The sequence below is a fragment of the Penicillium daleae genome (genome assembly GCF_028827525.1).
Source record: "Penicillium daleae strain IBT 16125 chromosome Unknown utg000002l_segment0_segment0, whole genome shotgun sequence".
Lineage (NCBI taxonomy): Eukaryota > Fungi > Ascomycota > Eurotiomycetes > Eurotiales > Aspergillaceae > Penicillium > Penicillium daleae.
This window is the reverse complement of record NW_026623150.1, coordinates 2,946,753-4,021,231: the sequence shown is the minus strand read 5'-3', so window position 1 is coordinate 4,021,231 and position 1,074,479 is coordinate 2,946,753. Positions and strand designations below refer to the sequence as shown.

The 1,074,479-nt window shown below is 50.5% G+C and overlaps 379 protein-coding genes across 379 annotated transcripts in view; 185 read left to right on the top strand and 194 right to left on the bottom strand.

The window, feature by feature from the left end:
• The window catches only part of N7458_002437 (uncharacterized protein), a gene marked incomplete at both ends in the record, with an annotated part of 3,318 nt that extends 2,867 nt beyond the window's left edge, over positions 1 to 451 (bottom strand). The window contains 2 exons of the mRNA XM_056905820.1: positions 1 to 332; positions 434 to 451. The exon at positions 1 to 332 is cut by the window's left edge and continues 743 nt beyond it. Of these exons, the coding sequence (XP_056769927.1) occupies positions 1 to 332; positions 434 to 451 (350 nt within the window). The remainder of the gene's footprint in view (positions 333 to 433) is intronic.
• Positions 452 to 4,322: 3,871 nt separating this feature from the next.
• N7458_002436 (putative AAA family ATPase GCN20) lies at positions 4,323 to 6,923 on the top strand (the record flags this gene model as incomplete). Its single annotated transcript, XM_056905819.1, has 7 exons — positions 4,323 to 4,385; positions 4,445 to 5,170; positions 5,228 to 5,308; positions 5,369 to 5,672; positions 5,729 to 5,902; positions 5,962 to 6,048; positions 6,103 to 6,923. The coding sequence occupies 7 exons, from the start codon at positions 4,323 to 4,325 to the stop codon at positions 6,921 to 6,923; spliced, it is 2,256 nt and encodes a 751-aa protein (XP_056769926.1).
• Positions 6,924 to 7,166: 243 nt separating this feature from the next.
• On the top strand, positions 7,167 to 9,009 carry N7458_002435 (putative MFS myo-inositol transporter; the record flags this gene model as incomplete). The annotated part of the gene is made up of 3 exons (XM_056905818.1): positions 7,167 to 7,411; positions 7,477 to 7,773; positions 7,866 to 9,009. 3 exons carry the CDS (start codon positions 7,167 to 7,169, stop codon positions 9,007 to 9,009), a joined length of 1,686 nt encoding a protein of 561 aa, XP_056769925.1.
• A 336-nt stretch (positions 9,010 to 9,345) lies between these two features.
• Positions 9,346 to 11,127, top strand: N7458_002434 (uncharacterized protein; the record flags this gene model as incomplete). The annotated part of the gene is made up of 6 exons (XM_056905817.1): positions 9,346 to 9,390; positions 9,455 to 9,868; positions 9,944 to 10,268; positions 10,324 to 10,421; positions 10,496 to 10,797; positions 11,121 to 11,127. 6 exons carry the CDS (start codon positions 9,346 to 9,348, stop codon positions 11,125 to 11,127), a joined length of 1,191 nt encoding a protein of 396 aa, XP_056769924.1.
• Positions 11,128 to 11,253: 126 nt separating this feature from the next.
• sec13 (GTPase-activating protein SEC13) lies at positions 11,254 to 12,559 on the bottom strand (the record flags this gene model as incomplete). Its single annotated transcript, XM_056905816.1, has 6 exons — positions 11,254 to 11,578; positions 11,644 to 12,053; positions 12,128 to 12,158; positions 12,233 to 12,348; positions 12,455 to 12,499; positions 12,557 to 12,559. The coding sequence occupies 6 exons, from the start codon at positions 12,557 to 12,559 to the stop codon at positions 11,254 to 11,256; spliced, it is 930 nt and encodes a 309-aa protein (XP_056769923.1).
• Positions 12,560 to 12,905: 346 nt separating this feature from the next.
• On the top strand, positions 12,906 to 13,892 carry pex20 (the record flags this gene model as incomplete). The annotated part of the gene is made up of 2 exons (XM_056905815.1): positions 12,906 to 13,019; positions 13,077 to 13,892. 2 exons carry the CDS (start codon positions 12,906 to 12,908, stop codon positions 13,890 to 13,892), a joined length of 930 nt encoding a protein of 309 aa, XP_056769922.1.
• A 1,267-nt stretch (positions 13,893 to 15,159) lies between these two features.
• Positions 15,160 to 15,945, top strand: N7458_002431 (uncharacterized protein; the record flags this gene model as incomplete). Its single annotated transcript, XM_056905814.1, has 2 exons — positions 15,160 to 15,783; positions 15,856 to 15,945. The coding sequence occupies 2 exons, from the start codon at positions 15,160 to 15,162 to the stop codon at positions 15,943 to 15,945; spliced, it is 714 nt and encodes a 237-aa protein (XP_056769921.1).
• A 1,027-nt stretch (positions 15,946 to 16,972) lies between these two features.
• Positions 16,973 to 18,870, bottom strand: N7458_002430 (putative RSC complex subunit Sfh1; the record flags this gene model as incomplete). Its single annotated transcript, XM_056905813.1, has 4 exons — positions 16,973 to 17,077; positions 17,131 to 17,215; positions 17,268 to 18,440; positions 18,530 to 18,870. The coding sequence occupies 4 exons, from the start codon at positions 18,868 to 18,870 to the stop codon at positions 16,973 to 16,975; spliced, it is 1,704 nt and encodes a 567-aa protein (XP_056769920.1).
• A 718-nt stretch (positions 18,871 to 19,588) lies between these two features.
• N7458_002429 (putative general stress response protein Whi2) lies at positions 19,589 to 21,322 on the bottom strand (the record flags this gene model as incomplete). The annotated part of the gene is made up of 7 exons (XM_056905812.1): positions 19,589 to 19,609; positions 19,672 to 19,936; positions 19,990 to 20,339; positions 20,409 to 20,544; positions 20,594 to 20,630; positions 20,699 to 21,170; positions 21,299 to 21,322. Coding segments are annotated over 7 exons (1,305 nt in total), but the record flags the coding sequence as incomplete, so codon positions are not given.
• Positions 21,323 to 21,727: 405 nt separating this feature from the next.
• On the bottom strand, positions 21,728 to 24,166 carry N7458_002428 (dipeptidyl-peptidase III; the record flags this gene model as incomplete). Its single annotated transcript, XM_056905811.1, has 4 exons — positions 21,728 to 22,415; positions 22,450 to 22,844; positions 22,915 to 23,794; positions 23,895 to 24,166. 4 exons carry the CDS (start codon positions 24,164 to 24,166, stop codon positions 21,728 to 21,730), a joined length of 2,235 nt encoding a protein of 744 aa, XP_056769918.1.
• Positions 24,167 to 24,547: 381 nt separating this feature from the next.
• N7458_002427 (putative protein kinase Scy1) lies at positions 24,548 to 27,285 on the bottom strand (the record flags this gene model as incomplete). Its single annotated transcript, XM_056905810.1, has 2 exons — positions 24,548 to 25,794; positions 25,845 to 27,285. 2 exons carry the CDS (start codon positions 27,283 to 27,285, stop codon positions 24,548 to 24,550), a joined length of 2,688 nt encoding a protein of 895 aa, XP_056769917.1.
• Positions 27,286 to 28,020: 735 nt separating this feature from the next.
• Positions 28,021 to 29,438, top strand: N7458_002426 (branched-chain amino acid aminotransferase, cytosolic; the record flags this gene model as incomplete). The annotated part of the gene is made up of 4 exons (XM_056905809.1): positions 28,021 to 28,255; positions 28,312 to 28,609; positions 28,666 to 29,364; positions 29,426 to 29,438. 4 exons carry the CDS (start codon positions 28,021 to 28,023, stop codon positions 29,436 to 29,438), a joined length of 1,245 nt encoding a protein of 414 aa, XP_056769916.1.
• A 2,364-nt stretch (positions 29,439 to 31,802) lies between these two features.
• Positions 31,803 to 33,110, bottom strand: N7458_002425 (uncharacterized protein; the record flags this gene model as incomplete). The annotated part of the gene is made up of 5 exons (XM_056905808.1): positions 31,803 to 32,152; positions 32,218 to 32,282; positions 32,342 to 32,459; positions 32,533 to 32,896; positions 32,964 to 33,110. 5 exons carry the CDS (start codon positions 33,108 to 33,110, stop codon positions 31,803 to 31,805), a joined length of 1,044 nt encoding a protein of 347 aa, XP_056769915.1.
• A 1,306-nt stretch (positions 33,111 to 34,416) lies between these two features.
• N7458_002424 (glutamine amidotransferase subunit DUG2) lies at positions 34,417 to 37,686 on the bottom strand (the record flags this gene model as incomplete). Its single annotated transcript, XM_056905807.1, has 6 exons — positions 34,417 to 36,152; positions 36,209 to 36,395; positions 36,456 to 37,001; positions 37,052 to 37,183; positions 37,238 to 37,363; positions 37,462 to 37,686. 6 exons carry the CDS (start codon positions 37,684 to 37,686, stop codon positions 34,417 to 34,419), a joined length of 2,952 nt encoding a protein of 983 aa, XP_056769914.1.
• Positions 37,687 to 40,363: 2,677 nt separating this feature from the next.
• N7458_002423 (uncharacterized protein) lies at positions 40,364 to 41,851 on the top strand (the record flags this gene model as incomplete). The annotated part of the gene is made up of 2 exons (XM_056905806.1): positions 40,364 to 40,423; positions 40,532 to 41,851. The coding sequence occupies 2 exons, from the start codon at positions 40,364 to 40,366 to the stop codon at positions 41,849 to 41,851; spliced, it is 1,380 nt and encodes a 459-aa protein (XP_056769913.1).
• Positions 41,852 to 42,367: 516 nt separating this feature from the next.
• Positions 42,368 to 44,160, bottom strand: N7458_002422 (uncharacterized protein; the record flags this gene model as incomplete). The annotated part of the gene is made up of 4 exons (XM_056905805.1): positions 42,368 to 42,595; positions 42,803 to 43,191; positions 43,275 to 43,941; positions 44,050 to 44,160. The coding sequence occupies 4 exons, from the start codon at positions 44,158 to 44,160 to the stop codon at positions 42,368 to 42,370; spliced, it is 1,395 nt and encodes a 464-aa protein (XP_056769912.1).
• Positions 44,161 to 45,193: 1,033 nt separating this feature from the next.
• On the top strand, positions 45,194 to 47,245 carry N7458_002421 (cytochrome P450; the record flags this gene model as incomplete). The annotated part of the gene is made up of 5 exons (XM_056905804.1): positions 45,194 to 45,367; positions 45,426 to 46,002; positions 46,090 to 46,547; positions 46,657 to 46,964; positions 47,074 to 47,245. The coding sequence occupies 5 exons, from the start codon at positions 45,194 to 45,196 to the stop codon at positions 47,243 to 47,245; spliced, it is 1,689 nt and encodes a 562-aa protein (XP_056769911.1).
• A 1,837-nt stretch (positions 47,246 to 49,082) lies between these two features.
• Positions 49,083 to 50,768, top strand: N7458_002420 (putative salicylate hydroxylase; the record flags this gene model as incomplete). Its single annotated transcript, XM_056905803.1, has 7 exons — positions 49,083 to 49,129; positions 49,186 to 49,190; positions 49,289 to 49,365; positions 49,430 to 49,497; positions 49,544 to 50,281; positions 50,340 to 50,668; positions 50,731 to 50,768. The coding sequence occupies 7 exons, from the start codon at positions 49,083 to 49,085 to the stop codon at positions 50,766 to 50,768; spliced, it is 1,302 nt and encodes a 433-aa protein (XP_056769910.1).
• Positions 50,769 to 51,193: 425 nt separating this feature from the next.
• Positions 51,194 to 52,986, bottom strand: N7458_002419 (argininosuccinate synthase; the record flags this gene model as incomplete). The annotated part of the gene is made up of 8 exons (XM_056905802.1): positions 51,194 to 51,557; positions 51,622 to 51,701; positions 51,761 to 52,249; positions 52,322 to 52,374; positions 52,434 to 52,598; positions 52,663 to 52,704; positions 52,766 to 52,808; positions 52,972 to 52,986. The coding sequence occupies 8 exons, from the start codon at positions 52,984 to 52,986 to the stop codon at positions 51,194 to 51,196; spliced, it is 1,251 nt and encodes a 416-aa protein (XP_056769909.1).
• Positions 52,987 to 53,734: 748 nt separating this feature from the next.
• Positions 53,735 to 55,026, top strand: N7458_002418 (2-oxoisovalerate dehydrogenase subunit beta; the record flags this gene model as incomplete). The annotated part of the gene is made up of 3 exons (XM_056905801.1): positions 53,735 to 54,294; positions 54,366 to 54,931; positions 54,989 to 55,026. 3 exons carry the CDS (start codon positions 53,735 to 53,737, stop codon positions 55,024 to 55,026), a joined length of 1,164 nt encoding a protein of 387 aa, XP_056769908.1.
• A 1,499-nt stretch (positions 55,027 to 56,525) lies between these two features.
• Positions 56,526 to 58,509, top strand: N7458_002417 (uncharacterized protein; the record flags this gene model as incomplete). The annotated part of the gene is made up of 2 exons (XM_056905800.1): positions 56,526 to 56,692; positions 56,916 to 58,509. 2 exons carry the CDS (start codon positions 56,526 to 56,528, stop codon positions 58,507 to 58,509), a joined length of 1,761 nt encoding a protein of 586 aa, XP_056769907.1.
• Positions 58,510 to 59,453: 944 nt separating this feature from the next.
• On the top strand, positions 59,454 to 61,756 carry N7458_002416 (putative DUF21 and CBS domain protein (Mam3); the record flags this gene model as incomplete). Its single annotated transcript, XM_056905799.1, has 2 exons — positions 59,454 to 60,598; positions 60,667 to 61,756. The coding sequence occupies 2 exons, from the start codon at positions 59,454 to 59,456 to the stop codon at positions 61,754 to 61,756; spliced, it is 2,235 nt and encodes a 744-aa protein (XP_056769906.1).
• Positions 61,757 to 63,541: 1,785 nt separating this feature from the next.
• On the bottom strand, positions 63,542 to 64,949 carry N7458_002415 (putative C2H2 finger domain protein; the record flags this gene model as incomplete). The annotated part of the gene is made up of 2 exons (XM_056905798.1): positions 63,542 to 64,760; positions 64,828 to 64,949. 2 exons carry the CDS (start codon positions 64,947 to 64,949, stop codon positions 63,542 to 63,544), a joined length of 1,341 nt encoding a protein of 446 aa, XP_056769905.1.
• A 534-nt stretch (positions 64,950 to 65,483) lies between these two features.
• Positions 65,484 to 69,590, top strand: N7458_002414 (HECT domain protein; the record flags this gene model as incomplete). The annotated part of the gene is made up of 3 exons (XM_056905797.1): positions 65,484 to 65,689; positions 65,781 to 69,396; positions 69,468 to 69,590. The coding sequence occupies 3 exons, from the start codon at positions 65,484 to 65,486 to the stop codon at positions 69,588 to 69,590; spliced, it is 3,945 nt and encodes a 1,314-aa protein (XP_056769904.1).
• A 634-nt stretch (positions 69,591 to 70,224) lies between these two features.
• N7458_002413 (uncharacterized protein) lies at positions 70,225 to 71,330 on the top strand (the record flags this gene model as incomplete). The annotated part of the gene is made up of 4 exons (XM_056905796.1): positions 70,225 to 70,260; positions 70,415 to 70,753; positions 70,814 to 70,973; positions 71,041 to 71,330. 4 exons carry the CDS (start codon positions 70,225 to 70,227, stop codon positions 71,328 to 71,330), a joined length of 825 nt encoding a protein of 274 aa, XP_056769903.1.
• Positions 71,331 to 74,100: 2,770 nt separating this feature from the next.
• On the top strand, positions 74,101 to 75,486 carry N7458_002412 (uncharacterized protein; the record flags this gene model as incomplete). The annotated part of the gene is made up of 1 exon (XM_056905795.1): positions 74,101 to 75,486. The coding sequence occupies one exon, from the start codon at positions 74,101 to 74,103 to the stop codon at positions 75,484 to 75,486; it is 1,386 nt and encodes a 461-aa protein (XP_056769902.1).
• A 402-nt stretch (positions 75,487 to 75,888) lies between these two features.
• N7458_002411 (uncharacterized protein) lies at positions 75,889 to 77,796 on the bottom strand (the record flags this gene model as incomplete). The annotated part of the gene is made up of 3 exons (XM_056905794.1): positions 75,889 to 77,216; positions 77,271 to 77,486; positions 77,544 to 77,796. 3 exons carry the CDS (start codon positions 77,794 to 77,796, stop codon positions 75,889 to 75,891), a joined length of 1,797 nt encoding a protein of 598 aa, XP_056769901.1.
• A 1,429-nt stretch (positions 77,797 to 79,225) lies between these two features.
• N7458_002410 (serine hydrolase domain-containing protein) lies at positions 79,226 to 80,407 on the bottom strand (the record flags this gene model as incomplete). Its single annotated transcript, XM_056905793.1, has 1 exon — positions 79,226 to 80,407. One exon carries the CDS (start codon positions 80,405 to 80,407, stop codon positions 79,226 to 79,228), a length of 1,182 nt encoding a protein of 393 aa, XP_056769900.1.
• A 2,949-nt stretch (positions 80,408 to 83,356) lies between these two features.
• N7458_002409 (Zn(II)2Cys6 transcription factor domain-containing protein) lies at positions 83,357 to 85,087 on the top strand (the record flags this gene model as incomplete). Its single annotated transcript, XM_056905792.1, has 2 exons — positions 83,357 to 83,413; positions 83,513 to 85,087. The coding sequence occupies 2 exons, from the start codon at positions 83,357 to 83,359 to the stop codon at positions 85,085 to 85,087; spliced, it is 1,632 nt and encodes a 543-aa protein (XP_056769899.1).
• Positions 85,088 to 85,445: 358 nt separating this feature from the next.
• On the bottom strand, positions 85,446 to 87,013 carry N7458_002408 (hydroxyacid-oxoacid transhydrogenase; the record flags this gene model as incomplete). Its single annotated transcript, XM_056905791.1, has 2 exons — positions 85,446 to 86,452; positions 86,533 to 87,013. 2 exons carry the CDS (start codon positions 87,011 to 87,013, stop codon positions 85,446 to 85,448), a joined length of 1,488 nt encoding a protein of 495 aa, XP_056769898.1.
• A 660-nt stretch (positions 87,014 to 87,673) lies between these two features.
• N7458_002407 (Bys1 family protein) lies at positions 87,674 to 88,249 on the bottom strand (the record flags this gene model as incomplete). Its single annotated transcript, XM_056905790.1, has 1 exon — positions 87,674 to 88,249. The coding sequence occupies one exon, from the start codon at positions 88,247 to 88,249 to the stop codon at positions 87,674 to 87,676; it is 576 nt and encodes a 191-aa protein (XP_056769897.1).
• A 958-nt stretch (positions 88,250 to 89,207) lies between these two features.
• N7458_002406 (uncharacterized protein) lies at positions 89,208 to 89,519 on the bottom strand (the record flags this gene model as incomplete). Its single annotated transcript, XM_056905789.1, has 1 exon — positions 89,208 to 89,519. One exon carries the CDS (start codon positions 89,517 to 89,519, stop codon positions 89,208 to 89,210), a length of 312 nt encoding a protein of 103 aa, XP_056769896.1.
• Positions 89,520 to 90,215: 696 nt separating this feature from the next.
• N7458_002405 (DNA repair protein RAD10) lies at positions 90,216 to 91,211 on the bottom strand (the record flags this gene model as incomplete). Its single annotated transcript, XM_056905788.1, has 1 exon — positions 90,216 to 91,211. The coding sequence occupies one exon, from the start codon at positions 91,209 to 91,211 to the stop codon at positions 90,216 to 90,218; it is 996 nt and encodes a 331-aa protein (XP_056769895.1).
• Positions 91,212 to 91,372: 161 nt separating this feature from the next.
• N7458_002404 (mRNA-binding ribosome biosynthesis protein NOP4) lies at positions 91,373 to 93,532 on the top strand (the record flags this gene model as incomplete). Its single annotated transcript, XM_056905787.1, has 1 exon — positions 91,373 to 93,532. One exon carries the CDS (start codon positions 91,373 to 91,375, stop codon positions 93,530 to 93,532), a length of 2,160 nt encoding a protein of 719 aa, XP_056769894.1.
• A 204-nt stretch (positions 93,533 to 93,736) lies between these two features.
• N7458_002403 (putative progesterone binding protein) lies at positions 93,737 to 94,313 on the bottom strand (the record flags this gene model as incomplete). Its single annotated transcript, XM_056905786.1, has 3 exons — positions 93,737 to 93,915; positions 94,019 to 94,114; positions 94,223 to 94,313. The coding sequence occupies 3 exons, from the start codon at positions 94,311 to 94,313 to the stop codon at positions 93,737 to 93,739; spliced, it is 366 nt and encodes a 121-aa protein (XP_056769893.1).
• Positions 94,314 to 96,103: 1,790 nt separating this feature from the next.
• Positions 96,104 to 98,597, top strand: N7458_002402 (putative general amino acid permease (Agp2); the record flags this gene model as incomplete). Its single annotated transcript, XM_056905785.1, has 6 exons — positions 96,104 to 96,453; positions 96,842 to 96,870; positions 97,060 to 97,282; positions 97,338 to 98,073; positions 98,132 to 98,508; positions 98,558 to 98,597. The coding sequence occupies 6 exons, from the start codon at positions 96,104 to 96,106 to the stop codon at positions 98,595 to 98,597; spliced, it is 1,755 nt and encodes a 584-aa protein (XP_056769892.1).
• A 203-nt stretch (positions 98,598 to 98,800) lies between these two features.
• On the bottom strand, positions 98,801 to 99,370 carry N7458_002401 (uncharacterized protein; the record flags this gene model as incomplete). Its single annotated transcript, XM_056905784.1, has 1 exon — positions 98,801 to 99,370. The coding sequence occupies one exon, from the start codon at positions 99,368 to 99,370 to the stop codon at positions 98,801 to 98,803; it is 570 nt and encodes a 189-aa protein (XP_056769891.1).
• Positions 99,371 to 99,621: 251 nt separating this feature from the next.
• Positions 99,622 to 100,700, bottom strand: N7458_002400 (putative JmjC domain protein; the record flags this gene model as incomplete). The annotated part of the gene is made up of 2 exons (XM_056905783.1): positions 99,622 to 99,642; positions 99,702 to 100,700. The coding sequence occupies 2 exons, from the start codon at positions 100,698 to 100,700 to the stop codon at positions 99,622 to 99,624; spliced, it is 1,020 nt and encodes a 339-aa protein (XP_056769890.1).
• Positions 100,701 to 101,302: 602 nt separating this feature from the next.
• N7458_002399 (flavin-containing monooxygenase) lies at positions 101,303 to 103,266 on the top strand (the record flags this gene model as incomplete). The annotated part of the gene is made up of 3 exons (XM_056905782.1): positions 101,303 to 101,520; positions 101,577 to 102,968; positions 103,023 to 103,266. The coding sequence occupies 3 exons, from the start codon at positions 101,303 to 101,305 to the stop codon at positions 103,264 to 103,266; spliced, it is 1,854 nt and encodes a 617-aa protein (XP_056769889.1).
• Positions 103,267 to 103,746: 480 nt separating this feature from the next.
• Positions 103,747 to 106,506, top strand: N7458_002398 (transcription factor domain-containing protein; the record flags this gene model as incomplete). The annotated part of the gene is made up of 5 exons (XM_056905781.1): positions 103,747 to 103,904; positions 104,270 to 104,356; positions 104,420 to 105,161; positions 105,226 to 105,477; positions 105,538 to 106,506. 5 exons carry the CDS (start codon positions 103,747 to 103,749, stop codon positions 106,504 to 106,506), a joined length of 2,208 nt encoding a protein of 735 aa, XP_056769888.1.
• Positions 106,507 to 106,785: 279 nt separating this feature from the next.
• Positions 106,786 to 108,347, top strand: N7458_002397 (uncharacterized protein; the record flags this gene model as incomplete). The annotated part of the gene is made up of 2 exons (XM_056905780.1): positions 106,786 to 107,512; positions 107,572 to 108,347. The coding sequence occupies 2 exons, from the start codon at positions 106,786 to 106,788 to the stop codon at positions 108,345 to 108,347; spliced, it is 1,503 nt and encodes a 500-aa protein (XP_056769887.1).
• Positions 108,348 to 109,784: 1,437 nt separating this feature from the next.
• On the top strand, positions 109,785 to 110,936 carry N7458_002396 (casein kinase II subunit beta; the record flags this gene model as incomplete). Its single annotated transcript, XM_056905779.1, has 1 exon — positions 109,785 to 110,936. The coding sequence occupies one exon, from the start codon at positions 109,785 to 109,787 to the stop codon at positions 110,934 to 110,936; it is 1,152 nt and encodes a 383-aa protein (XP_056769886.1).
• A 6,998-nt stretch (positions 110,937 to 117,934) lies between these two features.
• On the bottom strand, positions 117,935 to 118,985 carry N7458_002395 (bZIP transcription factor; the record flags this gene model as incomplete). Its single annotated transcript, XM_056905778.1, has 3 exons — positions 117,935 to 118,102; positions 118,239 to 118,792; positions 118,853 to 118,985. 3 exons carry the CDS (start codon positions 118,983 to 118,985, stop codon positions 117,935 to 117,937), a joined length of 855 nt encoding a protein of 284 aa, XP_056769885.1.
• Positions 118,986 to 128,387: 9,402 nt separating this feature from the next.
• Positions 128,388 to 129,930, top strand: N7458_002394 (fungal specific transcription factor domain-containing protein; the record flags this gene model as incomplete). Its single annotated transcript, XM_056905777.1, has 3 exons — positions 128,388 to 128,851; positions 128,900 to 129,202; positions 129,252 to 129,930. The coding sequence occupies 3 exons, from the start codon at positions 128,388 to 128,390 to the stop codon at positions 129,928 to 129,930; spliced, it is 1,446 nt and encodes a 481-aa protein (XP_056769884.1).
• Positions 129,931 to 130,008: 78 nt separating this feature from the next.
• N7458_002393 (uncharacterized protein) lies at positions 130,009 to 131,605 on the bottom strand (the record flags this gene model as incomplete). The annotated part of the gene is made up of 3 exons (XM_056905776.1): positions 130,009 to 131,068; positions 131,124 to 131,253; positions 131,314 to 131,605. The coding sequence occupies 3 exons, from the start codon at positions 131,603 to 131,605 to the stop codon at positions 130,009 to 130,011; spliced, it is 1,482 nt and encodes a 493-aa protein (XP_056769883.1).
• Positions 131,606 to 132,089: 484 nt separating this feature from the next.
• On the top strand, positions 132,090 to 133,740 carry N7458_002392 (uncharacterized protein; the record flags this gene model as incomplete). Its single annotated transcript, XM_056905775.1, has 3 exons — positions 132,090 to 132,600; positions 132,664 to 133,660; positions 133,707 to 133,740. The coding sequence occupies 3 exons, from the start codon at positions 132,090 to 132,092 to the stop codon at positions 133,738 to 133,740; spliced, it is 1,542 nt and encodes a 513-aa protein (XP_056769882.1).
• A 2,773-nt stretch (positions 133,741 to 136,513) lies between these two features.
• On the top strand, positions 136,514 to 137,996 carry N7458_002391 (putative LaeA-like methyltransferase; the record flags this gene model as incomplete). The annotated part of the gene is made up of 4 exons (XM_056905774.1): positions 136,514 to 136,578; positions 136,947 to 137,057; positions 137,225 to 137,493; positions 137,572 to 137,996. The coding sequence occupies 4 exons, from the start codon at positions 136,514 to 136,516 to the stop codon at positions 137,994 to 137,996; spliced, it is 870 nt and encodes a 289-aa protein (XP_056769881.1).
• A 508-nt stretch (positions 137,997 to 138,504) lies between these two features.
• N7458_002390 (uncharacterized protein) lies at positions 138,505 to 139,713 on the bottom strand (the record flags this gene model as incomplete). Its single annotated transcript, XM_056905773.1, has 1 exon — positions 138,505 to 139,713. The coding sequence occupies one exon, from the start codon at positions 139,711 to 139,713 to the stop codon at positions 138,505 to 138,507; it is 1,209 nt and encodes a 402-aa protein (XP_056769880.1).
• Positions 139,714 to 141,081: 1,368 nt separating this feature from the next.
• Positions 141,082 to 142,023, top strand: N7458_002389 (peroxiredoxin; the record flags this gene model as incomplete). Its single annotated transcript, XM_056905772.1, has 3 exons — positions 141,082 to 141,250; positions 141,331 to 141,512; positions 141,586 to 142,023. The coding sequence occupies 3 exons, from the start codon at positions 141,082 to 141,084 to the stop codon at positions 142,021 to 142,023; spliced, it is 789 nt and encodes a 262-aa protein (XP_056769879.1).
• Positions 142,024 to 143,873: 1,850 nt separating this feature from the next.
• N7458_002388 (beta-glucosidase) lies at positions 143,874 to 146,628 on the top strand (the record flags this gene model as incomplete). The annotated part of the gene is made up of 4 exons (XM_056905771.1): positions 143,874 to 144,662; positions 144,717 to 144,968; positions 145,049 to 145,441; positions 145,462 to 146,628. 4 exons carry the CDS (start codon positions 143,874 to 143,876, stop codon positions 146,626 to 146,628), a joined length of 2,601 nt encoding a protein of 866 aa, XP_056769878.1.
• Positions 146,629 to 146,850: 222 nt separating this feature from the next.
• Positions 146,851 to 148,709, bottom strand: N7458_002387 (MDR family MFS transporter; the record flags this gene model as incomplete). Its single annotated transcript, XM_056905770.1, has 5 exons — positions 146,851 to 147,597; positions 147,650 to 148,109; positions 148,161 to 148,225; positions 148,285 to 148,557; positions 148,626 to 148,709. 5 exons carry the CDS (start codon positions 148,707 to 148,709, stop codon positions 146,851 to 146,853), a joined length of 1,629 nt encoding a protein of 542 aa, XP_056769877.1.
• Positions 148,710 to 150,405: 1,696 nt separating this feature from the next.
• Positions 150,406 to 152,484, top strand: N7458_002386 (uncharacterized protein; the record flags this gene model as incomplete). The annotated part of the gene is made up of 2 exons (XM_056905769.1): positions 150,406 to 151,939; positions 152,024 to 152,484. The coding sequence occupies 2 exons, from the start codon at positions 150,406 to 150,408 to the stop codon at positions 152,482 to 152,484; spliced, it is 1,995 nt and encodes a 664-aa protein (XP_056769876.1).
• A 41-nt stretch (positions 152,485 to 152,525) lies between these two features.
• Positions 152,526 to 152,915, bottom strand: N7458_002385 (uncharacterized protein; the record flags this gene model as incomplete). Its single annotated transcript, XM_056905768.1, has 1 exon — positions 152,526 to 152,915. One exon carries the CDS (start codon positions 152,913 to 152,915, stop codon positions 152,526 to 152,528), a length of 390 nt encoding a protein of 129 aa, XP_056769875.1.
• Positions 152,916 to 153,726: 811 nt separating this feature from the next.
• N7458_002384 (glycosyltransferase family 2 protein) lies at positions 153,727 to 156,218 on the bottom strand (the record flags this gene model as incomplete). The annotated part of the gene is made up of 3 exons (XM_056905767.1): positions 153,727 to 154,980; positions 155,074 to 155,796; positions 155,877 to 156,218. The coding sequence occupies 3 exons, from the start codon at positions 156,216 to 156,218 to the stop codon at positions 153,727 to 153,729; spliced, it is 2,319 nt and encodes a 772-aa protein (XP_056769874.1).
• A 2,063-nt stretch (positions 156,219 to 158,281) lies between these two features.
• On the top strand, positions 158,282 to 159,531 carry N7458_002383 (glycoside hydrolase family 12 protein; the record flags this gene model as incomplete). Its single annotated transcript, XM_056905766.1, has 4 exons — positions 158,282 to 158,558; positions 158,681 to 158,736; positions 158,805 to 159,226; positions 159,288 to 159,531. 4 exons carry the CDS (start codon positions 158,282 to 158,284, stop codon positions 159,529 to 159,531), a joined length of 999 nt encoding a protein of 332 aa, XP_056769873.1.
• A 1,215-nt stretch (positions 159,532 to 160,746) lies between these two features.
• On the top strand, positions 160,747 to 161,640 carry N7458_002382 (PhzF family phenazine biosynthesis protein; the record flags this gene model as incomplete). The annotated part of the gene is made up of 1 exon (XM_056905765.1): positions 160,747 to 161,640. The coding sequence occupies one exon, from the start codon at positions 160,747 to 160,749 to the stop codon at positions 161,638 to 161,640; it is 894 nt and encodes a 297-aa protein (XP_056769872.1).
• A 2,584-nt stretch (positions 161,641 to 164,224) lies between these two features.
• N7458_002381 (uncharacterized protein) lies at positions 164,225 to 165,852 on the top strand (the record flags this gene model as incomplete). Its single annotated transcript, XM_056905764.1, has 3 exons — positions 164,225 to 164,354; positions 164,419 to 165,132; positions 165,212 to 165,852. 3 exons carry the CDS (start codon positions 164,225 to 164,227, stop codon positions 165,850 to 165,852), a joined length of 1,485 nt encoding a protein of 494 aa, XP_056769871.1.
• A 2,706-nt stretch (positions 165,853 to 168,558) lies between these two features.
• N7458_002380 (uncharacterized protein) lies at positions 168,559 to 169,404 on the top strand (the record flags this gene model as incomplete). Its single annotated transcript, XM_056905763.1, has 1 exon — positions 168,559 to 169,404. The coding sequence occupies one exon, from the start codon at positions 168,559 to 168,561 to the stop codon at positions 169,402 to 169,404; it is 846 nt and encodes a 281-aa protein (XP_056769870.1).
• A 914-nt stretch (positions 169,405 to 170,318) lies between these two features.
• Positions 170,319 to 171,116, top strand: N7458_002379 (oxidoreductase, short chain dehydrogenase/reductase family; the record flags this gene model as incomplete). Its single annotated transcript, XM_056905762.1, has 1 exon — positions 170,319 to 171,116. One exon carries the CDS (start codon positions 170,319 to 170,321, stop codon positions 171,114 to 171,116), a length of 798 nt encoding a protein of 265 aa, XP_056769869.1.
• Positions 171,117 to 171,169: 53 nt separating this feature from the next.
• N7458_002378 (Saf4/Yju2 family protein) lies at positions 171,170 to 172,735 on the top strand (the record flags this gene model as incomplete). Its single annotated transcript, XM_056905761.1, has 3 exons — positions 171,170 to 171,470; positions 171,523 to 171,536; positions 171,593 to 172,735. The coding sequence occupies 3 exons, from the start codon at positions 171,170 to 171,172 to the stop codon at positions 172,733 to 172,735; spliced, it is 1,458 nt and encodes a 485-aa protein (XP_056769868.1).
• Positions 172,736 to 172,895: 160 nt separating this feature from the next.
• Positions 172,896 to 174,451, bottom strand: N7458_002377 (serine/threonine-protein phosphatase 2A activator; the record flags this gene model as incomplete). The annotated part of the gene is made up of 3 exons (XM_056905760.1): positions 172,896 to 173,336; positions 173,412 to 173,763; positions 173,820 to 174,451. The coding sequence occupies 3 exons, from the start codon at positions 174,449 to 174,451 to the stop codon at positions 172,896 to 172,898; spliced, it is 1,425 nt and encodes a 474-aa protein (XP_056769867.1).
• Positions 174,452 to 175,002: 551 nt separating this feature from the next.
• On the top strand, positions 175,003 to 176,393 carry N7458_002376 (uncharacterized protein; the record flags this gene model as incomplete). The annotated part of the gene is made up of 2 exons (XM_056905759.1): positions 175,003 to 175,005; positions 175,059 to 176,393. The coding sequence occupies 2 exons, from the start codon at positions 175,003 to 175,005 to the stop codon at positions 176,391 to 176,393; spliced, it is 1,338 nt and encodes a 445-aa protein (XP_056769866.1).
• Positions 176,394 to 177,731: 1,338 nt separating this feature from the next.
• On the top strand, positions 177,732 to 181,732 carry N7458_002375 (M protein repeat protein; the record flags this gene model as incomplete). The annotated part of the gene is made up of 3 exons (XM_056905758.1): positions 177,732 to 181,316; positions 181,435 to 181,505; positions 181,585 to 181,732. 3 exons carry the CDS (start codon positions 177,732 to 177,734, stop codon positions 181,730 to 181,732), a joined length of 3,804 nt encoding a protein of 1,267 aa, XP_056769865.1.
• Positions 181,733 to 182,175: 443 nt separating this feature from the next.
• Positions 182,176 to 184,332, bottom strand: N7458_002374 (uncharacterized protein; the record flags this gene model as incomplete). Its single annotated transcript, XM_056905757.1, has 8 exons — positions 182,176 to 182,377; positions 182,448 to 182,700; positions 182,760 to 182,896; positions 182,969 to 183,237; positions 183,299 to 183,485; positions 183,548 to 183,623; positions 183,675 to 184,010; positions 184,077 to 184,332. The coding sequence occupies 8 exons, from the start codon at positions 184,330 to 184,332 to the stop codon at positions 182,176 to 182,178; spliced, it is 1,716 nt and encodes a 571-aa protein (XP_056769864.1).
• A 949-nt stretch (positions 184,333 to 185,281) lies between these two features.
• N7458_002373 (GFA family protein) lies at positions 185,282 to 185,844 on the bottom strand (the record flags this gene model as incomplete). Its single annotated transcript, XM_056905756.1, has 4 exons — positions 185,282 to 185,359; positions 185,420 to 185,530; positions 185,583 to 185,668; positions 185,739 to 185,844. 4 exons carry the CDS (start codon positions 185,842 to 185,844, stop codon positions 185,282 to 185,284), a joined length of 381 nt encoding a protein of 126 aa, XP_056769863.1.
• Positions 185,845 to 186,239: 395 nt separating this feature from the next.
• Positions 186,240 to 186,953, bottom strand: N7458_002372 (uncharacterized protein; the record flags this gene model as incomplete). Its single annotated transcript, XM_056905755.1, has 1 exon — positions 186,240 to 186,953. One exon carries the CDS (start codon positions 186,951 to 186,953, stop codon positions 186,240 to 186,242), a length of 714 nt encoding a protein of 237 aa, XP_056769862.1.
• Positions 186,954 to 188,195: 1,242 nt separating this feature from the next.
• On the bottom strand, positions 188,196 to 190,580 carry N7458_002371 (mitochondrial intermediate peptidase; the record flags this gene model as incomplete). Its single annotated transcript, XM_056905754.1, has 1 exon — positions 188,196 to 190,580. One exon carries the CDS (start codon positions 190,578 to 190,580, stop codon positions 188,196 to 188,198), a length of 2,385 nt encoding a protein of 794 aa, XP_056769861.1.
• A 240-nt stretch (positions 190,581 to 190,820) lies between these two features.
• N7458_002370 (MICOS complex subunit MIC26/MIC27) lies at positions 190,821 to 191,726 on the top strand (the record flags this gene model as incomplete). Its single annotated transcript, XM_056905753.1, has 3 exons — positions 190,821 to 190,847; positions 190,927 to 191,016; positions 191,100 to 191,726. The coding sequence occupies 3 exons, from the start codon at positions 190,821 to 190,823 to the stop codon at positions 191,724 to 191,726; spliced, it is 744 nt and encodes a 247-aa protein (XP_056769860.1).
• A 276-nt stretch (positions 191,727 to 192,002) lies between these two features.
• Positions 192,003 to 193,221, bottom strand: N7458_002369 (uncharacterized protein; the record flags this gene model as incomplete). Its single annotated transcript, XM_056905752.1, has 3 exons — positions 192,003 to 192,839; positions 192,905 to 192,988; positions 193,048 to 193,221. The coding sequence occupies 3 exons, from the start codon at positions 193,219 to 193,221 to the stop codon at positions 192,003 to 192,005; spliced, it is 1,095 nt and encodes a 364-aa protein (XP_056769859.1).
• Positions 193,222 to 193,415: 194 nt separating this feature from the next.
• On the top strand, positions 193,416 to 194,312 carry N7458_002368 (RNA methyltransferase; the record flags this gene model as incomplete). The annotated part of the gene is made up of 4 exons (XM_056905751.1): positions 193,416 to 193,492; positions 193,551 to 193,649; positions 193,717 to 194,009; positions 194,068 to 194,312. The coding sequence occupies 4 exons, from the start codon at positions 193,416 to 193,418 to the stop codon at positions 194,310 to 194,312; spliced, it is 714 nt and encodes a 237-aa protein (XP_056769858.1).
• Positions 194,313 to 195,319: 1,007 nt separating this feature from the next.
• N7458_002367 (DUF3591 domain-containing protein) lies at positions 195,320 to 198,700 on the top strand (the record flags this gene model as incomplete). The annotated part of the gene is made up of 1 exon (XM_056905750.1): positions 195,320 to 198,700. The coding sequence occupies one exon, from the start codon at positions 195,320 to 195,322 to the stop codon at positions 198,698 to 198,700; it is 3,381 nt and encodes a 1,126-aa protein (XP_056769857.1).
• Positions 198,701 to 199,413: 713 nt separating this feature from the next.
• On the bottom strand, positions 199,414 to 202,534 carry N7458_002366 (serine/threonine-protein kinase; the record flags this gene model as incomplete). Its single annotated transcript, XM_056905749.1, has 4 exons — positions 199,414 to 200,190; positions 200,250 to 200,312; positions 200,367 to 202,243; positions 202,294 to 202,534. 4 exons carry the CDS (start codon positions 202,532 to 202,534, stop codon positions 199,414 to 199,416), a joined length of 2,958 nt encoding a protein of 985 aa, XP_056769856.1.
• A 553-nt stretch (positions 202,535 to 203,087) lies between these two features.
• On the bottom strand, positions 203,088 to 204,631 carry N7458_002365 (FKBP-type peptidyl-prolyl cis-trans isomerase; the record flags this gene model as incomplete). The annotated part of the gene is made up of 3 exons (XM_056905748.1): positions 203,088 to 203,975; positions 204,034 to 204,489; positions 204,545 to 204,631. 3 exons carry the CDS (start codon positions 204,629 to 204,631, stop codon positions 203,088 to 203,090), a joined length of 1,431 nt encoding a protein of 476 aa, XP_056769855.1.
• Positions 204,632 to 205,034: 403 nt separating this feature from the next.
• Positions 205,035 to 208,671, top strand: N7458_002364 (putative DNA damage repair protein Mus42; the record flags this gene model as incomplete). Its single annotated transcript, XM_056905747.1, has 2 exons — positions 205,035 to 205,089; positions 205,154 to 208,671. 2 exons carry the CDS (start codon positions 205,035 to 205,037, stop codon positions 208,669 to 208,671), a joined length of 3,573 nt encoding a protein of 1,190 aa, XP_056769854.1.
• Positions 208,672 to 209,893: 1,222 nt separating this feature from the next.
• N7458_002363 (uncharacterized protein) lies at positions 209,894 to 210,865 on the top strand (the record flags this gene model as incomplete). Its single annotated transcript, XM_056905746.1, has 1 exon — positions 209,894 to 210,865. One exon carries the CDS (start codon positions 209,894 to 209,896, stop codon positions 210,863 to 210,865), a length of 972 nt encoding a protein of 323 aa, XP_056769853.1.
• Positions 210,866 to 211,996: 1,131 nt separating this feature from the next.
• On the bottom strand, positions 211,997 to 214,413 carry N7458_002362 (Zn(II)2Cys6 transcription factor; the record flags this gene model as incomplete). The annotated part of the gene is made up of 3 exons (XM_056905745.1): positions 211,997 to 212,041; positions 212,111 to 212,999; positions 213,074 to 214,413. 3 exons carry the CDS (start codon positions 214,411 to 214,413, stop codon positions 211,997 to 211,999), a joined length of 2,274 nt encoding a protein of 757 aa, XP_056769852.1.
• A 2,037-nt stretch (positions 214,414 to 216,450) lies between these two features.
• Positions 216,451 to 217,202, bottom strand: N7458_002361 (Zn(II)2Cys6 transcription factor domain-containing protein; the record flags this gene model as incomplete). Its single annotated transcript, XM_056905744.1, has 2 exons — positions 216,451 to 216,849; positions 217,032 to 217,202. The coding sequence occupies 2 exons, from the start codon at positions 217,200 to 217,202 to the stop codon at positions 216,451 to 216,453; spliced, it is 570 nt and encodes a 189-aa protein (XP_056769851.1).
• Positions 217,203 to 223,953: 6,751 nt separating this feature from the next.
• On the bottom strand, positions 223,954 to 226,301 carry N7458_002360 (putative sister chromatid separation protein (Src1); the record flags this gene model as incomplete). The annotated part of the gene is made up of 2 exons (XM_056905743.1): positions 223,954 to 224,596; positions 224,746 to 226,301. 2 exons carry the CDS (start codon positions 226,299 to 226,301, stop codon positions 223,954 to 223,956), a joined length of 2,199 nt encoding a protein of 732 aa, XP_056769850.1.
• Positions 226,302 to 227,514: 1,213 nt separating this feature from the next.
• acyA (adenylate cyclase acyA) lies at positions 227,515 to 234,042 on the bottom strand (the record flags this gene model as incomplete). The annotated part of the gene is made up of 3 exons (XM_056905742.1): positions 227,515 to 227,823; positions 227,875 to 233,731; positions 233,870 to 234,042. The coding sequence occupies 3 exons, from the start codon at positions 234,040 to 234,042 to the stop codon at positions 227,515 to 227,517; spliced, it is 6,339 nt and encodes a 2,112-aa protein (XP_056769849.1).
• Positions 234,043 to 235,476: 1,434 nt separating this feature from the next.
• On the bottom strand, positions 235,477 to 236,665 carry N7458_002358 (Short chain dehydrogenase sor7; the record flags this gene model as incomplete). The annotated part of the gene is made up of 3 exons (XM_056905741.1): positions 235,477 to 235,654; positions 235,732 to 236,209; positions 236,275 to 236,665. The coding sequence occupies 3 exons, from the start codon at positions 236,663 to 236,665 to the stop codon at positions 235,477 to 235,479; spliced, it is 1,047 nt and encodes a 348-aa protein (XP_056769848.1).
• A 2,207-nt stretch (positions 236,666 to 238,872) lies between these two features.
• On the bottom strand, positions 238,873 to 239,671 carry N7458_002357 (uncharacterized protein; the record flags this gene model as incomplete). Its single annotated transcript, XM_056905740.1, has 2 exons — positions 238,873 to 239,640; positions 239,666 to 239,671. The coding sequence occupies 2 exons, from the start codon at positions 239,669 to 239,671 to the stop codon at positions 238,873 to 238,875; spliced, it is 774 nt and encodes a 257-aa protein (XP_056769847.1).
• Positions 239,672 to 240,276: 605 nt separating this feature from the next.
• Positions 240,277 to 241,150, bottom strand: N7458_002356 (RTA1 domain-containing protein; the record flags this gene model as incomplete). Its single annotated transcript, XM_056905739.1, has 2 exons — positions 240,277 to 240,914; positions 240,979 to 241,150. 2 exons carry the CDS (start codon positions 241,148 to 241,150, stop codon positions 240,277 to 240,279), a joined length of 810 nt encoding a protein of 269 aa, XP_056769846.1.
• Positions 241,151 to 241,992: 842 nt separating this feature from the next.
• N7458_002355 (RTA1 domain-containing protein) lies at positions 241,993 to 242,888 on the top strand (the record flags this gene model as incomplete). The annotated part of the gene is made up of 2 exons (XM_056905738.1): positions 241,993 to 242,158; positions 242,227 to 242,888. The coding sequence occupies 2 exons, from the start codon at positions 241,993 to 241,995 to the stop codon at positions 242,886 to 242,888; spliced, it is 828 nt and encodes a 275-aa protein (XP_056769845.1).
• A 2,276-nt stretch (positions 242,889 to 245,164) lies between these two features.
• Positions 245,165 to 246,732, top strand: N7458_002354 (glycoside hydrolase family 16 protein; the record flags this gene model as incomplete). Its single annotated transcript, XM_056905737.1, has 3 exons — positions 245,165 to 245,258; positions 245,328 to 245,888; positions 245,954 to 246,732. 3 exons carry the CDS (start codon positions 245,165 to 245,167, stop codon positions 246,730 to 246,732), a joined length of 1,434 nt encoding a protein of 477 aa, XP_056769844.1.
• Positions 246,733 to 247,381: 649 nt separating this feature from the next.
• On the top strand, positions 247,382 to 248,478 carry N7458_002353 (phosphoglycerate mutase family protein; the record flags this gene model as incomplete). Its single annotated transcript, XM_056905736.1, has 4 exons — positions 247,382 to 247,590; positions 247,667 to 247,951; positions 248,081 to 248,254; positions 248,349 to 248,478. Coding segments are annotated over 4 exons (798 nt in total), but the record flags the coding sequence as incomplete, so codon positions are not given.
• A 1,434-nt stretch (positions 248,479 to 249,912) lies between these two features.
• Positions 249,913 to 251,100, bottom strand: N7458_002352 (MIP/aquaporin family protein; the record flags this gene model as incomplete). The annotated part of the gene is made up of 3 exons (XM_056905735.1): positions 249,913 to 250,077; positions 250,157 to 250,703; positions 250,775 to 251,100. The coding sequence occupies 3 exons, from the start codon at positions 251,098 to 251,100 to the stop codon at positions 249,913 to 249,915; spliced, it is 1,038 nt and encodes a 345-aa protein (XP_056769842.1).
• Positions 251,101 to 253,776: 2,676 nt separating this feature from the next.
• N7458_002351 (glycerol kinase) lies at positions 253,777 to 256,012 on the top strand (the record flags this gene model as incomplete). The annotated part of the gene is made up of 4 exons (XM_056905734.1): positions 253,777 to 253,910; positions 254,034 to 255,019; positions 255,103 to 255,269; positions 255,344 to 256,012. 4 exons carry the CDS (start codon positions 253,777 to 253,779, stop codon positions 256,010 to 256,012), a joined length of 1,956 nt encoding a protein of 651 aa, XP_056769841.1.
• A 364-nt stretch (positions 256,013 to 256,376) lies between these two features.
• N7458_002350 (cytochrome P450) lies at positions 256,377 to 258,150 on the bottom strand (the record flags this gene model as incomplete). The annotated part of the gene is made up of 3 exons (XM_056905733.1): positions 256,377 to 257,262; positions 257,354 to 257,912; positions 257,991 to 258,150. 3 exons carry the CDS (start codon positions 258,148 to 258,150, stop codon positions 256,377 to 256,379), a joined length of 1,605 nt encoding a protein of 534 aa, XP_056769840.1.
• Positions 258,151 to 260,634: 2,484 nt separating this feature from the next.
• Positions 260,635 to 261,932, top strand: N7458_002349 (acyl-CoA desaturase; the record flags this gene model as incomplete). The annotated part of the gene is made up of 2 exons (XM_056905732.1): positions 260,635 to 260,866; positions 260,998 to 261,932. 2 exons carry the CDS (start codon positions 260,635 to 260,637, stop codon positions 261,930 to 261,932), a joined length of 1,167 nt encoding a protein of 388 aa, XP_056769839.1.
• A 214-nt stretch (positions 261,933 to 262,146) lies between these two features.
• Positions 262,147 to 270,284, bottom strand: N7458_002348 (type I polyketide synthase; the record flags this gene model as incomplete). Its single annotated transcript, XM_056905731.1, has 16 exons — positions 262,147 to 263,004; positions 263,068 to 263,545; positions 263,603 to 263,943; positions 264,026 to 264,100; positions 264,158 to 264,439; positions 264,492 to 265,343; positions 265,400 to 265,425; positions 265,476 to 265,572; positions 265,627 to 267,502; positions 267,566 to 267,773; positions 267,931 to 268,287; positions 268,352 to 268,790; positions 268,843 to 268,955; positions 269,006 to 269,129; positions 269,195 to 269,705; positions 269,758 to 270,284. The coding sequence occupies 16 exons, from the start codon at positions 270,282 to 270,284 to the stop codon at positions 262,147 to 262,149; spliced, it is 7,164 nt and encodes a 2,387-aa protein (XP_056769838.1).
• An 898-nt stretch (positions 270,285 to 271,182) lies between these two features.
• Positions 271,183 to 272,239, top strand: N7458_002347 (uncharacterized protein; the record flags this gene model as incomplete). The annotated part of the gene is made up of 4 exons (XM_056905730.1): positions 271,183 to 271,759; positions 271,813 to 271,944; positions 272,020 to 272,144; positions 272,201 to 272,239. 4 exons carry the CDS (start codon positions 271,183 to 271,185, stop codon positions 272,237 to 272,239), a joined length of 873 nt encoding a protein of 290 aa, XP_056769837.1.
• A 984-nt stretch (positions 272,240 to 273,223) lies between these two features.
• On the bottom strand, positions 273,224 to 282,239 carry N7458_002346 (uncharacterized protein; the record flags this gene model as incomplete). Its single annotated transcript, XM_056905729.1, has 11 exons — positions 273,224 to 275,119; positions 275,178 to 275,655; positions 275,717 to 276,057; positions 276,111 to 276,467; positions 276,531 to 279,646; positions 279,699 to 280,151; positions 280,211 to 280,640; positions 280,698 to 280,810; positions 280,865 to 280,988; positions 281,045 to 281,555; positions 281,614 to 282,239. 11 exons carry the CDS (start codon positions 282,237 to 282,239, stop codon positions 273,224 to 273,226), a joined length of 8,445 nt encoding a protein of 2,814 aa, XP_056769836.1.
• Positions 282,240 to 283,138: 899 nt separating this feature from the next.
• On the top strand, positions 283,139 to 283,802 carry N7458_002345 (cell wall mannoprotein 1 family protein; the record flags this gene model as incomplete). Its single annotated transcript, XM_056905728.1, has 2 exons — positions 283,139 to 283,471; positions 283,536 to 283,802. The coding sequence occupies 2 exons, from the start codon at positions 283,139 to 283,141 to the stop codon at positions 283,800 to 283,802; spliced, it is 600 nt and encodes a 199-aa protein (XP_056769835.1).
• Positions 283,803 to 284,489: 687 nt separating this feature from the next.
• N7458_002344 (arylsulfotransferase family protein) lies at positions 284,490 to 285,974 on the bottom strand (the record flags this gene model as incomplete). Its single annotated transcript, XM_056905727.1, has 1 exon — positions 284,490 to 285,974. One exon carries the CDS (start codon positions 285,972 to 285,974, stop codon positions 284,490 to 284,492), a length of 1,485 nt encoding a protein of 494 aa, XP_056769834.1.
• A 2,868-nt stretch (positions 285,975 to 288,842) lies between these two features.
• On the top strand, positions 288,843 to 290,474 carry N7458_002343 (uncharacterized protein; the record flags this gene model as incomplete). The annotated part of the gene is made up of 3 exons (XM_056905726.1): positions 288,843 to 288,936; positions 289,010 to 290,286; positions 290,343 to 290,474. 3 exons carry the CDS (start codon positions 288,843 to 288,845, stop codon positions 290,472 to 290,474), a joined length of 1,503 nt encoding a protein of 500 aa, XP_056769833.1.
• Positions 290,475 to 292,086: 1,612 nt separating this feature from the next.
• Positions 292,087 to 293,369, top strand: N7458_002342 (uncharacterized protein; the record flags this gene model as incomplete). The annotated part of the gene is made up of 4 exons (XM_056905725.1): positions 292,087 to 292,239; positions 292,397 to 292,683; positions 292,786 to 292,999; positions 293,112 to 293,369. The coding sequence occupies 4 exons, from the start codon at positions 292,087 to 292,089 to the stop codon at positions 293,367 to 293,369; spliced, it is 912 nt and encodes a 303-aa protein (XP_056769832.1).
• An 845-nt stretch (positions 293,370 to 294,214) lies between these two features.
• On the top strand, positions 294,215 to 295,442 carry N7458_002341 (bZIP transcription factor; the record flags this gene model as incomplete). Its single annotated transcript, XM_056905724.1, has 5 exons — positions 294,215 to 294,372; positions 294,421 to 294,792; positions 294,853 to 294,915; positions 294,965 to 295,273; positions 295,379 to 295,442. 5 exons carry the CDS (start codon positions 294,215 to 294,217, stop codon positions 295,440 to 295,442), a joined length of 966 nt encoding a protein of 321 aa, XP_056769831.1.
• Positions 295,443 to 295,896: 454 nt separating this feature from the next.
• On the top strand, positions 295,897 to 296,423 carry N7458_002340 (GFA family protein; the record flags this gene model as incomplete). Its single annotated transcript, XM_056905723.1, has 3 exons — positions 295,897 to 295,948; positions 296,018 to 296,197; positions 296,251 to 296,423. 3 exons carry the CDS (start codon positions 295,897 to 295,899, stop codon positions 296,421 to 296,423), a joined length of 405 nt encoding a protein of 134 aa, XP_056769830.1.
• A 1,110-nt stretch (positions 296,424 to 297,533) lies between these two features.
• Positions 297,534 to 298,223, top strand: N7458_002339 (DUF967 domain protein; the record flags this gene model as incomplete). Its single annotated transcript, XM_056905722.1, has 1 exon — positions 297,534 to 298,223. The coding sequence occupies one exon, from the start codon at positions 297,534 to 297,536 to the stop codon at positions 298,221 to 298,223; it is 690 nt and encodes a 229-aa protein (XP_056769829.1).
• Positions 298,224 to 298,487: 264 nt separating this feature from the next.
• Positions 298,488 to 300,661, bottom strand: bipA (Hsp70 family ATPase KAR2; the record flags this gene model as incomplete). The annotated part of the gene is given in 4 exon segments (XM_056905721.1): positions 298,488 to 298,961; positions 298,973 to 300,158; positions 300,246 to 300,410; positions 300,480 to 300,661. The coding sequence occupies 4 exon segments, from the start codon at positions 300,659 to 300,661 to the stop codon at positions 298,488 to 298,490; spliced, it is 2,007 nt and encodes a 668-aa protein (XP_056769828.1).
• Positions 300,662 to 302,284: 1,623 nt separating this feature from the next.
• Positions 302,285 to 305,161, bottom strand: N7458_002337 (putative translation elongation factor EF-1 subunit; the record flags this gene model as incomplete). The annotated part of the gene is made up of 5 exons (XM_056905720.1): positions 302,285 to 303,492; positions 303,554 to 303,736; positions 303,788 to 304,536; positions 304,686 to 304,788; positions 304,849 to 305,161. The coding sequence occupies 5 exons, from the start codon at positions 305,159 to 305,161 to the stop codon at positions 302,285 to 302,287; spliced, it is 2,556 nt and encodes an 851-aa protein (XP_056769827.1).
• A 586-nt stretch (positions 305,162 to 305,747) lies between these two features.
• pan2n2 (poly(A)-specific ribonuclease) lies at positions 305,748 to 309,424 on the bottom strand (the record flags this gene model as incomplete). Its single annotated transcript, XM_056905719.1, has 3 exons — positions 305,748 to 306,744; positions 306,805 to 309,221; positions 309,296 to 309,424. The coding sequence occupies 3 exons, from the start codon at positions 309,422 to 309,424 to the stop codon at positions 305,748 to 305,750; spliced, it is 3,543 nt and encodes a 1,180-aa protein (XP_056769826.1).
• A 1,151-nt stretch (positions 309,425 to 310,575) lies between these two features.
• On the bottom strand, positions 310,576 to 313,041 carry N7458_002335 (ESCRT-0 subunit protein HSE1; the record flags this gene model as incomplete). Its single annotated transcript, XM_056905718.1, has 7 exons — positions 310,576 to 311,510; positions 311,577 to 312,197; positions 312,253 to 312,472; positions 312,528 to 312,603; positions 312,692 to 312,726; positions 312,810 to 312,859; positions 313,002 to 313,041. 7 exons carry the CDS (start codon positions 313,039 to 313,041, stop codon positions 310,576 to 310,578), a joined length of 1,977 nt encoding a protein of 658 aa, XP_056769825.1.
• A 1,671-nt stretch (positions 313,042 to 314,712) lies between these two features.
• pakA (mitogen-activated protein kinase kinase kinase kinase STE20) lies at positions 314,713 to 317,491 on the bottom strand (the record flags this gene model as incomplete). Its single annotated transcript, XM_056905717.1, has 4 exons — positions 314,713 to 314,817; positions 314,890 to 315,224; positions 315,284 to 315,383; positions 315,452 to 317,491. 4 exons carry the CDS (start codon positions 317,489 to 317,491, stop codon positions 314,713 to 314,715), a joined length of 2,580 nt encoding a protein of 859 aa, XP_056769824.1.
• A 1,400-nt stretch (positions 317,492 to 318,891) lies between these two features.
• Positions 318,892 to 320,699, top strand: N7458_002333 (Zn(II)2Cys6 transcription factor domain-containing protein; the record flags this gene model as incomplete). Its single annotated transcript, XM_056905716.1, has 3 exons — positions 318,892 to 318,974; positions 319,035 to 319,079; positions 319,169 to 320,699. The coding sequence occupies 3 exons, from the start codon at positions 318,892 to 318,894 to the stop codon at positions 320,697 to 320,699; spliced, it is 1,659 nt and encodes a 552-aa protein (XP_056769823.1).
• Positions 320,700 to 326,345: 5,646 nt separating this feature from the next.
• On the top strand, positions 326,346 to 327,688 carry N7458_002332 (arabinan endo-1-5-alpha-L-arabinosidase C; the record flags this gene model as incomplete). Its single annotated transcript, XM_056905715.1, has 4 exons — positions 326,346 to 326,606; positions 326,765 to 327,235; positions 327,331 to 327,416; positions 327,532 to 327,688. 4 exons carry the CDS (start codon positions 326,346 to 326,348, stop codon positions 327,686 to 327,688), a joined length of 975 nt encoding a protein of 324 aa, XP_056769822.1.
• Positions 327,689 to 328,281: 593 nt separating this feature from the next.
• On the bottom strand, positions 328,282 to 329,989 carry N7458_002331 (putative nucleoside transporter; the record flags this gene model as incomplete). The annotated part of the gene is made up of 2 exons (XM_056905714.1): positions 328,282 to 329,520; positions 329,630 to 329,989. The coding sequence occupies 2 exons, from the start codon at positions 329,987 to 329,989 to the stop codon at positions 328,282 to 328,284; spliced, it is 1,599 nt and encodes a 532-aa protein (XP_056769821.1).
• Positions 329,990 to 331,836: 1,847 nt separating this feature from the next.
• On the top strand, positions 331,837 to 335,922 carry N7458_002330 (putative RNA binding effector protein Scp160; the record flags this gene model as incomplete). The annotated part of the gene is made up of 4 exons (XM_056905713.1): positions 331,837 to 332,221; positions 332,294 to 332,541; positions 332,608 to 334,888; positions 334,946 to 335,922. 4 exons carry the CDS (start codon positions 331,837 to 331,839, stop codon positions 335,920 to 335,922), a joined length of 3,891 nt encoding a protein of 1,296 aa, XP_056769820.1.
• Positions 335,923 to 337,025: 1,103 nt separating this feature from the next.
• N7458_002329 (uncharacterized protein) lies at positions 337,026 to 337,589 on the bottom strand (the record flags this gene model as incomplete). The annotated part of the gene is made up of 1 exon (XM_056905712.1): positions 337,026 to 337,589. One exon carries the CDS (start codon positions 337,587 to 337,589, stop codon positions 337,026 to 337,028), a length of 564 nt encoding a protein of 187 aa, XP_056769819.1.
• A 678-nt stretch (positions 337,590 to 338,267) lies between these two features.
• On the bottom strand, positions 338,268 to 339,965 carry N7458_002328 (uncharacterized protein; the record flags this gene model as incomplete). Its single annotated transcript, XM_056905711.1, has 3 exons — positions 338,268 to 338,759; positions 338,815 to 339,670; positions 339,706 to 339,965. The coding sequence occupies 3 exons, from the start codon at positions 339,963 to 339,965 to the stop codon at positions 338,268 to 338,270; spliced, it is 1,608 nt and encodes a 535-aa protein (XP_056769818.1).
• Positions 339,966 to 342,399: 2,434 nt separating this feature from the next.
• On the bottom strand, positions 342,400 to 343,626 carry N7458_002327 (MBL fold metallo-hydrolase; the record flags this gene model as incomplete). Its single annotated transcript, XM_056905710.1, has 2 exons — positions 342,400 to 342,806; positions 342,870 to 343,626. The coding sequence occupies 2 exons, from the start codon at positions 343,624 to 343,626 to the stop codon at positions 342,400 to 342,402; spliced, it is 1,164 nt and encodes a 387-aa protein (XP_056769817.1).
• A 493-nt stretch (positions 343,627 to 344,119) lies between these two features.
• On the top strand, positions 344,120 to 345,469 carry N7458_002326 (NAD(P)/FAD-dependent oxidoreductase; the record flags this gene model as incomplete). Its single annotated transcript, XM_056905709.1, has 1 exon — positions 344,120 to 345,469. One exon carries the CDS (start codon positions 344,120 to 344,122, stop codon positions 345,467 to 345,469), a length of 1,350 nt encoding a protein of 449 aa, XP_056769816.1.
• A 275-nt stretch (positions 345,470 to 345,744) lies between these two features.
• Positions 345,745 to 346,248, bottom strand: N7458_002325 (nucleoside deaminase; the record flags this gene model as incomplete). Its single annotated transcript, XM_056905708.1, has 1 exon — positions 345,745 to 346,248. One exon carries the CDS (start codon positions 346,246 to 346,248, stop codon positions 345,745 to 345,747), a length of 504 nt encoding a protein of 167 aa, XP_056769815.1.
• A 3,399-nt stretch (positions 346,249 to 349,647) lies between these two features.
• On the top strand, positions 349,648 to 350,135 carry N7458_002324 (BTB/POZ domain-containing protein; the record flags this gene model as incomplete). Its single annotated transcript, XM_056905707.1, has 2 exons — positions 349,648 to 349,691; positions 349,754 to 350,135. The coding sequence occupies 2 exons, from the start codon at positions 349,648 to 349,650 to the stop codon at positions 350,133 to 350,135; spliced, it is 426 nt and encodes a 141-aa protein (XP_056769814.1).
• Positions 350,136 to 352,273: 2,138 nt separating this feature from the next.
• N7458_002323 (cytochrome b5-like heme/steroid binding domain-containing protein) lies at positions 352,274 to 352,945 on the bottom strand (the record flags this gene model as incomplete). Its single annotated transcript, XM_056905706.1, has 3 exons — positions 352,274 to 352,441; positions 352,497 to 352,623; positions 352,827 to 352,945. The coding sequence occupies 3 exons, from the start codon at positions 352,943 to 352,945 to the stop codon at positions 352,274 to 352,276; spliced, it is 414 nt and encodes a 137-aa protein (XP_056769813.1).
• Positions 352,946 to 355,024: 2,079 nt separating this feature from the next.
• Positions 355,025 to 355,210, bottom strand: N7458_002322 (uncharacterized protein; the record flags this gene model as incomplete). Its single annotated transcript, XM_056905705.1, has 1 exon — positions 355,025 to 355,210. One exon carries the CDS (start codon positions 355,208 to 355,210, stop codon positions 355,025 to 355,027), a length of 186 nt encoding a protein of 61 aa, XP_056769812.1.
• Positions 355,211 to 357,250: 2,040 nt separating this feature from the next.
• N7458_002321 (uncharacterized protein) lies at positions 357,251 to 358,105 on the bottom strand (the record flags this gene model as incomplete). The annotated part of the gene is made up of 2 exons (XM_056905704.1): positions 357,251 to 357,588; positions 357,649 to 358,105. The coding sequence occupies 2 exons, from the start codon at positions 358,103 to 358,105 to the stop codon at positions 357,251 to 357,253; spliced, it is 795 nt and encodes a 264-aa protein (XP_056769811.1).
• Positions 358,106 to 360,129: 2,024 nt separating this feature from the next.
• On the top strand, positions 360,130 to 361,995 carry N7458_002320 (major facilitator superfamily-domain-containing protein; the record flags this gene model as incomplete). Its single annotated transcript, XM_056905703.1, has 4 exons — positions 360,130 to 360,327; positions 360,389 to 360,826; positions 360,882 to 361,142; positions 361,258 to 361,995. 4 exons carry the CDS (start codon positions 360,130 to 360,132, stop codon positions 361,993 to 361,995), a joined length of 1,635 nt encoding a protein of 544 aa, XP_056769810.1.
• Positions 361,996 to 364,643: 2,648 nt separating this feature from the next.
• On the bottom strand, positions 364,644 to 368,061 carry N7458_002319 (putative ubiquitin C-terminal hydrolase; the record flags this gene model as incomplete). The annotated part of the gene is made up of 3 exons (XM_056905702.1): positions 364,644 to 367,466; positions 367,577 to 367,777; positions 367,843 to 368,061. The coding sequence occupies 3 exons, from the start codon at positions 368,059 to 368,061 to the stop codon at positions 364,644 to 364,646; spliced, it is 3,243 nt and encodes a 1,080-aa protein (XP_056769809.1).
• Positions 368,062 to 368,393: 332 nt separating this feature from the next.
• Positions 368,394 to 370,801, top strand: vps27 (ESCRT-0 subunit protein VPS27; the record flags this gene model as incomplete). Its single annotated transcript, XM_056905701.1, has 5 exons — positions 368,394 to 368,461; positions 368,570 to 368,702; positions 368,771 to 369,052; positions 369,129 to 369,912; positions 369,984 to 370,801. The coding sequence occupies 5 exons, from the start codon at positions 368,394 to 368,396 to the stop codon at positions 370,799 to 370,801; spliced, it is 2,085 nt and encodes a 694-aa protein (XP_056769808.1).
• An 809-nt stretch (positions 370,802 to 371,610) lies between these two features.
• N7458_002317 (uncharacterized protein) lies at positions 371,611 to 373,527 on the top strand (the record flags this gene model as incomplete). The annotated part of the gene is made up of 1 exon (XM_056905700.1): positions 371,611 to 373,527. The coding sequence occupies one exon, from the start codon at positions 371,611 to 371,613 to the stop codon at positions 373,525 to 373,527; it is 1,917 nt and encodes a 638-aa protein (XP_056769807.1).
• Positions 373,528 to 374,156: 629 nt separating this feature from the next.
• Positions 374,157 to 375,903, top strand: N7458_002316 (cytochrome P450; the record flags this gene model as incomplete). Its single annotated transcript, XM_056905699.1, has 4 exons — positions 374,157 to 374,375; positions 374,447 to 374,644; positions 374,717 to 375,778; positions 375,844 to 375,903. The coding sequence occupies 4 exons, from the start codon at positions 374,157 to 374,159 to the stop codon at positions 375,901 to 375,903; spliced, it is 1,539 nt and encodes a 512-aa protein (XP_056769806.1).
• A 1,214-nt stretch (positions 375,904 to 377,117) lies between these two features.
• N7458_002315 (uncharacterized protein) lies at positions 377,118 to 377,744 on the top strand (the record flags this gene model as incomplete). Its single annotated transcript, XM_056905698.1, has 1 exon — positions 377,118 to 377,744. The coding sequence occupies one exon, from the start codon at positions 377,118 to 377,120 to the stop codon at positions 377,742 to 377,744; it is 627 nt and encodes a 208-aa protein (XP_056769805.1).
• Positions 377,745 to 378,004: 260 nt separating this feature from the next.
• N7458_002314 (ankyrin repeat domain-containing protein) lies at positions 378,005 to 379,732 on the bottom strand (the record flags this gene model as incomplete). The annotated part of the gene is made up of 1 exon (XM_056905697.1): positions 378,005 to 379,732. One exon carries the CDS (start codon positions 379,730 to 379,732, stop codon positions 378,005 to 378,007), a length of 1,728 nt encoding a protein of 575 aa, XP_056769804.1.
• A 989-nt stretch (positions 379,733 to 380,721) lies between these two features.
• N7458_002313 (BTB domain and ankyrin repeat protein) lies at positions 380,722 to 385,613 on the bottom strand (the record flags this gene model as incomplete). The annotated part of the gene is made up of 2 exons (XM_056905696.1): positions 380,722 to 381,328; positions 381,379 to 385,613. The coding sequence occupies 2 exons, from the start codon at positions 385,611 to 385,613 to the stop codon at positions 380,722 to 380,724; spliced, it is 4,842 nt and encodes a 1,613-aa protein (XP_056769803.1).
• Positions 385,614 to 388,475: 2,862 nt separating this feature from the next.
• N7458_002312 (uncharacterized protein) lies at positions 388,476 to 390,461 on the bottom strand (the record flags this gene model as incomplete). The annotated part of the gene is made up of 10 exons (XM_056905695.1): positions 388,476 to 388,584; positions 388,638 to 388,807; positions 388,864 to 388,972; positions 389,046 to 389,288; positions 389,346 to 389,721; positions 389,777 to 389,928; positions 389,985 to 390,135; positions 390,190 to 390,207; positions 390,261 to 390,310; positions 390,364 to 390,461. The coding sequence occupies 10 exons, from the start codon at positions 390,459 to 390,461 to the stop codon at positions 388,476 to 388,478; spliced, it is 1,476 nt and encodes a 491-aa protein (XP_056769802.1).
• Positions 390,462 to 391,056: 595 nt separating this feature from the next.
• On the top strand, positions 391,057 to 392,489 carry N7458_002311 (Clavaminate synthase-like protein; the record flags this gene model as incomplete). The annotated part of the gene is made up of 5 exons (XM_056905694.1): positions 391,057 to 391,111; positions 391,179 to 391,506; positions 391,564 to 391,687; positions 391,746 to 392,173; positions 392,246 to 392,489. 5 exons carry the CDS (start codon positions 391,057 to 391,059, stop codon positions 392,487 to 392,489), a joined length of 1,179 nt encoding a protein of 392 aa, XP_056769801.1.
• Positions 392,490 to 393,831: 1,342 nt separating this feature from the next.
• Positions 393,832 to 395,256, top strand: N7458_002310 (uncharacterized protein; the record flags this gene model as incomplete). The annotated part of the gene is made up of 1 exon (XM_056905693.1): positions 393,832 to 395,256. One exon carries the CDS (start codon positions 393,832 to 393,834, stop codon positions 395,254 to 395,256), a length of 1,425 nt encoding a protein of 474 aa, XP_056769800.1.
• Positions 395,257 to 396,885: 1,629 nt separating this feature from the next.
• N7458_002309 (uncharacterized protein) lies at positions 396,886 to 399,971 on the top strand (the record flags this gene model as incomplete). Its single annotated transcript, XM_056905692.1, has 3 exons — positions 396,886 to 397,134; positions 397,220 to 397,318; positions 397,401 to 399,971. The coding sequence occupies 3 exons, from the start codon at positions 396,886 to 396,888 to the stop codon at positions 399,969 to 399,971; spliced, it is 2,919 nt and encodes a 972-aa protein (XP_056769799.1).
• Positions 399,972 to 400,878: 907 nt separating this feature from the next.
• N7458_002308 (WD repeat NOL10/ENP2 family protein) lies at positions 400,879 to 403,088 on the bottom strand (the record flags this gene model as incomplete). Its single annotated transcript, XM_056905691.1, has 2 exons — positions 400,879 to 402,815; positions 402,872 to 403,088. The coding sequence occupies 2 exons, from the start codon at positions 403,086 to 403,088 to the stop codon at positions 400,879 to 400,881; spliced, it is 2,154 nt and encodes a 717-aa protein (XP_056769798.1).
• A 378-nt stretch (positions 403,089 to 403,466) lies between these two features.
• On the top strand, positions 403,467 to 408,030 carry N7458_002307 (uncharacterized protein; the record flags this gene model as incomplete). Its single annotated transcript, XM_056905690.1, has 4 exons — positions 403,467 to 403,508; positions 403,560 to 403,845; positions 403,907 to 407,344; positions 407,405 to 408,030. 4 exons carry the CDS (start codon positions 403,467 to 403,469, stop codon positions 408,028 to 408,030), a joined length of 4,392 nt encoding a protein of 1,463 aa, XP_056769797.1.
• Positions 408,031 to 409,045: 1,015 nt separating this feature from the next.
• Positions 409,046 to 409,198, bottom strand: N7458_002306 (uncharacterized protein; the record flags this gene model as incomplete). Its single annotated transcript, XM_056905689.1, has 1 exon — positions 409,046 to 409,198. The coding sequence occupies one exon, from the start codon at positions 409,196 to 409,198 to the stop codon at positions 409,046 to 409,048; it is 153 nt and encodes a 50-aa protein (XP_056769796.1).
• Positions 409,199 to 409,810: 612 nt separating this feature from the next.
• On the bottom strand, positions 409,811 to 411,367 carry N7458_002305 (cytochrome P450; the record flags this gene model as incomplete). Its single annotated transcript, XM_056905688.1, has 1 exon — positions 409,811 to 411,367. The coding sequence occupies one exon, from the start codon at positions 411,365 to 411,367 to the stop codon at positions 409,811 to 409,813; it is 1,557 nt and encodes a 518-aa protein (XP_056769795.1).
• Positions 411,368 to 414,536: 3,169 nt separating this feature from the next.
• N7458_002304 (putative integral membrane protein) lies at positions 414,537 to 415,973 on the top strand (the record flags this gene model as incomplete). Its single annotated transcript, XM_056905687.1, has 6 exons — positions 414,537 to 414,692; positions 414,759 to 414,795; positions 414,849 to 414,916; positions 414,987 to 415,360; positions 415,413 to 415,480; positions 415,549 to 415,973. 6 exons carry the CDS (start codon positions 414,537 to 414,539, stop codon positions 415,971 to 415,973), a joined length of 1,128 nt encoding a protein of 375 aa, XP_056769794.1.
• A 772-nt stretch (positions 415,974 to 416,745) lies between these two features.
• N7458_002303 (uncharacterized protein) lies at positions 416,746 to 418,717 on the bottom strand (the record flags this gene model as incomplete). Its single annotated transcript, XM_056905686.1, has 5 exons — positions 416,746 to 417,130; positions 417,238 to 417,970; positions 418,057 to 418,178; positions 418,240 to 418,284; positions 418,335 to 418,717. 5 exons carry the CDS (start codon positions 418,715 to 418,717, stop codon positions 416,746 to 416,748), a joined length of 1,668 nt encoding a protein of 555 aa, XP_056769793.1.
• Positions 418,718 to 419,120: 403 nt separating this feature from the next.
• N7458_002302 (peptide-methionine (R)-S-oxide reductase) lies at positions 419,121 to 419,832 on the bottom strand (the record flags this gene model as incomplete). Its single annotated transcript, XM_056905685.1, has 2 exons — positions 419,121 to 419,509; positions 419,571 to 419,832. 2 exons carry the CDS (start codon positions 419,830 to 419,832, stop codon positions 419,121 to 419,123), a joined length of 651 nt encoding a protein of 216 aa, XP_056769792.1.
• A 792-nt stretch (positions 419,833 to 420,624) lies between these two features.
• N7458_002301 (uncharacterized protein) lies at positions 420,625 to 422,338 on the bottom strand (the record flags this gene model as incomplete). Its single annotated transcript, XM_056905684.1, has 2 exons — positions 420,625 to 422,232; positions 422,309 to 422,338. 2 exons carry the CDS (start codon positions 422,336 to 422,338, stop codon positions 420,625 to 420,627), a joined length of 1,638 nt encoding a protein of 545 aa, XP_056769791.1.
• A 773-nt stretch (positions 422,339 to 423,111) lies between these two features.
• N7458_002300 (GPI anchored serine-threonine rich family protein) lies at positions 423,112 to 424,475 on the bottom strand (the record flags this gene model as incomplete). Its single annotated transcript, XM_056905683.1, has 5 exons — positions 423,112 to 423,299; positions 423,671 to 424,029; positions 424,088 to 424,234; positions 424,291 to 424,369; positions 424,424 to 424,475. 5 exons carry the CDS (start codon positions 424,473 to 424,475, stop codon positions 423,112 to 423,114), a joined length of 825 nt encoding a protein of 274 aa, XP_056769790.1.
• A 1,491-nt stretch (positions 424,476 to 425,966) lies between these two features.
• N7458_002299 (ATP-binding protein) lies at positions 425,967 to 427,672 on the bottom strand (the record flags this gene model as incomplete). Its single annotated transcript, XM_056905682.1, has 3 exons — positions 425,967 to 426,470; positions 426,539 to 426,913; positions 426,974 to 427,672. 3 exons carry the CDS (start codon positions 427,670 to 427,672, stop codon positions 425,967 to 425,969), a joined length of 1,578 nt encoding a protein of 525 aa, XP_056769789.1.
• Positions 427,673 to 428,147: 475 nt separating this feature from the next.
• N7458_002298 (uncharacterized protein) lies at positions 428,148 to 429,055 on the top strand (the record flags this gene model as incomplete). The annotated part of the gene is made up of 2 exons (XM_056905681.1): positions 428,148 to 428,912; positions 428,984 to 429,055. 2 exons carry the CDS (start codon positions 428,148 to 428,150, stop codon positions 429,053 to 429,055), a joined length of 837 nt encoding a protein of 278 aa, XP_056769788.1.
• Positions 429,056 to 429,269: 214 nt separating this feature from the next.
• N7458_002297 (WD40 repeat domain-containing protein) lies at positions 429,270 to 431,296 on the bottom strand (the record flags this gene model as incomplete). The annotated part of the gene is made up of 6 exons (XM_056905680.1): positions 429,270 to 429,331; positions 429,390 to 429,465; positions 429,520 to 429,720; positions 429,775 to 430,060; positions 430,113 to 431,049; positions 431,155 to 431,296. Coding segments are annotated over 6 exons (1,704 nt in total), but the record flags the coding sequence as incomplete, so codon positions are not given.
• An 858-nt stretch (positions 431,297 to 432,154) lies between these two features.
• On the bottom strand, positions 432,155 to 434,106 carry gem1 (ERMES complex Ca(2+)-binding regulatory GTPase GEM1; the record flags this gene model as incomplete). Its single annotated transcript, XM_056905679.1, has 2 exons — positions 432,155 to 434,046; positions 434,097 to 434,106. 2 exons carry the CDS (start codon positions 434,104 to 434,106, stop codon positions 432,155 to 432,157), a joined length of 1,902 nt encoding a protein of 633 aa, XP_056769786.1.
• A 1,658-nt stretch (positions 434,107 to 435,764) lies between these two features.
• Positions 435,765 to 436,234, bottom strand: N7458_002295 (uncharacterized protein; the record flags this gene model as incomplete). Its single annotated transcript, XM_056905678.1, has 3 exons — positions 435,765 to 435,795; positions 435,963 to 436,040; positions 436,104 to 436,234. 3 exons carry the CDS (start codon positions 436,232 to 436,234, stop codon positions 435,765 to 435,767), a joined length of 240 nt encoding a protein of 79 aa, XP_056769785.1.
• Positions 436,235 to 441,761: 5,527 nt separating this feature from the next.
• On the top strand, positions 441,762 to 443,228 carry N7458_002294 (SYLF and SH3 domain-containing protein; the record flags this gene model as incomplete). The annotated part of the gene is made up of 4 exons (XM_056905677.1): positions 441,762 to 441,804; positions 441,891 to 441,994; positions 442,063 to 443,138; positions 443,204 to 443,228. The coding sequence occupies 4 exons, from the start codon at positions 441,762 to 441,764 to the stop codon at positions 443,226 to 443,228; spliced, it is 1,248 nt and encodes a 415-aa protein (XP_056769784.1).
• Positions 443,229 to 444,975: 1,747 nt separating this feature from the next.
• Positions 444,976 to 447,891, top strand: N7458_002293 (putative telomere silencing protein Zds1; the record flags this gene model as incomplete). Its single annotated transcript, XM_056905676.1, has 4 exons — positions 444,976 to 444,981; positions 445,024 to 445,155; positions 445,194 to 447,617; positions 447,649 to 447,891. 4 exons carry the CDS (start codon positions 444,976 to 444,978, stop codon positions 447,889 to 447,891), a joined length of 2,805 nt encoding a protein of 934 aa, XP_056769783.1.
• A 986-nt stretch (positions 447,892 to 448,877) lies between these two features.
• On the bottom strand, positions 448,878 to 450,468 carry N7458_002292 (Zn(II)2Cys6 transcription factor domain-containing protein; the record flags this gene model as incomplete). Its single annotated transcript, XM_056905675.1, has 3 exons — positions 448,878 to 449,594; positions 449,660 to 450,352; positions 450,412 to 450,468. 3 exons carry the CDS (start codon positions 450,466 to 450,468, stop codon positions 448,878 to 448,880), a joined length of 1,467 nt encoding a protein of 488 aa, XP_056769782.1.
• Positions 450,469 to 451,108: 640 nt separating this feature from the next.
• Positions 451,109 to 452,223, top strand: N7458_002291 (uncharacterized protein; the record flags this gene model as incomplete). Its single annotated transcript, XM_056905674.1, has 2 exons — positions 451,109 to 451,224; positions 451,281 to 452,223. 2 exons carry the CDS (start codon positions 451,109 to 451,111, stop codon positions 452,221 to 452,223), a joined length of 1,059 nt encoding a protein of 352 aa, XP_056769781.1.
• A 1,370-nt stretch (positions 452,224 to 453,593) lies between these two features.
• N7458_002290 (uncharacterized protein) lies at positions 453,594 to 454,955 on the top strand (the record flags this gene model as incomplete). Its single annotated transcript, XM_056905673.1, has 4 exons — positions 453,594 to 453,755; positions 453,810 to 454,369; positions 454,421 to 454,485; positions 454,561 to 454,955. The coding sequence occupies 4 exons, from the start codon at positions 453,594 to 453,596 to the stop codon at positions 454,953 to 454,955; spliced, it is 1,182 nt and encodes a 393-aa protein (XP_056769780.1).
• Positions 454,956 to 455,991: 1,036 nt separating this feature from the next.
• N7458_002289 (uncharacterized protein) lies at positions 455,992 to 456,246 on the top strand (the record flags this gene model as incomplete). Its single annotated transcript, XM_056905672.1, has 1 exon — positions 455,992 to 456,246. The coding sequence occupies one exon, from the start codon at positions 455,992 to 455,994 to the stop codon at positions 456,244 to 456,246; it is 255 nt and encodes an 84-aa protein (XP_056769779.1).
• Positions 456,247 to 459,597: 3,351 nt separating this feature from the next.
• N7458_002288 (NAD(P)/FAD-dependent oxidoreductase) lies at positions 459,598 to 460,967 on the top strand (the record flags this gene model as incomplete). Its single annotated transcript, XM_056905671.1, has 2 exons — positions 459,598 to 460,688; positions 460,769 to 460,967. 2 exons carry the CDS (start codon positions 459,598 to 459,600, stop codon positions 460,965 to 460,967), a joined length of 1,290 nt encoding a protein of 429 aa, XP_056769778.1.
• A 230-nt stretch (positions 460,968 to 461,197) lies between these two features.
• N7458_002287 (uncharacterized protein) lies at positions 461,198 to 462,954 on the bottom strand (the record flags this gene model as incomplete). The annotated part of the gene is made up of 4 exons (XM_056905670.1): positions 461,198 to 461,563; positions 461,615 to 461,903; positions 461,973 to 462,526; positions 462,583 to 462,954. 4 exons carry the CDS (start codon positions 462,952 to 462,954, stop codon positions 461,198 to 461,200), a joined length of 1,581 nt encoding a protein of 526 aa, XP_056769777.1.
• A 712-nt stretch (positions 462,955 to 463,666) lies between these two features.
• On the top strand, positions 463,667 to 466,474 carry N7458_002286 (C2H2-type zinc finger protein; the record flags this gene model as incomplete). Its single annotated transcript, XM_056905669.1, has 8 exons — positions 463,667 to 463,766; positions 463,850 to 463,904; positions 463,958 to 464,015; positions 464,072 to 464,920; positions 464,974 to 465,096; positions 465,149 to 465,199; positions 465,248 to 465,369; positions 465,421 to 466,474. The coding sequence occupies 8 exons, from the start codon at positions 463,667 to 463,669 to the stop codon at positions 466,472 to 466,474; spliced, it is 2,412 nt and encodes an 803-aa protein (XP_056769776.1).
• Positions 466,475 to 466,870: 396 nt separating this feature from the next.
• On the top strand, positions 466,871 to 467,381 carry N7458_002285 (SNARE domain- containing protein; the record flags this gene model as incomplete). Its single annotated transcript, XM_056905668.1, has 3 exons — positions 466,871 to 466,896; positions 467,008 to 467,116; positions 467,223 to 467,381. 3 exons carry the CDS (start codon positions 466,871 to 466,873, stop codon positions 467,379 to 467,381), a joined length of 294 nt encoding a protein of 97 aa, XP_056769775.1.
• A 2,171-nt stretch (positions 467,382 to 469,552) lies between these two features.
• On the top strand, positions 469,553 to 470,939 carry N7458_002284 (uncharacterized protein; the record flags this gene model as incomplete). Its single annotated transcript, XM_056905667.1, has 3 exons — positions 469,553 to 469,714; positions 469,881 to 470,462; positions 470,604 to 470,939. Coding segments are annotated over 3 exons (1,080 nt in total), but the record flags the coding sequence as incomplete, so codon positions are not given.
• Positions 470,940 to 474,902: 3,963 nt separating this feature from the next.
• Positions 474,903 to 476,982, top strand: N7458_002283 (arrestin family protein; the record flags this gene model as incomplete). Its single annotated transcript, XM_056905666.1, has 5 exons — positions 474,903 to 474,964; positions 475,017 to 475,160; positions 475,256 to 475,574; positions 475,636 to 476,061; positions 476,131 to 476,982. 5 exons carry the CDS (start codon positions 474,903 to 474,905, stop codon positions 476,980 to 476,982), a joined length of 1,803 nt encoding a protein of 600 aa, XP_056769773.1.
• A 1,344-nt stretch (positions 476,983 to 478,326) lies between these two features.
• On the top strand, positions 478,327 to 480,118 carry N7458_002282 (PH domain protein; the record flags this gene model as incomplete). Its single annotated transcript, XM_056905665.1, has 4 exons — positions 478,327 to 478,452; positions 478,577 to 478,702; positions 478,761 to 478,853; positions 478,916 to 480,118. 4 exons carry the CDS (start codon positions 478,327 to 478,329, stop codon positions 480,116 to 480,118), a joined length of 1,548 nt encoding a protein of 515 aa, XP_056769772.1.
• A 3,718-nt stretch (positions 480,119 to 483,836) lies between these two features.
• N7458_002281 (uncharacterized protein) lies at positions 483,837 to 484,943 on the bottom strand (the record flags this gene model as incomplete). Its single annotated transcript, XM_056905664.1, has 2 exons — positions 483,837 to 484,440; positions 484,507 to 484,943. 2 exons carry the CDS (start codon positions 484,941 to 484,943, stop codon positions 483,837 to 483,839), a joined length of 1,041 nt encoding a protein of 346 aa, XP_056769771.1.
• Positions 484,944 to 486,699: 1,756 nt separating this feature from the next.
• N7458_002280 (lactoylglutathione lyase GLO1) lies at positions 486,700 to 487,694 on the top strand (the record flags this gene model as incomplete). Its single annotated transcript, XM_056905663.1, has 2 exons — positions 486,700 to 487,444; positions 487,519 to 487,694. The coding sequence occupies 2 exons, from the start codon at positions 486,700 to 486,702 to the stop codon at positions 487,692 to 487,694; spliced, it is 921 nt and encodes a 306-aa protein (XP_056769770.1).
• A 508-nt stretch (positions 487,695 to 488,202) lies between these two features.
• Positions 488,203 to 491,203, top strand: N7458_002279 (transcription factor domain-containing protein; the record flags this gene model as incomplete). Its single annotated transcript, XM_056905662.1, has 4 exons — positions 488,203 to 488,289; positions 488,361 to 488,443; positions 488,579 to 490,105; positions 490,129 to 491,203. The coding sequence occupies 4 exons, from the start codon at positions 488,203 to 488,205 to the stop codon at positions 491,201 to 491,203; spliced, it is 2,772 nt and encodes a 923-aa protein (XP_056769769.1).
• Positions 491,204 to 491,443: 240 nt separating this feature from the next.
• N7458_002278 (uncharacterized protein) lies at positions 491,444 to 492,875 on the bottom strand (the record flags this gene model as incomplete). The annotated part of the gene is made up of 2 exons (XM_056905661.1): positions 491,444 to 492,713; positions 492,841 to 492,875. 2 exons carry the CDS (start codon positions 492,873 to 492,875, stop codon positions 491,444 to 491,446), a joined length of 1,305 nt encoding a protein of 434 aa, XP_056769768.1.
• A 626-nt stretch (positions 492,876 to 493,501) lies between these two features.
• N7458_002277 (uncharacterized protein) lies at positions 493,502 to 496,144 on the bottom strand (the record flags this gene model as incomplete). The annotated part of the gene is made up of 4 exons (XM_056905660.1): positions 493,502 to 494,524; positions 494,582 to 495,399; positions 495,458 to 495,644; positions 495,704 to 496,144. The coding sequence occupies 4 exons, from the start codon at positions 496,142 to 496,144 to the stop codon at positions 493,502 to 493,504; spliced, it is 2,469 nt and encodes an 822-aa protein (XP_056769767.1).
• Positions 496,145 to 497,490: 1,346 nt separating this feature from the next.
• Positions 497,491 to 498,658, bottom strand: nimX (cyclin-dependent serine/threonine-protein kinase CDC28; the record flags this gene model as incomplete). The annotated part of the gene is made up of 4 exons (XM_056905659.1): positions 497,491 to 497,758; positions 497,821 to 497,984; positions 498,044 to 498,552; positions 498,622 to 498,658. 4 exons carry the CDS (start codon positions 498,656 to 498,658, stop codon positions 497,491 to 497,493), a joined length of 978 nt encoding a protein of 325 aa, XP_056769766.1.
• Positions 498,659 to 498,724: 66 nt separating this feature from the next.
• alkB (oxidoreductase, 2OG-Fe(II) oxygenase family) lies at positions 498,725 to 500,173 on the top strand (the record flags this gene model as incomplete). Its single annotated transcript, XM_056905658.1, has 2 exons — positions 498,725 to 499,346; positions 499,419 to 500,173. The coding sequence occupies 2 exons, from the start codon at positions 498,725 to 498,727 to the stop codon at positions 500,171 to 500,173; spliced, it is 1,377 nt and encodes a 458-aa protein (XP_056769765.1).
• Positions 500,174 to 500,837: 664 nt separating this feature from the next.
• Positions 500,838 to 502,703, top strand: gmdA (putative general amidase GmdA; the record flags this gene model as incomplete). Its single annotated transcript, XM_056905657.1, has 4 exons — positions 500,838 to 501,116; positions 501,174 to 502,055; positions 502,112 to 502,520; positions 502,552 to 502,703. The coding sequence occupies 4 exons, from the start codon at positions 500,838 to 500,840 to the stop codon at positions 502,701 to 502,703; spliced, it is 1,722 nt and encodes a 573-aa protein (XP_056769764.1).
• A 270-nt stretch (positions 502,704 to 502,973) lies between these two features.
• On the bottom strand, positions 502,974 to 504,722 carry N7458_002273 (uncharacterized protein; the record flags this gene model as incomplete). Its single annotated transcript, XM_056905656.1, has 2 exons — positions 502,974 to 504,069; positions 504,133 to 504,722. The coding sequence occupies 2 exons, from the start codon at positions 504,720 to 504,722 to the stop codon at positions 502,974 to 502,976; spliced, it is 1,686 nt and encodes a 561-aa protein (XP_056769763.1).
• A 932-nt stretch (positions 504,723 to 505,654) lies between these two features.
• N7458_002272 (putative ABC transporter) lies at positions 505,655 to 510,946 on the bottom strand (the record flags this gene model as incomplete). Its single annotated transcript, XM_056905655.1, has 16 exons — positions 505,655 to 505,792; positions 505,848 to 505,892; positions 505,961 to 506,414; positions 506,466 to 506,755; positions 506,811 to 507,062; positions 507,113 to 507,674; positions 507,729 to 507,806; positions 507,859 to 508,516; positions 508,571 to 508,618; positions 508,675 to 508,799; positions 508,851 to 508,949; positions 508,997 to 509,119; positions 509,177 to 509,854; positions 509,913 to 510,138; positions 510,201 to 510,372; positions 510,428 to 510,946. The coding sequence occupies 16 exons, from the start codon at positions 510,944 to 510,946 to the stop codon at positions 505,655 to 505,657; spliced, it is 4,467 nt and encodes a 1,488-aa protein (XP_056769762.1).
• A 1,393-nt stretch (positions 510,947 to 512,339) lies between these two features.
• Positions 512,340 to 513,077, top strand: N7458_002271 (uncharacterized protein; the record flags this gene model as incomplete). Its single annotated transcript, XM_056905654.1, has 2 exons — positions 512,340 to 512,362; positions 512,414 to 513,077. 2 exons carry the CDS (start codon positions 512,340 to 512,342, stop codon positions 513,075 to 513,077), a joined length of 687 nt encoding a protein of 228 aa, XP_056769761.1.
• Positions 513,078 to 516,235: 3,158 nt separating this feature from the next.
• N7458_002270 (glycoside hydrolase family 11 protein) lies at positions 516,236 to 516,920 on the top strand (the record flags this gene model as incomplete). Its single annotated transcript, XM_056905653.1, has 2 exons — positions 516,236 to 516,465; positions 516,515 to 516,920. The coding sequence occupies 2 exons, from the start codon at positions 516,236 to 516,238 to the stop codon at positions 516,918 to 516,920; spliced, it is 636 nt and encodes a 211-aa protein (XP_056769760.1).
• Positions 516,921 to 518,663: 1,743 nt separating this feature from the next.
• N7458_002269 (uncharacterized protein) lies at positions 518,664 to 519,528 on the bottom strand (the record flags this gene model as incomplete). The annotated part of the gene is made up of 2 exons (XM_056905652.1): positions 518,664 to 519,203; positions 519,307 to 519,528. 2 exons carry the CDS (start codon positions 519,526 to 519,528, stop codon positions 518,664 to 518,666), a joined length of 762 nt encoding a protein of 253 aa, XP_056769759.1.
• A 1,239-nt stretch (positions 519,529 to 520,767) lies between these two features.
• N7458_002268 (isoaspartyl peptidase/L-asparaginase) lies at positions 520,768 to 522,141 on the bottom strand (the record flags this gene model as incomplete). Its single annotated transcript, XM_056905651.1, has 1 exon — positions 520,768 to 522,141. One exon carries the CDS (start codon positions 522,139 to 522,141, stop codon positions 520,768 to 520,770), a length of 1,374 nt encoding a protein of 457 aa, XP_056769758.1.
• A 683-nt stretch (positions 522,142 to 522,824) lies between these two features.
• Positions 522,825 to 523,469, bottom strand: N7458_002267 (protein transporter TIM17; the record flags this gene model as incomplete). Its single annotated transcript, XM_056905650.1, has 4 exons — positions 522,825 to 522,866; positions 522,934 to 523,088; positions 523,144 to 523,204; positions 523,263 to 523,469. The coding sequence occupies 4 exons, from the start codon at positions 523,467 to 523,469 to the stop codon at positions 522,825 to 522,827; spliced, it is 465 nt and encodes a 154-aa protein (XP_056769757.1).
• Positions 523,470 to 524,293: 824 nt separating this feature from the next.
• N7458_002266 (4-hydroxyphenylpyruvate dioxygenase family protein) lies at positions 524,294 to 525,689 on the bottom strand (the record flags this gene model as incomplete). The annotated part of the gene is made up of 4 exons (XM_056905649.1): positions 524,294 to 524,428; positions 524,497 to 524,854; positions 524,919 to 524,978; positions 525,031 to 525,689. The coding sequence occupies 4 exons, from the start codon at positions 525,687 to 525,689 to the stop codon at positions 524,294 to 524,296; spliced, it is 1,212 nt and encodes a 403-aa protein (XP_056769756.1).
• Positions 525,690 to 526,243: 554 nt separating this feature from the next.
• Positions 526,244 to 527,029, top strand: hmgX (the record flags this gene model as incomplete). The annotated part of the gene is made up of 1 exon (XM_056905648.1): positions 526,244 to 527,029. One exon carries the CDS (start codon positions 526,244 to 526,246, stop codon positions 527,027 to 527,029), a length of 786 nt encoding a protein of 261 aa, XP_056769755.1.
• Positions 527,030 to 527,275: 246 nt separating this feature from the next.
• hmgA (putative homogentisate 1,2-dioxygenase (HmgA)) lies at positions 527,276 to 528,800 on the bottom strand (the record flags this gene model as incomplete). Its single annotated transcript, XM_056905647.1, has 4 exons — positions 527,276 to 527,396; positions 527,461 to 528,111; positions 528,165 to 528,674; positions 528,733 to 528,800. The coding sequence occupies 4 exons, from the start codon at positions 528,798 to 528,800 to the stop codon at positions 527,276 to 527,278; spliced, it is 1,350 nt and encodes a 449-aa protein (XP_056769754.1).
• Positions 528,801 to 529,202: 402 nt separating this feature from the next.
• Positions 529,203 to 530,488, top strand: fahA (fumarylacetoacetate hydrolase FahA; the record flags this gene model as incomplete). The annotated part of the gene is made up of 2 exons (XM_056905646.1): positions 529,203 to 529,352; positions 529,382 to 530,488. 2 exons carry the CDS (start codon positions 529,203 to 529,205, stop codon positions 530,486 to 530,488), a joined length of 1,257 nt encoding a protein of 418 aa, XP_056769753.1.
• A 224-nt stretch (positions 530,489 to 530,712) lies between these two features.
• Positions 530,713 to 531,396, bottom strand: maiA (maleylacetoacetate isomerase MaiA; the record flags this gene model as incomplete). The annotated part of the gene is made up of 1 exon (XM_056905645.1): positions 530,713 to 531,396. The coding sequence occupies one exon, from the start codon at positions 531,394 to 531,396 to the stop codon at positions 530,713 to 530,715; it is 684 nt and encodes a 227-aa protein (XP_056769752.1).
• Positions 531,397 to 533,090: 1,694 nt separating this feature from the next.
• Positions 533,091 to 535,725, top strand: N7458_002261 (uncharacterized protein; the record flags this gene model as incomplete). The annotated part of the gene is made up of 3 exons (XM_056905644.1): positions 533,091 to 533,298; positions 533,357 to 533,993; positions 534,045 to 535,725. 3 exons carry the CDS (start codon positions 533,091 to 533,093, stop codon positions 535,723 to 535,725), a joined length of 2,526 nt encoding a protein of 841 aa, XP_056769751.1.
• A 514-nt stretch (positions 535,726 to 536,239) lies between these two features.
• Positions 536,240 to 539,581, bottom strand: N7458_002260 (uncharacterized protein; the record flags this gene model as incomplete). Its single annotated transcript, XM_056905643.1, has 7 exons — positions 536,240 to 536,304; positions 536,362 to 536,498; positions 536,555 to 536,608; positions 536,736 to 536,984; positions 537,045 to 538,737; positions 539,046 to 539,192; positions 539,530 to 539,581. 7 exons carry the CDS (start codon positions 539,579 to 539,581, stop codon positions 536,240 to 536,242), a joined length of 2,397 nt encoding a protein of 798 aa, XP_056769750.1.
• A 1,853-nt stretch (positions 539,582 to 541,434) lies between these two features.
• Positions 541,435 to 541,922, top strand: N7458_002259 (uncharacterized protein; the record flags this gene model as incomplete). The annotated part of the gene is made up of 2 exons (XM_056905642.1): positions 541,435 to 541,516; positions 541,648 to 541,922. 2 exons carry the CDS (start codon positions 541,435 to 541,437, stop codon positions 541,920 to 541,922), a joined length of 357 nt encoding a protein of 118 aa, XP_056769749.1.
• Positions 541,923 to 544,820: 2,898 nt separating this feature from the next.
• N7458_002258 (uncharacterized protein) lies at positions 544,821 to 545,045 on the bottom strand (the record flags this gene model as incomplete). Its single annotated transcript, XM_056905641.1, has 1 exon — positions 544,821 to 545,045. One exon carries the CDS (start codon positions 545,043 to 545,045, stop codon positions 544,821 to 544,823), a length of 225 nt encoding a protein of 74 aa, XP_056769748.1.
• Positions 545,046 to 547,262: 2,217 nt separating this feature from the next.
• N7458_002257 (uncharacterized protein) lies at positions 547,263 to 549,114 on the bottom strand (the record flags this gene model as incomplete). Its single annotated transcript, XM_056905640.1, has 2 exons — positions 547,263 to 548,935; positions 549,021 to 549,114. The coding sequence occupies 2 exons, from the start codon at positions 549,112 to 549,114 to the stop codon at positions 547,263 to 547,265; spliced, it is 1,767 nt and encodes a 588-aa protein (XP_056769747.1).
• An 8,195-nt stretch (positions 549,115 to 557,309) lies between these two features.
• N7458_002256 (uncharacterized protein) lies at positions 557,310 to 557,666 on the bottom strand (the record flags this gene model as incomplete). Its single annotated transcript, XM_056905639.1, has 1 exon — positions 557,310 to 557,666. The coding sequence occupies one exon, from the start codon at positions 557,664 to 557,666 to the stop codon at positions 557,310 to 557,312; it is 357 nt and encodes a 118-aa protein (XP_056769746.1).
• Positions 557,667 to 561,378: 3,712 nt separating this feature from the next.
• On the bottom strand, positions 561,379 to 563,681 carry N7458_002255 (chaperonin-containing T-complex subunit CCT5; the record flags this gene model as incomplete). The annotated part of the gene is made up of 10 exons (XM_056905638.1): positions 561,379 to 561,423; positions 561,478 to 561,566; positions 561,624 to 561,804; positions 561,867 to 562,004; positions 562,068 to 562,716; positions 562,777 to 563,066; positions 563,128 to 563,211; positions 563,264 to 563,357; positions 563,464 to 563,512; positions 563,672 to 563,681. 10 exons carry the CDS (start codon positions 563,679 to 563,681, stop codon positions 561,379 to 561,381), a joined length of 1,629 nt encoding a protein of 542 aa, XP_056769745.1.
• Positions 563,682 to 564,050: 369 nt separating this feature from the next.
• On the top strand, positions 564,051 to 565,135 carry N7458_002254 (uncharacterized protein; the record flags this gene model as incomplete). Its single annotated transcript, XM_056905637.1, has 7 exons — positions 564,051 to 564,057; positions 564,123 to 564,267; positions 564,325 to 564,367; positions 564,428 to 564,507; positions 564,568 to 564,970; positions 565,036 to 565,061; positions 565,117 to 565,135. The coding sequence occupies 7 exons, from the start codon at positions 564,051 to 564,053 to the stop codon at positions 565,133 to 565,135; spliced, it is 723 nt and encodes a 240-aa protein (XP_056769744.1).
• Positions 565,136 to 565,499: 364 nt separating this feature from the next.
• N7458_002253 (putative transcription factor Rap1) lies at positions 565,500 to 567,045 on the bottom strand (the record flags this gene model as incomplete). The annotated part of the gene is made up of 4 exons (XM_056905636.1): positions 565,500 to 566,450; positions 566,521 to 566,761; positions 566,821 to 566,912; positions 566,965 to 567,045. The coding sequence occupies 4 exons, from the start codon at positions 567,043 to 567,045 to the stop codon at positions 565,500 to 565,502; spliced, it is 1,365 nt and encodes a 454-aa protein (XP_056769743.1).
• A 493-nt stretch (positions 567,046 to 567,538) lies between these two features.
• N7458_002252 (uncharacterized protein) lies at positions 567,539 to 572,106 on the top strand (the record flags this gene model as incomplete). The annotated part of the gene is made up of 5 exons (XM_056905635.1): positions 567,539 to 567,627; positions 567,675 to 567,828; positions 567,883 to 568,842; positions 569,271 to 569,428; positions 569,490 to 572,106. The coding sequence occupies 5 exons, from the start codon at positions 567,539 to 567,541 to the stop codon at positions 572,104 to 572,106; spliced, it is 3,978 nt and encodes a 1,325-aa protein (XP_056769742.1).
• A 320-nt stretch (positions 572,107 to 572,426) lies between these two features.
• On the bottom strand, positions 572,427 to 573,193 carry N7458_002251 (uncharacterized protein; the record flags this gene model as incomplete). The annotated part of the gene is made up of 3 exons (XM_056905634.1): positions 572,427 to 572,704; positions 572,785 to 573,114; positions 573,178 to 573,193. The coding sequence occupies 3 exons, from the start codon at positions 573,191 to 573,193 to the stop codon at positions 572,427 to 572,429; spliced, it is 624 nt and encodes a 207-aa protein (XP_056769741.1).
• Positions 573,194 to 574,608: 1,415 nt separating this feature from the next.
• Positions 574,609 to 575,625, top strand: N7458_002250 (alpha/beta hydrolase family protein; the record flags this gene model as incomplete). Its single annotated transcript, XM_056905633.1, has 1 exon — positions 574,609 to 575,625. One exon carries the CDS (start codon positions 574,609 to 574,611, stop codon positions 575,623 to 575,625), a length of 1,017 nt encoding a protein of 338 aa, XP_056769740.1.
• Positions 575,626 to 576,689: 1,064 nt separating this feature from the next.
• On the top strand, positions 576,690 to 579,309 carry N7458_002249 (uncharacterized protein; the record flags this gene model as incomplete). The annotated part of the gene is made up of 9 exons (XM_056905632.1): positions 576,690 to 577,086; positions 577,180 to 577,530; positions 577,584 to 577,636; positions 577,695 to 578,185; positions 578,235 to 578,290; positions 578,342 to 578,523; positions 578,577 to 578,749; positions 578,801 to 578,827; positions 578,886 to 579,309. 9 exons carry the CDS (start codon positions 576,690 to 576,692, stop codon positions 579,307 to 579,309), a joined length of 2,154 nt encoding a protein of 717 aa, XP_056769739.1.
• Positions 579,310 to 579,929: 620 nt separating this feature from the next.
• N7458_002248 (uncharacterized protein) lies at positions 579,930 to 580,544 on the top strand (the record flags this gene model as incomplete). The annotated part of the gene is made up of 2 exons (XM_056905631.1): positions 579,930 to 580,048; positions 580,121 to 580,544. The coding sequence occupies 2 exons, from the start codon at positions 579,930 to 579,932 to the stop codon at positions 580,542 to 580,544; spliced, it is 543 nt and encodes a 180-aa protein (XP_056769738.1).
• A 3,501-nt stretch (positions 580,545 to 584,045) lies between these two features.
• N7458_002247 (uncharacterized protein) lies at positions 584,046 to 584,800 on the top strand (the record flags this gene model as incomplete). The annotated part of the gene is made up of 2 exons (XM_056905630.1): positions 584,046 to 584,210; positions 584,282 to 584,800. The coding sequence occupies 2 exons, from the start codon at positions 584,046 to 584,048 to the stop codon at positions 584,798 to 584,800; spliced, it is 684 nt and encodes a 227-aa protein (XP_056769737.1).
• Positions 584,801 to 585,186: 386 nt separating this feature from the next.
• N7458_002246 (mannose-1-phosphate guanylyltransferase) lies at positions 585,187 to 586,709 on the bottom strand (the record flags this gene model as incomplete). The annotated part of the gene is made up of 5 exons (XM_056905629.1): positions 585,187 to 585,213; positions 585,279 to 585,669; positions 585,692 to 586,452; positions 586,536 to 586,592; positions 586,650 to 586,709. 5 exons carry the CDS (start codon positions 586,707 to 586,709, stop codon positions 585,187 to 585,189), a joined length of 1,296 nt encoding a protein of 431 aa, XP_056769736.1.
• Positions 586,710 to 587,655: 946 nt separating this feature from the next.
• Positions 587,656 to 588,489, top strand: N7458_002245 (uncharacterized protein; the record flags this gene model as incomplete). The annotated part of the gene is made up of 2 exons (XM_056905628.1): positions 587,656 to 587,666; positions 587,763 to 588,489. The coding sequence occupies 2 exons, from the start codon at positions 587,656 to 587,658 to the stop codon at positions 588,487 to 588,489; spliced, it is 738 nt and encodes a 245-aa protein (XP_056769735.1).
• Positions 588,490 to 589,773: 1,284 nt separating this feature from the next.
• Positions 589,774 to 590,058, top strand: N7458_002244 (uncharacterized protein; the record flags this gene model as incomplete). Its single annotated transcript, XM_056905627.1, has 1 exon — positions 589,774 to 590,058. The coding sequence occupies one exon, from the start codon at positions 589,774 to 589,776 to the stop codon at positions 590,056 to 590,058; it is 285 nt and encodes a 94-aa protein (XP_056769734.1).
• Positions 590,059 to 590,724: 666 nt separating this feature from the next.
• N7458_002243 (putative dynamin GTPase) lies at positions 590,725 to 593,379 on the bottom strand (the record flags this gene model as incomplete). Its single annotated transcript, XM_056905626.1, has 3 exons — positions 590,725 to 590,936; positions 590,992 to 591,124; positions 591,187 to 593,379. The coding sequence occupies 3 exons, from the start codon at positions 593,377 to 593,379 to the stop codon at positions 590,725 to 590,727; spliced, it is 2,538 nt and encodes an 845-aa protein (XP_056769733.1).
• Positions 593,380 to 594,052: 673 nt separating this feature from the next.
• N7458_002242 (uncharacterized protein) lies at positions 594,053 to 594,667 on the top strand (the record flags this gene model as incomplete). Its single annotated transcript, XM_056905625.1, has 1 exon — positions 594,053 to 594,667. The coding sequence occupies one exon, from the start codon at positions 594,053 to 594,055 to the stop codon at positions 594,665 to 594,667; it is 615 nt and encodes a 204-aa protein (XP_056769732.1).
• A 610-nt stretch (positions 594,668 to 595,277) lies between these two features.
• N7458_002241 (uncharacterized protein) lies at positions 595,278 to 595,775 on the bottom strand (the record flags this gene model as incomplete). Its single annotated transcript, XM_056905624.1, has 1 exon — positions 595,278 to 595,775. One exon carries the CDS (start codon positions 595,773 to 595,775, stop codon positions 595,278 to 595,280), a length of 498 nt encoding a protein of 165 aa, XP_056769731.1.
• A 1,213-nt stretch (positions 595,776 to 596,988) lies between these two features.
• N7458_002240 (uncharacterized protein) lies at positions 596,989 to 598,125 on the top strand (the record flags this gene model as incomplete). The annotated part of the gene is made up of 1 exon (XM_056905623.1): positions 596,989 to 598,125. One exon carries the CDS (start codon positions 596,989 to 596,991, stop codon positions 598,123 to 598,125), a length of 1,137 nt encoding a protein of 378 aa, XP_056769730.1.
• Positions 598,126 to 600,365: 2,240 nt separating this feature from the next.
• Positions 600,366 to 601,452, top strand: N7458_002239 (Glucose/ribitol dehydrogenase; the record flags this gene model as incomplete). The annotated part of the gene is made up of 3 exons (XM_056905622.1): positions 600,366 to 600,403; positions 600,485 to 600,714; positions 600,812 to 601,452. 3 exons carry the CDS (start codon positions 600,366 to 600,368, stop codon positions 601,450 to 601,452), a joined length of 909 nt encoding a protein of 302 aa, XP_056769729.1.
• Positions 601,453 to 606,871: 5,419 nt separating this feature from the next.
• N7458_002238 (uncharacterized protein) lies at positions 606,872 to 611,231 on the top strand (the record flags this gene model as incomplete). Its single annotated transcript, XM_056905621.1, has 4 exons — positions 606,872 to 607,358; positions 607,418 to 610,557; positions 610,623 to 610,786; positions 610,853 to 611,231. 4 exons carry the CDS (start codon positions 606,872 to 606,874, stop codon positions 611,229 to 611,231), a joined length of 4,170 nt encoding a protein of 1,389 aa, XP_056769728.1.
• A 663-nt stretch (positions 611,232 to 611,894) lies between these two features.
• Positions 611,895 to 613,144, bottom strand: N7458_002237 (bZIP transcription factor; the record flags this gene model as incomplete). Its single annotated transcript, XM_056905620.1, has 3 exons — positions 611,895 to 612,022; positions 612,072 to 613,065; positions 613,118 to 613,144. 3 exons carry the CDS (start codon positions 613,142 to 613,144, stop codon positions 611,895 to 611,897), a joined length of 1,149 nt encoding a protein of 382 aa, XP_056769727.1.
• Positions 613,145 to 615,639: 2,495 nt separating this feature from the next.
• On the top strand, positions 615,640 to 617,934 carry N7458_002236 (lysine--tRNA ligase KRS1; the record flags this gene model as incomplete). The annotated part of the gene is made up of 6 exons (XM_056905619.1): positions 615,640 to 615,939; positions 616,061 to 616,735; positions 616,787 to 616,788; positions 616,838 to 617,436; positions 617,556 to 617,867; positions 617,927 to 617,934. The coding sequence occupies 6 exons, from the start codon at positions 615,640 to 615,642 to the stop codon at positions 617,932 to 617,934; spliced, it is 1,896 nt and encodes a 631-aa protein (XP_056769726.1).
• A 1,401-nt stretch (positions 617,935 to 619,335) lies between these two features.
• N7458_002235 (uncharacterized protein) lies at positions 619,336 to 619,858 on the top strand (the record flags this gene model as incomplete). The annotated part of the gene is made up of 2 exons (XM_056905618.1): positions 619,336 to 619,436; positions 619,534 to 619,858. 2 exons carry the CDS (start codon positions 619,336 to 619,338, stop codon positions 619,856 to 619,858), a joined length of 426 nt encoding a protein of 141 aa, XP_056769725.1.
• A 290-nt stretch (positions 619,859 to 620,148) lies between these two features.
• On the bottom strand, positions 620,149 to 621,710 carry cox15 (cytochrome c oxidase assembly protein cox15; the record flags this gene model as incomplete). Its single annotated transcript, XM_056905617.1, has 2 exons — positions 620,149 to 621,262; positions 621,325 to 621,710. 2 exons carry the CDS (start codon positions 621,708 to 621,710, stop codon positions 620,149 to 620,151), a joined length of 1,500 nt encoding a protein of 499 aa, XP_056769724.1.
• A 393-nt stretch (positions 621,711 to 622,103) lies between these two features.
• Positions 622,104 to 623,599, top strand: N7458_002233 (uncharacterized protein; the record flags this gene model as incomplete). The annotated part of the gene is made up of 3 exons (XM_056905616.1): positions 622,104 to 622,620; positions 622,687 to 622,770; positions 622,827 to 623,599. The coding sequence occupies 3 exons, from the start codon at positions 622,104 to 622,106 to the stop codon at positions 623,597 to 623,599; spliced, it is 1,374 nt and encodes a 457-aa protein (XP_056769723.1).
• A 1,180-nt stretch (positions 623,600 to 624,779) lies between these two features.
• Positions 624,780 to 626,288, top strand: N7458_002232 (uncharacterized protein; the record flags this gene model as incomplete). Its single annotated transcript, XM_056905615.1, has 1 exon — positions 624,780 to 626,288. One exon carries the CDS (start codon positions 624,780 to 624,782, stop codon positions 626,286 to 626,288), a length of 1,509 nt encoding a protein of 502 aa, XP_056769722.1.
• A 663-nt stretch (positions 626,289 to 626,951) lies between these two features.
• abd1 (mRNA (guanine-N7)-methyltransferase) lies at positions 626,952 to 630,682 on the top strand (the record flags this gene model as incomplete). Its single annotated transcript, XM_056905614.1, has 5 exons — positions 626,952 to 627,147; positions 627,209 to 628,406; positions 628,462 to 628,628; positions 629,144 to 629,882; positions 629,938 to 630,682. 5 exons carry the CDS (start codon positions 626,952 to 626,954, stop codon positions 630,680 to 630,682), a joined length of 3,045 nt encoding a protein of 1,014 aa, XP_056769721.1.
• A 139-nt stretch (positions 630,683 to 630,821) lies between these two features.
• On the bottom strand, positions 630,822 to 631,811 carry N7458_002230 (PhzF family phenazine biosynthesis protein; the record flags this gene model as incomplete). Its single annotated transcript, XM_056905613.1, has 1 exon — positions 630,822 to 631,811. One exon carries the CDS (start codon positions 631,809 to 631,811, stop codon positions 630,822 to 630,824), a length of 990 nt encoding a protein of 329 aa, XP_056769720.1.
• A 1,191-nt stretch (positions 631,812 to 633,002) lies between these two features.
• Positions 633,003 to 633,560, bottom strand: N7458_002229 (uncharacterized protein; the record flags this gene model as incomplete). The annotated part of the gene is made up of 1 exon (XM_056905612.1): positions 633,003 to 633,560. One exon carries the CDS (start codon positions 633,558 to 633,560, stop codon positions 633,003 to 633,005), a length of 558 nt encoding a protein of 185 aa, XP_056769719.1.
• A 1,846-nt stretch (positions 633,561 to 635,406) lies between these two features.
• N7458_002228 (uncharacterized protein) lies at positions 635,407 to 635,619 on the top strand (the record flags this gene model as incomplete). The annotated part of the gene is made up of 1 exon (XM_056905611.1): positions 635,407 to 635,619. One exon carries the CDS (start codon positions 635,407 to 635,409, stop codon positions 635,617 to 635,619), a length of 213 nt encoding a protein of 70 aa, XP_056769718.1.
• Positions 635,620 to 637,976: 2,357 nt separating this feature from the next.
• N7458_002227 (DUF895 domain membrane protein) lies at positions 637,977 to 639,789 on the top strand (the record flags this gene model as incomplete). Its single annotated transcript, XM_056905610.1, has 4 exons — positions 637,977 to 638,231; positions 638,352 to 638,666; positions 638,775 to 639,412; positions 639,483 to 639,789. The coding sequence occupies 4 exons, from the start codon at positions 637,977 to 637,979 to the stop codon at positions 639,787 to 639,789; spliced, it is 1,515 nt and encodes a 504-aa protein (XP_056769717.1).
• A 1,915-nt stretch (positions 639,790 to 641,704) lies between these two features.
• On the bottom strand, positions 641,705 to 642,790 carry N7458_002226 (putative mitochondrial dicarboxylate carrier protein; the record flags this gene model as incomplete). Its single annotated transcript, XM_056905609.1, has 2 exons — positions 641,705 to 641,756; positions 641,835 to 642,790. The coding sequence occupies 2 exons, from the start codon at positions 642,788 to 642,790 to the stop codon at positions 641,705 to 641,707; spliced, it is 1,008 nt and encodes a 335-aa protein (XP_056769716.1).
• Positions 642,791 to 642,917: 127 nt separating this feature from the next.
• N7458_002225 (uncharacterized protein) lies at positions 642,918 to 643,666 on the top strand (the record flags this gene model as incomplete). Its single annotated transcript, XM_056905608.1, has 3 exons — positions 642,918 to 643,022; positions 643,097 to 643,322; positions 643,449 to 643,666. 3 exons carry the CDS (start codon positions 642,918 to 642,920, stop codon positions 643,664 to 643,666), a joined length of 549 nt encoding a protein of 182 aa, XP_056769715.1.
• A 945-nt stretch (positions 643,667 to 644,611) lies between these two features.
• Positions 644,612 to 644,956, bottom strand: N7458_002224 (uncharacterized protein; the record flags this gene model as incomplete). Its single annotated transcript, XM_056905607.1, has 1 exon — positions 644,612 to 644,956. The coding sequence occupies one exon, from the start codon at positions 644,954 to 644,956 to the stop codon at positions 644,612 to 644,614; it is 345 nt and encodes a 114-aa protein (XP_056769714.1).
• Positions 644,957 to 649,026: 4,070 nt separating this feature from the next.
• acuF (phosphoenolpyruvate carboxykinase PCK1) lies at positions 649,027 to 651,273 on the bottom strand (the record flags this gene model as incomplete). The annotated part of the gene is made up of 4 exons (XM_056905606.1): positions 649,027 to 650,370; positions 650,749 to 650,949; positions 651,056 to 651,131; positions 651,224 to 651,273. 4 exons carry the CDS (start codon positions 651,271 to 651,273, stop codon positions 649,027 to 649,029), a joined length of 1,671 nt encoding a protein of 556 aa, XP_056769713.1.
• A 6,210-nt stretch (positions 651,274 to 657,483) lies between these two features.
• On the top strand, positions 657,484 to 659,247 carry N7458_002222 (Zn(II)2Cys6 transcription factor; the record flags this gene model as incomplete). Its single annotated transcript, XM_056905605.1, has 1 exon — positions 657,484 to 659,247. One exon carries the CDS (start codon positions 657,484 to 657,486, stop codon positions 659,245 to 659,247), a length of 1,764 nt encoding a protein of 587 aa, XP_056769712.1.
• A 3,012-nt stretch (positions 659,248 to 662,259) lies between these two features.
• Positions 662,260 to 662,820, bottom strand: N7458_002221 (uncharacterized protein; the record flags this gene model as incomplete). Its single annotated transcript, XM_056905604.1, has 1 exon — positions 662,260 to 662,820. One exon carries the CDS (start codon positions 662,818 to 662,820, stop codon positions 662,260 to 662,262), a length of 561 nt encoding a protein of 186 aa, XP_056769711.1.
• A 1,221-nt stretch (positions 662,821 to 664,041) lies between these two features.
• N7458_002220 (uncharacterized protein) lies at positions 664,042 to 664,563 on the bottom strand (the record flags this gene model as incomplete). The annotated part of the gene is made up of 2 exons (XM_056905603.1): positions 664,042 to 664,403; positions 664,467 to 664,563. The coding sequence occupies 2 exons, from the start codon at positions 664,561 to 664,563 to the stop codon at positions 664,042 to 664,044; spliced, it is 459 nt and encodes a 152-aa protein (XP_056769710.1).
• A 763-nt stretch (positions 664,564 to 665,326) lies between these two features.
• N7458_002219 (Alpha/beta hydrolase fold-3) lies at positions 665,327 to 666,432 on the top strand (the record flags this gene model as incomplete). The annotated part of the gene is made up of 2 exons (XM_056905602.1): positions 665,327 to 665,809; positions 665,896 to 666,432. 2 exons carry the CDS (start codon positions 665,327 to 665,329, stop codon positions 666,430 to 666,432), a joined length of 1,020 nt encoding a protein of 339 aa, XP_056769709.1.
• Positions 666,433 to 667,485: 1,053 nt separating this feature from the next.
• On the bottom strand, positions 667,486 to 668,463 carry N7458_002218 (PEX11 family protein; the record flags this gene model as incomplete). The annotated part of the gene is made up of 4 exons (XM_056905601.1): positions 667,486 to 667,648; positions 667,719 to 667,951; positions 668,016 to 668,197; positions 668,397 to 668,463. 4 exons carry the CDS (start codon positions 668,461 to 668,463, stop codon positions 667,486 to 667,488), a joined length of 645 nt encoding a protein of 214 aa, XP_056769708.1.
• A 1,386-nt stretch (positions 668,464 to 669,849) lies between these two features.
• Positions 669,850 to 671,660, bottom strand: N7458_002217 (putative MFS phospholipid transporter (Git1); the record flags this gene model as incomplete). The annotated part of the gene is made up of 5 exons (XM_056905600.1): positions 669,850 to 669,978; positions 670,040 to 670,310; positions 670,367 to 670,696; positions 670,761 to 671,359; positions 671,487 to 671,660. The coding sequence occupies 5 exons, from the start codon at positions 671,658 to 671,660 to the stop codon at positions 669,850 to 669,852; spliced, it is 1,503 nt and encodes a 500-aa protein (XP_056769707.1).
• A 2,017-nt stretch (positions 671,661 to 673,677) lies between these two features.
• Positions 673,678 to 675,323, top strand: N7458_002216 (proteasome regulatory particle lid subunit RPN7; the record flags this gene model as incomplete). The annotated part of the gene is made up of 3 exons (XM_056905599.1): positions 673,678 to 674,142; positions 674,212 to 675,041; positions 675,131 to 675,323. The coding sequence occupies 3 exons, from the start codon at positions 673,678 to 673,680 to the stop codon at positions 675,321 to 675,323; spliced, it is 1,488 nt and encodes a 495-aa protein (XP_056769706.1).
• A 799-nt stretch (positions 675,324 to 676,122) lies between these two features.
• Positions 676,123 to 678,140, top strand: N7458_002215 (putative alanine aminotransferase; the record flags this gene model as incomplete). Its single annotated transcript, XM_056905598.1, has 3 exons — positions 676,123 to 676,252; positions 676,578 to 677,824; positions 677,886 to 678,140. 3 exons carry the CDS (start codon positions 676,123 to 676,125, stop codon positions 678,138 to 678,140), a joined length of 1,632 nt encoding a protein of 543 aa, XP_056769705.1.
• Positions 678,141 to 681,243: 3,103 nt separating this feature from the next.
• On the bottom strand, positions 681,244 to 682,997 carry N7458_002214 (copper fist DNA-binding domain-containing protein; the record flags this gene model as incomplete). Its single annotated transcript, XM_056905597.1, has 4 exons — positions 682,855 to 682,997; positions 682,608 to 682,772; positions 681,891 to 682,542; positions 681,244 to 681,853 (listed from the first exon to the last, which is right to left on the bottom strand). Exons 1-4 carry the CDS (start codon positions 682,928 to 682,930, stop codon positions 681,244 to 681,246), a joined length of 1,503 nt encoding a protein of 500 aa, XP_056769704.1. The 5' UTR covers positions 682,931 to 682,997.
• Positions 682,998 to 687,333: 4,336 nt separating this feature from the next.
• On the top strand, positions 687,334 to 689,965 carry N7458_002213 (putative C6 finger domain protein; the record flags this gene model as incomplete). The annotated part of the gene is made up of 4 exons (XM_056905596.1): positions 687,334 to 687,735; positions 687,831 to 687,943; positions 687,998 to 689,031; positions 689,088 to 689,965. 4 exons carry the CDS (start codon positions 687,334 to 687,336, stop codon positions 689,963 to 689,965), a joined length of 2,427 nt encoding a protein of 808 aa, XP_056769703.1.
• A 521-nt stretch (positions 689,966 to 690,486) lies between these two features.
• Positions 690,487 to 692,096, bottom strand: N7458_002212 (uncharacterized protein; the record flags this gene model as incomplete). Its single annotated transcript, XM_056905595.1, has 4 exons — positions 690,487 to 691,295; positions 691,351 to 691,612; positions 691,678 to 691,821; positions 691,881 to 692,096. 4 exons carry the CDS (start codon positions 692,094 to 692,096, stop codon positions 690,487 to 690,489), a joined length of 1,431 nt encoding a protein of 476 aa, XP_056769702.1.
• A 1,150-nt stretch (positions 692,097 to 693,246) lies between these two features.
• On the top strand, positions 693,247 to 695,584 carry N7458_002211 (putative chromatin remodeling complex subunit (Rsc9); the record flags this gene model as incomplete). Its single annotated transcript, XM_056905594.1, has 3 exons — positions 693,247 to 693,283; positions 693,336 to 693,668; positions 693,729 to 695,584. 3 exons carry the CDS (start codon positions 693,247 to 693,249, stop codon positions 695,582 to 695,584), a joined length of 2,226 nt encoding a protein of 741 aa, XP_056769701.1.
• Positions 695,585 to 696,170: 586 nt separating this feature from the next.
• Positions 696,171 to 696,587, bottom strand: N7458_002210 (ACT domain-containing protein; the record flags this gene model as incomplete). The annotated part of the gene is made up of 1 exon (XM_056905593.1): positions 696,171 to 696,587. The coding sequence occupies one exon, from the start codon at positions 696,585 to 696,587 to the stop codon at positions 696,171 to 696,173; it is 417 nt and encodes a 138-aa protein (XP_056769700.1).
• A 471-nt stretch (positions 696,588 to 697,058) lies between these two features.
• Positions 697,059 to 698,282, bottom strand: N7458_002209 (uncharacterized protein; the record flags this gene model as incomplete). Its single annotated transcript, XM_056905592.1, has 1 exon — positions 697,059 to 698,282. The coding sequence occupies one exon, from the start codon at positions 698,280 to 698,282 to the stop codon at positions 697,059 to 697,061; it is 1,224 nt and encodes a 407-aa protein (XP_056769699.1).
• Positions 698,283 to 700,867: 2,585 nt separating this feature from the next.
• Positions 700,868 to 702,614, bottom strand: N7458_002208 (carotenoid oxygenase family protein; the record flags this gene model as incomplete). Its single annotated transcript, XM_056905591.1, has 2 exons — positions 700,868 to 702,466; positions 702,522 to 702,614. 2 exons carry the CDS (start codon positions 702,612 to 702,614, stop codon positions 700,868 to 700,870), a joined length of 1,692 nt encoding a protein of 563 aa, XP_056769698.1.
• Positions 702,615 to 704,295: 1,681 nt separating this feature from the next.
• Positions 704,296 to 705,164, bottom strand: N7458_002207 (peroxiredoxin-like family protein; the record flags this gene model as incomplete). The annotated part of the gene is made up of 2 exons (XM_056905590.1): positions 704,296 to 704,781; positions 704,898 to 705,164. 2 exons carry the CDS (start codon positions 705,162 to 705,164, stop codon positions 704,296 to 704,298), a joined length of 753 nt encoding a protein of 250 aa, XP_056769697.1.
• Positions 705,165 to 705,443: 279 nt separating this feature from the next.
• Positions 705,444 to 706,618, bottom strand: N7458_002206 (uncharacterized protein; the record flags this gene model as incomplete). Its single annotated transcript, XM_056905589.1, has 2 exons — positions 705,444 to 706,081; positions 706,147 to 706,618. The coding sequence occupies 2 exons, from the start codon at positions 706,616 to 706,618 to the stop codon at positions 705,444 to 705,446; spliced, it is 1,110 nt and encodes a 369-aa protein (XP_056769696.1).
• A 706-nt stretch (positions 706,619 to 707,324) lies between these two features.
• Positions 707,325 to 707,975, top strand: N7458_002205 (uncharacterized protein; the record flags this gene model as incomplete). Its single annotated transcript, XM_056905588.1, has 1 exon — positions 707,325 to 707,975. The coding sequence occupies one exon, from the start codon at positions 707,325 to 707,327 to the stop codon at positions 707,973 to 707,975; it is 651 nt and encodes a 216-aa protein (XP_056769695.1).
• Positions 707,976 to 708,191: 216 nt separating this feature from the next.
• Positions 708,192 to 710,688, bottom strand: N7458_002204 (putative C6 transcription factor; the record flags this gene model as incomplete). The annotated part of the gene is made up of 3 exons (XM_056905587.1): positions 708,192 to 709,472; positions 709,557 to 710,048; positions 710,146 to 710,688. The coding sequence occupies 3 exons, from the start codon at positions 710,686 to 710,688 to the stop codon at positions 708,192 to 708,194; spliced, it is 2,316 nt and encodes a 771-aa protein (XP_056769694.1).
• A 503-nt stretch (positions 710,689 to 711,191) lies between these two features.
• N7458_002203 (RNP domain protein) lies at positions 711,192 to 712,178 on the bottom strand (the record flags this gene model as incomplete). The annotated part of the gene is made up of 1 exon (XM_056905586.1): positions 711,192 to 712,178. One exon carries the CDS (start codon positions 712,176 to 712,178, stop codon positions 711,192 to 711,194), a length of 987 nt encoding a protein of 328 aa, XP_056769693.1.
• Positions 712,179 to 713,158: 980 nt separating this feature from the next.
• On the top strand, positions 713,159 to 713,347 carry N7458_002202 (uncharacterized protein; the record flags this gene model as incomplete). Its single annotated transcript, XM_056905585.1, has 1 exon — positions 713,159 to 713,347. The coding sequence occupies one exon, from the start codon at positions 713,159 to 713,161 to the stop codon at positions 713,345 to 713,347; it is 189 nt and encodes a 62-aa protein (XP_056769692.1).
• A 2,379-nt stretch (positions 713,348 to 715,726) lies between these two features.
• N7458_002201 (NADP(+)-dependent, decarboxylating phosphogluconate dehydrogenase) lies at positions 715,727 to 717,797 on the top strand (the record flags this gene model as incomplete). The annotated part of the gene is made up of 4 exons (XM_056905584.1): positions 715,727 to 715,743; positions 716,113 to 716,300; positions 716,374 to 716,825; positions 716,928 to 717,797. 4 exons carry the CDS (start codon positions 715,727 to 715,729, stop codon positions 717,795 to 717,797), a joined length of 1,527 nt encoding a protein of 508 aa, XP_056769691.1.
• A 633-nt stretch (positions 717,798 to 718,430) lies between these two features.
• Positions 718,431 to 719,319, top strand: N7458_002200 (anticodon-binding domain-containing protein; the record flags this gene model as incomplete). The annotated part of the gene is made up of 3 exons (XM_056905583.1): positions 718,431 to 718,561; positions 718,642 to 719,152; positions 719,215 to 719,319. 3 exons carry the CDS (start codon positions 718,431 to 718,433, stop codon positions 719,317 to 719,319), a joined length of 747 nt encoding a protein of 248 aa, XP_056769690.1.
• Positions 719,320 to 720,179: 860 nt separating this feature from the next.
• On the bottom strand, positions 720,180 to 723,113 carry N7458_002199 (uncharacterized protein; the record flags this gene model as incomplete). Its single annotated transcript, XM_056905582.1, has 1 exon — positions 720,180 to 723,113. The coding sequence occupies one exon, from the start codon at positions 723,111 to 723,113 to the stop codon at positions 720,180 to 720,182; it is 2,934 nt and encodes a 977-aa protein (XP_056769689.1).
• A 773-nt stretch (positions 723,114 to 723,886) lies between these two features.
• N7458_002198 (uncharacterized protein) lies at positions 723,887 to 724,183 on the bottom strand (the record flags this gene model as incomplete). Its single annotated transcript, XM_056905581.1, has 1 exon — positions 723,887 to 724,183. One exon carries the CDS (start codon positions 724,181 to 724,183, stop codon positions 723,887 to 723,889), a length of 297 nt encoding a protein of 98 aa, XP_056769688.1.
• Positions 724,184 to 728,535: 4,352 nt separating this feature from the next.
• Positions 728,536 to 729,128, top strand: N7458_002197 (mRNA splicing protein SMD1; the record flags this gene model as incomplete). The annotated part of the gene is made up of 3 exons (XM_056905580.1): positions 728,536 to 728,549; positions 728,652 to 728,701; positions 728,815 to 729,128. 3 exons carry the CDS (start codon positions 728,536 to 728,538, stop codon positions 729,126 to 729,128), a joined length of 378 nt encoding a protein of 125 aa, XP_056769687.1.
• Positions 729,129 to 733,068: 3,940 nt separating this feature from the next.
• Positions 733,069 to 733,893, bottom strand: N7458_002196 (S-adenosylmethionine-dependent methyltransferase; the record flags this gene model as incomplete). Its single annotated transcript, XM_056905579.1, has 1 exon — positions 733,069 to 733,893. The coding sequence occupies one exon, from the start codon at positions 733,891 to 733,893 to the stop codon at positions 733,069 to 733,071; it is 825 nt and encodes a 274-aa protein (XP_056769686.1).
• Positions 733,894 to 734,278: 385 nt separating this feature from the next.
• N7458_002195 (succinate dehydrogenase assembly factor 3) lies at positions 734,279 to 734,841 on the top strand (the record flags this gene model as incomplete). The annotated part of the gene is made up of 3 exons (XM_056905578.1): positions 734,279 to 734,494; positions 734,604 to 734,703; positions 734,762 to 734,841. The coding sequence occupies 3 exons, from the start codon at positions 734,279 to 734,281 to the stop codon at positions 734,839 to 734,841; spliced, it is 396 nt and encodes a 131-aa protein (XP_056769685.1).
• A 638-nt stretch (positions 734,842 to 735,479) lies between these two features.
• On the top strand, positions 735,480 to 736,311 carry N7458_002194 (GNAT family N-acetyltransferase; the record flags this gene model as incomplete). The annotated part of the gene is made up of 3 exons (XM_056905577.1): positions 735,480 to 735,876; positions 735,968 to 736,077; positions 736,141 to 736,311. The coding sequence occupies 3 exons, from the start codon at positions 735,480 to 735,482 to the stop codon at positions 736,309 to 736,311; spliced, it is 678 nt and encodes a 225-aa protein (XP_056769684.1).
• A 592-nt stretch (positions 736,312 to 736,903) lies between these two features.
• On the bottom strand, positions 736,904 to 740,012 carry N7458_002193 (KAR9 family protein; the record flags this gene model as incomplete). Its single annotated transcript, XM_056905576.1, has 3 exons — positions 736,904 to 737,171; positions 737,225 to 739,360; positions 739,387 to 740,012. 3 exons carry the CDS (start codon positions 740,010 to 740,012, stop codon positions 736,904 to 736,906), a joined length of 3,030 nt encoding a protein of 1,009 aa, XP_056769683.1.
• Positions 740,013 to 741,548: 1,536 nt separating this feature from the next.
• Positions 741,549 to 743,065, bottom strand: N7458_002192 (uncharacterized protein; the record flags this gene model as incomplete). The annotated part of the gene is made up of 2 exons (XM_056905575.1): positions 741,549 to 742,403; positions 742,439 to 743,065. The coding sequence occupies 2 exons, from the start codon at positions 743,063 to 743,065 to the stop codon at positions 741,549 to 741,551; spliced, it is 1,482 nt and encodes a 493-aa protein (XP_056769682.1).
• Positions 743,066 to 744,005: 940 nt separating this feature from the next.
• Positions 744,006 to 745,196, bottom strand: N7458_002191 (alternative oxidase; the record flags this gene model as incomplete). The annotated part of the gene is made up of 3 exons (XM_056905574.1): positions 744,006 to 744,516; positions 744,582 to 744,869; positions 744,928 to 745,196. 3 exons carry the CDS (start codon positions 745,194 to 745,196, stop codon positions 744,006 to 744,008), a joined length of 1,068 nt encoding a protein of 355 aa, XP_056769681.1.
• Positions 745,197 to 746,194: 998 nt separating this feature from the next.
• On the bottom strand, positions 746,195 to 746,869 carry N7458_002190 (acylphosphatase; the record flags this gene model as incomplete). The annotated part of the gene is made up of 5 exons (XM_056905573.1): positions 746,195 to 746,374; positions 746,440 to 746,509; positions 746,597 to 746,609; positions 746,713 to 746,743; positions 746,855 to 746,869. 5 exons carry the CDS (start codon positions 746,867 to 746,869, stop codon positions 746,195 to 746,197), a joined length of 309 nt encoding a protein of 102 aa, XP_056769680.1.
• Positions 746,870 to 747,315: 446 nt separating this feature from the next.
• On the bottom strand, positions 747,316 to 749,084 carry N7458_002189 (sulfite oxidase; the record flags this gene model as incomplete). The annotated part of the gene is made up of 2 exons (XM_056905572.1): positions 747,316 to 748,792; positions 748,864 to 749,084. 2 exons carry the CDS (start codon positions 749,082 to 749,084, stop codon positions 747,316 to 747,318), a joined length of 1,698 nt encoding a protein of 565 aa, XP_056769679.1.
• A 2,131-nt stretch (positions 749,085 to 751,215) lies between these two features.
• Positions 751,216 to 752,643, top strand: N7458_002188 (histidine phosphatase family protein; the record flags this gene model as incomplete). The annotated part of the gene is made up of 1 exon (XM_056905571.1): positions 751,216 to 752,643. The coding sequence occupies one exon, from the start codon at positions 751,216 to 751,218 to the stop codon at positions 752,641 to 752,643; it is 1,428 nt and encodes a 475-aa protein (XP_056769678.1).
• Positions 752,644 to 753,393: 750 nt separating this feature from the next.
• N7458_002187 (putative glycerol:H+ symporter (Gup1)) lies at positions 753,394 to 755,534 on the top strand (the record flags this gene model as incomplete). The annotated part of the gene is made up of 4 exons (XM_056905570.1): positions 753,394 to 753,649; positions 753,727 to 753,794; positions 753,870 to 754,451; positions 754,521 to 755,534. The coding sequence occupies 4 exons, from the start codon at positions 753,394 to 753,396 to the stop codon at positions 755,532 to 755,534; spliced, it is 1,920 nt and encodes a 639-aa protein (XP_056769677.1).
• Positions 755,535 to 755,720: 186 nt separating this feature from the next.
• N7458_002186 (putative HIT finger domain protein) lies at positions 755,721 to 756,614 on the bottom strand (the record flags this gene model as incomplete). The annotated part of the gene is made up of 1 exon (XM_056905569.1): positions 755,721 to 756,614. The coding sequence occupies one exon, from the start codon at positions 756,612 to 756,614 to the stop codon at positions 755,721 to 755,723; it is 894 nt and encodes a 297-aa protein (XP_056769676.1).
• A 598-nt stretch (positions 756,615 to 757,212) lies between these two features.
• N7458_002185 (uncharacterized protein) lies at positions 757,213 to 757,728 on the bottom strand (the record flags this gene model as incomplete). Its single annotated transcript, XM_056905568.1, has 3 exons — positions 757,213 to 757,293; positions 757,404 to 757,509; positions 757,598 to 757,728. The coding sequence occupies 3 exons, from the start codon at positions 757,726 to 757,728 to the stop codon at positions 757,213 to 757,215; spliced, it is 318 nt and encodes a 105-aa protein (XP_056769675.1).
• Positions 757,729 to 758,226: 498 nt separating this feature from the next.
• On the bottom strand, positions 758,227 to 764,109 carry N7458_002184 (dopey family protein; the record flags this gene model as incomplete). The annotated part of the gene is made up of 6 exons (XM_056905567.1): positions 758,227 to 759,495; positions 759,566 to 760,107; positions 760,140 to 761,257; positions 761,311 to 763,559; positions 763,621 to 763,770; positions 763,822 to 764,109. 6 exons carry the CDS (start codon positions 764,107 to 764,109, stop codon positions 758,227 to 758,229), a joined length of 5,616 nt encoding a protein of 1,871 aa, XP_056769674.1.
• Positions 764,110 to 764,448: 339 nt separating this feature from the next.
• Positions 764,449 to 766,485, top strand: N7458_002183 (guanine nucleotide exchange factor MON1; the record flags this gene model as incomplete). The annotated part of the gene is made up of 4 exons (XM_056905566.1): positions 764,449 to 765,891; positions 765,949 to 766,130; positions 766,188 to 766,422; positions 766,477 to 766,485. The coding sequence occupies 4 exons, from the start codon at positions 764,449 to 764,451 to the stop codon at positions 766,483 to 766,485; spliced, it is 1,869 nt and encodes a 622-aa protein (XP_056769673.1).
• A 797-nt stretch (positions 766,486 to 767,282) lies between these two features.
• N7458_002182 (proline iminopeptidase) lies at positions 767,283 to 769,155 on the bottom strand (the record flags this gene model as incomplete). Its single annotated transcript, XM_056905565.1, has 9 exons — positions 767,283 to 767,594; positions 767,662 to 767,758; positions 767,825 to 767,963; positions 768,023 to 768,043; positions 768,106 to 768,270; positions 768,326 to 768,411; positions 768,489 to 768,733; positions 768,813 to 769,048; positions 769,113 to 769,155. The coding sequence occupies 9 exons, from the start codon at positions 769,153 to 769,155 to the stop codon at positions 767,283 to 767,285; spliced, it is 1,344 nt and encodes a 447-aa protein (XP_056769672.1).
• A 416-nt stretch (positions 769,156 to 769,571) lies between these two features.
• On the top strand, positions 769,572 to 771,053 carry N7458_002181 (pyridoxal phosphate-dependent decarboxylase family protein; the record flags this gene model as incomplete). Its single annotated transcript, XM_056905564.1, has 1 exon — positions 769,572 to 771,053. The coding sequence occupies one exon, from the start codon at positions 769,572 to 769,574 to the stop codon at positions 771,051 to 771,053; it is 1,482 nt and encodes a 493-aa protein (XP_056769671.1).
• Positions 771,054 to 771,192: 139 nt separating this feature from the next.
• N7458_002180 (putative Kelch repeats protein) lies at positions 771,193 to 773,334 on the bottom strand (the record flags this gene model as incomplete). Its single annotated transcript, XM_056905563.1, has 3 exons — positions 771,193 to 772,632; positions 772,689 to 772,834; positions 772,890 to 773,334. The coding sequence occupies 3 exons, from the start codon at positions 773,332 to 773,334 to the stop codon at positions 771,193 to 771,195; spliced, it is 2,031 nt and encodes a 676-aa protein (XP_056769670.1).
• Positions 773,335 to 773,749: 415 nt separating this feature from the next.
• N7458_002179 (uncharacterized protein) lies at positions 773,750 to 778,360 on the top strand (the record flags this gene model as incomplete). Its single annotated transcript, XM_056905562.1, has 4 exons — positions 773,750 to 774,071; positions 774,132 to 777,619; positions 777,678 to 777,756; positions 777,813 to 778,360. 4 exons carry the CDS (start codon positions 773,750 to 773,752, stop codon positions 778,358 to 778,360), a joined length of 4,437 nt encoding a protein of 1,478 aa, XP_056769669.1.
• Positions 778,361 to 778,622: 262 nt separating this feature from the next.
• N7458_002178 (uncharacterized protein) lies at positions 778,623 to 779,725 on the bottom strand (the record flags this gene model as incomplete). The annotated part of the gene is made up of 2 exons (XM_056905561.1): positions 778,623 to 779,480; positions 779,540 to 779,725. The coding sequence occupies 2 exons, from the start codon at positions 779,723 to 779,725 to the stop codon at positions 778,623 to 778,625; spliced, it is 1,044 nt and encodes a 347-aa protein (XP_056769668.1).
• A 1,322-nt stretch (positions 779,726 to 781,047) lies between these two features.
• N7458_002177 (telomere maintenance protein PBP2) lies at positions 781,048 to 782,578 on the top strand (the record flags this gene model as incomplete). The annotated part of the gene is made up of 3 exons (XM_056905560.1): positions 781,048 to 781,557; positions 781,620 to 782,502; positions 782,556 to 782,578. The coding sequence occupies 3 exons, from the start codon at positions 781,048 to 781,050 to the stop codon at positions 782,576 to 782,578; spliced, it is 1,416 nt and encodes a 471-aa protein (XP_056769667.1).
• Positions 782,579 to 782,940: 362 nt separating this feature from the next.
• N7458_002176 (uncharacterized protein) lies at positions 782,941 to 783,679 on the bottom strand (the record flags this gene model as incomplete). Its single annotated transcript, XM_056905559.1, has 2 exons — positions 782,941 to 783,434; positions 783,493 to 783,679. The coding sequence occupies 2 exons, from the start codon at positions 783,677 to 783,679 to the stop codon at positions 782,941 to 782,943; spliced, it is 681 nt and encodes a 226-aa protein (XP_056769666.1).
• Positions 783,680 to 784,044: 365 nt separating this feature from the next.
• N7458_002175 (FG-nucleoporin NUP159) lies at positions 784,045 to 788,662 on the bottom strand (the record flags this gene model as incomplete). Its single annotated transcript, XM_056905558.1, has 3 exons — positions 784,045 to 787,781; positions 787,838 to 788,519; positions 788,585 to 788,662. 3 exons carry the CDS (start codon positions 788,660 to 788,662, stop codon positions 784,045 to 784,047), a joined length of 4,497 nt encoding a protein of 1,498 aa, XP_056769665.1.
• A 548-nt stretch (positions 788,663 to 789,210) lies between these two features.
• pup1 (proteasome core particle subunit beta 2) lies at positions 789,211 to 790,191 on the top strand (the record flags this gene model as incomplete). The annotated part of the gene is made up of 3 exons (XM_056905557.1): positions 789,211 to 789,336; positions 789,403 to 789,450; positions 789,532 to 790,191. The coding sequence occupies 3 exons, from the start codon at positions 789,211 to 789,213 to the stop codon at positions 790,189 to 790,191; spliced, it is 834 nt and encodes a 277-aa protein (XP_056769664.1).
• Positions 790,192 to 790,492: 301 nt separating this feature from the next.
• On the bottom strand, positions 790,493 to 792,799 carry N7458_002173 (uncharacterized protein; the record flags this gene model as incomplete). Its single annotated transcript, XM_056905556.1, has 1 exon — positions 790,493 to 792,799. The coding sequence occupies one exon, from the start codon at positions 792,797 to 792,799 to the stop codon at positions 790,493 to 790,495; it is 2,307 nt and encodes a 768-aa protein (XP_056769663.1).
• Positions 792,800 to 792,803: 4 nt separating this feature from the next.
• Positions 792,804 to 794,713, bottom strand: N7458_002172 (class I SAM-dependent methyltransferase; the record flags this gene model as incomplete). The annotated part of the gene is made up of 6 exons (XM_056905555.1): positions 792,804 to 792,902; positions 793,422 to 794,077; positions 794,156 to 794,317; positions 794,373 to 794,452; positions 794,529 to 794,545; positions 794,696 to 794,713. The coding sequence occupies 6 exons, from the start codon at positions 794,711 to 794,713 to the stop codon at positions 792,804 to 792,806; spliced, it is 1,032 nt and encodes a 343-aa protein (XP_056769662.1).
• Positions 794,714 to 801,498: 6,785 nt separating this feature from the next.
• Positions 801,499 to 804,554, top strand: N7458_002171 (uncharacterized protein; the record flags this gene model as incomplete). The annotated part of the gene is made up of 4 exons (XM_056905554.1): positions 801,499 to 802,080; positions 802,130 to 802,333; positions 802,394 to 802,748; positions 802,795 to 804,554. The coding sequence occupies 4 exons, from the start codon at positions 801,499 to 801,501 to the stop codon at positions 804,552 to 804,554; spliced, it is 2,901 nt and encodes a 966-aa protein (XP_056769661.1).
• A 418-nt stretch (positions 804,555 to 804,972) lies between these two features.
• N7458_002170 (uncharacterized protein) lies at positions 804,973 to 806,898 on the top strand (the record flags this gene model as incomplete). Its single annotated transcript, XM_056905553.1, has 1 exon — positions 804,973 to 806,898. The coding sequence occupies one exon, from the start codon at positions 804,973 to 804,975 to the stop codon at positions 806,896 to 806,898; it is 1,926 nt and encodes a 641-aa protein (XP_056769660.1).
• Positions 806,899 to 807,133: 235 nt separating this feature from the next.
• N7458_002169 (BSD domain-containing protein) lies at positions 807,134 to 808,399 on the top strand (the record flags this gene model as incomplete). Its single annotated transcript, XM_056905552.1, has 2 exons — positions 807,134 to 808,046; positions 808,116 to 808,399. 2 exons carry the CDS (start codon positions 807,134 to 807,136, stop codon positions 808,397 to 808,399), a joined length of 1,197 nt encoding a protein of 398 aa, XP_056769659.1.
• Positions 808,400 to 808,883: 484 nt separating this feature from the next.
• N7458_002168 (RanGTP-binding protein) lies at positions 808,884 to 811,077 on the bottom strand (the record flags this gene model as incomplete). Its single annotated transcript, XM_056905551.1, has 5 exons — positions 808,884 to 810,669; positions 810,727 to 810,761; positions 810,817 to 810,882; positions 810,948 to 811,005; positions 811,061 to 811,077. 5 exons carry the CDS (start codon positions 811,075 to 811,077, stop codon positions 808,884 to 808,886), a joined length of 1,962 nt encoding a protein of 653 aa, XP_056769658.1.
• A 539-nt stretch (positions 811,078 to 811,616) lies between these two features.
• N7458_002167 (translation termination factor GTPase eRF3) lies at positions 811,617 to 813,819 on the top strand (the record flags this gene model as incomplete). The annotated part of the gene is made up of 2 exons (XM_056905550.1): positions 811,617 to 813,695; positions 813,760 to 813,819. 2 exons carry the CDS (start codon positions 811,617 to 811,619, stop codon positions 813,817 to 813,819), a joined length of 2,139 nt encoding a protein of 712 aa, XP_056769657.1.
• Positions 813,820 to 814,302: 483 nt separating this feature from the next.
• Positions 814,303 to 814,875, bottom strand: N7458_002166 (pre-rRNA-processing TSR2 family protein; the record flags this gene model as incomplete). Its single annotated transcript, XM_056905549.1, has 1 exon — positions 814,303 to 814,875. One exon carries the CDS (start codon positions 814,873 to 814,875, stop codon positions 814,303 to 814,305), a length of 573 nt encoding a protein of 190 aa, XP_056769656.1.
• Positions 814,876 to 815,837: 962 nt separating this feature from the next.
• N7458_002165 (uncharacterized protein) lies at positions 815,838 to 817,022 on the top strand (the record flags this gene model as incomplete). The annotated part of the gene is made up of 1 exon (XM_056905548.1): positions 815,838 to 817,022. The coding sequence occupies one exon, from the start codon at positions 815,838 to 815,840 to the stop codon at positions 817,020 to 817,022; it is 1,185 nt and encodes a 394-aa protein (XP_056769655.1).
• Positions 817,023 to 817,630: 608 nt separating this feature from the next.
• Positions 817,631 to 818,600, bottom strand: N7458_002164 (oxidoreductase, short-chain dehydrogenase/reductase family; the record flags this gene model as incomplete). The annotated part of the gene is made up of 2 exons (XM_056905547.1): positions 817,631 to 818,478; positions 818,528 to 818,600. The coding sequence occupies 2 exons, from the start codon at positions 818,598 to 818,600 to the stop codon at positions 817,631 to 817,633; spliced, it is 921 nt and encodes a 306-aa protein (XP_056769654.1).
• A 509-nt stretch (positions 818,601 to 819,109) lies between these two features.
• Positions 819,110 to 820,859, bottom strand: N7458_002163 (cytochrome P450; the record flags this gene model as incomplete). The annotated part of the gene is made up of 3 exons (XM_056905546.1): positions 819,110 to 820,270; positions 820,331 to 820,603; positions 820,656 to 820,859. The coding sequence occupies 3 exons, from the start codon at positions 820,857 to 820,859 to the stop codon at positions 819,110 to 819,112; spliced, it is 1,638 nt and encodes a 545-aa protein (XP_056769653.1).
• Positions 820,860 to 821,831: 972 nt separating this feature from the next.
• N7458_002162 (Short-chain dehydrogenase/reductase SDR) lies at positions 821,832 to 822,930 on the bottom strand (the record flags this gene model as incomplete). The annotated part of the gene is made up of 2 exons (XM_056905545.1): positions 821,832 to 822,505; positions 822,579 to 822,930. 2 exons carry the CDS (start codon positions 822,928 to 822,930, stop codon positions 821,832 to 821,834), a joined length of 1,026 nt encoding a protein of 341 aa, XP_056769652.1.
• Positions 822,931 to 823,401: 471 nt separating this feature from the next.
• On the bottom strand, positions 823,402 to 824,725 carry N7458_002161 (NADH:flavin oxidoreductase/NADH oxidase; the record flags this gene model as incomplete). The annotated part of the gene is made up of 2 exons (XM_056905544.1): positions 823,402 to 824,487; positions 824,555 to 824,725. The coding sequence occupies 2 exons, from the start codon at positions 824,723 to 824,725 to the stop codon at positions 823,402 to 823,404; spliced, it is 1,257 nt and encodes a 418-aa protein (XP_056769651.1).
• A 2,349-nt stretch (positions 824,726 to 827,074) lies between these two features.
• N7458_002160 (uncharacterized protein) lies at positions 827,075 to 829,185 on the top strand (the record flags this gene model as incomplete). The annotated part of the gene is made up of 2 exons (XM_056905543.1): positions 827,075 to 827,137; positions 827,200 to 829,185. 2 exons carry the CDS (start codon positions 827,075 to 827,077, stop codon positions 829,183 to 829,185), a joined length of 2,049 nt encoding a protein of 682 aa, XP_056769650.1.
• Positions 829,186 to 829,994: 809 nt separating this feature from the next.
• On the top strand, positions 829,995 to 833,045 carry N7458_002159 (TAPT1 family protein; the record flags this gene model as incomplete). The annotated part of the gene is made up of 1 exon (XM_056905542.1): positions 829,995 to 833,045. One exon carries the CDS (start codon positions 829,995 to 829,997, stop codon positions 833,043 to 833,045), a length of 3,051 nt encoding a protein of 1,016 aa, XP_056769649.1.
• Positions 833,046 to 834,183: 1,138 nt separating this feature from the next.
• N7458_002158 (S-methyl-5-thioadenosine phosphorylase) lies at positions 834,184 to 835,368 on the bottom strand (the record flags this gene model as incomplete). The annotated part of the gene is made up of 3 exons (XM_056905541.1): positions 834,184 to 834,575; positions 834,647 to 835,171; positions 835,254 to 835,368. The coding sequence occupies 3 exons, from the start codon at positions 835,366 to 835,368 to the stop codon at positions 834,184 to 834,186; spliced, it is 1,032 nt and encodes a 343-aa protein (XP_056769648.1).
• Positions 835,369 to 835,831: 463 nt separating this feature from the next.
• N7458_002157 (uncharacterized protein) lies at positions 835,832 to 839,995 on the bottom strand (the record flags this gene model as incomplete). Its single annotated transcript, XM_056905540.1, has 2 exons — positions 835,832 to 839,823; positions 839,881 to 839,995. The coding sequence occupies 2 exons, from the start codon at positions 839,993 to 839,995 to the stop codon at positions 835,832 to 835,834; spliced, it is 4,107 nt and encodes a 1,368-aa protein (XP_056769647.1).
• A 1,362-nt stretch (positions 839,996 to 841,357) lies between these two features.
• N7458_002156 (uncharacterized protein) lies at positions 841,358 to 841,555 on the top strand (the record flags this gene model as incomplete). The annotated part of the gene is made up of 1 exon (XM_056905539.1): positions 841,358 to 841,555. The coding sequence occupies one exon, from the start codon at positions 841,358 to 841,360 to the stop codon at positions 841,553 to 841,555; it is 198 nt and encodes a 65-aa protein (XP_056769646.1).
• An 880-nt stretch (positions 841,556 to 842,435) lies between these two features.
• Positions 842,436 to 844,015, top strand: N7458_002155 (thiamine pyrophosphate-dependent dehydrogenase E1 component subunit alpha; the record flags this gene model as incomplete). Its single annotated transcript, XM_056905538.1, has 5 exons — positions 842,436 to 842,566; positions 842,626 to 842,813; positions 842,863 to 842,924; positions 842,983 to 843,192; positions 843,245 to 844,015. The coding sequence occupies 5 exons, from the start codon at positions 842,436 to 842,438 to the stop codon at positions 844,013 to 844,015; spliced, it is 1,362 nt and encodes a 453-aa protein (XP_056769645.1).
• Positions 844,016 to 844,394: 379 nt separating this feature from the next.
• Positions 844,395 to 844,973, top strand: N7458_002154 (Rieske (2Fe-2S) protein; the record flags this gene model as incomplete). The annotated part of the gene is made up of 2 exons (XM_056905537.1): positions 844,395 to 844,646; positions 844,719 to 844,973. 2 exons carry the CDS (start codon positions 844,395 to 844,397, stop codon positions 844,971 to 844,973), a joined length of 507 nt encoding a protein of 168 aa, XP_056769644.1.
• Positions 844,974 to 845,133: 160 nt separating this feature from the next.
• Positions 845,134 to 845,975, bottom strand: N7458_002153 (spherulation-specific family 4 protein; the record flags this gene model as incomplete). Its single annotated transcript, XM_056905536.1, has 2 exons — positions 845,134 to 845,723; positions 845,780 to 845,975. The coding sequence occupies 2 exons, from the start codon at positions 845,973 to 845,975 to the stop codon at positions 845,134 to 845,136; spliced, it is 786 nt and encodes a 261-aa protein (XP_056769643.1).
• A 1,352-nt stretch (positions 845,976 to 847,327) lies between these two features.
• On the bottom strand, positions 847,328 to 853,007 carry N7458_002152 (CCR4-NOT core ubiquitin-protein ligase subunit MOT2; the record flags this gene model as incomplete). Its single annotated transcript, XM_056905535.1, has 5 exons — positions 847,328 to 849,528; positions 850,401 to 852,550; positions 852,626 to 852,741; positions 852,831 to 852,897; positions 852,952 to 853,007. 5 exons carry the CDS (start codon positions 853,005 to 853,007, stop codon positions 847,328 to 847,330), a joined length of 4,590 nt encoding a protein of 1,529 aa, XP_056769642.1.
• Positions 853,008 to 853,396: 389 nt separating this feature from the next.
• Positions 853,397 to 854,392, top strand: N7458_002151 (complex I 30 kDa subunit family protein; the record flags this gene model as incomplete). The annotated part of the gene is made up of 3 exons (XM_056905534.1): positions 853,397 to 853,568; positions 853,634 to 854,283; positions 854,342 to 854,392. 3 exons carry the CDS (start codon positions 853,397 to 853,399, stop codon positions 854,390 to 854,392), a joined length of 873 nt encoding a protein of 290 aa, XP_056769641.1.
• Positions 854,393 to 854,896: 504 nt separating this feature from the next.
• N7458_002150 (BUD22 family protein) lies at positions 854,897 to 856,335 on the top strand (the record flags this gene model as incomplete). The annotated part of the gene is made up of 2 exons (XM_056905533.1): positions 854,897 to 855,136; positions 855,205 to 856,335. 2 exons carry the CDS (start codon positions 854,897 to 854,899, stop codon positions 856,333 to 856,335), a joined length of 1,371 nt encoding a protein of 456 aa, XP_056769640.1.
• A 276-nt stretch (positions 856,336 to 856,611) lies between these two features.
• On the bottom strand, positions 856,612 to 859,409 carry N7458_002149 (Zn(II)2Cys6 transcription factor; the record flags this gene model as incomplete). Its single annotated transcript, XM_056905532.1, has 5 exons — positions 856,612 to 858,552; positions 858,617 to 858,702; positions 858,762 to 859,027; positions 859,092 to 859,223; positions 859,294 to 859,409. 5 exons carry the CDS (start codon positions 859,407 to 859,409, stop codon positions 856,612 to 856,614), a joined length of 2,541 nt encoding a protein of 846 aa, XP_056769639.1.
• A 653-nt stretch (positions 859,410 to 860,062) lies between these two features.
• N7458_002148 (putative proline utilization protein PrnX) lies at positions 860,063 to 861,115 on the bottom strand (the record flags this gene model as incomplete). Its single annotated transcript, XM_056905531.1, has 1 exon — positions 860,063 to 861,115. One exon carries the CDS (start codon positions 861,113 to 861,115, stop codon positions 860,063 to 860,065), a length of 1,053 nt encoding a protein of 350 aa, XP_056769638.1.
• A 533-nt stretch (positions 861,116 to 861,648) lies between these two features.
• Positions 861,649 to 863,094, bottom strand: N7458_002147 (proline dehydrogenase family protein; the record flags this gene model as incomplete). The annotated part of the gene is made up of 1 exon (XM_056905530.1): positions 861,649 to 863,094. One exon carries the CDS (start codon positions 863,092 to 863,094, stop codon positions 861,649 to 861,651), a length of 1,446 nt encoding a protein of 481 aa, XP_056769637.1.
• Positions 863,095 to 864,589: 1,495 nt separating this feature from the next.
• Positions 864,590 to 866,519, top strand: N7458_002146 (uncharacterized protein; the record flags this gene model as incomplete). The annotated part of the gene is given in 5 exon segments (XM_056905529.1): positions 864,590 to 865,061; positions 865,115 to 865,233; positions 865,355 to 865,693; positions 865,709 to 866,098; positions 866,157 to 866,519. The coding sequence occupies 5 exon segments, from the start codon at positions 864,590 to 864,592 to the stop codon at positions 866,517 to 866,519; spliced, it is 1,683 nt and encodes a 560-aa protein (XP_056769636.1).
• Positions 866,520 to 867,273: 754 nt separating this feature from the next.
• prnC (delta-1-pyrroline-5-carboxylate dehydrogenase prnC) lies at positions 867,274 to 869,178 on the top strand (the record flags this gene model as incomplete). The annotated part of the gene is made up of 4 exons (XM_056905528.1): positions 867,274 to 867,405; positions 867,468 to 867,575; positions 867,629 to 867,990; positions 868,050 to 869,178. The coding sequence occupies 4 exons, from the start codon at positions 867,274 to 867,276 to the stop codon at positions 869,176 to 869,178; spliced, it is 1,731 nt and encodes a 576-aa protein (XP_056769635.1).
• Positions 869,179 to 869,391: 213 nt separating this feature from the next.
• On the bottom strand, positions 869,392 to 870,548 carry N7458_002144 (sugar phosphate isomerase/epimerase family protein; the record flags this gene model as incomplete). Its single annotated transcript, XM_056905527.1, has 2 exons — positions 869,392 to 870,048; positions 870,156 to 870,548. The coding sequence occupies 2 exons, from the start codon at positions 870,546 to 870,548 to the stop codon at positions 869,392 to 869,394; spliced, it is 1,050 nt and encodes a 349-aa protein (XP_056769634.1).
• Positions 870,549 to 871,063: 515 nt separating this feature from the next.
• On the top strand, positions 871,064 to 872,617 carry N7458_002143 (6-phosphogluconate dehydrogenase, decarboxylating; the record flags this gene model as incomplete). The annotated part of the gene is made up of 1 exon (XM_056905526.1): positions 871,064 to 872,617. One exon carries the CDS (start codon positions 871,064 to 871,066, stop codon positions 872,615 to 872,617), a length of 1,554 nt encoding a protein of 517 aa, XP_056769633.1.
• Positions 872,618 to 873,612: 995 nt separating this feature from the next.
• N7458_002142 (uncharacterized protein) lies at positions 873,613 to 874,026 on the top strand (the record flags this gene model as incomplete). The annotated part of the gene is made up of 1 exon (XM_056905525.1): positions 873,613 to 874,026. The coding sequence occupies one exon, from the start codon at positions 873,613 to 873,615 to the stop codon at positions 874,024 to 874,026; it is 414 nt and encodes a 137-aa protein (XP_056769632.1).
• Positions 874,027 to 875,092: 1,066 nt separating this feature from the next.
• On the top strand, positions 875,093 to 876,025 carry N7458_002141 (tyrosine-protein phosphatase; the record flags this gene model as incomplete). Its single annotated transcript, XM_056905524.1, has 1 exon — positions 875,093 to 876,025. One exon carries the CDS (start codon positions 875,093 to 875,095, stop codon positions 876,023 to 876,025), a length of 933 nt encoding a protein of 310 aa, XP_056769631.1.
• Positions 876,026 to 876,796: 771 nt separating this feature from the next.
• Positions 876,797 to 879,868, top strand: N7458_002140 (uncharacterized protein; the record flags this gene model as incomplete). Its single annotated transcript, XM_056905523.1, has 5 exons — positions 876,797 to 876,985; positions 877,052 to 877,173; positions 877,225 to 877,451; positions 877,507 to 878,239; positions 878,305 to 879,868. 5 exons carry the CDS (start codon positions 876,797 to 876,799, stop codon positions 879,866 to 879,868), a joined length of 2,835 nt encoding a protein of 944 aa, XP_056769630.1.
• Positions 879,869 to 880,091: 223 nt separating this feature from the next.
• Positions 880,092 to 881,783, bottom strand: N7458_002139 (MFS transporter; the record flags this gene model as incomplete). Its single annotated transcript, XM_056905522.1, has 1 exon — positions 880,092 to 881,783. The coding sequence occupies one exon, from the start codon at positions 881,781 to 881,783 to the stop codon at positions 880,092 to 880,094; it is 1,692 nt and encodes a 563-aa protein (XP_056769629.1).
• A 958-nt stretch (positions 881,784 to 882,741) lies between these two features.
• On the bottom strand, positions 882,742 to 884,183 carry N7458_002138 (uncharacterized protein; the record flags this gene model as incomplete). Its single annotated transcript, XM_056905521.1, has 3 exons — positions 882,742 to 883,908; positions 883,964 to 884,038; positions 884,100 to 884,183. 3 exons carry the CDS (start codon positions 884,181 to 884,183, stop codon positions 882,742 to 882,744), a joined length of 1,326 nt encoding a protein of 441 aa, XP_056769628.1.
• Positions 884,184 to 884,749: 566 nt separating this feature from the next.
• On the top strand, positions 884,750 to 886,818 carry N7458_002137 (uncharacterized protein; the record flags this gene model as incomplete). The annotated part of the gene is made up of 8 exons (XM_056905520.1): positions 884,750 to 885,161; positions 885,270 to 885,359; positions 885,421 to 885,830; positions 885,886 to 886,077; positions 886,132 to 886,226; positions 886,282 to 886,438; positions 886,494 to 886,554; positions 886,613 to 886,818. 8 exons carry the CDS (start codon positions 884,750 to 884,752, stop codon positions 886,816 to 886,818), a joined length of 1,623 nt encoding a protein of 540 aa, XP_056769627.1.
• Positions 886,819 to 887,375: 557 nt separating this feature from the next.
• On the top strand, positions 887,376 to 889,696 carry N7458_002136 (uncharacterized protein; the record flags this gene model as incomplete). Its single annotated transcript, XM_056905519.1, has 6 exons — positions 887,376 to 887,418; positions 887,534 to 887,972; positions 888,055 to 888,472; positions 888,525 to 889,133; positions 889,187 to 889,278; positions 889,333 to 889,696. 6 exons carry the CDS (start codon positions 887,376 to 887,378, stop codon positions 889,694 to 889,696), a joined length of 1,965 nt encoding a protein of 654 aa, XP_056769626.1.
• A 1,322-nt stretch (positions 889,697 to 891,018) lies between these two features.
• On the top strand, positions 891,019 to 892,792 carry N7458_002135 (MFS major facilitator superfamily transporter; the record flags this gene model as incomplete). The annotated part of the gene is made up of 6 exons (XM_056905518.1): positions 891,019 to 891,045; positions 891,100 to 891,347; positions 891,410 to 891,475; positions 891,552 to 891,750; positions 891,830 to 892,225; positions 892,304 to 892,792. 6 exons carry the CDS (start codon positions 891,019 to 891,021, stop codon positions 892,790 to 892,792), a joined length of 1,425 nt encoding a protein of 474 aa, XP_056769625.1.
• A 294-nt stretch (positions 892,793 to 893,086) lies between these two features.
• On the bottom strand, positions 893,087 to 893,935 carry N7458_002134 (uncharacterized protein; the record flags this gene model as incomplete). Its single annotated transcript, XM_056905517.1, has 3 exons — positions 893,087 to 893,295; positions 893,355 to 893,795; positions 893,848 to 893,935. The coding sequence occupies 3 exons, from the start codon at positions 893,933 to 893,935 to the stop codon at positions 893,087 to 893,089; spliced, it is 738 nt and encodes a 245-aa protein (XP_056769624.1).
• Positions 893,936 to 894,332: 397 nt separating this feature from the next.
• N7458_002133 (class I SAM-dependent methyltransferase) lies at positions 894,333 to 895,357 on the top strand (the record flags this gene model as incomplete). Its single annotated transcript, XM_056905516.1, has 2 exons — positions 894,333 to 894,516; positions 894,597 to 895,357. The coding sequence occupies 2 exons, from the start codon at positions 894,333 to 894,335 to the stop codon at positions 895,355 to 895,357; spliced, it is 945 nt and encodes a 314-aa protein (XP_056769623.1).
• A 498-nt stretch (positions 895,358 to 895,855) lies between these two features.
• Positions 895,856 to 897,360, bottom strand: N7458_002132 (Arabinose 5-phosphate isomerase KdsD; the record flags this gene model as incomplete). The annotated part of the gene is made up of 2 exons (XM_056905515.1): positions 895,856 to 896,812; positions 896,983 to 897,360. 2 exons carry the CDS (start codon positions 897,358 to 897,360, stop codon positions 895,856 to 895,858), a joined length of 1,335 nt encoding a protein of 444 aa, XP_056769622.1.
• Positions 897,361 to 898,589: 1,229 nt separating this feature from the next.
• N7458_002131 (nicotinamide/nicotinic acid mononucleotide adenylyltransferase) lies at positions 898,590 to 899,589 on the bottom strand (the record flags this gene model as incomplete). The annotated part of the gene is made up of 3 exons (XM_056905514.1): positions 898,590 to 898,859; positions 898,928 to 899,201; positions 899,273 to 899,589. 3 exons carry the CDS (start codon positions 899,587 to 899,589, stop codon positions 898,590 to 898,592), a joined length of 861 nt encoding a protein of 286 aa, XP_056769621.1.
• A 670-nt stretch (positions 899,590 to 900,259) lies between these two features.
• N7458_002130 (hybrid sensor histidine kinase/response regulator) lies at positions 900,260 to 901,846 on the bottom strand (the record flags this gene model as incomplete). The annotated part of the gene is made up of 6 exons (XM_056905513.1): positions 900,260 to 900,507; positions 900,559 to 900,612; positions 900,821 to 901,136; positions 901,214 to 901,369; positions 901,445 to 901,761; positions 901,825 to 901,846. The coding sequence occupies 6 exons, from the start codon at positions 901,844 to 901,846 to the stop codon at positions 900,260 to 900,262; spliced, it is 1,113 nt and encodes a 370-aa protein (XP_056769620.1).
• A 3,165-nt stretch (positions 901,847 to 905,011) lies between these two features.
• N7458_002129 (HECT-type E3 ubiquitin transferase UFD4) lies at positions 905,012 to 910,707 on the top strand (the record flags this gene model as incomplete). Its single annotated transcript, XM_056905512.1, has 5 exons — positions 905,012 to 905,310; positions 905,384 to 905,460; positions 905,526 to 906,163; positions 906,228 to 910,452; positions 910,511 to 910,707. 5 exons carry the CDS (start codon positions 905,012 to 905,014, stop codon positions 910,705 to 910,707), a joined length of 5,436 nt encoding a protein of 1,811 aa, XP_056769619.1.
• A 454-nt stretch (positions 910,708 to 911,161) lies between these two features.
• N7458_002128 (PaaI family thioesterase) lies at positions 911,162 to 912,114 on the bottom strand (the record flags this gene model as incomplete). Its single annotated transcript, XM_056905511.1, has 2 exons — positions 911,162 to 911,188; positions 911,248 to 912,114. The coding sequence occupies 2 exons, from the start codon at positions 912,112 to 912,114 to the stop codon at positions 911,162 to 911,164; spliced, it is 894 nt and encodes a 297-aa protein (XP_056769618.1).
• A 689-nt stretch (positions 912,115 to 912,803) lies between these two features.
• mak5 (ATP-dependent RNA helicase MAK5) lies at positions 912,804 to 915,197 on the bottom strand (the record flags this gene model as incomplete). The annotated part of the gene is made up of 3 exons (XM_056905510.1): positions 912,804 to 913,667; positions 913,728 to 914,879; positions 914,949 to 915,197. 3 exons carry the CDS (start codon positions 915,195 to 915,197, stop codon positions 912,804 to 912,806), a joined length of 2,265 nt encoding a protein of 754 aa, XP_056769617.1.
• A 226-nt stretch (positions 915,198 to 915,423) lies between these two features.
• N7458_002126 (tRNA methyltransferase TRM7) lies at positions 915,424 to 916,740 on the top strand (the record flags this gene model as incomplete). Its single annotated transcript, XM_056905509.1, has 1 exon — positions 915,424 to 916,740. One exon carries the CDS (start codon positions 915,424 to 915,426, stop codon positions 916,738 to 916,740), a length of 1,317 nt encoding a protein of 438 aa, XP_056769616.1.
• Positions 916,741 to 917,452: 712 nt separating this feature from the next.
• Positions 917,453 to 918,127, bottom strand: N7458_002125 (uncharacterized protein; the record flags this gene model as incomplete). Its single annotated transcript, XM_056905508.1, has 1 exon — positions 917,453 to 918,127. The coding sequence occupies one exon, from the start codon at positions 918,125 to 918,127 to the stop codon at positions 917,453 to 917,455; it is 675 nt and encodes a 224-aa protein (XP_056769615.1).
• A 1,479-nt stretch (positions 918,128 to 919,606) lies between these two features.
• Positions 919,607 to 921,379, bottom strand: N7458_002124 (fungal specific transcription factor domain-containing protein; the record flags this gene model as incomplete). Its single annotated transcript, XM_056905507.1, has 1 exon — positions 919,607 to 921,379. One exon carries the CDS (start codon positions 921,377 to 921,379, stop codon positions 919,607 to 919,609), a length of 1,773 nt encoding a protein of 590 aa, XP_056769614.1.
• Positions 921,380 to 923,092: 1,713 nt separating this feature from the next.
• Positions 923,093 to 923,923, bottom strand: N7458_002123 (uncharacterized protein; the record flags this gene model as incomplete). Its single annotated transcript, XM_056905506.1, has 1 exon — positions 923,093 to 923,923. The coding sequence occupies one exon, from the start codon at positions 923,921 to 923,923 to the stop codon at positions 923,093 to 923,095; it is 831 nt and encodes a 276-aa protein (XP_056769613.1).
• A 1,276-nt stretch (positions 923,924 to 925,199) lies between these two features.
• Positions 925,200 to 926,831, bottom strand: N7458_002122 (carboxylesterase/lipase family protein; the record flags this gene model as incomplete). The annotated part of the gene is made up of 1 exon (XM_056905505.1): positions 925,200 to 926,831. The coding sequence occupies one exon, from the start codon at positions 926,829 to 926,831 to the stop codon at positions 925,200 to 925,202; it is 1,632 nt and encodes a 543-aa protein (XP_056769612.1).
• A 2,340-nt stretch (positions 926,832 to 929,171) lies between these two features.
• On the bottom strand, positions 929,172 to 931,000 carry N7458_002121 (sugar porter family MFS transporter; the record flags this gene model as incomplete). Its single annotated transcript, XM_056905504.1, has 6 exons — positions 929,172 to 929,419; positions 929,471 to 930,268; positions 930,342 to 930,652; positions 930,726 to 930,806; positions 930,880 to 930,923; positions 930,980 to 931,000. 6 exons carry the CDS (start codon positions 930,998 to 931,000, stop codon positions 929,172 to 929,174), a joined length of 1,503 nt encoding a protein of 500 aa, XP_056769611.1.
• A 723-nt stretch (positions 931,001 to 931,723) lies between these two features.
• N7458_002120 (fungal specific transcription factor domain-containing protein) lies at positions 931,724 to 933,130 on the top strand (the record flags this gene model as incomplete). The annotated part of the gene is made up of 1 exon (XM_056905503.1): positions 931,724 to 933,130. One exon carries the CDS (start codon positions 931,724 to 931,726, stop codon positions 933,128 to 933,130), a length of 1,407 nt encoding a protein of 468 aa, XP_056769610.1.
• Positions 933,131 to 933,172: 42 nt separating this feature from the next.
• On the bottom strand, positions 933,173 to 935,437 carry N7458_002119 (glycoside hydrolase family 3 protein; the record flags this gene model as incomplete). The annotated part of the gene is made up of 1 exon (XM_056905502.1): positions 933,173 to 935,437. One exon carries the CDS (start codon positions 935,435 to 935,437, stop codon positions 933,173 to 933,175), a length of 2,265 nt encoding a protein of 754 aa, XP_056769609.1.
• Positions 935,438 to 935,854: 417 nt separating this feature from the next.
• On the top strand, positions 935,855 to 937,080 carry N7458_002118 (sialidase family protein; the record flags this gene model as incomplete). Its single annotated transcript, XM_056905501.1, has 2 exons — positions 935,855 to 936,194; positions 936,245 to 937,080. The coding sequence occupies 2 exons, from the start codon at positions 935,855 to 935,857 to the stop codon at positions 937,078 to 937,080; spliced, it is 1,176 nt and encodes a 391-aa protein (XP_056769608.1).
• Positions 937,081 to 938,701: 1,621 nt separating this feature from the next.
• Positions 938,702 to 941,848, bottom strand: N7458_002117 (sulfite reductase subunit alpha; the record flags this gene model as incomplete). Its single annotated transcript, XM_056905500.1, has 1 exon — positions 938,702 to 941,848. The coding sequence occupies one exon, from the start codon at positions 941,846 to 941,848 to the stop codon at positions 938,702 to 938,704; it is 3,147 nt and encodes a 1,048-aa protein (XP_056769607.1).
• A 1,447-nt stretch (positions 941,849 to 943,295) lies between these two features.
• Positions 943,296 to 944,800, top strand: N7458_002116 (acyl-CoA dehydrogenase family protein; the record flags this gene model as incomplete). Its single annotated transcript, XM_056905499.1, has 4 exons — positions 943,296 to 943,628; positions 943,702 to 943,952; positions 944,004 to 944,611; positions 944,667 to 944,800. 4 exons carry the CDS (start codon positions 943,296 to 943,298, stop codon positions 944,798 to 944,800), a joined length of 1,326 nt encoding a protein of 441 aa, XP_056769606.1.
• A 432-nt stretch (positions 944,801 to 945,232) lies between these two features.
• Positions 945,233 to 946,055, top strand: N7458_002115 (uncharacterized protein; the record flags this gene model as incomplete). Its single annotated transcript, XM_056905498.1, has 2 exons — positions 945,233 to 945,271; positions 945,378 to 946,055. The coding sequence occupies 2 exons, from the start codon at positions 945,233 to 945,235 to the stop codon at positions 946,053 to 946,055; spliced, it is 717 nt and encodes a 238-aa protein (XP_056769605.1).
• Positions 946,056 to 947,695: 1,640 nt separating this feature from the next.
• N7458_002114 (DUF3425 domain-containing protein) lies at positions 947,696 to 948,786 on the top strand (the record flags this gene model as incomplete). Its single annotated transcript, XM_056905497.1, has 2 exons — positions 947,696 to 947,816; positions 947,900 to 948,786. 2 exons carry the CDS (start codon positions 947,696 to 947,698, stop codon positions 948,784 to 948,786), a joined length of 1,008 nt encoding a protein of 335 aa, XP_056769604.1.
• Positions 948,787 to 948,898: 112 nt separating this feature from the next.
• On the bottom strand, positions 948,899 to 949,378 carry N7458_002113 (uncharacterized protein; the record flags this gene model as incomplete). Its single annotated transcript, XM_056905496.1, has 1 exon — positions 948,899 to 949,378. One exon carries the CDS (start codon positions 949,376 to 949,378, stop codon positions 948,899 to 948,901), a length of 480 nt encoding a protein of 159 aa, XP_056769603.1.
• Positions 949,379 to 952,950: 3,572 nt separating this feature from the next.
• Positions 952,951 to 953,289, top strand: N7458_002112 (uncharacterized protein; the record flags this gene model as incomplete). The annotated part of the gene is made up of 1 exon (XM_056905495.1): positions 952,951 to 953,289. The coding sequence occupies one exon, from the start codon at positions 952,951 to 952,953 to the stop codon at positions 953,287 to 953,289; it is 339 nt and encodes a 112-aa protein (XP_056769602.1).
• A 224-nt stretch (positions 953,290 to 953,513) lies between these two features.
• Positions 953,514 to 953,762, bottom strand: N7458_002111 (uncharacterized protein; the record flags this gene model as incomplete). The annotated part of the gene is made up of 1 exon (XM_056905494.1): positions 953,514 to 953,762. The coding sequence occupies one exon, from the start codon at positions 953,760 to 953,762 to the stop codon at positions 953,514 to 953,516; it is 249 nt and encodes an 82-aa protein (XP_056769601.1).
• Positions 953,763 to 954,637: 875 nt separating this feature from the next.
• Positions 954,638 to 955,643, bottom strand: pre9 (proteasome core particle subunit alpha 3; the record flags this gene model as incomplete). Its single annotated transcript, XM_056905493.1, has 4 exons — positions 954,638 to 954,777; positions 954,868 to 955,286; positions 955,363 to 955,547; positions 955,620 to 955,643. 4 exons carry the CDS (start codon positions 955,641 to 955,643, stop codon positions 954,638 to 954,640), a joined length of 768 nt encoding a protein of 255 aa, XP_056769600.1.
• Positions 955,644 to 955,916: 273 nt separating this feature from the next.
• On the top strand, positions 955,917 to 957,731 carry N7458_002109 (uncharacterized protein; the record flags this gene model as incomplete). The annotated part of the gene is made up of 2 exons (XM_056905492.1): positions 955,917 to 955,986; positions 956,044 to 957,731. The coding sequence occupies 2 exons, from the start codon at positions 955,917 to 955,919 to the stop codon at positions 957,729 to 957,731; spliced, it is 1,758 nt and encodes a 585-aa protein (XP_056769599.1).
• A 219-nt stretch (positions 957,732 to 957,950) lies between these two features.
• N7458_002108 (uncharacterized protein) lies at positions 957,951 to 958,706 on the bottom strand (the record flags this gene model as incomplete). The annotated part of the gene is made up of 1 exon (XM_056905491.1): positions 957,951 to 958,706. The coding sequence occupies one exon, from the start codon at positions 958,704 to 958,706 to the stop codon at positions 957,951 to 957,953; it is 756 nt and encodes a 251-aa protein (XP_056769598.1).
• Positions 958,707 to 959,486: 780 nt separating this feature from the next.
• Positions 959,487 to 962,140, top strand: N7458_002107 (uncharacterized protein; the record flags this gene model as incomplete). Its single annotated transcript, XM_056905490.1, has 2 exons — positions 959,487 to 960,272; positions 960,332 to 962,140. The coding sequence occupies 2 exons, from the start codon at positions 959,487 to 959,489 to the stop codon at positions 962,138 to 962,140; spliced, it is 2,595 nt and encodes an 864-aa protein (XP_056769597.1).
• Positions 962,141 to 962,744: 604 nt separating this feature from the next.
• N7458_002106 (LUC7 domain-containing protein) lies at positions 962,745 to 963,743 on the bottom strand (the record flags this gene model as incomplete). The annotated part of the gene is made up of 3 exons (XM_056905489.1): positions 962,745 to 963,215; positions 963,271 to 963,602; positions 963,701 to 963,743. The coding sequence occupies 3 exons, from the start codon at positions 963,741 to 963,743 to the stop codon at positions 962,745 to 962,747; spliced, it is 846 nt and encodes a 281-aa protein (XP_056769596.1).
• A 355-nt stretch (positions 963,744 to 964,098) lies between these two features.
• On the top strand, positions 964,099 to 966,015 carry gpi16 (GPI-anchored transamidase subunit GPI16; the record flags this gene model as incomplete). Its single annotated transcript, XM_056905488.1, has 3 exons — positions 964,099 to 964,466; positions 964,529 to 964,923; positions 964,985 to 966,015. The coding sequence occupies 3 exons, from the start codon at positions 964,099 to 964,101 to the stop codon at positions 966,013 to 966,015; spliced, it is 1,794 nt and encodes a 597-aa protein (XP_056769595.1).
• A 295-nt stretch (positions 966,016 to 966,310) lies between these two features.
• Positions 966,311 to 966,886, bottom strand: N7458_002104 (uncharacterized protein; the record flags this gene model as incomplete). The annotated part of the gene is made up of 3 exons (XM_056905487.1): positions 966,311 to 966,332; positions 966,402 to 966,628; positions 966,719 to 966,886. 3 exons carry the CDS (start codon positions 966,884 to 966,886, stop codon positions 966,311 to 966,313), a joined length of 417 nt encoding a protein of 138 aa, XP_056769594.1.
• A 722-nt stretch (positions 966,887 to 967,608) lies between these two features.
• Positions 967,609 to 969,061, bottom strand: N7458_002103 (putative MFS monocarboxylate transporter; the record flags this gene model as incomplete). Its single annotated transcript, XM_056905486.1, has 3 exons — positions 967,609 to 968,514; positions 968,575 to 968,812; positions 968,877 to 969,061. 3 exons carry the CDS (start codon positions 969,059 to 969,061, stop codon positions 967,609 to 967,611), a joined length of 1,329 nt encoding a protein of 442 aa, XP_056769593.1.
• A 1,488-nt stretch (positions 969,062 to 970,549) lies between these two features.
• N7458_002102 (SDR family NAD(P)-dependent oxidoreductase) lies at positions 970,550 to 971,290 on the top strand (the record flags this gene model as incomplete). The annotated part of the gene is made up of 1 exon (XM_056905485.1): positions 970,550 to 971,290. The coding sequence occupies one exon, from the start codon at positions 970,550 to 970,552 to the stop codon at positions 971,288 to 971,290; it is 741 nt and encodes a 246-aa protein (XP_056769592.1).
• A 961-nt stretch (positions 971,291 to 972,251) lies between these two features.
• N7458_002101 (uncharacterized protein) lies at positions 972,252 to 973,046 on the top strand (the record flags this gene model as incomplete). Its single annotated transcript, XM_056905484.1, has 1 exon — positions 972,252 to 973,046. One exon carries the CDS (start codon positions 972,252 to 972,254, stop codon positions 973,044 to 973,046), a length of 795 nt encoding a protein of 264 aa, XP_056769591.1.
• Positions 973,047 to 974,205: 1,159 nt separating this feature from the next.
• N7458_002100 (Secreted thaumatin-like protein calA) lies at positions 974,206 to 974,784 on the top strand (the record flags this gene model as incomplete). Its single annotated transcript, XM_056905483.1, has 1 exon — positions 974,206 to 974,784. One exon carries the CDS (start codon positions 974,206 to 974,208, stop codon positions 974,782 to 974,784), a length of 579 nt encoding a protein of 192 aa, XP_056769590.1.
• A 342-nt stretch (positions 974,785 to 975,126) lies between these two features.
• On the bottom strand, positions 975,127 to 976,896 carry N7458_002099 (putative tannase; the record flags this gene model as incomplete). Its single annotated transcript, XM_056905482.1, has 1 exon — positions 975,127 to 976,896. The coding sequence occupies one exon, from the start codon at positions 976,894 to 976,896 to the stop codon at positions 975,127 to 975,129; it is 1,770 nt and encodes a 589-aa protein (XP_056769589.1).
• Positions 976,897 to 978,467: 1,571 nt separating this feature from the next.
• On the top strand, positions 978,468 to 979,708 carry N7458_002098 (Di-copper centre-containing protein; the record flags this gene model as incomplete). Its single annotated transcript, XM_056905481.1, has 7 exons — positions 978,468 to 978,659; positions 978,761 to 978,860; positions 978,917 to 978,965; positions 979,013 to 979,049; positions 979,206 to 979,467; positions 979,551 to 979,590; positions 979,651 to 979,708. The coding sequence occupies 7 exons, from the start codon at positions 978,468 to 978,470 to the stop codon at positions 979,706 to 979,708; spliced, it is 738 nt and encodes a 245-aa protein (XP_056769588.1).
• A 500-nt stretch (positions 979,709 to 980,208) lies between these two features.
• N7458_002097 (uncharacterized protein) lies at positions 980,209 to 980,512 on the bottom strand (the record flags this gene model as incomplete). The annotated part of the gene is made up of 2 exons (XM_056905480.1): positions 980,209 to 980,264; positions 980,314 to 980,512. The coding sequence occupies 2 exons, from the start codon at positions 980,510 to 980,512 to the stop codon at positions 980,209 to 980,211; spliced, it is 255 nt and encodes an 84-aa protein (XP_056769587.1).
• Positions 980,513 to 982,392: 1,880 nt separating this feature from the next.
• Positions 982,393 to 983,349, top strand: N7458_002096 (uncharacterized protein; the record flags this gene model as incomplete). Its single annotated transcript, XM_056905479.1, has 1 exon — positions 982,393 to 983,349. One exon carries the CDS (start codon positions 982,393 to 982,395, stop codon positions 983,347 to 983,349), a length of 957 nt encoding a protein of 318 aa, XP_056769586.1.
• Positions 983,350 to 985,098: 1,749 nt separating this feature from the next.
• N7458_002095 (uncharacterized protein) lies at positions 985,099 to 986,393 on the bottom strand (the record flags this gene model as incomplete). The annotated part of the gene is made up of 2 exons (XM_056905478.1): positions 985,099 to 985,758; positions 985,827 to 986,393. The coding sequence occupies 2 exons, from the start codon at positions 986,391 to 986,393 to the stop codon at positions 985,099 to 985,101; spliced, it is 1,227 nt and encodes a 408-aa protein (XP_056769585.1).
• Positions 986,394 to 987,001: 608 nt separating this feature from the next.
• On the bottom strand, positions 987,002 to 987,907 carry N7458_002094 (uncharacterized protein; the record flags this gene model as incomplete). Its single annotated transcript, XM_056905477.1, has 1 exon — positions 987,002 to 987,907. The coding sequence occupies one exon, from the start codon at positions 987,905 to 987,907 to the stop codon at positions 987,002 to 987,004; it is 906 nt and encodes a 301-aa protein (XP_056769584.1).
• Positions 987,908 to 988,260: 353 nt separating this feature from the next.
• Positions 988,261 to 989,896, bottom strand: faeB-2 (putative feruloyl esterase; the record flags this gene model as incomplete). The annotated part of the gene is made up of 2 exons (XM_056905476.1): positions 988,261 to 989,504; positions 989,560 to 989,896. 2 exons carry the CDS (start codon positions 989,894 to 989,896, stop codon positions 988,261 to 988,263), a joined length of 1,581 nt encoding a protein of 526 aa, XP_056769583.1.
• A 1,525-nt stretch (positions 989,897 to 991,421) lies between these two features.
• Positions 991,422 to 992,655, bottom strand: N7458_002092 (uncharacterized protein; the record flags this gene model as incomplete). The annotated part of the gene is made up of 4 exons (XM_056905475.1): positions 991,422 to 991,896; positions 991,961 to 992,160; positions 992,218 to 992,442; positions 992,506 to 992,655. 4 exons carry the CDS (start codon positions 992,653 to 992,655, stop codon positions 991,422 to 991,424), a joined length of 1,050 nt encoding a protein of 349 aa, XP_056769582.1.
• A 563-nt stretch (positions 992,656 to 993,218) lies between these two features.
• Positions 993,219 to 994,331, top strand: N7458_002091 (SDR family NAD(P)-dependent oxidoreductase; the record flags this gene model as incomplete). Its single annotated transcript, XM_056905474.1, has 4 exons — positions 993,219 to 993,335; positions 993,445 to 993,723; positions 993,816 to 994,098; positions 994,156 to 994,331. The coding sequence occupies 4 exons, from the start codon at positions 993,219 to 993,221 to the stop codon at positions 994,329 to 994,331; spliced, it is 855 nt and encodes a 284-aa protein (XP_056769581.1).
• A 3,052-nt stretch (positions 994,332 to 997,383) lies between these two features.
• Positions 997,384 to 998,561, bottom strand: N7458_002090 (glycoside hydrolase family 16 protein; the record flags this gene model as incomplete). Its single annotated transcript, XM_056905473.1, has 2 exons — positions 997,384 to 997,684; positions 997,753 to 998,561. The coding sequence occupies 2 exons, from the start codon at positions 998,559 to 998,561 to the stop codon at positions 997,384 to 997,386; spliced, it is 1,110 nt and encodes a 369-aa protein (XP_056769580.1).
• Positions 998,562 to 1,000,847: 2,286 nt separating this feature from the next.
• Positions 1,000,848 to 1,002,713, bottom strand: N7458_002089 (cytochrome P450; the record flags this gene model as incomplete). The annotated part of the gene is made up of 6 exons (XM_056905472.1): positions 1,000,848 to 1,001,038; positions 1,001,100 to 1,001,201; positions 1,001,253 to 1,001,661; positions 1,001,715 to 1,002,064; positions 1,002,119 to 1,002,301; positions 1,002,356 to 1,002,713. 6 exons carry the CDS (start codon positions 1,002,711 to 1,002,713, stop codon positions 1,000,848 to 1,000,850), a joined length of 1,593 nt encoding a protein of 530 aa, XP_056769579.1.
• A 240-nt stretch (positions 1,002,714 to 1,002,953) lies between these two features.
• N7458_002088 (UbiA family prenyltransferase) lies at positions 1,002,954 to 1,003,850 on the top strand (the record flags this gene model as incomplete). The annotated part of the gene is made up of 1 exon (XM_056905471.1): positions 1,002,954 to 1,003,850. The coding sequence occupies one exon, from the start codon at positions 1,002,954 to 1,002,956 to the stop codon at positions 1,003,848 to 1,003,850; it is 897 nt and encodes a 298-aa protein (XP_056769578.1).
• A 383-nt stretch (positions 1,003,851 to 1,004,233) lies between these two features.
• Positions 1,004,234 to 1,006,047, top strand: N7458_002087 (FAD-linked oxidoreductase sor8; the record flags this gene model as incomplete). The annotated part of the gene is made up of 3 exons (XM_056905470.1): positions 1,004,234 to 1,005,365; positions 1,005,439 to 1,005,709; positions 1,005,765 to 1,006,047. The coding sequence occupies 3 exons, from the start codon at positions 1,004,234 to 1,004,236 to the stop codon at positions 1,006,045 to 1,006,047; spliced, it is 1,686 nt and encodes a 561-aa protein (XP_056769577.1).
• A 161-nt stretch (positions 1,006,048 to 1,006,208) lies between these two features.
• N7458_002086 (GMC family oxidoreductase) lies at positions 1,006,209 to 1,007,913 on the bottom strand (the record flags this gene model as incomplete). Its single annotated transcript, XM_056905469.1, has 2 exons — positions 1,006,209 to 1,007,627; positions 1,007,692 to 1,007,913. 2 exons carry the CDS (start codon positions 1,007,911 to 1,007,913, stop codon positions 1,006,209 to 1,006,211), a joined length of 1,641 nt encoding a protein of 546 aa, XP_056769576.1.
• Positions 1,007,914 to 1,008,607: 694 nt separating this feature from the next.
• Positions 1,008,608 to 1,009,851, bottom strand: N7458_002085 (general substrate transporter; the record flags this gene model as incomplete). Its single annotated transcript, XM_056905468.1, has 2 exons — positions 1,008,608 to 1,009,243; positions 1,009,309 to 1,009,851. The coding sequence occupies 2 exons, from the start codon at positions 1,009,849 to 1,009,851 to the stop codon at positions 1,008,608 to 1,008,610; spliced, it is 1,179 nt and encodes a 392-aa protein (XP_056769575.1).
• A 600-nt stretch (positions 1,009,852 to 1,010,451) lies between these two features.
• N7458_002084 (mitochondrial DNA replication protein) lies at positions 1,010,452 to 1,010,793 on the top strand (the record flags this gene model as incomplete). The annotated part of the gene is made up of 1 exon (XM_056905467.1): positions 1,010,452 to 1,010,793. The coding sequence occupies one exon, from the start codon at positions 1,010,452 to 1,010,454 to the stop codon at positions 1,010,791 to 1,010,793; it is 342 nt and encodes a 113-aa protein (XP_056769574.1).
• A 413-nt stretch (positions 1,010,794 to 1,011,206) lies between these two features.
• On the top strand, positions 1,011,207 to 1,013,089 carry N7458_002083 (uncharacterized protein; the record flags this gene model as incomplete). Its single annotated transcript, XM_056905466.1, has 2 exons — positions 1,011,207 to 1,011,588; positions 1,011,651 to 1,013,089. 2 exons carry the CDS (start codon positions 1,011,207 to 1,011,209, stop codon positions 1,013,087 to 1,013,089), a joined length of 1,821 nt encoding a protein of 606 aa, XP_056769573.1.
• An 853-nt stretch (positions 1,013,090 to 1,013,942) lies between these two features.
• Positions 1,013,943 to 1,015,844, top strand: N7458_002082 (uncharacterized protein; the record flags this gene model as incomplete). The annotated part of the gene is made up of 1 exon (XM_056905465.1): positions 1,013,943 to 1,015,844. One exon carries the CDS (start codon positions 1,013,943 to 1,013,945, stop codon positions 1,015,842 to 1,015,844), a length of 1,902 nt encoding a protein of 633 aa, XP_056769572.1.
• Positions 1,015,845 to 1,016,137: 293 nt separating this feature from the next.
• Positions 1,016,138 to 1,016,819, bottom strand: N7458_002081 (uncharacterized protein; the record flags this gene model as incomplete). Its single annotated transcript, XM_056905464.1, has 2 exons — positions 1,016,138 to 1,016,464; positions 1,016,535 to 1,016,819. 2 exons carry the CDS (start codon positions 1,016,817 to 1,016,819, stop codon positions 1,016,138 to 1,016,140), a joined length of 612 nt encoding a protein of 203 aa, XP_056769571.1.
• Positions 1,016,820 to 1,017,545: 726 nt separating this feature from the next.
• N7458_002080 (LSB5 family protein) lies at positions 1,017,546 to 1,018,921 on the bottom strand (the record flags this gene model as incomplete). Its single annotated transcript, XM_056905463.1, has 3 exons — positions 1,017,546 to 1,018,629; positions 1,018,683 to 1,018,834; positions 1,018,907 to 1,018,921. The coding sequence occupies 3 exons, from the start codon at positions 1,018,919 to 1,018,921 to the stop codon at positions 1,017,546 to 1,017,548; spliced, it is 1,251 nt and encodes a 416-aa protein (XP_056769570.1).
• A 767-nt stretch (positions 1,018,922 to 1,019,688) lies between these two features.
• Positions 1,019,689 to 1,020,942, top strand: N7458_002079 (3'(2'),5'-bisphosphate nucleotidase; the record flags this gene model as incomplete). Its single annotated transcript, XM_056905462.1, has 1 exon — positions 1,019,689 to 1,020,942. The coding sequence occupies one exon, from the start codon at positions 1,019,689 to 1,019,691 to the stop codon at positions 1,020,940 to 1,020,942; it is 1,254 nt and encodes a 417-aa protein (XP_056769569.1).
• A 220-nt stretch (positions 1,020,943 to 1,021,162) lies between these two features.
• Positions 1,021,163 to 1,022,063, bottom strand: N7458_002078 (mitochondrial 54S ribosomal protein uL6m; the record flags this gene model as incomplete). The annotated part of the gene is made up of 2 exons (XM_056905461.1): positions 1,021,163 to 1,021,719; positions 1,021,796 to 1,022,063. The coding sequence occupies 2 exons, from the start codon at positions 1,022,061 to 1,022,063 to the stop codon at positions 1,021,163 to 1,021,165; spliced, it is 825 nt and encodes a 274-aa protein (XP_056769568.1).
• Positions 1,022,064 to 1,022,769: 706 nt separating this feature from the next.
• N7458_002077 (copper transporter family protein) lies at positions 1,022,770 to 1,023,364 on the bottom strand (the record flags this gene model as incomplete). The annotated part of the gene is made up of 2 exons (XM_056905460.1): positions 1,022,770 to 1,023,255; positions 1,023,311 to 1,023,364. The coding sequence occupies 2 exons, from the start codon at positions 1,023,362 to 1,023,364 to the stop codon at positions 1,022,770 to 1,022,772; spliced, it is 540 nt and encodes a 179-aa protein (XP_056769567.1).
• A 504-nt stretch (positions 1,023,365 to 1,023,868) lies between these two features.
• Positions 1,023,869 to 1,025,806, top strand: N7458_002076 (ferric reductase family protein; the record flags this gene model as incomplete). The annotated part of the gene is made up of 1 exon (XM_056905459.1): positions 1,023,869 to 1,025,806. One exon carries the CDS (start codon positions 1,023,869 to 1,023,871, stop codon positions 1,025,804 to 1,025,806), a length of 1,938 nt encoding a protein of 645 aa, XP_056769566.1.
• A 512-nt stretch (positions 1,025,807 to 1,026,318) lies between these two features.
• N7458_002075 (uncharacterized protein) lies at positions 1,026,319 to 1,028,172 on the top strand (the record flags this gene model as incomplete). Its single annotated transcript, XM_056905458.1, has 5 exons — positions 1,026,319 to 1,026,415; positions 1,026,459 to 1,027,282; positions 1,027,338 to 1,027,559; positions 1,027,608 to 1,027,664; positions 1,027,714 to 1,028,172. The coding sequence occupies 5 exons, from the start codon at positions 1,026,319 to 1,026,321 to the stop codon at positions 1,028,170 to 1,028,172; spliced, it is 1,659 nt and encodes a 552-aa protein (XP_056769565.1).
• Positions 1,028,173 to 1,028,457: 285 nt separating this feature from the next.
• On the bottom strand, positions 1,028,458 to 1,029,530 carry N7458_002074 (DUF2011 domain-containing protein; the record flags this gene model as incomplete). The annotated part of the gene is made up of 3 exons (XM_056905457.1): positions 1,028,458 to 1,028,814; positions 1,028,875 to 1,029,451; positions 1,029,505 to 1,029,530. 3 exons carry the CDS (start codon positions 1,029,528 to 1,029,530, stop codon positions 1,028,458 to 1,028,460), a joined length of 960 nt encoding a protein of 319 aa, XP_056769564.1.
• A 537-nt stretch (positions 1,029,531 to 1,030,067) lies between these two features.
• On the top strand, positions 1,030,068 to 1,030,691 carry N7458_002073 (LAMTOR1/MEH1 family protein; the record flags this gene model as incomplete). The annotated part of the gene is made up of 2 exons (XM_056905456.1): positions 1,030,068 to 1,030,303; positions 1,030,406 to 1,030,691. The coding sequence occupies 2 exons, from the start codon at positions 1,030,068 to 1,030,070 to the stop codon at positions 1,030,689 to 1,030,691; spliced, it is 522 nt and encodes a 173-aa protein (XP_056769563.1).
• Positions 1,030,692 to 1,031,661: 970 nt separating this feature from the next.
• On the bottom strand, positions 1,031,662 to 1,032,777 carry N7458_002072 (E2 ubiquitin-conjugating protein UBC8; the record flags this gene model as incomplete). The annotated part of the gene is made up of 7 exons (XM_056905455.1): positions 1,031,662 to 1,031,798; positions 1,031,855 to 1,032,036; positions 1,032,105 to 1,032,219; positions 1,032,278 to 1,032,315; positions 1,032,585 to 1,032,587; positions 1,032,654 to 1,032,661; positions 1,032,745 to 1,032,777. 7 exons carry the CDS (start codon positions 1,032,775 to 1,032,777, stop codon positions 1,031,662 to 1,031,664), a joined length of 516 nt encoding a protein of 171 aa, XP_056769562.1.
• Positions 1,032,778 to 1,033,749: 972 nt separating this feature from the next.
• On the top strand, positions 1,033,750 to 1,034,489 carry N7458_002071 (ubiquitin-like protein ATG12; the record flags this gene model as incomplete). The annotated part of the gene is made up of 3 exons (XM_056905454.1): positions 1,033,750 to 1,034,020; positions 1,034,166 to 1,034,365; positions 1,034,430 to 1,034,489. The coding sequence occupies 3 exons, from the start codon at positions 1,033,750 to 1,033,752 to the stop codon at positions 1,034,487 to 1,034,489; spliced, it is 531 nt and encodes a 176-aa protein (XP_056769561.1).
• Positions 1,034,490 to 1,034,633: 144 nt separating this feature from the next.
• N7458_002070 (3-methyl-2-oxobutanoate hydroxymethyltransferase ECM31) lies at positions 1,034,634 to 1,035,769 on the bottom strand (the record flags this gene model as incomplete). Its single annotated transcript, XM_056905453.1, has 2 exons — positions 1,034,634 to 1,035,254; positions 1,035,311 to 1,035,769. 2 exons carry the CDS (start codon positions 1,035,767 to 1,035,769, stop codon positions 1,034,634 to 1,034,636), a joined length of 1,080 nt encoding a protein of 359 aa, XP_056769560.1.
• A 1,850-nt stretch (positions 1,035,770 to 1,037,619) lies between these two features.
• Positions 1,037,620 to 1,038,258, top strand: N7458_002069 (Scytalone dehydratase; the record flags this gene model as incomplete). The annotated part of the gene is made up of 3 exons (XM_056905452.1): positions 1,037,620 to 1,037,641; positions 1,037,697 to 1,037,875; positions 1,037,908 to 1,038,258. 3 exons carry the CDS (start codon positions 1,037,620 to 1,037,622, stop codon positions 1,038,256 to 1,038,258), a joined length of 552 nt encoding a protein of 183 aa, XP_056769559.1.
• A 131-nt stretch (positions 1,038,259 to 1,038,389) lies between these two features.
• On the bottom strand, positions 1,038,390 to 1,040,051 carry N7458_002068 (uncharacterized protein; the record flags this gene model as incomplete). The annotated part of the gene is made up of 1 exon (XM_056905451.1): positions 1,038,390 to 1,040,051. One exon carries the CDS (start codon positions 1,040,049 to 1,040,051, stop codon positions 1,038,390 to 1,038,392), a length of 1,662 nt encoding a protein of 553 aa, XP_056769558.1.
• Positions 1,040,052 to 1,040,338: 287 nt separating this feature from the next.
• N7458_002067 (uncharacterized protein) lies at positions 1,040,339 to 1,044,082 on the top strand (the record flags this gene model as incomplete). The annotated part of the gene is made up of 3 exons (XM_056905450.1): positions 1,040,339 to 1,041,528; positions 1,041,583 to 1,042,497; positions 1,042,543 to 1,044,082. The coding sequence occupies 3 exons, from the start codon at positions 1,040,339 to 1,040,341 to the stop codon at positions 1,044,080 to 1,044,082; spliced, it is 3,645 nt and encodes a 1,214-aa protein (XP_056769557.1).
• Positions 1,044,083 to 1,045,134: 1,052 nt separating this feature from the next.
• On the bottom strand, positions 1,045,135 to 1,047,265 carry N7458_002066 (protein serine/threonine kinase activating protein nimO; the record flags this gene model as incomplete). Its single annotated transcript, XM_056905449.1, has 3 exons — positions 1,045,135 to 1,045,254; positions 1,045,310 to 1,046,650; positions 1,046,771 to 1,047,265. The coding sequence occupies 3 exons, from the start codon at positions 1,047,263 to 1,047,265 to the stop codon at positions 1,045,135 to 1,045,137; spliced, it is 1,956 nt and encodes a 651-aa protein (XP_056769556.1).
• A 713-nt stretch (positions 1,047,266 to 1,047,978) lies between these two features.
• Positions 1,047,979 to 1,049,989, bottom strand: N7458_002065 (aminopeptidase P family protein; the record flags this gene model as incomplete). The annotated part of the gene is made up of 10 exons (XM_056905448.1): positions 1,047,979 to 1,048,008; positions 1,048,064 to 1,048,190; positions 1,048,247 to 1,048,365; positions 1,048,415 to 1,048,636; positions 1,048,690 to 1,048,723; positions 1,048,774 to 1,048,817; positions 1,048,868 to 1,049,260; positions 1,049,320 to 1,049,480; positions 1,049,551 to 1,049,715; positions 1,049,785 to 1,049,989. 10 exons carry the CDS (start codon positions 1,049,987 to 1,049,989, stop codon positions 1,047,979 to 1,047,981), a joined length of 1,500 nt encoding a protein of 499 aa, XP_056769555.1.
• A 580-nt stretch (positions 1,049,990 to 1,050,569) lies between these two features.
• On the top strand, positions 1,050,570 to 1,051,432 carry N7458_002064 (pyridoxamine 5'-phosphate oxidase family protein; the record flags this gene model as incomplete). The annotated part of the gene is made up of 2 exons (XM_056905447.1): positions 1,050,570 to 1,050,633; positions 1,050,696 to 1,051,432. 2 exons carry the CDS (start codon positions 1,050,570 to 1,050,572, stop codon positions 1,051,430 to 1,051,432), a joined length of 801 nt encoding a protein of 266 aa, XP_056769554.1.
• Positions 1,051,433 to 1,051,958: 526 nt separating this feature from the next.
• Positions 1,051,959 to 1,052,991, top strand: N7458_002063 (SIR2 family NAD-dependent protein deacylase; the record flags this gene model as incomplete). The annotated part of the gene is made up of 2 exons (XM_056905446.1): positions 1,051,959 to 1,052,301; positions 1,052,372 to 1,052,991. The coding sequence occupies 2 exons, from the start codon at positions 1,051,959 to 1,051,961 to the stop codon at positions 1,052,989 to 1,052,991; spliced, it is 963 nt and encodes a 320-aa protein (XP_056769553.1).
• An 829-nt stretch (positions 1,052,992 to 1,053,820) lies between these two features.
• N7458_002062 (putative SNF2 family helicase/ATPase) lies at positions 1,053,821 to 1,057,317 on the top strand (the record flags this gene model as incomplete). The annotated part of the gene is made up of 2 exons (XM_056905445.1): positions 1,053,821 to 1,056,856; positions 1,056,913 to 1,057,317. The coding sequence occupies 2 exons, from the start codon at positions 1,053,821 to 1,053,823 to the stop codon at positions 1,057,315 to 1,057,317; spliced, it is 3,441 nt and encodes a 1,146-aa protein (XP_056769552.1).
• A 2,494-nt stretch (positions 1,057,318 to 1,059,811) lies between these two features.
• On the top strand, positions 1,059,812 to 1,064,239 carry N7458_002061 (uncharacterized protein; the record flags this gene model as incomplete). Its single annotated transcript, XM_056905444.1, has 5 exons — positions 1,059,812 to 1,059,874; positions 1,060,073 to 1,060,137; positions 1,060,256 to 1,063,544; positions 1,063,619 to 1,063,903; positions 1,063,955 to 1,064,239. 5 exons carry the CDS (start codon positions 1,059,812 to 1,059,814, stop codon positions 1,064,237 to 1,064,239), a joined length of 3,987 nt encoding a protein of 1,328 aa, XP_056769551.1.
• Positions 1,064,240 to 1,064,979: 740 nt separating this feature from the next.
• Positions 1,064,980 to 1,067,766, bottom strand: exg2 (putative exo-beta-1,3-glucanase; the record flags this gene model as incomplete). The annotated part of the gene is made up of 3 exons (XM_056905443.1): positions 1,064,980 to 1,065,397; positions 1,065,461 to 1,066,467; positions 1,066,519 to 1,067,766. The coding sequence occupies 3 exons, from the start codon at positions 1,067,764 to 1,067,766 to the stop codon at positions 1,064,980 to 1,064,982; spliced, it is 2,673 nt and encodes an 890-aa protein (XP_056769550.1).
• A 1,548-nt stretch (positions 1,067,767 to 1,069,314) lies between these two features.
• Positions 1,069,315 to 1,071,405, bottom strand: N7458_002059 (serine/threonine-protein kinase; the record flags this gene model as incomplete). The annotated part of the gene is given in 8 exon segments (XM_056905442.1): positions 1,069,315 to 1,069,552; positions 1,069,563 to 1,069,862; positions 1,069,921 to 1,070,405; positions 1,070,458 to 1,070,613; positions 1,070,676 to 1,070,880; positions 1,070,945 to 1,071,056; positions 1,071,127 to 1,071,249; positions 1,071,363 to 1,071,405. The coding sequence occupies 8 exon segments, from the start codon at positions 1,071,403 to 1,071,405 to the stop codon at positions 1,069,315 to 1,069,317; spliced, it is 1,662 nt and encodes a 553-aa protein (XP_056769549.1).
• Positions 1,071,406 to 1,074,479: the final 3,074 nt, after the last annotated feature.

Genomic DNA, 1,074,479 nt, shown 5'->3' with positions numbered 1-1,074,479 from the left:
CTTAGTGTTTGACCGCGACGGCGACGTCTGGCCGCGCTGAAGGACATGGATGCCCTGCGCAGATCCGGGCCCTGCAATGAATCTCGAGCCGACCCATCCTGCCCGTCGATGGCTTTCTCCGAGAAGTGTGTCCAGTCTACTCCAGCCGTGGTCGGTCGAGCGGATCGTGAAGTCTTGGGTCGCACGTCGACCGGGGTGGGTTGTTCTGAAGGAGTGGGAGGAGCTTGGTTATAGGAGAAGGTCTTTCGGCGGAAGATCTTAGACTTGGAGCGTTCGACGCGACCGAGAGCCAGACCGGAGGTGGCTATTCCTACTGTGCTGAGGGCACAGAGCTGACCAGCCAGGCGCGTTAGCGTTAGTCGAGGGGGAGGCTTTCCACAGGACAAAGGGCAAATCCAAGACAGGAAGAGGAGGAAGAGGAAGAGGGCTTTACCGTCGATATGTGATCCATCCTCAGAGGAGGATGCTGTGAAGTGTGACAAGCACCCTCCAACTCAGCTCCGCAGGGTCGAGAGCCGTTGCGAAGGACATCCCATTTGGTGTGATGTGAAGGGTAGAGTTTGGCTGCGGCTGAGAGGCTTCTGAAATCCAAACCCGATCTTCGAGTGGGCGTGAGATAAACAATGGAATCTGGGGGGGGGCGATCCTCCTCCCTTTCTCGGCAGGCCACAGGAGGTTTCGAGCCGAAAGAATAAGACTTTCCACGAAGAATGAGGGTAAACGAGCGAAACCCTCGTTGGACTTTGGAATCTCTCCAGGGCCGTTCAAAAGGAAAGGGAAGAAGTCGATGACGACTTTTGGGAGGGGGAGAAAGTGGAGTTTGGAGTCAACAATAACAAGGCGAGTCGGGGAGGGGGGGGAATTAACGCTAACTTCAGCTGGATTTGCTGGGCACACGCGAGGAGGGAATCAATAATATGAAGAAAAGTACGACTTAGCTAGTCTGGGTGATTAGCTACTGGATGAATTGATGACAAGGGAGGAGGGATTATTGAGAGAGAGAAACAGAAATAATACCAGGAGTAGGAATCGTAAACGGGTGGTGGTGGTGGAGATAATAACAATCACATCGTTATACTACTGTACTGTAGTGCGACGACTACTTGTATTCTGTCCTGTATGTACTCGACGTTCGTCTTCTTCGCTGGATAAAAATCCCCCGATTGTCTCTCTCCTGCAGACTGCAAGTGCAAGTGCAACTGCAACCAAACTAACGAGACGCACGATCCCTGCGGATGATTGCAAACCCAATACGACGAGAGGCCGCTGCCAGAACCCCCATCCCTTGCGGCTCACATTGCAGCTTTGAGCGACCAACTTTGACCTGGCTCGTGTCTTCCTGTCGAGCTCCGAGGCCTTGCTTGACCGATTGGCCCATCATCCATTAATTCCTTCCTGAAGTCCCGATCTGCCAGAACCTTTGGACAATGGACATCCAGATATATCCAGATATCCACACAGTGGTAATCCAGAACGGGTTGACTTTCGGACTTCCAGACTTTCCAACCCGGAAATGCTCCTCTTTTTACGGACTTGTCCGCTCGAAGTGGTCCAGTGGCTGAGGGTCAAAGAAAATTGGCGAAGCCATTCGATCCAGAATTCCCCACACATCTCGTCTCGGCTGGCTGGAATCGCGTCTTTCGGCCCCCCCCCCCCTAGTCCTTCCCAGGATCGTCTTAGTCGATCGCAGGGGCCCCAGTGCGGCCGATCTGTGTCCATCTGTGTCCACTGGTTGGACCAAACCCGTTCCCGAGGCTCTGGTGAGATGCTGCTGAATCCTGACCTGTACCCTGTGGGCGGTGGGTTCAGGGCTGTTGTTGCTGTCTGCCATGCGCCGCAGTGCTGACTGGATGACGAGACCACTGGATGACAGATGTCAGCCATTTCTTTCTTGCTGCGCTGGCTCGGCAGCTGCAGGCCATCTGCTGTTCTGAAACACCTTGTCGTCCAATCCCCAACATTGGTATTGACCCTCAGTCGAGACTTCCAAACACACCGCATCAGGAACTTGGATATGTTGCTCACCTTGACTGAGCAATAGCATGGCCGCAAGTGTGAAATCATGTTTTTTTCAAGCTTCGAGAAGGTCTTCACATCCACTCGATCCATTTTCGTTTCGGATGGTCAATTGTGCCTTTAAGTTCCGTCCCACCGAGCCGATCGGTTGGCGGTTGTTTCTCTCTCTCTCTCTCTGTCTCTCTCGGGTTTGTTGTTGTTTTGGGTTTCCCTTGTTCCCCCAAATATCGTGCGGGGCTGTTTCAAGAAAACAAAAACCAGGAACGCAATTGGGCCCTTTGGAGCCAGGAAGCTCCCCCCCATAAACAACCAAATTCGACAAACTCCCGATCGAAGATATCGTCATCTCTCTCCACCCTGCAAATGAAACGGAAATTCCCGTGGGTCGAACGCGAGCAACAATCGGTTCTTCCTACCGATTCTGTGCCGCTTGCCTAGCCCGATGGAGGTCTAGCTTGCGCTGGTAACCAGCATTCCAACCCGACAAGGCATTGGAACGCAAAATTGCGTCCGAACAATTGGCAAATATCACGGTGCACTACAGGAGTACATACTGTATGTACGTACACTACTCTCATGTCCTCCGAGGAGAGAACCCAAGGCCGATCACTGCGGCTGGGCACCGAAGCCACAAACGCTTGCGATCGGCATAGCCAATCATCCCTAGGAAAGGTCAATAACACTACCCACTATAGAGATTCATTGGTAGGAATTTCCTTGATAGACCGCTCGTGGCCTACCACCGACCTTCCCGTGGTTACGAAACCTCGCCTTGATGGTTCGTTATTCTCTTCGTTCCAGAGACCATGGACCTTCGTCGTCTATACACTGACGCTCGGGTCCCGGCCTATCGCTTCTCTCATTGAACTCACTGAACTTTGGAGAGAGTCCTATTGCGGGCCTTGATAACCCTGTCGATATCCGTTGTATCGGTCTCGCCTGCATGTCAACTGCAGGCTACAACAAGATAGCCTCTGTACTATCCGTTGCTTTTAAAACCTATCCATCCCTATATTTGACTTTCTTGGCTCAATGATCGCCCAAAGAGAGTGTTGACAGTTATAAAACCTGACGTTATTGACCGGGTATAGCAAAAGATTTGGAAGCCATAGCTTCTGTCTGATTTTAAGGCCAATCTATTCATCAGTCCGGACTCGTACCAAGTCTCAAGGTACTGTCAGACCGGAAGTGCAGAATGGAAGAAATGGTTGCACTACATGCCAGTGACTTACTTATCCTCATCCTTGGCCTCATCCTCACCAAGTCGTTTGTCATTGAACTTCTAGCTTATGAACTCGACATCGCTGTTTCGGTTTCACCCTGAGTTGTCTTGGCCCTCATAATGACTAGACTGTCAAGTAGATAATAAGAAATACATATGTAGAATCTGGGGTTTCTATAAAAGGGCTGAAATATGTCATGCATGTAGTACTTCCAGCTCCGAAGGCTATCTGGTTATGGAAGGAGCTTCTCCGGAACTATGCTATTGATGCATAAAGGTAGGGTGTAGAATCAGTGAAAGCTTGAATCGGACATCTCGTATTTCCCAGCTGTGACTAGAATGTCTTAAGATCTCAGGCTAGTCACCAGGTCAATGTTCCTGGCAATATCGGGGACTATAGGGTTGAATAGATAAACACTCTCAGGGAAAAACGGAGCCTCAAACCACTACATAAAAATTTGAAAGGAATGCGGAATCCATGAGAGAGATCATTGCCATATAATGTTGTTGTTTTATGCTTCTAGCACCCGAGGATCCTTATTCCGGTTTGTGTAACGGCTGGGTGACATGGTCCTAAAATCATGCAGGTCCAGATGAAGCAAACGCTATACCGTGATTCAAAACCCATCTGCTGACTATCATACCGGCCTTTAAATTCGTAATGTGGAGGCAAGACCTTCTTAGATCATCCAAAGTACTTTGGAGAAAATATTGGCCTGGTCCATTCCTTTTGGAAATATGCAAGTGAGGGTATTAGTTAACTGTCAAAGAGTATTTAATATAGCAAGGAACAATAGTAGGGGTATTATCGACACTAAGAACAAATTGATCACCTAGAAATCGTACAAGTGACAAAATGCAATTGACAAGATCAATCGTGCCAAACTCCAACATGGATAGTTAGAGCTCTCAACTCGTCATGTGACCTTATCGATAACACACTCGAAAAACACCCCTCTGCGGCCTGCGGCCAAATTACCCCGGACCACGAGGACGTCATTACAGGCACTCGACTCGTCTATCCATCCCTCAGACGCTATAAGTTTGACTTCATTGAATTGTGATTGATTCATTGAAAAGCAAAATGGAGGCAGAACTCCAGGCACAGATCCCTGGCCTGGATCATGTCATCTCAGAGTACTCGGTGGTACGTTTCAACAAGCTCTATCGGAAGCAATCTCTGGCAGCATAGCTAATCATAAATAGGGATACCTAACTCATGCCTCAAACCTCTACGTCGAAGATGCCAACGCCCAGTCGCCCTTGTCGGAAGCTGCAGAGACCGTGACGGAACTGCTAGTCTCCGCCTCTGGAGATTTTTCCACCAAGAACCGTGATGCGATCAGCGCCTTGGTGGAAAAATTCATTACATCGTTGAGCTTGGCGAATGGGGTGGACTCGGAGAGGAGGCAGATGCCCTTGACGGTCAAGAAGCTCGACCAGGCCATCAATGTGGGCTCCCAGCGGAACATGTCCTCTACTCTGGGTTTGACTGGTACCAACGTAGACCTGGAGTCTGCCAATGCCAGGAAGGTGGAGTCGCGTGTGGACAAGAAGAAGCTTGAGAAGGCTGAGCGTAAGATTCGGGCCAAGCAGGAGAAGAAGCAAATGAAGACTGTTCAGTACGAGGCTTCCCGTCTGCTCAACCAGCCGGATGAGACGATGTCTTACGAAGAGTTCTTCATGGCTGTTAACCCTCTACAACTGGGTTCGGATTCGCAGTCGAAGAGCAAGGATATCAAGTTGGACAATATCGATATTACAATTGGTGGTCAGCGTATATTGACGGACGCTGCTTTGACTCTTGCTTTTGGCCGGCGCTATGGTCTTGTGGGTCAGAACGGTATTGGTAAATCCACTTTGTTGCGTGCTCTCAGTCGCAGAGAGGTTGCCATTCCGACCCACATCTCGATTCTTCACGTTGAACAAGAGGTATTTACAAAGGTCCCCTACGAGATGAACGATCTTTTAACTGACAATTCCCATTAGATCACGGGTGATGACACTCCCGCAATCCAAGCGGTTCTGGACGCAGACGTGTGGCGGAAGCATCTGCTGGCAGAACAAGATGTGAGTATCTAGTCCTCGGGTGCGAAATCGTTTATTCTGCTAACACGGGGCTATTCACAGAAAATTACCAAGCAGTTGGCCGCTATTGAAGAGGAACGGTCTCAAATGGCAGACACATCTAAAGATGCTGCCAGATTGGATCACGAGAGGGAGGGTCTGGATATCACTTTGACCGATATTCACTCGAAGCTTTCCGAGATGGAGTCCGACAAGGCCGAGTCACGAGCCGCCAGTATCCTGGCTGGTCTCGGTTTCTCTCCCGAGCGACAACAATACGCCACCAGGACATTCTCTGGTGGTTGGCGAATGCGTCTGGCCCTGGCTCGTGCTCTGTTCTGCGAGCCTGATTTGCTGCTTCTTGACGGTTCGTGACATCGCGAAAGAATTTCCTCGCGAGAGCATATTGCTAATTCAATACAGAACCGTCGAACATGTTGGACGTTCCGTCTATTACTTTCCTGGCGAACTACCTCCAGGGCTACCCCAGTACCGTTCTCGTGGTGTCTCACGATCGTGCATTCTTGAACGAAGTTGCTACAGATATTGTCCACCAGCACTCGGAGCGATTGGATTACTACAAGGGTGCTAACTTTGGTATGTTATCCGCTATGGGAAAGCTATGTATCCTGCTAACTCAGAGCTCTTTCCTTCAGAATCCTTCTACGCTACCAAGGAAGAGCGGAGGAAGAATGCCAAGCGCGAGTATGAGAAGCAAATGGCGGAGAGGGCCCATCTTCAAGGTTGGTTTCACTGTTCACCGCACCATGTCTCACGTACTAACTGTCCCAACCTAGCCTTCATTGATAAGTTCCGTTACAACGCGGCCAAGTCCTCAGAAGCTCAGTCAAGAATCAAGAAACTCGAGCGTATGCCTGTCCTCGAGGCCCCAGAAAGCGAATACGTCGTGCACTTCCAGTTCCCTGAAGTCGAGAAGCTCTCGCCCCCCATTATCCAAATGTCCGACGTCTGCTTCGGTTATACCCCGGAGAGGCCTCTTCTCAAGGATGTCGATCTCGATGTCCAACTGGACTCTCGTATCGGTATTGTTGGACCCAACGGTGCGGGTAAGACCACCGTGCTGAAGCTTCTTATCAACCAACTGGTGCCCACAAAGGGTCTAATCTCTGCACACTCAAGACTGCGCATTGGTTTCTTCGCGCAGCACCACGTAGATGCTCTGGATCTGACGACCAGCGCTGTGAGTTTCATGGCGAAGACGTACCCTGGTAAGAGCGATGAGGAGTACCGTCGCCACCTGGGTGCATTCGGTATCACCGGTATGACTGGTCTCCAGCGCATGGAGCTTCTCTCTGGAGGTCAAAAGTCGCGTGTCGCATTCGCCTGCTTGTCCTTGACCAACCCGCACATCCTCGTTCTTGACGAGCCTTCTAACCACTTGGATATTGAGGGTATGGATGCGCTGTCTGATGCTCTGCAACGGTTCGAGGGTGGTGTGGTGATGGTCTCTCACGATGTGACCATGCTGCAGAATGTCTGCAAGAGCCTTTGGGTTTGTGACAAGGGTATTGTGACCAAGTTTGATGGCGATGTCAAGGCATACAAGAAGATGATCACCGCCCAGGCTGATGCTGCTGGTGTTGTGGCCAAGCACTAAGCTTGACCCAAGTGGAAAAAGAATTAGATCATTTAAAATGTATATGATAATGATCCAAATGAAACCTCTGTCTATCATGTGGTTAAAAACTGGAAAAGAGTATGCAATCAGGAAGTAATGCCCGATATCGTATAGTCCACGTAGTTGCGTGGCTGCGGGTGGGTCCCGTGCTCCCGCAGTCGACCATCGGCTTAATCGCGGAACCCCAGATCTCGCTCCCTTCAATCCCCAACATCCCCCCAGATGCCGGTAGATGGGGCGCCAGCAGATGGGAATCAAGACACAGAGCTTCAAGATATGGCCCTGAGAGAAGAAACAGACTGCTTCGGCCCACATGCACCGCTTCTCGCCCCAACAGACACCTCTCCCGGCTACGACAACGAGGCCGATGATGCGGTTTCCGCCTCCGAGCTCCAATACTCGGGAGGGTGGTTTATCTGGAGCTTAACTTTCTCCGCCGGTATAAGCGGCCTGTTGTTTGGATATGAGTATGCGTTCTTTTCATTCTATTCCATGACACTAGATAGCGACTGACAATTCTCTCATTTCACAGCACCGGCGTCATCTCTTCCACGCTCGTGACCATCGGTTCCGATCTCTCCAATCGACCACTAACAACCCTCGACGATAGCTTGATCACATCATGTACCAGCTTATTCGCTCTAATAGCCAGCCCTTTCACGGGTATTATGGCTGATAAATGGGGTCGTCGACGTGTTATTCTTGTCGCCGATATCTTGTTTGCACTTGGGGCAATTGTGCAGGCTTCTACCAGCCAGGTCTGGGGGATGATTGCGGGCCGGAGTATCGTCGGTCTTGCTGTTGGCAGTGCAAGCGCAGTAACTCCACTGTAAGTTGATCATATACTTTGACCTTGAATTGAATACCTGCTGCAGGACGAAAGGACAAAGAATCAGACTAATAGATGGCGACCTTTAACAGGTATATATCGGAGGTGGCACCTTCGCATATTAGAGGACGATTGGTCACTATATTGAGTCTCTTGATTACTGGTGGGCAAGTCGTTGCATACGTTGTCGGATGGTTGTTTTCCGAAACTGCTGGAGGCTGGCGCTGGATCGTCGGTCTTGGAGCGGCACCCGCCTTTCTGCAATTTGCGGTCCTCGTACTATTACCGGAAACTCCTCGCTGGCTCGTGCAGGCTGGTCTTGACAACCGAGCCGTAGCTGTTCTCACGCGGATCTATCAAGACTGCCAAGGCCGTGACCGGGTCGTTCGCCGGGTCATGCGTGACATCAAAGGCGAGATTGCAGAAGAGGCAATGGAGATGGGACAAAGTAAAGATCCGGGCAATACGCCACAATGGCTCCACGATGCGTCACAACGGGCCCGGGACCTCTTCCACAATGGCGGGAATCGCCGTGCTCTGACGATTGCCATGATGCTTCAGGCACTCCAACAGCTCTGTGGGTTCAACAGCCTCATGTATTTTTCTGGTATTATTTTCACGGCCCTTTCCTTTTCGTCGCCGACCTTGACTTCGCTGACCGTGGCCGGGACGAATTTCCTTTTCACGTTGGTGGCATTTGGACTGATTGATAAGATTGGACGACGACGCATTCTCCTCTATTCCATACCGGTGATGATCATTGCATTGGGGTTGTGTGCTCTTGCATTTTCGTCACTGGATGTGTCTTGGGATTCCCAACCGCCACCTCAGCGTGAAGACACGCCGGACAGCCCAGGAGGACTTTATCCCCTCGTCATCTTGCTCTGTTTGACCATCTACACCGCAGCGTATGCATTCGGACTCGGAAATGTGCCTTGGCAACAATCGGAGCTGTTTCCTTTGAATGTACGGTCCCTCGGATCGGGATTGGCGACTGCGACGAATTGGGGATCCAACTTTGTTGTGGGACTCACATTTCTCCCTATGATGAAGTGGATGTCTCCCACTTGGACATTTGCTCTCTATGCGCTTGTCTGTGCGGTGGGATGGGTTGCAGTTTGGTGTATCTATCCGGAAATGAGTGGACTCGGTCTCGAAGATGTCAAGGGTCTTTTGGCTGATGGTTGGGGTGTGGAGGAAAGTTTGCGTCGCAGGGCCGATGCTCAGCAAGAATAGAACCGTCAGCATCAATGAATGAAAGACCGTTAAACTCGGTATTATAGAGGATCGCTCCGTAGTTTCATCGTTTGCTCTGGCACTTAGGGCACCTGGACCCGACCTCTGACCCATTCGGCTTTCTTCTTTCACCTCATCGTCACCACTACCGCTTCCTGATACCCTGCTTATGCCCACGAATTACTCCTCCACACACTATATGCACCGCCCTGAACATCTGTTACCCCTACCCTGCACAGTTATATACGAGAAACCGTGGACAGTAAACACTTCGGCACTTTCATGAACAGAGCAATGGACAGGCAGCTCAGGAAATCCATCAGGATAGGATTGGAAATGGAAGTCCACAAGAGACCACCACTTCTCGAGCTTCCCAACGAGGTAACGAAGAACTTGATGTGATGTGAAATTGATTGTCCTCAACTAACACGCATATCACCCCCAGATCCTTCAGCACGTGGCCAGCTTCCTCCCCACAGACCAGGATCTGAGGAACCTCAACCTAGTCTGCAGAGAGATCAGAGACCGAGTCATGGCCCCCGAATCTTCTGTCTGGAGAGCTCGCTTTCACGACAAGTACGACCTCCCTCCGGGGAGAACCAATGCAGAGCTTAATATTGAATACCAAATTCGAGCTATCGTCCTTCCTCAGACAATCGATTTCAAGCAGGAAGCGAGTGAGCACCAGACGTTATGGCTGGAGGTCTTGCAGCAGATGCTTCTTGAGTCTCTTACCCTGCCTCTGAAGTCTGATACTTCCAAGACATACGAGCGGATTCGGGAAACCCTGACTAAAAGTGAGCTCCTGGAACATCCAGGGAGGGAAAACCCATCGGAGCTATTCTGCACTGTCCAATTGGTTGGTTTATTTCCTCTTCATGATCCCTGTTGCGAGAAATAGTTGTCTAATTGTGACTGTACATCTACTTTCTAGTGCCTCACTGCGTTGGCCCTCACACTTGATCCCGCGGATGAATCCACTCCTGCGATCAAGACCAAATGCAGCCGATCCGAATACGATATTGGGACAGTATATTCCCACGGACAAGCAGTAGATGGCCCATTCATTGACCATGAGAGACTCGATCTGTCCACCTTGCTGCACATCCGCAGCTTCTGGCAACGTCATATCTTGAACAAGGCTGAGCAGACCTTCCACGAGTCCTTCGCCAGGCTTCCTGAAGTAACGAGACCACAACTACGCAAGACCGACCTCGAGGCAGAGTCCAGCCCGAGTTTTTCCTGGCTTGGGTACTACTGTAAGTTATCAAACCTCAATCATACCGCACAAATCTAACGTTTCTTCCGAATCAGCATGCCTTCATCCCATGCCAGCCGCACGAAAGGACTTTGAAGATCAAGAGACATGCGCCGACCTCCGTGGAGACCATCTCAGCCAAGTCGAAATCATGGTAGGGAATCATATCCAGCCCAACCCAACCCAACCATTCTATCAATATCCAATCATACTAACACTATGAACCAGACCTTGGAAATAAACATCACAAGCGAACCCTTCTGGCCCGATATTTGCAACCAAATCATCCCGTTATACGGCAACCCCGAAACAAAACGTACATACTTCCAAGGCATACAGTCAACCCTCAACGGCGATCCAGCTGAAAACCCGATGTTTGGATTTACCGAAGCGATAGCCCATCCTTACGGTGGGTTCGCAGGATGGACCCGTATTTGTTTCGCAATCTGTGAGGAACCAGACGACGACAGCGACTCGGATGTGATTATGGAGGATGGTGATGACTCGGAGGACAATTACTGGGTTCATGCGTATGAGGGTGTAATCTTGCCTGGGGGCCGGATTATGCTGGGGCGGTGGATGGATCTGAAGAATATGGATGCTAGTGGAAGGGGTCCTTTTATTTTTTTGGGACCTGTGAACATGAGATCTTGGGGAGGGATGGGAAGGGTAATTAAATTGCAGGAATGGTGGGCTGTATTTAGCCATTTGAGATATAGTTTTCTAGCATAAATTGTGAATTGCATATATCTACAAAAATGCAGTTGTCATTGATTCTATACATTGCATGCTCTCAACCGAACAATGTAGACCAGGGACAAGTGATTATAATGTGGTTAATGCTTTGCCCAAGTCTTTGATCTCCGAAGACACATCTAGGAATCAAGAAAAGTTGAAAGGTCTGAAGGGGTCTTGGAAATTTATAGCAATAGAAATCTTGACATGAATTATGCGGGACACAAAAGGAATCATCGCGAGAACACCAATTACTCCTCAATGTCCTTGACCTTCTCCCACTCGCCCTTCAAATTCTCCTTCCACAAGCTGACCTTGTTGTCCCCACCGCTAACGGCAAGAATGTTACCGCTCAAACTCCAGCTCACGCGCCACAGAACAGTATCGAACTCGAGTGTTTGACTAGTCCACTGGCCGGGGTTGGAAGCGTCGGAGGTCCAGATCCGGACGGTCTTGTCCTGCGAGGCCGAGGCAATGTACGATTTGGACAGAATGCTGGGCGACCAGGCCACATCCCGGACCCAGTCTGAGTGGCCCTCCAGGGTCTGAATGAGGTTGTAGGTCTTGGTTTCGGCGCTGCAAGTGGAATAGTTAGCACGGCTGTCTACTTCAGGTTGTGCCAGAATCGAAGAGAGACATACCTGTAGTCCCAGATCTTGATAAGGTTGTCACTTCCACCAGTCACAAACCGTCTCTGCTGGCCAGGTCCAGGGTTGGAGCTGATCAGGCTGCCTGCAAAGGCTGCAGGAGCCCAGCTGATCGAGTTCACACCCATACCGTGGGCATGGAACGTCTGGTGGGTCCAGGCATTGTCCCGGAACTCAAGGACACTGACGTGACCGTCGGAAGAGGCGCAGGCAAGGAGACAACCGCTCTCGTGCGGGGCCCAAGATACCATATTCACAGAAGCGGTGTGCAGGGAGAAATCGAAGACCTTGGTCCAGGAGCTGCCGCTAGCGGGGGAGGTCGCGTTGTGCGGTTGCTCGCGCCAGATCAAGACCTTGCCATCGTACGAGGAGGAGGCCAGAATCGTGCCAAACTTGGGGTGTGCCTGGTAATGAAATAATCGCAATGGTCAGTCAACTTGCGGCGTAGACGGGATGTTAGTTCGCGCGTCCTACTCACCCATGCGACACACCACACAGCACCTTCGTGACTATCGGAATCAAGCCCATGTCAGCGATCATACCCGATTTCCCGCCAATTTGCAATCCAGATCGATATGCTTACCCCTTCAGGGTCTCCACCAGGCGGTGTGATTCTCCTTCAATCTCGAAGATCTTAATCGTCTTATCGGATGAGCAGGTGGCCAACCTGCGGCCATAGTAATCTAAGCCAGCATCATGCTAATATTCGGTATCATTCGTTAGTCCAATCGCGCCCAGTCATTGCAAGGATCTCCAGCAACGTCAATTGAAGTCCTCCCCCGAGATGGAACCCCCCCGTACGTACAATCATGTCTTCGTGCCCCGAATTCGAAATCACTTGAGCCGCCGCCTAGATACTAATAGTCAGTAAAAATAGTAGCATGTCGGACGAGCAGAGACAGCGCACCATTTTGTTGGGACCCCGTGGGGAAGTATCAATTCGCGGAATGAGTGAACTGTCGAGGGGAGCTTCGCGAGTACCGCTCCAAACAACCTGGCCGCTTTGCTTATCTTATCGCGTGACTTTGGGTCACGTTCTAGTCACGTGACGTGCCTCGGTCTGCGGAGTAAAGGGAACCCCACGGAACTCCGCGGTCATCGCATTTGCCTTCTCCTGATTCTGTTGCCTTGATAGATTCGGTTTTCATTATTATTCCTTACCTCTTCATACCAGAGGTTCATCCTGAACCGTTTCTGGTTTCGCCTTTCTTCAAGATTGTCCTCTGGAGTATCTTGACTACATCCAACGTGACACCATGGGTGATGCACTATGCGGCCCGTCGAATGCGCTGCAGAACTTCCAGAAGCACACGGCCGTTGATCGGACCTTGCAGCAGGATCGCTTAATCTCCAGACAGCCCTCGGCTCAGGTACGTGAACATTGTCATTATCTGGTTGTTATTTATTACTGATGTCTTGCCTCTCAGGGTTTCCGATCACAAAGCCCGCGGGATGGCATCCTGGATCCCGAATTCGCGGCATTCGAAGCCACCCACGGAGTTCCGGCCAACCTGCCAGATCTTCAACATCCAGCTCACTTTGGAGCCCCGGTGCAGCATCCTGCCACCGCACACCCAGGCCCGAATTGGACGTCAGATTTCCAGAACCTACATATCTCCGGGCCAGCGCCACCCCAGTTACATGCGCCGGCTATTGCGCCAGCCCAAGCCGGATGGCAGAATGAATTTATGAGTCAGCAGCATCAACAGCGTGCTGTAACAAACCATGTACAGGCACAGCAGCCGGTAAATCATGCATTTCAGCCTGCCTTTGCATCTGGCTACCCGATGTACAATGCGTCTATGATGAATACCCACCAAGTCCAACAGCAAGCCCCGATGATGAATGCTGCACCAGCAGAACAATTTGACGATTCTGCCTTTGAGGCAGCCTTTGAACAAGCTCGAGCCGATATGCAGGAGTTGCAAGAGCCCGAAATTACGGCGGAGACCGAAACACTTACCTCCGAGGAAGCCACCCAACTTGATCCTGCCGCGAAGGTTCACGAAGAAATCAGAATTGGCTCCGACACCATTCTTCAGATGGAACAGCAAGACTCGCTTACACGAACTCGAGACGCGGATGCCCTTGCACAAACTGCGGGCCAGCTCCTCGACAGCGTCCGCCATGAACAAGACCAGAAGTTCCAACAAAGCAACTTCCTAGCACTGATGCGGCGAATTCGTGATCGGGAGGTACAAGTGGAGGGAGACGAATTCCGCGAAGTCAGTAGCAACCCGTAAACGGTTTTGACTGTCAAGCGCGACAGAAACACCGGGTATCTTCATGTCAGTCTATGGAAGTTCATGTTCGTGCTAATTAATATCTATGGGCAGACCGCACAATCTCTCCATCCCGGCGGGCGGTATTACCCGGGCCAGTCCCCAGAACCGACCACATCGTCCGACAGTACTAGTAAGGAGTCTACCTTTTCCACCATGTCAGAATCGACCCGTACCGTCTGACGGGCCAGATCCTCCACCAGAACATCCCCTTGAGCCCTATTTGTCCATCGAAGAGGAGTCGCCTCGCCTGGGGACCAACCCGAATCCTCCGATCTCGCCCGGGGACAGCGATGCACTGTACGAGGGATGGATTCACAGCCATGGCTTGGTCGACCGGCAGCGTCCGACGTTTTGTTTTCGAGGAGAGCATGAGGTTTGTTCGTGGTGAGCCCTAGAATTGGGGGGGGGGCTAGTGGCTATGAATGATTTATTCTTATCTTCCCCAGTCGTATACTTAGCGATAATGGTTGTCATCTAATGATGTACTTATGATATGAAATGAAAAAACGGATACCCTACCAGAGGAAAAAGTACATAGCTGGCCAACGAGCATCTCCATGGATGTTTGCTGAATTGTTGATAGTGACCACCCCCCTAGCGTCTTCACTCCAGCTCTCTGTATTCTTCCACAATAACAATCCCCAGGGGCTCATTACTCGAGACATCAGAATGTGATTGGATTTGCATCACCGCCACTTCGGCCCATCCCACTGTTTTGGGGGAACAATAGAATCACGTGACCCTATTGATGGCCCCAAAGAACAATCCCAACGAGCCCATTCAACTCCCCTTTGGGACTCAATCATATCCTATTCATTCGATTCATTCGATTCATTCTTGTCACTCCATTGGGGACAACTTCTGATTGACACTGAATAGAGTTTCTAGGCTGCAGCTATGGCTTTTGACTCACTTTTTTGGAAAATGATTGTTCTCTCGGCATGCTACATGGTATGGCTGATCCCATGGTTGTCCTTCTCATTATTCCATGTCCACCTTATATAGATGCTGCCTTCCCTCCAAATCAAGAACTCTCTCTCTCCTCTCATCTATTCATCTGCCTACTTCTTCCTTCCTATAAATTCGTGGCTTGTCTGCTGCTGCCTCGCATCAATCTCTATACTTCCTCACTCTCAACCTTAGCCAACTGACTGCCCACCACTGCCTTGGCCAGCCCTCTACTCTCCTACCTGATCACAATAACTAGCCAACCATCGCCTTCAAAATGGAGCCTTCAGACAATCTCCGCCACCAACTCCTTAAATACCTCGAAGATCGAGCAAACCGAACCTCTTCTACAACAATCCCAGCACCACCGCCATACACAACCAACCCATCAACCTCAACCTCAATTCCAAACACACCCCGCATCCCAATCATGTACGTCCCAAACAACACCTACTACGACGAGGACTACGACTGGGAAGAACCTAGCCCCACCACTATCTCTATCACAATCGATTTCTCAATCACTATCACCGGTGACAAGAACACCGTCACGATGTCCTCGCCACAAGTTGATTCTCCAGCGAGCGATACAACCAACTCCAGCATTGAAACAACCAATGCCAATGCCAATACCAAAGACCTCGGATATAGCCCGGAGCAAATGGACCAACTCGCCCCCACTATCATCAATGCCCTCAAGTCTCAGGGCTTGACAGAGGAAAAAGGCCGCAAGCGCCCCATCACCCTCGCACTCAAGCGTGGCATTGCCATCAAGGGGATTGACAATAAGGTCTGCATTGGGAATCCAAGTCCCCGTCCACCCGCGCGCTCGATCTACGACGATGACAGTGATGGGGATACCATCCGTTCTGCGTCGACGGTGTCGCGACGGACTTGCTCGGTACGTATACAGAGATTTATTTATTCCATCCCAAGATGCATAATAAAGATGCTGACATAAATGGTTGCATAGGAGTCATTGGGTTCTGACGCGGGCGTGGAGGAGGAAACTGAGGCTACTTCTAGAGAGGACATGCCGCCTGCTAAACGGCGTTGTTATTGAGCGGGGTTTTGGGTTGAATGTTATGTAGGATAGATTCAGAGCTGGGTATCAGTTCTCTCTCATAACATTTTCTGTTCTCGCGTGTGCTGCAATTGGATTCGTTTTACGTTTATCTTATATCCATTGCTGTACTGACCTTGGCGTTTGACATGATTTCTGTATCTACATGCTTCTTTACATGCTTTTTGGATTAATTTAGAAATTTACCATCTCGCACTTTGCCTGTAATCAGAAGTGTGGTGACCGACTCTTATTAGAAGCTTTAGTATTAATCAGTCTCATGTGGTGTTTTTTGCACATATACGATGGTTGTTCGCGAAAGAAATAGTTACTGGGCTGGAAGGTCCAGTTGACCAAGCTCCGTTGCAAACCACACATAGCCAATCAACCTGCACAACTAGATAACTTAAGGAAGGATAGACGGCAAGAAACCGAACCGGCTTATAGTCATATTCATACATTATCTTGATGAAAAAAAGAAGCACCGTCTTCGCGCCCACCAATGTATCCCTTCAAGAGAGAACGAGACAAAAAAGACATAACCAAACCCTATACCCAGAAAAGATCGTCCAGGAGTCTTCGACCAATTAGGCAAAGGCAAAAGATGAGGACAAGAAGAAAGAATGGAAAGAATACAATCTCCACTAGCTTGCACATTGTGGAGCCATGAGCCCAAGAAATTATCCTTGCATAGTCTGAACCTTGCAGCCTCGGCTTTAATAGCAGATGGCACACAAAGGATCAAGGCTAGGACGCTAGGAAATGAAGAGGCACATGGGGAGAGTGAAAGCAGCTAGAATGATCAACCCATGATCAACTCGGTAAGGATGATACCGACTTTCTAACGCAGCTTCAAGAAAGAGAATCTGCCTCGCCGGGCGCAGAAGAGGATATAAGCGGGATGAGTAAATGGAGCATGAGGACTATCATGGGCCGCTGTAGAAATCGGCCAAGGATATAGAGAATACCAAATCTGGAATGAAAGTTGAATAACTCGAGATTGTGACACAAGTCATCCGGAGGATATCTAAGTAAATCGGCCGACAGGAATGTCGTGGCGGTGGAGGTCCCTTGACCATTCAGGAGTGGTCTTGTCTCGCTCGTAGAGGAAACCACAGTTGTGGCAAAGGGTCTGAAAAGTTGATCAGTATGAGTTGAACATAGTCTGTATGAGATTAGACTTACTCGAGGGCCATCCGGTCCGTCTCGTACTGCCCAGACGGCTGTACCCCAAACCATACAATTGCTGCATCGCCAGCTTTGTCGTTCCCTATGTTGATATTAACAAGACACTCTTCAGATGTCCATGCTGAACCACATACCAATCGGTAAGAGTGCCACCTCCGCCACCATACCCGGCCCCTGATCCTGTCTCTGGAGTACCTCGGCCACCAGGAGTGCCTCTGCCCAATGGGCTAAGACTACGGAAGCGACGCTTCCGCTTATTTCGCTCACCCCGACCCAACGGCGTCTCACTATCAACATCGAAGTAGCCACCGCTACTCTGACGAGAAACCTCGGGGGTGATGCCCGTTGTGGAGGAGAACCGCGCAGTCTCTCGTCGTACACGCCGGATTTCACGCTCACGGTCACCCTCCCGCCTCTCGATCTCCTCCTTGGATAGAGTCTCAACCTGTGGTTGCCACTTATCACCCAGGGTCTCGGGGTCATATCGCCAACCAGCCTCGACGCCGTTGGCCGCTTGGTTGTCAATCTCGTTCCCGTAACCATTGATCAGACCACCGCTTTCGCAGACCTCCTTCTTGAGCTTCAAGACAGCCTCGTAAATGCCATGTGAAATCGCGCTCACCCATTCTCCACCGAGATGCAAGTCGGCGCAGGTGATCTGGGCGAATTCCTCGGCCATACCAGGAGGATGAAGCAAAGACCACTCAAACTTGTCTGTGTAGAGCTTATTTTGAAGATTAATGTTGAGAGTGATCAAACACCTGTACGCGTCGTCCGGGTTCAAGAGACTGTCGTTCACCAACGGCTCCTTTGTGACTGTTACTGTAGCCCCGTTACCCCGGTTATCAGGTGTATCAAAGTTGGTCGCAGCCGGAGTCATGGATACATCTCGCGAAGCATCTGCTTGTGGGGGTACACTCGGCGCAGGAATGGAATGACTGCTTTGGAATAGAGGGTGCAGTGCCACGCCTGCATACTCCTCCAGTTGTTGGCGAATCTGATTGCTGATGGTCATTGTCGTCGCCTGGGGGTTGGGTAGATCAAGATCGCGAACAAAACCAATGGCAAACTCCTCTGGTGTGGCTAGAGCCTCATGGAGGTTCCACAGGAAGGTGTCCTTGATTCTGAACGGAGGCAAAGGCTCTGGTCTCCGATAGGCAGGAAGGGCAGGGTTTATAACTTGCTCATTGACGCCTCGGGGGAAGGGGAACGGCTCGAGGGGCTGATGCGCGGCGACTTCCACGTCGATTCGAATGGGAACCAGTGTCAAAGGGAGCTGCGCTTGGATTTGTAGTTGATCCGCACACCTGTACAATCACATCTGACGTTAGCAAAGTTCGCAAAGGACAAAAGAGAAGGGTCTCGAGGATCGCCACTCAAATCAGCAGCTACATACGCAGGTCGCAGCATCCTTTTGATCATCCATTCGCGAAAAACACCTTGCACCTCAACAGGCGCATGCACTTCTTTTCCCAGCTTCTCCGATGGAGCCAGCATGCCACCAGTCGACTCCTCGCGCCGCAAACTCCTTAGCCCAGTTGGCCGACGAGGGCCGTCACTCTCATCAAAATCATCATCATCGTAACCGTCCTCGGCATAATTGATTGCCGTTGTACCGCGCTTTGTCGTCCGAGGCGTCGGGCCCGTCTGTACCGGGTAGACCGGCGTGAGCAACGCGTTTCCATACTGGCGCACGCGTGGTGGGTATGATGTGATGTAGCCTCTGAGAGGGGACATGTTGGCGATTGGGCTCGACTAGCACATGCCCCTTCGCGGGGATTGAGGGCGCAAAAGGTGTTCTGTTGTTTGAAGGTCGATTGAAGGGTTGATCAGAGTCCAGGGGGATCAGGAATGAGTCGCACGGAGAGGCGGAAGCAGAAGAGAAAGTCGAAGTAAGATGGTAAATCCAACAGGCCCCCAGAAAGATGTGTTATATCCACTATAGATGGGATTGAATGACAATCCAGCTAACTTGGGATTCTTTTGCGCCCGTCGCGTTTTCCCCAATCGAGCGAGACGGGTCCATTCCACGGTCACGTGAGAGTATCCGTGCTGCCTGAGGCAGGAACCCTGAGGCTTGGTTATACTTGGATATCATTATTGGTCTATTGAGAATACAAAATGATGGTCTTAGAAGAAGCAAATGAGATATATGGATAATTTCAATTTTATCGGGCTCGCATCATTGATCCACATCTCGCAGCATAGGTAAGCTGTGGATAGCAGTACAAACAATATAGACAAATAACTACTGTAACATAAACACCAATCTGCAGTGCCAGCCCGGCTGCTGACGAATATAAGACTAAAGACTCTTTGAAATAATAATCACTCGTGTTTCAAGGTTGTGAGAATGAGGGACGACAAAACGTGTTGGCGACGAGCCAGTGGATCTGGGTATAGGTACAGATGCAGCAGAAGAAAAAGTAAAAATGAGAAAACAAAATAGACGAGATCACCGCAGCCCAATAACACTCTGTCATGAAAGCATTAGCCATCTAAACCCTTAGTATGGATTTTAAGAATCAAGAAACTCACCATTTCGAGGGTCCACACCCTCCGGATCCAGACCTTAACCTGACCCTCAACACCCTCAACGTTGTCAAGGTCCACACCCTCCCACCAGCAGCGACGAGCAGGCTTTCGCCAGAATAGCAGAAGCTTTTGAGCCATACCAACAGAACTGTTGTTGGAAAGATCGCCACGGATGTCGGTCCGAAGCTTAGCCAAAGCCAGACTGCAGATCACCGCCTTGTTAGGCTCTGCGGCGCGGTGCCCCCAATGATCCTCACGATCAAACCCGCTGGTCAAATTAGTAACCATTCACATATTTGAAGGAATGCAAAGTAAGCTCACCCTGCCGTTAGCATCTCAATGAGGTGCTGTTCAGTTGAGCCAACCTCCTCGCTCTTGCGCAGGCCGGAGAAAATGCCATCCTGCTTCAGCAGAGCTCGGCCAGCAGCACGCTTGACTTCAAGCATTTCATCATGGCCAATGTCTTGGCGTGGCGGGATAACATAGAAGTCGAGGTCCTCGCGAAGAACGATAATTCCAGCGCGATCCTGAAGCATGTCTCGTGCCGGGTTTTGCATGACATCGGGAACGTCTAGGTCAGGAGATGTGGATGCAGAAGGCAGTGACGAGGGAATGGACTGCGCAACAGATCGGAAGAAGTCTAGCATGAACTGAAGAGATGCCGGGTCATACTGCAAGCTGTCAGACGCGTTCATTGATATTCAAACAGCTCACGGCCTTGCGATTGCGATTGCGCTTACGTCAACGGGGTAAATGTCGCCCTCGTGGAATCCACCCATGTGGCCATCTGGAAGAAGGCCATTGGGAAACAAGGAGAGCAAGACGAATTCTGGTAGTGTCAAAAGCTCATCTCTTGACAGTGTGAACCGGGTACCCCTATCCATGTCGTTAGCACCATATCAGAGGCAGTAGACGAATAGCTTACCGGAGATCTAGCGTGATATGTTCATCACCACCAATATCTGTATGCGAAAGGACAAGTCAGTTTGGCGGCTTGTCGCGCAACTCCCCACATCAAAATGGCACGTACCTCCAAGCGTGTTGATGGGCGGTCCACCACCCTGCTGGACCTGAGTGATGATGCTTGAAGCACCTCCTGCCGCAGCCATCGTGTATGTAAATGATTCAAGTGGACTGTAGCCTTCTGTATACGGCGGCGGCGGTTCCCCGTCGTCGGTACTCTTGCCAAGCCCGTCCCCCTTAGGATCGGAGAAGGATGCTTTGGTGTCTGCGACAACCGCCGACGAAGGGGCCGAATCGAGAGGCTCCTCGACGAGTGGCGGCGGCGCAAAGGCTGGAAGATAAGCGGGACCGGGAGACTCGGTAAGTTTAGGGCGACTAGACTCGGTCGAGGCGAAGAGGGAGGAGAAAGGTGGAGGGCTGACGGACGCGGAGCTCGAGGCAGATGCTTGGGAGGGCGAGTGCGGTGGGGGAGCTGTGTAGTTGTCGTCCTCCTCGAGGGAGTCCGTTGGAGAACGCGGGCGCGCCGTGGTTGATGGGTGCTGAGTGTGTGTTTTGTCCGACACGATGTGGTCGTCAGATCAGACCCAATCGCGACAAGGCGGCTGGTCTGATGGCTTCCGGACTTGCGTCCTTAAGGGTCCGCTTTGTTGTCGATTAGGAGACTCACGATCGCCGGGATGGAAGCCCGCGTCTGCGAGATGTATTATATTAGGAGCAACTTGGATTGTATGAACGGCCGATTAGGTCGGTTGTTGAAACTGCAGTGGGACTTTGGTGGAAAGCTGGCAAACCGAGGAGCTGGCGATCTGAGAAGAGGAGGTGAAGACGGATGGGCGCTTAAGCAGACCACTCGATCACGTCGGCGGTAAGCAGACAGACCGCACTTGACCTTCTCTTCTACCCCAGCTACACTTTAAGTTATATTCTTTTATTTCTGTATCGAATAAGGAAATCTATGAATTGAAGAATATTGAGTGTTGACTCACAGTAAATCAAATCGGTGTCGTCGATGGGTATTTATCATGATTGATGTGCTATGCTAACTATGTTGGTTGTCTTGGCTACTATTTATCCTCGACGCTCAAGTGCTTTACTTTTACACCTTGCGATCCACGAAGCTTTGGATAATTCCTTCCAGAGTAGGCTCATATTCCTTCAGAGTCACCTTGCCTCCCTCCAGAATAGTGTTGGCCTGCACAAACACCTTGCGAGGCACCTTGTTCTTAAGAACAACCTCGCGCACCTGCGTTCCCCACCAGCTGTCGACTGAGGTGATCTCGTCATACATGGCTTTGCCAGACTCGACATCGGCCGTGCTCTTGTAAATGTGCAGCTTCTGTAGGTACTTCTCAACAGCAGGCCGACCGTGGCTCAGAATCTTAGAGCGATCCAGGAGGATCTCCAGATCCGACAGATCTTCCTTAGTGTAGGACAGCTTGACAAAGTCCTCGCCAGCACCGAGGAATGTGCGCAGGATGCTGTATCGAGCTTGCATATGAGCTTGACCCCACTTCTGGGTCTTGGGATCCCAGAATTCCAGAGCGACCAGACCGGCACGAGCCATCTGCAGGTAGGCAGCATAGAGAACGTCACCAGCCTCATTGGCCATGTCCTCTTTGCCATCGCCGAAGCCGAAGATCTTGAGAATCTCAAAGTCACAGCCCAAGGCCATGGCAACACACTCGGCACGGCACTCTTCATATGAAGAGGCGATGGCGCCGAATACCGAACTCCAGGTCTGACCAGGCTTGTACCAGGTTGACACAGGCTTGCCAGTCACGGGGCTAATAGGAGGGGTTGGAGATATCAAAGTTGTACTCTCCCGGAGCAGTTTCCTGCAGAAGTTTGCCGGTACCGTGGCCCAGAAGCTCATGGATACCGACCTGAACTTCAAAGGCAGGATCACGGTAGCGGCGGAAAAGCTCCAGGTCCTTCTCAGCAATGAAAGGAATGGGCTCGTTCGGAGCCTTTGCGCTCAGAACATTGCCAAGGGAGACATTCTTGAAGCCAAGGTTCTGGCGGATGTCGTCGTAGTTGGGAAGATTAATACCAGCGGGAAGACCAGAGCAAGCAAAGCTTAGAACTTCCAGGGAGGTAAAGTCAGGGCTGAGGAAGTGATCCTTCTCGAAGTCTGTACCCCAGGGGAGCTTGGGGATCATGCTCTCAGCACTGTCCACTAGAGCACCAAATGCCCGAGTACGCTCCAGGTTCACCTAGAAAAAGGAAAGAAAAATTAGTGTCTGTAAACAAGTGATACAATAGCGAGAAATATGATGACCATACCAGAGCGACAAAGCCCTCCCACTCTCCACGCACACCATGTGGATCACGGTACGTCTCGACGAATCCCAAGTTCGTCTCCAAAGCAGGCTTTTGGTCCTTAACCCAAACACGCTGGCTCTCCTTGAATGCTTCAATGGAGCCAGCACCAAACGAAAGAGCATATGCGTCTAGCATCTTCTTCTGATTATCGTTGGCCGCGTTACGCTCAGCAAGCTTGATGTTGTGTGCAATCTTGGCCATCTCCTCCAGGTAGTCTCCAAAGACCAGACGAAGAGTCTTGCCCTTGAGAGCTCCCGCAAGCTCGAAAGTATGGGTCCCGCCGAGATCGCGATCTCTCACTGGAGGATTGGTGACTCCAGATGCAATTAAGAGTTCAAAGTCTCCAGAGGCCGTCTTGCGGATTCTAGTATTCTCCAAGGCCAGGCCCTTCTTCTCCATCAAGTCGCCCACAGCTGTGATTTCATCCTTGGTGATTGTGGGCGAGTCAGGGTAGTAGGTAGTCATATGGCCAGCGGTAGGGTAGCCCAGATGCATCAAAGACTGCTCGCTAGTCTCGTAAATACCACCGCCAGTGCTGTTTGCCTTTTGGAAAGCCTCTTTGGTCTCCGGCGTGCTCGACGCCAGAGCTTCAAAGGCGGAGGCTGGGATCCGAGGAATGAACTTGGAGTCACCAAAGCCTTTGTAGTTACCGCAGTTACCCAGGAACTGGGCAGCATATTCGAGGAAGAAGCGGAGGTGTTCCTCGCTGACCTGAGTCTTTTGGGCCAGACTGTTCCAATCGCCATTGCAGGTTTTGTGGAGGGCGAGAATAAGATCGTAGATAGGTTCCGACTCGGGGGAGACCTGGCGCAGAGTCACACGAGTGCCTTCAAATGCGGCCCTATATACATCACAACCTTTCAGTCAACTCATTGTCGCGTGCTCGTGGAGAACTCGGGCTGCGCGAGGTGCGCCCATGCAGCTCAAGGGGAACACTCTACCTGCTCATGTAGTGGGCGTATCTCCGAAGACTCTCATCTTTAAGAGTATCAAAGTGCGACTTGATTTCCAGACGGACCACGCTAGGCGGCGAGTCAGCCAGATAGTGTTGTTTCACGTTCTCGTCCATGATGAATGATCGAAGGGAGTGGGAGATGGAAAATGGAGAGCGAAGCGCGGGCAATCGGTATGCAAGACGATGATTGAGGGGTAGCGGAGGTAGGACGGAGCTCCGGGTAAGCAAACGCGGCGCAATGCCACGCAATGAGTGCATGGAGGCTTCGAGGGGTCAAGGTAGCTGCGACCTATGACGATGACATCGAGAGACGGGCTTGGGCTTGCCAATCATTAAAGGCTCCGCCCGCCAGCCGACGCTACGCGCCTGGCCCGACCTGGCTTTGGCTCCACTAGCTCCATACAGTTTTGCCGACTGTTAGTCTGTTGGAGATGGATTGGTTCGGTGGCGTACAATGGAGTCATACTTGTATCTACAGTCAAAATTATACTAGGCGCTGTCTTTAAATCAAGAATGTTATGCTGCTTCATTGCAAAATGGTTCTATATATTTGCTACGCTAGCAAATAGCACGCAAATGGGTATAAACAAGAGCTAGCCACATCGGGGTTTCATCGATATAAGGAACACGCGACAACTTTCACAACAAGCTCTCGTATTTGGCTAACCCTTGTTTTTGGGGAACCTGGGGCTGGGGTTGGGGTTGACTTGCGAATGGCGCCGGTGTCGTGTTCATATTCAACGATGGTGATCTCATCGCATTGGCAGCACCCATTCCACCTGGTGGAGGCGGAATAGAGAAGGAGGAATAATTGGAGGCTTGTTGGGACAACGATGTTGGTCTTGACATTGGGGCATTGGCGGCTAGGCCAGACAACGATGCCATAGATGGGCTAGGCCTGTTCGCTCCTTGGGATTGAACCCCCCAAGTCGGCGAAGATGGCTGCATAGCTGGGAACGACGAGATCGAAGGAGACGTTTGTCGTGCAGGCTCCAGAGATGGGAAGGAGCCAAGTTTCTGATCTGGTGTAATGGACCGGAAACCGAGTTGGCTAGATGAGGTTTGACCTGAGCCAGCGGCATTATTGGTGGACCATGACAAGCCGGGCGACATGCTTGGTCGGTTGGATGCAACGGGCTGGGCATCGTCCATACCACCCCAAAGATCGACATCTTTGCCATTAGTGGCTGCAGCGTTCTTTCCTAGCACAAGGCGCTCAAAGTTGTTTCTGGCCCCGTCGGTATCGGGAGAAGTGAGATCCGTGGCAGATTGTGAGAAGCTGTTAGCGGTAGCCTGGAATCCCCCTGAATCAGCCCCGGAGGAAAGCTCCTGGAGCTTCCTTGTCTGCTCCTTTTCAATTTTAGCAGAGAGGGATTTGATCAATGTCATAAACTCGTTGAATTGTTGGAGGTTCAACAAGGGACCGAGACTGAAGCCCCAGAGAACAGGCAAGACTTCGAGAGCGAGAAAGTCTGTGTCTGCAACCTTTCCGACTTGTCGGAAGACTTTCAAGGCGGCCATCATGACTGAGGGTTCCTTCGTTTTGATGGCTTTGAGGGACGGCACAACCTTCTCTTGAATTGTATACTTGTCTAGAATGGATGACTTGGTGGTTTGTTTTGATTGAACGGTACCGTTGAGGTCATCATCCAGAACATCCGAGTCGTTTACAGAGCCACCACAGAGGATAGCGAAAGACTCTAGGCCACGAACTTTGATAGCAAGGCTGCTAGTGCGACTAAAAGTGGTGGCAATTGGAGGGAACACCTCATTTTTCACAGTGCTAAAATCAAGAACCGGAAGCATGATCGGGAGGCATTTGAGAGAGGCATCGACCAAGGAGTGGGTGGGTGAGTCCATGCCCAGGCGGATCAAAGGTAGTATGTCTAGGACATAAATTAGCAATGTATAGTCGGCTTTCTTTGTAATGTCTTACCATCTTTAAATTCTATGCCTGAGCAATTGTCGGCAATGAGTTTCATATTTTCCAATACGACCATGAGACCTGCATCTTTCTTGGAGTCCCGTTCGTGAGCTCCTGATTTGCCCGCTCCCGTACCAAACACCTCTTTGAGGCCAGGAATGATCTTCTCGGGCAAGGCACGACGCCCACTAGGGATCCGTTGCAGGATTCCAAAGACGTTCTGCAAAATCAAAGGAAGAAGTTCGCGGTCTTTCATTTCATCCAGCAAGGCCCCCAATAATTTCCTCTCCAACACCGATGCCGGAAAGTCCGGCAGAACGCGTTGTAGCCCGCGAAGGAATTGGGATTTCTCATTCGCATTCTTAGTCGGCAAGGACTCTAGGAAACGAATTGTGGACACCAAAACATTATCAAAGTACTGAGACTGCTGGAATTCTCGAGCATTCATGCGCTGCGCCGGCCTTCGGGTAATCAGTCGGGGCAAGACATGAGACAAAACATCACGAGGGATGGGTTGAGAGCAAAGGAAATTATTGTTCTGAGAGGGTGTAGTCGATGGGGAGCTCAATAGCTTCTTGTATGTCGTCAAGTTTGCATGCGTTTGGAGGGGAGATACATGGGGCGAGTTGTAGAGGGCAATGATTATCAGTCCCAAGGAAAAAAGATCTGCAGCCGCTGACACGTTCGAGTCCAAAGCAAAGTCCGGTGAGGTGTAATCCATGTTGAGCTGTACAGAAGGAGGCAGTCTGGGGTCCTGATAAAGGACTTCAGAGACAGCCAACGGCGGGAGTGTCGATCGGGTCTCCGAGGAATCAGGAGGTCCAGCAAACCCGAGGCCGGAGATCTTCCAATCAGACTTGGAGTTGATATAGATGGCGTCTGGGTTCAAATTTCCATGTACCAAGCCAGCAGACTCGTGGAGAAACTCTAGACCCTTTGCGACCTGTAGCAATCCCTTTTGAATTTCTAATTCATCGATTTCCAGATCCCGGCGTCTTCGCGTGCCATCGGCCTCCTGGACCATGTACCGACTGCCTCGCGCACCGGAGCCTGATGCGCCCTCCTGCTCATTTTTATCCAGCAGTAATCCTGATAAAGAGGCCGTCAAGTGCTCCGTTGCGAACATCAGGCCGCCATTGCGTGTTTCTTCCACTGGTTCCAGCACTTGTAGAATAGACGGGTGCCTCAGACGAGCCAAGTTGCTGGCTTCCCGCTTTAGCCGCTCAATCACATCATCCTGTAGCTTCTTCGAAGACGATCCCGAGCGCCCGAGTCCACTAGATCGCGGCTCTAGAACCTTGCGATCGAAGATGAACACAGATGCCGCGGTGCCCGTGGACTTTTTCTTTGCATCGTGGATTTTCCAGGGGCCAGAGTAGACGGTAGGATGTGGTGAGATCTGGTAATTTGCAGAGATGTTGGAGCTGAACGACTTTAGCGCGTTGGAGAACATATTGGGCGAGGATGGACCGAGGGAGTGTCCGTCATCCAAGACCGAGCTGTGTCAGGCAACGTTGAAGCGATTCACGATGTGGTGATTGGTCGGGTCGCGGCGAGAGGCATGGCTTAATCTGGGCCGGTGGATGATGCGATTCAGGGAGCAACGACCTTCTTGGGCGTTGATTGGAGCTCTGCAAGTGCAGCAAGAACTTCAATGGCCGACCGAGGGACAATGGCACCTCCGAAACACTCGAAGCTCCAACGGGACTGCGATAACAATGTTCCTATCGCGGGTGGGGTCACGTGCCGTCATCGCCAGCTGTCCAGCTGTCCAGCTGTCCAGTTGTCCTACTGCAACTGCCCCGAAGAACGAGCCTAACCTGAATTGTCAAGAATCCGAACGACCTACAATATCCGGTCAGGTGATTCCTCGCTTTGCATCGGCGAATTCGATTGCTGACTGAAAGATCAGGCCTCCAACTGATCCGAAATCGGCGGGGCCCTCGAATTGAAGGTTTCTGATTGGTGCAACCGGATATGCGGGCGCGTTTGAGTCATTACTTATCAGCACTCAAAGACCGGGCGGTGAAGCCGAATCTCACCGTAGGGCGCGCCGGGGAGTGGTGCTTGTCCTCCGCAGAAAGTGCCGTGCGGAGTAGTCATCGCGCATTTAAATTCCGTCTGCGTCGCTCTTACTATTTCCCCCCCTCCCCAAATCACTGCTTTGGCTGACACCCTTCATCCAACAATGAAGTCCCTTCAGCAATTGACTCGCCGGAAGGCACTCACTGGCCTTGCGACCCCTCGCCTGGCTTCACAGACCTTCGCATCCCAGCGCCTATGGCAAAGAAACTTCGCCGTCACGGCTTCGGCCGCTTCTCAGCTTGCTGCTCTGGATGCCTCGAAGCTGTCCATCACCAAGACCACAACTCCTAAGGAGCTGACGCCGCCTAAGGAACTGGTCTTTGGAAAGACCTTCACCGGTAAGATTGGCTTTTTTTCGATGCTGGATAAGCCCGCTAATTGAATGGTGATCTAGATCATATGCTTACAGTTGAGTGGACCGCTACCGATGGCTGGCACTCCCCTCGCATTGTCCCCTACCAGAACCTCAGCCTGGACCCCTCCACCTGCGTCTTCCACTACGCTTTCGAGTGTTTCGAGGGAATGAAGGCATACAAGGATAAGAACGGAGGAACCCGGTTGTTCCGTCCTAACAAGAACATGGAACGCCTGAACAAGTCGTCTGCGCGCATTGCTCTCCCGACTTTCGACGGCGAGGCCCTGATCAAGCTTATTGGAGAGTTTGTGAAGGTGGACGACCGTTTCATTCCAGAGTGAGCATCAGTTACCATCTTCTTGTGGACATCCCCGACTAATTGTGATCTGTCAGTGCTCGTGGCTACTCTTTGTACCTGCGCCCTACCATGATCGGTACTCAAAAGACTTTGGGTGTCGGCCCTCCCGGATCTGCCCTTCTGTTCGTCATTGCTAGCCCCGTGGGCCCTTACTACCCTACCGGTTTCAAGGCCATCTCCCTCGAGGCCACTGATTATGCCGTTCGTGCCTGGCCCGGCGGTGTTGGTGACAAGAAGCTCGGTGCCAACTATGCTCCTTGCATTCTGCCTCAGCTCGAGGCTGCCTCTCGTGGCTTCCAGCAGAACTTGTGGCTCTTTGGCGAGGAGGAGTACGTGACCGAGGTTGGCACCATGAACCTGTTCATTGCCATCAAGAACAAGGAGACCGGAAAGAACGAGCTGATCACTGCTCCTCTTGATGGCACCATCCTTGAGGGTGTCACCCGTGACTCCGTCCTCACCCTTGCCCGAGAGCGTCTCGCTCCTAAGGGCTGGGAGATCTCCGAGCGCAAGATCCGCATGGCTGATGTTGCCCAGGCCGCTGAGGAGGGCCGTCTGATCGAGGTCTTCGGTGCTGGCACCGCAGCCATCGTCAGTCCGGTGCGCAGCATCAGCTACCGCGGCAAGCTCGTGGACTGTGGCCTGAAGGAGCACGAGGAGGCTGGTGAGATTGCCCTCCAGATGAAGAACTGGATCGAGGGTATCCAGTACGGTGATGAGCCGCACTCCTGGAGGTAAGTTTGATTCTGAGGAATGAGATGGCATGAAGGCTATGGATGCTGACAAGTCCGACAGTTACGAGATTTAAATGTAGATGGGATACACTCATAGAGACGAAGACCGGGTTGGGATATACTTTTGATACCGCGCCAATGGCCCTACCGGGGTCTATTCATTTATCGTATCGCATTTGATATTGTTCTCAGGCATTGTTTGGTATACAAAGCCTTTGAAGGCTTAACATAAAATCTTCGGATTGGGGGTTTGAAGATGTCTGAAAAGGGCAGTCTTCTCTATTCATTTCGGGTTCTTAATACAAGCTGCATAGCCCGTCGCGTTTTGGAGCCGATGAGGCTGTGCAATAATGAACATGCAATACAAGCTAGATATTGACAGAACCCTACGTTCTTTCTTGGCGCTATCAAGAGACATCTAGCCAACAATCACAAGACGAGATGAAAGTAAGGGCAAACATTTACTACATACTCCTATACTATGTTATACATGAGGGTTCCTAGATGACGAACAACCCCCGAGGCGAATCGAGATTGAAAAGGAGTTGCTCCGTCTTTCTGTTTCTATATGGCTTTGTATTGGCTCCCGAACCATTTGATGAACACTGGTGGAGTTGCCTGAGCTGATGATGCTTTAGCTCCTGAATGAAACCGTGACGAGTAATCTTCCAACCGGCTGTGCCAAATTGTGGACCCATTCCTCAAACCTTGTGATTTTGATCTGGCAGGACTTAGCAGACATTTTCAACTGTGGGAACTGGCACAACGATACTGATTTTGCTCACCCCAGACCTATTCCCCGGTTCACGACAGCGGCCATACCAAAAAAGATCCACCGACTCGTCGGTGGGCCCCAGAGACCGAAAACATAGAAAGACACTGTATCAGCACCTCTGGCAAATCTTGGTTCTCTCCAAACGGGAGAAATGCAATTGTAGCATCGTGTATAGTCTCCTCTGGTGTGAACAAGAGGTATCAGATCCAGATGAGGACGTGCGAAGACAGGCGTAGCTGCGAGGAAAGGATCGCCAGCGGACGCATGAAATACCAAACTTCCAAATTCAAAAACGCCAAGGAGCCCATAGTAGAGATGGACATTTTAGTATAAATCTCTATCTTACGACCTGAGTTTGAGAGGAATGAACAGAGATGACCGTCGGGCGCCTCTCCGTCAAGTTTAAGGCCATAACAACCATACCGGAGCCTTGGAGTTGTGATCGGGGACTGGAGAAGATGGAACAAATTTTTTTTATCTTGACGAGTCAGGGGAAGATATGGACATAATTCAATTATGCCATCATAACGTGTGCAATGCCTCTTCGGACTTGGTGCCTTGGGTTTGTCTGACGTAAATGTCTTTCGTGGTTTGAGCAACGCACATTCGACGCAGTATTTCCACTGGGAATTTTCAAGTCGGACAAGGAGTTGATTTCCTAGCTTATCTTCACTATTGACGAATGAAAGAGGAAGACGATGGTCGGTTGGTTGTGGAGGAAGCATTGAATTGTCCTTGGCGAAGACCTTATATTGACAGAAGAGCCTTTTTGCAGCTGAGAGACAAACATGATCGACAAGGGAAATATACTTGACCCTTGCCGGGAGGTCACCATTCAAAGAGTAGATTGTCATGCGTTCATTCCTTGTAATCTGAAGAAGGACATGACCGATGAACGGCATGTTGCCGTAAATACCTTTGAGTGTGCGCTGTCCTCTTCGAACAGATCTCTTCATTTTGGTACTATAACGAGTGATATTCCGTTTCCCGCCAACTGTCTGGCTAGTCACCGACACTTCCTTTTCAAGAAGAGTGCAAATCTCTTTCCGATCGTCAGAGAAACGGTTCGAAGAACGAGTCAGTCTACGGGGTAATGTTCGGCGTCGCAGCATTTTGAGATTTGGGTATTCGAGGGGATGCTGTTCGGGGAGTTTCGATATGCAGCTTGAATTGGGAAAATTGTTGACGAGGCGTATGAAGGTGGTAATGCTGCCTTTTTCAGATTCTCAAGTTCAACTTGTCTATGACGTTACGGTCATTTCACCTTTAACCATTCAGAATAGCCTTGGTTGTAATTACAGTATACTCCTGGGAGACCTACGGTACCTAATAATCTAATGCTGTACTGGAACCTGGCTCCATAGATGCCGTGACTTCGTCCCACGCTAACGAGTTCACCATGAGAAGACTTAAATGTCCTCCTCAATGAAGAAAGCGCACTGTATATGGAACCATTTTACAGTATCATGCTTGCTAGATTTTGGTAGCTAAGCAGCCATAGTAACTGATCCTCTGAGCTGGTGATCTGCTTCTTTTGATACTAAATTCCACCTTCAATTGCATCGTAAGGTCTGACCAATGAAACAATTCATCAAGAAGCCACAATTGCCCCACAGACTGAAGTAGGAGCAGTAAAATCTGAAAAGTGCCTGGGTATACCGTTTCAATAATTCGTCTCCACTCGTACCTCTTCTCGCACGCGAATCCCACGTTTCGTTCTATTATTCTGCCCAACCAGCACTTCCTCGTCACTGTGGTTATTACGAGAGATATACAATTCGGTAGTACCCTCGTCTTTGGCTCTGAAAGCCGTATTACCCTTGGCCATATTTTGCATGTGAACATGGGACGATTTATCAGAGTTGTTATGCTTGACGTATCCGCCCTCGGAGTCTTCCAGATTTGATCCATGGACGATGACACGATAGAGGGGGCGGACGGTAGGGATTCCAACGCAGATTAGGGTGACGGCAAGCTCGACTGCTGACCAAATGATCAAGTCGACGGTGTCCACTAAAGCATACCGGTGGATGTTAGTGAATTTCATCGAATATGTTGCGAAAGGAGACGTGTCATACGAGTATAGTTCGAACTATTTAGTCCACCCAAATCCACAGTCCTGATGATACCACAGACGCAGGCTCTATGAAAAAGATCAAGGTCAGTTTTCCCGTAATGGGAAACATGAGAAGGAAACCTTACATGAATCCCAGGCTCAAACTGATTGCAATCGACATCTTCTCCTTGAACTTCATATTGAGCTTCCAGATGAAAATCCATGGAAGCAGTGCAAAGTAAAAGTCCACGGCGGCGCACCAAGCTGATAAACAAAATGATATTAGACAAACCACATTGACAGTGCAGAGGGTCACGCAAGACAAGGGGAGGCTCACATCCAAGCAAGATAGAAAACGGTGTCACCTTAACAACAAGGCGGCCCGGGACGCGAGGATCATAAATAGACTCCGATGGGAGCTTCTGAATCCAAAAGAGTATTGCAGTCATTACCGATACAATTGCAAGACTGACCATGGATATCCAGATGGAGATACGATGCCACTGCTTGACAACGATGCGGAGTAGAAAGATGCCCAGAGATATCTTTGCAATAGCCATCCCGAGGACTGCAAAGGTCTGTCCGATCATCTCGTTATATATGGCCTTGACAGCCATGTCCATCTCAAGGGTGGTTATAGATTGACCGAAGCCATAATAACCTGATATTGTCATGAAGATGGTGTATAGCAACAGGAACACCTGTAGGTATGTGAGTCCCTTTTTTGCCCTGTAGTCTGTATCTTTTAGAGGCCAATGTTCAACTTACCCATGCCAGATTGAATACGTGATCATCCACCCCCAATGCTTTGACAATGTAGATTCGAGTATAGAGTCGAAGGGGAACCAGAATGAAGGAGATAGCGGTCATTGCCCACATCACCGCGATAGCACGAATACCTTTGCCAGCCAACATTTTCGCAGATGATGGAGGATGTTTTAGAGAATTTGTACAAAATATTGCTTAGTATCGCCCGATTATGAGCTTCCTGCATTGCTAGAAATCCGTGAGATCAGAAAAGGGCATCCCCAGGATACAAATACATAATGACGCTGTCAAAAGAACCTCGCAAAGGGAGAGCACCGAGGCAATTCTAGGGGACAAAAACAAACCGTTGTGAGCTGTCGCGGGTCGTATTCCGACTCTTCATATCAAGCGCAAGCGAGCACGATGATGAAACCGGGGGAGGGGGCAACGTCCAAGCTATCTCATCAAATCCGTCAGTCCTTTCCCTTTCCAGCACTTTATACCGCCTCAGTCTGCACCGACCTGCAATGGACCCAATAATGCCATTCTTCTCCCGTCGCATTGGAACTTTTGCAACGGTTTTAACTTGAATGAGGCGTCGGTGGTGGCGCTGACACGAAGCCCTTCCCAACCCACGGACATGGTCTCTGGTACAATTGTTGCTGGATCACCAAGTCCGTGCATTCGACAGATCAACTGTCAAAGAGGGACCACCCGCGGGGAAGTGTCGCGGTGTGCCGGACTTGCATCGTCTGGCCCCTGAAAATTTGATGCTTGTGTGCTGATAGGTCCGATCGATTCTCGATCGAATTGTTCATCCAAGGGATAGACGAATTATAATACTGCGTCCTTTTGGCTCGTTTTGGCTCCACCCGAGGAGTATCCGAGTCTGCAGAAACAAGCAATTAGCTGTTATTGAGGGTTACCTTCTTCCAAATGATGGGTCTAGGCCTACTGTTGGATTCTTGATGATCGGCAGTGCACGGAGCCTTCGCACGAGCTGTCAAGACTTGGGGTGTCGAGCTGTCAAAGGTACCTGTGAGAGATCAACTCTCTTCTCTAGCCAGCTGACCGCGTAATTGTTTGAAGAACGCTGGTATCTGGTTAGATGTGACAGATTCCTCTAGAATTGCGCTTGGATAGCCTTTAAAGGAGGCAGTAGAACAGTACAAGGATGTGAGTATGGTCTTGTGGATGCACCCGAGACGGAACCGAGTCCAGGTCACAATTGAACCTTGATAGTAGAATACAACAAAACCATCATCAAATCTGAAGAAACATCAATGCTATGCAAGTAGCAGGCGATACTTTACACGAGAGAAATGCAAGTCCAAATTCCAAACACGTAACACAACAAACAAAGCACAAGTAATACCCGAGCACCACGTAAATGCCAAAACACATCCCGATTGAGCCCTCTTTTATCTCGTCTTTGCTTTTGAAATTTTTTTTTCACCGGGGGTCCGCACTAGTATCACGTCTTATCGACCAAGTGCGCAAAAACATACCGGAAAATCTCCCGACTCTTATACAAATTCTCCACACGCATGCGCTCATTGTCCAAATGCGCGTTATCACTAGCCTGTCCACATGGCAAGTTCGCCGCTGGCGCGGAGAATTCTTTCTCCAAGAACCGGATGGTGGGGATAGAGCCACCCTCGCGGATGAAAATGGGTTTCACGGCGGCCACGGACAACGAGGTAGGCAGAGCTGGGGTTCCTTGCTTGGAGGCTGAAGGTGAGGGTGAGGACGAGTTCGATTCGGTCTCTGAGTCTGCCTTGGCTCGAATGGGAAGGGTGGTGGATTCCATGGAAGGAGTGGAGGTGGATTTGGCGAGTGTGTTGGATGTCGGGACTGGGGCTGTGCCTTGCGTTGAGCGTTTGCGAGCAGCTGCTTTACCAGAAGAGGTTGTAGTTGAAGTGATTACGCGGTCGACATGCGAGGCGAGACTGTCGGAGGAATTATTGCGTAGAAGTTGGCTGGCTGGGCCGGTGGGTTTGGAAGTTGGGGCAGTATGGCCGGGGGCGAGTTGCGGGATGGGGTATTGATGTTTCGAGGTTTGCTGGTCGGGTGTCCAGGCGGCGGTGATGGCCTCGGAGAGCGTAGCAAAGATCTCATTGTCTGGGTCTCCAAGCCACGCGTCGGACTTGCCAGTGATCTCGACGGTGAGTTCGTTCTGTGAATCGAGGAGATCGAATTGCTCCTGTGCAAAGGCTGTCAGGTTGGCGGCTACCTCGTCTGCTTGCTGGTCGGGCACAATGCGAATGGACAAGCTGGCTTTGGCTCGGCGGGCAATGGTCGTCGTGCCGCTCTTGCTGCCGGGGACTTCCATTGAGTGCACAGTCAGAGATGGCTCGCGCCAGCGGTACATGAGCGATTTGATCAGGGCTTGGCTATCGGGGATCTCTGGGTGCTGAGGAAGTAGGATATCGGCAATAGCCTCGAAGCGTTTTCGTTCGGCCTCGGTTAGGGGTCGAACTGGGTCGTGGAAGCCAGGGAGATTGATCTTGCCCTTGCGTCCGACCAGGGTCGACACGAGGATGGAAAGATCCTTGACCGGCTCGTCGAGTAAGGCACTGCCATCGATACCGCTATGAAGATCGGGATGGTCACTCGTCACGACCAAATTGGCATGAACCACACCACGTAGACCATAAGTGAGGCAGGGATTATAATCATCCAACCAGTAACTGTTCGCCAGCAGGATCCAGTCCACGGGTCCGATCTCGGCCTTGTGTTCCCGCACGGTCTCGTGGAAGCCCTGCGAGCCAGACTCTTCTTCACCCTCGATGAGGAAGACGACGTTGCAACGCAAAGACTTGGTGCGGGCAAGATCAGCCGCAGCATAAAGTGATGCTAAGATGGGGCCTTTGTTATCTGACACACCACGCCCGTAAAGGAAACCGTTAATGGAAGTCAGCTGGTAAGGGTCCGATTTCCATTTCGGACGGTTCGTATCAGCTCCAACGACGTCGTAATGCCCATAGAAGAGAATCGTCTTGTCGACTTTATCGGTTGAAGTCGCGTTGAACCGAGCAAAAACAATGGGGTTCGTGTCCGCCCCGGTTGTCAACAACTTTGTCTTTGCGCCGAGATAGTTGCAGTGTCGACGGAGGAATGCAGCGCCTTGATTGCATTCACCCGTGAACTTCGGGCTAGCAGAGATGGTCTTGAAAGAGACGAATTTGGCAAGACTATTCACCATTTCATCTGTGCGTATATTATCAGCAAGAGTTCCGTGATGATAAAATAATGAATGAAATTACCGTTGCTAATGGGTGGCAGCTCTTCCTGGGTGAGGAAGAACTCCGTCAAGTCCCAAATGCCAACGCTATTGTCGTTTCCACCAGTGGCATAGATCTGACGATCCTTGGCCCGGCTAAATGCGGAGGCAAGCATGGTACCCTCGTGCGCGGTCCAGCCACCCACTTCTTCAAACCGAGAGTTGAATTTCTGACATCAATCAGCAATGTGAATCGTGAAGGAATATAAGGCCTGCTGATAGTTTCATACCTTGACTGTTCCCGTCGCATCACCGCAGATAGCAACGCCCTGGATAACGTGCACAGCCCACAGATCACCAGTATGCCGGACAATCCGCTTCACAAGCTGTTGGGAGTCGAGATTCCAAATGTTGAGAGCACCACCCGCAAGACCACAGTAGAGCAGCGATCCTTCCACGGCAATTGAAAGCACCGAGTCACCATTTTGCAATTTGGCAATTTGCGTTGGTGCGGCGCCAGGCTCCTGGCCCAAACGCCACAGCTTAACAACGCCATCTCCGGCACCGGTAAGCAGGGCCTCCTCACCAGGTGCGGACTCAATCAAGCCTTTGACCAGAAGCATCGAATAGACATAGCCATGATGGGCGAAGAGCTTGTGGTGATCCCGCTTAAAGGTGAGCACGCGACCACCTTCTGAAACGGCACTGGCACCGTCTGATGATCGCGGAGCCCGGGTTCCATCTGGACCTCGGGAGTCGAAGAAGCGATGGGTGCGCTTGGAGGGATGAGCGGCGGCGGTGTGATTCAGCGAGCCCTCCTCTGACAGGTTGCACCACTAGCATTGAGGTTAGATTGAGGGAACTCGGTGGAAGGTAGACTTCTTACTTGGATACTGGTGTTTTGAGCACCGCAGTAGATGGTTTGGTTGCTTGATGAATAGACCACAGAGAAGATGTCGCCCACGTCATGGTGAGAGTAGATGGAGTATAAACGCTCAAAGGTTCTTGTAGACCATACCTGTTCGGAAGGAATTAATTTTGTTTCATGCATTTTGTCATTTGATAGACTCACATTGACTACCGAGTCGCCACCACTGGAGAAAAGAAGATTGCCATCCTCAGAGAGATAAAGACCCAGCACACTCTCTTCGTGGGCATGCACTGAGAGAATCAGCTCATAGGTATCCAGAGACCAGGCCTAGCAATAAGTCAGACTATAATGTACAACAACAGATTTCAAGACCGGCAAAATCGACAGCAGTTCAAATTTCAGGGGTCGATGTATAATCAACTTACCACAATATCTCCGCCTTGCAAGCCCGCAAACACACACTCCTCGTCAATGACCAGAGCGAGTACCGAGCGGCTGGCCAACACGCGGTGACCGATGCCACAGTCACTATGCGGATTGGCACTGCTCGCATCGTCCGCAGCCTGTGGAACAAGCGTCCGAGCATCAGAGCCCCAAGTCTTGGACTGGTCCTCGACCTCCGATGTGCTCCCCGAGTCCACTGTGTCCATCGCGGGGAGAACTGTCAGCCACGGGAGTCCTCAATGAAACGAAATGGAAGTAAACGAGAATGAAGAAGTTATATAAAGGACACAATTCCCACGCCAGACAGCACCGATGATCCGATCAAGTCCCGCGTTGGGTTCAATTGCATGGAGTTCCACGACTGTGGTGAGAGAACCGAGTTCGGACAGAAATGAATCATCGAAGTGGCGGTGCGGGAACGGGGAACAAACAGCAGCAACAACGACGAGTCATCACCCCCCGAAAATAAAGAACAAAACATTGCACCATCGATCAAATATTCGACTCACCACCCCTGGCATGAATTTTTGGATTCCCCTGGCAGATAGTTCTAAAAGGGGGGTTTAAGAATTTCCAGTCAGTATTTTGTATTATTGTCTGTAGGAGGTTAATGTCTCCGAAGTCGGGACCTTGGATCACTGTCTTTTCTGCTGGTATATCTGGTGTGTATACAGCAGGGGGAGGAGGGCCACACGCCGTGAATTGCATACGGTCGCATGCTTCCCACCTGTCCAGATTTTCTCATTTGATCACCCTACTGGAGAATGAGGATCTGATCGGTCCATGCTGAGGTAGTCGTAATTAGGCATTTGACTATGAAAGCTTGTCACTTACTGAGGTTCCCAGAGTAGTCTGGCTAGTGGTGGATGGGTGCGACGGTTGCTTAAATCGGTCATCGTGGATAGGATTAGGATAAGAGCAGGAGGAGACGTTTAGATAGGATCATTGCTGTTCTACAAAATAGAATCGAGATGATAGTAATGATAAAATAAGACAATCAAAGTCGTGATGGTTAGAAGATTGCCAGATCGGAGGATTAATCCTAGAGGTCATAGGAAGGGAAACCCGAGAGGAGTTGAAGACAGATACACCGACCCGTTGATCCTTGATCATTTGATCGATGAGAGAGACGCGCAGGGGCTTTCGGGGAGATAAGGAGACGTGACCACACGGAGCTGCGGCTAAAATGTGTGTGCCCTGATTGTAACCAAGTGTTTATTAAGAGCTGGCACATTAAAGTTAACTTACGTACTACTTCCTAGAGTAGCAGTAGCCGCAGTAATAATCCTAGGCGTTAAAAGTACAGCAAGAACTCGTTTCACTTTTTGATGGGGGACAACCTTTGATGCTCTCATCAGCCTGCAGGTATCCTGGTATCTTGGATTCCGGTCCATGTCTAATATTCTAACATTGTGTATGCCAAGCGAATAGTTGTTTGATAGTGAGTCGTACAACAGTGATGGCCTCCTATAGCGTCATGGCCTTGATGGAAATGTGTCAATGAATATGGCGGCTCTGCCTATTTTCCATCTTATTGAGAGGGCATTGTTTAAATATAACGAACCAAAAGCCATGTCTGTATCTGTAGTCTGGACTACGACCGTTGTACATATTACGTACTGGTTCAATATTATTCCGACCAGCCCCAGCTGACGGCGGCACCGCCACAGTGTCCAGTGTTCAGCTGGTGTGGCTGGTGCTAATTATAGGCCGTTCTGCCCGCCAATTGTCCACCGCCCTTCCCCGAGGTCAGTTCACCAGCCACAGTGGCGGTGACACTCCCCCACCAATCAGCAAGCGTGGGTCACCGCTTCTTGAGCGGGAGCCGGCCTGCGAACCCGAAGACTCAACTAAACAAGTAACAAAGATTCCTATTGCAAATATCATTTCACGAAAACTATGACTCGATTGGCGGGTCAGTGCTTCTAGCCCCATTCTCTTAATATCCATTCCATAAATTATCACTCTTTCATATCAATTTCTGTTCACCTATACTCCCTTGAGCATAGTGGCTCCTCTTTCTATTTGTATTCCTCTTATTCCCATAGATTCTATTTCTGTTTCCCCAGCCATCGGGGGAGCCGCTGGGCCTTTGAGCTGTCGCCTTGTACCCGGTACTTTTCTTCTGATGGGATTTCTCGTAGAATCCTTTCGTCCAAGCTACAGCTAATCACCCGAGGCCAAGTCAACTCTCCATCCCCCCACCAATCGACTCCGACTTGTTCGCGCCCAACCCTGTCCCGAATGTGAGCTTCCAATCGATCCCTGGCCGAGTCTTGATTTGCTGCTGCCTTCGCTTCACTCTCAACCCAACCCAATCCTCCGTGACTCTCTGCCCTACAGACCATAACTCCGTTCGCTGCTCTGCCCAACCGCTGCACCTCCCCTGCACGCTGATGCCATCAACCCCAGCCTCCTTCGATTCTGCATCGAATTTTTCTTCCCCGACAACCAAACCATATATGATTCTTTAAAAGTCTCCTCGTGTCTCGTCCACCACGATCGGACCTATTCGCCGATCTTGCTCACTGGGGGTTAACGTTACCGGATTAATCATCTTGGGCATTTGGTCTTTGCCTGGTCCTTTTGAAACCCCCCCCCCCCCAAGTCACTCATTTTCTTTAATACGGTGGCTGCAGCTGTTCCCCTGAATCATCTCCATCTTTGTCTTATTCTCTTTATATCCCACATTCCATATACCATATACCCATACATCAACCCACGAACTATCGAAATCCCTATCTGTCGGGAATTCCGTTCTAACTAACGGAACCTTGTTGAACTAGCGGTTCACACCGCTCCCTCGCCTTTGCTGTCGATCGCAAAGCTCTCTGATGAGTGATCTTCCTGTGTGACGCCAGTCGTCTACGACTATCGCTAGCGATGGCGCCGCTCGGCCAGACGATCGCCGTCATTGACAAGTCTGGCAAGGTCGTCAGCACGGTAAGCTTCTCTTTTCCTTCGGCCGAGATGCAAATCTCCGGCTACACCTTCATCGAACCCCATCCCCATCATACAATGATTTGAACTTTTCTAACGCGTGCCATTCAGAGCAAACAACTATTTGGAGTCTTCAACCAAGCCAAGGCTGCTTATAAAGAGCGCAAGGCCCACTTCAACTCGGAGCGAAATGCCAAGATTGCAGAACAGCAGGCCCTCAAGGCCCTGGCTACTTACCAGATCGATGACTCGCCGTCGGTAGCTTCCCGGCGCAGTCACCGCAGCAGGTCACAACATCATTCGAGTCGCAGTCAGCACCACCAAACCAGGTCACGCTATGAACAGGACCTACATTCTGCGACGGGAAGGCCCGAGTCTTATCATGGACCTGGCCAAGGTCTCCCCCGCCGCCATACACACCACGAACTCACAGTTCGAGAAGCTGCTCGGCCAATGACTGCTCGATCCAAATCAGATGCCCAGATCGACATGGACTTGGCCTATGGCGAAGCTCACCCTGCTGCCCTGTCGAGATACAGCCCACCGGAACCCAACGTCGATGATCAGAAGCAACTCGATGGCCTGGTGAGCCGTGCCCAGTGGCTGCTCGAAGAGGCCCACTGCGTGCAACACAGTGCTACTGCTACCATCAGCCACCTCCAAAAGAACCCGGACGCCATGGCTGCCGTTGCCCTGACCTTGGCGGAAATCAGTAACCTAGCCAGTAAGATGGCCCCCGCGGCGCTTTCTGCGTTTAAGTCGGCCGCGCCGACTATCTTCGCCCTTTTATCCAGCCCGCAATTTCTCATTGCCGCCGGACTCGGGCTTGGCGTGACTGTGGTCATGTTTGGCGGCTACAAGATCATCAAGAAGATCCAGTCAGGCAATGCAGAGCGAGGAGAAGAAGAGTCCATCAGAATGGAGGAAATGATGGAACTGAACATGGAAGCCGACAGCCGGGTCGAAATGTGGCGACGCGGTGTGGCCGATGTGAAAGCCGAAAGTGTCGGCACCTCTGTTGACGGCGAGTTCATCACACCTCGGGCCGCAGCTATGTCGGGCATTGATATCTCGACCGCACGCGCGCAACGAGATCCGCGATTCAAATTCGATGACGGTGGCTCCGTCGCCTCATCCCGTCGCTCACGTCGCTCACGCACTTCCCGAGCTCACACCACGGCCGAGTCTCGCAGTGGTCGCTCCCGGAGAGAGCCTGAGCCTGTTCCCGCTTCGAAAGCTCCCTCTGGGTTCTTTGTCCGATCATCCAAGGCGCCGACAAAGGCACCGAGTCGGGCATCTAGTCGTGCACCGAGCAACGCACCAAGCAAAGCACCTTCTAAGGCTGGCACAAGCATCTCTGAAAAGGAGAAGCGGCCCAAGGAGAAGAAGAAGAAAGGCCCGAGTCGCTTGCGACTCATGTTTACCGCATAATCACTACTTAACCGACAGTACACACATCACATCTACGTTCCCACGAAACGAAACGAACCAAAATAAAACGACGACTCTACGCCAGCAGCACGCATCGTGGATACGAGCTGGCGGACGCATGTGTATATATCGTCAGCTCTCTTTGTACAATTCAGAGGGGCACAACGTCTGGGATACATACCCTGCCTTACCATATGGCCCACCAACTCCGATGATAACGACATGACCATCACGTCTCCACTTACAATCTTTTCTCCAATGTCTACAATTTTGAACGAACATTCTTATCTTTATGTCTGGGTTATAGCAAGCATGTTTTGGCGTTACATAGCATCGCTCTTACTTATTTCGATTACAACGGCGCCTGGCGAATATGCGAACCCGGATATATAGTTCTCTTCTCTAGACGCAAAAAAATATGCATTATCACCGGTAAACTTCCAGCCTTGCTAATTCTCTTGTATATCTCCCTTGTATCTATTCGGCTTTACACAATCGGCCCAGCGAAACCCCCCTCTAAGCCTTCTCAATATGCTGACTCGCACCTTTAGCATTAGCCGCATCAATCCTAGCCGCCACCCGAATCACAGTCTGATACGACTTGAATTTGCGTGTCGGCACTCGTGCCGCAAAGATCTCATCCAATTCCTCCAGAGATCGACCTTTCATCTCCGGCATGAAGAAATAGAAGAATACCACGCAGCAGAGATTCGATGCAGCCCAGATATAACCGTATCGAGCGCCCTGCCATGTCATATAGCAATCATCGTCAGAAACCCGGGAACCGAACCAAAACCATTATCTCATTACAGTCTCCAAAGGGAAAAGACTTACCCAATTCAAATGCTCCGGATTAATAAAATACGGGGTACAAAAATTGACCAACCAAGCCAACAAATACCCCAACGAAGTCGCCGTGCCCACCGTCCACGCCCTCAACCTTGAACTCACCAATTCCGTCGCTACGGGGTAACTTGCCGCACCAACGCAGCCATTATAACTGAAAAAAAAGACAGCGGTGAATGCTACAAGTGTTTGACCCGTTGGCAACGTGTCTGGACTCACGGTGGCCGCGATGGCTGTGGCTAGTTGGCATAGGCCACAGGCTACGGCGCCGAGCATGAGGATGGATCGTCGACCAAGCAGTTGGCTGATGGCGTACATGCCGACGTTGACGCCGAAGAAGCCGAAGCAGGTGTTCATAATGGAGAATTCGAAGGCTTTGGTTATACCGCAGACGGTGAAGAAGTATGTTTGGTAGCCGATGAGGAACCACACGCCTGAGGCGGTTTGGCAGCCGATCATGCCGTAGCAGAGCAGTGTGCGGCGGAGGTCAGGCCCTGAGATGATAAGTAAATGAGTATAAACATTCTCTCCCAGTGTATTGATTCGAGGAGATATAGGGGGAAAGGGACGTTCTTACCTCGGAACATATCCAGCGCAGAAACACTTCCCTGCTCACGCTTCTCCTCCTCAACACCCTTAATCATCTCTACCCACTCAACCTCCAACAAAGTAGGCACAACACCCCCCTCATCACTACTCTCATTACCCCCAACCGCCAAAAGACTCGCATAGCTCGAGCCACGAAGCTGTTCAAGCGCTTTCCTCGCCTCCTGCTCTTTCCCGCGATGCAACAACCACCTCGGACTCTCAGGAACAAAAAACAACGCGACAAAAAGCAACGTCGGCACAATATACAAACAAGCCAACGGAATCCGATACGACAACTCATCCAATCTCTCTTTCGTCTTATTATCCACCACCGCACCCATGATACTCCCAATATTCACCCAGTACGCGAACAGCGCGACCATCACCCCGCGCATATGTGCGGGTGCTACCTCTGCAGTGTAGATATTTGAAAACGTGACGAGAAACCCGTTTGCGAAGCCGAGAAGCAGACGGCCTAGGTAGAGTACTCCTGCGGTGGACGTGCCGATTTGGATGCCGCAGGCGATGGCGTTGACGATGCAGGCTAGCCAGAGGGCGGGTTTGCGGCCGAGATAGGCTGAGAAGACGCCTGCTACGAGGGAGGAGACGAAGGAGCCTAGGGTTAGGAGGGAGGTTATGAGTTGTTGGACTGTGCTCTGTGTTACGGGTGAAGTGTTAGGTATGTGTGAATAGGATCATCACTTGTTCTAGCGGTAGCTAGATAAATAGAGAATGAATGGACATGGGTGTATGTATGTACTCACGTCAATTGCATAGCCAGTCTCACTCCCCGGTGATGCGTACCCGAATACTTTGAGAAACCCCGGCATTGCCTGTAGCGAACCTACTGCTGCTAGGTCGAAGCCATACTGCATGTTGGCCATGGACACAAGACAGCAGAGGAAGAGGCATTTTCGATTTTGCCAGAGCGTCGTTGAGGAGAGACTGTTATCTGCCATGCTGGTTGCTGCCAGGTTATGAACCGCAACTGTGACAATTTGACTGGGAAAAAGATACAGATACCAATCCAATGGATGGTCTGTCTATATAATCTCCGCGTCTATATTTTGGGCATTCGATACTCTACATATACACCTGCACATCCTGTGCCGAGATGCTCGTGAGGGGAAGCAGGCGCTAGTCATTCCAGGAGATACCCAAATCTCTTGTTGGAGAGTATAATTTGAGAAGATCGCCATCTTGTGTATTCAGACATGGGAATAGATCGGCTTATGGCCGGGCAAGTCCAGAATATTTGGCACTACTGTAGATGGGCCCCCGCAAACCCCGCAAAGGAAGAAATCTGGGGCTACGGGCCCCACTCAACTCGAATCTGTTCATTATCACTTCGATTGATCATCTCCCAAGTGAATACAAGACTTCAATGATGATCTGAGCTGTAAATAAGTGAAGGTGGTAATTGCAAGGGAAAGTTGTGTCCATTCGGGGGGTCTGTATCTCGGTGGCCTTTGCGCTAGGGATAGACTCTATCTATACGACCCGAGAACCATGAGCAGTTCACGTCCACAATCCGACGCATCGAGACCGTTTATCCTTTCTTCAAATATTAGTCTTTTGTGGGGCCATTACGGCTAAACGAGATACTATGCTTTCGACAGACGCCTTCACGGAGATACCCCACGAGATACTCGTAATCCTCCCCATTCGAGGCTAGCAACCATGCCCCGCGAGCACCTTGTCTAGTCTCGGCATAAATCATCCGACAGCGGGGCTGGTGCTAACATGTTTACCACAGGGCATCAGTGATGTTATGAGACTTCCACATGGTGGCTGGCTTCTTGGCCCTTTATATCTAAGCTCAGGCTGCGCACCGCCCACCCTATTTTCCAAGTCGCTGGACGTGGCAGCATCCCCTTCACCCGTTGCTGATATCACCAAAGCAACAAGATGATAGGTGAAAAGCTTGAAGAGCTATTTGCTCTTATTTCGGCGCGGGATCTACTCAGTCAGGCAGCATGGAGCAAGCTGAGCTTGGCCACAGTATTACCTCCAGTGCTCACGGTCTTGGGCCTACTGATCATGATAGACTATGGCTACATGCTATATCTACACTTTAAGATGGTTCGTACCATAAATAAGTTTAGTCATGAGAGCATCAAAAATTCTAACCAGCAAAAAGCCCCCAGGCCCCCTTCCACTCCCCTTAATAGGAAACACACACCTCCTCCCAGACAACAAACCCTGGATCTACTTTGAGCAATTATCAAAACAATACCAATCCCCCATAATCACATTCTGGACCGGTCGACGCCCAACCCTCTGGATATGCGACGCCTGGACCGCAAACGAACTCCTCGACAAACGCGCCGCAATCTACGCCTCCCGCCCACGCATGGTTGTCTTCAGCGAGCTCGGCGCCGGCCAGTCCAATCTAGTCAACATGTACTACGGCGATAGATGGCGCTTGCACCGGAAACTAACCCATATGGGAGTTGGTCTGCAGCAGGTGCGGAATTATCGGGGGTTTCAGAATGACGAGAGCAAGGTTGTTGCGTTTGATTTGTTGCGGGAGCCGACGGAGTATGTGAAGCATTTTGAGCGGTATGCAACGAGTGTGGTGTCTATTATTGGGTTTGGGAGGCGGGTGGCTAGGTACACGGATCCGATTATTACGGAGGTTATTGCTGTTATGCAGCGGGCGGCGGAGTTGAATGTTCCTGGGAAGACTTTTCCGATGTTGATGGAGTCGTTTCCTTGTAAGTTGAAGAGACAAGATGGGAGGGAGAGAGGGGTAAATCTGGGGTCCGGGATTGACAATCTACGGGCTGGCTAACTTTTGACAGTTCTTGCCAAATTCCCTAACTGGATGGCACCCTGGAAACAAGGTCTAGGTAAAGGACAAGGCCGAGGACGACCATTCTTCTACGCGCTCGCCGAAGAAGCAGCCCAGAAGCCCGACACAGACTCGTGTTACGCGAAGAAACTCTTTGAGGAGGGACCGAAGCACGATCTCTCACGCATGGAGATCTCCTCGCTATCGGGGAACCTGTTTGGTGCTGGTAGCGACACCTCCAGCTCGACACTGGTCACTTTCGTCCTTGCGTGTTGCGCGTTTCCCGACGCATTGCCTAAAGCCTGGGAGGAACTTGATCGAGTCGTGGGATCACATCGGAGCCCGACATTCGACGATGAGCCGGACTTGCCCTACGTGAAGGCGTTTGTGAAGGAGGTCCTGCGGTGGAGATCCGTTGCGATTATTGGAGGGCAGCCGCATGCGCCTATTAAAGATGATTATTATAAGGTATGACGATGGAGAGAGTAAATAGCAGTTTCATCACTGTTACAACTCTTGATGCAATGCAGTTATAGGCTCCGAGTTTTGAACGTGCTGATCTGATACGTCCATTTAGGGCTGGTTCATCCCACGAGGAACCTGGGTCCAGGGTAACGTTTGGGCTATCCACCATCATGAGCGAGAGTTCCCCGAGCCAGATCGTTTCAACCCGAATCGATATCTGAAGGATAGTGCCGACCATCGCCCATTCCCTGGCGAAAAGGGATACATGACCTTTGGATGGGGACGGCGTGTGTGCAGTGGCCAGGGACTAGCGGAACAAGGAACCTTCATCACGATTGCGCGGCTCCTTTGGGGATTCAGGATTGAAAAGGCACTGGATGAGCAGGGCAATGAAATTCCCGTGGATATTTTCGACTTTACGTAAGTACGATCTGAATGACCTAACTATACTCTCTACTGCTGTATAAGTGGTTGAGCGATTCTTTGTGCTTTGCTAATCACCAGGCTTTTGCCTGCGTTTCTTTTGCAGGAATGGTCTCAATATGCGACCTAATCCCTTCGAATGCAGAATCACACCTCGTAGCCCTGAAATTCGAGCCGCTATTGACAGAGAGGGCCGGCAGGCATTGCAAGACCTGTCTCGTTTCGATGGCGAGACTCAATACCGCATGAGCACATACTACGCCACGGAGAAACTATGATGGGTCTGCGTGGATGCGGTCTTCTATTGTTCTCAGCATTAGCAATGCAATTGTCTCCAGACAATCTCGCCTTCAGTTTCCTCTTCGTTGTATATCCCGGCAAAGCGAGCATTGATGAGCAGCCGAAGCCTGCGTCTTGCGGAGTATGGCCATGTCCAATTCCATCCGCGTGGGGGCGGCTGGACGGTGGAGCCTGCGCAACGCGGAACGCTAATGTGCAGCGCGACCACTCCTCTAGGTGGATAGGCTCTTGCCTCGGAGTTGAATCATCAAGTCCTCGCCTTGACTGTGATATCTCAGCTTTCGCTATACAAGTTACAAGTTGTCGCTTGGTTGAATATGCAGCAATTGGAGAGCGTGAATGGGCTGAAGCCAGGAGGGAATGGAAGCAGAAGCTCGGGAAAATTGGGGGTGAAATGAATGCACTCTTCCCTTGGGACTCTGATTGCGATTGCTTAGAAGGTGGGGAGATCGGGGATTTCTGAATATCCGCAGCTTACTCCGTCCATCCAGCGTCAGCTGACACTGTACATGAGGCGTCAAGGGGATACCGTTCTAGCTACATGAGCAACTTTTTCCAAACGACGAATGAGGTTTGACAGTCATCATCATCGTTTTCTCTTCAGGAGTCCTGGACAACTACTATCTTGTAGCATGTCATGGAACCGGCAATAAGTGTAGCCCAGATTTGCCGTGATAAGACGGTAGAAGCTAGCTCCAGATACAGTCCATCACAGGATCAAACCCGGGGAGGAACAGTTCGCGACAAGGCCGTGGGTCTGCGGGCGCAAAAAGATGGAGCATGCAGAAGGCCGCGGAATTTCGGGGGTGACCTCTCCATCCACACGTAGTCTAGGATTCTTTAGATAGACATGTCCTTTATGGAGGAATTTTGGTGTGTCTGGGCGCAGCTTCGGCAGATGCGAGACCCCGAAAGAGCCGGATGGCCAGTGTGAGCATCTCCAGGGGCAGGTTGGAAAATGTCGAGTAGCCAATGGCTCAATTGGCTGTGGAGGCCGTGGTCCCTCTCCCGATCGCCCGCTGTTGCCGAGCTCAACGCCCCTCCGAATGCGCCACAAATTTAGGAATGTCGAAAGGTGGGCAAGCTAGTTTCTATTGCGAGATTTGAAATGGTGAAAGGCCAGCACTAGTAGGAAGAATTCTTCCTGTACACCCCATTTCTGAGATAGTTCTCAACTGTCGATGCTGGTCTTCATGTTGTCGGCGGAGGAGACGCCGTCTGCCGCCCGGTGACCGGCACAGCACCAATGACTTTAGATTCGGAGATAAACTAATATATTACAAAGGAATTGTTATATATGACCTGTGTTTGGACCCGCTCATCGAACAAGCCGAAAGACCAAATGTGTCAGACTTAATATGTCAGAACACTAGTTATGTTCTGAGTCTGACATGACATGGCCACAAGTCCTAGCAGTAATTAATGAGGAGACGCATCAACGCATCAAACGTTCCCATTACTCCCCCAGTTTGTGGAGAAACAAGACGGGGCGACGATTGCCGATCAAGCTGGTTCAGGGGGGCAAAAATAGCCTGTAATCTGTAATCTGTAGAATGATGGTATGCTGTGCTCCGGAATTCTGGATAAAAAAGAAAGCATGGAGGTATTCCGGAGTAGAAGTCTGGCACGGGTGGGCCGGCAAACCGTCCGACTAGTACGCTGAGGGAGGCAATTTTCTTGAAATAGCCAGACTCGTCCGGGACGAGCTTGTCGGACAGAGTGTGGACCTTTTTTCATATTCTTCTGCTTCTTCTCTTCGCGTCTTGTATATTCTGCATCAGTTGTTCATATTTGCATTGCATTTTTTCCCCCATCATGAGTGTGCCGCGGGCTAATGTCGTGCTTGACGTGGTTATAGTTGGGTAAGTCGGGATGGTCATTTCTTGGTAACGCAGAGCCGTGGACTAACTTTGAACAGGGCCGGTATGTTGTATCTCTTGTGGCATTCCATGGATCTTGCATTGTCCTGGATCTGATTCGCACACCTGATCAAGGACGCAATTGACAAAATGAGCATGCAGGCATTGGCGGCATGGCCGCAGCCCTGACCTTGGGTCTAAGAGGCCATCGTGTCGTCGTCCTTGAAGCAGCCCCAAAAGTACGTCTCGTGATCAATATCATGTTTGGATCATGAATGAGTGTTAACGTTCACCCATTGATAGTTGATGGAGGTTGGAGCCGGAATCCAAGTGTCACCGAACATGCTAAGGATGTTCGAACGTAAGTCCGCGTACAAGCCTGGTCTCAGATCATCGATACAACTAACCTCCCACCAGGATGGGGGTTTCCGACTTGATTCACGCCCAAGATGTCGCACTGGAGCACATCCACGTACGACGATGGGAGGACGGTAGCATCCTTGCCACGATGCCGGTCAACAAGACCTTCGGCCAGCAGACAGTCATCCACCGTGCAGATCTGCACAATGCGCTCATTGAAAAGGCCCTGGCCCTGCCCAATGTAGAACTGCGGGTGGACTCGCTGGTCACGAATGTCGAGTTCAGCCCAGCATCCGCCACACTCGCCAATGGAAGCATTGTCCGTGGTGACATCGTTATCGGCGCCGACGGCATCAAGTCCACGATTCGGGGACACCTGTTGGAAGATCTGTCCTTGAAGGCCATCGCCACGGGCGACGCTGCATACCGAATCATGCTTCCGCGCAGCGTGATGGAGAAAGACCCCGAGCTGAAGAAGTTGATCGACGAGCCGCAGGCGACTCGTTGGCTCGGTCCTGGACGCCATATCATCGCATACCCCGTCCGCAATCACCAGTTGTATAACGTTGTCCTGCTGCATCCAGACCGGCACGAGGTTGAGGAGTCATGGACGACCAAGGGCTCCAAGCAAGCAATGGTCGATAACTATGCCGGGTGGGAACCGAAAATCAGGAAGCTAATCGATCTGGTGGACGACGATGAGGTGCTGGAGTGGAAGTTGTGTCTGCACCGCCCACTGAAGACGTGGATTCGGGGCTCGGTGGCTTTAATTGGCGATGCGTGTCACCCCATGCTGTATGTTCCACCATCCCTGCGCCCATATTCCTTGTACAACCCAACTAACCGCCGATAGTCCGTACGTGGCACAAGGTGCGGCGCAAGCCGTCGAAGATGCCGCAGCTCTGGGTGTTCTCCTATCGACCATCTCATCTCGACACGAAATCCCACGCGCGTTGCAAGTATATGAAGAGTCGCGAAAACCGCGTGCAGAGGCAGTACAGCAATCGGGTTCCGATAATCGTATCACTCTGCACTTGCCGGATGGACCTGAACAGGTCGCTCGTGATGAGCAGTTCCGGGCCTCGACGGTGGGATCGAACCCGGATAAATGGTCCGATCGTGAGATGCAGCGAGTTCTGTGGGGATGGGATGCTGAGAAGGCTGCTTTGGAGGCTTGGATTGGTAAGAAACGCGTGTCCCGAGCATTGATGAAGAAATTGCTAATTGTTTCGTATTCTTTGCAGAAGCAAGCACCGAGGGCAAAGTCAACGCCAGCCTGTAGTGGGCATACACTTCTCTATACAGTATATTCAACATAAAGCAAGCACCCATTGTGCACAGCCCGATATATCAATATCAGCCCTTAAGGGGACGATTGATATTTCGCGGCCTTGTCTCTCCTCGACTTGGTCCATGTGGCAGCGGTACATATGCATCGGAGGATTTGTACATACTATTCAACTACGACCAATAGACATAGAACGCATATACAGTCTACTCAATGAACAGCGACCAAGATGATTATCCCGCATGGTAACTTTTTTAATTTCATTATACAATCATTCAAACCGGGAACCCAATCCACTATATAGCAGGACATGATAACCATGAAAAGGGAAACCGCAGCATTTTTTTTGGCTGGGTGGAAAGCCAGTGACGCTCAGCATATGGCTCTCCATTTTCTCACTATGAGAAAGAAGAAGGAATTTACAACTTCTCGCCGGCAGCAGCCTTCATCTGGCCGTACTTCTTGAGACGGATGGCAGACACGTTAATGAAGCCAGTGGTCTCGGCGGGGGAGAAGTCACCGATCTCGTCCATGGAGGACTCGGTCATGTCGTACAGCTTCTCGGTCTCGGAGTAGCGGCCGAGGACGGACATGGTGCCCTTGTAGGCACGGCAGCGGACAACACCGTTGACGGTCTTCTGGGAGGCGGTGATGGAGGCCTCGAGGAACTCGCGCTCGGGAGAGAAGTACATGCCGTTGTACAGGAGCTTGGAGTAGTTGAAGGTGACGAAAGAGTCACGCAGGGCGCGGACCTCACGGTCCATCACAAGACCCTCAAGGTCGCTATAAAAAGTCAGCGCATTTTCACGCAAGTAAAATGTACCAACAGCAGGGGAGAGAAACTCACATGTGAGCGGCGCGCAGGCAGGTAAGACCGGGGGTCTCGTAGCAGCCACGGGACTTGATACCGATGAAACGGTTCTCGACCTAGGTGGATATTAGCTTGAGGTGTCTGGAAAGCTTCATGCGATGCTCCAATAACTTACAATGTCGATACGACCAACACCGTTGCGGCGGGCAATGGCGTTGGCAGTCAGGAAGAGGTCAACAGAGTCGGTGACAGTCTTCTGCTGGCCCTTCTCAGTGTACTCCAGCTTGACGGGGACACCCTTCTCAAAGGTGAGGGTGAAGTCCTCGGGCTGGTCGGGGGCAGTGAGGGGGTCCTGGGTCAACTTCCACATATCGGCGGGAGGAGTGATGTTGGGGTCCTCCAGGATACCGGCCTCGTAAGAGCAGTGGGCCAGGTTCTCATCCATGGACCAGGGCTTGGACTTGGTGGAGGTGACGGGGATGCCCTTCTCGGCAGCATAGGCGAGGAGATCGTTACGGCCGACGAAGCGCTCGTAGAAGACGGGGTCACGCCACGGGGCAATGACCTTGATGTTGGGCTGGAGAGCGTAGAAGGCGAGCTCGAAGCGAACCTGGTCGTTACCCTTGCCGGTGCAGCCGTGGGAGACAGCGAAGCAGCCCTCGCGCTAGGAAACAGTATCGCATGATCAGCGACCATCCACAGTAAGGGAAAAAGGCAGTGAGTGTGGGGAGCATACCTGGGCGACAGCAATCTGAGCACGGGCAATGACGGGGCGAGCCAGAGAGGTACCTAGAAAAGCCATCAGCAGGGCGACCTTGATGTAGCACTCAATTGGAGATTGGTCATACCGAGCAGGTACACGTTCTCGTAGACAGCATTGCAAGCAATGGCGGGGAAGCAGAGTTCCTCGATGAACTCGCGGCGGATGTCGACAATCTCGCACTTGAGGGCACCGATCTTCAGGGCCTTCTCGCGGGCAGCCTCGAAGTCCTCCTCCTGACCAACATCGGCCACTGTATGTTGCATTAGCATCCATCCCAGTAATTTTTGTGATTCGCGTTGGTGCTTGCGACTTACTGAAGCACACGACCTCGTAGCCATCCTCAATCAGGTACTTGACTATTATCGTGTGTCAGCGACTGCCATGGATGGAGCTATTGTTCTTGAGGGCATATCGTACGGATACAGCTAGTATCGAGGCCACCGGAGTAGGCAAGGCAAACCTGTTGAGGCATTAGGTCAGTTCGGTCGGGAACGCGGCAATTGGAGGTGTGGAAAGTGGGATGGAATGGCGGTCTAAATGAAAGTGGGCAATGGCAATGGCAATGGCAATGGCAATGGCAATGGGCATTGCCAGCGGCGACAGGAGCAATTGAATCAACCTACCTTTCCCTTGGACATTGTGAGTGATGTGAAATGTGTTGTAATGAAGCTTAACAAAAAAAGGTAGAAACACTGGAGTTGAAATAGGTTCGAAAAGGTTGAGTCACCGGGAAAAAAAGGCGGGTTTTTGGTGCGGGCCCCGGGAGTCACACTTCTTGGCGCCGACACCGGCTATGATGATAAGCTGCCTCTTCCCGATAAGGACGAGTGCTCACCGCTCGGGAAAGTCCATGTGCAATTGTGGATGGCGTCGATCGGGATCCCCGAGAGGATATTTGAGTATTTATCTAGAAAGATCGACTATGCTTCATCGCAGAAGAACTGTCCAGACAATAGTTACGAGAGCACTGCAAAACAATGACGAGGGTATATCTTCCGTTTCCCGCAAATACTCATGACTCAATCCCATTGGTCGATAAGAAACTCAAGCAGAGAGCTCCTAGAGACTCGACAAACTCCTCTATGATTAGTTCCACACCAGAGATGTACTACTCGATGATCTGTTTCCACGATGGGTAAAGGGTAAAGTCCAAGCACTACTCCTAGAGGTCCCACAACACAACAGCCAGGTTGGACTGCTTAACACTGCCGTCATAACAAGTTGTTTGGCAAGTTTGCATCCGCGGTTATTCACGGCGTATCCCCGCAATGCCCCCAGGAAACCGACAGGAGGGATTCTCTTTATAACGAGAATGTGGGAGTTCTAAGACTTTTTACACGTTTCTGCTCGCTAGCACGGCATTCTCATCTCATTCCCCTTTCAACGATGTCGTTACCTCGATCATCGCGGAGTCTGATCCCGCGAGTCTCACGCCGATGCTACTCCAGTGCTCCCTCGCCGCGGGCGAAGCTCAACCTCCCTATTGATTACAAGTCTACGCCACTACTGCACCATACCCCCTCCTCCCTATCTAGCGTGCCCGACTTCCCAGCGGCAGCTACCAGCAAGCGGCTAAATCTTTTTCAAGCCATCAACTCTGCGTTGCGGACAGCCCTATCAACCTCCGACAAGGTCATGTTGTTTGGCGAAGATGTGGCTTTCGGTGGTGTCTTTCGGTGTTCGATGGACCTTCAGACAGAGTTCGGCTCGGAACGAGTCTTTAACACACCCTTGACTGAGCAAGGAATTGCCGGTTTTGCCATTGGTGCTGCGGCCGAAGGCATGAAACCTGTGGCAGAAATACAGTTTGCCGACTATGTCTTTCCAGCATTCGATCAGATTGTCAATGAGGCTGCCAAGTTCCGATACAGAGAAGGTGGTACTGGAATCAACGTTGGAGGCTTGGTGGTTCGCATGCCCTGCGGTGCGGTTGGACACGGTGCACTGTACGTTTCACTGGAGTCGTCTTGACGTGGTGCCTCAAACGGATTCAGATTCTGACATGCTTTCTGGCTAGATATCATTCACAGTCCCCCGAGGCCCTCTTTGCACACGTTCCTGGTGTCCGAGTGGTCATGCCACGGTCACCCGCACAGGCCAAGGGTCTCCTACTTTCCTCCATCTTCGAACACAACGACCCGGTTATCTTCATGGAACCGAAGATCCTCTATCGAGCCGCCGTGGAGCACGTCCCGAATGAATACTACACGATACCCCTGAGCAAGGCGGAGGTGATCAAGCCCGGCAAGGATCTGACAATCATTTCCTACGGTCAACCCCTCTACCTGTGCTCTTCTGCCATCTCCGCCATTGAAAAGACTATGAAGGGTGTCAGCATTGAGCTGATCGATCTGCGGACAATCTACCCCTGGGATCGCCAGACTGTCATTGACAGTGTCCGCAAGACGGGACGAGCTGTGGTGGTTCACGAGAGCATGATTAACTATGGTGTTGGTGCCGAGGTCGCCGCGACGCTACAAGAAGGCGCCTTCCTACGCTTGGAAGCCCCGGTCAAGCGAGTCGCTGGCTGGAGCACCCACACCGGCCTATCCTACGAGCAATTCATCCTGCCCGACGTTGCCAGTGAGTTATCTAATCTGTACATCCATAGAGATTACCCCTAATTGACACGCTTCCCAGGAATTTACGACGCGATCAAACAGACTCTAGAATACTGAGCGCAGGCCTCTCGGAAATGTCATGATAGACCAAAGTATACCTACTCTACCCAAATAGCCTGTAATCCTACAGTGTTTTAGGATGTCCAATAGAATCAAATATTTTCGCACAAAGCACCTTGCTTTGTTTGTATTGTTCTCGTAGTATGATTCGATCGTCCGGGCGACACCTGGCTGCAGGTCCCGTGTAGGCCTGGAACCTGATTTAGGCACCGATCCACCCAAAATATATCGTCAACAAGCAACCCCATCCAGTCTACACTTGGGAGCACCGGCAACTATCACACCTCTACAAAATAAACAATCATCCCAGAACGGTGCCTGTAGTATTCCAAAGTGTAAAAAATGGTCGCCTCCAGCCTCTAACGATGGGCGACCGTGCCAGACCCTGGACACTGATGGGCAGCCCCTAACCGGGTCTACCTACTGCATGCACAACGCGTTCAGGTCAAGAAGCGCAAATGAAGCTGATCTCTTCAAAATGCAGCACCAGGATCCTGAGTAGCTGTATCGTTATTGTAAAACTCCTTTGTAGGCCCCCGCGCAGTATGGACCTCGGGCTTGGCACTGTCCGGCAGGTTCCATGGGGCCATGGGCATCTGGTTCCCGCAGCCGCATGTCCCCACTTGGCCCGAAAAGCTTAAATATTCTAGATCAACGACGCCCCAACGACATGGAACGGAAAAAAAATAGCCCAAATAATTCCAAAATCTAATAAGAATGTGATATTGAATTAATACAGGTTTAATTAATAACAGAAGTGAGAATGGATGAAAAATCAGTTGGGATTCTTCAGATATTGACTGAGTTGTCGCAAAATTCAGTTTGTTGATCTACATGGAGATGCCGGGCTAGCATAATTGTGACGACCGCCAACAACAATCGGAATTTACCACCACCACAATCTCTGCAAGACACAGAAACCACACTACACATAGAATGAATCCTAGATATTCTATTGATCTGTAATTTGCAGAGACGGATAGACTGGACCGGATAGAGCATCGAGTACCACCGAGTAGCACTGGACGGGATATCAAATTGACAGTGTATATTGGCATATCCTGTAACCGCCAAACTCACCCCAGACAACCTTGTATGTGTAATTTAGCGATGCTGGTGCCTTGGACTATAATTCTGCCTCCATGAGGCACCACTTCGAAATCCTGGAACAAGGCACCAAGGAAGGCTGGCGAGGTAGCCTTGGAGGGAAGATAGGCAGAAAAGCTGGGAAGGCACGAAGCAAACAAATCGCCCACACTGGGGGGTCGTGGACACTGGGGGACGGCCCTTACCCGATTGGGAAATGGGTATTTAAGCCTCTTCCTCACCTCCGGAAACTCTCCTTCTTTCTCTCCTCTCCAACCTTCCCACAACTGCGAAAACCAAGTTGTCGGCTGCGCTTCGCTACTCCGGTAGCGTACACTTTTCCTTTCTGCGTGCTGAACGTTCTTTTGAACGTTCTTCTAAGCCTCCCCCTCTCGTGAACAGTCTTCACCATGAAGCTGTTCAACAACTTCGTTTTTCCGGCCGTGGCGTTCGTCCTCTTGGGCATCGTCCGACTGCTGGTAACTCTGATCCTCCTCCTGGCGGTCGGAGCTACCTCTGTCGTTCGTCCCCTTGGGGTCGACCCCGCGTTCCTGGTCCGCTCTTCGGCAACGAAGAGGTAAGTTGATGCCACCCCATACCTCACCCATCGCCCATCACCCATCGCCCATCACCCATCGCCCATCACCCATCGCCCATCACCCATCGCCCATCGCCCCTCACCCTTCCACACCTCACCCACTACCCCCTCCACCCATGTTCGTTCACCCATCCCATATCAAACCTTCACCCACCTCATGTGGGCAATGAGATGACTGAGCTGAGACTAATGCTTTCACCAGCGATGAAAACAACAACAAGGAGACACTGTCAGGTGTCAAAATGGCGACCACGACAAGCACCCCCAACCCCGGTCCTGATGAAATGCCACACCTAGCTCAGCCAGTCAACACCCGGTCGATGGATGAACGTGAGCTCATGATGGAAAACCGCGAACGCAATGTCTATCTGGCTCAAAAGGATCTCGAAGAGGACCAGGCCAAGTTCGCGGCGGACCTGAATGAGCTGGCATCCTATCGCCGGGCCAATGCTAGTTACGTGGATTTCTGCTTTAATCTCAAGAAGCGTCGCGCTGATTTGCTCCGACCTTACCGCCAGGCGGAGTGGGACTTGCAGGCCAAGATGCAGTCCCGCATCGACAAACTTGAGATGGACTTGAGGGTGGCTCGCAACCGGAACTCCGACTACGACCGTCGATTGACTGAGAATCGGAGGACTGTTGCCAAGGAGGTTGCCATGAAGGTTGAGAAGGAATTGGTTCGCCGAGAGGATGAGCTAGTTCACCAGGTCAGAATGGAACTCGACGCTGCTCGCCACAGTGCCAAGACATTCGAGGACCAGCTAGCCGAGGCCATCTCCACCAATTCCGACCTCAGCGCAAAGCTCACTGAAGCGACAAAGGAATACGCGGAGCTCAAGGATGAGTTCGACAGTTACCGGCAGAGCCTGGACGAGGCCGCCGGACGCCTACAGTGGGGCATGCGTCCTGACGCAGATAATGACCTCACCATCTGTGGCACCGAGGACGACCCTCGAGCTTCGCACGTCGCCGCGCTGAGAGAGATTGACCGTCTGCGTGGGGTTCAGCTGGCATTGTCCAAACACCATTCCGACACGTACAGAATCAAGAACGGTATGATTCACAAGTACGGCTTGGAGAAGCGTAAGCTCGAGTGCAAGGTCAACTTGCTCGAGCGGGACCTGTCAGCGTTGAACACCCAGATCGCCAATCTCACCAACCTCCCCCTGACAGAGAAGAAGGACGCCGCCGTCCAGACCGAGTTCTCGACCATCCAGACCGACGCCGTCACCCAAAATGACGCTCTCGCTCTGACCGACAACATCGCTCAATCTGGGGCACCTGCCCAGACCGAAGCATCGGTCCAGACCGATCAAGTCCTCACGTATACGGTCCAGGAAGTCCAAGCTTACTGGGACGAACGTGTAGAACTGGAGAAAGCCAACGACCTGGCAAATGGTCGAGTCGAAATTCTGGAGAAGGAGTGCAATGAAAAGCTCGCGGAGCTTGACCTCGTTCAACAGAGGTACGTGAACGCCTTGGACCACATCCATCGCGTTCATATGCCCGCTGATGCGCTCCGAGATACGGTGGATTCCGCGAACCAGGCATATGAGAAGGTCATGAAGGCCTACCAAGATCCTAACATGAACATGCAGCTCGTCACGCTGCTCGCCGAAGGTGGCGACCTTCAGGAATCCTTGGAAAGCCTTCAACTTTCCGCCGATATTGTCGTGGATGGGTTAAAGAAGACCGATGATGGGATGGATTTCGTCGAGGAAGCCCGCTCAATTCGTCAGCAGTTGCAGGCCAGGAAGGAAAAGTCCTCTACCGAGGGCTCTGGGAGCACAACTTGACTTGACCGAGTGTGATTCTTCCCAACTACTGCGCCGATTCGTCTGCTGTTGCCGCCCAGAACCAAACACCCTCTCGCGAGGGTCCTGGTGCCAAAGCAACCTGAACAGACCGCGTGCAAAGCATCCCAACTACTGCCTCGATTCGTCTGCAGTTGCCGCCCAGAATGACAATGCCCTCTCGCGAGGGCTCTGGAGCCAAAGCAACCTGAACAGTCCGAGTGCACACAGTTTTCCGGCTTCTATGCCTCGATTCGTCTGCTGTCGCCGCCCAGAATGACAATGCCCTCTCACGAGGGACCTGGAGCCAAAGCGATCTGAACAGTCCGAGCGCAATTGCCAACCACGACGGTCAATTAGTTCGCATTGGAGGAGGAGTATGAGGGAGTTCGACTGTGACGGAAATGCGCGCTAACCTCTCCGAAACTCGGCTACGGACCGCTGCCAATTGCATCGGCCATTTTTGCGGAGCACGGGATCCACGGTGGAGCGGGTTAAAGAGCCTAACCTTCCAGGTGTCGATGGCCCCTGCGTTCATTCGTCATCTGCTACGCTCGAAACCCAATTCAGCCTCGTCTCGATCAGCATTCGCATCTTACGCCCATGGTGGTTTGTTCGCCAGATCCACCCGTTTCGCCGCGCAGTTTTTTCCTCCAGATCACAGCGCCTCTCCTCTCTCCCCTCCTTGTCTCTCTTCTACGTCTCCTTGTTGTTGTTTGCCCCCCCTCCCCCCTCCCCCTCCCCCTCCCCCCTCCCCCCCTCAATCCCCGCCCCTCCCAAGCTGCGTCCTGTCACAACCAGCTTGAGTTCAGTAATGTCCCGACTGTGACCCCGCCCTCTGCGACCGTGGAGCCTGTTTCTCCATCATTGGAAACCATCGAGATAGACCTTGGTGACGAACCCGATTTTCATTTTGATCGGAAAGACAAGACGACTTTCAGATGAGGATGGCGCCCCATGCCACGCATCTGCTCGCCGCTCGGCCCATTGTGCTGAGTCTAGCCAAAGTCATCTTCTTCGCCTTCTCTCACCTTCCGCTGGCGGCAGCTGCTCCAATGCTGTCGCCCTATCTCATCTCCTCACATCGCGAGGCCGAACCTTCAACAGAACCCGACGACCCAAGTTTATGGCTGTACCTGGGCATATCGGCAGCCTTGGTCTTGAGCGGTGGAGCGTTCGCGGGACTTACAATTGCATTGATGGGCCAGGATGAAGTCTACTTACAAGTGATCCAAACGTCTGGTGAAGCCTCGGAGAAGAAGAATGCCGCCAGTGTCTTGAACCTGCTCAAGAGGGGAAAGCACTGGGTGCTCGTCACTCTTCTCCTCAGCAACGTGATCACCAATGAGACTTTACCAATCGTCCTGGATAGAAGCCTCGGCGGTGGATGGCCAGCTGTGCTGGGAAGTACTGCCTTGATTGTCATTTTCGGCGAGATTGTTCCTCAGTCAATCTGTGTTCGATACGGTCTACCTATCGGGGCATGGATGGCACCGTGCGTACTGGTTCTGATGTACGTCATGTCCCCGGTAGCCTGGCCCGTGGCCAAGTTGCTCGACAAGCTTCTTGGCGAAGACCACGGGACCATTTACAAAAAGGCTGGATTGAAGACCCTCGTTACCCTTCACAAGACGTTGGGCGAGGCCGGAGAACAGCTTAACTCCGACGAAGTGACAATCATATCCGCTGTACTCGATTTGAAAGAGAAATCCGTGGGCTCAATCATGACGCCGATGGAAGATGTGTTCACCATGTCCGCGGACACCGTCCTCGATGAACGCACCATGGACCTGATTCTGTCCCAAGGATATTCTCGCATTCCCATCCACGCACCTGACAACTCCATGAACTTCGTGGGCATGCTACTGGTCAAGATGCTCATCACCTACGACCCCGAAGATTGCAAGCGTGTCAGAGAATTTCCACTGGCGACCCTACCAGAGACACGCCCGGAAACAAGTTGTCTGGACATTGTCAACTTTTTCCAAGAAGGGAAGTCGCATATGGTGCTCGTTTCGGAGTATCCAAGCGAAGACCGTGGGACCCTCGGAGTAGTCACTCTGGAAGATGTGATTGAAGAATTGATCGGAGAGTAAGTTGACCTTCCCTTCGCCTTATCTTTCTGCTTCGTTGAGTTCTATTTACTGACAACAACAACAGAGAAATCATTGACGAATCGGATGTCTTCATTGATGTCCACAAAGCCATTCGTCGCATGGCACCAGCACCCAAAAGCCGAGTGCCCAAGGGCAAAATCGTCGAGGAGCCACCAATGGCCACTTCCCTGACGGAGGGCGAGATGGACGGGCTTGTCAAGTCCTCCTCCATCCTGACACAAAGGTCTTCAGACCTTCCTCGCCGTCGCAGCTCCGTGGAAGCCCCTCCTCCACGCTTTCAACTTCGCCGACAAAATGCCGATCAGCCTTCAGACTCTCATGACAATTGGTTCACACAGAGAGGTGCCACAGACGAGATCCGAGAACACCTGAAACACCTCGGACCCTCCAATCTTGCAAGCCGGCCGCGTCAAACGCGCTACACCTCTGTCAAAATCAAACGGAGCGGTACCTCGCCATCCCGCTCTGCCCCGACAGACTTTGAATCTGGACAAAGTCCCCCTGATTCGCACCGGTTATCTTCGCCAACTGGCCTTCAAGGAGGCATTGGAGCAGGCCTTGTCAGTTCCGGTGCCGATGCCAAAGACGGAGCCCATGCTCTCAAAGTCGGATACGGTACGATTTCCGCGCATGATCATGTCACCAAGGGTACAAATGCCCAACAATATATAGACCTTCCCCAGGTTTCCATCCCTGAGGCCGTCCGGGAGGAGCGCGAAGATCTCAACCGCACCGCATCTACCCACAAAAGCAAGAGCAAGAGCAGTAGCAGCACAGGAAGCATCCGCTCGACGGATTCAAAGTCCGCTGAATTTATATACCACCATCGTGGCCCGACCCGCAGCGGCAGCATCACAGAGCAAATCGTGGACGTCAACGGCATCCGCAAAGTCGTCCTCCATGCTAACTGCTGCAGCTCGTCGGAAGGTGAGGCTGGAACGTCCCTTCGCCAAACTGGCAACTCCTCTCCTGCTACCAAGGACAGCGCTATAAATACTATAACCACAAGCGACATGCACTCATCGGCGCACGCGTCCCAACCCAAAAAACGTCGCCGCAAGAAGAAGCATGGCAAGCACCACAAATCCGCAGGTGGTGACAGCGCTGCAGAGGACAAACCTCTTCTGCATTAGATATACCGAATGCAGACACTCCTCGCTGAAGCAGATTTACCGGTCTCAATTGCCTGAACCATCGGAAGCAAGATCGCGGAGCGCCAGACTTGCTCTGCATTTATATGGAAAGCTACTTTGCCCATGGGTCCATCAATATCCAGCAGCCCAAAGACTGGAGGCGGCGACGCTTGCAGAGTATCAATTCTCTTCTCCTTACCGGCGATTATCATGATGCCATACAGGTATGTTTCAAATCTCCATCCATCCAAATACAGGACTGGCTAACCCATGAACAGGCTCACAGAATGCAGACACCAAGAACCACCACACTTTCCAGAGCCCAGAATGCCAGTCTTCCGGTTCCAGCTCACAGAATGGAAAAACAAGAACCACTACTCTCTCTAGAGCCTGGGGTGCCAATCTTCAAGTCTCAACCCACCAAGAGACCCAAAAATCAAAAGCAAAACAAAATAACAGGACAATGCGAAGGGCCACACTCAAAAGAAAACGATTCAAGAGACATTTCGAAAGACAACTCAAAAGACCAAACCATTCAAAAAACCGCGACCAGTCTGCAGAGACTGCGACATAAAGTGTCGAGTCTCTCGCTCATGCAAAAAGACCCAAGCTATCCACGGATTTGCAGAGCCCGCGGGGTCACCCCACCGAATGTCTTGCTCTCGCAGAAAGAGATACCTGGCCACAAGGACGGCCACATGAATTGTCCAGCCCTTCCCTCCTACAAACAACCAAACAAAAAGAAACCACCATTATAGAGGCCGCGGCATAAATTGTCGAGTCTGCTGTCCTCTCATGTAACAACACAAAGCCTCGCAATTGTTACATATACCCTCGAGCCTTCAAAGACTTCGAGTACTCCGATCCACCTCCATTTCTATATTTGGTCGGCTGAACATTGTTATGTTCTGTTATATCCATTTTCCATCGCCGGTGTCTTTATATCTGCTTTGCCAGTTTTGATACATATCTTCTCTGTCCGCATTTCTTGTTCGATTCATGTTTTCTCATGTGCTGTGCATAGCCTACTTCTTTTCTTTGCACATGGTTCTTCCAGGGCAAAGCGTATGCCCTCTCAATTTCACTTCTTTACCTGCAAACCATTTCCAGCAACGTGTAGTTTGTAGAGAAACAGAGTAGTCGGTTTGAATATAACGACCACTGGTTTACGGTAGACGGCTTCTTAGGCATGGACACGTATGAAAGACAGAGAATTAGATGAGAAAGAGAAGATCAGAGACGAAATAATACTTGAACTGGAATATCAGAGTAGATACATGCTTTTCCTGGGAAACCCATCACCAAATCAAAATTTACAGATGCGCCACGAGTATGCAGAAAATGTAGGCATGTCTCAACAAGATGAAATGTTCCGATCATCAACGTAACTGCATAAAACGTCCGCCGTAGAGACGGTCTCGAGAAATGGGTCATGAAGCCTCGTTGAAAACCAGGCCAGTTGAAAATATCCAAGGAGGACGCGAAGTGGGAACTCTCGACACGGGAGACGAGAAACAGTTCAATCGCTTCCTCCATGATATTTCATTCGGAGTCAAGTGGGAATCCGCTGATACAATCAAGGCGGGGGCAGCCGACCAACCCATCGGATAAGATGGGCATGAGCCGCTTTAATGCTTCCGAGAGGAATGATAGCAATGTCATCCAGGCCAGTGAGCCAAGGTCTGATTTTTCTCCCATGCGGACCGAACAGTGAGCTCCAGGAGCAATGAAAGGAGCCACCGACTGCGGTGGCCGTTGAAAGGAAAAGCGCTGGGGTTGCGACGATCACTGCAGAAGGGGATCGCGGAAGTGCTTCTGGGAGTTGTTGGCTCTCTCGAGGCGAGCATGGTACCGGTTCTCAGACCGAAGCGCACGAGTCCGCTCGCGGCGCTCTGCGGTAAGAACAGTCTGCTTCTGGTGGTTGGTGGCACCGATCATACCAGTACCGCCATTGGCACGAGTAATGAGAGCGCGGTTCTGATTGCGGCCGCGGGGCCTTTCATCTTCCTCAATCTCCCCGTTCGCAATGGCCAGCTGGCGCTCAGTGCGCTCGTCCGCGCTGGGGTAGTTGTGCAGGTTCTGGCGATAGAACTTGGCGAGTGAACGGTGACCGATGCTCTTGCCAGATGGGAGATGGAGCTCATACTCATCCTGATAGATGACAGGTGCTTTACGGTGTGAGTCGATCTCATCATCCTCGTCTACCGAGGACGCATCGGTCTCCCACCCATCGTCATCCCCATCGGAGCCCTTGACCTTAACGCCACCGGCATCAGCCATGTCCTCATCTTCCTCGTCATCTTCTCCATCAGAATAGGTGCTGCGGAAGTCGTAGTATTGTCCAATTTCTACCTGCTCCTCCTCAGCTTCAAAGGCGATCATGCAGTGGCCCTTGTCACGCATGTGCGTGCGGGTTCCCTCGGCATTGTTGCGGACGGCATGGCAGTAGAGACATTCGTGATTTTCGGTTATCTTGCGGTAAAGATAGTTGAGAAGACCATCGAGATCGACGAGATAGGTTTGTTCGGGAACGAACATTCCATGGGCCTTGTACATGTGCTCAACATTGGCCTGGGCATCGGCGGAGTCGGCCAAACAGAACAGGCAGCGGGCGACGGAGAACTCGGTCTTATCGTTTTGCATCTCCACATCCTCATCCTCTTCTTGAATGGTGGCAGACTTCAAATCATCGGTGACCTTTGCAATGTCATTCTCGTTCGATTTGCTAACTGGTTCTCCTAGAGAGAACGCGGAGCTCAGGACTGATGCATCATCACCCTCCTTCCTCAGGCGGTTCTCGCGTTGCTTGTGTTTGGAGCTCTTGATGTGGTTCTGGTAGGAGTTCTCGCTGTAGAAAGTCTTCTGGCAGGGATGGCAGGTCTTTTCGAAGGAGGCTTTGGCGGCAGCCTCGGTTGAGTTCGCTTTGGCGGCAATGACCTTTTCGTTGAAAACTTCAAGAGAAACTGGTGGAAGAGAGGCGATACGGCGCTTCATGTTGTACAAGCTATTGGAGAAGAAACAGTCAGCCAGACGCTCTGTTATATATGAACTTGTCGGGCATCACCACTTACTGCCAGTCCTTTCGCATATGATCTCTCTGCGCCTCGCTCCGATGGAAAGCGACCAGGCAGGTATTGCAAGTGTAAGGAAGGTTGGTAGCAGATCCGCTGATCTGCTGAGTGGTAGTCGACATGATGAAAGCGCTCCGTCTAATTTCTTGTTAAGTCGAATGGTCGGGCTCTTGGTGGGAAAAATGTAAATGGGGAGCGAAGTTTTTATCGCGGGCGGGGTATAATGGAAAGTTCTGTCGTAAGTCGATTTCTCGCTTAATCAAGGATGAGGTTCCTAAGAAAATAGACCAAATGGCCGGGATGACAAGAGATATAACGATGGAACTATCTCAATCTTTGCCACACAAACGGAGCTGACAAGGTGAGTGATAGGACTGATGTCTTGATTTGCAAGCAACGCTTATCAACCGCACAGAACGAAAGATGACGCTTTTCCTTAAAGAATCACGCTTACCGCCTTTGGCCTCCACCCCATTCAATCCCCGTGACCGTCGGACAAATGTAGATCCGATATATGATACACGCGCTGGCTGCTCCGATGATTCAGGCGAGCTGAGCCTCTGCACCTTCAAGCCAATAATTTTTTAGCAGTCCCAGGAAACCCTTGATCGCCTTGGGAATTCGCTTGGCCTGGCTATGTGCCGGCCTCTTCCACAATGACGAGGCTCCACGGAGCATCTCTCGACGGTCCGAACCCTGCGCAGCCTGGCAACAGCGAGCGATCACAATACTGTCGGTCCAAGATCCCGCCAAACGCACCGGAAGTTATTGCCCAGAACACCGTCGAAGTTACGGACCCATCTCGGGTCCTACCGTGGTATCGGGATGAGCGTCGGAGGCGATTCAACGTGCTGGTGCGAAGGTACGTGCTTGCTGAGGCCCGGTGTTGACACGGCAGATGGCATCCTTCTCTCCTCGCCCCATGACGATGCTGACTCAAATTCTCCCAATAGGTACAAGAATCAACTGCTACATGGATGTGACGACCCAGGATGTCGAACCCCAACTTGCGCCAGTCGACGTCGGAGAGTCCGCGAGGGCCCGTATCGCCGCTACACGGAACTCAGCGCGCGAACCCTAGCTTGCTACCTCGCCAGCCAAGACGATGCAGAGAGCGGGTTGTGCTGCAACAATCCTCGGTACACATCCGAAATGACGATTCATGATTATCACCGTATTTCTCTCCAGCGATCCCGAGCCTTCCAAGCGCATGCTGCCGCCGCCGCCGCTACAGAGAAAGATCGTCATGATTCCCAAGCTGCACGACAGCAAGCAGACGACCTCAATACCAATACGTTCGAGGAAGCAGGAGGATCGTCGATAACCGGCGATCTCGCAGGAATCACAGCCAACGACACGCATCCAAGCACCTTCAATTTTCAAGACCTTGACTACGCTGCCGAACAACCTCTCAAAGACCCGAAATCCTTCACCCAAAATCTATTCGATACATTGTCATTGCGCATGGTAGAATGGCTTCCACTCCGACGCACAACTGAAAATTCACCGCTGGCCAGGGACCAAACAATTCATCCAGACAACAACCAGACACCAACTTACGAAAAGAGACACGACAAAGAAGAAGATAGGCCGAAACCAGATGCCAGTCGACTCACCCCTACGCATGCAAGACAACCTCCACCTCGCACTCCTTTGTCGCGCCCTTCTGGAACACAGCCTTCGGCCGTGGAGCTCACATTTCAAAACCAACAACTCAAGCGACTGTCGCTTACCGAATCGGATACTTGGCGACAGTCACCCCGGTCTAGCTTGGACGAGAAGAAGCGACCCGAGTACAAAAGTCATAAACTGTCAATGAACGCGCAACCCTCTCCAAATGAGTTTGCCAGCATGCCTTCCCCGCCGGCCTTGAAGCACCGTCCACAGAAACATCGTGGCAGGATGGGTGATATGGATAAATCACGCTCCAAAGACCAAGTTAAGACTAAACGACGTGTATCGTGGGACAGTGAGAAGCTGTTGACCCAGGAAGCCATTGGCGCTAGTCCGGAGAACGCCAAACCAAACCCTCCTCTGCCGGATGTGGATGTCGACACTCCAACAAACCGCAAACCAAAGTCGAGCTCCATGCGTCGCATGCCAAACGTGGCCCCGCTGGCCCAGTCCATCTCCCATTTCACCCCAGAAATCATCGATGGTCTTAGCGAAGTCATGATATCTTCAGAGGAAGATGCAGAGACTTGGCGAGAAGAACTCGACCGCATACAGTCCATGGGAAGCTTCGACAATCCGGACTGGAAGTTCGCAACGCCTCGCCAGCGCCAGGTATTCCCTTTTATCGCTCAGAGTGCATATTTCATCTTCAGCAGTACTGGGCACATCCTACGATCCTTCGGGAGGGACGCTCTAGATCTAGACACAACTGCCAACAAGATGAATAAACGCCTAGATGTTTCAAACCTTCAGGGGTCTCTGCAGCGCCTTTTTACCATCTGCCCTTGGGACATCGCCTTGCATAGTTTGTGGAGCTCGTTGGACAAGCTTTTCGTGCCGCCGGATGAGTTGACCTCATCTGGTCGACCTTCCCGTCGTTCGTCTCGGAGTTCTACTATGACCAGTTCCGCTCCCCCTGTGGTACGGCGACTGTCAGAGTCAGCGAGCAATGAGCACTTGTCTGACGCAGATGCCGCTTACATTGCCACGATCGCTTTCTTTGTCTTGGCCAGTTCGGTCCCTGATCTTGACGTTGGCACATGGCGTGGTATCCTGCGGATGCGGGCCGCCGGAACTGTCGCCTCTGCTGCTGACATGCAAAAGCTGTCTCCTGAACACGCTCAACAAGCAGTTGAAGCGACCGATCGACTTGAGCATGAGCTAGGCCTCCGCTTGATCAATCGTCTTGTACGTGCTCTCACAGCTAGACTCGCCTATCATGAGATATCCAAAGCTCGCCAGGTGTACAGCTTCGACCTACCGAAGCAAGGGAAAGTCAATGTGCTTGATCGCATAATGGACAATCTCAGTGAGCAACAACCTCGCAAAGCCTTGGAGAACCAAGGTGCATCTTCTCAATCCACCGGGCCTACCCCTCTCATCGTTGAGTGGCTCCGAACGCTGTTTCTACGCGAATGGGATGGTCACCCGGAAATGGCTCGTAGCAGTGCTGCTGGAGGTGCCGTGCAGATCCTGGCTCTGATGTACAAGGAGCGAAATCGGCTAGGTCTTTCCCCTGAAGACTTTCACACTCCTCTCCTCGCTGAGCGGCTGGACCCTCTCGAGATGCCCATTGCCTGGCTGGGGAGCCTCTCAAATAACCGCACGATGCATCTCCTCTCATACCCATTCCTCTTCCCGCCGTCGTCCCTGGTCATCTATTTCAGAGCCCTCAATTACTCGGCAATGTCCAAGTATTACGAGGCTGCGATGACCACTACTCGTCATATCACACAAACTGCCTTTAGCAGTATCCCGGTCGCAGATGACGCCGCACTTCTGGCTCGTATGAAGATCTCCATGTCCACGTATCTGGTTCTGGTGGTTCGACGAGATAGTGTCTTGACAGATGCGCTCAATCAGCTCTGGCGCCGAGAGAAACGAGAGCTGATGCGCCCACTCAAGGTTCAGATGGGCATGGACGAGGGTGAGGAAGGGTTGGATCACGGTGGCGTTCAGCAAGAGTTCTTCCGTGTGCTCATGGGCGAAGCTCTGGATCCATCTTACGGCATGTTCACGATGGATAGTCGGCATCGTATCTCCTGGCTCCAGCCCTGTTCCTGGGAACCTCTTTACAAGTTTGAACTCCTCGGGCTACTCATGTCCATAGCCGTGTACAATGGACTTACGCTTCCCGTCAACTTCCCGATGGCATTCTACCGCAAGTTGTTGGGACTGAAGGTTAAGGACCTTGACCATATTCGTGACGGCTGGCCCGAACTCACTCAAGGTCTAGACGCGCTCCTCACATGGAAGGATGGCGACGTGGGTGATATTTTCATGCGCACCTACGAATTCAGTTTCGAGTCTGCAGGCACCGTGGAGACTGTTGATATGCAGCAGGTTGGCCGTGACGACGCGTGGTCGGACGCCTCTCACCTTTCTCGACCAGCAGCTGTTCGCCCTCCATCCCCCACGGTAGCAGAAGCATCCAGTCCCGCCCAGACTATGCAGTCTTTGGCTACTCACCCACCACCTGTAACTGTTGCAGTCGAAGCACCTCTAGTGACGAACCAGAATCGAAGTCAGTTTGTTAAAGATTACATCTTTTGGCTTACCGACAAGTCGATACGTCCGCAGTTTGAGGCGTTCCTTCGAGGGTTCCACACCTGCCTCGATCGCTCAGCGCTGTCCATCTTCACACCAGAGGCTCTCAAAACCGTCGTCGAAGGTATTCAAGAAATTGACGTGGCAGAACTCGAGCACCATGCTCGGTATGAAGGTGGATTCGGACCTACTCACCAAGTCATCCGTGACTTCTGGAGTGTGGTCAAGCAGTATCCGCCCGAGAAGAAGGCGCAGCTCCTTGAGTTCGTCACCGCGAGTGACCGAATTCCCGTCAATGGTATCTCGAGCATTATGTTCGTGATCCAGAAGAACGGCGTAGGAGATTTGGTAAGTACTTGTTTATTCATGCTCTTTACAGTACTCTGGACTTGAATTATTTACTAATTCTTTATTCGCAGCGCCTCCCGACCAGTCTGACGTGTTTCGGCCGTCTACTCCTGCCCGAGTACTCCTCGAAAGAGGCACTGACCGAAAAGCTGGACAAGGCCCTTGAGAATGCACGGGGATTCGGGGTTGCATAAAAAGAGTCCTGGATTGGAATCAATCATCTTGATTCATACATACCCATTTCGTTGTTCCATAATTTCATCGGGAATGATTAAAAGCTGGCCCTTGACGAATACAATGAATACATAATGACTGCAAAGTACCTGATCCGTAAGGCGCAAATGGAACAAGTCAATAACTATCTTATTCGGATCTTATGAATCCATTCATAAGACGTGACAGGCATGAAACCACGTGGGTTTAAAGCCACTTCTTAGGCGAATCAGACCAAAGTAGAAATCCAGCGGCTCCAGTTTGGCCGTGTGGTTCGCGGGCAAAGTGGCGATCCCCAAAAGATTCAACAGGCGGAGTCCTGACCTCCGTGACTCTTCATCAGTGCCGAGCTATCCATCCATTGCTGCTTTTCTTCTTCGGCAATACTATATCTTGAACATACTCGCTCGCTACGGCCTATACAGCTGGCCTGATCATCGCCACTGTAAGTCATGTCTCTTTCTGCGCTGCTTCCGTCGCGTCCTTCACCCCGCTGCCCCACGTTCGCCGATAAGAGTCATCGCTGGTATTCTCGAGATTGGAGCTTTGGTTGTCAGAACTAACAAAACGTACCATCAGAACTGTCTTTACTTCGGACTCAATACCTAGTTCACAATGGCGCCTATTATCCACGCCGTTCGCCACGCGCAGGTACGTCAGGAATACCTGCTTCGAAGGAATCCGCAGTCAATGGCAGTCAACGCCATTGCGCAAAAGACCTCTCATCGCGGGAATATGCCGATCTAGAGCAAAATACCAGCGTATATCCCTACATGTGCCCTATTTAACCAATGGTCTCTTCCAGGGCCTCCACAACCTTTGCACCGCCAACCACGTCATCCAGGACCCTCTCCTCACAGTTCGCGGCCACGAGCAATGCGCGAAATTGCAAAAGTCCTTCCCCAACCACGCGCAGATCGACCTGGTCACCGCATCGCCTCTCCGCCGAACCATCTACACAGCCCTCGAGAGCTTCGGGCCTGTCTTCGAGTCCCACCCGGACATGAAGCTGATTGCCCTGCCAGACACCCAGGAGACTTCCGACGTGCCGTGTGATACTGGCAGTGAGCCCGCGGTTCTGCAAGAGGAGTTCGCCGGAAAGCCTGTTGATTTGGAGCTGGTACACGAGGGGTGGAATAATAAGGTGTGTTGGTACCTGCGCGATTCCGAGGTCTACATGCTTAATGGGGAATTCGATAAATAGGACGGCCGCTATGCGCCTACGAACCGGGCACTCAAGGAACGCGCTCGTGCTGCGCGCCGCTGGCTAAAGGCTCGGCCTGAGAAGGAGATTATTCTCGTTACCCACGGTGGTTTCCTGCATTACTTCACCGAGGATTGGGAGGATAGCAGCCAGTACCAGGGTAGGTGAACCTGCCACCGCGGGAGCATAAGCAAGGAAGCTAACCAAAATACAATTTTCTTCTGCAGGAACTGGCTGGGTGAACACCGAGTACCGAACCTACACTTTCACGGACGAGGCGCACAACGAGGATCTGGAGGGTCACGCTCTGGACGGTGACAATGCCACTCTGACTGAGACACTCGAGTCGCGGCAGCGCCGCGGTAAGGCTGGTCCTATGCCCGATCGCCAGCAGCAGAAGACATTGTACAAGCTTGGCACGCAAGGCTGGGACGACCAGGGCTTACAGATGAGCACTGCTGAGCGGGATGCTGCCAAGGTTCCTGAGGGTAAGGAGGTTGACGGCGTTCGTGTATAGAGCACGCGAGTCTTCAAAAGAAGTTGGGCTGTGTGAATATTGGATGATATTAGACATTGTCATTGTTCTCTGTAGGAGATCGAGCCGTGGGCATACACATCGATCCGGGTGTGGATCAAAATACAGATAGATTGATTGGATGCATATAGAGCAAAAGTTACTAAATATGGACCATTTCACATTATCTAAGCAAATTCCTGTAGAATCGAATTGTCTACCTTTGTCTTTTCTTACAGGCGGGGGCTACTATTCTATTATGATCTATTCTTATCGCTTTACAGGTTCATCTAGGGGCTAGTACACGAACAAAGATCGGACAAGGCGGTTCTTCAGGTCGACATTGTGCCTCGTCTCATCTTCCCTTGGATCGCCTTTGAGAGACAACATTTCACAATGGGTATTCTTGTCGACTCTCAATCAATATGATACACCCTCGGCAAGGGTCTGTACAAAGGTCTTCTGTGCCAAAGAACCTCATTGTGTAATAGACTTGGCTCGAGAGGGTATATAATGGGATTCAATTCCGCTGGAGTTGATTTCCAGAACTCAAGCACAAGCACAGGCACCATGGAAATCACAGTTACTGCAGTGTGCAGGTCAGAAGATCTGAGGGTGCATTTCTCTGCTGAGTTGTTCCACGGTTAGCCTTTTCCAGGTGAGTCCTCCTCTCTCTTCAGTACTAATGAGTGATTGTCAAGGCTGTCTTCGTTGACCCGCATATAACATGGAGTCTATACTATACTTCCATCTTGAACTATCAGGTATGTTCCTCACTGGGTGGAGATTGAACTAACAAAGGTTTCTAGGTTCCTGATCACTACCTACAGCATACTTCCTATCATGGTCTCCGGTAGGTCCCTCTCCAGCTGACAACTCATACTAACAACTGGTTACAGGCTACCTGTTATACAAAGAGAGCGTATACTCCTTACCATGATTCTTTCAGGTAGGTCCGTTCCCGAGTGACAACTCGTTCTGACGACTGACGCTGGGTGTCTTGCTATATGGATAACAATACGGAAAGGCACCACGCATAACCATTTACTGGTTTGTTCAGCCTTGACTTTTGATGCATAAAAAGATAGGGCATTTTCTATTTCCATATCCCTTTGGATGCAATGGATGAGGATTTACTGACAACGAGTACTAGACATTCCGAGTCGTTTCGAGTCTTTGTCCGATGAAACACGTTATGAAACAACCCCCGAGTATATGACCCGCCAGGTAAGAACTCTCTCTTCTCCCCGAATCCATCACTGATACATTCTAGGACTTTCATAATGTTATACATAGAACCCCAAAGTTCTCGTCTCGAGTGCCTCCTTTGATGAACATTCTGCAAGGTCAGTCAATCCCGTCTATGCTAACAACGACTTTAGATATGGTCTAGAACGCCGCGGTATAAAACCAGCTTTGCGAATACTCTGTTCAGGTAAGTCTGCTACCCTCATATATCACGGCTGATGAATTGAGTTTACAAGATACTTTAACAAACAGGATCCATGGACGCGAATGCGTTTGCGCCACCCCCAACCCAGGTAAGTCTTCACCCCAAACTGCTGAAAGCTAATAGAATGGTTCTTATTAGGTTTATCGCAGCCATTGCTCTCTCTGTTCGATGTGCAGGTAAGTTCACACCCAACTCCTTGTGGTGGCTGACGCAGACAGGAAATCCCTCTTGTCTGTTGATCGCAACCATTGAGTGTACAGTATCGCCCCGTCTTCAATCGTCATTAATGGTGGAGGCGCGGGGCCAGGCAGTGGGGGATGGTGGCTTAGAGGCCCCCAAAAACGCAAGTAAGTTCCAATATATATGCCTGTAATTGTGTTTGCAGATGCTAACTAGACCTATATACCGGGAATGTTATTTTGAATCTAGGTCTTCCTTGTTTGTCTAACAAATCTAGCGAATCATATAGCTGTCGAGGACGTAGATCGGTGGAAAGAACCTGCAGGTAAGGGGCCCAGATTTTGAAATGGATTATTCCTCGAGATGGGATTCTCTGGAAGGCAGCGAGATTTCGGGTACCTGCAATGGGGGGCATTGTTGCAGTGACTGTCTACGTAACAAATCAGAGGAATATGAAAATGTAGAGCAGACCCGTGCAGGTGGATACTCTCCGGAATCTTGGTGCCTTCTCTGACAGTAGCTTCTTCGTTCAACACTATATAGCACACACATCGTACTTAGTCTATGACAGTAACCAAAAAGGGCCTTGGAAACGAGGGCGCGAACAGGGCCATGCGGGTGGACGGTGGACCCCTCTATTTTTAGGTGCCGATCGCGCATCTCCGTGGCGCAGGGCAATTCAGTCGGCAGCTTGCTCCGCATGCTCTTCCTGATAATTCATATACCCTGCTCCCGTCTTCCGTCTCCCCATCCAGCACCCAGTTGACGGGCCCGAAGATGATTGATGAAAACCTGCCGAGTAAGCTCTTTCTCCTGTCCTGGACAGTTCCCTGGCTCTGCCCTCGGGTTCTCCCCGACGACGTCATTGCATGGACTGCACTCCCCGCCTTTCTTTCGGCTCCCCTGCAGCCCCCGATCGCTAATTTGTTCTCTTTCTTTAGCGTTCTTCCTCAAGAACAACTCACAAAACACCAATCAGAGTACCGTCTATCACCGTCAACATGGAAACGAGCCGGAGCCTGCCTATAACCTGCGTTACCTGGACCCAAACCTGCCCACCTCAAGAAACCGCTACGGCGTCGCCCTCTACGACCCCTATGTGCCTGACGTCGTATACGGCGAGGTCGCCGTGATCCCTGAATGGACTCAGCCCACTCTATCCGCCGATACAGTCCGTGCAAATGGCGGTACTGCACCTCCCCGGAGCCTATCCTGCCTACCGAATTCTCCATCCAACTCTACAACCCGGACCAGCAGATCGTGATCAAACACCAGCCAAAGTCATGGAACAAGCCCGCACGGTGGGAATTCGAGATGCCCCAGCGTACATTCAGAGTGCCCTCTACATCGACCCTCGATCGGACACAGAGTGACCCCGCCGCGGCGGATATAACACCCAAGCTACGGTTCAGCTGGCGCAAGGATGGAAAACTGTCCAAAGATCTGTCGTGTCTGCTGCACGGCAAATCCTCTACGATTACAGATACTCGTACCAAGACTCGGGAACCGGATATCACTGTGGCCCTGTTCCAGGGCCTACGCGAGTTAACTCTCTACGAGCCGAATCTCTATCGGGTGGAAATGGAAGACTTCAAGGGTCTAGAGGTCGTCCTTTTGCTTGCAGCAGTCGCCATCCGGGATATCTTCTTCGGCCTCGCCAAAGAAGCGTTTCACATCGTCGGCGGTGCTCCTGCAATCGGCACCAACAAGCCGCAGACGGGCATTGCCCCAGGCCGAAAAAGCCCAGCAACATCTTCCCAACAGCCAACCGTCGCAGTCGCCAACGGCAAACCCTCTCCGCCACGCCTGACCATCCCGCAAAACAATGCAGCAGCACCAGCACCACAAGCACAACCGCAACCGCAACCCCGCCCAGACGCCCAAGCAAAGAAAGAAGCCCAGCGCACACAAGAACTCCTCGCCGCCGAAAAACGCGCCGCGGAAAAAGCCCAACGCAAACGCCAAGCCGAAATCGACGCCGAAACAAAACGCCTCCAGAAACTCTACGGCCACGAGGAACAACAAGTCCGCGCCAACGCACAAGGAAACGCAAACAAACCATCTCCCGCCCCTTCATCACGCCCACACCTTCCACCCCGGCACACGGGTCCATCAAGACCGTACTCGCATTACTACTCGCAATCCTACTCGCCTCTACAAGCCCAACAAGCCCAACCACAACAACCACCTCGTCCATCCAACGCGCCCACCTTCGCGGGTAACCCGTACATGCACGGCTCCGCAGGCAACCGTCTCGACCCCCGCGCCCAATCAACAACGCATCTCATGCAGCCGCGGCCGCAGCAAGTCCGGCCCCAGTCCACGGTGGGCTTTTACCAAACTGCAAATGGCGGTCTAGCACCTGGATATCCGCCCGGAGCACTGTCGCCAGTGTCGCCAGTGCAGCAGCATCAGCATACTCTGACTCCGAGGAAGAGTAGTTTCTTTGGGTTCCGGCGGAGTAAGGAGGAAGATGGGGAGAGGCAGAGGAATCGGTTGGATAAAAAGCGGAGTTCGATGTTTTGATTTGATTTGGTTCTTTTTTTTTTGGCGATACCCTTATGATTCTTTCCTGTTTTGAGGTTTAGCTTGGGTTTTGATGTGGGGCAAGGCATTGGTGTTTGAGAGCGTTGGGTCTATTTGTGTATATGATGGTCTTGATGGGAGCAATTTGAATTCGTTTCTCATCCGTGGGTGACTGAGTTTGCTTTGGTAATACTCTAAAATGATCATTGATATAGTCGTATAGCCGTTCTTGAATGACTGACTAGCTAAGAAGGCATGTCTTAAACTTGTTTATCATTGTAATCCTATCAGAACTCCAGCATAAGACTACCATAGTTGAAAGGCAGCATAACAAAACAACACAACAAGACGTTGAGCACCTCCATCAACACCGACCAATCTCGCAGAGTCAACCAGAACACCTCAAAGTGTAACAGCACAGGCACTCAAAACACCGCCCTCTCTAACCAAGCCCTCTGTAACTTGCGCCGACACCCCGCGATCAATGCCCAAAATCATGAGTGCCTCCTTAGAGCCAGGCGCATCTTCCTTAGGCCCGAGGTCCGCGCTACCATCTTTGCTAGGGATACTCTCCGCCTGGTCATTGCCAGTCGTCAATTTCGGTGAAACAGGAGAAACAGTCATGAAGTTGATGTTGACGCCCTCCTGGCCGAGAAGACTACCCACAACACCAATCTTACCCGGCGAGTCATAGTTCTCGCAGATGAGAAGAGTGCCTTCGGGCTCGAATGATGCCTCGAATCGGCCCAGACGGGTAATGAGTGGCTGGTCGCCGGAGCAAGTGCCCGAAATAATGCGCTGGGCTGGTACTTGAGGGCCAGTACCTGATACATCGATAGGGCCAGGGGCGCGGGATGGAGCACGAGATGGTGGACGGGCAACAAGTGTGACCAGCGATGAGTATGACGAAGTATCAGCAGGATCACGGGAATGATGCTCGTTCACAAAAATGCCGCGCTCGCGAGCAACGAGTTCGGCATTCACGATGTTAATATTAATCCCCTCGGAGCCACTGATGGGTGCCAGTAGACCCTTGATGAGGGCAGCAAAGAGGGGCTTTGTGTTGTTGATGCTGGCTACTTCGCCCTGGTAGATGAGGTCGAATGTGTTTCGAGTCATAGACCCACCAGGAAGAGCGGCATAATGTTGGGTATATAGACTGCCGATTTTCTCGACAAGGCGCACAAATGGCTGCAGCTTTTGGTACTCTTCTGGGAGAATGAGAGGTGCATTGACAGCACTTCGGGGTAGTGATCCCTTTAGAATATCAAGGACCTGCTCGCATACATCGACGGAGACATTCTCTTGGGCTTCCACGGTGGATGCACCGAGATGTGGTGTAACCACCGCTCTGGGATGAGCAATCAGCTTCGCCGCCGTGGAATCAGCAACTGGTGGTTCCGAAGTAAAGACATCCACAGCTGCGCCTGCCAGATGTCCAGACTCCAGGGAAGCAAGTAGAGCGGCTTCATCAATGGTGCCGCCACGAGCCACATTCAGAATTCGGGAACCTGCCTTCATCTGGGCCAGTTCAGCTTCACCGATCATACCACGAGTCGATGCAATTAGCGGGGTATGGATTGTGAGGAAATCGGCCGATTTCAGAAGCTCTGGCAAAGAGGTGACCAAGGTTACTGAGGCTGCAGATGCCACAGCTGGAGATGCATAAGGATCCAACGCGTTGACTGTCATACCGAGGCCCTTGGCCAGGCGAGCTACCGTCAAGCCCACTTTGGAAGGATTGTTAAAGAAGTTTCGTGGTAAATAAGACCCATGCGACTTACCCTTTCCAAGTCCAATGATTCCCAGAACCTTTCCCTTGACCTCGACTCCGACGAACTTGCTGCGCTCCCATTTCCCTTGTTTGAGACTGGCGCAACCCTCGGGAATCTTTCGTGCCATGGACATCATCAAGGCAATGGTATGTTCGGCGGCGGCTCCAATATTACCAGAAGGTGAGTTGACCACTACGATACCCAGCTTGGTGGCCTGTTCGACATCTTCAGTGGACAAGTTAGCAGTATCCCTCGCGTAAGCCATCCTGAAAGATCACTGACCGACATTGTCAACCCCAACACCAGCACGAGCAACCACCTTCAGCCGCCGAGCCGCCTGCAGAACAGTCGCAGTGACTTTGGTCTCCGAACGAATCACCAGGGCATCGTAATTTGGAATAATGTCCAGCAGCTCTTCTGGAGTCAAGCCCTTGCGCTCATCCACATCGAGTGAACCCCGTAGAAGGGCTAGGCCGTCGGCTGACAGCTTCTCAGGCACGAGGACCTTTGGAGGAGCTTCTTTGAAGAACGGCATGTTGCAAAAGATGTATCGATTCACTGATTCTCATCCGAATGGATTCTGCGGAGGTCAATTGTAGCTGTAGGAGGGAAATTTAAAAGAAATAAGGAAGAGAGTCCGAAGCTGGGAGGACTAGAGGAGTGGCATTGTTTCTTCGCGGCAGGCGCGCCCAGCGATCTCGCAGTTGTTTCTGGCAGGGTAACGAATACAAAGAGAATTGGCCCAATGAAAGGACTTCAAATACCTCCAAAGACACCTTTCAAGGCTCCCAATGCAGTTACATCTACTCCGGAGCTAATCAGTCCGTCATCTATGGCGACACAAAAACGCGGGGGTAACAGCAAGTGGCGCTGTTGATTGGAGACTCACCCTGCGGTTTCGGCCTCAGGAAAAAGCATTTTGGTTTACCTCTGGAGTAAGTCGTCGGGGACCATATTCAACACAAACAAGTCTGATTCATGTTTATTTGATGATAATGCACGATTAGGAAATATCTTTACTTTATCATGTAGTTGATCCCATTGCGGAGTATACTTCAATAGACTGGTCGAAACTAGTCTATTCCTTGGGATCCACCCACTAGAATCTACGAAACGGAATCTGTTCCTTCTCAAATGAACTTAGGGCATTGGTGGGTAGACCGATTGACTTACTCAAGACAAAAGTCAACGCTCTACCAGAATTGAAGCGAGTCCCGAGCATGCACATCGAACGAGGGGCAAGGCGAGCCTATGCTAGGAAGTGGGGGTTTTGTAGATCATCGATGATAGGACTTGCACGGAAGGAGTGCTTTTGAAAAGTAAATCGTATACAGGCACGCTCGAAATCAGTTTCATCGTTTTATTCTCTTCTCTTCTTTCCTGACCTTTGTTAGTCCGTCTTTGACTTAGTCTTCTGCAGGGTTTCGAAACGTATTGTAAGGTTAAATCACACGAGCTGTGGGGTTGTAACTTTTCACAAACAAGGATACGATTGTTACTCAACAGGCCAGTTAACTTGGATATCCATCAATCTGATCAGTGTTTGTTTCCGCCGGAGCCATAGCATGCATCTTCATTTGCGCATTCAATATTGGCCAGGGCAAGTGAAAAGCCCTGGAAGCCGCTGTTCTTGACCATATTGAGCTTGTCTGGGGCGTAGACTACAAATCTCCTTGGGCGCTTTAGAGAGGGCCTAAAGAGAGAGGTTTGAATGACAATCTTCTCTTCATACGTGACTTGGCGAAGGTCCAAGAGACCGAGTCAGCTTGTACACATAGCCTATGCAAATATGATATGATAGGTATTTTGAAGCAATTGTTTGTTACCATACTGAAATTGTAGTTGTGCTTGACAAATATTTGACCTTAGGTAATGTAACCATAATTGGTATGTTGTTATGTGAGGTAGAGTTCGATAAATAACAGAGACTTAATAGGTGAATCTGATTTCGAGCCCGTCTGTAGCTAGGCTAACTCCTGAAGTATCTCATAAACCGCCTTTATATACGCTGCCGGGGAAGGATGTTCTCCATTTAGCATCCTATTCATTGTATACGCAATTGTGAGCCTCCTGTCGCTATCCATAACCACGATCGAACCACCCCATCCGCTACCCCACCCAACACTCCCCTCCGGCAGCTTGCCTTCAGCGATTCCCGACCCAGGTCCGGTGAGGTAGATTCCAAGTCCGCGCCTCCCGCTACGCCCCGTCACCAGATCCATCCCAATTGCATGTTCCGTAAACGCCAGTTTCACTGTCTCAGCCGACAGCAGGCGATGATCACCTGCCGCACATATCCCGCCGAGCGAGAAGCAGGAGAGAATCTTGACCAATGCCCTAGCGTTTGTGTGGCCGTTAACTGAGCCTAGTACGCTGGACTGCCAGAGCACAGTGTTGGCGTCCTCTGCCTTGGGCAAAGGGTTGCAAAGCGTGCGCACCATAATTGAGTCCTGGTCATATCCCACCTGCTGGCTAAGCACCTCTTGGATCGAAGGTCCCGATGGAGGTATGACGGGGGCCACCCGACTCCAGTCCTCCTGGCGACACCCGAATTGGAAGTCCGCCCCGTCGCCCAGCGGCCGGCAGATCTCCTCCGTTACAAATTTCTCAAGGGACATCCCCGTCTTCCTTCGCACCAGCTCCCCGACGAGAAACCCCTGCGTCAAACCGTGGTATCCCATTGCGGTTCCGGGAGCCCACAGCGTTGCCTGGCGCGCCAGCTTGTCGGTTGCCATCTCGACATCGCATATGTCCTCTAGCGTCATTTTGTCCTGCCACGCGCTGAGACCCGCTGTGTGGGATAATATTTCGCCCACTGTGACCTCAGACTTCCCGTTCGCCGCAAACTCAGGCCAGTGCTGGGCCACCTTGTCCTCTTGGCGGAGCGCGCCTCTCGAGATCAGCATCAGAGCTGCCAGGTTGGTGACTAGTTTGGTGGTTGAGAAGACGTTCACCACTGTATCCTTTTCCCATGGTTTCCTCGTCGACGCGTCAGCGATTCCTCCCCATATATCCACCACGTTGTCCCCGCCGTTGATATTGATACACAGACTGGCACCGATGTCTTGTCCAGATGCAATGGATTCTTGCATTAAGTCGCGCAACTTGGAAAACCGGGCATCGCAGTGGCCTTGGACCTGAGCCATCCTGCTGGATATGACGTTTGTGGCAGCGATGGGAGAATAAAAGTATTGGAGCTCCAATTCCAATTAAAGACAGACGGCTGTCTTTAGGTAGATGTGCTAAGAAGAATGAAAAGTCAGGGAATGGAGGGGTAATGGGTTAAGGGTATTTATTAAGAAGTGTTATGTAAAACACGATATTATTCGTAAACAGCGCCTCAGACCGTTAGTGGGTCCTGGCAAAGAAAGCGTGTGTCTCGTAGGGGAATCTGTTTTCGAAAACCCCTGTATTATAGGGGTTGTATAGTGATTGTAAAGTTTTCCATCTTATTACTTTTGCCTCTACGTATGTCTTCTCTCGTCCTTTGTTTTGTGGAGTGAACGTGATTGACCGAAAGGGAGATAATAGATGGCCAGATAGCCAATGAATCCTATGCCAACCGATCTGTTTGGTCTGTTTGTAGGTGGATAGTTCTTGACAAGGCATAACTAATACACGCGTAATACGATGGTTATTTTTGTCCGTTTATTAATTACCGTGCTGAGATAATGCCAAGAATATGGGTCAAGGGTAAAGAGAGTAAAGAGATGAAACTGATTTCGAGCGTCTGTATACTGCGTTGAGCAACAGATATCTTTTTATTATTTGTCCTTGTACCTGTAAGATAGTAGATGGCCTTTTTTTTCTTTAGAACTTTGCTCTGTAATCGAGTGGAAGATGCAATTCCTGCGTATATCAATGCGACGTTTCCGCTCTTTTCTTCATGCAGCCAATTTACTTGGTGTCAGTCATGGAATTTAGCAGAGATTCAATTCGGGGTGTCTAGAGTCGAATGAGATCGATTCACCTTAGCCGATCGTTGACTACATCAAGCCCTTGTGCGCATACACTTCAATTAGTGTCTGTTTATTACATTGTATAAATCTACAACAATTTAGCCGCATGGAGAGACCCTTGCATCCCTTGCAGAGAATCACAGACTTGGGTTAGTATAATACCCATAACACATCGAGTATGCACCGAATGCGTATATCGATAGTCGATGCTCTGCCGAGTCCAGACACTCTTCATCAGTGCACTTCCATCACAAGGAAAATAAAGATTTATGGAAAGGTCAATGGTTCTTTTAGCTAGCTTCTTCACAGCATTCGGGATGAAATCATCTCGCAGAAAGTTATTTTCGCTCGACTAATACGGCCCACAAAATAATTTCCTCCCAAGATGCAGACTATGCTTACCTTTGGAGCTCTAGAATCCTTCTTCCAGACGAGCTTAGGTCACTCTGACAGAGACCTCATGATTGACTCAGGTCGTTTGGGTAGCTCTATTGCCTTAAGGTTGGGAAATAGCCGGCGCGGATACTCAGCCCTTCGAGTTGTCCCTCACCCCCGCGCATGGCCAGGATAATCAAATTTGGGAAATTGAAAGTCTTGAGGGTGAAAGTCTTAGGGTCATTGGTAGTCGTCTCATTCTAACTATGGTCGATGTACGATGTACGGTGATGGAACGTATTCAGATTCGCCGGAAAAACTCGCTGCCCAGCTAAAGGTGCCCAATTTTTATCACAGAAGAACATTGTAAAGTAAGCAACTTCGAGTGCCGAGGGATGATTTCTCCATGGCGTCCCTCCAAGTGGAGGATATGTCTGCGCTCGTACTTGTGATGATGGTCTTTCGGCCCAAGGGGTATACAAATAGCAATTTGGGGGCGTAAAAACAGCATAGACCTTCTAGACCATGTTGACAGACAGCAACAGTCGTGTCAAGAATCAAGAATTGGCATGACGATGCATCGAAACCAATGTTAAATTTTCTTCATCAAGCAGAGCCTCCTGGCTTGTGTACCTATTTTAGCATTCACAGTTTCCACTGCGGGTCACAGACTTTCTTATACGAACGCTTATCCTCGTGGCAACTCGACAGTTTCTTGCAAGCCAAACTCTTTCCTTCTTAGCGTCTTCACTTAGCCCACTACTGGGCAGTGGGCACTGGCACACCCCATCTCTGCCCCAGTGCTAATTCCCCGATCCAACGGTATCGATCGTCGCCTCGTGTCCTGGACTCGGATTGCTACGCCCAAAATAGAACGAGCCCCGGAAGGATACGATCGCGATGTGCGGATCTCCCGTATTCCTGGGCAACCCCACCCGCCCAAGTGATGCGGCTGTTGGGGCCAAATCTCGAGTTTCCATGAGTATCGAGTCTTGATGGGGCAATCTTGGTTATCATCATGTCGTGAATGTGGATTCGACAGAGTCCAATCCTGGCTTTTGGGGTGTACTCTTTGCTTGCCCCCCCCTTTCCTTGACGGTTAATCCCGTTGCATCATCGTGCAGATTACCTGAAACGCCCACGAATAGTCATGCCTTTTGCCAATCGACCAAGACTTCCAGGATGAACTCACGAACTCACTCGCTCAGTGCTTACCCTTGTCCGTTCTAACGGCTTACGGTGGGACTTTTTTTCTTGCGCCGGGTCACTTGGCGCGACTCGGGCCTCATCTCCTCATCTCCTCATCTCCACTAGGACCTGTCGGTTGGTACTCCAGACAGGGGTCTTGGATCCTGGACCTTGAAGGAGTCGACCTGGGGGGGTCTTGGACCTAAAAGGTCCATCTCTTTCGATCTTAGCTCGGGGCTTACTACGAGGGCCTATCTTCCACATCATCGAACGCTCGTTTCCTAGTTATTTTTGTCGCGTCTCTTCAAGTCGCACCTTTCAGCTCGCGATCTTGCCATCTTGTTGACTGTTCTGGTCTCTTCTATTCGTCCTGGAGACCTCAATTTGTCGAGTCTGCCCAGATCGGCCCCAACAAACGGATATCGCATTTAGTCTCGGACGCCAGGAGCGCCATCCCCCCGCAGACACGTTATTTAAACACACGAACCCACAGTGCTGGCGATGCCATAAACTCCCCTGCCACACCCTCCTGCGCGATCACCATGAACTATTAGTTCCCTGCTGTCGCGCATCATGGTGGGGGTTCCGCACAGTACTGGATGTGCACTATGTCGGGAAAGACATATCAAAGTGAGTCAGGGCGACGACCGGCTCGGCCTCCACTACCCCGACAATGAAGACTCCTTTCACGTCTCAGAAATCGAGATACCCTGCTAACGTAATACCAAGTGCGACGAAGCAGTCCCCGAATGCACCCAATGCCAGCGCTACGGCCGCACCTGTCCAGGGTACCGCCGAACCTTTCGCTTTCAAGACGAGGGTCCAAGTCTAAAACGCCGTCATCGCTCCACCACCCGCGGGCGAGGCCGCGGGGCCTCGACGGGCCCCAGCACCCCCAGTACACCCGGCACGACCACGCCGCATATCGAGGCATTCGGCCAGCCCGAGCCCGGCGGCGGTGCCGCAGCTGTTGTGCGTGCCAATGCCATCGCTCTAATGCGCCAGCATTCGTCAACGGTCACTCTGGACGAGAATGTATCGCCATCGCTAGTGCGCAAGACCTTCCGGGCAGCGCAGCCGCAGTTATTCCTCGATTTTGTCATCACGTCATTTCCGACATTATACTGGCACAACCAGTTTCGCGCTGGTAGCGAGCCTGGCTTTGCGGAGTTTATAGTGCTGAATTTTGGCCGAGATGCATACCTGGATACAGCTATTTGCTGCTTGAGTTCGGTATACTTGGCTCATTTAACCCAGGATCCGGCGTTACTACGCACGAGTCGGCGCATGTATGGTCTCTCGCTGAGCGAGGTGATTCGTGCTCTATCAAAGAATGATCATGCCTTGTCGGATAACATGGTTTGCACAGCGATGCTGCTGAGCGTGTACGAGATGTATGCCCGAACAAGTCCTGATGCATGGGCCGTGCATTCCGACGGTGTCAGACGGCTCATGGAAAGTCGCGGTCCGGCGCTTCATGAATCAGGCTTTGGGCGATCATGCTGGATCGCGTTTCGGGGATTTCATATTGCAACCGCTGTTTACCAAGGGAAGCCGTGCTTTCTGGACCAAGACGAATGGCAGCGGTACACGATGCGGATTATGACTGAAGATGCTCTCAAGCCTGGAGAATGGTCCGCGTACGCCTTTATCTCGGACAAAGTCTTTATGGAGATTGCAAAGTGTCCCCGGTACATCAGCGAGACCCGGGAAATTCTGTCTGATGAAGCCCCCGCAGAACGAGAGATCGTCAAAGCTCTTCTGCAGCGCATTCAAGAAACCACAATCAAGCTGCACAAGCTCACCACGGAGCTGCGTTTCTCCATCAGTGCACACGGCCAGCGTGAACAGGGCATTGTCTCTTGCCTCGATACATTTGTCGGTCCCGTTCCTGAGAACTTCCCTGAGACGGCCCCATCGCTCCTCCTCCAGGGCGCGGAGCATATTCTTGGAACACTCTGCCAATTACGCGAGCGTCTTGAAGACAGGCTTTGCTGTCGTGTGATTGAAGAACTCTCGCCCGAGTCTGTGGCGGAGACACCGCCCAGCGAGGGTAGCGCAGCTTCTCAATCCCCCACACAGATGCTTATCCAGCCCAAGACTTTCACCTTGCCGTTTCGCATCCACTCGGAGCTTGGACGTGGTCCGTCTCAGACGTCTGATCGGAATGATCCGCATGCGGTGATTTGGTTGGACCGTGTTGCTTCGTCGATGGGCATGCTGGGTACGAGGATCATCGATGAGACCCCGGATGTTGGCTATGTTGGGGAAGAGACCTCACCTGGAGCATCCACTCTCAGTTGATTGGACATTTCGGAGTATGTTCAACTAACCCTCGTTTATACCCCGCCCTAGCAGGTCTCTAGGGCCTGCAATATTTCACTTCATACAATCTTACTCTTGTCCACTGGAATACACATAACCCTGCCCCCTCCCCCTCCCATTTTGATCTATTGAGATATCCACTTTTTTCAGCGTCATAGCGTCATCCGATGTCATTCACATGAAAATGTACATATACAACCAGTCTTGAATCGAAACATCAATCGCCATTCCCCCTTTTCCGTGAACGTCCACACCAAAGAACATAGGTATATCAAATACCAAGTCCCTAGTCCAAGACCATGATCAATCTTTACAAAACTCTACCCACACATCACACTTAATACTCCAACGACTGCTCCAACAACTTCCTCAACTCCCCCTTCTCCGCCTCCAACTCCTCACTCAAATTCGGCGCAAGCATCAACACTCGCTTCTGAGGAATCGTCCCCTCAACCAACCCTTCCACATCCGACGCCGTAAAGCCCAAATCCTTCAATCCACGTGGCTGATCTCCCAATTTGACCAGGAAATCCGAGATCGCCTCACTCAGCACCTCACCCGCACTCTCTCGCTTAACGTTCGAAATGTCGACCCCGAATGCCTCCGCGGCCGCAAGATGCCGATCCGGATTCGATGCCGCAGTGAAGCGGAAGACGGCTGGCGCGGTGACGGCGACTGACACGCCGTGAGGGATGATGGGATAGTCAACATTGTAGCCAGCGTGCTTGTAGCCTGGGTTCTGGCTGGAGATGGGGTAGCTCATGCCGTGGCACAGGTGGACACCTGCGTTGCCGAAGCCCACACCGGCCAGAGTGGCGGCTAGAAGCATGTTGGACTGGGCTTCGTGGTCATCTGGGTCGCGCACGGCGCGGGGGAGGTACTTGACTGTGCTGCGGAGCGCTTGCAGGGAGAAGATGTCGGAGATGGGGTTCGCGCCTTGGTAGGCGGGTCGGTTGATTGGGTTTGTTGGGCGGGGAGTACGCTCGTTGTAGGGGATTGCGGTCCAGGATTCGAGAGAGTGGCAAAGCACGTCTAGACCGGACGAGGCGTGTACAGCGGACGGCATGGTGCGCGTGTTGAGCGGGTCACAAATACCCAGAGTGGGCTTCAGATTGCGGTGGGCAATGCCCGTCTTGGCCTTTTTGGAGACGAGGTCGAAGATGGCGGTTCCGGTGGTTTCGGAGCCGGTACCTGCTGTTGTTGGAACGGCGACGAGAGGGCGTAGGGGCTTTGCGATGGGGAGACCCTTGCCCAAAGGGGCGTTGACGAAGTCCAGGAAGTCGGCTTCAGGGTAGACCGTGTATAGGTTCATCAATTTGGCAGTATCAATAACGGAGCCACCACCTAGGGGAATTGTGTGAGTTGGATCGTGAATAGTACATATGTGTAACATGCCCACAATTGCGGGATTCAAGCAGACATACCAACGGCAAGGAAGGCATCCGGATTATACGGTTTAGCAAATGCAATAGCATCCTTGACGGAGCTATCCTTTGGCTCCACGCGGACCTTGTCGTAGATAGTAAATTCAATGCCCTCACGAGTCAATCCCTCAACAGCCTGCTTCATAGCATCCAGCTTGGCGACGGTGGAATCGGTCACAATGCACACGCGCTTAGCTCCCATATTCTTGAAATCCATGCCGACCTCTTTGGTGGAGCCGGGGCCAAAGCGAATACTTGATGCAGCCATTTCAAAGGCATACTCCTTCTCACGCGAAGGGTCTGTCGGTGTTGCCAGGTGTCGCCGGACATGATTCATCAGCGAGGGGGTCTTATGGTGGTGGTGGTGGTTGGGATTGGAGTGACAGGGACAGTTGGGTGGGTGGTTGTATTGCACCGTCGCCAGAAGGCTACGGGCACGGGTGGCGGCTGTACGGGCCACTCGAACGGCTGGGGCGGCCATATTTGTTGCTGAATATACTGCTGAAGGAGAGACAGAGAATATGAGGGGAGAGGGAGGTTGATAAAGGGGAAGTGCACTTGGTAGAGGTGAGGTTGTGGAATGTGAGAGTTGGAGGAAATGGAGAAAATGCGGGGATTCGTGGGTTGAGCCGAGTCGGCTTTCTCGCCGAGATTTGGAGTTCTACAGTGAGTACGGAGTAGAAGGCTGCGAATTGAGCTACAGCGACTAGAATTTGGAGAAGTAGCAGTGTGGATCTAGATTGCAACTCCGAATCGGAAATCTTATTCAATAAAACCTTTCCTTTCCAATCATTGCTATTGGCTGCTTTACCGAACTTGGTGCTGGCGGAGACTACACGCGTCTTCAGCCGAGGTTTATCAGTAAATGACATCAATTCCGAGGAAGGATAATAATACCCTCCAAGAGTGACCCCAAATTGGAGAATAGGTGTTATTATTAGGTTCCGGAATTTTGCATATTTGCTTTTCTATATTATTTAAAGTATTCGAAGTGTGTGTCGTCAATTAGCTAGCATCAATATCTCCGTATAAGTCGCATCTCCGCTGTAGTTTGTATACAATTTGCCTCACAGCCAGGTCCTATCCTAAGCAATTCCTCCAATCCTGCATACTCAATTATTGATCGTATCTACATTCTCGCTCAACATAAAGTCAAGGTCAAATCCTCCGACAAATCTCGTACGCGGACTTGACTTCCAGATGGCTGGATTCCATTCGCCCAGGAAATGGGCGGATCGGCTGGCGACAGCACAACAGGGTGGCCGTTAAAGGGGTCTCCAAAGACATCTGACAAATCATACCACACATTTTGACCGTTGACGTTGTAGGCAAATATCGTCAGCGGTGCGCTATTATAAAGTCCACCCTCCTCAGTGCTGATCTTTATTGCAATACCCCCAGCCTTGTGGTCCTGACGGAAGGTTTCGCCATAGCGGCTGCCGGGGAGAAGGGTCACTGGATCCCGGATGACTGTGCCGACAGACCAGATGTAAGTGGGGGCTTCACAATGATTGACTATGATGGCACGGCCGAGACGGGCATCGGTGGGTGCTGGCGTGGATGTCGTGGATGTTGGGACCGGAGAAAGGCTGGCTGAGGAAGATGCAGGACTTGGAAATGCACCATCGGGAATATCGTCTGTCTTTCCGAGAACGTTAGGATGGGAAAGAGCGAAGCCAGCGAGACAAAACAGCTGGAGTGTACTGGATAATTTCATCGTGTCTGCAAGGGAGAATGGTTGGTAATAGCCCTCTTGACTCTCTATGCAGACGGAAAGTGTTCTCCTGTCAGTATTTAAAAGGTTGAGGGCTTTATACCTGTCTATCTGTACTGTTTTTCGGGACTGTAGATAAAGGGGCAAGGCCCGATCAGAATTCCTCATATCAAAAGACACTTTGCATCCCGAATATGCACAGGATGCAACGTCCAAGCGGCGAAGTGCATTTGGCTCCATGTATTATCGAGCCATTTGGTTGCTCGAGGCTCTAAAACTCACGACGAAGAGTCCAGACGGGGCCCAATCAAGGGGGTATATCAGTACCACAGTGTCACCACTAGATCACATAGTCTAGTGCTGGGCTGTCAATACCCGATAGAATATTACACCCTGGCGGATAGTTCCTTGGTTAAGCATGCAACTTTTGTTCACGAGACTAGAAGGGGGTTGGCAAGTTGGTAGGATCAGTCTGTCAGAAAGGGAAATGTATGTATACAGGCGAGGGCCGTAGAATCAGATGTGGCTTGACTGATGCGGATAATTTTGGCGATGGGAGTTGCATAGAGAATGTGGCTTGTTGAGATAATTTCCGAGAATCTGGTATTAAACAAACTTGCTAGGCTCCAGAATACAGAGAGAGGTACGAAGTATGCAGGGCAGAGAATGCTAATCTCCACATTGTATAGCTACTAAGTCGGATCCTTGGAAACTCCACGTTTAATGAACATCTACCATGCACAGCGGGGTTCTGGTTCACGATAGAAGTCCTGGTCGATCTCACCTTACATGGATCAGCAATTGATATTGACAGTTCAGATATACGATTCTAGTTACCAGATAGAAGGTCCAGCTGGATACTCCTGGTCATCTTCTTTGAAGAAATAGCCATCATCCAGTTCCCCGTTTACAAAGGCGGGTCGCCTCCTCATGAGGGCATAGTACGACATCTGAACGGGGTTCAGATATCACAGAGTGACCGGAGAGCAGTGGTTGTCATCGCAGAAAGATGTGGAATTCCCCGGGCCCCCAGACCATAGAATCGAACTTTGTTACGCGAATAGAAGAAGGATCTCGCATCATGAGAGATGTTTCGTGAGACATTGAAGAGCTGATTGGCAAATCGACCCTGGCCACGCTTGGTAGTCTCGTCCAATGGGATGTTGAGCTTCTGGCGTGAAGACCACCGGCCGATGCGCTCGGATAGAGTACCATGAGGGGAATTCACGATCAAAACACGCTTTTGGCCTGAATCGTCGTTTCGTGAGTCCATGTCGGGATTGATAGAGGGGAGAGGTGATTGGGGGAACGGATAGTCCGATGTCATGCCCATTCTCTAGACTAAATCAGATGAGGCAATTTAGCTACTACATTGAAGAACCATCTACGATGACCGTTCAGAAGAATGACACCTAGTGACCAGAGGAGAAACTACTCGGATGCGCCTTTACGTCTTTGCCTTTCAGAAGACCTTCTCCAGAGTATTGTAATACTCTAAAAAAAAACTCATATCCAGATAATTAAGACATCACCGATGATTTTGTCATTGGTCCTCGAAGTCCAGGCTTTCCCAACGCTTGACTGATGGGATAATTGCAAATAGTGTCCACCATAAGACACATCATGTCAAAATGATTGATTGCTCACACTTCTTTTGCAAAGGAATCAGACAAAGGCCTTCGATACAGCCGATACCTACTGCCAGATTGAGCAGCATCCATCGGTATCATAGCTCTCGAATAACCTTTCTGCAGTATATGTAGCGAAATCCAATGGCCAACGATGATATTTGAGCATTTTCAGTCGTGGCCATCTTTGGCCACAAGAAATGCAGGCATATGAGTTCTGCAGCCGTTGCAGCTAGCACATGGGCATGTAGTTCGTACGTTCTGCGGCATTACGACCTAGATCCGCACAACGAGAACGTCCTCGGTGGTATGTTGTATCAGCCTACTCGCAGTAATGACCTTCATCCGCCAGATTCTCGCAGCTTCGCCAGTGCAGCCGCAATACCTTCATCAAGCTCCTCGGCGGGTAGGCTTCTCTTCGAGGGGTTTTGAGTTGGAGCAGATGCGGCGGCCGTGAGCCGGCTCTCGGCCAACACAGATCGCAAGACTGCTTCGTCGTCATCTTCATCCATGGCCATTTGATCGAGCCCACTCGAGAGTCTCGTTGGTCTATTCTGGGGGTTGGGCGTTGAAGCAGACGCTTTCTTGGTTGTTTCCACCCTAAAGTCTTCGCGGACGGCATTGCACCATTGTTGGACCTTTTTCTCGCCCCAGCCTGGAACGGAGCTGATTTGCTCTGGCTGCGCATTCACGGCATTCTGCAAGCTTCCGAATGTTGATATCAAGCTTGCCGCATCTGACTTATTGATGCTTCGCGGGGCAGTGACAAATTCCACCAAAGACTCCTTGTAGGACTGTGCTTGTTGCGTGCGAATTGCGGTGGGTTGGGCGTATTCGGAGGACTTGAAGAGTTCGAGGTAGTGTGCGGCTTCGGGGGCGGACCAGCAAAGCATCAGCGTGAGATTATTGATAATGGAAGTTTTCGATAGCTCCTTGAGGGCATCTTCATGGTTGGGAATGTCCACCATTACTAGCACAATGCGTAGGTTGTACTTCCCCGCGAGGAGTCGGACTCGAGAATAAATGTATTCGGGGTGGAGACGGTGATATTTAAGTGAAAGAAAAAGTGCACATGTTGTTGTCCCAATCACATAATCAGCGGGAATATCGGCATACTCCCATGGTAGGAGTTTAATATGGTTCAAGATCGGATTGCCCTTCTGTCGCGTCGACACGAGAATCGCTGAAGGACCCGATCGATTCGGAAGAGCCTGTGGTTTAGGCTGCTGGACTTTTGGTTGGCCTGATGATGGCGTTCCAGGGTTAGACAATCGAGCACCAGCATCGCCATCTCCTCGAGATTGTGACGCCGAGTCGCCTCCGGTTTGAGCATCCATGTCGAAGCTGAACTGTGAACTGATAAAGCTCGGTCGGGGCTTATCAGAGCCCACGCAGGACCACTTGCTCACCGCCCGACCGCGCAAGAGCCTTTTTCTGCCGCGAATTTTTTTGTCCGTCTCGATTGCAGAAAACCAAGACCAGCTTCTACAATTCCACCATGGCCGAGCCAAATAAGAAACGACGCCTCTCCGAAGAGGATATATCTCAAGTCTCCAATACCAAAATGGAGACTACCACACCCAAAGCCTCCGAAACCCCGGCTGCGAAGCAGCCCAACAAGACACTCTTCGTCCGATCGCTTCCCGCCTCAGCCACGACAGAAAAGCTCGCAGAGTTCTTCTCAGAGTCCTATGTGCTCAAGCACGCCACTGTTGTTGTCAACCCGGAGACCAAGGTTTCTAAGGGCTTTGGTTTCGTTACATTCGCCGACCTTGAGGATGCCCAAAGTGCCTTTGAGGAGTTGAACAATGCCGACTTTGACGGCAAGAAGATTCGGGTCGAATATGCGCAACCCCGTCACCGTGAGATTGACGAGAAGCTGGGCAGGAGTGTTCCTGCTGCTGCTGCGATTAAGAACAAGCAGGAGCGTGAAGATCAGAGAACGCAGAACCAGCCGCCTAGGCTGATCGTGCGCAATCTGCCGTGGAGCATTGAGACCCCCGAACAACTTTCCCGACTTTTCCTCAGTTTCGGTAAAGTCAAGCATGCAGTCCTACCCAAAAAGGGCGACAAGTTGCAAGGTTTTGGTTTCGTTGTCTTGAGAGGCAAGAAGAACGCCGAGAAGGCACTTCAATCGCTCAACGGGAAAGAAGTTGATGGCCGCCAATTGGCTGTCGATTGGGCCGTTGAGAAGGAAGCATGGGAAAAGGCCAACGGGGCCACTCAGGAAGAGAAGGAGGAGGATGAGGAGGAGAAGGAAGAGACTGAGGATGTTGATTTAGAAGACAAGGAAGGTTCTGAGGAGGTTTCGGACGAGGAAGCTTCATCAGATGATGACGAGGATGAGGACATGGAGGATCTGGAGGGTGATCTAGAGAATGGGGATGAGGAGGAAGAGGATGAGGAGGAGAAAGAGGACGACCGAACGGAATGCACCATTTTCCTTCGCAATCTTCCCTTCACCTGCACGGACGAGTCGCTCTACGAACATTTCACCCAATTTGGACCGCTCCGATACGCACGCATTGTGATCGACCACGAGACCGAACGGCCCCGCGGCACTGGTTTCGTGTGCTTCTGGAAGGTCGACGATGCCGTCACTTGCATTCGCGGTGCTCCCAAGACAACAGAGATTACCACTGGCGACAAAGAGCGCTCCAAGCCAGCGATGAAGCACTCCGTCCTACAGAACGAGGATGCCGATCCCAGCGGAAAGTACACAATGGAGGGTCGTATCCTACAGGTTGCGCGTGCAGTGAACAAGCGCGAGGCTACGAGGTTGAATGACGAGGGTGTTTCGCGCCGTCTAGTGCGTGACAAGGATAAGCGCCGCCTCTACCTTCTGTCAGAGGGTACCATCGCGTCGAATACGCCCATGTACAAGAAGCTGTCCCCCTCCGAGATCAAGATGCGTGAAGCCAGTTTCAAGCAGCGTGAGACCTTCATCAAAAAGAACCCGGCTTTGCACCTCAGTCTTACTCGTCTTTCTATCCGAAATATCCCCCGCCATATCACTTCGAAAGACCTGAAACAACTTGCCCGTCAAGCCGTCGTCGGCTTTGCTACCGATGTCAGCAATGGCGTGCGCGAGCCGCTCTCCAAGGAGGAAAAGTCACGATCATCCGAGGAGATGGAGGAGATGGAGACTCTGCGGAAAACCAAGAAGCAGGGTATCGTCCGTCAAGCCATGATTGTCTACGAGACTCGCGAGGGCACCAAGGTTCCCGAGAAGGGCGGCGGTGGCCGCAGCCGCGGTTACGGTTTCATCGAGTACTTCACCCACCGCCACGCCTTGATGGGACTGCGATGGTTGAACGGCCACCCCATTGATGTCCCCGTCAACAACGAGGAGGAAGACAAGGACCGGAAGAAGCGCCTGGTCGTTGAATTCGCCATCGATAACGCTCAAGTCATCAAACGTCGCAAGGAATTGGAAGAGAAGAAGCGTCTCGACAAGGAGAAGAACGCTCAAGAGAAAGAGCAGGAGGGCGACGAAGAGACCGACCAGAAGGGACAGAAGAGGAAGCGTGGAGGCAAGGGCAAGGAGGGAGAGGAACAAGGAGAGGAGGATGAGGAGGAAGAGAACAAGGTTGCCAAACGCAATCGCATCATCGCGCAGAAGCGCATGAAGCGGAGGGCTCGTCGGGGCAAGGCGTAATGATGGTTTCTTGCATTTGATTGATTCTGTATAGATTCTGATTGCGGTTTCTTATTTTGTATCTAATGAGCTGGGCTGGCTTGCGCGATACCACCATCTTGGAAATACAAAAGCATTGCGATTGAACAATCCACCTTCTTCATCTTGTAACTGCGGGTATACTTCACATCGACTCAATTCGTTTCCTCCCCAAAGTACAACACTCTAAGTGTTTTTCGCGCCCTCCACTTTACCAACAATGTTATACCGCTTGCTAAAGAAAGTGTACCACTCATCCAGCGTCGTCTTCTCCTTCTCATCCAAATCATACCACTCCGGCACACAATCCTCCGGCTTCAGCGAGGACTTGGCCAGAGCGCGAGAGGCATCTTTTCCAACGAAAACTAAAATCCAGTATCATGAGGATCATGTCAGTCCGTGGCTCCGTGCAAACGACTCGCTGCGCAATCGGGGAACCCGCATATGTCGGGTGCATCGAAGACTCACCGCGGTATTGGCCCGTCGCGCCGTAGGCAGCATTCCGAGTGACGTCGAAGACAGTGCCCTTGATGGCAACTAGCGTTGGACGACTGGGGTCGGAACCTGTGCGTGAGGAGGAGTCTTTGTTAGTCGGGATGTTCGGGATTTCGCGCAAAAGGTACCGAGGGGAATCGGGAATCGGGAGCTGGGAGATGGGAGATGGGTGCGTACCGTCACACTTGGCCAATTCCTCCAGAGAGATGGGGTCGTCCTTTGGCGGGTCCAGCTGGACTGGAACTTTGGGTGCAAAACGTTCGGACATTGTGGCGGTTGTGATTGTGGAGGAAGATGGATGAGGTGAAGCTTGGAACTTTGGGATGGCCGAGGAATAAAAAGAGCGTAGGGTCGGCCGATTAGCGGGGTTCAGGTTAACAATACGGTAACCAAGTTAGTAGGTTAGTTAGTTAACTATTAGTGCCTCGCGCGGGTGCTGACCAAGTCGCCGCGGTGATTGCCCAGTCCCAGAGAACAGTGGATGACACAGGAAATATGTAGATTCAATGGATCTTGTATGATAATACTGATGAATAAATCTAGATACTTCCCTAATCATCCGAAAGTTCCAAACTGACTGGAGATGAATTCTATCATGGATAAGACCTAATAGTGAGCCAATGTAAGTTTATTTTTATGCCATTCATCTCATGACGTCAAGTCACGAGAGCTTCTTCAGTACTTTGCTCTTTATGAATGGTCCCCTTGGAAGGTGGCGGGGATCAGATGACACTCGACGGTCAACTACATACATTTCATCTTTGAAGCAAGAAGACAATCTTGAACATCAAGAGAAGGTGGTTCATCCCATCCGTTTCCTGTATATCGACCAACATACAATACAATAAGCCTCGGCTTCCTCAGCTAGCAAGATGTCCTCTCCTCATTCGAATCCACATCTCCACTCAACACAGCCTGTGGCACATAACGGACCCCATGATACGATGCCTCGTGACCATGACGAGCCTAAACAAGATCTTACTAAGGCCGATGAGATCCACCATCTCTACTTCGAGGACAACGATAGTTTCTTCCCGCCTGCCTGGCTAGGAAATGACAAGACATCTTCAGAGCGCAGATCTTCGAATGATAGTACCACAAGTCAGGGTCCGAGGGACTGAGTTGATGTTCTGGAATGGAAGACGATGAGCTTGTGCTGCGACATCCTCGCGGCAAGTTTATGACTGACAGTTGATTGTTCTATTGTTATCTCCATTGGTCTTTTTTAGGCGTCAGATTCTCCATGTATAAAGCTATGGGCGCATAACAAAAATTGAATGTATCATCCACGCGACTTGAGCATCTTACGCCAGACTGGCCGTAGACATGCTAGGTAGTTCATGCAATACCTGTGTTAGAGGAGCCCCAGCCACGCATATACATGTATATTAATGCCGTAGATGGAGAATGTGAGTATTACAATATACTAGAACTAGTCGTCCACAGTTTACTCTTACGAAAGTGTGTGGATTGAAACAATCCCATGACTTCAACCCCACAAGCAAATTCAACCTCGGCAACGTTTATGCCCCACTGCCCATCCAAGAGAGACTTTCATCTCGAAGACGGCGGTCCCCAGCAGTATGAGAGTCGGTATCAAGACACGAAGCGAATCCTGGTACGATGAATTCTATCAACGTCTGTCCTGCAAAAATGTCGATCGCCAAACCCGCGCAACTGCCATAGTCTAGCAGGCCTTAAATGGGCCTAAACTAGCCAAAGGATTAACCCGTCGTAGGTAACGCCATGTGGGGACACGGCGGCCTACGAGCCCTCTGCAAGGCAGGCCTAGGGAAGGCCTCGCTCTGATTTGTGCTCCGGGTCGGACTGGTCCTCGGACTATGCCGATTTCCAGAGTATGCTCGCGGTGGGATTCGTTTCTGGGATTTCGCAGATGGACTGCCAAGCAGTGGAGGGAAATTGCCAAGATGAGGAAAGATTTTTCTTGTCTTGGTCGGTTTAAATTCTCTCCCTCTTGTCTTTAATCCTATTTTTCATCTCTGTTTATGCTGTGATCTGGTCTTGCATATTTTTCGGTGGATTAGATCGGATATCAACATGTCCGATACACATTCGCGACATAATGAGCTTGGCTCCCACTCGCCGAGTACTGCTGCCATCCAGCGCGCCGAGTCAACCCGCGATTTGTCCGATCCCGAGGGAAAACCGGTCAAGACGTTTGACAAGGCCGTTGAAATCGCCGAAAAGGATCAATCCGGAAATCGGGACGCCTCGATCGATGGGGGTTCTATGAAGCCGACCTATGACCACACGCGACGAAAGTTGAAACCTCGCCATCTGCAATTGATTGGCATTGGAGGAACTATAGGCACAGCGTTGTATGTGCAAATTGGCAACAATCTTCGCACGAGTGGACCTGCAAGTTTGTTTCTTGGGTTTAGTCTTTGGTAAGTTCAAGTCCAACGGGATGTAGAAGTCCCTTAGATCCCTTCCTATGTGTTCTTATAATCTGGGCTCGACGCCTGGAGTGGCATGCATTGGCCATGGCGAGATCTATACACACAACTATAGCAGATGGAAGAAGAACACGATAGAATGAAAGGATCAAGCTATTCCTGAGACTATCAACAAATACATGGGACGTAAGCATGCTTCTAGGCAGAGTACCTCAATACCACTCTACAAGCACAGCACATCCATCGACTCCTCCTATTTGCCAATGCATCCACAAAGCCCAATACAACCTTATCAAACACCTCAACTCAGCCGTCGAGCCCTGGTCAATGGTGTACCTTGTCACTTGATGAACTTGAATCTTACACGTTGACTTTCTAGGAGTTGCATTATCTTGATCATAACCGTTTGTAAGAACCTCCCTTTACGCCCTAGCCCAGTCAAAGCCACGAGCAACAAAATACCTCTAGACAACCAGGCTCCCACCATGCAGCAACAACAGATATCAATTCCTTACAAAATCTTGCCCTGGCGACTGCTATTAATTTCTGGATTCACCATGCTCAAATGAAACCTCGGAAACTTACACTACTATCTAGGCCTGGCAGAGATGGTCACGTACCTACCCATCTCCTCACCTTTCATCCGATTTGCCGGCCGCTATGTCGATGAAGCTCTCGGCGTCGCAGCAGGCTACAACTTCTTCATCTTCGAAGCTGCTCTCGTGCCCTTTGAAATCGTGGCAGTCAGTTTGATTGTCAATTACTGGACCAGCGCGATCCCAGTCGCAGCGATGAACGTTATCGTTCTTGCCCTATACACGTAAGCCCCAACCTTACAGATACGTTAACACATATGCTAACGGTACTATTATCAGAGCTTTAAACGTTTTCGCTGTCAAGTGGTACGGCGAAGCAGAATTCTGGCTATCACTCGGCAAAGTCCTACTCAGCATCGGCCTCATCTTCTACACCTTCATTGTCATGCTCGGAGGTAATCCGCTAGGTGACCGGTTCGGATTCAGATACTGGAACGAACCTGGTGCTTTTGCCGAATACTATAAAACCGGAGATACGGGCAAGTTCCTTGGCTTTTTGTCTGCACTCATTGCGGCCAGTTTCACTATTGCTGGTCCGGACTACGTGTCCATGGCTGCAGGTGAGACGATCAACCCGCGCGTTGTTCTACCCAAGGCATACAATGGGGTGTTCTACCGTCTCACGGCGTTTTTCGTGCTCGGTGTTCTATGCGTTGGTATCCTGGTCCCGTATAACGACGAGACTATGGCCGAGGCATTTGACAACGATAAGCCTGGTGCGGCCGCCTCGCCGTATGTGATCTCCATGGATAGATTGCATATCCCGATCCTACCGCACATTGTCAATGCGGTTGTTCTTACTGCTTCGTTTAGCGCGGGCAATAGTTATGTGTACTGCGCCAGCCGCAGTTTATACGGTCTCGCACTCGAGGGAAAGGCGCCGCTGTTTTTGACGAAATGCACAAAGAAGGGCGTGCCGATTTACTGTGTTGCTGCGGTCCTGTTGATTGCTCTGTTGAGCTTCCTTCAGGTATCCAATGGTGCATCCGTGGTGTTGAACTGGTTTGTCAATCTTGTATGTCTTCATACTCACATTGAATCCTCCGTTGTCTTCCCATCTAACGTGGCCATAGGTTACTGCTTCGCAGCTCATCAACTTCTCTGTCGTCACGTTCACGTATATCCGGTTCAAGAAGGCTCTCGATGCACAAGGTATCTCGCGCAGCACCCTGCCATATCGCAGCTGGTTCCAACCATATATTGCATATATCGCCTGCACGGCGACTACGATTATGGCCTTTGTTGGTGGCTATACCGTCTTCTTGCCGGGCAAATGGTCGATTCCCACGTTCCTCTTCTCATACACGATGATCGGCTTATTCCCTGTTCTTTACTTTGGGTGGAAGATCTTCCACAGGACCAAGTTTTTGAAGCCGGAGGAAGTTGATTTGGTTTCTGGCTTGGCAGAGATTGAGGAGTATACGAGGGATTTTACTCCTGTCCCACCCAAGTGAGTTTTCGTCGGTTAGATAGCGGTGTCATCTGCTGACTGTCTTTAGGAGTATTGTGCACAAATATGTTAGCATGCTGTTCGAGTAAGCTCGCCAGACCGCTCCTGATGCCGAGCAGGGTCTTTAGTATCTGATCATGCAAGAATGACAATTCACGACTTGTATGTAAACACTATTATACACTCAGAATCAATTAATGCAACCAGAGAAAGCCGCTTTGTAAACTCCATAAACCAAAATGCATAACACAGGCTATAGAGCCAACCTGTATCCAACCCCGGAGTCTATGATCTATTTCTGCTCCCCAGCGGCCTCGGCAGCCCTTAACTTCTCCAAGCGCTGCTTATTCCGCTTCCCCAAGACCCGCAACGTATTCTGGCGCTCAATCTCAGTCATCTGGTCCCAATTGCCAATTCGCGACAATGTCCCATCAACATTGACAACCATCGGACCAAGGTGATCCAGTGAAACGCCCCCATCAGCACCGAGGTCGAGGCGGAGTTGCTTCGGTTGACCGTCACTGGGCGATTCGGTCGATGGAAGATAGAGTTGTTCCTTCGAAGCTTTCGCTTCCGTGCTTTCTTGTTGCTGCGATTCGCCAGTCTCTTGCTTGGCGGGGGTCTGGTCTGAAGGAGAGGTGGAGGAGGGCATTGTGTGCGAGTGGCGGATTGACTCGAGGGTTCTGTTGCAAGGTGCGCACTGTGGGAAGAGGATGCTGTAAAGTCGGGTGGAGGTTCCACAGGAATGCGGGAACTGTGAGGTGCTGAGGGACCAGGCGCTGGGGATGGAGGCGCGAGCGAGGATTGGATTCACGCTAAGGTGAAAGAGGACGGCGCGGTAGGCTGTACGCGACAACTGCATGCTTGGGTTGTGGAATAGTTGTGGTGTGGGAGTTGGGTTGGGCGATAAAACGGTCGGTCGAGGGCGGAGTCGAGATGGTTCTGGAAGCCGCCCGCAACAAGCTCCGGGTGAAGCACGTTTCGAGTCTTCGGGTTATCTACGGGTTATTTGGCTAGTTCAACAGGATTGTACAGATTTTAGTTAAGATTAAATTTCACAGTGTATGAATTTGTGTCGATTAGAATACGCTTGACAGGTCTTTAAACCTGCTTCTATCGAAACCACCAATTGACCTATTGCGTGTTAGCATTTACGATCGCAAGTTCCAATCCAGGCACACGAGCACACTCACCGAAGCAGTCACGCCCTCTCCAACGCCTTTGATGCTATGCCACCATCCTTTCGGAATAAACAGCCCATCTCCCGCCTCTAAATGGGCCTCGTAGCCAGAGCTCGATCCTTCCGAGCCTGCAGAAGCCGACTCGCCCCACACTCTTTCATCCAACAAAGCCCGTTCCTGACCCTGCATCATCTCCTCCCCGCGCATCGCAGCCGCATCCTTGCCTCCACTTTTGCCCAACTGTCGCCGGATTGAAGAAAAGAGTGCCTGTCCCTCGGATGGGGCCAATAACCGCACAACCTTCCGCCCAGCCAGCTGGACAAAGAGATTCGGATTGGGGTCGCGATGAAGCGGGGTGTACGTAGGAGGGTGTCCAATCCACAAGTTTGTATCGTAAATATCGCCCTTACCTGCCTTTGCGACGATCTCTGGGGTCGGAAAGTCATCGCGAAGCACTTGCGGCAGATCGAGGAGTTGGCATTGTGCGAGATAGAGTCGTGTTGACTGGGGCGAAGTCTCGGCCGAGCGCATCCATTCGAGGAATAGTGTCAGGGGCGCGTGGAATTGTCTGAAGCTGACGACATCCGTTGTACCAGCTTGCCGTGATAAACTGTCCTTGCCGTTGGCGGATGGGCAGGATTTCGCTAGCTCTGTGAGCTCTAGCGGGACAAACGCGTCGGCCGCATGATTCTGCAGGTATTCCAGGTTCAATCGAGTTTTCAAAAGGCTCGTCGAGGTTGACCGGGGATTGGTGCTTTCAAACCAATTCTTCACGGCGGGCAGATCGGAGAATTCAGGGCGCGGTAGGATGACAGGTTGCTCGCGAGCAAAATATTGTTCTCGGAAGGTATCGACGTCGACCTTGTGAAGGGCATCGAGGGTGCGGTACGGACGCGTCGACGAGACGGTAAATGTGCGTGAGCCTTGAGCTGGCTGTATGAAGTCAGGACGAGACGGGCACGCGAATCGTCTCAAGACCCAATTGGCGTGTATCCATGGCTGGCGCTTCATCCAGGCAAGTCGAAGGTGCGGAGAAAAAGTACAAGTGTGGAAGGTTTTCTGGCCGCAAGACACGGCCCACATCCCCGGATTAGCTCGTCATTGCTCAGAGTCTGACGACACCTATACGTGATCCAGGGCGTGCGTCAAGACTTTAAAATCAGTTTAAAAGCTGTTGTATACCAGGAAAGTACTCATTCGCAGATCCTGCATGGGCCAAGCGTTTTGAAAATCGCCGTTGATGCACAATAATTCTCATACGCTAGTCGCTGTCGGCAATGCACTCTCTCCTGCCAGTGTGAAAGAACGAATCGCCGGGGACCGAGGTTACCAAGCTTCCCCTCACTCTGAAGATCGGAGCTTAAACTACTGATGAACCCGGAGGGTGCCCATTTCTTGTCAACTTCTTTATGAACGATCGTTCGCTGGAGAGAGATTATCTCTTTTGCACTTCTGAGCCCACGTTGGGGTGATCTTCTTCACATGCTGGCTATCATCCCTTCTTAACGCTCTACCCTTGTACCACAACTATCCCTCCAGTCTTCTGATATCGAGTGTCCTTTTTGTGACATTAGTACCCTTTCCCACCAATCCCCCTTGCGTCATCGATCAACATGCCGTCGGTCGCAAGTATTCACAAACGCCATGTTTATGGTAAAGATGCTCTCACCTACTACCCCGTGCTAATCGTCGGGGCGGGCGAGTCGGGTGTTGCGATGGGCTGTCGTCTCAAGGACGTACTAGGGACGGATCAGTTTCGAATCTTTGAGCGACAGTCTGGCATCGGTGGGACATGGTGGATTAATCGATACCCTGGCGCTGCCTGTGATATGTATGTATACCAAGACCAAGTCGACATTCATCTGGTCTAACTGAAAGATGAAACAGTCCCGCTGCGTTCTATTCTTTTTCATTTGCACCCAAGAAGAACTGGTCGACTTTACATCCCTCGGGACCGGAAATTGCGCAATATCTCGCCGATGTCTGCGAAAAGTATCAGATCGTGGACAAAATTCAATTCCACACTGATGTCCGTGAGCTTCGCTGGGTAGAAGAGGATCAGGAGTGGGAGGTTTTACTTTCACACTTGGTCCCGGGGACTGGTGATCTCTCCTCATATGACCGAGAACAGCTGGTGATCAACGAGGGCGTGCACCGCGTCTACGTCAAGAACGAGATTGTGCGGGCCAAGGTCGTCGTCAGTGGTGTGGGTGGACTTGTTGAGCCAAAAACATGGCCCAGCGATATCCCTGGCATCGAAAATTTTGAAGGTGAGATCATGCATACAGCTCGATGGGATAGTGAGATCGACCTGCAAGACAAGGATGTCATCATGTTCGGATCAGGCTGCAGTGCCGCCCAGGTCGTCCCCGAGCTGGCCAAGCCAGAAGCCAACGTTCGCTCCATCACCCAGCTCATGCGCAGTCCTCCCTGGGTACAGCCGGATCTTCTGCCACCCAACCTTCTTGTCCAATGGGAGAAGTGGATGCCATCGTTGATGACACATGTACCCGGGCTGGCACGTTTCCTTCGCAACGGCCTTTTCATGATGTGTGAACACAATTTTTTCGCCATGTTCACTGACACGGCCTACGGACGTATGATGCGGCCGAAGATTGAAATGAATTTCCTGGACCACATGCGCAAGACGGCACCGAAGGAATATCATGAAATGCTTACCCCAAACTACAGCCTCGGATGCAAGCGTCGTATCATTGACGGTACATGGTACCGTAGCCTGCACTCACCCAAGGTCACACTGACCACACAGCCACTGGCTCGTGTTCATGCGAGGAGTGTGACAATTGGACCGGGTCATTACTATCCTCCCGGCAGTGACTCCGATGACGAAGCTCGAGAGATCCCAGCCGACGTGATTCTTCTGGGCAATGGATTCGAGACCAATCAATGGCTGCACCCCTTGAAGGTGACTGGCAGAGGCAACAAGAAGATGGAGGATCTTTGGGCAGCGCGAGGAGGCGCCCAGGCTTACCAGGGCATCGCCATGGATCAGTTCCCGAACTTCTTCATGCTCTTCGGGCCGAACACGGCCACTGGCCATACGAGCGTCATTTTCGCGACTGAAAATGCGGTCAACTACTCTTTGAATTTCATCAAGCCGATTTTGAATGGCCAGGTCAGCTCCTACGAGGTCAAGGAAGAGGCCGAGCTGGCGTGGACCAAGAACGTGCAAGACCAACTACAGAAAACGGTCTTCCGCCGGGGATTGTGCTCCAGTTGGTATATCACCGCTGATGGATGGAACTCCTCGACCTACCCGTAAGTTTTCTCCTCGTAGTGAAAGTAGACGCCCTTGCTAACACATCTGGATAGATACTCTCAAATCCACTATTGGTACCGGTGCACCTTCCCTTATTGGAGCGATTGGACCGCAAATTGGACTCGGAAGGGTGCAATTATCCAGGGAATTCGCAAGGCTGTGCGCCTCTCGTTGATCTTAAGTGTTCTAGTGGGACTGGCGTGGCTGCAGAAGAACCCGCAGCAGCGCAGCCAGTTGCTGCTGGCCTTGCTGGCAAAGAAGGACTGGATTCTTTCCAAGGCGCGTGCTTTCTTTTGAGTGGGATCGACTACGTTTTGTGTGAAATACTTTATTTTCTGGACATATCCTGGAACATATCAATATTAGGGGCGATTGGATATGATCAAATCAATCAACTAATTGATATCTGCTTTTGTCTCGTATTTGTAACTGGATGTATCATCTGCGGCCCTAACTATATACCGTTGGCTGCATGCATGCAATGCATCGTAGATCAGGCTATGATCCAACTCTTTATCAATCAGATAATGACTCCATTCGTCCTCCTTGTCCGTTTTCATGCCCCCACAGTAACTCTTCCTGCTCAAAAAAATTGCGGTTCTTTCTTCCCTCGTAGTTCCTCCATTGTGGCCAATAATTTCATAGCGAATATGATGAGTCAGCTCCAAACCTGGGGAAACGGTAAACCCCGCGAGGAATCTCTCCGCACTCGGTTGCTGCCATCTCGCCCCAGCTCTTCTCAGTTCTCACCCCCGGTGACTTGAATTCTCGGGTGTCATGGCTTCGGAATCGCCCCAGATCCAAACGACCCCGCCGCAGTCCGGAGCTGGCGACCAGGAGGCCTTTTCGGCCTCCGATACGGCCAAGAGGAAGGCGGAACAAAGCAACGGAACGCACACGCGCGCAAAGCGGAATCGCTACATCTCTATCGCATGGTATGATCCGATGGCCTGATCCCGTCTAATATTTCCCGAAGTCCCCGGCCCCTCTTGGCTCTTGAGGAAAGGAAAGCCGCTGGCTAGCAGCAGTCTTCTTTGTAGCTGCGCTGCAGCATGAGGCCACTCTATGTGGCTCCCCGCTCTCTCCTCTCCTTGGGACTCGGAACGATAAGAGTGCATCGCGGAGCTAACCGCCGGCTTTTTGTTTAGCAATGAATGCAAACGCCGCAAGATCAAGTGCAATGGGCAAGTCCCATGTCAGCGATGTGGCCATCTCAATTTGGAATGTATGAGCCCTCACTCGCCTTTGCAATTCTCGGGCCTGCCTTTTAGCCGTTCGGCAATGGCTAGTTCGGGTATAGCACGTTCATGTCAGAATCCCCGACGCTAATCTTCACACCAGGCCGATATGCGCCAAACTGCTGCAACAACAACTTCAAAGAATCCGAGTGAGTTGCAGAATTCCAAAATGTTTCCGTTTTTGATTTCCCGAGACTAACCCTCCGCTGCAGGGAGTTCCGGTCGATGTCCTCGCAGTTAACCACTCTCCAGGAACAAGTGAACAGTCTCTTCACAACTCTCAATGAGCTTAGGGCGCAGAAGCCTGCTTTCGAGTCTCCACCATTCGACCACCTCTCACGCGATGGCTCACAATCTGTCTTCACTCCCATGCCCGGTAGCATGCCGAAGACACGGTCTCGGCATCCGCGCTTCCATGGACCTACGAGCTCGGCTTTCAACTTTGATGTCGCCAAGACCAGTCTCCAGAGCATGGGTATCAACCCGGCCGAGGATGGCATTGCCGATGACCTGACGACGGCGCATGTTACCCCGATCGGCTCTCCACCTCCCCACATCGGTCCTGTTGTCCCAACGATACACCCCACGAAGGATCCGATTTGGAGCATTTGCCGTGAAGAAGCCGTGCGGCTATGTAAAGTCTACGAGGAAGAGATCGGGATCATGTATCCGGTGGTGGATATTGCTACGGTTACCGCGCAAGCTAATTTACTATACACGTTCATGGAAGCTGCCACACGGACTGGATTTGCGCAACGCGGTCTCCCCGGTGCTGACGGTCTTCATGATGATAGCACGATTATTCTGAAGCTAATTCTTGCCACCACGCTGGTCGTGGAGGCGGGAGGCCAGAGTGATCTTGGCCAACGTTTGTATTTGTCTGTCAAGCCGGTTATTGAATCGAAGCTGTGGGAGCCTCATGATATCAAGAACATTCAATTGTTCGCCATTGTGGTAAGAAGCGAAATCGGATGAATATCTGGTCTGCTCAATTGAGAGCTAATATTTGGTGCACTAGGCAACTTATCACTTCCATACTGATGATGACGCCATGGCCTACCGATTGATCGGTCTCGCTGCCCGGATGTGCTTGGAAATGGGTCTTCATCGCCGGGATGCCCTGATGAAATCTTTCCCGAATGAGGACCAGTGGAATGAGATTACGCGACTATTCTGGACCGTCTATAGCTTGGACCGACGATGGAGCTTAGGCACAGGATTGCCGTTTGTCATCCAAGACGAGGACGTTGACCCGAACTTACCAGAGCCGGTAAGTCTTCTTTTCGAATGGTAACAGAATGTTCCCCCGGCTGATCGAATTCCGCCACAGGACTCATCCCTGCCTTATCTCCGGTGCATGATTTCATATAATCGCATCAGCTCGAAGATTTGGTACTCAGGTCTTGGCTCTGAAGGCACGACAGACATTCGACGTGATGAAATCGGATATCTGGACTACCAGGTTCTTCAATGGTACAAACAAGTCCCAGACGAGCTCAAATTCTATCCCGTGGAATCCCCCAAGACTGGCGAGACCGCAAGCCGTGGCATGAGACGTCTACGAGTCCTGCTATACCTGCGTATGAATCAACTGCGAATTCTCATTTACCGCCCGGTACTTCATTCCGCGGCAAGCATCATGGAGGACCGCGGCCATGCGCAGACAGTGGTGGACGTCGCCAAAGACACCGTTCGAGTCCTGACCCGGCTGAACCAAATGTCCGATATCTACCGCACGCAGCAGATAACCTTCAACTATTTCCTGGTCGCAGCATTGGCAGTGCTATTCCTCGCCGTGTGCCATGCACCCAATGACTTCAACCGGCAAGTGCGCGACGAGTTTTATATGGCGTTAGATTTGATCAACGGGTTTAGCACCAAGTCCTACGTGTCCAAGAGACTTTGGAAGACCATCAAGGGTCTCCGAAAGATTGGCGAAAAATTGGGTGTCCTGGCTCGCCCATTTGGCTCCGACGGGAACGACCCCCACTCCACCGCGGCCGTAGCTATGGCTGGCCTCGCGGGGCATTCCATCGAAGACTTGTCCATGTATGGGCAGATGAATGGAGCGAACGAGTTGGGCAACAGTCCTTTGAATGGTCTCCAGATGAGCCACGAACTGACGAATCTGTTTGAAGCTGTTGGGGCTTTTGGTAACTTTATGCCTGGTACCAGTGGCGCTGAGAGCATGACTGGGTTTGTTGGTGCGGATGGGGAAATTCAGAATACTGGGGAGGGATTGTCGGGGATTCTGGGAGGCGAGGAGGAATTCTCTCGGGTGATTCGTGATTTATTCTGATCAGCAAAAATATTAATGCATTGACGTATAACCTTGCTCGGACGACTTAGATAGATGCATGGACCCTGGTCATTTACCACCATTCTTGCTAGCATGTATAGCTAAAAATGTCTGGCGACTTTGACCTTCTTCGTTTGAAGTGTTTTGTGAACCCTCTTGACCCGATGTGTATTATGCCATATCACCCCGTTTGTTGGGCCCCACAACAGACCGGGTGCTACTGCTACCAGTATCAATCCACAGCTTGTGCTACTTCATTGGCACACCCACAAACACAAAATGGAGTCACTGCCACCAGAACTGATCTCTCGAATCTTGGTTTATATCATTGACGGACGGCTGAGAAGTCATCCTGGCATTTCCCTGGCCCCTTATGCTACCCTGTCCCGCCGCTGGCAGGCCCAGATCGAGAGATGCACGTTTTCCTATATCTACATCACCACTCCTCGGCGACTAGAAGAGTTTGAACGGCTATTATGGACCCCACGCAGAAGATCTTGTGTCCGGTTCATTCAGTTGGTCGTGGAGCTAGAGTCATATGATGAGAAAGCGCGTGCCCATTTCGAAACAGACGAGGAGCGCCAGCGAAACGACGAGATTTTTACCACGACTATTGGCTCTCTTTTCAAAATCTTATCAGACTGGCCAGCTAATCTTGACATTGGAGTTGATATTAAGGCACAATCTCCTGGTGACTATCTCGCTCTCAAAGACCCGAAAGAGAGGAGGCAGCGGAAACGAGCGGCCGCAGAACGGGTGAATGATCTTCTCAACAAGAGATATGAGAGATCGTATCTCAAATTCTCTAGGACAACTACAGAGACCGAGTGTCCGGTTGTTCCTGCAGTCACCGGTCTGTCAATCTGGGGCGCTGCAAAAGGACGGCTCATTGAGCCGGCGTCAAGTGTGTTCATCGCGTCGAAACTGCCGCGGTTGAACCGCGTAGATCTGGAAATGCAGGATGATTGCAGACGGGACGAACAATTAAGACAACTTCTCCGAAGTGGTAAGCCAGATCCTATCAGCAAGTGTGCTTGCCAAGAACCTACTTAACTTTCTTTTCAGACTTTGCCCGTAATCTTGACCTCTTCCCTGGGAGTGTACAGCGGTTCGGTCTGAGATTTTTCCATGCGCCCCCGCGTAATCAAAACTACCTTCCCCCTGATATTACGGAGGATGGAGTAGATATCTTGAGTTCACAGTTGCGGACTTTCTCTCAACGACTGGAGCGTCTCGAAATCAACGACTCTGTGGTAGGTCCAGAACTTTTCTGGCCATCAACCCTCCCGGGCGACAATCTTGTGAACCCGCCTTTCTGGCCACTTTTGATTGAAGTTTCTGTGAAGTATATGGAGATCACACCGTCTGGAGAATGGCTTCTTGACCGTGACCCGGGAGAGACCCCGGAAGATTCCACGGACGATTTTGATGCCACTTTCGGAGACGAGGAGGACAGTTATCCCGAATATGTCCGAATTCCTCTCCAGGATCGCAAGTCAAAATTCTTCCGAACAAGAATCATCGCGGGACACATTGACAGGTTATACGCTTCAGCCGGCCGAGCGGCCCTCCGGATGCCTAAGCTGAGATGGATGACGCTGCAGAATGTTGGACCCGTGCATTACTCATTAGAGTATGAAGTGCAAGCGGGGCTGTCGAAGCTCACTTGGAGAAATCAAGATCTTACGGATGGTCCGTACGAACCAGATGCACTGGTTAGGCGAGAAAAGGCCAAGTCCCTATACCAGCCGGATGAAGAGGTCTTCGAGATCTGGAGGAATGTAGCAATTCAGCATACTGGAAGGGATGTTGAAATTGAATTTAAGGAATGGGGATGCTGAGAATTTGACTTCCCTCTAATTCAAAGCTGGGCTAGAACTACGAAGTTGAGCCATAGTGATCTTGTATTGTGAGAAATGGAAAATTCGCATTCATTGCCTTCCTGGGCAGTATCAGCTTGTGTTCAATCTGGAGGAGGTAGACTTGGCACCCCTGATCTGGTTGTGGTATTCACTGTCCCTATTTAAACCTTATTATGCTTTACTTAGTAAGAGGGAACGGTCTTGTTTGACTTTATGTGGTCATTCGCTGGTCTAAAGAGTAATAAAGTTGGAGAGAGATACAGTCACTGACAAAAGCCGGGATTGAAGGACTCAAATAGGGCCATGTCCATGCCATATGTCCATGATATAGACGCGTATAACATTTACTGGCTTAAAAATAGATTCTTGAATTCGACAACAATTCCATATTGTGTTAGTGCTCGGATAAAGCTGCGCTTGCTGTATCTTCCGTCGTTTTAGTAGGCGTTTATTTGACTTCCCAGCTTACAAACCCTAATCCATGTATAGCAAGGTGACGCTCCTAGCTAATTGAGTTATTTATATATAGAGAGTGATAAGATCTAAAAAGATTCCCCCAATAATCGCGGATCAAGGCCACTTGAGCGTATTCGCACTTGTTCAGGTGCTCTATATAGACGCAAATGACTTTCACGTGACTACAGCACGCCAGGCTCGTCGTCTCTGATTTCCCCCCACCTCAATTTCACCACTTCTCAGAAACCTCACCTCACCTACAGCGACAAGCTTGACTTAGATTCGCCTCGCAAGAAGGTCCGGTTTATTTGCGGTTCATTTCACTACCACCCACGGACCGAACTGGGCCTAAATTGGGCTTTCTCCATCGGATTCGACACGCGTCACTCAGCTGTGGCTCATAGCACTACAGAACCAATACAGAGCTTTTTGTTGACTTCACCCGACGTAAGTTCGCTTCCTGCCTCTGGTTAATGTCGTCTGAAGTGATAGAAAACTGATAAGCGGCTTGTGGGGCTAGACTGAGATACGGGTGTTCTCGACTTTGATCGCACAACCTCTCACCTCTCCCGCAAATTGCCATGTCCGTCTAGCTTCCCCACCAAACCATCGGTCGCACCCCCTCTGTCATCGATCGAAGTGACGATTTCACGAGTTCAACTTGGATTGACATTTCAGTCAATTCACCCGTTCTGCTACTGCGACGGCCCCCAACGGACCGCCTCCCCGCCGTCCCCACGTAAGCTGCGTTGATCCTTCCACCGCCGCCGTTCCCAACCCCTCACATTTTCGCGTGACGAGGTCGCTTCGTCGTCGCCAATTCCCTTCCGCTTGTCCAACAACAATCTCGGCAACGTGTCGAGAGAGACTGGTTCGGCGTTGGCCGACGGCCTGGATAGGCTGGATCTGAGTCAACTGTCTGAATCAACCCTTTCCTCGTCCGTCTCTGCCTCGTTCGATATGTCGTCGTCAGAGGGCGCGCCAGAGTCATGGATCTCCTCGTTTTGCTCCTTGATGGGGCATGAGTTCTTCGCTGAGGTGTCGGAGGACTTCATCGAGGATGACTTCAATCTCACTGGGTTGCAATCCCAGGTGCCCATGTACAAGGAGGCACTAGAGATGATCCTGGACGTGGAGCCAGAGGATGACGAGGAGGAAGAGGAAGAAGAAGAGGAGGAGGAAGATGACGATGAGGTCCTAGGTGATGAGCGGCCCCTCGGCTACCGGAAGGCAGGCGACCGCCGGCATGCTCGCGTGGCAAGTGATTTAAGTGTCATCGAGAGTTCCGCAGAGCTGCTTTATGGACTGATTCATCAGCGATACATCACCTCCCGCCCTGGTATCCAACAAATGCTGGAAAAATATGAGATGCAACATTTCGGTGTTTGCCCTCGCGTCAACTGCGGTGGCTGCAAGGTCCTGCCTGTTGGGCGGTCTGATACCCCGGGCCAGGAAACGGTCAAACTTTTTTGCCCTGGTTGCATGGATATCTACACTCCGCCTAACAGTCGGTTCCACTCAGTAGATGGCGCATTCTTCGGCACAACGTTTGGATGCCTTTTCTTCATGACTTTCCCAGATCTCAGTGTCGGAACACGCCTAGACGGTCCTCTGTCTGCTGGTCCCCTGTCTGCTGCAGCTCGAGCTCAGTCTACGCTGACCAACCGGTCCACTCCTCCCCAGATGCCGAACGAACCTCCTACTCCCGAAGACCAACCCGTCGAGATAAACGGCATGCACACGTCTAATTTCTGTCCCGGCCTCGGACGCGGCAAGATCTACGACCCCAAGATCTATGGATTTAAGGTATCTGAGGTCTCACGGGTCGGCCCGCGCATGAAGTGGCTCCGAATGAAGCCTAGGGATGTCTACGAGGTGGACGAGGCGCGCAACTACGAATTGAATGCCGCAGACCGCGAGGAAGAGGTTCGGGAACACGAAGCACGCGAACGTGAGGCTGACAATGATGGCGATACGGAAATGAATGCTGAACAATCACAAGAAGCGGTAATTGCGAACCGGAAAAAGGCACCCCTGCGCCGACGACGACAGGAACCTAGCCAGACGGCACCTTCGGACCAGATGAGTGTGCAGAGCGCAGAGATCGCCTAAGTGGAAGGTAATAATTGTGTGAATCGAGTTGGATCGGCCCGAATGTATGAGCTGCTCTGTCATATCTACATTGATTTTTTTTTTGCCCCATTGGGGTGTTCTTTCAAGCTGGAGTCTTGTTTCACGGTGGTAGTCTACGGGTCCGAGGAAATCATAGGGGAAGCAGCTGGGGATTGATGATGACGACGACAGACGATGCGTTTGGTTCTTCTATTTCTTTTTCCTTGTTCGAATGGGATGTCTATCTTTCTTCTCGCCTCTAGTCCTCGACCTCCTCTTTTCTGTCTCCGTGTCTTGTTTACCCAGCTTTCGCTCCCCTTGTTGTCCATGAATGGAAATCAGCGGATTACTGTGCATAATCTCATTCTAAGATGATTTGTAGATTTGGCTGTCGCTATATAAGCTATACAAGTTTCGTTTCCTGTTCAACCAAGCTTTACATCCCCAACTATCCCCGTCAACTGGAACATCAAATACTCAGGCAAAAATGGACCTGGAATAAACGCCCGACCATAGACAGAAGGGTTTGGTGGCGATGCTCCATAATGTGGTGATTGCGAGTTGAATTTGCCATTCGATCGTGCTTCATCCATTTGTTGATAGCCAACCAAGCTGAAATGGCCTTGTTTACTTGAATAAGACGTCACTCATACTCTGGAACACGAGAACACTGAACTTAGGTGCTCAGAAAGCTGGCCTGTCATTTTACTAGGATTCATTCCTTACTTGGATGTATAGGTGACTTAACCTACTGCATCTACCGCTGGAAGAGGCAGTCCTATAGGCTGCTGATATTAGTTGAATCAGTTGAGTCAATCATCAGGTCATTCAATTATAATGTCAATGCCTACAGAACTTGTTTAGTCATAGGTCATAACTGCATTGCTACAGGTTGGTGATTGCACTCTTTCCGTGGTTGCTAGCGTCACCGTAGCATAAGGCAACAGTACAGACGGCTGCCACGTCGTATAGTGATAGCCCTATTGAAAATAGCACCCTATACGAGAAAGTCACCTCTCAAGGGCAAAAATTTAGCAAGATGGAATTATCAATGAAGGATTCCAAATCACGGGCATAAAAACCACGCCGAAGAAGTTCCATCGTGATCCCTAGCAATAATATACGAAGTATACTACAGGCTGTCTATGACATCATTCCTGTAGCCCTATTCGTTGTGGCCTTCTATCCAAAATTCACAATAGGACCAGACGAAGCGAAGCCAACACCTACCAGAGCCGCCCAGCCCAGTGGTCGTTCGTCTCGTATATGCTGCCATCCCATCGCTGTCCTACGCCATCGGCGACGCCGATGCAAAGCGACGCCATTCACTCGTATACTTTCGTCCTACCTACCACGACATATGGGAGACGGACGGGGAACGTTGTACATCTCCCAAAAGGGGTTCTTTCGATTCGTCCATAAACCTTAGCCATAGACTGGGGCCTGGGGATGTCAGTCAAGATTGCCCTTTCTAGGGTCCTTGCTGAGGCAATAGCGATCATTGGTCAGCAAGCATTGCTAACTAATCTGGCTCAATTCGAGCCCCATAGCAGAGAATCCAAATCCCGAATTACGAATCACGTTCTTGACGAAAATTAGTTATCAATCTGTACCGCATCATTAGTCATGCATAGAAAATGGCTTTAGTTAACTACTCGGGGTCGTACTCGGTCGTATAGTCAGGTCGTATAGCTAATAGGGAGTGGCCGGAACGCCGCTTTGATGCTGGCGCTATTTCCGTCTTGGCCTTGGCCTTGGACCCTCTTCTCTTGGTCTTCGTACTATAGTGGCGTTGGGCTTGGGGCCCTGATTGGCTGGGGTATGAAGACAGCGATGTGTACCATGATGAAGGCAAATTTGAGTTTTGACTTTGTACCTGAAACTACTTCTGCTTTTGGATTTGTTGCCTTTCTCCATGAGAAGTAGATGGTGCGCGTTGCCGTGTCGTTTGCATCAAATACGTAGCGAAGGGGCGAAAATGATAGTTACTATAGTACTCTCGATTGAGACGAGGCGGAAGCTCGCACATAGCGGATCTACCAAATTAACCTCCTAGCGGGGCCGATGCAGATTAGAATGATCCATTGCCAGCACTACTGAACCCTTCCAGCTAATTGTTCAAGTGGGACTTCGGGTTTTAATACAAGATGGTATCACATACAACGGAAAACACATCATATGGTCAGTGTTTACTAAGAAAGATCATTTCTAAAACATGATATTACCAAATAGCTAAGGGCTAGAACGGTTAGCTCGAAAGTCCCACTTTAATAATTATCTGGAAGGGTACAGTAGCGATCATTATCAGTTAGGAGTAGGAGCAGCAATGCTACAGGTATGCTCGGCCAATGCTAATGGCCGCCAGGATCACTATGGTTCCGCGGGTTTCCGAGAGTAAAAAAAAACAACACAACTTAGTCAAATAACTTGGGGTCACCAACTAAACTACTCTAGGGAGGTGTTTTGACCACCATCTGGGACCCTGGGTCCTGAATACGGCTGGTTCCGTTGGTCGAAGGAACTACTCCGTACTCCTGATAAAGTAAAGATCCAAGGCGTTCGAAACTCTGAGGGATTTGGATGCGATATTGTCTATGCTTGGTCGAGGGGCCCAAATCGGCCCAGTGGACCGCCTATCCTTTTGGTTCTGGACTGGGCTTCGGGTGCTTTTTGCAGAAACGTGGCTCGGGACTTGGTATTCAAAACCTACAAAACCCCGCCCCGGGCCTACAAGATAGTATTTGGCATTGAATAGTTAAGGGGTTATGTGTCTAGATGTTGTCGGCCTATGGAGTCTTCCTAGTTTGGTTAATCTTCGGCTCTTGGGGATCAGACACACGGTCCCATAAGTGCTAAGGTGGGTCAACTTAAATTGACTCGGGATGTGCAGCGATGTCGCCACAGTTCTAACCTGATTATAGTATTTGAATAAAAGATGGCAACCTATTACTGTGTACGAAGCTACGGAGGGGTCATTTTTTTTCGAACCCTTCCGACGCTTGCAGTTCATCTTTTCTAGTCTGCTGCACACCAGCCCTGGTAACTTTCAGACATTGTTGAGTAGATGAGCTTGGCAAGGTGATACGTTCGTACGGAGGAATCGGTGATGTTCCGCCCCCACAGTCCCACAGTCCCACAGTCCAGTCCCGGGCGGGGAGCTATGGACAGTAGTACATTATCATTTGTTGCCCTGTTGCTTCTGACACGATCTGCAACACAGATGATGGCGCAACTCCCCTCCTATCTGGTAAACTTCGCCTTGCTAGTTACTCATTCTTATGGGTGGAAGCGAGTCCTTTTCCTTGAATTGCCCTCAAAGTGATATATCATGTTTCTCGAATGCCGGTGGGAAGGCGTGGATATAGATCGGCACGGCCAGCCCATTCATTCTATTGATCCTGAATGGCAATCATTAGAAGCGGACAAAGGGTCACGCCACGCTCGGAGTGATGGATAGGGAACGGAAGTGATGGTCGCATCGATTCGAAGACACTAAATCGGGTTCGGCGTCGGGAATAAACATTTAAGCAAGAGTCCTCCTTATCAGCAAATGAGATATGTAATGGACTTTCGGGGTGCTTCCCCGGTCGAACGCAGTAAATTTTCAACATCGGAGAACTCCAAGTCGTCGCTCGGTAGAAAAGACCGAATCCCCGAAACCAACCCCTCTTTGCCCACGATAAGGTTGAGCATGTGGGGGTCTGGTATGGAGGAGTTTGATAGGCTGTAAAGGGATCCATCATCCAGAAAGCAAGAGCCGAAACTCAGATTAGTAGCGGGGGCGATAAGAGCCAAGCATGCAGGCTAACTTGGATAGGAAAAAGGAGACCCCAGAAGAGGGAATTCAATCGGAAACTCAAAAAAATAAAAATGGAGAGGCGAAGAAGTATAGAAGGATTCCCTTTAGCCCTTGAGCCACCACCCAACGAACCACATAAGCTCCCTAATCCGATCCGTGCCATTCTTTACATTTTGATGTAATTATCCGAAGACCATATCCTGAACTCCGTTTAGTTAACAACCTCTGCAACTAACTCACTAGTGTTAGTTAGTTGTCAATAATATCTGAGTCACTACCATTCAACTCCATGGCCAGCTCAACCCACTCAAGGTGGGCAGCAACCTACTTGGTTAGCACCTGCTAGCCTAAGGAGCAACTGAGAGTCACGAAGCGTGAATGAGCCTATGAAAGGAAGCTGGCAATTCCCGACCGTCTGGATGTGATGGGGAGGCCCATTTTGCAGCCCTTTGGTTTGGTCTAACCATTCTTGGGACGCCATCAATACGGCCGAAACTTTGGCGGAGACTGTCCGGGGAGTTAAGCCAGCAGCCGCAGCACATAGTATGTAGAGCAGGAAATCAGGTTATGATTGAGTTCTGATCTGTTAGTGTGCTCCGTAGTTGAGTGCAAGAATCAACTCACCAATATAGTCTAGCCCTTTTTAACCCCGGCTTACAGCATCAACACGGTCGGGCCACACAAGGACAGAACTGGGCGCACCGACCAACGGCACGAAGAGCCGTTCTTTAACTCGAGCCATTCAGCCTACGTTCTAGTTATTCCCGGGCCCAACCGTCTGGTGCCTAGCGCTCCTCGTGGCATAGTGGTCCAACGAGCATTCGAATTATCATTCGCCGTTTCGAGGCGGCTCTTGCTCCGGCACGGAGGCAGACATGGCCCGCCGGAACATTGCCAATCCCATTCTTTTGCGGCGGTCGGCTTGAATCGTGGTTGGTAGATTGTGGAAGAAGAGGGTTTGACGGCTTGAAGGGTTTCCTGAAACAAGAAGCAGGTAGCCACATCAGTCACAGGTATTAATTATTATTCCTGTTTCGTACTAGTCGAAGTGCGGGAAGGCAGCCATTCGCAGCACTAACCATAATCATACTAGTCAGCTGAAAACAACTAACCGAAATGGCTAGCGGGTACACGTGTTGGCAAGGCGTGGTTGGTGATAGGTTACGAGCTAAGCACCTAACCATCTAATCACCGTACGATGGCATGCGAGGGAGCTCCCGTCCTCATGGGCAGCAGAGGCGCAGCACATTTGTCGCGTCCACATGTCAAGCCCTTCGCCTAAGTAGGTATGCGCATGTACTGTATTGACTCAGGGCTGAAGGGAGGGGGGTTAATATTAATTTGAATATGTATTTCTGTGTACCATTAAACTGTAGTTCTTGGGTTCGACTCTCGGGGTTTGACGGAAATTTGGGACTGAGAAGTTAATCCGTCAATTCCAAATCATCATCAATAACCCGCGAGGCTGGAGTATACTTCAGTACTCACCAAAAGTCAAAGAAATGTACTTACGACTACGGGATAAGTGGTTAGACGGAGGGCTGTCGATTGAGTGATGACTGTATTCTGCTCAGATTAATCCCGAAACGAAGTTTAATTCCAAATACAAGTGATTCACAGCCTCAAAGCCCTATAGGCAACAGTGCTAGTCTAAGGATTCTGGGGACGGAGCCATGATGGAATCCCGTATTCTGCAGCGATTCTCCCCCAAAAACCCAGGTGGACTGGGTGTAGTTTCTGGTCAGCCACATGGTCGTATCCACCGACATGAGACAGGGCTGTCCAAAGCATAGTAGGCAGATCAAGATGGCCACTGAATAAAGACTACGTAGCATGCAGTAAGTACTTATTACGACTCAAGACGGGGCTGAAAAGTGTATCTCTTGAAATCAAATCAAGGAAGAAAAGCGAAAGAAGGCTGAAGGAGGAGGCCTGAAGAAGTCCTGGCGATCTCGAGACCTTCTCGACCGTCCCAACTGGGAAAAAGCGGGATGTTTCATCACCGTTGAGACTCGTTTGAACGTGTTGGTTATTTGGGTTGTTTAGCTCATTTTCGTATGCCCAATTCGGTATGTAGTACGGTACACTTCCCATTCCTTCGGGATTTGGCGCTCCACTTCTCAGTAACCCCCCGTCGCTCCGCCTTCCGCCCGCCATAAACCCTCTAGGGGCCGTGGGAGAAGCAAATGTAACTCCAGTCATGATTCTTTCCCTCTAGGGCGATAGCAAGAGATAGGCAGCAGTCGGCTAGGTAGCCGTTAATTCAAAATACTGTACGCGCTCAAGCTAGAATGTAGGAAGCCTGAAAATCCCGCAGAGTTGGGGGCCAAGCGGAGTTTTTGTCCCCACGATGGAGCCAATCGCCGCTGCCCATCGAAAGGTTATTATGAGTCTGGCCCTAAGGCAGAGCTAGCGGACGTGGAAAGTGCCCTAGACTGTCTCAAAGTGCTACGGAGTATTAATAGCTACCGGAGTAGTCAGTACGAGAATTACCGAGAAAGCTATAGTTAATGCAGTAGTACTTTACACACAGAGTTTTATAGAGTGGTATTCAAAAAGAAAAGATGCGAAATCATGACATTTGCTCCTGTATTCTAGTTCCGTTATCAATCATACTGATCTTCCACTGCCATGAAAAATGAACAAATCCCGATTCCCATTCCCACTGTTAACACCAGAACTCGTCGTATACCCGTATACCAATACACGGTCTGGTCCAAGAAAAAAATGAGTAATATCAGAGTGGACTCGAAGAGACTCATAAACGCCAAGATGATGCTCGCTCGTCACACATGTCCCTGCAGGGCAGTGTCATAAAGAAACAGAGTATAAGAAATAACAAGGAGAAAAGTAAATGGATAGGCCTAAGTCGACCAAGGTGGAGAAGAGTCAGGCCAAATGGGAGGGGGGAAAACCATGTGACAGAACAAAGAACGGAGATTCACAACATGTGACCCGTTTCTTTCTTTTTTTTACTGCTCGACACCTAATAGACAGCCCTTAACGGACTACCTAGCAAAGTAGGACGCGTGGAGAGTGTTTGCCCAGCAGAGCGGAACTACCTGCAGGACCAGGCCCTTGTACGCGTCCCTGCCTTCCCGTTACCCAAATGGTAATTAGAGGCAAGGTCGAGAGGTGCACTGATCCTAATGCTGACCCTGACCCATTGAGAAGAATAGTGATCTTGACTGCGAGTTTATCATAGTTGCAGACCATACTCGAAAAGGCCCGACATCGAGCGCGGGGAGCATGGGGGTGACTGGGGAGTCAGGGGAAACGCAAGGATGGAAGCTTCAGGTGAAGCAGTCGAAGTCGACCCCGCACGATGGTCATGGTCATGAGAATAGCTGTAAGAAAGCGAGGGCACCTGCGTGCAGAATCAACAGAAAATATTAGCTTTCTCGTTGTCCGGTCGAAATCGCATGGTCTCCAAGATACAGAAAGAAGTAGGAAGAGTGCTTGCAGTCGAGATTCGAGAAACTGAACTAGCGAGGGAAATGTACCGGAAGGCTTGTTTCTGCGTGCGGCTGAGGCATTAGGTCGATACCTGCCATCGATGCGTAGCTCATGCTGAATGGGCTCATCATGTCCTCGTCGTATGGCTTGCGGCCTATAGCCGGGCCGCTCACCATTGGCAAGATGCTCGGGACTGGGTCGCCGTAGTCGGCAAATGAGATGTCGCTGTAGGAACTTGGAACGGCGTGATAGACCGGCAGTTGCCCGTAACCAGGGCGAAAGTTGTCGTAGTTGGGCATCGGTGGGTAAGAGAAGACTGGGGGAGGCGAGGCGGACAGTTGGCGGGTACATTGTTGTCCGAACATACCACGCTCGTCTTGGGTGGTTGTGTAATAGTCGTAGGAGGCTGGACGCTCAGGAGCTGAGCCATGTGTCGAGTGTGCTCTGTGGTCGGTGACTTTGCTGGCTCGCGGTTGCTTGGAGCGAGGCTTGTTAGGCGCAGCTTTGGCAGGAGCCACGGGCTCAGCGTGTGTGGCTTCTGGCGAGGCAGAAGATGCTGCACGGCGCTCGAGATCCTCCAATCGTCGCTTCAGCTTTTTGCCTGTGGGTGTTGTTAATAAACTGGAATATAGTGCTTGTTTGCGCGAAGACAGAAACTCACGGTAGTTTCGCTGCGCAATGCGGTTTTGAATACGCCGGCGCTCTGCAAGATCGGAAATCTTGGTCCAGTCCTCGTTAGGGTTTGCGTTGGGACTGAACGCGCTGCTGTTACTGTGACTGGAGGAACGGTGCATTGTGGTAGTGGTAGTAATTGTATAGTAAATATGTTTGTTGAAGGAAGAACGATGTGGTGAAGCAGGACGTATAGGTCAGGAGATATAGAAGTATATAAAAGGTGTAGAGGTGTGGAAGAAAAATAGGTAGGAGAGGAAGTCTAAGATGATTAAGTGGAGGAGGAGGAGGGGGGGGGGGGGGGGGGGGGGGCGTCTAGATTGATTATATAGCACCGGGGGTTCGGAGACCGGAGTACGGAGGAGTGGATAGTTCACTGGCAGAATGGGGCTCCTAAACACGTCGATCAGCTGGGTGACCTTTCTCGGGGCCTTTGGGGCCTTGCATGGGCACGACATGACCTTGGGCCGTGGGCTAAGCCCCGTTGCGATAAACCCGTGCACGTCCGTAGTTATACCCTGGTCCAGTGGACTCGAAGCTTGGTGCAGGGGACAGAAATTCAGAAATATAAATGATTTTTTTCCAGAATTGGAATTAGAAAAAAAATAATAAAATTACTTTTTATTCTTTTGCTAATTCGTGATTTGCCATGGCTGTTCCCGTCGTAGGAATCATGCTAAATCATCCTGAGCTATTTCTCTTCGACCCCAAGCCTCTCTTAGCCTATGTACAATTTCCTCTTCTTCAATTCATTTCATATCAAATTGTGTTTTTTTTTCCAAATACAAACTGCACGGCACTTTATCCCTAAACCTTTTTTTTCAATAAATACACTCAAATGAGCATTGCGCGCATGGGCTGGCAGGGATGGATCCGGGCTGCCGTTCAGCCTCGACCAGGTGTTGGCCATCTTGGGCCACCCTCCTCCACCCACCTATCTGGGCCACGTTTTTTTCGATCCCCAGAAGGGCTGCACGGGGCGCATCACTTGTGAGAGGTACTCTCCAGCCCAGAAGATGAAAATATATAGTATACAAAAGTATTGATCTACCTCAACTACACCACACCTAGCACGTCTTGTTTTTTTTCTTTGCTGGCCAGGCCAGGGATGGATTTGTGATCGATGATTGATGATTCATGAATCTAGCTCCCGTGGTCACTAACTAATACTTGCGCCCTCGATTCAGCATTTACCTAAATCCGCCCTCCAGAGGGGGGTCGTTATGGGGCGGTCATCGGGGGCGCTGTTAGTCATCTATGATGGCGAAACCATGGTAACTAAACCCGGAGATCGAGTTTGTGGGGTGTATACGTGGACGTAGGCCGCTGGAGATGACAACGGATTTACGGATGGAGTCTATTATGTCGTACATATACGACCGGATATAGATAGAATAGAAGGGATTGAAGTGATCGCCTGGCAATCTACGGTTAAAGAAAAGAGGAGAACAGGTTGTGCCAAAGTGCTACAGTGCATCCTAGTTTCTGGGCCAGAGCAACCCTCGCCTACGGCGTTCTAACCAGCCCGAGACACGACACAACGATGCCAGGGGGTTAATGATGAAACGGGAAAAATACGTGGACGCATCAATGTGTCCTTGAGGGAGGTTACACTAACATTCTTTTTTTTTCTCACGTGGCTGTACGAGCTGAAAGGAGGAACGAAGAGAACAGGAAGGTCCTTGGGGCATGAGTATGGCCATAAGATCATGGTATAGTGATTGTGGTACGGACGACTTTCATTTGATGGGATCTATTCTGTGAATCTATATTTCCGGTGGAGATTAATTGCCTGGTCAGGCAACTGGATAGTACAGTAACTACTACAAGCAGGTAGCAGTATTTAGCTCAGCGAGCTGAAGCTATAGATGGATGATCAATCGGATTGATTAGGTGATTAAAATAGCTTAGTTGATCAAGTACTGCATCATAATACGCTGTCCCTTGAACCGAAGGCAGTGAGGGTATAGACGGAGGTTCGCCGTGCACTTTCCTCTCCCTTCACCCCAGCTGAACCGATCAAACCCAAATAGGCTAGTGTTGCGCAGTGGACTATGGCAGCGAACTGGGGGCCCGGCCACGTTTTCCCGTTGTCTTTTATTGGCGCAGTCTCTTGGCAACGGACTAAGGGGATAAAGATCTGACGCAACGGGTTGCGCTGATCTCGATGATCAGACTGGTTAGTCTCGACTTTGGTCTTATTTGCTTCTCCAAAATACATGTCACTTTTGTTTCTCATAGATCGCATAGTTTCCAAAAATATTGATCGGGATCTACTTTCTTTGGGAAATCCAATAGACCTGCCACATTGGAACTCGGAGTCCGACTTGCGATCGGGTGAAAAGGTCGCGGGGAATAGAAAGAGGGGAAAGACACGGAAAGATCAAAGAAAAAAAGATCGAAAAAAATAAAATACAATAATAAAGAATTATTGCTATACCATACTTCGCTATATCGCGGCATAATACGTTTATCAATATCATTTCTTTGATAAACCATGGACTTGGAAGGGCCCCAGAATCCATCGCGTCGAGAGTCTTTCACGTTGACAAGAGAGTGGAGAAAGACCCGTAGTGCCACCATCCATAACCGGAGTCTACGGGTTGACCAAGGTCAAAAAATAAATAAATAAATAAAACAAAAACGAAAACGAAGGATGAGGGGCTGCCATGAACATAACGGGACCAATCAAGTATCGCCTAACAATTCCCAAGTTTGACGGGGTCCAAAATTGGCTTGTTTTGCGATTGGCAGGGCCAGGCTCGGGACTTGACCGTCGATACGCTGGGGAGGGGACACATCACTTTAGACAGGCTGGATAAATTGTGTTGGTATTAACGAGGAGATGAATAGGAGTGTGCTAGTTCGTTTGGTCGTTTGATAGTACCTGGTAAATTGAGCTTTACTTCGCTATCCACTTGGATTCAGGATCGGCGGGGTTGGTTGTGATTCAGATTCACATTCTAGTTCGTTCTGGGATAGTGCTTAGTTCAGTTTCGGTTCTGGTGCTGTGCTCCTCATTAGCTCGTTATTGGTATCGTTAATTTATCGTCTCTTGTCTGCTGTCTGTGTCCTCTGCGAAACGGCCGTAGTCTTTCAACCCTAATCCCCTCATGGCCTAGCTGATCCGGTCGCTCGGGAGCCACCATCCCAATGTAACGCTTAATGAGCTTGCGAGATGGGATGGACTATGGCCAAGTGGTTTCTTTTTTTTGGTTCCTTTTAGGCGATGGTGTCAGTCCTGTGTACAGGACTTTGTAGAGCTAATTACTTTGCTGGATCGGCGTATTGCTGGAGGCTGGGTTATTTTGGGCCTGCATTTCTATATTGAGAGACAGCTAACCCTCAACAAGTCTTTGCTCTAGAGTAGCTCACATGTCCGCGTTTAGTCTCCTTGTCTGATTGGTGTAGTGGTAATCTGCAGGCGTTGGAGTGCGGCGCACCTGTTGGCCCCAAGGTGCTTACCCAAAGAGTTTGTTTTCTTGGGTTGGTATCTCAACTCTAGAACTATAATCATCATGGCTGAGCGAGCCGGGGGAGGGGGTGCTGTCGAAACGGGATCACCAAAATAGGTTATGGTAATTGCCTTGGTTGGGTTGCTGGGTAGGGTGCAGCAAGCTAATCCATATGCGGTATATGCATATCGGGAACAACAGCGGCGAACGGGATTTGGGGGTGGGACGGGGGGCTCGGGTAGACTGGAAGGATATTGGAGGATGTTCGAGAGGCATTGACAAGGATTAGGCGTGCAGGTGGACGTGCCAATGACATAGCTTACGTAGCGAACCCTAGTTTCGGGGGAGGGGGTGAGTGGTGGAAACGGACAAAGTGAGTGGCAGTAAGTGGAAGGACCGAATTAAATATCAAATATTAATTATTAATTATTTTTAACTTTTTTTTTTCTTGCGCGATATTCCAAATCCGCTTCTCCGTTCTTGGTAAGTAAGTGTAGGGCTGAAAAAGTGTAGACACCTTCTTCCTATTTAGGGAAAGTGCACAAGAACTCGGGCCTCTCTGCTGACTTGTAGCCCTGTACAACTCGGCACCTCAGCCTTTCTGCTGGTCCTCTCGACCTTCCACTCTCTGTCTTGCGTCTTCTTGATCTGCAGCCCTTTGAGCGCTCTCTCTGTCTTTGTTCCAAGCCCTTTCACCGCTGTCAACGCCCACGTCCCCACTGGAATAACAAGCCCTATCCCCGCCACGACAGGGATCCTAGCCATTCACAGTCCCTGCTCGAGCCCGGATCTCTGGATGAAATTGCAGTAGCACCTTCTAGTAACCGTCTAGAAAATTGTTCCTGGCGGTGGATGTGGATGAGAAAACGTGCAACTTCTTTCCTTGCCCGGTCTGCACCACGCTGTATCCTCGCCTAAGCCTTGGAGGGCCCACCCTCGGTCTCTTGATCTTGGTCCGTTGGCAGACTGACCTACTAGCTCAATGACACGCAGCATTCTGCACCCAATGCTTTACTATCTAGGGTCTTCCACGTTGGTGACCAGATCGTTCCAGCCTTCAACTTATTCTCGGTCCGTGATACCCGTTCAACCCAAAATCATGCTAAACGGACCCATGCCATGCTAAACGGTCTCATATCGCCTCGGCAAATCTCCGATCTATTTTACTATGGTCCATGACACCTGGCAAGCTCCCTTCCCCATCCATTCCACTTGCTTCCCGACCCCCTCATCCCCCAGCATGTTACACCTCAATGCTAAAATTGACCGAGAACGAACCGGATCCGGTAAATTGCCTTGTCCTGTCGAGGATGTCCTGGCGGGTCTTACGCTCCCTGCCTAGCCCCTACTAGTCTCTGTCTTTTGGCTTCTAGCAGCTGCCCCAGTGGTTGGACAAGGCGTCCAGTCGCAGCAGCTTTACTCTATCCACATCCAGCAGAATACACCGTGGACAGACCGTAGAATGCCACTTGCACGACGATCATGATCGCCAATTTCTTTCGGCCTTCCAATTTTCTGGCCGAATGCTATGACCATATCCGCCTAGTGCCAGAGATCAGGTGCCAAGCCTCGCAAGACTAACCTTTCTTATACAGACCAAACTTGAATAGTGTCGACTGTTACCCATTACCGTGGATCATCACTAAAATTCCTCGCAATATCTACCTGATATCTTATTGGGGGCTGAGTCTGATGTTACCCACGAGATTGGAGTGATCATTCCTAACTAGTAAATGGGTTTGTTCCTCCGCCCCTAATTCGTCCTAACTCTATGCAGGAGGTGAAAGACTCAAATCTATTCTTCGGACCCTTAAGGTTATAGCCGCACACGATAGATCTACTCCGTACAGAGTATAGACTGACAGTTTCAACCCAACACTCGAGGTAGATCATTCCCAATCTTCTTGGTAAGCTCACCCCTACCGACCACGCTATCACAATGCATCCCCCCGACCCCCTGCACCCATCGATTATGCAGAACATCTGTCGTGCCCCCTTGCTCCCCCTCTCTCCCCATTTTCAAACCGACTGGCTTGAATTGCCCTCTTCGTCACTCAGCCTATTCTCGCGCATGCCTGATCCTTCCCATTTTTAACTTTGGTCCATCTGCAGCACTATCACAAACCCAAACCTGAAACGGTCCTTGTGTCTCTTTCTCAGTCTTGGGTTGCCCCCGTTTTCTTTTGGCTTTTTTACTTTCTGGCACACCCCAGTTCGATCCTCCCGAAGCCTTTCTCCACGTGGTCCACGCGTGCTGCAGGTCGCCTATCCTGACTCCTTTAGGGGGTTTGCCTTGAACTATCTCTCTGCACCTCGGTGCAACATGCATTGTGATTACGTCCCGATGGGTTGGAGCATAAGACGTGAGTTTCTCAGCTGGGTTGAAGGATGGAGGGACTATCTTTGTCTTGAAGTTGCTTCTCTCTCAGGAGGCGGTGGTGATTGGTAGGTTACTATCTATTGTGCAATTTACCCGTCGGCTCTTGACCGTTCGGTTAGAGTTTGTTGGTAGGCATTGTTATGGGTTATTGGCTGTGATGAACCGTTGGTTTTTGGTGGCGGAGGCGCGGATCCTGTCAGCACTGTGTTCGTGTAGGGCAGCGAGTTGGAGTTGGGAGTGTGATTCCTTTCTGTCGGATATGAGGGTCCAGGGTCCACTGTGTAGGGTGGTGTATGTTTGAGAGGCCAACTTCGCTTGTGCAAGGGGCTGAAACAGAGACAGGTTGGTATAGTAGTTTGTTCAAGTTTCCGGATAGATGGAATCTTCTTACGCAATGAGGTAGTTGCTTATAATGACTCGTTCACTTTTGTCCACTCAGCGACTGCTGGTATCCGGGTCCCCGAAGCCGCAATTGAAGTGTTAGGGGGTTGTGATTCGCCCAAACTTACGCAGTGACAGGTTCGTGGCGGCGGGCCTTCTATGTTAGCCTTCAACTGACCACCGCCTTCTTTTGGAAGGTGGAGTGAGTACAAGGCTAAGCGGAGACTATCAATATTTGTAATAATCTCGAAATAGCACCATACTCCAGGTGCTACGCGAAGACATCGCTGTGAATAGCGATCGATGATAATTGGAACGGAGCGGAGGTTGCTGATATCGCTGGACTTGGAAAGTCCTAAGAGAAAAATAGAAACATGATCAAAGCCCGTACGAAGGGTGCTAGACGATCCAGATGATTCAAGCTACAGTACTATCCCAATCCTGGACTCTCGAAATTTGGTATAGCACCTTCCATGCTGCTATGTACTTCAATTCAGCTCATTCATACAGATATCAAATTGTTAGTGCTCAATGGACATCACACTCTATAGTACGTTGAAGCGTGAGTTACGGGTTTTTATACTTATTTCCGGTGCTCGTCATAACCTGAAGAGAGTATTATCCCTGATCAATCAATCAATCAATCAATCTTCAGTTTTGGGAGCTTTGCGGATGTCTTTTTTCTTTATATTACCATATTTCTTGCCTTGAATTAATATTGCCTTAACGTGCTGTCGTTTTCTGTGGCATCACTCGCTGTTGCTTTGAGTGATGTGAAATCGCGGAAACTCTCGAAACATCTCCGTGTTGATGAAGGCGAGATGGGATACACCATACATAGCAGACTGGAAGCACTAATAAGAACAATCCACCTCCCCTATTTCAATAAGACTTAGTGGAGTATAATAGTGAAACGCAAAAGACACAATATCAATCCTGACACAAGCTTCAAGACAGTCAGGTACAGGTGTAACAGAAAGATTGCAGTCAACATTCGGGCAATGAATGTACAACCACAGGGATAGTCAAAACAATCAGGGGTTGCCTTAGAAAAAGTATAAAGATAGAGCGCAGAAAAGCAGCTGTTATGCTTTCAAGGCAGCTAATACTAAAGTACGTGCTTAAGGTAAAACCACCTACGAATGCCGCGATAGGTGAAAGAGTGTTTCCGATTTCTTGACATACTTCATCTCGCTGTTTAGCAGCCTCGGGAGATAGCTTTGAGCCAAGTGCCTTCCATATTCTCTCCTTCAACTCTATCACGTCTTCTATCTTGAGGAATTCTCAAAGTTCAAGTACAGAGGTGAATTTAATCTTAAATTAAACAGATAAGAGTAAATTATTACTAGGTAGGCACTAGTTGTGCTAGATATATATATCTAGGTCATGTCACCATGACTATTACAATACTTTAGCTTCTTAAGGGAATCTTCTCCCTTTGCTCGCTCGCCTATCCAAAGATAGACTAGTTTGAAATATGAACAGCTCAATGTATATAACTTCTATGAAATACAGACCTGTAGACCCCTTCTGACCTCTCAACAATAATTCACCCGGCCAGCTAACGACGGTTCAGAATCATGGTGCAGCTTCAGCCGATTCCAGGGACACCCCGAAACTTATGACTTGTACTCAATGAGATGAATTACCTCTTTAAATGATAATAAACATATAAAGACTCGTATCTCAACGAAAGAAAGACATTTATGAGTATTCACTTTCAGGGCGAGACATGCCTTTTTATACTCAGCACGGAGTCTCGTGAAGGAAGATATGCCGAAGTAGATCTACAAATTCATGGATCAGAAATAGAAAGACAGAATTCGAATAAAGTGAGATATCAAACTTGATGGAGATTCCCAGGGGAGCACCCGGCATTTGCTGATTGCTTCGAGGTCAATTTAGACCTCACCCTGTGTCATTCTTCTCCTCTCTTAGATAGTTCTCACGACAGTTCGAGATTGATTGATTATTTCTTTCCTGCTTCCTTACGTATTGGCGCTGATTCCGCCATCAAAACCTGTGCAACTTAATTGATACCCAAGTAGCTCCAGTACCAAGAAACTCAAACGCCCAAGAAAAGATTTTGCGTTCTATTCTAGACACCACCGGGGCTTCCAATAAGGATGACATGAACATATGGTCGGCTTAGCATCGAAGGTTGGGAGGCGCCGCAAAGTATTATACAGTAGTTTTCGAAATCAGTTAAACCTCCACACTCTTGTAACTTCATTGCCGGAAAATAAACCGAAATGCGCTAAACCATTCTTGCTCACCGCTCTGTAATATTGGCAGAACTGTAATGGTCATGGCCGTAGGCCAACTGATGAGTCGTTGTAATAATACCGTAATGTCCCATGGAACCACGAAGCCCGTTAGGAGCTCTGGCAATCTGGGAGATCGCCCGCTTAGCTCCCTTACAGCCTGGCCTCTTTCGTTCGTCTTTCCTTCCTTCGTCGTTCTTCCCATACCTTAGCTCGGCAACAACGCCCCATCCTCACCTAATTTACAAGGCCAGTCTTTATCCGGATGATAGTCCCCGGACTGAGGCTCGGTGATAGAACCGGGAGGTTGCGATCGAATATATTTGTTTACTGATCCACTTTCTGTGCTCGCAGAACCTTTCCTTCTCTGTGGCACTGGCAGATTTGGATGCGGTTTCCGACTTAACTGCTAACCGCACAAGCTTCCAGTCGATGTTAGACGCCTAGAGCGGGATCGATCGGAATGGCTGGGAGTCGACGATCTGCGAAAGCCTGTGAACGCTGCCGAAACACCAAGCGACGCTGTCGACCCCCATATCCATGTCAAGCATGTGTCAAGTATGGCCAAAGCTGCGTTGTCCGAGACAAAGCAAGGTAAAAAATAGACAGACCACCTAGCATAAACCCAGTTAAATAAAGTGCGCAGGCCCCGTCGCGTGCCACGGGAAACGAACGCCTCGGTACCTCAAACACACAACTCTCCGGCTCCGTTTCAAGATTCTACAAGTCGAGATTCGTTTCAGTCGTTTCGTCGGGATGAACCGCCCGGTTTTCAACCCCTATTGCAAGCAGAGGGACAATCATCTCGTGATCCACTCGAGATTGTTGTCTATCTGGTCCGCACAGCGTCAATAAAACGATTTAGTATGCATACTCATCACCATAAATGCCTTTCGCTCACACGGGAAAATAGACTATGATTTCAACTGTCATCTCGTCGAGCCAGGGAGTTCTCGCCTCAACATGACTGCCCCTGCAAACCTGCCACCACAAGCGAACCTGACTTCGGTTCTGTCAGACCTGGATCATCAAAAAATACAACAGATGATCGGTTCTATGAAGCAGCTAAAAGACACACCAATCGACCTCGTCGACTTGTCCCAAGTCCAATCTACAATAGCCTCCATTTTCATGGACAGTCCGTCAAACACTACCCTACAAGACATCGATGTCGGGAGCACAAGCGCTCGTCTAGATGACCTGGCTCTTGCTTTTGCTGCTCTTACATTTGAAGCCTTCGCTGAGAGTAACGCTGAAGTCCCACTCGCATTTCTCGAGCTGTCAATGAAAACTGCTGAGGACTATGTCGGCCCGCCAACGCTCAATCTAGCCATTGCAAGTTTTCTTCAGCATGTTTGTGTGCTTCGAACTGGGACATCCAATCGTAGTCGAGCGTTGATTGCGCAAGCCGTGCAGGCAGCTCACGATATTGGCATCAACAGGTGCGGTCCGAGTCATAACCCTCTGCAAACTGCCAGGCTTTATTTGGCGCTTTATTTCACCGATCAGTAGGTGCCGTAGTATTCCTTTGCCGAGTCTTGCTAAGCATTTCCCAGGTACTGTGCCATGACACATAATACTGCGCCATGCATCAAGCCGACCGATTATGATCCTGTTATCTTCGAACCACTCCGACAAGCCAGCCCGGAACTTAAAAATCTGATGGAGCTAGTGGCTTTAAATGGGAAAGTACTGGACAAAATGCATGCGTCTCCGTTAACTTACGAGAACGTCATAAGCCTAGAATCCATCATTGGCAAGGCGTGTTTCGCCCTTGGCCAGCCGCTTCTCAACAATGCGCAGAACGAGAAAGGCTTCGAAGCACGCTACGTCAACTTGGCTCATGTTCATATGTTCTGGTAGGTAATTAAGCTAGACCTGTATTCACCACACTAAAGCACTTAGCAGGTCACGCATCATGCTTCGTACACCTTTCCTCCTGTCCAACGAACACTGGTTGTCCTCACTCAGTATCTGCATCCGTGCAGCGCAGATGCTCCTTTCGATATACTTCGACGTCCTCGGCCCATCAATCCAAGCAATAGCTCGGACTGATTCTCCTGCAACTGATCGAGAGTGGAAATTTGCTCTCAGAGTCAATCAGTTGCCACCTACTTGGCGCCAAGTACGGAGAATAATGACATCGGTTTTGATCCTCTTCTTTGCCTTTTGGTATGGCGAGGTCTCATACGACGAGGCCGGCCGCGCATGTGCGTATGCCTTGGCACTTTTGGAATTTGAACGAACGAGATGGGGTGCTGCGCTCAATGATTCTAGGCGATCAATCTTATCTCTTGCGGCCGTCAGTGGAATCAATTCTATGGAGTACATTAAGTGGATTCTACCAGGTGCAAATGAAGCCTTCATCGCCAACGTGCTAGATGTGGATCATGTCCGGGCACAAGCAGATCCCACTATGGACCAGCAACCAGATGATGGTGGATCATCTGTCCTTCAGGATTTGGATGGCGATAGCTTTGGAGACTTGCTCTCCTCTACTGCTCTATTCTCCGGTGCTTTTCCGCATACAGAATTGGACTTCCACAGCCTATTTAGCGCCGATTTGGGAGGAATGGAAAATTTATGATTTCCTTTCGGAACATTATATATTAGGCAAGGGGGGGAATATTCGGATCATATTCTTCGAGAAAAGACGAGGGAAAATTCAGAGAGAATACCTAAACAGTTCGTTTTCCCTGTCTGTCTTGTCTTCAAAGCCTAGCCGCATAGCCACCGCCTGGTCGACTGACCCGTACTCACGATCACGTCGCTTGTTCTCAAGCATAAGATATCCCCGCAATAAGGCTGCCCCACAAATTGCGACTGCTGTTGTCACAATTATAGCCAAGAAGCAAGTCGGATAATGTTCCTCAGCCTCCGGCTTCTTGATGGTCAATGGAGCAACACCATTGCTGATCCCCCAAGCACACCAGAGTAGACCCGAGATGAACGTTTTTTTGGTGTGCCCGGCAATATTTGCACCTACCAGAGCCAAAATCATCATGTAGCCTCCAGCGAAGCAGCTGCACATAATGAATCCAAAGATTGCACCGGCTCGTTGTGTGTCCCAGTTCAGCTTCCACATCAGACAGGCGCCCAGTACCACGCAGGCTTCACATGCGATTACAAGCCAGGTTCTGCAGTCTTTGAAAAAAGTGCCAGTGATGCCCACTATGATGCATGTAACAAAGACGCCTCCACCAACTGCTCCGGTCAGCAGTACAGATTGAAAACTGGAATACCCAAAGCTGCTGATAATCACACTGCCAAATCCGGAAATACCCCCATTTGCAAAATGAAGACAAAAGGTAGTTGGAAGGAGAATCCACGTAACTGGGTCTCGCAATAGCTCTTTAATCTGATATAATTTGAACTCCTTGTTCTCGATACCGGTCTGTTCCAAACGGATTCGCTCGACTGCAGCCAGCCGCTCTTCTGGTTTCAGAAATTTTGCTGAGGCTGGGTTCTGTGGTAGGAGGAAAATTAATACGATACCCCAGACAGCTGTGCCGGCCCCAAGGATGAGATACTGGTACTTCCAGGACCGGAGGCTACCCTGGATATGACCTATCCCGAATATGAGAAGAGATCCCAGAAGGCCTCCTAGCCCAGTGGATGTGTACCACAGTGCGTATCGGAGGGGTTGCTCAGCTCTCCTCCACCACAAGGCAATCATGATGGAAAATCCAGGTGCTACAGCACACTCGACAGCGCCCAGAAAGAATCTAGCAATATCTTGTCAGCAGTAGTTCACCAAGTTGAGGCTGTTTGTCTCTCTACCTTTGAACCAGGAAGCCATGATAGCCACCCACGACAACCGTGAGCATAACAACCACTCCCCATGCAATCACTGTACACGCGAGAAACCTGCCGATAGGCAGTCTCTGGGCCAGCCAAGCAGCGGGAAGTACTTATGGACGTCAGCGGCTATTCACGATCATGCTCATAGAGAAGAAATGGTAATACAAACATCCGGTCACACATCCCCAGTAGAAGATAAGTGTAGCGATTGAATATCGCTGCAGATCCAAAACTGGCTGTGGGTCGGGACCAGGAGTGTATCCCTGCACAGTATAGAGATCTAGATCCTCGATAATGCCAAACTGAGAGGCGCCGTTGAGAATCACCTTGTCAACATACTGCAGCATAAATGTAATTATCAGGAGTGGCATTAGGAAGAAATCTATCTTCCGGAGAAGGTGGCAGTCATTCCCATCTGGAATATGGTTTAGATGGACTGCGTATCCTCCGGGTTTCTCCATTGTCAAATGCATTCTCCGATTCCTGAAAATAACCTCACACAGGCAATTTAGAAAAGGATGTAGGAACAGAGAATCAAATGACTGGTTTTTCTGGAGCTTTATATACATGATACAGCGTTTCCTCTTGGGCTTTTTGCTTGTCTATTTCCCCACGGGGATAATCCATACACACGCGGGGTGCGGGGAGTCTCTTGGCTCGTACGACAGTCATTATTGGATAATGTAGATTTTCAACGAAGAGGATGCGGGTGTACATTCGGAACCGGAATGTTCTACATCTACCTGCGCTTAATATCCGCTCTACATCCGGATCGCTATATCCGCATTCTATATCTTCTATATCCGCCTACATCCACTCCATACAATAACAACCTATCGCAATATTTTGGTTATATAGGAGCGCTGTATTTCCATATCTCTGCTTGAATGCTTGTTCTTTAGAACACAAGAGCCTTTTTTATATCGTTTCACTGAATCTACTAAGATGGCAAATATTCACTCTCATCAATCCCATGGTATTGCCGCCCAAGCTCTGAGCGACATCCTAGACGATTTCAATATCCCTCATCCCACCGACGGAAACGGTCCAGGTGTCAAATTCACAGGCACAATTCCACCCCCACAACAAACAAAGAGCGAAAAGATATGCCTCTCGCTTGTCGGAGGAATTCCAGCGCTCGCCTGCGCAGTCACCGCCGCACAAATCTTTGAAGCACGCGGAGGCGACCAGCAAACTATTGAAATTGATCTTCGTCGAGGCCATAACTATATCGATCCTGATATTGGTATGACCCCTTCGCTCAATGGACAAGAGATAACCTTGGATGTAGTTGCTGGAAACCCATTCTCGAGAAATATCTTCGAGACACGGGATGGGAAGTGGGCAGTCCTTAGTGCTGTGTATGTGGATTTAGCATATCAGTGGACCGCATTACTGGAATGTTCGATGACGGAGAGCGGAGTTAGGGAAGCCGTGAAGAAATTGGATGCTTCTGGTGTGTGAACCGATTGACGTGTAGCTACTGCAGACAGATATGTCGATACTGACATGCAACTAGATCTCGAAACCCTAGCAGCCAAGGCTCATATGCCTATGGCGATCTGCCAGCCCGAAGTAGCCTGGACCAATCATCCACAGGGTTCGCACATGGCAAAGCTCCCGATCGTCCCTGTGAAAGAATGGGCAGGTAACAATAATGACACTCATCGTCCTAGACCTTCAGAGGCTGGTCTCCCTAGAAACACTTCACGTCCTCTTTCCGGCCTAAAAGTCATCGCCATCACCCATGCCATCGCCGGCCCAGCTACCGGCCGAACTCTTGCCGAACACGGAGCCTCAGTTCTCCAAGTGATGTTTACCCACGGCTTTGAGCATGCGTTCGTCTATACATACGCAAACCTAGGCACCGCATCCACCCGCCTGAACCTCAACCGAGAGTCGGACCGCGCTCGCCTTTGGACACTCGTACGCGGCGCCCACGTCTGGATCGACAGTTACCGCGAAGGAGCAATCAGCAAGTTCGGCTTTTCTGACGACGAGATCAGAAAAGTCAACCCGGGTATGATTATCAGCCACGTTCGCTGCTACGGGACTTCTGGCCCCTGGGCGTGGAAACCCGGCTTTGACATGCAGGGTAGCGCGTCGAGCGGGCTAATGTATCTCATGGGCCAGGAAGTCGACGATGGGCGACCGCAATGGCCGCCTGGTATGGTGATTAACGATTACACAACAGCGTATTTTGGTGCGCTGGCGATTATGGGTATTATTTTACGCCGGTGTAAAGGTCAGAGCACCTGGAGCCAGGGGTGGAGTGTCTCACCTAGTCTTTGTGGGACGGCAATGGGCATCTTGAAGTTCTTTAAAACGAGTATGCTTCCCATTGCAGACTCAGAGGCTAGTTTTGACTCTGCCCTTCCGCCGGTAACACTGGAGAGCGAGACGCCGTTGGGGTACCTGCGGACGTTGGCGCCGCTTCCGAATATGAGCGTTACTCCTCTTCGCTATGAGCATGGTCTCCTGATGACTATGGGATCCGCCAGGCCTGTTTTTCCTGGGTATGATGATGGATACGATGTGACCAAGTTGACCCCGTGGAAAAAGCAAGAACTTATTGGTCATCTTGGGGTCGCCGTGACCGGAAAGTTGGAAAATTTGAGGGCCCTGGGAGCTCTTGAGAGGGATGCAATGAACAAAAGATGACAGTTTTCTTCTTAAAGTCTGTTTTGGATACGTACACAGTCATCTTCTAAATCGCCTTGACCAATATATACTGAGAAACTAAATCAATTATTGAGCGGACCGCATTAACTCGAGGGATTATGCACAGCTTGTTATGTACATTCAGCCTGTTCCGCCGTTTCTGATGTGGTGAAGGACTGGCTCTCTATCATATCACGTATGAGAACGAGCTTTGCAGGGGAGATTTCTGGAGCTATGTCTCCTTGAAGTAAAAGGGGCCAAACTGGGAGACTAATAACTGCGATGTTCAGGGAAGTTGTTGAGTGACCGGGGGAGGGAAAGAAGGGCCACAGATGTAGCGTGTGTATGGTAGTTTCGTGTAAAATACATCCCTCGCAGTTCGATAATTGTATTGTAAAATACACAGCCTATTATGGAAAGCGGTCTGAAATGGGGCCTGGATGACCTGATCCAATCAGGGCTCACAAATGACGGACTTATTTTCCGGGAATGAAGTCGCAAGAGTGTGGAGGTTTAACTGATTTCGAAAACTACTGTACTTGCTGCATCAAAAGAAGGTGTAAAGAACGGTCTGGACATCCCGGATAAAAGTATACATTTTTGATGGAGATTCGTCCCTCGTCTTCGATCGGCATTGTTCTGCTGGACCTTTCTGGCTTCTTCCTGATGATTCTCTGTAAGTTGCCGCTTTGATGGTCTATTTAAGCCCTGGCTTCCTTCGTGTGGCTCCCTGTTCTCCATCCTCTTCTTCAGTAGAGCCAGATCTCCTAGATTCACTAGAGATTGACAGATTTATTCTCCGGACCTGCTTTCTTCATTCTTGAACGCGACGTAGATAGACATCCACAACTTTGTCCCGCTATCATGAAACGATGCAATCAGCGTATGCTTGCTCCTACATGCTGTCGAGGTTTTTTTCTCAGATAGAAAACCACGATTCTAGCCTTGATGCAGGCAATCTCTCACTCTGACAAATGGCGAATAACCTCTAGCCCACCGGTCTGCCTTTGACTGATATAGATTTCTGGCATATTCCTGCGCCTCCGTCACTCTGTATTTCAATGTGTTTTTATCAACTACTTCAAGTACAGTCTGATTTCTGCTTTTTATGCCACCTCTATGATGATACCTTAAAGTGCCTACCAAGCCTCTCCCAATGTTCTACCGCGAGGTGTGTCGACGTACATGGTACCCTAGGGCTCTAACACCTACCATCCTGCGTTATTATCAAGGATATATTTGATGAGAAATCCAAGATTAGCTTTCCCACTGGTCTAAGCTCCGAAGAATCTAGACTCGTAGCCTGAGTCATAAATCGGCCATGAATTTATGCACTATGAATTCATGGAAATAATGAACAATGAATTTCAAATGAAAACGAGAGTATCCCCTTTGGAATTATTTCACCTGAGTGAAAGAGTATTTAAGAGATGATTGCGTGATGTATATAGGGAGAGGGGCGCAAACAGGAAAAAAGGTCAAAGAGATCGCCCACAAGTCCGGGAATCCAGCAGGGGGGCAGGTCTTCAAGGCTGTTTTCTTTTGTACAGTAAAAGGCTGAACGACCAAAGACCGAGTTTATTAATTCCGTATACCTATTCAGTTGCCAGTCTTGTTGGTCTGCACGGAGCACTATTGATCTAGCTCTCGCGTTAGCGCCCTGAATACGCAACGTGGGACGTGACAAGGCCGCGTCTTAGCATGGTCAAGCTAGCGCTGTCGGTAAAGACATCGCTCCTGCTCTAAAAGATTAATTAGTACGCATAGTCACCCGTTCAATGTTGAGGCTCCAGCGCAGAAAATCATTGCTGAGCAATCAAACTTGACATTGCCCAATCTCATGATCCCGGCAGTTCAAATTGTATAGAAACTACTCATCTGGGTGGCTGGCTGCGTCTATCGGGCGCTATAGCTCCCCCCATAGCTAGCCCCCCCCACCCCGCCTGCCTGTCTCACCATGTGTACTTAGTCTCGAGTTCCGAACTGGGTTCCCCGCATGAGGTCTCCACCAGTTCTATGTACCGGAGATAAGCTAATTTCTCTCAGGCCAACCCCCATTCCCCCCACCCCTCCCCCTCTTCCCAGCTGGTTAGATCTCTGTTTTATATTGACAGCCGTTGATTTCAATTCTGGCATCCTTCGGTGTAGAACTTTGTAATGTGTTCATGTGTTTGTTGGACTCGAATGTCCTGGGCCCGGATCAGTAGTCAAGCGGACGACCGCGGTCATAGTGTCCTTCAGGATCGAACCCACGAACTCCACGTCAGCAAAGTGGATCTATCAGATGGCCGGTTCGCACTGTAGACCTGCTTTTTTTTGACGGGGTCCTTGGTGGGGGTCCTTGGCAGTGTCAAAGGGTAATGATCCGGCCTATGATCTCTGGTCAATTTGTCCCACCAACACCGACGAATTGGATCAAAGAACATTGGATTCCTATCGGGACATTTCTTCCGGGGTTGCGGCCGTGAAGTTGAGCACTGGTCTGGAAAATCCGATCAGTCGGCTTTGGAGAAAGTACGATGCGTAGACGGTATATAGAGTTTGGCGTGTGGTGGGGGAGGATGAGTGTTTTGCAAATCTTTCTTTCATCATTTCCAATTCCCCTCTGATTATTTCCAGGCATCTCCCCGTCTCCTCATCTCCTCATCTCCTCCTAGATTTTCTCAACTGCTTCCTTTTCTATTCACTTACCCGTCACGAACACAACCATGGGGAGTCATGCCTCTGACGATAAAATCTACCTCTTAGGCCGGGATGAGGCTGAAACCGAACGGTATGTTTCTTCCCTCCGCGTTCTCATCTCGACACACCACACCACACCACACCCCTCATTTCCCCTGGACCTGACGCCATTCACCGGTCTCATTTTCCCCTTATTCCCACTTCTCAACATGTCCATGCTATCTTGCAATTTTCCCTCCTCCTCCTCCTCCTCCTCCTCCTCCTCCTCCTCCTCCCTCTCCACCCAGTGACAGGCTCTGACAGCGTGCCGGCCCGCTCTCCCCCTGTCACAGGCAAGTCCCTTGGGTCCGGGTTTTGATGGGGCCAGTCCCGACAGTTTGGGCATCCAATCTACGCCACGCCCACTTTTCTGCACGCCATGGGCGACTGTCGATCCAGAGGCTAATATCTTGTCTCTAGACTAAACAAGCAGCATCGCTTCTTGCTGGCAATCTCCGGGGATGAATTGATGCACCCTTCTATCCCGAGGGATCAAATTTCGGCGGTCGCGGACCTCGGCACGGGCACTGGGTATGTTGTTGATTTGGGGTGGGGTTCTTCATTCTTCCGCAAGATGCGTCTGCGTCGGATTAACGGAGATATTTGCGTTGCCGCGAGAATACCGATTAATCATTGCTACATGCTGAATCCACGGAGGAAAGCAACACTTCCTTACAAAAAACTAACACCCACCACAGAATCTGGCTAGAGGATTTCGCTCAAAAACACCCGAATCCATCCTCTCTCGACCTTCACGGCTTCGACATCTCCCCCGCCCAGTTTCCCACCGGCCATGAAATCGTAGTCCCAGAAAAAACACGAATCGCACTCTCCGTTCACGATGCATTACAACCCTACCCAGCCGAGCACCTCGGCCGCTACGATCTCGTACACATCCGGCTCCTAACAGCCGGACTGAAACAAGGCGACTACACAGTTGTTCTAAAGAACGCACGGGACCTATTAAGTACGTACTCCATGATCCATCTACTGCCTACCCAAAACCCATCTACTCGAGAACCCTGCTAACCCTCTATCTCTCCAGAACCAACCGGCTACCTCCAATGGGAGGAAGTCGACACAACCACATTCTGCACAAATGGCCACCCCGAACTCCCCGCCATAACAACCATGCGCAACACCGTCATCGACGCCATGCTCAAACTTAACCTCTGGCCCTTCGCCCCGCCAACCGTTTACGAGGAAATCCGCACAGGTGGGTTTAACAACGTACACCGGGAAACGTACACTACCGAGGGGAAGGAGCATTTATACGCGATCGCGCCGAAGTGGGTTACTGGCGTGATGCGGGCGCTTGTACCGCAGTCGATGGTGGTGCTGGGTCAGGCGGGGAGTGAGGAGGAGGCGAAGGGGAAGACGGAGGGGTTGATTGGCGAGTTTGAGGAGCATTGTCGTCGGGCGTTGGCGTTGGCTTCGTTTGGGGTTTCGGTTGGGCAGAGGGGTGATTGAGAGAGGAGAGGGGTGTTTGGTGGTTCGTGGATGGTGGGTTGCGTGGCCACATATTCATACACTCGCTCTGGAGAGTGAGATCATTCAAGGATGTTGGGTATAGCATATCTCGGGATAAGCATGTCTGAGAGAGAAATTTACATGATGTTCATTAACTTGGTATGTTGAGGCGCAGTCGTAATTGTAGCTATGTCAGGCAGAGTGTACGAGCTCAGCCTAGATAGCTCTTCTACTTGCCTAGTAGATCGTGAGATCTATTATAGAGTAACCAATCCAGCCAATGCGAGACTTTGACTTTGACAACGTTGTCGAATGATTAGGCCTTCAATGGAGACCTTCAACTTGGAATGAAGTATATGACAGTCTCTCGAGCGCTAATTATACCATGTATAAATGTACAGTATCCCCAAACGCCGTAACTCCGCATGTCCAGGACTATGACTGTCCAGGACTATGACCATAATACTATGCAATCCTCCACGTCCTCAGGAAATAACCAACAAAAGGATCATGAATCCCCATCCTCCCGAACCTCAGTCTTGACTGCTCCATCATCACTCTCAGCCTTCTCTTTCTCTTTCTCTTTCTCTTTCTCTTCCTGATCCTGCGCACCAGAACTGCCACCACCACTCTCCCCACCCTGATCATTCTTCCAAGACCCCGCATAATGATGCTCAACCAAATACGGCCCCTGATCCTTCGGCCAGCCACCCTGCATAGCCGCAAAAGCCGCATTCGGCAAAACCAACACATCATGCAACAACACCGGCTCCTGCAAATTCGACACATTCCCCCCATCCACCTTCTCCCCAAGCTCCACAGAAATACTCTGCAAGATCGCCCGCGTCATCGCCTGCGGACCCGTCACAAGCACCACATCACTAATGGTCTTCATGGTAAGTCCGGAAATTGTCGTATTAGCCAGCCCAGCTTCATACTCCAGCGTATCGATGATATAATCGATCGCGGCAGCAATATGATTCGCCCTCGGCTTCGCCATAACAGTCCAGCTAGCGAACTGATTCCCATCAAATTCAAGCCCAACAACAAGATTCGCCTTGTCCTTGTATTTCGCCGGAATCCACGAGTCGATGGGTTGATGGCATGTTACGTCTAAATCGCTCCACACGCCCCCGTCCGCGTACAAGATCAATTGCCGCAGGAAATCCGCTTTCAGGATCGGCACGGCCAGGTCAGTGTAAACGTGGATGATGTCGGGGAATTTGGCGAATTGGTCGCGGACGTATTGGTCTGCGCTGCCGTCTGTGAGGAGTTCATGGCGGAGGGAGGGGTTTGTTGTTGTCCAGGAGTGGATGTCTTTTTGGCGGTCCTGGTCGATGCCGTTGGGCCCGACTTTTTGCCAGAGTTTGGAGGGGAAGGGGAGGCCGGTGAGGTGATGGGTTGGTGTGTAGGGGAGGTAGTATCGTTGAGATTGAGGTGGTTCGGGTTGGGAGTGGAGTGGGATAGGTTCGGGTGTGGCTATCGTGATGCCTTGAGGGGGGAGGAGGGGGGATGGATTGGATACTGGCGAGGAGGGAGTGGTGTTGGGTTCGAGGTCGGCGTCATTGAGTGGACATGTGCATGAGCCGGAGCCGGAGCCATATGTGAGAGTTAAGATTGGGGTTGTCGTTGCGGTTCTCACGCCCGATGAGAACCAGAGAAAGGTGGCTATGGATGATAGCAGGAGAGCTAATATGTAGTACGAGGAGCGTGGCATGGTGGGCAACAATAGACGCTCCCCCTTTGGAATGAAAGGGGAGGAATAGGAATGAAGGGATGGACCCGGAGAAGATAAAGTACGGAACACATGTGGTCTCTGCCTGATAAAAAGCAAAGAAATATCGCAAATATATAAGGTCCCCCTTGGTTTTTTGCTATTTAAAACCAAATGATGACACGAGTTCGAGAGTAGAGTTCTCACTGGTGATATTTGAAAAGACCCGCAACCCACCGTGTGGATATAGATACAGCAGAGTGGCGAGACCCTGCAGATCGTATCCAGTTGAGATTGGCTACGCCCTCGAGAGTTTCGGACACTGGGACAGTCTCGTATTGGAATTGTGGCACGCACGAGAACGACAGTATCCAGGGTGCGTGTCCAAAAGGACGGAGTATATGCATTGCTGCTATTGCATGTGTCGGTGACAGCTCCGTGTCGACGGAAAAGACGGAAAACGGTGGTACGAGGTGGCTGCACTCATTGGGAGTGTTGCAACTGAGACATCGGCTTGATTGCATTTTTGGTGGCCCCAAGCCAGTCGAGCAAGAATATGGAAGAAGCATATTGACTTGAGTTCAGGTTCCAAATCCGCCTGCGGCTCTATTGGTGAGCTGAGCGCTCTAAATGCTGGATTCGATGAAACCCTGTTGAAGGTGGAGTCTGGGTGTTGGGTCCATGGACATGTCGATATTCTACAGCCAGTTAGTATAGTACTGCGAGAGAGAAGCAGGGACCTGAGAAAATTATACAACCGCGGCTATTGCATCTGTTCGATTTGGACTGGAGGGGGAGATTTTGGCTGTTGCAAGTGGCCAGATGTGATCTGTAACTGTGTCTGCCTATCGGTAGCCAAGGACCGTGAGGGGCAATGGCTGAGACACGGTGACGCGACACAGCCAATCGCAATAAATCATTCGAAAGATACGGAGATAAGACCGCGCCGAGACTCGAGACTGGGCATTTAAAGCGATGTCAATTGCCCAGTGAAATGCCGAAAAGACAGGTTCCAAACTGTAGGTTCTTGTGGACAAAAGGCTGTTGTTTTGATTTCTTCGGCACAACCAAGAAAGCTCTTCCATTGGCCTTGTAGTTGGATGATTAAGACGTCATCCCTACTCCTGATCAGTCACAGCCACAGCAACATGAATATTTCGAAAATACTACTGTACTGACCAAGATCGTTTCATGCTATCAATTAATGACAATGAAACCAGTAAAGCTGAAAGACCATGTGAGAGCTCATTACCCGATCCGGCTAGCCCAACGGTGTGATCTGCTGAGATAATCCCCGCGATGATGTCGTTCACTAGCGAGAGCAAGTAGCATCCGAGGAAGAGACCCAACATCCTCTCCTCCACACCCATCATGGCTTCAATGGTTGCACCTCAGATGGCTTTCCGAGCTTTGAAAGCTGCCCCCAAGGCTGCCCCTTGGGCAAAGCTCTCTGTTCAGCTGCCACGGGCCCAACCTGCTTTCCGCCGGTTCTTCGCCGCAGCTCCCCAGGAACAGCCGCGCCTGCGTCTCGGATCGACTGGTATGTGTGGAATAACATCCCAACCAGACGTAAAACCCGAGTGAAGAGTTGATCACGAGTTAACCGCACTGAATCTTTAGCTCCCAACTTCAAGGCCCTAACCACCAAGGGCGAGATTGACTTTCACGAGTTCATCGGCGACAGCTGGACCATCCTCTTCTCCCACCCCGCCGACTTTACTCCCGTCTGCACGACCGAGCTGGGTGCTTTTGCGAAGTTGAAGAATGAGTTTGACAAGCGTGGTGTGAAGATGATTGGCTTGGTTAGTTGACTGCTGTTGCGTTATTTGCGACCGTGACTGCGACTAACGGCTCCCTTCCTCCCATTATACTTAGAGCGCCAACGACATCGGCTCCCACGGCGAGTGGATCAAGGATATCAACGAGATCGCCTCGACTGACGTGCAGTTCCCCATTATCGCCGATGCCGACCGCAAGGTTGCCTTCCTATACGACATGGTTGACCAACAGGACCTGGATAACATCGACCAGAAGGGCATCGCCTTCACCATCCGATCTGTCTTTATTATCGACCCCAGCAAAAAGATCCGCCTCACCATGATGTACCCCGCCTCAACTGGTCGCAACTCTTCCGAGGTCCTCCGAGTCATCGACTCCCTTCAGACCGGTGACAAGAAGGGCGTGACTACCCCGATCGACTGGCAGGTTGGCGACGACGTCATCGTACCTCCCTCCGTTTCTACTGCGGACGCGAAGAAGAAGTTTGGCGAGGTTCGCGAGGTTAAGCCGTACCTGCGGTACACTAAGATCTGAGGATGAATCTGGGAGATCACATGTAAGCGTAATAATAGTTTAATAGTGAGCCGGCCTTTTCTAGAATGGGAAACCCGATGATCGTGACCACAACGGCTTTCGTCCTTGATGGGGTAGAGACCGGGTAAATCTCGGGGATGTACCGATTACACGAACAGGGATTAGAGGAACTACTGTACGGAGGTCCATCCAAAAAGGATTGCGCAGCCCACGTATCACCATTAGATTACTACTAATGTTATACCAAGCGAATACACACAATCTTCCCCTAAGCAGATTTATCTTCTTTACCTACTACTGCCTACTACCTACCAGTCTACTACTACCATTACTATGGCAAAACAGTCATCTACTATCTGGACTATCCTACGGAAGGCTAGTTTACGGAAAACGAAGCCGACGAGGAAGCCTAGACTAACGAAGAAGATACGTACTAAGCGTCTAGCTTAGTGTCTAGCCTACGAGTACTAGACTCTTGAAGATTAGAAGAATATAATATTCTCTAATAAGACGTCGGTGATTCTTCTACACCGCCGTAGTAGTTATCGTATCTAGCGTTCTAAGGATAAAGCATTTCTACACTCTTATATCCGCGAACGTTAGAAAGGTACGTCAAAATTTATGTTTTAGGGCTGCTTTTCCGACGATAAAATAGGTCCTTATCACTACTAGTACCCTAAAACTACTATAGAGAAGCGCTAAGTAGAGCAAGAGATTAAAGCTCTTAATCGAGAGATTAAACCTATCCTACTGAGATCCCAGGAGCGGATCATGGTATATAAACCGCGTACAAGACTTCTGAGTATTCAGAAGTCTTGTATTCAGAAGTCTTGGTGGACCTTTCGGCCTAGGGACTTGCCTTCCTTGCCCTTTTGCTGATTGGTCTATGATTCCCTTGGTTGACGCGGACCTGGGATCTTACTACACGGGTAGTAGGAGCTTAAGACTAGCGTACGACGTATTAATCTTCGTCGATAGCCTACTAGTAGAAAAGCTATATAGAAATTTAATAAGCAAAATAGTAAGCTTTCACAAGGATCTAAGACGGCGGAATCGACTAGTATCGCTATTAAAAGATGATTCTTATACTAAAGCTTCTTCCTTTTACTAAGGTATGCGCTTCTAGACAGGAAGCAATTACTATATGGAATCAAACCTGGCGAGATCTCCCGCAGGAGAAGACCCAGGCTTGGATTGAGCGTATACCGACGCATATTAAGAAGATTATTGAATTGGAAGGGGGGAACGAATATAAAGAGGGTAGGTAAATAATACTATGTAGTACGTTGGTGTAATTTAATTGTGGTACGTGCACTGCGCAATACTTTTTGGATGGGCCTCCGTACAGAGTATATTATTGATTCAATATCTGCCCAGTTCTTTTTCCTACAAACCGGGGGCTACCCCTGACAGCCCGACCATTTGCGGAAAGGATAGGCCGTGCTGCGCAGATCGTCGTTCATAGTGCCCTTGTCGCTGCCACCACCACTGGCTCTTCCGCTTGGCGTGGACGTGTCGCGAGACCAAAATATGATTCCACCTATGACATGCGTCCACTCTGCTCATCCGCCCTCGGTTATGCAAGCGAAGTTATCACGGGTGCTGGGCGAGGTCGCTGTGGACGATCCATTCCTTCCAGGATCGTCTGCAGAAGACTCTCAATATGGCACGTGGGCATTATAACGAGCCTCCCCCTCCTTTCATCGAGGGGTGAAGATGTTCATATTCGATCTTGACTGTGCATATTAGCCCATATTTCTGCGTTCTGCGTTCTCCAGAGTTGGACAACTTAGGGTAGTGGCTGCTCCTGCTGTGCCTTGATCGATACCAAACAACACCCACGGGACGCCATGGCACCCTGGACGCGTCTGGCTTTTGTGCCTCTTCTTGCCCAATCCATAGCCGCTACTCCAGTTGCAGACGCCCAAAGCAACGCTGCGATTCAACTAGATCAGCGCGACTCAGTCCCAGAAGGCTATGAGTCGCCGCCCTACTACCCCACGCCATACGGCGGCTGGATCTCCGACTGGTCCGAAGCATACACAAAAGCACAGCAGGTAGTCGCCAACATGACACTCGCCGAGAAAGTGAACCTCACGACCGGAACGGGCTTCTACATGGGCCCCTGCGTCGGACAAACCGGCAGTGCGCCACGGTTCGGCATCCCGAATCTCTGTTTACAGGACTCACCCTTGGGAATTCGCAATTCAGATCACAACACCGCGTTCCCGCCGGGTATAACTGTGGGCGCCACCTTCAACAAGGATCTGATGTACGCCCGGGGAGTAGGTATTGGCGAGGAAGCTCGAGGGAAGGGTGTTAATATCCAACTCGGTCCTGCTGTTGGACCGCTTGGGCGGAAGCCGAGGGGAGGTCGGATTTGGGAAGGGTTTGGTGCAGATCCATCATTGCAGGGTATTGGTGGTGCGCTTACTATTAAGGGGATGCAGAGTACTGGTGCTATCGCGACGATTAAGCATTATATCGGAAATGAGCAGGAGATGTATCGGATGAGCAGTGTGATTACGAAGGGGTATTCCTCTAATATTGACGATCGCACGCTTCATGAGCTTTATCTGTGGCCTTTTGCTGATGGTGTTCGTGCTGGTGTTGGTGCTCTGATGACTGCGTATAACGATGTAAGTTGAGTTGTCGGAAGTGTTTGGAAGGATTGGGCTGATGGTTTTTTGCAGGTTAATGGCTCTGCGTGTAGCCAGAATAGTAAGCTTATCAATGGTATCTTGAAAGACGAGTTGGGTTTCCAGGGTTTTGTCATGACTGATTGGTTGGGCCACTACACGGGCGTGGGATCTGCGTTGTCTGGTCTTGATATGTGCATGCCTGGTGATGGTGCTGTGCCATTGCTTGGCGATAGCTATTGGGGATCTGAGCTGTCGCGTTCGATTCTCAATGGTAGTGTTCCAGTTGACAGACTCAATGATATGGTACGTGAGCGCAGCACTGCAGATTACGATGATCAGATCGAGCCTCCTGAGTTCAAACTCCATGTTAACAATCTAGACAGGTGACTCGCATTGTGGCTACCTGGTACAAGATGGGCCAAGATGAAGACTATCCTCTGCCTAATTTCTCCACCAACACAGAGGATGAAACTGGTCCACTTTATCCCGGGGCTCTCTTCTCTCCTACAGGAGTTGTGAATCAATATGTCAATGTTCAGGGCACCCACAATATTACTGCGCGCGCTGTCGCTCGCGAGGCAATCACTCTGCTGAAGAATGAAGATGACATCCTCCCGCTTGGAAAGAATGCCTCATTGAAAGTGTTCGGCACGGATGCAGGCGGTAACCCCGACGGACTCAATTCTTGCACAGATATGGGTTGCGACAAAGGTGTCTTGACTATGGGCTGGGGCAGCGGCACTGCCAGGCTGCCCTATCTCATCACCCCCAAGAAGGTATCGCAAACGTGACCCAGAATGCCGAGTTCTACATCACCGACTCATTCCCGTCTGATGTGACCGCCTCTGCCAATGACATCGCAGTCGTCTTTATCAACGCCGACTCGGGCGAGAACTACATCACCGTCGAGGGTAACCCGGGTGATCGTACCGAGGCGGGATTGAATGCCTGGCACAATGGAGATGACCTCGTTAAGGCGGCAGCAGAAAAGTTCTCTCAAGTCGTCGTAGTGGTTCACACCGTCGGTCCCATCCTCATGGAAGAATGGATCGATCTTGACTCGGTCAAAGCCGTGCTTGTCGCCCACCTTCCAGGCCAGGAAGCTGGCAATTCCCTTGCCGATGTACTCTTTGGCGACTATAGCCCTAGCGGTCACATGCCATACACCATTCCGCGCAGTGAATCCGATTACCCAGATAGCGTGGGCATCATCAATCAGCCATTCGGCCAAATTCAGGATACCTATACCGAAGGTTTGTACGTGGATTACCGGCACTTCCTGAATGCCAACATCACCCCGCGCTATCCCTTCGGCCACGGCCTCTCATACACAATATTCAACTTCTCAAACCCCTCCATTTCAGTGGTAACTGCACTCGATGCCGCCTACCCCCCGACCGCACCAGCACGAGGACCAACGCCCGTCTACAATGATTCTATCCCCGCAGCCTCAGAGGTATCATGGTCCTCTACACATTTCACCCGCATCTGGCGGTACTTGTACCCCTACCTCGACAACCCGGAATCAATAAGTGCATCGGACGACTACCCCTATCCGGATGGCTATAGCACGACCCCGCAGCCGGCGCCACGTGCAGGTGGTGGCCAGGGTGGAAACCCCGCTCTCTTCGACGTTGCATTTTCCCTGCAGGTCGATGTCAAGAATACGGGTTCAAGGCCGGGCAAGGCTGTTGCCCAGCTTTATGTGGAGTTGCCGGCTAGTTTGGGTGTTGATACGCCGTCCTTGCAGTTACGACAGTTTGAGAAGACGGGGACGCTTGAGCCTGGTCAGTCTGAGACTTTGGTGTTGGAGATTACGAGGAAGGATGTTAGTATTTGGGATGTGGAGGTGCAGGATTGGAAGGCACCTGTTAATGGGGAGGGAATTAAGGTCTGGGTTGGGAATAGTGTTGCTGATACTCCCATTCTTTGTGTTGTTGGTGGGGGATGCTCGTTGCAGTGAAGTTTGAGCATTCCTTACCTTTTCCTTTTCCTTCTGATTTTCGTGTATTCATTATTCTGTCCCAGTCCGGTCTTTTACCTGTATGTCTACGCTGGATGAGCTTTTCCTTTTTCTCTTTGGGTTGTGTATATACTAACCCACTGCATATAATGCTATTCTTATTTACATTTTAAACAAAATTGATCAGAAGTAAAGACCAACGAAAATAGACCACCTTCGAGCCTATTCATCAGCGGGCTGCACCTCTTGAACAACAGCCCTCTTCTCCTGATTCAACCCAGTCACCGTCTCCACATGCTCCTTATTCAACCGAGCCTTCAAAATAAACGCGGAAAGGAAAAGACCAACAGCAGACATGCACGTATACAAAATCCACATATTCCTCAAACTCCAAGCAAATGCCTCCTTCACAGCCAAAAGCTGCGCCGCATCGTCAATCTGGCTGATATACTCGATATTGGCGGCTGCGGAGTCACCCGTCATCCGGTCCGCCATAGCCTCCGACATGCCCGTCGCCAGAAGACCAGCTTTCCTCTTGCCCATGCTGTTCTGGAAAACGACACCGCCGATGACTATCGACGAGGCGGTGGCCATGTTACGGATGAATCCGAGAGTAGCTGTCGCGGTTGCTGTTTCATCTTGCGAGACCATGGCTTGAATAGCGATGATAGGGGTTTGGAAGAGGAATCCGGCACCGATGCCGCTGATTAGCTGGTAACCGACTATCTCGCCGAGGGAAGAGTCCACGCCGAGATGGATGTAAAGGCCGTTTCCGATGAGCATGAGAATCAGGCCGCCCCAGATGAGTTCTAAGTATCGGCCAGTCTTGTGGATGATTGCGCCTGTGGCGATACCGGAGAAGGCCTCAGCGAGGGGGAGGGGGAGGATTAAAACTCCCGAGCGCATGGGGGATGCTTCTTTGACTGATTGCAGGTAGAGGGGCATGTAGTATTCGCCAGCAATGAATACCTGTATAAGATTGTTAGTTGAGTTTCATCAGAATTGGGTGCGGTTAACTCACAAATCCATGCGCAAAGGCCACTGCCAAAGTGGCAATATTGGAAAGGCGAGAAAAGATGTTGAGAGGCATGAGTGGATACTTTGCTAGTCGCTTCTCACTGTAAATGAACAGCAGAGAGCAGAAGGATCCGAATACAATCAAACAAATGACCTGAGACGAGCTCCAGGCGAAGGTCTGTCCGCCAAAGTCAAGGCCCAGAAGAAGCATCAAGGTGAATCCCAAAATAGAGACGCTCCCAAACCAATCGATGGCTTTGACACCATCCATGATCTTGGTCTCTGGGTTGTGGACATCCAAGAAGAACAGCAATAGAATGAATGTCACTCCAGAGACGGGGACGTTGATCCAGAAATTCCATCTCCAGGAAACGTACTGGGAGAATGCACCACCGAGGAGAGGGCCAATTCCACCAGCAAAGGCCCACATGAACTCCATCAGGCCAAGGTACAGGCTTCGATGACTGTAGAAGTGTTAGTACGGACTAGACATAGGACTGACAAGAATGACATACCGGACACTGAAGAGATCAGAGATAATGATGGTGATGAGTTGAAGAAGTCCACCTCCGGCAACACCCTGTATATGGTCAGTATGTCTTGTTTCAAGAGGCTCTTTTCACATAATCGTCGACTAACCTGCAACGCACGACCGGCAATTAACATTTCCATGTTAACCGCAACAGCGCAGACAATTGAACTAATAAAGAACCAAGCGACGGCAATCAACAAGATCAATTTGCGACCCCAGATGTCCGAGAGCTTGGCCCAGATGCAACCACCAGCCGCATTTGCAAGCAAATAAGCACCGCCAATCCACGTATAACCCGCAGCAGAATGCAACTTTGCCGCAATTGTCGGAATAGCAGTTGCCACAATAGTCTGATCCAATGCAGCAATAAGCATAGCCAGCTATATTTTTCATCTTATCAGTACTGGCAGAGACTATATATGCAGAACGTAAGAGATTTTTGACTTACAGAGAGTCCAGTCATGATGGCGACAATGCGCAGTTTACCCCGAGCCGGGGACCCAGCCTCGATGACTTCCATACCAGAGGCCATCTTTCACCACACGACACGCGACACCAATTTTCCTGATAAACACTGGAAAGGCTTCACTTCTTTAGTCGTGCGCTGGAGAGACAGAAACAGCGGGGGCCCCAAAAACTTTTTTTTTTTCCGTCAGGCCCCAGACCCAGACCCCGCGGCGTGGATTTCCTTATCGTGGTTGAGTGGGGCCCGGACCACGCCGGAGTTTTTCGAATCACCCGCCTGGACTAGACGATCAGGGTTTAGTGGGCGTTTGGACTTGCAGGCCATGAGTCATGGTACTTTATTTCCTTCAATCGGATTAGTCGACTTGATACAAAGACTCAGAAGGCTCGTGTTCACAACATGTTTGAACCATGAACTACGGAATCGGGAATAAGTTTCAGGTATGACGAGTCATTATTATCCACTACAAGGACACCAAGAAACATGTGATGAAATCATCAATTCTTGCGAGCAACTTTGACAAAGTTTGATCAGATAACATTGAAAAGAAACCATCATCAACATAGTGGATCTATGTCTTCCAAGGTAATCCGGTCTGCACGCAGAGGTTGAGGCACAACAGAAGGACGCAACCAGACGTTGAAGAAACCACAACCATCTAGATCTAATATCGGGATGAGGGTCGCTCATGAATTATGGTCTAGCTATGGTTGGTTAACATTGTGGTGAAAAGGATGAAAAGAAACCAAATCGGGGCCAAAGGTGCAAGTATCTGATCCGCCAGGTAACATTTTTAGGTCAACGATCACTGGAGTCGAGATACAATGCGACGTTTCCTACTGAAGACAGATAACATCTACAAGTAAAATTTAGTTTAGATTGCCAATGAAGAGTCGAGTGCCGATGGGATCATTCGCAAGCTACACGATGTAGTGTTATCCGCAGATAGCTGGAGGGAAGGAAGTCCAGACGGTCCCCATCTCGAAGAATCATCTCTCGCTGATATGAAAATTCGGGAATATTTGTAAGTGATCCTTACTTCTAATAACAGTATTAATAAGTCCTGTATCGTCTCCATTGGCAAATCGGCGAAGACCACTCTTTAGCCCCCGGTCACCGTTTCATGCTCTCAACCCTATTGTCGCAGATCCCGAAATGGATTTGATTAACAGTCAGTCTCCTTCATGCACAGCTATGACAGGCCAATCGTCTGCAAGGTTTGCACTTGGGCGCGGCCATGCTCATATGAATCGAGACAATGTGATTGGCCAGATTTCAGAATCTGACAGGGAATGCTTTAGTCCCAAGCGTCGCCAGTCACGGAGATTTTATCCGTTGACGGGTGGTTGCGCGACTCTACAGAGTCTACACAAGCCCATAGATTCTAGACCGGCCTCAACGTGGCCATCGGCGCTATCTCTAGTTCGGATCTGATAGAATATATACTATAGCTTGAAGCCGGAAACCTTCAGGTACGATCTAAGGTAAAGGATACACCTGGTGATTGATGATAAGGGAAGATCCTTTGATGGTCAAACTGATCTGATCCAACTGGGGCTGACAAGATTCGTCTCGAAGCGCTCATATTCCAGCACAGAGGCTAATTCCCGTTCAGTCTTACAACACATGGGAGCTTGCACTCATGACACTTTTATACCGTTACTTTCTCTACTGTACGGTAGAGGGTGCGGGGTGAGGGCTGAAAGCCTGCGTGAGATCTATTGAGATTGACGTCATGCATTCTGGAGATCGAAAATCCCCGATGGACAACATCCACAACATTTTATGGAGGGGTACTTCTTTTATTCCTTCTTTCAGAATAAAAAATCGACACTCGGTCGGCTTCTTCAAGAAACTTCGAGTCCTAGACTTCAACCTCATCGACAAGTACTACGACATGAAGTCTGGCTCTACCTCCAACAATATTGTCTTATATTGGCATCGAACTGACCTTCGACTACATGATTCCCCAGCTCTGCACGCTGCATTGGCATTGAAGCCATCAACTTTTATTCCAGTTTGGACGTGGGATCCCCACTACGTCTATAGGGCTCGAGTCGGACCTAACAGATGGAGATTCCTGTTCGAATGTCAAAATGACCTGTCCAAATCGTACACCAAGCTTAATTCCAAGCAAAAGCTTTGGCTCGTCCGCGAAGATCCTCAGACTGTCCTTCCCAAGCTTTGGAAGAAATGGGGGATCACACACCTCGTCTTCGAGAAAGATACCGACCCATATGCTCGTGAACGCGATGAAGCTGTTGTTCGGCTAGCCGAAGAAGCAGGTATTGAGGTTGTTATAAGAATGGGTCGGAATCTCTTCGATCCCGATGACCTGGTCCGGAAGAATGGGGGCAAACCGACTATGAGCATGACTCAAACAGAAAAGGCTGCTGAAAAGATCAATAACGGACAGCCAGACCGGCCAGTAGAAACACCGAAGAGCATCCCCGATCCCTGGGAGAAAGACAGGATGGATCTTAGCGATATTGAGCACGAGATCGCAGACCCGACGCCCGATCTGAATGCAGCTCACCGTGGAACCAAAGACAAACAATACACGCAGATCATGGGGCCGAATAACGACTTTAGCGTGCCGACCATGGGGGAGATCGGTATCGATCCATCTCTAGCGACAACTCCTCACCGAGGTGGCGAGTCTGTGGCATTGAAGATGCTGGCCGACTACACCGCCGACGAGGAGTACATCGGCACATTCGAGAAGCCCAAGACTTCTCCAGCTGCATTCGAACCTCAATCTACTACTCTCCTTTCTCCACACTTGCACTTTGGCTCCCTATCCATCCGAAAATACTGGTGGGACGTCCAAGACATCATGACAAAACGCAGGAAAGCGAAGAAGACCAACGCGTCCGTCCCGGTCAATCTGCCCGGGCAACTACTCTTCCGTGATATGTATTTCGCAGCGCAAGCAGCGATCGGTGCACCTTTTGCACGCACACACGGCAACAAAGTCGCTCGTGTTATCGATTGGCACTTGCAGTCGAAGCCTCTTCAGTCTTCTCGGAATGACGAGGATGCAATGGAAGATGATGACGGGGACCTGCCTGCGCGCGACTATGAAATTGACTCCCTTGAGGCTGAAGAGTGGTTTCAAAGTTGGAAGATAGGTCGAACAGGTTTCCCCTGGATTGACGCACTGATGCGCCAGCTAAGATCAGAGGGCTGGATTCACCATCTGGGCCGACATAGTGTTGCCTGTTTCTTGACCCGCGGCGGTTGCTACGTCAGCTGGGAACGGGGTGCTGAGGTGTTCGAGGAACTGTTGATTGATCGTAAGACACCTCTACTTCATCCGCTTCTTTTTCGGGACGGCGAAGCGTCCTAGAGTTATTACATATACTAACCATACAAAATAGACGAGACAGCCTCGAACGCGGGGAACTGGATGTGGCTATCCTGCACAGCATTCTTCGCACAATTCTACCGCTGCTACTCACCTATAGCATTCGGGAAGAAGTGGGACCCCAATGGCGACTTTATTCGCCGCTATGTACCCGAGTTGGCCAATTTTGACAAGAAGTTCATCTATGAGCCTTGGAAGGCGCCAATCGCAGACCAGAAAAAGTGGGGATGTAGGGTTACCAATGACGACAATGCCGTCGATGGCACGACATATCCGAAGCCGATGTTTGATTTTGATAAGCAGAGGCAAATTTGTCTGGATAATATGAAGCGCGCGTATGATGTGAGATTGCACGGGAACGATGAGCAGGTTTTGGATGGATCGTGGAAGAAGTTGTTTGAGGAGAACGGGGGTGGGGAGGAGCCGAAAAAGAAGAAGCAGAAGACCGGGCAAAAGGAGGAAGAGGAAGCTTGAGGTTTGTATTCTCAGGGTAGTCTCAGTGTCATAACACTCTTCTAAAAAGCGATGTATGAATCAATGGTCAAAGAATTCAAGGCAATATCACAACTCAGCTTTCGGCTGTACTGATCACCCCCGAGCCATGATGCCACTTGATACCACCAACTATCCCGTCCAAATCTCATCGCAGTAGTAAAATCCCAATACTCGGGATACCATCCAGCAGACTCCCAATCAAGAAACCCCGAAAGATGTCCATCATCACCAACGAGAATATTATGCGCTTTGAGATCGCCATAAGTGAAAGTTATTCGATGGGGGTACTTGCGAATTTCATTCGCTCGCGCCAGAGCCATGACATATTCAGCAGTCGTATCAAAGCCATGCCATGAAGCTGGGCTCAGAAGGAAATCATGAAGCTCATTCTCCTCCTCAAACGGGCCCATATTGTGATCGGGTACTCGTGTCCTTCGTATTGAGGTTCCAATAACAGAGCAAATTCTCTTAGAGCAAGGCGCAGTCCATTCACGCATAGCGATAATACAATCATTCAATTCAAAGAGCCAGGGTTCCTCCGCTTCGACGACTAGAGAGTCCGTTGAATTTTCAAGTGGATAGCCAGGTAGTCGTTTCATCAATATTGAGAAAAAGCGATGTAGGGGTTATTCGGGTGTTCTCCACAAGAAAGGCGCTTGGGAACCGGCATCCCAGCAGCTCGAGCCATCTGCATTGCGGCAGCTTCCTCGAGGCATGTTCGGTCTGTCCATTTCAGGACAAGTCCAAAAGGAAGTTGTATGATGTTGGCATCGAATGGTATGCTGAAACAGGCACAATACCATCTGGATATGTAATATAAAGCCTGGTGTACCAAGCCCCATGCACTTCGTTGGTGCTTGTTAGGTAAACTCGGTACTCTAGGGGTTGTGTTGCTAATTGAGGGTTTTATTGGTCGAGGCCATGTAAAATCCGGCCGCAAAAATGATGGGATTATTGACATATTTGCGTGTTGTGAGATTGCAATCGCTTGTGAGAGTATCACAGCTGGCCTGCGGTCGTGTTTACGTGACGCGCTCGAGTCGCGTTATTGCAGCCCCAGATTCTTGGCAGCACCTAGACAATCAGAAGAGCATATCCGTACAAGTCTAAATATCGTCCATTCGAGGCTATATTTATGTCTTTCCAGATTTCATAGAAGCACTCGTAAGAAAAAAAAACCTGAGCATATTGACTCGTAATGCGTTATGTATATAACAACCTCTAAAAGAAAAAGGAGTACACAAAAATCAAAATAGTGGCCACAGTGGCAACCGTATACTCCAATTCAAACCATGCAGCCTGCCCACCAAATGCAATCTTCTTACTCCTCTTCGTCGGATGAGCAACGCCCGTCTTCGGATCCCGCGACAACAACTCCTCACGCTCCGGCATCGATGGCGGATCGATCCCATACGATACAGGCGTCCACAGCGAAGTGCAGATGAAAAGGAAAGTGAGAGGCGGCCAGAAGGCGTGTGTAACCAGGCAGATAACGACTCCCTTGAAGCTTTTTTCCACCGCGAAGCAGCGGTATGTGGAGATGACGACTGCTACTAGGGTGACGTAGACGAAGGCGAAGTGGAAGAGAGCCATGAAGTTGAAGAGAATCACGCGGAGACGGACGAATAGGTTCTTTCGTAGCTTGGGGTCACGCTCGTTGAGCGCGGAGCCGAGCGAACCGGTTGGTTTGAAGGCCTGGGCCTGGCCGCCAAGCCAGGATGGAAGCATGAACGAGCGCACAATGCAGAGGGCGATGTATGGGGACATCCAGAGCTGATAGCGAGAGCCGCGCTGGCCGGTGTGATAGCCGGCAGGAATGAAGAGGGCAAATTCACATAGGCGATTGGCGATGGTCGAAGCGAAGCAAGCCCAGATCAACCAGTGTAGCTGGTCCTGATTTGCGTATGCAACAAGCTGCTTGCCCCACAAGAGGATGACGGGAATGGCGAACAAGGATGCGGTAAGCAGGAGAGTGTACAAGCTCAGAGTCGCATACAAGAAACCAGAGAAACGCTGGGCGATGGTCATCTTCTTGACGGCATCACCCCACAGACAGAACTTTAGCTTGAAAGCTGTGTCCACAGTACCGATAGCCCAACGAGTACGCTGTTTCAAGTGACCACCATAATCCTCAGGCACGGTTCCAAACTGCAACGGCTCGTGAATGTACGCAGTCTTCCATCCCTTACCAAGCATCAGAGTCGAAGTCGCGACGTCCTCAGCCAGCGAGCCGAGGGGGAAATTGCCAATCTGATCGAGAGCCTCGCGTCGAACAACATAGCCAGAGCCGGTACACCAGGCCACACCGAGCGCGTCCTTGATCGGCTCGATCACATGAACGAAGAAGTCCAGACTCTGAGCCAGAGGATCCGACGCAGGGGTATTGTAGAAAAGCTGGGGTGGGCATGCAAGGGCCATCTTGGGATCCACCAGCAGGTGCGGGAGCACGGCTCGCAGCCACTGTTGTTCGGGGATCTGCGATGTGCGTTAGATTAAGAAACCACATGGTCTGGGGCTAGCCCTTGCGCGAGGTTTCGCGTCCAGGTAGGGGGGTTTGTTTTGACTTACCATGTCCGCGTCCAGAGCGGCCATGAACTGGCCGGCTCCACCGGGCAGTGCGAGTGTCTGGTCCAGACCGTAGTTGAGATTACCAGCTTTGAAGTGGTGAGGTTTGCCGGGAATTTTCTCGCGGGCCATGTAGTACAGATTCGGGTGGGTGATGGCCAGGTTGTTGACGGAATCCTCCAGAGATGCGGATCTGCCATCGTCGAGCACAATCACGCGGAATCGCTCGAAGGGATAGTCCTGATCGACGGCACCACGGACAGTATCGAGGACAACCTCGTCATCCTCACCACAGCAGGTAATGAACACATCAACCGTTGGGCAGTCATTTCCAGTCAATCGCAGCTTGGGCCGGCCTCGCTTTTTCATCGCCATCATAGTCCAGCAGTTGTGCATGAGAGAGGGAATCATAACGGTAATCTCGATGGCGACGAACACCCATGCTCCGGCAAAACTGGCACCCGCGGCATTCTGGGCAGACACGATACAGTAGATTCGCAGAGCCAGGTAGAACAAGTAGAGTCCGGTATTGGCGAAGGTAAGTAGCGGGGTGAACTTGAATACGATCCGCTTCCAGCCCTTCCAGATATCGATGTCATCGCGATCACTGATGCGAGCAATGGATCCCGACTGAACCCAATCCTTTGAGAAGCCTGGTGATGCCGGAGCACTCACGAGAGGAGCACGACCGAGACTAGCGGAGCTTTCAAGTTGAGAATGGTGGTACTGTAGATTGATATGAGGACTCGTTAGATAGTGCATTCTTATATGTACAAAGCACTCAATTAGATTAAAGAATTTCTTACCAAGGTTGGAGAAGCCGAGCGAGAGTCGTAAAGAGTATTCGCAAACGATTCAGGGCCGTAGGATGTGCGAGGTGTGGGAAATAGACCCGGCGAAGAAGTATAGTCAGGCGGGTTGTGTCCCAGGCCCGGTCTATATGGGATCACAGCTGGCCTTGGAGAAGGTTGTTCTTGGAATTGAAAGTTGAAGTTATTTTCCTGGTGATCGAAGCCTCCGGGGCTGCGATAAGCCCGAGGGCTATTCAACTCGACCATTTCTTCGGGTTCTTCGTGAGTATATGGATTTGTGACATAGTGCTCGTTATACTGAGCAGCATGTGGTTGCCCGCCATAGTGTCCGTTCATCTTGAGACACTAGGCAGCAGTCGTGTGAGGACTGAGATTCGAACAAAGAGATAGTACAGAGTAGATAAGAGACGAGAATAGAAGTAGAGAAAAAAAAAAGAATACGAAGTTGACTGCAGCAATTTGAAGAGGGAGAGAGCAATTGCCTGTAGAATGTCGCGATCTCCTTGGCCTCGCGACGTTTTCAAACGAGTGTGATCAGCCCGGAGAGCTGCAAAGCTGGGAAGTCGAGGAAAAGTAAGGTGTATGAAAGAAGAAAGCCAGTTTGAGGGACGGATAATGAGGAGTGGATGGACCAGCGAGGCTTAGCCAATGACCTACTGCACGTCCAAAGGGGAAGTACCGAGAAGTACCAAGGACCCAGGCTCATGAATGGAGAGACTGTCGAGTGCTACGCGTTGTCATACTTATCGCCGGGCTCCATCGAGGACGATCTGGTCTCAGGTCTGCAGGAAGCTGAGTGGCTGGTCCGAAATGGTTATCTAGGCCAGCCCATCCAGCCCATGCAAGCCATCCGGTTTGGGGGAAAGTGCTGGCTGTGGCTGCTAAGCCAATCGGCGAAACCCTGTCGCGAGTTCAGTCATACACAAATTTCGGAGATCTCCAGTATGGAAAACCCTTCTCCGTACAGAAACATCATACATCATACCCTGAAAACGTGAGTGGAGAGTTGAGTATAATGACTGTGATTTGCTCCGACTGGCGTTCCGTCATCCGCGCCAAGCGTATAAATAGAATCCCACCTTACACCCGCGATAGGATAATCTATGGGGAGCCCCATGACCATTGTACAATGGCACAATGTAACTATGGAGTACTTGAGAGATACAGATTCAGTAGAATCAATAGAATTGATTCAATGGATCGTGGAGAAGATGCAATAGTCCATCTATCCGTTCGATTCGTTGTTGATTTGCAGTGTCGCAGCCACTTCCGCTTGCGTCATCATTGCCCGGCCATTCACACCAGGCCCCGATGATTATGTTGTCGTACTGCGGTTGGCCCCTAGTGACCAACTATGGGGTGATCCTCAATCTAGTATAGGTTGGAAACGGTAAACTAAGACACTAAAACAAGGGAAAAAAAATTGGGGGAAAGGAAAGAAAGAAAATTTCGTTGTGTGCAAAGTGTTTTCGTTTCCACCTCGACCCACCACCATGCAATTTTAAATTTAGAAAGAAATGTCCCTTTTGGAGACAGCCGAGGGCCTGGGAAGGATTGCTTTCCATGTTTTTCACATGGGGGCAAGCGAGTATCATTGGCAGTGTTTCGTTAGGGCTTGCGTCCTCCGTAATGCTCCATCATTGCTCGCACTGAAGAAATTCTTCTGCTATTTCCGGATATCCGCCGAAGAGGCACAAAATTGCTTCTTTTTGTCCTCTGTAACTCGTTATGTACACATTATACAGTCCAGTATTTACTTAGACTTTTGATTTGGCTAATCTTTGCGCGCATCGCCCATCCTTAGTCCGAACGGTCTATCGCATCTGACTGGTCACCTTGCAAACTCTTACACCCCCCACCACTGCTAGCCCACTGCTAGGAGGGCGTTAGAGTCACACTATGCAGGGGGGCAAGATGCAGTGTGGCGTTCTACTTGCCCACTTTGTCCACCTTTTTTCGTCCACTTATCAGGCACAAGCGTCTGATCCGACCGTAGTACCTGCCGCTAAACCGTATGCGGAAGGGCCTCGGACCACTTGATCGCTGGTTTCCTGCGCCATTGGGCTGATTGGCGTGGTTCAGGGCCCGGCCTTGGGTCCTGTCGCTGGACTCGACTGATAACCGTCGGATGAGTTGGTTGGTCTCAGTTACTATGGTCACTTTTTGGCGATTCTGATTTGGCTTGCTCCGTAGTCGAGACTGCATCTTCACCTATCCTAGTCAACTTTCTCCAATCTCCATCTACTATATTCCCTCTATTACTCGTCCCTCGCTATACTTCGTTATACATCGTCATATTTCTTTATACTCCGCTACCTCGACACTCATTTTCCGTGGGCGGTGTTCTTATCTCTACCATCTTGCTCTTTTTACACTCGTTCGGCAGGATTCGCAACACCATGGCGTTGCGATTACTCGTCAACACCGGCCTTTTAGCGATCCCGATCGGGGGTTCGGTCGGCACACTGCTAGGTATTGATGCACACCGATCAGCGAACGGTCAACCACCACTTTTCACCAGCGACGGCAATTCCAATACCGGATCAGGTTCAGGCGATAGTACGGGCGGCGGTTCGGGCGGCAGTGGCTCAACGACGAATAACGGCGTCACTAACACCCAGTATTGCCAGAATTCCTATGGTATCTCACCACCATCGGACGGCCAGCTCTATACTCGTAAGTTCGCCTCTAGTCTCGCCCTGCAAAACTAGCATTGTTGCGCCAGAGTTGGCGCAGCAGCTGTCTTCTCGGCATTTTATTCTACCCCAGGCGGATTCAAAACTAACAATCGCGAATAGTCAATCCCAATCAGTGGGGCGTGACAGATACAACTTCCGGGGCGCTATGCATGAATGTAAGTATCTCATGGATCTTTTTGTCATTGCGATCGAATCCACAACTAATGGATTTTGTTCCCTCAAGGTCACGACTTTCAACAATGAAACCTATGCGACCACCCAGTCCGCGCCAGGCTTTTCCGTCACTTGGCAATTCGATCCTGGCCCCTCAACCCAACCTGTGCACGCTTTCCCTAATATCATGGTGGACGATGTTTTGCCCATTGAGCTGGACAAGATGACCAAGGTCGACCTCGACCTTCACTGGACCTATGGCGTGGGCAACACCGTCGCATCTTCAACAGACTCATCTTCCCTCACAGCCGACGACCTTCAAACCAACGTTGCCATCGATATGTTCTTCGACTCAGACAAAAACAATGCAGGAAACAGTGCTCTGGCTAAATACGAAGTCATGGTCTGGTTTGCTGATTTCGGTGCCTCTGCTCAACCAATCGGTCTCTCCGCTGGCGCTGTGACGACAAAGACGCTAAACGGGACAACCTTGTGAGTGGATGGAGCATCAGTTTCAATTTGAAGTGTTCATGGACTAATTTCGTTCTTGCAGCGAACTCTACACCGGAACAAATGCGGCCAAGCAAAACGTTCTATCATGGAAAGCAACCGAAACAACCGAGGAATTCACCGGCGATATTTACCCTCTCATCACCGACCTGTACGCTCTGACTGGCGATATTTACCCATCAAACTCAGACTATATGGGTATCTTCCAGTTCGGCACTGAAGCGTTCTCATCAGACAAGAACGTCACCTTCGCAGTACCTAAACTCTCGATCGACATTCAGAAATAAGTTCTCGGGAACACTGTACATACATTCCCTTTCTCCGTCTTCCTACTCTTGTGCGATAGTTTACGACCCATCCAGCCATGACATTCATATAATTCAATAGCATACAATTGCGCACTTTGTGTGTAACTAACAGACCAACCATTTCTCAAGATTTCAGAGTCTAGGAGGTAAAAGCCAAACATGTCAACCATCCGCGGTGAAGGAAGGCGATCAACCTTCAGTTTCGTCGTCAATTCACAGCGAGATAGACACCCGCCCTTTTTCACAGACGCTCAAATAGACTCAAATTTAGTTATGAGACCAGCCATCACAGCCTTGTCGCTTCTCCACACGAGGCTTCTCTGTTCAGCTCCCCACCCAATTAGCGTTGATGCGGAATGCATGAATACGATGCCCAGCCTTCCCCCGCAAACTATAGGAAATCGGGGCCATAGGCCTTATTTATTCCTCCAAAATGTCACGTCATAATAAATCTCTGCCTCTTCAATGGGGGAGAGGAGCTGTTGCGGCTCTCCTGCATGAAATGAGTCAAGAAATCTTCATCAGATTCACGTTTAGCCTTGACGACAAAATGGCCTGTGATTTACTGGTGAGAATTCTAGCTCCTTGAGCTAAGGACTTGATGGGCAAGATGAAACCCGGCTTTGGATATTTTGTCTGGGAGAAGGTGCTCTAGGGTCTTCTAAGGCTTTGGAGAGGATTGCGATATGGATTCAAGAGTAGACGGAGGTCATCGTGAGTGTGAGTGGGAGCAGTGAATCCGCGATGTCTCGATCAACCATGGTTTCGTCGATGAAGCCAGCAAGTCATTCCCTTATATTCGTGGTTTGGTGTTATGATTATGAGCCCAGTGACTGCTCGGAGGAGGGTGTTTGCAATGATCTAGTCATCTGGGCTTAGAGCGAGTGTGGTTGGATGCGGTTCATGGCCAAGTCTAGCATCCAGGAGAAGGGCCAGTAAAAATGGTGCAAATGATAACCTAGATTTCAGATGAAAAAGTTCAAGATACAAGATCAAAGCCGGAATTGTTTGTGGTGTTTAAGGTGATTTGATGTTGCTCCTAAGGGTTCACCATTTCTGAGCTTAACCGTTGGGTGCCAAGACATGTCCTGACTCACGTTCAAGGTTCCCCGCAGCTATTCCGTCAGCCTTGTCCCTCGATTTTCAATATTTCCCTCTCGAACCACAGAATACTGAGAAATAACTGTATTTCCAATGGCATCTCTTGGTGTCTACTATCTGTCAGTATTTACATACTCCATAGATGCCAAAGATGGGGGCAATCCTACCAGCATCTTCCTCAACGCCGACGACTTGAGCTCGGAAGAGATGCAATCCCTTACCAAAGAGAGTGGTCATGAATGTGGATTTGTCCTATCCGGCACTACCAACAATGAATCTCGTTCCGACTTCACGATGAGATATTGGGTGCCAAACTACGAAATGGAAATGTGCGGCCACGCAACTGTCGGTGCTGTCTGGATCATGGACCAGCTAGGATTATTACCCCGGACCGAAAGAATATCCATTTCGACAAAATCCGGCATGGTCGAAGCACGGGTCGATCGTGCAGGATTAGAACCTCGCGTCTTCGTGTCCCAGCCCACAGGCTCTGTGGAGGACATATCTGATGCGCATGTTCTTGAAATCATGCCTTGCTTGGGAATCACCCAAGAAGAGCTCGCACCGGGCTATAAGGTCCAGAACGCTCGCACATCTCGAACAAAAACGTTGGTCCCTTTGAAAGATCGAGGAATCCTCAACAACTTGAAGATTGATTCGAACTCTGTCTCTCAAATATGCGAAAAGATCAATTCCACGGGTCTCTATCCCTATGCAGTGATCGATGCGGAAAATCAAATCGTCGAAGCACGACAATTCCCCAAATCCGCTGGTTATCCAGAGGATCCGGCAACTGGTATCGCAGCAGCGGCGCTTTCGTTTGGCCTCCTAGATGATGGCATTTTGTCAATTGGAACTACCAAGCCTCTTGTCGTGAGACAGGGATGGGCTATGGGAAAGCCATCCGAGATTCAAGTCCAGTTCGGACTGCACGAGGGCAATGTCGACGGATGCTGGATTTCAGGGAAAGTCAGACGGATCGCTTAGGGTAATCATGACGCAGAGTAAATATCTCGTACACATATACCTGTATCTTAGTACATCAGGAGATACTAGGCTACAGACACCTTCAAACGCCGCGCGGCAATATTCGTTGCGTGAGATAGGAAAACAGGGAAGTTATACAGTCCAATTGCCACCACTATCATCACAAGAAGTGTATCTAGCAGTAGAATCCTGTTAAATGGGGGCAGCCCTCCGGTCAGATAGCTTGAGCCCAAATTCCAGTGATGTCACCCTCCATTCCAATATAGTTACCTCCGATTCTCCGAAACCTCGTGGCTAAATCCACGAGGAATGGGATTAATAATATGAACTGCACGTACATACTGTACTGTAGATAATTTTTCAAAAGATGTATCATGAACTATCAACCCTTAATTCATTCGGTTTCCACAATAGACGTAGGGCACAGCTTTGATGGCCACAGGATACAATAATCATCGTCGCTAGCTACCGTTGCAAATCCCGGTCCAATACGGAAACCGGGTAGTTCAATCCGCATTCCTCGCCCTTTGTATTAGCACCGGTAAGACTGCCCCTAGGCAGGGCAAACGATGGCGTGAGAATAAAAAGTACCACACCAGGCCTGTCGATCGCACTCGAGTAGTATTTGGAGATCGAATGAGCCCCATACACGTGAGATCGTCAGTGGCCTTGTTAGTTGTAGCACAGGAGTAGCGGCACCCGGATATGCGATCCGACCAATTAGCCCGGATACTAGGTGTTCAGTGAGGATAGATTGGCCAAGGGAAAGACAGGTCATTCGCTTGCCCTATGACTAAAGGTCAGTAGCTAACTTAACTAGTTAAGTTATCACTACTGTAGTTGAGTGATACTGAGCCCTAGATTGAAGAACACAATCGAAATGACCTGGGACTAGGGTCATTCTTTGACAACGAGGACTATTGGACAGAGAGTTTCGTCAGACCTCTAATCCAATGGGACCCAGATGTGATTATAACAGCGAAGTAGATCTGAGTAGTACCTTCACTAGCCAAAACTACACCCATAATGACTCAAAGATCAATTTGTGTCACCCTCGATGCAAGGCTTACCAATCACTCCTATATTTGTGGAATCAATGCTCTTCGGTCCGCTTTGCCGTCTGAAGACAGTACTACTACAGTACATTGTGGAGGCCATTTGGTGTTAAACTCTGTCCGGGGAGTTGGGCGACGGGAACTGCGTTTCGAAGCGATGGCAGGGGTCAAAAAGCATTTACAAAAGAGATCAGTGCATGTGACTCAATCCATTTCAGATACAAGGGTGGTTTCTGAGATAATTTTGAGGCAAAGAGATACCTAGATATCAACTGATCATGATCAAAAATAACCCTAGAGGCACATACTTCGGGACATGTTCAGACAGATTTTATGAGCAACTGAAATATATGGATCAACAATCAGTCAATTGGATTAGAGACGAGTTATCGTGAGCGAAAAAACTTTAGGAAGAACCTTGGCAGCGTTCCATCCATCTAGAGACTAGCGGGCTCCGTCTCTGGCGCTCGTATTGGGGATATATATGCAGCGGAAAAGCAGGGATGTAAACGACCCACCTACAAATGCATCCATCTTGAGAACAAACATGGCTCTTCTAGGCTACATGGATTCTCATCTCTAAATACAATTATATCTTTCAATAAACCAGACTTTCCATTCTAAAAAGCAAAGTCAGACCAGAGATAAACCAACATTTCCTCGTGACATCAAGATTGTTTTTATGTGCGCCCTCAATCTTTGCTGATAGGCTCTAACATTCTTATATTTTATTGCAAAGAAATCATCAGTTGGTCTTTTTTTATAGATCAGGTGTGATGCACTTCCACTAGTGACCAAAGGGCACGAAAGGTCAGCTACCACTGGCGAAGTGCTAGGGGTATGGCGGGTGCGGCGGTACAACCACCTCATTTACTGTAGTTTTCGAATTTCAGGCATAAGCGATATGCGTAGTGGAATGCGGAAGAATTTTTCAGCCCTTGAGCTAGCAAGCTAAATGTAGAAATAGGGGAGCTTTGGTGGAAGCTATGGGGAAACCTGGACTCGACAAAGTACAAGAGTCCGGGACTTCAAGGAAGCCGGAAAATCAAGCACGAACCACAGAGGATCTGGGCGATGATCAGTTCCTTGACTATGCTATCTACAGCACAAATCCTCAATTTATGAAATAAAGAGGTCAGAGCTTCAGTGAAGTGCTGTAGATTGCGTCACCCTGTTCAACGTTGGTGCATCTGCTCCCCCTCCATGATAGGAGAATTGATCAGCACCAACCCCCTCTAGGGCTATCTATTTCAGAATTGGAGCTGAAAGCTATCTTTTTCCTTGCATATTTAAACCTTAACTATTCGGTACAGTGATCTCCCGGTGCATGTTCGTTAATGATTCGCCGGTTGGCAAATTCTCCCTACATTCCAACCACATAATGAACCAGCGTGACCACAGTCGGCAGGTATCGGCGCAGACTAGATTCATGAGGAATGCAGCGAGCTTATAATTATCCGAGATAAAATAGAGCTTGCCTGACACCTGGAGCTCCCTAAAATTTCAGCAGCTAGCTATACGGCCGCATCATGTCACCAATTTCTACCGCTAACCATGGATTGCGGCGACTTAATCTTGGTATCTTTTTGATGCTATCTGCATCGGCCACGTCAGGATACAACGCCAGTCAGATCAACAGTCTACTCGTGCTCCCAGAGTGTGAGTGAGCTTTTATTTCGGAAGGGATCAAGGTCTGGGTCCATGCTAACACATCATGGAACAGTCACCGAGTTCCTAAGCGGCCTTGATTCTAACTCAACCGGTCTCATTATCGCTTCTGTCTCTCTTGGGGCCTTCCTTTCTTTTATTCCAGCTTCTTATGTCGCCGATATATTGGGCCGCCGGACATGTGTTAGCATCGGAGCGACACTTTGTATACTCGCCTCTATACTACAAGTCTCTATCAAACATCCCTGGGTTTTCTTCGGTGCTCGAATCCTGACTGGTATCGGTGTTGGTTTCTCCCAAACCGCAGCACCACTGTTGATCACGGAAACGGCCCACCCGAGTCAAAGGCCAACACTCACTGGTCTCTATAATGCAGTCTGGTTTTGTGGATCTATCACCGCTGCTGCTATCACTTTCTCCACTTTGTCCATTGGAAATAGCTGGTCCTGGAGAGTACCATGCATGCTACAAGTTCTATACCCGTCAATGCAACTCGTGGCACTCTGTGTGATCCCCGAAAGTCCAAGATGGCTTGTTTCGAAGAACAGGCAAGGCGAAGCCCTTGCTATGCTTACACGATACCATGCGAATGGTGACATACATGACAAGTTGGTTCAAGACGAATATGACCAGATCTGTGCTAGTATTCACGCCGAAGCCGATCAAAAGTCTGCCTCGCGATGGAGTGCTTTTTTCAGATCAAAAGGAGACATTCACCGCTTCACAATCTGCGTTCTTCTGGGATTTATGCAAGAGTGGACTGGAAATGGTATGAGATCGCATTTTTTTAATTCTCCACAATTTTTTTGACATTGGACGATCACCTAACCTTATTTTCCCTTGGAAAGGCGTCACTTCCTACTATCTACCACCAATCCTGGCCTCCGTCGGTATCACAAATGCAACACATCAGGCTGCTGTCAACATCAGCCTTCAATTCTGGAACTTGATATTTGCCGTGGTGGGAGCAAGCACTTCAGACAAATATGGACGGCGAGTTCTCTGGCTGTGCGCCACAACACTGATGCTGATATTCCTTTCGACATCAACCGCCATGGCGGGCCTTTTCGCTGAAATGAACATTCTGGAAGCAGGCATTGCAGTTGTCCCAATGCTGTTCCTGTTCTGTGCAGCCTACGACTTCGCATACATGCCGCTTTTCATCGCATATCCAGCCGAAATCTTGCCATTCCAGCTTCGTGCCAAAGGCCTTGCTGTCACACTTACAACAGATTCACTGGCTTGCTTTTTCAACCAATATGTGAACCCGGTGGCATTTTCAGCACTTCGATGGAGATACTTCTGCATCTACGTAGGCTGTCTGGTCATTGTACTAGCTGTGGTGTTCTTTTTCTTCCCAGAGACACAAGGAAGGTCTTTGGAAGAAGTTGCGCGAATTTTTGAGAACACCAAGGTCAAAGATCATGAAGCAATCATGAGCGACTCCGATGGATCTAAGCAGTCGTCTTTCGTGATTAAGTACGAATAATAGAGCATCATCATGTTTATACCTGACCCGGATCTAAAGCGTGCTTGTTTTCGCCTATCCAGCATCAGCGCCTGCTTCTTTATTTTTCCATTCACACTACTTACACATGCTGTGCGTCATTTTCCTACTTTTCTTCCAAATTTTGCTCTACCAATATATGCTCGAACTTTTTGCTCTTGTCGAAGATTATCCTACGTCTCGATGTCTTGATTGCCCTGTTTCATTTTTGCCGTTCGAAATGCCAGATTTCCGAAAGAATGTTGATAACTCATGACATGTTTTTTATCCAGAATGTGCTGTTTTTGAATTGAAGTTTTACACTTGAAGAGCCCAATGGTTAAACTTCGTCTGCTAACGCCTTTCGATGTCATATTCCCAATGATTCGCCGGTGTAAATCGTCATATCCCCCAAATTCCCAAGATAATAAACAGGAAGTGATATATATACAGTATAAAGCGAAAATGATATAACAGCCCCCGATGCCATTCAAGCATGCGGCCAATTACCTTTCCATCTGACAACTTCCTCTTCCTTGTCATCAATCAAAACCACCACCCAGACACCAACTTCACGATTATCGGCCAGAAATGGAATACGATAAATCCAGCTATAACGCCCCTAGTCATTGAAGCGATTTACCCACTTGATTCGCGCCGTGACACTTCGACCAGCCATCATGGCACGGAGAATACTTTCACGCTTTTCGCTTGAATCGCCAATGCGTGTCAGGAATGATAATTGAAGCATGCCTGGAATCTGAAGTGAGGGTTATTTGAAGAGAATTCGCAGTGATGGATAAAGGCGTACGAGGAGGTACTATGGTAAATGATGGTTAGCTCAGGAGCCCGCGTTTACTGAGAAAGTAGAGCTTACGTGTTTGCAGACACCTATCAAAGATCCGCCAGCGGTCGGACTACGAGAATGTTCTGCATTTAATCGGAGTTCGCCCTCGTGCTGGGGGCTTTGCAGTCATAGGCGGCTGTTTTTGGGGTTCAACTTATCCACGACTGGATGGAACAGATTGCTACCATGATCATGAAAATTATGCAATTCACGAGAACTGAACAATTCCCCGGGCTCTTGGAACTCAGTCTTTTTGGGCAGAGGTTGTTGAACGGATTCATTATAGAAAGGACCATGATCATGCAGATGAGGAGCGAGCCGACCGGTCAGGTGTAATTTCCTGAGCGTACCTTGGCAAATCTTCAAGATGAGGTAAAAGAATTCAATTGCAGAGTCAGGATCAATGATAAAAGATCGCTTGGCTTTGTACGAATACTGACAGGCTTGTAGTCCATCGCATGCTCTAACTTTGTTTCTTCATATTTTACGACGGCATGTTTTCCACTTTGCGCCGCAGGCATAGCAGAATTCGAAGCCACAGCGACATCTGAGATATGAATAGTCAGTCTCTTCTGAAATAAATTGAAATTTATCGACCGACTTACTGCATATGGTTGCATCTAGTCGCCAAACTTCCACACTGAGAACATTGTTGCCGGTTATTCTTCCGCGCATATTCCGAGGAATCATTATTCTCATCCGCAGAATCACCTTGGTGTGCTTTTTGCTTGCACCGAATACAGTTCTCTTGTCCACAAACTTCACACTTGGCAGAATTGTTCCGGATATTCTCTTCCAATATATGTCTTGAGCATGATCTGACCGAACAAGCCGCGAGCTCAGGAAGGCTTTTCGTCCTTGAGTGTTCGTCGGAAAATCCTGCTGTCGTTGTGAGTGGTATACCTCTGCTGCGACCTGATATAGCATATTGCAATATGTTATCTATGTTATTTTGATGCTGGTTCCTTAGGCATTCATCGCAGTAATCGACACACTGGGGGATTTCGTCCAACAAGTGCAAAACAGCTTGTATAGATAGCAAACAGCTGAGTAGTAGCAATAATATAGACATCAAAGTTTCAACTATTGCTTCATCCAGACCGTATGTCACAATGAGATTGACTTGATCTGTTTCTGTTTTGATCCTTTGATTGCGAATCGATAAAAGGTAAACCCACACGTTTGCATAACGCAGATATTCCAGCAGGCGTTTAAGCAGAAAGAACATCTCTGACTTTTTGAACGAAGTTGATTTTAAATCTTTGATAGTATGATTGTCACAGATCAAGGATGTATCTCCAATCTTTAAATGGCCTTGAGGTCTGTGGATAATGGGGACAATAACTTGCCTCGTTTTCAATGATCGGCCGTGGAACAAAGCTGGTACAAGGTAGTTAGGCCGCAAATGGAAATCGATATCTTGTGCGCAGCTTGCCGTCGAAATCAGAACTCATGTCTTTGGATCTCGTGTAAATTAAATGAGGATTATCATTGATTCAGTTCTTAGTGAGCCGAAAGTTTGAATTAATCCACTTATCATGTCTTTCCCACAGGGTATGTCTGGGCTTCCATCTCCTTGGCACTCAAAGGAAGCCTTTGACACGTTTTATCTTTCAGCACATTATATAGCTTTCTACATCTCTATAGGGCGCTAAGTTGATCAAGGTATCTCCGTGATCATCCCTGCATCTTGTGTCCGTGGCCTCGTATTCCTTCGTACTAAGATATCTGGGCGGCCATCCGTGTTGCCGTTCCTAAAACCAAATAAAGCGACCAGGACCCCCTATCCAAATGGTTTTACTGACTTAGAGGTTGAGCTACTCTGACTTGAGTCAATTTTGCCTTCAAAACGTCTTGTCAAGATGCACATTCCCCCATTTTTCTTTCTTTCTTTCGCCTGTGCACAGCCATCTGCAGCGTGGCTTGTCACATACTACGCTACCGAAACAGTCTTGCCTCTCGCGTGGGGAGGCTCAACAATATCCATCACGCCAGTTGTGACGACCGAACCTCTCACCGTCAAGCCAATATCCACATCGACTGACTATAACACCGACTATGCCGGAGGAGGCAACCTAGCTTCTGGCATAATCAACGTCACAACGGAATACTTCATTTTGCCAAATATCACTGGCCTGCCTGTCAGCGCCTTCTACCTCTTCGGAAAACCGGCGGAATCCAACACTGCGAGTCCGACTATTACCACCCATTACTATGCCCCAGTTACCCTGAGCAACCCAACATCGTGCACGAAGACTACATTCACTTACACTGATTCTGTCGATGTTGACCTGCCTGACACTCTGACCGCACAGGCAACGGATTCCAGCCTTGCAACGTACGTCACAACCTATGTATCAACCATTCGTACCGATCTCGGTGGTCAAGCTGTGACTACTTCACGGTGCGACGTGTATCTGAATAGCAAAGCTATCCCTTCGGCGACGATTTTCAATGACAGATTCCTTACCGAGTGTGTCGATCCTCGACGAGCTACATGCAGCGCAGGAGAGAATCAGAAGGCCACTGGCTCGGGAGGATGCAACGGGATATATCCACCAACTGGGGCATCGAACCCTACATCAAAATCTACTGCTGGAGGTGCCGAACAGCCGATTAAGACAGGCGGAGCCTCCATTACAAGGCAATCGATTGCCCCGATAGTGCTTTGGACCTTGGGAATAAGTGTCTGGTTTGTATTGGCTTAATTTGTTCCTGTTGTGTGCTTCTCGGTGTTAGGCACCGGGTTGGTGCGACATAAATGTGGATGCTGTACACAAACCATCCTCGGAACCTTATGGTCCGCTATGCAATTTGTACCAGATCAATAAATTTTACGTCAATATGGAGCTTCCAGACGTAGTGCTAATCTATTTTGTTAAGTATGGTGCATTCTCGAAGATGCTCAACCCTGCCATTGAAGCAGTCAAAATCACCACGATTGTGTGGAGGTGCTTCAACACTACTCGGGCATTTCTGTGGTGCCAAGGTCCATGAACAACAACTCTTCAATATTATGGTGCATAATCATGCCTAACATGCCTGGGCATTCATATATCTATGCTTTATTTGGCTGTACTTGGTGGAATCTTTTAGGGAAACAAGCACCCCTATACATCCTTCCCTCGTTCTCAACTTGCATATTTTTGCGAAAAAAAAAAATACGTCAAATATACCCACTACAATCAGCCAACTAACCCCACAAGATGCATAAACGGTCGGAATGCATGAGGGACCAGACGGCCGTTCTTTCGACCGGATACGAGACAAGGTTAGCCTGGGGAGTTGGCCCGATGGAGCAACGGATGAGAGGGGGAGTCACTCCTGCGAGCAGACAGAAATGATCTCAAAATATGATGCTACAGATTATTAATTCGACCATTCAAGAAGGTAGGTTACGGGTTCGGCGCGCATAGAGGGCCTTGTTCCGTGGGATGATCTGGCCGGAGTTAATAGCTCTGCACATGCATTTTATCTCCGGTTGAAGCCGGGTACGTCACACAAATAATGGATTTGCACTATAAATTGGTATGATTTCCGGGTTGACAGAGTGGCGAATTGCTATTCAATTACCAATCTCTTCTCTCTGGTCCATTGTATCGCGATACACCCGAGAGGCACGATGGCGCCGAAGTATACCAACAAACTCGCCAACCAGCGAGTCCTGATTTTTGGAGGAACCTCAGGAATCGGCTTCGCCGTTGCTGAAGCCGCCTTCGAACACGGCGCCAACCTAGTAATCTCGAGTTCCAACCAAGCCAAGCTCGACAAGACCGTTGCCCGTCTCAAGGAGGCCTACCCGGCTGAATTTGAGAAGCAGACCATCACCACTCTCGTTTGCGACCTCTCCGATGCTGCCAATCTGGACACCAACCTGGAAAAACTCTTTGAAGCTGCTACTGATGGGGGTACCGTCAAACTGAATCACATCGCTACAACTGCAGGTAATGGTCTCAGTCTTCCTAAGCTCGCTGAGCTCACACCCGACGCAATCTACAACGGCATGACCGTCCGCTATATCGCGCCCGCCATGATGGCCAAGTTCATTCCTAAGTACGTCGTGAACTCGCCATCCAGCTCTTTTACAATCACTGGCGGTCTGCGAGGTCAGAAACCAGCCCCAGGCTGGGCCGTGGTTACAAGCTCCTGCTGCGCAGTCGAAGGTCTTGGTCGTGGTCTTGCTTTGGATCTGAAGCCCGTGCGTGTGAACGTGGTGCACCCAGGCGCCGTCAAGACGGAGTTATTTAGCATGTTTCCTGGAGAGCAACTTGAGATCATGTTGAAGATGTTCCGGGATAGTTCTACGACTGGGACCGTTGGCAGGCCGGAGGACCTGGCGGAGAGCTATATCTACCTGATGAAGGATGAGTTTGTAACTGGATCGGTTATTGAGTCGAATGGCGGGGCTTTGTTGAAATAGATTGCATGTTTTAGCCAAATGGCGATCAATTCATCATTGTGTTGAATTCAACAATGAAAGTTGCTGCTTCAACGATTAGAAAGAACGAACGTGGAAGGCCTCAGGCGGGATCAGGCGGGACCATTGAAAGGATGATTAAGAACATTCTTAAGTCCGTTAAATCCGGCCGCCACACTTCAATCCACCGCCTTTGGAAGCCTTGGTTTGACATCTCCGTCGCTGTTGAGCCAACTGGAGCTAGCTGGCTACTAGCAGCCTCCACAGACCTCTCATACGCCTTCAAACCGCGCGCGACTTGCCTCTTCAACTTGACAGGGCCACGAGGGCCATCAACGTTCAAGATGCAAGGATTTAGTAAGTCGTCGCCCCGCGATTACTCGGAAGCAAGAGCTAACATGTTTGCCAGATATGGGACGGTCCGTTATAGAAACCCCCGGGATTCCATGATCAAGCCCCCAAACTGACACGACTTCCAGATATGTCCCCCGGACCAAGAAGGCGTCACATCTGCAAACAAGCTCGCCGGCAAACATCCCCTCGGCGCGCGTGCACGCCACCTCCACACAACAGGCGCCCTAATCGTCCGATTCGAGATGCCCTTCGCGGTATGGTGCACAACCTGTAAACCAAACGAGACAATCATCGGCCAAGGCGTTCGCTTCAATGCCGAAAAAAAGAAAATCGGCAATTACTACTCAACGCCCATCTACAGCTTTCGCATGAAACACACCGCATGTGGAGGATGGATCGATATTCACACCGACCCCAAGAACACGGCTTACGTTGTGGTGGAGGGAGGGAGGAAACGAGATACCGGTGAAGACAAGGAGCTGCAGCCTGGGGAGATCCTTATTCGCGGACACGCGCAGGATCCGGCGGAGAAAGACCCGTTTGCGAAGCTGGAGGGGAAGATAGAGGATAAGCGGCGCGCACAGACGGAGTCTAGTCGGATCTTGGAGTTGCAGCAGCGACAGAGTCGGGATTGGGAGGACCCTTATGAGAAATCGAGGCGGTTGCGGCGCACGTTCCGTGCGGAGCGGAAGGGGTTGGAGAAATTGGAGGCGAATCGGGAGGCTTTAAAGGAGAAGATGAGTTTGGGGATTGATCTGGTTGACGAGACGGAGGAGGATCGTTTGCGAGCTGGGATGGTGGATTTTGGAGATGATCAGTCCTCGGTCGGAGTGGAGGCTGCGCGTGCAACTCGGGTTCGACCTATGTTTGAGACGGTGGACTCAAAGAGCTCCTTGGACGGTGAGAGACGGGATAAGGACAGAAAGAGGTCACAAAGGACACGGACAGCAGATCTTATTGAGCAGCGGAAGGCGTCTCTGCGCAAAGAGTTGAAGGGGAACACACGCGCTGCAGTGGATCCTTTTCTCAAAGATGTGGGAGATTCGCAGGATATCTGGAAACCAGGTGTTAAGAGAAAGAGGCCTTCTTCTACAACAGCGATACCTCGAGCTACTTTGGAGAAGCCGACGAACGCAGAGGCCAAGGAATCGACGGACACAAAGAGTGGCCTGGTTGAACGTGAAGTTTCCTTTGAAAAGGATGTTGAACATTCAAGACCTGCATCAAAAACCCCAACATTGGTGGGATATGATTCCGACACGGAGTAACAGCTTCGGTCATTACGCATTGTACAGTACTTTAATACCCCGGGAAGGCGTTTAGGTCTATCTTGAATCTCAAGACATGCGGCCCTGCGCGTTCATTGCAAATACTATACTCATGTCCTGATCTAAATGGGTATCATTTTCTTACTCGTGCACTCTTGATTCATTTAGCCCAAGGGGCTTTGGTAGGCCCGTCACCCCCTGGTGGTGGCGACTGAGTCTGCGCGCCCGCCCAGGGAGCTCTGGTAGGAGCCATCGGCCCTGGTGGTAGGCGCGAAGTATCAGGGAGCGTTGCAGGTGCCCTTGATGGCTCGGTTGATCTTCCGGTTGCCCACGGCGCTGCCGTTGGCGCGCGAGTGCTGGAGCCCGCTGTGGCCCAAGGAGCTTTGGTGCCGGGTTCTGCGCTTGGTCGCGCCGTAGAAGATGATGGCGGGCCCGCATCTGGTACAACAGGACGTCCTTGCGGGCCAGATGTCGTATGGACAGTGGTTGGAGGCATGACAGCATTAGGGTCACGGTCGAAGCTGAAGAGGGATCCGAAGGGGAAATGCTGCACCACAGGGAATTTGGACAAAACCTCTGCGTTGTACATTTTGATCATTCCCTTGGCGAGTCGTCATTATCAGACACTTCCTCGAAACGACGAAAGAAGAGCGCGGAGGAAAGATTGAAAACTTACTTTGTTGATCTTACCCCAGCCAGCTTGAATTCCAGAGATGTCATAAAGCATCGGGCTGTGCTCCCAGAATGGGCCCTTCTTCACATCGTAGATGAACCCAATTGCCGAGAAGTAGAGGTTCGATCTCCTTTCACGTTCCACAATGTTCAACTTCATAACTGCATTTGTGTTCGGTACATCTGGTAACGAGCCTTCCTCTGGGGTGAGATCGGTGTCTTCAATAGCTGGAGATAATTGAGCCGAGCCAAACACGTATGGGATGAAGGAGTGATCATCAAGGCCCCAGACACCATGAGAGCCTGCTGGCTCAAGTGTGTATGTCTTGATAAGTAATCTGACGAGCTCCAGATACCTGAGTATTCTTGTTAGAAGAGGCGAAGATCTCGGTCCCAGTCTTCAGGTACTTACGGCTCGATCACCCCGAGCACAAGCGCTCTCTCTTCTACCCCAAACTCAGACTGCGGAAACCCGTGTAGTTTCCATATAGCACCAAGGAAAGCCAAAAAGCTCAATTCATGACCTGTGCCATAATCCAGCCTCTGTCCGCTGCCCCAACTTCCGAGGAAGTATGCCTTGAGCTCCGCTTCTGCAGTCACTCCCTGGCCCGTGGACGAGCGCTTGTCCAAAAGCTCCGCCGGCAAGCATTCTCTGAGTAAATCCGACGCTCGACTAGCCAACACCTCATGCCATTTCCGAAAACTAATGTTTCCAAATCTCCGAGGTCCGGTGTGTGGCGGGACCTCTTGTACGATATCTTCAAGCTTCGAGAGCAGTCGTTGTAACTGACGGACAGGCGCGGAGAATTGTACGGCATCGGAGCCCAACGGCCAGGTTTGTATAGTGCCATCAGGGAGTTTTGAAGGGAACATTGCTCGATTTAGCTGCAGTATGAAAGTCATAATGTCCGAATAAGCTTTGGAGGAGAGGAAGGCGGATACGTCTTGCGATTCATGGATCCTCTTCGTGGGTTCAACGAACGTGTGTGGCTCCGAAGCATCCAGCACTGCCAGGACGCGGATCGCCCTCCCATCTGGATTCATTTTGGCTGATTGGGGTTGCGATTTGAAAAAAGCATGCGGGGAGTGGAAGGCGAGTGGGCTGAGGGGAAGAACCTGGTCCTAAACTAAGGCGGGATGACGCCGTGCGGGTGGCAGATCTCCACTCGAGCTTCCGTTCAATTGCACTCCACCATCATCGCTTTGCCAACACGCTTTCCTGCGGCCGCTGACAAGCGCCTTGCTTCTTGCAGGGATGGCGCCCTCCAAGAAGCGGAAGCTGCGCAATTCCACCATTGACTCTGTCAATTTCTTCAATCAGATTAGTGGCTCGAGCGCGCCATCGAGGCGCAATACCACTCACCGCGCGTGGACTACGCCGCGAAACGCGAGACCAGACGTCTTCGACATCCCCGTGACACCACCCCAAAAAAGCAAACCACCCCCGGCTCAAAGTGAACCTCCGCTGACGAGACAATTACGAAGTCGAATTCTTGACCTTTCACCACCTAAGCCTAAGTCTATACCTGAAGACGAGCCTCCTGCGTCGTTATCTTCCGAAGCCGAGGAAGCGAATGAATACCCGGATTCCCAAAATGGTTCCAATAATGAACAGGATCTCAGACTGAATCGTGACTCGCAGCCAGAAGAGGAAAGTGAAGAGGAGGAGGCGCGTCAGGAGGAGGAACAAGCCGAGGAGGAAGGTGTTGACGATGACCCTCTACCTAATCGCGTGAATCTCTGGCCGGATGATTCGGATGATGTCCCTGATGGATCCAGTGACGATGGGGCTGCCAATATCGGCGACCAGCCGACTTCATATCAAAAAGAACCCGAATCTGACGACGTTGAAGTCTTGATCGATAATCTGAGCCGTGTTGACCAAACAACTGGACACACCCATGATGCCAGCGTCGCGGAATCGCCTACCTTTGAAGACGAAGAAAGTGACGAGAATGAGAAATACCACCCGTGGGAAGAATCCGAGGGCGAGGAACAAAGGGCCAAGCAACTCGGAGCGGTTGATCCTAAGCCTGCCATTGCCGACGAGCCTTTGGAGGAGCCTTTCGATGAGCAGCGTTCGGATGACCATCCTGTCAACGAATCATCATATCAAGAGCGCCCCCGTAAAAATGAATTACAAGATCTGAGTCGATGGCTTGCGCAGGAGATAGAGTCATCTCCCCAGGGCCCCCTATGGGAAATTCTTCGCAGGTGCAAACGAGTGTTGCGAACAGTTGCGATCAAACCCATGCCAGAGTGTCTTTCTGGGGCCAACTCCGAGGTTACAGAAATGCGGCAGATTTACTACGACATTATCAACACCTCCGCCTTGCCTTCAGAAACCCGAAAGGAGCTTAGCAATCTCCGAGAGGCGGTCCGTATCGAAGCGACGCGAATCTTCGAGTACGCAGCTGAGGAGGCACCAGAAGAGACTGGCGAAGGTGCTCAGCTGTTAAATCAATTTGAGGCACACGTAGTGGGCCCGTTGATTACTCTAGTCACGTTCGGCTACAGAGCTTACCAGACGTTGGGCTCGCCAGCTTATGGACAGTACGAAGGGATATTGGAATTGCTGATGTGGTGCTGCACTCAGATCTTCAATTACGCGCAGACTTCCTACTTAAGCGGGACGAAAGCCAAGTCGAGGGTCATTCTTCTGCCTCTGAGGCGCATCATCAAGGCTCTTGGGATGGGCAACCTAGATACAAGTGCAGCCTCAAGGCGGGTTTCAAGCAGTCAGCGTCCACGAGCCACCCAGGGTGATATGTCTTATATCCAGGATGATACCATCTTCACGCAATGGACGCAAGTGGCAGACTATGATATACCCCCGTCACAGCGCCCATGGTCTTTGGATGAAGAGCGTGCCCTTCGTGATGGGGTTCGACGATTTTCTGGTAAGTCTCCTCCCTTCGATGTCAGTCCTGGTGCGGTCAAACTAACTCCACTACAGAATATGGCGATCCGATTCCCTTGGTCATGAGTCATTATGGACATCGCTTGCGACGGCGAACTTGTCGGGACCTGAAAGCCAAATTGGACGAGCTGGGCCCGTTGGATTATGATCTGTAGGCGTTGAGGGGATATCGTGGGTATTTTTTTTTTTTTTCACGCGTTTATTTTTGTATCATGTTGCATAGTATACCCTTTAGCGCTCCCATTGACATTTACAATCTTTCTCATGATGACTTACTCCTGTCTCCTTTGCACTTCTCGGTTCGTTGGGCATGGTTCGGATCGGCCGGTTCGGGCTCGGGCATGAATGGAGCGAACCGTGGATACGATTGTTTTGGTCAACAAAGAGGGGCCACGCGTGTTGGATCTCGTTCAGGAGACGCTTTTTCGTGGACGCCAGAACGTGTAGAATAAGACTTTTGATATCAAGAATGGCTGTATCTCTAGCAACATTCTTCGTGATACTCCTGCGTCAACTAAATCTGGGGTTCAAAAGTCTAATATATCACCGTCGTTGGGCACCATTTTTAGGAAACAAGGACCAGTCACTATGGCTGCAACGTGGAAGCGTCATGATAGAACTAGACCCAACAAGATGCGCTGGTATGTTTGAATGCCTAATCCATCAGAATCAAAAAGCGCACTGCACGGTCCTCGGTCCCCCAAGATGGTTAGCTAAAAGGGACAAGCGCGAGCGCATGGAGCAGTGACGATCGCCCCCCTCCTCCTCCTCCTCCTCCTCCTCCATCGACACCGCTTTCACTTTTCCCGCTTTCTCCTTTTTCCCTTCAAACTAACCTTTCGTCAAGTCTTCCTTGCGCAGTTCGCGACTATCGTATTTGGTTCTCTTCTGGCGGTCGCAATTTCTGGTCGATTGTCAGGATCGTACTGAGAATCGACCCTAATATTCTCCGTCGGACGAAACCCCTGAAAGCTTCCAGATCAAATCTACGCCAGTGAGTACCATGGACTCCCCTCTACCTGCATTGTTATACATGCTTCACTCTGAGCATTCTGCTTGTTGAATGAAGCTTGTCTCATGCATTCCCTTCCCTGCAATCCTTCTGTTTGGAGAACAATGGCTGTCGGTGGTTCGTGGCCTTGACTTTGTGATTATAGCAAGCTTCGGAGCTTGACTTGCTTGCCCCGTATAGCTTTGGGATGTTTAACCTTGGTCGCCAGTTGTATCCTGGCTGGCCAATTTCATTTGGCGATGCTCATTGCTATACTCTGCTTTTTCTACACATACTAATCGGCTTCTTTCCCACTTAGCCTCCGATTTTGTACATTTTGAAACTTCCCGTTTACGCAACTTCCTCGGCTCAATTTCACGCGATCTCTACAACCTCCCCACCCATTGATTAATATGGCGTCGACGGAAGAGCCTGCACCTATTCACTCCGACGCCGACGTCGAGATGGCGCCGCCAGCCACCCCCGTGGACTCGACTGTGCTTTCGGGAAGCGAGGATATTGGCAAATATAGCCCCGAGGCATCCAAGGAGAACACCCCGGCGTCTCCAGCCAAGTCCACCACCAGTCCTGCGGCAGCAACTAAGCGTCCAACCTCGAGCTCTACAACTGCGGCCAAACGGCCTACCTCGTCCTCCACCGCATCCAAGACCGCAAGCTCAACCACTCGGACGAGCACTACATCGAGCACGTTGAACAAGCCCCCTACCCGGCCCTCGACCGGCACCACCGCTACACGCAGACCGCTAAGCACTTCTACAACTGCTTCTCATAGGTCTCGTCCGTCGATCAGCAGCTCTGCTGACGAGAAGCCTCGGTCCGTTGCCAGCTCCGGGGACGAGAAGCGTGGTATCCCGGGGACCGCCAAACGCATGTCGATTGCTGGCACCGCTTCTACCCGAGCCCCATTGAAGTCTTCCTCGACTCTTGATCGCCGATCCAGCGTCGCTAGCTCTACATTGGAGAGAAAGACGGCCGCCTCCACCACCTCTCGAACCGCTACCTCTACTTCCGCAAGCAAGCCTGTGGGCAAGCTGACATCCTCGACCACATCCACTACTCGACCGACTACTTCAACAACCGCAACCCGGACACCGACTCGCCCGACTTCTTCGACTACCGCCTCGCGGAGTGTGGCCTCCTCAGCTACCGACCCGAAGAAACGTCTGAGCACTGTGGGTAGCACCGTTGCCCGAAGCTCCGAGAGCGCTGAGAAGCTGCAGGCGCTGCAAACAAAGCTTTCAGAGAGTGAAGAGACTGTCGCCAGTCTGAGGGCAGAGCTCGATACTGTCAACGAGAAGCTGAGCCAGCTCTCGATTGCAGGAGAGGAGAGCACCAAGGATGGCGATGCAACCGAATCTGTTCGTGCGGAGCACGCTGCAGAGCTTGAGAAGCTGACTTCGGCTCATGCTGAGGCGCTTCAATCTCTGCAGACTCGTCTGGAGGAGGCTGAGACTCAACGCACGGATCTTGAAGAGAAGTTCCAAAAAGACCTTGAGGAGGCCAAGCAACCTGCTAGCACCAAGGGCGAGGAGGAGCTTGATGCGGTAGTTAAGCTGAATGAGAGTCTTAAAGCTCAGCTAGAGGAGCTGGAGAAGGGCCATGAGAAGGACGTCGCAGAGCACAAGGCTGCCACGGCTTCGTTCGAGGAGCAGATCAGCACGCTCCAGGCCGACCTCGAAGCTCAGAGGGCATCCTTGGAGGAAGAGAAGGCCATGGCTATCGACAGTCTTCGGAGAGAGATACAAGGGGGCGACCAGGTCATGAATGAGCTCAAGGCTGCGCTTCAGAAACTGTCGGACACCAAGGACGAAGAGATCAACGCCGAGAAGGAGGCTGCCAAGGAGTTGCGGAGCCAGATTGCCTCGCTCGAGGCCAAGCTTGCCGAAGCTGAGTCTGCCACTCATCAGAGCTCGGAAGAGACCTCTACTTCGCTTGCGGAGAAGGACAAGGAAATCACCGAGCTCAAGCAGGCCATGGAAAAGCTTCAAGGAGAGCTCGAGTCGTCGCGGGATGGTGCTGCCACCGAACATGCTGCCCAGGTGAAGGATCTCGAGTCCACTCACGAAGCTGCGATCGCTACCTTGAAGGCTGAGCATGAGACTGCGTTAAGCTCCCTGTCGGCCTCCCATGCTGAAGAGCTCTCTGCTACCAAGGCTGCTGCTGAATCGACTGGTTCTGAGCACTCGCAGCAGCTTCAGGAGCTTCGCGATTCGCTCGAGTCTGCCAAGTCGGCCGCTCAGGAAGAACAGAACCGTGCTATCTCTGAACTTAAGACCGCCCATGATGTCGAGCTGAATTCTCTCCAGGAGAAGCTTGAGGCCTCGGAGAAGGCCCTCGAGGAAACCCGTCACACCCTGGAAGAGGGCAAGGCCTCTGCCCAGGAGGATGCCGTCCATGAGATTGATGATCTTCATCACAAGGTTGAAACCCTGGAAACCCAGTTGTCGACCACCACCAATGAGATCAAGGCCCTGCAGCAGGATATGCAAAGCAAGCAGGCCGAGGCTGAGCAGTTGTACCACAACCTGAAGAACCTCGAGAGCGAAGCCAAGTCCAAAGAAGTTCAGCAAGAGACACTGCTAAAGCAGCAGGAAGCCAAGCTGAAGGACTTGGAGGAGAAGGCTGCTGAGGCAACTCGCCTTCTCGAGGAGCACAAGTCTCTGGCCGAAACTGCTTCTGACAATCACTCCCAGGATCTTGAGACCCTGAAGGCTGGACACGCTGCTGAGCTTGAACGCATTCAACAGGAAGCTGCGGGATCTCACAGCAGCGCATTGAGTCAGCTTCAACAGAAACATGATGAGCTTTCCGCCAAGAATCGCGATCTGGAGTCAAGCCATGCTTCCCAGGTTGAGTCTCTGCAGGCCGAGCTGAAGTCTACCCTGGAACGCCACACTGCAGAGATCGCTTCTCACACCGAGTCTCGAGAGCTCCAGCTCTCTGAACTGCAGAACCAATCTGAACAGACCAAGGCTAAGCTGCAGGCTGAGCTCGAGGCGTTGCAAGCATCCAGCTTGGCTGACAAGGACACTCACGTCAAGGAAATTGCCGACCTCCAGAAGGGTTTCGAGGAGACCAAGGCCAAGTTCCAAGCCGAGCTTGAGACTTCCCAGGCTTCCAAGGCCGCCAATGCCGATGCTGAGCATGGGAAGGCCATCGAGGAACTTCTCACTCTGCAGGAGGCCAAGATCTCCGGCCTCAGGGAGGAACTTGAAGCATCCAACAAGGCCAAGCTTGAGGAACTCCAGAAGTCACACGATACTGTCCTTGCCAATGTCAACGAGCAGCTCGCCAAGGCCAATGCCGCCGCTCAGGATACCTCTGTTGTTGACAGCTTGAAGGTTATCATCGCTGAACTCGAGCAGAAACTGGCCAATTCCGTAGAGGCTCATGCTGCAGTCCAGGATTCGGCAGCCACCGCTTCGCGGGAGCTTCAGGAAAAACACACTGCAGAGCTTTCACGCATCCAGGCTGAGCACGCTGCGCTCTCGGACAAGCACCAGGCGGCCGTCGCCCAGGTGGAGGACCTTCAACGGTCCGCCACTGCCGCGGCAAGCGGTAGCCAGTCCCAACTGGAAGGTATCCAGAAGGAGCTTGCTCTTTCTCAGCAGGAGATTACCTCTCTGAAGGAAAAGCACACTGCCACCTGCCAGGAGCTGGAGGAGCTCCGGGTTTATAATAAGACCATGGAGGAAAAGCTCGCTGCTGGTGAGCAAGACTTCAATGATCAGATCGACAAGAACATGCAACTTCTTAACCAACTGGGCGAGGTCGACAATAACATTTCCGCCAGTCGCAAGCGCGTACGCGAGCTCGAGGCTGAGCTGGCCGCTCTGAAGGCTGACAACGACAAGAGCACCACTTCCGGTCTGGCTGCAAGTCGATGGGCATCGGCAGATGAGGGCAGTGAGGGAGCTGTAGGGGGAGGTCCAGCCGCAGCGGAAGGTGAGGACCTTGGTTCATCCATTGAGGGAACGGTGGGAGATCCCCGTTTGAAGTCCTACTCCTCGGATTTGCCCGATTTTCATCCATTTACTTGAAGATGAGGCCAAACAAAGATTTTCGTACAAAATAGCTAATTGCTCTCGTCCGTAGATGGCAAGCATTCAGGAACAGCTTAAGCACATCCGCTCCGCGAACGATGAGTGGTACGATGAGCACCGCAGGTTAGTCCCCGATTCGCGTTATTGGATTAATCCCCCTTGCATACTGAGGAATGTACATCCACTAACCATCGCTATGCAGGCTTATCGGTGAACTGGCCCAACTTTCTCGCCGAGCTACACCCAGTCCTCCCAGCGCTTCGTCGACCCCGCACCCCGAAACCTCAGCATCGGCTCCTGACTCTGAAAATAGCCGCGGTCGACTTGAAGAGGTCCCCGCGGCTCGGTAGTGACATGTGTTTGCCAGTGTGCCACCCTTTTTTAGTGCTTGGGGTTGTTGCATGAATTTCCTTTGTTGGATCCTGTTTCGCTCGTTTCGTGTCGTTGCTTCGTTTGTGATATGTAATAGGACCCAGGATACCCTCCCTGCTCTTGTTTGTTTATGTCTGGCCTGGTTTTGCCTGGCTTGTTCATGTTTAATACGTTTATATTGTTTAATGCCATTTTTGGTCCACCTCAGCCTACCGGGATATCATTGTTAGTCTTCTAGAAGGAACTTTTTCTGGAGTAAGGCAGCGAGTGAGAAAATTGATGAGGAAGGTAATCATAGAGTGTCCACTGCCATTTGAAACACATATTCATCGCATCTCAGGAATACGGCATGGCCGCTAGAACTTTCTTTCCAACGAGCCATTCGAAAAGTACTCATGCCGTCCACTGTATGACCAAAGCCTTAGTGTGCTACCTCATGGCGGAGGCGTCCAGCAGCATCATGTTGCTCATCCCACGAGACCAAATCCGCCTCCGGAACCCTAACAATCTTATGCGTAACAGCTCCATCATCGTACTTGACTATAGTCTGCCTATACTCGTATCCCTTCCACTTGGGGATCAAGGAAATCCAGAAGTAATAGTAAATACCACAAAGCGACAACCTGTGTACTTTATCAGCCGCTGAAAGAATATGATGGACCAAAGCGAGGCGAGGGGATGAGGATCACTTACAACCCGATGCTAACCACCAAATACGTTCCATACCAGAAACTGACATCTCCACCATCTGCGCCTCCGGTGGGTGGGTACCAAGGTGCAACGAGCATGTAGGCATTTGCTAGGAGGCTGAAGCCCACGGCGATACCCCATGCTTTGTAGTCTGGCGGTGGCAGGCCAAGTGCCTTTCGACGTTGTCGGAGAAGTAAAAGGCCGATGGCGATTAGGAAGCTGAAGATGTTGGATGGGTAGACGGCAAGGTCGACCACTGTTTTAATTGTGGGTGTTAGATTGTCTTTTGAGTGCTGGGATTGAGGTTGTACGAACCGAAATTAAACGCGTCTCCAGCAGGGGGTCCGATAATCATGATAACTGTGAGTGCCCATTGTAGTGTGTAGGGGCCAATTGGGGTTCCAAAGGGTTTCGTGGAGGTCCAGAACTTGGGCCATGGAAGCAGACCTTGTCTAGGGAAATGGTCAGCTCATTGTGTGCCATGGAGAAAGAGCAATAAAGGGAACTAGGAGCCAGCAGTTTACCTTCCCGTTTCTCGAAGCATACGTGAGTAATTTATCATCACTGCGATCAAGTTTCCGAATGCACTGATGCAGATAAGAACGCTCAACCCACGAGCAGCCTTGGTTGTACCAAATACTTTCTCGAAGAAGATGCTGGCTGCAATCTGCTTGGACGCTAGGATTTCTTCCCTCGATGCGGCGGAGAAATACGCGACGTTGACCAGGATATATAGGATGGTGACGATGATGAGTGAGAGCGGAGCACTCCAGCGAAGTTTTTTCACGGGGTTCTATGTTATAGGCGTTAGTATCACGTCGAATGAGAGTCTGTGGAAAGAGTTTGTCTCGAACCTTTATCTCATTGGCAAGACCAAAGACATTTTGATAGCCAGCATAGGAGAAGATCAGCTTGATCATGGCGTTTGTTGCTCCATAAGCACTTGCGTCTGATGTGCCTTCCCATGGATTCCGCCAGTTGATCTTGGGATCCGCCACTTTGGTATGTCCACCCAGGACGACAAGCCCGGCGATTGAAATTCTAGACAAGACAATATAAGCATGCGCAATTGATCATGGGATCACCCGGTTTTTCGAACGTACAGCAGCAAGGTCAGAACCTTGACAACACCAAACCAAACGACAAACCTCAATGACCATTTGGTGTTTGCGGCAACCACTGTATCTCTCAGCATGTCAACTCCAAATTGCCTCTGGAATGATCACTAACCAATCAATGCAAGCGTGTATACCGCAACGGCAACTCCCTTCAACTGCCAATTTGTATAGGACACCCCACCGATTGCGAATGCATATTCCGCAAAAACGACTGCATTGCTGCTGGCAAAGGAAAATATAACATGCTTCATCGCAAAGACCGTCGGGAAGAGATACTTTGGTTTCAGGTATGCCTGTTCCAGGTAGACGACTTCAGATCCAGACCTGCTGGGGAAGTAGGCCGTGTACTCCAGGTATAAAGCCTGACTACACTGGGCTATCAAATATCCGATGAACCAGTATATCATAGTAAGTCCAACGGATCCGACGCCCTTGAGGATTGTAGCCGCTTGGGGTTGCGTCAGTAGAGTGGGCTAGATTGGAACCAGGATACGAAAAGATATGGTCCACTTACGTGTTGAGAAAATACCAGTTCCGACCATTTGGTTGATATTCAAACAGAATCCGACTATAACATCAACCGAGTATCCCAGAGGCGAAGTTGTTTCCACGGGTGCGCCACTTGCATCTTGATATGTCACTGTAGACGAGTTCAAGCCTTCGGCTGCCGTGTATTCCGTGCTTCCTTCTCGAATAACATAGTCGTCCGACCCTGAAGCTGAATGCGCAACCGCATTGGCTGTCTTCTCCTTATCATCCCAGGATGTCATTTTTACTCCAGAGACACGCAATGTATGACCTTAGCAGGTATTCTTTGCGGAGGGAATGTCCAAGAGAGAAATTTTGAGCACGACTGAATGCTTGCTGGTACCGAGAATTGCACCAGGGATGCTTATAGATCTTCCACTTGACTAGAATTCTCCATGCCTATATATACTAATTCCCCTCCCTCGTGGGTGAAATATCAACTGGGTTGCCGTTTTCTTGCTTCATTCGCAGATTTAAGCACGTCATATGGGGTAAGGACGGAACAACCACCCACTTTTCTCGCATTACTAGCCATATCAATGCGCTATCTGCTCTAAATAAACTATCCCATAGGCCAATACAAGGTAGTTTCATGCATCACGACATCTGTTCCCACAGTTCAGCCATGGGAGATGTGCCAAAGTACCCAAGTACCGTCCACGTTGGTTGGGCTTTACTTGGACCTTCGGGTCTGCATAAACAAACATTCAAATTCGAAAACTTCCTCACTCACATGAATTATTTGAAAATTAATGACAATTGACAGAAACTTCTATCCTTTTATTTTTCCCCCTTCAACCTGCATTGTATTTGAATTTGATATGTTCTCTCATCGAGTCGCGCTTGTTGCGCCCCAGACCCCTCAATTCGTCATCGAGGCCAAAATCATGCTCATAAGCTAGAAAGAAAGATGCAAGAGGAGCCACTTCCACTAGCTCATTAAACTCTCGCTACCCCTGCAACAATTTTGCGTTAATGGGACACAGTGGCAGCGTACAGACTAAACATAAATCGAATTAGTCGGCCCGTCCAGACCAGCCACTAGGCTTGGCAGCCTTTAAAGGCGTGCAAGAGTGGAAAATAAAGATTTTAAGAACTTTAAAACATTTATATCTTCAATGGTGTTCAATTTGCGGAATCTCTGTCACTTTTACTACCTAGGCCTGCCTCTGATTTCGGCATACAGTTCACTTAGACTTTGCTGTCACCTCTTCCGTCATGATCATGAATCTTCAGCGTCTTGAGATCGATTCCAGCCAGAGTTCGGACCTGTGAGTTACTATTTAGCAGTCCGATAATCAAGCATTATTGAGGGTGTGGAGGTCTTACGTTGACAGCCATGATGTGTCGCTGCTCCGGTACTTCAGATTTACCATACACACTGGTACCACAGTTGGCGCAAAAGTAGTGCGGGACATTTTTGGACGCAAAACGATACTCCTGAGCTCATGGTTAGTGTAATATCTCCTATACATCCATCTGTTCAGCAGACCTTGACGGCATCGTCGGCGTGGTGGAAAGTGACATCAGCGACCTTGGGGTAAACCATCAAATAGCCGTTGATGTGACAGATCGAGCCTGGGAAAAAATGAGTCTATTAGTCCTTGAGTAGATACCAGAAATATTTCCATGTTTTTCATGTTCTTACAGTTGCATTGCATCACAGTCTGCTCCGAGATTGGTGGTGATATCCGCACCGTATACTTGACTTGGCCACAGTGGCAGCTACCGTCATAGCTTTGCAGGTTCTCCATGTTGCCAACTTATCAAGGTGATATTATCGACTGCGATAAAAGATGAGATTTTTTATTCGATCTTGAGTTCTACTGATTTGGTGGGGTCATCGGCTTATAAGTTAGCGGTGATGTCCAACTCGTATTCGCTGAGTCAATGACTGCTAGCCAATGGTTCACCCAACAGTCCTCACTGTTCTCAACAGAATGCATTCACTGGCTTATCTTGGCTGCCTCAATGCCGAGGTATTCGCTCCTTGGACTTGCTCTTGGTTGAATTACTTTCAGATCGTTCTGGTGTTTGTTTATTGTTGTTGTTCTTGAACGTGTGTCGGAGTTGAATTAAATATGTCTGTGATTGGTATATAAAATGCGAAGTAGATTCATCGAGATCATTCCTTGACCTGTTCTCTCATTTAGTCCATGTCATACCTCTGTCTGTGCAAAGGGTGCCCCTTAAAGAATAGTGCACGGAATGGTCCCAGGAGCTTTTGTTTTCGAGCTCGCTTTCTTTCTCGAGTTGCGCGTTGCATCTCTCCGTAGACAGACGGTGTCATAATCAGAGAAGACGGCCGAGGACAAGTTATGAACGGTGGTTGAACCTCAAGATTATCCTTCTCATTGTCGACACCCGTTTTGGGCTGATCTATAGCGTTCGATCCCCTTTCCCGACTGCAAGAGACCGGCTCCAAAGCTGGTATCTGTGACGATAGTTCGGACGATGTTTGAAAAGGACCTTGGCGGTGCTCGAGGGACAGTGCTTCGCCAGACCTTGAGTATGATTCTGGCATAGTCTCTGTCTCTTCAATGTGGCCGTCCATTCCCATATTCATCTCAAATCTCCTCTTCGGACCGAGAGTACCCGACGATGTGAAGTCTTCGCAAAAAGCAGCATAGGAGCGACGCACGCGAAGTTCCCGTTCTACCTCGGGGTTCAATATTGGACTTTTCTCCTCGACAATCTCATCAATTGTTCTGAAGGTCCTCTTTCGTTCCTTGTCGAAAGAGGCAGTGCCTGGATCTGTGCTTTCTTTCTCTGAATCAGGGTCCTCCGTTTCCGCATTGATAGTGTTGATCAGCTCCTTGAGATTTTGCTCGCTAAGCTCATTCCCCCGAACGGTGTCTGTCATGGATGATCGCGAAATTCTTTTTGAAACCCATCGCGTCAGTTGAGTCACTGTCTTCTTCCGACGAAGTTGGCGAGGGGTGGGGGTGGATGGATTGATAGGCTGTGGAGAAAGATGTGTTGCTGGAATGGATAGACTTATCGTCGCTAGTAACAGGTAATTCAGGCATATTGTAGGATTGCTCTTCGAATCTGGAGAGAGCCGGTGTGTAGATAGGTGAACCAGGACGGTGGGAGCATAGAAAGTGGAAGTAGACAAATCAGACCATCCCTGTGGATATCAGAAGGTCAATGGTTGCTTTGAATGCCAGCTGGGTATCTGACATACTTGGTCCAAGTCAGCTGGGGCTGGAATAGACTTCTAGCCAGATTTTTCAAAGGAAAAGCAAGCTATACCCACATCGTGGCCCAATATTTGCACAAAGGGTATTCATGCACGCAACCTCCAGGTCCATCCGCAAATCCGAAGTATATGTAGAACAGGGCCGAGTCGGAAGATACACAGTAGTAGTAGGGTCGACACCCGGGATTTATTAAGGACAAGAATGTGATCCTGCCGCGATGCGGCTAGGCAACGGTGCTTTACCTAGGCGATCACAAGCTTCGCGAGCACTCCTCTTTTTGCCATTTTGATTCCTTGGAGGAGTACCACTGCAGCAAGCCACCTGCACGATATGACTAGGGCGTGCAGCGTGCACAATTATTGCTGTCTTCCCAGGAAACGGGCGCGCAACGGAAGAGTTATAACTATTGTAAAATCCGATATAGAATTCTGAGCAATAGTATCTCATCCCATCAAATTATGGGCTAGTATGATCAAGGATAACAATGGCTGACTGGAAGATCTCAGAATTGAATCGCGTAGGTGCAGGTGATCTTATCGCCTGGTGAGACACTCCAAAGAGGAGTGAGACACTATGACCGCGCCCCGCCAACCGCCACCTACGAAGCCTGACTGATAACTTGACTGGTCTGAGACAAGGTCGTCCAATATCAACGCAGAGAGCAGGTTACTAACGCATCCTCGCCTGTCCTGGTAGGATCGGGCTTGCTGATGCCAAGAAGGTGTTTTCTTTGATGATCTACAAACGGTGGACTAGTCAGCCTGGGGTCAGATCTGACCCATGCAATTAGGCATGTACTGCACTCCATGAAAGTGAACTGCGACTGTCAAATACAGTATTTCAACAGGATGACTTGGATATATATAGGATATCATTATAAAATTACAGGTTGCAGCAATGATTCAGCCAGACAACCCGTCTCTCCCGAGGCCCCAGCGGCCAACCTCACGCATGGCTTCGTCACGGCCTTCGACCAATCGGCCGTTGGCATTGGAGGGGTTATCCTCGCCCAACACGCCCGCAACGCACTGCCAGCCTGTGCGGCCACCTCCCCAGCGGAGGACCTCGTTCTTATATCGTTCGCCTGCGGCGCGATCGACGGCAGCTCTTCCAGATAGGAAGACATCCTGCCAGATCTTGTTGGCGATCGCCCGATCGAAGATATAGCTGTAGTATGTAGCACCATAGCCGTACAAGTGGCCGAAAAAGCCTTGCCAGGAAGTTCGGGGCCGGATATCATCCGGGTCAGGCAGGCTGGAATACTGATTGAACACCTTGTGGTAGATATCGGTAGTATCAATGCCCTTAGCTGCCTGATCACAGGGGGTCGAGTGGTAAGCCTGGTCGACTAGAGCCATGAGAATCTGCGCTTCATTCTCAACGGCTCCGTAGATCGATCCATGGGCATTGCGGTCTTGTTCCATGCTACGCATCATGCTCTCTGACAGAGGCTCATTGGTCTTCCAGTGCCGAGCGTAGAGCGAAAGAACTTCCGGTGCAGTAGCAAAGCTCTCCATCAGCACGGAAGGAAGCTCGGCAAAGTCGGTCGAGCATCGAGTGCCGGAAATTGACTGGAGGGGAGTCTGGCCCAGAATCGAATGAACAGCGTGACCCATCTCGTGGAAGAGGGTGCGCACGCTTTGCTCACTCAGAAGTGTCGGCCGACCAGATCCATTTGTGACGGGTTCCTGGAAATCGCACACGAGAGCAATGGTCGGCAGTTGGCGCAGAGTGTTCGTCTGCGGGTCAACTGCAGTGGCCATTCCATCATTCGGGTGAACAGACTGATCCATCGAAGCGCATTCCGCAACCTCATCGGCTAATATCTCACGCGAACAGCGCAGGGTAAAATGGGCAGGGTTCGGGTGCTTGCCCGGTCGAGAGAACAAATCACAGTAAACAACTGCAATATGCTGCTCGGCCTCGTTGACCACATCCAACCGGCGGACATCTGGATGCCAGGTCTCCCCAGGAGCTGCCTCCTGAGGTACCAGCCGGACACCGTAGAGGCGATCGAAGAGTCGGGACAGACCTTGGATGACTGTGCCTAGAGAGAAGAACTCCGGGACGGCGCTCAACTCACGCGAGCGGCGGGCCTGAGAGTACTCCATCACACGCTTGTGGACATAATAAGCATGATCCCATGGCTGCAGCGAGCTGCCCTTCATTTGCTGCAACTGAGACAGCTCTTCGCTAACAAGCCCTCGGTTGCTCGAGATCAGTGACGTCAGGAAGTTAGAGACTGCCTCGGGTGTCTTGGCCATCTTATCGCTCAGAGTCATATCGGCGAAGCTGTTGTAACCCGAGAGTTGTGCCAGCTCGGATCTCTTCATCAAAAGTTTCTCCAATCGGTGAATTTGGCGAGAGCTGGACGTTCGAGTCGCGAGATATACTTCCTTCCGAACGGACTCATCTCGTACAGATCGTAGCACAAGCCGAGGGACTATCCCCGCAGTTGGCACTGGGGCCTTATTATTCCACTTCTTAATCCGCTGGACCATCAACGGGTCCAACCCTTGGAGGCTATTCGCATTGAAAACCACCTGAGACTTGGCTGGCTCCGCGCCACCAAAGAAATCTGAGCCGACCTGGCTGATATCATTAGACAGATTCACGAATCTCTGCCTTTCGCTCGGCGGCATATGAATGGCCGAGTTTGTGAAATCCTTCATGAGAATCTGTGCCACGATTGTCTCCGCCTCGGTCCAGTGCGAAGTCACCTCAGGATTCGCGATAGCCTTTCTCAACTGGTCATGAAGACCTGTAGTCGTGTTAAGAACATTCATGTACTCGAACATGAGCGCGTACGCCTGCGTCGCTGCTTCTTGGATCCGGGGATCGGAATGGATCGTTCGAATGAAGTCTGAAAGGTCGATCACACGACACAAAAGGTCGCTTAGCCGATCAAGATTCCGTGCCAAGGCCCGATATTCGTCCAAAGTAGACGCTTGCAAAACCTTCGCCACAATCGCCTGGCATTTCTGCAGCGAGACATTGGCAAATGTGCGGAAGCCATCTGGACTTGTCAAGTATTGGTTCTGAACCAACCCTGCCCGCTTGGAAGCTGTGCTGCGCTTGTATGAGAACTCCTTCCAGAACTGCTGCGAGTCGAACACACGGCGTAAAGTCTCATCGTCGACATTCTTTCTCGGAGTGCGATTATCTGCTGGAACGTAGTCGGCGTTAAGTCTGGGGGCTTGCGACGCGGCGGTTTCGAAGGCTCGTAATTGTCGTCGTGAAAGACATTTGCGGCACGTCCACGACCGGCGCCCGAGAGGGCGGAGCATGGTAGAAGCTGTATAGATAATTGAAAAGAGATAGTATTGAAACAGAACAAGGCCACCAATGCACAAAAATCCACAACAACCTGGAGTAGCGAATGCGGAGTTGAGAGAAGGGGAACACGGGCAATGACGGGGAGTTTTCTTGGGTTCCGCCGAGCCGAAGAATTCCCGTTCTTGGCTCCAACCCGACTTTGCTTCACCCTCACCCATCAACCCTCTGCTTCATCACCCCACACCTCCAGGATGTCGTTCCGGCCGATGTTGAAGCAGGTATGTTCGATCGCCGATAGTTGATATCGGGTCTTCCTGGTGCAATTGACCTGCCAATGGTGTACTAACTCGATACCAGCGGGCTGTGGCTCCGATCGCAGCCACCCTCCTCGCAGGAGGCCTGGCCTTGTACCCCAAGCAGACTGCTTTCGCTGAGGAGCCTCGCGAGGTGAGATGACCCAAATATGCTCGTCTGTGGTATATCCACTCGAAGACAGCCTTTTCTGACTTGCGACTACTTGTCCAATACAGCGCAAACCTATCTACGATGACTTCCCATCCGACATCCCGGAAATCTCCAAGCCCGCAGCCCCGGCTCCCAAGGCGATTTCTCTGCTCACATCGCAATCCTCCTCTTCCTCGCCCACCCCAACAGACATCCTGACCGCTCAGATCCGGCAAGCCCGGCTTTTCCTCTACTCCCACTCCCTCGCCGCGGAGAACAGCTTCAACGACTTCCTGTCCCGAGTTCTGCACATCGAAAACGCGTTCACCAACACCATTGCATCGCTGGCTCCTTCTCCCGAGTCTGGCGAGCGACTGACTCCCGGCGGTATCTACGTTATTGTGTCCGCCATGGCCGGCTCCATCGTGTCACGCAACCGTGGTATCTTCCTCCGCACTCTGTCCCCTCTTACCTTCGGTACCGTCGCTGCCTTCACCCTCCTCCCCGTGACGATGAAGAACGTCTCGGATCTTGCGTGGGAGTATGAGAAGAAGTTCCCTGTCGTTGCGGAGAAGCACCTTGCGGTTCGGGAGCGCGCGGAGCACATCTGGTACACTGGCATCGCGCACAGTGGTATGGCCCGCCAGATGATGGAGGACAAGATTGGTGAGACCCGGAAGAAGCTCGAGGAGTTGGTGAGCAAGGGTCACTAGACTTTTTATATTTGCTCGGCTTGATTCCGGTCACCGTTGGGTGGTCGGGGAGGAGTTTCATCTTTTGCATATGTACGCTTAGAACTCGTAGATCCGATGATATAACCCGGACGTCTCCTTTGTTTGACAAAAAATTATTCTTTGGTTTAAGAAGACGTGTTTTGAATACTTGTCAGAATATTGTTTATTGGTTTGGGTCAGAGGGACTATTGTAATTGGTATAATGGTGGAACTCATGTAGACTACATCAACCCAGCTTCGACAAGGATTGTATCATTATTCTTCTTGTGCCAGGCCCGGTTCTCCCTCCGCCGCCTCCGCATCCCCTGCTGCTTCGGCTGTTACCGGGGCTGGACTGGCCGAATTGGAAGGTGAAGCACCAAGTTTGGGAGGAGGAGGTAGAGGTGTTCCCTTCCGCGAAGGCGCAAAGTCCTCCTCCCGACTCTTCTGCTCGCCTTCGGCAAAGTAATCATCAAACGCTCTGTTAGGCGAGACACCATGTCGCGCCTTTGCACTCCGTCTGCTCGCGGGCGATATCCCACTCGGGGGCGAGGTCACTCTTGTTTGAGACGCAAGAGGTGGAGGCGATACCATATTTGCTGGGACTAAGTAGTGCGCAGAGGGTTCTGTTGTCGCCGAGGCGCCATTGTAATTTGGGATTGGCGCGGGATATCCATCTTCGCGCGTCTCAAAAACCACCTCCCCAGGTCCTTCGACTTCCTCGCCCAGTCCGATAGGTAGACGATGCAAAGCGCCGTAGCCCAGTTCAGCTCCAAGAGCACCTTCGCCGCCCCATCCTCTTGTAGGGACTAGCTCGACCTCCCGTACGACGTCGAATTCACTGTTGTATACCCACAGAATGAGAGTGCGGTCAAGGTGGTCCTCGACCAGCTCCCCGAGAGCAGATTCCCCGCGTAATGTCCCACTTGGCGTGCCAATGATATAGTCTGAATGTGGCAGTAGGCCGGCACGATAGGCAGGGCTCAATGGCGATGGGATCCCGAGAATATGCCAGATGTGTTGGGTGGAGGAAAGGGGGGCGAGTTGTAGTGCGAGCCCGAGGGAGGGCGTCGTTGCCGGTACGGCAACTGTGACGGTATGCGTTCTTTGGCCCTGCGCAGAGCAAAATAATGTTAATCGCCGTTCTATGGAGAGAGATCAGGATCGCCTCAAAGTACCTTGGCACTCCATATTTCCAGTGTCAAGCTCGAGCCGGCGCAATTGCGCACTTCTGTCGCAAAGAGGTTTGGGTCTGGGTCTTCCTGTGAGAGGGTATCAGCACCACGCGTATGTTGTTAATCAAAGATGTACGTCAACATACAATAGGATGGCCGTTAATTCCTACAATAAAGTCGAACCACGGCTCCAAGGGTAGCTCGGTGTCTTTGTTGCGGAGTACTTGAAACCCATAGGCGTTGTCGCTGGGACCATTCCGAGGCTGCTGGACGGGCTCGCCATCCAACCGGCCGATAAATCGATTAAGCGCACCAAACATCACGCTCTCGATCAGTGTTTCGGTGGACTTGGTTTGTATAGGAAGTGCAATATCGAGGTCATACTTGGGGAAGCTATGCGGGCATGCGAGCTGGCCGGATGTCGATGCAAACAGTGCAAACAAATCTTGCTTCTTTATCGGTTGGCGTCCGTTATCGAAGACTTGCGATTTATATCTCCACCGGACTTTGCGACATGGCGGATGAAGAGGTGGCACCAGCAGAGGTGCAGCATTATGAAAGTATTCAGGAAGTTCCCTGGGATATTCAAAAGTATGCGCCCTGAAACAGCTCGCTTGGATGGACACACCGGCGCTGACCCGTCACTTAGTTATTGGAATCAACGGCACCGCATCTTCTCCAAGTACGACGATGGGGTATGGTTGACGGATGATTCTTGGTTTGGGGTTACCCCAGAACCAGTGGCCAAGTGTGTCTTCCTTTTATATGTCTTTTCCATCTTGAAGTAGTCCATGCATTGCTTACGTGGTGAACAGTAAAATAGCAGCACATCTTGCTGAAATCGCTCCGGCTGAGCGCCCTATTCTGGTGGATTGCTTCGCCGGCGCAGGCGGCAACACCATCGCTTTCGCAAAGACAGGCAAATGGAAGCGCATCTATGCCATTGAAAAGAATCCCGTCGTTCTCCAATGCGCCAAACACAATGCGAAGATCTACGGTGTTGAAAATCAAATCACCTGGTTTGAGGGCGACTGTTTCGAGATCCTGAAGAACCAGTTGAAAGACCTAGCACCTTACAGTGTGATCTTTGCAAGCCCACCTTGGGGTGGTAAGTTTCATCATTCTCTCACGTCATGGGTGTATTTCACTGACACAATGGGTACTAGGCCCCGGATATCGCTCAGATGAGGTCTTCAACCTGCGGACTATGGAACCATACTCACTTGAGAAGCTTTACAAGGAGTACTCACTGTTTACTCCTCACGTTGCCTTGTATTTGCCTCGGACATCAGATGTCAGACAACTGGCGAAATTCGTGCCTGAAGGTCGCAAGGCGGAGGTGATGCATTATTGTATGGATGGGCATAGCAAAGCGCTGTGTATCTTTTACGGAGACTTCAATGGACACTAATAGGCAGGTCCTTCTCTTAGCTTATGTCTCAACCCTAATGAAAACAATAATGAAATGAATTGTTCGGAACGTCTATCTCTTCTAGCTCTCGAGGCTGTGAAGCTAATTGCCTAATCAGGTCAGTGTATTTTGCGACTTATGCTGACCTCTTGATCCTTGAATCCAGAGCGATCAATAGCCTCTGAAGAACAACATACAGCACATTAGAAATTGAGAATTTCGTTGAATTATTCGCTCGGAAAGAGCCTTTGCGTTCTCTGGGTTACGGTTTTGAGTGTCGGGGTGTGCCATCAGCCTCATGATCGGTGGCTATGTTAGGGCCGAGTTTGGTCGAGGTATGAATAGGCATTTTTGTAATTATTTGCGACGATAGGTCTCATATTAGTGATCGGTGATAGATATTTACCACTGGAAGTATAACAAACACCGTCTCGTGCCGTTATAGCGCTTTGTCATACATATCATGGTCAAAATAGAGACAGTAGTACGAATTAGTACGATAATCGCCGACTCCAAGATGAAATTAGGAGAATATAGACAGACCATTCCGTGTCAGTCCATATGAGAAAAAGGATACAACAAAAAATACAAGTAGAAATCAGAGGCAAAAGTGAGAGGTGAGGACTCGGACATGAGAGTTGAGAATTGATAATTGAGATTTGAGATGGGGAAAGAAAGGGAAGACCAAGTGGAGCGGGGAGTAGTGAGCTTCAGCTTGTCTGGTACCCCGCTAAGCCTCTTTGGGTACTCACCACATCCCTTCCTCTCGTTTTAGTCGCGCCGCCGAGGCAGCACATAACTTTCCATCACTTTTGGTCAGCGGGATAGCCAACTCGATGCGCGCAAACCTTGGTCTGTCTTGTTGCCTGCCCGCTCGACCTTCAGTAACGTCCTGCGCCAGTCTCTGGCAGCCTCACCCACTCATTTAAACTCGACGTTCAACCGCGCCTTACCCTCACCGTCCTTCGCGCCTCCTCACAGCAACCTTTCTCATCACTGATTGCAACATGCCTCACGCCACCCAGAACCAGGCCCCAGAGGCCCCGGAAGATGCGGAGTTTGACAATGTTATGCGCCAGCTGAACAACTACGAAGGCGGTCCGCAGTTTGACTTCCTCAGCCGAGATTTGGATGTTGGCGAGAAGGCGGAAGACGCGGTCGACTACGAAGACTTTGAAGACGATGAACTTCCCGATGAAGAAGAGCCGGATGCGGCGCGGCGACCTGCTGGGAACGACGCGACCGATGACCTCTTCGCAGACCTAGGAGCTGACGAGGCCGGGCTTTTTGGACCAAGTGACGATATCTTTGGCGGGACTGGCGAAGGCGAACAACCTCAGGATGACAACCTCGATGATTTGTTTGGTGAAGGACCTTTTTCTCCCCCTCCTGCTGGCCAGGTGGATGATACCCGGGACCTCTTCGAAGATGAAGAACCGTCGTTGACAACACAGCCTGTCGAGCTGCCACCGATCCCGCCGGTGAAGGAGGCCCAAGATCAGCCCATGACCGAGGATGTGGACGAAGATGATATCCTGGACGATGCTAGTGTTCGCTCGGAGGAAATGGATGAAGCGACTCTGCGCGCATGGAAACTCCAACAACAGTTGTTTGCGATGTCCGGGAGGACTGGGCCCGATCATCTACCTGCGCCACCGGAGAATCACGAGGAACTTCTGCACTCCCTATTCCCCAGCTTCGACCGCAACACCCTTCCTCGTTGGTTGGAGATCATCCCACACAAGAAAGCGTTCTATCTTGGAAAACAGCCTCTCAAGCCCCCCAAGCCGGTTCTCCCTACGAAAGTCAATATCGAACTAGCTCCTGACCAGGAGCGCGTGTTCAGAACCGGCCAGTCGAATAAACGCGTTCTGGACCATGAGTCTTTGGGCATTGTGGTCATCACAGAAGCCACCCAGGAAGAAGAGGAGGGGGAGGAGGAGGAGGAGGAAAAGGAGGACTTTGACATGGGTGACGCCGATATGGATGAGATACTCCCAGGAGGCTTCACCATGCAAGATCTTCGGACCATTTGTGTCGACTGGGATGTCAAAGATGAACTCTCAACGACGACAGAAGAAGAAGCCGCTCCTATCTTAAACGATTCTGCCCCGAATGAATCTGCCGACCTGTTCGACGACGATGCGGATTGGCTGATGGAAGAAAATCCACCATCGAAGAAGCGCAAGACCGGCCCAACTCCCATCGACGTTATTGCCCTATCCCACCTTGATATTCCCCTCCTCGATGAACCTGAGCAAGCGGTTGCACAAATCGCAAAACGGATCACTATTGACATGAATGATCCCAACATCCTTGTGGAAGAGTTGAGACCAGATGCGGTACTGCCCAAGCCCAAACAGACTGGGCCGCGAAATAGGGAGGATGTCGATACAAACCTAACTCGCAAACTCACCTCACGATATAACATCTCGAATGATCAGGCATACGACATGCTAAAGCAGAACCACCAGAACAAGATTCGGAGTACTCTTGGTAACGTCACTCTGGAGCATGCCTTGCCAGCCTTGCGCTTGCAATGGCCTTACTATAAGACTGAGCTGCAAAAGGCCGAAGCACGGTCTTTCCACAGGCCTGCTTTGAATTTCCGAAGTGGTCAAACCTCTTGGTTCAAGAATCCCGCGCATGTTAAACGCAAGCATCTCAAGGGCAAGGACGCCAAGGCTTTGTTTGACTCAACCAAAGCACTCTCACTGGCCGATAACTCCAGCGTACTCTTGGTGGAATATTCTGAGGAGGTTCCCATGGTGCTCTCCAACTTTGGCATGTGCAACCGATTCATCAACTACTACCGAAGGAAGAACCCAGAAGACCCCACTCGCCCTAAGGCAGAAATTGGCGAGACAGCCGTCTTGCTGCCGCAGGACAAAAGTCCCTTCTCTATCTTCGGGCATGTTGACCCGGGTGAGATTGTCCCAGCGATCTCCAACTCAATGTATAGAGCCCCGTTGTTCCCGCACCAAGCCAAGTCGACCGATTTCCTGGTTATTCGCAGTACAACCGGCTCGGGAGGCATGAGTTACTTCATACGCAACATCGAGAACTTCTACATTGCTGGACAACAATTCCCATCCGTTGATATTCCTGGCCCTCATTCGCGCAAAGTCACCACCGTCGCTAAGAACCGAATGAAGATGCTTGTCTACCGACTTCTCAAAAAGAGTTCTGACGAGCGACTTGCCATCTCTGATGTCACGGCACACATCCCTGGTACCACCGACATGCAGAATCGGCAAAAAGTCAAGGATTTCCTACAGCATGACAAGGATACCAAGTATTGGAAACCTCTGGATCCCGTCCTCCCTGACCAAGACACCATCCGATCGTGGGTTCAACCAGAGGATGTCTGTCTGCTAGAATCCATGCAGGTCGGCCAGCAACATCTCCACGATACCGGTTTCGGCAACGACGCTGAAAATAGCAACGAGAACGATGAGGATGAGGAAGGCGAGAGCTTCGAACAGCTGATGGCTCCTTGGAAGGCGTCCCGCAACTTTCTGCTAGCTTCCCAAGGCAAAGCCATGTTGAAGCTCCATGGCGAAGGTGATCCCACCGGACGTGGCGAAGGTTTCAGTTTCATCAAAACATCGATGAAAGGTGGCTTCAAGGCCATCGGTGAAAGTGTTGAAGACAAATTGGATGCCCAGCGGCTTAAGGAGCTTGGTGGGCATAGTTACAATGTCGCACGCCAACAAAGGTCATACGAAACATCCATTCGCCGAATCTGGGATGCTCAGAAGGCAAGCCTGTCTTCCACTATTGAGCATTCCGACGAAGAGAGCGACGTCGATCAAGGGGGTATGGAAGAATTCAGCAAGCCTACCCCACGATCTGAAGCACCAACGCCTGCACCTAGTCGGCGATACGATGATGAAACAACCAGCCAGTTCAGTCGGATGAGCTTCGCAAGCCAGAAAGGCAAGGTCCTCCGCATCACCCGGCAATATAAAGCCCCGAATGGCGAAATCTTGGAGAAAGAACAACTTGTTTGGGACCCCCGGGTCATCAGACAATACATCCAACACCGCCACCGCTCCGAAGCTCTCACCACCAAACTAGAATCCCTTCAGCCAACCGGTGACCCCGAGGTGGATGCTCGTAACCGCAAACTGATCGAGGCCGAGCTAAGCCGTCTCAACCGGAACAAGGAGCGCCGCTTCGCCCGCGAGAAACAGAAGGGCATCACTCGTGCAGGAGATTCACCTGCAGACGGTAAACCCGCCGGAACGCAGCGCAAATGCGCGAACTGCGGCCAGGTCGGACACATCAAGACGAATAAGAAGCTTTGTCCACTACTAAACGGTACGATGAAGCCGGAGGACCGGGTAACGGACTCGGCATTCTCCATGAGTGCGCCTATCATCTAGACGGCTCTCAAACCAAACAAAAAAAAGTCACTTTCCCAAACCATCTCGTGGAATGTGCATCCTTTCAATATGATACCCACGCCATGATTGCACAAATATCGGGTGCTCGTTGGTTCTATCGGCCTTGGCCTTTCTCCATTTCATTCCCCGGACTGGGGAGAGAATACCCTACCCTGTACGTTGATTTGTTGATTCTTTTTTTAATGTTGGCCAGCACGGTCTGGCCGTGGTATGTACTGCATACGATGCCTTTTCTCTGTTTCTTGTACATCACATTTTACATCAGATGAATCAATCCAATCAACAGTATGGAGTTTGCCTTTAATCCGAAAGTTACGATTCCCATTAGGCTTTTGCAAGAACGAAGGCGTGTACGCTGGTATTGGGATGAAAAGTGACTTGGGTGGCCTAGTGGGAAATCTCGATGGCCTGGACAACAAGAAGTAAGAGATATGTGCACGCCTTCAAGGCCGTTGAAAGTCAACACTGCGGGTTCATAGTGAGAATCGCGCAATCCACAGTAAAGGAATCCTGTTTGAGCTTGGAACTATAAGAATATCAAAGAATGAATAAGCCCGCAGCTTACCTCCAGTTCACAGCGTTTTGCGAGGGAAAGGATGGGGATATAAATAGGTGGATCAAGAACAGAATCAAAGGATGTAATCGACTTCTCCACGAACACAAAGCTCAAGGGTGGTCCATGACCAACACTTTCAGGGGGTATAAAGATCTGCGAGTGCTCCTCTGGCGAAGGGCTGCCGCCCTCGCTCGCTCCTCAAGGCCATGGCCGGACCCTTCGGTCGACGGTACGTATATCCCAAGAAGGCACCTCTCTTGCGGATCTCCAAGGCTGTCCTGCCAGCCTTTCTATCCCGCAGAATCTTGTCTCGTGGTCTTTTTCTTTCCTTCTGCTTCTCAGCCTTCTGAGCGGGCGCGTTAATGCCAGCAGCTTCAACGGGTGCGACTGGAAAAATGGCATCGCCTCCTGGCACGGGTCGCTCGATGAACGGATTTTCAGGGAAACATGGAGCGATGTTATCAGCAGATATAGCTTGGGGCTTTCCTTCGATGTCCTCATCAGACTCTTCCTTGGACTCGCTTTCCTCTGCTTGCCCCTCGAGCTGATCGAGGTTCTTCCAGTCATTGAAGTAACGAGTATCTTCCCAGCCTTTGACTCTCGGAATATATGGAGGCCGGGTCATATAAAGCTCATTCCACCGGGTACCTTTGAAGAATGGGTGGATCTTGATGTCGGCTGCATCATTAGGGTACACCCAATAGCTCGTGACGTTTTTGTATCGGGGATCCATTGAGTACAGGTATTGAGCTGACGCGGGCCGACCAGCCAACATGTCATTAGCTTGATATTTTGGCGAGCACAGTCGGTATTCACGCTCTTGAAGGAGTCTTGCAATGAGGTCAATAGCGTCTTGTGACACTAATTTCTCCGATGGACTTTCTCTCGGAAATTGCAAAGTTCTCGAGTGTTGCTAGAGAATAGAACCTTTAAATCAGTTTCGAAAAAGAGAAACTTCTTCGGGTAACTTACGAGAACCTTGATCTTGGTGTCATGGCGATTCTCGCAGGCAAAGGGAGTGAACCCGTATAGACACTGCAAACGTGAAATCAGAACAGCTCTTTAGTAGAGTGAGTGAGTTTCAGTCACCTCGTAGAGAATAACACCCAAACTCCACCAGTCGCATCTTCCATCGTACATCTCTCCTCGAATCACCTCTGGTGCCATGTACTGACTGGTGCCAACCACACTCTTCGCAAATCGTCGTCGCTCTTTTTTGTTTCGCCACGCGAGAAGATCCGTTGAAGGCACAAAATACTTGGGAAAATCGCTCTGTTCTTTTGCATTGGGATCAAGGTCTGGGTCTTTCTCCGCTTCCGCAGCTTGGACCTGGTCTTCTGCGTCACCCTTGATGGCAATACCAAGCTTTTCTAGAAGAGAATAGCGGTGGTTGTTGTAATATGCCTGGTCATGAGACCAATGTCCGTTGAAGGCCAGACCAAAGTCGGAGATTTTCAGATGCCCAGATGCAGATATGAGGAAGTTGTCGGGCTTGATGTCACGATGAATCCAGCAAAGTCGATGAGCTTCCTCAATGCACAGAACCATTTCAGCGATGTAGAACCGTGTCCAATCTTCATGCAGGATATCCTTGCGAATCAAAAGCCCAAGAAAATCCCCGCCAACCATGTAGTCCATGACAAGGTATAAGTAGCTGTCATCTTGAAAGCTGGATATCAATGGAACAACCCAACGGGACTTTTCCGACGCAACGAGAAAGTCTCTCTCTGCTCGAATGTGACCTTCTTGGCAATTGCGAATCATCTCGGACTTCTTGATAACTTTCATCGCATAAACTTCCTTCTTTTCGCCTGCCATATATCTGCGCCTGCTATTTCTTGTTCCATCAACAGCGGATCGTATGACATCAAGATGTCGGCTTCTTGAGCTGGAAATACTAGCATCGCGTGCTGGGCTCTCATCATCGTCCTTGCTTGTTTGCAGGGCACCTTTCTCACGTACCAGGCGCACCACTCCGAAGCTGCCTTTTCCCAAAGTTTTAATAACTTTATAACCAGCAATCGAGACCGCTTGATTGATCCGCGGGGATTTCATGCAGGTTTTCAAAATTCGACACTGTCGCAGATACTCGTTCTCTTGAAGGGCCCAGTTGTGTCGTGTTGATTCCTGCTCTTCGGGACCAAGATGGAATGCAATTATATGCTGCTCCAATTCGTACTGACGCTGGATACGTGGGTCTGTATTCTCAAAAATGGAGTTGAAATATATTTCAAGATAGACCTTGGCGACAGATGCAGCTTCCACCGTAAGAATCGATGGAGCAATGATAGAAGACTTGCCACTTGAGGTCGAACTTGGGTTCGAAACGCAGTTCGATATAGTAGACCACTCTCTCAATTCAGGTCTATATTTTTCCAATGAAGGAGGAGATGGCTCTCCAGATGTCACTGCGGTCCAAGGTGTTGAGCACCCATTTGGAGAGCCACTACTTGTTGGGGTTGTCGAGGGATCTGAGCTGTCATCATTGGCCCCATCTCCTTGTTTACTGGAATTCATCAATATTGGAGAGTCAGGGGAAAGGATACTAGGCCTTGGCCGCAAGTGGGTACGATGGACCACCGTTGGGTTCCCGAATGCTGATGAGAATTTTTGAGAAACGCGGTCCACCAGTCTCGAAGCAGGAGGACCCGGGGGGTCGACAAGAATATGAGAATGAACATCATCGGTATCAACGTGGTCTTGCTGAACGTTCTCTTCGTCGACTTGAACATCGATCTTGCGATCCGGCATATGGTCATTTGATAGATCTTGCGAGGGTGTGTCCGGGATTTCTGGCAGTGTGTTGACAGACGGGTTCGCAATCAAAGGCTGGGTCTCAAGGAAGCAACTACCAGTCATATAAATCGAGGGGCTCTGTTCGGCCCCTGGGACTGGTAGGGTATGCTGGTGATCATCATGACTTTGCGCATCGTCGCCTGATCCCGTCTCGACGCTTGTCTTGTTGCCTGAGATTCCCAAGTCAGCATGGAATAGGCAATGATGTATATGCACGAACTGTTGGAGGAATTTCCCAGCCCAAGTAACAATAGAATTTTAGACCCGCTCCGTGTTAATCGAAATCGAAATCGAGCTCTGCTGGCCCTATTATCGGAGTTGGGGGATACGGGACTATCGGATAGTGCCGAATCAGCGGGAGATGGATATGGTTTGCTGCGATGAGGAGTGGCTTTTGTCTGTGTCCAAATGTTGAACACACTTCGTCGGCGTCGCATCTTTCTTCCGTAAGAGACTGTCATCTTGTAAGATGCTGGATATGCTTGGACCGGCGGAGATCAAGGAACGGTGTCTCCGTCGATGGCGGTAGTTGAATATGCGCACGACATCCACACTGGCTTTAACGATAGAATGTGATGGTAGAATTCGGCAATTCGAAAAACTGCGAGTTGGCAAGATAAAACAATCGCAGACAAGCATTGAATGGGACGGGAAACAAGTTGACCTCCAGTAAGTGGCAAGCGCGAATTAGGGCGTGCTGCCGTGGACATCACGTCAATCCTACGAAGTCAAACTACAGTGCCGTGGGAAAATGGAAAAGGAATTTGAAACGCCAGATGGCTGGATTGGATTCAAATACATAGTAGCAGATACAAATGAACAAAATCGGGAACTTTTTCCATGCAAAGGGAATATGAATTCCTCGTGATATGCCTCCTCTCCGCCATGGCAGGACAGGCAAAGAATAGACAAACAAGCCGGATATCACGGTGAATCATGCAATTAAACCGGTAAACCCATAAAACAAACACCCTTGCAAAGTAACAAATATGGATATAGAAATCAGTCCAACATTTACTTGATCTCAAGCAGCTTGACATCGAAGATCAACTTGGAGTTGGCGGGAATGCCGGGGAGGGCCTTCTTGCCGTAGGCGAGGTGAGGAGGGATGGTGATACGACGCTCACCACCGGGGGCCATACCGGCGACACCGATATCCCAGCCCTTGATGACCTCTCCCTTGCCAAGCTTGAAAGTGAAGGGCTTGCCCTTCTTGTTGGAGTCGAAGACCTTGCCGTCCTCGAGCTTGCCGATGTAGCGCATGGAGATGGTGTTGCCGCTCTTGGCAGCGACACCCTTGCCGAGCTTCTTGTCATCGATCTTGACGCCCTTGACCTCCTTGACGCCGAGGGTGCCAGTGGGCTTGTCACCGTTGGGGGTAGGGCCCTGCTCCAGGTTTTTGGCGAACTGAACCTTCTTGTCGGCCTTGGTCTCCTTCTTGGGCTCAACAGCGGCGGCATCACCGTTGTTCTTCTTCAGCTTCTTCTGCTGGGCCTTGGTCAGAGCGGGCTCCTCCTTAGCGGCCTTGCCCTTGGCACCCTTGGCCATCATCTCATCGAGGCTCTCCTCCTCAGCAGCACGCTTCTTGCCCTTGGTCTTGGCCTCAACCAACTTGGGGGCCTCCTCCTCACTGTCGACCTCGGTGATACGGGGGTCCTCCATACCATCCAGGTCGTCGCTCTCGTCGTCATCCATGGCCATCAGCTCGTCCATGTCAAGCTCATCCTCATCGGGAGAGAGATCGTAGTCATCCTCATCGTCCTCATCATCGTGGTCATGGTCGTGACCCTCATCGAGGCCAATGACGTAGTTACCAGTGAGGAAAACGGTCTGGTTACCGGTGTTCTTGAAGAAGACAGGCTCGCCCTCACAGACAACGATGTCAAGAGGTTGCTGGCAGCTCTGCAAAGACGTGTTAGTATCGACGTAAATTTATTTTTCATTGCGAATCGGGCCTTACCTTGTCAGCGAACAGGGTGCAGATGACGTTCTCATCAAGGTCCAGGCCCTCATCAGACTCATCATCCTCGTCCTCATCGTCATCAGTGAGAGGACCCTTGCCCTTGATCAGCTTTGAAATAGCAGCCTTGAGGTCGAAGCCACCATCCTCGTCATCGTCCTCATCATCATCATCCTCCGCCATGGCCTCCTCGAGTTCCTTCTTGGCGGCGGCCTGCTTGAGCTTGCGGGCCTTCTCCTTGTCGCTGGGGCCACCGTTGACTTCCTCGTCGTCAGAGTCCTCCTCTTCATCATCATACTCCTCATCGTCGCTGTAGTCCTCGTCATCGGAATCGCCCATGTCGAGACCGGGAGGAGGGCGAACGATCTTCAAGGTTGCGCGACCAGGCTTGCTGGAGTCGCCTTCATCGAACTCGGGCTCCTCATCGGGGTCGATGGCAGCCATGCTCACACGGAACTGGAAGTATAGAGTCAGCAAGAAATTTGAACGCATTGTGAGATCTGATACTGACCGAGGCAGCGGCATTAGGCACAGCAGGCACCATAACACCGGGAGGGACCCGGAGGGCATAAACGGCAACCGGTTGGACGGCAGACATTTTTATAGAATTGGTTGAAGAAAGATGAAATGCACACGATAGAAGGAAATGAACGTGGAAGTAGAGAGGGAAATGAACCACCGAAGAAAAACGGGCGTGGATGAGAAGAAGAAAAGATGCGACCCGCAACTGGAGCAACAGAGATCGCCGGAAGCTCTGCTCACTTTTTTTTTAATTAATTTTTTCTGCCTGGCACATCCGGCCAATCAAGTTACATTCAACACTCTCACCGCTTTCCATGATTTGCCTCCGTTCACCGATGGCTTCACCGCCTGTTTCTCACCTGATTTCTGCCGGTGACGCGTGATTCTCATATGGCGCGCCCGAGTCTTGGGAATAGACTGAACTGTTCTAAGACTATTCTGTCGTGTACAGACGGTCATGGTAGTCCTGCTGGCCCACTATGGGCTCTCGACTTGATGCGACATCTAGCGCTGTGCGTAAGCGCATCGAGAACCGTACGTTCCACCCTTACCCACTTTCCATCTGCTACTGTCCGCATTCTAATCTAAACTTCTATAGATGACTTCCAAGACGAAGCGGGCGAAGAGTATGGAGCGTCCAGCTTCGGCGGCTTCGGGGACTATATGCGACGCAAGAAGATCAAGCTTCAGAATCTAGATGCAGACATTCGAGCCTCTTCTGGAGACTGTCCACCAATATTTCGCGGAGTCGTCGCGCATGTCAACGGCTACACCCAGCCGTCGCTACAAGACCTCCACCGCTTGATAGTCAGCCACGGAGGCGGGTTCCTACAATACTTAGATGGGAAGACTCTCGCGACTCATATTATTGCAAGTTCTTTGACTCCAAAGAAATGCGAGGAATTCAAGCGGTACCGTATCGTGAAGCCCGCATGGGTCACGGAGAGTATTAAAGCTGGCCGATTGCTGCCCTGGCACGGATTTCGTGTCGTGGACGAGGGCCAATCTCAAAAGGTCCTCAAGTTTGACGATGGTCGCTTTACCAGTCAAACCAACACACCTCGGGTTGGCTATCGAGACCAATCAAATTCGAGCTGGTACAATTCTCAGCTCAAGGCTATGACACCAACCGATAGAAACCCCGTTGCTTCTACAAGTGCACCTAAAACTTCACCTGGTTCAATACTGTCAACACGACCACCCGAAGTGTCCCCCAAATTGCCGTCTCAGCCTTCTCAATCCGATTATGGAGAATTTCCTAGCTTTGCTGCTTTAGAAGACGATGCAGAAGAGAAAGCAGCTGTCCAGGAGCCGCAACACGGGCAAACTACTCCTGTCAACCCCAGTATACCAACTTCAGTTAATACCACGCCCAGCGATGCGGGTAGCCGTACACCTCAACAACCGCAGCATGCGCAAATCTCCTCGCCCGCGAAGCAAAAGAGTCCTTCAAACCCTCAAATGAGCTCGGAGGAGTATAATGCACAACTTTTGTCTGATCCCCGGATGCGAAAATCAAGTGTGGTCAATCCAGAATTTCTCCAGCAATACTACCGAGAGTCGCGGCTTCATCATTTGTCAACATGGAAAGCCGACCTGAAAGCCCAACTTCAAGCTGCGACAAGAGAAAAGGTGATATCCGGCGCTTCGTTAATGAGGCCTGTTCCGGGGGCTAGGAGATACATTCTCCATGTCGACTTTGACTCATTTTTTGCCGCCGTTTCCATTCTCAAGCATCCTGAGCTTCGCGAAAAGCCTGTTGCCATTGCTCATGGCTCTGGGTCTGGCTCCGAAATTGCGAGTTGTAACTATGTTGCGCGAGGACGTGGGGTCAAGAACGGGATGTGGATGAAAGGGGCCATGCAGGCATGTCCAGACCTTCAGGTATTGCCTTACGATTTCCCTGCCTATGAAGAAGCCAGTCGGAAATTCTACAGCTCGGTGCTCTCTATTGACGGCATCGTGCAAAGTGTAAGCATCGATGAAGCTCTGATCGATGTTTCCAATCAGTGCTTGGAGGCAGGGGGTTCTGACGGGAAAGGTGTCTCGGAGGGATCGATTTACCGTGAGCAAGCCAAAGCCGACGAGATAGCGCAAGGTTTGCGTGATTCCATAAAGGAGAAGACTGGTTGCGCGGTGTCAGTGGGAATCGGTGGCAACATTTTGCTCGCCAAAGTGGCATTGCGCAAGGCAAAGCCTGCCGGGCAATTCCATTTGAAACCCGATGCTGTTCTGGATTTTATTGGGAACCTCACCGTTCAAGATCTACCAGGCGTTGGGTATAGCCTTGGGTCGAAACTTGAAGAACTTGGGGTGAAGTTTGTTAAGGACGCCAGGGAATTTACCAAAGAAAGACTATGCGCCAGTTTGGGGCCAAAGACCGGAACTAAGATATGGGAGTATGCCCGGGGCATAGACAAGACAGATGTTGGCAATGAAGTGATCAGGAAGTCCGTCTCGGCAGAGGTCAATTGGGGAATTCGATTTGTCAACCAGGATCAGGCTGAGGATTTTATCAGATCACTCTGTGAGGAACTGGGTCGCAGATTGGTCGAGAACTTAGTCAAGGGCAAGCAGCTTACGCTGAAAGTTATGCGGAGGTCGATGGATGCACCTTTGGAGCCAGTCAAACATCTCGGTCACGGCAAATGCGATGTCTTCAACAAGAGCGTCGTCATTGGCGTGGCCACCCACGCATCCGATGTCCTAGGCAAAGAGGCTGTGTCAATGCTGAGAAGTTTCAACTTCTCTCCCGGTGATCTCAGGGGTCTTGGTGTTCAAATGACCAAGCTTGAGCCGCTGAAGACCGGTCCCTCGGTCACTGTCGAAGGTAGTCAGCGGCAGCTGAACTTCTTCAAATCTCCGTCGCGCAAGAGTGTCGCCGCCAACGTCGACCCCGATGAACTGGATAGTCCTCGTAAAGGCGATTTAGCCCGGATTCAGGTCGACCCCGTTCTCAGCAATAGCGCTCACAAACCGCTAAATATCTCCGGGTCACAATTCATCATGCCCACTCAGGTAGACCCCAAGGTTCTCTCTGAGCTTCCTGGAGATATCAGATCAAGGCTTGTTGCCCAGGCAAAGCCTCGACAGGAACCGCCGCGATCTGGCTCCCCATGTCCGCCACCACGCCGTCGTATGGTCGAGCCCACTGTTGCTGCTGCACCACTCCCGCCTCAGTCCCAGCTGGACCCTGAGACATTAGCTGCTTTGCCTGAGGACGTTCGGAATGAAGTCCTTGGCTACTATAATCAGCAGACTGATAATACCCCTGATCATCCACCAGCTGTGCCTTCGGCCGCTCCAGCAAACACGTCGCGCTCTGCACCTCAAACAGGGCCATTGAAGCTCAAGAGACCAATATCACCGCCAAAGAAAAGGCGTGGTCGTCCGCCAAAATCAGCCTCGAGTGGGAATAGGTCCTTGACTCAGACAAACTTTGCTTTTCCTCGACCTACAACTACCTCTTCTATCGTGCCGGCCACGTCGAGTCGTGACTCTCCATCTCGCCAGCAGTCGCCAGCGATTGAAGAGGAATCAGATGTTTCTGCTGATTTCCTCGCGGCACTTCCGGAGGATATCCGCCAGGAAGTTCTTGAGGAGCAAAGACGCGCTCGTCTTCAACGAGCTCGCGCTTCCGCTGCGGCTACCTCACGGCCAGTATCTCAACCTCAGACCTCCGTTCCTGCTTCCGCTGCTGCTGCCCCACCTCCCACCGAGACGACATTGCATCTTCCCCCTCTCCCAGAGCGACCTGTATTCACCTCGCGACGGCTGTCAGACTTGCCAGATCTGCGCGACGCAGTGGGTGCCTGGCATTCTGCTTTTGCGGCCGACGGCCCCTACGGCGAGGACGTAGAGGTTCTATGTACATATATTCGACGCGTCATTGCAGAGGAGAAGGATATTGATAAAGCCGTGTCTGTGGTGCGTTGGCTGATGTGGCTGGTAGACGATGATTCAAAACTCCATCGAACTCAATTGGTTAACCCAAGTCCGCCGTCTGGACAGGGTGAACAAGGCGTTGTGACTTGGGAGGCTGCGATTGGAACTATGCAGCAAAGTGTACAGGCCGCATTGGAAGCGAGGGATCTTCCACCGGTGGATTTTGAATAATTATGCGTATACTTATGGTGTCATAATGCAATGAATGATGATGTAGCCTTGAGCATATAAGAGGAAAATTTCAAGAGTCTTGCCCGTGTATAGGTTTTATCTGATCATCCATGAAGTTAGCGTGATTATTCGTCCGCCTGTTTAGACATGTAATCATCGCTGTGTTTATCTTCTAGCAGGTATTCCAACTCACAACCAGTGACCTAGCCAATTGGATCAAGACAACTCGGATGGCCTGGTCCGCACGTTCACGTACTGGTGTTTCACGTGCTGTATATATATCGTGGACTACGACGAGGATCTACACGGTCCCGAGGTGAGTGATACCGATTAGTCTGTATCTTTCGGTCAAGCTAGCTTGATCACAATAAGGCAGAAGATATTTCCTATATCATTGAGCCATCTGTTGATAGAGTTCTATCTAGAACTCGGGGTGCTTTCGAGACATTCAACCGACGTGACGTGGATCGATACTGCTTTGATTCATATAACATAATTTCCTGTCATCCAGCACACAACTGGGCTTGTGGTTTAGTGGTATAATACTCCCTTAGCATGGGAGTGGTCCGGGGTTCGATTCCCCGCGAGTCCAGCTTTCTTTTTGCTATTTTTGCTGGACTAATAGTGGGTCTAGATAAGTTCTTTTTGTATACAAGACAAAACGAGCTTAGCACAGACCGTGGAGCGTACAAATCTACAGTCTGAATCCCCGTTGTTCCCATGAGATTTCCAAGCATGGGTGGCCTAATCGCCTCGCAGCGAACAAGCGTTTGTTGTCGTTTCTTAGATGGTAGGTAGCATCTGCCGTGGCTCATAGTTGCAATTCCGCAACCATAAGCTTGTAGGTGATAATGAAGAAAAGACTAATAAAGGCAATATTCACTTTGATTTGAGGGCATTTGTGACAATATGAGGTTCGCCCGTTGGTCGGGGCTGATCCTGATCTTTGTTTTCCGGCCCTCAAGCTTCGCTAAAGCTTGGCCAGAATATACATGTCCGATTGGCTATTCACAAGACGCAGTACGTGGCCCTGATTATTGCCCCGAGCTTGGTCTTCACTAAAGGCTTATCATGCTCTATCACCTTCCTTAAGTCCGTGATACGTCATCTAGCTAGGACAAGTTGCCATCTATCCCTGACCTTCCCCATCTTCCAACCCTTCGTGACGTAGAACACAATCCACCCCCTTGAGAAAGATCCCATCTGATCCTGCACCCTGAAGATGGGGATTGTTTGGTCTCAGTTCTTTCCGCCAAAACCAACACTCACGGAGGCCAATCTGCCCAGTCAGAAAGGCAAGGTCTTTATAGTTACAGGCGGCTATTCAGGCGTGGGCTTCGAACTATGCAAGATTCTATACCAGGCTGGAGGTAAAGTGTATCTTGCAGGCCGCTCCGAAGAGAAAGCCCTCCAGGTGATCGAAGACATCAAAACTGGAAGCCCCAATTCCGAAGGCGATATCGTGTTTCTCCCCCTCCACCTCGATGACTTGACCACCATCAAACCCGCCGTGGAGAAATTCACTAGCGTCGAGCCTCGACTGGACGTGCTGTTCAATAACGCCGGTGTTTCCAATCCCCCACAGGATTCTATATCACCACAGGGCCACGAGCTACAGCTGGCGACAAACTGTCTCGGCCCCCACCTGCTCACCCAGCTCCTCCTACCAACCCTCCAGAAAACGTCCCGCAACGAAGCCCCCGCCTCTGTCCGTGTAATCTGGCTATCATCCATCGTCGTTGACACTTCCGCGCCCGCGAACGGAGTGAACCTGGACGAGCTCCTGCGACGAGACGCCGGCTTCAACCGCAACTATGAAAACACCAAAGTCGGGAATTGGTTTTTAGCCAATGATCTAGCAAAGCAGGCTGGGTCAGACGGTATTTTGAGTGTGGTCGTTAACCCGGGAAACCTGAAATCAAATCTGACTCGCCATTTATCGTCGTGGGTGCCTTTCCTTGTGGCGCCATTGTTGTATCCTCCTATCATGGGCGCTTATAGCGAGCTTTGGGCTGCGCTTTCTCCGGAACTTAAGATATCGGATGGAGGGAAGTATATTTTACCCTGGGGACGACTTCATCCAAAGCCCAGAGAGGATCTGTTGCGAGCGATGAGACTGAAGGAAGACGGGGGTACAGGCGATGCAGCATTGTTCATCCAGTACTGTCATGATCAGATTGTGGAGTTCAAGTAGCGATGTTAGTTCTAGGTACATATGATGGCGATTTGCAGAACAGCGCCTGGCGTTTGTGTTTGCCTTCGAGGCTTATGAGGTCTGCTTCTTTCCTTTCTTTCTCTTTATCTTCTAGACAGTTCTCAGATAGCTTCGAACTTGATCGATTTGCCTTCGTTGCTTCCCTTGCGTAGTGGTGTCAGTAGCGCCATTGACATAGCTTTTTTTTGCGCTAGAGCAGTGATTTAATTCCACCAAGGGGCGATGATTAGGCGGATGATTCTACCATTTCGGCTTCTTACGCTCCGCATTTTTTATCTGTCTTGAATCTGGCTTCAAGGACCTCTGCTTGTTTATTTCTAAGGTTGCATGTACTTACCTCCATATACCGACTGCGAGAGGTGGATACAATATCAAATCAGTCTTAAGGCTTTCGACAATACACGTAGCCCAATAATAGACACCTCTCGTCGAATTAGATAAAACACTCCATAGCATAAAGTCTGGAAGCATGTGCGAGCATCGCATCTGGAATCCAACCGACTTTGGACTTGTGATCACAGCGATCAACAGCCCACTCAGGCCTACCCATCAAATGTGATAAATGTGCACACATATAAACTTGAAAAGAAATCAATTCACCACAACTTCCGAATCACACCTGGTCCCCACTCGTTCTTCGGAAATTATGTAAACTCTATCACTCGGCCCGGGGCGTGGGGACGCGGATACATACCCGTCCTGGGTATCCCGGCGGTTGATATTCCGACTGGGTGGATGAACAGGGCCATAGAGGGCTAAGCTTGATCGGATAAGTATGGAGCCCAATTTGAGACAACTTTATTTGATCCTCAATATTTATGTTGGTGTATTGGGATTGGAGGACAGTCATGTCATGATTTGGGTACTTCCAGAAACCCCGTGATGTAAACCTTGGGGGGCCATGCTGACATGCATTCGCCAAATTATATAAGAGACGCAGGCGAGAGGCGTTAGTTAAGTACATAGTGTATGGTATATATTATTTCGCTTCTTTGCCTTTTTGTCATCGTCTAGTAATCATAGTCAGAGTGACGCAGCCAACCGGCATGGATGCAGTCTCTCGTGGAGGCTACTTTGAAAAAGCTTAGGCCGTTTATATCGCAGAGAGCCTTAGAAGCTGAATGCAGATGGGTCATTTGGAAAACTCGACAAAGCCTAGAAGATATTAGTAAGGGAGACCACTGAGAGCGATCGAAAGAAGGTATTGATAGACAATATACATACCCATGAATCAAGCTGCGCCCACCAAATTGAGCCTTCGAGGTTTTCGAGAAGCCCGGCATCTTCCACGGGATTGAGAGGTGGGCCCAGGTCAGTTGATGGCAGACCGCCCGACATTGGCTGGAAATCCAGATTCGGAGGTTCAAAGGAGACGGTGTGATCGACGCCATTTCGAGCTATGGCTTTCGGTTCAACATGGTGACCATCATCGAAAACGGCCGGCGCCGATTCAGTGCTAGACTGCTCATCTGAGCCAATATGACGATGAACTTCTTTCCTTAGTTCACCAAGGATAATGCTGTACCGCCTACTAGGACAGTTTTTGCGTGTGGCTTCCGCAAGGTATTGCTGACAGGATTCGGCTAGCAGGAATAAGGAATGCAATTTGCCGGCGTCAGCGGGACTCCCTGCTGTCGGGCTCGGCGCCGTGGCTTGGCGATGTTGCTGGATAATGTGTATATAGACGACCAAGATGGCGCAAAATGTGACGTAGTGAGTGAACCAGAATGACTGAATAAAGACGTTCTGTTGCGCAAGGTCATCGACCAAGGTCATGATATCTTCAGCTGCTGAGATGCATTTTTGTACATGGGCGCTGACCATCGGATGTGGATCGCTTGGTCGGCGGCTGAGGTCGGTGAAATCGTTGAGTAGGAATGAACGAGTAACGTGGATCATTGCATGATTGTAGGCAAACTGCAGAACTTGGCTTTGTCGGCAGAGGGGCGGTATTAAACTGGATGGTCGAACGCTGTTGAAGAGAGGGGGTACGCTTTCTTTCCATTTTTCCAATTCCGATGTGAGGCGAGCGGCTGTTTCAAGTGGAGAGTCTCGCGAGAGAGGGTTGATACTATACAATTGTCGTGATATTTCGCCCAAAATTCGACCAAGGCTTTGTGGACATGGTGTTAGTCAAGAAGCATATGTGATTTCATATTGACATGAAAGTCTAATTGACAGACTAACCGGTAATGTAGGACAGATGCGATCATCATGCTATCCGTAGATCCTGTCCGCCGTGTCGGATCCTCTTCTAGTAGATCTTCATCATTCATTTCACCCGGAAACTCCTGATCAATATCCTCGTCATGAAGTAGCCGAGGCCGTCCAAACATGATACTGAGGTACTTATCCAAAGTGTAAACGCTCCAAAAGATGCGCTTCCGGACCTCCAACTCAAAATGTGAGGATCCATTCTTAGATAGCTTCACAGGGGACTTGCGGTGCAACCCCAGAGCGGTTACAACCTGCAATGCCGTTCCAAAGGAGTACCAGCACTCGTTGGCGCGTGACGATGATAGAAGATACAGGCATTGGATGAGTCGAACTTGGATTGTTTCCAAGCGCGGAGGCCCTGACTCGAGAGATAACATATACTTGGACGCTGCATACCAGCGTTCGCTTTGACTGATTCCGTTGATTGGCGTTGGCTCTTTATGAAGAGTGCTCACAGCAAAGATCATTAGCACGATGGCCGTTCGGGCTACCATGATGCCCCCGGGCAGATTCGACATCGAGATATGGTTCTCATATACTTGCTTCACCCATTTTTCCACACATCCACGGTGCAAAAAGCGATAGGTGACCATTGAGAAGTCAAAGTATACCGTGACAAGCTCCATTGCGGTCTCATACGACGGCAGATCAAAATGTACATCCTGAGAGTGTGAGTATGGCTTATCGCCAAACATGAAGACTCCCGTATTCGTCGAAGACTCATTTTGTAGCGCATCGGGAATTTGCGCCCGCTCATCTTGGTGCAATCTGCTCCAGACACGATTGATGAAAGAGACTCCCGAGGCAGGGCCGATATAGTTGCCCTCAAAATCAGTCGAACCTGGCTCTGGAGAGTTCCGTGATGACACTCCATGAGATTGGCTCAGGTAGCCATGATGGCTGCTGACGGAATCTCTAGCCACCACAGCAGCCGTAGTGGCACGCGAACGCGAGCCCCTGAATGTACGACCGGCCTCTGAAGTACCCGATCGGGTAAACGGAGGAGCAGGCTCGCCTAGGTCCGGCGATGCAGGGAGTGGGGCAGGAGGGAGTCCTCTGGAGTAGGCTGCATTGTAATTGCAGGAAAGCGACAGCCGCGTGCACCGAGTGCACGGCAGGGTCCCTGTGCACCTGGTCTTTTTGACTTTACACGAGTCACAAGCTCGAGTGATTTTCTGGCGAATGGTGCCATTCTTACTGGAGGTGGAGGGATGCTGCAGCGGGCCACCGGACGAGGTCTTTCTTTTGCGTCCGGGGCCCGTCGGTGAGGTGTGAGATTCTCCCTTGGCGATACCCGTCTCGTCAAGCATTCCAGACCCGGCAGGCCCTTGCGTGGGGGGCAGGCCACGCTAGTAACAGTCGTCATGTCGGGATCTGCGAGTGGCTAGAACTGCCGAGGGGCACATGGAGGCTTTCATTTGCGGATTTTCCGGGGGCGCAAGCGGTGTACCGAGAGCTGATGCAACTACAGCACAGTTGATAAGGAGGGAGAGGGGGGAGGATACAGGAAGGAGAAGAATCCTAGAGCGAAGAGGTAGTGGTGGTGGTGGGAAGATCAGGAACTAACCGACGGTAGGCGAAGATGAAAGTGGAGAGGCCCCTCGGCGGACTCGGCCATTCTCCGGTCGGCGCGGGACAGACTCTCCACCTGATCTCCCCGGATTTTTTGGAGATTGGAGATTAGATATTGCTTATTCGACATACTTCACACTGAAGGACCAAAGTACGACAACCTAATTGTCAACTCCGGAGATGCATAGAACCTTATCGCTGCGGGTAACGCTGCACGACCATGAACGGGTGACTTGAAAAAGTGATCCTCTTTGCAGAAGCAATGTGATACTGGTTGCCAAGTTCAGGTACCACTGCATAAGGTCTGGCCCGCTGCCATCATACCCCTTGGCGAACGCTATGGACCTGGTAATTGGATATCCTTTTGCTCACGAACTGTTCCGTCGATTCGACAATGCTACCGTCCTACTTAGGTGGGACGAGAGAGAGAAAACGCCAAGCTCAAGTTCATGAATCTTAACTTTCCGTGGATGATGACATCGGGATAGTTAGTTATACTCATTTTATACTCCCTATATCCATACATCAACCTGCCAGCCCGGCCATATCACAGTTCATTCACATTGCAGGTTCTGAAGACTTTCTCCTGCATGTCATGGGATTTGGCTATCCAGCACAGAAGATGCACTTTGTAAATCTTGGATTGTGTAGCCCGAGTCTGGCTTGCTTCAACAAGAAAGTCTGTCTGCAATAAGCCGAACCAAGAAACGAACTTGCCACATAGATAGAATCTCTCTCCCTTTATACACAGCAGAAAAGCAGATTTGACCAGCAGAAGGTGAGATACAGTTCAGGCTGATGCCAAAAAGCCAGTGTCACGAGGCAAAGCTTCTTCTGGCTCTTTCTCTACATGTAGTCAGTGTCTTGCGATCAGACCTGTTCGCATGAACCTGGATCTTCGAGACATCGTTCATATGCTGCGATAGGTCGAGTCTTGCAGCCGAGTAGTCAAGGGTCTGGACCACTTCCGTAGGTGGCGTTTCCTCGTATCGTGAATACATGGTAGTATTAGAGGGCAGGGCTCAGAGGTCCGAACTTACCAGCGTCATCGTCCAAGGAAAGCTGAAGTTGAAAGTAGTGTTGGTCAAATTACCCCTGAAATCAGATGGACTCGTGCATTCAGACTCCAGTGTCCAGGTTCAAGGATCAAGAGAAAGAGACTTCCACCCGCAACCCCTGTATCCATTGTGGCCCGTCGCGCAAGTCCTCTTGTGACCCGCTACGACATACCCAATAGCTCACACAAGAACAAATCGAACAGCAGTACAACACTAGGGCAACAAAGAGTGAGAGATGTATAGTGCACAAGGGTCATTGACTTCGAAAATGCTCAGTAGGAGGCTTTATTGTTGCGCGGCTTATGGTAAACATAACCGTCAGCCTCGTGCAGGGGAAGTTCCCAAGCTGACGATTCTTCAGCAAGAGGAAACTTAGCCCAGTCGATCAAAACAGTAGTCAGAGAAGAACAGTTGCGCGAAGAAAGGGAACATATGCTCATTATCAAGATGAAATCATAGGCAGGCAAACAAGCTAGCAAATTAATCCAACCAAAAGAAAGAAAACACCAACCAAACAGGTCCATATCAGATTGAACGGACGGAATTTTTGGTAGCGTAAGATCATGTCGTGTATGCGATCGCTTAACATCGGAAGAGTGCAGAATTGAGACTTTGTGTGTCCAGGATCAAACAATGACCAAAAGAACCCCGAGTCACTCCAAGTATAATGCAACATGCCGTTTCACCGCTGTGGCCGGTCATCTCCATTTCCAAGTACTATCGGGGATCAAAATAAGGGCCGAGACTATGCGGATCGAGGTCGCTAGGAACGTGATGAGGAGGAACAGCAGAAGGATGTTGCTGCGGATGAGGTGGTGGAGCGGGCTGGCCAAGCGCTTGCTGCGCTAATTCGGGGTTCTGAGCCAAAATCGATATCAGGACGCTTTGAATTTCCTCCCGTGATGTGCTAGAGCGAATCACATTGACGACGTGCTGTGTGGTCGCGTTGTTGGAATATCGAATGACGCTTAGGAGCTGCTCTGTGAACTCCGACAAGCTGGCTAGCTCTTCCTGTGTCCGTCGCGCATTCGCCTTGCGCCGCCTGTCGGCTTGTTCGTCAAAGGTACATTCTCGGTCATGTGTGTCGCATTCCGAGCACTTAGGTGGTCCGGTGCACTAAGTGTGACGAAAAGAAGAGACTCGTTAGAAAAGGGAAAAAAATAACCGGCGCGTAACAAGAGGGCATGGGAGCTCGAGTCGCTAGACGAGGCGGAGGCACAAAGTCAAGAAATCGAAACATGGAACCTGAACAACGAGAAAGATAAGGTAAATTGAGCTGGATGGTTGGTGGTTATTACCCTTGTTCGACGTTTCTGGCACTCTTTACACGCAGTCGAAGCTCTTTTCATCCGGCCATCCTCCGAAGGCCCTCCGCCACTGTTACCAAGCGGTGGTTGGCCTCCTGCCCCGCCGTCGGGAGGCATTGTCCGGGGAGCAATTGGTCTAAAGGCCCGGCCTACGTCGCCCATTGCGCTAGACAGCGGTATGGGGGGCAGGGAAAGGCACCGTCGAGGAGGAGGTAGAAGAAGAGGGGAAAAGGAGTAGGAGGAGGAAGGGGTAAAGATGAAAAGCAAGAGGAAAAAAAGAAGGATGAGTGACGAATTAGGAAAACCAAGAAGAATAAGAGCCGATAATACGATCCAGAAGGAGGCCGATTGTAAGAGACGAGACTCTATAGGCAAGCGCAACATACAGTTAGGTTATCCCACACATGTAATGATATCAACTGATCGGCACCCTTCGAGAGCGTTCGAAAGGGAATTGTAAGACAGAAGGTTTAAAATAAACGAGAAAGAGAGAGAAATGAAAAAGAAATAAATCGATGAAGAAATTCAAAAGTAGAAATCGGGGTGGCTAATGTGTTTCCACCGAAAGCCCGTGCCGTTAATTAGGATTATTTTTCTGCAAACATACCCTCCAGTGTGCCGCGTCGCATATGGAGTAGCCCCAGTTGACAGCCAAAAAAGGAGTAAGTGGAGGGAGAAAAGGAAAGGGAGGGAAAGGAGGGGGAAAAGGGCAAAAAATATGTGGCCAACGGGGAAAAGTGAAGAAGATCGAGAAGCTGCGTGTGTGGCGGGAGACAAAAGTGGATACGCCTTTAGAGCTGACATTTCTCTCTCTCTCCCGAACAGTAGAGCCTAAGAGAAGGCGAGTAGGCGAATAATGATACATAATACTTATGGCTCCCTAATACCACCTATGATCATACACAGACTCAGACCCTTTTATGGGGGAAAGGAGGTAAAGCATGATAATACACCGTGAGCTAGTGGCTACATAACATGGAAGGCTCTCCGACGACCTGAGTCTAAGATGCGTAACGACGATAAAATAAATTCACTGGAAATACATAATAATATCCAGTGGAAATCGACAGCAAAGACCAGGTCGGGACCCAGAAGACCCAAAAGATCCCAGTTGAAGGACCATCGACGGGTGGGAGACCGGGCTGTCGGAAAACTAGCGCCCAGGAACATGAACGATCTGCCCCGGTCTAGTCGTTGACGGCATACCTAAACGATGCAAAGAGGGTCGGCTGTCTTGGTTTTACGACGACGCCACACTACACCGATCACTGCCCAAAACTTAGAGTTCCTTCAGTTCCTTTCGAACCGACCTATGGAATGTGTCATGCAGCTCTGCATTGAACACCATGTTTAATTGGAACTTGGTAAAAGGGTCGCATTGAAGGAGAAGGACCGCGTGATGGGTGGTTATGGTACTGTATGTACATCGGTATAGATACAAAACTCTCGACGAGCTAACACAGATCAACCCAACGTCTAAGCCCCGATGGAGCAACATCCAGGTGGAAGCGCAAAGTCGCAAGGATCGTCTCGTACTGGTCAACGGTAAATTTCAAGCGAATCGAAATTTGCAGTGACATGGGGCGTCGCTGCATCCACAGACCCTACCCGCGCTCTATACTACATTGGTGTTGTTTCCCCGGAGCCTCTCTGGCTAGTGGTGAAATCCATCCCAGCCCCTCGGTTCGCGTTGATAGACTATAGGCTTTAAAATACCATGGCTGACAACCCTTGCTCGTGAAGGAGGGGTAGCAAGGGGACACGAGAGTTGTTTCCCACCAGTATGGATATAGATCACGCTGTTCCACTTGAGCGGATATACTCCGTAATGTACTCACAGTGACTGATCTCGGATATATCCCGATGGCCCTTTGGGTCTCAGTTCCCCCTCCATTCTCGAGTGCGTGAGTATTTTTTGCGAATTGAAGATACCCAGGGCGACCGACGGAGTGGGTATGGAGGTGCAGATTGGAAGGATTTCAGCGGAACACTTTTCCGGCCCAATTGATAGGACCAGGACTGAAGCCACAGCCATTCATTGCGGCTTCATCGGTTTTTTTTCCTTCCTTCTTTCCGTCCATTTTCTCATACAAAATGGGGATAATCGGGCAGCATCAATACTTCCGGCGCTGATCATTGGCTGATCGCGATAGCTCCCTTCAAGTTGGTTCCAGGGTTACCCTATGGTGGATGTTGTATGTTGTATGTCAGCACTCTGTACGGAGTACTCTACATAAGTTACTCCGTTCGTTTCAATATTGTTGCTACTGTACAGTGAATATTATTCAATGCTTCACTGATATTTGGATAGCTGGCATGTACCGAGATAGATATGGGTTTCTACGAAATAGTGCACTCGTTGGGCTAGATCTGATTCACGTTTCTTCTGTATTTACTTGTTCATGAGTAGAAAGTACTTCTCACATGATCATCGTCCATTATACTGGTGAAATTGACACCACTTCCAAACCTAGCAACTACCCAAGTGGGTATAGCTGTATCCCGAGGGTCGTCGTGAAGAAAATCATCTGCCCCGCGCAAGGTACCAGAGAATAATTATAATACAAAGAATAATACAACTATATTCGTCGCTTTTTGGGACCATACCGAGTTGTTATTTGGCCCCCAATCATGTTCGCCACTTGGAACATCACAACGTCAGGACTGCAGACAACAAGAGCAATCTCCACCAAGTAAATGCGTCTAACCCCACTGTGGCTGTCCCACTTACGTGGGATAAGCCAAGAAGTGTCTGCGCCTGAACGTGGCCTGAGGAGCTACGAACTACCTTACATTAGATCAAGAAATATGCTTCTGGATAGTTAGCAAAGATGATGTCGGAGGCGCTAAGCAGAGTCTCCGTGTTGGCTTTGGGATGTGTCAATCCTCTGGTGGCTGCTCTTGATTGGCTGGAGACCTCTACCCCCAGATCTGACGAATGATAGAGAGGGGGCTGGAGAGATTCGCCACCATCAGTGGAATGTTGGCCTGCTGGTTCAGGACCGATGATACATCCTTCTGGAATCGGGGGAAACATTGAAATGCCGGGACAGATACAACAGAGGAAGGTCTGCGTTTCCACATTATGGGGCTGGTTAGTGGGATTCCTCGCGGGTCCCTGGGGTCCTTGGTGAAATTTAACTGTAGTGTTCTTGGCTATAGTCCCAGCAATTGCTTTGACACCGGAGTTCCCCCGTGGCGCTGTTACGGTGACAAGCTTCCCTTGGAACTTCTCTGGTCGCTCAATTGTTGGGTCTGAGTATGACGTCCGGTGTGGCTTAGGCGATATTTCCCAGTGCCAAAAGACTGGCACATGTATACTCGCCGCAAACTGTGTGTAAGACAGCAGGCTGCATATCGATTATTGTCATGTTAGTCTGTCAGTCTTAGGTTGTTGAGAGCTACTCTGCACTCAAGGTGTCCACTACTACTTCAAAATGCCGATCAACGATTGAAACTCCATGTGATATTTGGAATATTCCCACGGTACTCAATATCATTCCAACAACATCGTTCCACTTTCCTTTCGTACAAGATCTACAATGATAACGACCATAATTCTTGGATCATCATTAAAGGGGCCAAAATTAATCATACCCAAGTGCTAACCTTACAAAATAGACAGCTCCCAAACGCATCGCCGCACCCTAACGGCTTACACATGTGGAACCACCACAATGCGCTGTGAATGGCCTCGGCAAAGGACTCCGGCCTTTTTTCTCGTTCTCATCTCAAACCACATACAAATCCGGCAAAGTCCACAAGTGGATGCCAATTAACACCTCTTCTTGACTCGCTCACTGCATTAGCATGGCCTCTTTGGGTGACTAGCATGACACGCACAAAAGATAGGCGTCCACCATATACGATAACCCAGGATAAGACCGCGAATGTACAACCTAGTAGTCACCTACATATGGTCCCTGCAAGAAAGACCAACGAGGAACCATCCAGTCAACTAGTTCGCCGATCTGAGCGCAACTCAACGCGTGTTTCGGTTCGTCGCATTCAGAGCCGGCATTTTCTTTCTCGGTGATCTCGGGAGAAATACTCCTCCCCGCGATGATTTGCCTACGCATTGCCGAGCAGACCCTCCTGCCAAAAATTGCGCCCTAATTTCTGGCTTGCCTGGTACAACCTCTTCAAGCTTTACTATTCTAAGTCAATGCAACTCGGCCCATGTACGGGTTTCTAGGCAACGCTAGACTCGGATCGACCCTACGGCTTTTGCTATTCTTGCAACGTCGGGCCGGAATTGAGACACACTGAGTCCTGGGCCCCCCTCTTGATCAATTGCGAATGATGTTCAGACTATGCCCCTTGCTTTTCCTGCTAGGGCTCATCTAGCAGATGATTCTTAGTTGGGAAAGATGTATCCGTGCCTTTCTGCCCACCCAAACCTCATTGTATGTATATTGCTCTATCTCCACAGCTTAACTAGATCGGATTTGTTTGCTGGATCCCTGAATCATCCGTCCCACGCTCGATTCTGGCTAGGGTGATTAAATAAATTGAGTACACAACTCATTTAGACTGCCTTTGCGCCGTCATATCCAAACCAAGTATACAGAGCTTCATGCTGAACAGGGTCTACTGGCATACCAATTTCTAGATATCTCGCCAATCTACAGTATACTACTGTATTCAGATTGACTTTCTCGACCCCGCCAAAGCGCCGCCACGTACATGGACCCATTTTCGTCTATTAAAACTGAATTTTACAGTAGAGACGACCTTTGCCAAGCCTGTTCCCCAGTTTCCTGTTGCATGCACCGGGCAGCAAGCAAGCGGGCCACACCACAAGCACAGATAAGCGGGGCATATTTCGTTTCGCCTGTCAGAACGACTCTATTTCCTTCATATCCACACACTCCCCCAGGCTGGATGTTGATAGGTTACCCCTCGCCAACGACATGTGCCTCCAGTCAGCGGTTCAAGAAGCGGTCAAAATGAAAGTCCACCAACTATAGAGAACAGAACTACCGTCTCCTAACCGAGTCGTAATACCCTCAAGGCTTCTCTCAAACAGGACAGGCAGGCGCTAACCTTATTATACCAAGGAAAAGAAATGCTCGCTTGTTAGTTTCGGCTTATTATTAGCCCGATTCAAATCGTCCTGCGTTGTCAAGAGATTGGATTCCAGTATCTCGTGCCTGCACATGCCCTATCTACTGCGGGGCATATGCAACCCAGTCTGAAGAAAAGCGGAGATAAGTATAAACTGTCCCCCGGCAATGAAAAATGGATTACAAATAGTGGCACTGCACGTTGAATCCTTTCACAAAATGCCCATATGCCTATAGACACAGCGGCAGCCCTACGCCTAGTCTGAACACAGATATAGTTTCAGAGCTATCAGAGTGACGCAACTAGTTGGGGAGGAAAAAAAAGTGAGCAATTGCGCCGCGGTAGCGCCTGAAAGCTGCCATATCTATAGTCTATTGTGCAACTTCCTGGGTCAATAATACATCTACAATACATACACAACAGCAATTCCATTATTTGACCGACAAATATCCGAAATAACCTTACTCCATGCGCTAATGAATAAATCAAAGAATCATGCGCAAGCTTTCTAGAAAGACGTTCAGGAATTCACTCGGAGAGGGGAGAAGCTAAAGCAAATACGGCTAGACTTCTGTTCTTGTACATACATTCCTTCCTGGCTTCAGATATTTAGGCTCCCACTGTACACGTACACGCTGGCAACCCCCACGTCAAAACCATACTGTAGCTACCATCAGTCCGTTCACACTCCACCCGAGCTGGACTTACACTTCCGGGCCTTCCCCAAAACAGAAATCCAGAGTCCCGAGTCTGTTTCCCGGACATGCAAGGACAGGGATACAGTCCTTAGGGCTTGACCCATAGATCTCATCTCAGCCCAGATCGAGCACTGCATGCATAATCCCTGTAGAAGTCCCCTCCCCCTCTTACTATGCAGCACGGTAGCTATTAGCTACGCGTGTAATACGGATGAGCAACGGGATTACATTTCCGACACAAAGTGAAAAAGGAGCTAGATGTTCGCCATGCATAAACGCACAAATCAGAGTTAGTATCCCTGACTACCCAAGCACCTAAGGTAAGTAGCCTGGACGAACTTGGATACAGAGACGACAGGCGCCAGCCACTACCTGGAAGGATTGAGATCGTCAATGAAGATCGCCATAGTTACGCTGCTAGCATGAAGTAGGAAAACGAAGACTTCGCAGCTTGGATAAACTGGGATATCGAGATGAAAGGTGCCAGCCACAATGATTGAGATCGTCAGTGGAGATCTCCATAGCTACATTCCTAACATGAACTAGGAAATCAAGGACAACGCAGCCAAGATAAAACTTGGACATGGAGACCAAATGCGTCAGCTACAATGGTCGAGATCGACAAGAAGGGATCGCCAATCGCCATGGTCACGCTGCTAAAAATGAAGTAGGAAATCGAGGACTTCAGTACATACATAGCTTAACAGAACCTACCTTAGCTCCGGGGATCAATGACACAGCCACGATCGACGAAGAAGGATCGCCAATCCCCGAAAACACAGGAAAGGCAACATTTCGTGGAAAAATAATCAGCCTTCTTAGCGAATGTCTAATTTAGCGGATTGTATTGTATCACATGGAAAAAGGTATTGAAGTGGTGAGACTAGGTAGTGAAGGGAGACAAAAATTATGAAAAACCTCGAGAGGGTGGTGGGTATTGAACATCATCACATAATAAAAACTAGGATAGACAGAGAAAGGTAGAAACAAATATGTACGTGAAGTAAGAAGGTTGGAGAGAGGCCAACGGACATAACGGGGCTGAAAAGGCCCATAAGACAAGGACAAGAAAAGAAAGCCCTATCTTGTATAGAAGGGTACCAAGTCTTGGGATCTCAAAGCACGCAAACGCAGGGCTGCCCAATATCTTAGTAAATAGGTCGGCCCTCATCCCAACGGCGGGACTGTCTAGGACTCGTCGCAGGGTCATCCTTGCTCTCGGTGATCATGTGATGATTTTCAGCATCCACGTTGCTCGAGGGCGAAGGCAAGGAAAACCGAGCACTGTCACGGCGGGAACCAGTGTCAAGCTCGGTGTCACCGCCAGGGGTATTAACACTGCCAATGCCGCCAATCCATTCCCAGCAGCGGGCGACATCGCCGCTACGTCCCTCGCGAACGGCAGCACGCACATTGGCGTTGCCTTCAACAACGCGTCGGACACGATGCCACAGCTTCTCGCGCCGCTTCCCGTGCAATTCGGAGCGCAGAACATCGTCGCGAAGCTGGCCAATTGGAATGTACGGCTCTCTGGCACCGCCACGGGCATGCAGCGCAGCCTGCGTTGCAAGACGGTCAAGCGTTGTAGCGACCAACTCTGGCACGCGAGCAATATCAGAGCGGCGGGCGCGAACCCGAGCCCGGGCATAAGCCAGAGCACATGCTGTCAGAACTAGAAGTGAAAGAGGGAGTCGATACGCGAGGAGAGCCAGTCGGACGTAACGGCGGGCGGCGCATCTGAGTGGGAGTCGGGCAGTTGAGGTTGAACTGAGGACGAGGACGGCGGAAGGTCTGTGATGGCAAGGGCGCCGCTGTTAGTTCCGGTACGCAATGTCAGAACCAAGACCTTTTAGAGAAAATGCTCGCGAGATATACAAAATCCGGAACGGTAGTAGCTAAGAAAGGATGAAGACATCCTTTTGAGAATGAGTGGAACTTACTGCTTGGAGTTGCTCACGACTTCGTCCTTCTCAATAATCTCGCCAAGCGCACCCTTCCAGAGGTCATCGAACTCACTCTCGGTGAGACCCTTGCGCCGCTTCTTCGCAACCTCTTCCTTCAACTTCGGCTCCCGAATCTCGGGAGAAGCAGGTTTGCCATCCTCATTCAACTCACCGCACTCGTACTTGGCCCTGCGCTCGCGCAGCTCCTCAACAGCTTTGTCCGCAACAGCTTTGACACGACGTGCTTTCTCACTGTCCGGTTCACAGGTTGGCGGAAGAGGAACAAGACCACCCAAAGACAGGGGATGAGGTTTGAGAATGAAGTCATGCTCACAGCGAGCTTCAAAATCCGGATAGCAGAACGCATGAGGCGGGCAAGGCTCGCAGCGAGGCTCGAGAACATTAGCCCATTCTGGTACATTTGTTTCTGCCAGAGACCAGGTGGGCTTCCCCAGACCGCAGTAACCGATCTCAATCTTCTCTTTGCGCCACCATGCGCCGAAGCTACCAAGCACAGATAGAATGACAAACCAAGAAGCCATGATGCTTACCGAGCTCTGCTTCTTCGGCCGTTTTCGTAGCACGGTCAATGGTGCATATTGTTCACTCTCAAGTGCCAGTTGCTCCTCTGGGGTAAATTCCTCGCCAGCAATCAGTTCGCTATCCTCATCCGACTCCTCTTCAGATTCCTCTTCCGATTCCTCCTCAGGCTCCTCCTTAGTCGGTCTAAGGCGGGCCGCAAAATCGAATGACTCCCTTGAGGGCGCATGATAACCGTCTTGTTGCTTGACGGCGGATGGCGTAACTGACTTTCGTGACCGCAAGCTACTCCTAATAGCAGGACTTTCCGTAGATAGCCGTCCACCACTCTTCCTCTTTCCATCGTGAGAAGTTCGGCGGCTGCTCGTAACCTCTGAAGGACTGCCGCTTTGGAAGGGGTTCTCATCCGTGAAGACACTATCACCTCTGGGCTCAGTCTTGACAGACGGTGTGTAATCGTCCACCTCGGTCGAGGGCAGAACAGAGCTCCGTCGAAGCTTGCGGGCAGTCGACTTGCGAGGCGAAGCGCCCAATGCAGGGACCGGCGTCGCCATTACGTCGTCCCCAGTTTCTGTGTCCGAAGCACGGGGGTGCTTGGCTACTGATCGTGCAGCATTCTTGCGCTTCGTAGTCGCAGGCGTAGCCGGGGCATAACCTCTATCCGTTTCCACGGTTGACCCACGAACGCTTCGTTGCGAGGTACCGCGCCTGGTACCCGTTGTCGACGGCGTCGGTGGTGGGTGCATCGAATCGCGATCGTCTTCGTCACCAGTAACAGAGTTCTCTCGACTCATATCCGTAATGCCTGCACTTGTTCTCCTTACCCTCTCGCGGTCGCGCAGAAGTTTCCTCGCCTGAGGAATCACCTCATCTTCCAGAATGCGGATCAAGTGCGCCTTTTTCGCAGAGGCTGGATAGGACACATCGTGACTGACGAGGATAGAGCGCAGGCGGGGCACGGTGAGGGAGTTCAGATCGAAATCCGGCCGCAGATAATCGAGTTCGTCCGCCATGGTGTGTTGTGTGGAAAGTGATACGTCGCGGCGACGAGGATGGTGTCTAGTCTGTCAAGTTGGCAGGCAGTCGCCAACGCACGCAGTCTTTGACCGATGCGGTCACCACTTAGCAACAAGGATGCAAGAACGGTGACGCAGCGCGACGGGGTCCAGTCAGGATTTCAAGACGCGGAGAAGGAAATCCACCGATCGCCCCTTTTTCTTGGAAGTTGGCCTGGGTTTGTGAACAGAGGGAAAATGATGTGAATGTTGTCCACCTGTCCATTAAACCCGAGACGGGTTGGTTCTGTTCGTAGCCAGGGCAACAAGCGGGGCGGGTCAGAAGGACGGAAGAGCCCTAATTACTGGCGAAACGCCTGGATGGAATCTGGTGAAATCAACGTTGATAGAAGAGGAGCAGAATAAGATGGACGTGATGCCACAACGGAGAGATGAAGCAAGGAAGAAAGAAAGAAAACCAAATTGGAGGAGACAAGAGTCGCACGATGACGCAGGAAACAAACAACCGTGACACGTGATCTCTTCGCCACCCGACGCCATCCGTACTCGGCAGGAACAAAGGCAGCTAAAGCAAAACATATCCAGACCTGCAAATGTGATGTAATATACTCCAGCTTCATCTTCCATCGCTGTCAACCTTGGCATTATCTCTCACTTTCTTTCCAGCGCATGACTTGAGATCTGATTTCGAAGTTCCGTCCTTAAGTGTTCCATCGGTATCTGTAAAATGCTTGCAACATATCTAGCCGTAAGCCGACAGATCTGGGCATGAATCCACGATCATCACTGTGTACCTTATCCATTATCCATGAACTACAATTACACACCAACCGAGATATGGATGGATAGAAATGAAAACCAATAGCCGACTGAATGTATATATTTAAGTTTCACTCCAGTCTCACATCAAGAAGCCGGAGCACACAAATTACAAAATACACGAAATACAAAATCCGAACAAAGCAAAAGGAATATCCAACCAAGCTCCATGCCCCCGAATGCCGCATAAAAAAGGAAAAGAGAAACAATCTTGAGACTCCCCACCAAGTGAGACGCCGCCCACAAGACATGAGAAGATTCAGAGCAAAAAAGCAAGAGAAAGGCCACAATAAAAAGCGAGAGATGTGAAAAGGTGTGATTAAAGTGACCCCGTAGCGATCAGCGTATGTATGTGTATAGAGAAGAGAGAAGATATGTGCACCAGGCCAGATCATTGGTTGTTGCGGGATTCGAAGGACCGGGGATTGTCCAAATGGAGGAAGGAGGATGAGGCGGAGGTCGTGTTGCTGTCTGCACTGAGGTTTGAGTGCAGGGTGATGCCGCCGTAATGGGGTGCGGGCGGTCCGTCGGGGATGCCAGCAACCCCGACGGCCATCTGCTCTTTGAGGGCGCGGTACTCCGCAAGTTGCGTCGCTAGTTGTTGGAAGATTTCGCCGATGGGGGCGGCGTGGTCTTCAAGTCGATCGCCAGGCTTGAAGGGGCGCATCATGTTGCGTACTGTTAGGGTGTTGATGGTGGCCTGGAATCGTTAATCGCTGTGAATAACGTCGCATAAAAGAAGAAAACTTACCTCGATACGAGTGACTTGCTGATCGATCAAGCTAAGCACAGTGGAATCGTTAAGCTCACCACCGTGGTTCTTAACCATATTGAACAAAGCGACATTGGGCTCCCTCAGCCCTGCGCCAGTGGGATTCTCCAGAGCGCCGCAAATCCGCTCTAGGCGAAGAGTGACCTCCCAAAGACGCCAGATATCACCAGTGTTCAAGTTGAGCTTGGAAGTCTTTTCGATAGTCGCTGGCTGGCCTTCTTTCTCTAGCTGAGCCTCTTCCAGGCTTGTCAAGCGACCTGCAAGAGAATGGGGATAGACAAGATAAAGAGGTTCTGGGTTCTCCAGTCCCTTTAACTTCCGTTCACCCTGGTCCTTGATCACGAAGCCCTGGCTGTTCAATTGGTTCAGCTCGCGACGGATGTTGTGCCCAAGGCTATCGACTCGTGGGTGGCTGTCAGTCGAACTCGTGGACGCGGAGCGCTCGGCATCAGCAAAGATCTCAAGGTTGCGCTGGATATCGCTCATAAAGTCCGACGACACGAAGATCTGTCCTCCGTCGGCAACGGCGGAGATTCGAGATGCTCGATTCACCATAGGACCAAAGTAATCCATACGGTTGGTAACCGGATCCTTTTCGCAGACGGGCTCGCCCCAATGGCCACCCATGCGAACAGACAGACCGCGGGATATGATATTCCCTTCCATGTCAGAAGTAACTTCGCACTGTGGCTGATCCAAGATTTCCGTAGGCCATTCAGCTTCCAAAAGACTGTTCTGGCAATTGAAGCACCACAGTAATGCAGCCGTAGTAGTGGAAAAGGCCACCATGAAAGCGTCACCTTCAGTCTTGACCTCGTAACCACCAATGATCCCGAGCTGTCGCCGAAGAATGTCGTTGTGAATGGAAATAGCCGAGCGCATCGCATCCGGGCAAGTCTCCCACAGACCAGTCGACTTCTTAATATCAGTGAAGATGATGGCCAGCTCACCAGTCGGAGCGTCAACATAGTCGAAGCGCGCAAGACGAGTGTCGGCTGGCATATCACGAGGCCTGCGACGGATCTTGGTCGAGGGAACGATGCCATCATCAGGGAATGCAGAGCGTTCCAAGTTCATGCTAGGACGCGACCACTTCTTCTGCCGGCGTTGAAGCTCGCTGACTCCCAGAATCATCACCATCAACTTGTTCGTTGCCCCAAAGCCGATAGCCAGATCACGAAGCTTTTGGGCGGCAAGCATGAGATTCGGATACACATCCCTAGCAACGTCGACCACCAACTGGGGCGTAATATACTCCCACAGCTCCTTTGACCCCAAGATGATCATTTCATCTTGCTCAGTCAAGGTAGTGTGCAAGGTGGCAGGAGCAGCAATGACCGCCGGCATCATGGGGAAATGACCAAAGCATCTCGACACCGTGAGCACATCATTTAGCTTGCCATTACGAGACACAAACCCGCCAGCGGCACGGATACGTGCTCGTTCGCTAGATTCCGCAGGATCATGGACGCGAGTCAACTGGCGCGATGAGCCGTCTTGTTTGACCAGAATCGCCTGTGCATCGCCGACGTTGGCCGCATATAGATCCATGTTATTTAGATACAGCACGGTAGCAACTCCACCAGCCTGGATATCGTCCTGGCAGAGCTGTTTCGAGGCAAATGATCCACGGTGATACTGTCTCAGCTCACGATCATCGATAGATCGGTACGCGTGCCCAGCCATGTTCTTGTTCAAAGCCAAGAAAGCACGTCGCAGAGCATCGAGTGGGGTTTCTCCCCGGTCTTGTTGGAGCTTCTTGAGCTCGCGCGAGAAGGTCGGCGTGAAGTGCTCGTGGAGATACTTTGCGACACGGGAGCCACCGCTGGACATAGTCGAGCCGTCAAACATACCCACCAATGTCTCAACGTTGTCGGGTTTCAAGCGTGGCACAATCATATCGATGATAGACAGATGCTCAGTCCGGCCAAGCGAATCTGCCATCCCGTAGGCAAGTGAGCCAGCCAGAGAGGCAGAGGTTCTCACACGGCGGTCCTCGTTCTCATCAGGAATAGTGGGGATGGTCAAGGTAACATCCATCAAACCTAAGACTCGGAGATGGGTGAGAGACGTGAAGTCAGTCAGATCGGCACCACTTCCAGTCGACTGGCCAACAGTGCCAATGTTGGGTTTAATCTCGAGACGCTTATTGCCGGAGAAGTTGAGGTATCTCAAACTTCGATTCCAGTTCCAGTTCCAATCGTACGGCCAGTTGGAGACGTTGTATTTCAGCGCGTTACTTCCCGCGTCGAGAACGGAAAGCTTGCTGACCTTGCAAAGCTCCGCGGGCAGAACCTGGAATCGATTGCCATTGATGTGGAGAACCTTGAGATTGCTGCCTTCTTCCAAGTCGTCGGATGGAAGCGATGTCAGCTCATTACCAGACAGATAGAGCTCGGAGATCAAAGGCCATCGCTTAAGGACACCTTGTGGTAGCTCTGTCAACTCGTTGTATGATAAGTTGACGATACGAAGTTCAGGGAGACGGGCCAGCTCGCGGAAAATGTCATCATCCAACTGGTTATCAGCAAGATACAGATTGCGAAGAGACCCCGCAAAAGTGAGAGCGGCTGCATGCTGCGAGAAATTGGAGTCCTTGCGAGACCCGGAGCTCGCATCGGTGGCGGTCCGCGATGCTGCTGAAACCTTTCTTGGCCCATTTTGCCCAATAGAAGGTGTAGCCGAGGGGTGTCGATATGAGTTACTGGGAGAAGACCCAGACCCCACAGCAGCACCGGAAGTTTGACTGGGCCGACGGAAGCTGATTTCATCTAGAGGACCCAGTTCCTCATGGATGGAGTTTCCAATCGGTGCTGGGGTTGTCACTGGAGTCGTGGTCGGCTCGCCAGGAATGAGAGGTTGAGGGGCACCATGTTTGGGGAAGGTAGTCAGAAGGTTGGTAGAAACATTGAGAGTCTCCAACTTGGCGCAATGCCAAATCTCATCTGGCAAGAACTTGAGATTGCATTCTCGCGCGTTAAGCTCCTTGAGCTCGGTCATGCATCCAATGCTGGCAGGTAAAGAACCGAGTGGATTCTTGATGATACTGAAATGCTCCAAGCGCCGCAGCTTGCCAATTTGTGCTGAGATTGACGACAGATGGTTCTTGTCGAGGATAAGCTTAGAAACATTCGGCAAATTCTCAAACATGGCATCACGGAATTGTGAGAGCTTGGCAGATGCAAGGTTAAGAGAGCTTAAAGTCGGCATCGGAGCATCGATATCAAATTGGGTCAGCGGGCAGTGATCCATGTGTAAGCTGCGCAACTTGGGGAATGCCCCGCGGAACCGGGATATGAGATTGTGACCAAAGAAAACTTGCTCTAAGCGAGGCAGCCGGGACAAATAGTCAATGTTGGTGATTGCATTAAAGCGACCATCAATCTCCTTCAGGTTCACCAGCTCCCGGAAAGACTCATCAAGAGACCCGCTGATATTGTTGTTCGTCATCCAAAGACGCTCAAGCGTGACCAGCTGGCCAATGTTGGGAATTTCCTCGATACTGTTGAAACTGATATCGAGGTCAACCAAGCTCCGCAGCTTGCACAAAAATTCAGGAAACACCTTGAAGCCGTTCGAAGACATGTTCAAGCTTCGGAGATACTGGAAGTTTCCAAAGTAACTGGGCAGTTTGGTCAACTGGTTATTCGCCATTTTGATGCTGACGAGACCTATCAGTCGATCAAGCTGTGCGTGTTCCAGATCCTCCAAGAAATTGTTGGATATGTCCAAGTAAGTCAAGCGACTGGCCAGGCTGAAACTCGACGGAAGAAGTTTAGCCTCATTTCCAATGAACTTGATTTCCCGCAAGTTGATGCAGCTCTGGATGAAATCCTTCGGCACATCAAGAGACAGATTCCGGGACAAGTTCAACGAGATGATCTCGGAGGACTTCTTGTACAGGGTGATGGGAATAGTGACCAGGCTTCGACCCTGAAGATCAACGTGGCTGAACTTTGACATCTTGCTAAAGCCAGGATCACCTTCGAGACTGGTATAACCGCTGAGTTTCGTCGGCAAGAAGATGAAGCGACAGAGGTAGCTGTGGTCCTCACGGCCAATGTCCTCTATACGATCCTTCTCGGTATAGCCAACTTGTTCCAACAGTTGTTTCTGCATGAGGATCGGCCGCTCGCTATGGTCAAGCTGTCGAGACAGATCATTTTTCCGCAGCACAATCTCATAGTTGTTGAGATGATCCTGCAGGAAAGACTTGCGCCCGAGCATATACAGGATCTCGGCAACGGTGGCGTTGACACCAGCCGAGAGCGTTGCGAATGTCGAGTCGATGCGGAAGACGCGTATGAAATAAGCAGCACTAGTAGGTTGTGGTCCAGTCTCCACAACAGGGTCCTTTTCCTTCTTGACAGCCCAACTTTCCGGAGCCAACCAGGTGTCCAGAGCCCCTGTCTGTTCAGACTTGGTCGGGTCCTCCCGTGGTGTGGTAGTTCCATCAGCGATGCGCTTCATTTGACCAGGAGAAGCTGCGCGAACGATGTCGTCCAAATCCTTCAAATTGGTATCCAGCTTGAAGACATGCGAGCCTTCTTCGTTTTGAGCTGTGTTCTCTCTTGAAGCGTGGGGATCTCCACCGATGGGGAATCGCTTGAGCTTGCGCTTTGCGGTCTCCTTCTTTCGGTCCGAGTCTGCCGAATCCAGACGAGGAGAACTCCCTTCGAGACTTGGTTGCCTGCGCAGTGTATGGTCGTGTTTTGACTTTTCGTGCGGCTTGTGCGAACCCGGCAATAGATGTCGAACTCGAGTTAAGAGACCTCGCTTATCGTGTGGACCCCCCGGCGAATTCTGACCATGATCACGGTAGATAGCACTTTGTATACTTGGTGTCGGACTGGTAGGTCGGCCACCCAGGGTGGTTTGTGAGCTCATGGCGCTAGAGGAATTGAGGTAATGTTCGTTGAAGGGTTTCAGTCCGACAGAGAAGTCATCTCGGCCACCCGAGGGCCGAGACTGGTATCCTGCCAGGTCGCCGGCAAGTGTTGGCTTCTCCTCTTTGCTGCGTGAATGGCGATGTCCATTAGCTGCCCTTCGGTGAGTATCTCTGGCCGAACCTCGGGGAAGGCCTCCCGCGGATGCAAGACGCTGCCCATCAGGGCCGATGGGCACTTGTCGTACGGGAGCTTCGCCGTATTGTGATATGTCGTGAACATTCTGATATAGCCATGGCGTAACCTCACTTGAAGGGGCAGGGGTTCCCGCTCGAGCTCGCGACGGCCGCTGCGATGCTTCTGAACCATCCGAGTTGGCTCTCTCTCGAGCTTTGACTTTATCAATTGGCCCTGCGCGCCAACCGTACGGGTTATGCTGGCTATCCTCATCAGGTTCATCTGGCACGGGCCACTCATCACTAGCCGAAGCCCTGGATTTCTTCTTCCACAGCTTCGCGCCGGTGCTTGACTTTGACCCAGTGCTACTCGTCATGCTCGTCGCAGACGGCCTGCGACGGTCCCCAGTCCAATCCAAATCGGCGGGTTCACTCGCAAAGGTCCGCCCGGTGGTCGGGCGAAACGTGGCCGACGCAGGCGAAGCTTCATATTCGGAGGCGGAGTTGAAGAAGGTCCCGGGACCCTCAGAGCCGCCCGTCGTGACCCACGGGGCGATCGAGTCGAGTTCTTCGGGGCCAGGGCGAGCAGGGTTGATAGGAGGAGGCTGTGGAGTCGAAGAAAACGACCGGGCGGGATCATCACCGGCTCCAAAGACTGCCAGAGCCTTGCGATGCTTGCTGAACCCAGAGCCTTTCCGTTCCTCGGTGGGGGAAATGTCTGGGGAGCTCCATGTCCAACTCCAGTCCATTCCCTGAGCTTTGGACGGCCCCGGTCTGTAATTATATTTGTCTCAGTAGCTGTATCTGTTATAGAGTCCACCGCCATGCACGGTGTACAGAACAACGCAAGTAATTCTAGGTCTCTAGCTGGGGGGATGGAAGGAGGGCGAAAAGAGAGGGCGGGGGCCTTACTTGTCCATAGCTAAACTTCCTGGAAACTGGTCGGCATTGCGACCGTTGGATGATGATTTATTCGGATCTGGGCGCTTGGTGTCGTTATTCCGGACGGTGTCCTGGGACTTCCAGCTACTGGCCGAGCTCGCTGAACCCTGTCGGTCGGGTTGCTCGTGCTCCCGCACGGGCATGACTGGTCCTAGAGTTGGCCGAATCTCTCCGTCGGGAGCGTATTCAAGTCACCGCCAGCTGCGTTTCCGGGTATCGAGGTATCGAGGTGCGGGCCACCATTAATAGGCGCGGTGCTTGTATCGGAAGCGCCGGGGCAAAAAGGAGAGAGAAGGGGAGCTGGCGACGTGCGGTGACAGGTTTGCGGTCGCGGGATGCTTGCGCCACAGAGCGGAGCTACAAGCCGGGTATATAGACGTAATTCGTCGAGTTTGCGATACCGTCAGCGCCGGAAAAATTTTTGTGATTCGATCGTATGGGTCAAGAGGCACGATTCTGCGAGGTGGGCGATCTCATCGACGGGGGCGGGGGCGTTGAGGTGTGGATGCTGGGAGCAGGGCGCGTCTGAAAAGCTGAGGCGACGGTGCGGGCGCAGTTATATAAGTGTCGGGGGTCGTGACGGTGAAGCTTCGCCTCTAGAACATTATCTGAGAGGAGGGTAATTGCGGGATTAAGACGTATGGGGTGGACGTGTTGGCGAGGGGATCGTAGTGGGCGTCATACGAAGCAGGTACCAGGTCGAGGTGCGACGGGAGAGGAGAGGGGGACCGAGAAGAGCCAAGGGGGGGAGGACCCAGAGTGGCCGCAAGTCGTAATAGCAAGGCGACGCAAGAAAGGAGAATGTCTCGCGAAAGACTCGAACTGGGTGCGTTGTGATGGAGAACGCGGTGATGGAGGGCGGGTTAGGGGAGAAGAGAATGAGACGGAAGAGCTGAAGAGGGTTTTGGAGGGTGAAGGAGAGAGGGTTGAGGCTCTTTGCGCTAGAGACCTTCAGACGACAACGTGATTGGCTTGAAGCAAGTCCCGTCTCACAGTGAGACCGTCATTCATCGATGCAATCTGCAGGAGCAGAGAATCGATTTTCGAGCGTTATTATGCTGCCATTCGTCGACAGAGACTGTGACTAGGACATGGGTGGGATCTTGTTTCTGGGGGATGTGGTCCGTGATGCTGTCCGTGCTTGACGGGAGTTTGGTGGAGCTCGGGAAGCCCTTTTTCTTTTTGTGCTGGCAACGCTTGTTGTTGCGCTGGCGGACCCGTGGATGGCGGGCGTCATCATAGTCTGTAATATAAAGAAGCTAGCTATGTACGGCTTTGGTAACTGCTATAGTTACTTCTGACTCCCTATTTGATGTTCTTCGCCATATGCCCGTCCTTTACATCGGGGCCGTCTCCTTTTCCCAAGTGGAGTATCCACCTGGTCGAGTTCCTATCTGACACTAGAGTCATAGTGCATGAATGTCTCATGATGAGGGTCTCTGCGATTTTGTTTTAGATTTTACTTGTCAACAAAAAAAGGATGAATAGGAGGTGTTATTGTTGTGTCTTAGGAAACAAAGCTGCTGCTAACCGACCCAACCATCAAGCATCCCACGAGGTGGTTGTATGGGAGCTATCTATCCCGCAGAGACAACTGTTCGAGCTAACGGCTGGCCCTTTAATCCCTTTTGGTTGATCTGTCTCTCAAGCCGGACTTTCACTTCCGGATTAACCTTCCCAATGTCCGCCACAATCTCAGCCCAGAATTTCTTGATGAAGTGCTTGCCTGCCGGCTGGGCGAGGAATTCTGCACCACTATCGCGAGTCAGCAGAAAGTCATTTGCCTAGGTACAGTCCTGCTTTGATAGACCAGGTCAATTAATTACACTGACCGATGTATTTCGCCCGTCTGGAGGTACTTTCCATGACTCTCTTCACCCACTACCACGGCGGCCCGAACCAAGACCCGTCCTCCCTCGGTCACTGGCCGAGCCTTGATCTTGAAGAAGACACACATAAAGGGCTTGATCCAAAGAGGCAAGTTCTGGTTGATATCCGTCGCAACAATCCCTGGGCATACGCAGTTGACAATGACCTCGGATGAGGGTACGATGGTTGCTAGGTGTTGAACAAAGGCATTGATCACGAGTTTGCCATCCTGGTAGCGTTTTCCAGAGACGTATTTCTTGATGTTGTCGTAGTGAGCAATGACAGATTCATCTGCAGCGATGGGATTGGTCTCCAGGGTGTGACGGACGTGGCTGTACGAGCTCAAGAATGTCACTCGCGTGGGCGATCCACGTTTGGCTGCTGTTCGTTGCATCAGGGGAAACAGACTGAGGACGATGAGGAAATGGGTGTAGCAAATGACTGAACTGCACTTAGCTAGGGTTTTCCCTAAACGTCCAGAATCAGCAATAACGGGGTATAGGGACCTTGCATCAGGCGCTCATGGCCACTCTTGCTTGTCTCATAGTTGAAAAAGTTCGTGCCCGCGTTGCATAAGATGATATCGAGCTCTGGGACTTCTGCATAGACCTTCTGCACAAGCTCTAGCCCAGACTTGTAGTCATCCAGGTCGAGGAGAAAGTACTCCAACCTTGCATCGGGATTGGTGGCTTGGACTTCTTGATTTGCTCGCAGAGTTGCAATTGCCGCGTCGCCCTTGGCTTGGGAACGAACCGTGACAATCACATGGGATGCATTCAAAGTCAGAGCTTGGCGTGCAAACTCGAGGCCGAGTCCTGAGTTACCTCCAGTGACCAGGACGGTCTTGCCTGCCAGGCTCTTGCCCGGCGGGATGGGCATGAATGGAGGCTTGTACATCGAAACGGCCGTGGCGTCAGCGATGGTTGCAGCGAGAGGCCAGGGGGCCGGGTAGAGTGGTGACCTTGCAGGGCGAATCAGTACTCTATTCAGTGTGAGGAGAAAGAGTAGTGGGAAGGGAATGATTCGTGTTAGCGTCGGTGATTTCCTCCGTGAAAAGACATGGAGTTTGACGTGTTGACCCCTCAGGAAGTTTGATATACATCCCATCCACGCTTGGGAACAAGTTAACCCTCACACTTCAAGTCCATAATCTGACAAATAAATGTCATCGTCTTTGAGACTATTTGAAGCGAAAAAGACATTTATTCAACATCACTCAATCCTCGTCTTGTTTCGAAGCTCGCTACAATCATCAATTCCCCAATCGGTGCGCTGCCCGAGCCTCCGACTAACGGGATGCATGGATCGTCAGCATCGAGCGGTAAGTGTCACAAAGGGCTCCGACAGCTATAGTGGGTATGTTTAAAGGGCATTTAGAGTTGACTAAGTGGTCATGTAAGACACAGCACTGTAGGCAGTAGATTAGATTTACAGTCTCATCAGTGAGTCTGATCCTAGCGTGGCACTGCCGATCGATCTCCAATGTACCAAGATAGGATTGGTGCTGCCAACGCGACCGGACACCAACATGAATGGAGCCTGAAAAAAAATACAGCTTGATGACTCGAGGCCTTGAGAAACCTACCTATCGGATTTCCAATGCCACGCCTTAGCTTTCCCTTTCCGTTTTAGTGCTCGGACCCTCGCCGCTTTTGTTCACTGAGTAGATCTGAGTATGTCTCTGAGCCCCCTGATCTGACTGGTAAGTAGTACGTAAGCTCTCTGATCGGCTCACTGAGAAAGTCTGATCTAACTACCTAAGTTAGTTAACTAGTAAGTTAGTTAGTTAGTTAAGTTACTCACTGATGCTTAGCTAAGTGCTCTGATTTACTCACTAAGCATAGCCCGACTAGTACCTCAATAAAACGCAATATGCTAGCCGTGTCCACGAAAATCCCTTTCCCTGTAGATTGCCCCTACAGCCCTATCAAAAGCACTAGCACCAACAATCTGATATTCCGTTTTACATACTTACTGCTATTCATTGCGTTACAATAAAGCTTACTAGATAATCACCCGATTAATTAGGCTAAGTACTCCTAGGAACCCTTCGTCTACTAGCTCTATAAGAGGCGTCTTGGAGAAACACGTTTTGCCACTAAGACGGGAAAAGAAAAGGAACAGAAAATGTCACTGAGGAATTCATGAAGAGGTTGGAACTAATTGCCCCTGTCCAGATTGTCAGTGTGATATCCCACATCCTTCACTCAATGTTCTTTTCTCCCCGTAATATAATTCGGTGTGTTCATGGAGTCTCTTCGACTCAACCTTGAAATGGCAATCCGGAACAGAGAATCAAAGTTGGCCTCGACAGTAAAAAGTTTATGCAAGATGCTTTCGTATATTCGATCAACAATATGGGCCACAAGAAGAGCAAAGGGTTTCCTGCTTACACCCCTCGCCGTTCTGAAAAAGTCATTTTGCCATTTTCAAATAAGAACAACGTGGCTTACCTCCAGAGATTGCTTTCTCAATCCTATCAACGACCGTAAACACCCCAATACGTTGCCCTTTGCTTACAGGAGTTTCATTTGTCGCTACATTCACCAATCACGACTCCGCTAAGCTCAAGCGACCATAATAATCTATTGATGACAACTAATTGATATTTATCTGCGCTCCGATTCATGTACTATAGGCATACTTTCGACGGAGCCTTTTAGCTGCTTCCCCAGCCACATATTTCAGTTAGCATAGTTTCTCTTTTATAATATTCCAACCTTATGAACCCTTGACGTTCTACATACAGTTACCTAGTATAAACCACAGACGCGAGCCGTAAGAAGATGAAATTTTCATTATTTATAAAGCGTCTTGCTGAAGACACTGGTTTGGCCAACTCAATGAAGTCTCCCACACAGGACCAAGAAACTGACTAATTGACTCTATGAGGTATCTACCTCCATCCCCAAGCATCCAGTGGTCCCGGCGCATATGTAACAGAACCGCATAATGAGCAAGAATCACAAGTCCTTCCGGCTGGCGGCAGGAAAGCAAATCAATATAGTCAGCCCCAACAATAACAGACCCAGCAAAAATAGCATGACTATTGCCACGCGATGCTGAATGTGACATTGCCGCAGCCGTCACCCCTTATAGCGAAATTATGGCGTGGTGATATGTTTTGGTGATTGATTCCCCCAACTCCGCTGATTCAACGAGCTTAAGCAACCTTTGAAATTCATATTAAATCCGGTGCTTGCTCCTGGGAATGAATCAGCGACATTTAGCAACGGGGCCAGCTCGGTTTGACGAAGGAACTCCCAACACCCATTGGTAACAGCTCTGACACCTTGGTATAGGCGGATATATTGTGTGAAGTTGTCCAGGAATGTATTGAAGGACCCACTGCGGAAAACAAAGGTGTCGCAGAGCATGTGAACACCTAACAGAGACGAAAAAAGAAAAACGGAGAGGCAGGAATCTACGTTCACCTCTGGCTTCATGGCATTGAATATTGACAAGGCATGTTGCTGCATATGAGAAGCCCGACGCCGGTAAATTTGTCGCTGATCTGGTCGTATAATGCTTATATGTAGAGACGATAGGGCAAATGCCTCATTCATAAGATATGGGGCTGGTAAGCAACGCCTGAGGATATCTGGAAATGACACCTGGGCTTGATCAAAGTCTGTATCGAATGGAGATTTGATTTCTGAGGCAAAATGATGGAGAAGCTCCACGTGCATCATATTGACGGGACTGACATCTTCCAATGAGTCTATTGAGTCTCCATATGGAGATCTCGGAGTTGCACAAGACGCTGGTGAGGATTTTTGAACTGGTGTGTGACCACTTTCTGGCCCTGTGATGTAGAAGCATGGGCGCTCAGAAGAAATGCAGTGGGAGCAGATTGGACGGCTTTCGTCACACTTGAGATCCGGTAAGTTCCTTCACGGTCATCGACTACTAGGGCCCTCACTTTTATTGGAAGCTGAACATATTTATGTGGCGTCGCTTGTACTTGGCGCAACAGTTTCTCGAGTTTTTGAGAGTTCTGCGAGGCATTCTCACTTAAAAATCCATCTGAAGAAGCTTAGAATCTGTCGTCACGAGATCGTACAAGTGGACAGGAAATATATTATTCCTTGATATTTGCACCGTTTGCCTTATCGCATTTGGAAGCCGTGCCCTTGTGGCGGTTACTCTGGACGGAGGAGTTCCACCTTCTCCAGACGCAATTCTAGGTATCCCATTTCAAATCGGCTAATTATAATATTTTTCATGTATTTCTGTCTAGTCTAGATGGGAGGTTAATTTTGCAACCTAGAGCGAACCTTTTGATGATTGAAAGGGTTCGCTATACGTTGCTTTACATATAATTTCTTGGCTTGGTTCCTCTTTAGTTTTGATGGAATGGACTTGAAAAGGACAACTGTGAGAGATATGACAATCGTAATAATAGCTATTATGCTAAATTCAGTTTAAATAAATGCATTTCGGGAAGCGATGTAGAAACAATAACTGCTCTCTCAAATATAGGTTGGGCACAGCCTCTACACCGATAATCAGGCCGAGTTCGGGGTCTTCAAAAACGGCTGCAGGACACTTGGATACCAGATACCAAAGCAAACCATGCCGATGAACATGGGGACGGTATCAAAAATATAGGTGGGCCATTCGTGTCCCAAAAGATACCCATTATTACCCAGTCCATACTCGATCACACGAAAAATAGACCGAATGAGAACCATAGCGCTGACAGTGTACAGACTGCGAATATGCTGCTTCCAGGGTACATCACCCTGAATAGCTGCAGGCGTGGGTGTTTTGCCCATCCGTCGGTCAAAAGTGACTGCGGTGACGACGAAGAGGACAAATGTGACAATCTGCAACACTAGGCCAGCGAGGACAATGTATTGTCCAATGCTGTTGAGGCTGCTCTGGGCCATCAAACCAGCACCTCCACCCTGGACAAAGAATGTCACGATGTCGCAGGAAACGAAGATCTTGGTGATCAAATTGATGCGGATGGGAGAATATTCCTCTCCATTGACGGCGCGGATGATGCGAGCGAGGACCATGTAGACGGCGGCTGCGAAGAGCGTGGGTGCAAGAAGCACAAAAATACTTTGGATAATATATGGCATAAGTTTGCCAGTGTTGTTGCTGGCGCCTGCCCGAGCGGCGTATCCAATGGTTTCAACTGTAATAGTCAGGGCAAATCAGCACGTATGCCAGACAAATCGACGGTCGGGATAAAAACTTACATAATCCACCAATTGCAAAAGGAATGGTGAAGCGAACTTTTGTCCTGAAGAGCTTCCAGAAATGATATGTGGTGACAGCAGCGAAAATGATTGCGAAGATGATGGCTGCGGCTATAGAGGGGACATAGTGCCAAACGTAATAGCCACTCTTCAATGGCTCTAACTTGGCCATTTTGTGGTAGAGCTGAGTGAGTTGACTTTCAGGGTCGAGGGCCAAACGATCGAGACGATTTATGTTGGTGATACTGTCGGGTCTGGAGGTGACTTGCTCAAGGGGTTCGAGGAATTGTCATGTCCGGGCAGGGATCCGCGCGATATTTAGAGAAAATATCCCACCAGAAAAAATTGATTTGGAGAGGGGATAGTTTCTGTATTCCATTTTTAGCTAGTTTCAAGGTACTGTACGAGTAGGATATGCCGAAGATTTCTCTATACGCGTATTCGAAAAGATAACCGTCCGAGGGACCAATATAGGCTGGTCCGTGCATACGTGTATGGATTCCCAGCCACGGTCTCCACTTTGAAACAAACCATAGACATCAATACTCAAAAAGACCGATAATCACCGTTGCCAACTGGCGCGAGACTATACAAAAAGTTACTGTATCACGCTCCGTGACGGTATTTTACTTGGAGGAAGTAAAGAACTACGTGCCAAGTGGAGAATTAAAATTCTGCCGATTTTATTTTGGAAGCAAATTGATCGCACGGCGCAAGGTACCGTTCTCATGTAAAATTCCTATACGCGTATTCGAGCCACCCGCCGGGGCCTAGAGGGGCTGAGTAAACTTAGGCTGGCGCTAGGCCTCGGGACGGACCGATTGGCTCTGTACAATCTAGACAAACGTAAGCATTTTCTGGGATGCGCTACAAGCCAAGGCTCCTGGATTTAGATGATTTCAAGCTTAGTATATAAGAGTCTTCTGTTCTATTGATACCGATCGCAATATATCCACCTTTTGATCTCTCTCTTCCCTCGTCTTTCGTTTATTTTGGACCGACCGATCGCCCAACATGCAAGAAATTGTCCGTCGCTCATATACGTTTTGGTATTATATTCCATCACTGCCTGCGGCAACCATCTTCATGCTTATATTTATGGGATTGACTGGGCTGCATTCCTGGAAGTTGTTCACGACCAAAACATGGTTTTGTATCGCTTTCACCCTCGGTGGCTTATGTATGTTTACACACTTTGGAATTGACCTGTCTGCCAAGCCCCGAAAAAAGCTAACCCTTCTTTCCTAGTCGAAATAATTGGCTATATCGGTCGCGCTATCGCACATAGTAACACCACTACTATGGGGCCATATATCTTGACAAACGTCTTCGTTCTACTCGCTCCTACGCTATTCGCCGCCTCTATTTACATGACTCTAGGTCGTTTAATTCGTCGCGTCGGCGCGGAGCATCTTTCGGTTATCCGCGTCTCGCGTCTGACGAAGACCTTTGTATGGGGCGATGTTTTATCTTTCGTCGTCCAAGGCAATTCATCCTCTCTCTCGGTTCTGGGATATGATCAATGGGCAAAAGTGGCAGTCATTAGCGGACTAGCGATCCAGCTTGTCTCATTTACCATTTTCTGGATATCAGCCCTCATGTTTGAGAGACGCATCCGCCGCGAACCAACCCCCGAATCTCTCCTACCGGGGATTCCGTGGAAGAAGTCATTGTATATGCTATATGCTGTCAGTGCTTTGATCATGATTCGCTCGATTTTCCGCATCATTGAATATGTGCTTGGAAACAGCGGATATCCCTTGCAACATGAGTGGACGCTATATATATTTGATTCTGTGCCGATGGCGATTGTCATGATTATCTACTTCACGTGGTATCCCAGTGATATAAAGGCCAAGACTGATCTTGAGGGAAGCATGCCCCTTGCATATGTGTACTCGGAGGTCTGATTGAAGCCTGGAGTCAGGATTGTCTTATATTATACTCTTTTTTTTCTTGGACACGTTCCGTTTTCGTTCGAATGTTTCTATTTGGTGGTCTCTTTTCTCTTTTCCTTTTGTTCCTATAGAAATGATAGCATTGCAGGCGCTTTTTGGTTGAAGTACTATGTGGAAGTCAAACAATGTTTATTAGAAAATTTCCTCGCTCACAGCGTGCAGAGCCAACAATTGAAGCTCATTATACATAATCACCGTCATTTCCTGAATCATCCTCATGGTCCATACGCATGAATTTGTCAGCAACCACCCCGTCCTGTGAACCTCTTACCCTCCATTGCCAATCCATGTCTTGGCCTTCGGCGTGTAGAGAACTCGCTATCTCCCTTTGAACTCTCAACGAAGGCCACTTTAATGCTTCTCTTGATACCTTGCCCGGGGTATGCGACAAGGCCAATGGAGGCTGTAGAACACAAAGCGTCAGCGACAACGCAGCCTTTAGAAAAGCAGATATTGAGAAATAGCAAAGGAATAAGGTCTTACCGGGACCTATCTTAGCAAGCACGCCAAAGGTTCCCTTGACTAACGCACCAGCAAAGCCCAAAGCGTCTCCGTCTCTGGCACCCTTGTAGGGCTGATAGAACGGATCAACGCAACTTTTAGCCATACCAACAGCAAAGGTTTTTGCACCAGCTAGCATATCAGACTTTCAGTCAGTAATACTATCACTTTCATGAATATTGCCACCGTACAAACCTGGAAGCACACGAAATCTCTCGGCAGCAGCCAATGGTAAATCGACCATAGTACCGGAGACGAACTTTCCCGCTCTTTTCTTTAATCAATCAACTCAAACATCTCGAATTGTGGTGAATTCGGTTCTTAGATTATGATAGATTCGAATAGTTAATTAGATAAAGCCCAGTGGTCAATTTTGACAAATTCAGAGGTCCAATTTAAGTCACTTTATTGATCAATTTAGGTCAGCTTTCAAGGCCAAGTATGGCGGGCCATCTTAGATGGATTCAGGTCTTACTTAAGTCAGTGCGCTGCTCCAAACTTTTGAAATGCACCTCCGTATACGCCTAGAGATGGTCTCCGTGCTGACCGTGTGTCTGGTCCGGTGGTGAGTCACGTTAAATGAGAAGAGAGATATCAAAGCTATCAGATAGGCAAATCGGTCGGTTCTCTAAATGTTGCCAAATGGTCGAATAGTATAACATGAAAACGGCCAAGTAAATAAATGATATGAAACAGATCCACTGCCGTCGGTATTTGCTCAAGTCTTAACTTGGTGAGTGAAGTGCTGTAAACTTCCTCCCTCAACCGCTTGGACAAAGTCCTTCATCTTATCACAGTTCTGGCTCACAGATCTACCCTGGCTGTTTGGGAGTATATAGGAAGTAAAGAGTATAAGAAGTATACGGTGAGAGGCCACGGTCGGACAACGCGTCCTTGCATTCAACAACTTCCCGATTCAACAAGCCGCTGTTTTAGTTAACTAGCTCTTGAGTTATAATTAGTTTGGGCACCGAGCATAAAGCTATCGAAAGGCTCTCGTCAACAGAATTTTCATCCTTGCCCAGATCGTGTGTGTCGCTGGCTGGGCTGGTGAGTGGTTGATGACGACGTGGGATGAAATCAAGAGGCTGGGGAGGACCCACACCTGAATCAGATCTGTGTTTCCTGCCCCCTGCTTTTTTAAAAAAAAACTTTTCTTGATGAGTGCTAGGTTGATTTCAGTATTTAATACTTGAATGAAGAGAACAGTCAAACTGGAATACATATTATCAGATTATACCGTTGAGTTCAAGGACCGATCAGAATGCTGCACTGTATAGTTCGGATCGAAACAATGTCGCTGTAGATCATGTGATTCCAGCCGCAGAACGTGGCCGAAGGCTGATTGGCCCAATGACAGCTCAACGGGACCCACGAGATCGGCGCCCAAAAAGTGGATTGGAAAGTGCAACTTGCAAGTGGACCGAGTAAATAATCTTAGAAGCTAAAATAATATTATGACGAGAGGCCAAAATGGAGGTGGCTGGTAGTTGCCATCCATACACTGTGTCCAGCCAAGATCGCACTTGCTCTCCAATTTCTTGCTCGCTCCAATTTCCATCGCCACTGTTGTCCTTTCCCTTTCCCCGAGCTTTTCTTCCCTTTGCATCCTCCCCCTCCAAGCTATCCCAATCTCCATTCTCACGCATCCCATCTACGTGAACACAGGTTTATTTCATCTATAAGCTCCTACTATCTCACGTTTGACTTCAACAAAACCACCCACCATGAAGCTGGCTCTGGGTACCGCCCTGGGCTTGCTCTGCTCATCTGCTTTGGTGGCAGCCCAGACTTACACAGACTGCAACCCGCTCCAGAAGAGTGAGTAAATGCCACTTTTCCAACAAACCAGGTCAGCACAAGTCAGTTCAATGCTAACCTTCTCCACAGCTTGCCCTGCAGATACTGCCCTTGGCAAGTCTGACCAGACCATCGATTTCACCTCCGGCTCATCCTCCCAATTCGCTGCTTCGGGAGCTGTCACGTACGACAGCACCAACGGGGCTACCTTTACAATTTCCGAGAAAGGTGACGGTCCCTTGATCCAGTCAGGCTGGTACATCATGTTCGGCAAGGTCGAATTCACCATCAAGGCGGCGTCGGGAACGGGTATTGTCAGCAGTGCCGTGCTGCAGTCGGACGACTTGGACGAGATCGACTGGGAATGGCTGGGTGGCAACAATGCTCAGGTTCAGACCAACTATTTTGGCAAGGGAGACACCAGCAGCTACAACCGTGGCGCCTATCATGATAACGCCGGAAACCATGACGAGTTCCACACCTACTCGGTCGACTGGACAAGCTCTCAGATCGTGTGGGCGATCGACGGCAAGACGGTTCGCGTGCTCACACCGGCCACTGCGGACACCAACCAGTATCCGCAGACTCCGATGATGATCAAGGTTGGCGTGTGGGCTGGTGGTGACTCGGACAATGCCCAGGGAACAATTGGTGAGTGATCTCAGTTCCTGTGGTTCGGGTTGGTTGATTCTGTAGTTCTAACCTTTCTGCTTTAGATTGGGCTGGCGGGTTGACCGACTACAGCAAGGGTCCGTTCACAATGTACCTCAAGTCGATGACCGTGACCGACTATTCGACTGGAACCTCGTACAGCTATGGTGATCAGTCGGGCTCGTGGGAGTCTATCATTGCGAATGGAGGAAAGGTCAACGGGAACAGTGTCGATGAGCCGACCTCCACCCAGTCAGCACCCCTCATCACGGCAACTGTGGACAGTGTCCCGGTTCCATGGAGCGGAACCCACCGAGAAACCTCTAGTTTTGTCACCCCCGATGTCTGGCCCTGGGTTGCCACAGGCTCGCCGACGGCAACCTCCACTGGCCTCCCCAGTGGTTGGGAATCTGGCTCCAGGCAGATTCAACCGCCCGGCAGGGGATCAGTGAGTGAGCACTGCCCTATTCTTACCATCACACCCCTTGTATCAACCACTAAGACCGGTCCCCTTCTCTCACAGTATACCTCCCGATCTACCTCAGTGCCCTCGGCTTCCTCGTCGGTTGCCTCTTCCCCTTCTGGGCCTGAGTCGTCTTCCAAGATGGTGACTCGACACTCGACCACTACTTCGACGAGTACCACCAAGACCAAGCACCAACACTCTGAATATACGCAAACACAGACAACCCAGACGATGACTGACGTGCCATCTGCCAAGGCGACTTCTTCTCCTACTATTGCCCCTTCGGTTGGGGGTGGAATCAGCCTGTACCACGTTCCAACCGCACTGGGCATGAGCGTCGTTTGTGTGCTGCTCGGCGGCATCTTTGCGTTGCTCTGAAAACTGATTTTTTATTTTTGTTTCATGGCATTGTCGAACTGTATTATTATGTATTATGATGGGATGAACTCGACACGGCGTTAACGACATACATTTTACCCGACCTGCAGCGAACCATGTCGCTGCATGCACAATGATTTTGTTTGATGGCTCACCATGATAGAGGGATGCTGCATATTATCGCTTATGACCCTTGAGCTTTGCTTTTTCTGTTTATGATTATTGTTCTCAACGCCTACATACCGCAGAGGTGATGGATGTTCTGCCCAGCGGTGCAATTGGCTTTGCACGCTTTTCATGTATTAACCTTCCTTGGCGTGTTGATAGATCGTCTATAAATTACACATGCTTGATTCGAAGAATTAAATCTCGCTTCAGCCCTTAACACAAGATTCTACCTTTTTTTCCGTACTGCAAGCTGGATGGATGCGCTGTTTCTTTAACTCGGTGGCCCGTGGACAGGAACCATGTTCCGCGCCCATGGAAGACTGACCTCAACATTAGCCATAGAACAGCAACAGTCGCAGTTGCCACAAAACGGCACAAAGACATAATAATTGGAGTTATAAATTGAGAGCTGAACATCCTATCCTCATCATATCCATGTCAAAAATCATCAAAGTCTAATCAAATCTTTCACTTTGATACTATGACCGCACCCACAACCTCCGCCCGCGTCTTCCTCGTTCGCCACGGCGAGACAGACTGGATCACCGGCGGCAAATTTGCCAGTCGAACGGACGTACCACTGTCTAACGTAGGTGAAAAAGACGTCGAGCTAATCCGCGAACGTCTCGTCGCCGAAAACGAAATGATTGATCCGACGGGAGTAGCCAAAATGTCAGTCCACCCATCCCGGTAACCCAAATCCAGAAGAGAGAGGGAAAAAAAGGATCTAACCGAAGAGAAATACTCTATCGTGTCTATTTTACAGATACTGTTCCCCGCGAATCAACGCCCGGCGTACCGCAGAAATCCTCAAACTAGGAATCCACAACCACCTTCATTTCCTGGACCGGGAGACGGGGCAGAAATTCAAGACGGAGTCCATGATTAAGGGGGAGTCGGCGGATCCGTATATCCATTTGACCAAGTGGTTGGAGGAATGGGATTATGGCGATTATGAGGGGATGACACTGCATGGGATTAAGGAGGCGCGCATGAAGGAGTTTAGGGATGCGAAGTGGGATATTTGGACGGAGGGGTGTCCGGGTGGAGAGTATGTATTGCAATATCCTCCCCTTTTTTCCCCCCTCTTTGAGGTGGTATCTATTTGATGGTGGCCCTGATCTTAAGACTATGATGTGAATGTATAAGAGAATATAGGTACTGATGATATTCTCGTTAGGTCCCCCCAGCAAGTCAGCGACCGACTCGACGAACTGATTGCCGAAATCAAATCCGTTATCGAGGAGAACTCGGCTAGTTGGCCCGGCGGCCAGATTATCTCTCATCGAAGCCAGCATGCGCAGGATATTGTCTGTGTTGCTCATGGGCATATTCTAGCTGCGATGGCGATTCGGTGGGTTGGATTACCGTTGGATACGGGGATGATGAGGTTGATTTTTGAGCCGGGGGTGTGGCGGTGTTAGGGTATGTTTTTTTCTGTGCTTCAGAGAGGGTGTTGCTGAGTTTGGGCGAGTCTGGCTAATGTCGACTTGTCTCCTTCGGATCAGATTTGAGCACGATAATATCAATCAGCCGGCTATTGTGGTGGGGAGGAAGCCTGGGCCGTCGGATCGGATGTTGTAAGTGGGATCCGAAGGGATGATTCTGGGATTCGGTCTTGGTCGTATACACTAGATGAGATTTTAATTTTATGCTACTGTGCGTGTTCATTCTCACGAGGCTTGTTACCAGATAGACATTATGGAGGTTGTAGAGTAATGCTGGATGTAAATCGGAGATGCCTGCCATCGAGCTGATCTATTGGTGGCGACAAAACCCTGAATGGACACCGTTTCTTTGCCGAAGAAAACTAGCCAAGCCTAGTTATATTGGTTACTTAGGTATCTGACTTCAAAGGTTTAATCCCAACCATCCCAATAGAATCCACAAACAAAGAGGAGAAAGCTTCACCAAATACACCCTCTATAGCCCGTGCATTATATACGTCGCGCGCAAACCTACCAAGACTCCTTCTCTTGTATTGTGTGTCGTGCCGACTTGCCATTTAGCCTGCATGCCCCTAGGTACTGTCCCATGTCGAGTTTATAAGCATGGCATGGCATGGCATGGTGTGTCCTACGCGCTGCGCTGCGTTATGCAAGTTTTTTGCCTACATGACGTGAGCGGTGTTTGCTACGCGCAGATAGCCCGAGTACTTCTTGATTCATAGTGGGCAGTTTCATATTGTAGTGATTAGGGCTTTTGTATCTTTTTGAGTAGCATCTGCACTTCATTACTGCAGGTTGGGCGATTGTCAATTGCTCAAGTGTGGAGAAGGTAGAGGTTTGTTGGGTCTACTGCCCGAAAAGGTTCCTAATTCCCTTTCTGTCGCAATGAGAATTAAGCCAAGGTTAGTTGATCGGCAGGGACTCGTGGGAGGATTTGTGGATTGTGCGCTGGCCATTTTAGTGTGACAATTCTTACTAAATACTTGTTTCACGTCTTGTGGGATTCGCTTTACATGAGTCCTCTTTGAAGTATGCCGTCTCTCTTCAGTTCTGGTTGTGCAGCGTGAAAGTTGATTTCAAATATCCTTAAAGAAGGTATCCGCTTAATAAACGGTTTCTAATTTCGCGGCTCAGATACTTGATGGCGGTGAACATGCAAGAAACCTTTTCCCTCCCTGTATTCTTCTTCGTGCTTCGAAAATTGAAGGCGCGCACATGACTGCAGACGCCGTGGGTTAATGCGGGTGGTAGTTTGGGACTGAATTCTTGTGGTCCCTGACACGATGTCATCGAGGTAACCATGCTTCCTGGAATTTCATAGAAGCCGATTCTATTATCCCTTTGCTGGATCGAGTGTGACTGGAACTGGGATGTTCTGCAGGAAGCAATGCCATTGTACATTCATTACCATGGTACGGGGTTGGGAATTTCCTTGCAAGAGAATTCCTGAGAGTACGCATTGGCAGAAGGTGACAACAAAAATAAGTTTGTACCATCAAGCTACATAATGCTGACATTTCATTTCAATTTTCATGATCTCGTGGGTCATGAGATCGTTACAGAGTCAGACAGGACTGGGCAGGGCTACTTGTTGTCTACGACTGGGGCGGAACATCCGCTTGATACCCAGCCAAGGCATGTTGACAGGACTGTCTAGTCCAGTATACAAGAAGACATCGTAGAGCCATCCGCCCAATGTGCAGCCCAGGAACGGGGCGACCATGGGGACCTAATTGAACCAAACTTAGCGTGAGAAAATAACCACTTGAGGATTTAAGCAAAGAAAGTGCAAAGACTCGATCACATACCCAAAAGTAATAATTTCCAGCAGCCCACACCTCGTGTCCATACCCCAACATATACGAGACAAGTCGAGGGCCAAAGTCCCTCGCAAGGTTAATAGCATACCCAGTCTCCCAGCCAAAACAAGCGCCAATGCCAAAAATCACGAAAAACAGCGCGAGAGGAGTCAACGGACCCGCCCCTAAATTCCCATCATCTTTCAGCGCGAATATCACAAACATCAGAATCGCACTAGCCAGGAACTCGGAGAAGAATTGGCCAGTCTTAGTGATGAATTCAGCTGGGTAGGTACAAAAGATGCCCGCCGTCGCGGTAGTCGAGTAACCCGGTACAGTGCGAATATCCGGGCCACCCTCGTAGACGTCGATGGCGGATTTGTAGTTTCCGTAGACGATGGCTGCGCCGCACATGGCGCCGAGTAATTGGGCGAGCATGTAGATGGGGAATTTGCGCCAGGGGAAGCCGCGGTAGATGCAGTTTGCGAATGTTACGGCGGGATTGATGTGGGCTCCTGATGATCCGCTGACGTATACGCCTAGCATGACGCCCAGTCTGGAAAAAGGCATGGTTAGAGGAGACTGTAGTAGGTGATGGAGTGTTGTGATGGTATGGGCGATACTCACCCCCACCCCCACGAGATGGACTGGTAGTCGCCCTTCTGGCCGTGGCTGAGGAGTACCTGGGCGACGACGCCATCGCCAAAGAGTATCAATATCATTGTGCCAAAGAACTCGGAGAAGGCATCCCGTCCGTAGGCCCGGATCTTGTACCAGAGTAATGATGGTTCGCCGGATACGATGTCCAGTCCGGAGGATGCATCGTGAATCGAGGCGTCGTGCTTACTCCCTATGTATAGAGAGGTACATCCACTATCTTGACTCCCCGGTGACCCTATCTCTTTGTGAGTAGTCGACATCGACGGGAAAGTAGTTGCAGCCGCGGAGCCCATTCAAGTATTCACTCTGACGCAAATGGAGTGGAGATATAAAATCGACGTCTTTCCCAGAGGATGTATGAAACAATCGACTCGTGAACAAAGCAAGTACAGCAACAGCGCTTCTAACAGCGCGGTCAACTAGCGATATATCACCGACCACCAGCCCTAGCCGTGTAACACCTTCCACTCAAACTTTGCCACCGGGCTGCTCGCAAATCCGCTCTATTGGAGGATGCAGGGTCCTCGGAGGAAAGCGTGTTTTTCCTTTTCTCACCAAGCTCGCGAGAGCGTAACAGGGAAGACCGGCGTGATAGACCAGTACAGGGGTACAGGGCCGCTCAGGCCGAGACAAGGATGAGGACAATAGCGAGCACAGACATAGACACATACGCAGACTTGGGGGTGTTAGTTGGGGCTTTGATACTTGGATACAATTCCATTCTCCAGAAAAACTTCCACTGATGGGGATTGTTGCTGCTTTTTCTCTCTACCTTCTTTCCTGCCCAAAAGGAAAGAGCGGAATGCAATGAACATGTCACTCTCTCAAATGGAGGTATAGAATTTCTGACAGCACACATTTCTTCAAGCCCAATGGTTCGCGTTTGTATGGACAGCCGTTTGACCGGGAAACGCCGGCCCATTTCTGATTCCCGGAGCCAAGAGGATCCAAGACGTACAGAGCTGTTGAAGCGAGTAACAATTACCACCGTAAATGTGTTCCTTTTCCTTGATTCGCCATTTGCAGGGGGGAATAAACAGACACACGCCTCCCAATTGTGCTGGAATAAGCGGGATGGTGACACCAAAAAAAATGCGCGTCGTTCCCAATGGCTCCGCGACGCAGACAAAGTCCCTGGCACGCCCCGGCAACAAACCAAAACTGCAATCCGGGCATTGGAAGGGGGTGGTTGGATGGTTGTACGGAGAAGCTTCCATTGCTTCTGTTACGTATCGGCAAATCGACGGACTTTGCAAAGACCGCGCAGGTATCATTGCGATTTCTAGAAGTTCGAACCGTACCTGCCAGCTCGAAGGTTTTGCAATTGTCAGTGAGGACGGTAGTTGGAAAGTAGACGGGATGTTTTTTTTTTCATCGTCTCCAGTACCAGTACCGACCAGCAACCGAACCGACCTAAGCAGGGAGGCTGGACTTGGCCGTCTGCCTTTCAACACGCCGTTCCTTTCCGAACCCCTGGAATTGACATGGGCATGTTTATGTCGAGGTGCAGTTTGATGGGTAGTAATTTGAGCTTCGTTTTTGCGGTCGCCTAGATTCTTTGAGGTCTTGATCTCTTGGAGCAAGGGAGATGATGACACCCTATTACCCAATTCCGCGCTCGTGTGACCACTTCAAGGCCCCCGTTTCTTTGTGGCTCTTTGAACCCATGCATTGTCGCATTGTGACGACCAGGATAGACCCCGGAATCTCAATGCATGACATTGAGACCGGTGAGAGGCAACGGTGAATGGGAAGGGGCGATCTCGTCCTTTGTCCTCCTCGAGAAAATCAGACGATCGGATTCGTCAGTTATCGCCGCAGCGCATTCATCTCACCGACAAAAACGAGACCGGCAGGCCAAGTGCCGACCAGGGCAGGGCGTGCCAGTCCGCTTGGGATTCCGACGGGGTTGCAGTTTGGACTGGGTTGGTTGAATGGGGATGCTTGGGCTGGTGATAATGGTCATACTCGTGTTGGTCGTGGTCGTTGCAACTTGCTGCTGGTTGACAGGCATCATAATGCAGAGTGGAGTTTGGCCTTCTCCACGGCGGGGCGATTCGAGAGTGGAACGCCTGGAACGCGTCGGGTGGCCCCCACAATTCCTCCAGCTGGTGAGTCTTTGTGTGGGTTGTTTGGGAGGAACAATCTGGTACAGTAGTAGGATGGACGGGTAAGAGAGTGGTCCATGCAGTTCATAATGGCCATTGTTGAAGATGGCAGGCATCTCGTATTCTTCGAGTGTCTGGTTGTTCTTCTGTCAGGTGGGTTTGTTCCCCCGGAAAGATCGTCGGAGTGGAGCGTTGATCGGGGTCCTCTCACGTACAGGACAATGTACGTGAGTACAGTACTCCTGTCGAGTCTGGCTGGTCTGTTAAATTAGCAAGGGCCTGGTCTGGATGCTGTATGCAACTATACTATGCATGGCCAGCAGGAAGCATGAAGCAGTCAGCACGTTGCAAAGTTCTGGCAAGATGCTCGCGTCTCCAGGCATGTGCTCGGAGTATCGAGCCCCGACCTCCTGAACTGGGCCTGAACAGGAGGAGTAAGTAGCAGCCAGGACTGAACTCCATAGTTCTACCACGCTCAAGCCTATTTCACCTTTGCCAGCCTCGGACCAATCTTCTGGATGAGCCCCCCACCCCTGGCTAACTGGACCTGGTCAACTCCAATAATCCCACCAATCTGGTGCCCTGCCCAGCTTCTTGATTCTCGTCAACCCTCCTTTCCCCCCAACAGCTCACCCCGCGCGCACGGGAACTTTTGGTGTCACAGCAGCTCTCTGGCAATGTTATTTAAGGAGAATCAAGCCATCTTTTCATTTCTTCTCTTGTCTCTGAGGAAGTCATGTCGTTTATGTTAATCTTTTGTTGATACCCCCATAACTGCATAGAGCGTTGCGTTGCGTTCCGTCCTTAGTAGAACCTCCCCTGCCCCCAATACCCCTCTCGTCCACGTTGATCTGGACAGCGATGCAGCCCTCCGAAATGTTCGTTGGGTCAATCGATCAGGGGACTACCAGCACCCGATTTCTGATCTTCAATCGTGATGGGGAACCCGTCGCTTCTCATCAGGTGGAGTTTGGCCAGATATACCCACATCCGGGGTAAGTGGAATAAACCCTCGACGAAAGCCCAAAAAATCCAAAAAAAAAGAAAAAAAAAAAGAGAGACGAAAAATAAAAGCCCTTCACGAAACCCGAAAGACTAACCTGCTTCCTCAACTCCAGCTGGCACGAACACGACCCTCTCGAACTCGTCTCATCCGTGGAAACCTGCATCGCGGGCGCCGTCCAATCCTTCGAAAGCCAAGGCCACGCCCGCACCAGCATCGCCTGCGTGGGAATCACCAACCAGCGCGAAACAACCGTCGTCTGGGACCACGAAACCGGCGAACCCCTCCACAACGCCATTGTATGGACCGATACACGCTCCCAGTCCATCGTCTCCGAGCTAAAGACCCGCCCGGGGGCGTCCCACCTCCAATCCCTCTGCGGCCTCCCGCTATCAACCTACTCCTCCGCGACAAAGCTGCTCTGGATGCTGGAGCATGTGCCCAAGGTGAAAGATGCTTTTGACCGCGGGACGTTGGCGTTTGGAACCGTCGATGCCTGGCTGGTTTATCGTTTGAATGGTGGCGTTGCGGCGAACGTGTTTGTCTCGGATTCGACAAACGCGTCGCGGACTATGTTTGTTAATCTGGAGACGTTGCAGTATGATGATGCGCTGTTGGATTTCTTTGGTATCAAGGGGAAGATTCATTTACCGAGGATTGTCCCCTCAAGTGATCCCTCTGCGTACGGGGTGATTGCGAGTGGTGTTCTCGCCCAAGTCCCCATTATGGGATGTTTGGGAGATCAGTCGTCTGCATTGGTTGGACAGAAGGGCTTCTCGCCGGGTATGGCGAAGAATACCTACGGTACTGGCTGCTTCTTGCTGTATAACGTGGGCGAGAAGCCAGTGATCTCGAAACACGGGCTGCTGGCGACGGTAGCGTATGATTTTGGTGGGAAGCCCGTTTATGCGCTGGAGGGCAGCATTGCGGTGGCCGGATCTGGGGTCAAATTCTTGCAGAATAATCTGTCATTTTTCCAGGATTCGAAGGAGGTGAATGACTTGGCATTGACGGTGGAGGATAATGGGGGATGTGTGTTTGTGACTGCGTTTAGTGGGTTATTTGCGCCCTATTGGATTGATGATGCCAAAGGGACGATCTGTAAGTCCCGGGATATGACCCGAGCCTCATCCAGTCCTGTCTGTGATTTGATCGTAATGTCTGACTGGCTGGTCCATCTGTAGTTGGCATCACCCAGTATACGCAAAAGGGCCACATTGCCCGCGCAACTCTCGAAGCAACCTGCTTCCAGACAAAAGCCATTCTCGACGCAATGGAAAAGGACAGTGGGAAAGCCCTTTCCGAGCTCGCTGTGGACGGAGGCATGAGCAACTCAGACCTAGCAATGCAGGTAAGATCGCCTCCAGCCCTCAATACATACAATCCTAACATCTCAACCAACTCTAACCACTCCACAACCACCAGACCCAAGCAGACCTCATCTCCATCCCAGTCTACCGCCCCAAAATGCGCGAGACCACCGCCCTAGGTGCCGCGATCGCCGCAGGCCTCGCAGTCGGCATGTGGCGCAACTTTGCCGAATTACGCGATATCAACCGCGCCGGTGGCGCCGTCTTCGAGCCTCAAATCAGCCGTGAAGAGAGCGCAACTAAATTCGGTCAGTGGGAGAAAGCCGTGCGTATGAGCAGAGGCTGGATTGGTTCAGATACTACCCAGAATCAGGACGGAGATAGGAGTACCGACGGCGAGAAAAAGTCTGTCGCGCACGAAGCTCTGCCTAACAACACGAACAAGGCCACGACAAACGGGCCGCCCACGGCACCGAGCGAGAATCGGGGTATGGGTATTCCCAAAGCTGTCCCGCGACAGAATGCCTCGCCGCTGGTTTCGGAGCTAGTGACGAGTGGTGGTCTGGGTGCGACATTGAAGGTGAAGACGAGGACGGCAGCAAATGGAGATACAGATAGAGATAGGAATCGGGATTGGGACTTTTCGCCGGCAAAGACGCCGTTGATTAGTGTTTCGGGGGATTTGGATGATGCGGATGAGGAGGATTTGTTTTTGGAGTTGAGGAAGGTGGAGATTTTGCAGAAGTTGAAGAAGTTGAGGAAGTTGAAGTTGAGTTATTTCTAAGACTGGGCCGGTCCAGATATGGAGATGGAGATGCCTGTTCGAGTCATACTTCCAGTTCCAGTTCCAGTTGGTGAATGATCTTTCTGGCGTTTGGAAACTCGGGCTTGCCTGCTCGGAAGGCTGAGCTGGTTTATGAGTAAATCTGTTGTGTGTGTACTATTATTCACAGAATGATGATTCAATTTGTTTTGAACTAAAATAGACATTGCAAGTTGTCTCTCGTATACATCGTAGTTAGTGCAGGCTCAACTCCAGAATCGAGCCACATAAAGCAGAGAGGAGATCGTCGGCTTAAGCCTAAGTCAACCGCACCATATTCACAATATACCATCCATATTCCACCTACCATACCTATACCATCCCTTCAAACACCAGCCTTAACAGCCTCCTCCCCCTCCTTAACAAAGACACAATTAAACTCCGCCCCAGGACTAAGAGTAACCTCAAACCTCAACACCGGATCCTTAACACAATCCTCTCCATTAACCGGCAGCGCGACAATCTTCTCATAAGCCTGCAAAATCCGAATAATAGTATACCCCATCTCAATAGTCGCAAACTGCTGCCCAATACAGATTCGTGGACCTCCATTGAACGGAATAAAATGCCACGGCCGCGGCTGCCACCCCTCTACCCAACGCTCAGGAATCCACCGGCCCGGATCAAAGTAATTCTTCGATTCCGGCCCATCATACAGATCCGGATCACGCTGCATAAGGAGCGTGGAGTAGATAACGCGAGTGTTGGCGCGTACACCGACGGGGGACTGTCCGTCTGGCCCACCGCCGCGAGGGAGGGTGGTATCCTTCAGCGAATAGCGGACATTAAAGGGAACGACCGGGTAGAAGCGCATAGTCTCGTTGATCACGGCATTGAGATACTTCATCGTCTTGAGATCATCGTACGAGGGTTTCTGGGCGTCAGCGCCGACGCCGAGTCTATCGCGGATCTCGGTGCGTAGTTTGGCGACGACTTTGGGATGGCGGGCTAGTTCGAAGAGACAGAAGGAGAGTGTACCGGCGGTAGTGTCGCGGCCGGCGAGGAGGACGGCGACGAGTTGGTCGCGGAGGACTTTGGGGTCACGGGTGAAGCGGGCCAGGGCGTGAAGGAACGTCTCACGTTTGGAGAGCTTTTGGTCTAGTTCGTCTGGAGACATGGCCAGCACGGTCTCGATGTAAGGCTGAAGGAAGCCATCCATGATTTTAAGATTGCGGCGGAATTCAGTGCGTGACATGGCAAAGTTGAAGACGCTATTGATGAGGAAACTCAGATTAGGTTTTGTGCTTCCCATCGGAATTCGATGCTGAGCATCACACAAGATCGGGGGATGGTGTTGCTTACCCGAATCGGAAAAGTTCCGCTTGTCGTTGTTGCACATATCTGAACGCCTCGGCAAAGCGTGTAGCTGGATTCTCGAGACTGTCGGTTCCCTGGCCGAGGAGGTAGTCGGTCGCCGCGTCGAGAGTATACCGGAAGAACAGCGAACCAACATCGACGACCTTGCTACCGTTAGGGTCACCGCCGAGTAGGGGGATAAGCTTCTGCATATGCTTCTCGAAGATCTCGGTATCGACGAGTCGCTCACGCGCGAACATGGGCCGGATGAGCTGGCGCGAGCGCGACCATAGCTCGCCGTCCGTCGCAAAGATGCTGTCTCCAAGGAACTCCTTCCACTCGCGGTGGAAAGGCTCCCCTTTGCCGTAGTCCGCGAACTGGCCAGTGAGCAGCGCCTTGATGTTTTCGGGGTCCATGGTTAGCACCACGCGGGTAGAGATGCCAGCATCGACTTCGGCGGTCTTGCAGTTGTCGCGGCCGCTGGCTGCCATGATGGTATCATTCCAGAATTCGATATCCTCGTGCTTGAGGTTGGCAACTTGGCCCTTGTAGATGAAGTCGAGAGCTGATGATTTGTTAGCTTGGTTCCCGTCATGTTTTTGTGTCTACCGCTCATGCTGGACAAGCGCATTTTGAATCATACCATATGGGAGACGAAACTTGACTTTGGGAGCACGAGCACCCATTCGGGCGATCTGCGCAGAAGCTTGGAACTTGCGAAACACGCAGAAAGCCGTGAATAGCCCCAGAAACCATAGGGCCGCCCTAGTGGGCGTCAAATCGCCCACGACTGCTTCAATCATGATGGCCTGGTTCTGGATGGTCGAGACTTAAAGGAGACCAGATTTATCAACCAGGTCAGCAGTCTCAGCTCCAGGAAAGGATGTTTGTCTTAATATGCCAATGTGGGGTTCGGTCGGGGCGAAGGGAGGCCATGACCGAATTCATTTGCACATGGCACGCTAGCGAGGGAACGGGGCCGTCCCCGAGTATTCCGTCGGCCGTATGCTGGCAACACGATCGAATACTGCATGATGAGCCCGGTCCAGTCTTTGTGAATGGACAAAGGTACATCATAGGGTCCTGGAACCACGGCGTCAATCCACCCAAGCCGGCATATGCACGGTTAATGGTTCCTCCGGGAGACGTGCAAGTGGTCCATTCGTATGCAACGGGCTATCAATCGGGGGAACAATGGGCCCGGTTCCCCAGAAACTTGAGACCAAGTGGCCTATGATAGCGTTTTGATTTGCGTTTTGTGGAGGAATGGACGTGGCTGCTTCGAGACAGCCTTCCGAGATGCCTAGAACCCCCGCTTCTCTGGGTGATCGCGCTCTTAGTCAAGGCCCTTATGCTGCCATCGTGGTCAGGATCATTTCCGACCTTATGTCTTATGCACCTCATATTTTGATTGTGTAGGTCTATATCTAAATATCGATATAAGCTGCATAAAATTGGTACTCGCAAATTATTCGTCTTGCTATATGTAATTGCCATTCTGCGGGACTGCAAGGCCTCAAGGTATACGAGAATCTGGGGGAATTACCGTGCCATTGGAGAACCTCGGTTGTCCGGTTTCAGATGTTTCATATGATATCCGAAGAGAAGATCGGCCATGCCAAGACCTATGATGTGGTTGTTGGTGCTGGTGCTGGAGTAGCAGATGTGGTCTTTGTCCTATATTTTCCTTGAGTCATGCAAAGGCTACCTAGTTAGTTAACTACTGACTCGTGCTAACAAATGCTGGCTTTGTTTAAATGACTGATGCATTGCTTGAATCATGACCGCTTTTCTTTGTCTTGGCACTTCCAGAAGGACGGGTGAACGAGGGGATTTCTGGGCAAGCTAGCAGCGGGTATTGTGCAGAATGTATCGAACCACGGGCACCAGGGCAGCGCTACTGTTGCAGTCAGACAATGGAAGCTTCAAGCTATTTAATACGGGGCACAGTTCACGGAGGTCCGATGCAGTCAGACTGTACTTGGGAGGGGTCATAACCTTAATACAAAGACTCCTAGTTTCTGACCTTCCCCAGGCTCGAAGGGGCTGAATAATTAGACATTAGTTATTCTTCTTTATACAATCTTTATGCAAGCTCTATACGCTTTATTAATCGCTCTTACTTACTGCTGTAGTATTCAGGATATCTTTAGGGCAGTACTCCAAGGACCCTGTGCCTCGATTTCAAAGCAAAAGTTCCTATTTGGGCTTAGCGTTGTGATGCGTTTAGTGAGTTATTATAGGTCACCAAATTTCCATTCTGCCACTTTTCAGCCATCTTGGTCTCTACCGTCTACTGTTGTGACTTACACAGTAAACTGCACGCTTAGCGACTGTTTACAAACCCATATTTTGATGATCGAACTATATAGAATTCGCGTATTTCTTTACCTGCGATTCGGCAGTAAACTGCCACGCATCTTCTGGGGTAACCGCGTTAACTGCTTGGCTACTGCTGCCGATTGGTGCTAGATTAGGTAGGCGGTGGAGAGAGCTTTAGAGATGGTGATGAATGGGTGGAGGCTGATAGTGAGGTCAAGGGAAATTCTGCCTTAGGCGCAAATATTCTGCCGGGCGAGGTAGAGGGTGATGAATTCATGTTGGTCGTGCACTAAACCTGAATAGGGATTCATGCCTTGATCTTTAGGCAGTAGGGACCGTGTAACCGAGTAGCCTCTAAGCGCCCGCAGGGAGGGGGGGGGGGTTCCCTAGAGTGCCGCCCTAATAAAAATGGCTCTAGGCCAAGATTTCGATTATTGTTTCCTGTAGGATTTTTAACCAAAACCTCTGGTCACCCCGAGTCTATTGTAGCTAAGAGGGGTTAGAAAAAGTGGGCTTGTTTCCAACCCTTCCGAATGTGCCTTATTTAATACCAGCTACTTCATTCATTCTTTGGAGTCCATTCAACAATTATGACATCTGCAGGGTGGAAGGACATGAAAATCCCATTTAGGCAAGCTGTTGTGACACACCCGGACTGCTCTCAGTGAACCTTCACAAAGTTTATGGAAATAGCAAATATTAGTTATACCCTGTCTGTTAATTCACATGCTGCGTCGAGTTTGTGTTTAGTGGTTGATATGTTCATGCGAAACCAATGCATCAACTGCATACCTCATGCAAGGAGGGAAAAAGCAAGAAAAAGAGAAAAAAAAAAAAGATCAGCGCAATGGCTGCGTGTCATATAAACAACGGTTGACTCTCGTCTGTAAGGGGACCTTTAAAGACTCATTCAACAATGCGCAATTGATGGGCTTGGTCTCTTACAGAACTGCTTTATTATCATAATGTCAAATCCACACGGCAAACTCGTTCGACTGGTGTCGCGCCCTGCTTCCCGCCATACCTGGAAGGCCGAATTCGAGTGGTATCGACAAAATTTCCACGGATTTCTCCATACGAGCCTTTTGGGACCAATTTGTTTCATAATTCTTGCCGCCCCTTATGTAGTTGCTAAGAAAAACACTATCATCATGGCAATTACTTGGGGCATCATAGGTGGCTTCAGCATTACAATTGGTGAGTGGGTCACAATACCCAAAGACCTTTGAATTTCGAGAGGTCGGTAGTTAACGTGACGGTAGGTTATCATCGACTTTGGGCTCACCGATCGTTCTCGGCGTGCTTGGGGATAAGAATCGTGCTTGCAGTTGTTGGGGCTGCCCAAAATCAATGGCCTATTCTATGGTGGGTGAAACATCACCGAGCCCACCACAAATATACAGATACAGAGCAGGATCCCTACAACGCCAAAAGAGGTCTACTCTTCTCCCATGTTGGCTGGCTCCTTGGGCTGAACGAGAAAGCGTGGGGGCCGGTGGACCTGTCAGACTTGAAAAATGACCCAGTTGTGATCTGGCAGGATCGTATGTACTGGCCTATTCTCATCACGGTCGGCATTCTTATGCCCGGTGCCGTAGCTCATTGCGGCTGGAATGACTGGAAAGGTGGAATGCTTTACGCAGGCTTGACCCGAATTATCATGACTCAACACATTACTTTCTTGATCAACTCAGTTGCTCATGCCCCGTGGGTTGGCACTCAGCCGTACTCTACTAGTACAACTGCGCGGAATATCCCTCTTCTCGCTATATTGACATTAGGAGAAGCGAACCACAACTTTCACCACGCGTTTCCGACTGATTATCGGAACGGAGTAAGTTGGAATGAACCGGATTTCTCTCGATGGATTATCTGGCTGTGGGGAAGAATTGGATGGGCGAAAGATCTAAAGACGGCTAGTCCATTTGAGATAAAGCAGGCTCGCCTCAACCAGCAGAAGGCAAAAAACCAGGGCCAGAATGGCAAGTCCGAGACTATTCAAGCCTTATCCAAGCTTCCACCAATGAGCTGGGAAGATTTCGAGAGGCGATCAGGCGATATGCACCACCTTACCTGCATCAACGGAGTGGTATATGATGTCGCAGACTTTATGGATACTCACCCAGGTGGTCGTGACCTGATTGAGCAGTCACTTGGGAAAGATGCCACTGAACTCTATCATGGTAGTCATCTTCACTCTCCGTATGCCGATAATGTTTTGAAGGATCTACAGGTCGGGATTCTGGAAGGCGCTCGTCACTGAATCTTTTGCCCGTTCTAAACCCTTTAAAGAACAACCTCATGAATGAAAGTATGTATAACGCCTGATAAATTCTTCGTCTCCATTTATCATCAGTTCGATTTGGTAGTTGGTGTCTTGAAATTTATGTCACAGAAATATAATGGCTTCCCGACAGACATAAGTACAAGATAGAAACAACTTCTGAAGTTGAACGCTTGATGATCTTGCCAGAATATCACCGTTTCACGGAGTATTTATGGCTCAGCGCAGCCATAGTGAGAGAGACAACGCCCCGAACAGTGCCTGCCGTTGCGATGTCGACAAGGCCAAGCTCCACTTCGAGATTACGCTTCAACCATGCCCGAGCCTCCACAGCTACAAGCGAGTCGACCGATATTTCAGCCATGGCCGCCCAATCTTCGTTCTTAACAGCAGCTGAATATGGCCCCATCAAAAGTGCCATTTCCTTAGTGAGAAGGTCAACAGTATGGGCATGCTGTAAGATCTCAGGATTCTCCTCTACGGCGTGAACAAGACCTTTGATAGGACTGTCTCCCGAAGAACGTGGCTCGAGGTGTGCAACTCCTACCGCGAGGTCATGTCGGTACCGGGCGTCCTTGCATCGCATGTCACCCGAAGCCTGTGACCACAAGAGACCCAATCCGATCAACAGGTGGTGTTCATCTCTAAACTTCGATGGCATCCCATCAACCATTTTGGGCGGGAACAAGAGCAATTGCAACGCGGCCAGGAGATGACTCTCTCGTAAAGGGATAAAGTTCTTAGACCGCATCATGTCCAAGAGCTCCGGTCGCTGGCTAACATACCCGACGTCGGTGATCCAACCAACATCGAGGACGGATGCTGGTAGACCCAAAGACTGGCGATAACGTGCGAATGCACCAAGGAAAGTGTTGGCGGATGCATAGTTTGCTTGCCCAGCAGAGCCAGCTGCTGCGGCGACAGAGCTGAACATGACGAAGAAGTCGAGACTGCGGGACTGCAACGCTTCGTGCAGGTTCCACACTCCCTCAACCTTAGGACGCAATGCTTCTTCCCACTGTTCGTGAGTCATGCTGAAGAAAGGGGAGTCCTGGAGAACATGTTGGTAAGCCTCGTCCTTGATATGCTTTTATATTGAGAGATAATGTTTTACCTTCATGAGCATTGCCATATGGATGACACCCTTCACCGGTTTGCAGCTGGCAGCGACTGCTTTTTTGACATCCGTCAGGTTGGCGACGTCACCCTGAATCAAGAGGGAATCACACCCTTGGAGCTCTAGGTCGTAGACAAACTTGGCATCGTTATCACCAGCTCCCGCAGTGCGTGAAAGGAACACCAAGTGTTTGGCGCCATTTTCAACCATCCATTGCGCCACAGCACGACCTAGTCCGCCCAGACCACCTATCAAAAGATAGGCACCGTCATGACAGAAGGAAATTTTTGCCGGGGTTTTGGACTTTAGAAGTTCGTGGGCATCATCTGGCATTTCGACAACGATCTTTCCCATGTGTTTGCCTTCTTGCATATACTTAAATGCCTCGGTAATTTGGCGTGCTCCAAAGACACGCATTGGCTGAATAGGCGCAATGGACTTCTTGGCCAAAAGGGCTGAGACGGTTCTTAAACACCTATCCACCCATGTTAGTTGGTACCCTATATTGTGCCAGCCTGCTGGGCCAACTCACTCTAGGACGACTTGGGGCCGCAATTTGGCGAGGGAAAGAATGTCCACTCCCACAAAGGATCTATTCGCAAGGAACCGATCCATGGGAAGCATAGAATGACCCATAAAGTCGCGTTTACCTATTTCCACCATCATGCCTCCTTCAGCTACACATTCCCATGATGCCAACAAGAGGTCTCCTGCCAGGGAATTGAGGACCAGATCGACACCTCGGCCTCGAGTTCTTCTCAGCAAATTCGACGCGAAGGAAGTACTCCGGGAATCGAAAATATGCTCTGTCCGGATTCCGAAGGTTTCAGTGAGATACTTTGCCTTCTCTTGGTTACCGACCGTAGCGTATATCTACCAGGGTTAGAAGTAGTTCAAAGCTTGCTCGAGCTACAGAAGCAAATGTAGTTCTTCTTAATCTTAATTTGCAACTTACCTGTACACCGAGCATCTGACAGAGCATGATAGACGCGATCCCTACTCCGCCTGCGGCAGAGTGAATCAACACCGACTGTTATGGGATCAGTAAGTTTCCAGGATGATTTCGGTAGAAATCAAGTATTCATACCTGATCTTTTTGCAGTCGGCCCACGTTCATCAAGCAGTACGCTGCGGTAGTATACGCGCAGCCAATTGTTGCTGATTGATCCAAAGGGAGCCCAGCGGGTATTGCGACGACAAGAGCACCCGGCGCAACGACACGGGTACTGAAAGCAGGCGAGGCAAGGAATACTACCTGATCTCCTTCCTTGACATGTGTAACGTCCCTTCCAACGCTTCGAACCACACCGCTTCCTTCCAGTCCAATATCAGTTTTGCCTTGCAACATTCCCAGGCTTACCATCAAGTCCTGTTAATAAGGTTAAATTTCTGATACTCAAAGTGGATGGCGAATGCCTTACTCGGAAATTGAGGCCCGCGAATTTCACATCAATCTCCACCGCGTCCTTATCTAGAGTGGGCAACTCATTTTCAATCCACTTCAGAGAGTCCAGAATCCCAGGTTGCTCGACTGCGAGAGTCTTTGGACCTGCCGTTGAAGGGTCTTCGAGTAGGTTCTCAGACAAATTACTCCAGTGGTATCTTGGAATATGAACCACTCCATCCTGGATGGCATACTCATGATCCATTGTTGTGTCAGCTCGGAAACGCCGCTGTTGAAACTTCTTGTAGATCTCAACAACGCCAGTCTCCGAGATTCTATCCAACTCTTCCACCTCGACAGTGTCAAAGTCCATCTCATATTCCATCCGCATTGTTCGCGCGAAACCCAGGGTCAACCCATAACGAGGATTTGGACAAGTCATCTGGGAGCTACGGGTCAGCCACAGAATACGAGTGGATATGCATGACGAGAGATATTCTTGAAGTCGGGCAAGTTGGGTGCTCGTCAAGGAATGCAATAATGGCTCTTCAACGTCGAGGAAGGAAATGACGTCTTCATTGGCAGGAGGTGGCTCTGAAAGGTCGCACCAACGGACGGGAAAACCAAGAGCCATTATCCTCTCAGCAACATTGATTGCCCATTTTGGTCTCTGCAAATTGCAGAGAAGATGGACTGTATGCTTTTCGCTATGCAGTAGCGGAGGAAGAGATGCGAGTATCGAGGTCATGTATATTTCTGCTTCGCCTGGAGCCGAGTGGATATTTTCAAATCCGGCTTTTTGTAGCTCGCTCCGCCAACGATCCATCGAAATATACGGAGCATCGACGCGGTTGTCTTCTTCACCAATCCACCACCCGGGGAGCAAACCCTATAATCATTGGCCTCACTATTAATCATCCGAGCCTTTGGTGCAGATGGACTTACCATAATGAAGTCTATTGGTTGGGCCTCTTCGAGTATATTAGTCATACGCAGAATTTTCTCACATATTGTAACTCACCAGAGCAAATTTCTTCAATCAAGACACGCCCACCAGGCTTGAGGAGAGACTTGACATTTTTTAAAGTCTCTTGTATACTGCATGTGGCATGTAGTACCTGGAAGTACGCCGTGAGTATTTACTCCTTGCTGAACACGAAGAATAAACTTACATTGGACGCAATCACTAGATCAAAGCTTGCGAGTTCAACTTCTTGATTGGCTGGAGGCTGGCTGATATCTAGCACCGCAAATTCAAGCGCCTCGTGTGCTTTGAACCTTTCCATTGCTGGTCGGAAAAAGGCCGAGGAAATATCAGTGAACACATAGCGCGAATACTGACGATCCATTCCGTCAGGGTGGAGGCATTGCAGGGCTCTTGCTGTCGTCGCTCCAGTGCCTGCTCCAATTTCAATAATCCGAAGATCGGGTTGAGCATGACTAAGGAGCCTCAAGAACTCCTCGTAATTTCTGCTGTTACCAGTGTTGTAGAGCTGCGATAAGCCATCGTTTTCCATTAGTAGACCCAAAGGTTGACACTTCCCCTGGATGATGTCAACGCAGTTCTCCACGACAAGAAGAGAAAGTTGTGCGAAATGTCTGCTGAGTGGCATCGTTTCCTCAATCTGCCACTTAAGGCCTGCCAGAATTTTCATCCAGTCTTCAATAGGTATTCTTAAGAAAGAGCTTTCCTTAGATGACAAAATAGATTGGAGATTTTTGAGGATCACAGCTGATTTTGTCGTCATCCAATGTTGATACTTGCGCAGGTGCTCTGAGAACGGCTCCAAATCAACAATTCGTCGTGCGGTTTCAATGACGCACATGTCAAAGAACTGCTGTCTAGGAGCATAAGTTTCATCAGCAGTAGACATCACTGGTCTAGATGGCACGAGAAGAGACCCTTCTGGTACCAGATCCACATCTGGTGCCCACGCGAGATTTGAACACAATTTTTGATCACCATCTGCCGAAGAGGATTCATCGAATCCCATGAACTCCACACCATCAAGCTTTACCCCCACTTCTGCTCCCCACTGTGCACATGCAGCCCCAGAGGCCCCTCCCAGAGCTGTCCCTGTTGCGAAAGCTTCAAGAAAAACGTCCGGGCCTGTCTTGCCGACAAAGACTTCCTGAATGTACACAGGCATTCCCATCGCGACGCACTTCCGAAGAAGACCGTTAGACATTGCGACTGCGACAAGTTGCAAGCACTGATCAATAGTCGGAGCGTCAATCGTATCAAGAGATCCATCTCTCTGCAAGCTGGCGGTCGCAGATAGTTGTGTTGGGTGAGCTGATATGTGCTGGAGTAGTCTGAAGTTCGGCCCATACTCGAGCCCACGCTCCTTTAGATTCTCGTACCATGAGTGGGAAGTTACAGATCTTGGAAGACCTCTGATATCTCGCGAAGTGGGCGAGGATGCTTCGCTTCGCACTTGTCCTGTGCAATGCTTCACCCATGAGCCCCTTCTAAAGCTGGAAATGGAGAATTCGTACCACCCCGAGCCAGACTCCTCAGTCAGACGAGCTGGTCTAAAGCACGAAAAAACTTCTATTCGGCCACGATCGTCCAGTGTCAACGCTTTAGAGAGGCGAAGACATCTTAAGCGATATTTGTCACACCCAGTGATCTGCCGTATAGCTTCACCAGCCATAACGATATAACCGGCACAGGGAAATACTGTCGACCCTCCGATACGATGGTCCCAAAGCCAAGGAACGTCATCAATATGGAGCATATTTCTCCACGAGGGCTCAAGCTGTGTCGATTCGATAACCCGTGAACCCAAGAGCTCATGGTGGGCGTGCTTGCGGAATCTCCACTCTCGAGTAATTCGGCTCTCAGACCATTGACGCTCTCCTTTTTGCCAAGGGTAGGGATCAAGATCAGTGAGAACCTTTCCAGGGCCATTGATGACCTCGAAGTTCAGTTGAATACCTCCAAGGAATAGCTCTCCGGCTGCCGTTAAGAGGGATTTTGCCTGGCATTGTCCACGAATCAGGCAGGATGAATATGACATTTCTTGCTTCTCATGAGCCAGAGATCTGAAGATGTCACGAAGAGGTCCTGCAAGGGCAGAATGTGGACCAATCTCCAAGAAAAATTACCTAGCCTGATCTTCCATAATGGACTCGGCAGCGCCCCAGAAGAGCACGGGTGACACAAGATTCTGGGCCCAATATTTGGCATTAAACTGCTTCGGGTCCAAGATAATTTGTCCCGTCACGCTAGAGTACATTGGAATCATTGTCTTCTGAGTCTTGATGTATGGTCGAATGCTGGTCTCATACACCTTGCTCACGGCTGTCATAGAACCTATCCTTTGGTTAGCTTGTTCGGCTTTTATCACCTCGCTGTTCAGCAAGTACAGAAAATGAAATACCTGAATGATATGATCTATTAACACGCAACATTCTGCACAGTGCATTTGGGTGTTCTGATCTGATCTTGTTCATTATCTCTTCCACTCGACGAGGCTCTCCGGACAGAGTGACGCTATTAGGGCTATTGTCGCAAGCTATGACAACACCGCCTTGTAGATACGATGCCACTTGCGCGCGACCGAGGCCAATTGCAGCCATTGCTCCAGACTTGCCAATTTCATCTACCAGCAGGCCACGATAGTAGCTCAAAGCTATCGCAGACTCAGCCGTAATTGCTCCAGCGGCATATGAAGCTGCGATCTCGCCACTCGAATGACCGATGACTGCTGCGGGTACGACTCCCCATGTTGCGAGGAGGTTTACCAATGCGATCTGTAGTGCACAGCACAAAGTTTGAGAAAGTTGAGGCGTGTTGATCTGGTCAATATCGGCCTCCGCAAGCGTCACTGTTATGACACTGTGTAAGCGATTGTTTTGAATGGTAAATGACTGTAGGTCATGATGATTTACCTTCTAAACTCCACGAGGGAGGTCTTTTCAAGTTCTGCAAGACAACATCCAGGGATCGTATATCGTCACAGAAGCCTTTGAAACATTTCATTAATCCTCTGCCCATTCCGGCCCACTGAGCACCTTGGCCTGTGAAGACATATGTCAAGTTTGGGGCCCGACTGGCAATGGAACGCTTGGTGATTTCCGTCTCTGCCGCTATACCGTCCGTAGTGATGAAGCCCCTGTGAGACAGATGTTCTCGACGAACACCGAGGGTATATGCAAGATCGTCCAAACGATTCGGATACAAAGTCACGTACTTCAGCAAACTTTGCTCTCGACGCAACATGGCCTCCTGGCTTTTTGCAGAAACCACTAGCAGCAAAGGCCGTGACTCTCTTGCACCATTTTCTACCAAAGCCGTGGGTATGAAGGAAGAGGACGAATCAATTATTACCTGAAAATTTGTCAATAACCCCCTAATTCGCGACAAGTTGTGGCAGTCTCACATGTGCATTCGAGCCACCAATACCAAAGTTGCTGACGCTGATTCTCTCCTTTCGATTCTGAGGCCACGCAGTAAGCCGTTTGGGAACACGAAGGCGGCCATTATCCCAGGGAACTAAGATAATGTTAGCCACTTTCTATTGAAGTCATAGATAAAATGCATACTTCTCGGATTTGGTTCATGGAAGTGGATATTGGGCGGTATTATCCTTTTCTCCAAAGCGAGGACAGCCTTGATAAGGCTCGTGAGTCCTGATGCCCCTTCAGAGTGACCAACATTGGCTTTGACCTGATGATAAAGGAGTCAGCGGATTCTTGACGGTACGTAATCACTGGTGCAGGGTAAACACAAACCGAACCAATGTATATTTCTCCGAGGAAGGTCTTGGCTATCGCAGAACATTCAATCGGGTCACCAGCTAAAGTACCAGTACCATGACACTCGACGAAGGCAGTCTGCGAGAGATCACTGATCAGGGCTCGTCTGTATGTTTCCCGTATCAACCTTTCCTGTGCCTCGGCAGAAGGTGTGGTGATTCCAGGGCTTCGACCATCGTGGTTGACCATTGAAGAGCGAATGACAGCCCGAATCTGGTCTCCATCCCGCAAGGCATCATCCAGCCGCTTGATGCAAACTGCATTCACGGCCTCGCCTCTTCCGTATCCATCCGCGGAGGCATCAAAGCATTTTGATATACCGGATGGGGAGAAAACGCTAAGACCCGACCCATGCATTCCAACAGTAGGTGTGAATATCAGATTGGATCCAGCAACAATGGCTGTAGAGCAGTCTCCCATTATGAGAGCCTGGCAGGCCTGATTCAGAGCAACAAGGGAAGAGGAACAGCCAGTCTCAATCGTCATACTGTACTATCGTTAGCAAGAATAATAATATGTCAATGCTGCACTGTTCTTACCTGGGCCCATTGAAATGAAATTCATAAGAGATCACATTTGCGAGTGAAAACTTTCCATGCCCAATCATATGGAAGTTGTGTGCATTTTGGGGATCCCTGAATTCCATCTCTTCCCAATCTCCTCCATACGTACCGACAAAGCACCCAATTGGTTTTCCGTGCCAGTCGACTTGTCCAGCGTTTTCGAGACAGTCCCACACCACCTGAAGGAGCATCTTTTGCTGTGGATCCATCCGGGAGGGTTGGAGTCCCTCCATGTCAAAGAACGAGGTGTCTAATGTTTCCAAGTCCTCTTGGAGGTAGTAACCGTGTCGCATTCTTAATGAATGGGCCCCCGACTCAGAATAGAAGCCCTGTTCGCTATATCGCGAGTCTGGGACAACGCAGTTTCCGTCACGTCCTTCACTCAGCAATTGCCAGAAATCTGCAGCAGATCGCACACCTCCTGGTAGTCGCATTGCCATACCAACAATGGCGATGGGATGAGACCCATCTTTTTCAAGCTGATGAGCGGTAGTAGAGCGCATGCTGACAGTGTACACTTAGTTATTGAGATTGCCGCTTGCGGTAGGTCCCGTTGTTTTGAACGAGACAAACTGTTGATTCTTTCTTCAATCCAAGGACCATGTAAGTGATGATCCTCTTATCGCTAGTTATTCTTTAGGCGAGAAATTACCCGTCAAATTTACTCATCTGAATGACAGGTATGCAAGGGGCCATCACATCCGAGCTCCAAAAGCAATTACGAACGTGCATGAACTATTAATCTTTGCTGCAACTGTGAACCTTGAGAACTTCCAGTACATGATACATCTTCTGACTAGTTTGAATGGCATGAAGTCTATTTTGTCTTAACGCGCGGACAGCCGATTTGACCTGTGGTATGTGAAACTTGCCCCCGCGGAATGGAATGCTCAATGTCACTCGATGCGCAATGCAAGGTTTTTGTTGAGTTTCAATCATGCCGAGGAAAATTGTTTTGCTGTAGGGGTCAGAAAGTGCCCAAGTGGTACTAAACAGTTTTCAAGGTCGACGAAAGAAAAGACAAAGCATACTCCAATCTCCATGAATGTTCTCCCATGTGTTGAAGGCCTTTCTAACCATTTGGCTTAAGGTCCATTCCGTCTGTGAAGATCTTCCCGGAGTAGCTCAGCTTCAATGGCGTTGAATTATATTAGCCTCACCACCTCCGTTATTTGGATGGGAGTGCCTTTTGGAATCTATGGACTGGGCCTGTTATTTTACGAGTATCTGGCGAAGTCCGATCGCTTGCGGTATGGCTGTTGTGCGGTCAGCGTTCTCTACTCCATCTATTCTGTACAGCACCCAACTGAAGGTCCGCTTTTCAACTATATGACCGGGTTCATGTCTATCTATCATCCTGTGCGAGCGATAGAACTTCTCATCATATCCAACCCACTGTCGATGCAGCGTCTGAGAAAGGTTGGCCGTCTTTACTGTTGGGAGTCATTTCCTCCACCCAGTGACATTCGTCGCATTTTTTGTATCATCGACTTGCTTGCAAATCCGCGGGCGATTGGTTGGAGTCATGGCCCCGTAAGCCATCTTCCACCTACAAGTTTGATAATCAATGAGTCTGGTGCTCCCACTTCGTGGAAGCGTGTCAGCGACGATTGGAAACCCAGTCGTCGTTTATTTATTTTGACTCAGGCCCGGCGCATTCTCATTGCCTATCTCTGGTTTGATCTTTATTTGGCTATTTTCGCGCGCGAGGACGACCTTCTCGCAACACAGATGATCAAAAATGTCTCTGAAAGCCTTGGAGCACACCTCACACAGACTGTGGGCCAAGAGATATACAAGTGGCTATGGCGCGTTGCGCGTATCATCAGCGCCCAGTTCTTTCTTGATGGGTCTCATGCATTCTTTTCTCTCATCGCTGTTGGAATTATATCGAGTACTTCAATTGATATTGCGGGAGAGACATGGACATACCCAACTTTATTTGGAGGTTTCCGGCTGTCATCACCAAATCTCAAAGGTAAGTGGTTGGGATAGGAAGTCAAAACACTGAAGCTAATTCCGTTCTCTCAGACTTTTGGGCCAACTGGTGGCACGATGTTCTTCGACGCCCAATGTGGTCTGTCGCTCAGTGGCTGCTGCCGTCGAACACTTCCAGCAAAGTCCATATCTGGGGAGTGTTTGTAATCACTGCTGTTTCACATGGTATGGCATCATTTACGTCCTCCCGGCGTGCTCTACCCGCATTCAGGGTATTTGCTGCCTACTGTTTTCAGCCAGTTGCAACGATATACCAAAAGACGAATGCTCAGTGGATTGCCTCCCATGGGAAGAAGGGTCCAACAGCGACTCCATTTCTACTTTGGACTGTTGAAGTGATATCTTCTATCACTTGGCTTCTAATGGTACTTCCCTGGCAATTAGATGATCCTGGTCAGGAGGCATTCTTTGCATCTTTTAGACTGCCGCGCAGTCCATGGAGTACAAAACTGATGAGTAATGCTGATGTAAATATACGTCAGAGTTACTAGCAACCTTAACAACGGAGCATCTAATCATGTAAATCAAATATTCATGCCTGATCTTACATCCACTTCCACAGTTGGAACAGGGTGCAGCCTAGCGGTGTTAGACTAAACCTGAGTGATGTTGGAGCCCCTTCCTGTCGCAATCTATGACCTCAAAGATAGTGCAAGAATTATCGATTTTATACTACCTTTATGCACTTAGTACTCTATACTTTATTTATTGCTCTTACATACCAGTATTCGGCGTCATTACTAATTTTCTGATACATCTGGCAACTTGCAACAGGTTTCAACATGCTTTGCAACACCTTCTTTTACACAACCTTTTCATTAGTAAATTTAGTAACTTCTATAGCGGGGTATGATTAATAAAAAATAGACTAATCAACCTCAATAGCGTAGACTGGTAGAGAGCTAGGGTAGAGAATAATGGTAGTCACGCTTTACGCTGTAGTCAAAACAAGGTCGTATGTATCGATCTTTCCGATTTTGAAAGGGGTCAATAAACAGACTTTCCGTACTATATTCTAGATAATATCATCAAGGATTTCTAGCACCGCTGGGCCTAAGGGAGACCAGCGGTGTTAGCGAAAGGGCACTAATTTTTATCATTGCCGGGCTGCATGTCCCAGTTGGGATGTAGGAGCTATTCATTGGACATTCACAATTTCGAATCTCATTGTATGTATTGCAGAAATATGATGTTGAGATATTCTCTGAATAGGACATACAATATATTTCAGGCCCCGTGCATCAAGATACTAGATCCTGAGAGTTGGTTCCATTGAGTAAAGTAAGTCTCCATCAATTCAAGCATGGTCTTGCACTTCAGAATGTCTGGTCGATCTGCCAAAGCTCTCTGGAGATTTTCAGTGCCATGAATAACCATTGTATCATGTTTGTTGTTCCACCATACCGAGCCTTCGGTTAGCCTCTCCGCAATAATTGGCGCGATGTCACTTAGACGATGGTCTGATGCCCCTTGACATCAGCCCTACCCATTCAGAAATCTCGACAGCGCGAAGCGGCGGCGAGGTCAAATGACTGAGCATGCTGAATGTCGTTGACAGGTCGACATTCTGGTCTTGGTCCGGGTGGATCAGGTTGTACGCCTGGCGAAGATTGTCATTGGACTTCGATATATGTAAAGCAGCCGAGCACACAAAGTCAACAGGGACAAAGTAATTTCTCTGGGCAGGAGGAGTGGGATATGCACCCAGACTAATGCACGTCGACATGAGGCGATTGATGGCATCGTGTGGATTTCCGATTCCCGTCACGCTGTGTCCAAGAACAAAACCAGCACGATGGATGGCGAGAGGGAATCCATTCGAGATGGCATCCCATGCGATACATTCTGCGACATATTTGCTTAGCGAGTAGCCTGTGTGGTGTTGCAAGGGCCCAGAGCCAGCTACTGGCTTCTCGTTTTCAGGCACGTATGTGGGGTTGCTGAGAAACCCAGATGGGCCATACGCCGCCATGCCCGAGAAATAATGAACAGGTTTGAGGCGTTTGGTGTTGGCAAATTTGAGGACGTTGGCAAGACCGAGAACATTGGTTCCTCGATGCGCAGAGTATGACAGAGTATAGTTAACAACAGCGCCGAGATGGAAAATCGCACCGCATTGACTAGTTAGGTGAACAAGCTCAGTGTCTTGCAGACCAAGACCTTGTTGAGTGATATCTCCTGTGACAACTCGAACCTTGTCCCAGGATTGGATCGGAATTTGGAGCTTAGAAAATGCTGCCTCTAGCCGTTTCATCGCCGCTGTCGTACAGCCCGCACGAACCAAGCAAGTGACAGTCTGTACCTCGGGCTGTACCACTAACATGGATAACATGAATGCACCAATAAACCCAGTGGCACCTATCAACAGTACATGCCCATCTGAGTTAGCATACCACTCTGAAATTGGTGCTGAGATAGGCTGAATACTCCGACCCAGTGTTGCATCTTGAAGATACTGAAGACTTTCCTCATTTGGCGCACCAGTGGAATCCTCTTTGGAACCTTCCGTGTTGGTAGTTTCTTGATACTTGGCACGTAGCGCCTGCACTGTCACATTTCCAAGACCTCCGATTGTTTGAGCATTTGAAATCTCAACGAGGGGCAGCTCCAAACCGAGATGGCGGCGATACCAGCTCCTGATTTCGATCATAGCCAAGGACTCAATTACCATGTTGTTGATATCATTCTCATCCATGTCGTCGATGTTTGCTAAATGGGATCCAATTTGTATGCCGAGAACATTGGTGATCCTCGCTTTGATAGTAGGGTCATCCAATATATGAGGATTGCTTTTGACGGCCTCCATCAGTTCCTTCAGGTCTCCATCTAACGAAGAGGAGGCTGGCTGTTCTGCTGAGACGATGTTTGACCATAGGCTATATCGCGCGTCTCGCGTCCAGGGTGGCACGACACCAGAACTCGAGAGGGGCTTTGTAGTTCCAAGACCTAGTGCTATCTGACCCGATCGGCAGATTGCTAATTCCAGAACCTGAACTAGCTCGCGCTCTTCGACAGTTCGCATTGAAGCCGATCTGGCACGTTGGATTAGTTTAGGCGCACTTTCATACGCAAATCCGGCATCGCTCATCAGGCCGAGATCAATCACGCTTGCTGCATGTCCGCGTTCTGAGCGATACTGGACAAAAGCATCCAAGAAAGCGTTAGCTGCTGCATAGTTTGTTTGGCCGGCATTTCCACAAAGCCCAGCAAGTGAGCCGAAACACACAAAGAAATCCAGTCTGTGGTCAATGAGGACATTGTGCAAATTCCACGTTCCTTGGACCTTTGAAGCCAACACCGAGCGCCACGCATCATGGGTCATCTTTGACAAGAGTTGGTCCTGTTCGTTATGGGCATAATTAGTTGGTTCTTGATTTTGAGAGGCAGTTTTGGCTTACCTTCAACATCATTGGCATGTGAATAACCCCGGCAATGCGCCTCTTGCAGGCTGTCACTGCGCGTTGTACTGCCTCTATGTTGGCCACATCGCCAGTGATCGTGGTCACCGAGCAACTTTGACTTCGAAGCTCTTCTAGGAACGATCGTGACTCAGGAGAGTTGCCTGCCGATCGACTGAGAAATACCAAATCTCGCGCGCCCTTCTCGACTAACCAGGTTGCAACAGTTCGGCCCAAACCACCCAGACCCCCAACTATCACAATAGAGACATCCGAGGGAAGGGAAATCAAAGTTGAACTGAGGGAGCCATGTAGCTCCGAGGCCTCATCGGGCATCTTCACGACAATTTTGCCCATATGTCTTCCTGTTTGCATAAACCGAAAAGCTTGGCCAATATTTGCAGCATCGAACACCGTAAGTGGTCGAATGGGCTTGAGTTTTTCGTGCTGGAGGAATTCCATACATTGTTGCATCACACTGGATTCCCGAAAATCATGAGTTTCCTGCGACAGCCAGTTGCATGTAGTGGGTAATTTACCTTTGAAACTGACCAATATCTTCTTCTATGATCTGCTTTGCGTCAACCCCTATGAAAGACCTATTTCCTGCAAAGACATTCATGTCCAGTTGGCCATGTCCCAGCAGGTCACGTTTTCCTAGCTCAATCATCTTTCCAAACTTAGCCACACATCTCCAAGAAAGATGTAGAAGCTCGCCGGAGAGAGAATTGAGGACAAGGTCGACTCCACGATTCCCAGTTTGCTCCATCACGCCTTGTAAGAAAGACGGATCTCGAGAGCTGAAGATCCGATTTCGGGGGATGCCAAACGTGTCCATAAGATGCTGCATTTTTTCATCATTCCCAACAGTGGTAAATATCTGCTCACGTTAGCAACTAATTTGGTAGACAAATTGGTAAGATAACCTTGTACCTCAGCCCCCAACATTTGACAGACTTGAATAGCTGCCAATCCAACACCTCCACATCCACAGTGTATTAAAACAGACTGGCCTTTCTGGAGTCTTCCAATCTGAATGAGCGAAAGAATGACCGTTCCATACACACATGCAATAGTGGCCGCATCGGCTAAGCCGATGACATTGGGAAGAGAGAAACAACGCTCCCCAGCAACAATTTTGCGTGTGCAGAGGAGACCATCGCCGACAACGATCACTGCGTCACCGACCTTCACATGTGTTACTGCAGAGCCTACTCGACGGATGATACCACTGCCTTCGACACCGAATTCACTCCTATCACCCACAACGCCTAGAGCGACCATCATATCCTGTACACTCCAAGTTAGCCAACAATTATCCTCAGGGGAGCATCATCCAATCAATATGCCTACCCGGAAGTTCAGTCCAATGTATTTCATGTCGATTTCGACTTCATGATTCTGCATCGCACGAGGCTCACATTCCGACCACACAAGTGTGTCCAGTAGGCCATAAGATCTAATGTCTAGGAATTTACTTCCACAGTTGGCGGGCCTCGCCTTGGATAACTCCTGACGAGCGCTTATCCAGTGGGCCCTGCTAACGTGAAGCCTCCCTTGCTCGAAAGCAAATTCACGATCTGGGTCCAATAAGGGGGAATCCCGCTCTCGGTTCATATGGTCCCATACCTGAACTGCAGCCCCAACAGACTCGTCATAAAAATTATCAATTTCGAGTGTATAGAAGTCCGGTGTCAGTTCGTGTCGAATTGTTCTGATCACTCCCAGTGCCAAGCCCCACCGAGAATCATCGCACGTCATCTGAGAGCTGCCTGTGATCCATAGAACGAGAGAGTTCTTGATCTGGCCAACGAACTGTTGAAACTGGGAAAGCCTTTCGGGCGAGATCTCATCGAAGAATGGACCTTGCAAGTCCATGACTGAAATCACATCCATTGGCGGAAGTGGGTCGCTTCCAAAAGCAACCCATGTTATCAGTTGCCCTTTTTTCTCTAGATCTCTAGCCAAGCTTTGAGCCCAGTTTGGAATTGTGGACAGATATAGGATCGCGAGTTCTTTCGAATTTGTGTTGATTGGGGGATATGGCCGTGATGCCATCATTGTGCCCGTGTGGTAGGTTGATGAGTCGTCAAGTGTTAACATGTCAGACTCGTTGAAACCGTTCTCTTTAAGCTCACGCTTCCATTGCTCAGGGCTGATAGAAGGCTTGCTGCAAGCCAGGCTTTGCTGTGCCCACCATTTAGGGAAGACGCCCATCACATATGTGACCAAAGGAATGACAGGAAAAACCCCTTGGTAGAAAAGCCGACCTCCTGGAGCAAGCAAAGTAAAGATGTTTTTCAGAGGTGGTGACATTGGCATGTCAGCATCAAATGCCTCCGAAGCAACGACAAGGTCATAGCTCTGAGCTTCCAAGCCCTGCTCAATAGGGTCGCGGGTAACATCGAGAAGCATGTACTCAACCCCGGTAGCCCATGGAAGTTTCTCTTTTGCGCTGGAAATGCGATCATCCGTTCTTTCGGTGACTGTAAACTTCGAGTACATGGGAGTACCATTTCGTGATGTGAGTCCACAAAAGGTTTGAGCCACTGCGAATCCATTTCCCTGGCCAATTATCAGAACCCGCATCAACGGGTTGGAATGGCCCAGGAGTGAGAAGAAGGCAGAGCACCCTGCTGCAGATGACAAGGACTTGTAAACATCAAACAGACATTCTTCAGGAATTCCGACCTCTTCGGGGCTTATATTCCCCTCCAACAAACTGTCGGTGACCATTGAAATCTTGCGTGCCAGATTCAAGAGAGGCGCCAGTTCAGCGTGGTCTTTCTCGATCTCCTTCGTCGCTTCAATTAGACGATCATTTTGGCACAATGATTTTACGCTCTTGACATTGTCCTTCCTTGAATCTACCTGCGAGCAGATCCAGTCTCGATATTCTTCGAGTTGGGGATTCTGTGCCTGTAACGATCGGATCTTGTCTGCTGTTTCTGTGAATATAGATCCAAAGACGATATCCAACAGAAACCAGACACGATTATTCAACATATTAGGTAAAATCTCCTCAGTCAAGGATACAAGGTCAATATGGGGCTTCCACTCAATTTGGGCAATCAAGGAATCATTCTGCTCTGCCTCATCTGCCTCCTCGACACCGAAAAGCATGCCTCTTTCCATTGAGAGAACAACCCTATTGTCGGACATCATTTTTGCGTTTCCGATAATAGAATCACCGGTTGGATCGCACGACGCCTCAATGGACATTATTCCACGACCTGTGGCAATATAGATGCTCTCAATTGCCACGGGCATGCAAAGCTTTGTCATATGACGAGATGATCCGCGACACATTGCGACACCAAGCATCTGAAGATTCTGATCAATCACGGTCGGATGTAGGGCGTACATGCTAGAGTCTTTTGAATCCTTCTCATCACTGCATTGGAGCTGGGCGCCTGCTCGAGGACTGCATGGATCGGCCGAAATATTCTCCAGTCTTCGGAATTCAGGACCGAAGTTCAGTCCGCGCTTCTTGATCGTTTCGTACCATGCCTTGGAAGAAACCATTCGTGGATATGAAGCACATTCGTGAGGGACGTGTTGTTTTACTGCCCCGGCTCTCACTTTCCCAGAGCAATGCTTTTTCCACGCCCCGCTCTGGTACGCCGCGATTGTGAACTCATACCAGATAGAATCCATCGTCATGGTGAGCCTTGCTGGACGAAGACTGGTCACCAGCTCTGCGGCCTCAGATTCCTTGAGCACAAGTGGTGTCTTCATGCTCAAGTTCTGAATTGTGTAATCTTCCATTCCAGTGATCTGTCGGATTGCCTCGCCGGCCATGCCGATGTACCCAGCGCAGGGAAATACGAGTTCTTTTCCCAGCACATGGTCCCACAACCAGGGAACATGTCCAACAAAGAGGACCCTTCTCCATGAAGGCTCCAGGTCTGTCGATTCAAGGGAGCGAGGCCCTAGGAGCTCGTGATGCGGCGCTTTGGGGTTCCTCCATTCCCGAACAAGCCTCGTCTCGCTAAAGAAGCTCTCCTCGTGTAGCCATGAATAAGCCGGAAGATCCTTCAAGATAGAAGCACCCTTAGTATCATTGACTACAGCCAGGTCAACAGACGCTCCATTGACATGAAGCCGTCCAGCAGTTGTAAGAAGAGCCTCCAGCTGCGGCTGATTCCGAATGAGTGTCGGGATATACTTGGAAGCTTGATCGACATCGTGTTTGCGTAATATTTGGCGCAGCGGACTCGAGAGGGTTGAGTGAGGGCCAATCTCTACAAACACAGTCGGTAGTTTTGCTTCCCGAAGCAATCGCTGAACGGCACCATTGAACAAAACTGTGGATTGCAAATTTTGCCGCCAATATGATGTATCCAGCATCGTCGGATCCGATATTACATCTTCTCTGGTCGTCGAATACAGAGGTATCATGGTCTTATTATGGGATATGACCGGTTTCATCATGTTTTCATAAGCAATACCCGGTTCCTTCATGCTGCCTAAAGCAAAGTTAGGTCCAATGGCTTAGTTAAAAGAAAATATAAGACTCACTGGAGTGATATGCAACAGAGACCTTGAGCTGTTTGCAAAAAGTCTCTGGATCCGCTGCCTGTATCTCCTTGAGCACCTCGTCGAGAACATTTGCAGTTCCTGAAAGCGTTACACTTTGTGGACTGTTATCACAAGCCATAGCCACATCGCCAAGGAGGAATTTCCTGGCCTTGTCAGCCGCAAGACCAACCGCGGCCATGGCTCCAGTCTTCATGGTTGCGTCGCTCACAGCCTTGCCTCGCAGATAGGAGACGGAAATTGCCACACCTGCACTTATTGCACCAGAAGCATAGGCAGCTGCAATCTCACCACTCGAGTGACCAATGACCGATGTCGGACATACACCCCATTCTTTGAGAAGATCGACCAGTGCGATCTGTACTGCTGTAGAGAGCGGCTGAGCAAATTCAGGTTCGTCGATTCTGCTTGATTCATCGTCTCTCGCGAGCTCGTCTGTAATCACCGCTTGGTCAAAATCAATCGTAACATAACGTCGGTTCACGGGGATTTACCTTCCAAGGACCAGCTAGGGGGATTCGTCAACAGCGACAACTCTTGGTCCATGGCCCTGATACTACTCAGAAAGCATGGTGATCTCGACATCAAGTCTCGTCCCATGCCAGCCCACTGCGCACCTTGGCCAGTGAAGACAAAAGTGATGCTAGATGACATGTCGCGGGCCTTTTCAAAACCTGACACCTTCCCGTCAGGATCAATGATGGCGAATGCTCGATGTCCCAGATGCTCCCGCCTGGATCCTAGGGTATATGCCAGATCATCCACTGAGCATCTCATCTGGGCGATATACTCTCTCATATGCTCCACAGTCTTCTGCAGAGATTTTCCATTCTTTGCAGATAGAACCAGTACTCGAGGGCCTACTCTACCGGTGGGGCGCTCTTTTTGAACCTGTGCCATTGATGAGAAAGACTCGAGAATAACCTTGGATTTATTAGCAAAACACAAGTATTCATTAACCTCTTCAATAGGATCACGTACATGAGCATTGGTGCCGCCTATGCCGAAGGAATTCACGCTAATTCGTTCGCATCGATTCTCTGGCCATGCGATCGGATCTAGAGGCACTTTCAGACCAGCTTCTTGGAATGGAACTTCATGAAAAGAGTTAGTAGTCGATTACAATGGAGGTCATAGTATTCACGCACTCGAGGGATTTGGATTTGTGAAATGGACGTTTGGGGGAATGATCCTTTTCTCGAGTGCAAGGGCTGACTTGATGATGGCTGTTATCCCCGATGCACCTTCTGAATGTCCAACATTCGCCTTGACCTAGACTATTGTTAGTATCAATATTGAAGCATCATACAATACGCGGGCTGACCAACCGCTCCGATATGGATACCCTCAGGGAAAACTTTTGCAACGACAGACGTCTCTGCCGTATCACCAGCAATTGTTCCCGTACCGTGGCATTCAAAAAACGCCGTCTTAGCGATGTCCTCAATGCCTGCCTTTTGATATGCACGTCGAATGAGTCGCTCCTGAGCTTCCGAGCCTGGTGTTGTGATGCTTGGTGTTCTTCCATCGCAATTTACAGCAGTGGATCGAATGACGGCGCGGATTGGATCGCCTTGTCGCAAAGCCTCTTCCAATGGCTTAATGTATATGGCGTTGATCGCTTCGCCTCTCCCATATCCATCCGCAGAGGCATCGAATGTCTTACAGATCCCGTCCGGTGATAAGATCATGTTGTCGGAAATAGACATGGTCATAGTGGGTGTCATTATAAGATTTGATCCAGCGACGACAGCCGACGAACATTCACCACTATACAAAGCTTGACAGGCGTCATGTAGGGCAACCATGGAGGACGAGCAAGCTGTTCGATATGTGATACTATCATCATAGCTTAGAATCCTGGCTGTACGGTGCAAATATAATTTGAACGGCTCACCTCGGTCCTCGTAGATCGTATTCGTAGGAGACACGATTTGAGAGCGCAAAGTCTCCCGCGCTTACTACATGAAATCGGTCCATGTGTTGGGTATCCTTGCTAGACATCTCCAGCCAGTCCTCTCCAAACACCCCGACGTAGCAACCGATGCTTTGCCCACGCCAGTTTGCTTGTCCACCAGACTCCATACATTCCCATACGACCTCCAGAAGCATCCGCTGCTGTGGGTCCAGTTTTTCGGCTTCAGTCTTGCTCATAGAAAAGAAAGACCGGTCGATACAGCCAATATCTTCTTGTAGGAAATAGCCATGGCGGGTTTTGACGGTGCCCGGTCGGGTGGCGTTGTAAAAAGCGTCCGCCCCATATCGTGTTTCTGGGACCTTGCAGTGCCCATCTTTTTTGTTGATCAACATGTCCCAGAACTTTTCTGTGGTGTTTGCCCCTCCAGGAAGTCTCACTGCCATGCCAATGATAGCAATTGGAAACGGAACCTCTCTTGAAGTACCAAGTCCAGTGGCATTTTGTTGCGATTCTCTGGGTGCTCCGTGCGAACCAAAGCCAGGGCTGGCAAGGCCCTTGGGTCCTGCCGAGCCATCTAGTGTTGCTTGTGCTGAAACCGACGACATTTGGTCAATCTCCAGCCAACCTTTGTGATGAGAGGTACAGTGACTCCGTGACGATTGGGCAGAGTTGGATGATGACTGAAAACAAGGAGAGGAATGCTACTTAGGGGATCGCTTGCACTAACTAACATACTTGTCCAATCTCTAAACGATCTAACTATCATCGCTGGACAGATGGAAATCGTCCCAGTTTCACCAAGTCTTCGCTTTGGTAGTTACCCCATAGACCCACCATAAAATGACCTGTTTGCTTCTCAGCAATCTAACTATCGGGCAAGAGTGACAGATCTTCAGCTCGGCTCCCAAGGAAAAAGAAATTACCCAGTCCTGGACTCGTACACAAGCTTGAATCATGCACAGATCCAGACCAGCTGCCAGGTCAACGACTTATTGAACCTTATTCCAGTAGCATCATTTTTTTTTTTTCACAGTCAATACATTATTATAGATGTACATACCATCGGAATCGAGGCTCGGTGAGAGAGCTTGACGACCGCTGTTACCATGCCGGGGTACCAGCCCCTTGCATTTGCACAAAAGAAACATCGAGCTACATTATTGTGCGGTCAAGTACTAACTGGTTTACAACACAGGTGATTGATCAAGCGCGAAATTTCCTTGGACAGCTCCAGGTGTGGAAAGTCTCATGCAAAACAACACCGTGCAGAACATTTCTCAAGTCCATTGACTTAATTTCCGCGGTATATTGGCTGACTAGCGAATTCTAAAATTGCCTCCTATGCAAGAACGAACCCCTTGAGTTTCCCTGCTAAAAGGAATGTTGCACATCAGCCTAAAGCAGCTTGGAACAATCTGCTTATTTGACATCTCCTGAACTTCATTCATCACACTGTTCCTCGACCAGTCTGACTACTCAGTTCCTTTCAATTGCCGCCTCCACTATGCGTTTCCTACGCACTCTCGTGACCTTCTTGTCACTCCTTCTGGTGACCTCAGCTGTGCCCACGAGCCAGAAAGATAGTGTTCTCAGCAGCATCGCGACCGTCTCTCAGGCTGTACAGGCAAACAAAGACGCCATCAGTCGCTATCAAGGTGGTTCACTAGCCACTATTCCTATCGGGCGAAAGTCTTATGATTGCTGGTATGCACTGAGAGAGGCGCATACCAAGCTCACCGACACCAAGTTCACACCGAAGGAGTCGGACGAGGTTGTTCAGCACTTTACATCCCTGAACCAAGATTCCATGGACCTGCTGGATCTCTACCGTGAGAAGGTTCGCATGCTTGAAAATCGACTGCGGCCAATATCAATGATAACTAATATGATTTTGCAAATAGGCACCCCTATTGAATAAGGCTGGTGTTAGCTGGATGGTACCAATCATGATGCAGGCTATCTACCGAGAAGCAGACGACTATTCCGCCGCACTCCAAGCTTTGATGCCCGAGGAGGACGTTGCGCACATGAAGGAGATAACAGTCAATCATAACGCTGCGTGGAATAAGGCGTTTGCGGCATATGATCCCGCTGGCAATTCAGAGCCTGTCCAGCAGTGGAGGACCTTATTTTCGTTCTTCTCGCCAGCCCTGACCTACCTTCTCTGAGGAAATCTACCATCCGGGTCTGAGCTCTACCTACTTGGCGGCGGACCTCATATCTTAATAAAAGCGTTTACCTTCCTATGCTCATATATAATGCTATGAGTTTGTTGGGTGGATTGCCCTAGCACTTGCTTGGGTATCACAAAAGACCACAATTATATGAATGAGAGGGATAGGTTTCGGGTATTTTTTCCATCAAATCAAGGACGTCAAAAGCATTATTTAAACTGGATGAGTCCCCAGCTACAGAAGCCGCTTTTAGATCTGGAGGACTTGCTTGTCGCGTCGTAATCAATGCATGCGATCATTGGTTAGCACCATTTGTATTCTAGTCTCTCCAAGTAAGTCTCATGCATATAGAACCATAATCATCTTGATACTAAGCTTATCACTTGAATCATTGGTAGTAATCCAAAAACAAATAGCGCTGCTAACCGGCATCGTTACAGTAAGACGTGAAAGTCAAATATTGCTCGTGGAATTGATACATTCATTGTGTCCATAAGTGACAAGAAGGCAAGAGAATATGTACGTGTTCAACATGAGGAAGAAAAATGTACAGAAAGAAAAAGACGAGTGGCTCCGTGAGCTATATCGAGATGCCAGAAGCTTGGATCTTTCAGAAACAATCCACGACCGAGAGCTTTCACATGATCATCCCAATACAAAAGCCGGCAGGAAACAACCAATCTAGAAAGAGACAATCTCAGAAGTACCAAGAACCTTTGTACCCTGGCGGGCAGCAACCTGAATAAAGTTAGTAGGCGGATTATCAATACTAACCGCAGTCTCAAAGCCAGTCCGCTTAGCGATGCCAATCTGCGTCGTGTTGACCGAATTCACAGAAGCGGCCGAGTAGACTACCCAATTATCATAATCAGTGGCACCATTCCAACTCATATACACAGCAGCACCCTCGGTGGTCTTGTTGACCGTCAACGAGGGCTTCCAGAATGGAATGGCACTCCATTGGCAGCGATAGCCACGGTATGAGGCGACGGCGTTATCTGGGCCGAACTTCGCGCTAAATACCACGTTGCCTCCACCGTCGTACTCTTTGACTTTGGAGATGGAGCCGTAGTCCATGAATACGTGGCCGTTGGCTTCGTTGAGTAGCTGGTAGCTGCCCTGGCTGACAGAGTGGATTGGGTCGTTGGGGTCGGTCAGGGAGCGCAGGCCGGTGACCTTTTTGTTTACCAGGTCAATGGCAAGGCTGACGCCAGTGGTTGGGGTCTCCGAGTCAGTAGGAGTGTTGGCGTTGTTGAACAGGTTCAGTACCAGACCCTCGTCAGTCTCGTTGTATACGCGCATGTCATGTTGCCAGCTGAAGTTGGCGTTGCCGATCTGCGCGAAGTCGCCGCCGTTTGCGCCGTTCAGTTGCCATTCGATGCTGCCATTGGGGAAGATGTGATAGCCGGACCACATGTGGCGCAAGGAAACCAGGTAGCCGTTGTTGGTGGTGGTGATAGAGTTGATGTGGTAGGCATCGTAAGGGTTCTCCTGGGAGCCGGCGTCGGCACCGAGCTTCTGGTGCGAGGAGTTGAGAGGAATTTGGTCCTCGTGGTCAAGAGCGCTCCAGGAGTAGAGAATCTGGTTAGTGGAAATGTCGATTTCGTAGAAGTGGCTGTCGAGCATCCACTCTGAAGAATTGCCACCAAGGGAGGTCAGATCATGCTGAGTTACGTTGTAGGCAGTGACTAGCAGAGTGTTCCGGGGAGTGATATGGCTCTCATGCAGGTCAATGTACGAGGGTTTAGGTGTGTTGTCCGGCGTGATAAAGGCGCCGGTCAAGGTGATGGTATGGATTTCCTTGTAGGTATTATCGAGGATATGCACGGCGCCGTAACCGAAGCCCAGGTCCATCATGGTGCCGGACCAAAAGGTAATGACATCTTGACCGTTGAGCTGCTGGACACGGAGGTTGGCAGTGACCTCTTCGGGGCCTTCATAGACAAGGTTGCCTTCGTCGTCGTAGATTAGTGCCGCCTGACCAGCAGGCTGGACACCCCCACGAGGGCCGAGAAAAAGATAACCTGGCTCGGCGGTGCCGGTCTTGTTGACTTCAAGCGTGGGCGGCTGGAAGTTCGTTGATCTATAAGTTGAGTAGGGCCAAGCCGCTGCACCGAGGGAGGACAACAGCAGCGTGCTGCCAGCAGTATACCACCACGGAGCCATGTCTGCTCACAGATTTCGAAGGTTCAGCCAAAACAACAATCACGCACAAGGCCAATTAAAGAAAGACGATGGATAAGATCTTAATGAACGGATAGGAAGGTTGAAGAAACGAGTGACGAGAGTGAGAAGTGGAAAGGCGTGCTGTTCCAGAGCATTGAGCAATCTCCGTCAGGCTCAACGGGGAGTTGTTCGTTTAAAAGTCAGTCCAACAGTCTTTCTGTTTCATCCGCGGAGCTCCGTGAAGAAAGCGATAGCCCTGGAGATCATTGCCGTCCCGCACGCCGATGGTGAGTGGGTTAGGATCTGACAATGGTCCAACCAGGTAGCTGAGCCAACATGATCATCTCCTGGCCTTCTCGTTATACACGACGAAGTCCCCTCAAAAGTCTGGATAACCAGGCTTGGCCACCGTCATTGGGTGGACCAACGGGACAAGTCTTCATCTATCTGTCCAAATTGGTAACATGACGAGGGTCCCCGCGTATTAAGTCCGACCAGCACTGGACGGACGTTTCATCTGTAGATTAGGACAGGGGTGAATAAGGCCAAATTCCTCCTCGAGTAAGAAGGCTAAATCTGATACTGTAGGGGTCAGTGAAATCAGAAGGTTACAATCAAGTCCCGAGATCAGATCCAACCAGAACGCAGCTTCCAGGACACAGTTAAGCCTCAAGCGAGGGGATCGGCGAGCCGATCGGTCTTGGCAGTGTGTTTCGCATGGCCAATATCCGCTCCGGTTGGGCATACTCTGCGTGGCAGGTCGCGTGGAAGAAACCCCGAATTGTCGCCAGGAACACACCTTTTCCGGTGCTGTGTGGGTTTGCAATTTTGCTACGACGGTGGAGCAAGCACAAAGCTAGGTGAGTGGGGGGTCCGGCGGTGCTGAACCCTGGGACGTGTTTGATCCCCATGCCCCTGAGGAGAGTGCGTGGCAGCGATCGGCTTCCACTATGCCGGATAGAGTAACTGTCGGCAGCAGCGTGGATGTTTATTATCACGATATTGGAGGGGCATCGTCTTGCTTAAAGTGTGTGATATACGGAGGAGGGAGACAAGCAAATCACATCCGCAAAGATTGTACTCTCCGAGTCCTTTCCGTGTTGAGTCCGCTGGCCTGGTCGGCCTGGCCGACGGGGATCGTCGCAGGCTGGACGGGTTGCTAGCGGATGCAAAGGGTGGCCTGGTTTGACTGACATGAAGACGTTTTCCAGTCCTCTAAGTGTTATGAAACGGTTCGCGGATATGCATGTTTTCGACGGTCAAAGTTGTAGCATGGCATATGGCTTGGAGACATCCCAGCCTTCCGAGTTAGTATCACGATTGTCAGGTGACCGATGGTCTGATCGAGATGCGAAGTACAGAGCAAATGGACTGAATAGAATAGCGAGACATTTTCAATAAATCGATGAAAAGCAAAACAAGACCAAGTCGAGACTATCATTCAAAATGCCCAAGCTTTCCTTTTGTGTGTCTCGATTGAAGCTGCGGCGATGGGGTGGGATAGCGGGTGGGAACACCCTGTAATCACAAACAACCCTAAGGTTAACCCTGGACATTTCAAATACTCTTCTCGTGATGCTAGGGTATGCTTAAAAATGATACAGTAATGAGTGATAGAAAGACATTACTTTGAGGCTTTTCCAAAGCCAAGTCGAGCTACCGAGGCTAAGCTTTTTCTGCTCCTACCACTATCATGAGGTTCTCCAAATGCTATCACTAGCAATACGTACTAACCTGCGAACATTAACGCGGTCGCAATCGCCTCCACAAAACACTCTTTCAAGAGCTATTTTGCAAGTCAAACAGTTTGAATAGAATTGGAGTCCAGAGTATCAAATGGATGGCTTCAAGGAGTCTAGAACAAGCTCTGGACCGATCACAGGAATGCTCTGAATGGAACACTATTTTCCTATCAAAGAGATCTGAGGTCCTTCTGCAATAATCCTGACTCGGGATTGCCCTTTTTTAAGGTGGGTTGTGTTGAAATAGTTCGGTAGGGCTAAGGTGCGAGTAGTCCCCCTCTTGGCTCTTGGGGAGTAATCAATTGGTGGCGCAACGCGATCTTGCAAATCCGGGGATAGCCTTCTCTTGCGGGGAGACCCCACCTTAACAGAACTACAACACCCTTAGAAAGAAACTCTGAGTTGTAAACACCCATACAACTCGGATCCCACAAACTGGCAAGGAACAGGCCCGTTATCCACGGTCCAAACACGATGAGCAGCCATCTCAGACCGCAAACCAGGCCAGGCCGTCAACTGCAGCAACTTGCCCCCTTGCGCTCGTTCACAGACATCCTTTCCATTTCTATCCCCTTCACCATCTGTTGCGTAGCACGGCCGTCACTCGAGTTCCCCACAAATCAGCATCCAAGCTCCCCGCTGCCCAGAGCTTGCTCTCCCACTAAGCTATTCGCCGGCTGCCAATGACGAGCATGTGCACCGCATCGTACTCGGTTGCGAGCCGGTCGGCTCTCGCGTGGCTTTGAAAGACCTTGCCTGGTTTGGCCCCCTCAAAGCTGAGCCAGTGAGGTTCCGGCCAGCAGAAATGGGTTGCAGTGGCCTTACATCAACCACGCGGTGCATCACTTTCGGGCTTTCAGATGCTCGGCCAGTCATAAAGACTGCATGGTGGCTGGCTTTGCTTCTCTTCTTTCTCCACTCTCGCCTAGCCCCCAGGTTGATCACCGATGCAACCTCTTCAACTTCGTCTTTGCGGGACCCTTTTAGCTACAGAGACATATAGCTTGCACTTGCAATAGTTGCGTGGACGCGAGTTCATGCGACTCGAGCTTCCTACACTCCACACTAAAAGCTCTTCTTCCTAACTACAGGTCGTACCTTGGCGTAACGGAAGTGTAACAACACCATGGGTCGCAAGCTTGGCCTCTTTCGCGCTGCCTACCTGGTCTCGGCCAGCTGCATGGGCTCGTTTGCTTTCGCCTTCGACACTGGTGTGATCAGTATGTCGACCTCAATACCCAGCTGGTCACTTTCAACGACCATAGATTCTGATTGACACGATCTTCTAAACAGGTGGTGTCCTCTCACTCGAATCATTCCAGAAAGATTTCGGATACACCAAAGCCCAAAAGACCAATGTCAACTCCAACGCCGTCTCCATTCTCCAAGCGGGCGCCTTTTTCGGCTGCTTCTTCGTCTCCCCCATTGCCAAGTTCTTCGGCCGCCGCACTGGCTTGATTATCAGCTCTCTTGTCTTTACCGTCGGTACCATCCTACAGGTAATCAACTCCGGCTCTCTGGGTACATTCTATGCCGGGCGCGTGATTGCAGGTCTGGGCATCGGCGCCGCCACGGTGCTGATCCCGATGTATTCGGCGGAGATGTCGCCGAAGGAGATTCGCGGTCGTCTGGGGGCGTGTTTCCAACTGTTCTTTGCTATAGGCGTCATGATCGCTTATTGGGTAACGTATGCGGTTGATAAAGATCAGTCCCCGGGGACGAATCAGTGGCAGACGGCATTGGGACTGCAGCTTATCGGGTCGACACTCTTGCTGGGCGGGATGTGCACGGTCAAAGAGAGCGCGCGTTGGCTTGCCGCTCGAGGGAAGCTGGATAAGGCACGGGAGTCGTTGAAATGGGTGCGTGGAGGTGAGGAGACGGAGGAGCTGCAGAAGGAGTTCGATGAGATTCTCGCCGGTATTGAGGAAGAGGCTCGTGTCAAGGAGAATCTTACGTTTAAGGAGCTACTACTGCCGGTGAATCGGTACCGTCTCTTCATTGCCGTTACTATCCAGCTCTCTGCCCAGCTTACTGGGAATACCTCGCTGGCGTACTATGCGACGCAGATTTTCAGCTCTGTCGGGGCTGGCAGCGCCGCCAAGTTAGTGACTGGATTCTTCGGCCTCGTCAAGGTGTGCGGTGTGACAGTCTTCCAGCTTTTTGTCCTGGATAGAATAGGACGCCGGGTTCCGTTTATGGTAGGCGCCTTTGCCATGGGCTCCTTTATGCTCATCATCGCATGTATCCTGGCGACACACCCAGCGAACAACAATAGCACCTCCTCGGGTCCTAGCTCTGCGGGCATTGCGTGTATCATCATGACTTACGCGGAGGCATTCAGCTACAACATGTCCTGGGGCCCGCTACCCTGGCTCTATGTCGGAGAGATTTTCTCCAGTCGTACTCGCGAGTTGGGTGTCACGGTGGGAGCGGCGTCGCAGTGGCTGTTCAATTTCATGATGTCGCAGGTCACGCCGCACGCGATCAACAATATTGGTTGGCGCATGTTCTTGATGTTTGCAATCTTCAACTACGCCATTATTGTGTACTCATGGCTCGTTCTCAAAGAGGTATGTCATGCCATCCACACCAATCTCATTGGTAGCATATTGACCGAGCCTAACAGACATCGCGACACTCGCTGGAGGAGATGCAGGAGGTCTTTGGGGGCGGCCCAAGGGAGGAGAAGCATATTGAGAGTGCCGAGCACCAAGAGCACATTGAATCAGTTTCGAAGGAGGCCAAAGTGGGATCTTAAACCTCGCAAGACGTTGCAAAACCTGCTCGCCGGGACTCGGACACAACTTGTGCACCGAGATCCATTGGCCCCGTTTCTACCTTGATATCTCTTCGATACTTACTCTGTACTAATGCCTCTGTGCCCCTCATGAATCACACTGTTTCCCACATCCTCTCCACAAACACGAGACGCGAAGCACCCGGATCTTGCCCCATTACCACATCGCCTCATGCCCTTCCTGGATCTCTGGGTGTGGATTGGCGAGCTTCCCCGGCTTTCGGCCCCACGTAGACGGGAATATAGCGGAGACTAATGACTTGGCATTGGCCAGTTAGTCTGTTCGTTGAGCCCTCGGCCCTCCCGAAGCACAAGAAAATCGCTCCGACGGGATCCAGGAACAACAACCTCTTTCGCGAGGTGTGACACGGACACATGAACACCATCCAATTCTGGTCGTAGTATATACTATATCTGACTTCTAGAACTGCCTTTTAGATGCCATCGTAACTCTCCTGCGGTCTTCCGTTCCTGTGCTTCCTAATTTCTCGACTCGGAAGTCTTCTCGAACAAAAACCCCGCAAGCCGAGTCCATTCCTTTAACTTCCGCCACTCACTCGGCCCCCAGGCCCAGGCACCAATCCCTTCGTGTGCGCGACCCGTGAATGGCAGGTTCCCCCGGGACGATTGTTGAACAGGCTTTCGTCCCGGCGTCGAGCACGCGACAGATTGGTCGCAGCCAGCCCACACTCTCTCCATGCGGTTCTGCAGGCCGGTCCAATAGAATTGAAGATCTCCGAGAAAGCGGGTATGTTATTGGCTCGAAGACCTATCCTGGACAGAACTATGCGTTTCCATCCTATGAGCTGGAGATAGATCTGGCCATAAATGCCTTTTTTCTGAGCCTCTCGGGTGGATGGGCAATCGCAAAAGATGCCTCCGTGAACCGACAAACTATGATCCCCCCAGGGTAAACGGTGGATCTCCTCGAAAGCTACTCCAGTGTCTCGACCAGATCGTATATCCCCACAATAACCAACAATTAACGTAATGCAGAGTCAAATTAGAAAGTCACTTCAGACACACCCCTGGTTAATATAGGGGTTACAACCCCAGAGAACCGAAGACTTCCTTTTCTTCTATCGCCGTCAGCAAAGACCACTACAAGGCCCCCTATCCAACCCATCATCCTACAGACAAGAAACCAAACCTGTCTTTGCTTTTGATCTCTCTTTTTTCAACTATTTTTGACTTGTCCTCTGCACATCACTTTACAATTGAGCTAGCACCAATGGGTCCCCTGGTCCGAGCTGGTGCTTAAAAGCCACTTCGTTCACGCCAGACTACTTTTAGCAGGACTAGGTCGGGCATTTCTGTCTGTCCCCTCTAAACGAACGAACTCTATTACGCTCGTGTGTGCAACGGCCCTCTTTACAAGACGGCACATTTTGAACAACCGATGAACTTTTCTCTCCCCCCTTCTTTGCTCCCTCCTCGCTACCTTTCCTGTCACGCATTTCACTACCCGCTGCGCAATCGCTCGCTGTATTTTCCATCTCTCTCGTCGCTTCCTACTACCACTCTTTCCATCTCTCTTGATATCGACTAGCAGTGCCATGAACTAGGATCCACCATGTCTGATCATACTGGTCGGCCTACTGGTGAGGGCCTAGTCCTGGAGGCATGGGGCCAGGGTCTGATGATTGGCAGCTTGCTCATCATGGCAGCCATCACTCTCTCCAACATGAAGAAGCATATTCTTCTACACAAACTCATTCTCGCAGAAGTAAGTACCTACTACAAATCATCATATCTTCCAGTCCACCTCGCGGCCAATATACGACAAAAACAAAATTTTCATCCCCTTGTCCCTCGCATTGTACCTGCATGAACCGAACCATGTTGTGCCATGCCACGAGGCTAATCCCGAATCCTCCGCATAGTTGATTCTCGCAATGGGCCACGGTACTTTTATCTTCCTGCATGAGCCCGCCTATGGCTGGTACCTATCCGTCACTGCGATCGGTCTGAATGTATCCTGGGCATTGCACAATGTCATTGCCTGGATGAAGAATAGACCGTTCCTATCACGACGCGTTTCGATGATTTACATCGTTACTGTTATTCTTTGTTGGCCGTATTGGATTGTCGAGATCTATGCCAACTTTACTTACTTCAATAATATCAATAATATCTTCCATACGACTCGGCCGCTAGAGCCGATCTTCAGGTACGAACGGATATCTGATTTGCTCCATGTCTCACTTCAAGGATTCTTTTCTTTCTGTTAATGGTTGCTATTGTCTAACCTTCAATGCTGATTATACTTCAGGGACCCTTGGTGGGTGTTCACCACAATCTCCCTATTCTACACCATCAAGCGCGAGTACAACTTTGGACTATGGGAACTCGTCTTCATCAGCCCTCGCTTCGGAGTTATGCTCGCCTCGATGTGTCTCTCCATCGCATTCATCGTGGTAGATACTTGCAGTGTCCTAAACGCCTTTAGCGATGCACTGCCCCAAGGTATTGAGCCATTCTGGAAGGTACGCATTCCTGACTTCCGCCGACTCAAAAAACTGCTCGAATATCCTCTATCACTCCTACACTTTACTTTCACTTCCTCCTCAATCCATACTAAAATCGGTATCTCCTCAGCTATCCTTCATCTTCAAATGTCTCTGCGACACAGTCATCCTGGACGACTTCAAAACAGCCCTAGACCAAATGCGCGCCTACTGGCTCCGAAAACAAGCCAGCGGCGAGATCCTCCTAACGAACGCAAATACAGCCCGCTCGCCACGTCGTGGTGCGCAGCAAGTCGAGGATATCGAGTCTGGATCTGGTGGGCACAGGATGGTGCGAAATAACAAGTCTTTCTCTATGCCTCGCGTCGTGCTGAAGGATGAGGTATAATGTCAGTGGAGAAAGGAAACGGAATAGCTATCTTTGTGTTGGTTTGGGAATTGGTTGGGGGTTTATTTCTGGGGTATGGGATTGTACATCAGCAAGGCGTTATGGTGCATTTCGTGATGAGGTTAGGAAGGACTACCTAAGGGGGGTACCATACATATGAGGATCCGTTGTGTGTTATGGGCCCCATCATGTCATGGAACACATGCTTTCTTCGCCAGCCTCAATCGTCATGATCCCAGGAGGATTTTCCATAACGTCCAGTGAATCTAAATCTGTGTCCCTGACCTATCGAACAACCGTTGTCTGGTAGCCTCCCCCATATTATCATCTCAACTACTGTGGAAATGTAATTTCCGAGGCCAAATTGTGGGCTCCCATGGAAGCACCACTGAACCTACTCTCTCTGGAATCATGGTGATCCACAAGGGATGTGGAATCGTTTCATTTAGCTAATTCTAGGTTCGGCTTTGGAATCATTTTGTGAACGGCCCCACATAGTCCCTCTTAAGGCTACCATGATTGGTGGAGGGCACCTCAGGCAAACCATCGTAGGATTCCACCCACTTCCGTAGCAAAGCGCGGCCCAAGCCCCGACACCGTTGAGTATTATCAAAGAACTGGAGTAGCGACAGTGTCATTTCTCGATTTTTCCCAAGTTAGACACGGAATATCCATTGGCTTTCAGAAAGATACTACCATCGTATTATATCTCCCGGTGTGATCTCGGGACAGTAATTGGCCGCCCCCAATCTCAGTACCAGCGGGCTCACAGCAAGGCTGTCACAACGTCAAGCACACCAATATCTTATCCACTTTGCGACACATGCACCTCACAGGATTACAAAATGACATATACACATCAAGCAATTGACGATTGTGCCGCACCGATGGCCCAATCACTCCCTGGCGATGAAACGCCTCCCCGCGGGCCGGGAACTACCGACCCCTCAGCGGCGGAAACTAGTTACGATAGACGACGCGAGCAGGTCAGACGAGCGCAAAAGTAAGTAAATCCTGGGATTAGATACTTCAGAAAGCTAACCATATCCAGAAAACATCGAGAACGGAAGGAAAACCACTGCCGCGTGCTTGAAGATGAGCTCCACCGGCTGTATATCCTGATTACCATGGACGAGGAGCTCCAGAATCTTCGCTTTGAGAATGAGATTCTTCGAGAAATTATGCTCCGCAATTCAATACCGCTGCCTGCGGGTGTGCCATTTCTAGGAGCATCATGGGCCGAAGTAACGTTCACCAATAATGGTGGCGATGATCAGCAACTACAAGTCAAGTTGCCAGATTATTCGTCTCTGTCTGCCCCGCAAGAGAGTCATTCATCAGGCCTCGATACACATACAAGCACGGATACGAGTTTTCCATCTATCCAGTCAACCTTGCCCTCTGTGGAGTTCTCGGAGATTAGGTACGACCAAATTCCAGCATTGCGTTTCACACGAAGTATCTGTCTAACTTAACGATCCAGTGACCCAAAATGTTACCACAGCGGCATGAACCTCGCGCAAATGGGCGTTGACTTTGTTCTATCGTAAGCATACCCACAAGAACAACAATACCTACAGCAGCTGACCTGACAGAATCGAACGACCCTGTCTCTTCCACACACGACCCCCTAGCACCGATGCGCCATCCGGACACGCCTTGTCAATGCAAGGAATCCTTCTTTCCGGAGCCCCGCAAGATCTACAGGACCATACTACATGGGAAGTGCCATCCCGGCAACTTGAGAAACTTTTCGAGTTCGCAGGTTCTCTAGGACTAGACGGGTATATCACCCCCGTGCAAGCGTGGAATCGGATAATTAGTCGTCTTGATCTGGCCCAGATCTTGGATCCAAGATTGGAGGAGCTGAGATCTTCTATGATTCCGCATGTAAAGTGTTATGGGTAAGTTTTATGAATGAGTTGGTGGACTGTGAGAGTGTTCATTCGGTCGCCTGCTGTATTCTTTATAACATTATATGTTACACATTGCTGATCGGATCTTCACAGGTTTGGCGCATTGATCGAGGAAGATGTATTTGAGGATCTATTTCGGTGTGTCTTTGGGGAGTGATCCTAAAAGTTACCACTCATAATGTTCTGTATAGAATGAAGCCGATGATTCCGTTGGACGAATGATCTTATGAGTAAACGAAGAATGAGAGAAGAAATGCAGTAGCACCGGAAATTCGGTCTTCAATATGGCCGCACGAGCCGTTCGGCGCTCGGACTACATAGCTAAATGGGTGGAACAAAGTGTTTCCACATCTTGCAGAGTGATTCCAAAGCATTTTCCGGTGCGCCACAATCTCAAGTCAAATGGATTCCTCATACATACAAGATGTCGTAACGGAGCGGAGATGCTTTGGAATCAGTAGAGATATTTTGAACACGATGGATCGAAGATTTCCCGCAGCTCGAGGGTATAAGTAGTCGACGGGATTCCTCCTTAATTCTTTCATTCAGTCAACATCTCTACCTCGCAATCTTATCTATCTCTCACGACTCAGCTCGACTAGACAACCAAGATGCCTGGCTCTGGAAGTTGTGCCTGCGGAAATGTTTCCTTCCAATACACTGGTGAGTCTTCCACTTTTTCCACTGCAAAACAATATTCGTTAATTCTAATATATTTACCTCACGTCACAGAAGAACCAGCACTGACAGCACTATGCCACTGCAAAGCCTGCCAAAACTGGGGCGGCAGCGCGTTCTCCTCGAACGTTGGCGTTCCAACCCCCAACTTCTCAATCACCAAGGGCGAGCCCAAGAACTGGGTCCGAACTGGAGATGTTTCTGGCAAGGAAAATAGACATTTTTTCTGTGGGGGTAAGTAACCACCCCCTTTCCTCCAAGATGTATCAAGATACTGATAGGTACAGACTGCGGGTCCAGCCTCTTTTCACAGCCGCAGGCCCTGGGAGAGATCACGTTGATTAAGAGCGGTTGTCTCGAGGAGAATAATATCCCGATTGGGCTGGAGTTGTTTGTGACGAGACGCCGGGACTATGTTGTACCTATTGTGGATGCTAAGCAGGCACCTGAGATGCCTTGAAGTAACCTGACGATGATAAGAGCTTGCAAAGAAATGGATATAGAAAGGATTTCCTTACTAGCTTCGATAAAGCTGTTATCGCTTCCAATACAAAAATTGGGCAAGCATAGGCGCGCCGTCAAGGCTGGTTTGTCCATAACGGACCGGCTCTCCTATCAAGTTGTACTGTTGTAGCAATTACCAGCGATATTCATCGTGTTTAGATTTTGCTGATGAATAATTTGATAAGACCGTTTGCTCAACATGGAGAGACATTCTTTAGTGAAGTAACATCTCGAAAAATCCTTCGAATGGCGATAAGGATGTCCACAGGCTAGGTGAATTAGAAAGTCTACTCAGAGCCTGGAGCTCCTACAAGTTCTAAATTTACTAGTCTCCCTGTTCATTTCCTATCCAGATTGTTCAATGTCTACAATATCTCCCCCAATCAAAGCAAAAGCTTCCGGAGAGAAGACGTACAACAAAGCTTACTCAGACAATGGCCAAAGAATAAGTCGAGACTACCGAAGTCAGAGACGTCCCAATTAAACGAGGTCACTCATCCCGACATGCTCAGTTCATCGCACTCAGGCGCAATCGGAACAGGACTATTCGTGAGTCCTGGCAAACCCGCCGCAACAGGCGGGTTAGCCTTTCTTGTTCCTAGCTATACCATGATGTCAGCTTTGATCTACCTTGTTCTTCCAGTTCTATAGTTATACTTACCTCTTATGTCAGCCTTGCATTTGCACACTAGGGTTAATAGAGATCCTTGTTGGGGATTTATCCGACAGTATATACCGGTATGGAAACCTTTGCTCCTATTTCGATACCTCCTATTAGTATTCAGAGAATAATTTAATATAATATAAGAACTAACCATGTGTCTGATGCAGCAATTATAACTGGAGCCATTTTCCACAGGTCCCCCAACTCCCGAAGGCTCCACTCTCATCGAACGAAGGAAGGTCCACCCTTTTCTCCGACGTCACCGGTGAAGCATCATCCTATCTTGCCCCTCACGCTCCATCTTTAATTCTTTGATTCTTCAATCCCCTGATCAATTCTCTTCTTCTTACATCTCTACATCTCTACAAACCTCCCACGCCTCAATCCTTCAATCCATCCACAATGGCCCTCTCCGTCCCAAGCACAGACGTACGTCCCTCTCCAAAACCACAACCCCCACTACAACTCACCACCCACCGATCCCAACCTACCAATCTACTAACCTCCTCCTCCCTCTATCTACAGCCAACAACCCTCATCGCCCAAGAAACAAGCGACCCCTACAAATTCCGCACCTTCACCACCGAAACAGCCTGGACCCTCGGCACCGCCCTCCGAACTCGCCTCCTCTCCCTGCCCCCATCCCAACGCAAACCAGCCCTAATCTCCATCTCCCTCGCCACCGCAACCGCATCCCCCACCAACACCCCACACGTACTCTTCCAATGCGCGACGGAAAAGGGCACCATCCCGGACAACGAGAACTGGGTGCGGCGCAAGCGCAACACCGTGCTGCGGTGGGGGGTGTCGAGCTGGGCGATGCGCATGAAGATTGCTGCTGGGCTGGGCGGGGCGGCGGTGGGTGTGAGTGCGGGGGATATTGAGGGGGCGTTTGTGAGGAAGTTTGCGTTGGAGAGTTCGTCTGGGGGCGCTGTGGCGGATGAGTTTGCTATTCATGGGGGTGGGTGGCCGATTCGGGTCCGGGGGGTGGAGGGTGTTGTTGCGGTTGTGGTGGTTAGTGGGTTGAAGCAGGAGGATGATCATGCCGTGGTGGCGGAGACGATTCGGCAGGTTGTTGAGGAGGGGCATTGAAGAAACAAGTACGGAGTATATCAGATGGAATAGAACAAAGTATAGAGGAAAGATTGGGAAAAAGCTACTTCGGAATGATCAAGATGATATACTGTATGCAAAAAGGTATCATGGTATTTAAGAGCCGGTACATTCAAGAAGCCAGGCTCAAGCGACGGGGTATCTAACCCCCGCGCAGGTCTTTAAAACTAGAAGCACACGTAAAGAAAGCAAACAGGAAGGAAAAAAGAGAAAAACTCCATGGGTAATGCCTCAAGAATAATTTTACAGTTCATCGTGGTCCAGAGGCTCGTCGTCCTCGGGAGGAGCACCAGAGCCATACAGCTTGCTGGTGATCGGGTAGGCCACGCTGGACAGCTGCTCCTTCTGCTCCTCAAAGTCCTCGGCGGTAGCAGTGGCGGCATTGTCCTCGAGCCAGTCGAGAGCCTCCTTGACGGCGTCCAAGATGGTCTGCTTGTCGTCCTCGTCGATCTGGCCGCCGAGGCCGTTCTCATCACCGACCTGGGCCTTCAGAGAGAAGGCATAGTTCTCCAGTCCGTTGCGGGCCTCGATCTTGGCCTTCATGGCCTTGTCCTCCTCGGCGAACTCCTCGGCCTCAGCCACCATGCGGTCAATCTCCTCTTGCGAGAGACGGCCCTTGTCATTGGTGATGGTGATGCTCTCGGCCTTACCAGTGCCCTTGTCACTGGCGCTGACCTTGAGGATACCGTTGGCATCGAGGTCAAAGGCAACCTCGATCTGAGGAACACCGCGGGGCGCGGGGGGATACCAGTCAACTCGAACTTGCCGAGGAGGTTGTTATCCTTGGTCATGGAACGCTCACCCTCGAAGACCTGGATCAGGACGGTGGGCTGGTTATCAGCCGCAGTCGAGAAGATCTGGGACTTGCGGGTAGGAATGACGGAGTTACGGGGGATCAGCTTGGTCATCACTCCACCGGTGGTCTCAATACCCAGAGTCAGGGGGTTGACATCCATAAGAACGACCTCGGTCAAGTGCTCATCGCCACCGAGAACACCGGCCTGAACGGCAGCACCGAAAGCGACGGCCTCGTCAGGGTTAATACCCTTGCTGGCCTTCTTGCCACCGAAGAACTCCTCGAGAAGAGCCTGGACCTTGGGAATACGGGTAGAACCACCGACCAGAACGATGTCATCAACCTCGGACTTCTTGACCTTAGCATCCTTGAGCACCTGCTCGACGGGCTTGAGGGTCTTCTTGAACAGATCGATGTTCAGCTCCTCGAACTTGGCGCGGGTCAGGGTCTCGGAGAAATCGTTGCCGTTGTGGAAGGCCTCGATTTCAATGCGGGTGGACATCTGGGAAGACAGAGTACGCTTGGCCTTCTCAACCTCGCGCTTCAGCTTACCCATAGACTTGAGATCCTTGCGGACATCAACGTCATTCTTCTTGTTGTAGAGCTTAACGAAGTAGTCCATGACGCGGTGGTCAAAGTCCTCACCACCAAGGTGGGTGTCACCAGCGGTAGCCAGAACCTCGAAGACGCCGTTGTCGATCGACAGAAGGGAGACATCGAAAGTACCACCACCAAGATCGTAGACAATAACCTGGCGCTCGTCACCGGTCTTATCCAGACCATAGGCGATAGCGGCGGCGGTGGGCTCGTTGACAACACGGAGGACATTGAGACCAGCGATGGTACCGGCATCCTTGGTGGCCTGACGCTGGGCGTCGTTGAAGTAGGCGGGGACGGTAACAACGGCGTGGGTAACAGACTTGCCCAGGTAGCTCTCAGCGACATCCTTCATCTTCTCAAGAATCATGGCGGAGATCTGCTCGGGAGTGAAAGTCTTGGGGGTCTTGTTGACATCGACCTTGACCATAGGCTTGCCATCCTTGTTGACGACCTTGAAGGGGAAGTTCTTGGCGTCACGCTGGATATCCTTGTCATCGAACTTGCGACCAATCATTCGCCTGTGAAGAAGGATTGTTAGCTATATTGACTCATCGGGTAAAACCGGCCACGCTGGCCAAGATAAAAACTGCCAAGGAAAAACTCACTTAACGTCAAAGACGGTCCGCTGGGGGTTGGCGGCGTATTGATTCTTAGCGGCGTCACCGACGAGGCGCTCCTCATCAGTGAAGGCCACGTAGGAGGGAGTAATACGGTTTCCTTGGTCGTTGGCGAGAATCTCAACCTTGCCATTCTGCATCACACCAACACAACTAGAAAGTTCTGCGTTAGCTCAACAAGTCCAATTGCTGTTCCTGACGGGATTCTGACGCTTGACGAACCTGTAGGTGGTACCCAGATCAATACCGATAACGGTGCCATAGTTCTCCGGTGAGTTCTCCTCCTCGGCGTGGGCAGTGGTGCCAAACAGCGCCATGGGGGCAATCAGGACGAGAAGGAGGTAGAAGACGGTGGTCCAGGTGAAGCCCTTGGACACACCGCCGCGGCTCGCGAGTCGCGACATTGTGAAAAGGTATATGAGGGAGAGGGGGAAAAAGGAGAAAGTGTTCAAGAAAGATTCGATCCTCTGCAACAAAGCGAGTATCAAAGAACGGAAGCCGAGTCGAATAAGCTTCTAGGCGCGTATACAGATGAGACGCGCGGAAGGGACTCTTTTTGTAAACCCTCAAAACTTGGTGGATAGGCGGGAGGGACCCGAAGGCGAAGGGGGATGGAGAAGGGAAAGGAAGAGAAGCAGACGAAAGGCCCTCTTGTATGGAGACGAAGGGACCGGCTTCGCGCAGCGGCCATGCTGGCCTTTTCTGGAGAGGTCACTCCTCGCGCTGTGATTGGCTGGGGGCCGTTCAGGTGGCGATGAGTCAGCACTCGCCACGGACCCAACTTTAAACACGCGCTGACCGCCTTCCGCTTTAGAACAATCACTAACCTGATTGGGCAAGTGGCGATGGACCCCTGGCCAGGGGAGGACTGGCGGTTCAACCAGTCAGGGACCGCCACCGATGTCGAACTTGCTAGAAGCAGCTAAGCGGTTTGCCCCCATGCCTCCTTGGGGGTGGCTCAATTTCATCAGACGAAAGCCACGTTTCAAGATTGTACGAGGAGCAAAGTGGCCTGTACCACTGATATCTGGCATGGAGATGACAGCGGTGCACCGGCAAAAAAGTATGTAGATGCGTTCTTCCCTCATAATTCTGTCAAGTTGGAAGTTGGATCTTGCCTGTCGATCCTGAGGCATGGGGCCGAGAATCTGGACCAGGGGGATCTACAGAGCCTCATACATAAAGAACAGGGTCTGCAAAGTATGCCTGCGCAAGGCACCACAGAAGGGGCCAGGGCAGATTAAGTTGTAGATCCTGGAATTTTAAGTTGTTGACAATACTGTACTTGGGAAATATAGAAATAAGGACTATAAAGTCAAGATTGCGTCGAATACTACAGAAGAGAAATTGTACGAATGTTTGACGTTCTTGTTCAAAATAAATATAGACATCATCATCATCATCGTCATGATAGAGTACCCAGAATCTTCCTTCTAGCAGAAGACTGTATATTCTATGAGTCCCCTTGTCAGAAAATATGGAAAGAAGTATCCAAGAATTAGAGGACCGTCAGAAAGAAGACAAAGCATCTTAGTCATAAGTCCTACGTCTTAAAGAGAACATCAGATAGTTCAATTGATCATCTTTACATCTCCCCATTAAGTCTCACTTTGTTTCTAATTAAAGAATAAGTAGAATTTGACCCTCTTGTACTTCGACTATACGACTATATGGGAGTCACTGAAGTTAACATTCAACGAAAGAGGGTGTAAAAAGGGCTTCTGGCCATGCTCAACTTCATGTGACCACGTTCTACTGTAACCCATCCTAAGTATGCGTGACCGGAGATGCATCTGAGAGTCCATTCCAGTGATTGCGTATAGATCTAGAACAGAAAGAAAGGTTGAAACTCAGGTGTATATGTGTATAATATATTTTAAGCCTTTAGGTATCATTTTCAGTATCGGTATACCCAGCGTCAACTCTACAGACTCCACAGTACACGCGAGTGTTCATGTATCTTGTGTATCTCTATATTCATTCCAGACCGTAACGACCAAAGACCAAAACCGCTACAGAACTGGCTATTACTCCAACAGGCCCGCAGCCACCGTCGTTCCTCCAGCACGTAGGACAATCCGCGTCGGCGCCTCCAAAGGCACAGCCTGATCAATCTCCACCACCACACGCGCCACAGTCCCAGGCGCCACGATCTTAGGTCGTTTCTTAAGTGCCGCCCCCGATGTTTTATCCAGCGAGGCCACCAGCTTGCTGATGCGGCCAGGCACATGCAGGCGACCTCGATGCACATCCACCTGCATGGGCATCAAGTGCTCAAAAGCCAGGACCTTGGCGGTGAAACTCGTGATGGTCTTGATCGGCGCTGAAGCTCGACAGACCACATCTCCCGAACGCAGATGGATCGGGTCAATGTTAGCCAGGTGGAGGACCACGTTCTGGCCCGCAACAGCCCAGTCACTAGGCTCGCCGTCTACCTCCACGCTGCGGATCAAGGCGGTTTCCCCGCTGGGCATGGTGAGGATTTGATCACCCATTTGAAGACTGCCAGCATCTAGGCGGCCAGAGATCGAGATTGGGTTCTGCACACCACCGCGGAACACATCCCCTATTGTCATGCGCAGCGGCTTGTCCAGTGCGTGCGTATACGGTTCCGAGGTTTCCAGCTCCTCGAGAAGTGTCCGACCCGTGTACCATAAAGACTTGGGGTCTTCGCTGCGCCGGGTGATGTTGTCGCCAAGCACACCGGAGCAGGGCACGAAGGCGATATTCTTAGGTTGGAAGCCGGCGGTCGTCAAAAAGGCCGAAATCTGCTGCTCAATCTCTTGGAATCGCTCGATGTCCCACTGCACAGTATCCATCTTGTTCACAGCAACGATGATCTTCTGGACTCCCATGCTTCGGACCAGAAGAGCATGCTCCTTGGTCTGACCCTTCAAGCCGGACTCGAATTTGCCCACGCTGGAATCAATGACTAGCACCGCAAAGTCTGCCTGACTGGCGCCGGCAATCATGTTCGGCACAAAGTCACGGTGACCCGGTGCATCAACGATGGTAAATGCGGTGGTCTCGGTCTCGAATTTGTTGGTCGCAATGTCGATGGTGACGCCTCGTGCACGCTCCTCCGAGCCCTGATCCAACACCCAGGCAAGCGCAAAAGAGCCCTTGCCGATCTTCTCGGCCTCTTTCCTATACTTGTCTAACGTACGCTGATCAATCGCTCCTTGATCCGCCAACAACCGCCCCATAAGTGTACTCTTTCCAGCATCCACATGTCCTGCATCTTGTCAGCCATACATTGCTATCTCTCCTGATAAAAAGAGAAAGGAAAAACACACCAATCACCACAAAACTAGCCGACTTCTTCCGTGTAGACTTATTATATTCAGCAACGACATCGAGGTTCTTGCTCTTCACGGTAACCTTTTCCTCCACGGAAAGATCCTTCATACCGCCAGCCAGATCGGATTGGCCCTTCTGACCGCCAGCTGCCTTGGGACCAGCGGGTTTGGATTTAAATCCTACACGTTATTAGGCGAGTGGCTACTAACCCTTTCTGCGGATGGCCAAACCTTTTGCTGTGCTTTGCGCATTCATGACCACGTCATCGGGACTGGGAGCTGCAAAGTCAAAGGGTTCAGCATGGTCCTGGCCATAGATTTGAAGCAAATCCACGTTATTCGAGTTGAGGTGGCTGGGCTCGGCCATAGTTGGCCCTGCTGCATTGCCGAGAATGACACTGGCAAATGTGGATGGAGAAGCGCGGATGTTCGGAGTTGTTTTTTGGGGCTCTGGCTTGGTGTCTGGCTCTTCTTGCTTGGTGGGTTCCGGCAGAGATGGTGGGGAAGGTTTGCTAGGTTCAGGGACTAGCTGTTGACGAGCGGGCAAAGAGACAGATGCGCCTGGCCTGCCCAGTCGGCGTAGTCCTCCATTTGTCTCAGAGGACTTGGACAACTTGCTGGCAGCCAGCCTCTCACTCAGAGATAGTGGTGTCCCTGATGGTTTAGGTGGTGGCCCGTCCAAGCATTCAGGCTGCGGCGTTGACGGCACTTCCGGTGCAGCGGCGGCTTTTTCACCTTCCTTCTTCTTTCGAGCCGCCGCCAAAGCAGCTAGCTTCGACATCTTGCCCCCGGATTCTGGTGCACCCCCCAATAGTCCCAGTCGTGGGTACAACGGTTCGACAAGAATATCAGCCTTGCGGTGGGCAGGAACATTCAGCCAGGGGCAGTCACGGAAGAAATCGGCAGCTGAAAAGTGCGCAGCAGCAGGTAAAGGCGCTGGGAATCCTGGTACTGGGAGACCTGTTAGAACGATGTCCAAACTTCCAGGTGCCGTCAGTCTTGAAGTCTTGGTGATCAAGTGCAAGGTGTTTCACCACCGGGGACAAGGATCGACCACATACCTCATGCAAGAGAACTAGCTCCTTTAACGTGAATCACCACCACAGCAGGGACGAGCACAGCCACGAACACCTCGACCAACGTATAAACGAAATAAGTAAACTTACCAGCCTGAACCCTCGACTTCTGTACAGCCGGGGCTGCCTGTTTCTTGACCTCTTTCTCCTTCTTGCCTGCACACATGAGCTCCCAGTATTAGCGATACTCCACTGAGTCATAGCAAAGCAACGCACACATGCACACACCCCCACCAGCAAACCACGATGATCTCGCCAGCAGACGGGGACAGATTGAAGGAGGAAACAAATACACACCCCTCAAATAATTCACAGCCTTGTCAATATCATTATAATAATGCCATAGCGCTTCCTGGACTTCCTCCGTCGTCGCCGTTAGCGACGGTTGCCCCGCTCGAAGCTGTCCCACGACCGCGGCAGTACACTGCTGCAGAAACTCCTGCTCCTCGGGATCGGGCGAGTCATAGCCATCATCATCGTCGAATTCGTCGTCGTCGTAGCCGACATTCTTCACGCGGTGTCTCGACATTGGATGTGGTAGTCGCGGGTTAGGGTGGAGAGAGGAAGGAAAGGGTGTCCGCGACTTTGGCGGGGAGGCGGAGGGGTGGAGGAGGGGCGGTGGTGGTTAGCGCCGTAGGAGGAGGAGGAGATGGTCAATTGAAGAGAAAGTAAAAGGCGGTGCGAGATAAGGGAATAAGAAAGTTGACCAGGTGGAGGTCTTTGTTCCTGAGATAGGATTCTCAAGTGCGGTCACCAAGCAGGAAGTGGAATATGTTTTGTTAGGTCGAAGCGATTCTGCGGTCCACGTCATTCTCCACCAGCGCAGGTAAGCTTGCTGAGGGTCCCGCGATACTGCAGAGAAATGCTAAGTATTCCACTCCCTAAATACGTATTCAGATATAAGTAAATTTTAAAGTTGAAAAGAGGTAATTTGTATTTGTGACTGTTTACAACTGCCATTGCATCCATACAATAAGTAACTTCCTACGTCTATGCAGTCTCGAAGACCATGCCATGTACCATCGGGGTAATCGCCAAAAACCAAACGATCAAAAGAAAACACAGAACGTTCAACTAGCCTCGACATTCAACGTGTCAAGGGCATAAAGCATATATCATCGCAGTGGACTGCCCCCGAAAAAGTCACCGGCACCGGGGCCAGAGAAACTGCCATTGCTAGGGGTCAGGGCAATCGACCGCCGGAAAGCCTGGCGTGGTGTAGTAGGAGCACTGGTTGGGCGGGCCGCTGGGGTAGCCGTATTCACAGGTGCAGATGTCGCTGCCGATACAGCGGATGCTCCAGCAGCGTCGGGGGTACTGGGTGTGTTGCGACCACTGTTGTTCGACAGCGCGACAGCTGTGCCAGGGCGCGAGAGCACAGCCGCCGTACTACCGCCACCGTTCTTAGGAGGGGGTCGGAAGCCATGTTTAGATCCTTCGCGGAAGATCTCCTCGAGCATGTGGGCGACGATTCCAGCGTCTTCGTATTCTTGGAATTTTTTCCATAGACGCATGGCCATGCGAGCGTCTTCAATAGAGTCGTGACCGTGAATCACGTCGGAGGTTGGTTCCTCTTGGATGTACTCCTTGAAAACCGCCCATGCGAGGTACCGTAGACTGAGACGACGGTTCTTGCTGGGATAGAAGAAGAGGTATTGTGTGTCGACGGTCTGCGACTTGGGTACTTGAATGTTGATCTTGCGGAAGTCAGAGGCCAAGCCGTGGCCGACAAAGATACATCCCAGGTTCAACAGAAGCCAGAGCTTCTTGTATGCTACCTTGAGAGGAACAAGATTATGTTCACTGGTCCGCGGGTCGAGATCGCCGGGCTTGATACCGGAGTATTGAGTGACATAGTCAACGATGGGCTCACGGATGGTGATGTAGTCGTCGATGAAAGGCACGCCCTCATCCACACCTGCGGCCCGCAAGACCGAAACTCGGGCGAGGCCACTCTTGTTAGGACGCACGATCTCTTGAGATCCGTCCGCCTTGACATCGATCTCGGCTTTTTCAAGGTCGACGAATTCGGTATCGAGGGCCACCGGTGTGCCGGTTTGCGGTTTCTCTTCCTCGGTCAATGTGCGACAGGACTCGACTTGGTGGCCACCACTGTAACATCGTTAGAACATATTCACTCGGAACCAAGCTGACTCAATGACTAGTACTTACTTCAAAGACCACTCGCGGAACAACAGAGTGGTATCTAAGCAGCTCTTCCAAGAGTCATCAACGCCATGACGTGCGCTCCTTACTTGGAAAGCCAGCACACAAGGCTGCTTCCAAGGTTGCGTAAAGCGAAGGGCTTCATCACGATCCACCTCGGTCACCAAGAAATCATTAAACAGGTGCCACTTATCCTTCGGTTCCTGGCTTTCCGGCTCTGAAATGGAAACATTGATAAACGACACCAGGTGCGGTTTCTGGTGCTCTGGAATATCAATTTCCGACACCAGACCCACCAAGTCGTAGACCACAAGCCCTGGCGTGTTACTCTGCTCACAAGCCCGAAGCTCATCGCCCTCGAAACACATCACTTGTCCATTGTCAATAACAACGCCAACAGCGTCCGGCAGCCACCCAGGAATGGACCACAGACGACGACAGATAGGATTCGTCAACGCCGCATTGAGCACAAGGATTAGAGGCATCCGATGAACCGTCTTCCGAATCATGACTTGCTGGTAGCGGCGGCAGTAGTTGCACCATCCTCGGTTCTGGGTTTCACGCTCAATACTCGCGCGCAGAATACTAGAAAATCGGAATGCCGGGTTACGCCGCGCATGTTTGATATCCAAGTTTGGATACAGGAGCTCATTCGCGAGAGAGTTGCCCGGGCGTACGGTCTCATTCTGGCAAAACATGCACCGAATAGACTCCGACGCAATAGTCGCAAGGCGCTGGTCCAGCTCTTCAGAGCTGGGCTGGATCATGCGGAAATCGTGAGCAATCTGCGTCAGGAAGAAGCGATTCACGGCTTGAATCGCGGTCGAAAGGGATTTGTTCGTAAGGTTTTCCTCCAGCAGGCCCAGGTTGGAAGCCTCGCGGAAACTGCTGAATGTTTTCAACAAGTTGGTTGCCTGGCAATTCTGGCCATTGGCTTTCTCCAACATGTCGAAAAGATAACCCAATTCGCAGAGGAGGCAGTGTTCGAAGATGCAGGAGCCAGCGGCATGGGTTAGGGCAAGATTCCGGAAAAGAGGAATGAACTTGAAAAGTTGGAGGAGAGAGTTTGTGAAGGAGTTCGCGATGTGAGTTTCCAGGCCAGAGAAGGTGGTCTGGTTATAGAATCGGAAGTCGAAATCGTCCACACCGAATCGACTGTATTTGATCTCAACGTTGCTGTATTTGAGGAGTGGATCATCTTCACTCTCGCCATTGATCTTTGCGCCCGCCAATGCCTCGGCCGTGTCACTAACGGAGCCCTTCAAGTCCGACTTGCTTTGATCCCGAGCCTTCTCGCTCAGGAACTTGGGTGCAATAAGAGCGGGCTCGGCGTTGGCTAGTGCACGGGTATTCTCGAACTGATACCGACGAGTTTTCCGGGGATTGGGCGCGCCATGCCCTACTTCCGCTGGGCGCAGATATGGGAGTAGAGACTGGTCCAATTGAGGTGGCGGGCTACCAACTTCGAAGACGAGATGGCTAGGCCATGCTGAGAAGAGGCGGTCGTGATAGTAAGGCAGTCCGACCATATTCAGGGGGGTGTCGGGAGACCAGTCGATGGGAGGTGGTCGGGTAGGTACATCGGCGAATTCAATCTCCTTGCTCATTTCGTTGAAGTGAACCTTGTTAGGCGACCCCCACAGATGAATGGAACATTCAGCATCATTGATGGCAAGGGCCTCACCCGAAGGAGAAAGATCAAGACCCAGCATGAAGGACACATTTGCTTGTCGTAGGTTGATCGCATTGGGATTCATCAGATCCACCACCTGGAGCTGCCCAGTCTGCGAGGCCACAAAACTGGTCGTGTGTAGCTTCGGATGCATCCGCACATATGCCGCACCCGCATGGAAAGGAATAGGTGGCAGCGGTGACAGCGTCTTCAAGTCATACACGTTCGCCAACGGATCGACAATCGGAGACCCAAGGTGACGGACCGAAAATCCACAAGTGACCAGCAAGTCGTTTCGCGCGTCCATATCATTGACAGCGGTACCGTGTGCCTTCCACGATTTGACGACCTTGAAATCCGTCATACTAAGCGCGTTCACGGAGCCCGTGTCTGTGGCCGCGCAAAGATACCGACTCTTTTTCATGAGGGTATAGTTCGAGTCGGTATGCAACTTGTCGACGATAGCCCCCTTATCGATATCAATCGTGAACATCGCGTGCTGGCACCCTGCTACCAGAATGCGATTCGTCTGCGCCGTAAAGCTCATACACCGAAGGTCGACCATCTCCTCGTGCGCCAGATGCCATTGTGTCAAGCCGCGCCGCGTAATCATGTGCACGCTCTTTGAAGATAGAGATATCACTCCCCGTTCGTGAAAGATAATCTGCCGCACCATGCCTTCGGAGACAGGGTGCGCGCGAACGGAGGTATACCGTTGCAGATCCGGGCCGTAAAAAGACGAGACTCTACCCTACAGAGACGAAAGAGAGAATACCATCAGACCAATGCCCTTATAGCGTCAGAGTATAGATAAGCAGCACTCACATATTCATTTCCCGTCCACAAAAGCTCCATCATATCATCGAATGCCACCGTCGTCGCAATCGTAGGCAGCCCATGCACACTCGGCGGTGGCATCGGGATGCGCGATAACTCATCCCAATCAGCCTCCATCGTGACGGCAGACTAACCCGGGCGGAATCGCCCCAGATTATAATATCGAAAATTGCCTGTCTCACGGATAATCTCTTGGCTCGGGGTCTGCAACCTTCACCCGGAGGAGAAACGACCGAGTCCGAGCATTGTCTTCGAGGGGACGCGATTGCGGGGAAGCTATCAGTAGCCTTGGGAAGCCGGACGCCGGCCAGGTACAGCGCGTGTGGAAAGGTATCTGAGTGAGTATGTTGATGATCAGATAGGAGTAGATCCGGCTTCAATATGAAATCGAAGGAGAAGTCTGCCGGTGCTTGTTGATACTTGTTGTTCGTCTGGAGACCGTCGCGGGATCGAGGTGTCGATATCGATATAGTCACGTGATAAATGCCCAATACCGCAGGAAGTATGATCTAGAAACAAGTACGGGTTATAGGTTACGGGAGTCATATTGATTCCGAGGGTGTTCACGAAAGTAACAGAGCGGTGTGTCCCGCCATTTCTGCCTAGTTTTAGCTCCTATGTATTTAAGGGGGGGGGGAGAAATTAACGCAGTAGTTATGCTTTTCATAGCATTCTGATCTGGTCTTTCGAGCTTTATAGATCGCTATTACAGTCATGCATTGAAGGCAGCTCTATCAAGAATCATGCATATAACATGTCTGTTCAAATACATTCTTGAATATCCTAGTAGGGACTATAGGGACTATATGCTAATTAAGTAGTGAAAGGATGAAATCCAACCCAGCGCCATTCAACTGAAAGGATCTCAGGATAATGAAACCATCTTTCTAGCCTACATTGAAGAACTAAGAGCCGGATCTAAAGTAGGCATACCAGGCACAGGCACAATCCTGATCAGACCAAATGACAACCTAAATCCAGGATTATCCTGATACTAGGCAAGCAGGCTTGCAACATCACAAATCAATCACATTGCTAAAGAGCCCGAGGTATAGGAAGCATATGTACTGGCAAACAACTCGGAGCAGCTGTCATCAATCGGCTAAATACAACAGAAAGGCCCCAGTAAGGTAAGAGTCAAACACAAAGAAAAGCAAACCCTGGCCCAAAACCCCTGCAGGCAAAAGAAACCACAATAAAAAGCTCCAATCCCTTGGTATCAAGGTATCAACCGACCGCAGCTAACATAGGACATTGCATAGCCATGTTTATCTGTAAAAGGAAGCTGGGTTTGAGGCAGGTACACCGGCTTGCGAGGCCTGGTAGGCCTGGTATTCCCCGGTTGGCGGGGCTGATGGAGCTGGATTGAAGGCAGTGTATTGGGTAGGTTGCGGGGCAGCACCGGGGACGGGGGGTGGTTGGTGCAATGGTGGAGCTTGTTGGTGTGGTGGAGAGGTTGGGTATGGGGCTTGCTGTGCCTGCTGTGCCTGCTGCTGCTGCGGAGGGTACTGATGCGGGGATTGCTGGTGAGGTTCCTCGGCGGAGTAGACGGAGGGCGAGTAATCCAGTTGTTGCTGCTGTTGCTGGAATTGCTGGTGGGCGGATGGGGGAGCTTGGCCAGTCTGAGGGTAGGGCGGACGTTGGTTGGCAGCAGTTGGATGGTCAACGGGCGAATCGTAGACTGATGTTCCAAGTTCTTGCGGCGCATCATATGTGGACTGAGGACGATGATGTACAGGCTGGTAGGGGTCGGACTGAGGGGGCTGCTGTTGAGCCAGCGGCTGTGAAAGCGGCTGGGTTCCACCGGGGTACTGAGTGCGAGGATCGGGAGACTGAGATGCGGGTCGGTATGGCATCGACTGTTCTGCGCCGTAGTACGCGTTCGGCTGTGCCTGCGGAGTAGGAGTTTCTAATGATTGAATGAGTGTGTGATCAACTAGGCAATTATATGGGGCAGGCAGACCTTGAGGTCGAGGACTAAAGTATCGCTGATCCGGCTGGAGAGCACCCTGAGGAGGCCCTTGAGGAGGCCCCTGAGGAGGCCCCTGAGGATATCCAACAGGGGCTGCCCCAGGATAACCGTACGTAGGCTGGCCAGGACGTCCATACTGAGGTTGTGGAGGATGCGCCATTGAGGCCTCCAGTAACGACTCGTAGTCACGGCGGGCTTTGATAAATTTCTCGTTCAATTGGGTGAACTCGTCTAAATCATGATCAGTATGTATACTTCAAAGCAAGAAATGGCCAGAGTAAGGCACGAGAGACTTACCTTTCTTCTGCGAGTACTTCCCAATAAGCTCAATCAGTTTAGGGCGAATGGCCAGCGTAGAGTGGTAAAGGGTAGTAATCTCCTCGTTCTCCTGAACATTCAAGTCCGAGCTCCGAGTACTCAGCAGTGTCAGGAGCTTTTCGACATTCTTGATCTGGCCAAAGACCTCGCCTTCCATCTGGGCCTCTCGATGTAGCTCTTCCACGGTAGGGTCGGGCAGCTTCTCTACGTAGTTCAGAGGGAAGATACCCGTCTGTCCACGTAAAGAACCCTTCCACCAATCCTTGTACACCGATTCCAAGACTGCAATGATATCGCCTTTTCGGAATTGAAGCTCTCCAGGCTCTGAAGGCTGGAAATCGAACAATGCTCTGACGCGCGACACGGTAGCCGCGGATGTGCCCGAGGGAACAGGTTGAGCGACAGCTGCCTCGGCGGGAGTGGACGCAGACGATGCAGCAGCCGCTGTGGACGACTCGGCTTGAGGTGCCAGACCGGGTGGCGGATTCTTATCCTTGATGGATAGGGCAAGTGCCATCTGCAATTCCTCGTCTTCCTTCTGCCGGTCGATATCGGTCATTGCGCTCTTGACAGGCTTCGATGGAGGCTGCAGGTTGGGATCTAGAAGATAACTGATCAGAACTCAATCAGCTCGCTTGCAAAATAGTGTACCGACTTTGAGTCTTCAGCTTCATATAGGCTTGTTCCATGATACCGAAATCCGGGTTTGACGCGAACATCTCCGTCCATTCCTGCATGCGCTCCACGATTTTCGACTTGACTTGTTGATGTGTGTTCCGATCGGCTGCCAGACGCAACAGAGCATCTGTAAAGCTCCTGGAGGCCAGCTCGCGATGAATCCTGGGACCACAGTTCTGGGACAGCGAATTTCCGAGCTAGAATCCAAGTCAGTAAATTCTATCCGCAATACTCCAGGAAAGGAAGACAAACCTCCAAAGTGTAAAGCTGCACATTAGCATTCCTATGCGCCAACCGTTTAATCATAGCAGCAACTGCCTCTTTCGCCCTATTCCACCAAAACCACAATCAGTATTGAACTTCTCGCAAAACAGGAACGACATCCTCATGCCGGCGCGTATATATGAACCACATACCCCGACTCTTCCGCAGAGACCTTATCACAGACATCCTATATCATCAAACCAGGTCAGCCTGAGCTCTCAAAGAGCCCCCATCAATCAACGACAGTAAACCTGTCCTCCCAGCACGCACCAGAATATATTCCCAATTCTCCGAAGTCAGATTCTCATCGGTCGCCTTGGCTGTAAAATAAATGACGGGTTAGTATAGATCCACAAGGCCCCCCGTCTAACGAGTCTCTCGCGGCCTGCCATAATGTCCAGCTTACGACCAGCAACGGGGAATCCCCAAACAAATCGAGGAGTACTTCCAAACACGACTCACCGACAGCGTCGTCAAAGGCATTCTGCTGCGCGCGAAACATTGCCACGATCTTTGCCCCACGAGGCCAAACTGTGCCAAGTGATATGTAGCAGTTGTGCGAATGGTACTCGGTCGTCTGTCAGGCACCGCTCCTCGGTTTAAGCTAGGTAGTTCAATCACGCCGTCAAGAAATTAAGCCCTTCCGCCGTGTACTATCTGTCGTCGGCTTAATCGACTAGACTCGGAAATCTGCGTAGAAGAGGATATCCAATAGTGCACTGCACTGCAGATTGTAGCAGTCGCAGTCGGGGGGAGTGCCGTCGAGCACTAAATGCGGGGAGTGGATTGAGTGGCAGAGAAACCAAAACCAGGGTGCGGCTGAACGAGGTGGAATCGGGCCGACACGGCTGGGTGCGAGGAGATCGATGGCGAGGGGAGCAGAGAGGGAGGCGGGTTTGGAAGGAGATGTTGAAAGGAAGTTCTGGTTGTCGTGACGAACGGGGGGTGCTTGCTCTGCAGGCGATGATCAGGGAAGCCTGCGTGTTGTCAGTGCTGTGTCCGGGCGGAACCTGAGTCAGCAGAACGATGACGACGGTGGGAGTAGGTGGATGGGAGCTCGGATATTCTTAGCTCAGGGCCCACGAGAATGGTGTCTGCCTTGAGGGATGGACAAGATCTTCGAGGGGAAGTTTTTCTTTTTTGCTTGTGGCACAAATTTTGGGTTCTACTTTACTTCCAGTGTTTTCGCCCCCTCTTTGATGATTGTTAGATGTAGGCTCCAGCTTTTTGTCGAGTTTTGATGTGTTGGATTGCTATGTGGCCGAGAGCAATATATTTCCACATCTACATGCTCGCAAGGCAGCTCGTACTCGTTTATCCAGTGGCTGTGACATGGAATGTGTAACTGTTCGTCTACAAATGGCATCTGCACTGGGTAGAAAGATATAGAAAGATACAGAAAGAGAGATCACAGTCGTCAAAACCAGTCAATAGAAATGTACTTGGTAGAATCGCCATTAAACGGCAGAAGTGATGTACGACCCGGGATCACAGAAGTGAAAGGACCATTTCCCGAATCGATAAAGGACAGACATTTTCAAATCTCAAACGCCGAATGCGAAGACCAAGCGCATTCTAAATCCCACTTGGTAGAGAGTCACGATAGCATTGCACATAACGCGCAAGCGGGCAGAGGAAGAAGCAGGATTCAGCCCGCTTTCTTCATACTCGAATCGCATAGCAAGATGACAGGGTAGAACTACATAATGCTACAGACACACCCATTGTAGGAAAGGGTAAAACCAACACAGGAAGGGGAGATAAAATAAGATGGACAGAGTAGAGAAACATGAATCCCTAATTCTTTCCTAGTTCAAAATACCAGGATCACAGCGTCAGGTCACAAAGTGAGGCATGGGGTGGAGAGCCCATTTTTTCATCGCGTAAAGACAATGTTCATGAAGAATTGGAATGGATCGGGAAATATGAAAAGAAAAAATGAATATGGATAAATGGGAATATAATGAATAAATCAGTAGAAAAAACGGGACTGACTCCAACGACATGGTGATGCGAATATGTTGACATGCCGGAATCTAGAAGAAAAAAACAATTGGGAGTGTCGGGGTATCTGAACGAGACGGGAAGAGGGAGACGTCATAAAAGACTTGTAAAAAGTAAATGAAAAACCGAAACATGGACAAGGAAGGAGAAAAAAAGAGAACCTAGTCGTTCAAGCGCCGCCTTTCTGCGCTTTCTCTTGCGCGCGACTGATACGCGCAGCCTTGACCAGCGGGGCTAGGTGGGAAAGTGGAGAGCACAGGCCCATGAAGGGGTGCTATATGAGACGTTAGTGGGTTGACTCGAAGGAAAGTAGGAACAAAGTCCAGGAAAAGAAGAAGCAACATACCTTCAACAAGTCGTGCGCCGAAGCACGCTTCTCCGGATCAACCTTCAAGGCCAAGTGGAGGAAGTCACGGAAGATGTGTGACAGTTGATGCTCATCCTTGATCTTGGGGGTTCCGTTTGTGGCGATCAGATAGAGGGCACGAAGTGGCGATTCGGTAAGATAAGGCGGCTCGCCTTCGATCATTTCAATGGCCATGATACCCAAACTCCAAATGTCGACCTTGCGACCGTACTCCTTACGAGTGACGACTTCGGGCGCCATCCAGTACGGGGTACCGACCATAGTGTTGCGCTTGTTGTGGGAGTCGTTGATCTGGGCACAGAAACCAAAATCGGCTGTGGAATATTAGCATTGTAATTGCAGAATATAACAGAGAGAGACTGGGAAACCATACTCAGTTTGATGTTACCCTCCAGGGAAAGAAGAATGTTATCGGATTTGATATCACGATGAATGACACCCTTGGAATGCAGGTGCTGAAGGCCGCTCAGAGTCTAGGATAATTTCGTCAGCAATTTGATAATCAAAAACCAGAGCCACAGCCACTACTGGAGAAACCTACCTCGCGACAAACAGCAGCAATCTGCCCTTCACTCATAATGTTGAAGGTGACCACGTCCGTTAGACTACCACCCTCCATGTACTCCATGACAACCCACAGATCCAGCCCGTGCAAAAAGCTCTCCAGGAAATTGACAATGTTCTTGTGCTTACTATCCTTCATCACAAGAATCTCATTGATAATGAGCTCCTTCTTCGGTTGGAGGTCGAGGTTCATCTGCTTGATGGCCACGCAGTTGTTGGTGCCCGTCTCATATGCCGTGTATACACCACCGGAAGCACCTTGGCCAATCTTGTTCAGGCTGTGATATAATTGAGTCGGATCGCCGGGATGGCAGATCTGAAGCAGGCGCTGGCGTACATCCATTATATTGCTCTGACGCTGCTGGCGTTGTCGTGGACGGGCAGCGGGCGGAGCGCGGGTGCTGGGAGACGCTGAAGTAGGCGAAGGATCCGTGGATGAAGGGCCCAAGTTCGTGGCCAAAGGTGCAGGTTGAGGTGGTTGAGGTGGTTGCTGCTGGGTGCGCTGGCTCGTGCTCCGATCCAGCTGCTTTGATGCAATTGCCTGCTGCGCAGCTGCCATGACCTGCTCCTGTTGCTGCTGGTATTGTGTCGGGGAGGCGATCACATTATGCTTGGGAGCCGGCACGCCGTTTCGGGAGTTGGAGCGACTGGGTTTGGAGCGACTGGGTTTGGGCGATCCAGAGGTTACAGGCGCTGCGTCGACCATGGGTGGTAACCCAAATGATGCGCCATATGGATCTTGAGTCGGTCGCTGCGGCAGGGCAGTAAAGCCTTGTGATACGGGAGGTTGCGGAGGTGGACGCGCTGGGGTGATGCCGGTCGGGGGCTTTGGAGGCGCACGATGCGGAACCAGGCTACCTAGAGGCGGGGAAATGGCAGCGGCGGGCGATACTGCGGGAGGACCGCGAGGGATGGGAGGCGGCGATCGTGGGTTCTCGAAACTGCCTTCGTGATTCTGCGGGAATCGGGGGCTACCGGGCGGCGAGGTCCCCGTCGCCGGGGCTGCTGTTGTAGTGGCCTTGTATGATGCGTTGTCGAACTTGTGCCAAACCTCGTCGTCATCTCCACGAGTATTCTTTTCGTAGAATCGCATGATATCCACCATTGTCTGTGGGTGTTCTTCCTGTTCCTTCTTGGAGATACCGTTTTCCTGCAACAGTCGCTGCCATTCCTTGGGTAGACCGGTGAACTGACCGGTCTGGTTATCATATCCCACATGCGTTACATGGACCGGATTCTCCGGGGCGGAAATCTTGATGTTGCGAGGCGACCCGAGCATGCTGTTGACGAAACTGGAGAAGCTCGCCTTTTTGCTTCTTCCCGTGCGAGGAGGGGGTGGGCCCGGATTGCCAGTATTGACCTCATCGGAATAACGCTTATCGTGGTGCGACCGCTCGGTCTCCCGATGCGCAAAGGAGTCCATCATCCGGTTCGGCAGGGCCGTAAAGCTGGCCGATTGTCGGAGCGTTTGGCGGCCGCGCGGGTCGTCGGGACTGGTATGATGGGAGCGCAGCGGCGGAGGCTGTGATTGTGGTTGATAATGCTGGGGTTGATGATCGGGTTCGGCGGTATTCTCATCGAGGGCACTGAGCATACCCCGCGTTTCAAAGGAGGGATTATTGACTTCATCCGAACTGCGTTCGTTATAGGAGAAGCGGTTGGAGCTCCGAGTCCGGGAGCGCGAGGAGCTGAAACTGGGGAAATAGGTCGAGGACCCGGACCCCTCATCGACGATGGGGGAGGGGCCACCACTATGCTGGCTATGCTGGCTGTGCTGGCTATGCTGTTCGAGGGAGGAGGATGAGGAGGAGCCAAAGGCAGCGTTGGAGCGCGAGCGGACGTGCTCGCGACTGCCACTGGGCGAGGAGCGCGGGTAGACGGGGGCGGAGGGGTGGCGCTTGAGCGAGGTGTTGCTTTGATGACTTCGAAGAATGCGCGAACTGAAGCTAGGGGGATCCTTGTGCAATTTGCTGGAGGGGCGCCGGAATTTCAACGAGAAATTACTTTCGGAACTCATGGTGGGCGGGCACCGGAGGGGGTTGTCGCTGTCGCTGGGGACAGGACACGATTGAGATTGGAATTGGGCCGAGGAGGGGAAGGATCAGGAGAATTTTCCAAGGCCAATTGGGGGGGGGGGATGGTCTGCGACCGTAGAGGCCACGGTCGGGGAGGGAGGAGGTGGGACAGCGGTAATTTTCTGATCGGAAGATATAATTAAGGTGAGTGGCGGATGGGAAAAAAAACGGTCGTTGAGGATGAGAAGATCTGGAATGAAGCGAGAAGAATGGAGAAGGGGAGGGAGTGAGAGGTTGGTTGGAGGGTCCCAAGAGACGCGGAAGGCCCAACGGTGGTTGGCACGTGGAAAGCGGAGTTGAAAAGGGAGAGAGACAGACAAGAGACAAAGGCCGGTGGCTGGTTTTTTTGGCGATGACGCGGGGACCCGACGAGGGCAGGTTTAACGGACAGGAGTTGATGGATCGAACTAAGATGACCGGGATTTCCTGGTAGAAGGTGAAGATTCGAATATATTACCCGGTCGATGCAATCAAAATGGATTATCTAATCATTTCTACTATACCACCTCCTGACCTTTCTCCTTGACTGTGATCATCGCCCGTATGCGTCTCCGTCACTATAGACGATCACGATGACAAGCCAGCCCAAGCAATGTCTCTCCCGCTCCCCAACCGCCATGTAATTTCTCCGAAGCATTCTAGATTTTCCAAAGACCCCCCCCCCTCCGCCCCCCCCCTGGTCTGCTCATTTCCTCATTTCACCCGAGTGGATGGACGGGGCTAAAGTGGGCAGCAAAGTGGACACCTAACGTTGGGCCTTGACCAAACGCGGGACAAGAAAAGAAGTGGGTTGCTCCCACGAACTAAACCATCTCTGGACGATGGAAATGATTATCTTTCCGTAGCGTGAGGACTGAGGACAGCTTCGACGGTACTGACAGGAGTAGTAGTGAAAACAAATCGTATCGATAGGTAGTGCTCAGGGCTCGTCCTTTCAACTGGCCTTGTCCGCCGAAAGGCGACTGATCCGATCTTATATCTCCAAACATACTCGATAACTACTCTTCCCATCAATCCCTTCCACCTGACCGAATATACTCCTACCGAACAATATGCGACGAGATATCTCTTTCTGCAGGTACACTGCACTGCCACCGACTAGATCCCCTCCTGCATACTTGCAGGTCGTGCAGGTCGCCCTACCAGCTGAAATCGTCTAACCCACCCGCTGATGGTTTTCGCCCCCACGCTTCACTGCAACATCTCATGAGAATCAGACCCCCAAAGACTGACCTTTCCACAGATCGTCGATAAGCCATGCTACACTAGATCCGGTATAGTGCCCATTCCCATCGCGAGGCTTGATTGACTTCATCCTTCCTATTCCTACGGTGGCTTCAAGATGTCGCTCGAGGACCCAGTGTCCAAGCAGAAGCGCACGAGACTGAGTAAGCCTAAGGTGCGCACCGGCTGCAAGACCTGCAAGTTAGTTGCTGCCCTGTAATTTGCAATTAATCTGCGAACGCGTCACTCAATCCATTCTAGGACTCGACGAGTCAAATGCGATGAAGGGAAACCCACCTGTATTCGGTAAATTAATCTCCATTCCCTTTCTCCCCTTGGCTTTCCCTTCATACACCTTCTCCCATTCTCCAAGCCTTTTCAACTCACTTCTACAGCTGCGCCAACGCCGGGCGAATATGTGACGGCTATGCAACACCTAAACAAGCATCCCTCCTACCTAGGCCATTGGCACCCGCACCAGCAGTCGACGATCTGATTGAACCGCCTGCGCTGGAATTCTTCTTCATCAAGACTGCACCACAGCTAGCAGGCTTCTTCGGAGGCGCCTTCTTCCAGCACAGCGTACTCCAGCAGAGTCTCTCCGAACCAGCCATCCGCCAAGCGATCGCAGCCATCGCCCTCCTGCACAAGCAAACAGCGACAGGGCGACATGGTATGCCCCAGGGAAACTCCCCACCAAACGTCCACATCAAACTATACAACCGGTCCATCCGCGCAGTTCTCGACAAAGTCGCAGCCAGTCCCAATGCAACCCCGCTACTCGCAATGATAAACGTGCTCTTCACCTGTCTCGAGATCATCCAGGGCAACGCCAAAGCCGCCGCAGGCCACATCACCTCGGGTATCAAGCTGCTACAAGCGTGGCGGGAGAAGAATGGCAGGCCCGCCGCGCCCTGGGGTCGCAAGTATACATCCTTTGAGGCGCGGTTCATGGAGACAGAGGTGGCGCCGATACTGAGCTTATGCAATACTAACGCGGTTGAATGTGCCGGCGGCCATCGCAATAAATTCCTTTTAAACCCTGTAGACCAGCACGGGGCATTACTGCTCGCCACACGCTTCGAGACCCTCGAAGAAGCTCGCATCGGCCTCATCGACATGATCACCGACGCGACATGTGTCTGCACCGGGTTAGACGATGGTCTCGTCCACAGACCGCTCGCCGACATCGACGCCGTCGTGGTCTCCAAATCTGTACAGCAGAACCTCGGGAGATGGCAGCGTAACGTGGACGAACTCATCCGCCAACAAAAATGCACCTGGGACACGAAAGAGCAGCAGATCGCCGACGTCATCAGCATCGTCAGACTGGCTACTACATTCGGTGTGCGAGCGTACGAGGCGCAGTCCGAGTGTGAATGGGACCAGCATCGAGCCGAGTACGAAGACGTGATTCGCTTCGCCGACGCATTAGTCTCCGATCGAGTCCGGTTTCCGGACGAGTTATCTCGCACGTTGAGTTTGGACTTTGGTCTGATTTTCCCGCTGCATGCTGTGGCGTGGAAATGCCGCTGGCCTAGGCTGCGGCGGCAGGGGTTGGATTTGTTGCGTCGGTCGCCGCGGCGGGAGTGGCTGTTTGAGGCGGAGCATTACCGTGCGATATTCTCTCGGATGATGGAGATTGAAGAGGAAAGTTGTGGTCTGGCACCGGGTGTGCGGCCGGATGATGACTGGGTTCCTCCGGAACATGTTCGGATTTGCGACTTTCTTGTTGATGTGCGGTATGCGCCTCCCGGGGAGATTCCTATCTATCAAGTGACGTTCTTTAGTAGGCCTCAAGGTATTGGTGGTCCTTTGAGTTCGGTCACTGAAGAGATGCGACTGGAGTCGTCGCAGGCTGTGGAGGCTGCTGTACCGACGAATATGTTTGGGCGTAGAATGGAGCGCAGGCATCCGGGTCATTGATGTGAGGTGAGATTGGTAGATGGATAGGGGAAGGGAATTCCATATACAGCATGTTATCGAATTTTGTGATACGAAGATATGAATGACTGCCGAGTCCTGTACCACACTCAGATGACTCGGTGCAAAACAAATTGCGCTAGCTCGATGGCCCCGGAAGATTGGATTGAAATATCCAAATCAAATAGCTGGCCTGGTACATCTCAATTTGAGGTTATTTTACCCCCTCCAGGACCTTCTTAAGCCAGCACAGGACAGCCAACAGGACTTTTTGCCCTCATCTGACCAAATATGGACTGAGCCTTAGGAGAGGCAACATTTTGGATGCCCGCGCCAGACCGCTTATAGAGTCATTTCGGTGTCTTCCTTTCGTGTCAACAATACAACAATTCCAAAACAAATCTACGGATCCGAAAATACCTTTTTCCGAGTAGCCTTTGAGAAACCGTTATAAGCTCCCCTGGAATGATGAACTTTCGACACCAAGCAACAATAAGTCTCTTCTGTCAACATCGCATTCCCCGTGCTTTGCGAGATTTCATGGCCATCTCCAGGTATTCGTTACGGACTCTTAGGATGCAATCAACATCAACATCTCTTTGGCGAGCACTCGAGGGCGGATCAGGTGATTCCTGAATTCCCGTTGTTTAGGTCGTCGCTCGATTGCCCAATCCAAATACGGGGCCGCCATTTTACACTGTTGCATCAGAAGTCGCGACACTCCGCTTTGTAAGTTGGAGCATTCCACCGCGGTTTTCTGGGCAGGTGCTAATGCAACGTCAAAGTTGCGCGACGAACTGGGTATACCCATCCCTCGCATCTATAATTGGTCGGCCGAGGCATGTATTCCAGTAGGTGCTGAATATATTCTGGAAGAGAAGGAGGCTACCGGTCAACCCCTTAGAAAAGTCTAGGCCAACCTCACTTTAGGCGCACAATTAGACGTTGTGAACCAGGTCGTGGAAATAGAAAAGAAAAATTACGTCGATTTATTTCCCTAAACACGGTTATATATACTCCGAGACCGATCTTCAATCAAGATCCTTACATTATAAGGCCCTTTGCTCACGATATAGGTTTTCGAAGTCAGCGACCCCTCAAAACGACCAACTGCCATCGTTTGTGATCGGCCCTTCAGCCAATCCAGGTTTCTAGGAACACGAAAAAGCAGTAATAGATTTAGACCGAGGCCTATATATGTTTCTAACTTGAAATATTCTTCCGCTAGGTAATACGAGCTTAGGGGGAAGCGTTGCTGATTACGCTACGGCCCTTAGAAAGAACGAAATTAAATAGGCGACCGCTTATGCGAGGCAAAGAATCAATTTTTATCGATCTATAGAGACTCCGGAGACACCGAACGATTATACTACCCTTATCAAGGACTTCTTGGCCCTTGGTCCATGTTTCGCAGCTTCGTCAAATATCGAACAGCCCAACAGGATTTCTCATCCAGACTTACACATTGACAATATATTCGTTGACCCAGGGACCAACCGGATCACATCCATAATAGACTGGCAACAGACTTCTATTTGTCCGATATCTCTGCAGCGGTCTTGTCCGCAAATGCTTGAGCTGTCTGGCACACCAGATTCAGATCAAAGCAGGCATGAGAGAAAGCATTTAGATCATTACTACAATGCGGTCAAGGAAACGGATCCTCTGCGGTGGGAAGTTCTCGCAGATCCCCTCCTCACAGTTAAGACAAAACCATTCGCTTGGTCCCTGGATGCTGGCACCGAGATGACTTATTCTCGCTACGCAATGTATTGATCACAGTCGTCGCCCGTTGGGGGTGACATTGGAATCAGACACGGTGGAGTGCCATGCCCAGTCCATTTTAGCGAAGAAGAGCTATTACAACACCAAAGATGAGATGGATCTTGTTGAGGGGATTTCCGCAATTCTGCACGAGCTGCAAGATACAGGGCTTATTCCATTGGGCGGTATGGTACGCCGGGAGTATTATGAGCGGGCCGTGGAGTTGAATAACCGTTTCAAACGCTAGTTTATCGATTTGGCTGACAACGAGCGCCAGCGGGAATTACACGCGAAAGTATGGCCGTACCAATAGAAATGCGGGGTTGTCTGTCTAGAAGACAGAGAGACAAAGTCTTATAGATTGGTGTTGTAGTGCTTGCTACCTCTAAAAATATAGATAGCGCAGAAACCTTGTTTATGAGAGCGACAATGACCATGTTGACAAACGCGAATGCTTCATGTGTTCCATTTGCGATCGTGGATCGCCGTCCTGGCTGTACAGGGGTTAATGGTGTGACACTAGTGTAGTATAAATCAACCGCATTCGAGTAATTATTTATACTCTCAATTTGCAGTATCTCGAGATCATACCTGAGTTTTATACTATTTAGAAGGTACCATGAGATGCTAATACGGGCAGCTCCGAGACACTATTGGTTGTAGTCAAAATCAAGCTTCGATGTGGAAGCCCTGCGAGCGCCCGTGCCGCGTCATCAATGATGAAGATGGTTTCTTCGTAAACAAGCTTAAATTTGAGGAATGTGTGGTCAACGTGGATGGTGCCTGCAGTTGTCGATCGTAAGGATATCTTTGATGCGACGATGAGTGTTTCAAAAGATGAAGTTCAGAGGAGAATAGAGCCTGACTATATACTATGGGGTTGTCGATCAACACACAGTGTATTCGAATAGAGGATCATACTACTATCTCTACAGCCTACAAGAAGGCCAGCAGTCGCGGGGACCCCGCGAAGCCAAGAACAAAATTATCACCCGGAGAACACCCTTGGACACTCCCAAAACTTGACGACACCCGAGCCTTTTCCATCCTCTTCTTTTTCACCTGCACGCTGCACTATTCCCCGTCGACTGGCTGTCTGATGTCAGAATCCCACTTGATCACCATGCCGCCTTTCCTCCCAAGAGAGGGGAAGTCCCCAAAGTCAGATTGATGGACGCGGGAGAAGGAGGGCCAGCAAGGCATCTCTATGGAGCACTGGGGACGCCTTTGGACGCCTTTGGCTAACCTTGACGGGCGACCCGAGCACGCCATGAGTCTCGTGTTTGCAGTCATCCCGATGGACGCAGTCATGCATGATGAGCGATGAGGAAGGAAACAGCAGAGGAGCGGGTCATATTAACTCATCAAGATTTGCGATATTACTAACTCATACGATGACCACCACTACCTAGAGTACGGCAGAGCCTGGTACTGTAGTGCTAGTGCCTACAAGGCGGGGAAATCAGGTTGGTCACCGACTGGGATTAGCTGTTGGCTCGTCAGCTCTAAACTGCGCCGCTTTCTCCACATCGGGCCCATCTCGTAACTTTCCCCATGACTCGCGTGATAGCATCGGCTCGAAAAGCCTGCAGACATCATCGTAAACGAAGGTATCTGCCAACCAACGATGATTCACTTCCCGACCTGACTGCTGCATGACGATGGCCAAGGTCGGCCATCGGCTACGCGGGTTTGCCGAGGATTTCCCACGTCCAACATCAGCATCGATCCTGGCATGCAACATACAGCCAAGGACCAGCGTGCAACAGCCAGTTACTGCGCCCAGAAGGTCGGTGTAGATAGCCCCCAAATCCTCGGGGAATGAACTGCGACATACATGCAGGAATAACCAGACAAATCAACCGTGATGACCACATCTCGCGCAGCACTACTGTGCTGTGCCTGTCGGTCTCGCTTCTCCAAGGCTCTTCCTCCAGGGAGACCAGTTGCAGGTTATGTCTTTCAGCTCCTCGGGAGTCGTCTCCTTCCCGAGCCCTGGCAGTCTAGCGGTCTCACAGCCCCTTCGACCCTGCCGAAGGGCATAAGGCTCCCCTCACTAGGACTAAGCACAGTACTAGTCCTCCACCTCCTTCTCGCAGCATGGGACCTACCAAACCCCAGCGTGATATTACATTCCTCACTTGATCAATGGGGCGATCTTCAAAGATCGCTATCCTTTCCGACCGTGACTCGACTCCATAACTAGTGGAAAATCAACCGTCCAAGTCGATCCCCAATGACGGGGGTCAGCACCGGCTCTTGCGACCGAGCACAGTTCAGCTGGCGATCCAGCAAAAGTCGGCTAAGCTTATTGGCGCAGCCAGTGCCGCGAATGGTCCCCACATGGGGGCCGATCATCAGCCTCCCCGGACTGGAGTCACTTTTTGGGCTAAAGCCTTAAAAAGTCAAAATGAATGGGCAAGTTGTGAGGCACTGGAGGTAGAAACTAATAATGTCCCGAGTTTGAGAGTGCAGATGACCGATGCAGCAAGTGATGCAAGTATAGGGGGCTTGCTTGGGATTTGCATAACAACGGGGCATGGTGAAAGAGTGGAGTGTATGTACTGAGTACATACTGTACCTCACACATCTACATATTGAATGTATCTTGGCTTAAAGCAGGCTGTTGTACATACATGACAAGAGTCAAGTACTCCACACATTTAATCCAGTCCCAACAACTTTAACGCCCTCTAAGCAAACAGAAATTTTCAAGAAATTTCCAAGATCCCAACACCGCGGAAATCAATAGCGTACCTCAGCACAGATAATCCCCTTGCTGACAACGAGGGCTCCCAATTTTATTTTATTTTTCTTGGCCCTAGAGGAGAATGTGGACCCATGCGGCCGCGCACTTCCAGACTGCGAATCATGCACCATCTTCCTTTCCCACCCCTGGTCTCTCCCGACAATTCAAAAGGCTCTGCGATAAAGGGCTATGCAGCAGGGCCCGCAACCAGGATTCTCGATCTCGAGTTGGATATGGGTGGAGTCGATGCGCTTCTTTAGCGTGCTCATGGCTGTGGCAAAAAGTAGCAATTTGGTGCGCCGAGCGATTCTTTTCGACTCATGTGGAGAACGCTGTAGTGTTGATGCGAGACATCATAAAAGGGATAGCTCGGCACAGTCCGGTCTGATCTCTCATACAATCTTACATTAACAACCATACATTCTACTCGACTATTGACTATTAACTTCTTGTACTGTATTAACCTGAAGCATCGATAATGTATGTCTGTATAAGTCTACTTCCGCGGTCATCTACTGTAAAGGCGTTATATTTTACATAGTCACTGTACGTATTTCCGTCCGTGCCCTCGGCTCACTTTCACTTTCCAACGGCTCCTCCTGAGAGTAAATCCCAAGGCATACTCAGAGCGGGTCTGTTTGCAAATTACCCAGACCGTCAATGATCTACCTCCCACATCTCCTGTCCCCAAAATCAAAATCCCCTTGGGCTTCGGCACTATCCATCCCTACTGTGGCACCCGAGCCACGTCGGGGGGTGGCCCCAGTCTAACGACTGATACTGACATGTGCCTTACATTCATAGGATGAATATCCACGGAGAATGACGCCCTGATTGGAGTGCCAACACTGGTCCCACGACCCTCTCTTGACTACCAAGGCGGAAGACGCACCCGCAAAGACGACATCTGCATGACCCTCTATGGAGAAGCTATGAGCCCTAGATTTACAGTCCGAGAGGGGCAACAAGCCAAAAGACAAAGGGATCAACATAAATAAAGACCTCTCCCCTCCCCATTGACGAGTCTTTGATTCCTTCTAGAATAGAGTATAGTCACGCCTCTCGACATTCTTAGTTCTATTCTCTTTCTTGTCCTTGCCACTTGTCGATCTCCCTCTTCTTTATTGCCTGCCACCATGCTGGCTATTTTCTTCTGCTTGTTTATAGCATTGGCTAGCGCTTACCCGGCGCGAGGCCCTTGTACGGGAGATTGCTGGACTCATGACCCATCTATGATTCAGCGAGAGTCGGATGGCACGTACTTCCGTTTCTCGACGGGCACTGGTGTCAACACTATGACCTCGCCATCATTGACGGGACCCTGGTCCGACGTGGGCGCGGCTCTGCCAAATGGTTCCAAGATTACTCTTGACGGCGTGGACAGCCACGACATCTGGGTATGTAACAGGAAAAAGAAAACAAGAAAAATGAGCACATCGCCAAGAACAACAACTAGCCAAGCGGAGCTAGTTAGGGGCTGTTTCTATTTTCTAGTTAAACCTCTATATTAATTCCCCACTAAGAGGATTCCAACAAAGCTAACACCCCTGTCCAGGCCCCCGACGTGCATTACCAGGGTGGAACATACTACATGTACTACGTACTCTCCAAGCTCGGCACGCAAACCTCCCAAATCGGGGTTGCAACCTCCAAAACAATGGAACCGGGCTCCTGGACTGATCACGGCATCATCGGCATCCCCGCCAACAGCGCCTACAACCGCATCGACCCCAACTGGATCTCCATCAACGGCCAGCAGTACCTCCAATTCGGCTCCTACTGGCAAGACATCTACCAAGTTGCTCTGGAAAGCCCGCTGGGGGTCGGCTTCAACACACCGCACCAGATCGCGTACAACGCCAGTCTGAACCATCGCGTCGAGGGCTCGTTCCTGTATCAGCATGGTGGCTTTTATTATTTGTTTTTCAGCGGTGGCATTGCCGGCTCGTATACGGCTACTTACCCCGCCCAGGGCGAGGAGTACCGTGTGCATGTATGCCGCTCGGCGAGTGGGACTGGGCACTTTGTAAGTGGATCGTGATCGGCGGGGGGATCAACCTCGTAACTTGAACCCCGAGGATGTGATTGTGACTAACGATTTCTTTGTTTTGCGTGTGATAGGTCGACGAGTCTGGACGGTCTTGCCTGGAATCTGGTGGTACTATTATCCTGGCTAGCCATGATCAAGTTTATGCTCCCGGTGGACAGTAAGTTGATCGCACTCCTCCCCCCCCGTTCATGGCCCGGGCCATCGCCCCCACGACTATAATTCCCCGCCCGATCTACGCGAACATGAGATCAGAGCTCTGACACATGCGACAGGGGTGTTCTCACCGACAAGGATCTCGGCCCTGTTCTGTACTACCACTACTACCCGCTCTCGGTGAAACAGAGTGGTGGAAATGGCATTGCCGGATACATGTATGGCTGGAATGAGCTCGACTTTTCGACCGGCTGGCCCGTGGTCAAGGCCGTTTAAAGCTGTGCCAGATACACTCTCCGGCAACTTATTATTGTCTACATCTTATACATATCGCATGGGGAATCGGGACGTTCGCGAGATCGGTCCGGAATTTTTCCAGTTTCGTTTCTTCGTGTCAATGGTTCGGGGATTGTATACTTCATACTTGCCCTGTCTTTTTTTTTTTTTTTTTTTTTTTTTTTTTTGAGTACCTTTGCGCACTCGTTTGTTCGATACCCTATGCATGGCGGCTGCTTGGGCGGCACGCTTGTCTGACAGGTGTTTTTTCTTCATACTAATTTCTATATCTTAATGTGGTTTGGTTCAATGTGGCGTGGTCGCTTCATTGGGCTTGCCCTATGGGGCTAATGCACAGTCACCATTGCTTAAAGATCTCCCCGTGATATGATCGATCACTGCACAGCGCTCGTTTCTTCATGATTAGTCTATATCTTTTTGAACCACCTAGACCCACCCATTAATGTACACTTGTATGTGCCTCCTGTACAGAGTTGACCAAAGAAACTCCCTCTCGAGTCTCGACCCGCTTTGCAAATTTGCCATTTTATATAGAATGCTTGGCGCGCATGCCATTCCACCACAAATCACACTTACCGCCCCACGTACTTGAGTTCCAGCGTGCGCAGGGGTAGATATGAGACTGTCGTGAATACAAGTGCCAGCTCATTGGCAATATCGCCGCCATCAGCACCAATCTTGGCGGCGAGCGCGCCGACATAGTATGTCTCGACCATGCCGACGATCCACCCGGCGGCGCCGCATAGGAATGCCGTTAGCCCAGCGTAGCCTACGGGCATCTTCGAGGGGGTATTCCAGGCGTCGAGGTCGTAGTTTGCCAGGCTGCCTGCTCGGAAGTAGTAGTGCTCGATGAACAAAATTGCAAAGAACGAGGTGTTCCAGTAGCCCAGCAACGAAAGGAAATTCTCCAGCACGTCGAGCAAGTGGTCACGGCCAGCGATACCGAGGGCAAGAATACCACCGAAGACGAGGATTGACCAGATTACCCGTGGGACTTTTGCGAATGGTGCGGCGATGAGCTGCGCAGAGAGAGCGCCAGAGTAGATGGCGATGCAATTCACGCCAACTGTGAAGTCCAAGTTAAAATCGGAAGACCAGCAGCCAATTTCCGATGTGAGTTCAGACTTACTGCCAGATAGGACCAAAAGAACCAGTAAAAACTTGGCAAACCCGCTCGGATAGATGATCGTCTTCAGGATCTCGCCAATGCCGCTCTCATACGCAGCAGCCCACTCGGGGTTCGTACCGAGCGCCGAGCTGATACATGCTCCCAGCAACATGCCGATGCACGTCGGAATCGTAATACCAAGGGTAGTATACAAGAAGATCTTGATCTTCGGGGTGTTCACGGGGTAGTGGACATAGAAATCAGAGACAATCGAGCTCCACGACGCACTAGATCCGTACACCACACTGATCAGACTGAGCACATTGCCAGACGTCGTCATACCAGTAACGGTAGGTGGCGCGGCGAGGTTCGCGTGGTGAGCCGCCTCGCCATAGATTATCATGAAGATAATGAAAAACATGATCCATGCGTACTTCTCGTACAGCAAGACGCCGCGCAGACCGATGAAGCTGAAGAGTAGACTAATGCAGGCGATGATCACGACACCAACGGCAATGGAGACACGACCGTCCGAGACGGCGCTGAGCGCTAGACCTCCTGTGATGCAATTGACCGAGGCCCAGCCTAGTTGTTCGATCACGTTCAGCAGCGCGATGATGGAGGACGGATAGAAGCCCAACGAGTATCTGGAGATGGCGACTTGGCGTAGGCCTGTACCAGGGCCCATAGTAGCGCACCAACCCTATCGCCAGATAGATCGACGGTCAGCATCCAACCATCGAGATTAAGATCAATTGCAGTGAATCCGCCCAATGACGAAAGAAGCCAAGATGAAATTTTCGTGTGCTCACCGTAACTGCCGCACCCAACAGCGTCGCAAAGATCACAATAGGAATCGTCTGACCCAGCGACAATCCAAACTCATTACCCAAAAACCCCGTACTGAAGCAACTAATATTCATCGTCGCCGACGCCCACATCAGCCCCATAACCACCGAGCTCGGCGAGTCGCGATTCTCCGGATGCACGCGATCCAAACTATGCGACTCTATGCCCATCTTGCGATCCAGGTATTCCTCATAGTAGCGAATCGTCGCAAAGACACCGCGCGGTCTGGAAAATTTCTCGGGCTCGGGCTCATCGATCGGCGACACGGCCGGCTCGGTGGGTAGCTTTTTCTCCATGTCCTCGGCGGTGGTGGTGGTGGCCATGGCTGCGACGGCGGGCGATTGTCGCGGCGGCGGCAGTTAGGGCTGGCGGGCCTTGGGGGAAGGTGGAAGGGAGGAGGTGTGGAAGAGAGAAGGCGAAAATTTGTCGATTGATTCTTTTTTTTTCTGGTCTCTCCGCACGCGACTAGATGAGTAGAAATCTGGGGCTTGGATTTCGTCGGCGAATTCTTTTTTGCAGTTGACCCATTTTGTGGTGGGCCATAGGCCGTCTAGACGATCGGGTTTGTATGAAGTTCTATTTTCTGCCTTCCTTTTTTTTTTTTTTTTCTCTGTGGGTTTGCCACTGGTAGTTTTACCTGAATTTTATGGGTCAGGATGGGATGTATGGCTGTATTTCTTGTCCTATCTATAAGGCTATGGCTAGATCAAACCAGGCGTTGTGTCGCTTTGGTCTATCTATTGGTAGATCTCCCTGCTGTCTAGTTCTTCAGCTTCAACATCTGGCAAGGATCAGCTTTGGGTTAAGCTTTGGGCGGTCCGACGAAAAACTTCCGTTATCAAGTGGGGTCGGATGTCGCCGAGGCTGTTGATTCGATCGGTTCGATCGTTCTGATTGGAAGAGTGTAGCATTGACTGTTGAGTTGGTCATTTCTGGTTGATATTGTATGGAAATATGCGATTGGATAGGTTATTGTAGGTCTGGCCTGCACGCTTGGTGTACATCGTCGCGTCACCTGACATTTGCAAGCCTCTCGGAGTTGGGCAGTGGCTACTTTCCCGACCTCCCCAATTGGTACTTTGTCGGAGCATGAGAGATGGTAGATGTCATGTAGGAGCATCCAATAGGGCTCAATGGCATGGACTTGATCCCTAGTGAGTACGGAATATCGCTTGTATCCCAATTTGAGACTGCCAAGAAGGAACGTTGCCTCTTGAGCACGTGGTCTGCCAAGTGGTCACCTTTGTCAATCTGGGCAAATCGATTAAGTCAAGGCATTGGCCCAAAATCAGTTCTAAAATAGTACTTCTCTATGAATTGAAGTTCAATTGCATCTAGAAGGGCATAGGAGCATACTAATGGCAGGGAGTTCTGGTAAAACCGCACCACTAAACATAGGGAATGCGAACTAGCGACTTCCCTGCTCGTGGGCAAGTGTCATATCCACCGTTACGATTTGCCAGTGCAGTAACGCCCGGTCAAATGGACCGACCATTTTGATCGTTCAATCTTCTTTCAATCTTCTCTTTCTGCACAGTATTCTCTAACGCACAAAACTTGACTCGTCCCCCAGTCTACCCATTCCTGCACTAACCAGTTGGCGTTCGCGTGGCCCGTCGGCCTCGGAGAAAACTTCCCCGGAGCCTCGAGCTGGCCTTTTCGGTCACTTTGTGTACTTCTGGGGATCTCGCTGGACTTCACCTCCAACCTTTCCTCCTCCTCCACCTCTTCCCCCCTCCCTCCCCTCCCATCACTCTCACCTCCGTTTTTCTTTTTTCTCACCTCCCTCCTCTTTTCCTTTCTCACGCGGTTTCTGCTTCTGGGTTTAATTGCTCCTGGGTGATTGGTCCAGGTTCCCCAGATTCTCTCACATACCGCTCTCCCCCCCCCATTTCCTCCGGGGAATTGCCCACAGCCAAGTCGACCATTCAGGCATCGGATCCTTTGCCATCTCCAATTAGCAAAGGTACCACTGCAGTCGTGAGTTGCAATTCCTTCCTGTCTCACTCACTCGGTTTCCTCTCTTTTCCTCTCCACCCGACAAGTTCTCTTGTGGTCTTCGTCTCATATTAATTCTTACCAGTTCTGATTGAAGTCTGTTTCCTGCACAGCCACGTCTCTATCCTGTCGCTTGCGCTCTCTCCCTTCCCTCAATTCTCCCCTATTCACCATGGCCGCCGAAACATCGACCGCCACTAACGGCGCCTCCAAGTCCCTCGCCGCCATGTTGGAGGAGCAACATGCCCGCGATGAAGCCCACAAGCCCACCGTTGAGGAGGTCGTGGATGAGGAGGACCTCAAGCACCCTCCTCCCTCGGCGACTGCCAATGACCAGCTTTTGCCCCCTATCTTGTCCCCCGCCTCGACCGCCACCCCGGCACCTGCCCCGAAACCGGCTCAGAAGAAGGCACCCGCCTTTGACGTACAATCGGAGGAGTTGTTCCCTGCCCTCGGCAGTGGACCGAAGCCGGCTGCTCCTGCGGCGGCTACGTGGGGTGCGAAGAAGCCCTCTGCGGCAGCGGCTGTTGCCAATGGCCGCCCGTCTCAGGCAATGGGTACGTTATGATGACAAGGAAATCTGGGGTTGAAGTATAATGCGCTGTTTCTAACAAATTGCGTGGAAATAGATGTCCCTCGGGTCATGTCCCTCCCCGGAAAGCACATGGAACAGCTTCGACTCGCCCCATCCCAGATGCACCCCCGCGGCCTGCTGAAGAAGCCCATCAGAGATATCCTGCGTGATATCTCACGGAGGTCAAAGGCTACCGTTGACATGCGCGGTGGTCCTGGTGGCTCGATCATCTTTGAAGGCAAGGGTTCCGTGGACGCTGTTCGCCAGGCTCTCAAGGAAGTCGCGCAGCAGGTTGGATCCAAGGTACGTCCGATAAAGTTCTCTGAACCGAGATCCATATCTCTAATTTGATTATTTTTACTTGGCTAGCAATCCGTCCGCGTTCCCATTCCTGCCTCTGCACGAGCCCACATCATTGGCCGTCAGGGCTCCGTGGTCCAGGATATCCAAACCCGTACTGGTGCCCGTGTGCAAGTCCCTCGCGCTGACGAGAACGGTGCCGCCCATGAAGATGACGACGACGATACCATTGATGTCTTAATTGAGGGTGATGCCGTGGCGGCGGAGATGGCGCGCCGTGAGATCGAGGCAATTGTCAAGGAACGCGGCTCAAACATGAGCCTGCGCTTGAAGACGATTCCCCCCGAGTTCTTCCCCTTCATTGCTGGTGTGCACGATGCGCAATTGCGAGAGATCGAGGAGCGCACGAAGGCGCAGGTCCAGGTTCCCCGCTACGACACATGGTCCACTCAGCCGCCTCCCCAAGAAGCCAACCCCGGCCATGTGCAGTTCGTGCCTTGCGCTGACAAGCACATCCTCATCTCTGGAGAGCGTGCGGCCGCGCAAGAGGCCCGTGCCGAGGTCGAGCGCTTGGCTGCTGATCTTCAGCGCAAGCTGACCCTCCGCCAGCTTGCCATCAACCGCGGCCAGCACCAGTTCATCCTCGGAAACGAGGCCGATGCTCTGCACCAGTTCCTTGCACAGACTGGCTGCGGTATCGTCCTCCCTCCTGCTAACGATGAGAGCGAGTTCCTTACTATCACCGGACCCCTGGACCAGATCGAGGCCGGTATCAACCATGCGATGGATCTTGCTACCAGCATGCAGATGGCTAGCATTGATTTGTCTCGCCAGCACCCCAACGCCCCTGCTGGTTCAAACGCCCATGCGCGCGCTCTGACTCAGTATCTCCGCCGGCGCCAGATCATTAAGCAGCTCGAGGCCGCCTATGACGCCCGCATTGCTCTGCCCCCGAGCGTTGATGGCCCCGTCACTTGGGAGGTCTACTCTCGTGATGGCAAGAACACTATCCGTGCTCGCTCCGACATTATGAATCTGGTCCAGGCTCACCCCCCTTCGCGTCTCCGTCACGTCGCCGTTGACCCCTACTTCCACCCATACCTGCGTTCTCGCGGTGCTTCCAAGCTTCAGGGTGATTATGGTGTTCACCTGTTGGTCCCCGATGACATCGACAGCTCCGATGTTGTCCTTGTTTATGAAGGCCCTTCTTCGTCTGCGGCCAACTTTGAGGTTCCCCGTCAACGTCCCTCTCCCGCTGAAGTTGCGGCCTTTGAAAAGTCGCTTCAGGAGGCCCAGGAGTACCTGTTGAGCGCACTTGGAGACCAGCAGGATATCGTCACCAAGACCGTCTCTGTTCCCGCCAAGTACCAAGAGAAGACTCGCAAGTTCATCCTACGTGAACAGGAAACCAAGGACGAGGACAGCATCCCTATCCGTGCTATCGTTGGTGACGCCAAGGGTGGAAAGTGTGAAGTTGCCCTTCGTGGACCCTCCAACTTGGTCATCGACCTCGCCGTCAAGTTGGGTGCCTTTATCGCAGAGCAGGAGAAGGACGACTTGGAGCGTGGATACACCACCTCCTTCGACTTCCCCCAGAAGTATGCCAACTTCCTGATTGGCAAGCGCGGTGAGAACATCAACAAGCTGCGTGAAGAGTTCGATGTCGATATCAAGGTGGAGAACGGCAAGGTTGAGGTTAAGGGACCCAAGGCCAAGGCTGATGCTGCTCGCATGCGCATCATCAACCTGGGCAAGAAACTGGAGGATGAGACCACCCACATCCTGAAGATCCCCGCCCAGTACCACCGCGAGCTGATCGGTCAGCGTGGCAACCAGGTCAACCGTCTTCAAGATCGGTACTCGGTTCGCGTCCAGTTCCCTCGCGCCACTGCCCCTGCGGATGACCAGTCTGTTGGTGATGCTGCCAGTGATGCCGGTGCTACCCGGTCTGGCCGCCCCCAGCAGGCTGCGGATGAGGTTCTGGTCAAGGGACCTAGCAAGGGTGCTGATCAGGCTCGTGATGAGATTATGAGTCTGCTCCAGTGGGTCGTTGACCACTCGCACTCTGCTACCATCTCCGTTGCCCAGAGCCAAGTTGCCTCGCTGATTGGTCAGCGTGGCCGTGAGATGGACAAACTTCGCGCGGATACTGGCGCCCAGATCGATGTCCCTAGCGCGAACGATGCCCCCGATGCTTCTGGTCGTGTGCAGATTCGAGTCAAGGGTACCAAGCAGCAGGTCGCTGAGGCCAAGAAGGTCTTGCAGCAGCGTGCTTCTGAGTTTGATGCGACGGTTACCAAGACGATCAACGTGGACAAGAAGTACCACAAGGCTCTGATTGGTGGTGGTGGTATGTTTTCTCCCTCAACATCTTCTATTTAAGCTATGCTAACTTGGAGAGTAATAGGTGCCAACATCCGCAAGATCGTCGCTGACGCTGGTGGTCCCAGCGATGGCAGCGCTGCCCGTATGGTTCGCTTCCCTCGTCCCGACAGCACTGAGTCTACTATCCGCCTGGAGGGCAATGGCAAGATCGTGGACAGCATTATTTCTGCCATTGAGGAATTCGTCAAGGAGCGCGAGGACCAGGTTTCTGAGACTCTGGATGTCCCCACCGCTCAGCACCGTATGCTGATCGGCCGCGGTGGTGAGACCCGCCGTGGTATCGAGTCAAAGTTCAACGTCACCCTGGATATTCCCAAGCAGGGCTCTGGCCGCACCGACGTTAAGCTCAAGGGCCCCAGCACTGCCGTCGCCGAGGCCAAGGCCCACATTCAGGGCATGCTCAAGGAGCAGCACGCTGAGACTGTTGAGGTTCCTCGGAATCTGCACCACGCCGTGGCCGACAACGGTGCTATCTTCCGTCGCCTGCGGAATGACTACCAGGTGACCGTCGACCACGCTGGCCAGGCTGTTCCCGCTAACCCTGCCACCGAGGAGACTCGCAGTGGTGCCAACGGCACCTCTCTGCCCCTGATTACCGACGACCCCAGCACCGCTACCGATGCCCACTCGTGGAAGGTCGTCGACACCAGCGCCGCCGGTGATGCCGACACTCCTCCTTTCCCGTGGGTCCTGACTGGTTCTCCCGAGAACGTTGCCAAGGCCCGCGCCGCTATCGAGAAGGCCATTGCCTCCTCCAACCAGCAGTCTGCGACTGGCTACCTGATCCTGCCGGACCCCAAGACCTACCGCTTCGTGGTTGGCCAGGGTGGTAGCCAGATCAACGCCATCCGCAAGAAGACCGGATGCCGCATCAACGTGCCCAAGAACCAGGCACAGGGCGAGGCGATCGAGATCCGCGGTAACGCCGCTAGTCTCGACGAGGCCCGCGATATGATCCTGGAGGCCGTGCAGAACGGCCTGAACGGATCTGGTCGGTGATAGATTAGGAAGCTAGTCATGCGTAACAGATGGCCAAATATCCCCGGGTGGTTTTTTTTCCTTTTGCGCACATTTTCATGCGGCTGAATGAGCGAGATTGAAAATGGAGAGTCGACAGGATATATTTGCACCAGACATATACACCACCTCTTTGTTCCCTCTTTGGTTTTTTTCTTTTGCCCCGTTCTTCCCCGCTGTCTGGTTGAGGGATCCGGGGAATTCTTGTTACTTTTTCTCAGACTTGTTTTTTTGGCACTTTTTGACCACATGTTACCGAGGTACTTAGTCTATTTTCCCTTTTTATTAAAAGAATGATTCTCTTCTCCCAACAATGGATTTATTATGGTTTCTCATTTAAATATTGAGATATTGGGACCTGGGGTGGGGGGTGGCTTTGATTACCTTGATGAGGAGAATTGGAGGCTTGGACGCTTTCCGATATGCAAAGGACGATAAGGCATACGGCGGAGGAACTTGCTTAAGTATTGATTCCACTTGTGTTTGTCACGGGGCTTTAGCCAGGGGAAGTGTTACATGTTATATTTCGAGACTGAATTGTCATGGACACTATCCTTAACTCGAGAAGTTTCATCGATGTTCAGTTATCAGACCGTGATTTAAGGCACACACTGGCATATTCGACTACACCAACGAGCACTTGGGCGGCTTGAAATTTTCATCCTGTCGGTCTTGTCAATTGGTCGCTAGTTGTTCTACAAGATTCAGACTCTATGTACTGTGGGCTCTACCTCAGCTGTGAAACGAATGCCGAGGTCAGGGCTTCGTTGGCTTTCTAGATCGGAATTGCAAGGATGGAGAGTCGCCTAAATTTGGGATCTTCGAAGTCTCGTTTCGCTATTACAAAGTTGTAGTGTATCCTTCATACCGGTGAATTGCCTCAATAGAACCCTACCATGCAGTAGAACTGAGTAGACAGTGAAATTCCAACATCACAGACCCATCGACAATCATTTATGGTTCAACGAGTGAGAAGAACGGCTACTCAATCAATATTAGCCCTCTAACTACCTTCTGATGTCCAACAATCTCTCTATATTGTACATGCAAAATTAACCTCTAAAATCAAAACGCAAACCCCACTCTCACTCACTATGCCATTGCCGCCGCTCCATCTGCAATCCCAACATCATAAACGCCCCAAAACTGCCCGCAGTCATAAACACCGGCCCCCAAAACGCAGGCACAAATTGCCCCTGGAGTAAATACCGCCTCATCGACCAATACCGGAAGAACCCGTAACCCAGGGACCACAGGCCAAGTAATTGGCACAAACGGGATGCGGAGAAAGTATGTGACAGCATAGCAGTGGTAGTATTACCAGATTGGAGCGTCTTCGAAGGTACATTAGGTCCATCCTTGGTTAGGGTCTTGTCCTTATTTGTAGAATGAGGAGACTCTGGTTGCTGAGAGGGTGACTCTTGAACCTGTGTTTGCGCCTGTGGCGAGAAAATAGCCCCGAGGTTTAATTTTGAAGATAGGACGCGGTCAATTTTGTCTAGACGATCTAGGGCGAGGGCCATTGCAGCGAAACCGAGGCCTGCGCGTGTCCATGAGAGGAATGTGCGCTCGTTGGCGTGGTGGTCGCGTTGTTGAGAGCTTGTGTTTGGGATACGTGTGGGCAGGAGGCGGCGGAGGAGAGATGCCATTTTCGTTCTGAACTAAAAGGGGCCCGACGGAAGTAGGATATTTGAAGATTGGGATATTTTAGGTCCTGGAAGGGATATATTATGCAAGAATGAAAGCTGCATATGCGATAGAACTGATAAATATGTGAGGATCAATGATCAACGGTGCCACGTTGAGGGAATTGCGCGGGTTGGGCCTGTTGATGACCGTACCGGGTGTGTAAATGTTATCAGAAGCCGAGAGCTACGTAAACGCCGATTGACATACAGCACTAAGTGGAGACTCCTCAGCCAGATCCACTCTCATATGATCCTATCACCAGATCAAAATAATTTTCTGTGTAGACTGCCCTCCTGTGACGTTCCCAGCTCCATCACTTCAAAGGCACAGCTAAGCTCGGTTCTCCGAGAATGGGGTTCCCCTATATAATCGCAATATCCATTCTTTGTCATCCCAAATGGTGATTATTGCAAAGAGAACCTACACAATCAACAAATTACCGCGGATAGCCAGTCCTAAATGCTCAAAAGAAATTGTCAGGACACATTCAAGTAAAGCTAGTGCGCAATGATTCCAAGGAGTAGGGATGATGGTACTCTATTTCCAATATACAACATAACTTCAATGAATCTGCAAATGATTAACAGTATCCCCAGTTTGTCAAACAGCGGTAAAACAGACCAGACAAGTACTGCATACTAGGCACAAAGTGGCAAAGCTGGATCTTTGAATATACGAGGAGACCTGCTGAGCCGTTGAGACTTTGAATCTGCGCTGGGGTGACCCGTAGAATCCCAGAAAGCCATGCTATCCTCCTCTAATGCTCTCATCAGACGGATATATTCGCTTTCCGACTCCTTGAAATGTGGCTCGTCATTATCGTCACAAGGAGCATAGATTTCAAATATCTCCGTGTAGCGAAATTCTGCTTCGGCATACTCCGGATGCCATTGCGGAAACCAACGCAGGTTTTCGCCTGTTTTAAGCGTAATCATCTCCAGAACGGACGGTCCTCTGAGTTTAAAGAGGCGCTTTGCAAAGTCTTTAGCCTTTGATGCTGTCAAAACTTGCGCAAAATCCTCCTCCATTGAAAATGTATCTTTCACATGAGCGATACCTAGTCCAACGTGAATGGAAAGTCGACGAAGATTCTTGAAGCAGGTTGCTATGACACTGATAATATCGTCGGGCTAAACAGACAAAGATTAACTCCAGCAGTGGAAGGGATATCAGACCACGACTTACCCATGTGCCATTCGGATCCAAGTCGATTTCCAGGGTTGTAAGCTCAGGGCAATATTGATTCAAGTTTTCAAGCTGCTCAACATCCAGAGTCTCTCTTTCCATATCAGGTTTTTCGATCGCATGTAAGCAGAGATGCTTCAGATTGGATTGATGAATCACCGAACTGAAAGAAGGGACTGCTCCTTTGGCGGTCAAACTTTCCAGAGTATTAAATGAGCACAAAAAGGCATCAAGTTCGGCTGACGACCTTAAACGATTGTAGCTAGTAATTCGAAATTCTTTCAAATTGACCAGCTTTCCCGTGGCTAGCTCCAAGAGCCCCCGGGTAGATGGTAGTAGCTGGACGCCAACACTGAGAGACTGTAGTTTCTCCCAAGGGAATCTGTCCCGCCAGATAGCAACTTCATCTCCTTCGATAGGGTAACCACTCAGTGAAAGGCTTTTGAGCGGTGGGAATGTGGCATCTTCGGATAGAACAAGCCCCAGTATCCTGGTAGGAGAGGGCAGGCCATCCATTACACAGCCTCCCAGCAGCCAATTGACAGATACTGATAGTTCTTCAAGATTCGGGAAGGTATTGAAAAGCTCATGCAAAGCCAACCTCTGCGGCTCCCACGCGCGAGCCCCGAATATATCTGTCTCCGAGCGGTCTCTGGGAGCTCTATCTTGGGCATCTACCCAAGTATGCAGTTTCTGCACAAAGGGCATCTTAATGTCGACCCGAGTTCTGCCATCTTCCCCCAGGAGATGGAGCTTCGGGGATTTCTTATGGCGGAGAAGGGCATTCACAAGGTTATCTGTTATTGGAAGCGCGTTCTGAAAACTGTATCCAGATTTCAGCACCGGCCGATCAACCCTGTAGAAAATCAAAATGTGCTGTCTGCAACTTACTGTATGGCCTCTAGATTAGGCAGTCTATTTACCAAGGTCGTGAGAACATCGTTGGGCGGCTGCAGCTTTCGCCAAACACGATCTACTGTTATCGTATCATGCTCGTTGTGATGAAAAGTAATTTCACGCACGAAACCCCGTAATAGATTGTTACGGTCGTCCAGAAGTCTGCACATGAGGCCAAAGGAAAGACTATCGGCCTCATCTTGTGTCTTTACTTCTTCATCATCAGGAAACTCGAACCAGTGGCTTCCGTTCATGGAAGAGTCGCTGAAGACAAGTGACTGGTACAAGAGAGGGGTTGCGATTTCATCAAATAATCGGCATACACTGCACACATTCCTGAGATCGTTCCTAGCTAACTGTATGGCATTTCAGGATGGGTTAGATTTTGGGGCATTCATCAAGAAAATCTAGAATGAAGCATACAAATTGGAAGACCAGAGACCATATCTCTGGTATCATATTAGGCGCACCCATGGCTTGGAATGATTTTGGCTGGACCTAAGTAAAATTTCGTGCAAAGTAGAAGGAGATCAAGCAGGCTTCTTGTGGGGCTTGTTGGGGGTATTAAGGGGTCTCAGGCCAGTACAGCGGACGATAACGGTAGCCTAGAACAGGCCCCAGCCAAGAACTAAGCCAAACTCCTATATATCACTGCCTTAATACTAGTGCCTCATATATCAGGGCCCTTACCCCACTTTTACGCATAATCAGGAAATATACGCTGATTTGAAATTGTTACAGAAATCAATAATTATTCTTTAAAGAGACGGTCGCTAGGAAGGCACCTTAGGCATATAAAATGAGAGAAAAAGATAAGGTCAAATCTATCTAACTATTCTATCTCGTAGAAGAAGGGCTGGGACATAGGTAGTGCTTTATCCCCTAAGAGAGACCTTATACTCCGAAAACCAGAGAAAGCCAAATGAGGCTAAAACGACAGTGGAAGCCCAAAATCTATCTAACTGCAGCAACAAAACTGCTCTCCCGCACAGCTAAGCGGCAACGTAGCAGGGAGCTACGCAGTTGTCTCAGGCGGATACTCGAAAAGTCTTCGCTTTGGACGCAACTAGCCAGCCAATCGGGGAGATAAGCAGCCTACTCACCTAATTGGATCGAGGCTTCACAAGTTAACTATCCATAACAAGACTACTATCCCATCTATTCGGATGGATAGAATAAGGGGGATAGTAGCCTTGTTACGGATAAGAGGCAACCCTGTTCTTTGTCTTTAGGTCTCTAACAAAATTTAAATGAACCGATTATTGCCAAACCTATCTTCTCCTTTGTTGAGCAACCCAAGCAATCAATATTACTAATAATGGAATTAAGAATGTTTATGATTTAAATGGATTAGATGTTTGAATGAAATTTCTACCGGACTTTGACTATCCTTGTTCGGTATTTCAAAAAGTCACTCTTTGAAGTAGGCAACTCGAATACAAGCAACCCCCTCGACAATAATTTCTAGATGGAAATCCCGAAGGTCACCGGCGAAGTAGCAGCAGCGGCAGAAGAAGAAGAAGAAGAATAAGGGAAAAGAAAAGGACGCATAGAAAATGCCAAGATAAGGAGCGTTTCTTTCTTCGCTAGTCTCTGGATGGGTGACTGATCAAACCTGCGCCGAAATGCGTTCCATGAACAGCACTCGGGTTCTTTTTAAGGGTTTGTCAGAGGCCTGCAACACCCAGAGCCCCAATTACACTCATTCAGATAGACACCTAAGACAATTTATGCCGGTTATTATGAAGCCTGGAACTACCAGCGTGGATGCGATGCGGTTGAGCCCCAGGATATTGATGTTGCGCCATGGACAGTAAGAAATCATCGTCCATATCATACTATTTCCCACCGAATCTTCTCATAATTCTGACCGATGTCTAGCATATCTACTATGCATTCGCTGGCGTAAATTCTCAGAGTGAGATAGAATTGATGTATGAGAATGATGGAGAATACATTCCTCAGTTGACAAATCTGAAGACGAAAAAGCCTAGCCTGAAGGTTTTCATTTCGGTGGGAGGTTAGGATCTGGGTGGAAAGATCTTTCCCGACATGGTTCGCTTCTTAGGAACTAGGAAAGCATTCATTACATCTGCCATTACACTCATGTTGAATTCAACCATCTTCCATTTACTTTCCGAATATTAGATTCCACTTTCGCCGTGTCTCCGGTCTCTCACATATGATTGGATGCCATTACCCCACACACCCTGCACTCCCCCCTCAGCCCCGGGCATTCATTTTATATCAAACTAGTTCAAATACAGTCCGAAAATTGCTCCTTTACTCCTAAATTCATTCCCAGATTGTCGTATGATTGTGTCGGCGATTCGTTGTATGAGTGCTGGAGGTGTTGGAGGTCTACTCGGACGAGAAGGCGTTGGCTCGGGCGAGAAATGGATTACTCGGGCGAGAGGCGATGGCATCATCGCTGCCATACTGGTATCGGTACTGTTGCGAGTTTGGTGGGATAATACGACTATTTGTAGTTGAAGGCTTGATTTCTATGTGTTTTGGATATCTAGATGCATTTTGACTTCAGATAATTGAAATGCGTGGTAGGTGTTTACTGGTTGAATCGCTGGAAAGTCGGGTACAATATGCAATATTCATTCATACATCGATCAGAGATGAGCTACAGACAAATCGCCATCATCGCATTTAAATAACACAATCACCAACACAATCCTACCAATCCAACCCACTCAACTTCAACGGTAATCGCAGCAGTCGCTGCCCCGACTCCTCTTTCCTCGGCAACCGTCCAGCCCGAATATTAATTTGCAGCGACTGATGCAACAATCTCGGCGCACTGAGATTCCTATCTCTCTCCGTCCGCATCTCCACGAACTCCTTCTCAGTAACAACGCCTCTCAGATGCTTATTCTGCTCTCTCTGGTCTCGCACACTCATCCAAGGTATTGGCTCCCGGCCCTCGGGCGGGTAATCATGACCAGGCCAGATCTTGACATGATCATCTAGACCGAGGAGTCGACGACCTGATTGGAAGAGATGGGTTGCGTCGCCGCCGGGGAAGTCGCAGCGAGCGGTGCCAATGTCTGCGTGAAAAAGGGTGTCCCCGCAGAAGACGTTATCTGGACAGTGTTAACAAGAGTGTCTCAAGGGGTTGTATAAAAATTGGGCAGCGAGAGGCTTACCTCCAATCTGGTAGCCCAGGTGATCGGGCGTATGACCGGGGAGATGAATTGCCTTTGCGGTTAATTCACCAACAGAAAATGTTTCATCATCGTCGAAGAGTTTATCAAAGACGCCGAGCCATTCATCCTTGGCCAGTCCGTAGCGCTGACCGAATAGCTTTTGCACCTGTTCAATGCGTTTGCCAATGCCAATAGGCGGCTTGAAGCCTTGGGACTGGGTAAGCTGTTTTTGCAGATAGGATGAAGATGTCAAGTGGTCTGCATGCGCGTGAGTTTCGAGGATGCGTTCGATCATATAACCCTTTTCCTTGACCAAGGCGAGCAAGGCATCAGCAGAGGTTGTTGTGATGGTCTGCGTGCATGGATCGTAGTTGAGGACTGGATCGATGATGACGGCTTTGGATGTAGCGGGGTCTGCTACGATGTATTGCCATGTTCCAGTGTTGGATTCGAAAACATTGTGGATTGTTGGTTGTTTGGTTGTGGTGGCGCTAGTACTGTATCTTGCACATTGCTGAACACTGCGTGGGTAGGTATTTGCAGTGGTATATTTTGTGCAATACGTGGAGATTGAAAAGGATTGGTTTAATGGAGACTGTTTCTTCTGAAGCCTCTGGTCCGCGTATGTCGCCCTACTGCCTTGTTGAAATTGTGGACTCACGTTCCGGCCACAAGGGATGAATGCTGTGCTGGATGACAGTCGCAAACCAGTTGCAGCTGGCCAGCGGCTTGGAATTTGAGTGCGAAGAGACTTCATCATTAATTTCCTTCGAAAATGGCTTTGACGAAGTGAATAACTTGAAATCTAGAGCTTGCTGGAGTTATGACAAGCTTAAAAAGTATAACGGGACAGAACAGACTCGGGCTTCTATCCTGTATATTGGCCCCTTGGTCGCCGATTGCCACCGGATCGGCGATTGATAACGAACATGTCGCCGACAGAGCGGAGACTATTGAATTAGAGATTTTAAGCCTCTTTGCCAATCCCATTATTATCAGGCCTTGACCAGAATTCTCTTCGGGTCCCCGGATCTTGCCTGCCATGCCAGCCGCAAGCAGTGGATCCCGTAAGCGCGGCGTATCGTAAAGTTACCGGTCGATCACGGCCGAGACGAGATGTTTCTTCCTTTAATAATAATAGCTGGCAACTCTCCTCTCCACTGCTTCTCTTCTCTTCTCTCCTCTCCTTTCACTCTGCACTTTCATCGCGTTCTTTCCTTATATTCCTTCCCCCTCCAGAGTTGTACACAATGCTCAGCCGCCCAGTATCATCGGCAGCCCGTGCGGCTAGCCGCAAGCACGCAATGCCAAGCATCCGAAAATTCGCATCAGCCTCACCAGTTGCTGCGACGGGTCGCGCCCACAAGGTCGTCGTAGTCGGCGGTGGCTCTGCAGGCATGGCCATCAGTCACCAGCTGCTACAATCTGGCAAATTTGCACGGGATGAGATCGCAATCGTCGACCCGGCCGAGTGGCACCACTACCAGCCTGGCTGGACGTTAGTCGGCGGTGGTCTCAAGACCAAAGAAGAACTGCGACGACCACTCAAGGATCTGGCCGATCCCCAGCTGAAGCTCTACGCCGAAAGCGTGGCCACGTTCTCACCAGAAAAGAACTTTGTCACTCTCGGCAACGGCGACAACTTGAGCTACGAGCAGCTCATCGTAGCCCCCGGTCTGGCCCTAAACTGGGGTGCTATCAAGGGTCTCCCCGAGGCCCTGGCCGACCCATCAGCCCCCGTCTCATCCATCTACGGCTACGACTACGTCAGCAAAGTCTTCGGCACCATCAAGAAGCTGGAGAAGGGCAATGCCATCTTCACCCAACCCGCCGGCGTGATCAAGTGCGCCGGTGCCCCGCAGAAAATTATGTGGCTCGCACTGGACCACTGGAAGCGCGCTGGTCTCTACGACCCAGCCGACCCCGCCGGCTCACCAATCAAAATTAACTTTGCCACCGGTCTACCAGTCATGTTCGGCGTGCCCAAGTACAACAAGGCCCTGACCGCGCTGCAGCAGGAGCGCGGCGTGAACGGCCTCTTCCAGCACGATCTGGTCGCTATTAACGGTAACACGGCGACTTTCGCCCGCCCCGATGGCCAGGATCAGGTCACCCAGCAATTCGACCTGCTCCACGTTGCGCCCAAGATGGGCGCCCCCGCCTTCGTCAAGAACAGTCCCCTCGCAAACGAGGCTGGCTTCGTTGACGTCGACGACGGTACGACCCGTCACAAGAAATTCGCCAATGTCTGGTCCGCCGGTGACGCTTCGTCCCTGCCTACCTCCAAGACTGCGGCAGCTGTCACCTCGCAGTCCCCCGTTGTCGTGCGCAATCTCCTGCAGGCCATGGAAGGCAAGGAGCCCGATGCGATTTACGACGGGTACACCTCTTGCCCGCTGTTGACGGAGTACGGCAAGGTGCTGCTGGCGGAGTTCAAGTATGGTGGTGAGCCCAAGGAGACGTTTGGTGATTGGTTTGGTATTGACCAGGCTAAGCCGCGTCGGGCCTTTTATTACCTGAAGAAGGACTTTTTCCCGTGGGTTTACTACAATGCCATGGTTAAGGGCAACTGGGCTGGACCTAAGGGGTGGATCAATTAGATATCCCCTGCATGTGTAGATGCAGACTTGATTTGGATTCCCCATGTATTGTATGGAGTTTTGGTTAGACAATGGTTTCTTTTCTTTTCACAAAATTGAGCAAATTAATCGATGGAACGCGGAATGGTAGATTCTGGATATATTCAACATACAGCCATCAACACCCTATTCGTCGGTTGATATACTGGTCTAACTGTAATATTGCCCACCTGGAGATTATCACAGATATTCTCCAGTCCTCCCGATATATTCATCCAGAACTCAATAACATCCATCTACACCTCCGCCTTAGCACCATCCCTCCTCTCCTTCCTCAACCGATGCAACTCAAAAATCGGCTCCCGCAAATTGATCGCCGGCCCATCAACCACCAAACCAGGCGCAACCTGCTGAACCGGCAACGTCGCAACAACGCCCTCCCCCACCCCCAACTCCTCCATCCACCCGGCCAACTGCCTCGACGAACTCGCATACACAATCCGTCCCAACCCCGCATACGCATGCGCAGCCGCACACATGGGACAATGCTCGCCGGAGGTGTAGACAGTGGCGGCGGCGCGGTCGGCCGGGGAGAGATTCTTTTCGGCCCAGAGGGCGAGGGTGAATTCGGGATGGAGGCTGAGGTTTGATTCGGTGTGGATGCGGTTGCGTTCTTCTTTGAGGATTTTGCCGTTGGCGCCTAGGAGGAGGGAGCCGAAGGGGTCGTCGCCTGCTTCGACGGCTTCTTTGGCCAGGTCGATGCAGCGGTAGAGGAAGGCTGTGTCTGTGCTGGTGATCATTGTGGTGGTTTGTTGGGTTTGAGTTGGTAAGGAGCAATGGTTGGATGGTGGAAGTATATCAATTTGATTGAGGTTGTAGAGGAGGGGTAGATGGGGCTGTTTCTTAGCTTTGCTGAGCCTTCGAGATGGTTCATCAGGCAACGGCCAAGCGCGCGGTGGAAAAACTTCTAGGCTGAGAGGTTACGATAAGCTCGCTTATGAAATGTCTCATAGAGCGTCAGCAGGAGTAGCCGAACGGCGGGCAAAATGGCAGATATCGGTTCTCCACCTTCAATTTAGAAGCGTCAGCAGGACTAGCCGAATGGCGGGCAACATGGCAGATATCGGTTCTCCACCTTCTATTTAGAACAGCGGGGTACCACAGATCGGCCGGGCCCGCCCAAGCTCTACAACCTTGTGTTTCATGAAGGTTGGAGGTAGGGATAAGTAAGCTCAGTATGGTTCCAATGATTCAATTGATGGAACTTGCCATAATTGCTTTGTTCATTAGAAGGTATTTTCCTACAAAGTGGAATATCTATTTGATATACTTGGAAGGCAAGTTCCGGAATGGAAAAAGCCCCTAAATTTTGAACAAGGGAGCTTCGCTGTATAAGTTCAGTTACCTCTCAACTTGACTATCTGCCTAGACCATCCGGGCATCACTTTATAGTATATCCTTCAATTACCCCGAAACGGCTATTATCTAGCTGATCCTTTGTCTTCAACCGAGAGCCTATCTTTTATATAGTTAAAACCTCATAAGCCCGAGCGGACGAGCAATAGCACCCTAGTGTACTTTTTCTCATCAACGGGAAGCCTCCCCGCTTTCTTCAATCGAGACTCCATCGGAAATTCTTTACTTCCATATACTTACCCGGCGACGAAACTTATTAGAGGACCGGGCAGTTGATCTCATTCACGTCGAAACGATCTCCCTCGACCGGAACAAGGCCACTTGCCTGGTCATCATGAGCATCAACTCTAAGTTATACCTACTCGTGCACGTGCCCAAGTGATAAGTAAAGATGTCCTACTGTGCCCTCAGCGAGCTTCATGGCCTACATGAGTGTGCCTGAGGTTCAATGGTGGATCCTTCACCACACCTCTCATCGACGGTTCTCTTGAGACATGGCGGACCCTATATGCATCTTTCTTCGACAGCACCGGTCATGCTTACGGTTAAGCTCTCTCCGCTACGGATTCCTACTCGGCAGTCGACGTCAGCAGTCTGAAAATGTTCAGTGGAAGCAGGTATATACTGTTTTGGACCGCATGGGCAACACGAAGAGATAGGAGTGCAGGCGCGAGAAACGAACCCCGTCCAAACTCGCATCTCACACGACCAGCGTGACAAGCATGGACAGGTGTCGTCATCGATCCCCCGCAAACCGGCATGCAACCGGTTCTTCGGCAGTCCCTGTGGCACTGAGTTCCTCCAAATCCGAGAATGACTCGGCACTGGCTCGAATGGGTGCAGAGGTCCACACTTGGTGTCTGGCCAAATTGGCCCTTTTGTACATATATCCTTCTGCCACTCCGATTCTTGAGTGATTAACCCTCGGCGAAACACAGCAGAGTCAATGAAATCCACTTGTTCTTATTAGGGGATTGCTCCGCTGTGGCTAAAGGTCTTCTTAGGACTTACTGCTTGCCATATCCCAGTGGATTTCGCCAAAGACATCACCTTCATATCCGTGTCAGGTTTGTTGAAACAGGCATGACCATCGATCGGGCTGGTATGTGCCTAAATCCTCGACGACAAACTGGTCGTCAGTGGGGGTTGCAATGACTGCTCAAGTGCAATGCAGAATGATGAAAGTTGTGAAAATCTAGAACACAGCGAAGCCCTTTATTTGGTGGCGGGTAGGTCTTGGGTTCTTTCCTCTTCTCTTCCAAGCTTTAGGAAATCCATCCTGATATCTAATTCAGGGACAAAAGCTGCTTCCTCTTCAACAAGACCCTGGGAATGGCAACAATATCCCTCTCTTCTATCGACCGTTAAAATTAACTCCCTGGCCACCTCGTCCGACTTTAGTGGCAGATTTTCTTTATCTGACTCCGTTGGATTGTCCTCCTGCGAGGTAGAAGACAAGTAAGTGGTCCCGGCTATCTTGAAAGCAGCAAATCTAAGTATTCCTCTAGAGTGCCCCTGTTTTACAGCTCCCCATCCCTGATAAGCAGGGCAAGGTGGTTCAAAACTGAGATACTCGACGCAGTTTTTCAAAATTTCCCGATGCATGAAGACATACCACCGAGGAAGGCGCTTTTCTATGACGCAAAAACTGAACAGCATACCAGGGTTTAGGCCCCTGGTGGGGTTCTTGTCAACGACCTTGTCTCTTTGTGTGCAGCTGGATCAGGATGGAGAAAAACCCAGAAGCAGTGTTGCAAGCTGGCTACAGGAGAGGTTACTTGTTACACTATCCCCGTTCATCATCCGCCAACTTCACGACCACAAGGGCCGCTACGACGAACTCTGGGGTAAGGCAGCAAAGGACCGATACAAGACGTCGGAAGTGAGAACCACCATCTATATATCCTTTTACGCGGCAACAACACCAGTCCCAGGACGCTATGCTTCGCCTTTACCTGGATGAATACCGAGCCGTCGCCGAGGCTCTGGATGGTATTGTATTGTATCATGGATGGCAGCGGAGATGGTTCGATTGCCAAAGTTGGCATCCTTGGAGCTTTGGAGTTAGAACAGGAGCGCAGATTGATGTTCGTACTGTTTTGTCTCTCGGGATTGACTGGGTTCAGTTTGCCCTGGAGGACTTCGGTACTTTGTAATGAGCTTGATACTTGAACCTTCCTTTTGTGGTTATTATCCTAGAGATGGCAGAATCTTACTTGCTCCCTTCCACCAAGCATCATTTTTTCCTTCTGTAATGTCTACCCTGACATATATATAGCACTTTTATCAAATTTCAAATAAGGAAACAGGCTCAATACTATATTACCTCTGACAGTTAAAATCATTCTTCCCGTATTGTTTGGGTGTATAAAAAGTATGTGACCGTAACTGGATAGCTAACCATCTAGTGTCTCCGGGTCTTGTCATGTTTGCTTCGTCGTTTACTCTTGCTCCTTCCTCCAAAACCAATCTGAGGCGGATTGAAGTCTGCTCAGATAATTTCTTTTTTTCCTTTCTCTTTCTCTTTCTCCTTTCTATTTCTTTCTCTATCTCAATCCTTCTCCTCATCGCTCCGCGTCCACCCTCAAAGTCAACTCGCATCCACTCTCGTCACTCCATTTCATCCACCTTCTACATACTGATCTTTTTCCACGGCCTTCACATCGATTACCCATCTTCTGGGCCTCTTCATCATCATCCAACGCAGTGTCCGAAACCAGAAAGACCCGCTGCGCAGATCATCCTTTCCCTCCCATACTCGACATCCGCCAAACCCCGGCATCATGTCTGACCTTTTCGACGTAACCCACAGCGAATTTGTGAAGAAGTGAGCAACACTCTACAACCCAGAACCCCCAACAAACCACATAACTAACGGCTCATATCTAGCATTCTTCCACTCTACCAAGGCCCCCAGGTTACCATCAGACTCGTGCCCAGCAACACTGAATACAAAGTGCCAAAGCCTCTCATCTGCAAGGATTCCTCGTATTTCGCCGCCATGTTTGAGAGTGAATTCATCGAGGGACAGACAAAAACTGTGGACATGAAAGAAATTGAAGACGTCGTGTCACCAAGGAGCATGGAAGCCCTCCTCCAGTGGCTGTGGCATCGCCGAGTTCGATTCGATAATAAGCCTGGAGACCAGATATCGGCCGCCATCGAGCTTTGCCGACTTGCAGACATGTGCAACATCAAAGGTTTGGGCGCTGAGATGGCCCTGTCCATCAAAAACGTGCTCATTGCAAACCGAGACGCTGACCTAAAATGAATCCCAAACAATGGATAAATCTCAACACTCGCTGGATCACCGAGAACCACATCAACTCAGCATCTTTCTTGCCTCGAGGCCATGCCGTACGCCGCATCTTGGCTGCAGCATCGGTCGAGGGATTTATCCAAGGTCCAAATTACAAGTTTTCTAATCAGGCTCGAGAGCATCCTACCTTTGCAGCTGACCTTCTTGAAGAAGTGAGATGCACACTGACCAGCGTGAGGCAAATTCAGGGCACGCCTTATGTTAAAGATCCTATCACTGGAAGTCATTGTCATTTCAAGGGCACATCTTCTCGCTGAGTCCTGGGACAACCTTTTCATAGAAACGAAGTATCATTTTTGTGAACGCCATTATTTCCTAAATTGGTTCTTGCCACCAATCAATACGTAGAAAAGCAACGAAGTTTAATTCCAAATATATAGATAGAGCTTCCATCCCGAGTACATCGAGCTTGATATTCGCTTTTTACGGTTATGAGTCTAGTGATGGCGGGATCTTATTCGCCTCTATCAATACTACCAAGAACATAGAGAACAATTTATTGGAATACGTCTTAATCCTCTTTCGTTCAGCAAGCAAATAGGATGTCTTCCTCACATAGGTAAAATACCAACGTGTGGAGATCATGAAAGGCCTTGAAATGGTATCAGATTTCTTTTAGATCTCGATTCTCGGTAATCACTTCATAAAGTTTGAAATAAAGAGGACAGTTTAGTATGATGTTGAGTGCGTGAATAACGAACAACCCATGCCAATTACCGGGACACCAGCTACCAGGTAGATCGTCACCGAGGATAATCCACCCGGGATGTCTATGGGAATTGCCATGTTTGCTTCATTACATTGCTCGAGAGGCTCGCCAGTGTCCGACATTTGCTGCTGACCTTCTCGAAGAAGTGGGACTGGCACTGGACAATCTGGAGTACGCTGAGGAGGATCCTGTGACGGTCAAAAATCCTATTACTGGGGAAGAATTTGCTATCGACAGACGTTATTCGTGATCGCTGGACCGTCTTCTTCTCTGCCCGACCAGCCGTTCTTTTGCGGGTAGCATTCATCCCTGGGTTCTTGCCTTGTAACGGACTGATAGGTAGCAATGAAACAGTTCTTTTGAATTTGAACATGTCTTGCTAAATCTCCATTTCATGTTCCATGCCCAAGCATACCGATCTTAAGCAATTCCAAGCCTACCATTGCAGAAAAGTCATGACTTCCATATCCCGTCACACCTGGGACTGGTATAAGTAGCCCAGATCAAGTCAGTTCCACCTACCCGACTACCAATTTAATATTACTCTCTTTAGCCTTTATCACCAGTCACCAATAACAAGCCTAGATAAAGCACTCCATATCGATCTATAAAGTATATGCACAGAAACCCAAAGGAAACAAGATCTATCTCTCCACTCCTCATTCCCCCTCTCCCCTCGTCCTCTTCGTTACCTTCCCCACATGCTCTACCGCGGGCTCCTTCCTCCCCCCCACACGCAGCGGAACTCGTCGCCCAAAGAAGTAAAACTTCCCGCAGCGGGCTGAACGACACAAACACAAATCTGTGGGCGTTCAGGGCGCCAGAAACTTCCATGAACTGAAAAGGGAAATCGCCGCCGAAGGAGAAGGAGATTGTGGGCGGTGGGTGGTAGCAAGACCAGACTGCGAAAGCCAAGGTTTAGCAAACAAGCGATAGGACATCGAGTCTGCGGGACACAGAAAGTACGCCCAGGGATTTGGAAAATGAAGATGATCAAAACGAGAGAAAAAAAAAAACTTTGCCAATAATAAACAATAAAAAGGTGAGAAATCCCCGAATAATCCAAGAACCTCGTTGAACCATTAACCATTAACCATTGATAGAACAATGATAATGACAGGTTCGGGTAAGGCACTTTCTCCAATCTCCAACAACTCTTCCTCCTCGTCCCCGCAGTCTATTTCCCTCCCCCTTTTGGTTCGCGCCGCTTGGGCACTATTCCCAAACCCCTCACGATACGTCCCGATGGGGGGAGGTTGCTGTTCCTGTACCGCCGTTTTCCATTTATCTTTTTTTCCCTCCTCGTTGACTCATACCCCCTCACTTTCATACTTCTATGCTCACCACCACATCGCACACCCGAGGCCAGGGTATAGGCTATTTACTGGGCCTGCTGCTGGGCCTGGAGGTAGTTGTAGGCACCGTAGGCGATGGCACCACCGATGAGGATGACGGCGTAGAGGCCGACACCGAAGCCGCCGGAGGAAGAGGAAGAGGAGGCGGACGAGGAGCTGGTGGAGGCGTGGGCCTTGGGGGCGGGGTCGCCGGGCTGAAAACAGGTCAATAAGAGGATTCCCTGTATGGAATTGACAAAAGTAACGTACCATGCGCTTCACGCTGCCGACCAGGAGACCGTCGAGGATCTCACGGGCCTCGTCGGAGTGGCCGACATCCTCAAAGGCCTCGGAGCCGTCCTGGCCGCCGACGTCCAGAAGGACTTCCTCACCACCGCTGTAGAGCAGTGTCAGTAATGCAGACCTCTCATGCATCCATGCACGTAAAATAGCATCGGTAAAGTCGTAGAATAGGAAACAGCATGAATTGAGCAATCCGCAACCATGCTCGGGCGATAGGGGTGTACTGTCGCGGGGGCCGATTCGCATCGGCGCAAGCGCGCAGCGTGCTAGGAACGTTTCAGGAGAGAAAGGACGTACGGGTGCTCATCGACGAAGCTGGTGCAGTCGTAGACCTTGTCGTGGATAACCATGTACAGGTCCTTCTTGGTGTTGTGGGAGGCGACCTCCTGGAGGGTGAATTCCTTGGTGGCAGACATGGTGCAGATGTGGAAGAAAGACTGAAAATTGCGCGCAGAAAGAATTAGCCCGGTGTCACGAGATAGATTGAGTGACTCTATTGGAGACAGTAGGACACTGTCGGAGTATGGAGAGGTAATAACGAGAGGGGTTTCTGGGATGGGCAGCGGTATGGCGTTGTCTGTCGGAGGCAGCGAAAAAAAGGCCCGATAGGAAGGCGACAGCCGCAAGATGGTCCCAACGGATAGGGAGGGAATTAAGAGAGGAGGGTGTACTCACGTCGAGAAGAAGCGACAGAACAGGGAAAGGAAGACGAAGCAGGAAAGACAAGGCCGGTACGAGACGAGAATGCAGAGGAGGAGAAGGGAAAGAGCCGACGAGTTGACACTGTATGGACTACGGTCTCCGCCCCAGGGACCCGACTCCTTTCGAAGGCGGTCACTGACCAAAGTGGAGAATTGATTTTTGTTCCTCGACTTTTGTTTTTGCTCCTTTTGCTGGTTTGCTACTGGCCAGATCGACCATGACTAACCCTCTGGCCCATGACTAACCTCCATTTCCCTTGCCGTGAATCCCACCCGGTGAGGCGACTGCCCATCGGGTTAGCCGGGGCTATTAGAGAGGAATACTTTATGTACGGAGTTTATGGGAACTGAGAACTGGCGACTGGGAATTGAGAGGAGAGGGGTTTATCTGGTCACCCTTGGCCTAGTTGTCCTTCTAGGAAAAGATGTCCCGCCACTGGCTGCAGTGCAACGAGGCCGAGACTTGTAGGATCCGATGGCTCGGGCCTATCAGCGGCTGCTTATTTGGGTGCCTCGGCGCATATGACGAGCAGTACTAACACGGGGGCGTGAAACGGTAGCCACATTATCACTATAGTATAGTGTATACAAGTAAAGACTACTCACCCAGTATGTTTCCTATACATCTAGTACATGGATTAGAATCTCTCCTCTCCAACAATTAGCCTCTCGGAATCCGGTCTTCCTGTCGGTAGATGAACTTCCCCCTTTCGGTTCCCGACTGGCCTTCAGACAGATCGTTAACAAACCACAGCATAGCGAGAATATCATGATCGGTGAACAAGATAGTTCCTTCTTCCATCGTCAGCATCACACAAAACTATGATCTCCATAGGTTAGCCCCAAGACCCAACTGCCAGCCTTCATACCCATTCCTTCCCCATACCCTCGGTCAACCACCACTCGGGTAATGGCCCCGGTACCCGCAGTACTGTCCAGTAGTACCCCGTCGGTACCTACGGTAGGGCACGGAGTATTCCCTCTGGCAATCACTACTACGAATCAATTCTGTCGGTACCACGACTGTACTCCGCACTCCCCCTCGTCCGCTTCAGTCCCCGCGTTCCGCGCCCGCGGAATTGTATGGAATTGTGACCCCTCCCTCGGGTCGATATGCCCATCCACAATCCCGCTCTGATGTGATGTGATCCATTGTGGAACGGGTGTACCCGGTGCTTCTACGTGCTATGGAATAATACTGTACTATGGAATGAGACATGGAATAAGGATTGCGGGAGTTGAATGATGATTGGATACTCCATGCTGACTAGATTTAAATGACTTGTACACGAGATATTGAGAACAACACTATCCTCAATACTGCCCATCTATCTTGTTGTACACATTTTGTAGTATATCTTGTCTATATTCACTAATGAGACCATCTCGTACCTGTCGGGCTGTCACAAAGTGGCCTAGACATTCTTCACCGTGCTTTAGGTCTTGCATCTGTCCCAATGTCATCGTATACCTATTCACTGTGCTAGCGCTTACATACACTAAATACACTAACGTCTAGTAGTAGGAATTAAACCACTCTATTACAACCTACCTATCTAGGCACTTCTTTCTCTCGATATCTATAGCTCGCTAACAGCGAGACAGATACTCGGGATAACGTTAGAGGAAGCGTCTTAGCTAGTGGTCGCTGATTATAGGTGGTTTAGTTGGACCAATATAGCCACTAGCTAGAATTGCATTAGCAGCAGCCGCGATAATCGGTCGCTTAGGAGGAAAGAAGATTGAATCAAGGAAATCGATATACCGGTAAAGGGCAGATTCTTGCGATTCATCCTATTTACGACCGTTAGGTGGCCATTCAGAGAGCGATAGGCGACCCTTGTAACGCGCAAGAAGCCGCTGGTACGACAGGTTTTTACCGCGCGCCCACGCTTTAATATTAGGCTTATCAACATTCTCTAATTCAAGAATGGCCAATTGGATGCGAGATTCGATAGATTCATTCTTCGATTTAGGCATGGTTGTGGCGAGAAATTGCGTGTAGAAAAGGGGTGTTTACTATGGGAAAACGCGATCTCGTTTGGGTGGGCAGTATCATGTGGGTGGCGGACCCTCGCGGAGCGAGGTCCGTAAAATATGTAATATTTGTAAGGGGCCGGTTACAGGCTGACGAAAAGAAAATAAGTGAATATAGAGTCATATGGAGGGGGTAGAGAGATCCGAATAAAACCCGAATATGCATCGCTAGCACCGGAGAGGAGATCTCGGAGAAGCAGAAGCAGGCCAAAACAGACCATCACGAAAGTTACAAGAGTAAAAAGTGCCATACCGGATAAAGTGAGAAGGCCGATACAGGCGACAAGGTACAGAATGATATTCAAAATGACATCGATCAAATGATGAATAATGTCTACGATAGCAGGCCCAAGAGGATAGTAGGCCGCCTTAGGGGGATAGTTGAAAATAGACAGAAGGATAGGCCGATAGAGTCTAGAGAAATATATCTAGAGACCAGGAGAATGTTCCAAGCAACGACCGACATCATGCCAAGAGACCAGTCTAGAAAGAGGTCGAGATCAGAAGGGTTGGGTGACGAGGTAGATTGAGAATAGGAGACTCTGCCATTGATAATCCGATAAGTTGTACGAGACATCTTGATCAAGTTCTTTCCCGGTCAGTAGAGCCTTTGGTTTTCGATTCGAATGTAGAGTTGATGAGACCAGGTCGATAGCGGTCCAGTCGATTCTTAGAGGGAGGTACAATGCCTATTTGAGTTCAATGTCGCAGACTCGTGGTGAAAGGCATTATCAAGAATTCAAAGAAAGAAGTATCTGATCGAAATAAACCGAGTCGAGTGACAAAAGGCAATACCGAGTTAGCTACTAAATAAACACCACGTCAGCCGTGAACAAAGACTCGAAGACGAAGAATGGAGGAGCAAACAATGCGCTTTGTTGGAAACACCAGCAATAAACATCCAGTTGAATGGCTCCGATGAGCACAGTTTGAATGAAAGGTCGTTTGAGTCACCTAAAGGCCGGCCATATCCAAGCCATGTTCTGGGCCCCTAGACTGACGAGAATACCCTGTAACACTTGGTTCCCTTGCATTTCATTGCCGCTTCGATGGCTTTGTGGATTTTCGAGACATATGACGTACACGACAAGGAAGCTTTTCGTGCATATCAAGCACAGTATAGTGCAGTGGCCTTGGTTTTATGTAGTAGAAAGCCAAGGGTTCCATACAATTCACGGTCAGATGAATTGAGATAAATCGACGCACGTAGCTACAGGCATTTTGAATGCCAGCTTAAAGGTACGTCGAAGCTTCATTGTCACTACGCATCGTCAAGTTCACCTGAAGTCTACTGGAGCCAGGCCGGAGCATACCCGGAACACACATTGAGCATACTCTTCCATTCTGCGCTCATTCTGATCTCTAATATACAATGTAACGGTACTTCCCGGCCGATCTGGCCACCCCAAAACACCATACTAAATGCGATAAATTACAACTTCATATCTCAACAGCCATATCTATTCAAAATAATTTACTAGGCATATGTGATCTAGAAAGCATTTAAAACCTACTGGTATAGTATGGGAAGAGAACTTTAAGTATTAACAGACATGTATATATTTAAGTCTCAAATATCAAAATTATGCTGTATTTTACGGTAAAGCATTAAAATAATAGTCTAAAAGGCCTAAACTCTGGATATATTGATCATATGCGTAGAAAAATGCACATCAAAATTTTAACCGAAATAAATTACTTGTGGTTGAAATAGAGGACTCAAAATATCGCTTCTAGTATGGTGTTTTGGGGTGGCCAGGACGGCCGGGTGGCCAGATCGGCCGGGAAGTACGTTATCTCATATCGGCTGCCTAATTGGCATTTTCACTCCTATCTATCATATCCTCTCGCACCATATTCTTCAAAAATCCCCCAATTCCTTGGTGACCCTTGTGGCCAATAATGGCTGCAGTCCCCAACCATTTATATTGAATTATAGTGTTGATTGATGCTTCTACATTCCATATGGGAGAATGTGTATTCTCACTCGGGTTTGAGCGCACCCGCATCCCTCGTGGCCTTGGTTTCCAGCGGGTCCGCTTGCCTCCTATATGCTGAATAAAAGCGTTGGCAGACCCAGACCTTAGCCCCAGTGAACAAAGCTTGGAGTGAGCAAATTGTCGCTCTCTGGAAGGCTGACAGCCCCTTCCAATTTTGTGAACCCAAGTAAACAATGACCAAAATCTCGAGAGTGGTAAGAAACACTGCGATGCGGAGACTGATGTAGAAGAGTTTGCGGATCTTTGTGCGCCCTTGAACAAGAGTAGATCGGAGAACAGCAACGACATAGGACAGTATGACCAGAGGTGCATCCAGGAGCGCTTAAAGCTTATTAGAAGGGACAGGTCATAACCAATAGATACAAGATATCGCGGACATACCCCAATATAGAGTAACATTCGCCATACTAATAGCTCGATTTAATTCCATATTTTGCGCTTTTGGTAAGCTCATGAGGGCCGGTAAAAAGCCATGGATGACCATGATTGACCCAAGATGGTGGATAATGAGCAGAGGCTTCAACGACTGGTCGAAGATGAGTTCAAATAGATGGAATCCAGCCGTAATCATGATAGAAAAGAAGGCAACCTCGCCCAAAGTGATGTTTGAGCCTTGTGAGTAAGGGTCGGACCATTCTTTGCTTTTCAAAGCCACCATGAAAGCTGGCTTTGAAACCAAGAGCAAAGAGGTAGTTCTGGCGAATATCCCGATATGTCGAAGTCTAAACGCCCGCTTGTCCGCTTCCTTCATTGAAGAGTACTTTTCACCGTATATGAGGTCGAGGAGGAACGGCCCCAACACCAAGCGATTAAGAAGGACGTAGCTGACGCAAAGCATGGTAAAAAGTAGCGCATCATAGCCGCTAGTCCTAGTAGCAATCACGCAAAATCTATGCAGACTAGGGCTTTCCAGTGTTTTAGTTGATAGGAAATCCCTGCATCCAACACTGCTAAGCCTATCCATTGCTAATTCCGCCCGTAAAGTTGTGTGAAAATGGTGCTTGAAGCTATGAAAGTCGAGGGGCTAACAACTATTTATATGAATGCCCCTAAACGATAAGCCTGATTACAAAATATATTACAGAGCAATCCTGTGAATTTGACGTACGACTGAGCCCCCGGCCACGTCTTGGGTATTGGACACTTCCGATATCCACATGTCCATGCCAGTTTCCAATAAACTTAAATTCCTACCTAGACAAGGTAGCCATACTGAAGCTTCACCAGTCCAGGTCTATCTCGCATTACATCGCAGCCATCTCATCTAGCGGAGACATGTCAAATTTCTCGCCAATAACGCAAATGCAAGCGGGTGGGGTTAAATTTGCCCCTTGCGCCTACAGATTAATACGAGATATCGCTCAGCTCAGCCAGAAACCAGTCCTTCAGTTGCTGCCCGAGAGCATCAAGACTTCGTTGCAACGTTGCTGCATACATGATCTGGAAATATTACACGCAACTAATCGCTTTGAAATAGACTACCTCGACATTTCCAAATTGAACTTCAATACCATGATAGGAGCTTTTGTCGTTGTCTTATTTGAAGTTGTAAACAAGGATCATTCTACCATCTCATAGGAACAAACGACCATTCGTCCAATTCGACAATCCTTAGAGCAGGGCCGCAGTCTCCACGAGGAGTGCAGTGTAGCGATAAAAGCAAGTGTACCTACAGTGATGCCCCTGGCCTGCATATTGAAGGCAGCAGGGTAGGTCCAGGCCACATTTTATCAGGAAGAAAAGCAAACATGAAACATAGATCCAAATTCGACCTTCTAGCGCTCTCAAATACACGATCGGATAAAAGCTTTAAAATTTCAGATGCCAAACTTAATGAGCACAAAATTGATGTTCAAGCCAAGTCAGTCAGCCTTGGTTTTTTCATCGGTCTGTACTTCCGAGCCGGCTTTCTGTTTCGTGGGATTTTCTTTTGGCGGGATTTGTTTTTCGTAGGCTAGCGTTCTTTCAGATACGCCAAATAGTGGAGCCAGAGATAAATACGGAGTAGTCGAGGCTGAGATATTGATCCCTTCCTTGCTAAGCTCTCAATTAAGATGATTTTGAATAGCTTCAAGGGCCAAGGTAGGCTGTGGTGGGTAATGGAAAAGGGGAGGATACGCTATCAGTTAAGGGTCGGGGGTGTGTGGCTCGCCTATTTTATACCTAGTAATAGCGGTAAAATATGATGTGAGGGCGCGACGCCCAACATTTGAAATTTACCCTCGAATGGAAATTCGAAGTCTTCGTTGTTGAAGTGGAGGGATCGGCATTTGGATACCTGCCTGGCAAAGAGTTTGCATGCCCAACCTGGTAGCTGTTGGGTACCTTTAAAGTACTCCATATCTATTTACGCATTATGCTATTAAGACTTGAAAGAAAGTACTGAGATACTGATAGTGTTACTCGGCGGGGCATGCAAACTTTGCCAGGCAGGGTACTTTATTATCTATGGTCTATATTTTTATTATTCTGTCTCCCTACGCGCACATGTTGATCAACATTTAACTTCCATGACTATCGGTATATGTACGCCGCAGTCCCACAGCGACATATGCATATTTCACTTTTCGTTCTTGGAATATTGACGAAATTCATTACCAGAATGGTGGACTAAATGAGTCTAGGTGAGCAGAGATCATCCATATGATGAATCAAAAAAAAGTAAAGGAGAGACAAACAAACAGGCAGACAGAGAGACCACCAATTCAGCCCAAATCCTAACATTTCCTTCCCCCCCCGTCTTGGGTTTCGCCCTTGGACCAATAAATCATACCTCATATGGATTATACAACAGAATTGCTTCATTAAGTCCCCAAAAGTCCTTATCCTCGAGTCTGTCGACTACGTCAGATAATATTCAACATGTCAGTATTGCAGGCTGAGCAGGTGGAACTCCAGGCCGGGCATCAGCAACCACAAATATGGACTGTTGCTGGTGAAGATGAAGAGGACTTTCTCAATTGGAAGCCTGGACGCGAGGAATTGATGATCCTAGCTTGCCTAGCCATCGTGTCGTTGGTTGTGGCTCTCGACGGGACCGTCCTTGTCCCTGTCCTTCCAGTAGGTTCGCATTCAAACACCCTTGCCAGTTTCGTGTCTGATAACTAATGGCTGGTCAAAGACAATCGCATCAGATTTGCACGGTGATACAAATGAGGCATACTGGGTTGGCACGGCATATCTACTGTCGTGTGCTGTGTTCCAGCCGCTCTTTGTTGCTCTTTCAGATGTCTTGGGCCGACAGAGTGTGCTATTTCTGTCCCTGGTTCTATTCACCATTGGAACATTGATCTGCTGCCTTTCCCATGGAATGGCCGAACTGCTGGTTGGGCGTACTCTCCAAGGAGTCGGAGGGGGTGGCATCCTGTGCCAGACCTTTGTCATCACGACAGACATCATTCCTCTCCGCCAGCGTCCGGCATACTCGTCCATCGTACAAGTGGCATTTGTGGTGGGGACAGTAACTGGTCCCCTCATCGGGGGACTGCTTGTTGACCACAGCACCTGGCGCTGGGTCTTCTACCTGAATTTTCCGTTTATGGGTGTGGGCCTCGTCATGGTCCCGTGGGTTGTGAACCTACAAAGGCCCAAGCAGGAGAGGGCTCATTCAGCAGCTCCGATCTATTGACTGGGTGGGGGCTGCGTTGTTTATGGCGAGTGTCTCGAGCTTCCTGATTGGCATCACTTGGGGCGGAGGCCAGTTCGCGTGGTCCAGCTGGCAAACTTTGCTTCCCGTCTGCCTCGGCCTGGTGGGAGTGATAATCACCATCTTCTGGCTGAAGAAGGGGGCTCAAAATCCATTCCTCCGCCTCGTCTTGTTCCGAGACATCTCCTCACGGGCGATGTATTTTTGCGCCGTTTTCCAAGGACTATTGGTAAATATTCTTGGGTCGCGTCCCACTCCGTTCCCATTTTATCTACCTCTGTTTGTTCTTTCTTTGAGGTTCAATCAGAATCGGCAGTCTGAACGCTAATACATGGCCCCCTTAGATGTTCTGTGAGCTCTATTCCCTTCCATTATACCTAGAGGGCCCAAAAGATATGTCCCTGACGATGACCGGAGTCGCTTTGATGACTATCACTGGATCTTTGATGCCTGTCAGCCTCGTGGTCGGCATTATCATTACCAAATCTGGTCACATCCGGTGGGCATTGTGGACCGGGTGGGTTTTAATTGCGACATCCACTGGCTTGTTGATCTTGCTCGATAGCGACACCAAAACGTACGCCTGGGCATTGATCTTTCTCTCCGTCGGCATGGGGCACGGTTGTATCATTGTTTCGAGTAGTATGTGTGTGCAGGCGCTGGCGGAGGCAAAAGACTCGGCGCAGGCTGCATCTATGTACACTTTCCTGCGGTCCTTTGGGATGTGCCTTGGGGTTGCCGTGGGGAGCACCGTGACGCAAAACCGACTCCACCATCAATTGCAAATTCGCCAGCTACCCTTGGATATTGCCGAAAATGCTCAAGGTTTTATCGCCAGCCTGAGAAAAACCAAGTCATCCTATTCTCCGTCGTTCATCTACTCGGTGAATACGGCATACGTGCAAAGCCTAAAGAATCTCTTTGAGGTTTTGGTTGCCGTGGCCGGGCTGGGCTTGATCGCAGCGCTCTTTTTGAAGTCGGTCAACATGAATAAGAGACTGGATACCCAACATAGACTTCAACGAAAGATAGGATTGGATCGTGAGGAGTCAGTTGCGTGCGACCCCGCTGAAGCCTCTTGATAGATACTACTTATTATATTTGAGGTACGTCGGGTATCCCCAGGGAGCCCAGAAGTACATTATTTTGTATGGTAAATGTGGCTCGTTGAGAAAGTTTCGGGGTGCACATCCAATCAGGGGTTATTAAAACTGTTGTGATATAAGGCTGGTGTAGATCAGGAACAAAGCCGCACCATCGGAAATAAATGTCGGGTCGCAGAATATCCGTACGCCCTAGTACTGAGGGGACTAATTGAGAAGATTCATTGAAGAACTATCCAGGAGATCGCTGTTGAAAACGTCTCCTAGCCTGAGAGGCTAGTATTGGCATGTTACTACACGGATATTCCGCATTGACCTGATTTAGCATACAAAACATATGGGGGATTAGGTGAACGCTGAATCAGCCTGAATCTAGTGGTAAAATACCACCCCTCAATTCGACAATTGAAGATGGGGCAATGAGAATACAGGATGAGCGCACAGCCTAGCACGCGAAGCAACAGTAGAGAACTGCGAAGTAAACCCCCCGCCGTGGCACAAGTCCAGCTCCGGGCGTCAGCGTTGCGATGGGCACGGGCCAATTCTAAACAACATTGGAAGGATAATTTACGACAGTCGACCACTGGTCAATTTACACGTCAACTGGACTCTGCTCTCCCAGGACCTCACACAAGGACGTTATATGTTTGTCTGAACCAGGAGAAAGCGTCGATACTAGCCCAACTCGGCACGGGGCATGCCAGACTCAATGGATATCCTCATCGTATCGGCCGGAGTGATAGCGAGTTGTGCGCATGTGGCATCGAGCGAGAGCGGTGTGACAGGTCTCCCAGCAGATCTCTGCGGGGAACACACATCTTCAATTGTTTGTTTGTTTGTTTGTTCATCCCTCAGGCTTTTCACGACCTTTGGTCGTATGCAGCCCCATAGCTAGTGTGCACTGCTCCGTTGCCTATGTACATTTGGTAGGTTCATCACCACCGCGTTATCTTCTGTAATACAATACAGCCATCATCCAGCGACGGACAGCTTGGGAATACATCCTCTTGGTCCTGGGTATCCTTTTATCTTTTCCTCGGATGGAGTACTCAACTGCATGAGCGCCAAAACTATAGCCACTCTTTGCTGGTTGCTTTCGGCAATTCTCTTTGGCGGTCTCATCTTGTTGAGCAAAGAAGAGCTTTCGACCCATGACTGAAAGAATCCCAACAAAACGCCAGAACAAATGAATGGAAGGGGAGATTGAAGTAAAGGACGAAGGAAATCTGTGCGGGAGCTTGAAATGAGGGACATAGCTTCAATTTGTACTTCAGTACTTGGGCACAGATCTTAGCAGTCCGATGACCAAGGAAGGGCATCTTTTCTGCGCCGGTGTATAGCAGATAGGACCCAAGTCCTCCATTGTTGTGTCATCGTGCTCCAGTACGTTATTTTTTGAGAAGGGAACGAGAAGATCGAGTACCTCAAAAAACAGGGGCACGGTGAAAAATGAGGCCCATCAAAAAGTAGGTCGCAAGATAAACAGTACCGTAGGGCAAAGCGCTCCTTTAGGTATAGACTGAGCGTCGACTGAGTGCTCAATAACTGACTAGGTTAGTTAACTTTAAGTTAACCAACCTAACGTAATTCCCGGCCGTCCCGAACACCCCTAAACACCATAGTAAACACGATATTTCAGGTCGCTATATATCAACAACAAGAATATAACATTACTTGATTTTTGGTAGGATAGTTCCTGATAATTCATTAACTAGTATAGATCTATCAATAAATAGAATACATAGTTATTTTACATACATTACTAAAAATACACGCCAACAAGGTGATGCATATTTATATATTAATATTACACTACCTCAAAATAGTTTTTGACCTGATAAATATACTTAATGTGACATATTTGATACTTGAATATCCCATCAACTTATATAAACCCCTGTGGGTTGAAATATCATAATCTGAAATATCGTATTTAGTATGGTGTTTGGGGTGTTCGAGACGGCCGGGAATTACGTTAGTCAGTAATCAGTCTCTGAGTAATCAGTAAGCGACCGATCAGACTCACTGATAAGTCACGTGACCAGACCGAGCATATCAGTGAGTCTGAGCCTAGACTGAAATCTACTCAGTGAGCTTGACTCTGAGCGCCCTCATAAAACCGTCGGCAGCTCAGAAAGGAAAGCCCCACCTCGCAGAGGAAATATGGTAAATAGAGTACCGTATGTAGTGACAGGTAGGGGGATTCAATGCGAATTATCAATCAGCGATAGACTCCACCCAAACTAGACTGTCCCGGAAGACCTTTGCGGTGGTTGCTAGTGCCAGGACATGTACTTAGACTATCCGTATCTCTGGCTATCTCCATCATTCAGAGCAGTTGGGTCATAGACAGCCCTGAAGGCATGATGCATTTCGCACTACCTGTATGCGAGTACGTATATACCCCCAGAATGTCCCCATCGCCATCTCTATCCAATCGTGACTATCGTGACATGCAAAAAAAAAAAAGAGTCGAATGTAGAAGGAACGAACCGCGAATGTCCAAGGTAAACAGAATATGAATTCTGACCGCAACAGCCGGAAAAGGCGGAACGGGACAGCACAGGATGGCAGCACAGGGGATCTTCAAACAATACAGAATAAAACAGAATAAACAACGCTAAAGCTCATTTCGCTGGAACTCGCTCATAAAACACAATATACGCCTGCTCATTCTGCAGCCGGTCGCGCGCCCGCAGATCACGCGGGTTGAATTCGGTCGTCCGCTCGTCGTCGAACCGGCGCCAGCACTGCCGTTCGGCGTCCCGTACTAGCGATATATAGTGACCGCTACCCATAGATGATCCAATGTGCCGCAGCACTCCAAAGGCGTCGTATGTAAATGGAGGCGTGGTCGCGCTCATGATACCGGGCGTGCTGGGCTCGGATGGCGGGCCGGAGGTTGGGTACGGGACGACAAAGTCATCCATGCGAAGGCCGTACAAGGGGAACTCGATTGGAGTGTGGATCTTGCGCGCGCTCTGAGTCTTGGATGCGGAGAAGCGCTTGAAATGGACGACTAGGATCTGCGGAGCTCGCGTGATGATAATCTGTTTGGTCGCAATACGGTCGCACTTGCAGTGCGGGCATTTCCAGACCTCCTCGCCGCTAAGCATCTCCTCTTGGCAGTAGCTTCGCAGGCATTGGTAAATATCACCGGTACCGTCAGGCGGAATCTCGACGCTGATGCTGTAAAAGGCTTCGTAGGTGGTAGATGTCTTGCGGCAGGTGGTGCATTTCAGTCGACTGGCGTGCTGACCGGCAAACAGCGATGAGATGAAAGAGTCTTCCCGATGGCAGTAACGGTTCCATTCAATTCCCGATACTTTCTGTACAGGCATTCGCTCACGTTGCATCTCCTCCGAAAAGGTCAAGGGCCGCAGGGGGTTGCGCTGCCAATTGATGTTGAGATCTTCATGCAAACAGTCCACGAGGAAATCGAAGAACTCCTTTGCGTCTTGCTGTCGATCAATGGCCCACTCCCGGTTCAGGCGGCCACAGAAGTTGCGAAAAGACGTAGGCATGATCACTTCCACATCGCCCTTCCAAAGGGACCGAATGAGATTTGCATATAGACCCGGCATCACTCCTTGCGAGCCCTTCCAATTCTTCTGCACGTAATAGCGGTACCGATCGTCGATAAAGAACTTACTCATCATGGCGGTTGCGCTGAGACATTGGATGGTGGAATTCATATAGCAGGTGACACCAAAGTTGTGTAGGCCCGTTCGTGGAAGCTTGAGACGGCTGAGATACGAGTTCGATGTATACAAGGCCACGCGATTTGCCGAAATTTGTCGCTCCAGATGGGGCTGTATGTGACGACCGTCAGAGACACCGCTATAACTGGGACGAGGGACCGCAGGAGGTGGCCGCGAAGGAGCCACTGGGACGGGAGCAGGATAGTTCGCGACTGGCGTAGATGGTTGGGACCCTGGGTGCATCATGGACTGTTGGATATGCTGGGGCTCCGGGAAGCGGCGCAAAAAGGCCTCATAAGAATGCACAAATGGAGTGATGGGCTCGGGCTGACCCTCCTCCTGCGGCTCTTCGGTCAACGGTTCCTCCTCCAGATAATGACTGGTGTCAATCTCCTCGTTTTTCGACCTTTCCAACCATGCCGACAACTCCTCCGAATTGAGCGGTGTAAATTCGCGCAACCTCCTCTTGCGTACTTCTAGACTGGAATTGGCACTGGCCATGGTGGGAACCCGACCAAGTGGTCTTCCGGGTCTCGGAACGGGCTTTTTGGCCTGCAGAGATCCCATAACAGCAGCAGTAGAAGACGTCGCAAGCGATTGCTGCCCAAGAAGATCAATCCATGCATCCAGTCCACCAAGCAGCAGCGCTGGTGGTCGTCCCGCCTTCAATGGCTTGTACTCATTGAACTCATACAATGTGTCATGAAGCGCTCTCAAATGCGGCGCCGACGTGCCTACAGGGGATCCTGCGAGGTAGCTGACGGAGGCCGTCTGTTGATCATAATACACCACGAGATCGAATTCGTTGCGCCGCTCGAACAATGTCTGTTCGTAATCGGGAGACACGACTAGGCGTTCCTCAAGTTCTTCGGCAGACACGTTTTCTTTCAGCACTACCGGCTCAATGCAAATGATCGACTTTGCATAGATATGACCACTGTCAAACTGGTCTCGAGGACGAACATCAATTACCAAGACATTGAATTTTCGCAAATAATCCATCAAGTTTTCGGCTGTAATATGGGTATTATAGGGCAAGTCTGGAGAGTTACTCCGTGTTTCGCGCCCCAAGTTGACTCCATTTGGTGTTCGCGACCGGTACGGGTGATCGTCTAGGCCGCGACTTGGACTCCCATGTGGGGAATTGGTGAATTGGGAATATCGTTGATTGAACGATCGTGTGCTCTCGGTTGACGTTCGTGGCGGATTTGGAGGAGGCTGAGTGGATACAGTGTAGATCGGACTGTAAGCGGGGTCCGGGGCACGTGGCAAAGAGGTGCTCAATGGGAGTTTGGGAGGGACGGATGGAATATGGTTTGGAGATCCCATGCTGCGAGGGCCCATAGGGCGTTTCGAGGGTGACCCGTATGGGGAACCATGGCTTGTTGCAGGTGTATTAGCGGTGTACGCGTTGATGGACTGCCCAGTGGACGTTGCAACACTTGAAATAGACTCATCGCGAGTCCGGGAGGTTTTCAACCTCGCAAAGCGTTCTGCCAGAGAATCCCCTGCGGGGCCTGAGAACTGTTTGGGCTGTACTTGAGGATCAGGTATCCGCTGAAACTCCGTTGGACTCGGCATCCTCACAGAGGCGTTTGTTGGATCATGGTTCTCCCGACCTCGCAAAGAGCTGGAGGCTGGTGGTGAAGTAGACGTGAAAGACCCAGTCGGCTGCACATTACTATTCAAGTTGTCCTCGATGATCTCACGCTTAATCGCATCCATCGTCGCCTGCTTGCTTCGCACCGCCTGTATCGAAACAGTGGGGTTAGCCTTTTGTAGATGTGATCCGATCGACAAGGCGCATTGCCAAAGACCAACACAGGACTAAAGCCACTGGACTGAGAGAGAGAGCGTACCATCATCAGAGCTGCGAATTCCTTGTATAACTCTGGATTGCGGGTTTGGATTGTCCGGTAGTCAGGATGGTGGGGGATGAGGTTAATGGTAATCTCGGACGCACGCAGATACTGTACATAAGCCTTGTCGGAGTCGTCACCGTCCGCGAGGATCTTCGCTTGTTCAGACGCTGCGGCCGCGGTTCGCAGTAGGACGTCAATCTAGGATGCGCCTTATGAGCCAGGTGTCTTCCCCGCAGTAATTTATGCTTATGAGTTGTACTTACTGGTGTGTTCTCGTTCACCTTCAAGAGCGCTGCCTGATCCTGCAGGTCTTTGATATTGGGAAATCTAGGTCGTGGTCCTGGCAGAGCGCCATTCGAATAAGAGGCTGGTCTGGTGACCGGACCGTTGGAATGCATGTTGCCCCCCACCGAGTAAGGACGGCCGTCCTTCCACGGTGGTATGTCTGGTGGAGTGGGTAGAGCCGCCGCATCGGGGGGCATGGTCGAGGCAGCGAGCGTGAAATAGCAAGGACCGTTTAGCGCATGGTTTGGAAGAGAGGAAAGAAAACAGTTGGCAAGGCACCAACAATAAGTAAAGAGCGAACAAGAGCGGCAATACTGATCCAGGAACTGGAACCACCGCGGGTCTGGGGAACAAACGGACAATATGCTCACCGCCCCCGCGCCTATGACGCCAGCAGCTTAGTCATTGCCACCCTGCCTGGAGCTCCATCGTATCCTAGACTCACTCGGCGCGACTTCTTGGCTGGTGCTTCTCCATATACCCTTGAAGATTGCGCGCGTTCCTTGTGTGTTGCTCTTAGCTCTCCCTAATGGCTGGCTGGTTCTCCTCAACGTCGCCTCTCGACGAGCAGATCGAGCGGGCGACGGGCTCCTCGCTGTACGTGATCACCCAAGCATAAACCGACCTGCTGCCTAACAGATTCACTTTCCCGATTTGAATCTTGATTTCAACTTGTCGAATATGAGAGACTGACCAACGTGATAGGGAGGACATCGCTCTTAACCTGGAGATCTCTGACATGGTCCGATCAAAGAGCGTCCAACCCAAGGATGCCATGAGATCTTTGAAACGTCGCTTAGAGAATCGAAACCCAAATATCCAGCTAGCAACTCTGAAGGTCGGTGCCTGTCTCTTCCTCGACTTCAAGTAAATGAATGAATGCTGACTTCTGCCCTTATCTCCCAGTTGACCGACACGTGTGTTAAGAATGGCGGCACCCACTTCCTGGCCGAGATCGCATCCCGTGAATTCATGGACAACCTGGTTTCGCTACTCAAATCTGAAGGCGCTCCACTGAATCCCGATGTTCAGCGCAAGATCTTGGAGCTTGTCCAGAATTGGGCGATGGCTGCCCAGGGACGGATGGATTTGATGTATCTGGGGGAAACATATAGGAAGCTGCAAAACGAGGGATTCCAGTTTCCCCCAAAGACAGAAATGAGCGGCTCCATGTTGGAAAGCAATGCAGTAAGTGCCGCATCCCGAATATCGCGTCCCCGCTGGAATCGAAACATGGGAAGCTGGACTAACTCCTCTGCTTTAGCCACCAGAGTGGATTGATTCAGATGTCTGCATGCGATGCCGCACCGCCTTCAGCTTTATGAATAGGAAACATCACTGCCGGAATTGTGGCAACGTCTTCGATCAACAATGTTCAAGCAAGATCCTCCCGCTTCCGCACCTCGGAATCCTTCAGCCCGTCAGAGTTGATGATGGGTGCTACGCCAAACTCACCTCAAAACCATACACACCAGCCGGCCTTGCCGATCGCTCTGCATTTAAGAATCATTCCATCACCAAATCTAGTGCTATGGAGCCCCGGGGTGCCAAAGTGGATACCAGTTTCGATGACGATCTTCGTCGGGCATTGCAGATGAGCCTCGAGGAAGCGGAAGGAAGAGGCCCCACTGGATTTGTGCCGCAGACTGGCAATGCTCCTGAACCACCCAAACCAGTCACTGCTCCTACTGCTGGCCCTTCCAATGTGGAAGAGGAAGATGCAGATCTGAAGGCTGCAATTGAAGCTTCTCTCCGAGACATGGAAGAGCACAAGCAGAAACATGCGGCTGCCTTGAAGAGCAATCCTCCGCAATCTGGTGCTCTCTATGATTCATCCAGCACCCCCACGCCACTACCAAAGAACCCATATGAGCTGACCGCCGTGGAGGCGGAGAACATTCATCTCTTTTCTACCCTAGTGGATCGCCTGCAACATCAGCCTCCTGGAACAATCCTCCGGGAGCCTCAAATTCAAGAACTTTACGAGAGCATTGGCACCCTTCGGCCCAAATTGGCCCGCAGCTATGGCGAGACAATGAGCAAGCATGGTAAGCCGAGACTCGGACGCTCGGGAATGCGCTTATAACTAGACTTGGCAATAGCTAATCAATCACTCTAGATACTCTCCTTGATCTCCACTCGAAGCTCTCCACTGTTGTTCGTTACTACGATCGAATGCTGGAAGAACGGTTATCTAGTGCATATTCTCAACAGACCCTGGGCTACGGTGCCATTCCCGGTGCCGCACAGTACCCATCCATGCCCAGCGCGCCGTCTCATGCCCCGGATCTGAAATCTGGTGCCGAGAACTATTACTACACGAACGCGCCAGACATTCCCCGCGCATCCACATATGCACCCCGTCAGGTCAGCAGCGGCTATGATGCGCCCCCCAGTGGGGTGGACAGTCCGGCCTATCAGCAACAGACGCATAATAATTGGGGTCCGAACCCATACCCATCTTTGGGATCACCTCCGCCGCAGAACCACGCCGTTCCCAATAACCCGGTTGCTCCTGGACCGACTGGCGCACCTCACTATTTCGCGCCCCAGCCCGAGCAAGATCCCCCTCAATCGCAATTCTCCGAAACCCCTTATCACCCTTCCCCAGTCATGCGGCGAGACTCACAATACCAGGCAAGCGCACCCTCCACCGGCCTCACTCCTGCTCCCGAACCGCACTCGTCCGAGCAAGTCCAATCACCTACATACTCCAGCGTGCCTCCAGCAGGACCCACGCAACAGCACCAGCCGACGGGGGCGCCTCCTCCTCAATCTTATTATTATCAACCCCAGCAACCTAGCGCGATACCTTCAGGGTATCCGCCAATGGCAGCGGGCCAACCGGGCGCCTATCCGGATGCCACTCAAGCGCAACCCGCCGCCTCACACCAACCGGCCCGACCAGCGGTGGAGGAAAGCTTGATTGAGCTATAGTGTAGATGCATGTCTTCTACGGCGTTTGATACTAGTGAACTGTCTCCGCCTGTGTCTCGCTCTTCTCTTTTTGGTAGTCTACGTACTCGATGATACCTGAGACTTGTCTTTCTCCTTTTTTTGGTTACTTTAATGGCAGAATGTACCTACTATACAGCGACATGCTCTTTCCCAGCTCCAGATCGGGAGAGAATTGAGAGGTCTGGAAACTCAAAACCTCCCCCACACGGACCCGGTCAATTCCAGTGGTGTTCCATAAGTTTGCAATAACCGAAAAGGTTCAAACCCATCTCATCAGCTATACTTTACAAGGCAAGTTGAATAAAACTGACGGGAATATCTAGAAAGAGGGCTCAAAAGACATTCAGAAAGATCTGTTACAAACGTAAAATCGAAGCATATTTAGACGGTCGTTTTCTTTGGTCTCTCTGGTACAGGGGCGGTACCGTAATATTACCCGAGTCGGAGGACTCGCCCCCCCATCGCCGGAGACAGCGAGATCGACATCCACCTTCTTCCTTCGTTCTTCTCCCTCCAGCTTTCCCCGAGCTTTCTTCCTCACACTCCTCCCGCTCGTCTCCCCTCAGCATCTCTCCCCCCCCCATCGCCAAACCGGTTGTTCCACAACCCGTAGGCTCGAGCGGGGCGGTGTGAACGCCTCCCTGCAGTCGAACTATTACCATCTTGTTGCTTTTTCGCCTGCACGTCCCCAGCTGCCGTGATACCTGCTCTCTGCCTCGGCCAATCCCCTTCCATGCCCCCGGTACTTTGCTGATCTGCCCGCCTGTCTCTGGGGAGCTTTTGCCGCCATGCCAACCAACACTTCCTCCCCTGGCAAGCGCCCCGGCCTGGGCCGCCGCGCCGTGTCTTCACATGCGGTCGTCACGAGGACTAACGCAAACGCCGGCTCCAACCCCAACGAACTGTCACAATCTCACTCCTCCAAGACTACCACCATCCATCATAAGCCTCACCGAGCGCATGTCGTGGGCGGCGGTCACCGCAACCACCATCGCAACCCCTCTCTCGGAAAGAACCTCAACAAACTCCAGCGCTTCCAACTAGGCCCCGAGACCACAGGCCGACAGCATCAGCGCAAGAAGTCAGCCCCCGTAACTCCTATCGGCAGCCCCAAGGGCCAAGCACATGTACACTGGGCTGGGGCGGTAGACGAACATCCCAAGGAATCGATGAAGAGAAATTACTCAACGCCCGTACTCCGCCGGAATAACTCAGCAGCGATCGTGAAGAAGGCCTTGGTCACCGAGCGGCCACACTCAAGCGCGGGAAAGAAGAAGTCGGTCGGATTCGAATTAGGCGACGACGATGACAACGACGACGCCGAGTGGGAAGACACCACACAATCACCAGAAAGTACGAGGCGCAACTCCGTCGCCCCCTCCAACCATAGCGCGGATAACAATCAGGTCTTGGTTGACCCTCTCACATTCGTGAAGCGGCCATATCCGCAAATTTCTCGCGCAACCAGTTTACCTGATTCGATCACGAGCAAGCTTGTCCGGGAAGACCCATACCACGACCCTGAAGAAGAAGACGACGAAGAACACGAGGAGCACGAGGAGGACGACTCCGACGAGACCCAAGGGCCTAGTCAACCGGCCGACCAAGGCGACATCGCAAACCGCCTCCTGAGCCCTTCACACTCTGCCAAGGCGCCGCCTGCCATGTCTTCCATCTCAGCGATGGCAAAGCCGTCGGATTCTACCTCCCGCAGCACCTCACTCAACTTGACCGGTGGCCTGGATGCGGCTCGGCGCAATTTCTCAACATCTAATCTTGGGTTGGCCCAAATTCCTGGCAGCCAGACTCAAGCTACTTCGTCCTCTATGGAAGGAGGCGTCTCTAGGTTCATCATGAGCAACAAGTCTGGCCTCCAGTCGTCATCACGAACAGACTCAGACCCGAACACTCCATCCTCGTTCCTACCTCACTACCATCCGCAAACACCCCCATCTCCCAACCGTGCTAATGGCAAGTCCACCGCGTCACCGGTCCGTCCTCGGGGCGTCGATCTACCCTCGCGAACACAGCAGAAGCTCTGGCTTCAACGCACTGCCACTCTCAACAACTCTCCACCCGAATCTCATGGCGTGTCCGCAACTGTATCGCCATCGAATATTGATTCGACGTATATTCCAGGCGGACATTCCCGTGCTGGTTCGGCCTTTGACGGAAGTCGAGGCATGAATGGCGGCGGCCGGGCTGGAGTGCCGGGTCACAATACTGAAGCTCGCCAAATCCGCAAGGCGTATGAGAAAACTTCGCTGGAGCTGATGGTCGCGCGTCGTTTCCAGTCTCCCACGGCCGACAGCTTTCACCGCCTGCGCGCAGTAGCCCGCACACGGTCCGCAGTCAGAACCGAACACGCGTCCGCACTACGCAAGCCAGTCAAATCTGCCCCGTCTCTGACCCTTCTCCAACAAAATACTCGACCTACCCGGCTGGGCTCGAGCCCCGAGGCGAAGTCGCAGTTGCCTGATCCCCACTCCTCGGCCTCTGACGACCCTACAACGCAGAGCGAATCCACCGATCCTACCCAGGCAGCGACGTCTTCTCATCCATCTCACCGGATCTTGTCAACCTCCGATGAGGCTGCACATGGCCTGACCGGTGATCATTCTTCGGATGACTTCCCCGCTTTGAACGAGACTGACATGATGATTCGGCGGATGTGGGAGACTCGGGAGGTGGCTACGTCTGGTTAATTATGACTTTTGCATTTCTTTCTCAGTCCCATGGCTATGACTTGTCATTTTTTGTTTTGCAATTCCCCGGCGTTGGTGGTTCATCATTCATGGTCATTCTGGACATGGCATTCTTGATCATTTTTTTGCGTGCGCATGGACATATTCGTTCTTTCCAGGGCTCTTGATGCCAATATAATCTTCGATATGCAAACATGGAATTCGTCTGATCATAGGTCATCTTTACTAGGTCCTCCCATCCTATGCCTTGTAGCCTTTGGTTGATGGGAGATGTCACTTCGTAGTTAAGAGGTGAATTACATTTCTTCTCTGGGAGAGCTTGGCAATTGGGGCCAGCCCAGATAAATGCCTGAATGCTAAAACACCAAAGGGTAAGTGGAGTAATGCATTGTCACTCATTGGACGTCATTCATTTGAAATATCTCATTGGTAAGATGAAGCTGGGCTTTCGTAGTGGCCCTGGTGTTGGTACTCGGCAGCGCGGCCTTCCGGAGGATCGACCATGGCGTGACCCCCGAGCCCTAAGATGATTAATCCCCCTTGTCTGAATCGGCCTCCGGTCGAGGTATATACTTAAATACATTTCTGAGTATTCAGTTGCTAAACGCAGCGAGAGTCAGGAATTCAACATGGAATTATTGCCGCAGCTGGTTATTGGCCAGGTCCTGCGCATCTCGGGCTATGGCATCGCATTGGTGCTGACTTCGGTCGTGCTCAATGTCATCAACCAGCTGTTCTTCTACAGCAAGAATGAGCCGCCTGTTGTGTTCCATTGGTTTCCGATCTTGGGGAGTACGATCAGTTATGGCATGGATCCGTATCATTTCTTTTTGTCGTGTCGACGGAAGGTATGTACTTGTCCGAATTGGATGATATATACCTACAAGGAAGAGATTTCGATGTCTAATGTTGATGCTAGCACGGCGACATCTTCACGTTCGTTCTCTTGGGAAAGAAGACTACTGTCTATCTTGGGACGGATGGAAATGAATTTATCCTCAATGGAAAGCTGAAGGATGTCAATGCGGAGGAGGTCTATGGCAAGCTCACTACGCCTGTCTTCGGGTCCGACGTCGTGTACGACTGCCCAAACTCCAAGCTCATCGAACAGAAGAAGGTAGAGCCCCTTTTCCAAATACTCATTATCATCTTCATGACACCTTTGATTTGACATTCATCTGGCAACTAGTTCGTCAAATTCGGCCTCAGCCAAGATGCCCTAGAATCATACGTCCCTCTGATCGAGGAAGAAGTCCAGCAATACATCAAAACATCCGGACATTTCAAAGGTCAATCCGGTACCATTGACCTCGGTGCCGTCATGGCAGAAATCACCATCTTCACAGCCAGTCGAACTCTCCAAGGAGACGAAGTCCGCGCAAAACTCACCTCCGAATTCGCCGACCTCTACCACGACCTCGACCTCGGCTTCTCACCTATAAACTTCATGCTCCCCTGGGCACCACTCCCACACAATCGTAAACGGGATGTCGCTCACGCACGCATGCGCGAGATCTATCTCGAAATTATCCGTGAAAGGCGTCAGGCTGGCACGTCTGAAGAATCTCATACGAAGGATATGATTTGGAACCTCATGCGCTGCGTGTACAAAGATGGAACACCGATTCCAGATAAGGAAATCGCCCATATGATGATCACCCTTCTCATGGCTGGCCAACACTCCTCGTCCGCGATCAGCTGCTGGATCATGCTCCGTCTCGCCTCGGAGCCCGAAATGACAGAAAAACTATACAAAGAGCAAACCAATGCCCTAGGCTCTGACCTCCCCCCTCTGCAATACAGCGATCTCGAAAAACTCCCACTCCTCCAAAACGTCATCAAAGAAACCCTCCGGATCCACTCCTCCATCCACACCCTCATGCGCAAAGTCAAAAACCCCATGCCAATCCCCGGAACAAACTACGTGATTCCAACATCGCACAATCTCCTCTCATCACCGGGTGTAACAGCCCGCGACGAACGATACTTCCGTAACCCGATGACCTGGGATCCGCACCGGTGGGAGAACCGCGTCGAAGTCGAGGATGAATCTGATACGGTTGATTACGGGTATGGTGCTGTTTCGAAGGGGACGAAGAGCCCTTATTTGCCGTTTGGCGCGGGGAGACATCGTTGTATTGGGGAGAAGTTTGCGTATTTGAATCTTGATGTTATTGTTGCGACGCTGGTGAAGGAGTTTCGGTTTTATAATCCCGAGGATAGGGAGGGTGTTCCGGAGACGGATTATTCGGTAAGATGTGCTTGTGATGATTGTTTCACTTGGTTGTGGGATTTGTTGACTGATTTCGGTTATAGTCCCTGTTCTCGCGGCCAATGCAGCCTGCGACTGTGCGGTGGGAGCGTCGTGGAGTGTAATGTTGGTAGGGATCCCGGATCGTGTTTGACTTATAATTTGTGCTTGCTGCTTTCTTCATGGAGGGAGTCGTCTGCTGGTAATAGCTATGTATTGTCGGAAAGAATACTACGTTCCTTAATTGAAAAGTCATGAGCTAGATGGGGATATTCTAGTAAGTTTAGGCGATGATCGTCTTAGCTCTACTCGCCAATGATTGTTGAGATGATAAAAACAAGCAAGGCATTGGGGGTAATTGGCCAACGATGGGGATCCGCATCTTCGAATCTTCCCAAGGTGTCTCACTCGGTTACTCTCCGTTGACGAACAATTATGGCAGCAATAGTTGTGATCATGGAGGCTCAAGTCGGCGTGAGTACGATGTCTTATCCGTATTTATTGAGGGGTGGGTTCATTAGCTCGGATCATCAAAAGCAGTCCCATATGATCTCAGGATCGCTCACATGATTCATGCGATCAAAAGACAGGTAAACCCACCATCTCCCAGCGAGGCGAAGCAAACCATGTGCGGATACCTCGTTGGCTTCGGCCGATTTACCCGAGACTAACAATTATGAACGGGCAACAGACGTAAGCGCTATAGGCCAAAACCGTTATTATCCCCGCAGAGCCCCTTTAAAAGTCGACCTGGGCAATTTCATTTTCAGCCTCATCGAGCTATTCATAAAGGCATCGTGAACAGTATGCGAGCCTTTCTCGGAGCCCTTGTTGTTGGCTCCTATATTCTAGGCCTCCCAGTGCCTGCTCTCGCCAAAGATGATCCAAACTACAACTTGACGCAGAATTTCCGCCCCCAAAATGTCACCGGTCTAGGTGGGATATACGCCTGGGTTGGATCGTGAGTATCCGACCATTGCTTAATCCTATTCTCCTAGATCGCTTACCTTGGACAGGTACTATAACGCAACTACTCAGGTGGACTTGATTACTGAGAGGGGACCTAATGGGACAACGGCCCCATGTGCTCCACTACAGAATCAAACGATTACCACGCAGTGGGACTCGGTCTTGGCCATCTTGGACCGGGGAGCGTACAACAAGGGATCGAATTCGGTCAATGTGATGTTGACCTTGATACCGCCTAATTACAACAAGACCAACTTGAACACTCTAGCAACAGATCAATACCCCCTACCACTGTGGTGGGCGTTGCAATCTTCAGCGTGAGTAAACGCCGATCCACATTGAGCCTCTCCTTTAGCCTCATACATTAACGATGACCAAACTGTCTAGTCCGACTGAGCAACACGAAGAAAACACAACCGTGAGAGATGACTTCAATATCTCAACAACAAAATCCTCGGGTTCCTTCGCGCTTGCAGGAACTTTACAAGAAAATGGTTCCATTGGATACGCTTCACAGAATTTCGACCCGATCTGGATGCCTACATGTAACTCCAGCTACTACTACGGAAATTACACACTATCCATCGCGCAACAACCAGGAGACGAGTGGTGGAGCACGCAAGGCTGGACAGACTTCACACTACCATCTATGAACGCGACGTTCAACGAGAAGACCGCCAACTTCACTCTGGAGGGCAAGTTCGCGGCATACCCGTATCTGAGAGCGAATGATACGGGGTATAGTGGCACTCCTGATGGTGGTGAAATCAGTATCGGCGATTGGGTCCAGGGTACTATTCGGTTTACCTTTAGGGGAAACTTGGATACTTATCATTCAGATGTGCTGGATATGAACACGACCACACCGACGTGGCTTCGAACGGTTGGATTTGGGAACAATTCGATGAACGTCGGGTATACCTCCGGGGGTCAGGGTCGGCCTGGAGTAGGAGCTGGTGTTATTGTGCTTTTTGCTCTCTTTGTGGCATTTATTTGAAGCGAAATATCCACTAAAGCAGATGGTTTATGTCCGAAGGACCTTTTGAACGTGCCGATATCTCTCATTAGTTCATATAACACATGGGTGATGCTAGAAGAGCAGCTATGAATATAATCACTTTTTGATTGATAAATCACGGAACGGTAGACTTAGCGTGGTTGATACGTTTCCCTTAAAATCTCGCGAGGCCCGAATTCGCTTAGTCCGTTGAAAACAATTCGGCTTCGCATTTCTGTTTGTTCCAGTGACAACTTTCTCTAGCTATTGACAAGATCGGTTGTTCTAGGTCTCCCCCTCCCTGCAGGTTTTGGGAACAGTCCTGGAAACTCAGCCCGCCGCCACCATTCCAGCTTGTTAAACTGGAACTGTCGCGGTGTCTCGCCCCGTAAATTTGGCTGATCCATCATGCCATCACCCCCTGCCTCCAGCAAGACCCCACGCATCTCATCCAGCGCTCTTCTCTGATCAGCAAATGTGGGTACCATGGGTCCATTGCTCGTCTCCCTGTCCAAAATGCTTCCCGAGTGCAAACAATGATGCAAGGCTGTATTTCCTCTGGAATCGGTGAGACTGACGTCTATTCCTTGACTAATTAAAAATTTGACCGCCTGAACCTGTCGTAGATCCGTGACCATACGATGCAAGGCAGTACTTCCGTCCTTGTCTTGCTGGTTGATCTTAGCACCGCGTGATAGAAAGGTATCCATCAGAGAGATATCAATAGGCCCGCCTCGCTTCCAATTGGATGCGAACTTGTGTAGCACAGTTTGGCCATTCTTGTCCACTACATCTGCCTCGGCTCCGTTCTCCAGTAAGAACTTGATCAGGGTATCGAAGTGTTTGCTCCCAGCACAGCATGCGTGCCCTCCTATTGCGTGATGCAAAACATTTGCACCTAGATCATCCCGAGCATTGATATCACTGCCAGTTAGGAGTAGCTTCAGGGTATCGATGATCCGATCTTTGACGTGAATATCAGAAAGCCAGCATTCCTGCGAGCCGGGGCCCGCGGCTGCCCAGTGAAGAGGCAGACGTCCATTACTATCGCGGCAGGACAGCGACTCTGTGATATCACTCCCCCATTGGTCAAGAAGCGTTTTAAGTGCCTCCACATTCCAATACATGCTACTAACATGAAGTGAAGTAACATTCCATGGTATTCTCATATCAAACCAAAAGTGGGAGGGACCGTGGCACTGGTACTGCTCCTTCGCGTGTATATTGGCCCCATGGTCAATGAGTCGTTTCACTAACGCAGAACTGGCTCTAGACGAAGCTAGACCGAGAACAGTACCAAAGGATTGTAGTGATTGGCTTTCATCATCATCATTTTTGACTGCATTACCACCACAGAGTAGCCTACCCGCCCATTCTCTTTCATCAATGGGGAGGTCAACCGCTTGAGCAGACGCACCGCTATCGAGGAGCAAGCTTATCAATTCCTCGCCACGGACGATGAGATCGCTCCTCCATTGATCGGGATTGATCGGTGTCCCATGTTTGGGAACTTCCGGGGGCAAATGAGTCAGAGCCCCTGCAGCCGCCAACAGCGCTTCATTACGATCCGACTGATTAAAATCGAGGGAATCGGGTGTAGGCTGCATGCCCAGGATAAACTGCGCCGTCTCAAGATGGGGCCCACTACATGCTGCACTCAACAATGAGTGTTTTCGTCGATGGAGCGGCTTGTTTGTTGAAGTGGTCTTGTAATAGTGATCCACGAGGGCACGGAGAACATCGGTGCTCCCCGCCTCCGCGGCGACTCCTAGCGGGTCGTAGCAGATATCCTCTTCGTGGTCAAGACTCAGCCACGTGTAGACAGAGAGATATTGCTTCAGTCTGGGAACGTCATTGAGATGGATTATCCTGGCTAGAAGACCACTGTCCCAGGTCTCGTAGAGTCGGGTGCCATCTGTGTCGCGGAGGGCGGTCTCTGCGGGTTCTAGAATATCGTCTCTCTCGAGGTGAAAAACGCTGTATTGCATGGTCCGGGGATTCGTAAGGTGAGAAGAGAGTGTGATAAACATGAGGGAAGAGAAAGGAGACACTAAAAACTGTTAGCCCCCACTACCTAACAACGCCCTTGCCGGGGTCTACTTCTGGATTAGTTCAGAGTTTACAATACCATATGATCATCTCGCTGAGAAAAGAGGATTTTAGTCCAAGGGCTAAAAATTGGAATCTCAAGGTTATAAAGTTCAAATACAGAGTGAATGTTTTGAATGTTAGCATTGCAGCCCTTGAAAATTCTCTAGAACCCTCAAACGTCTGGTACTCTCCGAGGCACCGGACTAGTCCTGGAAACTCTTCTGGATCTGAGTAATTTGAGGCGCAATAATTGAAAATACATTCGACCGAGCCATACGTACTTAACCTACCCCATGCCTACTACCCTGCTCGGCAGGGATAACACCGTTTTGTCTTCCATAGCCTGCCTGGGGTTGAAAGAACTATGATACTCGCATCCTAAATGCTAGGTATAGATAGTGTACTCTCAACCTGTGCTATATAGCTTTTCAAAAATAGCCACAGCAGCCGCTAACTCAATGAATTTTGCCGTGAGACACGGCCTTGAACGCTGAAAATTGCAAATCGAGCTTGAAGACATCGAAACCCCACTAACTCGTTAAAGGGATTCTGCCATACATCGCAATGGACAGGAATTAAATTAAATGATAATACAGCGGAGAGCCGTCGGAGAAAAGTGTATTAAAATGCGAACAAAGTCTATCGAATCCTCATGAGGATCAACCGAAACGCCATTCTGTCCAATGGGATTTTCAATCACGTATACCAAGATCCGAGAAAAAAATCCAATACAAATGAACGACAGTCCAAGGAAGAGGGTATTTATGAGAGGTGTCGAGCAGGGTGGAGTGGAAACAAGTATTCCTGAACCTCGCATCCCAAAAAAAGTCAAACCGGGATCAGAAAGCAAAGAGAAGGACAGGGGAGGATTCCATATGAACAACGTCTATCCTCGATCTCTCCCTCTGCCACGCTGGTTTCCATGGCCCCCGCGACGGGCATTCTTCCCACCACTCGCACCAGAAGTATGATTCCCAGCCACACTCCCCTGCACGGGGACAGCAGCGGACCCATTCACATTGGTATTCGCATTCAAGTGCTTTCTCGGCATATTAGACGCCGAACCAGCATCGGGCCCAGCGCTCTTATTGCCCCTTCGCTTCCGCGAGCTTCCACCCGCACCAGGAGCCTTTCCACCACGACCACCTTTCGCTCCACCCTGCTGGATAGGCTCAGCTTCAAGAAGACCTTGCACACGCTTACTTTCCTGGTCCCACCATTGCTGGAATTCCTGCTCAGCTTGAATTTCTTGCAGGTTGTGCTTGGCAGTGGCTGCTTCGCGGATCTCGTCTTTTTCGGACTGTTGTTGGTGGAGGATAGTTGCGAGGGAGAGGGAGCCAGAAGAGGGGGACAGCATGTATGGGTCTTGGCGGGGGATGTGGCGGATAGATTGGATGGCGGGTTGGGGGGGGCTTTTGGTAGGGGATGCGGTGGGGAGGTTTGTGGGACTGATGGAGAAGGTTTGGAGAGGGGAGGTGGAGGTGGTGCGTTGCCTGAGACGCTGCGATTTTGGCCTTGGGTTGGAGTGGCCATTGGCTTTGACCGTGGGGGAGGAGTTCCGGCGACGGTTTGCCGGAGAGTCATGGCCGGCTTCTGGGCTGCCTTGGATGGCTCTGATGCGGGTGTGCTGGGCCCACTCTGGCCAGGAAGGGGGTCTTGAGCAGGTTTTGTGGGTGTTGCTGGCGGAGGCAGCTGCCAGGGGTTCTTTGGCGTAGCTTTTGCCTTTTGCTGTGCGGCAAGCTTCTCTTGCATCTGCTGTTGCTGCATCTTCTTTCGCTCCTTCTGGGAGAGCTTGGCATTGAAGTTGCCGCTGCCCTCGTGTCGATTCTCCATTTCCAGAGTAAGATCGGATACTCTGGATTGTGAAGTTTCGCCCATGATATCCTTGAGATCTTTCTTGCCGTTTAATATGACAGGAGAGCCCCATGGTGCAGAGCTTGATTCGGGGGAAGCCATAGTTCGTTTATTGCGCATTGCTATAGCGCGAGTTTCAGTTGGAGACTCTGCGAGTAGCGTCTCCCGTGGCGAAGACATTCGCTCATCAAAGAAGCCTCCATCGCCAAGTGATTCATCCTCTGGAACACTTGCTCCCAGCGCGGGAGAATCAGGATAAGACCGGTTCTCGATGCCAAGCCCACGCATGGCGGCCTTTCCTTTGATGGAATCTCCGGGTGAAAGAGCAGCTTCATCGTCCATCTGGAACATGAGATCGGCGGTCGATTGCCTCGGTTTCAGCATCGGGCTGTTGACGGAGCTTTCGGGATCCCTGGAGACACTGGCCTTTGTCTTCCGCGCCAATGGTGATGCATTAACCTTATCATTTGCAAGGGCTCGTGGTCGGTAATCATATGATTCCACTTCACTGAGGCGAGATTGCAAGGTCATGGCATCGATGCGTCGCTGCTTGTCAATGCCTACCGAGCTAACAAGCTCTGGATATTTCTCAAAGACATACTCCTCTGAGTTACGACCGCGCGAGATAGGGAAGCATGCTAGTTGATTCTCATGGCAGACCGTGTCAAGCGATTTCAGAATGTCCTCGTTGAGATCTTCAAGGTAACGGTTCGCAAGCATGGCTTCAAGGTTCAGACAAATGTACTCCAGGGAAGCCTCTTTGAACTCGGAGACGAAGATCGGCGCAACTGAGTTGAGAAGGTAGGAGATGTTCCGAGTGTGGACAAACCGACCAAGCGTCTTTTGACAGATCTGTGATAAACGGTCGATCATCAATTCGTTGGCCACGTACATGACGTCCAGAAGCAGGTCAATGAGGTCATCGAGCGACCTGGTTTTGACTTGGTCGAAAAGTTGCTCTTCAGTATCTGCATAGAGATATTTCAGGACAAAGTCGAACGTGGAACGATCAATGTGTTTGAGGTCGACATGTATTTTGTCTGAAGGATTGGCTCGCCGAGACGCAATCCACCCACCCGCAGAGCGGCCGTGGAACAGAGCATCGAAAAAGGGACATCGTTGACAGACCACTTGGCTGTGGACCTTCACAGCGTCACCATTCAATTCGACAACCACATCTGCATCATTGAAGAACGAAGGGTGGTTTATAGCATGCGCCATGTCGGTCTTCAAACTCCTTTGAGGTTCAACCATCAACCTCGCAGCACGTTCCAGAGACGGCAGACCAAGATGAGTCGCTACTTTCATGATCTCAAGGCGAACTTGACGGTATCGAGCTGCATTTTCGGGCGAGCTCCTGGCTTGATGCCAGACATCAAGAATGCTGTCGGTGTACAAGAAGAACACCACATTCATGACAGTCAGGAAATCAGCACCCAAAAGGCGGATCTGAGTAATGCCATCTTTACCGTACTCAATGTCAAAGACATCGGGCACGGAAGCGTAATAGGACTCGCGGAAATCTTGCAATGCCTTGCGAAGCACTGGGCTGCGACCAGCCAGAAGGAACTTGTGTGCTGGAATCCGGGCGTCGGATACGGAGCTGGTAAACCATACAGTTCCTTCGGAGCGAACCGACAGAAATTGGGTTTCAATTTCCGACGACAAAAGGATTGATCTTTTGATAGCTGCAGCGGCTGAGCGCGGTATTGGGTTGTCACTGGCATTGTCGTCCAAGATTGCCTCCACATCGTCGACAGTAGGGGTGATGAATGGTGAGAGAGGCAAAAGGTCATCCCAGAGTGTACATCGATCAATATGGATTTGTTCCCTGGTAACATCACAATCACGCTGTGCGACAGCATATGCTCCAAAGGCGTTGCTACGCACAGCCACAGCCCTGGATAGACCCGGGATGCGAGCGAACTTATAATCCTTCGAAGCACCCTCCTTATTCTTCGTCCGCTTTTCTTTCCTCCAGGCTGAGCCTGAAGTGGTGCAAATGATGATCGATCCATCTTGACCCACGTCGACATCACTCGCAGCCATGTGGGATTTTTTCACAGACCAGGCCCTCTCAGGAGAAGCCAAAGAGTTGCGAATCTTGGCAGGATTTGTTGTCGAAGTTGGGGTTGACGGATCTTCGGGTTTGTTCACATGGACAGTGAAAACGTCGCCAGAGCTAGATAACGCGCAGATTGTGTTGCCACCACATGCCAGCTTGACGACATGATTTACAGAGCTGTCATATCGTGTTGCCATGAAGCTATCCCGGATGAATCTCGAGCTTGCTTCGAGCGGGAAGGAGAGTTTGGAGTAGCCGTATTGCGAGAATACCCAAACCTCGTGGTTCTGTAGAAGTACAGCCGTGGCGCGGTCGATAGCGGATACCATCTGAATGGGACACTTGAACAGAGAAGCACCAACGCGTCGCGGTGTGGTCTGAACTTCAAGCGATCGAGCGTCCGAGTCAACCAGGCCTAATTGACCCTCATTTTTGCCGAACGTGTAGAGTCCAGAGTTGCTGAAGACGACGGAGTGGATAGAGGAAGCGGCTGCTCCGATGATGGTCTCCTTCTTGAAGGGGTTGAAGATCTGTCGCGGGGTTGACTGAATGGGGACATCGTTTTTATTGCTCGTCCGGGGTAAACTGTACCCAAGCTGACCAAACCTGTTGCTTCCCCAACTGAAAATCTCACCGAACTCGGTGATGGCCAGACTGTGATCCTGACCGAGGGCAACGGACATGACCTTTCTACCAGCTAACCCGCCAGTCTCAATACACACAAAGCTGAACCGGGTAGATTCGTCGCCGGTTCCAAGACGACCACCCGGTCCGAAGCCGCACACAAACAAATTCGCTTCAGGATCATCCGTAATCACGGCAGTGTGTAGCTTCGACATGACCACATTTTGAAGTTTCATGGGCTTGTTCTTGATGACTGTTGGTAGTTCCTTGTTGCTATGGTCAAGAAGGTCTTCAAGGCCAAGCTTTTCCATCTGCTCCTCATATTCACGGTAGAATCGGTTTAGTAAATGATCAGGTCGCTTGAGCACGATTCGCTCCGGGAACTGCCGGTCATCTTGATCTCCAAGTCCAAGGTTCAGGTTCTTATTGCTACCGAGAGTGAAAACCTCATCGGCGGAGAAGTCGGTTCGCGGTTTCAGAGAGCTTCGCACAACATATGTGTCGTCTTCGCCGTCCTCGCCATAATTTGACCCTGGGTTGGAAGCGGCGTCGCTGCCCTCGATATCGGGGACCATAGAACCCGGCCATCTTGTGGAAGAGGTCATCTGCTTGATGTCTCGAGATGTGATGGTAGATCCGTAAACATCAAACGGACTGTAACCCTCACGATCCTTAATCTTGATCAGACTCCCGCTTTGACTCGTGTGACCGGGTTTACTGTAATCCGTCATGTCCCACGTGTCCCGCGCCATCAGCGCTCGAGCAATGGTGGCATTCCCGGCATACAGAGCTCTGTGCAATGCCGTCCATCCACTCTCCCAGTCCTGCGCATATATATCAAGGAACGGTATTTCGAGTAGCGCGTGCGCAAACGCTGCAGCCGTGGGTTTCAGCGAGGACGCGATATGATGCAGAAGTGTCCTGCCGAAGTGATCGCGGGCATTGACATTGGCGCGCGAGAGAGCGATATTACCACGTGGGAAGCCGGACCGATCGGGTACAGAGGTTGCTGGCGATCCAGCTGAAGCTTTACTTTGTTTTGTAGGATTCGGGGATGAGGCGATCATTGACCCGGGACTCCCAGTTTTTGACGACAGGTTCGCAGCTGCGGTCGCGGCAGCTGCTGCGCCAGACACGCCCGAAGCTCGCGGTCTGGCGAACGTCGCGTTCGCCAGGTACCGTCTGAAGCTCTCCACATCATCTTGAATAAAATATTCCCAAAGCTTGCTACTCATGTGCCCGGAGTGGTCGGATCGCAGAATCTCTTATCAAGCCCGCGCCGGAGCGTCGCTGTCACCACGACCTGGGGTGAGCTGCGACGGGGAAGCTGGATGATAAGAGGATTCTGGTGTTCGAACGAAGGAGGGGAGTATCGATCCGAGATGAATCAACGCGTCCTTGAGTAGTTGGTGATGCGATTCAGATGAGAGTTCAATCCACGCGCGGCGGCACGGATTCGATTGTGGGGTGTCGCAAAGATAGGGCCGTACGCGGTGGCGATGACTTGTCCTTAAGTGCGAAGTAGGTTGCGGAAAGACTCGGATCTGGCGCTGACGAAGAGGGGGGAAGGAGGCGCGATCGCGAGGGAGATCAGCTGCAGGCGTGGTCGAGCGTGTCGAGGTGGTCAAGAAACTCGGGGGTTCCCTTGAATTTCGTAGATTGCGGTATTTCGTGCTCCTCCGTCAAGGTCCATGTCCATGGATCGAGGCCCCTCGTGTGCTGGCCAATGACGGGCCGCACGTCCCTCCATGCGGCCCCATGAGAGGTGGACTGGCGAGACGATCAGATCCGAGCTGATTGAGCCCGTGGGGGAATGCCGAACTGTTGCTGGCTCGGGCCTGCATATTTTACGCCAGTTGGCATTGGCCTTTTTTTGGTTTTGCATCTGCGTGACATTCCTCGATCTACAGGAGGATCTTCTATTTCCCCGCACTTCCAACAGAATGTCCGCCATTCCCGCAAGGTCTATGCTAGGTCGCTAGCGAGACTATATCTTCTTAGTTCTAAAGCAGGCCGTTCTAGTAGAGGACCATGAATTGCTAGGACGACATCCCCAGTTGCTACCTAGGTAGGTAAACCGACGAAAATAGTAAGCGACCGAGAGACCAAGATCCTACTAATAACCTATATCACGACTCACCTACTACTGCTACCGCCTAATAATAGCAAGATTACTATTAGGAGAGCCTGCTAAATACTCCGACGCATTGGTCACACGGTATGAATTACATATAGGCATTAGGCGAAGCTGTTAATCTTCTCTAACCCTCCATCGAACCAAGATTGTCATCATTCGGCTAAGCAGCCCTGTACCGAAGGCCCCGTATGAAGTCTCGCCCTACCTAGCACCTACTAATATATCAGGCGATGTATTCGGCTCAGGCTTAGCGCAAACAGTAAGACCTAGGACATCCTCTCAGCAAGCTTTCTCAATCTAGTGACCCCTGCTGCACCCAGTGAAGAACTGCAGATGGTTGAATATATGCCCCCCCTCATGGCTTTGGAGTATCTTCATAGTCGTCCCAAAGATATTCCAATGCCCCTCGCTAACGAAAGACATGACACGCTTGTACTGCTGGTCATGTAACAATAAAAGATTCTGAGCGCATAAGTCTTTAACAGACCGTGAGGCGGCATATTCAAACATGAACGTGGCCAAGGCTCGTCGAAAGACCGTGAGGCCTCATATCTGGCGCAACAGGCTGAGCCGCCCACAATGAGTCGTGCATGGAAAGACCAAGGCCCAGACTGATCCACCGTGTCACAACCAGAGCAAATTGGGAGTCAACTTTAGTAAGCTCACTTTGGTAATCCATCATACATGAACGGCAATGCCCGGTGAATGCAGCGGATGTCTTGTGATTGTCGAGGAGGAAACTCACAATCCTCTTCATATGCTTTGATGAAGAAAAGTCAAAGCATACGGCGAAAGGGATATGTCTATACCTTTCATCCATATCAAATCCACCATCATCAAATACGGAAAATAACAAATTCCGAGTATTGACGAACACTATATCCTAGACTGACGTAGAGACCAGGGTGTGCCGGACATACCTGTGCGTCTCTCGAGAATAAAGCTACCATAGCAGAGTGAACTGACACGGCATGGCTGTGGAGAACTTGTGTATAAGACAGTGAACCCGTTGTGATGCCTGATGATGGGCCCTGGAACACCCTTCTCATGGCAAGTTGAACATGGAGGAATGTCAGATAATTCGGCGAGTACATAAAGTAGCGATGTGTACTTAGGATCCGGTCATACGTGTACCACTTGCGTGCCTGAACGCATGGTAGGCGACTGGTCTTTTCCAGATTTAAACCGCCAAGTCCAAAGCCGTCCGACTCATCAAACCTATGGAGGAGGTTGCAAATTTCGCAAGCAAAGTACTCTATCTGGTCGCGTTCCAATCGAATCAAAAGTGAAAATTTATCGTCTCGGGTGATAGGATATAGCCGCTTAATGTGCCGCTGGCAAAGCTCGAGAAATCGATGATTGCAAAGGCTGGAGCAGATAAGATCAGCTCGGGAGGGAGTCCGACAAGGAGGGCCACGTTGTCTGCCTCGCATGGCCGCTTGAGGCACTGTTTCACCCAAAATCTCAGAGAAAGCATAATATTTACCACTCTACTGTGTTCCAAGTACTTGAAAGGAAGAAAAAGAAAAAGAAAAGTTTACAGGGCCAGGCGAAGACGCAACAAACTTATCGGGTGGTATTGATTTGGTCAAAAATCGCCAAATTGGGCACGTCCAGCCATGGGTCATCAGATACTAATGGAGATCAACTCAGCCTCCTCCTCCGACTCATTTAAAGCAAAGTGACATTACCACGGAAGAGGGTGCCGATAAGAATCAGACATATTCCACGTAGTATTTTGTATGTACAGTATATTATGCGAAATACAATGCCGAGATTCTAGAAACCTCGCGTAGTCGTCAGCTTTGGCCTGAACCGCATCACCAATTATATTTAGACAGATATAATTTTGGCGGGAGTCAGGTATCGCCGCCTGCTTTAAAAACTTCAAATACTGATATATTTTGGGAGACTCCACTCAATCCGTCCAGGGCTAATGCAGCTCACTCTTTGGGCCAATCTAGTCATTTGAACCGGCTTTACCATGCGCATCCCGGTCAACAATGATAGTTTCCACGTCCTCGTCTGTACTTTCCTGGGCCGACACGGCAGCTTCCTTCCCTTTTTCACTGGTTCAAACAGTCAGTGTATGCTAGGCCTACATTTATCGGATTGCACGTACCGCCGGTGGATGATAATAGCCGTCATGAATCCTGCCCAGAGCAGGAAGTAAAACACAAAGGCCACAGGCCACCCTTTCTTCCAACGTGGGGCGCCGTTGGGGCCTGCAGTTGGGAACAGTAAAAGTGGGACCCAAATGTTGAAGGAGTAGCCAAAGGTCATCATCGATCCCTAACAAAGTCAGTCGAATCACTCGAGTAATAGTTATTAAAGGGGGGAGACTATACCAAAATCAATGCTCGCTCTTCAGAGTCATCTTTGACAATTGTATTCACAGTAGAATACAGGATGGGACTCAAGCAGCCAGAGACACCAAAGAGATACCAAGCAACGAACCTATGAGTAATACTAGTTAGGGGTTTGTCAAGTATGGTAAGTTCAAACACAAACACCTCATCAGTCAACTCACTTTAAGCCCGTGGGAATGAACCAGACAATCATACAGATCGCAGAAAAGAAACAGCTCACAGAGCCAATCGAGAAAATGACCCATTCGGGGTAGATGGCTGCAAGCGTGGTCCCAAGCCACGAGGCAACAATATTAATTGCATAGGTAACCGTTGGTAGCTGATTGATTTGAGTGACTGAATAACCCTCAGCCTTGAGCCACAGATTCATGTAGCCCATGGGATAGGATGAAATGATCATGCATCTAGTCCAATGTTAGTCGGCAAAAAGAAAAAGAAAATGCACCAAGTCTTATACGTACGCATAACAGAAAATAAAAACCCAGATGTGCCAGCGCTTCAAGCTGCGCTTGAAGACATCTAAGTTCAACTTTCCAGGTCGACGGATCTTCGCTCTGCGCAATCTTTCTTTGGCTAAGTTTACGTCGCTTTCCGTTAGATAGAAGGGCCGCGGAGAGTCGGGGATACCCGGAAAGACGAAGAACCCAATCAGGGCTACGGGAATCGTGAAGATGCCATCAATAATAAACAACCATCTCCATCCTGGCATACCACCTACCCCTGAGAGATTGGTGTAGGCGGCTGCCTGAAGATAGCCGCTGACCATGGTACCAAGTGCATTGCAGATGAACCATGTTCCCGCACGTTTGAAAAGCTCTGGACCTGAATACCAGGAGCCTGGATTTTTGCTAATTAGTATACAGACATATCTTGTGTCTTGGGCTATCCATACCCAGAATGAAATGTGTTCCAGCAAAAACGGGTGCTTCGAGCATGCCGAGTAGGAAACGTAGAGCATAAATCTGGTTGACACTGGTCACACGGCTTTGGGCGAAGGTGCAGATCCCCCACAGGACTTCTAGTCCCGGAAGTAGCCATCGAGCCCTATGGGAGTCAATTAGTTAGTCATGCTGATGAAATAATGGAATACCCGAACGTACAGTTTTGGACGGGACATCAACAGGAGGCCGGGAACCTGAAAAACGACATAGGCTGTGAAGTAGCAGACATTGAAGTAGTTTAGTTCATTCCCGTAAAGGGCGAATTCTTCCTTGAGGCCGCTGACGTAGGCATTGCTGATATTTGTCTGATCTGGATAATATTCTCAGCTTCATCATTCTCAATAGCATTTACGGAGTGACGAACCTAAGTACTTTACAAAGACTGAATTTTGTTAGTAAAAGATACCTTTTTTTTGAATAATAGGTCGAACTCACAGCATAGACAAGCAAACACCAAGATTGACAAGTCTAGTTTGAACAGCAACCTGGAGGAAGATTATTATTTTGGTCGGATCCAAAATGAAGGAAATCTTCTGACCTTCTCTCCTCAGATGGATAATTAGACGGGTACCAATTGAAGATCTCTTTGAAAACCCCAAGGGCGGAGTCCCTGGGCCTTGACTTCGCTTCAGACATAGCTTTGTCTACCCAACACCCAAAAACGAGAAGATCTTATGCCGTCCGGATAGATTTATGGAAATATAGCTCTTTACGGATAATTATATATCATGTACTGTTCAGATCCTTTCATTGTGTCGGCCCCATATAATTCGCGGACATCAATGTAATTCATCCACATAGTGTCGCCATCGCAATAGTGATCGGAGTCTGTCCGAACAAACCTGGCAGTAATCTTGCAGGACAAATGGAATTAAGAGACAGAAAGAAGGATCTGCATAGAGACGCTAACCGGTTGATGCAGAACGACACTGGCTAAGTCAAAGAGCGCGACATGTTGACGAAGTATGGCGTGCGCAGGCCTCAGCTTCAACCATTTTTCACCAACCGAATATTTGCCGTTATCATACGACTCATGCGGACATATTTATGACGTGCTCTCTTTATCAATCAGAATAATGTGCCGAGTCGTGCGGGGTTGAGATCGGTTGTCGGTGCCGAGATGGTGTTTTATATGTCGCCCACGCTGGATGTATGACATTGCTTAAGTGTGACTCGAGTCGACACGTAATCGCTAGTTTTAAGCAGAAGAAACCACCAGTTTAGATTCAATATGCCAGGAAAAATCATCGACAGATATGATCACGTTCCAGTGACAAAGGAAAATTGTGAGTCTGCTGGAAACGTAGCTTCCAACCCCAAAAGCTTGTTGTGGCTTTCGCTAATCCGCGACAGTGGATTGGGCGGAACTTATCACCCTCGATCTGAGCAAGTATGAACAGCCTGGTGGCAAGGAAGAGCTTGTAAAACAGCTCGAGCATGCTGTGCAACATGTTGGTAAGCTTAATCGCACTTTCAGTGCTGTTCCCGGAGCTGACGAGGAATTTCGATCAGGATTTTTCTATGTGAAGAACTTCAACATCGGCCAAGAGGAGGTTGACCGCCAGTTTGCTCTTGGTCGTGAGTTCTATGCGTTACCACTTGAGGAGAAGCTCAAGTATCACAACGCAGATGACCTTGCAAGGGGCGAGTACAATGGATATCGACCTGCTGGTCATCGCATGTGAGACCCCCACTGGCAATATACCCTACCTAAAGTCCATGCTTACCCGGAATGAAGTCTCGGGAACGGAGTCAAGGATAATGTGCAGGTGTACAATATCCCTAAGTTCGATGGATATCACGACAGACAGCAACCTCCGCTACTTTCCGACAATATCGCTGAGATCGAAGCTTTCAGCCGCGTACATTTGACCCCTCACCTGCAATCTCAAATAGTCACTTACAATTGCAACCCTACAGAAATGCCACACTGAAGTAGTGGAGAAGCTTCTCCGCCTCTTCGCAATCCTGCTCGAATTGCCGGACGAAGATCAACTAGTGAAGGATCACAAGTATGACGTTAAGGGCGAGGATCACCTACGCTACATGCACTATGCAGCTCGCAGCACGGAAGAAAATGAGAAGGTTGGCGGCCTGTATAGCCCCGGCCACACTGATCTAGGTTCAATCACACTACTGTTCCGTCAGCCTGTGGCAGCCCTACAAATCCTCAACTCAGATGGAGAGTGGAAGTGGGTGCGGCCGCAGGATGGGACCATTACGATCAACACTTGTGATGCATTGACAGCGCTCACGGGTGGATTGATCAAATCTAGCGTGCACCGTGTGCACACTCCACCTGCAGACCAGGCTCATGTCGATCGGCTGGGTGTTTTATATTTTTCCCGGTGAGTACCACTTAATGAAAGACGCGGAGGTCCGTAGAACCGTCGAATTTTCGTTTCTGATGATTTTCTTAGTCCCAACAACCACGTGGTTCTGGACCCCATCAAGAACAGTCCACTGCTCAACAGGCTTGGTCTCACGCAGAATGCCTTTACCGAGATAGGACAACATCTCACTACAGAGGAATGGGTCAAGGTGCGACAGACCCAGCAGCAGCGGCGCCACAAGGATGTCAAGGTGTCGAAGGACGGAAAGTATACTTACGGAGAGAAGGACCTGGAGATTATTCCTGGTCTGGAAGCAAAGATATACAACTAGATGTAGCGGTTCAGAAGTCCGAATCTAGAAAGTTAGGAAACGATCAAGCTGAATATGCTCCAACTTTCTTTTCTGTGAAATCTTTCTGAATGTCTTTCGAAACGTCCTTCTGGATAGTTTCGGGAAAATTCCTCAACTTATTTTTCGAATCATGGCTGATAAGATGATTTTAAACGTGTTCATGGGGTTTCACACTTATGGAACTCCACTGTACATCGGTACGTATTTCTTGTTAGGGCACATGGGCAATGATCCTTGGTGGCAGATCTTCAGTTTTACTATCAAGGTTGTTGTAATATCCAACCTAACCGTAGCGGGAGTGACTACACATTGGAAGAGATATATCTTATCTAAATCTGTGAGTGCAATAGAGCAAAGAGGAGAGTATTCCTACAGAATTCAAATACTAATACTGGACGGCTAAGGACATCAGTAAATGAGGTCGCCCGGGCTCATTATTCGGCGGGCAACACAACATGTGAGGGAGATGGAATCCTAAAAAGAACACTCAGGCCTTCCATGACGATGACGGCTTCCGCTAGCCCCAAGTACCTAGTCGCACTATGAGACAGCAAATCCCGTGGCAGTGGGCACACACAATTCGCTTCGAATACGGAAGAAATACGATTCCTTGATAGTAATCCCGAAGCTTCTCCGTCATCCTAGCGACCTGATCCGCGATCCTACACTAACTTCACGACCCTCATCAGCAAGCACATGTCACGAACACTAGTAGTACTACTCCAGATTACGCATCATCGGCCCATCTATCACTCCGATCTCCCTCTCTAGCCCTATCGCAATTGACTTTATCTCCGAACGCCGTTCACCATCCACAAACACGGTGCCCTGCAGTGTCGATCTTAGCCAGGATTATTATGGGGGAATGACTATGGGGAGCGCACCCCAGGAGTGCGGGGTCACCGCCGATCTCTCCAGTCGTTTTCTCCCCCAAGAGCCGCCCCCAGCGCAAAATTAGTTCAGGCACAAGGATTCTTCTCCAAGACACCCTGATTTTTGGCACCATGACCGGGAAATATCGGTCACCGCGATGACACCCTGTCCGGGTTTATAGACTTCCATTACGAGGGGAGTATCCCCCATGGATTGGTCGTTTTGGGGGATGACCGCTGCAGGAACGTTCCCTTCAGGGGGAATGGAGATCACCGCGGCCAAAAGTCGGGCTGAGCTGCCTCGGTAGGAGGCTCTCATCACATTCATGGATCCATCGGAGTGTGGATATTTAGGGCTTTCCCTCCGACTCGTTTTGCTTCGGTGGGAATCGTCCAAGACTCAGTTCCTAGAAAGCCAGACTACCCGGTTGAAGGGGTTTCTGCTCAGTATGGCCTCCCATCTTGGCTCGTCGGTACGCTTGGTCGTGATGGCCTTGCTGGCCTTCATGTTGGCGATCGCTTCTGCTCGACCAGCTTCCATGCGGATACTGCCGCGGTCTGGCCCCAAGCCTCCTAGCGAAGACCCGTTCTATCAGCCGCCAGCTGGGTATGAGTCTGAGGAACATGGAGCCATTCTGCGGCAGCGCGAGATTAGCGTCGCTTTTCTGGGATTGATTCCAGATCCTGTCAAGGCGTACCAATTGTTGTACCGCACGACGGCTATCAATGGTACAGCAATTGCTGGCGTGACGACGATCTTCGTGCCCCTGGGTGCGAAGAAAGACCGTTTCTTGTCGTTCCACACGGCGTACGATAGCTCGGCGACAATTTGCAACCCGAGTTATAATTATCAGCTGGGTGCTGCGCAGACCGACATCATCTCCTCGGCCGAGCAGTTGATCCTCCAGGCCTACCTGCTTTTGGGCTACATTGTCACCTCGCCTGACTACGAGGGCCCTGATGCAGCCTTTGGACCGGGCCACTTGGAAGGAATGGGTGTGTTGGATAGTATGCGAGCCGTGTCCAGCTTCGAGACGCTAGGTCTGACCAGTGCCAAACCCATGATCGTCGGTGCTGGGTACTCGGGTGGTGCAATTGCAACGGGTTGGGCAGCTTCCCTGCAGCCCACTTATGCCCCGGAGTTGGACATCAAGGGCTGGGTCCAGGGCGGCACACCTGCCAACTTGACTGGTACCTTGGTCTTCATTGATAACACGCTCTTCAGCGGGTTCATTCCGGCTGCTGTTGCGGGTATCGCCATGCCCAGTGCATATGGTGCCGAGCTGAACCCCATTATCAACAAAATCTTGACGGCAAAGGGTGCACAAGCCCTGGCGACTGCACGAACAACTTGCGCAGTCGGAGATTTGATCGCCTTCCCCGAGATGTCTCTGCTGTCCACTGAAATCCAAAGCCTGGGTGACCGTCTTCTCTACGAGCCGACCGTCCAGCAGGTGCTGAGCAAGAACATGCTGGGCGTCAACAAGACGGAGATCCCCACTGCGCCGGTCTTTGTTTACCACGCGACGCAAGATGAAGTCATTCCATACTCCAACGCGTCCACTATGGTCAATTCATGGTGCAATAACGGAGTCAGTGTCAAGTTCACCACCTTTGCCACTGGTGGTCACGCGACAACGGAGGTTGTCGCTCTACCGGACGCCATCAACTTTGTCGAAGCTGCCTTTGCCGGTACGACGGCGAGCGGCTGTTCGACGAACACCGAGCTTGGCAGTATTCTCAATCCGATTGCCCTGGGGGTTGAACTTGAGCCTATCCTCACCAAATTGATTGATGTGCTTGCGCACCTTGGTCAGGGTGATTCGAATGTCAAGCAGAACTTGGGTGTGCTCAAGAAGGTTGTCACCTGGTGATGATTGACTGGTCACGTTGGCAGGATCTCGGGTCTATGATCTCGGAAGTGGTAATGGATGGAATGCAGGGAGGGAGACGGGAATTGCCATTGTCATGTATGGATGCATTATGATATGGATGAATGGTAAATATAGGCTATGAATTAATGCTTGACTTCCCACTTGAATGGAATAATGATGATTGTATCTTTTATCTTTGATTTCTTTGTTACGAACCTGCCCTTCAGTAAGGGGTATGGAAGGTTGTAATATACTGTAAGTGTACACGGGTCTAAGCCAGGCGGATTACCTCCAATTGCAGTCCGAATTAAACTTCCATGATCCTTATTCCGTGCTTGCTTGCGCCATTCGCGGCTCTGCCGTCTCTGCAGTGCCAGTGCCAGTGCCAGTGCGCCCGGCTGTCTGCCTGGTGCCGGTCGCGCTCCAAGACTGCAGCACCGCCCGACCGGTTGGAGAAATTCCAGCTTCTCTCTGTCCTGGTAGAATATTGAATCTAATCAACTTTAGGCAGCCATACGGTCGAGACCGAGATAGACATTCAGTCATCCAGATTATTGGAAGAAATGCATGGCCTAGCAACAAGGGGGGAAAGTGGTTAGCGTGACGGATTTCCATACCACAGAACAATGAAGTATAGGACCCGTATAGAGTCGTGAATTGTCGACCCCAATAGTTAATCAGAATCCTCCCAAGTCGTTCGTCCAACAAACGTGATTGTGCTCGGACGATCAGCCGGGAGATGATCAGCTGCTTTCCTTATCTTTTGGTCTGTTGAGCGGGCTCCCGAAAGGATTGTAATAATGCGACCGGGTACTCGGACAACGGACTTGTACTTGGTATACATCGTCCCAACTGGAAATGCACCACGCCCCTTCAGTCTTTGCTTTTCTCTGATTCTGCAGGTGCAAGGCAGCAGAAGAAAAAGACTCATCCACCCTAGAGACCTGGGTTATTCTCCAGCCCGTTGTTCTGATCAGCTGTGGTGTGGCGTTCCAGGCTGACTTGAACCCTCGAGACCTGTCGAGTCACCGGGTGTGCGTCACAGACGAGACAGGACCAACCTCCTCCGCTCCCTGCAAATCCACTGGTTCACCTCCTCGATCTTCCCTCTCCCTTCCTATACCCACATCCACCCTTATAGTCATAAATTCCATCCTCACCAACCTCAACTTCCGACCATGACATTCATAGTTCCGTAGGTGCCACACCGTGCCCGCGCTGTGAACTCCCCCGACGAACCAGGCTCCGCTTGTCGATGCGGAGAAGCTCCTCCATTGGTCTCCGAAGGTCCGCGATTCTCTAGAGCATCAACCACTCCCCCCCCCCCCATCTTGCCCTCTGCCCACGACCCATCAAACGATGCACAGCCTGCTCGGTGGCTTTTAATTCATTCACACTTCCATCTTACACCCTGGACGCTGTCTAGAGTGTTTCCATCGGGCTCTTGCTTCTGCACAATCGAAGAGCATGCCTGCGGCTCCAGCTCCACCGCCGTCTCGTTGCCTTCCTGATAACACCCTCCGCCACTGCTGATAGCACTCGCCTCCCGACCCCGTTTGTCGGGGTAAGCTCTGCTGCGTCGGATCCTCACAATTTCTCCCTAACCTTCCTTTTCCATAGACTCTCAGCATGCATCAGCACCCGCGGTCGCCGGTGGTCCCCTCGCCGGCACCCAAGATACCCGCCAAATCCTCTGCCGCGCGGGATGACCTCAAAGACTCAGACTCCGTGCCGCCTTCTCCTACCACCGATGGGCGGTTGAATCCTGCCAGAGGCCTGGGCATCGATGCGGGTGCGGAACAGGTGTCTGAACCGTCGGCGAGAGACCTGGGACCACCCGGAAAAGAAGCCATGACAAAGTTGAATCAGATCATCTCGGTATGTGGTGAAGTGGGGGGAGGGGGGCGTGCCCATCTTTCCCATATGGAGTCTTGACTGACAGCTGTTCTTCGATTTGATGTAGAATTACCACACCAAAGCGGCCCTCATCATCCTTCATTCGCGCGTCGAGCTCCCTCCTGCATATGCTAAGAATTCCGATACCCCAAAAGTGAACCGCTGGGTAGGTCATGGCGCGCGCGCCCGGTCTCTGATCGCCTTCTTGTCAAGTTCGGAATGCTGATATACCGGTTTGCATAAAACAGTTCAACGTTGAATTAGAAGATACCGATGTCCTCCGTGAACAGTTGTGGACATGGCGGACCTGCGATGCCGCCACCAATAGACCCCCGCCGCTTATCATCGAGACTTATCTGGATTCCGCAGGACTCACGAATAATCAAAGCCTCGTGATTTTGGATGATAATGGGAAGCGGTGGGATGTACAAGACTCGATTGCGGCGTCTCGTGGTCCCGTTGGGCATCCATATCCCCAGGGCGCAGACGAGGTCATTTTGGAACGGTGGAGAATCGAGCTGGGCGAGACGACTACCAAGCCTACTGCTGATCTGGGATCCATCTTGCCGACGGTGTACAAGAAGAGCATCGTCCTCTTCAGGTCATTATTCACATACTCCAAGTTCCTGCCGGCTTGGAAATTTTCACGGCGCAACACAAAGGTGCGGCGAAGTCCTGCTTTGCAGATCAAGTACCGTGTACTCGATCCGAGTTCTGTTGCTCGTCTGGATCGGTCCAAGTCACATCGGGATCATTTGACGCTGCCACTTTATGAGGGGAGTGGGAAGACGGTGGACACGTACAGCTTTGGGACGACCGACTCTCCAGCAGGACCGTTCAGAGTGCAAGTCACATATCGGACGAACTGTGATTTCCGCGTCGACGATTCAGAAGCACTGTTGAGCTCGCGGTTCATGGGTGCCGATGATGATATCTTCCGCCCCTCGTTGCCGTCGGAGGATGTCAGTCGCCTGAATCCTGAGATTGGGTCGGTGCCTGTAGAGAGAAGGCCCATGGAAAATCCGGATTGCTCACGCGCATATGGCAGTTTGTCTACCTTTCACCACGTTGGCCCGACGGGGACTAGCCCGATTTCTGCGTTGCGCGCTGCCAGAGATACTGACATTGGATCTTCATCTCCGTCTGATAATCACTCCAAGCGACTTCTGCCTGCTGCGCGAATCGCACCACCAACTGGACGCGCCGCGCAACTCGCGAGTGAAAGTGTATCAAGCTCCCCTCGTCGCCCCTCCATCTCTTTCCAAGCTTTCAAAGCCCCTCCACTTTCCGCATCTCCTGCTTTGGTAGACACGCCTCTTGGTGTCTCACCCCGTACCACACCTGCTCGTCTTTCTACCGGCACTTCAGCGGAATCACGCGTGATGCCACCTCCTTCTTCCGCGGCTTCGGCTCGCAAGCCCGCTGCTCTTGCGTCTGAACAGGCCATCTCATCTTCTACCTCCGCTTCCCCCAAGCCTGCACCTATCTCCCGTTATAGCAGCTCCTTCAGTCATCGACGCGGTCGTCCATCCTCTGCAGGCATGGCTAAAACTGATGATGACAACTCGAGTGGCAAGGCTAGTGCGGCATCATCCAACGTGCAACCGGGCTCAGGCCTGCTTGCCGAAGTCACCGGGACGAGTGCCGAGTCCTTCCACGCCGACGATGAGAATATCTCCGAGTTTTTGAAGATGCTTGATTCGAGAAAGGATCTCATGAATCCAAGCCGCTCCATGTCAATCGAGTCCGGGCAGCGAAAACCCACTGCTACTTCGGCAGCCCTCGCACGATTCCAGCGCATGCGAGATTCCAATGCGGCGCTCTCGGATTCTATGTCATCATCTATGCATTTGCACCGCTCATCTACATCCTCGAGCAAGCAGCTTTCTGGCGTACCTCCTATGATCTCTGGTACATCTATTTCAACCGCATCATCTCCCGGAAAGCCCATCTCCCCTCATACACCACACACGCCAGCCATCCGGTCCCGTCTGAGCTCGAACAGCGTTGCAGACGATGTCCCTACCGAGCACGACCGCCGAGGACCACACCTGGAACATGACTCGCCGCTGGAAGAGAATCCCAGCCTGGAGAACACCCAACCAGGCACCTCGACTGCCGGGGCGATCGATATTCCAACCTCCCCACGGGTCTTCTCACCTGCATACCGGCGCTCAAGCTCCGCCGCTCAGCACCGCCGACAACACTCAGGCGACGACGAGGAGATCTTCAACCTCGTGATACGGAGCATGAGCCTGGGCGCAGAGACCCCTGGCCCGCTACAGCAGCGACCGCAATACGAGAATCCCGACCCCGAAGCCCCGACAGGACGCCGGCCATCCGAGGACCACTCCACTACGACCAGCGGCACAGCTACTCGCGGTCAGACCGCCACAGCGCCCTCGGCCGCGTCGTCCGCGTCCAACGTCTACCAGCCGCGCTTCGCCAGCTCTCGGGGCCGAGGATTCTCAAGCGGCCACTCCCTCAGCTCGGCGTCGAGTAGCCTTGCCCGCGGCGCCAACATCCCGCCGCACCTGGTCGAACGCGACGACCACGACGGGAACGCCAGCGGCAGCAACAGCGGCAACTCGACGACCGAGATCCGCCGCACCTCCATCCACCGCCCCGGCACCAGCCGGGCCCCGCCCTCGCAAGCCGTCTTCGAGGACGACGAGCCGCTGCTGTTCGCTATGAGCGACTTCGGCGCCTCACGGCGGAGTCTGGAGGAGAATCGCCATGGCAATCATGGCGCGGACTCGAGCGGCATCTCGAGACGAGGTAGTGGCCGCCGCGGAGCTGGGCTCCCAGGTGGTTGGTAGTTTGTGGCTGGAGTTTAGAGGTGAAAGGGGGTGAGTAGCGCTCTGTGCCCTGGCCTGGAGTTGATCTCTTTTTTTTTTGTTTCACATCGAATCTGTTTCCCCGTTTTAAGCCAATACCCCCCCGCGCCGGCCTGTTCTTGTTTGGTGTCTCAATTTTCTTTCGGTTGAATGGTGACTTCAGGTACTTTTTTCTATCTAAAACAGTTCACTTTCATCTCTGCGTATCTCTCTTTTGAATCATTTACATGCGTCGCGTCGGCTGCTATCATAGACCGGATCGTTCTCTTATCTTAAGCAGCCTTTTCTGTTCCCATTTCATCACATGTGCATAGAGAATGGGGTGGTTTTGATTATGATTCCTGTTATCTTCGCGTTGGTTTTTTCTTCACCTTCCTCTTGGAATATTTGGTCTGATTGGGAGGGATTTGCTAAACTCTGAACGATCGATACGACTTTATGTCTCTGTTCTGGCGAGCCTTGGCCGGTTATTTGGTTGGTTGGTTAGGCCTGGGGCCTGTTTGTTCGTTTTCTAATTGCTATCACACATAATTTGCGTGGCTAGGCTGGGTCTTTGGGCATTCCTTTTAGAGCAGACAGATTCGAATTCGAACTCATTGCATGCATATACTTGCGCTGATCTGGTATAGTCGAGTAAGGGTAGAATGAAGGCCGGATTTACTGGATTAAAGACTTGAAGAGGAAGAAATTGCTTTTGGGTGCTGGTTGAGGTATATAACAACAAAAGGCTCTAAATGCAGAAGGGGACCCCGTCATGCAACATAAACCATGATAAGAATACACATAATCAAGCCCCAAAGAAACCAGGCCAATCACTCCGATAAAAGAAAAGTCCCATTTTAAAACGCCATTATGGTGCAAACACCAGCCTGCAACCTGGTGACCCACATCACATCTTCCGGAACGTATTGCCCGAAGCACTCCGGCGCTCCTTGGCCCGGAACTCGGTCTTGTCGTACTGCACCTCCGGCTTTTGCTTCTTCGATCTGGAAGCTGGCATGAAGCTGACCTCGTGCTCGCCGACGACGCCGTTCTGGCGCGTTGGTCGTTGCTTGGTCTTCATGGTTTGCGCGCGGGAGCCGAATGAGCGGTCTCGGGTGGAGCTTGTGCGTGTCGAGGAGGAGACTTGCATGCGTGGAGGGGGTCGCTTGGTGCGCTTGTAATCAGCGGTGGAGATCTTGTTGGAGGCCTTTTCTCTGACGGGCCTGTGGGTTTCGCGGTCGGAGTCTGAGTCGGAGTCGTCATCGCTAGAGTTGGGCACGTCGTCGATGGTCTCTTGCTCGACGGCTGTCAGGCCACGTTCCTTCTTGGCGGGGGCGTCGGGAATGGTGCTGGGGTTGATAAGCTTGAACTCGTGGGAGTGCTCGTCAACGGCGAAGTCTACGTCCTCGAACAGCTTGTTGAAACGGTTGTCGCCCAGAACACCCTTCTTCTCGGTCTCGGTGGTAGGTGCATCAACCATGTCGGCATCACCGCCACGCTCAAGGACCTGCTTAGCCCTGCGGCGCTCTTGCTTCTCCTCTGCGTTGAGCAGCCTCTCGGCCAGCTTCTTGTTGACCTTGACGGCGGCCTTCTTCTTGCCACGGATACGGCTCTCGCGCTCCTGGTCAATCTTCTCCTTGACGCGCTTGGCGCGCTCCTCTTCCCAGACGTAAGGGTTGGTGATCAATCTCGCCTCCTCATACAGACGCTGAGCAACGAAGTAACCATGCATGTATGGGCGCAAAAGGTTGGTGCGACCAATAAGGTGCTCCAAGTTGAGCGTACGCAGTTGGGGTATGGTCAAGAACTTGAAGTTGTCGTAAACAGAGCCAGCCTGGGCGCTGGTGAATGCGTTGGGGTCGTTCGGGTCCTCGGCCATCTCTTCGACAAGGTTATCCAGGAACGAGCACCACCTGGGCGCGGGTCCGAGTTGGGGAATGAAGAAGGAGTGTTGCTGGCGGCCTTCGTTGGCAGTCAGGAGCATACCGCTGTCCTTGCACCAAGCCACATCGTTAATGTCCACAGCGGGTTCCACGGAGGTCCAGGGGGTACCATCACGAGGATCCCAGATCTTGATAATCCTCTTATCGGCTGACATGATCTTGGGGTCCATGGTCGCCTCCCGTGTTTCGGTTGATGGTTGGAGGAACTTGAGAGTGTGGATGGGGAAACCGTAACCTTGGTCCTTCTTAAGCAGAGGGACTGGGGATCGGAGATCGTAGAGGTGAATCAAGCCGTTGGACGAGCCAGTTCCTAGCGTTAATCCGTTGCGGTGGAACTCTAGAGCAGTGATTTCAGACCGCGTCTCGTCGCCGACGGACTGTGTGGGTGGCAGAAGAATGCCCGCTCGGCCCTTTGCTCTGGGATCCCACAGTTCCACTGTTCCTATCGAAGTACCGAATGCAAGAAGATTGTGACTATCCTCTGCGATAGCACCAGTGTTGACCGAACCGGTGTTAATGCCGCCCTGCAAAGCACCTCCTCCCGTAGATGTCATGTCATCACCACCAACTTCGATTTCGAAAGATCGCATGTATCGCCCAAGCTCCAAATTCAAACGGAAAACTTCACCCAGGCCATTCTCGTTGACACCGACCGAGGGAATCAACGCCTCAGTTGACTGGCGGTCATAGACAAGGTCACGTCCATATCGCGGAAGGCGGGTGGTGTAGTGGCATCCTTGCGGGGTGTGAAATTCAAGAGAGCGGTCGCCCTGGAGGTGTAGGGATTTAGAGTAGTCGGAAGAAAGGAGCAGGAATTTCGTGTTGAGAGCAACTGTGTGTCGTGCCCAAGATAGGGAAAGCTGGGACAATTGGTGAACGTGAATTTGGGGCTTGTATGTGCCTAGAACAGATTCCGTTAGCTGTGAGACGACACCCATGGTCACGGTTGTGTCATACCTGTACTCATAACCCATTCGCCATCCTCGCTGACCTTCACGCACTGACTAGCCTCCTCGAACTCAAAGTCTTGCAGCAACTCGATGCGATTCGCATACTCCGGGTCGTCTTTCAAGCTGCGCCTGCGGCGTCGGGCCAGCCATTCGGGCAAAGGCCTGGCTGTGTTAGAGCCCGAGATGGTGTACACCGGTACCTCTGACTGATTTGACAGCTTCATGGCGGCGTTGTGAACAAGCTTGGAACTCGGCTCAACGATCGTAGAAAAAAAATGCGAGGCCGATAAAAAAAAGATAGCGATAGGGGCCACGTGACATGCCCGTGCGGATCCCAGTGATTGGCCCGAGCGTCCTTCGAACTTCCCCCGGACTTGCGAGGCGCCGCACTGTTGTGCATTTGCGACGAGAATCATCCAAGATCGGATCTATCCGTATCCTCTGCGATGACCATATATACTTGATGGGGCTACCCTTGCTGCTGTGCGTTCAGGGTACTCGTTGTGGAGCATCTCATATATGGAAATGACTCCTCGAAGAAACCTCGATCACCCTGTCTCTATCTGTGCCTGCTTCCCGGGGCTGTCCGCGACTGTTGAACCATGGACTTTCCCGGAGGCGCAACCACTAACATACATCTAATAGTAAGTATTCTAGCGTGGTAGAGATGATCAGCAGCTAACTGGAGACTCTAGGATGGCTTCTCCACCATCTACTGGAGGATCTACACTGAGGAGTCAGGCATTGCGACTCACTCTCAGGAAGGACCCGCCAATGGCTATACGATATTGAAGCATCTTGGCCGTCTCAAGCTTCTCGAAGCGCAATTGAGAAATATAGGTTGCTTAGCATCATGTCCAAGACGGCTCGGCCTCTGGGTATTCTCTCCTTCCCCGACATTTGAAAGTCTGGGCCCTGTGTATATTACAGACGGAGACGTTGAAACAACAAAAATTCTCGTGGATACAACCACTCTCAAAGGTATCCTACTAATGCATGTGAAGTTTCGACATGGCGGACATTTTGCTGATTTTACTTGCAGTTTCGGCATCGGGAAGTATCGCATGCCAAGAGTTGATAAAGGGTCTCTCATCCGAGGCTCAAAATCAACAAGGATCTCAACCGACGCCATCACAACGACCGCAGCAAGCTCAACCTTCTGCGCGTCGATCTGATGGGTATAGCAGCTCTGTCGCTGTATATGCCGCCTTTATCTCGGCTGTCGCCGGTGCTCTGAGTCTACACCTTGTTCGCGCTTATGGCGCTCTGCCTATTGGATCACGAACTCTGTTTACTGCAGTGGACAAGATCGGATACGAAAGTCCTAGAATCGATAATGAGGCTTTGTTCTCCTCTCCCAGCTTGACGTCACTGAATGTACAGTTGAATGCCCCTGGAACTTTAACCGTCTCTACACAAACAATCATTCAGCCTGGCATCACACGATTATGTTCCCCTCGTGATGACATATCAGATTTGTTCCGAGTCCAACCAGGGACGGATCTTTGGCTATGCCCTAATGGGGCTATCGCCAGACTTGTCACCGCGAACATCGAATCCCCGACTGTCCCTTCACCGGGGTTTCCTACCTCTGGAGATGCCCCCGGGAAAAGAAGGCAATGGAAGTTGGACGTTGTACAGTGGTTGACCAATTTTGGTTTGCATATTGATTCGGTCGACGAGGAACCCTGGGTTGAGGTGGAAGTTTGGGAGCCGTTTTTTGCCAGACTTGCCGGTGAAGCATGGCGCCAAAGTGATGAGCCTCAGTCTGCGCTTCCATTGAAGCGTATGCTGTGGCCGGCAAGATTCTGCTTCCGAAGGACTGGCTCGTCGATACGGTCTTCACGGCCTGCAGCATCCCTCGAGGAACCTCTGGAGTTTGCGGAGAGGTGGTCTTCAGATGCGGGATCCATGAAACTGGCTCCTGGCCAACAGAACGTTCCTATATTTGAGGAACCCCAGCAAAAGGACGAGGGGATGTCTCCACCCCGAAATGACCACGGTGAACACTTAGAAAGCCTCTCCCGAATGTCGCAATACCCAGATCTTCAGAACACCAACCTAGTCTACCCGACACCGCCAGAAGGTGCTACAGCAACTGGCACCAACATTCCCACACAACACGATCCTTACCCTGAGGACCATGATCTTCTCTCTCCTGCAGCGCCGCAGGAAACTAAGCCCATTCCAGGTTCTGGGCTCTCCCCGAAAATTGACATCGGCACAGGCAGATACGATGCAAGTGACGATGACGATCTCTTTGGAGAAATGAATGACAAGGATTTTGGGTCTAAGGGAATCACCGATGCAGATTTCAGCTTTTTTGACGACCCTGATCTCGACGACATGGCGGATCCTATGTCTGTTGACCAGACTCAAGAAATACCCCAAGAACCAGTGGAGCCCACTGACGCCAAGGAGGAAATGCATGAGGTGCATGAAGTACCTGCTGTGACTGCTTCACCCGAAGTCCCAAAAGCGGAGGAAGCGCACCAGCCAGAGGATTCCCCCACTCTCATGAAGGACGATTCTGAGCTGACTGAAGAGCCAATGGAGTTGGAAGAGTCATCTGAATCATCTCAACGCCAGTCCGGTCAAACCATCAGTCCTCCACTAAGCCCGGTGGAAATTAAAAAGATCCTCTTCCCGGGCTTTCAGGCAGAGGATCGACGACAAAGCGAGGAAGGACATGCTCAAACAGGCCACTACCACCCCGTCACATTTGAAAGGAAGCTGGGGGCCTGGGATCAAAAGTATGGGACCACTGGGAAATTCTGGTTCTCGGCTGGAAGTACAACAAAATCCACTGCCAACGATTTGAATGAAATTCCAACCGTCGGCTTACCACATCGTGCACGGACGTCGATTTCTGCGAGGAACAAGCCGTTCGGCAGAGATTCTTTACAACCCGTCGAAAATGGCTGTGATCGGGATTCCTCAGATACCACCGACGCTAGCAGTGATGAGGACGAAGATAGCGAAGGCCTTCTTTTCGAACATGCATTCCCTCCCGTTGCCATTCCTCAGCTGAAACGAAAACGAGTTCCCTCGGAATCCGATATTCAATCCGCGGCATCTCCAGCTATATCATCAGCTGTCCCTGATGGGAGCGTGGGAACCAAGGCCGAGAATATTACCTTCTTGGGCAATTTTCTTTCCAACTTCTCGGATTGGGCTTTCACTGGCTACTTCTCAGCTTTCCAGATTCAACAACTACCTGTCCTCCTTCGACGGGAAGAGCAGATTCCAATCGCGCAACTTCTAGTCGACCAAATCACGCAGTCATCGCTAGATCATCGTTTAGGCGGAAAAATTGGATTGTTTGCCCTTGAAAGCGAGGGGACATCATTTACGGAAGCCTTCGACGATGTGACCTTTTTGGGTAATATTCAAAAACTGGACCTCAAGGCGTATACGTCTTTACAAGAAGACGCAGCACAAAATTCCTCCCAGCCGCAGCAGCCTACGAAAGACTCGGGCAAGAATTCGATTTCAAAGTTGTCTGCACCGCATTTACGAGTTCGTCGTGGGAAAGGGTATTTGGAAACCCTTCCTCCCGCCATGTCTTTCTGGGAGACGTTCGGCTTAGAACCAGCTCATGGGTCCAAGGACGTCTCGGCGTACTGCATTCACCCCCAAGCCGCCAGTCAAGCAGCAGATGTGTTTATGGTTCGCTTTGGGCTCTTATACGAAAGTTGCAATCTTGGCACTCATTCACGAGGCGACAAGTCGACCGGTTTCGAAAATGGTCTCAAGACGTGGGACTCCGAGTCATCAAGCTACACATCGATGATGCAATCCCTTCTGGGGCTGTGTGAGGAACTTGCTACCGAGCTCTCGCAAGCTACGGGCTCGAACACAAATAACAGTGTTGTCTACATAATAAACCCCTTTCCTCATGCAGCAGCACTGGCAGACATTTGTGCGGCTTTCTGGAACCTCTTCCAGCAATTGGTTGTCGATGCCGACCGTCGACAGACCAAACAGGTCAATGAAGTGGTGTTGCAGATTATCCCGATGGAGTTCGTCATGTCAGAGGATTCCATGGTTGTGCCAACACAAACGGCGTATGTGAATCTGGCTCTCGAAGTCTACAGTCGCTGCCGCCCGAAGGACGCCGAATCGAGTCCTCTTCTCTGCGCCCCAGCAATCCTGCTCGCCGAGAACCTGCCCAAAACTCTCAATTTCCGGCTCGCCCCAGACAAGGTATCCCCGTTACAAGATGGGCGAAGTCTGCATATCGCATACTCGAAGAGCTGTGACCAGCGCTGGGTGTCGGTAGCGTGGTCCGATGGAACAGGATTACTTCAGACGAGCATGTCTTACTGCCTTAGGTATCGAAACAGAGGTTCTTCTAGGACGATTTCTGAAGTGCGCAACGAGATTTGGGCTACTACAAAGCATATCATGGATAAGTTCCAGGCTCGCTGGAAGGTTGTCCTCGTCAGTACCGACCCGATGGATCCGGACGAGGTTGACGGTAAGCATCATCTCTTAACCTAAGCGCCGGTTTCCCGTTTCTAACTACTAGTTTAAACAGCATGGGCGACTCTAGCTGAGCAACAGAACAAGATGCGCCCGGCGTCTTTAGAGCTGACGATCGTGACTGTCAATACCATCCCCGACCTCACACTCAACATCTCTGCCTCTCCAATGAGCACTGGTATATTCAATCCCCACTTCTCATCTACCCCCGTTTCGACCCCCAACCCAAACACAAGCATTGCCTCGCCTGAGCAAATCGGCAATGCACCGACTCCAAGCGCATTCTATAACGCACCAACGCCCACCGAGCCCTCTCTCGAACCGGACTCCGAGGTTGTTCTGACCGATATTTGTGATGATTCTTGGGCAGTCATTCTCTCGCATCGCCTCAACGCGTCTCCCCATGTCACCGAGCTTCGCCCCGCGCTGGTCAGCGGGTATCTTCTTCGGCGTAAAGGCCCGGCTGATAGCGATGGCATCTTCTCAATGACTGTCAATCTCCTATACTCTCAGCGTCCTGCTGTCTCTCATGAAAGCGTTCTAGGGGAGACCCTTGCCATGTATCGAGACCTGTCGTCTCTTGCCCGGGCATGGGGCATACGCAGTGTACAAGGCAACACGCTTCCTTGGCATATAGCGACGGCTCTGCGGGCCCAAGAGCTACTCAGCTATGTTTTCTGAGCGGGAATGGTGCTGAATATTCATTTCTTCTTTCTTCTATATACCGTTATGCTGGCGTTCCGAGATTTTAGTCAATGAGGTGTGAAGGGCATGGGTGCATTGTTTTGCGTTTGTTATGAAAGCTTAGTGGAGATATCATTGGCGGCATGGGTTTGAATTTTGAGGAAGCGTGTACCATCCTATGCATAAATTTAAAGAACCAAGCATCTTGACTTCTCTCTTTTCCATCCGTTTGAGTCTCTCTCGAGGCCAACATTCCACCCCGCCGCGGAGACCCTTTTAGAACATAGTCGAAAAATATCGATACAATATACTCCGTAGATATAATATATACCCACTACTTAGTCAACTGTTCATCCTCTCGGTGCCCGGGCGTATCTACCTTACCTATGCCAGTTTGACATACTTCAAGCTTACCCCTATCACCTCCGTCACGTCAATTCGGACACAGAGCAACGATTCGGCCAAGGTCAGGAGCGGAACCTCAGGAAAAGAAAAGAAAGAGAGCGTGTTATCACAGACACGGGTTTTAGATTGGGTCTAAGAATTCTGGAGCCTGGGTGTAAAGGTGGAATCCGTCTTGTAATAATGAGCCCTGCTTAGCCAATTTAGTTCATCGTAAAAAGTCATGTATGTCATTGTTCAGTTTCATATGAATAGCATAGCAGGCAGACCATGTTCATCAGAAAGTCCTCGTGGAAAATACATTCGAGAAGAAAAGAAAAGTAGAAAACACGAAAGACAGAACATATCCATCAACGCCGGGTAGTCAAAAGCACGTTTGTAGAGTATATTCCCAGAGCAAGGTCGAAAAATATGTATCAAAAACAAGCGCAGATCGCGTAGAAATTCATGTCGAGCTGGTCATAGCAGCAATCAAAAGTCGTCAGAAAAGGAAGTTGGGGGTATCGTATCGTGTCATTTTTAGTGCGGTGCATGCGTGAGAAGTAGAGGCAGGCATATTGAACAATGTGATGTGAATGATGGCGAGTCTTGGAGCGATGTGGGCGATTTCTTAGCCGCCGCCGTCGCTCTCCTCGTCGGAGATGCGCTTGCCGCCGAAGGGACCGAGTTGGTGCTTCATGGCGTAGGCAATGAGGACGCCGATGGAGATGAGGATAAAGAGGACAATGAGGATAATCGCGATGGTGATGTTGCGTTTCACCATCTTGGAGGTGGGGACCCGCGAGGGTGGTGTTGTTTAGAGGGATGAGGTACCGAAGACGAGGAGATAGAGGATATGTAAGTGGTGGTAAAGGTGAGTTGTGGGTGAGTGATCGGATGAGATAAATCTCAAGCGATTATGACTAGCTGGCAACGGCAGAAGTAACACCGGTATTCCCTTGCTGCTTCCCTGACAATTATTGCAGTAGGTGGAGTTGTATACTTCCAAGTATACCCGCACCAGCGACCGGGTTGCACAGTCAAAGATTGAGAGGGTCCTTTCTGATAGAATATTCCAGCAGCAAGGGTAGAGATGCGTAGGAATAGAAGGATGAGAGAGAAGAAAAAAAATTACATCAGTTGGAATGTGAATTGGGGATTTTAAGGCAAACCTGATGTTTTCCCAGCCATGTGCTTTTTTTCTTGAGGTGGCTGGGGAAGAGCGGTTTAGTGTTGCGCGCTTAACTACTTTCGGGTGGCGCTGGCCACGTCGGGCTGGAATCGTCGTGATTGGAACCACACACACCTCTGTACTTTGATATATGGAGTATTTGAAACACCAGTGACGACTCAATGGTAATGTTCCTCAAATCAAAGGGTGATAGATATGCAACAGTTATTCCTCGTCTCGAACCATCTCCCGTTTCCATATCTTGAGTGGCATCGGACCGGGACTCAAGTTCGTCGTCTCACGAATCGCAGGATCCCAGTCAGGCGATGGCAGTGCAAACTCATATCGATGCACCAGCGAAGCAATCAAAACAGTCTGCTCAAGATAGCTAATATTCCGACCAATACATCCCCGAGCGCCCGTACTAAACGGGACGAAAAACGGCTGCAAGGCCTTCCCATCCTCACCCAGCCAGCGCTCAGGCTTATACTTATCGTGGCCCTTGAAAATTGATTCTTGGTGATGAACCACATACGCAGACATACTAACCGAAGTATCACCAGCGACAAAATCGTCAAGTATTGGTGCACCCTCCAAGGGCGTTCGACGGGGAAGACCAAATATCACGGGTGGCATCATCCGGAGGCTTTCATCGATGCAGGCACGCAAGTATGGCAAATGCTTGATCTTTCCATAGGATGCGACAATTTCATCTTTATCAAGCACTTCGTCAAGTTCCTCCCGCAGCCTGTTCATGCACGTCGGGTTCTTCAACAGGAAGAAGAGGACATTCCGGAGTGATATCGCCGTGGTATCGTGGCCAGCGTTTATCATGATGTTGATCTCGGCAAGGATCTCGCCCCATTCCAGATTATGCGGCGCACCGTTTTTATCTTCCATCATGGCAGTGAAAAAATCATCAAGTTTCTCTCCGGCCATGTACCGCTTGAGACGGGTAGTAGCACGGTTATAGACGATGCCACTCCAGTCGCTATCTAACTTCCACATCTGGCGATACCTGGGCGATATGACTTGACTAACTCGCTTCAAGGTCTTGAACCAGTCATACGCCCAGACTAGTTGGTATGACACACGTGCAGTAGCAGCATGGCATTTTCGGAAGGAGACATCCTTGATGGTTCCGTCTCGACTTTCCGATTTGACCTGGTCAGAACCTGTGTCCAAGAACCCTAGATCTTCGCTCAGTCCAATATTCGCGATGGCTGCGGCGGCAAATAGCACAGTCCAGTCGCGAAAATCGACAGTTAGATCCTTTGTTTCTGGTACAGTGCCCGGGGACAAGGAATAGGTGCATCGAGCATCGAACGCGTCGATAAGTTTGCGAGTAACATCGGCCACCTTGAACTCCCACTCCTCGAGATTCTTCAATGCATAAGCACTAGATAGAACCTTTCTCTTGTGAGCGTGGTCAGCTTTGTCCACGACATCTGCGAGATGCGAGTGTGTACCCGCCGTTTCAGAGTAAAATCGATCCTTGATACATGCCGTGCCGTGACCATATATATCCTTAATGGCTCGTGGATCCGCATACGAGAGAGAGTTTGGACCGATTCGGAGAACAGGGTGTTTCTTATGTGCCTCGAAAAGATTTCTGGAGCGAAACCCGTTGTGCGACTCGTAGAGGAAGGGGAGGTCAGAGATACCAGAGAAAAAGGCAAAGTTTGGGTATTTTCTTAATCCTTTTGGGTCACAGTAATATGCAACGATGGGTTTTGCAATGAAGTATGTGAACACGAATATTGCTAAGGCGATGGCATACATAATGGCGCGTAGAGTAATTTTGTGAATTGAGTCATTCTCGAGGATGAGATGGATCGAAGGGTGTTGATATAGATCTCGAGATGAAGTAGCTGACGAGAGCGATACGTTGGCAGTAAAATTCCTGATTTGGAAGATATCGCCGCCTTGGAGTTGCACGGATTAGAATTCATACCGAAACAGGAAGGCGGCGGCGGTGCAGCGTGGGGGAACTTTCCCCGCATCTGGGTTTTGCTTCTGGTAGGGGGATAGGTGCACCGCTGTCTTGCATGTCCAATGCTCTGGTCGGGTGGATTGTTTAGACCCAAGCTGGCTTTTACCATATTTGACAATCAGCACCCTGGTAGACGGCTTGTGTCAAGTAAGCAAGCAGCGAGTCGAGGAGCCCTGTACTTGATGCAACGTGTCCTTCCAGTTTCCTATCAACCTGTTTGAACGGATGGCCATCGTCTTCTACATTACCCTGTCTCATTTAGAACTACGATACTGTAAGCTTGTTTCTGTGGACGCAGCGGTGCTTGCGATACGTCGCGGAGAGAATGGCAACACACTCTTTTCGGCAGAGTCGATGGCGATCTGTACATTCTGCCTGAATGAAAGGTCTATAGCCGATATGTGGGATAGATCGTCCTTTCGAGTCGAATACGAGCCATTGATGTTGACTGAATTGTTCTATGGATGGTCTACTCCGTACTGCCTGAATAATAATGATAATTGCTCCATGGCTTCTCAAAATCGAACTCAATATACAATAATAGCGATTCACACTACTTTAACGATTTTCCGTTCTTGGCTCGCTGTCCAGAAGATTCGATGCCTCGTCATTCGGGGGTTTCTCGGTGTTACTGTCTCCCGCCGTGCCCGTGCGGTCCACGGTTGATAAATTTGACAGTGCCATCACCAGAAAACTAGTAATCCCATTCGCTCTAGGTAAAAGTGATCGTCGCGCCTCCTTTCCATTAACCGCACTACTGGATGACTAGCACTATCGCGAAGAGGCAGTTTTACTGAAAGAAATACACTGCATACTACTAAGCATTACTCGGGCCATGAACAGTGGAGATTCTGGACTTTTGATCACCCATTGTCCTCCAAGCAGCCTCAGATTCATAGCACTAACTTGCCGAGTGGAGTCCCTCTTGAAGACTCTAGCGATCATGGTGCAGGCACGGAAATCATGATCTTCAAAGCTAAGAGGGCAATATCCAGCATGGGTAATATTGTGCCGAGTCTATCATAAGCATAAGGCGGAGTTCCTCTATTCTCAACACACGTGGGTCAACCGGATGCCCAGAGAGAGGGACTTTGGGGAACATGCTAGTGATCGACATCATGTTATTGCGAGACAGATACCGGGCTATTTCCATTTTCTTCCTAGGCGGCCCTGTGTACTATGTCAGCTTGTCAGTGCCGAGATTCCGGCCGTTTAAGTGCTCACAGGAGTACCGTCAAACACCCCTGTCAACTGAGATTTGCGTCGTTCCGTAGATTCTCTTCTCGATGTCGCATTGTTTAGCTGGCGTGCATGTACTCCGTACGCTACGGCCGTAGCAAGTTCTACAGTAATGACTTTATTAGCTACCCACGAGCTCGGGATTTATTACGCTATTGAAAATTATCGCCAGCCACCCAATCCTCTCGAATGGGGTTCACGGGCGGGTTGACAGGCGCAAGCGCTGGGCAGCCATGGTTCCGGGGGGGGAAGGAACAATAACGGATAAGGAGTCCAGATGGTAATATTCGCCACTTTCTAGGAGTCAAGCGAGCTGTGACGGGAATGAGTGGCCGAGCTAAAGCAGTTTAGCTCACCCGATAGTCTGTATTTTAGCCACCTGGGTAAAACAGCTCGCTTAGTTTCCGGGTTGTTTCGTACGTCGATCGATCCTCGAGAGTAGGCTAAAAGTCCACTTGGCGTTTTGGTCTGGTAATTGATCCGGCTATGTTCTTTGGTCTAGAGTGATTTGCCTATTGAAAGACTATATCAAACCCCTGCCTGTAGACAGCACTTGGGCTTTACTGTACATAATTCTTGCAGCTGGTAATAACAGGAAACAGTCGAAATACAATGCCGAGCGCCCAACGTGGCTTAGTGGAGCCTGCCGACGGCAAAAAGAAAATTATGTACTCGGTCAGGCTAGAGTGCTTCAGTTCCATGGATCGAGCTCAATGCCAACGAGCACAAACACAGGAGACGAGATGTCAGTGCCCCTAGACTCCAAGTCTCCAACAGACGAGAGACCCCGACGAGCCCGCTGTGCCCTCAGTCTCCACTGTCCTCCGCTAGTCCAGCGAGTTCCAACTTGAACAAATCATACCATTGGCAGTTCCATTATTGGCAATTGAAGATCCTGCTCCTGCAGGGCAATGGATCACCTCATCATCACGGGCCCGCGGCCTCCTTCCGCGATAAGCAGACTGGTTATGCATCTGCCGACTCTCCTCGTGGTTGCAATCCCACCTTCCAAAATCAATTTGAGAATTCTATGCATGGAGGCTCCTGTCTAGTGTGTAGAACCACTGGCTCTCGCCTTCTGGTCCCGCCCCTGAAACGCAGATAAAGTTCATGGCTGATAGATGTGTCGTGTTGTTGGTCACTCGATGATGGTTGACCGCATCCTCCGTAGTTCCCACGAGGCGCTGGGACTAATCGAACTCCGTTTCGTTTTTGGGTTTTTGCTTGCGTGGTTTGGTACACATACTGGAAGTTGTTCAACTATGAACAGAGTTCAGCTGCATGATTAGGCTGTCCCGATTGATAGTCGGCGTGTATAATTCATCCTGAAAACTTAAATGTCTTTGCCCCGTTCCACCTTTCTACAAGCTTATATACAATAGCCTCCCCACCTCGGTGGCAGACTGGCAGTGGTTCAACAAACTGGACCCCCTCCTCACCAGCTAGTCTTCATTGCGGGCCATTTCAATTGATAGATCTGCTTTTCTTTCCTCCTTCAGCTTCGCTCCAAAAGAGGACCCGCCAGTCTGCCCCACGATCGTGCTAGCGTCCTGCCGCCAGGAACGAGTGTACATCACTTAGTCTCAAAGCAATCACGGACATTAAAAGAAAGTGGCCCTGGCTTGATCGTGATCTTCTCTCCTCCACCTGGATTTTCATTCCCTCTGTCCAGAGGGCGACCCCAGGCTCCATAACTGTCTTTACCGTCTACATGCAACTATGACCACGCTCTCTACCCCTCGAGGCCGCTCGGCCCTGGCCGTCAGTATCGTCTTCACCTCCCTGGCTACGGCTATGGTGCTAGTCCGGATTTACACTCGAGCCGTGATGGTGAAGCAGATGGGACCTGACGATTACACTATCTTGATTTCTCTGGTAAGAGCACCCGCGGTCTGACTATTGTATGTCTGTCTGTACTCGATTGACTGACATATATCGCAGGCTTTCTCATGGGCGTTCTTCGGTCTGTACGTTGGTGGTAAGTTCCTTCACATGGTCTGATAGACTAGACATTATCTAACTTCTAAGCAGAGGTTTACCACGGCCTGGGCGAATCTTACGCTCTCATCCCGGCTGCAATCTTCAAAACGCAGATGCTCGTAAGCTCCTTCATATCGAGTTCATATCCACATTCCCCAAGGCAGCGCGCTAATCGTCTCACACTCACAGTGCTTCTGGGCATCAGTCCCCATTTACCAGAGCAGTCTAATCACCACCAAGTTGTCAATTCTTCTACAATACCGACGAGTCTTCTCAACACCGAGGATGCGCCTCGCCTGTAACCTGCTGATTGGCTTCCTCGCCCTGTACGGAACATGGACCGTCGTCAGCGCGTGGGCAAACTGCGTTCCTCTCGCCAAATTCTGGGATGATACTATCCCAGGTTTCTGCTTTAATAAGGAGGCACTGTGGTTCTCCAACTCTGCTATTCATATCTTGACGGATATCTTGATCTTGATTTATCCCATGCCAGTGCTCAAGTCTCTGCAGCTGCCCAAGAGGCAGAAGGTGGCGTTGATGGGTGTCTTTGCACTCGGTGGATTGTACGTTCATCAATATCAACCGTGTTGGATTATGCTAACAGTGACCTATTAGCGTTTTGCTCACCAGTATCCTCCGTCTCAGGAGTATCTACGTGATTACCCACTCTTCCGATCCAACCTGTGAGTATTCTGTTCATTTCTGATCGCGACTATCCGTGAATCTCAGTCTAACCACCCCACTTGCACAGACGACAACGTCGGTGCCGCTGAATGGTCCGCCATCGAATGCAACGTCGCCATCATCTGTGCCTCCCTCCCCAGCATTCGTCCCTTCCTATCAAACCTCCTCCCCCATATCTTCTCAACCGGCAGCAACGGCTACCGCAGCCGCACGACTCGCCCATCCCGCACAGGCCGTAGCCATCTCACGGGAACATTCACAAACACCCAAGTCCAAGCCTCCGTCATCGGCGGTCACGACCGCGACTACGACCTTGATAAGCTCTCGGCTTCACAATCGTCTTTCGATAACCATGATAAGTACGGTGGTAGCAAGGATGGCTTCTCGGGCATCAAGGTTACCACATTCGTCACACAGGAGTCTACCTCTCACCAGGCTCCGAATGATGAGACTGGGAGTACGAAAGATCTTGTGCGTGAGCATAGCTTTTGATTCCGTTGTTATGACTTGAATGTTGTTTGGTGTGGACTTTTTTTTATTCATATTTGTTTCTTATTGATATCCCCCAATTTATTACAATCTTTGTATTCTTAGTATGCAGTGATCTGTATATCTCTTTCTAGCCGGGCCACTTGGAGAATTATTTTTCACCACGGATCCTCACGCGTCTGTGGATTCCGTGCATCTTTTTCTTGATTTGATGCCAACATGATTGGCATTTCGATTATGAATCTACTACAGCTATGACCTTGTGTGGGAGTACTCGACCGACATAGCCCTCCCTTCGCAAAATATCATCCTCGGGATTGGATGTTGGCTCCCCAAGTGTGTTGTTGATCACCAGAGTCTCTTTCAAGGACGTACAGCCCGACTGCTCCGCTGTTTCATGCAGATGCTGTTAGTGCTTGTACAGCCTGAACACTGCATTATCGAGGCCTAATTCACTGCATAGCGGGAAAAAACGACTTGAAAACGGACGTGTATTTCATTATCAACGCAGATCAGCAAGTATCAACACAATGATCTTATTGCAAAAGTTCCAGCCCATTTTCGCATCTAAGAACAAGAATGATAGTAGTAACATGCATGCTAAACTAAAGTTGGGGAATTCATAGGGTACCATAGAAAGCCAGGCCTCAAGGTGAAGACACACCAGACATGTGCAATATCCAATGCAAAGTACTACCATGGTGCTAGACATAACACATAGCCACAAAAATTAATAACTCATGTCTGAATTCACTATGAAGAAGAAAGGGGTTCTTTATTCCCACACATTGGAGAAGAGGTCATCAGCTCCACCGCCAAACCCGCCAGCCGGCTTGGAGGTCGTGGTTGAAGTAGTACCAGAGGAAACAGGGGCGGCACTCGTCCAGCCACCAAAGTCCTCATCGGCTGCGACGGTGGGCGTGGGCTTGGATGGTGCGCCCCAGCCACTGCCAATATCGTTGGCGGTCAAGGTATCAGGAAGATTCATCATGTTGGAAGTAGACGACACAGCCGGCGCGGGGGCGGGCGCAGGTACGGGGTCTGGGGTTCCCCATGCATTACCACCCCAGGGGTCGATGCTGGCAGACATGACGCCGCCAGCAGCCGCGGTTGCAACCGGCACTGTAGGCTTAGCAGGCGCTGGGGGATGGATGGAAGGACTGGAGAGGTTGAACGCAGAGCTCATCTCCTGCTGGGGAGAGGAAATAGTGGGCTTGGGGGCGCCGCAGGTGCGGCGGGAGCGAGAGGGGGTGAGGACAGGCCGAACAAGTCGTTCGAGAGAGACGAAGGAGGGTTGGGCTTTGCAGGCTTGGTGGATGGGGAGGCAAAGCCGCCGAAGCCAAAGTCCTGTCCACCACTGGAGATAGAAGCATTGCGCGACTGGGGGTTGTGTGCTGACAGAGTAGGAGAGGTCAAGCTATCGAATAGATCACCACTAGCTGAGCCTGAAGGAGAGGTAACTCTGGGCGCCGCGGGGGTCGACTTGGTGTTCGAAAAATTGGCGAGGTTGGCAAATGGAGATGGCTTCTCAGCTGGCTTGGCAGGGGGAGGAGAAGTTGTAGAGGGGAAGCTGAGTCCGCTGAAGGCGTCTGTAAGACCGCCCATGTTCGACGCCGTGGAGGAAGGTGGTGGAGAGGCCAAGTCACCAAAGGAATTGATCCGCGCATGCTGAACAGGAGCCGGTTGGGGCTTTGAGTACAAGGATAAGATTGATTGTTTCAGGTCCGGTCGAGACATGCCTGTGGGAGCGGCAGGTGTTGATGCTGTACTCGAGGGGCGGCCGCCGGCCGAGGGCTGGGTGCTGCCAAAAAAGTCCAGACCAAGCAAGGAATCAGCCGGCTTATGAGTCTTTTGCTGTGCAGGCGGCGCTTGCCTGGGAGGCGCACGAGGTGTGGGCTCGGTTGTACTCGGGCGAGGCGGGGCAGAGATCATATCGTCACCGAACAGGTCGATCGGGGCTTGTTTACGTTGTGCGGGGGCTGACTGGGTGTGGCAACTCGCTGCGATGCAGAACGTTCAATCTTGGCCTTCTCCTGGACGACCGCAAGAGGCTGGTCGGTCAGCGGTGGCTATTCGACTCGTGTACCCTGTGTTCCATCACTCACCACGTCATCATCTCCATCATCCAGGGTCGAGGGGTCTGGCATTCCTCCGTCCATCACCCAGCGCTTGGTCTCGTACTTTGTTCGAATGAAGTTCTCGATCTTACTATACACGTAGGATGTTAGCAGACTGGCCTTCAATGGTATCACTGCCACAATCGACTTACGCTTCCGATGGAACGTGTCCAGGTGCCAACTTGGCCTCCCAATACCTATTCAACATTTAGCATGAAGCCTACGTAGTCAATTGCGAGTGACCGACTTATTTGCTCGCCCATTGCCCCATCTCACCACGCTTTGGAGTTGTTCATCGGTCCAGGCATCAAGATCCACGGACTTGACCCGACTGATGTGTGTACCCATGCCACGGTGAATGCCCGAGCAACGAATGCAGATAAATATACCCAGATTCCAAGACGCCCATCGTGGATCTGAGCGAAAGAAAGTCAGCAACCCAGATTTGAGAGGAAGCGACAAGGCGACACGGTTCCGCGTGAGTGGGCCAACATCTCGGAGGGGGAGAAATGGACACTCACGCTTGTTGCGTTTACAATCAGCACATATCTTGTTGGACTCAAGTTTCAGCAGACTTTTGATCATCTGTTGATTCTGGGCCGCCTGGCCCGGCGTAGCGCGTCGAGACATATTCCGAAGCGACCAATGTAAGAACGTGAGGAAGTGGAAAAGGAGAAACAGTGGATGTCTTCGCTCGCATGCGCAGGTGGCGGTCGGCAATACGGCCTAAGGCTGCTGGAGGCTTACGGCAGGCGGTGAGTGCCAGCTGTGCAGTTCGATGTAAATTGGCAGCGAGCCAAATGGGAAATTGGCTGGTCTTATCTTTCTAGAAGGGATATGGAAGGGTCAGGGACATGCGGCTCTAGATTATGCGGACGCGTGAGATTTATTATTACATCCTGCGACGTGGTTGGGCGTTCCTGGCAGATCTACGGAGTACAACCACAAGAGGTCCTTCGCTAGCGCTAAAGGAGCGTCCCCAGCCTCGTTTCTAGAACATTTCAAATCGATTTGTTGAACTATCTACATCCAATCACGCCTTGGCTTTTTCCTCTGGCTTCTTCTCTGCAGCCTCCGCGTCCTCCGTAAACCGCAGACTAACGCTGTTCACGCAGTGTCTCTCATCAATGGGGGTCGGGAAGCCCTCGCCCTCAAAGACATGGCCAAGATGACCACCACAGTTGCTGCAGACGATCTCAGTTCGCTTCATTCCAAGTGTGTTGTCCACATGTCGCTTCACAGCTCCAGGGATGGAATCGAAGTAGGCTGGCCAGCCACAACCGGATTTGAACTTGTGGTCAGCCGTGTAGAGAGGCGCGTTGCAGCCAGCACAGGTATATACACCCTTGGATGGGTAGTGAGAATCATATTCTCCCGTGCCGGGGCGCTCGGTGCCCTTTTCACGTAATACACGGAACTGCTCTGTATTCGTTTATGTGAGTGCGATGTGGAGATGTAATACTTAGATCTGGGGACGACAAACCAGGGCTCAAAACAGCTCTCCATTGATCCTCACTTCGCTGGTCGGGGTATGACATGGTTCCAGACGATTCTTCGCTGTTACTTTTCGAGCTGAACAGAGCACCAAAGAATGGGATTGTCGGTGCAGCTCTGAGCGCCTTGGCCCCAAGTGTTGGACGAGGACTAGTTCGAGACGAGGTTGAATAGAAGCGGGAGGGAAGTGTAGGTTGAGCTAGGACACGATGCCTAAGATGAGTGACTGCGCGGATTGCCTGCGATCGCATGAAGGTGATTAGCAGAGAGTAGATCTTAAATAGCTTCCATGGACTGGAGGGGCTGAAGTTAAGAAAACCATCGGGCTCCAGTCCGTCTTACGTCATCGTGCGGGGGAAATTGCTGGGTAAGCTTACCGGAGCTGCTATAATTAACTCCTGTAGGTAGTTAGTTAACTAGTTAGTTACTATATGTGACTTGGTCAGGGAGAAGTAAAGATGATTCATTAAGTTAAATTAACTAACTAACAAACTAAGTTAGTTAGTTGACTAGTTGGTTAGCGGAGCTTGTCCCCAAGAGGTAGGGGCCATGATATAAGCTTGTTGGGTCACCTAACCAGCTTGGTGGGTGACAATACATAGCATAAAGGATATTGTGGAGGCTTGGCGAACTTGATAGTCCTCGGAATCATACTACGAACACTAGTACTAATCTTGTCTCTATCTTGAATACACCGCCGAATTGAAATTTGAAATAACACGTTGATCACATCAAGTACTAAATGCCTAAACAATCATGAAAACTCCGCCAATGTATGCTGGGTATCACGCGTAAATGCAGCCACATAAGCAGGAAAACACCACAACCCCCAAGCCATTCACCATAGCATGCAATGACATGAAACTATCTCTTTCACACCCAATGTCAACAGCTCCCAGCCGATGAGATCAAAGCAATTCAAAGATGCCAGGGAAATAAAGATGCAAAGTATGAGAAGAGAAAGTTCACGATCTCAACTTCCACCCCACAAAGGAACCTTGGCTCAGAGACACCTCCTGGCCCTGGCCATTCTGCCATCCTTGCTAACGGCGAGCAACACCAACAACGGTCACGAAGCCTCGGCCAACCTCCACGCGCCAGCCATCACTGATTAGAGCCTTGCTCACAGCAGGACCCAAGCGAGATTTCCCATCTCGGCTGTGAAGACCCACACCAGTGATGATCTTGAAGCCGCCGTGGACATGTTTGCCTCCGCCACGGACGTGCTTGGTATCTCCCAGGCCGTCCCACCAGGCCTCGACCCGCTCCCGCGCAATACGAATCGCCTGGGGAACTTGGCAACCGTGCAGATCCACATCCCCGTTACTGGACTGGCTATCCACAAGCCGCTCAGAGGCCGCAGAGAGATGCCGCATTGCAAGCTCCCGGTTTTGCTGCGCAACCTCACGATAATAATGTGAGGCACCCCCATACAATGGGTCCGACTTGGCTTTCCGGGCGGCCTGTGCTGCTTGCATGTTTGCAGTGGATTTGGCAGCAAAGTAGGCATTGGCAGCTGCTTGCTCGCTTTCGTAGTCAAGCGCGCTGCGGAAATTCTCTTTGTTCTGGCGGCTTGGTGTGTGGACGTCGTCCGCCTCGTCGTCCAGGTTAAGTTTCGGCGCGGTGATCTTGATCAAGTCATTCACGGAGATGTCTGATGGTTGGTGGATCATCTCAGCTGCCAGCTCATTTGCGGCGGAGATCATGTTGCGTGTAATTCGGAGCAGCCCAACGAGAGTGGCTTGGGAAACGTTGGGGTAATCACCCACAAGTTCGTCCAATTGAGACTGTAGGACGGGTGCAAGTTCCGCTTCACTGATATCGTCCACTGCATGAGCGAGAGCCAATGCCTTGATTGTCGCAGACAGAGATCTGTTGTTCGCCGTATATGCGGATGCAACTTTGTGCCGTGGGAGATCAGGTGTACGAGAGCAAATGAACTCAACGTCAGCTTGGCCTGTCTCCCACTTGTTTGTGGCGGGTGGATCATCGGTGGGCAACGTCGGTACAAACGAGACCTTGTTGTTCTTGTTGCGCTTTTTCTTCCGCCCTTTTTGGCGACCAATGTCGGGAATCTCCGCCACGAACCCGTCCAATCCCTTAGGGATGACGACTTGATCTTCATCAGTCTTGGCTTGGTCGAAGAAAGACAAGTTGAGCAGGATGTCCATCGACTTGTCAATGTCTCCGTTGCTCTTCTTCAAGCTCTGCTCAACATTGAAAGGGGAAATGTCGGGGAACATGTCCAGCAGCAAGTTCACCTTGTCTTGATCACTGCCACCAATAAGCTGAACAGACCCATCGGCTGCAATTGTGTATGTTGAGTGGCAGGTAGTTTGAGATTTTGAACTCCTGGTGTCGCTCCCATCCAGGAAGAAATGCGATTCCTGGCTGGTACTATCACTATGGGTTAGCAGTGTGCCTTGACCAGTTGCGGATGAGCTTGCACCCGTGTCAGCAACATCCAGATGATCATTGGCTGTGCCTGATGGGTCAAATGGGAGGTCTTCTTGTTGGATTGCTAGTTCCTTGATAGAGTCTAGCGTCTCACGCAGTGACTTGACCTCATCGGGGTTTGTCAGGTCAAAGTCCGTCGTGATTGCGGCAAATAAGGCAGAGTCAACTGGAGGACAGTACTCCTTCTCCAGTTCCTGCAAGTTCCAGATGTGTCAGCGGCTAGGGATCAAAAGTATCAAAAGTACCTTCAGTCGTCACACAGGTACTTACATTTCTCAGATCATCGCTGCAGGACCCCATGGCGAGATATGCACGCGTTTTGAGGGATGACGCGGGGTACGGAGCGCTCCTTGCCCCGATATGGGCCCGGCCACTGTGACAAGAATGCAAAGAAGTGTGGACCCAGTCTTTCTAGAAATTTCAATAGGGCAGCGAAGACTAGAACTGTTCGAGAAGGGCAGTGGAACACAGACGGCGACGCACAAAGACAGCTTGGCAATGGGATTGAAAGATGACATAACTGGGGCCGCCCACAGCTCTTTTTCTGCCGCGAGAACGGAGATTCCCTTCCTTTACCGCCCTTGGAATGCTCTGGTAACAGCTCACCGCCTTGATGAACTTATGAATTTACCAGCTCTTTGGTGCTGTGATGGTCAATGTGGGTTTTAGGCTGGTCGAGAAGGCGCTGTATAGTTGCAGAATGTTGAGTATCCTTCTATTCTGTGATTTATATGCTAAACAGCTTGCTAGGAGTCTCTCATTGAATCATTCGGGTATGGCATTGTAGGGTTGAGCGGGAACATATATCCGAACAGTCAGTTACGCCGAAGTGGGTATCAATGACATTCACGGTAAGTATTCTTGTATTTCATATTAAGGACATACATAAGTCCACACTTATCCACCAAGTAACATTAGTATCAATAGTAATAGAAAGCCCCGAATCATGACTATTTCTTGCACGCCCATCAAAAACAGGCTGGTTATCCTAGACACCTCAATGCCACTGATCATCAAGTCTGTGGCTTCTCTAGATAGACCATAAAATGGTCATTAACCAGCCCATTGAAAATTTAGAGAGCAAGAGCAACCAGGCCCAAAAGCAGACTGCCGGCTTTGTTGGGAGGCGTGAGCAAACCAGCGGAATTGGAAGTGGTGAAGGCCGAAGCGGTAGAGGTAGTTTCCATTGTCTTGGTGTGCTGAGTAGTAGACATGGTCGTCCTCATAGAAGTGGAAGTGGAAGTGCTCGTCGATGTCGTCTCTGCATATGGAGGTTAGTTATGTGTTTGCCTAAAAGTGGACGAGTGAAGCACGAATGAAAGCCAAGACATGGCACCATATACTGACCAGGAGTACTGGTGCGTGTGGAGGAAGTGGAGGAATGAGTCTTTGTATGAGTACTCGTGGTGGAATGGGATGTGGAGGTAGAGGTGGAAGAAGACGATGTAGAACTAGAACTAGAAGTTGATGTTGAGGTGGGGGCTGAAGAAGTAGATGAATGAGTCTTAGTATGAGTGGAATGTGTAGTGCTCGAAGTAATGATGGAAGTAGTGGATGATGATATTGAAGTGGACCTTGATGGAGTGGAAAGGGTAGAACTAGGTAAGGAAGAAGAAGTAGAGGTAGACGCACTGGTAGAAGAAGTCGTCATAGAAGATGAGGTAGAGGTAGAAGTAGAAGTGGGAGAAGTAATAGATGAAGAAGTGGTGTAGGTAGACGCACTGGAGGAGGAGGTATGAGTACTAGTCGGAGAAGTGGAAGAAGCAGCCGTCGAAGGAGTACTAGCAGTAGTCGACATCTCCATGGAAGTGGAAAGCATGGAAGAAATCGACAAAGCAGAGGTAGACAGAGATTCACTAGCAGTACTGGTTTCCTTACCAGAGCTAGACGCTGATGCAGATTCAGGCTTGGCATCAGTCACTTTGAATTGCTGGGACTGAGCGAGAATGCCATCCCCGTTACTCGACTTGAGGTCGATCTGGTAGCCACCACTGTAGAGTATGTCAGTTAGAGTTATAAGCTCGGATACGGAAGAGATGTTCGTGATACCCAGTGTCAGAGCTAGTCAAATCCTTATTGTTGGCTTTGATAGTATAAGAGCCCGTTGAAGTGTCAATATCGGAAGCGACAAGAGTAGAGACGCTAGGGTTGACAGCCTGATTGACAAGATATAGATCAAAGGTGGCAGGATCGGTTCTAAATCGGCTATTAACATCCAACATCGGGGAGTTGCGAACACCGAGTAAACTAACTCCACCGAATCCCACTTGATTGTGACAGGCTTGCTCCAATCAATCTTTGCTCCCTTCGGTGGGTATGTGACGAGAATAGCTGATATGAATCAATAAATAATGTTATATTTGCAGGGAATACTCTGCGCAGTACCTGTAGTAGTGGCAGTGAAAGCCACCAAGGAAGACAGAAAAGCAACCCGCATGGTGATTAATCAGACACCAACAATAACCGGAGTGAGTGTATATGGTGCCTTTGATCCTCAAGGACGTCGAGTAGACAAAGAAAGATAGAGGGGTCACTCAGGTGGGAAAAGAGAAAACGAGTGGAGGCACTATCGAGGGGCAACGTTCCTAGCCTTTATACAGGCTCTGGCTCAATCTGGAATCTCTCCTCGGAGATCAGGGGCACCACTTTTCTTGGGAAAGACAGCTCAAGGCCGAGCACAGCACGTCATGCCTTGTGCTTCCAGCTTCAATGGAGTACAGAAGTCCACGGACTCAGCATCGAGATCCCACTTATCATGTCATTTACTTGCAGAAGCCGAGGTTGTGAATGCTGGAGACTTGCGAGAACATGATCTCAGCCTGAACTAGAATAGGCTGGGCGATGAATTCGTGCTGCACAGCTTATGCGATTCGAACTAGCCGCGCGTCATACTACCTTCTTGGTACATGTCCAGGTAGCAAGAAAGACAATCCTTTCGCAGCCGGAGGTTCATGCTTCTGGAAGTATTGAGGTAGTCAGTCCACATGCTCTAGGACTGATATTACCGCTGTGGCCCATCCAGGGCAAGTAACAATCCGCCCAATTGAAGTGGAGGAAGTTTACACTCGGAGCTGATTTCTCTGGAATAGCGTTATCTATTGGTCTTCTGCATACCTAATTCGTGGAAACATTACGACATGGGCTGCAAAGTCTGGAAAGCTCGACCGATCTAATTCTGCGCGACAGAGTTTTTCAGGATGCAGCATACAGATCGACTATGTATCGGATTATTAACCAGTGAATCTGAGAGGTCCAAGCACGAAAAGTGGTTCCCTGTTCGTGGTCTCAGCTGATAGCCATGGATTTATGTTGGACAGGGCTAATCCCGCAGCTCATGAATATTTATAATCCGTCGCTCATTCTTACGCAAGACGAGAATGATGTCGCTATAAAGACATCTAGTTTACTATCACAGCAATGAAAAGATTTCCTTGATGAGCACTTGTTCTAAATGATGCAAAGATTCACGAGCGAGAATAACTAACAAAGGATTAACCTCTATCGTGCAGCTATCCTGGGGGGATCATTTGTGCGACGTCGGAAGTATCATGATTGGGAACTGCACCAACTTTGAAGGATTGAAATACTTCAGGCCGGAGATCTTTAAAAGTCTTTTGTTAACGATATAGGTTACACTCTTACGCATCTATTTGATTGTCGCTGGCGCAAAAGGCACTATCGGACTCGACGCGCGTTTGTGCTCCTCGAGTCCCCATCATGGTCGGACCAGCTTAGCCCTCAGGCTACTCATTTTTCTTGAATACAGAGCACTTGATTGAATCATAAGTGGAAGAAAGCACCTCTGATCTAATACAATAGATTGTCTCTGACTTCTCACTGAGATACTCATACATGCACATCCCTTGCCACCAATCTACAAATACACAACGTCCCTATCGTACAGCTTAGAGTCCTCCTCACCACCCTGTCACTGCGCGATAATGCTTCGGCCACCATCTGCAGTGATACGCTTCCGCACCCGAACATGGACATGACCAGCCCCAAGTTGAACAGCGCAATGATTTCCCCCCGTGACGTCCTCATCATCCGTCATTCGGTCGGAGTCACTGGGATACCACCCCCAACCATTCACATCCTCTCGTCTCATGACAGTCAGGAGCGAGGTTGGGCAGAAAAGTAATGCCTCGCCCGTGTTTAGTTGAACGATTTTTCTAAACAGATCCCGCTCCAGAGCTTCCTTCACCTCCCCATTATCGGCGGCCCCTGCGATGTGTGCTTTGATCGCTTTGAACCAGGCCGGGGAGGTAAAGCGGTGGATGATAGTCAAATTGCAGAGATCAAGGAGTGTAGGTGAAATGGTGGGTTCCTGGGTGGCAATGAGGACGCGCGTGCCCAAATGTCGCTGTTGTCGTACAATGGAGAGCAGGGTTTCTGTCAACTCCATTGCCTCGGATGAGGTTGCCGTCAAAAACTAATGGCAGACAGTACAAATTAGCTTCGAGTTCTGATTTTATTTTCCGGGAGCGTTAACATGCTTACTTTGTGTGCCTCGTCAAAGGCCAGGATTCTGCCTGATTCATGGCGGTCCTTCAGGACTAGCGAGATGCAGATGTTGAACAGGGCGCATGCATCATCCGGTCCAACGAAGGGGCAGCTCAAGTCAATGATAGTGAGGGAGCCTGGGGCAAACTTCCAGATATCATCGACGCAAAACTGCTTCTTGACCTTTCCCTTGCCGTTGAACATCATACCTGGCTCGAAGAAGGATTCCAGCACATCGAGGCGCATCTGTAGGGGAACTTGCTGGCCCCTCATGAACTCCTCAGCATCAAGTCTTTTCCGGAAAAGAGCGTAGTCGAAACTCTCGCGTCCTTGGTCGGCAATCGCCATGTCTCGAAGAATCTTCATTACCACCTGTCAAATGCTTGGGTTAGCTGAGATCTTGTTCTGGGTAATGATTGAGGAAGGACTCACCTCCATATAGAGGGGCTGGTTAGAGGCGTTGTCAATACCCATCAGGGTCTTCATCATGCTGATATTGAGTCCCTTTGTTGGCAGGTACATGGGTTCAACCTTCAGCTTATGAGCAACGTTACCCAAGCCCGCAAGGTTGGTGTAGGCATTCTTCATTGACATGAAATTTGTGGGAGAAACAAGGACACGGACAGGTACCTGGGAGGAGCAAAGGTAGACAGCCTCACAGAGTTGTGTGTTGGAGAAACCAGTAAACTTGTCATAATGGAAGATGACCCCCGCGAGAGGTGCGGGCAATCTTCCTGCAGGTGAAGATGATATGAGAGAGTTCTCCAACAAGCAAGAAAGGGTATGGCTCTTTCCACTGCCCTGACTTCCACAGATGAATGTTGACGACGGGGCTGCAGTGTTGGTATACACCAGAGAGTTCTGGGTTAAACCGCCAGCAAAGTTGTCCACACGGTGCCCAAGCAGACCATATTGAGGGAACACCTGGTCATTTGCATTCCGGGTGTGGTCTCTCTTGTATTTCACGGAGAGCACAGTGCGTACAGCCAAGGAGAAGAGTGGGGCTGTCACCACTTCTTCTGGTAGCTGTGGTTTATCACAAGTGGATGAGTCCGTGTTGTTGGCCTCGTTGGCGCTGAGAAGTTTGAGATGCTCGGCAACCTCCGCGTTGAATGCAAGAAGTGGGGCCATGATGATGGTCAGAGAAATGACATCTCAGATGGCACAGATGATGTTGAAAGTTGATGGTTCGTGTGTAGATGAAGATGGAGAAGAGGGAAGGTGAGCGTGAAAAGCTGGAAGATGGCTGGCGTGGAGGAGTGACGGAGGAGACACGACAGCGGAGAGACTTGTGGCAGAAGAGAAGAGGGTGACGGTCGCGAGTGTGGAAAAGGTAGCTGTTTGTCAAAAATGCAGTGCTCCAAGAACAATATACCGCTGTCTTTCTACAAAGCCATTCTAAACACAAACTTCCATGCACTACTATATCCTGTTGTTGTTCCCATCAGCCAATCAGCGCCAGAAATAATGAACCTCGGCCCATCCCCACCGTCTCCGCAATGAACCCCGACTCGGCCAAGCTTATAGCCATTTCAATCCCCAGGTTTCTTTCTCAAATTCCAAACCTCCCAACTCACATACTCACCATACAAGCACATCATTCATCATGCCCGTGGCAACTCTACACCTCCTCTCCCTTACAAAGTCCACCGACCCCCACTCCTTCCTCCACAAACTCAAGCAATCCCCCAATATATCAGTCATCGTTGCATCCCGTCCACGCCATATCGTGATTCACCCAACAAAACTAGACAACAACCCCCTCGCAACACAGCCATGGGATCTCCTTGTCCTCCTCACGCCCACCAATGCCGCAAGCAACGAGGACCCAATCCCATCAACATTCCGCCACGAAATCACAGCCGAGTATAAACTAACAACCGGCATACCCTCGAAACTCCTCTCAACCTACCCATCCCGCAACGCTCAACTCAACCAAAACGCACCATCCATCCCTCTAACGGGATCCCTAGACAAAGTCCTCCGCGAAGGAAGCAAAGACTCCTCGCAGAATCTAGAAGTCTCCCCCGAGCTCCTAAATTTCATGACCGAGCTCACAAAGACACACACGGGCCCTGTCACAATGCTGAACCTATTGCATTTCCACCACCCAGGCGGTAAAAAGAGCTATTACCAGTATGGCCAGGCCTTTATCCCTGTTGCGGGGAAGCGCGGTGGCGATGCCAAGTTGGTGGGTAACGTGGTGAGTCCCGGGCAGGGGCAGTTGGAGGATTCGAGAGGTCGGAGGGAGAGACCGCAGGAGGAGTGGTGGAATGAAATTTCTATTGTGCATTATCCGTCTATTCGGCATTTTTGTGATATGTTGGCGGGGGATGATTATCAGGAGATTAATGAGAAGTATCGGTTGACGGTGAGTTATACTTAAGAGGCAGACTTTTCCCGATTGGAGTTGGTGAGGAAGGCGTTGCTAATTTGTGGCAGGCACTTCGTGATACGTTCTTGTTGTGTACGACTGAATTTGATGTTGAAGGTCTGGGGGCTTCGAAGCTGTGATATAGTACTACAGAAGTAACCCCGAGCGAAAGGGTGGTTTGGAAGAATATCAATTGGATATGAATCTACAACGCAGAAGTAAATACACGAAGAACTGAATTTGCTTGATTAAATGGGTATCTGGAAAATTAAATTGAAGGGCGTCCCGCCCACCCAGAAAGGGTTACTGAAGGGCGAGTGAGTGCCAAGCCTGCTATGTACCATCTGCTTCTCATCAGAGGCGGTGATCCTGCTTGACAACACTGTCGTTTGGTCGGTCCCAGGTTCGGATGTGGCCTGTAATTGACATGTCAATAGCGCATTCTAAATTCTCTTATTTAAAATCCACACATACCTTCAAGAGAGGATGTCATAATGCAATCTTTCTGGAACCCGAGCCAGCAGGTAGGATCTTCTCCAACGATTTTAGACTATATGCAAGATTAGCTTGAGAACAAGGGTTCAGAGTCTGGGTAATGGCCAACCATGATGGGAGGGAGAAGGGCAGTCCGAGCACGGGGCTCAACTGGGTGACTGGTCATCGGGTCCAGATCCCCATCAAACTTCTCAGTTCGATCCGAGTCGGATCGCATCCGATTCGCACCACTATCAGCCCGATGACGGTTCGATGTCTGCGTACTCGGCACAACAAGACTGCTGCGATGACGAGTGGATGCTTGATGATGCTGTTGGAAGAATTAGGAACGGAATTTTCATATGCATGAAGGGATGGAACTCACAGCACGGGGTCGGTGCAACATGCCGACGCTGAAATCCCACAGCAAGAGACGGCAGTCATCGCCGACACTGCCGAACCGGTAGGTCTTTTGGTCACAGCGCCATGGGTCAAAGGCAACTGCGGAAACCCAGGAGTTGTGACCCTGGCATCTGGCAACGATTCTACGTTCGGGGAAGGACCAGATAGTGACCAGATCATCTTGTCCTCCGGTTACTATGTACTTGCCATCAGGGGACCAGCAGACGCAAATCAAACCGCCGTAGTAACTGCGGAAGATGTCCAAGACCCTAATTCAGGATTAGCAAGATACTCAGATAAAAGCAGATATGTGAGCCCTACTCTTCTTTCAGGTAGTCCATAAGACGAAGGGAACCGTCGTCCAAAACAACAGCCAAATGTCTCTGATCCGGCGAGAACGAGAAATGCGAGATTCGCTGATTCGCGAGCTTCCACAAAGAAACCGGGTTGGTCTTCTGGTTCTTCGAATTGACCGACTTCAGAATCTCCAGAGGCAATTTGGCAGGGTCTCTCTCGAGGTGACTGGCGGGTTCGGGAGTAAACAGCGCATCCTCCTTTTCCTTATCATAGACTACCAAGACGCCATTGGCGTGCGATGCCAGGAATAGGTTCTCGGAACCAGGCAGCCACTTGATGTTCGTGACAGGGGTGTTGTTGATGACCCCGTTCTTGTTGATACGGGCGTACTTCTGGGACATGGGCTCGTACCAAATAATGTCTCCAGCCGAGGAGCCCATCACAATGTCCAAATGAGAGGATGTCTTGGTCATCTCGTTGATATCATGGCAAAGCATATGTGCCTTCGTGAAAAGCACCTTGGTTAGGTGCTCCTCCTTCTGCGCAGAGCTAAGGTCCAGCCACTGGAAAGCCCGGTTGATGTTGGCAAAGGCAAAGACGCCATTCGGGTCGCGGTCGTTGAGGCGCTTTGTTGAAGTCTCGTGCGTGATCACCCGCGAGACAAATGAAGAGCTGCTCTTGATAATGTTGTTCTTGGGCTTTCGTCGCTTGCCTGCGTCCTTTGCTGGCACGGCTGGCGCGGCGAGAGCGGCATTTCCATCTCCAAATGGCGGGGCCGTGACGCCCGACTTCAGGAAAGTCGGCGGCTTCTTGCGCGGATCGAGGCTGACCAAAGTAACCTTGACACCAGTAGTTGGAGGTGAGGGAACCGTCGCAAGCGGGTTCGGGTTAATGATTGGTGCTTCAGATGGATGGGGAGGTGGTGTAGCCAGCAGAAGGTCATCCTTGAGAGTGTAAGTTCCTATCGTGACAGATAAGATTTAAGGTTAGCAATGTGGCTCCAAATCCGCTGTAAAGGGTGATGGTTTAGGCTGCGAAGCCCAGTCATCAGTGTGAGAGAAAGTACCTTCTCCTACTTGCAGTGGACATCCACCTTCCGGATGAGAGATTGTGTTATTCGTCTCGATTACCGGAACCGCCATGCCGTTCGCAGCCCCCGCCGCATAAGCGACAGGGATGGTATAGCGTGGAGGGGGAGGTGGTAGGACACTGGTGATCGAGTTAGTTGTGAGTTGAGGCAATAAGTCTTCGCGTTGAAGGTGATCCCAGTAGCGCGAAGGTTCAGCTTCAAGCGCCGCCAACGATTGCGTGCTCCGGCATCCGAAGTGGTATGATGGGAGTGTGGAGTGGAGCACTCATATGACGTATTTGGGGGTGGCTCCAAGAAGGCTCTCTACTGAAGAGACAAGAGAAAAGAGAGATTCAAGAACGAGGATGTCTTACAACATGGTTACGGTCTGATAGGCTTATACTTGCGATTCAAACCAACACGAATCGGGGGTGACACAGAACCGGCCGCTCTGTGGACTGCAGACAGGGGATGATGCCTGATCTATGCCCTTTTGTCGCAGATGGTACCAAAATTGACCAAGAAAAGAGCCCGATTAGGCTTCGAATAGAGTCTTCGATTGGATGTGATGTACGTTGACAATACTGCTTCCGAGGGACAGCCAGTGCGATCGGTGCGCCGGGGGGTGGGGGGCTCGGCAGCGGTTCGTGAAGGACCGATAGGAGTTTGTGGTATGCAATGATGGTACGGGGTACCGTATGTACAAAATGGGCGTCGATTCAAGGGGTGCGGATGGAATATGGAGGTCGGCAGAAGGAGAGGAGGCGTTGAGATCAGCGAGGCGAAGGTCCGGGGTAAGTCGAGCGGAGAAACGCAAGTCTCGTGCCTGGCGGGGGTCCGGGCGAACTCTTCGGGCGAGCCGATCTTGGCAGACTGCCAGGTGCATTTAGCCGTCAGCAACTACCCTAACTCACAGATGATACAATTACAGAGGAAAGAAAGAAAGCAATAATCAATGGGGTATTATTAAAGACAAAACTATCCAGGTAAAGACCATTTATGACCCGCTACCACTGACTCGTCGCCAAATCATGACCGCTGCGGCCCCCGCACAGACCACAGCCCCAAAGGCGATACCCCACGCCATCCATTTCCCTTCAACGTCTTCTTCGCTGCGTGGGAATGCAGTGCTGGGCTCCATTGCGGCTTCGGCAATATGCACAAACACTTCCTGGATAGAAGTCCAAGTGACACTGACGTGGAGGGGCGGGGTGGGAATGTTCAGCATGGCAGTGTACTCGTGCGGCTGATGCTCGGCCCGCTGAGTAGTGCGGTCCAAATCAGCTTTGAGCGCGATGAAGACGCTGGGTAACTCTTCCAAGTGAGGATATTTGGCCCGCAAAGCCGGGATATATGCAAAGGAGTCCGGATCAGAGGAGTCGTAGGTGTAAGCGATAACATCGCACTGATCGAGGAGTTTCGCCTGATTTTCCAGGATTGCAGGCTCCAACTCGCCTAGTTCATCCATGATCAAGTAGCACTGCTTGCCACCGGGGAGTTCGACTGTGTTCACGGCCGTACGAGGCTGAATGGTGGGGTGGTATGTTGTGCTAAATCCTCGCGAGAGGAGAGCATCGAGCAATGCCGATTTGCCCGAGCCGGGCGCTCCAAGAACATGACATTGGACCACATTTCGTCCCACCCGCCCAGGGCGCCGCCGGCGCTTGCGAGGTCTCGTTACCTTCAACGCGGCGGTAGTAGAGGTGTTGTTGCGGTCGGAGGACTCGAAGCCCAGGTACGCCAGGTACTCGAGCGTCGTTTTCGGTGACATGAAAGTCGTCATACTCCATTGAGCCAACCAACCCTGGAGAGTAACATGCCCTGCTTCATTACGGACCGTCGAAGATGGGAATGAACCGTCGGCCCATGACGCAGGCAGACCCGGAGTAGGAGCAAACAAGGATGCCAATTCTGCGTTATTCAACCCGCCATCGTTGTCCTTATCAGACAGCAGGAACAGATTCACGAAGAAGCGATATCCTTCCGGTGAGAGCTCAGCGGAAGCGAAAGGCGGAACTTCGAACCGAGGGTGGAGGAAGTTTTCTTGTAATGAGAGATTGTCGGTATATTGGAATGCGCGCAGGATAATCCAGACCGTCTCATGGCGACCCTTTTCCGCGTAAAGCTTGTTCAGATGAATAAATCCCTGGCAGTCGATTCCCGACTCGGTCACGGACTCTGGATATCCTTTCTGGATGGTCTCCTTGATGTGGGCTAGGTCCTCGTCACTGAGTGGTTTTCCAAAGCACCGTGTCTGAAAACCCCCAATCTCCTTATCCGACAGGTATCCGTCTCGATCTTTGTCGCTGAGGTAGAAAATGCGCTGTAGCGCGGAGACAGCCGCGGGCTTCAGGGCGGCCTCCTTCGAATCGAACAGGGGCGCGATCGGATGAGTGACGGCTTTTTGGCAGACGAAGAAAGCCTCGTTCACATTTCTATGCTCACGAGCACTCGTCCGAATGCATGAGTCAATCTCCTTAAACTCCGACATCAAGGGTAGCATTTCCTCCTCGATGACCTGCGCCTCGCTGTGCTCCGCCGCCAGGTCTGACTTGTTTGCGCACAGCACGACGGGTACGTTTACACCAAGCGATCGGAAGTATGGTAGCCAGAACAATGCGACACGTTCGTAGCTATAGTGGTCGGAATAGACAAGGAGAATCACATTGGATTTCCGGATCTCGCGCGCCAGATTGTTTCGCTCCTGCGGCACGGCCGAGGTGTCGACGACGGTGGTTGTAGTCACATTTTCGGGGGTTCCAATCGTAGGGGGGATAGTAATCTGGGGGAGGATGGGCTGGATCTTGTTCGTGACGAAGACACCCTTCACCAGCGAGGTGATGAGGCTGGACTTGCCAGTGCCTTCGTCACCGCAGACGCAGATTCGGACTACGTGTTGTCAGCAGGGGGTGACATTTTAGTCTAGCGAGATCTCTTACCTGTCGCCATGTCCAATTCGAAGCGACCTCAATTACCACTATACACTCAGCATGACCGTGGCACCAAGTTCCGGGGGTTCGAGGAGTGTTTGGGGATCCCGATGTGATTACGGGGGGTCACGCACTCCCGGTGCCAAGCCGACGTGGATCTGCGGCCATTGGATGTGCCGATGACTTCATTTTGGATAACTGGCAAGATCACCATCTCAACATTTGTCTCTTCACTCTCCACTGCTACAATACACTTGGTTACCACAGAGTCTTTTTTACACCATGCCACAAAATCAGCTCACTTGAGTTATGTCTCTCCAGGGTGTTTTACGAATATTTTTGGTCAGTACGCCGCGCAGCAAAAAACCAACAATTCATTCGCATGCCAGTACCCGCGATTGGTCTCATGGAGCATTATATTCGCCCTCTGAGAGCGGCGTTTCAAGACAGAAATCATCAGCCATTATTGAAGCCCCGCCCCTGTTCTGCAACATCGTTGTGGAAGGAACCGCCATAGATATCGCGAAGTAGGGAGCGATACATCGATCCTATGCCTGGGCATGTTTTCTCGTCGAGCTTGAGCTTTTTGACCTCTTCGCGAAGCTGTCTGACCTCCCTCTCCAAGAGAAGATCTTTTAAGCTGTCAGCTTTATTCCAAAGTCGCACCATGGAAGACATACCCGAACTTGAACGCTCAACGGGTAGAGATCATTTAGAGCATGCCAGATGGAATGTCCAGCTCGAAAGGATTGTGCGAGAGATTATGACTGAAGAGAGAGTGAACACGAGGAATCGCGGGTTTCCATGTTGCAAGGTTGAGGGGCGATATCGTTAAGAGGAAAGAGAAGATAAAACCAATTAGTAGTTGGATAGGCTCGAAATCTGGACCAGGGTAGTCCTTACAGCGACCATTTCCTAAATGGGAAGGAACGTTCACTAGAAGCGAAGGAAACCCAGTCATCAGCCTGCTATACCATTCTCGTATCTGCATAGTCTGGGGTTTACAGCTCAACGGGTGACCGAATGGGAAGGGTTTTAGTATAATTATATGTGTTCGGGTGGGTTTAGCTAGTAATTAGTAGGATATCTATAGGATCATATAGGAATATGTAGGGTTATGTAGGCGCTTATATTATGCAGATTCCTTATCGATACCTACCTATTATCTGGTCCTACCTGATAGGTTCTCGTCGGTATAGGTTAAATTTACTAGTAGCTACTAATACTAGTTTCCTGGCCACCCGGTAGGTTCTTATAGGATATATAAGGATTTCTTAGATAGGATTAGTACTTTAATAAGTCTAATTAAAAGATCTAAAGGAAGCTAAGTATAAGAAACCTTTACCTACTATATATTTAGATTAATTAGATTCGGATAAAGAGTACTACTTTACTAACCCCGTAGCCCTAGAGGCTGATTTAGAGAGTTAGGTATATACCTTCTATACCTCTAGTATCTAGTTTATTCATAATTTTCCGATAACCTAAGGTTTATTCACGGTTCCTCGATAGACTTCAGTCATTGATTTCGAATGATTCATTCGGGTATAGAGCGACCATGATATAAGGTATAACTAGCTGGCAGAAAAACGAACTCTATATATTTAGCATTAGAATGCCCAATAACTGCTTAAGAGCTCGAATTATCTTATCCCCGAATATATACCTTGCTTTTGTTTAGACTTGATTCAGTTTCTCTTCCTCCTTACTAGCAAGCTACTTTCGTAAATAAATCCTATTAGATCTTTCTCGGAATATATAATCTAGAGCGAACTTACCACGTTATTCCGTTTGTGTTAGAGCATAGAACTTAAGTTATATAGGTTATCTAACGCTTATACACTAGAGTGAAGGTATTCATTAAATTAATTCCACTTCGACTTATCATCCGGACCGTCGCTCTCATTCGGAGCTAGGGTAGTAATAAGGTTATAAGACTTAAAACGATCTATGCTATCGGGAATTTTAGAATCCTCATGAGCCGCGGATCCTGCTTAGCATAGAAGACAGTCGAACTATGCGGGAGGTTTCTCTTTGCTCTTGTCATACAAGCCGTCGCGCTTCTCGTCCCACTTCCCATGAGTGACTTTCCACTCTAGTACAAGTCGTTCTACCATCAACTCCCAGGATGACGTCCAAGAAAGCATTCTCACTGCTCTATCTCTTACCGTCAAAGTGGTAGCCTGTCTCAGAGGCACAGGAATGACTGCTGGATAAACAAGATACACGTCCACAATGCTGATGGGGGCCTTTCGGAGTATTGTTGCTTGGCGAGTCTTTTCCTCGGCAGAAAACTCCGATGAGCCGGCATGAAAGAGAGATTCAAAGCTGCCTGGACGAAGCTTGAATGGGGATCGACATACTCAGGCAGTATGTCCAAGCTCTTCGGCAGAATGGCGATCCCAGTGTCAGTTTCTTCCAAATTCCCTTTCGACTCGGCACACTCGTTGCAATGCACGGTAGTCACTCTGACTCTCTCTTGAACTGTGATCCCGCATGGAAGATCTGCAAGCCCTGCGTACTTGAGGTCATTACTGTTGCCTGGGGGTCTAAGCGATCGCGGCCAATCTCCTAGCATCTGAAACACACCATCTAACGTCGCGTTCCCAGTGTGGCAGGGGGATTTCCGGTGATGCCTCGGCGCATGCAATCAGCCTTGCCGGACGGCAGTACGCGGCAGCGTTTCTCCAGCAGTCGAATTAGTTGATGCCAAGAGTTAAACCAGGGCTGACTGAGGAGATTTAGGGGAGGCTGTGATCCCGAGCACCCCGGTGATCGTCCCTTGCCTGAGAGCAGTTCATATGAACCGGATAATGTCTGGCAACTCTTACCGGTCTCCTTCCGTTCTAGTGCTCACTAGGCTTTGATCTGGTTAATGTACAATCTGATTAAGGGCAAGAGAAAGATTTCGGGGGCAAAAAGCCAACCATATACCGTCAATTTCATGGTCCATGGCTTGAATAGCACGATAGAACTGACTAAAAATCAGGATCAAATACATTCTTGACTGTTCCAAAACGCATTTTCCCGATGTTGCGAGGAGGGTCATAGAATAGATTTCCCCATTCGCATATAGGAAATCATCAACCTGCTTTCCGTACCAAGTAGCACATCCTAGACAAAGAAAACCTCGTTCGCTGCCGATAACAATGTTGGTCAACGACCCTGCCAAAGACTATTTTTACAGATCTTTGTGCACAACTCTGTAAGGAAAGTATGCCAAGCATTCCCGTTATAAACAAACGCCAGAAAACTCAATTTCACAAATTGAATTGTGGACGGCAGCTTCGAAAGAAATTTGATCAGGTCAACCTGGTTGATGATGAAACGTGATAATGCAAAATAGCAAAGCCTAGGCCATTTCTCGATAGGGAATATACTCTCTAACAACACAGGGGCGGCATTAATAGGTAGCTCTCTCTACTTATAACAACCGTCTAGTTCTGCAGTATAGAAAGGAAACTCCTCTAAGTGCGTCATATTGCTTAGGGTTTCGCGAAGCCTTCCGTTACGGATGGTCTTCCAGTTCTTCGTAGGCCCTCTTCCACTATACATTAGTGGAAGATCTAGGGATGAAAACCTGGTATTTTCAGAACTGCCAGAAAATGATCATATTCCAAGCAAGGATTATCGAATATGGTGCTGTTGATCCCTGTGTACGGTTGTCGGGCATCAAGTACCAGTTACACCTTGTTTTCCTGCTGTGCAAGACCGAGTATAACAAAACGGAATGCGCGGTACTTCTCTCCGTCGTTCATCGACTCTTTGCCAGGGAATTGTGATTACGTCTCCTGGCTCTTCAGTGGTTGAAGTTGGCCATCCCTGGGGAATGGATAGTTGAACTCTTGCGGGAATGCTCGAATAATAAGACTGGGGTACAATGGAGCAAAAGGGACACCGTGGGCTGCAACAACCGTAATGCCCATCATACCAAATTACAGTAACAACAATAATAATTATTATATAACTACACCCATTGAGCCGATCTTCCTATTGCGCCATTAATTACCTTTAATATATCATAACTTACGGGCCTTCTCACAATATGCTTGATCGGAATATTGATCCTCGAGAGAGAATGAGCCTTACTTATACTTGCGTTGGATCACCCAGGCATGGCGTAATAATGTACTTGGTCAAGCTATACAGAACTGCTTAATGAGAGTACTGTTGCTGGTCGTGCTGATCAGAGAGAATGGTCGCTAGAAGCTCTTCAATTAGGTCATTTATATCAGACCTTAACTGAGAGACTTACTAAAGACGCTCAGGAAGTTATGTCTTTAGATGATTTCCTAGATCTTCGTACGAAAACTACGCCGATGAGCCTGATTTATCTGATATAATCCTTGATTTATCAAGTGGCGGTGACGATGATGGCCAGGATAGCGGAATATATCTGGGCCACCACCAGACCTACCATCTAGCTCTATGGTTATCATTATATCATTAGCATGCAGGATGCGCTGCTATGGGCTCAGCACCAAGAGGGGAGCTACTGAGGAGAATATTCTAGCGAGCCGAAGAGTTTGCCTGTCGAGACTGTCAGAGAGATGCGGGGTGGTTCGAGCTGGGGGCCGATGGGAGTGTACACCTGGGCCTGTAACACACGTGTGCGCGCAGATCGGGCGAGATCTCTCTTGGGTTATGCGCCAGCTGCACCCAGTGTGCAAAGCACGCTAGAGGGTGATCTTCTAGATGCTGTCGAGCATGTGAAGTAGAATGGGCCAACGTATTGTCCAGGTCTTCAGCTTTAGACATGAAACTAACTATATGTCTAATATGGACTCATAAGGTATTGTGCCCGCTTTTGAATTTCGATATCTAGTTCGGTGCGTCCTTGGCCATGCTCGATCGATCCTTGCGGAAGTGTGTCTGCCAGGTACCGCCCATTGGATTCGAGTTAAATCGGTATTTACATATCTTCTGAGGTATTATCTGAGTTAATATCTCGCTTTACCAGTCTGCTCATTGCGGAGAACGTAAATCATGTTAACTTGATTCATCTCTTTATAACAAACGAACGTAAGAGCCTCGCCAGTACACATTTTCTTAATGAAACATCGATCAACCCATAACATACTTGACCGATTCCCTGACCATCTCTGCTATCGTTCTAGTCTGAACCCGGTCCTCCACGCCATTCAGTTCGGCGACTGCTTAGAAAGAAGCCATGAACAGCTATTTTCACTCCCTATCGGGATCTTCACCACCTCGCGTCTCTACGTGCAAACTGAAGTCCCGGCAATGCATTACATCAATTGCTCGAATACTGGAACTACATAAAGACCCACTAACTTCGCGAGAGCGGCTTTCTCGGGTCCAAAACCCTAACCATCGGCATCATAATCCTACATCTGCGACATCTATACGTTCCCAACCATCTACACATGAGCTTTGATGTCGCCCGCGGTACCTACTGGCTACCAGTCTTGTCCAAAGGGTGGCCGGGTTATTTCCCACCCGGTCACCCGGTTTACGGAGAACCCCATAGTCTGTTCTTCTTTTCAAAGGCAACCTTCCTCTTTATCCCCCCTCCCCCCCGGAGATGCCAGATCGCTCAATATATTATCGTTCCTTCCGACCTTCACCTTCCTTGGCGCTGACGTTTCATGCCATCAGCTGGTAGAATGAGTCTGCCATTCAAGAATAGTCATAAATCAAGAATTCAAGGATTTCTGCCCGAGAAATGTGTAAACTCTCATGTCTGAAATGAGATAGGTTGTCTCGTTCTGTCGAATTCGGTGTCGGTCTGAGATTGACAAACGTCAGATCTTCATGAAAAAGGCTTAGCGGCATCCTAAGGCTCACTCAACATATTATGGCCTTTTATCGCTGGCTTCTCTCTTTTGAGTATCGACCATGTCTTTACAAAAGAATCAGAATCTGCTCCTCGGCCTGGAGCAATACCTCAAACTGTCGCGGCATGAGCTGGAAAATCATGCGGTGCAGAATCTTCCCCAAGAGATAGTCGACATGATACTACTGTCTTTGCTCAGTATCTCCGACAGAATTTGTTTTTCTCTGACTTGCAAACATCTTTTTTCTTGCTTCCAGTCATTCCTTTACACTAAGAACGCTCAGCTTTCGAAGCTTTTGCCGCGCGAGGAACGAGTCATGTTGACTCCTAACGCTGAAAAACGAGAGAGAAACAATTGCTTCACCGGCTTGCCAATGATCGATGGGAATTTTACAACCATTGATGGATGCTTCACGCCCGTGTGTGTTCATTGGACAAAAACCGACCAAGTGTATGCGACTCGGAGGGTGATCTATCGCTGCTCCAGCCTTGTTCCATGCCCTCTGCCGACATGGCTGCTATTTGTCCTTGCATCTCTATCACACCCCATGACAAGCTCCGATTAATTGAGAAATGTCTTTCTCTCCGAGAAAAGCCACACTCTGGGAAGGGGGAGTACGTTTATAACAAGAATATCTATCGGCTAGATTTTCGCCCGCCAGACGCTCTCCGCCACGATTGTTATTTTCTCGAGCATCCGTGGGGCACCATTACCATACACACTGAACTTTTCCGGGAAGGGAACCTCCACAGCTTGCACGTGGTTAATCGATATGCATTCTGGATTCTCCACGAGGTTGTGCCTGGCAGTGAAGACCATTTGCCACGTCCACATGAGGATGCTGAAGCCTGGCACTAGAAATTGCTCTGCAGGGCGATGTCATCGAGTTCAAGCTTCACGAATTGCCAGGACATGTGTGAATGCTGCTATTTGATCTATAGTTATGTTGATCTGAATGGAGTTGTGACAGAGAAGAGAGTACGTTGCTTGAGACTCGCAACTACGAGGGACCTGGGAGACACCAAATGGCCCAACAACAATTGGAGCCGAAATTGTCGCCTTGAATCTGGATTTTCTGATCGAGCTCACTGGTCATTCTAGCCCGTTTGAAACTCACAATTGCTTCGTGATTGCTGATTATCGTTCAGGTCCGATCAAGAGATGGGATGCTATATATGTAGTTTTATTGACTTGTTTCCTCCAACCTCGTGGAGCTCTCGCAAGATCCAGAAGGTTATGAATGGGGTAGAAAAGTTATCTCACCTGGATTTGAGCCTAATTATCACTCTACGGCATCTCAATTCGATTCGTTGAGGTCCATGTCTTAGTGTGTGGCCATTTCGGATCTGAAGAGGGAATTCTCGGCCGCTGTTATCACAAGACCTATCTTAGAACAAGATTGTAATCTGTGATTCCCGATGCATGCATGTAAGCATCTTACAAGACCGTCGCTAGGCGCTGTATATTCCGTGACGTCTCGGCTACAGAGGGACGAGACTTGGCGAGTAGTCAGAAGGAGGCTGAGCAACAGACCAGCAACTACCAGAACTTAAACAACCATGATATTGGCCAAGGAACTGGGTGGGTAGACTAAAAGTGAGAATATACATAGGAAACCATAGTCCTAATAATCAATAGATTAGCTCATCGGAAACAAGGAATCCAACAAACTACAGTTGTCCTCCACGAACCATCCCGCGTCAGCCGTCAGTCACCAGGCCCACATGGATGCCTGTGGATCCGCCCCAATCTTACTGCCCGACCTTTGCGCGGAGTTGGAGCATCAGTCTCTTCCTCCTCCCTTCCCCTCTTCTCCTCTCTTTCTCTCTCTCTCTCATTCCCTCCTCATTCAACCTCTTCTACAACCACCGCTACGATGCCGCTGGGTATCCATAACCCGCTGCCGTCGTCTCTGAGCAGTATGTGTCCTGATCTCCCGTGTCCGCTTCCCCGCAATTGCCTCGCGGCACCTCCGGCTAATCCGAACCCTTGCCCATATGAACAGGCGAATGCAAAAAGGCGGCCAAAATCTTGACATCCTTTGTGGACCCAAGGCAGGCCTTTGGTCCCGATAAGGTCATTCCACCAGAGATTCTGGCCAATGCGAAGGTACGAAAGACACTGCCCGCGCGGGGTAGCGAAGAGGCTTCAGTTGGCTGACACTTGGCCTTGTCTAGGGTCTCGCCATTCTCACAGTTCTTAAAGCCGGATTTATTGGATCCGGTCGATTTGGATCCGGTATTGTTGTTGCCCGTCTAGCTGATGGCTCCTGGTCGGCTCCTTCCGCGATCGTTACTGCCGGTGCCGGTGTGGGTGGACAGATTGGGTTCGAGCTGACCGACTTCGTCTTCATTCTCAACGATGCCTCGGCCGTCCGCGCATTCTCGCAGTTTGGAACCCTTACACTGGGTGGCAACGTCTCTCTTGCCGCAGGTCCGGTCGGTCGCAATGCAGAGGCTGCCGGTGCGGCTAGCACTAAGGGTGTTGCGGCAGTCTTCTCGTACTCGAAGACCAAGGGTCTCTTTGCCGGGGTCAGTTTGGAGGGCAGTATGCTCGTGGAGCGCAAGGATGCCAATGAGAAGATGTATCAGAGCCGTGTCAGCGCCGCCCAGCTTCTGACCGGTAGTGTTCGACCGCCGCCCTCAACTGATGCACTGATGCACGTTCTCAACTCGCGTGCTTTCCAGGGCAACGCGCGGGCTGGGGGTGACTCGATGTACAACGATACGCCAATTTACGATGATAGTCATGACGACGTTGTCTGGGAAGGCCGGAGAGGCGAGGCCTATGGTCAGGGCTCACGCACCAACCGCAGCCGAGCGAGTACCTTCGACGACGCTTCCAGTGGTTACGAATACCGCGACAAGCCACGCCGCGCAAACACCTCCTCCTGGGATGATGATGTGTATGACCGCCCTGCAGGGGGGTTGGGACGTTCTTCGACTACTCGTGATGACTCATTCGGCGGCTATGGACGCAGCCGCAGCAATACCACGCCGCTCGACGACGACTACACTTACTCCGACCGCCGGCCTACCCGTCCGACTGCTCCCAAGCCGGTCTTTGGGCAACGTACGGGCCAGGGTGCGACTCTCCGGTCGGACCAGGCGATTGCCCTCTACACGTTTGATGCGGACCAAGATGGGGACTTGGGCTTCAAAAAGGGCGAGATCATTACGATTCTGAAGCGAACTGAGAAGGCAGAGGATTGGTGGACTGGCCGAATTGGCGATCGGGTTGGCATTTTCCCTAGGTAAGTGCGGCGGCCTCAACGTTCGTCTATGGGTTTTGGAATGTGGGCTAACCTGATCTTCTCAGCAACTATGTTGATGCCTCTTCTTAGGCTTTTTCATGCCTCGGTTTTTTGTTTCTTTCTGCCTGCTGATACCTGCTCTTTACGCATTTTCTGAGGTCGTAGGCTGCACCTACTTGATTCCCCTTTCTTCATGAATATACAGGGCTTGATTGGTTGGTTTGAATATACTGGGGGCGTTGGATCCGTGTCATCGTCTTCTTTCTGGACCCGTATTCGCTTCACCCTCTTGAGCGCTGAGGTCTTTTTCTCGTTCTCATTCTCATGTCTCGCAAAGTTCTTGGGCAGCTTGGTTCTTTTTTGGTCTTTCAAGCCCGTGGTTATGCGCGCTGTGGCGCCCTCCTTCCAGCACGTTCCTAGAGGTCTCGTTTCACCCTCATCCGTCATATCTGAGTGGAAATAACCTTTTTCTCCCTGTCCAATTGCCGTGTCTCTACTTTCAGCCCTAAGCCAGCTAGCTGGACTCTTCTTTTCAGCTCAAGCGCAATCGCATCTATTTACTTTTCTCACCATTCATCCCGATTTGCGCTCGGGATGTCGCTTACGCCGACACTTGCACAATCGCTGTCTAGACTTTTCCCGCTGCCCGTAGTCGAGTGACACTGCAGATATATACTCCCTATGCGATTGGGAGCGGAACACCCAGGCAGCCCCTGAGCGTCGATGGACCCTTGTCCGAACGACAAGAGCATTCACTCGGGGGACAGAGGTGGGATGGTTAGTTATTCTTATCGATCTGAAGATTCGCAAGTTTATAAAGTTGAGACGTCGTCGATCCATGTCAACGGGGCTGATCACGATGCTTACGGTCCCGGAAAGAGGCGAGGATCTCAGCCTCAACCTGCATAATTCCCGTGCCACGGATCGAGGAAGCCATGAAAAGCAAGTGACGCCACAGCCTATTCCTCGCATGGTCGTACTTGTATACTTCAAAGTCCGAGAAGGTTGAAATCCGAACCGAGATGAACCACTCGCCCGCTAGCGATCATTCGTGACTGGAACAATGGGCACTTGACTTGAATGTGACTAGCGAACAATCGAATCGAAGGGCGAGAGAGCACTGTCCTGTAGTTATCAATGATACCAAGACGGAGTAATGTGGAAAAAGTTCCGACAAGTCCCATCTAGAAAGAGGGTCGTGTGTAGATCTCCGGGGTCCCTCCAACCAGACACAGCCAGACACGAGCAGAGACCCGTGGAGTCGAAACGATGGCCCAGGCGTGGTTCTGACCGTATTGTGCCGTAGCCAGAAGAGCCTAAAGTGGAGCCTCAGCAGCGAGTACCTCGTGCGAATAAAGAAAGACAAAGGCGTCTATCATGCGCCTGGTCCATGAATGATCGAGTTCAGCCAGTTGTCGAAAGGAAAGTCCACTTGATGCCTGCGCAAGTCAGGTGCTGCGACCGAAAGCCCTCTCTCCGCCCGCCGATTCCCCAAAACCCAAACCCAAACCAACAAACCAACCCTCTCCCCTTCTGGCCAAACATCATTTTCTTTGCATTCTCGTCTTTTTTGCTCGTCCAGGGGCTCTCTGCTCATTTACCGCTTTGCATCTGTCCTTTTCTCCTTCCTCTCTGTCCCACAAATGACAACTCGAGCACGGTAGCTACCGGATAGCCCCCCCAACTCTTTCTTTCCGTGTCCCCCGCTTCGATGATCGTTCATCTTCTTCCCCAGGTGGTACATTGATTCCCCCTCCTCCCGTCCCTCCAGGCTGTGCCCGCCCTTCGGTCTTCAGGGTTATTTTGGGCTCTTTTGGTTCCTGTATAGCTGGTTCCCATGCAGGTGCGTTTCTTCAATTCAATTTTTGTCTCCCTTGCTGGCTAGGCGGGCCCGAGAGTCTGGAAGCGCTTTACAATTTCCTACCGTGACCTTCCCCCTCGTTCTCGAGGGCTGCCTGTATGGGGCTTCGGTGCTATAACATTGGCTTCATTGGCACAGTCAAGGCCTGCAAAGCACGTGAGTTGGCCCTTGCTAACCATTTTCTTATCCGCTAGGCTTCCACGAGCGCCCCTGAGGCTGGCGGAGGACACACGACGCGCAGAGGCCATGCAACGCATTTGTCGATTAGCGACCCAAGTCACCATGTGACAGAGGCCATCGGGCATATGTACAACGATGACTATGATCGCAACGATACTCGGCGGCTCAGCTATATAGCGTCTCCCCTTGGCGAGGCAATCACAACTATACCGCGACACGCCGCCGCTTCCGAGTCTTCTCTCTCCCCCTCGACGCCCCCACTGCGGTCGCCAACCGAAGGACAACAGAAACAGAGCAATGGTCACCTACGGCTGGCACTCGCGGGCCAAAGGTCTTTCGACCGGGACAGCGATCCTGGGTCCCCGGACTCGACGCGATCGCCCTCTGAAACCGCCACATCTTCCTTTCCTCTGAACGATATCGACTACGAGTCCAACCCCGCCGCGGTCGTCCAGGAGCTGAACAACTTGGCTGCGATTCGGCGCATGTCCATGGATGTCGCGGCGACAGGTGACCCCGATCTCCCTTCGTTTGGCGGCAGCCTTTCATTTCCTTCTCTCCCGCCCTCACCCTCGGCCGATGAAAACGACGCGTCACGGTTGTTCTGGGTTCCAGCGAGTCTGCACCCGGAGCTGGCACCAAAGGAGTTCAAGTCATTCCTCGAGAGCAAGGCCGATGTCATTAAACGCAAATCGGGCGAATTTGGGTCGTCTTTGTCACCTGAGCGTCAGGGATCGGGGAGCGGGCTCCGCCGAAAGCGATCGATGCTGTCTAAGCAGATTGACGATTCCTCCGGTTATAAAGATGGTGCCGAGCGATTGGAGCGTCAGCGTTCCCAATCGAATCGACGGGATGGAATGTTGAGTCCAAACTTGCAGGAGCTGGAGTCGCTGGTGGACGATACCAAGCTGGATAGCAAGGATCTATTGGTGCGAGAAATGCAGAACGCAAGCATTGCAGCGAGCGAGGACAAGCCCATTCTACCGCCAGCGCCCCCGGGTCACAGCTTACGACGATCGACTCGGACGCAGTATAAGAAGGGAAGCTTGAAAAAGGGCGAGAAGCCGCCATATTCGAAACGGATTGGAAGGGCGCTCTCAGAGTCTACCCATACAGGACCGCCTACGATCGTTTCCCCCTCCGAGGATCAGCCAATTCTTGGAACGACTCGTGTGTCGACAGATCCGACTCCGGCTGCCGGAGGGCGAGCAGTTCGGTCTCCCTCTACCTCGTCCCGTGGTACAGCTTATGCGCCAGGCTCTACCACTAGTTCGACATTTGACTCGATTCTCGACAATCCCGAGGCTGAGCAGCAAGAGCAATCGCCATCCAATAACCAGTCTGACGCATCTTTCGATCGATCTGATTCCGTCGGAAGCAGTGCAAGTTCCCATTCAAGACAATGGCATTCTCGTATCAGCTCCAATGGTCGCTCAACCTTGGTTACTCCTCAGGCCGAACAAAAAGTCCCTTCGATTATTGAAACTCCTCCTCCTAACGACACCAGTAATTCGCCATGCTCAAGTTCTCAGCCCGCTCGATCGCCGGACCGAGATGTGCCCTCCGCCTACTCTGGCACGGCATCCTCGGTGAACGATTCGACACCTAGCAAGCGACCGTTGACGGGTCGCCAGTCTGGGAAAGATACTACGTCCACCCTTGATGAGTTTGCCAACCAACCACAGATGATACCGGGCAACAGCACGCGGACTGACAGCCTTTCGTTTATTCCAACTATGCCGGAAGAGCGGAAGCCAGAGGAACGCAAGTCTGAAGGGAAAAAGTCGAAGAAAGATTCCGAAGGTCGCAAGTCTAGCTGGCACTGGCTACTGGGTAGTGAAGAAAAGGATAAGAAGAAAGAGAAGGACAGTGACTCGAAAAGGAGTAAATCAAAGTATACGGAAAAATCTCACAACAATGCGCGAATGGACGTCTTGCAATCGTCAATGGACACGACCCCGAAGGGTAGAGAAAGCCTCATTTTGGACCGCCTTGATCCAAAATTGGAGGAAGAGCGGCGGAAAGATGGTGCGCGGCGGGCTTCTGGCGAGTCGAAGAAAGAAAAGGATGGCATTTTCTCATCAATCTTTGGCGGTGGTCGCAAGAAGCACAGTGGAGAGGGCCATCACCGGAAGAACTCGTCTCGAAATCTCTCTCCGGACCCTCCCATGCGAGAGCTGCGGGCTGATGTCGATTATGCTTGGACTCGATTTTCCATACTTGAAGAGCGAGCCATCTATCGCATGGCCCACATCAAGCTTGCCAATCCGCGCCGGGCTCTGTATTCTCAAGTGTTGCTGAGTAACTTTATGTACTCATACCTGGAGAAGGTGCAGCAGATGCACCCCCAGATGATGGTGGCTTCCTCTGGTTCGCAGAGGTCCTCGAAATCTCAAGATCAGCCAGATGAGTACCTGCAATACCAGCGATATCAAGAAGTAAGTGGACCCTCGGCCCCTGCCCACGTAGAGCTGGATGACTAACGGTGCATGGCAGGCGCAAGAGCAACAACAGTACGGGGACAGCGCATACGACGAGTCCATGTACGACTATGACGACGATCCGCACGATCGTTACCAGGGCCAAGGAAGGAGTGGTCAGCATGGCTATGAAAACGGCCATTCTTACAACTCGGGCCACTACCAGTACGGGCATTCGTCCTTTGGCGACGACGTCCAGCTGGATGACGATGATGATGACGATATGTGGTGAATTAGGAGCTGACGGTCACTCATTTTTCTCTTATCCAAGCTGTTTTGCGTGTCTGTCTGCATTTCTCGGTTTCTTTTCTTCTGCCTTTGCACGGAAATACCCTTGCCTTGATCTGTTCTGGTCGCCCATAGGACCTGTACACAAACCCTGCGTCTTTTCCACTACCCAATTTCCTCACCCTTTTTCTCTCCATCATGGTCTCTCACGACCCATACCCCGCTGAACGAAGACTTTCACCTTGTTTCAAGGGTCGTCTCATATCATTACACATATCTCCTTCGATCCGTATTATTCCACAAGCTTTGGGAGTCTAGGGCGAAGCCCCGTACTTTCTTCCTCCTTCCCCATCTCATTCTGCTGGGCTTCTTATCAGTCTCTGTGCTCTGTGCTAGCGCCATTGTGGCACCGGCCTTGTGCATTGCCATATAGTTTGCGAACACACACATGGTCTCATTTCTCTTTTCGCATAGCGTCTGGGGTTTATTTTGGACTCTCCGTTCTCCTCTTTTTCTCGTTTCGTCTTTTGTTTTTCTTCTCCAAACCTCTTTTCTGAGTTCTACTTTGCGTCCGTACCATACAATCAGGACCATTTTTGTATTCTCCTTTTTCCTTCAAACTAAATTATTACCTTCCTTCGTATGACTTCGTGGAAATTACTTCATTCCCGTGTTGGTGATCATGTCGAGGCCTGCCTTCGAGATAGAGCTTTGTAGAAATCACGGGAAATTTTGACAATGGTGCTATTGGACTGTCTGTCTGGTCATTCGACTCAGACTTCTGAACGGGCACTGCAGATCGAGTTTCCGCTGGCAAGGCCATGAAGCTCTTACATGAAGATGAGCCTATCTGTTGTAAAGTACTCTCGGGTTTAAATAGAACTTTCGCTACACTAGTACACAAAGCAGGTGGAGTCCGCATGAGCATGCATGTGTAAGAACATATCCGATTCCGGTAATCGTTATAGCAACGCCGATCCTCTATCTATCTCAACTAATAAGATAATCCAAATAATCCAAGTCCTGACGCAGTCCAAGCGGATCACCCAGAGCCAAATGCTCCGCCGTCCACTGCAGCTCCTGCTGCAAATGACTTATTTCGCGATGATTAAAGTCACTCTGATATTCACACAACCATTTAAGAACCCTCCCTCGCTGTTCGCGATCTCTCGTCGCCGCCCACGCCATCGTAAGACAAATAACCAGATACCCCGCCCCAATGGGTCGAAGATCCCCTGATATCTCAGCCAACATGAGGATTTCTTCGGTGTAATAGTGTGCATCGGCTTGTACCGCGTCACTATGTATCTCCAGCGACTGTAGCATGCGATTGAAAAATAGGGTGATGGCCAGACCAATGCCGTATATGCGGTCGTAGTGCACCGTTAATAGTCGTTCTAGCCACGTCCGGTGGGCTCCTTTGGGTAGTACCTCAGTAACGGAAAGGTCTTTGCTGATGCTAGATTGTTTAAGCTGGCTGAGATCGAGTTTGCACGCTTGATATAGTGCCCAAAGCTCATCTTGGATGCCAGTTTGGTCGGATCCCGTTCGGAGAAAGATCCTAGCACGCCGCATTATGCCCGGGGCCCGCGAAAGATTTTGTAACAGACGGCCTTCGGGATTATTTCCGTCGTATTCGTTCACGATAAGAGATTCCCATTCCTTTTCACTGAGCTGGATTCGGTGATTGAAGAGGCCTTCGAAGAGCTATGACGTCATTGGAATCACCTCCACGGCATCGAGGGAAGATCTGGAGATAAGGAAGAACTTACCACGCTCCCACGAAGTGACATATAGATCTTCGCTTCAAACTCATTGCGGGGACCAAAATCCTTTCGAGCTTTTAGAATTTGTGTCGCGCCCTCTGCATGTCCAGACCACCATTGCCCCTTTGTGGTCTGCCCCATGATCGACTGACAAATGAGCAGGATCATCACTGCAGCTAGCGTGTTTATTTCCTGTGCATGGACGGGATCATCAAGGTAGACCCGTAGAGTGCGCAGTGCAGCCGAGTACTTGGTCAATGCCTGTACTGATCCGTGCTGACGGGTACAGAAGTCAGCATGGGCACTGGTAATTGCATCGACGGCGCGGTCCAGCGCCTCGTTAGTACCCAATCGGCGGGGTACATCCTCGAGGAAGAAGCCGAAGCTCCACCCGAGGTTGTAGCGGATGTCGGTGGAGCGCTTAATGGCTTGGGTAAAGGCGTTTGCCAATCGGGTGGTGCTACAGCTCGGTCTGGCTTCGATGAAAAGGAGTTGGTTGCTGCCAGGGGGTGACGGTGTGGCGTTAGATGAAGAGGAATTAGATTTGGCAGCCATGGAGAGAGTCACGCTGTTATGCTCTCGTCGGGCTTGCTTAGTGAAGCGTTTTTCTTCTTGGAATTTGAAGCGCTGTTGGCCGGAGCCTACGCATGGTATTTTCAGGCGGAGACATCGTCCGCAGGTTGGTTGTTTCTCGTCGCACTATACCAACCATGTCAATTCTTCGGAACTATGGATTTCGAGGTTTCCCATTTACATACCTTCTTCTTCTGCTTGCGGCATGCCTCGCAAGCCTTCCCTGATGGAACACCAGGCATGTTCTATCTCCTAGTGGGCCCAAGACCCTGGAAGCACGTAGTGTGGGGTAAAAGCGAACCGACGTGCCTAATTACAGACGTAACGTGCAGGCCTCGAGAGATTTTCAGGAACAAGGATTGGAAATTGTGAGTCAGCATGACCCGAGTATGTCCGTTTTGAGTCTGACGGAACGCTCCAAACTCTGGTGCTGTGGTGTTTTGAAGATGTTGGGGCTGAAGACACAGCCCATGGGCGTCATCGTCGCACATGGCTCAGCGTTGGGTCTAACTGCATCGGGCTGTATGTGCCGCTGCCCCAGTTGATATTGTACATTTTGATTGGTCGACCCTGATGTATGTGGGCACATTTGCTTGGGGGCCAATTCAGCCTTCTGACGGCGAGCTTATCAAAGGTTCTGGAAGCTCTTGTCAATAAAAAGCGTGGGGAACTTTAGGTTGGACGGGTCCACGAGGCTTGGTGTACAGACTAATGGGGCGCAGAGTGGGTGATCATTTTCTGATCTTGGATCTATGTAGCGCTTCGCCTTAAACTAGTTCACCCTATTGTGCTTGCGGGCATGGAGATGAGTAGTATTTAACAGAGGGGAATCCCATTCGACAAACATCGGCTTATCTTCAAAATCACACAAAACCTCTTAAAATGAGTTCTGACGACAGAGTGGTCAGCTACTACAAATACGACCCCAGCCATGTGCTGCCTGCAGTCTTTGCAGGTGTCGTATTTCTTAGCTTGGTCACACACACCTGGCAAAACTTGTAAGTCTCAAAATGGTCCTTGAAACTTCTCGGCCTGAATAATAATGTCTAAACAGTCGCTATGGCTTCTGGAGAGTGACCTTCTGGGCATTCTGGGGCGGCCTACTTTTCACGGTTGGCTGGATCTTGCGATGCTGGAGCAGCTATCACCCCGATAATATGAATTTGTTCATCGCACAAGCGGTCTTCATCTATCTTGCTCCTCCCGTTTACTCTGCTGCGGCATATAACGTCGTCGGTCGACTAATGAACTACCTTCCAATGCACGCCGTATTCCACCCCGACCGCGTTCTCATGGTTTTTGTGTACGCCGGTGCCGCAGTTGAAGGCATCACCGTGGCAGGCGCAGCAAAGAATGCAGCGGCGGGAGATGATTTGAATCAATACAAGAGTGGCGGTGTTCTCATTGCAGTTGGCCTCATCCTCCAGGCCGCCGTGGAAGGCCTGGTAATCACCGTTGTCGCGATGGTGCATACTCGAGCTGCGAGAGCGGGAACAGTCCCCCGCAATGTGTCCACTCTTTGCGTGACACTATATGGCACTTCTACTTTCGTCTTGCTACGCTGCATCTTCCGCGCCGTCGAGTCGTTTGAGATGTTCGGCAACCTCGGCTGCACCGACAACTGTGGCCCGATTCTCAGCAATGAATGGTATCTGTTTGCGTTTGAGCTGGGACCCATGTTGATCTTTACTTTCTGGTTGAATTTGCTTCATCCTGGTCGCTATCTGCCTCGGAATAAGACACGCTATCTTGACACTGATGGTCGTACCGAGCGTATGGGACCTGGGTGGAGCGACCGCCGCGATCCGTGGGAAACATTCATTGACCCTCTTGATTTCCAGGGTAAGATGAAAGGAGAAGTTTCTCACGATCAGTATTGGTTGAGGCCCAATGAATGGTCTATCTGCGAGGACGGTAGCTTTGCCAAGGGAACTGCATCGAATATGAAGCTGAGGTCAGCCAGCAAGGAGAGGGCTTTGCGGCCAGCCGAAGTCTAGCGCTGAGTGAGCTTTTCTCTTGTTATCTTTTCGCCCATACATAACTTCTGGAACTTGATGGAGATTATTCCGCCTTTAGTCTCGTTTTTCTTACTTGCTAGGTTTAGCGATTGCGTTACATTGTTCGTTTTAAGGTCGACGAGATATGTTTTAGCTACGGATCAAATGTACAATATTCTAGACCACTTCACGAATTTTCCCTGTCCTCCGGAACTGCGTTGAGTTTTCTCGTATTGTTCGCTCGAACGCGACAGTGGAAAAAATAATCAAGATAGCCAGAGATAAGATCCTTTTTGAAAGCCAAACGTCGTCAAACCACGGAACCGATGGTTTGGTGGCTTCAGTGGGGATTGTGGGACTACATAGAGTAGTAACTCATCCGGCAAAAGCCGCGCCGAGGACCGAGATACATAGACGTTTTTGATTCGGAGGTTTAGTAGATTTTCCTGCGCTCAGGACGCAGAAGTAAATAAATACTGGCTAGAAACATTGTATGAATATTCACGACATTAAACAATGCACGTCAAAGGTAGCTCCGCTTCCCGGGCATTAGATTGTAGCTTATGCCTCCAAAGCGCGTCTCTGGATAAGCCGGCGGCTTATTATTGTTTCATCCTGTCTGGCCGTGCTGCAGAGCTACTACAGTCAAACGATGTTTCAGGACACTTGACAGATGGATCCCATTGACCCAATAACACGAGGGTACCACAATCCCATTGCTCGCGAGTCATGTTTCTGGACCTGAATTCGACTGGGCTGGAGCCGCAAGCTGTGGGACGGGCTAATTAGTGGATCTTGAGATCTTGGGCCGAATCGAGCCCCCAAATGCCGCGCAGACCCCTCGGCAAATATATCCCTTGAAACCATGATCCTTCTACAGATAGTTTAAAGTGGAGAAGAATCAACTAACATGACTGGGCCGTGGCCACAATAGTTGCCAGTGTTCTCAGCCCCAAGATCCTGGGATGGAATCTTTCCCTTGGTGGAATCCTACTACACCCTAGCGCACGGATTTCATTTCAAATGTGGTTAGTTGTTTCGCCAGGTGCTTCGACCATCGTGTTTTGGAACCTAATCGATCAGGAACTGGCTCCAGCTAAAGATCCGAAACTCCACTTCGCATACAGCTGCCAATCCCCGTTCCTCGCTTCGATCTTTGCTGATTCAGAGTTTCCAGCATGGCCGGGGTATTTCGTCGGCCGAAGAACTTCTACTCTCAGTTTATCCTTCTTCTGAAATCCGTCTTCCATCCTCTCCCTCTATCAAGTTTCATTCTATACGGGAACACGGGGCATTATGCAATCTTGACGGTTCAAACTTGATCACCGACCCTCGTTTGCTCACGGGTTCAAGGCGGCTCTCGCTTCAGGATGGGGTATCCGATGCCCCTCGTGGGCCGCAGCCTCGCGATCTTTGATGTTGTAATTGTGATGATGATTATTTCCATTGTGACTGTCTCATTGAGAGCTTTTGTTCGATTGTACCTTGTTCAAGCGTTTGGATGGGACGATGGCCTGATGGTGGTAGCTCTGGTATGTTCTCGAGTCCCAAATTGACCGAAAGATGAAGTATTAACTATTGGACAGGCCTTGTTCGTAACTCTGACCGCATTTTGCATGATCGGCTCGACAAATGGGATTGGGCACTCTATTCTGGACTTCCCCAGTCTTGAAGTCTATAAGAAGGCACTACTGGTTAGTTATGAATTGAAATATTATCTTGAGTACTGGCTAATCGCATCTGTGCTCGCTCAGTGGTGGTGGCTCGGTCAAATGCTCTACCTATGGGCATCTGCCGTTGCTAAGATATCGATAACCATCGCACTGCTACGATTGACAGTAAAGAGAGTCCACCGCATTATTCTCTGGGCTAATGTCGGCATAGTCATATCCATCGGTCTGATGTTTTGGCTTGTCTTACTTCTCGATTGCCATCCTATTTCGTACTTTTGGAATCGAGTGGACCCGAGATATTCAGGAACTTGCTTACCAGTGCAAATACTTCTCGACATTGCATACCTTTACAGCGCTCTGACTATCATCTGCGACTTAACCCTCGGGGTTTTGCCCATTTTCTTGGTATGGACGTTGCAAATGAACCGCAGAACAAAAATTGCGGTTGGAGGAATTCTTAGCCTCGGAGCCATGTATGTGATGATCCTTCCGTTTGTGGGAATCGCATGCCTGACTCGTACTAGTGCCAGTGTCGCTGTGATTATACGACTCCCCTTTCTACATTATTACGCCGATACCGATTTTCTGAGTGAGTTACTCAACTCTCCGTTCTTTAAACTAACGATTTATCAAAATTAGAAAGACAATTGCTAATTCATCCTAGGCAAAACATATCAAATCGCCGTCTGGTCAGTGATCGAAACTGGCCTCGGGATCACGGCAGGAAGTTTGGTCACCCTTCGTCCACTATTTCGCTGGCTCCTCGACGGAAGTGTCGCTTATGGGCGGAGAGCAGCTAGCCAGGGAAAATATCCACTGTCCAGCCTGAGGAGTGATCAACTGAAAGGCTCTCGTGACCCGGGTTACTGGAGGCCCGATTTGAACGCAAATGACAACAAAGCGGTCGTGAATACAGTATCATCGCCACGATTGGATTCATTCCGCTATACTAATAGCAGTCAGGAGGCTTTGTATCCTGAGCTCACGCCAGCCCTCTCGAAGAGCGGTGTCACTGTTCAGAAAACATTTGTACAAACTGTTTCGGAGCGGCAAGAATAGTTTCCAGCTGTTGTGATTGGCGAGCATTGACATGCATTTGTATACATACATAGATTCTTGTAAAGTGCAAAAATCTTCACCGTTGATCAATAAAAGGATTTGTGTCCATATCATTCTCGCCCTCGACCTTTGATAGCTGCTCATATGTCACGCGTGGCGATGCTGTCCAGTTCTGGATAGATTTACCGCATAGTGCAAGACGATTGGCTTCTTGGCCCTCTATGAGCTCAATCAATATCTAACGTCTATTTCTAAAGAACCAGCCCTAGGCGGTGGTCTGTCAGCTCTAGGTACACAGCCAACCGCGGTCAGCCCAGCTCCACCCTGCAAGGCTTAGATTGAATCCTCAGCACCCATCCCTTTGACTTTTCTGGATTGCCGATCGTCTTTTCGACTGGTGCGTAGGCCTCGTCTTGTACTACCACACCGTGGACATCGCAGGAAATCACCAAGAAGCTTGGGCGGATGGGCACTAGTTAACTAATGATGGAGTCACTGACTGTACACTCCCTAAAATTTGGCCCCCACCATCGGCTGTCATGATTCTCTACTCAGCTGATGCCAAGGCAAGCCACCGTCCTATTAGGGCCTGAGTAACCAGACAAATGGCGGCCAAGCCGAGTGGTCCTAAACTGGTTAAGTGTCCCAGCGCGTCTTGACGTTTCCACACGAATATTGGCGGAGGATCATGGATCGGTCCTGTAGAGGAATGTGACTTGGAAAACTTGTCGACCATCGCATTCTCTTGGATGCTTGATCAAATCAAGGGTCACGTATCGGCAAATGAACAAGTTATTTCCCAGGAACAAATTGACCGTGAAGACAAAGAGAGGAGCTCAACCAGAAGCACAGGAAGACAGAATTGGAGCTCACGCCCACAAAAACTAGGCCCAAGTGTTGGGCAGAATAGGCTTGCTCAATCGCCGAAACCGCCGTGGCTGCAATCAAACTTCCTGTCATAGCAATCAGGGGAGCGACAGAAGACAGGATCTATGAGAATGGTTGGGGAACTGACATCTTGACCGGTCCTTACACCATGGCTTACTGGGCCAACGGACAAAAGAGACGCACACCAGGAGAATATGCCAACGACAGAAGGGACTTTATGGACAAGACTGACGAATATATCCATCCAGTTGTAAACTTCCGGGTAAATTGGCTCAAGGTGCAGAACTCAAAGGACCCTTCACGTCCGATCTACAAACCGGGCAATCCAGAAGTTAAGGATGAACGTCGCAAAGTTGGGGACAAGGACGGAAAGCCTTTCTTCGAAAACGATGTTTGTGGGTGACCCGAGCCCTTATCTGAATGAAAACTTGGAGGGTTGGATTTGTTTGAGAGGCTGGCCATTGCTGGTAAAGCGGCATATGACTATGTCGACAAGCTTGACGAAGAGTTGGAAACAGGCATTCGGACAATTCGTCGCTCAGATGTATCACTCCAGAAACCTCCAGCTGAATTTGTCTTGACTACTGTCTCGGACTATGATTTGGAGTCGGCGACTACGGAGATCTCCAGCCGTTCGGTTTTTAGTTCCACGGCTGATGAGACTGTCGCCGGAACGTATTTCGAGATGATGAGGTCAACCTCAGGTCAACCTCGGGTCAAGATCTCCGGTCTAGGCTTTCTAGAACCAATATTTGTTCCATGCTGAGCGTCGTTTCCTTTTATCATAAATTGTCTGGAGTTTCTAGGGTATTGGTGGTGCATATCTCAAAATATATGGATAATTTATTCGCTCGGATTGGTGTCACACATCAAAGTTTATCCAGAGGTCAAAAATAACACCTTAAAACTAACCAGTTTGAAGCCAACGTATCTGCGAATGAATCCAAATGCCACAACGAGCACCGTAGGTAGTAGTCAAAGGAGAGTGAAGATGGCGTGGACCAGAAGTGGCGGCGGTTGTGCCGTTCTGTTTTGTCCTTCCCGGCATTCCCGACCCACTTCCGTCCCCGCACGTTTTTCCATCCGATCCTGCCCTATGGACGCCATTTCGTGACAGTTGGCCAGGTCAAACAGTAATCACTCCCCGGAACAGATCAGTTGGACTTCATCGATTGATAGCTTACTGGGAACTGATCTTGTCAAGCCAGGCTGAGCACTTGCTCACAATGGCGCCTACGGAAGGCGAGCGGCCAGCGAAGCGGGCTAGGCAAGCTTGCGATGGTTGTCGGTGGGTACAGCTGTTAGTCGATTGGCGATCAGAAGCTGATAATTGGCCAGCCGAAAGAAAACAAGATGCCCTGGCGAGAAGCCCGTTTGCTCCTTTTGTGCCCGACTCGGGCAGGCTTGCGTGTACTCTGGCGCCGACGTCGTGGAAGAGGGTTCGCAGCTAAACAATATGGTAGGAAATCTCCACTGATCTCCGAGTCGATCTCCTGATTTTTTCATCTAGGATGACCGTGTCTCTCGGATTGAGGGTAAGCTGGAGCAACTCATTGACTACATCGCGTAAGTCAAGTCATGCCGCTTCCCATCGCTCCAATACGATGCTGAACAACACAGTCGGCAACCGAGTCAAGATAGGAATTCCACTCCAGTGACCGGCCATGATTCAAATTCTTATATTCCCAGAAGCTCTGGGCAGCCTTCTCGGGGTCATGCCGTCATGTAAAGTCCTCATTGTTCTACTTGGAAAGCAGGTTTACTAATGACCGTTGCAGAGAAGCTTTATCAGACCCCTCAACTGCCGAATTGTTCCTTACTTTCTGCAACTCTCAGCCACTACCTTTGTTTTCCCAGAGTGTCTCACTTGCATCCCTAAGAACCAGACATCCGGAACTTCTACTTGCCATGGATGCGCATTGCATTCGATTTCGTGGACTGGGAATCAAAGATGGGGAAATTGAGCTTGAAATCAAAATGAAGACAGAACGCGCGTGTCAACTCCTTATGGAGCGCGTGGCTGATGGCAATGTAGAGCTGTCCACAATCCAAGCACTGTGCCTTTTGAGTTTGCTCGAATTTACAGGTGAGATCACTAGGATCCCTAAACCATCCTACGCTAACCAATGACAAATAGTTGGACACCTTGTCCGGGCGGGATTCTATACCAGAATGGCGAGCTACTTCATTCGGAATATCCGGATAGGTGACATTGAGAGTCTGATGGACAACCTCGACACAGAGAGAGACGAAAAGAGATTATGTTACGCAAGCGTCATGATGCTACAGAATCTCCAAGGTACTTCACAGTCATGGTGTCTCAGAGAGAGCAATGACCAGCAAGGTGACCCTATTCTTGCGACATCATCTCTAGAGAGCTTTATACTACAGAGGTATTCTCGCCGAGATGGTAGTGACTCGAAGCTTAACATTGGTATAATCTCGGCGAACATGTGCACTAGCGAGTTGTGGTCGCTCGCATGCAGATATGCCATCAATCATGGGAACATCGACACAAAACCCCCTTGGCATCCTCAGTCGGATTATTCCATGATTACGTACTGGCATACCGAGCACGAGAGCTGCATGCCGTTGAGATTTCGCCTCCATGCAAGTCGATTCTCTGAACACGCGCCTGGGGACCTGCAAGCCAATCGTGGTTATTGGGGTCCTTGGCTGTTCTTTCAGATCGTATGGCATGCCGTCCCCTGTTTATTGAACCATCCATTCCTCCTATCCATACGTCTACGCAATTTCCGGCGAACTATGCCACAATCGTTTCTGCGTAACTCTTTCGAGCAGCTCACCCTGCATTCGGGCTGGATTATACACTTCCTTGAGCTCATCGAGTCGAAAAACTTTGAAGTGTCGGATCCCACCCTTAGTCACTGCGTTGCTATTGTGGGAACAATTTATCTTCAACATAGCTTCGTTGAAGACCAGAACTTTAGTACGAAAGCGCAAACAGGGTTTGATAAATGCCTTCGCTTCTTACATACACTGGGCCACCGATGGCCCCACGTTGATCAACAGGTCAGTCCCTTCTCACAGATATCCTTCAGGCATCGCTGGTGGAATTGTCACTGACTTCTACCAGGCTCGGCAATTGGAACAGCTGCGTGACAGCATATCTTCTGGGGGTATCATGACGGGAACAGGGGCAACTCCCAATACTCGCCAAAAATGGTCTGTGAATCTACAGCTTTTATGGAAGATCCTAGTATACTCCCATGCAAGCAAAGCCCCCAGTCCTAGGGGTGATATTTTTGGGCCTGAGTTGGCCAAGGAGAGCATTGCATACTCAGGGATCTCATCCACAGCTGATATTGCCGAGCCCGATTTCGCTTTGATTGGATCTGCTGGTATTTCAGGGCACAAGACGGTGGCTCCAGAATGTGTGACCTATCCACCCGAGCAAACGGAGCATTCGACTCAGCTGCAACAAGAACTAGGCCAAATATCACCCGCTGTGCCCCTCGGAAATCTTGCGGAAGATCCAAGTCTGAATTTTGTGAGTGAAGAGACACTGTTTTTACAGATGCAAGACTACGGAAAAGCCTTTGAAGACTGGCTTAGCCTCAATCCAGCGTGAGATGTGGTGCTCACCTTACCCGGGGCCACGGCCCGCTTCCGGGTTCTCCGTGCGCCAAGCCCACGGCACCAGCCGTGTTCTCCGTGTCACACCTCAACCTCCAACCTTTTTATAAAAATGACGCCCGTATCATAGTCTCTACTGTCGAACACTTGTGTCAAGATGCCTCCCTCTATGACTGATTCAATTATCATCGTTGGTGCTGGTGTGTTCGGCCTCAGCACTGCTTTGGAGCTGAAGCGCCGTGGCTACACTGATGTCACCGTTTTGGACCGGTACAACCCTCCCGCTGTGGACGGAAGCAGTGTGGATATCTCTCGCATTATTCGAATTGATTATGCCGATCCAGTTTATTGTCAAATGGCCTATGAGGCATACCAAGGCTGGAAGACCGAGTATAAGGAACACTATTATGAATCCGGATTTGCGCTTTTGTCCGAGACGTCAGAGAATGACTGGATTATAAAGTCAGCGGCAACCGTGCGGGCGAATGGCGGCACCGTTGAAGATCTGGATGACGCGACAAGTCTCCTCAAGTCCTATCCGAACATTCAATCTAACTTGGCTGGTATGAGTGGATACCTTAATCGCAGAGGTGGATGGGCGGACGCCGCGGCAAGCATCCAAAAGCTGGCATCTCGTTGCAGTGTGGAAGGTATCTCCATTATCACTGGCCCTCGGGGAAGCGTAGTATCGCTTCTTCGCGAAGGATCTCGGGTCGTGGGAGTGAACCTAGTGAATGGGAGCTCTCTTCGTGCATCCCAGGTCATCCTGAGCACGGGGGCATGGACAAGCCGCCTTCTGAACATCACTCATGCTGCATCCTCGTCTGGACAGCCGGTCGGCTTCATCCAGTTGACTCAGGAGGAAGCACGCTCTCTGGATAACACACCAGTCATGATCAATATGACCACTGGTGTGTTCGTGTTCCCTCCGACACCTGGTAGCAATATCTTGAAGCTTGCGCGTCACGGATACGGATATGCCAATGATGTGACTGTGGAGGTGGAGGGTGTGCGACGCACCATTTCGTCGCCAAAATTCGATAGCAGTAACTCGGAGACCGGATACCTGCCCGAGGATGCTGATGAGGATCTGAGGAAGGGTCTGCGTCAGTTCTTCCCCAAATTTGCGGACCGACCCTGGATGAACCGCCGTTTGTGCTGGTACACGGATACTCCCAAGGGTGATTTCATTATCGACAACCATCCCACTTTGGACGGCCTTTTCGTGGCTACCGGAGGAGCAGGACAGTAAGTTTCTTTTCTCTGCAGCTCTGAATTCTGTCTATCTATGACGTTTTAAGGCAGTCACAGACTAACACGCTTACCAGTGGATTCAAATTCCTCCCTGTTCTGGGTAAATACATTGCAGACTGCTTCGAGAACAAGGCATCCGAGGAATTGCGGCAGAAGTGGCGACTCCAGCCGTCACCTCGCAATGCACCTAATGGCGACGGCATGAAGGGCGATGGAAGCCGGGCGGGTCCACCATTGAGAAGGCTTACGACTATGGAGAAGGCCAAACTGTAAATTCAGAAGCGACGGCTATCAAAAGTCTTCGCTTGAAAGGGCCATTTCATACACGAGATTGTATAAGAGATTAGTTTCGCCTGCATTTGTTCCGAGAATTTCCCCCAGTCATATGTAAAAGAATATCGATTGATGAGGTGATACTAGCTGTCCTGTTCAGAATGAGAGATACGACAGTAAAGTAGTCTCCTGTAAATACTGAATAACATCAACCCATCGTCTTCACGTAATCAAGGAATGACTCTTTTTCGCTTCGAGGCTTTCACCATCAAAGGACTGGCGAGATCACTGATTCCCACACTAATCAATTCCGGGATATCAGTCGAAGCACCTTCTATAGTCGAGCTGCCTCTTTCTTTCTCATCCGCCAATTCAAATTCAAATTCACTCAAGAGAGTGCTCATCAGCTTGTAAATGTTTGTCATAGCCACTGTTTTTCCGATACACTGTCGGCCCCCCAGCCCGAAATGCATCAGGAGTTTAGATTTGTTTGCAATTTCAGGGTCATCCCATCGTGCTGGATTGAAGGTATTATGATCGACACCAAACACCTCGGGGTTGTGGTGGAAGGCATGGTTGCATACGGCAATTGATGTCTTGATTGACCTAATTAGTACCTGTGATTGTATGGGTTGAGTTGCACTCACTCCGTATGGTATATGGTTGCCAGCGATAACGACACCCTCTGGCTTCATTACTCGTCTTGCTAGAGGCATTGTGAAGACAGGAGTGACTCGAAAGTTCTCCTTCATGCAGTTTCTCAAATATGGTAGGGAGCTTTCAGCCGCCGTCACAGCATAAGCACTTTCCTCTTTTTGCAAGGGTGGGAGATTCGTGTCGATCTCTGCGACACACTTTGCCATCAGATCAGGATGATGAAGGAGGTGATGGAAAAGAAGGGTTGTAGTGGCACTAGTAGTATGAGTTCCAGCGATACTGTTTGACAGCAAAGTTAGTCTTTTGGGCCGACATGTTTCGAAGTGGGGTACCTGAGGAGGTGCGCACATGAATCCAAATGCCTCTGTTTCAAGATCAGTTTGTGTCAAATGCTTGCCTGTATCAGGGTGCTTCGCATTGATAAGGTTTGTAAGAATATCTTTCCGCTCAGGTCCACTGGTTTTACTGTCGCTAGAGTTTCTCAACACGTTCAACCGGACGTTAACACAACGTGAGGCTAGATCTGCGCAAGTTTTTCGGCCTTCGAACAAGGCATTCAGACCTTTGTGGGGCACAAGTGGTAGCCATATCTTCAGTCGCGCGGTCATCATTGGCCAAGCACCAGTCACTGCGGCTAGAAGGCTATGCTCAATGACGGGTGGGACACGGGACTCGTCATTAGATACTTGAATGCCAAAAGTCTGGCTAAAAGCCAGCTCGCCAAGCGTATCGATGACATAATAATGTAAAGCTTTCTTGAGGTCAAACGTCTGGTTGGTTGACGCGAACTCGGATATTTTTCCACGGAGGATTTTGATGTTTGCATCGAGGTATTGCTCCATCTCTTTGACATAGCTGATCGAGAACGAGTGACTCATGTGGCGACGCCGAATGGAATGAGCCTAAAGGGGAATTAGAGATATAGTTCAAAAAGCTCTATTTGATGAATAAGACCGACGGATTCATCACGCATGCCGAAGATGTTCGGGTGGGCTGCTCCATAGGCATCGTAAAACTCAGTCTTTGGCATGAACTTTGCTCCGCTTTGATATATCAATTTGACAGCTTCTTCGTCAGTGATGCTCAACTTATCGGGACCATAGCGAACGATAGAGCCATGTTTTTCGTGAAGCTTTGTCAAATGGTATGGTTGTTTCAGGGTCATGAATTGATGGACTTGCCATAAATCGGTGAGCGAGGCAAGGAACGGTCCTGGATATTTGGCGAGAGGGTGGAAATATCGTTGGTAAAGGACGTAGCTGACGATACTGAAAAGCAAGGCACCCACGGATATCTCCAAGGGATGATTGATAAGATGGATTACTGACATGGTGTGCAGCTGTCTGAACACGTCCTGACGAAAAGTGATCTACCGCCGTCGAACCATGCGAGATGTTTGTTCACTTTATATCAGTTTGAACTCAACAGAGACACCCCACCTTACTGTTCTTCATACTTTATGCCACATCTCCAAAGACCTGTCAATAATCGTTCAGTATAAACATTCAGTTGTGGCGGCTGGTGACAAGGTGATTCCCCGCACTCTATTAGGTGGGAGATAATGTGGGGAACCTTGATCCCCACATAAAGTCCTCGATTTCCACGCCACGCAGGCTTGGTTGTATTATTTTAGACATGATGATTATTCTCTTCTTTTTATGTACATCCATCTGATACTAGATAAAAAGAATGCAGTTTTGGATTATCATTGATTCCGTACGTCGCAATAATCGTAGTTTCTCTCAATGTCTACTAGAATCAACATACTCAAAGAGCCTTGACTTCCATCTAGGTGATTCTCACGCTTATTCTCCCCCAAGAGTCATCTTAGACATTGATTGCAGAAAGTAATTGCCCCAGTATAATCCAGGGTGTCACTAACCAATTAATATCATTATCAATCGTTACTTCAAGACATCAAGATATTGGTGCCTCACTAATGTGGCATCCAAGTTACCCCGCGTGGAGATAGCCCTACGACTCCGAGGGCTACTCTTTTACCCGGAAATTCGGTCCTCATTCTTTACCTCCACTCAACGAATATGCGACAACGACCCAGGGACGTGCCGTATCGCATTCCTTGTGCGCAGTGTGATAAGACTTTCTCTAAGGTGGAGCACTTGAATCGCCATCAGTTGGCCCGTACGTTTTGTCATTATATATTACGCTCGCTGCCCATGCGGATATGCGGACGAGACAGCTGGTGCTGACCTGTTTTGACACAGATACTGGAGAACGTCCTTACAAGTGCCCAATTTGCACCAAAGACTTTGCTCGAAGGTAGATTCATTCCTCTCTCTACCTCTATGATCATCTATTGATTCGGTTGGCAGAGATGTGCTCCTTCGTCATCGCCGGAATCATTCCACGAAGGACCAAGAAAAGCTAAGTGTCCGTTATTGAAATCCTTCGGCAATTGGTGAAATGCAAACTAATAACGGAAACAGACGGTCCCAAAGGTGAAAGGCCAAGAACTTGCGCAAAGTCATCAAGATGGGTCCCCCGAGATCTGCATCGACGGCCACATTGATGAGATTGTCAACTCAACGATGAATGCGAAGAATCCATTCTCGGAAGTAATACCTCCAATGACGGGAAATCCCGAATTACCGGAAGTGAGAAGAGCTGCAGACTCTAATACCGATTTCTTGAATCTGCTTTTCAATTCTCCGTTTGACGACCCACTCACCTCTACTCCGGGCGTTCTGAACAACAGCTCTTCCGTGACCCTGGGGATCAACAGCCTCGTTCATCCTGCGCTGGAAGTTTTCGATAACACTGGAGTCATTAACAACACTAGAAATACTCTCAAGCCTTTGAATGATATCAGGAAAATTTGGCCGGGGAAGTCACAGTCCACCAGACGGCCGCGGTTCTGGCACGAGATTGCGTTCAATTCTCCAGATAACATATTCTCCAGCCACAATATCAGGATGTATCCGGAAAATGCCCAAGATATTGCCGATGAGATTGAGACAACTGATGTCAGTCTTACTCACGAGGTCAAAGAACGCCTTCGACTCCTAAAAACGAGGATCCTGACATGTCCCTGCAATAATGTTTTCGTTGACCAGTCGACATGTGGCCAGCGTTATCTTTGTATAAATACGACTGAAGTATTTGACCAGGGAATTTACCTGTACCTCCACAAATATCAGCCGTCATATCTAGTCTTACATCCTGCTACCTTCCACCCTGAAAACGTTTCAGAGACCTTACTGTTTGTCATGTGCATGATCGGAATCTCCTTCCTGAAGACCGAAGATGCAGCGAGTTTCATTCGACGAGCATACCCGGTATGTCAACTCAATGATATTATATTACTGAGAGAAGACTGAATTTGGGGCAGGAAATTTTGAATGAGGTATTCACTCAGTTCATTTTTGCGACAACGGAGTCTCGAGCACCGACCGAGATCCTGAATCATCTTGTGCTAGCACATCATGTTCTTTTTATATTCATTTCAACTGGGGTAAGTGAATGAATCATAGTCATGAACACTCTCAGTCTAATCGAACCGCTAGGGAAACCTTGCTCCAGAAATGTCACGAACTCTGTATCTGCATACTATGATGGTAAGACAACGCAGTTGTTTGGAGCTCAATGACTGACACCCTCGACAGACAGCCCAACAGTATGGTTTCTTCTGCTCCAAAGATAACGAGAATTTTGAGCAATTGTTACCTTTACATTTAGAGGCGAGTGTGCGATGGAAAGCGTGGAGTAGAGTGGAGTCAACGAAAAAGTACGTCATTCGGTTGTATGTCAGTTTATTGTCTAATCTTCTTCTCCACAGTTTGATCATAGGTCTTGTTTTGCATGACTCCTGGCTATCGGACCTATTTACAATAAACCCGATCATACGTACGGATGCCATATGCCTCTCGCTTCCCCAAGAAAATGCCCTCTATCTGGCACCATCAAGCAGGAAATGGGAAGAGTTTTCAAGAGTCGCATCTCACGTCAACCAAATTCTTGAATTATCAGCCTATGGCTTTACACTGCCCACTCTACAGGGCAGGACACATGCCTTTTCCCTATACGGGCTTCTGTGCACTGCGTTGCTCCGTGTGACTGCAGATACCCACCGGTTGATTCGCAGCTCCGACTTGATCCCTCCAGAACAGCGTCGATACGTGCCTTGCAACACGTTTCGCTTAGATAGAGGTGCCAGTGTTTCTGCTCCGCTTCTGACGGAAATGATTCAGCTTTACGAGGATACTCTCAGGAACTCTAATCCAAACTGCATTGTGATCTGGCACAGTGTCTGTATCTTGCTGACGGTAGATATTGACGTCCTCGGACGTGCCGCTGGTCGTGACGGCGCTGAGTCCATGGTGGAAGCCCGCAAAGCTCTCGCTTCTTGGGCACAAACTGCTTCCGCACGAAGAGCGTGTCTTCATGCAGCTCAAACCTTCAGGATCTTGTCCCATCGCAAGCCTGCAGATGGTACTGCATTCCAGTCGGTTCGCACGCTGTTCATGGCCGCCCTAGTCCTCGGGATGTATATACTGACCAACTCAACATTCCCACAAGCAGACAGTAGTGATGATGGGACTCCCTTTGATCTAGCCAATGCTGACGTTGACTGGAGGATGGTAGGCGACGAGGGATTTTCATCTTCAGAATTGTCAATCACAGAAGACACAGGGAGAGTAGAGCATGAGGCTATCAGATTCATCCGTTTTGGTGGACCAGTTGTCATCGATCGAAAAATCTATTTTCCAGGTGCTCGTCATGCCCAGCGCATTATTCTAGAGTTTGCTGGCCTTCTGGACGAAGTGGGAACACACTGGATGGCTGATTATGCACGGCTATTGTATATAATTCATGACATGATGACTGACTGAGAACTTGATACTGAAACAGAGGAGAGAATTTCTAGAAACCATGCCATCTGTCATTAGCTTGATGGGACTTTGCTGTCTTCATCCGACAGGTGACCATTGGAGATCTGGTTTGATCTCTAAATATCGCTTCATATTCCGATCAGAATATCACATAATCTCGTGCATGGGTATACTGTATCATGGTCGAGGAGAATTACAGGCAGTTGAAAGTAGTGATCAACTTAAAGACCAATATCAAGCAGTGGTCCCGGGGCAAAGCACGGCGGCGAGTAGGTCACATGACCTGTCATCCCCGGCCAAGCCACCACCGCCGCCTCCGTTTCGTGCTCTCTCAACAATCGGTGAACACTCCAAATAAGGCAGAAGAAGAAAGCCAGGCTCTACCCAAACATCAACATGAGTGACGCCTATGAACGCGAGCAGTAAGTCTCCCACTGCACGCTGATTACTACCAGCTGGCGCCAGCCAGCTCCTTGATTCACCCTGAAGCCGACATCTCGCCGAAGGACGGATCGCTAACAGCCGATGTATAGGCAGAACAATGCGCTTCTTAGCGGTCTTTCATCAAAAGTCTCCGCTCTCCGATCTGTGACAATCGATATCCATGACAATGCGCGGGATCAAGGTACTATCGACCACACGGTACGTCTGAACAGATGAGTGCTATGAGCTAGAACAGGTGCATCGGGAGGCTTTTTAAGATCGCAGATATCGGTTTGAATTTGACTGACATTTAACTCTTTTCCAGAGCGAAGTCTTCTCTTCCTTCTCGACGAACCTCAAAGGTAGCGCCTCCCGCTTGACTCGAATGGCAAAGCAAGGCGATACAGTCGCAGTGCTGAAGGTCGCTGGTATCTGTATTGCCGCTGGACTGCTCATTTACATCATTCTTGGCTGGATCTTTTGAGTGGTAGCCCGTTGCCCGATATTACTTTGGTTGTTTTGATCACCCCTTGTTGCCACCTCTACGTCCCCGCCGAGGCTCCCAGTCACTAATCTCGCTGGCCCGAGATGTGTTCCTATACCTCGATGACACTGTTGTGTCGAGCCATAGTCGCCTCCATCTTCCTAGAACCCTAATATTTGTCCCTTATCTCGGCCGTCCTTGATGTCGCTCCCCGTCTGCCCGTTACACTACAACCCTGGGCTCGGGGCCTCAGTACACCGAAAGTCGCCACATGTCCATTGTCATATCACCTCTCAATCACTAGATTGATGTCTTTACGAAATCTGCAAACCAGCGAGCGGAGTTGTATATGGTGTGAAGGAAATAGCTTATGCCTGCATTTTGGTTGCGAGGGCCTTGTTTTGATGTTACTTTGATTCTGTGTTATTAATTCATTCTGCTGGTACTTGAGAACATAATTATTGTGCAAATAATTCCTGAGCTGATCCAGATGCCCGTCTTTTTTCCATCATCAAGTACCGGGCATTGTGATTCCTGTTTGCTTACGATGCCTGTTCGAGGCGATTCAAGTCCTTTGTATAACAACATTCATTTTATCCCATAGCCCACTACGCGGCTGATTATTCCACTGTCAAGTGTCCAACCCAAGGTGTTCTTACGAATTTCCGATCATGGCGTCCAAGTATGCTGCGCTATGCCACGAGTAACACCACATGGAAGAAGACCAGACCAAGGATGCAAGAACGCCAAACAACGAGTTACACGTATTGGGTAGAATTGGAAGATGGCTTTGCCTATAAACGATGAGTGCTACGTAACTGGCTAATAACGGTATCGAAGGCAAAGTCTATAGTGGGCCAAGATTCTGCCTATTCAAGCACAGAAGTTGATGTTCATACTCCAGCCGTCTAGGGAGTACGTGCCACCATTCTTATGTCCAAGGCACTGGTCGATAATCTAGAGCCACGTTAGCAATTTTAATAGCTTTATGGCAAGAGCCGTAGGGACAATTCGAAATGAATATGTTGATTGTATACGTCAAGGGTGCTATCCCAGCACGACTGTTGATCAGGGATGTTGAATGGGGTAAAAGTTCCGGTATGACGGTTACTACCATGCTATGGCTATAATGTAACAATTAGAGATTGTTTCGCCTAAGGAATTATGGTCTATAACTTAGCGGGAGATTGCTTACAGTCTCAGCCTTGACCGTCTATATCTCACAACTACAAAACAGCTGTAATAAGTATTAGCTTGAAAGCATCTTCAAAAAAAATTCTAGATCGGTTATCCTTCCACCCTATATATTTGTTAACTCATATTGCGGTAATTTAGAAGATCAGTAGAATTAAGACAAGTTTGGGATCCGCCTTGCGAATAGCAGTCAGCAGCGTTGGCGGTAGTAGCCAAGAGGGTCGCGACTGGTAAAAGAACTGTGTAGAACTGCATTGCTCGTGATGGAAGAATGATTTTTAAATCAAAGTGCGATGTGCTGATGCGTATTTTGTTCTGGATAGACTCGAGGCTGGAAATGAAGTAGTGAGTAGTGCATGTTATATAAATCGTAAGATAGACTGGGAGCGATGTGGACTTTATCATCTGAAACTTAATGTTTGGAGGTTTCCCCGATCTCCTTGCGCACGTAGTAGATCTAAACATAGGAGGTATCGATCCCCCTGAATCTGCCCCCACTGTTCTTTTAGCACTACGGGAGGGCATAGCGAGAGAGTGCTTACCATGTATCCAAAGACCGCGGAGAACATCGTGATCTCACGTACCATAGTACTCCGCATCCATCTTGAGCCTTAAATGGCCTCCCTTAAAGTATCAACTTAGACCAAGAATGTCTGCTTCAAGCAGCACTCGTGCGGTCTTCTTAAATGGCTTGGCATGCCGAATCTGGGGGTGGCATGCCGATGGAACACTTGCCTAAGACGGCATTCCTGCGGGTGGGGGCATCTGAAGCTTGAGGATTCACACAACCGAAAAAGAGTCAAGTGACACGGTCTTGGCAGATGGATTTAATGAATCTGTTATTTATCATGTCAGCCAGGAAAATCCAGCTATTGTTCAAGTAGTTTCGACTCCGTTCGACAACATACGAGTGGCCGTCTGTGTTCTCTCGCTCTTTCAAGCCGATTGAACGCCGTTGATCGGGCATTGAGCGCATCATGACGAGAGCCTGGAATTATCAAGCTTTACTCACCGGAGCCGCTATAGCAATGGCTCTACTATTCCTCGTTGCGCAGCTTCTTCGGTCACACAGTCGCAGTGGCATCGCAATCTTCAACAGAGACCTTCCCCCAATTCCCGAGTATAGCGACAAACCAGGGGTTGAAAAAAACCAGCCAATGAATCAGAGATTGAGTCCCAAACAACGACGACAAGCAACCATCAGAAAAGCCCTCGAAACAATGGGATGACGCCTGGGACGATATGGGCTTGTGGCCTAATGTGTCAAAGTCAACGCCAATACCTGCATCGGTATCTACAGGCTAGATCCTCCCAACAAATCACATATCGCACGGCACAGTTGAGAAATATGTGCGCTCGATTCTAGACTTTGAGATCGACTCCAGCCCCGGTTTCGAGCGGGTATCTTGTCCATCAAAGATTGGACCCCGAGATAGTCCGCTACGGGACCAGGCAGCCAGCAGCGGACAGGTGCGATACTTCTTCGCCCTGAACCTTCACCAATCTACCGGGATCATCTTTCGGCTGATGAGCAGCATCGTCGAAGCAATCCGCTTCTTGGGAGCAGAGCATTGCGCGACTTCAATCGTAGAAGGCCGATCCGACGACGGGACATATGAAATCCTTGCAGCGCTCCAGATGCACGTTGAAGCCATGGGTGCGCAATTCTTCCTCTCCACTGGCAATATCAACCAAAAGCAGAAGACAAGGACCGAACCAAGCGTTTATCGGAGCTGCGCAACAAAAGCCCTCGAGCCCCTCAAAGTCAGCGCTGCCACCGACCCAATCAACGAGCTGTCTGGCAAGTTCTCACCAGATGCGCTTATCATTTCATCATTGACGTCGCCCCTATGTCCGGAGGACATTCTCGAATTGGTCTTCCAGCATGTTAGCTAAAACGCGCATATGACCTGTGCCTTTGATTGGATCCGGGATGGGACACTTTTCTACGACGTTTGGGTCTCGCGCTCGCTGGTCGGTAATACGTTCTTTGAGATCCTGCACGACGACTCCTGGTCTCACAATTAGGATCTCTTTTGGGATGACCCAGATAGTAGGCGCCGGTTCGAGGCGTTCCAGCCCTCCCAGGTGTACCCGCCCTGGGGTGGGATGGCCGTTCTAGACGCGGCGCCATTTGCTGAGGGTGTGGTTAGTTTCCGGTCTTCGATGCCTGGGGAGTGTTTGACCGGAGAACCTATGTTGTTGGCAAAAGATCTTTATCGGCGGGGGCGGGGCAAGATTCTGGCTGTGCTGACGCTCAATCATGCTTATTCAGAAGATGAGGCCGCTGGCACGAAGGCTGTGCGAGGCAATGTCCATGGTCGTGTTAATGTTTCAAGGTCGAGTCTGGATCAAGAGGAGACTGTAAGTTGGCAGCATGGGCCGCGGGCGATGGTCGAGTGTCTTCCCACTCTGATAATCAGAGTTGAGTCCAGCCAACATAGACTTGGTGATGATAACGATAATGTCTAGATCCGCATTTTGATTGGACACCTGTTTCTGCTCAGCTTGGAATTTCAATGGAATATATGAGATATTTTTGTGCTTGGCCTGAGTGCGTAAAGAGTCGCCATGACCTCTTTGTTCTACACGTACTCCATACCCTCGTCCATAGTTCATACTCCTTTTCGCCGAAATCGAAGCAAACTGATACGCGTCCGCTCAGCCTAACAGCCCCTAGACACAAGAGGCAGTCCGTCCCACGCTAGCGGAATACCCGAAGAAGACCCCTATTTTCTATATAGCTCTGTCCCATGTGGCGCGATCGCATGGCCCGATTGGTACCGTTGACAGCGCGAAAGGTCTTATCCCTCATTCTTGGCAGCTGTTGATCTGCCCGAAACACGCAGCTCTTGGGTCCCGCTTAAGCTCGGCTGATACTCCGGTTGTCCAGCTCTCCAAGTTAACTACGGAGTACCTAGCGCTTGAAGTGTCAAGTAATCTGCGGCTGATTTTCGGAAACTGCGTCAGATCAACGATAACCCTGGTAAGAAATAAGCAACATACAGTACCCGCCCTCGGTACGAGTTATCCCGAGATGACGATGATAATTCTACTGGAGGCAAGTAATCCTACTTGCCCAAGATTCAGTCTTAGATCAGAGTACATACGCCAGTAGCCGGTAAAATAAGATCGACCGTTGAATCAAACTGGAAGCGCCGAGACTCGGCGACAAAAAAATAGCTATCCGCCAGAGCTGCCTCAACTGTACCCGTAGTGGGGCACGATCTGATTTTCGCAGGTCTGGCGTGCCGCATATCTGGACGGCAATTGGCATTGCGAACGAAACTCTGCGGCCACCCCCACCGGCCCGGCTAGGCACAAGTTCAGTAAAACATGCTTAGTAGTAGACTGCTGTGCTATCTTTCTTCTGAATGGAGCATATGTACAATAGTTACAAATGTGAGCGATTATTATTAATGTGGTTTAGTGCCAAGGTCAACTCGGAAGATGTCAACCGAGCTGATAACGCTAGCCGAGACTGGGCAATTCTCTTAGAGTGCCTGAACTTAGTATTGATTGATTTTTCCACGCGCTGTCGGCGGGTTTCTTGGTGCGAGTTGTGGCGTGCTTTAATGAGGAATAGCCACCAATAAAGGTGTTGGTTTGTAGAGTAGCTAAAGAGGACCGTGCTGGTGCCGAGCATGTAGGATAACTACTTGGAGTATGTGATAATCAAGGAGATATCTATGGAAAACGGAGTTCATGTTCTCACACTCGCCGAAACTTGAACAGTTGGAAGAAATTTGATTTTATAGGTTGTGTCCACTATATTGAGTTTGATGACTCGGTTCATGCCGCTGAAAAGCTACTATGCCTTGTCTTGGAATACATCTAATACTTCAAACCGTACACCGAGCACTGAATACAGCTGCTCTAAGAGTCTAGAATGTAACGATGTACTCCGTATGTCACCTAGACATGTTTAAGAAAAGCCGTTCTTGAAAAAGCTCACCGTCAATGATCTGCTTCGGAGTGGGGCCGGCCGGGCCAGGAAAACCCTGATGAGGACCTTGAAACGGGAGTTAGAATATTTTTCAAGCTACAATATGTAGATACGTAGAAAATACAATAGCCATTACTTTTTTGCCTGAATATTCTTTGGCAATTTAGCCGGATCCTGATGTCATCTTCTTTATGAGATCGCTGTTAGCTTTACATTGACAGAAGTAGATGAAAGATCCTATATTTAGGTCCTAGAGTCGGGTCTTGGGTGTGTAATTTCTAAATTAAATGGCGACGTCAGTAATTACCAGTGCATTATCGGGATGGCGACACAGACACGCAATGCAATCGGGCAGAGAAACCGGGACGAGGTCGGGATTCCGGTGGAGCGGGAATGCCCGAACCCGCATGTGAAGGCATCCCGATAGGGCCCGTGGCCGGCACCAGGCCGAGACAGAAGACCGTGAACGCTAGGGGCCTAGGGTAAGGGCTACACGGTCGGTGTATTGCATGGTGGCATTCAATCTTGGAGCAATCCTAGTAGTGATCACAGTCGTACAATAAACCTCCGTTAGGACGTTTATAAGTGTTATCAGCTAGGTTCAAGGCAAGACGAAAATATCAAGAACCAAACGCCACATCAGAGAGCCCCATCGACAAGCAACAGGGATCCATACAGTGCCCGAGACCTTATCTTGGGTGGACAGGTTTGCGGCCCCTCTGGCCATGGTTCATCGATACCACTCACGTCAGGGCAGCCAAATGGTTAACTTTGGCCCGGAAAGTCTTGAAGGTGGGTGGGTGTTTTGTTGTGTGGCCGGTGAAGAGTTTGACATCGATGGTGGGTCCTTTTGGGCAGATCGGCGACATTTCAGGAAATAACAGTCCTTACTATGTACTCCGTACAGTGGTACTTTAGAGACTCGTTACTATAGTTCAAGAACCAGCTGAATGATTAAACAATCGTACAATGTCATATTATTAGATGGGGTCTGAAATCAAATAAAATGGTTACCGTATAGAGTAGTCGAAGTGGACCGTGATTGATAGGGCAGGCCTGTCATCGAATTAGAAACATGGCTACGCATGGCACACCGGAATGGAGTCATGGACAAATAGAATTTCCACATTTTTTGAGTCAATGTCTACAGCAGGGCATCGTATGTATATGCAGTGTGTGTAGTTGCTTGTTGTAGCATTGACCAGGGTCTTGCTCTTGAGCAAGTACGGAATACTCCTCGGGAGTTAGTATAGAATACCTTCCAGCTTTATGCCACTTTGGGTACAATCACCTGCTATCATCATAGGCCTGGACCTGCGTGTCAGGGCACCTATGCATGAAATGTAGACTAGGCTATCTGCAGCTTAATGGGTCGCACGAACGCATGCCTCGGAGGTCGTGTTTCATCGGATAGTACTGGTCATGTATGGTACTTTGAGATGGTGCAAAAAGTATGTATGATCTGTATGTATGTCACACCATGGACTGCAGACGATCGCTCCCGGAAAATTGTGATAATGTTGTGTAACGTGAATGTTTTGCAGGCTTCAGATCGTCGAACGGGATCGATCGAAGCCCTAGAGGAGGACTGTGCGGGAAGGGCGATCCCGAAGGAATAATGGCGTGATGGGAGGAATGGATAAATGAAGGCCCCGCGGCAGATGGGCTGATAAGACGGGTACTTGAAAATAGTTCACATAGTTCAGCTGATAGAGAGTCCATCGCTTCTGAGTCGTCCTAGGATGATTGATTCAAGTGTATAGACTCTAGTATAGGCTTCAGATCTAAAATAATTGCTTTCCTCGGTTGGCTTTCATATGATCCTACTATGGCGCTGACGTAACGACTCAATTGTGCCAGATGAACGTCAACTGCCTAAAAGGAATAATCCCACGCTGACGTCTTGTGATCGAGTCGTTTACTTCTTATTAAGCCCCCCTATTCCATCCTCTTCTAGCATTGTTAAGACATAATATTTAGCCCCTCCCGTCTTAGTAGCTGACCCTCTCCTCCTTATCTTTGACCTACCAGCTTAGTCAATCCATCTCGCAGCATCGCTATCGCCACTTTGTACGGAAACGGCACCACTCCACTTCGACTTCAGTGGGACCCGTTTGGTCGGACCGGAGAGGCCATTCTGGACATGCTCCCGTAGATCAGGATAAGCCAAATTTCGAGTCACAGACCCGTTTATTTTTTTCTGGTTCTTGATTTCTCAGCTTTCGCTTTTGCTCTCTCTCTCACACCCGCCTCACGGCCTACTTGACCGTGAAAAAAAAAATTCAGAACACTGCGATTGTTCTTCTACACTCACCCTCATCAACCCTTCCCTTCGCTGATTCAATCGCTGCCCGATCGCGGCGGCGGGCAAAAACCCTGAAATGGCGCTCAGCTTCTTCAGTGGCACCGGAAGCGCCAGCAACGCCAAGTACTTTGACATTCGGTGAGTGGGACCGCTCTCATGCGCGTAAAGTGTCGGCGCTGACCATCTCCAGCTTGACCGATGAGTACATCGTTTTTCGCGGCGGCGAGCATGAAGCCGCCAGCGCCCATCTGAAAGGTACTCTGGTGCTCTGTCTGTCGGAGCCGCTTACAATCAAGCACATTCGGTTGCAGCTGACGGGCATGTCGCGCGTTTGGTATGTGAACCCCTCCGCCGCCCGCCGGAAGACCCCGCGGCCGCAAGACAAAACCGGGAAATTTTTAAAAAACTAACAATATTGATTTTCTATAGCTGGCACCTCCCGTCTAGTTCGACCGCCGGCGGCCGCAAGTCCTGGAGAGAACGAGTCTTCTACGATAAGATATGGCGATTCCGCGATCCTGGCAAAGGCAAGACCGAGATTCTGGCGGCGGGCAACTACGAGTACCCATTCGACGTGGTCCTAGAGGGCTCTATGCCCGAGAGCGTTGAGGGGCTGTCGGAGACCTGGGTGATGTACCGCTTCAAAGCGGAGATCGGGCGCAAGTATGCCAAAGACATTGTTGCACGGAAACCGCTGCGGATCATCCGAACTCTTGATCCCAGCGCTCTGGAACTGTCCCATGCGATGGTGAGTTGGCGATCGGCCCCGGTCCGGCCCCGTAGGATTATTTGCTGACAGCGTCTGACAGTCTGTGGACAACATCTGGCCAAACAAGATCGAATACTCCATCAGCACTCCGACCAAGGCCGTCGTCTTCGGCACCTCCATTCGGGTCGATTTCAAGCTGATCCCGCTGCTGAAGGGTTTGCGCATCGGACAAATTACGTCACAGCTGATCGAAAGCCACGACCTCACGCTAAACCCGGAAGATCCTGACTCCGTACGCAATACCTACAAGATTACCCGGACGATCTTGACCGACGAGCATGAGGTGGATGAGGATAATGTCGAGATCATCGACGAGGCCGCCGAGGGCTACCAGTTCACGCGGTATCTCGATATGCCGCAGACATTGACCCGGTGTCTGCAGGATACGGATACCAAGGGCATCAAGATTCGCCATAAGATGAAGTTCCGCATTCAGCTACACAACCCTGACGGTCATGTCAGCGAGGTGAGTTTGAGAGAATCTCGCCTATCACTTGTTTTTTTTTTTTCCTTCAAACTAACTGTTACGATGCAGCTGCGCGCGACTCTCCCCGTATCCATCTTCATCTCCCCCAACCTGCCCATTGACGAGAACAACAACCTCCGTGACCAGACCCCCGCCGCCGCCCGGAGAACGGTGGACGACTTTGCCCACCAGGCCCCGCCGTTGTACAGCGAGCACCAATTCGATCAGCTGTACAGCGAGCTCGACCCTAGCGGATACCGCACTCCAGGCCCCGGCAGCGGCCCCGGCACACCGTTTGGGCCTCTGAGCCGTAACATCTCGGCGGATAATCTGGCTTCGATGAACGCCCTGACCACCAGTGATATTTCAGCTTCCGCGCTACACAGCCGTCTCACAACGCTGCACGCTAATCGCCTCGGTCACCAGTCACCCGGCGATCCGTCGCCCGACTCTCCTACCGAGAGTCACCCCAACTCACGACAGCTTAATGTCCATTTCGGAGACTATTTCGGACCTTCATCCGGATCCAACTCACACAGTCCTGGCAGCCCCGAGCTCTCCCGCCGAGCATCGGACGAGGTGGATCACGACCACATCCCATCTGGCATGGCCACACCTTTCCACCCTCAGTATGCCGAGGTTGAGACGCTCAGCCGCGTGCCTAGCTACTCGACTGCGGTCCGCGCCGTGGTAGGTCCTTGTGACTCCAATCTCCCGGCCTACAATGCAGTTATTGCCGGTGACCTGCCCACTCCGCCGGTCCTCCAGTCCCCCCAGCAGGCTCACATTCGCAGTGGCCGTAGCAGCGGGTTTACCACACCTCTAGAGGTGAATCGCCCCGGATACTTCCATGCACCCGGCACCAACGCTGACGATGCCGAACGCAGACTCCGATTAGTGCAAGCTCGCGCTAGAGGATGAAGAGAATTCACTCAACCGATACCCACTGCTCATTGCTCACTCCTCCACCCCCGACTCTCTTACCTCGAACCTGCACCTCTCTCCTTCCCCTGGATTCGATCTTCTGAAAAGTTCCCCTCGTCAGTGCTGGACACGACCCCATCCCATGTTCTCCATTCATCTCATGTTTTTTCCCGAGCCGAAATACTTCTACACACGCTAGAAGTTTCATTTCACTCGGGATCTTGCCCGTCTTCACCGCATCTCATAGGAAATGGTTCATACCCTGCTTTCGTTCTTGTTTTCTCGGCGTTCGGATACTATCTTCTCCATAGACAGGATGGGAGTCATCTCATAGACGGGCATGATCGTTTTTGTTTTTTCTTCATTTCTTGTCTACGAACCAACTGAATGGGAGAACCAGCCTCCTGCAGCACGAGTCACGCATCTGAATGAATTTGATTTGAAACGCATGTACTCTAATAATCTCGTGGCATGTACGTGACTTTTCTCATAAGAACTCTTCTCAAACGAAAACGTACTTTTTCCCTCGAAGGACTCCTGCTTTCCTCTCGACATTTCGACTTGGCTCATTTTCTAGCTGTATCGGGTCAAAGCCGGTCGATCAACGCTCTGCTATGCCCGGTCCAAGGTCATTGAACAATGCAACCTCGCGATCCGCTTTCGATGGTTCGGACTCCACCAGGTTGTGGCGTCGAACAGCCCAAGGACTTCCCGAGGACGTGGTTACATGATACTAGCGCGTAGAGCTACGTAGGTCTGTCAACAACGGGGAACAACACAGACCAACATCCAAACAATAAAGAAAGTGAGCTTCGAAAGGTTAAACCACAAAAATCATGCTCCTATACCACCGGGCATCATCATTGCAGTCTCATTTTTTAGCGTTGGGCCTAAACAGCCACAAACCGGCGGGCAGTGACCTCATCGGCGTTTTCGACCGCCGATCGCCAGGTCAAAGAATGCGAGGGCCATCCCACCTTCCACGCCCAAAAAGAAACCAACATCCACCAAGCTCAGTCATACTACCCCCACTTGGACTCTTTACACATTTTCAATAGTCCTCGTCTGTTCTTCCCCCTAGTCCGTCCAGAGTCTAGCGCTTAGTATCTCAGCCACAGGTGCCACAACACCGTGCGAGACTACTGATCCGCCATCCCGCCTTTTCCATCTCTCCTAACAATTCCCCAGCTTTCGAGAAAGACACCAGAAGACAAAATCCAGCTTTGGAATTGCTGCCGGCAGTGGTGCTTCCTTTTGAGCTGATCTCTACGACATCTACAGCCGACCCTTCTCCTCCTCTCCCCCTGACCCAGCGTTGGGACAACTTCCCCACTTGCCGCCATGTCGACGCCCGTGAGTCCCGTGGAGTACAAGCTCCCGTCGCGCTCGACAACCGTGAGCAGCAGCCTGACCCGTCAGACATCTGTCAGCGATGACGAGGCGATCCCCGTTACCGATAGCAGCGAGGTATGTACCTAGAACCCCTGGGAGGGAAATGCGTTGAAGAGAGGGAGTGGAGTTACGGCGGAAGCGGATTCCCCGCGGTGTGAGAGAGAGAGATTGACGGCTAACACTGCTTGTCATGTCCTAGACTACCAATCTCCTGTTGGAGCGCCTGCAAGCATGGAAGCACATGTGCGGAAATCTTGAGGACTATGTCGCGACGACAGCCAAAATTTCCAAATCTCAGTCCAAGGACCACGAGAAGATCTTAAAGGTGGGGAATACATACCATGCGCGAAGGAAAGAATGACTAAATTGTGTACCTATTGCAGACTATGAGCGAACCTCTGAAGGAAGGCAACCATTTCAGCACCAGCGCTGACGGTGTCAATGGTCTGTTCGAGAACATGCGGAACAATACCCAGGTACGGACGAAATACATCTGTCTAGGTCCCGCATGGAACAGCTGCTGACGGGTTGGAAATAGGGAATGGTCAACATGTACCTCGAGACCGAGCAGAACCTGAAGGGTACCGTGCTCCCCACTTTGGAGCGCCTGCACAAGGAAATTAAGAGCAAGACTAAGGAACTCCAGTCCGGAGCTGTCAAAGGTGCCAAGGCCGTTGAGAAAGCCCGACAGGCCACTCAGAAGCATATCGAACTTCTAGGCCACCACTCGGCTTCTCACGATGCCGTTGCTAAAAACAAGATCGAGACCCAGTACGACCCTTATGTCCTCCGCCGTGGTATCAACCACCGCCTGAACAAACAGGTCACCGAGGAGAACAACCACCGCAATGACATTCTAGCGATCCAGAACTCGTTCGCAGAGTTCGAGGCTCACGTTCTCCAGACCATTCAAGGTGCACTCGAGCAATTCTTCCAGTTCATGGGCGGCCAACTGGATCGCCAGCGCGCCATGTATGCCGACATCCTGGGTACCGCTCAGCGCATCCCAGCCGACTTCGAGTGGATGAACTTTTGCGTGAGCAACGACTCCAAACTAGTGAACCCTGACTCGCCGCCCCGCTCCTTCTCCAGCATCACCTTCCCGAACATGGACCACCGCTCCACGCACCCGCTGATCGAGGGCTCTCTGCAGCGCCGCTCGCGCGCCGTCATCAAGGGCTACAGTACGGGTTACTACGTCGTGACACCCGCTCGCTACCTGCACGAGTTCAAGGATACCGACGACTTCCGCAAAGACCCCACCCCCGAGCTGTCACTATACCTGCCCGACTGTATCGTCGGCGCCATCGACGGCGCCAAGTTCAACGTCAAGGGCAAGGACGTGTCCAGCGGCAAGGTCGGCAATGCCTTCCACGCCACCACCGAGTTGAGCTTCAAGGCCCACAGCGCCAACGATGCCGAGAAGTGGTGGACCGTCATCAAGGACTGCACTCGCGGTACCGCCCTGGCCACTCCTGCTGTGTCCTCCATTACGGCTACTTCCCCCATCAGCCCCGTTGCTACTAGCCCCGCAGCTACTAGCCCGGCCGGTAGCTCCTCGCAGGCCCAGCCTCCAGTCTATGCCGAGAAGGAGAAGGCAGCTGCCGCTGCTGAAACGAGCGTCGATGCAAAGGACCATGCCGCCGCCCCTAGCTCAACAGCTGGCTTGGGCCGCTCCACCAGCACCGCTAGCCACTTCCATGGCTCTCCCGGTGGCTCCGCGGTGCAGGAGAAGTCATGACGCGAGATCTTTATGCACAATACTTCCCCTTACACGAGCTCTGTTGATTTCTGTAGTGCCTTGCTTGTCCCGAGTGGGCTATATACACGCTGGATTCCCAGGATGCAGTTCTATTTATATTCATCTTTTGCTTCTTGTTCCGGACTAAAATTTATGCTAGTGAACTCGATATGAGCGTCTCTCTCCTTGAACCTTGAGCTACTCTTTTCATTCTGCTCTTTGGTTTCGCGTATATTGCTTAACACATAGCTCATTAATATCCCGCAAATATCATGATTTTGATAAGGTTTCAAATTATTTCTCTAGCATTGAATTGTTCGTAGTAAGTCTTGCTGCGGTTTAATTGCATTCCTGGGTTTGTTGGTAGACGCGGACCAGAAAGACATGTAACTTGGCAGTGCAGGTGAAGGTCCGGTGTGATGTCGTTCTTGCGACCGTTTGTCGAGTAAAAGACAATAGCATGCAAAACCAAGATAAAGTATCACGCTCCCGAGCACCAGCGCCCAACCCTGTCTAAAACGAGGAAATAACAGACCTCGTCGCGGCTATCATGCCTGACATGTCTCGGATCCGGATGATCACATAACCCAACACCGAGGCATATTGAGCATGGATCCTGCCACCGGTAGTACATATCTTAACATAAACTAAGCAGGACCATGAAGAATCTGCCTGGCTCGATTCCCACGCCTCTCGTAGATTAAATGAAGTTTGGGATTCTTTTCCCGCGTAGGTCAAAGGCCGGAGCCTCGTGTAAGTACCGAGTCTAGTCGAGTGAAACTGTTTAGCGGGATAATTCAAGGAATACGTTTTGGCATTTACATCATCTTGAATTTGTGGTGTTGATGATGGCTCCTTTAAACTCTAACTTATAGGCGGATCCTTTGAAGAAAAGACTGAGGGGATTGGAGAGCTTTAAGGTCATAGTTCCGGTATCTTGACAGTTGTCGAGATATATATCGAAGCTGTCGCATCCGTTGTACTTTGCATGAGCTTCGCGCAGTTCTCACACGTGATGCGGTTGGTACGGGGTGTTGCGGGGTTTTGATATAAAGCTTGCCGTATTGCAGTGAGCAAGGTTGGAAGTAGTGTGATGGCAAAAGGCCAGACGTATTTAGTTAAAGTGTGAAAGATATATGGCTTTCTGGTCATAGGACCTTCCTGGTATATAGAGATATGAACGTCTCACTTTCCGGAGCGGAGGGAAAGGTGATGAATGGAGATGTTGACAGAAGTGTAGGGTTGAAGGAAAATGTAGTTTAATATACCATATATCATACCACCTTAGGTAGGATTTGTAGATGGCAAAATCAGTCTTGTGTCTTGATTTTGTTTTGTGTTTGCTGATTAAAAGGATGTCTCCGCATGTCTTAAAAGAGATCTTTCCTCTTGACCTGCAACAATACCATTTAGGGCCCATTCACAAGAATATCTTGCTGAACGGGTAATCATAGGTCAGGGGGCCCCCTGAGCTACCTTCTGCTGAAGACCTGACATGGTGCATCAACAAGTGTTAACTAAATGTACGAAAAGTAACTAAGTACACCTCCTCGAGGCTAGCCTCTAAACGAACAGTGGTTCAACACTCCAACACATCCTTCAATTCCTCCAGAACCTCGTCCTTGTAAATGATGTCCATCGAAATCACTATAGGGGCAGGATGACTAGGTATTCAGGATACATAATGCGCTAATACATGTATCATGATTCTTAGCATTTGAAACAGACATTATCTCCACTAATATTGGCGTTCAATGAAGCAGCGCTGCTAGTTCTCAGTATACACAACACTGACAGAAAACAAGATTGAGGAAACACATCTTGGAAGACAGGTAGCTTTTCTGGGTCATGTACGGCAGCAAGCAACACCAGCCATAACAAAAATCAAGTTCCCCGGCGATGGATGTGCCACCGCGTTTATATCAAGCAGCAGTCTATCATGCTCGCCAGGAATTTCAACGCGTACGGCGGACCTGTCAGTGCACTCTCGAGAGATGCGATATGTAACCTCAGTTTGTCACAGAGATGGCGGAGTACCCTGCACAACCGCCGTTCGGGTTCGTAATCGAGGTCTCAATTTGATGAATGACTTTCTTCGGAAGGGTTTGTTCAAGATTCGCTGGCGGCAACAGCGAGAAGCTTCATCCATACTGGATTTGGGTGTAATTCCACACAGCCGCTTTCCACCCTGGATCGGGCTTCGCCTTAGTGAAAACGTTCAGTGTCTGGTGTCGATGTTGAGATTTTATAACGGCCTCGGGTTGTTCGACACTCATGCTGGATGGTATTTTGTGGACATCGACTGCGAACGAGACCTTCGAGTATGTCGTTTGATTGCGTTGATGAAGCTGCCGTCGCTCGCGGAGAGGACCCTGATCTTGACATTGGAGGACTCGTGTTGGATGCGTTCTAGTGCCATGGTGCACAGAGTTTCCAGTGAAGTTCTGAAGTTCTGAATTTCAGAAGTTGATTCCTTGACCGTAGCACTGTCCACCCAAATCATACCAAGCGTTCCCATCGAACCATTCCCACCCTGCCTGCGAGCCAAGATGAATTCTTCTGCGTAGGGTTCATGTTCATGTTCATGTTTAACATATCGGTCGAGGGTCTCGAAAGTTTGAACCGTTTCGCCGGTAGACAACACCGGCAGCTCGACCTACAAATGATGGTCATGCCAGATAAGCCCATCTGCATACTCCTTCCTCGGCAAGGGTGCGTAACCAGCAGTCTCATTGTGTGGGTGGGGTTGAATTGCACTGGTTCGCCCTTAGATTTAACTCTCATGTGAAATTATATATAGCATATTTCGTTTTGGTCATCCATGGGCGAACCCCATCCTTCCAGCGGATTTCGTCCCCGCTTTGTCGTTTGTGTTAACTTGCGGGGAGTTGTGGGTGTGAGGATGGTTTGGGGTGTGCTTACTGTATATGTTGCCAGGGAACTGATGGACATGTTGTACACCGTCTACCTCAGACTCGATACCCGAGGTGACGCGCACCCAGGATCGACAGAGCCCGCTGTAGGTCACCATCTCATTCCATCCTTCGAAATAGCAAAGCTCCCATCAAATCCAAAGCCTGATTTTGACACACGATTCCCAGGGTGGCCGTGCTGAGGTCGGTCTCAATGATACACAACTTGATAGTCTCGCAGCAGAATCTTGCAAATGGAGAAGAGTGGAGCCTTGATAAATATAGATATGGCGTAGCGCATCACCTCACTGTGAGTGAGTAAATATAGAAGTGAGGGTTTGGAAGAGGCGAAGAGGGGGAAGAAGGCGGGTTATACCGAGCGAGAGGATGTTGACAGATGTTTGTCCTTCTGCATGGCAAGAGAGGAAGATTTCCGGTATTGACGCAAATTGTTTGCTCGGAGGGTCAATGGATAAAATTTGTACAGCTATAGCCCAGATCTTGAACTCGGCGATGGGACATGCCTATTCTTAGAATCCCTCAAAGTGTAGTAGCAGGAAACCACTGGAGTGGAAGGGGATTCAGTAAACAATGCAGGAGTTAGGGAACTAGGCGGCGATCTTACTTCGTGGAACGTATAAGATATTCTTCGGGAAAGATTCAAATTGTCATGAATTCGTGTATTACATACATCCTATAGAAGACAACCGCTTCTAAAGTGGGCAATCCCGGCATAACACCAGATCCAAAGTGAAGCGCTGCTATGAGTCACTAGTATCATCAATATACCCTTGTAGGAGGACAATTTAGAAATCCTCCGGGCTCTCGAGATCACTCAATTTTTCTCCCAGGAATCGCCCGAGAGCCGCACATTTAGACTCCAGCGCAAGCAGCACAGATGGTGAAGCAGAGAGGTTCAGACTAGCCAGTCTGGATAGATCGGCGCTCCGGTCGATCTCGTGTTGAGCCTCGAGGGCACCGTTATGTGCTGGCGTGTTCGAAGAAGGCACACCACCCTCACCCTGTGACTCATCTGGCGTGGTTCCATTACCAGCCGTTGAGTCACTTGGGCCGTCCACCGCGAGGTGATCGGCCGCGTCGCCGTTTATCGTGTCGTCGAGCTTGTTAGGACCCACTGCAGCCAGCAGGACCTTGTCCGCGATACGGGTCACCACTGCCACCGAGTCGTCCAGCTCAAAGACAATCGATCCCACGTCGCCCAGCGACATGGATTGGGCCGTCACGTAGGATGACGGGTGGCTGGCGGGATTTACCCCTGTAAGGTTTCCGCTTGATGCGGTCTTGGCGTAGCAGGTATATGCGGCGCCATAGGTCGAGCTCAGGTTCCGTAGCTGGCGGGATGAGAGGGAAGAGGCATAGGCAAAGACGGCACCGTTGGTAGCGAACACGCTGCGAAAAGACAGAATGGTTAGCTCATGTTCCAATGTCGCTGAGGCTATCCACAGGGGTACATACATCATTGTCGTGATCTCTGGCGGGGAGAGATTATCCTCCAGCAGATCGCCCAGCGCCTCCGAGTCGAGCATCTTAATATCAGGTAGACCGGGAATCATGGTGTCGGCGGCGGCGTCCAGGCCACCCAGGGGATCTTCGTGGATGCGGATCTCAGGGACCTGTTTGGTTGACTGACAGTGGGCCTCCACAACCCAGTCTTTAGGAGGAGTCCAGGAACAATCCTCGGGGAAGAAAAAGCAGTTGTCGCTGTAGTCCTCGTCGTCGTGATCGTACTCGATGGGCTCGTCGGAGGAGTCCAGCAAGTTCTGGGCGCACTGCGTGCGACAGCGGGCCCAGTACGGGAGGAACGGGGCGTCGGAGTGGGGCGCAGTACCGGGCTTTGCGAAGTACTCGGAGGAGACTGGGAACGGTTCGAATTCAGCCATCTTCAGACCCATGGCCAACAAGAGAGGTGTGTAAAGAGAAAAGGAAGCCAGTCGCGTCTTTTTCTTTCCAACAGAGACCGAGGAGGAAGGAGCACGAGGGCAGTGTTTGCATAGCTGGGTGCGCGATCCACAAGAAGGGAAAGTGTCAACGACCTCGAAGTGCCGCGGAATCCGGAGACCACAACGTCAAGAGGACTGTTATGTCCGGTCCAGATGGCGAGTCACAAGAATTCCAGACGTGCCCGGTGGCACAAGAGCAGGATTGGAGGGGGGATAGGAGGTGTATTTAAAGAGCAGGAAGGGGTATTTTTGGTCCAGGCTGTGAGAGGAAGTGGTAGTAGTGGCCCAAGTAGGACTGCAGTCATGCGATCGCCGCGAGGCTCCGCGGGTGAAGCGCCACGACCATCGTGCAGGTCCAGGGTCAAGGACAGAGAGGAACGTGTCAAGAATGGAAGCTTTGATTGGAGGCAGAGATGGACGGATTGGGGAGCAGGACGCGTGAGGGTCTTTCAGTGCTAAGCGCGGATGTGCAGGTTTTTTTTGGGGGGGGGGGGAGCAACGAAGAAAAAAGAAAGGAAAGGCCCAGGCCCCAGCTCAGAGAGACGCATCGATCTGACACGAAGGCTGAGGGAACCAAAAGAATAACCCAAGATAGCTTGGACCAGCTTGGACCAGCTAAGACCGGGGGGGTGTCCAGGCCAATGGCAAGGGATGATCAACCGAAGAGGGCGGGGGATGCAGGACTGGGACAAGGTCGACGAGTATAGGAGAATTCAGACGAACCTGGGCCTGTGCGAAGGAGTACCAGTACAGGGCGTAAGCCAGCGTGTGGAGGTGTGGAGGTGTGTGGAGGAGAGAGGTGGACAGAGAAGGAAAAGAGAAACAATCCAGATGAATGGATGAACCAAGAGGAGGTGGTCGCAAGCACATGAAAGCGAGATTCGCGCGGGGGCCGCGCTGGCAGTCACTCTTTTAGCCTTTTTTGGGCTCGTTTTGGCTTTGGCCTTGCTGCATGGACGATGTGGCATGCAGTTGGGGGGTGATTTGGATAGTCAGACTACCCCAGACTCACGTAATAAGGGCATACTCGGTGCCGTAAGACCGTGGTACTGTAGCTGGAACATGAGATGATCCTCTAGAAGATCCGAGGATCTAGTACCAAGGTATATATGCAGCTTCAATATAGTACTAGCCTGATATAGTATGCCTAGCTGTGGTATATTATCACTATAGGAGTATATCATCATAGTGTACGATCTTCAATGATCTTCTATAGTCAACTCACGAGATCCGAGACTAATCCACATCAGTTAACTAGCCAATAGGTACAGGACTAGTTATGTGCTCCCATCTTAGTTAATCCACTAGGAAGCACAGGCATTCCTGGTTGATCGGAGTCAATCACCAAACTCACCAGTCGACGATTGACGTAGGCGGAATTGCCCCACTCTCTCCCCCTCACGGCTGACAAAACCCCCCTCGCTGGGCTCGAATCTCACCATCCCATCATGTTAACTCGACTTCCACGTCTCTTCTCAAGGGTCCTCACTCCATCAACTCGTATTCCTGGTACACATGCACCCCAGACGCCCAGATGGCCCCCAGATCTCAGTTCCCTCCAATCACTGACCATCAATTTCTTAGCTACTCGCTCATTCGCCGCCATGGTTACCGATCCCTCTACCTATAAGCTTAACCGTTCGTTCTTCTTACCTCTCCTGCCACCTCCATCATCACTGACTATAATAATAATGCCCGTTCAGACACGATGCTGCGGGTCAAAGACCCAAAGCGATCGCTGCAGTTCTACGAGTTCCTCGGTATGAATGTCATCCAGAAGCTCGATTTCCCCGAATGGAAGTTCTGCAACTACTTCCTCGCCTACAATGGCCCGGCCTCGCTGCAGGGTGGTGACCGCCATTTCACCGACCGCAATGCGGTGCTGGAGCTCTGCCACAATTACGGTACCGAGGATGACCCCAACTACAGCGTTGTCAATGGTAACACCGAGCCCTACCGCGGTTTCGGCCACATCGCCATCTCCGTCGATAACATCGAGGCTGCCTGCAAGCGCATCGAGGACGCCGGATATGCTTTCCAGAAGAAGCTGACCGAGGGCCGTATGCGACACATTGCTTTTGCCAAGGACCCCGATGGCTACTGGGTGGAGATCATCCGTCGCGCCGATGAGGATCTCTCTCCCACTACTGACCCGGGCTCCTACCGTCTGAACCATACCATGCTGCGTGTCAAGGATGCCGAGACCAGCTTGAAGTTCTACCAGGAGTCCATGGGCATGACTTTGGTCAGGACCATTGAGAATCCCGATGCCAAGTTCAATCTCTATTTCCTGGGTTATCCCAAGTCTAACCCCGAGATCAAGGAGGGTGCGAAGAACAGTGTCGCAGAGTGGGAAGGCCTGCTCGAGCTGACATGGAACTACGGCACGGAGAAGCAGGAGGGCGCCGTCTACCACAACGGTAACACGGAGCCGCAAGGATTCGGCCATATCTGTGAGTTTCACCGTGTCACGTCGGTGTGTTTGCCTGGTTGTCCTCGCTAACACATGATCTTTTCTGCGCGATAGGTATCTCGGTCGATGACCTCCAGGCGGCCTGCGACCGATTTGACACGGCCAATGTTGCCTTCAAGAAGCGCCTGACTGACGGTCGCATGAGCAACATCGCCTTTGTCTTGGATCCGGACAACTACTGGATTGAGGTGATCCAGAACGAGCGCATCAAGCGCACCTTGAACTGGTAGATACGGCAGATGTAAGATGAAGCCCTGCAAGAAAGGACTCTGCATGTAGTGACCAGACCTACATTGTGATGTACATACAAAATTCAGTGTAATGGTCTCTCAGTGTCTTCCATTCCCCACGTAGTCCCATCACCTCTCGACCACGAGACGACGTGCATGGACCACCGGCTTATTCCCGATCCCCCTCATAGGCGGGCGCAAAGTGGACCCTCTCCCCCGCCTCCCCCCCAGACCGAACATTTTGCGAACATTACCAGTCCGACCTCGCACATTGTCCATTCTCGACTTCATTCACTCCTAGATCTCGTCATATATAGACCATGGCTGCGATGGTGCCCGCCGAGTTGGGATGAGTTGACTCGCAGCCCCGACTGAACAGGACCGCGCGATCTGATTCCGCGCTTTTTCGACCGCCACCCCCACGGGCAACCCTGGAAGCCGCATCGCTGAATCGCAGTGAGGATCTCCCGATCTGAAATCTTCCTGGGACAGCGGAAGAAGAGGAATCATGTCTCCAGAGCCGGAGAAGCCTAAGAAGGCCCCTCGGAAGCACGTCACGACGGCTTGCGTGCCCTGTCGTGAGAGTAAGATCCGGGTATGTACCTCTCCCACACGTCTCCTTGCAGGGATCGGCGTTGAAGACATTTCTAATCGGCTTCTCTCCAGTGCGACGGGTCAACACCGCATTGCCAGAATTGCCAGCGGAAAGGAAAAGCCTGCAAGTACCAACATGGAGACGACAAACGCAAGTAAGTATACCCTTGAAAGTCTCTATCCTCATTTGAGCCGAAGCGAAAATGCTTCTCGGCCCGCTACTAGCCAGACTCGGCATCCCGCCGATGTAACCAAAAATCGAATACCAGACCGGCTAATATCAGCGTTAGGGTCTCTCTTCGAGCTGCGACGGAGCTTTTCTCTGCGAGAATTGACCAGCTTGTTCAATTTATTCATGATCAGGGATTGGAACCGCCACCTATGGGACCGGATGACGAGGCGGGTATGAATCGGGTTCTTGATACCCTGCAAATCCCGCGAGGTGTCGCCAGGACAAAAGTTTCTTCAAATGATGGCCAAATGCCCCGGTCTGACGTGCATCACTCGGATGGATTGGATCAATCTCCGGTGCAGAGCTCGCCAACCACGACACCGAATGGTCAACCACAGCATCAGGCACAGCTGTCAACTGAGACTGCACCTACTGGTGCTTCGCCTTCGCAGGGCATTATGTCGAATCAGCAGCTGTCGTCTATGGAACCATGGAGTCCGTTCGGCATGGTGCGAGGTGTACCGGAAAATCAGAACTTTGTGCACTGGGGCTTCACTTTACCGACAGCGGAAAGCTTGGATACGATATACGCGAATATCAACGGAGGATCAGGCTTGCCAGTCAACACAAACCTGAGCCCGGACAGTTTCCCGCTGGGCATGGACATGGCACAGCAGCCGGGTGTCTTGCTAAGCCAAGTCCCCCAAGACCGCGACCACGAGTCAGACAGCGATGAAGAGAACGAGGCCGAGAACGACGTGATCGAGCAGCTTTCTCATCGAATTGGCACGCTGAAAATAGCAGGGGATGGCCACTTGCGATTTTACGGTGCGACGTCTAATCTAAATTTAGTCGATGTATCTGCGACACAACAGCGACAGCGACCAGACGCACGGACTGTGCGTCACGATGGGCAGGATATTCTGAACCATCTTCGTGTCGGTCAACCGGTTGATCAAGCTTTGGAAGATCATCTCGTGGAGTTGTACTTCACGTGGCAGAATCCCAGCATTTATGTCGTGGATAAAGAAATGTATATGACGGCTCGACTGAAGTGGCGCAATGAATTTGACGACACTCCGTTCTACTCCGAGGTTCTCACGAACGCTATGTGTGCGATTGGAAGTGCATTCGAAGCAAGATATCATCCGACATTTATCACGTTTCCTAAATCTCTGGCCGAGTTCTTTGCCGACAGGGCCAAGGCGTTGCTGGAGATTGAGCTTGATTCGCCTTGTGTGGCGACTGTTCAGGCTCTTGTTCTGATGAGTTGTCACGAAGGAGCATCCAATCGAGATGCCCGAGGCTGGCTGTATAGTGGAATGTCGATGCGACTCGCCTTCGACCTCGGCTTGCACCTTGATATGACATCGTATGTCAACCAAGGGGACATGAGTGCCCACGAGGCAGATGTTCGACGTGCTGCGTTCTGGGGCAGCTATATTGCAGATCATTTTTGGGGATTCTATCTGGGTCGTCCATTCCGAATGAATGCCGGAGATGTGACGGTCCCAAAACCTGCTTCGACTCTTGGTGTCGAGAAAGAAGGGGTCTGGCATCCGTATGGACTTCAAACTACGTCCAAGACACTAGAGGACGGTCTACAAAATCCCACTGAGCTAATCAGCCGGCAATTCGTGGTTTTGTGGGAGATGGTATCTCCCGTAGGCCACATCTTATACGGTTGTTCGGATATCTCCCCCACGACCTGCAAAGAATCACCTTCCAAGTAACAGAGGACCTCTTCGCCTGGAAAGCCAACCTCCCATCAACTCTCCAAATCGATCTAGACGACGATTCCACTCCAAAACTCCCCCACCTTCTCATCCTCCACATGCAATATCATCAAATAATCATCTTCTTCCACCGCCCCTGGGTATCAAAGAGCTACATCCAACCCCGCAGTCCCCGCCAGGGCCCAGGCTACCACCACGCCCGTCGCATGTGCGTTGAATCCGCCACGGCAGTAGCCCGCTTGCTACACATATACGAGAAGCACTATACATTCCGACGCATGAACAACCAAGTGGTCGCGATAATCTTCAGCGCCGCGCTGATGCTCCTCTTCGTCACAGTCTCCAGTTCCCCAATACTCCCGACTAAACCGGGCGAGTCGAGTACCGTGCACCCACGTAACGCGGAGATGGTCGCGTACCTGAACCTGTGTTTCCGTGCACTGGATGAACTGGGCCAGTCCTTTGAGAATGCGAAGCGCACGCGTGATTACCTAGTTACTTTGCAACGACGCTGGCAAGCCCATATGCGGCGGACTGGATCCGGCGCGAAGAGGCAGATCAGTAGTGCGAATTTGCCGGCGATGGCGGGGCAGGGATCTTCCACGCAAGTCTCCCAGAAGGAACATGGGAGTGATGTATCGCGCAAGAAGACGCGCCTCGTTGATACTGGCACGCTTAACCGCACATCAGGTGACTCGTCTACCTCCATGGCCGCTGGGCGGTCTTACCAGCAGTACCCCTCTCAGCAGCAGCAACAACAACAGCAGTCCTTCCAACAACACCCTTTCTCCTCGCAAGCAGCGCAAGCAAGTGAACTTGATTGGATTCGGAACACAGATTTGAATCTTCTTTCTGATGGCGATGTCAGCGGTAGTCCGAATCATGCTTTGGGCACTCTCTCGCAATCCCAGTTCCCTGGTGAACCGGGCATGTTGCCGGATCTGGGTGATATTGAGGGGTGGTGGAGTCCGCCTCATGGGACTGGGATGGGAGGGACGGCGTTGTAGTTTTGTGGCCTTAACCGACTCAACCACATACATAGCGTTGCTTTGGATACTATCCTCCGTTGTATTTTTGGGGGTTATCTGTTGTCATGTTGCTTTATAAATAATAGCTCTGTATTCATTAGCATTGCACTCTTTCGGATATTCGAACAGGCCAATGGGCACATGGAAATCTCACACTGCACAAGCAAAATCCAACATGCAGTCCTATCTAACAATGCAATATAGTACACGTCAACATCTTCACTCATCACGTATCCTCCCATCAAAAATCCCCCCAAACCAACCACCCACATCCTCACCCAACTCCAACCCAGACCCCATAACCCCCAAATTCCTAACAAGACCAACCCTCCTCTCCCCAAATCCTTTCTCCCTCCCAAAAAAACAAGCCCGCCGCATAACAGAAACCATCTCCTCCCCCTGATCCGCAAGAACAGTCCCATTCTCCTTTCCCTCCGCACCATCAATATAAACCCTCACCCAAGGCAGAGTAACCTCTAACCTCTTTACCCCATTCCCGCCCCATCCACGACCAGCTACACCATAATCCAGTCCATAGGGCGGCCATCGCGAAAGCGCCTTTCGGCGCCGAATAGTCTGGTGGCCACCCTCTTCCCCGAATCCATCTCCCTCTGCATCGAGGGGATCAAACTCCGGATCCAAAAGCGATCCATCTCCCGCATGCCGTGAATCCTTCAGCACCGGCACCGGATACCCCGGTCCAGTGGTGTATTTCGGAAACGCAGGGGGAACATCCCGCCCCGCCGAACGAAGAAGCAACACCGGCGAAGCAAACGCATCAAAGCAGCGCTCCGGCGAAGCGAAGAGAGCCTCGCGCGCAGCAAGAAGCGGAACCAAATCCGACGGCGCGTTGGCGCGAAGCGTCTTCTTCTTAGACGCCCGTTTAGTCGTTTTTCCTAGCGTTTCGCTGGCGATTCGGCTGGGCTGCGCGGTCGTGCAGTACTCGTCCAGACCGGGCCAGTCGCAGATGGGCATTATTGAGGCGACGGCTTTTACGGACTGGGCTTCTGTTAGGGCTAGCATGAGGGCTAGGGAGCCGCCGATGTGGGAGCCGATGATGCCGAGGTTTGTGGGGTGGAGGTTTGTTTGGATCCAGTCGAATGCGGCGAGGGTGTCGTGGATTGGGGTTGGGTATTGATAGAATGGGGGGTTTGAGAGGGATTGGGATGGTGGAGGGGAGATGGGGTGTGTTTGGGTGGTTTCTTCGTTTGATGTCGTGGGCAATACCGCGCCGAGTCGGTAGTTGACTGTTACGACTGTGGCGTATGTCATAGAGGCTAGGGCCTGCTGGGGTGATATCCCACTTGGAGCTGCCTTATCAATGGCCCGTTGTTGATGTTGTGAATGTTCATCATAATTGACGTCTTCGCTGACGGGAGTCGCGTGTCCGTGGAACAAGGGACCTGGCGGGAGGTACAGGATGACATTAGGTACTTGGGAGGGCGACTGGCTCTCTGTGGGCGAATTTGATGCCACTGGTCGCGTCACACTATAAAATTATTAGTATGCATGTCCTATGAGAGTTGTGTAGCAAGTACAGCATAGCAGTCTTATCCACCTTAGTGATATGCTTCCATTGTTTCCAATGGGGAGGTCGAAAGACTCGTCAACCCAACTAGACGATGTCGATAGCGAGCGCCCACGGAAGCATGTGATATGAAGAATGGGAATTCTCTTTGGTCGGGAAATGATCAGACGGCACGATGTATGTACTAATGAGCACATCGTGCTGGTGGAAGTGATGAGTTCAGGTTGTTTTTGTCGACGGGTTGACGATGCAGGGTCAGGTCTTGGCACGCGGCTGCTTGGGGGATCTCAACGGGTAGACTGGAGTCCAGAATCGAACGTAACATGTATTTTGTGGGGTGTTGATCAAAATTGTTTAAATTTCATATTCTAAAACTGATCAGCTCTTTAGAGTGTTATATACATGAAACAATCTAAGTGTGACTCTATGGGAGAACAGACCATACAGCCCGATGGTGTTTCGGCAGATGCCAGGTCCCGACCAACCTTGCGCGGTCTATACCTAAAGCCAAAGATAATCACCATAGTATTGTTCCATATAGATAATACGCGCAAGTTTTGATTTTGAAGGAATTAAAACAGTAGAAAAGATGGTGATGGTCAACTTTAAAGTATCGCTAGATTGTGATAAACCCCAAGGAGAAACAGAACTCAATTTGTGCAACGAAATATAGTTACAGGCATCGCTTCTACAAATCCATCAAATCAAGTCATCCAATCCATGCAAAAACCACCCTTCATGCATCCAGATCAAGTAGGCACCTGTCCACCCCAAAACGTCTTCTCTAGCGTCGCCGACGCCGCAGGGTCATCTCTATCCAGGGGAGCCTCAGTATCGTCATCCGGCACCGGATGCATAACCTGGAGACTCAACTTCGGATCCTTGGAGTAGACACGCAGTCCAACAACACAGACCGCATTCCAGGGATCCTCGGCAGGACCTTCCAAGTCCTTGAATGGAGGGCGAGTCTTTGGTTCTTCGATTGGCATGTCCAAATCGCTGTCAAACTCGAAGCCATCCAACAGCTCCAAGTCCGTGGTATCCAGGATATCGTTGGCAAGACGGGTGTTCAGACTTGGGCGTGGAGACTCGGTTCTGCGGCGCGTTGAGGAGCCACTGGGGTGTCTTGCATGGAGTCCGTTGAATTGGATCGTGGGCACTGAGCCACTTGTACCGTTGACAGTGGGTTTACGGTCACTCGCTTCGCTGGAGATAGAGCCGACTTCAGTAGGAGACTGAGTCGCCTTGTTCTCGGTGAGGATCTGGCCAGGAATAGGACCCCGATCGGGTGATGCACCGTTGGTCATCCTGCGCGGCCGACGTGCTGCCTGGCGCTGCTGGCGAGCAGCCATCTTGCGCTCCCGAATCCACTCCTTCTGCATTTTCCGCTTGGCTTCGTCACGGAGTTTCCTCCATTCTGCAGCCTTTCGTCGTTCTGATTCATACCGTTCTTGATCCGTTTCGGCGACGAGGCCCTTTGCGTGAGCGAGATCATAGGATAGTCCGACTTGTACGAGCTTTTCACGGTGTGTGGAGGCTAGACGGCGGACAGTTTCTTCGGTTGATTCCGTGTCGTCGTGGCGGTATGCGGTGAGTTTCATTAGGATTTGATACCGGCCTGGCTCGAGATCGATCTCGGCGTTGACAGATCGCGCCATGAAGTGGCTGCTGTGGCTGCGTACCATATAGTCTTCGTCGCCTTCTTTCTGCACGCGGAACTTGAGGACGAAGCTGTATTCACCGGCGAGGCCTTTGAAGTAACGGGTGTCGAGCTGTGGTTGTTAGTATGGTGGTACTTTCAAAGGGGCGTCATAGAATGAGGTACGTACCTGAGAAAGGACAATGACAGTAGGCCCGGCCTCGGTCACATTCATGACAAACTTGGTGCTGTGATAGTCGGCAGACCAGGGCACGTTGAGAGTAGTCCATTGCTGAGTGATAGTCCACTCATCGCCAAACAGACGAGTCCGGTCAAAGTGCTGGTACTTCTTGAGCAGATCCTCATACGAGATCCAAAAGAATCCATCATCTCCAAACTTGTGTCCCAGCAAATCCATCCACTCCGTCGTCCATTCCTTTGACCCATCACCCCAAGCACCATGCCATTCCTTCTTTCCCCAGGGGTTTCTCAGTCGCAACAATCGTTTCCCCTTGACTTCCCTCGCGTCCATAATTGAATATGAATGGTTCTCCGAGATGCCTTTCCGATCGCGCGGCGGGGACCGCGTGTCCAACCAGTTTGAGAACAAGCCAGTGCCGCAACCAAACAGGAATTCCTCATTGACCATCATCAACTCCTCGTTCCAGAACCGGTCCTTGTCGAGAATATTGCTCGACAGAACCTCGGAGGTAACACCTCCGGTCAAATCCTCAATGGCCTCGCCGACAAAGCCGCCTTCAATAGCGGAATAATCACCATGCGCTTTGGCAAATGCCTTTTCAAGTAGTGGCAGCCAGGTCTCGTTGGGATCCACGCATTGCGCAAAGTACAGAGCCCGGGAGCCAGTCTGCCACACGCGGCGGTATTCTTCTTCTGTGTCGTTGCGGTTGATTAGGTCCCATGTCATTCGTTCCTCGTTGGACTCATCGTAGTCTGCAGCCCGTAGATACAACTTGTCATCGACGATGCATTGCTGCCATTCGCCGTCTAATACACTTATCAGTCCAAAATTTCCACGTAGAGGTTCCAGGAATTGTTCACCTACCGCGATAAAAGACGAATCCATAAATACCGACCGTCTCATCCCGAGCAACGCAGATCTTCTCAATCAAACCAGCCTTGTTACCCATCGTGCACAGCGCAGCCATCAGCCAACAGTCACCATCATACCCTTGACGCACATCCGACGCCGTGGGTCCATTAACATAGAACTGGGGATTCTCAAAGATTTCCTAGCAGCCAGATCAGCAAAACCACCCTCCTCATGACATACATCCGATTATCAACACACCGTCACTCTTTTCACACCCCGAGGTTTCATTATATCATTAACCTTATCCAACTCATCCAAATAATGTCTCCGATTCGACTTCAGATCCAACTCAATGTCAAAATGCGGATCGGAATACTTCTGGTTCACCCGTCGGCACTCCTTGACAATGCGCTCAACGGATGTCTGGCATTCTCGCCGCGCCTGCTCATAGGATTTCACCGCTGCATGGCCCTGGATCACTCCGTTCGGCACACGCTTCGCCCTCGTGCGCGCATACGGGTTACCCGGCAGCACTGTATATACCTTTCCGGGGTATTTTGTGTTGAATTGCTCCCAGAACTGCTTGACTAGTTCCTGCGGGGCTTGGCGACGGGCGCGCTGAGGAGGGTGACTATTTGAGCGCGAAGATGCTGAAGGTCCTGTATTGCCGAAGCCGGCCATTTCGTCGTCAAATTCCATTGTGGAAGGAGTAGGCTAGAGTCAAGCCGTCGCGAAATAGAGTATTTTCAAGTTCTCCGCACCCGACGGGATAAAGAAACTGGACCGTGGATCTGAGCGGGGCGGGGAGGGGAACGTTGTCTTTTTTCTTCTTTGGTTAGTGTCGAACTTGTAGGTTTATTATTCGCACTGACCAACAAGTCCAGAGTCCGGACAACCGACGAAGATCAAACAATCCAACGGGGCCAAAAAAAAGACGAGCGACCGTCCGCTATTAATAAGAACCTAAGACAAGCCACTGTCTCTTTCCTGCTCACTGCTCACTGCTCACTCAAGACTCCCATCTCCAAAAAGCTGCCCCAATTCGTGTCCTGCGCCGGCGCTGCCGAGGCCAGCAGCCTCTGGATTCGCGGATTCCATGGCCTGGTGGCAGTGGGCAGCTCAGGCGTTCGCCGTAAGGCTGCAGGTGCGTGCGTTAGACTTCCCGTGGGCCGCGAATAGAATCACCCAGACGAGCTAGTTGTGGCTCTCGCGTGGCCCCCAAGGAAGGGATTGTAAGCCCTGCTCAGCTTGGAATTTGGAATGCTGGCCCCAAGAGAAACGGCCCCCAATAACACCAGCCCCATCATCGTCAGCACTGGACGGAGTAGTCCTGTAGTGTACCTGGCAAGGTAGACTGATAGGAAGAGACTCGAGACGCCCTCCTGTAGCGGGCATTAAAGCCCGTTCCCGGTTTACCAGCATATGCAGGATGACTCTCTGCTGGGTCCGATTCTAAGAATATCATCCATCCTGCGACAGGCACTCGAGTCTTGTCAAGGTCGTTTCGTATCCGCTCTGTCCGTAGTTGTGGGGCCTTTTGCTCAGCTCAGACACGAGCTGGGCCACTTTGAATTGGGGGCATCTGATTGGCAGAGTCGCCGTTGCTGACGATGCTAAAAGTCATAAATGGGGGGCATGGAGTCCGAGCGACAGTGTAACATCATAACATGGGAAGACTGAGTGACAGTAGCTGCGCGGCGGAATTAATTAAGGCTGAGTTCGGCTGAGACTACCTCCAATTAGCTGCATGGCTGCATGGTCGGCGATCAAGGTACTGTCTTCAAAGAGAAACAAAAGAGATTATTCTTTTATCCACCAAAAGGGGTATGTACGCCTTGCATTTGACTAAAAAGCACGTTGATAACAGAGGAAATCCCGCCCTCCTAGTCACTCCCCTCCAGAAACGCCCGATACAAAGAAGAGAAGCCCAACAAGGAAGAAAGAAAGATAACAAGACATCATAGGTCCGGGGCCCGCATCAACGTAAATGCGATCCTCCGACGTCAATAGGGTTACACGAGTAGATCAGGAACGAGATCGTCTTCTTAGTGATAGCCGTTGCGGGGGGCGCTGACACCGCGGCCCGTGTAGTACGAGCTGCCGTTCTTGAAGTATGGGTGCATGCAGGCCTGCTTGGCCGACAACCGGTGCGCGGGATCGTACTCGAGAAGCGCCTCCAGCAAGGCGAGACCGTTCTCCTCCAGGCCGGGGACGATGGGAGCATCGGGGCGCTTCCACTTGGGGAATGTGGGCTTGTAGTCGGGGAACGAGGTGACACCGGGCCACTCAACTTCATCGGGGGTACCGAGGACACTGCAGAGTAGAGAGAAGATTAGCAAAATACACGCAGAGGTTTATTCTGAATCATCACATACCGGAAGATCTTGAAAATCTCATCAATCTCAGAGTCGCCAGGGAAAAGCGGCTTGCGAGTGCACATCTCAGCGAAGATGGCACCGACGGACCACATGTCGACTCCGGTGGAGTACTGGCGGCCACCAAGCAGGATTTCCGGGGAACGGTACCACAGTGTGACGACCTATGATAGGAACATTGAGTAAGTTGAGCCAATTGACGTCTTTCCGTGTTAGTACATACCTCGTGAGTATAGGTACGCAGGGGGACACCAAAGGCTCGGGCCAGACCGAAATCAGCCAGCTTCAGGTTACCATCACGGTCGATAAGCAAGTTCTGGGGTTTGAGGTCACGGTGCAGGACACGGTGGCTATGGCAGTAACGAATACCCTCAACCAGCTGAGCCATGAACTTCTTCACCATGGCGTCGCCCAGACCCAGGTTGGCGCTCAACATCGTGCCATCAGGCAGGGCCTTGCCACGACCACCCTCACTAACCGGCAGAGCCTCCATGTATTTCTTCAGGTCACAGTCGAGAAACTCAAAGACAAGGTAAAGCTTGTGGCCGTCGGCGTGAACAATGTTCAGCAATTGGACGATGTTGGGATCCTGCATCTCCTTGAGGAGAGAGATCTCGCGAATGGCAGTGCTGGGGACGCCCTCATCTTCGGCCTCGAGACGGATCTTTTTCAAAGCGACGATACGGTTGGGGTGGTTCAATTCGCGAGCCTTGTAGACGACACCGTACGTTCCTAAAGGGTGTTGACGCGTGAGTTGAGGGGTCGAGGACGAGATAAAGACACCACATCAGAGACACCAACCTTCGCCAATTTTCTCGATCTTTTGATAATTCTCCATGGCAGATGTACTTGCTGAGGATGTTCTGTGCTCAGCCATGTTAGCAAGGTAACAGGAGCTGTGAAGATGGGAGTGACGCAGATTGGAGGGACTGGGGGGAGGAAGCGAAGGGAGAAGGAAGCAAGGAGGAAGAAGAGGCGGGAAGAACCAGTAGAACAAACATTTAATTTGAAGTCTGATGTTAGGGCTGCTACACTCGATAACTTCCAGGTCCCCGCACCCACAGATCTGTCGAGTTGGTCGAGATTGTCGAAATTGAAGATATTCACAGTCAGAATTGCATGGTGGGGAGGCGACAAAAACAAACAACTCCCCGCGCCGCTGGAAGGCGGTGAGCGCGTACTTTTCCTCTGCGGCGCTTCGCCGATCATCTCTGGCGAGATACTTTTCACTATGGCCCAGATCAAAGGCATCAATGCTCATGATCGCCCACCAGAGGCTGTCCGCCAATGCTACAAAAAGTACACAAGGTGTTCCTTGTCAGATATCAACCATGACCTCGAGATCCTCGACCTCCAACGACTAGATCCGGATGAGCTTCCCCCGGGTATTACCGTCTCACAGTACATGTCAAGTCAAGATCTCCGGCTGGCTTTTGATGATTTTATTCGCGGTGGACATGCCTCAGACAAGGAACATGCTCCTCTTGCTGAGAACATACCCGTCTTCACACACAATGCAGTATCTGGTCAGCACCAACTTGTCTCAATTACCCGACACTGATCCGCCAGAGTGAACGAAGCAACCTAACTCCGGACAGGTCTTTTGATGATACCCTCCTTATTTCCCCCCACCGTTCAAATCGAATTACTATCTCGTTTGCTGCACCGCGATCTTCCTAATCCCAAGCACAAGACCAATCTCCATCTCCACTACGATGTCACATATCCCGAGGGATCGGACAATCAAGACACCCCAAAGTCCTTCTTCACCGATGACCCGACACGGATCCTCCAGCCAAAAGATCCTCAGGTCCATAAACCTCTCACTATTCAGGGTGTGTTGGAAAAGAAGCTCCGGTGGGTCACCTTGGGTGGTCAGTACGACTGGACTGCCAAAGTATACCCATCTGAGCCCCCGCCACCTTTCCCACAGGACGTGGCGAAGCTGTTGAAGGCAGCCTTCCCAGAAACAGATGCCCAAGCTGCAATCCTGAATCTATATTCCGCCGGAGATACCCTCAGCGCGCATCGGGACGTGAGTGAAGAGTGCGACATCGGGCTGATCAGTGTAAGTTTTGGCTGTGATGGTCTATTCCTGATTAGCCATGACGATGGGAATGGCGCGGAAGTCATTCGACTTCGGTCAGGCGACGCCGTCTACATGGACGGTACGTCGCGGTTTGCCTGGCACGGTGTGCCCAAGGTCCTGCCAGCCACTTGTCCCAGTTGGCTGGCAGACTGGCCATCTCTTGGAGAAGATGCGCCTGGCTCTCCATATCAAATGTGGAAAGGATGGATGTCTAGCAAACGGATCAATCTCAATGTGCGGCAGATGACCAGTCCTGCTCCATGAAGTAGCAAAAGTGGCTTTGATTGCAAGCTGAGAAACGCCATTTGGGGTCATCTCTGTTGGATGGGCCATTGCTTCGATTGCTCTCATGGCTACAGGGGCCGCTATAGGGGCCACCGTGGTTAGCACTTGCTGCTTTAGTGACTGATAGCCGTTCCGTGCACGTCACAGCGCCATCACAACCGTCTCCAAAAAGGCGTCGTGCCTTGGGGAACCCTCCTAGGCATACTTGTTCAGGGGAAGTTGGGGTCAAAACATCGATATCATATCGAAAGATCCCCTCAGATGTCCTTGGGGTCGATTATCTAGGCTTTTTGATAGGCCATTGATAGCATGTCGCGGAATTCCATGTTCCGCCAACTTTCCCCACATCTATACATACTCCGTACGACACACCCACTGTAAAATATGCAGCATGCATAGTGCCTTAAGCAACCTGAATACGAAGCCGGTTCTCGGCAGATTGATACCTGATTCTCCCGAGGTTATTTACCCTCTTCACCCCCCTACATGTCTCCTCCTTTGGTAGTGCAGGATTCCAAACATCTCCAAACGACCCCAACTTCCCCGCCCTTCGCGATAAGAAATACCCAAAAAGCGCATCTATAAACGTCCACCATTCTCACACCCACTATTGATCCGCTGCACCCGTCTACAGTAATCTACAATGTCTGTAAACTCTCCCTGGCTTGCAAAAGGCGAAGCAAAACGCCAATCCATCCTAGACACCATCCCCGCGAAATGGCGACTACCCAATCCCGTCCCACCCGCCACGGAGGTACGCGATGTGACCGGAAGTTATATTCAGCAGTATCTGAGCGAGCGTGAGATTGAAATCACAGAGTCCGATGCAGTTGATATCGCTGCACAAACGACTACGGGGAGGTGGACTGCTGTCGAAGTCACAGAGGCCTTTTGTCACCGCGCTGCGCTGGCACACCAACTAGTATGCCGCCCTTGTATAAGACATTGAGCGCTTTGCGCGTGGCTAACACTTGGCCAGGTCAGCTGTTTACATGAGATATTCTTCGACGCAGCTATCGAAGATGCGAAGAAGCTTGATGCCTACTTTGCAGAGCACAAGGCTCCCATTGGCCCGCTGCATGGTCTTCCAGTTAGTCTGAAGGATCAATTCCACGTCAAAGGTGTCGAGACCACCATGGGCTACGTCGGGTGGATCGGTACCTTCCAAGGTGCAAAGGATGACCCCCGATTCCGCATAGAAGAAAGTGAACTAGTTAGAGAGCTGCGCAATCTCGGCGCAGTCCTTTATTGCAAGACCAGTGTGCCGGCTACGCTGATGGCCGGTGAGACTGTCAATCATATCATCGGGTATACATGGAATCCGAAGAATCGCCTCTTATCCTGTGGTGGCAGTTCTGGAGGTGAAGGCGCGTTGATTGCTTTGCGTGGATCGCCTGCTGGTTTTGGAACTGATATCGGTGGGAGTGTTCGCATTCCTGCTGGATACAATTTTCTATATGGACTTCGCCCATCGTCGGGGCGAATGCCCTACCAGGGCGTTGCTAACTCGATGGATGGGCAAAATACTATTTTGTCCGTTATTGGACCGCTAGCACCAACGGCACGGTCTCTGGCATTGCTGTTCAAGACTGTTCTTAGCCAGCAGCCCTGGTATCATGATCCACTGGTCCTCGAGCTGCCCTGGCGAGACGCACTTGTTGAAGAGACGCGCTCTTGGATTGAGCAAGCGAAGGCCGGAAATTCAACGCTAGCTTTCGGCATGATGCACTGGGATGGCATCACACGCATTCAACCGCCCATTGCTCGTGGATTGAAAATCGTCGAACAGACCCTGAAGCGACTGGGTCATAAAGTGATTACCTGGAACCCGCCATCTCATGCTACCGCTGGCACATTGAGTGTAAGTCATTCTAAACATTTCCCAGACACTACAGAGGCCTCACTAATTCAAGCCAGTCTGAGGCATTCAACATGGATGGCGGTGCCGATCTGAAGCATCACTTTGGTCTATCCGGCGAATCTAAAGCAGTCCAGGTCATAGTGGACGAGTCCAACCCGATATCCATAAGCGAGCTCGCAGCATTGAACGTCGCCAAGCGTGAGTACCAAAAGCAATATATGGACTACTGGAACAGCACTGCAGAACTGACGGGCACTGGTCGTCCCGTTGACGGACTTTTCTGTCCTCTGGCACCTCATGCTGCGGTGATTCCCACTCAGTTCAATTACGTGGGATACACTTCGTTCGTCAATATTTTGGATTATACCAGCGTGGCTCTGCCGGTTACGTTCGCGGATAAGAGTATCGATGTGCGCGCAGCAGATGCATCTGTAGCAGAATTAGCGGACCATATTGAGTGGACGTGTAAGTGGTCATTTGTGTTGTCCTTTTGGAGTTTGGCTGATGCGGGGTACAGATGATGCCGATACATATCATGGCGCTCCGATTGGAGTTCAACTTGTTGGGCGAAGGCTGCAGGAAGAGAAGATGCTGACTCTTGCTGAGTATCTCGGTGGCGAGATTAGCAAGACTGTAGAGACAAAGTAGATGGTTGAGATGACCGTGAATAAGATTAGTATCTCAAGAGTGAGGTATCAAGTCGACTTTCTTACATATCCATTCGGTTGCCCTCTACACTGAGTGGTGCTCAACAACACCAGAACTAGACATCAAACTTTACTTGGAGAATCTGCGTATACCAGTATGGCTGTATGTTCATTGACTATGAATGGGTATATTATATGTAAAAATGATGGGTTCTAGCCCCAATGAATAGACCAACCCGATGCTCTCAATATCAAGTATATACTCAACGAATTAGCTGCGAGAAGCGGATGGGGGCGTTTGCCCCGAAGGAGCAGCCAAATTAGACAGGATAGGCGTAGACGAAGGCCATGAACCAGGACCAGCCGCCTTCGTCGTCGCTGGTTCGGCAGTCGAAAGGCCTTCAGATCCGTTCATCAGCCGTGGGCGCTTGGCCTGTGGACCGGATGCGTTACCACCCGGTGGGCTGCGAGGATCGGCGTGGGAATAAGGAGAGGCATAATTTGTCGACGACGCCGGGGTAGATGCATTGGCAGGATCTGGACTCATTGCAGCAGTATTTTGGAAAGGCCGCAGGCGATTCGGGTGAGACGACGTATCCTCACCTGGTCGAGGAGGACGAACGTCATGCTGAGAATCCGGGTCCAGGGGGTTTGCGGTCGAGCTATGACCTACTCCGCTGCGGCCCATACTCTTGTCATGCATGACAACACGCTTCCATTTGGAAACTACGCTATCAAAGTCCCACCTCGTCGATTCGGGGCCGATCTGGCTTCCATTCGCGTCCAATTCGCGTGCCACGTCCCGAGGGATTGGAAGTGTGTCTGGTGGGAAGAGAGCGAATTCGCGTGGCCACTGGCACGAGCCCAATCGTTCGACCTGAGCGCGAAGCTGATTCGCTTCCTGCTGCACCCGCGCAAGTTGCTCGTCCACAGATTTGCGCTTCTCGAGTTCACGGGCGAACGCGCGCGTGATCTCAAGCTGCCACGCTTCACGGCGGGTTTCATGAGGTAGCGTGTTCCAATGATTGAAGGCTAGTTCTAGGTGTCGAATTGCCGTTTCTTCGTGCTGGTGTGCCGTCCGGTGAATCATGGAATTATCAAAAGTGCCCCCAACATTTCCTGGGCGCGATCCCGAATCCTTGGAGAATTGATCTGTTCGCCATTGTGTAATTTTGGAACGAAGTGCTTGGCGTACAATATCAAGATATTCCCTGCCGGGTGGTTGAAGTGGGAATGATGTCGGGGATGAGAAAGGATGCGATGCGAACAAGCTCGGGGGCGGAGGGAGAAGCTGAAGGCAGAGGGAGGGGAAAGTTTGGGCTTGGATCTCAAAGTCGAATGGCGAAAGGCGCGGTCGAACCCGGGAACTAGAATCGCATTGTCAGCTTTGATGGAGACAAAACGTAGGGAGACGTCGAGATGCGACGTACGTTGCTGCCTTAATGTTATCTAGCACTTCGCGCAAGGCCAGCTCCAACGCTTTCATTGTATCTGGGTTATTCGCAACAGCCCCTCGTGTCGCATAATCGGGCAGCTGTAGCGATCCTGCTCTTGATTGAGCAGGCGCGATTCGAGGTCCGTCCACGGTACGGCTTGGATTGGGTATATCGTTGATCACACCAGTTGCGTGCCAGGTGGGAGTGTTGAACATCATGCGCACAGAAGTATCGCGCGATTTGGAAGCGGAATCACCCGCTGCATTGCTCCCCGAGGGTCCCCTTTTCTGTGCATGATCTGGGCTGCCATCGCGCTTGCCAGAACTTGTGCGGGCCTGCCGACGAGTGATCCCACTGCGGATGCGCCGAATCTCCTCCACATCGTGGATCCCATCGGGCTTCTTTTTGAACAAGAACTGGTCTAGATGACGACCCAGAGAGGATGATGTGAATGCCTGACCACAGTATTGACATCTCCGATCTTTAAGAGCTGCGTTGGCAGCCAATTTCGAAGCCGACTCCTGGTCGTGTTGCTCATCGGCTTGTGACTGCTCGGGTGTGTCTCTGGGGACTGATTCCGTCATGATCGAGCAGGCCGGGAAGGTGGAGAGGGTACAGTAGTAACGGATACGCGAGCAATGATAATGACGGCAGGTGCTAAAGGCTCATGCAATCATGGCAGCGGAAGCACTCTGCGTAGACGCGATAAATTCGGAGGGAAGAATTAGGGGCGGTGGTGAAGCGAAGTTTCGAGGAGGTACGCCAAGCTTTGGCGCGAAGACTTGAAGCAGACCCGCTCACGAGGGCCGAGGGATTGTCTACTGTGAGAACCTTATTGATTATTGCGCCAGGAGCCAGGGATTTGATTGATGAAACTATGATGCTTCTTTGAGCTTGTTAGGTGAAGAGATGAAGCAATGTATCGTAATGAGATTATTCCTAGCTAGGGGCTCTACGCAGGCGTATCATATTGAGCAAGTAGGTAGCACATAGCCCTGATGTAACGCAACTGGGCCCCACCACTCCAAGAATACGTAATCGCAATTTGGAAAGCTTTAAGATATAGCCATTGAGGCAGGGACCTCAAATTAAACAATGCGAAGATCGTGAAATGCAAGTCGAATTGTCCGAAAAGATCACCGAGGCTTAGCGCGATTGATTGGAGCAATTGCCACGTCTCCAAGATGGAAATCTATGGCTGTCGACTAATTGACCGCTCTATATGTTTTATGAAATGAATGAGATGTTTCGGAAGTAGCCAGCTGATTATGTTTCCTTCTACACAAGACTCTGTCTCTCTAGGGTGGTGTGCTACTTTTCCCAGGTGATTTGAAGCAGCCAGGGTTAAAGATCAGGCTGGGCATATTGGAGGGCAAACCCTGGCGTCCCATCCTCCATATTCTGTGTCCATTCTCGCATGAGGAATTCTTCCAAAAAAAGTAGATCGTAAACTTTAGCCTCCTGGAGCCCAACTCAGCATCTGCAATGCCGTTGATTGCGGGTTCCGCAGATTCCTTCAGTTTGCGGCTTTCTTGATCTTTCTTGTCTTGCGCTCGCTAAGCCATCGCTTCAGATCCCTGATTCCATGGAGATATAGCCAAGAAAAGAAAAACACAGCAATGAAGTTGAAGATGACGAATGCCCAAAATATTCCCTATTTAAGAAGAATTAGACGGTGTAAGATTGGAGTTCACTGGGGAAGAGCTCACATAGTTTCTCCACTTGTGAGAGTAGAAGACGTTGAAAGCGGCAGTCTGCCCAGTTGCATTATGGTCAGTCGCCATCCGAAGTATATGATGTGATACTGAATAGCATAACTCACAAATTGATCTCCCGTGGAGTATTGGCAAAATGCGCACAAGCCATTTCCAGCATCGCGGACACGGCCGCCGGACTTTTGCGCATATGGACCCGCATAGTCCTGACAAGTCAAGCCAGGCGGTGGACTGAAAAATGCCTCTTCTCGCTCGACACACTGAACGGGAACATTATGTGTAAGTACACCCAGGAGACCCTCGAGTAGGTAGTGGAACGGGGTGAGCCAGTACATCCACGACTGCCAAAAGTGCGGCAAAGCGGCATAAGGTACGACGACACCGCAGAAGGAAATGACGAAAGTGAAGAATGAGGGAACGAGCAAGGATGCGAAAAGCTCATTTGGCGAAAAAGCTGCAATGAATTGACCGAGTCCGATGTAAAAGCATTCAAATAGCATAAGCATCATCCAGGTATAACCCGAGCTGAAAGAGTCCCGTGGGAATCCAACGCCCCAGTACCTATACTTTGTCAGCGATATGCTTCAAACATGACACTCAATGATTACATACCAGCAGTTGAAGTAGACAGATCCGGCAACAATGGCATACGGCAACTCTGGGAGAATAGTGCTCACTACAAATGCAACCCAGGAATAAATCTTAGAGTTTGACTCGCGCGATTGGTAGATGCCCCGGAAATGCAGATACCGTGGCTGTAGCTGTTGAATGAGAGGTGGAGAAATGGTCAAGGTCATGAAGATGGAGAAAAGTCTTGACTGCATGTCAATATAGCTGTTCCCCAAATGCCAGAATGTAAAGGTGTTGAACAAGCCCGTAAAGATGTGAAGCATCATTTTTCCCTGCATAGTTTTGGAGTGAGTATGGCTTGGTAATTTCGGAGTAACAACAACTCACAAGAATATAATTTGGGAGCCTCCAATAAGCCACAAAGGCCCTCTTGGTCACTGCAACTATTTGAGCGTACAGAGGCATAGCGAACTCTCGATCATCTTTGGTGACCTCATCCTGCTGCCGGCTCCGGCGAGAATTGATAATGTTCTCCAAGTCATCAGAAAGCTTTTTAGATTCAGGGGAGTTTTCCCACACATCACCCCAGTCCTGTCCTTTGTAATCGGGATTTCCAGCGCCGATAACTTCGAGCATATACTAAATCATGTTTCAGAGTGAGAAAATTTAGTATATATTGGGAGACTCACCTCTGCCGGATTTGCATTCAGAGAGCATTTCTTGCCCCCATTGCGCTCGAAATAATTAATCAATGTTTTGGAATCCGAACCCAGAGCACCATTATACACAACTCTTCCACCGCTCTGGAGCAGAAGCAGTTCGTCAAATTGCTCAAACAGAACGGCCGATGGTTGATGAATGGTACAAAGAACTGCTTGACCGGCATCGGCAAGTCGTCGGAGAAAACGGACAATATTGAACGCTGCCAGTGAGTCGAGACCAGAGGTAGGCTCATCCAGGAAGAGAAGCAGCTCTGGTTTGCTGGCCAGCTCTACTGCAATAGTGAGACGCTTGCGCTGTTCTTGGTTTAGACCAGACCCATGAGATCCAACGGTAGCCCCTGCGATTGATCGCATCTCTAGCAGATCGATGATTTTCTCGCAGTAGCCATATTTCTCTTGCAGGGGAACCTCGTTTGGCTGCCGTAGCAGAGCAGAGAACCGTAGAGACTCTCGGACCGTGGCTGTGGGTTCATGTATGTCCATCTGTTCGGCAAAACCTGTTGCCCTTTGAAAACTTCTGGGAAGTGGTCTAAAATTCCAGATTAGCCTGCGGCTTGGCATCAACATACTGTTCAATGCTCACTTTCCATCAACCAGGAAACTTCCGGTAACAACGCCAAAGTTGATTCGCTGAGCTAGCGCGTTAAGCAGTGTCGTTTTCCTAACATAATTTAGCCACTGATTATTGGCAAACTGGGTATACTCGACTGTACCCTGCACCCGATGCACCCATCAGCGCCGTCAATCGCCCAGGTTTCACAAATCCATTCACACTCTGTAGCAACTTCCGCTGTCCACCCTTGTAAGGGATTGTGTAATTCACGTTCTGCCATGTGAAGATCGACGTATTCTTTGCGATGTCCTCGACCTTTGGATCGCTCTCGTCATCATGGATGCCTGAAGATGGCCCATCTTTCTCGGCCGATTCCATATCTGCTGATGGTCTTCTCCCTTCTATTGCTTTCTCGACAGTTTTCGGTGCCTCGCCTCTTTTAAACACGGTGACAGAGCTCCCACCTGCGTTGGGTTTTTGGATCTCCATGCCAAGCATGGTCAAAAAGACGAAGAAAAGAAACCAAGCTACGATGATACCGAAATTTCGCCACAAGTGAGACCGAGAGTATGTGTATGCAGCCTTGATGTAGTTAGATCCTTGTACAACCAAGCTATCCGGGCTGCTCCCTTGGATCGCGCAGCTTTGATGAGACGAAGATGCATTGGGTCCATCGGGTACAATGTATGGCGGCTCGCACTTGATTCCAAGATTGTGGAATTCATTTGCCATCAACCCTTCGAATGCGTATTGAACTGGGTTAATCCAAATAAGCCACTTAAGCCATGGGTGCATCTTCCACGGCGGAATCAGGTATCCTATAACCCTGAATGTCAATGAAAGAGCCCCCACAAAATTATTGTTTCTCTTACCAGTGTAGACAATCAGCGCTTGGATTGCAACTCCGGTGAGACGCGTAGCTAGGAAAATTTTTAGTAGGACTACCAACATTATCACTAGGAGAATTCTCACTTACCAATATCCAATGATGCACACAGCGCCCCGAGTGAGCGGAAGAATGAATACATAGTCATCGTGAGTATAAAGATGAAAAGCAGGTTGATGAAAAACTGGGAAGCCGTTCGTGCGAGATTTGCCATGCTTTAGAGAATTTATCAGTTCAGCTCCAAGTCACATTGTAGGAGAGCGTACAAGTAAACGATGATGTCAAAGAGTACCACTTGTATGAATACCAATGGAACATCCACGAAAACTTGTGCCAGAGCATATGCTGCGGGTCGGTAAAAAGAGCTAAGCATGTCAGTAACATTTTTTTCATGGTTAGGTAGTTCACTGACAAGCTTTTATGTTTCATCAGGATAGGTCTGCTCTCAAACGCAGCTGTAAGTTCAGCGAGTGCAAGTAGGGCGTTGAACAGAAGGATAAAAAACATCACACCCCCTCGAGTAAAGACTCCAGAGCTGGTGAAAACATCAGTCAAGCAACTCAGGCTAACGAAAATTCAGATAGAGACAAACCTGGTGTCTGGGAGATTATAGAACAGGCTTCCGACAATTAGAGCTTGAAAGACGAGCATGCCCCATTTGCCAACTAGAGCGGCTCTATCGCCCAACATGACAAGAAACTGCCGATGTGTGAGGATTGCAACCTGCTTCCAGAATGGAACAGCATAGTTCTTTGTGGTCGTTTTACTTCTGGCAGCCTCTCTCTCGTGCTTCTGAGTTTCAGTCTCATCCTCGAAGCTTTCGATGTCTGCAAGCGTTGCTTTGAAAACATCGCTTTCCCGGTATACAGCTTGGAACTCCTCGGCAGTTCGCGGGATCCGATCTTCCCATCCAGGTTTCACTCTTCTTGCATTAGGATCACTGACTGATGTCAGAAAATCAGGGGTTGTCCAACGCGGAGGAGACTCGAAGCCGAGATTTTCAAAGTAGGCTTTCGCGTCTTCGGTACGTCCCAAGAATGCACACTTCCCACCTTCAATCAGAATCACCTTATCAAAAAGATTGAAAAGATTCTCAGAGGCTTGATAAAGAGCTACTAATGTTGAGACATGGGCAGTATTGGTGAGACTTCTCAAGCTCTGGACGTATTCGAGGGCGGTGCTTGCATCGAGGCCCCTGGTGGAGTTATCCCAGCATTGAGTGCTGGCTTTTGTTACCATCGCTTCACCAATTGAGACTCTTTTTTTCTCTCTGCGATTTGACGGTTTTAGCATTGTGTCTACTTAGCTTGCATTACAGATTCACCTACCCTCCCGAGATTCCGCGGATCAACTCATTTCCAACTCGAGTTCCAAGGGCATGTTCGATCCAAAAGAGTTTGGCGATTGCCGAAAGAAACGTTTGTTGATAATCTTTTCGACTTTCACCTTGGATACGTGACGCTTTACCTGGGGTTCTGGTTTTGAGAGCAAATAGCAACGTATCCCGCACCGTTAACGTGGCATAGTGAAGATCATCCTCGGGATTGTAAGATACTATTTGTTTCAGCATGTCTGATAATGGAGGTTTGAATGGAGGTTTGGGAATAGCAAGATACCTTCTGAACGATACTTCTTCTTCATAGTGGTAGAGTCAGTCCCTCCATATCGAACATCTCCTTCGATACTCTCATAGCCATATGTTTGATTCCCGACCACTTTCAGAAACGTTGAGCATCCTGACCCAGGCCGTCCTAGAACCAGAAGCATCTCCCCGGGGTGCACGCACCCCTTAACTGGCTGTCAGATAAAACACATATCCTCAGCGTCGAGGCGTGTGACATACCGTGAAATCATCCAAGATAGTCCGTATCTCTGGTTTCCCAGCTCCAACACGCTTCCTTCCTCTAGTAAACAGTCCCTTGATGCGCCTCGGCAGGGCAAGAAATATGTCTCCATTGGTAGGTTGGAGCGCTGCTCCCAGACCCAAACCTTTCACTGTGAGATTCTTCCAAATGACGCCAATATGTCTAGTCTGCTCTTCCTCAGAATTGGCCTTTCGCTCATGCCCAAACATGCGTGAGATCAATCGCTCGATCTGCGCCCACTCGGCACCTTCATGGCCAGAGGCATAGCTCCGTCGATGAGATAAAGTCGTCGCAAGTTCATCGTTGTTCAAACATTCACCCACGGAATACTCATCGGGCCTTTGTGAAGCTGCGCTTCGAAGAGAGCCAGCACTATCTGACGAGTCCGATCGCGATGACCGACCATCATTTCCAGTTGTGTATTCTGATGCGATTCCGGCATTATTTTTATGAGTCTCTGGTGTCATTTCGCTATCGATGGACTGATGTTGGTCCATCTTAGCGCCCATATTATGGAGATGCTCGGTGATTGCAGGGCAGCAGCGTAGTATGTAGCCGCGTGTCACAGAGGTGTCACCTGAAGAACACTAAATACCGTCGGGTCTACGGGTCAATGTTTGATAGATATTGAAACTCAAAAGATTGCTGACTAGGATTCGTAGTCATTACGTCAAGTATCACAGCATCCAAAAACCAGCACTATACGGAGTAGTCGGTCTCGGAAGACCAACTTCCCGACACCGAGCTTAAATCCGAAAACGAACTCAAATACCGACTGGCAAGATGACGGCTACTGCAGGGATTTATGATTATGTGAGCTGCATATCCCGATCTGAGCAGTGCGACCATACAAGTTGCCCTGCAGATGCAAGGTTTCCGGATAGCTCTCATCCGGTCAATCATGAGGTCATTGATCTCACTGACTTCTGGGTCGAACTCAGCCGGGGAGAAGGCATCAAATATTGTTAACAATTCTCTGTGTTATGATTTCTCCTGCACGAAATATTTCTCCAGAAGAGGGGCTATATAGTGCCTACTTACGGAGTAACAATGAGTCAATTCCATTGACTCGTGATCCAGGGATGATTACAGTTACCTTCCGATGTTGTACCATGACAAACTTTCTCGAGAGCTGCCTCAATCAAACTATCTTAGCTTCTACAGAGACTTTGTGCTTATTTTCTCAGCTCGCTGGAATTTCCCGACCATGCTCAGGGGCATGTAGCCTTTTTCTGAACGTAATGTTCGCGCACTTACAGGGCTACATCTTTCCATAACTAGGAATATTGGAGGAAGAGTCTCGCATAAGACAGGTAAACACAGAAATGGTGCTCGACCGTCATCAATTTTGAAGAACCATTAAAGGATGAATCGAATATTCAATAAGATATCGCGCCAGAAGAAGTACCACGTATCGCTAGCCGGTGATCCGCTCGCCGTCACCCTGGCATCATCACAACTGGCAAGGATAGCAGATATGCTATAGATTATGAATCGCCCAGATCTACATCTTATGACTCGAACTTGGTGATCCAAATGGCTATGTAAGTATTGGTATATTTGTAAACTCCCGTAGTCTCCTACGCTGAATTTGAATCCGAAGTAACGAGCTTATTCACAATAGCAAGCATAGCGGCAGAGACCGCGCCAGAATTCATAGTGATGTCTTTAGTTCATCATTCAAGCACGCAACTATTACGGCACAGAGACCATATTGCTACTTATACAGTTCTAACCCGGTCTAGCATGTATGACTCTTCTTTGGATGCCGAAGTATCGTATTAGTGTCGACCTATTTACCACTCAATGCAGCCCAAATCTCGGCGACACCGTCGCTTGTTGCAAAGGATTTTGGAGATCTTCAATCCAGTCACTTCGAAAAGGAAGAAAATGAAGATAATCTACTTCCCCAAGTAAGTATACTATCATACACGTGTAGTTCGACGGCTTATCCCTCGTCACAGGACGCCGAGCTCCCCATGCGATATCGACAAAAAGAGCACCATTGACAACTACACGCAAAGCAGTGACAGTGTCGATACTCCACCTCAATACAGCCTTGTCGTCAGTACAGGAAGTTCTGAAGCACTACGTAACAATCTAGAAGCCAAAATCATTGGACTCTGGAAGAAAGTATGGCTAGGCCTGTATGAGATTGACGTTAATGAGCACCGCCTTCACGCCAGTCGACTTGAAGCGCTCTACCTTGGTACCGGGATGACAGGATATATGGGCAGACTTAGAGTCTTGAAAAATCCGGACTATGTCGGTGTGAACAACGGCATTGCATCTCTCAAGATTTTCGACGGGCTATCTATAACAACACTCCAATCTGTTTTGGAGATCTTAAGGGCTTATGAGAGCGAGATTGACAATTTGGAACGGCTCTATGCTATTTTGCGGAGAAACCAGCGAGGTCTGCGGGAGTCGACCTGGAATGTACCGACAGAAACACTTCGACGACAATATTTGACTATTGCGGAACCGATGGAGAGAAGAATTAAGCAGTATGATATTCGGATGGATGTTTTGAATCATGAGATGCGGGATGAAGTCATGTCAATGGGCGACTGCATTTCTCAGCCCAAAGGACAACTAGTCCTTGAGAAAAATTTCCCTGGTTATTGAGCACGTAATCTAGTTGTGCTGTTGAACACTGCGTTTTGAGTCATCGGTTCTCGGGAGAAGGAGGAGAGTTATCTGACACTTACCCTGGCTTTCTATTCTATTAATAAGACTCGTTCCTGTATCAATAAGCCGCTGTCTCGCTGAGTGGCTCATGAGGTCGCCTTTTACAACTAGAATGTATGGGCCTGTGAAAACAGCGCCGAAACTGACAGCCTGTGACGCCAGAAACGGCCACGATTCCACACATAACTTGGACAGGGAGCCACCGCTTGACCGCCCGCTGCTCGGCATCCCCTAGTTAACGTAATTCCCGCTTGACCGGGACACCCGGTTGAGCGGGACACCTACCCCCATTAGAAAATTTCAAAATCGATTATCCCAACCAACACCTATTAATTTAACTAGATAACACGATTTTTACATGAAGTAATCCTGTGCCCAATTTGTCCACATCCACTGCAGGTAGGCGGAGCCCTCCTGACCGGTTGAATCGGCTGATTAGGCAGATCGAGCTGTTCATGCGATACTACCTCATCAGCTTCTACTGGCTGAATTAGCTGCTGAGCTAGCTGTAGGCCCTCTTCGACGGTTAAACCCTCTTCGCAGGGTATCTGCTTATGCGACCGATTGCGCTTATTGACTACCTTCTTATTGGCTGCGCGTAGATTCGTATTATCCTTCGTAAGTAATGCAGTGGTATGTAAGGATAGATAGGCGCCCTTAATTATCTGATTCACCGTAGTGTTGACTGGGCTCGGAGGGGTATTTGACTGCCGGTGTAGTAGATCCTTTAGCAATGAAGCTTGCTTCTATAGCTGAATCACTGTTCTAGGCGTTTTTGGTATAAATTAGCTAGATCTGCTACTTAGCCGGCTTAACGGTGGTAAAGGCGTTCGGATAGAGATATTAAGCTTTGAAAGCACTCTTTCTATATCGACTAGTACTAGACTACTAGCTACGAAGCTATTCTAAATAATAGATAGCTTTTAGAAGGCTTCTAGCCGCGCGTGTTGATAATTCTCTAAGAAATCGTACTTATCGATATAGTTATATCCTGTGCGCGTAAGATCGCTCACGAAACAGCTATACGCTCTCTTGATTACTACAAAGTAGCTAATATCTAGTAGTTATAGTAGATATAAAGAATATATAGGTATATAAAGAGGTATTATGTTGTTCTCTACGTAGATTCGGTCGAATTAAGGCGTAAGATAGCTACTATAACCGTCGAGGATCAATAAGCAAAACCGGCCACGTACGCGCGAATTCGTTAACGGGATAAAGAGCTTTTATAACTAGCGTAGGCTAATCTCATTAGTAGTCTAGCTATTAGCTAAGACTTTAAATCGCTAGTCTTTCGGTAGGTTATCGAACTAACTAGCAATAGCAACTTTACCTTTAAAAATCATATATAGCAGTAGCGAATAGCCGTCTGCGTAAATTACTTCGATCGTAGTAACCTATTCGCGATTTCCTAGCTATAAAAGACGTCTCCGACTGTAGAATTCAGCTCGCGTAACTACCTTCTACGAGGATATAAGGCCTATTACAAAGCCTGTCTTATCAAAGTTATAGATATCCTCTAGTTATATCCCGTTCTCGTTAATCACGCTTTATACAGTCGCAAACTAGGCTCGTAGGGCTTTTAGGTCTTCGTTTAATACGCGCTAGTAATCGTATCGCACTAAGTAGCGTGTTCGAAGCTCATCGCGACGTTTAACAAATTTTGTTAGCTAGTTCTTACCAACAGTAAGCGGAGGTTAACTACCGCGTGCAGCTAGTAGGATATTCGCTATCTCTCTAATAGTAGCGGGCCTAGGCGCTGCTCTACGCGAATCCATAGAGAGAATCTATTCAGTAAGCGTATCCTCTTCTAATTAAGTTAATTTATAGCAACTTAGGCGCTTATCGACGCGTACAATTCGGCCCTCAGCGCGCGTATACAGTGTTGACTTCGGTATTGCATCAAGGCTAGCTACTGCGCGAATAGATATAATACGGCCATTTTTAAGATCATTAAGGGCTAATAGAATCTTGCCCTCTTGATTGACTAGTTTCTACGAGGATTCAGTGCGAATTAGTGGCATTGTAGATGGTTGAAGTTGGTATGTAAGTAGGAAGACGCGATTTTGGATAGGGTGTCCCGCTCAACCGGGTGTCCCGGTCAAGCGGGAATTACGTTATTCTGCACCTAACCAGGACTGTTAGTCATCTACCTCTCATCCTAACTAAGTTAGTTATGTTAACTAGTTAGTTAACTTAGTTAGTTGTCATTGACTAACTATTGACGCTATTTCAACGATTATTCCCCCCTTTCTACTGGCGACTTAAACCAACGCCGTAAATGGCTCCCCTCTGTATCTAAATCTAGGGTCCCATACTTTTTACCTAAGCGGCTATAAGATGCTTTGTCCGCCCTCTCCCCTTCTTATCCTAACTCTGCTGAATCTATCGACCTCGATACAGTTTATTATCCATAGATATCCATGAATACTGACGCAGGCCTAAGGTGACTGGCCTTTCCCTTTTTAGTAAACTCAAAACTTAGGTTAAAATCTCGAGTGGAATAGCCTTAATTTACGGAGACAAGAAAGTCACAATCGGCTACAGTGCACAGGGATTTATCTAGCCACTAGCCAGCGAGCATGACTTCTGAGCCAGTAGAATTTCTGCGGGGAAGGTGTGAAGAATCGGAATGTGTGAAGAATCCCCACTTCCCCGCCTCCACACTTTTTACGCAAGGTGTTACCCACTTATTTTACCCAACTGCACTTATTTTACCGAACTGCACTTATTTTACCCAACTGCACTTCTTTTACCCAACCGCACTTCTTTTACCCAACTGCGGTCCTTTTAGCCGATTGCAGTCTTTTTAGCTAACTACAGTACCGAAGCCGGCACCTGCACCGGAAACCCAGAACTATAGAGCCGTCCCGTCCCTGGAAACAGGCTCAAAACAAGCTCCACTCATTCAGCCGCCAAAGTTCACGCGCCAAAATCCATATATCCGAACCGCTTCGTCTTGCGGGGAAAAAGGATAAATAGTCATTTCCGCAGAATATAAATAGAGGTAGAATATTAGAGCAACATTGACCATCGCAGGCTTCTCTTTCAGCTACACACATCCATTCACCAGCATTCAATTCTCTTCAATCGTCATGAAGGTCACTGCAGCTTTCGCAGGTCTCTTGGCCACGGCACTCGCCGCCCCTGCCACCGGACCTGCTCTGGTGTCGCGAAGTGCTGGAATTAACTACGTCCAGAACTACAACGGCAACCTTGGTGACTTTACCTACAACGAGGGTGCCGGAACATATTCTATGTACTGGGAGGATGGTGTAAGCTCTGATTTTGTCGTTGGTTTGGGCTGGAGCACTGGTTCCTCTAAGTAGGTGACAATATCCTTTAATACAAGTCTAGGGTCTAACGTTTATTAGCTCTATCACCTACTCTGCCTCCTACAGCGCCTCTGGATCTGGCTCCTACCTCGCTGTGTACGGCTGGGTCAACTCTCCTCAGGCTGAATACTACATCGTCGAAGACTACGGCGATTACAACCCTTGTAGCTCAGCCACAAACCTTGGTACCCTGTCCTCTGATGGAGCCACCTACCAAGTCTGCACCGACACTCGGACCAACCAGCCATCGATCACGGGAACGAGCACGTTCACTCAGTACTTCTCCGTTCGACAGAGCACACGCACATCTGGAACGGTGACTGTTGCCAACCATTTCAACTTCTGGGCGCAGCATGGGTTCGGCAACAGCAACTTCAATTATCAAGTCCTGGCGGTGGAGGCATGGAGTGGTGCGGGCAGCGCCAGTGTCACGATCTCTTCTTAAGAGATAAGGGGCTTTGTAGTCAGAAGACTTGAAAGCCGAGTTCTCTTTCAGGTGGTCTGATGACCGGACTGGGGGTTTTGGCAATTTCAAATGTCGAATGTCGAGACCGTATATGGTGTGGCGGGGCAGAGCTGTCGGCGGCTGCGTTTTCAACTCGAACAGACAATCTATCTATCGTTTTCTCCCTCTTGCTTTTTCTCGCTGCTTACTCTATCCCCCAATAATATGACGTAGTTCACGGGTGAGTGGTCAAAACGGGCGAAGAGTTAACTCCTCCCCAAAAATAGCAAGTATGAGCACAAAACCACATGGTGAAATTTGAATTTTCCCCCTACCACAACAATGTACTAGTCCCCCTGCTCCGCACTCACTCACATACAGTATACCCATTTAGCATCACGTAACACTCCTAGATCGGAGAGCTGTTTGACTTCCTGACTGCTAAGGACTTCACGATGCCGAAGACACTCTGTTTGTGATATGTTGCGCGACTATTGCATTTAAAAGATCCGATAGATGCTAGAAGAGCAAGGGTAGCATCAGAAACGGGGTCAACAAGATATATCTTTGAAAGTTTGAATAGTTAGAGAAAAACAGTCATGTTTCATAAGTATTTTGTACTGTAGTGCTTGGCATGCTAAGAGACCCACTATTTTTTTGCCAGTAGAACTCAGAAATATCTCGTTCCTTCGTGCAATGAAACGAGGAATAACATGTCATAGGTACGGAGTACTGTCAGTATATATATGTACGGCGTGGGTCCACTAATACGCATTAGCCACAAGGCCGCAATCTGATCTACACAACAAAGCATGCCAAGATCTTCTGCTTTTTTATATTGATGCCCAACGATCGTATTGTAGATCCTATTTCGTACGAGGAAACCCAACATTCCTATTTTCCTTCTTATCAATTGAAGTTACCGATCATGTTATAAAACCCTTATATTTTACTAGTTAAAATGAAAAAGATTGAATTCATTTCCGTTCCAGGAGAATCATTATCATCATTGTGGTATATCCGCATATACGCACAATCGTATTCTGCTATTTCCCATATGGTAACGTCCGACAGGTACTAACATCGCAGCGCGCCGCTTCGTGTCGTGCGTATGTGAGGTAGGGCTTAGAGAGCAGACGGAAGTACCACAGCACAAATACTGCAAACCTAACTGGATCTAGTAATTCACAGGTCCTAATATTATAAGGATAATCTGAATAATTTCGACTTACCCACTAGTAAGCCAACCTCAACTAATACTAGCTGATGTACCAGCATATTTTATCACAAGATTACGGAACTGCCAGCGGAGAATAGCAGGAGCATAAGGTAGTGCTGGGCCCGTAATATGCAAGGTTAAATGAAATAGTCTTTTGTTGCACCTATCCTCTATCCAGCACGCCGGTACGGTACTTTGCTGAACACCCCACGATAGGTACCTAACAAATTAAATACCAACAGAAGAACGACTACTATCAGCCACACGCGAATCCATTGAAAGCAATGTCCAATCTAAGATAATGTTTCGAATTGTGGATCCCCACTCAGAGGAGGTTGTTATTTTAATGGGAACAGTCACATTGAATCAAAATTTCTTCGCAGTAACACTACGTCACTATCTTGTGATCGTAGATTGAGCGCCCTGATATCGGCACGAGTAAACTAGTCAGACCATCAAACATCAATTACCCCAGCATTAATCATGGCCCGAGACATCATGAAACCATATCCAAAACCATCACTCTAGACAAGGTAGAGAGACGCCATGGAGAGAACCACCATTACAGTGGCCAAGTTACCCAACTCAAACTTAGTAGCAGCACTAGCAGCAGTCGAGCTAGATGCGGGGGCAACGGTCGACGAAGCAGAAGAAGCCGACGAAGCGGCGGTGCTGGCAGCAGCAGTGCTAGTAGAAGCCAAGGGTGTCGAGGAAGTCACGGTCAGCATGCTTGAAGATCCAGCGAGCGGCGTGCTGACTGGGACCGAGCTCGCTGGGGCAGAGATGGAGGAGGAAGTGCCAACAGGCGAGGAGCCCGAAGGTGCTGGGGTGCTGGCAGGGACTGGGGTAGATACAGGAGCAACAGAGGCCACAGAGGATGACGAGGCAGCAGCGCAGGTCGAGTCAGCGGTAAGCTTGACGCTCACACACTGGCTGACAGAGTCGCTTTCGGTGGTGTAGATGTTGTCACCGTTGTTCTGACCGGTAGCGCAGGCAACGAAGCTAGGACTCCCATTGAACTCCAGCCCCCCGAGGAGCTCAAAGAGAAGCCAGAAGTACCAGCGCTACCAGCATCACACTGGAATTGGGTAGTCTCAGCTGATAGAGATATACAGTTAGAATTTACGGTGGTCAACCATGGAATGGAGGGGACTTCTTACAAGTAACCACGCAGCCACGGCCCTCACTATCAGTGATAACACCTCCATACAGGCAGAACTTGGCGGCCAAGAGGCTGTTGTCGCCAACACGGACCTGTCCATCGCTCAGTTGTCCCAGAGAGCCGGACTCATCACCTGATGCGGTGAGGTGGAAGCAGCAGCTGTCACTGCGGCCAACGAGGGCGTTGGCACCGACAGCCAGAGACGCAATGGCAATGAAGCTCTTCATTGTAGCAAGGGAGTGCAACGAGCGGTTAAACGGGGAGAAAAAGGTCTAGAAGAGGAACAAGAGAGTGGCCAAAATTCAATTGAGCCAGAGACGGTTTCAAGACCAAGGAGTCATTCCAGGGCCAAGAAAAGAGCGGATAGATACTTATACCAGTCTCGCGGCATGATTGTGACAGGGCAAACAACCTAGCCCAGCCACCAGGACGTAAACAGTCGTGCGTAGGAACTTTGCCTTTGTGCATCATGCGCCAAGCTCGACCTACTCTTTCGGAGCTGGTAATTGGCTGGATAGGAACGCTTAATACGCCACTCGTCCTCTAAAGACCGGTTAAACAGGGTATTTCAATGACAGCGTGGGGTGGGGTGACGCTATGGCTGTCAAGACGCGTGGCTTTGACTGGACCTCTTGCGCCCTATAAAGTAAAATAACAAGATACGCTGCAGCCATTGCTTTGTTTTGACCTCTCGAGTGGCTGGTGGTATTCTTCTACTGCAGAGTCTACTGTAGGTCTTTGCGATTACAGTCCCATGCTTGTTCACGACTATATACATCTTGAGAGAGTGACATGAGTGACATAGGCGGATAGACACGGGAAAAATAAAAAATCCCACTCTCTATATAGATAGCATGTCTTCAATGGGAAAGCTGAACAAAGAATTCAATGCCTACGAGCTCCCTTATCTTCACCGTTATGATTTCTAAAAGTGGGTCTGTTTCCTTGTTCTGTTCCTTGTAATTCAGCTGTGGACTGTGGATCCAGGTACAGCAGGTATTTTCCAAGGTTATGGCGATCAATGCGGCAGGTACATACATATAGCCGTTGGGTTAGAATTCTGTTATTTAAAGCTGCCTATGAAAGGGCCAGGTGGGTTCCATGATATGCCAAGTTGCCTGGAAATACGTCAGTTTTGACTTCGGCTCGAGGCCTCTCCATCTGCCATCTCCTGTCATATGACAACAGCTAACAGGCCCGCCCAGTTCCAGACTGCTACCTGAGAGTAGTCGTAGAACTTGGTTTTCCTTTTCCATATCTAGGTAAAGCTTGTCGGTAATTGTACCTCGTAGAAAGCGGCACAGCTCGGCAATTGAGTCGATTATGTGGGAGGAGAAGGACCATGTAGACGACAAAGCATGTTCTATGGCAATTTCTGCTGCCACGATCCAATTTCGAGTATTCCAGCCGCCAAGATTCATCTGCTGCACTCGTTCTGGGATGGCATTGTTCATTGTCTAATAACTTTACTCATACTCATCTCGGAACACCATGATCCTCTCGACATCCTTTCCATTCCCATCATGCTCAATCCAGGCACGCCACAACCCACCACAATTAAAGTCAAAGACCACATTTCCACGCCGTAGCTTTCTCAACTCTTCAGCAGAATCACCAGTGCACTCCGTATCAACCTCAATTCCAATAAATCCACCCTCGCCTTCGCCAGTGATTCCCCACCGGGGCCCAGCAGAGCGCTGCAGCGCACCACCCGGGCCAGCTACAGACTTGACAGCCTGGCCAACGGAGAAATTTTGCAGCCGAGATAGCGAGGCGACTGAATGTGCTGCAGCTAGTCGAAGGAACGAGTCGCCGTCCCCGGTCCCTGAGATTGCCATGGCTTTTCTTGCGTATCCATGTACGCTAGGTGGACAAGATGAATAGGCTGGAGGATCAAGATTTTGACCCCTAGGACGTGAACCCAGGCAGCTCCGCAAGCTATCTTTCAAGTTCCCACAGAACTCATGCACACCAGCCATGGTGCCAGTGACGACTTTGCCCATGAATCTTGGCGCCGGGGCGGGTACGTCGGTATTTCCGTGCGAGGCTACAGGAGACGCGGCCTCGAGAGCGAGAGCGATTGTATGTCCCGGGAACATCAGATCCCACGCCTCGGCCCAGAACCCAGCGCCCAGAGTCGGAGTATCTCCAATGCGACCGGGAAGCTTATTCGTCTTACCACCCGTACTGGTAGCAACGGCCAGATTGCCCCACTGGTCCAGACAGACACAACCAACCGTGCCCTGACTCAAAGATATAGGTTCGTCTTTGCCCTCCAGCCCCCGTTGATGCTCGTCCCAGCGACGCTGTGTCCAGAACCATTCATCGGGCTTGAATTCAAGACCCCACTCCCGAGCAAGAGTCTCCACATGAGGCCCTGCGAGCTGGGGGTGCATGCTACCACCGTCGTGCGTAGGTTTACCATGGGGAGTCTGGCCGGTTCGCAAGAGCGATTCGCGCGCGAGTTGGATGGGATGCCGCACATTCCTTACATTCATGACAGCTGCGGCCTTTTTCATTTCCCCTGGTCGATTCTGGTTGGGATCTTGAACTGTGGTGACCATGATGGAAGCTTCCATTTCGATCGTGCCCGCTGTAGTGAAGACGCTCGCACGGCCACAATTGAATAGTTCGTCATCTTCCATCAACGATACAGCGTGAACAGCGGCATCGAGGGCGGAGGCACCGTCTTTAAGGAGTGCATGGGTTGACCGGAGGTAGGATTGAAGGGAGGTATGGTGTTTGTCGTAGAGATCTGGTGGTAGCTTATCGCGCCGAATATTGCCTGCACCTCCATGGAGTATTAGGGCGGGCTTGAAAGTCGGTGTGATTTCGGACATTTCGCTTGTTGATGAATGGGAGGGTGTGGAAGAGGAGAGGTCTCGAGAGATGCGGGGAAAGATAAGGCGGAGACGTCGACAATATTCGGCCTGCGAACCCGGTTATGTGTGCATCACTATCGGATCATTTCACACCGTCGAAGGAAGCCGATCTGCCAATATTGTCAATATCAAGAAGTAGTCCCCGCTGAGGTCGATGCTAAAATGAACAAAAGAGCCGAGTTGGAAAAGTGCGACCGAAGCCCTAGTATATGCAATAAGAATGCGTATTATGCCTGTTACCAATGCGTTAATGTACAAGACTCCACCACGTCCCGATCCTAACGCTCTCTTTTTGTTGCAGCAATGAGCAGAGATATTCTTTTGTGTGACCAATTAGCCACGAGATAAAGAAACCACACGCCGGTCCCGATCCTGGGAACCAGCCAGAGGATGCCGTCCACAAAATACAATGCTCCGAAAACAAGGGCCGAGGAAAGGCGGTATAAAAAGCGTAAACAATGGAAAAAAAACAAGGAAACAAAGCAGAAACCTCTATGCCATGTCGTTTAAGAATAAAAACCCAAACCGAACACCTGAGAAGGGAGATTCAACGTGGGGATGTGTATGAAGACAGAGATCGAAGGTGGGTTTGTCGGCCACCGGATGAGTGAGTCGATCGCGAGAATGAGGGTATGGAGGATTTAAGCGAGAGCCTTCTGCTCAGAGGGAGGGGGAGGAGGGAGCTAAATCAGGACAAAAGTCAGCGAATGATCATAACGAGATATTGCGGCAAACCCGGAACAAGCGTACCTCGAGCTTGGTGTTATCGGCCATCATGCGCTGGAAACCGATACCAACACCCTCAATGACACCCAGGAAGACGGCACACATAATGGCGGAGTTACGGGCGGCCTTGACACCACCACGAACAGCCAGAGAACCACCAGTGAAGAAACCAGCGATAACTAGAAATCGGTTAGAATACGGTTCTGCAAGTATTCAAGAGTGACAATAACGTACTGCTGTTCCAAGGATCCTCAGTCTTGCGAATACCCTTAATAGCGCAGTCGAATGTAGAGAACTGGACATGTGTCAGAATACAATTCCACAACAATGCATCATAACCAAGTCAAACTAACCAGGCCACCCCAAACACCAAAGTTTCCACCGAGCACAGGAGCGCGAGCCTTGATGGCAGTCAGAGCGCCTATCCGGCGCTCACCGTAGGGGCTATTACGGAAGCCCTTGACACCGTGCCAGACAGCACCACCAATAGCACCCATGCAGAAAGCACCACCGAAGTCGCTCAGGGCGACCCAGGGACAGGGATCTCTGGAGTGATCCATTATGTGTGAAGTTGAAGGAAGAGGAGGAAGGTCGGGTGAGTAGGGGTTTTTCGAGGTCGGAAAAAAGAGGACGCAAGAGTCGCGATCGACAGTAAGAACAATCAAATCAGATGACTGCTAATGTCGAGGATAGATAGGAAAAGTGTCGCGATGGACAGGGAGAACGAAAAGGCAATAGCCCAGGGCGAGAGGCAAACCAGCGATGAAGTGATGATGTCGGGGGTGCGGGTGGAGGACTTTTTCTTCGTCTTTGCTTGTCCGGGGGAACGTGACCTCACGTGATGATAAACCCGGTCGCCACCGGGCAATCGGGAGCTTCAGGAGTCGAGCCTGTAGGATTGGGCTGCCACATCCGGGGGAGGCAAGAGAATAATCCGGGCCAGCCATCATTACGTCTTAACGCTCGGGGCTGTGATGAAAAAATTTTTAAGTCGTATACTTTGGCCATAAGCAGACTGCAAATTTTATCGGAGAGTATACGGCGATCGCTCGGCATTCCGACCGAATTCTGTCTCTTCATCCAAGTACAGGCTTTTTCAAGTGCCGCACATCCCTTCTACAACCTGATCATACCAGCCTTTCAGGGGATCCTTTACCCTTAAACAAACATTTGTACGGATACTTTACTTATGATGCAATACAAGTCAATATTGACAACAAACATTTGAAATGAAAACACACTGCCAAGAGATGTATTAACGATGAAATCACTATGTATTAACGATGAAATCACGATGTGACAATGGCTAAAAGGTATCAAAATATATGCAAGAAGACCCAAACTCTCGTCTGCTCAATTTTCATGCCATCAAAACTCGCCCCAATCAGATCAGATTTCCACGCAGCTCCTGCTCACGCTCGATCGCCTCGAACAGTGACTTGAAATTTCCAGCTCCAAAGCCAGAGAAGTTGTGTCGCTGAATGATCTCAATAAAAACGGTCGGGCGATCCATCATGTGCTATCGCCACAAGTCAGTACTACTGTATGAACGAATCTCTTCCTTTATTGTCTAGGGACTCCACGTACCTTGGTGAACAATTGCAAGAGGTAACCACCCTCATCAAAATCAATCAAAATATCCAAGCTGCGAATAGTCTCAAAGTCTTCCTTGAGAACCAGACCAGACTCCTTCAAACGAGCCTGCATGTCGGTGTAATACGTGTCGGGGACCTTGATAAACTCAACGCCACGTTCCTTCAAGTTGGTAATATCGCGGATAATATCGTCGGTCAGCAGGGCGATGTGCTGCACACCGGCGCCGTTGTAGAAGTCTACATATTCCTCGATCTGGGACTGCTTCTTGCCCTTGGCGGGCTCGTTGATGGGCATCTTGACGATCTCGTTGGGAGAGGCCATGACGATACTCTTCAAAGCGGAGAATTCACTGGTTAAAGTCAGTTTCTTATCTTTTCTAAAGAGGTCAGGACTTTCGCCACTGGTCAACTTACGTGCAGATTTGACTGTCGTCAACGGACCAGAAACGGTGGAATCCAAGAGCTTTCTCATAACTGAAGGTTCGTTAGCAATCTGTCCTTCCATACGAATCACAAAGGAACTTACTATTCACAAATCTTATCCATCTCGTTCCAATCCTGGTTACCAACGCAGTGATCAATCCGCTTAAGATGAACACCAGGCAAGAACTTGGCCACAGGATCCTCAGCCCCGCTCTCAAGACGATACCCAGGCAAGAAAGCACCATGATACTGGCCACGCTCGATAAGCGTATGCGTCGTCTGACCATAAGTCTGAATAGTAGCAACCTTGACCTTCCCACCCTCGTCCTCAAGGACACGAGGCTTGGAGACAGACTTGGCGCCATTCTTGACGGCAGCATAATACACAGCATCAACATCGTCAACCTCAAAGGCGACATCCTTCACGGCATCGCCGTGCTGCTCAAGGTGGTAGTGGATCTCGCGCAACTGAGTCTGCTCCTCGGCGCTGAAGCGGTCGAGTTGATCCAGAGAACGGAGGGGCGAGGTCAGAATGAAGGTGATGTCGCCGTTGCCGATGACGTGGGAGCAGATGCCACGGCTGCCGGTTTCAAGACCGCGGTAGGCGATACGCTTGAAGCCCATACGGGTGATGTAGTAGCTGGCTGCTTGCTTGGCGTTGCCGACATACCAGTGGACATGGTCGTAGCCGCGGTAGCTGGCGATGGAGGCCTCGTCGTTAGCGGACGGAGGCGGGCTGGTAGAAATAGCTGAAGGAGCCATTTTGAGTGTTTGTTTTCTCTATTGAACTTGCTGGTTTTTTCTTCTTCTCTGAGCGGTTGACGGTTCAGTCAGATGTAAGTAATGGTTGAAGAAGATAGACGGGGAAGTAGGTATTTTGATAGTTGATGGGAAAGAGTTACGTTGGAAGGACGCCACTTATCAAGTCTTAAACTAATCTCACATTATCCAGTTTCCCTCTATTAACCGCATCGGATATCTCAAAATTCATTCATCATTCATCGGCACGTTTTTTTGCTGGTAGGCTTATGGATAATGCGCGGGTTTCGGCTTACTTCCTGCGCCAGCCGGAAATATCCGTCATCAGCCGGGCCAAGTTGCAACGGTCAGGACATCGCCGCTTGGAGACTCGGTGGCCTTGACGTGATTGCTATGACTTTTCTTCTTCCAGAAATAATCAGAAAGACTTGTTTTCTCTGGTCGCTCTTACCTGCAAGTCAGAATCATTCGTACTGGTTGACTATTGATTCTACGGCGTGTCCCAACACCCATCCCGACTTATACTCTATCCAATAAACCCCACGGGAACCATCATCATGACGAGCATCACACAAGCCCGTCCATCGTTGACGAACAACGATGCCGCAGTCCTCCAAGCCCTCTTCGACGCCGAATCCTCACCCTCATCCGGCATCACAATCGACTCATCCCTCCCATCCTGGCCAGCAACAGTGAACATCTCCCAAACAGACCTCGCCACCCTAAAGGCCCGGGAAACACAAATAATCCTCAAACTCCAAGCCGGCGAAACACCCAGCCAAGAGACAGTGCGCACAGCACTGGAAGAGCTAAACTCCCTCCTGGAACAATACCCAACCTACCCACCCGCCTACACAAACCGCGCCCAGACACTCCGTCTCCTCGCAGACCTCGAATACAACCAGCACCAGCCTGGACCACAAACCGCCGAATCTAGCACCGACGAATCTCTCTTCACCCCCGAAGCCGCGGAGCTATCATCACGGATCTTCGCGGACCTAGGGCAAGCGATTACACTCGCTACGCCGGTCTCGCCCGCGGATCCGATTTCATCGGCGCAGGCTAGGCTTTTGGCTGATGCGCATACGCATCGTGGGTATTTATTGTTGAAGGCTGCACGGGTGAAGAAGAGTCTCTCGGGGTTGGAGGGGGAAGCGGTGGGACCTGAGCGGCTGCGTGGGCATAGTGCGGATCAGTTGGAGGAGATGGCGAGTCGGGATTTCTTCTTTGGGGGTCGGTATGGGAATAAAGTTGCGCAGCAGCTTGCGGTGCAGACGAATCCTTATGCGAAGATGTGTGGGGCGATTGTGAAGGAGGCGATGAGGAAGGAGATGGAGGGCTGAATTGGGTATATTTGACTACTTTACGTGCATAATATTGGTCAATTTTGATGTCACGTTATGATGTATAGTCTTGAATAGAGTTGAAATGAGCGGTAAGTCTACAAGATCTTCAATGGTCCTTTCTTAAGATCTAAATAATTCCATTTCTCCATCAATTGAGGTATCATCAAATCATTCCATGCCAAACTAAGCTGCTATTTACACAGATACATTGCTATTTTCCACCAGACCATGCATTTTCCCCATTTAAGCCTTGTTAGGGTTCTTGAAGTGGCGCTTCAAAGGCTCCCAACTGTGCTGGTTGTATTCGTCCTGCACCTTCTCGCAGGTCTTCAGGCCCCATTCGGAGACACCGACCATGAGCGAGCTAGAAGAGCCACGCTGTTAGCAATGGAAAGGAGAAAAAGGGACATCTTCCTGTCTGTACGTACCTCTCAAACATAAACGCCATGCTGCCGTCACCGACCTTATTCGGTTTCAGCTCAGCAGTGCTAGCACCCTCGAACGCATCCGAGTCCGGGCCGTGAGCACTCATCACGTTATGCAAACTAGCACCAGCAGGCTGGAAGCCACCTCCGGTCTTCGCGTCGTAGCCACCATAGATCAGACCCATGAACTCGGACATGGTGTTGCGGTGATACCATGGAGGTCGGAAGGTGTTTTCTGCCACGAGCCAGCGAGGAGGGAAAATGACAAAGTCGGCAATGGCAGTACCGACATGATCGGAGGGACCGGTCAGGACGGTGTAGATGGATGGATCAGGATGGTCGAATGAAACTGAGCCGATGGTGTTGAATCGGCCCAGATCATACTTGTAGGGGTAGTAGTTACCGTGCCAGGCGACCACGTCGAAGGGAGTGTGGTTCTGGCGGGCGGAGAATAGGGTGTTGTTAAACTTGCTGTACAACTTATACTCGGCGGGTTCCTCCTCGTCATCAAAGGCTGCGACGGGGGCCTGGAAGTCGCGAGCATTAGCCAAACCATTGGATCCAATGGGGCCTAGCTCGGGCAGCTGATAATGACCCTGGTACAGCTCGCAAATGTAGCCTCGCACAGGACCGGCGGGGAGAGTCACGCGGTATCTAGAAGTGTCAGTAAGCAGCGATACATAAAGGCAGGTTAATAGTAAGCTTACCGGACACCACGGGGAATAACTGCAATCTCATTGGGACGCAGAATAATACGACCCAGCTCCGTCTGGATATCCAAAACACCATGCTGAGGCACGATCAGGAAATCGCCATCTGCAGAGTAAAAAGCTTCCTTGCCCATATCCTTTCCAGCTGCGTAGAGCAAGATACCCAACCCCTGCTTCAATGTTGGGTCTCCCGAGCCCGCAACCAGGTGCAGACCGTGAACCCAGTCCACTTTCTCATCCAAGTCGAAGGGGTTCCACCGCAGCTGATTGGGGATATGGTGGAGTTTGTGTGTCTCGGTGGTCATGCGCGTGTGATAGGAATCGGCATCTTCAGCGACAAAGTTCGCATGGGCGGCAGCGGGGAGTATGCGGTACACCCATGTCTGCTTGTTCTCATGGCGAGGTGCAGTAAAGGCCGTACCGGACAGCTTCTCAGCGTACAGACCATGCGGAGCCTTTTGCGGCGAGTTGTGGCCGACAGGGAGAGCCCCCTCGATGGCTTCGGACCTATCCCGCAGTTAGGAAGATATTACCAAAATTACGGGGTGCTACGTGAGGGGCGTACTCGTGGTAGGAGTCGAAACCGGTCTGGTAGGTATACGGATCCGGGTGGGAGAACTTGGTGACGGGCATGATGGGCGGATGATTTGGGAGGAGAAAAAGAGCAAAGCGACGAGGGAATGTTCAGCCTCTCTTTGTATGATTCTTCGCCGCCGAGGGAAGAATTGACCTCAGTCTGCAGCCCAATGGACCAGCTGCCTCGCTGCAAACGATGCCGCTACCCTTAAGCTGGTCCCACGTCACCCGCGGTACTTGGCAGCAGCACATCCGCGATTATCCCCGCTCTTCTTTCCGCTTTCTCCTTTCGCGGTTGGAGGCGGGGTATCCCTAGGACGGCCCAATTCCGCACTGCTCGGAGCCCGCGTCCGGAGACGTGAACGCTCAACAGTTAAGTTGACCCCAGCAAGCTGTGCAATTTTTATTCCTCTCTCTCTCTCTCTCTCTTCATCATTGTCCCGTGTCACCTGCTTCATCATGGCTTCCTGGTTCCAGATCCCCAAGAACTCTCCGTTCTCGTTGGCCAACATCCCCTTCGGCATCATCTCCGTCCAGTCCGCCTCGCGAGTGCCTGCCATTGCCATTGGCGAGCATGCATTGAACCTGAACGCGTTCGCCTCCTCGGGGGTTTCTCTCAATTGCCCGCGATTCACCAGCACCTGAGTGTCTTTGACCAGCCCACTCTCAATGCATTCGCTGCGCTGGGTCGCCCCGTGCATCGCCAGGTGCGCGAGTACTTGCAAAACGTCTTCCGTGCCGACACCCAATTCCCCCAGGTGCTCAAGGATAATGCCGATCTGCAAAAGTCGGCGCTCGTGCCGCTTTCCCAAGTCACCAACCACCTTCCCATGCAGATTGGTGATTACACTGATTTCTACGCCGGTCTGAACCACGCCTATAACGTTGGAGTGCTTTTCCGCGGGCCGGATAACGCTCTGCAGCCCAACTATAAGCATCTGCCAGTGGCCTACCACGGCCGTGCCTCGTCGGTCGTTCCCTCGGGCACTCCTCTGCACCGTCCCAGCGGTCAGATCCTGGCCAACCCCGCTGCCGATCCCAAGGTCCCTACTTTCTCCCCCTGCAAGAAGCTGGATATCGAGCTGGAGCTGGCATGCTTAATTAGCAAGCCCAACGACCTCGGCAAGCCCGTCTCTATCGAGGAAGCCGAGGACCACATTTTCGGTCTGGTACTGATGAACGACTGGTCCGCCCGTGATATCCAGGCTTGGGAGTATGTTCCCCTGGGTCCCTTTAATGCCAAGAACTTCGGCACGACCATCACTCCCTGGGTTGTCCTGATCGATGCCCTGGAGCCCTTCCGCGCCGCTGGGCTGGAGCCTGGAAACCGCGACTCGCTTCTGCCATACCTGCGCGAGAAGCGTGCCGAGAACGCCTACGAGATTCCCCTCGAGGTTGAGATCACCAACAAGGGCGGCCAGCCTACTCTGGTCTCCAACAGCAATGCCCGCAACCTGCTCTACTCTTTCCCCCAGATGGTTGCTCACCACACTATCACCGGCTGCAATTTGAGGACTGGTGATTTGCTGGGCTCTGGTACTATCTCTGGCAAGGAGGCCAAGACCCAGGGCAGTCTGCTCGAGCAGACTAACGGCAAGAACCCTATCAAGCTGGCTGATGGCTCGGAGCGTCTGTTCCTTGAGGACGGTGACACCATCATCCTGCGTGGTACGGCAGGTACCGAGGGTAATTACGTCGGCTTCGGCGACTGCGTTGGTACCATTCTTCCCGCCGTCTCATTCTGAAGGGAGGATCAACTATGAAAAAGAATGAGGAGGACCTTGATGATATTCCACTTTGATGTTTTGATGAAATTGCCATTTTGGGAGGGTAAATATGAACTAGAACTCGCAATAAACATGCATGAATAATCCGGGCATCAATCTACCGGCAAGAAAATATAAACTAGTATATCCTGCACCATCACAATCTTCCCCGGTCAAATCCTACCTCTCCACTAGCCAAACACCTACTTGGCCCTCAAATCCTCCGGCGTATCCGGCTGCGTCTGCCAATGCCCCTTCTTAACAGCCTCCTCCGTCTCCAAATTGCTCACAATCCTCTTCACAGTCGGAAACGCACTCAAATCCACCCCGACCCTCTCCGCGCCCCAAGCAGCCGGCACAAGACAAACATCCGCCATTGTAATCTCATCACCAACACTAAACCTCCCCGCCGACCCCTGCACAACAGCCTCATACGCCCGCAGTCCATCCTCAATCAACCCCCTCGACCAAACCGCCCGATCCGCACCCAGCGGCGCAACCCGCTTCAAGATACGCAGGTTCGTCACGGGCTGGACATCGCAGGCGATGATTTGGGACAGGGTACGGACGAGCGCGCGAGTCTCCGGGTCCGACGGGAGCAGGGCTGGTCCCGTGTTGGGGAATGCTTCGTCGAGGTATTCGAGTGCGGCGAGGGATTGAGTGATTGTCACTGTTTTGGGGATGGATGGGGAGGAGGTGTGGGTTATTATTAGGGTTGGGACGGTGGCGGAGGGGTTGATGGTGAGGTGGGCTGGGGTGGATTGTTCGTCGTGGAGGAGGTTGATGAAGATTGGGGTGAAGGGGATGTTTTTGAGGTGGAGGGCGATGCGGAGGCGTGCGGAGCAGGAAGAGCGGAAGTATGTGTAGAGGGTTACTGTGTCGGACATTTTGATAGAAGGTGGATTGTAGGGGAATGTCAACATGAGATTGTGTAAGTAGAAGGTAGGAGTTCAGGTATACTTCGTATGTTCAGAGCTTGTACTATTAAGTACATACGTTGTGATGCCACGGACCCTCTTCCGGTTCATTCGAGCGACAATCCGCTGGGGGAGGCGCGGAAATTCCGCTTTCCCCGGCCGTCGCTTTCCGCTGGGCAAGTTGTGGGGCATAAGCTTATGATCTGCATATCTAAAAGTCGCATCAGATATGATGATCAGATCAAAACACATGTACAAAATGACAAATACTACTACCCAGTGCAACGAAATGCAATTGAGCCAAGAAGTGCGAACAATCTACTGCGCCATAGAGTAGATGACATCCCTAGATGCAGAGCACGTTCAGTGTCATAGTATATCTCAGCACCCCATAGAGCAATTTGAATGCCCATTATACCAGAGTAATTAGGAAATTTCCGTCTACCCGGTCGATTTTTAGCTTTTATTATGCAGCAGGACAAGTAGTGCTTAAGTATAAGTAAAATCTTAAATCGTCTAGACGCTTCAATCGCCAATCAACCCCTCACTAGCATGCAGAGATTAAGGTTGACCTCAAAGATCTTTCTCAAGTTCAAAAAGCAAGATTAGTATAGTCATTCCGTGGTCTTGGCTCCGTCAGTCTGCCTCGAGCCATCGACAATCCCTACTCTTCTAGCGACCAGCCAGGGTTCTTCTCTACTTTAATGAACAGGATGCTGATAGGCTTACTATAAAGTTCCTTGAAGAGTATCCAGAAATGCACATAATCATACGCCCATCTCCGTCTCCCGTGGTCTGCTGCCCTTGAAACAACTAGTTGATTAGAGCTTCTGCGAATGCCACAGAGTAAACTGTTTACAATGATAATCTAAGACTTAGATGCCTCTTTAGGAATATGCAATAAACCTGTCGATTTGGAATCACCTGGGTCATCGAACGGAAACATCACGCCTACAATATATGTGCGGTTTCACACCTTGTCCTAACTTGGTAGACGCCGAAACAAGACAATAGGTACACGTCTGTCTGTGGAGAGAATCATAAATTATCTGTATGCCACCTATATATGCAAATAGTCTTTGATATGTTGAAGTGTAGCAAAGAGCTAGCACCTGGGAATCGCTGGCTCTCGAGAATCTTACCCTCAGCTCGTTTTAGGAGTATCTTGCTAGCTTATTGTCAAATGTTTAGAGTAATGAAGTTCTATTGTTACGGTATTCTGCTCACTTGGAAGGCACACCTCCGAGATTATCTTTTAATGAGGGCTCGATATAGGTACTTCTACAGTGGGGCTGCATAGTGAAGATTGAAGCTACATGAGTCTCACTCGACCAAACGTTGCTCCAAAAACTGCTACCATTTGATAAAAAATTATCGGGTTCTAATGAATAGTATGACAAATTTCTGCTATCAGTCTCACTAATATGACTGCCGTATACATGCGTCTCATGCGGAGTACTTCGGATTGCTGTCCTCGGCCCGTCGTGTCCGCCTCTGGCCCGGTTAGCAGCGGCAATTCACTCTTCGCCCGCTTCCCCCCAAAATACTCCTCCAAACATCCACTCCCTCAAACAAATACCCACCGGAGAATAGCCATTGCTAGTCGCAATCGCCTGATACATCCGGGCTAGACTGATTGTCGCGCTTCAGGCAAGTCGTTGACGATGGACGGGGCCAGGCCATCCCGTCCCGACCGGCCGTATCAGCGCACTTACAAGGCATGCATCCCTTGTCGGCAACGCAAGGCAAAGTGCGATCTAGGAACGGATCCGGACGGCTTACCGATCGGCCCACCATGCGCGCGATGTCGCAGGGAGATGAGAGAGTGTGTCTTCCCCGAGAAACGGGCCTGGGAGAGGTCCCGCAAGCGCGGTAGGTCGATCCTTGCATCGAATCCGCTTCCTCTGATTGCTAATCGGCCTGGGTCTAGGACGATCCCTCGAGGACAATGAGACCGACGTATCGCCAGGCGAGGATCAGTTTCAAGGTGCTGTGGTCTCTCCAGATGATGCGAAGAGACAATTCACGCAAGGCCATCAGCCTGTTCAATACCCCCAGGACTCGACGAGTCCATTTCAACAGGGATGGGCCTTTGCGCGTCCCCATCCATCCCCACACAATGATCATAGCTCTCAGATCGGCATTAGTCCCCAACCGATTGCAGATGGCAGTTTGCGTGCACAGACTTCCCCAGCCCATGCATATCAAGAAAATCGGCATCGGTCTAGCTCTACTTTGGCGAGCTCGATGATGCGAACCGTCGTCGCCAGTGGTAATGATGCATTGAATATTCTGTTTGAAGCGGCCACTGCCGGCCAGGAGGACAATGTACCAAGCGACGAGAGTCCCCCTCGAGGGGCTGGATCAAGATCAGGTGGCTCCAACGGTCATCAGCGAGCGACTCCAAAGAACTTTGAGAGCCCGGCCGCCTTTGAGAACGCTTCACGGGTAAAACATCCATTTGAGTTGTCAGAAGTGACGTCCGAAACGCTCCAGGTATGGGAGGCATGCCGTTTTGTCAAGATGGGCTGGTTCACTGCGAGGGAAGCGGTTACCTTTATTGATCTGTAAGTGATGGCCACTGAGCATTTTGCATAGCCTCGCTAAGCAGGGAACAGGTTCTACAAAAACATGTCCTGTCTATCACCAATCTTGACGGACTTTTACGCCAACCACCAAAATCACCTTACGTTGATTGCCCGAGAACCTGTATTATGTTCTACAATCCTTATGATATCTTCTCGCTATCATGTTCTTCCTGGCGCAGGTGGAGAGTCGAGGAACTTCTTCATTCATCATCGACTCTGGCAACACTGCCAACAACTGACAATGCGGCTCATTTTCGGACAAGAAAAGTCAACCAAGTCTAAGATCAGGAGTCTTGGAACGGTCGAAGCCCTTTTGCTGATGGCGGAATGGCATCCTCGCTCTCTACACTTTCCCCCCGAAACGGATGGCTGGGATGATGATCTGATCTCTATAGATCCTAAACCATCTCAGCAATCCGAGTCTAAAGATACATCGGCAAACCGATGGGTTGAGGACATGATTGAGCCATCAAGAAGGTCAGACCAAATGTCCTGGATGCTGCTGGGGTGCGCCCTGTCTCTAGCCCACGAATTGGGTATCTTTGAGACGGAGGAAATCGATGCCCCTGGCGATGACCAACAATGGAGAGAGCAAATCAAACTCCGAAGACAGCGAGTCCAACGACTTCTCTACGTCTATATCAACCAACTTGCCTGGCGGATCGGTTGCATGTCCCCCATTCCACAATCACTTAACCATGCGGTCCTCGGCGGACGCAAGCCTCGCGGATTGAGTCAGCCTGGAAGTACCTGGTTGATATTCATGGATTCTTGGATTGAGCTCACCAAGCTAGCGCAATCTGTCACAGACATGTTTTTCCCATCAGCCAAGTTTGCCCGTCAGCAACTCCATAGTGGTCGCTACGTCGGGCTCCTTGAGCATTTCCGGCCTCTGCTCAATCAGTGGAAGGACAAGTATCTTCAACCTCATAACCTCGACACGGCGTTCTATAATGACCTATTCATCGAGTACCATTTCGTTCGCGTCTACACCCACTCAGTCGGAATGCAAGCCGTCGTTGAGCGCGCAGTCGCAGACGCGGATCTGAATAATCTTGAGGACGTCCGGCCGATGACCATCGACCCAACCGACTACGAATACATCCAAGAAGTGATCGACGGCTGTTGTCAGATCCTCCAAAAAGTGACAAACCTCGCCGAGGTAGGTGCACTACGATTTTCACCCGTCCGCATCGTGCTCCGGATTACCAGTGCCTCGATCTTCCTAATGAAAGCGCTCAGTCTGGGCACCCGACAAGCTACTCTCCGAGAGTCACTAGAAGTACTCGAGAGAAGCATCAGTGCTCTCAAGTCCAATGCACTCGACGATGTCCATCTGAGCACCCGCTACGCCACACTCTTAGACATGCACGTCTCGCGCTTACGTCGAAATCTCCTCGCATCCTCCAAGGCCATGAAAAACAACAACAACAATAATAATACTACCAACAGTCGCGCCGCTACCAGCCGATCCTCGATGGGTCCCCCGCCCTGGCCAGAAAATGCGGACCGCTCCAGTACTATTCAGACTCCTGTGTCTCAGGATTTGACGTCTGATCTGGGCTATATCCATTCTTTGAATGATATGGCGGACGATTGGCTCTCATTACCATTTGACCCTTCCATGGCGCCTTTTGGAATAAGTAATAATGGTCAGTTTCCGATGTATGAGGGTGGTGGGTTAGATTTTATTTGGAATCTTCCGTCGTAGATACGGCTGGTGTACATAGAAATAGCAAGATACCCGCAGAACAATAACAATCATTCCTACAGTGTGTCCAAGTGTGAAAGTATCATCCAACTTGAAAGTGATGTGCTTCCACTTTATGAATTAGACAAAGCTACCACTGATTAGACTCCGCAAAGCTACGTAAATGCCCCGTTATTAATGATGACTGTACTGAATGCTCGAGGAACCAGTCAGCTTCTCGAATCTTACAGAAGTCGGAATCGCACTTTCAAGTGGTAGCAGCGCTGCAGCAGTGAGGGCGTGCAAACGATCGTGATCTTGAATCTACTAGAAAAGCCCTAGCTGTAAGGCCGTCTCCACAAGCTCAACGTTCCATACTTCTGCTCGTTACGTCATTGCTGCGATGGGTCTTCCAACTTGCTGATATTATTGCTTTTTTCATGTGCTCATGCTCATGCTCAAAATAATGCCTGCTTCGACGCTCGACAATAATGCAATATGCAACCATCTCCACCCTAACCACCATACAGACTCCTTACTTCTTCTTCGAGCTAGATCCACCAGGCACAGTTCCGCCGCGCCGTTTATACTTTCGAGGATCTGGTATCCGTTAGCACAAGAAAAAGCACAGCATGTAGACGGCAAATTATTCCATACCCTTACGGCTCATGAGAGCCCGGTTCCTCGTTCCCTTGCCTCCTTCCCAGAATCCACTACCCGCCTTGCCGATGAGTACGGCTTTACAGATTCCGCAGTTCTCGGGTCTATAGATTTGTTCTCGGGAGCAGAAGCCACTGTATACATTAGTACACTGATTTTTCAGAAAGTATTTCATTCTGGCATGGCTTACCAGATCATACGGTTAGCGTGTTCATTAGGATGATCCGTTTCCGCATCGTGGCATCTAAAAATCCAAACGTCAGTAATACCATCACAAAGGGAAGTCATGAATGCCGTACTTATCACAGGGAAACACCTTCGCACAACAACTAAACCTAAACCACCGATAACTCTTTCCATAGTGCTGGCACCGACCGCGCCGGGGAAGTTCCTGCCCAGCAACAATACCGAGAACCTCCTTTGGCCTCTTCTTCAACGGGAGCGCGGCGCGAGAGGACATCGCCGCACTACCGACAACCAAGAACTTAACCTCAGGCATCTTGAAAACCATCTTGCGATGACAGTGTCGGCAGATTGCCATGGCACTTTCGCCACGGACGGCTGATACGCCAGGGGCATGGTAGGCGGTTGAGCACTCTGAGCAGGTGGGGATGAAATTACTAGACACGAGTTAGTCATGGAGTCAAGAATTGTATGTTCTGAATAAACGTAGCACGTACCTCGGGAGAAGATCCAGGACTGTACAACCATCCAGGTCAAGGTACCCGGCTCGATTTGCGTGCGAATGCATCAGCTGTTTCCGGAACCCGATGCTCATCGAGTTGGCGCATTTTTTGCACGATTCGACTTTAGGAATGTCCTTTGGATCTGCAAGTTGGGGTACATTCTTGATATCCATCGATTCCTTGCAGCGTTCACACTTGATGGTGATAGCAAGGTGCGATACCTCCAGTAATTCGATGCCATAGAGCTCCAGGAATGGGAAGGAGAGGGCAACGCCTCGGCCTGGAGTATCTAGAACTGCTGGAACGGGAGCACCACCTTCTTCAGAATCTTCGACCTCCTCATCCTCCATAGAGTCTTCCTCGTAGCTCGATTCGTCTGTAATGTCACTACCACTCGGTTGTTCGGGGACGGACCACTCGGGCGGACGAGGAATAACATGCAAATGAGGTTTATCCCCAGCAGATTCGAGGGGAACACCATCTTCAGACTGCTGCGCAGAAGTGTCTTCCTCCTCTTGGATGAGTTCATGCTGAGCTTGCTCTGCGACCTCGGGCAGAGGAGTCTTGGCAAAATTGTGCATATTGCTCGCTAGGTAGTTGATTTGTGATACCAGATTCATCTCTGAGTTTTTATCGAACCATTGGGCGAATCCAGCTTCTACAGATCTGGCTTCAGGACTGTCCACACCCTGCATCTCGATGAAGCTGTGCTCCAGAGGATAGAGCAAGGGGACAGTGAGTTTCACTGTTTTCACTGCTTGAAGTGACCTCGGCAGACGGCCCTGCTTGGCGGGCTGGATTGGTATATTGAAGGAAGTCTCTGACCGTTTCTGGAATAACGGGAGCCTTCCAAGTCGAGCTTCAAGTTGTTTCGTCTCCATTGACCTTCGTTTCTCGGCCGAGGCCTTTTGGTCATAGGTGTAACTTGGAGCAATGACAGGCGCTTTACTTATCGGCAAAGATGTGGCAGAGGCTGGCTTCGTGGTAGTCGGGAGAGACCGCGCAGGGGGTACCTGGGTTTTCTTCTGCTGTTGTGTCAGTGCTGGATTGGCAACACCGCTCCCGACATTGGCAACGAAGGTAAGCTTTGGTCCCCTTTCCAAAGTAGTCAGAAGCCGTTCAAGCTGCCTATCTAGAGTATTCATCCAATTGAGCAATGTTCCTCGGGCATTAGTCCGAATTGCATAGTCAACAATATCATCAAACCCCCTGGAGACATTGGCCTGGAAAGCAGCCTCCATTTCAGGATTTGTCACTGTAAGTTTCGGCCGGCCCTTGACAGGGTATGTACTTGGCACATGAAGAATACATTGCAATGCGTCCAATTCAAAAGGAAAATCTGGATCCGAGGGAGCCAGCCCAAATGTCAGAGTGGATCCATTCTCATCACTCTGCTCTTGTGGATGGAAACGTCGCCTCAGCTGATTGAGCTGGAATTCCCTTGGATCATTCTTCTCTACTTTCGAAACTGGTCTCGGAGTCTGCGCCAGCTGGGGCGTTGTCACAGACTGCTTGGACTCGCTTTCACTGATCTTCAAGCCCTGGACTGCACTAGCTATACCGGTATCTGGGCTCTGGGTATCAGCAGTCGATGATTGCTGTGCAGATGACTGGCTCGGTGTAGCTTTCTTCTGCTCAATAGCAGCGACGTCGTGAATGAATGGACATCCCGCGCCGGCGCGGCAGCCTAGAGCAACTCGTTAGTATCGCTTGCATGATCATGCCATATGGTATAGTGAAAAAGCCGAGGTCGGAAGTCAAAAAACAAATGCACAAGCACTGCAGTAACAGACTCGTCCTCCCTAGGCAGAGGCTATCAATCCCCATCCAGCTATCTTAGCACGCGATAGCCCATCCTCAAAAGCACATGCATAGCTAGAGGAACCTTTCCCGAAAGACGCGTACGAATGTACCTCACATATCAATCTAGCAGTGCAAGAAAACGACAGACATTGGTTCAAGATGAAACAGCATAAACTCTCGCCGGATACGTACCCTTCTTGGTCGAGAAATAACGACATTTAGCCCGTTTCTTCGGGGCTGATTGGCGCGGCGCACTCGCCTCCTGCGAGGATACAGCGCCACGCGCTCGCGCCGGCCCTGCCAACTCATCACCAGCGGTAGACGGCTGGATTTCTGTGCCTGTGCCAGGTTCTCATAGTGAGCGTGTGATCAAAAAGGTTGCGGGCCGATGGGTCCGCCCCGAGGCAAAGGATGATGGGAACAGGGCAGGATGGGGGTGATGAGAGGCCCGAGTGGGCATGAGGGCGTGAGGACTCAGCCACCTGCAGGGTTGATGTCCTGCCTAAGGGGATGTATATGCGGTCTACATGCTCTTGCCCATTTGCGACTGGACTCGACTCGGCCGGCACTCTCCAGTCACGATTCGGGCAGGGTGAGACCCGCGTTGAAACTAGGGGCGCTGCCATGACCTGCGCCATGTGTGGCCGGGGCGAATGGAGATAGGGCTGTCACTTACGGTGGACTTGGGGCTCTGGACCCGCTGGGCTGTCAGTTGACCCGTTCTCCATAGCGTAGAGGTCGAGCGGATCGGGACTGGTTGCGGGAGTTGACTTAATCAGAGTGGCTGGACGGGCGACTTGTCAAAGTGACGTTTGAGTTGCCAGCGCAGAGATCGGGTGACCTGCCCGGGGATCGACAGGACCAGATCTGCGGTGCGCACTTCTGGGTAAGCCGCGATGCACAAGCAGATGATGGAGGGGTGAAGAAGTACCGAGTAGGAGGGAAGGTGAGTATGGGAGACGGTCAAAAGCCTGAATTGAGACCAAGTATAAACCTGCTGTATAGCTTGCTGACTGCAGTGGTGTCGTTCTAGTTATAGTTCGTCAGTAGCAAATAAAAATCGAGGTTGATGACCGGGCGCCAAGCCTTTCCCACGAGAGTTGTGCGGTGATCTCACCGCGGGGTCGAAAGTGGGCCATGATTCAATCTGACTCACCCGCTTTTCATCGTGTTCCTCTCGATCTTCAACCATAGTCCACATCAAACGGGGACTCAGAATGAGTCGTTGATGGTAGTAGTCAGTGACTCACAGTGAACCAGATCGAATCAAATCGAATAGGACATAGTTACGAATCCATATTAAGAAAATCATGCTTGATATCCGAAGTACATGTACATTACTGTGGATCTATGAATCAGTTATGCTCTGCCGAGAGATACTACTACCTCCTCTTTACCTGGAGAAAGAAACATAAGCATCAGAAGCTTTATTCTTCTATCTAAGCTTGTTGTTACGCGATCTATAGCAAAATCATATCTCCGTTATTCAGTACCTTCCATTCAAGCGCGACACTGGTCGTCAGCCACATACAAACTGACACTTTCTGATATAAGCTTGATCACCCAAACATCTTCGAAATAACACACCCGTCATTAAGCGCCATTAGGTATTACTTCCTCCCCCTCTGTTGGCAAATTCGAAGGATTCGCGGAGATAAGTGAGGGGGGATCCAACTTCCACCCCGTCTTACGACTGTATGATCCTGTAGTAAGAAGGCGATTTACAATCAACCCCGCCATGCGACGCCCGCATAGGGTGGCGATTTTTACTTCATAAAAATGATACACACGGAGGCAACCGTCGCCACATAATAGGGACTAATAATGAAGATAGTGATAATGTGCGCAAGTATATGATGTTCATGCAGGGGCAGCGTTGCCAAGTACCTGACATACTGCTCAAGGAACTCCGAGGGGCAAGCACATCATTCGAGTCAAAAGTACGGCATTATTCTAGACTACGTTGATCAACAAAGGAAAACCGATAGTCTATGTCTCTACTGTGTGTACTCGCGACGACCGCCACCAGGAAAGCGATTCATGGAAGTAGTCGTAAAGAGCGGAAATTCATCGTTGCTTGGTAATCGGATGCAAACGTCCATGCTCCCTTTGTCGCCGATATCCCTCCGAAAGGAACAAACATCGCGCTTAAAGTTTATCATCCCCGACAAGAGCCAGGCTAGCATAGATGAAAGGGAGCGGGTATTCGGGCGATGCAATCAGAGCAAATCGAATCGGTCACGCAGCCTCTCCGGTCCCGGTCGATACCCTGTCGGTGGCTTTGATAGACTCTACTAGCTGCAGTGGTCGGGAATCCCAGGCCTGGGGGAAGCTTGGCCCTGCTCGCGCCCATGTCGGAAACGGTTGCAAGGGAGGGGGAAACGGAGGGAGGGGAATGCGATCCTTTTCACTGCATAGTCAATACTGGACAAACCCGTCCTATATGTCTTTTACGTATTTATCAGGCGGATAGTGCGTCAAATTGATATTGATATTGTTGCACATACTCGTTTTGCTTCTTTTGTTATTCGCAATAGCTCACCGATACGGAGTAATCATAGTCCGTATTATTGAAATCGGAATGGACAGTCGGTGGAAGCGAGAGTGCCAGTGGTACGCGTGTATTAATACTCCACTGCGTAATACAAGAAGTCCCATTAGCGGTATGTTACGCAGCCCAATTGGGATGGTTAGGTAAGTAGTTCCACGCTAATCCAAATCATGGTTAGCGCGCATGTGCAGTCCCAACCCATCCAACCGGATCGTCCTTCCAGAACCCTTCCACTCCTTCCAGAAGGCCGCCGCAAAGACCATGGGATTGTCAGTCCGCCGACCATGGAGAGCACCACGCAGGGCAAAACTCAGTGTGAGCAGTCGCCACTTGTTTCCGGCATATTGTTTTGCCTACTGGAATGCACTCCGAATGACCTCTGTTTCCCCTCAACAGAGCTCGTGGCGTCGTCCCATGTCGGAATCTCTGTTCCCCCGCACGGCGTGTGGTGGGTTCAAGTGGCGGTGATTCGCCGGAGGACAGCGCTCCCCGATGCGGATGCACGTGAGGGCCCATGAGGAGAATTCAACTGGGCCAATCAGGAACCGTGTAAATCGAGTCGCGGAGTCACGGGCATCGCGTGGATTGGGGATTTGGGGGAAACACACTGTTGCTCATACGCCGCGCTCTGTCCAGTGTCCACTCTGGTTCACCCCCACGGCTCTTCTGGGAATTCCATTAGCCTTGGGCAGCCAATCCTGATGCCCAAGTTCTCGGCATCCCACCGAGCCGGTATTCTCGGGATCGGGACGGGCTTGACTGGATATAATCGTCTGTCCTTCCTATGCCTACTATACAGTTTAGTAATGATAGTGTGCCGGTGGGATGCTGGTGACAGCATGTACTTTACATAGGAAGCCAATTCCAGCCTATGACCGAGTCTGACTGAAATAGAAAGCGACTGTGCCTGGAAATAGTACATTTAGACTTTTCAAGGTCTCCAAGGAGGAGAATATTTCAAGGGTGACGATAGGCCAGCACAATTCGGTTTAAGCTCTCATCAGTTCTAGAGCTCAATCGACTGAGGCAAGAAACCCGCACTGATCGCTGCTCGGTCGATCAGTTCACCGATGGAGGGATGATCCAGATTACAGAGCTTGACTGACCAGAAGTCTCATGGCATTCCCATATCAGACACTCCTGTAACTACGGAGAACAGCTGCATCGGACAATTAAACAAGCGTGGCGCATCCAGCACACATGTTCGTCACAATAGTCCCTCGCTCCAACTTTCCAAATCTTCAGTCCGAGACTCAATATCAGTCAGAATCAAAATCGGCTTGCCGAAAGAAATCCCTGCAAGATATCCAACCTCACCTGCATCAATCACCAAGAAAAGACCAGCGTCAGAGCGTCAACGCACAAAATGCGCATGTCCACTTTCCGATGCACTGTGATTTGTCCTAAACGCCTCGCCGTTTGAATCCTCCCATTCGTGGGGGTTGGCAAGCTTCCCACTGTTACCAGCACCCAGAACAGTGGGCTTCGGAACCCACTTAATCCATTCTTGACAGACTCCCAAGCCACCAGAAGGGGTAACTACGGCGGGCATCCGGCGTACAACGGGAAAGTGTGCCCCCAAAAGCTGTGAAAAACGGGTTATTGAAAAACACTTCTGTACCGGTGAGACGAGCCTGGGACGCTGACCGAATCATCATAGGCTTCAGGTGTGCGGTTGGCTCCACTGGATATCCACTTGGTGGGAGACCAGCAGACCTGAGATCGCAGCTTGTAACAATCTGTCATGCGGGCATTACATGGCCTGCGGGTCCTCTTTGGGTAACGTGACTGAAATTGGTTAGATGGAGTGCTTGAGAAGTCTAGAGGTGGCTGGACATTGATCTTGGTTTTGACATGAAGCAATGTATACTAGAATCAGGCGGCGCAGTTGAGGTACTGGCAAAGCCACTACTCATCTATTGTCAGCTTTTATACGCAGAGTATAAGCTCATAGACACCCCTGCACTACGGACCATACCACCGGATAATTACTTTATATCGTTAGAGGATCTATCGAAGTTTGCGGCGCAGGTACCAAACCATGCGCCATCCTCCACAAGAACAGAGCCCTGGTACCATGCATATACAGTGGCAGTGCAAAAGTTTGAAACTATTTCTCTTACTGCCAAGACTTTTCTGCCAGATAAAAACTCACAATGCAGCCAAATTTCAACCACAGCAGCCTGATATTTTGTATACTACGCCTTCTGCCTCAAGATTACCTATACCCTGTGAGGCGTCGTACCGATAATTACCTAAAATATAACGGGTCGCACGTTGGAAGTAGGGTGTATTGGGGGGTAGGTAATAGGCAGTGAGCGATAGGCGGTGAGTGGGAAATAGTTTCAAACTTTTGCACACCCACTGTACCCCTCTTCGTCCACGACGGGGTTTTTTGCTAAGTCACGCCCCATGAAAATTCGGAGGCAGTCGGAGGCTACACAATTCTCATCCAGTCAGGTCGCATGAAGTCCATAGACTGGAGAACCGGAGGCTCGAAGGCGGAGCTGAAGCGAAGCGTAGCCTCGGGCGTTTTAGGAATGGAAATGTGGGGAATGAAGCATTGAAAATCTGTGAATGGGACCTATTTCTCTTGGGTTGGAGGCTCGGAGTCCACTTTTTGGGACTGGACTGTTCTTGTGCGTTTGAGGCACTTTCATTAGTTAATACACATGTATGTACATACGCTAGTGACTGTACTCCGTCAATGTGAAGAACAGAGAAAATATCTTCAGGACTCGTCTACGGTTCCCGAAAAGGTAAGCTCCAGAGGCTATGGCTACGTCATTTGGAAGAGTTTGGCGCCAGGGAGGATCTTGGAGATTCGGGGTATAACCGTGCAATAGACGAAGTTAGCTATTGAGGAACTTGCACGAAAACGGTCGTGTTTCCGGAGAAAGATGACAGTGCAATGCGATAGGATACGGCGAAATGATAGTTTTGCGGACTGAAGGAACCGAGAGATTCGGGTGTCATATGTTCGGTCATGTGTTGATCCACCTGACCGAGGTCCATCTGTAAACAACCGTGGATGACATCCAAGCAACGAACAAGGAAAGTAACAGTCGTGACACTCGTTTACAACAGAAAAAGAATAGCAGCGAGGCAAAAAATACTTCCATGAACCCAGATCAACTTGACTCAAGCTTTGTTGAACACGTCACGAAGACCGTACCTGACAGTCGCTTTCCAGAAGAGAACCCGAAAAGGATCGCCATGACACCATAACATGATGAAGCTCCTGCATCATCCTGATCATGATGAGGCTACCCGGAATCACACTTCCAATCCCCCTGACCCTGGTACAGGCATAATCTCGTCCATAGCTAGCTATTAAACCTACCCAACTTGGTAACTTCGCACACCTTCTCTACCCTCCTTCTACCTCCAGTCACCCCGAGTCTAGACCTCCCTTGTCAATCGATCGGCATCTCCGATCGCCAATGCGGTGACCAGAGCATCATAGACACAGGCTGCAGAGCTGTCGAGCTATCGAGCTGTCTCCTCCATGTCATGCACTGCGCAGGATCTGAGCGCTTATCTTGTCGAGTCGTGTTAGAGCCACCACCACCACCACCGCTTTGTCCATAGGCTTGCTGTGGTGCAGAAGCTAATGTAAAGTAGATGTCATGGATCCGCATGTGAAGCGAACAGTGCTCATCTGGGAACAGGTTATGAACTGGATTCTTGATTCTAGATTCTGTATTACTATCCAACGGGACCTTTGTAGTTGATCGCACGGTCTTTTCAATAACAATTATTGTAAGCAGTTTCCTATAACGAAGTGTATTGACGATGATCTTCCAGCAACCTGGAATCCTTCGGTCCTCCGGGAGAATATCCTTCTCCCGTTAGCTATTGGTACTTTTGTCCTCTTCCTTCGCCTTTCTACCTCCCACCTGACCCCTTCCCTTTGCCCCCTTGGTGCCTAGCCTTAATTAAAACTTATCTCTCTACGGAGTAGCCCCAGCTTAATTTAAACAAGTTCACACTGGATAACGCAAGGACGAGCTAGTCACACTAGCAGATCTACGTAAGATATCCAGTGCCAATGCCTCGGTGTCCTATGAAACGGCCCATGCCTACCTAGGCAGGTAACAATAGAAACCATCCAACTAAATCGCACAATCATACCCAGCTATCTCGCTATCAACATGCTATCCCCACAACCTCTACTACAGTACCATACCCTCCTCCTCCATCCATCCATCCATCCATCCATCCATCCACCCCTATATATGATATCTTCTACTCCGTACGTAGTATGTCGTATGTACATACTACATACCCACACCTCAAAGCCGCCACCCCCTCTCTACTCTACCGTACATCCAATCTAAGCCCCCTAAACACACTACTCTAGCTACCAAGCCCAAGCTCCCATGCATCATAACCACCCATCACCACAATAAACAAGCCTAGACCAGACCAGACCAAAAAAGAAAACCATCCAAAGGTCCAGCCCTTCCTACGTGTCAGCGCCACCAAGCCAAAAAACCCCAACAACCAAAAATCCCACATGATACACCTACCCCTACGCCGCAAGATGCAAGAACGCTAGAAACAGGGATATCCCTCCGTGAAAAAAAAAACGTCCTCCAGATATGTATTATGTACCGTAGCCCCCAGACCTCCAGCCACAACGCAACGCTCAATGCTCTGCAGCACTCCAGAGCGCTCCAGCGCCCGCGCCCACGCCTCCAGGCCATCCCCCCTTCAACACTGCCCCTCCACCAGGCCCAGACCGCCAATTCACCACCAATGCATGGCGCCAGCCATGATCTGAGAGTCTGCAGGTAGTGGCTTCACGTAAGCTGGGAGGTATGAAGGGTATGCGCGGTTTGTGCTCTACAGCTCTACGGCTCTAATAGCATGCGGGAGTTCGATACGAGGGCAATGCATGAGGAAAGCAAGGTTGGTATGAATTCGCGTTCCATTGCGAGGTTTTTTTTTTTGTCTCTTGTCTTGCGCTTGGAAGATGTATTCATGGGGTATGTAGCGTACACGGGATGGGTCTCGAAGATTACCTGGCAGTTGTGCAGGGAGCATCGAGTTTGGGGGGAAAGCTGGAAGACAAGCGCGTGGTATCTGGTATCACGGGGAAAGCCAAAAAAAAAAAAACTGTGAGAAAGGAAATGGAGAGAAAACAAAATGAACTTCAATCCTGGTCGTAGCCATGAGGGAGATTAAACCTTTCATGCAAGCCCTCTACTGGGGAGGTTACAGATGGAAATACGAACTTGCGTTGATGGAGAGAGAACATGTCTTTTTGAGTAGAAACATTTTTTGGTGCGAAAGCTTTCTAGCCATAAAAAGCAGGCGTAGAGACTGCTTATTGTGACGCTCAAGGGAAACACTGTCTTGGGGAAGAATGTAGGACAAGAGAATCCAATGTTTTCATCAACCGTTTCAAGCGCCCGAAAGTGAATCGTGGGAAGGGAGGAATGGGAATCAAGGTAATGTAATAATGGGACATGGGATATTGAGCTGTACATGAGTTAAATTCGTAAGGGACACACAATAACCTTCCTCCCTGATCGGACAGGGTGGAATGGTAAGAGTAGAATGAAAAAGGTGGTCTCCAGAAAGAAGAATCCAGGGAGGGACAACGCCCAGTTGAATGCTGCAACACCGAACCCCCAAGAACCGATTGGAACCCGAACCCCCCCTCGCCCCATAGCAGTTGACATGTGAAAAGTAGAAAAGAGTAAATCCATAATATGCGCCTAGATGCAATGCATGATCATAATCGTGTCGAAAAGAAGAGTCGCTATTGTCGGGAGACGAGACATCAAGTGTGAGAAATGTGTGGCGGACGAGTCCGCAAGTCCGAGCGAGACCCTGGGCATATGTTTGGATTACCAGCCCTTGACGTGGTATTCCCATGGGCCATAGTCCGTCGTGTAGTTGGTCCAAGAACCGTTCTTTGAAAGGTCCTTATCGCGAGCCTGGTTGTCACCGGAAGCAGATGGGCCTGCCGCGCCCGTAGGCCGATGTGGTCCCCTCGGTCCGGGGTACTCCTGTAGATTTTTTACATCGTGCGCAGTGTGACGGCGCTTGAGGAAGGCATTGGCGGTCGCGCTCTTCTGTTGGCGCTCCCAGAGCAAGTGTCGGCGAAGGGACTCGGTCAACTCGGTCGCAAGCATGTTGCGGCGGGTTGTGCGAGGCGAATGAGCAACGGATTGTGGATTGGGTGGCTTCATAACGATGGGCTTTGAGCGAGGAACGTCGGGACCGCGCATGGTCAGATTCTCCTCGTCGTTCTCTGGAGGCGAGGCAGGGATGGAGGGACCATGGGGCGATGTCAAACGGGACCGCTGAAGAGCAGGACTGGACCGGAACGCGTTCCCTTGCATCCGCCCTGGCTGATGCATCATCATGGTCAAGAGCGACCGGCGAGAGACAAGGTTAGGGCGCGAATCCACTCGCTGGAATAGCTCCGGTCGCTCGTCCACGCTCGATTTGCCGCTTTCCGTAACTGAGTCCTCCCAGTCCGAATCCTCGTCATCTTCAATGGCACTCTCGGAGACCTCGTCGTCCGTTTCGATGGCGTCCTCATCGGAGGGAAGGGGGCTTTTCGACGGTCGGATCGTATCGACGTGATCGCTAAAGGAGGCCACCTTCTTGGATGGGCTGGGGTTGCTGGTTGCCGGCTTCAGTCCACCAACGGTCGGGTTATTCTGCGGAGCCTTGGGGCCCATGCGGTCTTCAAACGAGCTTTCATCATCGTCACCAGAAGATCCGCCCAGAGTAAACATGCCACCCTTCTTCTTAAAAGGGGAAGGCTTGAGCTGCTGAACAGTGGCACCGGAGGGACTCGAGTTGGCCGCCAGGTTGGTGTGCGATCGGAACGAGGACGAGATGTGCGAGGGTGAGAAACCGCGGACAATGCTGGGGGACTTGATCATCTCAGCTCGACTGGGGAGAACCCCCGAGGAAGAGACGCTGGTATCAGATGCAGTGGCATTGGTCGAGTCACTATCGTTGCCTTCGGGGGCAGTGGTGGAGCAAGACTCGGTCGACTGAAAGGGTTGCGGGGTAGGGCGAGGGAAGGTTGGGACTTGTCGAGCAGTAGAGACGGAGGGAGGAGTGGGAGTGGGAGTGGAGGGTCGGGGGGTGATGTCGACAACGGGGGCAGCAGGCTGGACCACGGGGGTCAGTGGCTGCAACTGTTTCCGCTCTTTGATGTTCAGGACCATGCGCTCCAGGTCCAGCGAGGTGATGTGCTTCTCCTTGCCACGACCCAGGCTGGCCAGGGAATCTTCACGGACGACGGCAGGTCGGTAGTCTGAGAATTGAGGTCGCTTGATGTGTGCTTCGATGCGTTCGGCTTGGTCGGACGCGGCCGACTCTATACTTGCGGAGAGCTCCGGAAGATCAGCCGCCTCGGAGCGCAGTTTCGGCAGGATGGTAGTGTTCTTTGACTTTGATTTTTCGTGTTCGACACAAAAGGTTTCGCGAGTCCAAAGGCGCCAGCTCAAGTTCTCCAGGCGTCGCCCTTGGTCCATGTAGTCGGCACATTTTGAGAATACTGTAACAGTCAATTTGAGTCAGTCTGTCACTCTCAACGCAATCTGCCCGGTTCAGCAGACACATTCGGGTGCATTTCAACTTACCCATCCACATTCCATGAAGCGACTGCGCATTTGCGGTATCCACCTTGTGAATATTATCCGCGTCCACCGTCAAGACCGGTGTTGTTAGAGGCATGGTGACGGCGCCACAGCAAAATTTCGGATGGCTGCAAGTGAGAGAGATATCGTGAAAGTGGTGTTTCCGGGGTCGCCGTCTTCCCCGAGAGTGGTCGTACGGCGCGTAGAAACTGGAGTTGAGGGTTCACGAAGGATCTGCGGTCACGAAGACGGGCCTTGGAAATTCGAGTCTGGACGCTGCACAATGCTGCAGAGAGATGGATCAATCGAAGTTTCTGGGCACCAGAGGCTGCAATCGAATGCTTGGGCAGCGAATGCAGCGGATCACGCGTGGAGGCAAAGGATGGGTGAGTTGGGGGTGGTCGGATCGAGATTTCCAGGCGAGGCCGAGAATTCGTCAAGATTGTGTCAGGGCGCCACCGAGGTGAGATGCGGAGATCGTCAGTGTCGGGAAGGCGAAGAGTATCCGGGGTTGCGAAACGCGCTTTGAAAGAGGGATTGACGCGTTCCCGGCGCTGAGGAGATGGATGTCGGGGGGAGGTGAGGAGTTGAGGTTGTGAGGAAAGAGTGGAGGGAAGGAGAGAGAAGGAGATGGGGAGAGGCAGTCGGAACGATAATAAGAATGACGGGGGCGGCAGTGGGTGGAGTGGATGTGGAAAGCGCAGAGAGGGGGAATTGGGACAGAAAAAAAAAAAAAAAAAAAAAGAAAATCGGAAAATGCGTGAATAAGGCCCAAAGAGGAAGTTTTACAGAAAAGAAAATCGATTTAATGTGTAACGGAGTGACAAAACCACAATACAAGGAGAGAAGCCGGGCCTCCGTACCAGAAAATAAACCCAAAGTCAAAAATCCCGAAAAAATCCCAGTTGGCCAAAAGGCCTCCCTCTCCCAACAGGCCGAGGGCGGTGAAGAAAATTCAGTCGCATCACGGGGCCCGATTCTTTACGGAGGACGGAGTACATCCACGGTACTCTGGTCTGACGCTTCGTACACACCAACCAGCGAGGGTCATCGGTCGTCCCCCGGTATCTCTGCGTAATTGTTCACAACAACCCATCGCTGTGTATTTTCCAGGGCCCATCTTCTTCCGAAGTTGCTCCGAACGGTAATAAAAAGGGTGAAAGGGCGGGTATTGCGCCCGTGACGAAGATACATTACTCGTCTGTTTCCGGACCTGGTACGAGGACAGCGGAGACCGCTCGCAGAGTACAGAGTATAGAGTGCTATGGTCGAGGTTATATGGAGGTCTCCTCCATCGTCGGATCCGTATTCAAAACCTAGTATTGACGTTGAACAATGATTTTGCAAAATTTGATCGGAACTTGTGACCAGCTAGGGCAAACCAATACATCAGCAAAGGAATCCCATCGAAATCAAATCAAATCAAATCATATTTACAAGGATGGTATGAGAATAGTAGATGCACCTTCGGTAATGACCTCTACTAGGAAAGGAGTCCCTCAATAACAAAGGAGGTCCTTTTCTGTTCTAGGCCTCCCTGTCCAATCCTCCACGCCACCGCCAGGTCGTTTGAACAATCATCCCTCGCCACCATAGCTAACGCGTACAATTTGAATGGCGTTGATCAATCCCCATAATGATCCTAGACAGAACCACCATGCCGACTGACCGATGAATTGTCCCACCGCCTGGTATTGGCCGCCTAGCAACCCTCGGTCCGGCTGACTCGCCCACTGTGGAAAGAAAGAATCCTCCTCGACATTGTGAAAATTTCTATGTACAACTCATGCCCGACCTAGGTTAAGGAGGAGTAAGTACATACCAAATATCTAAATGGGGAATAAGGACTTTTGTAATCTGTAAGACTGTCTATCTCGTGGTTTAGCTATTTTCGTCACGGACTGGGCTGTTTCTGGGGGAGGGTTGGGGACCGAAGTATGTGGAAGGACAACACCGCCGTCCGCAAGGAGAGATCGCCTTGTCCCGTTCCTCGAGATCTTCCCCCAAGCCACGTTGGGATGGTCACAAATTCTCGGAGGACGGCCTCCCCTGCTCGCTTTGGGATTAGCTGATTAGCTGCTTGTGGGATGTGCGCAACCCTAAGCCGCTGGTTCAACAACCGATGCCTCAACAGCCGAATAATAATAGACTGTTCAGGGTAATTCCATATGGCGAGCCAACCCGTCAACCCCCAGGTTTTTTCTCCATATATTCCGGAGCCTAGTGTCAAAAGTGGATGACTTTAATCGTGACATCTGCCTGTTATGATCTGCTAGGCTAATTCCATAGGTACAGTAGTCCTTTCTCTGCTCCTTTTTTCCCACTAGTGCCCTGTGGAAAATGCCGGCTGAAATGCGGTAGTGGAAGTATTCAAAGTACTAGCCGCACCCAGCGATTATTACCCGGCAGGAAGGGATAGTCGATCGAGTTCGAATATTCTTCTGCTTTCTAGGCAAACCGCATACATACTGTACCTCCCGGGGAACTTGTACAATATTTCCGAAGATCACCCTCACCATGAGGTCTTTCGTATTGTGTATATTCGCCTAACCCCGTAATTTCTCTGCGTGATCTCTTCTGCAACATTCCATTGTGCAAGGTAATGCTTCCATGCCACGATCAGTCAAGGCCCGAGCCCATTTTTTAGGCTCTGATCCGAGCCAGGCATCACCTGGGAGCCTGGGATGAGAACTAACGTGTCAGCAAGAACAAAAAAAAGCCAAAATGTCAAAGCCAAATCTAAATCCAAATCAAAAAACTCAAGACAAACTACGGGACTTCAACGCGGTAAATCGGCTATTAGATGATGGTCTCCTTCGTTCGCATCTTGAATGTCCCGAGATGCCACATCCTGGTCACCCTGCTGGACACTCCATGTACACGGTAGTCCCCAAGTGTCACAGCCTCGTAGTCACGAGTCTGCCAGCTGGCATTGTCTTTCTTCTTTGTCATGACGGAGGGATCAGCATGCGACGGTCAAGATCAGGAAGGCCACTACCAAAGGACTAAACCTGGAGACTCATCCTTGTTAGCCGGCTATTATTGTTCACGGGGTCTGTACAATATTCTGGAGATAAATTCACGATTCTAGGCTAGGAAGATTACTTCAGCCGTTGCTTTCCCCCTGCCCGAAAAAAGGATTAGAGATGCCTCACCCTGATCCCCCCTTCCCTTAGCTTCGCCCCTAACCCGGGGGATTGGACGACGCTACTGGCGATCGAGTGGCGGGCGTGGAGTCGCACAGGATGCACGTTTCATCCATCAGGTGATATTCCACGTCAAACGAGAGGTCTTTGGGAATGTGGAGTCTCATCTGCGTTGCCTCTTCTTCGGAGTGTGATTTTTGTGGTTCTGGGTCATCTGGGGATCCTGGTGGGGCGGAGGACAAGGAAGCTTTTGCGGGGGAGAAATGCACTGCTTGGTATAATTCGAGCATCTACGATCTAAGAGTACACAGGCTGGTTGTATATGCCTTTTGTCAATATACTCCCACTATTTATGTATTGAATCTGTGTAGTACTACTCTTTACTAATATCATGCATAGTTTCAACATGTCACTGTACCGGTGACTTTCACAGAAGTCCTGATAGTTGGTCCACCCCAGGAAACCTTCACCGGCTCCACATCACCCCCGCGGAGTTGCGGACTCGGCTCGCCGTTTGATATTGGCGACCCTTCAAGATGTCCGGTGAACCGGGGCAAAGACTAGCGAACCGCCGGAATATGGCAAGAATCGAGTTAATCAATCATGGTTCATATGGAGTGCGGAGTTTATTCACATAGTACACTTTCTACTGCCCATCTACCCGAGCCAGTCTTCTGATTCGTCCAAACAGCCCTCTAGTCATCAAATCTTTTTCTCTGGATGTACTACTGTATGACACGATTCTCGATAGCACCCACAGCCTGCAAAGCATTTCACCGTGCAGCAGCATGGCTGTCAAGCGGCTGACCATGGTGGTTGACCATCATGACGGTTCTACCATCTCTTCCTGGCCAAAAGACAGCTCCCTTGCCCTGATTCCCTTCAGATCGCCGCCCTGCTTCGTCGTGATGACCTCAGAAACAAGCCGGCAGAGAAGCCCATCGACTCAGCCAGAGGTCTCTCGATCTCACCATGTCTATAATTCGGGTGGTACCAGACGGTGGCAATTTGATGCTGCAGTATGTACTGCAGAAGGGGCCGGCCGATCAACGCTGGCTGAACGGGGATCCACCTCCCACTAAACAATTAGGAACTGTCCAGGAAGGCTGCCAATATTAACTATCCCTAGTAGCGTAACAGGGTTCGTCTTCTCGACGCTTCTCTGACACACGTTCTAACTAAGGAGTAGCTACCCTGGACTGTCGGATGCAATCAACGAAAGTCACGCTCTCAATCTCGGATTCGAATATCCATGGCTCTTTCTCGTACGCTCGCTCGCACTAGCAATATTTCGAGCCGAGGTTCAAGAAACTAGTCCGGAAGATTGCTTCCCGAGGTGGAAGGGTGGCAGGAGTCATACGTAACAGTAATGGAGGACCCCATGTCGAGAGAGCTGCCACCAATGCCGCAAGCTGCCAGTGAGGCCCGAGGCGTGGATCAGAAGATACAGTAGATCGGGTACAGGTGGACAGCTGACTTTCTGAAGGAAGTCGCCGAGGAGCGCGCTTCGGTTCGTCGATCATGCCTGCGGGGACGATGTGGCCCCCCGCGGAAAGCAGTGTTCTGTACAGTACAGCGTACGGCTGCTGTCTGTATACAACAGTCCAGTACAATAATCTCGTGTATTCCGAGTGGGACAAGATGCTTAGTGGGCGAAGCAGGCAAAGGGAAGTGGGCGAGTGGAGAAGACTCCGAACTGTGGCAAGATCACGAGCACGCGTCACATGATAAGCCCCCCTTGGCCATTTGTGACGTCCCGACTTGCTGTCTTTCTATACCGGAGTCCACTTCTGGCTCCGAGCTGACCTGCCGAGACGACCATATTCTCTATACATGGCTAATCCGCCTTGCCTTCTGACAGCCACAGGATGACGGCCTTGGCCCTGCGTATTTTATGGAGTACAGCATATCTATTGGCTGATAGTCAATATGCTTGGTTGTGATGGCAGGTACCGGTCGGCTCCAATAAAGCGGGTGAAGTGGGCCGGTCCATGTCAGCTGGCCTCGACTAATTTGATATCCCCCACGATTCACAATTCCAGCGCACCGGGCGACCCCGTCATACAATATGTTTGGCGTGAGATCATCCTTCAAAGCACTCTTGTACGAGTCCCGTTCAGCTACTGGCCGCGACAGCATCCTCTCAGCACGCGGCTGTAGAGCTGGACCATCGTCGATCACCATACTCTGCCTGATATGTATGGATCGTCGGAGTATGTGGCTGGCGTTAGCCAAATGATATAATTAACCTCTATGCGTGGTATGGATTTTGATAGGGCGCTAGCGAGGTCACTCAACTGTCGCAGGATAAGGCATTCCGCCAAGACGTTCAGTCTGAGATACCTGGCGCTTCACGCCCGTAAACTAACATCGACGGCAAGTCTTGACGGCTGTTGCAGGCTCGCGGTCAAGATTTAACCGTGCCCGGCGCAACGCCGATAAAGTCAATACGCCTTGAGTTTCACCAACCAAAGATATGCCCGTTGTCGACGCGATGAAAATGCAAGGCAAGGCTCAAGTGTGAAAGAGGAAGGAGAGAAGGGGCTAAAAAGCAAAGAGCGACTGGGTAGTACAGTGCATACTCTCACTGCCGCCTCTCTTTGTTTACGTTATAGCTGACTAGAGATTCTATGAAACGCAAAAACGAGTCTTAAATTGGGCTTTGTATACACTTAGCAAACGCCCTGGAAAGCTTCTCTCTTTGTATCTCGTCAGACCTGAACGGCAAATTACATTTCCAAGCGAAGCGGCCCTAGTGTCATCCCGTTTCCCTGGGCAGCCCTTGGAGCGACCATGTGCGCCAGAGGCAACAAAGAAGGGCAAGGCAGGGATCTGGCGATTACGAATGCAAACAAGGGACCAGAGAACAGAAAAGCTGGCATTCGAGAGCCTCTTGGAAAATCTTAATGAAGTTACAGAATAACACCCTCTGTAACTCAAGTCCATCTGGCAGACATAGCGGACCAGGAAAAGAAAGTCCCAAGTATGAACGCCCCGAGCCCGCTGATTCGGCAAGGCAAGGGATGTTTGTCCGGGGAAGACGGGAGTGAAGCCGTGCATTGTTTTACATACTTTTTTCGACCCACGGGTCAGGTGAGCCGTTGATCTCGAGAAGTCAATCATCCGTCGAGCCATTGCCAATGAGCTCTGGGGAGATAGTCGATCCAGGGGCCACCTTCGTCATTCTCTCTCTTTAAAGATTTGTGTCCATGGCCGGGCTATCATTTCGTGGCCTCGAAAGTGTAAATTGAACCTGTAAACAAGGATTTGGCTACGGGGATATTGTCCGTGAAAAATGATGAAATTGATGTATCTGCTTCCATGACTGTCCTTGTGACCTCTGGTGTTATTTCTTTTTCCCACAGGGCGAGATACCAGAACGCCCATCGCCTCGAATGGAGACGGTCTGGCTGCAGTGTATTTTGGGGGAGTGGGACTGGTCGAAACGGAGATGGGGTTCCCCGAGCCCTGCAGTCCAGCCGGAAGCAGGACTTGCATATCCGGGACGATCAATTCTTTCCATCGCACCTACGAACCAAGTCCATGGCTCTGTGAAGAAGTTTTTTAAGACTTCATGCTGTCAATGCTATAAAGCTTGCAGATACTGTCGCATATTAATGTGATCCGCATGTATTACAATCTATCAGGTCCATATATTGATGGTAGTCCTCTAGCGCTGTCTAGTAACAACTTTGAACCCAGTGTAACACAACACCTACCAAGCTCTACGGCGATATACCTGGGTGATTATGAACATGGGTCGTCCTGCATGTCAGTATTCCTAACCTCTTCCGCTTCAAGCGCGCCTACCCCGTAGAGCTATAGGCCCATCTGGTACGAGGACTACCAATTCTGTTCATAATTGAACCAAAGTCATCTGGAAAGGCTCAATCCTGTCTTCAGACTTTGTACATACCAGTCAAAGGTCCCATCTGGCCTTGGACATTGGAAATTTGGATTACTCCCTCCCTTGTTTCGGATGCGGGTAACGCTATGCGAGTTAATCTGTGCTTCCCCTTTCCTCCTGTCGATCAAAGTATCCAGACACTTGGGAGTGCTGGGCATGCCTTCCTCGCATTCTCCGATCCTGTGGGTCCATAATGCCAGGCTCGACCAAAGTCGTGCTGGAAGCACTGTACTTTGTGCAAGGTCTGTTTGTTTAGTGAGTTCGTTGCTGTGCTTTCTTTGTGTTCTTCAGCCACCTCATCATTGTCAATGATTTCTTATTGATACTAGGGATTTGTACTATGAAAGTTTGAGATATTTTGAACAATTATGAAAACGAAATACTCTATAGAGCTCATGTCTGATAATTGTAAAAATATCCAACAGATGAGTAGCAAGTTCGGTTAGTGATGGCGAGGTATGTATGCCGTTGGACCTATCAATATATATCTTGGAGTTTTGACACACAACTTCCAACTGGTATGGACTCGACTTGACATTAGAAGTATCTACAACAGCCTGCCAACATGTATCGTTGCATCGGTCACAAACAAAATATTCAATACACATTCCCCACACATTCCCCACACATCCCCGAGGTTTACAGCATGATAAAATCCATACGAAAAGCGTGGTCATGGACCCTACAAATTAAGAGTCTGACCTAATGACCAGGGGAACGGCCCCAGCCGAAGATCACCCTTCGCGCCTTCTGATCCCCCGATTCAAGCCTCGAGCACCTAATAATTAGTGATAAGCTGTAGGCTGATACATCAATGCAAGGCCAGCGAATAGAACCACAAGCCCCAAGAACATGGGCGGTGTCAAACCATATGCAGCGGTCGGCCTTGTTTGGGGCGGCTACAGCATCTTCTGACAGGTCGCGTTGCTTTTTTTCCCCTTTTCGCATTGGACGGCTGCAGCGGCTCGCGATCAAAGACATTTCGAATCCTACGCGATCCGACCTATCTTGGTGTGATCGTGGCTGAACTGGCGCTGCCTGTGTGATGGTCCGATGGAGGGGGGATGCAAGGAAGCTGTCTTTTGTTTGCTGATCGCGGCATGGCCCCCAGGTCATGAGGCTTTCCCAGGGTCAGCGATCTAGACCGGTCGCCCCTGGAAGGCGGCCGATCTCGGGCAGAGACTCAAATTCTAGGAGGAGAAGGTTGAATGAAGGTGAATTACCGGCGCCACCACAGTGCTAGGTGCCGTTTGTGTCGTCGTCCGAGTTGAGCTGCTTGCATGGTGGCTCTGGGTGCCGCTTTTTGGGCTTGTGGTTGGGTATGTTCGCTTGTAGCGACTTCGCGGCGCTGGGATCTGCGGTTGCCTTGGGTGGATTTCTTTGATGCTGGGGTAAGCATGGGGTACGGGGTAAAGCATACACGCGATATTGGATATGAAAGGACTTGGAACGCTTGACGGAGTCTTCGTCGGTGTCCGGAGCTTGTGATGGATTGCGTGTGTCGGAACAATTATCTGTTTGAGCATTTCGTTCTTTCTCCCATTTATCCGCCAACCACTGGGCGCGAAATGCGTCAGGGGGTCGGTCTTGCGCCATGAACGGCTTATGGCGTTCCTGCCTCAATATATTATTTCGTGCATCTGCTGGGGGGACTGGACGATAGGTGATACTAAATCACTGGATAAAAGAATACCTTGCCAGATATGGATTCGTTCTTCGACGGGCGTTGCTATGAATTTGGAATGATAGCCCCGGCCTCCGATACTAGGCCACTTTAAATGATATGTGGAAATTTGACTTGAATGGTATACTCCGTATGTATTATCCTAGTGGCCAAATATAGTCCATATCGCTTAACACAATATATATTGGATGTTCATACTGGATCCATGGAGAGATTTGTCAAGAGTGGGGGCAACAGTCCGGGGAAGAAAAGCATGGGAGGATCAGGCTGCGTCCAATAAACGAATTTGTTGATCCAACCCTTTTAGTCCTTTTAGTCCTCAACAAATACATATCTGTCATACCCTCCTGACACAAAGAGTAATGAAACCTAACCTCGTAATCCCATCCCTTCGATCGGAATAGATCGAAACAGGAGATGGATGTATTGTCATCTCGAGAATACGATTACATACGAACCACTCGCCCAAGCCATCGAAAAGAGGCATAGCAGTATGCCAGGGTGACTGTGCCCTATTGACGTGACAACGAGAATCGACACCCAGAATGTGACGGTAAACAGTCCTCATAGCGATCGACCACTAGGGCGGTGATGTGTTCACGGTTGACAGGTTCGTCGTCGTGTGACGAGCCCAAGCGATATCCCGAAGCGGCGGTAAAGAGAAAGTGCTGGTGACCCTCGAGACCTCAGCACTTACTAGAAGGCGCTTATGGAGAAACCAGCAAACGTCGATGATATTATCCTTCTGCAAAGATTGACCGTCACGAGTAAGACGCAAATCTCCCCGAAATATCTTGCGATGTCGCTGCGACGAACAGATGGCGACCACGTCAATCGGCCCTGTCCATGTGAGCAGAGGCGGGTCGGATGGCTGTGGCAGCAATGAGGCTGATGACCGAAGATGCCTCACGGAGCACACTAAGCAATAGAGCTAGATTTTGAATACGACTATGAGAAATCCATTCAAGGATTTGATTTACTTCCTTATTGTATTCTTGCTGTATTCGACTCTATCATTCCTTTTTCCTCTTCTCCCTGTCTCACCTGGTCCGGGGCATTTACACGACATCAGGTCATCTGAACCGCGCAGTGCGCCCTGCAAAAGGAATAATATTGGCCTCTTAGCTCTGCGCGCCTAAACGTCGATGATCCGAAGTGGCTGACCATGAGTATAGCAAAAGGCAGAGGAAAGAAGTAAATCATTCTTCCACCACCGGTTCGGTAGTCTCCTTTGAAACACAAACTACAGACAGCCATATTGCCTGGCTGCATCGGTCTAGAACCACCAAGGGTCATACAGTTATCGACATCAAACCAGCTGCAAGAATTTCTAGGAAGCCAGGTCTTACAAATTTCAATCCTGATCCCGTCAACGAAAAAGCTCCCTTGATCAGATTTGCCCGGTACCTGTCAGTGTTGTCACACCGCAGTGATGAGTTTGCATCTTGACCAGATGCCGGCGCTTCAACCCAAACTATTTCTTCATGCAAGTCTTGGAGATGACCGTCTCTCCCCGTGGTAACGCTTACCGGTTGCATTTATGCCTACATTTCAACTGGGCCACCCACAGGGCAGACAGTAAATGTAGATTCATCCGCGGTTGCCGATCCTCTTATTTCTGCAGACTAAATATAGATTGCAATGATGCAGAAGTTCGGGAACAAAATAAGGCATCTACTTCAGATTTCAGCTTTCTTTATTTACCCATCTCGTGATACTTCTGCAAGGTTTGCGTCTCAGATACTACCCAACTCAGCCATGTGTTTTAAGATACGAGCTGAGTTGAGATCGCCGATATTTCTCAGACTTGGGGGCCAGACAGCCGAGGATCATCCGATCACTCCAAATGAATCTAGAACAATCTATGATTTAACCACACATTCTTGGATGAGTGTATTTTAAACTAGCACAAGGGAATATACCATTGAAAGACCTATAGGGAACAACCATGTCCAGCGAATATCGAACCAATCTCACTGATGAACCCATCCGTTCCACGAAGGCAAAAAGATCAATATCATTCCTCACATGCCGTGATAGAGGTTACAGAAACGGGAACTCCAAACAACCCAATCCTGTCTTGACCACTGTCGAGCCGCAGTGGATCGCAGAGTTTAGAACTCTGCGGACCACGAGTCGCGGGGAACTGGGGTCGCATTTCCACGCGTTGTGAAACCTGCCCGGGCCGATTGAGCCATGTCTCTGTATCCAGTTGACTTGACGGTATCGATTGAAAAGAGGAGGACTGTCAAACATCTTTGACCTGGATTAGATGGAGATGCTCAAGATGTGACGACTTGGACGGTCATTTGATCAGAGTGTATGGTTGAACTACTTTGATTGTATTTCTCGTGATATTGCAATTTGGGCCTCCTGGTCAACAGACATAATTTTATGGTTATACCATCCCCTCGTATTCCACAAACTCCCATAGGCTCAAAGAGTATACTACATTCGCTAGTCATCCAATAATTTACGCGGGACAGCCAGTATATCAAAACTCAGCACGAGAATCTCGTTGAGCATACATACACACCTAGAAGCCGTATCAACCGAGCCATTTTAATCCGTTAACCGCATCACTGACCACGATCCCAATCCGGCATGTGTAGTACATATTACCTCATATTAGTTCTCCATAGACAGGAAGAGCATGCTATCTTCTATCGGCAAGAAGCAGGTACCCCTTTCCAGCGACGTCATTTTCGCAGGTGATCCCCACGAGGTTCTACGACGGACAAGGATGACAGATTTACAACTGTGACATGTGAAGTTCGCAAGAAGCCGTGTAGGGAGAATTCAAGATCCTGGACGGTACGTTTTTGGACGGTGGTGAGATAATGCAAGTCCCGAGGGATCTGCATTTTGGCATCAAAGTAGTACAACAGCGAAGGAAACTCTCACGAGACTGTGAAGTTACGTAGTCTTGGACCATGGGAACCTATAGTCCAAAAACAAAGACTGCAACCTGTTCAGATAACTGACCGAGGTAGGTAGAGTAGAAATGGATGATCGAAAGGGGATGTTGGTATGTCCTGTCCTCTGTTCCTCGGCATGTTAGGTGACCCTCGTGAGCGAATGTTCTAGCTGGACAGCACAAGTTCTCATCAAAATTGAAATCGCCGAGGCTTAGTCAAGTGGAATGGATGCAGCGTAGGGAAGTGCGAGATCGAGAGTCTGCTTCAAAGGATTCTTTCTTTTTCGATTTTCTTGTGAGTGGCACCATGTCAGTTATTTCATGTGCCGATCAGAGGAGTGAACGTGCTAGGGCTGGATTGCGTAAAGTAGTCGGGCGATCATCGGGTGTTGCTCAGATGCCAAAAAATAGATCTCTGCGTACGCATTCATACCGGTGAAGCATATGTTTCACTTTGTCTTTTCAGATCGCCACCGGGACGTGATCAAGCTAGGCCGGGGTCATGGATATCTACGATCAGACACAAACCAAGAAAAAAGGAGGATTAGAGATCGTAAACCCTTTTCTCATTGCAACTCGGAAAATTCTATGTAAGGGACTATGTTTTACATAGGAGTCCAACCAGGATCATCAGATTTTTTTAGCCGACGCACCGGACCAGATACTCCAGTGCCGTCTAGAGGGCATTAGAAATATGTGCGGGTAACCTAAAACTCGGCGTCGTCATCGCCAGAGATAATGACGTTGTTGATCTAGACATATGTTAGCCTATGCTTGTGTCAAGGAAGACACATAGATGACCGTACCTTGAGAACCATGCGGCAAAGCTGGGTAGCGAGCAGGAGCTGCTGGCGCTTGCCAATAAGAGGGTCGATAGCAAAGTGCGCACGCATATCTACACAATGACTGCATTAGTTGACATACACCAAATCACGAACCAGGAGTTGCTTACCGTTGCTGCCAGTCAGCATGCAGTCAACACCAAGGCGGGAGTTCTTCTCCTTGACCTGGCGCGACTTGATGGAAGCCAGCGTCTCGATGGGGCTCAGACCAGAGTTCTCGGAAAGGGCCAAAGGAACCGCGTCCAACGCATCAGCGAAGGCGCGCATAGCGTACTGCTCAATACCAGGGCTCTGCATAGAGTAAATTTGATTAGTCCAGTTACCATATGGTCAAGTAGCGACAATGTACGAACCTTGACAGCGGCATCCTCCACGGCGATGGAGCAGGCAATCTCGGCAGCACCACCGCCGTAAACAACGCGGTTGTCGCGGACCAAGTTGCGGACCACACAGAGGGCATCGTGTAGTGACCGCTTGGCCTCGTCGATAATCTGCGAGCTTGGTTAGTCACAAGTCACCAATATCGCGGCTTATTCAAGCAATTGCTTGCGTACCATCTTGTTGCTACCACGGATGAAGACAGTGACAGCCCGGCTGTTAGCGCACTCCTCAATGACCAGCATCTTCTCCCTCGTGGTACCGAAAGTCATCTCACGGACACGGCCAGCAGTACCCAGCTTGTCGGCGGACAAATCCTCGAAGCGGGGCACAATGCGGCCGTTTGTGGCAATGGCAATCAGCTCAATTTCGGGACCACCAACCCACCGGACAGCAGGCAGCTTGTTCTGAAGGAGCAAGTGGTTGGCCTCATCATCGAAACCCCATTGGCAAATGACCAGGTTGGCACCTGAGTCCTTAAGCTTCTGAATCATCTCGGCAAACTTCTCCTGCTCGTAATCCTGAAGCTTCTTGAACTCTTCAACGGAGGTGATATCCAGCTTGTGCTTGGTCTTGGGCTTTGGGGGCTCGAAGGGGCAGGTCAGGATAGCGAGCTTGGCATCCAGAACCTCGTCGGGCATCTGGGGGTGAGAGAAGTCCTTGTCGACGATAACACCCTTGACAAGAAGGGAGTCCTCAAGAGCACCGCCAACCTTGCCATCCACCTTGATCAATTCGAAGTCAACATCCTTGCGGTCCAGATCGGCCACGGACAGCACAGCATCAACAGCGATCTTGGCGAACTGGTCGTGAGATTTGGAAACACTGCATTACGAGGTTAGATAAATCAATTCAGGGCAGGGGAAACCTGGGCCATCATCCTACATCTTGCTGCCCAGACTGGTCTTGGCAACCTTGAGCAGGTTGCTGGTATCTTCGCGTGAGAAGGGGATCTCATCACTAATCTTGTCAAGCTCTGCGAGGGCGATCTCGCAAGCTTGGTCGTAGCCGTCGGCTATCCGGATAGGGTGGATGCCCTTGTCAATCAAATCCGCAGCTTGCTCCAACATGGCAGCAGCCAAAACCACAACACCTGTTGTTCCATCACCGATTTCCTCATCCTGTGACTTGGAGAGCTCGACGAGCAGTTTAGCGACGTTATTGGTAATTTCCATCTATTGGTCCATGATTTAGCGGTTTGCCGGCTCGGGATTGATGTAAAAGGGGGTCTCGAACCTGGCCGAGGATAGTTGCGCCATCGTTGGTGACCGTGATATCGCCGTCGGGGGAAATGAGAATTTTGTCCAAGCCACGGGGGCCCTATTGAATCCGGTCAGATACCATTCACTCCACATAACTTCAAAGGACATACCAGAGAAGTCTTCACAATGTTGGCCACCGTCTTGGCAGCAACAATGTGTGCCTTCACAGCCTCCGTGCCATGTTGTCTCTTCTTCCTTCCTTGACTGTAAATTAAGAGAGTCCACCAGTCAGAATTATGCTTTGACGCCTTCGAGATAGCCCAATTTGCTAACGAGGAGGCGGATAGAGATGGGGTGTCGGTGAACGTACTCGCGAACAACGATAAACGGACGGCCCTGCTCATCCTTCAACACCGAGGCTATCCCAGGATGTTAACGGCCGTGTAAGGTAATTTTGAGAATACTCGTCGCTAATTACCTTGAGAAAGATCAAGTTCTGTTGGGATCCCAAGTCACGGTCAGTCACCGATACGGGGGTTCATTGAGGGGCATCCGGAAAGAGATCAGGGAGTACGTACGCATCGCCATCTTGACGGTGGAGTGCCACCTGGCAGAAGGTCAGAATGCCAAGTAAGAAATGAGAGAAAAGAAAGAGAACAAATAGTGAACAAAGTCGACCAGGTCCTTGTTCCCACAGCAGCGATGTAGAGGGGTGAAGCTCCGGGGCTCACAGCAAATTAAATTCTGGTTCCCCAAAGCGGTATAGCGCTACCCTTCCGCCTTTCCAGCTTCTCTCACGCGCCCTCAACTCTTAACCCCGATAAGCTTGCGATCTCTCGAGCTCTGGTGTCGCTCCTTGGCTTTTGGCTCTTCAATCGCAATTGCCCGAGGTAGAATCCTCCTACCGACAAGCTGTTTTCTAAACTTCTTCACCTCGCCTCGCCCTTTCGATCGAACATGCCGCGTGAGTGAATGCGCCGTGTTGATCTTGTTTCGCGCGTGCGCACAAGCTGACCTGTCGATATACAGCTCCCATCGAGGACATCTCCGACGAGGAGTCCGGCGACATCCCATTCGATGACAAGAACGGCACCGCCGATGATGCGAACAATGCTGATGAGGTTGATGCCGAAGACGAAGAGGATGATGACGACGAGGAGGAGGCAGAGGACGTGTCAGTCGCGCACGCCGAAGAGCTCTTTTTGGGGCTTGAAAATCTAACATAATCTAGGTATGTCGTTGAGAGGATTGAGCGCCATGATTGGATGGACGATGTGAGTCGCCTTGGCTTCTCAATTCTTTGTTTTGCTTACTTGCTCTAACCAATTACGTAGGGTTCATTCAAGCTCCTCGTGAAGTGGAAAGGCTGGGATGAGCCAGAAGACCTTACTTGGGAACCTGAGTCATCCCTGAAGTGCGTATAAGTGGATCTTTCAACATATGATACGGTGCTTCTACTTACGCTTGTTTACAGATCGGGCGCCAAGGCAATCTTGGACGCGTACTACAAGAAGATCGGTGGACGCCCCAGGAGGAACGCTCCAAAACCTACCGCCAAGGCTGGACCGGGTCGCAAACGCAAGTCGATGGGCAAGACCAAGGAGACTTCGGCATTCGCCGAACCCACCGAGCACAAGCGACACCGGAAATCCTCAGCGCCTGCAACAGAGGAGACGCCCACAGAAACGGCCGCGGACAGTGAGGAAGATGACCTCAGCTGGACGCCAAAGGGCAAAGACTGGGGTAGTCAACTGGAGAAAGTTGACACCATCATAAGGGACCAGGATAGCAAGATGCTGTTTGCATTCCTGCTGTGGAAGAATGGAAAGCGCTCTCGTGTTGCACTTGAAATGTGCTATGACAGATGCCCACGCCAGGTAAGTTTAATCAAACGACACATACCCAGGGGTAGAACACTAATGATGGGTCCGATGGGTTCTAGATGCTTCAATTCTACGAGAATCATTTGTAAGCTCATTCCAGCCCTCTCTACAATAAGTTATTGACGCTAACTTTTCTACAGAGTCTTCAAGGAGACCTGACCGGGCCAGCATATTCCATAGCTCGTGTAGAGCGAGCAAAGCCCGAATGGGTTTATGGACAGGTTCTTTCAAAGAAGAATCAAGTGAATATTTTCTTTCTAGCGGAGCTCGTCGGAGTTTGGGTCTTTTCTTTTCATATCTCAGAGCCGGGGTTTCCAATGTAGGATAGGCGACGAATGCCAATGATTTTTCTTGTTCTCCAGGATAGGGGATCCATAATGCGTGCGATAAGGTGTCTCTTGGTACCAGTGGGCTGTGGTCTACTGACTTCTACGGTCTTGATTTTTTGGGTCTGAATCTTAGGTTTCCTTTGAACCGTTACTTCGTCTGCAGGATAGTGAACTTCATGTGATATTTGAGACTCTCATTGAACTAATCCCCTTTCTCGAGCCATCTCGAGATACTCCCACCGAGCTTGGAAAAGTCTGTCACCATGCTTCTTGGTCACCCGCTCGACGTCGCGGGCATTTGGACTTTCCAAGCATTGATCGTCCTCCTCCGTCCATACTCCACGCATATTCTCAGGAACTGGATTGCCAGCCATTAGGATTTTCAGCAGTTTTCTGGCCAACGCTGGTTCCATGCTGGTATAACGTAGAGCGTCAAGTACGATGGACACATCAGCGCCTCTCGCCACTTGGGCTTGAACCCAGCTGCTTATGTCCGGATAGTCTTCTGGGTCGCTATCTTCCCCGTCATCGTCTTCTGTCTCCTCCTCGTCGTCTTCACTTTCAGCTTCTGAGCTCGACGGGAAGAATGGTAGATGCTGAAATAGCGGATCCACCGTTTGTTTAGTGACCTCACTGGTCTCGGTTATGATAGTTCTTTGTGCTGGTATTGTCGAGATTTGATGGTGGGCGGGGTCTGGCTCGGGGCCGGACGTGTCTGTATGTTTCCCGAGGGGTCCTCGAGGCGGCGTTCTGAGTGGCCGTGTTATGATTTGGGAAGGTTGATTCAGAGAGGTTCGGGTGGTAGAAAGAGGTTGTTCTGGCACGTCTATCCGCCTTCTCTTTGCTGGACTGGCTTCTTCGGGTTGATGGGGCGACGAGTCGGGGGGCAGTCTTCGTTTCGTACTAGACTCTGCTGGAGGACTTGGCTGCTTGCTGGGGGCTGAAGCTGGTTGTGTAGGAGGTTCAGTAGGCGTTGGAGATTGCACGGGCGTTTGGGGGCCCTGTGATAGTGGTCCAAACCGGGGTACTGCTTCAGGACCCCCATACACAAGGTCAGGTCTGGGGATCCCTCCTCCTGGGCGTGGCTTTCCGCGCAAAGTTTTCAAATATCGACTTCGCCAGGATTGCCATGTATGATGTGGGAACTGTGATTCAGTATTAGTACGTCCTAGAACCGACTGCCTTCGTTCAAAGAGTTACAGGAGCAAAACGTACTCGCTCAGCTAGATTCTTGTAAATGGTATTGCCGTGCGTTGGCGCACCTTTGGACTTCTCGTAAGGGTACAGCCAGTCGAAAACAATCCGATCGTCCTCTAAGGTGTAGCTTCTCCTGGTGCTCTTCGTAGGAATGTTGGATGCGCCCATCGGACGGGGCGCGGCAGGACCGACCCGATGGGTTGCAGGGTCTTCCAACTTCCCACGATAAATGGATTGTTCGACATATTGGTATGATAGCCTGCAGAAGACGTGAGTAAGGCTCTCGTCAGAGTGCTTTGTGGAATGGGGTGAATATACGCATTGGGAGGGTGGGTTTGTGTCTTCCTCAAATGATCCACAAGAATGATATCAGCATCCTTCTCCAGTAAAACAACGCTCCCGCCGTGCTTCTAGATAGATATCAACACTTGAGCCTCGGCGTCTTTATATAGTGGGGCGAACCTCGATCTTTTCTTTCAACTGTGTGCGCTGAGGGATGGCGTGGGACAAGAAGAATCTCCCCCCTCCGAAGATGTTCGACATGTCTCCCGCCGTTCCTGGAGCTGGTAGTATTGTCACGACGCGAGAATTGTCGAGACAAAAACAGCCGTCTTTGGACAGGTTGCGATGTGCTCAGTGGTATCACGGTTTGACGCGTTATCACGTGTCCGCATGTTTCCCTGGCCGTTCTGGGGAAGACCTCAGATTAGAGAAAACTTTGATTGAAAGTATCCTAGATGAATGTTTCCAAAAATCTGTACAATGGATTAAAATCCCACGAGGAACTGAGGCGTTGAGCCCAATCGAAGCACAAGTGAAGGGTAACGTCGCGCGACCGTCTCCCAGGTGGAAGGCACGTGACCGTGTTGATGACAAGCCCGCCTTGAATCCTGACCAGTCAACAACAATTCGAGGCAGCACCAAAAGCAGCGGAAAATGAAAATAACTTATCCGGCGTGAGAGACTGTTTCACATTCGTTGTGGTCACTATTCAAGAGATCAAAGAAGGCAACGGGCTCATTTCCTACATGCCACCATGGGGGCCCTCCGAACGGTTGCTCTTGTCATCTTGAGCATCTCGGCCTTCGTTTTCGTGGCACTTTTCGGCCGTTTACCAGTTTTTAGGTAAGATTTCTTTTGAATATTATGGCAGTATAATTGACACCAACAAGAAAAACTCCGATTGCCTTCCTCTATCGACTGTTATGGGTCTACCTTCCCAATGGAATCGCCTGGATCGACTCCCGTCTACTTGGTGGATGGCTAGTCCGAGCATGGAGCCGCTCTGGTAGCTATATCTTGCACGAGAACCATCCTTTGGTACTTGTAAGTGCTATCTGCTATGTAAACCGTCAGTTTCCCCCGTCTAACAAACGCCAGATGTTTTTCATCGGCTTGCTTATGATAGGCGAGGGCTTCTTCTTACCGGTGGCATGGCCTCGGATGTCCAGTACTCATCATTTCTGGGTCCCTGGCGTCGTTATCTTACCATATGTACTTCTGTACAAGTCCGTGGTCACCAAACCATTCGTGACTTCAGAAAACCACGCAGAAGAGATGAAACGCTACCCCTATGACCGTGTTCTCTTCCACCCTGGACATCTATGTTCAACCTGCGAGTTTCTCAAGCCTGCACGCAGTAAGCACTGCAGTTTATGCCAGGCTTGTGTTTCTCGACATGATCATCATTGTGTGTGGCTGATGAATTGCGTTGGAGCCAACAATTACAAGTACTTCTTATCGCTTCTTCTCGCCGTGTCGATACTGCTGATCTATGGTACCTTGCTCGGCTACTCCCTTCTGTGGCAAACCTTGCGAGAAATCGTTCCGCTGGATGTACAGGCAGCTATGAAGAGTTGGTCAATGTACCTCCACGTCTGGTCAATCGTGATCACCAGAGACCCCAAAATTGGAACGGTCACACTACTGATGCTCATGACGGCCCCGTTGGCCGTTGCCTTCTTGGCTTATCATACGTACCTTATCTGGGCTGGTATGACGACCAACGAGAGTGCTAAATGGGCCGACTGGAAGGAAGATGTGGCAGATGGATTCGTTTTCAAGGCCAAGCGGAGTCAGATTCAGGGTGCACCTTCACATGTGGATCTCAGTGACCACCCGTGGCCAGTGCAAAGCGACCAGATCCTGGTCACAGGTGGCCAGCCACCATTGGCAGGCTATATTCTGGAGGATACCTCTAATCGAGTCTCATACCGTGGTGATCCCAATCAGTCCAGGCCGATCGACCCGCAGTGGGTTGAACTACATAGCATAAGAGACCTAGACAACCTCTATGACATGGGGTTTCGAAGAAACCTAAAAGATGCTCTGGGGCTAAATGTCCGACAGAGACCCTCTACATAGCTTGTCATCAGTTATCAGACAATATCAATGCATATTAGTCGACAAACTTCGAGAATTCAAGACATAGTTAGGTCCGACACCCGGTGCACAACTGCTCACAGATGGCGAAATTGGGAGGTCATTAAAATCTTCACTTTAGGATTAAAGTACAAATCTTATTTTTAGATGAGAATAGCGGTATGGATGCTACATTTAGCCCACCAGTTTAGTCGAGACCGTTGTCCTCATGGGACTAATAGTCCATGTATGGTAGGCGGTAAGTGCCAGGCGGTGAACGAAATGTCCGTAAAACCTCATTTTGTCCGCCGCGATTTCTAATTCATCCCACCGTGAGAGTCCGCAAGTTCTGTTGACATTTCAGTCCAGTCGAGGCTTTTCTGCTGCGGAAAATGGCGGAGAAAAAGCCATTATGTACTCCAGCGGAGCTCATGCTGAAGGTGATCCTGGCAGGAACCTTGAGCCACTATGAGACACGCGGTATGATCGATGACAAACGCCTGGAGCACATGCTCGCTGCTGGAAAGCAGATCCTGTACAAGACGCACCAGGAAAGCGAAGTTCGGTAAGAGAAATATCTGGCTGTATCTTCTGAAAGCTCATGTGCTGATCTTCTACGCCAAAAGACACAATCTCGGCATGTCTCCGGACATCTGGACGGGACTCACAGATGTTCTCACCAAGGCCATCCCGGTCCTTGAATCTCAGTCATTCGCATGGAAGAGTCCAAGGGCAGCACTGGAACATTCTTCCTCAAACCTCATTGCATACAACTATTTTTCGTTAGTCAAGGATATCGAGCGTCTCAACGACCTGTGCACCATCGCGCGGAACCTGCTTGCGACAACCAAAAAAGCGCAGAACCTGGCCGCTGAGAAGGGCTTCGACCAGCGAATTCTCGCGCTGATTGATACGTGTGTGCGGGTTACAGCAAGGGGATTCGATGGCGAAACAAATCCACGAAACGAGGAGCGATGGCAAAAAGTGGTGAACCTGTACAAGCGGCTTCTTATCACCTGTCTCCAATACCTCCACAACTTCATCATGCACAATGAACACCGAAAGATGGTGCTGTGGTTGGATCTCTTCGGCTATCACTCAACTGCCGACACAAACATCATCCAACCCAAAGAAGCTTTGGACTCTACGGCTCGGATTGAAGGAGTTGCGCCGATTGTCAAGATCGGAGAACGGGTCATCAACCCTCCAATTCGAGCACTCTATGATCAGACCGCCGAAGATCTGCTTCTAGAGACTATTGCAAAGTTCCCGCGCGAGCCATCTACCATCAAGGAAGAAGCTGCCATGCTGCTTCTTGCGAACATCAAGGATCACATGGAAAAGATCCTGGGACGAGACTTGACCGATATCCAAGAGATGGGCCGAGACCCTGAGCAAGTCAAGTACATCCGGGCTGCTTTGACTTCCATCCTGGGAGCCAAGGTTGATGGGTGGTCAGATCTACAGGAGAGAGCTCGTGAATTACCTCCTGCTCTCCCAGAAGAGGAAGAGCACGAGGCTACCAAGAAGAAGACGATTCTTACGATTGATCGCAGTATGACGGCTGGCTTCCCGCGACTGTGCTGGGCGGATCTACCCGAAGTAAACGACTACTCGGTAGATGCGCCCGTGACGGAGGATGATACTAGCATGCCTCGATCGTCTCAGTCTGCAGCTGAGACACTACAGGAGGCCAAGGACGAATTGATGGCCCGGCTGCAAGAAGCTTCCCAGATTGGCGACGATGGCGCAGATTACGATCACGGCGACGCAGGAACCGTAGGTGAAGATGATGCTCACAGCCTGGAGGGCCACGCGGACGGGAGTGTCGATGAGGATGATGAAGAGGACGGTGATGATATTGACCGAGGTGATGATGGTGAAGATTTAGACGATGACGAAGATGATGATGACTATCGTGGTCGCCCTGGCGATCAACAGCGCGGCCTCCTGACTGATATTCCCCTTGTGCTGGGACCTGCCGAAATTGAAGCCCTACCAATGATCATACAGGCGGGTATCGTCGACAGTTTCGGACTCAAGGGTGGTGAGCGAAATGGCTCACGTAACATGCAAGCCCTCCGATGCCATATCCTTCTCACCCAGGAAACTGGCCGGAACCTACTGCGCGAGCTTCTGATCTTTATCGCTGCTTGGGACCTTCCGGATGATGAGCTTTACTTTAAGATGATGGTCCAGATCATGGAGGCGGTTCTTCGTAATGGGCTCATGTCCCATGCATACTCTGATTTCGGCCAGCCCAAAGACATCATCTCTCCAGCCCAGGCTGTGGTGATCAAGATCCTCACGCACATCTTCCGTGCGAAGTACTCTCCCGCTTCGGTGTCGGGCTCTATGCAAGGCAGTGTCCCGCGGACCCCCTCACCCCTTAGCCGCGTGGACATCCTCACAGTGCGATACATTTTCACCATCTTCCGAGGCAACATCATCCCAGAGACCTGTGCTCTGATCTACCTCCAGGGTCAAATCCGCGCCGAGCGTGCCTTGCCGGAGGACTTCCCGCTCAACCTTTGGGACATGGAGCGCGTCTACGAGGGCGTGTATCAATTCCTTGAGTTCTTCGCCGTTCTTACAGAGAACAACGATTGGAAAAACTTGCTGGTGAAGTGGGAGATTGTCTATGATCTGGTCACCCTCATCAAGGAGCTGGAAGCCAGCATCCCCAAGGGCCAGTTGAGCTCCCTCTCCTTTGGCTCGGTGCCTCCCCCACCCCCTCCACCCCGCAGTACTTCTCCTAATGACTATTCCAAGCCTGCATCGCCTACCCCGGTGGCCGTCGAGCGTCCGTATGACCCCAGCGACCCAGCAGACCCACTTGACAGCCATGCCGGCAGCGTCGACTCCCGCCCCGAGTCTCCTCCCATCACTGAAGATCCGTCCGAGTTCGAGTGGCGCAACCTCAAGAAGCTCGTCGTTTTGGTACTCTCCTCCCTGGTGTGGAAATGCCCCGAGGTTCAAGAACAGATTCGTCGCTATGGCGGCGTGGAGGCTATCTTGATGTGCACCTCGTTCGACTCCAACAACCCCTACATCAAGGAACATGCTGTCATGTGTCTCAAGTTCCTTCTGGAGGGTAACCGGGAGAACCAGCGTCTGGTCGAGGAGCTCGAGGCCCGTGAGGTGGTCAAGGATGACGGCGGCGTGCTGGAGCGAAGCGGTTATGAGGCTATGATTGACCAGGCAGGCAAGCTTGCTATTCGGCCTAAAGATGCTTCGGCATAAGGTGGCTTCTCATGGGGCTTCTTCTTCAAGGTGCCACGCCATCTAATGTGATATGAGCGCATTGTGCGTAACATCTAGCATGGGTTTTGTTCAAAATAATCTACAGATCAAAATCTTGATTCTGAATTCTTCACAAGGCAGTCAAGTAGATATATCCCCAGAACTAAATCAAGGACAGCCGTACTAAGGTGGGTATCATCATGCATTCATTTCGAGTATGTAGTCTTCATAGGCGTTATTGAACTCGCTCATCCGCCACCGTGAAATGCGCCATCATTCATGCGTTAACGCCAGACCAGGGCCTCTACATCAGAGGCAGTCTAACCGTACATGCTATCCCACTCCTCCTCGTCATCCTGCTCAGTAAGCTTCTTGCGCTCTTCAGCCTTGTCCCGCAGTTGTTTGGCGAAGTCGGTACGATCCAGAGGGCAAGTGCCCCGCAGTCTGAGCCATGGGCGTACGCATTCAAGATCGAAGAGGTGTGTTGGGTGGCAGGGCAGCTGGACGACAAGCGGGTACTCATCCTCCAGGAACGGGTTGTTGCAGATAGGGCAGATTTGCGACGCATTGAGGGACGCCTTGGGGACACGTTCAAGCACTGTTCATATCACGGAATAGGTCAGTCCATGTCCAGCACAGCGTCTATGACGTTAAACATTATTAGTAGTGCTTGCTTACTGTCGCAAAACTCCTCGCTAACGCCTTCAACCTCCCGAGGAGGAGTGTCGGCCTGGCTCAGGAGTGACTCGATCATCTGACTTAGAAGCTCCTCGCCATTGGTACCGTCCCCAGCCTGGTCTGCCGCTGCAGAGGCCTGCTGGCGCATAACCTCGAAGGCTTCTGCAAGTGAGTAGAATGCAGCGCTCACATCACTAGGGACCGGCACGGCATGGGGACGGTGATCCGGGGCGGGGGTGATCTCGGAGAGTGTCGCGAAGAATGTGGACATGTCCGGGCGACGGCGACGCGGGTTGTTGTCGATAGCCGGGTCGGTGGTGTTGTGCTCACCTAGTAAATGCCAGAGTTAGCTGATGCATTGCTGCATAGTCTTGAGATGTGGCAGGTACTCACTCTCGTAAGTCGACATTATGGCGGAGTCCTCGTGCGTTCGGCCGAGGTGCGATGGGGGGTGAGGAGGTGAAGGGAAGGACGAGGAGAGATGGTGTGAGGGGAGATCCCCTTTTGCTGGTGACACGCGGATGTTTGTTTGGTCGCACACTGGGTGATTGATGATGGACTGGTTAGAAGGGAGTTGCGCAATGCGGTGGGCAATTGAGGAGGAAGTGAAGTCGGAGATGATGTGGGTTGAGAGAGTTGAAATAGCTGTATCGGAGGCAGCAGAGCGATAACGCGGCGCGGGGATTGATTGGGCCGTGTGGCGGCATCCCACGAAGCTTCTGCTGGCTTTAAAGTTGAGCTTCTTGTCTGTACTCTAGTAAGTTATGCTTGAATTATTTCGAAGATCAGAACTACGCAAATACCATCTCTTGCAGAATAAGACTCGCATGGTTATATTTTTCTCTACATACAATAGTGTAATGCAGTATATGACCCGCGAACAGCTAAACCCCGATGGCCAATAATGGAGCTTAACCAGTTAATCTGCCGGCGTTGCTTGCTCTCGAGCTTTAATTTTCAAGCATGAAGGCTATTAGCAATCTAGTGAAATGCAACTCCGCAGAGGCTCTTTTAGAATTTGTTATAAGTGTGGACGACGACCATCTTTGGACGAGTCTTCATACATTTACCCACACTTTGTGGATTGAGGAAACTACGATACTTACTTGCCAAGCGGTATGAAGATTCGAGCATAAGCTTACAGAGGACGCCAGTTAGAGCCCGAAGGAAGTTAGTGACTCAAGAGGTCAGTCAGCTGTGGGACTCGCGGTGCAGCCTCGTGTCGCCAAGGAATATAGCTCTCTCCATGTAGCTCATACTGCGGACACATTGAGCGTACTTTGAAGCTCCAAAATTCCAATAAGAGGGTCATCAGTGAATACAGAGCGAAATGATAGTAACTATATGAAATTAAACGTGCAATTCGCTATTTGTACACATCTTACTTAACATGCCTTGCAGAATATCGTGACAGCACTAGCGTCATGACTGGGTTCCGTGCCAAAACCCTAACGCCGTGGGTGATTTGTAAACGCCGAATAGTCTCAATTCGAGGTCATTCTTCTCTACATTCTGCAAGCCAATTATTATGAACAGTAGTTGATTCTCCACATCTGTCAGAGCCAACACTAAATTCCCGTTTCGCCCCCAACCCGTCGGCTTTTGCAACACCTACTACACCCGCTCATTGACAGCCTGGTATGTTCTTGACCAGCTGCGGGTTTAAGGATATGAATATGGGACATAGAGCATGAACATATTTCCAATTCAGCATCTATAAGTATTCTAATATCTCTTTCCTGTAATTCTACCTCTACACCTTCAAACATAACGTCCATCAATACTCAACAAAAAGCCGTTGAATTCGACACAAAACTCACCACCATGTCTACTGCTCAGAAGACCCAGCAGCGCATTCCCAGTTTCAAGGATCACGCATTGATTGGAGAATCTGCAAAGATCCCAATTAACGATGCGACCTCCGTCATCTCTTTGAGCCCCGTGGTACTTCCAGCTCCAGAACGCATCATGGACTTGCACATTCGTGTCTCTGCTCCAGCAACTGGAACCAATCTCCCAATAATTCTACTATCCCACGGCCAGGGACCCTCAAACAATCTCTCGTCTCTTAATGGCTACAGTCCAGTAGCCAACTTCTGGGCTGCTCATGGCTTCGCTGTCATCCAACCCACTCATCTCAGCTCGCGCGCGCTCAGCCTTAACCCTGATGAATACCCAGAAGCTCCCTGGTTCCTACGGTCCCGGGTGACAGACTTCAAACTCATTCTCGACAAGCTTGATGATATAGAGGCACTTTTCCCACAAATTCAAGGACGCCTTGATCATACTCGTATCGCAGTCGTTGGTCATTCTGGAGGTGGCCATACCGCAAGCTGTCTGCTGGGTGCTCGAGGAAACGACCCCACACATCCATCATCCGAGGACATGTCCGAACCACGCATCAAAGCAGGTATCCTCCTCGCAAGTCCCGGAGACGGCAGAGGTGGAGACGGACTAGGTCCAGCTGCCGCGAACACCGACCTCAAGTATCACAGTCACGCGGAGATGAAGACGCCCACGCTCGTAGTCATTGGTGACAGTGACGGATTCCCGTTTTTGACTACCCGGGGTGCGGAGTATCATGCCGATGGATATTATTTCAGCAAAGGCCCGAAGTCGCTTCTTACGGTGAAAGACGGAAAACATGGATTGGGTGGAGTTTCGGGTTACGATACTGCTGAGGCCACTGATGATGAGAGCCCGGAACGACTGGCTATGGTTCAGCGTATGACTTGGGCTTATTTGCGCAGCGCGTTATATCCTGATGACCTCGCTTGGTCTGTAGCATGTGCCGCCCTAGAGAAGCTTCCTGGATTGGGGAAAATTGATAATAAGGACTAAAATAGCTATCTGACTAGAGGCAGAGCGCTTTCGTGCACCTTTAAGGTGTCTCTGTGTATAAGGATAATATCTCAACTCAATATCACTCCAAGAACTCTGCGAACCAATACATACGCATGAGAATCCCACCAACTCTTTAACTTCCAATATGCACGGTTATTAGCTCTAGTCAGATCCCATGGTTGATCGCTGTTCAAGCCTAGAAGTCTCTTCAAAGATGACTAGATGAGGTATAAGGTTCTGACCAGAATCTTTCCTGAGGAAGTACCATTTTAAAGTGCTTGACACGACGAATTCGGATGCAGAAAGTAGATGGCACTTTTTGCTGATGTCTTTCCACACTCAAGCCAAAATAAAATACACATCCGGTTGCGTTACTCGAACAGCCTGTAATGGCAACTGCAATTCAACGTCAAGTTCAATTGTGTCTCAAACAGTTATAAATAGTACACATAATGTCAGGGGCCCCTAATCCTAACATTAACCATGGAGGGCTTAGCATTAATCGTTTCAAGGGTTCATCCAAAAACAAAATACCTTGCAGCTCTAGTGATATACTTGATTGGGCACTAAACAACACCCGTCTATCGCAGGACACTCGGGCGGGGATCAGGATGCACGCCAGCACACCACCAAGCTTGCCTCCGTGGGGGCCATGATGGGGATCAAGAACCCCTTCTGCCCAGAGAAGTCTACGAAAAAGACAAACAAAATGGGAAATATGTAACAGAACTAAGCAGAGGTAATCTTTGAGTTGGCTGTTGTGGGTTGCAGTCGTTTTTTTAAGACGGGAGAACCAATGGGTAAGCGCCGCGAACATCGGCGCCTACTAAGCTACAGAGGTAACAAGTTAGCACGACAAGGCATACTAGCATTTCCCTTCCAGACAGTAGTATGCATTTTCAATCCCGTCAACCCCTCCACAACAAGCGATGTGCCCAGGCATCCCCCCCCGGTAGCGCTAGGTTTTCTGCTTTCTTATAAGCCGGGCCGGCCCATCTGTTGTTCGTTTCACTCATGAACTATCAATAATCAAAGTTAAAGCAGACCGACGACTATGCAAGATGCGATTCCCATCTTCTGAATTTAACTTCACCTTTTCCACAGGTCCCTCATTTGAGGGGGTCATCTTCACCCCTTCTCATTCCCAGAGCAGCAGCCCTGCTGGATCTCGCCTTGGCTCGGGAGCGCTCCCCTCTGCCTCCTCTAGATCCGCGTCACCAGTTACTCCTGGCCATATCAGAGAAAATCCACAGGGTCTCATATTTGGTGGACAAATTATCAGCGGCACGAGGCTTTTCTCAGGTTCGGATTTTGCCCCAGTTGCAGGCCCCTCCACGGACTCGAATTTGGCACCCAGGGTTCTGAGTTCCCGGCCAAAGATTGTGCCAGATCACAGTTTAGAGAGCAACAGAATACGAGAGCCTGGAGCGTTGCCTATTCCTACTGCCAGTCATACAAGTATGTTTGGCAACAGGGTCAGAGAGACTGGGTCACTCTCATCCCATACGGAAACCGGGAGCGTAAGAGTATTTCCAACGACACGGGGAATAGATAATCTTGAAAATGAGGGAACGCCCGGCTTGAGCGCATCACCTGTGAATAATCTCGAAAATGAAGATGAAGATGAAGATGAAGCCGAGGATGATGATGAGGAGGATGAAGAAGTAGATAGGGTTGGCGATGATCTCTTTTCCCCGGATCCTATCGATGACCCAAATCTTCAAAATGATCTAAATGCAATCAAAGTCCAGCTTCAAGAGCTGGCCCGCACCATCCACGATTCACCACTTTCTCGAGACCCAACAACCAGGCTGCATCAGATTCAACAGGAAACGAAAAAGCTCAGTGAATTCAAGGATCAAGAACCGCGCATTGTCGGATTCATTGGTGAAACCGGAGCTGGTGAGTGATTTCTTCTTTTTACCTTGATATGGACGAGTCTAATCGTCAAGCAGGCAAGAGCTCTGTTATCAACTCAATCCTGGACCAAAGAGGTCTTGCACGCTCGGTATGCATTCAAACTTTTGCATGTAGAAGAGGACGAATTTCTAACAAGTTCGTCTCAGAGTGGCGCAGGAGCCGCATGTACCTTTGTGCCCATGGAGTATCGATATGTGGATGAAAAGCACCCCCGTCCTTACACCATAGAAGCCGATTTCATGAGCGAAGACGAGGTCAATGATCTTCTGGAGGAGCTTTTGCAAAGTATCCGACGAGCTACCATCCAGACAGACCGGAGCCTCATCGGGGATGAAAATTGGGAACAGTATGAAGCGATAGGCAAAAGGTCGCACCAAACTCTAGAGGCAATCTTCACCGATCGGTCGGATTTGACTGTTGAGTATCTCTCGCGTCCTGGAGCAGACGTTGAGATTCTTCAAGAGCTGAAACAGCTAGCTATGGATCGATTGACATTTCGACCTGGAGGATCGAGCTCACTGCAATACTGCGTCATCGCGGGTGATTTGGAAAGATGTAAAGATGAACTGGACAATTTGACAAGTAACGCAGAGCATGACAATGGGCCTGCATTATGGCCTTTTATTAAGTTGATACGGTTTGATGACCCTTTTCCGAGGATAAGTACGGTTCTAATATGCCCGCAGGGTATTCTTGGACTTGTCCGTATTGAAGACTGGTTTGGTGCTTGCCGACTTACCAGGTAATGCTCTTTCTATACCCAAGTGGTAAAAGTGATACAGCTTACACACAGTAGGATTGCGAGATATGAATCATGCGAGAGTACGGGCTACAGAAAGATATCTTGCCAGCACCTGCGATGAAGTGTTTATTGTGGCCGGAATTGCTCGATGTGTCGCGAATCAATCAATCTACGAGACCATCAAGAAGTGTGGAGCGACGAAACGCGTCCGAATTGTTTGCACAAGAGCAGATGTAATAATTTTCTACCTAACTGAAACTGGAGTTATTCTGACTTGGATTGACAGGACATTTCACCGGAAGAGTTTGCTCGCAACAAGGATCGCCATGCTAGCCACGTGAAGAAGATGAACGCAGAGATTAAAAAGCTCGAGGACCAAGCAAATCGTATCGGCCGCCAAAGGAAAACCGCAAAGGGCCACAAGAAAGCAGAGCTTGCTGTTACCGAGTCTACGATGGAGTAAGGCAGCCAATTTACAAAATACTCAACAGCCGGCTGATCATTTCTCAGGGACGAAATACAAAAGCTTCGCTGCGAGTACGTGTTCATCATTGATCAGATTGACAACATCGAGAATACTAATATTCAAAACCAGGCGACAGGCGTTTATTATGAATAAACAAAACGACTCGGTCGAAAAGGAACTTACCGGGGCGATTCGCAACAACCAAGAGCACAGAGGCAAGGACGTTAAAATATTTTGCATCGGTAATGAACTATATGGAAACCCTCCACACAAGCTTGCGGACGAGTATAGAAACATCAGTGGAGTTCGGGAGCTTCGTTCATACTGCCGATCAGTCCCTGCCGAAGCTAGACTTGCCTCGGCTTTGTTCTTCATTGAGAATCAAGTGCCCTCTCTTCTGCGTTCTATTCAGCAATGGAATCTGACAGGCCGTGACCATGTGACTGCTGAAAGAGCCCGCGAGCTCCGAATGGTGTTGGAGCAGTTGGAACAAAATCTCCGTCAAGCATGTGTGAAGCTTTTCTTAAATCGTATTCATGATCGAATGATCTAATGAGGAAATAGGACTTTACTCCAGGCCGGGGGTGTTTTGCCCGCGCCCAGAATGAAATATTATCTACATTCGATACCCAGGTGATGCTACAGCTTCGTGAGCTCAATTCAAACCCCCACGAGGATTTATCAAATTGACCTAATGATGGAAGGGGACCCTTATTTCCAGAGAGAACTGAAAGGAAAGTTTGTCGTAGTAAGCCAAGATTGGAGAACCGTATGTTTAAGCAAATACTGGTACATTATTTCCACACTAACCTATAACATTCTCTTCTAGTGGCACACCTCCAGTTATGCCGCGTTCTGCCGCAAGAATGGCACACATACAACTAAGACCATGGGATCTCATTGCTGGAATGACGAGCTGATAGAGCAAGTGCGGCCGGTCTTGGGTTTGAAATGGGACACAATACAAAGTCGGACGATGGCACAAAGAACCACGCTACATCAGGACATTTCGACGTCTTTTACAGTCGTCTCGGATACACTTAAAGGCAAGATTTATTCCGACCAAGTCCATCTTGACGTGTGCTTATCTAGATATCCTTATATGCCACTAACATACGACCATTAGCTCATATTCCGTTTGCCCCTCAAGCAATTGGGAATCTTCTCTCTGTTATGGACTATAGAGAAAGGTGTATCCAGCATATTTTCACTCTTGCTATCACGTCTATAATTCAAAGCACAGAGTATGCACGGTACCGAGATTTTACTTTGCAAATGGCCATTAACACCATGTTAGATCTATAAGAGACTACACCCTCAATGGCTACAACAGCAGTTCCTTGATTTCCGATTTAATGCGAGAGGCATACAATAGCTGCAACCGAGAAGAAGGTACTTACTGAGCGCCGTGGAAATAATCCAATCGTTGCGAAGCCAAAATCTAATCAGATCTATCTCAAATTCCAATTAGGACCCGGAAGTGATCGCAGAAGAAAGGATATCATGCATAACCATTTATCGAACATGCAATTTTACATGAAGTACGCAGAATCGATTCAGTCCTCGTACCTTGCGGCCTTGAACGAACCGTTTGCCACCCTCGGCGCAAAGTTACATGAACAAATTGAAATGATCGCACGAGATCTGCGCGCTGTGGTAGTCCCTGCTGGCGAGGTTTCCGAGGTAGAAAGAGCGCCAGAACTAGCACACGAGTTTGAGACAAGACTTCGAGCTTTGAAACAGAATTTGCACCATGCATCGTTAGCTGCTGGGGCCGCAGGACGCTAGCATGAATTCATTTCAGACATATAATCAAGCTCTATCGATGAGATCGGTGGGGAGAACGGGAGGAAACAAGACCATGGATGGTGGATTGGGAGCGAAGCACATAGGAACAATATGACTTTTAGCGAGTTCAGTGAGTCTATTCGATGCTACGGACAATATAGGAAGCAACTTCTTTAGACTTAATTTGCATCTCTTCGTTGCCGAGGATTTTCTGCCACGTAATTCCTGGCCAGTATGAAGACATCTTCGCTGATGTTTCGTATCTCGACCCCAGTTAGACTTGCCACAACATTGTGCCGCATTCGGTATATGGATCGATCACTTCGTTGTTGTTCGTCTATTTGCTACCGCCAGGCAGAACCTGGAGAGTATGACCTGCCCAATTTTTCGATTCGACTTCTCCCGCAATTGGAGATTCTGGCGTTAGATGACTCTTTTGCCAGAACTGGCAATGCAAGAAGAGAAAGGATGCGTGGTAATCGACATCGAGGACAGCGAATAAGATCGTGTCAGCCATATCCGATCAGACTTGGGTACTTTTTCAAGCTGGAATTAGCGAATACTGGCAAACAATGCCCAATAGCATGCATCCAGGAATAATTTGGAACCAATGCGGGATCACTCCCCAACCGCCTCTTTTGAACTGGAAGAACTGCATGACTGTTGTCCAAGGATAACGGAGTCCATGTGCCCCGTTTATGCAGAAGGTTTTGTATGAGCGTATTCATGTGCCAGGTTATGTCTGTGAGTGTGCTGTCCAGCACTCGAGTGGGTGTGACATGGCTGGGCAAAAGGTAATGTCGGCCGATGCGGGATGTCGAGCTCGCAACCGGGGCGGAGTCTGCGTAGATGGAAGATGCAGTCAGCAATTCAAAAATATGCCAATATATGTGGTGCGCCCTGCCAACAGGCGATATCAATATCAACCCCATCCAGCCAGCCTCGAACGAGGCCATGTATGACAAAAGGTCAGGGTGGACAGGGGAGGGCGAGTCGAATGGACCTGGAAAACTCGAAGGAGCCTAGGGACGAAGGAGGAATCAAACATTCACCACGTTAATTATCCAAGAACGGGTCAAGGCCAACTTCCAGTTCCAAAATCTCAACCTTAGCACCGGTGGTCGAGTGGTGGGATGGCCAATCCCGCTGAGAGGCACGACCCTCTCCCCCGACTCGTGTACATTTCAAAGTGCTGCCTGGGGGCGCCCCTGGGCATACATGGCGAGTACGAAGAACCTGCGCGTATATGACTCTACCATAGTCGAAACTGGGAATGGCTCCCCAGTCGCGTACAGGTACCAGTGGCCGATCTTCGGCATTGCCTAGCCAGCAATCTTTAAGGTCAAATCTTTGGAACATACCCCACTAAGCATGGCTCCTTAGTACAAGCATCTTTTTTATATTATTTTTTTTATTCTTAGTTGGGATTATTCGAGGTTGATGTTGGGGTGGTACTTGGCGGTTGTCGAGATCCGAGGCGGGTTGATGCTCGCGAGCATTTTGGGGAGGTACATAGGGCTCGAACTCAATGGAGGGATTTATAGTGTGGGATTTTGTAAACATGGGTTCGATCGTGCAAGCATCATCTTTTTGTTTTCTGACTCAAGCACAGTTTCGCATTCCTCTTGCTTCTAAAAATGTGGAATAGCTTCCTGATACTGGTAACCTTGTCGGGATATTTTGATATTGCCGTTTTTGGGGGTGCGGGAAGTCCCGTCTATAGTGATACCCGTGTCTACACAGTGGGGTTCCATAAACCTTCAAAACTAGACTGAACCAGTCACTAATTGAGCAGTAATTGGGGTAGTATACAAGTTGTTACAGAAAGCAATCTGGAATAGATTTAGAGATAGCTTCAAAAATCTTTTTAAAAGAAAGGAGGGTTGGATTGTTTCTACGGTCTCTGTCAAGACCTTTGGACTGCAACTACGTATACTCCATCCATGATGTTTACACACAGTGTTCTTCTCGTTTCAAACCCCAAGTCTTTCACTACTATAGCCGTGTTTCATGCTAGATGATAACTCAATATTCAGAGGGCCATGGCAAACAACCAGGCTAGCCCCGATCATTCGATATTCCCGGTATCACTCTAGGCCATATTTAGTTTGCTGCCTCAACATGATATCCCGGCCTAGCTTGAGAATAGACTTGGGAAACCTTTACTAGGCGTTAAGCAACCCATGACCAGACAAGAGAAGGACTCCCTATTCTGGGAACATAGAGCGACTCACTAAAAACTCAATGGAGGACTGATCAGCATCGGTACCATCATTGGGATAGCCTCTGTGGATGATCGAGACAGTTACGACTGACCATGAGCTAAATGTAACATAATCCGAAAGGGAAAAAAAAAAATCGGAAACCTCCTCTCCCATGAATCGAATCCCCGACCTTCTGATTCCCTATATACTTCATGGCGATGCTCGATCGCTGTCCCACGATGCCGAAGTACATCATCTAGAGTCAGCCCACACTAACGAACATCACTACTCTATACCCTCCTAATACCTTCAAAAAGACTCTTTTATAATTAAAATTAATTAGAGTATTAATATATAAGAGTAATATTACAAGTATACAAAAAATATAAAAAAGATCTTTATCCGCGAGGAGGTGCTGCCACCACCTCGCATGCCCACCTGCCCACTCTCCCCGCCGAGGGATGTGCCCGACCATCCGTGGAGGTTATATCTCGACACTGGCGGCCTGTACCTATTCCCATCACATGTTTGCCCTTTTCAGGGCACACCCAAAGGTCAATAGACCACTAGGCCATATGAGGGGGGAGAGTGACTGGAATACCAATACTGGGGGTATAACCCATGATTTTCAAATTTACTACTACGATTTAATTGAGCCCCGAGGATCAACTAACCGCGACGGGACGATCGTAGCGGCAAGCCGAAAGTCTAGCTTCGGCAGTTAGTTTGCCGGCGGCGATCGAACCTTGTTGTAGCATAGTTTAAGGTTATTAAATGCTGTATTGAAGGACTATAATGAATTGCAATTGTATTTGTTTTCGATAAAACGGCTGGAATATTGTAAACCGATTGCCAGAACCTTAGCATGGACATATATAATACTGGAGACTTTCAAAGAACCAAGTCCACCCAGCATGGTCGAGGCCGGACAGATCAAGCGCTAAGATCGTACTGTACACTACGACATAATAAGTAATAGTAAGAAATCTACACATACGAAACACTGCTACTCCCACCCTTCTACTAATCTTATTCGGTGCCGCGCAACGAGCCACGCAAAACAACTGTCAGCTTCGATAAAAATAGCGGGTTTCACGCACCGCCCAACGTGTCAAGTGGACCGCCGATCGAATGTAGCGCTCTGTTTACACCCGACGGCCTCCTTCGACTCACTCAGAGCAAGAATGATGACTGACTTGACCGTGCCCCTTTCACCAAAATTCCCATTCTTCTCTTCTTCCAACTCCTCCCTGTGACCGTCAACACCTCTCCAATCCAATCTAATTATACAGACAATATGCGGTCGCGAGCCTCCGTCAAACCATCCGACTATCCAACCCTCCCCTTCCACGGCATCCGCGGCCTAATCTTTCTCTCCGCCATCGTGGTCTCCATCATCCTCGCCGTATTCATCTTCCACCTCCACGCCGATGGCTACAAACTACCCTTTGCCTTCCTGATCGTACGTCAAGCATCAATCACAACCCACCAAAGACATTCCCCAAAAACTAACCTATCCATCTATAAACACAGCTCCTCATCTCCGCCTTCCTCTCCCTCGTAACAACCCTCCTCACAACAATAATAAACTGGGCCTGGGGCCTCTCCCCAAAATTCTCCCTCCTCCTGCAAATCCCCCTCCTCCTCCTCTGGATCCTCTCCCTCGCCCTCCTCTCCTACAGCATGTCCGGCACAATCCTGACAAAATGCACAACGCAATACTGGGTGACATCCGCCGCGCTGTCCGTCTGCCGCACCTACAAGGCGCTTTTCACGTTCACAGCCGTCGGAACCGCGGGGTACATCGCTGCGGTTTGGCTGGATGTTATCGTGAGGCATCGGCAGACCAGGCTGGGTGCTTATGGGCCTATGGGGAGTTCGGCGGCGCTTGGCGAGGATCCGTGGGATGTTAAGTTGGCTGATAGACGGGGTTCGAGTGGTGAAGGTGTGTCGGAGCAGAGGAGGGGGACTCGGGTTGCTAGGGGACAGGTTGGGGAGGATTATCGGCATCCCGCTGAGCAGACGGGGTATGATCCTGCTGCGTATCGTTGAGGGAGGGTGATGGCATTGCGCTTTTCACTTTCTATGATGCTGGTGTCTCGCACGATCCTGTTCCTGTTCAGCTGGTGGTCCTTATGATGGTTCGAATTGATATTGTCATTGACTGCCTGGGCATGGCGGTGTGACTTGGGGACATTTTTTCTTGGATGTCATGAATATGAAAAGTGTTTGAGATAGTCGGTAGATGATCTAGATTCCTTTCTCTAATGACTCTGCAATGCGCAGGGCAGCATTCTAGCAACGGGCAAGACGGGAATAGAAAGTAGAACAACAACCTGATTACCATCCAATGGCAAAGACAACATTATGACGCTCGATATTGACAAGATGTGGTATTTTGGAAGCAAATAAGTCAGAGATTTCAATGTGTGGGGCGTTTACATGATGACCTCGTTAGCGACGTCCTAAAGAGAAAAAGAATATATTAGTATAAGGTCGGAATGACAGCAGGGATGACCGTATGACTTACCCGCTTGAGCTCCTTGTACGGCAAGCAGACACAGTTCTGCACGCGGACCTCATCACCAACGCCGCACTCCTTGCCGAGAATGGTAATGCTCTGCACCTTGACGCCCTGCTTGATGATGCTGGTGGAGTGGGTGCCGATGGGGATGGGAGTACCCTCAACACGAGCCCAGGCACCGACGCGGCTGCTCCAGCCAATAATGGAGTGCATCACACAGGCATCGTGGCGGATCTCAGAGTCCTCCAAGACAATAGAGTCCTTGATACGGGCACCAGCACCGACCACCACGCGGGCACCAATTGAGACGTTCGGGCCAAGCTTGGCAGTGGGGTCGACGGTAGCGGAGGGGTGAATGTAGACCGGGGGCACGATGGTAGCGGAGGGAGGGGGTGAGCTCCTCGGACTGAGCCTGGAACGCCTTCTGGAGGTAAAGAGCGTTGGCAGGCACGGCAGAACCAGCAGTCTTGATCTGTCGCCAGAAATCCTTAGTCTCGTGGACAAAGAAGCGATTGCTGTCGGCCAGATCGGAGAGGATGTCCTGCTCGAGGCGGAGGACCTCGTTCTTCTCGCCGTCCTCGTCATCCCCAGCGACAAAGGAGGACTCGAGGTTATCGGAGGAGGGGTATGAGAGGAGGCGGGGACGGGTAGTGCGGCGCTTGATGGCGCTGCGAATGGCGGGGAAAATGCACTCGGTGGCGAAGAGGTAGACACCGCAGTTGATGAGGTTGGAGATGTGCGACTCGGGCTTCTCGACGTAGTGCAGGACTCGCTTGGTGTGGGAGTCGGAGACAAGGCAACCAAAGTTGGACGCAGCCTCGTTCGTCACCCGTGTACCCAGAATAACAGCCTCCGCATCCTTCTCCTCAAACAAGCGCAGCATCTCACCCAGCGGGAACGAGCAGCAGACATCGGCGTTCAGCACCAGCAGGCGCTCGGGCTTGCCCTTCAGGATCGCATCACGGAAGTGGTACAATCCACCGGCGGTGCCCAACGCTGTGTACTCCCGCAGGTACTGGATGCGGAACTGGGGGAACTCCGTCGAAGCATCCTTGATAAAGTCCCGGAAGACAGTCTCATCGTAGTATCCAATCAGAATAACCTCGCGCACATCTTCGACTTTAGCGATCGCCTTCAGGCAGTGGTTGATGATGGGGTGGCCGGCGACTTCGAACAGGGGCTGAATGCGGGGTGCAACGGTTAGACCGACTTTTCTCCCGGCCATTCATTGCACGAGGAATTGGATCAAAGGAATACACGTACCTTGGGCACATCGAGCGACAATGGGCGGAACCGAGTACCTCTAGAAGGGCCTCCGACCTGTTGAGCTGGTCAGTTTGTGTACCACCCATGCTGGACGATCATTGCGTTACGTACCAAGATCACAGCCTTGGTGGAGGACTGGTTGGGATCTCCCCGTACAGGCACTTGAAGCATGATGAATTGTTAGAGAGAGGAATAGGGGGTTGCGAAAAGGAATAAACTCGAGATGGTAACAAGGTGGCCGAAGTCAATGTTTGAGAGCTCCGAGCGCCAAGACGACGCTTGCGGTGGGGCGGGGGGGGGGGGGGGGGAGGCTCACCTGACGTGGAATCGAGAACGTGGGAACGTGGGAATTTGGAACTGGAGAAGATCCGCTTTTAGGGGAAATCAGCTACTGTACACTCGGGTTTGCCAAGCAGGTCACAGTTCTTCTCTGATCCGCTGGAATTGTTCTTTCCTATCGCAGAATCAGTTAATTTGAAGGCTCTGACATAAGAATCTTCGATATGGCCCGCATGGGGGTTGTCGATCAAGACAAAGCTGTACTCTAGTGGTTCTACCTCACAGCATTGAAGGTCCTCAATAAACCTCCAAATAAAACCTACACTGACCTATAGTTCCCCTTTAGGTAGAGTACGACCATGACCCGACAGTCTTGTGTATTTTTTGAACAAAAAGATGGAGTCTGTACAGGAACTGGGCGGCTGGCCACGGGGCGTGAATATACCGAGCTAGGAACAGCATTTTACAAAGGAAGCACTCCAGTTGGAATTGAATCAACCGCCAACTGTATAAACCTAGCCTATCTCGTAAAGAGGTACTCAATTTAGTAAGACCAGACCTGGAATGCCCAAGGTAGTTCACGAGAATGGAAAAAGGGAACCCCTATCTTCTAACTGTATATCCATCCTGCCGCCTTGGACCTAAGTGTGTACAATTGTCGGTCTTAGTTGAGTGCCCGTGTATAAAGCCTGTTCGTACTCTCCAATCTATTATCTGAATACTGTTTGTAACCTTGGAAATGACCATGGAGTCATTTACGAACGATAGAGGGGAGAGAAACTACTATTTTGGGCGAGAACGTTATCCAATTGTACTTAGCCAAAGAACTACTTAAACAATGTCCTATGAGTTAACCATCACTATTGCATACACTGGAGACAAACAGCACTAGAGTCCTCAAACCATCCACACATAGGTTTGACAGGCCACTCACTCCACCTTAAGCCACTCGGTCGCAGACATCCGAAGCCTTGGTACGCAGCCAGCCACCATCAGCCCGAATCTTCTGCAAAATCTTCCAGTGGGCCTTGGAGTGCTCCTGCGCAGCCTTGACAGCCAGGCGTGCCTCATCCTCACGAAGTTGAGCATCGTGCAGTTGCTTGATCTGGGCACGAATCCGATCCTCCAGACCCTCCTTGGTACGCTGGAGACTGCAGACAAGACCCTGCTGCGCAGCAAGCTGGCTACGCGCATTGTCCAAATCTTCGGTGGCCTTGTGCAATTTGCACAACGCGTCCGAAAGCCTCTTGTTGAGATCCTTGTTCGTGACACCGAGCCCTGCAATTTCAGCCTGGGCCTTGGCGAGTTCTTGGGTCATCTTCTTGACTTCGGTCTCCTTGGTGACGACTTGCTCCTTGGTCACGGCCAGTTCCTTCTCGAGCGTCTTAATGAGAGCTTCGCGCTTGCGGTCATTTTCGGCATCTTCCTTCATCCAGCGCTCCATCTCCGCCTTGTACTTCTTGAACTCCTCCTTTGTCATGTCTTGCTCGAGCTGGGCCAAGAGCTTCTTGTACTTGTCATCCAACTGGATGTAGCGATGCTCACTGCCATCAAGATCACGTTTGAGTTGCATGTTGATGGCTTCCTTCTCAGCAATGGTCACTTCGAGACTGTGGATTTCTCCCCTGGAGATATCGAGCTGCATCTCAAGAGAATGATTTGCGGCCATTAGCTCAGCAATCTTCCGTCGAAGGTCGGCATTCTCGTCACTCAAAGGACCCAGCTTCTTCTCAGCTTCACGAGCTCTCTCAGCTTGAGCGGCCGCCTCTTTCTCCAGACGACCCTTCTCAATATCATGCTCGGCAGCTTTCTATGGGGGATTAGAACCGGTCTTTAGACTCATGGCAATGTGGAGTCTGAACCAACCTCATGCTGTTGAAGGGCCTGCCATCCCAGGCGTTCGACAAAGGCATCCGTCCACGCAATCAATTGGGTCATCTCATTCGGGAATGGCAAAGCGCCTTTCACATGGGGGAATGCTGATGATCGCGTGTGCACCACACAAGGGAAGGATCGAGTCTCCCGAGGACCATCAAACTTGGCAATACCAACAAGTTCCTCTGTCTGCTGAGGCGCATTGCCGTTCAATTCCGCGGGTCTCTTGATCCCTCGCGTAGAATCATCTGACCCGTTGGAGGCAGACTTAACGTCCAAAATCTCCGACTCCGCAACACTATCAAGGCTATTAGCGATGAATTCAACAAATGGACCGCGGAAATCGACTGACGCAGCGTGGGTTCCGTTGGGGTCAATCATAGGAGCCATGTTGAAGAATGAAATGGATTCTCAGAATACGTGAAGTGATAGAAGAAGATTTTGAGGATTCGCTTGAAGCGCTGATGATCAAAACTCCGAGTCAATCTGCCTGTTTTTATACATTTGAATGTTTTCAGAGCTACTATAGATTTCTAGGCTCTAGGTTATCGATTCCAGGTATCGGCGAGGCCGAACTCCTTAGTCCAAGCGCCCCCCCACATCTCGTCGCGTTGGCGCCGGCAAGGCGACTCGGCCCGAGACGCTCATTCAGTCCACAATGTGCTATTGGCCATTCGCCTAGCCTTGCAGAATGAAAGATATTCGAGGAAATACAAAGCGATATGGAGAGTTTGGCTGCCTCCATTGACGGGATGTTCCCTAGTACTAGCTACCCGAGACAAAATAGGAGAACGACTCGGTCTCGAATAATCACGGGGCAAAGAGGGATAGAGGAAGCCTTCCATGATAGCTATGGTCAGAACGAAGCCTAGCAAATTTGTGACAGTATTCCTGGCCGTGTTGATGTTGATATCTGCAGGTTTGTGATTGTGAGTTCCATGGTTCTTCTACACACTGCATACTCAATCCGGGTCCACTTTCAGCTGTAGTTGCCATAAACGCTTGGCATTTTTCAGGTAACATACTTGACGAGTTTGCGTTCGTACACTTACTCTCGCTCAAAACTACCATCTTAAACAACATGATAATTGCGGGGTTGATGGCTGACCGAACTAGTGCCTTTAGCGTCGGCATTGGCTGCCACAAGGCGAGTGGCGTGTCAAATCCGGGCTCCGCAGGCGAGGCCTCGAGCCCCCAAACGAATCAACGAGCTTGTCCTGGACAACATAAAGACATCGTCGAGCCGCAGGTATCCACAAGCGACCAGGAAATAAATTGGGTGATCTTCAGCGATGCCTTGGCACGCGTGGCACGAACTATCGTGGAACACCGTGTTCTGGTCGGCATTTTGAACTCGTACTCCTAGACATCAATCAGCGAGAACACTCGGCTTGTTCACTCCTTTGATGGCGAACTAGTTGATATCAGGTCTCATTGACCTGTTTTAGAATTCATGCTAGGCTTGGCTGGTGTGGTAAGGGCTGGCTGATGCCCTATCGCTGTTACGAAGCCTGGCGAGATGTCGGACATGGCCGCTTTCTAGCCTTTCCTAGCATAGGTCTCTCGTATAATCTCGATTTTTAGAGGCATTCGTTGTATGACTGTAGTGTAAACACCGAGTCGGCGGAGTACCGTCGTTTGCGAAACACAGCCTCCAGAATATTGAGGCATACGGCGTCCCCGACACGTTCAGCTTTTCGTGACTAGCGTTCACACTTTTTGCGATATCAAGCATTGGCCATGGAACTCATCACCATCTGCCAAGTTGCATAGAAGATAGTCCAGTTAAAGTTACTGAGTGGACCTTTACAGATACCAGAAATACGATTTTTGTGGCCTGCAAGGGCCCGAGGTTTTTGTTTCATTGCACATCCATTCCTGACAGCATTAGATTCTAACAAGACATCTGAAATTGACAGTACTCTGGTCATAATTTGTCAGTCAAGGATTTTGAAGACAAACATATTCATCAGAACCGTTCCACACTCTTACAACTCCACTACACATCATCACATGTTCACCGAAGGACCGTTCAAATACATTCATCGGTCCAGTCCTCCATTGGTGAGAAACCATCACCAACTGTATCCTCAGAGAGGGCCATGTCTTCGTCATCATCTTTTTGGTGAATGGAGTTGATCCATTCCTGTGCTTGGCTGAGTTTGGCACGCTCCCTGGTCAAATTACTTCGGCGCCGCTGACGCTCCGGGTCTTCAGCCATCAACTCCATGCACCGTTCCACGGCTAAGTAGACTGTCAGCTAGAGTCAACTCTCTCATGGTGAATATGTCAAACTCACAATTTGCGTTCAGCTGGAGATTGATCACATGGATCAAATCATCGCGACACTTGTAGAATATCTTCGCATAAGCGGACTGGCAGATGACATCCAAGAAACGAGAGCTCGCAAGTTCATAGTAGCCGCGCGAGCTCTACAAAGTATAATAATTAGCGGACAAACACTCAATGTCAAGTTTGACACTCGCTGACTTACCGCCATCATCTCAATCTCCTGAGTGTAGCTATCTGGTGCAAGGTCTTTGATGACCTTCGCGATGTTTGATTCATCTTCCGCGTTGTATCCGGCGCCGCGGAGATAAGCCCTGGCACGAGATCGGTTTCGGCCCAGTATCAATCCGCGAAGGGCATTCTTTTGGGCTTCGCTGTGAAGCGACTGGGCCATTGTGAACGGCTTCTCGTACTCTATCTGGTAATGGGCCATGGCATCATCCAGGAATTCGGCGCGGAGGTGGGTGAGGAACTCGTTAATGACCCGACGAAGTTCCCGGTAAAGCCCTGTTTGTTGGTACTGGGCAATTACCTTGTCTAGATTCATACCCAGTACCCTCATCACAAGATTGCAGGTGGCAATCACGAAAGCCTTGGTCAGATCATCCCAGTGCTTGACGCTTGCGCGATTCAGAGTTTCGATGGCACTGGGGTTAATCTGATTGGGGATACCAGCTTGGTGAGACTCTTCCTTGATTTCTCGAATCTCAAGGAGGGCGAACTTCCGGCTCGGGCCATTCCACTTGTCAAAGACGTCTTTGGTCGAGTAGCCTTGGTCATTGATAGTGATCACATTCGCAGAGGGTTGAGACTCTGGCGACTTGGCATCTGAGCCCGGCGCCTTCCGCTTGAAACGTGGCGGCGATGGGCCGGCGAGCATCTCGCAGTCAGAGTCTATGCGCTCAGGCTTGATTTCGACATCCGAGGCAGTGGCTGTGATGAGTGTGGGTTTTGTGATCGCCAAAGCCCTCTGGAAGTCCATGACCAGTCGGTTCCAGCACTTTTGAAGCATATTGATGGATTCTCCATATCCAGAACCGCCATCAAAAACTCCACGGAACTTTAAACCAAGCGTTGTCACCTTCTCAGTGAGAATACGTTGGTAGTTCTCGGTAGGTGGGTCGGGCAATGTCTCCAGCTCAGCATCGATGCGAGCTGCCTTTTCATTGATTTGGGCGATAATAGATGGCAGGCACTTCTGGATTTGATCCATCAGAATAGTCGACAAGGCCGCCTGGAGTCGTCGAACACCGAAGCGGTCCTTGTACTGGGAATTGAGTCCTACCCAAAACGGGTCTGAGAAGAACGCCTCTTCCTCCATCCTGGCCCTGGCGTGATCGATGGTAGGATCTTGGTTGTTCCGAACGACGAAGTAACCATGACCCAGTTTGAACTTGTGACCGGCCAGTATCTCCTTCCACTGATCGAAGGACTCCATCTGTGAAATTCGATCAGGCTTCGTAAGAACGCCCAGAGTACGCTCCTTGGCCGACTTGATATCGCGAACGATCCTTGCGGCACTCGAGTTTGTGGCGTCGTCGGTCATGGTCAGAGTCAAGAGCACAATACAATTCTCTTGCGAGACATAGTGCTTGACCAAGTTCTCCACGAGACCAACCAGGTACTTTTCATCATCATGTTCCGGCTGGCTGATTACACCAGGCAGGTCATAAAATGACAGGGCGGGGAACCCAGGAGCGGAAATGTCCAACCGAACGACGTTCGGCGAGAACTTGACGGCTGTGGACTCCTCGGTCTCGCGATTCTTGCCGGGCACGTAGAGTTGGGAGTCGGTCTTGGGGTTCAAAATGGCAATCTGAGCCCACTTGATTGCGTTCTGAACTTGCGACTTGTCGGTCAGAGTGACAAAGACCTCCTCGTCTCGACCTCCGATGGGCACCCAGGGCCCTAGGGTCTGAGCCCTTCTTGGAACGGCTCGCACCTGCTTTGAGGGATCATACCAATACCGGCGGGACAAGTAAATCACACACTTCCAACCTTCACCGGGCTTACTTTCCGAGAGATTAATCTCCATGGGGCAGCGGGTGCAGGTGCCTGCACTGCGAGGAACTTGGATTTCAGAGATGCCCTCGATCAGAGAGCTCTTGCCAGTACTCTGATCACCGACAACACAGATCTTTGGAAGAGCGATCTTGTTGTCCTCGATACCAAGGTGACTCAGTTCTTGGATCTTCTTGACAAGATCGCTCATATCGAGGGTCATCACGTCAAAACCGCTGGGTACTTGTGGCGGACCGGCCGTGACTGACGGCCCCCCCACGAATAGAATACTCTCCGGCAAATGATTGTCATATTCCATGCCTGCAGGAGAAGAGGCCTGACTCTCTTCCTTGGGCTTGGTTAGTGGGGAAGGACGAGACATCATCCTTCGAGGCATGTGTTGGCCCTGACACTTGTATGTTTGAGCAGGGGGTTTCTCACGGAGATCCGAAGTGGATGTAGAGGACGTGGGATAGTCTGGGGAGCGTATGATAGAGTATGTGAGAGGATGTTCGTCGAAAGGGTGACAAGGTGCAGGGTGAGGGGGAAAGATGGTTCAAATAAGAGGTCAGATTTTGAAAAGATTCCACACGCAGGGTTGGCTCCAGTTGCGGTCTTGAATGACGGAGCAACGCTCAGTGATGGGGAAAGGGTATGTTTATGAATGGTTGATGGAATGTTGGAGAGATGTGAAGTGGTTGATGAGGGAAGATATGAGATGGTTGAGTTGGGGAGGGTGAAGAAGAGGAAGAGAAGGAGAGAAAGAGAAGCTGGCCAGGAAGAAGGTATTTAAGGGCTACTCAGCCGGCTGGCTCGATTTTCTGGACAGAAAGGAATCCTCCTTTTCTACCCCGAGACTTCCTTCAGCTCTTCTTTCTTCCTCTTGTTTGCTACACTCTCCTCTGCTCAAACCAAACCGAAAGACGACTCTAAGTCTCAATTTTTCCGCCATCAGGGTCCCTAACCCTTCTGTCGAGTCAAGTCGGTCTGATGATGCCTCTTTACTTGCGTCAACTGGCTGACATGCAGATAGGGTCACACTTCTCGCATAGCGTTTCTTCACGATCCCCATGCTGTTTGATAAAACAATCAAGAACCGCAACAAACGCCGAGTGTATATCACCCTGCACCATCGTGATGACCTATCCCTCCCCCACAACCGGAAGAAAATGGGATACGGTGCCTATAACTGGGCAATTGTGATCTCTCCCAAGGTCTCGATGGGCGGCGACAGCTTCGCATACGATGTCACGAACGTCCCCGAGCCCGATTCCTTTCCCAAGTTCGAGTCCAACCCTGACCGCGAGTGGCGCTATCGACAAAAACCACACGTCGACCCAGCCAATTGCTCAACGATGGTCAAGAAGATTATGATAGGCAAGATACCCAACGACATCACATACTCCCTTATCCAGTCGTGCTTAGAGTCGATCCCGATCGAACAGAACGATACCCACCACAAGCAGACTGGGGTCAGATGGATTGTGCTCGCTATACATAAGCTGCAGCATACTGTTCTCCTTGCGGAGAAATTCAGCATTCGGGAGTTTATTGATGAAGCAGTCAAGCTTGCCGATGAGCGTCTGCGGTTGGGACCATCCGTTCCGGAGGTAACAGACTACACGAAGCAGCCCCAGTCGATCGAGGAGTCTGCGGGTTCCCCATCTCGATCTTCCTCCCTGTGATCCCTGTGATCGCTTTGCAAGCTCCCTGAGGTATGCGCTAGGTTTGACGAGTGTAATTGCGATGTCCTGGAATAGCCTCGACGGCATTATCAAAGAATGGACAGCAATATTCGAATGATCATTGATGTGGGTGACAATTCTTGCGTAGAAGCTCTATTGGCTGATCTCAAGAATGGATATCATATGTAGGCCTTGTATATGATAAAAATATCCCTGGTTTCTGGCACCATGAGGTTAAATTAAACTAGGCTGATTCATAAGCAAAAGCCCTTTCTACACACGCTGACGTATTCCCTGAAGTCATTGACGAATCACGACGGCACCGCAACTATGTATTGGCGGGAGCATCCGAAGTCACGGCATCTCCACGACCATAAATTCAATTCCACCTGAAGACAATCTATTTTCACCTCCCAAGCGTATCTGGTGGCACGGCATGTTAGAAATGTTTAAATATGCCGCCAACCAAGCTGGAGCGCCTCCCGCTGGAGCTACTTCTCCTCATTTCCAAATATCTTTCCCTCGTGGATGCCCATGCCTGGCACTATGCAACCGTCATCTCATGGCCCTGTCATTTCGTGACCTCTTGAACAAACCATTTTTGCCATCTTCAGTTATTGTCAGCCGCGGTAGTGAGCGAAACCTCATCGTTTTCGAAAACTGCCACTTCATCCATCACCTCGAGTAAGTCCCAGTTATTTATGAAGTCAACTCCGCCGGACACTTTATCTTCAAATTTCCGGATATTTTCTTGAACCCCATCGGCCGTGTAGTCGATGGAATGTAGCCTGCGAAGGTATCGAACAATCACCAGGCTATTACGCCAACTTTCCTTGGAAGCGCGCCATTCCTGAAATGTTGTGTCCTTCGGTCCCCTCTCGTAACCACGTCTGCTCTCGCAGAGTCGGTACAGTGACTTCGTTCTGTTCTGGTGGGTGCGACAATTCGCACAGACAATGAAGACTCTTTCGGCCGGGTCATCATTGTTCAGGTAGAGCATTGCCCATCTTGGGCAGTAAAGTGTCTCGCATAGCTCGCATCTGATGTCAATCTCTCCCAGATGAAGGTTTGTCATGCGCATGCAGTTGTCTTTCTCAAAGCAGATCATGCAGGCCTTGCAAATCCATTGGTCAATTATTTCGCACCAATACCTCTGGGACTATACGTACCATTTTTCCTATGCTAGGTGGGGCTTTCCTATCTTAGCTGCGGCCGCTTTTATGAGGGTGCTCAGAGTCAGACTCACCGAGTAAATTTCAGTCCGGGGATCAGACTCTCTTGTGCTGCTCAGTGTCATCACGTGATTATCAGTGAAGTCCAGTGAGTGCTCAGTGAGTCTGATTGGCTGCTCACTGAGCCATCACTGATTACTCAGATATTCATCAAAGGCGTCTATTGAGCACCCAGTCGACGCTCAGCCTATACCCAAAGGAGCGCTTTGCCCCACAGTTCTGTTTATCTTCCGATCTAGTTTTTGATGGACCTTATTTTTCACCGTGCCCCTGTTTTTTGAGGTACTCGATCCTCCAATCTCTTTCCCCTCTCAAAAAATAACGGACTAGGGCACGATGACCCAAAAATTGAGGGCTTAGGCCATCTGTCATGCACCGGCGCAGAAAAAAAGTGTTCCGCTCTTAGTAGACAACTAAGATCTATCCTCAAGTCCTAAAGTACAAATCGCAGCCATGTCCCTCATTTCAAGCCACCGCACGGATTTTCTTTACCCTTTGCTTCGATCTCCACTGATGTATGGCGCAGGATAGTGACCCAATAGGTACCGTTAGAAGATAAGGTTTTAACTGATGACATGAACTTTAATATGTGAATAAACATCCCGAGGCAAAGGTCCAATATCTGATCCAACGGGAGTAGTAGTGGCGGTGCCAAATTAATAATCAAGCCGACAGATTAACTAGTTAACTAACTTAACTTGGGATCAGACAAAGAAATTCCCATGGAAGAAAGATGAGTATGACCATTGAGGACAAGTGGGTTCAGTCGGTCTTCAATGACGCACTGAATTGATTCTAGTCGGTGGGTGAACTCACATAGTAATCAAGCCGACAACAAAGTCAGGGAACAAATTTCCATGGAAAGCTGAGTGCTTACATTATCCAGGACAGAAGGGTTTACGCGGATCTTGAAACGACTCAAGGAATCGATTTAAATAACCTATTGGTTTAGCATTGGATTAAATCATTCTTTAGGTACAGCATGGATAAGGCTGACCGCCCCTTTGTTCTTTGGGGAGTTGGACTGAATCAGACTACGGAGTGACCCTCTTGCTCGTCCCTTCCATGCATATCCGCTAGAACCCAAGAATGCTGCTGAGTTTTGGCCTTGAAGGGGTTGACGCAGTTGCTCATACAAACGAGCCTGGCACCCAGCCAGAATCCCTGCTAGCGTCTAACTCTCCTTCCTCGTCCGCTTTCTCGCTACCCACGTTACCATGTCTGGGCACTCTCTATAACCGAAACAAGCAGTCCGATAGTCCTGTTCCGCCTGCACAAACTGTATCCGCCGCGGCTCAAATCCCCGTTACTTCAACACCGAGCGAGCTTGAGTCTTCCCAGGCCGCATCACTAGCGATTGCCCGGCCTCTGGTCTTTCATTCCTATACTTACAAAACTTCCCGGCCCAAAATCTCGTACCAGTTCGCCTACCCCGTTGTTCATACCTGGCATAAACGACTTAGGCTTCGGCCGAAGCTTCTACTGCAAGTGCAGCAGGTGTCGCATATGGCCCGGCCCTTGCCCATCTTAGAAGTTCAACAATCGACATTGTATTTACCACGGTTTACTCGAAAGTTCCCGACCATGTTTTGCCCGAAGAATGGACAGGGCCCGAATGACCTAAGTGTCGTGAGGAGTGAACTATACACGCGCACGGTGGCCAGCATCACCGAGAAAAATATAAGTTGCGAAAGAGAAGACAATGCGGACCAACGCCAAGTCGTGGCCACGATTGTCCGCGTGCCCCAAGAAGATGGCGATCTAAAAGGAAAGGCAGAGATCTGCTTGAATTTTGGGCCGGTGTGGGAAGTGACTCCTCTGCCTAGCGGCTCATATGAGTTTGTGGCTCGCACCGAAAATGGTGTGCGGGTAGTGCGATGGGCTCTGCGCGGAGGCAGGAATCGACGCGCCTCTGCAACCCCGGGCACTCAACCGCGCAATGACACCAAACGGTTCACTTTCAGCATCATCGATCTCAACGCTCGTCGGCACCCGGTGATCGCCTCTATGAATAAGAACCTGCTAGAGGTGTATAATGAATATTCCGTTGTGGTGCCCCCCAGCACCAGCCAAATATCCCAGAGCTTGGGTATGTCCGTGGCCAGCGACCTGTCCGATAATGAAGCACTGGTAGATAACAAGAACGTTGTTACGCTCGATGACGGGCTACGTACGTTGATCCTCATAACCGGGATCTGGGTTGCTTGCTGGGAGGGTTGGTCGTAGAACTTTAGCTACGACCCTGTCTCCGCACCTAGCGGCAAAACACTCGTTTCTCCCAACACCACGGCACCAGCTCATGCAGGAAATTCTTTCGGAAACTTGTCGAAGCGCTCCGATTCAACTGGGGCCACATTCATGGACCGAGCCGATGGACACCCCCCCCCGGGGAAGCAATCGCCTCAGCCGTCCGGTACGGCATGTTCACCGGTACAGACGAGAATAGCCGCGATATCGTCGTCCCCCGTCAACTCTGAGGCAGGACTCGGTTGAACCCGAAGGCGGCTCACGACCTCAACAAGCTTACCAACCCAATCTCAAACCCAAAGCTCAGCTGGCCGATGAGAACCACAAGTCAATCTTTAAACCACGTTTCGGCTGAGGCTGATTTGTCAAACATGCCCTCCGAAGATTTCGACATCGGAAAGAGTATGCGATAGCATAGGCTCAGCCCAGATCTCTTTCCACGATCTTCCACCAAAAAGCCGGGGCTTAATGATCAATCCCCATGTCCTTGACTCACCACCTGTATATAGCCACACGTTCATTGAATTCGACTGCATCTTGCCTAGGAGTTTCCTTTTTCCTGTAACACTGCAATTCTTCCGGTGGGGAACCTTGCCCTGTATACCTTCTTGACATATCACATCTTGCCTCCTTGCTGATCTACTGTGTACTCCGTCGGGTCTATTTCAATTCGCATTCTCGCATTGCACGCATAGACCTGGGGCGATGCAGGTTATTTCTAAACAAATGTCTGAGGGAGAAATCCTGGGTGGGAACATGTTCGAAGTAAGTATGTGAAGTCCATGTTCTTAGCACAGTAAGTTCACTCGACGGAAGACGTACTGCCAGACGGTCTGTGAATGAGAAGTTAGAGGTGGCGGGGGCCATGATCTTTACGTTTTCGTTCATGTGGACTTGACCGCTCGAATGAATTAACAGATGAATTGAAAGAAGTTGAATTCACGCGGATGAAATCAATATCGGATGATAAATCATACTCATGAGTTATGGGGTTGACAATCATCATTAGAATAATTATAAGTAGCAGACAGAACGCCATGATGTGTAAAATCTTAATTATAGTTACCGTAATATTTACCGCCAGCCTCCCGCGAGTCTTTGCCAGCATCCCACCAGCGCTGCGTAGCCAGGCTTTGGCATGTGTGCGTTCCCGACTTGGTGTGGAGCCGTCATACCTCAACGATAACTATACATAACAGGCTTCATCTATGTTCATACTTTGTTTGGCTGTCGCTCAGTGCAAGTTGTTGTGATATAAGACAAGTACACATCGGGAGAGTTGCAACATCGGAAATAATTCCTGCATTGTCTATATAAAGAACCTGATTGATTTCCAATCAATTTGGATATTAAGGATTCACGCTGTATATATAGCCTCTGGTATTTCTTCAGAATGAACAATCAATTAACTTTCTCTGAGCTAAACACATGTAAGCTTTGCCTACTAAGGGTAAAAGCTCTATAGACCAGGTGTTTGCCACAGGGATTTCTAATATGAAGTTATTCCTATGTCCTCGGAACGGTCTGGAGGAGCTTTCTACCGACCCGATTAGGCGGCTCAGCTGAGAGGTGATCTGCATCACACCCCTGGTTACACCAGCAGGTATGTTTGCTTATTTAACTATCCTGATCCCAGCAATCCGCGTACATTAAAAGCTTCTAGGAAGTGGTCTTTTGACGATCCCCTAAGAATCAGTCTTGTCTCGAATACACTTGGTTTTTATCTTCCTACCTGATTGACAAGCCCTCTACCCTGCGAGTATAATTTCCCCTTTACAGTGTTTTGGTTGTATGAAACTCGGCCTCTTTACATGATTAAGCGTCCAGCCTAAAATTACCGTAGCTGATTATGGGAGCCATGACATCTGGTCGCATCAAGGTTGTACACAGTCACAGCGCGCCACGGACGTTCCCCCCGGCCAGAGCGATCCTGCTGTGGATGATGATTAATCCTGGCCGACCCAAACGTAAAAGTCTTCAGGCGAGACATAATATGGTAAAAAGAATGATTAGTATATACACACCGACCTTGCTTAACAATATCCCCTGCCCGAAACCATGATTATTAAACAGCAGGGGAAGGTTACATATATCGATCTTCAAATCCTCGTCTCTAAACCAATATATCCCGGCAGACAATAAGATATCAACTTTATCATAAACAAGTCTCCCCAAGCAATTGAGGTTGGACCTATTGTGCCCTTCAATCGTCATCCAGTATGCCCTCGTCATCAGAACGGTCAATTCTCGTTACGGGGTTCGTCACTCACCCAAAATAACTTAATTTTGCGTCTCACTTTCTCGTGAATTAATGTGCTAATGATGGCTCCCGACCTAGATGCTCACCAGGTGGTGTCGGCCATGCTCTCGCCCTTGAGTTTGCCTCCCACAATCTCCGCGTTTTCGCCACCGCTCGATCCACTAAATCCCTCTCGAGCCTAGAAGAGAAAGGTATTGAGACGTTTGCGCTCGACGTCACCAATTTGGAGAGCATCACAGCACTGAAGGACGAGATTGCGAAGCGGACTGGCGGAAAATTAGATATACTATTCAACAATGCTGGCACAAGTATATCCCCTTTTCGTCCTCAATATACCCTCTGCATCGCACTTTTGGTGACCTTGAACTACATTGCTCGATGACTAACCAAATTCCTTTTGAATAGTGTACGAAGCTCCCGCAATCGAAGCCGATCCCGCTCGCGTACGGAGCATGTTCGACGCCAACGTCTTCGGCCTCTTTGATATGGTTTCGGCCTTTACTCCTCTTCTTTTAGCCTCTACCACGAACAGTACCCCCAACCCACCGCTCATTATTAACACTTCATCAGTACTTGCACGTCTACCTTTCGTGTTTTCTGCCGCATATAATGCCTCCAAAGCAGCCGTGGCCTCTTACAGCGATACTCTACGGATCGAACTGAGCCCTCTTGGCATCAAAGTTGTTACAATTTTTATGGGTGAAGTCGCAACAAACCTCATGTCTCCTGACAATATCGCTTTCCGCTCTGGAAGCCTCTATATCGGTGCTTTAGAGGGGACCAAGGAGCGAAGCCGAAACCATGTCAAAGCCAGTATGAAGGCAGAGGATTTTGCCAGACAAGTCGTGCAACAAATCCTGGTGAAAACCCCTGGCTGTGCGCAGGGTGAGTACATTTGGAAAGGCACTAATGCTTGGTTGGTTTGGTTTTTGAATGCGGTGGGATGGAGAAAGATCTTTGACCCTACTGTGAAAAAGATGGTCGGGCTGGATAAAGCGGAAGTCTGGAAGTCCATTTCTGACAAGGGGCAGTCACTGGCAAAGTAAAGATGTATATTAGCGGGGTCAAGGATATAATGATAATAATAATGTCTGCTCTGCCCCAGCGATATTAAGGTAACCCAATTAGTGCTACTTTTATTGTGATATAGGGTTACAAGTTTCTGAGGGTTGTTGCCTGCTCGGGGAAACTTGTGATAATACCGTACGCCTCTTTAGAACCGAAACTAGATTCAATAAAGACACTGGCAGATCTCGGAATTCCCCTCGCGCGGGATCCAAAAATGTTGACCGTCACCCTCGACCACGCCAGCCTCCGCGCGGGTGAAGTATTTCTCACGCTAATCGGTATCTGGATCCTCCCACGTAGGCCCAGTAACATACTGAAGCTTATAGGAGGGTGATAGGATTATGCTAACAGGGATGGCCTGTACTAGCTATGAATTACCAAGGATTTACCAGCCAATGATACCAACGAATCAAAAAGAGTAATGCGGAGATGAAAAGAGTGTTGATTCTGATGAACTAAACTATCGAACTTCATGGGGGTTGAAATACTCATGAGAACACCGGCAACTCGGTGGTTACAAATCCGAGGTGACGCCATACCGGGAAGGTACGTGTAAATCAAAGAGTGGGGGGATTGTAAGAAGGTAGTCCTCAAGTTACCGTATAGGTACCTGACAAGTCAATACAGTGCCAGTGTCCATTTTCCTGACAACATCCTTTGTTTCGAAGCACTCCAGGAAGCCAATTTTCGTGGATGCAAGCCTTATCCCCGCAATGGCCAAGCTCTGGGGGGAAGACCCATTAGTCTAGTCCAAATCTACTTTTCACGATGACTTCAATAAAGGGGGGCAGTTCGCTAATCATTTCAAATTTGAGTTAGTTGAGCTGATGGTGAGCTTCTACAGACTGCGCTATGGTTTGATGAAGTTTCCGCGCAACATCTGGGTACGTTGACAAGATATTTGATTTCATCAGATCATCGGTGAAGGAAAGAAATGTTTTGTCCATTCGCTCCACAAGCATCCCAAATTCATGGACGAGTGTCCTCAGTGCTTTTAACTCGGTCTCTTTTCGAAAGCGATATGCGCGCTGTGCCAACCTGACCTACGTCGTCCGCCTCTGTGTTTCCTGATTACCGTTTCTGTGGATTTTCTCAAGCTGACAGAAACCTACATTTAGGGACATATCTTGCGTGCCCTGAATCCTTGGGCGACCCGTTTTCCTGCGCTCAATATAATTCCCGTTGACAGAAGAGTCACTCGATTTAGATGTCTCCTGAGCCGGGATATGAAGTTGAATGTGTTGGCCCTTTCTCTTTCTCTTGCTAATCTATAGTCATGAAGCAGTCGCACCCTGGAAAGAGCACGCCTCTCAGTCAAAGTTATTGCCAAAGGATCGACAATATTCTCTCTTAAGTGTCTAGTACGCTTCGGCGTATCGCTAGGCATGGTGATGGAAATAGCGCCGTGAGAGGAAACAATGCGATCGTTCGTTGCACTGATCTGATGCGGCCCTAAATTTTCTCTCAGGATTGTTTGAAAAGACTTAATGTATCACAGTTTAGTCGCCGGCGGTCCTGCACTGGCGAGTCCCGTAGAAACTTATGCCAAGGTATTTTAGAGTTTTAGTGAGCTATGGACCGGCGCACAAGGCAAGGGGCACACACAACCCTTGGCATTAACGTGATCTGCTGCTGCTCGGATTTGATTACAATTCGGGTCCGACTTCAAAGGAGCCTCAGATTTTGGATCACACTTGAACTAAGGTTACGCCACAACAACAGTGCTGGTGACCTGGGCCCTCTTGGTCTCGAACACTCGGACCCCGCAGGAAACAGCAATTGGCGCTCCATAGGTGTTCACAAGCACTTTGATCTTCGAACTGAAAGGCAGTGACAAGTCATCGGCAAACTAGATCAGTAATCATTATTATGTGCTAGTCGGATGAAGGCCTATATCTAGTATTTCGTTATCCTATTGAGATGTTCCAATCCGACTTCTGTAGAGGCCATTTCTCCTAGTGATTCCTACTGTGAAAACATAAGTCGACGGTTCCTACGATCAATACCAAACAAGATCAAGTATGCGGAGCGCTATGATCTCGGTGAAACATCACGACGATTCAAATTACAGCTTTTCAAGACTGGCCGCGACCAATATCTGGATATATCCTGTACGGATAGTTCAAATTATCCTGGCGCTTGTCATGGTTGGTCTAAGTGCATATGGTCTGCCGCTTCTACATTCACCATTACACGTGTAACAGAAAGAATATTCTGACTATGGAGGCTTTGACAGTTATGCTCACTTTGCGTTTCGACTACGTTATCATTCTCGTATTTTCCAGTGGAATATGGAGCGCTTTCCTGGCAACACCAATCCTTGCACTGCTACTGGAATCACCCAATCGGGCTGCATACCGCATTGTCATACTGGTTGTGGAAGGGACTACAATGGTACTGTGGTTTGTCTGCTTCACTACGCTAGTTAAAGTATCATATCCCCTACACTGCGACTTACACTGTTGCGTTGCCTCTCGAGTGACCACACTTTTCGGGGCAATTGAATGGTATGCTACGCTGACGATGGCGAGGACACCTATCTGTACGCTAGCAGCGAAATCAACGTCACAGCTGCTGATTCACACGTTGCTAGGATACTGTTCATGGCCACAACCGCACGTTGCCTCGCAATTTTCCTACAAAATGCTCGTGGGTCTGAGTAAGGCTCTTACTCCCGCGAAACAGGTAGCGCATAATAATTCACGACCTGATAAATTTGAATATGCGTGTTTGCCTCTGTTATCCTTTATAGCGGGAATGACTTTATATAACGATGGTTAATAACAGACGCAACGACACTGTTGATGCACCTATAATTGCTTGATTCCAAACTCCGGAACCCCGCTCAAGGGACCGAGACGGAAAATGTAGAGTTGCGTGGAACTCTTAAATCCAAGATAGTACGGCGCTTCGACGACGTTACTGCATAAGTAGTAGCACCTCTAATGTACATCAATGGCTCCTTACCAGTGCCTCTACGCGTCCTGTTCAAGCCGTTCGACACATGAGCGGGGTCCAGCGACCATGTCATTCACAAGAGGATAATAAAACTTCTGCTCATCGAAAACTATAGCGGCAGGATTGCTAACCGCTTGAGTCATCCCCGTCTGACTTCCGACATGCAAACTGCTTATGTAGCACAAGGTAAATACAAGCATTGCATCATTAAAATACAACAATGAGAGATTCAAGTCACCGTACTATCGCCGGACGCGTATCAGGCAGGGTAGAGTAACAAAATCGATGAGTAGGAACGGAGGGTCTTGTCGTCCTGTACCTAGTCTTCGTTAGATAACCATTGCAAAATCATGCTTAACCATATGGTATGAAGGGCAAATTTGACTGCATGTATTTGAATAAAGGTCTTCGGTCCCCGGCAATCAGTAGCGCTTACTTACCAGGGGAATGGTAGGTTGGTAGCCCCAAAATATTTGCATCCTCACTCTGGCTACTGGCAGTGGTCACTGACCTGATAGTCCTATGAACATAGAAGCTGCGTGACATTCATCTACTTCTTTACACGGATTTGTTAATTCTGTAATGTTAGTGCTGTGATCTAATGTAGAGGGGGTCTGTACTGTGACATATCGTCAAGGTCGACTCTCCCTGCGGATAAATGGGAAGCTTCTTTTGTGAAGTCAATTCCCCGCATCACACGGAGTCGAGGGGATTCAATCACAACGGTCCTTCCGAGGTGCAATTATGTAGTATTTTACTGTTTTCTCAAAGTATATGCGCATTGGGAGCCGAGGTACTTCGTCAAGAGCATATCCTAGAGTAAGCCCTGCACGAAACTGACAGGGCAGAATTCATATTCTCTAGGAGATTGAGTGAATCATCAACCTCTTGAATGGGACCATTCCATACATATCCGGTCTCATTTATCGTGCATCTACATATTAGTTCCGCCCGATCATTCTGCCATCACTTGCACGAATACTGCTATCAATCTGCATCCTCGACCTCTGGAGGCCAACACTGTGACTCACACCCCTCAAGCCTGTTATCTGCTACTCGGAAAGAAACACCATCAGGCTAATCAGACGTCTAGTAGACTTCGAGTTTGACGCCCTAATACATAAGATGACTCGAAGCCTTCTGGTTGGCAATCACGTAGTCTCACGTGACTTATCTCCTGCGTGTCTCTCGGCCCGGAGAACCGCGAGGACCGGATGATAGGTACTACTGTAAATAATATTCGCGGGATGGGATCTGATGTTCACAAAGGTAGTTTAGGACTTGATCGAGCGGTGGAAGATTGTCATCATTCTGCAGCAGAGAGATTAGAAATAAAGAGTCGGAAACACTGCCTAGTGGATCATGGGGTGCACCAATAGGAGAACAAGGTTTGAATTGCTATAAAGCCCCTAGCTGGCAATTTATGTGGGAATAATAATGACTAATACTGGCGGATCTATCTAACTATACGTTAACTAACTAACTAGTATTTCCTTCTTCCAGTCTCCGCCCATCCTGCTGTGTTCCGACATAAAGCCACATGCCTAACGGATCAGGCCTAGTGGGGAGTGTTAGAAACAGGATGAGTAATCTATATAGGTGCACTAATAGAAATTACAATGAGTCTGAATTACTATGAAGCCCCTAGCTAGCAATTTGGATGGGCATAAACATGACTAATCTTAGCGGATCTATAGTATCTCCGGGTATCCACCAATCCTGCTGCTCCGACAGGGAGGGAGGACTGGTCATTTCCAAGGGGTTATTAGTAGGGGTCCGTAAGGCTCGGTTATCCATCACGATCTTCTTCATTCAGGTTTGCATGCTCTGCTAGGGAATGCTCCTCGATCTGGACCTCCCGACGATTGAAGGCGTTCGTTACGACATGTGAGATGAGTCGTTCGATCACCGTAGCCACAATGAATGTGATTGGTTAGTTGTCCAACTGTCGATCCAGGGAACTAGAGCTTATAAGGTTAGACTGGGACGGAGGCTCCAGTAATCAAGCCCCGTTAGTCATCGCATACTCCGTAGTTAGTTAGTTAACTAAGTTAACTAATGAGTTAGAGCTGGGAATATATAGTAATCACTCCGAGCGGACATGCCTGGTGATTCAGCAAAGACGGTTGAACTCACTCATCACGCCGTAAGGAAGTTTTCTAATGTTGAGTAATGGACTAAACTTTCTGATTATGCGACCGGCGAAGGATTCTCTTGCTGTATTGCACCGAAGCCATGGGACGGTGTGGAATTGAGGTCTGAACGCTCTCGGTCATAAAGCACTAGAATAGGTGTGATGCCACCGATTGAATGCACCCTTTGCGTGATTGTTGTTTGGACACATAATATAAGGACTTTGACTTATACACCGCCACTGGATGCCTTGTTGAACGGTTCCACTACCCTCACACCTTTACCATGTCCGCCCTGCCCTCCACCATGGCCTCTGCGGCATCAAGTATGGACGCAGAGTCCACAATTGCCGACGACAATCTTCAAACCCCGGATGTCAAGGAAGAAACGGAAGATGTCCCGATCTATCGTGCCGGAGCGACATGGCACATGGCCCCCGAATTGCGCCAGATCCAGGAACGAGATGAAGCCGGGGGCGAGAAGCCGAAAATGCTCGGCGTGGCCTGGCAAAACCTCACCGTCAGGGGCCTTGGTGGCGATGCCACATTCAATGAGAACGTCGTCTCCCAGCTTTTTCCTTTCCATCGCAGTAACAAAGGCAGCAAGACTAAGACCATCATTGACAATTCATTCGGATGCGTCAAGCCTGGGGAGATGTTGCTCGTTCTTGGACGGCCCGGCGCGGGTTGCACGTCGCTGCTGAACGTGCTCTCTAACAACCGCCTCGGCTACAAAGAAGTCACCGGAGACGTCAGCTTTGGCAACATGTCTGCTAAGGAAGCGAAGCAGTACCGTGGCCAGATTGTCATGAACACGGAGGAGGAAATCTTTTTCCCACCCTGACCGTTGAAGACACGATCGACTTTGCCGCTCGCATGAAGGTCCCCTACCATCTGCCGCCGGGCATCACAACCCATGAAGAATATGTCCAGTCCTATAAAGACTTTCTCCTGCGCTCGGTCGGCATCTCGCACACCGCACGGACGAAGGTCGGCGATGCCTTCATTCGCGGTGTTTCCGGCGGAGAGAGGAAACGTGTCTCCATTCTGGAGTGCCTCACGACTCGTGCCAGCGTCTTTTGTTGGGACAACTCGACCAGAGGCCTCGACGCCAGCACCGCTTTGGAGTGGATCAAGGCCATCCGAGTGATGACCGATATCCTCGGGCTCAGCACAATCGTCACCCTTTACCAGGCAGGCAACGGCATCTACGACCATTTCGACAAGGTTCTGCTGCTCGATGAGGGCAAGCAAATCTTCTACGGACCTCAAAAAGAGGCCGTCCCCTTCATGGAGGGTCTGGGCTTTATGCTGGATCCAAGTTCCAACCGAGGGGATTTCTTGACAGGCGTGATGGTCCCGACCGAGCGCGTCATTGCCCCTGGGTACAAAGACATTTTCCCACGCACGGCCGAGGAGATCCGCGACGCATACGAGCGTTCCCCAATTAAGACCAGGATGCTGGAAGAGGCTCAGGATTACCCGGTAAGCAGTGAACCGGCCGAGAACACAACCGTCTTCAAGGAAATGGTTACCCGTGAAAAGCACCGGGGCGTCTCTGAAAAGTCTCCCGTCACTACTGGCTTCATCACTCAAGTCATGGCTGCCGTCATTAGGCAATACCAGCTAATGTGGGGTGACAAGGCCACTCTCCTTATGAAGCAAGGTGCCACAGTAGTCCAGGCACTCCTCGGTGGATCTCTGTTCTACTCAGCGCCTAATAATTCCGTCGGCCTTTTCCTCAAGGGTGGTGCTCTGTTCTTCTCCATCCTTTACAATGCTCTCATCGCCCTATCGGAGGTGACTGACTCGTTCACGGGCCGACCGATTCTCGCCAAGCACCGCGCCTTCGCACTGTACCACCCAGCGGCCATCTGCATCGCCCAGATTGCTGCCGATTTCCCCATTCTCTTGTTCCAGGTGACGCATTTTGGCCTTATCCTGTATTTCATGGTTGGCCTCAAGACCACGGCCGCAGCATTTTTCACTTATTTAGTCACCAACTTCATGACTGCTATGTCCATGACAGCTTTCTTCCGACTCGTTGGTGCCGCATTCCCTACGTTCGACGCTGCAACCAAGGTCTCAGGCCTTTCAATTGTAGCGTTGTTTGTCTATATGGGATATATGATTATCAAGCCGGTGATGCATCCGTGGTTCGTGTGGATCTTTTGGATCAATCCCATGGCCTACGGATTCGAAGCTCTTCTTGGAAACGAATTCCATGACCAGGTTATTCCATGTTACGGCCCTAACTTGATTCCCAGCGGCCCTGGCTACATGGGTGAAGGGGGTCAATCATGTGCAGGTGTTATCGGTGCGATACCTGGTGCGACAAGCCTTACCGGCGATCAATATCTCGCAGCCTTGTCGTTCAGTCACAGCCACATCTGGCGTAACTTTGGAATCATCTGTGCCTGGTGGGTGCTCTTTGTGGCTTTCACCATATTTTTCACCTCTAGGTGGAAGCTACTGGGAGAAGGAGGCCGCAACCTCCTGATACCGCGAGAGTTACAGCACAAATCGAAACATCTCTTCCAAACCAAGGATGAGGAAGCGCAACCTACAGAGAAGTCTGTCAGTACCGGATCCGATACATCAGGAAGCAGCCTCGGAAATGATCTGCTCCGCAACAAGAGCATATTCACCTGGAAAAACCTGACCTATACCGTCAAAACGCCTGAGGGTGACCGTATCCTCCTGAACAACGTCCAAGGCTATGTCAAACCGGGTATGCTCGGGGCTTTGATGGGATCTTCTGGTGCTGGAAAGACGACCCTGCTAGATGTTCTCGCACAACGCAAGACCGCAGGCACGATTCACGGATCTGTCTTAGTGGACGGGCGTCCTCTTCCCATTTCCTTCCAACGCTCGGCTGGTTATGTCGAACAGCTGGATATTCACGAGCCCTATGCGACTGTCCGCGAGGCTCTCGAATTTTCGGCACTGTTACGTCAACCTCGCGACACGCCCACCGAAGAAAAGTTGCGATACGTGGACACCATCGTTGATCTTCTTGAACTGAACGACTTGGAACATACCCTCATTGGTCGACCCGGCGCTGGTCTCTCGGTGGAGCAACGTAAGCGTCTCACCATCGGTGTTGAGCTCGTGGCAAAGCCGAGCATCTTGATCTTCCTCGACGAGCCCACGTCAGGACTGGATGGTCAAGCTGCGTATAATACTGTTCGCTTCCTTCGCAAGCTTGCCGAAGCGGGCCAAGCTATTCTCGTCACTATCCATCAACCGTCCGCACAGTTGTTTGCGCAATTCGATAAACTACTCTTGCTGGCCGCCGGTGGCAAAACGGTGTACTTTGGTGATATTGGCCAGAACGCGAACACAGTCAAGGAATATTTTGGTCGTCACGGCGCACCTTGCCCACCTGAAGTTAATCCTGCTGAGTACATCATTGATGTCGTGTCGGCAAAGGGCCGCCTCGATTGGAACCAGGTCTGGTTGAAATCCCCGGAACATGACAGCCTCTCCAAGGAACTGGATAGCATAGTCGCCGAAGCGGCAGTTCAACCTACCGCGGCAAACGATGATCCGCATGAATTCGCTACTTCGCACTGGACGCAAACCAAACTCGTGACGCATCGCATGAATATCTCTCTCTTCCGGAACACTGAGTACCTCAATAACAAGTTCGCTATGCACATCAGTCTAGCGCTGCTGAACGGTTTTACTTTCTGGAAGATTGGAGACTCGCTTGCCGATCTACAGCAAAACCTTTTCACAGTGTTCAACTTCATCTTTGTCGCACCCGGTGTGATCTCTCAACTGCAGCCGCTCTTTATTGACCGCCGAGACATTTATGAGGCACGAGAGAAAAAGAGCAAAATGTACCACTGGGCTCCCTTCGTGACGGGTCTTATTGTCTCAGAGTTCCCTTACCTGCTTATCTGTGCGCTACTGTATTACGTTTGCTGGTACTTTACCAGTGGCCTTCCTACCTCCGGCGAGCATGCTGGAAGCGTCTTTTTCGTTGCAGTAAGCCCGCCCACTTGACCTCTCATTTCGTTGCCTTCCGCGTGTGACAGCTAACATCTTCCTAGGTCATGTACGAGTGTCTCTACACAGGCATTGGACAGATGATTGCCGCCTACACCCCGAACGCCGTATTTGCGTCTCTAGTCAACCCTCTGGTGATCACCACTCTCGTTTCTTTCTGCGGCGTGATGGTTCCCTATAGCCAAATCGTCGCCTTCTGGCGGTACTGGTAAGCCAATCATGCATGTTCCTCGATGATTCATTTGAGCAGATGCCAACACCCGTTTTACTTTAGGATGTACTATCTGGACCCCTTCAATTACCTTATGAGCTCTCTGCTGGTATTCACCACTTGGGACAGATCCGTGCATTGCAAGCCAGAGGAGCTGGCTGTTTTTGACCCGGCTCCCAACCAGACCTGTGGTGAATATCTCAACGTCTACCAGCATGGCATGGGGTGGGGCACGAATCTTCTGAACCCAGATGATACTCTCCACTGCCGCGTTTGCCAGTACACCACCGGTGGAGATTACCTCCGCACGCTGAACTTGAGAGAAGAACACTACGGATGGAGGAATGCGGGCATTGTCGTTGTTTTTGTGGTCGGTATCTACGGGCTCGTGTTCCTCATGATGAAGCTCCGGACCAAGGCCACCAAGAAGGCCGAGGATTGAGGGGATAGCAGAATTCAATCGGGGGATACAGACCTCACTATCTCTTGGGCTGGGCCAAATTGCACTTCTTTGGTTTGTCTTTTCTGACAGAGCCCGAATGGTCGAATTGTTGATGACCGTTTGGCAGCGTTTACATGGTTTTGAGACGGGGTTAATTAGAGTCATACAGTATACAGATAGCTAATCGTCAGCCTTGTTTTCTCCACATAATGAAATGACCGAGCATCGTGACTTTGTGTACGATTCTGTGGAAGAAGTCAGTAGCGTGGGCGAGGATAGAGGTAGTCGTTAATTTCCTAACGCTCCGGATCTATGCACGTGCTCACCCGAACAGGCGCATTCGGATGATGTGAATCACCGGGAGGACGCTCGGGAGACTCAGAATGATGAGCTGTCACTGGATGGGGGGGATGGTAAGCTTGGCATGAGCCTTCAATCATACAACCTGTTAGAGTCTAGGGGGTGAAGGAGAGAAGAGAGAGGGATGACGAGGCCAAGTTCATTTGATTGTCACATGATGATAAGGGAACTGGTACTGGTACCCTTTCGTGGCTCCTTCCGTGTTAGAACGCTACTGTGATGGGATCTGGTACAAAAGGCAGTCAACCATCCTTCCAAAAAGAGATTTATATTTTAACAAAGAATTTTATAGCGTTGATGAATTCATGTAAAATGACATGCAACGTCGAAAGGCCAGGGATTTTCTGAAGTAGCGAGGTGTAGCGCATTTTCAACATCGCGCATTCGGAATGCTGGCCCACGGCCAACGCATATGGGATCGAGAGAGAGGACTGCCATGTGTCAATCACTGAGCTGTGAATATTAATCTGAAAGACTCACGCCTGATGAATGCTAGCACATCGAACTTCGCGTGGAAATCGAATGGCGGACTAGAATGCTCAGAGCCAGTGACCTGAACGATGATGCCTTTCTTGTGCAAAAACCTCTGCACCCCACTTGCGTCGAGCCATTCATCTGAAACAGACTTGATTCCATTTTGCCATGTTCTGGATGAAATCACAGGCTGTTCTAGACAGTAGGCGTTATTATTCGAGCGGAGAGAACTGAGGAATTTAGCATCGAGCTTAATCATGTCCCCAACCTCGTCGTGCATGGCAGCATAAAACGCGGAAATCATGCCGTTGCGCTCAAGGATGGTCAGTTGTCGGCCAAAGATGTCCTGAATCTTTGTGTAATTATCAGGTGAATCCACTAGCAACCGATATCCATTTTCGTAGCATTCTCGGACAAGACAATGTGAGAACGTCCACCCTTGCTTCGTGAGATTTCCGAGAGATACGATAGTCAGTGCACTGTGTAGAGGTGGACTTGGAGTTGAGATTGGAACAGTAGGTGATGATAGATAGATCTCGAATGGGGGGATGGGTTGTTCTTGATAGGGCGGCGTTAGTTGTAACTGTGACTGAGCTCTCGTGGCGGGTGAGGACTGAGTGATGCTTTCAATGATCGGTAAGGTACCGTGTTGTGCGATGTCTGGATTGTAATCTATCTTGATATTTCGCGCAACGCTAAGCTTTCTCGGCTGCGGCGTATCTGCGGCGTTGTTCGCAGCACCCGCCTGATCATGGTCATTGCATCCGCTTTTGGCGAGCGACACGTACTGCTGCGCAATTTTCTGGAGAGCGGAGGTAACCCGTGGGTGTTTCTCGAGTATATCAGCATCAAGGAGAAGACTACTGAATGACAGGAAGGACTCGCTAAGCTCTTCGATGCCCGATTCCAGCTCTTGCACCCGGGTTTGTAAACTAGTGATCATGATCTCCTTGCGCCGGCGATACGTCTGCTGGGCCACGCGAATCTGCTTGCGACGTCGCTGTATAGAATGAGCCGATGCAGACTTGCTATGTTCTTATCAGTTTACCTACCTCCGCGTCCTGCTGATCGTCCGTCATGGTGCGTCGGCGCCCCCTTTTTTCGGGCTCCGGCCACAGCAGTGTTGGCTTCAGCCATTGTTCGTTGGTATTCAAGTATTCGAACTTAATTGATTTTCGTGTTTTGCAGACTATTAGCAACGTACTGGAGAAAACCGCAGGATAGCTAGCAGACATCGTGGCAATAGTTTAATCACCCCGACGTGTCGGATTGTTGAATAATCGAAATGCCCCACGGCACTCTGTCCGAACTTCAATATCCGTGAAATTGCAATCGCCCCACGCCCCCACGCCACCATTCGGTCGATGTTAAGTGCTTAGCATTCTTACGATATTTTTCCTCTTCTTCCACCTTCCGCCACCTACCACACGCGCCTACCGTATTAAATATCATCAAGTCTCTCTTCTTTGTCGAACCTTGCTACAGTATATGCTGAATACCTGGTTCATCTTTCCTTTCTGGAATCTCCGGTTGATCGTTTTCTTCTACCCCTCTCGTAAACCTACGGTGGGTTTCTGATCACCTTGACGCTGTACATATCCACACTGTGACGAATAGAGAGAAGACCTGATGCAGGTATTCTTGGGCGGGTTCTTCTAGCATTTCGGGTATTTTGATGTTGCATATACGCTGGATATCTGATTATAACTACGTGGTAGCGAGCTCGTTTGTCCGAATCAAGCGTTGGAAGAGGTTACGCGTTGCTAACTGGTTGCTGTATGTATCCAAGGTAATAGGTTATCGAAGGTGTAAATCAATGCATTCTGATGTTGTCTGGAAGAACTATCCTACACAGCACCGACTCGTATATTGCTAACTAGGGGCTATTTATGTGCACGAGTCATATATCCATCCATTCTTATTCCCTGGTTAACTCAGGCAACAATGGCGTTTGAGATGTTTCGTCCCCCCACAGATTCAGAAAATTGAGTGAAAGCAGAACTGATACAGCTCTGTGAATGCAGCCGCTGCGTCCCAATCTTCCACGTAGGATAGAGAGATGCTAAGCGGAAACGTTTGCTGACGGTCCGAGCGTATGTCTTCTCCGCTCAGCTCATTACGCTGTGTCTCCCATTTGACTTTTTCGCTCTAGTTTAGCTGAGGTTGGTCAAGGGGCTCTTCCTGTCCGGCGGAAGGGGACTCGTCCTTAGAGTGGCTCATGATGGCGACCTAACCAAAGTTTGACTATAAGGCTAGTTGCGATTCTCTCTTTATAAAGTACCCTTGGATATTATCCGCCGATTAGAGATGAACTAAGCTCTAAAGTCCATCGTTTAGTATCGATATTTCTTAATATCTATTCAGCTCTCCTTCAAGATCTCTTCAAAGTTCTCTCAGTTCTCATTGATGTTCTAAGAGATATCTAAGAGATATCTCACTTTAAAAGATTTTATCTATCATCTTTTGGGTAAAGTACACTCGAAAGCTTTTGATAGCCTTGAGGATGCGGTTGATAGGAATACAACATGTTCATAGGCTTAGAATACTATGGCCTAACGTATTTTCTTACCTCCTTTTCCTATAAGTAACATCGTACATTCTGTTATATGCTAGGACGCCTAGCGGTTTTATCAATCCCTTGTCTTACCAGCCCAGCCAAGTGCCTTTTGAGGGGTGTATGGTGTATACTCTCTTGTTATTGGTGAGCATTGTATCAGATCAGCTGGAATCCAAGAGCAAGAACTCTCTATAAGCTCATCTATCACCTATAATATACCTCTCTAGACACACCTGTTCTACAATGTTCTAGTAGCATGTAGGCTCGAGTTGGGTTTTAGATAGGTTGTATAACACCGAGTGGAGAATTACGTTTTATTTGCCTTGGGCATTCGCAAGAATCGGTTATCCATATGCTGGTCGAAATCGGCTTAGAAGCGGGTGCCTTGCTGTTACGGAGCAATAGAGTAGATGCAGTAGAAAACCCCGTCCGTCAGGCGCACATTTTCTGCATCTTACCTGGGATCACACCGACATGTACAGGTAGAAAAATAGAAGGCCATTCTAGTCTGACCCACGGAGATATTGGCCTAGCCTCGTTCGACGGGCCCAGGCGATGCCTACACAGCTGTCCGTTGTTTGGTACACAGTCGGGTCCTGGCAGACTTGCAATCCAGAAAGTTCTTTTTGAGACTATGGCCAAAATACATCATGTAGGTGTAACCAGGAGTTCATTTGGCTTGTCATGCTTTATTTCGTGTATGTACAAACAGGATGGAATTCCATGCCAAATGGATGTAGTTCTATATTCCCGAAGCGGTATAGCGTGAAAGCCCCACAACACTGCCCTAAGCCCTATATCCGGATTGGGACTGTCTATGGCGGGGTGAAGATGATAGTCAAATGGTCTTGCAAAAGAGAATCAATAGGTAGAAATGGCAGAACTTCCCTGGGCGACTATTTCATGACAATAAGCTGGGAGTAAAGTAATTCAAAATATAGCAATGATTATTGTAAATGACTCACAAAGCCTGGGCGGCGCTCTCTGTAGAATCGGCCCAATCGGACAAACCCCGCCATGACTCCCGCCCAAAATTTCGCGCGCCCCTCCGTTCTTCATTCCACCATCCACTCCGAGTTCCTTCCCTGCAACGCAGACAACATGGCGGATCAGAACACTGTCAAGGAGGCCGAGGTCTCCATGGCCAACCTCCAACTCGATTCGGTTACCGGCGAGATGGTCTCCAAGTCGGAGCTGAAGAAGCGTCTGAAGCTGCGCGAGAGGGAGGCCAAGAAGAAGGAGAAGGAAGCTGCCGCTCCCCCCAAGGCCCAGAAGAAGGTTTCTGCTGAAGAGGAGGAGGCCAACCTGAGTCCTAACGTGAGTGACCGAATCCAGCAGCATTCGTTTCTTCCAATTCAGCGACTGTATTATCCGTCGTCCCATCACGCGCAACATCCTTGCAATACCCAGGCTAACAAAATCCATCCATCACGATTAGCAATACTTTGAGATTCGAAGCAAGAAGGTGGCAAAGTGGAAGCAAACCATGAACCCCAACCCTTATCCCCACAAGTTCCAGGTCACCAACGATCTGCGCGAGTTCCTCAAGGAATACGAGGGCCTCAAGAAAGGCGAGCAGAAGCCCGATATTCCTGTCCGCATTGCTGGTCGTGTCTACACCAAGCGAGCCTCCGGTCCTAAGCTGATCTTCTACGACATTCGTGCCGAGGGCAAGAAAGTTCAGGTAATGTGCCAGGCTCAAAACGCCAGTGGCGATGTACCATTTGAGGAGCAGCACGAACATCTCCGCCGAGGAGACATCGTCGGAATTGTTGGTTTCCCAGGTCGCACTTCTCCCAAGAACCGTGATGATGGTGAGCTGTCCATCTTCGCCACCGAGGTCGTCCTCTTGGCCCCTTGTCTACACGCCATCCCCTCCGAGCATTACGGGTTCCAGGACAAGGAGCTGCGCTTCCGTCAGCGCTATTTGGATCTTATCATGAACGACCGCAGCCGCGAGATCTTCCGCACCCGCGCCAAGATTGTCAGCTACGTCCGTAACTTCTTGGACACCCGTGACTTCACCGAAGTCGAGACTCCCATGATGAACCAAATTGCTGGCGGAGCCACCGCGAGGCCCTTTGAGACATACCACAATGATCTCCGTGAAAAGGTTGTTCCTTTCTCAACCCAATTCATTAATAGATGCTAACTTTGAATCTAGATGTTCGTGATATCTGTCAGATTGCCCAATGCCTGCTAACCTGGATATTAGGTACATGCGTATTGCTCCTGAGCTGTACCTGAAGATGCTTATTGTGGGCGGCCTCGAGCGTGTCTATGAAATGGGCCGTCAGTTCCGTAATGAGGGCATTGACCTTACCCACAACCCGGAATTCACCACCTGCGAGTTCTACTGGGCTTATGCCGATTACAAGGATGTGATGGATATGACTGAGGAGCTTGTCTCAGGCCTGGTCAAGAACATTACAGGTGGCTATGAGACCAAGTTCCACACTCAGACTGGTGAAGAGTACAACATCAACTGGAAGGCCCCCTGGCGTCGGATTGAAATGATCCCTGGCCTGGAAGAGGCTACCGGCGAGACTTTCCCTCCTTCCGACCAGCTCCACACTGCCAAGACTGGCGAGTTCCTCAAGAAGGTCCTGAAGAAGATGAATGTGGAGTGCTCGCCACCCTTGACCAACGCCCGCATGTTGGACAAGTTGGTTGGTGAGTTCCTTGAGAGCACTTGCATCAACCCGACTTTCATCATGGGCCACCCCGAAATGATGTCCCCCTTGGCCAAATATCACCGCAGCAAGCCTGGTCTCTGTGAACGCTTTGAAGCTTTCGTTGCCACAAAGGAAATTTGTAAGTGCCCCATTCTGTCCTATCCATGTCGAGTCCACATCATGTTTTTGGTGTTTAACATGACCTTGTACCCCTATTCGCTCTCCTTCCAGCTTCTCTATGCTGACATCCATACCCAGGCAATGCGTATACCGAGCTCAACGATCCATTTTCGCAGCGTGAGCGCTTTGAAGAACAGGCTCGTCAAAAGGAGCAGGGTGATGATGAGGCCCAGCTCGTCGATGAGAACTTCTGCACATCTCTCGAGTACGGGTTGCCCCCGACTGGTGGCTGGGGTATGGGAATTGACCGCCTGGTGATGTTCCTCACCAACAATTACAGCATCAAGGAGGTGCTTGCATTCCCCATGATGAAGGAGGACAAGACTGCGGAGCACGGAAAGTCTGTCCTGGATGCTGCAGCTAGTGCGCCCCAGCCTGAGGAGGGCAACCGTATGTTATTAGTTTCTTGCAATTTTCACGAGCCGATCTCACTAACGATGAACCTGCAGCCAACTAATAAATGAACAGGATTGGGCAAAGATAGATGGGTCTGCAATATCTTATGTGAATTGATATCACAAGAATATCACGTGATGGTTATTGTGTGGATGATTGCATGAAACTCGTCATGATTTTCAAAGAAAAGAGGTATCGTTTAAGATAGCATAGATATTGCAAAGCAAAATATACCGTTCATATTCATGGATTTCTGTCGACAAAAAGCAATGCCCGAGTAGGGGCCGTGGTGACTAGATAACGTTGTAACAACGCCTGGTCAACTTTATCTTAGAGTAAGACCCGTTTCAATGACTTCGATTATGTACTTACTCTTCGAGGCAGAGAATGGCAATTTCCATGCTCTCGTTTGTCTCCTTTTGCTCGCGACTAGTCCGTCATAAAAAGGAGGCAGAATATTATTCAACCTCCTTCCCTTCGTAAATTCTTTCTATTCTCAATCACTGTTTCATCTTGGCACACTTGCAACCGAAACCATGCTTCCTCTCCCAGGGCCGTCGAAGCCGGGTAGTAGGAAAAGTCCCTTTCTTGACTCTTCCACCGACAACAAGCGACGTCGAATGTCAAACTCGCCTATGCGTCCTTCCAGTGCCAGCGATGTGTTGATGAATCCAAGAGAACCTGTTTTCAACAGATTTCATGGCAGTCCGGGGGTATCTCTGGGGAGGCATCTACCACTCCCGGCAATAGACCTGGCCTATCAGCCAAGTGGGCCGGATCAAGATGTACTGTGAACCATGTTGTGCTCATAACCTCACGTTGCAATTCAACTAACTTAGACTCATAAGGCCAATAAGCTTCTTGGATGCACTCCTCATCCGACGGGTCATGTATGCTCTTACTCAAAAATCACGTTTTTCAGTCTACTAACACGGTAATTCCGATAGATGCAGTGGCCTGCCCAGCCTGCCAATCCACTCCTCTCACATCAATCAATCTGGAGACATGATGAAGGACGCGATGGAATCAGAGAGCCTGTTCAGCAGAGAGGCATGTTAATCTATCCCCAAACTCGATCACAATAATGCTAAACCACCCCAACAGAAACGCCCACACCGTCCCCCATCATAAAACGGTGCTTCAATCATGGACAACAGCCGACATCTCCCAATAGTGACGCTTTCAGAACTCCCCAAACTGCATTACCATTTCGGCCTCATCCATACGGGTGGTATCAACACCCTACACCTCCTCAAACTGATCCTCTACAGACCCCTCTGTCTGTACTCCCGAGGGCATTCCCGCAAAGCGCGGAACCTCAACAGGCTACACCTCCCCGAAGTGATCCCCCAAAACCTCCTCAAACTAAACTGCCATTCCGACCTCGCCAATTCAAAATCCCCCAGAAAGAGCTAGCAGTCCAGCTAGTCGAGTTCGAAGAACTAGCAGCCCACACAGCGAAATGCGACGTCTGCGACAAACGAAACACAGACGGCATGGTGCGCTGCAAGCCATGCGGATGGCAATGCTGTCGTCGCTGTCTCGCCGAAAGAAGTGGAGATCGTACGCATCCCAAGGCTGGCAATTTACATGTCCCAGATGATGTGGCCCATGCACAGAGACATACAACCAGGAATCCGGTTACACCTTCATCGAACAGACAACGTCCCATTGCGTCTGAGCGTGTGGCTATGTCGTATGCTACTCCCGAGGAGGAAGCAGCTATGATTCTTCTCAATCTCAAGAATGGAAATAAGAATACGGGTGGACTCACACGTGGCAGTGGACAAATCGCTGGTCCTTCTTCTCAAACGCCCGGCCGAACCGTAGATGACGGTCTTGAATTTGACAGCGATGAGACTGAGATACTGCCAGACATCAACACTGATGACGAGACAGATGAAGATGACAATTTGCCTGAAAAACTCGTCAATGTGCGTCGCAATCCATCCCGCAGGGCGAGACCGGCTGACATGAAGGAGTGAAGGCCAGAAAGATACTGCGTGGATCAAGTGCAGTGTAGCATGGAGAGACGGGGATCCTAGTTCATATGTGGTAGCTTAGGAAATGATGGCTCTTTGACTTTGTCATTTGCATAGACTGTTCATTTTATTTTTTTTAGTCTTTACAATTCGTAGATAAGATACATATACAAGAGACCCTTGAAGTGATCAACGAGTCTGGAAAGGAATGGAGATGGTATCAGAACAAGGCTGTAGATCGCAAAAATCCGCCTTGGTCAACATATTCATACAATCAACTGGGATGTTGTGCTTTACAGTCGCTTCATGGCCGAGGCAGTGGAGCTCGATAGCTGCTGGCTACGGGCCTTGGCAGCCATCTGCAGAAGCTTGGCCGTGCGCGAGGGGTGCCAGACACGGCTACCCAGCACCATGACCCAAGTGAGGAGGAACAAGCTACCAGCCTGGTGGGCAGAGGCAAGCGGGGTGGGGACAAGGTAGAGAAGAGTAGAGATACCGAGGGCAACTTGCATGCAGGCGAAACCGACAACACCGTGCATACCCTTGCGAGCTGCAGGGGGCAGGAGACGCTTCACAGTGGGCGAGCGGCGGGAGTAAACGAAGAGAGCCATGATGGAAGTGAAGGTAGTCATGGCGAGGATGCGATGGTCAAGCTGGACGAGGGAGGGGTTCTCCAGCATGTTGCGCCACCACAAGTCGGACCGGTCCTCACGGCGAGAGTAGTGGGCATCCCACAACTCGGAGCTAGGAGGGGCAAGACCCTTGCCCATATAGGGGAACTCGTTGTAGATAAGACCAGCATCGAGACCGGCAACAAGGCCGCCAGACATGACAGTAGTGAAGACCAGAATAGCAAGACCAGCAACGGAGCGGCGGAAGAAGGCCAGACGGGGATCACGGAGGGCCTCAAGCTGCTTCAGACCCTCGGTAGCATCCTTCATCAGACGGTGAGATCGCAGGATAGCAAGACCGTTCCAGAGCATAGCGACGTAGCAAGTAAAGGCAGCACCGAGGTGGGCAGTAAGACGGTACTGGCTCACACGAGGGTGGCTACCAGGGGCGAACAGATCATCCTTCAGGCCAGACTTGACCATCCACCAGCCCAGGAAACCTTGGAAACCAATCAGGCCGGCAATACCAGCCAGGCGCCATGCCATGGGCGTGGAGACCTTCTTGCGGGCGACGAAGTAAACGGCCGGAATAACGAACGAGAGACCGACGAATCGGCCCCAGAGGCGGTGGATCCATTCCATGTAGTAGATCGACTTGAACTCGGACAGATTCATGTTGGGGTTTAACAGCTGGAACTCGGGCGACGCGCGATACTTGGCGAACTCGGACTCCCAGTCTTCGGCATTCATGGGCGGCAGGGAGCCGGTGACAGGGCGCCATTCGGTGATACTCAATCTGTCCAGATAAAGCATCTGTCAGCAAATCTTGAATATGAAAAATTGACAAGATACACGAACCCAGATTCAGTCAAACGAGTCAGACCTCCAAAGACCACGATACCAAACACACTCGCTGCGCTACCTAGAAGCCAGTATGCAACAGCCTTGTCGCTAATCTTGGGGAAGCTCGACTTGGCTTTGGCAGCGGCCTCCTCGGCCACAGCACCCACGGTTGGTGCAGCCACAGACCGTCGCAGGCTCGAGGTGAAGAACTGGCGGTTCTTATCGGTGAATAGGGACGACCGGGTCATGCTAGGCTTGGGAGACGGCACCGCGGCGAACCGGCGCACGGATTTGACGGCAAAGCCTTGGTTTCGCAGGCATTGTCTGCAGGTGAAGAGGTCTTTCGATAGACGGGGTGCGATGCTCCGCCATGCCGGCAGAGCTGAGCTTAATGAAGCCATGGTGACTGGTGGCAGCAGATGCCCTTGAGGAAAGAAAAAGGAAATGGTCCGTAAATCGTAAGATGTTGCGCGGAATGCCGAGCGCCAATCAGCGGCCGGGGATTTGCTCGACTTCACTAAGAGCAGTACAACAACCGTACAACAGTCAATTGAATTGAAGAGATAAACTGAAAGAGGTATACTATATCCTTGGATCATGAGAGTTAACATTGTACTCCCGGAGGCCAATCATCTTCTCTTTGAAACCAGGGTAGCCGTTGATTGGTGGCGAGACGTACTCATGTTCATGCCTGAGGCAGCACAATCATTGTCTGGGGAGCTTCCCGGCGCATCTGCTCCGTCGCGCATCTGTGTTTTGCTGTTTGTCCCATTGCTTCACAATACAAAGCGGACATGTCGTACGCCGTCGAGTCAAAGAAGCGCAAGTTCCACCGTGTGCTGGAGTCCATCTCCAAGCCCCTCGCGACCGATACCACCTCCAAACCGACCACCAAAGGGCCCGCCACTGCGACCCAAGACCGCATTCCAACCAATCTCTCGATCAAGAAGGTCCGGCTGAGCGACAACGATACATCCGACCTTACATCTGTGCGCAACTCTGTCCTTAAAATCTCTCGACCCGCCCATCGAACCGCATCCTCTTCCTTAACCACGCGCCCGAATTTCGTCCCGTGGGATCGCGCACGATTCCTCGAACGCCTAGAGACCTTTCGTCGCGTTGACCGATGGACCTCGAAACCTGCTCCGATCAATGAAGTCCAGTGGGCAAAGCGAGGATGGATATGTACGGATGTGATGCGAGTCAGCTGCATCAGTGGGTGTGGCGGCTCGGTAGTTGTCAAGCTTCCGGATGAGATTGATGAGCTTGATGGATATGATATGGAGAAAGTTCAAGAACGAAAGGAAGTCCGTACGTCAACAAAAAGCAATTGTCCTGGATTTAGGTCAAGTATATGCTAATGGAGATGACTTATAGGCACAAAACTCGTCGAGGAATATCAGAAGCAAATCACAGAAGGACATGGCGACAATTGCCCGTGGAGGAACAGAGGGTGTGATGGTATGCCCTACGGTCTCGTAAAAGGCTCTTATACTCCTTATCTGACTATTTTGCAGCTACTATACAGCATCTGCCTTTAGCAAATACGGATGCAGCCATATCTGGTCTTCGAAGTCGTTATCTCCATCTCTGTCGGCTTGGCGACAAGCTACCAGCTCATGATAGCATCCAGACGCCAGACGGCTTCGATATTGAAAGCCTGATAAAATCACTGCCAGAAGACTGGTTCAAAGAGTCCAATGGAGTCCCTGAGTCTACCAACCCACCCGCCGAGGTGAACGGAGACAACAATGGAACCGCTCAACGGCCAGCGGCTGAGTCGCTGCAAACCATTAACCAAGCAGCGATCACTATGGCTTTCTTCGGCTGGGATTCCACCATTGATGGGTCCATGGACCTGGCTGCATGCCGAGCCTGTTTCCGCCGCCTCGGCCTCTGGATGTACAAACCAAAGGAGAACGGGGATGTCTCTGTCTACACATCCCTAGATGCAGCTGCAGAGCATATGGACTACTGCCCATGGGTCGACCGTGTCGCCCAGAGTGGAACCGGCAAGGCCAACGAGAAGGCCGCGAGTCTACGAAGTGGATGGGAAATTGTCACCGAGGCTGTCAAGGTCAAGCACCGCAGACGAATACGCTCTGTCGCTTCGGTCGATACCCTTCGCACCGAACCAAGCACTCCCTCTGCAGAGACATTCAGTGATGAAGGCGCAGAGAATGAAGAAACGAAGAAGGCCGCTGACCGTGAGTGGTGGGCTAAGATTCGACGCATGAGGCATGTCTTGACGCATAAGTCGCCACGGCGCAAACCTGCGCCTCCCCAGTGAGTTGCTTTTGAGCGTCTACATTCATCATATTCATATTTCATATCATTTCAATCATGTGCAAGGCGTTGCGGGCATTGTGGGGATACATTGTGGGGTCATATTCTTATCATGTTGTCAGTATCTCGGGGTTCTCAAATTCAATTAAGGTGATCCTGGTGATTGAGGTTCATGATTTCTACACAGCAATACCATTTCCATCCTTCATTCCTCCTGCAGTCCCCTGCCTTCTGAGGCGTCATGGCCTGAACAGCGTCCTGCTTCATCTATACAGTGTCTACACGACCTATACATCCCTCTACGGCTGCTCGGCTGCACTGTTTGCTATGGAGCTGCTGGCACAAACCCTCTTAAGTCTAACAATTGTCACTTTCATCCCAAGAATTCGTCACTTACACCCCAAAAATTCCTCACTTCATCTCAAATCGCCATATTCATCGTGGTAATCGTCACTTTCCGCTGTAAAAATCGTTACTTATGTCTCAGCGGTAAGTTCATAGACCGACTGTCCTGCAGGTCTACATCGTCACGGTTAAGGAACTCACGAGCTAGGCCGCTGGCCTATACCCGTCTCATCTCCACTGCCTGCATAGTTCCGTCATCCTTCCGAGCTAGTTTCCTTCCACGTCTTCCAATCCGACTATAACATCACCATCATCGTCATTCATCCATCAGAAATCCGATCGATCTACAAATCGTCACTTATTCGTCTTTTCACGCTTGATCCCGCCTTCTCGGCGCCTTTCGCCGCATATCAAATCATCCTCTAACACCTGTAGCGCCCTGTGAAATCCTACATGCTCTCTTGACGACTACTCCCTTTTCATCTACTCTACACTCTTCCGAGAAAGATCTTCTTGGAAACTATCTCCTTAACCACTATCTATTCAACAACCCTCCTCAGGATCTCTCGTCACAACCTTCACCGCGACTCATTCAATCTCCTCAATCTCACATCCTTCCTCAATATCTCGAGTTCTGATCGAAAGCAGCCAAGGATCTATTTCCACGCATTTGCTTTCGTCAGACTACCCCCATACATATCACCGCTTCTTCGTCTTCGCATAAGCCCGTCGCCCTCTTTGTTTTCGCCATTCACTACCCTTCTCATCATTCCCAACACTGGAACTGTCTACACTCTATACCCATTCCGCACCGACGGACCAGTCAATCCCTCATCAAGATGATGATTGAGGAGCAGTCCGCAGTCCCGGAAAGCCCTGCCTTAGTCAACCCTGAAACCAAGATGTCGACCGATATTCAACAAAATCCTACAGTTTCCCCTCTGACTACTCCGCAAATCATGGCTACAAATGTCATTCACGATCCCGTGTCTCAACTCAACATCCAGGACGATGTGGCCTCCAATTTCATCGCTCTTGGCTGTGGTATCTCTCTGCAATCCGTCGCCGGGGATACTGATGTGGTTGGAGTGGCTGGCGTCTCGGATGACGCTTGTCAAGCTCTGCCTACTCAGGATGATCCACCCGTCGTTGAGGATCTCAAAGAGAAGGTTGAGCTCACCCGTGAGTCTTCAGCCCCAGAAGATATAACCAAACATGAGAACCTCCGCGACGACGACCTGTTGGAACCTCATTTCCCCGGGCTCCAAGCTGCGGCGCCCGCTTCGGACTCTGGCCGTTGTGCGTCTCCAGAAACCGAGCCTGTCAGCACTTCCGTCAAGGCAAAGCAGTCCAGAAAACGAGTCCGAGGACCTGTTGATCTCGAGGGCTTACCGGACCCAGCAGATGATTTAACCGAGGCTCAGATTGCAAGTCTCTGTTCCCAGCCTCCAAGAGTCCGTCAGCTTTATCCCCAATACTTCGCAAAACATGGGGCCATCCGCGCCGCATACTCTAAAATCTTGTTTGAGCGGCTTCCTGGCGGCGGATTGCGATTCTCCGAAGACGTTCTTAGATCCTGCTTGCCAAGATGGAAAGAGCATCTGGAGGCAGTTGAACCTGGAGAGTCGTCCAGCCACGCGGGCACTGGCCAGGGTCGCAAGCGAAAGGGGACAGCAACAGCTGCAAAACGTGGTGCCGACGAGGATGTCGATTCTCACAAGAGAACCAAGAAGTCAAGTGCGTCGAGGAGCGAGGAGTCTCCCGTCGATACGCTAATCACTGAGCCTAGTCCTTCACTGCTCCCTATTATTCCACCTCTTCGTCTTCGGCCCATGATAAGTCGTCGTACGGCGCTTGCTACGGGGCTCCCAGTCGGTGCTCATACTTCTCAGCATTCAGCGGTCCTTGATGCAGGTTCATCCGAAGCTCTTCCTCGAGACCCAGTGAAAGGCCTTGCTGCTGCAGCTCTTGGTCAGAACCAGACGGTTCAAAACGATTCTTCGGATATTCAACACAACAACCCACCCGATGTCCCGAACATGGAGATCCGCAAGGCTCTCATGGGCAATCAACCCGGTTCATCTGGCCACATTATCAATGTTGGCGGTTCTCAGCCACTGGATCCAGTCCATCTGGCAATTCTGGCTCAGCACCTCACCAGTGAAATCCAGCAGATGGACTTTGCTATCCTGGGCACTGCACATACTTCACGCGACCAAGGCCGCATTCAACGCTTGCGTGCTCTATGGGATGCTCTGGTAAATTTGCGCAACTTGTGCGTGGACATGGAGATTGAACAGAGAAGTCACATGGTCTCGAAAGATCGAGACGGGATGGGCAAGTTATGAGTTGATTCGTTTCCACGCAAATCTGGTTTTCGTCATTGCTACTCTTGTGCATTTTTGGGAGTTTTGCTTAGCAAGAAAATCCAAACCGAGAAAAAAAAGTTGCATTAGGCTACATAGGTACGTCCATTTGGATGCGTCGATAGTTTACAAAATTGGATTGTGATTTGTTGTTTGAGCAACGCCTAGAAATATATAGTCATGCAGCCTGTAGCACTATTTTCCGAGGACAATTGAGAAGCTCAACGCCAACGAACTTGTAATGACTCGACGATGAGAATGAGATCTACCGATGACTAGATATGGCTCGATTATCAGGGTTAAGAAGCAAGGCTCGTCATCGTCTGGTCGTATCATGTGAATGTAAAGGCGTGGAGTTGTGATTACGGCAGCTGCGGCCAAGACCCACTGGCAGCGGAGGTCCCTTCTTCCACCAAAGTCATTTTCGAAGGAACCTCCTCACTATGCAACCCTAGCGAGTCTCAGGTGAACGGCTGAGCTCTTGTCTATTGTCAATCATCACCTATACCTGCTACATTTCCATTTACTCACTTCTTACATTCGAGTCCTTTGATCACTGACTTCGTACCCACCGCAAATCCGATTCCCCGAGGGAATCCGCATTTTCGCCTCGATTCACCTCCTACATACAGCTTTCGAGTTAAAATGGATTCCTCACCAAGCTCGGCAGCTCCCAAGCCCCGCACGCCAAATCCAGCCGAAGTAGACAGGAACGGTACCGCTCCTTCGTCCGGTCCCACGGCAGAGCACAATGGATCACAAGACGACAGGAAGCGAAAGCCCGGCGAGAACGGCACCCCAGAGGCTGATCAACAAAATCAGTCTGGCCCGCTGAACAAGCGTAAGCGCATGCAGGAGCGACACCAGGCTCGTAGACGCGGCCGCACACCTCCCCCCCTCAGTCTTCTCTCGACGAAACCGATCCCGCAGCCCCAGCAATGCCACACCGCGCGACGACTACTCGAGACGTTCTCGATCCCCCCTACCGCCTCGGTCACCAGAACCCGAGGAACAACCGAAACAGCGCAAGCGGCCTGGCGGTGGCGCACGGGCGGGCCTGATGAACTCGGAGCAATTGCGGCGGCGACAGGAGGAGCGCGATCGCGCCATGGAGGAGGATGCACTGCGGACATCGCGAGACCGCGGCGTGTCGGATGTTGTCCGGCAGCACTATAATGCTGTTCCCCAGCGGGGCCGTGAGTGGCGCAAGACTGAAAGCACGATCAAAGGTCTTCGCAGCTTCAACAACTGGGTGAAGAGCACGCTTATTCAGAAGTTCTCGCCCGATGAAGAGTTCGCCGCACGCTTCAATGACACCAAGGATTGGGCTGATGATAGCATGCGCCCGAATCCGGCCGAGGACAAGCAGCTGCTTGTGTTGGACTTGGGCTGCGGCAAGGGCGGTGACTTGGGCAAGTGGCAGCTTGCGCCACAAAGGGTGGAACTTTACGTTGGACTCGACCCGGCCAATATCTCCATTGAGCAGGCGCGGGATCGATATGGTCAGATGCGGTCTCGTGGCGGAGGTGGCCGTGGCCGTCGACCGCCGCCTCAGCTCTTCCACGCGGAGTTTGCGACCAAGGACTGCTTCGGCGAGTCACTGGCTGATGTCAACATTGTCCAGCGCGTCGGCATTGACCCCAATGCTGGACCCGGTGGCTCTCTGATGGCATCTCGATGGAGCGGCGGCGGTGGCTTTGACGTGGTGACTTCGATGTTTGCTATCCATTACGCTTTCGAAAGCGAGGAGAAAACACGCCAGATGCTCAGCAACGTCGCTGGTTGTCTGAAGAAGGGTGGCCGCTTCATCGGCGTGTGCCCGAACTCGGACGTGATCACCAGCAAAGTCAGTACTTTCCATAAGAAGCGCAAGGAGCAGGAGGCCGCCAAGCCTGCCGAGACCGAAGGCCCCGAGGATGGCGAGGTTGAAGAGGAGGAGCGGTGTGGATGGGGTAATGATATCTATAGTGTTCGCTTCCCTGGAGATACCCCCGAGGATGGTGTCTTCCGCCCGCCATTCGGGTGGAAGTACACGTACTATATGTCAGAGGCAGTCGAGGGTGTTCCTGAATACGTTGTTCCTTGGGAAGCGTTCCGAGCGTGAGTCTTATATTGATATATCCCCGTTTGGTCCAAATTGCTAATTGTATCCTAGCTTGACCGAGGATTACAACCTGGAGCTGCAGTACCGCAAGCCGTTCCTGGAGATTTGGGAAGATGAGAAGAATGATCGTGAATTGGGGCCGCTGAGTGAGCGGATGGGAGTGCGGGATCGCAATACTGGAGAATTGCTGATGACCGAGGAGGAGAAGGATGCCGTCAGTAAGTGCTTCTATACGACACATGCCAAGCGTTTCTTGGTACTAACCCCAAGCAGGCTTTTATCATGCATTTTGTTTCTACAAGGTCTAAAACTGTATTTATTTCAATGGCCTCGCATGCTTGGCGAGGCTACTTATTCAAAGAAAAATAGATGGAGATAATGCTCCGACATGAAAGAGATCTCGTCTGTAACTCCACATTTTAAAACTTCAGCCTCCAAGTACAATCGTTCATGGTATCTCCAGTCATAATAGTGTCGTCCGATGAACATGCATAGTTCTGCAGTTCCAGGCGATAAGCTTATCTGTGCAATGTAACCCAATCAGGACTAGTGCGGTCGCGTCGCGTTCGGATTTCGATTGCTTTGTCTACTCAATCCACGCAGAACCATCTCAAAGATATATCAATTCACGACCCTTGGCAACTTCAACCTCCTAAAAGCTTCCCCAATTTTCAAGAAGATCACACGCTTTGGCTTGACCACTTTACCGCCGGGATGCTCTCCGCAACCCCAGCGCGACAGCGCAACTCCATGTCCCGTTCTCGTCCCCCACCAAGTGTACGCTCACGAGCCACCCCAAGATCCAACAGAAGAGCCGCAGAAGCTCCCGAGGACACAGAAGAACCGGAACTACCAGAATACCAACCTCCCGAGGCACCTCTATCCGCAGAAGCCCACCGCCAGCTTCACCAACTCTCCGAGAAACAATACTTCGAGACCATGCAGAAACACATCCACGATGCGGGCGTGCAAATTACATACTCAGCCGGCGAAGTTAGCGATCGTCTCCGCGATGCGCAAACCCGATACGAGAAAGCGAAAGAAAAACGGCGAGCCGAGCAAGAGGGTCAGGACCAAGATGCTGAGAGTGAGGATGAAGAGTATCAGCGGCTTGCGGAGCAGGAACGACAAGTAAACTCTATTATGGGCCGATTGGAAGAGAAAATGCGCTCTGTTGTTGATAGTGATGCCAAATATATTGGGTTGAAGGATGCTTTGGATACCCTCGACAAGGAGGAAGCTCGGGCGCAGACTGTTTTGCTGGGTGAGCGACAACTCCGGAGTCATCGGCGAGCGACGCGGCGGACGGGTAATGAAGAGGAAGAAGAGGAGCAAGAAGATGAAGAGGAGCGCGAGTCAACGCCAGTGCGAGAACTTCGCGAGCATAACACAGAAAATCCGCCGACTCAAAGGCTAAATACCTCGCTGGTCGAGGGTCAAAAGAAGTGGGAAGAGCTGTCGTTGACTCAAAGGTATGTTCTCAATCTGTTCTCACTATGAGTTTGTCTAACCGCTCGGATGATACAGATACGCCAGCAACAATGCTTATACTGGGTTCTACCGCGTCGTGCATGACTCCAAGTACCCCGACAATGAAGCCCCGCCCATGCCAAACTCCTCAACATGGTTCTCACACATGGAAGACCATGATACCGCCTCTGGTGCTGGCGCTTCGAGTGGCAGTCCATCAACTCGCCGAACGCGCAACCAGCGCCAGCCGTCACCTGCCGATTCAGACGACATTGCCATCGAGCGTGAGCGCATCTCGCTGGATTGCCCCATCACTCTGGTCCGCTTCCGAGACCCGGTTACTAGTACCAAATGCCCGCACAGCTTCGAGCACGATGCTATCATGGATATGATCGCGCGCTCACGACCTATGCCTGGTGGTCCCGCCCGGGTCAAGGCCGTCAAGTGTCCTGTATGCTCAATCTTCCTTACTGCTAGAGACCTGGTCCGTGATACAGCCTTGCAACGTCGGGTTCGTCGCGCGGAGGAACAGGAGGCGCGGCGGGCGGAGGAAAGTGACTCGGACGAGGATGATGAGCGGCGCAAGCGAAACCGGGTGACGCTGGCAAGTGATGCCGTGGATCCTGATGATGACGCGATGGACGTGGATGCGCCTGCGAGGACGCAGATTAAATCTGAGCCTGTGCAGGTTATGGGGGAGCGGAGCCAGACGAGGGAGTCGGATATGGCTGATGAAGATGAGGAAGAGGAAGAAGAGGAAACCCAGAGTAGTGGAGATGGGGAGGTAGAGAGCGATGAATAGATGACCGAGTTGAAAACATGTATGAAATACGATATATGCGTTGCGTGAATGCTCGAGCAAGTTGGGGTACCATCCATCAACTTTCTCTATAGAGATTCCCTTGACCAGCGAGCTCGCCTCAAATTGACCTGCAAGTCCCCTAGAAAACAACATCCGACGAAGGAATAGCAATATTACCATCAGCCACCAGCACCCCGGTCCCTGATAACTCGATATTCCCCGGCCAATACCGACCCACACTGACTTTCATCAAACACTCCCTCCCAGTCCTCAACCCCTGCACAACCTCAACACCAACAGCCCCCGACCCATCAACTCGATCAGAAAGCAAACTCTTGCCATTTTCCCATACAAACGCCGCCAACGGCCCCGCCGCAGACCCAGTGGCCGGATCTTCCATGCCCATCCCGGGACTGAAAAATCTCGCCTCAAATCTCGGATCGCCATTTGCGCTTTCAACAGAAGTGAAAACATAAACGCCGCTGTTGTGACTTTCCGTGCTAGCGAGTTCCTCCGCAATGCGCTCTTGATTGGCGAACGAGACTCGGTCCAGGGCTTCTTTGTTGATAAGTGGGATGAGCAGGTGTCGAGCCGGTGAGGTTGTCACTACTTGTGCTTCGTCGAGGAGTGTAGTTCCCGAGGGATCTTGGAGTCCGATATCATCTGCGTGGATGCCGAGAGCATCGGCTAGTGATGCTTTATTGGCGTGTTTGTTCAGGAACTGAGGTTCGCCGTGACGCATGGAGATTCTGATTTCCCCGGTGGGGGATTTGGAAACTTCCACGCGTAGTATAGCTTCGCCGAGTTGTTGCTGGTAGATACGTGCATCGTGGTTAGATGGTGCGTTGCATGTCCCTGAATGGACAGCCCACCACCACGCGCCGAGGGAGTTGTGGCCGGCTCCGAAGACTTCTTCTCCATTGGGGAGGAATGAGCGTAGACGTAGATTGGCGTCGGAGTTTGTGGGGGGACAGATGAATGTTGTCTCGGATAGGTTGAATTGACGGGCTATTAGTTGCATTTGGGTCTTGGTGAGGGTGTCGCTGGTGTTGTCTACCACGGCGAGGGGGTTGCCTTTGTAGGCTGTGGAAGAGAAGACATCGACGATGTAATACCGGAGTGTCGTCATTGGGAGAATTAATATTCAAGAATGTCGTTTGTTCAATACAAGTTTACAAGTCAATGTATAGTCAGTGAGAAAATTGTAGTCTTCTCATGCGTCAGCACTGCTTGGAATAAATAGTAAACAACCACGACTACGACTACGACTTGGAGAGATGACAAATTCTATAGTTACCTCTCGTATTCGGACATTACAAATTCCCCACGCTTTGGAGAAGTTTTCTCGAATCTGCTATCGTGGTCTTGGCTACATGAATACGAGTCCAGTGTGCTTGGCAAGAATGGGTACTAGCGAAACCAGGGACATTCACATAACTGTCATGATGCACCATCAATAGCCGGATCTGCATGATATCCTATGGGTACCCTGTAGATTAAGGGTGGGTTCAATGGCATAACCTTGAATATCATAAAGTCAAGGCATGGGGGTTGACAATCGATGGTAAGAATCGGCACAGCCAAGGAGGATGCCCGCCTGTTATATAACGTGCAAATACATCAACCCTATTTTAACTTCATATTGTGGACCTCCAGGACTGGAGATTTCCCCTCCAGAGATTGTTGGGGAACGAGAACCTGTCAATCCGTATAGCTGGAACTATATCGCGAGGTTTCACTGTTGAAGAACACCGTCAGGATCATTCCTGCAGATATCTGATAAGGTTTGATAATTCGGTCAATCATCTTGCCTGATGCACTTTCGGGAAACCGAGAGTAACTTGAATACACAGGGATAAGGCTTGGCTGTTCTAGGCGGTTGGACCTATATTCCTTCAAGAGTCATCATGCTCGCCCTTCATAGGCTATTGCTTAAGCATAACCCGGGTATCAAGATCTATGAGTGGTTAATGTATAGATTAACGATTGATGGTTGATGTAGAGTTATCAGCTCAGTGCTTAATTGGCTGGTTTTATCCTACTACATTGCAGCTTACGCTGATCAGATGTGCTTGATACTCGCAGCTCCGGTAAGATTGAAGCAATGACCCATTCCAAGAAGATCGATCAGGACTGGTCTGGCATTATCTGGAATGTTACAGTTGATTCCAGGATCACTTTCAGCATGCGTCTGCCCTTCGAGGTACTCAAGGCCACTAAGGCATAGAGATGAACAATAGATGACTAAGTTCGCTTTGTTCAGGTTTTGTGAAATCCGACAATGGTGAGGGTCTGCCAATAGGAAGGATACGCGATAAGGCTAGATAGGAAAGCGGCCCATAAGAAATCGCTTGCGGGCGCGGTAACGGAGGTTCGCGAGGTCTCTTGCATCGAGGCGAATTCGGGCTTTGTATGGGTCTTCTTCGTCAGGTTGATGCTCCCCATAAGCTCCTTCAGCGCGTAGGATATTCATGACCTCGAGATTCGAATGACGTAACATATATAGCTGGAGCACACGCTCTTTGAGATCAGCTAACTGGCGGCGGCGGTGGATAGGGTGTGTAGCTGGTTCTGACCCTACATGGCCAGTATGGGAGCCCTCCCTTACGGTAAAGAGCCACCCCCCTGTGACCTTCGAGAGATAGGCAGAGAATTGGCAGCCACAGCGGCGAGAGGCCCGATTGGTAGTAGTAGTAGGGTTGATAGATCTCCGCGGCTGGCCGCTACGATCGCACTTCAGGTAGGCGGAGTAAGCATTTGAATTTTTGACGGTAATAGCGTAGCCCTGCTGGGCGGCGAATTCGTTGAGGATAGCCCTGGCTTCCTGGCTAGAATCGACCTGAATTAGCCAGTTGTTCGGAGGGGGTAGAAGGGCCATCTTGAATAGAAAACGTAGGTGTTTTGAAATCTCTACAGATTTGAGCGATTCGGATAGGTGTAGGTAGTGATGAGAGAGCCATAGTGGTAGGGGTTTGGTATGCGAAGGGGGTTTGGTATGTAGTTTGTTTTGAAAACAAAGACTATGAAAATGGCATACGTAGGTCACGTGATTAAGTCGCGGCTGACACTGAGCGCAACAGCAAGAAGAGCTTATGTATAGGAATATGCATACATAAGGACTTGGCAGTGTTTATCCTGGCGTCGAATGTTACTTTTGCTGGGTGGGGCAGGATGTTCCTAATTAGGCTTAGTTTGTCGTGCAATAAATTTGAATGTCGTGCAATTAATAAAATCCTAAATAAAGAGGGACCTTGCAGGCGAGATGATCCGAATTTTTAACTGTTGCCGCTGCTATATAGCTATGTATAGGTGAATTCTTGACTCTCCCGTAGTACAGGGCTGCAATTCTAGTCATGTCTATGACTCCCGGGTATGCTCTCTTGGATCAATCTCCGTGCGAACTGCAAATGCTCACAAGCAAATTACTAAATTTTCACCCGAGGCCCCACCCCCACTAACCCCAGACAGGATTAACGTGGGAACCGATCCCTAAAAGCGAAGAAGAAACTACAGGCACCAACCCCTTTCGGCTTAGTCACGATACTCAAACCCCCATCCCCCCACAGTTGTAGTAGTGTCTGGACTCGATGCTTCCGAACTCGCTCCCTTTCCTTTGGCTTCGAAGTTCTGGCTGGTCTTCAGCGAATTCTCCTTTTCCCCTAGTAACTCCCTCCAAGAGACCCTTGTGGGGCCGAGTCATATCGTATGACATCCCGATGCTGAGTGGCTGCCTGTGTCCAGCTCGTCCCCTCCAAAGCTCGGACTATAATACCAGCACTAATCAGATCAGGGCTATATAGGACGAATTCTCAACCTTTCTCCCGGATCTAACAGTATATATGGAGAAGTACTTTCGTCGTTTCCTCGAGCCGGTCGATGCAACTGCTGTATAAGGAAGGCATGTAGACAGTAGAACCATTACTACCATCCGCAAACATGACTATAACCGATCCAAACTATCCGTGCCTTAATTATATACTAGTTATTAAAATATTAGGATTTAGATATGTTACGTAGATAAAATAGCTAAAAGAGTCAAAAGTGACGGGGATTGCTGTTAAAAACTCACGACCCTAACGTTATGTGCTATTAGGACTAGCTATGGGCAGGTCCTGAGATGCGGGATTTGAACTAGAGTGAAGGTTCCAAAGAGAGCCCTTGCAATTGAAGTACGGAGTAGACTAATCGCCAAGGTTCTCATCTCATGCGCAGTGTGTGTGAAAATCCTTGGCGCGCGCTTAGTGAGATATATCTAGACCACATGTGCCGGTTTCCCGTGGCCACTGGTAGCCAGTAGGGAGGCCGTAACATGTGCGCTACTAACAGTATATCGATCCCGGTCCTGTCAGAATATAGCGTTCTGACATGGCGTTCTGACATATTTGATCTTTTGGCGTGTTCGGTTAGTTGGCTCAGGCACAAGTCCTTCCAATTGCGGAATGACTGGGATTTAGGGCTCACCCTTGGCGTGAAGCGGTATGGGTGCGACGAAGTAGTATCATGGAGGACACGGATAGGTCGACTTCTGCGAATAATATAAGGTTTAGCCATTTATCCGAGTATATCTAAGTCTTAGAATTCTACCTATAAGTAGGCCGTGGGATCCCTCGATGAATTTAGTTTGTATATGTACTCGCCATCAACAATCAATTTTCAATTCCATCCAGACTAGTACACCCTTTGCCGCACATATGCACACACACACACAATCCACAATCCACAGGATGAAGATTCCTGCTCTCCTCAGCGTCGTCGCCCTTTTCGGTCATGCCAGTGCCTTCTCCGGCCAGTTAAACGCTAATACCCCAATCATTGACGGGCACGGCAATCTTCTCCAAACCGTCTATGTCACCGATTACAAGTCCGGTGCTTTGTACTATGCCCCCCTCACTGGTGGCTGGGATGCTTGTACGACAACCGAATGCGAGGTCGGGTAAGTTTAGCTCTTATACCTGGTGTTGTGAATTAACACTGAATCTAAGATGATCTAGTTTCTTTGAGGACCCCGACGATGGAGGCTATAACTTCCCAGCAATGTTATGGCGAACTAGCGATGGATGCCATAACATTGACTTTCTGGGCGCTTTGGATGCTCACCACGGTTACTGCTATGGCTCGTTGCCTTGCGATATCACCGCTTAGGTGGAATTTAAAAGTAAGGTTATAAACTTCTCTCGCGGTTGAGCCACACTGTACTAATTGCGGAGCGCAGCGAAGCTTATTAGTTTCTGAGTCCGGATAAAAACGGGGTGTACTCGATTGCTGAGGCAGTTCGCTAGGAGTTAATATGCGATTTAGCTTGATCGAAGGGGTCATCCAGCGGCCAGTGCTGGGATAGTAGGTAGGGGGTTCCATTAATGATGGAGATTTCTAAGGCAGCGCCTGGTGTGTGTGTTTGCCCTTTCTCGAGGCCTATTTAGGCCGGTTTCTTTCTCTTCTTCTTTGTTTTCTTAGCAGATTCTCAGATAGCTTCGAACCTGTTTAATAGTTTCCTTCAGCGGCGTAGTTTCGCCGTTAATTAAACCTGGGCGAATTCGAGGCATCGGAGAGTGGGACTACCATAGGTATGGTGTAAGGCGCTTTGCTGAGCCGGATTGAGAAATCGGTTGTTGATGCCATTTTTTTGAGGTATATAAATTGATAGTACGGAGTACAGTGGTGATGGGATCATTAAGCTCTTGAGATTCTCCTAAAGTAACGCTATTCCTCAATGGTTCAAAGAGGGAAGGTCACGTGAAAGGGACACGTGTTGTCCCAGACCCCTCACGTGGAGTTCCAAAAGTCCTCGTCCACCCTTGCCCTACCGCCTACCCTTCCGCTTTCAATGCAAACTTGACTAGTCTATAACTTATCGTAAAAGTAACTTGAGTATTTTTTATGACGAAATTCATTTAAATTTTAATATGGTCTCTATCTGTCTTCTTGAAATCATGAAATTTGCGTAAGTAAGGCAGGAAATAGTAAGATGCTCTTAGTTAATAGTTAACAGGCATAATATTATGTCATCACTAGGTGGACGGCCACTTATGGAACCCCACTACTCCGTATTCCGTAGTAGTTATCTAACCTTAACTAGTTAAGAACCTTGTTACTCGGGCTGTAATTGGGCCCTGAGTAAGCCAGCGGGTTCCAAGTTGCAGCGATACGACTATTGGTCAGTGGTCACGGGTCCCTCTACGCCTTGGACCCCCCCTGAAGGGCCTCTTGGGCTCCAAAAGTTCCCAGCCATTCAAGCCACAGAAGGGCTTCCATGCAACCGCAATACGGCAGGGTCACATAATCTCGTTTCCTCCAGCTCCAGGCTTTTTTTTTGGTATACTCCAGACTCCAGACGCCAGACTCCAGAGACCAAACTTTTGGAAGTCGCGGATGTGGAGGTGGATAAGAACAAGAATACCACGTCGTTTAGAGCCCGTCACGCGATTTGGGGGGACCCGACTGTCTCTGTGCTTATCGCTTAGTTGGACCGTGGACGTCTCGTGGGAGTCCCTGACAATCTCTCACACTCTAATCTCTAATCTCCTCCAACCTACCGAGTCCTTCTCCAAGGGTCATGTTCCATCCCAGCAGGTGTAACTCTGCTATCAAAGCGGCCCTGCCCGCTTTACCTTGACCATACTGGAGTTCACTGCTTCGACTGCCAATCCCCTACTCCCGTATACTATCATTGGTCTTTCGACAACCATGTGTATTCCTCCGACTATGGAACTAACTATAAGTGATAACTACTGTATGGTATTGCCGAGTCCACTCAAGACTCCATCTTCAATTCCTACGCTCCCCGCAAAAAGAAAAAAACTCGGCTCTTTCTGGCGAGTGTGACCTCCGCAGTGCTGGCTGGAGAGGTTCGGTTCAGGTCTGGGGAGGTGCATTCGGGCTGATGTTACCTTGCCGCGTGGTAGTATTGACCTCTCCATCGTCCCCATAGTCTCGAGTAGTCTCGTCTCTAGTCTCGTCTCCAGCATGAGGGCAATCATCGGCTCATGCTTGACAGCTCCCAATCAGTCGTAGTTTCATCCCGTCAAGCTACCCTGCCCTTTTTTTTTCCCTCCTCTGATTTGCCTTTTCGTCGCGTCTCACGATCTTTTTAATTCCCTTCCTCTCCTCTTAACCACCTCCTCCCTTCCCTTTTTTTTTCTTTCTTCCCCACACCCACCGATCCTCTTTTCTCCTTCTCCAACAACAACACCCACCTCTCCATCTCCACCCATTCTCTGCGTGCGATCGCGCTGCAACCAACACCTCCCCCAACACCCTCCCCCTTCTAGGGTTTCCTCCTGCGCATCGTTTCGCCATGGCAGAGACCGAACCCAAGGCTCCGACCACTGAGGTCGCCCCCGAATCGACCTTCACCGATGAGGTCCTCCGCCCCCGTGGCTGGATGTACAAGCGCCTCGGCTCTGACAAGTTCAACCTTGGCTGGTATGCCTCGCCCAAGTTCCAGCTGGGCATGGTCGCCTTTGTCTGCTTCCTGTGCCCTGGCATGTTCAATGCCCTGAGTGGTCTTGGTGGTGGTGGTAAGGCAGATGCCAAGTTGGCCGACAACATGGTAAGTTCCGCCGATTGTGATTGTACCGATTGCACCGATTCCCACTCGGCGCTGCCCCGAGTGGCAGTCGCGCCCAAATCTAAAGCTCGTGACTTTGATTGACCACTTTTTTTCCTACAGAACACTGCACTCTACAGTACCTTCGCGGTGGTGGGTTTCTTCGCGGGTACTATTGTCAACCGTCTGGGTGTTCGCGCTGCTCTGTCCTTTGGTGGTATTGGTTACTGCATCTACTCAATTTCCCTCCTCGTCTCAGTGCACAAGTATGTCCCCGGTTTCAACATTTTCGCTGGCGCATTCCTCGGTGTTTGCGCTGGTCTGCTGTGGACTGCCCAGGGCACTATTATGATGTCCTACCCTCTGGAGCAGTCCAAGGGTCGCTACTTTGCCTGGTTCTGGGGTATTTTCAACGTTGGCGCCTGTCTTGGTAGTTTGGTAAGTGTTGCTGTATTTTTGTTTCGTGTTACCATGCGGGTGCTGCGCAGTTCCTACATTGCATTGTTATGCACCGGAGACTAATTTCTTTGTCTCTCTTCACTATAGATCCCTCTCGGACAGAACATCAATGTCAAGACCAACGCCACCGTCAGTGATAGCACCTACATTGCCTTCATTGTGCTCATGTTCATCGGTGCCTGCCTGGCCCTGTTCATTTGCGATGCCGACAAGATCGTCCGTGAGGATGGTTCCCGCGTCATTCTGATGAAGAGCCCCAGCTGGTGGACTGAGATCTACGGTCTGTGGGAGACTATCAAGGCTGAGCCCTACATCATCCTGCTCTTCCCCATGTTCTGGTCCTCCAACTGGTTCTACACCTACCAGCAGAACGGCATCAACGGTGCCTACTTCGATACCCGCACCAAGTCCCTGAACGGTTTCCTGTACTGGTTTGCCCAGATTGTGGCTGCCGTCATCATCGGTCCTCTTCTGGATGTTGATGGTGTCCGCCGCAGTCTCCGTGCCAAGATTGCCTTTGGTGTTCTGTTCACCCTGACCATGGTTATCTGGGGTGGTGGCTATGCCTGGCAGAAGCACTACACCCGTGAGAGTGTTGGCGCGGATGCTATTGCCGCTGGCACCTTCACCCCTTGGGACTGGACCACCAAGGGTTACGTTGGCCCCATGTTCCTGTACTTCTTCTACGGCATGTACGACGCTGTCTGGCAGGGTACTGTCTACTGGTATGTTCTGATCCCGCCCTCCCAATGCAATCCCCCCTTCTAAACTCTCAATACTAACATTTCCTTCCAGGTTCATGGGTGCCCTCGGCAACTCTGGCCGTCGTCTAGCCAACTTGGCCGGTTTCTACAAGGGTCTCCAGTCCGCCGGTTCCGCTGTGATGTGGTCCCTCGACAGCAAGGAAACCCCCTTCATGAACTTACTCGCCTCCAACTGGGGTATCCTCTCTGGCTCCCTCATCGTCGCCCTCCCCGTCGTCTTCATGCGTATCCGGGATACCGTCCCCCTCGAGGACGATCTCAAGGGCACCGACGAGACCATCGAGGACGTCCTTCCCCCAGGTGCGATTGCCGAGAAGCGCGTCACTGGCGAGATCTAATCTGGTAATACCCTTTTACCAAAGAAGCTTGTGAACGCAGGGAGATACGCTCATAACAGATCTTATGTGGAAATCTCTCTGAATCAACGAGCCTCAACCTGAATCTCGACCTGGCTAGCCTCGCCTAGCCTGGCCTCGCTTCGGCTTCGACGTCTTTTTTTCTGTGTTTACGAGATCCATCAACAAACCCCCTTCCCCTCCATCAGCGCCAGCGTCGGTGTCGGTTTGGGGTGTCCTAATACGATGAAAAAAAATCTCGATACGAGCGTTTACGGATGATGGCTTTTCCTGTTCCCCTTTTCCCCGCTAGGTTTTCTTAATGTTGTGTGAAATGCATGGTTTCGCGTTTCGCTCCTCTTGTTCATGTTCTACATACCCCCGTTTTCGCTTGAATGGAAAAGAAGCACTCATGAATATGTGCCGTATCGTATCTCGGTGTTTCTACGTAGTAAGGTTGGTGATGGTAATGTAGTTGTAGATGCTAGGAATTTGCTAGTGCTAGCCGCTCTCTGATAGTACCCGTCGAGGACGGCATGGTAAGGAGGGTTGGTATGGTATGGTATGGTATACATTGTGCCTTTAGCTCTGATCGAGGTATTATTTCTGGCTAGGTAGCTCAGCTAGATATGGCATGTGGATGTGCATGTGGATATGTGTAAACACAACGTGGTTCATTTTTACTTCTTTCCTCCTCCCCCTCCTCCCTCCTCCATCCATCTACCGTGCCCATGCCCATACCCGTGCCCGTGCTCGTGCAAGTGGAACTCTGCAGCGCAACGGTACCACAGATTAGATCAGAGAATAAGCAGGCTTCAACCCCGAAGTATACGCGGCCGTAAGTAAACCCAAGGGATATAAAGTGTGCAGTAAGTGGAACAGAACAGGACATACCTGGTCCTCGTGCTTGTGTAACAGAAGGAGTACAAAAGTGTCGAGTAGGTATCATGAATGGGAAAAAAGGAAGAGAAGAGGAAGACGGAGAGATTAGGCTAAGCTAGTAAAGGTAACAGACAGGAAAAGAAAGTCATGATTTAATTCATTGGATTGGATATTGTATGAATAATGTCCCCATTACGAACGTGAAATCCATAACAGTAAAACTGATACAGCCTTTTGTCTGGTAACACAGCATTGCAAAGGGAAGACAAGTCAAGACGAGACGAGACGACATGATGATAGGGCAGGGCAGGACAAGTGTAGCGGGGTATTCGCTTGTCGAGAAAAGAAAAACGAAAAGAAGAACGAACATCAAGAAAAAAAGAAAAGAAAAACCAAAAGCAATAAACACGACTGTATCGCAGGATCTTCCCAGACCAGAACAGAATCTCGTCTCAATCGCCGTCCTCCATCTTCCCTATCCTTCCCGCGGAGACGGAGATCGCCGGAAGACCAGGCCAGAGCCTAGCTGCACCGCGCCGTCCGACGCAAACCGCAGCATCATCTCCCCAACAAAAACCACCGGGGAAAAGGTGTACTCTCCGAAGGAAATATGAATGAGGAAAAAGAAAACCTGAAAGTTGCCGAAATGGAATTCACGACCGGGAAAAAAAGAATTCAGAAAAAGATGTCAGGGATCGTGCGTTAGTGCGGGTCTGGCACATCGAATCCTTAGGAATGCAGAATCAGGTCATTTCTGTTTGTCGAGAGCGTAGATACCGCAAGTTCTTCACTCCGAAAATGATAGTCCCGTAAGGTATTGAGTTTGATCTGAAGGATGGGAAGGACGTTGGCAATAGAAGTAAACAGTTCATGGGGATCCATGGTTTTCCCTTTTTGCGAGTAGCGCGAAATCGAAAGACGAGTCACCGACATGCAAGAGAGTCCATTCAAACAAAGATCGAGAACAGAAGGTCGAAAAATTGGGTGATAGCGCAATCTTCGCTCGCCATCTCCATTTTTCTCTCTCGTGCAGCGTCTATTTAAGAGTGATGAGGTTGAGATAATCGGCCACGATGAGCGTCACCATCCTATCGATCAGATCAGTCAGTTATCCAAAGTGGGTCCAGTGCGCATCAAAAAAGCAACAAAAGTGGGGGCAAACTAACGCATGAGGAGCGATCCGCACATAGTACGTTCCAAAGCCCCGATAGAATCGCAACCACCCTTCCTCCTGCACAACCTTACGCGCGCAATCCAAAACCCCCTTGTACGGAAGCTTCCCCGTAGCGGGATCCTTCTGCTGCTTCTGCAACCGAGTCTTGACAAAGTCAAACGGCAACGAGAGGAAACTAGCAAAGAAACCCGCAATCGCCGACGCCGCGAACGTCGTGTTCTGCGGCGACAAGCTCGTGTGCTGCTTCAGCTGGGCCTTGCTCTCCGCAAAGAATGTCAATTGACCCATATTCAGCGCCATCGCCCGGATAACAGTCGGCAAGGCACCGGCCCACAGCGCCGCCAGACCTTCTTGCTTGGGGATGCGGACCAGCGCGTCGAAGACGGAGCGGTAGTTGGCGCGCGCCTCGGGTGGTTTCAGACCATCGGATTGCATGCGCACGAGGGCGAGGTCGGCCGGGTTACCGATCATCGCAGCGACACCGCCGGCGGAGAGGCCGGCGGCGGCGCGCTCGGCAAAGGTGACTTTGCGCTTCTGCTCGTCGGCGCGCGCGTTCAGCGTCTTGATGAAGGTGTCGAAGAAGCCGAGACGGGCGGTGGTGTAGACTGCTTGGCGGAGGAGGCCTGCTGAGAGACCGGTGTAGAGGTCGAGGACTTTGCCGGAGGCGATGATTTCCTTGGTGATGCCCAGGGCGGAGGGTCTGGGACCCGTGCGGGCTCCTTCGCCGGCGAGTTGCAGGCGCACTTTGACCATGTCGACGGGTTGGATTACGATGGTGGCGGACATGCCAGCGAGGCCGCCGTTGATGAAGGGCAGGGCAGCGCGCATGTAGGGGTGGTGCAGGATGGTGGAGGTGGTTTGCGCCGGATTCTCGATGGCGGCTTTGGTGGATTTTTGGGCGGAGACGGCCGCATTATGGGCGGACTCCTTGATTGAATTGGATGCCATGGTCGTGAGGGCAGTTTAGGATTGTGATCTGAAGGGGGGATTAGTTAACTTGTCGGTGGTGTAGTGGTGGTGGCAGTTATTAAGTAGAAGGAGTAGATGTCGACGTTGAAAGAACGAACGATTCAAAATGGCACAGAGATCGGATGAATCATCTACTGACCGGAGAAAAGAGTTCACGGCACCGTCAGGCACTGAACCGCAGAATGCCAAGTTTCAAAGTTTCCTGGTGATTGTGAGTTGGGGGGGGATTTCGGAAGTCGCAGCGGGCAGCTCGTTGGGACCGTGGAATACTTACTGATGACGTAGAGCGAAGCGTCTGAGGATGTTTCTCGAGGCACCACGAGAGGGGAGAAAGATGAAATAGTCGGAGAGGAGAAGGAGAAGGAGACCGGGAAGATGAGGGGAGGCGACGAAAATGGAGGATGCGGGGGAAGTCACCAGTTCCAGCTGCTCTCGACAGGGAAGTATGGAACGGGAAGTATCAGTACACGGGATGGAGGAGAAGCAGGCGCCCAAGGAGAAGTCGCTCGTGGTACCAGGCCTGCCAACGCGGGGGCCTGAGCTTGTTCTATATAACTCGGGCCATCCCAGTCGTAGTCGTAGTTACGAGTCGTACCGAGTCTTCTTATGAAGTACCGGTACTACTACTCCGTCCTAGCTCGGTCCTTGATCTCCTACAGCTTGGACCCTTTGGACCAAGTACCTGGTCAGCTACCGACCCAACAGCCCTCTGGTGCCCGAGGGCATGAGAGAAGACCGCGAACAACCGAAGGCGACTTCCGAATTGTAGCCGGATCTGGGCCCTTTGGACCGACTGTTAGCCGCGGGATCCTGGATGAGACTGTCCAGGTCCCGGTTCAACGCAGTGGGGAATAATATTCATGACGATAGCTGGGACTGCGAGAATCGCAGCACATCCCCACTCCTCCATGTCTGGCGAGTGGGCCAATGGCGGCCGATCATAAAGGTCTTTGCATGGACCATCTACCTAGTGGGAACCTAACTGGCCATACAGTCACTACGCTGGACTGACTGGACGCGAACGTCTGCAAAATGCGGGGGAAGCTTGATGTCACGAGTTCGCTCCTCAAGTGACGCTCCCCTCGAGGGGGAACAAGAAAAACCCCTCACTCGCGAGGAACACTCTCAGTATCTTCTCCTCTTTTTTTTCTCTTCTTGTCATCTCTTTTCATCCCTTACTTCCCCCGATATCAACCCATCCAAAGACCAATTTCCCACATCCTCCACGTCATGGAGCCCGCCGCCCCTAACGCTCGATTAGTGCCACGAGCTAAACTCGGAACCCCACTGCCCCCGCTAATCCCCTTTCGGCCGCCCCACGAGAACTGCTCGGGAACCCGCTTCTCACGGCATTCGATGCCTGTCCGAGGAAAACACCAGTCAACCTGGAAGACGCCTGAAGAGCTGAAAGTCATGAACTAATGAACGAGCAGGGTTTCCGACCATCTCAACAACCCCCAATTGCGACCATACAATCATCCAAGACATGAATCACACCATCACGATACTGTACTTCCATTCTCGCCTATAAGGGGGATCTCGGTTTGGCGGCATCGAGAAACCGGATAAGCTACATCGGCTATTCCACCTCTCCCCTCCATAATATTCTGCCGCTCCTGCTCGCCGGACCCAGATCCGAGAACCTCGACAATCCCAGATTGCCCACTAAGCCCACTAAGCCCAGGCACTGCGCAGTGGGCACGGGTGGACGGCCCCCCAAGTCCCATCCCAACCCCACTAGCCAATCGTGCCCCCGGGAATGCCAACTACACAACCGCGTTGGGGACGGCCGATTCCCTATTACGGCCTAATCGGGCCCCAGCGCTTGGTTCCCGACCCAGTTGCTTTCCCCGGGAGTCCCGCTGGAATCCTCCGATCGCCCTCTTCACTCACATCGCCGTCTTTTCGCCGATGACCGGCACTTGCGCTGGTGGATGTCATCGGAGAGGGACGTCGTGTGTAGATTTCATGAGCGCGGATTGGTCGAGAGGACTCGACGCTGGTCCGGAAGGTCCGGGCTGAGGATGCTTGTTCCCCTCCCCCGTGGAGCATGTCTTCTTGTTCGTAAATTTCGTGATGTTGCTGTTTGCCGGTGCCAGCGGAGGAGAGCAGTCCGGGGACATGGGCTTTGAAGCGTGTAATCATTGCTCAGAACTGGGTGTTTCCGGTTGATCAGTCCAGCAGCACGGAATATGTCCTGGGATGGATCATAGCTGTCCTATTGTGTCCAAGCCACACGCGGGATGCCTTTCAACGGTGATCGCAATGTCCGGAGCAAAGGAGTTGATTTCTCCGTGTATGCGAGATGATCCACTGTGTCTGGCGAGGACGTGAGAGATGCATCTCCATTATTATTCATGGGCTTATTTTGCACCAGCTGAGAATTTTCCGGTGACCGCTTACTTGGACTCTCTGCGGTCGACCAGGGTATACATCAGCCTGGACCCTGATGTGCAGAGTAGATCAGATACTCTGGCCGACGATATCCGTTGGTGACAAACTTCAACTACTGTTAGGTCTTTGTGGACGGTCATCGCCGATGTCCATACACTGACCACCAACCTGTTGATCAGATCCCAACGGGCAATGCATTCTCGACGGAGTAGCAAAGTCCGGAAAGCTATTGAGGCATACAGGATTCAACTATAATCCCTGCCACCCACTCACGACCAAGCCCAACACAACTGACAGAATCCGCCCAAGCAAAACCCGCAGTTCCGCACTTCCTTCAACCAAAATTTCAACATACAGACCTGTCAACAATAACATCCATCCAAAACAACCCTATCTCAAACAGAATCCACTCCCCCCAACAATCCCCATTTAAAACCCCCACTTCCTCTATATCCCTCTATATCCCCTCCCCTTACGTACTTAATTACAATCTGACTGTACTATTGACCTCCAGTCTCAGCCTCACCCCATCCACGGAAAGACCCCTCGGCACTTTCGGAGCCTGCCTGGTAAACCCGAGTTCAACGCCCCGGCATGCAGACTCGGGAGCGGAAGGGATTCCGGCGGGCAAAGTGGGCCCGAGATGAGTCGGCGGGCGGGGAGCGGGTGTCGTTGGCGGGAGGGTGGGGGATGGTTCGGCAATGGGTGTGGTAAGTGTACTGTAGATATTTACTATGTAGAGGACATTGTTTGGAAGTTTTGATTTTGTGATGGGGGCGTGGGGAGGATCTTGGGGTTGTAGGATAGGCTATGCAGATGGACCTTAGGTTCAGGTAAGGTTGTTTCTGGAAGGACTGGGCATGGGCACAGCATAGAAAAGTGTTTCTTTCTAGATACATGACCTTGATTAGCAGGACCACTGCATCAGCTGAAGAAACTAAGAATGCGATTATCGCCATCAAGAGATTCAAATAGTATTTCTCCAACTCGAATCTAGAGACGTCTGAGGCCTGCTTTAGTCGACTACAGTATGGTCAATTTTGTCAATTTGAACTTCTAAATGATAAACTATGAGACGCCGCAAGAAGAACAAACTACTACTAACAACAACCTCAAGGCCCTCTCCTCAACTACACAATTCCCTTCAACCTCTCACTTCACGACTCCTCCACCACCTCCCTTTTCAACTTCCTATCAAACAACCACCCATCATTCCAAATAGTATCAACCTACGACTTCATCAGCAAGCCCCAACCCAGGCCAAACATTAAAACACCCACACATTATGCCCGAATAACCATCCAATCGCCCCTCAGCCCCCCAATTCCTCAACATCTTCCATAAAGAATCCCACCACCCTCAGCATATCCATCCCCACAGACCTAGACATACGTCCCCAGTGAACCCATAAACAACACTCTCAAAATAATAGGCGAGCAATCCAGCGAGTAAACATCAATCCCATATCCCCCCTCGGTAAGATACAAAAGCTTAGAATCTAAAATCAGTGCCTCGGAATTCTGTTCCCGCGAAAGCTAGAGATCCTGTACTTCCCCGGCACAGTCTCCCCATTCACATAACCAGGTATATCAGCCAAAACACCCGTCACCGACGACGCAAGTAGTTCTCTTAATGCGCGATGCGCAGTGACAATACCAAGATTGCCCACGCCGAACCACCCCCAATCACAAACCCACTCGTTAAATCCGCGTCCAGCGAGGACGCATTACCAGCCAACCAGGCTAGCGTATCCCAGATATCGTTCCGCGCGATAGGAATTCGATCTTGTAATCTTTTTGATGCGCTTGCGAATATTTCTATTGTCAAGCTAGACATTCGAGTCGAAGTGATAACCTGCGGATCATGACGATTCATTGGCGCTTTGGAGCAGTTGACAAGTTGATTGGCGTATGGGATGTATAGAAAAGAGTCGCGCTACCACATTTGGTGACAGGCGAGACTTGATAAAAAGCTTCAGACAAGAATGGGTTTCAGTATTGCTTATACATTTGAGATGCTGAATTTAACTGAGAACTGATCATGCACTAGCTTATGTGTCTGACATTTATGTGTCCTAAGCGATGGGGTTAAGCTCGATTTATACAACCCGTCGCTTATCTATAGACTTTCATACTAGAGGGTATGCTGAATTCGGGTACTGCTCATGTTGCCAATAACCCGGGAGAATAGAAATGTAACCGTCGAAGAATAGGTCTTTCACAGGGGACCAAGACTTCGCAGTGGGAAAACTACATGTCCCATCCGCATCGCCGAACGTAAAGGGTTGAGATGGCTGCTACGGGAATACTAGTAGTCTAGATTCTTTCTGTATCCTTGTCATAGTGATGACTGTCATACATGAAGGAACTTGAGATAGGAGCTCTGGGGATAATATCCTCGGCACGTGAATCGAAGAATTCTGGAAACACGTTCATATCCTGTCCGATGTCAGACTCTAAGATACAACCCGCTAAGAACAATGGTTTTCGATGAGAAAGGAACGATAGAAGCATCATAAGTATTATCGCATAGTTAAATCCACAGTTTCAACTCATTTTCTAGGGACATTGAAACAAGGCCAAAAATCTAAACCAAGTCAAGCAGAAAACTTACATGGTTAAAGTATCAGGACAATCATGTCTCAAATTTCATTTTCTCATCTCCTCAACCAAATATTGATTCCAGCCGTTTAGGCAATCTTTCCCGAAACCATCGAAATAGCTCAAATTCACAGTATGGACTTGGAAGAAAAATAAATTGACGGAACAAACAGTGACATTTGCCAATACCATCAAGTTCCCAAAGATGCGATTCGATGACGGAGGAGCAGTGTAGGTTAGAGTAAACGAATTGTTCGGCTTTCGTACTGAACGCTTCGAGACTGGGTAATCTATTACGTCCTCCATGTGTGGATAACCCCTACATATCTTGACATGGAGGGGGGATCATCTTTGAAGCCAGTCCTGGACCGCGAATGCACAGGAACCCTGTTACCCTGTTACATCCACTCAATCGCTCATTTTGGATGCACACTTGGCCGAGACTAGATTATCATGAATTTTCATGTAGGGGAGATGCGAATGAGAACCAGTGAATGAGTGAAATCGGAAAATTGTTTGGTTCAGTGTTTCATCTGATGCTCTCGGTCTGCAGTTGTAGAATAGGAATCATTGACAGGGGCTACTACATGTGTGGTTATTTATTGGACCTTTGACCGCATTAGCAGTAAAGAATATTACTGAAACTAAGGCGAGAGGGAGAGGGTGAATGTGTTGACAGAAATATTGGAGAAAGTTGTCCAGAGTGAGAGTCATATAAATAGACAGATTGGGGATGAGCATGAGATCAACGTTGGACCAATTATGAGGCAGGTCCCAATCAGTCAAGGCACAGTGTAAATAGTAGGTATGGACAGTGATGGAGCAAATCAAGGTGTAGAAAAGACAATCTGCATCTACAAAGCACAATCACAATATTATATGAGATATCTGATTTCATTGACAATTCTTAGGATACTCCATCGAACAACTCCAGTGGAGCCAGTCATCAAAAACACTTTCATCAAAATACATAAGGAAAAGAGATAAGAAAAAGGAAATCATAACAGCGAAAAACAATATCGGGAGAAACAAGTGGGGGAATAAATCCTCACGCTCGTCCCGACCCAAGCGCGAGGGCGGAGATCCATGATGGAAACCACATCATCACGACCAAAGCAAACGCAGCACGCCATGCAAATGACTTGAAAAGTCTGAAACAAAAGAAAATATGCCCATCAATTTTGTGTAAACAACCCGAACGCAAACCCGGAACTCGAACATTTACTGAGTCTGAGGAGCAGCAGCCAGGACCTCGGAGGTAGCCTCGTCGGAGTACTTCTTGAAGTTCTCGTTGAAGAGCTTGCCGAGCTTGTTGACCTCTTCGGAGAAGGAGGTGGTGGCAGTCCAGCTGTTCTTGGGGTTGAGGAGCTCGTCGGGGACGCCGGGGCAGGACTTGGGGACGGGCAGGTTGAAGACATCGTAGGTCTCGTACTCGGCCTTGGCGAGCTCGCCGGAGTGGATGGCGTCCAGGATGGCACGGGTGTACTTGAGAGGGCAACGCTTGCCGCCAGTGGTGGCACCGGCACCGACCCAACCGGTGTTGAGCAGCCAGGCGTTGGCCTTGTGCTCCTTGATCTTCTCGGCGAGCATGGAGGCATAGCGCATGGGGTGTAGGGCAAGGAAGGGCTGGGCGAAGCAAGAGGAGAAAGTGGCCTGGGGCTCGGTGACACCATCCTCGGTACCGGCCATCTTGGAGGTGTAACCGGAGATGAAGTGGAACATGGTCTGCTCGGGGGTGAGCTTGGAGATGGGGGGCAGGACACCGCGGGCGTCGCAAGTGAGCAGGATGATGTTGGTGGGGTGGTTGTCGCTCTTGCAGGGGATCTTGGCGTTCTCGATGTACTCAATGGGGTAGGCGCAGCGGGTGTTCTCGGTGAGGGAGGAGTCATCGTAGTCGACAACACGGGTGATGGGGTCGAAGACGACGTTCTCGAGGACAGAGCCGAAGCGGATGGCGTTGAAAATATCGGGCTCCTTCTCGGCGGAGAGACCAATGCACTTGGCGTAGCAGCCACCCTCAATGTTGAAGACACCGCGGTCGGTCCAGCAGTGCTCGTCGTCACCAATCAGCTTACGCTTGGGGTCGGCAGACAGGGTGGTCTTGCCGGTACCGGACAGACCGAAGAAGACAGTGACATCGCCGTTCTCACCCTCGTTGGCAGAGGAGTGCAGGGTCAGGACGTTGTGCTTGACGGGCATCTCGTAGAAGAGGACAGTGAAGACACCCTTCTTCATCTCACCGGCGTACTCGGTACCCAGGATGATCATCTCCTTCTCGGCAAAGTTGATAGCCACGGAGGTGGCAGAGGTCATACCCTCAGTGAAGCGGTTGGCGGGGAAAGAACCGGCATTGTAGATGACATAGTCGGGGTGGAAGTGCTCAAGCTCCTCACGAGTAGGGCGGATCAGCATGTTGCGCATGAACAGGGCGTGGTAGGCGCGAGCGCAGACAACGCGGACGCTAATACGGTAGCGCTCATCCCAGCCAGCATAGCCGTCAATGACATAGATGCGGTTACGGGTGTTGAGGTAGTCGACAGCACGCTCACGGTTGATGCGCCAGACCTGCAGCGGGTACCTCGTTAGTAAATGACGTCATTCACGTGAAGAGCCTCGGTCCCGCGGGGAAGTGGCGATCTTCAGCCGAGCATCGCGGAAAAGAAGAGGGGTAGCAGGAAAACTGAAAAGGTGTGAAAGGGAAAGGAGAAGATTTGGAATGTGGAATTCGAGGCAATGAGGTCATCCACATCGAATACAGGTTGCACCAAAGCAGAGTGCCAGAAAAGCTTGACTCTTTCCAGATGCATATGCAAGGGATCCTTGGTGGAGCCCAGGGCTGGCGTCTGCAAGGACAACCCTCGGTGTAGACCAGGCAGATATGCAACGAAGGAACAACCAGAAAAATCACGCATAGTGAATGTATCAATAGGGAAAGCAACTTACATCAGGAGTCATGGGCTTGTTGACGGGTCCCCACCAGACCTGATCTTGAGAGGACTCCTCCTTGACAATACGCTTGTCAGAGGGGGAACGACCAGTCTTGGCGCCAGAGTAAGCACTCAGAGCACCGCTGGAGGTGATGGCAGTGCCGGTCTCGTAGACAAGAGCATCCTCATAGAGGGCAGGAACAGAAGGGTTGGCAATCTATAGTTTGGAGTAGACGATCAGGTTAGCAACTTGTGTCTTGAGAGTCAAACGCCAACGACCATGTCGAGTCTCAAGCGCAAGGGCAGGATAGGATCTTCCTTACAATTGCGACTCGGTCATAGTCAATGTGCGCAGTCTCGTGCAGCTCCTCCTCCAACTCAGTGTGGCTCTTGCCAGGCCTGTTACAGAAAGACAAAAGATGGTTAGCGACGACGAGGTCTCAAGAAGATATATGATAATGAGTTAAGAGGACGAGGGGAGGTCGACATACTGAACACCGCCAGGGTGCAGCGCTGTGCGATTCACAGATGTGGCAACCATGGTTCTTAGTGAAGTAGAATGATAATTATTGTTGCGTTGTTTCGCGACTTGCTGTTGAAAGAAATCTGCAGCCAAAGGACCTGGGGATGCCGGGCGACCGGGGGGTATATAATTCTTTCCAGCAGGGGCCATGGTCTCTCGTCGTCAAATGGTATGAAGGAGGTTCTCGTCCACTGTTCGGTGGTTTCTCCACAGTTCCACGGGTGATGTCGGGGGCAGCAGGCCGAGCTGAAGCGAAGCGGGTACCGATGGTGATGGGAGATGAAGGGAGGCGTTGCCGTGGATTGCCAGTTGCCTGTCCTGTGCCTAGTGTCTGTAGGGTCACTAGTGTCCCTAGTCAGCCTGGGGGTCAGCCTGGGTCAGTGCTGGTCCGACTTGTCCCGAAACGGACACGAATTGGACTCGGAACGGCCAGTATGTTCGGGTAAGGCAAGGAGGGAGGAATGGAGATTAGGTACCGAAGCAGGAATCGAATAATATTTTTCTTTTTTCCTTTTTTAATTTGAGGTTCAGAAAAAAGCCGCAAAAATAGGTGCTGGAAGTGGTGGTTTCTGCGGGTTGTAGATGGTGGCGGTAGGAAAAAAGAAATCGAAAAGGATCATGCTTTTTATCATGAACTATAGACCTTTCTTCCTCGTGAACAGCCTAGGTTCGATGAATCTTCGACTTGGTCAATCATCCGACCAAGAGGACTAAAGTGCTTCCTTCGAGGAGTCTGTATGGCTGTACAAAATGTTCATCCAAGCCACGGACGACTGGAATGACGCGCAATGACTTCACCAGTTGGAACAAAGGAAGCTATTTTATTCGGGCAACAGGATTAACCTTACAACCTTACCAATCAGGCTAACGCGAGCCATGAAATTCGCGGGGAACGATTACGTCAGCGTCGATCCCGTGGCCCTGTCCTTTCCTTTGGCCTGGACCGTTTCGGCTTCGCCAATGAAATCCTTCACCTTTAGACCTCTCTCTCTCTTCTTAACTCGGCTTCCCTCGCCCCGAATGAATATCGGGAAGTGATCTTGAAAGAAAAAAAAAAGAGAAACATCTCTTTCCGACATGACGAACGAAGGACCCGGCTCTACGCAGGTTCGGAACGCATACTGGGAACAGCAGGATACCTCCGCCTCCGTACTCCAATAACGGCGTTTAACCCAGCCGAGGATGATGCATCTGCGACATCGATCGCGGCGGGCTCGGCCAATCACAAGCCACACATTTCCAGGTTGTCCACTCTCGCACGCATGGTCGGGTGGGCAGAAGATATTGCCGCTGGGTCCTTGCCAGTATCGACTCGTCCCTGGTTTTCGCTGGCCGACACGATAATCCTTCCAGCCTGGCCCGGTGCCCTAGTGCAATGAGATCGAGGTATTCGAGGCCCTCATCCCGACCGGTGGTACCTGGTCTCCACCGCCAGCTCGGAGCATACTAACCACACAGATTCATTACAGGCCATGCATCTTACGTGCTCTATCGGTCTCGGCCCCGATGGTTTTTTTTTCTGGTCTATCCAAAGCGACGCAAAAGATAACAATAATCCCTCACAAAGAATGCGTCCATATTACAAATTCCATTCGGGAGAATGGAGACAAGCGGTCTACCGAAGTACATCGGGTCTTGAACAAGCTGAACCCCAGCTGGAATTTCCGGCTTGCAATAATTTTGCATGTTTCCAGAATTGGACCGGGTCGCTTTGCCACGGGGACCACTTTTCGGTCCCCCGTGCAGAGAACCCAAGTGTGGCTTTGCTCGCAGCGAGAATAAAAACCCCAGATCCTCTTTCCCGATGGTTAGCGGCGGATCCCGACCCGGTTACGGTTGCGGTTGCGGTTGCGGCCTCGGGAAGACGAGCAGTCTCTACACTGTACTCCGTACTTTTCTTGCTTTTTGACGCCTAATAATCAGGTTGCTTGCTGTACGTACTCCGTGCAGAGAGTACATTCTATTATTCTTTCTACTGTACACTCGGATGCCAATGAAACAGATCGCCACTGCCCTTGTTACTTTGCGCGATTTGTTTCATTTTGCTTACGTAGGAGGTTCTATTCCCGGCAGCTGATCGAAGCATGACTCTTGGTGAACATTTTTTTTCTGCACTTGCGCGTGACTCGGTTGCTGGATAGCTTGTCCTTAGTGTTTAGAGTCGAGGGGGGCTGAGTCTGGACCAGACTTTTTTCTTTTAAAAGATTTGAAGGTCACGATGTACTTGCAGGCGTGGTTTCCTCACGCCCGATGGAGCAAGGGGGGTGGAGAAGGGGTTCGCCCCCTGTTTCTCTCCGCAAAATCGAAGCAAGTCTCTCCGGATGAAGTAAATACAGTAGATACTAACTACTTTCAATCCTACAAATGACTCAACTACATTGCTTATTTCCCCTTTTTCCACCCGAACTAGGACACTGTCCATGCTCCCGTTATCTTCAGTTCCGGATCAACATTCACCAATATGGAATAATCTCCCCGTAAACCCGTTCTCCAAAATTTCCTCCCTTGGCCGTCGGCCCCCCGTCGCATTAGTGACGATGAGCTCCTTTATCACTTGCCAATCACGTCAGCGTCCCATCTTCCTAATTCACCCGTGATATGATCCTTGGTTTTTATTCGAGCTTTGACCGATCACAACCCCCAGCCTAACCCAACCAGCACGCACAAATTTTGAAACGGCCTGGGCCGAAGCGCGGAAACACTTAACACACTAACAACGAACAGAGGGGATCGACTCGTCTCCTAATTTCCCCGAACCGACGGGCCCTCACCAAGCACGACTCACGTCATGGGACTAAGTACTTCCCGCACAATGCACATGAGACATTATTTCGCGATTGACTCGGCAATGTGTGTCGGCCCAAGTCTCCCGATAGAACCCACGTCTGGACTCCGTGGGAGAGAGTGTAACTGTGTACATATGTGTGCCCTGCCGGGCAGATACTCGACTCGCTCCCAATTACCCCGAGAGGGCTCTTTGGCCGCTCAGGCCGACTCCTGATTCCCCTTGGCGGCTTGGCTGTCTGGGGAAGCTGTCGCGTGGCTCGCGGATGCGGGGTATAGCGTGGACGGTGAGTTTTTTGGGGGGGGATTTCCTCCACTGAGCTACCTGCAGCTTGGGACCAGCGGCATTCGTGGGATATACCCGGCTGTTTGTGTCTAAAGAAGTTATATGACTGGTTACCTCGTTACTTGCTTCAGTGATAACCCACGTCTTGCGTTGTTTTAGGGTTTACTGTGTCTTAAGATATCCTCGAATTGTTATGGATGTTGACCTGTGAAAGCGTAGATTTGACGAGTGCACATTCTGAACTTTGGATCCTCTAAAACTAGTAAGTTCAGGCTTTGTTTGTTCTTCCACTTTTCCGACACAATCTTTTCCTGATAGGTGTTTGACCATACATCAGGTATGCCCGAATGCGCGACCCGGGGCTCGAAAGAGCGCGCTAGGACTGAATCGATGTTTACCATCTTGGAACGTGGCCACCCAAACAGCTTCGTAGACCGGCACCACTTGCACCCAGTGATGAACTGCCTCACTTTGATAGACCTCCTGTTCAGAAGAGGACCCAACTACTAACTTAGGCCCACATTTTCCCCAAAGATTCACCTCGCAGTATCGAAGTCGCGCGCTCGTCCGGGTCGTCGGTGCGCTGGAGTTGGTCGAAGAGGCCCTTGTGACAGCTATGAAGTTGAAATCGGACGTGGAGCGCTCCACGTAGAAGATTCTCACTCTCGCGTATTAGCACATTGTGGATGGGTGTCTGTCTAGATCACAACAACCAAGTATACATCAGGAAAGCGGTTGGATAGAGGAGAATAGTGAGGACACGGAAGAGCCGTGATAGACTCATGTTTTGGCAGGGTATTTCTCCCTTGGGCTAGAATGTATCAGCTAACAGTACCGAAAATGAAAGTCAAGTATAACTAACGAGACGATATTTGCCGCAACAATAAGACATATCAGGGCTAGATATATGGAACAACTTGCCCTCTGGAAGTAGTACTAATCTTTCCAGTCATATCATAGGAAATCTCGTTCTCCGCTGTGACTTGGGTTCCGGTTGGTGGATTTCGGTTGGGACGTACCACTTTATATAGCTTCCCAGTATATATCGACCGGACCCGATGAATTTGTTCCGGTCATACAAAATAACAAGACAACCGGCTGTCTTCTTCATTGCTGCTACTCTCAAGGTGTCGCATAGCGGGCGAGGTATAGATTTTGAACCGGGGACATTGGCTAGACAGTCTATCGGAGGGCGCGAAAATATGCTTGCGTAAGGTGTGTTCTCATAAATTGCCCTGGTTCCTCTCGTAGACTGCCCACACAATTGCCGGGGGATCCTGTTTGGAACCATATTTGCCAGAAGGCAGCGGGTCCAGTATCCGCGTCGAGATATCATCCTCCCTCCCATTCGTGCTCATGCGGCAGTACCAGGCAAAGTGTTGTCATCTGTGAGCACCCCTTGAAGGAGATTCTCCATTATTTGCAAGGCAAGATGGTGGTGGCGTGTAGTGGGGAACGGTCCAGTTGCCATTCTCAACTAATCCCAGGATATGCTCCAATCCGCGTGAATTAAATACTAGAAACTCGTTACCAGGATTGTCTCAGCATGCACGGCAGGCTCATTAATTTGTTGTTTGGTGCAACTGATAATGACCACGTTTCGCTTTCGCTTTCCATAACGTCCAAGCTAGGAAAAAGTCGCGCTGGTACCAAGATTGTGTCCTCGGATTCGAATTCTGCAGCATCTGCTCTCTGCGGAAGACGACGGCAGGGCTCTCGATATTCTTGAACATATCAGCATCTGCTTTTCGCAGCCGAAATTTTCATTGCTGGGAGGGCGTTCATGATGAGTAATAGCTTGCTGAAGTGGCACACTGATAAATGATTGCAGGTGCTCTGTCAGTTATACGTTGATTCCGGGATTTATTGGTGCAGAGAGGGGGGAAGTTCGAATGATGGATACCGATTGAGAGAGTTGCCAAGCCTTCATCTCGTCCTGGCTTCTCAGATTCCAATGGGCACAAATTGTATAGAAAGAGATCAGTGGTTTTGAGCTTGATGTGGGCTGATTTTCCCTTCTGGATATTGTACCCTGATGTGTGGGCACAGGGTAAAAACCTTGAAAGTATGGCAGAGCATGGCAGGAGGGGCCGGTCATCAATGATATATAACAACAGGCGCCACACCCAAGGTACGGGTAACACGAAGTATTAATATACTTGAGGCTGTCAAGTACACCGGCACACAGGGAGCATGGAAGAAGACAGCGAAAAAAAGTCCGAGTTCGATCTGCCGAGCAAGGACGAAGGATGAAGAAAGGAAGGAACAAAATAAGAAAGAGAGAAGGGAGAAGTATTAGCTGAGGTTTAAATAGCCCGACGAGAAAAGCAGCAACGCTGGTCCTGGAAATCTCCACGCAAAGTCTGCACAACAGGAAGGAAATTCCCATCATGTTTTCCCCAACAGATTCCATCCAAGTATCATGCTGCAGAGTTTATAATTGAACCATAACATTCGTTGATGATGATTGCTGGATATTTCAACGGCGTCCTCTGACGTCTATCATAGAGTATCTCCTGAGCCTTCCGTTCAGGCCTGACATATCAGCCAAGCTTGCCCTGCATTCGACTTGCTGTAGATATCTCAAAGAGCAACACGTGATTTAGACAATATGGTTGGCCTAAAGTGCCCCACTTGAAAGTTTATTTTCGCTTCGACCTGCCTTTCCGTCAAAGCCTGACATAACCAACGAATGCTGGACATCATCGAGTCAACGTCGAAAAATTAACATTGCTTTAATGACTGCTATTCGAATTATCAATATCTGTCTTGCTGGTATTTATACTGAGATTTGAAGGCGTTGCAAGGTCAACAGCTTTGGCTTTGGTCCATCTCCTTTGTCCTCCTGGCCGAAGAATGGCCTGTCCGATTACAAATCGCCAGATGAGACGGGAGGCAATTTGATGACGAAATTCGTCAACCAGGAGACTCGGCCTCTTTCCTGATAACTCGCAACTTCAAACCATCCACTGATCAAGAATGCGAAACTGATTTACCACCACTTGTCACGGTCATCGCCGAAATCTTGGAAGCAGCTGGCGGTTCCGACTGTGACCTCACCAGTTGGCCCTGTTCTTTCAGGGCAACATATGTACCAAGACTCAATCGTCTATTGTCTGTACTCTTGAGACAGTGTCAATGAAGAATCCATCTTTGTCATGGATTCAAAGACGAAAAGAAATGGCCGAGAGACCAGAACACGATCTCGACAAGGCTGCGCAAACTGTCGGCGAAGCAAGGTGAAATGCGACGAGAAAAAGCCCATTTGCACCAGATGCTGGGAAAAGGATCTGCAGTGCCTCAAAGACGAGGTCCGACTCAAGTGGGAGGCTGATTTTTATGACCGTGGAATCGCGTTTGGCAGATCTGGTGTCTGGAGCAAAAGTTCAGCCCATCAATCAGATCTGGCCCGATTGGGGCTCAATAGTGTGCCTAGATCCCCACCAGCTGGTACTACCTGGCTTGAGACACCTGAAATCCAGCCCTGGAACTTTATCAGCAGCGAATATTCATTGGTACAGCGCCTGTACAACGAAGAGCAAAATGATATCGAGCCCCATCTCTTACCAGCCCGGGAGAGAGAGATTCATGCTTACTTGCAGGGCCCGGATGCTCTAAACTCGCCAGTGTCATTTATCCTGCCTTTCTCGGATCGATTCATCGATGGAGCAGGGTTTGAAAATCAGGACATCCATCCATCTCTTCCATTGTTTCCATCTTTGAATGAATTGGGCAATCCAATATTGTTCGACTACTACATCAACCAGATTTGTCCACGCACGGCGCCCAGCCCTATCTCCAAGTCCCCGTTTGCGTCTGTGATTCTCCCATACTGCCTTTCGGCAACGCCTACTGTCCTAAGAGCAATCCAGGCAGTCGCAGCCTGTCATTGGTCTCAATATGACTCAAAATACAGCAGACTGGGCTTACAGCTCAAATCCAAAGTCTTAACCGAGCTGAGGCGACAGATTAACACAGACCCACAAGCTCTAGTTGCAAAAGATCCTGAAATTCTAGTGATTGTGATGCTGTTGTGTCTTTTTGAAATTGTGGATCATTGCGATTCGCAGTGGATTCTGCATCTCCAGGGAGCCAAAGATATCATTCGACTGCGAAGGAAACAACAACAAATATCACCAAGTTCTTCCGCCGGTCGTGAAGATACGGTATCCGAATTTGTGGAACTGTTCTTTGCTTTCCAAGATGTAATGGGGCGTACGGCCTGCGCAAAGGCTGATTTATTCGGAGCCAGCTACTGGGATGAGAATGACCCAATCATTGACGGGTGGATGGGCTGTAGTCCGGCTCTTGTCTCGATCTTGTTTGCAATCATGGACCTTAGTCGATCACGACGTCTCATGGTGTCAGATTCGGCCAAGACGGATTTCAACGTCAAGGCTTCTTCGTTGAACAGAAAGCTGCAGTGTTTAGTTCAACAGCCCAACGTCAATGTTGAAGACCGAACCCTTCAGAATATTGCAGAGCTTAAGAAGCTTACTTGCTACGTCTATCTTCATTGTGCTCTATATGATGGTAAACCGACTGACTGGATGATCAAGAGCCATGTGCGAGAAATTCTCAAAGGGATCGTCGATCTTATAGATCGAGACTCAGTTTCGCATGTTATTTGGCCGCTTTTCGTGGCAGCCGTGGAGTTGGATCCCCTTGATCTTGAGCTCTGGTCAGACCCAGACACCGGGGTTACCACAGACGGGAGAGTACTTGTGTTGAGTTTGCTTGCCAGGATTGCCAAAGTCAGCGTCTCTAGCGTTTCTCGGACACGTTCTGTCATCGAGCAGGTCTGGCAAACTCGGGACTTTAATATTTCCAAGGCTTCTGGGTCTGGTCGTGCACCTTCCTCTGACTTGAATGACTGGGAACAGTACGTTGTACCAGTAAGCGACGCACTAAGCCTAGTCTGACTTGATTCTTCTTGATACGATCTTTTCATCTAGAGAGGTGGTATATTGCCTTGATAGGACAACCACTCCAACATGGCAAAATAATGAATATATCCCATGTTACCGTCAATGTGCTGTACAATTAAAAATAGAAGTTCGTGACAGAGAAATTCTTTGGACTGTCTGGGTCGAATGGATGCCTGGCCGTGGCAAAATTAAACGGAGAAATTACAGGCCCCCAATTTTCAGGTGTCATGGAGTGCCTGATGGTGCCGCAGTAGAAACGCTTCTACGGCATGAGAAACTTCAAGGGCATCATCAAAAGAGCCTCCTGTACTATTATGGGCTGAATCCTTTTCTTGATAGACAGCCAAGCTAGAGTGGCTTTACAATTCAGGCGAACCTCCCGCACGTACATTGAGGAGCCTCGTATTAATTACTGCAGCCTTCGCCTACCACGGAACCTCCAACCCCCGCAATGGATTTGGGAATACCTATGCCTCGTGACCATTGGTTCGGGGCATTCGTTTGTCCCCAGTAGATGGGTTGATAGAACCCGGGCCCAGATTGCTGGGTGCTGAACGTAAACTTTACTATGCTTCACGGTTTACATTCTCGGGTTGACCGAAGAAAACATTAGACGGACCAGTCAATGAGAAAATGAGTCCAATGGCATTAATGTTCAAATTTTGTGGAAATTGACGCGCCAAATATCAGAGCAATATCCAATTACCACATTCGATGAAGTTGGGTGTTTACCCGTTTTGCCCTGCGCGCCTGACTCAAGATGAGCATGTGAGACTCGGCTTTTACGTCTTCGAGGCGTACCAGCATTGCTTCCAGATTCCCGATTATGTCATATCGAGAACTTTGTGTAAATCGCAACGCATGAAATAAACTAAATGTCAATCAACTCGAGTTCTAGATTTGTGCCGTGATAGCCCATCCCCGCGGGATCTGCGTTTGATTGAGCCGATTTCCTTTACGCAAACCGTCAACCTGTGTTAAATTCCAAATGAAAATCATCAAGCCCTCAAACATGAGGCTTCTCGGGATAACCAACAAAAGGCCTCCCGTCAATACCATGGGTCACCGAGGCGGCGATGAACGGGTGTTCATCGAGTCATGCCATGTAAGATCAGGCTGCGTTGAACCAAATATGGATCTGTGTATCTATGGTACCAAAATCGTAATTAGGCGAGCTCCATGGACATGAATGAAGGCTCTATACTACATCCATAGTCAGGTTATAAAAGAGTGGTTGCCAAATTTCGATATCGAGGCTTTTCACCAACAAACTACAATCCAGAAAGTTCCTCAAAGCCTCAGAATTACCAGAAATTGTTTTCTATCTCAATTATCAATTTGATACAAATCTATCATGTTTCTTACCTCTGTTTCCCAAGTCATTCGTTATGTTTCTTGCCCGTTGCTCGAACAAGGGTGGAATGAAGTGTCTGCGTTGCACTCTTCTCTATTCATTATTGTTCTATCAATGGCATGTTTCCAAGTGGCTTACCTTCAAACACTATCATGTCGAACATTCATTCGCGTCATGATGAACATTATTTGGGGTGCAGCCGCTCATTGCTTGTTGTTGATGTTTACCAGTCAGCCTGTGTCTGATGTTCACGGAAGAGACTATTCTATTCAAGCATTCTTGCGGAAAGTCTTCCTGGGATATGTCTTTGCAGATGTGATGTACTATAGTATACACCGTGTTCTTCACTGGAAGTTCTTCTATCGGCGCATTCATCGGCTCCATCACGAAACTCAACAAAGCGGACCACTTACAGCCCTTGATGTCCATCCGATAGAATACGTTTTTGCTCAGATGTCAACTGAACTCATGTCGGCTTGGATGGTTGGAGCAACTCTTCCAGAGCTTTGCTTTCTTAGCAGCGTGGCAAAAGTCTTCGCAATGTACTCGCACTCACGGAGCGATGGAAAGGCCTGGATCAGTGTGATGGAGCACGAAGCACATCACCGGGATGGACGTCATAATTTTGGAGTAACTGGAATGATGGATTGGGCATTTGGCACAATTAAATAAGGGCTTCGCAATACTGATTTGTTCCATTGTGCTGATTTTGAAGGATTGGAACAGTATGTTCAATGAAGTGGACAAATGAATTCGCAGGTCAAGCTGGAAAGTTTAGGGTTAGCGGCTTGGTCATGGATATTGACCATGGCACAACAAAAATGGATTGTGACACTATATCTAGAAGGCTGCATGCTCTAGATCTTAAGATATGCGTTTTTTCATGGTCCCTATTTCTTATCCTGTCTCCGATAGAGATAGATTGGTGAGTCCCCATATAGATACGAAACCAATAAAAGATCTTAAATTCTGCACACGTAACGTCACTAAATATATGGCTGGTACTTTAGCCATCTTTTGCATGTTTTGTCACACGCTTTGGTTGGTAGACTGCTCGAATACATTTTGCTAAGGTCCATCCTAATGTAAGCCACAAGTGTCACCATAAATTCAAGCATTAAGTTCTTGACGTGACATTTTAGCAGGAATTGTCAAATTGACGCCGTTGTGCAACCATTGATCGATTCACTGTTCTCATGTGATGAAGAGTACATTTAACTATGTACTCTGCACGGATAGTTCGAATCGTATTGATAACTTAGCAGATAGTGGAGCCTGTTTGTCCAATGATATGTCTATCACAGGCTCTATCTTTGCAAGTGATTGGTTGCATTAATGCACTAATTAAAGCCACCTTAGTTGTGCTCAAGGAAAAGGAGGCTGTAGCAGAATAAGCTCGCCTATTTTAACCTAAATTATGAATACCAAGGCCCTGCCAATGCTTTTTTCACTTTGCGAAAACAAGCCATCCTCAATCTATACGAATACTAGTGCCCGACAGGATGTTGCTGTTATATAAGGGGCAAGCAATGCCCAGGATAATTCCATACCAGTTTTTGATCAACCCACCATGTTGCTCTACAAATGCACTTCCTGCCAGGAATTCATCCAGGTGTCTAAAGCACGCCTGACATGCACGACGTGCGCGCCACCTATAAACCTGTGTGCGAATTGCTATGTTGTGCAGGAATATCCCCTGCAGCACCCAGATGGCTCATCTCATTCCATTTTGGTATATCAGCACAGCGGCTATCTCCCGATTCCGCCGCCTCCACCAGTGCGAACCCACTCTGTCGGCAGCACGTATGCAAGCGCCCCTCCACGACGAAGACCTGTTTCTGCATTTGATGCCTCAGTGCCACCCAAGAAACCCCCTCGTCCAACCAAGGCAGAAGTGAGAAGCGAACCAGATGCTGGCGAAACCGTGTCTGAGCCTGCCCCCTCGCAGCTACCAACATCATTGCCACCAGAGCCACAGCAGCAAAGTCCTCAGCAGGATAGTTATACACAGCAACATGGACCGCCTCCAAAACCACCGCAACGTCCGCAGAACCAACAGACAACACCGTCACAGCATCCACAGCATCCACAGCGGGAATCAATTCAGCCTCCACAGGCCCAGCAATATCAGCTTCAACATCAATACCAAAGGGAACCACAATATCAACAACCTCAGCAACAGGAGCAACATCAATCCTCGGGGTGGACCTCATTCTTCAATCAAGATATGACACCCACTCCCTGCTTCTACACCCTGATTAACGAACTCTTCTACCATCTGGACCCGCACCGCACCGGGCTTTTGAGTCCGGAGACCTATTCGGAGTATATTGACGCCTGTGGTGCGCCCGCGAATCACAATATCTGTTAGTATTAAGTTCTTTGAATCTTCCCTTAACCAGATTTCTCAGCGCCTTTACAGGGAAAGCCAGTCGTGCCAAAACCCCACTACACGGATACGACATAGCCGACCGCGACCTCGCTGACCATTTTACCTCCTACTCTGTTGACTTCGTCTTAAAACCGCGAACACCACCCTCAACACCTACAGCATCCCCGTTGAACCATCTTTCATACCTCCCTGCCTCTCAGCGTGCCATGATGGAGCGATTCATGCCTTCCGGAGCCGCGACACCGTCCGTGTCCGGAAACCAAAAGCCCATGCTTTCCCACCGGGGCTGGACAGATCTGAGCATCTGCGGTGTATTGCTTAACCCGTCTGCGGCCTGGGGCCAGCTCAATCGTGCGATGCGCCATTTTCACTTACCTCTTTGGGCAAGCTGGGGTGATATTCCGCGAGAGATGTTACCTTTAGCACCGCACCAGCCCGAAGTAGAGCGTGTGCAGGTAATGATGGAAGGCGCACGGATCAACGCCGAACGCGAAATGGACTCGCTGCAGGCTAGATTACTTCTGGAAAAGAAGGGACGGCAGCAGGCATTGGACTTGCTAGACGATCGGGTGTATGTGTATCGGTGAGATATACTTGTGAGGCCCGTCACTCTGAAAGACGGGCGAGATGACTTCAGATATTGGAGAAGCTAGAGATTCCTTTAATATCAGCATCGAAGGTTTTCTACCTACTTTTTTTTTTAAAGTAGCGTTGTTTATCCGGGCTTTTTTTTGAGCCACTGGTCCTTGAACTGCTGTCTATATCATTGACAGATATGATGTATGAGGGTTTCCAATACGTTGATTCGATCAGCTGAAAAAGCACCCATACACATCATATTCAGCATCCCACTGGACCAAATATTCTCCGTGGAGGATTCCAAGTACTTCGCTCACGTAACTCTCCACTTCAAGGTACTCTCACACTGTGTTCCAGAAGCCATGCGCATAGGCTAGATGCATCTTCTGCGTGTAATTTCTTTTGCTGTGTAAAGACAGGCCTTTTGAGCTCCATAGACTTCATCCCTACCATTTGAGGGAAACTACCATAAGATAATTCCATCATGGGTAGCGCCCTCCTCCCTCCAAGCAGTCAACTTCTCTTTCACCTGGCCCGCCGCAAACTGAGCATACCCCGGTCCAGGGCGCGGTTCATTAGGACCAGGCTTTCTATCCGGATCGCCCGTAATCCAAGCCACAGAATTCGCATTGCATCCCTCACTTGCCTGTCTGAATTGTTCTACTTCTGTAAGACTGTATCCCCGACCGAAAATGACGGCGCGTGGAACCTGGCTGTAGTTCTGGGTGCCCACGCCGCTGTCGTCTGGAGACTGAGGTTTCTCGCCTTTCAATAGACGGGGGATATCGGACAGAGCAGCTTCGTTGGTCGTAATAAAGTGAATTACTAGTGTAGTTAGTACCTTATGAACCTCTTCAACGGCTGGAATTGGCTTGGTATTGTATGTACCTTCGAATTCAGGGACTAGCAGCTCAGCAACTGGCTTTCCAATTTCTGCGCGTCTGCCGCAGAGTATCACTGGTACTGGACTTGATAGTGAAGACATCCTTGCTTGTCGAGATGATGAGGACGATGAGATCCAGATGATGGTCAGTCGAAAACGGGGAGGTGATTTCAACGTTCCAGCCTTGCCACGTCCCCGCTATTTATATTGCGGCAGCCACGGCCCCCAATCTCTAGAAATGAAAAAGTATGATTTAGGCTGGAAGTTTACCGTCGATCTGACTCGAGCCATTCATGTTAGTAGCTGAGTATTGCGTATACACCTACTGGATGCTTTTTCCGGTTGCCGGGTGGCTAATAGCTCTCTGCCGCCCACTTGAAGGTTCTCCAGAATACGATGCCCCGCTTAGATTGATGCGTTGCACTCCTCGTGGGTATTGGTATACGAGGGTTGGCAGAGTCAGCGGAACCGATAGCCACAGGTAGTCCCATCATCACTAAATACGCAATCAGTCTTCTGCTCGACAAGCTCTGTATACGGATCGAGTTCTCATCAATGCTCTTATTTAGCTATAAAGCAGACTATGTGCATTGCATCCACATATCTATATAAACCAAGTTTCACTGCTCCTCCTATTTAGATCTATATCTTGATATTTCTGTATCTTGGTCAACTAACCGTGCTTTCCGATATCACAGCCCTTCATCTACAGACTATCCAAATGACCATCTTCTACGTCATGCCCTACCGGATGTACTTCCCCGACCTCTATCCCATCAAAATACAATCCTAACACAAACCACAAGCACCATACTCACCTCTACGCACTTCCATCCCCAATCTGACCATCCTTCCACACCAACCCATGGCCACCCCAACCCCCCTCCCCTCAAGAACAGACCTCGCCAAAAAAGCAGGTCGCTACCGCCTCGTCGCCGGAATCATCTCCTGGCTCGACCGCTACCTGTCCTGGCCCCTGCCCTCCCGACCAGCCCTCGAACTCACCATCCCAACAACAGTCAGCAAAATCCCCGGCACAATCCAACTCTACTTCTTCACCGCAACAGGCACCCTGCTCTCACCCGGCGAAGACGAAGAACAACCCCACACAAAGCGCCCCGTGCTAATCGACTTCCACGGCGGCGGCTTCGCCATCGGCCATCCACTCGATGACGCGCGCTGGATCGCAGCCGTGCTGCACGCACACCGGGACGCAGTCGTCGTGAGCGTGGGATACCGCCTCGCGCCGGAACACCCGTTCCCGGCGCCGATGGAAGATGGCGTTGACGCGGTGATTTGGCTGTGGGAGCATGCGGGGCAGTATCGACTTGATCGGAGGCGGTTCGTGGTCTGCGGGGACTCGGCGGGGGGAATTTGTGTTTGACGATTCCACTGCGGCTCCGCGAGGAACTGCTCAAGCGCTGCGTGCGCCAGGGTGAATGTCCCGGAATCAAGTTGGCTGGGTTGATTGCGTTTTACCCGGCTACGGATTGGTCGCGGAGTCGGATTGAGAGGGATGCGACGAATCCCGTTGCGGCGAGGAAATCTATGATCACGCCTGATGTGTTCAAGTTCTTTGATGATAGTTATTTGATGCTGGAGAATTTGCCGCGGAAGGTTGGCACGGATGAGATTGATATGTCTCATCCGTATGTGTCGCCGGGGTTAGCGCCCGAGGGACTGATATTGGCGTCGTATCCGGGGATTGTGGCGATTTATACGTGTGGATGGGATCAGTTGCTTGTCGAGGGGAATGCGTTTCGGGAGCGGTTGCGCGGATTTGTTGGGCCCCGGGGGTTGGTGCATGTTGGGGGATTCGAAATTGAAGATGTGGTTCATGGATTTGATAAGAGGCCTTCTTTCTTCTTGGGGAATGGGCCGAGGGATCGGATGTACGGGGATGCGGTGCGGCAGTTGGGGATGATGTGGAAGGAGAAGTCGCCGAGGGGGTTTGTTTCTGGGGAGGGTTGATGGTGATATATGAAGATCGGATGATTGAGACCTTGTAGGACTATAAGAGGGACGTGTATACCTGTTCATCCGTTGGCCATGAGGAAATTATATTCAGTATCTTCTCCGATCTCGTGTCACCGTCATCAAGCAACCGACTTCTCCAGTGTACTCTCCAAGAAAAGGACTGTGCTGGTGGCCCAAATGAAGCGGGGCTGGTGGCGGGGTAAACAACTAACGAGATTTCCCTGACCTTTTCCTCTTCGATCACTCGTCCAGATACTCTCCTCTTCTCCATCCAGATACAACTCCATCTTAAAGGTAGGCTTCATGTCTTCCCCGATCAAAAGCACCGGGTACCAACGCCTGTATGATCCCCTTCTAACAAGACTCACCACCAGTTCAACCAACAACCCTCAAACCTTCCAACCAACTCCATCATGTCCGGACACCCTTCCTGCCCCAAGTGCAGTGCCCCCATCTCGGGCGGCAAGAGCTGCGGCTCATGCGGCGCGGTTCGTGGATTTCCGATTCTAACAAGGTCCTCGGGCTAACTCGCTATAGACCTGCCCCGTTTAAAGAGCCTGACAGTCTCGCCTGAAGCTTCATAGCAGAAGGGCATGGTTCTAGGTAGCGAAGTGTAATAGCGAGATGGATGCGCTAGTTTTGGGCTCTGAGATACCCGATGATGACCGCTTCTTAGGAAGGGAGAATGAAATTTACTATTTTGGTTGGATCCCATACACCCCACGTAGTGATCATGTAACACGAAATGGAATTTGCTATATACGCAAGAAAAGAGCTCGTAGGCATCTAAACATCTCCCCCATAAACAACACGAAATAAGAGAAAGAGTAAGAAGTAAGGGGGGAAAAAGGGGGTTGTTCATGAACGCAATCGAGGATATAGGGTTTACCAAGCAGATCAAAGGGATATCGCGAGACTCCTTGCCCTAAGCTGCGATTTTCTTTCTTATCGTGGCCTAGACGGGGAACACGACGGATCTCCATATAGACTAGGCTCGTCCAGTGCATACCCGTCTGCATCAGAGACGAGTCTAGGTCGTTTAGCCACTTATGCGGTCTTGCGCCACTGCGACCACACTCCGATCAGCGAGCTGACGGTACCGGCGAGACCAACCAGACCATCGTCAAGCTGGGCGATGCCCAGAGCAGAGACGGGCACGGTCAAGTCGCACAGGTCAGAGATGAGTTGTATCCGAGCAGCAGCGCGCTCCCTACAAGCAAAAAAAGGATTAGTATCGACAGGCAAACCAAACGCGGGAAACCGGAGAAGGGAGCCCATACTTCTCAATCTTCTTCGCCTCAACAACACCCTCACCCTCCTTCCGATCAACAGTCTTCTCCTTCTCCTGCAACCGGAACAACGTATAAACACCCGCAACAACACTGCACGCCAGACCCGCCGCCCAAGACCGGTAAGCGCTCTCCTGCAGACGCTTCACACTCGCCAACTTGCGGTACCCGATCGCGTCCACGACCGTCACCATATCCAGCGACAGGTATCCGGCATAGCCGAGCTGGCGACCGACGGCGAGGTAGCGCAGGACGGGGTCGACGGGGGCCCTTGTTGTCCAAGGCAACGGAGGCGGCCTTGAGGTGTTCGGCGAATTTGCCGACGCGCAGGATCTTGCGGGTGGTGCCGAATTGCTTCTTGACGGCGTTGTAGGGGTCGATGGCGGACTGGGGCTTGTTGGTGCGGTAGAGGTACCAGGCGTAGAAGCGGGAGAAGTATTGGATTGTGCGGAGGAGCTTGTCGCGGCCGACTGGGGTTGGGTGAGTGAGTTAGTTATGCTGCGTTGAGATTTGGGGGATTGTGTTGGGAGTAGGAGGATCTGGGTGTTTAGAGTCGGGGTGGGCTTGAAGTTCGGTGTCATGCCATCCCGATTCATCGTTTATCTTGGGGGCAGGCAGGTTGTGGTGCGAAGGGTGGTGAGGGAGACTATTCGATCAAGATATACGCACCGGTAGTCGCGACAAAGCGCAGCCAGTGCGCGAGCGCAGGGTGATAGACGAGAGCGTCGGCAACCATGATTCCTTCAATTTCAGATCACGAGAGAGTGGTGTTTGAGAGATCCGGATCAGCTTCGGCGGGATCCGAAGGCAGTTGATGTCAGGTATGGAAAGGGACCTTGAATCGAGCGGGGGCGGGAACACTCGACAATATAAAGGAAGGAAAGATGGATGGGATGGAAATGGTGACGGTGGTGGTGATAGGAGTCGGTAATTGACCGGCGTCTGGAGCCGCGGACGGTGAACCTCGGCTGAAGGGACCGTGTGGAGCGCGGCTGTCCCCCAGTCCCCGTTCTGGAGAAAAAATTAAGTCTGGAGAGCTGACAGGATGGGGGGGGAGTCTTTCATGTGAAATGCTTGTTCTTGTCTCTTTTTATTCCTAATCCCCGGATTTGATGCTTTGATTTGTATGTTTGATTGAAGGCATCTCGTCTATCAATCTGCTTGATCCTCAGTAGATGATCCCTCTTCTGTCATTCCGGTCGGTTTTCGTCTCCCCAGACCTGCCTCTCGGACGATAGAGGCCATGAGAGAAACAGCGTAATGTACCGCGGATTGTTTGACCGCTTTTGGAGTCACCCTCCCGCCCTGTGTCTGAATAAAGTAGAACTACCGTACAGGTACCAGTATATAATGCCGGAGTATCCGTAAAAGATATATCAAGAAGTACGAGACGACCATCACTCATCTCCCTCGAGGCACTACTATATAAGGTACCCTGTCTAAGAAAGCCGGCGTCCTAGACATCCGCCTGCAGACCTCGAGCATCTGGGAAACCCCACTGCATAAATAAGTCAGTCTCTAAGTTCTGCCCGTCAAAATTGTATAAATTACGCCGATTGCCCAATGCCGCCTATCGCCCGTCGTATCCCATTGGCGGCCTCGGACCTGTCACTACAACAAACTCGAACCCGCAAGAATTACCGATCTAAATGTTCGCATAAGAAGCATTTCATACGGTTCTGGCATTGACCTTAAAATTTGATTTCGTTCCTATCCTCCACCCCTCATTAAACATTAAAGCAGGCACTCATACAAGCAAGTTGGGGTGGAAAACGCATTGTATGGAAACTGGACCGGAATTGCATCCCCGAGACAGATCACCCGCAGATCAGCACGGTAAATGCTATTCAAGGTCGCAAGTGCCAGCAACTTCTTCTTGTTCGTGTCGCACTGGGGCTCATCAATGTACGATCGCCGGATCGTCCCGAGATCTTGTCACGTTTCACTCAGCAGGGATAATCGCTGCGTGTTGTCGCTTTGGGAGTAGATCCAAGGAGTCGCACCATGGGAAAATCATTAAGGGGGCCGGTGTGTTGGGGTGTGGGGAAGAAACAAAAACAAAGTCATGGCGCGTGCGGGATATCAACGTACGGTATGGGCAATGATCGTGTCCGGGGATAGCTTACACCAGGTCATCACGGGCGACAGTCTCCTGTGTGGTGATCTTGTCTTTGTTGCCCAAGGTCGAGGTGTCATAGCCGTTCTGAGCGAGATACTCACGGAAGCGCTGATCCTCGGTGGTGATGGTATCCTACATCGGTGTTAGTATTAACGGACAGATCCCCAAGCCGTCAATCAGAGTCAAGACACACCTGGTCAATTTGGGGGAGCAGGAAGTATGCCAGGAAAGCACTGAAGATGCATAGCGAGCTGGAGACGAAGAACGGATCCTGGCCCGCGCGAACAGGGTTGGGGGCGTTGTTCCGGACAATGGGCAGAACGTAGGTACCCACGAACGCACCAACCTTACCAATGGCGGCACAATACGAGTAGTATTGACCACGAATGGCAGTCGCGCTACTCTTGGCTGCACACAGGCCCAGGTTATTACCAGGGCCAAGCTCGCCCAGTGCAAGGAAGATACTATCACTGGTCAGGAACCGCAGAAAGAGAACGTTCGTGGATGAGGTGTAACATACCCATAGACTACCACGAAGCCACCCACATTCGCGGATGTCGCAAGAAATTTGTAGCATCCAGACATGATGAACCCAACAATACCTTGGAGAAGCACTCCGAGGGCAAGGCATTTGCGAGGACCGATCCAGTCGCTCACATATGCACCAACCCCGGAGCCGGGAAGGTAAAACAGGTACGTCAGAGTGGTCCAGCCAAAGGTCTTCCACAAGGGTGCATCCTCGCCAGTGATAATCCCGATCCACTCAGAGGAGTAAAGACCGAAGGAATAAGACGAGAAATCGTAGATGAACCAGACCAGAGAGACGACGGCCATGCGGAACCAGTAGAACCTGGGAGAAGCAATTAGCACGGATGTAGTATACTTTGGATCAATGGGGCAGCTAGGGGACACACTTGATGATCAGCCAGATCGGGAACTTGTGCATCCGCTCGCGGTTAAACTCCTCAGGCTCCTCCAGCTTGAGACGGAGATACAGCAGACTCAGGGGAGGGATAATGCCCAAACCCAAAGACAGACGCCAAACCAAGCGCAAATGATTCTCCGTGCAGATCAACACCAGGATGCAAGGCACCAAGGCTGAGACAACAAACCCAAAGTCGATCTGAAAGTTGGTGAACATGATGAACCAACGGTTACGGTGGCCCTTCTTGAGCTCGCCAGAGTTCTCGGCTGCCGCGACAGAGCCAGCAGGGTATTCACCACCAATTCCCACGCCGATAAAGAAACGGTATGCGGTCAGGGCGGCGAACATGCCATACTGACTTCCATTCAAACCATAGGAACCAGCACACAGAGCAGCAAAGACGAACAGGATGATGGTGGATATCATGAGCGACCACTTCCGCGACCAGTGGTCACTGGTGTAGCCAAAGATCAGCATACCGACAACGGTACCCGCAAAGGCAATGGCCGAGACATTTTGGCTGGCCGGAGACTTGGCATAGGTATCTGGGTAGAGCATCCCAAGAATGGTGTTAACTTGGCCAATGACCTGTGAATGCAAAAGGGGTTTAGTCTGATATTCTGGAGATCACAGGGTCGATGTGGGACGGGGCGCAGTTTTGGGGTAAACAGTATGCGACAAGCAGTGCAACAAGAAAATAATACAGAACACATACTCCATTCAGATAGCCGTCAGAGAACAGACCAGCACCACAGGCGATGGTGGGCCAGGTGCGCTCCCAACGGCCCTTTTGCAGTTGATCCAGCGGCGGCAGGTCGAGGGTGGTCTCGTCGACCGGGGTGGAGTTCTTCTCCTCCATGATCTTCTGGGACTGAAGATCGGCACTCATGGTGGTTGACTAGCAACAGCAGCAGCGAGCGGCTTATCCGTGAGACATCAGCAGAAGGACTCGACGATCGCAAAAAGAGATCGAGCGGGGGTGTGAGAGGAGGTTAGGATGTATCGCTCACCTCGGGGCGCGGAAAGTCTCGATCGCGTAGTTCACGAACCGCCGAGGGGGAGAGTACTGGACCAGCGGATGTCAACCGACGGGCGGGGGGACCAGGACGCAGGGTTGCAATGAAGGAGGCACTGGGGAGTGAGAAAGAGGAAAGGAAGCCAGAGGAGCGAGGGCGTAAAGCTGGCGATTAAGTAGGACTGGGGCGTGCAGATCCCAGCAACAACAGAAACCGTGAATCTTGGGTCAGCTGGGGCAACAGAGGTATTTCCTAACCGGGAATAGCAAGTCGAAGCAGACTACTCCGTAGTATTATTCCCGACTACCGAGTACGACTCCAAAAAAAAAAAAAAGACTAAACGCTCGTACGTGCGTCTGGCTCTATGCGAACCTGCCGTCACCTTCGTCCCGTGTGGGGCTCGCACCGAGTCTCCATCGGGTTAAGCATTCATCGTGCCAGGAGGTACGGGGCAGACGGAGTTTCCGTCAGACGCATCATAGTTTGGTCCTGGCTCGGCCTCTTGGCTGGGAACCTCTTGGAATGCGGACAGCCCATCTTGGTTGTTGCATTTCTCTCGGCAGGCCGATGATCTGATATCGGGCTAGCAGTGGTCACGCAAGCTAGAGCCGATCAAGGCAACGCGATCGCAGCCACAAGGTGTCCATGACAGGCCAACTTTAAAGCCAACCGCGTGGGCAGCAGTTGGTTCCCTGCTCTGGTATCCAACGAAGCGATGCACGTGCGAGTCAGTTCGATCGGTCTCCCTGGGGGGACTGGAGACCGTCTTGAAACTTTCGGGAGAAGAAGTGGAGCGTGGCGTGTGAGGGGCGCCCCGAGGCTGGCGGGTGGTACCGTGAGGGAAAGGTACCAAAACTACTGGACGTACCTACTGGAGTACAGTTCATCCACACGGATGACATAATATTCTGCCGGTCAAATCATCTTACTATTTCCGGCATGACTTATACACATTCCGTGGCTGCGAGGAGATAGATAGAGACTGATGTTTGGACTTGAATGAACTATCACAAAAAAAGGGGTCAATAGTCCCTTGAACGACAAGTTACAGACCAGTCAAGTTCGCACTGAAAGCGGAAGACGAGGCGGTAGACCAAGGGTGGACGAAGACTCGCGGAACACCAATGTACCAGTACTCGAGGTCCCGCAACCCCCTGATAGAAAGCCGAAAACTACCTTCCTGTTCCTGGTCCGGATTATTGGACTTGGTTTCCGAGACAAAGAAGACAGAAAAGCCAAGAAATTATCGCTCATAATGTAATGCCGCGAGTTTATTAGATTGGTCCTCAATGCTTTCTGGGGGTTCGCCGCCAGGGAAGTGGAACATGAAGATGGCCCTCTAGGTACTCCGTGCTCCGTACTAAGCACAGTAATCTGACGCCAGCCTCAATAGACTCCTAGCCCTACACATGCACGGCAGTGAGAAATGTACTTCAATAGTCTCCAATGATCGGGGTAAGCTGACCGTCCAAACTTAGAAAGTGGAGATGGAAAGGCCTCGACAGCAGCAGGTCGGCAGTCAGTCAACCAGGGCGATCACTCGCCATGCAGAACAAGCGCAACGCAATCTTTGACTAGCAAGGAGCTTAAATGTCAAAAGCCCAGTAAAGTGGCCATCCTGTAAGTATACACAAAAGCCAATAAAGTGATCAATGCGAAGACGAATATCGCAGGGTCCCGGAAGTATGAATATTGTGGCCTGTTAAATCAGGCATCAATGATGACCAAAGCACCGGCGCCGGAGAAACGTTCCGCCAGCTGAGCTTGGGAACCAGCTACGTGATGCATCACTGGCCATCCAACAATCCCATCACAAACACCTCCCTGTCTCTCTACCCTCCACCCTTTTTTTCTCGTCATCGTCACACTCATCAGTCCCCATCTTCAATCATGGGGTCTGATCCACAGTACATCAAGTATCCCGACCTCGTCCTCGCCCAACATGTCTTCAACCTCTCCAACCCTGCATGCAACCCATCCACCCAGCAGGCCTCATTGAAGAAGCTCCAAGATGCGGTCCTGGAGCGTAAAATGGCTCCCTTCTACCGCCACCTGGCCCATCCCATTGAAGGCATCCTGAACAACTCGGGCGAGGGCGTGACGCAACACCCGCACCCTCACAATGCAGGGACTTCCAAGCCGCTCATCACCTCCAACATGCTCGCTACACGAACGTCAGCCAAGATTGATTTCCCCTGGGATGAGAAGCTCTACCAGTCCTTAGTTGAGGATAACAAGAAAGAACTAGAGGGTTTCCAGAAGGAGGAGGATCAGGCAGAGGAGGCCGCCGGTGAGACCGAGGTTCAGGCTGCACGGGGAAAACGGGCCGAGTTCTGGGCTCGTGTGGGAGATAAGGTATGGAGCGAAAGATGTTTGAAAATATTGCCACCCGGTTCCCTACCTAACGATGATTGTACTGTATAGGACAAAGCTATCGAGTCGCACGAAGCCCTCCTCGAAAAGATCGGTTTCCTCGGCACCAAGATTGACCTGGTGCTCGCCATGATCCGCATTGGTCTGTTCTTTGGAGACCGCGTGTTTGTCAAGAAGACTATCGAGCGTGCAGAGGCTCTAGTGGAGAGCGGTGGAGACTGGGATCGGAGGAATCGTCTAAAGGCCTACAAGGGCATGCACCTTCTCACCTGCCGTTCATACAGCCTCGCCGCTCCCCTCCTCCTTGACAGCCTGTCCACATTTACCAGCTATGAGCTCTGTAGCTACTCCTCGTTGGTCATCTACTCCGTACTAGCGGGATCTCTATCCCTCAAGCGGGTGGACTTTAAGGCAAAGGTGGTGGACGCGCCTGAGATCAAGGCCATCCTGGGTGCTGGAGACGATCAGCTGGCCGCGCTGTCTGGTGAAGTCTCTTCTGGTCGGGGTGTTCGAGATGAGGAGATGAAAGATGCGACGGTATCAAAGTCGACCACGTCGGCAGGAGCCACCACCATCATGAACCTGACCACCCTGGTCACCGGTTCGAGCGAGCAGGCAGAGAATGAGGCCCCTGTTGATTTCTCCTCGCTGGCCAATCTGGTCAACAGTCTGTATAATGGTAACTACCGCTCGTTCTTCGTTGCTCTTGCGGCCGTGGAGGACCACTTCTTGACCCAGGACCGGTACCTGCATGAGCACCGGGCCTGGTTCGTCCGGGAGATGCGCCTGCGCGCCTACCAGCAGCTTCTTCAAAGTTATCGGGTAGTGGGTCTGACCACTATGGCGAATGACTTTGGCGTGACTGTGGATTACTTGGACCGGTATGTTTACTTTTTTTCCTCCTCTTCCCTCGGCGGCGGCTATCCTCGGGGTCCCCATTGTGCCATTACCTAACTTGCGCGATTTTTAGGGACTTGGCGAAATTCATCTCCAGCAACCGGATTTCCTGCACGATTGACCGGGTCCACGGGATCATCGAGACCAACCGGCCCGACGATAAGAACAAGCAATACTCGGACGTGGTCAAGCACGGCGATGCGCTGATCACGAAGCTGCAGAAGTACGGACAGGCCGTCCGTCTGCGGGGCAGTGAGCGCAGTTAAATTCGGATGCATTGTTAAGGGGGGATTTGTAATTGGAGCCGTGTCCTTGTCTTTTTATTTAGAGATGATTCGGTGATACCACCCTCCGTCCATGTCTGAACGCAGAAATATTATCTATCATGGTCCAATTGTGTCTTGTGTATGGAGTCGTACTGTATCGTAGGATGGTGATAGACGACTGGTCGCTCTGTGCTAGATGCTACCATGTGCTATGATACCATTTTCGACGAAGACTATATACCTCTCCCATGTTTGTCATAGATGCCATGTCATGACATCGTTCCCCATGTAGCATTTCATTGTATAATCAACTCCCCCGCATATCGGGCGGCTCCGGAGGGCCCGATGGGGCGAGACCAGAGGCCATTTGCATCGGGCAACGGGAGGCTTCCCGAGGAGAAGATCGCCCATGACGGAGTCTCCATCGCGAGTTCGCTGGGTTAACCATGCATACCGTATACCTGACAGTCCTTCGTTAGCCTCGTCTCTCTTATCAACTTCATCATCCAATACACTACCTTATCATAATCCCTGCTGGAACCCTCCTCACTGTAGATAATCGGCTTCTCGTCCGATACACCACTCCACATTTCCCAAAAACCGTGGGGAAAACGTAAAAAAGTCAATGCTGACTCACAAACTTCACCGCCCATTGAGCGAGCCCTGGTCCCTGGAAAACGGACTTTTTTTCTTCTCCCCAAAAGCAAAATACCAACGCCCAAGGCGCAAATCCCAAGGCACACAAGCCAAACCAGGGCCTTGATTCGATCCGTGATTCTCTGATCGTCTGACTCCGACGATGTCCTGGCAATCGACGCTTGCTACCAGCGTGCGGGCCTCTCCGAGGGTGTTCGTGACCCGGCCGTATGGCCGCCTCCTACTTCGCCCGACCGCGCGCGGCGCTGCGGGGGGCTTCTCCGCTGGACCAGGTACGTGGGATGATTTGCGTTTTATATGTAGATGCCCGCCTTGATTTGTCCCAAAAACCCCTCCCTCGCCCCTCTCCAAGCGCGGTTTCCGCTACGATTGTATGACTATATTGCATTGCTTCTTTCCACATTCGTGAATTGCTTCACCGGGCTCGTACCTGCCTTGTCGTCATAAAAGGCTCCCTTGACTTTTACCTTGCGTTCGACCTCGACTACTACTCGTCACAACTTCTCTTATACCTCGCTCGCTGGCTGTGCTCGACCTACTTATTCATTATCATTACTTTATATCACTAACTCTGATTCCCCCGGGGTTTCCCATCAGTGTCCGCCATGACTAAAACCACTGTTGCTTATACCAAGCGTACCCTGACCACGACCCAGCCCAGATGTCTCACCGTGGACAACATCAACCCACACATTAAAGCCGCCAAGTACGCCGTGCGGGGTGAGCTGGCCGTCAAGGCCGAGGAGTACCGTCAGCGTCTGGCCGATGGGGACAAGTCACTGTCCTTCGACAGCGTTATCTTCGCCAACATTGGCAACCCGCAACAACTCGACCAGAAGCCCATTACCTTCTTCCGTCAAGTCCTCAGTCTCGTCGAGAACCCGCTGCTTCTCGAGAACCCCGAGGCTCTGAAGAACTCCTTCGGATACAAGCAGGATGTGATCGACCGGGCCAAGACCTTGTTGGCCAACGTGCAGAGCGTCGGTGCCTACAGTCACAGCCAGGGTGCTCCCGGTATCCGCAAGAGCGTTGCCAAGTTCATTGAGGAGCGTGATGGCTTCCCCGCCAACCCCCAGGATCTGTTCTTGACTGCCGGTGCTTCGTCGGGTGTTAACACCTTGCTCAATGTTATCTGCAACGACTCCAATGCCGGCGTGCTGGTCCCCATCCCGCAGTACCCGCTGTATACCGCTACCCTGGCTCTTCTGAATGCGCAGTGTGTGCCCTACTTGCTGGAGGAGGAGAAGGCGTGGGGCACCAACGTCAGTGCCATCACCCAGTCTATCAAGGAGGCCAAGGCGGCTGGTACCAACGTTCGCGCCGTCGTCGTAATTAACCCCGGTAACCCGACTGGTGCCTCCCTGACTGCCGATGACATTAAGAAGGTCATCGACATTGCTGCAGAGGAGAAGCTGGTCATCATGGCCGATGAGGTTTACCAGACCAATGTCTTCGAGGGCGAGTTTGTCTCCTTCAAGAAGCGCCTGCGCCAGCTCCAGAAGGAGCAGCCTGGCAAGTACGACGCCGTGGAGCTGGTCTCCTTCCACAGTACCTCGAAGGGTATGGTCGGTGAGTGCGGCCACCGCGGTGGCTTCTTCGAGCTGGTCGGTTTCGACCCGCAGGTTCAGGAGCAGATCTACAAGCTTGTTAGCATTGGGCTGTGCCCGCCGGTCGTTGCACAGTGCCTGCTTGAGACGATGGTCAACCCTCCTCGCGCTGGCGATCCTAGCTTCGAGCTATATGAGAAGGAGTATAATGGTATTCGGGATGGTCTGCACAGTCGTGCTCTTGCACTGTACGATGCTTTCCAGCGTATGGAGGGCGTTGAGTGCCAGAAGCCTCAGGTATGTTACTACCCAAGACATCCCATCTTACGTGAATTGGTAACTGACAGATTATCACTAGGGTGCCATGTACCTCTTCCCCACCATTAACCTCCCCGCCAAGGCCATCGAAGCCGCCCAGGCCGAAGGCCGCGCCGCCGATGAGTTCTACTGCCTGAAGATGCTCGATGCCACTGGCGTCTGCGTCGTGCCTGGCTCCGGCTTTGGTCAGAAGGAAGGCACCTTCCACTTCCGCACGACCTTCCTGGCCCCCGGCACCGACTGGGTCGAGCGCATCGTCAAATTCCACTCCGAGTTCCTAGACCAGTACCGGTGAAACCGACATGTACAAGGCAAGAGAAGAACAATATAACGAGTTATGCTAGACGACTGCATATTTTCTCATTCTTCTTCCTTTTTGGTCATGACGAGCATTGCGCATTCATTGCGCCTTGAGCTGCGAACTTCGGGCTTCGAGTTCGATGCCTTTGTATCATGTCGTTAAAATGAGATGGGTGGACGGTGGGCTCGTGTGAGCTTTTTTTCGTCTACTTGCCGGGACGCTATGATCGTCTGGGCTTTTTTGATACCATACCTATAGAATATACGCAATGATCATTGTTATGTACTGTTTCCCTCGTGGTCTAGGCTTTTGTTGAGATGGATCGTACCGTACAAGTATTCACCGGTGCAATTTCGCCTGGTGTGGTTGTGCATGCCCGTAGACAATGAGTTGGCATGAGTTGGCATGAGACTGTAAGTATAATCCCAAGCACAATACAAACCTAATCTGTAAACAATCACTCTACCCGCACTTCAAAATTGTCATAACCAAACTCCTCGCGGCTGAAATACCTCCACGGGTGTTTTAACATACTTCCTGCCCTACCTACAGGACCTCCATGACCCACATGAAGCTACCCCTGCACAACCTCCTGGTACTGTATGTTCAAGTGCCGATTGATCCGAGAAACTGAAACTGCAGGTAGGCAGCTGCACCATGTACAACGTGTCCTGCGGCTGCAATGCAGACTGAAGAAGAAATAACGAGTCTGGTTCGGGTTGAAGCTCCAGTGGGTTCTCCCTTGCTTCTGCTTCATCGTGGATTTCGGGTGGTTCGAGGGGCGCGTTTTGAGACATTCCGTTCGGGGATGAATTATAGGTGTCGCGTCACATACAATGAGTTTAGTTAGATGCACCTATTGCCTAGAATGTTTTGCTAGTCGGGTGGACATCGAGTTCATTGATGGAATACCTATTCATGCCAGATATAGCGGGGAGCGAACCTACCAAATCACCTCTATAACCTAACCCGAATAGATGGAACTCCACAACCTCAACCTTAGCAGGTTATTAGCCACTACCTACCCTGCAACTCCCAACCTATCGATCCCCAACGTCCACCGCAGATCCTAGACCGCATCTTCCCACCTTCCACCCCCACGAGCAAGGTCAATCCCTGTATACCCACGGCCCGTGCACTGCTAAGCATTCGCCAAGACCATGCAGACAAGGCTTGACTCATGAGATACTTGTGCAGTGCTGTAGGTGCAGCGTACTGTACATTACGGCTGCGCACTCCACCCTTGGTGACGCCGGTATGTGTAGGGTGGCCTGGTATGTACGGTGGATCGATTAGCGACCCCGGTACGCTTGATACGTTTAGGTATAGTAGTACTATAGTTGATCAGCTGGTTTATCTGGAGAGGTAGGTACAGGGCTTCCAATAGGTAGTTTTGGTTTAGAGTTTGGTGTGTGTATTATATGCGATGTATGTACGGAGTAGATATTGTTGATATATTTCTCTTGGGCGACGGATCGCGTCTACCCATAGATAAGGATTTGTGATTATTCGACGATGACTGTGACGCGTGGACTATAGGTTAACCTAACCTATTAAGCGGGGCTCACTTGATCTATTCGAGGGAATAAGGTTATTCATAATCCCATCTATAGTTATTGTCAGTGGTTCTGGGTGTACCTAGCCCAGCACACCGCTACTTAGGTTATCTACTTGATGAATCAGGTGGGCACGTGAGTATATATTTCCATATCCACGAATGGCAGATTCGATGAGCACAAAGGGAATCTGGAGGGTATCAACCGAATCCGATGAGAAACTAGCAATTCCTTACAACTGTACGTCCCAAAAACGAGCTCGTGCATGACCTCAATCCCCTCCTCAACCCGACGAATGAAAATAATCATAAAGACCTCGGGAGGTGTTTTCGTAATCCCCATCCATTCCCACCAAACAACCGACTCCAATTTACCAATCCAATCCTAACAGAAGGACCGTGCAGCCCCAAACCAGTAAGACAACCACATCCATACGAGGTCCTCCCTGCTGTACAAGACTATGTACATACAGATACCATCACTCACTCCCGCCTGAGGTCAGCCTCGAACTTTCATTCACGCGCAGCCTACACCCTGCAGCACCACGCAAAACCTGCTTTACCAGTCCTAGCTATGTACTCCGTACTAGCTATAGCTAACACGAGCACGAGCACCAGCTCGCTACATCTTGTACTGTAAGTGTAAGTGTAAGTGTAAGTATAAGTATAAGTATAAAACTAGTTCCGGGACTTGTCCGGTCGGCGCGTTCCCTGCTCACCGCTACATCTATCGTGGAACCGCATGACGATGGTGGTACTGTAGCGGGGACCTGTTTCCTAGCTCGGATGTTCCTGCCGGGACATGCGAGGGCCGTGAGAGTATGGGGTAGATCGGGGATATGGTTTTGTGGTAGGTTGTAAATTGTTGGTGATGAGTGTTATTAGACGCAGGGATAAGTGCATACATCGTTGGATAGTTGGAGGATGATTAGGGGTAGGTAGGTAATATGTATTAAAAAGTACGCGGTGTGCCGATGGGGGTGTTTCCGGTGAGTATTTTGATGGTGGCTGGCTGGGGTTCCATGTGCATACCACCAGGTTACGAGGTAGGGATACATAGCTTGTGGATATGCTGTATTCTCGAGGGTCTGTAGGGAATCGCTATAATGGAGCTGTAGGGTATCAAGATCGTGGCCTTTCCAAAGTTCATGCCCAGGAGCATGTACATATACATGTAAAGCAAGAACTCTATACATTGGCAATTCAACCGTGCGAGTTCAATAGGATAGGTAAACCATGTACACGTACAAAGCACGGTATATCTCCGAATCGCAGATTCCCTCTCTAGATTGAAATTATATCATGAGAAGATCTAGACTGGCTAGTAAAACAGGTGACACTAATATATAAAAAAAGACAGGCATTTATCATCATCTCTCATCAAGGTCATGAAGACGGTGTGGAGGTGGTGGTAAGAACTGACCACGGAATCCATAAGACAAGCAAAAAAAAAATGCCCGACAGATTTCGCGGAAGAACCCCAGGGAGGAAGAGAAGAAAGGAGAACAAGAGGATTTGCCAAACGAGTGAATCAACCATGTGCTATTGCGCCCACGACTGGCGGAAGTAGTCCTCCTCCAGAGGTGAGGTGGATCCTGTCGTGTCGAAGAGACCAGCCGGCCAGATGGGCACCGAGTCCGGGGCCTGCGAGAGAGGGTAGACTTCCTGCGCGGGGGTGGGCTTCGGATCGATCCCCATGCTGGCCTGCAGTTGATGCTCGAGCGCAGCGGTGGACTCATTGGCGGTCTTGAGGAAATCATCGATGTTGATCGATCCCAGGTCATTGGAAGACAGGAGCTGCGTCTGAGGGAGACCGACTAATGAGGATGCAGAGCTGACGCGGAGGTGGTCCATGTCCGAGGCTTCGCTCACGCTGTGCAGATCGTGCATGTCGTTGCTCGCGTGTGCGAGGCCCGGCAGCGGTCCAAACTCGTCGACCTCGGAGATGTCACCGGATGACGAAGGGGGAGGAAGGCCCGAGGGATACGTGTAGTCGAAGCTGGCGTAGGATGGAGTTTGCGTACTGGTGGAAGCAGGGACATCCGAGTACAGCGGGAAACTGGACCAGTCGACCGAGGGCGCACCCGTACCAGTAGGACCAGTAGGCACATCCGAGTCAGGGGGAGGTAAAGTACGGATCATGATAGGGATCCTGGAAGGCCATGCAGGTAATCGGGGAGTTGTTGGACGTAGTCGCAAAGGTGGAGAAAGTCGAGACGTCGAGAGGCGGGGGAACACTGGTGATGATTTGCTCCAAGGGGAACTTGTCCATGGTGGTAGGGGCAGAGGTCGGGTTGTTGGAGGTACCGTCTATGGACGCATCCATTGGGGCGGTCGACGGGAAAGTAGGGGTAGCAAAGCTGTCCAGGAAGGCTTGTTCGAGAGAGGTCGTAGTCGCAATGTCGTCCGTGCCGGCAGAGGGAACGCTGTTGGGCGAGCCATGTTGAGACGTTTGTTGTGACTGAGGCAGGGGTTCCATCGAGAGGCTGAGAGGTTCTTGGGCAAATGCCGACTGGGTCAACGGGAGGTGGTCCACAGACCGACGAGGCAGGTCGGAGGGGTGGTGGATGGTATGTGATCGTGGAATTGTATAAGGCAATCCGCACTTGTGGGCCATGTCATTGTGCTTGTGGGCGGGTTTATGGTGACCGTCACGGAAGATCGTCAGCGTCGACTCGGACTTTGTTGACGTGAGATGAGGTTTCCGGGGGAGTTCAGCAGGAACCGGCGGCTGAGACAGGGGCAAGCCTGTCTCCGGCACGGTATCCAGATGCGGTTCCTTTTTGAGCGCACAGATGCAGCGCTGGCCATAGCTACAGCCACAGCGGTGAAGGGAGTCCTCTGTAAAAATTCAGATCAGAATGGGGGAAACCGAGTATGGCAGCGCCATCACATCATATGCTCACGCTTGAGATCTCGCTTGTCACCATGCGAGTCGGACAAGTCAGTTTTCTTTTTCTTGTCGCTGCACTCGCACTTGACGTGGGTAGTCCGAGACTTGCGTAGGCCGCGGCAGTGGGAACATTGAGAGACTGGGCGGCCTTTTTTGTTGATGTGGGTCAAAGGGCGGTCTATCGGGGAGAAAATGGGGGATCAGTCTCATCGAATTGAAGGCGAATTAAAAACCGCGGCGAGGAAGAATGATCGACATACCGCTGTGGTGACAGCTGCTGACCCGGTGACCCCGGACGCAAGCTTCACAGGCCCACTTCTCACCATCGATAAGCATCGCTGTGGTTATTGAAAGGTACACATGCGATGAATCGCGAAATGGTTATAACAATGGGGTTGAATGGTAAAAAAAGTTGAAAGTACCGATCGCAATGAGGATCGGGAGGAGCCGTCAAGGCGGGGGAGGGTATAGTTCAGCCGCTTCGTCAAGAGGGCCGAATTGAACAGAATGGACAAAAGGGTATCTTTGGGGGCGAAAGTTCACAAAACGCCGTTTTCCAGTATACAAGAGGATAATGGGTATTTTGATATTGGAGTCGCACGGGTCGGGAGGTTGAGGAGGATATCGCACTGGCCTCTTTTTTGGGGGGGTGTTGAGAGTTGAGAGGGAAGGGCGAAACCGGAGAAGAGCCGTCACAACCACAGGGTATCGTTAGAGTCCCAAGGAAGAAGAGGAGGAGGAGGAGAGAAGAGCGAAGAGGGGGACCAAGCCTACGCACCGTTTGGCGCCGGCCGTGAGACAGGACACCAAGTACCGGTAGTGGCGGCCAAGATAGTAAGCGATCGATAGAAGGAGCCTGGAGGAACACCCTATGCAGGGAAGAAAAAGAGGAGAGAGGGAGGTGAAGGGTTTAAGACGGGGCAAGTGGGATTTTCAGTGCGCAGCTGGTGGCTGCAGTCTGCCGTGGCGAGGCACAAGGCACCCTGACAAGACCGTGACAAAACGGTGACGGGAGCCCGTATTATATTATGTAAGTCGATACCTGAGGTACCTGCCTGCGAGCGAAGACGACTCTCGCCTGTACCAGGCTCTTTCATCATCTTGCAGCCGCAAGGTCTCCTATTACCTCAGATCATCCTCGTCCACCGTCCTGCAGTGGCATTGAATCGATTTTTCTCATAGCAGACCAGGTTGCGACGTCGACTTATCTGTAACTCTTCCCCCCCCCTTTCTCCGTACCAGCCAATTTACGGAGTACCATTCTCCACCTCGTGTCCCAGGACGTGGCCAGGCTCCACCACGAACCGGGACTCTTTGTACGGCTCTGGTTAGGGTTCTGGTATCGTCTCCCACACTGAGATGCAAAAGCCTCCAAGTGGACTAGCAACCGCTTGAAAGATAAGTCATCCGATAATTAGTCCCTTAATTCGATCGCAGTGGCTGCTTGCTCCTCAGAAGATCCCTGGCTTCAGAGACTTCATCGGTACGTGCGTATGTACATCAATACGTCAATCCATCTATGTGTCAGGGCATCCTTTGGTCCAGCCAATTCAACTGCATAGCGACGGGCACCGCCTTGCGTGGCAACGCGAATACAGTCCCAACACAAACTTGTCCAGCTATCAGCTTCCCACGAGGGAAATGCAGACTGAAAAGAGTGAGGATGCATGTTGTCATCCTACAGTACCTATCCCACTATCCCTCGCGGAGTGGGCTCAACGAGGCCTCGCTCGCGCCAAAAGAAAATAAACATACATCAAGAAAATGCATCATCCTAAAAAAAATCCAGAGGCCCATACATTGAATGTTGGGGCAGCTCTCGTTTCTCCGGCGGAGTAACCGAGCACGGCCTTTGGCCCTTTACACGAACATCCCCACTAGGCCAGATGGATCTCGCTAGTAAAATCTGGGGCCGCACATCCCAAGCCTTGACAAAGCCCCTTCGCCCTGAGGAGCGTAGAATCATTGTCTGAGGGACTTGGTGGTTGGTATTCCTATTCACTATTGGGAGTCCTACAGTATTCGTAGATTAAACCGGCCTATTGCCAGATTCAAGGATCTTTTCAGGTACCAGCCAGTCCGATCGAACTTTCCATAATCCCTGCAAACCACATTTCCATGGGCAGATCATTAGTGCAAAGCATCGAGTCTTCCTCTTGGCGCTGCCAGAAATCATATCAACCAGTAAGCATGTTGCGCCAAAGTCTTCTCTCCTGCGCTGGAAAATGCCCAAAGAAAAAGAAGGCCAGAAGACCTGGCTGCAATCTGTCCACATCGCAGTCATGGTTGCAGGGACGGAAGGATAACTTACAGTCGCGTACGGTACTGCATGTCATAGCGCCGTTCGACGCAGTCGGATGGCGTCACCGTTCCTGCTTCGGGCGGGCTGCAGAGGGGTCTAGTGCCCGGCCAGCGTGGTGGGCCCTGATCTGCGCATGCAACAATGTCCAGCGCAAGCCAATTATGACTCGTGTGGGTGTGGATTCCGGTTACGAGACAATACACGCACGAGGAGGAAACACGGCTGCCCGTACGGCGGTCTCAGTGAAATCTAAATTAAGGAATCGCAGGACGACAGGCCAGTTAGCGGGCGAAGGATGGTCTGCGTCCGGGTCACAAATTACGATCGGGGGATCAACCTGACAAATGGCGTTAGAGCCATCGGGCGAACCAGGGAGTCAATTTGGAGGTGGTTCAATTGAGAGAAAAACATTCGTCGAGTCAACGGTGATCTACATACTCTATGTGTTGAATACAGTTGTATGTACATGCATCTGTGGAATAATCACCGTCAAGAATGGTCCAGTTACTGGGTGCTATCTGGAATCATTCACCAAAGTATGCGGACCCTCTGTTGTCCGTCAACTCGCACGGAGGTTGCATTCGGGGGCGACAATGGATTTGCTTCTTGCTGACAACCTACGGAGGACAGAGCGCGGAGTAACTAAATAGCGACTACTCCGGCCAGGTGGGATTACATCGCATCCTGCTAGCGTAGCAACCTAAATAGCTACGAAAGCCGACCGGATTACTGAAACTGGTAAAGTCGAATAGCGCGACTGGTTGGATGAATTGATCCAAAGCCATTCAGATAATCACTCCAGCTAGTCGATAGGCCTAAATGAGGACCATACACAAGATGAAATATCTTCGAGAACATGAGTTTGAGTTGATGTCTAACAAGTGAATACACTAGGAGTGTTACGCTAGAAAGATAAATCGACAAGACTTGTTTAAGTCCCGAATAACATCGCCTGTATCCTTTTCCTCGAGCTCCATTTTTCTTTTTCTCTAGTTAGTCCACAACACACAGTCTTCAGTAGTCTCAAAAAGCTTTCGTTTCAAATGGTCCGCCATTGAATTCGAAAGTATGCTGTGGTCGAAGTCATTGAGATGTCGTCTTGGTTACCTTTGGCCTCATTCGATTCCATATGCGACGTTGTGCTTCCTCGTGTTTCTAAAGTTGATACCGATATTCCTTTATCCCCCTAATGGATTCTTAGTCTCGAAGTACATGATCAAGATCCAGGCACATTGGACATGCTTAATCTGTTCCACAACTGCCTAATATCTCCGGATACAGTCCTGAGATTTCACCAAAACCGGGCAAACCTAGCGCCGAGAGCCCGAGAAAGCGCAGCGGTGGAAGAAGCAATATTCCAGGACATCTCTAGATTCAGGCTGGCCGTTATGAGGGAAAATTTGTACTTTCTCATATCTGGAGGAGCTTTCATATCCAGAACCAGAACTTGCAAAGGCGGATTGCTAACTAGGCAGATATGGAGCTTTGCGACAAAGGCATCTCGCATACAGTGGCAGTTTCAAAAGTCTGAAACCAGCAGGGACTAAGGAAAAAGATCATCTAACTATGCTTCAACTTTACATTTTCAACAAATCTTTCTGAATGTCTTTTGAACCCACTTTCTAGATATTCCCGGCATTTTTGTTCAACTTGCCTTTTAAAGCATAGCTGGTGATGGCTTTGAACCTTGCCGGGTGTTGCAAACTTATGGCACACCACTGTACTTCAATGACTTTGTCACATCGTGACGAGATATCGCATAAGGATAAACTTGAATATGGGAAATACTCTCTTAAAGTATATACTAGCAGAATGGTGATAATTATGGAATTCCAATCTATTTGCATCGTATGGGTTGAGGACCCATGATCAGCCACTGTGCATTCTTGAGGCTTCTCGCTCCAGCGCTGGGGACAGCCACTTCAAAAGGCAAATGGGGGAAACTTGAAAGTTGGGCATGATTCTGGCCACCATAGAAAATGCATCATAATTACCCTCTCACCAATAGAGATAGTCCTAAGGACTATGTTACGACTTCAACGCTTCTGCCAGACTTCATAGTGGAGGCTCACGATCGGACAAACTCGTCGTCCGGTCGGCGAAGGGGATGGGAAATAGTATTAATCCGCTGGAACACGCAGAAACAAAAGGCCGTCCTCCGTGATCATCCCGAGAAGCAAAGAACTATACCAAGCAAGTAAAAACAAAAGGATCGAGGGTCATCGAATACAATTCAGTTTGTCGCAACACAATGGCGTTGCTCAATGTGGCGGCGCTAGCCCCTGCCAAATTCCCTGACCGCGAACAAATTAGCCTGTAAAAAAAACCTTGCCTCCGCTGCTCCTGCGCGTCCTTCCCACCACTCCTCCATCTCCCGGAAGCTCGCTTTTAACACAACCCATCACAACTCGTGTCTTTCGGGACTTAATCTCGCGCAATGAACTCCCGCGAGCAGTCTGACATGCCTCCGGCCCCCTCCTACCCTTCTCCTAACGGGGCGCAGATGGCCCAGGGTGCCATGCCGTACTACAGCAATCGCCAGATGACCACCGACGAGCTCCTCTCTGCAGAGCTATCGCGCGAGGCCTCTGGTCCTGGCCTGGGCGATGGATCGAATAATGGTGTCCACCATGGTCAAGGAATGGTGTTGGGCTCGTCGAATGCTGGCGACATGGGTCGGCCTTCCAACGAGGACCAGCACCAGCATCAGCACATGCTCCAGTTTCCTCCAAGCCAGCAAGTGGGCGTGGATCCGAATCATGATCTGAGCTATGGTGAACAGAGCGCGCGTAAGCGATCGAAAATTTCAAGAGCCTGCGATGAGTGCCGGCGCAAGAAGGTACGTCGCGAAGCTAGTCCTCGCATCCATATCGCCCCCGTCGAGGCGCGCGGATTCTAGCAGCTGTCTGACATTATGAATCTTTAAAACAACAGGTGCGATGTGACGCCAGCTCGGAGACTGGCCTCGAAACGTGTTCCAATTGTCGCCGACTGGGTGTGGTGTGCCAATTCAGTCGCGTGCCCATGAAGCGCGGGCCCAGCAAAGGGTAGGTGGACACGCGCCCCGCAAAACAACCTCCAGACTGACGAAGGTCGTGCAGGTACATCAAAGAGCTCGCCGAACGCCTCCATACCCTCGAAAGCCAGATGCAACCTGGTATCGTTCAACCTGATGTTCCATACCAATCAATGAACGAGGTGTCCCTCTCACGAGGGTACCAGGACTTCACATCACCCGTGGACCCCGGCTCTGCCAGTCGCAAGCGAACATACTCGGTCTTCGAGGGACTGCCGAGCTCTTCCTTTGCTCAGCCATCATTCAATGGCCGCGGGTCGCAAAATGCCTTCGACGCTCCAGAAACAACCGCCGACCCGTACAATCCCACCGTCGTGGGCGGCGCCGCGCCTAAGCCTGGCAATCTGTTCTGGAACCCCACTGGAAATGAGCAAGATATCCCAAGTGGTCTGGAGATGACAGAGCTACCCAAGCACGAAGGTGATGATGATATGGCACCTGTCCATCTCGACGAGGGCGCCTTGGATGCGTACTATCAGAAGGTGCACCCTCTTTTGCCTATCCTTCCACACACCAGGGAGCGTACCTTGGAGCTGCTTCACCAGTGCAACCGAGAAACCCAGGAAATCTTCTGCTATGCATTATACACTGTCACTCGCACTGACCTGTCGCGTGTTGCCGGCAACTTCGAGAAGGTCACCTCATTTGACAACGCCCAGGACCTTCTTCTGTACCACACCCGCCAGCCTCTGATCGTTCACTCGACAGCGGCAAACTTGATTTGGCTGCAGACTTTGATCCTGATGATCATCGACTGTGATACGCGGGGCCCGGATAACTTTGTCCTGAAGGATGGCATCCCGAAGCATACTCTGGTCCAGGCGGCGAGCAAGCTTGGGTATGATTTGGCCAAGAACCAGGGCCAGCTAAAGACCAAGCGAGTCGCCGATGCGGATGTCGACTCAGATGCCAACTTGACGCGCCGCAGCTGGGTTGCCTTCATCATCCTGACTCGCTGGTACGCCATTAGCGTAGCAGACGCGACTGTCATCGGAGGACAGGAGATTGGTGGCCGTGAGGATGAGCGGGTTGTCGGCCAGATTACCACCGGAATCGCCTGTAAGTTGGATGGCTTTCATTTTTGCATTGAGCATGTTGCTAACATGATGCCCTAGCCTACTCAACTTTCCTAACCGAAATGGTCACCCTTGCCACCGTGGATCACAACGTTTGTCAGACAAACACCGGACTCGGTCGCATGGTCGGCGCCAACATGGTCGCCTCGCTCGAGCGCCTCGCGGAGATGGAAGATATCTTCAAAGTGCAGGAGATGCCTGAGAGCACCACCCGCCCGCTTTTCGAAAGCCTTCAAAACCAGCTCTACTGGACCGTCCGCCTCCTCATCAAGCGCCATGTTTTCATCTATAGCCCCCATGAAATAATCTACTGCGCTCAAGAGGTGGTCAACGAGCTTCACAAAGCAACCCTGCAAAACCGCCTCTGCACACCATTCGATTTGCACAGCCTCGCTCTCGCCTCTATGACGCTGCTCGAGGCGTCCGTTCTGCCCGAACACAGTGATGAATGCTGGATCTCCCTTGAGAAAGTCGAGGAAATCCTGGAGCGTCGCGCAAAACTCTCCATGGAGTCTTCTGAGTTCAGCAATATCTTTGGAACGCCCGGCTGGGACGCCAAGATCCGTGTCTTCCTCGAGTGGCGCCGAGCAAAGTCTCAAGAATCACTTCTCCACGACGCCAGTGGTGCATTCAAAATCGGCGCCGGTTCCCAGCATCCTGTCATGGGCCCGAACGAACAGCGTTCGCTTCAACATCTGGCCGATTTGGCAGTGGGTGCCGAGGGCTCGGTTGGCCAGAACGCTTCGACGCCGCCGCCAGGGTTGTCCGCCGATCAGGGCGAGACATCGCCGAACCTTGCGCCGCAGCTTGCGCAGGCGGGTGGTGGGACTGGTCGTGTAGTAGTGGACTTCACTATGCTCACGAAGGAAGGTTATCTGAACGTTTTCTCCGGTCTCATCTACCGCCGTACTCGTTAAGATGCCTTTCATTTTGAGTATATTGCTTTGTCTCCACTCTGGCCTTATTTACTTCTTATTTTTCCAGTTTGTCTGTGTAGTTGGGCCGTTTGACAGAATACCTTGCCCACTGGAGTGCTCTGCCTAACTCTATATAGCCTGCCTCTCTAATTTCGTTCTTTATTATTCCTTCCAGTGGAATTTGGCCGCCAGCTTTTCGTTGATCTCGTATGTGTACGCGCTGTTCTTCTACACTCGTTTCTGTTCCGATGTATAGTGATGACCAGATCGCTTTCGCTCTACTCTGCTGTTTGTGACCTACCTGGCAAGCTAGGCGAATTCATTTGACAGGACCAAAGTAATTCATTAAGCCATATATCATATACCATGTCAATAAGTCTACTACAGAGTAGGGTATACAAGAGCTCGCCAAAAGCAACGCATCACATTAAAAGAAATAAGCAAAACTATTCAAGATAACAAATGTACATAGAATCATATCTCGACATCACAGCACAGACTCACGGCTTGACCCCTCGCCATCACAGGTTCATCCCGAAAGCGAACCGTCTCCATGTTCCCTCCATATCTTCGCAAAGGGTTACAAAATTCTCATCTTGGATCAAATCGCACATCCAGGTGTTGAGGAACTCAGTGCGCTCCGGAGTCGGTGACTTGAGGTACTGCGCGAGCTGTTCTTCCACGGACATGGACGCAGGTTGTTCCGCGGATTGAGGCTCTTGGACGTTTGGTGCGTTGACATTCTCGTCGTTCTGAGAACGGCCATTGGGTTGAGAACGTCCATTCGTCTGAGAATGCTTACTGGACACGGCTGCTGAAGACTGGATGGCTGGTTGCTGCGTTTGAGTGTTAGTATCGGGATAAGGCAGAGTCGCCTGGATTTGCGAGGAGTGCTGCAACGACTCCAGTGTCTCCGGGTAGGGCTGTGTCTGAATGAGTTGCTGGGACTGTGACTCAGACATCAAAGATTCCCGCCGTTTCACGATGTCTGGTTCCGGGTAAGAGGACTCGGGGACGATTTGCTGGCTTGATTTTAGGCTTGAAGTATCAGCCCGAGACATCTTCGACTTCGGCTTTGCGAAAGGCAGGTCCCTCTTTGGGGGAAGCATCCGGTTGAGTTCTTGATCACGATAGATCAACCCAGAAGAGTGACGGGCAGGACCTGGCTGGGATGCTTGCTGCCCTGTCTGTGCAATGTTGCCTCGAGGAGAGCGTCCGACTGGGGGCTCGTTCTCTGACTCAAGGTTTTGCACCGTTCGTGGATCCGGCAAGAGGACGGAGATGGGCTGACGAAGCTTGGTTGAGCTAATAGACTGGGCATTGGAGGCCACTGCGATTCAAACATTAGTAGGCTGGTCCAGTGGCAGTGACGATGACTCCCATACCCGTCTCCATATCAGATGCAGTCCGGGCTATATGACCGAATGACCCTGGAGCATTGCTTTCAGGTGTAATCGCATTCCCCACATCACGTAGAGGCTTCTTTGTCATCTGGACTGTCGGTACCGATGCCCCAGATAAGGATGAGGGTGGCCGACGCAAGGCGGGCATAGCGCCTTCCGCCAAGGGACAATTGATACCGCTGAGCATGGATAGCGTGGTGTAGTAATGGCGGTCCTCGGTGAACCTGACTTGGAACCGACGCATCTGAATGAAACACGGGGTTAGTATATCAAAATCCCTCCCTCAAAGTGGTCTGATGATCAACCGACATGGGTGCTATCCTGTGGATACTTGATTGCGACAGAGGGCACTTTCACCATCACGGCAAAGACTGGCTTTGCATCTGCATAATCCTGGCTGGATCTCGGATTGCTGCTGAGTTCCCGAACATGCTGTCCAAGATCAATGTGTTCCTGCGTCAGTTGTCAGCTACCTCGTGGATTCCCTGCATGGCGCATGTAAAAGTTCATACCAGAGTCTTGTCATTCTGGACGACCTTCAGGATTAAAGTTGGCTGAAACCATTCGCCTGCAACTCTTTCTTCTATCTCACAAAACAGATCTCCGTTCCCATTGACGTGAGTCCAGACCATCCGGGCGTGCGAGTTGAGAGCTGTGGCTGTGTATGAGAATTTGGCGAGTGGCAGCCGTACTCCCAAAGGGGCTTGATCTCGAGAGGACTGCTGCATCGTGTGGAAATAAGCCTGCTCAAGCAAGCTTGTAGAGATTTGGATGAAACTGAAGATTGGAGAAGGTGCGTATAGTGCGTGGGTGAGAAAGAAGTTGAGGTGGAGGGATGACCAGATTGGGGGGGGGGGGACTGCGCACCCAACTCTCAATGGCCTCCTCACTGCTTCCAAGAAAGCGCAGCATGTGACCCACGAAGAATGGTCACAATTGTGCACCTATATAATATGCAGCTTTCTTGTCTTGATCCTTCTTCCAGGTGCTCTGAGAAGGCGAAGCATATGTACAAAGCTAGAGACGAAATCTAGTACAACAAGTTTCACACTGAGTCTGACTGTAGGACAATTCCAGATATTATGTGAAACTCTTAATCTACACCAATTGCTTTTTCACCTTTAATGATTCGAATCTATCTGAAAGTCCTTGTTCATCTTTAGTTTATACTCCGTAGCTCGAACTATATACTAGTGCCTCAGGCGCCCATGGCTGCAAAGGGTATAGCGCCAGCGATGTATCCTGGTGCCGGAACAACAATCCTCCGAGAACGCGCCTGGAGAGAGCGCGGACTTTTGGCTGATCAGTTCCGTTGATCGCAAAGACCAGTTCTTCCCACTGGCCTCAAGGGCTACATATAAGGCATTGACGGCTATATACCCCGTGGCACCGGTCGCCTGAGTTTGTCAAACTCCCAACATTCACGATACCCCACGGACTCACCCTGGCCCTGCCATCACTCCGTGTTCGTGATCGCCCTCGTTGCACACCCTCCCTCGCCTCTTGACCTCGCACGCGCCCGACGACTCCACTCAGTCGCAAACTTCACCCGTCGCTGGTATTCATCGGTCACAATACTCATCGCTGACTCCTCTTTGACGAAACTTTTGGAGAGCAGCTGGAAGGAAAGCGATTGAGAATCTGTCACCGTTCCATCTATCTCCCAGGCGAATATCGTCCCACGAAGGCTCGACTTCGGCGCCGTCAATCACATTCAAAAGCCTTTCTAGAGGCCTGCTTCTAGAGGCTGAGCGCGAATTTTGCGATCGAGCTTGTCTGTCAAAGTGACCGCACCAGTCGGCTCGCAAGGGAGAGCTTGCGCAGTGCAGGAGCTCCATCAACATCCACTCCCAATCGCCATATCTACATACTATCAACATGTCGGCATCCACACCCCAGAGAACCTCTCTACGCCGTAAGTTATTACTCTCCAACGTATGCGCTGGGAGATTACTAACACCATACAGAGGGCCTGCGCCAGGCGCCGAAAGTAAACCAACCGTTCGTCCCGGACACGACGCCCGCTCGTCGCTCGCATCATCAGAGCTTCAGCTCTCCTCAGCCGTCGATGTCGCCTCATGCGCCCCTCAATCCGGCAGCTAATCCCCAGAGCGCGTCTTTTGCTGTCGAAAGCTGGGAGGGGAAAGCCCATACACAACTACCGATGTCAACGCGCGAAGTACCTACACCAGGTAACCGACCCGCTCTATTCGCCAGTCTATATGACCGCACAAAATTCGCCAAGCAGCCTGATTTTTATGACCCATACTTTCCTCTGAGATTTTTGGAAGTCCCGCGCAGTGAGTTGCGACCCCTTGCCTGGAGGACGAGAATGACATGCTAATCGCACATCACTGCAGCGGATCACATTTACAAGCGTGCCCACTATGGTCTTCAATCTGGTATCCCTGACGAAATCGATTTTGCGTTGTACCATCTGGTTCAGATCTCGAACCAGCGGTGGGATAAGTTTAAATTCGAGGGATTCCCCCTACTTGCCGAGTCACTCATGCAGAAAGCTTTGGAAATCACGCATCTCTGCACTGGAGTGCGTTGGGAGTTTGAATATGACCCTCGACAACGGTCTGGTCGTGTCAATGTACTCAACTCGCTTCATGGTACACGGGATATCCTCGACAAGATTCGGAAGATCCCCACAAACATCCCGACGGACACACTTGAGACGAAGGAGTTTAATCACTCGCTTCGGAATATCAAGGAGGCTACACTGGTGTTGAGAAACATGGTACTGCTCAAGGAAAACGCCTTCTACATCTCTCGCTATGCAAGTGGCCTTCTTAGAGACTTCCTGGTTATTATGATGAATGTGCCAAATCAACCGCGTCTAAACGAAATCAAGAACGACGCTCTCGACATTGCTGAGGAAGTCACCAAGTTCATGAGGACCGACCCTGAGGATCCCCTCTGGATTTCTCTGGTCAATTGTCTGGAATCACCCGATCGTGCGCATATTGTGAGAGCTCTCTGGGCATTAACTCACTTCTCGACCGAGTTGCATGAGGCCGATGCGAACCGAGCTATGGAGAGTCTGTCGAAGCCAGCCCTACAACAACTGTACTACCACACACTTCTTGACCTCGATAAAGACATTTTGAGTGGTGCGCTGGACTTCTGGTACCAGTACACTCTCAGTCATGACAACATCGAGACTTTGATGGATGTCGTCAACTTCCCGATCGTCTTTGTGCCTCGTATGGTCGCTCTTCTTACCTACGAGGCCCGAACGACAAAGAAAGAGACTGTTCTTCAAGAGGAAAAGGTCGCTCCACCGCCTACTGATATTCCTCGTGTGCCGCCAGAGCTATTGGAGAAACTGATGGAGCTTTCAGAACCGGAACGCAGCTCTCAATGGCTGCGATGCTGCTTCGTGGAAGATGCAGAGTGTGAAATCACACAGATTGCTTTGTGGCAAGCCTACCAGAGCCGGTTCGCTGACCCCCGAGTCGCGGGTGGAGGTGTTCTTCCTGCTGCGGAGTTCATCAAAAACGTGAGCAACACCTTCACCAATGCACAGGCTCAGGTCATCAACGGCCCCGGCACGGCCACAAAATTCATCATCAAGGGAATCAGGCCCCTGGAGACTGCCTACACTTTCCAGGGCTTCCCATACTTGTACTGCAAATGGGCAGACAACTCGAAGCCTTCTCAGATGTGCCAGCGTGCATTTGCATCGCCTACTGATCTCCGCAACCACGTGTTTGCGGACCACATGAACCTGGAAACCACCGAGGCTCCCGGCCAGTTCAAGATGGAAGCTGCTGAAACTCCCATTCACACCTGTCAGTGGGACAGCTGCACGCGGTTCCGATCCTCGGGACCCAGTACTAATACTGCGATGGTCGCCGGCCACGTTTCATCTCATTTGCCCGAGGACCGCCCCGCCGACGCTCAGCCACCCAGCACCAAGCGTCCGATTCTTCAAGAGAGAATCGTGCGCAAGTGGTACTATATGGACACACCGGTGAACGAGAAAGGCGAGGCTTATGGAGCAGCGTACAAGGCTGCACTTGTACTGCGCAATATTGCCAGAGGACTTCCTCAACGGGTCGCTACGAAATATGGAGGGGTCTCATGGAAGAAGGCATGCTTCGTGAGCCAACGTCCGAAAATTGTGGAGGTCTGGGATCGGAATCGTGCTCTCCGCAAGGAGTTGACTGAGCTTCTCATGGTCATCGAGAAAGATGATGACTACTGAAAGCGCTCACGTTCAGTCCAGCTTCGTGCTTTTCGTCTTTATTTTCTGCCTCTTCCTCTTTCCCCTCATACTCTTCCTCCGCCCTCTTATTTTGTACAACTAATACCCCGTCTGCTTAACCACCCCTTCTCGCCTGAACGGTCATCCGACCATAAGTGCTGCATTAGGGACCGGGCCAGTGTGGCGGTTGTTGTTCCATCAAATTTGCTGGTCATCATTTGGGCTCGACCAGCCTTGCACGCTAAAAGCACAGTGGAGTTTTTTTCCCACGGGATTCGTGGTCGGTGATCGTTATCTTTCTGGCGTCTCTGGTCGAGGAAGATAGAACAGGATCAATGTAGTATTTTGCCCCTCTGTCGTTGTTGATTGTTGGGTTTTCTCTCTCGGTGTCTGTCATGTCCTTGTCCTTCTATTTGTGTTTGATGTCTTCCTCGATGAACGATGAATTGGGTGTATCATAGGAATGGAGTAGGGGATGTTTGTTTCTCAATAGAGAGAACCGTCAATCTTGATTGAATTCTATCTCTTTCAGTAATTTCCCGACACAGCCATAAATTGTAGATACTATGTATGACAGAAGAAATATCTATTTCTTCGCCTCCTCAATCATCTCCTCCAAAACTCGCATAGCATCCTCCGCTCGCTCCACAGGCACATAAATATGATCATGGTAATATCCACTGACCACATTCGTGCTAATCCGATCATCCTTAAGACGATTTGTGATGGCCGCAATCAACCCCACAGCCTCCAGACTCGAATGCACCGTCAGTGAGATTCTCTTGCACGGGAATACACCCTCGAGACCGTGCGATGCGGCAAGGTCCGCCGTCGTCACGATGGTTGTGCCCTCGACTTCGTGGGCGATTAGGGTGGGTTGTATTGTGGCTAGTGGAAGCGAGTGCAGAGCTTGGGTTGTGGTGATGAAGACGTAGGTTTTTGGGTCCAGTGTGGGTTCCATTGTTGCGAGGAGGGTGGAGAGGTTTTGTTCGCCGGGTGCCATTTTGGTTGGGTAATATGGTCAAGGAATTGATGTAGAGATCAAAAAGGAGTGCTTGATGATTGTGGATGAAGGAAACATGAGTTCGAGTTTTGATAGGAATTTAATTTCTTGACACCCCGCTTTTCAGACCGCTGTACCTATAAAAGTCAATAACCTTTTAGGTCTTGTCACGCCCTTCCAGGCCCGGCCATGCCGGCCCGGTACTGGAAGCTATCAAGGGGATTTGGGTGTATATTAGTCAATGTGAAGGGATTGGGTGTTAGCGACTTGAGAAAGAGCCTCGACCCGGAGCTGTATTCGAGGATAAATGCACCTCTCGCTCTCTTTTGTGAAAAAAGATTGCATCCGTTATTTAAAAAACAATTCTAAAAATCAGATATTATACATAAATAATATACACACGCTTTTCATCTCGGTCGTTAGGTTTTTCATCGGATCTCAAAAGAGCATCTGAGAACGATACAATCAGTCCTAATAGTCGTTGCCCGTCGACCCATAGAGATGCGTCCCCCGTTCAAGGACCTCCATCTCATCCCCAACCTCAACATATAACCCTTCTTGCTCTTCAACCAGCTCAAAACTCCGATCCTCAGGAACACAATGCATACCAATATACCCGAGTGCCGCTTTGTTTCCCGTCTCAACCGTGCGATGACGCACCATTGTGGTGCTTGGCTGTGGTTTGCCCTTTTTCTTTCCAGGAAGAGCCATATCGGTATCGACCGTTCCAGTCTCCGGGTTGACGTTGGGCATTGTGCATCGTGATGTTCGACAGACAACAGAGAATGTCGGCGCAACACTCCCTCGTGGCGCTGTACTGCGACTCTTTGGCAAGAGACGGAAGCGTTTCCATGTTTCTTCCTCGAATGCCGGGGCGTTTGCCATCCATATGTTTGCCCGGAAGCGAAGTGCATTCAGAGGCTGGTTTTCTGGTGGAAGGAGCGAGGACACGGCATGGACCGAGGATAGACTGTTGATGTTGACAGGTTGCTGATCCGTGTAGCCGTGCAGAGCTGGTGTACCGATATGTTCAAGTGGCGCGAGGTTCCGGTCCGTTCGTGTCAAAGTATCCGGAGTACATTTGAAAAGAGCGAGGGCTTGATCTCGTGGTATTCCCAAATATTTCCTCAGTTTTGGCAGAGCTCGTGCAATAGAAGGGAGTCCGGATATGTCAAGGCCCTTTGCCTCACGGTGGTGGATGCCGAACGGTTTCATCTTGACCTGGTGACTCTCTGCCAGGGAAGGCGTAATATTGAGAGGCAAGATGAAGGATATACATGGTCGTTCTGAAAGACTCCTTGGATGGAAGAAGGTCTCAATACGCTCGATCCAACTCGGTTGGTCTGGGTCTTCGAATGTCCCGACCACACATCCACCTGACTGCACCAGCGGGTCAGTTGGGTCACTGTCCTTATGTGGAAGCCACAACTCTGTCTTAATTTGAGACATGAGTGGCTTCGTTCGCTGACTGATAAATCGCCACTTGGAGGCTTCTGCGTCATTGCCATTGATCTTTTTCGTGGCAAATGCGAACGATCGGTCGTACATGAAGCCAGTCTTGGTGAGCAAGGCGCGATCTAGCTCAATAGGCCCGCAAGACTTGATGGGATGGATAAATATTGCTTTGATACGTGGTAGGCCAGCAACCGTAGATTTCGATGCCAGAGCAAATTTAGTATCGTATTGGTCTGCCATATTGCTAGTCATCAATCCGATTCTTCGTAGGTTCTTGACTCCCGTGCGTGTTGTCTGGGCATTTCCGGATTGTATAATAACAACAAAAAATATGCTCAGCAGAAGGAGAATAATTATCGCGCCTCGGATTACCAGAGGATCGGTTGGGGAAAATTGAATCGATTGCAAAAGATGAATGAGCATGTTGAACAAAAATTTTCCGAGCTTGGTAGCTCTGACAGTGATTGAAAAAGCTCGATATGATATGAATTGGTAAATGATGTATGCAATTGTTGAGGTGAGAACGCCGAGTATTTATCGAAAAACAGAGCCTAATTGATGAGAAATCCGGCTGGAAACACCCGAACCAGGCCTTTCCGGTTTAGGAAGTTCTTGAAGGCGGAACGTCATTGACGGGACCGCCCCCCCAGAATTGATAGGTTGGCCCTCTTGGTCCTAGCCCGTTCTAGTTAGCACGACCTTATAATACGATGGCATCCAGATTCATATATGGGGTCTTTGTGACCTAATCAATGGACGCGCGACCCTTCTGGAATGTTACTAAGTTATTGACCTGTGAAAACGACGCCAAAAATGACAACCTCCAGCGCGAGTAACGGTCTTCTTTCCACTCGTAATTTTGGACAGCAAGCCGTCGCTTGACCGCCCGCTAGTTACCTGGTACCGACCCCTGTTCTATACCCAACCAAGTTATCTACCTCTTATCCTGTTAACTATTAGAGCTTGACTTCAACGATTGTTCCCCCTGTTTCCACTAGCGACTAAAACGACGCCGAAAATAGCTCCCCTCTACATCTAAACCAAGGCCTCCCTCCTTTTTGCCTAGCCTAGTCGAGCGGCTGTACGATACTTAGTCTGCCCTCTCCCCCAGAGGCCTTTCAATATCCTTCTTCTCCTACCTCCGCTACCTGGATCGATCTCGATATACTTGATTCCTAAGTCTCCTATCGTATAACCTAAACCTTAGCCTTTATCACCGAATTCTCCTTATTGCGCCTATATCCGTACCCCTAGCTTAAGTTAAGGGGATTGTTAAAGTCGATGAGCACCTTCAAATCGTAGAGGTTGTGGACTGGGAATTCACTTACGCCGCACCGGTGGAGTTCTCCCACGCCCCACCATGGTGGCTGTTTCTTGAACAACCAGAGTATTGGACCGATGGGATAGAGGCGTGGACGAAGGTGTATGAGTCACGCCTTCAGACGTTCTTAAAGGTGCTACGTGAACAGGAGGACGTGGCCATAGACCGCGGCAGACTGAAAGATGAACAAAGGCTTTCTAGGCCAATGCAGCAAAGCTGGGAGAGCGGTGATTTTTGGGTCACCTATGCGGCGAGGAAAAGCTTCGCGTTCGACGCGGTGTTCTGGAAAAAGCTTGATGGCCGATTCTTTGGACCCGGAACGAGCACTGAAGACGACCGTTGGAAAGAACGGATAAACCTTCTCACCGAACACGAAAGAGCAAACATGGAAAAAGTAGTCGAGAAGAAATTGGAAGAGACGAGAACGAGGGTTTTAGCCTGAGAGCCTGATGAGGTGGATCTGAACATTTGAGCTAGTACCTGAGATATGAGTACTACTGCAGGTGATTACTGGCTTTCCGATCTTGAGTGAATTATTTTCAGACTCACGAAACATCTTAGATCGCTTTCTCTACGAAGAGCTGATCCCCGACTGGAAACTAAGCGACACAGTTTCCTTCCTTGACGGAGAAGAGAGGGAAGCGTTTCTGGATCTCGCAAAGGGAATGCTTGTCTGGCCAGATGCGAGAAAAGCGTCAGGCAAAATGGCGGGGCATCCGTTTCTTCAACCAAAGCAGACAAGCGTCTGATTCCGCGCGTATTTGCTAGCGGAATGACTCGAATAGTTGTCATCCAAGGCTGGATTCCCGTATTAATGCTCTAAGGTTCTATATTTGCTATCATTGATTATCAAAAATGCATACATGAAGGAGAGTCACCGTCAAGTTCTAGCTCTTTGGTCAATCGTCCTGATCGTCTGAGTTTAGAACGTATACTGTCGTGTGATAATTTGCGTTTTACTGATATTGCGTCAGGGGAGCGACGCGGTAGGCTCTTCCTAACAGAAGTATCAGGCTCGTCTGTTATTTCCTGAGTAATAGCGCAGTGCGTCATGCTGAAAGCCAAGGCACAGTGGTCGGTGGGCGAGAGAAAGAAAATGGGCGGCGATGAGTGCAAGATAGAGGAGTTGAAGGAAGGTGGAGAAGGAAAAGAGATATCGAAAAGGCGAGGTCGGGTCTTCCATGTCAAGGCGACGGAAGGAGAGGTTAAGTGACAGCGTATCGGGGGGCTAACCCGGCAACGGCAAAACTAACACGATCTAGTAAATCACAGGTCCCAATACAACAGCAATCTTAAGGATTTCATCATGCAGCCAAGCATTTCTCTCTAATCATAGTCTTAAGCCGTCATTTATTACCTACGCATTGTAGACCCTCCGCGGAGGTAACACATGCCCCTTAAATGTACAACGGGAAAGAAGTACAAATGTAGATTAAGTTAAGTGTCAATTCGATAATCTGTCACGAACCGCATAGCTTAAGGAAAACCCTTACAAAGGAAATTCCTAGTAATCACCCGTTGGCATGCCCATAGTGGGAACATGCTGTCCATGGAAACCAAAGCCAACAGGACCCTTGACATTCGCCCGGCCAAGTTCAGTCAGGTCGCGGGCATCAAGACAAAGCAGGTAGCTGTTACCCGACAGGCCATCAAGAATAACACTGAGCAAAACACCGTCATCTTCGCTCACACCCTCGGGGTTAGCTACGAAGATAGGTTCGCCCGTTGAGTGGCCGTGACGCGACCACAAGCGAGATTCCTGGCTTTCACAATCAAATTTCATGATTCCGTCAGCCAAGGTGGCCTCTCCGCGGGAGGTAGTGGCATAGACGTAGCGATATTTCTCCGTGACGCGTGTTGGGTTCATGGTAGGTAACTCGGGGGAAAGGGACTTGCCGGCAGACCATTCAACGGTAGCCTTGAGAATATCAGAGCTAGGGGAAGATGGTAGTGCTGGCAGGCGGAAACGGGTAATAGTTGAACGAAGTGCATTTTTTCTGTTCGCAGCGAATTCTTTGGCGCTGGGCCGCGAGGAAATCAAGTTATCGTAGTAGAGGGACGTGATGAATTCGGTACTGTCCATTCGTACCAAGTCTGCGACAATATCTGTCTTTGTTGGGTCTTCTTTTGATGGTTCTTGCCAGGCATTTATCGTGTGGAAGCAAAAGAAGGCCGGGCTTTCGTACGTTGCAACCAAGCCCTTGCCATGTTTCCTGTCCACAACATACCAGGTCGCCGGCTGAGAAGGATCAGTTGGCATGATCGAATCCATAAAGGACTTTTCTCTAAGTACTAGAGGGTTGATATGCGAATTCCAAACACAGAGCAGAACGTAGTCCTCGGTGATGAGAAGGGAATGAAGGTATGCGGGTGTGCCTGGGAAAGCAGCGAAGATGGTAGTCTTGCCAGTCGAAGCAGAAACACCAAAGACGCGGTATGTGCAGGTCCGACCAAGTTCAAGATTGAAGTTGAACATGTCGCCAGTCTTAGGGTCCGATCGAGCATGCGAGGCTGCCAAAGGGCCGGTCAACTCAGGATGAAGCGACTCCTGGGTAGCAAGACCAATTGGCTCGAGAGTCTCCGGGTCCAACTTCTTGAACCCATTATAGTCGGTCTTTGCGTACAATGTACGAATGCCCTGGGACGCTCCCCAGCGTTCCGTTGACTCTCCCTCTGGCTGGGGGCCAAGACCGGGCATATTGACCGAAAGAGTAACTCCAATATTCATGCCCGAGGGACCTGTTGGCGGGTGAAATTCACTTTGAACCTTGTTGAAAATACTCTTGCATGGATCACGTTTTTGACCGAAGCTCAATCTGGCCAGTGATCCAGTTTTCCGGACATATTCGATCAGCTCATCGGTTGAAAAGCGAGAGTTGTATAGGACTCGGGTGGGTTCGGATTCGCCCGAGTCGATGATTTGGAAGCGATGTGTCTGGCTGAGTCCATCGAACCAGTGCGAAAGGTGGAAAGTCTGGCCTTCTTCGGTTTGCAACTGGCTTTTGCCGGGACCTGTACGATATAAAGTACCGGCTGCGTATGCAGGGATCTTTCCAGTGACTTGAAGTTCCACGGGCGTGCGCTCCTCGTATTCAGGATCGAACTGTATATTGCGTTAGAGAGGTGGAAATTCTCTTACACAGTTGGTGAGTACCTACTCCCTTTGTATTTGGCCAGTTGTTCCAGTGCTCTTGAGACTCTATGGATTCAGTGACTATAGCCGAAGGCGCAATCTCCGTGACTGTGGTCATTGTGCTGGCGTTGTATGCTGTTTATGTCGAATAGACACGAGTTCTAGGTGGTTGGGAAAATGATCGAGCCAAGAGAGGGCCAGTAGAGGGCCACTCGTATCTTATATATAGGAGATGCCCCTTGGAAGGAGAAATTGATGTCTATGCCACTCGGGATATTCCAGGCCATCTTTGGTCCTTACGCCCTTACCCCTTTCAGCCTTGGTGTGTTGAGGCGACCGTGGAAGTGGGGGAACCGCGACGGCTAGCCAATTTACGCCAGTTGGATCGGCCCAGTGGAGCGTGGAGTTGCCAGCGTCCCGTCGCCATCTCCACCATCCTACGGCTGTTTCCACTCAGGCTTCCCAGACTGTGGGCTAACTCCGATCTTCACTAGCGCATCTCACGTGCATCTCGCCCTTCCATGCAGTCTTCATTCCTTCCGTCTCATCCGACGTTGTGCGGCTGCGGGAGGGGACTCTCGACCCGTCTCGCTTGACGGGATTCCTCCACTTCTCAAACAACATTCACCATTCTGGTACTCTCGCTGTACCATAGTCCTAATTCGACTGACCCCCTTCGGCCCTCGGGCTCGGAGCGAATCACGTCGTGCCATTAGCAATCCCGGACCTCGTCGAGTGTTTTTCTCGCCTGCTATTCCTCAAAACGGGTTAGCAGCCCGAAACCACCGGTCGGCATGCAACCTTCACCACCGCCCTCTCGCGTAGAGGCCGCGTCAGATGAGAAACATTGGAAATGTGATCGGTGCTCGTCGACTTTCAAGCGCCAGGATCACTTGAAACGCCATTCGGCCACGCGTGTGTCCATGCTGAGATCAATCATGAATGTATGTGTCAGCGGCTGAGTTGTCCGTTACAGATAAAACGCAAAGGAATCACGCTTGCCATTTCTGTGGCGCGCTATTTAGCCGGGGGTGGGTAGTTACATTCTCCTCTTCTACATACTCTGTAGCTAGCGGGTTCTTCCAAATACTAATGAAAAATCAAGTGATGTATTACGACGCCATTGGAGATCATGCAAGACACGACTCGAAAATGGCATAGAGATGCCCAAGAGTCACCAAGGCGGCAAGCATAAGCGTGCTTGTGATAGCTGTGCGAGCATAAGAAAGGCTTGTAACGGGGAACACCCTTGTTCAGAGTGCAACCATCGTGGGCGACCCTGTAGCTATCAACGGCTCTACGAGGGTATAGATATCCCGGTTTCAAACGCCGGGAAAGACACAGAAAAGGACGACCCCGAAGTCGATGCTTCGGATCCAGAGATGGATATTGACAAGCCTGCAGGACAACCCTGGGAGCTTGGCCCTCAAAATTTCTATCCATCAAGGGAAACGGGAAAGATTGTATATGCTCGAAACAATTTTGGTACCTGATTTTTCTTGCGGGATGCATTCAACTGCAGTCTTTGGCTACATAACAAGTTCTCATTATTGATCGATTCTTGATGTTTACAGGAAGCGCAGGGATCATGAGACATTAAAAATTGGGTCACATCTCTTAGACAGTATCATGGAGGCCAGATGCCCATCATAATGGAATTCCAATGAAAAACAATTCCTCCACTTCCCCTTCAAAAAGATGTTCTTCTCTGTAGACTGCTTGTCGGCCGGCATCCTGAGTAACAAACATCCAACAGGGTATAGCCAAGTCCCGAAAAAATATCCTTCCATGACGATAGTTTACGCCTTCTGCAACAAAGTCTTACCATCCGCATCAAGCAGCTTCGCCAACTCTTTGATCCCGGTATGATCGCGCGTAGTCGTCATCCGATGACACCAAGTGACCTCTTTCCCACTTGCTCCGTGACTCGGTTCGAAAAGAAACTCACCACCCACGCGCTTAGTATCTCCTCCTTTCGTAGCAAGTCCACTACCCAAATGCTTGATTCCTTGCATGATTGACCCGGTCACAAGCTGCGCCATACTCTTGCGGAAATACTCCGGCTTTGCGCCAAGGGCCCATGTCGTAGTCATGCCCAGGTCATCGTAGAGGGTGTTTGCCGGATCAGCGTAAATGGGAAATGTACATCCCGTTTCTGTGGCGTAGAAGTCGATTAGGCCGGGGTCGCCGCAGCCGATGATGGCGAAGGATGTAGGGATTGGTAATTGCAGCAATTCGTCAGGCTTGATTGACTCTGCGAGTGCGCGGATATATTCTTGGCAGCTCTAGAGAAAACGGTTAATATGGGGTTTCTATGAAGTGTTTTTTTCTATATGTGTTGACAAAACACAGCTGGGAAAGGCTTAGTTACCCCACAGAAGAAATGGCGAATGAAAATCACCAGAACGCGCCCCGTTGACTCGGGTCCATCGTAGATACTCTTGAACGAATGCTTTTCACCTTTGTTATCGAGAATCACATAGTCCTCGACCTTACGGATTGCGTCTGCAGAGGGTAGCTTATCGTTTGATGGAACCTCATTGGGCTTGGTGGCATCCGCGACCTTGACGTCATCAGCCACTGGGGCGACTTCTGTTGATGGGCTTGGGTCAGGGTTTGATGTCGCCGATGGCTTTTCGACAGGAAGAGTTTCGGCTTGGCTAGACATGATGCTCAACGGCTTTGTCGATACAAAATAAAGGCTAGAATCAGTGGCGATGATGTCGAGGTTGCAGTCAAAAGGAGGGGCAGCTGGAAACCAAAACATTTGGACGCTCGGGCCAGCGGCTCGATTGCTGGAAACCTCAAATGGTCTATATCTCTGTCTCGCCAAATGATTAACAGTTTTATGTTTCTTGATTTCATTGAATGATCTCTATATCTAATTCACATTTTTCTGTTTCCCTTTCCTCCGATAGATCTACGAAGTAATGCCCATAGCCCTCTATCACTGCCCAAGCATTCGCTTCGGATTGCCACCATTCACAGCAATCCAAGCAACGGCTGTAATCGTGCAGTAAATCACATCCCAGCTAACACTGCTGACAGCTGGATGCTCATATATCACGCCCGGCAAGTTCGCAGCCAACATCCGCAATGACTCAACACTGATTTCTTGCCCCATCTCTTGCAATACCAGGAACGTAGAATGAGCCTGAATAATCACACAAGCTACCATATACCACTGGAAGAATGCCGCGTATCTCTGAATAGTTCTCTCTTCACTGCAGTCCTTGGCACGCGTCTCAACGGTCGAAGATTGACTCGGTCGCAGAATTGCAGGAACGAAAAGCAGAAGATGCGGTACTAGCAACATCAGCATAAAGTACTTGGTATGTGCAACTGTTGGGACCAGAACGGTGCTAATGAGCGAGATGGCGACCGGTAGAACTTCGGCATACAAAGGTGGGGACCACGCTGCGATGGAATCTTGAGCACCGCTCTTATCCTTCTTGGTGCCGTCAGTCTGGCACGGCTGTCGCGACACGAGAATAGTAGCAAAGAATAGATTCTGAGCGAAAGAGATAGCGACAATCTGGCCCAGGAGCATATATGCCCATACATGGGGAATGCGATATCGTCGAGCTGTTAGCGAAGAAGTTAGTGCATCATGAAAGCAAATAAAGCAGAAAGAAATGTTATTGAAGTACCCATAATTCCGAGAAAGACACTCCATCCCGTCGTCCACGAAAAGATCTGACCACTCCACCAAAACCGGGCAGGCGTCTCGATAACAGTCTCCCAAGCTTCACGGAACAACTTCGCCTTCTGCAACCAAAGCTCCAGTTTGAATAGAGTGGTGATCTCCGGGTTCGCAAGGTCCACCAGAGACTGACTGGCTCCCCAATTGTGATACGAACGCGCAAAGAAGGCAAACATGTAATACCAGGTCGCGCCGAGACTCAGGGCCGCCAGAATAGCGAACAAGAGGAATTGCACGCGTCGATGGGGAGTTTCCCAGTCATTTCCCTTGATTCGTGCCTGGTACCGAACGAATATTGTGCGGCAGGCATTCAAGGCCAGAGAGGCTGCGAGAATGAGGTAGCTGGCGAGAATAGGGAGAGACCGGTACACGAGATCGGGTTGGCCGGCCTGAGCCTCCGAGGGACTAGAAGTTGACATCGTCCTTGGCTTCTGGGCTCTGAGAGCGCTGGATTCCAGAGACAGGCTGGATTACAAGAGTATTGAGACTGTTGCGGGAGATATTGAAAGCTAGAGATGGACCAGAAGCTTGCCGTTAGTCTCCCCACTCGCGCCAAGCACCTCGGCTGGGGGCCAGTGTCTGCACATCAGACAGTGGAATTAGGTTTCATGAGCAACACAGTAAAATCATAAAGTACAACAAATGATTTGATTGAAGGTTATGAAAACATTCACATTTCCGATGTATAAAATCCGAATGCAGACTATCGATAAATTCAAGTCCAGCTGAACGTGATCATTATGCTCCTGCCAGTCTACTTCGACATTCCTAGCTGTTGCCTTGCATTAAAGCTTTCTCTGTTGGCCTAGACACACATCTATATAGAACCATCAGCCGATAAGATCTAGAAAGCCAAGCAGGATGCTTCAGGCCAAAAACTGTAGATTTCCTATGACGTCGCTACACCCAAGGATCGCTGCTCCCGAATCATTGGATGATGGATGCTGTGGGGGCCAAATACTGTAGATCTCGAAAGTGGCGATGAATCTGACCCATGGCAGCCTCATGACCATCAAGACAGAAAGTGAGGAATAAGTCATATAACTTATCTATCCACTGTACATACTACTTCACCCAATACACCATCCCATACCTATCTATATCCCAGTCAATCACAACAGGAACATGTCCTACAAACAATTCCACATCTCCGAACAACCCGGATGTCACCACTACAACGTAACAACCACAGACCTGGCCGGCGATAAACAGCACTTCTTCCTCGAAAACTCACCGTTTGACAGATCCCAACCCGATCTCCGCATGCACATAGGCCCCGATATCACGGGTCCCGTCATCGGTGTATCCCGATACAAGCGCTTCTCGCAAGATTGTCAGATTTCCCTTCTCGACAGCGATGAGGATGTCGAGAAGTTCGCGAGTAACTGGGAGAATGTCCATCTAGCGAAGAAGGGGTATCTATCGCCGAGTTTCGCGTTCCAAGCACAGAGATATGGTGAAATGGCCCGATTTGCGTGGAAAAAAACGCGGTCGATGGGGAGTCATGCTACGCCACTGGGGAATTTGAAGTTAGTTGATGAGTCGAGTGATGAGGTGTTGGCGGTGTTTTCGTCCGAGTCGTATTCGTTGGTACCTGGTTCTGTGGAGATGTGTGGGGAGTTTGGGGAGGAGTTTGATCGGTTAGCCCTGTTGACGGGGGTGTCGGTTCGAGAAAAGCAACGACGGGCGCAGAGTAGACAGATGAGGCATGGGGCGGATTATGTATTTACGGCTGGGGCGGCGGGGGGTGGGATGGGGATGGGTGGGGGTTGTTGAGAATGTACTGTAGTATGAAGAATTCCATACGTATTGAGAATGGGGATAATTGTTTGATTATGCATTATGATCAGATCCTTCAGTGCCATATCGAGAATTATCTCAACAAAGGCATATAAAACTGATACCACGCCGGTGGAAAATTCCTGCATGAAGCCTCCAATTGACTTGACAAGGCCGCCCGTTGCTCACTCAAACAGAATAGACTGGTTTCAATCATCCTTGTGGAGGGAAAAACATGCTTTCGACGCTGTCATATATCTCGCCCATGAAGTTCTCGTAGTTAAGCCACGCGTTGTTCTCCTGAGGCTGAAGCCCAGTATTGCCCATGTAGTCCATTTGTTCCCAGACGGAGTGCCACGGTTCAATCGTAAACGCCGGGGGTGCCATGGTGATGGCAGGATCAAGTTGCTGACCAGCAGCAATGTTCGGCGCTTCCAGGCCCAGAGTATAGACGGCCGTTGGGTCTGTGAGGATATTGGCCTGGGGATTGTACTGCTCGGTGACGGGTGGAGGAACAAGTTGAGGGGGTAATTCCTCCATGGCCGGTATATCGCTGATCGTGAACTGGCGGATTGCCTCGGTAGGAGACTGGCTAGCGAGCATTTGTTTCCGGTGGGTGCGTGCCTGGTTCATGAGTCTCTGAAGTGGTTTCCACAGCATCCCGTGTTGGGAGTCTGCAATGACGAAACTCGACTGGTGGTATACTTGCTCCACGACCGGCCAGTGCTTGGCTATCGTCGCCGGGTCCCTGCAAACGCAAAGCTCGGCAAGGGCAACTGCCAGTCCATGCCAGGGAACCCACATGGACCCGAACCACATCCATGGCCTCATCTCAGGGTCATTGGCGGTCTCCATTAATTTTTGCAAATTATCACAAGCCAGGCTGAGGAGCGCATCGCCCTCGACAGGCGGGGGAACCCAATTTCTACCTCGTTGGATTGGTCGGACACACCCTAGTTGTAACCAACCGAAGATAGTCAAGGCTACCCGCGACACGTAGAGGTGGTACGAGGATAGCTCAGGTCTGCATTCAGCTAAGAGGGTATTCGCATTTCTCCGGAAATTCGCGAGGATCTCCTGTCGCCTCAACGATGATCTGACCGTAGGCTCGATAAAATCGGTGAATCCGATTGTTCGGGCCACAGACTGCGCTGCCCCAATAATCAACGTCTGGGTCATGTCGGTGAAAGTGCCCTCTGGATGCACCTTGAACGGCACGTCCATGCCATGCCAGATATCGTCGTCATTGATGTTCGCCGGCGGGACCACATCCAGCCAAGTAGATTGCATCATTGGTTCAGATGCGCGGTCGAGAGCCGCTGCTAAATCGAGAAGGCCAATGGCCTGCCATGTGCGTCGTCGCAGCTCCTGTTCGAAAGGACTGACCTGGAAGGGGGGAGTGGGCATATGGAGAGACAGGGCTTGGCCCACTCGAAGAGCCATGGCGAGCATAGTCCATACCCGTCGGCTTTGATCTTGGCAGCGGGCAGCAAGCTAAGTGAAGTCAGTATCGCACTTTTTGTGAGGGGCCCTTCGAAAGACTGGGTTCTTATGACCAGAGATCCGATTAGCACTTACCAATGAAATCACATAGGCTTGTAGAACTGTCAACTCGTTGGTAGTCACGAACTCCGCTTTTACCAGAGCAGCTTCCGTTTCTTTTTGCAGGTCGGCAGAGATCGTCTTCTTGTCGACACCGAACAACTGTTGGCATCGGGCATTGTCCATAGTGCAGACGGCCGCATAATATACAGCCCATGCTAAGGTAGCGGGAGCTTGGTGATCGGGTTCGTAATCAAGATAAGGTTGGTCGTCATGAAGAAAGGCCCTCAGCGTAGGCCGATGGAGGACCTTGAAGACCGGATCAACATTGTGCAAATAGATATCACACAGCTGCCGTCTTGTCTGGGGCGAAATGGAGAGTCCCTTGTACGACTGAGGAGAACCGGACATGCTCTCTGAGGTCTCTGAGCCGACCAAAGAGGCCCCGAAGCTAGGTTGATTCTTGGACTCTTCCTCTTCCTCTTCATCCTCCAAGCGGTCATCCAAGACTGTGCGGAGTTCTTGTGTCTATATTGGAATATTAACTTTGACGTTTGGGAACGGGGTACATAGCATATAGGAAACCTCACTAAGCAATACAGGAATTGGACTTTAAAGTGCTTACCTGCTGCATGATATCTTCCCAAAACGAACTAGCCATGTAAGTCGTCGAGGGACGTGGCCGGTGCGGTAAGGCATGCGTATTGGGCTGTAGATCCTGAGCCCGCCAAGGCTCGACGTCAACCATATTCGTCTCGAAGCTAGCCTCGGTGCTGGTGGGCGTGAATCGTGACGGCTCTCGTGATGAGTCGGTATGAGAGACGGCATCGCGCTCGGTCGCCAACATTGTCAACAGCTCCTCCAGCTTCGCGACTCGTTCCACTAGCTCCTTGTTTGAGCCATGCAGCCGCTCGGGGGCTTTCCTGGTGCGGCCCCGTGGCAGACGAGCTCGCTCGACGGGGACGCAGACAAATCCCAGGCGCACGCAGCTGGTGCAGGGACTAAGCTTATCGCACCTGACTTTCCGCTGACGGCATGCTTCACAGCTAAGACGGACCCGGGGCGCAGATGAGCGCGACGCAAAAGCGGTCCCTGTCGTCGTAGTAGGAGCAGCTGCGCCCAGCTCGGTTTGTTTAGACTTGTCTGCGGGGCCAGCCTGGTCCTCCATCCTGACACATCCACCGCCAACCGGGGAGAATATGAAAGAGATGTTACAAAGACAAAAGGTAATTTGAGGGTTGAAGTAGAAGTTATATCAGTTCTGGCCGTTGCTAGACCCCCATGAATATTCCCTGGAGTTAACAGCTGGGGTGTGGTGAGTCGAGGATGTGGGAGAGCTCTCGAGGTTGATCTGCCTTGGCGTTGGGGGGTTCACGCCTCAGCCTTATTGGTCGCGCGGGGCATCCGTGGACTGGCGATTGGACGATTCGAGAAATGGAGCAGCGGCCTCAACTGAGGAACAGACACGGAGGGGGTTTGACACTACACTGCTTGCGAATTCGATGACCGTGAAAGGAAACCGTGGTTGGTTTCCTACAAGGAGCTACTAACCCATGATGAGCAATTATTCCGCCCCATTAGGAAGTTACCCATTTAGTGGAAATCAGTTCTAGAGCGGCATTGAGCGTCATGATGCAAAAAAGGTATATTGTACAAATAATCCCATGATCTTTAACCCAAAATCTTCAAGCCGCCTTTGGTCTTTCCGGGCTTCTTCACTCCGTCTGGTTTCACCTTCGACCCTGCTCCACGCGCACCGCCGCTATTGTTCTTGCGTTGATTCTTATTGTTCGAGACGGGACGCACTTCGGTGTTGGCCCGTCGCAGCAGAATGGGGTGAGATCCGATATACTTGCCCTGCATTTCACGCGCGGCCTTGAAGTAGTCGTCGCCATCACTGAAGCTGATGAAGCCATACCCCTTACTCTTTTGTGTTCGCTTTTCTCGAATCACGCGTGCCTTTTGTACCGACGAGTAGCGTGCGAACGCTTTCAACAGGGAATCGTCGGTCACCTCGCCCGCAAGGTTGCCAACAAACAGCCGGAAATGCGCTGGGTCCCATTCCAGCAGAGATGAGTCGGTCCACGTCTGGCCACCACCGGATCGAGCGACAGTGGCTTCGGGCTCCGGCTGGGGAGTAGGGATGGGGGTGCCGACAGCGGATGGTGTCACGGCACTAGAGCCCTGCGGCTTGCCGACCTCCTCGGCAGGGTTGGAGTAGGCGCTCTGCCATTGTGCGATCTGGGCTTCGGTCTCTGGGTCCATGCCAGGATTTTGTCCATGCCGAGCGCCATGAGGTTGATTTGGGGTGGAGCCAAACGGGTTTTGGATTTGCGGGACGCCCGTGCCGTAGTAGGAGGGCCCGCTTTGATAGGACTGCGGTTGCGCCTGGTAGGACTGGGATTGTGGCTGCTGATAATAATTGCCATAGCCTGTCGCAGGAGATGCATAGCCAGTGGACGAGACGGGTGGCGCCGAGATGGTTGGGCTGTGGGTGCGATAAGGCTGCGACTGTGCCTGGGTGGAAGCTACGGCGCGCGGTTGGAACGCAGTAAAGGCGCTGTAGCCCGATGGTTTGGATGCATTGTTGGAAGGAGGAGGTCGAGGTGGAAGAGAGGTGGGAGTCTGTTTGAGACCTGGAGGTGGCGGATAGGACATGATGAATGAGGTGTCCGCAACAGGAGGTTGAGCTATTGTGCAGAGCAGTAGCTGCAACGTACCTTCAGGACCGGAGCGACAGCGATATCACACGCACTTAGACCTAGTATCCAACCCTGGTCCAACTGTTTGGCAAACGTGGTTCGTGGTGGTAGAGATTAAGAGGCGGTTGAGTTGAGGCAAGGGAAGGCGAAGACTCGGAAAAGCTCACGTTGAAAGAAAGATGGGCAGAATCGGAATGCGACTTGACCGCCCGGAAAACCTGACCAATGAGAGGAAGCTTCCACAGTTCACCTGGCAAAACCAACTCTTGGAGATATCATCAGCCTTATTTCCAGGAAATGTACGTGTCTTATAATATGGCTTTCTCTTTATCCTTCAAAGGGAATATAGAGACGGGTATTCACAAAGTTGAACACTTTACTTCTGTTGGTAGATCCCTCACCACAATCGCCCTGGAAAGTTCGAGCTCAGTTTTTTTGACCAAAAGCGAATCTTTTGGAGAAGACAAGTACAAGTGAGTCTATCAACATGGTTTGTTTCTGCACTTTTCCAGGTTTCAGACATCTGGAATTAAATAAATGCCGCAAAAGACGAAGAGGCAGCTTGCGACTCCTCCTAACGAAGACACCTCCAGTAGCTCAACACACTGTCTGGATCATAGCTATCCTTAATACTCACAGGTTTCTCATAATTATCGCCCCACTATGCCTCTCACCAGTTTATCGTGAATGGGTTCGCTTCATTGCTATACGCACCGCTACCCGGCATTATGCCCTCGAAAACGGCTGTCATATTCTTCATATTCTGGATGGACGCAATCTTCTTCATTCAGGTGGGAAGGGTACTGTTCCATGACCAGGGGCTGGCTGTGACGTATTTCTCATAGAAAGGGTACTAGGAGGTGAACTCTTCGATGGTGGCAGAGCCGCCATGTGCCTTGGTGTAGGCGATCACGTCGGCCAGAGAGGCCCTGTGGCATGATCGATGGACAGCAAAGGGGAGACGTTGAAGAGGGTGTTGTTGACGACAATCTCCACGAAGTGGAGTATGTTTGTGGAAGCGATGGGGAATTTGAGACTGGCTGCAACGAAGCGGATCGCAGGCTCGACACGGTTCGTGCTTTCAAGGACCACTCAAAAGATCCCTCCACCGCTGCCGCCTCATAGGGCCCCGAATAGGTCTGAATTTTCGATATTCGTTGCAGTTCAGTAGAAACCGTCCGGAATTACGACTTTGAACTCGAGCACGCGGCCAACGCGAGACCGTACACCGGGCTGAGAATGGAGTGGCCGCCATTTTGGACCCAATCGCCCGAGACACCGACAGTGGACGAGTAACCGCTGAGGATTTGTGGTAATATGCTGCTGCGCAAAGGCATACGTACGATTCATCAAAGTGGACGTAAACACAGCTCTGATGTGGAGTGAACGCTGTTACGGTGCATACCAATGTTCGGCGACATGTAGATGGATCGTCGGATGCGAGTAGTGCGGATTTGGTATTAGGTCATACATAGGAACACTAGACAATCTCGGAAAAAAGTGATTTTGACTTGATGAACTGTACTTATTCTCTAATTAAATGGGCTAAATATGATTGACATGTTACCTATGAACCACTCAAATGTCAGACCCCACTTGATTCTTACCTTTTACTGCTAAACCCAATAAGGTAGTCGGTTCGATAGGGCAGACAGGGAGCTTTAAGCCCCTTGTTGTGCCAAATATGCTTAAATGAAGGTTACTTACGCCTAGATCCAGCCCACTCAACAGGGCATTGCACACTAGCTATGAGAAAGGGTTATTGGCTATGCATCGGTCAGTTCATTTGAGAGACATCAATGCTATGCTCAGCATTCTTCCACTGGATTGATATGATTTGTGTTAAATCTAACCAACCACAGAACCCCCTTTGTTATTCCCCCCCCCCACCCCGAGCCTCCTTGGCGTGAGCTGTATCATTCTAGAGGAGAAAGGAGTTAGCTCTGGGTCTGGGCTTCCATTGCATATAGTAGACGTCAGACTAAAAATCTTAGCCTATTAGTAGAGTAGTTTTTATAAAAATTATAAAATTTAGAAAGATGGTATTCATCGATAAAGCCACTACTTCAAGGCGCTAACTACGTAAATGTGTTTTATACTTGCGTGCCAGATAAGCGTGACACGCTGTAGAATCATTTTCACTTGCTACAAATTAGGCGGTCTTATAGACCAGACGGGAATATTATTCGAACTAATTACAACGTCAATGAAAAACAATGGTGCAATTCAACCGAGTACTCTGTATTAGAGGGAAGGAACGAAGGAACGAAGGAAAGAGTGTATGACGGGAGCGCAAGGCATCAACAAGGCATCAACAAGGCATCAACATGTATTACATATATAAACCGTCAGAGGTATGAGCTCTCCAGTAGAGAGTTACGAGATGAGATTTATCTTGAAGCTATCGACCGATACCACCACACTTCCGCGGGATCTAGTTTGGTAGATCTACAGTGTTATTAATTTACTCGGCCCTCCGTAGTCCGTACGGAAGTCATGCGCTGCATTTTACGGAGTAGTGTGGACAGGGAGACCCCCACCCTAGTCCGCAAAGAGACTAGCGTGGCCGAACCCGGTTGCGGACGGACAGTCGGCAAGTGCAGAAGTTTCTCCGTGGACTCTACACCAGAACAGTTCACCGATGCGTGGATGAATTGGGAGTTGGGGATTCATTTCCGGAAGTTGCGATGTTTACGTTGAATTGGTACCAATATCATACAACCGGGATAAAACGCAACTGGTAATAGCCCTGACTTTAGCCTGTACCTCGAGAACCAGAGTAAGCAAAGTGTTTAAGTATACTCGGTACTTTTCGTGTGATGCCCGTCTCTACCGTCTCCCGTAGTAAATCAGGAAAAAGGTCGATGAGATCACTACCCCTCCATGCCCCGCGCCCAAGTAACCTTCTATGCAGACCAGTTATCAACCACATCGAGATTGATAATCGGCCATTGAAGGGCTCCCGATGTCAACATGTGCAGACGGTAACTGTAGGAACATGATCGGGATCGGATATTGCTTTTCGATTGCTCCCCAATAGCAGAAGCCGAGTGGGATGACCCTCATTCACCGGAGGACTCTACTCCTGTACCAACCGATACTAAGAATACTAAGAATACTGGAATTGCTGAGATACTTGGCGCGCTACACCGGAGCCAGCCAGGGCCAGTGACGGGGGGTACATCAGACACAGGCCAAATACCCACCCAATCCGAAGTACCGCCCCCCCCACCCCTGGTCTAGTCTCGATGGTCCACCTATCCCAAAGGTGGGAGGAGTATTATTTTCTGGCCCGGAGTCTGTTACTGTACGTGCGGTAATAATCATCTGCCCCCCGCTGGCCTGTCCCACCAGATGACGGAAGAGTTGCTCCGTCAGCCGGTTGAGTTCTGACATCTTCTCTCCCCTCCTTCTCTCCCTTCTTCATCTCTCCATCTCCCTCCTCTGCAATTCTGTAGATACCACCTACAGCACTCCTACCTCTCCAGCTTCAATATCTACATCATGGCTGACCAGGCTGTGTAAGTCACTTCCTCCTCTACCATCCTTCGGTCCCCCCACCGGATCCTGCACCAGTGCCCCTTCCCCGCCACCATCATCATCAATGCTATTCCCCAAAATGAATTCCCCTCTACACTTGAAACTAGCAGCAATCTGCATGCGCGTGAGCTCCATTGCCAGCTTCAATTCGGTGTCGCCAGGTGCTAAATTCCGATGGATTCGGATGCACTACCCGCGCCCGCGCCAGCGACACGAGAAAAGAGGACAATGGAGCTTAAGACCTGAGTTCCTCGGGTTTGCGCGGGTCACACATACCCCGTTTCTTTGGATCTCTTGATGATTCACATTTATCCCGGCTATTGACATGAGAACTCGGTCGCTGACTATAGTGCCCGTCTCGCCGGCATTAATGTCGGCGCTCCGGCGCATCCTGCTCCTAGTGCTGATTTCGGCCTCATCGGTCTGGCCGTTATGGGCCAGAACCTGATCCTCAACGTTGCTGATCACGGTTTCACTGTCTGCGCTTACAACCGCACGACCTCCAAGGTCGACCGCTTCCTCGCCAATGAGGCCAAGGGTAAGTATTTCCCTAGAATATCAACCTCGGATCCTGCCTGGAGGCGCCGATTCGCTAACTCAATCCCCCATAGGCAAGCCCATCGTCGGTGCTCACTCCATTGAGGAGTTCTGCGCCAAGCTCAAGCGCCCTCGTCGCATTATGCTCCTCGTCATGGCCGGCAAGCCCGTCGATGACTTCATCGAGTCTCTCCTCCCCTTCCTGGAGAAGGGTGATATCATCATTGACGGTGGTAACTCCCACTACCCCGACAGCAACCGCCGCACCAACTACCTCCGTGAGAAGGGCATCAGCTTCGTCGGCAGCGGTGTCTCCGGTGGTGAGGAGGGTGCCCGCTACGGTCCCTCCCTCATGCCCGGTGGTAACGAGGACGCCTGGCCCCACATCAAGGATATCTTCCAGAGCATCGCCGCCAAGAGCGACGGCGAGGCCTGCTGTGACTGGGTCGGTGACGAGGGTGCTGGCCACTACGTCAAGATGGTTCACAACGGTATCGAGTACGGTGACATGCAGCTGATTTGTGAGGTAAGCTTTTGTGGTTTTATGGAGCAGTTGAGCTCCTGCTTTGGATTGCGAGGCGGGATCTCGCGCCAGTGTATCATACGCTAATTGATGCACCACGATCAGGCCTACGACATCCTCAAGCGCGGTCTTGGTCTCTCCTGCAAGGAGATTGGTGACGTTTTCGCCAAGTGGAACACCGGTGTCCTCGACTCTTTCCTTATCGAGATCACCCGCGATATCCTCTACTATAACGACAACGACGGCACTCCCCTCGTCGAGAAGATCCTCGACAAGGCTGGCCAGAAGGGTACCGGCAAGTGGACTGCCATCAACGCTCTGGACCTCGGCATGCCCGTCACCCTGATCGGTGAGGCTGTCTTCGCCCGCTGCCTGTCTGCTCTCAAGGATGAGCGTGGCCGTGCTGCCACTATCCTGAACGGCCCCACTCCCGAGTTCTCGGGCGACAAGGCCGCTTTCATTGATGACCTCGAGCAGGCTCTGTATGCCTCCAAGATCATCTCCTACGCCCAGGGCTTCATGCTCATCCAGGACGCCGCCAAGGAGTACAAGTGGAAGCTCAACAAGCCTTCCATTGCTCTCATGTGGCGTGGTGGCTGCATTATCCGCTCCGTCTTCCTGAAGGACATCACCAACGCCTACCGCAACAACCCCGACCTCGAGAACCTGCTGTTCGACGAGTTCTTCACCAACGCTATCCACAAGGCTCAGTCCGGCTGGCGCAACGTTGTCAGCAAGTCTGCTCTGTGGGGTATCCCTCTGCCCGCCTTCTCTACTGCCCTCAGCTTCTACGACGGCTACCGCACCAAGGACCTGCCCGCCAACCTGCTGCAGGCTCAGCGTGACTACTTCGGTGCCCACACCTTCCGCATCAAGTCTGAGTTCGCCAACGAGAACTTCCCCGAGGGCAAGGACATCCACGTCAACTGGACCGGTCGTGGTGGTGATGTGTCGGCCTCGACCTACATCGCATAAGCGCCAGATCGGAGATAGAGGGAACAAAAATTGGGTTCAATGTATTTAGATGTCACCATGAATGGAACGTAACGAATTATTTTAATTATTGGAGGATCTTTGTCGTAGAGTTAAGTCTTACGAGTAGAAATTGTCTCGACCAGTAGATGTGGTGCCTGAGTGCCTGGGAGTCCTGAGGTAATCATGGGGCGAATGACGCTAATCCATATCGGGAAATCTGAGCAACGTCGCTCCTGGCATCTTATCGCACCTCTCCCGTCTCCTTCCAAACATTTCCGGGGAGTTGGTGCTCTTCTCTTCTGTCCCTCCTTCTCTCTTTCTCACTCTACCGAGCCTCCCCCCGCCTTTCTTTACTTCTCTGCTTCTCGGAGGACCCCGAGGATCTGGGGCCCGCCACTCTTCCCGCACCCCACGGACAGTTGGGACAACGTTCCTATAGCCAGGACGACCCTCAGCCCAGCTCCCGTGGAATCGCCCGGGATTCAATTGACATTGGCCACCTTCCAATGGTCTAGTGTTATCTACTCAAACCTGACAAGCTTTCTTGATCGACTCAGCTCGGTCTCTTTGAGCGATTTGTGGGCCGATTGTTGACGTGTGAATCACACCGCCCGGGGCTCTATCACTCGCCGCATGGCGGAGAATAAGCGCCAGAGTTCCGGTGCGAAAGGATCTCACAGTTCCGCTGGTACCTCGACTGCGGGCGGAATGGCGGCGAATATGGTTCCCCTGGAGGCCGCTTTGAGTGGCGCGATTGGTGCTCGGTAAGTCCTTACCCCTCCATCAAGCGTGGATAGCACAATGTTCAAGCCAAAGGCATACTGACAATCCTGCGCTGTGGTAGTGTTCGCATCACGACCGCCGCACCAAACGCCTCTACCTTTGAGGGCACACTTTTCACTGCGTGCCCTATCACGAACCTTGTCGCAATCAACACATCCCCCTCGCCGGCAACCGGAGATGCGAAGCAGGCCCAGAGCGGCGATTACCATGTCATTCCAGTTTCCCGAATCCAGGCGTTCCAACTGCTCGCTCTTCCTTCATCCAACTCCTCCGATTTGCCGTCGTTCACCGATGCGCAGCCCTCGATCCAGGCCCTTGATATCCGTGCGCTGAAGGCACGCGAGGCCAAGGCTATCGGTGAGGCAATGGACCGTGAAGCCCGTCGTGGAAAGGGTGTTACTCGCGAGGCTCAAGATCTCTTTGATGCTTTTAGTCGGACTATGCCCGCTCATTGGAATGGTCCTCATATCGTGGTTGCGGATGCGGTTAGCATTAGCCCTCCCTACCGGGTTGATGATTGTCGTCCATTGGTAGAGGGCAACGAGGCTGCGCTGGCTCGAGTACGCAAGGTGGTAAGTCAAATTTATTCTATTTGAGACTTGGGGGTGATCCGTGTACTAATCGCATTATTTAGCTCGAGATGGAACGTAAGAAGATCGAGCTCCGTAATGCGAGCGCAACTATTGGATCGACCAGTACTTTCACCCGCCATGCTGGTGACCAGCGCAAAGGTGGATAAATGTCAACCCTGTTGCTCCCCGGCTTTCGAATCGTGGGTCAGGAATATGGTGCGGTATGTTTGATCTGGTTCATCGAATTGCTTTGGCGGCCATGACGTGACATGGTTGCTGGCACTCGGTGAAGACTTTATGGAAATACCCCTTGTGATGTGAGTGAGAAAGAGACATGAAGGTCGCAGAGGAACCGATCTGGCGAGCAGATGCCTCTTTCGGTGCTGCTTGTCTCGTTTTTCAAGGAAATAACCAAGAGAAATCTCCGAGTTGATCCTAACTGTGTACGGTCACGATGACTTTGCATGACTGTTTGCATGAGCAGCGATGCTTGCAACTTGTCGGTGGTTCAATATAGTCTGGACGGTATGATGCCCCGACTAGTAGGTCTCAAAGGACTTGCTCCGTCATTCAACGGCATAGGAAGTAAGCTAGCTGCTTCAAAATATACACATCCCCTTATCCTTTAATCCATAGCCTGGTAGATAACCCTATAGACCGTGTCTGTGGATGGTATGTGCTCATCACGCGATGTTTCAACATTCGGCCACCCTCAAACATGATGAGGGGTCTTGGGTAGTCCCTAGTATTGACTGCGTCAAAATCCTATACACAGCGGGCAGAGTGGAGGGATATTGAGAGGCCATGTCGAACATCAGAGATGGCATTTTGGACGAAGCAAAGCTAGATCTAGTATGAGACTTGTCTCAAGCCACTGTACAGTGTATGATGAGGGGTCATGACCCCCTGATTCTGGGGACTTCTCAACCTGATATAAACAAGAATAGAAGAACAAAGGAAACAAGAAGAGCCCCCATGCAACCATATCAACAATCGCTCAAGGACTAAATCACATGCACCATCTCTCTCAACTCTCGCTGCCCACAGATCTGCCAGGGACTACCTCACACACGGTTCCGACAAACCCTTCCAACCCGGACAGCGATATTATCCCATTCCCGTTGCTATTACCAGCGCTAGATCCGGGAGCCAGCGCCACCGCGACTCCAGAGGGAGCTGTCATCGACATACCCGGCATGACTAGGACTTGCGAGCCGAGCTCGATCCACTCGACAGATGTCACCAGACCGAAGGTAATCTTGACGTCCCCTTCGAATGTTTCAGACGCACCTGGTCCTTCACCCGAGGTCCCGGAGACTACCTTACTGATATCGGTGGCAGACGAGCGCCGCCGTATAGACCCGTCAATGTCATTCGTGCCATTGGCACTGCTGCCTTTGTCCTTTCCAGACGGAGGCGAGGACTGCGTGTCACCGTCAAAGCTGAAGAATTCAGGCTCAGTGGGAGATAGGGATGGTGAGGGGGACGGGGAGGCTGGCTCATCGCCTGCTCCTGCGAGAGCCATGCATACAACACGAACAGTCGTTCTGATATTCGCGATATAAGCGATTGCGTTCCCGCCCAGGAGTAACGGCGGCGAATTCGGGGCTGAGAATTCGGCTGCCGGGAATGTCGCTGTGAAACCCGTGTGGAATGGCAGGGGCAATGTCGATGGCAGAGGGGATGGGAGGGAACTTCTCGGACGCAGAGACGTGTGCAGGTCTGTTAGCACCATGCCCTTTCGTATTCGGCCGAGCCGAGGTAAGCGTCCCTCATCCGGCGATGCGAGAAGTTCGATGCCTATCGTTCCGACTTGGTCTTCTTTGAGGCAGCGGACGGGTAGTCTGAGATCTCTTACACTAACTACGCGAACGCGCTGCCATTTTGCCTGCGTCGAGGCATCCTTTCCCGAGAGAAAGCCGTGTGACAAAGAGGCTGGGAATTCGCTCGATGGTCCCGGTCCACTACTACGAGAGAGCAGGCTCAAAGGCGCAGGTTCACTGCCACTGTCCGCAGAAGTGTCGACTAATATTGGACCAATGGTCATCTCGTCGCCAATCGAGATGCTGCCATGGCGGACGAGCCCGCAGAGGACCATGCCACGACTTTCACGACCCTCTTTCTCAGTGGACGCCGAGTACACTTTAGATGGCGGGATAGCGAATACTTCATCAACATCGAAGACAGTTGCAGGGCTGGGAGCTTGCCTCGACGACTTGGCAAGACGCAATCTCCTTTGCGGTGGACGGGAAGGAATCGGCAGGTGTCGAAGGAATGCATGCAGCGTGCCTATCCCAGTACCATCGACGGCACTCGAGAGGACGATAGGCACCGTGCGGGGCCAATGACCGTCCGCCGCGGTGATGTTCTTTTGCACTTCGTTGCTGTCGGAGGCGCTAATCCGCTGCAGATCAGGCACTCTATCTCCTGTTGGTGACGCAGGAAGCATCGCCGGCTTGCGGCCAGCGGTTTTGAGAGCAGACAAAACCCTGGCGAGGTTCTCACGTAAACCACCTCGAGAAGCGACATCAAGTTTGGTAATTACAATGATGATGTTGACTTCCAATTTCAAGCAAAGATCCAGATATGCCAAGCATCGGTCGATCTCGCCCGCAAACTCGGCGCCAGAGTCGGCATCGGCCGTCTCGTCGCCGCAGTTGGCGGGCATACAGAGCATGACATAGTGCGGAGCCCAGCTGACTAGTCCCCGCAAAGTGGATTTGAGATACCGAACCGAACCAGGAAGATCCGATACAAAGGCTAAGCGACCCCCACGAGACGCGGCATGGATGTCATCCCACGCCGCCACGTTCCCAGATGCATAATTGACCACCGTGGGAGGTACATCTCCCGTATATCCAATCAGCTCTTGAGCCACGGAGCTGGTGATGCCAGACGAGATCTCGTGGCGGTGTTTCAGCAAACTGAGTCGGCTGCTCCCTCTACCATTATCCAATGACGACGAAGTCAACGTGCCCAGCAGAGAGGACTTTCCAGACGCACTCGGTCCAGTGATGGATATCCGAATCTGTGCAGTGTTGGAAGAGTCTTCCTCTGCAGCTGATTCAACCCCAGTATCCGCCATGGAGTCAACGGCAGAGGCCTTTTGCACACGGGCAGAGGACAGGTTGTAAAAGTCCAGGTCCGGAGAGACCAACGCTTCCGCGACCCAGAGGCTTTCTTTTTGGCATTTGCTCGGGTCTGGAGGCACAACCAGCGAGTCCTCTGCCCATTCGCATTTGCCCACGATCACTCGACGCAGAATCTCGACCTTACACCCGAGACTGGCAGCCATGGTCTGCAAGGTGTTGACGCTCTCGTCGAGTTCGTCCTCGGTGAGACCTACGAACGTGCCATCATCGGCGACGCCAATCTCGTACAATGCTCCCTGGCTCTCTTCCAGACCCGGAAGCAGGCGGGCGGGTTTGGAAGGGACACCTAATTGCGGGGTGGTGTCGGGGAGCACAGGGACAACCAGATTGGCTGTCGTGGACGAGTGAAACGGTGACGATTGTTGCAAACGCCAGAGGAGCTGCGTGGTCAGGCCCTGCAGCCGTTGCTGGCGGCCCTGGGCCGACTTGGCCTGCATAGGGCGGGGAGTTGCATCATGGGCCGGGGATGCAGAGTACGAAGCTGGAGTGGGGGATACACGAGAGTGGTACGAGCCTGCAACCACGTTCCCCGTCGACATGGAAAGGTAAGGCCGGCGGGGACGAAGCAGCAGGTGCAGTTTGTACTCTGTAGGACCCTCCTGAGGTTCAGGCTCTAACTTGGTAATGCCATAGTCAGACAGAAAGTCTGGGGCGCGGTCCAGAGCGGAACTCGATTGTGTACAGATAGCCAATCCACTTCTGCTGGCTTGGTTGGGCTGATTGATTTGACCTGGGGTGGAAGATCCCGAGGTCGACCATGGGGACGAAACCCGTGGCGGGTCGGGATCGTAAGTGAAGATGGAAGCCATAGCTTTGGATTACAATTCACACGGGTAATAAAGGTATTCGGTACGAAGAAGATTTCCAACAAAGACGAACAGTAGTAGTCGTAGAGACAGAAGCAGGCATTCTTGCGCCGAGTGGACTTGGTGATGGTTGAATGTTGCTACTCCGTTGCGGTTGTCAGTTGGAGTTGGCGGGTGGTTGAGTCACAAGTGGGCTGCCGCTGCCTGAGGCATCACGTGGGTCTCCCCACGTTGTAAGCGCTGACCTTCCTCAACCTTGACAGAACCTCGAATCCACTGACTTGGTTTGGTTTTTTTGGAATGCCTATCTATGCTACCTCTATCATATGGGTCTCCTCTCTTAGAATCAATGAACTCGATAGTAGACAACAATTTTAATGGAAATCGATATATTCAAAAGACATCTAAGAACCCTATCTGAGGTCCCTTGGTTGCTCAATGAACTCTTGTGAGGGAAACCATTATAATTAGACATTATTACACTGTTGATTCTCCTCAGATCAGGTCTAAATGGTCCATTTGGCATATATTTGAGAAAAAAAAAATCTAGCCTTCCAATTCTGATAAAAACGTGGTCGAGGGGCAATCATTCAAAATGCCGCTTGACTACGGACATTAGTTTTTGCTGCCAGGTATCCATGCGCAGGAGGAACAGAGTCACTGAAAGAGAAAGGGGGAAAAAGCAAAATCCTGAAGCTCCCAATATACAAAAAAAGATGAAAAATGAAAAGAGGAAAAAACTCCATATCCGGCTCCTATACCTCTTAGCACCCTTTTTATTCCGCCGAAGATTCTCGCCCCGTGCCCTTGCACTTGCCCTGCGCAACGTGGATGTTTCGTGCCGTCGTGCGAGTAAACACGGCTCCGCAAACGGGGCATTCTGCCTTGGCGACGACGCCAGATTTCTCGCGCTGGTGTCGCAGTAGATTGCTGAATGTTGAAAACTCACGACCCTCGCACCCGTGCTCCCAGCATTGTGGTCGAGGTCGCGAACTAACCACGCGCAGAGAGCGATCATTGGAATCCCCGGGATGAATCGTGGGTGGAGAGGAGAAGATAGGTTCTGGGGCCATAGGTGGAGCTTGTGGACTCATGGAGGGCGGATGAGAGGATCTTTAAGGAATGGTTAGTAATTCTCCTGGGAGTGTTGTCCACGATGCACTCACGGTACTGGATGTGCTTCGGGAAGATAATAGGCTGGTTGATTGATCATATAGGGTGAAGAACTACACGCAGAGTCAGCAATCTGATGTCCTAACTCCTAACCCCCATCTTTTGGATTCGGAACTCTTGAAACTCACGAGGTCATTAAAGATTGATCAGGTAACGTGGCAGGGGCTGAGTGAGCGTAAAAAGGGCGAGCCATTGCAGGCATAGGTGAGCTTGGAACCCAATTGTCAGCGATTGCTCGCAAAAGTCCCTTCAAAATGTCTTGCTTACCTTCTTCCTTGATTCTGTCGAGGAGCAACCCCAGGGGCTGTAGCTAAGTATGAGGGAGGTTGTGATTGGTCCTGTGGGTAGCTAGGCAATGATCCACCTGGCTGGCTGTTATAACCGGCAGGAAAACCTGATGGAGGATACTGTTGTGATGGTGGGAAATGCTGATTCATATTGCCAAACTGGGGCTGCATGAGTTGAAAGGAGCGATTGCCCCAAACATAAGCTGCTCGATCGTCAGCAAGATCCTTTTTTTTTCAATAGACAATACTTACGGTTGTTGTTTGGCTGCATTGGGCCTGCGAAATATGCGCCTGAAGCTACTGACATAGGGTATGATGTGATCGCGGGGCTTCTGCAGACAAATTGGTCAGAGATTTAGTGTGCATTCCAATACAAAATCACAGATAACGCATCAAATGAGAGTTTAAGCATTAGGTACTGACTAGGGATTGTCGTCGGTCAAGTGCTTGTCACGGTTGACACTGTTGAGAGATTGCTCGTTTTCGAGACTCTGGAGTGGTGTATCGGGGTCTAGAATAGTTCCAGCAAGACTGGCACTCCAATTGAATGATAGGGACGAGGTATCTGAGTGGAGTGAGGCTGGTAAAGATTGCGTGGACTGCGTGTCGTTTCTAAGGCTTCGCACAGGGCTATGAAAAGGCCAAGAACAGTCCGCGCCGGGGAAAGAGCCTTGGTGTTGTTGGTAGTCTGGCGCATGCACTGACTCGAACACCAAGGAGAGAATATCAACTTCTGGGAACGAGGCTGGGGCCAAGAGCAGGTGAGATTGGCAACTGTGGTGAAAAGGTGAATTGTGTGAGCTTGAATTCCCGGGCGACATCTCTGATTTGACTTGTGGGCCATGGACCTAACTAGTGCACAGCTACACTTCCGAACAGCAGGGGGTCGGAGGGGCCAGGAAAGCCTAAGGGGAGGGGGCGGCAATTGCAAAATGCGAAAAGAAAATAAAGCCGTAGAAAGGCAAACATACAGTGCAGTCCTTTCCAACTCTATGATGCGATATTGACAGAGTCGAGGCTTTTTGTTCCCTGAGGATGGCAATCGGGCTATGCGACGGGCGTAAGAAAGAGGTTTTCAAAACAGAAATTCTTCAGATAGTTGAGCAGGGCGTTCCTGAGCCCAGAGTAGAGGGAAGTCCCCGCAATTTTAAGGATCGAAAAAGGGTCCGGTGTTGGGTATGTATGAATAGAGTATAGTCAGGTATGGAAGTCTGTACAGCGACGCCAGACGATGGGTACGATGGGTAAACAATAATGGCCCACTCGCAACAGGGCGAACGCAACGGGGCCTTCTAGAACTTCTTCGTCCTGGTGTCAATGGAGATGGAAATGATGATGTGGGTGGTTTGCGATCAACCTAGGATAACTAAAAGTGGACGAGAAGGCGGATGGTCTGAAACCCACTTGAGTTGGTAAAGGCCGCCCATTAACCCTTTTGATCAGTTAGGATCTTCTATCGCGGGTAATGTTGTATTAATTGCCCTATCTCATACGACAGAGGCGAGAAAGATGCGGCCGTAAGGTTCCTACAGTATGATCTTCGACAAGTGGGCCGAAATCGCACTATCATTGCGAGCCAAGAGTGGTCCTGTGTCGACTTTCGACCCCCACAAGTGACACCCCTCCGTTTTTAGGCCAAAGCCTAGATTAGAAATTTGGAAAAATAAGTTCGGTAAAAGGGGATGACTACTCTGGTGCCACTGGCCAGGGCGTGCGTATTGATCCTGAACGGCAGAAGTGAGCTTTCATCTCTGGGCACTGGGCAGAGTGGATTCCTAGCCCCATAGAGGTAAATGGGGCAGAGCGGACAATTGGGGGCCATGACGCTGGCCTTTTTTCCCTGTGGCAGGCAGGCAATTCATGATGTACTGTCCATGATTAAGGAAAATGTTAGTCTCCATCGAGTTAGGCCGCCATTTGATGCGCCGATCCAAAAGAAAATAAATTAACTGCGAAAATTATAAAAAACGTCTGGGGGGTTGTCCCCGGCTGTTCTCAGTCATGCTTCGTACATTTTTGGCCCCCACAAACAAGCCGTTGGGGAGAGATGAAGTCCAGGTCATCGGTTATATAAGAAGCTTTGCATTAGACTAGTGATAGTATAGTCGAATCCGTCAGACGATCTTGATGAGCACTACTTTGTAGAGGAGAGAGTGGAGGTGTGTGCGAGGGAAAAAAAAATTAGCTTCTCAAGGAGGTACTCGAGTGGCTGAGTGACAATTTCGCGACGACGCGGCGCCATCGCATCCCTGCATGTCGGGTTTTCACCATGCCTGAATGGCTATAATCATATAATGGCTTTCTCTCATTGTTCTTGGCACGTTCCCAGCAAACTGGTTGCTTATTTATTGGTTCCACCTCGGCGTTTTACGGGTTTACGGGTGGGTGCGACAAACACACCCCCGATATAGTAACTACTACTCACTGGGCGAGCGAGCTTGGGTGGCTTCATCCAGACAGGGCTAAGACTGCGAACTTCAAACCTGCCACCACCCAAATTGAGTTATCCGATTTCCGACATTCGAAGCTACCACTCATGGTTACGGTGAACCTGCCCCCTGGTTCACCAGACTCGGTTCGTTGTTCCGCCGGACTACTATTCCCGATCATTCCAAAGGGTCTTAGTCGAGCGAGTTCAAGCTAGTCGAGACTCGAGAGCGAGTTCCAGGGCCATAACGCGTCCGGGAGGACTCCCGCCCGGAAGACCACCTTTTAGATCGACAACTCCACACCCAGGGTTATTCGGGGATCCGCATCTCGCCCATGTGCCAATGTGCCATGTGTCTTTGCAGTTAGCATCCATGTGCAGCGCAAATCTCACGCTGACCCCGAAGAGCCTGCGGGTGGGTGGTTGGATCGCCCGGGGGCGGTTCGACCCGGCTGATGCAGAGTCAATCGACTTGCTGCACCTTGCACGCGCACGTTGGGCGCTCTGATTTGGCTCCCGCAGCCTCGTGTGGAGGGCCTTGGAAAGCCTCAACTGCGTTGATTCGTAGACTTCATACGTGAGCGTCCGTCAAGCCGCTGGGGATGGTCGAGCCATCTTTGCATCACACACGAAGCCGAGCCAGATTCATGCCTCGCGGAGTTCTCTCAAGTCCTCCGTACGCTGGCTTGCTCTATCAAACGGTTTTGACTATACCTCTGGGGGACAAAGTAAAAGTGGACCCCGATTGGGAGATCGAGAGCGAGGGTTCCGAGCCACGCATGCGTTTAAACGGGCAAGGGTGTGTTGGAGCAGGGACCGGCCGACTATTAGGCCGGCACTGAAAGTTATTAGTTTGAAATTTGCAACTAGCGGGGCTGCATCGAGGGATAGATCGCGTACAGCGTCGCTTGGCTGCTCGCGAATACTGTAGAGACAAATTCGCAGTCGCAAGAACAAGCAAAACTGCCGGCGGCATTTCAACACTAAGCCTGCAGCTTAAAGATGCTGCTAGGCCAGTGACCGAGCATGTCAAGACCTACCTAGGTATAGGCAAAGATCTCCAAACTTCCGAAGCCTTGTCTACCCCTCTATGATGAAAAGACTAAGCGCCCATTTTGCCTTGCCAACAATGGGCAAAACGGCAACCAGTATACAATCGCATGCTAAATGCTTATTCGCTGACCACAGCAGCAAATGCGAGTCTATGATTGGGCAGATACTGAAGCAGCACAACACCATATCCCAAGGAATTTGTCATTCAATGTCTAGACTCATCATGAGGAGCGATTGGTGTACAACCCAGAGCAATTCATTCTCACGCCCTGGCTAATTCAAAATGAGATTGTTGTAGGCGGCCAGTGATGTAGTCACGTGATCTAACTGAGAGCTCAGTCACATGACCATGGTCAACTCTGCACTGTCATCCAACGGCATCATCCACGCGACGGTCAACGGACATTCCCCACCAACCCTGCTCGTTGCTCGATATTAATCGACCACTTGACATATCTCAGCATCTGCAGTCAATTTATCCATCATGAAGCTCGTCCGGTGAGTCCCCCTACCGGGTGGTCGTGCGCAGCTACGGCTGCGACACGCCCTCTTGAATTTCGAAATATCTTCTTCTAGAGCTTCCAACTGATCAATCATCAGGTTTTTGATGAAATGCGCCAATGAGACGGTGACTATTGAGCTCAAGAATGGTGAGTCCTGTCGCTTCGCCCCTTCTCGTTCCGGCGACCGCCTTCAATCTCGCGACAGCCCTGGGTTTTCAGACCCCTAGTGAGCTCTAACACTAACGAAATCCCTCCTGCAGGCACAATTCTCCACGGCACTATCACATCCGTCTCCCCCCAGATGAATACCTCCCTCCGAACCGTCAAGATGACCCCCAAGGGCCGCGACCCCGTCTCTCTGGATACCATCAATATTCGTGGTTCGACAATTCGGTATTACATCCTTCCCGACAGCTTGCCGCTCGATACTCTGCTTGTGGATGATGCCCCCAAGCCGAAAAACAAGGCCCGGAAGGAAGCTGACCGTGGTCGCGGGGGCCGTGGCGGAGGCCGAGGTGGGCGAGGTCGTGGCGGTGGCGGTGGCCGTGGCCGTGGTCGCGGTCGTGGCTTCTAAGTTGTTGCGCACTTCCTTTCTTTCTGAGAGTACAGACCGGCGTTTTGTCTTTGAGAAATTCGGTTCTTTTTTTTATTTGCATGATCATGGGAACTCATATGTTACCCCGGGACTTTTTCCAACGTGGGAGGGTAATAGAAAAAGCAATGCCCTTTTTTTCTTCTCTCTCTTCGATTCCCTTGGCTTGTATCGGCTGCAGTCCTATTTACCTGGATCACAATGGCTACGGGCGAAAAATGCGGCGACGAGGGGTATGCTGGGTCTTCGCGACTTGGAATAATGTATGCAGATGGACGATGTATCGAAAGATGCTTAGTTCCAAGGGCCCGGCCTTGCCTCCAGGCAACGAGACCTATGGGCCACAAAACCACAATGCTATACCCGAAAACACAATCTCTCCGTGAAAGCTGCTTGTATCAATCTCCTCCGTATCAAATCTACCAGTTTATGCCGTTAAAGCCATATCCCACCGACCTCTCCTCCCATCAGCTGACTGTGGTATAATCGCACGCGACTGCATGCATGTAACCTGCGGCTTGCCCTAGTCTTGTAAATCTACCCTGCATACGGATGCTTGTGGAGAAGTGATGACCATGTAATTCCAATATGAGCTTCAGATCAGCGATTGTGGTGGAGCCTTCGACCTACTACTTGGTAGCACCAATGTATTACAGTACTAGTGAGGTCCAGAATTGAGATGAACAAGCCTCCAGACGTCTGCAGACGCAACGGGAAGACGGCCTGGCTGGATAGCTATACAGAGTTTGCACAGAATAATTGGTAACTCTTCATTTCGTTGAGTATCTGTACAGACTACTATAGCAATAGAATCATAGCTGGCTCCATTATCTAGATCCAGTAACAGTTCCTTCCGCCCCTCGGCACGCCCAATATTTCCTTCTCTCTGCCCCCATTTCTCATGAAGCTTGGAGGAATCATCGCCCCCTCCTTCGATCTGATGGGTAAAAATATTCACTCTACTAGCCCCAGGCGCACCTAAAACCAATAGCTTTGGGCTGCCAAATGTAACCCAAGCCCGCCCCGTGAGATATCCGTGCCATTGGATAGTCCTTTGAACCGTTCATGCTGCCGTCAAGACGGTCTATGCCATTGTTTACTTGATCTATACATCCTTTATGGTCTACATTCGGTCCCTGAACTGTGCTCGCTTCCCCGAGCCTTTGACCTCTTTAGGCAGGTTGATCGTGGAAAAGTTATAGAACAGGAATCACTTGCCTTGCAATTCTATTTCAAAGAATTCTCGCAGCGCGCAAATATGACTGTCAAGAAACCCATGACCTAGAGCGATGGATACTTTAGACTTCTAACAAGGACTGGCAAAGAAGTGATATTCTCATGGGAAAGTCGCTGTCGTGATTTTCGAGTCTGCAAATGCGATATTGCGTAAATCTGCAAATATCCCTTTCTAGGACCCCTTCGCTCGGACACACGGACGGGACATGGGGCGCAAGCCAGTTCGAATTGTGGTTCAAGTTTCTGTCCACTGATCGATGAGTGGAGCTGTCTAGGTTCTGGAATAAGAAAGACAATGCGATATGCGAGATGCAATATGTCCCTAGTTTTGATCTCGTTAATTCAGGTTTGATCAAAAGGTGATCATGGAAATATTCTGACACTAGTTCGAATGCTGACCATACAATGCAGGGGTTCAAACTGGATTCGCGACTCGGAGCTAAGAGGTTATCCGAAAGCATAGAGATCCCCAGATAATGTTCTTTTAGGCATGACATGTCTTGTTAGCTTGAAGTACGGACCGCTTGGAACACGTGGTTGAAGACTGCCATCAGCCGATAATCATTCCTCGACACCTGTAAAGCCTGGGCATATATGCTCGGGCTACCATGTGAAAGTTCAACGACAAATTTCAAGGCCTGTAATTGAAATTACATTTGATTTACACAAGTTTTGAAAGATTTCCTTTCCACTCGCAATTGGTGGCATGCGGAACGACAGCCCTGCCGCCGAGGCCGCAATTAGGGCGATCAAACCCCCACCTTGACTGACCCCTGCATTCAGACAGCTATCAGGTTTTGCCTTTTCAAAATATCCTTAAAATTGCACTCTGGAAGCCTTTTGATCCCGAGCCAGTCAAGTGGGGATGTTGGTTGGAAATGAGCCAGTATCATTCATCGTTCAACACCAGAGAGCCTACCTAATACGTACGGCCGAAAGCTCTTATGGCCGAAAGGGGGCATGCATCACGAGTTTGCGCGTGGAGCTTCTGCTGACGTGGGAAGATCGCACCCGCAAACCTTGTGGTAAAGCCCAGTGGAGTAGGTCATTTGTCTCACCAATTTCACACTTCGTACCTCTTCACTTACGCGTAATTCATTCTGATAAGGAAGTACTGACTAGCGCCACTCAGGAGGATTACCGCGCATATCTGCTAATATGTACCATGTGTATGGAAGCGCTGGGTTTGTGTCTTTCCAAACTGGGATCATGCTGCGCCAATATGTCTGCCTTTACTTCGTTCCCTCCAAAACAGTTATTTCATGCGTGGCATTTCTAAGCTTTTTGATCTTCGGCATTATATCTACCTATAGAGTCTGTAGTGCGGTTCATTTCCAGTTTGGCCTGCAGAATACTCCAATTTTCGGCGCAATCCTTACGCTGACTCGACGGCGCTAGATCATCACGGCGATGCCGACTCGCAAGAACCCAGGGCCGCCCGATGCGGGGCAACTCTAGCTTTTCAACGTAGTCTGAGCCGTTTTTCTGAAGTCTAGGTCTATACCCCTGGCTTTGCCCCGGAGAAGTCCATGGATACCGAAGGTATTGGGGCCAGGAACAAGAGCTTGACCGTGCTGGACCTTTGTCAGACTAGGGACTAGATAACTACATGGTATTTGTTATTATCTGGATCAATCAATCCAAGATCTACAAATACTGCTGAGCTTGTGGACCCTGCCATATCCCCTCTATTGTGTCATTTACTTAGTTGAGCGAACCTCGCAGTAGAAAACCCCTCTTAATATTATGTCAGATTTGAACAAAGAGAAGAATCCACTTTGTTGAAAGAAATCAGAGAAAGAAATGTCGTGAACTCTCATAATGGAAAAGCATACTAACGATCAAACAAATCCAAAGAACTGCTGACGTCGATGTGGAGGAAACCTATTTGATTGCGCCCTGGTATACTTACTCTGCTCGGACCGAAAGACAACCCCACAGCAATAGACTACTAAGATTTCTCATAAGAAATATAACCTGCTTTGGCACGATTCTCTCTTTAGATCTGTCAGAATGTACAGTGGTATTCCATAAGTTTGAAACCCCCAAGAAAGTTAAAAATCATGTCATCAGTGATAACATGACAGATGGCCATCTAGAAAGAGATTTCAAGTTATGTTTAGAAAGGTCTTTCTAGAATGGGAAAGCTGAAGCATATTCAGCTGAACGTCTTTCGATTATCTAGATTCAGAGTTTGAACTGCCACTGTATACAACCATCGGACACTGACAAATCTTGAAAACATGACCGAACCGAGGGAGGTATGGATGATTCAAGAGCAATTGGTCCATCAAGCCCCTGGGGCTGTCTTCTTCACAATTTTATTAATTTTTTGATGAAAGAATCAGGTCATGGTGTGATGCAATGCAAGGTTGCAGATCGTCTCTGCCGAGAGCCCTGCATCACAGGCGAAATCCACCATGGAGCGTACCCCGAGCTCGTCGAAGCAGGTTTCGTTTGCATTTCTTTTGCCCTGTCATTCCGATTCTAATTTGATACACTTCATATTCTGGGTGATTACCTAACTTGCACGTTGCCGTCTTTAATCAACGTGACCCCTTCACATGAGATTGATCGTGTAGTATTTATTTTTATATCCAAGATCGTAGGTACACGTAGGAACTCATAGTGATAGTAGAATGCCCAGTACATGTCCCTGACTGTCTATATGATCATATTTCTCTTTCTATGGGGTGTCCTGCCTCCATATCCGAACAATGACCAGCTTCTCCCATCCTGCCTGCATACCACTTGACCCAACAGTCTCAGCATTCCATCCACCCCAAGCACGAATCCGCCCCTTGACCTCATTCGGTCGATTCTGTTTGCAAAGAAGCACATATGCCACTCCACGAGCAGACAAAATGCCAGGAATAGCCTCCAGTAACCGATCCGTCGTTTCCATGCCATCTGCACCGCCGGCATACGTCAAAGACAAGAAGTACGAATCGCTCTCAAACTTGGCAGAACGAGACATGGATTTGGATTTCGTGGGATCGTTTTCTGATTCCGTAGGTAGACGAGGCAGATCTTCTGTTGGAACATAAGGTGGGTTGAATAGGAGGACGTCGACGCTTCCAGGACGCAATGCGGTGCATAGATCACTGGTTATGGACGAGATGTGGACTGTACGGAGATTCGAGTCTGCGGTAGAGGTTTCTGACTCTCTCTGCTCTGTCTTGATGGCTGTTGAGACGGTTTCTCGGGTCGCTATGCATGCATTGCGGTTCACGTCTATCCCCAATGTGAGGATGTCTTGTCGTCCGAAGATATGTTGTGATTGAGCTGCTGCAAAAGCTAGGACCACGCCAGAACCGGTACCAGCTTCCACGACCAAAGGTACTGAGTTGTTTGAAGGGTCTGATGAAAGGCTGGCAGACTTTTTGAAGCGTTGAGATAGCCATTTGGACTCAGATGCTGAAGAGAGGGTGTCCAGGAAAAGATATGAGTCCTCGGCGGGCTCATAGATGGTGTCGAAGGAGACATGTGATGTGTCCGGCGTGGGAAGCATCTTTTGAGCACTGTCTGAACTTTTAAGATGCGCAAGATGCTCGTCTTGTAGTATCTTTCTCTTCTGGGATCACAGTTTGGTCGCTGTGATTGAGAATTTGCCCTTTGGTTTTCGGCCCTAGTCGGACCAATGATTTCAATTTTGGCGGCTTTGATGCAATGTTGAACGGTCCTCCGTGGATTATTCCAGTCAAAGATCCTAATTCCGAATTATATTGTAGCTGACTGGGATTAAGCAGAGCCTCGTGGTCAAGGAAAAGCTCAAAGCCGAGCGGCCCTGCCGACCCACCGATTCGCTCCGCCGCCTCGCCGCCTTTCGGCTGCTCCAACCCGTTCCCCAGGAAATTATGTCATTTCTTCTTCTTTAAACCTCGACAACAGCAACCATGCGTCTTGCACACCGTCTGCTCATGGCTACCCCAGCCTCGATTGGCTCCAAATCCAGTCTTAGCGAAGCTCTCGCCCTTCTCCCCCCGCTGCAGCTCTACCGGCGCATCCTGCGCGTGCATCGCAAGCTTGACCCGGAGCTGCGCGTCTTGGGCGACTCATACGTGAAGAAGGAGTTCCGGGCGCATCGGACTGCGGAGAATCCACTACACATTGTATGTTTGTGCTGCTGGTCTATTGACCGGTCTTGGTGATGCAGGGTTGCGGGGTTGCGGGGAGGGTACACCCGGTGTTACGGACTGCGACTAACTCGAACCATTGCAGATCGGATTCTTGACGGAGTGGCAACTATATGCGCAAAAATTGGAGGGTGATAACTGGGCGGGAGAGAAGCTGGACAAGTCCAAATTGGACAAGCTGAGTGGTATGGTTCATGGTGGTCATTTGTTGGTGAAAGTTACTAACAAGTCACCATCCTCCAGACCAACAAGTTGGACAGCTGTTTGAGTTGATGCAGGCCATCAAAAATTCCGAGGAAGACGGTGAAGGCGAGAAGCAATGATTGGCTCGAATGGGATAATATCGCCCTAGCTGAAATGCTCAAGGCTGAGGTTGAGGACCCATGGCACTGGCGGACTCAACCTGGTTCGCACAACTGATCCGAGGTCTTTCATTGCTACCTAGAACAGGGCTAGCTTAAGTCCACTCAATCCTGTGCAGAATTGATGAGCTAGAAGGGTCTGGGGACACCCCCAAATCCACTGGGAGATGCAGATACTACTCGATGGCCGTCTGCAACCTTCCTTTGTACTATATATACACAAGCAAGCGAAGCGCCACTTTCAGCCAATTTCAATATTAGAGACTTATACTTCACATATTAAAGTTTTATCGTAAGCAATGTATACCCACGAGATCTACAAGCCTTCTGCCCATCCATCCTGTACCTTCTCGAGTCATGCAAACGCCAATCTTTTCGTCGAATATTCTGACCAATCAACATTCGTGTATTCGCTTACGTAATACAAACTCGGCTTCTGCAGCTGAAGTCGGCAAAGAAAAGCCGATTTTATACATCCCCCACGCCCTTCCCTTGACAAACAGCCCCAGTCCTGAACATAAATCAACCTTCTTGCAACCTCAATTGCTCAAAAATTCCAGCGCGCAAATAAATCAAATCCCCCAACAACCAATCCAAAAATGCCTTCTATACTAGAGGACCCCTCCTCACGCATCCCCGCACCAACAGCCCACATCACCGCTGCACCCACACTATCACCGCGTCAAACTACCCTCCCCAAGGCTGCTAATGCAGGTATGACTCTGTACCCCGTCACGGGCGGCGCATCTACTCTCCCATGGGAATTAGTCAAATTTCTACACGCGGAATTCAGCGCTGAAATTGAGCGCGGGAGCACTTATCCCATGGAGAAGCCGATGGAGCTGGAGCAGTTTGCGGAGTATTGGTTTGGTACGTTTGCGGTTGTGGCTGTTCTTGATGAGGAGGGTGGTGCTGCTGCTCGGGATGGGTTGAAGGAGGGGAGGGAGTGGGAGAAGGTTTGTTTGGGGACGTTTTATATTAAGCCGAATTATCCTGGTAAGTTTGAATTCTGGAGCAGAACACCCGTTCATTGCCTTGGTAGATTAGGTTATGTGTATAGACCTGGGTTTGATACTGATGAGTGTAGGTCGTTGCTCGCATATCTGTAATGCGGGATTCCTTACGACCACTGCTGCACGGGGGAAGGGCGTTGGGCAGCAGATGGGCGAGGCGTATCTGGATTTTGCTCCGAAGTTGGTATGTCAAAGCTTATGCACGGTTCGATCGAAGTTTCTACATACTAATTCCTTCGTGGGGCAGGGATACAAATACTCAGTCTTCAACCTGGTCTTCGCTAACAATCCTGCGTCTATCCGCATCTGGGAGAGGCTCGGGTTTAGCGTCATCGGACGGGTTCCTAAGGCGGCACGTCTCGCTAATAGCGAGGAGCTGGTGGATGCGTTGATTTTTGGACGGGAATTGGGGAATTAAATAACCTTGTTCCATCTCCATTGTAATCGAGATGAAAAGTTTGGAATTGACGTATACATAGAACTGGGTACATTGACAATACGAATGATGACAATTATAGATGAAGAGATGGATACAGAAAACAGGGTTTTATGCATAATCCAGACTTTAAATCAATTTCATAGTCTATATGTTTCAATCGACTTCCATTATCTAGGACACCAAGGATAGAACTACAAGGGATAATATTCACACGGATGGAAGGGGAGAAGCGAGAAAAGGAGAAAATCAAAACACGGCAACCTAGTTTTAAAAGCCCGAAGATAAAACAACAAGACAGAACCCAACGCTCAGACCATACCATGCAACAATGGGGATATCACGCAAAACCTAATCCTCAAGATCATGGCGCCAGGCCCGCTCGCTCAATATGAGGAGACTGGCGCAATGCACAAAGACAACAATGAATAAGACAGTGGGGTTGAATAGAAAGAGATGAAGAGGAGGTATTTAATGGATAGAGGGTAAGGCGGGTCGGAGGATGAGATGAAAAGTATAAGAAGGGGCGGGCGGGAGTTGTGACTGGTGATAGAGTAGATTCTGAGCAAAACAACTATGCTCTCCAAGGTGGCCGGGTAGCCAACTTGGCCTGCGAGGCCGCTCGGTCTTTCTCGGGTCTCTTAGGTAAGGGCAGGAGACTCGTCCGTCGACTACCGGAATGACCAAGTGCCGTACCCGGACGCGTCGACTTGGTGGGACTCTCCTGTGTTTCTTGGCCAGGCCCTTGGGACGAGACACTGCGACTGAAGGACGTGCCCATACCAGCGAAACTCTGTCGGCTTCGAGGTGTAGCCGCTAGACCAGATGGTCTGCGGAGACGACTATAAGGGGGAGGATCAAGCAAGGCAGATCGGGGTGGGGTGGGGGATGACACGTTTCGGTTTGGGCTGCGAGATGATGAAGCCAGTCGGTTCGATAGACGGCTGAGTGAGCGGCCTGCACCGGGGGCGGGGAGGCAGACATGTCTCGCCGGAATGGAACGGTCGAGGATGGACGGCCGAATAGCGGGGCAGAACTCTTTCGTGAAGTGCTCGGGGTAGTCGTGCTCAGATACCCAGAGCTCGAATAGAGATCATTCAAGTTGGTACTGGCATTCCAGCGAGGACGATTCGGGATCGTGGATGGCTGTGGGATATGCGAGGTCTTGCGGGTTGATGGCGTGGGAGTGACTGGTGCTGTTGGCTTGGGGAGAGAGGACTTGCGTCCAGTCATAGTGGCAGTCACCTGCGGCAGACCAGACAATCGGCGGGCCTTCGACATGGTCGAGCGAGTGGTGGCACTACCGACTGAGCTCTCGCGGCGACTTGAGCTTCCCATAGGCGTCTTATATCCATTGCCGCTCATAACGACCGACGAAGCAGGCGAGCTCCCAGGGGTGTCAATAGCACTGCCTGTAGCTGGGCTATCCATCGTGATGATGCTGGAGATGGAGTCACGCAATTGTTGGCCCTTGACAATCTGCACATCCTCGAGAGAAGCATCCATCACACGAAGACTGGCTTTGAGAGCATCTGTCCGCGAGGTCATATCGGACAAAAGCCGCAGCACCTCGCCGTTGACAGTCAAACGGTCGTTGACTCCCTTCTGGATGATGGAAATAACCCGCTCGATAGCAGGTACGTAGTGCATCTTCTTGGCCTCATAATTCTCAATTCGCTTGGTCATATTGCCCGGGTTGTGAACCTGCGCATTGGACTCCAATCCTTCTTGCAACTTGGAAATGCTCCGTTCAACAGATTCAAACATCTTCTGCGCCTGGCTGCCTGCATTGCGAAACACAATAATCCACTTATCCTCACCCAACTCCTTCCGCAAAGCTTCGGCATCCGCCTCGAGAACCTTGTAGCTCTTCTCCAGCCGGCTTCGTCGGTCATCAAGTTCCTCACATGCGCTTGGGAAGACGTCCTCAGCCCGTGATTGGAACATGGACAGTCTCATGGGCAAGAAATCCAAAGATGCCCGGAGTGGCTGCATGCGCGCAAACAGGGCCATCAGGTTGGAGTAGCTGGTGTCATCCTGCGGCGTCTTGATAACGGGTGTGCCGGATGCTGTTGCAAGCATACTTAGTCGGTTAGTCGCAGGGGACCGGCCCTTGGTCGGAGATTCCTCCACGATCGTTTCGAGCTCATTTATATCGAGACCACCTGTTGAATCGCCAGTATCCATCAAAGTGTGATGTCGCTTCTCCTCCATCTCGAAAATCATCCCGCTGAGATTGTCAATCTCCATGCCCACATCACCCAACACGTTTGACCAAAGCTCCTCCCACTCCATGGCCAGCTCCACTTGCTCTTTCACACCCCGCAACTTGTTCTTTATCTGAGCCCAGTTCTGCAGAATGCTTTCCATCTGGCTGACGATCGTCTTCAGGCTCTCCGAATCGACATTGGCAATATCATCCCGAAGTTGCACGTTCTCGATTGCCTTCACATAGACATTCACCAGCGACTCAAAGCGGGTGATAGCCTTATCGACCCCTTCAAGACCCTCTCGCCCACCGGCAGCCGCCCACTCCACGTCATCCTCGGCGTCCAGCCCACTGAGCACATCTGACGCCTTTCGAATCCAAATATGAATCTGCTCGGCCGCACCATTCAACGCGCGCACCGCCGCGAGGGCAGTGGAAATGTTTCCTATACTGGTCTCGAGCGCTCCGGGCTGCGGCAAGGGAATAGACGTGAGCTGGGACAACTGATTGCTAAACGAGGCTCGGGAGAAGGAGTATATTGATTCGGCGCGTTGCAAGCCCATGGGGTTGAAGTAGGACTGTGAGTTAGAGGATGAGGAGATCGTGTAGTTGGGCGGGGAGTCCTTTGGCGGAGGCGCAGGGGCGGCCTCTGCTGATTGCTCTTCGCTGCGTTTCGTGTCGTCGACAAACTTCTCAAAATCCGTCCGCGTATCTTGGGCTGCGTCATTCCGTAGTGTTGATTCGGGTCCGGACCCAGGCTCTATGCGCAGCTGCGCGGGCACGGGCTCTGCAACAGACATGGATGATGCCGTCGGTGGGGGGCTGCTCTGAGCGTTGGGAACCGGCACCAAGGTGTGAGCGGCGGCCAGAACGGGGGTTCCGGGTCGTCGACGATCGCGTCGGCGTAATCTGGCCCTTGCGCGTGTGCCTCGGTCGCGCGTTGTAGAAGATCGTGGCTGGGGATTTCAAGCCTGTTCGACGCGCTCCGCTTAAAGTACTGTGGTTGCTGGTCCGGGGAGGTATTTGTTGGGCCAGTCCACGTCTGTCCTCGCCTCTCAACTTTGATCGACAGGTCCTGATGCTGGCTGTCCAGCACCTTCAACTGTTCTTCGGGAATCCGACCGACGTTTTTGGGATCCCGGGGCGCGCTCGTCACCTTGTTGGTGCTGTCGAGCAGCTTCACGCGGGCCGCGAGGGCGGGCGACAAACGTCGGAAGATGCCTGGTTTGCCAGCAGCCTTCTCGGCACTGGAGGGCTCCGCGGGGATAGAATCGTCTTCGTGACCGCTATGGTTGCTGCTGCCGAGACTCCAGAGGGATGACTTGGACTTCAAGCGGCGGAGGGGCGAGGGACCGGGCTCATTTGGTGAGCTGGAGACCGCGGGGGGCGGAGGAGAGGCGGATGTAACGGACACGCTGGCAGACGGCGCGATGTCAGTCGCAGAGGGAGTTGGGTCGTCGACTGTGGCATGCATGGGTAGAAGGACGGTTGAAAAGGAACAGGGAAAGAGATATAGGTGTCGGCAGTTCAGGTAGGGATGGACAAGGAATGTTTCGTCTCGTTCGGTAAAAGGATCCAAAGCACTTATCGGTGGGACGGGTTCCCCCTTCTCACGGCGGGTGGTTGATAATAAGCAGTTGGAAGATCCGGAGGGGGCTACATGGCCAGGTTAATAGTTCTTGTTCGGACGGTGTCAAAGATGAGAGCCGAGAGTTATCTGGTGCTGGGAGGTGTGATTGCAGATAAATATTGGGCAGCAATGGCTTTGAGACAAGAGAAACGAGGGATGAAGTGGCCGGGATGAGTGTGGACACAGCATGAGGGTACTTGGGGCTCCGCCTGGGGGACTATGCGGGCCCAAGTACCTGTCCCTCTGCTCCTCGGTATGTAATTAAAAAGAGTACAGTACATAGTATTTCTTGAGTGTTCTTCGTAGTTCAAGGGATCAGCATTGGACGATCCAATGAAAGCATGCGTCTTCTGGTCTCGGCTGCATATTCAACGAAGGTAAAAAGCATAGCTTAGCTCGACAGTTCTTTCTATGAACATGACGTAGATTTGAAGAATATCCTTCTCCACGTTCCTCTACAGTCGGTACGAAGCGCCTCTCAATGAAACAGTCACATTTAATGACAATCTCAACGGCTCCAAAAAGGAGTACAATGTTCATTTCAAGGGGCGCTCGGATCAGCGCCCATGTGCCCTAGCGTCAAGGTGGCGGACATTCACGGAAATAACTAAATAGCTCGAGGCCCGTGATAAAGTGGGAAGATCCTCTGGCAGTTCAAAGTCTGAAACTAGAGACTAAGAAAGGTCTTTCTGAATGTCCTTTGAATTGTCTTTTTAGATAGCCCAGACATTATTCTTCAATTGATCTTTCAAGTATGACTGTGGCATAATGTTGAACTTTCCTGGGTGTTTCAATCTCACCGCACCCTTGTAGTACCCTACTTTTGATTAACAGACAGTGAATAATGGCTTTCTATTGATCGTCTTGTCTTTGAAGACGCAGTGCAAAATGGTAAATAATGGAAAACCTTGGAAATCAGGAACAGCCCGCGTAACCAAGGTACTCTCTCGATACCATCCACGGTTTCGTCTCGATGAACTTCCCGTCCAGACCCTACAAATTTGTCAGTGCTGGCGCATGGATGTATGGGCTCCACCCCTAATACTGTACAGGAGAACGTCCTTCCATTGACAAGGTAAGCCTTACTTTTCCCTAGGGATGATATTAATACTGCATTATTCTTATACATTTTCCGCTGTACTCTCCCCGATCAAACCTGGAAACAATATGCAGCGAAATTCCGAACTAAACCAACCATCGGAGAAATGACAAAATCAACCAACAACCAACACCAAATGCGGAGATGGGCAGAAGCTGTCGGAGACAATTCAGGGGTATCTAGCCAAGTGCCCTTGGAGGTAAAAAAACAAACAAACAAACAACATCAAGTCAAAAGCCGAAATGCAACTCGTAAACTCTTCCTCTACATCAATCCCTCGATTAAATCAGACCAGCACTCGGGGGTCGTCCCGGGTTGGCCTCCATCCAATCTCGGACCAATTCCTCACGCACCGTCTTGCACCAGGCCAACAGTGCGGCGTCGAATTGCCTCCAGGCGACTTCGCTAGTGCTCTGAACAACCCCCATAACATCCACCTGCTTCCGCATCTCCCACCGCAGCTCGGCAGCCTTGAGCCAGAATCGCAGATTCTCCGCCTGGCGATAGGGCTTGGCGATGTCTTCGTGGTACGCCTTAATCTCGCCAAAGTGACGCTTCGATTTTTTGACTGCGATGTTGTGCAACTGGACCAGGATGCGGCCATCCCGGAAACGCTCCAGGAACGGAGATGGGAGGGAGTCTAGAGGCGTGTCGTCGATGGCTGTCCATTCAGGCAACGTATGGCCACCGGGCATGAGGCTGCGCAGGAAAGACTCTTCGCGGGCTCGCTCTCGTCCAGCCCAGTCGCCACGGGCCCAGTCCCAATTCTCTCGCTCTTGAGCCTCAAGATCCTCCAAGGCTTTCTCCCGAACGAGCATGGTGCGGACACCCGCAATCCATCCCTTAATCACATCGCGCTCTTCACCGCGGAGGCCGCTAGCAAAGTGCCGTGCCGCCCAGCGTTTCAGCACATCGAGGACATGGAGTAGTTCCTTACGAATATCCCGTTCACTCTTGATTGAGCCCAAGCGTTCGGGGTGTGGGTGGGCCGTATAGTAGATCTTGGCGGCTCGGATGGCCATCGTCACATCGTCCAAGATACACATGCCCTGTGCCTCTTCCTTAGTCTGCGGTGCTGGCGCTTCTCGCGCGGTATCGTCATCTGAACCCTCAAGGATATCACCAGGAGAGAGAGACTGGTACGTAATGGTGCGCGGGGTGGAGGTTCAACCCCATTCTCGATGGCCTCGATATTACTCTCGGCTCGATCCAGTGCGATCTGTAAATCACGGCGCAGAGACACCACGTCAGGTGGGGGAGGGACGTGGTGTGTCTTAATGCTATATGTACTGACGGTAGGTGGCAGCATTACCTCCCCCTCCTCGTCGTCAAAATTAGCGTCGTCCCCCGCGTCGTCCCCCATCTCTGTTGGGCTGGCCACCAAATCCTCCATATGCTGCTCATTTGGTGTGATCAGCACCCGTGGCACATTAGCCCTGTTCCTCTTTTTAAAGTCCTTGCCGCGGCCTGTCTTTCCGTCCAACAGACCCGTGCGGGCAAAGTAGTACTGTAGGTGGGCAATGCTGCCCAAACTCATGACGCTGTCGCGATGCCGCGCCGAGTCGGCGAATTCAGCTCCACAAGCGCGCACATATCCATGTCTGCGCGAGGAAGTCGAGATCGTGGAGCGAGCGTCGGCCGAGGTCGCCGAGGAGGCGGAGTGGGAGGAAACGGAGGAGAAGGTGCGGTCTGGGGAGGAGTATGAAGATATAGCGGGCGTTGCGGGAACCGACGGCGACGGCGATGAGGCGCGGACGGGCAGCGACAGGGCTTCGTCTAGGGACTGCGGCTCCTCCATGACTTGTGAGGTGGCCGAAAGAATTCTGAAACCGCAACTGTTGTCGCACCAGCCGGGGGGGGTCTCAATGGTCAATCGTTCGATCGGCGACTGTTGGCATGTGGACTCGACCGGGAGGGGATGTGGTCGCCGTTTACTCGGGACGATGGCGCGATCGGAGGATGAGGTGTGAGATTTGGAAGTCGAGAATCGTACAGGCGAAGAGAAAAAGAAAGAGTCGAGCCCTGTTGTCTCTCGGTCGGAGGGCCAACAGAAGAGACCAGAACGGAGGTTTAATGAGAACGTGCAGGATCGACGGCCGAGAGGCTTTTTTGGGATAAAAGGGGTGGTGCCGACTAACCAACTGTGTCATTGGTCTAACGGGGGAGGCCCAGGGCTAAAATTAAGCACAGGACAGTACAAAACCGAGACTTCAAGGGTGAAAGGGGGAAAAGAAAGCGGGTCAGAGAGTCCAACGGTCATACACGGATTGGAATTTAATTTTTAATTTGCCTTGGATCTGGAGCTGTCGTGGCTCTTGTCAAGATAGCAAGTTCATACTTCATAACCTATAGACCGACGTACCCGACACGCATCCAACCCCTATTCATACAGAGTATAAGCATAAGCATCCACGATACCCTAACTATGATCTGGAATGAACGCATTGTCTTTCGCCAGTATTCATGACATGATAATATCAAGTTTTACACAACTACAACGAAGCGTGTTGCTACATTTCCCAGTTGGGTTTAGCGGAGCCCCGCGTCCCGCGTTCCAACCGAAGTCACACGGCGAATGGATGATTCGATGATTCGATGATTTGGAGATTCGATAATAGGAATCCACTGCATACTTCATGATTGATGATTCTATAACCAGAGAGAAGAGGTGACTTAATTCCCGCCAACGCCATAAGCCAAAGGAGAAACCATCAACTAATGCAAACGCTTTTTCTCATCTAAAAGATGTCCTTCCGGTCCCAGCCCGTCGCCTTTAAATTATCAATTCCCTTTGTCGGATGGTCCTTGGTAGGATCCTGATACTCTGTCTGATAGGGATTGGGGTCAACCGCTTGATCCAGATTTGACAGCGTATGGTTGACCTCGCGGTGCTTGGCCTCGTCGGCGCGGATATAGAGCAGCAAGTCCCGCATTGTGCGCTGGTTCTCAGGCATCTTCCAGTAATTCACTGCGATCTCCGGTGCTTTGAGCTCATTCCACTCAGGCAGATGGCCATCTTCGAGTTCTTTGATGGCCCGTGTGTATGTCAAAACAGCTTCTTCTTCCAGGTAACCCACAAAGCGGTGGCAGATCCGTGGAGAAATGAGATAGGACAGGAAGAACCCGTTGAAGAACACGCCCTGAGCACCGAGCACCATCAGGCGCATGAACCAGCCGGGCTCGGCCAGTTTGAGGAAGGTCAGTAGATGCATTCGCTCGTTGAATGCTTCTTCGAGGAGAGTCTCGATCCTATAAAACCCACAATGTAAGTATCTCTTTGGGAACTTGGATTTTGTCTTGGACGGAACACATACCAGCCATTATCACGCTTCATGCGTCGCAAGCTTCTGAGATGTCTCAGCATTCCACCAACCATCCCGGGTACGCCCGCCACACTCTCCAGGAAGATGAAGCGGGTCAGCCACTTCTGCTCTGTCATCTTAAACTTCGATATCTCCTGCCCCGGCTGTGGGTGTTTGTACCCCGTCACCAAGTCCATGCCCCATCGGAAGAAGCGAACGGTGCCCAGGGCAACCCAATCGGACCAATCGGTGGCTTCGCGGTGTGCGATTCTCACGCTTTGCATCTGCGCATCGGTGTAGCTGTTGTCCTTGGAATCAGCTCGTATTCAACATTGGCATGCGGGGTCTCTCTGCTTACATCGGATGCGACCATGCCGAGGCCACATCTTTCACTGCGGGGTTTTCTGGAGGTGGGAAGAATTCCTTGATCTGGGGTTTGGGTGTTGACGAAATCAGACGCTTTGAGGTGTAGGTCAATGGTGAAGGGCGTTGTTTGGCAAGACAGGACGAGTTGAGTGTCGTGGCAGCAACCCCGGAGTATGTGCGTACAGCCAGGAAGAGGTAGGTCTGTGGTCGTGTAGCAACCCGCAAGGGTGCAGTCGTCGATAGTATCGATAGTGAAGTCATCATAGACCAGCTGGTAGTATGTGTGATATAATAAGTTTTGTAGTTGAGTATCAATGCTTGAGAAATGTTTCTTTGATTGTAGTCCAAGTCTTTGAATGATGGAGAGGGACTATACGCAGCGGTAGCATCACTATATATACCGCTCGAGTCAAGGCCGAAAGGCCGAGAGAATACGAAGCCCGAGTTTGAAAAAATCCCATCTCAATCATAGTAACTCTGGACCAGGCCAGGGGTATGCCTGAAAGAATGACGGCATTTGCTGATCCTCATTGGCGGGCCATACGACGAGGGCGATCGACCGTTGACGCGACAATACCAGAACGCTCCCCACTTGGTCGATCATCTGCCCTGCGGCTCTGATGACAGGCCATCAAACCTGATATCTAACAAGTATGACCCTAGAGGACCATCTACGAACAAGAAGCAACATCAGCGAGCTTCCCATTGTCCATGCAGTTGTGTGTCAACATTGGCCATGATACACACCTGTCATCCGATTACCGTCAGGAAGGGCCGTTGGACGAGGCGGGTGACTTCGGGAAGAGTCGGGGGTGGCCCCTTTCCGCCCTGCCCGTCAGGCACTGACTCACGGCCTCCCGAGAAAATCTCGGGATGAGCAAGGCTGAGCGGGCTGCTAGCCCGGCGTCTGCTATTCGGGATCTTGACTTTTTTCTGGAGCTCATCTCACCGGGGAAGAATTAGGAAGAGAGATTGGTCACGAGCCATGAAGAGAACTATAGGGCCCCGGTGGTTGCCGATATCTTGCTCATTGTCGCTCATAGTGGAGATGCTGGCGAGGGGCCTCATTATATATAGAGAGTCAACACTCCATCTAGAATGGCCAGAATGGCGAGAATACAGCTTGAACCTCGCCGGGCGTCCTTACCTCCCTGACTCGATTGATCAATCACCCAGAACCCGTGATAATTAAAGTAGGCTTCAAATAATTCATGATCCACGTTAAGACATATCATCACAGCGACCAAAGAGAAGACTGATTAAGCCTGAGAATGAAACATCGACTCGGCCGTCCGCATCACCAAAAACTGATCCTCCCCTTCTTGAAGCTCCAAGTCTCGCTTCTCAAGCTTCACAACATGAGCATTACGCGGGCCTTTATCTACCTGTTGTAACAACTTTTGTACGCTCTGTTCATCACCCTGAACTTCTCCCTCAACCTGAACGCCAGCATCGAATCAGCCTGAGTGCTGAAGCCTTCAGCTAAATTCGAAGATCTACTTACTCTTCCGCAGGTGGTATTTCGAACCCACCCTTTCAGGCCATGGCTATTTGCGCACTTTTGAGTAAAGTCTCTGTGATATATCAACGGTGGCCACCGTTAGTTCAGCTATTGTATGAGACATGATGTCATACCCCAAGGCGGATAACTGCGTCCTTACCGGAAGCCGACACCTGGAATTTGAGATTAGTATGGAACTATTTTATATTTTCTGACTTTTATTTCTAGGCAAGGAGGGCTGATGGTGGGACGAGGCTGTAAGGCCGACTGTCTTACCTTGCACGATGCCGTGGACCTTGAACGCGACCTAGAATCCAGTTAGCTCTGCCGGGCCAAAGGAGAATATTTCATGATGGAAAAAGATCAACTGTGATGCTGAAGATGATCATTTGAGTGAATTTGCTGAATTTATACGTACCCTCTTGCTGGTCATGTTTGGATGATTGTTTGTGTCGGCACTCGTGAAGTGGCGAAGGGAGGTTGTCGATTAAGATGGCAAGTTCCGGGGAAATGCTCGGCGCAGAGTGCTGATCTAATCTCGCGTCTCCCCCGCACCAGCACTATATGTACAAAGGTTCTGCCATTTAACTATACTTTTTAAATGCTTTTGGTATATGATTCTGTGGTCTTATCGGCCTCGGATCTATTTTTCCAGTAGCTGAAAAGCTTCCAGTGGGAGCTGTGAGTAATACAGTCGAGCTTCAAGCTAGCCGACGGCAAACTAGAAGAAGTGTAAACAATATAGTGAGAAATAGGAATGAATGAATCGCAATGAAATTTGCAATTGTGATTATTAGATACAATCTGTTCAATAGACGAGTCAAATGCATATAGGTAATACAGGCAGCTCACGAAAAAAGTAGCTTTTTCCAAAACAAATCAATCATCGACATCGCGGGGATCGTGATCCATCCAGTACTGCTCATACTCTTCTGGCGTCTGACCAGGAACAATCTCATAGCGAGTCACAGGAGCCAAAGGAATACCAAGATGCTCATACTTGTCCAACCGTTTCCTGGTAATCTCCCGACTCTTATTGATACTGTAAACCTTGATGCGATGTGCCGAGGAGGTAACATGCAGACCCCAATTCCATGCCGCGCGAACATTCAGTGGCTGCGTGTTGAGCGAATTGTCCCAGCAGCGACACACAATCTCAATCCAGCCTTCCACATCGCAAGGGAGATCATATTCCCATGTTCTCCAGGTCCACTTGCCCTTCTTGGACAGTTTCTCTGGTGGCACATCGTACCAAGTGAAGCCTCCATCGGCAGACAGCTCGACTCGCTCGGGCCATCGGCCTCCACCGGAGTATGCCCAGCCCTTGCATCTGATCTTGCCCGTGTGGACGACAGCTTGCTTAGTCCAGGGTGACATGATGGCCGAGCTGACGGGCATTTCTTGGATTTGGATGCCGTCTGTGGGACGCTGGTTGTACTTGCCAACCTGCTGGTTGAAGTATAGATACTCCCTGCTCTGAACGGGAGCACGAGAGGGATTCTCGATGGCCTTGATGCGGTACAACCACTTGACGCTTCGAGCGCCAATATATCCCAGAACGACGACCCGGAGTGGGTACCCGTGGATCTTCGGTAGAGGCTCACCGTTCATCTCCCAGGCCAGAATAACCTCGTTGGCCTTAACCTTAGACCATGGGACACTGACAACATAGTTGCCTACCTCGAGATCCTTGACATAGGTCTCGGCCCCGTAGAGCTCAAGGTGCTTGGCAGGCTTGAGCAAACCGCCGCAATCCTTGATCAGCTTCTTTAAACTGATACCCACATAGCGAGCGGTGCCAATGGCACCCTCGGCCCATGGAGCCTGAGGCACTTCGTCACCCTGGCCGCCGTACAATGCAATTTGTTCGATGCGGCGGGTTCCCGAGCACTGAATAGTAACGGTCTTCTCCATACGGGGGAACCTGGACTCATCCATAATATCGTCCAGAGTATAGGTCTTGGGGTTTGCAACCAATCCATCCAGTGACAGATCCCACTTATCCTTGTCGATAATGGGAATTCCGCCATGGTTTCGGACGAAGTGGAGCGGGTTGGGTGTGATCACTTTAGAAGTGACTAGTCGCTTCGGGGGCTCGCCGTTGTAGGGGAACTGAAGAAGGTGAAGCATATCGGGATGCTTCTCGCGAAGCACCGTGCGCCAGGAGTCATCAGACACGGTGGTGAGTTCTCCGCCGAGAGCCGCATGCCAGGCTTTGAAGTCATCACCAGGGAGGACGGGGTTGGTGCCGGGGATGGGACCGAACATGAAGTCAGGGCATTCCGGGAAGGTCTGAGATGCCAAGATCTTCTTGGCTTTGCTCTTCTTCTCCGGGAAGTTCTCCCATTCGACGTATCTAAAACAGTGAAGCACAGTTTGTCAGCTATGGTGGCGGGGTATACATGACATCGCATTTGAGTAACATACCCTTTCCAACCCACACGCTCTCGAGAGAACAGCTTGTCACGATCGCCCACCGACTGAATAGCTTCCTCGTCCTTGATGATCTTGACAGGTGGTGGAGGATAAAGGTTGATGGTATCACTCCCAGTCTGATCTAGGATAGGCAGCTTGTGGCCTGCCATACCCTGTTCGATCTTCCACTCATCGGGACGGTTGTTGGTATCCAGTTGCGCAGTGATCTCCATGATGAACGAAAGTAAATGGTAAAAGAAGTTTGGATCAAGTCTTGGATCAGATCATGTAAACAATGAGAAGAGTGATTGATGAAGATGCAAACTTGGTCGACTTTTCCATGTCGTTATATAGTTCTTCGCACGGAACTCATGGCTTCGAATGCAGGAGATCGGCCGTGGGACATTCCACAAATCCTTCCATGGCTTGCAAGAATTGACTTCCCAGCCTCCGGTCGAAAAGAAAGCTCCGTCCCAAGAATGCGACTAGAACAATAGCTCGAATTATTCGTTTGATTACTCGGCTGTGGAAACCAGAGCTTAGGATGACCTCACGACTCACGGATCACGTAACACTACCTATCAGTAGCGGCCGAATCATCCCCAATTGTTACTATGCAAGAGACTTTTCAGCAATCGTCCGCTAGTTCAAAGACCGATAACTCGTGAATCCTAATTTTATCTTTTTTGTCCTCGAATAAGTAGCCGTTGTGCTAGGGTAACCCTTGTCAAGTAATGTAGTTGATAGCCGATCATTTCTCCAACAGTATGACAAGAGTATGACAGGTTATCTCCGCTTCGGTATATCCACCTCCTCGGGCTCGACATGATAGTTGATGAACACCCAAAAGCAGTAGTTTTGAAGTTCAATGTAAGCGTATCAAGGGATATCGAAGGAATGCCATTTCCGGGTCTTACCCTCCTATTGGTCGAGATTTTGGACTACGGTCCCGCTTCTGTCGGCTTGGATGTCCGTGCCGGACAGCTGGACCCTTCCGGAATGCAGGGATGATTAGGGTCCATTGTTCGAGGTGGCAGACACTGCGTAAGACAAATCCTCTTGCTTTTCATTGGATGAATAGTGCTTCCCAAAGTAGGCATCGTATTAGCTGGGTGCAATCGACTTCCTGTGCTTGCCATTGGCAAGAGTCGAAGACGTCCTCGAAACCAACTTCCCCCCCCGGTCGGTCTCCAAAATCCAGTTTTTCCAAGTGGAATCACAGTCTTGCTTCATTCAATCACAACGAGACATATTCATAGGTGCTATTGGTCAGGGTCCCTGACGTCAAGATAGTAAATCAGTATCATACTCAGTCAGTACTCCAGGCTTTGTACTTAATCTAATGTTTCCTTAGATAGTCCGTTGGGTATTGGCAGCTGTGATTCACAGTTAACCCAAAGTTGCACGCGGGATGTTTCATAGCTATTACCATGTACTGAAAGTTAAGATACGGAGTACTTTGTCGCAGGACCCTGTTAGTCATATCCTGGAAACCTGCCTCCTGTTGAAGCTGACATGAAGCTTCACGGCAATTTGCGAGTCGAATGCCCGAACCGTGGGCCGTCTTAAATCGGGGCCGCCACCGATATATAGCCGTCGAGTATCTACTAATAGAGAGGCGCCACAGCATGAAGCCACTGGATCATGATTGTCTGAAATATCAAGTTAAGGTCAGAGCAAATAGGCACGGTCCGGAAAAAACAACGACGGTAACGCCCGCGTGTCGGAAACATACGACAGCATGTTGGGGGTTTAAAGAGGGGTTCTGCGGGGAGTCTGGCAACCAGATGCTGATCTTGTCAACAGTGAGTCAATCATATTACCAGGGAGATGTAGTATCATGCAGCTAAAAAGCAAAATGTTGCATTGCTTTTGTAGTGAGGCCAGAAGCAGCAGGCCTGAGCGAGGGCGGGGGTGAACGGGCCCTTTAAGCTTTGCCCAGCGGACCCAGAGAACAATCACATCAAGACTAGAGATAGCCCATGCGGCCCCGTTACGAGATTGATAGAGAACCGCGCTATCCGAATCTGCTTTCATCCAGTAGGAGTTTTTCTCAATGATGGCTCGAGCACGAACAGTAGAGATCGAGACTTGCGGGCGAATGAACTCAACGAATCGCACACATGCATCTGGTCCGCTAGGACCATCGGAAGCCAAACTAAAACTGCTCCACGGCCATCCCACATGGAGCTAGACTTTCCTCTTACGCCAGTAATAGTCATACACTGGCGAAGTTGCAGTTCCCCCGCACCGTACTCGGGACAATAAAGAAGACATGGAAATCCTGCTGTTTCAGAGAACTGAATCTGAATCTGTGATTTCAAGTTAGCGGCACTGCTTCATCTTGAACCAACCAAGATAACAATGACTATCATCCCCGCTTTGCTGGCTATTGCCTCTCTGCCTCTGGCAGATCTCGCTAGTGCAGAACGAGTCTTGGGCGCGTACATCTTCCAACGCCATGGAGACCGCACAGCTAAAGCCCTTCCACCTGCCAAGTTGACGGACCTTGGTTACAATCAAGAATACATGTCCGGCAACTTTTTCCATCAACGGTACATCTCAGCCAGTTCGCAGAATCATATCGACGGCATTAGCTCCAGCGTCGTCAGCTTGGCTCAAGTTAGTGCCAGTGCACCCCAGGACACTGTCATTCAACTCTCCGGCCAAGCCTTCCTGCAAGGCCTCTACCCACCCATCGGTTCCGCTGCAAATGAAACTCTTCGCAATGGATCTGTTATTTACTCTCCCATGAGCGGTTACCAGCTCATTCCCATGGCGGATGTCCAGTCTGGCACCGGCAGCGAAGACAACACATGGCTCCAAAGCACCTCCGAATGCAGCAACGCAGAGGTGAGCAGTAACGACTATTACTACTCAAGCTCGTACCAGAAGCTGCTCTCCAGCACAAGCGCGCTGTATCAGTCTCTGGCATCTGATCTGAACAACACCGTCTCTACGAGTGGTCTCAGTTTCAAGAATGCATTCACCATCTGGGACTTGCTCAATGTTGCGTCGATTCACAACGCCTCTGCCAGCATCCCCTCCGACCAAGTGATGCAGGAGCTTTTGGTTTTGGCCAACACTCACGAGTTCAATCTCGCATATAACAGCTCAGAGTCGATTCGCTCAGTGGCGGGCATGACGCTGGCAGGCGAAGTTTTGACTGCCCTGAACCAGACTATTACCTCTGGCGGCAAGTCCAAGCTGACCATGCAATTTGGCGCATACGCATCCTTCCTGGCTTACTTTGGCCTGGCCGGGCTCACAAACAATGTCGAATTCACTGGTATGCCCGTTTATGCTTCTTCGATGACATGGGAGCTCGTCACAAACGCCTCTGGCACTGGAATCCCCGCGGTGTCAGATATCAACGTCCGTTTCTTGTTCCACAACGGAACGAGCATTGACGGCTCCACTCAATTGCAAGCATATCCTCTCTTCGGACAATCCGAGGTGGAGATTCCATGGACGCAGTTTGTCGACTCTACCAACAAGTTCGCAATCACCTCCCAGTCACAATGGTGTCAGGTTTGTGGAAACTCCACTGGTATCTGCAGCTCCAGCTCTGATAGCACTACCAACACTCCGTCATCTGATTCTTCGTCCCATGGAATGAGCCTTGCGGTTGCTGGCGTCATTGGTGCCATGGTCACCTTGGGTGTTCTTGCGGTCTTGACTGCACTGATCCTCCTGGTGTTCAATCTCAGACTAGTACGCAAGAGTGTGCTGGCTCCTGTTGGCCGCGGATCAGAAGCATCTATCACGCCTGTTCCTTCTAAGGCCGCTTAAATCATATGAGTATGAACTTTGAGATTCATTGACAACGTCAAGTTTGCTGAGAAATGTTAGTCTGCTGGTTTTTACTCCGCCAAGTGACATTTTTGCCTGTGAAACGGTATACGTGTTGCAAGGTCTCTTTCTTGGCTTTCTCTTTCTTTGCTAGCACCGAAGTTCCTAATTAGTAAAGTTACAAAATTTTAATGTCGTCGATGAAAGAAGTAATGAGATCCACTGCGAGGCTAATCACCCAAGCAGCAACAATCTTGTCCAGTGAAATGCGTTAATTTGCCGAGGGTTCTCGATCAGCTATCAAACCACATCCACGAGATTAGGTAACTGTCGGCTCTATTGAGTCATTTGACATAATGAATGTCACAGACTTATTAGTCGACATGGCTAGCACCGAGAAAAACGAATCCGTTACCTGCTGATATCATTTGATCCACTGAGGTATACCGCGCGACAACCGAGCTCCAGTGCCTGGCGTTTGGGTCGAATTAGAGACAATTCTACATAACGAGTGCTTTGAACATACAAATCGTAAGGGTAGTATACTCTATAGCCTAATAGATGTACTGAGATGGTTATAGATCGATGTGATATTCTCGGGCGGTGATTGGTTCCCTTAGGTGTGACCAGTTGGCAATGCCTCGGCCCCCCTGAGAACCACCGCAACTCTTGAGTAAACACCCCAACCGCATACTCTCGATCCCTCCCCTCTTCAGTCGGCCATCGCGTGCGCCATGCCCCTGCTATAAAATGCCTGCCCTTTTTTCCTGGCTCCGACGCATCTACTCGCTCGACACCCTCGACACTCGTTTCACCTCGACCGCCACCACCCCGGCCAACGCAGCCGCTGACACGCGACCTCCCTCCACGAAAGATGCTCGCGCCAATGCCATCGCCCAGAGCGCTTCTGCTCCGCTCTGGCGGACGCCTGAGTTCTTCGTTTATTACCTATTCTTCATTACGCTCGTTCCGTTGATGTTCAAGACCGTTGTGGATGCCTCGAAAGGTGAGTGAGGTGCTCATCTGCGGATATTGCCGATGAGACAGGGCCAGATGCTTACTGCAGATCTCTAAAATGAACAGACACCCACCCTATCTATCCTAAATACTCCCATCTCCTGTCACCGGGATGGATCCCCGGCCGCCTGGTTGTGAGTTTCGAGTTCACATTACCTATAAATTCCCAAGACAGGCATAACTCACACCCGCCGTTTCAATGGCGATAGGACAACTCCGATGCTCAATACGCCAGCTTCCGCGACAATATCCCCTATCTTTTATTGCTCCTGATTGCCCATCCAATCGTTCGCCGAATTTACCAATCCTTCACGGGTCGTTCAAGCACCGAAACCAGGCCCGCCCACCCCGCGGCGGCGGCAGCCGGTGATGCGCAGTTGGAGCAACGAATGCGCTTTGACTTTGCGTTTGGTCTGATCTTTGTCACGGTGCTTCATGGCATTTCAGCTATCAAGGTCTTGTTGATCTTGTTCATCAACTACAAAATTGGCAAGAACCTTTCCCGGTCTTATGTGCCGGCAGTGACGTGGATCTTCAATATCTGCACCTTGTTCGCCAACGAACTATGTGGAGGATACCAATTCGAAGTGATTGCAACCATGCTAGCTCCTGGATCCGGCTCACCAGGGGAGACGCGCAGCTTGCTTGTTGAATGGGCGAAGACCCTCGATAACTTCGGAGGAATCATGCCTCGGTGGGAGGTTCTCTTCAAGGTGACCGTTTTGCGCTTGATTAGTTTCAATCTGGACCACTGTTGGGGCCAGGATTATCCTGCAGGAAGCGCCATTGAAGTAAGTTTTCTTTGAAGTAACCTACACTGAGATTTTATCAACTGAGCATAGCTGACCGAGTTCTACAAGAAGAAACAACTCGACCCCGCGGCCCTGTCTGACCGAGACCGTGTGAAGATCCCAGCCGAACCCTCTGCATTCAGCATGCGTAACTATATTGCCTACGTGCTTTATTCGCCATTATACCTAGCTGGCCCGATCTTGACCTTCAACGATTATGTGTCACAGCAACGCTACAAAGCACCGTCGTTGACGAGTACTCGCACTATTCTCTATGGAATCCGGTTCCTCCTCACGCTGCTCTGCATGGAACTCATCCTCCACTACATCTACGCAGTAGCCATCTCCAAGGCCTCACCCGATTGGTCTCTATTCACACCAGGTCAACTCAGTATGCTAGCCTTTTTCAACCTCCACATCATATGGCTGAAGCTGCTCATTCCCTGGCGCTTCTTCCGCCTATGGGCTCTCATTGACGGAATTGATCCGCCGGAGAACATGGTCCGCTGCATGTCCAACAACTATTCTGCCTTCGCCTTCTGGCGTGGATGGCACCGCTCTTACAACCGTTGGGTCGTCCGATACATCTACATCCCCCTCGGCGGAGGTGGTGGTGGACAGCGTCCCGCTGGATCAAAACCCTCTTCATCACCTGCACAGTCGGGCTTGATGGCCAAGTTCCTACAAATCCGCAACTTCTTGTTGGTATTCACTTTCGTTGCTCTTTGGCATGATATCAACCTGCGTCTGTTGATGTGGAGCTGGCTCATCACCCTGTTCGTCTTGCCCGAAGTCCTGGGTGGCATGCTGTTCCCTCCTAGGCGCTGGCGCTCGCGTCCTACCGCGTACCGAGTGCTGAGTGGTATTGGATCGGTTGGTAACGTGCTCATGATGATGATTGCTAACCTGGTCGGTTTTGCACTTGGTCTGGATGGGTTGCAAAATTTGCTTACTAGTCTGACGGGGTCGTACTCAGGGGTTGCATATATGATCTCCTGCTGCGTGGTGCTATTCGTCGGAGTACAGGTCATGTTTGAGATTCGCGAGGACGAGCTGCGTGCGGGTATCAACCTGAAGTGTTGAGCGGTAAAAATCTTACTTGCATGTTTTGTATTCTATAGCGAGAAAGAAATCAATAATGATTAAGAGTACATTAGCCATAGTACAGTAGCTTTTTGACATAAGATTCATCAAGTCGTGAAATTGGGGAAAGGCATAAGAGCGTCCTCCCTTCCCCATAGTATACAGTCAAATGCCTTCATTCACAGCTTAGAAGAAGGCACCGCACCTCGAATCCTCATGAATCTTGTAACAATCCAACCCACAAGTTCGCAAATGACACCTCTTGCACCGAATCTTGCCCCAATATCCACACATGCAGCAAAAAGCACGGGGCAAATGTGTCGAGATCGGAGGTCCGGCGCGGGAAGCATTATACGATAAAGCCGGCTCCGCCAGAAGGTGGTCCATGATACGTTCTGACGGCATTGTCGGAGCGTATGATCGTAGAAGCGGGTCATTATCATGCTCCGTCTTAATGAGTATGTGTTTCCGCTCCTCGGTATCCTCCTCCGCTTCGGCGTCCGTATTCTCAGCTTGTGAAGGCGCAGGAGTAGGCGTGGAGGTAGTAGTGGTAGTAGCGACTGTCGAAGTGCGTTTCTTCCGTGCCGCAGCGGTCGAAGCTGGCGTCGAACTTCGGCGTGTCGCGGCAGCAACCAAAGCAGCTTTTGCTCGCGACGGAACCGCAGGCCCAACCGCCGCAGCACCAACTGGTATACTCAAACCACCGCCTCCCGCAGCGATAGCAGCTTCCTCATCGTCAAGGTGATTCCGAAATGTCTTCTGCGAGACGAGGATACGGCGCACGTTCGAGGTGGTCTTTGTCCGGGAGACGCGAGCGCCTGCTTCTTTGGCGGGTCTGGCGGGGACGGCGATTTGCACGTCGCGCTGATTCTCGCGGTCTAGTTCGGCCAAGTGCCGGATGATGGCATTTGCACGTCGCGAGGAGATGTCGCCGGCTTTGCCAGCGTTGTGAATTCCGCGTTTGCGGCCTAGGGCAGGAGCCATGGCGGCTTTGGCTCGGTCGAACCCCCTGTCGGCGACATAAGTGTAGCCTGGGGTTGCGTGGGAGGAGGAGTTTGCGAGTAATTCCACACGAAACATGATTTCCGGCGAGAAGCGAGTGTGGGCAGGGCGAGTTGTCGGGGAAGAATGATGAAGCCGACCTCAGAGTTGATCATTTGTAGATTTGTAGGACCAGGTGAAGATAAGGTGGTGTTTGATTTGTTTGCACTCTCCCACTCGACGAGCTGCCAAAACATGGGGAGCTGAATATCAAGAGCATATAACACTGAAATAGTATAGCCTGGTAATTCAAGGGATAGTCATATGAAATAGTCGAAAAATACATTTCTTGGAGAATTGCTAATTCGACACTCCCATTCTAAATCTAGTTAAGAGCTGTACACTATCTTCCCATACGCCCTCCCTCCTCCCCTTTGGATGTATTGGATTTCTACAGCTGTACTAGCAGAAATCTGCAATCTCCAAGGGGGGTTATGGGAAGAGAGTAACTCATTTACAGCGCTTAAACATATTCAGAAATGGGGGTGTCATTCTGGCAATTCTCATTTCTTGCGATACCAACTTGACTCAAGACATTCGTGGATTTAACGAGGCCTAACTCGCAATGAAAATGATGCAAAAATAGACGACTCAACGCCAGAAGCACAGGAAGATCAAAGACGAACGGAAGAATAGCTCATTTTTTCTTCAACTGGTCCACCCGAGACTCTAGCTCCGTAATGTATGACTGAAGCTTAATGGTGGCATGCTGAAGAGCCTGTATATCAGCAAGACCGACCGTCCGGGAATGCCAGACAGGTCAAGGGCGCGAGATTAGCCGCTGCAAGCGTGGTATTCAACCATAAAGAGGGGAGATCTGAAACGCACAGTAATATCGTCATTCAGCATCTCGTTGGAGATGCGGTAATCTCCAAGCACATAGTAGTACACGGACGCGCCGGCTACAACTGCGCCGGTCAGAAAGCCGAAGAGTCTGCTTGTCGTCAGAAACGGTCAAAGCATGAGACAGCATCAAGCATCATAGCAACATAGCACAAGAGAACTAGCTGACGAAACCATACCCTCCTCGGAAAGCGCCAACAGGCTTGCGCGGTGGCAACGGCGCGGCCTCCCAGCGGGGACGGGAGACGGAGAAAGATCGAGCGACGGCGCGTCCACGGAGAGGGAGTAAAATCTTTGTGCGCACAGTCATTCTGCCCTTGATATTTAGACTCGACCGAGGGATCAACCTAAATTCCGGGGCATGGGTAGTTCTTACGTTGTGGTGATGGTGGCGATCGAAGCTGTTTGGAGGAAGGTGACGTTGACAGGCGGGAATTCCGGCGCGGAGGTGGCTGCGGGAACCGGCGTTTCTATAGGAGAGAGCGAGTATACAACTGACCACTGAACAAATGCAGATGGACCTGCAGCCAACCCAACAAGACATGCATGGTTTGGAATAAAATGGAAAAAGATCAAGTGGAATCCACAAAAGAGTTGTCAGGTTCATACAAGTAAAGGTTAGGCCTCCTCAGGGTAGACATGCAATTGTACAGCCGACTCAAATACTCACACTGACGGCCGCATCCAGGAGTAAAACAGGTTCTCAGCCAAACAAACAGGATATAGTTCAGAGTTAAGCCACATAAATGCATAATTAATCGCTTTGATCTACAATCAGCTATACAGAGAAAAAAAAACCTTCGGAGGCTCAGTTTGCCATGGTGCTTTCGTTGAACAGATCTGCCAACAGATCATCTCGGCACACTCCGAAATCCACGCTCTCCATTCCGTACGTACTTTCAAACACATAGATACTCAACCTGTCAAAGAAAGGCCGCAATACTCGCTCAACAATCTCATCTTTTGCAGTTTCTCGGATCTGGTCTGAGATGAGCCAGGGTCGTTTGAAGCCACTGCGTACTGCAGGCTCCGTGGAGTCTCCAGGGATGGTCGGTGAGAACACACCGCGAGGTCCGAAGCTTTGCGAGACCTCGTCGGCTAGAGCGACTGGTTCCCAACGGTTTGGAGGGTACACCGCGTCAATCGTGTCGGTCACGAAGAGCCATTCCAGGAGCTGGAAGTCGTCTGGAGCAATCACCAAGAGAACGTCGAGAAGCTTGCAAGCCTGAAGCAGCGAATAAGCATTGTAGAGCTCTGACTGGGAGTTTCGGGGTACTGCTGAAACGGCTTCTTGTAGCTCGGCGTTGATCAATGGCCAGAACGGTGCAATTGCTGTCGCAGACGTCTTGAGAGCCACGGCACGAAGAACCATGAAAATCTCCGCCCGCGTTGCAGATGACGGTGAAGAAGCGCTGGTCGCAGCCAAGAGGTCTTCAAGCTTCTGGAGCAAGCCTGGTAGCTCTGCGACAAAGTAGTCGTCATTTGCCGAGAGGATCAGCAAAGCAATGCGGCGAAGGTTCAATTGCGCCTTTCGATCCGCTTCCAATCGCGCAGCAGATGCCCCAACACCAAACATAATTCCCGCCGCGCTCGGAGGTGGAAGGCGACTCAGGATCTCTGATAGGCGATCTTTATCTGCAAGAGTCCACTGCCGCAAAAGTTCCATCCAACAGCCCTTGATCAAATCCAGATGAAGTCCGAAGAAGCGAGTGTCATTGAAAGCATCAGAGATATCTTTCTTCCAGAGCTTTGCGGCGGCGGGCACTTTAGCCATTTGCTGTAAAATGACCATCACGTTGCGGTTGAGGTTATTGGGGAAGAGGCGGGAGCGAATAAGTGGTCCAACCACATTGGTGGACACGGCACTGATGGCAGTGTTGATGCGATCTGGATCACCCAAGGTTGTAAGGAATGATGACATGGAGACCGCCAAGATACTCAACATATCGTCGGGGCCTGTATGAGACACCGCAGTGCGGTCATATTCCAGAGATGACCTGGCCATGAGACCAGATTCCTGGTTAAGTCCAAGGGGCTTGCTAGTGAAAACAGCTGTGAGTAACCGCAGAACCACGTCCTATATATTGAAAAGTCAGTCAGAAAACCATAAACAAATCCCAAGTGGAGGAAGGCATGACATGACGTACACCGAGCTCCTTGCGCATACGCCGATCTTCACCGAACGTTGTGTTTTCCAACTTTGAGCCCAAGATAGCCGCAAATTCAATCAGTCGTGGGAGGATCTGGCGATGGGGGAATGGATTGCTTAGTACATCCCGCAAGAATGTTGTGCAGTCCGTCCAAATCTCATCCAGTACGTCATCATCCAAAGAGCGTGCATAGGCAACCAAGAAACTGGCAAGCTCGGATTCAGACAAGCTCGATGTCAACGATGACTTGCGGTTTTGATCTAAAGCAGCCGGATTCGTGCGCGTGTAGATCGCATTGAAGACAGCCGGGATGGTGATCTTCGGGCTTGAACCATCCAGGGTATGCAGAAGATTGAAGATGAGCGATGCAGTCTCTATATCTGACTTGGCCCACATTTCCACTAATGTCTCCAGACATTCAAGCGCCTCGGCGCCAAAGAAATGTTCTAGGATCCTCCTGGACCTGTTCCGCATACGCAGTGATGTGTATTGGAAAGATGCCATCGACTCAGTGTCAGGGGCAGTTGCGCTATTATCCCCTGCCCCCAAGCCCAAATAGAGAAGCAAAGACGAACGGCGTCCTGGAAGCAGAGTAGTACAGTCAATCGGTCATTGGCAGTATTGGTCCGACCCAGGCTGCCATCCGAATGGAAGACTCCAGATACCATGTTTCCAAAGAAGCCCTGGGGTTGGTCAGGGCTTTTCGCTGCTGGGGTATGTGACTCTTCTACCAATAGACGCTCGTGGGCATGCGCGATACATGTTTCAAGGCCCGTCAGTAGGGCGATTGTCACATGTTCCGAGCGATCTTGTGGCCAATCTTCTGTTTGTTGAAATGCAAGCTGAAGTCTCCCAAAAGAGGCTTTGATTTCCCTGCAAAAGCATTCGACAAGCATGAGAAGAATCTGGAAGATTGAGTGCGAGTAGAGTGGGAGTACTTCGCAGAGCAGGCCGATCCATTTATCCACAATATCTCGAGATTTTGCGGAACTAATGCCTTTGAGCAGACAGTCTAGGAGGCGCTCGGGCGGTCGTGGAAGTTGGGGCATCGACGGCGCTCTTTCTGCCTTGTCACTGGTAAAGGACAATATAGACGGGCTGGTCAATCGTTCACGTGAGGCGGCTCGCGGATCCTTCAGTCGAGGAGGAGGTGGCGGCAAGTACGCCTGTGCGAATCGTACTTTGAGAGCCGCTAGAAGAGCGTCGATGAGTGCACGTTGAACGGCAATGCTATCTCCTTCATTTGCCTCGACAAGAAGTCGATCGACTAGGAATTCATCGATCCCAGATTCGACTAGGTCTTCAGCACCAGGGCCCAAAAGAAGTTGTCGCATGAGATACAGTGCAGCGTTTTGCAGCTTCTCTCCTTCAGGCGTGACTTCTGTGGTGTCTGGCTCTTGGTCGCTGATTATTCGTAAGGAGGCCTCGAATATTGTGGCATGAAGGCTTTTAGAGTTTGCATTGTCATCCAACTTTGGGCCATTTGGCCGTTTCTCAAGTTGGCCGACGGTATGTGTAAGGAGTGTAATCCACCCGGGGTGGGACAGAGTTGAGACGATATTCGACGCCGTGCGCAGTAAGTAAGTGTATTCTTTGTAATCGTCTGGAGAGATCGCTTGGTTACTTTTCGCACCAGGGACATCACGCTCGAACAGTTCTTCGAGCTTGGAAACAACAACATGGAAAATTCTGCAGTTCTGTTAGTCTCCAGGTCCAACTGGGTCTTTAGCGGTATCTCTTACCTATGGATCGATGGGAGATCCTGAAGCCACTGTTGAACACTTTGGGAAACATCACCAGGTCCCTGTGACAAAAGGTCTAATACGATAAACAGTGGGCGCTCGAGCATCGAACATTGATAGGAGAACGAAGTCCCTCCAACTTCCAAGACTTGTTTGGGAGGCTGGTCATGTCCACCATGATGACTGTGGTTCCACAGGACGTAGAACTTCTCTGCTTGCTCTTCTGATAATAGGGAATATGAACCTGCACTAGACGCGTTGACCATGTGTGAAGTAATGGACGCCTCCACAAGGTGATCCACCCAGGAAATTGAGTGCAATGACCACAAACAGCGTACAGCCTCCACGTGGAACTTGGGGCTTGATGGTGATAGGTATCGCCACAGCCTTTGAACTAGGCCTGGAATAATATCTGATGCGTCTGGGTAGCTAACATAAAACCCAGGGCTCTGAATGAAGAAAAGGTTGGTCAGTGCAGAGGCAATGGTGGAAACAACTGCGAAAGATGCTGTTGTAGACCCTTCGGCATTTCTGGAGAGTCTTCCCGAGATTGCCTCAAACAGTCGTCTGTCTCGAAGAACACGCGACCTCGGAAGTTTTTGAAGCAATGTTACTAGGATATTGAGCTTCTCGTGAAGTGACGAAGTTGACGAAGTACTATCGTCGCCTTCCAAAGCCTGGATAGATAGCTCATGAGCTTCCCGAACGATCATCTCGCCAAGTTGCTTCGGAGCGAACGGGAGAGGTGGAAGCTCAAGACTGTTCTTGCTGCTCTCGTAGAATCGGTGAACCTTCAGCAGCAGTTCACCGTTCCGTACTTTTGCATCAGCGGTGTTAGACTTCTCAGAACCAGGCTTCTTTGAGAATGCCCGCTCTGTAAGAAGAGGTGCCAATGATGTGAGCACTTTGTGCAATGAATTGGACACGGCTTGCCTAGTTACAGCTGTTCCTGACGATGGCGCTTTCAAAGAAGAGAGTTCACCCATCTTGGCCAACAATGACACCGTCAAAAGAGGAACATGGACCTGGACCATATCCTCCTCTCGGACGTTGAAGTTTTCGAGAATAAATTCGGCCAGTTTCAGGTTGTGCAAGGCTTGACCGTTAGTGTTGTCGACATCTGACACACGAAAGTCAATTAGACCCAACAGCTCCGCAAAAATGACACTACTCTCGACGCCATCGAAGAAAGCGCTGGCACTCCTAAACACTTCTTCAAAGTGGTTTCTGGGTGCCTGTCCCTCAAATGATTGGACACTGTTCATTATTGGAAGAAAAACGGCCGGGACAATATAGCCACCAATCTCCCAACGATCCATCAAGGATAGCGCAATTCGGAAAGGCTTCGTCCTTTCATGAGGGACTATTGGGGACTGCTTGATCATATTCAGAAGACCGTTGACCAAGGGCTGCAGACCAACGCGGCTGAAGTATTGAGATTGAGAAAGTTCCTTGCCATCAATGGAGGTCGAGCGAGCCGTTTCTGATGAGAATTTTCGGTCGTCCGTCGAATGTCGCTCAGTCGCAGGCTCTGGTCCCAGGAACCACGCCCAGAGGCGGCGGTTCAAGCTCATATCTCGTCGGGTGACCACGCCCACGGCAGCCACGATCAACGTTCGCAAATCATTGTCGGCGATGCGAGACTGTAATATCGGAGAGTTCAGGGGCAAGTGAGTGACCAGCAGATCAAGGAAGTTTCTCTGCACTAAGAGCTGTTCATCAGAAAGACCCGATGCAAAACAACGAATCAATAGGCCTGGCTCTGGTAGAATGACAGAATCGGCAGCCGCCAAAATTTCGGCCGGTATGTCCTTCATATCGTTGCTATCCACTGTGCTTAGACGACGATCAGCGATGCCCAGCTTAGGAAGATAACGGTTCAGGTATGCAAGCACGCCGAGCCGTCGGCTGGAATTTGTGATCGAGGCCAGAAACAGGCATTGCCAGAAGTATTGCCCAGAAGCGCCAGCCTCGGACGTCCTTTGTGTCTCAAGTTGCCCAGATACATGTCGCAGCTTGTTGATTATCCGCAATGTCGGTTCAAAGTCATCACTTGTCTCCTCTTCCAGCCCAGGCAGTAAGGCGAGAAGGATTGCTTTCAGCGCGGGCCGAATAGCCCATGGTTCTAGGTCGACAATATACCCTTCTACCAGCGATAGAAACAGCGGACGAACGGTGAGCGAAGCGAAGGTCAAGGTCGGGGCAAGGCCAGGCAGGTACAGTGGGAGGTCATGCGACAGTCCCTCGAGCTAGATGCGAGGGAATTATATTAGTCGGGGCATCGCCAGCCAAATTGAGAAGTCAAAGTACCTTGATAAGCCCGAATATGTACGTATAAACTTCGAGCGCCTTCTGGTGAACGCCCGAAGGCAATGATGGGTTCAAGCATTGGGCAAGTCGTTTTGAGACCAAAACCTTATGCGGGACGACCGGTTGATCAGGAGGATGGTTTTGAAGCGCCTGAACGATACTTAGTTATAGAGCTTCCTGAGCCGTTCCACTTGCGCTCACCTTTAGCAGGCGACTGAGGAAGGAGATATAGTCGGCCCATTCTTGTAGGGCGTTATCGAACAGCGACAACGCTCGTTCAACGCTGGAAGCATAGCGGCGATAACTCTTGTCTTTCTTGAGGGATCCTATATTTGCCAAAACATCATTAGACACCAGTTCTATGAAGGGCGAACGAAGCTTTGCGGGAGATACAGACCTTGCTGTCCTTGTAGCCGCGTGCGCGTCAGGGAGCTTTCGGGAGCTTGCGGGGGAGTCCGACCTCGGAAAAGCGCTTGGATCAAGGCTCATGGTGCCAATGACGGAGGGTGAAATGATGTAAAAGCTGCAGAGCGCACTCCGTCATATTTAGGACATCGAGAACAACCCTAGTGGAAGGGGAAGGTTGGTGGTTTGACTAGGGTCAAAAGGGCCACGCAGGCGGCCACATTGATGTTTGTCCGCCTTGAGCTTCGCCGACTCTCCGATCGACGTCAGACCGTTTCCCCAACTCCGTAATACCACACGCCGACAAGCACACCCAGCGACTCAGGTGAAGTCTGTGATTTCTTGCGATATCGACGATGCGGGACTCATGATTTATTCCCCGCGCCCAGCGATAGCGTCCAGAGGCGCACGCCCATTGCGGGGATGACTACAACACCACCAGACTCTCAGAGCGCCCACCGCGATGAGCCTACCCACGAGAACTCGACATCTTTATCAGCTCCCAGTCCTTCCCGTGCCGAGTCTCGGGATCGCAGCCCCAGTCCAGAGGGGCCACGGCCCCCTCTGCCTCCACGACCGAACACCTTGAGTCTATTGAACGATGAGACGGCATCGCGGAATGCGAATCTGCAAGCAGAAGCAACAACGGCCGTTTCCCGGACGGAGATTGGTACACAGACTCCAGAAGCCGGAGGTAGTGCCTATTCGACACTGGCAGTGCGTGGTCTATCTAGAGGGCTAAAAGCAAGAGCTAGCCTTGGCCACTTGGCAAGTCCGAGAGGTAGCGAGGCCAGCGATTCTGCGAGCATTCGGAGCTCAATCCCAAACAGTGACGCAGGCGACGTTGAAGCCCTGTTCAAGGACTTTGTCGCGACGGCGCCTGTAGGTCACCCGGATGCAGCAAGCTTGCTTCATTTCCCTGAATTCCCCGCAGATTATGTGGATGACGATGACTTCATGGACGAGTTTGAGCCCATTGGTGAACTGGATCAAGATGCCAGCAACGCAGACTTACTTATTCGGCGGTGGAATAGCAAGCAGAAACACTATATGATTCTTTCCGCCGCTGGAAAACCAATTTGGACACGGCACGGTGATGGCGGACTGATTTCCACCTACGTCGGAGTCGTCCAGACCATCATATCGTTCTACGAAGAATCCAACGATCGTCTCCGGAGCTTTACTGCTGGGGATACCAAGTTTGTCATTGTGACTCGAGGGCCACTGCATCTTGTCGCTATCAGCAGGATGATGGAGAGTGGTAATCAGCTCCGACTCCAGCTAGAGGCTTTGTACATGCAAATCTTATCCACTTTAACACTCCCATCCCTCACTCACTTGTTCTCTGTCCGGCCGTCTACCGACTTGAAGCGGCCATTGCAGGGGTCTGAAACGCTTTTGTCTTCATTAGCAGACAGCTTCACCCGCGGATCCCCATCTACATTGCTGTCGGCCTTGGAGTGTCTCAAGCTACGCAAGGCGCATCGACAGTCAATTAACAATGCACTTTTGAAAACGAAAGCTACTAATCTGCTCTATGGTCTAGTGGTGGCGGGTGGGCGACTTGTGAGTGTCGTACGGCCGAAGAAACATTCGCTCCACCCCGGTGATCTGCAACTCCTCTTCAACATGATATTTGAGGCCGATGGCATCAAAGCAGGGGGTGGTGAAAGTTGGATTCCTGTATGTCTACCTGGCTTCAACAGCAGCGGCTACCTATACATGTATGTCAGCTTCCTCAATCTTCGAGGCGATGTGGACGACAATGAGGACATTTTGAAGGACGAGTCTGTCGCTATAGTCCTGATCAGTCCAGATAAGGAAAGCTTCTTCGAGATGCAAGGGATGCGCGACTCACTGATAGAGGTAAGGCCCACACCGGGAAACCTATGAGTCTAAGCACTGACTCAAGCCCAATTATAGCAAATGGAGAAGAGCGGCAGTCTGAAGGTGATCGCCGCTTCAATTGACCAGGGGCGCGCAGCTACCACCGACATTGTCCCCGGAACAGTAGTGCATCATTTCATATACAAGTCACGGGCGAACGTTCAGTTCACGATGTCGTCCTACTCTCCTGAGTTTACCTCAATCTCTCGCAGGCGAAGGTTAGTAGCCTTCTTAACCACATCAGACTGAGTTGGTTATCTAACATTCATACATAGGTTAATGTCCGTATACAATAACATCCACTCCAGTATCCATGCCAAGAATAGCCACGTCAAGGTCCACCACTGTGTATCACGGTCCGCGAGCTCATTCGCATGGATGACCCCGATTTTCGAGCTGTACTGTGTCGCTGAGCCCAATGCAAATCGAAACGCGTTGGTACAGAGCGCCAGTAAAATTGCTCAGTGGGTACAGCAAGAGGAAGAAAGGCTATTCATCATTGGTGGCGCCGTAAGTACTTTCTCATTCGCCTTGATTATTTCGTGGGGCTAACAGAATTGACAGGTTTTTTGATCCCCGATATCTCAACTCTTGCTAGCTCGGCAGGATCCCGAAGAAGAGCGCTTTGTACATACAACGGTGGTCCAGCGGCCTGAACATGGTGCCCAGCTTCAAGGAGATAAATTCCACTAATATCTTGAAGATGCTTTGGAAGGGCGCTCAAAGGCTATCCTTACAGCATCTAGAAAGATTTTCGACATGCGACGGGCCCGAATTTGAATGATCGGATTCCAGACTTTTGTGGACCTTGGCCGAATTTCACGGAAATAGCACTGTACATAACATCTTTAGCTTCTTGTAATCATAATACGGCGGACTATATGGGCAACTTCCCCAAAACCTCAGCCTTCGCGTAATTACGAATTAAATTGAATGGATTCTGTAGAGAGTGGAGACCAGAATCATCTTCTTGTTCTAGTCCTTCTTCCTATTCTCCTCTCTATTTGCCTTGCCTTCCCCCTCCTACAGGGAGAGGATCATGGTAGATAAGGGTATAGGATGCAATCAAAGGTATTTACAATTTCACTTCCAAATTCTCTTCCAAATTCTCTTCCCCAAGGCCGTAGAAAACGCGGTGAACGTACTTAGTAGGATTGTGTAGTTTCAGCAAGATTGCCCTATAGTCCGCCGTACATAGTGGACGCTAAGATTCTCGTGGAATTCGTGTGCTGTTCTGTATGTCAAAACTGGATTCTGCTACTTCACTTGAGATCATCTAGTCAACAAGACTGCCGCAAAATAACATGATGCATGCATTCGTAACTAAACAAGTAACGCTCAGAAGCTAGATCCCGCGGCCAAACACTCGTTCAATCAATAGAGTCGTCACGAAGGTTGAAGAGCTGGCGCATCACCTCGCTCGACTTGCTGCGCAAAGCATCGTGGTACATGGTGTTGGTGACGAACTGCTTCGTCCCTTTGATCTTGGCGGCAGTACTGGAAGCCAGGTCATAGTGTACGTACATGTCGTCAATGTAAGTAGCAGCATACACGGGCACCTCGTTCTTGGCCAATTGAGTCTCATCATACAAGGCTGGCCAATCGCTGGTAGTAGCGAGGATATCAGCTACCTCTTTGAGCTGCTTGAGCTCCGTGTACGAGTCGAACATGTCTTTGAAGACCTATATGAGATGATATTAGATATGGCTCCGTGTTATGGGCTTTATTGTAACAGCTGGGGGCTCTTACCATCTCGCCGGTGAAGTAGATCCGGGCTTGTGAGTCGGAAATTTCGAACTGAGGGTTTTCTCCCCGTCGTCTATCAGCCGCCCAAAGTGAGGGTTTGCTGTGAGGGAAATATTAGTAAATTCCATTTCAAGGCATTCCAGATTCCAGAACTGGGATTGTTTACCCTTGGCAATAGATTGCCTCGTGCAGGATGGCGTAGATGATGTTCTTATCCATTCCACCATTGCTATCAATGACAGCGAGAGTTGGGACTGTAAGAGAGCCAAAGATCTCAAGGTCGTTCCAGACTCGTATGACAATTTCTAGGGCCAAGGTGAGTACGCTGCCTCTTGTTCGGGTGTCTATGAGAGTAGATACGTACCATGCAGAATATCGAGTCCGCCTGGTTGACAGTTAGACCATACATTCCAATATACTCCAACATACGTACTCATAATTACTTACCGTGGAAGCCAAAGATGAGTCCCAGCTGCTGGAAGCGGGCTGGGGTCAGCCAGCCGGAGGGCAAGGCAACCTGGTTAGCCGCCAGGTACCGCATGATTTCCCGGACACGCTCGACATCCTCGGGGAACTTGGCATAATATGCCTCGTTTCTCTCCAGCACCTTCTCTGTTGACGTGTCAGTCAATCAGTATCCCAACTATTACTGTTGCAAACCGCCTACCATAAGTTCGTGCATAGACTGGGTCTGGATTGTCAACAAGAGGCGGTAATCCACCGCAGATGAAAGCCTCCTTTAGGCCCTCGGGGCTTTTATCAAACAAAGACAATCAGCAAATGGCTCGACAATGTGAACTTGATCAAAATATAGACCGACGGGGACAGACAATTTGGACAAGTAGGTGGCAGCGCAGAAACCGCCGAAGCTTTGGCCGATAATGCTCCATGCGCGCTGACCTTCTGGGTACTCCAGAGTCAAAAAATTCCGAATAGCCTCGCAATCACGGACAATGTTGTCGGCACGGAATTTTTTCAGATACTCGGCTTGCTTGATCGCGTCCCCCTGACGAGCCAAGGTCCCCGCAGTGAGGGTAGAGCTAAGGCCAGTGCCGCGCTGGTCCAGGAAGAGAACCTATCTAGTGTATGAGTAAAAACAAACCCGGAGTGCACATTGCATAAGTCATTCCAGAAAGACTTAAGTGGGTTCGTACTTGATAGCCTTTGCTGAGAGCTGACTCAACGAAGCCGTAATTTTGCGGGGCAGCGCATCCAAACCCCGGGCCCCCCTGAAGGTAAACAAGCCAGGGCAGTTTGGGCTCCTCTTTAGCGGGCTCAACAGGCTTATTCAAACGCGAGACGCTTCGGGCAAAGAGTCTCAATGTGCCGTCGCTTGGCTTACTGTAGTCAAGGGGCACATCAAAGAACAGCTCGGCCACACGAAGCTTGCCTAGAATTTGGTCAGTTGTCTCGATTCTCGTATCTCTCGGCGATACAGATAGCCAGATACACACCTGGCACATTGTGGAAACGTCGATCAATCAATTTCGCAGCCATTTTTTGTCAATGTTCTTTTTATTTCTTTTTCATGCAAATGGTTGGGGTCCAAAACGGCGAGGAGAGTGAGTGGATTGACTGCGGAGAATCTGAGAAGCGCCGTTCCATTGGACGCTGTTAGAGTCGCCAGAACTTACACTTCTCCCACCTCAGCCTCGTGCTGGGACTCAACCTCCTCCTCCCCCCCCACGACTCCATTTGCAACGAGCTTAGCTTCGGACATGGCCAATCAATGCGCATGGTAGTCTTTCCTCTAGGCAGATAAGATTGTTTAGCTCCACAGCATCAGCTCCCAGGATCGTCCAACCGGAGTCTTCATCCCGAACACAGTGCAAATCCCGACCGGATTATAAATAAAGATCTAGCCCCCGTCACCCACCTGAGCCAAATATACCTGAAGTGATATCTGATCAACAATGCAGGAACAAATCGTACAAGATCTGTGGAAAGTGGCCCAGGGCAAATGGGAATCCGGTGTACTCCCCAGCAAAGACAGCTTAGCTCGGGCGCGGGCTTCTCTTCCTACGACACTGTCAGCTACCGGTACTAGCCTTGAAGCTGTTCAGCGGCACATTTTGGATGATATTGTCCCAGCATTCAACGGAGGTAGTATCAGTCCCAACTACTATGGCTTCATCACTGGTGGAGCCACGCCAGCTGCACTCTTCGCCGATAATGTGGTGTCTGCCTACGACCAAAACGTTCAAGTACATCTCACCAACCACTCCATCGTCACAGATGTCGAGTTCAGCGCGCTAGGTCTTCTTGCGGATCTTATGCGACTAGATCGATCCATGTGGCACAACGGCACCTTCACCACGGGTGCTACTGCAAGCAACATCCTCGGCTTGGCATGTGGCCGTGAATATGTTCTGCGCAAAGCCGCGGAGAGAAAGGGAGTCCAAGTGGACAGTGTCGGAGAGTTCGGTTTATTCGAGGTATTGCATGCTCTAGGACTTTCTGGAGTCCAGGTGCTATCGACCTTGCCTCATTCATCCCTGGTGAAAGCAGCCGGTATCCTGGGTATCGGCCGTGCCAATGTACACAACGTATGCTGTGCCGACAACCCGCTTCACTTTGATATCGAACAGCTAGAGAAGGAATTAGCAAGAGCAGACAAAGTCAGTATCGTGGCCGTCTCCTCTGGAGAAGTCAACACTGGCCGCTTTGCAACGACAAAGGAACAGTTGTTGCAGATTCGCCAGTTGTGTGATAAGTACGGGGCGTGGGTTCATGCAGACGGGGCATTTGGAGTATTCGGTCGCATCTTGGACGACAGCCCGGAGTTTGCAACGGTTAAAAAGGGAAGCGAGGGACTTGAACTAGTGGACTCGATCACTGGAGACGGCCACAAACTCCTCAATGTCCCTTACGACTGTGGATTTTTCTTCTGTCGACACCCAGAACTGGCAGCCAGCGTCTTCCAGAATGCCAATGCTGCCTATCTAGCAGCAGGATCCTCGGATGGGCCCGCAATTCCGTCGCCGTTGAATATTGGAATCGAGAATTCTCGCCGCTTTAGGGCGTTGCCGGTCTACGCATCTCTCCTCTCCTATGGGAAGCATGGATACAGAGACATGTTGCAGCGCCAGATCCGCCTTGCTCGAGGGATTAACGAGTGGATCTTTGATCACCCACAATATAAAGCGTTGCCAGAGGCATCTTCCAAATCAGAGCTTCTCGACCAGACCTTTATGAGTGTCCTGTTCCGTGCCAAGGATGATAACCTGAACCGTGAGCTGTCAAAGAAGATAAACGATACCTCGAGAATGTTTGTGTCTGGGACCAGCTGGGACGGTGCTCCCGCGACTCGGATTGCAATCTCGAATTGGAGGGTTGATGTTGAAAGAGACTTGGAGCTGGTGACTGGAGTTCTCGCTGAGGTAGCTCAACTCTAGATGCGAATCACGGTCATCAAGTGGCGCAAAAAAAATATGTATCATCAAGCATTTTAATGAGGTAGCATATATAACCATGTGATCCAAGATGATACAACGAAAATTCATTTTGACGAGAATCTACAATCTTTTCAGGTTCTCACCGACGACGACCTGCTCCACCCATATTTTCGGCGCGGTCGTTCATGCTAACAACCTCTCCAATGCCCGCAGCTTCTTGTTCATCCTCCAATGCCATAATCTCTTCACGGCTATCCCACCATTTCTCTTCCGCCAGATCGAAAGCCCCCTTTCGCAACTCCTTCACTGTTTTATCCTCAGCCTGGCCCTTCCACCTCAAAGCCTCGAGAAGTATATTCTGCCAGTCTTCGGAGGTTCGACTGTAGAACTCTCGTAAGCTCTCGAAGGGGCGAGGCTGTGGACGAGTGTCGACGGGCAGGTCTGATTCTTGTTCCTCCACCTCGAGTTGTTCCATGCCCTGAGTGACCGAGGGCACAGTCACCTCCGTGGGTGCGGGTGAAGAAGTATCCACAGACATAGCATCCGCTCCCTCCTCATCCATGTCTTCATCCTCTTCGTCCTCATCATCATCCATCTCCTCATCGCTGTCTGCCTCGTCCAGAAGGTTCCAGTTCTCAGGCTCGACGTAGAACAGTTCTTTCACGCCATCGAGCTTGACCAGATCAATCGAATACATATCATTGAATGTGAATTCTCGGTCACCCTTTTCAAACGTGCCACCATAAATGAAAAGTGTATCATCTTGTACAGCAAGCTGAGCATTGAATCTCCGGTGGGGCATCTCGAATCGAACAATTGCAGGCTTTGCCGGCTCAACAGGCTCCTCTTCGGTCTTTGGTGTGCTCAGTTGCATGAAATCATCATCGTCGTCCTCATCGCGAAGTCCCTGCTTCGCTTCTAATGCCTTCAGATTCTGCAGGAGCTCTTCCTCGTCTGCTTTGCCACGATTGCGAGACTTGTTTGCTTGGTTGGCTTGCTGCTTCTTGCCTGCCGCGCGTGGGCGACGAAGAGTTAATGGGAAGAATCGATTGCGGTCCGTGGTCCAAGCAAATAATGTGTCGAAGAATTCGCTGTCGATGCCCTCCTCGGTCAACTCGACGTCGTGAACACCACCGAACATAATTCCGCGGCCCTTGTGGTAAGCCATGGTGCTACCCACGCGCGGTGGGTTGGGTGTGTTGGCAGGCTTCTTTCTCCGCTCCCAACGGATAGCTGGACCTGTCGAGGCTGCTGCCGATTCAGTTTCCGGCGGAGTGATTCTCAGGAACCAAGTGTCTTGGTGGACCATGGGTCGGAGGGTCATTTTCTGAGGGCCACCTTTGCCTTGCTTGCCGGCCGCACCACTGGCGGCCTTGACTCGGGAGTAGCCACCATAGATCACGGCACCAGTTTCATGGGGCAAGAATGAGAATGAAGATCGAGAGTCGGGTTTCTGGGAGGCCGTTGTCAAAGTGGGGTTGAACCAGGCATACTTGGAGCAGTCGTAGATCCAGAGATCCTGCAGATATTTTGTCTGCTGGGAAGTATCCTGGAATCCACCGAAGAGAACGATGTAGTTCTAGATCTTTAGTTAGATCCATGTTGTGCGAAAACATATTCTGCGCGAGGGGATACCTTGTAGTAGGTCATTCGGTGGCCACTTCTTGCAGGAGGGCCTTTACCCTTGGTCTCAAGACGAGTCCATTCTCTAGTAGCCGTGTCCAGATGCCAAAAGTCGTTATAATGGTAGAAAGTACCCTGCTTGGGCGACGAGAATTCTCCTAGTCGCAGTCAGGTCTGTCACAGAAAAGTTTGATCCATAGAATAGAATCTCACCTCCGAACAGGTACACGCCTCCGGAATTACCTCCGCGGCACCACGCATGTCCACTCCGAGGGAGAGGAGTATTGGGACTCGTCACCTCCTTCCACTCGCCCCGATCAATCTGGTACACGAAGAGATTGTTGAAGAACGTCGCATGGGTTCCATCGAAGTACTCTCCGCCGAAAAGCAGAATCTCATTCCGGTTTGATGGAGACGCAAGGACAGTAGCAGAAGACCTCGGTGCCGGGGGACCCGATGGCACTTCTGTGACCTTCAAGAATTTGGCCTGCTCTTCAGCATACTGGGCGAGGATCGCATCGAGGTCGGCATCCTCGGCGTCGCTATCGACATCCTTGCCCTTCGCTTTCGACCTTTTCTCCTTCTGGGCAGTCTTCTTGGACTGCTTGGCTGCCACACGCTCCTTGTGCTCGACAGACTTCTTGTTTTTCTTGCCCATGGTGAATTGTCGCCTGTTGGGTAGATTTTTTTGGATGTATCAATATTTTGTCTGGGCCGCGGGGCATATGTTAAAAAGCTTTTCCCCACATACACACTTATCGCACTATAGCTGAGATGCGGTTTGTTCAGATCACCATGCTGAAAACACACAGAGATAGAAAAATTTTACGATTACGAAGAAACTATTCATCTTGATTTTGAACTTGATACAATTGAACTAGATTTATGTTGGAATATATGGCTTAGTGATGCGCTCGAGGCCAGCCCCTTCGCTTCTTATCAGTTGGACTTGACCGCTCACGTGCAAGACGCGTCGATAGGCTTCCGACGGCGCGGAGCATCGACAATTCGGATCAGACACCCAGACAACGAAGAACGTCAACAGATGAAGGCCATGAGCGACGCACACCCCCATGACGAAAAATAATCTCGCCCTACACCTCAAATGGCTACTGAAACAAGGGCCGTCGCTGTACCCCACGTTGTCCACCGACAACCCACCAATTGATCCCGGCAGTCGCGTCTCGCAGCAACCCACTCCACCATCCGACGAAAACGAGTTTCTAGACCAACTTTTGGAGGATGCTGATGACGTGAAAGATGAGAATATGGCAAGACTCATGCTCGCGCCGTCGTCCGAGAGCAAACCTCGAATGCTCAGTCGAGGCGATACACGGCCACCGAGTTCACCCACAACGATCAAAAAGCCCTCTTCGTCAAGAAGTGTAGTTCAAGGTATGCTCGTTTTCCAATAGTCAACAAATCGCGGGCCTAACGCGAAGTTTCTACCAACAGAGTCGTTCCTCGAGCCGCCCGCGTCGTCCTTTAAGAGCACGCGATCAAAAGCCACTCCAATTCGATCAGACCGCAAACCCGCAACGTCCCCATTTGATGCGATCGAGTCTATTGATCTGACTGGAGACCCTGATCGATTCCTACCTTCAACTTCAAACCTCGACTTAGGAGAATCACGACGCCTGTGGACGGAGGACTCTGCATCGCGCCAACCCTCACTTGAGAAACGAGGAAAGAAACGGAAAAGCGATGAGTACACTTCGGATCTCCTTTCGCCTTCGAAACATGCGAACAAAGTACGGTCGCCTCTGAAAGCCAACAAACCCTCCATTTCAAAAGACGTTATACCGGAGATACCGAGTCGAACCAGTCGGGTAGACCGTTCAAACGGAGTGAAACTTGACAAGCCCAGTTCGCCAGACCTTCCGCGGAGGAGCCGAAAGCGAGAAATTGCGGACTCTGATGAAGAAGACCTGTTTGGTGATAGTTGGCTCAATGACGACGATATGATCATTGATGCCAATACAGGGCTGTATCCAAAGCTCCCTGCAGTGAGCCCTACGGATGATGGGAAGGATACGTCGGAGCCAGATGTTGAACGACAAGCAGCACGCAAAGATAAGAGTCCGAAGAAGAAGCCCTCAAAGCCCCAGCCGCCCACTTTAGGAACAACGGTGCCAAGCTCACAAGCCAAAGATGAGAACATCCTCAAGTTTATGGCTCTTTCTTCGGAGGTCCTAGAGAAGGCGATTCAACGGTTACAGCAAATCCTTCAGAAGAACGCTGAGGTCGTCTACGAACAGGCGATGGCGGGTCGACCAGCACCGGAATTGATTGCCGCAAACAAAGACCTCGTCTCGCAGATTCAAGCAATTGAGTCATTGCAAAGACAGAAGCATTCACACAACGATTGCTCCGCTCGCAAGGAAACCCTCAAGCGGGATGTCATGCGTGTAATCTCTCAGGGCTTAGATCCAACCACTCTTCCGGAACTTTCTGAAAGCCGAGCAGTCGAGGCAGAGCTGGAGAAGGTAGAATGCAAGATACGCGACCTTCTTCCACGAGCCAAAATATTCGATCTTGCCGCAGAGCTTGGTGCAGATTGCCAAGATGCGCCAAGTCACGTCTCACTGTCCAGGGGGCAGTCTGAACACTTGACCTCGAGAGAGCCAGCGCCTGTGTATCAACGACCCCAGCCCTCTCTTTCGAGCTCGGGGAACGTCCAGGAAGGTACATGGGTACCTGACCAGATTAACCGACCTCGAAATGGAGAATCCTTTGTCTCGCGAACCATGGCTTCGCCAACAATTGACTTCGACGAATTCGATTGGAGCGACAGCGACGATGAGATGCTGGAAGTGGTTGGGAGTTTTGAAAATCAACCCCAGGTGCCTGTTCGGGAGTCCACACAGAACCGCAAGGTGTTTGCAGAGACATCTGGAAACACATCTCGCATGCCTATGCCTCCTCCGAAGAAGTCACCTGGCCGTAGCAATTTCTGGTCTAACCATCCATGGTCACAGGAAGTGAAAACAGTGCTGAAAGACAGATTCCATCTGCGTGGGTTTCGTCCAAATCAATTAGAAGCTATTGATGCAACTCTTGGCGGCAAGGACACTTTCGTCCTGATGCCAACCGGCGGTGGCAAGTCTCTGTGCTATCAGCTTCCTTCTATCGTTACGAGCGGCCGTACACATGGCGTGACACTGGTTGTCTCTCCGCTACTGAGTTTGATGCAAGATCAGGTGGATCACCTTCGAAAGTTGAACATCAAGGCCTTCTTGATGAATGGTGAATCAGACAAGACCGAGCGGTCATGGATACTTGGTCAGTTGTCCAACGGGGATGGGGAAGGCTTGGAGCTGTTGTATATCACACCAGAGATGATCAACAAGAACCAGACTTTGGTCAGGGCTCTCGAGAACCTTCATCACCGGAAAAAGCTTGCACGACTGGTTATTGATGAGGCCCATTGTGTCAGCCAGTGGGGACATGACTTCCGACCAGACTACAAGGAACTGGGTGAAGTCCGAGCCAAGTTGCCAGGTGTGCCTGTTATGGCTCTGACTGCTACGGCAACAGAGAATGTCAAGGTAGATGTTATTCATAATCTCAAGATGACCGGATGCGAGGTCTTCTTACAGTCCTTCAACCGGCCGAATTTGACCTACGAGGTGCGGCCTAAAGGGAAGAACGATGAAGTGCTCGCCAGCATCGCCGAAACGATCACAACGTCTTACAAAAACCAGTGTGGAATCGTTTACTGTCTGTCGCGCAAGACATGTGAGAAAGTGGCTGATGACCTTCGCAAAAAGTACAAACTCAAGGCCGCACATTATCATGCTGGCATGAAATCTGAGGCTAAAGCCAAGGTGCAGAACCAGTGGCAGAGTGGTAAATCACATATTATTGTTGCCACCATTGCCTTTGGAATGGGCATTGACAAGCCTGATGTACGATTTGTCATGCACCACAGCATTCCGAAGAGTTTGGAAGGATACTATCAGGAGACTGGACGTGCTGGTCGGGATGGTAAACGTTCTGGTTGCTACCTCTACTACGGGTACAAGGACGCTGCCACTCTTAAGCGCATGATTGACGAAGGCGATGGCAGCTACGAGCAGAAAGCCCGGCAAAAGCACATGCTTCGCAACGTCGTTCAGTTCTGCGAAAATCGCAGTGATTGCAGACGTGTGCAAGTCCTCGCCTATTTCAATGAATATTTCCGTCGCGAAGACTGTGGGAACTCTTGTGATAATTGCAAATCTGATTTGGTGTTTGAAGTTCATGACTTCTCTCAGCATGCTGCTTGGATCATTAACATCGTTCGCTGGTTCCAAAACCAAACCAATGAAAAGGGCCAAAAGGGGGAGAACGTGACTGTGCTTTACTGCGTGGATATTCTACGTGGTGACTTGAAAAGGGCCAAGTCCCCTTCGCACAAGAACATTCCATGGTACGGGAAGGGGTCTGACCTGGATCGAGGTGAAGCAGAGCGACTTTTCTACCGTTTACTTGGGGAGGATGCTCTAGCGGAAGAAAATGTCATCAATGGGAAGGATTTTGCTGTTCAATACGTCAAACTCGGTCGACGTGCGACGGAATTTGAAACCGGCCAGCGTCAGTTGAAACTTCAAGTACGCGTGTCCCCCAAAGGCAAAAGCAAGGCAGCGGCACGACCAGCGCAAACGTCAAAGTCGGGCACCCAGGCTTATCCTCAATCCACAATGGTGTCATCCCCAATCCAATCCGCCCATGACCGCCGTCAGGCTCGATCTCAACAGCGAAACAGGCGCGTCGACAACTCTTCAACCGACGACGAGAGTGATGGCTTTGAGCCTCTCCGAGTCGCGGGCAGGCCACGGAATGAGAATGGTCATGAAGTGGGACCTCCCATCACAATTGATCAAAAGATGGAGCGACTGGATCATCTTCATCGTGCCGTTGTGGAGGACTTCGAAGTGACCGCAAAGAGGTATTTGCAGGAGGTAAGAGCCCAGCGTGTGCTTCTGGTTGTTTCATCGTACTCACTGTCATTTCGTATAGATTGTTGTGGAGAAGGGCCTTCGATCCCAGCCATTCCCCGACTATATCTTGCGAGATATGGCGATCTCATTTCCGAAGAGTAAGTTTGACAATAGAGCTCGTACTGATAGGGTATCGACACTGATTTCTCTACAGACCTCCCAGAGCTTTCTGCTATTCCCGGCATCGACTCTGACAAGGTGAAACGTTATGGCCGTCAGATCTTGAGACTGGTGGACAATGCCCGGCGCCGCTACCACGAATTAAAGGATGAGGAAGAAAGCAATGGCATTGTTCCTGATCCCAACCATCACAACGTCATCAACCTTAGCAGCAGCGATGAGTACAGTGATGATGACCTTTTTGTGGATCAAAATTCGACTCTTGATCTCGATTATCCTATGGAAAATCCTCCCGACAACATCACTAGCCGTTATTTCCCTCCCGCGCCGTCACCAGGACTTGATCCAGGTGATGATTATGAGCCTGGCCATGCAGCGTCGAGCTCAAAGGGTGGCAAACGCTCATACGCGAAGCGACCTCGACGAAAGAATAGTGGTTCCACCGGCACCTGGAAAGCCAAGGGAGCCCGATCCAGAGCCAAGTCCGGCGGTGATCGTGCTCCCAGTAGGTCTTCAGCTGCACCTCGAAAAACCGCCAATGCCAAAGCCTCCAAATCCACGATTGGAATGATGCCCATCTGAAATTCTTTTACCCTTTCTACCCCTCCCTCCCCCCCCCCCCCCCCCTTTCTTTCTCCAAATTTCACGACTCGGCGTTCTTTGTTGTCTACGCATGGAGCATCTAAAGGCGTTTCTCATGTTCGATTTCAGGGTTGCGATTACCCATGGTTCGAGGAATACTCTCTTGTGGTGTCTTGTAAAGTATTACGTTAGGTTAAGGACAGGATATACGTAGACATAATGACCACATTCCGTTTGGAAAATTCCATAGCGCTCATCAAGCTTAATCACCAAGTGATCGGCCAAAATCGATTAGTCGTAAACGTCTCGCATCTCGTGGGTGGAACTGAGCCACTTTTGCTCGCACAAGGAACCGGGAGGCTGCTGAATCTCGTTTCAAATCGATGTACGATGTCCCAGCTTCAAGCAGAGCATGGAGTAGCTCATGCGCCTCCGTCGCCGAAGCTTCGCGTTTGTTTGTCGGGTTCGAACCATCCGTGCTGCGACGAAGGAATTGGTCAATTCGCTGTTGATTCCCATCTTCTTGCACAGGGGTCTCCTTTGGTTTCTTGGGCTTCCCATGGGCAGTGTAACCCGCTTTCAACGTCGCGTCGGACACCTCAAGGGCATCACCGACAGTGGGACCACCGAGGTCTTCAGCCGCGAGCATCGGCGCTAGAGACTCATCAATGAATTTGTCCAGCGACTTTTTGAGATCCTCAGATGCTCGGTCCAGACTTTGGTTCTTCTTTTTCTGTTCTCGAACAACCTCCCGTGCTACTTGGGAAGGTGTTTGCTCCTGCTTTCGGATATTGACACTGCGTATCCGTTGAATTCGCTCTCGAAGTCCAGTGGAAATGGCGCGTGAATCACGAAGATTGGCTTCTTCGATGCGGAAGCGCTCGCGATCTGCAGAAAGTCTGTCTGCAGTAACCAGAATGGACATTTTGCCTTCCTTGATGAGCTGGAAAGTCTCGTCCGTCGCAATTAGTGCAGGCAAGACGGAGTCTGTTGTTGGCAGGTCATCCTCGGCTAGCACCATAGATTCATATGCCCTTTTGGCGCGTCGAGCTTGAGAAACGCGCACCCAAGTGTCGTCATGATTGTCCAGAAGACCATGAGAACCACGACTTTCTCGGAGCTGAAAGTTTCCCTAAATGTCAGCTATATACATATCTTTCGCCAAGGGGCTCCACACACCTTTTTCAGTTCATCCTCTTGTCGACGAACTTGCTCTTGAAGCTGTTGTAGGGTCCCATCGAGGCGTCGCGCATATGCATGCAGGGCCGTTGGACTAAACGGCTCTGTGGAGGACTCCTTCTCCGCGGCCTGTCGGTTCTGAACGAATTTCTGAATTTTCTGCACGGTTTCCTCTGATATTTCCATGTTTGCTGTGAGCCATGCCCTGTTTGTATTCAAAGATCGAAAGCTGGGCGACTCGAACAATGGTCAACCTGCCAAACATTCGCGACGCGTTGATATCATGTGATGTGCCAGTCGGCCGTTGAGTGATTAGGTCATCAAGTCTTGAAGGTTGGTTAGTTACTAAAATAATAACTATTCATCTCTAGCATACTCTCTTCCGGAGAAAGGCTTGCTTGCGCTAAGGTTCGATCTCTGATAACTAAATTGTTTATGTCCTTTTCTAGAATAGGTCGTCCACAGTCACGCGGTAGTCTGGCATAAAACCATGGCTATATACAGTCCTTCAATAAGGGGTTGCGAATACCTTAGGTCCCGCGTTCCAAATTGTAGAAGAAAAGCCTCTCTAACCTGGCCTACTAATTTTGAAAGATGTATCTTATGTAAATTTATCAATGATTCTTTGATACGTCTTTTGATACGTCTTTTATATATTCTTGTTTAATGATTAGATTGAGGAAATTCTACTCCGTCGTATAATCGAGTTGTATGGTGTATCTAGTATCTAGTCGTAAAGGATGTTCGAGCCCTCTAGATAGCGAAATAGACCGATTAACTATAAGAGATGAGATAGGAGATGAGACTACAGTAGAACGGGGATAGGAAAGAAGATCGAATTATACTTACAAGTTAATTGTAAACAACGGTCTTCTTTTGAGTAGATGCTTACTGCCATCTCCAAGTGTCCCCACCGCCTGCCCCTGTCTCACGTGACTCAACAACTCGCCAACCCAACTTCACCTCATCCTCGTTTCCTCGTGGCTACTTCTTGTCCTCACCTCCTCGCCTTCTTCCTCATACGACTTCTCTCATTTTCTCATCCCCTTTCATCCCAGCGTCCCCTTTCCTATTGTCCTTCTAGGCTTCCTCTTGTGAATTACACGTCTGGAGGCAGCTGTCGTTCAGATCGCGCATTCCCTGGTTTCCTGCTTTGGACCTCCCTACCCGTCGCATCCAACACCGACACCCTTCATCTCCCTTCCATTCTGTTCGCTTTCTACCCTCGAACAATCCCCGGCAGAATATCCCGTGAAGCTCCCCTTGCTGTTCAACTGACGAGCTTCATCCATCACCATTGCTCTGCCCTTTCTTCCGTCGGCACCAGCACCGTCTCTCCACCTCCAGCCTCTTCACAGCACCAGATTCCCCCCTGTCGCCAAGCACCAGCACCTTCTGTGGGAACCCCTGGTGTACATAGACGATCATAAGAAACGAAGAAAGCAGATTTCATTCTTGATATCCGACTCTTTTCACGTAGGTGCGGACAGATCAGCACAGTGATTACAATGTCGGCCTCTCCATCCAACTTGCAATCGACCAAGCGTCCTCTCGAGGACCCTTCCTCCCCCTCGGGCCCCAATGACCAGCCGGAGGCCAAGCGCCCCGCCCTTGATAAAGTAGCACGCAGTGACGCCGAGGCCGAGGCCGAGACCGAGGTGTCGACCAACCAGATCCCATCTGCAGAGGACTCAAAGGATACCCAGGGCGACACCGTTGTTCCCGATGCCCCCAACGGCAAGAGCCACCCTGAGACTCAGCCCATTCAGTCGACCGCTTCGCACGGTGAGCGGGCTGGTTCCCAGTCGGACACCCACCCCCCACAGGACGAGTCGAGCTGGATCCACATTCGAGCCGTGATCTCCAGTCCCGAGGCCGCCACGGTTATTGGAAAGGGAGGTGAGAATGTGTCCCAGATTCGCCGCATGTCCGGCGCCAAGTGCACCGTTAGCGACTACTCCCGGGGCGCCGTCGAGCGGATTTTGACCGTGAGCGGCGCCCAGGATGCGGTGGCCAAGGTAGGTGTCTTTCGTTCCATCCAGTCGCGAGTCAGGAAATTTTGAGAAGCTAATCCTCATAGGCCTTCGGTCTTATCATTCGTACCCTGAACAATGAACCAATCGATGCCCCTTCCACTGCCCAGTCCAAGACGTACCCTCTGCGTTTGCTAATCCCCCACATTCTCATTGGTTCCATCATCGGCAAGGGTGGTAGTCGTATTCGCGAGATCCAGGAGGCATCCGGTGCGCGCTTGAACGCTTCTGATACCTGCCTCCCTCTTTCGACCGAGCGCTCGCTGGTCATTCTTGGTGTCGCCGATGCTGTGCACATCGCAACCTACTACGTGGCAGTGACTCTCGTCGAGCAGCTGACGGAGCGATTCGGCGGCCCCGCAGCCTCGGCCTACGCTACTCGCAGCGGGGGGCCCGCTGGAGCCGTTCCTGGCGGCATGCAGGTAGTCCCGTACGTGCCTCAGCCCGCTGGCGGCCAGTACGGCCACCCAGACACCTTCAAGCGCAACCACCCCCACCCCAACCGCGGCCAGCCCGGTGCCTACGGCGTCCCCTACCTGCAGGGTCAGGCTCCTGCCCCCGTTGCCCAGCCCGCCATGCCGTACGGTGCGGCCCCGCACACTCCCTACGGTGGCGCTGCCCCCCACCAGCCGAATCCCTACGTGGGTGGCCCTCAGCCTGCTGCCGGCCGCGGCGGTGCTCCTACTGCCCCAGCCCCTGTTGGTGGCGCTATGCCCGGCCAGCCACTGACCCAACAGATCTACATCCCTAACGATATGGTGGGTGCCATTATCGGTAAGGGCGGTGCCAAGATCAATGAAATACGCCACCTGAGTGGCAGCGTGATCAAGATCAACGAGCCTCAGGAGAACAGCAACGAGCGTCTGGTGACCATTACTGGTACTCAGGAATGCAACCAGATGGCCTTGTACATGCTTTACTCGCGACTCGGTCAGTGCCTTTGATCCCCCGCGTATATCCTTATCATACTGACCATCATATAGAAAGCGAAAAGCACCGCGTTTAAGTTCAACAACTTTTCATCTCTTGGGAGCCTTACCGGCATCGCGCTCCAAAAGTCTACGGTGGTTCATGATGATTCTGTTTCTCCTTGTTCTCAATCTCACACACGTGTTTTTGACCTTTTCTTGTTGTATCTTATTTGAGGCGTGTGCCCTGATCCCTGCCTCCTAATAACCAATTCACCTATGCTCTTCTACCCTATCGCCCTTCTTCCCTAGCAGTAGCCCACACCCAATTTCTACCTGTCTATCTTTCTTTCATCGCCCGATTCACCGTCAATCATTGATTCTTGCTGGCCAGCGTTTCAACTCGATGGAACCCTTCCACGGTGGCCTTTGATTCTATTCCCTGGAGCAACACCATTCTCTAGACTTTCTGGAATCTAACATGTTTCATCTCCAACCCAGGTACAGGGGGAAGCAGTTTCTCTCGAATTGGCGCGATGCCGTCGATGAACTCCTTTGTCTGCTTGGCATCCTCATGGGCCTCCATGCTCTCCCATCCCACGGCGAGCAAGTGGATTCTTGCCTGCCCGCTCGGACTCTTGTCATGCTGCACCGTATTCGGCCGGTCGACGTGACCCATTGACCACGATCGCGGCCTCGCTGCCTGTGGTAGCTGGACGATCAACGCCGTGCGTAAGTTGATCAAGTCAGCGTCCAGCTGTCGAGTCTCGGATGCCGACAGGTTATTAGGGACTGGTAGAAAACAAAGCTCAGTCACCGGGTTCTTAGTTAATGTGTCGGAACTGCTGATGGGTGGGCTGAGAGTCGCATAGATTGCCGGTATAGGTTGGTTCTCGTCGGCAAGGAAGGGCTTCAAAAGTGACCCGGTTATTGAGCAGCGGGCATCCGTCCAGTCTGATAGATTCTTGTTTAGTAACAATCCTTCATAGAAACATGACATTATATGACGCACCAATCACCCATACAATCATACTCGGTTCCTCCACCGTGCGACCCCAGGCCGAGCTATGGTGGCCGCTCTGTTGCTGAGTGGCGCGGAACAGCCTGAGCAGGCCCGCGCCCAGGTCGCTGGCGGAGTCCTCCGGTTCAACATCGCACTTCACCTTGAAGAAGATCAACTCACTACTAATTTGGGCCATCGCAGATTTTCGTGCGGGGAAGAAAGAGAGGCAGGTAGTAAGGAAAGTTTTGAATTACGAGGCTACAAACAACCTTAATGGATGGAGTCGAAGTCAGGGGACTGATGTCACACCGCGAAATGATGTCAGTGTCCAGAAAGTGAAAACAAAGCACAGCATTGAGTTTTGAAAAGCGAAGCATCTATGTACATCTCTTATGGGCATCCGATCTTGTTGCCCTCCATTCCAATGAAAAAGAACCACGCCGGGGACATAAAAATATCGAATCAAAAGCAAAGTCCCGTATGCCAAATTATGAGAAGGAAAACGGGATCCATCAAAGGCTCACGTCTTCTTCCTCCCAAGTAGTCCAAATGCCCCAAACTTTAGAAATCATCGACTCCGCGAACCTTACTCTCCTTCTTTTCAATAGCATCTTTCAAATTACCAACCAACTGCTTTCGGCGTTGAGCCTTGGCCTTCCACTGCGAAGTCTCTTCGCGGATAGAAATGGGACCCGCGATATCAACACTCCGCAGGCGGCTGTGCTTCGCCGAGCCGTTGATACTTGTCCGGAAGTTGGCGCCGCGGGAAGCAGACTCGGGGGTGTGATAGGCGCTGCCATCAATAGAGCCGCGGGAGCCCGGTGTGGCAGGGAAGCGTCCGACATTTTTGCGGGGGGTAGCGAAGGGCGACCCTTCGCGGCTTGCAGGACGAGACGAAGACGTGTCAACACCGAGCTTCTTGAGTTGAGACTCCAGAACATCGATGTCGCTGCTCTTGCTTTCAGCCATACTCATCATGGTAGCAATAGTTGAAGCAACGGCTTCCACGGTAGGTCGCTTCCTGGAACCGCTGCCAGCTCCATCGGGGCGGGGAATATCGGCCATCTTGGCCCGTAGCATGGAGACGCCCTGCTCAAGTTCGGCCATTTTCGCCTGTAAACTTGTGAACGCGGTCCGCAGATCGTGCTGAAGAGTCGCCTGTTCAGCAGAAAGCGGAGCAGACAGGATCACTCCAGTGTCAGTCAGCGCGTCAAGGGTCTTGCGAATACCGGCGAATTGACTGCGCAGCGTCACGATCTCCTTTGTGAGCAACTCTCGGCAATCGTCCAACTTGTCCTCCACGCCTTGAAGGCGCTGTTCATCAAGGGACCGGGCGATCGCCGCAACAACGTCCTCGAAGTTGCTGATATCCTGGAGGAATGTTTCCTCATCCAGGACATTAGCGGGGTCGTTGCCGCTCAAGATGTGCACCCATTTGTCTGCGTCGGGACCTTTGGTAGGTTGCTGGAAAAGGAGGAACGATTCCAACGACCGAGCATTGATACCCAAAGTGTCGACCATGGAGTTGATATCCCGGTACAGTCGTTCAATCATACCTGGAATCCCAGGCTTGACAGTGTCCCCAGTGTAGTTCTGATGAGGGAGGAACGGATCAAGCGTAGCAACAGGTTCAACCGGGCGAGCAAGATCAGCACGGAGTCTCTCATCCTCGTCATCATCAGAAAGGGCAAGAACCTCTTCCTCGGCCCGACGCAGGGCGGCCGCCTCAACACGAGCACGCTCTTGTCGGGAAGCGTCACTAGGTTTCCTGATCTGCCCTTCACGCTGTGCGATCTGGGTCAACGAAGCCTTTCTTGAGGCCAATGCACTTCCAGCCTGACGAGCCTCGGGCTTTCGAGAGAACATTGTGATCTTTTGTGAGCTAATGCGAGTAGGGCTAGGTGAGCGGAAGGGCTCACGACCAGATCGTGTGGTTGGTCCTGGGGGCGGAAGGACGGGCTGCTTGGAAATTTCACCAAACAGCTGTCGCGGACGCTGGCTAGGCTCTTCTTTGGGTGCGGTCTTCGAGAACCCACTAAAGAATCCACCCGTAGAGCTCTTATCGGATAGGCCGCCAAACGAAGTCCCCGCCGACAACTTGGGGCTGGGAATCTTGGTATCGTCGTGCGTAATCTCCTCGCCACTATCGCTGAAGTCAGACTCGTCAGCGTCCTGAGATTCCGCGTCTGAGCCATCAGGGATTGGCACAGTCTCCTCTGCGGGCGTGTCCTCTGCCTTGAAAACAACCGGGTCAGGCGGCAATGGCGCGTCTTCAGGGACCTCGTCAGGAATCCCAGGAGGATGGCTCTCCGATTTAATGGGTTTAGTCACGAAATCCGGAGGCAGCGGCGCGTCCTCTACCTCTGGCAAAGGCTTCTTATGAGTGACAAAGTCTGGCGGGAGGGGAGCATCGTCAAATCGGGGAGTAGGCGTTTTCTTGGTGATGAAATCCGGGGGAAGGGGCGCGTCCTCAACCGAGCTTTTAGAGGCGTTCGAAGAAGCTGATGTATCTCCCGGCGCATAGCTAGCTCTGCTCGTTGGATCGGGAGGCAACGGTGCCTCAAGCGAGGAAAATATTGGGGTTGTAGCAGAGGGCTCCCTTTTTGGAGTGACCGTTACATCGGAAGGTGCAGAGGCAGGGCTGGTAACCAGAGTCTGCGATGAGGTTTGGAAGGAGGACTGTGCTGAAGCAGCAGTAGTGGTACCAAACATTGAGAATCCTGAGGTCGACTTGTTTGTCTCAAGAGGAGGTGACTTTGCCGGCTGCGTTGTCTGTGCGCCAAACAAAGATGGAGCCGGGGCCGCAGGTTTGCTCGGGAGGCCGAATAGCGAGGCGGGCTCGACCTTTGCTGGCTGAGCCGCAGTGGCGTCTTCCGAGTCATCCATGGACTCTGCGGGGGTACTTGGTTTATCCGACACGGAGATCGAGTCCCCGAATCCGCCGAAGGATAGAGCACCCGATGAAGGTTTCTCTGGTTTAGGCAGGTCATTAACAGCCGTACCATCACCCTTGAAAGAGGAACCAAGAACGAAACCCCCAGCAGATCCAAATCCAGTTTTAGCCTCAGAACCAAAGGCATTCTTCACTTCGGTAGTCCGTGCCGGAGGGAAAGCTGTGTCACTTGAAGGCTTTGCTCCAAAAGGCGAGGGAACGGACGCCTTTGCAAATGCATTCTCACCGGAAGCCTTGGCGAACGGTGACTCTACTGGCTTTGCAGCTGCAAATCCAGCAAACCCGCCTCCTCCGGTCCCTCCTGAGAAAGAGCTAAATCCACCACCACTTGTACCCGCACCAGAACCTAGGAGACTCTTGCCAGAGGTGCTAGGCTGTCCAAACGGCGAAGACGAGCTTGGCGCACCGAATCCTGACTTACCAAATTGCACCGACTGTCCAGGGGAGCTGGTTTGGCCAAAATTAGTTCCATCACCGAATGAAGGCTTCCCGAATGCCGGCGCCGCATTGCCACCTAGGCCAGAAGGGCTTCCAAATGACGGTGCAGATGGCTTTCCAAACGCTGTAGCTCCCATCGTGGAGGGACTTCCGAATGTAGCACCACCCGAGGGCTTCCCAAATCCGGATGCACCGAAGGGCGACGGGCTGCCAAATGAGGACTGACCAAAAGCGGGCTGCTGTTGAGCGGGGGTAGCTGCCGGTTGTGAGGGTGCGATAGCGGGCTGAGAGGGCGTCTGTGATGGCTGGCTGGCTGAAACAAGGCCAGAGTAAGGAACGCCCTGGTGGATAGACTCCGCGTAGATAAACCACCAAGACGAGAGGATGCCTTCATTGTTCAGGAGCAATAGTGCTGGTAGAGGGGTTGCACTCTCCTGAATGTCCTCTCCCGGCAAAGGTGAAAGAACATTCTCGCTGCTAGACAGGTCGGGTGCAAATCCAATCACCGATGTTTCATCACCGCTATCCGACAAGGGAACAGATGCCCTCTTGGTGTCATCATTAACACTGACTGCCGCAAATTGGCCGGCGGGATTGTTATCCAGCTCTTTTTCGGATCGAACGACGAGCCCAACATCACTGGAGGCAGTTGACGCGACCATCAACACATCTTTCAAATGTGGCTTGTAGTCTCGCAGTCGAACGATGAATTGGTATGCTGGTGCGCGTTTCATCGAGAATCCTATCGTTGAACAAAGCTCCTCAAACTTCTGGATCAAGAATGGCGCTTGCTTTCGTCGCGTGATGATGTAAAAGAAGGAAGGCGGAATTCCCATATCGTCTTCCGGAGCATTTGGGGTATAGACCATGAAGAAGACATCATTTTCCAGCCACCCGATAGACGATACTACAAAAGTATGAGCAGTGCAAAAGCAATCGGCTAATGATAGTGCAATATCTTACCATGACATTCACCTTCCAAGTTCGAGGGACGAGGAAGTTGATCCTTCTTAGTCCCATCTGGGGTCATTTGGTCTGCAGTTCCATCCGCCAAACCAGCCAAAAGCTGCTTTCCCTTGTTGCTCCACGCGACGCAGCTAACACCATTTCGGAGAATTGGGCCATTCACGCCGGAGATCAAATTCCCAGCCTTCAGGTCCGCAACCATAAGTTCACCATTGGTGGTGACCAAGGCAACAAAGGTCGAGGCAGGATCCGGGTTAGGAGCAAGTGATCGTATCGACACGCCATTTGTCGGGACTGATAGCGCTGGCTGTGCATTGCCCTGTAGCAAATGATCCGTCTGGAAGACTGTGATTTGAGAACCGTTTTCTGTCGCCAGAATCAACGCATCGTCACTTGCAGTAAAGGCGACATGGGTTGGGCGAGCCGGCAGCGGGATCGTCGCTTGTGGTTGGAATGGCTTTGTTTTCGCCTTTTCTTCCCCGGTAGAAGCTTGGATGGCTTTTCTGATAGAATCTGTAGTTGCAACAGCCAGACAATCGGGGCCAGCGCCAACAACGATGCCTTTGCTTTGCGCGACGGCTAGGAGGGAGGTATTCGGGGAAGGAAGTGCGTCTTGGGGCCAAGGAGTGGGAAGGAGGCGGATATTCGCGTCACCGGAGAGACCTTTGAAACCGAAATCCTATTCCGTGAGTCAGAAATAACTTGATATCAAGATGATGCGAAAGCTGTGGCGGGGCGGCATACATCTGTGAAGATGTCCAAGAGCTCTGTTGATGCGCCTCCACCAGCGGGGCTGGCAGATGACCCAAAATTGAAAGCCATTTTCAGATGGCCAAGCTCAGCGGAAACTGAACGAGAACGCCCCTTTAGAGGTGAAAGGGGGTTGGGTGCATTGAACAGAGGAGAAGTAGGTGGAGTAGAAGAGAACGAGCGGTGGTAGAGTGACGAAGACTCCGGTTGAAGAGAGTCAAGGTACGCGCAAGAATCTTGAGGCAACTTCTCTCGGTTGACAGAAGAAGAAAGAAGAAAGTTGCGCGAAAGAAGAGCCCTCGATGAGGTGTGAGGTGTAAAGGCGAAAGTTCAAGGGAGCCCTCTGAGTAGCTGTGAGGTTTAGATAAACGGAAGATGCGAAAGGCAAAAACACCGAGTTAAAGCTTTTTGATGCCTGGGAACTCAGGCTCCCAATCACCAGGCTGCGGGAGCTTCGTCACTCCAAACAGCTCCACACTCCGACTTCACCTCTACCATCACCTTGCTCCTCCTTCGACTACCTTCCTTCATCGACTCTATCCTACAATCTCCATCTGCTCTGATCACTCTTTTTTTGACTGTTACGAATTTCCAGGTCTCACACCCTCTGCGTCGTCACGATGCCGGGCTTTGACTTCTCCAACTACAACCGCAACGCGGCTCTTCACGCCAGGGGTGTTCCCTTGCCCAAAGCCACCAGCACTGGTACAACAATTGTTGGTTGCATCTACGATAATGGTGTAGTGGTATGTTTCTAAAGGAAGGAAAAGAGTCGGATGTCACGCAACCAATGGAGGCTGACTTGAATGAAGATCGCAGCAGATACCAGAGCCACCAGCGGCCCTATAGTAGCAGACAAGGTACGATCGGTCCCCATAACCCGAGTTCAAGATGGCATATCTCCGCCTTAGCCTTCAGAAGCTGATCGAAACCCAAAACAGAACTGCGAGAAGCTCCACTACATCGCACCCAAGATCTGGTGTGCCGGCGCCGGTACTGCCGCAGACACCGAGTTCACCACCGCCCTGATCAGTTCCAACGTCGAACTACACTCCCTATCTACCGGCCGCGATCCTCGAGTTATCACATGCATGACCATGCTCAAGCAGCACCTCTTCCGATACCAGGGACACATTGGAGCGTACCTCGTGGTTGCAGGCGTGGACCCAACCGGCGTCGGGCTGTACACCGTGCACGCGCACGGTTCGACAGACAAGCTGCCATATGTGACGATGGGATCCGGTTCACTGGCGGCCATGTCGGTGTTCGAGTCCATGTGGCAGCCGGACCTGAACAAGGAGGGTGCCATCGCTTTGTGCTCTGAAGCCATCAAGGCCGGTATCTTCAACGATCTCGGTTCCGGTAGCAATGTCGACGTGTGTGTTATCGAGAAGGACAAGCCGACCCAGTTGCTCCGCAACTACGAGAAGCCCAACGAGCGTGGACTGAAGGAGCGCAACTACCGCTTCCCTCGTGGCACGACTGCGTGGTTGAATCAGAAGGTCATCAGCAAGGAGGATATGAAGAAATATGTCACCATTGAGACCTTGTCGGGGGATGATAACCTGGCAGCTGGAGAGAAGATGGAGGTTGATGTTTAGAAGCTGTGTGGATCAGGAACAGAAATGAGGCGCAGCCTAGTGGTCTTCTTCTACGATGATTTAATATACACTTGGATTATGTCTCATTTGCACGGAGTACCATCGTATTTGATTTAGAATACTTGAGGTTCGAAGTTTACTGGAACCGTAGCCACTGAATTCGATCCCAATTGGTATTTGAGTGTAATATACATCCATGTCTCCAGTGACCTTCGATGGCTATACGTGGAAGGCGTATCTGTATGGCACAGCGCTAGTCTAAATCTTCAATATATGACAGCCATCCATGCGACCATCCGGGCTAGAACTCATCCTGGTGACCAGGCTTGCCCAAGCCAATCTGCGCCGGGGCACTCAATTGCCTGGCAACCTCGTGGCCTTCGAACTTGCTGACAATCCAGAGGATATATTCATACTGCGTGGGAGAAACGCGACGCCCCTCGCGACGATATCGCACAACTCCGGCATGATACATGGCCTGAACCAAAGACGGGTATACAGGGCCACCGTGTCGACGCAGGTAGTCATACAATAGATGAATGAGATGGAAGGACCGAGAGGGAGTCAAGTTATGGCTGCAGGAGATGGCAACGGCTAGCCGGTGGACAAAATCAACCGCAGCATGGGGGTCAGGGCTTTGACTATTCCGTGGTCCTGCGTGATAGCGTACAAGGGCCATTTCATCGGGGTGGGGCAGAGGGACCCAAGCCTTGTTGAGGCAAAGCTTGAAGGGTGTGTGATTGCGGAGGATTCTCAGAACGGACCAGATGCTCTTTGAGTCTCCTACTCTAGCAAGATGTAGGCATTCTTCTGCGGACTCTGAGCTCGTGATGTCGAGGCGGCGGAACATTTGCTCAAATGTGCCATGGAACAGCGCACGAATGCCATTATAAGCCGCCGGATCGGCCCAGACATCGGTCAGAGAAACTTGCGAGGTTTCCAGTTTCTCAAGTGTCTCGCGGGCATTCTTCGTGATATTCTTCTTCATTTTGATACTCACCGCAAGCAGGAGCAGATTGCTGTGTGGGAGGTTCAAAGTCTGTATCCCACGCATCAGGTCCGACAAGAAAGATCCATCTGTTCTCTCAGTCGACATTTCGTAGAGTCCGAGCAAGAAGTAAATCGGTTTGTCGGTGGGCCGCGGAATATGGCGGTACATAGGCCCAGGCGACCAACTCAACGCTCGCAGAGCCCACAAGCGAAGTACAATTTGCTGCTGGACAGGCAGGATTGGGGGAGCTTGCGCTGTCTCTGCGATATTCTCATTATATGCAAATGGCAAGTCGAGCCATACCTGCGAATTTGCAAGAGCCGGAACATTAGACAAATCTGAGAGACAGTGTCGCCAGCACTCTAGCACTTGGTATCGACTCTGGATTTGTGTATCAGGCATCGCCAAGGACTCCGTAACTTCGACAATACACCTGGCTCCACAATCCGCATCAAGTTGGCTCAGCATGTGGTGAACAGTCGTCAGGCCCAGCGTCGTCTCAGACTCATGCAGTTGCGCCATGACTAAAGCCGTGGGCCAACGACTATCGGAGCTCGCGTCGTGGGTGGCCAGAACAAATTCTTCCGCAAAGCGGAAGCTGCGTAGATTCACAAGCTCAGTAAGCCAGACGTCAACAAGCTCTTTGTCCAAGTCATGGTAGCCAAGAATGGTACAACGACCGATAGCTTTCCACATAGCCCGAAAATGCTTCAACAATGTCTTCTGGTCCCATGTTCCGAGAGCTTGGTTTCGCTCAACAATGATGTTAGGTAGAGCTTTGACGATATGGCAGAGCTCGTCGGTTGCGACAAGCCCCAATTCGAGGGCACGACAAAGTGAGTTCAGTACGGCGATCCGGTTGGATCGCTTGGTTTTCGTCTGTACAAACAAACTCACGGCAGTAAGATAATTCCCAGAGCCTCGTGTGTTCAAGAATGGGTCATCTAGAAATTGAATCACTTGCTTCAGGTCTGTGGTCGAACGCGGGAGCAGGTTGTCGAAGATCTGCCGGCTGTATTTGGGTTCTCGTTGGAGATCGATCCCCAATTGACGCGCAAAGTCCCTGGCATCTTCAAGTCCCCAATCACTCTGCTCCAAAAATTCTGCTAGAAGCTCGGCTCGGGAAGCGGCGGTCGGCTTGTAGGAAGTTGGTTGAGGGTCATGGGAGATGGAGGTGTCAATGGGTTCGGGGTTGTGGTCATAAAATGGCAAGGAAGCCTCCGTGGTGGCTAATGAATAACTTCTCGAGTCTTCGTAATGGTTAGCAACTGATTGGATCGGAGAAATGTCCTTGTTTGACGTGCCTTGAGTCTCAAGCGAAGCTCTCTGCCACGGGTGGTCGGTCCACTTCATATGCTCCCTCCCATTGCGGCCGAAAAGACAAGCAATATCCTCCGCTGACACTGCACCCAAGCCCGCGAGAGCGGTGTTTCTTCGCTTGGCTAGGCGTCTTCGTGCCTCCAGAGGGCCAGGAACGCAGCTGCCATGGCGACGCTGGCCGTTCGCGAAGCGACGGAAAGTAGCTGCGAGTAGGTCATCGCTAATCCAGAGGTGATCAAAGGTTGGAGCAGCCGTGGGCTTTAGCGCATGCCGGTAGGCATGCCTCCCGAAAGACATGAGTCTATTTGGGGCATGCGCGAGCCAATTGAACCGCGATGAATTGTGATAGATTGAAGGTGCTTGAGACGGAGATGGCTTTTGGCAGTCTCCGCTGCTGGTTCTTGGTATCACGTGATTATGCGAAGACAACCAATAGGAGGTGACCATTTACCGTGAGGAGGTCCTGACAGTTAAAGCTGCTCTTTTTCGGCTTGATGATTGTGGATGTGTTTCTACGTGGTTGCAAAATCAATATCAGGTATCTGCATATCATTTCTTCAACCAAGGCCTACTTCTCATGTAGGCCGCTGCTCGTGGGACTTGCATGTGGGCCGGTTGCAATGTTGAGAGGAACTTAAATTAGAACAGTACGCTTCAAAAATAACGAAAGGTAAAAAGTAGAATGAGTGTATTCAAGATCCATTATTTATGGAATGGAATGCAGCCATACGCCAATATAATGCATGCAAAAATTCTTCTCCAACCCGTGGTATCTCATGCGAATCTTCACAGCCAAGGGATAATCAAAATGTGTAGGAGAGGGTATCAAGATTCTGAAGGCCCGAAGGCTCAAGATTTAGCATTTGAGTCCTTAGACTCAAGATGTTTCCGTATCGGCCGGCGGTTTCCGGCCCGTCACCACGAAGAAATCCATGTAAGCGTGCACATTCCGGTCTTGAATGCTTTTCCTCACATCAACGAGAAACACTTCGATCTCATTCTTAGACCAACCCAGTCCGAGGAAGGGCTTATAAGACCAGCCAGCTAGCGCTTCTAGCCAATTACTTTCGCTCCACTTCCCAATATCCTTCATTTTCTCATCGGTTGGCCACATGTTTATCGGGACTTTGAAGACTTGCTGTTCCACGTCGATGAAGCCGATCTCTTTCATCCACCGTTCAATCCGAGGTGCTATTCGAAACTGCCGCAAGGGCTCAACTTCCTGGCTAGCCCGCATGTTCAGGTCAAACCAGTCATGAAAAGCATATGTGCTGTATCCGTCCGGGTTTTCAGGTGGCATGGTATCATCGTCGCATTTTGGCTTGGGATCCATCTCATGACATTCGAGGTATGATCCCGGTTTGAGGTGTGTGAATGCCTTCCGTAGTAGGCCCTTGAAAGACTCCATGGCGCCAGTCATATGTCCGACGTGAATGTAGTCAAAATGATCCGCTTCCCATAGCCACTCCTCTTCAGTCGCATCGTCAACAAGGAAGTGGACATTTTCTGGAACCTCGGTTGGTTGAACTGGGGAGAGATCCGTGCCTGTGATTGCAGCATTTGGAAATAATGGCGCTGTAACATTCAACAGAAAAAGCAATGAGCTCATGCACATTCCAGAGAGTAGCTATGGATGAAGTGGAATAAACATACCCATTTCTATCGGCCAGATACCAGATCCAGTGCCGATATCGAGAATATGTTTAGGGTCCTTAAGCGGGACATGGTATAATTTGCCACCCATGACCAACTTAAACATGTGATGTTGCATGTCAAGCCGATCAAGCTCTTGCTCATCATTTGGGTATGGATAGGCTGGAGAGGTTAGATGGATACCTACAGTCATGGACAGATGGCATTGACAACATACCTCCTTCATGGTACTTGTGATACCGTCTACCATTTTCCACGGGATAGTCCGTTACACTGTCAGTCAGCGATTGCGTGTCACTATTGTCACATCGTTAGTATGAAAAGTCAGAAGAGGCGTAGGATGGAAGAATTGGACGTTGAAGATAAGAATTACCATTCGCTTTTTGGTTCCTGCATACAAAGCATGTCAGCAACGTATCGAGATGCTAGCGTGGAAATCATAGCAGATTTAAGAAGTTTCATTTCTTTCCCACTTTGACAACAGCACATAGTAGGGATGGGAAGATACCGTCCAAGGACAGACGCAGGTTAACAACTTACGGCTAATTTGGCACCCATCCTGGTCACCTTAGGCCTTCGTCCAGAGGGATCGACCCAGGCGGATGGGATATGGAAGTGAGCCCTATCTAGCGTAGGAGTGATGAATAGAACCGCTTTCAATCCACAACTTTTGAAGAGAGTCCCGTCAATTTTTTCGACAAAGTGCTACTGAACATAAAGTGTCAGACCTTGACATTTCTAATGGCCAGGGGGGGAGGGGGGGCGTTGCCGGATTAGGGCACACGATGGCGGGGAGCTAGTACTGAGTGGATTTAATATGCGAGTTGGCCAGCTGGAATTGGCAATGCTCCATTTCATGTCCCACACCGGGTCAGTATTGATCAAATGAAACCGGTCAGGTGAGCAAAGGGATTTAGTCGCAAGCCCGTCGTGAGGTTTCGGGACAGACGAGGACGAAATATTTCGGAACGAGGAAAAAGGTCTGGGTCGTTTCCTCGTTTGAAAGCCCCGACAGCTTGGGTTAAGTTTTAATTTGGCAGGGCGGGAAGATGATCCGACCAAGTATAAAACAATCGCTTATGAGCTTGCCGGGGTTGGGATCGACATGGGAAAACGCGAAAACCGGGGCCCGCAGGGGAGGGTTAGGTGGAGTTCCAAGTGTGCGCATGGATGGGGTACAAGGTTGAGCCAGAGTATACCGAAGAGTGGTCCAGAAGACGTCAGAGGGTCGGGCATGGGCTACAGCCTATGAGCGGGGAGGCCCCAAGCCGATCAGAACAGGCGCTACGGGCGGCCAGCAATCATAGAAATCTTCTTTACGAGAAGTCGAGGCTTGACGCCGACGGGAACAAGGAGCAACAGAGTCGTTCGTGGGCTCAGCTGATGATGATGATGATGGTGTAGGTGGCACAGTAGAAATCTTGCTCCCACGAGACTTGTCCCGTTTCTGAGGCTAGGGATTATTTCCAAACAAGAATGACAGGGTGCATTTTCAGAACCTAAACAGAAATTTCCCTAATTTCGGTTTTTTTTTTTAGTCTCGAGGGTGGGACTATTACTACTTTCGTGTATCGACTTGGGGTGTCTGGCGGAGCTGAAAATATGTACTGTACCGGCGGGATACTACACGAATTACTACCGTGGAGTACAGCCGATACAAAAGGTGATATCGTTCTCCCATCTTTGTTGATACATGGTTGGAGAGCCAATCCAAATCCTATCGCCATCCAAAATCGAATTGGAAACTCGGGCAAGTCCGTAGATATGTCCTGATCTCCAGTTGGATGTGCAGGTCCAAGTGTACGTTTGTTGGCCGGGACCCTTTGTCTTGGGGATGCCGGGAACCAGCCGGACGGAAGGCGTCCCAAGGCACCGGAATCGGGGGTTCCCTCCCTACTGAGTCCCTGGACTCTAGACCTCGTATCGACAAGGCTCGTAAGAAAAGCCCACCTCAACCTGGTCAACCTGGTCAACCTGGTCAGCACATTGATGGACCTCATCCTCGGGATACAGAACTTGGGTAGCGAGTGAGATTGATAATAATCCAGGAGCATATCATTTTCTTTTCCACTGCTCATTCTTCTCCTGCAAGAATCGCCCAGAAGGGTTGTCCACCGATCGGCCAATGGGCACGGGTGCCATTCTGCTGGGAATTGGCAACCAGCCCAGCCACGGCCCGCTTCACCCTTGGTGCTGGGGCTGGAACTGGACACCCCCGCCACTTTGGGGGTAACCAAAAAAAAGGAAATAAAGAAATGCTCATATTCTCAACCCCTGACGGAGAAGTTGAAGTTGCATCCCCTGCAAGGCCACCCTGGTTGCGCAAATCCCCCGGTCGCCATTATTCCCCACTGTTTTGTCTTGAGCAGAGAAGCAGTATCAAAGAGCTGGAAGAGGGTAAGATCTGGTGCACTTTTGATGTTCAGAAATAATCTAGTTAGGTGGGTAGGACACTTTATAGTTCGGTGAACTCTCAAATTTATCAATGCCTTTCATCAGTTACTACGGAGTAAGCTAGATCAAAAGGGAAAGGACCAGGGTGATTGCAAATTCTTCCGATCGACCACTGATTGTGAATGCCCCGCCCCGCAACCATCGGGGGGAGAGCCGCCATGGGAGTGGAGCTGTTAGGGAAATTCCCATCGAGTTTACGGAGTACACACAGTAGGAGAGAGAGGCTACAATATGTACAGTACTTTTCGAATCCTACCTGGCGGGACAGCCTTGTTCCTATTTAATTCACATAATACCTCATGGTAAGAGGATGCCGTTCTCAATCAAAGTGACCCCCGGGGCCCTGCTATAAACCAAGTCGCCCTTTCAAATCCCGGGGACCTGTTCAATATGAATCCGGTCTAGCTTCCTGTCAGCGAATAGCAATGGTCGAATCAAAATGTAAGATGGGAAAATGGATTTGCATGCTTACCACTCGGGAAGAATAAGTTAACTCGCAACTCCTTCGCCTGAGTCGGAGCCGAAGTGCTAGACTCCTACCGCATTCAGCTTTAGCGCTAAACAAGTTGATATGTCAGAATAGCGTCCCCTGCAACATGAGAGCCTGGATGCCTTTTCTTTCTCTTTTTGTCTCTCCCTGGACTTTAGTGGCTACTGAGTACGAGTGCTCCTCCAGTTCCTGCCCTCAATAATTTAGAGTGCAGCGGAGAAGTAGTATACTGTATCGGCGTTGCAGGGGGCTGCCTGTCAGGTATATATCAAATCAGCCCAAAATGAAGTCCCCGCCTGGGCCACGTAAAAAGGAGGGTTTCCCATCGCCCGGATTTGGTTCATGCATCGTGGAACTGCGCAGTATACTCCGGCGATTCCGATTGTGCTTTCTGCAACCGTATCCTTTCCATTGCTCTTTCTATACGCAGTGTAACTGACTCACCACGATGCTCTGTAACCTAGCTCGATCGTATTCCTCAGGGAATTCCCCTTTTGGCTTCGTGCCTACTGTGCCTACCATTCTTCGCAATGCACATGAAATTGCTAAATGAAATGGAACCAATCCCAGTCAATATTGAGATTATTTTTGGTCCGCGTACAGCGAAATGCTAATAACAATGAAGCTGCCTAGACCGTTTTACGTGGATGAACGACGCTTTGCAAAAGTTACTGATCTTCAACACCTATTGGCTGGACATGGTTAAGCTCAATCAAGGCTCAATAACAAAGGTATGCTTAAACAGAACTCACTATCCCAATGCTCATCCTTCGTCACGGCCAAACTCGGACTACCCCGAAATTCGAGTCATAGATTTTTATCATCATCAATCCTCCATACAGGAAGTGCGCGCCAACCAGGGGCCAACAGAGCAACCGTGCATCTGGCCCCAGCTGTGATTGTAACCCCTTCGCAGCAAAGGAACCCTGCAAACCCACCAAAAATAAACCCCTAGCTGCCACGGTGCTGGATTCCCATTGAGAGGGAACCGGGGGCTTTATTAGAAATCGGACGAGTCAAAACAACTGGCCCCGACCCGACTGTCAGGAAAGTCTCGGGGTCCCAAAGTGTCGGTAACGCCGGCGCAGGAGCCAAATTTTGGAAAACATGGGGGATCCCGAGGGTCTGGTTGAGTTTGTACTTCTGAAAACACTTTGTTTGAAGTGCTTCTGATGACGAATCGTAAAGAAAATGATAGTTCTCGTTGCCATACGATAATGATTGATCTTCGGATGCAAAATACCTTATTTCAGCAATGTAATGACACGCAACTGGCGCGACCGAGCGTTTCCGCGTTGGTGGAGACAGGTCGGTCGTGTTCGGCGCCAAAGACCTCGCTCTGGTGGGGGGGGGGGGGGGGGTGCTTGCTAAACCTTCGCGGGCGCTCTGGGCTCGATGGAACCATTCGTTGGGTGTTTCAAATCATCCACGACTGAGCGTTAAGCGATGTTCGTTCCATTTTAGCTACCACCGCTGCTCGGAGAACGGAGTACGGTAGGACCTACGGCGGTGTGTTGGGGTATCCCTCAATTCCTATTGTTCTTGCTCTGAAGAAATGAAATTCTGTGAGACAACAGGCCAGGCTTGTATTATTCTACAAACGCCGAATCATCAGATCATAATGCCATGCAGATCAACTTTAAGGAGGCCGTGGGGCCGAGAACACGCGTATAGCAGGCGATTAATATTGATGGGCATGAGAACAGGTACCGTTCCTCTATGGCACGGACTCCGAAAACCATGGAGTGCAAATAATGTGATTCGAAGCACTCATAGCCTTTCACTTCTCTATAACCCGTCAGCCAAGCAATCTACTCTCGACATTTTTCTAGGTAGTGTTAAGTGTTTTTAAACAAGGTAGCTCTTTGTAATACCAGGGAGGCTAGAAACACAGCCATCCGGCCGAATATGCAGATCGCACTTAGTCTCTTATTCTCATTCACACTAGAAGCTACCGTTAACTGAAATGATACGTGGCTTGCGCCCAAGGCAAGTAAGACCCTGTTGTGATAAGGTAGACCGCTGTTCGTAACAAATACTAATGGGCCCACAAGCTTACTTGCCTGCTATTGGATTATAAAATCTTCCGTCCACTACAGCACACTGTTAGATAGCAGCCACGGTGGGAATACAAAATGAAATATACAAAAGAAGTATAGTACTACTGATATTCTTTTTCCTAAAGTAAGCCATATGAAGAAGCCGTATGCATTGAGAAGCACTTACCACTGACCTGGGATAAGCTGCGGGACCTAAGGGCGATTAGCTGGAAAATTCCTCCACCCTACCTATTATTTTACCCAGCCCCTTCCTTCGTTTATGGAGGAGCAACATGAGACTGTGAGCATTCGATTTGTGTAAAACTCAAGCCTGGAAACGCGCGCTACACAAAGTAATATCTAACATAATTCAGGCTTACAGTACAATTTGGAATTACCAGCAACGCGGAGCCTAGTCGAAACATTCTATGTGCCCAAGTGGAGGCTGTCCACCAATCGGCTCACCGTGTACCTGGGGATGCATGAATGACACGGGTCAATCACGGTCAACTGCAAAAAAGAGGCGCTTTACAGTAGATCAGGCACGTCTATTGGGCTATGGTTTCCTTTAATTACATCTAAGTATTACATGTACATTCATTTCGACCCTTTTCTCGATCCACGCCGGGATTTCCCCCGAACAAGCAAGACCCACTGGAAGATTTGCGACGGAGGGGAGCTCCTGGTAGCTTTGCAGTGTGTTGGGAGCCAATAATGATAGCGAAAGGAAAGAGTGAATTTGTCATTCTTTTTCTCGGTAACTATATCGTATGCTGCTGATGATTTGGAGCAAATTTTGGATCTTCATATCCCTATCATCAGGCTCACCCCAGTGGCCACGAAGCCTGCAATCATGGTCTGCAGCCCAGATCATCTCTACTTTCTATCGCAATGGCTTCAATGACTTGATATGACTCTCATCTAGGAGAACCCAATCTGGATATTAGGACGTAGCGGAGTAGACTCTCTCCACTGACGACACGGTTCCACCAACTGGTTGGGCTTTGTCTGTTCTGTTGAGATTCAGCACAGTCTGAGCTTGGGGGAGCTTCGTTGGTTAGATCCTATACCTAGTTTCAACACGAATATCGGTTTGGACCCTCGCAATTCCTTGCTGATGAGTGAGGGTGTGGGCCATTCCAATTAGCTGGACGACCTGATCCCATGTACCTTCTATTGTAATTCGCGCCACTTAGTCCTCTGTGCATGTACGCATTATGATGGCCTCAAAACAGGGGCCTTAGCCTCCTAGCCTTGAAACAAGCAATACAGTTGTGGCTTTATTCCAGGGACCAGATCCAAGCCTCACCCCTTTCTCTTCCAAATGGCATTGAGCAAGTGACTTACCGATTGTTGTGCCAGTAGTATGGGTGACGAATGTCAACCCCGAATCTTGGAGTAGTCGCTGGATATCGGTGATTTGCTGAGAAAAAGACGGAGTAGCAGATCCAATCTAGTAGTACAACGACAACTGTTAGATGAGGTTAATTGGTTGGGAAATGAAAATTCTCCTCCTACTGGAATCAAAGAGAAATCGGCTGTGCAGCGAGCCGGTGTCGCTAGAGCTGCTGTGGTGAAAGACATCTTTCAGGAATGAGATGACATGAGAATTCAATGAAAGAGAATTCATTGCTATGTTGGCTCTGAATATTTAAATCGCCCTAATGAACTTATCATGGTGACGTTCCAAGGGCGTGATGTGATTGTCCAAACGTTGATACAAAATCTGAGTGGTAAGTTCGCGTTAGAGTTCCACGATTCCAGTGGATCTTGCGGTGTGTGATTGACTCAATGGCTGGGCTAACCTCGACCTTGGGTATTTGCTGGAAGTATCCATTTCTAGAAAACAACATCCATGTGATGTGTATTTCTTCCGCTTCGGACGTAGTTGCAGCAACTATATATTCCCGCAGTAATGGCAACAGCTTAGGGTTCAAGCAGGCCACCCTATAATGTGTAACAATGGAAGTACCTGAACCAGCTACCACCACAGTCTTATTACCATAGAATCAAACGTGCTACAAAATTTCGAAATCGCTTTTCAAGCTTCGAGGTTGTGAACATTCGGGTACAACTAACTACTCATGACCTTCCCCTTATTACGTATCGGGTTACGATAACACGGCCGGATAAACTATATCCCGCTATGACGCAGAGGCCCCCCAATCAGCTTCAGCATGTAGATTAGACCCTTTGAGGCTCACAACATTAGATCTTGACAGGATCAACCTGCTATTCGACTGTATCTGTCTCTTACAGTGTGTCGAACCTGACGACACACTTAGAGATAGATAAAGCAGACGTGACGTGCAGATCCCTCTTCATGAACCAAACATCTTGATGCACCACACAGCAGAAATATGGCGCGCCAGTCCGCAGCGCGTCCTGCGCGGGGCAGGGCGGCCCGTGGCCGTCGCTCAAAGCTCGAGACAGCGTGTGAAAACCAAGTGCCTGATGTCTACCAGGAGATGTTGGAAGAGGCTGAAGCTCGAGATCCGGGACAGTTCCATTTAGATCGACCGATCAAAAGACGCAGAGTTGGAGACTCCAAGTCCATACAGACAAGGGCTATCCCCGTCGACTCTCCACCTCTAGAGCAGGCAAACATGGTTTTACCTCCAGGAAAAGATATCAGTCAGAACGTGCAAACTGTCTATGATTCAACTACCTCCGATGAATCGGATGTTGAATGGGAAGATGTGGATGTTGCCCAACCTGCCCAGGGACTATTTGGCACGGCTTCTGCCATCGAGGGGAGAGATGAAACTCTGCAGATTACCCTGGATCGAGAACCTGAGGCTCGCAAAAGAGCACCCCCAAGAAGAAAGCCAGTCACCGCGGCCGAGAAAAAATTGCGGTTAGATGCCCATAAGGCTCATCTTCTTTGCCTCTTGGCTCATGTTAACTTGCGCAACCGGTGGTGTAATGATGATGTGACGCAGGTACGTCCGAGTCTCCTGGATATGGATCTTGCTTCTAATGAACAAGCAGCGTTATCTCAAAAGGATGCTACCCAAAAAGATCATTGCTTTGTTGAACCCCGACGAGGATAAGCCGCAATTCACGAGATCGACCACATTTATTGACGGTCTCAATCAAGCTGGTGACATCTTCAGTCGAAGGTTTCGTGTGACTAAACCGGGCCTCAAGCGCGCGCACTGGGCTGAGGATCAAGATCAGCTGAAGCAGAGAATGGTAAGGCGTGCTGATACTTTCTATGTGACATGAAAGGGGCGATCTCTGACATATCGCTAGGAAACAATCATGTCTGACGCCGAAGTTTTCTTCTCAAAGGAAGAATTTCAGTCCCAAGCAAAGATATTGCAGGGTTCTCGCGACTTTGGCGCCCAGCTTTTCTGTGCCTTGCTACGCTCCGCTGCTGTTGAGGCGAGGCTCGTCTGTTCCCTTCAACCGTTGCCATTCTCAGGGACCGTCAAGGACATGACTCCATCCAAGAGGCCACCACAGTATATTGTCATTTCCTCTGACGACCATGAGACATCTGCCGACGATCAGCAGAAGTCAGCGAGTGGACTCACAACTCCCTCAAGGACACGACGGATTGGAAAACCCGAGTTTACTTCACGTCCTCAAAAGCCTGTTCGCCTCGGTATGTAAGAGAATCCGAGTTTGAGTGCAGTGGCTAACTTAACAAGGTTCTCAACCAGCACCCCGGGAATCCTCCTATCCGGTATTCTGGGTCGAAGCCTTCAACGACGCAGTACAAAAATGGATTCCCATCGACCCATTGGTGACCAAGTCTCTCGCAAAGCCATCTAAATTCGAGCCACCCGCAAGCGATCCGTACAACAATATGAGTTATGTGGTTGCTTTTGAGGATGATGCTTCCGCGCGAGATGTTACTCGACGATACACCAAAGCCTTCAACGGAAAGACTCGCAAGTATCGAGTGGAAAACACACGGAGTGGAGAGAAATGGTGGAATGATGCACTGATCGCCTATGAAAAGCCATTCCTGGAGGATCGAGATGAGGCTGAGATAAGCGAATTGACTTCTAAATCCGCTGCCGAACCGATGCCACGTAACATCCAGGACTTTAAGGATCACCCTGTCTATGCGTTGGAGAGACATTTGCGGCGGAATGAGGTGATCTTCCCCAAACGTGTCATAGGACATGTGGGTTTGAGCAAGACCACCTCAAAGAGTGACAGTTTGGAGTCTGTCTACCGCCGCTCCGACGTACATATCGTACGTAGCGCTGATAAATGGTATCGACTGGGACGAGATGTCAAGGTGGGCGAACAGCCTCTCAAACATGTTCCCGCGACCAGGCCCAAGAGTGGATTCGCCAGTGACGAGAATGATGAAGAGACTGAGGATACTGCACTCTACGCAGAGTACCAAACCGAGATATACCGGCCGCCTCCTGTGGTACAAGGAATGATTCCGAAAAATGCTTATGGAAATCTGGATGTCTATGTGCCAAGCATGGTTCCACCTGGAGCAGTCCACATCAAACACCCCGAGGCAGCTCGCTCTGCGAAAATTCTGGGTATTGATTACGCAGATGCGGTGACCGGTTTTGAGTTCAAAGGACGGAGAGGTACGGCGGTCTTTGGGGGAATTGTCATTGCCCAAGAATACAAGGAGGCACTCGAGGAGGTGCTTAGAGGTATTGCCGATGAACGACGCCAAGCCGCCGTCGAAGCAAGATCTGCAGAAGCGTTGCGACTATGGCGACTGTTCCTCATTAAGCTGAGGATCGCTGAACGAGTGAAAGTTTATGCAGACGAGGATGAGAAAATGGAGTATTCCGATGAACAAGAGCCAGAGCCAGAGATCGACATGGACTACGCCGGGGAAATTGGAGGCGGATTCATCCCCGAAGAAGGCGGGGGTTTTGTACCTGAAGATGCCGGTGGCTTTGCAACTGAAAATGGCGGGGGGTTCATTCCTGAAGACGATGAACCCATCGCCCAAGATGAGGGTGGAGGCTTCATACCTGACGAACCTGGCGAAGGAGGAGACTTTACCCACGATGAGCCCATGGAAGGCCCCTCCGCACCGGTTCCTCAGCCCCCGAGCCCGATCCAATCGCATGCGACTTTGCAGAGGACTAGAAGAGTGAAAGCACCCAAGACTCCTCGTTATGAACTGATCGTGGTGCCAAATAAATCCGAATCAGTAGCGGAGAGACCGCATCAAGCCGGCCCGCCGGAGACAGTGGAGGTAGAGAACGAGGGATCATCTGCAATGGCCCCAATTGCAGTCGACTCTTCAGCCAACGGTGGCTCGAAATCTGCTAGCGTGGATGTTCTTTCCCGTTCACCGTCTCCTATGAAGGCTGTCCAGCCCTCTCCACCCGCTCCAGATTCTGATAGCGAGATCGAAAAAGGATCTCTGCTATCTGAGGATCCGGAAGATGAAGATGCGATTCCAGAGTGGCTCATGTAAACATGAAGTGATCAAATATTTAGGTGAATTATGCCCAAGTTTGATAGTATTCGATCTTAAAAGCATTGTCTTTGGTTGAAAGTCAACATTCTAGGCCCATTCCCCACCACATTCTAAGAGTCTCGAGCCATCGTGAAACTTGCATGAGCATGGCCTTTCGTGACATATAAATATCCCATTTGATGTTCACTACTGAGAAGACACCAAGGTAGCGTCACCATAATCAATCATGGACCGTTTGGGGGTCTCAAGGGGTCACGTGAATTCGTAACACCGAGCGACGCGTCGACGCGGTATGCCTCAGGCAATAGTGTCTCCAAACGTCATCCTCGGAAGGGAACCGTGGCTCTCAGCAAGGTCATCCCACAGAATCCACAAGTCTTGCTGGTGTAACTCCGTATGTTTAGCGGAAGCTGCAATGAGATTCCACAAGGCCCCAGATACTGCATCAGCAACACCCAGTGATCACTTCCGAACCCCCCGGCGACCCAGTCCCCAGTCATCATTCAAGACATCGAAAAGCACCACGTCGAAGAGAACAGCGTCTCCCGGACTGTCAACCTCTGGGCGGCCTAGGAAAAGAGCCTCCCTACCGAGTTCATTTTGCGCACAGTCAACTCTCACACAGATCGACTTTGTGACCCAAACTCCACAACAAGACGATGACGAGCTCGACTATATTGACAGCACTGGCGGCGGCGAAGATGCGGGGTCAGTGCAAATAGACGACGGTCTTAGCGAGAATACCGAAAACCGACCATCTTTACGGGCCAAATCGGGCCTTTCCACGCTCGGAATGAATGAAGACCATCCAAAACGGCGAAGAAAAAGCGCCACAGTTCAACGAGCTCCCCTACGCAAGAGCCAAACGCCGAGGCAAAGCAACGGCAGAGGAAAGCGAAAGTCAACAGACAAACCGCCAGCAAAGCGCGATAAAACTCTTACACAAATGGATTTCGTGCGGCGCTATATAACGATTGATGACGATGACGATAATGATGTGAACATGGGATATTTACAGCCTGCTCCCGAAAAGGATTCGAAAGAGGGTGTTCAGCAACCGGATATTTTGGAGAATAATGGATTGAAGCTGGAAACTCCCGTGTTCTCCGCAAAGCGCACTCGCAGGGCCCTGGAAGCGGAAGTAGACCTGTCTACCGGCGAACCAATATCTCAGTCGGACGACACCCAAAGCCTCCGGAAGCAACCTGAACCCTCAGATCCTTCGAAATCTGAAATTCCAATCACACCGCGAAAACCGAGGAGACTGGAGATTCCATCTTCGCAGTCACCGGAAAGTCCAGGGTTGGCAATTATCACATCATCTCAGTTTCGCAGTGCAACGCGGTCACCTCAGAGGAAAGTGCGATTGAACTTCGCCAATCCTGACAATTCTATCAAAGAAGAATCTACGGGTTCACCAGTGATGGCCGAAGAGTCACTCAATCAAGATGACACAGTCCAGAATGAGACGCTCACACAAAACGGACCCATCGGTTACAATTCTCCTAACACAGAATTGCCATCATTCAAACGGAATACATTATCGACTGCTTCGTCATTAGCTGGAGTCTCCCAGCAATCCGTGCCAGCAGTCGACGACCCCCCACCGGACCGTACCCAACGCGAAAGAACGGTAATCTATGAAACGGACGCGGACACCGACAATGATGACTTTGAGGATGATATTGGATATGGTCTTGATACACCCACTCGAAATCCCGGCCCACGCTTGGCGAACTCAAGCGAGGGTCATGACGCACCACAATCGCCGTGTGATGACTCGCAAGATCTACCCTTGCCCAGCGCTCACACATATGCCGACCCAGACTCTGCACCTGCTTCCGAAGCTCCAATGTCGGACGCTTCCATGTTCTATCGAAGAGTACAACCAGCGACTCAATTCCCACATGAGCCTATTCCGACATTGAATACCCAAAAGCTGTCTGAGCTATTTCCCAATGAAGGAAGCACGCAATATCCTCGACAAGGGCTCGCGCATGATTCACGACAACTTCCTCTTTCGTCTTCCCAGACTCCAACACCAAGTCAACGAGCAGACCAAATTGAAATAGTGCCGGAGTCTTCGCCCACCCGGGGTCAAGACGACAGCATGGATCATGATGAAGATGTCTTTCAGCGACCTCGGCCTCCTGGGTCGGTTATTCAAGTCGAGTCATCTCAACCAGTCGAGCGTGGCCATCATGGAATTGGTAGGATATTATCACGCAGTCAGCTTCTGACTTCCAGTGTGATGGAGAGCATTCCTATGCCGAACTTTTGGATAGGGAGTCAAGAGAGTGTAGGAGAACCGTATAGTCTACCTGAAGCGTCAAATTCTTAGATACCCTATATATTTATGAAAATGGATTTAGCGAACCGTCTTTTGATTTTCATTTGTTGTTTGAACGAGACCGGCGTATTCGTATAGCTGGTTATTGTTCAGTTCATTCAATAGTTGCGCTGAGCTTAGCACGGGACGAGCGGGGCGCGGGCGGTCGGGCCATCGACGAACGCGGAGGTGCAACCTCAATTGTTGTGTCGGTCTGCGACTTTCTCATCTCCCCGTCCACCTCACCATGGATTTCGCATACGACCATATCCAGGAGGAAATCCTGGCCTCGAACAAGAACGAGGATTCTTCTGAATCAAATAACGAGAATTCCAACAGCAACCTCAACACCGAGCTCCAAGAAACCTTCCGCGCCTTTTCCGCCAGCCCGTGGGGTACCCGAATCGGAGGACTCTGGGACAATGTACGCAAACAGGGAGAAAGCTACTACGAAGGTGCTCAGAAGGAATACAATGCTGCCAGTGAGGAAGCGGTGAAGGGATTCTCAGACCTGCGGAACAGCATCGTCGATCGAACAAAGGGGCTGTCTCTCAGCACGGTTGGGCTTACAGACGGCAGCGAAGGACCGACGGATGGAGCTGCTACGCCCACGGCTGCAACGGAAGAAACTTCCAAGGACCAGGCGCAGGAAGCCGGTTCTAGCGGAGAGGGGTTTATCTCCCGGTTCAAGGCCGAAGCCGCCCGGCGATTCAAGGAGATTGAGAAAGCCGAAGAGGCTGCGGACGAAGCAATCCTGCGATTCGGCCGGAGCATCAGTCAAAAGCTGCGTGAGGCTGTGAGCATCGTACCGCCCGAGAATGAAGACCCTGGCAAGCTTCTCTTCGAGAGCAAGGATGCCGACGGCAAGCGAGTCATTCATGCCACTCGGTTCGAGGCCCAGCTTCACGTCATTCATTCCAATTTGGATAGCTTCACCAAGGATCCGGTCAGCGACAAGTTCCCGGAGTTCAAAAAGGATTTCAATGTGGAGAGCAAGACCGACGAAATCGCCGCCGATCTGGAGAAGTACCCCGAACTGCGTACGACCATGGAGAAGCTTGTTCCTGAGAAGGTGGAGTATGCGGAGTTCTGGATTCGGTACTACTTCTTGCGCCTCGTCGTTGAGACCGAGGAGAAGAAGCGCAAGGAGCTTCTGAAGGGTATGTCGCATCAATTTGCTATTTTGTACTTCTCGTGTCTTATATACTAACACTGGCTCTCGCTGATAGGCGCTAATGTCGAAGAGGAAGAGGAAGTCGGTTGGGACGATGACTCTGAGGACGAGTCCGAATCTCCCTCTACTCCCCAGGTCCGCCCTGGTAACCAAAACCTTGCCCCCAAAGATACCCAGAAGGCTGAACCTCGCCGATCCAACGATCAGCAGTCCCAGGCCGACAGTGAATCAAGCTACGACGTCGTGAGTGGGACCGCCAGCCGGACACCTGGCAGTCCCAAGGAGACGAGCCCAACTGCCGACACCAAGGCGGATGATAGTGACGAAGATTGGGAGTAGATTGATCGTCCCAATGGTCCATGGACAAGAGAATATAACTTTGGTCGTCTCCTTGAAGGCTATATCTTGTCTTCTAGACCCCAATGACCAGTTGACCTGGTTATTACATTTGCGTCGCTTTTTGCCGGAGTTTAGGCCGCCCTGGCCGGTTCAATGGCGTTTTTAGGACTTTTCTCTCCTTATTCCCGGATTCGTTACGTTTTCATCTCTTGATTTCAGCGATCGATAACGTGTATTGCCTTTTCTACCTGTTCCCTTTATTGTCGTCGAACCTGCACATGATTCTCTCCAATTACATAGGAAGTCGGTTACGTCGGATACGCCTGTTGTGCCTAATTTTTTTTCCCTGATCACGTCTATAAAGTGTTCCTTCTCATTCACTGCGATGAGAATTGCTCCTCAAGCGGGTCAAAAAGCAGTATTACCAGGGCATCACCCGGTCATCCTCGCCCGTAATTTTACAGAAGTAGTGAAAATGAGTCTCTCACACTGCCGTTCCAGAACCAGCATTTCCACCTTTGGGGACGCGACTAGCCTTCTTCCCCAATGGCGAGCTTTGCCTCGAGTTGGCATCATCCGAATAGGCAGGAGTCATATCCCTCAGCCCACTTGGGCGCACACTAGGCGAACCCCTTCGCTGAGGCGTCTCCGGCGTGTTTTCGCGGGAACGAATCTGGAACCCCCGTGATCCGCCTCCTGGTGAGTAGAGATCATCGCCGTCTCGTGGAAAGGCGGAGGGACTACCAGGTCCCCAACCATATTGGTAGTCCTCGCCGCGGTGTTTGACAGGACTCTCGTCATAAGGGTCCCATCCGACGCGACGACGGGCCTCGGACCGGAGACGCTGGCGATGTTGCTCATCGCCGCCGGCACCGGTTGAAGACGACTCTTCGAGGAAGAAGTTCAGGAGTTCGTCACTGATTGAAAGGTGTGATTGTTGCTGGAATTGTTGAAGGGATGTTAGACGAAGGAGGGTTTCGAGTAGTGAGAGTGATGTGCGAATGTGTTCGAATAGTGGATTGGAGACTGTTGTTGTGGTTGCAGCGGGTTGAGTTGACGCTGATGTTTGAGAGACGTCATGGCGACCGACTGGGGAGGAAGACGGGGAAGATGAATGTTTTTCGTCCTTTAATGACAGCTTAGCCACCATATTAGGATCAATGGAGGGTTCTGCTGCTGGGTCTGCTTCCGACTCGGTGTCTGAATCTTCGTCTTCGTTGTAGACTTCAAACGCGATCCACTCTGGGTCCAGGCCTGGAGGTAGCCGCCATTCTTCGGGGATGGAATCTTCATGCAGATAATTGAGGTTGGTCTGATCCGATGTACTACTACCACTCAGCTGTGCATCGAGCTGCGCTTGCTCCTCGTCGACCGAATCCTGATCTTCTGCTTCCTGGGAATAATCATCATCACTATCGTCGCGCTCCATCATGCGACGAGGAGGCAATGCATTCAAATCTCTTTTGAGTAGTAGAACCGGGTTGTTGGTTTCGCCTTCAGTGCTAATATTGAGAATTCTGCCCGTGTCGGCGTAGAAAATCTTGGAGATCTGATGAATTGGGAGAATCTCTCTCACTCCCGCTGTCGCAACTCCTTCGTAGCTATGAGGCTGAGGTTCATTCTCTTCAAATGTGTGAACTCTCCCATCATCAAGATCCTCGATGATCATGACTTGATAAGCATATTCATCAATACCTGGTCGTGATGGAAACTGTGACAACTTTGATTGATCCTCTGAATAGTAGAGGTTCATGGGCACGCGTCGCAGCTTGAGTCGTGCCTTGTGCATGACCTCCTTCCAGGTTGCTTCTCGCACGGATTCCTCGTCGTGCGGACGGAGATGGCTGGCGAAGAGCATGTACATCGAAAGTGTAAATGTTGGTCCTATTTGCACAGCGTGAGGCTCGACAGATTGTGACATAGAGTATTGTGTGTCTCCTGCTGTTAGGAAAGTGCTAGCTTGTAGAAGTCGCGAGGGCGACACTGTCGACGGTAGATTTGTTGACAGTTTAGCACCGGATGTGGTGATGGCCAGGTTCATGAGTGGCACCGCATCCTCAATCCGGGCAAGTAAGTTCTTGATGTCTTTGATGATGAACTCAATCTCAGCCTCGTTCTTTGGTCGCTCTTTCGATGACCTGGAGTCTCTTTGCATGGCTTCTTCTGAAGCCGCGGCCTTTGCCAATCGTTGGCCAAGAGCCTGAATTTCCCACCTGAGAGACTTGGTGAGGGCGACTGCCGACTCAAGAGATGTATTGCCCCGAGCAGCTCTGTATCCTGCTGTCAGTGCCTAAGAATGCTAACCTCGAATATTTCAACGGACTTACATCAGCTCAATCATGTCAATTGATGGAGCGATAACCTGCGTTCCTACATCAGTCAGGATCCAAGAAGGACAGTAATCTACTTAGACAAACCTGAATCTTGCTCTCGAGACGTTGCTGCAAAGACAATAATTCTTCGCGGTCCTTGCCGTCAACAGTCTGATCGAGATTGACGTCAGCATCTTCAGATCCACTTTGTGGCAGCTGGACGAGATCGGGCATACTTTGAGCAAGCGAGATGATTGGCGCATAGCATAGGTCGCGGTGATCGCAATCCCTGAGCTATATGAATGTCTCAGTCTTAATAATCATTTCAATCTCGGATTGTTGAGCTTACCGAATGGCATAGTTCATTGCCTGCTGGGTCAGCTTCTCGTGGATAGATGCTGTTAGTAGACTGGCACAGGATCTATACGGCCGATAGTGATGACATACGCGTGTCAAGAAGACCTCCATTTTGACCACAGCAATCTCTTGAACGATTCAAATCACGCTGGGTGGATTGAGCTGGTAAGCACCCCTGAGGACAAAGCATGGAGGGGCTTATCGATAACCCGTGTTGTGTTATGCCCAACAGTCAAAAAAGAAGATGAGGGTGACAAGAGCCCAATCCCAACGGTGAGTTGGACACCACCAGTAACGGGACACAAATATCCTCTGGGCTTTCCAGACATTCAAACGACGAGAACAACCTCTTTCTGACGAAGGACAAAAACAAAGAGAAGTTCCTCTTTCTGTCACTGCACATATCAGACACGTGACGTTATCGCGGGGGCGCTGACTCAGCGGTGCAAAATCAAAATTGTAGGACCCCTCATTGTTGTTGAAACCTCCAACCTCGACTTCCGTGTCGCTTGCCGTGTCCTTGATTGCGTCCCGGAATCTACCTCACGATGTCGAACCAGACCCCCGATTCTTGGGAGGATGAGCTCTCCCGCCAAACGGAGGGTGTCAACCTGAACGCACAAGGCCGTCCTCAGGCACAGGCGCCTTCATTCCAGCCTGGCGCAACTTTCCAGCCCGGTGCTGCCTCTTTCACCCCCGGCGCCTCATCCTTCGTGCCTGGACAGCAGTACCAGCAATACGGTGGTGGTTACCAGTATAACCAATACGGTCAGCAAGCATACGGTTACCCCCAGCAGTCCTACGGCCAACACGGTGCGTATGGCCAGCAGCCCGGTGGATACAACCAGTACTATAACCAGCAACCTGGTGGCTTCCAGCAGCAGCAGCAGCAGCAACCTCGCCAGCCTGCTCCCGCCGCTGCCCAACCTGCCCCCAAGCCTGCCGTGAATGCCTCCGCCGCCCCTCCCAAGGCCAAGGTCCTGTCCATCGGTGCCACCACCTCCAGCGCCGCTCCTAAGGTTAAGGTGCTTTCGGTCGGAACTCCTACTCCTGCCCCCGCCGCTACCCCCGCCGCTGCGGCTACACCGAACACTACGACCAAGGGTGATACCAAGGGTACTGAGGCTGCCGAGGCTGGTGCGAAGGTGACTGCCGCCAAGGCCATTGAGAAGACCGAGAAGAAGGCCGATGCCAAGGCAGCTGCTAGCGGCAAGACTTCTCCCAGTCCCTCATCCGGTCGCTCTAGCCCTGGCCGTGGCGAGGTCGCCAAGGCTACCCGTGCCGCCGATGCTGTGGCCAAAGCGCAACAAGCCGATGTCGATGAGGCAACTCTCAAGGAAATCTACGGTGAGAGGCGCGAGCACATCAATGTTGTGTTCATTGGCCACGTTGATGCCGGAAAGTCTACCTTGGGTGGTTCTCTCCTGTACTCCACTGGCATGGTCGATGACCGGACTCTTGACAAGTACAAGAAGGAAGCTAAGGAAGCTGGTCGTGAGACTTGGTACCTCTCATGGGCTCTGGATTTGACCAATGAGGAGCGTGCTAAGGGTAAGACTGTCGAAGTTGGTCGTGCTTTCTTCAAGGTCACAATTCCCCACCCGGATGGCCCCATTGAGCGTCAATTCTCCATTCTTGATGCGCCTGGCCACAAGTCTTACGTTCCCCACATGATTGGAGGTGCGTCCCAGGCTGATTTGGGCTGTCTCGTCATTTCCGCCCGTAAGGGTGAGTACGAGACTGGTTTCGAGAAGGGCGGCCAGACTCGTGAGCACGCTCTGCTTGCCCGCAACACCGGTGTTCAGAAGTTGGTCATTGTCGTCAACAAGATGGACGACCCTACCGTCGAATGGAGCAAGGCTCGCTTCGACGAGTGTACCGTCAAGGTCATTAAGTTCCTGGAAGCTCTTGGCTACAAGAAGAGCGATATCTTCTGCATGCCCATTTCCGCTCAGACTACTTTGAACATTAAGGACAGACTTCCAGCCGGCGTCGCCCCCTGGTACGACGGCCCATCTCTTCTGGAGTACCTGACGGACTTCAAGCTTCCCGAGCGTAAGATCAACGCTCCTTTCATGATGCCTATCAGCGCCAAGTACCGAGACATGGGTACCATGGCGGAAGGTCGTGTCGAGTCCGGTGTCATCAAGAAGAACGGTAGTTATCTCATGATGCCTAATCGCACTGAGGTTCAGATCTCTGCCCTTTACGGTGAAACCGAAGACGAAATTTCCACCGCTTCATGTGGTGACCAGGTCCGCATGCGCCTGCGCGGTGTGGAAGAGGAGGACTTCTTCCCCGGTTTCGTACTCTGCTCTCCCAAGCGTCCTGTCCACTGTGTGTCTGCTTTCGAGGCCAAGATCCGTATTCTAGATCTCAAGAACATTCTCACTGCCGGTTTTAACTGCGTTCTTCACGTTCACTCCGCCATTGAGGAAGTCACTTTTGCTGCTCTCCTCCACAAGCTGGAGCCTGGCACCGGCCGCAAAAGCAAGCGCCCCCCTCCATTCGCCAACAGGGGTCAGACCATTATTGCCCGCCTTGAGGTGACCAGCACTGCTGGTGCCGTCTGTGTTGAGAGATTCGAGGACTACCAGCAGCTGGGACGATTCACCCTGCGTGATCAGGTATGTGATGATCTGTTAGCCTTTATAATATTAGATGATCTAGACGCTGACTGCTTTACTAAAGGGACAAACCATTGCTATTGGTATGATCACCAAGCTCATCATGCCGGAGAACGAAGAGTAAATGCTTGATTCTTGGAAACATATAACGGAATGTGCATATCCTCGCCATGCGGGGAAAAGAACCTAAACGGGATACCACCACGGGGCCTATGGATGTTTTGCTATCTCTCCATCAATCTGCCAGGTCCGAGCAGTGCTCACGACGAGGAAAAGCTAGGGCGGTTGGAGATCGAGCGACGATACACTCAAAAGCATACGCTTCACTTTGATGATTATGAAACTTCTTTACCCCTTCCATATAGAATTGCTATTTGTCTCATCAACACAAGCAGTCAAATCGCAGTACTCCATCCTCGTAAGAATAATTCTTTTCTGAAGCAAAATTGTGCTGTAGTGGATTCAAAAAAAAAAACTGAAATTGCAGCAATTCGTCTATGTAAAAAGAGATGTATATGTATTCAAATGCTTCATGTGCATGTAACATGAAATGAAAGCGACATCGATCATGGGTCATTAAATAACAACCGCCCCCGGTACTACTGATTTACCGCTTCTTCTTGACCATAGTGAAACCATCCTCATCCACCTCAGGCTCAACCTTCTCCCTAGGGGCCCGAACCAACGAAGGTGCCTCGCCCATCTCAACATCCTCATCCTCAGAGTCCTCTTCCTCATCGGTCTCCTGGTCCTCATCCCGAGTATCGACCTGCTTGAACATGCTCGCCGCCGATGACTTCTGCTGGCTTTTCTTCTGCCACGTCTCCCACAGCTCTTGAATAGCGCCGAACTCTCCCCGCGCCGTCTGTGCCTTGAACTCCATAATCTCGAGCGCGACATTGCCAGCACTCTCGTCGTCGACCAAAACTTCAAATTCATCATTCAAGACCTGAATGAGGACGTCTTCGAGATCCTCGGCGTCGGTTTCGGGCCGGTCTTTGAGCATGTCTGAGATTGCGCCGCAGAGCCAGTCGCGCTTGTCGGCGGAGGTAGGGCCGCCCCAGTTTGATTGCACGGCTAATGTGAGTGCGGGCCAGTTGTTCAGGACCAGTGTGATGGCCAAGTCGAGGAAGGAGGTGGCATCCATGGCCGGAGCCGCGATTGTTGATTGTGAGTCCATTTGGAGATGCGTGCAATTGGATACCCCGCGGGTTTGTGGCGGGACCGAGAAAGAATTGATGTCCAAGGGCGGTGAGCGAGGCTCTTAGAGGAGAATGGGGATGATAGTCGGAGTCGCTATTTTGACCGCGGCCCAATTTCGGATCGAAGTTTCTTTGATCGATCTGCTGGCCGGTATCACGTTCAAATGTGACGCTTTTGGGGCCCAAAATTTTTTGGTCGCGATAAGAGACGATAAGGAAAGAAGAGCACGTGATCATATTTATCTATTTACAGAATAGTATATTGCAGTAGGTGCTGCAGTCGTCACCTACATCGTGGCCAGAAAAGATAATCGGGCGCTAAGACTGTAAGAGTAAATATGATGTAGTATTCGGATGCAAGGATTAATACGTTCTTTAGAGACGCCAATCTAGCTACAGTCGTAGACCCCCGCGAATTATTGATGTTGTTACTTACTTCCTAGCAATGAGTGACGACCCATCGACCTTATCATCTTGAGGTCATCTTGGCTCGCCCTTATAAAGCCATAGTGACCCTTTGTTTTTCGTATTCCCTTGGTGTTTCCTATTGTCGATTTGTATCAATAGCAACGCGCTAACCCGGCGCAACGTGAAGCGTCCCACGTATAATATTTCCCTTTCCCAACAGACTGATCTTCAACCCCTATTATCTATTCGTCTCTACTCCCGGTATCCTATCCACAATCAATTCAACCTGCCCAATGGCACTCGTACCACCGCCCAGAAACACGGCTTCTCCTTTTCCGGGGACTCATTCTACTGTGAAGCGAGCAACCTAAACCTTCACTGTCGAGCGACCCTACCCGAGCTTAAGAACCACTTTCAAGGCAAAGACACAGAGAATCGCCCTGCACACTGGTATGAAGCGCAACTCCTCCATTATGGTCTACCTCCATCCAAAGTTAAGGGCACCGCCCATAAACGTCTCTTCGACGCCGTGATGGGGGGCGGTCTCGCCGTGCCGCCGCATATCCAGAAGATCGAGGCCGATCTAAAGAAGGAATGGGCGAACAAGGAACGGGAGGTGAAGGAGATGTTGAAGGAATCTGCCGCTGTCAAGCCAGAGGCGAAGGGTACAAAGCGCAAGGCAGACCAAGTCTCGACCTCGACTAGTGTCAACGTCAACGTCAGTGTTAGCGTTTCGAGTACCGGTGTCATTGAGGTGCAGGCTGCCAATCTTGCCACGAAGAGAGCAAAGGTGGCCCCCAAGATCACGGCCAAGGAGAAGAAGGTTACGCCAGCCGCTAATCCGCCTGTACCCGCGGCTGTCCCCAAGAGAACAAAGCAACCCGCTAGGAGGACGGTCCATCAGCTCATAATGGCGAAAGATGGGAAGCCCTCGACAGCCAAGCCAAAGGCAGCCCCTACTGTACTAAAGGAGAAGAAAACGACAGCTCCAAAGTTAACGGAAAAGAAAACGGCTCCGGTCAAGTCGACAACAGGTGCAGCCAAACCCGCAGCGAAGGCGAAGGGAAACACCAAGACAGCAGCTCAACAAGTAGCACCATCTCAAGATGAAAATGGCGATGCACCACCACCCTACTCAGAATATGACCCAAGCTTGTCCTCTGTCTGGCGGGGCCCTGTGCAGCCAACCTCGCCGTCGAGCCCTCGGCGGAGGATCGGCTTGCTTAATGGACGGTACGACCTCTGTTGTAAGCATGTTGAGGCGAATTTCCCTCAATATCGGGATCGTCTGAGCCTCATTGGGACACTAGACGGGAACACCCTGTGGTTAAAGTTCAATCTTGGCGTTGCTACTGGTATGATGAAAGTAACGCGACCATATGAAGTGAATACGGAGGATGCCATGACAATATTTTGGCGCGGGGACGCCATGCCAAGATGGACGGATGAGTATGAGCTGCATAACATTGATACAGAGGATTCTGCTGGCTCGTTCAATGGACTGTTCTTCAACGGCGAGGGTCACATTCATGGGTTTATTCGATACGGCTCAGAGGAGGATGACAATGAAGTCGACTTGAAGTTCGACGCCTATCGAAGACCTGACCAGTCGATGACATCTGAGATTAGCCCTACCCAGGCGCGTCAGATATGGGCTTCGCTCGAGGGAAGGTGGGATTCATATTCTCGAGATTCAGCTTCATATGACGAGTATTGATGACAATGCTGGGACGCTGGGACGAGGGCATGAGGACTCTGAGTGATTCAGCGAACAATCCAAGGCACAGAGATGTAGACCGTCACGTCACGTCAAATCATTGCTTCTAATTTTGATCAAGGACACGTCAATCACCGACTGCGAACGCAAAACGGCGAAGCTCTTTTGTAATGTCAGCTTGATATCTGGTTTACCTATTGTTGCTAATTGACATTCACTCACTACTGAATTACTTCCACAAACCTCGAGGCATGAAACAGTAAATCCTATTGGATCTAAAGTCTCATAGTGGATCGCTGGAATATGCAAGCGGCCTGAGCCGCAACTCAGACCCGCCATCACGAAATAGAAGTCGGAATTCCTGCTTAGTGGATCATGCTGCGCACCAATAGGATATCAATAAGTCTGAATTGCTGTAATGCCCCTAGCTGGCAATTTAACTAACTAACTATGTGGGCAAAATAATGACTAATCTTGGCGGATAACTATACAGTATCTCCTTTCTCCGAGTATCCACCAATCCTACTGCTCCGTCAATAGACGCGCTAAGTTCAGAATTCAGCTTTCTAGAGAAGATATCAAGCTCTCTAGCATCCGACACCTCCTCATCAGTACTCGCTCAAAGCATCCTCTGTCCACTTCCACAATCTCTTTGCCAAATCATCATCCCTCGCCGTCTTATCCAGCTTCTTCTGCGCCAACTTACCCACAGGCTCATAGTACATTCCATTCTTCAAATTCTCCCTCGGTGTCGTCGCTGCCCATACCTGATTATAAGCTCCCTCTTCCGGTTTCAGTAGATTTCCAAGATTGGTCATATAAATGAGAATCCGATCCATGAATCGCGAGTTTGCAATTAACTCTGTAGACACCACTCCAGGGTGGATGGAGATGGAAGTAATATTTGGGCATTGGCGGGATAGTTCGCGGGCATAGAGCATGTTTGCTAATTTACTCTGGCCATATCGGCGCCATGGACCGGCAGCCCAGAAATTTTGAACGGTTTTTAAATCATCGAAGACGATTCCGCCCTTGGGATGAAGGAACATGCCCTCGGACGTGAGGATGACGATGCGTGCGTCGCCGCCACTATTACTCGTTTCCTCGAGGAGAGGAAGTAGCTTCTTAATGAGTAGTGCGTGACCGAGATGGTTTGTTCCAAACTGTAATTCGTAGCCGTCTGTCGTGAGGGATGGCGGTTTGGCCATTATTCCGGCATTGCACATCAGGACGTCTAGTTGCGGTGATGTAGACATGAATTGTTCGGCTGCCGCTTTGACGGAGGAGAGAGATGCCAAGTCGCATTGGATGAATTTGACTTTGGTTTTGGAACCGCTGTCCCGGATTTGGGAGATGATCTTTTCGGCGCTTTGGGCATTGCGGCCGCTGATGTAGATGTGGGATGCGTTGTGTTTGGCTAGGTTGATGGCCGATTGCGCGCCCAGACCACTGGTTCCTGGGAAAATGAGCTTTGCGGTTATAGTATATTGGACTGTGTCACATACCACCCGTGATGAAGATAGCTTTCCCCGTCAGGTCGGGGATTTCCTTGTCGGGATTGAAATTGAGGCTAGGCATGATGTATGCGTGTTGTCGTGATGCAGATGATGCAGGGAGAGGTATAACTAGGAAATCAGAATATGATAGGAGGATAGCATATTTAAGCATTCAGAAGCGAAGATCCCCTTTTCTAGAGTCATTCCTATCAAACATCACAGAACGGTAGTACATTTCTGGTGGCGGGTGTTTGAGTTGTGCCGGATCGGGATTCGGGGCGATGTTCAACCGCCTGGCACCCGATTTTGTCGTGTCGTCATCCAAACTCCAACTTCTAGATGCTCATTGCTGTGAATTCGATGCAGGTCTAAAGTAGATCTCCTGCGAGATGGACCACCAGAGCTTGTTTGAATGTCATGGGTTTCGATTAAAAGATCTGGGAGACTCGTTTGTATGGCTGTGAGCGTACATGACGTATCTATCATTCGCAGCGCGTATGTCCAAAGTGGAGAGGTCTGCCGCCGGCACTATTATACACCCTTCTAGATCATCAAGACAAGATAAGGAAATAGTTAAGTAGCAAAGCTGCTCTACCATCCCTCCAACGGAGTAAATTTAGCCAAAACGCCATCCTTCGGCGAGACAGTAGCTCCCTCACGAAGTTCCAGCTCGCGATCTGGATACTTCAACTCCATATGGAATTTGCCAACAGTAGCAGCGAGCAGACAGGCGAGCTCAGCCTTAGCAAAGCCCTGACCAATACAGCTGCGTGGGCCGTGAAGGAAAGTCAGGAATGCGTAGTTACTGGTTGCACCGCCCGTGTTCGCTTTACCTGGACCCATGAATCGCTCAGGGTTGAACTTGTCCGCGTCTGGTCCCCAGAGCTCCTCTAAATGATTCAAGACCTCGGGAGCGATGACAAGGATCGTGCCCTTGGGAATGGGTTTGCCGACGAGGGATGTATCTTTGACTGCTGTGCGGATCGTCCCTGGGACGGAGGGGTGGAAGCGAAGGATTTCGTTGCAGACGGCGTGGAGATAGGGGAGATTGTCGATCGTCGTAGCGTCAATTGTGCTAGAGTCCTCGGATGAGAGCGACGGAAGGTTCGCGCGAATCTCCTCGCGCAGCTTGATTTGAACCTCGGGATTCTTGCAGAGGGCGTAGACGGCCCATTGCATCGCTGTAGCGGTGGTTTCATGACCAGCACCCAGGAAAGTCATCAATTGATCGACCAGATTCTCTTCATCCATGACACCACTGTGCATTGCAACGGAGATAATATCGACGTCCGTCTGCGTGTTGGAATCCTTCATCTTCTCCTTCTTCAGTCGGATCATTTGTCGGGCAACGTCGCGGATGACTTCACCACCCTCGTCAATACGTTTATTGCGTTGGGTTGGCAACTTCTGAAGGAGCCCAATGTCTCCCATCATCATTCCAATGATGAACAGAATTTTAGTACCAATAGAGGGTGACTGGAAGATTTGTTGGTATGAACGGTTGAGTTTATTGGTGGGATCGCGCAGGGAGTCGAAATCGTGATCCATGCCTGCTACTCCGATAATGTCCAGCGTGGCGCGACTTGCCCAGTTGCGGACAGTAATGGTGTTATCTTTGCCTCCGGAGGCTTGTCGCTGCTCTATATCCTGCTGGATCAGCTTGACCATTTCGACACTCTTGGACCAGAAGATCGGATACAGGTCCTTGATATGGCGGTATGCAAACGCAGGCATCAGATTCTTGCGTTGAAGCTGGGTTACAAATTCGGTTAGTGTAAACGCGATATGGCAGGGTATACTCAGGAGACGTACCTTATGTTCATCACCCTCAGCAAGCAGGATTCCATCTCCCACAATACGACGCAAACTTTGTCGCACCGTCTTGGGTTTCTCAAAGTCATAGACTTTGGTTACCAGCAGTTCGCTGAGTGCTTTCGGGCTGGTGAGGGCGACTCGTTCCAAATTTCCGACAATATAGTACCGGATGAGTCCATCATTTGGCAACTTTGCCGCCCATTCTTGCATCCGCTTGTAGGGAGTCTCGAGAAAGATAGTCTCGGTATTACCTCTCAACCAGGTTCGGCCCTGGGGTTATTAGCGAATCGCAGTGTTCACGGGAATGGATGGATTTATGTACCGTTGGTGTCTGGATGTGTTTTATCGGGGTTAAAAATGCGGGATATAGCACTAGCTGATAGAGGATTTTCCACGCGGTGATGATGATAAATGATAGGAGCATCGTGGCAGCTCGTGAATCGAAGAGGGCGTACTCTGGCCGAAAGTACATGGCCGCAGCCACGCCCACATAGAGCACATTGAGATTATCGTTGATGATACCCATTTCGAATGGTCATGAGATCCCCGAGCTTCTTTCAGATGATGTTGATCGAAGTCAAGACAGGGCCAAAGTTGGCAGATATGAATCAGACGCCTCTTGTCTCAATCTCACAGGAGAGTGACACTCTTGTTAGTGTTGTTGAATGTCGCTTTATCAATGATCTCGGACTCAACGACTATCAATTAAGTGTTGTTCGTATGAGTGAATCAACGAAGGCCTTGAACACGATTGCAAGTCGTAGAAGAACACCTGTTTTTTACAGCCTCGAAGCATGTGCCACCCTAGTTGGAGGGGGGGGGGGGACGGTGACACTGGTGAATCCGAGAATCTGACAGGAGCAGGCGACCGCGATCTGAGACCTGAACACGTTGCAAGGTCGTTCGCAAGTTGAGGACACTAACGTGCACTAGCTAGTGGGACCCCTAGTCTATTGATATCGCGTTCGTTTATGACTTCACGAGCAGGCACCGATATTTAAAAGTAACAAACGGGAATCCTAGGTTCCTAAATATTCCCATCGATAATCGGGGGACTAAGTTGCGTTGGTGGTGTCGCAACCCATACCCGATTCGACGATGCGGGTCCAGCCGTCGGTTGGTTTGCAGCCAACTGCGATGCTGGAGTTCGAAACGGACTACGGAACACGGGAGACAAGAGTTTCCACGGCGTTGTTTTGAATGTACGACGAATATATTACCGGATTAGGGGTATACTCACGAGCTCGCTGGACCATTGATCAACATGACTCGTGTGAATTGACCCGAATTCCGGTCCGATCTTCCCCAGAATCTCGTGCAAGTCACTCGATACAATACCTATTGATGGATAATCGTACTGGAGCTCGTACATACTGTCGCAATTCCTACAGATTTCAGATCGCAATCAAAATTCGTACAGGAGGTATATTACTACATGACTGTGACATGACTAGAAGAACGTACTGTAAACTCATAAACCCCATCAACCAATCCATCCTCATTTAGCCAAGCTCTCCGACCCAGTCACCCGCTTAAACTCCGCCATCGTATGCTGCCACAATTGCTCCACCATGCCCTCATTCCGCATCGTCGCCAGTACCTGCAGCGACTTGGGCTTAGCACTCTCTCCATCCCAATTAACCGCATAAACACCACTGCCCAACTCCCCATTCGTACCCCCAGACACAGCCCCCTCTCCAGACACAGGCACACCAACCGCCTCAACTCCCCCCGACCGCGGTGGATACCTTGCGCTAGTCGCAAAGAACAAATGCCGTTCCCCAGACTCCCGAATCGGGACATAGACCAACGGTCCGACGATTTTGAAAATCGTAATCGCAACCTTCATCAAGACGCTATTCGTTTCTCGGCCAAAGCCTGATTTTACGGGGCCTGGGTAGTCGTGCACGAAGCTTACTTCTGGGGCCAGGGTGGCCATGTGCTCGAGCATCAGGTCGGTCATGGAGACGTTGTGGCCTCGCACGTTACGGAGAGGGACATTTCGGCTTTGGAAGTCGTCGGCGTCGATGGGGCCTTCGTGGCCAGCGGCTAGGACGGTGACCACTCGTCGCAGGCTGGGCGCTTGACGGAGGAGAGGGAGGAGATTGAGGATGAAGCGTGTTCGGGCGTAGTATGCCAGTGCCATGAAGATGTGGAGGCCTTCACTTGTGTCTGGATATAAATGGAGCAAGTGTTAAAATTGAAAGTGCAGGTATGTATTGACTTTGAGAAAGTAGATACGAACCAACGTGTGAAAGGGCCGAGCCACAGGTCAGAAACAGCAGATTGATGCATCTCTCTTTACTCGCGATCTCGCGACAGACCTCGTCAACAGATTTCAGAAGGCTCACATCCGCCTTGATGAAGATGAATTCGCCCTCCGGGTTCAGCGCGCGACATTCAGCGGCAATTCGATCGCCAGCTTCTTGTGAGCGGCCGACAAAGTAAACCCGGGGCTGGCGCGCATAGCGTGCGAATTCTCTTAACGAAGTTTCGCCGATACCATTTGTTGCGCCCACGAAGACTGCGACTAAACCCGGTGGGAGGGCTGTAGCGATTTGTGCATTGGAAGATTGGACGTCGGTTAAGGTGACCATTTTGAGTTGGCTGTGTTAACAAGATGGACATTGAGAATTTCGACAGATGTCGGCATATTTATATTCTGGCATTCTTTCGAACTACATTCCAGCATGACTTCCGTATTCAGCGGTAATGGAGAAGTGGATAGACTTCTCGGGCGGAGTGACAGTGGACTCGAATCCCGAGGACGCCAGTCGCCTCTCGTATTTCGGTTGGATAGATGCCCCGACCCGACTGAGCACCGTCTTGGCCCAAACTATTCACAGTGCCTTGTCAGAGAAGAAGTTTCATTGTCCTATGATCCTCTACCAAGTGGAGGTTGAATATAGTAATTGAAGCTAAAAAGGGTGTCTCTTGTGGCTGCTTTCAAAGAACTCTTTAAGGTTGATGGCAATCAGCATATGCTTTCCGCTATTCACTCGTTCCTCGTATTTTCTAAGATCTAAACTAATCTTGAGGCTCTGATGTGACGTCACGGCCATGCCTCTCTACATCTTTTCCTGTCGCTTCTTGAGGTACACACCACCACCGCGACTACTAAAGCCCCAGCGAATCTGGTTCGCCATGGAAATCTCCACGTCCAGCTCCTCTGCCCACGTCCACACAAGACCAGGATTCTTCTGGAAACCACGCCCGACCAGCACAAAGTCCAGATTGTTGTTCTCCAACAGACAATTGGCCAGATAGCCGTCGTTGATCATGCCGACCGTGCCAACCTTCAGCTGATCTCCAACTGCTTTCTTAACCTCAATCGCGAATCCCGCCTGGAACCCGGCCTTGGCATGGATATGCTGCTTCTGGTGGTTACCTCCACTGCTGATATCCAGGACATCGACATTGCCGCTCTCGGCGAGAGCCTTTGCAAAGCGGACGGTGTCTTCGACGCGCCAGCTAGGCTGGTTGGGCATGACTTCCTCCAGCCAGTCGGTAGCCGAGACACGCAGGAAGACAGGCATATCCTTGGGCACATTGTCGCGGGTCAATTGGGCAATTTCCAGCGACAATCGGATCCGGTTCTCGAAGCTACCACCGTATTCATCGGTACGGTCGTTCGTCGCCGGGGACAAGAAGCTCATCAGTAGATACCCATGGGCATTGTGAATCTCCACAAAGTCCACACCAGCCTTGACGGCGCGCTTCACAGCCGACACCCAGTCTTTCTTGAATTGCCCAATATCGGCTGTAGTCATCGCCTTGGGTTTGGGGAACTTGTCGTGGAATGGGGTGTTTGTGGGTCCCTTGACGTTATCGGGCCATCCGCCAACTTTCTCAGTGGCCATATCGGCCATGCTAAGCCATGGCGCGACGGTGCTGGCCTTGCGGCCGGCGTGGGCCATTTGGACGCCGATGATCTGGTTTTGGCTGTGGACGAACTCGACGACCCGGCGGAGGGGTTCGATCTGCGAGTCCTTCCAGAGCCCATGGTCCTGTGGGGTGATGCGACCTTCGGGCTGCACTGCCGTCGCTTCCACCATGAGGAAACCAGGCCCGCGCTGGGCGATGCCGCCCAAATGGGCCATATGCCAGTCTGTCATGTGTCCGTCATCTGCGCTGTATTGACAGAGTGGAGAAAGCTATGCAGTGTAGAGGTTTGTTAGATTAGGACTTCTTTCAAAGAGTACCAGTCAAAGGAAAACTTACGCCGATGCGATTGTGGAATGTCACGCCTCGCACTGTGAAAGGGTGGAAGAGCTTGGGAGGCTGTGATCCGTCAGACTGCGGGTTGGCGGCGGACCCCGCGGGAGGCTCCTGCGCAGGAGTATAGTAGGAGATACCCTCAGCGGCTTTGTTCACGATGTCAGGAGGGGCCATGACTGCGGTAGCAAGTCGATTGAAAATCGAGAAAGTCTGGATTGCAAGAAGGAGAAGGTATGATTAGGATGTTGAATTTGGTCGCTTCCAGTAGACAGTCGGCTGACGGTGGAAACAAGCAATTGGCACGCTGCTCGTAAAATATTTGGCACACAGCTGTTCAATGCTCTTGCTAAGACTTAGGTGCAAGCTGCAGGAACCTTCGACCACCTTTATAACCTCCCGGCGACAGTGGTGCAACTCCACCGTATTATAAATGCAGCTCCAGCATACCCTCTCGTTCTCCGGATCGCAGATTGCCACTGCCACTCGACGTCATCACTGACGGTCGGAACGGGCCAATAGCGACCCTGCTATCGAGTCCATCGGAGAGACATTCCTAACATGCTCGTCAGCTGTGTCAATTTTCATCCGAGGTTGATTCTCGGTTGCAAAGGATGTCTGCGGGGAGAAACAGTCAAGCCTAAATGCGAGCTATCCACTTTTACTGGTTACTTGCTGGGCCAGCTTGCTGCGGTCGGTTCCTTATGGATGGAGGGAACCCCGAGAAAAGATCACTCCATTGATGATGAATGGCTACAGGCTTGCAATCTTATTTTTCTTTTGGATCACCATATCTTAATTGAGAGTGTGATGGTCTTATCACCCATAATTGAACTCAGGTCTTTTATTGGGTGTACGCGACCCGATACCTAATGTGCGTGCGAACCCCCACCTCGCGACCGGACGCTTTGTCCATGGATGTGTACTTCTGCGAAGGTCAACATGACCTGCCCATGTCAATCCTGAGTATTGGACATCATTAGATTGACCACATCAGTACAGTGGCAGTTTAAACGTCTGAGACTAGAGACTAGAGACTACGAAAAAACGCCATCTTCATAAGCTTCAACATTATGTTTCTTGAAAGATCTTTCTGGGTGTCTTTTGACCTGTCTTTCTAGATAGCCCAAGCATTAACCCTCAACTTGCCTTTCAATGTATGGCTGACGAGATGAGTTTGATGTAGTTACTTGGTGGAATCTGTCATGTATGCAGCGGCTGCTGTCGCTGGCCACACTAAATAGAACACTAGGGAGACGACCTATGTACAGAAATTTTTGAAAGAAATCCATGATTGCGACTGCAGATTAGGGGGCGGCCAGGAAATATACTCCGTAGCCCGTTCTAAATCTGTAGTAGAGAGTCCAAGACGGCTGCTCTACTGCTGACAGGCATCGCAGAATGGAAGCGCCCTCTTCGGCGCTAAAGACCGGGGACGCGAAACCACAATCTGACGCACTGACTGGCTGTCGGTTAAAGAGCCCCGAGGGGATTCCCCGTATGATTTGTTTCACAGCTGGAAAAAGTGGGACGGTGGAGAAAGTGTGAGGCCTGACGCTGGGTCCCAGGGAGAAAGTATACAAACGAAGGACGGTGGAAATGGAAGCCTGACGATACAAACAATGCAATAGGCGCCAGCATCTGCAGGAGGCAGCTGTTTCAGGACCAGAATAGAAGTGTAGGATGTCCGTACCGATCATCAAAGAGAGTATGTACTTTTGACAGGGACAAAGGCAACCAACAGGGCGCTTCAGCCCTAACAGAGGTCGTGGTGGTGTTCCCGCGTTGGCCCTCTCCACTCGCCGAACTCCTGCGTGGCTCTCTCACGTTTCATCTTTCCCTTTTCCCCTTCTCCCCTTTCAACCTTGTCAAGGTCGCCTTCTGCCCTCGCCATTCATTATTCTCTTGATCCATTGTTCAGTCTTTACTTACTGGCTTTCAATTTTGCCTTCCACTCATTCAACTCCCACAGTCCAACCTCCCTTACGCACGTCGCATTCTTTTCTCCGCAATCCGATCGTCGGGGCTCATCCAATCCACCCCCTTTCTTGGCGCTCAGACAACAAAAAGATCAACCTCGCGCGCTTGGCATTGCGATTGATACCCACGATCTGCTTGCGCATTCGTGTATGCTCTGGCGTGTAGAATCTCGCTGGATGCCAGTCTGAAACACGATCGCTGCCTTGTATTCCCTCGTCGTGGCCTGCGCCGGTGCCTGTGTACGAGGTACCTGGTACCTTACATCTGGCCCCTTGAACTCTTGCCAGCCTCCTACCTGAGCCTCTCAGAGTTATGCGCCAGTCACGCGATTAAGACATTCTCCCACTCCGGTCTCTCTTTACAACTGCTGTGTCGCCGTGTGCCTCTTTTTGACTCTACACCTGACTCGTCAACCCTGATCGTGACTTCACCCGGCTGGCCCGTGGAAGTCTATTACTCGTCGCACAATCCGTACAATCCGTACAATCCGTACAATCGTTCAATCGCTCGCCGTCGCTACCTGGCAGGTCCGGGATTACCGTCATAATGGGCTGCGGTGGTGATCGTGAAAAGGGCGCAGTCTCGATGGAGGAGAGGTGGGACTACGTGGTGCGTATACAGTTTGATAAAGGGAGCGACAGTGGCTATTCATACTAATTATCGCTTTGTAGAACCTCGATGATTTCAAGTCCGACTCCTGCTGGACACCCTTCTCCTACTTCTTCCTCTGGGTGTTCCTACTTGTTTCGATTGCCGTTTATGGCGTCGATACATTCACTGCTGTTAATCTGCTTGCCTTCTCTCACTGGAGCGGCCGCGTCGAACCCGCTATTCCCTTCAGAATCTCTCGTTGGATCTTCGCTGTCTGTATTCTTGTGTCTTTCGCTCTCCTGATCTACCGATGGATGCTTGCCATCCGTGCGATGCGCTCTGGCAGCATCACCCGGAGCTACCTGGACCCCCTTGCGGTTCGTGTCCAGTGTTTCCGAGTGTTCACCAAGCAAGGTCGTGGATGGAAACGTTTCCTCGTCTTCGCCGAATTGACTAAAAGTAAAAAAGGAGCAGAGTATGTTGCGCTTTACGCCTACTTCTCCTTCCAATTCTGGATGAACACTGTCTTCGCCGATGGGCCACGCCAGGTCCTCAATGCTATCACGCTGTGGTCCGTCGTGCAGGCCGATCTACTTCCTGGCGGCAAAAATGCACCAAAAGATAATGGAACCTCGGAAGCCCTGCAATTCTTCAACAATGTGAAGATTCTTGCGGAGGAAAACAACCTTCAAGCCGTGGTTCTGTTCGGTATGCTGTTCACCTTGGTGATCTGGGTCTTGTCAGTTTTGAAATTGGCATCGGCTGTCGTTCTTTACTTGATTTTCTTGTTCCATCATATTCCTTCCACGGATGGGTCACTCAAGGCCTACTGTCGTCGCAAGATTAGCACCCGGTTGACCCGCATCGTTCGGAAGAAGGTCGACAAGGCTTTGGCCACTGGCTTCACGTTACAAGATCGCGCACCAACTCAGCCAAGTTTGGCTGGTGGGGATATCAAACCGACCTTGCCCTCCCTGCCAAGTGTCGAGGCGGACAAGACACCGGCTGTGACGACTCTATCGCGTAGTACTACGCAAACTACATTGCCCCCTTACACGCGGTCAAACTCTACTGCAACCGAGAAAGTCCCAAGTCTACCAAGCCTTGACTTTGACAGCAAGCCGCCACTTACTCGAACAATGACCCAGTCATCTATGTCCGAGTCGGCATCATTGACTGGGAATGCGGCTGTAATGGGATACAGTCCACTGGATCGCCAGAACATGCCGCTGCCTCGTGTTCCACCTCTGCCTCCAAATATGCCCCCTTCAAGGACAAACACGGCTCAGTCGCGACGTACACCTGGGCCGCCGCCGTTCGCCAACGATGTTGGCCGAAATAGCCCGGGACCCGGAGTGCGCAACCTGACTGAATCAGGCGCTCACCCATACCGCCCATTCACCCCTGCTGTTGATCCGTATGCTCGGTCGAACACACCTGGCACAGCCGTTACGGACGACTACTTCGACCGATCACATACACCAGCTGCCCAGCCCGCTTCTTATGATCCTTATGGACCACCTGCAGGTTACTATGGTGCCCCGCCAGATGATGACGGATATGATGACCTGGACGCTGGAACTCCTTACAACCAGAGGGCACCCTCTCGCCCGCAACCAGACTATGCGTCTCAGGACGGATACCAAGCTAGATCATATATGCCAGCGAACACAAGCGCAACCTCTCGTCCTCCACCTGGTCGATCGATGACGCCTGCCAGCACAGGTGCCACGGCCCATCCTCCACCCGGTCGGTCAATGACACCAGGGAGCTATCGCAGCACACCTGGACCTCAATCCGACAGCCAGACGTCAGGCCCACAGCGAAATTACACGCCTTTCAGTCCCGATACCCCGTCTGACTCTCAATCCGGGTACACGGCATTCAGCCCCAATGGCAATAACCCTCCAATGCCCTCCCAAACACCGCAACCTCGCATGCAAAGACCTCCCGGTCCATCTGGGTATCAACCCTTCGCACGCGCCAATACCACGTCTCCCTCAGCGGTGAACCGCCCTGGTCCTGCGGGATACGGTTTCAACCGTGCGAATACAAATCAATACTGAGGCTCTACTTCTCCGAGGAGTGGCTTCCAACCTTCTTTACGACTGATTGCAGAATAGCTGGCTTTTTCTGCAACATTAATGACCCGATGTTTCAAGTTAAGCTCAGGTCGTTAATACCTCCTCATGAACAGCGAACAGCGATCAGATCTCTTGAATTGAAACTGAAACGTTGTACATACCCCCGTTTTGTTTACTCTGGCCGTCCATGCTAGAGTTGATTTCTTTGGATTAGATGCATTGAACATTTCGAAAAATTTGAATTGTAGCTGGATTGAAGTCCCCGAGATTGAAGTCTTTGCGCCGTAACACTGATTCTTATATATTGTATTGGACGTAGTATAATTGGAGAATGGTTGACTGGAGCATATTCCTTTCCATGCAACCAGATACCAACCGTATCGCATCATGTGATGATAAACACCTCTGCCTCAGGCCAAAACAACGGTTGGTGCTCCGACTTGCCAGATAATCTCCCTTATCTTCTCCGGCTGCAGCTCATCTTCACCAGTTGCATGATCGCCATGCCCCGGATTCCAAACCCTCCCTCTGGCTAAAAATGTGCACTTGGCTTAGCGCGAATATTTCTCATTGATTTCTAGGTCCACCTTGAAATTACCAGCACCCCCTTCACCGCTCCTTCGCCTAGCACCATAGCGTGGCCACCCTCCTCGGCCCTTAACTCCGGAGTCAAATCTGAAGAATGCGAACGATAGCTACTCTTCGCACGGGAGTAGTAACGAGGACCTGAGTACTCAGAAAACTCAGAAGGCTTGTTTTGGGATACTTCAGTCTTTCGAGAAGCTGCGAATATGAGCCCTTCGACGGAGCTTAGCGGAGCTACTCCGAGCCAGGAGCTGAAGCTTAACGGGCATGGGAAGATGGAGAACGGTCAAGCTGGTGCATCGCAGAACTTTGACCAAGACGAACACGATGGGTCTGGCATTTTGACGCCCTCTGAGACAGACGCTAGCCAGAGTCCCACCGTCCCACAAGATCGAACAAGCGACGCTGGAGAGGACAGTTTGAATGGCGATGGGTTGGAGGAACCGGTGAAAAATGGAGGTCACAAAAATGGGCAGCACGCTGGATCAAATGGCGAGGGTCTTGGTATCGTTGTTCATTTATCGCCAGATGATGCTGAGAAGAATGGACAAGCACATGTGTTGGAGGGCTCCAAAGTGAAAGCCGCTCTGGCTGAGCTTGCTGAAGATGCATCACGAAGACCGTCCGACGACAAAGAGAAGATCTTAAAGTTGTCTCCCGACAAAATCCAGGAGCTTACGTCCTCCCCCGAGTCGATTCCCTACCGCACAGCAACCCCAGATACGAATGCTGGGCAAAGAGTGGACTCAGACCATTCTCATTCGAATGGAACGCTTCGTCCAGAAATTCGAGATTCTATTCTGCAATCTCTCAGCGAGGCACCTCCTCTGGAGGATGCTTTGAAAGCACGCCATTCAAGAAGCTCGGCTATTGAAGAATCGTCTTTGCCCGCAAGCCCGATGCTCCCAAGACCTAGCCAGAATGGCTCCGTACGGAATCGACCTTATACGAACCGAACATTTTCGACACCCGGAATCTCTCGGAACTCAGTACCACTGCCAAACAATGATCGATTAGCGCAGACATGGGCTTCACGTTCGAAGCAAGATCGAAATGCCCCCGATCGTGATCTTAAGAGCCACCTCGCAGCGTCTCCTCAGATTATTGAAGCTGCTATACCATCCCCAATGCCGGCTTCAATTCCCATTCCTCCAGTCTCGATACCGACCTATCTCCAGCTTGAGCTTGCATCTGGCGGTCCATCGCCGCTGTATATCTACCGACCAGCAACCAATGACTTTCCGTATGAATCATCCAGCGCGAAGATTGAAAGATTGATGAATTTCCTGATTCTTCCAGGCGCACTGGAACAAGTGCTATGTTTTGGAACCCTTGCATGCCTTGACTCATGGCTCTACTCCTTCACCATTCTTCCCTTACGCTTCATAAAGGCCGTTTACATTCTCTTCGAATCTTGGGCGAAGAACTTGAATGCTGAGTTTTGGTTTATCTGGAACTTCGTGGTCAATGGTATAGGGCGAGTATGGCAGAGAAGGAACTATCATGGCGAGAGACACGAAACTGAATCCGACGTGACATCTCGCGTGCCCAACGGGTCTTCCACGGGGCAAGATGTGACTGCATCTATGGATCGAGAATCCCGGCTTCGGGAACCCGAGCCTTCGAAGAGAAGACATCGTGCCTCAGAATCTCGCAGACACCACCGGAGGAAGAAGTCGATACCATCAACCCTACTTCCAGATGACAAGGCAGACATTCTGACAGGCTTGCTCATGGTGGCGACCTGTTGTGCCTTGATGTACTTTGACGCCAGCCGCATGTATCACTGGATCCGTGGACAGGCGGCTATCAAGTTGTATGTCATTTACAACGTGCTTGAAGTACTGGATCGTCTCTTGGCTGCCATTGGACAAGATGTTCTTGAGTGTCTTTTTTCACGAGAAGCTCTTGAGCGTCGTCCTGATGGACGGAGCAAGATTTTGCGCCCATTCGGGTTGTTTTTGGCGGCTCTTGTCTACACTGTGGCGCATGCTACATCTCTTTTCTCCCAGGTGATGACTCTGAACGTGGCTGTCAACTCGTATTCAAACGCACTCATGACACTTCTTCTGTCGAACCAGTTCGTCGAAATCAAGTCCACTGTCTTCCGCAAGTTCGAGAAAGAAAACCTGTTCCAGCTCACATGTGCGGATGTCGTCGAAAGGTTTCAACTGTGGCTCATGCTCACTATCATTGCATCTCGCAACATTGTGGAGACAGGCGCATTCAACTTCATCGGTGATCTTGGGCTGGGCTCGGGCTTCTCTAGCCAAGCTTCTACCAGCACCAACAGTACACCTTTGTCCACTCCTCCTCGAACCGCATCATCGATCCTGCCTCAATCTTTTACCTTCTTCCCATCTTCAATCCTGTCTTCTGTCAGCAGTGTCAACTCCTTCCTCCCGACGCTGGGTCAGGTGCTGGGCCCGTTCTTGGTTGTTTTGGGATCCGAGATGCTCGTCGACTGGCTGAAACATGCGTATATCAACAAGTTCAACAACTATCGTCCCGCCTTGTATGGTCGCTATCTCGATGTTCTTGCCAAGGATTACTACACCAACGCCTTTGGCGACCAGAACCTGACTCGTCGGCTTGGACTGCCTGTTATCCCACTGTCTTGCCTTTTCATTCGCGTGTCGGTGCAGACATACCAGATGTTCCTGGCCTCCTTGCTCCCTCAACACCCGTCCTCAACAGCACTGAAGTCGACATCCTTGTCATCGATTCATAGCCATTATGCACCCGCACCACTCCCGTCCACGCCGCCTTTGACTCTGCATAATATTATTCCCGTGTCCGTTGCCCATGTCAGCGCTTTTTTCAGTACCCTGGTGGATAACGCTATGCCTTCACCCGCGCAGTCCGTCCAGATCTTCACGGTCATCCTGCTATTGACGGGATACATTGTTCTGTTGATCCTCAAACTGCTCCTGGGAATGAGCTTGCTTGCCTTTGCGCGCTCCCGCTACAAGAAAATGAGAAGTCTGGAAGGCGAGTCGCGAAAAACCTCATCCTCACACCCGCCCATCAATGAGAGTACGGCTCGTAAGGACGAGTTCAACGTTGAAGGAAGTCGGCGTGCCGGTGGCTGGGGTATGGTCGAAGTTGGCGATGAGAAGCGTCGGTGGATCTATGGTGATGATCCCGAGGGTCTACGGCGCGTGAAAGAGAAGGAGGATAAGGACAAGAACAAGGATAAAGATTTGAAGATAGATCACGTTAAGCGGTATGAGATGGTGGCGAAGAAGATTTGGTGATCTTCTTGGGGAGCTTTTCATGTACTATTGTATATCTAATGTGGAAATTTGTTTTTTCCGAATGGAAGATGGTTCGATGAAAACATAAGGAGTACGGCTCATCTCGCGTGGCCTACGGCGTGAATTATTCGATGAGGGAAGTCTAAATTCTTCAGACTCCGAGTTAACGCCATTGACAGAGCTTGAGAGACGTGCTCAGAGACTCGTTGGAATAGTTTTCGAAAGACATGGGGTTTCTTTGATTATTAACAACATTACCTCGAAACTGGGAAGTGAGATGATAACCAAAGCTCGTACGACCATTAACATATGGATGGATGAGATACACAATTCATACATTCTTTTCTAGCACCGGCGAGCCTACGGTAGCCAAATGGGGCTAGAAATCATTGCACTGGGTGCCACTGTTAACATGCGGCCTAGGCTTGTCCTCACTCCGAGGGCACAGGGTATTTCATTCGCCGGTAGTATTTGCGGATCGTCTTGTTGATCAAGAACGATTTCCACATTTTGCACTTCTTGTCCTCGTCACCCTCTGCATCGTCGATTTGTTGCCATTCTAAGACTTGAGGAAGTCTGCACACCTCCGTGATACGGGTCCAGTTATGTTCAAGCTCGGACGATGACGAGAGAAGGACGATGAGCAGGATGTTAAAGGAGACGACGACGAAGTTAAAGATGGAAAATGGAAGAAACGAAATGGAGGAGAAAACCTGGGAGCCTGCAAGAGACAAGGAAATTGCACGGCCAGAGAAGCGCTTTGCGACTCTCGTTGCTTCCACAAATGTATAGTCTCCAGTTTATGATCATGTTCACTATCCAGATTGAAACCCCTTGGAAAGCATGATCATCTCGTCAGATATACTTTGAAAGGCAAGTTGAGCCCGGGATGACCCCTGGGCTATCTAGAAAAAGACGTTTCAAAAGACACTTAGAAAGATCCCTCAAACAACGTAAAGTTGAAGGATATTAAGATGGCCTTTTCTGTTGATCTCTAGTCGCAGACTTTGAAATGCCGCTGTACTCTCAATGTACCAAGATTCTATTGGCATTCGCTTCAGCGTTTGATGACTATTTCCAAGATATCTATTTGTCAAAATGTGTCATGAAATATATGTGCTTCAGTTCTGTTCAGAAGCTAGAAGTAGCCGGGGAACAACCAGTCCAGCTTCTTCTTAGCCTCGGGGCTCCAGTTGGTCTGGGGAGTGCTAACGCCAAACTTGATGGAGCCAGCCAGGTGCTTGGCAGTGATCAGATCAGCGTGCTCGTCAGCGGCCAGCGCATCAAGAACTGCAGTCACGAAGTGGCGGGCATTGGCCGCGTTGGACTTCATGTGGCCCATGACCATCTCCACGGTGACATCGGCGGAGTCGTGCCAGCAGTCGTAATCGGTGGACATGCAGATCATCTGGTAGGCGATCTCGGCCTCGCGAGCCAGCTTGGCCTCGGGGAGGACGGACATGTTGATCACGCTGCCGCCCCAGGAGCGGTACATGTTGCTCTCGGCACGGGTGGAGAATTGAGGACCCTCTATAAGAGAGAAAAGCATACTGTCAGCGAAGTTCAACCTGCTAAGGTATCCCATTTATCCCATTACGTACCCATGCAGATGATAGTACCCCGGTCGTGCAGGACGACACCCTCACCCTCCAAGCTGTGCCCGCACTCCCGGACGATCTTGGCGATACCCTCGTCGAAGGGGTCACCGAAGGGAACGTGAGCGACAACACCGCCCTCGAAGTAAGTCCATGGACGGACACCCTTGGTGCGGTCAATGATCTGGTCGGGGATAACGAAGTCGCGGGGCTTAATAGCCTCCTGGAGACTGCCAACAGCGGAGAAAGCAATGATGCTGCGGACACCAATGGAGCGAAGAGCAGCGATGTTGGCGCGGGCCGGCACCTCGTGAGGGGCAATCTGGTGGTGGGGGCCGTGACGGCTCAGGAACGCGACAGCAACGGTCTTGTTGTTGTGCTTGCACTGGTGGTGGAGGATGGTGATCGGGGAGGAAGGCTCGCCCCAGGGGGTCGAAACATTCAGCGAAGCAACCTGGGTGAATCCAGGAAGCTCGCGAAGGCCAGTGCCGCCGATGACAGCAATTGAGACGGACCCTGTATGGTTTGCGCCTATCAGTCGTTGCCCGTAAGTGGGGGATGAGGGGGGACTTGGAAGAAGCGGAGTAGTCTCAGCGTTTGGGGTGGATTTTACCATCGTAGGTGGAGGGAAGAGCAGCCATTCTGCGTGCTAATTGCTTCGCAGTCTCAATTCGTATGAAGGGTTTGGATATGGAGGAAAGTTGGCGAAAGCCGGCGAGCCAGCGCATCTCTGGACAAATTTCAGATCTGCTGCCCCGCTCCGATTGGGTCGCGGCCCCACGTGCGGCTTCGGTTCCTGAGGCCACGACGCCATTCCGTTCTAGATTAGCCTGAAGTAAACGCGATCTATACGTAAGTACCAAGGTTGAAAAGCACCGTTTCCACAGTATGGTAAGACCTCGGATGATCAAGGACGAGCTATATCAACTGCTGGGGGCTTGAAGTTGAGCTCTACGGCGAGGACGGTCATAGGAAGAATTGACGCATTGTGCTCATTCTTCTAAATCATGACATGAAACCAAGCAGAGAATACAAAAAGAGGTCTCAACAACACTGGTATCATATGCACCTATACATTATTGACTCCTTCTTCCACTGATAACGAGTCACATATTAACATTGTAAAGAAATAGAACAGAAAAAACAATAATTAAAGGAAATCCAAGCATGTACATTCTAGACCTAATATCTTCATTTCGTGCAAGTGGAGGCATTCTCCGCTGTCTTCGTGATCGTGGTCGAGGTTGTGGAAACAGTCTTGACGAGCTTGGTCGACGTGAGAGTTATCTGAGAAGTTACGGTAACAGATGGAGTTCTCGATTGTGTGACTGTCTTCCTCAGTTCGGATGTGATGGCGGAATCTGTAGATGTCGACTGGATAGTGATCCACTTCGTAATCACTGTGGTTGCTGGAGATGGATGTACTGTGACCTCGGTGGTGTGGGTGGTTGTTTTCAAGGAGGTATGCAGGGCATCATCCAAGGCCGTCGAGGACTTCACTGCCGGGGTTGAGGTGTCATCTGCTCTTAGGGGAGACTCTGGTTTGCTCGTTCCATGATTGACAGATGTAGTGCGAGTAATCGTGATATAATTGATGCCACCAGGGACGGTCACTGATAACATCCTTGTCGCTAACGAGGTCAAGACCACTGTAGTGGTCTTTGGTTCGAGAGTTTTGATCCGTGTGATGATATTTGTGTCATGGTTAATTGATCCCGGGACGGTAAGAGTTGAAGTGGTAACATAGGCAGTGACTGTGGAGCGACTGGAGGAAGTTGTTGAGGCCGTAGTTGATCGTGGCCTCAGCAATCCACGCTTCTTCTGCTTTGTTGTTGGGATACAACTGAGAGTCGTGGTCACCGTTTTCGTGTTTGTTTCAGTCAGCACGGAGCTGGAAATGACAGTCGTAGGTTCCAAAGATTCCGTCACTGTGCCGTTACCCACCAAAGTCGTGACGATAGGGTCGGTTGTCGATGGCTCGAGAAGGGGACCATGCTTGGCTGTGGTCGTGACGGTTCGAGTCACGGTAATCGTGGATTGTGCGATAGTCCGGGTAACTGTCACGAAGACAGTGGTCTCCTGCGGCGGCGATGGAGACGTTGAACTAGCAGCCGATGTGGAATTATCTCCAGGTAGCTTTGGAGTCAGCGCAAGCGACAGAAGCCCGAGGTCAAGAACGATGACTGTCGAGGTAACCGGGGGGCCTTTAATTGTCGTAGTAATCGTTGTTGTTGAGTTTTGAGTGAATGTCGTCGTGAAAGGATCGGCAAGCACGTCAATCGTCGTGGTTGACTCTGTCGTTGACGTGCCTGGCGGGTCGGTAGTGGTTGTGTATGAAGTCGCTGAACCCGTTGTTGGGCTGCTAGTCCCCGAGCCATCTCCTCCTCCACTGCTGCCAGACCCTGCATCGCTCGACGAGCCAGATCCAGAACCTGTCCCTGATGATCCTGATGACCCAGAGCTGGAGCCGGAGCCATTACCGGACGATCCAGTCTCATCATCGGAGCTTGAACCTCCTCCACCGTTTCCATCTCCACTGGAGGACCCCGACCCACCACTGCCACCTGAGCCATTCGACCCATCCCCAGACGACGAAGAGCCTGATCCACCACCAGCGTTGTCGCCTGAGGCCGAACTAGAGCCACTCCCATTGCCGGTTGATGATGATCCTGAATCACCATTTTCTGTCCCTGCCGGGCCGGTGCCTCCGGAGGATTCTGAACTGTCGCTGCCCGAGGATGAAGTCGATCCCCCATCCCCGCCTGAACTGCTACTGGTGGTGGATGATGCCGATCCCGCCCCGGTAGAGCTAGATCCACCGGTCGTGGACCCCGAAGTTGAACTCCCAGAACTGCCAGAATCCGAAGTATCAGAATTTGAGCCCGAGCCCGAGCCCGAGCCATTGCCGTTTCCAGAATCTGACCCTGACCCGGAGTTACCAGATCCATCAGATCCATCGCTAGATCCTGTATTGTCGCCGGATCCTGATTCGTTGCTAGTGCCCGATTCTGAGCTACCAGAACTGCTTGATCCTGACCCTGTGCTTGAACCTGAAGTATCGCCAGAAGTAGATGAGCCGCCAGATCCAGCATTATCGCCAGAACCGTCTGACGCGTTGCCAGAAGTTGAACTGGATCCTGACCCCGAGTCGTTACTGGAGCCGTCGCCGGATCCCGACCCATTGCCAGTGCTCGACCCTGAACCGTTTCCGGATGACGAACTATCTCCATCGACGGTCCCTGAGTTTGACCCTGTCCCTGAACTATTGCCGGGATTATCGCCAGAACCTGAACCCGCGGTACTTGAACTAGAGCTGCCGGACCCGGATCCCGATCCTGAACTGCTGGAGCCTGAGCCATCGGCACTGCCTGTTCCGGATCCATCGCTAGATCCTGAGGTATCAGATCCTGAGGTATCAGATCCTGATGTATCAGATCCTGATGTATCAGACCCTGACGCTCCAGACCCCGATCCTGAACCAGTATTTGTTCCTGACTCATCGCCTGATGAAGAACTGCTTGATCCAGAGCTATCATCACTTGAGCCGGACCCATTATCAGAGCCAGATCCTGAGCCCGAGCTGCTAGAGCTGTCCGACCCTGAAGAATCATTGCCAGATCCACTACCTGACGATGAGGTACTGCCGCCAGGTCCTGTTCCATCTCCAGAACCCGAACCCGACGTACTAGAGCCAGCGGCGCTTGATCCATCGCCAGAGCCGGAGGTGCCAGATGCTGAGCCATCACTAGCTGCTGATCCACCACTAGAGCCTGTCGAACCGGAGCCTGAGCTGTTCCCAGACGATGAGCTGGTAGATCCTGATCCGTCTCCACTGCCAGACCCCGCGCTCCCTGATCCATCTCCCGTAGCTGACGAGCTATCGGATCCTGAGCTTCCTGATCCGCCGCCGTTGCCGGAATCACCGCCATTTCCTGACGAGCTACCGGAGCCCGAGGTGCTCGACCCGTCTCCATTACCAGAACCATCACCTGCACCTGACGAGCTGCCAGACCGAGAGCTCCCAGATCCATCCCCAGATCCATCTCCAGTGCCAGAACCACTACCTGTACCTGACGAGGCACCGGAGTCTGAACTGCCTGATCCATCCCCACTGTCAGATCCATCGGCATTACCTGACGAGCTACCGGAGTCTGAACTGCCTGATCCATCCCCATTGTCAGATCCATCGCCAGTACCAGACGAGCTGCCAGATCCGTTTCCAGAACCAGAGCTTTCATTCCCATCATTGGGTGACAAGCCACCTCCCGAACTAACGTCCGCAGTCTCAATAGCAGCCAGAACAGCAGGATCAATCCAGGTCGTGTCCGAATTTCCGTCAGCCGCAACTGCGCTGATGAACACTGATGATAGGTCTGACGATTCAAGATCAGAAACGAACGCTGACCTTGCGTCCTCGTTGTTGATGTAAGCACCGGCTCCCGTTGTGTCATATTCGCCGTAGAGGTTGTCGTTGTTTTGAGTATTCCTATCGATTTTGACGCCACTCGGGGCAATCAAGCTTCCCAAAGCAGAGTCCCGGTACACAACTACGGCTCCAGGCCCAGAGGCTGCGGCGAGGGAGACATTGTCGTTATTTTTTCCAGGCTTCTGTGTGACTCTGGAGCGATCGATCACTACAATCGACTTGCCGCCCGACGTAGGACCTTCAGTGTATACAATCACTGCGGAGCTTTTTGTAGGTACGATAACAGTGTCGAAGATGTAGATGTTCGGCGATCCTTCAATTAAATTTGTCGGGGCCTCGATATAGCTGTTCGCAATCACGGCCAAGGCCTGATTTGCACTGATCCCCGACTCACTAGACGATATGAATTGGCATTGATAAAACCCGAGCTTTGTTCCTCTAAGAATCGCTGCGCTTCCAGATGATCCGGTATTCACAAAGTTGATATTGGTGACCGTCAGTCCTTCGACATCGGCGGAAATGGTGAGAGCAGTCGCGTCACTCGAGACAACCACAAGATTCTCGGTGTAGTCATACTTGTTTTTGCTTTCCGCAACGACAGTCACCGATGGGGTGGATTCGATCGTGATAGCTGGATATGTACCGCTGAGGACCGTCACTGTCGGAATGCCCTTTTCTTGAGCATATGAGATCGCATCGCCAATCGCCGTGAATTGGCCACGGCCGTCTGGCGCAACGGTAACCGCGGGTGCAGAAGCTGGTACCTCCTATCAGCATTGAGAATCTCTCATCAATTAACTTCATTTTAGCATACTAGGAGAGCTTCCGTCGTTTGCTTTGGTGATATAAACCGTGCTCGAACAGGTTCCTGATGCATCTGTCGCTGCAGCCGTGAGGCCAGCCAGACACAATATTGACGCTATTCGCATCGTTGACGGGCATTCTCAGATGCCTGCTCCAGCAAGAAAATCGGAGAGTCCATGGAGCAGTTGATCAATGTCTCAGACTTGACCTTATAGTGGAATACACTGTCCAAAGAATGTGATCCCAGGTGGTCATACCGTTAAGCATTCCGCAGCGACCCCGCTGGGACCCCTTGGCTCATCTTCATCCAGATATACATACGGGGTCAAAAGTTACAGTATTTTTAATTAATTCGTAAACTGGGGAAAGGGCAAACTTTGGCTTCGATGGGCGTAGTGTCATTTATCTCAGCTGAAGTCGTGATTGTTCAAGCTGTCTAGTCCCAGTCTCTCTCTTCTGCAATCAAACTTCACCTTCATCAGCTCCGATTCTAGAATATGAGCTATGGCCATGTCGAAGGACCAAATGAATTGTAAACCGTCATTGTCTCACCTAGTATCATTGGCGAACAGTTAATTTTGACCGAATGATTGAAACTCGGTGCTATGATTCGAAGATCGATTGTATCTCCGACACACCTCCTGATGCCCCTGAGGTAGTACCTACCCACAGTAGACCCACAGAAATCACATTGAAGAAATTCAATCAGCGGATGATTAGTTCCAGTTACCTGGATATAATGATCGAGGAGAATGCCACACATTTTCCCCAAGTCTTTCTGGAGGCAAGGTTTCCACCCGATAGCCTGCGATCCAATCCAGTTCATCGATGCTCTTGCTGCAAGAACGGTTGGTCTGGGTACCATTCCACAATTTTAATTAAAGAATTTCCGACTCGGCTCTGCAATCTGATTGACCGTGGAGTCATCCTAACACTCCGCACAAAGGAAGACTTTGGATTTCCTTTGACCTTGCGTGACCTGGTTTTATCTTTTACTGTGGGCATCTTTCCCTCTCGTCTGAGCCTTACATTCATTCAAGGGCTCAAAAGGGGCACGGCTTGATATCATCTAACCTCGATTGCGATGCAATCTATGAATCTCACCAAAGGAAGCAATAAGATAGACATTCGAGCGACTACTGCATGTCAATGTTGAGGGTGTGCGTGATCCTTCATTACATTTGTTGACAATCACCCCGTAATATAACTACGACAAATAAGAAGTTATCATGTTGACAGGTTGGGCAAAGCTACATTCTTCGGAGCCTTCCGGGCCCTAATCAGAGTTTAGGCCAACACCAATGCGAATGATTTCTCAGTCTGCATTGACAGCATAGTGGGACCTAAATTAGGCCCTGCGGCCTCTCCATGTTTGGTGTGACAAGGTAAGGGACTCTGAGCGACAGAAATTGGTGCCCCTTGAAAGACATTCCCAAGTCGAAACATCGCGATAATTCGATCTTTACCTCAGAACCTAGGACCAAGCAATGGCCATGACCTGTATTATTGACGTTGGTTCTGCTTACAAATCCTTCATCGTGGCAAGGCCTTCCTACGAAAATGCAGTGCTACGTGACATGGACTTGGTTGGTACCCATCCCACATTTGGCGCTGATAGCAGCCCGATGCCAGATGTGAACCATGAACCTGGCTTTAAGCTGGTCTGGCCATTTAATATCCCATAAGTATACCTAGGACTAGGAAGATAGATATCTTTAGCTTAGATGGAAAGATACATTTCAACCTTACCCATGAATACGTGCCCTAGGTCAAATGGAGTTCCATTAACCCCGATGTTGGATATATCTTTGAGGGTTCCACCGCCCGGCCTGTAGCGCTTGAATTTATGGATCTACTGCCTAGGCCGGTAGTCTCCAAGACCGTAGGGAACACTCAAACCCTCTTCTACATACCATTTAATAGCATGTCCGAGACTGTATATTACCAGGCAGAGAATCAAGACTTCTACAAATCTCTTTGGATAGGAGGGCCGGGGAGTAGTCAAGAACTCTAGTTGATCACTCGGAAGCAAGGAGAGAAGGACGCGATCTACTTTGCGAAGGGAAAAAGCAAAGATGAAGAAATACTAAGTTATGCCTAGCAGTTAGGTTAGAATACGGAAAGTATTACTAGAAGAGTCGAAAAAACCTGTACAAAATATGAACAACATCCCCGCCAGTTCACCAGAGGCTGCGCCAGGATATACTAAGCATGTACTGTTCCACAGAACTTCGGGACTGCAATTATCGACATTCACCATCTGGACATAGAAGTGTTTAACATATAGAGCGCTATTGATCATATATAGTCGATAAGAGAACGCCCTATATAGTTTGACTGTAAGCGGCTCCCCTTATTGAGGCAATTGGATGCGCACTTTGCTTAGTTATGCGGAGAAATTGACAAAGCCGAGCGGTCGGGCGGCTACCAGCGCCCCAAAGTGACGTGAAGATGCCGACGCCAACCGAGCCCTCTCCGCATGGCCGTCTCCATATTTCCCCAGAATTCCAATCTGCCTTTCAGTCTCCGAGGGGAGATGAATCTTACTCTGTCAACACTCATACAATGTCTTCTAGAGCTCTTCTCCTGCGCTCATGGCGTGCAACTCGCAGCAGCCCCAGAGCTGTGACGCCCTTACTCACAGGGTCTGCTCGTCGATGGGGAAGCTCTATCTCACAAAGACCGGGTTCGGATCGGTAACAAGCCCCTCCTGAAACCTGTCGAAGAAATTGACTGACAGAGATTGTGAATACAGTGTGTTATTCCCGGGCGCTGTTAACAGCAAGTTCACTACCGAAATGTCGTTCCTCAAAGGCTCCGATCTGCCCGCAATCCCCACATATCGAGTGATCGACTCAGACGGCGAGTTGGTCGATAAATCTCGAGGTCCCCCTGATGTATCAGATGAGGAGGTTTTGACATGGTATAAGAATATGTTGACTGGTATGCTCTCTTCAAGATTCGAATCTTGAGCGAAGCTGATCGGCGATAGTGAGCATTATGGATGTGGTCATGTTCGAGGCACAACGCCAGGGACGACTGAGCTTCTATATGGTATGATCCCGGTGGTTGAAATAATTTTGAAATGCAAGAGACTGATGTGGGAACATAGGTCTCAGCTGGCGAAGAAGGTATCGCGGTTGGTTCAGCAGCTGCTCTCACCCCAGATGATGTGGTGTTCGCCCAATACCGTGAAGCAGCTGTCTTCCAACAACGAGGATTTACCTTGAAAAACTTCATGGGCCAATTATTTGCCAATTGCAACGATACGGGTAAAGGTCGCAACATGCCTGTTCACTACGGACAGAACTATCCTCGCATGGTGAGCCGTCCCAGGTTAACCATCTTGTTTCTGCCATGCTAACCACGAGAAGCACACAATTTCATCACCCCTGGCCACTCAAATCCCCCAGGCCGCCGGTGCTGCTTACGCCCTAAAGATGCAAGATCTACAGGATCCCAACCGAGAGCGTCGTATAGTTGCTTGCTACTTTGGTGAGGGCGCTGCTAGCGAGGGTGACTTCCATGCGGCACTCAATATTGCTGCCACTCGATCGTGCCCCGTTGTGTTTATTTGCCGGAATAACGGATTTGCCATTTCCACACCAACCCTTGAGCAGTATCGTGGTGATGGAATTGCCAGTCGTGGTGTTGGCTATGGCATTGACACAATACGAGTAGACGGAAATGACGTTTTTGCCGTCAATGAGGCCATGAAGGAAGCCCGGCGACGTGCCTTGAGCGACGGCGGACGACCAGTCCTAATCGAGGCCATGAGCTACCGTGTTTCACACCACAGCACGAGTGACGACAGCTTCGCATACCGTGCCCGAGTGGAGGTCGAGGATTGGAAACGCCGCGACAACCCCATTATTCGGCTTCGCAAGTGGCTCGAGAACAAGGGGTTGTGGAACGAGGACCTGGAGCAGGAGACTCGGGATTCGATGCGAAAGGCCGTTTTGAAAGAGTTCAGCGAGGCCGAGCGCGAGAAGAAGCCGCCTCTCCGTGAAGCCTTTACGGATGTGTATGAAGAATTGACCGAGGAGGCTAAGGCACAGATGAAAGAGCTGAAGCGAATTCTGGAAACATATCCAGATGAGTATGATCTACGGCCATACAAGGATGGGGCGAAGGGACTGGACTAGACTTTAGATGCCGCAAGCTCCTCTTTCTCATGTCTTAGAGTATACCGAATGAATAATGCAAAAATCTCATACAGAATGTCATTCACAGGTATAACGATGCCATAAAGTAAGTAGAATTTGGTCTTTCATCGCCTTATCTCGAAGCACGTGACTTCGTGTCTATTCAGATGGCGTGGTGTGAATATTAGGTAATCACACTGATCGGAACTGGCTGCGGAATCAACTGCGATGGAATTGCTTATGCTGAACACATCGACCGAAGGAATGGAGGCATGACAGGAGTGGGACAAGATTAAGGCTATCGGACTAGAGAGGACCAGACGCATGCATTTCTCAAGTGCCAAGGCCAAGACCCTGATACATAATCCTCGAATGCACAATGATTCCCTTCTTCCAGCGGCGTCGGGGAGATCCTTGGCATCGGGTTGGCCTCGCATCTGCATTTCCCGACCTCAGTCTTGATAAGGATTGCTCCAAAATCACACCAAGTTGCAAGGCATTCCGTATTCCCAAGGCAGATGGGACTTCAAGTTCTGATGGCCCAGAAGAAGCCGATGTCGAGGTCCCTGGAGACCTGAAAGACCAGGTTCTCGTGTTCCAACACAAGGGCAAATTCCATGCCGTTGATCATGTCAGTGTGCCCTAGATGTGGCTTTGCAAGCCATTGTCTCCATCGTTCGCCCGACTAATATCAACTCCTCAGTCATGTCCCCATTCATCCTTCCCGCTTTCACAAGCCAGTATCTTCGACATTGAGGACTTTGGCATCACTCTGAGTGCTGGGTTAACCTGTCCGAAGCATGGGTGGTCCTTTGATCTGTTTTCAGGACAGGGTGATCGCGGCAACTACAAGCTCAAGATTTGGGAAGTGGAATTACGTGACCCGCCTGCGTCAAGCGATGAGGCCTCGGAAGGCGGCAAGGAAGTGTGGGTAAGGCGAAAGCAGCGGATTGGTTAATGCGACTACCTGTTGAAGAAATCCTACGGCGATTCATCATATAGAAGCCTGTACATTACATAGAGAGACAACTATGAAGCGAATGACTATTTACTTTGCGTCAATCGAGATGAGCGAATTTGATTTCAACATAATAGCAGAGGACCCTTGATTGTGCCATCTATTGATCAACAAAAGATGCGGCAATCTTCGGCGCAGTATCAATAGACATGTAGTCGTCACTGCTTGTCAAGTACACCGCACCCAATCCCATACTCTGCGCTTCTTGGACAACAGCCTTATAGTCCGCGGTCGGTGGTGCACTATAAAGAATGATAGCATCTTTATTGTAAGTCTCGTTCGAGGAAAACTCGTTCGCCGGGATGGTGGATTTCCATTCAGAATATGGGCTTTCAAACTCAACGATCAGGTCGGCCGCTTTGAAATATTCGGCCGCAGATTCCTTTGCCAGAGTGGTACCTGGATTAAACACGACGGTACTGAGGTTGCTCGACTTTGCTGTGGCCGATTTGCTCTGCATATATGAAATCTTGGTGTCGGCGTTGGTTTTCGGAGCTTCGTCGAAGAAGATTCCAGAAACCGAAATGTTCTTCGCTGCGTAGGAGGACCAGCCACTGTAGGTGGCGATCTGGCTGTCAACCTCCGCTTGTTCACGTTCTGCAAAGTTGGTAGCAATGTAGCCGATGACATGGACGTTATCATAGCTGTTTAGCGTGGAGACTCCACTGATGAGGTTGTCATCGGGATAAGCTAGAAGCTTTTAACTCGAAAATCTCTCTACATTCTTAATCATGTTCTCTCCTTACTTGTATCCCCTGGACCACTGTCTGGGTTCACGATAACTTGGAACTGGATATTCGGGTGCGTTGAAATGGCGTTATAGACCGGACTCCAAGTGCTGTCATCTGCAGGCCACACATAAAGAGGAATGATAATGCCTGTGGAGGAGACGGCCGAGGTCATGGCAAGGGTAGTGCCCAAAATGAAGGATAAGCCATACATCTTTGACGGAATCAATGGATAATGAGTGAATGAATGTATCGTTTTTCAAAGGAGTGAAACAGATAATAAGCCGCCAGGGTTTATTATCTAGATCGAATGCCAAGAAATGAGCGAAAAGGAGCAAACAACAACGTTGATATAAAGTATACTTCTATGTAAAAGGAGACCTGACATCCTGGCCGCTTTATAGTGACAAACTCACTAGATCGAGGCCCTCATGGTCCCAGACACGAAGACCCGTGCTAGCTTCAAGCATCAAATGATATCGAAGCGGTCACACTTGATTTCCAGAAACCATGTGCCGACGACTAGTGCAGCAAGCCACTCGTTTCAACATACATCAGCCTGGCTTTATTCAGGTAAGAGCAGGCGCAAAAATTGTGGCCACACAAGATAAACGTATACTGTAGGTCCCATTTTCTCAGTGACATCAGGAACAGGAATATTTCCGTGGATCAGAGAGACCAGACCCCCATGTGGCCCTTGGCTAGTCCAAAATCCAGAGAGGATATGGAAATTATGGAAGGAATGTGGCCGATCCCATGCCAGGGGCCCTGTCGCAAAGAATGTACCTACAAACAAGCGCCTCCCACCACCCCACCCATGCGGGATCGCCGTAGCACATTGCTACTGGGTCGATCGCGACTCTTCTTGGCGATAGTGGTCCATATCCTCCATTCTCCGGAGTCGTAAAAAGTACAACAGAAATGTAAGCCCGTTAGAATTTTTCATCTCCAGTACTTTGCGCTGGGGAGATATATGCACCTTCCTCAATGGGCAGATCACGTTGCGCAAGCGCCACACGCAGGGCTGGGCCCGCTGTATTGAAGGACCGTTTCAGACCTGGCACTCCAGCAAATGAAGGAGCTCGGTCGATTCCTTTCGTATTGATGACCCTGTATTGATGAGGGCAAGGCGCTTCGATGGTGTATGATGGTAGAAACGAGCCGAGATACGACTTGATCGGAGAGATTGTTTGCTTTTTGCTCGGAAAATTTTGCGTCGCATCCGAGCCATATGCAGTCAACCAGGATGAGTGGAAATTGGGGATTTTGTCAGCAAAACGTGTAGGGACAGCAAAAGGAATGACTTTGAGTTCTTTCAGTGGACCGAAATCAACAATTGACTACCTCCTGGAGGGGGACAAACAACAATCCATCCATTGTCTTAGTTTAACATGTACATATGAATCTACTCAGAATGAAAAAAAATCTAGACTTTCACGGTATTGATACCTCTGTGCTAATAACTAGACAATAATCATACATGGCGAAATCGTGACCCTGAGACACGATTTCAAAGACCTAATGAACCCTCCACACAGTAAACCTGATCCTCGATACTTGCGAATATCACGCCTCCTCCGCGAGAGCCAGAGCGGCCAGTTGGATTTTCTTGTTTCGACGAAGCAGAGCAGCAAGCTTCTTGTCCAGCATATCCAACTCCTTGCGATTGCTCTCCAATTCCTTCTGAGATTGACCAGCGAGTTCCTTGAGCTCTTCATTGGTCATGGCGGCAACGTCGTCGAGGCTGGGATTGGCTCCAGGTACACCAGCAGAGCCCAGCATCTGCTTGGCAGTCGCGGCAGCAAAGGAACGAACAGCAGCAGTAGTGGTCTGAAGGAGCTCAGCAGAATGGGCAACGGCCCAATCGTGACTGCGCTCGCTGTCTGCTTCCATAGCCGACAGAACGTTAGGAGGAATGACCGAGTCAGCACCATTCACGGTACCAGCGGGGGAAGTGGAGCCCATGTGGGTGGAGTTGTCGTCTACCCAGCAGATATTGTACTTCTCGGGTGTCGCGAAGAGGGCATCCAGTCCACCATTGATGTTGCTCGAATCGTCGCCGACCACAAAGGGATCCATGGCCCCACCTCGCTGCTTCTCCAGCTCCAGATATCGATCCTCTTCCTCGGCTGAGAGGTGACGAAGCACGCAGCCACGTGGGGTGATCAAACAACGATCTGAGAGCTGCTCGGCGTCAATTCGCACTGGCTGACCGCGCATAAGAGCACGGCGATGCGACTCAAAGAGCTCCAGGGGTTGCTTGAGCAAGAAGTAATCGGAATCAACGCCCTTCATATCAGTACGCTGCCCGAGGTTGGCCGGGTTAAACAACGAGCTTTTGTTCAAGTCCAGCTCACCGGACTTGTGCATCTCGGCGAGCACTTCGTGAAGAGACTTGGTTCTTTCCACAAAGAGGTCCTTGATTGGACGACCGGACTCTTCAGCATCTTTGATGAGTTGCTCTACCGTGTTGTGAGAGCGCCAGGGCTCCGGAGGAGCTTGAGGTGGTGCGGGCTGCTCTACCAGAGGAGCCGGCTTGACCTCTTGAACAGGCTGCCGCTCCTTTTCCTTCACTTTCTTGGCAGGTTCAGGCTTTGGATCCACCTTCTTCGGAGATGAAGCAGGAGTTTTGACAGGGATTGCAGGCTCAGGCATAGGTGTAGGGGCAGTATCCGCAGAGGATGTAGCCGTGGTGGGTGCCTTCTTGGTCTTACGCTTGCGCCCAAGGATAGGGGCTTGGACAGGCTCTTCAGGAGCTACAGACTCCACTTGCTTGGCCTCGGCTTCCTTCGCCTTCTGTCGTCTTTCCTTTTTCAGTTGACTTTTCGTGATGGATCGAACAGGGGCGGAACCAATGCGCGATGCAGCTGGCGGAGAGCTGGCACGAGACACGGAGGCCGAGGGGAAAAGATCAGTCTCAGAGCCAAAATCTCCAGGTGTATCTGGCCGGCTACTGGATGAAATGCTCTGTCTCCGGGATTGGGGTTTGCCAGACTTGGCGGTAGACACGGACGCGGACGGCCCGTTTATACTCGGAGGGGGAACCTCGGTCTTTGGAGTGTCTACCACACGCAGAATGCGTGGCTGACGGAGAACGGATGAGTCCGAGACACGAGAGACAGTGGTCAAGGGGGTATTAGGGCGCGATCCAATTGCAGAAACAGACCCAGGTCCAGACATCGGGGTACCAGACAGGACTCGCTCAGACTTGGCCGATGCAGTTTCTTGGCCATTCAAATTCAAATTCAAATTCAAATTCAAATTCAAAGAAATCGGGCTTGTTTTAGTGCCAATGGGAGGGCTTTGACCAGCTTTCGCGGGAACTGGCTTGGTGTCCAGCGTAGACAAGTCTAGCTTGGTCATAATTCGAGATTTGTTCGCGGACTTGGGCACAGGAGAACCCAGGGAGATCTGAGACACATCCTTGGCGCGAGCAGACGCGGTGATCGTGCGAGAAGGAAGCTCGGGTGTCAGGGCTGAAGGTCCAGTTGATGGGCTCTTCTGAGACGGGGTACCACCCCGGGAGATATTCACATCCAAGCCGGGAGGCACACTCGGCGCCGGGGACGATGGTTTCGACAGGCTTAATTGGTCTTGAAACACTGCGGAGGCTGGATGGGATTGTGGCAGCGGGAGCCCTGGAGGCAGAGACGGGGTCCCAACACGCCCAGCAGAATCATTGGGTAGCTGGGACTTGAGAAATCCGAAAGTATCAACGGGTTGAGCATCTTTCAGTTGTCCACCTAATGGAGGGAAATCTTCGTTCACTGTCAAAGTCTAGTCAGCCACCTTGCACTATCAAAGTTGCAATGAGTATCAACGAGATGCAGCAGGCGAATGGTGTCATGTATCCGGATGCAGGGCAAGCAACGGTCACGCGGCAGGACTAATCAGGAGCGCTTTGCAAAATACAGGCGCGCCAAACGGTCATTACATGATGGGCACTGTCCCATACGGGCCAGGTACAAGGTAGGGCAGGGGGTCTATGGACAATGGCTGTGAGACAACTGGTTTCGAATAAGACCCTGTTCCAAGAATGGCGATATCAGGGTAGGGAGGTCTTAACGTACATCAATCCATGAGAAAACCATCCACGGTCCTCAAGACGCTGCAGGCAGTCGAATGAAGAGCCGAATGCAATATCAGAAAAAAGGATAAGAGGGTAAAAAAAGCCGCCGGGTAGGAAAAAAGGACCGTAGTACATGCGATAGGCCCATGAAATGCAAAACCCCTCGGAAATCGAGGGAACAAGGGCAGTGTAAAACATATAGAAAGATAAAAGAAGAATTCAAAGCCCGTCACAATACGCCCAGGGCACGCTAGCCCGTCGCATTGAGCCAGAGCTGCTAGCCCTGTTTTTTAAAAGGGCAAAAAAAAAGACAGATGCAAGCCCGACGTGTAGTGAGGAGAAAAAGAGGTACCAGGGGGGAAAGTATAAGGTCGTCAGGAATAGAGCCCCATCAAAGCACATTTTGAAAAATCATGACAACAGACCGCGAGCGAGGAATGCAAAGGGAAATCATAAACATGGTATAGAGTGCAAAAGGTATAAAGGGAAGAAAAAACAAAGAAAAAGGGACAATCATTCACCAGCGGCTAAAACCACCGCCGCTATACATCATCGAGGGGTTGTACCCACCTTGACCCTGGCTCCCGTACAACGCCTGCCCAGCAGTAGCATTGGCACCGACCTGATGCATCCTCGCCTGCAAAATGCTCGGGTCCGCAAGATCTACTACACCGCCTCCACCGGAGGAAGTGTTAGCGTGTCTCTGCTTCTTCCCCTTCTTCTTCTGCTTCTGCGCGCCACCAGAGTCAAGTACGGAACCTGTCTGGGACCCATAGAAAGAGCTGAGAAGGCCGTTGACGGGAGTCAAGGGAGGTGGGGTTGGGTGCTGTTGAAGAAAAGGAAACATGAACTCACGCTTTGCGGCCTCCTGGCCCTGTACACCACCAATGTTCGTGCCGCCTCGGCCACGAAGTAATTCACGCATCAACTCAGGTGTCGCATCTTGTTTTCCCACGTTGGATCCCAGTCCAATATTGGCATTCGCAGTAAACCCATGACCCTGTGCAAACATACCACCACCGCTGATCGGAGGAGTTCCAGCCGTCTTCAAGCCCGGGGGAGGGCCCTGCACACCACTTGCATAGAATCCACCGGCAAGAGCATGCTGGGGGCTAGGGGCGGACAATGGGTTGGGAGTCCCAGCCTGCATCTGACTCAACATGCGTGCGTTGCTGATATTCTTAGAACCAACATCGTTCGCGAAGGTGAACCGTGATGATTGGCGGCTTTGGCCCTGTAGCGCATTGAATTGTGCCATCTGATTGTGCAACAAGCCTTGGCGGAGCTGGGTGGCTTGGTCCAGAGCAGCGGAGCTCAGATGCTCGGCAAGACCAGCTTGCTGGTTACCAGCTGACTTGAGTAGCATCAACTGTTGCTGCTGCAAGGGTGTCAAGCTTCTGCCTGCCAAATTTAACCCTTGGAAGTGGTGACTCGACGCAGACACTGGGGAGCCAACTGTGGAGTTGTCAGCAGTGCCTTGCTGGGAAGGTGGTTGAATGGCGCCGTGAGTTTCACGAGACTGCTGAGGACCACGCGGTTGATTAGACTCCTCCGGCTCGCCACCAAGTTGCAGGCTGCCAGCCTCACGACTCTCCTCCTCGACAGTAGCAGACTGAATCAGCTCTTGTTCACGCTTGAGACGGTCCTGTTCAGCCTTCTCTCGCATCGCCCGACGCTTGACACCGCCGTACGGATCAATGAACGATGGATAGGACTGAATCGCCTTGACCTCGTCGTCTGGCAGATCGGCAGTGGAGAATATGAACTTGAAATTGGGATTCATTAAATCTTTCACGAGGTTGTCGAATGGTGTTGGCGCTGGTGGCTCGGGGGTTGGTGGCTGAGCGTGCTGGACCGGGGGTTGGACAGTTGGAGATCGTGAAACAGGTTGAGAGATCCGCTGCGCTTCCTGAGCAACAGGAGACGGTCTCTCGACCCGCTTGGGTTCCTCGACTGGTGTAGCAACGGTAACACTCGCAGGTCGCGGGCTCTGAGAAGCCTGGCTACCAGTCAAGCTGGCTCGTCTAGTACGAATGGTGGCGTCCTTGTTTGCCCAGCTAGCAGACGATGGAAGCGCGGGTCCGTCTGGTGGTCCCGATCGCCCACTAATCGAGTCGTCTTTGCTGGGTTGTCGACGCATTGTGTGCGTAATAGGCTGGCTCGGGCGAACATGAGGAGTGGGTTGGGGGTGGCTTGGCCGCTGGCTGGACAGTGTGTTCATAGACGAAAGATCCGAACGACTGTAGCTTTCACTGTCTTCTCCTGTCTCGTGCAAAAAGGTACAGTTGCGGTTGTTGCACTGCTCGTTGCGAAGGAAGGATGAGCAATATTTGGTTGTCCCATATTGAGCCCTTAGAACACGGTCACCATTTGCGGAACCATCTACAGCAGCAATGCAAGTAGCAGCATCAATCTTCCGAGAAAAGGTGACATAGACACCGATTCCCTGATGAGGATTGCCGCCGGGCTTAGCCTTGCTGACCACGATTTTCTCAATATCGCCATATTGACCAAAGTATTCTCGCCCACGGAGTGTCTGTAGCAGCTGGTTCTCGTCGCGAATCGTCGGGTTCAGGCCGATGACGTATACCAAGTTCTTTTGGACGACACGGACGCCTGCTAAATTCTTTCGGCTGGAAGCTTCGATTTCGCGCTTTTCGGCTTCCTTTTTCTTAGCTGCGGCGGCCTTCCTATGCTTCAGTGCCAAGTCTGCCTTGAATCTATATTGTAGAATCAACGGATTAGTCGCGCGGACATGTGGTGGTTGGAGGGGACGAAGATGATTTATCACTAACTCTTCCGCATCAGGGATCTTGTATTGAATGGTGCTCTCATCGTAAGGACGGCGGCAGTTCGGGCATCGGCCTTCTTCGCTGTGGGTTTTGATGTTGTTGTAACAGAATTGGCAGATCTGAGATATCGTATGTCAGTGCCTCGGAAAGGAGGACGTCAAGGGAAAAAAGGGAGTAGTGGCGAATATGAAGGTCCATTTTGACATACCTGATACCCACAGGGACATGGCTTAAAGTTCTTATCCGAAAGGTCGAACTCTTCGATGCAAAGGGGGCTTGAAGAGAGTCAGTGGCCAACACGCATAATATTCTGAGGAGTCATCACATACCAGAACTCATCGTCATCGTCGATGACGGAGTCGATCTGTTGGCGACTGGAAGACATGGTCGCAGTAAAGGTAGTGTGAACGGGGAAAGCGACACTGGGAATCTCAACGCCAGAACCCAAGCGGAACGGTAGTTGCAGAAATTAAAAAGAGACGAGGACGCGACTCCGGAGCCAGAGTGAAGCAAAGAAACGGAATGAAGAGAGGAAAGAGGAAGAGAAGGAAAGAGAGGTGATGAGTTGGGGGGTGGAGAAGGTGGACGGCGAAGGAGAAGAAAGGAAATTGAAGCGCGGCTTCATTTTGCTGGCATTGCCCGATGGCGTTTAGCGTGGCAGTGTATTATGTCAGCGGCACGTGATTCCGGGCAGGTTCGACCAACCTCCATCCTCACAATCCGCCTTACGTGCCTTCGTCCCCTCTTGTTGCAGCCATTGCTCCCCGTCCCAGAATGGCATCCGCTCGCTCTCTACTGCGCCTGAGCTCTGGACGCTCTGTGGCTTCAGCTGCGAGGTCCAATGCTCCTCGTGCCTTTTCCTCGTCTTCGCTGCGATATGCCGCGAAGGCATCAACAGAACCGGGCGCCTCGGAGCCTGAGAACATGCGCCAGGCGCAACGGCCTCGTATGTGGATGACTCTAGTGATATTTTGAGGGTGCAATTGGACTAATTGAATCGCTCTCGTGCAGCCGTGGGCCCCCTCCGCGCCCCTGTCGTCAACCCTACCGACAAGTACCAACACATGGCCGATGGTCTGCACAGCTACGGACAGTACATCATGTCCTGCCTGCCCAAGTACATCCAGCAATTCACTGTCTGGAAGGATGAACTCACTGTTTACACTGCTCCCGCCGGCGTTGTCCCCGTTATGAGCTTCCTCAAGAACCACACCTCCGCCGAGTTCACCCAGATCTCCGATATCACTGGTGTCGACTTCCCCACCCGTGACCAGCGTTTCGAAGTCGTTTACAACCTGCTGAGCGTCCGTTATAACTCCCGCATCCGTGTCAAGACCTACGCGGACGAGGCCACTCCCGTTCCCAGTGTTACTGGTCTGTTTGAGGGTGCCCTGTGGTACGAGCGTGAGGTTTACGACATGTTCGGTGTCTTCTTCTCTGGACACCCCGATCTGCGCCGTATCATGACTGACTACGGTTTCGACGGTCACCCCCTGCGCAAGGACTTCCCCTTGACTGGTTACACTGAGCTCCGCTACGACGAGGAGAAGAAGCGCATCGTCATTGAGCCCCTTGAGCTCACCCAGGCCTTCCGTAACTTCGAGAGTGGCTCTACTGCCTGGGAGCCTGTTGGTTCTGGCCAGGATCGGAGGCCCGAGTCGGTAAGTGACATTTTAGGATTTTTACTCTCGAGCATTCGCTAACAAACTTGGTTTACAGTTCAAGTTGCCCACTCCCAAGCCAGAGCCCAAGGAGGAAGAAAAGAAATAGAAAGGGATTGTACGCGTATCAATTTTCATTACCATGTTTGTATGTACATATCGTTAATCGATGGTGTTCCTCACCCAAATTCGTGCCAAGACATAGCATTTAGATATATAGCTAGTTGTCTGTCCCCTACAGGAGTGGTCTAAGACCAGCACTCCTGGATTAAGACCGCTCAATTGGATCTATGATAATTGATTAATACTTGCACCACAATTACCAGAACGCAAATAAGAGCAGAGGTAGGAATTTAATTGCCACTAAAGAGCTCAGCATTGGGTCGCATTGGATACAAAGCTGCCCGTATTCCATCCGTGCCCGGAGGCGGAGGATCTTGGCAAAAGGTCCGCCCGCTAAGAAAAAAAAAAAAAGCTCCGCATATATCGAACACTTCAAGCTCTGCAATAAATTTAGACGGATTCAGCCTTGCTCGTTTATTTTCGCCCTGGGTTGTTACTCACATCTATAGCAACAAATACATCGCACTGGTGTCCATTCACGACCACCAAAATGCCCAAGCGCAAGCTCTCCGAGCTGAACGTTCCATCGCGACTCGACACCCGCAAATTGTCGATTAAGGCCGTCCGGCTAACCACCAAGTTCGAGCAAGGCGTACAAATCCTAACAAAGGGTCTCAAGACTGCACGGGGTTTCGAAAGACAAAAACTCAGCCGACGCGAGAAGACCGCCAAGGCTGACGGTAATGCTGCAACGTTGGCGCGACTGGCGGAGGAGGTGGAGGCATTGAAGGTAATAAATACTTGGATTAGACGACTGCTTTAGAACTTTCCAAACTAACTCAGTTTTGGTATATTTAGGCTATCGATTACCCGATCACAGCAGAGCGATATCTTTTCAAACAACTCGTCAAGACGAAGCGGATTGCGGAATCACCGACATTCAAAGAATTTCAAGAAGCCAAGAATGTATCTACCGAGGGACCGAAGAGTGCCGCCGAGTCCAATGTGCATGGTCGGCTGTTCAAGTCCACACCTGTGAAAAATGTGATGCCCGATATCATGAACGGAATCCGGAAACTCCTGGGGGTGGAAGATGCGCCCGCCGGGAAGTCAGACAAATCTGGTGCCAAGAAAGATGCGCCTAAGAAAGCGAAACTCGCAGCTCGACAGGACGATGTATCCGAGTCAGAAAACGAGGAAGAGCAACCAAAGGAGCCACGGAAATCATCAGCAGACAAGGATCGACAACCAGATTCCGCAGACCAGCAAGACTTGAGCGTCTCCGGCGAGGAAGACTTTGACAGCGAAGACCTTGCTCAGTTCGAATCCCGCCTAGCCCCAGGCTCCGGTTCCGAGGATGAATCAGGGTCAGACGACGACATCGAGAATGTGCACAGGCAAGCCCTGGGCGATGACATCTCCGAGTCGATCTCCCGCTCACCGTCCCCAGACTTATCTGCCGAGGACTCACCACCACCGAAGAAGGCCAAGGGAGCCAAGGCTTCCAAGGACCCAGTGCAAAGCACAACATTTCTTCCTTCCCTCACGATGGGCGGTTACTGGTCTGGCTCCGAGGAGGAGGCTACCGACGACGAAGCAGCCGCCGGTCCACCCAAGCGCAAGAATCGCATGGGTCAACAAGCCCGTCGCGCGCTCTGGGAGAAGAAGTATGGTGCTGGAGCGAATCATATCCAGGAGGAGCAAAGGAAGCAGAGGCGGAGTCGGGATAGCGGATGGGATACTCGCAAGGGAGCGAGTGATGGTGCTCGTGGACGAGGAGGTCCTCGTGGTGGAAGGGATGGATTCGGTGCAGGACGTCCTCAGAATCGTTATGATGATCGCTCGGGCGCTGGGCAAAGTCATGGAAACAAGCCTAGGAATCCTCCAAAGGATACTGGGCCTCTGCATCCGTCGTGGGAGGCAAAGCGGAAGCTCAAGGAGCAAGCATCTACGGCGAAGTTCGAGGGAAAGAAGATTGTGTTCGATTAGCGATACCATTTTGTACTTTACTTGCTGCTATAGGGGACATGTTTACCCCATGTCAAAACCGATGTGAATATGCCAAATATGTTATTTTCAATTGAAAGGCGAAGAGAGGACTATAGGTACTTGCTATAATCCGAGAGTCGAGCTCTCTATAAACAGTAAATGTGGAAAATGAACAGATTTGCAAGATGTGGTATAAAAGAAAACCAATGACGCCGACCAAAAAATTCCGAAGACACACATCGCCATCTCAAATGGGACACATTGGAAGACAGCCCTTCACTCGTTCATGAACTGCAACCAATGCGAGTCTGTACTACCAGGGGTCTTCAGCTCTGTACCTACAGGCAAGCCAGAATGGTTACCCTGTGTATCTGGCTCAAAGCATGGGATAGCCGTAAATTCACCCAGCTCCTGTGGGAAATTGGAAACAAAATGATCAAACCCGAAATGAGGCATCTGTGAAAGTGACTGATGAGAGACAGGGTAGCCGTCCGGAATCGAAAGACCAGTGCCTGGAATTTCGCCTTCAAGGATCTCGTGCTCATGGCCGCCAAGCGCCGAATGAGAGTCATGCCCACTATTTGGCGGTAAGACTGGAGGCGTGATGGGTACTCCTGCCAAAACAGATTCTGCCACGGAGGGATCGGGGGCTGGGTGGTTCATGCCTTGCTGCATAGCAGGATCGTTGGTATACGCCTCTCGTTTCCATGCCATGGTTGTAGGTGACACGGGTCCGGTTTTCCATAGCATCTCCCAGTTTTTGAAACGATCATAGGCAGATTCAATGCCGCCACCGTTGCTTTGAGACTGGTGGGTTTCGCTCCAAAGCTCAAGACGTCGTATGGCTCGCTCAAGGGCCTCAATGACGCTCACAGCCGAACGTGCAGAGCCAACACCCATAGACATGATCTTGATTAGGGAAATGCCTTGGTCGAGAGCTGCACCCAGGCGCTCTGTGCGCTTCGTCAAGCCTTGGGCTAAGATGACCAGGAGGGCTGCACGGCACGAACTGAATTCAGTAAAAGAGGCGCGCGCCAGGCCAGTTTCGTCTCGAAGAAGGCGACACAGGTCGATGATTTCCAGAGCTGCTTCGACGCAGTCTGTGACCAGGGTCGCCCGATTCTTTGCCATTCCAGATGGACCCTTTAATGTGGCGGCGTGGGAAGGAGTCTGGTATAAGCCCTTAATATTGCTGAATAGGAAAGGGCGCCCGATGAAAATCCGGGTAAGACAGTAATCAAGCTTCAAATGGACGTTAGACCTGAACAATGGACCAGCTGGGTTCAGGTCGCGGCAATTTGTCTCCTCCGGGAGAGTGGACCACCATTCTACCAAGTGTTTCCGGATGTTGAGCAGTCGTTCCAGACAATCTTGCTCTTGCCCCTTTCGACAAGTCCGCAGCGATGAGATCTCATTCGAGACCTCTCCAAGTTTCAGAGTAAGGGTGATCAGGGCTATCATGTTTGTATGGTTTGACTGCTGCGTTGCTGGCATGATCCCTGGAAAATCCACAGGAAGCGGTGCATCGACGTCCACATCCGCTAGCGACGCTGGTCGGCCGTGCAGAATACTGATGCGTTTTTCGATTGTATAAGCAGTCCAAAACACTCGGTTTCGTGTCTCAATCATTCGAGGCGAGAGTCCTTCACCGTGATATCTTCTATGCATGCCATTCTGAATGGCCAATTTCAAAGCCAAACCAAAGTAGGTGTAGCATAGACCTGAAGTGTCCAGAGGTAGCAGGTATGTGCCTATCAATAGACAAGCTTGCACACTCCGCACTGAGGCCGTGGCAATAATGTCCGGTAACAATTTTGACGCGAATTGATAGAATGTGAGGCCGACCTCGTCCTCGGAGAAATGGTGGTCCTGGTCGGTGGTGGCAGCGGTTGGAGGTGGGCGATTTACTGGGGTTGTTGATTCCATATGTGCAAATTGTGTACCAACAGCCAAGACCATCAGCAGAGCGCAGACTGCCCCCGCATCATCAGAGGACAGACTTGATGGGTTAGTATAGCATATATTCACTTTCTCCTGAAGCCAGTCCTCTTCAACGTAGAAATTATTCGTCTGTGCATATTTGAAGAAGATCTGGACCAGGAAGTCTGCAACATAGCGCGGAGGGAGACATGTAATGGAGGCTGAGACTAATGAAGATCCGGATTGAAGCTGGGTAGCCCGCCATCGGTCTTCAAATGGCTCAACTTCGGTAGTAGCCTGTAAGAACTCTCGTTAGTAAAGGTTGCATGTCATGACTCGCTGGGGAGAAGGAAGCCCTTACTTCCGGTGCCGCCGTCTTCATCCACTCATCAATTTTCTTTCGAATCTTGTTAGAGAAATTAAGATAAGAAAACTCTCCAGAATATTCTGTCCAATTAATTAGCTCGTGCTCGGCGATGCTGCCATCCTTTAGGTTGCGAACGTACCGGTTGTATTGTCTGGAAGTGCTTTGATCGTAAAGTCCTCTTCCTCAATTGCCAAGTCTTCCAAATCATTCGCATCGGCTTTCATAGAGAGTACATCCGACTCCGAGTCACGGTGTTTGCTTTTCAGCTCTTCCGCGGCCTGGCGAAGTGACTGAATATCAAAGGTAATACTGGGGACATAGTACGACAGAATGCGCTCCATGTAGCGCACCCGCTCTGCTTCTTGAATGTCATGCCGACTCAGCGACGCAGCTCGCTCGAGCAGCCTATACACGCCAAAAATGGATTCGTCAGCATGGCAATACAGCTTTCCGATAGCGCCGAACTCACGAGACAGAAGCCGATCGGCCCTTCTCAGCAGGATCGATGTGTGTAAAGATACATTGCCGGCGATAGCGAAGGCATCGGCGACAGGGTACACCACCCTCGCATTTCTCTTTCACTCTGCGACAACCATCACATCTGCACGAGACCGGTGTATGTTAGCGCGATAAGGACGCAATGCACATGCATGGCGGGAAAGCCGACATACGCTCGGACAGCTCGTTTGCGATTCTCTTCGGCCACTCGAGGGCGTTTAGGCTGCTGCTGCTGTAGTGGTGGTGGTGGTGGTGGTGGCTGCACTGGTGCTGAAGTCGAGTCGTCCATAGCGGGCGGTATCAACGAAGGTGCGGTCGGCCGGGCATCGTCTGCGGAGAAGGTGGACAGGGCGGAGTTGGGGTTTGCCCCGGGGGCAGGCAATGTTGGAGCACGCTAGTCCAGCAGACAGGCAGGCCGAAGGACCAGGGATTTGTCAGATATGTCGGGGGGATCGGATGTTGGCTTGGAGAGGCGGAGTTTGCGGAGGAGAAAGTTCAGACGGGAGAGTCGAAACGGCATCTGAGTCGATAACGCATCGGTTCGTCGTGGCCCCGCATTCTAGCAGAACTGCCTTTTTTCCTCCCCAATTTATGGTTTTCCTTGTCCTCCGCTTTTTTAGTCGCTCGGCACTGGAGTATATCCACCGGAAGATACCTGTTTTCACCACCCTCTCTTCACTGAGATCGATATAATTGGAGCAGTTATGCGGTTCTCGTAAGCTTATTCTGTTCATCAGACATCTTTCTGCCATCGCACCACGGATTAGGGAGGTTTACTTTCTACTGTAGCAATCGAGTATGGCCCCCAAATCATATCCAAACTAGGGGCTGCGATTGAATAAAACAAGATTGTCAACGAATCCTGTTTGGAATATCATGTGCAACGAGAAAGGAATTCTCATGAAAAAGATATTCATTCTCAGAAGCCCAGCACCAGAATCCCTAGAATCCATCAACATGCGTACCCAATCCACCCGCTTTCCCAACCTCAAGCACCTTCTTCCCAACCACCAAATCCATCAAACCCATTCCCACACACTTATAAATCACATTCGCCCCGTTCGGAACAGCAATTGCATCCGATGGACCCAATTCCCCAAGGAGGTCACCCATCTCGGTCAAGTGGTCCTCGGTAATTTTCGCCGTAATAAGCTCACCCGATTCCTCCAAGCAAGCAGACTTAGAATCAACATAGATCTTTCCTCCACCCGACAGCAGAGTCTCGGTATCAATTTCATGCATAGGTGGCTTGTAAGATCCAATAAGGGAGATAAAGCGCTGTTTGGGCGCAGACTGAAGCGCGGAATAAGAGAAGTTTGGCATGAGGGAGGGCGTGCAGCTGAAGATTACATCGCAGGCTTGAAGCTCTGCGAGAAGTCGCTGGTCATAGTCCGGAGTATCCTCTTTGGCGAGGGTATTGACGGATACATTGGGATAGCGTTGACGCAGATCGTTGAACACAGAGTGCTCCATTTCTTCTAGTCGTTGACGGCCGCGGTTGACGAATGTGACTTGTTTGATATGATCAGGGTACAAAAGCAGTGCCAGTCTGGCATGCCATTCGGCTTGACGCCCCGATCCAAAGACCAAGACATTCTCCTTGCTAATTGCAGTACTTCGAACGAAAAGCGTCATTGAGGCCAACGCCGTTCGAAAAGCTGTCACCTCGGCGGCTGCGAGGAGACCCTGCAGACGTCCATCGGGCGAGAAGATGTTAATGACACCTTGGATTCCGCCCTTGGCCACAGTCACAACCTTGACACCTGTAGTGACTGTGTCTGACACTGGCATAAAGATGCATGAGTTGTCTGCCTTTGTGGCAAAGACGGTGCGAAGTGGCTGATGTATCAATTTCTCTGTTGCAGGCACATTTGGCTTGGACTCGGCGGATATGGCGACCAAAGCATCACCCAGAACGCTGATAAATTCATGGCATTGTGACTGGGTCAAGCTGCGGAAGATCTGGGCCACATCGGGCTCGGAGAGAATATGCATTTTTAGTTGCGGTCGGTTCAAGCTACTTGAAGTGGACTTTTTCAACTCGGTATTGATGAGAAGAATATTAATTGAATGATGAGCGAGGTAGAATGTACATGTTGATAGAGGAGAAGGTCGGAGAGGCCCTCCGATAACCGCACCGGCGAGGGGTTGAGTGGAGCCCCCCTACCAAACAGGCACCGCACCCCTACCCGGTGCAATTATCAATAACAAGTAAGTAACTAATCTAGCCTCATGCGCAGTGGGCAAGTGGTTCCGACACGGCCTACATTACTTGTTATCTAGGGGGAAAGTAAGAGATATAGTCACCTAGTATTGTAATTCATCGCTATCAACAGTAAAACCATGGCTTATGAAACGCTAACGCCATCTATGAATGCATCCCCAGTAAAACGCAATGCAGAAAGCTGTTCCCTCGTGGTCCATGGAGACCTCAAAAAATGGAGAAACAAGCATGGGGAATCTTTTCAAAACAAAGGAAAAAGCGGCCGTAAAGAACTTCGTCAAAATGCAAGCAATGAAATGCAGGCTTAGTTGCTACCGCCAAAGATGTTCCGGCAGCGGCGCTTAAGTTCATCGATCATCGCGATCTGAGAGTCCTTAGTGCGGCCAACAGCCTCGGTGTTCTCAACAGCCCGACGCAGCAAGAAGCCCATGCATTCCTGGACGGATCCCCAGGTCAGGAGCTTGAACACATTAGGAGCGGCAGCGGGAGTCATGCCAACGTCGGCCTCGGCACTCTCAAACCCCTGGAGGAGCTCGAGGCTAACTTCGTCTGCCATACCCTGGAGCTGGGCATAGCTGAGGTCGACACCATAGTTCTCACCCTTGGCTGCCTGCTGGACCCGGATGGCATGGGCCTTGCGCACGGATTCGCGGTTGTGGGTAGCGATGATAACGTTCACGGGGGGCAGCTCAACGGGGGTGTCCTTCGACGGGCGCTGCAGCATGGAGTTGTACTTGCGGGTGAGGAGAGCTTCGACGACCTCGTCGTAGCAGCGGTCGGTGTCCTCTTTCTTCTCCCAGATCAAGTGACGAGGTTCAGTCTTCATGTAGGCACCGCGAACGAGCTTCACACCCAGAGTGTATCCCTCCTGGCGGGCAGTCTCCAGGTGACGGGCCAAAGTCTCACCAGTTGAGCGAAGGTATGCCTGGTAGGTACCATAGAAGATGGCACGACCGGGGGTCTGCGAGTTGCAGTACTTCTGGTACTTCATGATCCATGCCTCGATGCCGGGCTGCACAGCTTGCTCCTCAGCATCAACGAGCAGGCGCACACGACGAGAAATAGCCAAGTCGCAGACCTTCTGAATCGAGGCATCCATGAACTCGGTAGGAGCGGCCTCCTTCTGCAGGAGGCGAAGAGCATCAGTGCCCATTCCGGTGAACTTCAAAGCAACAAAGTCTCCCTCCTGGGCCATATCAACGGTGCGGAGAGTTCCGTCCAGCCACATCTGGATTTCAGCGAGAGCGGCCTTTTCATCGCGAGTGGCATCCTGGTTCTCGCCGACGAGGACCTCACGAGCGTAGCCCAGAAGCACACCACGGCATCCAAGGGCCTTGATGTTCTGGATCGAGCGTTGCACTTCGGCCTTGTTCTCACCGGCATTGAATTGCTTGTAAATAGTGTTCTTCACAAGCATATTCAGAAGTGGGTTCTTGGACACATCCCACAACGCTGAGCGAGGGTGTGCCAGGCGAGAGAGAGCAAAGATGCATGGCTTGAGCAAGAGAGGTGAAGATGAAACAGAGAGGATCAACAAAGACCGCAGAACCGACGAGACAGGGAGCTTAGAGAGAGGTGCTATCAGTGCCTTCCGAGGTGGCGACGCGGTAGGCGTTGGCGATAGAGGGTGAAGTAAGGTGCTGGCGGCCACAGACGATTTGGCGTTGCTTGTGCCGCTCACCAGACGCGTATTGGCCCGAGCAGCGGTGCCCTGGGCACGGGGCATCCGCACGGCGCGTGCGGCTTTCATGGTTGACAAGTGATAGTGGTGGCGATAGTAGGTGGTGTGGTGGGAGAGGTATAGATAGTGAGGTATGGGAAGGATGAAGGATGAGGCTCTAGATAAACTTGGGTGAAGAAGACAGGGGCAATCTCGATTCTTTATTGTGGACAGCAAATGGCTACCATGCTATATAGCTTACATACCCCTCCATCCCACTCGATCAGGTGGTCAGCGATTCATAATGAAAACCGCTTGCTCGCCGCGATTACATACTGGACTCCGGGCCGAAGGTGACCGGCAACAGAGCCGGGCGTCTGAAAGAAGGAAAGAAGCACTGGACCCGCCGCTCCTAGCCGACCGGTTGCATCACGTGATTACCATCAATGTCTATCGGTCACAAGACCTTGATCCTCAGTGAATAGTTGCATCAATTATTAGGCATGATTACTATATTGAATGATGGAAGGCATGATTGGAAAAGACCAGCATTACAATTTACGAGATCAACTAGACTCCTTCATGTCCAAGCCGAGTTTTCGCCGGTAGCTGGTCGCTCGGATCCCGCAACGAAATCCACAGGGTCAAATCTATCCAAGAGTGATGCCTTAATTTTTTCGCGCGAAAGCGTTTCTCCTTGGATGCGGAGAACCACGGCGCAGGTCTGGTTGATTTTTCAATGCCGAGATTACGATATTATTGCTGTGCCACTAGGGACGAAGATTCCCTAATTGCTCTTCCCAACTCACGCCAGAAGCATCGAGGTTCTCTGGATGCATTATCATGACCAAGTCGAGCTGAGGCCAAATCGAACTCGGAAATTGTAGTATGTACAAGACACTTCCTCGTCAAATATTGTATGCTCTTGATGGCTTCTTGCCGCACCGAAAAAGCATGTTCGCTCTACACTGGATTCGAGTCAAAGTACTTATGTTTTCTTGTATCGAATTCCCAGCTTTAAATACGCATTTCCAGTTATTAGACTTGGAACATAAAGCTTTTCGATTGTAACCTAGAGACTGGGCGTCTTATAATTCTTGCTAGAAAAGGTCGACAACATCACGGGAACTCGTGAGACAAGAGTCGACATGTATGACTCGTATGATCAATTTCAATTTGACATACATCCAACTCATGGAAACTCACTGATCCTAATAGGAAGACTTCCGAAGCGATAAGACCTTGGAGACCGACCCCAAAAGTTCTTATCGCTGTCCCAGGACTCCACAACGAGTGCGGTCTCCGCGATGTTAAAACATATCTGCGCTCGTCCTGATAATGACTTCAATCTATCCAATCTGCTGTTTGATGTCGCGATTGCAAAGCGTATTTCTCTGTACTCTTCCAATTGCGCATCTACCATCTAGGTGTTCTTGTGAGATTAGAGACGATCCTTCCAGGTACAGATAGCGATTGCTTTCTCGAGTTTTGCGTATATAAGCAATTCATTGCGCCATCGGTATATATTTTCTTGGGCGTATTTCTTCGTTCTTTCAAACAAACTTAATTTTTGATTGCACTCACTATGGGATTATCATCCAAAGGTCTGGAGGAGGGTGTTGTAATTACACCTCCCGACGATGACATGAAGCCGGTACCGGGCCAACTGGGTGATCTTCCCAATTCAGAAGTTCATCGTGGATTGAGTTCCCGACATGTTCAATTCCTGGCGCTAGGTGGTTGTATTGGGACTGGATTGTTTGTTGGTAGCGGACAATCATTGTCCACTGTTGGCCCTGGTAAGCTTGTGGTCTGGATATATTTTCGAGGATGTGTCTACTACAGGACTTGCCGGAAGCTACATTTTACAGTGAGATTGTTATCCCGAACTAACAGTTTTTATAGCGCCTTTGCTCATGGGATATATTGCCATATCTACTGTCGTGTATTCATCATGAATATACTGGGCGAAATGACCACCTACCTGCCTATGCGCGGTGTTTCCGTCCCATATTTCATCAACCGATTTACAGAGCCAAGCCTGGGATTCGCTATTGGTCAGCCGTGTCATTCTGCAGGAATACATTGTTCTGGAACTAACCAGTTCTAGGCTACAACTACTGGTACTCCTTTGCCATGCTGACTGCATCTGAAGTGACGGCCGCTGGACTTGTTATTCAATATTGGCCTTCATCAGTTACTGTCGGTGTATGGATTACAATTGTTCTTGTTGGTCAGTCGCTCCCCGCTGTGACGAATGCGGTATGATCTAACTGAAGTGCGTTCATTTCCAGTCAATCTCCTTCTGAATATTATTGCTGTATCTTGGTATGGAGAAGCTGAGTTCTAGTTTGCGTCATTGAAGATCATCGCTATCATCGGCCTAATCATCGTCGGTGTGATTCTTTTCTTTGGTGGAGGTCCCAATTATGACCGACTAGGATTCCGTTATTGGGAGAATCCGGGTGCCTTTGTGGAGCCCTATCTCGTACCAAATGTCAACACTGGGAGATTCCTGGCTTTCTGGACAGCATTGATCAAATCAGGATTCTCGTTCATTTTCTCTCCTGAGCTGATCGCCACAACCGCTGGAGAAGCTGTCTCCCCTCGTCGGAACATCCCCAAGGCTACGAATCGTTTGATCTACCACCTGTTCACATTCTATGTCATGGGCACCCTCGTCATCGGAGTGACTGTGGCTTAGAATGACAAGAATCTGCTACAGGGTGTGGCCAGTGGAGGATCTGGCGCAAGCGCTAGTCCGTTCGAGGTCGGCATTCAGAATGCTGGTATCGGACTGAACCATGTTATCAACGCAGCTATTCTCACCTCTGCTTGGTCATCAGGAACTCTTGGGTCTATGCTGTATCACGTACCTTGTACTCCATGGCATGCGAGGGTCAGGCACACCAAGATCTTTACCCGCTGCACTAAGGATGGAGTACCATACGTTGTTGTCTTAATCACCTGGGCGATTGGTCTGCTATCTTATTTGAACCTCTCCAACTCGGGCTCGAATGCCTTCTACTGGTTCACTAATATCACCACGGTTGGAGGATTCATCTCGTGGGTTCTCGTTGGTGTCGCTTATCTGGTTAGTTCCTTCTCTCCCGGCCATAATTCCAGATATTTTAGCTGACAACGTGGCTCAGCGCTTTCGCCGGGCTTTGGATGTTCATGGCCTTCTCGATTCTCGACCTTTCAAAACGCCATTCCAGCCACGGGGTGTCTACTATGCGATTGTTGTGGTGTCCCTGCTGGCCATTACTAACGGCTATACGATATTCTTCCCTGGCGCATTCACAGCCTCGGGATTCCTCGTGTCGTATGTTGTTTTCGCCATATTCTTCGTTTTATATTTCGACCACAAGATCTGGTATCGCACCCCTTGGATGGTCCCAGCGGCGGATATTGATATCTTCTTTGGCAGAGAGGAGATTGATCGGCTGTGTGAAGAGGAGGTTGAGAAGGTACCGCGTAACTGGCTACAAAGGTTTTGGTGGTGGATTGCGTAGACTTTGCTGTGGGGAATCATGTTATAAAGCAGGAGGTACGCTTCATATTTATCTGCTGTTGAAAATAGTGCCCAGAGTACACCCCATTGACGAGGTGGAAGGCAATGAATTTGTTTCCATAGATTGATTGTATACCTCACCCGAAGTTGACTACGGTGGTATTCACATTATCTCGAAAGTTATCTGATCTGTGGGGCAGCAGTCTAGCTTATCTGTCAGGTACGGAGTCCTGATGGACATTGCTTTCGATAAGCAAAAAAAAAAAAGGTGTTGTTAGCAAACGAAGGACTCACCCGGGCCGGTGTAAGTGGGGCTGCAGAACTTCTGGCGGCAAGATCAGTGGAAGAGCGGGACTTGGCATATCACATAATCGAGACAGCCTGACTGATCCGGGCCCGGGCCGTGACTGAGTGGGCGAGTTTACGTTACGTCACGGCACCGGACAACCATTCTTCCTCGCTATAACGATATTCGGTGGAGCTTTATCTAATCGGCAGTGGCCGACAGGTTTCCGGTGGATCCCTTTGGGCTCCTCCGGTCCGTTTCATTCGCTGCAGGACCCTGGAGCTCGCTGTGATGGCCGGGCGGGATCAGTCCCGGTAGCCAACCGCCTTTCATCTGGCGGTCTCCCCGCGTTCTGAGAGCTTTCCCTTTCTTCTCTTATATTCTTTTGTGCAAGCAACTGTCTTGAAATTCTTGAAAAGCTGATTGCGACCCCTGCCGACTGAGTTTCAGCATCACGTAGATCTTCAAGATGCAGACCTCTCTGCTGCGCGCTCATGCGCAGCCCTTCTCGCGCCTGGCATACCGCATTCCTAGCTTGAACTCTCGCGCTCTCAACACTTATGCGACTTTCAAGGTGCCCCAGATTAACAACGAGCCCAACGTGAGTCTTCCCTGTATGATGCGCTCTGGTTCTACTCAATACTGACGATAATCTTGATTTAGAAACACTATGCTCCTGGCAGCCCAGATCGCAAGGGCTTGGAAGACGTGTTGGCTTCATACAAGCAGTCGGCGCCCTTGAGTGTGCCTTTGGTGGTTGCAGGCAAGGAGGTAAATATCATTGCGCTGACTATCTTCAATGCTTCCTTTCTGACGCTTAATAGATCAAGAGCTCCCAAACCTTCACTCAGAGCAACCCTGCTACTCACACCCCCGTTGCCACCTACTCCAATGCCTCCAAAGCCGATGTCGAGGCCGCCATTGCCTCCGCCCTCGAGGCCCGCAAGTCATGGGCTGCTACTCCCTTTGCGGAGCGTGCCAGCATTTTCCTCAAGGCCGCCGACCTCATTTCGACCAAGTACCGCTACGATATTATGGCACTGACCATGCACGGCCAGGGCAAGAACGCCTGGCAGGCTGAGATTGACTCTGCTGCTGAGCTCATTGACTTCTTCCGCTTCGGCGTGAAGTATGCCGAGGAGGTCTATGCCCAGCAGCCTGTTCACCACTCTCCTGGTGTATGGAAGTGTGTACTTCATTATCACGTGGATCCACTGAATACAGATTGCTAATTTTTCGTTCCAGCCGCCTCGAATACCGTCCTCTGGAAGGTTTCGTCTACGCCATCAGCCCCTTCAACTTCACCGCTATCGGTGGCAACTTGGCCGGTGCGCCAGCTCTGATGGGTAACGTTGTGCTTTGGAAGCCCTCGCCTTCGGCCATTGCCTCCAACTGGCTCGTTCACCAGATCCTTCTCGAGGCTGGTCTCCCTAAGAACGTTATTCAGTTCGTGCCCGGTGAGGCTGAAGAGGTCACTAGCACCGTCCTCAACCACAAGGAGTTCGCTGCTCTCCACTTCACTGGCAGCACTGATGTCTTCCGTATGCTCTATGGCAAGATCTCCCAGGGTGTGGCGGAAGGCAAGTACCGGAGCTACCCTCGCATTGTCGGCGAGACTGGTGGCAAGAACTTCCACTTGGTCCACAAGTCCGCCGATGTGCGCAACGCCGCGGTCCAGACCGTACGTGGGGCCTTTGAGTTCCAGGGCCAAAAGTGCAGTGCCACTTCCCGTGCCTATGTTGCTGCCTCCATTGCGGATGACTTTGCGAACCAGGTCGCCGCTGAGGTAAAGCAAATCAAGGTTGGCGAGCCTTCTGATTTCACCAACTTCTGCGGTCCCGTTATCCATGAGGGTTCCTTCAACAAGCTTGCCGGTGTCATTGACGAGGCCAAGAACGATCCCGAACTTGAGCTGCTTGCTGGTGGCACCTACGACTCTTCTAAGGGATGGTACATTCAGCCTACTGTGTACCGTACCTCCAACCCCGACCACCCTCTTCTGTCGCGCGAGCTCTTTGGTCCTATCATCGTCATCCACTCGTACAACGACGCCACCGAGGCCGACTTTGTCAAGATCTGTGAGAAGATCGACTCCACTGGCACCTACGGTCTGACTGGCTCTGTTTTCGCTAAGGATCGTGAGGCTGTGCAAGTTGCTGATGAGCACCTTCGCAACGCTGCTGGTAACTTCTACATCAACTGCAAGAGCACTGGTGCCGTGGTTGGCCAGCAGCCCTTCGGTGGTGCCCGTGCTAGTGGTACCAACGACAAGGCTGGCAGCGCTAACTTGCTGTCTCGCTTCGTCAGCTTGCGCTCGGTCAAGGAGGAGTTCATTCCTACTTACACCGTTGCCTACCCTAGCAACTCCAACTAAGGAAGGGCGAAGTTGAAACTTTCCGTTTTGACCGTTGATGCTGCATGCCTTATGATAACCCGGCGTCTATTTCTGCATTTTTCCTTCGGCGTTCTGATTCTTGTCGGAGTCACGATTGTACTCCCCAAGCCTTGCTCTAAAAAGGACAAGCACGTGTATTTCTATATATAACTTGAATTTGATCATTTTGTTCTCCGAGCTTTCAATCTCACTTCAACTATCTGTAGCACAATTCTTCAACAACTTTTGCATGTTCTCCATGGCCTTTTTCGCAAACGGTTCCATCTCATACTTCTTCCCTTTCCCCTGTGGCCCAGCATCAAAGATCTCCATCGAAAACCAACCCCGGAACCCGGTCTTCAACACTGCCCTCGCAACGTCCTCAATCGGCAAATACCCTCCATCATACGGCATCGGCCTATAATCATGGCTCCATTGACCTCGCGGCCTCAACCCTCCAACAACCTGATCCTCCAACGGCGGTGACACCTTATACGCATCCGAAATCTGCAATAAATAAATTTTATCCGCTGGTACAGTACGCGCCAATTCATCCATGCTGGCAGCAAACTTCTTCGTCAACTCATGCGGGGGCACATTGTTGATCAATCCGGTGGAGCAGGTCGGATCGCCCCATTCACTACCAGCGGTTTGGAAAGTATCCAGGCAAAGGCCAACGTTGGGGAGATTGACATCACGCACAATTTCCCAGACTTCTTTCCATCCGGGCGCGTGCGTCGACCAGCACCAGTTTTCGTAGGCGAGACGGAATTTGTGCTTGGCTAGCATTTCGCCAAGTTCGCGTAGGTCAGAGACGATTGTTGAGCGATCTGTAGAGATTTTATTCGCTGGTGTGTCCGTTGCTCCGACCTGTCATGATATTAGTTTTATGCGCTCAGTCGAGATTCTAGACAACGGGATTGGGGGAAGATAAGACGAGGGGTTAATCCCAGGATATATAGAATTATATTATGTACCTGCAACAAATCTGTCTCGACAACCCTCATAATCTCGATCCAGCCGGCGGCCCTCTCGAAGGCATCTTTTCGCTCGGGCGAGTCCTTCGGCCACCCTTCAAAATTGGCAAATGGCTGCAACATCATTACTGTCAGGCCATTGGCTTTGCACAACGTGCGAATCTCCCTGGCCACCGAGGCTAGTTCGTTATAATCATCAGGAGGAATTTCATGGCCTAGCAGTTGTTCGCCATAGTCGAGAATGTCTGGAAAAGAGAGTTCGATAGCAGTGAATCCAGCTTTGCCAATTGCTTCCAGTCGTCGTGGCAATGTGTCGCTCGCTCCGCAGCCAATTGAACAAGAGGCGTAGGAGAGCGGAATCTGTTCGAGCGATTGGGGTGTTATCGAACCCATGATAGGCAATTTTATGCAACGGTGTTGGGACTTTCTGCGAGTTCAATTGACTATTTTGTAAATAGCATATGTAAATAATCCCGAACAAAGTTGAGATGAATTGCAAGCGCGATTATGCTACAATTTGGATTGTGTGAACAAAGAATGATGCAATGTTTTTGTTCCCCACAGACCGTGGGCAACTGGCGTCAGCTCTACATCATCCGCCGCAAGTGATTTCTACCAGATGACTCGTGGATGTTCCCTTCGTAAATCAGGCATTAAGACTATGCTAATTAGGAAACTATGTCAAAAACTTCGATGATGAACCGCCTCCTGCTGCTACCGCCACTGATCCCATGTTGACAACATATTTCGGGCCCTACATCCGGTGGCTAAGGGCTGTTTCTTGAAGAACATTAGAACTGCCATTATTTTCACACCTTTTCACAATTTCCCCCTGGCGTTTATACACAACCTCGGATATTATCCGGATGAAATAGACCAGACTACTACTCCTCTATTCAGCAACCATCATGCCGTCCGCAAGTTCCACAGAGAAATTCAAGCGCATCGGCGTTGTCGGAGTCGGAAGTATGGGCTCGATGATGGCATTCGCTTTTTCGGAAATTGGACTCGACGTCTCCGTTTGGGATGTAGATAAGCGAAATGTTGAAAAGGTGATGGACTGGACCAAGAAAGCCACGACTATGAAAGGCAAGATTGAAGGGTTTACCGAGATCGACCAGTTCACCAAGAGTCTCGAGGGTCAAGGCATTGGCAAATTGTTCATGTTCTCCATCACCCATGGACATCCCGCAGACTCGGTACTCAAATTAATCAAGCCGGATTTGAAGAAAGGGGACATTATTCTTGACGGAGGAAATGAGAATTATCGCCGAACCGAGCGACGCCAGCGAGAGTGCGAAGATATTGGAGTGATCTGGATTGGAATGGGTGTCTCTGGTGGTTACCAGTCAGCGAGACGAGGACCAAGCCTGTCTCCTGGAGGCGATCTCAAAGCTATACAGCTCGTGATGCCCTTGCTCCAAGCATATTCCGCCAAAGACCCCAAGACTGGAGCACCATGCGTCACTCGCATCGGCCCTGGAGGCTCTGGTCATTTCGTCAAGATGGTTCATAATGGAATCGAGGGTGGCATGCTGTCTGCGCTTGCAGAAGCTTGGTCGTACATGCACTTCGGTCTCGGCATGGACTATGAGCAGATTGGTGATGTGTTCACTGAGTGGAATTCACATGGCGAATTACGGAACAACTTCCTCGTCAACATCGGCGCCGATATCATGAGAGCCAAAAAGACACCCAAGGGCGACTGGCAGGGTGAAGGTGCTAGCGATAGTAACGGATATGTGCTGGATGATGTACTCGACAAGGTGGTTCAAGACGACGACAACAGTGAAGGAACGCCGCTCTGGGCAGTCATGGAATCTGCTTCTCGACATGTCTCCACTCCAACGCTTACAGCAGCACATTATATGCGGATTGCGAGTGGAAACCGTGCTGAACGACTGGAAGTTGCCAAAAAGCTTCAGATGCCCGCTCCGCGGACCATGGAGAATATCAAAGATCGCGCAACGGTTGTGGAAAAGCTTCGAAAAGCAGTGTACTGCACCTTCCTATCTTCCTTCTGTCAGGGCCTTGAACTAATTGCCCGGACCTCAAAGGATGAGGGCTGGGCAATTAATCTGGGAGATTGTCTGCAAATCTGGCGGGCTGGGTGTATCATCCAGTCTGAGTACATTGCAGACCTTTTGCAGCCACCATTAACATCTAACAAGCAAATGATGAATATAAAGTTCATCGACGAAGTGGCTCATGAACTGCACAACAGTTTCCCAGCTTTGAAATCAACTGTTCTGGAGGGTATAATGTACGACCAGTACATTCCTGCGATGTCTGCGACTGTCGAGTACCTCAAGTATGACGGTGGCACAATGCTTCCGACCAAGTTCATGGAAGCTCAGATGGATTACTTTGGTGCACATAGCTACAATAAGCCGGGTGTTTATGGAGAAGATCCTGGACCAACTCATAAAGGTCCTCACCACTACGAGTGGAAGCCGGCCTAAATGGTGAGGTTATGAAATATCTCAGGAACAAAATGTTGTATATTGCTCTTGAAGAGACAGTTGTGAATAGAACCCTGAGATCCACCGGACAATATCATCCTCAAAATGGCCTTGACTATATCCCTACCTCGTAGATGTCGTTTAATTCTTTCCTCAAAATTGGAACCCTTGACGATAAGGTTATCGTCATCAGACGTATACCTAAACATAATAGGAAACATTATTATGAAGGAAAAATAATACTTTTAGTCTATTCCTAACTTTAGCTCTCTATAGTAGTCACTTCTTATAAAATTTAGCCTTCTACTTCCTTCTGTTAAAGGTCATAGGTCATAAATATCATTCATCATTTTCAAATATTATCCGAATGGCCCGGCCTATCTACCATATATGACTTCCTACGCCGTAGTAAATTTAGCTAGTAATAAGCCACGGCTTTCCCCTCCTACCTTGGCTCTATAGATACTCTTGTGGATTTAGAAAACGTTTATATTTCTTCAACGTTACTATGCCTGCATTCGCGCATTAAATGTCTTGGGCTTGGCGCTAATTAGGAAAACAAAATGGAACCGACTAACGGGATAGAAGGTTTTTCGGAATCTTGGAACTTGCTGTCCTAGTCCCAGATGTTCTCGAATGCCTTGAATGCATCCCAATAATCGGCGACCATACACCGTAAATCTGAGCTCGGGCTTCTATCAGTTATCTTGTCCTGACCGGTTTGAGCAGGCCGGTCGGTGGGTCGAGAAGTGTCTGGGGTGATAGATTGGCTGGGGCCCAGGAAAGATGTTCCCAAAATAATCTGGTTGTCCTCATGAGTCTGGGTCTCCAGGGTCTGCTCTCTACCCGATATGTGCCTGAATAGGGTGGGGACGTAGACATAGACAAGCTTGGAGGCATGGACCGGCGAAAGGGAGGAGAGGAAGCGAAAGGGGCGGGAGTAGATGTAGACCAGTCCCTAGTCACCGCTGCCGCGCATGCCAGGGGAACCTAAAATGCCAAAGAGACCGATTCGTGGATTGGAAGGGCCACGTGTGAATGTGAAAGACTTCATGAACAACACGCAGATTTACATGAATCTGGCCCAGTTGTGCGATGTATCTCCCGGAGTGCGAGCTGAATTTGCCCATCAATTGTCATTGGTGCCAGTGCCTAAGAAAAAGAAGCCTGCTAAACGCGCGAAACCTACAGTGGAGCCAGATTCAGATGTCGAGATGCAATCGGCTCAGCAAGCAGGAAGAGTGACTGGCAAAGGGAAGGGCAGAGCTGTGGCCCAAGTTCACATGGTCACACCGCCGGCTCCATCATACCCCGAGCCTGGGACCGAGACTCAGGCTGGGGCCTTGAAGGATGAATGGTCCCCGAGCCAATGTCCCGGAAACCGGAGTGTGGCGTCAAGGGGTCTGTAGCCCTAGCAGAGGTCTCGGGAGCAGGCTGGTTCTGAGCCATAGACCGCCACCGACAGCACGAGGAGAGCCAGACCAAATGGGCAACCTCGCGCTGCCTGATGCAAGACCCAGAAAAGATGCAAATTATGAACCGAATCATTTCCTCCCCGGTTCCGTCGTTCCTCTTCCTACTCTCGGTAGATGATGTAGGGGAGTCACACGGCAATGCTTCAGAATTTTTTTGCTACGATGGCCGATAGCGTCAAATCAAACATTTCGCCAGCAGAAGGATAGATATAAATTGGAATTTTATCGGAGATCCTCGATGCAATCTCGAAATCATCGCATTTGATAATATTTTAGAACACGAATTGGGAGCTAGTGCATAAGACATCCAGAAAGACAAGAAGTTGTAGTAGCTTCCTGATGATTCTTTGACCTGTTCTCGGGGGTTTTCTCGGTCGATCAAAAGTAATACCCCGGATTATTTCCAGTCTGATTCTATCCATTAACACATGTATACTTGTCCATCTGGTTTGAACTTCCAATGAGATCTTTCGTCATATCTACCTCTATCGGGTGAAGTATTACGCACTCTAATCGATGGACACCCGTAAAGATGCTCCTCTAACGGTCCAGCTTGATCTTGAACAGTTGGAAGCAGATGACGGATCCCTTTCAGAAATCATCGTCGATTATCGTAGACTCCATCTATCACTGCATCCAACTTGGCCATTCGCGGGCGAGCCTTGGCAAAGCTGACACTCCGCATCTGTGTCCAATCGAAATGACGTCTGTTCCACATCTCCGCCAGGCTTTGAGATACATACAGACCCACTCACACCGAGGCTCAAGGCGATGACATCGTTATCCGACGTACCTGGCCATTGTAATTGGTACCTTTTACTATGCCAGGGCCCCATTTTCATGGGTTGTGTTCCTGCCTACGAAATGACCCGATGGAGACTATGACATAGCCCTGAATATCCAGGACATCGAAGATTAAAAGTAAGGGGCCACTGGATTTCTTCTTACGTTCATCCTGTTAACTTCACCAATCCAAGGACCCCATTGACAACCCGCTGCCATGATCAATTCCGATAACCTCCACAATGCGCTCAACGCCGACATCAAAACGCCTATCCCAGAGTCAATCGTCTCCAAGATCATCTCCCTGCCTCCATTCATTACTGTCTCGGGAGTATCAAATTTTCGAGATCTAAGCTATGAGAACAACTTACGCCCTGGCTATGTCTACCGATCAGCGAACCTGTCAGACATTACCGAAGAAGGCAAGGTGATGTTTACTGCAGACTTGGGCATTACCACGATCTTCGACTTGCGAAATGAGAGCGAAAGGACAAAAGCCCCACCTCCACAAATCGAGCGGATTGACACGATTTGGATGCCTTACGGTACCAGGCCAGCGTCGCTAAATCTGCGCGATTTTGCGGGAGAAGACAAAGGCGCCAATGGGTTTGTCAAGATGTACACGGGTATTTTGGAGGCATGTGCGCCGGCCTTTGCCCAAGTGTTCAAACATATCAGGGATCAACCGGATGATCCATTCGTTTTCCATTGTTCCGGTACGTTTGTTCTACGATTTCCAGGCATCCATACGGTCGCCTTTTCTACCCTGTTCGATTGGAGATTCGCTGATCAGTGTATTCTATTTCCTACAGCTGGCAAAGATCGCAGCGGTGTCTTAGCAGCACTCATTCTGCTCCTCATGGGTCGGCCCCTGAACGAAATCACCAACGATTATATGCTCACACGAGCCGGGTTAGAAAATGTGCGGGAGAATCTGACTCAGGCTCTGGCTTTGAACGAAGGCACTGGCCATCTGAGCCCCGAAGCGATCGGCATGTTGGAGCTGAGCGGCGTTCGGGCGCAAGCCATGGCGGCGTTTCTCAAGAGCTTCCACTCCACCTACGGCAGTGGCGCCGAGGGATATCTGACTGCAAAGCTTGGCTTTTCGCATGACGATATCAAACTCATGCGCAGGAGCTTGGCGGCTTGAAAGGTTCCTAAGTGTATTTATACATAAAATAGATCTCAACGACAGAAATAGACACACAGATGGCGGGGGGGGGTTCGAGATGGCCAGTGCAGCAAAATCTAGGGATGCATTCTAGTCAACAATCGCGCGCAGGCCTAGACTTAATTGCTTCAAATCTATGGATACCTGCAGGGCATTTCCCTTGGCATTTCATGATGTGAATAATACCCGACTGACCGCGTCTTTCTGCCGGCAAAGTACGTGCCTTCTTTGTATGCAACCACTGTTTATTCCCCCTCTCTCGCACATTTGGAGTCTCCAAGTCTCCACAGTCAACCAACGCAGATCGTTGCTGTTTTCCCGCCACTGCATCCTGAATTGGCGTCTCGCGATTTCAAGACTCCGTGAAGATCTGCCCCTCTCCGCAACTCAACGTTGCTACCGTTGCTTTCTTCCCCGCGCGCGAGGTCCCACTGAGCCCTGTGCGAGATTGGGTCTGTATCTCAAGCTCAAGCAAACAATATGTCATGACGCGAGGTCTGGCCTCACGACTGATTAACACAACGCGGGTCGTCAAAGCTCCACTCTCAACCAGCTTGACTGAATTATCCGTTCTCCATTAGGATAACCGAACTGTCCTTTTTCCATTGGGTAAACTGGTGGTATTTTGCCGACGCTGAGCGCAGGAGACTCGCAGCATAAATCAAGCACATTGCCCCGGACTCGGTCGGAATAACGTGGTGCTTGACTCGGCAACATCGAGGAAGAATTCGAGTGCTCCCTTCTCAAACCATGCGTTTACACGAGACGTTGTCCTTGGCTGCACTGTCGGCAACTCTACATACTGCGTTCGCTCAGAAGGTGGTCGACCTGACTGGCGATGGCTGGACAGTGAGCAGCAAGGCCTTGAATATATCAGTTCCGGGAAGACTCCCTTCGCAGGTGCATCTCGACCTCTTTGCTGCAAAGGCTATTGGTATGGTATCATATCACCTTGACGCAAAGTTGCAGCGACTAATTGGTGGCAGATGATCCGTCAGTTCATAGTTCCGGTTGCAAGAATCGGAAACTCACCTAACATCGCACAGGTACCACGGTCTAAACGACTTTAATCAACGTTGGATCTGTAACAACAATTGGACATATACAAGCCATCCTCTTCGTGATTTGTAAGTCGCGTTAGAAAATACAGTCGCTAAAATACACTAATTATAATTCAGGTCTACGAAAGCCAAATCATCTTGGCTTGTCTTCAATGGCCTAGATACCTTCACCACGATCGAAGTGTGTGGGCAAATAGTCGGCACAACCGACAACCAGTTCCGTCAATACACCTTTGACATTTCCAAGGCTCTTGAGAACTGCAAGGGAGATCCAACTTTGGACTTGAACTTTGGCAGCGCTCCCAAGATCGCAAATGCGATTGCTGATGACCCAAACTCTGAAAGTATGCTTTGCCCATGCACGCTTGAATTAGGAATTCCTTCTCTAACACCACTCAGAATGGCCATATGGCCCACAGCAAGTCTACGAATTCCCAAATCGATGGTATATCCGCAAAGAGCAGTCCGATTTCGGATGGGACTGGGGTCCAGCGTTTGCGCCTGCCGGTCCATGGAGAGATGCGTACCTAGTGCAATTCGAAAACGAGGAAAGTATATATGTTCTCAACACTGATATAGATGTTTTCCGCAAGGGACAGATCAATCACCTCGCCCCGGATCAAACCCAGCCTTGGGTGGTCAATGCGAGTATTGACTTCCTCGGATCGCTCCCGAAAAAGTCCTCGATGACCCTTGAAATCAAAGACGTCGAGTCTGGAAAGGTTCTCAAATCAGGCCCTCTTGAGAACATTTCAATTTGGGGACAATCAATCAGTGGAAGCATCACGGTTGATGCTGATGCGCCAAACCTGTGGTGGCCAACGGGTCTCGGCAAGCAAAACCTGTACTACGCCACGATCGCCATCGAGAACAGCAAGCGGCATGCATTAGCAAAGGTTACCAAGCGTACCGGCTTCCGGACCATATTCCTTAATCGACTCAACATTACCGATGAGCAACTTTCTCAGGGAATTGCCCCGGGCGCGAACTGGCATTTTGAAGTCAATGGACAAGAATTCTACGCCAAGGGATCAAACTTCATTCCTCCTGATGCATTCTGGCCGCGAGTCACCGAAGAAAGGATGCAGCGGCTATTCGATGCAGTGGTGGCCGGTAATCAGAACATGCTACGGTAAGCCTGCGCATAGATACTTCTCTGCCAATGGCACCTACCAAGTCTAACATTTCATGTTTCAGCGTGTGGGCCTCGGGTGCTTACCTGCCTGACTTCATCTATGATATTGCGGACGAGCAAGGAGTCCTACTCTGGAGTGAGTTCCAATTCAGTGATGCACTCTATCCATCCGATGAAAAATTCCTCGAGAACGTCGCCGCTGAAGTCACATACAATGTGAGACGGCTAAACCACCATCCATCGTTGGCCCTTTGGGCTGGTGGGAACGAAATTGAAAGCCTGGAATTACCTACGGTTCAGGGAGCAGCGCCTGATAAATACGCATTCTACGTTGGCGAGTACGAAAAGCTGTTTATCAGCTTGATCCTACCTCTGGTGTATGAAAACTCGCGATCAATTTCCTACATGCCTAGCAGCACAAACAATGGCTTCCTCTACGTCAATCTCTCTGCACCTGTCCCGATGGCCGAACGTTACGATAATACAACAAGCGGCCATTACTACTCAGACACCGATCACTACAACTATGACAGCAGCGTTGCTTTTGACTTTGGAAGCTACCCAGTCGGAAGATTTGCCAACGAATTCGGCTACCACAGCATGCCGAGTCTACAAACCTGGCAGCAGGCCCTGGACCCGGAAGATCTTCATTTCAATAGCAGCACCGTTGTCCTGCGCAACCATCATTTTCCTCCCGGAAATACCGACACTCATAACTTCAAGAATTCTTCCATGGGTATGGGCGAGATGACGATGGCCGTCGAGCGCTATTATCCCATCCCTCACAAAAAAGACTCGGTTGAGCAATTCAGCGCCTGGTGTCATGCTACCCAGTTGTTCCAGGCCGACATGTACAAGTCTGAGATTATATTCTACCGCCGAGGAAGTGGTATGCCGGAGCGCCAGCTTGGATCTCTTTACTGGCAATTGGAAGATATCTGGCAGGCGCCCACTTGGGCGGGTATTGAGTATGACGGTCGCTGGAAGGTTCTCCACTACGTCGCCCGGGATATTTACAAGCCAGTCATTGTATCTCCTTTCTGGAACTATACCACTGGAGATCTGTCGGTTTACGTAACGTCCGACCTATGGGAAACTGCTCGTGGAACTGTCAACTTCACCTGGGTCGACATGTCAGGAAAACCAATCCGGGGTAATGCTGGGACACCCCAAAGCAAGCAGTTCACCGTTGGAGGTCTTAATACGACCAAGATCTATGAGACAAATACCGCAAAGCTGGCTATCCCCGATGAGACGGATGCCGTCCTTGTGCTATCGTTGACTGCTCATGGTCGCATGCCCAACTCACAATCTGTCTCTACCTTCGCGCACCGCGACAAAGCGACTATTGTGTTCCCGAATAAACTATCTCTGGTAGATCCAAAGATTCAACTCTCCCACGACTCATCTGAGAACACTTTCACGGTGGAAGCCAAGGGGGGTGTTTCCCTCTACACTTGGCTAGACTATCCTGCCGGTGTTGTTGGATACTTTGATGACAATGCCTTTACTCTTGTTCCCGGAGAGAAGAAGACAGTTCGCTTTACTGTCCAGAAAGATGATACGGGCGGAAAGTGGGCTCAAGGTGTCACGGTCCGTGGCCTGTGGGACCAAACAACAGATTGAGACTGGATAGAGTAAACATGGACCGATGGAAATCATTCCTATTTCCACCAATTAGATGTCTTTTTGATAAATGCAATGATTATTATTAGGACTTTTTCGCTATCCAATGAAGTATGTAAATGAACCACGCTCCCCCATGCTCTTCTATATCTATCGCCCGAATCTATGATTTCTTCCACTCTTGCGATATCTCACGACTCTGTATTTCCACATCCGCAACCTTTCAATCTCGCGTCAACTTGGCGCGAAGCTGCCCTCCGAACATGTAAAAGACATATGGGATAAACACCATGCCAACACCAATAAATGCAAGCAGCCACGAGGCCCACTGAAGACCAAGGCGATCATACATCTGGGTAGTGAACAACGGGAAAGCAGCACCACCTCCGGATCGCAAAAACACTTTCGCAGCCAGAGCCGACGCAGCATATTTCTGATAAGAATCAATGATGTAGTTGTTCACGGAGTAATAGCACAACACCATTCCGTATCCGAAGGCAATTCCCGACGAAGCGGGTCCCACCCAGATGATATGTTTGAAAGACGTAGCACCCAGCAAGAAGAATGCAATAGGGATGAATGGAGCTCCGATGAGGGCACCGATCAGTCGATCTTCGGGGGTGGGTGTTCGCGAGTCATAAATTCGCTTGAATTGCTTCTCGATGACAGGGGTTGTCGCCAATGAGAAGCCGGCGCCGATCAAAATGGGAATGAACATTAAGCCGATCTGACCATCGTTGTAGCCATAAAGCTTGCCGAAGATAACTGGGTAAGCGAAGAAGAAGGCGTAAAGCATAGAGTAGATTAGAACGATGTACATGCACATGAGATCAAGGACTGGCTCCGTCATAATCATTGTAATCGGGCGGATCAGACTTGTGCGAGCAATATCGCGTAGAGTGAGCTTGGTTTGCTCTTGTTCTGTGATGATGTTTGGATTGCCAGTCTCCTTTCGAAGCTTGGCAGCTCGTCGCTTGAGAATGACAGGCGCGTAAGTCTCGGGGATCAGGCCGATCATGATCATGATCACGCCGGCAAATGCCATGTTTGTCCAGAAGAATAGATCTAATCGACCGCTTCCAACATTGATCCAACCGGTCACAATGGGGCCGATAACAGGTCCACAGTATGGCGCAGCGGCGAAATAGGCGATAGCCATGCCGCGCTCCTCAGTGCTCCAAATGTCTGCAATGGTACCTCCAGCGAGAGATAGACCCGAACTGGAAAAAACACCGCAGAGAAACCGACACACAAGGAGACCTCCAATGTTAGGCGAGAGCGCGCACGGGATATTGAAAATGACATAAAGCCCCAGTGAGATAATATAAACGGGCCGTCGACCGATGATCTCGGACAAGGGAGACCAGAGCAACGGGCCGACTGCGAAACCACAGACCATGATCGAGCAAGTCAAGATAGCAACTTCCAACGAAACATGATACTTTTCCTGGATCAATCCCAGACCACCCGTGACGATGGACGAGCCATAAGCAATGCACACCACCAATGCTGAGGCGACCAGTGTAATATACCACCGATAAAGACGGGACCAGTTATGGGGATGCTCTGGATCTCCAATAGTAAAGGTCACATATTCTGTGCCTTTGTCGGGACATTTCTCGAGGTCTATAGGGAACCTGTTGCGTTGTGTGGCCGCAGTAGACGTAGAGACTCGAGATCGAACTTGTTCCAAGGTAGCTTGTGGAACGAGACCAGTGCTAGTCTCGATAACATATTCTTCCGGGAACAAAGGGCTTTCCGTTCGTCCAACTTCGGGGTAGTTGTAGTCCAGTGGTGCAGGGTGCTCCGATATTCCAATGTTACGCAGGGTTTCTCGTGTCTCCCTCCTGGTGAGATGCAAAGGTTGCACGGGATCGGGGGTCTCTTGGGACTCGGGTATCGTTGATTCAGTCATGATGAGACCTCATAAGCTTTGATGATTGATGAATGTATCTGAGGATCAGGCAAATATGTGGGAGGTACCTCCATACTTATAAGTATGATGGGCTTCACGAATGTCTAGAAAATATTCCTCTGGCCGAAGCATCTCCGAAATAAGGCGCAAAGATGCAAAGTCAGATGTCATGCATGATGTCATGCATGATGCAATTTGATGGGTCTCACTCTTCTTGGAAGCTTCAAGCCTAGCTTGCGTTACTTTTCGCATATAGTTCGGAGAACCTGGTTGACATGGGGCTAGAGTGGGGGGCGAAACTCGGCATAATATCGGTGCCGAGTTAAATCCGAGTTAAATCTGACTGTGCTCGGCATGCTTAAACCGATCGCATTCGAAAAGCTACATATTTGACTCATGCGAAGGTTTTCGATCGCATTATAGATTAAGACGGATTTCTCAAGAAGGCTTAGATCCTTTTAACTGCATTTCAAATCCTCGAGGCTCGATGACTGGCATAGCTCTTCTTGATCGTCAAAAGGTTCGATTCCAAGGCTAAGAAAGCTCATTCGCTAACAAGAGCGGTACCTAGCAATAGGATCCATCAAGCTCTTATCTATTTATTTGTTTACGTTCCAGACCTATGTATCTAACCTCACGACATTTCGGAATGTCAATACCCGTGTTTACCAAGTCTTATGGCAGTGGTGGAGCTCCCTCACACTTGAACCCCTTTAGCCTCTTAGGAATAGGTCGCAAACCAAGGTCCACAAAATCTTAAATAGGACACTGCATTACTCATGAGGCTGATAGAGTTGACATCTATGCGTACGCTGTTTTGTTCGATATCTTTAAACAGCATGGAGACGGTGATTGGGTAGAAAACAAATCATACTTCCAGGTCATCTATCGAATGACAAAGGCACAGCGTGGCTTCAGTTGGCAGATTCCCAATCACTCTGGAAAAACACCGTCTTGTCTACCATTTGTTGTCAAAAACTTCCCCGCCTACATAGTTAATTAATTCCTTCACGGGTGGAAGATGATCCCGACCGGCACCAAAACGCATGCCTTGAAGAAGAACCTTGCGGTAGTTCTTGCCAGGGGCCACTTTTCCCAACACATATTCTTGGCGAGTCTCGACACGAGTTGGGACAGGAATTGAGCGACCGACTATAGCTTCCATGCCCTGCCAGGCGAATGTGATCGCTTCTTTCGCCCCACCAGGGATACCAGCGGCATCCAGCATGAAGATCTTTGTATTGGGATATTCTTTCTGGATGAACGCCGAGATGTTAGGGTTGAAGGCTCCACCTCCGCACATGAAGATTTCCGCTATCTCGAGGTCCTTTGGTGCATAGCGACGATAGTGGTCCACGATGGCCTGGGCAGTAACACGAGTGATCGTGGCGACGACATCGTCCGGTTTCAAACCCTTCGCATCGGCCTTGCGGATCAATTCATACGCAAGTGTATCTCGAAAGACCTCCCGACCCGTGGTCTTCGGTGGCTCCAAAGCGAAGTATGGATGGGTCAAAATGTCATCCACGAGCTCTTGGTCCACCGTACCCCGGGCGCCCATCTCGCCATCCTTGTCATACTCGCGCTCTCCATCGGTATAATGCCGTACTACAGCATCGATAAAAATATTACCTGGGCCTGTGTCAAAGTCGTAGCATTCATTGACCCCGCCATGCGTGTCAGGTGGAATGAAGCAAACGTTGGCGATACCCCCAATGTTCTGACACGCGCGTAACTTGGTAGGATGATGTAACAACAGGGCATCGAAGAAAGCAATGAGTGGCGCCCCCTGGCGTCCTGCAGCTTGGTCACTCACGCGAAAGTCGGTCACGGATGTGATACCAGTACGCGACGCGAGGAAACACCCCTCGGCCATTGTCAGGGCGCTCCGTGTCTCGCCTGGCTCTGGCATGGAAAGTAGCCAGATAGTTTGGCCATGCGATCCGAGGACATCTATAGAATTGATATCCACATAATAATCCTTGCAGAATTTGTGTACGGCGGAAGCGAATGTTTCGCCTAAGATAACGTTCACCTCTGATAATTCCGAAGGGGAAGTTTTGTTGTGGAGAATCATGTTCATTACTCTTTTTTTGATGACTGGTTCGAGTGGAATTTCGCCATACTAGATGGTATGTTTATTAGTTGCGAATAACTCGCTGAGCGCGATCAGGACGTACTTTCAGTAACTCAAAATGCATGGCCGAGTCTGGCGTTTCCTGGCGAAATCGACATAGCGCACAGTCAATTCCATCCTGTTGGATGTGTGTTAGGATCGGAATATATATCGCCAAACTTGTACTCAGATTCACGTACCATGGATGTTCCACTATTCAGGCCCAGGACAGTCAAGTCCAAGGGCTGATTAGGAAGGAGATCTTCCGAAGATGTTGAGCCCATAGTAGCGGATCAGTTCGATGGGTCGAGCACTCGAGTGAGGGATTCGACTTCCAACGGTACCTTTTAACAAAGAAATCTAACAAAGAAATGTCGGAGTCCGGTGCCCAGAAGCTGGCGTTGGCCAAGATTTAAATCCTGGCACCGACCGGCTCCTGCGCACTTTCCAACTCAGTTCCATGGCCAACTGCGGGGGAATAGGAAACACCGCCGTAACACACCCCCTCTCGAGTCCAGCTGCAATCCAGCATTCCTCTCGATCTCATATCCTTATCCTGTTTGTTCTTGTCCGTCCGTGCATGAACCAGACCGCTTGAAGGGTTGATCGGCAAAACGGGTATTTCCGAGGTCTAGCAGGCCGCTAACGCACGACAAAAGTCCACCAGCGCGGCCAGTGCTAAAAGGTTACACGCTTGAGGAGTGGTTCTTCCCCCCACGATTCCCCAGCAGCTCCATCCCGGTTGGAGAGAGAGCCCCAGCTGATCACCATCCCCCTGCCCATTACATCTTGTCTAAGTGGGACCCTTAAAGGGATCTCGCTGTCGCCTAGTGTAATCGCGGTTAGCCGCATGCCAAGCGGGATGATGGTTGGATATACGACGCTATGGAAGCGGCTTTCGCCACGTCAATTGAACGTGGCCATCCAGGCCTTCTCTCTCATCTCGATCTTCTTCGAGGGCTATGACCAGGGTGTCATGGGCGGCGTGAACGCCGCGCCAACATACGTGACTGAGGTTGGCATCGGGACTGCAGATGGGACAGTCACCAACACCACGCACCAGGGCGGCATTGTTAGCGTATATTATTTGGGCGCCATCTTTGGATGCTTCGGCGGCGGTTGGCTTGCTGACAGGATCGGACGCATCAATGGCCTGCTCGCTGGCTCTTTATTTGCGCTTGTTGGCGGCGCACTGCAGGCTGCTGCCCAGAACTCGAACTTTATGATCTGCGCCAGAGTTGTGACGGGGATTGGCACTGGTGGTGAGTGACCCTGGCTAGTGTGCATTAGTATGGCCCCTGCCTTAGCATGGTCCCCGTCGGCCAACTAAGGGAGTTTAGTGCATATAGACTAATTATTCTACCCAACAGCTTTAACTGGAATCACCCCTGTTCTCGTTTCTGAAACAAGCTCGGCAAACCATCGGGGTGGTTTTCTCGGCTACGTCTTTATTGCTAACTGTAAGTCGCCAAGAATAGCACTTGTCAGATATCGCCCAGGTTGTCGGCTAATTGGACACAGATCTAGGAATCTCGGTTGCCTACTGGATCTCGTTTGGGCTCGCATTTGTCAATAATGGGTATTCAGACGTTCGATGGCGATTCCTACTCGCGTTCCAATGCTTCCCTGCTCTGTTTCTTGTGCTGTTTATCAAAATGCTGCCGGATAGCCCCCGCTATTTGGCTTCCGTTGGACGGAAGGAAGAAGCTCGTGATCTCTTGATTCGGATTCGCCAGGGCAGTGCGACTTCGGACGAGATCGATCGGGAGTATCTTGAAATTATCACCACTGCACGAGAGAGTAAACCTAGCTCACCTGTTCAATTTGCGAAGATCCTATTTGGACAAGGAGGACGACCCGGCACGAATCTAGCTCGTCGAGCATGGCTATGTGTCTGGCTGCAGATTATGGCCTCGTGGACTGGTATTACGGTGAGTGGACCACTGAAATCATTGGATTAAACTTGTTGCTTATCTAGAGGCATAGGCGGTTACGGCATACTCCCCGGTCCTCCTGAAGCAGGCTGGATATAGCGATATCAAGCAGAACGGTCTTGCGGGCGGGATCAACACAATTGGCATCATCGGAACGATCATCAGTGCGCAAATCGTCGATCTTCTGGGACGCCGAGTATGCTTAATGGGCGGTGCCGGCGTCTTGTCTACTGTCAACCTCATTGTAAGTTTGTCTCCATTCACTGACCGCATGTCAACGTAGCTGACCCCCTGCTAGGCTGGGGCCGTATATGAAGGATCACTTCACCACCCCGAAAATGCAGCCCGATACGCGCCAGGTGCGGTCACAATGCTGTTCTTATTTAACATCGGGTAATTCGGGCGAGGCATGCTATATGAATGAAAGATGGAGACTAATCGCCTATAGGTATGCGGCTACCTGGGGTACTGTCGCGTTTCTGTTCCCAACGGAGATCTTCCCTAGCGACTTGAGAGCCCAAGGAAATGGTTTCGGCATCACTGGCTGGGCTCTTGGTGTCGGAATGACAACGCTTGTCAACCCGATCATGTTTGATAGCCTGAAAGTATGGCCTGAGTGATACCTCTGACTTTGACTTGGGTAATGCTAACATTGAGCAGAGTCGCACCTACTTCTTATTTGCGGGCCTCAACCTACTTTGGATTCCGATTGTTTTCCTCTGTGAGTGTTACTTGTTGTCTAGCTATTCCCTCGTCTCTGATCTAATCCCACTTGCTAGTCTACCCCGAAACCCGCAACCGCTCCTTGGAATCCATTGAGGCGCTCTTCTCGACGGCGAGTCCATTCTACTGGAAGATGGAACAGGCTTACAAACTCCATGGGGATGTTCTCGCCGAGCACGGAGTGTCTGAGGACTCCTCTGACGCCGGTCGGAGCGAATTAATCTCTGCTGAAAAGCAGGAGCCGGAACACACTCACGTTTGAAGGATACATTGGAGTTCTTTTATCTTATATAATGCATTATAATCTCGACGGGCGCTCGCATACAGGAACAATTGGGATAGAGGGAGACTTAGGAATGTGACCATGATAGAATATTGATTCAAGCGATCTACTTTCCAATCTACTATATTACAAGCACATCCCTTTTGATGACGCCTCTGCCCGTGGAGCCCCACACTCTCTCCTCAGCAAAGGTCGTGGCCGCCGATTCGTCGCGAGTGGCAGTCTGTGACACGCTGCTGAGTCAGCCCAGAAAAGAAGCGCCAGTGCAACCTCTCTTGCGTGGGACAGTTCGTTTCCAACGATTCGTGACGCATAAACTACTGGAGATGGCTTTCAGGATCACCGGTTAAAGCCCTCTCTGCGCCCGTTTTACCTTTCACCACGTTTCCGCCCTACACTTGCGCGCCGAGGACGCGATCTCTACCCCCACGGAGACGCCTCCTGAGACCCCCTCTCCCCACGGAACTTTCTAGCGGGAAACCTTTTCACGACCAGCACCAAGCTTTTAAGCGCGTGGGCATTAGGCCGATCGTTGAATGTCGCCAAAACCGCGAAAGCTTCAGCGCGTCTCCAAGGCCTGTATGTCCTTCTCCCCGCAATCTCTGTTCCTCTCGGAAACGACCTGCTCCACTTTTGATATGCGCTTGGCAGATCCCCAGATATGAGCAAGCCCCGTGAACTAACCGCTTGCTAGGCGACTTCTGCAATCGGCGCAGCATCAAATGCGGCACAAGCGAAGACCGGCTAGGCCGATGCCAGAATTGCGCAGACTTCGATGTCCCTTGCACCTATGATCGTCCTGCCAAAAGGCGGGGCGTCAAAGCTGGAGCCAAGGGAAATATACGGGAGACGCCCGTGCAAACATCATCGGTAGGCCAACTCCCAGTCGGTCGGGTCCCGGCGCCAGAGAGAGCCTCTGGATCGTCTGCGTCTAGGAGCTCAATGTATCACGAAACGGCTTCTCGGCCATCATTGACAGGGGATCCTTGGATCTCCTTCAACACGGGTTGGTCAACGACCGAGGGGTATGATGACGATGGCGCCCTCCGCAATTCCTGGAAAGCTTTTGCAATCTCCAGTGATCAGCAGATCAGGAACCTTGTTCAGGTATACTTTGAGATTGTTTATCCGATGTACGACTCATCTAGATCCCCCCCCATCCCCCCCCCCCCTTTTCTTCTCGTCCTAGGCTGGCTTGACTAACCTGGCCTCCAGATTCCCTCTTTTCCATAAGCAATCATTCATCGAAAGAATCAATAACCAAGAACACCTCCGAAACCAAGGACTATTTGCCTCCACCATGGCGGTTTGTGCATTGGTTTCGGGACGGGCGCGCGATGGCGCGTTATATTCCACTCGATGGCAACGTGAAGAGCTCATCGAGCCCCCATCAGAAGCCTTTTATGCAGCGGCCAAGGACTCCTTTCCTCGAGACTTAGCCCTTGCAAGGGGGTTCAATTATATGCGTGCATGTGCCATACTTGCGATCGCTAGTATCCAGAATGGCCAGATCAAGAACTTGCAGAAATATTCTGGCATGTACCACACCTTGACAACAATGGAGGGACTTCATGATGAGAAGCTGTGGCCAAAAGATATTGGGATTATTGAGACGGAGGAACGGCGGAGATTGGTATGCCTTCCTGGAACTGCAGCTCCCGGTGCTCGTCTAACAGAGAGAATAGTTCTGGTCAATCTACACATTGGATATCTACGCCAGTATTGTATGGGGGGGCATCATTCGATACCGTGAAGCCCATTCCCTAGTACGGTATCCTAGTGAACTGGATGATGAATTTATTACTCCACATGGCTACAGCTTACCACCATCACCAAAGTCAAGTACACTCGGCCCTGGTGATACTCCCGGCGTATCTCAGCAACGAGTATCATGGATGCATGGCTGGAACTTCACGACGGACCTATATCGAATACTGGAGCACGTGGTAGATGGGACGCGACGCCGCTTCTCATCCGCGAATGGCACCACCGAAGTATGGTCCCTTTTCAGTCCAGCGTCCATGTCAGAGCCGGCTGTCATGGAGCGAGTACTTTCGATGTATACTGCGCTGCCCTCACAGTTTCGTGAGACGCCGCCGACAACGGGGGATATGAGCAAGGATCTGTTTGGATTTCAGTCTGCAAATATCCAGGCAACATTACAGTTACTCCGAATGGTTCTTTTGTCTGCGGAGGAGATTGGGGTAGATCGGAAGTGCGATGTGGCTGGCGAGCTACTGAGCGTGTTTTCCAAAGTTCCGGTGGAGTACCTGAAGGCCATCAGCTCACCCCTGGTAAGTTCTGCTCGCACTTTAAATGAGTTTTCCCCGTACTAACTCGCCCTTAGCTACATCACCTCGGTGGCATTGGATATATCCTCGGTTCCGTCATGGAGGGAAGTCTCTCCGATGCATCCTATCAACGAGTACGGACATTACTGTAAGTCAACCCATTTGCTCGTCAACATGAATGTTCCCAACTCATCTCCCTCAGGCTTGAAATGGCAGATCTTCTCCACCGCTTTGAGACTGGTCTCCACCGTTCAGCGGGCGCCAGTCAGCGCCTACGCTCCCAGGTCGACCGGATCGACGGCTACATGCGCACGTCGCGGCTAGTCAATTTCTCGGTACCACCACCCCCTCCCAACGGTGCTTCCGTCCTACAAGTAAATATCAAGCCCGAGGCAATGGTTCCGCCGACCGTGTATCCTCACGCCGGTGCAGCCCAGGTGGGGGCCACCGCGGGTGTTGGTGATCAGATGATGCAGTTTCAGTTACCGCCGGAACTGCTCACCAATTGGCCGTGGCCGCTGGATAATTCTCATTCAGAGGGCTTCCTTCCGCTAGCATTTGAATAGTTGGGAACTTGGGGATGAACATCGGGTGGTGGTGCTGTTGATTTAATGTGTATATAATGGACATTGAGGCTCTTGGAACTTACATGATGACGATGCAATTGAACGAGGGGGCTCGCGCTTTGTCGATCGGGCTACTCCGTACATACCTATCAGGCTCTCTGGTTCATTTAGTCCTTCCCAATTGGTAAAGGAGAACATACTCGAACAGGATTGACGCGGACACGGGCGAGCGTTGTGCTCCATCCGGATGCCATATTGGAAGACCAGAGAACTGGTCTAGCTAAGTACGGTTCAACTCCATCTCTTTCAAGAGAGCTTTCCCAATGTCTTTCGAATCATCTCACCAAATAGCTTTTGATCCATCCCTCGGGTTACATATCTCCTAGAGCATAGCTAACAAGTCGATTCGGCCAAGGCTCAAACTCATGAGAACCCCATTGTGAACCAGTTCTTGGATACCGCTATCCTCGGTTGAACGATATCATTTTACGTGACCTTTACATGATTCGTGCGGAAAGGCACTATGCCTTATACGTACTGATGCAATCGCTTACGGATGTGTCGGTATCCCGCTCGGCCTTGGCTTTGGCGCCTGGACGCCTTCCGACGTCACATCTGTGACGCTAAACAGGACAGACCTCATTGCCGCGTCAGCTATCCGTTATCTACTTTGGGAGATTATTGCCTGTCCAGCAGGCTGAATTGCGAAAGTTTTTGAATGGAAAGCCGCTTAGTAGTGTTACCTGAGCTGAGCTAAGCTGAAATCCTCGTGAAATCCTCGATAGTATGTACGGTGATCTGCCCCCACATAGTAACGTAGCACTTCGTCCTATAAGTGGAAATCTTCGCTGTATCAGAGGAAAATATGAGTTCACCAAGGCTAAGAAGGAGAGGGGTAGCATTTTAGGAAGGACTACAGCCAGACTTCTAGAGCACTTCACTCAGAAAGGAGGTTATCAAGCCACTGAGGCAACTACAGAGCACGTTCAAGAAGGCATCCAAGTTGGCGCAGCGACCCACATCGACTCCACGCAATCGAATCTGGGGCTCCGTCACCTCCATAACCCTGCACAAGACCAGCAACATTGGGGAAAACTCCTGCGGGGGAATTCAGTCCCTGTTATTGTTCCCTAGACAGAATTTCCTCCAACTAGAAAGCGCCTACCACCAGGCTATATTACCATAACGGGATCAAAATCGAAGATGGCAGGCCTTAAAAGATGCCATCTCCCCGGTCTAGAGTGTGATATCGCGTTCGAGGTCCGGAAGACCGCTTGTCCCAATCAAACAAACACCAAATTTTTCTATACCTACGCCTAAACATGGCGCTGCCCCCAAAGTGGTACCAGGTACGTTCTGAATATCACTCCATTTATAACCAGCAACCTGCTAAACACCCATAGTTTCTGGTCTGTGTTTTCGCTTCACTAGGTTCCGTGCTCTACGGTTACGATCTGGGTGTCATTGCCGAGGCAATTGCCAGTCCCTCGCTGGTCAATGCTTTCAATGTCGATGCTACCAAAAGTGGAGCTGTCACGTCCGTGTTCACGGGAGGCGCCTTTTTCGGCGCTACTTTTGCGGGTCCACTGGGTGATTATGCGGGTCTAAAGAGAACTATTCTCGTGGGGGCGGTTATTTTCCTGCTGGGAGGGTACGTGAATGAGATACCCTGATTTACTTTGCATAAGCGTAAATGTGCTAACAAAAGATTAGTGGCCTTCAAACTGGTGCAACAAGCCTTAGTTACCTGTATGCCGGGCGGTCGATTGCTGGCTTGGGGTGAGTTTGTCAACATTTCCAGGCCTCGCAATGCATTTATAGAACCTAGGAAGCTAAGATTTACCCTTAAATTTAGTGTCGGAATCTTGGTTATGATCGTCCCGTTATATCAAGCAGAGCTGGCCCATCCTGATATTCGCGGTCGTATTACTTCGCTACAGCAGCTGATACTGGGAGTTGGATCTTTAGTGGCTGCTTGGATTTCCTGGGGCGCCTTTATCAATTTCGCCGACGACGATTCCCGCCAATGGCGCATCTCTCTCGGTATCCAGATGGTACCCGCCGTCTTCCTCGCCGCGCTTATCTTGCTCTTCCCCGAATCGCCGCTTGATTGATCACGGTCGACTCGACGAGGGACTGCAGACCTTGGCTCGACTGCACTCGGGCGGCGATATCAATGATCCCTGGGTGCAAACCGAATTCGACCAGATTCAGACTTCTATTGCAAACGAGCACGAGGCGGAGGCCAAGTCGTATACTGAGCTTTTCACTGACCCGTCGTGCTTCCGTCGCCTTTTCCTGGCGTGTTCGATCCAAGCCGCTTGCCAAATGACGGGTGTCAGTGCTATTCAGTACTTTAGTACTACGATTTTCAAGCAAATTGGTATTGCCACCAACGATACTCTCAAGTATCAGGGCATCAGCTCTATTCTCGCTATTATTGCTCAGTTCTGCTGTCTGTTGTTCATTGACAAGACTGGTCGTCGCTGGCCGCAGATCATTGGCAATCTGGTTAACTGTGTCTTCTTTGTACGTGACACCTTGCCTTCGCCCAGTTCTACCTTTAACTAACTTGTATGGATCATTCCTACGATCCTGATTGCGAAGTTCCCTCCTGGAACCACCCACAACAACGCCGCTAGCTGGGGGTTCATCGTGATGACCTGGTGCTATAACTTCTCCTTCAGCGCAACCATTGGTCCACTTACCTGGATTATCTGCTCCGAAATCTTCGATACAAAGACACGTTCCAAGGGTGTTCCTATCGCTACAATGACCTCGTTTGCATTCAACACGCTGATCGGCCAGGTGACCAACGTCGCCATTGAACGGATTGGTGGCTGGCGTTACTACATTGTCTTCTGTGTCTGTAATTTCACAAACGCGATTTTCTTCTGGCTCATATTGCCCGAGACTGCCAAGCTTCCGCTGGAGGACATGAACGCATTGTTCAAGACTGAGCCATGGCTCGTACCTGGAACTCAGTCTCGGAAGTTTAATGAGCGAAAGAAGTTGGGTAACAGTCTGCAGATTGCGGCGAGGACTAAGCAGGAGAATATTGGGTTTGTGCATGAGGAGGATGTTAGAGGTGTTTAGTTCATGTTGTTTGCCCCGTCCACTATCGCTAAGCCTTGCTAGAATGGGTTGGTGATCTTGTTGTATAGGATGCCTTATTACTTATGCAGGCAGGTAATCTGTTTTCGAGTGTCTATTGTCAGTTCATGTGATACCTATGAATAAACATCTATAGTTGCCTATCGTTGGACAAGCCAGCCAAGCGTCCGTGCTGAAGCTTATGATTGAGCTCAAGCACCCGGCAGATCTAGTCCCTGCTATCTTCTATACTGTTGAAGTCTCGACGATCTATAGTGAATAAACTTATTCTCCAAATCATTCCTTGAGGTACTGATCAAACCATGCCACAGCCTGGTCAAAGGCCTGCTCCTTCGCAAACTTCTGACGAGGCTTCGACAAATCACACCGAACAGCAAACCCATGTTCCACATCCGAGAACACATTTATTTGATATGGAACGTGCAGACCATCCAAGATCTCCTCACTCTCGTGCCGTTTGGCAGTTGTAAAGACAAAGTCTCGCACTGATTAGGAAATGTTAGTCCCCGGCAGGTAGAATACAACTCAGCACACAGAGACTCACCAGCGGCTGCAATACTGAGCGGCCCCTCTATACCCTTCAATTCATCTGGTTCAACCATCGTCGGATGTGCTATGAATCCAGCATCCAGCTTGCCTGGCTTCAGATATCGACAGACATACTTCCCGCCAAAACAATAGCCCACACCACCGATACGTTTGCATCCAAGGTTTTCGCGCATCTCATTAAGTACTACATTAATGATAGGCTCTGTCTGCATGGGCATGTGGTTTTTCAACCAGTCCATGATGCTGAAGCCTTCTGGTCTGTTGAGCGGGACAGAATCACCGTTGAATAGATCTGGCATGACGACAAAGTAGCCCTTGGCGGCAAATTGGTCTGCGATAAGCTGGGCATTGATAAATTCGTGCCCTATTACATCGGTCAAGATGAGGATGGCGTTTTCGGTGAATTTGGTGGGTGGATATGCAAAGTATGTTGAGACTGGAGAGGTTGTTAGACGTCCTTATTGTGGCCCTGGAAGTATAGGACGTACTATCGCTGATGGTTTTGATTTCACCCTTGGCTTCTCCCTCGTGGAGAGAGCCCATGGTACAACAATGAGATAGTAGATTGGAAGTCATTCTACCGAGGCCGACTGGGTTCTGTTTTCACGTTGGAGGAGTGTGTACGACAGTGATGGCCAACATAGTAGGTAGGGTTCGGGTATATACCAGCCATTTTTTCGGTGATAACAACACTTTTCAAGTACCGGACATAAGATAGACGAGTATCTAAATCCAACTAGATCCGTAAAGTCCGCAAGACCCTGGTCTTTTAAATCTATCACAGCCTCGTCTTCTGGGATCTCACTATTCTGTAGCTGTGATTGGCTCGAACGGTCAGTTGCGCCTGTCGGAAAAAGTGGGTCTCTGCGATCTCGCGAGGCCGAAAAGTTCCCTGGAAAGCTCCCGACGTTCCTGTCGTCTGTTCGTTGCAGCCGATTCGACTTCCCCTCCAATTCCTCCCACACAACTCACCATGTCGGCCCGTTCTGCCTGGCGAGCCTTGCACTACAGTGCTAAACGCCGCACTATCCAACCCACGACTCCGTACCGCTGCTTTTCCTGCACCCGCCTGACCTTTGAGCAGGTCAAGCCCGAGCATGAGCGCATGACACACTTTGGCTTCACCAATGTGCCCCAGTCCGAGAAGGAGTCGCGAGGTATGCCACCTACCAGCCACCAATGCGGCCGATATCACCATCTCCCTACGAATACCATGCTAACCCTCACTCTCCACCAGTCGGCGCCGTCTTCAGCTCCGTCGCCTCCTCATACGATAACATGAACGACCTAATGTCCCTGGGCATCCACCGCCTCTGGAAAGACCACTTCGTGCGCTCCCTCAACCCAGGCACACCAGTCGCCAATCGACCCGCCGACGCCAAAGACCAAGGTTGGAACATCCTCGATATCGCCGGCGGGACCGGCGACATCGCCTTCCGCATGCTCGACCACGCAACAAACATCAACCACGACCTCCAAACCCGCGTCACAATCAGCGACATCAACGCCGACATGCTGGCCGAAGGCCGCAAGCGCTCCCTCGAAACACCCTACTACAACACCCCGCGTCTCTCCTTCGTCGAGGCCAACGCCGAACACATGCCGCACATCCCCGACAACTCGGTCGACCTGTACACCGTTGTCTTTGGGATTCGCAATTTCACGGATAAACAGGCCGCGCTGAACGAGGCATTCCGTGTGCTCAAGCCCGGCGGTGTGTTTGCGTGCATGGAGTTTAGTAAGGTGGAGAACCCGGTGTTTGACGCTGTGTACAAGAGGTGGAATTTTAGTGCGATTCCCCTGATTGGGCAGGTTGTTGCCGGCGATCGGGATAGTTATCAGTATTTGGTGGAGAGTATTGAGCGGTTCCCCAGTCAGGAGGAGTTCCGGGGTATGATTCAGAAGGCTGGGTTTTTGATTCCTGGTAAGGGCTATGAGAATTTGACGGGGGGGATTGCTGCTATTCACAAGGGTATCAAGCCGGTTACTCCGGCGTGAAGCTCAATGCTTGTGGCTTGAAGCTTGAAGCTTGAGAGTTGATGTTTGATTCCAGGGAGGGATGAGAAACTCGGAATCAGTGGGGGATGATGGTGTCTCCATTGGTTTTGCCCACCGGCAGGTGGAGAATGGCTTTGTACACTAGCTTGTTACATTTTTCTGCAACAATTGTATTATTCTGACTACTTCAATTCTACCAATGTTTGAAGGAATAATGGCTGAACCCTGTAAGATATGTAGCCCGCGGGTTTATGCTTGGGGCATTTTGAATGCAGTATATCGAAAAGTATTAACAATGAAAACAATATCAACAAGAAACAAAAGTCTATGCAAGCCCCATCGACGGGGGCAGAAAAACAGGCGTAACATCGTCAACCCATGTGCAACCAATGCAGATGGTATGTGCAGAGTGGGGATAATAAGTAGATGCGAGAAGAAAAACGAGATATGTCGATGAATCGAAATATCTCATCAGCTCATATATCCAGTGCCCACAGCTTATCCAGTCCAAAGGTCCTCTGCCTCCATAACTCCAATACAGCTTTCCGGAGACGTAATATCTTTCATGACTGCAATAACTGATATAGGATCTGGGCCATCTCGGGATGTGGAGACGATACGACGCAGCTCGGCCAGCGGGGTGGACTCGGCCACCCGGAACCAATTGGCCCGGGGTACGGCCAGCGGTTGGTCAGAGTCCTGAGTCACGGCATCGGACACGCGTAGATCGACATTTGTATGTCGGGACAGTAGAGAGCGGATGCGCCGAGGCGGGACAAGTTCAGAGGCAGATAGGAAGACCCATGACTTGGCATTTGGATGCTGGATGGCTGTGAGGAGAATGTCCAGTAATCGTACATCGCTGGCAGATTTAGACGGGGATGCCGACGCTGTAGGAATTTGATCGAGGGAGACGAGCATGTCTAACGTTATTGATCGATGCTCTGGGGGTTGTTGGAGAGTGAATGGCGGGATAGACGAGCCATTTGAGAGCTCTTCCCAAGGCAAGGAAATCGATGAAGAAGGAGAATCGAACACCGTCGTGGATGCCCCGCTGGACGGTGTAGTCGATGGCGTCGCTCCAGCTGCTGCCGCCGCCGCTGCTCCAATTGCACCTCCGGGGTGATAACTGCGGAAGACATCGGCGGGGCCTCTTCCGGGGTCAGTGTGCAACTTTCGTGCCGTGGCGATGGCCAAAGCATCTCCGAGACACAACGCTACCGTTGTCGATGATGTTGGGGCACTAACACCAAGAGAAGCTTCCTCCTCTTCGTGGATAGGCGCCGGTAGAAGAACTCCCATGCCGAGGGGACCATGCAGGGAAAGCAAGGGACATGCGTCGGGCTGAGTATGCGACGAGAGAGCGATGATAGGGACTGTCGTAGGAATGTATGGGAGCAGACAGAGCAGCTCTGGCGAGCGACCAGAAAACGAGATAAGAAGCATCGTATCGTTCTATCACCGCGCGACAATTAGCATACCCACGTTTGCTCGAATCTTCTCGCAATGAACATCTCTCCGAATTTGCTTTTGCCAAGTTGCTTTTGCCAAGTTGCTTTTGCCAAGTTGCTTTTGCCAAAAATGCACCCATCAAAAGCAAACATTCGAGATGCAGGGTGGCTTACCGGTCGAACCAATCCCAAATCCCCATGCAACGCCTCCGTCGGATGCAAGAAAGCACTGTAAATCCCCAAACTATTCATCGTCGCCTCAATCTTCCGTCCAATCTTCCCACTCTTTCCCACCCCGCACACCACCAACTTGCCCGACTCGCGCACCGTACGCGCGATCAAGTCCACTGCACGGGCGAGATCCTGCTGCGCCCGCGCATCAGTCTGATAGAGGTGTTCGAGGTGCGTGAGGGCCGCGCGCTCGGTGGACATGACATGGAGAGCTGTGACGACTGCGGACGCATCATTCTTAGAGGAGGCCAATGCAGGTGAGGGCTCGTCGTCCAGGGGGTCGGGAGGGGTGAGCGGGCGCTGTGTCGCGTCGGAGGACATGGCGGGTGGGATGCTGAAAGGGTCAATGGATGTGTACACCATGATCCTGTCCTGTTTTTTTTTTTTGGTGGTTGCTTGACTGAACTCCCGGAAGGAGAAAGGGGAGGGCAAGGAGGGCAATTAGATATCAAGCCCTTTCAACTGAAGGGCCACGTCCCTGTCCAAGCCTTCCAAGGACGGGGTGGAAGAGGGACCAGGCTTACAGTCCGGGAAGATGTGGAGGGGGAGGGAGGGATGGAGCAGATCCGTCGATTGCGGAAGATAACAGGCGGGATCGTCAGCCGCTGAGCGGTTGTTACCTGGAAACAATTTGGGATTTCTGCCTGCGAAGCAGGTTATAGCTTGGAGATAGCCGGATGACTTTTCTTTCTAATTGGGGTTGCTGGATCTCTGATCTGGTTTCCAAGCAACATCGACCATCTTTCTTTTCGATCGGGATCGGACAATTTGGCAGCCGCCATGCCGGGATGGTGTCATCATTGGCACGAATCGCATGCGATTGCAGGCTGATCGGTGCCATTTTGGGTAAAACCGATACTCGGAGATAAGCTGCATTGCTGAGCTGCTTGAATATGCCAGATCTCTTCGTACTTTTGTGGTAGGTTATGGCCTAGAACCCTGTACCCTAGCCCAGGAGATAGAGATTATAGAAAGTCTTGATACTTCAATATTTCTCGTCCTTAGTTCCAGCGGTCTAGAACCAAAGGATCGATCTATGACGCGCTCGTACGTACAAAAGTGTATCGCAGAAATGGGACCAAACAGCAGCTATGTACAATTCCCAGTAACGCTGTCGCAGACCCGGCCTGGAAGGAGGCAGCACCAGAGCTGCCAGGCTAGCAGTGATCAGTGATCCCCTATCAGGTTGCCAGGCAGATCGCAAAAAGCTAGAGCAGGTTGGAAGCGCAATATACCAGCCCGATAAGATAGAAAAACGCCCAAAACTCCAAAAAAATATCATGAATCATCTCAAAAATATTATGCTTGCGCGCCATGCTCTGGGCACTCATCGAGCTAGTGCAGTCCGACGTAGTAATTGCGAGCCCACCGATCGAGGTGTTTTCGCGGATTACTGTAGGGTCTGCACTGCGCTTTTGGGGGCCTTGACGACAAGAGATGCAGACAAACCGGGGTATCGTATCAGGGTCATGCTTCGCTCATGGTGTAGGTGTTTTTTTTCGTTCGTGATGGCCATACGGCTAGTCCGCAGGGATAAACACGACGCTGCATCACCCCGACTTGCCGGTCTCTTGCCTTTCCTTGCCCTTTTCATTCGAAGTGCCGTCATCCTCATATAGATGGTGCTGCTCGATGTAATGGATAACGGGCACGGGAATCAAATAGCGAACGCTCATCTCACGCCGCAGAAAGAGTCGGATCTTTGTGCTGCTCACGTCATTTTGAATGAGCTGTTGAATAACGTGGATATTCTCCTTCCATGGCTGCAAGCTCGCTAGAGCCTCGTCAATATCGGTTCCACTGCGCTCCACAATAAATGACTAGATAAGATGTTAGTAACCGCAACGCTGAGTGTACCAGAACAGGGACTACGGGATTCTCAACGTACGCCATATTTGCCGAGAATATGATCCAGATCCTTCTGACTCCAGACACCGGGGGTGGACATGGTATGGATCAGATCTGCGCCGGCAAGCAGGGCAATCCGCACAGGCTTGCGGGTTCCATCTGCAGCCTCTACGCCTCCACGAACGGTGTTGATCTCGTAATCAAAATGATCCAGTACGACGGCAGTGGGCTGATATTCCTTTTGAATGGGTTCCCACGTATCCACCATCAACCAATCCGAGGTTTGGTCGACCGCCAATTGGCACATCGCCACTCTAGCAGCGAGAAGGAAATCGGTCAGTCAGCTAGTTCTCGGCACCGTATAGGCGAAAAGGAATCGAATTACCGATGCTCTGCACTGGCCAGACCAGCCTTGCGATAGGCATCCGACACGGGCGACAGGTAACCACCGATGAGTTCAAAGTCCGTGCTGAACTTGACGTAATCGGCGGCCATTTCAAACATGCGTAGATGCAAATATGTAATGGGCGAAAAGGAGCCACAGGCCACCAGAAGCAGAGGTGTCTTCTCCGGGTCATTCATCTTGCTCTTGAGTCGCAGTTCTGGGAAGACGTAGTCGCCCATCGGGGCCGGCGGGATGGGCGCAGGCTGCTGGTGCACATCGTCACTCTGCCCGCCGACCATTTGCGTCGACACGGTCATCGTCGCAGGGCAGTAGGGAAAGAGGGAGATATTGTTGGGGGAGATAGAACGAGCGATATAAGTCAACGGTCGGAGGATAAACGGTGGGTTATTTAGAGGAGATCGGGGGAGGGGCGCCGGGCGGTTTTGGGGGGACTCCTTGGGGAAGTGGGGAGGATGAGACGGAGATGGAGATGGAGGGGGGGGCAAGAAGAGAAAACTCGCCCGGCGGTGGCCTGCGCGGGGGCAAACGGGAGGCGGAAGAGAATGCGCCGGAGAAGATGGGAAAAGCTGGCCGCCCGAAGGCAAGTCTTTGTTGTTTGTTGTTAAAGATTGGATGGTAGAGAGAAGATGCTGGTCTGAAGGACCTGACAGGAAGACTTCAGAAAGGATGAGGTGATTATTAAGGGCCTCGGTGAGTCAATCGAGTGCTCTGTTTTTCTCTCTCCATCGGCGTGTCTCCGGTCGCCGACTCTGGGAAAGCCGGGCCCGAAACGGCTTTATAGTACAATAACAGTCCACTACTTTATCACTGATCTATTTCCTATTTCGTATTTCCTATTTACGGGGTAATGGTTCAATATCTTGTTCAATACATTATGCGTGGTATCATTAACATCAGCACTAAATCATGCGCTGAGATGGCTGTACGCTACACAAAGATTCATAGCTCGATATCCAGAGGGGTTCCTTATTCCCGTTCGGAGCGTTTTTCCGTCCACCCCTTCAACAACTTCCCGATATTCTTGAAAGAGACGGGTTTCGTCATAAACATGTCCATTCCCGATGCAAGCGCCTTGGATCCATCCTCTGAACTGCTGAGTCCCGTTAATGCAATGATCATGGCCGGGGTGGAGTCTGGGCTGCGCTCTTTCTCCAATGCACGAATCGCCCGGGCGGCTTCAAACCCCATCCATCTCCGGCATGGAAATGTCTTGACTAACTTATTTAGTTTGTATATTTGTGCCACAAAGAATGAAGAAAACTCACCTATGAAGATAATGTCGTAGCTGTCATCATCTTGTCTCTTGACAGCTTCAACGGCTAGACAGCCATTCAGCCATTCTCAGCAGAGTCGAGGGTTGCCAGCTGTCTCTTCTTTAGATACGCCAGCATCAGGTTTAGATTGACTTTGTTATCTTCAGCGACCAAGATTCGGGCATCTCGCTTTTCGGTCGCGTTTGGCGTGGGAGGTTTGGGGGAGATTTCGTTGGGAGTAGTGAATGAACGGGCTCTCCTTGCACCGATTCACGACCAATATACTGATCGCTGAAAACAAGCAAGGCGGTCTGCATGGTAGCAGAGCCTTGGCTGATCACAGTCTCGCTCGGTAATTCATCGGCCAGGATGAGATCAATAGCCTCGGATGCCAACATGGATACGAACCGGCGACCATACCAATCGGTGATATATCGAGAGAGGTCGGCCCAGTTTGGATCATTCGGTGCGTCACTTACCTCGGCTCCGAGTATAGCAAGTGTTCGTCCTTCATGACCCTCTAGAAGTGGGTTCTGTCTCAATGCTGGTCCGCGGTGCTGAACGTGATCGAAGCCAAGCACAGCCCGATTCTGCCCCATGGGCGTCAGTGGGACTGTCACTTTCACCATTGTTCCTTCACCCAGACAACTGTTGATATCGATACTACCACCGAGAGACTGGATGATGCTCCGGACGACAGGCCGAGGCCAGAGCCCACAGCAAGACTGTCTTCTTGTGCAAAGGGCGTAAAGAGCTTTCCACGCAAGAACTCTTTCGAGATGCCCTTGCCAGTATCAGAGACCGTTAGAACAACGTTTCGCTCCTTGTTTCAATCTGAATTTGCTAGCCGCTTCGATGAATTCTGGGATTTCTCTTCCGTTTCCAGGCGTAGCCGAACTTGACCGGCAGCGGTATATTTGAACGCATTGCTGAACAAGTTCATAATGATGCGGCGCACTGCTCCAGGAGGTGCGTGGTAGATCCAATCCGTAGGCGCAATATCCAGAATCACTTTGACATCTGGTCTCACAGCATGAAGGTCTCGGGGAATCCTGGTGCCACGAGGGAAGTCCCCAGAAGCTCCAGAGATGCAGTTGATCGTTGGCTGTAGATATGCTAGGAAGACGCCTTCCACAACTTCCTCTGCAATGACGGAGAGATCGGTGGGTTTGTTCAGATCGAGGTGCGCGGCAGAGAGATGGGAGTTGTCAACGTCTTATGACAAGGCCTTGCGTTGCCTCCGCCGACGGGACCTGCGCTCTAATGACATCAGCTTACTGAAATCCAGGACATGGTTCATCGTATCAAGTAATGTTCGGCCACATGCATCAACAGCCTCTATTGGTGAGTTTTGATATTTGGTCCAAATTTGTGTCTTTGAGCATTTCAGTGGCTGCTAAGACGCCGTGAAGTGGGCTGCGTAATTCATGACTTTTGATTGTCGTTGGTCAGTTTAGCCTCCAAAAAGTTAATATATAAAGGACTCACGAAATGCTACCAAGAAGATCATCCTTCTGCTGATCTTAAGTCACCGTTTCAATGCGGCTTCACTCGGCCAAAATCGAAGATCCAAAGCTTAGCAAAGAGCTTAGCTCGATTGACGGGCTAAAGACCTTGTGTTCCACCACTTCCAAGTTTTACCCTTGGGCAGCGTCCCACCAATCAGCATTGCGGAAAGTTGATCGCGCTGTTAACCGGTTTCGCTAAGAGTCGACGATGTCAATCTGGCATTTAGCCAGATACGGATGAGTGTGATTTCGGCTGCGGACCGATTGCTGGGTTCAGGACTATCAGAGGATAACGTAGTGGCATAATTATAATTGTGATGCAATAAGGGGTGAGAGGAGAGATCGATCGATCTAAAGATTTAGGACATATACATGTGGTGCCTGTCAGTTCAGGTATGAACATATCTATCCACGTGATCATCGTCACACTCAGGAATGATAGTTAGTCAGTTATAATAATTGGATTTAGTAGGCATAAAAGTGAAGAGATGAGCTTACAGTGAAGAGAGTTAGATCTAGTCACAGTATTGCATAATTAGTGTTAAAAGGATTAAAGATAGTCTCTGGTCTCTTGTGAGGAAGGAGGCGTAGCGGAGCTTATGTTTCTGACTCCAGAAAGAAACACTGTATATGTGTGCATCCTTTGGATATAGCAATCATTTGTGCCTTGAGTCTTTGATACCAAGAGCTATGGAGTCTCACATAGGTACTAATAATCAAAGATCAATCGACGCCGGGCCTTGTTACAGCGGCTAACCCAACCTAGAGTAATAACAATCCTGAATAATCCGTCTAAGAGAACTATGTAGGCTTTCAGTATAATGGACGGCCTCAGAAAAACTGCCTAAACCGACAATTTGTCACCCTTGGTAGAAATAGAATCATCAGGCGATCTATTATTAGGAGGTCATCGCAGGTCACATGATCATCTTTGTAATCGGTGAAACGGCCGCAACCGCACTCACACTCTCCAATAGACTAAATCTAGATTCGATTCAATCTGACAAACTCTACCGAAGTCTACATTCGAGCTCAAATTTGAGGGCTCCTTCAAGGGAGTCAAAAGCTGAGAAACATTTGTCTTGCGGAAAATCACTGGCACGTGACATGAGGCCGTATTCGGGCGCATGATACTAAAGCGGCGATGGGAGTATACTGTACTGTGGCGAATAGTATATCGGAGCTCCTGCCTCTTGAAAGTGGTCCATCAAGCCCTGATCGAAGGGTTTACTTTACAAACTTTTAGATAATAGTAGGCACATATCTGGCTATGAGACTATGATCTAAGGGGTGCATCAGATGCATTCAGAGGTGTCTTGAAAGAGTGAACACGGTCTTAGTGGGGGTACCTCCTATTCAAGCTTCAATGATAAGCAAATCTTTCATGCCTTTAACAATATCAATGTCTAGAAACTCAAAAACCTCAGGCTATATATACAAAGAGTTCATCATCTTTATACAGACTCTTATGCGCCAATCAATTTCCTGTCAAATAGCGATTCCGCCTTTTGACAAGATCACTCTACACTGTGAGGTAGATTGGTAATACATGGGGTATCATACCGTCGTTCACTCGTTTATAGGCTCTGATAGCTTGGGAGGTGTTGATTTCGATGGATTTGTACCTGGTTTAGGGAATAATTGCCCCTCCACTTACTATTGCCAATAGTAAGTAATACCATTGACTGTATGGATCTCTCGTGACTCAAATCCATGAGTGTCTGCTTTATACGAGGTAACAAGTGGCTTTCACAGACCCTTTGAATCCAGCAGCAAGAACATGTATCACAAAAAGCGTTGTCTGGCATTTCAGACAGCTGTCCCTCCCGAGACAGGCTGGATATCGCGGCACAACTCCAACAGTTTGGCGGATCCGTGCCCAACTGCTGACTCTGCCCGGGCGCAATGGCAATTGACACGGTATTTAGACGAGTCACAGAGAAAGAACCAGTCTTCCGGAGTGAAACAGGAGGGGGGGGGGTCCTTTTTGAGACGATAATATTGAATTAATAAGTCACTTTTTAGTTATCAGTTCAGTGGATATGACGGTTGCAAAAGGAAAAACGTCGTCTCTGAGATCATCCTACGTTACACCTCCTCCGCCCTTCCGCCTCCCGAAGTCGTCAGTCGTCACAATCCACCAACGTCAAACACTCCCTTTCTCCTCCTTCCTCCCCTTTGCACTCCTCCCACCACCCATCTTCATTATCTTTCGACTGCTTTCATTTTCTTCCCTGCTCGCCTATTTTGTTCATATAGCCTCGACGGCACTACGGAACACCTCAAGACACCTTGGCGGCTTGCCGCCCAAACGGAATCCCACTTCACATCGCTCTCGCCCCAAACTACTACTACTACTACTACGTAGCCGAAACCTCCCCTTTCCCCCCTCATCCTCCTCGCCTTCGGCCCCTCTCAACACAGGAATCGGTGGACGAATGGCGAAACCGGTGTCGACGTCTACTTAATCGAAACTCTCCGATCCGGTAACTTATGGCCAGGCAAAGGCCCTCCGCCAACCGTCAGGACCCTCTCGAGGATTATTCCGTTTCCCCCGCAGGAGCTTCTTCCGCCTCTTCTGCCCTGAGGTAGCTACCCGTTTCCTCCTCGCCTCTCTCATTACATATCATATCACCCATATTTCTTCTGTCTCCATCTCCACCGTTGCCCGCCCTAGAGGTCCTAGAAACCGAAGAAACCCCGGCGGATCTCTCTATCCTCTTGCGTGCATGTGGTGCCCATCAACTCGGCTCCAAGCGTGATAGTTCCGACCGCGGGGGGAATTCCATCTCTCCTCCCCCCAAAGCTTCCAGCCTTACCCTCCCATAACCTCACTGCTCTCCTCTTTCGGTCACTTCCACCCATCTCCTTAGTCACTGTTTTGGGGCGATTGTCATCCTCTGAAAAGCTTCCACCTCTACACCTTCCATCTACAATCTCCCATAAAGCAGTTTCTCATGTCATCCAGGACGACTCGCTCCTCTGCGAGACTTGCCACAGACCCTCCTCCTGACGCTGACACCGGTTCGACTACGACGCACGCCGCTGGCTCGGCTCCCTCCCGGAAACGCAAAGCTCCTGGTCGCCGGGATCGACACCCAGACACCCAGAACCAGCCACCGGCCCCCTCTTCCCCCCGGCGATCAAAACGACAGAAGACCACAGCGTCTCATCCAGCTGCATCTGCTGGTCCCGCTGCCCCTGTCCCTCGTCGATCTGCCGCCACTCGTGGTCGAACAGCGATGTCACAGCCGGGGTAAGTAGCTCTCTGCTGTGCTCGGGAGCATACCAATATCGTATCCGGAGAACTGACGTTGAATCCTCTATAGACCATCTTCTCGCCCCTCGGAGGAATCGAAGTCAACTACATCACCGCCACCTTCACGGCGGAGATCGAGCCGGAATGGTTAGCTTGCTCTCGATAACGGAAACCCTCGTGCATCACATATACTAACATCTCAATGCTATCAGATCGCCTCGCAGCAACGCAGTCACCGCCTCCGCGACGATCGAAGAAGCGCGCCCCAAAGACAAATCCCGATTCAATAATGCGAGACGCGGAGGAGGATTTGGAGGAGGAGCAAGAGACCAGGGACGAGATGGAGGGATCTCCAACCGGAGAAAGTAATGACGACACGAATCACTCGGCATTTGACGATGAGGACCTGGACCCATTCTCAAGCAGCCTTTTCGGGGGCCGCGGACCGATGGGTCTGCAGAGCACCCTTCGTGCGCTCAGCGGCATCATGTCGGGCATGTCCAGTCGTCTTCGAGATATCCTTTGTAACCTGAGAGCGAAGGACGATCCGTCCGTTCAATTGATAGCTCTACAAGAGTTGTCAGATCTTTTACTCGTTTCAAACGAAGACAACCTCTCTGGCCAATTCTCTCCAGATCCATACGTTAAGGAATTGGTCACTTTAATGCAACCAAATCAGTTCGGCGAAGAGAATCCCGAAATAATGCTTCTCGCATGCCGCTGCCTTGCGAACCTAATGGAAGCTCTACGCGGCTCGGTCGCCAATGTCGTCTATGGCGGTGCCGTTCCCATCCTCTGCCAAAAGCTCTTGGACATCCAGTTCATCGACCTTGCTGAACAGGCTCTTAGTGTGCGTTCCCTCTCCCCAAACCTGTAAATCTTTGCCTTTCTTTTCGCTAATTCGCTTGATATAGACTTTGGCCAAAATCTCCGTCGATTTTCCTGCTTCAATCGTCCGAGAAGGAGGTCTTACAGCCTGCCTGACGTATCTTGATTTCTTCCCAACGAGCACTCAACGGACCGCCGTCACCACCGCGGCCAATTGCTGCCGCAGTCTTCCTCATGACTCTTTCCCTGTGGTGCGGGATGTGATGGGTACTCTGCTCAATGTTCTTTCCAGCAATGATCCCAAAGTCGTCGAACAGGGCTGCCTCTGCGTCTCTCGAATTGTCGAGAGCTTCAAACACCGACCCGCAAACTTGGAGGAGCTGATTGAACCTGCTTTGCTCAAGGCTGTCCTTCGCCTCTTGCTGCCAGGTACTACAAACCTGATCGGCCCGCACATCCACACCCAATTCCTTCGGGTCCTAGCAATCACAGCCAAGGTCAGCCCGCGCTTGTCGATCGAACTCCTAAAGATGGATGTCGTGGACACGCTTTACCAGATATTGACAGGCGTGTCGCCCCCTCAAGACGTGGATAGCACGGGCGTCAAGATGGACAGCGTCTTGGTCATGCAGGCATTGATCCACCGTCCTCGCGAGCAGGTCTTCGAGACTCTCAATGTTGTCTGCGAATTGCTGCCCGGTGTCCCCAATCGCGAGGCTTCAAAGACAGACAGCGTACTAAGCTCCTACTTTGACAGCAGCATGTCCATCGGCATCAAGTCGTCCAAGATTAAGGAGGCCCCGGAGGAGAGACGGGCATCGATGGACAATTGCAAATCTGAACTGAAGCGCTTTGCTATGATCCTTTTCCCCACTTTGACCGATGCATACTCTAGCACGGTCAATCTACATGTTCGCCAGAAGGTTCTGATTGCGCAGCTGAAAATGTTGCACATCCTGGAGCCCAGCCTGATTGAAGATGCTTTACGTACAGTGCCGTATCCGTCGTTCCTGGCTTCTATCCTTTCGCAAAAGGACCATCCATCGCTCGTGTCGCTCGCTCTTCGTTGCGCTGAACTTTTATTCCAGCGTCTGGAGCACGTTTATCAGCATCAATTCCATCGAGAAGGTGTCATTTCGGAAATCGTAAAACTTGCCGAGGCCCCTCTCTCTGGTGACCAGGAGGCGGCAACCCCGGCTGATGCGAAGAAGAGCTCAGCCGACACATCCAGCGCTGCTGATGCCGACTCAGAAGATGCGCAAGCAGCCAGGAACAAAAAGAACGAGGATGCCGAAGACAATGCTGGTGATGACTTTGACGATGAGGATGAAGAAGATGACGAGGACCAAGACGATAATGAGGATGATTCTGACTCGGACAGCTCTTCCGTCGATGGTCGCCAGTCTCTTGCGAAGATGGACAATGCCCTCAATGACCTGGTCATTCGCGATGCTCAAGCCTTCCTTAAAATCTACGAAGCGGGCCAAGGAGCTACCGTGCGTGCCGAGGCTCAGAAGATCTTGACGGAGTTGCAGGCATTGGCAGCCAAAATCCGAACCTTCTACTCTTCCGGCAACGAGAAAGAAGGTGTTGCCCTCTTTAAAAGTCTGGCTGATTATTTCGACGGAGACGCACTGAAGAGCATCACAAGCTCGGAGCTGCTGAACTCGGGCATCATCCAGGTCCTCCTGGACGTTCTCGCTGACTTCAAAGCTTCCTCCTCCATCCGCCACGCCCGTGCAGCCTTCTTGCAAGCCTTCATGGGTACGACAATCTCCGAGAAAGCCCAGAGCCAGAGCACTGCGACTACTCCCTTCAGCGTACTGATCAGAAAGTTACAAGACTTGCTTAGTAGGACTGAGCATTTTGAAGTGATTACTGTCAGCCATAATTCTCTAGAGAATACCCGCACCAACGCTACCTACATGCTTGGGAAACAGCTTCGCCTTAGGCTGGTTGCAGAAGATGGCTCCGAGGTCCCCCGTCCGTACAAGAACATCATGGTCTCGATTCACGCCATCGCCACGTTCAAAGCTTTGGACGACTTCCTTCAGCCACGAATCGCCATGTCGGAGCGTCCTCGTCAGTCCCGTACCCGAGACTCTATTCTTTCCCAACTTGCCCAAGCAGCCAACCTTCGCGACCAGCTTGCTTCGTCGAACTCGCCTCGGCCACCTGGCGGAAGCCTTCCAACTCGGCCTGCAGCCACACAGGGCAATACCAACGAATCGACAGAGCAGCACCAGAATCATGGATCCGGAGGCACTCACAGACATCGGCGTATGGCGTTCCACGAGGACGACGACGAGCATGATGACGAGCCTCTTGAGTGTGCCGATGAGAGGCAATTAAGTGAAGACGAGGACGAGGATGTCGACGAGGGTGACGAGGATGAGGAACTTAATACTATCGTTGATGACCTTGAGGACGACCTGGAAGACGACAATGTCCAGGATCCTACGGCCGTCAACCTAGAGGTTGGGTCTTCGGGCAAGGTTACGGCTCGCAAGGAAGACGGTACTCGAATTGGGACTCCATCCCAGTCCACCCCGGCATCCAAACCTGCATCTTCAGCCCCCAGCACCGCTTCATCTCACCCCGCTGGCCACAGCTCAATTGCAACTGCTGGCCGTCCATTCTCCTCGTACGCTGCGGCGATGGCGTCCGTCCCCCAAGACTGGCACATTGAGTTCTTTGTGGATGGCAGGCCCATTGCCAGTGACACTACAGTCTACCGGGCGGTTCATCACAATCGAGAACATGTAGACGAGGCCAACCCTAAGAATGTCTGGTCTGCCGTTCACACTGTCACTTTCCGCCGCGTGCCAGGTCCGCCCCCACCCGAGCCATCGTCTCTCGCCGCTGGTGGACAAGATTCCACATCAGAAGACGAGAGCTTGGAAATGCCTGCGTCCCTTAGTAAAGATGCAATCACGGCTTCGATTCTCCGCTTACTTCGTGTTCTCCATGAAATGAACGCAACTATCGACGACATCCTGACGGAGACTCGGGATCATGCCAACATTACCCCCGAGCCTCTAGCCCAATTCATCAATACGAAGCTCACTGCCAAGGTGAACCGCCAGCTCGAGGAACCGTTGATCGTCGCGAGCAGCTGTCTTCCGAGCTGGAGCGAGGATTTAGCACGGTTATTCTCCTTCCTGTTCCCCTTTGAGACGCGTCACCTATTCTTGCAATCTACCGCATTCGGTTACTCGCGTGCTATGATGAGATGGCACAATTCGCAGACTACCGAGGATAGCCGTCGTGACTTGCGCCGTGACGATCGACCATTCCTTGGTCGCTTGCAACGACAAAAGGTGCGCATTTCGCGTTCTCGCATTCTAGACTCTGCTATGAAGGTTATGGAGCTTTACGGGTCGTCACCCAGTGTGCTCGAGGTGGAATACTTCGAAGAAGTCGGAACTGGACTGGGCCCTACCCTCGAGTTCTACTCCACAGTCTCCAAAGAGTTCTCGAGAAAGAAGCTCAAGATCTGGAGGGAAACTGAAGCCATCTCTACTGCTGAGTATGCCTTTGGCAAACGTGGTCTCTTCCCTGCCCCAATGAGTGAAGAACATGCCTCCCAGGAAGCAGGCAAGAAGCAATTGAACCTTTTCAAGATCCTTGGAAAATTCGTCGCCCGCTCCATGCTTGACTCGCGCATTATCGATATCTCTTTCAACCCAGCTTTCTTCCGTATTGCGGACACGCTCTCATCTGTCGCACCCTCGCTAGGCACAGTCAAGGCTGTCGATGAAGACCTTGCCAAGTCTCTCATCATGTTGAAGCAGTTTGTCAAGGCCAAAGATGCTATCAACAATGACAAGACCTTGTCCTCGCACCAGAAGGCACAGGCTGTGGAGAATATCCGAGTTGACGGAGTTCGAGTTGAGGATCTGAGCTTGGACTTCACCCTCCCCGGTTATCCCAATATTGAACTGACCGCAGATGGGTCTAATGTTCCACTCACCATTGAGAACGTTGACCAGTATGTGGACGGCGTCATTGACATGACCCTTGGTAGCGGTGTTCAACGCCAAGTGGACGCCTTCCGGGCTGGCTTCTCCCAGGTCTTCCCCTTCTCGGCTCTCCGTGCATTCACCCCGAACGAACTCGTCATGCTTTTCGGACAGGCCGAGGAGGACTGGTCAATCGAAACTCTGATGGACTCCATCAAGGCGGATCATGGGTTCAACATGGATAGCAAGAGTGTACGCAACTTGCTTCACACCATGTGTGAATTGGACCCTCAGCAACGCCGTGACTTCCTGCAATTTGTTACGGGTAGCCCGAAACTCCCTATTGGCGGTATGTGTATTCCCTTGGATGAATTTGATCAGGCTGAGCTAATATTTCTTTACTACAGGTTTCAAGAGTCTTACGCCTATCTTCACGGTCGTGTGCCGCCCGAGCGAGCCCCCTTACACCCCGGACGACTATCTGCCAAGTGTCATGACCTGCGTGAACTATCTCAAATTGCCCGACTACAGCAGTTTGGACGCTCTCAAAGAGCGACTATCGGTTGCCATCAAGGAAGGACAAGGCGCATTCCACCTCTCCTAGATTTTCTGCCTTCGCTAGTATCCCCATTTTGCACTCGCTCTTGCAAAACCCCCATATTCTCCTCTCTAAAAGATCGATTTGCGATGCCAGCTGTGCTGCCTCAATGGGTCTCTGATGACCCCCGTCTTTCTTCTCATTCCTCTTAGAGGGATGAGCGGGATGCTTTTCATGATGCGACGACGTGTGACTTTGCTTTTTCAAACTCCATTCCCCCATTTTCAGGTTTTCGGCAGGGCTTTTTCTTTCTTTTTACCTTCTTTCTCACCAAGTCATCTGGGATGAGGGGCGTCAAGGCGGGCTTCGGTTTCTTTTCTCCTTCTGCATGATACTGATATTAGATAGCAATGCATGGCCTTTCTATCGTCAATCACTCGGTAAAGTTTATCATTAAGTAATTAATCTATCCGTAATTGGGGCGATGGTGGGTTAGTGTTCATCTGCCAAATGACCCAAATCAGGTCCTATAAACCGACACCATAGACTGTGTATCATGTTAGCAGTTGTTCAATGATCAATCCACCATCCTCGGGATATACTCACATCGGCAAACTTAGGCTCCACAAACAAAGCTCTCGCCTCCGATACCATCACAGCACCTTCATTATCCTCACTTAACAACTCAACATCCGATACAAAACTCTGCGCATCAAACAGCGCAGGCAATGACAACGGAAGATACGACATCTTCCCCTCCACCCAAGCCTTTCTCCCTTCAACCTTCGTAGTCTCCGCCCGCAACACATAAATCCGATCCGGCAGCGCCGGCTTCCGGAAATCAACATTCAAATTCGCCGTCATACCCAATCCACTCGGGAACGCCGCAGAGACACATCTCGCAAAGACTTCATCGAATAGCACGGAAAGTAAACCGCCATGTACGAAGCCGGGATGGCCGCAGAGATCACGGCCAATATGGAACACTGATACGACACTGCTGGCGTTGACGGTTTTTCCGGACTCGGTCTTCGTCTTTTTTGATGATGTCCACATGTAAGGAGCTAGTGCGAGCTTTCCTGTACCTGCTAGACTACCCCCAACGAAGTGGTGTTGTCTAATTGCTGGCGGGATGGCGAGATGTGGACGCGATTCCTTGTATGACTGGCGGGACTGGCGGAGAGATTGGACAAGCGGCATCTGGGAGATGATAGCGTCGAGATTGGCGGCATCATCAAGTCCTACTGCTTGTTTTGAGGGCGATTGGGTCCGTGGTTGAGTGAAGACCGGTGGCACTTGTGGCTGTGTTTGAGGGAGTGCTTGTTCGTGGACGACAGCGGAACGAGAGGGGCCTTGTTGGTGTAGGTAGGATTTTGGCACTGCGGGCGAGAATGCAGGCTTGAATGCAGCAATTGTTGAAGGTCGCAGTAGCCATTTTGTAGCATGAGGGAGATTGGGTATTTTGGAGGCCATTTTGTGTATATTCCCGATGTCTATAGTCGAGGAGGAGACCAGGTTAAAAATCCATCATCCCAGAAAATGCTGTACTGAACTGTGGACTCAACCCACCGAGAAACTGCCGATAAGCTAATGCACAATGAAACCTCCCGCCACGTGGGATCAGGACGATCGGCCTAGCGCACGGTACGTAGTCGTATTCGGATCGAACTTGTCTCGGGTAATAAGGTGTACTACAGTCCGTAGTGACGATTTGTGTAGATGAGGAGATACAAGGGTGCAGATCCGCCAAAATATGCGCTGTACTCAAGATGGAGCTAACTGTAGGATTTTAACTATTTTAATACGCTTATGAGATCATTTCGGCACTTTCACCGGGTATTCATTTCCTGTCCACTTACTCGAAATTTTTCCTTGCCCGGTCCCAACGGTGGGGCTCAAAGGGCCGACTTTCGGCGGGCTTTTCGGGGAGGCGCCGAGAGGGCGATCTCGGGATGCCGAGGGCGATAAGATAAGCCCAAATATGTGCCAATGCTGTCTTGCTTTCATTATGGATAAGTTCAATGCGAGGAATAGTATTGAAATTCCAAGGGGCATTGAATGTCTTCATTTTGGTATATAAAACTGCTCTAACACATTTGGGACTATAGACAAACAGAGAGCCACAGCTCATTTGGATTGCAACAACTAAACCGGGAGACCACCTAGAAATCCAGTGGGTCCAGGTGTCCCAGGAAGGAATTGTTGCCCTCACCACGTAGAAGAGCCTCAATGTCAATACGCCCAGCCGTGAGATACCGCTCACTGACACCGATATTCAAGCGCTGAGAAAGTTGGTGCTTCAACTCGGCACGGAGCCCGGCCAGCTCACCCTTGGTGATGCTACTAGCCTGCTTCTCCTTCTGATGGCGTCCACCACCACGACCACGGCCCTTGCCCTGAGATTCATCAAACTCTTCACTGTCATAATCGACACCCAGATCCTCAGCTGCGGCACGAAGCCAATTATCTTCGGCAGAAATCTTTTCTTTGGCGATGGTCGAGTCGGTAATCTTCTTGGCGATTTCGATGCGAGGACGCACGCGGGATACGACTCGGCGATCAATATCGAGGGATTCTAGAGGTAGCTTCTTGATAGGTCCTTTCTTGCCGTTTCGGGCGTGGACCTTGGCGGCGAGACGGGCCACGCTGACCACTTCTTCTGGGGCACAGATAATTACACTCTTGCCGACTGCGCCAGCACGAGCGGTACGTCCAGATCTGTGGACGTAGGCGTCTGCTGTGCGAGGTGCGTGGTAGTGAATAACACAGTCAATGCCCTTAATATCTAGACCACGTGCTGCAACGTCGGTTGCAACGAGAATAGAACTGGGGTCTGATGAGGGTGATGAGAATCGCTCCACAGAGCGAAGACGGGCTTTCTGGACCATGGAAGAGTGAAGGGCGAGAGCGGGAAGTTGCAGATTTTGCAGTAGTTGGGTAAGTCGGCGGACGGCGGAGATGGAGTTGGTAAAAACAAGAGTTCGGTGCTTGGGGTAATAGAGTAAAAGAGAGTACAGGTAGAGATCCTGTCATATAGTTAGTTTCTAGTTGGAATACATCTCCCGGGATAAGATGATCATGCTTACCTTCTCCATGGCAGGACATTCAACAATACCTTCCTTCAGTCCCTCGGCCATTTGCTGAACGGGGTTCACATCAATGAATTTTGGCTTCTCTTCCCGGAAGTTCAACTTCTTGAGGAGGTATTCCATAGACTCTTTCTTGTCCATGAGATCACTCCCAGTCCAACGGCCCTTGCCTGCCAACTTTTGTTGCAAGTCGCGGTGGAAAGTAGCAGAGAACACAAGGGTCTGACGAACGCTTGGCTCTTCCTCCGCGGCATCCTCCTCTTCATCCATATCGGGGAAATCGCCCTGCTCCTGGCGATCTAGAGCACCCAAAATCTCTTCCACTTCCTTGAAATGGCCCTCGCTAAGCAAACGGTCGGCCTCGTCAACGACCAGGAATTTAATGCCCTGCATCTTGCGAATCAGACCAGAGCCCGTGCTCAGGATCTCCCATACACGACCGGGAGTGCCAATAACGATATCAGCACTCGCAAGCTGTCTTTGCTGTTTCTGAATAGACAAGCCACCGGTCACAAGAGCGATACGTGCGTCGGCATCCGGGGCATTTGTGATAAGGTCTCCGATGTGCTTCGCCAATTGATGCGCCAGCTCTCGGGTTGGTGAAAGGATAAGCGCCATGGGCTCGGAATTGGCCTTCTCGCTCTCATCTTCTTTCTTCCCTCGCTTCTCCAGGTAATGTTCAAGAATTGGGATCCCGAATGCCAGTGTTTTACCGGAACCCGTCGAAGCCTTACCCACCACGTCATGACCGTCGAGAATTGCGGGAATACAAGACTTCTGTATAGTAGTCGGTGTTGGGAAATTGAGCTTGGAAAGACTTGTAAGAATCTCGGGGGAGAGACCAAGTCTATCCCACGCAGAAACGTCCGCGCCATCATCCTCTCCAGCCTCCTCAAGAGCTGCAAACGAAAGGCCAGCCTTGAGATTTGCATCACGTTTAGGCTGTGTTTCCTTGGCCTTGACTTCCTTTACTTTCTTCTCTTTCTTATTTTTCGTCTTCTTCTCGTCCTTTGCGGGCTGGGTATCAGCGGCTGGAACATCAGCGGCCTTCTCGTTCGATTCGCCGTCGCTGAAACCATCCCATTCTTCAGCATTATCTTCGGCAGATGGCTTCTTCAAAATCGACTTTCTTGGTGCTCCTTCCTTGGCCTGTTCAGGTTGCGACTTCGTTAGAACCATGGGGTCCTCCGATTATGACTTGCAATCTCGAGTACGTACCTTGAACTGAACCTCTCCGCCACCTGAAGATCTGACAATGTCTACTCCATCAATCTCCTCCAGCCCAAGAAAGCCAGTCGCATCTCCTAACCGGTCGGGTAGAGCCACTTCCGTCCAGTTGAGGTCGTCAATACCGATAACGCCGTCCCAGGCATCATCGTCCGAGACTAGACCGGATTTCGCAGCCTTCTTGCGCTTCTTAGACTCCAGCGCCTGGGCCTTCGAGTCGCGACCTCTCTTTTGTCCCATGATAGCAGCAGCACCTACTTCAAATGGCCAGGCTCGTGTTATTGAGAAGCAGAGAAAAAGCTGTTCGGAGAAGTCGCAAGAGAAAAAAAGCGGCAGAAACATTCCGCCTCGGAAATCTTATCGGCCATGCTCCCCACGTCAAAATTACTCCGCGACAGAAGCCCGAAAGGTCCATCGAAGCTAATTCCTCAATTGCGCTGGGCTCGAATAGTCCCAGATTTTCAACATGGGCAAGTCGTCCAAAGATAAGCGCGATGCCTACTATCGCCTGGCAAAAGAGCAAAATTGGCGCGCCCGCTCCGCCTTCAAACTAATTCAAATCGACGAGCAATTCGACCTTTTCGAATACGAGAACCCTGACCGTGTGACGAGAGTCGTGGATCTTTGCGCTGCGCCGGGTAGCTGGAGTCAGGTCCTCAGTCGCGTTTTGATCAAAGGCGAAAGCTTCGGACGGCGAGCGTGGATCGACAAGAAGCGAAGGGAGAAGGAGGTCTTGGACAATGCCAATAATGCGACCACCACCAGTGACCATGAACCCGAAATTCCCTTTGGAGAGAGCGACCCAAGCTCTGAATTGAAGCCTCGAAAGAATGTCAAAATTGTCTCAATCGACCTGCAACCTATGGCACCTCTCGAGGGAATCACCACTCTCAAAGCCGATATCACCCACCCTTCTACCATTCCCCTTCTTCTACGTGCGCTAGACCCGGAAGCCTACGAATCTACTACAGCCTCCTCCGACTCCTCATCACAAACACCCGTGGCAATCAAGCAACCTCACCCAGTTGACTTGGTTATTTCCGATGGTGCACCAGACGTGACTGGTCTGCATGACCTCGATATCTATATTCAATCACAGTTGTTATATGCTGCCCTGAACCTTGCCATGGGAGTCCTGCGCCCAGGCGGCAAATTCGTTGCCAAGATTTTCCGAGGTCGAGACGTTGACCTTCTCTATGCCCAATTGCGCACCGTCTTTGAGCGGGTCAGTGTTGCAAAACCACGTAGCAGTCGTGCCAGCAGTCTGGAGGCTTTCATTGTGTGTGAGGGATTCATCCCTCCTGTCAATGAGGATGGCTTGGCTGGTATGGCAGCTTTGAAGGACCCTCTGTTCGGCGGGGCTGCAACCCCCAAGCCTGTTTACGAGGATGGAAACTTGGCCGTCGAAGTGCGTGAGGAGCTCGACGAAGACACCAATGCGCGTCGAGCGGTGCCACAACCGTCCTCCACCCTGAACGTATCAGTGCCTGGTCATTCAATTGAGGTGCGGCATCTGCACACGTCTGCATCGGGGGATCAACCCCCTTCACAGAAGCTCCCTAGCAAATTTGCGGTAGAGCACCGATGGATTCCCTCTTTCATTGCCTGCGGTGATCTCTCAGCTTGGGACTCGGATGCAACTTATGCTCTTCCACCAGACTACGTTGCCCTGGACCCGGTACAGCCACCTACGGCGCCTCCATATCGGAAAGCTTTGGAATTGAGGAAACAATTGGGAGGAGCTTATGGAAAGACCAAAATTAGGGTAACTGGACAATCCTAATGTGTCATGTGGTATGCAGTTATGAATGAATAGAATCGATGTATATGACCCTATAAGAACGCACAGTATAAAGCGAGACTTCAAGACCACTGGGTATAATAGGAAAATTTCCCTTCGCAGCAGGTGATCGGAGTAATCTATCGATTATGAATGCTCCGTCCCCTATCCCGTTTTATCTAGCTTGAATACATGATCCTTGAAGCTGGGTTACAGCTCAGGGGGGTCACACTATGTAGACTTGGGAGGGGTCAGATATGCAAATGCTCCTAGTTTCTGGCCTCCCTCAGCTACCCTAGGCTCGGAGGAGTCAGAAGGTTATGCATTATTCATTCTTCTTTGTACAATATTTATGCAATTAGCCCTATATGCTTTATTTATCGCTAATTCATATTAGCATCCAGGACATTTCTATTAAGTAGCCATAGAACACGTCTTTTGAAAGGTCTTTCTACATGTCTTTCCTTAACGCGTAAAACCAGTAAATTCTACTCGGTCGTACAACTAGCGTATCGTTAGGAACAATCTCCCAACTATCTAGGCCAAACTCCCTAATTGAAGCAACATTTTTCAAACGGCAAGTTCCACCAAGCTACAAGTTCCACTCCCCGCTCCGCTCCACTCCTTCATTATCAAGTTCTTCCAAATCATTTCGCAATAAGATAGCTAGGTCCCTCGAGGATTCTATGAAATCAACAAGCTGATATTGAAGATACTAGCTCTCTGAATCCTGTTCAGCCTTTTCCATGATCAAGACTGGATGCTTGCCCTTCACCCTTAATATCTCTCCACCAACCTCGAGACTCATCTTCCATTCTAAGACATATGTTTGCTTGATGTTATAGGTGACGAAAGTTGGGGCTTCGTGAGCCTGGAGCTGCTCATGCTGAAGTTTCAGATTGAGCTTTTGACCTAAATCAAGAGGAGTTGTGTTGTCGCTAATCGGTAATGTCAAAGGACTGCTAGGGGGTGGGTACGCCCCCATGAGACATCCTTTGGCTTGAGCTTCGCAGTGAAATTGTTGATTGTTCGGCTGTTCAGCCCTCCTTGGTTTCATGTAGACCCCTAAGACGGTCTTTCTGACGAAATGGTTCTCATGCACAAGTGTGGCTCCACCCACGGTGCCAGCAGGAAAAGCCATGATACTAGAGGTCGAGCGGAGATTGAGAGTAAATCCGTCTATGTCAATGACTTTCAGAGTGTTCACAATACATTCACTCGTATCCATATATTCCGGGACAGCCCGTATCTCGAGTGGAATATTATACGGGCTGTCTTTCTGGAGAACCGAAGCTACCGTAATTTCTAAGCGAAATGCAAGACGAGGGGCCTTGGAAAAGCCCAAGACATTCGCACGTTTTTGTCCCACTGAGATTCTGGTTGTTTCCATGCCAGGTGTGAGACAGTGAGAGGTAATTGTGTACCTTTGACGAGAATGTAACCTCATGTCAAAATCGGTAATTGGGAAAGGAGACGATTCGCATCGAATTTGAATTGGCATCCGAGCTATGACGGGTTTTGAAGCGCATAGAGTCATCATGATGGCCTCCAGATAGTACTCAACAGATGCAAAACCGTGACGGGAAATAGCAGCACTGGAAGTACCCAGATCAAATGAAGGCGGAAGGGCATGCTGGTCGGCGTACGGCAGAGGTAGGTATGATGCATTCCCAAAGGGGTGCGATCTTAAAGAGCTTGGATCTGGGTGCCTAGGAATATCGATCTCGAAGAGCCACTTTTTTCCAGGTAGACTGGATGATTGAATATGTAAAGCGCCATTATATAGCTCTTTTCGAGCTCCATCCTGCCCAAACAGCGCCAAGCTGCTTCGACACAAGGAAGAATGAAGATAAAAGAATTCCGTGTTGCATCTGCCGTGAAGAACGATGCTGATATTTGTTTCCTCACTAATCCAAGGCGAGCTTCGAGATACATAGCCAGTAATTCGTTCGCCGGGGAGGAATGATCTGACAGAGTCTAGATGAATCGAAAGGTCGGGGGTGTTGCAGAACTGAATTTTTGCCATGATGTAGTAATTGCCGCAAGTAGCGACGTACACTCCTCTTGGTCTTGAGATAGCACGACTCTGTTGATATCTCAATACCACGCCTCTAAAATTTAATAAACCATGCAGAAAATGACCGAGAATTGGCGATGTAATGGCTGCGTAATTAGCATTCCAGGATGAGGCAATTACTTTAGACGGGATATATATACCTTTCAGAACAGAATTTGATTTAATCCAGAGTATTATGGCAGAGTAAGCCTATACCACTAATGGCTTCAACATGTCACCGCCAGTGGTCAGTCTAATCAGTAGGTCGGAATAAATGCGTCCGTGTAGATGTAACATAATGACTTTGAATATCGCTTATAGGTGATTTGCAGGAGGTCGGAGTTAAAATGTCGCTGGTCGGAATTCAGCCATGCAGTGCATCGGGATTGGTGCATTAGGTCGGAATAGATGCAGGGGGTCGGAATAGACCTATACCCGTTGAGTTGATTGGGCAGCTACCCGTAGCATCCATTGATCTTGCCCTCATTCAGTTGATGAAGTTGAATTGATTGCATCCTTCCTAGGTAGTGACAGTCCTAATATATATTACAATAAAAGTGTCATCCGCGGCTCTTTGTATGTTCATGATAGTACGCAAGTAAGTCATCATCGCGTGTGTTCCATTCAGCATTATGGTCGTCCATGATATTTCCAATTCGGGGGCAAGAAATATGGGGCCATGCCCAACTATCGTCAAAGCTTACATTTCGAGTGGCATGTGGTAGCTCTTCTTAAGGTAGCGGGGCAACTGTGACTCGATTCCAATCCTCGTCGAAAGAAGATTCACATGAGTTTCTGTTACATGCTGCAGCTCTAACCATCCATACTCTCCAGCCACAGCCTGAATGTATGATCTGGGCCAGAACTCGACGCACTCATATCATAAGTGAAGTCATCCATCATGAAAAAGCTCTCTGGTACATCTGTGTCTGGAAATGCATCGTTAGCAGACGTGTCTGCGCAATGCTGCTCTGTTTGCATCGGAGAGAAATGCCAATGTCGATCTGCGGTATTCGGAGGACTCAATATTTTGTCAAGCACCCGAGATAGCACTTTGCGGCCCTTCTCACAGAGATCTTTGTCTCCAAACACTGGATCCAAGTCACTGAGTTTGGCAGCGAAGACGGCTAAGTCTTGGATCGTCTTACTCCGAGGCAGAAGCGGATCATTCGGATACACCGGGAGCCGTTCCTGCTCTAGGAGCTCCGATGCCAGTACAAACGCGCTACGTAGTCCATGTACTGCCAGGAAATAGATGAAAGATGTTGCTGCCGCCATCTCAACACGTTTATACAGCCGCATCACATCACTCAGGATGGTCTGTGCCGTATGTATCAATCCTGCCGGGCCAGTACCGGCTTTGTGCATCAGTACACGGTGCAGAAGAAGCGAGTTCGCCTGCGGGCCTTGGCGAAAGGCATTCCGAATGTGTAGGTCGAAGACCGTTTGTGTCTCAAGTTCGCATGTACTTCCCCTTAAGCTCAACATCATAGGTGGGAGTTTTGCCCAGTGTTCCTCTGTTTTTCTTTGGATGACGTCGGCAATATGCCGTACCTCATCTGGAGTGTAGTTGCCCAAGGACAGCTCTAGGATCTCCTCTCTCCTTACCGTGAAGTTGATGGAAGATCTTATCCAAGAGATATCGCGGATCTCTCCATTTCGATTGTATCCCTGCTCATCTAGCTCCGTAATGGCGATAGCTAGTTCCTGTGGATCTTCTGAAAACAGCTGCGAGTCTGTTAAATCTAGAGGTGGATCTAAGTTGATATAACGATGCGACAGTCGGGGTGGACGGCCCAGGAACGTGGCTATGCTGATTTCTGCCATATAAACCATGGCTCGAAGTCGTTTTCGTAGCTCAGCGAGGAAAAAAGGAACACGGCTATCAGAGTTGATTTCTTGATGAAGGCCCATGGCAATAAAGGCACTATTAAGTTCAGCACCAAGACAGTACGTTGCATAGCACGCTTCTCCCTTGGTATATTTAGTCATGTTGTAGTGTTCAAGCAAGGCGCAGATAAATGCATCATCCAAAGCGTCGGATTGTCGGCAAAATTCGAGACATGTAGCTGCAACCTCATTCACATGGTCTAACAATGATTTGCGCTCCAGTTTGAACTCCTGGAAAAATGGATCCGATGGTTGTGTGATCATCGCATATGTCCCCACGTAGTTAGCAATCATGGCGATTACACCCCAGCGTATTTGCTCTCCGGTGGCAGAGTAAGCCCATTGTTTTGCCGTGGTATTGGCATCAAACACTAGCGGCGTCGCCGTATTCTCACATAGTGACTGAGATAGCAGCCGTATGCGTGAGGTGTCTTGACTCGACAATGTCTCGCCATGAACAAGCCAGAGTTGGGAGAGCCAGTGCCTCACAATGAACTCGCCGCAGTGGATATGAATACATTCAATCGACTTGAAAAACAATTCGATGCCGCGATCGACCATCGCCCTGTTCTGGAAGAAGGAAAGAATTCGGCAACCCTTAGCGATTCCTTCGTTTGAAATCTGTTGCTTGTGGACACCCGTGGCTTGGTCTAGGCCTGTAGAAGTCACACCGAATTTCACCAGATCCTCTTTCATGATCGATATATGTGAGGTGAAGCCAAGGAAACCATGCTGTCCAGACGTGGTCTCAGAGTGGTCAGCTATTGGGGGTTCTGAACGCTCACTGCGTTCTTGCGCAGAACCAGCGCCGCCGCCGTGGTGCCCTTGCGGAATGCTAAGAGCCTCGAAATGACCGCCTATGCGAGGTTGCTCGACCAAGTAGCTGGAAACGCCATTGCTGACCCCTAGTGGTGAGAGGGTGCCTTCTGTAGCTACTGCTGCCGTTCCGACATTTTCTCGTCGATTCTAGCTAACCAGACTCCGTTAGTGGGATCTACTGGCAGTCAGACCTTCACGCCAGGGGAGACTAAACGTTAACTACTGACACGAGTTAGAGGGTTTGGGTGATAGTAGCATTTATCATCGCACCGTCTCCTAATACATCGACCGCATGGGATTCTGTGATCGCACGCGACTTTCGACTTTCGGCATGGTTCACAGGACTGCATCTTGCGATTCCGGCGATACTTGTCAATAAGGATTTGATGTGTTGGCTGCAACCGTGTTGTGCGTCCTCTATTTCCCATGTTGACGGCATCCATGGAGAGGAGGTGTGGGGAGAGGAACACTGATTTTGTCCGTCTGGTGGCTCAGTGCAGATGCCAAGAGACCGGTGTTTTAGAGGGGACTGGCTCTATCCAATGATACTCAGTCGCAGCCCAGCTGAGAGGTACGTGCTGCCCCGGCGAGATACTCACCCTCCTCCAGTCTTATCGGGTCTTTCAACTTCACGCCACTATAAGAACAACTGCAACGTATGATATACTTGTCGGTCTTCATATCAACGGGTACCAAAATTGTACCAAAAAGGCATATATACCGGATAATGTCCTGCAACTCTTGGCGGTCCCCTTCCGTTCTACTGCTCACCCTCTCTCCGCTTTTGCTCAATGAGAAGAATTGAGCACGCCGCTGATCACCCTGACCTGGTCAGTGATCATTCCATAATCAACCTGATTCACTCACTAAGCCTGACCTGAGCATCCTGACCTGATCACTGAGCGTGACAAGAGCACTCCGGTTTGCTCACTAAGTTCGTCAGGAGAGGAGTGACCCAGAAGCAGAGGAGGGCCAGGAAAGGCCTGACAAGTCAAAGATACAGAACAGTTATTAGAACTATCAGTACGGGAGGGTGCAACTGCCGGGAATAGAAGGAGGAAGCACTTCGTGAGAGGAATAGCTTGATTTCTGGATGCAAGAAGCGGGAACACCTGTATTTATAGTTGTACGCTGCAAAGCTGCCTTAGGGCGGCTGGGACAGTCTATGAATTCTACTACTACTACTAGTAGAATTCAGCGTGTTCCCAAGAATCCCTTAGGGTGTCTTATATACGGCGTTGTTGAGCTAATAAAATAGTCCGTTCAGATAAAATATTCTTCTAGGTTCCCGGGAGTTTAGGTCTAACGAGGGCATAATACCATTGCCACCTATTCTTAATCGAGATACCCAAAGCTACAGCCATAACCATACCCTCAGGGCCCTCTAAGCATAATGCGGAAATCAGTGCCAACGATCTGTTTCTTCCAATTTAGTACAGCATTGGCTATACATACATGTCGTCAGCGGATGAGTACATAAAATGCACTTGAAACATGAAGCAATACTGACTCGCCTTATGTTCCATCCCAAATAGACATAAGCTAATCACTCAGTCAGGAACAAGGCCGCCTTTTCGTAGAGGTCGTTCTTCACTCTTTCCTGCACAGGTCCTTTCTCATACGCTTTATCAAACGCGTGTTCACAATCATCATACCGGTGTATCTTGAAGTACTTGGTCGTCGCACCTCTGATCTTAATTCCGAGCGCCTCCCTTCAGAACAGAGGCGATCACAAGCCGCAGTCACGAGAAAAATCCTATCCGAGAACTTTTCAACAGGTATAAGAGCTGGTGAAGCAAGAACACTCTTCACATCGTCGGGGTTGGGGTAATAGCATTGCTTGAATGTATCAAGGAGTTCGACAGGCGCACTGTCCTTTGAGGCATCCCGGGCAATCTTCTCTGCGGAATTTTGGACCATGTCCGTTGGTGGATAGGCGGCGACGACATTCCTGAATGTTCCTTGGGGAAAGACGACCGAGCTGACAATCAAAGCTATGGTTCCCCCGGCACTGAAGCCAGAAATAGATAGCTGGAAGGCATCGAACTTTTGCGGGTGTGAAAGAACCCATCGAACAGAATCCTCAGCGTCGTGGATCGCAGCAGGAAGTTTATCTTCCGGTGCGAGTCGATAGGCGCAGTCCAAAGCCACGTATCCAGTTTTGTCAGCAATGAATTTACAAAATTCATCGTCACTCCCATGCAGAGGATTCATGAATCCGCTGCCATGGAAGTTGACCAGGACTGGAGCCGGGGTATCCCTGTTGAGCGTGTTGTAGGCATGAATTCGAATGAATCGCCCTTCATCACGTGAGGGAATTTGAAGCACCTCATCTGGATGAGCAGTAACGTTGAAAGTTGCTAAAGCATGTGCGCGAATTGGGCTTGCGATCTTCAGGAGGTCGTCATTCAAGGAAGACATTACATCGGTAGATGGTCCGATTTAGCTGGAAAAAGGGGACAGATTGAGGAGTGGGAAAAGCCTGAATTGCTGGGTGCCACAAACGCATCAACGTGGGTGCCCTTAAATGCTTCTACTCGGACATTTCTCGCGAGTAAACTTCTTATATTGCAGCCTTGTTTACCCGATAAAGACCGTAACTCCTGCATAGATCAAGTGGCGCAATGCTGAGTGGTGGCGTGGTGACTTTCTTCTACCTGATCGACAGGTCTTCTACCCTGCAAGTAGATTTCTTCTTAACACTTTTGATCTGGTGCTTGATCGGGTTCTTGATTCGGTGGTTGGTCTGGCGTTTGGTCTAGAACTAGATCTTGTGCTGGGTTGGATGCTATCTCTGAGCCTCCTGCTAAGTCGTCCTGCACTTGGTTTGGTTGCAAAACCCTCTCTTCCTCGTCATCCTCTTCTTCAAGGAGTAATTCCTGCGTAACCTTATGAGGCTGTTCTTCCCGGAATTGTCGGTTGTTGATCTAGACGAAGATTGCTCTTTCAGCGAGATGAGGCTCGGGCCTATTTCGGACTTTGTTTGCTGAAGGTTCATCTGTGAAAAGGCTCTCTCTGCTGCCGCCGAATTCACCCCGGTATTACAAAGACGACGAGAAAAGAGCGCAAGAAGTGGAGCGATATTTTCCTATAAGACGATATTATAGGTAAATCCCTGGTTTGATCTTTGCTGTTCGGAGATTTGCGCTGTCTGTGCGGCCAAACATCGTAGTTTGTGGCATCTAGGCTTTCATAAAGGGAGTAGTTTATTGGGGTTGCCTCATGTTGCCCACTACCGCACGTGGCATCTACACCGGCATTACTGAGGGCTTCCTGAGGGCTTCTTCCTCCTACAACTGCCTCACAAGAGTCAGTTGCTTGCTCCCGGTGATAGCTCGTCATCTCTCACGCAGTCAAGACTCGATTTTGTCCCTCCCGCCTTCCCTCTGTATACCTTCCCTCTGTACATAGAGACTACTGCAATACAGACACTTTGCCTCCGTACAAGGGAGCGCGGTCGGGCCCTATCTGACGCTACGGTCTAATGCGTTCCACATAAGACCGCAGCGACAGGTGACCCCGTTACGGCCTGCGTGAGGTCACCAATAAATACAGCATTTAGATCTACTTCCTGTCAAATGGCACTAGTACCACACCGTTCTTTGAGTTCGCTATTAATAAAACAGGATGATCTACTAATACACAGTGAGAATCTTGGTGCCAATATCCTGTCTTCCCCTTCGATTATTTCCACATTCTAATACTCATGAAGATGAGACATCCAGCGACGAAGGAAGCTAATCCGTTCCTTAGACTGGGCGATTGGTCCGACGCCAACATACTCGCCTAGCCACATCGCAGACTTGTTGTTGCTAGAGGGCGGGAAATACGGTAGGTCACCACCGTTCGGGTTGCCGGTGCGGATGAAGTTAGCCCAGTAGTTGGATATGACGGATTCGATCTTATAGTCCGTGGCGTTCCAGGTCACGTTCGAGTAATCCGAGTAAGGGATGTTGTTGAAGGTATACCAAAGCTCAGCACCGTGATAGGCACCTCCCAACTCGTCCTCGGCAGGGGCCTTGGTGAAATAGTAGACAAAGACATCGCTCTTGGCACCACCGGCAGCCCAATCGGCAGCCCATTCCCAGGTCCCAATGCGAGCCATATCCCGAAGCACTTCATCGCTCTGGTCCCCAACTGCGGTATCGGTATCAGCGGGGTATAGGGAGAAGAACTCAGAGGAGTAGTTCTGGAAAACCTCGGTCCATAGAGACTTATATTCAGAGGTTGTGGAAGCACCACCATTGTTTTCGTCCTTGTTGTTACCAGTCATAATAGGCACATCGTTATGGGCGTTCAACTCCAAGGATTTTCCGTATCCGTGACGGAACACATAGCCATCAATATTTGGGCGCCAGCGTGGTGGGCCGCTCCAAAGGTTAACAAAGGCAGTACCATCATAGTAATCATCCTCCATCAGTTGGCCTTCTCCAATAAGCTTGGCCATAGAGATATTGCGCAATTCAGCAATCGAGGAAACGTTCATAGTCTTAAGGAAGGTGACTCCAAAGTTCTCGGCCTCGGACTTGGTGTTGTAGCTAGTTGCGACACTGCCGGTAGCCGGGTCGTGAGGGCCACGGGCACCGCTCTGAGAGATAACACCATGGACCAAGCCCTTGCTGAGAGGACTCCACATCGTGTCCAAGGCACTGGCAGATCCAGCCGACTGGCCGCCCACAGTCACCTGACTAGAATTACCACCAAAGCAACCAATATTCTCTTGGACCCAGCGAAGAGCAAACTGCTGGTCCAGAATGCCGTAGTTTCCAGAGCTGTTGTGGCCTGACTCCCTGGACAGTTCCGGGTGAGCAAGGAAGCCGAATGCACCGAGACGGTAGTTGAGGGTGACCACAATAATATCCTTCGAGGCAAGGCCAGTTCCATCATACGTGATAACATCCCCTGAGCCGCCTTCGAAGCGGCCACCGAAGATCCACACGTAAACGGGCAGCTTCTTGGCCTCAATTTCACTGGGATCGCTTGTGTTGTACGTCGGAGTCCAGATGTTAAGTGTCAAGCAGTCCTCGCTGGTGGAGCTCTTTCCAGACGAAAAGATGCCGGCAGCAGAGTACGGCTGCGCGCATTGGGGACCAAACTCAGTCGCGTGGAGTATGCCAGTCCACGACGCAGGCTTAGCCGGAGGAGTCCACCGCCGCGAACCGGTGGGAGGAGCTGCATAGGGGATACCCTTGTAGACTGTGACGCCTTCACGGAAAGGAGATGCTACACCCTTGACCGGACCGTAATTGGTGTGGATAGTTGGGAACTCAGCGGCAGCCAACGATGCCAGTGGCGCAGCGAGCGCAAGAGTTCGGAGAGGGTTCAGCATTCTAGCAAGAACCTATAACGCTTCGAGTTGGTGTTGGCATGTGAATACTCCAAGAGGTAAAAAAGAGAAGAGGTGATTATATGACCGCTATATAGTTATAAAATGGCCAACACGGATTCCGGATATATTGGATCACAATATATTTTGATGTCGACTCTATACAACAGTGGGGTTTTACGTCGCGCCCCTGAGCTTGATCCACAAAGGTCCGCGTAAGACGCAGATCTTCCCGTCTCTGGTGCTTGAGGAAACATACTTCAAAAGTCCGCTGCGCGGCAAAGAGGAAAATCTGCTGCAAATAAAGCCGAGATCAGCGAGCTGTGCTGACACCTTGACTGGAGGGCCCACAGAATTGATTATCTCGTTGTATCCAAACAAGACTTGTGCGCCACGGGCGTAGTTTGTTTTACGAGTGGCTTTTTCCCCAGCAATCCCTATGAGATACAGCATGATAGGCCGGGGGCTTCTTGCGGACGTCAGCTTTGCGGGCAAAAATAGGTTGCATGCAAGGTTTTTTGGGTGGATAGCCCTCCTGTCGCATGTTTACAAGGAGACACGCAAGTATATGTGCAAATCTTTGCCAAAACGGTTAATAACCAAAAGACGGCCCCGAAATAATGCCGATTTAAGTTGTCGAGAGCACAAAGGTCCAGGCGTCCATTCCGTTTCAGGGAATCTCCCCCGAGCATTGCGTATTATATCCGAGGCCGAGTGTGAAGGATCATCAATTCCCGGCCCAAACTATGCCGTTTTCTAGTTGGCCTTCCAAAGGAGTTCTATGAAGTGAGCCGGAATCTCCCTCTTGCTGAGGACACTCTGAGCCTGGCCCGTGATCAGCTCGAAGCTTAAGCGTTGGATGAATCATCTAGAAAAGCCCTCGAGCCTATCGTTAGTGGCTGCGAAAAGAAGGCCAAACAGGTATACGACATCTTTAAGAAAGTTGAAAAAAGTGTGAAGAATGTGGATATATCCGTGCTCGATATCTACCGTACGTCTCTGCTCTACTTGGGCAAGGTATACCGGGTGGAGATACTGATGCAAGGTATCCTGAAAGGCTTGGATGCATTGACTATGAATCAGATGTTCAGAACGGTATCCTAAAGCTAAATAACCTAGCTGGAGGCGATTGATCAGCTGTTCAAAGTGGAGTCGTCTGTGCTAGACTCGGATTTCGAGGGCCTTAGGACAAACTTTATATAGCATAACGCCTCTGGGGTAATAGGCTATCAGACCCTCAATTGTGGCTAAGGCTAAATCATTAACTCGGGTAATGGCAAATTATTTAATGCTTATATGATGAATTTCGGTACGGAATAACCTAATTAATAGCTAGATTTATTATTAATAGACTGACTCTCCCCGTTCTTACTAACAACTCTAAGATTCTTGGAGTGATATCCTCTAGACTCTCTATGCCGTACTATATATGGATAAAAAGAACAGAAATCTAAATCGGGTTCCGGGGACGTGTGTATGGTTCGTAAACCACGGGCTCTCTAAGTAATGGAGAGATAGCAAAACGTTAAGGATGCTCTGGGTGTCTATAAATCCGGGGTGCGGAAAATTTATCTTAGCAAAATACCTAGTGGACTCCGAGCTTAATATAACAGATGATAGAACGACCTGCTATCTCTTCTTTAAGGACGATCTCGAGGATTAGAGGAGTGGAAAAAGTGCTCTTAGCTATATCCTATACTAGCTGTTTTTTATAAAGAGACGACCTTTTCTCTGATAATGTTATTAAACGGTTCGAAACTTATAAAGCAGATCTTACTAGGTTGCTTAATAAACTCTAGGATGTCCTAGTGATGGTATTATAGTATATAGATACTAGGGAGATAATTTGTATTCTTGACGGATTCAACGAGTACGAGGATAAAGAACGGCGTAAGCCTGTTCGAGTCTTAAGCGACTTCTATAGTACGAAGAATGAGATAAAGAATGAAGTTAACTTGAACTTTCTCGTAATAAGTCGGCCCTACGACAAAATCATGTGGATATCAGTGGCTCGACGACGAATTGGACTTAGGAATCGGAATGGTACAGGATCCCTTCTGATATACGCCTGATATTTAAATTTGTCCCGAAAACGGTACATCTGCAGTCAAATAGGTCATGTGATGTTCTCTTAGTCGTATTCAGAATCCTATGTGAACTTGGGAGCAATTCGCATTGAATTAATTAATGGCGGAACAGGGAATGGAGGTCACATTATTGGCATTCGAAGACGGGCTCTTCCTCCGCATACAATTTTTGACTACTACGCTTTCATGTTAGAGTAAACCGAAACGCACAGTACGAAATAATATGCATCGAATGGGGATGCCACACGAGATAGACTTAGGGTGAGGACTCTACATGAGCAGTCCCAGATTTCTCCTCGATCTCCTTCTGCGTGACCGCGAGTTCGGTGGTTTGACGCTTGCCTTTGTGTGCCGGAACGAACCAACCTGTCTCTTTGAACAAGCGATTCATCTCTTCGAGCGGGATGCCCTTGGTCTCCGGCAAAAATGCCCAGAAGAAAATGGCATTGGTGACGTTGCAGATGACAAAGAGGAGGAAATACCGCCAGCCCTGTGACGCAATGGCTGGTATATGTCAGTACGAATACGACGGCACAATGTGACTGGAAAACTCACCAGGATCCGTGATCTGTCCGATCATTGTGTTGAAGGCGAAACTGACAAGGCAGCCAATTGCGACCCCATGAGCTCGAGTTTTGGTATCAAATATCTCTGAGGGAATGACCCAGGAGAGCGAGCCACAGCACATAGAGAAGGCGAATTGAAAGATCCATCCGAAGACGAGGAACGTCCAGAGGAGACCCACTTGTGCCGATGGGCCGACGTCGTTGAACCTGGCTATAACGGCAGCTGTAACGATGAAACTGACGGAGCAGGTAAGATTCCCAAGAATCAGGGGCCAACGTCGTCCAATGCGGTCGATGAAGAGGACGGTACACAGTTGACCGGCAATGCCCCAGATATATGAAATGCCTTGGTATAGTAGTGCCTGCGCTGTCCCAACTCCGACCTGTTTGTAGATGCTCGGGGAAAAGTATTGGATTGCGGAGACTCCGGTCATCTGGACGGACGCCTGTATGGCTGTGACAAGAACTAGTCGCCGAAAAGATGCCGGGTCCTTGAAGAGCTCGTATAAACTCGAAGCACCATTTTCCTTCTCGTCTTGGATCGTACGCTTGATCTGCTCATATTCTGCCAGAACCCATGTGTCGTTAAGGTCATTGTTGGAGTGAAGTTTCGCAAGCGTTTGGAGCGCCTCCTGGTGTCGGTCGTGATCCATGAGCCAACGGGGCGACTCTGGGAACAGGAGTATCAGGGCTCCTAGAATGCCAGCCGGGATGATCTGGATGCCGAGAGGCACGCGCCACTGTTTGTCACTGACAAAATTGCTGACCGTCCCGTGTGCGGTAAACACTAGAGAGCATTAAGGTCCGCTTTCATGTGAGGTTGCTCGCGCATCAGGAATAATAAGATGGTCTAGACATACCCGCGGTCGTAGCTCCTAATCCAATGAAGAGTTGTTGCAGCCCTGTCAGACGTCCGCGAATAGCTGGATGGGCAATCTCGGCTTGATACAGGGGGATGATCATGACGAGAACGCCGACACCGAGACCTGCAATCGACCGGCCGCTGTAAAGATATCCGAGGTTCTGGGCGGACGTTTGCAGGGCGCCGCCAAGACAAAAGATCAAAGAGCCCAAGATGATGGTCCAGCGGCGGCCAAGGCGATTGGCAGTGATACCTGCCACAGCAGCGCCGAAGAAGGCTCCTCCCGTGAAGACGGACACGACGGCACCGCTAAAGGAGAAGCGTGGTCAGCTGGGGTCGACCCGCCGGGTAACGGGGCTAGGAACGGGTGACTAGCACTTACATTTCATTCACCGACGGGTTATGGAACGTTGCTACGAAGGAAGCCGAAGCGACAGCGCCGCCAATGACGCCGAGGTCATAGCTAGTTGTCGTCGCAGGAATGATCAGCTTTCGATTGCAGCGGGGGATCAAAGGTTATGGAGCGGCGCACTCACCCAAACAGGAAAGAGCCCAGCGAGGCAAATAACCCCACGAGGAGCTAGAGAATTCCATCAGCCGCGGTAGGGGAGCAAGGACTGTCGACCAAGGACGTACCTGATACAAGTGAGGCTTCATCGTGAGACGGAGGGATGACGAATGACGAAGCAAAGACTAGAGTAGTTGATAGAAGTATGGCAGTGCCACATGGGCATGCCTCCGGTAATTATAGATCTCGCTGGATCTCGTGTGACCGACGCGAGAGTAGGCTCACGGCCCAGCAGCGCCCGACTTTCCGCGGCTCTACATTATACTAGTACACAACGAGCCAGAAGTCAACCTTCATTCTGCGGCCCCACAACGTACGACTACTTAAAACCGTCGGAAGTTGCCCTTGATTCCGCGCCCCTCCCCCGCTTCTCCTGGGTCTTTCGTATACCCCATACCCCAGATTATGCCCAAAGACGCCCAAGAACGAAGCCATCGAGGACCCGTGAGCAGAGCGGGGACGGCGTATGTTCGCACGAGGACAGCCTCTGCCTGTCAGGTCAGTGATGTCCATGGAAAAGGCTTAATGTGCATGCCCTGTTTCTCACCGCGTACAAGCAGATATGCCGAGCCCGGCGAGCGAAATGCGATAATGAAAAGCCTTGCTCCTACTGCCGTCGAATCGGAGCAACGTGCTCGTCTGAGCCTGCTGCGTCGGCAACGGCAGGCTTCGACCCGGCCAGCCTGGCCATTCTGGCCAAGTTAGAGGAGCTCCAAAGCGAGGTGGAATCGCTGTCTGGCCATTTGCAAAGACCGCGCTCCCACTCCCCAAACTCCACGCTAGTTACCCAAGGTTCCTTACATACTCCGCCCATGCAGGCCCCACTCGCCTTGTGCCTGGACCGCCATCTGCAGCGCGGCAATATCAGTCAGGTGCTTGCCTGGGACATTTGGCAGCCTCATGAACCCCCGCAATATCTCGCAGCAGGTGAGGAGGAACAGGGTGCCGATCCAACGTCGTGCAGCAGAGTACAAACGGCTGGTCTGGATCGAGGCCTTGATATTAGCCTTTTTACCAGTTATTTAGATGCTTTTTTTCACAACGTCCACGTCTTGAACCCGGTGCTAGACGAACAGCAGATCCGGGCTCAGCTGACGAATTTTCTGCTCAATGGCAATGGCTGGGACGCGGCTTCCTGCCTTCTCCTGCTCGTGCTCGCCAATGGGGCCTGCTCGTCTGAATTTGGCGAGCTCTCGACGACCGGTCCCACCGGCGGTCGAGATGAGCAACGGTGGGCAAATGCACAGGCCTTGTTCGATGCCGCGGAGAAGCGCAAGGACACGCTGTGGCGCAGCGACTATCTGACGCAGGCCAGATGCCACTTCTATAGTGGCATGTTCATGATGGTCTCGATGCGACCTTTCGACGCTTGGCGCCATTTCCTCCAGGGGCTGGCCACTTGCCAAAGGTCGACAGCCCCGGCGCACCCCCGTAGGCCCCGAGATCCTGCCCAGGTTGAGAAGCAGGCTAAAGAGAGCATCTATTGGTCGTGTTGGAAGTCTGAGCGAGAGCTCCGCTTTGAATTGGACATGCCTAATTTTAGTTCGGCGGGATATGACCATCCCATCATGTTTCCGACTCTACCACCACAAGTGTTTGACCAAGAGCAGCTCCGAGCGTGGTACTTCTACCTAGCGGAAATTTCACTCTGGCGCTCCGAAATGACGGCACGGAAAACATTGTCAGAGTTTGTGAGGCAACAACCAAGTGCTTTGGAAGCTCTGGCGGAGCGGATAGTTGATCTAGAGACATCTTTGGCTTCCTGGCAGGCTTCGTTGCCGGATGCAATCAGCCTTAACGCCGGCCTACAGAGCAGTACAGTAGACGTGCTACACTTCGTCCTGCAGGGTCGACTGACTTACAACTACGAAGTGCTGACATGGCCATTTCTGGAGACCCAGTTGCTATTCGCAGCGCACAGAACCGCCCGTGCATCCGAACTGGCTGCCAGGGGCTTGCGTGTTCACTACGATCGGCTCTCAATCAACCGCCCTGGGTTCTATTATCTGCACCATGGCACTTGGCTGATGCAGCGCTCGTCGACACGCAGTGCATGCATCCTCTTGGCAGTCGCCCGGAGCAATTTCTCTGATCTCCTACCGACGGGGTGGCAAGCGTTAGTGTCAGATACAATCGCAATGCTCGAGTACTGGAGTGAGACGCCCGAGGATGAAACCGTTGTCTTTTTGAAATCTGTCTTGCTCGAATTTATGCAATAGCGATATCAGGATGTCTAAATCCGTTGCAATTCCCTACTCTCGTTACGGTAGCGAAATACAGGCCCGCAAACAAGTTTCGTCTCCAGCATATGTTGCGACTTCAATGCCAACCATCCGTTCTACTAGCATGAATCTATTCCCGCTTCTGCATTTCAATGGCCTTGTCGAGCATTTCACGTTGACTAGTGTCGACTGGTTTGGATCCAATGCGAGGCTCTGAAAACCTAACAGGACCCTCGTAGGAAAATTAGGTACCCGGGGAGTGCCATAGACTTGGATAACATGCCTGCCAGGGCGCGATCCAGTGTTGACGACCGTAGTTCTGACAGTGAAACGGTCCAGACCCCAATCGAGAGGGCTTGCATCAATGGTCACTCCCTCCATGGCAAATGTCGTGTAAGAAAGACCGTAGCCAAGAGGAAATTGTGCGACGACGCCGAGCTTGTCAAGGAGCCTCTGTCCAAACCAACGATCGTATGTGATCTTCGAGGCGTCAATGTCAAAGTATGGGAGGTGCTCCTCGCTTTTGGGGATTGAAAACGGCATTCGCCCACTAGCGTCGACCTTGCCGAGAAGGACATCTGCTAGGGCGTGACCTCCTTCTCCGCCGCTATACCAGGCCATGAGCAGTGCCGGGACTCGGTCAAGCCAATTATCCATGATGACTGCACCAGCTGCCACAACGCTGACAATGACACGGGATGACACAGCGGTCACAGCTCTGATGATGTCCACGTCGCGATCTCGTAGTCTAAGGGACCTGCGATCGCCTCCGGCCCCCGGAACTAGCCCATCACTGTCCGTAGAACCGGAACCAAAGCCGGTGCTCTTTTGGCCCTCGATGGTAGCACGGACTTCTGCGTCGTCACGGTCCAGGGTTGGAGGAAGGAGGTCGAGCAGCTCCTTTTGGTCTGCGAAGGAAGGAACAACGTACTCGCCTTCGTCCATCGCGTCATAGCCTACCACGCAAAGGACGACATCTGCCATTGTCGCAACTTTCTGGGCCTCTTCAACATTGTCTGTGTCTTGCAGCATGATCTTTGTATCGGGAAGAGCCGCTCTAAGGCCCTCATACAAAGTGACCACCTTCGGGGCGAATACGGCTGAAGATCCCCTATCCCCGGTGTTTGCCCTATTGGCGAGCCGGCCGACGATTGCCAAAGTGTGAAGTTTGGCAGGATCCAACGGAAGTAGAGGGCAATCCGAGACGGCGTCATTTTTGAGTAGAACCATTCCTCGGGCTGCGGCTTCGCGGGCCAATTTCCTGTGCTGATCACAGAAGACGATAGAAGAGTCGGGAGTCGTTTGTCCGGTGCGCACCACATGCTCTAGTTGCACGCGAAGGATACGAGCGCAGGAGCGGTCGATGTCAGACCAGGCCAGATCCCCACACTCCAGTGCCTTAGACACGTATAAGGCGCGTTGTTGCTGGAAGGGGGCTTCAACGTCCAGTCCATTCTTGATGGATTTGACTGCGTCTCGCAAACCGAAGATGAAATCAGACAGCACAAATCCGCTAAATCCCCACTCTTGCCGAAGAATGTCGTTCAGGAGCTCATGATTTTGTCCTGCAAATTCACCGCGAACGGAATTGTAAGATGACATGACTGATGAGACTCCACCTTCAACTAGTTGACGAAAGTGGGGGAGGTAGACTTCGTGCAAGGCTGCATCGTCGACCTGCACATCTACGTTGAAGCGAGCATTCTCCATGGAGTTCAACGCGAAATGCTTGACGCAAGTCATGAGATGTTGTCGGACGCCGCGATGCAGTGCGAGACCGAATTCGCCCAGGAGTATGGGATCTTCGCCGTAGGTCTCCTGTATGCGTCCCCAGGCCGGATGCCGAGGAAGATTGATACAGATCCCGGCAAAGTAATTGGCCCCTTGGGCACGTCCTTCTAGGCCGATAGCGTCGCCAACACGTTGTTCGAGCGTTACGTCCCAGCTCGCACCCCTGGCCATTGACACTGGAAAACAGGTAGAGGAGTGCATCACGATGCCGCGTGGACCATCGGTGAAGCGTATTCCCGAGACTTTCAAGCGTGGAACTGCCCCCATAACGAAAGCTTCACGGTTATAACGGTCGAACAAGATTCCACGAAGGCCTTTCCAAAAGAGCTCATCTCCGTCGAGCAACGACAGTCGTTCTGCTCGAGTCATAACGGCCAGCAGAGCATCCGTCGCTCGCCCGATCGTCTGCCCACTCTGAACCATCCGTACGGCATCGTCGAAATCGAACGTCTCGGTCATAGAATGGTCAGAGGGGTTCTCTATGGCGACCTTGGCCACCGGTTCCTTAAGCATCGTGTTGGGTCTGAGGATAGCTAGGGATGAAATGAAATATGAGAAGAATGTGTTCAATATTTCTTCACTGACGGCAGTGTTGTTCTACCATATTCTGAGCGTCGCCCGAACTTCCGCGAGCGCCCAATGACACTGAACGGAAAGAGCCCGACGTTCCGCAAGCGCTTAATGGCACTCTACGGAAAGAGACCCCGCTTGCGATTCAGATCTCTGTCGTGACCCCATACTAGTGTACTTATTGTGCATCCTAGCTTTGCATTTACTCCATGGGGAAAAATATGCAGCATCTTCAAGAAAGTTGCCCATCGTGCGGGGGATGTATAAGTCGTATCTATAAAAGGCAGTCACATCGTCCAGGAATTAAACGATAACCACAGTCAGACTTCCACTTCATTATATTTGATCTGATTCGGAACAATGTTTGCATACCTCACGCTCTTGTCGGTGCTCGCTGTAAGTGCGTTGTGTCGAGCAACGCCTGCGATTGAGCAGCGTTCATCTCCTGCGCCCTATTCCACCTTCACCCACAATCCGGTGTACTATCCCCTTGAGCAAGCGCCTCTGTGGCGAGCGTGCTACGCGCGCGCTATTCAGGTCCAAGACGGCAGTTTGCTCCTGACATGGGAGGATTATCCATACGGCGAGAGCTCTACAAATCTTGATACCTTCAAGATCCTTCGATCAGTCGATGGTGGCACGAGCTGGTCCAATTTATCCCAAGTCGCCGACACGCAAAATGAATGGGGCATGCGCTTCCGTAAGTCACATTCAAGTCTACTATATCATTCTCTTGCTAACTGAGCTCAGAACCAGACATGTACATCTTGAAAAACGATATCGGAAAGTACGCTGCTGGAACCTTGCTAATCGCCGGAGTTTCGACACCATTGAGCCTTACTGGCGGGGTCTACATCGATCTTTATACTTCCAGCGACATGGGCCATTCGTGGACGTTCGCTAGTCACGTCGCGTATGGTGCCGGACCCGAGACTGTGACGACAGGAGATAAGGCTATTTGGGAACCTTTCTTCCTGGAGTACAATGGCAGGTTGATTGTGTACTTCAGCGACCAGCGCGACCCCGCGCACTCACAAAAACTCTCACTTACAAGCACCACGGACTTGCTTACCTGGTCTGCCTCGTCGGATGTGGTCGCCTACTCTGATGTCAACGCACGTCCTGGCATGGCCGTGATTTCTTATCTCCCGACCATCGGACAGTACATGTTATCCTACGAGTACTGCAATCCTCCATCAGGTAGTGGCTGTCCCGCACACTATCGACTTGCCTCCAATCCGACCGAATTTCTCAATGCCCCTGATCAAACTCTGACCACGACTTCCGGTTACACGCCTGGTGGCTCGCCCTACAGCGTTTGGTATGAATACCCAGGCTCTACCACCGACGGCGCGGTGATCCTGTCGACCAACTCAGACACGGATCTTTTCGTATCTACAGATAACGCAAACACGTGGACTATGGTCAACGTGAACCAGTACACGGGTCAATCTCGCCACCTCTTGTTATTTAATGATAACGGGACAGAGCGCCTGCATCTTGCTACAGCCGGCTTCTACGGCTGTTCGGGTTCATGTTATAACTACGTCGCGAACGGTGTCACGGCTCTTAGTGTCTTTAGTTAGCTCTAAGCGGGTATTCGTGAAGTAGTTTCATAATTGAAGCTACCTTCTGTAAATAACCCTGCTTGGTAGGAGTGTTAGGGCCGAGATTGAAGTATTTCGCAGCTGAGAGCTAAGGTAGAGAAACTATAGCCTTCATAGGTCCTTAGTTTTGTTACGCTCAGGCACGAAGATCTCAAATCAACATGGTAGCTTTCAACGAAGGTATCAAGACTGGAGAGAAAAGAAAGGAGGGAAATCAGTATCCACCAAGAAAAGACCCTTTTAAGCAATGGATCAACAAAGCAACAAAGCAACATGAGGTTATTCCCATTTCCGAAACGGCACATTCGTCACAAGTTCTATAAGATTGTTTTTACCTATTTCTGGTATTTACTAGAAAAGTATGGTAGCGCTCTTTACTATTCAGTCTTCCCTTTTGGTATTACTCTGCCTCTAGTTATTACCGGTTATATCTGGTCATTAACCGGTTGCTTATTACTAGAAAATATCTATGACCTCGCAGGGTCGCAGGGTTGATCCTGCGACCCTGCTATTTATATGATCGCCTGCGCCATGTCTTCATTCTCTGTGAGCTCATCTGTGTCGACTTGTAAGGCCGGGACGCACCCCAAGGCCTCTCGTGGTTTCATGTATGTGACAGCTTTCCAGAGTATCCCTTCCCTAGCTGGGTCCAGGAACTGCTTCCAATGCGATGCCTTGACTTCTCGATAGTTCGAGTCCCTGCGCATCGTTTTGGTTGCACCTCTCGAAAGAGAGTCGCCGAACGTGAGCATGCACTGAGTGATCACTGAGCATGAGTCGATGCTGACTTTCACTCAGTGAGTTCTGAGCCTGAGCGCCCTCATAAAAGCGGCGGCAGCCGAGACAGGAAAGCCCCAACCGCCAGACATTAATTATCCTGTCTATATAAGTGCGTATATTACAGGAAATACTAGTTGTCATTCATTAGACTTTCAATCCGCTCCACAAAAGGAATTTAGCCAAAAAAATGCTCACTGCCAGATTTGAACTAGCGACTTCGTGATTACTAGTCACGCACTCTACCAACTGAGTTAAGCGAGCTGGTTGATTACTGAGGTCACAATTTTACATAATGAGCATGCTTGGCATACTTTACTATAGACTGCCAAAGTTGGTTGCTGGGTCCTCCATTCAAAGATATATATTGCGGATCGAGTGTTTCATATCACTGGAATCTACATACCCCTCTAGTAGAAAACTAATCCCGTCACAAGCTCGGATCGGGCATAGTATCTGCTGAAAAGAAAGAATATCAAATTAACCGAAATAAGAATTTGCTGAAGCGACATGTCTGGCGCATAATCTATGCAAGAGGCAGTGGGGTGCTGTCGAAGTTTTTGGTCCCGATGTCCGGAGTAGATACAAGAACTACAGTACCAGGTATCTCAACTCGGCCCCTACCTAACAACCTGGGATCTACGCTATTTACGAGAATGGTGAATTATATTGAAACGTGAATCTTAGATGCATTTTGAAGTCTATGAAACGGAAGATTCGCTAGGCCAAATCAAAAAGATCTAAAGGGTGAAGCAGCTGGAGGGAATAAGCAACACACAAGAAACAGCGCTCATCATCAGATCATCATGCCAAAGCAACACATCTAGTACACCTCCAGAACATAGCGCTCCTCATCCTTGAGCTTTTCAATCTCCTTACGGGTTTCAACCTTCTTGCCATTGGCCTTGGCCTCGGCGGCGATGGCCTCTTCCAGGACGGCGGTGACATCGGGAACGGGCCAGGTGGGGCCGCACAGGTAGAAGGCACCCTCCTCGCGGACGTACGCCTTCACAATCTCAGGCAGCGACTGGCGCATGCGATCCTGGATGTAAATCTTCTCCGGCTGGTCACGAGAGAAGGCTGCGCCAAGGAGGGTGATGACACCGGCGGCCTGGTAGGCCTCCCACTCCTCACCGTAGCAGTACTCCTCACGCTGGTGACGGGAGCCCATGTACAGCAGGACGGAGCCAATCTCCTTGCCCTGGGCCTTCTCGAGAGCGCGGTGCTGAACGAAGGCACGGAAAGGAGCAAGACCGGTACCCAGACCAGCCATGATGAGAGGCTGGGTCGACTTGGGGGGCAGCTTCATGACACTGGACTTGACGCTGACGCTGACAGGAGTGCCGGGTTGCAGGCGGCTCAGGTAGCGAGTGGCCAGACCGAAGCGGTCGCGGCCGTTGGGGTCGGTCCAGTTGACAACGACGATCATCAGGGCGACGATGGTCGGGCTGACCTTCTGGCACGAGGCGATGGAGTACTCACGGCGCTTCAGAGGACCGACAATGCGGACAATCTCGTGGAAGTCGGGGTGAGCAGAAGGGTACTCGAGTAGGACATCGGCGAAGGTAATGGTGTCAACCTCAGCGCGACGCTTGAACTCAACAGCACCTTCGGGGCCACCCAGAGTGAGGAGATCGGTCTTCTCCTTCTCGTCGGTGGCGAACTCAGCCAGAGCCTCGTAGAAGCGCTTGGGCGGGCGACCGAAGATGTCAACGTTCTGCACCAGGGCCTGGTACACAGTGCGGTTCTCGAGCACGGCAGAGTCCTCGCGGCTGGGGACTTCCACGATGGCATCCGGGTTCAATCCGTAGAACTCAATGAACTTGTTGACATCCTCGGGATCGTTCTCAGCATGGACACCAAGTGCCTCACCAATGTCATAGGTAAGACCAGAGTCACCAAGATCAAACTCAATGTGGAAGATGTTGCGGTCATAGGTGACGGGGGTGAGGCGGCGGTTCTCCTTGACGTGGACGGTGAAGGTCTTGGTGGCCAGGTCGGGGCGGAGAGCATTCTTGGTGTCAAAGGCCTCCTTGAAGGCCAGACCGCGGGCAGCAGTTTCCCAGTCCTTGAGCAGAGTTGGGGGCTCAGACTCATCCTTGTCGAAGGGGACAAAGCTGTTGGTACTGAGATCCCTGGGGAGCTGAGCAGCTTCGCTGACACCCTCGGGCTCCTTCCAGGATTCGGGAACCTCGATCTGGCGCAGAACCTTCTCGAGGTCCTTGGTCACATTCTCCAAAGCTTCGGCGCTGTCGGAGATGGAAGCCAGCTTCTTGGTGGCAATACCCTCCTGAGCGGGGAGAGCAACGCGGATGAAGGAGGCCTGGAGAATCACAGTCTCCAGAGAAGAGTCCTCAACAGCTGAGGGATCGACAACGAACAGAGAGATGCCGCGCTGAGCAATAGTCTGTCGGAAAGCAGCAGGAAGCTTATTCTCGAGATCTTCGTCCTTGACACCAGGAGCGCTGATAATGAGCTTGCCGTTGTCCTTGACGGAGGCAAGGACATCGATATCGTTCAGCAGGGCGACGTTTCCAACGTAGGAAACATCGGCAGCAGTGACTGCGTAAGGAGCGTCGATGATCTTAGCACTCTTGCGAATGTCAACGCGAATAGCACCACCCTGGACCAGGTTGTCGTGAACTTTGCTGACAGTGACATTGTTTGCCGAGTCAGCGGCAAGAGCGTGGCTGAGGGCGAGGGAAGCCTCCTCGGCGACAGAGTTGTCAACGTCCCAGAAGGTGTACTCCTGGACAGTGGCAGGGTCCAGCAGCTGCAGAGGAGCGGCCTCATTGGTGGCGCTGTCAACATGCAGAATAGGCTTGTCGAAGATACGCTGGAATGCGGCAGCGATGGCAATCAGGTCCCAGCGCTGAGAGCGAGAGTACTTGATCTCAATGGTCGACGGGGCGTGCTCGCGACCTGTAGCGAAGGTCAGAGCGGCGAGGACATCCTCGTACAGGGTAGAGTGAACACCCTCCTCCTGGACAGACTGCTCGCTGGCAACCTGGCCAAGAACACCGACGGTCTTGGTGCTTTGGGGAAGGACGCGAAGGAACTCCTCCTCGACGAAGGGGCGGTAGACACGGACGTTGACCACACCAATGTGGACACCGTCCTTGGCCAGAGAGCGCGCAACCTGAGAAGCAAGAGCAGCCTCGACGGTACCAAAGACAACAAGGACGGAAACGGGCTCGGCGTGACCATGGTACTCAAAAGCACCATAGTCTGTACCAAGCTCACCGTTAAGAGCCTTCAAGAGATCTAGGAGCTTGCCCTGAGCATCAAGATGGCGGCTACGAGAGTCATCCAGAGTCTTGCGGACGTTCTCGTAAGAGCGAGTTAGGCCTTCCTTGTCCAGAACGTCGATGACACGGGTGGTCTCGCGGCCGACACGCACACCGTCATAGATGTGAATGGAGGGTAAGACGGAGGCGAGCAGAGTGGTGAAGAGGGCCATGTGCTGGGACTCGTGAGCCGAGCCGCTGGAGATCAGACCAAGACCGAGATCCTCAGCCAGAGAAAGGGCTGAAGCATAGTCGGAAACGAGGCCCTCCTCGTTGGTATAGTCGACGGCGGCGACGTGCGCAGCCACCGGGCTGGCAACGGAGTACAGGAGAGAGAGCTGCTCCAATGCAGACCGCATATAGGGAAGGGTGGCAGATGAAGCGACAATGCCCTGGGGAACATGGCGCTTCTTCAGGTCAAAGTCCTGGGAAAACAGGTAGCCCAGGGCAAGGTTTCCGGCACCCTGGCGGGTCTCGAGGGTGTTGACAACGGGAGATTCGCCATTGGTCTTGGTCTCCTGGGCTGCAGACCATTCGCGAAGGGCAGCATCGAGGTCGAAGGTCTCCGGGGAGTATGAGAAGATCTTGTCGCTCAGCAAGTACGCCACCTGTTGAATCAGGGTCTGGGCGGTAGTATATGTAGGGCCCGAGAGGGCAGACAGAGCCGGATTCGTCGCACCCATGGTGATTATTGTTCTTGTCTGATATTGTGCCTACAGCAGCAATATCTACAACGATGGACAAGACAGATCTCACCCTCAATAAAAGGATTGCTGTGGAGGAAAGTGAGGGGGAGTGACCAAGGACCCTCAAGTATAGAAAATCCCCCAGGGCATCTTTCCCAATGCGGCCTAGCGGAGAGCACGCAATCACGCAATTTTCTTATCGATAGGCAAGTCCCGATGCCGGATGGCAACTTTCTTATCGATAAGGATGAAAAATTAGGGAGCTGAGTCAGGGTCTTGGCATTTCTGTGTCCTCCTGCACAACCTTAATTAGTAATCCATCTTGGGGTCACCCTAGGGCCACTACAGGATTTCCCTATAGCCACTACAAAAGCTTATGTAATACATCACATGTCTTCGAGATGGCCTATTTTCTGTGGCATACATGCTTATATTAAGCGCTTTATCCAATCATCTAGTATTGATATATTGACTATATAGGCACGTATTAGTCATAGTATCTCACATCAGATCGAGAGGGTTACGTATAAAGCAAAGAGAGATAAGACTGAACAGCTAACTTACGCATTCTCGCCTGTTTATAGGCTAATTACTCGACAGATCTCATACTACGCAGCCAATAAAATTAAAGAACAGGTAGATAAAGCTAAAAGATCTACTCCTATTGCTCCGTTACCGATTTGTACAGGTGCTTTCGTCCAAACAATGGGCCTTCCTTGCGCGCATTAGATTAAGCAATGGCTAGATCAGGGCAAGCCAATCCCTTTATCAGCAATTCATCCCTTCTGGAGGCTTGATTCGGCTATAATAGAGGAAGCTGATTGGTTACCGATCCTCGAGCCAAGTTTGCCAAAGGTCAGATCGAAAGGAAATGAGATTCATACACCAGCTACTGCATCAATAGCAGGTCTTGTTGGTCCAAAGAAGAATAAGGCCCCGCCAAAGTGTTCTAAATGCGGTATAATTGGCCATACTATCCGGGCATGTAAATAGGGCAGCTTTCTATTGGTTGAATTAGTTGAATTAGTATTAGATTGGATATATCAATAGTGGTGAATTGATAGTGGATAGAGTAACGTTGGAAAATAGAGTCATGTGATGTATTACATAAGCGTTTGTAGTGGCTGTAGGGAAATCCTGTAGTGTCCCTAGGGTGACCCTCCATCTTGACATAAATTACATAATCCAATTTATGCCGTCCAGGGTGGGAAGTTGCACGAGCTCATGTGACGAGGACGAGGGACGGTGCCGCACCGAGGCTCGGCCACGGAGTCGAGACTGGAGACAAATTGCGGGACTGTGGAGACGATCCTGCGATCCTGAAGGAGCTGTGCGGAGTACATAATACAACAACACTCCTCCTGCGCTGGAACCCTGTAAGCTGAATTCGTAACATTGCACACTCTCGTCGACAGATAGACAGCAACTTTCATACACCCTCAAAATGGCGGAAAACTCTCCTAATCCCATCCCCTTCTCGGAGCCACCTTATCTGCGTGGTCTCCCATCTCCGTATATCACACCCGCCCACCGCGAGTTTCAGAAGCGATGCCGCAGATTCGCATGGGAGAACTTGACCCAACATGCTATGGAATGGGAAAAGTCAGGCACAGTGCCGGAACATGTCTTTGACACTTTCTGCAAGCACAACATGCTGTTGCCAAACATGCCTGCCCCACTTCCGGTGGATTGGTTGAAGCGGCTGGGAATTCATGATATTCTGGGTGTCAAAGTTGAGGATTGGGACTATATCTACACTGGAATTTACACCGATGAGGTACGTCCATTATCTAGAAAGCCAGAGTTTCCTGAGAGATGCCCTTAGCACTAACCCGTGGCTTTATGTATAGCTGGCTCGCTCTGGTTTGAGCGGTCCTGGTGCATCTTTGTATGCGGGCTTTGCCTTTGGCATCCCCCCAATTGTCAAGTTCGGCAGCAAAGAGCTACAGGAACGGTTCCTCCCTGACCTCCTCACTGGCAAAAAGCGTGCTTGCATTGCTATTACCGAGCCGGAGGCTGGTAGTGATGTCGCCAACATTGTCACCACCGCTACCAAGAGTGCCGACGGCAAGCACTATATCGTCAATGGAACCAAGAAATGGTATAAGATACTGTCCCCTGATGATCTGAATATTGATTGACAATTGAGCAGGATCACCAACGGTATCTGGTCCGAGTATGCCACCATGGCGGTCCGGACCGGCGGTCCTGGACCCTCTGGTCTCTCGGTGCTCGTTGTGCCCCTGAAGAACTACCCTGGAGTTACAATGCGTCGTCTGAAGGTCTCGGGCCAGCTCGCCGGTGGTACCACTTACATTGAACTCGACGATGTCAAGGTTCCAGTATCAAACCTCGTCGGCAAGGAGGGTGAGGGAATGCGGATTATCATGACCAACTTCAACCACGAGCGTCTCTTCATCACTGTCGGAACCACTCGTGCTGCCCGTGTGGCTCTTTCTGCAGCCTTCTCCTACTGCCTCAAGCGCGAGGCCTTTGGCAAGACTCTCATGGATCAGCCCGTGGTACGCCATCGTCTCGCCAAGGCTGGCGCCGAGCTCGAAACCATGTACGCTTGGGTTGAACAAATCCTCTATCAGCTCTGCCATCTCAGCAAGGAGGAGAGTGACATCCAGCTCGGTGGCCTGACAGCTCTGGCGAAGGCAAAGGCTGGCATGGTGCTCAATGAGTGCGCTCAAGTTGCTGTGCTCTTGTTTGGTGGTAATGGTTTTACACAGTCTGGTCAGGGTGAACTTGTTGAAGGTGAGCTAGAATCTGATTTCGTCGAATGTTCTAAAGCTAATAAGTTCTTCTCTAGCAATCCTTCGAGATGTTCCCGGAGCCCGTATCCCTGGTGGCTCTGAAGATGTCTTGCTCGATCTGTCTGTGCGTCAGTTGGTCAAGATCTACCAAGCACAGGAAAAGAAGCTGTCTCAGAGCTCCAAGATCTAAGCCATCTCCGCCCTGTATATCACATATCCCATGTCCATAGCCTCAATATAACCACCCCTTCGAACTATACCTCTCATTTATATCTGTACCAGAGGAATGTCAGAAGACAGCCACGGGTACTTTAATAGGCATTTTTTTTTTCTTGTAACACTAATAAGAGGATGTAGCGGCTTCGATATTTCGAAACCAATAATGATCATGAAACAATGAAACATAAAGAACAACCCTCGAGCTTATCCTAGGTGTACTAGGACTCTCTCTGGATAGTAATCTCCATACTTTGTGAGGGCCGGGTGGCCCGGTCGGCTTCGCAGGAAAGCTTAGCTCCGCAAATGACGAAAGCGCAGCTGCCCGCAGACCACAGCCACTTCCTTTCTTCCCTTTTCTTTCATACGCGCAGCACTCCATCTGTATAAAGCCGAAAGAAGAATCATGGCGAACGTTGCGCTGATCGGATGCACAGGCATGGTGGTACGAGCCAGATCCTCCCCTGCGACCACTCTCCTCCCTCCCCCTCGAGTTGCATAAACAAAAGGGACCCCAAATCCCCACTGACCCCGTCTCTTCAAATGTACAGGGATCCCATATCCTCACCAGCCTGCTAGCCAACTCCGGCGTCAGTCGCGTGGACACAATCTCTCGTCGAACTCCTCAAACTGCCAGCGGCGCCCCGCAATCCAAGCTCACCACCTTCGTCTCCGATAAAACCGAAACCTGGGCTGGACAGCTCTCAGCGCTCGCGCCTACCCCGGAAATCTTCATCTCCGCCTTCGCCACGACCAGGGCCAACGCCGGCGGATTCGAGAACCAGTACAAAATCGAGCATGGCTTGAACGTTGAATTGGCGCGTGCTGCGCGCGACGCTGGCGTCAAGGTGTACGTGTTGATCTCCAGCGCGAACGCGAACAAGGCCTCTTCGATTCCCTACACGCGCATGAAGGGTGAGATCGAGGAGGATGTGAAAGCACTAGGGTTTGATCGCACAGTTATTCTACGTCCTGGTTTGATCACTGGCACGCGCGAAGAGAGTCGTCCGTTGGAGGCGTCTATTCGCTTTATTGCTGGGTGGGCTGGAAAGCTGCACTCGGGCTTGAAGGATGGTTGGGCGCAGGACTCGGATGTTATCGCTCAAGCTGCGGTTAACGCAGCGCTGAAGGCTCTTGAGGGAAATGTTCCTGCTGGTAGTGAGAAGGTGTGGACTATTGACGGTAGTCAGATTATTGCGCTGGGAAAGGAGACTACTGGCTCGTCTTAGGTTACCACGGTTGTATCTTGATTCCCCTTCAAACATATTCTAGTCTTTCCTTTTTGACCGTTCTAGTGGTGTTAATAAATTGACAGTATCTATGACGATGAGAAGAATGTGTTTTGCTTCAAATAGTATGATACAACGAAGATTCTCTGGGCAGCCTATCTGTGTGTGTCTACGAGTCCATCAATTCTCATTCGACGATCCCACCATCTCCAGCGAATCTTTCCACAGTCGAGCCTCGTCCTCCGGGTTGTATGTATGAGGCACTGCGTCCCCGCTGAACGGGTTCTCATCATAGTCCCCTCGATCGGCTACTTTGCAATTGTCAAGAAACAGGCCACCTTTGCCTTCCAATTCCCTGGAGACGGCGCCCCAAACGGTAGTTGCCGCACCCTGCTCAGGACTCTTCTGAAACTTTTGAACAATTGGATTCTGCAGAAGTGCCTCAATCTCCTCTGGGGACATGTGTCTTCCCAGAGGTGTGGCAATAACTCCGGGGTGTAGACTGGTCGCATGCAGTCCCTGCGGACCGTACCGGCGCTCAATCTCATTCGCCATATACACATTCGCAATCTTTGACTGGGCATAAGCGCCCCGAGGGTCATAGCCACCTTTCTGGTAGTGATAGTTGTCTGACGGTCCTAAGCCACGAGCCATCCTATGACCAGCAGAAGACACGATGACCACGCGAGATTGGAAATTTGAAGAAGAACCCGCCAATAGCGCCGGCTTTAGCAGTTCAAAGAACAAAAAGTGCGCGAGATGATTTGTCGCAAATTGAAGCTCATGGCCTTGGTCCGTAAGCTGGAGGTCCTTGACGGCCATCACTCCAGCATTACAGATAAGAATGGTGATCTTGTCTGTCTTTGAAAGGATGCTTTGAGCAGCGGTCCGCACACTTTCCAGGGAGGTGTGATCCATGTGAATCAGTTCCATTCGGCGCGGATCGAAGATGTCTCCCAGGGCATTCTTGGCTTTCTCCAAGTCTCTTGCGGTCATGTATAGAGTTGCTCCGGTAGCTGCGAGAGCTCGAGCAGTCTCGACGCCTAGACCGGAGGATACGCCGGTGATGACGACGACTTTGCTCACAAGTTTGCCTTCCATTTGCTCGTCCTGGATGATTTGCAGGGCAGTTGGCCGGGCGTCTGCGGCCCCTTGGGGATTTGCATGTGCGGCAGAGTATCGAGACATGGTAGAGAATTGGAGTGTGATGTATAGATAGTCAAGTGAAGTAGTTCAAACAATGATCAAGTGTTTGGAGTGTGAGAGAATGATATTCATCTCGTGGGACAAGTGTTCCCTTCTTATAGCTTTTTCTTCTACTGTTGAATACATTCCAATTATCGGCTTGTGACACCCAAGTAACGATGGCCACAAAGGCTGGCTGACATTTTATACTCTTTTGGGCAGATTTACTATGCTCATCGGAGGCGAACAAGACCTTAAAGAGGTGACAAGGCTGCCTTGGGTTCTCAACGAATCAAGTGCCAGTCCCCGGCTGACGCTTTTTGCCACTTTGGGTATAGACCACTTGACGGGTTTCAAATCATCCGAGTCAACTGAGATTCTCGAAGTATCGACGCGAACGGCTTTGATTCTTTCATGACTATCTCTGTTCATCTTGTTTTACAAGAAAGCTCTCAATGGCTACCATAGCTCCCGCCAACCCCTCGCGGTGCAACCCAGCGCCGAAGGTTCCGAGCGAGATAGACCAGCAAAGGCTGCGCAAAAAGATCCAGAACCGACAAAATCAGAGAGCTCGTAGTGAGTACTCAGTTCTTTTTACCCGATGCTTTGTTCACCTCATTAAACATTTAGAAGTACATACTCACTAAACAATTATCTAGGAGTGCGACTACAAGCAGCGAGCAATTCAAATGAGAAACATGCATACAGAGTACATCGTTGGCGGATTGATACCAATGACGAGCCACAGCAGAAACCGGCTGCATCGAAACCCATGAAAGAGGGCCATAATAGTCCCATAGCTCCCGGCAAGAGCCGGAGAGACTCAGAAAATAGTATTTTCGGGTCTGTGCCAGGGAACCACTCGACTTTGGACTTGGCAATCAATTCAAGGGCATCGTGTCAATCACGTATCAAACAGTCGCTGCCTGCCGACAATTTGCTCCACCTCATTCACTATAACACCTTCTGCGGGCTATGCAACAACAAGTACATACTAGGAACAGCAACCATTTCCTGGGAACCAGAGACTAAGCCAGAACAATTCGATAAAGCATTCCCGGGCTTCTCAGTCGTACTACCATTCGCCCCTGGTCTCCCAAGCAATCTAAACCCATCCGAATCCCAGATGAAGATAGTGCATTCAACTTGGATCGATCTGATTCCTTTTACTGCAATGCGAGAGAACCTGATTCAGTGGGAAACTTCTTTCGACCACAAAGACTTTGCACAAGATCTTGTGGGTGGTGTGGCTGATCCGGATCTATTTTCGCAGCCGCGATATACTCGTTTTGAGATGCCGATGAAGGGAAACTACTTATTATCGGGCGATGAAGATGATGATGAGGTTACGGCTAATAGGAATGGATGGATTCTGTGGGGAGAGCCATACGATGTTAATAGCTGGGAGGTTACGCCGGGGTTTTTGCGCAAGTGGGCGTGGGCAATGCAGGGGTGCGAAGAGCTCATAGTTTCTAGTAATCGGTGGAGGAGGATTAGAGGGGAGGAGCCACTTCGTTTCTCGATGTGTGTTGAGGATTTCAGATGATTCTTTGGAGACGTTGTTCATATTTGTAATGTACATTTCTCAAAGTGATGCTATTCAAACTCTATGGTGCCAGGCAAGATACCCTCATGGAGACTAGGCAGTAAGCACCAATTCATCGATAGGAAACATGAGTGCCATCCTCTTTGACTTCAATCTTCCGGCGCTTATTCGGATGTCCTCTTTTGCTCGTATCTTCCTTATCCGCATTTCTATCAGGCCCATCTTCCTGCGGCCCTCGCCAGGTGTTGGCCTCCTTGTTGGCGCCGCTCACGTTCAACGTTCCCTGCTTGCCCTTCGTTTTGACCTCTTGCTCAGTCGCCTCAAGCTCGCTCTCGGGAGAGGTATTGCGTGGATCAAACGCAGAGTCATGCTGGGCAATTTGGTCATCGGTCCCGGTTTTGGTTGCCTCTGATGAATATGGATTGAGGGCTTCGCGGTCGAAATCTCTCGTGTCGCCCGATTGCTTGTAGAGGCGAGGTGTAGCAATAAAATTTCGGGAAACGGAAACTGGCCCGGGTAGGGTCATAGAGGCGTGGGAGTGACAGTTTGGTCGCATGGCCTGTCGGCCGCTGGAGATGAGGCTCTTCCACATTCTGTTTGGGTCGATGGCGTTATGGTTCGAGTTGAGATGGTCTGTATGCGACAGCCGATATATTGCGTGGGTGAATGAGGATGACAATGAGGAAATGAATAACCACAAGATCGAAATTCCCATAAAAGTCAGACATTCAGTCAGCGTGGAAACCCCCATTTCAGAGCTTCCTAATGCCCTGTTCTCGGTGTCTGGAGAGAATCATGCTGACGTCACATAACCATTGAACGCGCTGCAAACTAACCATCTTTAGTAATCAGCTACAATGGGAACGTGAATAATAAAATTAATATTGAATTGAATTATACGATGGATATCTATCTCAAGGATATGATGCCTTTTCGAATTCTTGGGAAGTGCAAAGACTGCCACGTCAACAAAGTCCAAAGGGCGTCTTCCCCATCGAATCCCAATTATGAACACCCTGCATAAACATCAATTTTTGCTTCGTTCTGTACGAACAACAGAGTTCAGCTGATATTACCTGCGGGATACCATTAATGGAAAATGATTCTCGCAAAGCCTGGCCTAGATACTTGCGTTAGTTTTGCACAGCGTTGGCACCAAAAAGAAGCTTGCATCGATGATGGCTTGGATATCTAGTAACCTGAATATTCATCAGAAATAATAAAATCGGATCAGTACTATACCCCGAAAATTGCGGGATGGAAGCAAAAGTTCCGTGTGCTCTACGGATATGCAGAGACAACGGACTGCACAAGGTTGAGAGGATCGTTGCATCTGCAGCAACAGCATACAGTTGCTAGGGCCTACGCAGTCTCCATCGACCAATAGCTGTTAGCGCTTGGTCTGCCTCGGCGTAAGATTCCATGATATGCACGAGTCGTTCTCGCAAATTATGGGTGGGGAAATCGGTCGCTAGCTGCAGATGACCAATACCCCCGTCGGGGGTCGTTATTGGATGCTGTGCCCGGCTGCGAGTGAGCCTTCCACCGTCACCAGGCCAATCTCAATGCGCGAGTCCAGTCCAGAGGCGGCGGCCCTTGGGCTCTTGAGTCCCGAAATTTCTCATAGCCTGCCACCATTTGTCGCCAGGCAAAGGCATGCGCGTGGAGGGTGCGGGAGCCTCCGTCCACTTTAAGATCACGGGATCAGAGGAGCCCAGCAGAGTGGGAGCGTGTATGCGGGTCTAAGAATCCAATTTCAACGTTGTAGTATGGGAAGTCAAGGTGCATAGTGCACAAAATCGGCCCAGTAAGGGTATTGGTCGGATCGCAAGGACTCTGAAAGTATCTCCGGCAACTTCGCTTGTTGGGCAGAAAGCAAGCTCTCGAATTTTGGTCATAACTTTGGGTCTGATCCTTGTCCAGCAGAGGTCCGGGTTCACCCAGGACGGAGCAGCACCTTTGCTTCGGTAGTAAGACTGGGCGAGAGGCAAAAGGCAGGGGGGCTTGGGAAGCTGATTCGAGGGTTTTGAGGCTGATGCAACCCGTTTGCCGCTGGAAAATGATCAGTCCGCTCAAATGTGACGCCCATTGAGGCTGTTCGCCGTCATCCAGGGATACCTAGCTGTCAGCTCAACAATCTTGCCATGGATCATCGTCCCAAAGCAGGCAGTGGACATGTCGGCGAGCGGTGGTCTCCGATGATCGTGCGTCGTATCGAGGAAACTATCACGCCCCTCAGGTGCCTTAACCAGCAGGAGATGCAGCCACTTCCACGACAAAATGGAAATGAATACACTACTGCTTCAATTTTCATGACAGGGATAAAGGCCTGGATCATCGTGTGGAGCATTCTCGGGATCCAAAGACATTGTGATCTTCTTGACTCACGGCCTCTCTAGTCAGCCTCCGCTACTAGGAATCAGTGGACCGAGCCAGAAGCAATGTGCCACGTCAGAGTCTCCGAGCTTTAGTGCAGCTGCATGTGGTTCAGCAATATGTGGAAGGTGTCACGGTTCGTGTCTGCGACGAGTGCGGCACGGCATCCCAGGTCCTATCATTTCCGCCCGAAAGAGAGAATGGAGGACAGTAGACCATACACATGAGCAAGGACAGATGCAGGATTCCTCCTGTGCAGGGAACAAAGATCAGCTGAACGAAAGTGGATGTTCTCTCGTTCAACATCCAAGTGGTTAAAGTCCAGTGCCGCCAGAAACCCAATTCCAAGGGCCGTGTCCCTGAGTACACGAGGTATCACTGATAGAGCCTCAGTGACGCGACTGTTGCCACCCGAGTGAATGACTATTGGCTCAGACGCACGGAGCGGAAAGATGCGGCGGGGTGTGGGACGAGGATCAGGTCTCATTCCCAGTATCCTTGTCATCATGGCTCTGGGAGGGAACGAAATAGCGCGACGGGGCCGCTAAGTCGGGTTGCAACCTCATTTCTGAGACCATGCCTAGAATCCATAATTGCCTAGATGCAGGGAGGTGTAATATTAGGAAACGGGGCAATGATGCGAATGTCCATCTGCAGGCAATCACAAGGACGGTAACGCCCGATAGATTTCTTCTGTCGGCAGACAAAAGTGGTGTCGACCCGACAATGGTGTCAAACCTCATAATGATTTTGGTATTGGGCCAATGGGAAAGCAGTCTGGGATGAAAAGTGTGTTATGGTAGAGCATCCCAATTCAGGTGGGTCGCAGGGAATGTGCCGAGTGTTGTCGCAATTGGAAAGGTAACAACTTTTCTTTTCTTTTTTTTTTTTGGTTGGAAGACAAGGTTATTCCGGAGTGACGGTGTCTTGAAATCGCATCAAATCGACAGCTGGCAGAGGCCGAGAGCAACTCAGCTATGCAGGATCGTCGAGGCAAAACGCAACACGATCACAGGAGCCTGATTCCATGCGAACTGCATGCACATAGAGGCGGGGAAAGTGCAATGGCGACGGCGTGATTGCAGTAGTTGGGAGTCGAAAGAGGAAAGCTGGCAGCCATCAATTGAGGGATTTTCCACCCGTTGTGAATCATCACGGGGATAGAAAGTTGCCACGCCCAATAGCTGCATGCATCCTTGAAGCAACCGTTCATCCTTGGTGGCTCCATCTGCGAGGCCTTGGGCATGTTACAGTCTCCACCCATCCAGAGAACTGCTCATAGCCAACCGGATCGACTTCAACCAGGTTGAGAGATAGATTGCGAGGGATGGGAAGACACGGACGATAAGCCGTCCCACGCCAGCAAGCGTCGATCCAAGAGGGCCATTCAAAGTCCGGAGGACCCAAGCAACGAGATGGAAATATCGACCGAAACATAAATAGGGTCTTTCGTGTCCTCTAGATGAACCATGAAGTCCAAAAAAATTCCCTTGAGTTTCATAATTGCAACCTAAAGTCGTCAGTTCAGGTCCATAGATATTCTTGTTCAAAAGCTTCTTGATCATTTGGACGTAGCTTGAAAGCTTCCCTGGTGACACTTCCGAAAAAAAAAAAAATTTCACACCGTCCACTCAGGGTGGTCATTTTGAACTGGTCAAGTGAGCTTCAACAAGAAGTCAAAGCCAATCGCGTACCCTTCTTCGAAACCTGAAACAAATTCACCGGGTCCGGAAGTAAGTGAGTTTGATCGCACCTCTGAAGCGAGTGGCACTGACGCATCTGATAGGCATGTGCTTTTACAACCAGAAGCGTTTCTCCTGTGGAGACTGGAGCTGGACCAGCTTCGCCCACCGGTGCAATTACGAATACCGCACCGGGGAAACTTGCGGCATGAAGCTCGTCAATATGACTGAGAACGAGAACAGCAAGTGCCGGCTCTGTGAGAAGATTGAAACCAAGTACCGGCGGCGAAGCGCCGAGATTGATCGCCTAGAACGGTGGAAGCGGGAAGGTGCCACTTTAGTGGCCTCTATCGACCGGTCCCACAAGCTCATCATGGATCTGGACAAGGAGATTTGCCTTTTGCAACGCGAACGCGAGGACCGACGTCGAACGCTGCTGAGATAGCCCCGTTCTGTGTTTTCAAAATTCAGCGCCATTCATTCAGCGAGCAGCGAGCGTGTCTTTAGTGTTCCTTGTCATTTGATCGTTTTAATTCTTGTGATTTTGGTCTCATCGGTTGGTGGATTGTTCATGGCGTTTCATGTTTCACCACGCAGGATATAGTCTGTGACATCAAGTCTGAATCGAGTGTCTGTAATGTGACGGACATCATCATTTCTCTGAAGAGTCTAAAGACCCCACGTAGACTTTTTCTCATTGGATGAGCGGTGGCATTTCTCCTCTTTTCCATAGGTTGACAGCATCCAATGGATATATTGATGTGGGCTAGTCATGTTGTAAGCGCCCTGGTTCTCTGGGTGAGCGGTTCGCTGAGACGACTCCGTCTCATCGAGGGGAAGGGGCTCTTCTGCTGCAAAAGTCCCAAGCGAAAGCTCCAGTAAGCTACTGGAGCCTAGCGAAGGATCAATCTTAGCCATTCAGATCAGAGACGACTCGATGGAATGTCACCATAGTAGTAGGACGAAGAGTTGCGAAAAGGTGGGATGAGGATACCCCTCACTACAGTAGGTCCAGGGCCCCTGTCACGTGGAGACAATACGCTTATGTAACTCAGCTGGTGTCGGGTGCCAGCCCGTTGGGCAGACTTTCGAGGAGGAAGAAGAAAAGACCTCGTTCGTTGGACTTCCAATTTCATAGCGCCTCCGAGTAACTATTCGGTTGTGAACGGCAAGATGGTCGTTGGGGTCGGGTAACTTAACCGTACCTGAAGGGAAGTGGGTCAGTACCAGAACATGGAACTCGAAGCATGGAAGTAGAGCGCCTGGACTTGATCACTTCCAACAGCTAACAACCAAGCTCTACCAACAACTTGAGCAGGACAAGATATGAACTTTTGATACCGAGGTAGGTGAAGGTATCGCTTTAAAAGCATTCAGAGAAGCTGCCCGTCCTTCAGCGAGCTTGGCACATCAGCTATAAACGGGGCAGGACCCGGGAGATATATATCTCCAGTCAACCCCTTTGGGCCTGGACACGCTAGGCATGTAAGATCGGAGAATTTACTTCGGTTGGCCCAACACTTCAGACATTCGCTGTCCACGAGACAACTTCGGACTACGTGTACCTACGCCTGACCTGACAAACATCGTCAAGTGGCCAGCAGATTGGAGCGACAGCGTTTGACACCCTGTCGTTGGATGTATGCCACGTCACGAGCAAGCAACGCGCGATGCAGCTATCACAAGAGCGCATCTGTCACTCCCGGATATGGAACAACTGGATCAAAACGGGTGTATAGATGGAGCGCAGGTCTCGATTCTGAAGTGTCTGAAACACGAACAAAGGTATTATTCTATTTTATCTCACCAGCCTCGGGCTCGTCATCCACCTTGGCAAGCCCTTGTTCCCGCAGCAGGGCATCAATCTCATCGGCGCTCCACAGGTGGTGGTAGATCTTTCCATCCTTGGTCTTACCCACTGTTGCGAACTCGACTAGATCAGGAAAAGCCGCGGGTTAGTACATTCGACACCGAGAGAGTTCGTTCAGAATAGGGGAAACATCATATGGGTATCAAGACTCACTCTTCTCACTACTCAGCTTCGTCGAATCCATCGTCTTGCTCAAGACCTTGACAGCCATTGCGCAGGCCTCCTGCAAAGTAGAGTCCTCCTTGTAGTCTTGCTTAAGCAGGCTCTGTGCGCTGGCGTTGTTGGCTCCGACGCTGGTGGCCTTCCAGCCTCCGTAATTTCCACTTGGGTTGCTCTGGTACAACTGGAACTGGCGCAGGTGATCCCATCCAGCGTAGATGAACGACACACCGAACGGGCGGAGACCACCGTGTTGGGTATATCCTTGCTTCAGGTCACACAGCCGGCGCACTAGCTGTTCGCAGGGAATGTCTTCGTTGTAGGTGAGGAGGTAGCGTTGGGCGTTTTGCCGTGCGTAGTTGATGAGGATGTTGGCATCGGCGTTCATACCAGCGACGGCGCAGATCATGTTACTGTAATCAATTTTAGTTTAGCACCATAACATAAAAGAGCCAAGTTCATTTGAGAACCCAAGGCGTTTCAACGTACTCATTGATGGTATACAGCTTCTCGGCGGAGGTATCCTGCTCCAGCAGCTTGCTGGTCACCTTCCTCTCAGCGGCAAGGACAATGCCGTCCTTGGCTAGAATGCCGAGAGCAGTACCAGCATGTGAGATGGCTTCAAGAGCATATTCGACTTGGTAGAGTCGACCCTCTGGGGAGAAGATGGTGGTCTGCCCAACAGCGTCATAGGTTAGCTGGAGCTGCCTCAATGGCACAGCAGGAGAGGGGCGGGCTCAACATACCCGTGAATCATATCGTCGAGACATCTTGCATGTAACAGAAAACGCAGTATCGACTTAGAGAAAGAGAGGAATGGAGGATCGGGGAAGGTAGAGGGTGATGAGAAGGTCGGAGTTGGAGACAGTTGAGCTCCCAGGAAGTTCCAGGCAACTCGCCCTGGCGCGTCCTCAGTCATCCGCCAAGCTCGGACCACCTCACCACACCAAAGCTTCACCAGCGGCTATTTCTCGCTCAGCTTTAGGCCACGCGAGCTGGCAACTTTGCCCTCAACTCTTAAGATCTACCCCATATCAGTGAAAATGCTAAAATCAACATACGCTCCTCCGCCGCCTCTTCCCCCAGGGTGGTCAGAACACCGAGCACCTTCAGGTTTGTCCGCCTCTGGTTAGCGAGTCAAGCATTTGGCTAATTGCATTGAGCTCCCAGGCCATTTATACTACTACAATGCTGCAACAAAACAGTCGACATACAAAAGACCACAAGCGCAAGATTCGCAATCTGCGCAACCTGCGCAACCGCCTGCGCCGCCGACCGCAGTACCTTCGCAGTCACTCCCGTTCTATTCGCCTGAAACATTACCACCATTTTCGTCGACGCCATACGGACCGGCAGGTTATGCACCAGGTGCTACGCAATACGACATACACCAACAACAAGGGCAGGGACGCGGCGGCTTCCGTGGTGGAAGAAGCTACCATGATCGCGGACGGCGTGAGCCCCAAGACAGGCCAAAGTCCAAGCACCCAATTCCGAATTGCGCGCCATGGGTTCTAGTAAAGACCAAACTCGGCAGGCGATTTGTGCATAATCCGGGAACCAACGAGAGTTTTTGGAAATTTCCAGAAGAGGTTCTCAAAGGCGTAGTTGAATACGACCGCCTCGAGCGCGAGAAGAAGGAGAGAAGAGAGCGAGGCGAGAAATCAGAGGAGCCTGAGGAGAGCACCCAAGATGCTGCAGAGGCACCGTCAACATCGCGATCAGAGCGTGAGGATGTGGCGCACGACAATCTCTACGCCGGAGCCGACGATAGCGATGAGTATGAGGAGGTTGAAGTCACCGACGACGAAGGCGAAGAGGAAGAGGAGGAGGGCAAATTGTCGAAGCGTGCACGCACAGAAAGCCCTGGAAGACAGGACCAGCCATTGGAATTTACCGAAGAGGATATGGAATACCAGCTTGCGGCGATGGGGGAAGACTACGGACTAGACCCAGGCGAGTACGGCGAGCCTGGAGAGGATTGGGAAGAGGGCGCAGAAGGGCTTCCATTAACAGACGCCGATGCCGAAGCTCTATTCCGGGATCTGCTCGACGATTACCATATCAATCCTTTCTCAACGTGGGAGAAAATTCTTGAAGAAGGCCGCATCATTGAAGACTCAAGATATACCGCTCCTTCAAACATGAAGACTCGCCGCGAGATCTTCTCTAGTTGGAGCAGGGACCGGATCAAGGACGTCCAAGCACAGAAAGAAAAGCAGGAGAAGCAGGATCCTCGAATTAAATACTTGGCTTTCCTCCAGGAATATGCAACGCCCAAGCTGTACTGGCCTGAATTCAAGCGAAAATATCGAAAAGAGGCGGAGATGAAGGACTCGAGTCTTTCGGACAAAGACCGGGAAAAGCTCTACCGTGAATATATTTCCAAGCTCAAGCTCCCCGAAAGCACCCGCAAGTCAGATCTTTCGACACTTCTCAAATCGGCTCCATTACACGCCTTGAATCGCTCCTCGAAGCTCGAGGCCCTTCCGTCCATGATCATTACCGATATTCGATACATCGCTCTTTCAACAAAGGCCCGCAATCCCTTGATTGAGGCATTCATATCTACCTTGCCTCCTCCACCTGAGGAACAGATGACTGCAGAGCAGCAAGAAGAGTATGATCGAAAGCAGCGAGAACGAGAGAAGCGCGAAAAGGCCCTTGCGGACCGAGAAAAACGGGTTGAAGCAGATAAGCGACGACAGCGCAGCGACCTCGTTCGTGGTAAGCACCTCTTACGAGAAGGGGAGGCTGAGATCGCGGAGGCCATGAAGGTTCGGAAAGATGGCCTTCGTGGTTATATGGAAGTTGATGAACCCCCAGCCAAAGGACAAGAGAATCTCAGCAACGAATGAAAAAAAGAGATCCAAAACCTGTCATACCACGACATATCATGTTTATAGTTGCGCGTGCCAAGGAGCATAGTTGCGCGTGCCAAGGAGCTACTAATGAAACCAGCTCAGAGCTTTGCGATCTGTGATTGATGTTGTTCAATTTGGGAGGGTATCACTGTATATTAAAGGATCTATATCCTTTCATGTAGAAACCGTCATTTTTCGTGGTACAATGAGAACTCATTTAAATCGCCAATCATCCCAATCGTCATCCTCTTCATCCTCGCTTTCACTCTCCTGTGGCCGTTGTTCCTCGGCCATGGGGATATCCCGGGCTTGGTCTTCAGCTCGCTTCTGCCGTAGTTCTTCTCGCATCTGCTTCAACCTGCGTACTCGCTCCTCAAGCTGATCCATCTCATCAAACTCTTCCTCCATAAATCGAGCAGCATCTTCTCGTTCGCCCTCCAACTCAGCCTCGCGGGATTTTGCTGCTGAGAGCCGGTCTCTTTCTTGTTGTGCGGCAAGTTCTTCGGCTGTCACTGGAGCGGCGGATATCGTGGCTTCCGCTGAGATTGCCGCCGGAGCATGTGGCGTGCGGGTTGGAGCGGCGACTTCACGTTCGAATGCGGCCCATTCGTCCTCATCCACAGTTTGTAATATTTCCTGGCGTGTCACGGGTATGAATTCAGGCTCTGATGGTTGTGTCGGTACAGTAATATCTCCTGCTTCTCGAGTCGGAAGCTCTGGACCAGCGACTTCGTCTTCGTCGATAGCGTCCAAGACCTCATCCTCAGCCGTGTTCTGTACCTGGGAAGCTTGGGCATTAGCCGCAGCTTGAACAGCCTCGAGATCTGTTGCTCGCAGCTTCTTCCTCATCACCCCGTCACCGTTGTCGACCTTGCGCTTTTTGCTGACGCGGTTGCCGGTGGTATTTGGCTGCGACGCGCCCTTGCGCGAAGCTAGTTCATTCCGGAGGAGCGATCGCACGTCCGCCATAGTTTCACGAGGCGAACTGTAGCTCGATCGGTATTATTGAAGCGTATTCGAAGGAGACGAGGTGGGGTGGTCAAAGAAGAAAACGAGGTGTGATCACGGTCAGTTTCAGGTTGATTCGCAAGTGGATTTTGCCTTCAGGTGGGGAACCTGGAGAAGCTCATCAGCTTGAGGCTGCGCGCCGCCCACGGGTGGCTTCTGGATCACGTGATAGGTGACATAAGCCTCGCGCGCGGCAAGCCACTGATTCATCCTTCCTCTCCTGAGCTTCTTTCCTTCCAAACTCCTCCTGCCACACTCTCCTTCATCACTCCATTCATCGCTCTTGTGCGTTCGACAGAGCGGCTGTGGCCTGTATTGACCCCGGCGACTGTCGACTGCCTTTCAACATCACAGGGCGCCCGAATTTGAATTCTCACGCGACCCCGCTCCAGCCAAGTGTCGCGACTGACGCGCAGCAAGGGATCGCAACGAAATAAGCCAACACACCATTTGGCGCAACTTTTGCCACTACTCGTCCGTGGAGAAATTGCTGCTTCTCGGCTCCTGGGGGCATCTACTGGTTACCAAGTAATACCGGGGATCAGGCAGCGACGTTGTTCCTCTGCAGCGTCTTTTCTTCTGTATTACTTTAGCCCCCTTTTGAACTCGTAGAGAGACAGCCTTTTGGGATTGCTGGGTATCAAGCGCACACATCTCCAATTCTTGAGCAATCACAGAATCCTTATCGTTCATTGCGCTGTAGTACAAAGAGGTGAACCAAGCCTCCCAGCTTCTTGAGCCATGGCCGGTAAGCAGTCGTACACTACATTGGTCCCTACAACCGCCACTGTCGAACCACCCACAGGTGGCACAAAGCGACGAAAGCCCGGGATGGAAACATCCACAACTGAGAGTGCTGTGCTAACGATGAAGCCAGACGAACCGCGTCGCTCCGGTCGGGCCACCAAGGGCCAGCACAAGAACCTCGAACTCCCCGACGCCACTTCGAAAAAGGGCAAGAGCAAGAGCCCTAAAGATCAAAAAGACAAGTCCAGCAAAGCCTCCGCCGAGCCTACACCCGGCCCTAGCGATGGAGAAGAAGAGGAAATCATCCGATGCATATGTGGAGAATATGAGGAGGAGGAAGATGTCGAGCGGGATATGATCTGTTGTGATCAGTGTTCTGCGTGGCAACACAATGACTGCATGGGATTGACCTTCGCCAAGGGCCAAGAACCCGATCAGTACTATTGCGAGCAGTGCAAGCCCGAGAATCACAAGGCCCTCTTGGACAAGATTGCAAAGGGCGAGAAGCCTTGGGAAGAAGTCGCCGAGAAACGTCGACAGGAGGCCGAAGAGAAGAAATCCAAGCGGAAGAAGGGCAAGAAGGGCGGCAGGAAGAGCCAAGGCAAGACTGAAGTCAGCACTCCAGCTCGTGCTGGAACCTCTGCCACACCCGGCCCCGGTCCATCCCCTGCCACTGGCGCATCTGTATCGGCCGAGCCGGAGAAGAATGGACACGGTGGAGATTCACGGCGATCGAGCACCAACAAGCGCAAACTTGAGGAGAGCGTGGAGGATGATATGGTGAGAATTCTCTCGATCTTAACAGCACGAAACGACATGCTAACTGTTCTATCTGTCAGGGCCCACAAGTTAAGCAGCAGCGAGTCTCTCCTCAAGCTCCGACGGGGCCAGCTTCGAGGCTCAAGGCAGAGTCTCCTGCAGATACGCCGGCTGGGGCTACCGTGGACGCGCTTGGGAACCCTGCTCGCAAGAGTGCTGCTACCGCGCTCATCAGACTATTTGTAGATCAAATCACTGCGGCCCAGAAGAAAGGCTCATACACGCTGCCCGCTGGACAATTGGCCGAAGATGCTGCACGGCAACTCGGTCTTTCTATCGAGGATGCCATGTATCACAATTTCTGCGGACGTGCAGGCGAGCCTACTGAGTCCTATAAGTTGCAATTACGAACGATCCTGTTCAACGTAAAGAAGAATCCTTCTCTACGGGATCGCTTGCTTGTAGGCAATTTGTCCCCAGAATCTCTGGCTAGGATGAAGCCAGAGGATATGGCTAGCGAGGAGTTGCAACAGAAGGATGCAGAAATCAAGCGAGAGTCTGAGCGACAGCATATTATTATTCAGGAACAGGGACCTCGGATTCGACGCACACATAAGGGTGAGGAGCTGGTCGAGGACGAGACTCACACAGCTGCATCCGAGTCGGTCTTCTCTGCTGGCCCCCGACGTGCCACCGAGGCCGATGGCAGCCCTGGAAACCAGAGCCCGCTTACTCCCAAAGTCCAGCAGTCAACCCGATTCCAGAACGAACATGGCCACGGTCAATCCCCTACTGGTGGACACCACGACCATGTCTTCCCCGAAGTCTCGACCAATATCCGCGAGCCAGTCCCCCATGGTGGGAAGATCCAGGCGGATGCTGAAATCGACCAGCTGTTGCGCGACGACGAGCCTGAATCTCCTCCTTATTCACCCAAGGACTTCAATGACGACCATCTAGTCTGGCGAGGCAAAGTTGCTATGGTTCCAGTTTCCGAATTTTCATCCTCGGCAAAACATGTTGGAGGTGCAGACCTGAGCGGACGAATTCCATGGAGCCAGCTAGCGCCTCCAACGCTGCAGGTTGATGGCCGCATCGAAATCCAGCTTGCCAGCAGCTATCTTTGCGGTTTACGGTTCAGCTCCTCCACAGATGTCTCTGTGATTGCTGTTAGCTATCCGGATTTGCCTAGCGAGCGTGCTGGTTTTGACAAGCTATTCGACTACTTTAAGAATCGCTCGCGCTATGGTGTTATCGGCAAACATCCGTTGTCGGCTGTTAAGGACACCTACATCATCCCCATCGAAGCCGGTACCACTACGAAGCCTGAATTCATTGAGTTGCTGGAAAACAACTCCCTCGAAGACACTATCAACGAGCGTACCCTCCTCATCGTCTTCGTTGTGAAGACAGGCGAATCAAACCCACCTTCAGTGCAGCCACCTTCTCATCAGGCTAGTCAGGAGCCACCTGTCTCCGCGAGCCCGCTGACTGCTGCTGGTGCAACCCCTCAGCAGCCGCAATTCGTCACTCCGAGCCAAGGCTCGACTCCTCAAGTGGCGCCAACACCTCCCGCTACTCTGAGCGGAGCTGCTCCAAACACCGCTGCGTATGCTCAACAACAAGCTCCACAGCCCGGTCAGTACCCAGCATTCCAGCAACAAGCGCTCACCGGAGTACCCGCCGCCGTCCAAGTGCTGGGTACGCAAGTCAACGCACCAGCCATTCAACAACTTCTCAAGACAGCACCGAATGTGGACGTGGCGCAGTTGAACGTCGTTCGCGACATCCTGGCTCGACAGCCTGCAGCAGCAGCAAACTATGATGCCCTCATGCAGGCGCTCTTCGAGACACAGGCGAACGGCCGTGTCCCTCCAGCAACTGCCTAATTCTCCTTTTTCTTTTGATGACAACTGAAACGATTGATCATTTTTACTTTCGCACTGTACAGTCGACTTGAGTGATGGGTTTCTGGTGGACGAGCTGGATTCCAGCAGTCGGTGTTCGGACTTTGAGTTCCTGGGATGCGATTTCTTTTTGGATGGACGTGGGATACCCATGGCCGGCAGTCATGTATTGGCTATAAGGCCTCGTTTATCCTTTTTTATTTCCATTATGTATGGAGCGACCGCTCCTAGGTATGCATTATTCCCTTCAATCGGGGCTGTATGTTCTCCATCCAAGACAGGTTCTAGTTTTCTTTAGTTCTTTTGTATGAAATGAAGTAGTCTATCTAAGTTAGGAATGATTTATCGCAGAACATGTGCTAATAATGTAGGGTTTACTCCTAGTCGTGTATTGCAAGATCTTAAATGACAATTTCCCGTAATGTATGTAGCATTTAGGTATAGAACATGATAAAGAGGACATTGTTGAGCGCATGGCTAATGTATCTCCCTTCGCCACCGAGTATCATCGCACGAAAACGCCTGCGCTATGCAAAAAGACCCAAACCCTAGGAGAGAGACAGAATAGAAAGGCATGAGTGGCAATCTACCACCTTCCACCCCGTCGCCGATATCCTCCGCCGCCACCTCCGCCGCCATACCGAGGGCCGCGTGCACCAGATCGGCCACCAGCAGCATAGGGATCCTCTTCCTCATGGTGGCGAACTGGTGGTGCCCGACCCTTCAGCTCGGCGCTAAGCTTCTTGAAGCCCTTGCGCATATCTGAATATCCCATGTGCATCTTTCCGAAGAAGTGATCCGCCAATCGTCGGTCATTATCGAGTCTGCTGAGGTAGGCGCCGCACACATCGCAGACCTGTAGCTTCTGGTGGCCTGACGGGCCAGAGGTATCTTGGAGGTTCTTCAAGTCGCGTTCGGCGTTTTCCTTCTGGTGCTTTGCGGTGCGAATCTTGTGCATCTCATTCAAAGCCGTTGCGACGGAACCTGTTTCGCCAAGGACGGAGACCTCAAGGAGGCCGGTATTGATCGTGTTGTTGAGATCGGCTATTTGCTTGAGCTGTAAAATAGTTAGTAACCTCATCCAGAAATCAGGGGCGAGCAGATGAGCATACCAGGTTGTTGGTTTGGCGGATCTCATCCGGGGTCTTCTCCAACCGGCGCTGTGCAGTGTCGATTCGCCGGTCACAATCATCAATATACTTTTGCATATCGCGCATGTAGTCGAACTCAAAGCCCCATTTCGCCTTATCCGCAGAGGACGCGGTGTCGTACTCTGTTTTCAACCCCTCGCTATGCACTTTGGGACAAGGTCCGAGGTCTTGCTTCGTATTGGTAAAGAGGTCGTGCGGGCAGGTGCCGACGAGGTAGGAGCGGCAAACTTTCGCATCCGTGATGGAGAGCTGGGAATTGCGACCCTGAGCGCCAGTCCCAATGAGCTGGTCAGCTGTGAATGAAGACCTTGTTAGCTTGGAGTGTCGTGACGGAGGGACGTCAGAGCTCGTGGTGCTGAACACTAATACGCTTCGGATTCTAGAGACGTACCTCCCATCAGCTGTTCCAGCAACTTTCTCTGCTCCGCCGCCATAATGATTGCCTTTTCCAGAGGATTAAATCGAGAGCAACACGGTGGAAGAGCTGTTCTGGAAAACGAACGGATAAGGTCTGGCGGTTTTTTGATGCTGGCGCTAGGCAAGACGGAAGGCGGTGAGGCGCGGCCATCAATAGACCACATGGACTTAAGACCAAACACTCGATACACTCGCCGCATTGCAATTGTGTCTGATGTCCAGACTGCTTGGCCATACTCAGGGTCTCTCCTGGTGACGCAGTGTGTCGTCGGTCTTGGATGTCCAACTCTGCCGAGGCCGAAATCCCCCTCTCGCATACATTGAATATCTCACGGACTAGGGGCGTCACAGACCGAGCTTCGGCATGAAGTGATGACGATCTCCTCACTCATTTCTCTCTTGCTGGCGCTCATTGTCACGCTACGGAGTTCGCCAGTTTCAGCATCCTCGGACTATCATGAACAGCTTATACTCCAACCGCTCCCTCAATCCTCCCTCCTAGCCTCATTTAATTTCCGGGGTAACACCTCTCAACAATCGTTTGACAATCAGCATTTCCAATACTTCCCGCGAGCTCTAGGCCAAATCCTCCAGCACGCACATACCAAAGAGCTTCACCTTCGCTTTACTACCGGACGATGGGACGCTGAAAGTTGGGGCCCTCGGCCGTGGAATGGTAGCAAGGAAGGAGGCACTGGTGTTGAGCTTTGGGCGTGGATTGACGCGGCGGATGATAAAGAGTAGGCTCCCTGAAGCTATGCCTGGGATTTACTGGATTCTGTGAGACTAACTCTGTGTTTAGAGCATTCGCGAAGTGGATCACATTGACTCAATCGCTGTCCGGGCTGTTCTGCGCCTCGCTGAACTTCGTCGACTCAACCCGTACAACTAGACCAGTCGTTTCCTTTGAGCCAACCGGTGACCACCCAGCAGTTGATAGCTTACACCTGCTTCACGGGACCCTTCCTGGAGAGGTCGTATGCACAGAAAACTTGACTCCTTTCTTGAAATTGCTTCCCTGCAAAGGTAAAGCTGGAATCTCAAGCCTCTTCGACGGCCACAAACTGTTTGATGCAGCATGGCAAAGTATGTCGGTGGATATGCGCCCAATCTGCCCCTCGGATGGCGAGTGTATCATCCAGATCGAACAGACTGTGGACATGGTTTTGGACATAGAACGATCCAAGAGATCCCGATGTATGTTGGCCTGTACCTATATTCACATGCGCACGCTGATCAGTCACTAAACAATCTATAGCTAACCCCATTCCGCGTCCTGTTCCAAATGAACAATTGCTTTGCGACACCTCTAAGCCCTATAACTCACATGACACTTGCTACCCTCTTGAGAAGGCGAGCGGAAACGCATGGAGCCTGCAAGAGGTATTTGGGCGAACCTTAAATGGCGTTTGCCCTCTCGCTGAATCGGATGGCTCAAGTGACCAATCTGTCTGTCTTCGTGTACCGCACGAGCGCCAAGTCTTCCACTCGGAGGGTGCAGTCGAACACAAGAAGGCAGATGGGTTTACCCGTTGTTTCGCTCTTTCATCCTCTCAGCCTTTCGATCTCTCGATCCCGGAACAAGCCGTGCAAACTGAAGTTCCACTCGATGAACCAGTCCTCCACGCAGAGCGAACGATTGTGGGCCATGGTCAGGAACGTGGCGGCATGCGAATCATTTTCGGCAACCCTTCCAAAACCACCGACGTAGACTTTATTTTGTTCGAATCCCTTCCTTGGTTCCTTCGGCCATATATCCATACACTGCAGGCTATCATCACGGGTCCCGATGGGGTGCCACGCGAGGTCCCTGCCTCCGAGCTTGTGACTGGAACATTCTATCGGCCTGCGATCGACCGTGAACGCGGTACCCAGCTGGAACTGGCATTGTCTGTTCCAGCTGCTTCGACGGTCACCTTGACGTATGACTTTGAGAAGGCTATCCTACGATACACGGAATACCCGCCAGATGCCAATCGCGGATTCAATGTTGCCCCCGCTGTCATCCGAATCCTGAACGCACCGGATAGCGCCCCCATCTATATCCGATCGACCAGTTTGCTGCTGCCGCTACCGACCCCCGACTTCAGTATGCCGTATAACGTGATCATTCTCACTAGTACTGTGATTGCACTCGCGTTTGGTACTGTCTTCAACATCCTGGTGCGACGAGTTGTGTCGGTGGACGAGGCGGCTGCGCTTGGCGCGCAGGGCCTGAAGGGCCGAATTTTGGGCAAGCTGGTGGCTATTCGTGACCGGCTCAAGAAGAAGGAGACCAAGGTTGATTAGCACCCTGTACAGTGATTTACATCGTTTATCAATCATAAATTCATAACGCCGCATCTTGAAATTCAAATTCTAGAAGACCCAGCATACAATAATCATTAGTACTAGTGTACATCCATGCATTCCTAGCTCGTGGCCAGATTGCACTGCAAAGCATCTCTCATTGTTCATATGATATCCACTAAGACCTAATCGAATACCCCACGCTGCAAAACGAATAAACGGCAAGGAATGACTAGACCTGGGAGAGTCCTAGCGTTGTGTCAAGCGACATGCAACGGACAAACGACTATCAAGACTAGCTGGACTGACCACCCGCGCTGTGCAAATTATGTTAGCGCCAATGATTGCAAACACAGCAGACTGACGATTATGGCATCGAAACTTACCCCGGGATGATATTCTTCACAGTCTCCCATCCTGGAAGGGCATCTGAGCCCCCGGGCTTCTGGCCCATAAATGAGTGGTCCTCGGTCGTACAAGTTGGTCCAGCATGTTCTTCGGTCTGGGATTTTCCAGACGCTAGATCTGCTTGGGCTAAGAAGTTGTTCTCCGCTCGAGTCTTCTGATCCTTCAGCGCAAGGAATGCTCCAGTAGTAGATCGCGGGTTGTGAGCCTATTTTCCAAAGCAGAAACGATGTCAGTCTGGAAGCCTGATATGATCTGGGCAAACAACACACGAGAAGTGCCGGGATAAGTAACATACAGCGATATGGCCCGGTCCCTCATTCAGCAGATCATGCGAGCCTCCCCTGTGGGAGGGCTTGTCTCCACCAGCATCCCCGCCACGGACATTGTTGGCTGGCGTGGGTTGAGAACTGGAGCCGCCCGAGACGGAGGTTCGGGGATGGTTAGGACCCGGTGCTTCGGACATGCTGATATCTAAAATGCAGTACGAAGCGTTAGGACATGTAACCCTTCCCAATGGTCGTGGAAAGTTGTTCTAGTTCCACAAATAGTCGAGAACAACAGTAAAAGGCTGGGAGTCATCCAGGATATTCAACTCACAATTTATAACAAAGACTATCGATCGTGCTGTTTCTCTCGTCCCTTCTTGATAAAGCGAGAGACGCACTCGATAACGGATAATATGACAGAGATCATTCTGAGACAGGGAATCTACTACTCCGCGGTTATATATCCGATCAGTTGTGACATTGACCTCATGGGGCTGCAAATCTTGGAAACCGGGCCACTGGAATATGAAGTCATCATGAGCATCGAGGGATCGGGATCCCAAGGGTCTAAATTCCCCGATGCGATTGGTGCCCGCCCCGATCGAGGACTAAAGTATAGCTGAGTCAGCCCTATGAGACTTCGAAATGCAGCAAGAATAATGCGAGGACCGTTAAAGAAAGTTTTGTAGAGGCTATTCGTCGATCTATGGACATGCAATAGTCTTTACCAGTAGGAGTATTACAGCGGAATCTACCGTTTTCAAGTGATAGCACATCCGAGCCTCGTGCATGAGACAACCTAAATGAATGTGTCTCGATCAGAATACGGGAAATGCTATTATTAACAAAAAAGTTTCCATTGGAACTCGAGTCCTTTTGAGGTCTCCTGATGTGTGACTTGAGTCATGTCCGCCACGATCTATTTCCGTGAATGATTTCGATCATATTGCATCACCCTAAAGGCAGGCCATAGTTGCAACAGGACGGCCCCAACCATCACACACCCGGCAAACACCTGAGCATGTAGGAAATCTGCAGTATTCAAGTTGACTAACGCACCTGCGACTGGTGTTCCTGCCAGCGCCCCGAAAGAAGATATTCCCCACATCATGCCCAGACGAGTGCCCGTGAGCTTGACGTCCGGACAAAAGATTGGGTGGGCAACGATTGAAGTCGGCCCAGTCACAAGAATACCACTTAAGCTACCCCAGTAGCAAGCCCAAACGATGAAGCCTGGGATATTGGATACCGCAATCCAGGTGAACATGGCAATGGCTGAACCCATAACGCCAAGAACCACGATTGTAATTGGTTTCACGTAGGCGACGAGAAGGTAAGGAACAACGCGACCGACCACGGATGTTCCATTGACAATCGCGACCATGTAGAAGGAGAGGCTTGTTGTCGTGTGGATCACGGTGCGAGCGTACGAGGCGACATAAAAGATAGGCACATAATATGCCAGCATCACGCAGGTCAACGAGACTGAGAAAAGCATAAAAGGAATATCTCGGAAAGCAGTCCAGTCGATTAGACTTCGGGCGCGTGTTTTAAGAACTGGTTGGCGGCATAGAATGCCACATGCGACAATGGCCATTAGAAGAGTCACGAAACCAATGCTCCGGACTGCCCAGGGGAACCCAACCTTGGGCTGCAGTTGGCGAAACATGACTGGGAAGATGACGGCCCCGACGCTGGATCCAATCGATGCTATACCAATGGCTATTGGCCGTTTTGTGGTGAAACTCGTGGAGACCATAGTCAACGCTGGGATATAGCTAATTCCACCGCCCATGCCGACGCAGAAGCCTTGCGCTAGAAGAACCTATCCATCATTTCCAGGATTAGATTAATATTCGACGTCCAAGAGGAAAGACAGACTCACCTGATAGTACTCCGTCGCAAGGCTAGTCATCATTAATCCAAAGACTGTAAGGAAACTCCCCGAGATCATCAACGGGCGCAAATATCCCGAGTCAACCAACGGCCCCGATACCAGACCGACCATAGGGATTAACGTTGCTTGAATGCTGCCCACCCAGGAAATCGCAGAGGGCGATTGATCCGGCAGCAGTTCAGTCTGGTAGTACTCTTGAAAAGCGCCAAAAGTCGTCAAAACTCCCCTGCATGAGGCTGTCAGCTCTATTTCATCAGATGGGACGATAACTTTAATGGAGATCAACTCACCAAGAATTCACAAAAACGCAGAACCCGGCCAATACATTCAACCATGCCAGCGTGCCCCCATTAATTCTCCGCTTGGCTCCATCGTCGCTCGATTGGTTTGACTGGCCTTGTTCCGCGACCGTTGACACGGCTTGTACATTATCGGCTGCATTTTCGGGTTCGGGTAATGTCGCCTTCTCAGCCATTTCCATACGCCTCCGATGCGACTGTAGAAATGAGTCGGAGAATAATCGCGAACCCTGCGTCACTAGTTATACGTTCGGGCATTTCCCCCATTGCTCCAAAGTGGAGGACCTTTCCCCACGGGGGTTTTATTAGTCAAGCGAATGAGGTGAAGGATTCCGGCTGAAGCGGCACTCCATAACCGAGCTCTACCGATTTTTCAGTTACCCGTTTGGGAGCTGTGCTTAAAAGGCGCGGAGAGCTCCGACAGGGGACCCCACGTGGATACTTAAATCGGGCTGTTTTTATTCTCCGAGTAGTGAAGTTGATTATGCAAATCGACCGTTCTATACCGCTTAATTGTTAAGACGATATCTGTGTGAAGCTATTCGGAAGCATGGTAGAAATAGGAATGTAGTTTTCACCAAGGTATCCTTTTTGTGCAGATCACACTCTGTCATGTCGCTTACTCTCATGAATTTTGCGCAATAGTCTGCCAAGAATTGGACTTGGCTAAACGAAATCTCGGCCCGAAGGCAGTTAGTGCAGTTGATACAATACGAATAGATTTTGAGACCATTGCTATTACATTCTTTGCTTAATGGATCACGCATAGACTTGCTGCAAGGATTATAGTGCTCTACGTGAGGGTTGAGAGATACATGCAACTACTTTGATTCCCTCGGGAAGTCCTGCCCGATAAGTAGATACGACTCATACGAGTCGCATTTATCTAATCAACGCGGTCTCCTTCTAAACGTAATCTTACATTTGACCCAAGACGACCAGACTTTGAAGTCAAAGGCTTTTGGGTTGAAATCGACCTGGGAAATCTACCTGTCAACCGCCCAATATTAATTTATATACCTGGATCTGTATGAGGCTTCGTTCGAAGGCTATAAAATCGGTTGAATAACAAGGTAGGTAGTACCTGGGCGGCCATATCGGGCCGATGCAGCCTATATCCCCGAAACTTCCTCAATCAGCGTATCGTGAAGTATACCTTGAAACTTTATTCATGCTTCCGGTCAAGCTGGGGTAACAATCTTGATCCGCTATCTCCGTGAACATGTCATGCCGTTCTCTCGTATATCCGTCCCAGTTGCTTACAAATTCCGTTGGAGCTTCGAGCGACCTAGTCTGTGTCTCAGTGGCTGACACCCCAGCCGCATCTTGTCATCCCATTCGATTTCTTCAGTTGAACAAACAGGGGGTCATGAATAATCAGTCAAACGGACCCATCGATTGGATAGTTGTCACAACCAATACTTAAATATTATGGGGAGTCGCAAACGGATCTAACCTGGATTCGTATAGCAATCGAATAGATCTCTGATGGCATATTTGACGCTATACTCTCCGTCGTATAGATAGTATGGTCGAGCGTGTATAAAGTCGAAGAAAAACTCACTGATCGTTGTTCAAACTAGACGTCTAAGCTACTCACTCCTCAGGAATACTTGGACAGCAAGAGCATCCACTCCTTCTCGTACTCAAGCCATAATCACAAAATGCCCGATTTCCCTAAGCGAGTTTCCTTTACCAAGGCCTGGCACACAACGCCATATCCGTTCATTTCTCCAACAAGAGCAGGACTTTCGGCGACTGGCAAGAACGTAGTGGTAACCGGTGGCGGGACGGGCATCGGGCTTGCGACTGCAATCGCTTTTGCGGAAGCTGAGGCTAAGTCTGTCTCAATCGTTGGACGTCGACTAGACAAGCTCCAAGCTGGAGTAGAGTCCATCAAGGCAATGCCTGAATTTACGAAGACACAAGTCTTTTACCAAGTCGCAGATCTTTCAGATGCCGAGCAAGTCAAGTCGGCCTTCAAAGCAATCGCTGACGAAGTTGGCAATATTGACATCCTTGTCTCAAATGCCGGTGTACTCCCGCCATTCGGGCCGATCGTGGGCTATAATCCGGATGATCTTGTGCGAGGGTTCGATGGTAACGTGTTCAGTGCATTCAATGCTTTCCAGGCATTCATGCCTCTTGCTGGACCTAATCCGATCATTCTCAACATTTCGACTTGTTTGGCGAATATCACTCCAGTTCCAATGGTAAGCGCCTATGCGATCACCAAGGCTGCTGCCTTGAAGATGATGGAATATCTGGGAGCTGAGAACCCTCATCTCCGGGTTGTCAATATCCAGCCAGGATGGGTCCCGACTGATATGAACGGACATCAGAGCGAGGCTCCAGATGTTGGTAAGTTTGGCGCGAAGTATTTTCTATCTTATAGACCTGTGTGATGCTGATAGCAAAAATTAGCCGAGCTTCCTGCTCACTTTCTCGTTTGGCTCGCGTCCCCCCAAGCCCATTTCTTGAAGGGCAAATTTGTTTGGGCAAACTGGGATGCCGAAGAGTTGTTGGCGCGGGCTGATGAGATCCAGAGTAGTAAGCTGCTGAATTGGATTGCTGAAGGGGTTCCTATGTGAGGCGCTCGGAGATGGACTTATCGACGTATGAGACGTGTATGGTTGTCTTGGGCTTCAATTAGAACTCAATTTTGACATCTTGGAATTGATAAGCAAGATTTTTATTGAATCATCTCCGTGTAAGATCTTAGCTGTACAGCTCCACTCTAGGGGTCTTCCAATCATCTGAGCTTGCTATACGACAATGGGCTTAGTGACCATTTCGCAGCCTTGTATAAAAGGCCCAAGCCCCCACGCGTTCCTCCAAGCCACCACCCACGTTGCTGTTTAATACTTCGAAACTTCCAGTCAGTGATTATCATGGCTACTACACATACCGTACCAAAGTGTCGATTGCGAAAGTTCCATCGCAAGTCAAGAAAGGGATGTGGGAACTGCAAACTGCGCCGGATAAAGGTACCCTGTCAATAAGTCCGAAGCCAAAATGAGGTATCTTTCACTGACTTGTGCAAGTGTGACGAAACAAGACCGCGCTGTGAAAGATGCGAGTCCTATGGAATTGTTTGTGATTATGTTTCTGGTTCCGAATTGCGAATGATCGGGGAAATCGAAGCCCCGAAGACAATCATCGAGGACGGGACCACTGCCATCGAACTCGACGACAATAAGTTAAGACAAATCATGTTTTTCAAGGAAGGACCAACGGCTTCTACAATCGTGAATGTGTCTCAGTGCGAAGTGTTGAGACTGGCATACTCGGTAAGCACATTCGAGTGACCGACTTGGGCATTTGGATATTTCAAAGTTGACAAATAGCATCCAGAAACCATACTTGATGCACATCGTGTTGGCGATTTCGGCTTTACACCACCGCTATGAACAAGAGTTATCACTCGATGAACCCAATGCATTTGAAGCATACCACGCATACAAAAGTGCCGCCCTTCTGAACCAAGCGCTATCCCGGTCAATACGGCCCGAGGAGCGCGACACCTTGTGGATGGCAGCGACGTTTCTTGGTGTCAATGCTGTCTCGACATTATCAGCGACGACTCCACAAGAAGCCTGGCCGCTGAAGTCTCACGAATCAGACCTAGGGTGGTTGCGCTTTGCCGGCAGCAAAATGGCTCTCTGGGAGCTTACAAACCCGGTCCGGCAAGATAGCTTATTCCAAAACATGAAGGGCGAGTATGCGCAAATGTTTAACTCTATTGCTGTTGATGGAGTGAGCGGTATTCCTCCCTGGCTTGCCGTGCTATGTGACCTGCACGAGGGCTCAACTATACATAACAATCCTTATTTTACGGCTGCGCATACACTTTCTTTGGTTCTCGATCAAAGCGCCGAGATTTCGCGATCCAGGATTTTGGCATTTACCAGCCAGATGGAACCATCTTTCAAGGATTTATTGCGAGTCAAAGATCCGGTCGCACTGCTTCTCTTAGCATTATGGTATGAAAGGGCTGGTCCGGCAATCTGGTGGATTCAGCACCGGGCCACCATTGAGTACCAAGCAATTTGTCTCTATCTCTGTCTAAAACAGAATTCTCCAACAGAGATGGTGGTCACGAATAACTGGATGTCCAAATCAGTTGAGACCGGGTTGGTTGTTTCCTTGGTAGGAAAGTGAGGTACCTTAATGCCTTGGTGCCTGTACCTGAATGCCTGATTGTCCAGGCTCCTAAATTTATACTTTTTTCCCTCACTTGGCCACGAGGGCCCAACCAAACAAAGGTCCTTACTACTTGGCCACAGCATAAACGGGTTGACTCGTTGACGATCTCGTTCCTGGTGATTTCCCCCGCGTTCTAACAGTCTAGGTGCTCCCTCATGGGTTTTACAGGCTCGGCAGTTGAAATTCTTTGTCTTCATCCTAACTGAACGCCTGACCTGGGCTTTCCAGGCCTAGTCCTGCCCTAAAGTATTGCGCAAGTCGCTGCGTAGACGCGTCAGCCTGCCACGGCCAGCATCAGCCACCGTGGGGCTCTCAAACGGTGTTTGCGCTCCACACGCAACGCGATGACGCCGTGGTCTGGGCTTCTTGAGTCCTATTTAGGCAGTCTTGGGAACTCTTTGAACCAATCAGCGGGACTCACGGCCAAGTAGGGCAGTCCATCCGCAGTCTCCGGTCGACGACACCTCCAGCCCTGTGGAGCACACACGAGCAATTGAGAGGCGTGCCTGGCGCTATTGAAAACGGGATAGGTCGACATGAAGCAAAAACGCAGACCGCTAAAGTGAATTGAAAATACGATCTGGGCGTCTAGCCCTAACTCTTTTCCAGCCGGGACCACTTTGGAACAAAGCCACAGCCCTCAGTTCCTCCAATAGGGTCATGTCCCTGGCCTAGTCCAGGAACCACATGGTTTCTGCAATGCTTTCAGACGTGAGAATTGGCCAATCGATGGATTCAACGCGCCTTTTTGGGCATGCTGGTGCGTGTTTCAGATGTTCTAAAGGCGAAGTCCTGCGTCGAGGCACACTCCACCATGGAGGATAAAGACCAGGGGGCCTCGTTCCTGAAGTCCCTTTTTGATTCTCTCGTTTTAACTCTGTCAATCACTTATTCAACCCAATTCTTTCGCTTTCTCCACACTCTCTCACTCCCAATATCACTCTTCCAGAGGCTGTGCCTCTATACAATCCTTTGTGATATCCAACTTCCCTGTCTGTAGACCAGACAAGGTCCACCAATCCTTCCACCCAATATCTATCTCGGACCATTTCATACCCTCGTCAATCATTCCAGATCTCACCAATCCGATTATACAATCTTTTGTTTGCTCAAAATGGCATTCCTTAAGAAGCTCACTATCCTCGCCGCCATCACCTCCTTGGCCTCGGGCCTTCCTACTGGAATTCGTCCCACGGCTACCGTGACTCTCGCCCCAATCGCTACCACTACTGCCATTGCAACCTCCACCATTGCTGCTAGCAGCAGCGGCAGCGGCATCAACATCGTCAACAACCTCAATCAAACCGTTTACCTGTGGTCGACATCTGACACCAGCGGCGACATGCAGACCCTGACCGCCGGCGGTGGTACCTACACCGAGCAGTGGCGCACCAACTCCGACGGCGGCGGTATCTCCATCAAGATGGCCACCACTACTACCGAGAGCAGCGTCTTGCAGTTCGAATACACCGAGAGCGATGATACTCTCTGGTGGGATCTCTCATCGATCAACCTTGACAAGGACTCGGAGTTCATTTCGGCTGGCTTTGCTGTGGCCACCAATGACTCGAGCTGCTCTTCTGCGTCGTGTGCTGCTGGTGATACCGATTGCTCTAATTCTTACCAGCAGCCTGATGATGTGGATACTCGTAGCTGCTCGTCTTCTGCGGCGTTTACTATGACCTTGGGTTAAGTGCACTAAAACCCGTTGTTAGTGCGTGTTGGTGGAGGTACATTTCCAACTTGTGCAAGATTTTTTAAGGTTATCTTCTTGGAACCCATCCTTTTCTGGTTATATAGACTTGATTTTTGAGTTTCGGTATACAAATTCACAATGTTTCAGCAAAAGATTTCTGAATATTTCTTTCATGGTCTCAATCTTTTTCATTTGAATTGAAAGTGGAAGTATGTATATGAAAATATAGCCTCGCTAGCAAGGGAAGAAGATAAAATACAACTCAACAAACCAGGCACAGCAAAATGTGCGCCTAGACAACACCAGCCCAATATCTTATCGAGGATCCTGAGATTGCACTTAGTACACAGGAAGCTTGAAGGCAGGGAACTCATAGGTCCAGCTCTCAATCGACTTCTTGTCGTAAACACAGTCGAAAGTAGAGTTGCTGCGCCACAGAGGGCGGGAAGGCCACTGGCACAGCATCTGAGTCTCGCCCTCATAGTCACCAGAAGAAACAGTGGCGTTCAGGCGGGTAGGCCTGACACCGTTCTCAACCCAGTTGATCATGGTCTGCATGTTGTCCTCAGGGTAAGGGCCAGGCTGCAGGGAGTTGGTGCCGCAGTGGCCCGCACCTGGGACCAGGTAGAATTGGTACCAATCCTGGAGCTTGGTGAGGGCTTGCTTCTCGGTGGCGTCGGGGTACATGATGGAGCAGACGGATTGCCAATAGTGCACGGATGAAGCGGCAGGGACGGAGGGGTCCGACTCGCCGTGGTAGTGCAGAAGCTTGCCGCCTGAGGATTGGAAGGGAGTTAAGTCGGGCAGAGTGGTCTGTAGGCTGTCCATGTAGCGGACCATGGCGGTGTTCATCCATTCAACCAGAATGTCATAGGTAATACCATCCAGGTCGGACAGATTGTCGAGATCTAGCAGCTGGACGAACTTGGTCACGAACTCACCGCCAGTCGAGGGGATGTCCAGTTCCCATTTCTGGGTGCTGTTGTTCCACTCAGTCTCGGCATCGGTGAACTCGGAACCGATCTGCCACGAGAGGTACGCGCGCTCGCCCTTGGAGTTGTGCAGGCCATCGACGATAGCCTGCGCAACAGCAACTCCCTCGGCAGAGACAGTACCGCTCTGGGCGGGCTGGTAGCTTGTTTGGCTGCCCTCGGCCTGGCGCTTGACCTTGCTGCTGAAACCGAAGCCCAGAGAACTACTGGTCTCAGCGGCACAGTAGTACTCCTCGCCAATGATGGACGACATGTTGAAGTGGAGTTTGCAAAGGTCGGTACGAGAGATGACACCATCGGTACGGCCATCCAGAGGGTCACAAGCCTTGATAGTAGCGTTGACGATCTTGGCAAGTTCGCAGGGAGGAGGGTAGTAGTCCAAAGTCTTTTCGACCTCGGCGGAGAAAACGTGGTTAACCTGCTGCTGGCCGTAGCGGAAAGCCGGAGCACCGGTGATCACACCGTCATACTCCTCACCATAGCGCTGCACCTGGCTCATACCCTCACGTCCACCGTCAGAGCATCCCTCGTAGTAAGTGTAGATCTTGGAGCTGGTGGAAAGGCCGTAGAATCCCTTGGTGAAATATTTGCCCAGCTGGGTCATTTCACCCAGAGCCTGGTAGCCGAACATGTAGGTCGCATCCCAGTTGATGGAGCCGTTTCCATATAGCACAACATCATCGTAGCTGACGCCGTCCAGGGCATCGTACCCAGCTGAAGTAGCACCACCGGCGGCACCGTACTCTAGACCGCCGGTCGCGTCAGTGCTCAGAGAATAGCCACCGCCGCCAGCGACGTAGAAGCGCTTCTTGAAGTCGGAGGGTTCCGGGAGGGCGTACTTGACAACGACAGTGTCGTCCTTGCCAGGGTGAGTGTAGGTGAGCGTCACATTGCAGTAGCTGAAGGTCCCACCGCTAGTACTACCCATGCCACCACCGATGGTAGCGTTGTAGACGGCGGCAGCGGAAGAGGAGGACGGGATCAGGTTGATACCAAGGAGGGTTCCATTGGAAGGCAAAGAGGACTTGACGTTAGACAATGTGCATACATCGGAGAGAGACTTGGCACTCGCAGCCGCGGCGAAGGCCGCGACAGATGCGCCCGACTGGAGACGCATGTCGAAAAAGATCAAAGGAGTGTATTCTTAGTATACCAATGAGTGTGTAAAGGATTGAAGGATGCCGAATGAAGAGGAAGCCCATCGAGAGTATGACGAGTATGCGGCCTCATTTATAAGAACAGTCGTGAACACAAGGGAGCGGTCATGTTTCCCGTTTGGGACCTGAGATTTCCCTGATCAAACGCTGATCTCCCGGATAGATTGAACTCAAACCCTGAAACTATCATCAGTATGTGTCCCTAAGACATGCCTAAGCCCCAATCAATTGGAAGCGTCGTCATCCTGTGACGAGCCAGACGGCCCAGACAACCGACCGAGGAAGCAGGTGTTTGGAATAGAGACAGCAACGGGTGTTGGGGAACCCGGACCGATGGATGATGGCGCGTCTGCGGCTCTGGTTACGCCGATGTTAGTCCGCAATACTAAGGTGACCAGGTGCCGCGAAGGTCCATTGCCAAGTTGTTTGGCCATAGTAGATTCAAGCCGAGTTAGCCAAGCGGGGGCCATTCATGCCCCTGACGATATGTGGGTGCCCGACCTCAACGGTGGTGATTTGGAAAGCCTGTGAGACTCGTAGCGGTTAAAATCTTGCCCGGCGGATCTGACGATGCTGGAGATGCTGAAGATCTGCGGAGGGTGAGCCCCACTCAAGTCCACTCTAAATTGGGCGCGCAGTCCACTTAACTAAACGGACCGAGTTGGTATACGTCAGCCGATAGAAGCCATGCTCCAAAACCCCTATTAGTAAGCAAATCGCACTCAGTCCACCGCCGTCGAGTTATAAAGAGATTAAACGATGACATCTCGAGCAATTTCGACCAAGGATACTATACGAGGCAAATTCTCGGGTCGCTCAAGCGAAATGGCTACTAGCTTATACAGGCAAAGGATCTCTATCATCTAAAGGACCAACGAATCGTTGATCTCCTCGGTGGTCGCCAAGCCCTTCTTGAAGGCCTCCCTAACTAGAGAGACTGCATATTTCGATACTGGCTTCGAGAGGACGATAATAGCCTATTCTGCCTATTCGCTGTGTTGAAAACTAGTATCGCATTACTAAAGGCTTCGCCGTATATTCTCTGGATGGACTGTATAGAAGCCTGGAAACAAAGACTAACACAACCCCCGTTTTACCCCCTCTTCGTCGCGGATGGCGAGGTAGAGAGGGAAGACGATACAGAGAAGGAGAGCAAGGAAGCGGGAGAGGTAGATTAAGGTACACGTCGTTGAGTTGATGCCTTCAAGATAGACGTGGGTAAGGAGGGAAAGGCACTACGAGCGGATGATACAGCAAGACAATCTAGAACTAGGGCAATTCAGGGGCCAGTTTGTGGTACTAGAGATGTCTGGTTTCACGAGACCAGAGAATTCAGGCGTGAGCTCCTTGAAAGTTAATCTAAAAGGCGTCGGGTCTGCTCTATATAAATAGTAGTAGCCAATCCAATCATAAGCATGCTGACCAGGTGACTTCTTCCATCATACACAGTAAGCTGACTATTGAGGCTATTACTAACTATTCAATACTGCGACTATCGCAACCTGCCCTCTCCATTCCCTTTCCTGCCTGAATGATAGCCATGGGCCGTTCGATTTTGTTCCTCAGCCTAATCGCCGTCATCGCCGTCCTCCCCCGCGCCCACCTCTCATATGCACACAAATGGAACGAGGGACAACCACAAAAGGATAGCAAGCTACTGACACGCAAAGAATGGCGGACATTAACGCATAGCGAGAAAGCCGAGTGGGTAGGAGCTATCAAGGTGCGCCCTCCTGCCTCCCCGTAGGTAACGAATACGTTGCTTATGCCATGTAGTGCTTAGCAAACATACGACACGAACGGCTATCCTTGACGAAGGACTAGACGCTGCTTGAGGGGAGGAGGAGCCTGTACGATGACTTCTCTTACTCGCACGCATCAGTAGAGCACAGCACGCATAGAAATGCATACTTTTTGCCGTGGTGTGCGTTTTTCCCCTCCCTCCTTGCCTTCCCCAAGCGTATACTAACATAAGCGCAGACCGCTGGTTTACGTACCTATTCGACCCCTCCTTCCGCCACACTTACGGGTATAGTGGGCCAACACCATACTAGGACTGGTCGCGCGATCACGCAGACCTGTTCGGCTCGCCAGTGTTCGAGTACTCACCGGAGTACGGCTTAGGCGGAACGGGGGACGACGATTCTTCCCCAAGGCGGCCTATACCGTCACCACCGGCGTTTTTGCCCCCCGGTCCACCGGGAATTTCGAGCTTTCCTGGCCAATCCCACACCATCTACGGAGGAATTTGACGCTCATAACCGGCTAGGATCCCCATAAGCTGCCTCAAAACCGCACCCTCGGCCCGGACTTTATACGCAACTCGACCGAGCAAACCACGGGCGACTTCTTCAGGTTCCAGCACGCAATAACACTACTGCACAACCACCTACCCAATTTCGTTAGGGGCGACTTAGCGGGAGACCACCCGAAGGTCCTGTCGGAGGAGGATTATCAGAGCATGGCAACCAGCTTCACGCCTAATGACCCACTCTTTTGGCTGCATCATACGCAACTTGACCGGTTTTGGAGTGAGGCGTGCCCCCGAAACCCATGGTACCTTTCTAGTCCATATATCTGCTACAGTGCAAAGCCACTGACATGAGTTGTATAGTGGCAGCGCCATCACCCATCCAACTTCGCCACCTTTTCCGGTATGCCCCTAACCCCACACAATATGACCGACCCACGCTACGACCTTAACGCGCACGCAGATCATCAGATGTCCTTCGACGTTCAGAGTCTGCCCATGGCGCCGAGGAGGGTGTTTGATACGGAGGGTTGGCCGCTGTGTTATTGGTATATGGACGAGGAGTGACGGGTACTAGACTAGACTGATACCACTATCTTGGAGTTCAGTCACATTAAGGTCACATTCACTCGAGTTGGGGTTCCGCCACGGCCGCTTACAGTGGCAGTTCAAAAGTCTGAAACCAGGGACCAAGAAAACAGGCCGTCAAAATATGCCTCGATTTTATGGTTTTAACAGATCTTTCTGAATGTCTTTTGAACCCTCTTTCTAGATATTCCCGGCATCTGTGTTTCCAACTTGTCTTTCAAAGTATAGCTGATGAGATGGGTTTGAACTTTTTCGGGTGTTGCAAACTTATGGAACACCACTGTACCTAGCTTCTCGTTCTTGGAAAAGGGAAATGGAAGTTCTTCTCCCCTAGAAAAATGAAACCCCTGCCGGAAGGGCGGATTGCGTTCCATTCAGCCGTGGCCGTGATGCCTCCCATCCCGTAGTGGGATGGGTCGTCGTAGCAGGCTGCTTAGATGGTGCGGACCTTTAGGGGGAGCTCACGAGGTCGGTCGCCGGCGAGGTAGACTACTGTGCGTTAGTCATGAGTGCGAGGAGAAGCAGGGATATGGCACACTGTATCCCCACGTTCCACGCGTTAAGATGTGGAGTGAGAAGAGGGCGCCCAAATTCATGACGAGGCATACGCTCAGCGCAGCAAGCAGGCCGAGGGAGGGGCCGCGTATCTGGGGTGCCAGGGATTTAGGGAACATCTTGGTGTGCCGGTTGGGTGGTGCGTTGAGGGTAGCAGAGGGGGACGAGATTTTGTGCAGCATCAGGAGCGGGCTTATAGTGTTTAACACATCTATGGCACCGTATCCGCTCTGGCTGGGTGGGGCAAGTCGTGATGGTCCCGAAGAGCGGGGAAGGAGGAGACACAACTGTCTATATGCTCTCTATTCGCCGGAGCCCTTATTCGAAAGATTTTGTCGATGAAGTAGAGAGTGCCAGTAAAGTGGAGAAGCACAAGCAGTGCAGTTTGCGGCTCCACAGATAATACTACCCTACTCATCACGAAAGTACGAGTCCTGCGAAAGTACCTAGATTGACACCGGGATCACCCTTGAGGCAATCAATGACTACACCCTGCTTTGAGCTTGGCTAGTCAATGAAGTTCCACGAGGATCGCGTGATGGGTTATAGCTAGGACCGAATATCTGGCAAGAAGTTAGAATTGGATAAATGGTATGAAGTTAGAATTGTGGGTAATGCTAACCTTATCTTGTGCCCGCCCCGCTTTCGCCTTTGGAAGATCGGTTGGTCCAAAGCGAGAGTGGGGCGTGCAAAAGGACTAATTATCTATATGCGCCCCTTTCGCTACACGATGATGGCAAGGGCTTCAGCGCAACTCTTGAGAGGCGCTCCTCCGAGGACGACCACTCTGCCCCCTTGTTGGAAGCTTCGGACAACCTCCCCGGCCTCGCACCATCCAAGCCCTCCCAGCTGCCCAAGCTCATCCTGCACTTCTCCTTCGCCCCTAGCGCTTCTATCCTGTGAATCCCATACACTATCAAAGTACCAAGCCTACCCCTTCTCTGACTCTGACCTCGCGGTCCTCCCCTATGGCGACGCTAGGCTGGGATTGGACGGGGCAGCGAAATTCATCTCCTCTCCCCAGGTCTATCAAAACGCTTGGCCGGATAGAATTGCACGGGTGAGTCGGAATTTGAAGAATGCCGCGTGGGGTCAGGGGGTGCAAGTCTATGTTTCAATAAGCCATGCAAAGTGTCTACCGCTCTGTGTGCAGCTTCTGACGCAAGAGAAGGACTCGACAATTATGCGCTTCCCCATTCCCTCCACCGGCGTCAACGCCTGCGTGATCTCCTGGTAGCCACCTCCTGTGTTCTCTGCGCGTGCCAAAGACCTCATAACCAAGGGGGACATAGCGGAAATTGAAGTCTGGCAGCTTATCGCACCCTCGGCCACCTCGGCCACCGTCCCTTCCACTATGGACGAGCTCGACTATGACACCTGATCGTTGTCGACCCTTCCCGTGCGCGGAGAGCTGCTTGGCGTGCTAGACCTCACAGCCAAGCCGAACAGCACAACGCTGAAGCTCCCCTGTCCCAGCCGGACGGAGAGTCTAGTGGTGGGGATGAGATGCCACAGCGCGCGGCGTGTCATGTTAACTTTATGCAGATTGATATAGCGCCGAGATTTGGGGTTGAGTTGGTGAGAAGGACGGAATGAGTGGCGCAGGATGGCTATGTTGAGCACTGGTGGGCAGGGCCCATCTGTTTAGATAAGGAGATGCCTGATTCCAAAGAAAGAATTCTATAGAAAGAGGGCAATCCAAGGGCCGGCCCCACAGGGTCCATCTAAAACGCGGGGTAGTTGGGAAGCTTGGAAATTGATCGCAACATATTCTTTTACTATTGCGATGAAGCACTTTTCAGGCATCAATTAACATTTCTTAGCACAACGTCTGTAAAGTCACCGTCTCTTTCACTGCTTTTGAATATTTAACCTTAAAACTGCCTTGCCTACCGAGGGTCCCAGAAGGCCCCGGAAGACCCCAGGAGATAGCCTGACACTATATGATATCCCCATCCGCAGGTCTTCAGTCGCTACAATAAAGGCTCTAGTCCCAAGTTCCACCACCTAGCTACGCAAAACCTACTCAGCCGTCTTGTGTCCAACACTCATCGAGCACAACATGTCCACTCAACTCGATGCCGTCTCTATCGCCCGTCTCTCCCTACACGACCCCACGCACTTCAGCATCCCGCACTCCCAAACCCTTCACCGCTTGGTGCTTCTGCAGCACTGGAACATTCCCACTGGCTCCAAGGTACTGGAACTAGGATGCGGGCAGGGGGACTGCACGACTGTCCTTGCCTATACTGTGGGCGAGCAGGGGAGAGTGGTGGCGGTCGATCCGGGGGAATTGGATTATGGTGAGTCCTCTCGCTTTTCTGAAGCAGAAAGCAGCCAACTGAGGGCTCCTGCAGGTGCCCCGTATACTCTCGGCCAAGCACAAGGTCACATCTCGCAAGGCCCGCTGGGCCGGCGGATTACTTGGGTCCAACAAGCCCCCCTGGACTACCTCTCCTCCCTCTCCTCCCCCTCTTCCACCTTCTCGCCGCCCGCCAGCAAAAGTAAGGCCTTCCACGCAACAGTGCTCGCCCATTGCCTATGGTACTTCGCCTCCCCCTCGCTCATCCTTTCCACCTTCCGTGCCCTCAAGCAGCACAGCAAGCGTCTCCTCCTTGCTGAGTGGTCGTTAATAGCGACACACCCCTCCGCCCAGCCTCACGTATTAACTGCGCTCACCCAGGCAGCGCTGGAGTGCCGTAAACCCAAGCATAGCGATTCGAACATCCGCACGGTGCTGGGGCCAAAGCGGCTTACCGAGCTGGCCCTGGCTGCCGGATGGCAGCTGGAGAGTGAGACCCTTGTACAAGGTGGGGAGGGGTTATTGGACGGACAATGGGAAGTCTCTGCTTGTCTTTCTTCCTCTTTCGAAAGGGAAGTAGAGGAGAATGTGAGTGATGAGAGGGAACGGACTGTGGTTCTTGCGTCACGAGATGCGTGTGAGGCGAGCTTGGAGGGTATCCAGGGGGGTCTGAAAGGAGTTAGGGCCATGGATGTTTGGGTTGCTAATTTCGTCTGATTAGGCGAGCTGAGCGTGTTCTAGCCCTCTTCTTAGCCCGATCTCTTAATAGAGGACGGGTGTTAAACATCGAGCTAGGACGTTTAAACGATGTCAATCGAGATTTGCCGTGGAAGATGGCTTGAAAAATATGTCCTGCGTCTTGCGGATGCTGCCTCGGACCGACCTTCATACGTCAAATATCAAGGGTTTTGTGAATAGAAGCCATTTCTGGTCACGAATGGGTACCGAATGACAGTGGTTGCTCTTCTCAATGCATTGATTTAGATATGCAATGGAAAGGTAACGAGACCGGAGAATCTCTTCGGGCTTACTACTTTGAAGTCATTACTCAATCGGCAGTACTTTCCAGTCTGATTCAGTGCACACCTGCGATTTCTAAGGAATGCAGCGGGTCACAATAGCACCAAATAGACCTATTTAGCAACTATAATTTGCAACACCCGAAAAAGTCCAAACCCATCTCATCAGCTATACTTTGAAAGACAAGTTGAAACACAGATGCCGGGAATATCTAGAAAGAGGGTTCAAAAGACATTTAGAAAGATCTGTTAAAAACATAAAATCGAGGCATATTTTGTCGGCCTGTTTTCTTGGTCCCTGGTTTCAGACTTTTGAACTGCCACTGTATGTCGAGTTCCCACATTTGCGCGCTTGACTCACCCTGGCCGTTTCGGTTGACAGCGGTATGGTCCGTGCCATGTGACTGGTCTGGTTAAAATAACTATGTACGGAGTATATGCGCGTACAATGAATGCCAATAATTCCCTTCATTCCGTCGATCTAATCAACGTGCTGGGAAAGATACCTGCATGACCAGATGCAACTATCTCCTCTTACCGCGATGACGAGGCCGAAAATTGCTGGAAATCATGAATACTCACGACCTTGAGTCGATCACGGTTGAAGGAAAAGCCACCTTGCCTCGAAACGATCGGTCATCGGTTATTGCCCTCACCTTCATTAGTTCAAGTCTCTCCAGTAGGCTAATCCGCTGCGAGAGAGTGGACGACGTTGAATATTCGTTAGACCGCTTTCCTATCAGAACGGTTCTTGACATTGAAAATGCCAATTCGCCTACAGGAGAAACGGATGAACTGGAACACCAGTATGCTAAACTCATTCAGAAAATCGAAGAAAGGCTACAAGCAAGAGACTATTCTAAGAAAACCCGACGCAAATCGAGTGCTAATGCTAGATGCTACTAGAGGTCGTTCAATCAGTAATCATCTCCTCAACCCCATAGGCAAATCCATCGGTATGGTGAAACCTAGATTTTGACGAAGAATGTAGGGCCGCCGTTAAGGAATTCCGTCGCCTACGACGTGCACACAAAGACAAACGACCGCCGGCTACGAGCAATCGATTGGAAGCGAGATGGCCGACAGATCGAAGACAAAGTCCGAGACTAGTTTTCAATCATTAGCCGAGAGCTGGCCGATCCGGCTATTCTCCTGGAGAATATGTATAATATAGACGAGGCGGGAGTTCTTCTTAGCGTTCTTAACTCCCTTAAAGTGCTTGTCCAACGATACTTGCAGATGAGCGGTATGCTAATAGTATTGATTGAGTGGTCCTTCTTTGCATAAGTACAGAACGGGGATATCAAATTATCGAATAAAGGCATGTTTCGAGGCATCTTTGTCGCGGGAGTAATGCATCAATGTATCAATGCATCAAGGGGATCATCAAAAACCGGAAGAGAGGTTAAAAAGTGCAAAAGTTTTAGTATTTCCAAGACACTGTTGTCTATTCCTCAACCTGGTCAGCCCAGGTGCCAGTCAATGGAGACATCGTAGCCTCAAGCTTCTCCATAGATGGCGGCTGTGCAATGGCTTTCGTCTCCACGGTTGTTGGGGGTGTAATTTCTGGCTTTTTGCCGGCTGGGAGAGAAGGGAAATCGGCCTCATTATTCACGGAGGGTGTAGCTGTCTTCTCCGATGGTTCTTTTGAAGACGCTCGGTCCCCTCGTGGCCCGCGGGAAGGACCACGGCCACGGCCACCACGTCCACCACGTCCACGCCCACGTCCGGGACTGGTATAATCGCCAGCTCCATCTTCAGATGGCCGCTCATCAAAGTCCCGACGAGCATACCCAGATACTCCGCCATGCATGCCCCGGCGGAACTGGCTGCCTCCTCCGCGTGGGTTGTAGTCGTCCTCGGTCTTCTGAGAGTCCCATTCACGGCCAGTTTGGGCGTTTAGTTTCCGCTGTCGATTTTGCTCACGCTCGTTGTCCATGACTCGACGGTTAGCCACTTCTTTGCGTCGCTTCTCGGCTGCAATTTGTTCTCGCTCGAGGAATGATGCTTGATCGGCTTCTGCACGAGCGTGTGCCGCGGCTTTCTTCGCAGCGTTCTCCTTGGCAGCGGCAATGCGCTTCGACAGCTCTTCTTCGGTGAGTTTGGGCTGGAAACAACAGTTAGCACGACGAGCCGCCAATTCCTATTCCTCTATAGAGATTGATGCTCGCTTACCTTCCGTACTCCTCCCGTCGCACTCCGATCCCCCCGAACAGCAGGTACTCGTTGAGGTTCAGGGCCATTGCCATTTGTATCCTCCCCCTGCCCCTCGACGTCCTGTTCAGTCTGATCACTTGGCCCCGCCTCGGGCTGAGCAGGAGCTGCAGGCTCGTTCTGTTTAGTTGGTGCGGGCTTCTTGGTAGCCTTGGGACCCTTGGGACCCTTGGGACCCTTGGGGCGTGGCGACTCCTCAGCTGGCGTCTTTTCTGCCCACACTGATTCCTGCAACCCACGTCCCTTGGCTTGTGTTTGAGCCCGGCCCTGGCCCTGGCCCCGCCCGCGTCCACGGCCTCGATCTCGATCTCCTCCACGACCCCGGTGAGAAGTCTCGCTTCGAGGAGGAGGCAGCGGCTGCTTCTCAACTACAGGCTCTGCCTGCTGTGGGGCAGGAGGTTCTGCCTCCGCAGGTACCACCACTAGCTCTTCCTGAGCTTGCTGTTCCTCTGTCGAGACTGGAATGATTTCATCGTCAAACAAGTCATCTGCGCCACGCGTCTGCGCGAATTCGTCCATGTCTGCCATGGTATATATATCGAGGGAAGTCGCGACAATCGATCGGATGAATTGGAGCTCTATGCGACAATGGAACCCGGGCTTTCAAGAGAACGCGATCCGAGGGGAAGCTTTGATGGGGGCGAGAAAGGGTGATCCGTGCGGCGAAGGCTGGAGGGGAGCAAGGTGAGGGTGGCGGGACTAGTGTTGATAGTGCATGAGCTGAGGAGATATAAGACCTGATTGAGATAAAAATGTCGTCTTCACTTTAAAATAGATAATGACTGGACAGTGAAATGAGTCTAAACCGCCGTCCAGTAAACGCATACCAGAGCAATATCTCAGGCGGTCTGGCCCTCATCGTGGCGGAGACGCTTTTTGCCGCTTAACTCCGCCTGATTTCTGCCCGTATGACGTGTGTGTTGACAGATTGGAAGGCGGTCCAGATTTAGGTATCAAGATTATTCAAGCAAGCTCCTAATCTAGAGGATTTTGAGTGATGGTTGTATGAGATTATCAGTCGTTTGGGTAAGCTGAACTTCTAAATGATCGCCTTTTAAGTGAGCGAAGGTGCACATATAAACTCATCATGGGACGAGAAACGGGATGTATATTCTGACCAAACTCTCGTGTGTTTGTTATTCCTTGAGCTTCTGAAGGTTCTCATGTACCCACTGATCAAACCTCGCAGGAGCGCGATGAGTATACTTGAGAATATTACTTGCCGCCTCCTCAAATACGGGGGTCTTGAACTCATATCCAGCATCCTCAGTGATATACCGAACAATCCACCTGGCAGTGCCTTCGGGGGTCCCATGTCTCTGAAACTCGTCCAGCGCTTCTTCTGCCGTAATCCTGGTGACCTTGATTTCCCTCTCAAAAGTGTGAGTAACAATCTTAATCGCATCCCTTAGCGCCATCTTTTCGGATCCCATCAGCCAAACAACTCTTTCCTTCAGGCCCCGCGCCAAGATCGATCCGCACACTCGGCCAACATCATCAGGAGAGATCCAGTCATACTCGGCCTCGGGATTGGCATGTCGGACTTCTCCAGCTTGAATACCCGCTTTGAACCAAAGTATATTGCTAGCGAAGTGATTCGGGCGCACGGCGACGAAGCCATTCTTGCCGTAGACCTCTTCGAGGGAGATTTCCACTTGTGCATGAACCCATGGGACGTGGTCATCTGGAGATAGGGAGCGAATATTGCTCTGAATCGAGTAACTACTCAGGAGCACGGGCATCTCGATTCCTGCTTCTTTGAGGGCTTCAATACTGGCTCGCATATGGTCGGATGTCCCCAAGATCGCATATATGAAGGCGCACTTTGCCCCGCTCTGGCGAACGGCGGTTTTGATTGTCTCGGGATCTGTGAGATCGGCTTGAACCCTGTCCACATCGATGCCAGTCAAGCTTGGGAGGTGCTTTGTTGGATCCCGCATCGCGAGTGTCACTTTGGCACCTTCCTGGTAGGCTTGCAGGGCTGTGGCTGAGCCCACGTCACCAGATGGACCAAAGATGATCACATTGTTGGGAGTCGACATCGTAGAAGCAGGGCCTATAAACAAAGGCTTGAGTAAAGCAAGTTAGATTGCGGGTTTGGATTAGTATAAGACATTCAGTGCAACAGCCTGGCCTGATGTCTGTGTGTAACGAAGCGGGCAGCGGTGAGATTTTGACTTTGCAGTATGCATGGGGCACGCAGTTCGTCCTCCTAGGAAGAGATCTGCAGGTAGATTCTTCGACACATGAAATAGAGATACAGATTGGAGATATCATCACAATCGCTGACTCTCGACAGCTCAAAATTCCAATTAATTGACAACGACTAATTCTGCCATGGACGACTGGCCATGTTCATTCTATTTACATTTGATCTGCGAGTGAGACAATCCATCTAGACACACTCCCAGGCATTCTCATCAGTATAGTCTCCTGGACCCACGTAAACATTCCGTCGAGGATAGCGACAGTGCTTGCGTCGGTACTCGACCTGTGAGCCTGGTCCGTTGACGAACTTGGTACCACGCACAGTTTCCGGGGCCTTGCCTTGCTCAACCCACTGGACCATAGCCATGAGCACATTATCCTGCGGGTCATTACCAGCGTAAGTCTTGAGACCTTGTCCAATACCATACGCACCGTCACCGCCGCCACAGTGGCCCATGCCGCTGATACTGAAAAATCGATAGAACTCGTCCAAACTGGCCGGAGGCAGGTTCATCGTCTCTGCGACACGAGAGTAGTACCACTTCGAGTCCTCGGAGCTAATTAGCTGGTCTTGCATGCCGTGGTAGTGAAGGACCTTGCCTCCAGCCTTCTGGAAGGGAGAAATATCGGCATCCCAAGTCTGAATGTTATACGGGTTCTGAGCGAGCGCGACCGCGGCGTCCTTGATTGTCCAGTTCTCGCCACTCCAGGACGGGTCGCTATAGACAACGTACTTCCACCAGTCGTTGCTGTACTCGAAAGGCTGGCCATTGTACATGATAGGTGCAGCTAGAATCTCGGAACCAGGTTGCATGCGAGGGTACAGCTGAGTGCCGTTCAAGCTGTATAGTGGAGACAGAACCTGCTGGGCTGCGTGGACTTGAGCACTAGAAAGGCAGCTGCTTGTGTTCTTTGCATTAGGCGCACATATCAATGTCTCCAGGATTGGGTGGCATAGGTCAGTATCTTCAATGATTCCGTCCTTTGCGCCATCAATTGCGTCACATTGTCGGAGAATCTCGTCGTGCACGACCTTCCATTCGGCAGTGGAAAGATAAGTCTCGGAGGTATTGGAGCCAAGAATAGTGTAGAAATTAGCACTCCAGGACAGCAAACCAATAAAGTTGATGGCTGGGGCACCAGCCACGACGCCATCGAAGTCATTGGGGTATTTCTGGATCGACTTCCATCCTTGTCGACCACCCGTGGAGCATCCAAGATAGTAGCTCTTGTTGAAACCTTCCTTGTAAAACTGCTTTGTGAGTTCCTTGCCGATGACCACACCAGTGTGGACTGAGCGATAGGCAAAGTCCTCTAGAACCTCGGGATGCTGGTAGAAAGGCAGTCCGGAGGTTCCGTTATGACCGTTATTGGCGCCAACAGTGGCGAAACCCAACTGAACAGTATAGGCAAGATCATAATATTGAATGCCTAAAAATGTGAGCACATGATATGATGCAGTGGGACCACGGAAAACAATACATACATCCAGAGAGACCACCGTTGCCTGTACTCAAGAAGCGACCCTTATAGTCTCGCGGGAACCAAGCTTCCAAAGTAATTTCACTGGTATCTGAGGTAGATACGGCCATTGCGACTCGGCACAAATCTGCTGAAACCGCCTGGTACGGTGCAGCACAGCTAGCAGCGTTGTCTGGTAGGGAGAGATTGGTACCTCCAGGGACATACTCGGAAAAATTGACCTTGACGTTGGGGAGATTAATCTTGTGTGCAAATTGCGAACACTTGGCTTGAAAAGCATCCTGGCTCGCGATGGCCGTTGAGGCCGCACCTAACAGAGAAAGTGCAAGCAGTCGAGTCATGGCGATCACTTTGACCGAGCTCAAACGGGAGTTCAGGATCGATGGGCAAGTCGAAGAATAGTGGGAGAGCCCACACTATATACCCCGGAAGCTCCACCCGAGAACTCTTTCACTGACCTTATTCTAAAGCTTTTGATCACAAAAGGGTTCAGAATCTCGAGTATCGGCAAGTGAAGGTGATGTATTATCCGGGTATAATACACGGTAATGATATATGAAGCAGCAGATCCCGAGGTTGACCCGGACAGCAGTGGGGAAAATACCGAGTTTGTGCAAAACGATTGGATTCAGGAGAGCAAGTGGATCTAGAGACAGCATTTGAGTGGCGTCTGAGGGGAGCTTTTGATGAAACCAAGTGGAGACCAGGGACAGGGTAAATCCGAAATGAACACGGAAAAGGCCTTTCACTCGATGAGAAATCCGGGGACTCCACAAATGCGGGGGCGCGTTTACCACCCTGGGAAACATGGCTGTTGGCATCGGCATTTCGTCTCGCATTCGGTCTCGATGCCGAGTCAAGTAGATCACGACCAGGAGTAGAAATGCCGCAATCCCTGCACGAACCCTTGAAGATTGATCAGTATGCAGACCATCAATTGGCCATAGTGGGTGTGCAAGCACGGACCTTGATTAACGATCATAAATGTGCAAGGTCTTGGAATGCAACCATTGTGGCCCGAATGGCTTCTGGTCTACTTCTTTCAGCCTTGCATTCGGCCTCTAAGCGTCTTGTCTTCGAGAGGGCCGCTCTCTTCTCAGCCAGGATCGCTGTCATCTTAGCTGCAACAGATTGTAGTTGACCGACCGCCACTGAATCGACCTCATGAGCAGAATGTACTGATGAATCAACCGATTCGAGGAGTGCTCTTTCTCTGAGAATGGAAGCCCTCAATTGATCCGCGTCAGCTTAGCATCGCTTGAGCACAGCAATAAGTCGAGATTCCAAGGCATCTACTTGGACGCCAAGGCCCCTTCTCGCACAATCCTGGCACAGAGGGCCATGCCGGCGATTCTGGATGGCGTTCACAATGCGCCGCAGGATCAGGATCCAGAGAAACGCGTTGACGAGTGCAAACATTAGCATCTTAGTTGCATTGAGTAGCCGGCACGGGGGTTGTTCCAGCAGTCGACAGGCAGGTGCAAGCGCAGAAATGCAGGTACCAGGAGATGGCAGGGTAGAGACGAACTAACAGCATACGGGTAACGAGAACAAGAGTGAGAGGTAGGAGAGAGAAGCCGATGATGGAGATTTGGAAAGGTGAAGGTGAAGGTGAAGGTTGGTGTGGCACGAGAGAGAAAGTCACGGCACCTCGCACCTTCCTCAGTTGGTAGACGATCTTGGGAAGGAGGAACCATTTGCAAATCATAATTCTGGCTTGGCTAATGGAACCACATTGACATTGGCTATTCAAAAGAAATCTCTTCTTGTCATAACCTGACCAACTTGCAGACTACCTACTTGGGAATTTCATATCAATACAACCTCCAAATTACACCCGGATGAATCATAGACGGGGAAAGTACATTATACTTCATTTCTCGGGGTGTCGGAAGAAACGTCGCGTTCTCGTCCCTCCTGAACCACAACCTCCCTTCGCATTGCAATAGCATTGGGCTGCATATCATTGACCAGCCCAACCGTATCGTCACCATCGCTCTGTGACGAGCTCATCCCTGTCTTCACCTGTGCTGAGTAATTGCCGCGTCCCATTTCAATATCTGAGTATGGGTGGTTCGGCCCGGGCCGCTTTTTCGGCGGATCACTGCCGATCGTATGCTGCGCTTCACGGAGTTGACCAGCACTGGGTCGCTTGTGGGACAGAAGGGGCTCGACATAGTGACGGAAGAGTGGTGCCAGAACTGGTAAACTGACGATGATGATACTAAGCCATAGCTCGAGAAAGCTGACGAGGCCAATCTTGTATAGTCCGTAGACAGAGTCCGCAGCAGTCTCGGGATTCAAAGTGATAACGAGGCGCCATATCATGACTGCGACGACACTGTGGAGAGTGAGTAATTATCATTTGAGGCGTATCCAGCAACCCAAGTTTCCAAGGCTCTTACATCAAGCCCATTCCAAACATCACTGCGATGGTCAGCTTGTTGCGGAGAGACATTCGCAGTTTCCAAATAGCAGGAATCGGCAGAAGGGCAATTGTCGAGTCAAGGAAGATGTTGAGAGTAATCGATGCAATCTCTTGAATACTCAACGACCGACAACCGCCTCCCGGCACCGGATGCCATTGGTATGAGACTGGGTGGCACTGGGTAAGGAAAAGCGGTAGAAAAGTAATGAAGTAGCCCACGACTAGGCTACTCACCACCCAGACAAGAATGCGGATCGGTCGAAAGGTGCGAAAGAGGCTCGTATACAACGACAGAATCGAGAGTTTGCAACAGACTGTGCCAACCAGCCAAGTCATGCTCACTCCGACGATCATCATAAATTGGACGTCGAGTTCCTTCTTCGAGAGGGTAGCAGTATGCCCGCCCAATCCATTGGCAACTGCCCAGTAGTTCAACCCTACCATGGCACAGGCGCTTGTCTAGAAAGATATTAGCACGGGTCGTAACAAGACAATTGAAGTAGAGAAACATGAATCTCATACATGAGCAACGATTACAAAATAATCATGCAGCTGGAGACTCTTGCGGGTCAAATGGATCGCCCAGATACGCAGGGCAATCACCACACTCGTGATGAAGGTAAACACAGCCATCCAGATGGACAGCTGGACTCCATTTGGACTGACAGCCATGATGTACAGTGGATATACGAGGCCAGGGAATGGAAGCAAGCAGCGACTGCTCGAGGGAAAGAAATATCGAGACTGCAATCCTTGCCATTGCCCTCCCACCAGCATGAAAAAAAAATACAAAGATTCGACTTTGACATGGTGTTGACCTGCTGGTAACCATCAGCGCTGACTGGTGTAGCACGATGCAGATGAAAATGCAACCTTACTGTAGCTCTCACAGCCAGGACCACTCAGAGAAGGTAATTGGGTGCACCGTAGGGATATACCCGGCACTAAAGGGGTTGCCATTTGGTTGTGGCGTTTTTGAGTTGATGATCTGACACCAAACTACGAGGCAGATTTCGGAGGATGTTCTGGAGGATCTTTGGGAATTGACGATCAACTGACTCGAGGTCATGCCGCGGCAACCCGCCAGCCTTGTCTGGCCTACCTTCTCTTCTTCAGCCCCTCCTTCCGTCGGAGATTCTGCATTCGACATCATTCCTCTTCAATAAAAAACCCGTGAGCCTCGCCCATCATATCATCTTCTTCGCGTGATTACCTCCCGAAAAGCGGGTTACACGATGAATCCTCCGTTACCATCTTTGACCTCGACCTGGCACAACGGCCCCTACTCAGCCATCTCGCCGTTGCGGCCCGAGCTGAGCGCCGCTGGCAAAACAATCATTATTACGGGAGCGGTAGGATCCCAGCAAAACCCTCAAAGGAGCTTGTTACCTGATTGCTCTGACACATTCCATGCCTCTACTAATTCGCGCGTTTGCTAACAATCACTCCCATCCTCTCTAGGGCAGTGGAATCGGTCGCGCAACTGCCCAGTCGTTTGCCAAAGCAGGAGCCAGCAAAATCATACTAATCGGACGCAATGAGGCCACGCTCCGAGAGACACAGGCCATTTTGGAATGCGACTCCTCCGTCCACGCCGCCGATGTGACGGACGAGAAGGCGCTTACTGCCGTTGCGGCCGCCACTGGGACGTGGGATGTGATGATCCTAGCTGCGGGATACATCTCCCCACGAGCGTCGATCCGGGACTCGTCCGTGGATGACTGGTGGCGGAGTTTTGAGGTATGCAGACACCCGTTCACTATGCTAATACCCGTGTCACAGTGGCGACTCGCCTGGTCATCCTCATTGGTGCTGACTAGATATTGTGACAGACTAATGTCAAGGGCACCATGATAGCGTCCAAGGTGTTCCTTCCCACAGCCAATCCAGGTCGTGCGGCTGTCGTCGCCTTTACTGCGGTGGTTGTGTTCCCCGCGGCCCAGCTGGCCAACCTGTCCGGATATATCACTTCCAAACTGGCAGTGATCAAAGTTATGGAGTTCCTGGCGGCGGAGAATCCCAACGTCTTCGCTGCTGCCCTGCATCCGGGGATGGTCGACACCAAAATCTTCCGCGGGTCTGGCGCAGATCCGAGTCAACTTCCAATGGATTCAGGTAAGCGACGTATTCATTAAGAAGGTCTGTTCTGAACTGATCCATGATGACCACTAGTTGAGCTACCGGCGGATTTTTCAGTCTGGCTAGCAAGTTCAGAAGCCGCGTTCTTGAACGGTCGCTCCGTCTGGGCAAATTGGGACGTGGAAGAACTCAAGGCCAAGGCGAGTGAGATCCAGTCTGGGCTGCTGTTGACCTCGGGGGTTTATGGCTGGCCATTCACATCATCCTAGTTTGTTCCAACAGGCATGCAACGTGGCGGCTGTCATTGTTCCTCATGTAGGACACACGAATGATACTTGATCAAACTCTGAAATACAGATTGATATCCTTAGGCCATGTATGCCCCCACCTAGGAGTACTACGTCTTTGAGTATCACTTCTTTTGAAGTTGTTCACAGGCTTAACATTAAGACATATCTCCATTCCTATTTCTACGAAAAGGGCTCAAGAATACAAGCATAGCAAGCCGACTTGGGCAACCAAGGAGCAACGATGAAGATGTAGTTTAAACTCTATCAAGTAGAAGAGAAATGACAGATCTAATATACATGATACCCAAAGGGCTAGCATATCTCTCGCGGCCAAAGCCCTGTATATACCCCTGGCACAACTCCAAATTCCAGGCAATCAGGATTCTAGCTGTCAATCAATGGTTGCTGTGTGTCGTAACGTTCCTCTGGCGACTGGCGTTGTCAATAGCACACTGAGCGAGACGTTTAACTCAAAGGTGACACCCGCCGCAAATTGAACTTTGGCCGTGTAACAATCCGGGTCCATGGGTCTGCTGTGGCTTTCGATGAGTTGGGATATCATGGAAATAACATCGAGATCCTCATTATTTTCCGGGTCAAATGGGCTAGACAAAATCTTGCAGAACAAATTGATGCTAGCTTGAATGAAATAGGATAGAGAGAACCTTCAATGATCAAAGTCAGCAAAATAAACGTAGTCAACGTGAGTTCTGAAGAGTAAGTATTGGAGTATCGACGTACAAAAGATTCTGAGACCCTAATTCAAATGGAGCATGCAGGAACCGCCCGAGTAGAGATCGGCTTGCGGTAACTGATATAGCGAGGCTAGACCCGGTGCCTTGCGTATCAAGATTGCCAGTCCATGAGTCACAGCGGCTACTGGCTTGGTGAATCATGAGCACCCAATGATGATATTGAAGGTGAAATATTGAGGCCCTCAAATCAACGTACTGCCTAGTGATGCCGGTATATGCTACCAACGAGGGCCGGTTAACGAGGGGAATCGTATTCCTCCATGCCTCGAGGGAATGATCCAAGTCTCGAATCACTCTCAGCAGGTCCGCATTTGACTGCTTCAAAACACAAGGCGAGTATAGATCACGATGGATTTTGGACTGAATGAAGGCAAGGCGGACATATGAGTGAAGACATGACCCTGGATATGGGTCGCCGAATATATGGGGCTTTTCGTTTGATCAGTCAAGCAGCTCGGGGGGTACCATTGCAAAGGTTATGTCACACTGAGCATCTTCGAGCATCGGGGCAAGACCTGTGACGAGGCTGAAACCTTTATCACAGACATAGGCTAACCAGAAGAGGTGTCTCGTATGGTAGTGGATTGGAGATGGATTTTCCCAGGCCAGATGAGGGGAGAAATTACCCTTGAGATCATAGATCAATCGTGAAGCCGCAGCAAGAAGATGGTTGATAGAGTGAAAGTCTCCCGCAAGCCCTTGAGAGCAGAGACACTGTATATACATATTAGAGCGATGGGTAAACACAGAAAAAAAGGCAGAGCAATGGGTTGACATACAAGCAAGAGAATAGCCTGTAGACCATCCACTGTAGCAGCCTCACTGAAAATATCTGGAAAATGCAGATGTGCTTCACAAGCATATTGAAGACTCGTATGGAATGGAAGGTGCTCTGATCCACCAAGCACGATGATAGCAAGTGCATGAAAAGCAAAGACGCAAGCTCTGGCGCTAGCTATTGCAGGCGATGCAGTAGAAACTTTCTGATAATATGCAGCATTGATTGTACTTTGAAACAGGGATGGGTCGAGAATTGGGAAGAACAATGCAAACGTTGATGCCTGGTAGCGCTCGATCTCGGCCTGCAAGACTGATAACTCTGGCAATTTGAGAGGCTCCTTGTTTGCGGCGATGATGGTTGACGCCAAGTACTGCCATCGAGGGAACTCAATTGAAAATCTGTTCAAATCAAAATCTTCCCCGGTGCATGCCTTGATCCATTCCCGGCTGCTTGCAGACAGGACGTGAGTACCATCAAACGTGCAGGTGTTGCCCAAATGGCGGGCTGCTGATTGAAGACTCTGAGCAAATTCAGGAGCCCATGTCTCTGTGCTTTGAGCTTGTGCCTGGAAGGTTTCAATCGAGGCATTGGTTTCTAAATTGATACATGCCCGTCAATATGGCTATTAACTATGCACGAGAAGTGTCAAAAGTCACCTGGATTTCTTGAGGAAGTCGCTGCCAGTGAAGAGAATTTATTCTTAGGAGTAGCACTCCCAGAGGAAGGTGGATTTGAGCTATATGGTCAGCGATGTATTTCTTCCACAGAGCAATGGAATTAAGCAGCCGAGTTGGATCAGACATACTTGGTGCTTTTGGCCGGTTTGCGCGATCGCTCCGCTTTCCGCACAAATGTGCACGGAAGATCCTGATGTGCACACCAGTTACATCTTGGTTTCGCTGTATCACATTGGATCTGACGTTCATGTTAACATAAGATATCCTGTGCCACAATGATATCGGGCTAAAGTCCATCACCAACCTTTCGGGCAAAGCAGACATCGCAAGCGCGGAGCGGGCGCCTTCGACGCCCCGCAGACGAACCGCCGCCAACTCGCCATTTACTGATGATCATAGTTGATCATGTAGGGCGCTCGTCTGCGAGGAGTTTAAGGGCCCTCATTGAGATGCCCCTGTGCCTGTGGGACTCGAATAATTAACTCGGTTCGGGAAAAACTGACGGGATGACGCGTATACAATAAGGCGCCAAGCCAGCGACAACAATCCAGTGTGATTTAAAGTTTTGGGTTCATTTTGCTCCATCCAGCGAAACCATGGGTGTCAAAAAAATACTAACCGACTGACATGTTTCCCAAATTACCAATTCATGGGGAAATTATAATCGATAGGAGTTGGTTCACGTAGTCGACCGAATGAGCGTCCTACAACTAGCCCCGAGAGTTGTTGAGAAAAGAAAATGCAATGATATTCATACAGTTGAAAGAATATGTCGCAGAAAAACATCCCGCCTGAGAAACCGAGATCTATATAGTGCTTTATGTGTTGGGCACCTGTTGATAGCTTTTCTGACCCCATTCGCTCTGTCTCCACTGAAGCTTGTAGGCGTCCAAGCTCTTGAGTTCTGCTCCATTCTGTCCATCGTCCAATGCACGTTGCAGTCGTCCCTTCTTGCGCTGTCGTGCGCACCACCAGCCAAATACCCCAAATAAGATTACTCCCGCTGCTGCTGCTCCGCAGTAGACTCCAATATGGACGCCCTCGGATAAGTCATCCCACTTCTCGGCCAATGTCTTTGTGGGTGCTTTATTAATCTCTTGCTTGGCCGTTGAATTACCGCTATAAATTCAAGTTAGAATCAACGTGAGATAAAGCTCTTGGAAACAGCTCTGGCTGAGGGAACTCACCTAACCACTTCAATACTCTCGTATGTTCCCGTGTGGCCGTCATATTTATATTCCTTTCCGGAATGGAAGTCCTTGACACGCAGACGTTGTATGGACATGGTGAACGGTACATCAGTCCAATTGACGTAACCACCACCCCATTCGAGATTTCCTTGGGTCTGTCCTTTGATACCAACCGGCCAGAGACTGATCTTGACTTTGCAAGGCGTTTGCGGATAGTTCTTGCCGTATACTGTCAATGGCTCCGAATAGTTGACTGTGCGCACCAAGGTGCCATCAATCCACCATTCGAGTCGATCCTTGTCCCAGTAGGAGGTGTAGTTGTGGTATTCGGTGTCTGCATTGGACACAGCATGATATCCGCCACGATCACTCGTCGTGGTGTTGCCCTTGCCGAAGAAGTCGGATTGTACCTCGCTCGTGTTGTATCCCACCCATTCCCAGTCAATCTCATCGAGGTCGTCTGACTGCAAGATCACGCTGCTAATTATTCCTGCGCCCTTTGCCATTTTGACGTGTGCTTCCATCACGCCGAAGAAGATATAGAAGTTCGATACTAAAAGAGTGGATGCGTTTTCCGTCTTGATTGAAAAGTCGGCCCCGGTGCTCGTATAGTCGATGTCTCCGGTGGTCATGTTCCATAGTGTGTCGTCAAGTGTTGAGTTGAACCACCACGTGTGCTCCGTGCCGAGAGCAGCGTCGGCTGGACATGTTTTATTGAGGGGGTTGCAGTCGGTTTCACTGTATGCGAAGACCCCAGTGCCGACGAAGCACACAAAGGAAAAGAGGAATCGGAAAAGAGAGTTCATCGTGGCTGGATGCTCCTTGGCGGGGTGAATAGGAGTTGTGTGTTTAACCTGGTCGAACCCCGGACAGTCTTTGTCACTATCCCTGCTGTCGCCAGCACGCTGCCACAAGGCGGATTGCCAAAATATCGACGGGAAGAGCCTCGTACCCCGGTTTCAAGATTAAAGAGAGTGATCGTTTTGAGAAATACATTGGAAAAGGGGGAATCGTGCATCGCTATCGGCAAACGTAAAATTAGAGGCCCATAGACGAGTCAAAAGCTCGTCTAGCACGAATATGGAAACTGGGAAGACACTATGGCAGATTTGACTATGAAATCCGGTGCCATTGGCTTTTGATAAAGCCGAGATTGGAGCAGCAATGTCCGAGACCCACCACGCGTGTCCCAGAATCTGACCATCGTCGCCCGTTGAATGATGAATCAGAGTACTGCAGGGTCGTAAACTTGGGCAACCTTGATGGAAGCGCCAGATCATAGAGAGAATCTATCACGAGACATTTCTGTTATATATGGATTCCATTTTTTCCATGGTGAAACTTGACAGAGAGAATTTTGGACCGATGGTTGCCTCCAATGGACAACATGACTAAGCGCTCACAAAACTGCCTCGTAAGGCTAGACAAATTAGACCCATTTAAAGTCTCCACTTGGTACCTGATCAAGCGATGTTTTGCTGGATCTCATTGGCGAGACTGGAGCTTGGCTTACGAATGCATGAACGGCTTCCAATCTGTGAATGGAAGCCGAACTAAAATTAGGGACGGGGAGACTCCAAGTTGGCTTTTTCCCTCACGCTATCTTTCATTTCTCATATTTCAGATGCTTAGGATAAAAAGGCTTTCTACAAGGCACAGGGCAGGGGTACTGTGGTTCAAAAGTCAGGATTATTCACAGACCACCCAAAGGGGTTGATTGGATTCGCCGTAAGATCTGTCTGGATGCCTTTCTAGATAGCAATTTTCGTCGGTCTATCTCTCGAATTATGACCAATCAGGTGGATGTAACCTTCTGCGGGGTTTCAAACCTGTGAGACTTACTGTACTCTGTACACAACGAGCATGCCAAGATAATCCATAAATCGATCAAATCCGGACTTCTTTGGCTACTTTAGTGAATTGAAACTCTTTTGCCTGATAAATCAGTAAACGCCATACAAAAAACAAACCAAAAATTCGACGCAAGCTAAAATATCATCACATAAGCCGTTCTATCTGGAAAGACCCCAAAATAACAACAGGGCTCGTTCCTCCATAAGGGTGGAGTGCGCGATACACCCTTGAACGCTAGACACCAAAGTCTTCCACTGTTGTTTCTGCAATGTTTCTCCAGTGGCCCACACGGTCCTGGGCCTGTCCTCTGAGACATACCTCGACGATAGCGCGAATATGATTGACCACAGTTTGCATCGACTCTTGTAGTTGGGTGGGCTCCATTTCTTCCAACATCTTCCCAAATCCTCTCTCTTGGCAGACAGCCTTGAAAACATTCTCCATACGACTCTGCTCTGCCTTGTCTTCCGGGCACGTCTTTGTGTTCCAAAGGAAAGCTCGAGGTGGGTTCCACCTTGGAGCAGGTACCACGCCGCTGAATCTCCATGGTTGTTGATAGTATGGGAACTTGAAGTGGACTCTTTATGCGCTTTACGTTGCAGAGCTACCTTTACAAGAAAAAAAGCACAGGGGCTATTTGCGATAGAAACACCCTACTCCGACCTAGTTAGGTACCCAGATCGATCATGAGTAAGCGTGCATGTCTTCGCTTTCCGCAATACTGATTTTCCTGCGAAATCTCAATTCTTGTTTCCCCTGCGACCTTGGAAGAACTTGTAGATCTCAACTCGATTTTATTTTGTCGTTCTTAAAGAGAAAAAAAATAGGCAGTCAGGCAGTTTTTCTATGTGTGCTCAGGCCTCTTGATCATCCGTCGGCCCGTCCCGAGTTGTTGATCAGCAGACTGTCTAAAGAGACAAGAAGTCAACACGAGAATCCATGATCGATAGTTGACGATCTGGATAGATAATACCGCGGATTTAGATTGATCAAACTTAAAGTATGTACTGTCTCGTATTGACACTATCACTGAAGATGTCCGCGCTTTTGCGGAGCTGAGGGAAGAGAAACTCCCGAGTGACGAGACTTGCATTGAAATGCATGATGAGACTCCGCCTGCAGCCCTCGAACAAACAGGCAGGGCCCAAATGCCTAATAATGATGATCAGACACGGGTGTGTACCTTAATGCATACCTTGCACGGCTACGAGCAGGTCCGCAGCCAGCCACTCCATAATTCAGTCTTCGCGCAACTTGAAAACCAGCCGCAAGCGACCAGGGTTTGAGGTGAATTGATCCTTCAAGTCCCGCAAAACCGTATCACTAGTCTCCCCGGGCGGAATACTGAACTGGTATCGCTGGACTAGTCGTGCAGTGATGAGTCGCATGTCGTTCATGGCGAGCGCGCGACCGAGACAACTGTGGTGGCCTGGCGGGAGCTAGAATTTAATACTGTGCTTTCCATTCGTATAAAAATTTCCTGTACTCACCTAGACCAAATGGCACAAAGCTTGATTTATTGCGTACCATCTCGGGATTTTTGTACCATCGTTCCGGGATGAACTTCTCTGCCTGCTCAAAGCTATCTTCGCCTGGTACGAGTTAGCATCCGTGCATCCCTAGGGCACATGAAATGCACTTACGACGCGAGATACAAAACCTAGGTGCAACCACGGTTGTCTCTGGTGGAATAAACATTCCTGCAACCATGATACCTTTCTCCAGAGTTTTCCTGGTTCCACCAGTAGGCAGGGCAGGATACAGACGCAGGGCCTCGAAAATGGACGCTTCGAGATGAGGACAACCTGATGCCAGTGCCCGCGAGTCTGCAATATCGATTGCTCTGATCTCATCACGAATAATCTCGGTATGGCGTGGTTCTTTAGACAATTCACAAAACAAACCCACAAGAACGGCTGCTGTGGGTTCACTGCCAGCTACAATGGCGAGGATACCGTCACCAGTGAGCCATGGGAAACGTTGGGGATCATCTCGCACATCTTGGAGGAGGTAATGGGCAACATCGGGAATGCTGGAGGTTTCTTTCGGTGACTTTCAAATGATGAGTCAGTTGGAAATAAATATTTCAGCATGGTCATACTCACCTCCAGTCGTTCCAACATCTGCTCCTCGCACCAGGCCACCATTCGGAACCAATCCCTCAGAATCCATACTCGAGGGAAAAGCTTGAACGCAATGTGGATGAACCATGGGACTGGGCTCAACGGTCCAAGAAGGGAGAGGGCCCGCTGCATGAGCAGAATGATGTGATGCCACTCTTGACGAGACAACATGTTAAATGTACGGCTGAAAATAAAGTCTCCCATACGATCAAAGCCAAGCCAGTAGAAAAGGTCCGTAGCTTCAGTGACCTTTCTGTCACTGATATCATCATCGATACAACGCTCGAGCTGATCGATGAGGGGTAGAATGCGTTCCTGGTAGTGATCGAGGGCTAAGTGTGTCAGCTTCGATGTCTACACAAAATAATCGACTTGATTATACTCACCCTGCGATGTGAACCCTCTGTTCCATTGTCGACGTCGCAAGCCATGAGCCTCTTTGTCCCGAGCTGTCACCAAAGATTGCTTGGGGTGCAACAAGTCATACCACTCAGACTTGACGCAGCCTCCATGCGGTCCGTCGATGGCTATGAAGACATCCGGATGGTAGACTGTGATCTCGCTGGGGCCTAGATATTGGGATCGTTAGAACTGCACTCCATGAAAGTGAAGCCAGATCATACCAGTCCTGACAAAGTCCCCGTATTTGCGATGTAGGTCCGACAATACCAGGAAGTTCTGGCGGTGTCTCGACTTCCACGCGTGCCATATCTTGGTGACGCGGGCCCATCTGGGCCCAGGAAAATGTTTGAGACGGTGGAAGTAGACACGATAGATTGTGATGCTGGAGAAAAGAGCGATGAGGTATCCGGAAATCATCCACCGTGCGTGAGGAGTGGCCATAAGCAAGGCCCCGAAGTAGACAAGATGATAGACCAAAATCTCTGGTGCCCAAACATGCCACTCTCCATGAATGAAGACGGCATGGTGCAGTATCATCCCGGAGAGGGCACCTATCAGGATTGAGATGATAGGAGTCATGATGGGATGATGCTGTCAAGAAGAGAATCAGCCTCCAGCGGAGTTGACGAGGGGAACGAGGTTACTCACATTTGGGCAATCAGGGTGTGCAAGGTGTATGCAAACATCACGCCAGGCCATTCTCCAAGATCTCCTACTTCAACAGGGTGAAAATCCACAACGCGCCCAGGGATTCAATGAGATTGACCGACGCGGGAAGTGAAAGGGCTTACCATCTTCTTACCTTTTACCAACGCCACTATGCCTCCTCCGAAGGCAACCTCCTCGATCAATTTACTGCAACTCATCTGGCACTTTACCGAGAGTAACTTTCCGACCTTTGTACTCCCCAACTCGGCCTTTGGTTTACTCGCAGCCCTGGCAGCGCCTCTGCTCACCGACTGTCTGGAACGCCCCTCCATTTGGATTCTTCTCTACCGCGGGCTCGCTGTGATCCTCTTCAACTGGGCCAATGTTTTCGTATTCGACCTCGCTAATCAGCGCCTCCCCGAGTCGAGATTGGAGGACCGGCTGAACAAGCCGTGGCGACCCCTGCCGACTGGACGTATCAGCTCTGAGACAACGCGTCGGTGGATGCTGATCACCATCCCTCTCGTTTTAAGTGTCAGCGCCATCCTCGGCGTGGCAACGGAGAGCGCCTTTATCATGATCCTGACCTGGCTCTACAATGATCTGCGTGGTGGCGACGAAATCATCCGTGATGGGATCATCGCCTGTGGATATGCCCTTTACCTGACCAGCTCACTGCGCATTGCCTCCGGTCTGGACTCTCACATCTCGGAACATGGATATCGCTGGATTGCGATGATGAGCGGAATTATCCTGACAACGATGCAGGTGCAGGACCTGAAAGATCAGATTGGCGACCGGACTCGAGGACGCAAGACTCTTCCGCTTGTGCTGGGCGATACGATCTCACGTTGGACTATCGCCGGTTTCACCTTGTTCTGGAGCATCTCGTGTTCCTACTTTTGGAGGATGTGTCTGTGGGGATATGCATTGCCGATGCTGACAGGCCTCGGTGTCGCATTCCACGTGGTAAGCGGGTCTCACGATGCGAGAGCTTGGCGATGCTGGTGTGCGTGGCAGGTCGTGGTGTACGCGCTGCCCTGGTTCGTTTCGATGCAGAATAAATGAATTGTGAGCGTTGCTGTGGTGGCTTCAGGGGCCTCTTCTATCGGCGAGTAACAGCGCCTGCTTAGTAGAGCGAGACCGATTCCTGACGTCGCAGTTCATCGTCGGTGCATAAATTCTACATGGACATACTCCGTGACTCTGATAGATCACGATCAAACATACAGAATCTAGACGAGCATTGTCATTGAGATAGTTATTTCCTGTTTCCCCTCGTAAACTAAGTATCGGGGGTCCACTGGTTTACTTTCATTTACTTCCTGCACTTCCCTCCCGGCAGAGCACTTTCTCCCTCGACCACCTCTCTGTCACTTTTTCGTTGTCTCGCGTCGCCTATCTCCCATTCCCATATCCCAAAATATCTTTCTTCGAAGGTTCTTGCCCCCATGCGACGACTGATTCTACTTCTTCTGCTGCCCCTGGCACTCTGTGTCAATGCAGCAAACACGACCAACTGTCGCTGCTTCCCTGGTGATCCTTGTTGGCCCTTGCCGCAAGAGTGGACTGACTTCAACACCACGCTTGGTGGTAAGTTGATCTCAACAGTTCCCCTCGGTAGCGTCTGTCACACCAAGGGCGATTTCTCAGCCTACAATGAGCACGCATGCGCGAATTTGATCGCCGACTGGGAGTTTCCCGCCACCCACTACAGGACTTGTACCTCGCCAATGGCTTCTTGGTTCTCCAATTTCTCTTGTGACCCATTCATGCCACGAGATTCTCCGTGTACCATGACTGCAATCCAACCTTATGCGGTCAATGTGAGTGGGGTGCAGGATGTGCGAAAGACACTCCAATTTGCCAAAGACCACAACATCCGCCTAGTCATTCGCAACACCGGTCATGATTACCTCGGAAAGTCGACTGCACCTGGCGGTCTTGCCTTGTGGATGCACCATTTGAAGGGTGCTCAATATTTGCACCATACTTCGGAGTCGTACAGCGGTCTTGCGCTGCGACTTGGTGCTGGCATCCAGGGCTTTGAAGGTATGGCTGCTGCACATGCGCAGAATAAGGTCATTCTGACTGGGAACTGTGAAAGTGTGGGAATTGCAGGTGGCTATAGCCAAGGTGGAGGCCACGGTCAACTCGCTTCTCGGTTCGGCCTGGGGGCGGATCAGGTCCTCGAGTGGGAGGTCGTGACTGCCGCTGGACAACATCTCATCGTGTCACCCGAGAAATACTCTGATCTGTACTGGGCTTTATCCGGGGGTGGTGGTGGCACCTTTGCTGTGGTCATGAGTGTCACTGTTAAAGCACATCCAGAAGTCAGCACGGCTTCGGCCACCCTCACATTCAGCGGGGCTTGTGTCTCAACAGAAACATTCTGGAATATCGTCCGCACTTTTGTCGTTGACATTGCTCCACTGGTCGATGCTGGAGCCGTGGCTATATGGGCAGTCATTGGAAAATCATTCGGTTTGACACCTATATCTTGGCCTGCTGGTACTGTGGATCAGCTGCACAACGGTCTGGCGTCCACCCTGACTCTGTTGGATCAAAGCAAGATCAAGTATGGTAAGTATCCGTACGAGATTACCTTCGAAGAGGACTAGTTACGCGAGCTAACCGTAGAGGTGTATGGCAATAGCATACAACATCCAACAATTTCCTACATTTTGGGACAGCTACTGCGCCATGAACCCGCACAGCAACATCACAGAGGCTCAGGTTGGAGGTCGACTCATACCACGTTCCGTTCTCGAGTCTGATCCTGCCAGCCTCATGAAAACTCTGAGGGGGATTTCTGAAATGGGCGTTGTGGTATCAGGCGTTTCCCTCAATGTTTCCCGCTCCCCAGTGCCTTACAATGCCGTCAACCCAGCTTGGCGAGACGCTGCCATTTCCATCGTTCTTGGAACGTAGGTCATATGGGCTCCAAAAATCAAACTAGTTGTTTTTGCTGACAGAATCAAGGGGATTTAACTATACCGATCGTGAGGAGAATGTCAGGTGCCAGTCATTGCTGACTGACGTCCTCGTCCCTCGCCTGACTGCAATCAGTCCTGACAGTGGCGCCTACCTCAACGAGGCGGATTGGAACCAACCCGACTGGCAATCAACATTCTATGGCAGTAACTACCCGGCTCTGGAGGAGATCAAACAAAAGTTTGACCCAGATGAAGTATTTTACGCCCGCACTGCGGTCGGAAGCGAGACATGGTCTGAGCAAAGCGATGGCCGGCTGTGCCGAGTTTGAAAGTGGAATCTGGGTCTTTCAACTACATATCTAGAGCTTCATCCATAGAGTGCATATTGGAAATAAGATGTGTTTATCATTGCTATCCACCTTGCTGAGCTAAGTTGCATCTATTGCAGCTGAGGGGGATGAGCTTAGTCTTCCGTGGTATCCTGATGCGTCTAGACGGTAGCACCACGAATCAAATCAGCCGCACGCTCGGCCACTGCGTATACCGTCGCCAGAGGGTTAGCATGAGGAATCAACGGGAAGACACTAGCGTCAACAACTCGCAGATTCGCCGTCCCGTAGAGAGTCAACTTCTGATCCACTACCCCTCCCTCACTCTTGGGAAGCATCGCAGCCGTTCCACAGGCATGATGCGCCGGCAACGCTGTCGCCCGCAGATCCTTCTTGATAGATTCGATATCCAAGTCTGCACTGTTTTCTTGGAAGAAAGAGCTCAAAGCCTGGGAATTAATCAGCTCATAGCAGTTTCGCACATGTGTGGCCAAGGTCTCTAGATCTAGCTCCTTGCTAGCCAGTCCCGCGTCAACTGTAGGCAGTGCGTCAGGGTCGGTGGTTGAGATATGACAGCTGCCGCGGGACAGTGGGAAGCTTATTATTGGCACTAGTATTGCCATAGTTGGGGCCATCACACCTAAGACGACTGAAGCTGTAGCTTCAGTGGGGCTTTCGATGATTGAGCGAATCGCGCGATTGGTGAAACTGTCAAATTCCGTAGTGTGTGACGAAAGAAGCGTGCTTTGTTCGTTGGGGTCTAGTCTTGTCATGGCATAGCTCTTAAAACCAGGCTGGATATCCTTCAAGTCGGGATGTTCTTTCAGCGGAGCTATAATAGGGCCCATGAGATGGTTCTGGAGGTTCTCTCCTACCCCAGGCAGATCAAGGACAATGGGGATTCCGAGGCTCTGCAGTCGCTCTTTTTGGCCGATGCCAGATAGCTCGAGGAGCTTCGGTGTGTGGAACGCGCCAGCCGCGAGAATGACTTCTCTTGATGCTTTGGCCGTGACGATCTGCCCTTTCTGCATGTACTCGACACCAGTAGCAGTGATATTAGAGCCCTGGGAGTCGAACAGAATACGACGAACGGTCGCATCTGTAACAACGTTCACGTTAGAGCGCCCCAACGCCATGCTTCCATATCCACGATCAGCACCACTGCGCTGACCCGACACCGGGTCGATGGTAGCGGCATAAGCACGAGGTCCTAGAGACTGTTCTTCTGCGAGGATATCCGGATTGAATTCGTATCCTTGAGCTGTGAAGGCCTTGTTCCACGCATCCAGAAGAGGCTTGCTACCCGCGTCAGCAAGCGCAGGGAATGTCAACTGCACGGGACCCGTCGAAGCACTGCGTTGTGTTTCTTTCAGAGCAGGGTGCGACTCCGACGCTGTAACGGTATAACTCTTTTGGAGGTATGGCAGCAGAGACTTCCAGGTCCAGTCTGGATTACCAAGTTTGGCCCACGCGTCGATCCCAGCGGGTGATGGGGCGACATATGCCATTCCATTGATGGCAGAGGATCCGCCCAAGACTCGTCCTGCTGGGTGATCGAGTTCGCGATTATTCAAGTTGGCCTGTATTCCGGGTATTCAGCGCTTCTATTCTTCAGCAAGAGTTGCATTATTGAAGAACCCGTACCTGTGGTGCGATTTTCACTTTCCAGTCAAGCTCCGATCCGCCTAACGCTCGCCAGGCATCAGGGTCTTGTACCTTGGGGTCTTCGGTACGGTCGGGGCCGCTCTCAAGGACCAGTACTTTGACATTTGGATCTTCTGAGAGGCGAGCAGCGACTACCAGTCCGGCAGTGCCTCCTCCAACGATGATGTAGTCTGCTGTTTGGGGAAGATCCGTCGAGGCCATGTCGATAATGTTGGTCTGGCGTGGAGTGGAACGTTGAAGAGGAGCAAGGGCTGACTTTCAGGTGACGAGCAACAGTACCGTAGGGATGGCCTGTGGCACACACACGGAAGGAATGAAATCTTCGCTTCCTACGGTGGTTTTTTTCTTTCTATTTATCTTTGTGTGTCTGTTTTCTGATCAAGCAAATATCTCCGAGTCCAACATCCCGCCGGCTGGACTTTGTACCGTCCGGCGCAAGGCTGCTGCTTACACGACGGGATTTACTTCGACTTTGGGGGCCATTTCAATAGTCTACCAGTCTGACGGCTTATGAGGTGGTATTTTTCCCAAATTTAGATCTTGTTGGGTTACCAAAAAAAAATAAGCAAACAAAAAAGTTGACCGTTGTGATGCAGTCTGCCTTCAACGCTATACACAGTCAAGATCATGGCATACCTGGCAGGGGAGGTTCTTCCATAAGTCTTATTCTACAGTGAATTAACCATATCCCTGTAGAATTTCGAAGAGTCCAAGTTTGCCCGTAAGTAAGTTTGACAATGAATCCTCTGATTTTGGTAACTATTCTTGGCCCCAAAGTCCTTTGTCACACTTTCTCAACTCAATTCTCAGTTGTCTTCGGGTCGGTTGGTTGGCTGTCAATAGCTCTAAATATGAGGTTAGACACTACCATAATGGCTCAATTGCGGGACTAGGATCACTGGGTTGATTCAAACTCGTCGGATGGCTTGAGTGGCCGAGCTAATAGAACTAACGGGCGCAAAATCCGGCTGATTTCTTCCAGTGACATGCCTGCAGTCTCTGGGACCATGAAGTAGGTGTAGAGCAAAGCAACCATGCAAAATACAATGAATAGAATGAATGCTCCCCATTGATGAATGTTGGCAAGCATTGAAGGAGCAACCTTGGGGATCGCAAAGTAGAAAAGCCAGTGAAAGCATTGTGATAATGCCCCTCCAAACGAACGGATCTTGTTAGGCCAGAGCTCGGCACCAAACAGGTAAGGTAAGCTGTAAAGACCGATGGCCCATCCAAACGCATGTATGTAAATGAAGGTCAACGCTGCATCTGTCGAGTTTTTGCTCACATGTTCTTTGTTCGTTTGATAAATCTTGAGATACCCAGCAAGATACGAATGGCAGAGAATTTGAACCGAGATTCCTATCATAAGGTATTTTCGACGGCCAGCGAGGTCAATGAAGAAAAGCGATGCAGCCACGCAGCATACCCACTTTGCAACAGTATACAAACCCGTTGAATAAACCTTGACACCCGAGTCTGTGACACCGATCATTCCGAAAATCGTTGGTAGGAAGTTGGTGATTGTGTTAGCCTCGGACATTGGGAGAGAATATACATGATGATCGTCAATTGCACTCGGCGTAGATTGGACTTCACCAGAAAAGTCTCCCGGATGATTTGGATGGAACTATTATTTCCAAGTCCGGCATTCCGATCTTCGATATGATATGCCATGCTATTAAACTCGGTAGCCACAAACTCCGCATTAGCTGGCAATCCACGAAGCCGGACCAATGCAGCAAGAGACTTGTCATACTCGTGGTCAAGTAGGAGCCACCTAGAAGACTCCTCGGCCCAAAAAGTGAAAATGATACTCAGTGCAGGGGCAAATGTGTGAGAGAACCATGGAAATTGGTACTGTAGGGCCGTTGTGGGTGCGACGTTAATGGAGCAGCCGTAGACGAGGAACACACCCACTGCTTGGCCAGATAGCATGCAAATAGTGAACCACAGAGTCATCAGGCATCTGAAAGCTGGAGGAGCGATTTCTGATATTGCCATTGGAGAGATGACTGACAAGGCTCCAATTCCGAGGCCGGTAATGATTCGACCAACATAGGGAGCTCCCGCGTTACCAGATGAAAAGCAGGAGATGAGGGAGCCAATAATGTAGATGAGGGAATATACTCGAAGCGACATCTTTGACCAATGTAATCGTTGATTAGGAACGAAAGGAGTGCTCCAACTCCAGCGCCCAGGTTGACTAGGGACACGATGCTGGATATATCCCGTATCGGAACCTCGTGGTCGGAGCGTTGATGAATGTCTTTCAAGGTGAGTGGTCACCATTTTGATGAGTAAGGACTTTGAAACTCTGTTCTAATTGAATTAGTTACTACTCTTGGACAGCATATGGAAGTGCTCAAGACACATGAAGGTTTGCTCCAATCCAATTCAAATGATATGAATTATCTTATATGGTTGAACCTTCTAGCTGGCGGCAAACCGACAAGACACACTGAGAGATGGATTTCGAAAGACCTGGTCCCGTGCACGTGTGGTCGCGTTTTATCAAGGCCTCATACCATGGGTACGGGGAATTACTCCTATCTAGCTAAACATCCGAAGTACTAATATTAAATATCGCAGGCTTCGCTGCAAGCCTCCACCAAAGGTGCCATTTTGATAGTAGCATCCAGTGAGGTCGAGTATCACGCAAGAACAAAGCTCAATGCCTCACCCATAGTATGTGGTGTCTTGGGCGGTGTTAGCGGTGGTATTGCTCAGTCCTATCTCACGATGGGCGTGACAACAAGCATGAAGACGGTTGAAGTGACACGTACAAAGATCGGCGCCCAAGGTGCCCGAGTTCCCGGAACGATGGAGATGTTCTTTAGCATCCTTCGCGAAAAGGGGATCCGTGGTGTGAATAGGGGTGTCAATGCCGTTGCATTGCGACAAGTTACCGGATGGTCTTCCAGAATTGGCATCTCTCGCTTTGCCGAGGAGAGCATCCGATCTATAACTGGGAAGGCCGAGAATGAGAAGCTTAAATTTGGAGAGAAAGTCTTGGCATCAATCATTGGTGGTGCACTTAGTTGCTGGAACCAGCCTTTTGAAGTGAGTTTTCCTTTCAAATGACTCAAGGCTGGTGATGTACTAATTGCCCAGGTGCTCCGCATGGAAACGCAATCTATGAAGAATGATCCCACTCGACCTGCCAATCCGACCATTGTATCCACGTTCAAGCACATTCTTGCCGTTTCTGGATTCAAGGGATTGTTCCGCGGCGTGGTTTATACGGGGAGTAGCGGCATGGGCGACAATCTGTATGGTGGGATTTGGCGATACGGTCAAAGATTTAGTCGCAGGCAAGTGAACTTGCATTATGATATTTTCCCTCTTTCATCTTTCATACCGTTTAAAAAATAAATTAGACTGCCTCGATGATAACATGACAATCAAATAAACAACAATGGCAACTTTGCTTTTAAGTAGTTAGTGAAGAATCCATTAGTTGATCTGCGGAAAGCTACAGATGATAGAAGTGAGCTATGGCAGTACAACGATTTTGGCAGTCCACGGATGATTGGACCAAGCCGAGTCCAGCCCTCCGCACGGCGGTCTCCGCACTGGATCCGCCGCGGCTGCAGCCCGAGCTTCAGCTTCGTTTTCCTCCTTCCTCCCAGCACGTCATTTGGAGGACTCGATTCTCACTTTTCGGGCAACTGACCACGACCGTTGTCCCAGGTGCAATGTCGACCGACGAGCCACCAAGAGCCCCGGTCTCAGAGGAGACCCCTCTGCTCCGTGATGCTCACCCCGCCCAAGCTGACCGGCCGAATGGGCAGGAACCGCTGACCGAGGAGCGTCCGACAAGAGAACTGATTTTGATACTTGGGAGTATTTGGCTAGGTGTTTTCCTTGCTGCGCTCGGTATGTCTTTCGATACTGTCTGCCATTGGTGTTGGGGGAGTGCTGACTGAATCTCTTTGCAGATACGACCATCGTTGCGACATTATCCGCCCCCATCTCCTCCTCGTTCAACTCGTTCTCACTTCTCTCGTGGCTGGCTACATCTTACCTCATCTCGAATGCCGCCTGCCAGCCCCTAAGTGGTCGATTGACCGACATCTACTCTCGTCGCTGGGGCTTGGTCTTTTCCAATGTTTTCTTCGCCCTGGGCAACTTGATCTGCGGTCTTGCTCAAACGCAATGGGCCATCATCTTGGGTCGCGTCGTTGCGGGTGTTGGAGGCGGTGGTTTGACTGCTATCTCAACCTTTGTTACCTCTGATCTGATTCCATTGCGCAAAAGAGGCGTCTGGCAGGGTATTGGTAACATCTGCTACGGGGCTGGCATGGGTCTGGGCGGGGTATTCGGTGGATGGATTAATGATACGCTGGGATGGCGATGGGCCTTTTTGATCCAGATCCCCTTCTTGGTTGTCTCGTGCGTCTTGGTTATTTTCTTAGTGAATATCCCCGTGAAGGATGCCGATAAGGCGCGTATTAAGCGCGTTGACTTCTTCGGAGCCATTACCTTGGTCCTTACCTTGGTCACACTGCTGCTGGGTCTCAACACCGGCGGGAACCAAGTGCCATGGAGTCACCCAATTGTCCTGGTTTCATTGTCACTATCGGCAGTGTTCCTAGGTATCTTCATCTACGTGGAGGCTTACATTGCGACCGAGCCTGTGATCCCAGTGAGACTCCTTCTGGACCGGACGGTGGCATCCGCCTGCCTGACCAACTGGTTCACGACAATGGCAGTATTTGGACTACTCTTTTATCTCCCAGTCTATTTCCAGGTTCAGGGTCTCTCAGCTACCGCGGCTGGGGCTCGTCTGATTCCGCAAGCCATTGGAACCTCCATTGGGTCGCTGGGAAGTGGCTTCATCATGCGAGGCACGGGTCGCTACAAGATCCTCAACTATGCGGTTATGACTCTGCAGGTCCTTTCGGCAGGCTTGATCTGTACCCTGAAGTTGGATACGCCCGTGTGGCTGCCGTTTGTGTACTTCTTCCTGGGAGGTGTCGCGTATGGAAGCATGTTGACCATTACCTTGGTGGCACTGATTTCAGCCGTGGATCACCAGCACCATGCAGTGGTGACTTCGGCCTCTTATGCATTCCGCAGCACCGGCAGCACCATTGGCATCACCGTTGCCTCAGCCGTGTTCCAAAACACCGTGAAGACTGGCCTGTGGTCTCGATTTGGCGAGCGTGAGCATGCAGCGGAGATCATCTCCCGACTCCGGGACCGCCTGGATGAGATCCGCAAGCTGCCTGAAGACTGGATTCCAGGTGTCTTGGACTCGTATATGGGCTCCTTGCGGGCGGTATTTGTGACGCTACTGGGATTGACTATCTTGGGAGCGGCGGTTAGTATGGCGATGCGAGAGCACAAGCTGCACAACAATCTCTCTCGTCGGTGAGATTATTGCATGTGAAGATAAATTGGGCATGAAGAGTGGAGTATAAAAGGAAGCGGGAGTCATGAATGTCAAGTATATACTCGATAGACTACAATCATGATGGTCATACCTACCTTAACTAGTACCTTACCTTGAGGCCCATCGGAGGAACCCCACATTAGTCAGGAGTCCCACTTTCTTCACCGCCCCGGCCACCGCCCCGCCAATCACGCCGAAGCGCTGCTGCACGGCTGCCCGCTGGTAAGCGGCGACTGGTGCTTTGGCTGCATTTTTTTGGCCTCGATCAATTCTTGGGGCTCTTCATTGGTTCTCTGCAGGCGCCAGTTGAGTTGGACTTGCTGATTGTTGTGCTGGACGTACTTCCTCTTGCTGCACCCCCCTCCGTCTCCTAAACGCTTGGAGCCGAATATACGGAGTCGCGCGCAATATCCGCAGGTTTTTGAGTGGCGAGACGTGGCGACCTGGAACCAGTTTCCCCGGCCCAGACTGACAAAGTACACCGCTCACAGCAGGGAACAAAGCTCGAGTCAGGCAGGTTACACAACGGATCTCTCAGCGGTAGAAAGGTCTAGGTCCTGGCGTCTTGGTGGTGGATACGACTGGAGGAGTTTAAAGACCCGTCACCGCTTCGATTGCCTGATCTTCAACCCAATCCGCTGCTGTCGGATAAGCATTTAAGGCTTAATTGGACTGCTTTGTGACTTGACTACGGGCGCTTGATCGATATTCTACCTTCCTAACGACTCATCCTCTCGCAACCCTTGCCACCCTTCCCCCTTTCGACTGGCGCAATTCCTTATCAGTATACCGAGTATACCGAAGCCGAACTCACGAAGTCATCATCGGCCCGGGCATGGCAGTTGGTTTTTGGCCCAATAGCACCCTCCCGAACAACCCGAAGACCATCATTACGGAGTTGGAGCGGAACAGTGAGATGGAGGTGGATGGCGACGCCGAGGAGACGGTGATCGGCAACAAAGAAGGCTATCGGGTCTGCTCCGACCAGTCCATGCGCGATTTCTCCACGCCGAGTCCACGACGGCGACGCCTGCTCCTTTCGACTGACAGCGCTTTCGCTGACACGGTTCTCCCCTCGCTAGTCAAGAACCCGTTCATCGAGCTGCGCTTGATCACGGACGAATCCTCGGCGCTGCTGGTCGGCACAAACAAAATCCCACATTACACAGACTCGGTCGATAGTACGACCTTTGACAAGAAGACCAGCGCCCGAAAATGGCTCAAGGCGAAAACGGCCGAGCTATGCGAGTGGGCGGATATGCTGCTGGTGGCTCCCATTGACGCGGGCACTTTGGGGTCTATGTTGGCGGGGTTAACCAACACATTGACCCTGGCGCTGTTGAGGGGATGGGTGTCCAGCAAGCCCGTAATTTTTATCCCGGGAATGACTGTTTCAGAATGGGATCATCCACTTAGTGCGCGACAGCTGGAAGAGATCAACCGATTCTGGCCCTGGATCCGGATCGTTCAACCCGTGCTCTGGAAGTCTAACGGACCAGAAGAATTGACGCCACTGCCGTGGGATGGGCTGCAAGATCTGCACAGAAGTCTGGAAAAAGGCTTGAGTTTACCTCCATGGGAGAGACCCTTTTCCCAAAGCTCTTCTAGTGTGAAGGTGACGCCATCATCTGGACTGGGTCCGCCAGCAAAGCCGTCGGGATGTGATACCGCAACGGCACTTCGCCAGCTTCAGACTCATTGGCCAAATCCAGAAACGAGAGTCCGCTCACTTCCCTTTGAGATCTGGCTCAATATATTCGAGGATCAATTAGGGGACTGGGAGATTGCAAAAGCCGTGGGCATCCCAACCAATCTCCCAGTTCCTCAAGAATGGCAGAGCCACCTCTTGAAGATGTCCACGCCGGCGTCTCTTGAATACACGATTCTCCGGGGCTCGTTTGCCGCAATGAAGAAACGCATTGACAGCTTGCCTCGGTGGAAACCATTATCAGATCTTGCCTGTCATCTCATTGTGAAATTCTCCCGTACCGATATCCTCTCCTACCTCACCGAGAATCACCTCGACCTCCTCTGGACTACATCACGCCTTACAAACATTCCCTACCGTGCGTCCGCCATCTATGGCAACCCCACTGTTCTCACCTGGTGGCGTGACGCACCCGCACTTCCTAATAAAGAGTTCGCCGCCGACGCCATGGACGGTGCCTCCCGCGCTGGCTTCACTCACGTTCTAGACTGGTGGCTACATTCAGGTCTCCCGCTCCGGTACAGCGAGCGAGCCCTTGAGTCAGCCAGCGCCGAGGGCCGGGTCGCCGTGTTGGACTGGTGGAAGGCTGCATCAGCGAATGCACCCATTCACAAGCCGATCCCTCTCAAAGTAGGCAAATCCGTCCTACTTGCTGCGCAATCCGGGCGTATCGCCTCCCTGGCCTGGTGGGATGCCTCTGGTATTCCATACAGTCATGCCGAGAACGTCACACGCATTGCCAGTACGCACGGCCATGTACATGTCCTCGATTTCTGGTACCGACTCAAAGGACCGAAGATGATTTTTGACAATCAGGTCCTTGTCGGCCCCACGAAAAATGGTCACGACCACGTTTTGCAATGGTGGAAGGACTGCGGCTTGCGGGTCGAGTTTAAGACCTGCGATATTGAGGAAGCTCTAGAAGATGCAGTTTCCGGTGCGGATGGTCGCGTCCGTCGCTGGTGGGAGTGCAACGGCCTAAACCTTGGCGTTGGCACACGCGAGTGGATGAAGACCAAGGTGCTTTAATTTGCATATAAGCATTTCATTGATTTCGAGGGGTTTACGAGCTCCATCTTGGGGGGTGTTCCATAAAGGCCAGCACCTTTGTCTTGTCTTCATTTGCGATTGCGCTTTACTCTGCTTTCGCTCTACTTTACTCACGACACCAGATGACGATGATCCATAATACCCATTTGCCTTTTTCATCAGTTCTGTCATTTACATGCGCAATCGATTGACCGGTGGCGCCGAAAAAGGGGATTCCATCTTTCTTTCTGCTTGTATCTACCTCCATCTGTGCTGCACATGAATCTGCCAAATCACTCCCACTTCTCCAAGTGTACATGTTTAATCTCTGCACCCTTGATAGCACCTTTGATTTTACCGAATTCCTTAAACGCATCAGACTGGGCAAATCCAAAGTGGTCTTCGACTTTGTTCCACCCGGTGAAGAGCACGAATTCCTCGTCCTCGCCTTCTTTATCGACCCGCCAGCTACCGGCGTAGCTGTAGGGTGCCGTGTAGTCACCTAAACGAGGGGCGCCTGCATTGAAGATCCTCTCGAATTCGGCTTTCTTGCTCGCCTCAACGAAGTATCGGCTTATACCAAGGACGGGTGCATTTAGCGGAATGCTGTGTGAGGACGGCTGTTCCACGAGATGTCAGACCCCTCGGACTCTACCTGGGAAACACAGACAGAAAGTGGGTATAACCCACATCAATATCCAGATGAAACAACCACTCAATATTAATAGCATCCTTGAGTTCAGCCAGTAACCGCTGATTTGGCTCCGAAGTAATCCACTCTCCGAAATGCTCGGCCACAGACGCCCACCCACCGAGAAGATACACCAGTCCCGAGTCTTCGAGCTGATGGAGGAAATGCACTGGGTACTTCGACCATGCTGATTGTTCTTTGATGACGTCCCGGAAACTAGCCTTGGTGGCTGCTGATGGTGTCTGTTCCTTGAGACGGAAGAGAGCGAATTCGGTGATGGGCATGATGGCGGGTGGGAATTGTTAAGGATTGTGATAATTGTGTGTAGAATCTTGGAAGATGATCTCGTTCTCTGACGCTATCTTTATTTATCTCTTTCCATGGAGTTAAATACTCGGAAATATCGCTGTTCCGCGGCCGAATGTTGGGTCCTGTTTGCAAGAATCTTGGCGGAGCCTTGAGGCAACCATTCGTGCGCGTCCCGCTGTAACTAAACAGATGACCCCATTTACCTAAATGGGATACGCAGTACGAGATCTCCATGTGTAGGGCTGTAGGCATCAGGCGACTCGTCATCAAGCACACGGCCCTGCATGTATCGAGGGAAAATTGAATGAGTATTTCACATTTGCTACGTCAGCGGAAAAAGACTCATACTCGAGGTGCTAGACCCGACAAAGTCTTGGCAGTTGAAGTTGTGCCAAGGAGAAAACAGAGCGAAGACAAATTATGACGGTGAAGGTAACAACTGCGCTCGTCAGGTAGAATAGACGATACCGATTAGAAGATTGACGCTTCAGGGCGAGGGCGTGACCAAAGATGGTATGGTATGTTAATATCCAGCTATGCATTGATCCTGTCAAGGATAAAATATAACATCGCGTCAAGTCAACAAAAGAAAAGCATGTCTCATCAACACCCGCACTAAGGAATATCCCATCAAGGCACAGCTAATCTAACAATAAAGTCAAGTTCATGGCAACGCGGCTATAAAATCATCACCTCTCCGATCATGAACTATACTTCCTTCCTGTACGTTCGTCAGTAACTTGTCCAACCTGACTTAAAGAATGCAATGCATACCATGAATATCCAGCTTTCTCAATGCCAGGCGTTTTAATCGCATTGCGATCTCCGAAGGGGTTATCTTCATCGTCATCGTCTTCCTCCTCCTCCTCACTCTCACTTTCAAAGATTTGCCGCCCATGCTGCGAAGACGAAGCAACGGGCAGACTAGGCCTTGGCGGCTTTGGCGGGTTTACCGACAACCCGCTAAAGCTCTGGTTCATTTCAGCTTCGATATCAGCGCGCGACCGCCAGTTGCCCGACAGCACATCGTCGTCACTATCACTGTCGTAATCCACACTCTTATCCAAAACCTCAAAGGCCATCAATGCAGTGACAAGCTCTTCATTGGCATGGATCAATCCGCCAAGGAAATCCTCGCTCTCGATGTATTGGATGTATCGCAGAATTTGGTGACGGAGCTTCTTGCAAGTATCGAATCGGTGGCTACATTCCACATCATCGCTGACGCGAGTGGTCTCGCGGTTGACCAGTTTCAAGGAATTCAGTAGATTCGTACTCTCCACCGAGGCAGAAGCAATCGTCTCCAGAATCTGCGGGCGTTCCCGCTCGAGATTGAAGCTCTTCGAGCTGATTGAGAGCTTCTTGTCCCTCTTCTTCTCCTTTGATTTGGATTTTTGCTTTGGACTGCTGAGTGTTGTCGCTGGTCCATTGCCGGCCGAGATGGTGACAGTATGACCCATGGCTGGTTCGTTGTGAATCGATCCTTCGCGAAGGACCTTGGCCTTGGCCTGTGTGGCTGGTTGCTTGCGCTTTGGAAGTTGCTTGTAAAGCGCCGTAATCTTGGCCATGCCCGGCGTGTCCTTGTATGTGACTGACCATTGTGCAAATAGCTGTTTACACTTTTGCTTCACGAGGGGGTCTGAGACGGAGTCGGTGGCAGCGATGCGCAATCGTTCTAGCAAAGGCTCATCGGCGAATTCGCGCAAGAAACGGTCGCCTGCGTTTTGGATCAAGAAATCGAGGATCGTGAGTGCCCGAAGCTGTCGATGAAGGTTGCCGTATTTCCTGGGGGAGGGGTCAGTCTGCATTTCAAAGGATACTGTTGGTAATGTCCCTACAGCTTCTTGCGCAACGCTCGGCTTGCTTCTGTGGGGCCACTGGCTTGAATGCGAACGACCTCTACCAGATCGACGATGCCGCTCGAGTCTTCGATCTCATATTGTTCGCTGGTCAGGACCTCTATTTGGACCGTCACGGCCGAATAGGGTTTCTATAACGATCAAGGACGTGGTCAGAATGATACTCGGTCACAAGACCCTTATCGAGGGGTATAGGGACTTACCGCGGACTGAAACATCTTGGAATGGAAAAAGACACGTTTCTTAGAATAAGGAGCAATCAGTATGACCCAATATCCCTTCGATTGAAGACAATCTCCTACCCTCGTTCAGGTGTCGTCCAGTACCCCGCGTGTTTAGGGATTCTGCCCTCCCCGGTCGAGCCCCGCACGGCTCGGATGAGTCTGGCGAGTTGCGAGAGATGAGGACCGGCGATGCAAGCACCAAGACTGTGCTTTGGCTGTTGTTGTGCTCTGGATCTCCCCAGTGCCTACCTCCTGTAAGAAGATGAGGCCAGATGACCGCTGGGGATAGAGCAATGGGGTGATTATGTCGCGTGGACTACGGTGACGTCGGAGGCCGCAGGGTTGCCCTCTTAGCGCTCCTCGGCAGGCCGATCGACGGTTGGAGACACTGTGGGTTTCGAGTGGGCTCAAGGAAGACTGCCCGTTAGGCTCGGATGCTTTCGAATCTCTGCAAGGCGTTCGAGGCACCGAAAACTGGAGAAGCACCAGACCTCTGGCCAGTCAGCACAATTGTGTAACAACCAAGAAGACTCCCGAAGAAGTAAATTCCAACTGAACAACACGAAACTTTGCAACGCACAACGTGACTGCGCCGGCCCCAACTGGGACTAGCGCGGGGCGTTTTGTTCCGGAGAACGAGAGACGAGGCTGAAGAAAGTAATCAATACGACAGGCCATTCAACTGGAGAGACACAGAAGAAAGGTCGAACACTGGACATTATCACCATCAAGGCAATTGGCAACCTCGTTCCCAATTGTTGATGCCCCTCGCTCCCTCTCCATCCCCGCCAAAGCTCCGCTTGTTGCGCGTCCTGTCCCACCTCCTCCTCTGGTCCACTCTCATCCTGGCCCTCAGCGTGGCTCTCAAGACCCGCTCCCGTCTCAGTCTCTGGCTCCCTTCCTTCTCATCCTCCCCCTCCCCCTCCTTCTCCAGCTCCAGCTCCCACATCCCAATCATGGCCTACCAACAAGAACGCTACATCGCCGAGCTCGCTGTCCAGCGGGCCACCCTGCTCACCCAGAAGGTCTTCTTCGAAAAGGCCAAGGGCACCGTCTCCAAGGACGACAAATCCCCCGTCACCATTGGCGACTTCGGCGCCCAGGCCCTCATCATTCAGGCTATTCGCAAGAACTTCCCCAACGATGAGATTGTTGCCGAGGAGGAAGCGAGCTCCCTGCGGGAGGACAAGGCCCTGAGCGCCGAGATCTGGCGTCTGGTCAAGGATATCAAGCTGGAGGATGCGGAGAGTGATAAGGTGCTGGGCGGTCCGATCGCCAGCGAGGAGAGCATGTTGGATATCATTGACGAGGGCAAGAGCGCCGGTGGCCCCAAGGGTCGTATCTGGGCCTTGGACCCCATTGACGGTACCAAGGGCTTCCTCCGTGGCGGCCAGTACGCTGTCTGCCTCGGTCTGATCGTTGATGGTGATGTCAAGGTTGGAGCTATTGGTACTCCCAACCTCCCCGTGGACGATGCCGCCACCATTGATGCCGCCACCGGTGCCCAGCAGACCAGCACCTCCGCCAACGGTGTCCTCTTCTCCGCTGTCCAGGGTGAGGGCGCCACCAGCCGCCCCTTGTCCAACGGTACTCTCGCCGAGAGCAAGTCTATTTCCATGCGCCCCGTTCCCGACATCGCCCAGGCCGTCTTCTGCGAGGGTGTCGAGGCTGCCCACTCTGCCCAGGGTGACAACGCCGCCGTCGCTGAGCGTCTCGGTATCACCGCCCCCAGCGTCCGTCTGGACTCGCAGGCCAAATACTGCTCCATTGCCCGCGGTGCTGGTGACATCTACCTGCGCCTCCCCGTCAAGAAGGATTACCAGGAGAAGATCTGGGACCACGCGGCTGGCGACATCATTGTCCGTGAGGCCGGTGGCCAGGTGACCGATATCTACGGCAAGCGCCTGAACTTCAGCAAGGGCCGGACCCTGGCTGCGAACAAGGGTGTCGTTGCTGCCCCCAAGGCCCTGCAGGACCAGGTCATCGATGCAGTGAAGGTCGTCCTTAAGCTGTAAGTTGGTTGTGCGTTGCTACTGGCTAGGGTCACGCTTGATGCGTCCAAAGTATATTTGTGACACCACGTGGAGGATATAAAAAACGGGGAAAAGGAAAGAGCAGTGCTATTGAAAAAGTACATCGTACATATATGATGACAGAGATAGAGTATAAAATAAGAATACACGGAACCCAAGATGCAATGTTCCAGAAAATAAACACGATACGAGCGCCCACCCTCTATTTAATCTTCTTCGCCTTGAGCTTGATAGTCTCGCCATTGACGAAGATACCCTTGCCCTTGTACGGCTCCGGCCGTCTCCATTCACGGATCTCGGCAGCAAACTGCGTCACCTTGCGCTTGTCGACGCCCTCCAGGAGGATGCGAGTAGGCTGGGGTGTGCTGGCCTTGATGCCCTCGGGGACACCAAGCTCAATGGGGTGAGAGAAGCCGACCTTCAGGGAAACGAATTGTTGGCCGGGATAGGAGGCAGTCACGGTGGTAGCCTTGGACTCGATGGTGGCCCTGTAACCGACACCGACCATGCTGAGAATGCAGATGTGGCCTTCTGAAACGCCGATGATGTGATTCTGGAGGAGTGCGCGCGCCGTACCTGAACAATTGAATCGATTGGTTAGTCCCTGACCACGGCGCGTCTCGCGAATCGGACCACAATACGCACCCCACATCGCCCGCTGATGAGGCTGCTCCGAGTCCGCAACAGACAAGGTAGCCTTTGAGTTGGCAGCATCGTAGTTGACATCCAAGAAAGAGGGAATAGTAAGCGACATCTCGCCTGCAATAGAAGTTAAAAAGGTTAGCTGAGCTCCCAACATCAGTTCATCCACCCCCAGCAAAAGCACCTCGCATACCCTTAGGACCCTTAATATGGGCCGTAAACTTGGGAACATCCTTCCCACGAGTGCGAGTAGTATTCTTGGGAATATCAACCAAGCTCAATGTCACCTCGGGGGGAACGGAGATGGCGGCGCCGCCGACTCGGGATTGCATCGGGGATGTAGTCGAGAAGCATTGTGTGCGGGATGGGGAGAAGGCGGGGGTGAGGAAGAGAGGTAATGAGCCGCGCTGGAAGGGCTCTCGGAGGAGCTGCCGCGCGCAGCGTTGGGGTAGACACGACATGGTGGCTGGTGATGTTTGGTTGACTTCGTTGCCAACTCGATGATTTTGTCGGAGTAAATTGCGGGTTAATATTCACGTGACTTTATCACCACGGCATGAGCGGAGCCTGAAGATTATGGTGTCGATGAGCACGGCTAAACAAGCCGCAGTATGTATAAGTGTTCGACCAATATTTCAGAGATTTCTGAAACAGGGGGTTCACTGGAAACTATTGATTTTGAAGTGGGTATTTGACTGGAATTTTTAAATAAGACATGACCCACGAGGGTCTAATCTACCTTAAAGAATGATTCGAAGACCTTCTCAATCAATACTTGTGGATTGCACCATATATCTGGAGCACAGGGGCTAGAAATAGGGAGGTCATTACAGTCCTTGCGGCGAGGCGAGCGGTTTTTTCTTTTTTCTTTTTTTTTTTTGAAGAGCTGGCTGGGGTTGTATTCGAGAGTCGAGCGAACGATCTGCATAAGCTTGTATCTCGCGAGAAGATGTCTGACGACAGTCAAAGAGTCGGGCACGGACGTAATCATCAAAGTGGTATGAGAATAAGACTGCTGCGTAAGGTTTCTAGATCATAGATTAATGAGACATTGTACAAACATACATGAGATTGCATTGAATCGCCTTTGCAAGACATGAAACTCATTGATATCATTAAATTGGCGTGGATCTCGCCATCTCTTTATATCAACGCTATCGATACTATTTAACCACAACATACAGTCGTCTCTTGCACGCCTTTGATATCTTCTAGTCCTTCAGGAGCTCCAACTGTAACGACCATCCAATCACAAAGAAACTTTCCCAACCCGGCACCAATAAAGATGCAAATAATCACATACACATTGAAATACATCGCCAACAACATAACAATATAAGCACCACCAAATGTCAACGCATGTATAACAGCCCGAGCTAACTGCTGCAAAGGTGTCACTCGAAACTTGAGACCAAGACCCACTGACTCGGTCCTGGTCACGCAATTGTCCTTCTTGGCAGCGAGTGCGGCGGCTTGGCGCTGGAATTGGTGGGTCAAGAAAGTGTCGTATTCCTTGCCAAGTCGACGAAGGGCCTCGACGAGGATGACGAGCAGAATAATCCCGATACAGGTGGCGGCGAACATGCCATTGTTTTTGATCTGCCATCCCGTAGATAGAAAACATGCGTCTATTGTATACCAGTTGAATAGCATCTGGATAGCAGTGTTAGCGGGGCTTCAGGCCAAGCGATCCAGCCTTGGCACCTACTGAGATTTTACACTCGGTGTCGTCGCTGCTTGAGCTCATGTTCATGCCTTGCATGTTGATGATGGGGTGCTCAGAGCACTGGCCGGTATTGGGGAGCCTGTTATAGATGTGGGTTGGGATGATCTACTTTCGAGACGCGACCATGGCGGTCTTATAGATCTCAGCGGTAGAGTGTCGGAACCACATCGAGGGGATTGCCCCAAGTGGAGCAAATCTACATGGACCTGCTGAAATCTGCTCAATTGCTCTCAAAATGTGGCTTGCGATAGGGTGAGTCTTGTGGGAGAGGTAATGTTCACGGCCTAGCTCTAATCCCCACTTATGTATATCCTAAACATCCTGATCGTATTACTCCTCCTCTTCTTCTTCTTCTTCTTCTTCTTCCTCCTCCTCCTCCTGGAGTCACGACATGCGATATCTCACTCAACCTTGTTCTTTCCAACGCTGGCCGAGTTTCCATTCCATTCATGATCTCTTCATGGGCATTGTATCTATCACAACCTCGTATTCTGCAAAGGTCTTCCTACATTCGATCTGAATAAGTCTGTGGAAGGCAATATGTCCATCTCCAAATTGGATACTCGCGCGCACATCCAGAATTTAACCGCTGCAAAGACGTTGGAGCCGCACTGGGGCTACGCTGATCGTGCTATACCTTGCACAAATGACGCTGGATCATGCGCCTATCTAGATGTTGTCTACTCGGCCCATGACAGGGGGATGCTGTATACAGGCATCCTCTGGTCGACTTTCGGAGCCATTCTTTTCGTTTGGGTCATCTTGAGGCATTTCAACGAGCCAACTACATTCCCATCCTTGGTTGTGCCACGTTCGGTGGGATTTCGCAAACTTCGGGTCTCTCTTGCGGTGTTCAGCCGTACATATCTCCTCCCCGATGCTGTACGCATGCTCTTCGGCCGGACCACTCGTCTACAAGTCCTCGTTCTTACAGCCCTAGCGGGTTATCTCCTCATATTCAGCTTTGTGGGCATCACCTATAACACGTGGATCACTCCTGTGTCGGGTATGGACGGTGTCTATAATACTCGGTCTAGCATCGGCCCATGGTCAGATCGTATCGGCGTTCTTGCATACGCACTCACTCCTCTATCTGTGATGCTGAGCAGTCGAGAGTCCTTTCTGTACCTAATCACAGGGCTACCTTACCAAACATTCAACTTCCTGCATCGCTGGCTGGGTTACATCATTTTTGTACAGAGCTCTCTGCACACAATTGGTTGGTGTATAGTCGAGTTGAGATTGTACCAACCACAGCCATCTGTGGGCGTTGAGTGGGTGACACAAATATACATGGTCTGGGGCATTGTCGCCATGATTATACTGCTCTTGATCTTTCTCCTGAGCACCCCGTGGGGTATCAGGCTTACTGGATACGAGACCTTCCGCAAACTGCACTATGTTCTTGCCATGCTTTATATCGGTGCCTGTTGGGGTCATTGGGCGCAACTGAAATGTTTCTTGCTACCATCTCTCATATTTTGGTTCATGGACCGAGGAGCTCGTTTCATCCGCACTGCTATCCTGCATTATCACCCAAGTGAAGAGTGCGGAATGTTAGGCTTCAAATCCATCGAAGCCGCCATCACGCGTTTTCCAGACGAGGAACACGGCGACGTGATTCGCCTAGATATGAAGAATGTCCAAGAAGCTTGGAACATCGGGCAGCACTATTACTTATGTTTCCCACAAGGTAGTGTGTGGCAATCACATCCATTCACACCCCTCAATGCACCCGAGATTATCAAGGGTCAGGTCAAACATTCATACATACTCCGCGTTAAGAGAGGCGAGACAAGAAAGGTTGCGGATCTTGCCTCGAATGGCACCTCGACCACGCATGTCATCTTGACTGGTGCTTATGGTGAATCAATCACCAAAGAATTAGCACCAAATACAAATATCATTTGCATCGCAGGAGGGACAGGAATCACATATGTGCTCCCCGTACTGCTCAGTCTCGCCCAACAGCCCTCTTCATCAGATCGAACAATTGATCTGGTCTGGGCAATCAAACATACAAGCAACGTGCAATGGGTCCGCCAAGAACTGGACATCCTTCGAAAGGCTCGCAAGGCGATGAATCTGAAAATACGCATCTTCGTTACCAGAGAGGCGAGTAGCCCAACCACCTCGAAGGAAAGCGTTATGCCAGGCAATAATAGCGATGAAAAGGCAATGCAGGCCTCTCAACAATCACCGTCTGCGGTCGACCTTTGCGACTGCGATTTTGATGTCCCGATGAAGCTTGGTGGCGGATTGACAGACAGCAGCAGGCATCCTGATTTACAGAAGCTGATCAATGAGTTTCTGAATAACATAATAGCAGGCCCAACTACCATATTCGCCAGCGGGCCTGGCGGTATGTTGAGTGATCTGCGAGATATTGTTGCTTCTTGCAACTCCGCATCCAAAGTGTGGAAGGGACAGGAAAAGTTCGATGTCAGACTGGTTTATGACGATCGCCTTGAGTGGTAGACAATGTACAAATATGATGATCAAGATGCCTTCCATTTTGTTTGCATCACCTGTAGTGTAGAGTATCGCTTTCATCCGGTCAACTTCGGATTAGACGAATGGACCAGCTCACTGGTTGTTTGCCCATGTCCTCATTAGAGTGCAGACTGAGGACTTCCTCAGATGATACGCTCCTCTTTAAAGGCCGACTGCAGGAAAGAACTCTAGACACGATACCTATATCTTGATTTACCTCCAGAGACAACTTTCCGGGAGGGAACTAGCCTCGGGGAGAGGCATTGGCAATTTCTCAGGGTGTCCACGACAGATCACCTGGTTTCGCCCTGCCTGACTCAGGACTCTTCCTACTCACAACCCCATATTAACATTTGCCCTCTTCTCCTCGACATCCCTTTCCCCTGAAATCATTACCTCGCAGGTAATTGGCATTATTGCAGATGTGAGCGGTCCACACGAATCGCTGAAGCCTGGAGAGTGGGAAACGACACGGAGGAAAGGAGAATATGCTCAACATGTGGTGGATGACTTCGCGTCTGCTGGTTGGCTGCGTCTGCGCTGCTCTGACCTGCAGTCTGGTGAGCTCAACTGAGGTTGGACCATCTGATTACGGTATGTGGTTGTGAAAAAGCATATGATTGCTCTTCGCTAACAGAGCCAGACAACCCCCGCCTTCCTACCGATACGACACACGGCAGCAATGCTGTCACATACCTGACCTCCAATTCTCGACAACAAGAATCAATCTTCACAGAGGCAGTCCAGCTCTTAGAATCCATGAACACAACTCCGTCCTGCAATCGGGTCGCTGCAACCAGACTAGTCACCTCATGTCAAGACCTCGGCGGCAAAGGCAACACAGATCCAGGTACGAATCAAGTTCTCGATGTGATTCGATCTATCTACGCCGCTCGATTGGCGATATGTGAGCTGGAGGGCGCAGGCGCCGTTGTTCCTCAGTCATGCATTCCGGTCACGGTCCCGCTTGCCTCGCCGTCAAGTTCGGGCTTCGTATTCTTTCGGAGATTCAAATCTATGGACTGCGACGAAACGATACTACCGAAGAAAGACTTGGAGCAGTGTCTGAGAAGTCTCGAATCGAGGCCTCAATGGTGGACTTCCTACAGCAACAACAGACAGAATGCCATAATCATCTGCCAGGCATCTCGGATCGAGGCTGAGAAGGAGGAGATGCTGGGCCTTTATCAATCTCTCGCTAAAAGCACTGTGAAGCTTGACGAGAGTCTCCAGGAAGCTCTACGCCAGGCTGCAGAAACTTCGGCAGAACATCAAGCATTTCTTCGGGTAGTCCAAGCGCTGCAGGAAAGACTGTATAGTGAGCTGGAAGCGAGGGGGTCACTCCTCAGTGATCTTTTCAAGAAGTTCCTCGGTGATATCGAAGCAGGCTTCGACACATTGGCCACGGCAATCACCTCGGCATTGAGCAAGGTGCAAACGGAGACTTCACTTCTCAACAAGGTCTAAGTCATCCAGCTTGCCTATTACTTGAGACAGATACTAACCAAAAATACAGAGTATACAAAACACGACTTCGGAAGTTGATGTCCTGCAGCGGGTCTTGCAGGCCACTCATCAAGACACACTTGCTCGAAGTCACCAAGCACTACAGCTACAGCAGGAAAATTCACTCGTAGCAAAGGAGCTTGCTTCGGATCTTCACTCCTCACTACGCTCCCTAGCGGAGACAGATGTCACTCAGCTTTCACAACAAATGACCAACATTGACGTTGCCTTGGTATGTTCAATTCCATGCACTTTCTTGAACCCCTACTGACAATATTAGGAATGGCTTATAAGCCGGCTCATGGTTGCCCTTGAGCAAGAGAGCAAGTTGGCCCAGGTAAGTGACCCCAAAACCGCCATACTTAAATCACTGCTAATCTCAACAGCGGCTCCAAGCCATGGATGCGTCAATGAATCAGGCTCAAGTGAAAGCAAATGAGCTCCAGAAAGCCCAACGCCTCCAGGCCGATACCTTAGCCATTCAACAACAAGCTCAGGAGGCCATCAGATTAAATACCCAGGTATCACAAGCTCTGCTGGACAGGGCCACCACTACAGCCGCCAACCTACATACTATAATCGACGAGGCGGCAATCAAGTTCAAGCAAACCCCGGGCTTGCACCAAGGGGGTCTTTCCATCTGGACCGTGTGTCTGATGCTTCTCATTTTGATCGGTGCGCAGAATTTCAAAGCTGCTTTTGGCCTGACGTTTTTCATTTTCGGTACGTTTGGAGAATTGTTGAGGATTGTGACGGCGGCTAATGCTTGGAGTTTAGGGCACTTAATTGCGACGACAGTCTATCCTTTTTTCAAGCTATATGGTACTTCAGTGATGGCTATTTAAGCCTTGCTTTCTGGATGCAGCTTCGTTTTAATTATAGCATTTCTAATGCCTGAGATGCTTCAATTCAATATTCAATTAACCTACGCCCATGTTGAGATTACCCGTAATATGCTGGCTACAATTCTGTCAGCAAACTTTTAATTAATCCACGTCTTCCTTCAATACACCTTCGTCAACATACAGCAGGACAATACTAATGGCTTCCAGTAAAGCATTGACCGTAAAAAGTCACTTCCATTCCTGCAGGGTATCATAATCTTCAGATCAACAACAACACACGCTGCTCTACTCATCACCTCCAGACGAGTCACCATCTCCGTCAACCATTGTAACATCCCCATTGCCAGCGACACCTGCAGCTGCAACCTTCTGCTCGCGAGCCTTTTGCCGACGCTTAATCTTGCGCTCCCGATTCTTGCGGTTTTTCTTTTCAGCCTCCGACTCCTTGGCAGCCACAGCAGCAGCAACCTTCTTCCGCAGTTGAACGCGGCGCTTCTTGCCAGGCTTCTTCCTCGTCGTCGGGGACTTGGATACAGGTACGCCCTCGACCACGTAGACTGGGAGGGTATCCTTCGAAGCAGGTGGTAGCTTAGTCTGGTGGCGCTTGAGATGGATGACCCGCCAAGGTAGATCACAGCCCGGCTATAGAGATTTGTTAGTGATCAATGCAAAAACTGCGCGTGTATGAAGGAGATAGCATACCCATGGTTGAGACTTAGCCCAGGTTGTAATATGCTCCCCAGTGACAGCCATATCCTCAAATTGCCGTCTTTGCTCAGCTATCGTCTTTTTAACGATATCATTCTCTTCTAGTCCAAAGAGAGTAGGTGTTGAGAAGTAGAACCGCCATCCACGGAAGGCCTTGACGAATCGGCCTTCCGAAGGGTCTCCTGATGGACTAGGAGACCGCAATCGAATGCGCAGCTTTTGTGTCCCTGCAGTAGTATCCTTGGATTCAGTCCCCGAAGACTTATCCCCTTTTGTAGTCGCATTGTCTCTATCTCCTGTTCCTTGCCCCTTTGGCGTAGCAGCTTTCGGTTTTGTGGGCGCGCTGAATAGGCGGAACTCGAATTCCTGCTCCTCCTCCTCCTGGTCGTTGTTCCCATCTGCAGGCTGCGTTGCCGCATTTTGATCTCCTTCAGTAGCTGTATTCACTTCGATCAATCCATCCAGATCTAGGAGCTTGCCCAGTCGGGTGTGTGCATCCTGGAGGTCAGCCTCATCAACAGGCGACGATTCACGAGAAGAGGCGGGCGATTGAACTTCGTCACGGCGGACCCTGGATATCACAGTCAGCATAGCTATGTAAAGAGAGAGAATGAAGCTACTCACCGTTTGGCATTAGGTAGATCGAACATGATGCGCAGACGCAAGAGAGTTTCCGTCACTCAACAGAGGTTACACAACGGAAGACCAAGAAGCGACGCCAAAAATTGCAGCTGATAATGCAACGCTCCGGCCACGCACTTTCTTATCGCATGACGCCCAGCGCACGGACTCCCAAACCCCCAGCCTTCAGCAATTGGGCCTTGCCAACATCGAAACTTTCTCGAAACAAATCCTCACCCTTCCGGAGTTACATTCCCTCGATCTCACAGATCTGCGCCATTTCTGTCTTCTGCATCTTGCCCACGTTCCTTACTCCACCTACAAAATCCCTCGTCGCGACTGACCGCACCCACGTCTCCCCGTCCGAGGGGGAAAGGGTTCCACCGCTCCATCAACGATTGGGGTGATTAATGCCTCGTGCCTGCGCCATCGTGCCCCTCCGAGTTGAGATTTGAGAAAGGCGCATCCAGTATAAATGGGTATCTGTGCTTCGTGCCTGGGCGGCAATCGCCAGGAGTCCCCCGAGGTGAGTTCTGCGCAGTGTTGATGTTGCCGTGGATATCGTCATGTTCAGCGCGCATTACCTCGGTTTGATGAGGGAGGCATGGAAATCCTGTCGAAGAGAGCACTGTGCTGACAAGTATTTCTTGAAGCCGGAATCTTCGCGCCTGTTGGATGAAGACCCCTATCAGGCGGGCTACAATTATGGCTCGCTTCATACCCAGCAGGCCAACCAGCCGGATCCGGAATATGTGAGGCGTGAGCGGGAGGCTTTGGATGCGATCTGCCAGCGTACTTCAGAGTGAGTATACCCGTATACCTGGAGAACATTCGTATACAGATCTCCAGTGTTCCATGCTCAGTTTCTTGGAGGTCAAGCTTGCTAACCATTCCCCTCCTCCAGCTCCGTCATTGATATCTGGTCGCTCCAACCACAACCACACCTCCAGCCCCAAGCCACTCTCCCGGGCCCAATCTCTGCCTCAAACTCTCCCACCCCGTCTCGCGAGAACGCAGTCCTCACAGTCACTAGCACCGACAAGGACACCAGCCGACCTACCTCAGGCAACACCGCCCCAAAGCACTGGGGCGAGGTGGTAGTCAACGCCAACAAAAAGCGCTCTCGCCAAGACCTCAAGGACAACGGAAATGCAACCCGCGATGTCTTTGGTGTTCTCAAGGTCACCTAGGCTTGTCCAATATTTCCATTTGACCGGCTAGCTCCTCTTCTTGCATGATCATGATATCAACGACCAGCACCCGAAGAGGACGGGGAAGATGACGCGTATGGCAACGGGTAAAATCCGCATATCTTTTCATGAGACTTTCGAAGTCTGCAGCACACTAACACTGCATGTATTTTCTTACACTCCTTGTTCCTAGTTCTTTTCCCCTTGTTTTGCATGGATCGCAGGCCGACTGTTCTTATTCACATACATAGCCACACTCACTCTGACTTGCCCCTGTTTCCATTGTCCTGTTAATACCCACGCTGCAAGATGTTTCTATCAACCGATCTGATTATCTCACTTCTGTTTTCCTTTCCTTTCTTGATGTAATGGAATTCTGCGGTCGAGTCTTGGCGCTGGATGGACTCTCCGTCGACTTTTGAATATTGTGCCGGGCTGTTGATTATCCGGGTATGACTTCTTGATCTTGTCAATTTGGCAATTCTGTTCTTCGATATGTAGATTCGCCAATTGAACAAACTGACCTGGGAAATACATCTGTCTTATGACTGAACCGGCCCACTCTGACTGGCGAGAGTATGCTGCCAATCTGCCGTCCTTATTAAGATACTCGCATACTATTAGAATAGTCTACGTGAGCAAAGGGTTGATATACTTGATGAATTTATCCAAGGACCTCATCGAGGCGAACAGAAAATAAAAAGGCTCAGTACTGCTCCGATAGGCCGTGAGAAATTGTGCTTCTGCCTGTACTACCCTTGACTCCATCGACGACCATAGCAAATGCTCAAGTGATCCACAGAAGGAGGAATAATAGAGAAAAAAAAACTCCACAATGAACAAAACGCCCGCTGGTCCTGTTCCAATGACATGAAATCAAAATATAGAAGAGTTGAGGATGCAATATGTTCGAACAGATCCGATGCTGGACTGAGGCGGTGGCGGGTACCAATGCAACCGGTTGGGTTGATCAGACATCGTCCATGGCGCCGGCGGGCTCTTCGCCGCCAGATTCATAGCTACCGGCGGAGCTGAGCTCGTCTTCGGACTCAGTGTCCTCGCCCGCCTCGTCCACGGCCTCTTTACTTGCGTACTTTGCTACGTATTCTGTGCAGGGGTGTTAATATGGGGTAGTGGGGGGCAGAGAGGATGGACCTCCGTACCTTTGACCTTTGCCTCGTACCCCTTGGGCTCTCGCATCATTAGTGCTGCGGCCTCGCCGTTGAGAGGGTCCGAGGGGTTGGGGTAACGGAGTAGTTGGGGTAAGAAAACTTCGAAAATGTTGATCATGTCGTACATTGGCGACCACGTTTGGTTGATCACGTCGAGGCAGACGGATCCCGAGCTGAGGGAATCCCCAGTCAATATTCGTAGTCACATATCATGTATAGAAAGAGCCGATCAACAACTCACAGTTCGTCAATGTTGGGGTGGAAGATCCGGTTCACAAATCCAATGCTGGGACTCTTGTAGGGGTACTGGTCGGGCAATTCGACGTGGATCTTCCAGTGGCCACCGGCGAAGGGTGCTGAAGATTTATCAGCCATCGTGTGACCATCAGTTGTCATGGGAAAGGTTGCACGTACTCTCCTCCGGGCCCTTGAAGCGGACGTAGAATTCTTGCCTGCATGGAATTGTTAGAAACATTCCCGATGGCTAGTCCAGGAAGACGGGCCCATACACTAAGCCCAGATTAGCATTTGCTTGTATAGTTCGGGGAGCGTGAAAAGAAACCCACTGTTGTCATTGACCAAGGTCACCTCGTAGTCACTCATCAGCCTATCATACTCGATACTCATCAGCTAAATCTCGACGCAAGGGCAAGTCTGGTATTCGATTGATCGCGTGCCCGGCGGGGTGGCTAGCTCGGGGGAGGGGAATCGGCAGGCATACATCCTGAGTCAAAGTTAGTAACTTTTGTGAATTTGCAAACTGCAAGAAGCCGGGACTTGTTTTCCATACTTCATGACCTGTTGGTGCAAACAGAAGCGCAGATTAGCATATGCGGGGACCCTGAGCGCCTTATCACTCTTCTTCCTGAGGGGAAACTCACATCGGTCTCGATTCTTCGCTTGGGGCTGCTCATGATTGCGGAGTAGAACCTATTTGAGGTCCCAGTATAACGATTTGGAAGACGCGCGAGTTGTTCCAAGCTCGAGAGCAGTTGGTTCGGGTTAGCGTAATGAGGTCACTGGGGCAAGATAGATTACCCCCGAAGGCGAGAGCGGGGAAGCAACGGGCGGGGCAGATAGGCGAGGAAAGGCAAGTGAAGAACTAGTCCGGATACTAGCTCAGTAAACACACAGAGAGAAAGCTAAGGGTAAGAGATCTGGAGCAACAAACAAAATGAAATGACAGGAGGAGGAAAGAAGAAAGAAGAGGGGGAGGCCCATAAGGTTGGGAGGGGATCATGATTGATGGCTGGATGACTCAGCGGTATCAGGCGCCGGGCAACCTTCATCCCGTGACAGGAAATGCCAAGAACTCTCTGGCCACGGCCGGAATAACGATTTTGAGTGTTTAGGTATGAACAATGAATCCGAATACGATTATTATAATAGTATCATCTGCCCTTCCAGCCTGTCTATGCCATACGACTGCTCTGAATACCTCGTTGGTGACCTTGATGCTGCACCAATACCAGACGTCATGACCAAGCTACTGGTGCGGTTGAAGGTATAATTTGCCTGAGTACTGGCATTTTTCTCAATCATTGAGCGCCACTCTGGCTTGGCTCTTCAACTACTTAAACCTCCCACAATGGAGGAAAGAAGAAGAAACAGCGGATAGACTAGAGGGTTTCTTCATTTTCACTTATAGTCTTGTACTACTACTGCCTCTTATTTTCTGGACATATGTAGCTGGTAGAAACCCCGTACATAGTACCGGCGGTGGGTACTGGATCTTTTAAGCTCCGTCACCAACGCAAGACAGTCATGGTTCTTCCTCATCATCTTTCCCAACAACAATCCAATCTCCATCCACACTCCCTACACCGTGTCGACTCTGATCTCAAAAGTGCCGATCCTCGGGGTCCACTTTGCACCTCCTCTGTATCATGGATCCATCATCACCATCCTCGCGCTCCTCGCGCGACTCCCCCACCAATAATCCGCCTGGGTCTACCACCCTTGGTTATCATCCCAGCCCAGGCCGACAAGGAGCCCAGTCAGAGTCGGCATCGCCCAAGATGGCAGATACACCCATTCCTGACGATGAGCATGGTGCCGACCTCCCCATGAACATGACCGCGTCGGTCATGCTGACGGGTCTACCCCGCGATGCGCATCAGGCACTCGCCGACGTAGAAGCTATCGATGCTGGTAAAGGTAGGCGACCGAATCTATTGGTGATGCCTTCTAAAATTCTCTCTCATCTACGACCTCGTCTTTGTTTATTTAAGAGATTGCTGGAGTTCTGGACCACCATGCTTGGCCATTTTGATGATACGAGATAGCTAACGGAGCTCTCCAGTGACTGTCCGCTTCCAGCCGCTACCATCGGCCCCTATTCTCAAGAACCGGGTCTTTAAGATCAGCGCATCACAAAAGTTCGAAACTGTTGTCAAGTTTCTCCGCAAAAAGCTGGACTGCAAAGATACAGACTCGGTCTTTTGCTATGTCAATAGTGTGTTTGCGCCCGGCCTGGATGAAGGTGTTGGTGGACTCTGGCGGGTATGTTTACTGTTGCTTCTTGCGGCATGCAAGCATCTACTCATTCAACTCACTTGCTTTTCAGTGCTTCAAAACAGATGATCAATTGATTGTCGCTTACTCGATGACGCCGGCGTTCGGCTGAGCAGCAGGTCAGCCACGCTAGCCTGCCGACAGCGCGAACGAATGAATGAGCCTATGTACAGCTGAATGATTGACACAAAAAAGGACCAAGCAGAAATTGGACATGCAAATGATGAAAAGGTGGGCATTATACAATATCTTTTCGTTATTTCCGATACATCTCGTCGACCGTCTTCTCGAACTTGGCAAGCTCCTCCTTCGAGATAGGATAGGTGTATTCCGGCGATGGGAATGCTCGACTCTTGACTTCTTCGCGGTACTGAATAATGCCGCGGGTCGCTTCACCCCAGACATCCGCATACTTCTTGACGAACTTGGGAATAAACCGCCCAGGCTGGAAGTTGCCCAACATGTCAACTTGCACGAGTACCTGTCCCGAGCAGCCGTTACCAGCGCCAATTCCAATCGAGGGGACTGTTAGCTTCGATGTGATCAGAGCGGCGACCTCTGGAGGCATCGCCTCGAAGACAAGCATGAACACGCCAGCGTCTTGCAATGCCAGCGCGTCTCGCAGCAGCTGTATCGCACTGGCGGATGTTTTTCCCTGGACTCGGAACCCACCGAGAGCATTCTGTCTTTGCGGTGTGAGGCCGATGTGACCAACGACGGGGATACCGGCCTGAGTGATTCGCTTGATTGTTGGGGCCAATTCCTCGCCTCCCTCGATTTTGACGCCATGCACGTGGCCTTCTTTGATGAAACGCAGAGACGACGCGACTGCTTGCGCGGGAGATATCTCATATGAACCCATGGGCAGATCTCCCACCTGTGCGCTTGTCAATTAGCCTCAGACCTGGATATCCAAATAGGCGGGCAACTTACGAGGAAGGCATGCTTCGCGCCCCGGGCCACGCTCCGACAATGAAGCAGCATCTCCTCTATTATGACCTCTGTTGTGTTCTCCAGCCCCATCGCTACCATCCCCAAACTATCTCCTACCAGAACCATGTCCATCCCCGACTCATCCGCGGCACGGGCACTGGGGAAATCGTGGGCAGTGATCATGGCAATGGGCTCCCCCTTCTTGTAGAGATTGCGCAGCGTGTGCATGGTGACCTTCTTGCGCGCATTGGGTGTATTGGATGAGGGTTCGGGTGAGTGATAGGAGCTGTGTCGGGTCTGGGTATGCGAAGTGAGTGGGGAGCGCGAGGCGGAAGACAGGGATGGAGATTGTCGGTTGAGGAGGGATTGGTGAAGACGGCAAGGCGCAACGCGAAGGGCAGGCGAGGCAGTCAAGACGGCCCGAGAGAGCGGCCGCAAGGCAGCTCCTGGCGCGGCCATTGCGATGAGGGGGTTATCAAAGGATGTCGACGCAGCACGACCAACGAATGGACCGAGTCAAAACCCCGAGCTCAGGTTCCAAGACAACTGTATCCAAACTGACCCCGGTCCAGAGATCCAATCTGCCAGGGCTATCCTCAGTGCAAGGGCGATTGGGCGAATGTGCTGCACAATGGCGCGGCAATGACCTCACCTAGTCTGTAGAATTCCGAGGCAAATCGGCTTACCCCACAAGACAGGATAGACGTTGGAATGATAAGAAAAGTAATTCTGAAAGAGTAGCAACACGCGACAATTATACCAGCGTTCAAAAGAATCTCTCCATCTGTCCGGAGATACGTGCTGGTATATGCGGCGTAGATGGGAGCATCTCCAGGAAAAAAAGCGGGCGATGAGGAAACTCGGATAGGTCACAGGCGCCGATACTGCCGCTGCGGCTGTGACGGAAGGAATGCCGGCTCGGTTGTCCACGGTGCTCACCAGCTACTTACATCAGGACTGGTATGCATCGCTTGAAGATCGGCTTTATGCATGTTGAGAATGGGATTTTCCCCGCATTATCGATACCGAAAGACAACCAACTAAAGCATCTTCTCAGTCCGTCTGACTACAATCTATTACCCCGCCATGTTATTCTATTGCCAGTTCCTCGGTGTAATTTACAGCTTTACAGCTGATGAGCCAATCCCGCCCGAGGATCGAGGGGGTCACCGCCTCGAGCTTACGCCGAGGCACCTACCCTTTTGGGACTAGGGCGGGGCAACTTTGTATAGAGGCATTCAGCATGCTACGAAGTACTGCGTATACTTGGACGTGAATGTTGTTGTTGGAGGCCGGACGAAAGGATGTCATAAATTCAGCAGGTGGCATCTCTCAACACGAATACGGGTGGTTGTCATACTCTCTGAGAGCTCATAGGCAGCATCGTTGTGATCATTATGCCGAACTCTCCAAAACAGAAGGAGGGGTGGAGGAAAAAGATGAACCATATCGCAAGTACTCCATTAAGTTGGTACCTCTTTCATGTGCGTGTTATATACATATGTCTCTTAAAGTTATCTTAGTCCGGGAATTTTATATAACGCATCAACGATCCAGATTCGACGTTGCCAAATCTGCATATATTATGGACATCTCGGTTGAGCATCTATGTACGATCTAGGTATACACCATGAGCTACACATTGCCATCATAAGGTTAACAGTGGTCTCATTGATTTGTATTATCAATGTCTTACATGCACGCACCCCCCAGCACCGAAGATTTGTGGTTCCAGCGACATTCCAGAAAGCAACCTTGAGAGAAAATTTTGTTTACTACATATAGCACTGCGTCAGCTATCTGCATTCAAAGACTTCCACGATGCAGCCCCAGAATTCCCTTAATTCAGCTACCGTCCCACCGTGGGGGCTAGAACATATCTAAATACCAGAATAGTTCAAGCGTCTTGTGGGAGACAACAAAATCATAGCTGACTGGTGGCGTCTCTACAGTGCCCACAGAGTAATTGTTCAATTGGGTGTCTATACTAACCGTGTTAGACCTTAGCTGTTCCGTTAAATCGGGGTGATGAACAATCAACAAATGCCAATTGCTAGGCTTTCAGACGTTTCAAGCGGGTATACATCGCCATCTTTCGCTAGCGGCAGGATCTCCACTTGAACAATTACGCTGCAGGCACTGTATTGGGTCAGCTTACTCCTGCCTTCCAAGGTTATTATTCTTTTACTGTAATGTTTGACACATATATAACAACTTTCCACCAGAAAACCCAGAGGTCACTGTATCATCCTTAACGATGACTTTGATTCTCTCCAGCAGTTAACGCCCTAAGCTGAATCCTTGCCATAATGGAGGGCATCCAGTTTCAAGGTAATTTGCTTGATCCAAGACAGCATAGCAAAAGCTCACACAAACTCTTCTCTAGATTCTCTCGCAGTAAATGCCATTACTCTTGAATGGGCTGACAGCATCGACAAAAAGGTATGTCAAGACTTTGTTGTCGGTGAAAGAACTCAGATTGGCTCGGTACAGGATTGGGCCAGATTTCGAAGCATCCTAGCACCAACCCTCTTGGTATCGTCAATTGAATTCCGACCACATGATGTACTCCTTATGTTAATAACATCTGCAGGTAGATTTACAGCGTCATGGGTCAACCGTGCTTCCCAGACATGAAAGCTGAAGAATTCACGGCCATGCTGAGCGCTCCTACACATGCAGGTCATCCTCTGGTGCACGCTCAGCACTTACTGGGTGGTGCCAAGTATGAGAAGGTTTCCGACTCGGAGATTGTGGCTGTTCATCAGATTCTTGCTGCCCATCAACACTACGTGGACATTGATCAGTCTATAGTAGCTTACCATGGCCATAATCATGGCACCGTGAAGCATCGGTATAAGAAGAATAACGGTGTCTGGAAGCTTGCGGGAGTGCAACCAGAATCCTATTGGCTTGAGCATGACTTTGATAAGATCTTTGCCCCATAGCCTAAGGACAATTGATGAGAAACTGAAGTCTGCTTATAGATATGGAACTCTCCTTACAAAAGTGAATACGAAGTATAAATTTTTGAAAGGAGAATCCAATTATGGAACTTATGACATTGGCCTCTCAGTAATCACAACTCAATGCCCCCTCTCAACACATCCACCACCTTCTCCTGGAAATCAACTGCCAGAGTTGGACCCTCGGTCCCTCTAAAATCCCCCTTCAAGCAAGCAAGAACGGCGTTTGTATAACCCACGCCCATCTCCTTGGGCAGTCGTTGTGCTGCCAACCCCATCAAATCCTCAGCCACCTTCTTCCGATTTGGCAGCCGCCCACTATTCTCCGCCTCTTTGATTTTAGCCTCCATCAGCCGCGACAAGGTCACCCACAGGCCAATCTCCAGGAGCACCACACCCAGCGCATATATATCATGCAGACGACTAAATTGATGTGTCGGGCGGCCCTGTCGATTGGGATGACGATAGAGATTTGGCTCAACCTCAAAGTCGGAGCGCATATCAGTACCTTGTTGGACTGATCGTGCGTAGCCCCAGTCACTAAGATACGAGACAATTCTATTTCCAGGATTGGGTGTGGAAAGGCGCTGCTCGTAGAGTCCTGCCGTGCTGACCCCGGAAGAGGTCTCGAGGAAGAGAAGAATACCTCTACTCCAGATATTCTTGTGGACCCAAGCAGATGCGTGGACGTTGGAGACTGTCAGTGCAAGACTGTGTGCCATACTGAAGCGGTCATTTAGGGAGGGTCTCATTAGTGGCCGTTTGTTTGCACTGTCGACCGCATTAATGAAAGCATGCAGGGTTGTTAGGGATGCTCCGTCCTCGGACTCGGATGCCGGCAGCTTGTAAAGGAAAGCGCTGCGTTCTTCAATGGGTTGATCAATGAAACCAAGACATTCCAGCGCATATATCTTCGGCTGGTCAAGTGAGTCGGATGATTTGCTGGCAAAGGTGGTGCTTTGAAGCAGCCAGGCTAAATTGCGGATAGGTTCCTTGAGCTCGTTGACCTCTTCCGGCTCTAGATCGTCGCGCTTGAGCATGCTCTCGTACTCGTGGTACTCAACAATCACTTTCGTTGCTTCTGAGCCGGAAACAGACAACTTTCCCAATTGGAACCCTCTTGTTGACTTTCCTTCTTCTGTGAGGGTGCCAGTCAAGCCGTGATAATCCGCCGGGGCCTTGGCCTCGGCCAGCATCCGTCGCTTCACCACCGGTTCCAATCCACTGCTTTTCAATCCTTGATGGTCGCTCTCTGCCAACTTAGCTAATGTATCCTGAGACATGTGCTGCATGAGATTGCGCAGATCTTCGGACCACTTGGTGTACGCCTCCAGTATCCGATACAGCTTCTTTTTGTCGAAGAGCGACCAGTCATATCCCTTGAGCTTGAGCGATTTGGTCTTGCTCTTCGCCCGCTCCAAAAGCGACTCTTGCGCCTTGGACTTCTCAGGCTCGATGGTGAACTCCTCATCCACGAGTCCATATTTGGCTGCGACAAGCTCATACTCGGCCAATGTCTTTCTCATCTGCACCAGTAGCCCTTCCACCGTGTCCGCGATGAAAGGGTCTATTTTCCCGGGAACCATGAGTCCATGTTCAGGATGAAAGAAAATTCGCTTGAAAAAGAGCAAGGAAGATAGTTGAAGATTTAACTTGAGTCGAATCTCGGCTCGGTCATCGTCAAAGGACTTGATGTCGGAGATGACGCCTTGGATGAATACAGTGACCTGATAAATTTGGGTGATTGCTGTGGAAGCAGTGCCGTAGAAGTCCATTTTGCAAACTTGCACTTAAGCATAACTTTAGCAGAAAGAATGAGAGTCGAAAGAATCCGACCCCTTTTGGGGGGGGGGGGGGGGGCCAATACCCCCAAACATGGCGTTGAAGCTGACAGCGCTAAACACCTAATGGGATAAGGCAAGAATTGTTGTTCGGCAGTTATTGGCTGATTGATTCGTATTCACTGCTTCCTTGAAGCTGAAAATACCCCACCAGTATCCGACCATGTCTGTTGGGCATTTCATTTTCTACTTCTTAATATACGCACTCGTTGGGGAAAACCATGATTGACTCCTACGATGATATTCTCAATTCTCTCGACGATGATAACAACTATTATTCTGTGGACGGAGACAATCTCTCTCCTTCTCTTCAAGCCTGGTCCAACTCGGCTGACATCGAAGAGCTCGACCTCGACAGCTTTAATATCTCTTCAGACTCAGATGCCTCATGGGTTGACCCTTTAGAATCCGCCATCACAGCCACTCGCAACGGATCGGCCCCTATTCTTAGCACCCTCTCTCAGTTCACAACCATCCTCTCCCAGACAGGCGTTCATGGTCCCCGTCTGCTCAAAGCAACCAATCTCTCTTCACGAGCTACCAAAATCGGCTCGGGCGCCCAATTCACAGTCTTCAAGGATCCACTCTTTGAAGGAGAGGTCATCAAGCGCGTCAATGTCCCTCTTACCAGTAGAGCTGAACAACGCTTTGCGGCGAGCAATGACTATCGCCTTCAACTCAAGACCTTGGAGCTAGAGATCTTATCTCTTTGCAATCCAGTGTTACGCGCCCATCCAAACATCACTAGCCTTCTAGCGTGGGGTTTTGATTTCCCCTTTGCGGATTTAGCTGTACCGGTGTTGTTCATGGAAGCGGCGATCATGCCTTTGGGGGACTTTCTGAGTGCTGAAAATAGGTCAATTACAGTGAGATATCAGTTTGCGCTGGATATAGCAAATGGATTGGAAGCGCTCCATCATCTCAAGATTGTTCACGGAGATGTCAAGCCGGACAATGTACTTGTCTTCGCCGGTCTCACTGAGAACGTCCCATTCCAGGCCAAGTTGAGTGACTTTGGTGTCTGTGTTGATTTAGAGGCTCCAGATGGAAGGTTCTCCCTAAGCGACTATCGTGGCACACCTGCCTGGCTGGCACCTGAGTTGATAAGTGGGGATATCTCCAAGTTTGGGAAATTCTCACCCGATTTGATGTTCAGATTTGATGCATACAGCTTTGGCTTGGTCCTCTTGTCTATATTCACAGGGAATGGACAACTACCAAATTTGGACAAGAGCCCCGAAAAGGTCTCAGATCAGGTGTCAAAATTGCTGAACGGCCAGCAAGACATACCCTCAGATATGCGTATGGAGTTGCGCAAGGGCATGTTGAATCATCTCGCCGAGGATCCTAGGGACCGAAAACTCCCAAGTCCTAATTTATTGAAATTTGATAGCCCCGGCTATGGATCTTGGTATTTAGTCCCTCCTTTAATATTTCTTACCTTAACACTAATATCGGACATCAGGCTCGCATCAATACAATCAAGTGCTGCAGACACCCACGTTGGCATCATTGACCCTATTTACAACAAAGGACCGTTATTCTGGTACCGACTCGATCAGAGCATCCGCACCGAGCTTGAGACACAGTATACGCTCGGGAAAGATGGCAGTGCTCCTCCTTTTGGAGGGAATGTACTTTTTGGAATTGCACAAACTATTACAGGCGAGAAGCCGACCTATCTCGACCGCATGCTGACATACCTGGGCGACGCGGCGAGGGCGGGCTATTCACCTGCCAGAGCTATATACGCGCAAGTCATGGAGGCGCATAATCATCCTATCGAGTTCAGCGAGGGAGAATTGAAGAAATGGACTTTGCAGGCTGTATCTGAGGGATATTTCTTTACGGATTCCGGTTACGGGCAAGATGAGATTGAGAAATCACGAGACCAGTTCAGACGACAGGGTGGATTTTGTTCAGATCCTTTCCTGGCCAAAAAGGAGATCAAGACAACAGTGAGCGCGAACAAAGCGCTGGATTGGGTTACTAAGAACGGGATTGTCGTTGATCGGAAAGGGAACACATTACTTCATGCTGCCGCTGCTCTTGGAGCGACAGATGTGGTCCAAGAGCTGTTAGATTCCACGCAGGTGGCAGTGGACGTGGAGAACGACGATGCTGAAACACCGCTGTATAAAGCATTCCAGGCAGGACATACCGAAGTGATTGAGATCCTACTTGATCGTGGTGCCAACGCACGCACCAAAACTCGACAAAATGTCACCCCTCTACATTGGCTATTTATGATCCGCGAAATTTTCATTGATCGAATAGCGAATCTGATGGTTGAAGGAGGGGCTGATATCAATGCGGTCATTACGCCCGTCGTGAAGGAAAACAGCGGTGGATATCCAGAGAAGATTCAGATCTTTCACTAGTAAGCTCCTCCCTCCATCTACTCCAACTACAGCTAACAGTTCAGTCCATTTGAACTTCCTCACGGTACCCCTCTTCATTGGGCCTGCTTCTTCCGGCATACCGTAGCTATGGATGGTCTCCTTTCTCTTGGGGCCAACATAAATGCGTGCTACCATGGGCTAGACGCATCATCAACTTCACTTGCGTTGACGGCATATTTTGGCGAGCCCCAGATAGCCAAATATTTGATATCCCACGGTGCGGACGGCACTCTGCTCGATTCCATGAAACGTAACACTCTGCATGGCATCACCAAATACTTCCCTGACCGGCATGGCTATCTACCTCATTACTGGCATTACTGGATCCGTCACGGATCTTGGGAACAGCATTCGACACAGATGACGAATCTGGTCCGTGTCCTGATCAAGGCTGGGGCAGACATCAATGCCAAAGACAAGGGTTATTCTCCCTTGACTCCTATTGCCGCTGCCGCTGATTTGGGAGTTTGGGATGGGGGTATGATATGCGCACTGTTAGACGCAGGAGCCAACCTCGAAGAATCCATCCTCTCGGCAGGAGATACTGTCCTGCATTGCTGGGTCTCTATTGTTGGACCCCGTTTGGATTATCCAGAGTCTTATTTACCAACTATGCAGAAGATAGCCAAGGCCATGCCGAACATCGACATCCGCAATCGATTTCAAGAAGATACTCCGCTTCACTTGCTAGCAACTACATATCACCCGGAGGATGAGTTCGAGGCGGCATGTGAGATCCTACTGAATCACTCGAACCCAGCAGACATCGATGCGAAAGCTCGTCGTGGAGAAACTCCACTCTCCATAGCCCTAGAGACAAATCTGGATCCGGCACGGCGGGGTCGCTTCCTGCTTGACAAAGGCGCTGATCCCCTCGTCCTCCACGCTCGAGAACGAGACATCTTCTACTCCATCGCCAATAATGTCGTTCTCAACGACCAAGCCAGTTCCGACCTAATCCAGACCTTCCTCCTCCGGCTGAACGCCGACATCGAACAAGCTTACAAAACCCATTACCTCTGCAACGCCAATAGCCACGAAACTCTCAATGCCGCTGCAAGCCGCGGAAAAACATCGACAGTAAAACTCCTCCTCTCCATCGGTCTGCTCAGCCATATCAACAAGCCCGATACAGCAAAATCCCCACCATGGACAGCCCTAGACCAAGCCCTCCACTTCGCAGAACTCAGCCGCCGTGCTCATATCCAGCAACTAGCCTCCTACAAAGCAGGCGCAGCCCGGACAAATGCACTCGAAGCAGACCTCGTCTATGATATAAATCAAGGTCCGCCCGCGCGTGCGGCGGAAGCATACAGATGTTTCCCGGATGTTATACAGACACTGCGAAATGCAGGGGCAAAACGGACATGTGAGATTGACAGATTGTCGAATGGTGATTATATTCGGCAACCTAGGGAATGGGATGAGGAGGAAATCCGTCGGTTTGGGTTCACGCCGGAGACGCAGCCTAATCGGGAAGCGTGGAAAGAGTTGTATGATTTGGCTAGATACAGTGGGCGGGGCTGGTTGGGTATGTTGACTGGGGGAAGGTTCGGTAGTTGATAGTCTTGAATGATTGCGTGTGTCAAAGGAGCTTTGTAATTGAAGCAATACTCATGATTGTTCTCGAAAATAATTCTTGATTTGAGGTGAATTGAATTGAACTTGGGTTCCCTAGGCTTTGGAGACATCTAAAGAGAACAGGATCAAGACCTAGATAACATGCGATCAGAGAAATCATCGGCAGCTACAGTAATCATTGCCTACGGTGGTCATACGGAAAACAGGACATATCTAGTAGAAGCAATACGCATTGAAGCTGAGTAAAGCTGGAGTATCAAAAAAGCACACTCGGAGTAACCTCCACCACCTGCGCCGGGTATAGTCACCCGTTTTCAAAGACAAACAAGACTCCGCCGGATGACAACAAGATAGAGAAACAACTATATGAGAGAACAATTAGGCCCGTAGGCTTTCGTTGAAAGATGAAATCATGTAACAGGACTCGGCGCAATGCTGTGCAAAGCGAGCAGATTCCTCCTCAAGGCATGACATTCCTGTCATCGACTTTATCATTTGAACCACATCGAAACCACCCACCTGCCCAGCCCACATACATTCCATGGGTAGACAGGGCAGCCCCATTGCCTGACTGTCGGAAAATAAAACAAAAAGATGTCCTTTAGTAAAAAATGTCCTTGGCTGCTGATGCAAGTGTAGAAAAATGATGATAGGAAATACAAGGTAGAAAAGTATGATAATCAACGAGCGGACAACTTGCTTCAATGAAGCTCGGTTGATAAAAAAAAAATGCAAGCTCAATGCGGGCGTGGTACTGTCGATTGAGCAGTGCTGCTGATGTGAGATGAAAAGATAAAAGAACTCCCCATATGCAAATGTGTTGATGCCACGGGTATGGTCATGCAACTCCTGGTGTTTCAATACCGTGAGGCAAGGCATCATAAGTAGAAAGCAGAAAATATGAATGAAAAAGGACGAGGGGGACAAAAATAGGGGGAAAGAAATCCGACAGGCACCGGGATGCATGTATGATTTTGACGAGGACCAAGGAGGCCTGGAGCTGAATCGTGGTGGTAATCGAGAACATCAACAAATTACTCGTCAAATTCGTATTCTTCCTTCAGAGGTCGTTGAATCTCGAATAGCAAGGCGTCGAGTTCACCCCAGTTGGATACATTTTGGGCGAACCGGCGGTGCTTTCTTGTCATGGTGTGCTATTATTTCTGTCAGTGTTTCATCTATGTTTGGTCCGATGTGGGTTGGACAAACCTCTTCAAAGTCATCGAACTTATCTCTACAATTCTCACAATAGCCGGGCTTCGGGTCTCTCCGTCGTTCAGGTTTCTGTGGTTGGGTATCATTGTGTTCGTCCCGTCGCCGCTTAGTTCCAGCTCCTTCCATTTGGTGGACATCTCCGTGGCCATTCTTCTCAAGAACAGCAGTTTTGTTAGAATCGTTCTGCTTGGAAGAGAAGGATGCAGATCCAGTGCTAGGACGCTGGGGTGCGGCCATTGATCCAGTCACGATACTGCCAGTGCCTTTCTCAAGGACCTTCCTCTTCAGTCCGTGGACTTCTTTACTCAATCCTGCTTTAGCACCGGGTGCGGCAGCGGTAGATGAGATCATTTGAGACCGGATGGCTGAAGTGACATTGGACGGCTGTACGCCAGATGCAGCAGGTTCACGACCGGTATAAAATGGTCCAGTGCGAGGGAAATGGGGAGGAATCAAGCTTTCTGAGCTCTTGCGTTCATGACCATCTTCAAACACTGGCTTCGTAAAAACGACCACAGGGTTTGCAGTAGATGGATCCTCTGGGCGCTTGGGTTTGGAAAGATCTGTAACGAGTTTGTTCTCAACAGGCCGTTCTGCGGGAACAGCTGTCGAGGGCTTGCTGCGAGAGTCCTCCACTTTCTGAACTGCAGCCTTCTTCTCTTTTTGAGCTTGACGTATCCGCTGACGGTCATACTCCTTTCGGCTTGGGGGTTCGTCAATGAAAGGGCATTTGCCTAGGGGGGCACTTCGAAATTGGGGCCAAGCACCATCCTGCCGTTTGTTTACTCGAGCGTATTCGCGCACCATCACTGGCTTGGTCTTCTCGTTCATATCGTGAATGTAGATGAAAGGCCCTTTGAACATCACCATCTCCATTGAGGCAAATGGGTCCCGATCAGATGGTCCATTCAGGAGTTCTTGTCGAAGAACGCGGGAGAGATCGTTCTCGCCACGACCGTGGGTAGTGCTACCACCGACATTCTTGCTTCGAGAGGCACTTTCATTTGGACCACCGATATCGTTGTCATTGATTGTGGTGATCATGCGCTGAAGCTTTTCCAAGGCCCAAATTTTCATACCCATCTGGCGGGCTCTCTGCAGAACATCCATGTTTCCTTGGTCACGACGTGCTTCAGTCTTCAGCGAGACGTGTAAGTGGGAATCGGCATTCTTCTCCAGAAGCGATGGATTCACAGTCTGCATGTTTTCGCCATTGGCTCCCTCTGTCCTGGTGACGGGCTCCTCGGTCGGACTCGTAGTAGCAACAGCTTCTGGGGGGATAGGGCGTGAAGTAACGACATGGGTCACGAGACGTGAGAAGAATTTCTCCTCGCTCTAAATTGTTATTCGATGGTTAGCAAAAAGAGATTAAATGCAAACGAGGGTGCTCGGACGAACACGTCTATCGACGAGACTGATTGAACAACAGATATGAATCAAGATGAATAAACTTACAGCTCCAAGAGCAACAACCTGGCGCGAGAATTTGCGGCGAACATCCTCGGGGATACTGTCGAAGTAAAAGACAAATTGTGGGAACGCCTTACGGTAGTGCCGCTGCCATTGTCGAATTGTATCCATAGTATCCGCTGAAGGCTTCTCAGTTCTAGATGGCTTTGGTTGAGGCATTCTTTCCTTTTCTCTCGCAGCCACCAGCTTCTTTTCGAATGCACTAGGGTTTGCGTTGTTGCTCCGACGCGCAAACAACTTGGATTCAGTGCCTTGGTGTAAAATGAGTCGGCTTCGATCCTGCTCTGCCGCGTCCATAACCTGTTTCTTTGGCGGCGGCTGGCCAAATGGAATCTCAATTTGACCGGATCTTGCTCGTTTGGCTGGCACGAGCCCGGCCCGATGGGGAGAGTTGGTAGCATTCGGCACGTTGGCGAGCGGGCGGCGAGTCGACATGTTCAGGGAGGGTTGAGGAGACGGCGGCACAAACACAGCAGCCATGTGTGATCGATTCCTCAAGATTGAACGCGTAGAAAGCTCGGGTGTATGGAGTCAAAAGGACGCTCTTAGAGGAGGGGTATTCGAGGTCGAGCACGCGACGTGCTACACGTCTTGCAGGGCTCGAACGAGGTCACAGAGGGATCATGGTAATACAGAGAAGGACCGGAAGAGCACTGAAGAGATCGGGTCAAAATGCAAACCCTCCAACTTGGAAAGACGAGGGGAGGAGGGTGAATGGGGAGAGTGGAAGGGTAGTTGGGGTAAAGGAGGGAAAAGCAAGTCGAAGGGCAAAGTCGTGTGGTGTGGAGCCCACTCAAGTTTGTTTTGGGCGTGCGCCGGACAACCAACGGCGTCGCGCGAAGCATGAACATCAACACGACATTCCTCCTCGACGGGCGCGACGTGCCTTTTCTCCGTAGCTTTAATTTCAAATCGATGCATACCTTCGATCGGATCCGATCTATACATCAGGTCTCCAGGACTTTGTTTTAACCCTGTCTGTCGTACTGGTCTGTAACTGTTCTTACCGTGGCTTCAGATGTTTACTCCCAACCTCCTAGACCAGCCACCGCGAATATCCTACTTAAGGAGCACTCAAACAGCCTCCCAATTTTGATGTGAGGTCAAATTATAAAATGGCTGGTATTGGTGCATTTATTGTACATTGGTTTTTGAGGGTATCTGAGGAATACTATACATACAAGATCGCCTTTCTAGCTACGCAGAGCCTCGATATCGGCAACCTAAACAAAAGGTCAATGAATCGTGGCAAAAAAAGAAAAATTGCAGAAAGCTTACCTCTTTGACGGCTTCGGGGGTCAAGATAATCGGATGGTCGTCACCCACGCACACGCTATCTTCAATACGAATGCCAATACCCCGGAAATGCGCAGGCCACCGCTCATCATCAGGGACATAGATACCACTAGAATGAGTTAGCGCACAACTTGGAGTATCAACGTGTAAAAAATGACGACGTACGGCTCGATAGTGATACAATTGCCTGCCTTGAGGTCATATCCACGAGAATATCCAGGGCAGTCATGCACGTCCAGACCAATATAGTGGCCTAGATGGTGAGGGAAGAGAACGGACATGGCCTGTGTCAAGTTAGCAAAAGTCCAATTTAGAACGAAGCAGACCTCGTACATTTCCGGAAAGATCAAATCCAAGCTGCTTGAGCTGGTCTTTCAGGCCATTCTCAGCGACGCCATGCAACTTGTCCAGAGAGAGTTTAGAGCTCTCACGGCACAGGGACAGACAAGTTCGATGCACATTGAGGACGGCATTGTAAAGATCCCGCTGGGGATCGGTGAATTTGCCGTTCACGGGCCAGGTGCGAGTGATATCCGAGATATAGCTTCCATGCTCCTAATACTATGTGAGTCATTGAACCAGGTCAAGGTTGAGGCAAAAGAACTTACACCGCCCCCGTCGACGAGGACTAAATCGCCATCTCTGATTCATCTTGTAAGCTTCGTTGAATACTCGGAGGCGTCAATACGTACTTCAGAATATCATCGTTCCTCGTGTAGTGAATGCTCAAGGCGTGCTATGGCTGTTAATCTCGGGATTTGGGACCTGGGCAAGTGTAGGACTCACTTTTCCACCAGCCACAACGGGAACGAAAGCGCTACCATCGCAGCCATTGACCTTGAACTGGTACTCGAGGAATGAGGACAACTCCTTCTCGGTCTCGAAGGTTTTCCGCATTGAATCGGTGAAAGCTCTTCCAGATGCCTGACCCAGCAGACGCAAGTGCACAACCTCATTCTCGCTCTTAAATGCCCGCATTTCGTTGAGCAGTGGCTTCAATGGCTTGACTCTCCGGTGATCGACAATTTTCTTCAATTTCTCCGATGCAACAGTAGGGCCGTAGAGGTATCGGTGGAGCGAAGACCTCGATCCGTCGAAAGCGGGAATGTCGGAGTAGACTTCGGTAGCGCCAGTTATGATCTTGGGCAAAATGTCACCAATTTGTTCAATGTTTCCTGTCTGTATTGCTCAAATATTAATCATTGTGATTCAATTGTTTCCAGGCACAAGCAACCCACCTCATCCGCGTTGAAAACGTCCATGGCAGCTTGGGTACCGGATCGAGCGCCATCCCAAAGCTCTGCCTTGGGATCTTTTTCTCGCACGTAAAGGTGAAAGATATGGTTGTCGCCGGATCCATCGTTCGCGATCACTGCGAGAGCATTCGGTTCGTTGAAACCTATCCGAAGGGAAAACCCAAGGAAACATTAGCGGGAATCCTCTCTTGCGAACAACTATTTCTCTCTTACCTGTCAAGTAGAAGAAATTCGTTTCTTGTCTATATTCATGGAAGATTCCTGGTGCCCGGTATTCCACCTCCGAAGCTGCAAGTACGGCGACAGCTCCCTTGGGAAGCTTATTGGCCAGACGAGACCGACGCTGGGCATATTCGAGAGCAGTAATGCCGGGAGTGACTAGATTGCAAGCACGTCAGTCCAACTTGATCAAACTCATCCTGCGCCCAGTAGGAAGACAGCACATACGTTCACCGGGACTGAGAAGGTGGGGATGTGTCTCGTGTAGGGGCTGGCCGAATTGCAGCTCCGCGGCGGCGACGGAGGTTGCATACGCCCTGCGGAGCGGCGAGTTGCGAGGCGCAAAGGAATGGCGCACTGGACGAGCGACGGTGCGGAGCGAAGGGCGCAGATGGAGAGCGCATTGTCTCGCGAGCGATCTGCATGCTGCCATGCTTCGAGAGGGTCAAGGATGGTGATTGAGGACTTGGGCCAACCGATTGGATGTTGTCTGGAGATATCGCAAAAGGTTGGTGACTGGGACCGAGTCGGCGGTGAGGGCCAATCACCGTCGCGTGGTTCGGCATCGTATTGACTTCCCCACGCCAAATACAACATTCGTCATGCTTGATCGTGAATATCGACAATTGGCAAGGTGACTCTGTGATTGATAATAACAACTGGTCAGGCTGCATGCTATCGGGCGAGATGACTCCCCCGAACCAATAAACCATCACCAACTGAATTGGCCCCCTGAACCAAGCGTTGACTCACGGCGCTACTCTTACCAAGTCCAGCAATCCTTCTTGCAGCCAATCGTACATCGCGGGAAACGCCGACACGGATAGGCCTTCTCGTTAGGGTGCCAGGAAGCGTGTCACGGAACGACCTTATCGTGAAATTACGAGCCGCCGCATTATATATATTGAAGCTTATTTCCATCCAAGATTGACCTTCTACTCCATCATTATTCCATTTACTTATACAGACTGAGTTACTGTACGCACTCTGTGTGACTCTACACAAGCATCACCATGGGACGGACACTTACCTATCCCAAGCGGATATCCAATACCGCCAACAGATACAAGCATCGCGGTTTGTGCCAGTCCTACTTATTCCATTCATGCAAACAAAATGAACTAACGACCTTGCAACAGCCACCTATGACCTGGGGCCCATTCACTCCATCATCAACAACTCGCAAGTCCTCCATGTCTCCTTCAATCCAGGGCCCGAGGACCCCTTCCCGGCCATCCTTCCCATGATCGGCCAGATGGGTTCCTACGAGTTCCCATCTGCAAGCATCGACGAGCCACTGGACTGCTATCTCCATGGCTACGTCAGCTCTCGCATCATGAATTTGGCCCGTAACACCGAGGGTGATGGTTTGCCCATCTGCGTTGCTGCAAGCAAAATCGACGGCCTGATTTTGTCTCTTACCCCCAACTCGCACAGCTACAATTACCGCTCGGCAATCCTGCACGGATATGCCAAATTAGTCACCGATGAAGACGAGAAATTGTGGGCAATGAAGCTCATCACCAACTCCGTCCTCACCCACCGCTGGGATAACACGCGAGTGCCACCAGACCGTGCAGAGATGCAGTCAACCGTCATTCTCAAGGTCAAAGTTGTGGATGGCAGTGGCAAGATCCGCGATGGTGGTGTCTCGGATGAGCGCAAAGACTATGGCAACGAGGAGATCACGAATCGCATCTGGACGGGCGTGGTTCCCGTCTGGGAGACATTTGGACAGCCCGTTGCCAGTGGTGATGGCAAGCTAGGCGAGGTTCCAGAGCACATCACCTCATTCATTGCGACGAAGAATGCGGAGAATCGCTCTTTGGCAGAGTCGGCGATCAAAGTGACTCTGCCTGCCGAGGAGCAGCATTGAATGGTCTTAGTCATGGTCGATGCTTTTGTGTTATGGTTACGAATGAGGCTTTTGTTCATGAATCTTATTGTCCTTGAATTTCCGTCAGTTTCTTTCGCTTGGTTTGATGTCTCTTGGTATATTATACCTGTCATTGTCATATGAAATAGTCTATCCATATGACGTTGAATGCAGATTATCGATTCGAAATAAATCACAGACCTTGGTGGGAGTGGATAGTCGTGTAGTTTTCTGGTTGCATCAGGATACTTAGTTCCTTTCCTGGAATTTTGCAAAATCTCGACATCCATCATGACCAGAAATGAGTAGATATACCGACTATGTATAGCTTTTGTTCGGAGGTTCAGACAGGTGCGGGGCTTGGTCCTGTCTTCAGAAGTCCCCGCAAACACAAAAAGATCGGCGCAGCTGAGCCCCACGTCGTGAGCTCCAACGGAACTTACCTGGTTCTCCGATCATCGATAAACTAGATTCAACCTTGTTCATACTCGACACTGACTGTTAACATCAGCTGCAAATTACGATCATGGCCTCCAAAGCCACAAAAGCGATTGCCCCTTCCACAGACATTCAATCCTTCACCGAATACTTGAAAGGCTGCCGGCGAATCCTCGCTCTGCTGGGAGCTGGCATTTCCGCGGCTTCTGGTCTCCCCACGTTTCGTGGTGTTGGAGGACTATGGCGCCAGTATGATGCAACCTCTCTAGCGACTCCGGAGGCTTTCGAAGACCATCCGGGGCTGGTCTGGCAATTCTACAGCTATCGGAGGCATATGGCTCTGCAGGCACAGCCGAACAAAGCTCATTACGCATTGGCGGAGCTAGCTCGGAAGAACAAGGACTTTATTACTTTATCCCAGAATGTTGACGGTACATACCACTTTTCAAACAGTGTTCAAAACTTATGCAGCTAATATTAAATCGTTTGGTCATTTTTCAGGCCTCTCGCAGCGGGCGCAGCATCCCTCCGAGCAATTGAACCTGCTTCATGGGTCTCTGTTCGACATCAAATGCACATCTTTCTACTGCAACTATACTCGGCAAAACGACTTTACAGATCCCATCGTGCCTGCCTTGGGTATCCCCAAGCAATCTTCATCGCCGACCCGATCAGAAACAGACAAGACAGGCGAAGAGGCATCGAAGTCACTCTATCAGGCCCTAGACGAGACAATCAAGGCAAAGGAAGTCGACATCTCCGACGCAAGCAACCCAATTCCCGAGTTGACACCGGCAGACCTGCCGCAGTGTCCCCAATGCAAGGGTCTTTTGCGGCCGGGCGTGGTCTGGTTCGGCGAGCCCTTACCGACCGATACTATCAAGAACGTGGACGATTGGATCGAATCCGCACCCGTGGACCTCATCTTAGTGATCGGCACGAGCTCAAGCGTGTACCCGGCGGCGTTGTACGTCGATACGGCCCGTGAGCATGGCGCGAAGGTCGTGGTGGTTAATATGGAGAAGGACATGCCTAGCCGTGGGACGTGCGACTGGTTTTTCCAGGGCGATGCAGCCCTTATAGTACCGGAGATATTGAAGAGCGTTATTGGAGATGTTTAATAATTCCATGAATACTGGGGGTATCCACGGACATTACACGATCATATAGAAATGAATCGATTCCAAGTTCTGAGCATGACCATGTTCCTATTATGTGCTGGCTAGTCGTAGTGACCCTGTCCACCCTGTCCGCTATCTTATACGGTGGAGTTCGACGGAAATATATAGGACTGGGTTTTAGCAAAACATCACCACTAGGTAGCAAAGCGTCCCATTTGCACCCCTCAATATTAAGATTAATTGACACATTCACATTTAACTACACTATTGACTCGAATGTAGAATGTAAATTTGCCCAAAGGGCAGCAACAAAAGCTGCTTGATGAACGTGTACTTGTATTACGTTTCTGATGCCTCAGGCCACAAGCGTTGCTGGGGGAATCCGTTCCCAAAACAAAAAAACGATTATCGATAACGTCGCCGATAGTCCATCCGTGTTTCTTTCTCTCCCCTCCCCCACTACTCTCGACAACCATTTCGGCAACCGACATGCTGTGATCTTGAGGTGAGTTGAAGCTGCCTAAGCATTCTATTTTGCTTTTGTCTCATTTCTCATTGTCCTTTGACTCTGGCCATTGTCCCTCGGCCGACCGTGTTCCTCGGACCTCGAGGGGAACCGTCATCAATCAGGCCAAACAAGCAGATCTAATCTAACAACCATGAGACGCGCATAGTGAAATAGCACCTCGTCAGTTATCAACAGAAAGTGCGCTGTCGCGTTTCCGATCACTCGTTTTTAGCTCGACAAACCCCACCTCTCCTGATCTTGAAAATCAACTTGACTTTACACTCAAAATCTCGGGTCTTTGAGTAGACCTTTCACATAAATATGGCCAGAGAAAGCAGCGCACCAAAAGAGGCCCTCACCCCGGGGAGGCCAAACGAGCAACACCGTCCTTCTGTTTCCCAGCAACCCGAGTTCGGCAAACCTTCGCCGATGGGTCAATCTCAGTATCGGCCCACGCAACCAACACAATCCTCTCAGCCGACCAGATCGAGCGAGACAAATCATCTCTTCAACATCCCCAAACCGAATCGCCCCCGTGCAGAGCATCACCGTGACCAGCCTCGAAGCCAGCCTCAGCACCCGAGCCATCAATATGGGCAGCAACACTATGAAGCTCCCCAGGTCCAACGACCTGGACCCGCAGTTGCTTCTACGCCAGCGAAACGTGGACCTTTCGACCCCTTCAAGGCCGTCCGACCCTCCGCCTTCAATGACCATCGACCAGGATATCCCTCGGGCGCAACCCCAATCAAACGCCCCGAGAATACAGATTGGACAACGCCTCGAGCTCCACGGGCACTCTTCATGTCAAAGGGAGCGGCGCCAAAACCATCGAATGGATCGAAGAATCTTCAGGCATTTATTGATTTGACCAAGGACGATTCGGGCTCTTTCAAGAATCAAATGGTCTCTACAAGCTTTGGTGAAATGGACGTGTACGGATATGTCGATTCCGAAAAGGCGACCGAGAATATTAAAGCGCTACTCGAGGGTGCATTCGAGGATGAGGAGGACCAATCTCATCAAAAGTCCAAGAGCAAGAAAAAGGGAAAGAAGAAGAAGAAGCAGCCGCAACCCAAGATGGGCGAACAGGGCGATTCGATTAAAGCCGCCAAGAAGGCCGAGGTAGATGACCTCGACGACTTGGCTGCTCAGCTTGAGGGCGTTACTGTGAACGATCCAAAGCCAGTGGAGCCGGCAGGAGTCTCCAACAAGATAGTCTCCGAAGACAAATCCGAGGCAGACGAAGACAAGAGTCTTGCCGCTAAGCAGGAGGAGGATCATGCCGAAGTCGATGAGAACGAGGATGAGGAGGACGAAGAAGACGACGAAGACGATGAGGAGGACGATGACGGGAGTGTCGAAGGCTTGAAAGTTACTCTCTTGCCCCACCAGATCGAAGGCGTGAAGTGGATGTGCGACAAGGAGACAGGTCAGCGCACCACCAAGGGAATTTTTCCCAAAGGTGGCATTCTTGCCGACGATATGGGCCTAGGCAAGACTGTACAAGCGATTGCCTTGATGCTCCGGAACCGCAAGCCGATAAACGAACACAGCGAGAATATCGACAAATCCGAGAAGAAAGACGACGATGAGGAGGCACCCCCAACCTCCAAGCTTTCCAAGAGCACTCTTGTTGTCGCGCCTCTCGCTCTCATTAAGCAATGGGAATCCGAGATCGATGACAAGGTCGAAAAGGCACACAAGCTTCGTGTCTGCTTGTACCATGGAGCGAACCGCGCGAAAACATCCAAGGATCTCCACACTTACGACGTGGTTATCACGACCTACGGAACACTGACCTCTGAGTCTGGAACTGCTGCCGCCGATAAGGCTAAAAAGTCTGGCGTGTTTGCGAATTACTGGTACCGCATCATCCTCGACGAGGCCCATACTATTAAGAACCGAAATGCCAAGGCTACGCAAGCAGCGTGTGTTTTGGACGCCAAGTATCGTTGGTGCTTGACCGGAACACCCATGCAAAACAATCTCGACGAACTTCAGAGTCTCATAAAATTTCTCCGAATCAAACCCTTCAACGACCTCGCTACCTGGCGCGACCAAATCAGCAGACCCCTGGCCAATGGCCGTGGTGGATTGGCTATTCAACGTCTACAGGTCTATCTGAAAGCATTTATGAAGCGCCGTACCAAGGACGTGTTGAAAGAAAACGATAAGCCAAAGCTTGGCGAGTCCGTACTCGATGCAGACGGCAATGAGAAGAAGTCATCTAACGGCTTCAAAATCGTGGAGCGTGAAGTGATCAGAGTGGACGCTGATTTCATGGAGGGAGAGCTGAACTTCTACAACCGCCTGGAAGCGCGTACTGAGAACAGACTGGAGGAAATGATGGGTGGTTCCAAGGTCGACTATGCTGGCGCTTTGACGCTGCTGTTGCGCCTTCGGCAAGCCTGCAATCACCCCGACCTGGTCAAGAGCGACTTGGCTGTCGACAAGGATGTTCTTTTGCAGAATGGCAACAGTGGAAGTCAATCTTCACAGTCCAAGTCGAACAATGATCTCGACGATGTTGCCGACCTCTTTGGTGCACTCAGTGTCGTGACAAAGAAGTGTGACGTGTGCCAGAGAGATCTCAACCAGGCCGATACTACGAAGGGTGTCACTCGTTGCAGTGATTGCGAGGCCGACTTGAATACTGACTTCATGAAGAAGGATAAGAAGAAGAAGCACAAGTCGAAGAAGGCTCACAAGGAAGAAAAACCCGCCGCACCAACCCGTTCACGAAAGAACCGCAGAGTCATTGTTGACAGTGATGATGAAGACGAGGACGACGCGGAATGGATTGTACCTGAAGGCCAACGCAAAATGCCCAACTTCTGCAAGGCCGGAGGCTTAGACGACGAAGATGCTGAAGGGGGCGGAGAATGGATTGGCTCTGATGATTCCGAGCCCGACGAGGATGAAATCGACTCCCCGTCTGGCAAGCACAGGGCCCGGCCGATTGTTCTAGATAGCTCTGAGGAAGAGTCCGAATCCGAGTCTGAGACAGAAGAGGATATCTATGAGAATCCCGAGGGCGAAAATGGAGAACTGCCTTCAACCAAGATTCGCCATCTTATGAAGCTTCTTCATAAGGAGTCGGGTGACTACAAGTTCATTGTCTTTTCGGTCTTTACCTCTATGCTTGACAAGGTTGAACCTTTCCTCAAGCGTGCCAACATTGGCTTTGCTCGGTACGATGGTCAGATGAGAAACGATCTGCGCGAAGCCAGTCTCAACAAGCTTCGCAACAACAGTGGCACCCGCGTTCTGCTTTGCAGTCTGCGTGCAGGTGCTCTAGGACTCAATTTGACTGCGGCTAGTCGTGTGGTAATCCTGGAACCATTCTGGAATCCAGTAAGTTGACTACGTGTATTGAAGTTGTAATTTGCATTCGCTGACTTTCCTGACAGTTCGTCGAAGAACAAGCCATCGACCGCGTTCACCGCCTCAATCAAACGATCGACGTGAAGATCTACCGGATGATCATTAAAGGCACTGTCGAAGAACGTATCGTCGATCTTCAAGATCGCAAGCGCGAGCTGGCCAACATGACCATTGAGGGCAAATCCGCCGCCGGCAAGTTGACCATGCGCGACATGATGGCCCTCTTCGGCCGCGACGCCGAGCACAAATTCCAGGACAAACAGGGTACCTTGGATTTCAAGCAACCCACTCGGCTCTTGAGCTCTGGCGAAGACCTTGGTTCTGGGCCTTCCTCGCAGTCTTCAGCTCGGTCGGATTCGCGAGACCGGAGCCGCCCGCAGCCATCCAATCGGCCGAGACCAGAGGACTCGGTGTATGGACGGCGCTGGTGAGATGAATGATGCATCATGATGGTGTGATGATTTTATTGTTAGGCCGGGATGACTAAGCTAGATTACCCTCTTCTGAGCAAGTACTGTACTTAATTCGTGCTGTTCTCCCCACGACAGTTGCATAATTGTGTAAATAACGGGGACTGCCATATTTTTGTGGAATGGTCAATGAACTCTTATTGCGCAGTAAACCCTTTAGGTAAATGCTGGAGAGGCTTAGGATGGGGGATGTAAGCGAGACTTGTCTAGCTGAATGGATCTAGCTGAATGGATCTAGCTGACTGGATCTAGCTGAATGGATCTACAAAGCTGAATGGCATAGTACTCGGCGTGCGACTAAATCCGGCGGAATAGCAGCAATACGTAGCCCTCTGATCTCGCCCCCCTATTTGGTTCGAAGCCATCTAGGGTCTCCTTAAATACAGTCACAATACTGCAAAAATGCATGTTATTGGGGGAAAAAATTACTAACCTGGAATAGCAAATGCTTGCTGACACTAGGAGGAGGAGGAGGAGAAGAAGAAGAAGAAGCTGAAATACACCTGTTCTGCCGATATCGCAACCAGCTTTCTGGGAGCGTTCCCCCAAGTACGATAGATTGTTGTAAGCGACGTTCAAGGATTTTTCTCTTCTTGAGCTGTCATTCCATAGCCACTGTCTGCCATCCTTTGATTCTCACGATCCTTCTAACTTTTGATTGCTTGTGAAAGAAGGAATATGGAACGCTTGCCTTATCCTTCACCTGAGAATTATCCGCCGGAGCTACCCTCCGCGAACATGCTGCGAATGTGGGCACACTCTCCTGCAACCCTTCGTCCTGGGCTGGCTCTGGGAACCGCATGTATTAGTTCGTTGTCTATCCCTGTGAATCTGCGAGAGATTCTTACACTCTTTTGTGCTGTTAAATTTCAATGTCAGTACATCTGGATACGACACATAAATGGCGCCAAAAAAGAGGGTGTCACAGCCAGCCAAATAAACGCCCTCCAAAACCGTGATCTCCGGAATCCTGAAGTGTGGGATGAGAGACAGATTGCTTTCCTCGTCTTTCTTGATGAAGTCATTGATTGTCCAGTGGCGCGGGATGAAAGCTTCCTTGAAGCAAGCAAATATTTTGATGAGAGGCAGTTAGTAGAGATGATTACAGCACAGGTTTGACTCAATTGCTGCTGTTTTTCCGGGTTAGTTACTAAGTGTGTCATCATCGCAGGGGTTCTATTATATGTGGTCTCGCCTTGCAACAACACTTCGAGTGACGATTGATACAGGAGTTTCCGGAGATTATGAAAAGGCCAAGCAATGGGCTAGTCCAAGTTGATACTATTGGTCTCACAAGGATGCAAGTTGCGTCTGTTTCACCTAACTATCATCCTCCCTTGACTGGTATCCCATTCTGGCAGAAAAGTCCGTCGGCGTGATGCTTCAGCACCTGTCAGGTGCGACTCAGGGCTTACTCTGTGTGTGTGGGTGGGGGGATAGAGCAATTTTGAGCTCAACTTCGTGGCTATTTCTTGTCTAGTATTTGAATTTCAAACTTTTGATATCTATAATGAACAAGTTTTCTATTATTTCACTACCTTGGCATGTAAATCTGAGGCTTTGAGACTATGACCGTGGAGCAACCCCTTAGTCTTCAGCCAGTGGCGTTGACTTCGCTAGAATTAATTGGCTGGTCTACTTGGGAATCAATCCAAGATCCCAACTGGTCTGGCAGCGACATTCGGAACTCATGCCCACAAGTGAGGTGTTATGAGGCAATGCATTTGGATGGCAACCTCCAAGTACTGGCCCGGAAAGCAAGACCGGAAAGAGTGATTCTGGAAGCGTGAGAAATCCTCCTTCGCCTATGAGAGGATAATTCACAATAATGTGTGTGCCATTGCGGGGACTTTCAATTTTCTGGTGAGTGTCTTTGCTCAAGAGCTGTACATGAAGAGCAGATAATCTTTGAATAACCTATTGTGGCTTATGAATACTCGAACAACAATTTAAAGTCGACTAGAGAAGGGTTGGAAGACTACAGCTCATCAAGTTTTATGAAAGTGAAAGGTACACCCGACCACTCCGGGCGAGAACCGTGGACTGCGAGTATAGTGGACTTTTGTCCAGACCAACTGTGAACTCTGGGTCATCATTGAAGAGTAATGCTTAGTTGAGCTTATTTCCCCTTTAAGCGGGGAATTCCCCACATGGATTCCTAGTATACCTTGTTGGTATCTACGTTTGGCTACTTCTTGTGTAGGGCAATAGGCTATGTGATGGTCGAACATGGGAGAATGTGGTGATTTGAAGACGTCTCACTCCATGACTTATTCAACAATAATAATACTTCGGAATTCTAATGAGCACGTTAACGTGGCAATTCTGTATAATACCCGCCGAGAGTTTCCCATTTGATCTTTGTCAAAACTCCAGACTCGCGTATGTAATCCCCGTGAATTCCTTTTTCTGCGCAAGAAGTTCCATGGCTCTAGACCATCGTCCACGGATCTCAATGGAATTCCCGGTGGTAGTCCCTGGCGAACCAGAAGCCATGACCGGAAACACATGTCTCGTGGTACGCTCGAGCTCTAGAACTGATAGGCGTTCCTTCAGAGAAAGAAAGAAGGCATATGGTTTGGAACTGGGAGGCAAAGACTGGCTCAAACTCCGCAAAACTCGGGATTGCCTCCTTTGACACTACGGTCTAACATGTCTATTCACCATATTTGCCTTTGTCACCCATGCCAACGGCTATGCTTCTAAACTTGTAAAGCGACAGTTCTATATCTTCTTTGTTGCTCCGTCGACGTTTTTGATTGAGGCACATACCATAACGTGGTGAGTTGGATTTCATAACTCTCGCCACGCATACCGACCCCTTATAATGTAGTCATTCAAACTAACGATAGTCATCCCACAGAATGAAACCCCACTAGACTCACTATCGGTCGTGCAGGCCTATATGCCAGGAAATGAGCGAGTCCTTTGAATCCAAGAACAACAGTGGCTGGAAGATAGTCTATCAGGGTCAGGGCAAATATGGCGACAGACCATCTGGCGAAAAGAAGGGGGTTGCCCGAACATTATCAGTCCCGAGGTCCGGTATATCATCTGACGCAAAGCGGCAGACACCTACAGTTACGGAGCTGCCCTCTTCAGAGTTGAAGTTGGAGCTCCCACAACTGGGTAGCGAAATAACAGAGCGAGTGTTCCCTGTTCGATCAGTCGTCTCTTTTGATTCAAATCCTTCGTCTGCTCTACAGACGCCTTCGCTGGATAAGCTCGAGACCCCTATATCGCCATTTTCGGACGCCTTTAGAAGAAGCTCGTTAGCGAACGACAATGCTCCGAAGCAGACAAATGGGGATAACGATGAAGAGCAGCGCATGGCAAGGCCAGATTATCTGACTCAGATGCATGAGAAAAGGCAGAGGCTCGTTGGGATATCTCCCTCGTCGAGAGTACCAACTCTCACCAACCCCGCCTCCATTAATGATCGTCTCCTATCCTCGCCTAATAGAGATCGGGCCTCGAGTGGAAGCTCTCATCAGAGTACAGGACCATACGAAAGGCTGTACAAGTCAATCAGCGAAGGAGCCAAGATCTTGAAGCCCATTCGGAGGTCCAAAGGGCTACAATTTTTGCATGAAGATGAAGACGATATTATTATTCAGTCTTTCGGTGCACTACTCGTCGTCACACAGTCTGAGGAGGATTTCCCCGTGGAAGTTGCCAGCACCAACACGGAGGAAATCTTCAACATCGCTCCGGACGACTTATTTGAACTGAAATCTATTTGTGCTATATTCTCCGATTCTCAATCACGGATCTTTCGTGCGCATGCTACTTACGTTTTGAGCGACGAATATGAAGTTGAGGAAGTTGGCCCCGAGGTCTTCTGTCTACCGACTTTGGATGGAAGCACTCAGCGACTCTGGTGTACAATGCATACGAGCAAGGCATACAAAAACTACATCATCTGCGAGTTGGAACCCGAGATTGGAGGTTCCCAGCAACTCATGGACAGCATTGATTCGGAGGGCCGGCGTCATCGAAAACCTCGACCTCTTAGCCAATTCTCTCAAGATGAAGCTCCTCGTCGGAAGACTCTTTCCAATACATACGACAATCCTGCTCAGGAGGCAGATAGCATGGATTCGGAACTTTTGAACATTCTTCCCCGCATTTTGAAGCGGATTTCAAGTGCTCAATCCCTGGATGCTTTGATTCAACACACTATCTCGATACTTCAGGATATGACCAAGTTCCACCGCGTCACTGTGTACCATTTTGATGGCGACAGAAATGGCATTGTTGTAGCAGATACCCTTGAGCCATCGGAAAACCTGGAATCATTTCAAGGCATGCATTTTCAGGAGTCCACCTTCCCCAAGGACCTCAAACGCCAGTACTTGAGAAATAAATTTTCCTTCTCTTATCGAAAGGGTGAAAATGTTTCGGAGCTGGTATATGGAGCTTCTACCAACAAAATGGCCTTGGACTTGTCACATTGCTACTTGACAGCAACGCCAGATGATCCTGCTAGTGACTCCACACAGACATCGGCCTGTGCCTGCATGTCCATCAGCATCAATGTTTTTGGCAAATTATGGGGCTTAATCTCTTGTCAGTCTTATGACGAAAGATTACGACTTCATCCGCTGCTTCAGCGAGTAAGCTGGTTCATTGGTGAAGCAGTGTCAAGCAATATCGAACGACTTTCCTATACCCTTCCGTTTCAATTGAAAGATCAAGCCGCGGAAGCGGCTTCAGAAGAAATTGCTTGTCCTTCCGGCGACCTTCTGGGCCTCTTTGGCTCAGATTATGCAGCAGCATCCATTCTGGAAAAGGTCAAGTTATTGGGGAAACCGGCGGACTCTCAAGAAGTTCTAGCCCTGCTGGAATACTTGCGAGCCAAGGAAATTGAGACCGTTTTGTGGTCGACAGATATTTCTGCTGACTTTCAAGATCTTGACTATTCTCCTGGTTTCCGCCACCTCGCCAGCCTGCTCTATATCCCGTTGTCAGCCAATGGGCATGACTTTATTATATTCTTTCGGACGTATCCCAAGACAAAAGAGGACACCAGTGCACTCGATCTCGCCTCCCGCCCGTTAGATTGGTCTGCTGCAGAATTTGGAAAGGCCTCGATGTTGACACTCTTATATCGGACATTCACGGAAATCTGGCAAGAGAGAGAAGTGGCGATGCAGAATAACCAGTTGATGAGACTCCTGTTGGCCAACACTGCACATGAGTTCCGCACACCGCTTAACGCCATCATTAACTATCTCGAGATCGCGCTAGATAGCTCCCTCAATCAAGAGACCCAGGAGAACCTATCCAGATCTCATTCCGCCTCAAAGTCACTTGTATACATCATCAACGACCTCCTGGATCTCACTAATGCAGAGAATGGACAGAAACTCATCAAGGACGAAGCCTTCAATCTCTCTGAAACCCTTTGTGATGCGACCAACATCTTCTCGGAGGAGGCCAAGCAAAAGAATGTGAATCTTCAAGTCGTGCAGCATTTGGAGTTGCCTCCAGTTCTCGGCGACCAAAGACGTGTGCGACAGGTCATCACCAATCTGATCAGCAATGCTGTCCAGCATACCTCTGCAGGTGCTGTCACGATCGAGTCGTGTATGATACCCGAGCCCTGCGAGCCTGGTCACATCTCCGTGGAAGTCGCTATTCACGACACCGGCGCCGGGATGTCCCTGGAGACGGTGGAGACACTTTTCTGCGAGCTCGAACAAGTTTCAAATACAGAATATATCCAAAGGCCAAGCTCCGGCGGGGGGAGCTGCAATACAGCTGTCATTGAATCGAGCAGTGTCCTTGGGTTGGGGCTTGCCCTTGTCGCTCGCATTGTGCGCAACATGGATGGGCAGCTGAGTCTCAAGTCCGAAGAAGGGACAGGAAGCTGCTTCAAGATCCGATTGAAGTTTCCATTGCCGTCTGGGGAAACTGTAAATGCTAAGGTGGCAAGTGTTGGCAGCTGTGGACACCAAACATGTCATCAAAATAGCGACGCAACTCCAGCACCGAAGGACAACACGCCCGGAGGAAACAATGGCATCCACTGTCACTGTGGCGATGACAGTTTCCCCGGACCCGGACCCGGACAAAAAGATAGCAATTGCTTGGATGTTGAGATTGCTCTGGCCAACGGCGGGTCCCGAAGTATCACCTTGGCTGCCCCGCACTTGACATCAGACAAACGGACCAAAGCCGTAGAAGTGAGTTGCATCTGATAATTCATGGAATCAAATGTCTTGTCTAGTCTGTTGAAAGTGACTGACAACTCCTTTAGGGTCTTTTCACCGCTCCTGAACAAGAAATAGAGGAAAAGACTCGTGTCTTTCTCAAAGAACCCAAGACGCCAGCCAAGGAGTCTGACACCACAACGGCCGAGATGGACGCAAAGTCAAAACTGCACGTCTTAGTGGCAGAGGATGACCCCGTCAATAGTACCATCTTGAAGAAAAGATTAGAGAAATTCGGTTACCAGATTCGCTTGACAGGTAATGGCAAGGAATGCGCTGCTGTGTACCGCGAGAACCCAGGCTCCTTTGATGCGATCCTGATGGACCTGCAGGTATGTTGAGCTTTTATATGCCACAAAATATTGAGCTAACCATTTTACCAGATGCCCATAGTCGATGGAAAATCAGCTGCCAAGATGATTCGAGAGTATGAGGTCCAGACCGACTTACGCCATGACTATGTACCGATTTTCGCGGTCTCTGCATCGCTCTTGGAAAAGGACCGCCAAACTTACGTAGAATCTGGTTTTGATGGGTGGATCATGAAGCCGATTGACTTTCAAAGAATTCATGAGCTTTTGAGTGGAGTGAAGTCTACGGAAAGACGAAGTGAGTGTTTCTATCGGTCAGGTATGTGGGAACAGGGCGGCTGGTTTGCGGGCAGTTGAGTGGGCTACAGGAATATAGTGAGAAAACAGGTACATATATCCATGAACACCACATGTTGAACAAGTTAAAGCTTAACCCAAGTGTAGTAGTATCCTGAATGCATAGAAAACTCTTTGGATAAAGTGCAGATTGCCCGCTAAAGGCCAAAATGGGTCAACTCGAGTAAACTCTTGAAGAAACATGATTTCTTTTGGAGAGAGTCGTTAGGTTAAGCAAATGTTCAAGGTTTTAAAGGCGTTAGTTTCAGCTTCTGACATCTCTCCAGAATTGAAGTTCTCCAAGATAGCTCTGACATCCTCCGTTGCGGGTGGCTCCCTGCCCCAGATATACCTATTGTTTCCAGTGATTCGGATGAGACTCTTTGAATGCAACAAAGGTCACATACGCGTTCGTACCGCCGAATGGCACTGCACATCTCTTTTCGATGAGCTTCTGCATTTCAACTTGGTCATGCTTACTCATCTGCTTCATGAGATCGGGAATCCGCCTTTGGCAGCTGATGGCGATGCCACCGACCTGGAAATTTTAAGAAGTTGAGTCCAATACGCCAGTCGATAATCGCATGAATAATGAATTGACTCGCCTGGGTATGATGATCTAAAATCGCACTGAAATCAACCATATACTATGAAATCGAGCCGTGTCCAGTAATATGCAGGTAGACCCTATGCAAATGCAAATTCACAGACATATCAAAAACACAAAGTCCAAAGATATCACATATATCATAACCAGAACCTCAATAATAATCCGCCAAACCCAGACTGGAGTAATCAGGCACAGTATCACCACACTTGAACGAAGGAGAATACGCCTTACTCGGCATAAACCCGTTCTTCCACGCCGTGCGATAACTCCACTGCGCCGCAGACTCGGTCCGCCACGTCCAGTAGAACCAGCCCTGTGCCATCTCAAAGGCAGACATTTGGGCTTCGGCGTACGTTTGAAGCCACTTTTTGTATTCGTCCGAGAAGTCGGTAACGTCGGCGTTGGCGTTGTTGCAGCTACATGTCCCTGCGTCGGCGGTGGGGCAGTATGCGGTTGATGAGCTGGTGTCGTATGTTCCTTCCCAGCGGGTACCACGGCCTACGTTGTTGAGGTACTCTGCGCAGTCGGTGTCGGCTTGGGACCATTCACCACAGATGGTGGGGCCCCATCTAGCGAGTGTGTTAGTTAAAGGTTCCGTTGGGGGGAAGGAGCAAGACGGCCGGAGGTCTTACCCCGAGCTGGTGCTGTTGATATTCTGAATCATAGAGTACCAGCTGTTGCAGATGATTTCCACCTTGGCGGTATGGTTGAGAACAATCTCACCAGTGTTAAAGGTAGTGTATTGATGGGTGTCGAGGTACATGTTATCAGGATGGTCCTTGAACATGTTATCCCACTTGTCGAGGTTGAGAAATCCATCATGGAAGACAATCGTGGCCTCAAGACCGTTCTTGCGAACAAGCTCGGCCGCTTCTTGCGTCCAATTAAGAACCTTCTCTACGGGGAGAGAGAGCATGAGGGGTTCATTAACAAGGCCGTAGATTGTCACGATATTCTTGTATCGATCCTGCGCAAAGAATTGTGACAACTGATCATGGATTTCCAAGGATCGCTTTCGGTTCAATGTACCATTTGTCCCGTCGATCCAATCGATTTTCCCTTGGTGACCACTGTGATTCCATCCATTCTGACTGCCAGGAAGACCGTGAAGATCCAGCTTCACTCGGATTCCGTATTTGCGGCAAAATTCGATCGCGCGCAAAAGGTAGCGCCAGGATATCTTGGCCACATAAGGGTCGTCGTCATAGGTTGTCACTGCCCAGTAGGAATATTGGATGCGAACATGGTCGAGTCCAGCTTCTTGAATTTCAGCAAAGTCCGACTCGGAGAGGAATGTTGCATAGTGTTTCTCGATGGTATTTGCCGCGGCAGAGCCTAGCTGCTGCGAGAGCGTCCATTCATCAATGACACTGGAAGAATAGCCTGCAAACAGAGATGGTGTAATGAAAGGTTCGATGGAGAGCCATCCACCAAGGTTGACTCCGCGAATTGGTTGCGAACCATATGGGAACTTCTGGTTTAAAGGCGGCACATTCGCGTTTGGCCTGGCAGAGTCGTCCCATGAAGAATTGAGGCCCATAATGTACAACCCACCAACGGTCTCGTTGGTGAAAGTGACATTGAAGCCTTCAGTTTCGTACCAAGTGAATGGATCAAGATACGTGCCTTGCGCATAAGACTGGAAAAGTCAATTAGTATGCATTCTGAAGCCAGGTTTGTCCAGACTTACCGGAATACTATCTTCACTAATCCCGTTGAGATTTGAGTTGGACGACGAACCTGAGCTGGACGAGCTGCTCGAGGAATTTGGACCGCCACCATTCTTATTCGCCTCTATCACAGCGACTGGGATGATAATGGCCAGTAGCAACAGCAGAGCAACAATTCCCCCAACAACCAGTCGCTTCTTCTTCGACCAAGAGGCCCAAAACTTCCACTTGGACTGTTGATTACCATCCTCGTAACTGCCATCCCATCTGTCTTCCTGCTTCCAATCATCCTCCATCGCAGGCCCACCTCCTCCACGCTTGCGCATCTTCATTTCAGGACTCCGACCTTCTTCCAAATATGCACCAGAGACAACTCGAGCTCCAGACTTATGCCTCGATCTTCCTTCGGCAATCTCTGCACCAAGAGCCCCAGCAGCAGCAACTCCCGCGCCCGCCAACGCAGCCTTTTTCCTCTGTCGTCGACGTTCACGCCGCGCCTCATCCTCCTCTCGCGAACGCTCACGGCGATCTTCCTCATCATGCTCAGACGCTAATCGCGCCATTGGGTCCGCCTTAAGCAAATGCGACGCACTGCTCGTAGACTCTGTGCTCCGATGCTTCCTAGCAACAGCCGCAGCAGCCGCAGCCTCTCGTTCCCATTCACGATCGCGCTGTTCCTCTCGCTCACGCGCCTTGCGTTGCTGTCGTCGAGCTTCGGCTTCAATATCCCGCGATCTCTCCCTCTCCCTCCCGCTTTCCTCCCCGCGCGCCCGATGCCGTCTCTCTCTCACATCCTTCGCCGGACTCCCCTCATCCTCGATATCCCGGCGCCGACGATGCCCATCCCGATCTCGCTCGCGATCTCGCTTCTTAATCGGCGACGTAGCAGGCGACTCCTTCGCTTTAGACCTCTCTTTTTCCCCCTCCCTGCGCCGCCCCTCCACAGCATCACTATAAGCACGCTCCTCCTCGCGCTCACGCCGGCGTCTCCTCTCTCTGCGTTCCCCTCTCCGCCGTTCATCGTAGTCACTCGCATCCCGCTCGCCAGTATCATAAGAATCGTAGCCCTCCTCGCCGCGGAATCGGTATTTCCCACGTGCCTGGCCAGGACTAGACACGGCGCCTTCGTCGTCTTCATCGTAGCGACCGCGGATATACTCGCGTTCGCGATCGCGTTCTCGTCGGCGCTCCCGCTCGCGCTCGCGTGCCCGGTCTCGTTCTCGCTCGCGCCCACCGTGGCGGTCCCGGCTGCGAGATTGACCCGGCATGCGAGCTACCTGGTTCGAGGAGTGTGAGGGGGCGAGTCGCTGGTGAGGGGCCTCGTGCCCTTCGGGCCGATCTTTGACTTGTTTGGCTGTTCAGTGGTAGATCTGGGGCTAATCTTTGTGGGCGAGGAATGCTGGACGAGCGGTGTTTGCGGAGCTGGCTGATTTCCCCCGCGCGACGAAACGTGTCGAGTGGTATGCGGTACGGTATTAGGCCGTTGGAATGGAGATACGGGTCAATTAGAAAGTCGCCAATCGTGACTTTGGTCGTAAGAGAGCTTGAAGGAGGCTCTGTAAGCAGAGTCGAGCTGATGGTAGAATCTCGGCGATTTGGTGTTTTGCTTTTGCCCCATGCGCATTAGTGCGGAGGGCGACGTAAACAGCAAGACAGGACACGCAATCCGGGATTGGCAGCGCTTGGCCTTGGATTGGACGAGGAAACACAGTTAGGTCGAGATGATCTGTCTCGAGATAAAGCGATGGTGCGCTTATTCTAACTTCAGTGGAATCAAGGCGGCTCGCAGCGCGTTGCGTTGCGCCGCAACTGATCCAGGTGGAGCTTTGAGGCCGTGATAGTTCACTCCCGAGCTGGTTCCTCTCAGGTCATCTCGAGAGTTGCTGATGTCAGATCAAATTCTCAAAGGCTCGAGTTACATTTACTATTTTTATAACTCCTTGTCAATATTTACTGGAAAGACTTGGCACAATATATCGTATTTCACAGAGACATGGCATTAAGGACACATTAAAATACACTTATTTCACTGGCCACCTCCGAGTACAATGCAACAAGCCCCAGTCCTTTCTAATACACCAAAGCCAGAGAAAGAGAAATGAATCACAACCCGAAGAGGAAACATGTGTCGTATCAAAAAAAAAAGTCAGGGTATGAAAACTCCAAGACAGAAAAGAAAACAGATGATTGATGAAAACGTAGCGTCGAAGAGACAATGCCTGGTTTAGGAAGGCTACCAGCATAGTCGTTGTCAATATGAATAATGGAGGAATCTGTCCACCTGTACAGTTTGTGATAATAGTTCAAGAGCAAAGCATGAATGAGTATGATGCGGAGAAAACAAGGAGAGAAATAAAAATCAATAGAATCAACAGTCGCTGGGTCCGGGGAATCTAGAAGAATGAAAATCGAGGCAGTGAATTGCAACGGGTGAGACCATCCAGAATCTTTGCTGCATGAAGATAATGCAGAATACTATGTGGTCGAGAATTATCCCCAAGTGAGGTCCAGACATAGTCTCTCCGACATGATGACAAGGTGATGATCCATCGCGAAGGTCGAGACTGGCAGTCCTCGGACTAATGGTGAAATAGATCGCAGTTTGAGGCCCTTGGTGGACCAGTGATCACAACCGGTCATGTCAGTTTTGGGAGACACAGACACGACGAGCTTCTGGGGCACACAGGAAGGTCGGGTGAGATAAGACCGAGGTAAACCCTGGTCAGTACAACAAGAACCGGTAACCCGTTCATGGAGGATTTGTCCTTGAGCTATTAAAGCCGGCCACCAATTCTTTTTTTGGCAGATCAATCTGTTCAGCTGATGATCTGTCGGGCACCTTCCTTGCCCAGAACACCTGGCTCGGTAGGCTTGGGGCTGCGATCGCGGCCCTTCTTCCTGCTCAGGAACGAGAGCATGCCGCTGTTGGCTTGCTTGCCCTTGCCCGCACCCTCGAAGCCTTCGGCCGGGAGAGTAGAGCTGTGATCAGCGAGCTCGCTCCAGCTGCCCGCTTCCTCCAGGACCATTTGTACACCGCCACCCTTGCTCATTTTCCTTGTAGCACCGCCAGGACGAGGCGCCGGGGGCAATGGGCGGTGGAAAGACGGGGCTGGAGGCATAGGTGGAGGCGGGGGGTGAGGGCGAGGCACGAGTCGAGGGTGAGGGTGGTTGGGGACCGGAGACCGAGTCATTCGGATCGAGGTTCTCGCTGACACCTGTCAGATTATCATTGTGGGAGATGGCGTGGAAGGAACGCTCATGCTGTGGTGGGGATGAGTTCCGAGCGGAGGAATCGGGTTGTGAAATTTGACGGGAATGAGAAGTAGATGTGGCGGTAGCAATTGGAAGGCAGTCTTCGGGGTTACTATAAAAAGTAAGTAAGGGAATGCCCTGTAATACAGTCGTTAGAATGGTCCACTCACGTTGACGCAGCGATAGCTTCCGCAGCATTGCCTTGGAAACTAGCCAGAGTATAGTCGAATGGCTCAAACATCGTCTCGATCAGGCGATGGAGCTCATCCTCGCGAACCTCCTTGGCGGTTGCATCTTCCCGCAGTTCCGCGCGTGGCTTTTGTCGACGAGCGCGAGCCTCCAGGGGTGCCTCTTCCAACAGTAATTCCTCCAGATCATAGGTCGCGTCGAAGTTGGTTTTGTCGCTGGAGGGACGGAAAACTGGAGAGTACTCTTTCCGCTCGAGTGCATCAAAGTCGATATCGGCAAAGAACATGTGCGAGGTGAAACTTTCGAAGCCGATGGCGCCAATACGCCGACTGCGGTCTTTCTCCATCAATGCCGCCAAGGCCCGAAGACAGGGGACGGACACGGCGGGATTGGTGACATAGTACTTTGGCTGCGCTCTCTTAATGTTCTCGCTGAGTGTCTCCTGACTGCGTCCTTCGAATGGTCGCTACATCAACGTGTTAGCCCAGTAAACGTTTGAATGCCGAATGGAAACATACCTTGTTGTAAATGCACTCATAGAAGGTAACACCTAAAGACCACCAATCGACTTCAAAGTAGTAACCGCCACCTTCATACACTTCTGGTGCAAGATAAGCCAATGTTCCCGACTTGCTCGTGAGAGGCTTCCCCGGTCGGAAGTCTGACGCCACATTCTAGATGAGGTGAGGACGATTAGTGACCGAAGGGGTAGATGTCCAGAGGTTGTGCAACATACGAAATCAGCCAAGTGAACGTGTCCCTCCGAATCCAGCAGCACATTGTCGGGCTTGAGATCACGATGAATAATGCCCTGCGAGTGGATATACCTCAGGGCACAAGCCAGCTCTGCCATCCAAAATCGCACTGCCTCCTCGGTGAAAGACTTCCGCGAAATATGAAACCGAAGATCGCCGCCATTCATCAGGTCCACCACAATGTAGCTAAAATAGGAGAAAATCAGCCCACGCACACTAGCTGAAAATGGATAGGATGGCCGAGACTCACATGTATTCCATATCCTGGAAGCTGTACCGTAAGTTGCAAAGGAACGGGTGGTTCAAGTGCTCCAGCATTCGTCGCTCACGAATGATGTTTCGTACACTCTCCGACCGGACAACTAAAGCAAAGCGAGTGAGTTTGGGTTTCAGATGGCGGGATGTCAGATAAACGCGGGGATGTAAGCATACCCTCTTCTTTGCGAATATACTTGAGGGCGAACGTCAAACCAGTATCCTTCCTCTCCACGATACGAACTTTTCCAAAGGCACCCTTGCCGACCACGCGCAGGAGGCGGAAGTGGTTGAGGTTGACTGTTTCGGGAGGGAGTCAGTATATTGCTTTTCTCAACCCGAGCCGTCGGGGCTTCTAAAGCCCTTCGACGCGTGTTCGGTTTGCAAATTGAACGGGTTCCTGCTAAACATACCCGCATCGTTGCAAGCCACCGGCTTCCCCTGAGAATTACCCATCTTGATGGGGACAAATGATGACCGTAATAAATTATTTCCACCTGATCTTTTCTCGCAACATCACACTTGGATTGTAGACCCTCGGAGATGCTATGTCGACGTCCGATGCGCCCAAGAAGGAATCTGACACGTGGAAATGGAGAAATCGAAAGTCGTAAATGGTGAAATTCAACCTCCGACGTCCATGAGAGAAGGTCGAATGTGGGATCCCGGGGGGAGGATCGCGGGAGCGGGGGTGCAATGATTCGGGTCGAGCCAGATACGGGGAATCGTGAAAAGGAATAGAGAAAAGGTAGTGGAGGGCGAATTGAGAAAATGGTTCAGCGATGCAGAAATCAGAAATGACCGGACTGCAGCAGCGCCTGGAATATGTATATTTGCGAACAAAGTGAGGGCCCGAGAGCGCAGGGGAGTCCCAAGCGCGCCGTTGGAACGGGGATCGGGAGGGTTGGAACTTGGGAAGAGGGCAAATCGGGCAAGCACCACGGGTTCGCAGGAACAATAAGAAGTGGAACGGGTGGAATCAAAAGGTGCGGTTGAATGTCTCGCAGCTGTCGCAGTTCAGTCGTCGATTTTCGACTGCTTGAAAGGAAAGAAAGGGGAGAGCGCAAGAGAGAGAGACCGAGCGGTCAGGGAAACGGGCAGGACGGGCTGGCAGTATCGGAGAACCAATCACGACCCCCACGAGAAGGAGATTCTCTAGGGAAAGGGGGATGAAGCAGGAGCAAAGCAACTTCACGCCAGTCGTCTTGGTCTGACGCTGATCGACATGGCTCTTCTACTCTTCTGGTCTAGGCGACCCCCCTTCGTGCTATGTTTAAAATGATGGTGAACGCCTTTCCCTGTCCATGCTAGCCTTCCCCAGGCTTTTCTATCACAGGGCTACACTACACTACAGTACTAAGCAACCCCAGTCCAACAACAGAACAGGACGTACAGTCGCCCAGCCTTCCCGAGGTTGTCGAGCATTACCGGAACTGGCGAAGAACTGGGGACCCACGGGAGGCGAAAAGGAAAGGGAGGAAGCACGACCAGTGGAGGAGGGTCCTGGTTTAGTTTCGACGGCGGGTTGACAAGGTGGAGGCGTTTGGATATCCAATCCACCACTGGCTGGCTACTTGCTGGCCAGTCGCCAGCTCGCCAATCGCGGCCATATCAATTGGCTATACTTACAGTGGCTACGATAGTTTCGGATATTTTGTCCACAGCACCGGTTTTCCGTCTGCTGCAACGCCTTTTTCGCTTTCCGAAACTGCTGAGTCGCTGACCTGTCAGGGCTGAGGGCTGAGGGCTGAGGGACTGTGTGTACTTACAAAAGTGGGGGCCCTAATTGCCCAGGAAGATATCGGGATCGAGCAGGACAGAGTCCATACAAGGTCTCGCCGGGTTCTTCTCCGTCTTACCAAAGAATCATGTCGGATTCATATTATTATTGACTTCTCCCTATGCAACAAAGCCTGGACTAGTTATTCAATAATGCAGCCTGCGATCGAGCCAACCGGATCCCAGGATACCCCTGCAGTACATCAGCCTAACTAACCGTACAGTACAGTCCTGGTAGGAGCATGGCCCCGTCAAATAGAGCACCACCCTTGCGACGGAATACAATGCATTCGATAGTTGGGCGACTTGATTTAAATGGAAATCAACCAGAAGTAAAAACGGGCAGCATGAGTCTGAATCACGACTGCTGTGGTTCACTGCAAGCCAACAAACTCAGTTTCTTGCCACGCGATTTGATTCTTCGAGAGTCCTTCGATCTTCGTATCTCGTGGCCGCCACGTTCTTGACCGCCCTCAACTCGGAATCTCCCATCTGCAAGCCAACCAGAGACTTGTCTCTGCGGTCTCGGCTAACGAGCTCAGCCAAACCCCCTGGCCAGATTAAGCAGATTAATCTGACTTGTCAGACTACAGTCTGGTCGACTGGTCACACAGGATCGGGCCCATCGAAGACCTACAGAACATTCGAAGGGGCTTTCCTGCGGCAGTATAGTAAATACATGACTGGTCACTTTTCCACGTTTCCTTGCACAAGAATGTCCGATCTCAGTAGCGCTAGAGACCATGCGATTTAATCTATCCAAGACCGATATTGACAATCATCACCTCGTAGCCTCATCGGGTTTCCTAAACTTCCACATAACCATCAACACGCCATTATTATTACAACATCACATGGAAAAGACAGAGATTTGTTTACAGATCACCACGGTCGCTTAGCCCACTTCCTACTGTATTAAAGTTGCCAGACCCGGCCACTCATAATCCACAGTGGGTAATAATCGACAGGATCCTGGTCCGCTGTTTCATCTGCGCCATGACAAAGAAGATGTGGTCCACGCTGAAACTGGCGGTTTCAGGTTCGCCGCCTTTTACCTTGGAGAACCCTTGTCGATTCTGAAGCAATCAGGGATTATTGTTATCTCCTATGGATATTAGAGGAAAGGGTAGGGCTAGCTGGGATTGGCTAGTATTCAGCCAATCTCTAGGAGTCTCTAAGAGACTAGGACAGCCCTCAGACTATGAATCGCATAAATCAGGTCCTCACGAATGGTGCCACAAGCAGACTTTGCTCCGGTTATGATCGGCCAGTCTATGAGTCTGTCTGTAACGTGGGCATGCAGGAATTATGCTTGAAGCTGAAGAAAGAAAGTGGGCACTTCCAAGCTGTTTATGCCCGAATAAAGCTCACCAGACTCCAGTTCTTGGCCCTCGGCGTGGCCCACAGATCGTCTGATGGTATCGAGTAGATGATTATATTTATAATTGCCGCGCTGAAAGAGCGTCTACTTTCCGATGTCAAGTGTACCCTATTGATCCTTGGCATATTCGCGGTAATACTCTCAAACGTATAATAAGGCTCCGGAGCTCATAATTCATTTCGCATGTTGCTTTATGATAACTAGTAGTAAACAGTGGAATCACTCATGAGTTATCCCCGCTTCTGTAGGTATGCGCGATCTCGATCATGTAGTAGTTATTCCTTCTCAACACAAATCTCCCATTTGAGTGACTGCTCAATAGAACACTTACCGAGATGGGCAAGTATGTATCCGCTGCACAAGCCCGAGA